We start from the raw sequence: 1,153,433 nt of genomic DNA, 5'->3' as shown, positions 1-1,153,433 counted from the left end.
AAGGTCCTGACACTTTCGGTGGGGGCGCTGCAAATCGGCTGCCCTGCCAGCACCGTGTTCATCATTTCTACTTTTTGTTATTTTTAGTGTGTCCAAATGTGTGTTTTAATGTCGCTTGGTGTGTCTTGTGTGGGGGGGTAAGGGGGAAACCGCTTTCGGTCGCCCCCCCATGGAGAGGCGACTTTTTCCATGTCACCTCCCTCACGGCCTAACACCATGGATTGGAGCGGCCTTTCCCGGAGTCGGGCCCGGAGTTTCAGCAGCGGGCGCAGCGTGGACTTTTCATCGCGGAGCGGGCAAGCCTTTGCCGGGGGTCGCCAGAAGGGAGTGCTCCGATCGCTGGTCCGTGGACTGTTACAGCCTGAAGCCGTGGTCTGCGGAGCTTCTAGCCACAGGCGCGGCTTCTGCAGCCTGGGGCCCCTCGCTAGGGACAACCAGAGAAGAGCTCTGACCGCCAGCCTCAGGTAGGAAAGTGCCGATTTGGGACCTCCAAGCCGTGGAGTGTGTTTGACCGTCCCGATGTCGAAGTTTCAACCATCCCGACGAGAGGGCTTGTACTTCGGACCGTCCGTAGCGGCGACTACGGAGGTTTATGGCACCGACCACGGGTGAATAATGGAGGAGGATTGACTGTACTTTGTGCCTTCCACCACAGTGAAGAATGCTGTGGTGGATGTTTGTGTTTAATTTTATTGTGTATTGTGTGTTCTTTTTTGATTGTACCACTGCTGGCAAATTCATTTCACTGCACTTATATGTGTATGTGATGAATAAAACTGATTGATTGATTGATTGATTGATTGAAAATGCTGGAGTACCTCAGCGGGTCAGGAAGCACCCCTGGAGAAAAGGAATAGTTGACGTTTCGGGTCGAGACCCTTCTTCAGACTAAGTCAGGGAAAGGGAAACTAGACGTATGAAAATGGTCAGAACAAATCAGAGCTGGCACCGATGACTCAAGAGAGGTGGAGCCCACAATGGTTCATTGTTGTACGTGGAATAGGCGATAATGAAATATACAAGCAGTAACAGAACACCTATGTCAGGATGGCTGGAAGTACCATCGTGGATACCTGCCACCCTGGCCACTCTCTATTCTCTCTTTTACCTTCTGAGAGAAGATTGAAAGCCCAGATGTCCAGTCTACAATCAGCTTCTTCCTCACTGATACCAGACACCTGGACCGGCCATCTCTTTCACACTCCGCTGTCACTTATAGTTTAGTTTAGTTTATTATTGTCACGTGTACTGAATTACAGTGAAAATCTTTTGTTGTGTGCTAATCAGTCAAAGAAAAGACAACAAATGATTACAATCAAGCCGTCCACGGTGCACAGATAAAGGATAATGGGTACAACATTTAGCGCAAGACGAAGTGCAATAAAGTCTGATTTAAGACAGTTCAAAGGTCTCCAATAAGTTAGATGGGAGGTCAGGAACACTCTCTAGCCATATAGTCTTACTCAGAACTCTACCTCATTCAATTATTATCTTATTGATTTTTATATCTTCGTGTACCATTTGGGTCTGCACTACAATCTGCACCATCCTGCTGTTTTGCAGTCATCATTTTATATATTATTGTATTTGTCATTAATGTACAGGTCCATCACCAATTTTCTGTGTACCAACAGGTCAACCACCAAATTTCTCTATTCTGGACAAAATTACGAGAGTGCACTTGAAATCCTCACCCCCTCCGCCCCCGGCAGTCCCCCCAAAGATGTGGGGCCTTGGACGGATGAGGTGACCGATCTCAACTTCATCATGGCTTCAGCAGGTCGATTTGCCCCCTGTGGCCGGGGCTCTGGAACTCCGGCCCAGCCAGAGTTGGCAGATCTGTACCCATAGCCGAGTTATGCTGCTGACTTTGCGGGCCTGTGTCTCGGCCACCCCAGCGGACTAGATGGACCGTCCCGGTACCATTCGACTCCCCTCGGAGGCCATGACCTATGTGAAATGGATAATCCTGTCAGGCTCTGGAACCAAGGATGTCGGAAAATCAGTGGAGGACCATATTTACTTCATGTGAACAAGTACAGTAATTTCATTGCACCCTGGATAATATGAGAGTAAACTAATCTGAATCTGAATCTAAACCCTGTCTCCAACTATCAAATGAGGCTGAATGATCAGATCACTGGACCTCACAATGTGAAACAAGGAAGAAGCAACATTTTAAACTAACTTAAACACGAACAACTTAAACAACACATAATGGATTAATGACAAGTAAAGGTGATTTGCAGGAAAGATACTGTAACTGTCGCAGGAAATATAATGCTTTTGTTTTTAAAATAATTGGGAATTATATAACTGGTATTTCTTGTTATTTTATTTTCCATAGGGCATTTGGAAATAATATTAGCATGAGTTCCTGTCTATAAATGTTTCGGAGGATGACATTTTTCTCAACAACAATTTCAGAGTTGAACAGTGCTCTTCTTGATTTAGAGTTTAAAAAATAATATTTTCAGGGATAATTGTAATTATGTCATTTGCTTTAGATTTTAAAACTATTTCATCAGCAAATCTTAACCTGCATTGCTTCAAATTTTATGAACATTCAAACTGAATCTAACAGTCCGTACAATTAATACAACATGAAATGGCAGTTGTTGAAATGGAAAGATCTCCAATCTTTTATTGGTAACAGTGACAAGCTCCGTGAGTAAAATCTATCTTTATTGGATATAATAATGCCGTTCCTCTTCCCTCTATGACCCATTAATGTTTGCAACTGAATCTCAAACCTGTATCCCTTACTTTACCGCGGTGACACTTCGGTTCCCACGGATTCCACGGGTCATCCTTTCCAATCTGTGAATGGTTAATTAGTGTTAATTTATAACAAACTTAATGTTTTGGCAAGGAAAATAATTGAAAATGTCTAACTCAATTTCATTAAGACCCCAAAAGGGTCATTGACATCTTGTTGGCCAATTTTAAGCTTGTTCAGTCTCAGACAGAACACTGTTAAATTACGTGTTGGGAAAAGTTTTATGTAGAGGGCAAAACTTCTACAATGTTATATTGTTTGTTTTTTTTCTTTGGAGAGGCTCTTATTTACTTTATTGGCTCCGTTCTCTGTATTCATTTTCATTAGTACAAATATTTAGGATAGCTACGATGCTGCAAAAAGCTTGTCTGCACAAATCCCACAGTTATGCTGCTCTTTGTTTTACAGGGCAACATGTGTAGAAGCACGACTGCATTCGAAGAGCAGCAATGGGGGCAGGGTTGGGATATTAGTGGGAGAGTGTGTTGATGGAAAATGGAAGGAAAAGCTTAGAGTAAAAAAAGAGGTGAGGATTTATGGCCCCTTCATACCTTCCACTCCTAACCAAAGAAAATAACGGTGTACGCATGGTTAGGAGAAACAAAGTGAGGCCAGACCTTGCAGGGAAGGCTGGTAATTCTGCAGCGGACTGCTGGCATTTATCCTAGTATGTGTCAACAGGTTTGAGATTCTCACTTGCTGACTGGATCTCACTGGCTCTTTCACACCTGACACTGGAATCCCCATGGAGTCCAACAGCAGGGCATAATCTTGCAGTTCCCCAGCGCTTAGGCTGGGAGACCTGCCAACTGAATTAGGACCAGATTTACCATTTCATTCCAAGCACCTCAGAGCAAGGGGGGAATGGCAACTAAAAGGCGACTCACTTTTCCAATTGATTGACTTTTCTTTGAAGTTTGTAATTTGGACTTTAGAGATACCGCGCGAAAAAATAGGCCCTTCTCTCCGCTGAAACCGCGCCAACCAGCGATTACCCCGTACACGAGCATTATCCTACACACTAGGGACAATTTACAATTTTACCAGAGCCAATTAACCTACATACCTGCACGTCTTTGGAGTGTGGGAGGAAACCAGAGCACCCGGAGAAAACCCACGCGATCACGGGGCGAATGTACAAACTCCGAATAGACAGCACCTGTAGTCAGGATCGAACCCGGATCTCTAGCGCCGTAAGGCTCCCCTGCGGCACTGTGCCGCACCTAAAAATTAATACATTTTCTCAGTGGTTACATTCATTTTACTCATTTTTTATTTTCTATATTATTTAACAGCCTTGTCATATTTTTGAATATCAGAGATGCTGCCTAATGCGCTGTTACTCCTTTGTGTCCTTCTTTGTAACACACCCGCACCTGCAGGTCCTTGTTCCACCAACATTTCACGCCCATTCTAAAAGATTATTTTCAAGATGTTAGGCAGGACATGCTTGCATTAGACCCTGTACACTTGCACTATCCTATCAATAGGGTCAATTTAGAATTAACCAAAGCCAATTAACCTACAAACCTGCATGTCTTTGGAGTGTGGGAAGAAACTGGAGCCCCCAGAGAAAACCCATGCTGTCATACAAACTCCATACAGACAGCACCTGTAGTCAGGATCAAACCCTCATCTCTGGCATTGTAGGGCAGCAACTCTACCACTGTGCCGCCATTTCTCGCATGAGTAATAGAGACAATTTGTGAAAAGAAATTTACTGGTATGCATTACAACATTGTTTGGGTAAATTATAATATTATTTTTCTTGTTACTGTCAGTCAGACACATTTCTCTGTATAATAGTTGTTGTTAAAATGCCTGCTTCGAGAATGATTTATAAATGTTGCAACTATATACAAGATAAACACGCCATAAATTACTTTTTGTACTTTGAATGTTAAAACAAGATTTCAAAACAAAGTATGCTTTCAGCAAATGCTGAGGGTGTCTTTGTGAGGATGAGTTCTTGGAGCCAATGGTATTGATTTCATTCAGAATGGTGGTTTCGTTCAGCCACAGAGTTTCGTGATGAGACTTTTTGTTCATAAATTCATAAATTATCGGAGCAGAATTAGGCCATTCGGCCCATCAAATCAAATCCACCATTCAATCATGGCTGATCTATCTTTCCATCTCAAACCTATTATCCTATTAAAACTCCCAATAAGCCAAAGAAATTTCCTTGATTACAGTATAATAATTGGGAAAAAATTGATATAAAATTTTTGGAAAGGCCCAACAACCCCCACAATCAAGATGTGGATTATGGAGATGTCGGAGACCTTACATTTGGAAAAAATTAGATATGTCTTAATTGACAAACCAGAATTATTCATAAGAATATGGTCTCCATTTATAGATTACTTGAAGGGCCGGCGTGGAGGCCGGACTGAAGCCTGAACCCAGGACTAGATGAATAGTTGTGTTCTCTGATTTACGGACCTATCTCCCTATCTATCCTATTATTGATAGTTTATTCTATTTTTCTAATTTCTTTCTTTCTTAAAAAAATAATAATTTAATAAACAAAATCAAACCTATTATCCTGCCTTGTCCCCATAGCCCCTGACACCCATACTAATCATGAACCTGGCCCGGAGTGGGATGCCGGCTCATGGGCCGAGCCAGTTGTGGGCAACGGAGGAGGCCCTGCAACAGCCTGGGGCTAACCTGGATCAGGAACCGCTCCGGCACATCGAGCGTGTGGATTGGACTTTGGACATTTTGCAAATGGCGCTAAAATATGGCGACTCATGCATGTGTGATCTCGTCAAAATGAATCTCACTGTGCAGTGCACACATGACAATAAAACTCCTTTGAAACATTGAACCTCACTGTATGGTTAAAGTTTGACACAACCCTTCCCAGAAAATCACATAATTAATGCAGAGCATTGGCATTAGACCACATTGGAAGTGTGGGAGAGAATATTTGGGTAGTGCCAGAGTCAAAAATAAATCTTAAAAGAGAAACTGTGATGATTTTTTTAACGATTAAACGAAGGAGCACGATGGTGTGTCACAAAATATTACTCTGCATCCATTGCTGAGCAGAAGGAATTAGCCAAGCTAAGAGACTGATTAACATTGGCAAAGGATAGGAAATAGTTAAACTGATTATGCTTCCTCAATTCTGCACCATTTTATCAACCCCCCCCCAAAAAATCATTACTTATTTATTTGGATTTTGTGCTGAGTAGATTGCCATAGTGTTTCCACAATGTGGCCCTGCTCACAAGATTTCTGGTCGGCAACACTTTAATTTAGTTTGGTTTTAGTTTAGAGATACAGCTCGGACACAGGCCCTTCGGCCCACTGAGCGTGCGCCGACCAGCGATCACCCCGTTCATTTGCGCCATCCTACACATGAGGGACAATTTACAAATTTTACCAAAGCCAATTAACCTACAAACCTGTACGTCTCTGGAGTATGGGAGGAAACCGGAGCACCCAGGGAGAACCCACACAGTCCAGGGGAGAATGTTCTTACTCCGTACAGACTTCACCCGTAGTCAGGATCGAACCTGGGTCTCTGGTGCTGTAAGGCAGCAACTCTATCGCCGCACCACTGTGCCACGCTTCAAGGTTCTAGGGTTTGATTTTATTCAACACCCAGTGACTGTACCAACGTATTTGTAACGGAAAGGATTATCAAGCATAGTTGTAACGCCATGGCATTAGGATGCTAAAAGGATTACATTGCTTTTGCACCAGTGGTAATCTATGCTTTGTGTCCGAAGGAACTGCAGATGCTGGTTTAAACCAAAGATAGACACAATAAGCTGGAGTAACTCAGCGGTATAGGCAGCATCCCTGGAGAGAAGGAATGGGTGACGTTTCGGGTCAAGACCCTTCTTCAGACTCAATATGCATTGTCAGTAATAAACCTGTCTGATTTATGCGATGATTAGAATGGAATTTTGCAATATCATCACCTCACACTTTGTTGTAAAACTCTTTAAAATCTTTTAAAATTAACTTTAAAATTAGTATAAGGTGTTATTTAAATGTAATTTGAGCTGTTATAAAGTATATTTCCACTAAAATAACTACCTCCTACATGTTGCTTCAAGGTTTAAATTACAGCAAAACTGTTTAATGGAATTGTATGGTCAACTGCGGTGAAGATTGTTTTCAAATTGAAGAAAGAGTCATTCCTGGATCAATTAGCGGGTAATTATGACTATGACTGCACACCTGTACATGGTACTAACACCATCATCAAGTATGCAGATGATACAACGGTGATTGGCCTCATCAGCAACAACGATGAGCTGGCCTACAGGGAGGAGGTCCAGCACTTAGCAGCATGGTGCGCTGACAACAACCTGGCCCTTAACTCCAAGAAGACCAAGGAGCTCATTGTAGACTTCAGGAAGTCCAGAGGTGGCACGCACACCCCCATCCACATTAACGGGACGGAGGTGGAACGTGTTTCTAGCTTCAGGTTCCTGGGAGTCAACATCTCCGATGACCTCTCTTGGACCCACAATACCTCTACTCTGATCAAGAAGGCTCATCAGCGTCTCTTCTTCCTGAGGAGACTGAAGAAGGTCCATCTGTCTCCTCAGATCCTGGTGAACTTCTACCGCTGCACCATCGAGAGCATCCTTACCAACTGCATCACAGTATGGTATGGCAACTGCTCTGTCTCCGACCGGAAGGCACTGCAGAGGGTGGTGAAAATTGCCCAACGCATCACCGGTTCCACGCTCCCCTCCATTGAGTCTGTCCAAAGCAAGCGCTGTCTGCGGAGGGCGCTCAGCATCGCCAAGGACTGCTCTCACCCCAACCATGGAATGTTTACCCTCCTACCATCCGGGAGGCGCTACAGGTCTCTCCGTTGCCGAACCAGCAGGTCGAGGAACAGCTTCTTTCCGGCGGCTGTCACTCTACTAAACAACGTACCTCGGTGACTGCCAATCACCCCCCCCCCCCCCCCCCCCCCCCCGGACACTTATTATTTATTTTTTATTCAAATCGTTTGCTATGTCGCTCTTCAAGGGAGATGCTAAATGCATTTCGTTGTCTCGTTACTGTACACTGACAATGACAATTAAAATTGAATCTGAATCTGAATCTGAATCTGAATTAACCACTCCATAAAGTGATGTGAAAGCTTTTCACTGTACCTCAGCACACGTGACAATAATAAGAAACTAAACTAAACTAATGACATTTTTATAGTTACCAGGATTTAAAAGGAATATTTAATACCCATTGAGGCAGTAACAGTTGCCACATTTGAGAAGCATTTGGATAGGTATTGTACATGGATAGGATAGGGATATGGGCCAAACACAGGCAGGTGGATCTGTTGTAGACGGGGCATGTTGGTCGGCGTGGACAAGTTGGGCTGAAGGGCCTGTTTCCATGCTGTATCACGCTGCATGAATCTGTTTTTAATTCTTATATTCCCTATGCCGTATATAACCAGGCAGAAGATGTGTGAAATATAATATTCTGAATGGGCCATTAAAATTTCCCAATCAATAGTCGTTGGTGGAGGTATTAAGTTGTAGATTCAGCATATTGGAATAAGCTGCCAAAGAAGATGATAGAATCATTTACAATCACTATGTATAAAAGTGATTTGACATTTAAATGGACAATGGATATGTCACAGAGTCGCGGGTGGGCGGCGCGACTCACGTCGCAGCGGCCTCTGCAGTCCGTCTGTCGTTTTTTTCTTTTTTGTCTCGTTTGTATGTAGTTTTTATTTATTTTTTTAAACTGGGTATGTGTGTGGGGGTCGGGGGGTGGGGGGGGGAAACGTTTTAAAATCTTTCACCTGCATGGAGAACCCGACCTTTTCTCTGTCGGGTTTCCGTTGTCGTTGGGGCCGACCAACGTGGAGCGACCTCCAACCGGAACGACCTGGGGCTCCAGTCGCGGAGCTGCGGACTTACCCACCATCGTGGAGCTGGCCGAGTTCGGAGCGGGAGGAGCGGTGGTGGCGCGCTGCTGTGACTCGACCCAGGAGATTCGGGGGCTCCAGCCGCCGGCCCAGTGGACGGGGACACCGGGAGCCCGCGGGTCCCTGCTGGGAGACCGCTTTTCGGGGCTTCTGCAACGGCGACTTCTCCCGCCCGAGTTGCGTAGTTGAGGATGACCTGGAGCGGGCCTTACATCGCCCGGCGCGGCTTTAAATGGCCGTGGGACTTGTTAGCGCACGCTGGGGGCTCCAACACCAAGACCCGGAGCGCGGCCTTGCATCACCCAGCCCGGCTTTATAATTGCCGCGGGACTTATTTACCATCGCCCTCCGGGGGCTTTGACTCTGACATCGGGAGGAGAAAGAGGAGTGCAGGGGAGAGATAAGACTTTGCCTTCCATCACAATGAGGAGGAGATTCACTGTGATGGATGTTAGTGTAAATTGTGTTGTGTCTTGGTTCTTCTTCTTGTTTTTATGACTGCAGAAACCAATTTTCGTTTGAACCTCTGGGTTCAAATGACAACAAATAAATTGTATTGTATTGTATTGAGTCATACTTCGTGAAAACAGGCCCTTTGGCCCAACTTGTCCACACCAACCAACATGACCATCTACACCATTCCTACCTGTCTGCATTTGGGCAATATCTCTCTAAACCTATCCTATCCTATCCAGGTACCTCTCTAAATAGTTTTTAAACAATGTGATAGTACCTGCCTCAACTACCTCCCACGGCAGCTCATTCCATATATCTACCACCCTTTGTGTAAAAAAGTTGCCTGTCTGGTTCCTATCAAATCTTCCTCCCCTCACCTTCAACCTATGTTCTTGAGATCTTGATTCCCCTACTCTGCGTAAAAGATTGTGAATTTAACATTATCTATTCCACTCCAAAAGATCATTCATCATCCTCCTATGCTCCAAGGAATAAAGTCCTAGCCTGCTCAAGCTTCCCTTTTTAACTCATCCCCTTGAATCCTGAAAACATCCTTGTAAATTTTCTCTCCAACCTTTCCAACTTAAAAGAGTGACCAAAACTGAATACAATACCCCAAATGTGGCCTCAGCAATGCCTTGTACAACTGTAACATGACCTCCCAACTGCTATACTCAATACTCTGACTGATGAACGCCAATGTACCAAAAGCCTTCTTGATCATCCTATCTACCTGTGATCCCACTTTCAAGGAACTCCACTCCTAGATCCCTCCGCTCTACAACACTCTCCAGAGCTCTGCCATTTATCGTGTAGGTCCTGCCCTGGTTAGTTTTCCCAAAAATGCAACACCTTACACTTACTGTATCTGTATTAAATGATTGAATGGATGAATGAACGATTGAATGAATGAATGATTGAATGAATGATTGAATGAATGAATGATGAATGGATGCATGAATGAATGTATGAAAACTTTATTGTCATATGTGACAAGTCACAGTGATATTCTTTACTTGCATACTCAAGGTGTGCAAATAGTTGCCCATAAAGGGTGCTTACAAAGTTACAAAGTATTCGCTTGGGCAGTTTGTACCCCAGCGGTATGAACATTGACTTCTCTAATTTCAGGTAGTCCTTACTGTCTCCTCCCCTTCTCAGCTCTCCCTCTTAGCCTCTGGCTCCTCCTCTTCCTTTCTTCTTTGCTTTCTTTTTCCCGCCCCCCCCCCCCCCCCCCAACACCCCCCCCCCCCCCATCCTCACATCAGTCTGAGGAAGAAACATTGCCTATTTCCTTCGCTCCATAGATGCTGCCCTCACCCGCTGAGTTTCTCCAGCATTTTTGTCTACCTACAAAGTATCCGTGCCAGGTTTCCCTTTCTCCACCCCCCTCCCCTTCCCTCACAGCGTTCCCCCCATGCTGGGTCCTCCATTATCCATTGTTCTTCCTCCCTTCCTCACGGCGGTCCTCCCAGGCCGGGTCCTCCTTTGTTCCTTCCCCCGGCAGCGGTCCTTACTCCAACTTGTCTGTCCTCGCCCGTCGGTCGGTGCCATCATCGATCGCCGCACTGACCTCTCCACTATCGCTTCCGGGTCCTCTCCTGATGCCGTCTCAGGGCCTAGCCACAGGCTCCGCAGACCCAGGGGCCGTTGTCCGCAGGCTTCGTCAAGCCACAAGGCTCCACCACCGACTCGCGAGGCTCCGACCCAATTCTCTATCCATTCAGCTACTTCTCCTTGGATCCTACGTGATCTAACCTTCCAGACCAATTTTGGTGAAATCAATATATACAATGTCAACAGCACTGCCCTCATCAACCTTGCAGGTTACATCTTCAAAAATCTTAATTAGATTTGTGAGATGCAATCTCCCAGTACAAAACCATGCTGACTATCCCTAATCAGCCTTTGTCCATCTAAATGCATGCATATCTCATCCCTCATCCCATCCAGTAACTTTCTGATAACAGATGTTAGACTCTGCCCTATAGTTCTCATGCTTTTCCTTGCAGCCTTCTTAAATAGAGGCACAACATTTGCCACCATCTAGTCTTCTGTATTTAATGATGACTCATTAAATCTTAGACAGGGCACTTGCAATTTCCTCACTAGTTTCCCACAGTAACCTTGGATATATCTGATCCAGCCCAGGAGATTTGTCTACCTTCACATATGTCAGGACCTTCAGCGCCTCCTCAGTTGAAATACTGACTGCCCTCAAGACACTTCCATGCCTTTCTCTGCGGTAGAACCAGAGGATTGAGGACCTTGCCCATCTCCTGTGGCTCCACACAAAGATGACCACTTTGATTCCTGAGGGGGCCTATTTTCTCTCAGTTTACCCCTTCTCCATTAAAGTACATATAAAAACTTTGGATGGTCCGAATATTATCTTCCAGAGCTACGGTATCTCCGAGCCCCTTTTTTCCACGTGAATTCCTTCTTTTTCATTCTCCTCAGTTCAAGAAACTCCTATCGGGATATACTTGATGTCAGCTGCCCATACTTGTCCCATGCCTCCTCTTATTCTTGACCAGAGTAACAATTTCTCTTGTCATTCAAGCTTCCTTATGCGCACCTGCCGTGCTCTTCACTAGGAACATGCATGTCCTGAAGGCTTTGTGTCTCAATGCAAGGAGCATTCGTAATAAGGTGGATGAGTTGAATGTGCAGATAGCTATTAATGACTATGATATAGTTGGGATCACGGAGACATGGCTCCAGGGTGACCAAGGCTGGGAGCTGAACATCCAGGGATATTCAATATTCAGGAGGGATAGACAGAAAGGAAAAGGAGGTGGGGTAGCGTTACTGATTAGAGAGGGGATTAATGCAATGGAAAGGAAGGACATTAGTTTGGAGGATGTGGAATCGTTATGGGTAGAGCTGCGAAACAATAAGGGGTAGAAAACGCTGGTGGGTGTTGTGTACAGGCCACCTAACAGTAGTAGTGAAGTTGGAGATGGTATCAAACAGGAAATTAGAAATGCGTGCGACAAAGGCAAAACGGTTATAATGGGTGACATCAATCTACATATAGATTGGGTGAATCAAATTGGCAGGGGTGCTGAGGAAGAGGATTTCTTGGAATGTATGCGGGATAGTTATCTAAATCAACATGTAGAGGAACCAACGAGAGAGCAGGCTATTTTAGACTGGGTATTGAGTAATGAGGAAGGGTTAGTTAGCAATCTTGTTGTACGTGCCCCCTTGGGCAAGAGTGACCATACTATGGTTGAGTTTTTCATTAGGATGGAGAGTGACATTGTTAATTCAGAAACAATGGTTCTGAACTTAAAGAAAGGTAACTTTGAGGGTATGAGACGTGAATTGGCCAAGATTGACTGGCAATTAATTCTAAAAGGGTTGATGGTGGATATTCAATGGAAGACATTTAAAGACTGCATGGATGAACTACAAAAATTGTTCATCCCAGTTTGGCAAAAGAATAAATCAGGGAAGGTAGTACATCCATGGATAACAAGGGAAATCAGGGATAGTATCAAAGCGAAGGATGATGCGTACAAATTAGCCAGAAAAAGCAGCATACCGGAGGACAGGGAGAAATTCAAAGACCAGCAGAGGAGGACAAAGGGCTTAATTAGGAAAGGAAAAATAGATTATGAAAGAAAATTGGCAGGGAACATAAAAACTGACTGCAAAAGTTTTTATAGATATGTGAAAAGAAAGAGATTAGTTAAAACAAATGTAGGTCCCTTGCAGTCAGAAACAGGGGAGTTGATCATGGGGAACAAGGATATGGCGGACCAATTGAATAACTACTTTGGTTCCGTCTTCACTAAGGAAGACATAAATAATTTGCCAGAAATAGCAGGGGACCGCGGGTCAAAGGAGTTGGAGGAATTGAGTGAAATCCAGGTTAGCCGGGAAGTGGTGTTGGGTAAATTGAATGGATTAAAGGCCGATAAATCCCCAGGGCCAGATAGGCTGCATCCCAGAGTACTTAAGGAAGTAGCTCCAGAAATAGTGGATGCATTAGTAATAATCTTTCAAAACTCTTTAGATTCTGGAGTAGTTCCTGAAGATTGGCGGGTAGCAAACGTAACCCCACTTTTTAAGAAGGGAGGGAGAGAGAAAATGGGGAATTACAGACCAGTTAGTCTAACATCGGTAGTGGGGAAACTGCTAGAGTCAGTTATTAAAGATGGGATAGCAGCACATTTGGAAAGTGGTGAAATCATTGGACAAAGTCAGCATGGATTTACGAAAGGTAAATCATGTCTGACGAATCTGATAGAATTTTTCGAGGATGTAACTAGTAGCGTGGATAGGGGAGAACCAGTGGATGTGGTGTATCTTGACTTCCAGAAGGCTTTCGACAAGGTCCCACATAAGAGATTAGTATACAAACTTAAAGCACACGGCATTGGGGGTTCAGTATTGATGTGGATAGAGAACTGGCTGGCAAACAGGAAGCAAAGAGTAGGAGTAAACGGGTCCTTTTCACAATGGCAGGCAGTGACTAGTGGGGTACCCCAAGGCTCAGTACTGGGACCCCAGCTATTTACAATATATATTAATGATCTGGAGGAGGGAATTGAAGGCAATATCTCCAAGTTTGCGGATGACACTAAGCTGGGGGGCAGTGTTAGCTGTGAGGAGGATGCTAGGAGACTGCAGGGTGACTTGGATAGGCTGGGTGAGTGGGCAAATGTTTGGCAGATGCAGTATAATGTGGATAAATGTGAGGTTATCCATTTTGGTGGCAAAAACAGGAAAGCAGACTATTATCTAAATGGTGGCCGATTGGGAAAGGGGGAGATGCAGCGAGACCTGGGTGTCATGGTACACCAGTCATTGAAGGTAGGCATGCAGGTGCAGCAGGCAGTAAAGAAAGCGAATGGTATGTTAGCTTTCATTGCAAAAGGATTTGAGTATAGGAGCAGAGAGGTTCTACTGCAGTTGTACAGGGTCTTGGTGAGACCACACCTGGAGTATTGCGTACAGTTTTGGTCTCCAAATCTGAGGAAGGACATTATTGCCATAGAGGGAGTGCAGAGACGGTTCACCAGACTGATTCCTGGGATGTCAGGACTGTCTTATGAAGAAAGACTGGATAGACTTGGTTTATACTCTCTAGAATTTAGATGATTGAGAGGGGATCTTATAGAAACTTACAAAATTCTTAAGGGGTTGGACAGGCTAGATGCAGGAAGATTGTTCCCGATGTTAGGGAAGTCCAGGACAAGGGGTCACAGCTTAAGGATAAAGGTGAAATCCTTTAAAACCGAGATGAGAAGAACTTTTTTCACGCAGAGAGTGGTGAATCTTTGGAACTCTCTGCCACAGAGGGTAGTTGAGGCCAGTTCATTGGCTATATTTAAGAGGGAGTTAGATGTGGCCCTTGTGGCTAAGGGGATCAGGGGGTATGGAGAGAAGGCAGGTACGGGATACTGAGCTGGATGATCAGCCATGATCATATTGAATGGCGGTGCAGGCTCGAAGGGCCGAATGGCCTACTCCTGCACCTACTTTCTATGTTTCTATGTTTCTATGTCCTGAAAATTCCAAATGTGTAATCACTAATTGCACATCATTCTAGACTTTAGACTTTAAAGGTACAGTGCGGAAACAGCACCTTCGGCCCACGGAGTTCGCACTGACCACTTTGGTTATTCACTTTGGTAGCAAAAACATGAAGTCAGATTACTATCTAAATGGTGTCAAGTTGTGAAAAGGGGAAGTACAACGGGATCTGGGGGTTACTTGTTCATCAGTCAATGAAAGTAAGCATGCAGGTACAGCAGACAGTAAAGAAAGCAAATGGCATGTTGGCCTTTATAACAAGAGGAGTGGAGTATAGGAGCAAAGAGGTCCTTCTGCAGTTGTATAGGGCCCTAGTGAGACCACGCCTGGAGTATTGTGTGCAGTTTTGGTCACCTAATTTGAAGAAGGACATTCCTGCTATTGAGGGAGTACAGTGTAGATTTACAAGGTTAATTCCCGGGATGGCGGGACTGTCATATGCTGAAAGCATGGAGCGGCTGGGTTTGTATACTCTGAGGTTTAGAAGGATGAGAGGAGATCTTATTAAAACATATAAGATTATTATGGGTTTGGATACGCTAGAGGCAGGAAACATGTTCCCGATGTTGGGGGAATCCAGAACCAGGGACCACAGTTTAAGAATAAGGGGTAAGCCATTTAGAACGGAGATGAGGAAACACTTTTTCTCACAGAGAGTTGTGAGTCTGCGGAATTCTCTGCCTCAGAGGGCGGTGGTGGCCGGTTCTCTGGATCCTTTCAAGGGAGAGTTAGATAGGGCTCTTAAAGATAGGGGCTATGGGGAGAAGGCAGGAATGGGCTACTGATTGGGGATGATCAGCCATGAATGGCGGTGCTGGCTCAAAGGGCCGAATGGCCTACTGCTGCACCCATTGTCTATTATCTATTGACCAGCGATCACCCCATTCATGAGCACAATCCTGCACACTATGGACAATTTACGATTTTTTTTTTACTGAAGCCCATTAAACTACATACCTATACGTCTTTGCAGTTTGGGAGGAAACTGGAGCACTCGGAGAAAACCCACACAGTCACAGGGAGAATGTACAAACTCCATACAGCACCCGTAGTCAGGATCGCACCTGGGTCTCAGTCGTTGTAAGGCAGCAACTCTGCCGCTGCGCCAGCGTGCCAACCTTTTTTTTTCCAATGAATAAAAAGAAAGGCTTTCTGACCTTGTAGAAGATATGAAACTCAAACAAACATAAGTCTCAGCAACATAAATTATTTGTGAATCCTGTTTTAATATATTAAGTCTCAGATGAACCCTAGAAAACATGAAAAGAGTAAATCTCCACACTTGTGAAACTGTAATATAATGATCTGGAGATAGACACAAAATGCTGGAGTAGCACAGTGGGTCAGGCAGCCTCTCTGGAGAAAAGGAATAGGTGACATTTCGGGTCGGAACCCTTCTTCATCCCCGCCCTGTCCACTCGCCTACTTGCCTGTCTGCTTGCTGCTACTGCTGGGCCGGGTCGCGGGAGGGATGCAGTTGGTGTTCGTCACGGTGGGCAAGAGTGGAGTAGATCTCCTCCAAAATGGCCATGAGTGTGAGTTACCGCGGCTGTGGAGGAGGCGGACGGCCACAGTCATTCACCTGGGGGGACGGGTAGACGGGACCGCCATTGCCACTGTGCTGGAAGGGGCGTTGCCATCACAGCAGTGGTGTTGGCTGATAGGAGATGAGACCAATCTGCGTGGCGCTGATTGACAGGAGAAAAGACCAATCTATGCATGCGCGGTTTAAAACATTTTTAAACAATAACTTTTAAAATATACCATCGATCGGAACAAAACTTATTGGACTTGCAGCACAGGAGAAAGGTAAGTAAGGTGGCAAAAGATTGTAGTGCTATTATGTACTGTTTTTGCACAAATAGGAAAACCACGCAAACCGGAAGAGCACAAGATTGTGTTAGCTATGTACTAGACTAAGTGGGACCCATTGGGTCCCAGCATCACACGGGAGGGCTGGTCACCCAAGGCAATTTTTCCACCAGCAATTCCAATATTGCTGGCCAGTGGGAGGGGGGCTTTCTGTTGCGCTAGTATGAGTGTTGTGGGCCGAAGTGACTGGTTTCCAGAGGGTTAGTATGGACATTGTGGGCCCAATGGATTCTTGGGCTGGCAGCTCAGTCACTGAGGCCAGGAAGCTCAGTTATTGAGGCCTGGCAGTACAGTCACTCGGACCTGGCAGGCTGGCAGCTGAGAAACTACCAAAAATTCTGCCCAAAACAGGTGACAGACTCTGTGTGAGAGAGAAGGGGGAGAGGATGGACTGAATGGATTATTGGGCTGGCACTTCAGTCACTTACAGCTGGTGGGCTGGCAGTTCACTTACTCACGGCTGATGGGCTGGCAGTGCAGTCACTCACGGCTGGTGGGCTGGCAGTGCAGTCACTCATGGCTGGTGGGCTGGCAGTGCAGTCACTCACGGCTGGTGGGCTGGTAGTATCCTTAAAAAAAATCGCAAACCGTACGTGGCTTTTGAATTACATTTTACTCAGATGCAAGCCAAGGAATGGCATAATTGTTAGCTGTTAATTGGACATAATCAACCACAGCAAATTGACATTATCCTATTGAAAGGGAGTGGGTGTTTAAGCTGTCAGGACATTTTATTATTTGCCAAAATATACATCTCAATACCTTAATGATAGAAAACTTACTTTTCCACACACCACTCGTAAGTCTGGAGATTTTTTTTAATGATAAATTTAGCGTGAATCATTTTCTTTTTGCATGTAAAAACACACTTCAGAACCATGGGCGGTTTTAAAATTTTACAGCCAGATTTATCACACCTGAAACTGTTTAGATACCAAAGGAATCAAGAAAAAACACAAATAATGCCTTACTGTTGATGAAATGCAGTGAGCAAACGTGATAATTCCCAATATTTTCAATCTTGATATCTGCACGGCCAATGTTCGCCAAACACTTTAGCTGTTGTTGTCCCTTCAGCTCTCGCTTCTCTTTACCTTCATTTCTCTTCACTTTTGGAATTCTGAAGTAGAGTAGATGTCTCTCACGGTTACCCTGACTTCCACAATTATTTACAGCGCAAAAAATCACAATTTTGGCAGTTTTTAACAGGTTGGAAAGTACGCATTTTATGTATTAACACCATATAACGGAAGCTGCGATGTCCTCCAGATGGATTGAGCGGTTCGGTTCGTCAAGCCTTTCACCTGGAGACCTTACGTGCAACCCCTATACACACGCAGGCAGACTCTCACAGGCACACACACAGACACACACACACACACACACACACACACACACACACCTACACACACACACACACACACACACACACACACACACACACACACACACACACACACACACACACACACACACACACACACACACACACACACTCTCTCACACTCACACACAGACTCACTCATACACAGCCAATACTAAAATGCCAAGTAACTTCAGAACAATCTGAACATACATTGTGTAAATCGAATGATTCAAACATTTAAAGCTTCCTGTCGAGGCTGCTGCTGAAGCAAAAACGTGCTTGAAATAACGTCCAACAAACACACTCACCATAGACAGAGCAGTAAGCGCTCTTGAATTATTCAGTGACGTCTTCACTCTGTGCCTTCTGCAGTCAGTGCCATCTTATCACAAATCGGAAATGACACACTCAGCGCCATCTTGCCCCTAACCGGAAATGACGTCATTGAATAATTCAAGAACGGCGCCATCTTGCCACTAAGTCACGGAATGGGCACCAATTTTGCAATTAAACACAGTCCTGATCTAATAAAATGTTTATTCACGCTTTATCCATCCGAAAGCTGTTGCAAGCAAGCCCTTTAAAAGCTAAGCCAATTGGGCAAACACTTTGCAAGCCAACAAAACAAGTTTTCTGAGAGACCTTTAAAAGCCAAACCAATTGGGCAAACACTTTGCAAGCCAACAAAACACGTTTTCTGAAAGCCACATCCCGGGGACTCACCGTGGAGTAGATGTGCGTTCAGTGTTATTTGCTGCTAGCTTCATCCGTCTGGCAGAGACTGAGTGAGCCACGACACTTCCGGGTTTTATATTCCGTCCCCCCTGCGCCAGCAGGGGCAGCAGAGAAAATGGCAACATTTTTTAAAACATGAATATCCCTCTGATTTTTCATCAATGGTAAAAATCCTCTGGTTCAGTCTGGCGGAGGGGTGCTCTGAGCAAGATGGCCAAAAATGACAGCCGTAAGTAGCGGTGTTCTCTCGGACATCACAAAACAGTAAGTCAAAAGCGGTCAAGATCTTAGTTTTAGTAATATAGATAGAAGATAGATTTTTGCTTACATGATTCAAATCAATGAAATCTTCATTCCTTCAATATTCGTCTCTACTTCCTGAGAAGGCTTAGGAAGTTTGGCATGTCCCCAACAAATTTCACCGACTTCACTGCACGGTTTTAGAAATAGCTCCATCCAAGATCGCAAGAAAATGCAGAGAATTGTGGACGCAGCCCAAACCATCACACAAACCAACCTCCCTTCCATTTAATCCATTTATACCTCACGTTGTCTCGGCAAGGCCACCAGCATAATCAAGGACAAGTCTCACCCTGGTCACTCCTTCTTCTCCCCTTTACCACCGGGCAAAAGGTACAGAATTGTGAAAACGCACACCTCCAGATTCAGGGGCAGTTTCTTCCCAGCTGTTATCAGGCAACTAAACCATCCTATTGCCAACTAGAGAGCGGTCCTGAACTACTATCTACTCTCATTGGAGACCCTCAGGCTTTCTTTGATCGGGCTTTACTGGCTTTATCTTGCGCTACACTTTATTCACATGATTCCCTTTTTCATGTATCACATTGTGAATGGCTCAATTGTAATCATGTATTGTCATTCCGTTGACTGGTTAGCACACAACAAAAACTTTTCATTGTACCTCGGTACACATGACAATAAACCAAACTGAACTCAACTCAACTCAACTCCCATTTGTGTTGTCTTTGTTATAAAAAGCTAAGGTTCTTAGTCTGAACTGTTTGCGCTGGCAATACTTCTGAAGACCGCGGTATAATCACGCCAACTGCTGTTTGTGGTAGATTTAAAGGATTCTACTCATCGGTTCCTTTGTATCAACTTCACCTTTTAAAGTAGATGAACTTTAGCACTTCACAAAGTTCAGCAGCATGATTTATAAAAGTGTGGACAGTTCAGGTTGTTAAATGATGTAGAGGTGCTCCCTCTAGTGAAATGCAGCTTTTTAATATCTATAATAAACCCATCTTTCAAATGCTTAAAGGGAAGTTATATCTTTAACTAAAGGAACTGCAGATTCTGGTTTACACAAAATGACATAACTCAGCAGGTCAGGCAGCATCTCTGGAGAACATACATGAGGGGACGTTTCAGGACAGGACGCTTCTTCCTTTAAACAGACTCTTTGGCCCATCATGTCCATGCTGACCATTGATCACCAATTTATATTAGGTCTATGTTATCCCACTTACTCATCCACTCTCTACACACTTGGGGCAATTTACAGAGGATGATTAATCTACAAACTGGCACGTCCTAGGAGGAAACCAGATCACCCAGAGGAAACCCATGCGGTCACAGGAAGAGCATGCAAACACCACATTGACAGCACCCGAGGTCATGATCGAACCTGGCACAGTGAGGCAGCAGCTCCACCAGCTGCAACAACATGTTGGCCTTGTGAGGCAAAAAAAGTTCCCGACCCAAAATGTTACCTATCCTTGTTCTCCAGAAATGCTGCCTGACCTGTTAGTTACTCTAGCACTTTGTGTTTTATCGTATTTGTTTAGTTTAGTTTAGAGATTCAATGTGGAAACCGTCCCTTAGGCCCACCGAGTCTGTGCTGACCAACGATCCCTTTGCACTAACACTATCCTATATACTAGGGACAATTTTACCAAAGGCAATTAACCTACAAATCTGTACGTCTTTGGAATGTGGGAGGAAAATGGAACACCCGGAGAAAACCCACGTGGTCACGGGGAGAACGTATAAACTCCGCACAGATAATACATACATGTTCTTAGCTAGTCTTAACCAAGTTATGTATTATTCTTTATCTTATCACATGTGTTTTCTGGAACATGATTACATTAAGATACCTGATATAATCATGATTGATGCATTTTTAGATGTCAAGGGCTACTGCTTTAGTGCAAGAGTGGTGCTGAGCTGAAAGATCGTTCAGAGTGCCTTCTTGGATAGGTGCGCACTGATTAGTAAAGGGCCTGTCCCACGAGCATGCGACTGCATGCAGCAAGCGTGACCAAACCGGAAGCAAGGGCCGCGCGGAGGTCGTGTGATCCCGTACGAGTTGACGTGGTTCGAGCGAAGGCGTACGTCGTCAAGACGCTGCGTACGGCGTCAAGACGCTGCGTACGGCGTCAAGACGCTGCGTATGGCGTCAAGACGCTGCGCACGCCCGTCGAGGAGGTGCCTATGGCCTTAATGCGGCTGCGGGCCGGCAGGCCGTTGCCGCGCGGAATTTTTGGACAGTGCCAGTTTTTCGGAGCCCCGCGCGATGTCGGAACCAGCTCTGCACAACTCCATACGGCTCCGGCGATCGAAGTGGGACCGCAAGGCCGTACGGCTCAAGCGACCACGTTAGGTCGCTCTTGCCGCATGCAGTCAAGTTGGGAAAATGGGAAGTGCAACGAGATCTGTGGGTCCTTGTTCATCAGTCCTGAAAGTAAGCATGCAGGTACAGCAGGCAGTGAAGAAAGCGAATGGCATTTTGGCCAGAGGAGTTGAGTGTAGGAGCAAAGAGGTCCAGGTTGTTCAGGGCCCTAGTGAGACCACACCTGGAGTATTGTGTGCAGTTTGGTCTCCAAATTTGAGGAAGGACATTCTTGCTATTAAGGGAGTGCAGCCTAGGTTCACAAGGTTAATTCCCCGGATGGCGGGACTGTCATATGCTGATAGAATGGAGTGGCTGGACTTGTATACTCTGGAATTTAGAAGGATGAGAGAGCATCTTATTGAAACATATAAGATTATTAAGTGATTGGACATGCTAAAGGCAAGAAACATGTTCCCGATGTTGGGGGAATCCAGAACCAGGGGCCACAGTTTAAGAATTAGGGGTGGGCCATTTAGAACGGAGATGACGAAAAACGTTTTCACCCAGAGAGTGGTGAATCTGTGAAACTCCTGCACCTATTGTCTATTGAATTCTCTGCCTCAGAAGGCAGTGGAGGTCAATTCTCTGGATGCTTTCAAGAGAGAGTTAAATAGAGCTCTTAAAGATAGCGGAGTCAGGGGATATGGCGAGAAGGCAGGAATGGGGTACTGATTGTGGATGATCAGCCATGACCATATTGAATGGCGGTGCTGGCTCGAAGGGCCAAATGGTCTACTCCTCCACCTACTGTCTATTGTTTATTGTCTATTGTCAAAAGATGCCTACCCCCCACACTGGATCCCTATCAGTTTGCCTACCGCAAGAACAGGAGTACGGAGGATGCCATCTCAACGGCACTTCACTCCGCCCTCTCCCACCTCGACAACAGAGACACTTACGTAAGAATGCTGTTCACCGATTACAGCTCAGCATTCAACACCATTATACCATCAAAACTGATCACCAAACTCGGTAACCTGGGCATCGACCCCTCCCTCTGCAACTGGATACTGGACTTTCTAACCAACAGACCCCAGTCTGTGAGGTTAGACAAGCACACCTCTTCAACCCTCACCCTGAACACCGGCGTTCCTCAGGGCTGTGTGCTGAGCCCCCTCCTCTACTCCTTCTTCACCTATGACTGCACACCTGTACATGGTACTAACACCATCATCAAGTATGCAGATGATACAACGGTGATTGGCCTCATCAGCAACAACGATGAGCTGGCCTACAGGGAGGAGGTCCAGCACTTAGCAGCATGGTGCGCTGACAACAACCTGGCCCTTAACTCCAAGAAGACCAAGGAGCTCATTGTAGACTTCAGGAAGTCCAGAGGCGGCACGCACACCCCCATCCACATTAACGGGACGGAGGTGGAACGTGTTTCCAGCTTCAGGTTCCTGGGAGTCAACATCTCCGATGACCTCTCTTGGACCCACAATACCTGTACTCTGATCAAGAAGGCTCATCAGCGTCTCTTCTTCCTGAGGAGACTGAAGAAAGTCCTTCCGTCTCCTCAGATCCTGGTGAACTTCTACCGCTGCACCATCGAGAGCATCCTTACCAACTGCATCACAGTATGGTATGGCAACTGCTCTGTCTCCGACCGGAAGGCATTGCAGAGGGTGGTGAAAATTGCCCAACGCATCACCGGTTCCTCGCTCCCCTCCATTGAGTCTGTCCAAAGCAAGCGCTGTCTGCGGAGGGCGCTCAGCATCGCCAAGGACTGCTCTCACCCCAACCATGGACTGTTTACCCTCCTACCATCCGGGAGGCGCTACAGGTCTCTCCGTTGCTGAACCAGCAGGTCGAGGAACAGCTTCTTTCCGGCGGCTGTCACTCTACTCAACAACGTACCTCGGTGACTGCCAATCACCCCCCCCCCCCCCCCGGACACTTATTATTATTTATTCAAGTCATTTGCTATGTCGCTCTTCCAGGGAGATGCTAAATGCATTTCGTTGTCTCTGTACTGTACACTGACAATGACAATTAAAATTGAATCTGAATCTGAATCTGAATCTAAGGCGGGAGAATGGGGTTGAGAGGGAAAATAGATCAACCATGATTGAATAGCGGAGTAGACTTGATGGGCCAAATACCTTAATTCTGCTCATAACTTATGAACTTATGGACATGAGAAAAAGGATGGGTGACATTTCGGATCCATTTTCCTGCCATCTCCCATAACTCCTGACACCCATATTAATCAAGAAGGTCTGAACAAGGACAGTGGCCCGAAACATCACCCATCCTTTTTCACAAGAGATGAACCTGCCTGACCCGCTCAGTTTCCCCAGCACTTTGTGTACAAACTAGCATCTACAGTTCTTTCCTACACTCAATGAAATACTGATTCAGCACAAGAAGAGATTTGCATCCATTTCTGGCCATTACATAAATAATTCTGATAATAGAGTAGAATGCCTTTTATTGTCATTCAAACATACAAGGTTTGAACGACAATAAAACCAAGACCCACACTTAACACAATTTACACAAACATCCATCAAAGTGAATCTCCAACACCTCCTCACTGTGATGGAAGTCAAAAGTCTTATCTCTTCCCTTTGTTCTTCTCCTGCAGTTCAGCTATCCAACTGCAGCGTCGAGGCGACTGGGGCTCATGATGTTAAAGCCCCTGGTGGGCGATGGCAAGTCCCGCGGCCATTTAAGCCGCGCCGGGCGAGTCATTTAAGCCCCGCGATTCCGGCGGGAGAAGTTGCCATTGCGGGAGCTCCGAAAAGCGGTCTCCCACCAGGGACCTGCGAGCTCCCGATGTCACCATCCTCTGGGCCTGTGGCTGGAGCCTCCGAAGCTCCAAAGTCGGGTCGCAGCTGCGCGCCACCACAGCTCCTCCCGTTCCGAAGTTGGCCAGCTCCGCGATGGCGAGTCCTCAGGCTCCGCAACTGGAACCCTCAGGTTGGTTCCGGTTGGAGGCTGCCGCAGCCTCCACGATGTTAGGCCCGATGACACCGGAGACCCGACAGGGAAAAAGTCGGGTCCCTGTACAGGGAAGAGATTAAACGGTCCCCCCCCCCCCCCCCCCCCCCCCCCCCCCTTCATGTGCCTTTATGATACATCCATGCCCAGATATTAGTTATTCATTAGTAATTTTGACCTTATATGTCTTGGTCTGCAATGTTTATTTCTTATTTAATTGGATTAAGTCTAAACAATTTGGAAGATTAAGTGACATTTGAGCCATGTAGTCTGCTAGTCAAGCAAATATTTGTCATCCAGAAACTGTTTATAAAAACTTTTATTAAAAGTTTATTTTGGTTAATATTGATTATTTCCAGAACTTCTGAGCCATGTGTAAATCAAGCTGTAAAATAACGTAAGTCAAGTCTGCTGTAAACTATCCACCATTTAGTCTGCAACGGAGGGATTTTTTACTTAAAACCGTACAATTTCCCCAAATTATTAAGTAAAGGACAATAAAATCACTGCCGAGTTGAACTGGGAATATCATTTTAAACTAGCAAGAGTCAAATACCATATAATATAATAATAACGAACTGCAGGTGTTGGTTTATACCAAAGATAGACACAAAGTGCTGGAGTAGCCCAGCAGGTCAAGCAGCATCAGGGGAGGGGATGGACAGGCAAGGTTACGGTTAGGAATTTGGGGGCGGCACAGTGGCGCAGCACTAGAGCTGCTGCCTTACAGCACAAGAGACTCGGGTTCAATCCTGTTTATTAATGATCCACAGCAACACACATAGTAAAGATCAATCTTTATTCCACAGGCAAACAGGAATATTCAAACAGCCAGCAATTCTCATCTAGCTCAGCGGGCTTGTGTGAGAGAGAGAGAGAGAGAGAGAGAGAGAGCTGACTGGCCTTGCTAGTGTAAAGCTGTGTAGTACCGTAATACCATGTAAAGGGTGGCATGCACATATGTGTAGTGGAGATTATAAATGGCATGGTGTAGTGGCGCCTGCTAACGCACGCAGATATCGAACCCGGCATTCGGAAGCCGCAGTCACGTGACTCGGGAGGAGCTGTTGTATTCCCGCGGTTTTTCCCTAGTGTGCCGGATTGTGCTAGTATGTGGGGTGATTGTTGGTCAGGACCTATTTCCAAGCTGGAGCTCCCGAGTCGGCCTCTTCTTACCAGAGACCACGGGCTTCATGATGTTAAAGTCCACATGTCCCGCGGTTGGAACCTTGATCACAAGCTCCGTGATGTTAAAGTCCCGCAGACTCCGGCAGCTTGGAGCACCCTTCGGTCTCCAGGAAAGGCTGCCAATTCCACAATGTTAGGCCCCAGTGGGGACAGAGATACGATATGGAAACATTTGCATATCAGTTGAGGTAAGAGGTTGAAAAAAAAGTTTCCCCCAACCCACCCCCCACATAAAACAAACCAAGGACCACTAAAACATATAATTATCACATACTAAAAATCACAAAAAAGAGGAAAGGACAGACTTATTACCTGTTGGCAAGTCAGTCACTCTAGCACTTTGTGTTTTGCTCCAGATTCCAGCATCTGCCGACTCTGAAGAAAGGTTCCGACCCAAAACGTCACCCATCTAATTTCTCCGGAGATGCTGCCTGACCCGCTAAGTCACTGCAGCATTTTGTTTCTATCTTAAGAGTGAAATATTGTTGGTGTCTGCAGGTGGTGTGCACTTTGCAACTCTAAACTAAATTCAGCATGGGTGTTGGTGTATCTGGGGACTCCACCATTATGGCCAACGTTAGCTTTGCCTGAGCACAGCTAGCGGGTTCTTGCCTAGCAGTTGCACAGGCAGGGTCGGTCGAGAGATACAACCAGAGGCATCGCTCTGTACGCAACATACAAGTCACAGGATTCACTCCCTTGATACCTGCAAAGGGTCAAACAGCTCAAGATGTTGTATCAGGTGAGCTGGACATGGTCAGCTTGGTGGTGGGCCATTGGATCCAGTGCCTAGACTTTAGCTTAGTTTAGTTTAGTTTATTGTACATTGAAAAGCTTTTGTTGCATGCTAGCCAGTCAGTCGAAAGAATGTACATGATTACAATCGATCCATCCAGAGTTTACAGATACAACACAATAGGGAATAACATTTAGAGCAATTAAAGGCCACACAGTCATGAGTGTATAAGGAGTAATGGGAACCTGAGGGGAAACTGTTTGATGCAAAGGGTGGTAAGTAAATGGAATGAGCTGCTGGAGGAAGTAGTTGACACAGGTGCCATCACAAAGTTTAAAAAACATTTGAACAGGTACATGGATAGGATGGGCTTAGAGGGATATGGGCCAAACACAGGCAGGTGGGACTAGTGTAGATGGGGCATGTTGGGTGGTGTGAGGAAGTTGGGCCAAAAGGCTTGTTTCTACACTGCATGACTCTGACTCAATGACTTTGTTTTGCTCGCAGTGAGAATGGGCCAAAAGAAAGGACAATAGACCCCAATGTTTTCTGTTAAGAAACAAATCTGCCAAAACAGATTTAACAGTATGTGACAAATGGAAATACTTGCCTTTTAACTTTTTGCAAGGTATTCTTTCTATTCCTGTAAATAACATAATTAGACACAGACTTCTGGTAGATGGTATTTTCCCAGTAACAAGTGTTGGGTCCAAGCCAACACCAGTAATTGTGGACAAACATACTAAGCCACACACCCTGGAGATATCAGACTACACGGATTTCCTTTAAAGTATTTCATATATCACCTTCAGTCCTTTATTAGGAACTTGTTATAACCAAAATATTTAGGTTTGCATTCTAATAATCCAGATGTTCTTGAAGACTTATAATGTAGAAAACATGTTTTGTTCACCTAGAAATAAAAAATAGAGATGGATTTTCTGTGTCTGCAGCCAAGTTCTGGGTCACAGCATTTTGGGCAATAGGTCAGATCAGAGTGCATGCCAAAAAATAATCTCCTTACATTTCCTTCATCCATTCAAATGGGAGAATTGGGTGGTTTATTCACAAAACATGTAGCTGGGCTGTTTATCCAGGCCATTAAGTGTACCTGGCCAGAATTCTCGACTTGAAATGTCATCCATCCTTTCTTTCCAGAGATGCTGCCTGTCCTGCTGAGTTGCTCCAGCATTTTGTGTCTATATCTCAATCAATCAATCAATCAATCAATCAATCAAGCACTTTATTCATCCACGAGGGGCAATTTAAAAGGGCGCATTACAGTAGCTTTTTTATTTAAAAAAAAGAAAAGACACAATCAACGAAGAGACAAACATTCAAAGCTCCTCTCTGCACCTACCGGTCGACCGCACGAGCAGTGACCCGGCAAGGATTGGGTTGTCAGCAGCGATACAATAATAAAGAACACACAAAATGTAACACAAACATCCACCACAGCAATCATCACTGTGGTGGAAGGCACACTGAAGCGGTTTCCCCCTTACCCCCCCACACAAGACACACAAAAAACATTAAATACACACTTTAAAAACACACAAAAAAATTTAAAAAAGTTGAAAAAACTGACGCGCTGCTGACATGGCTGCTGCCAGAACAGCGCCCCCCCCCCCCGAGTATGCCTTATCTTAATTGTACCTGGCCATTTGTGCTGCAATCTTGTTACGGTGGCTTAGATCTGTCCATTACTTGAACAGAAATGGCCCAGCTCACTGTGTATGCAGAGAGGACCCTGAACATCCAGCATACCTGGACAGCAGTGACCTGGTCATCCAGCGTACCAGATCAAAGTCGTCCCACTATCATATATCCGGGTGGTGGTAGCCCTGGTCATCTAGTATACCAGGCCAAAGGTGCTCCTGGTCATCGATGTGTACCTGGGCAGTGGAGTCCTTGGCCATCCAATGGACCTGGGCAATGCAATCCGTGTTCCTCTGATGGACCTGGGCAGAGGTATCTCTAGCCATCCAATTTACCTGGGTAGAGATGACCCTGGCCAACCATTGTAGCTGGGCAGAGTATTGCTAACCATCAAATGTATGAGGTGACCCTGGCCACCCAAAATATCTAGAGAGAAGCAACTTGGTCATCCAGTGTACCAGAGCAAAGATAGCCTTGCCATCATGATAGCCCTGGACATCCAGTGTACCTGGGCAAAAGTGTCTATCATCATCAATGTGTACCTGGGCAGAAATGACCTTGTGTTCTTGGAGAGAAGTGATTTATTGCACTAGAGCGAAGGTAGCCCTGCCGTTATGTATGTGGGTAGTGATGAGCCTGGCCACCCAGTCTACCTATGTGGAGGTGGACCAGACCATCCAGTGAACCAGGGCAGCAATGGTCAGGCATCTACTGTGGAAACAAGGAACTCCAGACGCTGATTTACACAAAAAAAAACACTTAGTATGTATGAGCAGCACTAGCGTTAGCCATTCACAGTGCTTCGCCCTTATAAAGGCCCTAAACCATCAGCCATGTCTTGTTTCGCCTCACGATCATTCAGCAAAGATTAATATCTTGCCGGGAAGCCTTCTGATCCAAGCATCGTATCCAGTGATGGACACTGCAATAATGCTCAGCCTTTTCCAGCCTCTGCTCTGGTGAACTAGTATCCTGTCTCTCCATGGTAGGCTCATAGGTTCATTAGATTGGAAGATATAGGGACAGAATTAGGCCCATCGGGTCTGCTCCACCATTCAATCATGGCTGATATATGTTTCCCTCTTGACCCCATTCTCTTGCCATCTCCCCATAACCTTTAACACCCTTACTAATCAAGAACCTATCAATCGCCCGCTTTAAAAATATCCAAAGACTGGGAAATGATGTGTTAACACAATGCCTGGGTTAAAATGCCATTGACAGACTTGTTGCACCTACTTCAGCCTCTCCTGTGTATTATTCGATCTGTCTAAACTTAAAGCCCAGCCATTACCCTTTGTGAGATTGTATTAAGATTTTCAATCAAAAATTGGCATTGCTTGTTCCTATGTTTCTGTTGTTCTTAGATATACACAGAGTGCTGGAGTAACTCAGCGGGTCACGCAGCATCTCTGGAGAGAAGGGATGGGTGACGTTTCGGGTCAAGACCCTTTTTTCAGACTGAGAGTCAGACAAGAAGGAAACTAGAGATATGGAAGGGCAAGATGTGAAAACGACAAATCAAAGCAGATAATGGTCAAAGAAATGTTCATGGCTGAGGGAAAGGTGATCACGAGGCATAGAAACAGTAACATTCATCTGGACAGTGAAACTTGTCGAACTAGGTTGGGGGAGGGACGGAGAGAGAGGGAAAGCAAGGTACATTCCTTGTGCCCCACCTGAACTCCCCTACAACACCCCCCACCTCCCCCTCCTGCTACTTTCCTCCTGGTGGTTTCACATTCCACATCTGAAACCTGTCTCAAATCTTCTACTCATCTCTGGCATTTGTTCCAACCATCTGCCTATCAAACAACCTCCCTCGCCTATGTTGACCTATTATCTGACACGGTTTATCCTGCCTCTACCCCCTTCCAGCTTTCTGCCCCCCGCCCCCCACCAACCCCTCCAACAATTAATCTGAAGTAGTCTACAATGTCACCTATCTATGCTCTCCAGAGTTACTCCAGAAACTCTAGGACAACACAGTGGCACAGTTGCTGCTTTACAGCGCTAGAGACCTGGGTTCAATCCTGACTACAGGTGCTATCAGTATGGAGTTTGTACGTTCTCTCTGTGACTGCGTGGGTTTTCTCCAGATGCTCCGGTTTCCTCTCACACTCCAAAGACGTATATGTTATAGATGAATTGGCTTTGTTAAAAATTGTAAATTGTCCCTAGTGTGTAGGATAGTGCAAGTGTACAGGGTGATCACTGGTCTGTGTGGATTTGGTGGGCCGAAGAGCCTGGACAAGGGGTCCAGGACAAGGGGTCACAGCTTAAGGATAGAGGGGAAATCCTTTAGGACCGAGATGGGAAAAACATTTTTCACACAGAGAGTGGTGAATCTCTGGAACTCTCTGCCACAGAGGGTAGTTGAGGCCAGTTCATTGGCTATATTTAGGAGGGAGTTAGATGTGGCCCTTGTGGCTAAGGGGATCAGGGGGTATGGAGAGAAGGCAGGTACGGGATACTGAGTTGGATGATCAGCCATGATCATATTGAATGGCGGTGCAGGTTTGAAGGGCCGAATGGCCAACACTGCACCTATTTTCTATGCTTCTATGTCTCCGCACTATATCTCTAGAGTCTAAAGTTGCTTTGTGTACCTTTCGTTTTGTAGTATTTGAATCAGTAGGTGACTTAAAAAAGGACTTGGTTTTCTCGTGTATTTAAAAAAAAAAAGATTTTGGAAAAAAGAAACTTCCCAGCCTGTCTGCGTAGTTGACACGTTCACACCACCATCCCCATGCCAGCTGGGTTATGTATCTGTGCACTCCTTGGCCAAGACTCAAGTACAGCAGATAAATTAAACTGCGGGATTACCCTGCAGTTTCTAACCAAAACCTTTGCATCTGGTATTCAGGAATGGAAGGCTGGCATTTAATTACTCCTTAATCACATAAAAAGAATAACTAGCTTCACTGTAATGAATTGAAGTTATGGCATAATAACAACTGAAGGTTTATGACACCATCCACTTGATTGAAGTTCTTATTAATGTAAGTCGAATAGAAAAAAAAGGGAACCATTTCTTTCATAGAACATTATTCCTCAGAAACACAAACCAATGAAACTGAACCCTTGCAGAATTAATTGACGCAGTATAATAATAATAAGCATCAAAGTTGTTTCCTTAAATAAGAAAAACCTGTTCTGTGAGAAAGGAATTCCTTTGGCAGCTAGTCCTTTTAGCTTTCAATTTAATTTTGCCTCCAAGCACGAAAATAGCAGTAGTTAGTGTTCTAAAAAAAAAAATCACAGTCCCCATTACTTCAATGTCTGCCTGTAATTCTGAAATAAAGACCATGTGTCTCTCTGTTCACAGTGTACAGTAAAAGCCAGATGTTTCAACAAATTCCACGGACATCTCCAAAACAACCAGCAGTGTTACCAAAGATTAGTTTAACCAAGAGAGTCAGAAGAATCAAGGGGTTCGATTGTCAGATGTCCTCAAACGGAGTTTAGTTGGAGTTCATAATGTTCGATAGCCTGATGGTTGTTGGGAAGAAGCTGTTCTTGAACCTGGACGTTACAGGTTTCAGACTCGTATACCTTCTTCCCCATGGCAGGAGTGAAATGACAGCGTGGCCGGGGTGGTGTGTTTATGACTTCTTTGGGGTATACTGATATAATAATCTTCCCATAGTGTTTATAAATATTGTGATGACTCATCCCCTTTAAAGTCCGTTCCTATCCCGACCATAGGCAAACAAGCCTGGCTGGATCCGATTAATGGTTATTGGATCAATTAATCGGATCCTTGTCCTTATAAACCCTGGAGTCCAGCCAGAGGTGGAGAGGAGAGTAATCTGTTGGGATGATTCTTGGTGATCTTGTTTGTTGCTGGAAATAAAGCCCATGGGGTTAGTTCACCTTGTTGTGTGTTCATTGTAAATCTGGCGTCATGATGCACACCACAATATGCGCACTTTCACTACGCCAAACTCCTATTCTACATCACATTCCTTTCAATAAAGCTTTCAACACCATTATCCCATCCAAGCGCATCACCAACTCGCGGGACGGAGTCAGCACTCATCTCTGCAACTGGCTCCTCGACTTCCTGTCCACCAGGCCCCAATCAGTGAGGATAGGGGACAAATTATCCTCTCCGATAACCCTCAACACTGGTGCCCCGCAAGGATGTGTTCACAGCCCCCTTCTTTATTCTTTGTACACCCACGACTGTGCAGCCATGTACAAATCCAATACAGTGTACAAACTTGCAGACGACACCACCATTGCAGGCCAAATGAGAATATTGATGAGACAGAATACAGGAAGGAAATTGAGAACCTCATGATCTGGTGTCAAGACAATAACCTTTCTCCTAATGTCAGCAAGATATAGCAAAGGAGATAGTGATCGGCTTCAGGAAACGAAGTGGTACAGATAGCATTGACAACGCTGAATTAGAGATGGTTGAAAGCTTCAAATTCCTAGTAGTAAATATCACCAACATCTACCGACGTGCCGTAGAAATCATTTAATCAGGATATAACACAGCATGGTTTGGGAACAGCTCCATCCAAGACCGCAAATTGTCACCGGAGAATTTTGGACACACACCAGACCATCACACAAACCGACCTCCCTTCCATTGGCTCCATTTACACGTCACGCTGCCTCGGCAAAGGCCACCAGCATAATCCACGCCGACCATCGATCACCCATTCACACCAGTTCTATGTTATCCTACAATTGCATCCACTCCCCACACCCTAGGGACAATTTACAGAGGCCAATTAACCTACAGACACACACATTATATAATGTGTCTATCAATTTGTGTCTATTATTATATAACACATTATATAACTATATGATTGCAACATGCAGGTAGGCTGGTAAATCAGGTTGGTACTGGACCCCAAGAAAGGGACTTTGTAGAGTGCCTTGGTGATGGATTCTTAGAACAGCTTGTATTGGAGCCTTCCTGGGAGAAGGCAACTCTAGATTTAATGTTATGTAATGAACCGGATTTGATAAAGGACCTCGAGGTTAATGAGCCATTAGGAGGTAATGACCATAACATGGTCAGGGTTAGTCTACAATTGGAGAGGGAGAAGGGTAGATCGGGGGTCTCAGTGTTGCAGTTGAATAAAGGGGACTATGGGGCCATGAGGGAGGAGTTGGCCAAAGTTGACTGGAAAGATACACTAGCAGGGATGACAGTGGAACAAAAATGGCAGGTGTTTCTAGGAATAATACAGAAGATGCAGGATCAGTTCATTCCTAGGAGGAAGAAAGATTCCAAGGGGAGAAAGGGACGACCGTGGCTGACAAGGGCCATCAGGGACAGTATAAAAATTAAAGCGAAGAAGTTCAACGCAGCAAAGATGAGCGGGAAGCAAGATGATTGGGCAATGTTTAAAGATCAACAGAAGATAACGGGACTGTCATATGCTGAGAGAATGGAGCAGCTGGGCTTGTACACTCTGGAGTTTAGAAGGATGAGAGGGTATCTCATTGAAACATATAAGTTTGTTAAGGGTTTGGACACGCTAGAGGCAGGAAACATGTTCCCGATGTTGGGGGAGTCCAGAACTAGGGGCCACAGTTTAAGAATAAGGAGTAAGCCATTTAGAACGGAGACGAGGAAACACTTTTTCTCACAGAGAGTTGTGAGTCTGTGGAATTCTCTACCTCAGAGGGTGGTGGAGGCGGGTTCTTTGGATGCTTTCAAGTGAGAGCTAGATAGGGCTCTTAAAAATAGCGGAGTCAGGGGATATGGGGAGAAGGCAGGAACGGGGTATTGATTGGGGATGATCAGCCATGATCACATTGAATGGCGGTGCTGGCTCGAAGGGCCGAATGGTATACTCCTGCACCTATTGTCTATTGTCTATTGTCATAACTGAGTTTTGATTAGATAGGATTAGGTTTAGGTTTATTATTGTCACGTGTATACTGAGATACAATGAGAAGCTTTTGTTTGTGTGCATTCTAATTAAATCAGATAATACACTAGTTGTCCTTCCAGTTCCACTCCTTGGATCCCATTCGTTATCACCTTTCCCTCAGCCAATGATGGGTCATTATGGGCTCCACCCTTCCTGAGGTTATCTGTTGCCGGTTATCTGATTTGTTCTTTCCTTTTCTCCCCTACAGTTTATTTCTGCCCCCCCCACCTATACTTTCAGTCTGAAGAAGGGTTCCAACCCGAAACGTCACCTAATTTTTTTCTTCAGAGCTGCTGCCTGACCCGCTGAGTTACACCAGCATTTCGTGTCTACCTTCAGATAATACTACACATTAATAGATTCAAGCAAAACTCAAGTACAACAGGTAGAGCAAAGAATAAGTTACCAGAGTGCAGAATATAACTGAGCATTGCAGCATAACAGTTCCAGAGAAAAGGTCCAATGTCGGTAAGAGGTAGCTTGGAGGATCGAGACTGTATCCTAGCTAACGGATGGACCTTTCAGCAATCGGATTCAAACAATTTTAAATTTGTACATTTGGGTTGTTGGACACAATAATTTGCCTCCACCGCCTTCTGGCAGGGTGTTTCCTGGTAGGTATCATTGTTGGCTAGGGAAAGTGTAATCTCAAGATTAAAACTTGAGCGGCACGGTGGCACAGCGATAGGGTTGTCGAGCAGAAGCTCCACTCAATAACCAGAAGTCTGTAGCCTCCTTTTGCTCTGGTATTTTATTTAATTCACATGTTTAAACTATAATGTTTTATTCTTAATGTTTTAATGTTTTATGTTTTATTTTAAATTGTATGTTGCGTTGTTACTTGTGAGCGGAACACCAAGGCAAATTCCTTGTATGTGTATATACTTGGCCAATAAACTCATTCATTCATTCATTCATTCATTTATTTATGAGAACATTTCAAATTTCCATTAAACATTAAACAAGGAGGTAAAACATTTGCATGTGGCACTCATTTTTAGCAACGTGTTAATATGCAGCTCGACAAAATTTGTTGCAATTTGACTTGATGACAGATTCCAATCTTCTGGTGTTAATTAGGTGACCACTGGAGCTCACCTGCTTACTACCTGCAGGAGGGTCTGTTATATATTTTAATTAACACTTTCCTTCAGACCTGTCCATCGAAACTTTGGGAGAATTCCAAGACTTCATTTGAAACAATAAACCCATTACAAAAATAACAGTAGTGACGTTTGGCAATTCACAGCATTTCACCAAGAACTGAGCAACTATGCGTGAATGATGGATAACCAATTGTTCATTAAAAAATACCACAGTTGACAATAATCAAATCTGACTTGCGATACAGGATTAGCTCTTGCTACTTTTAAAGACATTGACTCTAGTCTCCTTCCGAGTGGCTGTACATGTGCAGAAATAACTGCAGCAAGACTATTTAGTGTCTGAGAAATGCAAAGGCTTTCAGATACATAATTCAAAATGAAAATATTGGACATGAAACAAATATTTTTTTTGTGATGAAAAGTGACGTAGGGTTGATGTAGTGAATAGTGAAAGGCCCGGTTAGAGTGATTGTGGACTAGTTGGAGAGTCCAGGACCTGAGGGTTGAGCCTCAGAATAAAAGGGATGTACCTTTAGAAAAGAGATGAGGAGGAATTTCTTTACACAGAGGGTGATAAATCTGTGGAATTCACTGCTACAGACAGCTGTGGAGGCCGTCACTGGGTATTTTTAAGGCGGAGATTGATAGATTCTTGATCAGTACGGGTGTCAGGGGTTATGGGGAGAAGGCAGGAGAATGGGGTTAAAAGGGAAAGATGATTGCTACAGCCATGATTGAATGGCCGAGTAGCCTTGATGGGCCAAATGGCCTAATCCTGCTCCTCGAACTTATGAACTAAGTAGGAGTCAGGGGTTTGGGGCATGGAATAACGTCTGCAGGTTCCACCTGCTCCAAGCCTCCAGCCATCCAGGTAGAAGCTTCTCTTCTACTCAAATTAGTATGTGGATGTCAACAGCAAGATAGTGAAGATAATACTGGCACTCCAGGAGTTTGACCCTGTATGGCATGGTACGGTTATATGGTAAAGGTATGGTAAAAAATTGTAGAATAGGGGTGACATGGTGGAGCATCAGTAGAGTTGCTGCCTTACACCGCCAGAGACCTGAGTTCGATCCTGACTATGGGTGCTGTCTGTACGGAGTTTGTACGTTCTCCATGTGAATGCGTGCGTTTCTCCGGGTGCTCCGGTTTCCTCCCACACTCCAAAGGCGTACATGTTTATAGGTTAATTGGCTTTGGTAAAAGTTGTAAAAATTGTGTGTGGTGTGTAGAATAGTGTTCATGTACAGGGTGATCCCTGGTCCGCTCAGACTCGGTGGGCCTGTTTCTGCGCTGTATCTCTAAAGTCTAAAGTCCACAGTTAAATGCAGCCAAGATTTGCAAATCATTTTCAAAGGAAACAGTTATTAATCAAAGCATGAAACTCCTAAATGTTATATGAACAATGTTTGATATTCTTTAATATTTAAAACTGTAAGAAAGGCAGCTAACTGTACTGGACCCTTACCCTTGAGAAACAAAACAAGAAAAGAAATGCTTCCCTTTGATCTTGCTATATCTCAAAACCCATAAAACACCTTTTTGTTAAGGGTAGATTGCTTTAAAATCCAACATTTGAATGATATCTCAACACTCTTCCATGATGGGAACAAAACTAATGTTAGATTGCATACAAACTAAGTTATCAGCTTGGTAAAGAAGTATTGCTGGGTTAAATTGGATAGCAATGCAAATCAAATGGTGGCATCACGTGATAAGATAAAGGCATTTATTCAACATGGGGCGTGCTGTCTGTTCATTATCATGACTTTGATGGTCAGTGATGTTAACCGCACTGTTAACTGGCTCACACCATATTGGAATCTGGTTCAGTGAGTGATTAGGTTGGCACAGTGCTGCAGTGGTGGAGTTGCTGCCTTACAGCGCCAGGGACTCGGGGTTGATCCTGACTACAGGTGCTGCCTGTACGGAATTTGTACGTTCTCCCCATGACCTGCGTGGATTATCTCCATGTGCTCCAATATCCTCCCACACTCCAAAGACATGCAGGTTTGTAGGCTAATTGGCTTTGGTAAAATTGTAAACTGTCCATAGTGTGTGTGTGTGTGTGTGTAGGATAGTGTTATGCCCCTGTCCCACTTAGGAAACCTGAACGGAAACCTCTGGAGACTTTGCGCCCCACCCAAGGTTTCCGTGCGGTTCCCGGGGGTTGCAGGTGGTTGCTGGAGGTTGCAGGTAGTGGAAGCAGGCAGGGAGACTGGCAAAAACCTCCGGGAACCGCACAGAAAACTTAGGTGGGGCGCAAAGTCTCCAGAGGTTTCCGTTCAGGTTTCTGTTCAGGTTTCCTAAGTGGGACAGGGGCATTATTGTGCGGGGAATGCTGGTCAGTGTGGACTCAGTGGGCCAAAGGGCCTGTTTCCCTGCTGTATCTCTAAATTAAACTAAATGAGCACCAGATCAAGCAATGCAGAAGCGATTAAAGGCAGGCTGCACGTCTTAAAGGGAAGGCACGTTGCTGGGATTGAATTGGAGGTGGAAATGAATCATGAGCACTGGCAGCTTGCTAGAAGTAATGGTGTAGCCCAGGCGAGGCTGTTCAAGCAGATGCAGTAAAGCACACCCTGGTAGCTGAGGTGAAGAAGATGAGAGAGATTCTCTATACATTGGGGGTTCAGAGATATCCAGCACTGCTTAAAATGTAGTGGAAGAAAGCAGCAGCTGCATACAATACTATTGAGCAGAGAGTTGTAGATGTATCCCAGTCCATCACACAGACCAGACTCCCCACCACTGACTCCATCTACACTTCCCATTGCCTTGGGAGAGCAGCCAATATAAGCAAGGACATGGCTCATCCCGGTAATTCCTTTTCTCTCACTGCCATTAGGCAGAAGATACAGAAGCTTGAAAGACTCAGGAAAAGCTTCTTCCCATCTGCGATCAGGTTTTTGAATGGCCTTTCCTTAAGCTCGGGTACTGTCCGATTCTCCCCTACTTATTGAAGACATTGGACTTTGTCTCTGGAAAAGTATAGGAAGGAACTGTAGGTGCTGGTTTATACTGAAGATAGACACAAAGTGCTGAAGTAACTCAGCAGGTCAGGCAGCATCTCTGGAGAAAATGGATGGGTGACCCATTCTTTTTCTCCAGAGATGCTGCCTGACTGCTGAGTTACTCCAGCATGTTGTCTATGGAACTGTTGGGCTACAATGGTGAGAACTATATCCTGTAATCTGTACATTTCCCTTTGCACTGCCTATTGTACTTGAGTTTGGATTGATTGTATTTATATTTAGTATTATCTGGTCTGATTGGAAAGCATGCAAAACAAAGCTTTTAGTTTAGTTTAGTTTATTGTCATATGTACCAAGGTACAGTGAAAAGCTTTGTTGCGTGCTATCCAGACAGCTGAAAGACAATACATGGTTACAATCAAACTGTCCACACTGCACAGATACAGGATAAAGGGAATAATGTTTGGTGCAAGATAAAATCTAGTAAAGTCCGATTAAAGATAGTGCGAGGGTCTCCAATGAGGTAGATAGTGGCTTAAGACCGCTCTCTAGTTGTTGATCAAGAGTACTGTTTCACTGTATTTTGCTGTAAGTGACAAGAATAGATCTAAACCTAAACTGAATGGATGCACTTGAAGTGCTACAAAGAGTTTGTAGCCTCGGACAAACCTCAGCCAGGGCACGTGAATATCTCTCCAAAGGTTTTATCTTTTCAGCTGAGTCTTGAGACTTGAGAGATACAGCGAGGAAAGAGGTCCTTCGGCCCATCGAGTCCACGCCAACCATAAATCACCCCGTACACTGACACTATCCAGTACGCTCGTGACAATTTACAATTTTAACAAAGCCAATAAACCTATAAACATGCACATCTTTGGAATGTGGGAGGAAACCGGAGCACCCGGGGAAAACCTATGTGGTAGACAATAGACAATAGGTGCAGGAGTAGGCCATTCGGCCTTTCGATGTGATCATGGCTGATCATCCACAACCAGTACCCTGTTCCTGCCTTCCCTCCATATCCCTTAACTCCGCTATCCCTAAGAGCTCTATCTAATTCAAAATGTGCAAGAGTAGGCCATTCGGCCCTTCGAGCCAGCACGGGGTCACGGGGGAGAACGTACAAACTCCGTACAGACAGCATCCATAGTCAGGATCGAACCTGGGTCTCAGGCGCTGTAAGGCAGCAACTCTACTGCTGCCCATAAATTTGCTCGAGCTGAAATGGATGGCAACAGCACTAGTCCGATGGGGAGTGTGTGCAGCGACAATGATTCACATCCTCAGTTGTAGGTGTGGTGGCCGTAGATGTGTCTGGGGAGGATTGAGACCACCGTGGTTGATGGCATGCTCACATGAAATCCTCTACGTGTTGCATGTCCCTGACATGCTGCGATCTCTCCTGATTTACAGGCGGCAGATGGGAGTCAGCGTGCAGCTGTCACATCTGCCTGCTGCTCCTTCCCCTCTCCGTGACCCTCCCCTCATATTTCGCTGCTTAATAATTGCTGCGCTGTCTCACACGGCTTACGGGCGAGAACAGTGGAGAGGCACACACACACACACACTCCATCACACAGTCCATCACTCAGACCCAGGCTCCCCACCACTGACTCCATCTACACCTCACGCAGCCTCGGCAAAGCAGCCAACATCATCAGACTTACGCAAAGTGCTGGAGTAACTCAACAAGTCTGAAGAAGGTTCTCGACCCTAAACATTGCCTATTTAATTCGCTCCATAGATGCTGCCTCACCCGCCGAGTGCCTCCAGCATTTTGTCTACCTTCGATTTTCCAGCATCTGCAGTTCCTTCTTAAACAAGTCAGTTACTCCAGCACTTTATGTCTATCTCATAGGTTCATAAGTTATAGGAGCAGTATTAGGCAGTTCAGCCCATCAAGTCTATTTTGCCATTCAATCATGGCTGATCTATCTTTCCCTCTCAACACCATTCTCATCTTCTCCCCATAACCTATCAAAAATCTGCCAAACTCCCCCTTAAAAATGGCCATTGACTGCCTCCACAGCTGTTTGTGGCAATTAATTCCACAGATTCACCACCCTCTGACTATCTTGGGTGTAAACCAGCATCTGCAGTTCTTTGTTTCTACATCATCAAAGATTAAATGACACTGGAGTAACTCATTTCAGGTCAGGAATCTTCTTCAGACCCTTCCAGACCCAAAACGTCACCTATCCATGTACTCCAGAAATGCTGCCTGGCTCCCTGAGTTACTCCAGCACTTTGTGTCCTTTAGTATAAATCAACATTTACAGATCCTTGTTTCTACATATTCAAAGGCTTGTCCCATGCCGGCAATTCCTTCTTCTCCCCGTTCCTGTTTGGCAGAAGCTACAGAATATACCAAGCGCGCTCCACCAGACTCAGGAACAACTTATTTCCCTCTAATTAACAGACTTGTGAATGGTCATTCTAGAAGCTAGGGTACTGTTCAATTCACCTCTACCTCTTTGCAGATATTGGACTTTGTCTCTGGAGCTGCTGCACCGCAACGCTGAAAGCTATATTCTGTACTCTGTATCTTCCTCTTTGCTCTATTTATTGTACTTGAGATTAAACTGTTTAGTTTAATTTAGTTTAGGTTAGTTTATTATTGTCATGTCCACTATCGAGGTACTGTGACAAAGTTTTTTGTTGCGTGCTATCCAGTCAGCGAAAAGACTGTCCATGATTACAATTGAGCCGTCCACAGTGTACAGATACAGGATAAAGGGAATAAAGTTTAGCGCCAGGTAAAGTCCAGTAAAATCTGATTAAAGATAGTCGGAAGGACTGTTCTGACCACGCAGCCTGAAGAAGGGTCTCGCCCCGAAATGTCGCCCATTCTTTCTCACCTGCCTGTCCCGCTGAGTTATTCCAGCATATTGTGTCTATCTTCGGTGTAAACCAGCATCTGCAGTTCCTTCCCACACATTTAGTCTGCTCTCTAGTTAGCGATAGAATGATTCAGTTGCCTGATAACAGCTGTGAAGAAACTGTCCCTGAATCTGGAGATGTGAGTTCTTATATATCTCTTGCCTGATGGGAGAGGGGCGAAGAGGGAGTGACCGGGGTGAGATCCTTGATTATGCTGGTGGCTTTGCCGAGGTACAGATGGAGTCAATGGAAGGGAAGGGGTCAAGGAAAGAGCGTTCACGTCGCGGCCCTGTTTTCACCAATCTTCCTACCACCACGCGTAAGAAACACAAGAAGCGACAAGACGGACACCATTGTATGCAGATGCCGAGAAGTGTGTCCAGCTCTGGCTGAACAACTTCTAATCTTGTGTGTGGACTCGATAAGAAGATGGAAGGGAAGTTGGTTTGTGTGATGGTTTGGGCTACTGTACGTCTACAACTCTCTGAAATTTCTTGCAGACTTGGATGGAACTATTCCCGAACCATGCAGCGATGCATCCCGATACGATGCATTCTACAGCGCATTTTTTAGATGTTGGTGAGAGTAGTAGGGGACTTCCTCTGCACTTCCTAGGCCTTCAAAGGAAGTAGAGACTTTGATGTGCTTTCTTGGCTTCGATATGAATGGTCCAGGGCAAGTTGCTGATGATATTTACACTTATGGACTGATTGTATCTCTGAATGGTTTTATATAATCTGTTTGGATAGCAAAGCTTTTCACTGTACCTGACCTACATGGCCAGTAGGTTGAGCAGGGGAGAGGTCAGGCCAGGTGGCCACTAATGTGTGGGTGAGGTTGCAAGCGGGCTATCCTGTGAGGGGCTCTGATGAGGAGTTCAGTGGCCTAGTCTACAGGTGAGGCTGGATGGACAAACACAATCATTCATTGCCAGGGAGAACGGGAGGAGTTCACACACATGGCCTCCTTCAGAGCTTGGTAGCCAATTCATTTCACGGTGGCACAGCGATAGAGTTGTTGGCTTAAAGCATTTGTAGCGCTGGAGACCCAGGTTCGATCCCAACTACGGGTGCTGTCTCCGATATCTTCGGTTTGCTCCCACACTCCAAAGACGTACAGGTATGTAGGTAAATTGGCTTGGTAAATGTAAAAATTGTCCCTAGTATGTGTAGGATAGTATTAATAAGCGGTGATTGCTGGGCGGCGTGTACCTGGTGGCCCGAAGGGCCTGTTTCTGTGCTGTATCTCTAAACTAAACTAAACCATCGTTGCCCATCCAACGAGCGTCCAATGTATGAGATGCCAACTGATCTCATCTGCCTGGGCATGATCCACGTCCCTCTATTCCCTGCACTTCTATGTGCCTATCTAAAAGCCTCTTAAATGCCACTATCATATCTGTCTCCACCACCATCCCTGGCAATGAGTTCCATAGAAACATAGAAACATAGAAATTAGGTGCAGGAGTAGGCCATTCGGCCCTTCGAGCCTGCACCGCCATTCAATATGATCATGGCTGATCATCCAAGCCCCCACCACTCTCTGCGTGAAAGAATTTGCCCCTCACATCCATTAAACTTTCCCCTTTTCACCTTATACTCGATTGTAATCATGTATAGTCTTTCCGTTGACTGGTTAGCACAAATAAAAAGCTTTTCACTCTACCTTGTTACATGTGACAATAAACTAAACTAAAAGAAACTAAACTAAATGATGGTCTCGTTGGACATTTCCACCCTGGGAAAAACATTCTGACTGTCTACCCTATCAATGTCTCTCATCATTTTATATACTTCTGTCAAGTCTCGCCTCAGCTTCCGATGTTCCAGAGGAAACAATCTAGCCAACCGCTCCCTGTAGTTAAAACCCTCTAATCCAAACAGTGTTCTGTCCTCTCCACATTCCCCTGCCGTTTTCCACTGAGAGAGCAACGCTCACCAGCACTCCTTGGCGCGGGAGCAACACTGTTCTGCTGAAACTTGAAGTCAGGACGCACAAATTCTTTGTTCTGCAAAACCGCTCCCTTTTGATTACAAAACCTGGCACAAGTCCTGGAGAAAGACTAATCCGTGACTTACTCTGACCGGCACTCTGCAGATCCATCAGCATCCAACCCACTAGTAATTGATGGCCCTGTTTGTGGAGAGAGAGAGAGAGAGGCCCATCCTAAAGCTAAATGCAAACTTTTTCCGCAGGTCGGATTAACACCTAGTGTTGGGAACAGAGTTGATGATATTCTGACAGGGCTGTCATTAGTTTAATTTAGTTTAGTTTATTGTCAGCATCGAGGTACAGTGAAAAGCGTTGTTGCTGCATCATTGCAACGTTTAAGAAACATTTTGACAGATACATGGATAGGACAGGCTTAGAGGGATATTGGCCAAATACAGGTAGGTGAGACTAGTGTAGATGGGACATGTTGGTTGGTGTGGGCAAGTTGGGCCGAAGGGTCTGTTTCCACGCTGTAAGACTCAATTACTCTTTGACTCCATGATGCGTGCTATCCAGTCAGCAGAAAGGTCAGGATCGAGCCTGGATCTCTAGTGCTGTGAAGCTGCAGCTCCACCCGGCTGCACCACTGTGTGACACTCCTTATATTTATTTTATCGCCCCCAAACATTGCATTAGTTCATTCACATGCTCATTACAATAGACAATAGACAATAGGTGCAGGAGTTGGCCATTCGGCCCTTCGAGCCAGCACCGCCATTCAATGTGATCATGGCTGATCATCCCCAATCAGTATCCCGTTCCTACCTTCTCCCCATATCCCCTGACACCACTATCTTTAAGAGCCCTAGCTCTCTCTTGAAAGTATCCAGAGAACCGGCCTCCACCGCCCTCTGAGGCAGAGAATTCCACAGACTCACAACAGTCTGTGTGAAAAAGCGTTTCCTCATTTCCGTTCTAAATGGCTTTCCCCTTATTCTTAAACTGTGGCCCCTTAGTGCTAACATGACATTTTTCTTGAATAGATCACATCTTATAGTTCCAATCCTTTCCATAGTTTTCCATCCAGAAAGTGGAATGAGGATCTGAAATTCCTTTTGTTCAGATGGAGATAAAGCATCATTACATTTAATTGTTGTAACCTGCCAGGCCACAGACCAAGGGTCAGAAAGTGGGATTAGGCAGCACAGACCTTCACAATTGTCGTGAACCAGTGGGAGTGGCGGCGCCTAACGGCAGTGGCTCGACTACAGTCGTCTGTCTTTTTTAATTTTTTAATTTCTGTCTTGTTAAATGTATGTCTTTGAGTTAGTTTTTATTATTTTTTTAGCTGTGTATATGTGGGGGATGGGGGGGGGCTGTGGGAGAAACCGTTTAAAATCTCTTCCCTGTGCGGAGACCCGACTATTCCCTGTCGGGTCTCGGATGTCGTTGGGCGTAACATCGTGGAGCCGGCGGCGACCTCCTGCCGGGACTAACCTGAGGGCTCCAGTTGCAGAGCCTGCGGAACTGACATCGTGGAGCTGGCCAACTTCGGAGCGGGAAGAGCTGTGGTGGCGTGCGGCTGTGACCCGACTTTTGGAGTTCGGAGGCACCGGCCACAGACCCGGTGGACGGGAACATCGGGATCTCGCAGGTCCCTGGTGGGAGACCGCTTTTCCGAGCTCCACAACGGCAACTTCTCCCGCTGGAATCGCGGGTTTAAGGACATGGAGCCGTGGCCTAACATCGCCCGGCGTGGCTTAAACGGCCTCAGAACTTACCATCGCCTGCCGGGGGCTTTAACATCGGAGCCCCAGTTCGCCTCGACACTGCAGTTGGACTGCTGGATCACGGGAGAAGGAACAAAGGGAAGAGATAAAGAATTTGCCTTCCATCACAGTGAGGAGATGTTGGAGACTCACTGTGATGGATGTTTATGTAAACTGTGTTAAGTGTGGGTCTTGGATTGTTTTGTAATGTAAAAAACTGTAGAAATGACATTTTGTTCAAACCTAGGTTTGAATGACAATAAATAGCATTCTTCTATCTATCCTTTGGTAGAAATGGCCTAGTTCTAAAGACCTGCAGATGCTGGTTTATACCAAAGAGAGACCAAGTTGCTGGAGTAACTCAGTGGGCCAGGCAGTATCTATTGGGAGAAAAAGGTGGGTGCCGTTTTGGGTCTGGGTCCTTCTTCAGACTGAAAGTAGGGGGTGGGGAGGAAGGGGGAGGGGGGGGTGGTGAAGAGCTGGAGGTGAGAAAAGACCAGTATCAATCAGGGCTGGCCACAAGCTTGCTTGGTAAGCCCATTGCTGGCTAGGGAACTACCGCTGGGTTGTAAGCTACCTATGTTATACATTTCTATAATTCAAAGCAAGTGGTCTTGGTTTTATAGTTGATCATCTTCATACTGCCTGCATTTCAGTAATATTATGGGCTGCACTCTTTGGATTGAATCAGTCTGAAGAAGGGTCCTGACCCAAAACGTCATCTGCCCATTCCCTCCACAGATGCTGCCTGACTTGTTGACTCCCTCCAGCACTTGGTATTGAACAAGATCCCAGCATTTGCAGCTCGTTCTATCTCCAATCCCCACATTAACTCCCTCTCTTTCCCTGTTCAGATAGCGAGTTTTCAACCTGAAAACACAAGCCTCACAGCGCCTGAGACCCAGATTCCATTTTGTCGTCCGGTGCTGTCTGTGTCCAGTTTGCATGTTCTCCCTCTGACCACAAACTGGAGCATTCGGTGTCTGGATCAAACCCGGGTCCCCGGTGCTGTAACGATGCAACTCTTCAGCAGCACCACTGTGCCACCCCTCAGTTAGAAAACATAGAAACATAGAAATTAGGTGCAGGAGTAGGCCATTCGGCCCTTCGAGCCTGCACCGCCATTAAATATGATCATGGCTGATCATCCAACTCAGTATCCCGTACCTGCCTTCTCTCCATACCCCCTGATCCCCTTAGCCACAAGGGCCACATCTAACTCCCTCTTAAATATAGCCAATGAACTGGCCTCAACTACCCTCTGTGGCAGAGAGTTCCAGAGATTCACCACTCTTGTGTGAAAAAAGTTCTTCTCATCTCGGTTTTAAAGGATTTCCCCCTTATCCTTAAGCTGTGACCCCTTGTCCTGGCGGACAAGTTGCTATTGGAAAGGTGATAGGACAACTATGCTCAGCAAATAATGACACACTTTAAGAGTGCAATCTGAAGAAGGACTGGTCGTGTTTTAAATCAGTGCCTTGTTTAAGTGGGCTTGCAACAACTTCAATACGTCTGGTTTCGATAAAACGACCACTGGCAGGTAACAGATCACAGAGTGTGTATTTTACAAGTTTCCCTTTGAGCCTCTTTCTCCGACAGAGCCTGATAGGAATGTGATGGGGTTGAGTGGTCACTGGAGATCCAAAAGGTGTGGCCGCCCTTTGCAAAACTTCGGGCTGAATTTGCCGACTCCTATGCTAGAATATGTATTAGTAAAACACATTTTTAATCTCTTCATCTCTCCGTCCCTCTCCCACCCTAGACTTCTTGCTTGCTAATTTCACCCTTCGTTATCACATCATCCCCGGCCATCAAGGGACCGTTGTGGGCTCCACCTTTCCTGAGTCTTCGATGCCAACTCTGCTTTTCTGCACCTTCCCACACCTCTAGTGAATGAAGTGTGTCGACCTGAAACGTCACCTATTCCTTTTCTCCAGTGATGCTGCCTGACCTGCTGAGTTACTCCAGCATTTTGTGTTTGCAGCTTTTTAAATATATATCCTGGTGCACAGGTTTGTAAAATCTACACTCATGTGCATGTTCTACATACATGTATTTGCATGTGCGTGTGTCCGTACATTGCCTATGCTGCAGTCCGTGGCCTTTAACTGGACTTCCTTGCCTTTGAACATGATCTCGTTCAGTCAGGTACACTCCAGCTGGGGTGTGGTGTCTATGCTACAGTAAAATAATTCAGTATCTTCACTCCTCTGAGCTGCAGTGGAAGGCAGGTACTAATCAAAGGGAAAAATATGCTTTAGATCTCCAATTAATACCCAGAATTTCCAAACGCACAAGTTTTGGAAGTGAATTCTGAAGCAACACAAAGGCCAATCTGTTCAGAAAAATGCCATGGAGTAGGATTAAATCTGGTCGCCACAGCAAAGCAAAGGAGACCAGAAATAGCTTTGAACTAAAAGGAGTTACTGGGCTCATTTTCACCCGCACAATCTGTTTCACACTGCGCTTGGTACAGAGCTAAATATTCATATTCTTTGCCAGTGAAAACTATTAGCGCTGTTCTTATCTGCTGCAATTTGTGGCATAATCTATTGAAGAGAAACAGGGTTTAAAGCACTTTTGTCTTTTAAGATATGCCTAAAATATTGAAAGAATAAAACAGCAAATCTCAGTTAAGAAGTTATGGCCTGCACTCTAGTATCTTTCTCTTCGGTCTCGTGTAGATTACATTTGTTTATTCACGTGTAATGAGGTACAGTGAAAAACTTTTGTTACCTTGGTGTCATTGTATTTTTTAAAGATTGTTTTTAGATTTTAGATTTTAGAGATACAGTGCAGAAACGGGCCCTTCAGCCCACCGAATCCACGCCCACCAGTAATCACCCCGTACACTGGCACCATCCTACACACTAGGGACAATTTTGCAACTTGCCAAAGCTAATTAACCTGCAAACATGTTGTTCTTTAATGTGTGGGAGGAAACTGGAGCACCCGGGGAAAAGCCACGCAGATCATGGGGAGACCCTATAAACTATGTACAGATAGCACTCATAGTCAGGATCGAACTGGGGGTCTCTGGCGCTGTAAGGCAGCAACTCTACCGCTGCACCACATGTATTCATGTATAGTATCATCTGATCTGTTTGGATGGCATGCAGACAAAAGCATTTCACTACACCTTGGCACACGTGACAATAATCAACCTAACCTAAACCTTAACCCAAACCAGTTTCATATTTACAAAGTTCTGCAAATATTAATGCTGTTTTTTTCCCCAGAGGAAGTACTGAACCATTTTGAGCTGTTAATCAATGACTTGTCTGTTTTTATCTTAACACAGCGCTCCACCGCAGTGACTCCATCCCTCTCACACATGCTTTAACAGTGAGTATAATTGACTGAATTAAACAGCTGTTCCCTGTGCCACCCAAGGTTGCCAGCACTGGTAGTAGCGCACATTCTACCAGGCTGTGCCACTGTGTTTCACAGCACCCAAGTAGCCTGGCGTTGGAGAATCCTCGAAACGCTCCCTCCCTGCCAAGTGTATCAGTTCCACTTCATTCAAAATGGAGTGCCTGACTGATCAGGAACAAAGGAAAGGAAAGTACAAACTGTGCAAACGCATTGCACAGGCGCTTTGGCTTGTGGTTTGCTTTTGATCTCTCTGCGCATGTGCCAAAAACCAACTCCTTTGTACTGAGAATGTGTGCCACAATTATAACATGATTATCAGGCCCACCACCCGCACAACCGACGCCTCTGTGCCCCTAACAATTTACCTTTTTTTTCTGTCTGGTAAATGCGAGCATTTTGTGTCATGGTAACAACACGCAAACAGACCAAGCCGCCAACTTCTGCGCACAATGAAAGATGCATTCATAGGGCACGTCATCCCCCCTTGCCCAGCACCTGGCACATGAAGTCATCACAACCGTACACTTGTTTTCCATTGGTGACAGGCTGCCACCATGGCTGACTGCACCAGTCTGTTTTGGTACACTTTATGTGAGGTATAAACAGTGCGTTTTACATCCATGTTAGCCAAGCATCAATCGACCTCCATTATACAGCCTTGAAAGGACATTTCAGATGACCGATGTGCAAACTTAACATGCCTGAGAGAAGAAAAAGGTACGACTTGTGCAGCAATCTCTCACTACCAGCATTTCCAGCAGCAGAACCAGAGAGCCCCTTTAAAACAGTGCCAACCACTATACTGGGTGATATCAGATAAGAGCGTTGTGTGTGGCAATCCAATCAGCTGAGAAAACACTGCTCCTTTGATCAACTCCAGTGTGATTTATTGAAGCAAACCTGTACCAGGTTGTGGAAATGTCCTTAATACATGAAAAAAAATGCGATTGATGTTAAAAAGGAAGCCCTCATAATAAATTATTTGTAAAGTTAAAAGTAGATCTGCATTCAGTTCCTTTGATAATTGAAAAATGTAAGAGCAGCAAAATATGAATGTGAGAGTTTGTTTTGTGTGATCATTTAGGCTGAGTGGGTAAAAGAGGTCAGGAAGTCCTTGGAGAGGTAAGGCTGGCAAGTCTAAAGAACGAACAACGAAACAAGGAGCTGCAGATAATGGTTTACCAAGCACACGAAGTGCTGGGGTAACTCAGCGGGTCAGGCAACATCTCTGGAAAACATGAATCGTCGACGTTTTGGGTCGGGGCTTTTCTTCAGACTGATTGTAGTTGAGGGGGGGTAGGTAAGGTAGAAGAGAGATGTGGAGGGTGAGAATGCATGGCAAGTGATAGGTGGATGCAGGGGAGGGGTGTTTGATTGGCCGATGGTTGGACAAAAATGTAAAGACAAAAAATATGAGGAGATAAGAAGAAAAGAGACATGGAATGTAAAGACAGAGGATGGAATATGCACGTGGAAGGGGATGGGATGGAAAAGGAGAACATAGTCCACATCCAGGTGGGGCAGAGGGAAGAGAGAGGGGAAAAAAGTGGGGAGATAAAAGGGGGATTAGTAGGTTAGTTACCTAGGGCAACACAGTAGCACAGCTGTCCGATCCTGACCTTGCGTGCTGTCTGTGTGGAGTTTGCACGTTCTTCCCGTGACGACATGGGTTTGCTCCAGGTGCTCCAGTTTCCTCCCTAAAAACGTGTGGGTTCGTAAGTTAAATGGCCCTCTGTAAATTGCCCCTCGTGTGCAGGGAGTGGATGAGAAAGTGGGATAGCACAGAACTAGTGTGAAAGGGTCAACATGGACTTGATGGGCTGAAGGGCCTGTTTCTGGCTGTATCTCTAAACTAAACTAAATCCTAAAATTGGAGAATTTAATGTTTATACCGTGCAGGAAGGAATTGCGGATGATGGTTTACACCGAAGATAGACACAAAATGCTGGAGTAACTCAACGGGTCAGGTAGCATCTCTGGAGAAAATGAATGTGATGTTTCAGATCAAAACCCTTCTTCAGACACAATCTGAAGATGGGTTTTGACCTGAAACGTCACCTATTCATTTTCATCAGAGATACTGCCCCACCCGCTGAGTTACTCTGGCATTTTGTGTCCACCTTTATTGTTCATACCATTACATTGTAAGCCACCCAAGTGGTTTAAAGAACGAGCAGCAGTATTGGACTCAGTTGGCACGCAAATGAAGCAGACCCACCAGGAACTTGGCACTGCTCTCCGTTTTGTGTCAAAATTCATTTAAGCAAAACAATGATTGTTAAATGGAAGAACACGATTGCTGCAAATGGGCAAAGATAAAGCTCTGTGAGATTTGGGCCATAGTTTAGTTTAGTTTAGTTTAGATATAGCATGGAAACAGGCCCTTCGGCCCACCGAGTCCATTCCAACCATCGATCACCCCATACACTGGCACCATCCTACGCACTTGGAACAATTGACAATTGTTACTGAAGCCAAATTAACCTATCGACCTGCACGTCTTTGGAGTGTGGGAGGAAACCGGAGCACCCTAAGAAAACCCACACAAACAAATTCCGTACAGACAGCACCCGTAGTCAGGATTGAACCTGGTCTCTGGAGTTGTTAGGCAGCGACTCTATCGCTGCGCCACCATGCTGTCCCCTTCAATTTATCTCGATTTATTATAAGGATGACAGCAAGGTATTATCATCTGCTCGACCTTTCATTTCGTGCACATGAAACAATTTATAAATCTAAGTGAGGTAGCCATTTTTATATAAAGGTCAGTATTATTTTATAATAATCATGATCAACACTGGAAAGAAAGTAGCACACAGTGGTGCAGCTGATGGAGCCATGGTCATACAGTGGAAACAGGCCCTTTGGGCCAACTTCTCTATGCCTACCAACATGGCCCATCTACACTAGTCCCACCTGCCTGTATTTGGTCTATATCCCTCTAAACCTATCACCTCCCTGTACCTGTCCAAATGTCTTTTAAATGTCGTTACATGCTGTGGTTCATTCTGCACATAAAATAGAATAAGTATACTGGACTCTGCAGTTTTGATTGTTTAAGAGTCAAACAGGCAAAGTGAACATTCAGTACAGAATTGCATAAACTTGATTTAAATTGAAAAAAGTACTAAACGTTGCCACAGTTCAGTTTCCACACAAAGATCCTGATTATAAAGATATTTCTATATACATAGATACATAAAAAATAGCTCTGTCGCACCTGGAACGATTGCTTGGGTTACCCTTGATTACCTGCATCTCTTCCAACCTCATCTATTGCGTACCGCTGCTCTAGATGTCCCCAGATCTATATCCACAAGGGACCTAGCGGAGGTTCTTAAATATCGTTTCGCCGAACACTACCGCTCGGGCAGAGATAACCAGAGATTGACCTCCTCTGTGTGGCTCAGCACTTCTCATCCCGGTCTTACTCCGTCTCCGACCTTATCTTAAGCTGTGGTCCCTCCTCCATGGCCACTTCGAGCAGCATCGGAAATCTTCCTACATGGAACAGTCCACCTCATATTCCGTTTTGGGAGTCTATGCATCCCCTCAATCATGAACATCGAATTCTCCCGAGTCTATTCTTTAGTCCTATGAAAGTCCTGACATCCCAGGAATCAGTCAGTCCCCCTGCTGTCTCTGCACTCCCATCCCCCAGCCTTAATGGCTCCTCCTCAGATTTTTCCTTTCTTGTACCCAATACTCCACCCCCGCCCCCGATCAGTCTGAAGAAGGGTTTCGGCCTGAAACGTTGCCTATTTCCTTCTCTCCATAGATGCTGCTGCACCCGCTGAGTTTCTCCAGCTTTTTTGTGTAACCTGCCAACTTTCAATGACTGGTGTACCATGACACCCAGGTCTCGTTGCATCTCCCCTTTTCCTAATCGGCCACCATTTTGATAATTGCTTTCCTGTTTTTGCCATCAAAGTGGATAACCTCACATTTATCCACATTATACTGCATCTGCCAAACATTTGCCCACTCACCCAGCCTATCCAAGTTACCTTGCAGTCTCCTAGCATCCTCCTCACAGCTAACACTGCCCCCCAGCTTAGTGTCATCCGCAAACTTAGAGATGTTGCCTTCAATTCCCTCATCCAGATCATTAATATATATTGTAAATAGCTGGGGTCCCAGCACTGAGCCTTGTGGTACCCCACTAGTCACTGCCTGTCATTGTGAAAAGGACCCGTTTACTCCTACTCTTTGCTTCCTGTTTGCCAGCCAGTTCTCTATCCACATCAATACTGAACCCCCAATACCGTGTGCTTTAAGTTTGTATACTAATCTCTTATGTGGGACCTTGCCGAAAGCCTTCTGAAAGTCCAGATACAACACATCCACTGGTTCTCCCCTATCCACTCTACTAGTTACATCCTCGAAAAATTCTATAGGATTTGTCAGACATGATTTACCTTTCGTAAATCCATGCTGACTTTGTCCAATGATTTCACCACTTTCCATGTGCTGCTGTCCCATCTTTAATAACTGACTCTTGCAGTTTCCCCACTACCGATGTTAGACTAACTGGTCTGTAATTCCCCATTTTCTCTCTCCCTCCCTTCTTAAAAAGTGGGGTTATGTTAGCTACCCTCCAATCCTCAGGAACTACTCCAGAATCTAAAGAGTTTTGAAAAATTATCACTAATGCATCCACTATTTCTGGAGCTACTTCCTTAAGTACTCTGGGATGCAGCCTATCTGGCCCTATGGAATTATCGGCCTTTAATCCATTCAATTTACCCAACACCACTTCCCAACTAACCTGGATTTCACTCAGTTCCTCCATCTCCTTTGACCCGCGGTCCCCTGCTATTTCCGGCAGATTATTTATGTCTTCCTTAGTGAAGACGGAACCAAAGTAGTTATTCAATTGGTCCGCCATATCCTTGTTCCCCATGATCAATTCACCTGTTTCTGACTGCAAGGGGCCTACATTTGTTTAACTGATCTCTTTCTCTTCACATATCTATAAAAACTTTTGCAGTCAGTTTTTATGTTCCCTGCCAGTTTTCTTTCATAATCTATTTTCCCTTTCCTAATTACACCCTTTGTCCTCCTCTGCTGGTCTCTGAATTTCACCCAGTCCTCTGGTATGCTGCTTTTTCTGGCTAATTTGTACACTTCATGTTTTGCTTTGATACTATCCCTGATTTCCCTTGTTATCCACGGATGCACTACCTTCCCTGATTTATTCTTTTGCCAAGCTGGGATGAACAATTTTTGTAGTTCATCCATGCAGTCTTTAAATGCCTTCCACTGCATATCCACCGTCAACCCTTTTAGAATGAATTGCCAGTCAATCTTGGCCAATTCATGTCTCATACCCTCAAAGTTACCTTTTTTTAAGTTCAGAACCATTGTTTCTGAATTAACAATGTCACTCTCCATCCTAATGAAGAACTCAACCATATTATGGTCACTCTTGCCCAAGGGGGCACGCACAACAAGACTGCTAACTAACCCTTCCTCATTACTCAATACCCAGTCTAGAATAGCCTGCTCTCTCATTGGTTCCTCTACATGTTGGTTTAGAAAACTATCCTGCATACATTCCAAGAAACCCTCTTCCTCAGCCCCTGCCAATTTGATTCACCCAATCTATATGTAGATTGAAGTCACCCATTATAACTGTTTTACCTTTGTTGCATGTATTTCTAATTTCCTGTTTGATGCCTTCACTACTACTGTTAGGTGGCCTGTACACAACACCCACTAGCGTTTTCTGCCCCTTAGTGTTTCGCAGCTCTACCCATACCGATTCCACATCCTCCAAGCTAATGTCCTTCCTTTCCATTGCGTTAATCTCCTCTCTAACCAGCAATGCTACCCCACCTCCTTTTCTGTCTATCCCTCCTGAATATTGAATATCCCTGGATGTTCAGCTCCCAGCCTTGGTCACCCTGAAGCCATGTCTCCGTGATCCCAACTATATCATAATCATTAATAGCTATCTGCACGTTCAACTCATCCACCTTATTACGAATGCTCCTTGCATTGAGACACAAAGCCTTCAGGCTTGTTTTTACAACGCTCTTACGCCTTTTACAATTATGTTGAAAAGTGGCCCTTTTTGATTTTTGCCCTGGATTTGTCGTCTGCCTGCCACTTTTACTTTTCACCTTGCTACCTATTGCTTCCACCCCATTTTACACCCCTCTGTCTCTCTGCTCACCCATTTAAGAACCCCACCACCTCTTATTCTCTGTTTATTATTGTTTTCTTCTTTCCCCCCAACATGTTGGGTCTGAGTGCTTTCCTTCTCTGCCTCCTGCCTCACACACTGTCTATTAGCTTTCTCTATTTGAGTCCCTCCCCCCAACCGTTCTAGTTTAAAGTCTCCCCAGTAGCCTTTGCAAATCTCCCCGCCAGGATATTGGTCCCCCTCGGGTTCAAGTGCAACCCATCCTTTTTGTACAGGTCGCACCTTCCACAAAAGAGGTCCCAATGATCCAGAAACTTGAATCCCTGCCCTCTGCACCAGTCCTTCAGCCACGCATTTATCCTCCACCTCGCTCCATTCCTACTCTCACTGTCGCGTGGCACAGGCAGTAATCCCGAGATTGTTACCTTTGCGGTCCTTCTCTTTAACTCCCCTCCTAACTCCCTAAATTCTCCTTTCAGGACCTCTTCTCTTTTTCTACCTATGTCATTGGTACCTATATGTACCACGACCTCGGGCTCCTCTCCCTCCCATTTCAGGATATCTTGGACACGTTCAGACACATCCCAGACCCTGGCACCAGGGAGGCAAACTACCATCCGGGTCTCCCGACTGCGTCCACAGAATCGCCTGTCTGACCCCCTAACTATAGAGTCCCCTATTACTAATGCCCTCCTCTTCTTTTCCTTACCCTTCTGAGCAACAGGACCGGTCTCTGTACCGGAGGCCCGGCCGCTGTTGCTACCCCCAGGTAGGCTGTCCCCCCCAACAGTACTCAAACAGGAGTACTTATTGTCAAGGTGTACAGCCACCGGGGTACTCTCTAGTCCCTGCCTCTGCCCCTTGCCCCTCCTAACTGTGACCCACTTGCCTGCCTCCTGTGGTCATGGAGTGACCACCTCTCTGTAACTCCTCTCAATGACTTCCTCACTCTCCCTGACCAGACGGAGGTCATCGAGCTGCTGCTCCAGGTTCCTACTATGGTCCCTTAAGAGCCCCATCTCGACGCACCTGGCGCAGATGTGGACGTCTGTAAGTCTATCAGACTCCATGACTTCCCACATCTGACATCCAGAACAGCAAACTGCCCTGGCACTCATACTCCTCTCTTACCCAGGATACAATACAAAACAATCAGCATGGATCTGACTCCCAATCAGCTGCTCCCTCTTGCCAGCTTCCACCAATCAGCGGCTTCCTCAAGCCCACTTGTTTTTGAAGTGCGAATGGGACGTTGGAACGTTACAGATTTGGGTTCCACTGCTCACCACTCTGCGACCTCTCCAACGGCTCCTGGGCCTCTGTAAGCAACAAGCCCCACGCTGGGGTTTTATCCCAACCGCTTGGGTGTTGCTCCTCCCTCTGCGACCTCTCCAACGGCTCCTGGGCCTCTGTTTCATTTGAGGGTTTTTTTTAATCTCAAGTATCATGCTCTTCCACTAATGGTTACGTGAGGAGATGTGTATATGGATGCTGTTTAGTATTAAAGTAATCAGTAAAGTTAAGTCTGAAGAAGGGTTCCGACCCAAAATGTTACCTATTCTTTTTCTCGTCCTGCAGCATAGTGGCGCAGTGGTAGAGTTGCTGCCTTACAGCACCAGAGACCCGGGTTCGATCCTGATTATGGGTGCTGTCTGTACGGAGTTTGTACGTTTTACCTGTGATCGCGTAGGTTTTCTCTGGGTGCTCCAGTTGAAGTTCGTTCACATTTATTGTCACATGCACCAACTGGTACAGTGAAATTTGAGTTACCATACAGCCATACGAATAAAAAGAAAACAATACACAATAGAATTTAACATAAACATCCACCACATGGGAATCAAGTTTTCTCACTGTGATGGAAGGCAATAAAGTTCAGTCAATCTTCTTCCTTTTGTTCACCCGTGGTCGGGGCCTGGAACCCTCCACAGTTGCCACTACGGACGGCCCGATGTACAGGCCGTCTCGCCGGGATGATTGGAACTCCGACGTCGGGACGGATCAGAACACACTCAGTGGCTTAGAGTTCCCGAATTAGCCGCTTCTTACCGGATACTGCGGCTTCCGAAGTCCACAGGCCATGCTGGATGGAGCTCCATTGGTGATCCTCAGCAAAAGATCCCAGGCTCCGCGATGGTAAAGTCAGCACCGCTAGAAGTTCCACAGACCATAGCTCCACGATGTTAAAGTCAGCAGGCCCCGTGATCGGAGCTGCAACACTGGCGATCCTCGACAAGGATCCCAGGCTCAGCAATGGTAATTCCGTGCTGCGTCTGCTGCCGAAGCTCCGGGCAGGCCACGAGGGGGGCAAAGATGTGACAAAGAAATGGTTTCCCCCTATTCCCCCCCATCACTCCCCATGTAAGACATACTGAGGAACATTAAAACATACATTTAGACGCACTAAAAATACCAAAAAAGGCGAAAGGAGTGACGAGCTTCTGGGGAGGCAGCCTCTGCGGTGGAGCCACTTGAATCCTTCCACATTCCAAAGACGTACAGGTTTGTAGGTTAATTGGCATTGGTAAAATTGTAAATTGTCCCTACGTGATCTCCCAGTTGTCAAACATTTTAACTCCCCTTCCTATTCCCACACTGACCCTTCTGTCCTGGGCCTCCTCCAGTGTCTGAATGAGGCCAAATGCAAATTGGAGGAACAGCACCTCATAACAGCACCTCAGCAGCTTACAACTCATCGATATGAATATTGATTTCTCTAACTTCAAGTAACCCTTACATCCCCCTCTCTCCATCCCTCTCCCACCTTATTTGTCGTACTCGTTTCACTGTCGTCCTGCTGAGTTTTAGTTTGGATTACTCACTATCACCTTCCCCACAGCCAACATTGTGGGCTCCACCTTTCTTTAATCATCGTTGCTGGCTTTGATCTGTCTTTTTGCATCTTCCATTAATTTGTTCTATGTACTTTTTCATATCTCTCGGTTCCATCTCCCCTGCCTCTCAGTCAGAAGAAGGGTCTCGAGCTGAAGCGTCACCAATTCCTTTTCTCCAGGGATGCTCTCCGACCCGCTGAGTTACTCCAGCTTTTTGTGTCTATCTTCAAACTAAACTCAACTATTGGATTAAAGTGCAGTGTGTCAAAGGATTTGCAAACCACATATTTTACAGTGGCCTAAAATGCTGCTTTCAGATTTTCTGGACAGGGCAGAAAGGTTTAAAGAAAAGAGAGGAACAAAGTTCAGAGTCGGTTTGGCTTCTGAACATGAGTATCCCCACATACCGTGCATTCCATTTCAAAAAGCAACATGCCAGAGTGGAATGTGTACATTAGTAATAGTGCCATCATGGCACGCCGTGCACTTCTCTTCTGTTTCACATGCAGTGTGTCTGCTCAGTAAATCTAATGTCACAGTAATCAGACACTGAGCAAATGAACAGCGTCTGAAACAGGTGCAGATTAAGATTAAATTTTAACTAAAAGACCTTAAAAAACCATCAGTTAGGGAATTTTTGAAATTTTCAGGCACATATGATAGTCCATCTGTCTTAGTTTTCCCATTTTGACAAGTGGTACGTTTTTGTACATATTCAAGTTATTTAGAGTCATGGAGTCATATAGCGTGCAAACTGACTCATTGGCCCAACTAGCCCACGCCGACCAACATGCCCCATTTACACTAGTCCCACCTGCCTGCATTTGGCCCATATCCCTCTAAACCTATCCTATCCATGTACCTGTAAATGTTTCTAAAACGTTGCGATAGTACTTGCCTCAACTACCTCCTCTGGCTGCTGTACACCCACTACCCTTTGTGTAAAAAAGTTACCCATCACATTCCTATTAAATCTTTCCCCCCTTATCTTAAACCTATGTTCTTTAATTCTCGATTCCCCAACTCTGGGCAACAAGAGATTCTGTGCGTCTACCTGATGTATTCCTCTCATGATTTTGTACACCTCTGTAAGATCACCCCTCATCCTGCTACGCTCCAAGGAATAAAGTCCTAGCTTGCTTAACCTCTCCCTATAGCTCTGTATTTATAGGTCTTTTAGTCTTTTTATGTGATGGATGGGGGGGAGGGGGGGAGGGGGAAACTGTATTTCTCAATTACTACCTGGTCGAGGATACGTCTGTCTTCCGAGCCGCATCTTCATCCCCTCCTCGCAGCCTACCCTCTGGATTGGCACGGTCTTTCCTGCCGGAGACCGGCCAGAGCTTCAGCTTCAGCAGCGGCGCAGCACTGAAGTACCATCGCGGAGCGGGCGATGCCTTACTGAGGTCGCCGTGTTGGAGCTCCGGAGTGCTGGGACTGCCGACTCTAACATCGAGGAGCTGTGGTCTGCGGTGCTTCCAGCCGCGGGCGGCGCTTTCATTAACAGCGCGCAGCCTGGGATCTTTCGCCGAGGATTGCCGTGTGGAGCTCCGCCCAGCTCGGCCTGTGGACTTCGGGAGCCGCAGTCTCCGGTAGGAAATGGCCGATTCGGAACTCCAAGCTGCTGAGAGTGTTCTTCCGACGCTGGAGTTCCATCATTTGGCGAGAGGGCCTGAAACATCGGGCCATCTTTGCGGCGACTGCAGAGGCCTCAATAGGCCCCGACCACGGTGAACAACGAGGAAGATGACTGAAAACATAGAAACATAGAAACATAGAAAATAGGTGCAGGAGTAGGCCATTCGGCCCTTTCGAGCCTGCACCGCCATTCGATTATTTTATTGCCTTCCCTCACAGTGGGAAACGTTGATTCCGTTGTGTGGGGGGATGTTCATGTTAAATTCTATCGTGTGTTGTATTCTTTTTATTTGTATAGCCTTATTGTAACCCAAATCTCACTGTGCCAATTTGTACATGTGACAATAAATGTAACTTGAACTTGAACTTACTCCAGCACTTTATCTCTTTTTTTGCAAACCAGCATCTGCAATCCCTTGTGTCATCATATGTATTTTTCTTTCTTTTCTTCTGTACAAAGTTTCAATACCTCAATCAGTATTTTTAAAGCGGAGATTGATAGGTTCATGATTAGTAAGTGTGTCAAAGGTTATGGGGAGAAGGCAGGAGAAAGGGGATGAGAAGGGAAAATAGATCAGGCATGATTGAATGGCAGAGCAGACTCTATGGGCCGAATGGCCTAATTCTGCTTCTATGTCTTATGATCTTATTGTAATAAAAAGGAACTGCAGATTCTGGTTTGAAGAGACCCCTCGAAACATCAACTATCCATGTTCTCCAGAGATGCTGCCTGATCCATTGAGATTCTCCAGCACTTTGTGTCTTTTTTATGACCTTTTCAGTTCAGAATTTCATATTCTACCGAACATATAATAATCCTTTATCAGTAATATCAAAGCATGCCTTCCATAGATTTTCCTATAATATTCTTAACAATTTGCCTCTCTTTTACTGAAACCTTAGAGCAAGCTGCTTGATACAAGAAGCTCATTCCTGACATACTTTACATGAAATAATGTCGTTTGTCATCAACGGTAGATAAAGGGGGAACAACGAGATAAAAAGCCCTTGGTTTATAAAGATAAGGTGTGTGTGGTATTGCTGCAGTGTCTGGTTCAATAGAATGTTATTCCTTGACAGAACTCAGCTGTCCGATCCAGCATCAGCACTGAATCTATCAAATGAATCCCTGTGAGGAGATTTAAACAGAGATTACAATTGCTCCATTTAAGATGAAAGAAAACTGGAGGAAATACTTTGCTAATAAGCTGAATGGTCGGTAAAATTAAAAGTGCAAAAAAATGCAGATCGTTGAATTTATGCGTCTTTACACAATATGGGGATGGTGATTGCCTTCTTCTTGCAAGTTCTTTGGAATTTCTCCTGGCTAACACACAATACCTTCAGCAATTAAAAGTCACTAGACCAAGTGCAGACCCGTTGGGTCTGTTCCCCCAACGTGCGGTTGCGGGGGGTGGGGCGGCATGCGGCATCACACACATTAACCACCCCCACACACACACTAACTACCCCTCCCCCCCCGTACACATGCTAATGACCCCCCCTTGTTAATATATTAATATTATTAATTTGCTCCTTTTACCCCATAACTGCCCTATCTACTGACGCATAGCCCCCGACTCGCAGGCGCGTCTAGAGGGGGGGGGGGGATAGAGAGTGAGAACAGAGAGAGGGGGGGGGAGAAGGAGGGGAGAGAGAGAGAGAGAGAGGGGGGGGGAGAGAGAGGGGGGGGGAGAGGGAGGGGAGAGAGAGAGGAGAGGGGAGAGAGAGAGAGAGGGAGGGAGAGAGAGGGAGAGAGAGAGAGGGGGGAGAGAGAGAGAGGCGTGGGAGTCCAGCTGCGGGAGGTGTACTTGGGCTGGGCGCGGGCAATATGGGGGCGGGGCCAGGATGTAGGTGGGCCTTGATTGGTGGGCATGTGGGCATTGTGAAGTCAGCAGCTCAAGCGGCGATTTTATTTTTTAAAAAGTGAGTTTTGTGAACAATTTTATTCAAAATCTGGGGAAATTATTGCCTAAGGAGTGGATTTCGGAACTCATAAGATAGATCCCTACTGAAATTGTAAAAATCTCCGCGTTTTTGCTTCTGGTTTTCGAGGAGATACGTTTCAAAGGCAAAATGCCCTACACCCACACACACAGAGTTTTAAAAGTATATAGATAGATTTGGGAAGGTACATGGATAGGAACCATGTGGGTTTCTCATTTTATACATTTAATGTAGAGATGGTATTTGGTTTTTTTTGCAATATTTTAGGGATTATACCTGGCTATCCGCTTGGGCAGTCTGCACCCCGGCAGCTTGAATCATTGACTTCTCCAATTTCTGGTTGCCCTTGCTGTCTCCTCCCCTTCTCAGCTCTCCCTCAGCCCTCTGGCTCCTCCTGTTGCATCTGTCTGAAGAAGGATTTCGGCCCAAAATGTTGCCTATTTCCTTCGCTCCATTGATGCTGCCGCACCCGCTGAGTTTCTCCAGCATTTTTGTCTACCTGTGATTTTCCAGCATCTGCAGTTCCTTCTTGAACACACATGGCTATCACATTGTTTCAATGTTTAAATGACATTTGGAGAGGTACATGGAAAGGAAACTATACACTTAATTTAGAGATGATGATTGCCTTTTTTTTTTCAAAATAAAAATTAACTCAAGTTTTGGGTGACACCAGTGGCGCAGTGGTAGAGTTGCTGCTTTACAGCGCCAGTAACCCAGGTTCAATGCTGCCTGTACGGAGTTTGCATGTTCTCCCCATGATCATATGGGGTTTTTTTCCAGGTGCTCAGGCTTCCTCCCACATTCCAAAGATCAGCAGGTTTGTAGGCTAATTGGCTTCTGTAAATTGTCCCAAGTGTGTAGGATAGAGCTAAAGTCCCTGTGGACTAGGTGGGCCTGTTTCCACACTGTATCACTGAATTGAACTAAACTGAATAAGAAGATCTCACTTACAGTATGTTACTGGGATGTCAGATTACAACCTTCACGTGGTCCACCCTGTTTCGACTAATGCAATCAACCCGACGTGCACAAAAAAATAGATGTAGTTTTTCATGCCATTTGATCTACAACTTTAGGCTGTGCACGCCATACACAAGAAGAAGAATATTACTCAGTAATGGTATGTCAAACCTCATAGTATTTCCACCGAAACTTTTAAATGGAGGGTTTATGTGTAGCAAAGTCAATCAGGGAATCATTTTTTATTATCCCTTGAAGGCTCACAGTTGTTTGGTTAAAACCCACTCGTATGATACGGTTGTGCTTGGGAAATGATAATTAGTTAATCTGGTTCTCATTCCTAATGGTTCGTGAAAACACTTCACCCGAGGCCATCTCCATGCAATTCATCTAAAAATAGGTAGAGAATGAAATCAATTATCCTGTAGAACATAATGAATAATTCTAAATCTGCAGAAATATATATATATATCTCACCACAAATGACAGAAAGCAAGCCGATAAAGATATTACACTCTATCCAAATACACTGAGCATAGTCCACATTGCTGTGAGATGATTTCAGACCACCATTACCATAGCAACATCAGCAGAATGAATATTTACATGGGAAAGGTGTACAAGATAACACATGCTTTAAGTTCCTTCAACCTTTCTTACTTCAAATATTTTTATTTTATTAATTTCAGACTCTTGAAAGTGAGCCTTTATCCCTACATCCCCAAGGCTGTGTTTAGTCTGATACTGGGACATGTTTTGCAATATGTTCAGTAAAAGAAGAAAAGAATAAGTAGAGCAAAAGGCCAGAGGATTATGGTGACTCCGCCACATCAAGTTCATGTTCCTGCCATATTCTTAAAGCCTTTGAATCCTGTAAAGTCTAAAAATCTGACACGCAATCTTGAATATGTTTGACATGCTGCACGGTCTCAGCACACACCCCGATCACTCCCTTTTCTCCCCTCTCCCAAGAGGTACAGAAGTGTGGAAATGCACACCTCCAGATTCAGGGGCAGTTTCCTCCCAGCTGTTATCAGGCAGCTGAACCATCTTATCAACAACCAGAGAGTGGTATTGAGCTACCATCTACCTCACTGGAGACCCTCAGACTACCTTTAATCGGACTTTAATGAACTTTATTATGCACTCAACATTATTGCCTTTATCCTGTATATGTACGTTCTCCCTGTGACTGCGTGGGTTTACTCTGGGTATTCTGGGTTCCTCCCACATTCCAAACATTCCAACGTACAGGATGGTAGACTAAAAGATTGCAAATTCAGGTCCCGACCTGAAACTTCACCCATCCGTGTTCTTCAGAGATGCTGCCTGACCCGCTGAGTTACTCCAGCATTTCGTATCTTTCCATTTACAAGTTTGGAGATGATATTACTATAGTGAGCTAGATTTCAGGAGGCGGGGAATAATCAATGTTTAATGGTGCTTTATTGTCACGTGTGTACTGCACAGTGAAATTCTTTTTACATCGACCACACAGGCACGAGTCGCCATATTTTGGCGCCATTCACAAAAAGTCCAAACTCGCTCGATGTACTGGAGCGCTCCCGATCCAGGTAAGCCCCAGGTTGCTGCAGGGCCTCCTCTGTCGCCCTCGATTGGCTTGGCCCGTGAACCAACGTTCCTCTCCTTGCCCGACCGCCGCTGTGTCCCGGGAGCGCCTCCTGCAGCCGACCATGAAGGCGCTGGAGGCAATACTTGGTCCCTCTCCTCCCGGCCCACTCCTCCCATCCGTTGTCGCCAGCGGCTCCCTCCTCCTTAGCTCTCTGGTCTTTGGGGCCGAGCTCGGCAGCTTCCCCTCTTCAGGCAGTGGCCTATCGGGTCTTCCTTCAGATAGAGAGCTTAGTACTTTCTTCATTCCAATGGTGGATTTGGTTAGGTATATACATTACCTACTTATTTACAGCCCCTGGATATCAGAAGGGTCCATCAGTAATGACCTTGAATAACCACAACAAAGAGTTTCAAATCCAGGCCATTATTCTTAATCCTTTTATAGTGTGGTGTCACAGATCACAGTGAAACACAAATCAGATTTAGTGTGCTTTTTGTGATATTTGGGGCAGCTGAAATTAGTAGATCCTTTGGTGTCACCCTGTGAGTAGCTTTGTGCTGTGGACCTGTGAATATAAGGAATGGGATTAAGGCTACCCAACTTTTCACGGCAGAAAAGGAACTCTTTTCATGAATTTAAAATAGTGCCGGAGTTGAACAGAAACGGTGAGAACACATTCACCACATATTGTGGTCTTTTGCACACATGGCAATACATTTACAGGACACTTCTTGATGGAGAAATGAACATTTAATTTGGTTTAGTTTAGAGAAACAGCGCGGAAACAGGCCCGTCGACTCACCGTGTCTGTGCTGACCTGCGTCACCGCACACTAACGCTAAACTACACACACTCCGCAGAGGGAGAATAAGAAGGGATCAGACAAAGACTTAAGACTTTTGCCTTCCATCACAGTGAGGAGGTGGCTGGTGAACTCACTGTGGTGGATGTTAATTTGTGTTTATTGTGTGTTTTTGTCATTTTTACTATATGTAGGACTGCAAGTCAACAAAATTTCGTTCAGACCGCAAGGTCTGAATGACAATAAAGGCTACTTTGACTTTGACTTTGACTAGGGACAATTGTGCAATTCTGCCGAGGCCAATTAGCCTACAAACCTGTACGTATTTGGAGTGTGGAAGGAAACCGGAGAACCTGGAGAAAACCCACAAGGTCACAGGGAGAACGTACAAACTTCGTACAGACAGCACCTGGATCGAACCCGGATCTCTGGCGCTGTATGGCAGCAACTCTACCGCTGTACCACATTTGCGGGATTCAAATTATTTTCAAAGTGCAATTCTCATTTGTATTTGTAAATGCATTTGCACAGCATTGAGAGTGATATAATTGCCATGGGTTTATCGTAGTTATTTGCTATTCCCGTCAACATTTTTGATGAATGCATTTGGTTTAAGTGCCATTAACATTGCACTTATGTGAAGAATGCAAGTGGAAGATTGGTACTGAGCTGGTAATAAGAATGCTGGTGGTGCTTCAAGTGGAGAATGCAAGTGGAAGATTGCTACAAATACTGTACTTCCAACAAAGCTAAAATTTGCACTACTCTAAAATGTGTTTGTGAAATCCTATGTGATTATTATCAACGGTTTCTTACAATTAAAATGTTTTACAATTCAGCCGGCACAGTGGTAGAGTTGCTGCCTGACAGCGCCAGAGACCCGGGTCCAACCCTGACTATGGGTGTTGTCTGTACAAAGTTTGCACATTCTTCTCGTGACCTGCGTAAGTTATCTCCGGGTTCTCCAGTTTCCTCCAACTCTCCAAAGATGTACAAGTTGGTGGGATAATTGGCTTGACAAAACTGTAAATTGTCCCTAGTATGTGCAAGATAGTGTAATGCCCCTGTCCCACTTAGGTAACCTGAACGGAAACCTCTGGAGACTTTGCGCCCCACCCAAGGTTTCTGTGCGGTTCCCAGAGGTTCCTGGAGGTTTTTGTCAGTCTCCCTAGCTGCTTCCACTACCTGCAACCTCCGGCAACCACCTGCAACCTCCAGGAACTGCACGGAAACCTTGGGTGGGGCGCAAAGTCTCCAGAGGTTTCCGTTCAGGTTTCCGAAGTGGGACAGGGGCATATTAGTGTGCAGGAATCGCTGGTTGGTGCGGACCCGGTGGGCCAAAGGCCCTGTTGCCGTGCTGTATCTCTAAACTAAACTAAACTAAAAGATAGAGAAGAAGTTAAGGTGAATGTATAGCAAGTAAAACTCTGCCTAAGACTAAAACCCATCCATTAATGTTTGTTATTAAAGTTTCCCTTCATGTGTATGATCACTTACAGATGTTGGTTTGCTAAGTATTTCAGCACCTTTTTTAAAGAGGCAGTGCCGTCAGTTTGCACTCTGCTTATAATTGGAATTTAACTCAAGAAATGGACATTTATGTAGCATGCTAAATCTTTTCAGCACTACAGCCCATTGTGAGAACAAGGCTTTAGTCCGTTATCAAACTGAAAGCTCTTTGGATACTGTCAAGGTCAAGTCGAATTTATTTCCCTGAGCAAGAAGGAAGATTATTTTGACTACTTCAATGGAATTCCACAAGTCCCAAACTTATTTTTATTTGCAATATTGTCAGGTTTTTCAATAATACTTTGAAGATATTTGCCTCCAGTAACCTCAGGTAGCATTCCATTGTAATTGGCAAACAAGGCTAGTTTTAATCAGACTTTACTGGACTTTATTGGGCCATACAGTGGCGCAGTGGTAGAGTTACTGCCTTACAGTGCCAGGGACCTGATTTCGATTCTGACTACGGGTTGCTGTCTGTAAGAAACCAAATCCACCACTGTCTTTATGTTCTCCCTGTGACTGCATAGGTTTTCTCTGGGTGCTCCAGTTTTCTACCACACTCCAAAGACATACAGGCTTGTAGGTTAATTGGCTTTGATTAAAAAAAGTAAATTGTCCCTAGTGTGTAGGATAGTGTTAGAGTACAAGGATAACTGGTCGGTATGGACCCAATGGGCTGAAGGGCCTATTTCTGCGCTGTATCTATAAACTAAAGTATACTAAACTTATCTTGCACTAATAAAATTATACCCGCTATCCTATATCTGTACACTATGGGTGACTTGATTGTAATCATGTACAGTCTTATGCCCTTGTTCCACTTAGGCGATTTTTGAGGCGACTACAGGCGACTAGGCTGTTGCCACATGGTTGCCGGGGTGTCGCCTGTACGGTCGTGAGTAGTTTCCTCAGTCGCCCAAAGAATCATTACGTTTTTCTGGTCGCCGCTGGATTTTGAAATGTTCAAAACTTTTCGGCGACTGTTGGCTTGACGCCAATGAGCATAGCTTGACTTCTCCTGGTGTAGGTGCTGTCGTAGGTTGTCGCCAGGATCGCTCCATAGATGCTGCCGCACCCGCTGAGTTTGGCCAGCAATTTTGTCTACCGTCGCCAGGATGACGTGGGTTGTTGCCGGTGCTGACTTCGGTGAATTCCATTGGCGATACCTACGTCAACCAACGTCAACCTACGTCAACCGGCGACAGGTACCGGCGACTGAATTGTCTTACCTTATCGTAGCTTGTCACGGGTGGATTAAGGTTGTCGTTGGTGGACGTCCTAATGGGTCACCGGTTGTCGGTAGCTTGCCGTAGCTTGACATCGACTAGGTGGTAGGTTGTCATAGACACTGTCGTAGGGGCCCAATCAGTGGTTTTTCGGCGACCTGCTATGACTATGAGGAAATCCAAGTGGTGACAGGGCGAGCATGCAAACTCCGCACAGACAGTGCCCAAGGTCAGGATCGAACCTGGGTCACTGGCGTTGCGAGACAACAGCTCTACCACTGTGTGCCGCCCTGCTTGTTCCTGCTTTAATCGCGGCTCTCGGTGAAAAAGATATAAAAAACCATTGCAGTCAGACTATGACGATTTTTACAACCAGCTTGCAAAATTCACATCAAATGAATGGAAGTCAGATAGGAATTGGAAATGTAAGGCAAATATATAATAGAAATATTAAGTAAATCCAACTGCTATCAAAACTAAAAACAGCAATATCTGCCGTGATCACCGATTACTAAGCACAGTAACTTTTAGTGAAAGGGAAAGAATCTTTACTTCTACCAGGCCAGTGCCCTTTTGATGAACTTCATCCCTTCATTCTGGACACCTCACTATATTCTTCAAACACAGTGGTGCAGCGGTAGAGCTGCTGTTGCTCACAGTTCCAGAGATCCTGGTATGATCCTGAGCTCGGGTGTTGTCAGTGTAGAGTTTGCACATTCTCCCTGTGGCCATGTGAGTTTCCTCTGGGTGCTCTGGTTTCCTCCCACATCCTAAAGACGTGTGGTTTGTAGGTGAATTTGGCCACTGTAAATTGGCCCTAGTGTGAAGGGAGTAGAGGAGAGAGTGGGATAACATAGAAACTAATGCGAACGAGTGATCGATGGCCGACATGTCGAAAGGCTTGTTTCCAGTCTGTATTTCTAAAACTAAAAACTAAATCTAAAACTTTAAAAAAAAACCTCAGACTCTTCAGAAACACATCTGAAGATTTCAACCATAATAAATCATTTGGCAAAGTCACATTGATCAACTCATTCAACTCATAATCTTTAAATCTTTAATTAGATAATTTCAAAGTCTAGTTTGCATATTAAAATATCCCTAATGAAAGAAAACATTTGTTCAGCTGATTCATTCCCTCAACAGTTCACCCTTGTTGATAACGTAAGTATTTTCCATTAAGGATGCTTCTTTTAAGAGGATTCAGAGCAATTCATCACTTTCAAATGGATGAAGCACATAGTATTCCTGAATGATTCATTATGAGAAAATAGTGCTTTATTCTGGGAGCATATTAAAGAGTGATGCCACATTACCAATGTTTCTTAATTCTGTCAGTATGAGCAGTCATTAATACATCATCATGTTCTAAATCAGGAATGTGATGTTGCAAAATTCATACAGGGAATTACTTCAATGTTCTGATAAAGTGAGTAAACTTTATACAGTGCATCAAATTCTGTTTATTGCAGAACTGAGCCATTGACAATGCTTTCTGCACCCATTTGAAAGAACAGTATAGCACTGGAAGATGCCATTCAGCCCACAATTTTTCTCCCGAACATGGTGCCAAGACCAAATCTTATCAGCTTTCTAGATAATCCATGTCCCTCCATTCCCTACATATTAATGTGACTAAAGCCTCCAAAAGCCTCTTAAATGCCACTATTGTAGTTGCCTCTAAGCATCCACCACTCATGAAAGGTTCACTAAAAATAATTAATAAGGCTCTGGGTGGAAAAGTCAAGAAAAAATGTTAAACAGTGTTTCTACTAGATGTTTAGGAAGGAACTTGAGATGATGGTTTATACTGAAGATGGACACAAAGTGCTGGAGTATCTCAACAGGTCAGGCAGCATCTATGGAGAAAAAGGATGGGTGATGTTTCATAATAGGAGCAGAATTTGGTCGTTTGGCCCATTAAGTCTACTCGTTCAATCATGGCTGATCTATCTTTCTCTCTCAACACCATTCTCCAATCTTCACCCCATAAGGGGGGGGGGGGGGGGGGGGGGGGGGGGGGGGAGGAATTGTGTGAAAAAAGACCAAGACCATGACCAATAAGTGCCAGCCACAAATGACCTCAGACAGGCCGCTGTATGGTAGGTCCATTGCTGACTAGGGAAGATGTGATCTCACGAAAAGTAATGTGGAGAACTGTGGAACTCGTAAAACGACTAAGAGGGAGGAAAGGGGCAAAAAGGAAGGGGAGAGGGTGGTATAAGATGGTTACTTAAAGTTAGAGATTTCAACGTTCATGCCACTGGATTGTAAGCTACCCAAGTGAAATATGAGGTTCGGTTCCTCCAATTTGCATGTGGCCTCAGTCTGGCAATGGTGGAGGCCCAGGACAGAAAGGCCAGTGTGGGAATGGGAAGGGATGTTGAAACCAGGTTCGCAACCAGGGGTTCCCATAGGCCCTGGAGGACCAAGCGTAAGTGTTCAGCCAAACAATCGCCGAGTCTACGTTTCATCTTGCCGACGTACAGGGGCTCACATCAGGAACACCAAATGCAGTAGATGAGGTTAGGGGATGTACATATGAACCTCAGTCTTAACCAAATTGAACAGTCAGGGTCCCTGGATGGTCGAGGGAGGAGATAAAGGAGAGGTGTTACATCTCTTGTGGTTGCAGGGGAAAGCACCTGGAGAGACGGTCGTATGGCATGTGTGGGAGTCAGTAGAGTCAGGAGCTACATTTATGACAATGCACATGCAGATGTCCTGGACTTGCTGCCTCCTAGATGGCTAAATGCCAGTGTCATTTGTAGCTGCTAGCATCTGCTTCCAAGACCCCTCAACAACTCTTAGCAATCTCTCTTGATTTTTTTAGTATGATTCTTATTGAAATATGTCCCTGCTGTTTACTTCCATCTGCAAGAGGACCGATTAACAGCACATAAAAGTAAGAACACTTCAGGGAAAGACCATTTTGATTGTTAAAAGGAATTAAAATATAATTACTTGGATCTGAAATGTGATATCTTTTTTGACAGCTTTACTGCTTCTTAGCTCGACAAATTGAAACACTGTGGGACATTTATACATAATTATTTAGAGTATTGTGTTCAGTTCTGGGCACCATGTCATAGGAACAATGTTGTCAAGCTGGAAAGGGTACAGGGAAGATTTATGAGGGCGTTGCCAGGACTCAGGGACCTGAGCTGTATGGAGAGGTTGAGCAGGCTCGGACTCCATTCCTTGGAGTGCAGGAGGATGAGGGGTCATCTTATACAGTAAGTGTACAAAATCCAGAGAGGAATAGATTGGGTAAATGCACAGAGTCTCTTGCCCAGAGGACATACAGTAGGTTTAAGGTGAGGGGGAAAAGATTTAATAGTAACCTGACGGGCAACTTTTTCACATAAAAGGTGGTGGGTGTATGGAACAAACTACCAGATGAGGTAATTGGGGCAGATACTGTCGCAACATTTAAGAAACATTTAGGCAGGTCCATGAATTGATAGGTTTAGAAGATTATGAGATTATGCAGCCAGGTGGAACTATGGTAGATGGGACATGTTGGACCGTGTGAGCAAGTTGAGTTGAAGGGCCTGTTTCCACAGTGTATGACTCTATGTACTGGCATGCATTCAACAACATTTTAAAATTCATTGCACGTTGCAAGTATATTTAGATGTCACTGTTGAAATAGATTGTAAATCAGGAAACTATACATACTAATTATTATAATTCTCCCATAGCTGTTGAATGTAGTACATATTTATGAGTCTGCAAAATGTTATCTCAATCTGCACAAATACAAAATTATGATTGATTAAGGCTTATTACAGTCAATATAAAGTCTGATGTCAAAATAAGATATGAGATTATGATGCTGATGTTTCACTTTGAGGAAGTAATGAGGTGTTCAAAGGTACAACGGTGCTGTTATTGTCACATGTGCAAATGCATAGTGAAATTATTTTCTTACATACAGTCCAGTATAATATGGCCAGACCTCAGCACATCCTTGATTAGGAAGCGTAAATAAATAGTCCACTGAGACTGCATGCAAGAGGCTCCAGGTTTTGGTGGAATTTTTAAAGTCGAGTCCACGCTCTAGTTGTTATGAGCGGTGCCTGATCCAGGCGAGCCCCAGACTGCTGCGGGCCTTCAGCCATTGCCTTCCTTGGACGTGTGGATCGACCATTGAACTGATGTCCCTCTCCTCGCCTGTCCACCTTTGTGCCCTGGGGGTGCCTCTTGCAGCCAATCGTGAGGGCACAGTAGGCCAGACCCCGATTCCCTCTCCTACGGGCCTCGCTCATCGTCCATCGTCATCCTCGTCACCGGCTCCATCCTCCTGGTCTCTGATCTTCCGAGGACAAACAGAGACCAGCTCGGAATCTCCCCCGTAGGCCGGGGTCCACCATGGGGGACAAGCAAGGGTTGGCTCAGCAGCTCCCCCTGTTGGCCGCGACGGGCTGGGAGCTTCTGCCATGCAACGGTCTGGGAGGTGTGCGATCTGTTATCAGGTTTTTCCAAAAATATTGTATTTATAGATAGATTGATAGATATCTAGATCGATATTAAATAAATATCGTCCACTTCTTGATTGCATCTATGTAAATAAAAGTTTTACCATTACTATAATTTGTGATTCCTCTTAACATTTTATAATGATTGGTTTAAACTGCCTTCGGCAGGAATTGACTAATTTTTACAAATATCAGTACATCCCATAGGTGGGAGAGGACTCTGCGCCTGTGTGGGGTATATTTAAGAGCCATGGTACAGGGTCAGTAGTGACAGTGCTGTCTACACAACAGATGTAGAGTAGCACAAATATCTGTAATGACCATTCATAGAGTGTCTATCCCACAGCCCCAGTGAACCAAGTTTAATCCTGACCGATGATGCAGCCTGCAAGGATTTTGCAGTTCATCCTTTGATAAAGGAGGTACAGTGAAAAGCTTTTTTGTTGCATGCTGTCCAGTCAGCGGACAGACTATACATGATTACAATCAAGCTGTCCACAGTGTACAGATACAGGATAATGGAAATCACGTTTAGTGCAAGATAACGTCCAGTAAAGTCCGATTAAAGAGTCTGAGGGCCTCTAAATAGGTAGATGGTAGGTCAGGACTGCTCCCTATTAAGGTGATATTTGCAAAATGCTGGATTAACTCAGCAGGTTAAGTGGCATCCCTGGAGAAAACAAAAAGGTGATGTTTCGGGTCGGAATCCTTCTTCAGACACATCTCTAGTTAGGATGGTTCCATTGCCTAAAACAGCTGGTAAGAAATTGTCCCTGAATCTGGAGGTATGCATTTTCACAATTCTGTACCATTTGCCTGATGGGAGAGGAGAGAAGACGGGGTGAAAGGGGCGAGAGTCCCCCTTGATTATGCTGGCGGCCTTGCCGAGGCAGAGTGTAAGGGAAGGAGATGGGATGTATGAAATTGCCATGTTTCGACTATAAAGGCACTATTATGCCTCTTCTTTAAGAGAACATCTCCGCTTTAATTCTATTGTTGAAACTGAAATAAAGCCAACTTGAATGTTATTTCTATGACTCTACTTGCACCTGTATTACCTTCCAAAATAATGTTTCCTATTTCTGGTTAGGGAACTGCATTGTAACTTTAATTACATTCTGACAAAAAAAATCCACTCATTATTTTCCCAATAATAATGTCACCAGGTGTTTGTGGTGTAATCTAGTTACCTTTTAGTTTCAGTTCTAAACTCGCACGTCTCCTCGGCTGAAACAGAATATGATATTCAGTCAACAATCTCAAACAGAATAGCATGTCTGGAAATCTCAGATTACATACTATAGAGTTCTGCTGACGGATAAGTTATTTTGTACATAACAATAACACAAGGACCTTTTTCTTGTCTGTCAGAACACATTAAAACTCTCTGATGTGAAGAAGGATCCTGACCTGAAACGCCACCAGTCCATTCCCTCCACAGATGCTGCCTGACCCGCTGAGTTCCTCCAGCACTTTAGTTTAGTTTAGTTTATTATTGTCACGTGTACTGCGGTACAGTGAAAAGCTTTTTGTGGCGTGCCTTCCAGTCAGCGAAAAGACTATACAATATTCCAATCAAGCCGTCCACAATGTACAGATACAGGATAAAGGGAATAGTATTTAGTGCAACCATAATCTTATTCCAGCTCATATCTCCACACTTCCCGATTCAGGGATGGTTTCTTCCCAGCTGTTATCAGGCAAGTGAACAGTTTTCTCATCAGCTAGAGTGTGGTTCTGGCTTCCCATCTACTCAATGGAGATCTTTGAACTATCTTTAATCAGACTTTATCAGACTTCAATGTTATATCTTTGCACTAAATGTTGTACCCTTTATCCTTTTTCTGTAAACTGCGGATGGCTTGATTGAATTCATGTATTGACTTTTCTTTTACTGGATAGCTTGCAAACAAAAGCTTTTCACTGTGCCTCTGTCACTATACCGCATGACAATAATAAACTAAACTAAATTAAATGATGGAGCAGATGAGTGGTCACGGTTTGGATCAGCTACGATGTGACCTGATGGCAAAACAAGCTAAAGGGATTGATTCATTTTCTGTTTCAAGTATTCTTATGGAGTGCAGTGAAAAAGTCGACTGGCCTCTCCCCCACACTGATCCCGGCTCAATCAAGTTGGGAAGCTCCCTAGAAATGGAAGTTTTCAGTGAACAGGTGTCTACCAGCTGTTGATTGGTAAAGCAGCTGGTAGAGCCGCTGCCTCACAGCTCCAGAGACCCAGGTTCGATCCTGCCTTCAGGTGCTGTCCGTGTGGAGTTTACACGTTCTTCCTGTGACTGCGTGGGTTTCCTTCAGGTACTCCGGTTTCATCCCACAAGCACGTGTAGGTTAATTGGCCTCGCTTAAATTGTCCCTGGTGTGTAGGGAGTGGATGCAAAAGTGGGATAACATAGGACTGGTTTGAACAGGTGATCAATGGTCAGCATGGACTCGGTGGTCTGAAGGGCCTGTTTCCATTCAGTATCTCTAAACTAAATAAAGAATAATCCGTTGCTTTTATCTCGGGACTTGCATCTTCCATATTTATAACACTGCAGCTTAATTCACCATCCAGATTCAGATTCAGATTCAATTTTAATTGTCATTGTCAGTGTACAGTACAGAGACAACGAAATGCATTTAGCATCTCCCTGGAAGAGCGACATAGCAAACGATTTGAATAAATAATACTAAGTGTCCGGGGGGGGGGTGGTGATTGGCAGTCACCGAGGTACGTTGTTGAGTAGAGTGACAGCCGCCGGAAAGAAGCTGTTCCTCGACCTGCTGGTTCGGCAACGGAGAGACCTGTAGCGCCTCCTGGATGGTAGGAGGGTAAACAGTCCATGGTTGGGGTGAGAGCAGTCCTTGGCGATGCTGAGCGCCCTCCGCAGACAGCGCTTGCTTTGGACAGACTCAATGGAGGGGAGCGAGGAACCGGTGATGCGTTGGGCAATTTTCCACTCACCCTACCATTCACCAACTTCCAGTATTTCTGCAATTAAGGCCAAAATTCCATTTGCCTTTCAAAATGATATAATGTACATGAATCATTGGACAAAGTCAGCATGGATTTACGAAAGGTAAATCATGTCTGACGAATCTTATAGAATTTTTCGAGGATGTAACTAGTAGCGTGGATAGGGGAGAACCAGTGGATGTGGTGTATCTGGACTTCCAGAAGGCTTTCGACAAGGTCCCACATAAGAGATTAGTATACAAACTTAAAGCACATGGCATTGGGGGTTCAGTATTGATGTGGATAGAGAACTGGCTGGCAAACAGGAAGCAAAGAGTAGGAGTAAACGGGTCCTTTTCACAATGGCAGGCAGTGACTAGTGGGGTACCGCAAGGCTCAGTGCTGGGACCCCAGCTATTTACAATATATATTAATGATCTGGATGAGGGAATTGAAGGCAATATCTCCAAGTTTGCGGATGACACTAAGCTGGGGGCAGTGTTAGCTGTGAGGAGGATGCTAGGAGACTGCAAGGTGACTTGGATAGGCTGGGTGAGTGGGCAAATGTTTGGCAGATGCAGTATAATGTGGATAAATGTGAGGTTATCCATTTGGGTGGCAAAAACGGGAAAGCAGACTAATATCTAAATGGTGGCCGATTGGGAAAGGGGGAGATGCAGCGAGACCTGGGTGTCATGGTACACCAGTCATTGAAGGTAGGCATGCAGGTGCGGCAGGCAGTAAAGAAAGCGAATGGTATGTTAGCTTTCATTGCAAAAGGATTTGAGTATGGGAGCAGGGAGGTTCTACTGCAGTTGTACAGGGTCTTGGTGAGACCACACCTGGAGTATTGCGTACAGTTTTGGTCTCCAAATCTGAGGAAGGACATTATTGCCATAGAGGGAGTGCAGAGACGGTTCACCAGACTGATTCCTGGGATGTCAGGACTGTCTTATGAAGAAAGACTGGATAGACTTGGTTTATACTCTCTAGAATTTAGGAGATTGAGAGGGGATCTTATAGAAACTTACAAAATTCTTAAGGGGTTGGACAGGCTAGATGCAGGAAGATTGTTCCCGATGTTAGGGAAGTCCAGGACAAGGGGTCACAGCTTAAGGATAAGGGGGAAATCCTTTAAAACCGAGATGAGAAGAACTTTTTTTTCACACAGAGAGTGGTGAATCTCTGGAACACTCTGCCACAGATGGTAGTTGAGGCCAGTTCATTGGCTATATTTAAGAGGGAGTTAGATGTGGCCCTTGTGGCTAAGGGGATCAGGGGGTATGGAGAGAAGGCAGGTACGGGATACTGAGTTGGATGATCAGCCATGATCATATTGAATGGCGGTGCAGGCTCGAAGGGCCGAATGGCCTACTCCTGCACCTAATTTCTATGTTTCTATGTTTCTATGTTTCTATGAATATTAGGGTGATTCTTCAGTAACTGTCTACTTTGGTGTCCCGTTACTTTGATGCTGCATATAAGGAAAATCCGTAAATCTATCCTGTTCCTTCTTTTTCTATATTGTTAATAAACATAATCCTCCTAAATAAAGATTAAACCCCAAATGAATGAAGTGTTATTTTATTTTATTTTTTTCCTGATGTTCGATGGGGGGGGGGGGGGTCATGTCCTGATGGCTACGTGAAATTTCAAGTCAACATATTTATTTAATGGGGATCTATCTTAAATGAAAATACTTTTAAACAGTAGGTATTAATAATTAAAATATTTATCACCATTTCTTGTCCACCTCCGAACGATGCTGAAATCTTAGAATTTTAAAAATGGGTAGGATGGTGTTAGTGTACGGGAATTGCTGGTCGGCGTAGACTCGGTGTGTCAAAGGGCCTGTTTCCATTCTTTATCTCTAAACTAAACTAAATTAAACTAAACTGAACTGAACTAAACTAAACTAAATGAAACTAAAACTTATCTAAACAACTAAACTAAACTAAACTATATTAAACAAACCTAAACTAAACAAGAAGGTGACCATTGGATTTAACCTTTGCACCAATTGCAGTTACAATACAACTGTGGTAAAGCTGCTAGATTGTGAGATTCTCCATTCGGCAATATGTTGGTTCCATTTATTTGATGTGAGATGTTTGCGTCTCTATATGCAGTTTTTTGTCATTCGCAATACTAAATTGTCTCCCGTCGTGGATGTGTAGTGTGACAGGGATCCTCAGTTTTACTGACAGGAAGCGTTAAAAGATTAACAATATTTGCTTCTATATGCCTCGCTGCTAATGGATTACTTTGTACTCTATAATAAATCATTGTTGCTATGTAGGTTGTGCTTAGAGAAAAACTGATTTCAGCACTTCTGTGCTGAGCTATTTTCAGTGCACTAAATGGGATTAAAGATCACAAAGAAACAAGCCAATGTTAACATTAAACCATGTACTTGAATGGGTTCTGACCATAAACCTTTATTCATTTAGTTGGCAGGAATAAATTCATCCTTCACCATGCAAAGTGTGTTTAATTTTGGTTGAAGTGCTGCATACCATCTATAATTGAAGGAATAATTCAAATTATATGTACAATAACATTTGTGCATTGCATAAATTCCTCCCTGTGTCCTCCCTATGAAAAAAGCTGATGATATATAGGGAAAACAGCCACTATATCATAGTTAAGGACTAAAAGGTTCAATATCAGACAAACAAGATTAACGGGGCACCAGTTTATGAACCAGATGTTGTATCACATCTCTGTTTGTTATTAAATAAGATTAGTTCATATGGAGTTTGGTAATTATACCTCCACTGGCAGAATCTGCTGTATCTGGAACGCAAAAATGTCTAGTAATAAGCATGTTTATTGCTGATGATTTCTGGCTGCATGCATTAAGAATTTGAGCATAAATATATGTTGATTTTTTTTCTTCAGCTGTTGAAATAAAGTGTCTACTTATGAAAACAATTATTACAATGGCGGCACTGAGGGACTGGTTGCTGTTCTGGCAATGGTCTAGAACTGTGCTCCTTCAAAGAGCTGCACCACTCACCCAGCCAAAGCTTGCACCATAGACTCTGGAAGAAATAGTCAGTCACAGTAGTCGGACTTTAGCTTAGTAGAGAGATACAGCGCGAAAACCGGCCCTTCGACTCACCAAAGCCATACTGACCAGCGATCCCCGTGCACTAGCACCATCTTACAAACTAACCAATTAACCTCCAAACCTGTACGTCCTTGGTGTGTGGGAGGAAACCAGAGCACCCGGAGGAAACTCATACAGTCAAAGTGAGAACGTACAAACTCCGCATACACAGCACCAGTAGTCAGGATTGAACCTGGGTCTCTGGCACTGTAAGGCAGTAACACGACCGCTGGGCCACTGTGCTGTATGTACTAATTATTTATTTTCTAAATTCACTCATACCATTGAGGGTCCAGATGTGAATCCTGGACTGACACTCCGAGAGGAGAAACAACTCCTCCCACTCCCCCATCTCCTTAATTTCCTTCTTCTGGCTTCACAACTCTTTGAAACGTTTGCAACTCTTCAATTCGCCTGTCACACACCTTTTAGTCTCATCTCCGGCCTTTGTTCCAAACATCTGCCTATTTACTGCCTACATAGATAGAACTACTCTCACCAGTGTTCACTTTCACCTGCCATGCTATGTCCTGCCTCTCCTCTCTCCCAGCAGTCAGTGATATGGGGCCTTGTTTGACAATGTATGGAACCATACAGTACAGAAACAGGCCCTTCGGCCTAACTTATCCATGCCAACCAAGTTACCTACCTGAGTCAATCCCACTTGCCTGTATTTGGCCCATATCGCTCTGAACCATTCCTATCTATGTACCCACTCAAATGTCTTTTAAAACATTGCAATTGCACCCACCTCTACAACCTCCTCTAACAGCACGCCCCATATACCCACAACCCTCTGTATGAAAATGCTGCCCCTCAGGTTCCTTTTAAATCTTTTCTCACTCACAGGGTAAAGGGCCTGACCATCCTAAGTTCCATGTGATCTTATATCTGTCTATAAAGGCATACCTCAGACTTCTACACCCCAGGGAAACACACCCTAGCTTGGGTTTCGGCCCGAAACGTTGCCTATCTCCTTCGCTCCATAGATGCTGCTGCACCCGCTGAGTTTCTCCAGCACTTTTGTGTACCTAGCCTATCTAATCTCTCCTTTGCTGTCTTTGCTACATGATTTTTTTCTCATGTAGACATCAGGTATTTTTACTGCATTACAGACACCACATAAACATAATTGGTTATGTTGTTGCTGCAGATACAGTATCTGTCCAGAATTGGCCTCACCGTCTGTTCTATAAACTGGGCAGCATTCCCTGTGATCAGGAGTGTACATTTACTGCAGGGTCTGTAACAATGAGATGTAATCACACTGCAGGAGACTGCATCAACGCTTTGTAATTATACACTGTGGGAATGCACAGAGCAGGACAAGACATCAGTGTTCAGCAGTTGATGTCGTTTATAACATTGATCTATCATCATGGGGTGTGGGTACACACCAAGAATTGGACTCTGGAGCTGGCAAGAGTGAGGTTTTGGGATGAGAAAGGTAAATGGTTATGCAGCAAGGTGGGCATGCAGCGTGACAGGGTCCATGCACTGCTGCATGCAGCGTGACAGGGACCATGCACTGCTGGACAACCACATGAAAGACAATTGCAGCCCAACATTTCCCCACTCGCCTCACTGCCTTCCTTTCAATTCTCATCGTCCAAACAACCCCAAATAAACAGCTTGTAGGCTTTAATTCTTTTGTGCCTCAGCGTTTATTTTTGCTGTACTATCTCACCCCGACCTTGACCCTGTCACCTCATCACCCCGACCTTGACCCTGTCACCTCATCCTGACCTTGACCCCTGTCACCTCACCCTGTCCTTGACCCCGTCACCTCTCCACTCTGACCCTGCAACTACACTACTGACCCTGACCCGTCACCTCACCCTGACTGATGCACCTCTCCACTCTGTCCTGTTCTGTACTATTGATCCTGACCCCTGACCCTGCTTCTACTTTAGTGTCCCTGACCCCTGTCACCTTTCCACTCTGACCCTGCTCCCATAATACTGACTTTGACCCCCGTTGTGTCTCCACTCCGCCCCTGTTCCTTTCCTACTGATCCCGACTTCTGTCACCTCTCCACTCTAAGCCTGCTCACTTTCACAGCTCGGTTCCTGTTAACAATCAGAATTAAAGGATGTTCTTTTAGGAAGGAGATGAGGAGAAATTTCTTTAGTCAGAGGGTGGTGAATCTGTGGAATTCTTTGCCACAGAAGGCTGATGAGGCCAAGTCAGTGGATATTTTTAAGACAGAGATTGATAGAATCTTGATTAGTACAGGTGTCAGAGGTTATGTGGAGAAGGCAGGAAAATGGGGTTAGGAGGGAGAGATAGATCACCCATGATTGAATGGCGGAGTGGACTCGATGGGTCAAATGGTCCAATTCTACTCCTATCACGAATGACCTCAAGATAAAAAACATGTATTGTGCAATGGAACTGTTGTGGAGAAAGAAAAAAGTCTTCGGAAGAAGTGTGAAAGGAAGTTTAGTGAGAAGCCATGAAAATGCTCTTGAGGATGAGAGGCCAGTATGGGAATAAGGAAGTGTTCATAAGGTACTTGCTCATAAGGTACTTAGGTTTAGGTTTAGATTGATTATTGTCAAATGTAGCAAGGTACAGAGAAAATATTTGTTTTGCATGCTATCCAAACACTTAACTTACAGTGCATTCAGAAACTATTCAGACCCCTTCACTTTTTCCACATTTTGTTACGTTATAGCCTTATTCTAAAATTAATTAAATTATTTTTTTTATCATCAATCTACACACAATACCCCATATTTAAAAAAAAAACTAAAACAGGTGTTTAGAAATACTTTCAAAGTAAATAAAAAGAAATAACTGAAATATCTCATTTACATAAGTATTCAGACCCTTTATTCAGTTCTTTGTCGAGGAACCTTTTGAAGCAATTACAGCCTTAGTTTTCCTTGGATATGACTCCACAAGCTTGACACACCTGTATTTGGGTAATTTCTCCCATTCTTCTCGGCAGATCCTGTCTAGCTCTGTCAGGTTGGATGGGGAGCATCGATGCACAGCTATTTTCAAGTCCCTCCAGAGATGTTCGATTGGGTTCAAGTCCGGGCTCTGGCTGGGCCATTCAAGGACATCCACAGACTTGTCACAAATCCATCCTGCGCTGTCTTGGCTTGGGGTCGTGGTCCTGTTGGAATGTGAACCTCCACCCCAGCCTGAGGTCCTGAATGCTCTGGAGCAGGTTTTCATCAAGGATCTCTCTGTATTTTGCTCCGTTCATCTTTCCATCGATCCCCACTAGTCTCCCAGTTCCTGCCGCTGAAAAACATCCCCACAGCATGATGCTGCCACCACCATGCTTCACCGTAGGTATGGTATTGGCCAGGTGATGAGCGGTGCCTGGTTTCCTCTAGACATGACGCTTGGCATTCAGGCCAAGGAGTTCAATCTTGGTTTCATCAGACCAGAGAATCTTGTTCAGTTGCCTTTTGGCAAACCCCAAGCGGGCTGTCATGTGCCTTTTACTGAGGAGTGGCTTCCGTCTGGCCACTCTACCATAAAGGGCTGATTGGTGAAGTGCTGCAGATATAGTTGTCCTTCTGGAAGGTTCTCCCATCTCCACAGAGAAACTCCTCAGAGTGACCATCAGGTTCTTGGTCACCTCCCTGACCAGGGCCCATCTTCCCCGATTGCTCAGTTTGGCCGGGCGGCCAGCTCTATGACATGCACTGTCAACTGTGGGACCTTATATAGACAGGTGTGTGCCTTTCCAAATCATGTACAATCGATTTAATTTACCACTGCTGGACTCCAATCAAGTTGTAGAAACATCTCAAGGATAATCAATGGAAACAGGATGCACCTAAGCTCAATTTTGAGTGTCATAGCAAAGGGTCTGAATATTTATGTAAATGTGATATTTCTGTTATCTCTTTTTAATTTCCGGAAGTGGTGGCATTGCCATGCAGCTGCGGCTCGCCTGCAGTCCGTCTGTTCTTTCCTTTTTTTTTGTTTTCTTTTATCCTGTTGGACGTATGTTTTAGTTTATTTTTAGTTGTGTATGGGTAGGGGGTGGGGGAAACTTGTTTTAGTCTCCTCCTTCGGGGGATGCGACCTTTACTTTGTCGTATCCCTGTCTCCGTCTGCGCTGAGGCCTAATTGCGGAGCTGGCAGCCTCCAACTGGGACCGACCTTGAGGCTCTGGAGGCAGAGTCAGGACTTACCATCGCGAAGTTCGCCGACTTCGGGGCTGTGGTGGCACCTTGGAGGCTTCGGCTGCGGGCCCAGTGGGCGACAACATCGGGAGCTCGCAGGGAGCTTGCAGGCCCCAGGTTGGTGACCGAATCTCCGGAGCTCCTGCGACAACAGCTTCGTCCGCTGGACTGGAGGGTGGCAGCTTCGACTGCCCCGGGTCGCGGAGTTCGAATCAGCCTGTTCACGGAGCTCAGATTCGACCGCAAGGCTTACCATCACCCGGCGGGGAGCCCAACATCAAAAGGATCGCCTCAACGCAGAGGGAGAACAAGGAAGGAAGTGGCAAGGACTTTAAGGACTTTTGCCTTCCATCACAGTAAGGAGGTGCCTGGTAGACACTGTGGTGGATGTTAAACCGTGTTAATTGTGTATCTGTTATGTTATTTTATTTTCTGTCATACCTGCAAGGTATGCATTTCGTTCATACTATGTTTGAATGACAATAAAGGAAACTTTATACTTTATACTGAATTACATTGCAAAAAATTCTAAACACCTGTTTTAGTTTTTTTTAAATTATGGGGTATTGTGTGTAGATTGATGATAAAAAAAATGAATTTAACACATTTTAAAATAAGGCTGTAACGTAACAAAACATGGAAAAAGTGAAGGGGTCTGACTACTTTCTGAATGCACTATGTAACACATATAAATACAATCAGTTCAAACTCAGGTACAATAGGTAGAGGAAAGGGGAAGATACAGTGTGCAGGATATAGTTCTCCGCACTGTAACTTATTGTAGGATATTTCACAAGTTTTCTATCTGGCTAGAGGTTTGAATAGTCCAAAGATTTCTGAAAACTTCAAAGGTGTTCCAAAACGTCCCTATTCCTTTTCTCCAGAGATGCTGCCTGACCCACCGAGTTACGCCAGCATTTTGTGTCTACATAATGACACAAAATGTACACATAATGTTGTGTCATTATGTGCCGGCACTGCTTTACGGGCAAAGTTAAATGGATGAAAAGGAGAGAGAAATTCATCGGCATATTCACAAAATAACATTTTTCATAAACAACTGCTTTGGTGCAGTGCAATCTTTTTTCGCTATTAAAATAATCTCTTAATATTGATATGATAATGGTAATATAGTGCAACTTTATTACTACGTGTGAAGATTTGATTTTAATTAACGTAAAGTGACTTTGAACAGAAATATTGATTCCCACTGCTTTCTCTACCCCTCCCCATTCCTGCAACTTACAACTCTTCACTTCCAGCTTTTTCAATCCCTCCTGCTGCCTGACCGGCTGAGTTACTCCAGTATTTTATGTCAATTTTTGTAAACCAGCATCTGCAGCTCCTTGTCTGTAACATAAAACAAGTGTGTTTCTAATATTTTTAGTTATAATGAAAAATCATTGACTTGAAACATTAGTCTAGTTTAGTTTATCATTGTCACATGTGAGGTACAGTGAAGAGCTTTTTGTTGCATGCTATCCAGTCAAAGAAAAGACTATACGTGATTACAATCAAGCCGTCCACAGTGTACAGATAAAGGAAAAAGGGTACGATGTTTAGTGCAAGATAAACTGATAGTGTCAGATTAAAGATAGTTCAACGATCTCCAATGAAGCAGATGGGAAATTGGAACGCACTCTAGCTGATGAGAGGACCTGATAACAGCTGGGAAGACACTGTTGCTGAATATGGAGGTATGCATTTTCAAACTTCAGTATCTCTTGCCTGATGGGTGAGGGGAGAAGAGAGAGTGACCGGGCTGAGACTGATCCTTGATTATGCTGGTGGCCTTGCCAAGGCAGCGTGAAGTGTAGATGGAGTCAATGAAAAGGAGATTGGTTTCTCTCTCCACAGATGCTGCCCGACCTGCTGAGCATTTTCTGTATTTTGCAAATTTCAAAGGGCAATTCTATTTGTTGTAACTTTAGTTTCATCACTTTCTTTTGTTCATTTTAATCCACTTGCATAGAGGAGCCAAGCTTACAGTCTCTAATCATACACCAAAAAGACCCATCAATTACTCCAACATAAAATTAGATGATATTGATGTCCTGAAGTGGTAATGCATTGAAGTCATTAAATGAATGATCTCTAATTACATCATGAGAAAATGTATCAATTATCATCCTTTAGAGGAACCTTAAAAGATTCATAAATATATAGCGGGCATTAGATAGATAATCTACAATGATACATCAGGGAATGCTTCAATAATTAATCAATATATAATGGAGTTCTGCAAAATGATTTATTGCTGTTTAGCAGACAAATGCTCTGATGATCTGGAACAATGTGGCATATCATTTAAAAAATGGGGAGAGTACATCAATGGTTTTAAAATCACGCGGTCCACTAATATCTCATTATCACAGACCAAGGATTCCATCAATGATAATGCAGTACAATGCATCATCTTACAGGATGTGAATGCATCATTGATGGACAATGATACAGAGAGGAAAAACAAATGGGAAAAGGATGTGTTGATAATCTGTACAACATACTGAGATGATGTATCTTCATAGTGTATATGTGAACATGTACCTTTAGGAACTGGGTATACATGTATGTATGACTTTCTCAATTGTACAAATCTACACAATTGTAGAATTTGCGGAGTAGACTTGATGGGCCGAATGGCCTAATTCTGCTCCAATCATTTATGATCTTATGCTAGTTGTGTTTAAGTATTAACCGACAAACCTGTACGTCTTTGGAACACGGGGGAGGGGGAATCGGAGCACCTGGAGAAAACCCACATGGACAAAGGGGGAACATACAAACTACATACATACTGCACCCATATCAGTGTTGAACCTGGGTCTCCGTGCTCTGTGCTCTGTGAAATAGCAACACTATTGCTGTCCCACTCTACCTTCCTGAGGATCTGCAGGTGTTATCTGAGCAGAAGTTCTCAGGTAAGTTTCTAGCAGCATGGGGAGGTAGAAGATACTGTGTATCAGAGTTATAATGAAGCCTCTGGATGGGAAAGGCAATGAAGCAGAACAAGCTGCTCAAGAAGACATTTCAAGTTGGACTTTTAACCAGGGGAAATGGGATAAAGGCACACAGCAGATAGATAACACAGGAGGCAGTTGCTACAGTTTGTTTAAGAATCTTACACACAGAATGACGCTGGCAAGTCTCAAGAATGCCATAGACTCTAATATTGCTGACTCTTGGGTTGGAATAAAATCTCAGGGTGTTAATATTATGAAATCTGAATGGCTGTGGCATTTACACGAGAATGGAACCAAGGTTCAGAAGTGTGGGTATGGACATTATGGACATTTAAACCATAAGTATTGAATTGGCTGGATGGCCAAAGGCAAAGAGTGGCAATAAAGGAGGCTTTTTTTGGATGGCTGCCAGTGACTAGCGACGTTCTGCAGGGGTCGGTTCTGGGGTCGCTACTCTTCATGGTGTATATCTATGATTTGAATGAGGGAATTGAAGGCTATGTGGCCAAGTTTGCAGATGATACGGACATAGGTGGAGGAGCAGGTCGTATAGAGAAAGCAGAGACTCTGCAGAAGGACATGGACAGGTTGGGAGAGTGAGCTGAGAAATGGCAGATGGAATATGGTGAAGCAAATTGTGGAGTCACACCCTGGCGCCATCTCACCTCCAACAGCAGCAGAAGCAGGCAAACGATCGTCGAGCTCGGCCTGGGGCTCACGGCCATTGCGGTCCGGATCCGCACCCACTTCTACTCCCAGAGCGGGGCCAAGAAAATTTAAGATAAACACAAAATGCAGGAGTAACTCAGCGGGACTGGCAGCATCTCTGGAGAGAAGCAATGGGTGAAGACCCTTCCTTTCAGACTGAAGAAGGGTCTCGACACGAAACATCACCCATTGCTTCTCTCCAGAGATGCTGCCGGTCCCATTAAGTTACTCCAGCTTTGTGCACATCTTCAAATGACGTCACGGGTTCCAGACGGCTGTGCGTATGCATGAAATCTCGTCCGACCTTCGCGGGACCGTCGAGGCTCAACGCGCCCACGAGGTTGCGTAATTTGCGTGCCAAGGACACGTAAGTGGGACAGGCCCTTAAAGAAGTCAAATTAAATTTATTTCATGAGGGCTACAATACAAAAACAGGGATGTAATGCTGAGGCTTTATAAGGCACTGGCCAGACTGCATATGGAGTATTATGAGCAGTTTAGGGCCTCAAATCTGAGGAAGGATGTGGTGGCAATGGAGAGGGTCCAGAAGAGGTTTACGAGAAGGATCCCAGGAATGATTGGGTTAAGATATGATAAGCGTTCGATGGCACTGGGCTTGTACTCGCTGGAGTTTAGAAGGAGGGGGAACCTCATTGAAACTTACCAAATAGGAAAGGCCTGGATAGAGTGAATGTGGAAAGGATCGTACCAATAGTGGAATAAAAGGACATGCCTTCAGAAAGGCGATGAGAAGGAATTTCTTTAGTCAGAGGGTGGTGAATCTGTAGAATTCATTGCCACAGACGGCTGTGGAGTCCAAGTCAATAGATATTTTAAGGCGGAGATTGACAGATTCTTGATTAGTAAGGATGTCAGGGGTTATAGGGTGAAGGCAGGAGAATGGTGTTGAGAAGGAAAGATAAATCAGTCATGATTGGATGGCAGAGTAGACTTGATGGGCCAATTAGAAACACAGAAAAATAGGTGCAGGAGTAGGTCATTCAGCCCTTCAAACCATTTAAAAATGCCCTAATTCTGTTCCTAGAACATGAATTTATGAGTGCCACACAGTGTGACCTTCGAGCATTGTTGTATTTGACTGCGAATGGTTCCCTTTAATAAGGGACGTTCAGTTGTTCAGTCTGAAGAAGGGTCCTGACCCAAAATGTCACCTCCACATATGCTGCCTGACCTGCTGAGCTCCTACAACATATTGTGTTTTGCTCAAATTCTGTTGTTAGCTTTGCCTAGTTATAAAAGAACTTTCAGCAACACAAAAGAAACCACAATCCCCACAGCATCAGAAGTCTTGCTCCTTAATTGTGAAGTCAAACTTATATCACGTTCTACAGTGACTTATAATCATTCCTACACAAACATACAGTTTACTGTTGTACATTCATCAAGTGAAACTATAAAAGATCACAAAACCACACACAGGGCTTGAGATCAAACTGCCTCATAACACCAGCTACCCGGTCAATCCTGACCTCGGGTGCTGTCTGCATGGAGTTCCAGTTTCCTCCCACATCCCAAAGACTTAAGGGCCTGTTCCACGAGCATGTGACTCCATGCGGCAAGGGCGACCTAACGTGGTCGCTTGAGCCGTACGGCCTCGCGGGGCCGGTCCCACTTCGATCAGCGGAGCCGTATGGAGTTGTGTGGAGCTGGTCCCGACATCGCGCGGGGCTCCGAAAAACTGACCTTGTTCAAAAATTCCGCACGGCAACGGCCTGCCGGCCCGCAGCTGCCTCAACGCCGTACACACCGCCTCGACGGGCGTGCACAGCGTCTTGACGCCGTACGCAGCGTCTTGACGCCATACGCAGCGTCTTGACGCCGTACGTTACACGCGAACTTCCCGCGGACTTCGCTCGAACTTCACGTCACTCAATCGACCTCTGCGCGGCCCCGGCTTCCGGTTTGGTCGCACTCGTCGCATGCAAGCACATGCTGGTGGGATCAGCCCTGTACGGGGATTACTCGACCTCCGCGCGGCCCCCGCGTGGCCCCCGCCTCCGGTTTGGTCGCGCTTGCCGCATGCAGGTTGCATGCTTGTGGCACAGGCCCTTCAACCTCATAAATCAACCCTAGTGCGTAAGAAGTGGATGAGAAAGTGGGATAACATAGAACTAGCGTGAAAGATTAGCATGGACTCAGTGGGCTGAAGAGCCTGTTTCCATGCTGTATTTCTAGATTAAGGTAAACAAATTTTGCCAAGGAACACCTGCGTCACTTGTGTTCAGTCTGTTTGACTTTACAACTGTCAATTAGATCACTTAGCACGACAAAGTGGGTGGTCCTACTGTGAAGTGAACATTATGATGAAGCAACTTTTTCTCTGCAGAAGTGAAAAATATAAATATTATTTAATCTTATGTTTGTTGGAAGTATATACAGCCTCGTTGGTAATGTGTTTAAAGTAATTAGTTGGGACGTGGGAATTGAAATCGGACATCAAAACAGATTGTTACCAAGTACCATCTTCTGATTTTAGCATGCGATACACCCACACAGTGAATCTCAATGGAATAAGGTCTGAATAAACGGAGAATAATTCCAAGGATCCATGTTTGTTGGAACGCTAGTGAATCTAAGATAAGTTTGCATTAGACAACTGAGCAGGCAAATTCATAACCTGAAGATTAACTGCTTTGGAGTGATCCTGAGTTTAGAGTTTTGAGATGCAGCAGGGAAACAGGCCCTTTGGCCCATCGAGTCCGTGCCGACCATCGATCACCCGTTCACACTAGTTCTATGTTATTCCACTTTTGCATCCACTCCCTTCACGCGAGGGATAATTTACGGAAGCCAATTAACCTACGAACCTGCACGCCTTTGGAGTGTGGGAGGAAACCAGAGAACCCGAAGAAAACACATGTGATTACGGGGAGAAAGTACAAACTCTGTACAGACAGCACCCGTAGTCAGGATCGAACCCGGGTTTGTGGTGCTGTGAACCAACAGCTCTACCGCTGCACCACTGAGTCGCCGATTTCCTAAATAATTAATATTGTTTAATTCAGCTTTTCCCATGCGATACTAAGACAGACAAGAACATGTCGTCTCAACTCAGGATGCTATGATCGAATGGAGGAGCAGAGTCGATGGGCCGAATGGCCTAGTTTGCTCCTGTATCTTATGACCTAATGTTCTGCGATGAGAATTAGATAACTGAAGAGATTTCATTGAGAATTTCAGTGTGGATTTGGCAGATTGTAACTTTGTTGTACTTGTGTTTGACTTGATTGTATTCACAGACAGTATATTCTATACTAGTGTATCAATCATTACTCACTGTTCCATTTCAGTTCATATGACAATAAAACCCTCTTGACCCTTTACTCTCTATCTGACACAAACAAAAGATTTTCACTGTACGTGTCAATAATAAACCTAAACTTCAGCAGGCAAATCAGCAGATATTAGAAAAATTGGCTTCAATGGAAGTTTACACAAATTATTGAGTATCGTCGACATTTGCAGCGAGTTTGCAAAAGGAAATTATCCCCCATAGAAATCATAGAGAATTCAAGAGAAATTCAAGAGAAAATGTCCATTGTCTCCAATGAGGTAGATTGGAAGATCGGGACAGTACCCTAGCTTATGGAAGGATTGTTCAGACGTCTGATAACAGAGGGGAAGAAGCTATTCCTGAGTCTGGTGGTAAGTGACTTCAAGCTTCTGTATCTTCTGCCTGATGTGAGCAAAGAGAAAAGGGAATGACTGGGGTGGAAAAGGTCCTTAATTATTTTGTGTTATTAAATTGTGTTGAGAAAAGTAAACTCTAAATTTTGTGGAAACAAGGAACTGCAGATGCTGATTTAACCGAGGAATGACACAAAATGCTGGAGTAACTCAGCAGCATCCCTGGAGAACATGGATAGGTGACATTTCGGGCTGGGACCTTTCTTCAGACCAGACTGGTGTTTTGCTTATCACCATATATTCATGGCTTCAGGTTCCATTGAGAGATTTACTTTCCTAACTAACTTTTCTTGTTCACTTCATGTTTCAAATTAATCGAAGAGCCAACAGTAGCACAGATCACATTGCCAGGACATTAAGCCCAGTCAAATGATACATGAATCACGCTGAGTGCTACTGAAGGTGACCTGTCTGCACAAAGCCTTGTATGGGGAGTCACAAAGAAGCAGGCACTGATGTGAACATCCTTCAGTGGTGCTAAAATAAATCAGACTATTTTTGGAAAATTATCATTTGAAGCATTTGAATTTCACTTCATCGTTTAAAAAAAAAACAAAGCAGTTTCTAATCCAGTTTAAATTGCAAGAGGCTTTGCTAAGAAAAGCACTCAATGTGACCAGGGTTATGCCCTGCTGTTAGGCAGATAATCAGAGGTGATCAGATAACTAAATATTCCTATGGCTGAAAATGACCCCTGATTTCGATCATGCCCTTTCACAGTTAGTTGTGCTAACTGACAGCTTTTTTCTGCAATGAACATAAACAGCATATTCACACAGACTTTGACATTGAGCAGTGGCTCGGAGTTCCATTTATCTGTGGCACGGTGAATACAGAGAGAAACACAATGCTGGAATAACTCAGCAGGTCAGGCAGCATTGCTGGAGAAAAGGAAGAGGTGATGTTTCGGGTCAAGACCCTTCATCAGACTGGGAGTCAGGTAGGGGGGCATTAGAGGTTTGGGAAGGTACAGAACAAAGCAGAGCCTGCATTGATGATTCAGGAAAGGTGAAGTCCACAATGGTCCATTGTTGACTGGGGATGAGGTGATAACGAAGGAATCCAAATGGTGAAATTAGCAAGAGAACTGGAGCGGGGGTGGGACAGAGAGAGAGGGAATGCAGGAGGGAATGAAGGGAGGTTTAGTTTACCAATTTTGTTAAGAGTATGAAGTTTAGGGAATGGAATGTGGCCAGCAAATTCTCCGAATATGTGAGAGGTTGAGAATATTTATGACAGGATTTGTGAACAATGTGAAATGTAATCAAGCAGAAAGCATAGAACATAGAATGCAGAACAGTACAGTAGAAATAAGGAACTGCAGATGCTAGTTTACATTAAAAAAGACACAAGGTGCTGGAGCAACTCAGTGGGTCAGGTGGCATCTCTGAAGAAAATGGATAGGTGAAGTTTCGGGTCACTTTTCGAAATGGCATCTATCCAGGTTCGCCAGAGTTGCATGAGATGCTGAGTTATTCCAGCACATTGTGTCTTGTTTTTATGGGACAGTGAAATTTAATCAACCGTGAAGCAAAGAACATAGAAAATACAGTAGAAACAAGAAATTTCAGATGCTGGTTTACAAAAAAGGCAATAAGAGCTGGAGTAAATTTTACTCTGGCATTTTATGTCTTTTTTATAGAACAATATAGGACCGAAAGATTTAGAGGGATAAGGGCCAAATGCAGACCGGTGGGACTAGGATAGATGGGCCATCTTGGTCGGCAAGGACAAGTTGCGCCAATGGGCCTGTTTCTGTACTGTATGACTATGACTCTAGGAACAGGCCCCTCGGCCCACAATATCTGTGCCGAACATGATGCCAAAACCAACTTATCTGCCAGCACATCTATATTACTAAAAGTAAGATCTTGACCGCTTTTGACTCACTGCGATGTGCTTTCCTAGAGAACGCCGCCACTTACGGCCATCATTTTTGGCCACCTCGCTCAGAGCCCCTCTCCGCCGGACTGGACCAGAGGATTTTTCCCATCGATGAAAAATCAGAGATATATTAATGTTTTAAAAAAGTTTGCCATTCTCTCTGCTGCCCCTGCTGGTGGGAGGGGGTAGGGACTATAAACCTCGGAAGTTGTGTGCCTCACTCAGTCTCTGCAAGATGGAGGAAGCAAAAGGGTCACATCTCTCTGAGCTCTGAATAACACTGAACACATGTCTACTCCACTGTGAGTGCCCTTAATGTGGTTTGAAAATGAAAATATGGTTGGGTTGAATTAAAAAGGCACTGCAAATGGTTGTTTGGGGGTTTTGGGTTGAAGTGAACAGACACTGCAAATGGTTGTTTGGGGGGGTTTTGGGGTTGAAGTAAAAAGGCATTGCAAAGGGTTGTTTGGTGGGTTTTGGGTTGACGTGAAAAGGCACTGCAAAGGGTTGTTTGGGGGGGTTTTGGGTTGAAGTGAAAAGGCACTGCTGAGTGTTGTTTGGGGGGTTTTGGGTTGAAGTGAAAAGGCACTGCAAAGTGTTGTTTGGGGGGTTTTGGGTTGAAGTGGAAAGGCACTGCAAAGGGTTGTTTGGGGGGTTTCGGGTTGTAGTGAAAAGGCACTGCAGAGTGTTGTTTGGGGGGTTTTGGGTTGAAGTGAAAAGGCACTGAAAAGGGTTGTTTGGGGGATTTTGGGTTGAAGTGAAAAGGCACTGCAAAGGGTTGTTTGGGGGGTTTTAAAGTGAAAAGGTACTGCAAAGGGTTGTTTGTCTACTTGACATCTTCCTGTTTACACTATATTGATTTTAGATAAAACGCTACCACTTATGGCTGTGATGTTTGGCCATCTTACTCAGTCTCCCTCCGCTCATCGGGTGCAGAGGATTTTTCCCATCAATGAAAAATAAAAGTGTTATTAGTGTCTATATGCGAATCTCTCTCCTGTCAACCATGCCATGAAGGCCACACCTTTTCCGGTGGGAGGGGGAGGCTCAGTCTTTGCATGATGGGGGAGGGAGAGGTCATGACTTTGTCTGAGCTGTGAATAAACTGAACACACTGAATGTCTACTGAACTGTGAGTGTGGTGTTTTGTGTGGTTTTATGGTGGTTTTATGGTGGTTTCACCCTGCTTGAAATGGTATGAAACTGCATTTGAATGTGGTGGCCTTGCACCCTACATGAAATGGTATGAAACTGCATTTGTATGTGGTTTTGTTGCACTGCATGAAGGTATGAAACTGCATTTGAATTTATTGGCCTTGCACCCTCCTTGAAATGGTATGAAACTGCACTTGAATTTTGTGGCCTTGCACCCTGCTCGAAGAGGTAAGAAACTGCACTTGAATTTGGTGGCCTTGCACCCTGCTTGAAATGGTAGGAAAATGGATTTGAATTTGGTGGCCTTGCACTCTGCTTGAAATGGAATTTCAAGGAATAGCCGTGAGTCAACTGCCAGCCCACCAGCTGTGAGTGAGCTGCCAGCACATCAGGCTTGAGGGACTGAGCTGCCACCCCAAGAATCCATTTGGCCCACAATGTCCATACTAGCCCTCTGGAGACCAGTAATCAACAACACCCATACCAGCGCTCCAGAAAGCCACCCCCCCACTGGCCATCAATATTGGAATTGGTGGAGAGGTGGAATATTGCTTCAGGGGACCAGCCCTCCCATGTGAACATGGGACCCAATGGATCCACTTTCGTCTAGTATCCATATAACTCCATTCCCTGCATATCTTTGAGCGCAATAATATTTTGTATCAAAATCTTCAGGCAGCTATGGAAGAGTAGCCTGAATTTATTTTGAAAGAAGTCAGTATCAATCTGAAGAAGGGTCACGGCCTGAAATGTTGCCTATCCATGTTCTCCAGAGATGCTGCCTGGCTCGCTGAGTTATTCTCACACTTTGTGTCGTTTTGGAGCATAGATGGGGCATCTTGGTCGGCATGGACAAGTTGGGCCGAAGAGCTTGATTCCATGCTGTATGACATAAGAATCTATGAGGTTCATCTTTATTTGTAGAGCAGCATCTGCAGTTCCTTCTTCCTACATGGTCATTCATGTTGGGAAACGTGTCTAGCAGAGAAAACTTGCTGAGATTTAAAATTACCCCTTCAAAGTCCTTGCTGGTGTCGTTCCATTACGGGGAATCACGTGCTCACGTGCTTCTTTTCAAATGTCTACCTTAGAACAAGTTGCAACATTTTTCACTTCTGTTGCAGCCAACTTCAAAACTGGATTGTTTCACTGAACTGATAAGTGCTCTTCACAATCACTGTGTTTAACCCTAGAAATTACACAATGGAAACTTGTGTGAAACTCAGTGTTTAGACTCTACGCAAACAAATATTCCCAACTGCACATCCCAGGCTGACTCTTTATCCGTTTAACATTGTTTCCTTCATCCACTGATAGTATTTGATCTTTGCTGGTGTACAATGAACTGATGAGTCATGATCCACGAGTTTCATACCTTGGCCAAATAGAATAATTGAAAAGTATTTCAGCACAAATAGAGCCCATTATGGTCAAGCGAGTTGAAAAAGAGTCAGCAAATCTATTCCACTTTCCGTCTTTTCGCATCTTTTTTTAATTTTTAGTATGTTAAATAGTGTTTTGTTTTTGGAGGTTTAGTTTTTTATGTCGGGGGGGGGGGGGGGGGGGGGGGGGGGGTTGGGGAACTGCTTTTCCTAGTCCCTACCTGGGCGGAGAGGCGGCTTTCCTCCTTGCAGCGTTTTCGACCCATCCTCGCGGCCTACCATCACGTCTGGAGCGGCCTTTCCTGAGGGGACCGGCCAGAACCACGGCTTCGGCGGCAGCACAATGCTGGAGCGCTATCGCAAAATGGAACGGGCGATGACCTGCCCGGGTCGCAGCGTAGGAGGTCCGGAATGTTGAGACTGCCGATGAAACATGCTGCCAAGTTAGACTAATCTCCTCTGCCTGCACGTGATCCATATCACTCTATTTCCTGCATATCAATGGACCAATCTAAAAGTCTCTTAAATACCACCTCCACCACTACCCGTGGGTTAAGGCACCCACCACATTCTGTGTAAAAATCTTGCCCCGCACATCTCCATTAATAGTTGTCTCTCTCCCAACTAAAGCTATGTCTGCCACTCTTTGCCATTTCCACCCTGGGCAAAAGGTTCTGACTGTGTACCCTATCTATGCATCTCAGAATTTCGTATACTTCTGTCAAGTCTTCCCTCAGCCTCCGACGACCCAGAGAAAACAATCTTGTTTGGCCAACCTTTCCTTATAGTTAATACCCTCTAACCCATAAACCTCTTCTACACCCTCCAAAAACCCTCTGCATACTGCCTGTACAGATATTTCTAATGCAGTCTAACCAAAGTCTTATAGAGCTACATCATGACTTCCTGGGTCTTCTACTCAATTCTGCATGAAACCCAGGGCTGGTGTGAGAATGTGACACGTTTTCTTTCTTCTCACGTGAAATTTAAACATAAACCTATCTCCAGAAGGTGGATGGAGATTATGCCATTGGGACTACTTTGAAGAAAAGCTGGAAGATATCCATGCTTCCTGGCTAACCTCCGTTCATGATCAGTAATGCCCGTATCACATTTCCATTTATAGTCATAGAGTCATACAGCATAAAATGAATGAATGAATGAATCTCTTTATTGTCATTGCACATGGTACAACGAAATTTAAAAGTCAATCCCACGGTGCAATTCACAATAGCAATTTTAAATATATAAGAAAAGGTAAAAATATATACATCTAAAAAAAAATCACAGATAAATAACAATAGCAGCTGAGGTAGAACCATTCAGTTGAATGTGAGTGTTATTTCTTATTTTGCATTGTTAAGTTCATGTATGGCTATGGGGTAGAAGCTGTGTCTGAGTCTGTGTGAGTTTTGAAAGACCTGTACCGTCTGCCAGAGGGCAGCAGGTGGAACAGGTTGTGTCCAGGGTGGGAAGAGTCCTTCAGGATGTTGGCTGCCCTGCCAAGGCAGCGAGAGCTGAAGATGTCCTTCAGGGAGGGCAGTGGGCAGCCAGTGATTTTTTATGCGGTGTTGATGACTCTTTGAAGGGCTCTCCTGTCCGCTGCAGAGCAGCTGGCATACCATGTGGTTATACAGTACGCCAGCACACTCTCGATGGAGCAGCGGTAGAAGGACACCAGCAGCTTCTTCTCCAGGTTGTTTTTCCTGAGGATCCTCAGAAAGTAGAGTCGCTGCTGGGCCTTCTTGACTGCTGTGGTGGTGTTTGTAGTCCAGGAGAGATCCTCCGTAATTTGTGTGCCCAGGAATCTGAAGTCTGAGACCCTTTCCACACAGTCCCCATTGATGAATAGGGGTTTGGGGGCTGCACTGTTCTTACGGAAGTCTATGATAATTTCCTTTGTTTTTGTGGTGTTTAGGATGAGGTTGTTGTCTGAACACCACGCTGCCAGTCTTTGGACTTCCTCCCTGTAGGCTGTCTCATCTCCTCCTGAGATACGTCCAACCACAATTGTGTCGCCTGCAAACTTGACGATGGTGTTGGTGGAGTGGGCGGGGGCACAATCGTGGGTGTAGAGGGCGTAGAGGAGGGGGCTCAACACACAGCCCTGTGGGGAGCCGGTGCTGAGTGTGATGGGGGTGGAGAGGTGAGGGCCCAGTCTGACGGTCTGGGGGCGGTTAGAAACAGGACCTTAAGCCCAACTTGCCCACATTGACCAATATGTCCCATCCACACTAGTCCCACCGGCATGTGTTTGAGTCATATACCTCTACACTCATCCATGTACCCTGTCTAAATGTTTCTTAAACATTACGGAACACTAAGGAAGACACAAACAATCTCCCAGATGTACTGGAGGACAGAGGATCTAAGGGGGTAGAGGAACTGAAAGAAATGTTCATTAGGCGAGAAATAGTATTGGGTAGGCTAATGGGACTGAACGATGATAAATCCCCTGGGCCTGATGGTCTGCATCCCAGGGCCCTCGGGGAGGTGGCTCTGGAAATAGTGGACACGATGTTGGGAGTCGGCGGCGGCGCAGCGCTGGGATACCAGCGGGGAGCGGGCAATGCCTTACCGGGTCACCGTGCGGTAAGCTCCGGAGCGCTGTGACCGCCGACTCCCAACATCGCGGAGCTGGGGCTGCGGGCGTCCGGCACAGGATTTGGAACGCCGCGGAGCCAGGGATCGAGTTCGCCGGGGTCGGAGCTCCAACCGCCGCTCCATTGTCGATGGTAGGCCGCGAGGACGGGGCGAAGAAGCAGCTTGGAGGGATGCTGCCCCTCTCCGACCAGGTAGGGGTACTAAGAATTAAAGTTTCCCCCCTTCCCCCACCCACCCCCCCCCCACCACATAAAAGGCCTCCAAACTAACTGATTAACATTTAAGCAATGATTTACAGATGTTTAAGTAGCTACAGTAGTACAGCAGTACAGACCTAGGTTGACCGTGGGTCATTTCGGGTCAAGTTTGGCACCACTCGCGAGCTTTGGTGTGCAGACGACATCTTAGAAAAAATGTCCGGTTTTCGGAGCTTTTCGGTTTCCGGAATTTCGGATTAAAGGTTGTGTACCTGTATTAAAGAGGTAATAATGGGGCATTTTGATAGCAGTAAAATGATTAGTCCAAGTCAATATGGATTTATGAAAGGGAAATCATGCTTAACTAATCTTCTGGAATATTTTGAGTATGTGACAAGTAAAATGGATGAAGGGGTGCCAGTGGATGTAGTGTATCAAGACTTTCTAGCCTTTGATAAGGTCCTGCACGGGAGACTGGTAACTAAAATTAGAGCACATGGTATTGGGGGTATGGTGTTGACATGGATAGAAAATTGGTTGGCAGACCGGAAGCAAAGAGTAGGAGTGAACGGGTCCTTTTCAGAATGGCAGGCAGTGGCGAGTGGAGTGCCGCAAGGCTCGGTGATGGGGCCGCAACTGTTTACCATATATATTAATGATTTGGAAGGGGGAATTAGGAGCACACTAGCAAGTTTGCGGATGACACAAAGCTGGATAGCAGTGTGAACTGTGAAGTGGATGTTAGGAGGTTGCAGGGTGACCTGGACAAGTTGAGTGAGTGGGCAGATGCGTGGCAGGTGCAGTATAATATAGATAAATGTGAGGTTATCCACTTTGGCGGCAAAAACAAGGGGGCAGATTATTATCTCAATAGGGTTAGGTTAGGTAAGGGGGAGGTGCAGCGAGACCTGGGCGTCCTTGTACACCGGTCACTGAAAGTTGGTTTAAAGGTACAGCAGGCAGTGAAGAAAGCTAATGGAACGTTGGCCTTCATAACAAGAGGATTTCAGTATAGGAGTAAAGAGGTTCTTCTGCAGTTGTATAGGGCTCTGGTGAGACCACATCTGGAGTATTGTGTACAGTTTTGGTCTCCTAATTTGAGGATTGACATCCTTGTGATTAAGGCAGTGCAGCGTAGGTTCACGAGATTGATCCCTGGGATGGCGGGACTGTCATGTGAGGAAAGATTGAAAAGACTAGGTTTGTATTCACTGGAGTTTAGAAGGATGAGGGGGATCTTATAGAAACATATAAAATTATAAAAGGACTGGACAAGCTAGATGCAGGAAAAATGTTCCCAATGTGGGGCGAGTCCAGAACCAGGGGCCACAGTCTTAGAATAAAGGGGAGGTAATTTAAGACTGAGGTGAGAAAAAACGTTTTCACCCAGAGAGTTGTGAATTTATGGAATTCCCTGCCACAGAGGGCAGTGGAGGCCAAGTCACTGGATGGATTTAAGAGAGAGTTAGATAGAGCTCTAGGGGCTAGTGCAGTCAAGGGATATGGGGAGAAGCAGGCACGGGTTATTGATAGGGGACGATCAGCCATGATCACAATGAATGGCGGTGCTGGCTCGAATGGCCTCCTCCTGCACCTATTTTCTATGTTTCTATGTTTCTATTACGATAGTACGTGGCTCAACTACCTCCTCCGGCAGCTCATTCCATACACCCACCATACTTTAAATGAAAAAGTTACCCCTCGGGTTCCTATTAAATCTTTCCCCCCTCACCTTAACCCTATGTCCTCTGGTTCTCGATTCCCCTGCTCTGGGCAAGAGTCTCTACCCAATCTATTCCTATCATGATTTTGTACACCTCTATAAGATCACCTCTTAGCCTCCTGCACTCCAAAGTGTATAAAGTCCTAGCCTATTCAACCGCTCCCTATAGCTCAGGCACTCGAGACCTGGAAACATCCTCATAAATCTTCTCTGCATCCTTTCCAGCTTGACAACAGCTTTCCTATAACACGGTGCCCAGAACTGAACATAACACTCTAATTGCGGCTTCACCAATGTACTATGCAACTGCAACATGACCTCCCAACTTCTATACCCAGTGCTTGTCCACATTAGACAAAGATATGAATTAGGAGTGGAGAAGGCTTCTGACTACTCCAGTCTGCTGTGCCTTGCTTAAGATAGTGAATGGTTTGGTTGTATACTTGATTCCCTCTGTCCCGGTCCCACAGTAACTGTTCATACACTTGCTGATCAATAATCTACCTATCTCTAGCCTTAATAGTGTCCAACTGTTTCTGAAGTAAACCATTCCAAACATATGTGACCCCTTGAGATTAGACACATTTCTCACTCTTGCCTTAACTGGACAATCTCTTGTTTGTAAACAATGATCCCTTGTACTATATTCTCCCACAAGAGGAAATATCCTATCAGGGCGCTTCAGGATCGTATATGCTTCAAATAATCCCCTCCAATACTTACAAAGTTTAGCAGATTTTAACAGCTTGTTCTCACCAATAATCAAGTCAAGAGTCGAGTGGCATTAGATGAATTATATGAATTAGTCAATTTGATTAGTAATGGTGTCGAAGGTTACATGGAGAAGGCAGGAGAATGGGGTTAAAAGGGAAACATAAATCAACCAGGATTGAATGGTAGTGTAGACTCGATGGGCCGATTGGCTTAATTCTGCTCCTGTGTCTTATGGTCAAGTGAAAGTGTTTAATTGCCATATGTACTGATAACAGTACATCAAAATGCCTACTTGCAGTATCATCGCAGGCCTGCAGCATAATACTGACAGATAATATATAATATATAAACATTCAATAAATCAATAACCACAATACTAGTGCAAAAAGTCCCAAATGGTTTGATAGACGTTTATAGTTGGGGTTAGTGTTGTGTAGTGTTCAAGAGCCTGATGGTTGTTGGGAAAATAAGTAATTATTTAACCTGGGGGGTGGGGTTACGGTTTCCACCCTCCTACACCTTCTTCCCGAAGGGAGGAGTGAAATGTTAACCTACCTATCCCAGATACAGTACACTCCTGCGTTATGGTCGGTTTGTGGCTTAGTGTCATAGAGTCATACAGTGTAGAAACAGGCCCTACGGCCCAACTTTCCTGCTGAGACCAACATGTTACATCTACACTAGTCCCACCTGCCTGCGTTTGCCCAATATCCCTCTAAACTTGTCCTATCCATGTATCTCTCCAAATGTTTCTTAAACGTTGTGACAGCACAAACCTCAACCACCTCATCTGGCAGCTCATTCCATACAACCACCATCCTTTGTGTGAAAGGTTACCCCTCAGGGTCCTATTAAATCTTTCCCACCTTACCTTAAATCTATGTCTGGTACTCGATTCCCCTATTCTGGACAAGAGTTACTCTGCGTCTACCCGATTTATTCCTCTCGTAATTTTGAACACCTCTATAAAATCACCCCTCATCCTCCTGCGCTCCAATGAAGTCCTAGCCTCTTCAACCTCTCCCTATATAGCTCAGACTCTCAAAACCTGGCAACATCCTCGTAAATCTTCTCCGCACCCTTTCCAGCCTGACAACATCTTTCGTATAATGTGGTGCCCAGAACTGAACACAATACTCTAAATGTGGCCTCACCAACATTTTATATAACTGCAACATGACCTCCCAACTTTATACTCAGCCCTGAGAGAACCACTTGTATTGCAATATTCTATAATGCAACCCCTTGAAAAAAATTAACAAAATTTGTTGTTTCTTTTGCATTTTGGTATTTGTCTCACATAAATTCCTTAAGAGCAATGTTTTAGTTCACATCTAGATCTTTTGTTAGTGATTTATGAATTCCATGAGTCTGAATTCCCATTCCTTGACCTGCAGTGATTTACAGGCACACTGCATCACTCAAGTAAACCTCCTTTAAACTGCATTTATATGTGTCCTTAAGGATACCAACAATGTACACAATTCTCCAGATGTGATCCCACCTAAGCCCTCTGTCATTGATGCATTAACTCCCCATTTTTGTGTTCAGATTATTCAGTGATTAACAATACCTTTCTGTTAGTTTTCCTAATTACATGCTGTAACTGCATTCTATCATTTCGAGAATCAATTCAGATCCCTCTGCATTTCAGAGCCCTGCAAATCTTTCACCATTCAGATAATGAGCTTTTATTTGCCTACCAAAATAATCGTACTTACAATTCTACAGTACATTGGCCATGATGTACTTTATCATGTTCTGAAGGGCCTGTCCCACTTTGGCAATTTTTTCGGCAAATGCCGGTGACTGTCACAGTCGTAACAGGTTGCCGAAAAACCGGCGTCTGGACCGCCCTGCGACAGTGTCCACCACAAGCTACGACAAGCTACCACCTGGTCAATGTCAAGCTACGGCAACCGGTGACCCATTGGGATGTCCGCCTACGATCACGCCTACAGCAGCCGACGACCACACAGGCGACAACCTACGACACCCTCAACAAGCTGCGACAAGCAATGACCCTGTCAGCGACAACTGAAGACAGTTGAAGGCAATTCAGTTGCCGGTACCTGTCGCTGGTTGACATAGGTTGACGTAGGTAGCCGCCAATGGAATTCACCTAAATCAGCACCCAGCGACAACCAACGTCACCTGGCGACAACCTGGGTCATCCTGGCGACAACCTACGACAGCACCTTCAACAGGAGGACAAACTACTTCAAGCTACATCAAGCACACAGTCGCCAAAAAGTTTCAAACACTTCAAAATCCAGCGGCGACCCAAACGTTACGACTCTTTAGGCAACTTGAGGACACTAACCACCATACAGGCGTCACTGCTCGACCATGTGGCGACAGCCTACTCGCCTGTAGTGGACAAAAGAATTCGACAGGGGCTTGAGATTAGGAAAGGTGCATTAGAAATGACAAAAAGAGCAACGTTTTATGAGCTGTTTCTTCTTCTTCTCTTCTTCTTCTTCTTCCTCTTCTTCTTCTTTCTTCTCCTTCTTCTCTTCTTCTCCTCTTCCTCCTCCTCTTCTTCCTCCTCCTCCTTCTCCTTCTCCCTTCCCCTTCTCCCTCTCCTTCTCCACCCTCCTTCTCTCTCTCCCTTCTCCTTCTCCTTCTCCTTCTCCTCCTCCTCCTCCTCCTCCTCCTCCTCCTCCTCCTCCTCCTCCTCCCTCCCCTCCTCCTCCCTCCTCCTCCTCCCTCCTCCTCCTCCCCTCCTCCTCCTCCTCCTCCTCCTCCTCCTCCTCCTCTCCTCCTCCTCCTCCTCCCTCCTCCTCCTCCTCCCCCTCCTCCCTCCTCCTCCTCCTCCTCCTCCTTCCTCCTCCTCCTCCTCCTCCTCCTCCTCCTCCTCCTCCCTCCTCCTCCTCCTCCTCCTCCTCCTCCTCCTTCCTCCTTCTCCCTGCTACCATCAGGCACTAAGCACAAAATGTTGAAAGCACATACAGATTAAGGAACAGCATCTTTCTCACTGTTATCGGATTCTTGAACAGGCATCTCATGTGATAAGATTGTATTGCTGATCAGATAGACACAAAATGCTGGAGTAACTCAGCGGGTCAGCAAGCATCTCTGGAGTAAAGGAATAGGTGATGTTTTGGGTCGAGACCCTTCTTCAGTCTATATGCACGTGGTCACACTGTTCTTGCATGCCACAGTGAGAGAAGGTCCTGTCCTTTGGGTGGAATTTTAAACCAGGAGACTTTGAGCCAGTGGATTTCTTTGAAGGTGGGGACGTCAGTACCTGTGATGGACAAGCTATTGTCTACCACGCTCTGTAATCTTCAATCCTGGGCATTGCACCAGGAGCATACACCGATTGTTTGCCCACCGACGTTTGGTGTAAATTCACCACTTGGTGCACTATTTTTATGAGTCAGCACTAGTGCAGTTGCGGTAAGCCCTTGTCTATTTTGTTGCAGCTGATGGCAAGGAGTTAAACTGCAGAGATTGCCTTTGGCAGGTCCGTCTGGAAACAGACGTATTGCCAGCGCAAATAGGAGTGCAAAAGCTTTAATGTCAAGATGCTTAATAAAAGATTATATTGGAATGGAGTACAATTAACCACTTGAAACACTGGCAGCCAAATGTCATTTGTAAAATGTGCTGCAGGCAATGGCAATAACATGAAGTTACATAATTAAAAAGATGAAAGTCTTCAGTAAACAAACGACAGGCCTGCCAGAATGCATTGGAAGCTGGTGCTAATACTGGCAAACTGACCTGAAATCAGCCCAAGCATTCATCCTCCCAACACCCGTAGGAGTTCAGCCAAGGATACTGATAATTTGTGGGAAACAGTTTACACTGGGTGCTGATCCAGCTATCTTAAAGAGCCACGGGCTAAACTCATTCAGGAGGAACTACAGGGCAAAGCCCCAAAGGTTTTGTTTGCTATTAGTTCTTTGTTTTTAATTTTAGAGTTGCAGCATGGACATTTGGACAGATACATGGATAGGAAAGGTTTAGAGGAATATAGGCCAAATATGGGCAGGTGGGGCTAGTGTAGATAGGGCACCTTGTTTGGCATTGGCAAGTTGGGCTGAAGAGCTTGATTCCATGCTGTATAACTCCATGACTCATTCGCGGCACAGCGGCGCAGCGATAGAGTTGCTGCCTTACAGCGCCAGAGCTCCGGTTTCGATTCTGATTACATATGCTGTCTGCACGGAGTTTGTACGTTCTCCCTGTGACCCGTGTGTTTTCTCCGGGTGCTCCAGTTTCCTCCCACACTCCAAAGACGTTCAGGCTTGTAGGTCAATTGGCTTCGGTAAAATTTGTAAATTGTCCCTGGACTGTAGGATATTGGAAGTGCACAGTGATTGTGGACTCGGTGGGTCGAAGGGCCTGTTTTCTCTCTGTATCTCTAAACTAAACAAAACTAAACTAGACTCCTGTTTAGCTACACTTGGAAGGAGCATTAGAATTGGCAAGAGCACAAAGTGTGTCTGGGCGTAAAATCCTGGAATTACTTACCCCAACCATACTGCTGTGATACCTTCCCAAGATGGATTTAGTTTAGGAAGGAACTGCAGATGCTGGTTTAAACCAAAGATAGACACAAAATGCTGGAATAACTCAGCGGGAAATGCAGCATCTCTGGAATGGGCGACGTTTCGGGTTGAGACCCTTCTTCAGACCTGATGGATTTAGTTCATTTTAGCTTAGAGATACAGCGTGGAACCAGGCCCTTCAGCTCACTGAGTCCGCATCAACCACGATCACTTGTACACTAGTTCTATCCTACACATTAGGGACAATTTACAGATTACAATTAACCTACAATTCTGCATGTCTTTGGAATGTGGGAGAAAACCAGAGCACCCGGAGAAAACCCATGCAATCACAAGGAGAACGTATACTGGGAGAATGTGCTAACTAGCACCTGCAGTGAGCAACTACGGGTGCCAAGTACGAAAGCACCTGTAGTTAGGATTGAACATGGGTCTCTGGAACTGTGAGGCAGCAACTCCACCGCTGTGCCATTGTACCGCCCAATGTCACGAGAGACCTATCATTTAATCTCAGCAGTTAGTTATAGAGTCATACAATGTGAATACAGGCCATCTACACCAGTCCCACCTGCCTGCGTTTGATCCATATCTATCTAATCTTATCCTATCCATGTATCTATCTAAATGTTTCTTAAACGTTGTGATAGTACCTGCCTCAACTACCTCCGCACGCACCCTGTTCCATATACCAACTACCCTTTCTGTAAAAAAGTTGCCTTTCAGATTCCTATTAAATCTTTCCCCCTCACCTTTAACCTATATCCTCCTGTTCTTGATCCCCTACTCTGGGTAAGGGACTATTCCGCTCACGATTCTATAAGATCACCGCTCATCGGCCTGTGCTCAAAGGAATCAAAGTCCTAGCCTCCTCAACTACTCCCCATGGCTCAGTTCTGGCAGCATTCTCATAAATCTTCTTTGCACCCTGCCCAGCTTGACAACACCTCTCCCATAACATGGTAGTTGAGTGTAACTCAGCGGGTCAGGCAACTTCTCTAAAGAAAAAGGATGGGTAATCTTTTAAGTTGGGAACCTTCTTCAAACTATACGAAAGGGGGTGGGGGATGAGGTGAGGTGGGGTGAAGAAAAGAGCTGGAGGTGAAAAAAGACCAGGATCAATCAGGGCCAACCACAAATGACCTCAGTTGCCTGGTAGGTCTATTAACATAGAAAACAGGTACAGGAGGAGGCCATTTGGCCCTTCAAACCTGCACTGCCATTCATTGTGATCATGACTGATCATCCACAATCAGTAACCCTTGCCTGCCTTCTCCTCAAATCCTTTTATTCCGCTAGCCCCTAGAGCTCTATCTAACTATCTTTTAAATTCATCCAGTGAATTTGCCTCTACTGCCTTCTGTGACAGAGAATTCCGCAAAATCACAACTCTCTGAGTGAAAACGTTTTTCTCATCTGAGTTTTAAATAGCCTCCCCTTTATTCTTAGACTATGACCCCCTGGTTCTGGGCTCCCCCAACATTGGGACCATTTTTCCTGCATCCAGCTTGTCCAGTCCTTTTATAATTGTATATGTTTCTATAAGATCTCCTCTCATCCTTCTAAATTCCAGTGAATAGAAGCCCAGTCTTTCCAATCTATCCTCATATGACAGTCCCGCCATCCCAGAGATTAACCTTGTGAACCTACGCTAAATTGCCTCAATAGCAGTTTTATAGGAGACTAAAACTGCACACCATACTCCAGATGTGGTCTCACCAGGGCCCTGTACACCTGCAGAAGGATCTCTTTACTCCTATACTCAAATCCTCTCGTTATGAAGGCCAAAATTCCATTAGCTTTCTTCACTGCCTGCTGTACCTGCATGTTTACTTTCAGTGACTGGTGTATAAGGACACCCAGGTCTCGTTGCACTTCCCTTTTTCCTAATCTGACACCATTGAGATAATAATCTGCCCCTTTGCTTTTGCTGCCAAAGTGGATAACCTCACATTTAGTGCTCGGGTCGATGGGGCGTTTTGGTCAAAGTTGGTCTGAAAGAACTGTGTCGGTGCTGTATGACTCTATGACCCGTTGTGCCAAACAACGTTTTATTAACAAAACTATGTAGATATCTCATAGGCATTCAACAAAATGTAGCGTTACCATAAAATCATTTTATTCTGCAGAAAATCATGTATCTGCAGATGGCATCTACCAAGTCTGCACTGTTCGGTACACCGTCGGTGGCTCTAGCTCCATGCGTGAAAAAGCATGACCATTTGCCCACATAACTCTGGTCAATGACATCTGAGAAACACCAAACATGTGTAATACATACAATGGAATTAGAACGGTTGTAATCCGTAGGCCAATGTAACATAGCACCCTGTGCAGGAGATCATCCTGTACAAGGCATGCAACAGTAAACTTCCAAAAACTAATCAGACTTAAGAATCCTTATAAAGTTTAGTTTAGAGATACAGCATGGAAACAGGCCTTCGGCCCACCATCCACACCGACCATCAATCACCCAAGCTCCATGTTATCCCACTTTGTCATCCACTCCCTACATTAGGAGCAATTTACAGAAGCCAATTAACCTACAATTAACCTTCAGCCCCACCCCTGATCAGTCTGAAGAAGGGTTTCGGCCCGAAATGTTGCCTATTTCCTTCGCTCCATAGATGCTGCTGCACCCGCTGAGTTTCTCCAGCTTTTCTGTGTAACCTTCGATTCTCCAGCATCTGCAGTTCCCTCTTAAACACTTACAAACCCTAATGTCTTCGGGGTGTGTGTGGAAACCGGAACACACAGAGGAAACCTAGGCGGTCACAGAGAGAACGTGCAAACTCCATACAGACAGCACCCGAATCAGGATCGAACCCGGCGCTGTGAGGCAGCAGCTCTACCAGTTGTGACAGTGTATGCGGCCTGATGTCTAAACCAAGATGTGTAATCAGTCTGAAGAAGGGTCCCGACCCAAAATGTTGGGTCGATCCCTTCTACAGGTGCTGCCTAACCCATCGAGCCCCTCCAGCCCTTTGTGTTTTGCTCAAGATTCCAGCATCTACAGTCTCCATGGTCTCTATATGTTTGAATACTATTTCAATGTAAAGTCATTTACAGAAAATTCTATAAAGGATATGGAGAAAATTGAGAGGAGAAGAGAGGGTTGTAAGAGACAAGAAACAGTAAACATGTCTGAATCTCCACAATAATTAAAAAACTGAAGGAATGAGACTCCACACGTTAATTTTCAGTGTATTGCAAAATGCCTTTTAGGACTTTCAAACGTTCTGAGATACAGCTCGGACACAGGCCTTTTGGCCCACCGAATCTGCGCCGACCAGCAATCATTACTGTACTCTAGCAATATTTTACATGCTAAGGACAATTTACAATTTACATAATTTTACGGAAGCCATAACCCTTGGAATGTGGGAGGAAACCAGAGCACCCAGAGAAAACCCACGAGGTCACAGGGAGAACGCAACAAATAAGTGACTGAAACAGAAACAGGCGCACCACTACTTTTAGTTTAGTTTAGCTGATATAAAGCGTGGAAACAGGCCCTTCGGACCATTGCATTCATGCCAACCAACGATTGCCCGTGCACCAGTTCTATGGTATCCCAGTTTTGCATCCTATGCACTAGGGACAATCCACAGAAGCAAATTAACCTACACATCTTTGGTGTGTGCGAGGAAATCGGAGCACCCGGTGAAAACCCACGCAGTCACAAGGAGAATGTACAAACTCAGTACAGACAACAATCGTAGTCAGGATCAAACCCAGTTCTCTGGCGCTATAAGCCACTGTGCCACCCCATACTATTTTATTGCAATAGAAACATAGAAACATACAAAATAGGTGCAGGAGTAGACGTTTCGGCCCTTCGAGCCAGCACCGCCATTCAATATGATCATGGCTGATCATCCAAAATCAGTACACCGTTCCTGCTTTTTCCCCATATCCCTTGACTCCTTTAGCCCTAAGAACTGAATCTAACTCTCTCTTGAATACTATTTTATTGGTATGGTAGACTAATCACACCACAATTTCTTGCCATGTTGTTTTGAATGTTGGGCCTCCCAGTGAGATACTGTCATGGAACAGGGACAGGAAAACTTGAATTGCAACATTTGATTTCAACATCAATTGCACAAGTGCTGCTGCTTGAAGCAAATCTGTACTTAATGCTTTAATAATGTTTTGGCCTTTTAGTTCCATAACAGCCACTGCAAAATCTAGGATACAATTACATTTCATCATGAGGTTAAAAGGCAGTGCAGTTTTAGTTTTTAGTTTTAGAGATATAGCCTGGAAACAGGCCCTTCGGCCCACTGAGTCCGGGCCAACCAGCGATCACTCCATACACTAGCACTGTCCTGCACACTAGCGACAATTTACAAAAGCCAATTGACCTACTTACCTGCACGTCTTTGGAGTGTGGGAGGTAACCGGAGCACCCGGAGAAAACCCACGTGGTCACAGGGAGAACGTACAAACTTCATACAGACAGCACCTGTAGTTGGGATTGAACCCAGGTGTCTGGCGCTGTAAGGTAGCAACTCTACCACTGCGCCACTGTGCTGTCCATTGGCTTGTCATGAATTTGAGGTTAAAAAGCCCACTGGTGACTTTGCTCCCTAACATTGCCATTAGGTAACATTATTGACAAGGCCTTAGACTAGGAACGTAAAATATAGCCCTAAGATCAACAGCCACTTGATCTGCTTTTATTAGTGTTTGTCAATGAAGGAATGTTGGCTGGGACAAGTAGACATAATAAATGTGCTTTAACCTAAGAAGGCAAGTGTGAGCATGTTTTGCCAAGGACATAGGGAACATGTCAGAAAGATTTTCCAAGATCCAGGTTTACCAGATAAACTTAATAAAATTTTATTATAGTAAAAACGTATGTAATGAGATCAGTGGAATAAAAACAAGTGATTGACTGCCAATTGCAGCGTTATTAGTGATCCAGATATTCCCATGTGGTCAATGCATTATAACCTCTTACCACTCAAATGATAGTGGAATTGGACAGTATGAGCTCCAGGCTGATAAAGTGTAAATTAAATGTTTCTGAACTATTTATTGGTCATTTAAGTTTTTATCTCTCCTCTGCAAATAGTTTGTGAAATGTTAGTTATGTGATCTGAAAAACAGAAACAAAGATTAAGATGCTTCTGAAAATACTTCTAAAAGTTAGGGCGGCACAATGGCGCAGCGGTAGAGTTGCTGCCTCGCAGTGCCAGAGAAGCAGGTTCAATCCTGACTATGGGTGCTGTCTGAAGAGAGAATGTACATTCTCCCTGTGACCGCATGGGTTTTCTCCATGTGCTCCGGTTTCCTTTACATTCCAAGATGTGCAGGTTGGTAGGTTAATTGACCTCTGTAAATTGTAAATTGTCCCTAGTTCGTAGGATAGTGCTAATTTCCTCAAGTTCCTGGATCATTGGGACTTCTTTTGGGGAAGGTGGGACCAGTACAGAAAGGATGGATTGCACTTGAACCCGAGGGGGACCAATATCCTAGCGGGGAAATTTGCAAAGGCTGCTGGGGAGACTTTAAACTAGAATGGTTGGGGCGAGGGACTCAAATAGCGAAAGCTAGTAGACAGAATGGGAGGCAGGAAGCAGAAAAGGGAAGCACTCGGACACAAGATGAGAAAGAAAAAAAAAGGAAATAAACAGAGAATAAGAGACGGGGGGTTTCTTAAATGTGCATATTTTAATGCTAGGAGCATTGTAAGAAAAGTGGATGAGCTTAGAGTCTGGATAGACACCTGGAAGTATGATGTTGTGGCGATCAGTGAAACGTGCTTGCAGGAGGGCTGTGATTGGAAACTAAATATTCCAGGATTTCGTTGCTTCAGGTGTGATAGAATTGGAGGGGCAAGAGGTGGAGGTGTTGCATTGCTAGTCAGGGAAGATATTACAGCAGTGCTTTGGCAGGATAGATTGGAGGGCTCATCTAGGGAGGCTATTTGGGTGGAATTGAGAAGTGGGAAAGGTGTAGCAACACTTATAGGGGTGTACTATAGACCGCCAAACGGGGAATGAGAATTGGAAGAGCAAATATGTAAGGAGATAGCAGATATTAGTAGTAAGCACAAGGTAGTGATTGTGGGAGATTTCAACTTTCCACACATAGACTGGGAAACACATTCTGTAAATGGGCTGGATGGGTTGGAGTTTGTAAAATGTGTGCAGGATAGTTTTTTGCAGCAATACATAGAGGTACCTACTAGAGGGGGGGCAGTGCTGGACCTCCTGTTAGGAAATGAGACGGGACAGGTGGCGGAGGTATGCGTTGGGGAGCACTTCGGGTCCAGTGATCACAATACCATTAGTTTCAATATAATTATGGAGAGGGTCAGAACTGGACCTAGGGTTGAGATTTTTGATTGGAGAAAGGCTAACTTTGATGAGATGCGAGATGATTTAAAAGGAGTGAACTGGGACATTTTGTTTTATGGGAAAGATGTAGAAGAGAAATGGAGGACATTTAAAGGGGAAATTTTAAGAGTACAGAATCTTTATGTTCCTGTTCGGTTGAAAGGAAACAGTAAAAATTGGAAAGAGCCCTGGTTTTCAAGGGAAATTGGACATCTTGTTCGGAAAAAGAGGGAGATCTACAATAACTATAGGCAGCATGAAGTAAATGAGGTGCTTGAGGAGTATAAGGAATGTAAAAAGAATCTTAAGAAAGAAATTAGAAAAGCTAAAAGAAGATATGAGGTTGCTTTGGCAAGTAAGGTGAAAGTAAATCCAAAGGGTTTCTACAGCTACATTAATAGCAAAAGGATAACGAGGGATAAAATTGGTCCATTGGAGAGACAGAGTGGACTGTTATCTGCAGAGCCAAAAGAGATGGGGGAGATATTGAACAATTTTTTTTCTTCGGTATTCACCAAGGAGAAGGATATTGAATTATGTGAGGCAAGGGAAACTAGTAGAGTAGCTATGGATACTATGAGGTTCAAAGTAAAAGAAGTACTGACACTTTTGAAAAATATAAAAGTGGATAAGTCTCCAGGTCCTGACAGGATATTCCCAAGGACATTGAGGGAAGTTAGTGTAGAAATAGCCGGGGCTATGACAGAAATATTTAAAATGTCATTAGAAACGGGAATAGTCCCCGAGGATTGGCGTACTGCGTATGTTGTTCCATTGTTTAAAAAGGGTTCTAAGAGTAAACCTAGCAATTATAGACCTGTTAGTTTGACTTCAGTGGTGGGCAAATTAATGGAAAAGATACTTAGAGATAATATATATAAGCATCTAGATAAACAGGGTCTGATTAGGAACAGTCAACATGGATTTGTGCCTGGAAGGTCATGTTTGACTAATCTTCTTGAATTTTTTTTGTATTGTATTGTATTGTATTCAAATTTATTGTCATTGTCTCAATTAGAGACAACGAAATGAATTTCCCTTTACAGTCAGTATCATAAAAATAAATAATTAATAAATATTAAAACATATTAAAAAAATAAAATAGAAATTAAAAAAAAAGCACAAACATAGAAAGTCCACGACACAACACAACACAGTGGCACCAAGGTGAGGAAGGCACCATAGTCCAGCCAGCCTCCCCTCCGATCTTCCCAGATGTTCATCCGTGGTCGGGGCCTTCCGAGCACCCGCAGTCGCCGCACCGGGCGGCCCGATGTTCAGGCCCTCACGCCGGGCTGGTGGAACGCCGACGCCGAACCCCGATGGTGAGCATCCTCCTCCTCAGCGGCCCGGACCTCCCGATCAGCCGCCTCCCGCAGCCAGAGTCCGCAGCTCCCGAGTCTGCAGGTCGAGCCGGGCAGAGTCGCAGGACCCCGCGTTGTTAGTCAGCGCCGCCCGCGTTGGGAACTCCGCAAACCGCAGCTCCATGATGTCGGTGCAGCTGGTCCAGCACTCCGAGCTCCAGAAGGCGACCCCCGGTAAGGCATCGCGAGCCCCGCGATGTTCCAGCGCTGTCCCGCCGCTGCTGGAGCTCCGGTCGATCCCGGCAGGAAAGGCCGCGCCAATCCAGGTAGGCCGCTGGGGAGGGGGGGGGGGCAAGGACGAGACTCGAATAATAGTCGCGTCCTCACCAGGAAGCGGCTGAAGGACGGTATCTCCCGCACCGTGCCCTCATCCCCCACATAAAGGCATTTAAAAAATCATAATAAACACACTTCGACATAACTAAAGAAACAAAAAAACAAAAATATACTTTTGAAGAGGTTACTAGGGAAATTGACGAGGGTAAAGCAGTGGATTCTGTCTATATGGACTTTAGTAAGGCCTTTGACAAGGTTCCTCATGGAAGGTTGGTTAAGAAGGTTCAACTGTTGGGTATAAATGCAGGAATAGCAAGATGGATTCAACAGTGGCTGAATGGGAGAAGCCAGAGGGTAATGGTGGATGGCTGTTTATCGGGTTGGAGGCAGGTGACTAGTGGGGTGCCTCAGGGATCTGTGTTGGGTCCTTTGTTGTTTGTCATGTACATCAATGATCTGGATGAAGGTGTGGTAAATTGGATTAGTAAGTATGCAGATGATACCAAGATAGGGGGTGTTGTGGATAATGAAGAGGATTTCCAAAGTCTACAGAGTGATTTAGGCCATTTGGAAAAATTGGCTGAAAGATGGCAGATGGAGTTTAATGCTGATAAATGTGAGGTGCTACACCTTGGCAGGACAAATCAAAATAGGACGTACATGGTAAATGGTAGGGAATTGAAGAATACAGTTGAACAGAGGGATCTGGGTATAACCGTGCATAGTTCCTTGAAGGTGGAATCTCATATAGATAGGGTGGTAAAGAAAGCTTTTGGTATGCTAGCCTTTATAAATCAGAGCATTGAGTATAGAAGCTGGGATGTAATGTTAAAATTGTACAAGGCATTGATGAGACCAAATCTGGAGTATGGTGTACAATTTTGGTCGCCCAATTATAGGAAGGATGTCAACACAATAGCGAGAGTACAGAGGAGATTTACTAGAATGTTGCCTGGGTTTCAACAACTAAGTTACAGAGATAGGTTGAATAAGTTAGGTCTTTATTCTCTGGAGCGCAGAAGGTTAAGGGGGGACTTGATAGAGGTCTTTAAAATGATGAGAGGGATAGACCGAGTCGATGTGGACAAGCTTTTTCCCTTTGAGAATAGGGAAGATTCAAACAAGAGGACATGACTTCAGAATTAAGGGACAGAAGTTTAGGGGTAATATGAGGGGGAACTTCTTTACTCAGAGAGTGGTAGCGGTGTGGAATGAGCTTCCAGTGGAAGTGGTGGAGGCAGGTTCATTGGTATCATTTAAAAATAAATTGGATAGGCATATGGATGAGAAGGGAATGGAGGGTTATGGTATGAGTGCAGGCAGGTGGAACTAAGGGGAAAAAAAATTGTTCGGCACGGACTTGTAGGGCCGAGATGGCCTGTTTCCGTGCTGTAATTGTTATATGGTTATATGGTTATATGGTAATGCACGGATGATCACTGATCGGTGTGGACTCGGTAGGCCGAAGGCCTGTTTCTGCGCTGTATCTCTAAATTCTAAAGTCTAAAGTTTAAAGTCGGTTTACCAAAATGATGCCTGAAATGAAGCGGTACCCAAGCGCAGCTGGTAGAGCTGCTGCCTCACAGCGCCAGTGACCCAGATTCAATCCTGTCCTCGGGTGCTGTCTGTGTGTTCTCCCTTTGATTGTGTGGGTTTTTACTGGGTGCTCCGGTTTACTCCTACATTCCAAAAACATGCAGGTTTGTAGGTTAATTGACCTGTAAATTGTCCCTAGAATGCAAAACGTGGATAACATAGAACAAGTGTACGGGCGATCGTTGGTTGGCACGGAGTCAATGGGCCAAAGGGCCTGTTTCTACACTGTATCTATAAATTAAACTAAACAAAAAGTATTGGTGTGCCTGTTTTGTCCGTTTCAGTCACATTGTTTTTAACGTTAGAAACCTAAACTATCGCCATTGGTTTTTCCATCCTTTTAATTGACTGGCAAGCTGGCGGATTTTATTCTTCGCCAAAAGTTACTTCCAAGTTCAAGTTTCTTATTGAGTATAAAGTTAGCTAGGGGACGAACAGGTGTCAAAATAAATTCACAGGAATTGGGATCACCACAGAGTAGGACGAAGTGAGAAACCATCTCGATAATTCCCCCTCTGTAGACTTGGGAGAAAGATCAACTAACTTAGTGTAAACAGGAGGATTATCCTTCAGGCTTCCCTGCTCGGCATGGTTTAGTAAAAGCACCATGCGGCATGTGCATCTGCTCAATCATTAGGGGACTTACATATTTCATTTAAAGCTGTGAAAACAGTTTTTACATCTGTTCCATGAAGCAACAAATTACTGTTGCCTCGTGGATGAGATCCCAACATTCCCTCAGCATTGAACCGGATTATCTACACCTATCTCTGTGAGAAAGATAGGGGAAAGCAGTGTTAGCTTTTATTTCGAGAGGACTAGAATATAAAAACAGGGATGTAATGCTGAGGCTTTATAAGGCACTGGCCAGACCACATTTGGAGTAATGTTTTGGGCCAACATCAGAGGAAGGACGTGCTGCCATTGGAGAGGGTCCAGAGGAGGTTTACGAGAATGATCCCAGAAATGAATGAGTTAACATATGATGAGCATTTCACGGCACTTTACTCCCTGGAGTTTAGAAGGATGAGGGGGTACCTCATTGAAACTTATCGAATAGTGAACGTCCTGGATAAAGTAAATGTGGAGCGGATGTTTCCGCTAATTGGCGAGTCAGGACCAGCTTCAGAATAAGAGGACATACGTTTCGAAAGGAGATGAGGAGGAATTTCTTCAGTCACATGTTGGGGAATCTGTAGAATTCATTGCCACAGATGCCACAAGTCATTTGGTATTTTTAAGGCAGAGATTGACAGATTCTTGATTAGTAAGGGTGTTAGGTGTTATGGGGAGAAGGCAGGAGAATGGGGTTTGGAGGGAGAGATAGATCAGCCATGATTCAATGGCAGAGTAGACTTGATGTGCTAAATGGCCTAATTCTGCTCCTAGAACTTATGCGTTCCCCAATAATGCCTTCAGTATTGGGGAATTGATCCCACAATCTTCTGGCAGAGAGTGAATAAACTGTTACTGAACCATGGTTGATAATATATGATGTTCTGCAATTTCTTGATAAGAAACATACTAATAGATGCCTGAGAGAAAGACCTTTACCCCACCCCTGAATGCTTAAAATATACCATACAGCCAGTGAAGAAAATGGGGCGGCACAGTGGCGCAGCGATAGATTTGCTGCGTTACAGTGCCAGAGACCGTGTTCGATCCTGACTAAGTGTGCTACCTGTACAGAGTTTGTATGTTCTCCCTGTGACCACATGGGGTTTCTCCGGGTGCTCCGGTTTCCTCCCACATTCCAAAGACATGCTGGTTTGTAGGTTAATTGGCTTCTGTAAATTGTGCAGGATAGAACTAGCGTGCGGGTGATCTCTGATCGGCATGGACTCGATGGGCCGAAGGGCCTGTTTCCACGATGTATCTCGAAACTAAACAAAAATTATTGAAGTGTTTCCACTGTCTAAACGTGGTAAAGGCAATTTACTTGTCTATATTACTAAAAGTCTGATCCCGACCGCTTGTGGCTCGCTGTGCTGTGATTTTCGAGAGAACGCCGCCACCTTTGGCCGTCATTTTTGGCCACCTCGCTCAAAGCCCCCTTCCGCCTTCCGGGACTGGAGGATTTTTCCCATCAATGAAAAATCAGAGAGATATTAATGTTTTTACAAAATTTTCCATTCTCTCTGCTGGTGGGAGGGGGGAGGGACTATAAAACCCGGAAGTGATGTGCCTCACTCAGTCTCTGCAGGATGGAGGAAACCAGAGGGTCACGTCTCTCTGAGCAACACTGAACAGATGTCTACTCAACTGTGAGTGCCCTTAATGTGGTTTGAAAATAAAAATATGGTTGGTTTGAAGTAAAAATGCACTGCAAATGGTTGTTTGGGTGCTTTGGGTTGAAGTAAAAAGGCACTACTACAAATGGTGGTTTGGGTGCTTTGGGTTGAAGTTAAAAGGCACTACTGCAAATGGTGGTTTGGGTGCTTTGGGTTGAAGTAAAAAGGCACTACTGCAAATGGCGGTTTGGGTGCTTTGGCTTGAAGTTAAAAGGCACTATTGCAAATGGTGGTTTGGGTGTTTTGGCTCGAAGTTAAAAGGCACTACTGCGAATGGTCGTTTGGGTGCTTTGGCTTGAAGTTAAAAGACACTACTGCAAATGGTGGTTTGGGTGCTTTGGGTAACTTCCTGTTTGCACTGTATATTGATTTTAGATAAAACTTATGGCTGTGATTTTTGGCCATCTTACTCAGTCCCCCTCCGCTCAGCAGGTGCAGAGGATTCTTCCCATCAATGAAAAATAAAAGTGTTATTAGTGTTTAAAAAATGTTGAGAATCTCTCTCCTGTCAATCACGCCATGAAGGCCACATCTTTTCCGGTGGGAGGGAGAAGGGTTATAAAACCCGGAAGTGTGGGTGTGGCTCAGTCTCTGCATGATGGGGAAGGGAGAGGTCATGACTCTGTCTGAGCTGTGAATCAACTGAACACACTGAATGTCTACTGAACTGTTAGTTTGGTGTCTTGTGTGGTTTTATGGTGGTTTCACCCTGCTTGAAATGATATGAAACTGCATTTGAATGTGGTGGCCTTGCACCCTGCTTGAAATGGTATGAAACTGCATTTGAATGTGGTGGCGTTGCACCCTGCGTGAAATGGTATGAAACTGCACTTGAATTTGGTGGCCTTGCACCCTGCTTGAAGTGGTATGAAACTGCACTTGAATTTGGCGACCTTGCACCCTGCTTGAAGTGGTAGGAAACTGCACATGAATTCGGTGGCCTTGCACCCTGCGTGAAGTGGTAAGAAACTGCACTTGAATTTGGTGGCCCTGCACCCTGCTTGAAATGGTAGGAAAATGGATTTGAATTTGGTGGCCTTGCACCCTGCTAGAAATGGAATTTCAAGGAATAGCCATGTCTACTGCCAGCCCACCAGCCGTGAGTGAGCTGCCAGCACATCAGGCATGAAGGACTGAGCAGCCACCCCAAGAATCCATACCAGCGCTCCTGAAAGCCCCCTCACTGGCCACCATTATTGGAATTGGTGGAGAGGTGGAATATTGCGTCGGGGGACCAGCCCTCCCGTGTGAACATGGGACCCAATGGGTCCCACTTAGTCTAGTATGAGATATAATCCTATTTGATACTGACAAGATATTTTTGCCTTTAATGCTTGAGGGATGTACTGTTGTCAGGATTCTGGGGAGAAAGCCCTTCTTCAGGACAATCCCTTGTTACCTATTATATCCACCTTGAAGAACAGACCGCACAGTGCACAGCTGGTAAAGCTGCTGCCTCACTGTGCAGCGAGCTGGGCTCTCTCCCGACCTCAGGCGCTGTATGTGCGGAGTTTGCATGTTCTCCCTGTGACTGCATGGATTTGCTCCAGATGCTCCGTTTTCCTCTCACATCTCGAAGATGTGCGGATTTGTGGATTAATTGTAGCTTGGAAGCAGGCCCTTTGGCCCACTGAATCCACGCTGACTGTCGATCACCTATACACACTAATTCTATGTTATCCCACCTTTTCATGCACTCCCTCCACACTAGGGGAAATTTACAGAGGCCAATTAAAGGGCCTGTCCCACTTTCCCGAGTCCTCTGCCGAGTTGAAAGGACCTTAAAAAAATTCAAGATTTTTGTGATCTACGAACTCCTCCTCCCGACTATCATTTTACTCGTGGACTTTTTCATCATGCTGATAAAAACGTCCCGACTTACCTGATGCCCCGAGTACCTACAGCTGGCATAACGAGCCGCTACGATATATCTACGGGCCTCCTACGGACTCGCTACGGACATTCTCCAAGCTTGAATTAAGGAGAAAACTCGGGAGAATTCGCGAGTAACTCGGGAAAGTGGGACAGACCCATAACTCTGTAAAATGGTCCTAGTGTGTGGGGAATGGATGCGAAAAAGGGATAACATAGAACTAGTGGAAATGAGTGATCAGTGGTGGGTGTGGATTTGGTGAGCCAAAGGGCCTGTAACCGTGATGTATCTCAAAACGCCAACATTTGCACTGGCTTGGTTTACTGACATGTTTAGTTTAGTTTAGTTTAGTTAAAAGATTCAGCGCGGAAACAGGCCCTTTGGCCCACCGAGTCTTCGCCGATCAGCGATCACCTCATACACTAGCACTATTCTACACACAATTTATAATTCTTACCAAAGCCAATTAACTTACAAACCTGTACGCCTTTGGAGTGTGGGAGGAAACCAGAGCACTTGGAGAAAATCCACACGGTTACAGGGAGAACATACAAACTCCATACAGACAGCACCTGGAGTCAGGATTGAACCCGGGTCTCTAGCGCTGTAAGGCATCAACTCTACCGCTGCGCCACCATGCTTCGTGCATGTCTCTTCCAAGAGGTAGGAATTCCACGGAGCTGCCTCAGTGCTGGAATACCAGCCTATACTTCCGTGGCACCATAGAGCCATAAAGTCACAGAGTGATACAGTGTGGAAACATGCCCTTTGGCCCAACTTGCCCACACTGGCCAACATGTCCCAACTACACTAGTCCCACTTGTCCTATCCATGTACCTGTCTAACTGTTTCTTGAATGTTGGGATAGTCCCAGCCTCAACTGCCTCCTCTGGCAGCTTGTTCCATACACGGACCACTTTGTGTGAAAAAGTTATCCCTCAGATTCCTATTAAATCTTTTCCCCTTCACCTTGAAACTATTTGATTTGATTTAATTTATTGTCATTGCCTTCAATGAAGAGACAACAAAATTATTTTTCCCTTACAGTCATACAAAAAAATCACAGTAGTCCACAACACAAACATCCCTACAGCAGCACCAAAGTTCCCAACTGTGAGGGAAGGAACCAATGTCCAGTCAACCTCCTCGCCGATGTTCCCTAATGTTCATCCGTGGTCGGGGCTTCCCGAGCACCCCGTAGTCGCCGCTACGGGCGGCCCGATGTTCAGGCCCTCTCGTCGGGAACCTCTCGTTGGCCACCTTCCACCGGAGCCCGCGGCTCCCGATGTCCACAGGCCGCGCTGGGTGGAGATTCGCGCTGGCGACCCCCGGCAAAGGGTCCCAGGACTCCGCAATGTTAAAGACAATGCCGCCCACGTTGGGAGCTCCGCACCCACAGCTCTGCATTTTTGGAGCAGTGGCCCAGCACTCCGGAGCTCCAAGCGGCGATCCCAGGAAGGACTCGCCTGCTCCACGATGTTTCCAGCGCCTCGCCGCCTCTGCTGAAGATCTGGTCCGGTCCCGGCAGGAAAGGCCGCGCCAATCCAGCTGGTAGGTCGCGGAGGGGGGGGGGCGAGGACGCGACTCAGATAATAGCCTCATCCTCGCCAGGAAGCGACTGAAGAACGGTTTCCCCCTTACCCTACCCGCTCCTCCCCACATAAATTACCGAAAAAAACTAAAAAACTAAAAAAACACACTCTAAACGTAGCAAAATAAAAAAAGACAGCCAGACCGTGGGCGGAGGCAGCTAGCAACAGCGCCACCAGATTTCCTCTGGTCCTCGATTCCCCTACTCTGGGCAAGAGATTCTGTGTATCTGCCCGATCTATTCCTCTCATGATTTTATACACCTCTCTAAGATCTCCCCTCATCCTCCTGCACTCCAAGGAATAGAGACCCAGCCTGCTCAACCTCTCCCTATAGCTCAGACCCTCTACTCCTGGCAACATCCTCGTAAGTCCCCTAGGTATCAATTGCAAGTCCCCAAGATATTTGATGGTAGAAAGTAAGAACCAGAGGCAGGCACCAGGAACTGCAGATTCTGGTTTACAAAGAAAAGACACAAAGTGCTGGGGTAATCCAGCAGATCCAGCAGAACATGAACAGGTGACGTTTCACGTCGGAACTCTTCTTCTGTCTGAAGAAGGGTCCCAACCTGAAGCGTCGCCTATCCATGTTCTCTAGAGATGCCGCCTGACTGGCTGAGTTACTCCAGCACTGTTACTTCGAAAATAAGAATTAGCCACACGATCGCAGGTGTTTGAAATCCTGTCTTCAACTGATCTCCACACACATATTTTGATAATGAGGCTTTATCTGATAACTAGGAGAAATTAGCCCTGGAGCACTGTATCTATTTATACAGTCTGAGTTTGAATAGAACTATTGAATTCAGATTGAACCTGGGAAGCTGTATGTAAGGCATACTGCATATATCTCTGAGTCTGAAAAAGGGTCCCAAACCAAAACGCCACTGATCTATGTCCTGCAAAGATGCTGTCTGACCCACTGAGTTACTCCAGCACTTTAAGTTCTACTGAAGATTCCAGCGTCTGCAGATCCTTGTGTCTACATATATCTTGAAGGAGCAGTTCTTTGCTTCATTTATTGCTTATATTTACATTGAATTGGTCTTGCTAATTTTCTTGTGCACTAATTTCCCACACTATTGTCACCCTTCTCCGCCCCCATCCCATTTCACCTACGTTTCCTCCCTCTGGCTTTACATCTCGCCCGTCTCCTCTTCTTATCTCACACCCTTTTACCTCCTTTTCATTTCTAGCTTTTGAATGAATTAATGAATAAGTTTATTGGCCAAGTATGTACACATACAAGGAATTTGCCTTGATGCTCCGCTCGCAAGTAACAACACGACATACAGTAGCAATTAAGAATGACACATAAAACATTAAACATTAATAATAAAACATTTTGTCCATCCATCTTCCAATCAAACACCCCTCACCTATCACTCACTTAGCTTTGTCATGTCCCCACCTCTCTTTTCATTCTTTCTACCCCTCACTACCATCAATCTGACCAGAAATGTCATAGGGGTGGCACAGTGGCGCAGCTGTAGAGTGGCTGCCTTACAATGCCTGAGACATGGGTTCAATCCTGACTACAGATGCTGCCTGTACGGAATTTGTATGTTTCTCCCTGTGACCAAGTAGATGTTTCTCCGTGTAGATGCTCCGGTTGCCTCCCACATTACAAAGACATGCAAGTTTGTAGGTTAATTGGCTTCGGCAACAGAAGTGTATATTGTCCCTAGTGTGTAGGTTAGTGGTAGTGTACAGGGTGATCACTGGTTGGCGCGGACTCGGTGGGTCTGAAGGACCTGTTTCCACACTGTATCTCTAAAGTCGAAAGTTCTCCCTGAGACCTAATGCTTCCTGACCCACTGCGTTCCTCCAGCACTTTGTGTTTTCCTCAAGATTCCAGCATCTGCAGTTCCTTGTGTCTCCATGTTCTTGCCAACTTCACTAGTTAACTCTTCATGTGGTGAAAACTGCGAATTGAACAATTGGAATTGGGAGTGATTGCAACTGACCCAGAATGGATGGATTCAGCAGGCACTGTACACAACAAAAATGTCAAACTGATCTGTAAAGCCTATTATACAGATGCTCCATACAATAAAGCCTTCTGATGTGCACCAGGGCATAGGATATAACATGCGTCATTCGTGGCTGTCTAATGAAAAAAAATATATAAAAGATACACAGTACAATAATCCTTTTGTATAAGCCCAAGAGAGCCTTCTGAAATATTTTATTAATGCATTGGGGATTTCCAACATTGATACTGATAACATCAGGTTAGTGTGTGGCACCTTAGCTACATTTCCCCCCCTCTGCTGTGTTCTGTTTCAGCATTATTTACTTAAAAGGACGGTGAATTGTGATGAAAGGACGCACATGCCACTTGCATCAAAGTAAAGGAGACGGAGGATTATCCATTGTTTTTAAGGTGCAGTCTCCAACCAGTTTGTTCGTAGCATAAAAAATCTGCTTCAAAAATGTATCTGATAGATTGTCTTCCAAGCTGCATTGATTAAAATTAACTAGAAGCGATTGGAAATAAAATTCAATAATTAAATTAGATGGTAATAAGGTCATACGTTACAGGAGCAGAATTAGGCCATTTGGCCCATCAAGAGCGGCACAGTTGCGCAGCGGTAGAGTTGCTGCCATACAGCGCCAGAGACCCGGGTTCCATCCTGACTATGAGTGTTGTCTCTACGGAGTTCGTACATTCTTCCTGTGACCACGTGTGTTTTCTCCAGGTGCACCGGTTTCCTCCCGCACTCCAAAAGACGTATAGATTTGTAGGTTAATTGACTTTGGTAAAATTGCAAATTATCCCTCGTTTGTAGGATAGTGCTTGTGCATGGGGTGGTCGCTGCTCAGCGCGGACCTGGTGGGCCGAAGGGCCTGATTCTCCGCTGTATCACTAAAGTCTAAAGTCTACTCTGCCATTTAATCATGGCTAATTTAAGTAGCCATAATAAATATAATCCGTTTAATACATTTAGAAACGGGGAACTGCAGATGCTGGTTTTCCAAGAAAAGTTTTTCACAGCACCTTGGTAAACGTGAAAATAAAGAAACCATTGAACCATTGAAAGACAAATTGCTGGAGTGACTTAGTGAATCAGTCAGCATTCCTGGAGATGGTGGGTCACAGGGAACAAAGGGGAGGGGGGGGGGGGGGGCATAGGCAGATGGTGTGGGGAAAAAGGATTAGAGAATTGTGAAGCTAGAAGATTGATGAAGTGCAAATTGTTTAGGAATGTAGGTAGAGGGGAGGGGAATGAAGGGAAGAGATAAGTGCAAGGTCAGCCAGGGGTCAAGGGAGGAGAGTGGGGGGTTAATAAATACATTTATTGGGTATTTACCTGAGCTCATTATGGTTGTCTTCACAGTAAGGCCACTTTCCACCACAGCAGTATAATTGAGGTGAGGGGAGAGTGATGGACCTTGATTGGGACAATGTATGAGCAGCGTTTCACGACTCTGGGCCTGTACTCGCTGGAGTTTTGAAGGATGAGGAGGGATCTCATTGAAACTTACCAAATAATGAAAGGTCTCGATAGAGTGGATGTGGAGAGGATGTTTCCAGTAGTGGGAGAGTCTAGGACCAGAGGGTACAGTTTCATTATAAAAGAATGCACCATCAGTCTGGAGATGAGGAGGAATTTTCTTAGGTGAATCTGTTGAAATTCATTGTCACAGACGGCAATGGAGACCAAGTCATTGGGCATTTTTAAAGCGGAGATTGATAGTTTATTGATTAGTAAGGGCTTCAAAGTTTACAGGGAGAAGGTAGGAGAATGGGGAAATTGGATCAGCCATGATGGAGTCGACTTGATGGGCTAAATGATCTAATTCCATTCCTATGTCTTCTGGTCATCAAGGACCTTGGTAAAATAGAGACTTGGAAGTGTACTGAATGCGAAAGACTGGAACACATCTGGTGGGTCAAAGCTGAACATCCACGAGGTGTGGTGGAGACCATAGCAGCAGCAGAAAAGACCTTGCACCAATCGGATGCCTTGTGTCCCAGCAACTTACTGTAATCAATTCAGGGGATTCCAAAAAATGATGCAGCGGTTGAGCTGCAGCCGTACAGCACCAGAGAGCCGGGTTTGATCCTGACTACGGGTGCCATCAGTACAGAGTTTGCACCTTCTCCCCGTAACCTGCGTGGGTTTTCTCCGGGGGCTCCGGTTCCTTCCCACACTACAAAGTACAGGTTTGTAGGTTAATTGGCTTTGGTAAAATTGTAAATTGTCCCTAGTGCGTGTGTAGAATAGTGTTAGTGTGTGGGGATCACTGGTCGGCGCAGACTCAGTGGGCCGAAGGGCCTATTTCCGTGCTGTATCTCTAAACTAAAAAACAAAATTGTCCACTTACCTGTCCAAGCGTCTTTTAAATGTTGTTATTGTACCTGCCTCAACTACCTCAATGGGCTTGCCCCCTCCTACATTAAAAGTCTTCTCACCCACCATTCCACCTCCAGGTCCCTCAGATCGGCTGACTTGGGGCTGCTGAATATCCCGCGTTCTAGGCATAAGCTTAGGGGCGACCGTGCCTTTGCAGTTGCAGCTCCTAGACTGTGGAACAGCATCCCCCTTCCTATCAGAACTGCCCCCTCCATCGACTCCTTTAAGTCAAGACTAAAATCTTATCTATACTCCCAAGCCTTTCCTGACGTCCACTGAGCGGGGCTATATGTATATATGTATGCAGTTTGTTTGGTTATTTTATTCTTATAACAAATGTAAAGCATTTTGGCCAACGAGAGTTGTTTTTTAAATGTGCTATATAAATAAATGTGACTTGACTTGATTTGACTTGACCTCGTTTCGCAGCTCATTCCAAATACCCAACAACCTCTGTGTGAAATTAATTTTCTTCTTTCAAACACATTAATAATTTCCAGTGTGGCTGTATTTTCATTACAACTTAATGAGAATGTGATCAGTGGTCTGAGGCTTATTCTGGTGTCCCATGAACCATACCATATTGTGGAAATGTGACTTCAGTGACATTTAAAAGGTGGGATGTGGGGAACTAAACAAACAAAAGCAGTGGAAAAACTGGCATTTTACTCCCATTTCCACAATGCTACATTTTATTTATTTAAGAAGGAACTGCAGATGCTGGAAAATCGAAGGTAAACAAAAATGCTGGAGAAACTCAGAGGGTGAGGCAGCATCTATGAGGCGAAGAAAATAGGCAACTCTTCTTCAGACATTTTATGCTACATTTTAATTCCATCTAATGCTACATTTTACTTGGGTTTTACTTACGGCCAATTGCCTTTATTTCAAAGCAAAGGAACATTTATAGACTCACCAATTCTAGGAAGAGTTACTGAATTAAAGGAAGTGATTTGTTTTGCCTCAAACTGTACTGACATATATGAATCTGTAATTGAATATTGCAAGCTTATCATATTACCTAAATTAAAGCAAAGCACTGTTGAATTGAATATTGTGCATTGTTTTATATGCAGAGCTTTTCTTGGTTTCACACAAGTTTAATGTTCTATCATTAAAGAAACTCAAATCCAGTATAATTGTAATAGACTTAAACATCTGAAAATAATGCCTTTTAGTTCTTTTCAATACAATGGTGCACTGTCCCTGTTCTTTAGTGGATTAGTGCAGTGTGTGCTTATGCAGATATTAACACTAAATTTCCACAGTAGGTGCAGTAGCCCCAATAATGTGGTAGAACATACAACAGTATGTACAGCACAGGAATGTTTGTGCCGAACATGATGCCAAGTTAAACTGATCTCATCTCATCTGCCTGTACATGATCCATATCCCTCTATTCCCTGCACTTCCATGTGTTTATCTGAAAGCCTCTTAAATGCCACTATCGTGTCTGTCTCCACCACCATCCCAGGCAATGTGTTCCAGGCTTTCACCACTCTCTGTGTAAAAAACTTGCCCCGCACATCACCATTAAACTTTCCCCTGCCCACCTTAAGGCAATGATCTCTAGTCTTTAAACTTTAGAGATATGGCATAGAAACAGGCCATTCAGCCCAGCAAGTCCGTGCCAACCAGCGATCACCCTCTATACTAACACTATCCTACACACTAGGGAGTACTTACAATTTGCAGAAGCCAATTAACCTACAAACCTGTACATCTTTCAAGCATGGTAGGAAACCGGAGCACCCGGAGAAAACCCACACGTCTAGTATTGGGCATGTGCATTCTGAGAAAAAGGTTCTGACCTTCTACCCTATCTATGCCTCTGATAATTTTATCTACTTCCATCAGGTCTCCCCTCAATCTTCGCTGTTTCAGAGAAAACAATCCAAGTCTACCAACCTCTCCCTGTAGTTGAAACCCTCCAATCCAATAAAGTATTTGGTAAAATAGAAACAAAAAGAACTGCAGGTGCTGGTTTATGCCAAAGATAGACTCAAATTGCTGGAGTAACTCAGGCAGCATCTCTGGAGAAAATGGATGGGTGATGTTTCGGGTCGGAACCCTTCTTCAGACTTCTTCAAAAGTTCATGGGGGAAGTAAGTGGGGCAATGTGATTGTTCCATGAGCTGGTATTGACTCGATGCACTGACGGTCACCATCTGTGCCTTCAGGAAATATAACATTCAACACACAGAGGACGAAGAAAATGCCAGGAGAGCTGGTTATGTCGCAAGTAGCTTTTACAAGAATGTAATGCGGAAGCTTTATAAGGTCCTGGCCAGGCCACATTTAGAATATTGTGAGGAAAGAGGTGGTGGAAGGGGTGGGGGGTGGTTAGTAGGAGATTACCTAAAATTGAAGCATTCAATGTTCATACTGTTGGGTTGTAAGCTACCCAAGTGAAATCTGGTATTGTAGGAGGTCCAGGACAGAAAGGTCGGTATGAGAATGGGAAGTGGAGCTAAAATGGTTAGCAACCAGGATATCCAGTAGGCCTTGGTGGACCGAGCACAAGTATTCAGCAAAAAGGTCGCCAATTTTACATTTGTTCTCACCGATGTATAGGAGGGCACACCGGATGCAGTGGATGAGGTTACAGGAAGTGCACGTGAACTGGAAGTCTTCTATTTCTGCCTTTTCCTATCCTAATCTAATTTTGGCTTTGATGATTGTCCTTTTTTTCATCTACCTTCTGCAAATTTGTAAACTTCTTTCATTTCACTTCCTGCAGCCTAATCTTCCTCAACAGCAGAATAGTGAATGGTCTCCAAACCTTTGTCTGAATCTCATTCATTCCCACACATAGACATGGAGCTTCAAACAACGATAGGCACATGGTATTCACCTGAGTCAAGAAGGCACTGTATACAATGCAATAGTGATAAACCACTTGACTTGGGATTTATAATCTTAATTTATTGTATTGCATTTATTTTTGTAAGGTTTATAATAATAATATAACATATATTATTATATCTGCACAGTGGCAGAAGGTTCCCAGGATGCACCGTGTTGCTGTTTGACTAGTGGGCTGAGAGCAATTGGGCGGGCAGGTAGGCGGGCTACCGAGAATAAAAAGGGACCCAGCAGGGGGCCGCTGTGAGAAGATGCGAGTGTACTAAGAACTGCTGATACTTTGTCGGTGCCAAAAACGTGGTGACTCTTTGCATACTGCCTAGGTGAAGTCTGCATCTGATTTTACTGGATTGTATGCAAAAACAAAGCATTGCCGATAAAGTGTCAATGAATCATTGAATTGAATTATTAGTATGGTTATTATTATGTGACCACTAATTGTATTGCTATTATTATTGTGTAGGATTTTGGTTAGTCAGTCTCGCACAATATTCATTTTGGTTCCTGCTGTTGCTCAACTCTCCCTACAGCTCAGGCCCACGAGTCCTCACAACATCCTCGTAAATCTTCGCTGCGTCCTTTCCAGCTTAACACCATCTTTCCTATAACAGGTGTTCAAAACTGAACACAATACTCTAAATGCGGCCTCACCAATGTCTTGTACAACTGTAACATATCCTCCCAAATTCTATACTCAATATGTGTAGGAGTGAACCGTGGTTTTTACACCAACATAGACACAAAACAGCTGGGGTAACTCAACGGGTCAGGCAGTATCTCTGGATGAAAGGACTAGGTGATCATTCGGGTCGAGATCCTTCCTGTTTCGACCCGAACCATCATCTGTTGCTTTTTTCCAGAGATGCTACCTGACCCGCTGAGTTACTCCAGCTTTTTGTGTCTATCTTCTATACACGATACTCTGACTGATGAAGGCCAATGTGCCAACAGCCTTCTTGACCACCCTATCTACTTGTGACGCCACATTCAAGGAACTATGTACCTGCACTCCTAGACCCCACTGCACTACAACATTTCCCAGAGCCCTGCCGTTCACTGTGTGGGGGTTCACAGAAACCATCTAAGTCGGGTGTTTTTTTTAATTATCTTTCAGGAGGAGTAGGAATGTTTCCCTGGATTCCACGGGGGAAGACCTGGCCTCCTATGCTCTGGGCTAATCTCCCACTACATTCTCTCTTGCCAGATATTACCTGAGTTCACGTCAGTGAGTTCCTGCCTACCCAAATCTCTCTTGTCCCAAAGCCACTAGCCAACCAGCACTTCCCTCCATTTCCAGAGGGCAACTGGCTGGACGCTGGATCAGGTTTAGTTTATTGTCACGTGTACCAAGGTACAGTTTGTATACTTTCCACTCAGCGGAAAGACAATACATGATTACAATCGAGCCATCCACAGTACATAGATACGTGATAAAGGGAATTACAAATGTTTAAAGCAAGAGAAAGTCCAGTGCATTTGAACAAAGTCCCGATCAAAGATAGTCTGAGGGCCTCCAATTAGATAGATAGTAGTTCAGGACTGCCGTCTACCTGTTAATAGGATGGTTCAGTTGACTGTTAACAGCTGGGAAGAAACTGTCCCTAAATCTGGAAGGTGAGTTTTCACACTTCTTTACCACTTGCCTGATGGGAGAGGGGAGTGTCCGGGTGAGACTTATACTTGATTATGCTGGTGGCCTTGCCGAGGTAGCGTGTGGTGTAAATGGAGTCGAGGGAAGGAAGTGTTTAAGAAGGAACTGCAGATGTTGGAAAATCGAAGGTACACAAAAATGCTGGAGAAACTCAGCGGGTGCAGCAGCATCTGAAGAAGGGTTTCGGCCCAAAATTTTGCCTATTTCCTTCGCTCCATAGATGTTGCTGCACCCGCTGAGTTTCTCCAGCATTTTTGTGTACTTTCAAGGGAAGGGAGGTTGGTTTGCGTGATGGTCTGGGCTGCATCTACAACTCTCTGCAATTTTTTGCAGACTCGCTTGGAGATGTATCCAAACCGTGCTATGATGCAGCCCGATAAAATGCTTTAGATGGCGCATCTGTTGAAGTTGGTGAGAGTTGATGGGGACATGCCGAACTTCCCAGGTGTGGCTTCATGCTGGGTGTTCTTGGCACTCACCTTGGGACTTGTCCACCCAGAACCTGCTCCCAATTAAAATTGACGTGGGAAGACACTATTATTCCCAATGCAGCAAACAAAAAACCCATCTCAAATCACAGATCAGGAGCTTCAGCAGGCCAAAGCCTTTACCAAGAAATCCACAGGAAGACTGGAGACAGTCAGTGTCTCAGAAAGCATCCCACAGATATTGTTCACTGTGCCAGCTGTCTGCCTATTTCACCGCTCAGCTACAGAGCACATTGCGCTTTCAACCTCTCTCCCTATGTTTACTTATATGACTTCTTATCCTTGTAACATATTTTTATAATTGGTTCCACATATTAACTATGAACATTGAAATATCTGTGGTAAAATTCATCCACACTGCAGCAAAGGAAGACCCACAGTTACAATATTTCTCTGAGCTTGGATTGGATTTGTTCCATGGATAAAAAATAATCACAAACAATTCAAATTTACTAAAGGTGTGATTAGAGGTAATTTTTTAAACCAGCACGCAATATTCTAAGTAAAATCTTAAGAATATTTGCACTTTTTATTGAATGGTGTGAGCAGAATTGCATTTGCCACGGAATACACGCGCGTACAGTGAAAAGATGACATTAAACTGAATGGGCCTTGCTTTGCTGAGGGAATTATTTCTGTTTTGTTCATATCTTCCTATTTTCTCTACTGAAATGTAAGGCATGTCAGTGAGTCATTTAAATCGCCTAATTTAGGGGACAAAAATCTTGCAGAGATGTGCCTGAAATTATAGAGGAGTGTTTGCAAGGTACAGTGATATATTCACATCAAGTAGTCACTGTAGTTCTGGAATGGCTGTGGTGCCAAATTATAATGTCATAAAACTAACAGCTCTGTATATCCTCTACACTCCAACATTGTTACATCAATATGCTTTTCCATTGCATTTCAGAATCCAAATCTCATCCTTAATAAAATTATGATTTTATAAAATGCACAGACACCACAAGAATGTTGTTATGTTGTAAAGTTCTGCAATTCCATTCTATCCCTTGCCCCAATTGGTTTAAAGCGAAGGTCTCCTTTTCTAAAATAATATTTTTTGACAATTTTCGTCAACTTCAGGACAAAAGCTTCTAAAGATAACTCTTCGGAAAATACCTCAGAAGTTGCCAATGATAGCAAATGTTGCTTCGCGTGGAATTCAAAGAACCTGTGCCAGAAGACTAATATTAATTGCATGGCATATTGGAAGAATTTTTTTTTAAAGCCTTTGATTAGCTGGAAATCTCATTTTATAAGAACCGTGCGTTCAAATTACGCCTGAGGCCGATTTCACACATCCACATTGTGCTCAGGTTCTGTTGTTTGGTGATTCATGCTGCTTTTAATTCTAAGCAGCCCGTGTTTACATAAGGAGTTACCGCTGGTTGGGATTTTGTTTTGACAAAGAACAGAAGCTGGCATAATGTGAGCTATCAAGAACTGGTAATTGACAAAAAGACAAGCGATGCCTTAACCTCTGCTTCTTCTTTCCCACTTGAGTCCATTTTGATGACAGCACTTTAGAAACCCATAGAGCTGCAACTCAGAATCTTTTATCAATGTATAAGTCAGACATGAATAATGCTATTTTCAAAAAGGGACCACAGGCTTTTGTATCATGCCCTAATGAGATAAAAGAAAATGTATAAATATTACTCAAATACTTCAGGGATAAAAGCACCTGTTTTTTGTCTCAATTACTGTAGCCATCTGTCTGTTGGGGGAGAGGGGTGGGGAGGGCGTAATGATCATTTTTCATTCCTTTCCATTCTTCTCATTGCTGTGGTACACAGTCATGACTAAATGCTGGAGTAACTCAACAGTCAGGCTACATCCCTGGAGAACAGAGAGCAGCACAGTGGTGCAGCGGTAGAGTTGCTGCCTCATAGCGCCAGAGACCCGGGTTTGATCTTGACTACAGGTGCTGTCTGTGCAGAGTTTGTACGTTCCCCCAGTGAATGCATGAGTTTTATCCAGGTGCTCCAGTTTCCTCTCACGCTCCAAAAACATATAGGTTTGTAGGTTAATTGGCTTTGGTTAACAAAAAAAGAGAATTGTTCCTACTGTGTAAGAGTGTATGAGATGATCGCTGGTCGACCCGGAGTCGGTTGGTCAAAGAGCCTGTTTCCACACTGTATCTCTAAAGACTGAAGATGGTGACCCTTCAGAAGGATCCCGACCAGAAACGTCAACTATCCATGTTCTCTAGGGATGCTCAGTTACTTCAACAATGTGTGTCTTTCCTTGATATACCAGCATCTGCAGTTCCTTGTTTCTACATACCTGACCTTGCCACATTTGGACTTGACCGTTCCAAAGATCTCTTGGTGAGCTTCTAGGCTTTCCAATGAAGAGCTGAGATTGAGAATTACCTGGGTCATGACCAGCACCATTTAAAGAGTCATGGAGTCATAAGCACAGACTTTGGCCCATCATCTTCATGCCGACTCTTGCACCCGTCTACACTAATTCCATTTACCCGTATTAGGACTATAGCATTCTATACCTTGATGAATTCATTCCCATTCGCCATACAACCTTATGCTTGCTCATTCATTTTATATTTGCCTAGAAATTAAAATTCTCATCCTTTTTTAAATCCCTTGGCTCTAGACCTTTCTATCTCCATGACTTCCTCAAGCCTCAACCTACATTGTTACCTCTCCAATCCTTTCTGTCTCACACCTTATGTTTCTTCATCTCTGGCCTTTGTTCCAACCATCTGCCTGCCTATCAACCCCCCCCCCCCCCCCCCTTCATCTTTGTTCACCCATTACCTATTACCAAGTTTTGTCCTGCCCCTCCTCTTTTCCAGCTCCCCCACTCCACCCACATCCACAATCAGTCTAAAGAAGGGTCCCCACCCAAAACGTCACCTATTCATGTTTTCCAGAGAGGCTGCCTGACCCATTGAGTTACTCCAGCACTTTGTGTCTACTTTGATGTCTGCTACATTTAGCCTTTTGCTTCTGCCCAATATTTCCCAGTGCTGATGAAGTGTCCGTGACCTGTTTCTCTTTCAACAGATGCTGCCTAACCAGCTGAGTGTTTCCACAATTGTATAATTTTATTTAAGAAAAGATACGCTTGCCTCTGAGGGAGTGCAGCAAAGGTGAGCCAGGTCCATTTTGGAATGAATTTGACAAGATGCATATGTTCTAGGAGCATAATTAGGCCATTTGTCCCATCAAGTCTACACTGCCATTCACTCATCACCGATCTACCTTTCCCTCTCAAACCCATTATAACCATATAACCATATAACCATATAACAATTACAGCACGGAAACAGGCCATCTCGACCCTTCTAGTCCGTGCTGAACATGTATTCTCCCCTAGTCCCATACACCTGCATTCAGACCATAACCCTCCATACCTTTACCGTCCATATAACTATCCAATTTATTTTTAAATGATAAAAACGATCCTGCCTCCACCACCTTCACTGGAAGCTCATTCCACACAGCCACCACTCTCTGAGTAAAGAAGTTCCCCCTCATGTTACCCCTAAACTTCTGTCCCTTAATTCTCAAGTCATGTCCCCTTGTTTAAATCTTCCCTACTCTCAATGGGAAAAGCTTATCCACGTCAACTCTGCCTATCCCTCTCATCATTTTAAACACCGCTATCAAGTCCCCCCTTAACCTTCTGTGCTCCAAAGAATAAAGCCCTAACTTGTTCAACCTTTCTCTGTAACTTAGTTGCTGAAACCCAGGCAACATTCTAGTAAATCTCCTCTGTACTCTCTCTATTTTGTTGACATCCATCCTATAACTAGGCGACCAAAATTGTACACCATACTCCAAAATTGGCCAACATTGGGAACATTTTTCCTGCATCTAGCTTGTCCAGTCATATTATAATTTTATATGTTTCTATAAGATCCTAATGTCCCATTCGCCTACCCAATACTATTCCTCGCCTTATGAAAATTTATTTCCGTTCCTTTACCCCCTTACAGTACATCTGGGAGATTGTTTGTGTCTTCCTTAGTGAAGACATTCTCCTGCCTTCTCCCCATAACCCTTGACACCAGTACTAATCAAAAATCTGTCAATCTGGCAATGAATTTCACAGATTCACCAACAAGGTTTTAGACTCGCAATACCATTTGTTTTTACCTTGCATGATTTTCAAGAATAATAGCTATATCTATACATAAATAAAACTCTAATCTTGTTATCTTCCGGCTTGGCGGTCTTTCTATTTGCGCAAAACAGGTTCGCGATAGCGCTACAAGTTTTCGCCAGTTCACTCAACGTTCTCCTGTGCTGCGAGTGCGCCAAGTTGCTTTCCAATTGGTTGAATGTCGTAAAAGTTAGCGAGGTATAAAAATCTTAAAAACCGCGTGCGCGCAGATCGATCTCTTCTCCTGCCGGGCAGCGCCTCGTGGATTAGTCTCTTCTTCTGTCACTCCCCAGGACGGTCCGCCCCTTCCTGCACCATCGCGTCTTTACTAGAGCTGAAGATGGCTGGCGGCGTTTCCAGCCGGACTTTCAGAGGGACCTGAAGCAGCCCAGCCCCAAGCAGCCCAGCGTCGGAGACCCAACTCAGACCAGCATTGGAGACCCTGCCCAACCCAGCCCAGCCCAGCATGAAAGACCCAGCCCAGCACGGCCCAGAGTCGGAGACCCAGCCCAGCCCGGATTCGGAGATGTCACTGATGTCGCCAAACGAAAAGTGGAGACTGTGATTCTGGTGGAGGAGAACGACCAGCGACCACCGCCTGCTGTGAGTCCCCATCGCACCGCCAATTCCAGCCACTACCCCGTGCTGTCTCCACCCCCCCCCCTCCCTCCCCCATGCTCTGCCCCCCGTCTTCCCCCATGGCTCATGCCCCCCCCCCCGTCTTTTCTCAGAGCTCACTCCAACCCCCCACGCCCACACACCCTTCCTCCTCCAACTCCCCCCACGCCCACACACCCTTCCACCCACACCCACCCCCGACCCACACCCACCCCCACCCCCCCCACCCACGCACAACCCACCCCACACACCCCCCACCCCCACCACCCACACACACACACCCCGCCGCCGATAATTCACAGATTACAATGATGCACCATTAGGCCTATTTCCTTTGCTCCATAGATGCTGCCTCACCCGTTGAGTTTCTCCAGCATTTTTGTCTACCATAGATTGTCCAGCATCGTCCTTCTTAAACATTTTGACTACTCCACTGCAAAATCTCCTCAAGCTATGCCTACTTTGAAGACGTTCTCCTCCTCTCTCCGAAGACAGGCCTATTTCCTTTGTTCCATAGATGCTGCCTCACCCGCTGAGTTTCTCCAGCATTTTTGTCTACCCACCATTTCCAATGTACTCACTCACTTTCCTATCTTTTATACACCTCTACCAAAGTTTATCAGCCTTCCTAACATCTTGTTCTATCTACACACCAATCCTTTGTGTTTCATAGAACATAGAACATGGACAGGCCCTTCACCCAACAAAGGTCAAAATGGCTTTTAGCATATCGGCCTTCAACAGTCAAGAGTACCTTGTACTTTGTGGTCATCACTCCCGAAGAGTCCACCAGGGACTATACTGGAATACTATAGAGTATTGTGTTCAGTTCTGGGAACCATGTTGTAGGAACAATATTAAGTTGGAAAGAGTGCAAAGAAAATTTACAAGGATGTTGCCAGGACTCGAGGGTCTGAGCTATAAGGAGAGGTTGAGCAGGCTGGGACTCTATTCCCAGGAGTTCAGGAGGATGAGGGGTGTAGAGGTGTATAAAATCATGAGGGGAATAGATCAGGTGGACACGCAGAGTCTGTTGCCAAGAGTGGGGGAATCGAGAACCCGATGGCATAGGTTTAAGGTGAAGGGGGAAAGATTTCAAGCAGAGTTTGGAGGGTATGGAACAAGCTGCCGGAGGAGGTAGTTGAGGCTATCGCAACGTTTAAGAAACATTTAGACTGGTACATGGATAGGACATGTTTAGAGGGATATGGGCCAAATGCAGGCAAGTGGCACTGGTGTAAATGGGACCTATTGGTCAGTGTGGGTAAATTGGGCAGAAAGGCCTGTTTCCACACCGTTTGATTCTATGACTCCATTATCTGCCAAACATTATGCAAAGATAAACTAATCTCATATGCTTGCACATGATCCATATCCATCTATTCCTTGCAGTTCCATGTGCCTACCTAAAACCCTCTTAAAATCCACTATCGTATCTGCCTCCACCACCACCTCTGGCAGCACATTTCAAGTACCCACCACCCTCTGTGTAAAAAATGCAGCCCGCATATCTCCTTTGGACATCACCCCTCTCCTCTGCCTGCATGTGTTCCATATTCCTACATACAGAGCATTTAGAAAGTATTCAGACCCCTTCATTTTTTCCACATTTTGTTACATTACAGCCTTATTTTAAAATGGATTAAATTCATTTTTTTTAATTCATCAATCTACACACAATACCCCATAATAAAAAAGCAAAAACAGGTGTTTAGAAATTTTTGCAAAGTAATTAAAAATAAATAACTGAAATATCACATTTACATAAGTATTCAGATCCTTTACTCAGTATTTTGTTGAGGCACCTTTGGCAGCGATTACAGCCTCAAGTCTTCTTGGGTATAATGCTACATGCTTGGCACACCTGTATTTGGGTAATTTCTCCCATTCTTCTGTGCAGATTCTCTCAAGCTCTGTCAGGTTGGATAGGGAGAGTCGTTGCACAGCTATTTTCAGGTCCATCCAGAGATGTTCAATCAGGTTCAAGCCCGGGCTCCGGCTGGGCCACTCAGACATTCACAGACTTGTCACAAAGATACTCCTGTATTGTCTTGGCTGTGTCCTGTTGGAAGGTGAACCTCCGCCCCAGTCTGAGGTCCAGAACGCTCTGGAGCATGTTTTCATCAAGGATCTCTCTGTACTTTTCTCCGTTCATCTTTCCCTCGATCCTGACAAGTCTCCCAGTTCCTGCCGCTGAAAAGCATCTCCACAGCATGATGCTGCCACCACCATGCTTCACCGTTGGTATGATATTGGCCAGGTGATAAGCCAATACCATACCAACTGGTTTCCTCCAGACGTGACGCTTGGCATTCAGGCCAAAGAGTTCAATCTTGGTTTCATCAGACCAGAGCACCAGAGAAAACAACCCATTTGGCAAACTCCAAGCGGGCTGTCATGTGCCTTTTACTGAGGAGTGGCTTCCATCTGGCTACTCTACCATAAAGCGCTGATTGGTGGAGTGCCGCAGTTATAGTTGTCCTTCTGGAAGGCTCTCCCTTCTCCACAGAGGAACTCGGGAGCTCTGTCAGAGTTACCAATGGGTTCTTGGTCACCTCCCTGACCAAGGTCCTTCTCCCCTAATTGCTCAGTTTGGCCGGGCGGCCAGCTCTATGGTGGTTCCAAAGTTCTTCCATTTAAGAATGACGGCAGCCACTGTGCTCTTTGGGGCCTGCAATGCTGCAGAAATTGTTTTATACCCTTCCCCAGATCTGTGTCTTGACACAATCCTGTCTCTGAGGTTTACGGACAATTCCTTCGTCTTCATGGCTTGGTTTTTGCTCTGACATGCACTGTCAACTGTGGGACCTGATATAGACAGGTGTGTGCCTTTCCAAATCATGTACAATCGATTTCATTTACCATTGATGGACTCCAATCAAGTTGTAGAAACATCTCAAGGATAATCAATGAAAACAGGATGAACCTCTCAATTTTGAGTGTCATAGGAAAGGGTCTGAATTCTTATGTAAATGTGATATTTCAGTTATATATACTTTGCAAACACCTGGGGTATTGTGTGTAGATTGATGATAAAAAAAATGAAGTTAATCCATTAAAAAATAAGGCTGTTACGTAACAAAATGTGGAAAACGTTAAGGGGTCTGAATACTTTCTGAATGCACAGTACCCTGCATATCCATGTGCCTATCTAAAACGTTATAGCTATGCCCTCTAGTCTTTGACATTTCCACCCTGGAGAAAGGCTCTGACTGTCCACCCTATCTATGCCTCTCATAATTTTATTTGCTTATATCAGGTCTCCCCACAACCCCCCAGCATTCAAGATTAAACAATCCAAGTTTCTCCAACCTCTCTCTCTAACTAATATCCCTAATCCAGGCATCATTCTGGTAAACCAGACCGACATATCTGCACATCTTTGGTATGTGGGAGGAAACCAGAGTACCAGAAACCCAACTATTATCAAAACAAAAACCAGCAATATCTGCCTCACAAAAACCAGCAATATAGAAACATAGAAACATAGAAATTAGGTACAGGAGTAGGCCATTCGGCCCTTCGAGCCTGCACCGCCATTCAATATGATCATGGCTGATCATCCAACTCAGTATCCCATACCTCTCCATACCCCCTGATCCCCTTAGCCATAAGGGCCACATCTAACTCCCTCTTAAATATAGCCAATGAACTGGCCTCAACTACCCTCTGTGGCAGAGAGTTCCAGAGATTCACCACTCTCTGTGTGAAAAAAGTTCTTCTATCTCGGTTTTAAAGGATTTCCCCCTTATCCTTAAGCTGTGACCCCTTGTCCTGGACTTCCCTAACATCGGGAACAATCTTCCTGCATCTAGCCTGTCCAACCCCTTAAGAATTTTGTAAGTTTCTATAAGATCCCCTCTCAATCTCCTAAATTCTAGAGAGTATAAACCAAGTCTATCCAGTCTTTCTTCATAAGAGTCCTGACATCCCAGGAATCAGTCTGGTGAACATTCTCTGCACTCCCTCTATGGCAATAATGTCCTTCCTCAGATTTGGAGACCAAAACAGTACGCAATACTCCAGGTGTGGTCTCACCAAGACCCTGTACAACTGCTGTAGAACCTCCCTGCTCCTATACTCAAATCCTTTTGCTATGAAAGCTAACATACCATTCGCTTTCTTCACTGCCTGCTGCACCTGCATGCCTACTTTCAATGACTGGTGTACCATGGCACCCAGGTCTCGCTGCATCTCCCCCTTTCCCAATCGGCCACCATTTAGATAATAGTCTGCTTTCCCGTTTTTGCCACGAAAATGGATAACCTCACATTTATCCACATTATACTGCATCTGCCAAACATTTGCCCACTCACCCAGCCTATCCAAGTCACCTTGCAGTCTCCTAGCATCCTCCTCACAGCTAACACTGCCCCCCAGCTTAGTGTCATCCGCAAACTTGGAGATATTGCCTTCAATTCCCTCATCCAAATCATTAATATATATTGTAAATAGCTGGGGTCCCAGCACTGAGCCTTGCGGTACCCCACTAGTCACTACCTGCCATTGTGAAAAGGACCCGTTTACTCCTACTCTTTGCTTCCTGTTTGCCAGCCAGTTCTCTATCCACATCAATACTGAACCCCCAATGCCGTGTGCTTTAAGTTTGTATACTAATCTCTTATGTGGGACCTTGTCGAAAGCCTTCTGGAAGTCCAGATACACCACATCCACTGGTTCTCCCCTATCCACGCTACTAGTTACATCCTCGAAAAATTCTATAAGATTCGTCAGACATGATTTACCTTTCGTAAATCCATGCTGACTTTGTCCAATGATTTCACCACTTTCCAAATGTGCTGCTATCCCATCTTTAATAACTGACTCTAGCAGTTTCCCCACTACCGTATCTGCCTCACATTTCACCACAGTGTGTGAAGGAAATGTGGAGGGGTCCAGAATGAAGGGGAGAGGTTCATCAAAAGGGCACTGGCCTGGTAGGAGTAAAAGATTCTTTCTCTTTCACTAAAAGTTGCTGTGCTTAGTAATCAGTGATCACGGCAGTTATTGCTGTTTTTTTGCTTTGATACCAGTTGGATTTACTTAATATTTCTTTTATATATTTCTTTTTAAATTTCCAATTCCTATCTGACATCCGTTCGTTTAATGTGAGATTCATGAGCTGACTGTAAAATTCGCCATAATCTGACTGCAATGGTTTTGTATATCTTTTCCACCGAGTGCCACGATTAAAGCAGGAACAATCAGGGCAGCAAACAGTGGTGTAGCTGATAGAGCTGCTGTCTCACTGTGCCAGAGACCCCGGTTCGATTCTGGCCTCGGGTGCTGCTTGTGCGGAGTTTGCACACTCTCTCTTGACTTTGCGGGCTTCCTCTGTGTTCCTCGGGTTTCCTACCACATCCCAAAGGTGTGCGGGTTTGTAGGTTAGTTTGGCCTCTGTAAAACTGTCCCAAATGAAGCCGTGTCTCTGGCGCTGTGAGGCGGCGGCTCTCTCAACTGTGCCACTGTGTGCCACAGCTTCTGTCACATTGATCATTCCTATTGGTATTTATATTTCTTCTTTCCATTTGACGTTTCACTTATTTTTGCCGTTCCCATTGAGCTTTTCTGCTTCTTTTGATCTCTGTGTTATTTGACCTTTCCATCCCCGCTTCTGTCTCACCTTATGTCTCTTCACTCACTCCTGTGGCTCCTTCTTTATCTCTCGTTCATCACAATGTGCCTGTGTTTCATTGCTCCCCCATCCCTGACCCCTTGGCTTCAGTCCTCTCTGTCATTCCAGCTTTTTTTGCTGCAGACTGGAGTCTGCACACTGACAGACACGAGCACATTGCTGCCAGCACGGCAGCGGCAGCTGTTGAGACTCCTATTATTTTACACAAGCTTGAAATGTTTCTTGTAAGTATAACTATGCTAGTAATGACTTTGGCACTCCAAAATCAATATCACCACACCCGTTTCAAAGTCCTCTGTCCAATGGGATTCGGACAGTGGCGTCTCAAAAATCATAGGGCAGAACCAATTTCCCTATGTCCCATTTACACGGCAGAACCTACTTCCTTTCTCCCAATTCTAAATCCCATTTATCAAGCAGATCCTACTTATCTTGCCCCATTTCTGGACATTTACAGGGCAGAATTTAATTCCCTTCTCCCAATTCTAGGTCCCATTTACAGGGCATCGGGGTAAGGCAGCAGTAGAGTTGCTACCTTATGCCCCTGTCCCACTTAGGAAACCTGAACAGAAACCTCTGGAGACTTTGCGCCCCACCCAAGGTTTCCGTGCGGTTCCCGGAGGTTTTTGTCAGTCTCCCTACCTGCTTCCACTACCTGCAACCTACGACAACTGCCTGCAACCTCCGGGAACTGCACGGAAACCTTGGGTGGGGCGCAAAGTCTCCAGAGGTTTCCGTTCAGGTTTCCTAAGTGGGACAGGGGCATTACAGCGCCAGGACCCGAGTTCAATCCTGACTACGGGTAATGTCTATACGGAGTTTGTATGATCTCCCCATGACCTGCGTGGATTTTCTCCGGTTTCCTACCGCACTCTAAAGGCGTGCAGGTTTTTAGGTTGATTGGCTTTAGTAAAATTGTAAATTGTCCCTAATGCGTAGGATAGTGTTCAAGTGCAGCAATCGCTGGTCAGCACAGACTCGATGGGCCGAAGGGCCTGTTTCCACGCTGCATCTCTAAATTAAACTAAAACTTACATCCGTTGTCCCAATTCATGGTCCCATTTACAGGGCAGAACCTACTTCCCTTGTCCCAATTCTAAGTCTCACTCACAGGGCGGACCCTACCACCCTTGTCCCAGTTCTAGGTCCCAATTCTAGGGCAGAATCTTCCGCAATCCAAGAAACTTTCATGCCCAATGGCAATAAATTAAATAGATAGTTAAGTCTTTATCTAATTGTATGTTTCGTTGCCGAATGTGTTTTCATTGCTCAATTTCAGTGTGTTATATTGCAGAGTAGACATGTCCTCGCAATATTCCACACAAATATACTTCACAGCTTGGAACCATGGCAATGGAGATCAGTGGGTGGAATTTTCAACCTCAATAAGAATATAATTGAGGATCAAACACATGTTATGTACTTTGCACAATGTGAGGGGTACACAGTGGTGCAGCTGGTAGAGCAGCTGCCTCTCAGCACCAGAAACCCGGGTTCGATTTTGACCTTGGGTATTGTCAGTGTGGAGTTTGCACATTCCCCCAAGGCTGAGTGTGTTTCCTCTGTGTGCTCCAGTTTCCTCCCACATCACAAAGATGTACAAGTTTGTAGGTTAATCGGTCTCTGTAAATTGTCCCAAGTGTGGAGGGGGTGGATGAGAAAGTGGGATAACATAGAACTAGTGAGTATGCGTGATCGATGGTCAGTGTGGACTTAGTGGGCTTCCATGTTGTACCTCTCAACTAAACACATTTTTTTTCCCTGATATCAAGAGTGACATCTTCGATGCCCGCTTACCACAGTTGAATATCCTGGTCTGGAGCAACCAGAATACCCAATTTTTGAAGCAAAGTTTGAAATCGGGACTGATCTTCAACCAACTTCTGCATATCATAAGGCATAGGAGCAGAATTAGGCCATTCAGCCAATCTGATCATGGCTGATCTATTTTTCCCTCTCAACCCCGTTCTCCTGTCTTCTCCTCGTAATCTTTGACACCTTTACTAATCAACACCGCTTTAAAAATTTCCAATATCTTGGCCTCCACAGCCGTCTACGGCAATGAATTCCACAGATTCACCACACTTTTACTAAATACATTTCTCCTCGTCTCCATTTTATTCTGAGGCTGTGCCATCTGGTCCTAGACTCTCCCACTCTAAACAAGCCTTTCACTATTCAACAATTTTCAATGAGGTCTCCCCTCATCCTTCTAAACTGCAGAGAGTACAGGCCCAGTGCCGTCATATGCTCATCATATATTGAGAAGAGGAATTTATTTTGTGGTACCATTGAACTCGGCCTCTGTCATTGGAGTAACATGACATTACACAGATATTCCAGGTAAATGCTTCTGTGCCTGGCAATCAAATAACCATGTCCTTAGGTGTTGGATTATTCTTACTAGCTTGTCTGCACCCAATTCACCATCATTTAAAGTGTTCGGGGGGATTTCTGGACCGGGGTCATCAAGTTTGCTGCTACTTGCATTAAATCATTAACATCCAGAATATGAAAAGGCAAGGAACTGCAGATGCGGGTTTATAAAAAAGGACACAAAGTACTGGAGTAACTCAGCAGCATCTCAGCAGAACATGGATAGGTGATGTTTCGGGTTAGGACCATTCTTCAGACTGATTGTGGGGGGAGGGGTGGGAAGAAAGCTGGAAGAGGAGTGGGGGAAGGACAAAGCCTGGCGGGTGATAGGTGGGTACAGGTGAGGGGGAGGGGGTTGGTTTGATTGGCAAATATTTGGACAATAGCAAGTTAGGAAATGGGAGATCCAGCAGTCCTTGGCAGACTGAGAGCAAGAGTTCGGCGAATCGGTCACCTCGTCGATGGAAAGAAAGCCTCATCTGGATCACCTGATGCAGCAGATGAGGTTAGTGGAGGTGCACTTACACCTCTGTCTCACCTGGAAGGTCTGCTGGGGTCCCTGGATGGAGGTGAGGGAGGAGGTGTAGGGACGATCAAGAATGATTGAGCTGACAGTAATTATTTTAAATTACGATTTTAATGAAATCGACAACCCAAGCAATTGCTTGGTTGGAGCTAGGGTCAACATTGAGTCAAGAGATAGAAAGTATCTGAATGGTGGCCGATTAGGAAAGGGGGAGATGCAACGAGACCTGGGTGTCATGGTACACCAGTCATTAAAAGTAGGCATGCAGGTGCAGCAGGCAGTGAAGAAAGCGAATGGCATGTTAGCATTCATAGCAAAAGGATTTGAGTATAGGAGCAGGGAGGTTCTACTGCAGTTGTACAGGGTCTTGGTGAGACCACATCTGGAGTATTGCGTACAGTTTTGGTCTCCTAATCTGAGGAAGGACATTCTTGCCATAGAGGGAGTACAGAGAAGGTTCACCAGACTGATTCCTGGGCTGTCAGGACTTTCATATGAAGAAAGACTGGATAGACTCGGCTTGTACTCGCTAGAATTTAGAAGATTGAGGGGGGATCTTATAGAAACTTACAAAATTCTTAAGGGGTTGGACAGGCTAGATACAGGAAGATTGTTCCCGATATTGGGGAAGTCCAGAACAAGGGGTCACAGTTTAAGGATAAGGGGGAAATCTTTTAGGACCAAGATGAGAAAAACATTTTTCACACAGAGAGTGGTGAATCGCTGGAATTCTCTGCCACAGAAGGTAGTTGAGGCCAGTTCATTGGCTATATTTAAGAGGGATTTAGATGTGGCCCTTGTGGCTAAAGGGATCAGGGGGTATGGAGAGAAGGCAGATATGGGATACTGAGTTGGATGATCAGCCATGATCATATTGCATGGTGGTGCAGGCTCGAAGGGCCGAATGGCCTACTCCTGCACCTATTTTCTATGTTTCTAAATCTTTCGAAGGTCCTGTATCTCTAAAGTCTAAAGTCTGAAGATAGAACGGTCTGTGTGTGGTCAAATAGCACATGAAATACTTAGCAAGGCAACCAATGTCTTCCTTAAGTGGGACTTTAACAAAAAAAATCTGCTCCCTTTTAATAATCCTATAGTTGTGTAGACTGGCAAATCAAAGACCAGTACAGGCTTGTTTATAATCCTTTCATAAGATGATTTGAAATTGTAAATACAGCTGTTTCTTCGGCCCCTAGATGTAATGAAGACTTAAAAGGTGTTTTTCTATATATATATATATAAAAGAGCACCTCTAGAGATAAAATAGGATTATAGTGGTTTCCCTCCGAATGTTCAGATAAGCAGTGGCTTTATATCAAAGAAAAGAAAATACCATTAAAGCAAATATTATTCATTTTTAAAATACAGCTGTAGATAATTTAATAAAGGCACAGGTGTCTATCCAACACCAGAGCAATTGTTTTGGTTTTTCATATTGAGGACACATCATATATACTGTTTGAACAAAAGAAATAGATAATTACCACAAATAATTTTCACTTAAGAAGTCTGCTTCTTTCTGAGTAATAAGCATGGATTAGTCTGATCTTTGTTTAGGAATGAACTGTAGATGCTGGTTTACGCCAAAGATAGACACAAAATGCTGGAGTAACTCAGCGGGTCAGACAGCATCTCTGGAGAAAAGGAGTAGGTAACATTTTGTTTCGGGACCCTTCTTCAGACTGAAAGTCTGATCTTTGTGTTTGCTAGTTTGAAATGGCATTGAAACTGATGCCCAGGAATACACCTTCTCAATATTGAGTATGAAGCACCATGCTCTAGCTAGAAGGTTTCACTGTCCATGAAATACATTTATATATTAAGCAATTAGTGTTCCTGACCATCTCTGGAATTCGTGGAATTCTCTGCCATAGAAGGCAGTGGTGGCCAATTCACTGGATGTTTTCAAGAGAGAGTTAGATTTAGCTCTTAGGGCTAACCGAATCAAGGGATATGGGGGAAAAGCAGGAACGGGGTATTGGTTTTAGACGATCAGCCATGATCATATTGAATGGCGGTGCTGGCTCTAAGGGCCGAATGGACTACTCCTGCACCTATTTTTCTATCCAATAACAGCTGAGAGGTATTGACAGGGTAGATGGTGGAAGAATATTTCCTCAGATAAAGGGCCTAGAATTAGGAATATAGGGAAGGGATAAGGCATCAGTCACAAAGGACTGAGACAGGAATATTTCTTTTCTCAGGAGATTGTGAATCTTTGGAATATTTATTTCTCAGCCTCTGTAGATGTTCGTCATTCAGTTAATTTAAGCTGGAGCCTGAAAGTGTAATATTACCAGCACACGTCTATCTGTATTTTTCTTGTTCAAATTGAACCTCCTGACCAACTTGACCCTAAATCCCATCCGAATGAAAATGAGTAGCTAAAGAGTGGAATCATTTTTTTCCATAATGAGGTGGTTGCTAATTATAATACTGTTACGGAATATTTTTGGTTGGTCTAAATCTGCTACTTTCCACAGTGGAATTTAGTTTTAGGCCCACTTGCATAATGTATTTTACTGTATGCTAATAAAGTAAAGTTGCCTTAGGCTAGATATAAATAACTATACTAGCCATGCAAAATGCAACTATATGGATGTTTCACATTGTTCTCTTCTGAAATATGATATTTTTGTGGTATATTTGGGTACACATTAAGGGGACCACACAGTATATAAATGGTTCATTAAAAATAGCTGATCTCCTCAGCTATACGATCATCGAATCTGGAAACTAATCCATCTGTGGACTCAAAGTAATTATTTTGGATGAAAGTGCACAATTAGATCCAGTTCTGGTCACCTCCAGAGGAAGTAGTTGAAGCAGGTACTATAACAGCATTTAAAACACCCTTGGAAATGAATGGATAGGAAAGGTTTAGAAATATGCTTGCAAATGGGACTAGCTTAGATTGGGGTATCTTGGTCAATATGGAGTAGTTGGATTGCAGGATAGACACAAAATGCTGGAGTAACATGGTGGGTCAGGCAGCATCTCTGGAGAAAAAGAATGGGTAATGTTTTGGGTTGGGACCCTTTAACAGATCCTTCAACAGTTGGATCGGAAGACCTCTTTCCATGCTGTATAACTAATTTGATTAGTACGGGTGTCAGGGATTATGGGGAGAAGGTAGGAGAATGGGGTTGGGAGAGAAAGATAGACCAACCATGATTGAATGGCGGGGTAGACTTAATGGGCTGAATGGCCTAATTCTGCTCTTATCACTTATGAACCTATGACCTTATGATAATTCTATGACTATATGATCTCCCTTTAGGGAGGATATGAAGTTATGCAGAGGTACAGGTCCAAGCATGGTGGATTTTGGTCACAAAATTAGCCTGGAAATGTTGGGCATGTTCTTCCTGGAGCTCAGAAGGAGGAGGTCTACAGGATTATGACGTGTTTTAGATAAGGATCAAGTGAATCCTTCCATGAGTATAAAGACATGAAATGAATCTGGCAGTCATGGTAAAGGAAAATCCTAAGAGATTCTACAAGTACATTAAGAGTAAAAGGGTGGCAAAGCAGAAAATACGTCAGTGTGAAGAAGAGTCCCGACCTGAGACGTCTATTTATATCCTCCAGAGATGTGCTGAGTTACTCTAGCACAGTGGTTCCCAACCTTTTTTTGGCCATGCCCCACCTAATCACCTCTAAAATCCTGATGCCCCCCCCCTTGCTTTCCCTTGAGAGAAAACGGAGGAAATAGATATTATAAGGGTAACTTAGCAAAAGCTCTTTGAATCGCATTTCTAAATCCAATTCAATAAATAAGGTTCTCCCATGACCTCGCGCGCTTCGTGCGACGTGCATGAAGAGCGATGGCGCGGTGATTATGTAATAACTACACAATAAAGACCTTTTTTACCCCAAAAAAATTCACTCAAAATAACATCTGAAACATAAACTACATATGTTTACCTGATGGAAAATCCCAAAAAATAGAAATCGAAAATTTGGACCCAGACCTCCTCAGTCGCGCTCAATTGCCCCCCTTAAAAATCAAATTGCCCCCCTGTGAGGCGTACGCCCCACGTTGGGAACCACTGCTCTAGCACTATGAACATTTTCTGGTTCCCCATTTGATAAATGTACAGCCTCTAAATAATGACTTGCAAAGAAGCAAATAGAGCATTTTTGTCCCTGTGGCATCTGGCTCTCAACTTTAATTTCATTTATTATTGCATGTACCGAGGTACCTGTACAATGAAAAGTTTTTGTTGTGTGCTAACCAGTCAGCGGAAAGACAATATATGATTATAATCGAGTCATCCACAGTGTACAGATACATGGTAAAGGGAATACTGTTTAGTGCAAGATAGAATCCAGTAAAGTACAATTAAAGATAGACCGAGGGTCTCAATGAGTTAGATAGTAGATCAGGACTGCTCTCTATTTGTTGGTAGGATGGTTCAGTTGCCTGATAACAAGCAATAGAGGACTAACAACTTGTGTAGTGTATGTGGATGGAGACAGGACTTAAGGATTGCTGTAGTCATTGTGAAGCTCATAGATTTCCTGCTCAGGTAGATGGAATATCAGGCATATTGCTTTACAGGTTTACCTCCTGATTTTATATTCGCTATACCACAACAAAATGACGACCCGAGGAAAAGAGTTAGGAATATTATTATTTGCATACACAGGGAGTCCAGTATAGATCAATGTGGTAATTTGTGTGTAATATATTAATCGAGGAGAACTCTACCTGCCAGCATTTGTGTGTCAGAAATCTAGCCGCCTGCAACTTTTGATTATCCTGGTTATTTTTGACATATTAGGGGCTCCAAGCGTTCAACTTACCCGAATATACGTCTGATCTTGAAGTGAGGATATCTATGGAGTCAGAGAATTATGCAATGAGTAATGAGTCGAGTCATACACACGCCAAGATACAACATATCTATCTATATTACTAATAGTGAGATCTTGACCACTTTTGACTCACTGCGATATGATTTCCGAGAGAACGCCGGCACTTACAGCCGTCATCTTCTACCACCTCGCTCAGAACCCCCCTCCGCCAGACTGGACCAGAGGATTTCTCCCATCGATGAAAAATCAGAGAGATATGAATGTTTTAAAAATATTTGCCATCTCTCTGCTGCCCCTACTGGTGGGAGGTGGGAGAGACTATAAAACCCGGATGTTGTGTGCCTCACTCAGTCTCTGTAAGATGGAGGAAGCGAGAGGGTCACATCTCTCTGAGCTCTGAATAACACTGAACACATGTCAACTGAACTGTGAGTGCCCTTAATGTGGTTTGATAATGAAAATATGGTTGGGTTGAAGTACACACGCACTGCAAATGGTTGTTTGGGAGGTTTGGGGTTGAAGTAAAAGGCACCGCAAATGGGTGTTTGGGGGGAAGTAAAAAGGCACTGCAAATGGTTGTTTTGGGGGGTTTTGGGTTGAAGTAAAAAGGCACTGCAAATGTTTATTTAGGGGGTTTTGGGTTAAGTGAAAAGGCACTGCAAATGGTTGTTTGGGGGATTTTGGGTTGAAGTAAAAAGGCACTGCAAATGGTTGTTTGGGAGGTTTGGGGTTGATGTAAAAAGGCACCGCAAATGGGTATTTGGGGGGAAGTAAAAAGGCACTGCAAATGGTTGTTTTGGGGGATTTGGGGTTGAAGTAAAAAGGCACTGCAAATGGTTGTTTGGGGGGTTTGGGGTTGAAGTAAAAAGGCACTGCAAAGGGTTGTTTGGGAGGTTTTGGGTTGAAGTAAAAAGGCACTGCAAAGGGTTGTTTATCTAAACTTGACTTCCTGTTTGCACTATATTGATTTTAGATAAAACGCTACCACTTTTACGGCTGTGATTTTTGGCCATCTTACTCAGTCCCCCTCCGCTCATCAGGTGCAGAGGATTCTTCACATCAATTAAAAATAAAAGTGTTATTAGTGTTTAATAAATGTTGAGAATCTCTCTCCTGTCAATCACGCCATGAAGGCCACACCTTTTTGAATGGGAGGTGGAGGCACAGTCTCTGCATGATGGGGGATGGAGAGGTCATGACTGTCTGAGCTATGAATCAACTGAACCCACTGAATGTCTACTGAACTGTGAGTGTCATGGTTTGTGTGGTTTTGTGTCCCGCCTGCAACTGGTCCAAAATGCCACAGCGGGACTCCTGACGGTCACCCGAAAAAGGGACCACATCACCCCGATCCTGGCCTCTCTCCACTGGCTCCCTGTGTGGTTCCGTATACATTTCAAGACCCTCCTCTATGTCTACAAAGCCCTCAATGGGCTTGCCCCCTCCTACATTAAAAGTCTTCTCACCCGCCACTCCACCTCCAGGTCCCTCAGATCGGCCGGCTTGGGGCTGCTGAATATCCCGCGGTCTAGGCATAAGCTTAGGGGCGACCGCGCCTTTGCGGTTGCAGCTCCTAGACTGTGGAACAGCATCCCCCTTCCCATCAGAACTGCCCCCTCCATCGACTCCTTTAAGTCAAGACTAAAAATGTATCTATACTCCCAAGCCTCTCCGTGACGTCCACTGAGTGAGGGCTATATGTATATATGTATGTAGTTTGTTTGTTTATACTATTCTTATAACAAATGTAAAGCACTTTGGCCAACGAGAGTTGTTTTTTAAATGTGCTATATAAATAAATGTGACTTGACTTGACTTGACTTTATGGTGGTGGTTTCATCCTGATTGAAATGGTATAAAACTGCATTTGAATGTGGTGGCCTTGCACCTTCCTTGAAATGGTATGAAACTGCATTTCAATGTGGTGTTGAACCCTGCATAAAATGGTATGAAACTGCATTTGAATTTGGTGGCCTTGCACCTTCCTTGAAATGGTATGAAACTGCACTTGAATTTGGTGGCCTTGCACCTGCTTGAAATGGTTGGAAAATGGATTTGAATTTGGTGGCCTTGCACTTTGCTTGAAATAGAATTTCAAGGAATAGCCGTGAGTCAACTGCCAGCCCACCAGCCGTGAGTGAGCTGCCAGCACATCAGGCTTGAGGGACTGAGCTGCCATCCCAAGAATCCATTTGGCCCACAATGTCCATACTAGCCCTCTGGAGACCCATAGTCCCTGCAGCCAACAGCACCCATACCAGCGCTCCAGAAAGCCCCCCCCCCCCTTCACTGGCCAGCAATATTGGAATTGGTGGAGAGGTGGAATATTGCGTCGGGGGACCTCCTGTGTGAACATGGGACCCAACGGATCCCACTTAGCCTCGTATTTATTAAAGCCCACTTACAGTATTGGTTTGCAGGACGTTAGAGTAACTAGCAGCTACTCAGGCTGAATTACGTATACAACCTCTTGGTAATATAAGTTGCATATTAGGTGGTGAAATAGGCGATCTGGGCGCTGAACGCCATGGAGAGGCCACGGGGGACACAGTCTCTGTCTTTCCACTGACCGGTTAGCAAGCACCAAAGAAGCTTTTCATTATTCCTCGGTACATGTGACATTAAACTATACTAAACTAGTGTGAATGAGTGATCGATGGTCGGGGTGGACCGTGGGCCGAAGGGCCTGTTCCCATGCTGAATCTCTGTACTAAACTAAACTAAAATTGTCTTCAGGTTGTGCAGTCAGCAATATCTGAACCTCTATGCAGTTACAACTGATCTTCTTTAGGTCATTCAATTTAAGATTTATTCTACAAAGGTTCGTATGTCTGAATTTCACTTACATATGCTGGTTTCTCTTGGCTATTTCTCATTCGTCAGCAGTCTCAGCTTGACTCTTCTGTATGACCTCAGGGTGAACTCCCAGATTTCCTACACTGCTAACATACTCGAGAAGTTTGCTTTCCTGTTTTGTATCAAATGCTCCTGTTTGCCTTAATAACTTTCAAGTGTAAGTCTGGGCAGGACTCAAAATCTGGAGCAGAATTTCTAATGATTGTTCCATTATCAGGCAACTGAACCATGGAGAGTGGTCCTGAGCTACTATCTACCTCATTGGAGACCCTCTGACTATCTCTGATCTGACATTATCTTGCACCAAACGCTATTCCCTTTATCCTGTATCTGTACACTGTGGATGGTTAAATTGTAATCATGTAAAATGTTTCCGCTGACTGGCTAGCATGCAACAAACGTTTTCTACTATACCTTGGTACACGTGACAATAAACTCAACCAAATTAAACATTGATGCAAGACTGAAAACAATTTCTATCCTTATCAGTTATCTTAGTTTCTCCCTTCCCCAGAAGATATTGAGTTATATTCAACTGTATTCAACTCCCTGATGCCACATTCTTCAGAGACTGAAAGCAGAAGATCTTATTAGTTACAAATGGCGGTACGGTGGAGCAGGGGCAGAGATGATGTCTTACAGTGCCGGGTTTGATCCCGACTACGGCTGCTGAATGTATGGAGTTTGTACATTCTGCCTGGTTTCCTCCCACCCTCCAAAAACGTACATGTTTGTAGGTTAATTGGCTTGGTATAAATGTAAATTGTCCCTCGTATTAGTGTTAATGTGCGGGGATCGCTGGTCGGCGTGGACTTGGTGGGTCGAAGGGCCTGTTTCCGTGCTGTATGACTCTATGAGGTGCATTTATTGTTCAATAAAAGTTCTTATATCAGTTAGTTTATGGGATTTAATGCTTGATTTCCTACTTTAGAAACTGAACTGAACGTGCACTTTAGCAGAGGAGGATAGACGCAGGAAAATGAATCAATAAAGTGATTTTTTTTTTTGTTATAAGGCCAGTGCTGCACTGTGAAATCTGTGGACTTTAATTTGAACTTTTCATTGGCAAATCTCCACCTAATTAGTGCTAAATCTGAAATTCTCTAATGAGGAGGAATTTGTATTTTTAAGTATATCGGAGTTCAAGCCAACAGTGCTTTGTTTATAATGGAGTCTTTATGCTGGCAGAGAGAATGAAACAAGTATCGAACCAATGGCGACGGTGAATTTTCCAGTTGGAGCTATGAATCCCAACATTCTTTAAGAAAGAGCTTTATTTTGCAGATTCAAGAGCTCGCTGAATTCTTTCAGCGGCAATTAACGTTCAGTCTTTACTTTTCATCCTATGGCCTTTGATGCTGGTACTGCTTCCTCCTTGGAAATGTCTTGAATTATTTCGACAGAAAAGTAGCTGACATATGGCCACCTTCAGGTTCTGAATGATGAAAGGCATTGCATAAACTCGCTGACAATGTACAATGGGTAAGAGGAAGAAAGAAAACAAGAGGCTGCTGTGTTTGAAGAAAGAGAGCTTCATACTGAGCCAAGGATCTCATAAATATGGAATTACACAAAAGAATGCAACGAGATGACTGCGCTTTGAGGGAAAAAATAATAATCGCAGGAAAGGTTCCTTGCAAAGTGGCAATTAGATTAATTCACCGCAACGTAAATGTTATAGGATTATAATAAACAAATACTGAATGGGTGACATTGTTTTGTGTCAATATATGTTGCTTAGAGATGCTGTAATGGAATGAACAGAATATTCGATAATTACACCCAAGATGAATTATCACATTGTAAATTAGAGATTGTTAATATTTAATTAGCTTTTTAATTAGTGTTTTTTTTTAAGCTAAATCCTATTATTAAAATGAGGTAGAATTGTCAAATTAATTTAATTATCAAGAGAGCTTCATGTAAATATAAAACATTGAACATGGAATATAACAGCACAGGAGCAGGCCATTCGGCCCACAATGTCTGTGCCTAACATGATGCCAAGACCAACTCTTATCTGCCAGCACATAATCCATATCTCTCCATTCCCTGCGTATCCATGTGTAATCCAAAAGTCTCTTAAATAATAAGTAATAATAAAAATGGGCCAGCATAGTGCACAACAGTAGAGATGCTGCCATACAGCGCCAGAAACCCTGGTTTGCTCCTGACTACGGCTATTGTCTGTGCGGAGTTTGCACGTTCTTCCTGTGACGGCGTAGCTTTTCTCCTTGTGCTCCGGTTTCCTCCCACACTCCAAAGACGTACAGGTTTGTAGGTTAATTGGCTTCTGTAAATTGTAAATTGTCCCTAGTGTGTAGGATACTGCTGGTGTATGGGGTGATCACTGGTTGGTGTGGACTCAATGGGCCTAAGGGACAGTTGCCACACTTTATAACTAAAGTCTAAAAAAACCACTATCATATCCACCTCCTCCACCATTTCCAGACACTTGCCACCTTTAGTGTAAAATATATGCCCAGCTCATCTTATTTAAACTTTATACCTCTCACCTTAAAGCTATGCCGTCTAGTAGTTGATATTTCCATCACGCAAAAAATATTCAGACTGTCTAGAAGTGTTGTTTATAAGAATAAAAAACAGAATCATAGGAAGAAGAATGTCCCGGCTCATTGGAGATATGGGGTAACACCTACAAAGCCAACCTACAGCCGTTATGCACATTACAAAAAAGAGCAATAAGAATTATCAATAACATTGGATATCTTGAACATACCAATTTATTATTCTTAAAGTCACATACACTGAAGTTCACTGATCTGGTTAAATTTAAGACTGCACAAATCATGTACAAAGCAAGAAATAATTTACTTTCAGGAAATGTACAAAAACTGTTTATGGAAAGACAGGGTGGGTATAATTTGAGAGGGGAACTTAATTTAAAAAAAACTCAATGTCAGAACAACTCTTAAAAGCATGTGCATAGCAATCTGTGGGGTGAATTTGTGGAATGGTCTGGAACAGGAGATAGAACTTAGCACAAACAAAATTCATTTTAAAAAGATGTACAAAAACACTTTTTTAAAAGGATATTGGGATGAGGATAGGTGATTGTGAGTGGATATTTGTTATACTGATTGTGTTGGGAAAGGTGATTATAGGGTGATGGGTTGTATATATGACTAAGAGATTCTGTATAGTATATGAGGGTTTTTTCTTTTTTCTTTTTTTCTCTTTTTTTGTATGGCTTTGTAAATATTTGATTAGTGTATAAATGTAAATAATTTGGTGTACATATAGCTGCTGGTGTACATATAGTGTACATATAGCTGCTAAATTTGTATAAGATAATTATAAGCAGTTGAATAAGGGATGGGAATTAATAAGCTTTGGCTTCTTCCTGCTCCTTTTTGGACACATATAATTTCATTTATTTATAGATATTGTTTATGACACTTTATAAATATTCTTCTTTTGTTTTTTTGTTTTTTTTTATATGCTGTTTCACACTTCCTTTTTATTCTTTTATTCTGTTCGAAATAAAGAATTAAAAAAATAAATAAAAAATAAAAAATTGGTACTGATAACCTCTCAAAAGCTTTTGACTTTATTTCACAGTTTAGAGATTCAGCATAGAAACAGGGCCTTCGGCCCACCGAGTCTGCACCGACCAGCAATCAACCCATACACAAACACTATCCTACACACTAGGGACAATTTATAATTTTACCAAAGCTAATCAACTTATAAACCTGCATGTCTTTGGCATGTGGGAGAAAACGTACACTGGCACTTGGAGTAACACGCACACTGTTATGGGGAGAATGTACAAACAGCACCCGTAGTCAGGATTGAACCTGCTCTCTGGTGCTGTAAGGCAGCAACTCTATCACTGTACCACTGTACCACCCAAATTTGTCCTTTTTTTTTCCAATTACCTTGCTTTTATGCATGAAGAAGGGTTTTGGCCTGAAACGTTACCTATTTCCTTCGCTCCATAGATGCTGCTGCACTCGTTGAGTTTCTCCAGCATTTTTGTGTACCTTTGCTTTTATGCATTATCATTTTACAGGTTGATCCAAGGTATGAAGATTGTTGAAAACTATTTGATGATAATTTATAGCACTTACAGATTGAATCAAACTGTGGATGGATTTTAAGAAAATAAATTTGCTGTCTTTACTTCATCCGGTCACTCTGGGTCACCTGATCAGTCCAATTGATTCTGACCTCCCTCTGAAAAGACTCAGCAAATTCACCAGGTTCCGCTGGACTAACAGAGAAAAATGTAACATGCATGACACCTATGAATGGTGCAGAATGAGTAGAGACACTTAATGCAACCATAACAAAGGAGAAACCAGTATGCGCCGTTGAAAGCTTTTTATCGGGATGCATCACAACGTGGTTTGGGAACAGCTCCATCCATGACCACAAGAAATGATAGAGAATTGTGAACGCAGCCCAAACTATTACGCAAACCCACCTACCTTCCAATTACTCAATCTACACCATGCTGCCTCGGCAAGGCCCCCAGCATAATCGAGGATGAGTCTCACCCTGGATTTCCATCTTCTCCCCTCTTCCATCAGGCAAGAGGTACAGAAGTGTGAAAATGCACACCTACAGATTGAGGGACAGTTTCTTTCTAGCTGGCACCAGGCAACTGAACCATCCTATCACCAACTAGAGAGTGGTCCTGAGCTACTATCACTGGAGACCCCCGGACTATCTTTAATCGGACTTTACTGGACTTTATCTTGCACTGAATGTTATTTCCTTTATTATGTATCTGTACACTGTGGGCAGCTCGACAGTAATTATGCACTGTCTTTCCGCTGACTTGCTAACAACAAAAAGCTTTTCACCGTGCTTCGGTACACATGGCAATAGGCTACACTAAACTAAGCCAAACTAAACCAGCCCAGTCTCCATTTAACTAATTCTATCTCATTCACATCCAGGAATCTGTGCCAAAATTGGAAAGGTTATCTGTTAACCCAAGAGTAGGCAGTGGAGGCCAATTCACTGGATGTTTTCAAGAGAGAGATAGATATAGCTCTTTGGGCTAATGGAATCAAGGGATATGGGAAGGAAGCAGGAACAGGAAATGAGACAGGTCAGGTGGCAGAGGTATGTGTTGGGGAACAGTTCGGGTCCAGTGATCACAATACCATTAGTTTCAATATAATTATGGAGAGGGTCAGAACTGGACCTAGGGTTGAGATTTTTGATTGGAGAAAGGCTAACTTTGAGGAGATGCAAAAGGATTTAAAAGGAGTGCATTGGGACATTTTGTTTTATGGGAAAGATGTGGAAGAGAAATGGAGGATGTTTAAAGGTGAAATTTTAAGAGTACAGAATCTTTATGTCCCTGTTCGGTTGAAAGGAAATAGTAAAAATTGGAAAGAGCCATGGTTTTCAAGGGAAATTGGACACTTGGTTCGGAAAAAGAGAGAGATCTACAATAATTATAGGCAGCATGGAGTAAATGAGGTGCTTGAGGAGTATAAAGAATGTAAAAAGAATCTTAAGAAAGAAATTAGAAAAGCTAAAAGAAGATATGAGGTTGCTTTGGCAAGTATGGTGAAAGTAAATCCAAAGGGTTTCTACAGCTATATTAATAGCAAAAGGATAACGAGGGATAAAATTGGTCCATTAGAGAGTCAGAGTGGACAGCTATCTGCAGAGCCAAAAGAGATGGGGGGAGATATTGAACAATTTCTTTTCTTCGGTATTCACCAAGGAAAAGGATATTGAATTATGTGAGGTAAGGGAAACAAGTAGAGTAGCTATGGAAACTATGAGATTCAAAGAAGAGGAAGTACTGACACTTTTGAAAAATATAAAAGTGGATAAGTCTCCAGGTCCGGACAGGATATTCCCTAGGACATTGAGGGGAGTTAGTGTCGAAATAGCAGGGGCTATGACAGAAATATTTCAAATGTCATTAGAAATGGGAATAGTGCCGGAGGATTGGCGTACTGCGCATGTTGTTCCATTGTTTAGAAAGGGTTCTAAGAGTAAACCTAGCAATTATAGACCTGTTAGTTTGATGTTAGTGGTGGGCAAATTAATGGAAAGGATACTTAGAGATAATATCTATAAGCATCTCGATAAACAGGGTCTGATTAGGAACAGTCAACATGGATTTGTGCCTGGAAGGTCATGTTTGACTAATCTTCTTGAATTTTTTGAAGAGGTTACTCGGGAAATTGACTAGGATAAAGCAGTGGATGTTGTATATATGGACTTCAGTAAGGCCTTTGACAAGGTTCCTCATGGAAGGTTGGTTACGAAGGTTCAATGGTTGGGTATTAATGGTGGAGTAGCAAGATGGATTCAACAGTGGCTGAATGGGAGATACCAGAGAGTAATGGTGGATAACTGTTTGTCAGGTTGGAGGCCAGTGACTAGTGGGGTGCCACAGGGATCTGTGTTGGGTCCACTGTTGTTTGTCATGTACATGAATGATCTGGATGATGGTGTGGTAAATTGGATTAGTAAGTATGCAGATGATACTAAGATAGGTGGTGTTGTGGATAATGAAGTAGATTTTCAAAGTCTACAGAGAGATTTAGGCCAGTTGGAAGAGTGGGCTGAAAGATGGCAGATGGAGTTTAATGCTGATAAATGTGAGGTGCTACATCTTGGCAGGACAAATCAAAATAGGACGTACATGGTAAATGGTAGTGAATTGAGGAATGCAGTTGAACAGAGGGATCTAGGAATAACTGTGCACAGTTCCCTGAAGGTGGAATCTCATGTAGATAGGGTGGTAAAGAAAGCTTTTGGTGTGCTGGCCTTTATAAATCAGAGCATTGAGTATAGAAGTTGGGATGTAATGGTAAAATTGTACAAGGCATTGGTGAGGCCAATTCTGGAGTATGGTGTACAATTTTGGTCGCCTAATTATAGGAAGGATGTCAACAAAATAGAGAGAGTACAGAGGGGATTTACTAGAATGTTGCCTGGGTTTCAGCAACTAAGTTACAGAGAAAGGTTGAACAAGTTAGGTCTTTATTCTTTGGAGCGCAGAAGGTTAAGGGTGGACTTGATAGAGGTCTTTAAAATGATGAGAGGGATAGACAGAGTTGACGTGGATAAGCTTTTCCCACTGAGAGTAGGGAAGATTCAAACAAGAGGACATGACTTGAGAATTAAGGGACAGAAGTTTAGGGGTAACATGAGGGGGAACTTCTTTACTCAGAGGGTAGTAGCTGTGTGGAATGAGCTTCCAGTGAAGGTGGTGGAGGCAGGTTCGATTTTATCATTTAAAAATAAATTGAATAGTTATATGGACGGGAAAGGAATGGAGGGTTATGGTCTGAGTGCAGGTAGATGGGACTAGGGGAGAATACATGTTCGGCACGGACTAGAAGGGCCGAGATGGCCTGTTTCCGTGCTGTAATTGCTATATTGTTATATGGTTATATAACATTCAGACATGGGTCCATAGTGAATCTGTGGAATTCACTGCCACAGACGGCGGTGGAGGCCAAGTCATTGGGTGTTTTTAAAGAGGACATTGATAGATTCTTGATTAGTAAGGGCGTCACAGGTTATAGGGAGAAGACCGGAGAATGGGGTTGAGAAGGAAAAATAGATCAACCATGCTCAAATGGTGCAGCAGGTTCAGGCTGAATGGCCTAATTCTGCACCTGTATGGTATGGTCTTAAGTACACGTGCCAGGCAAAAACTACCTCTAACAAGAGAATCTAATCACGTACTAGTCTTTACTCAATGGCATTATTCAATCGGTGCAGGCTCGAAGGGCCGAATGGCCTACTCCTGCACCTAATTTCTATGTTTCTATTACCATCAGTGCTCACAGCCACATTATTAGGCTGAGAATCACCATGACTTAACTGAACTAGCAACATCAATACTGAGTCTACAAGATGGGTCAAAGGCTAGTTGTCCTGGAGAGAGTGACTCACTAGTCTTTGACCTATCAGAGACCGACCATACAGCATGAAAACAGACCCTTTGGCCCTAGTACCCATGGCAACCAACATGTCCATCTATCCAAGTCCCACCCGCCTGCATTTGGCCCATATCCCTCTAAACCTTTCCAGTTTTCAGGCTTCTTAGACTAAAAGAATTAGGTCATGGCAAATGTGTGAGGGATGATTCTTGATTGAATCTGGATGAATTAAACTCCAACAACACTTAAGAAGTTGAGTTTAGTTTGGAGAAACAGGGTGGAAATGGGCCCTTTGGCCCACCGAGTCCACATCAACCAATGATCGCACATTCACACTAGTTCTATCCTACACCCTAGGGGCAACTTACAGAAGCCAATTAACCTACAATCATGCACGTCTTTGGAGTGTGAGAGGAATTCGGAGCACCCGGAGAAAACCCACGCGGTCACAGGAAGAATGTGCAAACACCACACAGACAGCACCCATAGTCAGGATCGAACTTGGGTCTCTGGCACTGTAAGGCAGCAACTCTCCTGCTGCACCACTGTGAAGTATACTGCAAAAAGGTTTGAGAATTTTTGGAACAAAAATTTGATGGCGCAGCAGTAGAGTTGCTGCCTTACAGCGCCAGACACCTGGATTGGTCTCCCAATTTGAGGAAGAACATTCTTGCTATTGAGGGAGTGCAGCGTAAGTTCACAAAGGTTAATTTTCGGGATGGCGGGACTGTCATATGTTGATAGAATGGTGCGGCTGGGCTTGTACATTCTGGAGTTTAGAAGGATGAGAGGGTATCTTATTGAAACATATAAGATTATTAAGGGTTTGGGCACGCTAGAGGCAGGAAACATGTTCCGATGTTGGGGAGTCCAGAAACAGGGGCCACAGTTTAAGAATAAGGGGTAAGCCATTTAGAACAGAGATGAGGAAATACTTTTTCACACAGAGAGTTGTGAGTCTGTGGAATTCTCTGACTCAGAGGGCGGTGGAGGCCGGTTCTGTGGATGCTTTCAAGAGAGAGTTAGATAGAGCTTATAAAGCTAGCAGAGGCAAGGGATATGGGGAGAAGGCAGGAACGGGGTACCAATTGTGGATGATCAGCCATGATCACATTGAATGGCGGTGCTGGCTTGAAGGGCCAAATGGTTTACTCCTGCATCTATTGTCTATTGTCTATTGATTTGATCCAGATTATGGGTGTTGTCTGTATAGATTTTGAACGTTCTCCCAGTGAACTATATGGGTTTTCTCCCGTGGTCCGATGTCCTCCCTCACTCCAAAGATGTACAGGGTTGTAGGCTAATTGGCTTGATAAAATTGTAAATTGTCCCTAGTGTGTGTAGGATAGTGTTAGTGTGGTCGTTGGTTTGTGTGAATTCAGTGTTTCCCTGCTGTATCTCTAAACTAAACTAAACTTGATTGATATCTGATTCCACACAAAAATATTCTCACCTTTCACTATTGAGATACTTATTTATCCCCATTTAGCAACAAATATTCAGCAATGATAATTACGTGTTTTACCCTATAATCTATCTGAGTATTGCCTCTGAGCTAACCAAAGCAAAAATGAAGTGTGCCTTGAGAGATGTGCAGCAGAGGTGGGATGAACATCACTTTCACAGAGTGGAGTTCTTCAAACTCAATGAAACAAACTAAATTCATAACCCAATGTGATCTCAACTAAGATAATCCCTATCCAACTACAAAGTGCAGTGTGAGTTTTTACAGTTTAGTTTAGTTCAATGATACAGAGCAGAAACAGGCCCACCGAGTGAGCGCTGACCAGTGATTCCCGCCAGGGCCAGATTTACGTATAAGCTTCATAAGCTTAAGCTTAAGGCCTGGAGATCCAGGGGGGCCTGGGCCTCGCTCTAAAACTTTTGACATGGTGGCGTTGTTTACAAAACCTACCATCAGTGGCGCTGTGCTTGCGATTCCAGAGGCTTTGGTAGTGTGGAGGGGGGCGGGATTAAAATGCAGGTGAGGAATTTGCTTGGATCTTTGATTGGGGGCCTACTGACCTCGCCGCCGCACCAAGGCCTACTCACCTCGCCACCTCACTGGGCCCCCCGAACATTGCCGCCTCACCAGGCCCATTGAACATCGCCGCTGCACCAGGCCCGCCAAACATCGTCGCCGCACCGAGCCCTGCGAACATCGCCGCTGCACCAGGCTCGCCGAACATCACTGCCGCACCGGGCCCGATGAACATCAGCGCCTCACCGGGTCCGCCGAACATTGCCGCCGCACCGGGCACACCGAACATTGCCGCCGCACCGGGCCCATCGAACATCGCCGCCGTACCGGGGCCTACTCACCTCGCTGCCTCACCGGGCCCACCGAACCTCACTGCCCCACCAACCATCCGCCCACCGGGCCCTCCGATGCTTTGCCCGCTGACCCGGACTCCACTCTTCGCGGTCTTCCACCATTGACTCCACCAACCCTCGCCACTCCACCGCTCGCCAGCACACCGCAGCCATCGCCTTACCTGAATCCTGGACACAGCACCGGGCCTGAAGTTTCCACGCTGCAGACTCCAACTCCCCTGGGTTTGACTGCGCTGGGTCTTAGTGCCAGTCCCCCTAACTCTGGTAACATCAGTGGCTGTTCCACTGGGTCTTCCCCTTCCCCGTCAAACCATGTGACCCCAGCTCTTCCCCACCCCCACACTATAGTCCTCATACACCCCCTCCTCCCTGAGCACCCACCACACCTCAACCAGACATCGCCTCGGCCCCAGTCCACTTCCCTGCCTTCCTCCGGCTCTAATCCCCATCCCTACCATGTGTTCACCATCCCCCCTGACCTCTCCCTCTCAGATACCGAACGGTCTGTCCTGAGCAGAGGCCTCAACTTTGTCCCCCTCCATCCCCAACTCGATGAGTTCTGCGCCCGCCGTGATTTGGAGCTCTTCTTCTGTCGCCTCCGCCTCACAGCATTCTTCCATGGGAAGGGGTCCTCGCCCCCCATTGATGATGCCTTTTCCCATCTCCAACGGACCCCGTCCTCTTGGACACCCCCCTCATGGCCATCTTCCGACTTTAGACCTTTTTATTTTAAACTGCCGGCGGATCATCAACAGCCTCAACTTCTCCGCTCCCCTGTCTCACTCTAACTTCTCCCCCCCTGAACGTACCGCCATCCGCTCACTCCGCAACAACCCAGACTGGGTGATCAAACTCGCCGACAAGGGAGGTGCTGTGGTAGTCTGGCGCGCTGATCTCTACAAGGCTGAGGCCATGCGCCAACTCTCAGACACCTTCTACTACTTATCCTTGGACCAAGAACCCACAGACTTTGAAATGCGTCTACCAATTGATGAGAGAGGAAGCTCAGATTAATCCCAGTAAGGGGTATTGAGACAATGTCCGATGCCTTTGAGGTATGCAGTGAAATTTGGGGTCAACATCTGACATCGGAATGGGAGAACATTCTCAGTGGCTTGGACTTCCGAATCGGCCACTTCCTACCGGAGACCGCGGCTCCCGAAGTCCACAGGCTGAGCTGGGTGGAGATTCACGCTGGCAGCCCTTGGCAAAGGGATCCCAGGGCTCCGTGATGTTGAAATCAGCGCGGCCCGATGCTGGGAGCTCCGCAAACCACAGCTCCGTGATGTTGAAACAGCAGGCCCAACACTCCAGAGCTTCAAACGGCGATCCAGGTAAGGCATCGCCCACTCCGCGGTGAATCCAATATGTATTTTAAAACCAACTGTTTAATAGTAAGATTAAACGAGTACTTACCAGTATGAAGTTTGATCTGTATTTTATGAGGAGTTACGGTGAGGTATTACGTGAAGATCCCAGCCCAGTGCGCAGTTGCGGCATACTTCGAAGCAGCGGTGTGAAATCACAGGATAGACACAATATTTGAAGTAAGATAGTAAAGATCATGAGACATCAGTTTATTAGTTTGATCTATATATTGAGGGTGGGAGCGGAGGGCACGTTATCCCTCATCGTAACTCCTCATAAAATACAGATCAAACTTCATACTGGTAAGTACTCGTTTAATCTTACTATTTTACTTCGGAGTCACGTGAGTGATTCCGTGAAGACTTCAAAGGTCTGTGATTTCAAACCGTGTAACAGTTTTTATTTCACTCACTGCCGAAGTTTTTGAGGGAGGAAGTGTTATCGTAATCAACCAGTGGATCTGCTTTCAAAAGAAACAGAAAGGTATTTGTTAACAATAACAACATAAAGAGCTCCCCTGAGCTTAAATTAATATTGCAGTTTGTAATATTCTTTCTGCAATTAAATCAGGCTTATCAACGGTTTACAATAAAAAATGTTCTGAACGTCGTTCCCTTGACCATTCTGCCGTATTGAGAATGTGGTCAACCGGGATGTCCATTCGTTCAGCCGCTGATATCAATGCTGCCCTAGTGGAATGGGATTAAAATGTATTATTATCTATTCCGGCAGCTTTCAGTACCTGTTTGAGCCACCTTGGAGTGGTTTGGCTCGTACCCCGTCTTGGGGTTTCTGTGGTTGACCCATAGGCTTTCCTCTCCCTCTAAGATTGTGGGTTGTGTCTATATATTGTAGTAGATGGGTCACCACGCTCAACCTGGACTCTGGTGGGTAGGCCCGGAATCCCACCAGTGAATTGGGCGTTCCTGGTCCATATAACCATATAACAATTGCAGCACGGAAAACACAGGCCATCTCGACCCTACTAGTCCGTGCCGAACTCATAATCTCGCCTAGTCCCATATACCTGCGAGTTAGGTTTTTACCAGACCTAGAATGATGAACGTGATGCGTCTGGGGTAATCACCATGTTATCCAGTCTAGTTTTATGGAGTGACTGGACTCTGTGAGCGTATACAAGAGCCATAAGCATGAGCGTTTTTAACATAGATTGAGCAAGACTGAGGGATCTGGCTGGTGCCATTCTCTGAGATATGTCAATATCACACCGATATCCCATGCATGGGTATACCTGGGTTTTGCTGTCCTGCTGTTTTTAGATAAGCAGACAAGGCGCTCCATGCTGTATTTACGGCACTGTAACTCACCTTTTAATCATGGTGTAGATGTTCCAGGAACTCCAATACGTCAGTGGTTGAATAGTTTGGTATGTTGTCCCTGCGTCGTGGCAGTATTTTCCCATGCTCTTGGTGACTGTTCGCAGGGATGCCGACATGGTGGTAATGGTTCCTTTGGATAATCCCAGTCCCTGGTAAGGTCTATTCAAAACCTACACCCAGGAGTTTGATTTTTCTATGGCATGGGTGGCTTATGCCTGATACTGGGTTGAGTCAGCAACCATGGTCCACTAGGGAAATCCATAGGTGACTCGCCCACCATGTCGCGATGAACTGGGAACCATGGCTGTGTAGGCCGATTGGGCACGTTCAATATCTCGGAGACAGATTCCATCTGTATTGCGAAGTGCCCGACTGATGAGGCAGAAGGGAGGAAGGCAAAGCAGAAATTCCCCCTTCCAGCGTGTAGGCATCTATCGCTGCTGCCTCTGATCTGGTTCCTAAGTCACATACATAGGTTACTGGTGATTCCGTCTTGTGCAACCAAATTGATATCTGGCTTTCAAACTGCTTAATACCTTTAGCAGATATTTTGGGTTTGACATCTATTCAATGTTATCATAAATTTTTACCCGTGACGTGGTGTCTCCCACTGTGTTCTAGCTTCCTAGGAAATAGGCAGCTGATAGTTAAAATGTCTTTTGACACACCATTGCCAGATCTGTTTGACCAATTTGTTGCACGATAATGATTTTATGCTCCCCATATGGTTGATATAAGCCACCACCATAGTATTATCAATCCGTAACCGCATATGTACGTGCTGCATTTGAAATGCATATGCTTTTTAGCCCAATAGGCGATCACCAATCCCAAATAGTTGATGCCCGGTGTGTGTAGTAACGATGATTCTGAATTGGTCCATCTGTTACCTGTGCTGGATATGGAGTTTAGTTGCTCCCCAGCCTAAAGTACTGGCATCGGTTTTTAATAACCAAGTTGGGATTGGTGATGATAATAGGGCTGAAAACTATGCCAAACATATGTCTGCCCACCACTGTAATTGTGATATAGCTTCAGTGGGTACATTCATGATTTGATTATAGTGACCCAAGTACCTTGGCAAAGTAACAGTCATATGGATGGAATTGATATTGAAGCCCAGATAATCCATGGTAGTTAACGGCTTCAATTCTGGTTTATCTGGGCGTGGGATGAACCTCAGTGCTTTAGGGAGCTGTTTCGTAGCTAGAACTGCTGCCACAGCTAATTCCTTTGTTTCCCCTAATATGAGGATATCATCCAATATATGCCATGATTATGCTTGTTTTCTTAATATTTTCATGGCTATTTTTAATATTTATAATAGTTTAGGGCTGAGGTTAGACCATTGGGAATGCTCTATACTCCCATAGTTGCCCTAACCGGGATATCCATTATCCAGGTAAAAATTTTTAGGTATCTACAATGATCCTAGTGTATGGGTATAAGATAGTTTGCATCTTCCATATCAATGCTCGCCATAAGGTATCCTTTGGAGATCAGATGTCTGGCAGTGACAAAAAACCCGTCTCCATCTTAAAGTGTATATACTCAACAGATTTATTTAGTGATATTAGATCAATGATGATGCTACATTCACCATCTTTTGTAGTTTTAGTGAATATATTCGATACAAATTCCAATGGTTCATGTTTACTCCCATGATCCGTTTAGTAATGAGCCTTTCTAGTTCAGCTTGACCTTCTCACTTCTCTTTCTTAGAGGGAGAAAATGCCCTTTGGGCGCATTGCTGAACTGGCGGTAATATGCCCAATTTGAATTCAAGTTTTTATCCACTAATACTGTTGAGTATATATTAGTTATTTGTGACAGCACCCCATGCTTTTATCAACAAGTGTAAATGCCCCCCCCCCCCCCCCCCCCCCCCCCCCCCCCCCCCCCCCCCCCCCCCCCCCCCCCCCGCAGTTAGTAGAACACCCTTATTTAGTGTAAACTGGGAGGAACCAGACTACCTACCTCCATGTTCATTGTTTTTTCATGAAGGCTTAGTTTTGCTGGTATGCTGGTGCTGTCGGTGGGGCGGCGCATTTTCCCACGGCTCCGCTCTGGGCCCCTGTCTAAAAAGAACTTTGGGGGTAATGTGAAGCGGTCGCCAGGCTTTCACCAGTCCTTGTTCGATATTTGCTGGTGGATGCCGAGGGGTGCTGCCAGCTGGGTGTTGGATGCGATGTCCTGCTCGTTCCATGGCCTGCCCTCATGAGGCGCACAGGTTTAGCTGCCTCTCTTCCCGCAGCAGCGGTTTGCATAGCCCCGTATATTTGGGGTTGCGGGCAGGTCTTATATGCACAAATGTCAGTCGAGTATCCCAAATTTGGGAACATCTTAGGCGTCAGCACACTCGTAGTGCAACGGGATAGTCTCATCCTGGGAGAACCACCTTGGTGATCATGGCGTCTCGCCTGCCAGGTGAGTATGATCCGTGGAAAAAACGAGCAAAGGCGGTGACATCTTGACCCTCTGTTAGGAGCTTCAAAGTTCGCTGCTTTTAGCTCTTGTCTGCGAGTCTGCTGACCCAGCTGCCTGCAGATTTGCCTCTAGAAAGGCCTACTCCTGCAGGGCTTTGTTTGGGAAGATGGTCGCGTGGAGGAGCCATGTAGTGGCCCACGACACCCAGTAGCTCTTCCTGATCCTGCTCCCCTGGCATACTGCTGTTCTCGTCCGCCTGCCCAGCGTTTAAGCCAGCCCAGCCCTGGCCTCCTTAGCTAGCCTCAAAAGAGGGAGCAAAAGGGTGTGCTATAAATTGGAGGAGGCATAGCTCAAACTCCGCTGTTGCATCAATCCCTCGACAAGGGAGATGGCTAGTGCAATAGCACTGGGGTAGGAGTGTCAGCTCCCTTGGCATTCAGCCAGTGCCCCTTTTTTCCTGGAGGTTTTGAACTCCATGACCTCCTCTGGCTTGGGGAGACAGACATACTTATTTTTGCTGTCTCCAGCCTGTTCCAGTGTTGGAGGAAGTTGATTCCTGTAGAACCTGTAGTTTTGGTAAGGTTTTTGTCTTACCTGTAGTTAGAGGCTGCCTGCCGTTTTTCAGGCGGCATTGTAGCGGTTCCCGGGCGGCGATTCTCCTTGTCAGGAGTCTGCAGGGCTGCCGGTCGGGTTTTTAAATTTCCCTCCGGTCCGCTGCTGTTAACCAAACAGCTGTTCAGCGGTTCAGCGCTCCCCGGCATCAGTCCCGCAGCTCCCTGTCAGCGGTCCGCAGCGTGTCGAACGGTCCCGTTTGCTGCCTTTCCCCCTGGAGCAAAAACCACTGTCGGCTCCTTCGCTGTTTCGAAACGCCGACTCCCGGGGGCCGCTGTGCCTCTCTGCTTTGCTCCCCCTGGAGCAAAAAACCACAAAGTAGGCCCGATTAAGGTAAGTACTTACCTCACGTTCCTTGGTTGGGGGGGAGAAATAGACCCGACTCCCCGCTGGCCGCGTCCCTGCACAGCTGTGCGATTATGCCGCAATGCTGGAGTAACTCAGCGGGACGCACTGCGCTGAAGATCAGTCCGAAACGTCACCCAGTCCTTCTCTCTAGAGATGCTGCCTGTCCACGTGAGTTACTCCAGTTTTTGTGTCTATCCTTTGTAACACTATCCGACAAATTGATTTACACAAAATCAGTATCTGCAGTAGGCCTTGGTATCTGTGTACCCAGTCCTGCAAAACTGTGAAATCCCCTCAAGGTATGTATCCTTTAATAATGTCAGTTCTCCATCTCTCGAGACCATTCTGCAACATCCTCTCCCACTGTTGCTGCCCCTCTGTGATTCCTCGTGCTCTCCGACTCTACGACCAAGTCTTAACCTAGTCTGAAGAAGGGTCTCGACTCAAAACGTCACCCATTCCTTCTCTCCAGAGATGCTGCCTGTCCCGCTGAGTTACTCCAGCATTTTGTGACTATTTCTGGTTTAAACCAGCAGTTCCTTCCGACACAGGGGCAATTTACAGTTATACCAAGCCAATTAACCTACAAAGCTGTACGTCTTTGGAACGTGGGAAGAAACCGGTTCTCCTGGGGAAAGCCCATGCAGCTCTCGGGGAGAACGTACAAACTCTGTACAGACAGCATCCGTAGTCAGGATCGAACCCAGGTCCCTGGGGGTGTAAGGCAGCAACTCTACCACTGCCCAGCCACCCTGGCATAAGAATACATTGACATAAAACATTTTTGTTTGGTTAGTAGGTATTTCTTGTTAAGCATTGATCTACCTTTGATATAAGCCAGCATCTGCTGTACCTTCCTACACTCTCACTCCTGCTGTTTGTTTTATGTGCTAAAAGAAACTGAACATTTTGTACTATATTTTATTTATATACATAAATACAATCAAAATAAATCAGACAGCAACTCTACGTAGAGTCATACCGCACAGAAACAGTCTGAAGAAGGGTTTCGGCCCGAAACGTTGCCTATTTCCTTCGCTCCATAGATGCTGCTGCACCCGCTGAGTTTCTCCAGCTTTTTTGTGTAACCACCGCACAGAAACACGCTGGTTGTCCAACTCGTTCAGCTGACCAAGATGCCCCATCTGCACTAGTCCTAACTGCCTGTGTTTGGCCCATATCCCTCTAAACATTTCTCATCCATGTACCTCTATAAATATATTTTAAATGTTGTTATAAGCCTCATATGCCTCCTCTAGCAGCTTATTCTATACAGCCCCCACACTATGTGAAAAAGTTGCCCCTCAGGTTCCTATTGGTTCTTTCACCTCTCACCTTAAACCTATGTCCTCTGGTTCTTGGTTCCCCTACTCTGGGTAAAAAAAACCCTATGCATTTACCCTATGTAATCCCCTCATGATTTTATACACCTCTATTAGATCACACCTCAGCCTCCTGCACATGTGCAGTTAAATGGGGAAACTGAGCATATTGAGCAAAACACAACGTGCTGGAGTAACTCAATGGCTCATGTAGCATCTCAGGAGGGCATGGATTGGTAACCTTTCGAGTCGGGTCCCACCTTTAGATTGAAGAAGAGTCCTGATCCAAAATGTCACCTATTCATCCACAACTCAAGAAGGGTCCTGAGCCAAAACAACCCCTGTCCATATCTTCCAGAGATGCTGCTTGACCTGCTGCATCACTCCTATATTTTGAGTTTTTCTCGGGATTACAACATCTGCTATTCCTTGTTTCTTAATTTTTTTTAAATGATTTTATCCTGTTTCTCCAAAAACATCATCACTTTACCATGTTGCTGAAAGATTCAGCATTAATGGACTGTGTAGTGTGTGTGTGTGTGTGTGTGTGTGTGTGTGTGTGTGTGTGTGTGTGTGTGTGTGTGTGTGTGTGTGTGTGTGCTCCTTGTGATTGTTTTATGTGTGTGTGTGTGTGGTGTGTGTGTGTGTGTGTGTGTGTGTGTGTGTGTGTGTGTGTGTGTGTGTGTGTGTGTGTGTGTGTGTGTGTGTGTGTGTGTGTGTGTGTGTGTGTGTGTGTGTGTGTGTGTGTGTGTGTGTGTGTGTGTGTGTGTGTGTGTGTGTGTGTGTGTGTGTGTGTGTGTGTGTTTTATGTGTGTGTGGTGTGTGTGTGTGTGTGTGTGTGTGTGTGTGTGTGTGTGTGTGTGTGTGTGTGTGTGTGTGTGTGTGTGTGTGTGTGTGTGTGTGTGTGTGTGTGTGTGTGTGTGTGTGTGTGTGTGTGTGTGTGTGTGTGTGTGTGTGTGTGTTGTGTGTTTTATGTGTGTGTGTGTGTTTTATGTGTGTGTGTTTTCGAAATCCAGACGCAAAAACGTGGAGATTTTTACAATTTCGGTAGGGATTTAACTTACGATTTCATAAATCAAGTTCAAGTTCAAGTTCACGTGAGTTTATTGTCATGTGTCCCTGTATAGGACAATGAAATTCTTACTTTGCTTCAGCACACAGAACATAGTAGGCATTTACTACAAAACAGATAAGTGTGTCCATATACTATGATATAAATATATACACACATGAATAAATAAACTGATAAAGTGCAAATAACAGAAAATGTGTTATTAATAATCAGAGTTTTGTCCGAGCCAGATTTAATAGCCTGATGGCTGTGGGGAAGTGGCTATTCCTGAACCTGGTTGTTGCAGTCTTCAGGCTCCTGCACCTTCTACCTGAAGGTAGCAGGGAGATGAGTGTGTGGCCAGGATGGTGTGGGTCTTTGATGATACTGCCAGCCTTTTTGAGGCAGCGACTGCGATAAATCCCCTGGATGGAAGGAAGGTCAGAGCCGATGATGGACTGGGCAGTGTTTACTACTTTTTGTAGTCTTTTCCTCTCCAGGGTGCTCAAATTGCCGAACCAAGCCACGATGCAACCGGTCAGCATGCTCTCTACTGTGCACCTGTAGAAGTTAGAGAGAGTCTTCCTTGACAAACCGACTCTCCGTAATTTTCTCAGGAAGTAGAGGCGCTGATGAGCTTTCTTGATAATTGCATTACTGTTCTCGGACCAGGAAAGATCTTCAGAGATGTGCACGCCCAGGAATTTGAAGCTCTTGACCCTTTCAACCATCGACCCGTTGATATAAATGGGGCTGTGGGTCCCCTCCTACTCCTTCCAAAGTCCACAATCAGTTCCTTGGTTTTGCTGGTGTTTTGCTGCACATAAATGCCCTTCTCTCTAGATTTGGTCAATTATTTCCCCTGATTTTGAATAAAATTGTTCACAAAACATCAAAAAAAATTAAAATCAAACTGCTGCATGAGTCACAGGGCCTCCTCACAGATCCAATCACAATGGATCTCATTTACATATATGAAATCACAATGGGACAGGTGAGGGAGATTGGAACCTTCACGTGTTCCCACTAAAATCAAACCTTTGCATGAGTCACAGCGACATCACACAGATGTCTAATCACTATGGGACAGAGGTGGGAGATCTCTCCCCCTCCCTCCCTTCCTTTCACAGTGCCTTTGCACCGGGCCCAACTGGCCCCGCCGGCCCTGCCCCCCCCCCACAGCCTGTCGGCTGGTCCTGCCCAAAGATCCTAGAGGAGCAAGATAGACCACTCCTCCGAAATCCAATGGACTGGCGTGTAGTACGTGATGGAACGTCACGGCCGCCATTTTTTAATGCGACACGCGGTATGCCACCCGCTGTGATCCAAAGCAAAGATTATAGAGCTCCGCTATAATCTTTGATCCAAAGCAAAGATCCTCGAGTATCTTGTAGCGGGAACAGCCCCCTCCTTTGCGTAGTTTCCCTTGCATTGTATTGTGCAGTTTCCCTTGTATTGCTTTAACACACACTGCACAAAATTAAATTTAACGTATACATATTTTATATATTTATATGAATGTGTGTCTGTGTGTGAGAGGCAAGTTAGAGATAATTAAGTTTATTCTCATGGATCAGAAGCAACTTTGATTTAAATAATCACTATTAATTTATTTGTCTTGTAAGATGATATACATAAACCATAAAGGCAATTATATATATAATTATATAGTAATATATATATATATATATATATATATTTATACACACATATATATACACATACATATATACACACATACATATATACACATACATACATACGTATACACATACATATGCACACATACAAATACACGCATACATATGGATACATTTATATGCATACATACACACATATAAACATATATACATACATATATACACACATATACATATACATGCATATATACACATACATGCATATATACACATACATATATATTTATACATATGATCATTTTCCAACGATCAATAGATTTACGATCAGTTCCTGTGGATTGGAGGATAGCTAATGCTATCCCACTTTTCAAGAAATGAGCGAGAGAGAAAACGGGGAATTACAGACCAGTTAGCCTGACTTTGGTGGTGTGAAAGATGCTGGAGTCAATTATTAAAGATGTAATAATGGGGCATTTGGATAGCAGTAAAAGGATTAGTCCAAGTCAACATGGATTTATGATTTTACAATGCATTTAAGCCTCTCCCATTTTTATGAGATGCATTCCTGGAATATGTAGGAAGTTTATTGTAACCTAGTGCTACATGCCTGAACAATGGATGATATATCACTTAAATGCAATTGTTTTCAGTTGTGTGGAGAGACCTGTATATTGAAGATGCTTTTTGCCTCTAATATGTCAATTTACCTTAAATGTAGAAGAGCTTATTAAAATCTTCTTACAAAGACCATTAAGTATTTTCTTTCTATCCTCTTTTGGACACAAGGCATAGCAGAGCTGCCAACTCTCACGAAGAGGTAAGGGAGGGAGAGATGGAAGGGAGGGAGAGAGGGAAGGGAGGGAGATCGAGAGAAGAGAGGGGGAGAGAGAGAGAGAGAGAGATCGAGAGAAGATAGGGAGAGAGAGATGGAGAGAAGAGAGGGGAGAGAGAGATCGAGAGAAGAGAGGGGAGCGAGGGGAGAGAGAGATCGAGGGGGGGAGAGGGAGAGAGGGAGGAGGGGGGGAGAGGAGGGGGAGAGGGAGAAGGGGGAGGGAGAAGGGGAAAGGGGGGAGAGAGGGAGAAGGGGGGAGGGAGCAGGGGGACAGGGAGAAGGGGGACAGGGAGAAGGGAGAGAGGGAGAAGGGGAAAAGCGGGGAGAGGGAGAAGGGGGACAGGGAGAAGGGGGAGAGGGAGAGTGGAACGATAGCACATTATAACGCGCAGCCGTCCCATTCCGACCAAAGATTATAGAGCAGAGCTCCTCTAGTATCTTTGATTGCGGCCGCCGCCACCGAATCCCCCGGCCCACCATTGCACCAAAGATGATAGAGCAGAGTTGTATAATATTTGATTGCACCCTTCTTCACGGCGGGCTTGTGATCTTTGCTTGTGATGTCTTGACAATTCGAGGGATATAATGGGTAACATCCGCCCATTCTCGGACTTGAATCTGAGCTCGAAAAATCTCCTGGTCACTGGACCTAATGTGTCCCGCGGGCCATATTGTGGAGACCAATCCCTTACAAGAACAAAACCAAAAATGTACAGAAGTGTTAAAATTGTCTTTATTAGTATGGTAAGTAAAGATCTATTAAAAATAAGTCTAATAACTTTCTAATGTACCGACAAACCCAGTTTCCCAATGGCCGTTGATGGGAGAACAGAAAATAGCATTTTCTCACAACAGAATATCGACTGAAAATAATAAAAATATTTTCTCACCTTTCTTTTTTATTGGGGAACCTAACGAATGACAGGTCGGGTCGTTTAGATTTACGATTAGAATAATTGATAGCAGAGCAGTGAGATGAAATTTAGATAAGGACGCCATGACAGTTTGGGGGAAGCCCCAATAAAATGCCTCAAAAAATGGCGTCGACGATCACACACGTGATACTACGCGTTTTTCGAGGTGGTCTATCTTGCTCCTCTAGGATCTTTGGTCCTGCCCACTGACCTCACAATGCCTTTGCACCTGGCTCAACTGGCCCCGCCCAGCTCCTGCCCCCCCCAGCATGCCTGGTGGCCCCGCCCGCTGACCTCACAATGCCTTTGCACCTGGCTCAACTGGCCTCGCCCGGCCCCGCCCCCATCCCAGCCTGTCGGCTGGTCCCGCCCACTGACCTCACAATGCCTTTGCACCTGGCTCAACTGGCCCCGCCCAGCTCCTGCCCCCCCCCCAGCATGCCTGGTGCGCCCCCCCCTCACAATGCCTTTGCACCTGGCTCACCGGGCCCCGCCGGGCCCCTGCCCCCCCCCAGCCTACCTGGTGGCCCGGCCCAACCCCGCCCTCCCAGCCTGTCGGCTGGTCCCGCCTCCCCAGATGCCAGTTTGTAGATTCCATTGGTTTTCATTGAATTAAATTTAATTATTTGTCACTTTTAATTTTTAATTAACTTTTAATTTCAAAGACAGTTGAAAAAAATATATTTGCTGTATTCATTGACACGGCAGGCTGCTCCCCTGAATTCCATAATGCCAACAGCTTTCGTGCATGAGACGCGGACGCTTCATTTCCAGAACATTCTGAACGCGTGACGCATGGTTGCATTTTGCTCTCTCTCTCTCCTCCCCCTTTTCTCTCTCTCCCCCCCCTCCCTTTCTCTCTCTCCCCCCCCTCTCTCTCTCTCTCTCTCTCCCCCACTCTCTACACACTCAGGGGAATTTATAGAGGGCAATTAACCTACAAACCCGCACGTCTTTGGGATGTGGGAGGAAATGGGGCATCCGGACAAACCCCACGTGGTCACAGGGAAAATGTGCAAACTCTGTACAGACGGCACCCGAAGTCAGGATCGAACCCGAGTCTGGAGTTGTGAGGCAGCAGTTCTACCGCTGCGCCACTATGTCTGGCCTACACCTTGACTTAAAAAACCTGGACCATTAAATTAACAAGTGTAGATTCTAACAAGTATATGGAGTACTTTATTGTATTCAGGAGTGAAATAGGGATTAGATATTTTCTTAGGCAAGATCACTCTGCACATTGAGTACATGTCTGTGCTAAAATCTAACTGAAGTCTTAATTTAATCTGGAAACTGCCTTTTGTAGTTCATGGATTAGTTAGGGAGGGAGTCACACATTCCATGGAGCTGCTTTTTGTTCATATGAAGGGAAGTTCTGACTAAAAGAATACACTCAAATTACATTATGGGAAAAATCTTTTACCTTCCTCATGAAGTCAATGAAAATCACGGAAAGACTTCACTTCAATAAAGAAGTTTCTGTGTACAGGCGGAGCACCGGAAAGACCGAAAAAACTCTGGCATCCCATAATGTCACACAACCCACCAAACGTTCTCCCACAATTTCCTTTAGTTCTCATGATGTTTTTTCCAGTTGCACACACCACCTTTCGCAAGTCCTCTAGTGGTGAATAAGACCATCTGCAGAACACCTGCTCTGTGAATGTGGTTTTATAATGTTATTGAGCCCCAGTCGCATAATATTGCATTTTCAAGCTGCCAATTACTTTTCCCTTCCCTTCAGTTGAGATACTACAGTATGTGCTGAACTACCCCCTTCATTCAATGCAGGAATCTAGACTTTAGTATAAAACTCAAAGTACTGGCGTAACGCGAGGAGGAATGGCGGCAGGGATCTGGCCTAATGCACCCTCAAGGTCAGCTGTGGGCGGCACCCTCGGGGAACATAAGTTTAAAAGAGATGTGTGGGTCACAGAGGGTGGTGAATGCCTGGATCGTGCTGCCGGGGGTAGTGGTAGAGGCAGATATGATAGTGGCATTTAAGAGACTTGTGTATGGGCACATGGATATGCAGAGAATGGAGGGATATGGATTGTGTGCAGTGGGTAAGAGTTGATTTCGGCATCATGTGTGGCACAGGCTTTGCGGGCCGAATGCTGTCTATATTTTATGTTCTATCTTCGAGTTGACTGGGTTTCTTTAGATTTTCCATGGTTTCCTTTCATGGATCTGCTTCATACACTGCACTGTGCTGTCTGCCATGTGTAGATCCTTCCCTTGTCTTTTTAACCTTGTCAAACATATTTCACTGGAGAAACATTACAAGAGATGCATACACAAGTCTTCACAGTAACTCACCATTTTTTGAAATACTGTCATTTTGCCTCACTATGAATCGGCATAGTGACAAAAATAAAGACAGCTTATAAGTTCATAAGTTATAGGTGCAGCATTGGGCCGTTCGGCCCATCGAGTCTACGCCACCATTCAATCATGGCTGATCTTTCTTTCCCTCTCAACCCCATGCTCCTGCCTTCTCCCCAGAACTCCTGACACCTTTATGCCCCTGTCCCATTTAGGAAACCTGAACGGAAACCTCTTGAGACTTTGCGCCCCACCCAAGGTATCCGTACGGATCCCGGAGGTTGCAGGTGGTTGCCGGAGGTTGCAGGTAGTGGAAGCAGGTAGGGATACTGACAAAAACCTCCGGGAACCTCCGCAAACCACACGGAAACCTTGGGTGGGGTGCAAAGTCTCCAGAGGTTTCCGTTCAGGTCTCCTAAGTGGGGACAGGAGCATTACTGATCAAGAATCTATCAATCTCTGCCTTAAAAATATCCATTGACTTGGCCTCCACAGCCGTCTGTGGCAATGAATTCCATCAATTCACCACCCTCTGACTAAAGAAATTCCTTTCTTAAGGTACGTCCTTTTATTCTGAGGCTGTGGCCTCTGGTCCTAGACTCTCCCACTATTGGGAACATCCTCTCCACATCCACTCCATACAGGCCTTTCTCAGGAGCCAACGACAAATAAACTGCCACACAAAATGTATTTTCATTCACAAGAACTAAATTATAAGCAAACCTTTGTGCTACTGGGCTGTACTGAAGGATAGTCCGCAGTTTCAGCTGTCTCTTAGTTGTCAGCAGGATGACTACAAGTTGCTGACATCATTGGATAGAACAAAGGACTTCCCCAAGTTATGATCCCCGCAGTTTAAAAGGGCAAGTTCTGTGGAGTCATCTATCATACAACTGGATTTCTCAGTGACTGAATGCCCGCATTCTGCCATTGAAGGCTGCCTGGGTCATTGGCTTTTACATAGCACAGGGGCATTTGCTCACATCAAACAGCTCTTGGCGGCTTTCATCCACGTCTGCACTGTATAATAGACAGATTTTCAGCGAGTTTTTTTTTCTCCCTGAAGACAAATAAAGCTTTTATCTGCATTCCACTTCTCTGAGATGTAGTTTATGTTAGAATCACTTAACTGTCAGTGCAAGATCATGGATTACCTGTACGTGGATCAGATGGCTGCAGCAGTCTCGTGAGTCTGATGTCTCCTTAACTGAACTGCCCCCTGATCTTCCATCGGCATGCCCAGAATAGGTGCAATTCTTTTAGTTTAGTGTAGTTTAAAAATACAGCACGGAAACAGGCCCTTTGGCCCACTAAGTCCACGTTGACCAGCGATCTCCGCACATTAACACTATCCTACACACACTAGGGACAATTTACTATTATACCAAGCCAATTAACCTCCAAACCTGTACGTCTTTGGAGTGTAGGAAGAAACCAGAGATCCCGGAGAAAACTCACGCGGTCACGGGGTGAACGTACAAACTCTGTACAAACAGCATCCGTAGTCAGGATCGAACACGGGTATCTGACGCTGTAAGGCAGCAACTCTACCGCTGCACCACCATGCCGCCCAATACTTGCTCAGATATCCAAGTGATACGTTTGAGGTTGCTTATAAGCAATGTTCTCTTGCTAGTAGTGATATGGTGAATTATTTTTCTTTTTTTTATTATAGAATAGTTGCTATCTATGGATTTTATGCTCAGAATGTTAAATTGGCCTTAAGAGTCATGGAGTCACAGTCATACAGCACAGTGGTGCAGTGGTCGAGTTGCTGCCTTACAACAACAGATAACTAGGTTCGACCTGGACTAAAGGTGTTGTCTGTACGGAGTTTGTACATTCTCCCTCTGACCACTTGGGCTTTCTCCAGGTGCTTTGGTTTCCTCCCACATTCCAAAGACACGTGTGTTGTAGGTTAATTGGCTTCTGTAAATTGTCCCTAGTGTGTTGGATGCAAAACTGGGATAACGTAGAACCAGTGTACAGGTGATAGTTGGTCAGTGTGGATTTGGTGGGCTGAAGGGCCTGTTTTCATGCTGTATCTCTAAACTAAAGTAAACTACAGTGCAGAAACAGGGCCTTTGGCCTAACTTGCCCATGCTGAATAAGGTGCCCCATCTACACTAATCCCACCTGCATGCATTTGGCCCATATCCTTCTAAATCTTTCTTATCCACCACCCTCTCTGTGCAAAAGTGAACCCTCGGGTGTCTACTAAATCTTTCCTCTCTCACCTTAAACAGCTATCTTTTGGTTCTTGATTCCCCTATCGTGGGCAAATGACTCGGTGCATTCACCCTATCTATTTCCTTCAAGATTTTATACACCTGTAGAAGATCACTCCTCAGCCTCCTGCGCACCAAGGAATCAAGTCCTAGCCTGGCCAATCTCTCCTTATAGCTCAGGCCCGCAAGTCCTGGCAACATCACCATAAAACATAGACTTCCCTGCTAGTTTCTTCATCCTTCACTATGACATGTTTAGACTTCACTTTAGTGATTTTAGACATCCAGTGTGGAAACAGGCCCGTTGGCCCACTGGGTCTGCGCCGACCAGTGATCACTCCATACATTAGCACTTTCCTACACGCTATCTACAATTTTTACCATAGCCAAGCAATCTGCTAACCTGTACGTCTTTTCGAGTGTCGTAGGAAACTGAAGCTCCAGGGGAAAACCCAGGGAGAGCGTACAAACTCTGTAAGATAGCACCAGTAGTCAGGATCGAACCCGGCTCTCTGGCGCTGTAAAGCAGCTACTCTACCGCTGCACCACTGTGCCGCGCCTGATATCAAGGATCCTACGACAAAACCCCAAAGGGAAAATCCTAAACTGAATAGCGAGTTGTGAAACACACAATATCAGTGAATTCCTGGAGTTAACCCAATGCAAATATTTGACGTTTTCAGTGCCTCCCCTGTTCACAGAAAGACAGGATGTGCATTGCCATTTCTACCTCAACCCTGCAGCTTTCTCATCATCACAGCCAAGTGGCAGCCATCTGGTGCTGGGGCCATTGCAGTGACTCTGGCTGCAGCTTTCATTACATGTAATCACAGCCAGAGAGAACAATGTGGCTTCATGCGGTGATACATCTGTCCAATGTCTTATCATATAAAAGGTATAAAAAAGATACTGACCTGTGTTGGGAATGCCTCTGCCAATTTCACTCAATCCATTGTGGATGATATGTTCAGTCTCATGTTGACAATTTGTCTGCATTTTACCTACTTAACTTCCTTAGCTCCAGTCTAATAACCAGTTTCACTTTTTTAAAACAAAATATAACTGAATTGAACTCCTTTTTGATTGCTTTAGTTTAGTTTAGTTTAATTTCGAGATACGACGCGGAAACAGGCCCTTTGGCCCACCATTCCGCACCGGCCAGTGGTCAACTTGCACACGGCCACTATCCGACACACCAGGGACAATTTTACTATTACCGTATTACTGAAGCCAATTATCCTACAAACTTATACGTCTTTGAAGTGTGGGAGGAAATCGGAGCATTGAGAGAACACTCATGCAGTCACAGGGAAAATCCGGATGCTAGGTTTCACTGCACACTACATGGACGTACAGGTTTGTAGGTTAATTGGCTTTGGTAAAAATTATAAATTGTCCCTTGTGTAGGAAAGTGTTAGTGTTCGGGGTGATCATAGGTTGGTGTGGACTCAGTGGGCCAAAGGGCCTGTTTCCGCGCTGTATCTTTGAGTTGAACTGAACAAATTAGACTAATTTAGTTAGGGTACCATCGTCAGCATGGTCGAGTTGGGACGATGGGCCTGTTTCTGTGCAGTATGACTCTATGAGGCGCAATTATTGTTCGATAAAAGTTGACTTCGGTTCCTCTATGGGATATAATGCTTGATTTCCTACTTTAGAAACTGAAGTGAACATGTGGTGCCTCATCGGGATTTCCGCGACCAATCGGCGGGTCGAATTTGCACCCTGTGGCCAGGGCTCTGGAACTCCGGTCTGGTCGGAGCCGGCAGATCCATTCCCATAGCTGACTCCCAAGGCCAAATTTACGGGCCGGTATCCTGGCACCTTGAAGGCCTAGGTCAGGTGGACCATTTCAGTGCTGTGACCTTTGTTGGTCTGGCAAAACGGGTAATCCAGCAAGGCTCTGGAACCAAAGGTACCGGAAACTCAGTGGTGGTCCTGCACTACAATACAGTTTTTGTTTCAGGTGATCAGACTTCGCTCCTGTATGGTTTCTGACTGTTCCTTGTGCTCCTATCCTGAATGTTGCCAAACCTCTGGCTTTGTCCTCAGTTGTAAAAATTGTCCCTAGTGCGTAGGATAGTGCTAGTATACGGGGTGATCTCTGGTCAGCCCGGTCTCGGTCGGTGGGCTTGTTTCCGCACTGGGGAATATCTGAAGTCTAAAGTAAAGTGTAAAGATAGTTTGAAGGTCTCCAATGAGGTAAATGGAAGGTCGGGACCGCCCTCTAGTTGGTGATAGGACGGTGATAACAGGCAATTTTTAACATCGGGGTCAACGTGATACTGAGGAAGGAAAGACTGTCAAGTTTACGGAAAGCAAAGAGAAAGATTGGTGTCAGACAAACGTAAAAATCCTTTACCATACTTTAGACAAGCTTGTTAGGAACTGAATGCAGGTTGTTTCCATTCCCAAACCAGCAACAGCCAGGGACAATGGGGTTGTACAGTTCTCTGGATGCATGTTAAGATTCACTTGGATGTTCCAAGCCCCATATCAAAGTTTATGGAACACTCCGCCGATATCCTGGTCAACATTCCTCTCCTAACCAATAAACAGGAAAAACAGTTTTATTCAAGTCAGTGGCATTTGTGGAATGTGCTTGCCTTTACGGTTCTTGTGTGGGTGGCAATGACAGAGCCTGGGGGTCTGGTGACCCAAGTTTCATCCTGACCTCGGGGGTGGTCTGTAGGTTTGCTCCGTGACTATGTGGTTTCCTACGGGTGCTCCTGTTTCTTTCCACATCCCAAATGCATGCTGCAAAGTTAATTGTCCCACGTACCTGTCTAAATGTTTCTTAAACGTTGCAGTTGTACCTGCCTCAACTGCCTCCTCCGGCAGCTCGTTCCATGCACCCACCACCCTTTGTATGAAAATGTTACCCCTCAGGTAAGTCCCACCGCCCCAACCGCCACCGACCCCCACCCTCCTCACCTTCTCTCCTCTCATTTCATTGGAAAAAACATGGCAAACGCGTAGGAGGATGAGGAGTGATCTTATAGATGTGTATTACATCATGAGAGGAATAGATAAGGTAAATGCACAAAGCAATTTACCCAGATCAAGAAACAGAGGACAAAGGTTTAAGGTGAGACAGGAATCTGCGGTGCACCATTTTCCACACAGAAAATGTGGAAATATGGTGGGTATATGGAACGAGCTGCCAGAAAAATTTGTTGCGGCAAAAACGATAACAAGATGTAAAAGATATTTGGATAGGTACATGGATAGGCATGATTTAGAAGGATATGGGCTAAACGCAGGTAGGTGGAATTAGTGTAGATGGGGCATCATGGTCAGCATGGGCAAGTTACAAGTTAGGCCGAGGGCCTGTTTATGTGCTGTATTACTCCATGGCTTTAGGTAAAGTTGCTGTCTGATTTATTCTGATTTAATTTGATAACCCATAGACTATTATTTTTTTCGACATTCAGTTTATGAAACACTTGCCCAGTCAACATTTCTCTCTTAACTAATAACACCAATATACATTGCTTATTTCAATGTCATTTGTGGAATGTTTTGCCTTGGTGATTGTTGTGTTTGAAAGCAATTATTCTGCTTCTATCAGCCTTTTTAAAATTAAATGCAAAATTGTTTCAAACTCAATAAGACCCTTTTTTTGGCGACATGCATTAGCGCCCTCTAAACTTTGTTGCTGATTGAACTTAACTTCACATTTTAGGATGGATTTTCACCAAATGGGGACATGCGTAAAGTGCATGATGTTTGCATTAGTTGTACTCAGGCAGCACGACTCACGTTGCAGTGGCCCCTACAGCCTGTCCGTCTTTTTTTTTAAATTTTTTGTCTAGTTAATGTAGTTGTTCGTGTTTTTTAATACTGTTTTTAAATGTGTATATGTGGGGGCAGGGGAAACTTAAAAAAATCTAAAGTTCCCTGTACGGGAGACTAAAAATTTAAACCAAACATCCACTACAGCATTCATCACTGTGGTGGAAGGCACACAATTTTTCCCCCTGTCGGGGTCACCGTTGTCGTTGCGGCCTAGCACCGTGGAGCGGCCTCCAGCCGGAACAACCTGGGGGCTCTAGTCGTGGAGCCTGTGGACTACTCACCATCGTGGGGCTGGCTGGCCTCGGAGCGTGTGAAGCGGAGGTGGCTCGCTGCCGGGGGCCAGCGGAACCGCTCCCCTCCGGAGCTTGGACGGTTTTCCAGCTGCCAGGCCTGTGGACCGTCGGGATATTGGGACGGCTGCTCAATGCGGGCCACGGGGGGGGGACTGGCTTTGCCTCTCCGCGGAGGAGGCACCCCGTTTCTCCCTCACCCCCCCAACACCACCCCCCACAATCATGAAACTGATACATTTAAACCTTTCCCTCTCAACCCCTGCCGGCTTGCAGTGCCTGCACCAACCTGGACAGGGCAAGCTTCTCCCCAGGGTAACCCCTGATGACACCCTTAGTAAATAAGAATCTGTCAATATCCACCTTAAAAATACCCAATGGCTTGGCCTCCACTGACATTTGTGGTGATGAATTCCACTTCTCTCCTTATCTTACACCCTTTCGTCTCCTTTGCATCTCTTTTTTTATTTTTTTTATTTTAATCATAAATATTTATTCAAATATTAAAATAGTATTTACAATACAATAAAACAAAACACCACCATAATACAAGATGAACAAATATGCTAAGCAATTGCTAAACAACTATATTGCAATCCTTGTCCAGGATACATTCAACCCCCCTCGGTGCCCAGCGGTTGCGGAACTCCCTCAGGGTGCCCATAGACAGGGCGTCCTTTACATTTCTAGCGTTTGTCACCTACTCCACCTTCTGCCAGTCAAGCCCCCCTCTCCCATATCCACCTATCACCTGCCAGGTTTTTGTCCTGCCTCCAGGGTGTATACATGATGAGTTTTCTCCTCAGTGCTACAATGCTACAGTCAGTTTGTAGAAGGGTCCCGACCCAAAACATCATCTGTCCATCTTCTCCAGAGTTGCTGCCTGACCCGCTGAGTTACTTCAGCACTTTATGTTTTACTCCAAATTCCAGCGTCTGCAGTTCCTTGAGTTGCCATACAATACATTACTTGCACAGCGTTATCTTTAGGGGCGGCACAGTGGTGCAGCGGTGGAGTTGATGCCTCACAGTGCCAGAGACCCAGATTCGATCATGACCACAGGTGCTGTGTGTGTGTGGAGTTTGTACGTTCTCCTTATGACTGCAGGTTTTTTCTCCGGGTGTTCCGGTTTCCTCCCACACTCCAGAGACGTGCTGGTATGTAGGTTATTTAGCTTCTGCAAAATTGTCCATATGTGTGTGTAGGATAGAACTAGTGTGCGGGTGGTCGCTGGTCAGCATGGACTCAGAGGGTCGAAGGGCTTGTTTCCACGCTGCATCTCCAAATTAAAATAAAATAAATTAGATTGGCTAGATGGCTAATTGATGCATTTACAAGGGGTTTGTACACAGCAGCAGAAAGCAGATGGTAAAATCTTTCACTACCCAGTACTGTGCAGATGTGCCCTTTAAATAGCGCACCTGCTGTATTCTTGCTTATTTTTAGTTCTACGACTTTTCTGGACAGGTTTATTACATGTATACATCAGACCAATTCCTCACAGGTCTCCTAAGTCAGGCACAGTGTTGTTATTAAAATGAGCCTCCTTATTATTTCCAGCCAATTGTGGCAGAAAGTGGCCGATCCTATCCGACAATGGCGCAGCGGGTAGAACTGCTGGCTCACAGCTCCAGAGACCCGGTTTCAATCCTGACCTTGGGTGCTGTCTGTGTGGAGTTTGCACATTCTCCCTGTGACCGCATGAGTGTCATCCAAGCGCTCCAGTTTCCTCCCACATCCCTAAGACGTACAGGTTTGTAGGTTAATTGGCCTCTGTAAATTGTCCCGAGTCTGAAGAGAGTGGATGAGAAAGTGGGGTAACACGGAACTGATGGGAATAGGTGATCAATGGTCAGTGTGGACTCAGTGGGCTGAAGCACCTATTTCCATGCTGTTTATTAAACAAAATTAAACTAAACATGGGCATATAGTATAGTTCAAATACAATTGTGGCATTTAAGAGGCTTTTAGATAGGCACGTGGATATCCAGGGAATGGAAGCACATGGATCACTTGCAGGCAGATGAAATGAATTTATTTTGGCATCATGTTCGACACAAACATTGTAAGCTGAATGTCCTGTTCCTGTGCTGTACATTTTATGTTCAATGTTCCATGGCACATAGTGATCTCTCATTGGCTCAATTCCATTGACTCAAATGGAGTCCACAGATTGAACCCTTAGATACTTACGTTGAATCTATCCAATCAAATGTTCAAGGAAGTGAGTGTGACTTGAAATTCAAATTACATTTCAACATCCAGATGTTGATCATATTCAGAAATTACATTTCATGTATCACCATCAAGCTTGGTCTGACTTTGCTATTATCTGCAGCACATTTTTTATACTCACAAAACCTCTTCATACTCACTCTTCTCAGTGTCTATAAATTTAATAGTGTCATACTCATTTGTGTTGGCACCTGCCTTTACACAAAACACCCTTGCCGTTCTTGTGGCCACATGGGTTGAGATCCCTTCCCTTGTTTGAGGGGTGTCTCCACCCTGCCCTGCCCCTCAATGTCCAACAGTGGAAGGACCCTAGACAGTGGTCCTCCCCCTCAGAGCCTTGGCATTGGCTGCATTGGCTTCAGTGCGTCCCTCAGCAGGTACTCCTGCAGTCTGGAATGGGCCAGCCGGCAACATTACCTGACAGACAATCTCGCTCTGCTGGGAGACCAACAAGATTCGGGCTGATCAAAGAGCATCTTTCTCCAAGATGATTGTATGCAGATATTTAATCTGAAGTTGACCAGCAGTCTGAAGAAGGCAGCACAGGGGCACAGCAGCTGATTTGTGGCCATATGGTGCAGGAGACCCTGGTTTGATCCTAAATACGGGTGTTGTCTGTTCGGAGTTGATATGTTCTCCCTTTGACCAGGTGAGTTTTCTCTGGGTGCTCTGGTTTTCTCCCCCATTCCAAAGACGTGCAGGTTTATAGGTTAATTGGCTTCTGTAAATTGTCAACAATGTGTAGGATAGAACTAGTGTATGTGTGATCATTGGTCAGCGCGGACTCGGTGAGCCAAAATGCCTGTTTCCACACCGTATCTCTAAACTAATCTAAAAAAGGGTCCCGACCCAAAATGTCACTGATCCATGTTCTCCAGAGATGCTGCCTGACCTGCTGAATTGCTCCAGCACTTCGTGCCCTTTTGTGTAAAACAACATCTGCAGTTCCTTGTTTCTACAGTTAGTTGTAAAGCCAACTTCACTTCCTGTAAATGATACCATTTTGTGGCATGTGTAACTTACGGTTCGTTGTATGGTTATGTATTCATAGAGTCATACAGTGTGGAAACAAGCCCTTCGGCCCAACTTGCCCATACCAACCAACATGTCCCATCTACACTAGTCTCACTTGCCTATGTTGGGCCCCTACCCTTCTAAACCTGTGCTATCCATGTACCTGTCTAATTGCTTCTTTACGTGAAAAAGTTACCCCTCAGATTCCTATAAAATCTTTCCCATTTCACCTTAAACCTATGCCCTTTGGTTCTCGATTCCCCCACTCTGGACAAGAGACTCTACCCGATCAATTCCTCTCATGATTTTATAAATCACTTCATCTTGTTTTATTGCTTGTGCGCAGTGTAGCACCAAACTGCTTTGTTGGTCATTTATTCAGATTCATATCTTAGGGACCTACAATATCCTGGAGGCATTAAAGGTTAACCATAAAAGCCCAGACAATTAAGCGATTGAAGTCACAAATATGCCAGAGATACCAGGGCTCTAGGTGAGGTTCAAAGTACTTTATTGTCATTTTTTGGCGCAAGTTTTGTTCTTTTTCAGCTCCCAGCTTCCCATTAAAAAAATGTCAATAATTTTACAATCAAATGAACATTGCTTTTGGCCCCTGCATTCGCTAATCTATGACAGAAGATGGAGAGTTTAGTCTACATTATTTATTATTGTCACGTGTTCTGAGGTACAGTGAAAAGCTTTTTTGCTGCGTGCTATCCAGTCAACGGAAAGACTATCCATGATTACAATCAAGCCGTTCAGAGTGTACAGATACAGGATAATGTTTGTGCAAAAATCTAGTCGAGTCCAATTAAAGATAGTTCAAAGATGAGGTAGATGGTAGCTCAGGTGAGAGGACGTTCAGTTGCCTGATAACAGCTGTGAAGAAAATGTCCCTGAATCTGGAGGTATCTGTTTTCAAACTTGCATACCTCCTGTCCAATGGAATAGGGCAGCAGAGGGTGTGACAGGGGTGAGAATGGTCCTTGATTATGCTGGTAGTCTTTGCATGATGGAGTTCATGGCAAAGCCATACAGCACAGAAACAGGCCCTTCGGCCCAACTCATCCATGCCGACCAAGATGCCCCATCTAATCTAGACCCCTTTGCTCACATTTGGCCCATGTCCCTCTAAACCTTTCCTATCCATGTACATGTCCAAATGTCTGTTAAATGTTGTTATAGTCCCTGCCTCCTCTGGAATCTCATTCCATACACCCACCATATTTGTGAGAAACACATTTGCCAAGCTCAGTGTGAAAACAATACATTAAATTACTTCTTCCTTTAGTTGAGCCTATAAAATTTTCAGCACTGTGTTAAACATTTTTCCCGTTATTCCATCATATGAATCATTAAATATGAATGGCAACCAGACACCAACCTAGGCATTATTCCAAAGATAGACACAAAAAGCTGGAGTAAATCAGCAGGTCGGACAGCATCCCTGAAGAAAAGGAATAGGAGACGTTTTGGGTCGAGACATTGCTTCCAGTCTTGTTTTCACCTGTGCCGTTTGCCTCAGAAGTGAATTTGTCAATGTCAGGGACATTTTATATGTTCAATATTTTCCCCCTGTGGACCCTGCTCCATGACACCTTACATTAGTGGTTGGAAGCAACTCATTGAGCCCCAGTTATTCACTTGTAAGTCAATCCTGCCACCTAGAGGTAGTTAAAGCATATTACATGCAAAAATAAATACATTTAAAAATATATTTATTCCAACGTGGGCTGTACTGGAAAAGATGATGCCAAGACCATCTCTTATCTATATGCACATAATCCATATCACTCCATTCCCTGCATATCCATGTGCCGATTAAATGCCACCATGGTATTAGTTTATTTACACCGTGGAAATAGGCCCATCAGCCCACCGCATCCACTCCGGCCTGCAATTCCCGTACACTAGCACTATCCTAAACAATAGGACCAATTTACAATCTTTACCGAAACCAATTAAACTACAAACCTGGACGTCTTTTGAGAGCAGGAGGAAATAGGAGCACCCAGAGAAAACCCACACAGTCACAGGGCGAGAGTAAAAACTCCACGCATACAGCACCCCTAGTCAGGATTGAACCTGGGTCTCTGGTGCTGTAAGGGAGCAACTACCGCTGCACCACCGTGCCGACTATCTGCCTCCACCACCAGGTTCTCTATACCCTATTTATGCCTCTTATAATTATATGCTTCTATCAGGTCTTCCAATCCCAGAGAAAACAATCTAAGTTTGCCCAACCTCCCCCTGTATCTTATTCCCCCTAATCCCAACATAATTCTTATAAATAGGCACAAAAATGCTGGAGTAACTCAGCCAGTCAAGTGGTATCTATGGAGATAAGGAAATGGCGACTTTTCATGTTGGAACCCTTCTTCAGACTGGCTGACCCAAAACATAATTCCTGGGATGGTGTGACTGACACATGATGAAATAATGGATCGACAGGGCTTGTATTCACTGGAATTTGGAAGGATGAGGAGGAATCTTATAGAAACATAAAATTCTTAAAGGCTAGATGCAGGAAATATGTTCCTGATGTTGGGGGGAGACCAGAACCAGGGGTCCCAGTTTAAGAATAAGGGGTCTGAGATGAGGAAAAGCTTTTTCACCCTGAGAGTTGTGAATCTGTGGAATTCTCTGCCACAGAAGGCAGTGGAGACCAATTCACTGGGTTTTCAATAGAGAGTTAGATATAGCTTTTAGGGCTAACGGAATCAAGGGATATGGGTAGAAAACAGGAACTGAGTGCTGATTTAGGATGATCAGCCATGTTCATATTGAAACATAGAACCATAGAAAACATAGAAAATAGATGCAAGAGTAGGCCATTTGGCCCTTCGAGACAACACCGCCATTCAATATGATCATGGCTGATCATCCAAAATCAGTACCCCATTCCTGCCTTCTCCCCGTATCCCTTGATTCCATTGAGTTACTCAAGCACTTTGTGTCTATCTTAGCTTATTCCATTGTTGGCTTAGAAAGGGTAAAACATGGCAAAAGGCAGTATGTCTGATTCTGATATGGTCAGAGGAAAATAAAACCAGGTTTGAAGGGTATAAGAACTCTCCGATGGAGAAAATAACTTTCCAATGGAAAGTACACATCAAGGAATGTGAAAAAGAAATACACAGTCACAAACGATGAATTATGCCCAATTTTGTAGAACTGTCTTGTTTAATTAAAAAAACACATGCAAGGGAATATCATCTGGCCCCACAAGATGAATTTTGCAATGCTGGATATTAATTTGTGGGAAGAAAAGCTCGCTCATCTGGAAAGCCCAGCTCTGGCAGCAAAGCTATCTTCTGTTAGCTTGTGTTTCTTCATCCTGTGCCAGCATTTGATATCCTTGGCTGGAAAAGAAGTGCATATCCTTATGTGGAAACTCTGATATATTTTGTGGCTGCAGAGCTTCACATAAAAACTGCATCGGAGCAGAATTGGGCCATTAAGTCCATCGCGTCTACTCCATTTAATCATAGCCAATCTATTTTTCCCTCTAATCCCCATTCTGCTGCCAATACATAGTATTGTAGAGACACAAGGCTGCTTCCAAACACTGTAGTCATCCTTGTTAGGAACACGCTGCCGGAGGAGGTTATTGAGGCAGGTACTATTGCAATGTGTAAGAAACATTAGACAAGTACATGGATAGGACATGTTTAGAGGGATATGGGCCAAATGCGGGCAGGTGGGACTAGTGTAGATGGGGCATGTTGGTTGGCATAGGCAAGTTGGTCCTGTTTCCACACTGTATAACTCAATGACTTTATGATGTTCTAATGCTTAGTGCACCTGGTAAGCTGCAGTTAGATTTTTTCAAATATTACAACTTTTCCAGGCTATAATCCATTCCATGATCTGCCCACAGCCATCAGTTCACAAGCTTGTGTTACTGCCACTGCTAGGTGTTTAGGTTTATGTTTATTATTGTCAATGTACAGAGGTACAGTGAAAAGCTTTGCTATCAAGCAACTGAACCATCCTATCACCAACTAAAGGGCAGCTCTAACCTGCCATCTACCTCATTGGAGACTCTCGGACTATCTTTAATCAGACTTTACTGGACTTTATCTTGCACTAAATGTTATTCCCTTTATCCTGTATCTGTACACTGTGGACGGCTGGATTGTAATCATTTATTGTCTTTCCACTGAGTGGATAGCATGCAACAAAAAAGCTTTTCGCTGTACCTTGGTACATGTGACAATAAACTAAACTAAATTTTGAATCTGATCAGGTAATAATATATACACATACAATCAAGCTGAATACAATAGGTAGGGTGAAGGGAAGAATGCCGAATAAAGTTCTCAGTATTGTAGCACAACAGTTCCAGAGACAAATTCCAATGTCTGCAATGAGGTAGAGGGGATCTCACTATACCCTAGCTAATGGAATAACTGTGCCTGTGTCTGGTAGTGCACGCCTTCATGCTTCTGTATCTTCTGCCCAACGGAAGCGGGGAGAAGATGGAATGATAGAAGTGGGAAGGATCTTTGATTTTACTTCGGAGTCATGTGAGTGACTACGTGAAGACCTCGTCCAGTACGCATGCGTGTCATATCGTCTATCGCATTGCGTGACGACTGGCAGGTTGAACGTGATTCTCCTGCCAGCAACAGACCTGAGGTAAATTTTAAAAAATACTTTCAGGTTTTTTAAATCTTCTTGTAGGAACCTCTACTTAGAGGTCCTGCTAAAAGTCCGGGGCTAAGTCGGGACAGAGGGGAAACCCCAGTCTCGGACTTCAGGGAATCCCGGTCACGGGGAATCCCGTCCATGGACCTAGGCGCACGGAACCGCAGAATGCGGGTAGCGAGCGGCGGTAAATTCACCTTTGAGCCGCTGGCAGTAAAACCAGCGGCTTCATATTGGCGGAGAACCCGCTCGGGAGACCGTGGAATACAGGGAGCGGACGGCGGCAGATTCGCCCTCAAGCCGCTGGCTGTGGAGGCAGCGGCTTCATATTGGTGCCGGGGGCACCTGGACAGCCGCTCCGGAGACCGCGGGAAATAGGGAGCGGATAGCAGTGGATTCACCTTCGAGCCGCTGGCAGTGGTGCAAGCGGCTTCATATTGGTGCCGGGGACACCGGGACAGTCGCTCCGGAGACCGTGGAATACGGGGAGCGACCTGAGAACCCGCTCCGTAGACTGCGGGATGCGAGGAGCGGACGGCAGTAAGTACTGTGCTGTTGGCAGTTAAACCGACTTTGTAAATCGTGGCTATCCCTTTGATAGGGACCGCGGGGATATCCCGGCTGCAGTTACTGTGGGGATACCCAGATCGGGGGGGGGGAAGAAAGCCCCAACTGGAGAACACCGTGGAGAAGCCCTGTTATAAGGGACCGCGGAGAAAAAGCTGGGGGGAGAAATAACCCGCAATGGAGTGTTTCTACAAGGGCCACAGAGGAACCCCACCTGTAACAAACCACGACCACGAGACCAGGCTCGGGAGGAGTGTTGCCCCGCAGCAGAAGGTTTTAAAAGGACATGCAGGTAAATTCCTTACTCGAAGGTCGTTGTGTGCCAATTTTTGAGAATATGTGACGGGAATGGACGCCGGTGGGAGCAACTGTGATTGCATATCCCGCATGGAGCGGTTGATGGAGCAGAAGCTCCAATGTGACATGTTCCGTTATATGGAGCCTAGTCACCAGGGGTCCTGGGACGCCCATAGCAGCACCTTATTGAGGGCTGCATAATGCAACTCACTCGACAGAGGGGTGTATTAGGAGTCACTTCTGGGCTGACTCTGAAGACAGGGGTTTGGCTGAAGATGCCACAAGTGTGCAGGGGGTGCAGGAACAACACTACCAGCAGCAGGAGCTCGACGAGTGGCCGTCGGGTTCAGGAAGGCCACATCATCACGCAAGACCTCACATCTTCGACGGCAGCACCCCTACGCACCCACCAGCAAACCACGATGAACTGAAGCTGGTGAAAGCTTGAAGGCCGTACAACCAGGACAACGGTCTTTTTTAGGCCACAGCCCAGAACGGCCTTCCTGGAAGATGCGCCAACCCCGTACTCGAGCTCCTCTACCTCCCAGGAGCAGGTGCAAAATCATGCACATGTTTGAGGCAGCTCCTGGTCGGGTTGCATAAGTCCTCCCATTCGGATAAAGGTATGGAACCACATCGATGATGTCTCCTGTCATGGATACAAGTTGGTAATATTAAACTGGTTTGAATATTTACACTGGTTTGGGATAACACTAGATTAGTTTATACTGCACACAGGTACGGTTGGAGTTGCCTTTCAAGCCAAGGCTCACAAGAATGAGATGTGGACTGATCATTGTCAACAGCCTCAACCCGCATGTGCAGTATAGACTTTTCTGAATAACTTCCATGTGATCATTTCCGCTCACAGGGTTGAAGATATTTGAAATTTAACTGGATGACGCAACGATTCACTCAGTTATGTTGGCTGCTTTGCTGAGGCAGAATGATGGTTAAGATGGAGTTAATGGTGAAAAGACTGGTCTGTGTGATGGACTGGGCTACATCCACAACCCTCTGCAATTTCTTATGTGTCTTTTGCGCTTACATTTGATCTTCTTTAGTCTGCAATACTCACAGCTTTATGAAAATCTATGAAGCATCTTACAGTGTACAGATATATATATATATACACACACACACACACACACACACATATATATATTTATCTTCACATTATACAAATTATTTCATACCTGCACCACAAGAGGGAGCCTCTGTCAAAAGAAGTGGGACTAATTTTATTAATTTATTATTTATTATACTAACATCATCTAAAAAGGTGGATACATTTGCTAGTTTGGTAGGACCAATGTTTGAGAACCAGAGGTTTAAGGTGAGGGGGGGGGGGAGGAATTTAATAGGAGTTTAAAAGTGGCTGAAGAGGGGTCCTGATCTGATACGTCACTGATCTCATTTCTCCAGAGACACCACCTGACCTGCTGAGTTACTCCAGCACTTTGTGTCTATCTTCAAGATTTATTAGGAACCTGAGGACAACCTTTTTACACAAGGGTGGTTGGTGTACGGAACAAGCTAGTAATGGAGGCAGGTGCTATCACAACGTATAACAAACATTTAGACAGTTACATGGAGAGGGTAGGTTTAAAGGGACATGGGCCAAATGCAGGCTGGTGGGACTAATGTTGGGCCAAAGGGGGACATGTTGAGCGGTGTGGGCAAGCTGGGCCGAAGGGCCTGTTTCCATGCTGTATGACTATGATTCTATGGCAAAGTGCTGTCAATAGTTCCAAGAATAAGGAAATAAAGTTACATTATAGGCTGGCGAAGCTGATGCTGTTCTTAAAAATAAAAATAAAACCAATAAGTTTGATATATTCACAAAAAGCTGGAGTAAGTCAGCGGGACAGGCAGCATCTCTGGAGAGAAGGAGTGGGTGAGATTTTGGGTCGAGACCCTTCTTTGAGAACCAGAAGACATAGGTTTAAGGTGACGGGGGATAGATTTAATAGGAGTTTAAAAGATTTAAGAATCTGATGAAGGGTCTCGACCCGAAACATCACCCATTCCTACTCCCCAGAGATGCTGCCTGTCTCGCTGACTTACTCCAGCTTTTTGTGTCTATCTTCACTTTAAACCAACATCCGCAGTTCCTTCCTACACAAATTTGATATAATTACGGGTGCAGATAGGTTAAATAAGGAGAAACAGCGACAATGTCTGAAGAGCCACTAACCAGATAGCACAAATTTAAGGATAAGCTTGTTGACAAAAGTTCGTACAAAGCAAATGCTTTGGATTTGGAAGACTGATGAAACAGATTAGATGGGGAATTGGTTATGCACCTAAAAGAGCGAGAAATACTGAGATCTGGGGAAAGTGCCAAAAAACAGGACTAGGGTTTGTTCTTCAATTCTGCCAAATGACCTTGTCCCACGCTGTACTATTCTGTAATTCTATTATATTTTTGATCATGATCAGAACTGAAAGAGGCCGATTAAAAATGTAAGGCAATCATTAGAATGCAGGCAGAAAGTTCATTAAAGTAATGTGATAATGAGGCACCCAGGGTGGTTTTATCTTAAGACTTTGATTCACAGTGGTGTGATGAAAGCTAATAGAATCAAATAATGTTACAAAAAGAATAATACATTCTTCCCTTCAGATTGCTTTATACTTTAGACTCTAAGGATTCAGTGTAGAAACAGGCCCTTCGGCCCACCAAGTAGGTATGTTACAAAACATACCTTCAGCGGCGCTGCAGTTCCGTCACTGGCCGTGTGCGCGACTTTGCGCCTTTGAATGGGAGGGGGGCAGGGTTAAAATGCCGTTTTCTGCTGCCTATCCGATATATATCTTCTTGGGCTACTACCTATTGCTGAAAAATCGTTCAGACTGCCGTTCTGTGAATTTTTTTTTTTAAACCGCTGGACAATTTAATTGCTGGAGTAAAATAAAAAAGCGACTTCTAACGCCGTCAACGCAGGCAACGGGATGGATCTCCCGTACGGGACAAAACATAAGGTAAGTAGTCTAATTTACATCTAAACTTGCTGCTTAGGATTACTTTAATCAAAATTTCATCAGCGAAAATGTAATTATGTAAATATACGAACTGGCAGTGTTTTTCCTGCCGATATGGGGTTTAAATTCACCACAACCGCAACGTTCCAAACGATCGCGTTCCACAAAATCTCACTCGCAAGATGATTAAAATGGCCATTAATTTATGGGAATTAAACACTAAATTCCTTCCATTTTGCCTATAAATTCATGACAATGAGATTTAAAAATCATGTTATATTGTGAATTCTTGTGTGAATGTTATTTGGACACTTAGGCTATTTAAAAATGTTAACTTTTTCTTAAGAAATGGATAAATGTTTAGATCTAGTAATTGCATTTTATAATTAGCTACAATTAGGTAACTAACTAATTATATGCTTTAATTTCAGGTAATCCAAATAAGATTGTTTCAGTCTGAAGAAGGGTTTCGGCCCGAAACGTCGCCTATTTCCTTCGCTCCATAGATGCTGCTGCACCCGCTGAGTTTCTCCAACAATTCTTTGTACCTTCGATCTTCCAGCATCTGCAGTTCCTTCTTGAACAAGATTGTTTCATATTTGTTTCAGAATGCTTCAATCTATAATAACTGAAAATTTTCATTCAGTTCTCTTAATTTTTAAGAAAGTTATGGGCTTTTGACTGTCCTCGATCACAGCTTTTGAGTTAAGTCAATGGAAAAGCAATAGGGAACAAGATGCTAATTTCAGTATAAAACTTGCCCTAACTTTTTTAATACTGAAGATATGAAAGTGAATTAGGTGTCAAATTAAACTTCTTTTATGCTTTATCTGATGTGATAAATTGCAGACTTGATTTTTTAAATCTCAAAATTTTGTAACATTGCTACACGAAGTCCACGCCAACCAGCGATCATCCCGTACACTAGTACGATCCTGCACACCAGGGACAATTTATAATTTACAGAAGCCAATTAACCTGCAAACCTGCAAGTGTTTGGAGTGTTGGAGGAAACCGGGGCACCCAGAGAAAACCCACGTGGTCACAGGGAGAACGTACAAACTCCGTACAGACAGCACCCGTTATCATGATTGACCCTGGTTCTCCGGAACTGTAAAGCAGCAACTCTACCACTGCGCCACTGTGCTGCCATCTTTTTTTGAAATAACGTGGCCAAGATGTGACCAAGAAGAGTGTGGCCCAATGGCTTATATCTGGTGTCTTGAAATGCTGGTATTCACTGTGAGAATAAAGTGGCTTCATTATAGCCTCACCATCTTCAGGCATTTATAATAGAAACATAGATACATAGAAAATAGGTGCAGGAGTAGGCCATTCGGCCCTTCGAGCCTGCACCGCCATTCAAAATGATCATGGCTGGTCATCCAACTCAGTATCCCATACCTGCCTTCTCTCCATACCCCCTGATCCCTTTAGCCACAAGGGCCACATCTAACTCCCTCTTAAATATAGCCAATGAACTGGCCTCAACTACCCTCTGTGGCAGAGAGTTCCAGAGATTCACCACTCTCTGTGTGAAAAATGTTTTTCTCATCTCGGTCTTAAAGGATTTCCCCCTTATCCTTAAGCTGTGACCCCTTGTCCTGGACTTCCCTAACATCAGGAACAATCTTCCTGCATCTAGCCTGTCCAACCCCTTAAGAATTTTGTAAGTTTCTATAAGATCCCCCCTCAATCTCCTAAATTCTAGCGAGTATAAACCAAGTCTATCCAGTCTTTCTTCATATGAAAGTCCTGACATCCCAGGAATCAGTCTGGTGAACCTTCTCTGCACTTCCTCTATGGCAATAATGTCCTTCCTCAGATTTGGAGACCAAAACTGTACGCAATACTCCAGGTGTGGTCTCACCAAGACCCAGTACAACTGCAGTAGAACCTCCCTGCTCCTATACTCAAATCCTTTTGCTATGAAAGCTAACATACCATTTGCTTTCTTCACTGCCTGCTGCACCTGCATGCCTACCTTCAATGACTGGTGTACCATGACACCCAGGTCTCGCTGCATCTCCCCTTTTCCTAATCGGCCACCATTTAGATAATAGTCTGCTTTCCCGTTTTTGCCACCAAAATGGATAACCTCACATTTATCCACATTATACTGCATCTGCCATACATTTGCCCACTCACCCAGCCTATCCAAGTCACCTTGCAGCCTCCTAGCATCCTCCTCACAGCTAACACTGCCCCCGAGCTTAGTGTCATCCGCAAACTTGGAGATGTTGCCTTCAATTCCCTCGTCCAAATCATTAATATATATTGTAAATAGCTGAGGTCCCAGCACTGAGCCTTGCGGTACCCCACTAGTCACTGCCTGCCATCTATCAATCTTTATCCCCTGTACCCGACTCCCCAGCATCTACTCCACCACCTACCAAGGCCCCTCCTTTCAACATCTCCACTGACCTCCTTACCCCTCCCCCACACTGCTTCCTCTCCCAGTTTGACCTGGTCACCCCTACTGAAATCTCCAAACTCATCAGCTCTTCCAAACCCACTACCTGCTCCCTCGACCCTCTCCCCACTCCCCTGCTGAAGTCCTGCCTCCCCGTTCTCTGCCCCTACCTCACTAATCTCTTCAACTCCTCATTGTCCCAAGGAATTGTCCCCTCCGCTTTCAAAACTGCTGCTGTCACACCAATCTTAAAGAAACCTGGTCTTGATCCCTCCTCTCTCATTAACTACCGCCCAATCTCAAACCTCCCCTTTCTTTCAAAAACCCTGGAGCGTATCGTTGCGTCACAACTTCATTCCCACCTCCTTGCGTATAACCTATTCGAACCCCTCCAATCTGGCTTTCGCCCCCTCCATAGCACAGAAACTGCTCTCCTCAAAGTCCTCAACGACCTCCTCACCTCTGCTGACACTGGTTCCCTCAACATCCTCATCCTCCTCGACCTGAGTGCAGCCTTCGATACAGTGAACCATAACATCCTGCTTACCAGACTTGGGGACCTTGGCATTGAAGGTTCTGCACTCAGCTGGCTCTGTTCCTACCTTTCCAACAGATCCCACTTCATCTCTCTCCATAACCACACCTCTGCTACAGCCACAGTCACTCAAGGCGTTCCCCAAGGCTCCGTACTCGGCCCCCTCCTCTTCATCATCTACATCCTCCCCCTTGGTCAGATACTCCGCCACTTCAACCTGGACTTCCACTGTTACGCTGATGACACCCAGATCTACCTCGGCACCAAATCCCCCCCCCCCTCTCCCATATCAACTCCTGTTTGTCAGTTATAAAAACCTGGATGCAACATAACTTCCTCAAACTCAACAGCGATAAAACAGAATTCCTCCTCATAGGCTCCAAATCCACACTCAGCAAAATCAATAACCCCACTCTCACCATCAACGGCACCACTGTCTCCCCATCTCCCCAGGCCCGCAACCTTGGCGTGATCTTTGATTCCACCCTCTCCTTTGAGCCTCACATCCGCCATGTCATTAAAACCTCCTTCTTTCATCTCCACAACATCGCCAAAATCAGACCCTCTCTCACACCTCCCGCTGCTGAAAGACTCATCCATGCCTTCATCTCCTCCAGACTGGTCTATTGCAACTCACTTCTCCTTGGCATCAGCTCCACCTACATCAACCGACTCCAACTGGTCCAGAACGCAGCCGCCCGACTCATCACCCACACCAAATCCTGGCATCACATCACTCCAGTCCTCAAACAACTTCACTGGCTTCCCATCTCCCACCGGATCACCTACAAAATCCTGGACCTCACCTACAAAGCCCTCCACCGTCTGCCCCCCCCCCCCCCCCCATATCTCACTGACCTCCTCTCCCCCTACCATCCCTCACGGTCCCTCAGATCCACATCAGCTGGTCTCCTCTCCATCCACAAATCCAACCTCCGCAGTTTTGGGGACAGAGCCTTCTCCAGGGCAGCTCCCAGGTTCTGGAACTCCCTCCCCCAACTGATCCGCAATTCCGTGCCCCTCACCATCTTCCAGTCCCGCCTCAAGACCCATTTCTTCACCTCTGCCTATCCTTAGCCCCACGTCCCCCTCCCTTTTCACCTGTGCTTGAATTGTCTCATATTGTGTTTTGAATTGAATTCTGTCTTTAATTTGTGTACTAGTCATGTCTCTACTATTTATTTCATTCCGCTTACATGTTTTTCCTCTACTTGCTAAATGTTTGTAAGGTGTCCTTGAGACTCTTGAAAGGCTCCCATAAATAAAATTTATTATTATTATTATTATTATTATTGTGAAAAGGACCCGTTTACTATTACTCTTTGCTTCCTGTTTGCCAGCCAGTTCTCTGTCCACATCAATACTGAACCCCTAATACCATGTACTTTAAGTTTGTATACTAATCTCTTATGTGGGACCTTGTCAAAAGCCTTCTGAAAGTCCAGATACAACACATCCACTGCTTCTCCCCTATCCACTCTACTAGTTACATCCTCGAAAAATTCTATAAGATTCGTCAGACATGATTTACCCTTCGTAAATCCATGCTGACTTTGTCCAATGATTTCACCACTTTCCAAATGTGCTGCTATCCCATCTTTAATAACTGACTCTAGCAGTTTCCCCACTACTGATGTTAGACTAACTAGTCTGTAATTCCCTGTTTTTTCTCTCCCTCCCTTCTTAAAAAGTGGGGTTACGTTAGCTACCCTCCAATCCTCAGGAACTACTCCAGAATCTAAAGAGTTTTGAAAAATTATCACTAATGCATCCACTATTTCTGGAGCTACTTCCTTAAGTACTCTGGGATGCAGCCTATCTGGCCCTGGGGATTTATCGGCCTTTAATCCATTCAATTTACCCAACACCACTTCCCGGCTAACCTGGATTTCACTCAGTTCCTCCATCTCCTTTGACCCGCGGTCCCCTGCTATTTCCGGCAGATTATTTATGTCTTCCTTAGTGAAGATGGAACCAAAGTAGTTATTCAATTGATCCTATTCTGCAATCTCTCTTTCTCGAAAACAATACTCAAACAAACTTGAGCTGTTTCTTCCCCCTTGCATGTTCTATCTATGATTTTACATGTTTTATCATTTTCTTTATATCTCTTTGTCACTCTTATATCTCGCCCAGTTTGTCTTTCCTTGCGTAAAGAGTTGTGTGTAATTCTGTTTGCCCCAAAGCAGTAAAGATGTGGAGGCTTTGGAAAGGGTGCAGAAGAGGTTTTCCAGAATGATAATAAGAGGGTATTAGCTGCAAGGAGAAGTTGGACAGACTTGAATTGGCTGCAAGGTCAGAAGTTGAGGGCAGACCCAACATAAATATTTTAAATTATGAGGCATATTGGGTAGACAGTCAGAACCGTTTTCCCAGGGTGGAAAGGTTAAAGATTAGAGGGCACAGCTTTAAGGTGAGAAGGGCAAAGTTCAGAGGAGATGTCATAGAGTCTTAGTCATAGGGTCTTACAGCATGGAAACAGGCCATTTGGCCCAACTTGCCTACACCAGCCAACATGTCCCATCTACACTTCTCCGAACTGCCTGCATTTGGCCCATATCCCTCTAAACCTGTCCTATCATTAACCTTTCTAACTATTTCTTAAATGTTGTAAATGTTGCCTCAACTACCTCCTTGAGCAGCTCATTCTATATCCCTACCACCCTTTGCGGGAAAGATTTACCCCAGAGGTTCCTATTAAATCTTTCCCCCCCTCACCTTAAACCTATGTCCTCTGGTTCTCGATTCCTCTACACAGGGCAAGGGACTCTATCCGATCTAATCAGCGCATGATTTTGTAAATCTCTATGAGATCATCCCACATCCCCCTGCATTCCAAGGAATAGAGTCCTAGCTTGCTCAATCTCTCCCTGCTGCTCAAGCACTTGAGTGCTGGCAACATCCTCGTGAATTATCTCTGCACCCTTTCCAGCTTGACAACATCCTTCCTATAACACGGTGCCCAAATCTGAATCAATACTCCAAATGCGGCCTCACCAACATAAAATACAACCGCACCATGACCTCCCAACTTCTATCCTCAATGCTCTGACTGATGAAGGCCAACATGCGAAAATACTTTTTTGACCAACCTATCTACTTGTAATGCCAATTTCTTTTTTTTTGTTTTTTTTTGTTTTGTTTATTTTATTAGAAGTTAATACAGTACAAAACAGCACAGTGGAACCTAATTTTAGGTGCCAACTATGTCATACCGTAATCCATTCTATGTACAACCTCTAGTTTTATGTTTTGAGAAGGAAGTAGGCAAGACAAGAAAAAGAAAATAATAGAAAGGGGAAAAAGAGGAAAAATAGATGGTAGAGAATAGAAAAACGTGAAGTGTGTATATATAAAAAAAAGAAAAAGTGGAAAGTAGAAATAGGAGAGAAGGCCCCTTAAAAGAGAAATTTTCAAATCTGTATTCGGAGATGTAGATCTATCCACGGCATGAACTGAAATCAGCAATCTTTACGGTACCGCTGCATCACATGATTCCAAAAAGTCGATGAAAGGAGACCAACTCCTTAAGAATTGGTCATATTTATCTATTAGTCGGAGTCTCATTTCTTCAAGGCGTGCTATGTCCATCATATTCCTAATCCCCATTTTAACAGTTGGTATGGTTGTATTTTTCCAAAATTTAAGTGTCAATTTCTTTCCAATTATTAACCCATAATTAAAAAAAACGATTTGGTCTTTATTTAAATTGATATCTTCTACTATTATTCCAAATATAATCCATTCCGTTTTAGGTTCTATTGTGGACTTGAAAAGCTTTGTAAATATATCAAATATATCGCTCCAAAATGTATTCAACTTTGTACATCCTACAAATGAATGTGTTATATTAGCGTTTTGAAACAAACATTTATTGCATCTGGGAGAGACGTTTGGATAAAATTTATTCAACCTCACATTTGAATAATATAGTCTATGTAATAATTTGAATTGAATTAAATTATGTCTTGCATTAATAGAACAGTTATGTGTGTTCATCAGATACTTTTCCCATCTATCCTTCGAGATCTTTATCATTAGCTTATGTTCCCAGTGCTTAGTGCTTCTGTTGAGGGTAATTCTCTATTTAATATATTATTATAAAAGTATGATATTAGTTTTTGTGAATCAGCCTTAATATTCATTGCTTCTTCTAAAGGGTTTAAAAATATAGTTTGAAATCTATGTATATATTTCTTCATAAAGTCACATATCTGTATATATTTAAAATATTGATTATCCTTCAGTTTAAATTTTTAATTTTATATGTTGAAATGATAACAGTTTGCCCAATTCATACATATCCCCTACTTTCCTAATCCCCAGTCTATCCCATTGTTGATATGTATTGTCGATGAGAGATGGTTTGAATGCGGGGTTGTTCAATTGTGAGGTAATGCCAATTTCAACGAACTATGTACCTGTACTCCTAGATCCTTCTGCTCTACAACACTCCCTAGAGCCCTACCGTTCACTGTGTAGGTTCAGCCCATGTTAGCACTCCCATAATGCAACACCTCACTGGGCAGGTTGTCTACAGAGAAGTAGTTATGTGCCTGGAATGTATGCTACTGGTGGTGGTGAAGGCAGATATGATAGTGGCGTTTTGGGTAGGCACACGGTTATGCAGAGAATGGAAATGGGAATGATTATAGATCAGTGCAGACAGACGATATTAGGTTGTCTTGGCATCATGTTCGGCACAGTCATTGTGAGTCGAAGGGCCTGTTCCTGTGCTATACTGTTCTATGTTGAACAAGCAGAAAGGCCTAACAAACAACGCAGTGAGAATTAACCAGCTACTGAAAAGGAAGCAAATAGTTTGAAAATTAAGTTTACAAATAATAACATTGGAAAATCAGTCAACATTTAACATAGAATCTCATTGGAAAACCTACCAACACAACAAAGAATGGAATGAACAATTATAGATAGACACAAAGTGCTGGAGTAACTCAACGAGTCAGGCAGCACCTCTGGAGAAACGAATGGGTGACGTTTTGACCCAAAACGACACCCATCCTTTTTCTCCAGTAACTCTACCTGACCCACTGAGTTACTCCAGCACTTTGTGTCTATCAACCGGCATCTGTAGTTCCTTCCCACAAAATGAACAATCATAGTTTTGTGATTTACAATTGCAGTTCATTTGAATTTAGGGTTGAGTCTGTCATATTTCTCTTTTGTCAATACATTTGTTTTACTTTTGACGATTTTATCTCGATATTTCCTTTCCGATGCCTGCGATTCCAGTCATCGTTCTGAAGTCAGTGAACCAGACATCATCTATACTGATAAAATACAGACAGTCTCTTCTGAAGCTCCCATTCATCTTACTCTGCAATGTACATGCCAATCAATCAGCTATTTTCCACCCTGCATTTTCGTGCAGCAAGATCTTCCATTGGGAAGCTCAAAGAACCTTGCAAAACGCTTACATCATGAACCCTTTAAGAGATGTTGACAGTGCGTGCAGATGGGATTAACTTGATCTGCCAATAAGCAATGGCAAAACCACAGAGAAGACCTTTTCCATTGTCTCTAATAAATAGAATTACTTGTTTCTTGCTGAGATTTAATTTTGGGAGAGCTTTCATCGCCATTTGAATGGTGGGTTAATATGAGAGACATTGTCCAAAAATACCCTCTTCTTATAATTGGCACTGTGGATCGGAGAAAATTCCAGGATCACTTGAAAAAAAGAAAGGTAATTAAGCTGATGAATGTGCTGAGAAATCACTGACATGCCAGGAGCATCCGCAGCTACATATAAAGATGTCAAGCAACTTGAAACTGATCTGTTTGCTTGGGCTGATGTGTATTCATATTGTCACGTGCATCGAGGTGCAGTGAAAAGCTTTGCTTTTGCTGTTCCTGAGTCCAAACAAATCAGGTACACCATGCTTTGAAACTGCACATAGGTACACCAGTTCCAGAGACTGAGTCCAATGTGCACAATGGGTAGAGGGCAATCAGACAGTACCCATCTACACTTGATTATACACTACACTACACCCTGTTCATTCCTTCTCCTGCCACTCTCACCTGGCAGAAGGTACAGGAGCTTGAAGGAGTGCATCACCAGACTCAGGAACAGCTTTCCCTCTGCTATCAGGCTTCTGAATAGTCCTTCCATAAACTAGGGTACTGTCTGATTCACCTCTACCCCAATGCCTAATTCTATTTCTATGACATGAACCTTTCATCATTAGGACAGGATCGATTAAGATAGGTGTCGGTGCCGGGCTGCTCTAGGGGTTGACAGGTCAGCTGTGGGAGGTGCCCTGCCGCATGGAGACAGATGGTTGCTGTGGGAGGCAAGAGAACGGGACGCTCGTGGGTAGAATCATTGGTGGAATGGGCCACTGGAGACCCTGCAACAGGCGGGGATGGGATTGCGTGGATTGGGTGTCACTGGAGACTAAAGATACGCTGGAGACCCCCACAGAGGTCAGACGAGAGTATGTGAATCGGATGCGGTGTGTAGGGCATGGAGCTGCGGACATTGTAAGGCCAGGCCGACCCCTGCAACTCCAACCCAGTGGCAACAGGTCTTCATGGCTGAGTTAAGACTCAATAATTTTAAGAACTTGACATTTGAAGGGCACAAGTTGGTATCGGATAAGTTGCCGACTCTATGTGCAAGTGCCTCAGTGAAATCTACTATTCTTACATTACAATTGTACTTTTGTACTTATTTGTGATAGTGCTTACAGAATCTTAGTCATAGTCATACAGCATGCCATCTATGGCCATGCTGGCCATGATGCCCCATCTACACTAGTCCCACCAGCCACGTTTGCCCCACATCCCTCTATGTACCTATGTACGAAATGTCTAATGTCTTATGTCTAAACGTCTTTAAATGTTGTTGTAGAACTGTTGCCACAACTATCTCATTCCATACACCCTGTGTGAAATGTTTGCTCCTCAGGTTCCTGTTAAATCTCTCCCCTCTCACCTTAAATCTATGTGGTTCTTGATTCCCCTACTCTGGGTAAAAGACTTTGTGCATTCACCGTACCTATTAACTCATGATTTCATGAATGTTTTATAGTGTGATTTTACTGCATTGAATGCAAAACAAAGAATGTTACTGTATCTAAGTACATGTGATAATAAAGTGCCATTGAACCACTGAAATGTTGCAATCTCCTCTGATGACTACAACATTTTCAAACCGCCCACAGAGATTGAAGCATACTGAGGATACAAGGGCAGCACACTGTGGAGCAGCTGGTAGAGCTGCTGCATCACCACACCAGAGAACCAACCGAGTTGTATCCTGACCTCGGGTGCTGTCTGTGTGCAGTTTGCAGATTCTCCCTGTGACAGCGTGGGTTCTCTTCACACGTCCCAAACACGTGTGGGTTTGCAGGTTATTGGCTACTGTAAATGCCCCTGGTGTGCAGGGAGTGGATGCAAAAGTGAGATAACATAGAACTAACATGTGAATGGATAATCGATGATCGGGGAGGACCTGATAAGCTGGAGGTCTTGTTTCCATGCTGTATCTTGAAATTAAATTAAACTAATTCATGCAATGGCTTCACATACTGTAAACATCAGTTGGGATCTCGTGATAGATTTGTAACTGCTGAATAATTGTAGGTTTAGTTATCCTGAATTTTTGGATGTGAAGCGGATGTTTCCACATGGGGGAGTCTATGGCCAGAGGGCATATGGTCAGATTTAAAAGTTGTACCATCGGGATGGAGATGAGGAGGAATTTCTTTAGCCAGTCGGTGGTGAATCTGTGGAATTAATTGCTATCTATGGCTGTGGAGGCTGTCATTGGTTATTTTTAAAGCAGAGATTGACAGGTTCTTTATTAGTAAGGGTAGCAAAGGTTATGAGGAGAGGGCAGGAGAATGGGGTTGAGAGAGAACGATAGATCACCCATGATCGAATGGCAGAGAACACTCGATGGGCCGAATGGCCTAATTCTGATCATATGCCTTATAATCTAGATTAGGCCAGAGTTATGGTCAGAGTTAGGCTAGAAGACGGAGCATGATAGTCAATGTGCCAACTAGACATAACATATTTTCTTCTGACAATGGATTCGAACACTTCCAGGCAAAGATTAATGAATCGTATAAATGTCACCAAACAACAATAGCATAACAGAGATTCTGACAGTTTAAAATTGATTGCTTGATTTATGGTTTCCTGCAGCTACCCTCCACAATTTATCGTCTCATCATTTGAGAGTTCCACACCTCTGTCCCTGGACAAAATATCTCTCCTCACAAATTCAGTCCAGAGTGCAGTGGGCGGCACAGTGGCGCAGCGGTAGAGTTGCTGCCTTACAGCGCCAGAGACCCAGCTTTGATCCTGACTACAGGTGCTGTCTGCAAAGAGTTTGGACCTTCTCCCTGTGACCACGTGGGCTTTCTCTGGGTGATTCCGTTTCCTCCCACACTCCAAAGACTTGCAGGTTTATCGGTTAATTGCTTTCTGTAAATTGTCCATTGTGTGTGTAATATAAAACCTGTGTACGGGTGATTGTGGACAGCACGGAACCGATGGGCTGAAGGATCTGTTTCCACACTGTATCTCTAAACTAAATTAAGATTTTGACAGAGGCCAAGTGTTTTCGGTTAAAAGAATTTGGATCACCCTTTTAGTGAAATCGCTGCCACAATAGGGGGTGAAGACAATTTTCAGCTACTCGACCCAGTCCTTTCATTGTAAGATCAATGAATGATGATTGATTTGATCAGCCTTCAATACATTGTAGGAAATTAATCTTGCACCAGGCAATGATTGATTGTAGTGTGATTAAGCAATGCAGAAAATTTAAACAGCAAAGTAAAACAATGTTATGAATGTATTTAAGAAAGGCTGTAGGGAAAAGGCTAGGAACTATAGGCCAGTGGACTTAACATCTGCAGTTGGAAAGTTACTAGAGAGTACTCTGAAGGATAGGATATACATGCATTTAGATGGACAAGGGCTGATTAGGGAGAGTCAGCATGGTTTTATACGTGGTAGGTCGTGTCTCACGAATCTGATTGTGTTTTTTGAAGTTGTGACCAAAAAGGTTTATGAGGGCAGAGCTGTAGCTGTTGTAAATATGGACTTCAGCAAAGCATTCAATAAGATTCCGCATGATAGGCTGCTCCAGAAGGTTAGATCGCATGGGATCCAAGGGGTGATAGCTGAAGGAAAAGAAAATTGGCTTAATGGAAGAAAGCAGAGGTAATGATGGAAGGTAGCTTCTCAAACTGGGGGCCTATGACTCAGGGTTCGGTGCTGGGCCCATTACTGTTTGTCATCTATATCAATGATTTGGATCAGAACATATATAAGGCAAGATTCGCAAGTTTGAAAGTTGTACAAAAGTCTTGCGTATGGTGTGAACAGCCTAAAGTTATAAGACAACTTGTTCTGTTTGATCTTTTGTTTGTGCACCCCAGGTTGATTGCATTCCTCGAAACAGGGTGGGTCGCGTGAAAGTTGCAATGTCCCACCCCAGGATGAGGGGTAATCTTATAGAGGTGTATAAAATAATGAGAGGAATAGATCGGATAGATGCACAGAGTTGCCCAGAGCAGGTGAATCGTGAACCAGGGAACACAGGTTTAAGGTGAAGGGGGATAGATTTAATAGGAATTTGAGGAGTAGCTTTTTCACACAAAGGGTGGTGGGTGTATGGAACAAGCTGCCGGAGGAAGTAGTTGAGACAGCTATTGCAACATTTTATAAACGATTAGACAGGTACATGGATAGGATAGGTTTAGAGAGATATGTGCAAAGCCCAGGCTGGAGGGATGAGTGTAGATGGGACACGTTGTCAGTGAAATGCCTGTTTCCACACTGTATAACATTATAACTATGATTCTACACACTATTGGGCAACCAATGACCATGTTTAAGTCTGAGTTTGAGTTGAATTTGAGTTTAGTTTATTGTCACCTGTACCGAGGTACAGTGGAAAGCTTTTATCGTGTGCTATCCAGTTAGCAGAAAGACAATACATGATTACATGATGCAGCCTCACCGCTGAGTTTCTCCAGCATTTTTGTCTACTTTTGATTTTTCCAGCATCTGCAGTTCTTTCTTAAGGATAGCCCGATGCGGTAGCTAGTAGCTCAGGATTGCTCTCTAGTTGGTAGGATGGTCCTGTTGTGCCTGATGTAGATACAGGGAACCACAGATGTTGGTATCTTACATAGAACAGAAAGTGGTGGAGTAACTCAGTGGGGCAGGCAGCATCTCTGGAGGACATGGATAGGTAACGTTTCAGTTTGGATTGGGACCCCTCTTCAGACCATAATGAAACGGAGTGAGGCAGCGTTTGACAATGACTCATTGCTCAAGGTCTTAGCAGGCCTGCACATCCCTAGCTGTAGAAATCATTGGTTTGGTAAAATGGCTGCTGGAGCATGGGGAGGAACCTGGATGTTTCAGGGTTCCATTTATTGTTGAGTGGGCAGAAAATCAGTTTAGGGAGGGAATAGGTGTGGAAACAGGCAAGTAACAGAATACTGATGAAATGATGAGCAAAACACAAAGTACTGGATGAACTCAATGAGTCAGGCATCATCTGTGAAGGAATGGACAGATGACATTTCAAGTCCGGCCCTTAATCAGACTGATGAAATAATGTCTATCATTATCATTTTCTCCATCCTCAACATGCTTACACGACTTAAAGGTTACTATTTGAAACAAGCTGCCAGAAGAGGCAGGTACTATAATATAATTTAAAATACACTTTGGCTAGTACACGGATAGGAAAGGTTTAGTGGGATATGCACCAATCACAGGTAAATGGGTATAGCATTGATGGGGCATCATGGTTGGCGGATGCTGGACCGAAGGGCCTGTTTCTGTGCTGCTTGGTGTCTCCGTATCTTTCTCTGGCTTACAATTCCACAGCACATTTCTTGCGATAAGGATATGCCAAAGTAGCTTGCAGTTTAATGAAGTACCTTTTTCAATGTAGGCACTGAAATAATGCTTTCAATTATTCCAGCAAGTTTGCTCAAAACAAAGATAATACCAGCTAAATAATTTATAATTGTTAGTGGTACCAGAGTGAAACTAGGAATCTAGGAAAAATCACTTATCACTTATCACTTATAAATCACTTATTTGATTACATAGACTTGAGAGAGAATAATGTCTCATTTACCTTCCCACTTGGGAGATTAAAGATTAGATCGTGTAGGATTTCTTTTGTATTTTGTTGAAACATCAGACTAGTTATATGAGGTCACTGGAATGGCACATAGACAGCACAGAATTAAGGGTAGGATATGTGGCAAATGGTGATTGGGAAGGCTGGGATTCTCAGATAGACGTGTGTTTAGTTTAGTTTAGTGATACGACGTGGAAAAAGCCCTTTTGACCTACTGTGGCCGTGCCGGCCAGCCATCACCCATACACTAGCTCTGTCCTAGACACTAGTGACAATTTACAAAAACCAATTAACCTACAAACCAGCACATCTTTGGGATGTGCGAGAAAACTGTAGCATCCAGAGGAAACTTACGCGGTCACGGGGAGAACTTACAAACTCTGTACAGACAGCACCTGATTCAGGATTGAACCCAGATCTTTGGTGCTGTAAGGCAACGGCTCAATCGTATTGTATTTTGTAACATTGGTATTCGCCAACCATGATGTTTTATTGATGATACTTTATTGTGTACCTAGGTACAGTGAAATGCTTTGTTTTGCATACAAACCTGTAAAATCAAACAGCAGACCTTACCTCGGCAGTACACAAGAGTCACCACGTATCAGGCGCAAACAAAGTTACAAAAGTTCACTGAACCATGCAATTGCAAGCGAAATTACCCTTCAACAAAGAACAATTAGATTGTTTTTTTTTGTTAAATAAACGGAACAAGGTCTTTCATCAGTTGGAGTATTAGGTTCACTCTTAGATTGATTCTACATTGCTGGCTGATTCCAGCCAACATCTGGCACTCACCAGCCACGCTGAGGTGATGTATGACTCCAAGTGAAAGGTTTGAGAAACGAGCTGGTGTGATGCCAATCAATAGCAAAGTCTCCGCAATCTCAATGTAGTGTCAATAGTCAGCCACATGGTGAGGCTCAGCTTAATTTAACAGCCAGCATATTTCTGTCCTGTCACAGTATAATGATTGTACATGCTTTGTTTGCAAAAAAAATATCATTACAATGGAGTGTGTGATGATAAATTAACACTTATTCACCGTTACTTGAGTTATTTTGTGAGCAATTCACTGTTTTGACATAGAGAGTAGATGTGTACACACATTTGAAAGGTTGCATATTCAGTGGATTCACCAGCTTTAATAGTTATTCAATGCTTTGTAGCGAATGATTGATTGAACATCAGTGACACAACAAAGAGCTTATGATTCCCTCTCAGATGTTAACCCTCACTAGACCACACACTGAACCTGCAGATATGCAACACTAGCAGATGGATAGCATAGCAACAGCTTAGTGTCAAGGGATAATGGAGGAAGCATGAAAGCAAAATAATAAGGTTTAGTTTTATTATTGTTTCGTGTAATTTGGGCTGCTTTTTTTTGGGGGGTGACATGGTGGCGCAGCGGTAGAGTTACTGCCTTACAATGCCAGAGACCTGGGTTCAATCCTAAATACGGTGCTATCGCTACGGAGTTTGTACGTTTTCCCTGTGACAGCGTGGGTTTTCTCCAGGCGCTCCAGTTTCCACACACACGCCAAAGATTTACGGGTTTGTAGGTTTGGCTTCGGTAAAAAAAATTGTAAACAGTCCTTAGTGTGTAGGATAGTGCTAGTGTATGGAGATCACTGGTCGGCATGGACTCAGCAGGCCAAAGGCCCTGTTACGGTAGCGAATTGAAGAATGCAGGTGAACAGAGGGATCTGGGAATAACTGTGCTCAGTTCCCTGAAAGTGGAATCTCATGTAGATAGGGTGGTAAAGAAAGCTTTTGGTGTGCTGGCCTTTATAAATCAGAGCATTGAGTATAGAAGTTGGGATGTAATGTTAAAATTGTACAAGGCATTGGTGAGGCCAATTCTGGAGTATGGTGTACAAATTTGGTCGCCTAATTATAGGAAGGATGTCAACAAAATAGAAAGAGTACAGAGGAGATTTACTAGAATGTCGCCTGGGTTTCAGCAACTAAGTTACAGAGAAAGGTTGAACAAGTTAGGCCTTTATTCTTTGGAACGCAGAAGGTTAAGGGGGGACTTGATAGAGGTCTTTAAAATGATGAGAGGGATAGACAGAGTTGACGTGGATAAGCTTTTCCCACTGAGAGTAGGGAAGATTCAAACAAGGGGACATGACTTGAGAATTAAGGGACAGATGTTTAGGGGTAACATGAGGGGGAACTTCTTTACTCAGAGAGTGGTGGCGGTGTGGAATGAGCTTCCAGTGAAGGTGGTGGAGGCAGGTTCGTTTTTATCATTTAAAAATAAATTGGATTGTTATATGGATGGGAAAGGAATGGAGGGTTATGGTCTGAACGCAGGTGTATGGGACTAGGGGAGAATACGTGTTCGGCACGGACTAGAAGGGTCGAGATGGCCTGTTTCCGTGCTGTAATTGTTATATAGTTATTATATGGTTACTGCGCTGTAACTCTAAACAAAACTAAACTACCGAGGTACAGTGAAAAGCTTTGTTTTGCACACTATCAAATCAAATAAGATAATATTATACAAAAATCCAATCAAGCTAAACTCAAGTACAATAGGCTGAACAAAGGGGAAGGTACAGTGTGCAGATTATAGTTCTCAGTAATGTAGCGCACCAGTTTCAGAGACAAAGTCCAATGACTGCCATGGGGTAGAGGTGAATTGGACATCGCTTATGGAAGGACCGTACATGAGCCTGATAACAGAGGGGAAGAAGCTGTTCTTAACTCTGGAAATAAACTGAAGATACCTAAGGAATGTGGAATGAACGCTGGAAATTGAAAATACAAAGGTTGGAATATAGATTATCTGAAACTGTTGGACGTAAAGTTGAATCTCAAAGACTGTAATATGCCTTGTTGGAAACTGGGATGTCGTTCCTTGAACTTAGGTATAGGAGGTCTGTTGTGTTAATCACTTCCATCCCGATCACTCCAACCTTGAACCCTTCTATTGTCCACAGTTTGAGAGGTGACAGGACTGTGGAGAGGGACAAGGGATCAAAACCTCAGGAGAGCAACTTAGATAGAGCCGCTGCCTCACAGCGTCAAGGACCCAGGTTCGATCCTGACAATGGGCGCTGTCTGTGCAGACGTTCTCCCTGTGACCACATGGGCTTCCTACGGGTGCTCGAGGTTAATAGGCTTCTGTAAAAATTGCCCCAAGTGTATGGAGTATTGTGTACAGTTTTGGTCTCCTAATTTGAGGAAGGACATCCTTGCGATTGAGGCAGTTCAGCGTAGGTTCACGATATTGATCCCTGGGATGGCGGGACTGTCATATGAGGAAAGATTGAAAAGACTAGGCTTGTATTCACTGGAGTTTAGAAGGATGAGGGGAATCTTATAGAAACATATAAAATTATAAAAGGATTGGACAAGCTAGATGCAGGAAAATGGTTCCCAATGTTGGGCGAGTCCAGAACCAGGAGCCACCGTCTTAGAATAAAGGGGAGGCCATTTAAGACTGAGGTGAGAAAAAACTTTTTCACCCAGAGAGTTGTGAATTTGTGGAATTCCCTGCCACAGAGGGCAGTGGAGGCCAAATCACTGGATGGATTTAAGAGAGAGTTAGATAGAGCTCTAGGGGCTGGTGGAATCAAGGGATACGGGGAGAAGGCAGGCACGGGTTATTGATTGGGGATGATCAGCCATGATCACAATGAATGGCGGTGCTGGCTTGAAGGGCGGAATGGCCTCCTTATGCACCTATTTTCTATGTTTCTATGTTCTAAAGTGGGGCAACATAGAAATAGTTTATGGGTGATTGATGGTCGGAGTGGACTTGCTGGGCTGAAGGGACTATTTCTTTGCTGCCGCTCTAAACTCTAAACATATAGCATATCACAGTAACAGGCCTTTCGGCCCACAATGTCCATGCCGAACATGATGCCAACTTAACCAAATCTCTACTTGCAAGAGATCATATCGCTCCATTTCCTGCAAATCCATGTGCCTATTAAAATGCAACTTAAATGCCCCTATTATATCAACCTCCACCATCACCCATGGCCGCGTACACCAGGTACCCACAACCCTTCATGTAAAAACCTTCTACACAAAAAAACATACCCTGCACTTCTCCGCTAATCTTTAAACAAAGAATTGTCTTTAACTAAAATTTGATCATCATATTCAATCTGAAGTATTCGAGTCTACTGAAAAGGGTAAGATATTTCTTTGCTTTTAAATGTTGCCAAGCTATAATACTGGTAAGAAGACTATTAAATGGCTCCCCGAGAGACCATTATGAAAAGCTTTGGCTGTGATCATACTGTATGTGCATGTGACACAAAATATTTCAACAAATTCCAACACTTACGAAGAGCAAATTACTGTCTCCTAAAAGTTTTTTTATGTGATTCTAGATTGTTAATTTAATAATTTTAAAAAGTCCATTAATCACCACATTTTTACTTACCACCTAACATAGTAAAAATATATACTTCTATTACCATCCATCACTTGTCTTCACTGGACTTTTAATTTGGAAGAATGAAAAACATCCAGCGTTATAGATAAATCCGAGTATTTAAATTTGCATTTATTACTGCCATGTGTACCTCGGTACAATGAAAAGCTTTGTTTTGCAAGCTATCCAAGCAAATCAGGTTATAGTGCACATAAATACAATCAAGCCAAACTCAAATACAATAGGTAGAGTGAAGGGAAAGATTCAGTGCAGAATATAGTTCTCAGCATTGCAGTGCATCAGCTTCCAGAGAATCGATTCAAGATTCCAGAAAAAAGGTATTGATTTGAAGAATGCTGCTTTCCTGATTTAGTTTAGTTTATAGTTTAGAGATACAGTGTGAAAATAGATCCTTCGGCCCAGTTAGTCCGTGCCGACCAGCGATTATCCATTAGGGATTTGGGATAAAGATTCTGACTGTCTACCTTTCATAATTTTATATAGTTTTGTTTAGTTCAGTTTAGAGATACAGTGCGGAAACAGGCCGGCCCACCGAGTCCTCACCGACCAACATTAACACTATCTTACACAGACTAGGGATAATTTATACATACAGCAAGCCAATTAACCAACATACCTGTACGCCTTTGGTGTGTGGGAGGAAACCGAAGGTCTCGGAGAAACTCCATGCAGACACGGGGAGAACGTACAAACTCCTTACAGACAACAACAATAGTTGGGATTGAACCCGGGTCTCCAGCTGTAAGGCAGCATTACCGTTGTGCCACTGTGGCCACCCTTTAAGAGAGATATATGATAGATATACTTCTATCATCTATGATATTGACGGTCATGTCACAACTGTACCTAACTGTGCTGGAATTGGAGAGGGTCCAGAGAACGATCCCAGGGGTGAATGTAGACAATCGAGAATAGACAATAGATAATAGACAATATAATAGTAGGCAATTCAACCCTTCTCGCCAGCACCGCCATTCAATGTGATCACGACTGATCATCCACAATCAGTACCCCGTTCCTGCCTTCTCCCCATATGCCTTGACTCTATCTTTAAGAGCACTATCTAACTCTCCCTTGAAAGCAACCAGAGAATTGCCCCCCACTGCCTTCTGAGCCAGAGAATTCCACAGATTCGCAACTCTCTGGGTAAAAATGTTTTTCCTCATCTCAGTTCTAAATGGCCTACCCCATATTCTTAAACTGACGCCCCTGGTTCTGCACTCCCCCAACATCGGAAACATGTTTCCAACTTCTAGTAGGTCCAATCTCTTAATCTATATTACTAAAAGTCTGATGTTGACCACTTCCTGGTGTTCTGTATATTGATTTTAGAAATAATGCTGTCACTTACGGCCATCTTACTCAAGGTTCCCCTCCGCTGCGCAGGACAAGTGGATTTTTCCCATCAATGAAAAATAAAAGAGTTATTAGTGTTTAAAAAATGTTGAGATTCTCTCTCCTAAAGGTCACGCCCCTTCTGGAGGGACTATAAAACCCGGAAGTGTTGAGAGCCTCAGGCAGTCTCTGCAAGATGGGGGATTGAGAGGGTCATGTCTCTCAGTCTGTGCTGTGAATAACACTGAACACATAACTACTAAACTGTGAGTGTGGTTTTACTGACCTTGAGTGCCCTTAATGTGGTTTGAAAATGAAAAGGTGGTTGGTTTGAAGTGAAGCACTGCAAATGGCTGTTGGTGGTTGTACTTGACAACTTCCTGTTTGCACTGTATATTGATTTTAGATAAAACGCTACCACTTACGGCTGATTTTTGGCCATCTTACTCATTTCCCCTCCGCTCATCAGGTGCAGAGGATTATTTCCATCAATGAAAAATAAAAGTGTTATTAGTGTTTAAAAAATGTTGAGAATCTCTCTCCTGTCAATCACGCCATGAAGACCACGCCCCTTCCGATGGGAGGGGGGGAGGGATTATAAAACCCGCAAGTGTGGGCGTGGCTCAGTCTCGGCAACATGGGGGAGAGAGAGGTCACGACTGTATCAACTGAACACACTGAATGTCTCTACTGTGAGTGTGGTGTGGTGTTTATGTGGTGAGTGTGGTGTTTTGTGTGGTTTTATGGTGGTTTCACCCTGCTTGAAATGGTATAAAAATGCATTTGAATGTGGTGGCCTTGCACCCTGCATGAAATGGTATGAAACTGCACTTGAATTTGGTGGCCTTGCACCCTGCTCGAAATGGTATGAAGCTGCACAAATTTTGTGGCCTTGCACCCTGCTTGAAGTGGCATGAAACTGCACTTGCATTTGGTGGTCTTGCACCCTGCTTAAAGTGGTATGAAACTGCACTTGAATTCGGTGGATTACACCCTGCTTGAAATGGAATAGGAAAGGAATAGCCGTGAGTCAACTGCCAGCCCACCAGCCATGAGTGAGCTGCCAGCACATCAAGCTTGAGTGACTGAGCTGCCACCCAAAGAATCAATTCGGCCCACAATGTCCATACGAGCCCTCTGGAAACCAGTCCCTTCAGCTCACAACACCCATACTAGTGCTCCAGAAAGCCCCCCCCCTACCCCTCCCCCACTGGCCACTAATATTGGAATTGGTGGAGAGGTGGAATATTGCGTTGGGGGACCAGCCAGAGGTTCAAACGAATTTGGTTTCTGCAGACATACAAACAAGAAGAAGAACCAAGACACAACACAATTTACACAAACATCCATCACAGTGAATCTCCTCCTCACTGTGATGGAAGGCTAAGTCTTATCCCTCCCCTGCACTACTGGTTCTCCTCCCAATGTCAGAGTCAAAGCCCCCGGCGGGCGATGGTAAATAAGTTCTGCGGCAATTATAAAGCCGTGCCGGGTGATGCAAGGCCCTGCTCCGGGTCTTGGTGTTGGAGCCCCCGGCGTGCGCTAACAAGTCCCGCGGCCATTTAAAGCCGCGCCGGGCGATGTAAGGCCCCGCTCCAGGTCATCCTCAACCCTCAACTCGGGGGGGAGAAGTCGCGGTTGCGGAAGCCTCGAAAAGCGGTCTCCCAGCAGGGACCCGCGGGCTCCCGGTGTTACTGTCCACCAGACCTGCGGTTGGAGCCTCCGAATATCCTGGGTCGGGCCGCAGCAGCGCGCCACCACAGCTCCTCCTGCTCCAAACTTGGCCAGCTCCGTGATGGTGGGTAAGTCCGCAGCTCCGCGACTGGAGCCCCAGGTCGTTCCGGTTGGAGGCCGTTCCATGGTGCTAGGCCCCAACGACAACGGAGACCCAACAGAGAAAAGGTCGGGTTCTCCGTGCAGGGGAAAGATTTTTAAAAGTATTTATCCACATTAAACTGCATCTGTCATGCATCTGCCCACTCACCCAACCTGTCCACGCCACCCTGCATCCTCATAGAATCCTCTTCACAGTTCACACTGCCACCCAGCTATGTGCCATCTGCAAATTTGCTAATGTTACTTTAATCTCTTCATCTGAATCGTTAATGTATATTGTAAATAGCTGCACTCCCAGCACCAAGCCTTGCGGCACCCCACTGGCCACTACCTGCCATTCTGAAAGGGACCTGTTAATCCCTTCTCTTTATTTCCTGTCTGTCAACCAATTTTCTAGTCATATCAGTACCTTACAGCCAGTACCATGTGCTCTAATTTTGCCCACTAATCTCCTATGTGGGACCTTATCAAAGGCTTTCTGATAATCCAGGTACACTACATCCACTGGCTCTGCCTTGTCCATTTTCCTAGTTACATCCTCACAAAATTCCAGAAGATTAGTCAAGCATGATTTCCCCTTCGTAAATCTGTGCTGATTTGGACTGATCCTGTTACTGCTATCCAAATGTGTCTTTATTTCATCTTTTATAATTGACTCCAGCATTTTCCCCACCACCGATGTCAGGCTAACTGGTCTATAATTCCCTGTTTTCTCTCTCCCTATTTTCTATAAAAGTGGGATAACATTAGCTACCCTCCAATCCACAGGAATTGATCCTGAATCTATACAACATTGGAAAATGATCACCAATACATCCATGGTATCGAGAGTCACCTCGTTAAGTACCCTGGGATGCAGACCATCAGGCCCTGGGGATTTATCAGCCTTCAGCCCCATCAGTCTACCCAACACCATTTCCTGCCTAATGTGAATTTCCTTGTTACTCCATCACTCTAGGTCCTCTGGCCACTAGTACATCTGGGAGATTGTTTGTGTCTTCCTTAATGAAGACAGATCCAAAGTACCTGTTCAACTCGTCTGCCTTGTTCCCCATAATAATTTGCCCTTGCGGAACCCTTGAAATAATGTTCATGTATCAGGGAACCCCTACATTAAAATTATTATATATCATTATTAATCTCTTTCTTTCTTTCATAAACACAGTTCGTAAGGCAAACATAATATATTTTTCTGATAACTGGTTGAAGCAAAAAAAAAGAACATGTTTTTCTCAAGTTTATTGACAATGCAAAAAAATAAACTGGAATCAAACTGCCCCAAACTGAAGCAAATAAAGGCAAACAGAACTAACCTTGGAAGAGAGAGAGAGAGAGAGAAAACAACACACATAAACTTTTGATAAACTAACAAAAACATACATAAATAAACTTTTGATAAACTAACAAAAATAAACATACTTAAATTAAAAAAATTCATATAACATCCCTAAATCATGAGTAAAAATTACTAAATAAGGCTGGGTGAATGAGGGACTGTACCTGCACGCCAGGAAGCACAGACAGGACTGATGGCGACCGTGCATGCGTCTGTACTTGAGTGAGTCACTTGATGATGTACAAATCCGTCACGTCCAGTTCCTGTCCACTGACCACTAAAGGCCATTTCACGCTGGCACCATAAAGACATCGCTATGTATATTCCTTATGATTATTATACTTTTAAATGATATAACAGGTTGAAGACTTTATTATAATACCCAAGAATTTTTCAAGAATATGCCATACGTGTATAATGAAATTAAGAATATGAAATTAAACACAAAAATGACTCAAAAATGCATTTACATATGATTAGCCTATTTATCACTATTTCTCTCGGAAACTCCTAGCGACCTCTCACGGAACCCTAGCGTTCTGGGGTACCCCAGTTGAGAAACGCTGGTTTAGAGGGATATGGGCCAATTGCTGGTAGGTGGAATTAGTGTACATGGGACATGTTGGTCATGGTGAGCAACTTGGGCTAAAGGGGCTGCTTCCTTGCTGTATGGCTGTATGACTCTATGACTACAGGTGCACAACTTTTTATCCGAAGATCCAAATAACGAAAACCTCCGAATAACGACATTTTTTCGGTCCTTGAAGAAAGGTCCTAGAAAACGTTCACCGAGGGCGGCCCGCAGAGGTGACAGCGGAACCTCCGGTCGGTCCTCGAAGAAAGGGGAACTAAATCCCCATTCATAAAAGAGAAGGTGAGGGTATATTGCGCGGGACGGTTAATAATTGACAATATGCTGCTACCTGCCAGCTGAGTTAAAAAGTTCCCACGGTAAACTCACGATACATAGTGTATCGTGAGTCTTGCGTGGGAACTTTTTAACTCAGCGTGCAGGCAGCAGTAGATTGTCGCTCCCTTCAGTTTCACCCCACCTACACCCCTCTGCTTCCCGGCCATGTGTGTGACCCCTTCCCTCCCCTCTCCAGCTCCCCGCTCATTGCACCGGCGCGGGGGCTTTGTACTGTCTTCACGTCGCGATGCTAGCAGCACAGTGCCAGTCACCGGAGACGTCAGGATCAACGGAACACCGACCCCCAGGCCCACTGCAAGCACGGAGATCCCAGATCAGCAACTCCAGCCCAGCCCCGTTCCAACTCCAGAGGAACACGCTCCCCGTATGGGCAGAAGCTGATGGTGTGCAAGGGGTACGTCTTGTTCTTGGGGTCGCGCAGCTCGGGCTGTGGGCGAACTGCCACTTGTCGCCATAGCGGCCCATCGGGGAGCGGATTCCTCTGGAGTTGGAGGGGGAGGGGGGTATTGTGCTGTTTGATCGCCCCCTACTATTCCAGGGACAGGGAGACAGGACGTTCACCGAGGGCGGCCCGCAGAGGTGACAGCGGAACCTCCGGTCGGTCCTCGAAGAAAGGGGAACTAAATCCCCATCCATAAAAGAGAAGGTGAGGGTATATTGCGTGGGAGGGTTAATAATTGACAATATGCTGCTACCTGCCCGCTGAGTTAAAAAGTTCCCACGGTAGACACGATACACAGTGTATCGTGAGTCTTGCGTGGGAACTTTTTAACTCAGCGTGCAGGCAGCAGCAGATTGTCGCTCCCTTCAGTTTCACCCCACCTACACCCCTCTGCTCCCCGGCCATGTGTGTGACCCCATCCCTCCCCTCTCCAGCTCCCCACTCATTGCACCGGCGCGGGGGCTTTGTACTGTCTTCAAGTCAGGACCAATTGGACGTCCACCACCAGGCCCACCGCAAGCACGGAGAACCCAGAGACCCACAGCCAACAGCAGCCCAGCCCAGCCCCGCTCCAACTACAGAGGAACCTGGGTTGCGGATGACGGGGCGCAGCTCGGGGCGTCGTAGGGGCCCATCGGGGAGCGGGTTCCTGTTGGTCCTGACGTCTCCGGCCACCTGCTATCCTCCGGGAACTGTACCGCCCTTGCAGGAGAGTGAGGTTGTTTGCAGTTGCAGAGGGAGGGGGCAAGGGCGGTACAGTTCCCAGTCTCAGCTCCAGTCCAGGGGGGTGGCCGGAGACGTCAGGACCAACGGGACAGCGACCCCCAGGCCCACTGCAAGCACGGAGATCCCAGAGACCCACAGCCAGCAGCAACTCCAGCCCAGCCCCGCTCCAACTCCAGAGGAACACGTAGGAGCAGAAGCTGATGGTGTGCAAGGTACGTATTGTTCTTGGGGTGGCGCAGCTCGGGCTGTGGGCAAACTGCCACTTGTCGTCGTAGCGGCCCATCAGGGAGCGGATTCCTCTGGAGTTGGAGGGGGAGGGGGGTATTGTGCTGTTTGATCGCCCCCTGCTATCCCAGGGACAGGGAGACACAGCGGCTTTTTAGACTGGTGGGCAATCACTTCCAAAGTTCTGCCCACACAGTCAGTACACCTCTCCTACACTGCATTTCATACAAACATTTATTCTGCAAGAAAAAAACTACATTGAAGACTCAAACTCGCAACCGAGTAACTGCCGGGATCAAGGCGCAAACTCGTGACCTTGCAGATATGAGCCGAGCACTCTACCACTGAGCCAGCCATTAAAACCTACGCTAAAAAATTTCCATTCCGAAGACCGACAAGTTCTTAATTACGAAAAGTGTCTGGTCCCAAGGCTTTCGGATAAAAGGTTGTGCACCTGTATTACATCGGATTGAAGATACAATTGAAGAATACTGTGTATATAATTACAAAATAACTTGAGGTATACTTCCAATGCATTCAAATTTCCACAGGGTATTAAATTGGCGATCCTGAGGAGATCACTGCTTCTTTTGACAAATTAAAGTCTACATTGTTCTCTGGATTAAATTATTTCAATGATGAATTAATGGATTTCCATGATCCATTACTTGGAGATCAACACTATTTCGCTAGGCAATTGATGATACACGTATCCATGGGCATTAATTGCACTTATATTCAATAGATTGACAATAAAAACAGCTGGTCCATGAAATGAAATTAAGCATGTTACAAGGCAATGAGATTTCATGAATCTTCAAGTAAAACAACTTTCTGAATTTTATGCACAGCTCACCAAGTCGAGAGCCTCATGATCTTAGGTGCCATGTTCTCAGGTGCCAATATCACCAAATATTTATGTATAGGAAGGAACTGTGGATGCTGGTTTGTCCCGAAAATAGACACAAAATGCTGGAGTAAATCAGCAGGTCAGGCAGCATCTCTGGAGAAAAGGAACAAACAGGTGACGTTTTGGATCGAGACCCTCCTTCAGACGGAGTCAGGGAAGAGGGAAACTAGAGATATGAAAAGGTATATGAAAAATCAGAGCCAGCACCTACAGGTAAAGAGCCCACAATGGTCCATTGTTGGCTGTGGAGGACATGATAACAAGGGGACATGAATGGTAAGACATGGGTAGAGGAGGAATGGAGAGAGGGGGAATGCAAAGAATACATGAAATTAGAGAAGTCAATATTGATAGCGTTAGATTGTAAGCTGCTTAAGCAAAATATGAGGTGCTGTACCTCCAATTGCCTTGTGGCCTCACTCTGACAGTGGAGGAGGCTCAGGACAGAAAGGTCAGTATGGGATTTGGAAGGGACGTTAAAATGTCTGAAGAAGGGTCTTGACTTAAAACGTCACACATTCCTTCTATCCAGAGATGCTGCCTGTCCTGCTGAATTACTCCAGCATTTTGTGTCGATCTACAATGTTTGGCAACTATTTATCCAGGACCAACCACATTGAAGCTACGAGCAAGAAAGCACACCTATGGCTCTACTTCCTCAGGATGTTTGGCAAGTCTCCAACGACTCTTACCAACCTCTACAGATGGACCGTAGAAAGCATTCTAATGAGTTTCATCACAGCATGGTTTGGCAACAGCTCTGTCCAAGAACGCAAGAAATTGCAGGGTTGTAGATGTAACCCAGTCCATCACACAAAACAGTCTCCTCCCCCCATTGACTCCATCTACACTTCACGCTGCCTCGGGAAAGTGGCCAACATCATCAAGGATCATTTTCACTCTGGTCGTTCCCTTTCCTCCCTCTCCTGTCTGGCAGAAGATATAAAAGCTTGAAAGTGCATCACCAGATTCGGGAGCAGCTACTCCCTGCAGTTATCAGACTACTGAACTGTCCTCCCATAAATCAGGGTGTAATTCTGACCTCCACAACTACCTCACTGAGGATTTTGACCTTACTTGGCTGTACTTTGTATATAAATGTAATGCTATGTTACACTGTGAGATTATATTCGGGACTCTGGTATTTTTCTCTTTGCACTGCCTGTTGCATGTGTATGGTTTGATTGTACTTGCGTATAGTATGATTTGACTGGATAGCACGCAAACAATGTTTATCACTCTGTCTTGGTGCACAGAACCGTAATAAACCAATAACAGTGGAATATCAATATTACTGTACAAATGAAACTGAGTTTTCTGACTCCACAGGTATTCCATCAAAGGGTTGCGAATACCAACTTTGTATTTTAGTCTGAAGAATGATCCCGACCTGAAACATCAGTGTCCATTTCTGTCTACAGATTCTGCCTGAACCCTCCAGAACTTTTTTGCCCCAATTTCATACTGTAAACTTTACTATGTACTCCTGAATGGATTCTATCAAAGATAGACACAAATGCTGGAGTAACCCAGTGGATTAGGCAGCATCTGTGGAGAAAATGAATAGGTGACATTTGGGGTCGGGACCCTTCTTGAAACTTATTATAGGGAGGGGAGTGTGGGGGTGGAGGGGAAGTGGAAGCAGGGAAAATACCAGGACAAATCGGGGCCGGCAACAGATGACCTCAAGCAAGGAGGTTCCTTGATAGGGCGCTTGTTGGCTGGAGATGGTGCGAGCCCAAGAGGGATACATTGTTGTGGAGCGGGTTAACTGACTTTTAGTGAGGGGGGGGGGGGGGGGGGGGGGGGGGGGGTGGAGGTGGAGAGAGAGGTGTTTGTAGAAGTTACCTAGAAGTTACCTGAGATTGGAAAATCCAACGTCATACCGCTGGGTTGGTAGCTACCCAAGTGAAAAATGAGGTGCTGCTCCTCCAATTTGTATGTGGTCTCACTCTGGCAGCGGAGGAGGCCCAGGACAGAAATATCAGTACGGCGATGGGAAGAGAAGTTAAAAGTAGTTAGCGACTCGGAGATCGAGTAGGCCTTGGTGGACCGCACGTAAGTATTCACCAAAACAGACGTTGAGTCTTTTAACCCGGACTCTATCAAAAACTAAATGGAATAATAGTGGAAGGCTGAGCAGAAAGAGCTATCCCTGCTTTACTGCAGATACATGGAATTACAGATGCTGGGTTATACCAAAAATAAGACAAAGTACTGGAATAACTCAGCGAGTCAGGCAGTATCTCTGGAGAAAAAGGATGGATGTCATTTCTGGTTGGGACCCTTCCTTAGTCTGAAGAAGCGTCCCAACCCAAAACATCACCCATCCTTTCTTTCCAGAGATGCTGCCTGACCCACTGAGTTACTGCAGCACTTTGTGTATATCCCAGTTTTTCTGTCTAACCTGCACAAATCAACTCATCCATAAATCAGCCAATAATACATCAAGACTGAGACTGGTCTAGTCACCTTGCAAGTAAGCAATGATGAAAAGCAAAAGGTCTTTTGTTGTTTATTCTTTCTAACCCTGAGCTCTAAAGCTAATTATAATAGGCCTATGATTATCAGTGCCGATTTAGGCTGATTCAATACCGAGTAGGGATTGAAACTGCAAAGTTGCTGATCTGCATGTTTTAGCAGGCACTCCAAGCATTTCCACCACCCATTAAGGCACCCACAAAGCTGCCAACCATCCTTAATGAAACAGCTTTTTAATCTGAGGTTAGTAATGTTTTCTTAATTATTCTTTCTCTGCAGTCTACCATCTCTCCTGCTATGATCTATGCTCGTAACCTCTGAAGGTCATTCTGAATAAGTAGCGTTACACTGTGGGCACCTGAGTTGTTCTTGAATAAAATGCAGCTCCCAATATCACTGAGGTCTTAACTTAAGATAATTCAGGCAATACAGCAGCACAATTCTCACACCTCTGAGCAGTTTACCTTATTGGAATAAGTGACAGAACTTACCCTTTAAATTTACAAATTGTTGTTCAGGCCATCATCATGAGGGGAAGTGAGATTGAATGCTCAGAGTCTTTTACCTATAGGGAGAGGTTGGGCAGGCTAGGACGTAATTCCTTGGAGCGCAGGAGGATGAGGGGTGACATTAAAGAAGTGTGTAAGATCATGAGAGGAATAGATAGGGTAGATGCACAGTTTTTTGACCCAGAGTAGAGGAATCAAGAACCAGATGACATAAGTTTAAGGTGAGATGGGAAGATTTAATTGCAACCTGGGGGGCAACTTTTTCACACAGAAGGTGGTGAGTGTTAATGGAACCAGCTGCCAGATAGTTAATGTAGAGACTGAAGAAGGGTCCCGATCCGAATACTCCATGCTAAATGAATACAGCTTTTATTTCCTGTCTTAAATATAAAGTCATTTTCTTTGTGTATGAATTCATCAAAGTCAGTGTCAGGTACAATGATTTTAGTTCACTTAATGAATAGCGGAAACAGGATGGGAAGTCAGAAAAATATCCAGAGCTGAGACATGGACACCTTGGCACCCATGTTGCCAGGAGAACAAAGCCATCCATGGGCAGGGAAGGGCAATGAGGCGAAAGTCGACAGAGGTGAGAATGAGAACAAAATCCAGACAGCATCAAATCTGAAGGTAAGTAGAGCCGCTGTCTCAAAGCTGCAGGGACCCGGGTGCGATCCTGACCTTGGGTGCTGTCTGTGCGGAGTTTGCACGTTCTCCCAGAGTCAACGGGAGTTTTCTCTGGGCACTCTGGTTTCCTCCCACATGCCAAAGACGTGCAGGTTTGTAGGTTAATCGGCCTCTGTAACATTTCATAGGGTCATAAGTGATAGGAGTAAAATTAGGCCATTCGGCCCATCAAATCTACTCCGCCATTCAATCAGGGCTGATCTATCTCTCCCTCCTAACCCAATCCCCTGCTTTCTCCCCATAACCTCTGACACGTGTACTAATGAAAAAACCTATCTATCTCTGCCTTAATTGTCCCTATTGTGTTGAATAGTGTACGGGTGATCGGTGGGCAGCGCTGACACGATGAACTGAAGATCCTGTTTCCACGCTGTATCACTAAACCAAAATCAAACTAAAATAATGTGAACTAAAAGCATGTGAACTGATAGAGACGAGGAACTGCAGATGTTAGTTTACAAAGGAAGACACAATGAGCTGCTGTAACTCAGGAGGTCAGGCAGCATCTCTGGAGAGAATGGAGAGGTGACATTTGGGGTTGGAGAATGGAGGGGTGACATTTCCAATCGGAAATGTCACCCCTCCGTGCTCTCCAGAGATACTGCCTGACCCGCTGAGTTACTCCAGCACTTTGTGTCTTTTCTCAGCAGCTAATTCGTATGCAGAACTTTTCATATGGACCTGTGATTCTGGGCTGTGCAGAAGTTATAATCCTCAAGAATAAGGTTTATAATGTAATAGATATTTCTTCTAGCTCCACATAAAGGTATGAGTAATTTATTTAAATCTGACAGGCACATCTTTTGATTCACCAGCCTGAGGCTTATTCAACCAGTTTTTCAATTCATATTGCATACATTTATTACAATAATTCTACTTTTGATACGATGCTGTACTTCTTGACATGACATCAAATTATCTTCATTGATCCAATTGCTTTGTTATTTTGGTTCATCTGTATCTTACATTTACATTTGAAAACATGGAAAATAATTGAGATTATTGAGAAATAATGTTCAACTGTAAAAATGAAGCTACTGCATGCAGGTTAATCAAATTTAATTCTTCTTAGGTGAAGAAAAATGGTTGATGTTCAATCATCTACTTTTCACACACTCCGTCCAACTTTCTTTCGTACCTAAGTATCATTTTCACTGGGGTGTCGGAGGCTGAGAGGAGACCTGGTAATGAGAGGCATGTCGGAGGCAGAGAGGAGACCTGGTAATGAGAGGCATAGATAGGGTAGACAGTCGGAACGTTTCTTCACAGGATGGAAATGCCAAAGACGAGTGGGCAAAACTTTAAGGTGAAAGGGGCAAAGTTTGAAAGAGATGTGTGGAGCAAGTTTTTTTATACAGAGGGTGGCAACTTCGTGGAACGTAGTGGTAGGGGTAGTGGTGGAGGCAAATATGATAGTGCCGTTCATGAGGCTTTTAAAGAGGAACATGGATACACAGGGAATGGAAGTGTATGGATCGTGTGCAGGCAGGTGAGATTAGTTTAGCTTGGCATCATGGCCTACACAGACATTTAAAAGACACTTGGACAGGTACATGAATGGGAAAAGAGATATTAGCCCAACGGGGGAAAACTGGGTTTGTTGAGACGGGGCTTTTTGGTCGACATGGAAACTAAAGGCAGAAAGGCCAGAATGAGGGGTGGGTAAAGACTTAATGTGACAAAAGACTGGAGGCTCGTAGTCACACTGGTGAACTGAATGGAGGTACTCCTGCAATGGTGATCCCTTGCTGCAGGAGTGAGTCTTTCAATGACTCTCAAAACCCATTACTGACCCCTAATATAGGGCCACCATTGATTTTCCCGCAACTGGTGGTCCGGCACCTCCTTTAATCCGGTCAAAGTTAGGAGAGCGCACTTGAAATCTCCCCCCCCCCCCCCCCCTCCCCCTGGCCAGGTGAGGCGGCTGATCTCGGCCTCATCGGGACTTCTGCGGCTGATCGGCGGGGTTGAATTTGCCCCCTGTGGCTGGGGCTCTGGAATTCCGGCCCGTCTGGAGCTGGCAAATCCATTCCGATAGCCGACTTCCGCGGCTGACTTTGCGGGCCGGCATCTCGGTCCCAAGGAGGACCATTCCGGTACCATTTAACTCCTCTCGGAAGCCCTCCAGCAAAACGGATTATCCAGCAAGGCTCTGGAATCCAGAGTGCTGGAAAATCAGTGGTGGACCTGTTGGTTTATATGTCAAATGCAGTAACTATCACTGCTTCTTGATGTTTCTAATTTCTACAATCAAGAACAAACCGTCCAGAGGTTAGTTCCTTGACTAGCTCAACCTGCAGGCATTCCCAATAAGGGATTGCAGAAAATACCAATGTTGACATCAGACACAATCTTGAATAGCGAAAAGTAACAAATGCATTAACATCCAGATGGAACAATGAAATATAGATTCTATGTACATTGTTGCTGGTGAAAGAATAATAACAGAATATTCAGCTGTACAAATGCTATGGTGATTATTTTCAAAATGGAACCATGTAGAAACAATATGTGAAATAGATTTTCTAAATGCACATCAAATAGATTGCCTGTGATTAAAAAGGCTGATGCATGTAATTAGTTATGCTGATAACCATTCCATTTTGCGAAAATGTTTTTCCAAGGAGCAGATTCTGAACCGTTGTTTTATCAGGTCTTGAGCAATGGAAATTACTTTTATAAATATTAATTTGTTTAAGCATTGTGACATCTGAATATTCACTTCATCTGAAAAGCATTATTTCTAAACTTGTTTCTATTTGCTTGGGAACACTTTACAAGAAGAACAGAAACTTGTGTTTTATCAAGTGCTATCAGACCATGTCTGGAGGAGCAATGTTACTTCTTAAACCAGAACCATTAGAAGCGAAATTGATGGAGGGAATGGATTGGAGGGTTCGCCTCATTGATCATAAGACCATAAGACAGGAGCAGAACTAGGTCAATTGGACCATCGAGTCTGCTCCACCATTCAAACATGGCTGATCTACTTTACCTTATCTACCCCATTCTCCTGTCTTCGCCCGGTAGCCTTTGACGCATTTACTAATCAAGAAACTATCAACCTGCGCTTTAAAAATACCCTAAGACCTGGTCTCCACTGCTGCCGGTGGCAATGAATGCCACAGATTCACTTCCCTCTGGCTAAAGAAATTCCTCCTTATCTCTATTCTAAATGTACAAACTTTTATTCCTAGGAATTAGACCTATGACCTAGTTATTAGAATTATGACCTAACAGAATTAGGCTATTCAGCCTATCAAGTCTACTCCACAGTTCAATCTATGCCCTCTAGTCCTACACTCTCGCACAATTAAAAACATTCTCTCCACATCCACTTTATTAAGGCCTTTCATTATTCAGTAGGTTTCAATGAGATCCCTCCCCACCCTTCTAATTGATACTATGATGAGATACATCCTTGCTCCTGCAGTTCCCCATATGGTTCTTGGTTTCTGCTGAAGAGTAAGCTCACATGGAATGTTCTCATGGAAAGGAGGGAAATTAGAAAGTTATTCATCGCTGTCCAGATCTTCTCAATTGCCTTCCTTTTAGAAGATAGTTCTGGGAGATAATCATTAGCGGTGAAAAGAGATTGCCTTCCTCTGAGGTTTGGTACACAACGCAGCAAGATGTGATAAAGAGGAGAAAACGACTATTTTATGGTCACAAATGTAACCCATTGTGGAAAGTTAAGATTCTTATTTTACTGCCCTGTTCTGTGCAATACAACTCTGACAACTCTACTTCCTCAGGAGACCAAGGAAAATTGGCATATCTGCAATGACTCTTACAAACTTCTAAAGCACCAAAGAAAGCATACCGTTGGGTTGCATCACAGTTTGTGTTTGGAAACAGCCCTTTGCAGAGAGTTGTGGGTGAGGCTCAGTCCATAACACAAACCACTGATTCCATCTGACGCCACATTGCCTCAGAAAACCAGCAAACAGAATCAAAGGTTTGTCCCACCTCCATCATTCCTTCTTTTTCCCTAGAAGCTTGAAAGCATGCACCAACATACTCAGGAACAACATTGTCCCCTCTGTTATCAGGGTTCTGAACTGTCCTTCCATAAACTACAATAGAGTACTGTCCGATTCATTATGTTTACTGGGCTTTCTCTCTGGAACTGGTGCACTACAATGCTGAGAACTATCTTCCCCTTTGCTCTCCCTATTGTCCTTGAGTTTGGCTTGATTGTATTTATGTATGGTATTATCTGATTAGATTGAATAGGATGCAAAACAAATATTTTCACTGTACCTCGGTACACTTGGCAATAACTAGAAGTGTGTCCTTTTTTTGTGGTATGTCTTATTTTCTTACAAGATTACAGTCCTTCTGGTGATCAGATATTTTTGAAGAGGTTTCAAATGCACAATTTACTTTTAATAGCTATGGGATGTAATGTAATAGAAGTCATAGCTAAGGGATAGTAATAGCTAAGGGATAAAATGTAACAGGAGTCATTCCTGATATGTTCTATCTCATAAAAGCATCATTTGGCTTTTGGCATCCTTTTATAATGCATCTTTTCATCTGAATTTGTTATAGAATAATATTGAGGACATTATCAAGAGGTGATTTTTGCAGAATTGTACTTTGATTAGCATAGCAAGAAGATCACATTGTCAGTTAAATGAACTTGCCCAATTATTGACTGGTATTATTTGTTGATATAAAATTACTTTTTCTATGTTGTTCTCGTGGAATTGATAATCTGATTCTTTTTGCAAAACTATTAAACTAAAAGAGGAGGGAGTTAATTTGCACACATTAACTTTGAAATCTTTTGAAAACTAAACCGAAAAATGTCACCGAGGAATATTTTGGCTGTGTGCATGAAATGCTTTCTTTATTCTTTTCATAATTTCTTTACTTGATCAACATGTAGATTGTTTACCATGGAATAAAGGGAGCTCAATGGGTATTTCACACATCAAGATTATTAATGAAGGAGATAAATTGATCCAAGCTAAAAGGTAGGAGGTTGCAAACAAACTCTGAACCATAGGGTGCAGAGAAATGGAAAAAAGTAGTAGTGACACAAGAGACTACAGATGCTGGAATCTAGAGCAAAACACAAACTACTGGAGGAACTCCAGCTTCAAAAATAGCAATAGTTTAAATATTGGGCAGCACAGCAGCAGAGTTGCTGTCTTACCGTTGCTTTACATCGCCAGAGACCTGGGTTCAATCCTGACTAAGGGAGCTGTCTGTACAGAGTTTGTACATTCTTCCACTGACCATGTGGGTTTTTTCACGGTGCTTCTGTTTCCTTCCATATTGCAAAGATGTACAGGTTTGTAGGTTAATTGGCTTCGGTATGTTGTCCCTGGTGTGTAGGGGATGTACTGATGTACGGGGATCACTGGTCAGCGAGAACCCGGTGGACCGAACGACCTTTGTCTCTAAACTAAACTAATATAACAATCCAATGCAGAGGGTAGTAGTTGTGTTGAATGAATGACAGAAAAGCAGTAGTAACAGCTATATAGTGGAAAGATCCAATAAGATTGTATATACATATGAGAGAGCAAGGAATTGAGAATGACTGCATTGGGTTTATTTAATTTAGTTCAGTTTAGAGACACAGCATGGAAACAGGCCCTTCCACCGAGCCCACTCCAACATCAATCATCCGTTCACACTAGTTCTATGGTATCCTTTTGCATCCACTACCTACACACCAGGGGCAAATTACAGAGGCCAATTAACTGACTAATCTTCCCATTACCATACTGACCTCCTCCATTGCCAGAGTGAGCCACACACAAACTGGAGGAACAGCACCTATTCCGCTGGGATAACTTAAAACCCAACGGTATGAATATCGAATACTTTAATTTTAAGTAGCTAAGCTAAAAATAAACCACGTTCTCCCCACTTTCATCCACCTCCCATCCCTGTGCCCCACCTTGAATCACACCTGTTTCTCCCTTCCTCATTCCTCCATCCCCTTTCCCCACAATTCCTTCCTCTGGCTTAACATATTGTGCCTCCTCGACCCTTATCTCCTTATCGCACACTTTTTGTCTTTTCATCTTTTTAATGAAATCATTCAAGACATCAGTGTTTTTTTTTTCTAACCATCTGCCAATCAAACCTGTATCCACCTATCACTTGCCTGACTTTGTCCCGCCCCACCTCCCTTCATTTTCTCCCCCCTACTACAATGAGCTTGAAGAAGGGTCCCGACCCGAAACGTCGTCTATCCATGTTCGCCAGTGATGCTGCCTGACCCGCTGAATTATTCTAGCACTTTGTGTCTAATTTTCTTTATGTTGATTAAGGATGACATTTGGACTAAATTAAAATGAAAAGTTCCTTCTCGGCTGTCATCCAGATTTATTCTCTGTTGGAATCTGTTGGTGCCCAGAAGCATACATTCAATTACGTCTTAAGCAATATTCTTTTCCAGCTTGCCAAAATTGTGGCAATATTTGGCCCGTGAATGGACATTTTTTTAGCGCAAATTAGGATCATGAGTTATCTTGAATCATAGGTTACACGATCACTGCATCTTAATTAATCTTCCAAAGGTGACTTTCTTTGTAATGGCTGAAAAGAAATTTAAAATAACTCCCACGTAAAAGATCTAATTGTGAAGAGAAGATTGTAAAGCTGAGAGTTCTTGGCCTGCATTTTAAGAAGTGAGGGGTAGGATTTTAAGGTACATAAAAATGCTGGAGAAACTCAGCGGGTGCAGCAACATCTATGGAGCGAAGGAAATAGGTACCTATTTCCTTCGCTCCATAGATGCTGCTGCATCCGCTGAGTTTCTCCAGCATTTTTGTGTACCTTCGATTTTCCAGCATCTGCAGTTCCTTCTTGAACACGGTAGGATTTTAAGGTTAGGCCACCATTGCCTAGATATCTGTCCACAGTGAGCAAGCAAGCAATCCAATCCAATCAATTTCAGAGGCAGATCACAACATGTTGACATTATCATATAGTGTTCCTTCACTGCCCTTCAGGGTACACAAGATAGTCACAGAGTCATTGAGCACAGGCACAGACCAAGATGCCCTATCTGAGCTAGCCCCATTTGCCTGTGTTTGGTCCATATCCCTGTGAGCCTTTCCTATCTATGTACCTGTCAAAATATATTTTAAATGCTGTTCTTGCACCTGCCTCAACTACCTCCTCTCAAAACCTGTTCCATATACCTCTGAGTGAAAACATTTCACCTCAGGTTCCTATTAAATCTTTGCTCACTCACCTTAAACCTATGATTTTATACACCTCTATAAGATCATCACTTAGCCTCCTGCACTCCAATGTATAAAGTCCTCGGTTGCCTAACTTCTCCCTGGAGTTCAGGTCCTTGAGCCCTGGCAGCATCCTTGTAAATTCTCTCTGCATTCTTTCCACTTTATGACATCCATCCTATAGCGGGGTGACCAAAACTGAACACAATACTCCAAATGTGGCCTCACCAATGTCTAGCCCAACAGAAATCAGTAGTAAAGAAAGCAAACGCACTGCTAGCATTTATTTCAAGAGGGCTTGTATACAAAAACAGGGATGTAATGCTGAGGCTCTATATGGCGATGTTGGTAAGGCCGCACTTGGAATATTGTGAGCAATTTTGGGCACCATATCTGAGGAAGGATGTGCTGGCTCTGGAGAGGGTCCAGAGGAGGTTTACAAGAATGATCCCAAGAATGAGTAGGTTAACATATGATGAGCTTTTGATTTGTACTTAGCATTGTACTCGCTGGAGTTTAGAATGAGGGGGCCCTCATTGAAACGTACAGAATAGGCTTGGATAGCGTCGATGTGGAGAGGATGTTTCCACTAGAGGGAGAATCTAGGATTAGAGGTCATAGCCTCAGAATTAAATTACATCCTTTTAGGAAGGAGATAAGGAGGAATTTATTTAGTCAGCGGATGGGGAATCTGTGCAATTCATTTCCACAAAATGCTGTGGAGGCCGTCAATGCATGATTGAATGGCGGTGTAGGCTTATTGGGCCAAATGGCCTAATTCTGCTCCTATCACTTATGATCTTATGATCTTAAGATCTAATGTAACGTCCCAATTTCCATGCTCAATACCCTGACTGATGAAGGCCAATTTACCAAAAGCTTTATTTATCACCCTTTCTACCTGTAATGCCACTTTCAGGGAATTGTGCACCTGCACCCTCTGCTCTAGAACACTCTCCAGGGCCTGGCCATTCACTGTGAAGATCCTGTCCTGGTTTGACTTCTCAAAATACAACATCTTTGATCTTAAAGCGATGTACAAAATCTTGAGAGGAATAGATCGGTTAGATGCACAGAATCTCTTGCCCAGAGTGGAGGAATCGAGAACCAGAGGACATAGGTTTAAGGTGAAGGGGGAAAGATCTAATGGGGTAACATTTTCACACCAAGGATGGTGGATGTATGGAATGAGCTGCCGGACGAGGTAATTGAGCAGGAACTATTGCAACCATCTGTACATGAGTAGGACAGGTTTAGAGGGATATGGGCCAAAAGCAGGCAGGTGGGGTTAGTGCAGATGGGACATGTTGGTCGGCATGGGCATGTTAGTCTGAAGGGCTTGTTTCCAGGCTGTATAACTATATGACCTCACACTTACTCCACTGGCCATTCTTGAGCCTATTTGCCCAGCTGATCAAAGATCCTGCTGTAATTTTTGATAATCCTCTACCATCTACGACACCCATGTCACGTGATAATAAAGTATTATTCGTTCATTCACTGTTTAATTAATATTTGATATAAACTAATTTATGATCCAATTGATATAAACCAATTTATAGAACTTTATATGATTGACAAAATGAGAAGAAACAGAAGCTGTTGTGTCTAGAACTGCTTTAATATTCAAAACACATGTGGTTACTTTGTCTACTTAAATCCCACTGTACAATATAGCTTTATATACATTAAATATACATTTCTCAATAAAAATGACCTTGTGTGGGGACTTTATCACACAACTCTCCCAAAAGTGATTGTCTATTAACTGGTTCTTGTAAGATACATTATTTGGCATTTGATCATTTTAATTAATTTACAGAATTAGGATTTATATATTCCCCGGATAATCTCCTTTCTTCACAGGGATCTGTCTAGCTTCCCCGTCATGGCCTCATTTGTTCATTTGCTCATTTATTCTTATCAGCCAATCTTCATTTCTAATCCATCTGATCACTCCTGATCACTACCCGGAACTAATTAGCTCCTGGATGTATAAATTTTTCATCAAGTTTTCCTGTCCCCTTTTTACAATAACTCTAAATAGAATGAAATTGTGATTACTCTATTACTGAATGCATTCCGCCGATACTCTCCCACTGAAAAACTCTCCACATTTCATTCCCTGGACTGGATCCTGCACTGCTGACTTCCTCATTAGGCAGGAAACATACTGAACAAAGAATGCTCTCCCATACATTTTTCATGAATTTCTCTCCCACCTAACTTTGCACACTGTCCTTTCCCTGTCCATATCAATACGACTGAAATCCTCCCCGTATCGTTACTTTATGTTTTAGATCTTTTATTTCGCCATCTCCCTCCCACGATGCAGAGTGTAAATACCCAGGCAACTACCAACACAATAGACATCAGCAATTACAAACAAAAGCTTCCAAGCCATTTTTTTTTAAAGTTAGGAAATTATTCTAACGTTTACCGGCTTCACAACATTTTGACAACCTCTTGCGAATCCTGGAATGTCTGCCCCAAATTAATTAAGTCAAATAAATATGTGTTTTGGTTTATTATTGTTACAGTAACGATACTGAGAACAGGAACGCTTTTCAATGCACCATTGCAACTGGTTGAGATGCTGACTCAGAGCACCGGAGCACCGGGTTTGATCCTAATCCTGGGGGCTGTCCTTGTAGACTTTGCACATTCTCCCTGTGGCTGTTAAGCTTTAGGTTTGCCAAAGACATGTGGGTTGGAAAATTAACTCCAAATTGCTACGTGTGTATGCGAGTGGTAAAATCTGCGGAGAGCTGAGGAGAATATGTGGCGAAGATTTTTTAATTGATTATTGTAGGTTTAGTATAGATGGGTGTTGATGGTTAACATGGACTCTTTAGACTTTAGCCAAGCAGCGATCCCTGCACACTAGCATTAATGTACAAACACTTGGGACAAATTTCACAATTTTTTACCAAGCTAATTAGCCTACAAACCTGTACGTCTTTGGAATGTGGAAGTAAACCGGACCACCTAGAGAAAACCCACCTGGGTTATACAGTCATAAGGTCATAAGGAATAGGAGCAGTATTAGGCCATTCGGCCTATCAAGGCTACTCTGCCATTTAATCATAACTGATCTATCTCTCCTTCCTAACCCCATTCTGCTGCCTTCTCCTCATAACCCCTAACACCCGCACTAATCATGAATCTATCTGCCTCTACCCTAAGAACATCCATTGACGGTCTCCACAGCCTTCTGTGGCAAAAAATTCCACAGATTCACCACCTTCTGACTAATTCCGCCTCATCTCTTTCCTAAAGGAACGTCCTTTAATTCTGAGGCAATGACTAGTCCTAGACTCTCCCACAAGTCGAAACATCCTCTCCACATCCATTCTATCCAAGCCTTTCACTTTTCGGTACGTTTCAACGAGGTCCCCCCTCATTCGTCTAAACTCCAGCGAGTACAGGCCCAGTGCCGTCAAATGCTTATCATATGTTAACCCACTCATTCCTGGGATCATTCCTGTAAACCCTCTCCAGAGCCAGCACATCCTTCTTCAGATATGGTGCCCAAAATTGCTCACAATACTCCAAATGCAACCTGACCAGCGCCTTATAGAACCTCAGCATTACATCCCTGAATGTCACGCTGGAGAACATATAAATTCTATACAGGCAACATCCGCAGTCAAGGTCAAACCCAGGTCTCTGGCACTGTAAAGCAGCAACTCTACCGCTGCGCCACCATGCCGCTAAATAAACAAATAGAGGTTCATACAAATAGTACTGCATCTACCTTAAAATGTGTGAAAAAAACGGGAGGGAAAAAAGGGTGGAGTAGGAGGCAAATAAAACAAGTACATTAAAATAAAACCGAAATATGTAAGCAAAGGAACAGAATGAGACTCGGGTAGCAGAATAACGACACTAACAGCTTCAATAACTTCCAATGTTGAACTGTTCTCCAAACTAATTATGAACATTTTTCAACAAACGCAAAATCTAATTTTACTAAATGTTAACTTCCTTTTACAATGTAATTATTTTGTATGCATTGCACAATGCAAGACCTTTCTTTTACCTTTTTAACAATTCACCTTTTCCCACTAAAAGGTAATGAGACTCTAATGGTCTAATCTTAGGCCTTTTCATTTTCCTCACATGGCATTAGACAAGCATTCCAAATTCACTTCTGGAAAAGTGAAAGGTTGACGTGTTCATGAAAAGCCTGACAGAATGATTGATAATATTTCTCTCATCACCTCCATTCACTTCACACCATTCTGCCACAATTTTTGTAATTGCATTTTACCCAAAACCTCATTAAAATAATTACTTTGTCTGTCTGCATATTAATGACTTTACTCCAGGCTCCAGTCTTTAAATCAAAAACTTCTGTGGATTGCTGCACAATGTTTGTTGACCATTTTGTGTCCAAGCACCAAAGTTTGATATCTTTCCATAAACAGGTATCGTTCAAAGCTCCTGAGATCGTCACCATAAGATTTCAGATCAAATATAAACACGAGCAGTGAGCTGATTAAAAGGTGCCGATATGTAATGATATGTAAATTTGGGTATTGATGCAGCTTAGGACCTTCCAAATAGTCTTTGTCAATTTCTCCTCTGCCGCTTAGGGTGGCACAATGGCACAGCGATAAAGTTGCTGCCCTTGCAGCACCAGAGATCCGGGTTCAATCCTGAGTACGAGTGCAGTTTGTATGGAGTTTGTGCATTCTCCCCGTGACAGCATGGGTTTTCTCCAGGGGCTTCCACATTCCAAAGATGTGCAGGTCTGTCGGTTAATTGTTTTCTGTAAATTGCCCCTCATGTGTAGGATGGGAAACTGGAATAACAAAGGACTAGTGTTCAGGTCAACGTGGACTCGGTGGGCCTTGGGCTTGTTTCCACGCTGTATCTCTAAACTAAGCTAAATTTCAGTCAAAATTTAAGAGAGTCATAGATGTTTTATTGTCAAAGCTCTCAAAACAAAGCATTGAAATTCTTACTTGCAATGCCCATGCTTACTTCACATATCAATGTCTGCACATTGTCCCTGCCTCACCTCCTTGCCAGTGATTGTTTAGATTTAGGTTCATTATTGTCACATTGCTTTGCATGCTATCCAAACAGATCAGAAAATACTATACATAAATACAATCAATCCAAACTCAAGTACAATAAGGTAGAGCAAATGAGAAGCCACAGAGTTCAGAATATTGTAGTGCATCAATTCCATGGACAAAATCCAATGTCCGCAATGAAGTAGAGGTGAATCGGACAGTACCCTAGCTTATGGAAGGTCCATTCAGAAAGCAGATAGAAGGGAAGGAGCTGTTCCTAAGTCTGGTGGTGCACACTTTCAGCTTCCATACCTTCTACCGAATGAGAACAGGGAGAAGAAGGGATGACAAGGGTGGGACATGTCTAAACTGTGGGACATGTCTTTGATTATGTTGGCTGATTTTCTGAGGCTGCTAGTGAAGCACTGACTTCTCAATCAATGCCTGAAAGTTGTGCCTGCCTCATTCCCTTGCAGGTGATTGTAGTGGTATTGTGGGCTACCAGTGCTGTTATGAGAAAACTTCAGGCATTTTTCTGAATATGGCACTGAGGTACAATATTGGCCATAATCTCATTGAATGGCAGAGCAGGCACAGGGGCTAAATAGTCTAATCTTGATTCTATTTCCTGTTATTGTTCTTTTCATGTATAATCTGCTCCCACAGCTCGACATTCATGCACTATTCTCAAATCACTTGATTTATTAACAACTCAATAATCCATTCATGCCATAATGACTGAGCCCTGTGGTCTTGAGAATGACAAAGGTTCATGCACTTCAATTCTCAACAAAGGTTCTCACCCCGTTCACTCCCTTTTTTCCATTCTTTCATCAGGCAAGGGCGATAGAAGTGTGAAAACGTACACCTCCAGATTCAGGAACAGTTTCTTTCCAGCTGCTATCAGGCAGCTCAATCATCCTATCACCAATTAGCGATCTGTACTGAGTTACTGTCTACCTCATCGGAGACACTTAGACTATCTTGTATCGCACTTTACTGAACTTTATCTTGTACTGAACATTATTTTCTTTATCCAATATGTGTACACTGTGGACGGCGTGATTGGAATCATGTGTATGGTTTTTGCTAACTGGATAGCGTGCAACAACAAAGCTTTACACTGTACACATGACAATAATAAACTAAACAAAATTAAAACACTTTGAGTGAGAATAAATGTGCTCATTCTGTCCTTGATGCCTGACCTCTTAGACTGTTGCCGGGTGTCAGGCATTCAGCCAGGATAAACATTCTTCAAATATGTTCCTGCCAAGCCAATTTAGAGTTTGAATGCAGGTCTATTCAGAAATCTTACTGAAGGACTGATCAAGGTGCCCCATCTAAGCTCGTCGCCTATGGCCCATGACCCTCCAAACCTTTCCCTCCATATAACTGCCCGACTGTCTTTTAAATGCTGTTATAGTACAGTCTTATCTCATTATTATGGACCTCTTTATAACAGATTTCGGTTATAGCAGAAGAAATGTGTTGTAAGCGAGACGTCGTAACAAAGAGCCAAGTTTGGTGTTGTATGGAGTGACTGTTCAGTGGTTGGAATGAATCTTGTCAATCTGTGCTTACCTTTCTTGTTGATTTTGTGAATTGTTTAGTGTATGTGTATTGGCTGTCTTTCCATTACTGTCCATATTTACCCTCCCCCCCCTCCCCCACTGCATGGTTATAATGCACATTCGGCAATAATGGACACCATTCCCACCCCCCACCCCCACTATGGTCCATTAGAACGAGGGTTATCTGTACCAGCCTCAACAACCTCCCTTGGCAGCTCATTTCTAATATCAATCACCCTCTGAGTGAAAGATTACCCTGAAGGGGTGCCATTTTGTACGATGCAAGTCCAAAGTTGTTAGAAATGTAGAGTGTTCCCCACAATTAAAATGTGGATTACGGAAATGTCCGAGACCTTGCATTGGAAAAAATAAGATTTATCTTAATTGACAAACCAGAACTATTTTTTTAAATATGGTCTCCGTTTATTGAATTTTTAAAAAAGTAATCTGGTTTAACACAAAATTAAAGTCACAACTTGAGTTTAGGGTTGGATGAACAACTATACTCAACATCTCCTGGATCTATCTCCACAATCTTTATATTTGTAATCTCCTTTCTTTCTTGCTTTTTTTCTTTCTATTAGTTTACAGTTTCTCTTATCTCTTTCTTTCTTTCTTTATTTATTTTTTTAACTTTAAAAATTGAAGCTATGTAAGAACTCTGTACCCAGTTTGTTGTTTATTATCATTTGTACATATGCTTTTAATTTAAAAAAAAAAGAAAAAAAAAAGAAATGTAGAGTCTTAACTTGGCCTGAATGGCCCGTTGTCCTGGTGGTGGGTGCACAGAATGAGCTGCTGGAGGAGGTAGCTGAGGCAGGTACTATCTCAACTTTTAAGAAACATTTAGCCAGGGACATGGATAGGATAGGTTTAGAGGGATATGTGCCATACGAGGACAGGTGGGACTGGTGTAGATGATGTTGGTCGGCATGGGCAAGTTGTGTCGAAGGGCCTGTTTCTAACCTGTATGACTCTATGACTCCTGGTGGAATTTCACCTGCAAGTTGTCTCTTGGTGTTAAGGGGTTGTCCCACTTGCGTGTCCTTGGCATGCAAATTACGCGACCTCGTGGTTGCGTTGGTCTCGCGAAGGTCGGGCGCGATTACATGTGTACGCACAGCCGTTTGGAGCACGTGACGTCATTTGAAGATGGACACAAAGCTGGAGTAACTCAGCGGGACCGGCAGCATCTCTGGAGAGAAGCTATGGGTGACGCTTCGTGCCGAGACTCTTCTTCAGTCTGAAAAGAAGGGTCTTGAGCCAAAACGTCACCCATTGCTTCTCTCCAGAGATGTTGCTGGTCCCGCTGAGTTACTCCTGCATTTTGTGTCCATCTGCAATTTTCGTGGCCCCGCCCTGGGAGTAGAAGTGGGGGCGGAACTGGACCACAATGGCCGTGAGCCCCAGGCTCAGTCCGGCGATCGTTTGCCTGCTACTGCTGCTGTTGAAGATGAGACGTTGCATCGCGCCAGGGTCTTGGGCCTGTCCCACTTTGGCCGTCAGTTCCGCGACAGGCCGTTGGCGTGCGAAGATTTCGTTCACTACAAAAATTTCAGAGCCCCGTGCGATGTCACGCACAACTACATACCACTCCGCGCTTCTAAGTGGGACCGGACCCCCGCGGACATACGATGCCCGTGCGCCTCAACGCAACCATGAGGTCGCGTAATTTGCATGCCAAGGACAGGTAAGTGGGACATGCCCTTTACTTACCAGGCGGGGGTCAAGGAAAGAGGTTCACATCGCGGCCCTGTTTCCACCAATCTTTCCACCACCGCGCATAAGAAGCGACAAGACAGATATCGTTGTATGCAGATGCCGAGAAGTGTGTTCAGCTCTGGCTTTGTCCTGTTCCTCTTCTCTTTCAGCTTTTTCTCCCCAGCCCCACCCCCACAATCAGTCTGAGAAGGGTCCTGACCTGAAAAGTCACCAATCCATGTGTATGAAGGAACTGCAGATGCTGGTTTATACCGAAGGTAGACACAAAATGCTAGAGTAACTCAGCAAATCAGGCAGAATCTCCGTAAAGAACATATCCTGTCCATGTTCTCCAGAGATGCTGCCTGACCCGGTTTCCTCCCACACTCCAAAGACGTACAGGCATATATATATTAATTGGCTTGGTCTAGGTCTAAATTATCCCTAGTGTAAATGTGTGGGGATCTCTGGTCGGTTCAGGCTCGGTGGGCCAAAGGGCCTGTTTCCGTGCTGTATCTCTAAACTAAACTATGCACACTTGAACCTTCCAATATGTTCTTTACGGCTCCTCTTCTGAGGTGGTCATTGTGGGCAATGGCTGCATTTATTTCCCATCCCTCATTTGTTCAGAGTAACAGAGAAAATAGGTGCAGGAGGAGGCCATTCGGCCCTTTGAGCCAGCACCGCCATTCATTGTGATCATGGCTGATGTTCCCCTATCAATAACCCGTGCCTGCCTTCTCCCCATATCCACTAGCCCCTAGAGCTCTATCTAACTCCCTCTTAAATCCATCCAGTGACTTGGCCTCCCCTGCCCTTTGTGGCAGGGAATTCCATAAATTCACAACTCTCTGGGTGAAAACGTTTTTTCTCACCTCAGTCTTAAATGACCTCCCCTTTATTCTAAGATTGTGGCCCCTGGTTCTGGACTCGCCCAACATTGGGAACATTTTTCCTGCATCTGCATCCTGCATTTTTCCTGCATCTAGCTTGTCCAGTCCTTTTATAATTTTATATGTTTCTATAATATCCCCCTCATCCTTCTAAACTCCAGTGAATACGCCTAGTCTTTTCAATCTTTCCTCATATGACATTCCCTCCATCCCAGGGATCAATCTCGTGGACCTACGCTGCACTGCCTCAATCACAAGGAAGTCCTTCCTCAAATTAAGAGTATTCAGACTGGGGTCAAGGAATATTCAGAGTAATATTCTATTTGATTGCTTGATATTATGAAATGAGAGCCTGTTTCTATAATCAGAAACTTAAGGCTGTGTGAAAGATAGTCCCAAGACTGAAGCAGAAAATTATCATCATTGCCTACTCTAATAAGCTGAAGTGCTCCTTTGTTTCAAAAATGTGATAAAATATGATTAAGATAGTGATATGATTAAGATTATGATAGTTATATGGATGGGAAGGGAATGGAAGGTTATGGTCTGAGCGCAGGTATATGGGACTAGGGGAGATTATGTGTTCGGCACGGACTAGAAGGGTCGAGATGGCCTGTTTCCGTGCTGTAATTGTTATATGGTTATATGGTTATATTAGATGCTTGAATTTATAAATCATAATATCACTTTCTGTCAGTTGAGTGTTACATTAAGTGTGCATGAGCCTAATATGTGAAATAACTGGTGAAACCTTAGATTTACAAGTTCCCTAATTTGTATTGGCACGTATAAAGCCCTATAATATTCCATAGATGTGAAGGAAGATTAACTTTTGTACATTATTATGTAGATTCATGTCAGCATAAGGACATTTGGTGCTATCAATATTACATTTCCCTCAATATTATCGTCAAATATTTCACGATTATACTGTCGGCATCATTGACTGACGTATCATGTCACTGAAAAATACGCGGCATGATGCGGCATGACAACGTATGACACGGCGGTGATGCGGCGTGATGATGTATGACGACACTTTTGGCAACACTGATATGATGCCGGCAAAATCGTCAAGTGGGACAGGCCCTTAAGGATCATTTTACAGAGGCTGTTTAACCTACAAACCTACACGTCTTTGGGACTAGGTTTAGGTTTATTCTTCAGACACATGGAGATACAGGTGCACAACCTTTTATCCGAAGATCCAAATAACGAAAACCTCCGAATAGCGGACATTTTTTCAGTCCTTGAAGAAAGGTCTTTGAAAACGTTCACCGAGGGCGGCCGGCAGAGGTGACAGTGGAACCTCTGGTCGGTCCTCGAAGAAAGGGGAACTAAATCCCCATTCATAAAAGAGAAGGTGAGGGTATATTGCGCGAGAGGGTTAATAATTGACAATATGCTGCTGTCTGCCCGCTGAGTTAAAAAGTTCCCACGGTAGACTCACGATACACAGTGTATCGTGAGTCTTGCGTGGGAACTTTTTAACTCAGCGGGCAGGGAGCAGCAGATTGTCGCTCCCTTCAGTTTCACCCCACCTACACCCCTCTGCTTCCCGGCCATGTGTGTGACCCCTTCCCTCCCCTCTCCAGCTCCCCGCTCATTGCACCGGCATGGGGGCTTTGCACTGTCTTCACGTCGGCGATGCCAGCATACAATGCCAGTCACCGGAGACGTCAGGACCAACGGGACACCGACCCCCAGGCCCACTGCAAGCACGGAGATCCCAGAGACCCACAGCCAGCAGTAGCCCAGCCCCGTTCCAACTCCAGAGGAAAACTGCAACCTAGCGGGAGACATCAGGACCACCAGAAGCCGCTCCCCAATCGGCCGCGATGGCGACAAGTGGCAGTTCGCCCACAGCCCGAGCTGTGCCCCCTCATCGGGACACCGACCCCCAGGCCCACTCCAAGCATGGAGATCCCAGATCCAACCCCACTCCTTCCCCCCCCACTTGCCCACTCCAAGTACGGGAGATCCCACATAGCAACTTCCAGGCCCACTTCGCCCATGGCGGCGAGCTCCTTCGACCTTCGTCTTTTCCCCTGCGTGGCCAGCATGGAGATCCCAGATTGTACGGCCCAGAGGAAACACGCTTTATGGGCAGAAGCTGATGGTATCAAGGTACGTTTGTTCTTGGGGTCGCGCAGCTCGGGCTGTGGGCGAACTGCCACTTGTCGCCGTAGCGGCCCATCGGGGAGCGGATTCCTCTGGAGTTGGAGGGGGAGGGGGGTATTGTGCTGTTTGATCGCCCCCTGCTATCCCAGGGACAGGGAGACAGGACATTCACCGAGGGCGGCCCGCAGAGGTGACAGCGGAACCTCCGGTTGGTCCTCGACGAAAGGGGAACTAAATCCCCATTCATAAAAGAGAAGGTGAGGGTACATTGCGCAGGAGAGTAGGAATCCCAAGACAAAGTTGAGTGAGCGTTCACCGAGGGCGGCCCGCAGAGGTGACAGCGGAACCTCCGGTCAGTCCTGGAAGAAAGGGGAACTAAATCTCCTTCATAAAAGAGAAGTGGAGGGTATATTGCCCGGGAGGGTATATCGCCTACCTGGAAGAAACCGGACATTTTTTTCCAGGATGTCGTCTGCACACCAAAGCTCACGTTTGGCGCCAAACTCACGTCGCCTCTGCTACACACGGATATAAGAGTGTGAAAATGTCGCCTTAGGCCGCCTAAGGGCATGTAGCCCCGCTAGGGTGACATGAGTGCGAGAGGTGATTCAATGCTGCGGTCACATTTACAAATTCAGGAATTCATTCAACACACTGCATTTTATACAGACATTTATTCTGCAAGAAAAAACTACATTGAAGAGTCAAACTCGCGACCGAGGAACTGCCGGGATCAAGGCGCAAACTCGCGACCTTGCGGATATGAGCCGAGCACTCTACCACTGAGCCAGCCATTAAAATCTACGCTAAAAAATTTCCATTCCGAAGGCCGACAAATTCCGAATTACGAAAAGTGTCTGGTCCCAAGGCTGTCGGATAAAAGGTTGTGCATCTGTACTGTGAAAAGCTTTGTTTTATTGCCATCAAATCAGAACAGATCTTCTTGCGAATGAAACACAAACCAAAGGAATAGTTAGATATCAAGCCGGGTCTTGAGCAGCCAGGTTGTTGTCTCAGAAGAAGAAGAAAACAGATAATATTATACATAAATCCAATTAAGTCAAATTCAAGTACTATAGGTAGAGCAAAGGGCAACATACAGCGAACTACATTCTGCACTGTATCTTCCTTCCCCTTTGCTCTACCTATTGTACGAGTTTATGTATAGTATTATCTGATCTGTTTGAAGAAAGGGCAAAACAACACTTTTCGCTGTAAAACATTAAAACCAAACCTGCAGAGCTCATTACCAACTAAATTTGTCTATGGATCACTATAATCCTGGCTGCAATAAATAATGCACAGGACTACAACTGCAGATAGTAGACTGGTTTAATAAGGAATCCATGTACTGATCTGTCGGCGAGGGGGGAAAGATTTAATCGGAAGCTGAGGGGGCAACCTTTTTTTACACAAATAGTGGTGGGTCTATAGAACAAGCTGCCAAAGGAGGTAGTTGAGGAAGATACTACTACAACATTTGAACAGGTACATGGATGGGATAGTTTTAGGATATGGGCCAAATGCAGGCAGGTGGGATGAGTATAGATGGGATGTCAGTTGGCATGGGCATGCTAGGCCGAATGGCTTGTTCCCATGTCTCTATGACTCTCTATGACTCTGGAAGACCCTATGGTTTCAAGATTGGGCTTAGGAGCTGCCTCAGATCCTTTTAAACTGCAGTAGGAGCAAATCATCCTTGATTTCAAGGGTCTTCCCCAGATGGTAACTTTGATGCAATTTCATTCTTGTATATTTCCTCAAAACTCGATCTGAAAATTCATCAATTTGTTCTGGTGCGGGTCAAGTTCAGGGGTTTACGGCTGTGGTCCTGGTGGTACAGGACAGTTCTTTTTCTGGTTACTCCCCGAAAGAACTTTCAGCTAAGGATGAGGTAACAAACTCTTAATAAAGTGGGAAACACGTTTATCACCGACATGAAAAACATCCATGATTTCAATCAATACAGAGCTTTACCAGATCTTGCAGAGACTAATAACATAATTTAATATATGTTTTACTGCTAAAAATGCATTAGCTTTGCAATTACCCTCTTCTGTAAGAATAATGGATCTTCAACTGAGAACTAAGGTCCGCATTTAATATCTTACATGTGTCAGCTGTAAACTGTTGCACCTCAAGGGGTGTCTGTTAATTCCATCTTGCCTCAGACAAAACATGATAAATGTCTTCAATGCTTAGTAGTGCACCATTTCCATCAATAACAAACATAAAAACAATATCATCGTCTCTTAGTCGTTTTTATGTTGATGTGAGCAGGGATGCAAATAGCGAGATAATTGATTTTTCCACCTTGTGATTCCACCAACAATAGTTTAGAGATGCAGCATTGAAACAGGCCCTTCGGCCCACCTAGTCCACGTCGACCATTGATCACCCATTCATAGTAGTTCTATGTTATCCCACTTTCGCATCTACCCCCTACACATTAGGGGGGGACGGGGAATTTACAGAGGGCAATTAACCTACAAAATCCTGTACGTCTTTGAGATGTGTGAGGTAACTGGAGCAGCTGGAGGAAAGCCACTCAGGCGTGCACCAACCTCTGTGTAAAAAGTTACCTGGAAGATCTCTTCACAGACTGGGAGGCTGCAAGCAACTGACAATCTCAGAAATTAAGTGGTGGTCTTCAAAGTGGACAAGACAGTGCTATAATATGTGGATAACAGCTCCCTCGTTGGTTCCAATACTATGAAGGAACTTGTATGAAAATTGGGGTTTCTCTTGATTTAAAAGTTCCTGTACCACTGCTTCATTTGTGCCTAATATGATCTTACAGCCAATCTTTCACATTGGTTAGAAGTACTTAGTTTAAAAGTTAACATGTGAATGTGATCAAAGTAGGCAAAAAAGACACATTGTGGGGTTTTTTAAACAAGTATAACATTCTTTAACAACTATATAATTCCCTAAAGTATGTATCTTGTCATTATTGGATCCTCATGGGAGAATTAAAATATTAATATTAGTTAAAGCAAATAACAAGACTATTTCAAATAATGACAAAATCTTTTCATCTACCAGTGATAACTCAGATGAACACTTATCCTTACAGATAATGTAACAAGAATCAGTCACATGGTTAATGCAACAAAATGGCAGAAACAAACAACCAATGGACGATGTGGAAACATCAGATACATTTTGGCAAAATGAGGTGGAAATAAAACATTTACAAGATAAACTGATTGTGAAATGCATCATTCCTACAGCTGTCACACTTGTACTATACCCACAATGGTTTTATTATTGATTTTATAGAATTCATTTCCCAGTTTTGCTAGCATTCAAGATTAATCAGTCAATCACTCCAACTTCTAATTCTTTACTGGAACAAGTGGTACCAAAAAGACACAAAAATATCAAGTAAATATCAGATTAAAATAAGTAGGTTTTATGATGGATCGCACAGGTTCTGCTAGCATATAATGAAGACTGGACAATTGGGTAGGAATTGTTCCTGCTTCATTGCTCCATTTGTGCCCAATATCATCTTCCTACCTGTCTTTAACGCAAGTTAGAAGTACTGTCACACATGCTGAGTCGGTTAATTGATTTAAATCACTTCTCGTATAATTTGCTATCCGCTCGGAGAGATATCATGTCGTGGATCCATCTGCAACAGGTGAAGTGATTTTTAAAAAGGCCAAAGTCTGTACAATGTAATTTTTTTTTTTAAAGCACCCATTCTTCTAAGGTGTTTTCTTTGGAGATTTTGTTTTCGTTTTCTTGATTCCTTTTGTGCTTTATTATTGCAATCAGTAGGACAGGATAATTATAAAGAAAATACTAGACTAAGTGGGACCCGTTGGGTCCCAGCATCACACAGGAGGGCTGGTCCCCCAATGCAATATTCCACCTCTCCACCAATTCCAATATTGGTGGCCAGTGGGTGGGGTGGGGGACTTTCTGGAGCGCTAGTATGGGTGTTGTGGGCTGAAGGGACTGGTTCTCAGAGGGCTAGTATGGACCTTGTAGGCCAAATAGATTCTTGGGATGGTGGCTCAGTCATTCAAGCCTGATGTGCTGGCAGCTCACTCACGGCTGGTGGGCTGGCAGTTGACTCACGGCGATTCTTTGAAATTCTATTTCAAGCATGGTGCAAGGCCACCAAATTCAAGTGCAGTTTCTTACCAATTCAAGCAGGGTGCAAGGCCACCAAATTCAAGTGCAGTTTCATACCACTTCAAGCAGGGTGCAAGGCCACCAAATTCAAGTGCAGTTTCAGATGATTTCAAGCAGGCTGCAAAACCACTAAAGACAGCGAGTCGTGACCTCTCCCTCCTCCATCTTGCAGAGACTGAGCCATGCCCATATTTCTGGGTTTTATAGTCCCTCCCCCCTCCCACCAGAAGGGGCATGGCCTTCATGGTGTGATTGACAGGAGAGAGAATCTTAATATTTTTTAAACACTAATAACTCTTTTATTTTTCATCGATGGGAAAAATCCTCGGCACCTGATGAGTGGAGGGGACTCTGAGTAAGATGGCCAAACATCACAGCCGTACGTGGTAGCGTTTTTTCTAAAATTAATAATAAGTGCAAACAGGAAGTGGTCAAGATTAGACTTTTAATTATATAGACGGCAAGGCAACTTTAATTAGGCAAGGCAACTTTAATTAGGCAAGGCAACTTTAATTGGGCAACACAGCTTTAGCATTTCCAAACCAAAGACAACACGGCTTTAGCATTTTCAAACTATATTTTCAAACCACATTAAGGGCACTGACAGATCAGTAAAATCACTCACAGTTAGTAGACATGTGTTCAGTGTTATTCACAGCTCAGACTGAGATGCGGGACCCTCTCGGTTTCCCATCTTGCAGAGACTGACTGAAGCACTCAACACTTCTGGGTTTTATAGTCCCTCCAGAAGTGGTGTGGCCTCCAGGAGAGAGAATCTCAACATTTTTTAAACACGAATAACTCTTTTATTTTTAATCGATGGGAAAAATCCTCTTGGACTCTGAGTAAGATGGCCAAAAATCACTGCCATAAGTGGCAGCATTTTTTCTAAAATCAATATACAGAACAACAGGAAGTGGTCAAGATCAGACTTTTAGTAATATAGATTAAACCGCAAAGCACTGCGATAACTGATATAACTGGTGCATATTCAAGGATCCAACAGAAGAGTCTATCATGGCCCTTCAATACCTGGAAATAGATGATTTAGCTATTTAATAAGGACCTGAAAGGCGTGTTTCCATGCTGTACGTCACAATGACAGCACCTAATATACTTTTTAAGTCAAAATGTTCCTGTAACCTTTAGTTTAGTTTAGTTTAGAGATAGAGCGCAGAAACAAGCCCTTCAATACATCTGTGCCAACCAGCGATTCCCACACACTAACAATATCACACACACACCAGGGATAATCTTTTTACAATTATACCAAGCCAATTAACCTACAGATGTGTACTTCTTTCGAGTGTGGGAGGAAACCGGAGATCCCGGAGAAAACCCACGCAGGTCATGGAGAAACGTTCAAACTCCATACAGGCAGCACCCGTTGCCAGGATCGAACCCGGGTCACTGGTTCTGTAAGGCAGAAATTCCCCCACTGCGCCAACGTGCCGCACTTCTGTGGCCTGGTGAGACTGCCGATCTTGACCTCATCAGGACTTCCGCACCGATTACATTTCCCCCCTGCAGCTGGGGCTCTGGAACTCCGGCCCGGCCAGAACCGGCAGATCTGTTCCCATAGCCGACATCTGTGGCTGAATTCGCGGGCCGATATCTCAGACCCATAAGGCCATCACTTGCTGCCCTACAGCGCCAGAAACCTGGGTTCAATCCTCACTATGGGTGCTGTCTGTACGGAGTTTGTACCTTCTCTCTAACCATGTGGGTATTCCCCGGGTGCTCCAGTTTCCTCACACATTCCAAAGATGTACAGGTTTGTAGGTTAATTGGCTTCGGTAAAATTGTAAATTGTTAATTCAGTTTCTCAGCAGTTTATGTGTCACCTAATTGAAGGTTGGTAAAATAAATTAATTTTAAGACACATTAGTTACTGTAAGGAGTGATTATTAGTCAGTTTCAGACACCAATTACTCCCAGATTTAAAACAGGACTGTGAATCATTGTTCCCTTCTGTGAGAATTAAAGGCATCGTTTTAAGGAACTGTTTTTTGTAATTATAAAAGAATAGGAGAAGCATAGATAGGGTAGATAGTCACAACCTTTTTTCCTCAGGGTGAATATGTCCAAGGCTAGAGGACATAGCTTTAAGGTGAGAAGGGCAGTTTAAAAGAGATGTGTGGAGCATTTTATTTTGCACAGAGGGTGGTGAATGCCTGGAATCTGCTGCCAGGGTTGGTGACGAAGGCAGAAATAATAGTGGAGTTTCAGAGGCTTTTAGATAGGCACATGGATATGCAGGGATTGAAGGGATATGGAACACATGCAGGTACAGGAGATTAGTTTACCTTGGCATCGTGTTAAGCACAAATATCGTGGGTCAAAGGATTTACTGTTTTATGTTCATCTCTGGCCTTTGTACGTCCATACACCAATCAAAACTCACCCTCACCTGTGTTCAAGAAGGAACTGCAGATGGTGGAAGATCGAAGGTACACAAAAATGCTGGTTTCTCAGCAGTTCTCCCCCCTCAACTCCATTCAAGGACCCAAGCAGTCGTTCCAGGTGCGACAAAGGTTCACCTGTATCTCCTCCAACCTCATCTACAGCATCCGCTGCTCTAGATGTCAGCTGATTTACATCAGTGAGACTAAGCGGAGGTTGGGCGATCGTTTTAGCCAAACACCTCCGCCTAGTCCGCAATAACCTACCTGAACTCCCGGTGGCTCAGCACTTCAACTCCCCCTCCCATTCCCAATCCGACCACTCTGTCCTGGGTCTCCTCCATTGCCAGAGTGAGCAACACCGGAAATTGGAGGAACAGCACCTCATATTCCGCCTGGGTTGCTTGCGTCTGGTGGCATAAACATTGAATTCTCCCAATTTTGCTAGCCCTTGCTGTCTCCTCCCCTTCCTTAACCCTCGAGCTGTCTCCTCCCATCCCCCCGCCCTTGGGCTCCTCCTCCTCCCTTTTCCTTCCTTCTCCCCGCCACCCCCTCCTATCAGTCTGAAGAAGGGTTTTGGCCCGAAACGATACCTATTTCCTTCGCTTCATAGATGCTGCTGCACCCGCTGAGTTTCTCCAGCATTTTTGTGTACCCTCACCCTCACCTGTATCCCCCTGTCACTTGCCACCTCTGTTCCAGCTTTCTCCCCCCTTACTACAATCAGCCTGAAGGATCCCAACCCAAAACATCACCTATCATGTCCTCCAGAGATGTTGCTTAGTCACTCCAGCATTGTGTGTTTTACCCTGCCCCAGTGCACCTCACCTTTAAGACAGAAAGCTACCTTTAAGGAAGGCGGACAAACTTTAACTTGTAGAAGCAAGTTCTCATATTAGTCCCCCCTGACACCTTGTGCACAGCTAACTAACATTACAGTTAACTGAGGCTGAAGACTAAAATTACTACAACACGCAGAAGTCTAAACTAAAGTATAAAATTGCCATTTTGAAGACATAAATTAATTGCACACCAGTGCCTCCAAATCTGTTCTTATTAATATCCAAATACCTATAAAAATAGGAATTCCATTTATGTTTACTGCCATCTGTTCAATCAACAAAGATACATATATAATTTAATATTGGAAGCCTTCTTAATTCAGTGGCATACATGACCAGAAATCTTTAGTCAGGATGATTTTACAAATGTGAGCCTCCTCATCTTTAATGAATTTTATTTTTATCTCAGTCTACAGTCTCAATATAGTTTTGTGCTAGTGTGCATAAACATGAAATAGGAATTTACAACATACTTGACACTGCCACAATAAAGTTAAAAGTAGATCTATTGCTTAATAAATAACCTTTTACGAGCTCATAAAAATAGGATCTTTAAAACTTCATCCAATCAAAATTTGCAATATAATTTGCATTATATCAAGGAGAAAAAAGACATTTCCATAAGCATGAACATACAATATACAGGATGCAGGTAACACAAGACCGAACTCCATAAATAAATGCTCAGCAGTAGGTCAGTCAGTTTAAGGAAGAAAGGTGATTAGGGACCAGTGTCATTTCTTGAGGTCATATCCCCTTGATCAACGACCTCGGAATTGGTGAACATTCACGGACAAGATGGTGTGAATGCAGGAGAGACAGGTGGAGGGATTCTGAGGACAGTTCCAGAGGAGCCTCAGCCTAAAACCTGTACCAGGTTCTCTTCTGTGAGTTGATTTTTAATTTTGATCCATTTTCTTGTAAGAATTTCAGTTTGGTCGATTCTAACCATTGAAACCTTTCAGGAAGAATCAACTTAATTTCCACACATGTCGTGCATTGCAGTTGCTGCTTTATTATTCAGACATAATTGAATATCTAGGCCATATTTAATTTGTGGAAACTCCCGTTCTTGCTAGGAGCAAGTCCACAATGGCAAGGCAATCCAAAATAAAGCAGTAGTTGGAACGAACTTGCATTTCTCATTTAGTCCTGCCATTACTAAGTAAGGAATGAAGACATCACAGCTAGATCCTACAAGTAGTTTCCAGAGATTGGTAATGCAAAGTCATTTACTCTGCACATCCTAGTTTATAAAGTGAACAAAGAACATGGAAAGGAGAAACAAGAAACTGCAGACGTTGGTTAATATATAAAAGGACAACTCAGCAGGTGAGGCAGAGGACAAAAGAAAGCAATTCAGCAGGTTAGGCAGCATCTGAAGAGCCTCAAACTGAAATGTCACCTGTGTTCTCTGGAGATACTACCTGACCTGCTGATTTACTCCAGCACTTTGCATCCTTTTTCACAAAATCAGCGCTTTTCAGTATGACTCTTCCTGGTGTTTAGCCTGCTCTTGCACGGGACATCCTGGAAATGCATATCAGGATTCAAGGGTCTGCAAATGAGGTCTGGATGGCTTTTCTGTAGTTTTCCGTCATGCTCAGGCAGAAGAAGGCGGGCAAGGCATTTGTGAATCTTGCTTTCGTGGAATTTAAAGCAGATGCCTCCCCACCACCCTGTCACAGCAAGCTCCAGTCAATTACTTGGCATAAGTAAATCACCAACTTGACGTTCTATTAAATACCTGCCCACACATGGTGTCCAACATCATAGCCTGCATTATAATAATGCACAAAAGGAGACAGCAATATGTGCTGTTCATAGAAGGCCAGTCCACGGCGACTATCAATCACCTGTTCGCTCTAGTTCAATATTATCCCACTTAATCATCCACTCCCCTACACACTAGAGGAAATTTTACAGAAGCCAATTAACCAACAAACCTACACACGTGTGGGATGTGGGAAGAAACCAAAGCAGCCAGAGAGAACCAACGTGGTCAAACAGAAAACGTGCAAACTCCACACTGACAGCACCCAAGATCAGGATCAAACCCAGGTCTCTTGCTCTGTGAGGCAGCAACTCGACCACCTGCACCACTGTGTCGCTCTGGATCATCAATGTAGATTTGTGCGTACAGGTCTCTTGAGAGGGACAAGCTCACAATATTATGACTCAAGATGTGTGTGTTAATTAACAAAGCAGCTGCTTAGGTTCATCTCCATATGCCAACCAGGCTAGATTTCATTGATCATAAAATGTTACTCCTTTACTATGTGGCAATTTTTTCACCGAGCTACCTCCGTCCAGTGAACCGCTTAGTTGCCTGTGCTGAGCTGTCCTATGGGATGCGATCCACATATAGATACATTTTAAGTAAAGATAAAAAAAATTAACACAATCTGCATTAACACAAGCCTTTGAAATTTACTCAGTGGGTAGAAATATTGTATTTATGAATTTGACGCAATGGGATAAATGACATACCCAATAAAGCAAGCATGCCTCATTATTACGTTATCCCACAAACCTTTTTAATCTGATTATCTTCAATGCTGTTCAATCAACAAACAATTTTTCAATGGTCAATTCTATCAGAAACACTCAGATCACAGATTAATAAATTTGATTTCATCTGTACATTCAGTTAACATTACACATCCATAATATAATCATTTATTGGCTACTTTTCTTCTGCACTACATAATACAAAATTGTAATAATGTTTGAATACTTAAAATTAAAGTTGTTCGAGCACTTTGTGTCTTTTTTTTGTAAAAATACTTTAGTCTTGTTACATTAATTAGGGAAAATGGGAAATTCACCTGGCATTTTCAAAATAAAACGAAAAATTGTTTTAATAAAGTGCATGTATTTGGAGCAAAAGTCAGCCTTTCAATGCTATTATTTAAAATTAATAAATCTCCCAATTGAATAATGTTTGGAACTTCACTGATCTAATGCTGAATGAGCAACTTAATGAAAAAGGTAGGTGCATGGCAACAAGAGCTTCTTGAGAGTGTACAATTCAGCTGTCTTCCTGCAGAGGTGAAAATTAAAGTGAATTTATTGTGCACATTGGTGTTGATTGCAGTACAACCGAGCTAAACATAGCACAGGGGTTCTAGCAATCAAAACAGTTCTCACAGTGTGTGTGCAAAGGTCTAAAGAATATTCTGACTACTACACTGTTGCTAAAAAATAATAACTTTAGATTTAGGTTTATTATTGTCACATTAAATGAGACATACCGGCAAACTTTGTTTTGCATGCTATCCGATCAAATCAGATAATACTACAGGTATACATAAATACAACCTCAAGTACAATAGGTAGATTGAAGGGAAAGATAGAGCACAGAAGATAGGCACAAAAAGCAGGAGTAACTCAGCAGGACAGGTAGCATCTCTGCAGAGAAGGAATGGGCAACCCTTCAGAGAACAGAATATAGTTCTCAGCATTATAGCACAACAGTTCCAGACACCGAGTCCAAAGTCCACAGTGAGATAGACGTGAATCGGGCAGTACTCTAACTTATGGAAGGACTATCCAGAAGCCTGATAACAGAGGGGATTAAATTGTTTCTGAGTCTTGTGGTGTGCGTCTTCATGCATCTGCACTTTCTGCCAGATGGTAACAGTGAGAAGGAATGACCAGGGTGGGACAAATCTTTGATTATGTCGGCTGCTTTTCTGAAGCAACGGGAAGTGTAGATGGAGTCAATGGTGGGGAGACTGGTCTGCCTGATGAACTGAGCTACATCTACAACTCTACAATATTTTGCGGTCTTGGGCAGAGCTATTCCTAAATCAAGCTGCAATGCAACCCGACAGTATGCTTTCTGGGGTGCATCTGGAGAAATTTGTAAGAGTCATTGGAGACATGCTGAATTACCTCAATCTCCTGAGGAAGTAGAGGCGATGGTGTGCCTTCTTGGCTGTCGCTTCAATGTGGTTGGTGCATGGCAAATCATTGGTAATATTTACGCCAAGGAACTAACTTGAAACGTTTCAAATTTGCCCTCCAAGTATGACTGGATGCAAACAATTAAATCCACTGTAGTATCTAAGGGTTACATCAAGAAACTAGGATGTAGGAAGGGATGCTGGGACTACAATTCAATCAGGGAAATCCCATGGCAGGTAGTAATAATCTCACTGTACCTCACTGTTATTATATGACATCTGTGGAGTCTTTTAAGTTCCTGGGAACCATCATCTCCAAGGACCTTAAGTGGGGGGCTACCATCGACTCCACATTCAAAAAGGCACAACAGAGAATGTACTTCCTGCGGCAGCTGAGGAAGCACAATCTGCCACAGGCAATGATGGTCCAATTCTACACAGCCATCGTAGAGTCTGTTCTCATCTTCTCCATCATGGTCTGGTTTGGCTCAGCTACCAAGCACGAGACCTGGAGGCTGCAGCGAATCGTCCGATCAGCAGAGAAGGTTATTGGCTGCAACCTTCCCTCCATTGATGAACTGTACACTGCAAGGGCCAGGAAGCGAGCGGGCAAGATCATCTCTGACCCCTCTCACCCTGGCCACAAACTCTTTGAATCACTTCCCTCTGGAAGGCGACTCCAGGCTGTCAAAGCTGCCACAGCCAGACATAAAAACAGCTTTTATCCATGAGTAGTTGCTCTACTCAACAGCCAAAAATCTGTAGCCTCCCTTTGATCTGGTATTTCGTTGGTTCACATGCTTGATCAATGGTGTTTTATCATTAATGTTTTATTAGTATTCATGTTTAGTGTTTTCTGAATCATTCGTAACTGTCACTGCATGTCATGTTGTTACTTGTGGGCAGAGCACCAAGGGAAATTCCTTGTATGTGAATACTTGGCCAATAAACTTAAACTTACTTAAAGTGACCCTGTGTCACTGGCAGTAGTTCCAGTACTCAATCAGCCAGAAGAGCCAGGAAGTCCAGCATTAACTGTGAGTGGAGAAGCATTAGCATGTACTTAACCTCTTCCACCCCCATCCCTGTCCCCAGCACTCCCATAAGTCCGAAAGGATGTAATCCTAGTGCAAATTAGAGGATGACCTTGCTGTTAAAATGTCAACCTTTGGCTTTATTTACCATTAAGAATTGAGCCCACAATGTCACATTTGAAGTTATTATTGAACTATTATATGAAATCAATACATTAATTCCTCAACTAACACAGGGGATATTTACAAGTTCATCAAAACACTAGTCATGAGACAGTTTTACGATTTGCTGGAATCTGTGGTTTCATAATTTGATTGTAAATACTTTGTAGAACTGATTTGTTTTATTCTTTGTTAATATTAATTGGATAAGACCCAAGTGCGTGGCAATCTGAGCTATAAATTCAGCTTGCATTATTATATTGTCAACAAATCAACAAACCACCATAAATAATTTGTCAATGCTGCAATTAATGTTAACACCATCTAGTACGGACCCGATTTCACTTCTAAGTTTGGTGTCAAGGTCGGGTATTTTTTCCATATGTATTTTTTTTAGAGATACGTACTTTCAAATATGATTTTAAAAAAAAGCCTTGCAGGTTTAAGTTGCAGTGGAAGTTGCAAAATCTGGAAACAGTAAGATATATGCACCCTTTGATGGACAAGATCACACACAATTCAATCGGATTATACAACACAAGAGTACAATCAAGGCATACAAAATTACAACATGTTATTAAACAGGCATTGTGCTCCCAGATACGTTTTTCCTTTGTATGTTCAGCCAGTGCAGATACATGAAGATAATCGAGATCACGACAGGGATTGGGATTTGTGGAGCATGAGAGAGACCTAGTGTGCGATAAGGAAGGTTGAGGCTTCCACAGGGGTAATCCAGGAAATTGAATGCAGCACAGTGCACAGAGCTCGTTCGATCCCAACCTCGGGTGCTGTCTGTGTGGAGTTTGAATTTTCTCCGTGACCTTGTGGGTTTCCTCAAGGTGCTCCAGTATCCTCCCACATCTCAGAGACGTGTGGATTTGTAGGTAAATTGAACTGTGAAATGATCAATATAGATTCGGTGGGCTAAAGAGCCTATTATAATCACATGGAAACAAGCCCTTTGGCCCAACTTGCCCACACCGACCAACATGCTCCATACACACTATTCCCAACTGCCTGTACCTGGCCTATAACCTTCTAAATCTACTCACAGATCAGGCAACATATGTGGGATGAGAAACCGTTAACACTCCAGGTCAAACACCCCTCGTCGGCACTAAGGAGATAAAAGAAACAGAAGCTGCAAAGAGGATGGGTAAAGGGTCATGCCTCCGATCGCATGAAACCAATGACCATGGGGAAAAGCTGCAAACAAGGTTATCGAGTCATACTAAACTAAACTGATACAGCATGGAAATAGGTCCTTCAGCACAACTTGGCTGTGACAAACAAAATGCCCTAAATAACCTATCTCCTTTGGCAGTTTGTTTAATATACCCAGGGTTGAACTGTGACAAAGTGCAACTTGTGTTGGTGGTTTCAGGTGTATCAGTAATGAAATTAATTTAAATTCACATTTTTTTTAAACTAAATGAAACAAAGGAATGAAGAAACACAAGGAACTGCATATGTTTTCAAGAAGGAACTGCAGATGCTGGAAGATCGAAGGTACACAAAATTGCTGGAGAAACTCAGCGGGTGCAGTAGCATCTATGGAGCGAAGGAAAAATATTTCCTTCGCTCCATAGATGCTGCTGCACCCGCTCAGTTTCTCCAGCAATTTTGTGTACCAAGGAACTGCATATGTTGGTTTACAAAAAAACGACACAAAGTGTTTGAAACAAAGTTATGTTTTACTCATCCTAGAGGGGTTTAGTTTAGTTTAGATTATTGTCACGTGTACCAAAGCATAGTGATAAACTTTCTTGTTGCATGCTAACCAGTCAATGGAAAGACTTTATTTGATAAAAATCGAGCTGTCCACTGTGTGCAGAAACATGATAAAGGGAATAACATTTAGCGCAAGATAAAGTCTAGTAAAATCCGATTAAAGATAGTCTTCTTCAATGATGTAGACAGTAGCTCAGGCCCACTCTCTCGTTGTTGGTAGGGTAGTTCATTTGCCCGACAACAGCTGGGAAGAAACTGTCCCTGAATCTGGATGTAGGCGTTTTCACACTTCTGTACTTCTTGCCTAATGGGAGAGGGGAGAAGAGGGAATGACCAGAGTAAGACTCGTCCTTGATAATGCTGGTGGCCTTGCTGAGACAGCGTGAGGTATAAATGGAGTCAATGGAAGGACGTTTGGTTTGTATGATGATCGGCTACATCCACAAATCTCTGCAATTTTTTGCAGCCTTGGATGGAGCTGTTCCCAAACCATGTTGTGATGCATCCTGATAAAATGCTTCGTAATGTCGAACTTCGTAAGCCTTCTAAGGAAGTAGAGACATTGCTGTGCTTTCTTGGCTATTGCTTCAATATGGCTAGTCTAGGATAAGTTGCTGGTGATATTTACTCTGGGAACTTGAAGCTTTCAACCATCTCATCTTTGGCACCATCAATGTATGTGTACTGATTCGCTTCCTGAAGTCGATCACTATCTCCTTTGTCTCATTAACACATAAGGAGCGAAAAAAACAAATTTCAGATTATATTTATGTAGTGCTTTGATTTTTCACATACTTTAAATACTTTGTAGCGAATAGAACCAAACTATCCAACAGTCTTCAAACAGTAAGCATCTTATGAGTTTGCATCAGGGAAACTTTGCACGTTCAACTAAAATTTGCTAAGTGTATAATAATTTATCAAATTGAGCATGCAACTGTTACAAAATTAGAAATGTTCTAGTTTATAGAAATTTGGGAACTACACATAATGTGCAAGACAATTTCAAAAATGTATTGTTTTGATGCAATTTAACAGAGATAGGTTGCCAAAAATAGGCACACTGGTGGCACAGTAGCGCAGCTGGTAGAGTTGCTGCCTCACAGCACCAGAGTCCCAGGTTTGAACTTGACCTTGGGTGCTGTCCATGTGCAGGTTGCACGTTCTCCCTGTGAGCATGTGCATTATCACTGGGTGATCCGGTTTTCTCACACATCCCAAAGTTGTGTGGATTTGTTGGTTAATTGGTCTCTGTAATATTGACCCTGGTGTGTAGGGAGTGGAGAGAAAATGGGTAATCCTTTCCTATCCAAGCACCATTCAAAATGTATTTTAAAATTTGTTATTGTACCTGCCTCAACTACCTCCTCTGGTTGCTAGGTCCATGCACCCATCACCCTCTGTGAGAAAAGATTGCCCCTCTCACCTTAAAACGTATGCGCTCCAGTTCTTGATTCCCCAGCCCTGGGTAGTGCATTCACCCTATCTATACCCCTCAAGATTTTATACACCTTTACACCTGCGCTCCAAGAAAACAGTCCTGCCTGCCCAACCTCTTCCTAGAGATCAAGCCCTCAAGTCCTGGTAACATCCTCGTAAATCTTCTTTGCACTCTTTCCAGTATAATGCCATCTTTCCTACAGCGGGATGAGCAAATACTGCAAGTGCTGTCTTATACAACTGTAATATGACATCCCTACTTCTATACTTAATATTCTGACTGATGAAGGCCAATGAGCCAAAAGCCTTCTTGACCCCCTATCTACTAGTAATGCCACTTTCATTAAACTCTGTACTTGTACTCATAGATCCCGCTGCTCTGCAACACTCTCCAGGGCCCTAATATTCACTGTGCAAGTACTGTCCTGGTTGGACTTCCTAAAATACTAAACCTCTTATCTGGACAATTAAATGAATTAAATTCCATTTGCCCTTCCCCAGCCCACTCGCCCAGCTGATGAAGATCTTGCTGTAATTCTTAATAACCACCTTCACTGTCTAAGATACTACCTATTTTAGTACCACTAATACCGTTGAGTATATCAGCATTTTCCAATATTTCTGAATTACGATATTTGCAATTTTTCCTTTATTTTCATCACAAATGAAGGGAAATTATTGTTTTACTGAAAGTAGAAATGATGAAATAGCAATATTTAACAAATGCTTTCATTTTCAGCAAATGCATATCATGCAAACTTAAAAATAGTGCAGACCGTGCTAATGGGTTGCAAGAGATTTCATTATGTTTAGCCATGCAAAAACCACTGGAGAAACTTCGCAGTGACTGATTAGATTACTGAACAAGTAAATAAATATTTGTCCATTCCTTGGGATGACGTTCTTCGTGTATCTCCATCCCAGCCACTTAGGAAAACCCTCAGCATCTCCCCTTTCCCCTTCTCCAGACACCTTCCCCCTTTCCGCTTCCCTCTTCCTCCTCCTCCAGACTTCTTCTCCTTTTCCCCTGCTGCAGTCTCATGCTCTCTTCTCCCTCCCCCAGACTCCTTCTCTCTTGCCCCTACTCCAGACTCCCCCCTCCTCCTCCTTCTACTTCAGTCGCTGGCTGCCACACTCCAGTCCTCCAAGACCTGCTGGACTTTCCGATGGGGCTGCTCTCCCTCAGGTCTGTTTTCTGCTACTCTACAAAACGACCTACCTTTGGTCCTCCTGACTGCTGGGGTCTGAGAGGGGGGGGGAGAGAGGGGGGTAGGGGGGGGAGAGAGTGGGGGGGAGAGAGGGGGGGGGGAGAGAGGGGGGGAGGGGGGGGGAGAGGGGGGGAGAGAGAGAGAGAGAGGGGGGGAGAGAGAGAGGGGGAGAGAGAGAGAGGGGGAGGAGAGAGAGGGGGGAGAGAGAGAGAGGGAGAGAAGAGGGAGAGAGAGGAGAGAGGGAGAGAGAGAGAGGGGGGGGGGAGAGAGAGGGGGGGAGAGAGAGGGGGGGGGGGGAGAGAGAGGGAGGGAGAGAGAGGGGGGAGGGAGAGAGAGGGGGGAGAGAGAGGGGGGGAGAGAGAGAGAGGGGGGAGAGAGAGGGGGGGGAGAGAGAGGGGGGGGGGGGGGGGGGGGGGGAGCGAGATAGAGAGAGGGAGGAGGGGGGGGGGAGAGACGTCATCACCTGCGCCCGATCCTTCGGCCGGAGTGGCGACCAAAGATTCTGGCAACAGGCCTCTGATTGGCTGGGAGTGGCGGCCACCGGCGAGAGAGGGAGCGCCTCGATGCGGCCTCCGCGGGGAAGGGAGTGAGTGAGGGAGGCGCCGAGGGAGGGGGCGACGAGGGAGGGGGCGACGAGGGAGGGGTCGTCGCTGAGAGAAGGGACGTCGCTGAGAGAAGGGACGGCGCTCAGGGAGGGAGCATCGCCGAGGTGGGGTCCGTGGCTGCTCAGGGAGGGGCCATTGCAGAGGGTGGGATCAGCACTGAGTAAAGAGCAGCGTCCAGGTGGTGAGACGCCGCCGCTGGGAGAAGAGAGACACGTCGCCGAGTGAAGGGTCACGGCCCCGGGAGGGAGGGAGCGCCGCCGGGGGAGGGCCTACTCCGTCTGCTGCTGAGGGAGCGCCGTTACAGAGGGTGGGGTCGGCGCTGATGAGAGAGCAGCGCTCTGGGAGGGGTCGCGGCACATGGAGGGAGCGCCGCCAAACCAGGAGGGTTTGCCAAACCGAATGGAGTCGCCGAGGGAGTGAGTGGTCGAGGAATGGCTGGTCGCCGAGGGAGTGAGTGGTCGCCGAGGGACGGAGTCGTTGCCGGGGAAGGTAGACATTACTGGGGGAGGAACGTCGTCGAGAACGGTGGCTGTCGCCGGGAGAGGGGCTGAGCGTTGCCGGGGAGGGATCGCCACCGAGGATGGGATCGCCACCAAAGGATTGAGCATCGGTGTAACCTGTCCACGACCCCCACCAAGGGAGGGAGCGTGGTCGAGGAAGTGAGCCGGAGTGGGAGTGGGGGGAGAGGGAACAGGGGTAGAGCATCGCCAAGGGAGGGAGCATCATTGAGTGTGAGGTCGCCCCTGGGAGAAGGTTCGTCGCCGCCCAGGGAGGGAGCGGCCGGCAGGAGCAAGGGATCAACACAGAGGGAGGAATTTCCACTGAGGGAGAGTTCGTCGCTGAGGGAAGGATCCAGATTGAGGGAGGGGCTGCCTCCAATCCCCAGCATCACATGGACATTGGGAGCAGGAGGCCGCTCGGCCCTGAGGGAGAGGGTCACCCAGGAAGGGGTTGTTTGGAGGGATCGCCACCCAGGGAGAGATTGTCGGCGAGGATGTGCCCGTTGCCGAAGGAAAGGTCATCACCAAGGAAGGGGTGGATGGAAAGGAGCACCAACGAGGAGAAGGGAGCGCCGCCATCCGCTGCTGCTGAGGGAGGGGCCATCGCAGAGGGAGGGAGCGCCGCTGAAGGGGAGATCGCCGCTGAAGGTGGGGTTGTCACTATGAGGGAGCGCCGCCAAGGGAGGAATAGCTGGTTGCTGAATGATGGCTGGCCACTGAGAGAGGCAGTCGTTGCCAAGGGAGGGAGAGAGTGTCGCCAAGGAAGGGTGCTTCGCCGAAGGAGGGAGTCATCGAGGGAGGGAGAGACGCCACCTAGTGAAGGGGTTGTCGCACATGGGCGACCTAATTGGTGAGTTTAGAAGAGTTTGAAAAAATGACATGTAGAAGACTTCCTTCGACTATGTTGAAGACTAGCTACGACTAACTTCGGGAAAATTGGACACTGAATAGTGGAGAGTGAAGACGATCTCCTTCGACCTCCCTTCGACTATGATGAAGACTATCTACGACTACCTTCGATTACCTACGACTAACATGCCGACCTACTACAACTAAACCTACGAGTAAAAAAAATTATCGATTTTTTTCCGTGACGACTTTTTTTACTCGCGGGCATTTATTAACATATTGAAAAAAATGACACAACATAGCTGAGGCCTCGAGTACGCGGAGACTACTCTCGAGCATGAAGGAGAGTTACGAAGACCTCCTACGACTTCATGTGGACCATGCTGCGAGTATGAGTCAAGGACAAAGGACATTTATTGTCACGTACACCATTTGCAGCACACCAATAAAAGTAAAACACAACATTAAAGAATTTAACACCAAACGTAAAAACATCCCCCCACATTGGTTCCCACTGTGAGGGAAGGCACAAAGTCCAGTCCTCTTCCCCTTGTTCACCCATGGTCGGGCCTATTGAGGCCTCCGCAGTCGCCACAATGGCGGCCCGATGTTACAGGCCCTCTCGCCGGATGATGGAGCTCCGGCGTCGGGAGAACACTCAGCGGCTTGGAATGCCACCTCCTACCGGAGACCGCGGCTCCCGAAGTCCACAGGCTGCGCTGGTCAGAGCTCCGACACTGGCGATCTCGGCGGGAGATCCCAGGCTCCGCGGAGTTTAAAACCAGCACCGCCCCGCAGTTGGACGCTCTGCAACGACAGCTCCGCATACCACACGGCGACCCGGGTAAGGCATCGCCCGCTCTGCGCTGGTACTACAGCGCTGTGCCACCGCCGAAGCTGAAGTTCTGGCCGGTACCGGCAGGAAACGCCGCTCCAGTCCCGTTAGTAGGCCGCGAGGAAGGGGCGAAGATGCGGCTCGGAGGAAAACCGCATCTCAGACCAGGTAGGGACTGAGAAAAAAAGTTTCCCCCTTCCCCCCACCCCCCACATAAAAAGACTAGAAGACCTCCAAAACAAAACATACTAACACACAAAAAATAAAAAAAAGGTTGAAAGGACACACAGCTGCAGACAGGGCAGCCATACTCGACTGCGCCCCCACGAGGGCAAACTCGCGGATTAGGTCGCCCAAGTGAGACAGGCCCTTGAGGGAGAAAGCATTGTCAATGAAGGAAGCTCAAGGGAGGGGGGGAGAGGATGGGGCGAAGATGCGGGAGGGATCGCCTCCAATCCCCAGCATCACATGGACATTGGGAGCAGGAGGCCGCTCGGCCCTGAGGGAGAGGCTCACCCAGGAAGGGGTTGTTTGGAGGGATCACCACCCAGAGAGGGATTGTCGGCAAGGATGCGCCCATTACCGAAGGAAAGGTCATCGCCAAGGAAGGGGTGGATGGAAAGGAGCACCAACGAGGGAGAGAAGGTGGAAGCGCCACCATCCGCTGCTGCTGAGGGAGGGGCCATCGCAAAGGGAGGGAGCGCCGCTGAAGGAGAGATTGCCTCTGAAGGTGTGGTTGCCACTATGTGAGGGAGCGCCGCCAAGGAAGGAAGGAATAGCTGGTTGCTGAATGAATGGCCAAGGGACTTTGTGCCTTCCCTCACAATGATGCAGCCGCTGCCAGGGGAGGGAGTGAGTGTCGCCAAGGGAGGGAGTCAGTGTCGCCAAGGAAGGGAGCTTCGTCGAAGGAAGGAGTCGTCGAGGGAGGGAGAGATGCCACCGAGTGAAGGGGCTGTCGCACTTGGGCGACATAATGGGGAGTTTAGAAGAGTTTGAAAAATTACATGTAGAAGACCTTCGACTATGTTGAAGACTAGCTACGACTAACTTCGGGAAAATTGGACACCGAACAGTGGAGAGTGAAGACGACCTCCTTCGATCTCCTTCGACCTCCCTTTGATGAAGACTATCTACGACTACCCTGGATTACCTAAGACTAACATGCCGACCTACTACGACTAAACCTACGAGTAGAAAAAGTATCAATTTTTTCCATGCAACTTTTTTTCACTCGCGGGCATTTGAAAAAAACGACGCAACGTAGCTGAGGACTGACATAGCGGAGACCACCCTCGAGCATGAAGGAGAGTTACGAAGACCTACGACCTCATGTCAACCATGCTGTGAGTATGAGTCAAGGACAAAGGGACAAAGGACATTTATTGTCACGTACACCAATTGGTGTGAAATTTGAGTTGCCATTTGCAGCACACCAATCAAAGTAAAACATAACATTAAAGAATTTAACACCAAACATAAAAACATCCCCCTACAATGGTTCCCACTGTGAGGGAAGGCACAAAGTCCAGTCCACTTCCTCTTGTTCACCCATGGTCGGGCTTATTGAGGCCTCTGCAGTCGCTGCAATGGCGGCCCTATGCTACAGGCCCACTTGCCGGATGATGGAGCTTCGGCGTTGGGCGAACTAGAGGCAGGAAACGTTCCTGATGTTGGGGGAGTCCAGAACCAGGGGCCACAGTTTAAGAATAAGGAGTAAGCCATTTAGAACGGAGATGAGGAAACACCTTTTCACACACATTGTGAGTCTGTGGAATTCTCTGCTTCAGAGGGCGGAGGAGGCCAGTTCTATGGATACTTTAAAGAGAGAGCTATGGGGAGAAGGCAGGAATGGGGTACTGATTTTGGATGATCACCCATGATCACATTGAATGGTGGTGCTGGCTCAAAGGGCCGAATGGTCCTACTCCTGCACCTATTGTCTACACCAAGAGGAGCGGCCGTCATTCCAGTTGCTGGTTTTTCAGGCGACTGCCGGAAACTTGACAGTCGCCTGTAAAATCGTCTAAGTGGGATAGGCCCATTACCGAGCAAATGGTCGCCACCCAGGGAGGTTGAGGGAGGGAGCGGCCGCTGAGGGAAGATTTGTTGGTTGCCAAGGAAGTGAGTTGTTGCCAGGGAAGGGAATGTCACTGAGGAAATGAGTGGCCACTGTAGCTGGGAGTGATCAAACGGCGGTAGTCAGTGCAGAGAGAGTGTCGGATGGAACGTTGTCGAGGGAGTGATGGTTGACGAGGTAGTTATCGCCGGGAGAGGGAGTGGCTCTGGGAGAGGGACAGGGCATCACGAGGGAGAGAGCGTCTCCAAGGGAGGGAGCACCAAACTGTTATCCATGACTCCCACCGATGGAGGGAGCATGGTCGAGGGAGTGAGCCTTGCAGTGGGAGGGATTGAGGGAGCGTCAATGAGGGAGGCTTCATGAAGTATGGAAACGTGTTCTCCGCGCAGGACAACAAGTAAGACTGAAGCGTACAGGACTTCGGCCCCCTCCTCCTACCATCCTACTGGTCAATGTACCAAAAAACAAAGTGGAGGACTTCAGGTCAAGGCTGCTTTACCAAAGGGAGCTGAGGGAATGCTCTTGTGTTCTGGTTCACAGAGACATGGCTCACCCCCAGCTCCCCAGACTCAGTGGTCCACCCTGAAGGGTTCTCCATCCACCGTATGGACCATACGCAGACATCTGGGAAAGGGAGAGGAGGGGGGCGCCTGCCTCATGGTCAAGGCTGCGTGGTGCTCAGGCGTGGCAGTTCTATCCAACTCCTGCTCTCTACACCTCGAACATCTGGCGGTGAAGGACCGTCCCTTCTACCTACCGAAGGAATTCTCCATCATCCTGACCACGGTCTACATCCCACCCCAGGCAGACGTTCGTCTGGCACTGGAGGAGCTGCACGTTATGTTTCAACAAACACCAGACGGCTTACCCCGAGGCGTTTACCGCCATAGCCGGAGACTTCAACAAAGCAAACCTTACGAAATCGCTCCCTAACTTCCACCAACATGTCTCCTGCTGCACCAGAGGACCAAACACCCTCGACCACTGCTACACCACCATCAAGGATGCCTATCGCTCTATCCCTCACCCTCACTTCGGTAAATCCGACCATACCGCGGTGCTGCTTCTTCCTGCCTACAGGCAGCAATTGAAGAGCGCACCCCCAGAGGTGAGGACTGTACAGAGCTGGTGGGGGGGCAGAGGAACAACTCCAGGACTGTTTGGAGTCTGTAGACTGGGCAATGTTCAGGGACTCGGCAACGGACCTGAATGAATACGCCACAGTCGCTACATTCACAAAGAAATGTGTGGAGGACTGCATTCCAACAAAAACCTTCCTAGTGTTTCCTAATCAGAAGCCTTGGATGAACCATGAGATCTGCATTCTTCTGCAGACCAGATCCTGGGCATTCAGGTCTGAAGATAGAGGTCTACAAGAAGTCTAGATACGACCTTGGTAAGGCCATCAAAAAGGCCAAAAGGGACTTCTGCTCCAAGCTGGATGATGTCGGATGTTCGGCAACTGGCGGGTTTTAATGTTATCACCTCCTACAAGGCGAAATCAGGAGGCAGCTCAAATGTCAGCGAAACATCACTCCCTGATGAGCTCAATGCGTTTTACGCACGCTTTGATAGGACGAATAGTTATGTGCCTTCCCGAGCCCCCGTTCGCCGTGATGGCATTACGGTCACAGTCACAGAGGCCGACGTCAAGATCCTTCAGAGCGGTGTACCCTCGGAAAGCGCCTGGACCTGATGGTATACCTGGGCTGTTATTCGTTGACTACAGCTCAGCATTTAATACAATCATCCCCTCTGTAAAGGAGCTTAGACGTGGTCCTTAGTCCTTCACTAAGTCTTTATTAAGACACTACATCCACACGTCCCAGCACTGACCACAACTGGTCTACACACGTACTGGAACCAACAGGGGGAGGGTGCATGCAGATACTACAGTTATACTACATAAGGTGGGAGTGTCAAATGGTAATGAGGTAGCTACATATTTGGTTGCATGCATAACCATCTACATCCTTTCCCGTAGAATAAACAGCAGCAGGGTAATTATACAAACCTGCAACATAGTAACAGTATCAATTAATCAAACAGCACAATATTAAGCAAAGTCGCCATATCGATCAGGGGGCCGGACAACTGTACCTGAGCGGGTCCGTACAGCACCCTCACCCTCACTCCCCCCCCCAAAGAGAAAGGCAGAGGCGGAGAACAATGTGGGGACGGCGGATCAGACAGAAAAACGGGACTGGCCAGAAACCGGTGGACTGCGAGATGGCGACTCCCGAGGCGGATAAGAAGAAGAAGAACCAGTAGGCGAAAGACGTGGAGGAGACGTGCCGGCCGGGGAGGCGAAACCAGGAGGCACCGTGAGAGGCACGGTAGGGGCACGAACAACAACAGGATTAGGCGGCACAATCCGAGGAGGAGAGTCGAGCCACGGAGAGGGAGGCACCGGGAATGGAAGCGGGGGCGCAGGCTCCCGGACAGCTAACAGGTGTTGGCGACTGCGACGGTACACAGTGCCCTCGTAGTCTACTAAATAGGAACGGGGTGAGTCCGCCACTCCTACTACAGTGGCAAACTTGGAAAACCCGGTAGGTGTCTGCAAGCGGACAACCTGCCCCGTCGTGAGGGGGGGTAGGGGGCGGCAAGACTTGTCGTGGGACCGGCGCTGGATTTTTGTGGCGTTGAGAAATACGGTGGTGGACCGTGTCAGGGTGGCGTACCACCGGCACAAGCGACTGCTGAGCGATCGGCATTGGCGGCCGGAGGACACGGGACATGAGCCGGTGAACCCAAAACACCGTCTCTAGACACATTTTGCAGATTTAACAGTCCCTGATAAAAATCACAGTTTGACAAGCGAGACTGCTCCAGCAACGTCTTCGCGCTGCGCACAGCACATTCAGCCAGGCCGTTACTCTGAGGGAATTCAGGGCTGCTAGTAAAGTGAGTAAAGTTCCATTTCGTAGCGAAGGCAGCAAATTCAGAGCTAGTAAATTGACGGCCGTTGTCAGTCTGGAGCTTGACCGGGGAACCAAAGACAGCAAAGTGACGTCGCAGCTTGCCGATGAACATCTCCGATGTGATGGTGGGAAGAAGGTCCACTTCAAACCAGGATGAATACGAGTCCACCAACACCAGGTAGTGCTTCCCACGCCACTCAAAAATATCTGCAGCCAGTGAGGACCAGGGCATGTCGGGGGCCGGCTACTGCAACAGGGGCTGGCGCTGCTGGTGAAGGGCCATGGAGTTGCACTCGGAGCACGCCGCCACTCGAGCCTTGATATACTTGGCCATGGCAGGCCAATAGTACTGCTCTTAAACATGAGCAATGGTTGCGTCAGCGCCCGGATGCCCCAAATGAGCAGCAGAGTAGTAAGCATCATAGAGTGAGGCAGGGATCACCACCTTGTGACCTTTCACGACGATACCCTCCCGAACCACAAGCTCATCCCGAACCAGGAATAAGGGGCGCACGCCAGCAGGCAGAGAGGTAGGCTTGCGGGGCCACCCGCGCATAATGACAGCAGACAGCTGTTGCAAGTCAGGGTCGGCAGCAGTGTGCTCAAGCAGGCACCGCAGCTGCTTTGAAGGAACAAAATTCACATTCAGAACGTGCAGGTCCTCCTGCTCGTATGGATGCTGGGCACAGGAGGACCGAGGTGCCCTCGACAGAGCATCGGCAACATGCATCTCGGTACCCCATCTATACACAATGTTGAACTCGAACCGCTGTAGCTGTAGCATCATCTGCTGCAGACGGGCTGGGGCAGCATGAATAGGTTTGTTTAATATCATAACCAGCGGCTGGTGGTCTGTTTCCACCGTGAACCGAACCCCAAAGAGAAAGTCCCGGAACTTGGAGCATGCAAACACCACAGCAAGGAGCTCCTTCTCAATTTGAGCATACCTTTGCTCAGTGTCCGTCATGGTACGAGAGGCAAACGAGACAGGCAGCAGAGAATCTCCATCACATAGTTGCAGGCAGGCTGCACCGAGACCAAAACGAGAGGCATCGCAGGTCACCACAATTGGGAGTCGGAGAACGAAAAACCGGAGTGTTGACCAGCCATTTTTTTCAAAGTGTCAAACGACTGTTGGTGCTGCGGACTCCACGACCAGGCAACATCCTTCTTTGTCAGGAGGCGCAGCGGCGCACTGAGCTCACTGAGACGCTGAACAAATTTACCTAGATAGTTCACCATACCGAAAAACCGCTGCAGGCCAGCGACATCAACAGGTGCAGGGAACTCGGAGATGGCAGCAGTTTTGTTTGGGTCAGGCTTCAGGCCACGAGAGGTAAAGATGTGGCCGACATACGACACTTCAGACAACCGGAACCTACACTTGGACGGGTTCAGCTTGAGGTTTATCTGGCGAGCCCGGTCAAGGACCCGTCGGAGATTTCGGTCGTGTTCCGTGACATCCCGACCACACACGAGGATATCACCGACAATGATGGCACATGGCAGCCCGGCAAACAATTGCTCCATGGAGCGCTGGAAGACTTCGCTAGCCGAGCTTATCCCAAAGGGCATTCTTAAAAACTTGTACCTCCCAAATGGCGTTGCAAAAGCTGTCAAGTCAGTTGACTGCCTGTGCAGTGGAATCTGCCAAAAGGAACTCCTAGCATCAAGAACTGTAAATACGGTGGCTTGACTAACCTGGGCAGCAACATCCTCGACAGTCCGCATAGGGTAATGGGGCCGCTTAATGGCAGTGTTCAAGTCCTTCGGGTTGATGCAGACCCGAATTTCGTTCTTCCCTTTTTTTATAGTGGCAACCATCGTAGACACCCAGCTAATGGGCTTACTGATAGCTTCTAGCACCCCCAAGTTTACCATTTTATCCAGCATTGCTTTAACTTTGTCTTTCATCGCGAAAGAAATCCTATGAGACGGACGGCACACAGGAGTTATGGAGGAATCAGTAGTAATTTTATATACAAGCGGCAGCTTACCGAGCTGATCATCGAAGAGGTCAGGGTATTCAGAGACAGGGTCCATCACCACCCTCACCTCATGGACTGTGCTGTCGAAAGCAACCAGACCCAGATCCTGGCATGCTTGATTGCTCAGCAGAGGTACACAATCACAATCCAACACAAAAAAAGACAGGTCACGAGATGTCTTCTGTAGCTTGCAGTGGAAAGTTACCCTCCCCACAGGTGTCAGCTCCTCCCCTCCGTACGCTCGGAGCACAGAGCGGTCTGCAGTCAAACTTTCATTAGACCTTATCTGGTGGAAGAGTGATGTTGACATTACGCTGACCTTGGCACCAGTGTCCAATTTCGCAGAGAAGGTCTTGTCATTAACAGTAACAAGCACCGATGGATCGGGGAGTCGAGTCTGGTTGTGCAGCAGAGCGTAAACACTGGCATCCCCCATAGAGATGCTGGAGTCTGACTCGGGGGCTGACTCCTCAATGTACTGAGAATCAAGGACACTTTCAATCCTCTGGAGATTGTTCAACACCTGGCGAGGAGGCTGAGCGGCGTTCCCACGGGAACGACATACCACCACAAAGTGGTTATGTTTTCTGCAATAGTTGCAGGCTTTTCCATAAGCAGGGCACGGAGACTGTGGCAAATGTCCATACCCACAATTGGGGCACTTCCTGGCACTCTGAGGGCGAGGGGCAGGAGCTGGGCGACGTTGTGGTTTAAAACTGTTCGGTGGCCGCCACAGCACAGACAGAGCAGCCACGCTAACGGCACGGTTCCCAGATCCTCTCTCCCCACGAAACGGAGTAACAACCTCAGCAATGCGACAAGCATGCACAGCTTCGTTCAACGTGAGGTCAGGCCTCCGTAATAAATCAGCCCGCAACTTCTGGTCTAACATGCCAGTAACTATCATGTCCCGCGTGAGCTGGTCACATAACTCACCAAAACGACAGCGCTGAGCTAAATAGCGGAGGTCGGCAATAAAACATTCCACAGGTTCCTCAGGCTGTTGCTTGCGAGAAAAGAAACGAGCCCGCTCCAAAATGCGGTTCGAGGGGAGGTCGCAAATCTCAGTAAACTTCCTCAACAGACACACCGGGTCGTCAGGAGACTCGGCTGGCTCAGCAATCTGGTCATCCTCGCCCAGGACCGCTGGACGGTACACAAACGACTGAGCCCGCTTCATAGCATCAGGCCAGGCAAGATTCAATAGCAGCGATGCTTTGACAGCAGCAGGGTAATTGCGGTATGCAATATTCACATAATGGTTGTAGTCCATGACGAACGTGTCCCATCGCTCCGCGATGTCGGCATCAAAGACTAACGGGGAAGGCTTGCGACAAGACGAAGCCATCACTACACACACACTCAAAAGGCAAAATAAAACCCGATATATGAGAGGCGCAGATTAAAAGGTTCTGACACCATGTAAAGGAGCATAGACGTGGTCCTTAGTCCTTCACTAAGTCTTTATTAAGACACCACATCCACACGTCCCAGCACTGACCACAACTGGTCTACACACGTACTGGAACCAACGGGGAGGATGCATGCAGATACTACAGTTATACTACATAAGGTGGGAGTGTCAAATGGTAATGAGGTAGCTACATATTTGGTTGCATGCATAACCATCTACACCCTCCAAGCTGATTACCAAGCTCTGAGATATGGGTCTCTGCAATTGGATCCTCGACTTCCTCATTCATAGACTACAGTTTGTCCGTATTGGTGGAAATGTGTCATCCTCTATAACAATCAGCACTGGAGCACCTCAAGGCTGCGTGCTCAGCCCCCTGCTGTACTCATTCTATACTCATGACTGCATAGCTGGACATAGTGCGAACTCCATCATCAAGTTCGCTGACGACACCACTGTCGTGGGACGTATCACTGATGGGGACGAGTCAGAGTATAGAAGCGAGATTGACCAAATGGCGCCAGCACAATAACCTGGCTCTCAATACCAGCAAAACTAAGTAACTGATTGTGGACTTCAGAAAGGGTAGAATGGGGTCCCACAGTCCCGTTTATATCAACGAGTCGATTGTGGAAAGGGTCAAGAACTTCAAATTCCTGGGCGTTCATATTTCTGAAGATTTCTCCTGGTTCCAGAACACTGATGCAATCATAAAGAAAGCACATCAGTGCCTCTGAGAAGTTTACAGAGAGTCGGTATGTCAAGGAGGATGCTCCGAACTTCTACAGGTGCACAGTAGAGAGCAATCTGACCGGTTGCATCGTGACTTGGTATGGCAACCTGAGCGTCCAGGAACAGAAAAGGCTGCAAAAAGTCGTAAACACTGCCCAGCCCATCATCGGTTCTGACCTCGCTACCATCGAGGGGATCTATCACAGTCGCTGCCTCAAAAAGGCTGCCAGCATTCTCAAGGACCCACAGCATCCTGGCCACACACTCATCTCTCCGCTGCCATCAGGTAGAAGGTACAGGAGCCTGAAATCTGCAACACCCAGATTCAGGAACAGCTTCTTCCCCACAGCCATCAGACTATAAAACACAACTTCAAACAAACTATGAACTATAATAACCTATTGCACTTTATTTGTTTACTGACGTGTGTATTTATATATTTTTTTGGTATACGGACACACTGATCTGATCTGTATTTATTACTACAAAATCCTGTTTGTGCTGCAGCAAATGCAAGAATATCATTGTCCTATCTGGGACACATGACAATAAACTCACTTGACTTGACCGTCTCAATCGCCAGCATGACATGGAGACAAGGAACAGGAGGCCACTTGGTCCTGAAGGAAAGGGTCAGCCAGGAAGTGACAATCCCTCCCACCCAGGGAGAGGCCAAGGGAATGATTGTTGGCAAGGATAGGCCCGTCGCCGAAGGAGAAGTCGATGATGACAAAGGAGTGGTCGATTGGACCCTACCTCTTACATAGAGAGCCCCGCTAAGGTAGGGGTGATCACTGAGGTGAAGGGGCTGTCGCTGAGGGAGGGATCGGCAACAAGGGAATGAGCTTCGCTAAGGAGGGGACCATCACTGCTGAGGAACGGGCTGTTGCAGAGTGAAGGAGGAATCATCGTCAAGGGAGGGTTGTGCGCCAAGGAAGGAAGCGGCCCCCAATGGCCGAGGAATCACCACTGAGGGAGGGATGGAATGCCACCAAGGGAGGGAGCGTCGCTAAGGCAGGATTTCTACCAAAGGAGGGAGAACGGGTGTCACCTATCCATGAGCCTCGCAATGGGAGGGAGCATCACCAACAGAGGAAAGGCTAGTTGCTGTGAGAGCGATTGTAGCTGCCTACCGAGGGTGGGGTTGCCACAGAGGGATGGACGGATTACTGCCAGGGGTGGGATTGCCTCTGAGGGAGGGAGCGTCACAGAGGGAGGGAGGATCATCGTTGGGAAGAATCGGAGGGAGGGTGTGTCACTGAAGAGCATCGCAGAGGGAGAGGACCCCATATGTGAGAGGCAGCCTCCAATCACCAGCGTCGCTTGTGTATTAGTAGGAGGCCACTTGGTCCCTCGACCGTGATCCGTCATTGAACAACGTGGGAGATTTAGTTCTCTCCTTGCACACTCCTTTTCTACTGTTTCTGGCATGATCCCCACCAAGGGAGGGGCTGAGAGAGAGATTTCTCAGGGAGGGATTGTCACTGGAGGAGGGAGCAGCCCCCAGCCAGCAAGCAGTTGCCACAGAGGGAGAGACGCAATGCTGTCAATGGAAGGATCACCTCTGAAGAAGTGGTAGACAAAATGCTGGAGTAATTCAGCGGAACAGGCAGCATTTCTGGAGAGAAGGAATGGATGACGTTTTGGGTTGAGACCCTTTCTTCAGCCTATAAGGAACTGCCTCTGAGGGAGAGGGCATCACAGGGGAAAGGATTGCCATTGAGGGAGGATGCATTGAGGGAGTGATCACCAAGGGAGGGAAATCTCCATTGAGTTAGCCTCCACTAGGGCGGCGAAATTCAGAGATTCAACATCCTCTGTAAGAAGTTTCAATGCATCTTAAATGACTTGTCACTATGTCCCTTTTTTGAGAAGCTCCCAATAATAGAAACAGCTCAAAATGTAAACTGTCATTCCCCTCCGGATTTTGTATGCTTCACCCCCTCTACACTGCAAAGACTAGATCTAATTTATTTTACCAAAAAAAAAGTATTTCTATTGAAGCTACGTGAATGAACTATAGGTTTCAGGGTCCTCTGTGCTCTTTCTGCTGGCACGACAATTAGTGTTTTGATGGTGGTAAGCGTACATAGCGTATGACCACAAACCCAGGCTCACTGCAAATTATCGTGAACATGTTCTTAAAAGTGGAAATGTTTTGTCAACTTGTCAGCATCCATTTGATGACATTTCCGATGAGGATGTCCCTGTCATTGCGTGGTGCTTCTGCAGCTGATCCAAGGTTTGTGGCAGAAGAGTAATTTAAGTCTGAAGTGGGTAGTCAAATGTTTAGCGTGTGACCTAACTAATTGTTTTTGGATGAATAAAACATGACTCCTATCAGGATTCAGTCAGACCTGCAAGATCCTTTCCCACCCTTGCCTCATCTCCTGTCCTCCCATGCTCTTTGCTTCCTTTCTTCTCCTCCTCCAGCCCAGTCAATGATTCTGCCAAGCCATTCGGCATTGCAGAAAAAATGTTGGAGGCAGCCAGAAATAGGCCAACGCCAGTAATAAGTCAAAGGATGGTCAGATGATAATTAGGACATTTCCGATCATTACGCTCACCAAAATTTATCCCTTAACCATAGTTAGTAACAAGCAGAATACCAGGTTATTACAAAAGACCATAGGTGCAGGAGTAGGCCATTCGGCTCTTTGAGCCAGCACCGCCATTCACTGTGATCATGGCTGATCATCCACACTCTGGTCGATCCCTGTCTCGCTCCTGAGCTAGTCAGAGCAGCGGAGCGGCAGAAGGCTCACGGAGCCGCGGAGCGGCAGAACGACAGCGGAGCCGTGGTGCGGCAGAACGCCAGCGGAGCCACGGAGCCGTGGAGCGGCAGAACACCAGCGCACACCAAGCCAGCTCGGCCGAGCGCAAGCACCAACAGACGGCAACGTGAATGAAAGCACTGCCGGGGACGCAGAGGTGGGTTAAAGGCCAGGTTAGAGCTAGCCCCACACAGGCTAGTGATTCCTAGCCTTTTCCTCGCCAACGTGCGATCACTGGCAAACAAAATGGATGAACTCCGGCTACAGATTACCTCCCACAACTGGATCAAAGACTGCAGCATGTTCCTGAGAGCACCATCCAGTTAACAGGGCGTCATTTACTACAAGCGGACAGGACAACAGACTCCGGTAAGACCAGAGTGGGGGTCTGTGCATTTATGTAAATAAAGCATGGTGCACGGACACCACCACCATTGAGAGTCACTGCTCAGCTAACCTTGAGTTCCTGTTGGTTAGATGCAGACCGTTCTATCTGCCCAGAGAGTTTACCTCCACTGTTGTGACTGCAGCCTATATTCCTCCTGATGCTAATGATAAGCTTGCAATGAAAGATCTGCATAATGCCAATAGCAAACAACAGACTCACAACCCCGAGGCAGCCTTCATTGTTGCGGGTGACTTCAATCACTCCAACCTGAAGACTGTACTCCCCAAATTCCACCAACATGTCTCCTTCACCACTAGAGAAGACAAGATACTGGACAAAGTTTACACTAACATGGCCGAAGCTTACAAAGCTGCCCCCCTCCCCCACCCTGGACCGTCTGATCACCTCTCATTGTTCCTGCTCCCAAAGTACTCCCCACTCATCAGACGGGTTAAACCCACTGTGAGGACAGTTAAAGTCTGGTCAGAGGAGGCGGACTCCACACTTCAGCAGTGTTTTGGAAACACTGACTGGAAGGCGTTTGCAGCCCAGGCCACCCTTGACTCCCACACGGACATTGATTCCTATACATCCTCTGTTCTGGACTTTATAAACTCCACCATCAACAGTGTCACCTCTCTAAAACGGGTGAACATATTCCCGAATCACAAGCCATGGATGAACAGCGAGGTCAGGCTACTGCTGAAAGCACGGGACACCGTTTTCAGGTCAGGCGATGCCCGAGCCTACAGTTCATCCAGGGCTAAACTGAAGAGGGGCATCAAGAAGGCCAAGCACTGCCATAAGCTCAGGATTGAGGAGCACTTCAACAACAACCCCGACCCTCGACGTATGTGGCAAGGCATCCAGGCCATCACGGTCTATAGACCCACCAACACCACCCCCACATCCAGCAACGCTCCTTTCTTGAGGAACTTAACCACTTCTATGGCCGCTTTGACAGGGACAATCTAGAGATGGCCATCAAGGCTGTGCTCTTTGCCGATCACCAGCCCCTCACACTCACCCCCTACGACGTGTACGTGGCACTGAGTAGGATTAATGCACGTAAGGCTGCTGGCCCTGATAGCATCCCCGGGCGTGTCCTCGGGGCCTCTGCTGTGCAGCTGACAGACGTCTGGACTGACATCTTCAACCTGTCACTTGCCCAAGCAGTTGTCCCCACGTGCCTTAAAACCACCTCCATCGTGCCGGTGCCAAAACACTCCACTGCGGCAAGCCTCAACGACTTCTGCCCAGCTGCACTTACTCCCATCATCACCAAGTGCTTCGTGAGGCTGGTCCTGGCACACCTCAAAGGCTGCCTACCCCCCACATTGGATCCCTATCAGTTTGCCTTCCGCAAGAACAGGAGTACGGAGGATGCCATCTCAACGGCACTTCACTCCGCCCTCTCCCACCTCGACAACAGAGACACTTACGTAAGAATGCTGTTCATCGATTACAGCTCAGCATTCAACACCATTATACCCTCTAAACTGATCACCAAACTCGGTAACCTGGGCATCGACCCCTCCCTCTGCAACTGGATACTGGACTTTCTAACCAACAGACCCCAGTCTGTTAGGTTAGACAAACACACCCTGAACCCTTCAACCCTCACCCTGAACACCGGCGTTCCACAGGGCTGTGTGCTGTGCCCCCTCCTCTACTCCCTCTTCACCTACGACTGCACACCTGTACATGGTACTAACACCATCATCAAGTATGCAAATGATACAACGGTGATTGGCCTCATCAGCAACAACAATGAGTCGGCCTATAGGGAGGAGGTCCAGCTCCTAGCTGCATGGTGCGCTGACAACAACCTGGCCCTTAACTCCAAGAAGACCAAGGAGCTCATTGTAGACTTCAGAAAGTCTAGGGGCGGCACGCACACCCCCATCCACATTAACGGAACGGAGGTGGAACGTGTTTCCAGCTTCAGGTTCCTGGGGGTCAACATCTTCGATGACCTCTCCTGGACCCACAATACCTCAACTCTGGTCAAGAAGGCTCACCGGCGTCTCTTCTTCCTGAGGAGACTAAAGAAGGTCCATCTGTCTCCTCAGATTCTGGTGAACTTTGAACTACCGCTGCACCATCAAGAGCATCCTTACCAACTGTATCACAGTATGGTATGGCAACTGCTCTGTCTCCGACCGGAAAGCTCTGCAGAGGGTGGTGAAAATTGCCCAACGCATCACCGGTTCCTCACTCCCCTCCATTGAGTCTGTCCAAAGCAAGCGTTGTCTGCAAAGAGCGCTCAGCATCGTCAAGGACTGCTCTCACCCCAGCCACAGACTCCTCCCATCCGGGAGGCGCTACAGATCTCTCCGTTGCTGGACCAGCAGGTCCAGGAACAGCTTCTTCCCTGTGGCTGTTACATTACTCAACACTGTACCTCGGTGATTGCCAGTCCCCACCCCCACCACGGACACTCCTTCCACCAGGAAAAAATAACTATGACTGAATGCACGTAAATATATTTATTTATTGCTCATATTCTTTGTCGCTCTTCTTGGGAGATGCTAACTGTTTGAATCTGAATCTGAACTCAGTACACCGTTCCCGTCTTATCCATACAGGCACTTCACTGGTGATAACATGGTTTGGAATGTCATATTGCCAGGAAAGGAAAAAACATAAAAACAAGTCTGTTTCTCGTGAAGACAGAAAGCCACTATATTGATTTGTCTTTCATATTCTGGTCCACCTAGTTTGAGAAGACTAATTTCAATAGATGAAAGTCTCTAAAGAAGCAGTGCACTGTGAATATAGAGCTGGATAAGGGACAGAAGGCAGAGAACAGGAGTAATGATTTTCTTAAAGTGAGTGGCGTTGAGAATAGATGTGAAATCTATTGTTTCTCTTATTTAAAGGCAAATCCAAGACATTCATGGTTAGCCTTTGCATACGATATGTTTCTGATGGAGTATTGTGTTCAGCTCTGGGCACCATAATTTAACAAGTATGTCAAGGCCTGGGAAAGGATGCAGAAAGGATTTATTAGGAAGATAGACAAGGATGCAGAAAGGGTTCATTAGGAAGATGGAGTAACTCAATGGGACAGGCAGCATCTCTGGAGAGAAGGAATGACGTTTCGGGTTGAGACCCTTCTTCAGAATTATAGTTGTGTTACAAACTTCTGTTATATGATGACATGAAATGGGCAAGCTAAGTACAACTTAGAGATGTTCAAAACAGAATCGTATAAATAAAGAAATGGTTTCCGAAGAGTCAGTAACCAGAGGGAACATATTTAAAGTGATTAGCAAACACAGGTGTTATGAGAAAACCATTTATTTATCCAGCATTTAGAAGCATGGGAACATGCACTTTAGCCCACCAAGTTCACACTGACAATCAATCATCCATTCACACCAGTTATCCTTCCCTACACAATTCACCTAATTAACCTACATATTTGAGAAATCAAATTGTGGAAGCAAGATAGAGTGGATATGGAGAGGTTGTTTCCACTTGTGGGAGAGTAGGAACAGAGGCTATAGCCCCAGAATCAAAGGACGTATCTTTAGAAAGGGGATGAGGAGGAATTTTGTTAGTCAAGAGGGTGGTGAATCTATGGAATTCATTGCCACAGACAGCTGTGGAGGCCAAGTCGTTGGGTATTTTTAAGATGGCGATTGACAGATTCTTGATCAATATGGGTGTCGGGGATTATGGGGAGTGAAGGCAGGAGAATGTGGTTGAGAGGGGAAGAAAGATCAGCCATGATTGAATGGTGGAATAGATGGGCCAAATGGCCTAATTCCACCTATAACATGAAATGTGGGACGAAACTGGAGAATCCGGAAGAAACTCATGGTCACATGGAGAATGCACAAACTTCTCACAGACAGCACCAGAGATCAGGATCGAACCTGGATCGCTGGTGCTGTGAGGCAGTGGCTGTACCAACTGTGCCACTGAGCCGCTCAGGGGGACTCGACTAAAAGTGCTGGAAGCAGATTCTCTTGTAACTTTCAGAAGATATCGGGATAAACACTTGAGGAAAGGGCACTGAAGTGAGATCCATTGGATAAGTTCTCCAAAGGCTATGGTGAGTTGAATGACTTTCTTCTATGCTGTAGATTATCATGAAACGGAAGAGGCCGGGGTATAACTTCAATTTCTACAGTATAATATTTTTGTGTTTAATCATCACAGCAAGTGATTTGTGATTCCAAGGTACAGTATATGCAGAACTAGGTCTTTAGATCTCAAAAATGCACATGAAGACTTCCTTTGATGTAGAATTTTCCGGATAAATTCCACTTTACTTCACATCTATCAAACACATACAACTAATTAAATCCAGCAGAACAGCTAAGATTTTGATCAAACAATGTAGTTTGATCTTTGTGAACAAAACAAGCAATTCAGTCTTCATGACAATTAGCAAAATGCTATATCAAAAAAATTGATCTGTGTTATTGTAAAGAATTTCAGGGAGCGATCCAGCGAAACAGATTCTGATATGGTAGTGGGAGAATTTAGGACCAGAGGGTTCGGCCTTAGAACAAAGGGACAACTTAGAATGGAGATGAGGAGGAATTTCCTTAGCCAGAGGGTGGTGAATCTGGAATTCATTGTCACACACTGCGGTGGAGGCTAAGGCATTGGATATGTCTATAGTGGAGATTCGTTCTTTATTAGTAAGGGCATCAAATGGTATTGGTGGAAGGCAGGAGAATGGTGTTGAGAAGGTAAACTAGATCAATCGTGATTGAATGGCAGAGCAGACTTGATGGACCAAATGGCCTCATTCTGTTCCGACGTCCTATGGTCTTATAGGAGTTCCTTAACCAGAGACGGCATAGTATAAAATGGCACTGCCCATTGGCCGTTCAGTTTTCCCATTGCCAACTGAACACGATGTTCAAATGGGGTTCTGCATGTTAGAGGTACCACGCAATCTCTTAACTTGCTTGTATTCACAAGTAATTTCAGTGGTGGCATGCATCTGCTGAAACTGACCATGGATGTGGATATTAAAACCAGCCACTACTGGAGACATTGTGTTGTTGGGGTATATCTAAAAAAAACATACAGCATGGTAACAACTTGCCCATGCCGACCAAGGTACCCCATCTACACTAGTCCCACTGGCCTGCATTTGACCACTATCCCTCTAAACCTTTCCTGTCCAAGTATTTGTCCAAATGTCTTTTAAATATTGTTATAGTACCTGCCACAACTACCTCCTCTGGCAGCTCATTCCATAAACCTATCATGCATGGAAAAGTTGCTCCTCAGTGCATTCTCATGCATTCCATTAATGTCTATACTGATGCATGTATTTGCCTGTCTACCATCGTGTACTCTAAAGGATGTATTTTCTCAAGCGGAGTGAGGCAGCAGCTCCATCAGTTGCACCACTGTGGAAAAATAAATAATTTTAATTTAATCACTTTGACTATATAGCACTGAAGGGTGAAGAATACTGGCAGGAATATTAGTATTATTCTAAAGACAATGCCACAGGAGCAAGGAAAGTCAAAAGCAACAGTGTCACTTAATATTCATTGCTCTCTTTATATTACCAATCTGCATTTTTCTTTTTACTGGAGTCAGCAAAAGCTTAACCGTCTGTCATTGTAGAAAACTCATTAATCTCGCTCGTCAGGTATTTAAAATGAATAACTGTGTTTACTTTAACTGCCGAGGATGACGTCCATGAATGCTTTACATGGGTTAAATTTGATTTTATGAACATATTCAAGTAAAATCACTGGATAAAAATGTGATATGCCTATTTGGAATTTCTGCCATTAGATGTACTTGCATTTTGAATTCTGGTGTTTTAAACATAAGAACCCATTATTGTTAATCAAGCAGTAAAAAGAATGTTATTGCGCTGCACTGATTCCCTTAAACAATGCCAACTACAACACTCATCACTCGGAATTCTCCCATAACCATGTTTACTATTGCAAGATGCTACTTGCACTTTGTATAATGGTGACTAAATTGGGTAGGCCCTTAAAATGGAGTCATGGGTCACAATACAAGATTAACCCTTGCCCTTTGATTGCAATTTTGGCAGCGTGCCATCATTGTACTGGCCAGTTTGCATACTGTAATTCCTGCATCCAGCTGGCACTAGCTAAGTGATGGGGGAATCAGCTGGAGGCCAATACTGTGAGTGGCTAATCTGTACTGCTGAAAGCTAGGGTTTGGTGTCAGGTCAGAACAGCAGAGAATTTAGGGATCATGGAATTGGGCAATTTACTGGGGTTGGGCTGTCTGGGTTTGGGTATGGCAGCAGTCTGAAAACTAGGAGAAGTATTTTGCCAACAACTATGTAGACAACAGCTGGTGAGGTAATCCTCACAGATCATCACATTACTACCTTATTGGTCTGGACTCTGTCAAGGTCCAGAATTCAGGGAGAGAGGACAAAAGTCTTCAACCGAGGACTGAATTCACGTTTTTCTTGCCTGTTAAACTTCAAGCCATGCAATGTGATCCTATTCATGTGAATAGATTCACGTATTGAAAATAATATAAATGTTTCTGGAACTGTTGTGCTACAATGCTAAAACTATATTCTGCACTCTGTGTCTTTCCCTTGGCTCAACATATTGTACTTGAGTTTGGCTTGATTTCATATATGCATATCAGGGCTCTCACTTAACTATTTTTCTCCGTTTCCAGCCGGGTAACCTAGGCAGCTATTTAGGTTGCCAAATGACAGTTTAGGTGGTCATTTAAGACGGCTTGCATGACGCGTGCAATAATATGCTCAGACGAAGTGCGTAGTTACCAGTCGGAATTATGCTCAATGAAGCATTCACATATTATTTCTGCTTCAACTAAAGTCACAAACAAAACATATTCACCAATCAAGACATTATATATACCACAATGATATGCAGCAAAATTATAATACAGTATCTCAACTCTTTTTACACGTTGCAATTAATGCAATTTCTTTCCACTTCCAAACAAAAATGTGGTTGGATTATTCAGCGTATGATCAACCTCGGTAAGACCAAGCGCAGGCTTGGCAATCGCTTCGCCCAACATCTCCACTCAGTTCGCAATAACCAACCTGATCTCCCAGTGGCTCAGCACGTCAACTTCCCCCTCCCATTCCGAATCCGACCTTTCTGTCCTGGGCCTCCTCCATGGCCAGAGTGAGGCCCACCGCAAATTGGAGGAACAGCACCTCATATTTCGCTTGGGTAGTTTACACCCCAACGGTATGAACATTGGCTTCACCAATTTCAGGTTGTCCTTGCTTTCTCCCTCCTTCCCCTCCCATTCCCAGCACTCCCACAGCCTACTGTCTCTGCCTCTTCCTTTCTTTTTCCTGCCCCACCCCGACATCAGTCTGAAGAAGGGTCTCGACCCAAAACGTCGCCTATTCCTTCACTCCATAGATGTTGCCTCACCCGCTGATTTTCTCCAGCTTTTTTGTCTACCACCCATTCACACAAGTTCCGTTATCCCACTTTCCTCACCCACTCCCTACACACTAGGGACAATTTTACAGAGACAAGTTAACCTACAATGCCAATGCGTCTTTGGGTCTTATGAAATGCGTCTTATGAAAATTGCGATTTCTTTTTTTGAAAATACTTTTTTTAATGTAAATTAAATTCGGGTTCACATTGTGGCGTGATTGTGACGTGGAACGCAGCTGTGTTTTTTAAAACAGAATTTTTAAATGTAAGTGAGATCCCATTGTGATGTCATTGTGGGGTGGGAACACTGCTGATGGGCAGTTTATGTAAATAAGATGCAATTGTGATGTCATTGTGGGGTGGAACACTGCTGGTGAAAAATAATGTTTTTTGTAAAGTTTAACTATCAACCTGAACGAAACTTGTTTAATTGACATCACAGGACAATGGTAAGTAAGGTGGTGAAAAATCATTGCGCTATCATGTATCATTTCTGCGTAAATATAGGTACGTACAAACCGGCACACAAATATAGAAACAAAATAAGAGTTTTAGTAATAGATAGATAGATAGATAGATAGATAGATAGATAGATAGATAGATAGATGATGGTGTGGTAAATTGGATTAGTAAGTATGCACCTACTGACCCACGTTGTGTGTCTCTTTGTCTTTTGCAGTCTCCCTTCCTCTCTCTCGCGCTCTCTCTCTCCCGCTCCCCATTTTGTCTCTTTCTAGCTCTCTCACTCCCTCTCTCTCACCCTGTTGCCTCAGCATTTCCGAAACCATTGAGGTTTTGCGGTAGACAAAATGCTGGAGAAACTCAGTGGGTGAAGCAGCATCTATGGAGCAAAGGAAATAGGCAACGAGACCCTTCTTCAGACATGGTCCGAAACGTTACCTATTTCCTTCGCTCCATAAATGCTGCCTCACCTGCTGAGTTTCTCCAGCATTTTTGTCTACCTTCGATTTTCCAGCATCTGCAGTTCCTTCTTCGATGTTTTGCGGTGACGGCTGCATCAGTGGTGCATTTGACAGCTGCCGTACGTGTTCGAACAATGTGAAATAGGCTTGCCTTAAAAAATCTCCAGTCGTCTTGTCCCTCTGCGATAACATGGAACCATGTCTGTATGTGGTGCAGTGCAATACTGGAGATTTTAAAGTTAGTTAAAATATGTCACTTGCCCTGTTTCAGCTTTTTTGACCGAGGTCAATATTAATAACACTCACGAGGCCAAAAGCTGCCATAGCCAAGCGCTGTCCATTCCTTCTCTCCGGGGATGCTGCCTGTCCTGTTGAGTTACTCCAGCTTTTTGTGTCCATCTGTAGCCTAGCGTTATTCGGCCGAGTGACCCTTGGACCTTTCCTTGGATGTTGTTTCCACCTTTATAATAAATGTTTTCTGTGGACATTACCTCCGCTTTTGGACACCCTGCCTCAGACGTGGTGCGTTGTGTATTACTGGCACTGCTAGTTACTTCGTCAAACGGTCACTGGAAACTACGTTTAGAAATGCTCGCGAAAATAAGTGATATGTTCCCTCTGCGGGTGCTGCCTTGCTAGCTGAGTTCCTCCAGCACTCTGTGTTTTTTGATTGGCTCTGAAGTTGAAGGTGGACCTCTCTGTATCTACCTTCAACTCCCTGTGTGTGGTGGCTCAGTGGGATGGACAGGGGCTCTGGGGAGAGGGTTGCGTTTTTGGTCGAGACCCTTCTTCAGACAATCACAAGTACTCTCACCGACGAGAGTTCAGTTCAGTCCAGTCTGAAGAAGGGTCTTCTCTCCAGAGTCGCTGCACTGTCTCCTGCTGAGCTACTCCAGCTTTTGTCTATCTTCAATTTCAGTTAGATAACATCTCTCATGGGGGGCTTATAGTGTCTACTACCCCCCCCCCCCCCCCCCTGTAAAAGGACAGCGCTGCTGGGGGGGGGGGGGGATAGTTCATTTCACAGCGTGTGGGTGGTCTGACCAGGGGTAAAGTTGCGGGGAGGGCAGTAGTGTTGAGAAGGAGGGGGGTCGGGGATCATGCTAGCACCCAGCTCAAGAGCGGGTCAGCGGGCGATGGATAACAGGCAAGCGGGCCGTGGAGCTTACTCCATATGTCAGTGCGAGTAACCTCAATTGATCCCTTGTTTGCGCTGACACAGGAGTAAGCACCACCGCCCGTTGTGATGTTATCCATCACCCGCTGACCCACTCCGCTCTATGACTCACTCCGCTCTATGATCTTTGCTCTTGTAACCCACGCGAGCTGCTTCCCTCCCCAGAGCGCCACGACAGTGGTGAGTAAGTGGGTTACTAGCATGAACCCCGACCCCCTCCTTCTCAACGCTCCTGCCCTCCCCGCAACTTTACCTCTGGCTAGACTCCCCACACGCTGTGAAAGGAACTCTCCCCCAATTTGTCCCTTGAACTAGTATAGTAATTCAATAAGATGACTAGTATAGTCATTCAATTAGATGACTAGTATAGTCATTCAATAAGATGTCGGGATATGGGGAGAAGGCAGGAATGGTGTACTGATTGGGGATGATCAGCCATGATCACATTGAATGGCAGTGCTGGCTCGAAGGGCCAAATTGCCTACTCCTGCTCCTAATGTCTATTGTCTATTGACAACTGATTCAACTTGTCCCGGTGTGCTCCAGTTTTTCCCACCATCTGTCCACGTGCCATCACCCACCACCCATTCAGTAATTCAGAAAGAAGGAGATTTGGAAGCCTTGGGCAAATTGAATTGTTTCTTTATTTATTTTTATTTTATTTTCACGGAGAGGAGAACAATCTGCGCATGCGCGGTTTAAAGCCGGCTATCTGTCATATTACTCACGACACGTGCCCGAATATGACTCATTTATAATTATATATTTATATTACTATGAAAATTGTTCCCAATTGGGCCCCGCACCTCCTAAGGCCGGCTCTGCCCACCTGGGAAAAAAAGGCATTATTTCTACTACCGGGATATAGACATAGCTTATAATGAGATATCGCCAGGAATCCTTTTTCGTTCCAGAATCAGCCACAATTGATCTTCATTGTTCCCAAAGGAACGTACTTGCAATCACTGATGTCTACACCATGAAGAAACTGCAACCATGGCAAACCTTCCTTACTCAATCTCCCAGCCTCCCTTGGGAAGGAAGGAATGCAAAGTTATCTCTCTGTGAAGTCAGGCTCTCAAAGAGCTTTGTGCAACATTTCACTGTAAATTGAAAGACCATTCAAGCATCTCCAGCACAAGCCTGGAAGAATAATTAGTTCACAAACACTGTGATCTTTCCAGCCTCTGGCAATGCTATCTATGCCTGTCTTGTAGTAGGTTTGGTGGCCTGCAAATGTTGATACATTTCAGAGACCTCCTCATTGAAGCACAAGATTTTCAAACATTGGTCATTGATGAGATTCAGACAAGAGATTTCTGTCTGTACCTCTTTGATAGAAATGTTTCCCTGCTGAGAATGTTTCTCTGCCCAGTTTTCTCAGTTCCAGCACCTTTTTCTATTTTGTGTCCTGCGGCTATGATCCTTCCCATTGTTTAATGTGTTCAAAGTGCGAGGTTAACCAAAGGCTGTTAATAGTAAAGGAACAAAGATTGATGAAAAAAAAATCAACAGAGAGGGCAGAACCTGTAGAGAGATTGGAGAGGGTGGGACTCTGTGACTATGACTCTTCAATTTATGTACCATTCCTGCTTTACAAGAGGGCAGCAATGACTTGCTAATTATAAATTAAAACAGAAGAGTGAAAGGAGATCCAAAACACTGGTGAAGCAAATCACTTCAGATGCTGAAAATCTTTAATAAAACTGAATATTAGAAATACTCAGCAGATCAGCCAGTGTCTGTGGAAATAGAAATAGTTAACAGATGAGCTTTCATCACAATCCACCAGTTCTGATACCGACTGGAAAGGCTATTTACCTGAAATTATTGAATTCAGTGTTGACTTAAAACGCTTGTTTACCAAAGACAGACACAAAATGCTGGAGTACCTCAACGGGTCAGGCAACATCTCTGGAAAACAAGGGTGTGTTACGTTTTGGAGTCTGAACACTTCTTCAGACTGATTGCATGGGAGGATGGGAAAGTAAGCTGGAAGAGATGAGTGGCAGGACAAAGTGTGGCCAGTCATTGGTGAACACAGATGAGGAGGCTTTTGATAAGCAGGCTGTTGGACAAAGGGTAGACATGCACAGGGGATGTTCTGCAAAACAATCACCTTATCTGCATTTCATTACATTTTTCTATGAAGGAGGACTACATTAAGAGAATTGATTGCAGTAGATCCAATTGAAAACGTACATGTGAAACACTGCTTTCCCTAGAAGGAGTATTTGGATCTGTGGAAGATTGTAGAAGGCAGGTGTCACCGTTCCTAGCACAGGATAGTGCCGGTGGAGTATAGAAGTGTGAAAACGCACACCTCCAGATTCAGTAACAGTTTCTTCCCAGCTGTTATCAGGCTACTGAACCATCCTACTGCAACTAGAGAACAGTCCTGAACTAGTAACTACCTCATTGTTGACCCTCGGACTATCTTTCATTGGATTTTACTGGCTTTATCTCACACTCAACATTATTCCCTTATCATGTATCTGTACATTGTGAATGGCTCGATTGTAATCATGTATATTGTTTCCGCTGACTGGTTAGCATGCAACAAAAGTTTTTAACTGTACCTTGGTACACGTGACAATAAACTAAAACTAAAACTGAAACTGGAGATGGCAGGGTGAATCAGAGCATTGGTGAGGGCACGGACCCCTTCAAACATTGATTGGGAAGCAGAAAGGACAACGTCTGCTAGTGGAATCTGGTTGGAGATGGTGGAAATTACAAAGGATGATACGTTGAATGTGGTCGCTGGTGGGGCGGGAGGTAAAAACAAAAGCAATTACATCATTTCTCTTGTTGAGAGGACATGGAGTGTGAGCTTAAGTGCAGGACATGGAACTGATGTAGTTCAGTCTTTTGCTAAGGTAGAGCGAAAATTATGGTTTGGGTAAAAGGCATATCTCAAACACAAGATGGTATACTTTAGTTTAATTTACTTTAGAGATACACCACAGATACAGGTCCTTTGGCCGAGCACTTGGGACAATTACACTAGATACTACACACTACATTTATACTATACACTAGAGACAATTTGCAATTTTTACCGAAGCCAATTAACCTACAAAACTGCCCGTCTATGAAGTGTGGGAGGGAGCCGGAGCACCCAGAGAAAACCCACACGGTCACTGCGAGAACATATAAACTCCATACAGACAGCGCCCATAGTCAGGATTGAATCTGAGTCTCTGGAGCTGTAAGGCAGCAGCTCCACCGCTGCACTACTGTGTCGCCTGTGGTTTATTTGAAGACATATGGCAGGGATATGGATTATATGCAGGCAGATGTGATCACTTTATTTTGGCATCTGTAACAATATCAAGAGTTGCATAGATCCAAATGCAGAGAAGGCAGCAGTTAGTTAAATTCAAAAAAGGCTTTTACTGGAATCCTGATAAAGAGTATAAGGCACAGCGTGAAAAAAAAATCCATGACTGAGCAAAGACAGACAAACATCGGTACTTAAATAGGGAACTCAATAAGTAACACAAATAATAATGAAGTGTAGAACAGGAGAGCTGCTGCTTTACAGCGCCAGAGACCTGGGTTTGATCCTAACTACAGATGCTGTCAGTGCGGAGTTTGCATGTTCACCCTGTAACCACGTGGGTTTTCTTCAGGTGCTTTGGTTTCCTCCCGCATTCCAAAATCGTGCAGGTTTATAGGTTAATTGGGTTGGGTAAAATTGTACATTGTCCTTAGTGTGTAGGATTAGTGTTACTGGGTAGACGGAAGATCTTGCTTCCGTGTTGTATGACTGTGGTTCTGTTAATACCAAAAATTCAATCCCATACAAAAATCAAAAATCATCAAATTGAAACATTAACTTTGCCTCTCTCCGTAAACACCATTTGATCAGCTGAGCATTTTTCATTTTTAATGACAATAATTCTTACATCCATCAGTGATTCTCTTGACACATTTCCAATGTGCAGTGCCTGACTGCTTGAGCGGTACTGCAGAAATATTATCTTTGAACAACTTGCTTAGGACCTCTGTGTCTATCTTGCTTAGGACATTAGAGATACAACATGGAAACAGGCCCTTCGGCCCACCGAGTCCGCACTGACTGGTGATCACCCCATACACATGCACTACCCTGCACACTAGAGATAATTTACAATTTACAGAAAATAATTAACCTACAAACCTGTATGTCTTTGGAGTTTGGGAGGAAATTGGTGCACCCGAAGGAAATCAAGGCGGTCACAGGGGAAGGTACAAACTCCATACAGACTGCACCCATAGTCAGTGTCAAACCTGGGTCTCTGGCGCTACAAGGCAACAACTCTACAACTGTGCCACCCTAACTTTTGTTAATTTCCCACTGGAGGTATAACAAGACATTGAGAGAATATAAACAGAATTTGGGTTTGGTTGTGACCACATTGTTGATGCACTATGAGTGCCATTGCTGAACCAAAATAGGCTACAAATCACATAGAACAGTACAGCACGGGAACAGGCCCTTCGTCTCACATTGTCTGTGCCAAATCTGATGCCTTTCATAGTGCCTGCTGCCCCCTCTGCTGACAATCGGGGCTGGTATAGACGGTGTTGTCTTTTGTTCAACTATGTATTTTCATCTTTAGACTTTAAAGATACAGCGCAGAAACAGGTCCATTGGGCCACTGATGGCAGCATTTAAGAGGCTTTTAGATAGGCATGTGGAAGTGCAGGGAATAGAGGGACATGTGCAGGCAGATGAGATAAGTTTAACTAGACATTAGACTTTAGAGATACAGCGTGGACGCATGCCCTTCAGCCAATTGAGTCTGCCTGACCTACGATCACCTGGTACACTAGCACTTTCCTACACACTAAGGACAATTTACCGAAAGCAGAGCACCTGGCAGAAACCCATGCGGACATCCATGGGAGAACGTACAAACTCATTACAGATAGCACCCGTAGTCAGGATTGAAACCCGGCTCTCTGGAGCTGTAAAAGCCCTGTCCCACGGTACGAGTTCATTCCAAGAGCTCTCCCGATTAAAAAAAAAATCAAACTCGTGGTAAGCACGGAGAATGAACGTAGAGGGTACGTCGGAGCTTGGAGACGTCTCTTAGCGGCTCGTAACGCTAACGGCAGGTACTCGAGAAGACTCACTAATGGCAGATAAGCGCGGGCAGACTCATGAAGATTTTTCAACATGTTGAAAAATGTCCACAAGAGCCCCGAATACCGACGAGTGGCCATTACCGTAAATCTCCGAGTTCGAATCGGGACAAACTCGGGAGAACTCCTCGTACCATGGGACAGGGCTTTAAGGCAGCAACTCTATCATGCAAGTAAATTACTGCTTTGCTCTTAGACTTGTAGAGAATCAGGTAATTTGTTACAGAACATACCAGTGATCCTGAAGCTGAAAGAGTATGCGTGTCAGATCTGGAATTTGTAACGTTCAGGCTTTTACATAATATTTGAAATAACTGACTCAATATGTCAATGTATTCAATTAAACATTTTTTTTAGAGATTGATTATATAAATACAGCATGGAAGTGGGGCCCTTCAGCCCAATGAATCAATGCTGACCCTCAAACATCCTTCCTCACTAGTTCTATGATATTTAATTTTTGCGTCCATTCCCTATACATTCTCGACAATTTTAGAGGACTATTTACATACAAACCTGCATGTGTTTGAGATGTGGGAGAAAACTGGAGCACGCAGAGGAAGCCCACGCAGTCCGAGGGAGAATGTACAAATTTCACACAGACAGCACCCAAGGTCAGGATCGAACCCACGTCTCTGCCACTGTGCAGCCCATTATGTTGTTTGATTTTATAAGAACAAGCGTCTTTTCTGGCATTCTAAGGTTTCCAACTGCAGAAATGCTTCTTAAGAGGAGTAATATTTAAAGCTATTTCCAATTTAATAATGCAATACAGCGAACTTAATGGCAATTAACTGTCATTATTAACTAAGAAGTATAATAGGCCCTAAATCTGCTCAGTCGTGAAGTGTGAAATTTGTTATCGTCAATTCTGCAAATATCTCAAAAACCTTTTTGGGTAAAAGGTTTGTTTTACAAATATGAATTTGAGAAATTGCAATTTAAAGTGCTCAGTGATGCATTATCCTCTGACACAAGCAATTATTCTTTTGACAATAAATGTCAAGTGCGTACATGAATCTAGCCTGCAGGGTACTTTCAATTCAAAAGTAAGTCAATAAGCTACCCATCTGAAAAAAAAGAGTCAAGGATGTGCTCATTTTTAATTCCTCTGTTTAACATGACTCTTTGTTAACCTGTGTGTTTCTTCTGGAGAATTATCATTTTACTCAGATTTCTTTTTAAGGCAATTCTCACCTGCGTTGCTTTGAAGCTTTGGCATTCATTCAGATGTGACATTCTGCGATATTCTGGAAGTAAAGGTAGGGTATTTACACAAGAACCGCAACATTTAGAGGATATCAAATGTCCCAGTTCATAAAGAAATGGTAAATTGTTTTTACAAACAAAGGGGGATACCCGGCGGGGTGTTGCCGAGAGTGAGGGGTGCCCGTCAGGCCGCTGGGAGCGAAGGGGACCTGGTGGAGGGGTCACCAAGAGTGAGGGGGTGCCCAGCGGTGGGGGGGGGGTCGCCAAGAGTGAGAGGGTGCCCAGCAGAGGGCTGCTGAGAGAGCGAAGGGGACCCGGTGGAGGGGTCACCGAGATCAAGGTGGACCCGACGAGGGAGCCGCCTGTGGCTACGTGCGGTAGCAGACCTGGTCATCGTTGCAAGAAGTTAAGACTTCTAAGAACTTTGAAACTTTGTCGGCACCAGAAACGTGGTGATTCTTGTGTACTGCCTGGGTGAGGTCAGCTGCATGATTTTACTGGATTGTATGCAAAAACAAAGAATTTCACTGTACGTGAATTATTAACTAAGAAGTGTTAATAATGTGACAATAATGTGTCATTGAATTGAGATGAGGTTGACAAGAATGAGTCTAAGTTGAGGTGAAGGTGGAACTGAAATGTGGCAAATTGACCTCAATTTATCTAACCCCAAGTAATAGATGGAACTACCAATTCATGAAAGGTTAGATAGAGTGCATGTGGAGAGGATGTTTCCAGTAGAGTCTAGGACTAGAGGGCACAGCCTCAAAATAAAAGCACGTACTTCTAGAATGGAGATGAGGAATTTCTTAAGTCAGTGGTGTATCTGTGGAATTCATTGCCAGAGGCGGCGATGAAGGTCAAGTCAATGACCATTTTCAAAGCAGAGACTGATAGATTCTTGATTAGTAAGAGTCTCAAAGGTTACAGGTAGAAGGCATGAGAATGGGGTTGAGAGGGAAATATATATTAGCCATGATTGAATGGTGGAGCAGATTTGATAGGTTGAATGGTTTAATTCTGCACTTATGTCTTATGTCTGTGAACCAATTTACAAGAATACATTTAAGCCAGAATTCATCTATCTTAACTGAAGGTTGTTTGAAAGTATTATCTGGAGCGCAGAAGGTTAAGGGGGGACTTGATAGAGGTCTTTAAAATGATGAGAGGGATAGACAGAGTTGATGTGGACAAGCTTTTCCCTTTGAGAATAGGGAAGATTCAAACAAGAGGACATGACTTCAGAATTAAGGGACAGAAGTTTAGGGATAACATGAGGGGGAACTTCTTTACTCAGAGAGTGGTAGCGGTGTGGAATGAGCTTCCAGTGGAAGTGGTGGCGACAGGTTCATTGGTATCATTTAAAAATAAATTGGATAGGCATATGGATGAGAAGGGACTGGAGGGTTATGGTATGAGTGCAGGCAGGTGGGACTAATGGAAAAAAAGTTGTTCAGCACGGACTTGTAGGGCCAAGATGGCCTGTTTCCGTGCTGTAATTGTTATATGGTTATATGGTTTATATGGTTTATCTGCAGGGCACATTGATTCAAAATGGGACTTCAATGGCTTTGTAAATGTTCAAGTTTTATCTGAAATAAATGTTTGACTGGAACAATTAATAAAATCTCAACCTAGATGTTCCACCGAGAAAAAGATTTTGCAGCTGCCTTTTATTTAGCTTCAGAGAAAGAAATCTTCAGAAGTTTGGTTATAATGGCATTCCATGAAGCTTAGTCGGTAGCTATGTACAGATGGGACAAAAGCAGGTGGAAGAAGAAATAATGAAAGGTTACAGGATAAGGCTGAGGTCGAATTATGGATTAGATTAGTTTAGAGTTACAGCACGATCCCCGTACACTAGCACTACCCTACGCACCAGGGACAATTTACAATCTTTACCAAAGCCAATTAACTTACAAACCTGTAGGTCTTGAGAGAGTGGGAGGAAACCGGAGCGCCCGGAGAAAACCCATGCACTCACAGGGAGAACGTGCAAATTCCACACAGACAACACCCAAGGCCAGAATTCAACCCAAGTCTCTGCCGCTGTGAGGCAGCAGTACTGCTCTTTATATAGTACTGGACCAAGTGTGGACCCATTGGGTCCGTTCCCCCAACGCAATATTCCACCACTCGCCCATAGCCCCAAACTGCGCAGGCGTGGCTGATGGGTTTCCGTTGTGACGCCAGAGATCCCCGTTGTGATGCGAGTCATGGCAACCCTCCCCCTCTGCGCAAGCACTTCCGGCAAGTGGGGGCACGACTGCGACATTGTTAAAGTTTTAAATGGCAATCACTTGTAAAATATAAGATCAATGTGAACGCATCTCACTCTCCCTTTTCAGTCCCCTATTCTTCTCCTCCATTATCCATCCTCGCTCTCTTCACCAACCTTCCTCTGCTCACCCCCTCCCTCCCCTCCTCTTCCCCCTCCCATTACCTGCCATCCCTCTTCCTACCCCTATCCTCCTCTATTCCCCCTCATCTCCAGCAGTCCCTCCCCCTCCTCCTCACCCTCCCTCGTCTTTCCCCACTCCGCTCCCCCCTATTCCACCCCCCACTCTCCCTCCTCACCTCCCCCACTGCCCTCCTCTCCTATCCCCCACTGCCTACCTCTCCCTCCCTCCCCCCTCCTCTCCCTCAATCCCCCCCACTCTCCCTCCACACCTCCCCAGGATCTCGATGTAAACCACCGCTGGCCCCGTTTTCTCCACCACGTCGACGGCAACTGTCTGCAAAGGCTCCAGCTGCAAAAGTTCCAAGTGCAGACCCATTGGGTCTGCTCCCTCAATGCCCCCGTCCCCTACCCTTAGCCCCCACGGGAGGCATGGGGGGGCAGAGAGGAGGGGGTAGAGTTTCATCGGCGTGTCATCACAGGGGAGGGATGGTTCCCGAACGCAATACTCCCTCACTCTTGGCTCCCGGCTGGCAGCTCCCGGCTCCCGACTCCAGGCAGGGCCCCAGTATGGGGGATTGTGGTCGGGGGGGGGGGGGGGGGGGGGTGGTCATTCGAGCAAGAAGTGTCATTTTTTTCCCAACGTTTTTTAGATAACTCGAGAAATAAAGTATGGCGCTTTTGGACTCCAGAGGAAAAATATCTACCGGAATATGTAAAAATGTTTTGGTTAGCGCGTTGTTTTTTCGAGAAGATGTGATTATACACAAACATACACACGCACAAATAAATAAATACACATAGAAGATCAGACTTTTAATAGATACTAGACCAAGTGGGACCCGTTGGGTCCTGTCCCCTCAATAGACAATAGACAATAGGTGCAGGAGTAGGCCATTCGGCCCTTTGAGCCAGCACTGCCATTCCATAAACAATAGGTGCAGGAATAGGCCATTTGGCCCTTTGAGCCAGCACCGCCATTCAATGTGATCATGGCTCATTATCCCCAATCAGTACCCCATTCCTGCCTTCTCCTCATATCCCATGACTCCGCTGTCTTTAAGAGCCCTATCTAGCTCTCTTGAAAGCATCCGGAGAACCTGCCTCCACCGCCCTCTGAGGCAGAGAATTCCACAGACTCACCACTCTCTGAGAGAAAAAGTGTTTCCTCATCTCCGTTCTAAATGGCTTACCCCTTATTCTTAAACTGTGGCCCCTGGTTCTGGACTCCCCCAACATCGGGAACATGTTTCCTGCCTCTAGCGTGTCCAAGCCCTTAACAATCTTATATGTTTCAATGAGATATCCTCTCAACCTTCTTAACTCCAGAGTGTAGAAGCCCAGCTGCTTCCCGGGAATTAACCTTGTAAACATACGCTGCACTCCCTCAATATGAAGAATTTTCCTCCTCAAATTAGTGGACCATAACTGCACACAATACTCCAGGTGTGGTCTCACTGGGGCTCTGTACAACTGCAGAAGGACCTCTTTGCTCCCATATTCGATTCCTCTTGTTATAAATCTCCTATGTGGGACCTTATCAAATGCTTTCTGAAAGTCCAGGTACACTACATCCACTGGCTCTCCCTTGTCCATTTTCCTAGTTCAAAAAATTCCAGAAGATTAGTCAAGCATTATTTTCCCTTCGTAAATCCATGCTGACTCGGACCGATCCTGTTACTGCTATCCAAATGCGCGGCTATTTCATCTTTTATAATTGACTCCAGCACCTTCTCCACCGCCGATGTCAGGCTAACTGGTCTATATTCCCTGTTTTCTTTCTCCCGCCTTTCTTAAAAAGTGGGATAACATTAGCTACCCTCCAATCCACAGGAACTGATCCTGAGTCTATAGAACATTGGAAAATTATCACCAATGCATCCACAATTTCTAGAGCCTCTTCCTTAAGTACCCTGGGGTGCAAACCAACAGGCCCTGGGGATTTATCAGCCTTCAGTCCCATCAGTCTACCCAACTCCATTTCCTGCCTAATGTGGATTTCCTTCAATTCCTCCGTCACCCCAGATGTTCTGGCCACTAGTACATCAGGAAGATTGTTTGTGTCCTCCTTTGTGAAGACGGATCCAAAGTACCTGTTCAACTCATCTGCCATTTCCTTGTGCCCCATAATAAATTCATCTTTTTTGGTCTTCAAGTGTCCAACTTTGGTCTTAACTAATTTTTTTCCCTTCACATACGTAAAGAAGCTTTTACTATCCTGCTCTATATTCTTGGCTAGCTTACCTTCGTACCTCATCTTTTCTCCCCGTATTGTCTTTTTAGTTATCTTATGTTGCTCTTTAAACATTACCCAATCCTCTTGCTTCCTGCTCATCTTTGCTATGTAGTACTTCTCTTTTATTTTTATACTGTCCCTGATGTCCCTTGTCAGCCATGGTCACCCCTTACTCCCCTTTGAATCTTTCTTCCTCCTGGGAATGAACTGATCGTGCACCCTCTGAATTCATGTTGGAGAACCTCCTTCCTCTTCTTCCCGATGTCATTTGTGCCTACGTGCACAACTACTGCCGGCTGTTCACCTTTTCTCTCGAGGATGTTATGAATTTGGCTCGTGACATCCTGAACCCTGGCACCAGGGAGGCAACAGACCATCCTCGCGTCTCGTCTGCCACCACAGAATCTCCTGTCCGCTCCTCGGACAACGGAGTCACCCACCACTAGGGCTCTGCCCGATGTCGGTCTCGCCGGTCGAGTCCCATCTCTAGGATTGGAGCCACCGATGTGTCCGCCGCTCGGACCGGAAACATCGTCTCCCCGGACAGTTCCCAAGAGGGCGTACCTGTTTTCATTAGGTACAGCCACCTGGGTCTTCTGCACTCCACGATTACCACCCTTTATCATACACCTTCCTTCTTCCTGTATCCTCAGCGTGACAACCTCACTGTCAAGAAAACTCTGGTTTTCCCGGATGGCCCTGAGGTCATCCAGCTGCTTCTCCAGTGCCCCAACACGGTCCTTCAGGAGCTGAAGCTGGACGCACTTGCCACAGTTGTAGCAGTCAGAGGCTCCATCCGTGTCACTGGGCTCCCACATTCTGCAAGCCTCACACTGTCTCATCTGTCCTGTCATGTGTTCACCGCGTTCCGTCCTCTCGAGCTTTTTGCATAACCTCCTCTCCTCAGCCTCGCCGAAGACTCTCGAGCCAAGGACTTACACTTTACTCACAAGGCACTTCCCTCACTGCCGCTCTATCCACTCATGCATAGCCCCCAACTCGCAGGCGAGGCTAGAGAGGGAGAGGGCAGGGGCAGAGAGGGGTTAATGGCAGGGGGAGGGCAGGGGCAGAGGGAGGGCAGGGGCAGAGAGGGAGGGGGCAGAGGGGGAGCGGGGATTAGCAGAGAGGGAGGGGGTAGAGTTTGTGGGGTGGGGCGGGGTGGCGCGGCATCACAGGGGAGGGCTGGTTGACGAACGCAATACTCCCTCACTCCGGGCTCCCATCTCCAGGCTCCGCTTCTGCCCAGGTGCTGTCGCCCGGCACGGGCTCGGCCTGCGCCAGCAACCTCCCCAACAAGCAATCCCCGAAAGAGAGCAACCCCTGGGCGCCTTTTAAATAACGGGGGGGGGAGGAGGGGGAGAGGGGGGGGGGGGGGTAGAGGGAGGGGGGGGGGGGGGAGGGGAGGGGGGGGGGGGGAGGGGGGGGGAGGAGGGGGGGGGGGGGGGGGGGGGGGGGGGGGGGGGGGGGGGGGGGGGAAGGAGGGTGGGGGGTGGGGGGGGAGACGGAGCAGAGGGGGGAGGGGGGATAGAAGGAGCAGGCTTGGGGAGGGTGTAGAAGAGAGAGGGGGGGGGTGAGGCCGAGGCGAAGAGAGAGGAGAGGGCGGGGAGGGGGGGGGGGGGGGGGGGGGGGGAGAGAATAGCCGAGAGAAAGCGCCAAGAGAAAGCGACTCACTAGCATCATCTTTTGAATAACGGGGGGAGGAGGGAGAGGTGGGGGGGGGGGAGAGGAGGTGGGGGGGTGGAGTAGATTGGGGGGGGGGGGGGGGAGGGGGAGAGGGGGGGGAGGCGGGGTGGGGGGGAGAGGAGAGGAGGGGAGAGGGGGGGAGGAGAGGGGGGAGAGGAGGGGGGGGGAGAGCGAGAGGTGAGAGGGCTGTGGGTTTTGAATAATAGGGAGGAGTAGGTGGCGAGGATGTCACTCGCAGTGCGCAGATCCAAGACGGCAGCACGCAGACCCATTTTGACTGTTTTTTCCAAAAAAATTCAGATATTTGAACATTTTCATTAACAACTCGAGAAATAAACCATGATTTTTTTCAGATAAGGCGATTTAGGACTCCACGGGAAAAATCACTACCGGAATATGTAAAAATGTGACCGTTTGTGCGTCGTTTTTTCGAGAAGATGTGATTACACACACACACACACACACACACACACACACATCCACATACAAGCTCAGTGTTTTAGTAGTTAATTAGACCCAAGTGGGAGCTGTTGCGGGGGGGAGTGGGGGGGTGGTCTTTGGCTTCACACACACTAACCAACCCCTCCCACACACAAACTAATGCCCCCTTGATATTATATTAATATCATTAATTTTCTCCTTTTACCCCATTACCGCCCTATCCACTTATGCAGGGCTGGATTTACGTATAAGCTTCACAAGCTTAAGCTTAGGGTCTCAAGATTTAGGGGGGCCTCGGCAGGGCCGGAATTACCTTTAGGCTTCATAGGCTTAATCCTAGGGCCTCAAAATCTAGGGGGACTCTGGCCAAGGTGTTTTTTTCCCAGAGTAAAAAAAATCCTGAGGAGAAAAAAAAGTGGAGCGCTATCATACCCGAAATTCTGGTTCCAGCCCGCAGGAAGTTTTGGGGAAAAATATTGTGACCATCCATGCCTGCGCAGTTGGGGGAAGCTGGTGACGCAGTAGCGATGCAAAATGATGCTGTCTCTCTGCGCGAGCGCAGTGGGCCCGGGAGGATTCGGATCTCCATTTGCACTTCACACAATCACCTCGATGCCTCGTGTCTACCAAAGATCCTAGGAGTCTGTTCCAGGTAAGTAGTGGAATATTGTGTTGCGGGAGTTCCCGTTTCTCCGGGCCGGGGAGGGTACGGTGTCTGCTGCGCAGAGTTGGAGTATCGCTGTGTGGGAGGGAGAGAGAGGGGGAGGGATGTGAGAGGGGGAAAGGGGGGGTTGAGACAGAGGGGGGGAGAGAGAGGGAGGGGAGGGGGGGAGAGAGAGATTGGAGAGATAAAGGGGGAGAGAGAGGGGAAGGGAGAGAGAGATGGGGGAGGGAGAGAGAAATGGAGGAGGGGAGAGGGAAAGGGGGATTATCTTTAGTGAGATTGCAAAATTAAGGTAGGTTTTAGAGCAATTATATTTCCTCCTCCATATGAATAATACCAAACAATTGGAACTATCTTTTCCTTGATAATAATACTGAAAAATATGTATTCCATAGTTTGCGACTTTCATTTTGCATCATATTTTTAATGTGCACACAATGACACAGTCGAACAGTAACAGGCAATCAAATCAACACACAAAACATATTCTAAAAAAAGATTTTATTTACTGCAAAAACTTACAGTATTTTATTTGCAGTGTTTGCATGCTCCTTTATAACATTTTACATAACATTTTACAGTACAACTTGATTATTAAAAAAGGACAGCTACAATTCTTGATTTAAAAAAATGTATACAGCAATGTGCCCAATCATCCCATTCCAACCACTCATTACTCTTGACTCAACCAAAATTATTACTGAAATATTGGTCATATATTTGGTGCAAAAATGCACCAAATGGCTTGGACGCTATTCCTTGGAGCACATTTCAAACCAACCACATTTTGATTTTCAAATCACATTAAGGGCACTCACAGTTGAGTAGACATGCGTTCAGTGTTATTCACAGCTCAGAGAGATGTGACCCTCTCGCTTCCTCCATCTTGCAGAGACTGACTGAGGCACAATACTTCCGGGTTTTATAGTCCCTCCCACCAGCAGGAGCAGCAGAGAGAATCTCAACATGTTTTAAACATTAATAATTATTTTATTTTTCATCGATGGGAAAAATCCTCTTGTCCTGCGCAGCTCTGAGTAAGATGGCCAAAAATCACAGCCATAAATGGCAGCGTTTTTTCCAAAATCATGAAACAGAAAAACAGGAAGTGGTCAAGATCAGACTTTTAGTAATATAGATATGATAGATATGATATGATGATATAGATTATAGAAAGACTGAATTTTTGAATTAATTAATCGTTAGGGTTTTCAATCATTCTATTTCTGAACAGTATAAATCCTTTAAAAATTTGTTTATTCAGCCTTAAAATTGCCTTAGCAATAAATTATTGACCAAAACAAATGAGACATATGCATATGAGAGATGCTATTCCAGTTTATATTTACTCAATAAAAACATTGATAAGTTGAATAAATGTCATGGTGAATTGTTTGATGTCCCCATGTCTATTTATTTTATTTCAGCTTCTCTATACTGTATATTGGCTTGTATATCCATTTTTTTATTACATTTTCAATATGGAAAGGAAACCAATGCTACCAATTTATTATATAATTTCGAACACACAGTGAAGTTGTCAATATTAGTTTTAAAATGTCATAATAAATAAACAATAAGTCAGAGCCATCAGTCAAGTCGTTGATTAACATAATGATTAACAAACTAAGCCATGGAAATTTTTAAACATAATCATAAAATTGAATCAGTAATCATCCATTTGACAGTAGATTGATAAGGAAACTCAACACAAAGGAGGTGCAAACTCACTATTTTCACTGACTGCCCATTTATTATCTTCTTTGTTGAAATAGATTTTAAGTACAGTAAAGTTGCTGCCTGACAGCGCCAGAGACCTGGGTTCGATCCTGACTACGGATGCTGTCTGTACAGACTGTGTACGTTCTCCCTGTGACTGCGCGGGTTTCCTATGAGTGCTCCAGTTTCCATTCACACTCCAAAGACATGCAGGTTTGTCGGTTAATTGGCTTCTGTAAAATTGTAAATTGTCCATAGTGTGTAGGTTAGGCTGCAAGGTGCTCGCTGGACAGCACGTAATCAGTGGGCCAAAGGGCCAGTTTTCTGTGCTGTATCTCTAAAGTCTAATGTCATGCTGACCAGCCAGCATTGACAACATGTTTTTTCTTACTGACATGTCCAGCTAATACAGGTGGAGGTACCATGAAAAAAAATCAAGCTTAAAAGAACTTTAAAAGGACAGAAAGTGCTGGAGTAACACAGCAGGTAGGCAGCATCACTGGAGAATAAGGATAGGTGACAAATCAAGTCTTCAGAGATACAGTGCGGAAACAGGCCCTTCGGCCCAACGAGTCTGCACTGACCAGTAATCACTCCATACATTAGCAGTCACGGTGGTGCAGCGGTAGAGTTGCTGCCTTACAGGGAATGCAGCTCCGGAGACCCAGGTTCGATCCTGACTGCAGGTGTTGCCTGTATGGATTTTGTATGATTTTGGTCTCTCCGTGACCTGCGTGCGTTTTCTCCGAGATCTTTGGTTTTCTTCCACACTCCAAAGACGTAGAGGTTTGTAGGTTAATTGGCTTGGTAAATGTAAATATTGTCCGTAGTGTGTGTAGGATAATGTGCGGGGATCGCTGATCAGCGCAGACCCGGTGGGCTGTATCTCTAAACTAAAAAAACTAAACTATTCTACACTTTAAAGAAAATTTTCCAATTTACAGAAGCCAATTAACCTACAAACCTGGACATCTTCGGAATGGAAAATAAACTGGAGCACCATAACACAGAGAAATGTGAGGTGTTGCATTTTGGGAGCACTAACGTGGGCAGAACATACACAGTGAATAATAATAATAATAATAATAATAATAATAATAATAATAATAATAATATCTTTTATTGTCATTGCACGTCAGTGCAACGAGATTTAGTATGCAGCTCCAACCGATGAAAAAGAAAAGTAAAATAAATAAATAAGCTGTGTGTCGTGACCATCCGAGGGAGACAGTCCAGGGGGGGTGGGGGTCACTCAGCAGGGCCGGTTCAGAGCCACTATAGCTCTTGGAATAAAGCTGTTTCTGAGTCTGGAGGTTCGGGCATAGAAGGCCTTGTAACGTCTGCCGGAGGGAAGTAGTTCGAACAGACCGTTAGATAGGGTGGTCAAAAATGACAGCGCTCTGGGAAGTGTTGTAGAGCAGAGGGATCTAGGAGTGCAGGTACATAGTTCATTGAAAGTTGCATCTCAGGTAGATAGGGTGGTCAAAAAAGCTTTTGGCACATTTGCCTTCATCAGTCAGAGCATCGAATATAGAATTTGTGAGACCATGTTGCAGTTGTATACGATGTTAGTGAGGAGGCATTTAGAGAAGTGTGTTCAGTTTTAAGGACCATGTTATAGGAAAGATCTAGTCAAGCTAGAAAGGGTGCAGAAAAGATTTACGAGAATGTTGCCAGAATGTTGACAGGGCCTGAGCCATAGGAAGAGATTGAGAAGTCTAGGAATCTATTCCTTGGAGCGTTGAAAGATGAGGGGTGATCTTATAGAGGAGCACAAAATCAGGAATAGATTGGGTAGATGGATAGAGTCTCTTGCCCAGAGTAGGGGAATCAAGAACCAGAGGACATAGGTTTAAGGTGAGCGGGGGAAGATTTAATAGGAACCTGAGGGGTAACTTTTTCATGCAAAGGGTAGTGGGTATATGGAACTTCCGGAGGAGGTAGTTGAGGCAGGTATTATCGCAATGTTTAAGAAATATATTATCACAATTTTTAAGAAACATTTGGACAGGTACATGGATAGGACGGGTTTAGTGGAATATGGGCCAAATGCAGGCAGATGGGACTAGTGTAGATGAGCCTGCTTCCACGCTGTATGACTCTGTGACACCCATAAAAATCCCACGCGGTCACAGGGAGAACCTACAAATGCGGTACAGCAGCACCTGTAGTCAGGATGGAAACCGGATCTCGGGCGCTGCAAGGCAGCAACTCTACCGCTGCACCTCTGTGCCACCTAGGTCGAGACCCTTCTTCAGACAAAGTCCTGCCAAATTTCTGCACATATATTAATATCCCTCCTGCAGAGATACAGGATATATTTTTGACAATATGTAGGACTGAACTAAAAACAAAACTTGAAACCTTAGCTTTTTAATCAGTCTTGGATGATGTAGGTATACCTATAGTGATTAATGTGATAAATATCAGATAGGTCATACAATCGCTGTATAGAATAGATGTCTGTTACTATTTGGTAAACAAGCTGTCCTTGGGAAGGTCCAGAGACAGCTAAATCATGCAGTTTACCAGCAGTTAATCATGAACCAGTTGGACAGGGTTAGGATGGAGTACTTATCTGTGAAATGTTCTTTTGAAGATATATGCTGGAACAGGAATTTACAAGATGAGCTAAGGTACTAAAAGGAAAGGAATTGCTTGTCGCCCTTTGTACTGTATTGTTTCATAATCTATAATGTATCAGCGAATCTGTCTGCACACTCAACTGTTGTGGGTTTACTGGAAATGTGCTGTAGGACTTGTCGAGGAGAGGAAATGGTGATGAGCTCTCATATGGCAGATCCTGGACCATTCCAGGTTGACACCAAGCCCATCATCGGCATCAGCCAATTATTGTACAGAGACACATGCTTCAAGGCACAGGTTGACTGCTTGCTGCAGAAACTTCCCTCTGCTTCCATGTATACCACTGATAGCTATAAGCAAGATAAAGCAATTTTTCAGAGTGGAAGGATTCCCCGAGGCCTTAGAGATCATAACATACACCTGCACAATTCTTACTTAATCAATGGGAAAGAAATTGACCGTGTTCTTATTTGTTACCGGCAACACTACATTGAGTTCGCTTTCTAGACAGTTCATCTGAGAGCAGGCTATCATGCAAACAATCATTCATAATTAAATGGTGCCAGTAAGGTAAGGAAAACATGTCTTTCTTAAAGAACGAAACAAACTATTGAATAACACAAATAAAAGCTGAATAACCGCTGTGAGAGGCCGATGATGGGTGCAAGAGGTGCAGTGTTTGGATACCCCATGTGATTTGGAGGTCTAATTTATACCAGCAGTATGAAAATTGATTTTTCTAATTTGAAGTAAACCTTGCACTCCCTTTGTCTCCACCCCCTCCCCCCCACCCTCCCCACCCCTAGTTGTCTTGCTAGTTCCACTATTTGTATCCCATCATTGTATCCCAACCACTAAAATCCTAGTCTGAAAGATTATCATGTTAACCACAGTCTGAACAAGGGTCCCGACACGAAACGTCACCTAACCTTGTTTTCCAGAGATGCTGCTGACCTGCTGAGTTACTCCAGCACTTTGTGCTTTTTCTGGGGTATTGTGTGCAGTTCTGGTATCACACCTTAGAAAGAACATGTTTGTTTTGGAGGAAGGGCTGTGTAGATTTACAAGTACCAGGGTACCAAGGATTAAATTATATGACACCTTTACACTAACTAGTTTCCCCTAGAATTTAGAGGGCTAAGAGGAGATTTGATACGTTTTTGATTGAAAAATTATGCTATAGTGAAATGATTGAGAAAATTAAGAAATAATATTTCTACTGCCTGGAAATGTTTATATTTATTGAATATAACGTGCTTTAAAAGTGGAATTTTAAAGGCAAATCGGCCTCAATGATTTTAACGCTTTACACTTTAAGGCATAGGTCTCTCTTTTACTCTCTTTGAGTTGTGTGATCACAGCTTATGTCCTTCTCAGGTTTCCATTTAGATACCATGATGAAAAATGGCAGAGAGAGAAAAAATGCACTATCGTGCCCCAATCTTGGGCAACAGTGAGTGTGAGAGGCCAATGATGGGCAAAGAGATGCAGAGTTTGGATAGTCCATATCACCTCCTCCACAGCCAACAGTGGACCATTGTGGACTCCATTTTTCTTGAATCATCGCTGCCAGCTCTGATTTGTACTGTACCTTTTCATATCTCTAGTTTCCCTCTCCCCTGCCTCTCAGTCTGAAGGAGGTGTCTTGACCCTAAACGTCACCTATTTCTTTTCTCCAGAGATGCTGAAAGTTGAAAAGGGTACAAAGAAAATTTACGAGGATGTTGAGAGGACTCCAGGATCTCATCAGCGACAATGATGAGTCGACCTATAGGGAGGAGGACCCAGCTCCTAGCAGCATGGTGCGCTGACAACAACCTGGCCCTTAACTCCAAGCATCGTCAAGGACTGCTCTCATCCCAGCCACAGACTGTTTACCCTCCTCCCATCCGGGAGGCGCTACAGGTCTCTCCGTTGCCAGACCAGCAGGTTCAGGAACAGCTTCTTCCCTGCGGCTGTTAACTTAACTCTGCACCTTGGTGACTGCCAGTCACCGCCCCCACCCCGGACACTCCTTCCCCCAGAAAAGTTGCACTACTGCTACTGTATGTACATATATATATTTTACTGTTCCATTATTCTATGTTCGCTCTTCTGGGTGGGATGCTATTTCGTTTGTTGTCTGTTTCGTTGTCTCTGTACTGTATACTGCACAATGACAATAAAGATTGAATCTGAATCTGAAACTGAGCTATAGCGAGATGCTGAGCAGGCTTGGACGCTATTCCTTGGAGCGCAGGAGGATGAGGGGTGATCTTAAAATCATGAGAGGAATAGATTGGGTAGATGCACAGAGTCTTTTGCCCAGAGTAGGGGAAATCGAGAACCAAAGGACATAGGTTTAATGTGAAGGGGGAAAGATTTAATAGGAATCTCAGGGGCAAAATGTTAAAACAAAGTGTGGTAGGTATATGGAACGAGCTGCCCGAGGAGGTAGTTGAGCTAGGCCTATTGCAACATTTAAGAAACAATTAGGCAAGTACATGGATTGGGCACATTTAGAGGAATATGGTCCAAATGCAGGCAGGTGGGATTAGTGTAGAAAGGACATGTTGGTCGATGTCCAGTCAAGTTGGGCCGAAGGGCCTGTTTCCAAACTTTATGACTCTACAACGCTTAGCTGCCTGACCCGCTGAGTTACTCCAGTTGTTTTGTCTCTCTCTATCTTCTGATTAGAGGTGTGTAGGAAGGAACTGCAGATGCTGGTTTAAACCCAAGATAGACACATAAAGCTGGAGTAACTCAGAGGGTCAGACAGCATCTCTGGAAAAAAGGAATAGATGATGTTTCAGGTGGAGACCCTTCTTCAGACTGAGAGTCAGGGGGAAAGGGAAAGGAGAGATATAGACGGTGACGTATGCGACAACCAGCGATGGTGATTAATTATACGTCAAGATACAGAGACAGAGAGAAAGTCTGAAGAAGGGTTTCGGCCCGAAAAGTCGCCTATTTCCTTCGCTCCATAGATGCTGCTGCACCAGCTGAGTTTCTCCTGCATTTTTGTGTACCTGAGAAAAAGAACAAATGTGTTATCTCTATCTCTATACCGCTCTATATCACCATCTATATCTCTCCTTTCCCTTTTTCCTGAATTAGTTAATTTAGTTTAAAAGTCTCGACCCCAAGCGTCACCTATTTCTTTTCTCCAGAGATACTGCCTGACCCGCTGTCTATCTTCTGATTAGAGGTCTTGGCGAGGAGACGGAAGATGAACTACAAATCCCAGACTGCATGACGAGCGCAGGCGCCGTGAAGCCTGGAGCAGGGAGATCCTCTGCCGTGTGAGGTATTGCAACCGGCTCGACCATATGGTCTTCAACCAGTCCAGGAATATATGATTCAATGTCTCGCCCGGGAGAAGAACGAACGAGGGAGAGCTTGTTGCAGTTCCACCACACGCACTGGAGTTTTCAAGGGTTTGTACCCACAAAAACAAAAACAGTTTCGCGATTATTTTAATTGTTGATGCCACGTGTAGAAGAATTAATCCTACTGCAAACAATATGAGAGCTGATTGGCAGATGTAATTAGTCAAGGGTGCGTGAATATTGCAGAGTATAAATCTTGGCCGTCAGCCGCTCGACTGAAATGAACACATTTCACGCTAGGTAGGTAGGCCGGCTGTTACCATGTAAAAAGGCGTGGTGTGATGATGAAAATGAACTTGTCAGAATTTGTTACTGTCTAACACTGTTGCAGAGCGCTCAATTATTGCCAGCTTATCCCGTAACAGATGAGGGTTTCCGATTCACGCAGGTGGCTTCAGGTAAGGTTATTACAGTTTCTGCCACACGCCGCGTTGTTGTTAATTGGGATTTATATTGATGGTTATTTCTGAAGTAACAGACCTTTGTTATCAGCCGTACTTTAAACTAACGGAGAACATTAGAACAACGGAGAATTTCTTGTCCAAAGCAAGGTTTAGTTTAGTTCCGGGCGGCACTGTGGTGCAGCGGTAGAGTTGCTGCTTTGCAGCGCCAGAGATCTGGGTTAGATCCTGAATATCGGCGCTGTCTGTACGGAGTTTGTACATTCTACCTGTGACCTGCGTGGGTTTTCTCCGGGTGGTCTGGTTTCCTCCCACATTTCCAAGGCGTACAGGTTTGTAGGATAATTGGCCTCGGTAAAATTGTATGTTATCTCCAGTGTGTAGGACCGTATTAGTATACGGGGTGATCTCTGGTCGCCACAGCCTTGGTGGGGCGAAGGGTCTGTTTTCGCGCTGTATCTCGAAACTAAACACGCATAGCGATAGCAGTGCGGAAACAAGCTCTTCGGCCCACCGAATCCGCGCCATCCCGCGGACTGTCCCACACACTAGGGACAATTTACAATTTTTACCGTAGCCAATTAACCTACAAACCCGTACGTCTATAAGTGTGGGAGGAAAAGCAGAGCACCCGGAGAAACCCCAGGCAGGTCACAGGAAGAACTTACAAGTTCCGTACAGAGTCAGGAGTCTTAAGTCAGGATCGAACTCGGCTCTCTGGCGCTGTAAGGCAACAACTCTACCGCTGCGGAATTGTGCCATCCGAATGTGGATTAATACAAGATCAAATAAGTGTTTTTTTTGCAGTATCCTGCCGCAGAATAAGAAACGGGGCCGTTCATTGATACATGTATCACCCGATGGCGTTCACATTTTTAAAGCAACCCTTCCGTCGGCTGTGTTTGCCCATGTTAACAAAACCGTCGCTGAAGCCCGGATATATTGGCGCCGTTGCACAGTGCAAACGCAGTGGCCGTGGTTTATGGCTTGTAGAATGATAAGATGTTCTCTGACTCTATTGAATCTTGCTATATACATATAAATAATTTATTTTCTCCTGAGATGCTGCCTGACCCGCTGAGTTCAGCTTTTTGTGTCTATCTTCTGTATAAACCTGCAGTTCCTTCCTGCATATTCTAAATAATAGCAATGCTTTATTTTTTATTGTCGCCCGCACTTGTGTTAGCAGGTTCTCAAACCGGTAAAGACTGGGTGGCTGGGAGGCAACACCATTCGCACGGAGTCTGCAGCGTGGGCTCTGATATCCCTGTACATTTATAACGCCGACAGCTTTTGACATCGAGTCCATAATCAGCGAAACATTTCGCGGAACTGTTCAGAATTTATTTTTAAAACGGGGGAAACCCATCAGAATTGTTGCTCCCGCGGGAGAGTTGTGTACAGACGCGATATCAGGATGTGCTTTTGCTACTCTTGTCCTGATATTTGTTGAGTTGAACGTTTGTGGTATTCAGGCTGGAGTTAAGATGCAAACTATTCGGAGCTGTGTAGGAAGAAACTGCAGATGCTGGTTTACGCCGAAGATAGACACAAAATGCTGGGTAACCCAGCGGGACAAGCAGCATCTCTGGAGAAAGGGAATAGGCGACGTTTCGGGTTAAGACCCTTCTTCAGATATAGTCAGGGGAGAGGGAAACTAGAGGCGTGAAAAGGTTTAGAACAATGAAAGAGCTGTTGTATAATGGCAATTAATGTTTGAAAGAAGTTACTACGTATTTAATTTGGGGATATTTGCACCCACTGGTTTGCTTATAACTGATATGCACATCCCGCTAATCCAATTCCACTTAAAACTATGTTTAACACGCGTAAATACAAAGCACAGTACAGCACCAATGTTTGTGCCGAACATGATGCAGAGTATTTTGCCCAGAGAAGGGGAATCGAGAGACAGAAATTACCCCCTCACATGTTTATGGTGAGGGGGGGAAACATTTAGATTAAATATGAATTTGAGGGGTGACTTTTTTTTACCCAACGAGTGGTGGGTAACTTGGTATCATGGCGCCGAACATGCTGCCTAGTTAAACTGATCTCATCCGCCCTGAGGTGATATGTCCCTCCAGTCCCTGCACTTCCATGTGCCTATCTAAAAGCCTCCACGATTCGCCCCCTGGCAATGCGTTCCAGGCCACCACCATTCTATGTGTAAATAAACTTGCCCCACACATCTCCATTAAACTTTCACCTCTCTCACCTTAAATTTATAACACCTTGCTTCGAGATGTTGTGCTCCCTATTCATTATATAATTTCTAGTTCGAGATCCCTAAGATGTTGTATGCGTTTCGCGGGGGACGGTATCTTTGCTCGCGGGGCCCACAAGTGTCTAAGATGTCGAGCCCCCAATTAGGCGCTGGCTTCCTTGTTAACCATGCCCACGCCAAAAAGTGCAATAAATGTCTGCTCATCTTCACTCTTTCTCGAGTGAACGCCATTCCGTTGATTTGTTTGAGAAATGTTCTCTGCGCAGGAAAGGGCTGATGTCTAAAAGAATACTCGTTCAATTACGGATCGCTTTTCAACCAAACTTTGATTTTCTTGCCGTTTGATTGCATTAAAGCCGGGTAACATGATATCGCTGCATAACAAACCTGAGGGGTCATTTAAACCAACCGCATCGGGCACAGAGTAATTGGCATTGAAGATAGACAGACACACGATGCTGGAGTAACTCGGCGGATCAGGCAGCATCTCTGAAGAGAAGATGCTCCAGAGAGGGTCGAGACGGAACTCCAGCATTCTGTGTCTATTTTCGGTGTAAACCAGCATCTGCAGCTCCTTCCCACGCAATTGGCATTCCCGTGTTAGCGCGGCAGGGCTTCAACTTGTAACAGTGTTGCCGCGGCGGCGCTTCGGATTTCACGCCGCATCCAGCTTTGCCGGTTACATCAACTGATTTTCTTTCGGAATAACGTAAGCCTCGTGCGCTCAGCGAGTTTCTAGGCGAGGTTTTCCCTAGTGCTGTAAAATCCAGCTTGCTTCAGCCAGTGTTTAGAGATCTAGCGTGGAAATGCATTCGTCGGCCCACTGAGTCCGTGCACCGCACACTGGTTCTATCCTACACACTAGGACCAATTGACAGGTTCACCTCTTTTGCAGAGTGGGTGGTAAACGGAGCACCCAGAGAAAACCCACAGGATCAAACCCGAGTCTCTGGCGCTGTAAGCAGTGATGGAAATGGGTTTTAGGAACTGGGGGTACTCTAAGGTCCGTGAGGCTGAGGTTGGGAAGGGGGGATGTGTGCGGTCATACCCATGTAAGAGTACAAGAATTCATAACTTGTTTATTGTGTATTTATAATACAGTTTATTATGTATTATATGTAATAGCTGCTTTCTTGCATCGCTCTCTCTCAGACTGACAAAAGAGTGGAATAGAGTGGAATCAAAGAGTGGAATAGATGACATTTGGGGTGGAGACATTTCTTCAGACTGACGGGGAAGGGAAACGGGAGATATAGGCATATCTTCCATTCATTTGTCCTTAGTACCGTCTATATCTCTTGTTCCTCTTTCCCCAGACTCAGTCTGAAGAAGGGTCTCGACCCGAAATGTCATCTATTCCACTCCATGATCGTTGCTTTCGTCCGTCTGTCCGCTCGCCCTTGGATTAAGTAGCCTAGGGTAAAGCTGTGAATTTGCGCCATTCCCCTCCCACTCTCAATCTGACCTTTCTGTCCTGGGCCTCCTCAATTTTCAGAGTGAGGCCCAGTGCAAATTGGAGGAACAGCACCTCATATTTTGTTTGGGTAGCTTACACCCCAGCGGTATGAACATTGACTTCTCTAACTTCAAATAGCCCTTGCTTTCCCTCTCTCTCCATCCCCTCTCCTTCCCAGTTCTCCCACCAGTCTGACTGTCTCCGACTGCATTCTATCTCTGTCCCACTTATCCTGGACATCAGTATGCAAAAGGGTCTCGACCCAAAAGTCACCCATTCCTTCTCTCCAGAGATACTGCCTATTCCGTTGAGTTGTTCCAGCATTTTACATATACATAGAAAATAGGTGCAAGAGTAGGTCATTCGGCCCCTTGAGCCATTCAATGTGACCATGGCTGATCATCCACAATCAGTACCCCATTCCTGCCTTCTTCCCAAATCCCTTGATTCCACTAGCCCTAAGAGCTCTATCTAACTCTCTTTTGAATGCATCCAATGAGTCGGCCTCCACTGCCTTCTGAGGCAGATAATTCCACAAATTCACAACACTCCGGGAGAAAAGGTTTTTCCTCATCTCAGGCCTACCCCGTATTCTTAAACTGTGGGCCTTGGTTCTGGACTCCTCCAACATTAGGAACATGTTTCCTGCATCTAGCGTGTCCACTCCCTTAATAACTTTATGTTTCTATAAGATCCCCTTTCATCCTTCCAAATTCCAGTGGATACAAGCCCAGTCGTTCCATACTTTCATCATATGACGTTTCTGCCATCCCGGGAATTAACCTCGTGAACCTACGCTGCACTCCATCAATAGCAAGAATGTCCTTCATCTAATTAGGAGACCAAAACTGCACACAATACTCCAGATGTGGTCTCACCAGGGCCCTGTACCTCTTTGCTCCTATACTCAAATCCTATCATTATGAAGGCCAACATGCCATTAATTTTCTTCACTGCCTGCTGTTTCTTGCATGCTTACTTTCAGTAACTGATGTACAAGTACACCCAGGTCTCGTTGCACTTGCCCTTTTCCTAATCTGACACCATACAGAAGAAGGATCTCGACCCGAAACGTCACCCATTCCTTTGCTCCAGAGATGCTGCCTGACCCTCCAGCATTTTGTGTCTACCTGCCATTCAGATGATAATCTGCCTCTTGTTCTTGCCACTAAAGTGGATAACCTCACATTTATCCATATTACGCTGCATCTGCCATGCTTCTTCCCACTTACCCAACCTATCCAAGTCACCCTGCATCCTCATAGCATCCTCTTCACAGTTCACACTGCCATCCAGCTTTGTGTCGGCTGCAAATTTGCTAATGTCACTTTTAATTCCTTCATCTAAATCATTAATATATATTGTGAATAGCTGTGGTCCCAGCACCGAGCCTTGAGGCACCCCACCAGTCACCACCTGCCATTCTGAAAGGGACCCGTTAATTCCTACTCTTTGTTTCCTGTCTGCCAACCAATTTTCTATCCATGTACAATGTGCTCTGATTTTGCCCACTAATCTCCTGTGTGCAACCTTATCAAAGGCTTTCTGAAAGTCCAGGTACACTACATCCTCTGGCTCTCCCTTATCCATGTTGCTGTCTACCTGAACTTAGTTGTTAGGGATAACATTCATTTCTTTTCATTCATTTTTGAATGACAAATCATTTCAATTCAATTCAAAATGTACAGGTCTATTACCAAGAAGATCTTGGAACATTTCACATTGTTTGTCAATGCTCTGCATTATCTACTTTTCTGCCTCACTTTCCCAAAGTTTACTTAAATTTAGAGCCCTGTTTTCTGACTCATCCTTCTCCCTCTTAACTAGTATATCAAATACCTTTCAACGATGACTGCTAGCCACACGTTACTGCACCTTTAACTAATTGAGTAACTCAGACTAATTATTCATTATTTTTGTTAGCTAAATGACATATCGTTTCAGAAAAATTGAACATACAAGTTTTCTATTAGGTTTTTAAGCATTATTTCCCATTTGAAAATGTAGCATATCATTTGCTTTTGAAGGTTTGTATATCTGAACCCTGATTTTTTAAATGTGCACATTTTATGCATCTCCTTTCTCCAAAATGCCTCCCAAAATAAATCATCAAGTTTTTGAGAGCGGGCCAGAACGGAGGATGGCGGAGAGGGGCGAGAGGCAGGGAGGTACGGAGGCAGGGAGGTACGGAGTTGTGCAGCCGATGATGTGGATAGTCAGAGCGACTGAAGATTACGCTTGTTCACTTAACCAACCTAACGTCATGTAAAGGGAAACCCTTGCACCGTCTGTGGTATCGGAGTACCTTTATTCTCCAGATAATCCCAGTTTTCTGAGTTTACATGGTGAAAGGAACACCAACAAAATACTACAAAGCATTGTACAAAGGACTGTGGGTGTAGATCTGTTGTCCGGGTTATATCTGATCTTTATAGGGTGGTTGCACATCAGGTCAAAGGGCATGATGCACGGAGTAACTCAATCCTTTTGGAGTATAGGCAGCTTCCGGCGTATACTAGTTACACACGCAACACATACTTTCTTACCTGTTAAAAACGCCAAAATGGTCAATTTTTGCGCTGTAAAAAATGTGGAAATAGGGGTAGCTGTGTGAGAAACGCCAAAATCATTGCTGCTCACTGACTTGCGAAAGAATCACTTGATACACAAACCCGTCACGTACAGCTTCTGTCCACTGACCACCAAAGGCCGTTTCACACTGGTGCTGTATAGACGTTGCTAAATATGCTGTATGTGTATAATAAAATTACGAATATGAAACTAAACACAAAAATGACTCAAATGCATTTACATATGATTAGCCTATTTATCACTATTCCTCCCGGAACCCCTAGCGACCTCTCGCGGAACCCTGGCGTTCCGGTTAACCCCGGTTGAGAAACGCTGCTTTAGGGATACAGCATGGAAACAGGCCCTTCAACCCACCGAGTCCATCGGTCACCCATTCATCCTAGTTCTATATTATCACACATTCGCATCCACACTCTCCACACCGAGGGAAATTTACAGAGGCCAATTAACCTACAAACCCCCATGTCTTCAAGAATTTGGCAGGAAACTCACTCTTCTACCAGCTGCGCCACTTCAGATGCAGGAATTATCAAGTAGCAGCAATAACTGGAAAATCTATATGAAATAATGCTAAAAGCAAAATACAGGTGATTCTGAAAATCAGAGCTTCCATTGAGGGAGAGAGTTACCGGCTTTGCCACTGTGTTCATTTTTCACTCTTCACTCAGAGATTCTATATGTTCCCAGTGTCTGAACTTAGTGTTTTCAGTGCTACACCGAATATTCCTCCTCGAGGTTGGGCAGTTATGAGCCAGCAGGCATTGGTGTTGCTGCATTTATCTAAGGACACGTTGAGCATAATCTTGAATGTGTTTTCTCTGTCCATCTGGTAACCTCTTTCTATGACAGAACATCCGTTTCAGGAGCCTCGGTGGGCTGAAGTGCCTGTTTCCGCGCTGTATCTCTAAACTAAACCAAACTAAAACTAAATTAATCTCAAATGCGTTTGGCATTTAAAATATCTATGTCCGAACAGCTTCAGTAGACTAGGTCTTCTGCCCGCCTGAGTTTCTGTAGAAGATGATTTTAATTATTTCCGCACTGCAATGCTTGAGATTCCTGGACATGGATGCCAGGATTATCACGAGAAAAACTGTATTCCTAAAAAGTATTAGTATCTCCTTAAATTGTAATCTAATGCACTCTGAGGACTTTGCCGCAAATTCTTTGTGGCTGTTAAAAAAAACCTCAAATAAAAAGAGATTGGAAATTTCAAGCCATTTCCCAATTGGCCTGCAGCAAGAGGCAGCTTCTAACTTCACACTAATTGGTGCTGATTCTGCAGTCGTCTTCAAAGAAACCACAAAGATGGATAGTAGGAAAAACTGTCTCGCTGTCATGGTCTACTTTGTTTGGACCTGGATTAATTCGGCCTTTAATATCCCATTAAGATCATCACAGGAGGTTAAGGCCTGCCATTCAAATGGTTATAACCCCTTTAAAGATTGCTAAGAAAAATAACAAAGTAACAAGTTGCATTTGTGTGGGAAGGAATTGCAGATGCTTGTTTTACACCAAATATAGACATAAAAAGCTGGTGTACTTCAGTGGGTCAGGCAGCCTCCCTGGAGAAAAGGAATAGGTGCCGTTTCGGGTCGATACCCGTCTTCAGACTGGAACTTGCATTTGTTATTGTTTTGTTAGTGCAAGGCAATGCATTTAATATAGTCACAAATGCTGGAGTAACTCAGCGGGACAGGCAGCATCTCTGAAGAGAAGGAACGTGTGAAGTTTCGGGTCTAAGACCTTTCTTCAGCAGACCCTGCTTCTTTGACCTGAAACGTCACCCATTCCTTCTCTCCAGAGGTGCTGCCTGCCCCGCTGAAATACTCCAGCATTTTGTGTCAATCATCAGTTTAAACCAGCATCTGCAGTTCCTTTCTACACACTTAATACTGTGATGTGTCTCCAAGCACTTCAATAGAACATTATGAAATAAAACTATATATGGAGACGCAAGGAAATGGAAATACTGGTTTAAAAACAAAACACAAAGTATTGGAGTAACTCAGCAGGATAGGCAGCACCTCTGGAGGACGTGGAACGGGGTGATATTTTGTCCAGGACCCCTTTTTTAGACCTTTTCCATCTGAAGAATGGTCTTGATCCAAAACATCATCCATTCCTGTCCTCCATAGACGTTGACTAGCCCACTGACTTACTCCAGCAACTTGTGTTTTTCTTTTGTAAACCATGTACGGGTGATATAACATTATTATTATTATTAAATCGTTGAAAACATTAGCGACGCAGTGGTGCTGGTTTCCGACGGGCACGGTGACAGACGCACCACACATCTCTGTTCTTCATGCAGCTGGCAAGCTCCTCTTTTGTCTCGCCACATGAAGGTCAGGTCGGGGGGAGTTCCCCCCCCCCCCCCCCCCCCCCCGCCATGGGTACCATGTCATCCCATGCTACCTGCTCCATGGCCAGATAGCTGGCGACTAAACCGTCTCCACCACCTGGTTTGCCAGGTGAGGAGGGGTCTGTGGACCCCCAGCAAGACCAGAAACAAGACCTGTCAAAGGGCAGATGAGCTCCTAGCGAGCCAACGGCCATCCACACTTCAGTAGAAGTTGCGATCACTGTCGTACATAACATTGTAAGGAATGATGATAAAGCACACACACCAAAATCCTATACTTCCAGCGGCGGAAGTCCACAGGAAATTAGCAGCTGGTCGAGGTTCTGGCCCATCTGGGCACCATGGATTCAGTTGCCTGATAACAGCTGGGAAGAAACTGTTCCTGAATCTAGAGGTATGCGTTTTCATACTTCTGTATCACTTGCCTATTTGAAGAGGGAGTGATCGGGATGAGACTCATCCTTGATTATGTTGTTGATTATGCAGCATGAAATGTAGAAATGGAAGGGAGTATGGTTTGTGAGACTGCCGAGAACATTGAGCAGCAGGCCGAAGATGGGGAGGGAAGATATGCCTGTTCAGTGATATTTTGTAACTTTGTCGGTGCCAGAAGTGTGCGATCGCACCTCCCCCGCTCCCCCCCCATTTTTTCCCCAGTGTAAGAAAAAAATCCCGAGGGTAAAACAAAAAATTTGGAGCGCAATCAGCGCTTCCACTTTGACGGAAATGACCCGAAATTATGGTTCCAGCCCGCTGGATGATTTGGGGGAAAAAAATGTTGATCATCCGCACCTGCGCAGTTGGGGAAAGCCGGTGACGCAGTAGCAACGCAATATAATGCAGTTTCTCCGCGCGTGCGCAGTGGGCCCGGGTGGGATATGATCGCCATTTTCACTCCACACAATCAGAGATCACCTCGACGCCTCGTGTCTACTCTGGGTAAGTAGTGTGGTATTGCGTAGCGGGAGGCAGAGTCTGTTTTTTATCCTGGGTGGCAAACTACCTGCAAGGGGTCCAATCCGGCGCGGGATGATTTGGGTTAAATGGAGAACAGAGATGTGTGGTGTGTCTGTCACTGTGCCCCTCGGGCGCGGTGGGGGGGGTTCTGCGATGTCTGCTCACCCGGTCCATCACTTCCATCCGTGGCATCGGAGCCTCGCTGCTGGTCAGCCTGATCCGCCGTCGCCGGGCGGGAGCAGGAACGACTGAATCTGAACCCAGTCCTGGCAGCGGCCGTGACCCCGACACCAGACGCCACTCCCGCCGGGCCCATGCCTCCCCCTTGCCTGGCCCATGCCACCTTTGCTGGGCCCACACCACCTTCCACCCCCGCCGGGCTCGCGTCTCTCCAACCCCCTACCACGGGCCCACGCCTTCCCTGCCGCCTGGTCCACGCCACCCATTCCCCCCTGCTAGGCCCACTCCACCTTCACCGTCACCCTTGCCGGGCCCACACCACCTTCCACCACTGCTAGGCCCATGCCTCTTTTCCACCCCCCCCCCCCCCCCCCCCCCCCCCCCCCCCCCCCCCCCCCCCCCCCCCCCACCCCCCCCCCCCCCCCCCCCCGCGGGACCTCACCTACCCGCCCCCACGCCTTGGGTTTAGCCTCTCTGTTACCTGCTGAGAGAGGCAAGAAGAGTGTTTCATTGTGTATATACACCAAAAAACACTGCAATGAAATTATTACTTGCCTCAGCATAACACGTCTGCAAGCATAGATAACACAATATCCATTCATATAATCATTATCTATTCATAGATAACACAATAAACAAAAAAAAAGGAATACGTTAAAAAACATTAACAGTGGCGCAGCGGTAGAGTTGCTGCCGCACAGCGCCAAAGACCCAGGTTTGATCCTGATTACGGGTGCTGTCTGTGTGGAGTTTGTACGTTGTCCCTGGGACCGCGTGGACTTTCTCTGGGTGCTCCGGTTTCCTCCCACACTCCAAAGACTAGTAGGTTAATAGTCTTCGGTAGGTTGTAAAATTGTCCCCATTGGGTAGGATATTCCATGTTGAAATTGATGTGATGTGAAGTTGTTAGGTCAGGAGAACAATTAAAGGTGCACTGCACACACTAACACAGTCTAACAGTAACAGGCAATCAAATGAACACAAAACATTTTCTAAAAAAAGGTTTTCTTTACTGCAAACACTTACAGTATTTTATTTGCAGTTTTCGTATGCTTCTTTATAACATTTTACAACAGTACAACTTGATTATTAAAACAAGGACAACTTCAATTCTTGATTTAAAATGTATACAACAATGATCCCAATCATCTCATTCCACCCAGTCATTACTCTTGACTCAACCAAAATTATTTCTGAAATATTGGTCATAAATTTGGTGCAAAAATGCTCCAGAATAAGGCTCAGAATGCACCAGAGAGCATCTAAAACCCCAGAGCTTCCAAGGCTCTTAAGCAGGACCTGGACCCCGGACTTTGCACTTCACACTCATGATGTGCCCTGTGCGCACATTATCTATATTACTAAAAGTCTGTTCTTGACCGGTTTTGGCCATCTGTGCTGCGATTTCCGAGGGAACGCCGCCACCTATGGCCGTCATTTTTGACCACCTTGTTTAGAGTCCCCCTCCGCCGCATGTGTGCTGAGGATTTTTCCCGTTGATTAAAAATGACAGAGATATTAATGTTTTTACAAAATTCCCCATTCTCTCTGCTGCCCCCGCTGGCGGCAGGGGGGAGGGACTATAAAACCAGGAAGTGGTGTGCCACGCAGTCTCTTCAAGATGGAGGAATACAGAGGGTCACGTTTCTCTGAGCTGTGAATAACACTGAACACGTGTCTACTCAAATGTAAGTGCCCTTAGTGGTTCTAAAATGCTTGCAGAAGCATTGGTTCTAAACTAACAAAAAAGTGTTTATAGGTTCTACAGCTTGCAAAAAATATCTATTGGTTCTAAAGCTTGCAAAAAGTGTCTCTATTGGTTCTAAAGCTTGCAAAAAAATGTCTTGGTTCTAAAGCTTGTAAACAAATATCTATTGGTTCTAAAGCTTGCAAAAAAATGTCACTATTGGTTCTAAAGGTTGCAAAACAAATGTCTATTGGTTCTAAAATGGTTCATACTAGCGCTCCAGAAAGCCCCCCTCCCCCCCTCCCCCCCCTTGGTTGTCTTGGCTTGGCTTGGGTGTGTCTTGAAATTGAAAGGCACTACTTACTGAAAATGGTGGCATGAAGTTGAAAGGCACTACTTACTGCAAATGGTGGCTTGAAAGGAGCTTTGGCTTGACGTTGAAAGGCACTACTTACTGCAAATGGTGGCTTGGTTCCTTTGGCTGGAAGTTGAAAGGCACTACTTACTGCAAATGGTGGCTTGGTTGCTTTGGCTTGAAGTTGAAAGGCACTACTTACTGCAAGTGGTGGCTTGGGTGTGGCTTGAAGTTGAAAGACACCACTTACTGCAAATGGTGACATGAAGTTGAAAGGCACTACTTACTGCAAATGATTGGTTGCTTTGGCTTGAAGTTAAAAGGCACTACTTCCTGCAAATGGGTGCGGCTTGAAGCTGAAAGGCACTACTTACTGCAAATGGGGGGTGTGGGCGCATTGGCTTGGTTGAAAGGCACTACGTACTGCAAATGGTGGCTTGGTTGCTTTGGCTTGAAGTTGAAAGGTACTACTTACTGCAAATGGTGGCTTGGGTGTGACTTGAAGTTGAAAGACACCATTTACTGCAAATGGTGGCTTGGGTGCTTTGGCTTGAAGTTAAAAGGCACTACTGTAAATGCACTTCCTGTTTGCACTGTATATTGATCTTAGATAAAACGCTACCACTTACGGCTGTGATTTTTGGCCGTCTTACTCAGTCCCCCTCTGTTGAGCAGATGCAGAGAATTCTTCCCATCAATGAAAAATAAAAGTGTTATTAGTTTTTAAAAAAATGTTGAGAATCTCTCTCCTAGCAATCACTCGATGAAAGCCACACCTTTTCCGGGGGGGGGGGGGGGGCGGGGTTATAAAACCCGGAATGTGGGTGTGGCTCAGTCTCTGCAAGATGGAGGAGGGAGAGGTCACGACTATCTGTCTTTAGTAGCTTTGCACCCTACTTCAAATGGTAAGAAACTGCACCTGAATTTGGTGGCCTTATACCCTGCTTGAAATAGAATTTCAAGGATTAGCTGTGAGTCCACTACCAGCCCACCAGCCATGAGTGAGTTGCCAGCACAACAGGCTTGATTGACTGAGACACCAGCCCAAGAATCCATTTGGCGCACAATTCGCATACTAGCCCTCTGGAAACCAGTCCCTTCCCCCCCCACAACACCCATACTAGCGCTCCAGAAAGCCCCCCCCCCCCCCCCCCCCCCCCCCAACTGGCCCCCAATATTTAGAATTGGTGGAGAGGTGGAATATTGCGTTGGATGACCAGCCCTCCTGTGTGATGCTGGGACCCAACGGGTCCCACTTAGTCTACTTTCACATAAAATTTTGTAATCCTGTCATGCCACCCTCCTTTTTGAAAAGCTTCGTACGGGCCTGCACTTGTGCACTACCCTGGAGAGGTCTGCTGTATGATTTTACTTGGTTGTACACAAAACAAAACATTTCAGTGTACCTAGGTGCATGTGACAAAATATCATTGAATCATGAACCTGGAAGACATACACCCCAAATACCTTTAAGTGACAGCTTAGTTTTGCAAAGGCAAGTTAAGTGAAATGATATCCCTAAATATAATGCTCAGCATAGACTGAGGGTCACAAATATAGAGATGATAAATTGTTGCATATTTTGTAATTCAGCTTCACTTCACTGTTTGAGTAGATTAATGGTACTGGGATAGTAACTCGGAGATGGTAAATTCAAAGCTTTCCCTGGCAAACTGACAAGTGGTGAGATTGAACCAAATTTAGTGGGCAGAAACCGGAGCACCCACAGAAAACCCATGCTGTAACAGGGAGAACTTGCAAACTCCACATGGACAGCATTTTAGGTGAGGATCGAACCCGGGATCCTTGGCGCTGTAAGGCAGCAACTCTACCACTGTGCTGCCCCAAGCTCCCTTTCAAACAGCAGCACGGTGGCGCAGCCGTAGAGTTGCTGTCTTACAGTGCCAGAGTCTCTGGTTCGATCCTGACTACAGGTGCTGGCTGTATGGAGTTTGTACTTTCTCCCCATGACCACATGGGGATTTTCCCAGATGCTCTGGTTTCCTACCACACTCCAAAGACGTGTAGATTTGTAGATGAATTTGGCTTTGGTTAAAAATTGTAACGTGTCCCTCGTGTGTAGGATATCACTAGTGTACGGGTATCATAGAAACATAGAAAATAGGTGTAGGAGGAGGCCATTTGGCCCTTCGAGCCAGCACCATTGAATGGTTGACATAGACTCGGTGGGCCGAAGGGCCTGTTTCAGCACTGCACCTCTAAACTAAACTGCAATCATAGAGACAGCAGAGCTTGAGGAAGCTGAGCAAAGCTTTCTCAAGATTCATCACGGCTGGGCAATAAATCCCAGCCTTGCAGTGTTGCCCAGATCCCAGTGAAGAAATAAAAACATCCAAAAACGCTAAGCTTTAGAAAGCACAACACTTTAATTTTTCAAACTAATAATTGAGCCACAAGAGACTACAGATGCTGGAAATAAAAAAGCAAGAGAACAAACTCCAGCTGCTTTTAATTGCTCATAACCGAGTCATGTACTTGTGTTCACGATGGTGACTCGCAAAGCTAGAACAAGAAGATTTTTTTTTTTTCCAATTTGATAAATCGGACTAAAACTTAATTTTCATCTCATTTACAAGACACTGCCTTTGAAGTTTCCCGCTTCACCATTTATTTGACAATTTTTTGATTATTACTTTTGGAGACCACGGAAACTCTCAAATCATTTCCTTCTTTCCCACTTGCAGAATGTGTTTAAGGGAAAAATTTGCCCCAAATTCATTATTTGCTGCAGAAGTATTTATCAGTTTTTATTGGATGTTTTACATGTCCTATTTTCCTTGATTGGTTTAATTAATCAATTACATGTCCACCACCAATTTTCCACCATCTGATGGCCCGGCACCTCCTTTAATCCAGATAAAATTCGGAGAGCGCACTTGAAATCCCCCCACCTCCCCCCAGAAGTGCCCCCAAAAATGTGCTGCCTCGGCCAGGTGAGGTGGCCGATCTCGACCTCATCGGGACGTCCGCGCTGATCGGCAGGTTGGATCGCCCCATGCGGCCAATACTCTGGAACTCTGGCCCAGCTGGAGCCGGCAGATCTGTTCCATGGCCGATTGCCATTTGAATTAGCGCCTTGCAGCTGGGGCTCTGGCACTCTGGCCTGACCTGAGCTGGCGGGTCTATTCCCACAACCAATTGCAGGCCAGTATCTCCGCCCCACGGAGGTCTAGACTGTTCGACTACTCTCGGAGGCCATGACATCTGTTGGTCGAGGAAAACAGATAATCCAGAAAGGCTCTGGAACCAAGGGTGTCAGAATTTAATGGTGGACCTGTATCGCTACCCATCATCAACTAGTCAAGTCAAGTCAAGTTTATTTGTCACATACACATACGAGATGTGCAGTGAAATGAAAGTGGCAATGCTCGCGGACTTTTGTGCAAAAGACAAACAACCAAACAACCAAACAAATTATAACTAAACAGAGAATATATTACTAGTTTGTCTAAATTTAGTTTGTGTTCATTCACTGTTTGGAAATGAAATAGCCTCTGTGGTTAGGCACTTTCCAAATTGAATTCTGCACAGCAGGGGTGAACTGAGGATGTGAATAATGAGATTCTACGGTATTCAGGATGGAATTGAATTTAGACTTTCGACTTGAGAGATACAGTGAGGCAACAGGCCCTTTGGCCCACCATGTCCGTGCCGACCTGCGATCACCCGTACACTAGCAATATACTACAAACTAGGGACAATTTACAGAAGCCAATTACCCTACAAACCTGCACTTCTTTGGAGTGTGCAAGAAAACTGGTGCTCAGAGAAAACCCATGCAGTCACAGGGAGAACGTACAGACAGAGCCCGTAGTCAGGATCTAACCCAGGTGTCTGGCACTGGAAGGCAGCAACTCTACTGCTGCACCACTGTGCTGCCCTTTACTTTGGCAGCAATCAGCTTTCGAGTCATACAGCACGGAAACAGGCTCTTCAGCCCAATTTGACCATACCAAAAGGCCCCATCTATACTAGACCCACTTGCGTGCATTTGACATATCCTATCCTTTCCTATCCATGCATCTGTCCTAATGTCCTTTAAATGTATTTATATTACCTGCCTCAACTACCTCCTCGTCTGGCAGCTCATCCCATAGACTCATCACCTTCTGTGTGAAAACGTTGTCCCTCAGGTTCTTGTTAATTCCTTCCCCTCTCACCTTAAATCTATGTCCTCTGGTTCTTGATTCCCCCACTCTTGGTAAAAGACTCTGTGCATTCACCATATCTATGCCTCTCATGATCTTACACAATTCTGTAAGGTCACCCCTCAACCTCCTGCGCTCCAACGGATAAAGTCCTAGCCTGCCCAACCTCGCCCTGTAGCTTAGGCCCTCATGTCCTGGCAACACCATCGTAAAAGGAATTCTGGATCCAAATTATGTTATTTTTCAGAAGGACTTTGTTCTTCTAGCTTCTGATCCAAAACATTAACATAAATCACCATAAGCTATGTCTGCTATGAATTGGTGCAATCAGACGTTGTTTTTAAATATAATTTAAGAGGGACAGCTCAATGCTGCTATATTAATGTAACTGAAAACGATGAAGCATTTTGGTTGGTGTTCAATCCACCATCACTGAATAGCCCAATTTTAAATACTGTGACAGATCACAGAGGCAACTCTATCAGAATTGCTGCTTTACAGCTCCAGAGACCTTAGTTCGATCCTACCTATGGGTGCTTTCAGCATGGAGTTTGTACATTCTCCCTGTGACCGCATAGGTGTTCCCCAGGTGATCCGGTTTCCTCCCACACTCCAAAGATGTGCAGGTTTGTAGGTTAATTGGCTTCTGCAAATTATCCCTATTGTGCAGGATAGAAATAATGTAAATGGGTGATCGCTGGTTGGCGCAGACTCAGTAGGCCAAAGGGCCCGTTTCCATGTTGTATCTCTAAACTCCGAAGATCTTGACTTTCAAAGATTGTGCAGAAAATGATTTGAAACTGTAACCTTTAAAGCAAAATCTTAATTGAAACGGAAATAATGATTAGTGAACATAGGGACGGTCGATGGGTCCAGTTCCTAATGCAAACAAGCTCAAAAGGTCTCAGAAATATGATGATCATTCAATTGAATCTGTATTAGTCTGCCATCATTTGTGCAGATGTGGATAACATCGGGTAAATTACACTGAAAGCAACAACAAACCAAAAACAGAACCTACAGGCAAAATAACTGTTATTCCCTTATATTGATGCAGCATCCTGTCAGTGGAAGCAAATAATCATTCTCTGGCATTTAGTGATGAGTTCAATGTCAGGCATCCTCCACAGCATATCACTAACACTAACTGGTAACCAAGAGTTGTATTAGACTTTAGAGATACAGCGTGGAATTTGGCACTTCGACCCAACATGTTCATGCCGACCAGCGATCACCCCGTACACTAACACTATCTGACACATTAGTGATCATTTACAGAAGCCAATAAACCTACATGTCTTTGGAGTGTGGGAGAAAACTGAAGCGCCCAACAAAACGGGGAAAATATACAGACAGCACCCGTGGTCAGGATCGAACCAAGGCCAGGTCTCTGGTGCTGTGAGGCAGCAACTCTGCTGCTGCGCCACTGTGCCATCAAGTCTCTATGAGTTTAGATCAAAATTTGTGCCTGCATTGTGGTGAATTCTCAAGTGGTTTAGCATGAATGTCGGGTTCATCGGGACACTCCTGAATTCAGATGCTTGGCCGATAACAACTTGCTACGCAAAGCACAATGTGTCTTTGGACACGTGAAGACCTAGCAAACACCTACCGTTTTGTGAGCAAAAATTTCATCTAAATATTTGCAGAAAAGATTGACTTTATTGCTCCCAATTAATCTTGATTCTGGATAAATGGTTTGATCTCCAGTTATAACTATTCAATTAATTTGTATAGTAATTATGTCTGATCTACTGCGGGAGGAAATATGTGGCAAATGAGGCGAAGAAGCTGATAGAAAATTAAGATTCCCAGAAAGTGGTCTGCAATTAACATCATTGCCAACCGCACTCATTTACTGACCCTGGTGTACCTTGTGAAAGTTGGACAAACTCTCTCTTGTTCCAGGAGTGAGCCCTGAATGATGAGATAAACAATCTACTTCATACCACAGCTTCTGTTGTATTTAGTTTAGAGATGCAGCGCAGAAACAGGCCCTTCAGCCCACAGAGTCTGCGCTGGCCAGCGATTCTCGTACACTGGCACTATCCTACACACTAGGGACAAGTTACAACCAAAGCCAATTAACCTACATACCAATTAACCTGGGAGAAGGCAGGAGAATTGGGCTAGGAGGGAGAGATAGATCAGCCATGATTGAATGGCAGAGTAGACTTGATGAGCTGAATGGCCTAATTCTACTCCTATTCCTTATGACCTTAAACCAGAGCAGCTGGGGAAAACACACACGGTCACAGGGAGAGCGTACAAACTCCTTACAGACAGCATCCAACATTGGGATCGAACTCTGATCTTTGACGCTGTATGCAGCAACTCTACTGTGGCGCCACCGTGCCACCCAGTATTTACCAATATTGGGCTTCTAGCAAATCTATATAATATTAAAACTGTGTGTGTGTGTGTGCCTGACTTTGATTCATTGCTATGCCAACACCAGAAGCAGAAACGCCGAGATTTTTTCCATTTCGATACAGATTTCGCTTTTCATTCCAAGTATCCAGTCCTGATTAGATTAGATAAAATCCTTCTTTCCCGCCCCCACTCACTCATTTTGTCGCCTCCTGCTGGCCAGCGACCATAACGGCTGCTACCGCTCGCCTCAAAGACGCCATTTAAAAACAGCCGCACTGCTGAGTGCTGGAATCTTATGTTCGAGTCCCGTGGGGGCTACGGGTAGGCAACGGGTCTGCACTTGGTCTAGTTAATCTTAAATATCAAATTCAAAAGATTTGGTGTTGAACCATTTACTGACAAAGTACATAATATAGTGGGTACTGTGCTTGGGTATGACAATACTTTACTGAACTGAATACAAAGAAAATAATTTCACTGTACATCTGTACATGTGATAATAAAGAACCATTGAACAGGGCTGCCATCTCCTTGAATAACCAGTATCTAAACCCATGGTATTTATTCATATCAGCTAATTTGCATCAAATGATTCCTCTGATTGGTCTTCCTTATTAACTGGGCTGTAGTTGCTGCTTCTAATTTCCAGTCTTTCATTTTGGCTACCTCATTAGTCCCGGAGACCATGTCTTTATATGTTCCTTATAGTGCCATGTATATTTGCAGTGTTTGTCCAATTAGATCAGCCATGATCTTCCTGAATGATGGATGAGGCCTCGCGAGCCAAGTGGACTGTTCCAGCAAATGGACACAAAGTGCTGGAATAACTCAGTGGGTCAGGCAACATCTCTGGAGAACATGAATTGGTGACATTTCGGGTTGCGACCCTTCTTCTGACTCATTGTAGGTAGAAGGATGTCTGCCTTCAAGGGTCTCGACCGGAAACATCACCTATCAATGCTCTCCTGACCTGCTGAGTTACTCCAGCATTTTGTGTCCTTACAAGTTTACAGAGAAGGACAAATTAAATAGGTTTGAAAGTTCATAAGTTATAAGAGCAGTAGGCCATTCGGCCCATCAAGTCTCCTCTGCCATTCTTCCCATAATCCCTGACACCCATACTAATTTAAGGAACATCAGAGAAGTCAAAACTTCTCGCCCTCTTTTTATTCCCACCACCGCCCACCCATCCACTTCCCTGTACTCCACCTGGACACGCATCTATTTCTCCCCTTCCGCATATATTCCTTCCTCTGGCTTCATATTTTGTATCTCTTCTATCCTTAATGTACACCTTTTGTCTTTTCATCTCTAGCCTTTGTCCAACCATCAACTCCCCCCCCCCCCACCTGCATCAATCTATCATTCGCCAGGCTTTGTCCTACCCCCACCTCTCTTGCCCCGCAAACACAATCTGTCTGAAGAAAAGCCCCTACTTGAAACATCACCTATCCATGTTCTCCAGAGATGCTTCTTTACCCACTGAGTTACTCCAACACTTAGTCATAGAGTCATAGGCCTTTCGCCCCAACTTGACCACACCGACCAACATGTCCCATCTACACTAGTCCAACCTGCCTGTGTTTCGCCCATATCCCTCTAAACCTGTTCTATCCATGTACCTGTCCAAATGTTTCTTAAAAATTGCTATAGTACCTGCCTCAACTACCTCCTCCAACAGCTTCTTCCGAACATCCACCACCCCTTGAGTGCAAAAGTTACCTCTCAAGTTCCTATTAAAATGTCCTCCCATCAACTTAAGCCTATGACATCTGGTATTCGATTCCCTACTCTGGGCACGAGATTCTATGCGTCTGCAAATCGATTCCTCTCATGATTTTGTACACCTCCATAAGATCACCCCTCATCCTCCTGCACTCCAAGGAATAGGGGAGGGGGGGGGGGGATATAGCTTCATAAGTTCATAATTTCTAGGAGCAGAATTGGACCATTTGGCCTATTAAGTCTACTCTGTCATTCAATCATTTCCCTCTCAACCCCTTTAAAATATTCATTGATTTGGCCTCCACATGCTTCTGAGGCAATGAATTCCACAGATTCACCACTCTCTGACTAAAGCTTGCTCAACCACTCCCTGTAACTCAAGCCCTTGAATCCTGGCACCATCCTCATAAATCTTCTCTGTACCCTTTCCAGCTTGACAAGTGTATTTTGTTGAAAGAAAGGTATTGCTTAAGGCTTCAACAGGAGCTGGACTGACAGAAGTATGGTGTTGAAGAGCGCCACAGATGTAAGAGCAAACTACCTTTGTAATGGAGAGTACATCGGGTCATGTTTTCTGCCCCGTTTAATAAAACTTCTAAGTGCTAGTAATAGAATTTTAAAAGCTGTGATAAAATTACCCTCGTTTTTCAAGCTTTTCCAGTTCAATAAATAATCCAGCGATTTTTACCTCATTTCCCCAAGGAACTACTGTATCATAAATAGCAATGACAAAAAAAAACAATGCACAAAATAAGTACACAAAGAAAATAAATTCTATAAGAACTGGGAGGGCACACTGGCACAGCGGATAGAGCCATTGCCTCACAGCATCAGAGACCCTGATTCGATCCTGACCTCGGGTGCTCTCTGTGTGGAGTTTGCATGTTCTCCCTGTTACCGCATGGGTTTCCTCCAGGTGCTCGGTTTCCTCCCACATCCAAAAGGCTTGTGGTTTATTTTTAGTTTAGAGATACAGCACGGTATCAGGCCCTACGGCCCACCGAGTCTGCGCCGACCAGCAATCCCCATACACCAGCACTATCCTACACACTAGGGGCAATTTACAATCTTTACCGAGGAACCTGTACGTCTCTGGTTTATTGGTCCTCTGTAAATTGCCCCTAATGTTTAGGGAGTGGATGAAACAGTGGGATTATATTGAACTAGAGTGAAAGGGTGATCGATGGCTGGCATGGACTCGATGGTGCAAGGGTCGGTTTCCTTGCCGTATATCTAAACCAAACTAAATTCTCAGAAATTTTGGTGAGGATTTATTCAAAGTAGAAATCATTAGGATGTACTTAAATGTTATTGAATTTTCCTGAAACAATTTAGAAGGAAACACATGTTATATCCTGTGTTGTAATATAATTCTATTTAGGAATTTAAACACTTCTCAAAGTTTACATAGATGGAAACATTTGGTGTCAATGTTTGACTATTGAGTTATGGCTGATTGAGATTCAACAGTTAAGATTGATAAAGGGAGTCCTGATAACATATTAGTAGTGTTCTGCAGCTCAAATTAATTTTTATTACAAGTAGTAAAGGAAAGAATGTGAAATAATTCGGAAGAACTGGATTGTTTATACTGTCAAATGAAAATCAGATCAAGTCACATTTTAAAAGAAAATGTTGAAATGAATCAGAAAATGGATGCTACAATGTAGCAACAGTGGATATACATTTAGGGACAGATTTTGACAATATTAACATAGAACAGTATAGCACTGGAACAGGCCCTTTGGCCCACAATGTTTGTGTTGAACATACCTAGGGGCAGCACGGAGGCACAGCAATAGAGTTGCTGCCTTGTAGCGCCAGAGATCTGACTATGGGCGCTATCTGTATAGAGTGTGTATGTTCTCTCTGTGATCACATGGGTTTTTTCCGGGCGCTCTGGTTTCCTCCCACACTCAAAAGACATACAGGTTTGTAGGTTAATTGGTTTCGATAAAGATTGTAAATTGTCCCTAGTGTGATTGCTGGTCAGCATGGACTTGGGGGCTGAAGGACCTGTTTAAAATCTGACCACAAATATCATGCGATATGGTTTATTTAAAAGGACATTGACAAACGATATCAGTGAAAGTTATGCTTTTCACCGCCAGGTTAACTGTTATGGTACATAATTAAAATTAGTTGATGGTTACTATTCCATTTCAGCAGCAGTGAATCCCTTTGTCTGAAAATGACTTTGCCATGTCACCATCAGCTGCATATTTAGATAAGTAAGCCGTATATATAAAACTGCATGAATAAATATTTTACAGTCACTTGTATGCTAAACCTAAGATGGTGCAAGCTCTCATCTCTATGCACATCAAATGACCTTCACGACAGGTTGCAACTGCCCAAATAATTCTGGTGTTATCAGACCAGTCACTAAGGATGGTTGGACTTGCTGGATTTAATCAAAATCAAAATTAAAAATGGGCCCAATCTTCTGCCAATACAGAAGGTGTCGGGGGTTATGGGGAGAAGGCAGGAGAATGGCGTTGAGAGGACAATATAAACCAGGCATGATTGAATGAGCCAAATGGCCTAATTCTGTTGCTATCACTTATGACATGAATATGTTCTTGAGAACTCCCAACTCCATCTATCTCTGACAGAGAAGATGGCAGGTAAAGGCTACCGCAGGTTCAATCCCTGCTCTGTATTGAGTCTGCCTATCTTGGCTCTGATAATCGTAAGCCTGTTATAATTGGCTTCAGAGCTCGGGGTTAGAAAGGTTAAAGTGCAAAAGATATTTTGCATTTCATCATTGCTTACCTGCAAGGTGAATGCATCAGACTCAGTCGTGATGTATTGATGGATGGATTTATGAATGCGTTGATTTGTGCAGCTCGGACAGTAAAACGAGGATAGACAGAAAGTGCTGGATTAACTCAACGGGTCAGGCAGCATCTCTGGAGAAAAAGGATGGGTGACGTTTCGGGTTGGGACCCTTCTGCAGACTGCTGGCCACACGTCACTGTGTTTGGATTCCACTCCCTTTCATGATAGCCAGCCTTAGTTATAATGGGTGAATGTCAGGAGGGTGCCACAGATATTTAAATTCCACAAAACACAAAGTGCTGGAGTAACCCATTAGGTCAGGCATCATCTATGGAGAATATGGATAGGCAGTGTTTTGGGGGGTCAGGACTTTTCTTCTCAGCACGGGGGTGGGGTTAGGAGGCAAGAAGGGTGAGGGGCAGGTTTTTTATTGTGTAAGAGCAAATGGAAAGGCCACGCGGAGATGCTGTTCAAGGTAATGGGCAATTTATTAATACTGGTGCGCACCATGAGACCAGTCAAAACTGATCTCCTGAGCGCGACTTTGGTACAGCTTTTACATTCTCAGCTGACGGGTTTACACAGAAACTTGATTAACAGTAAAACTAGGTCTTGATTACAGAATGGAGATTACAGAAAAACAGAATTAGGTACCAAACTAAGTCTTGATTACAGAAAAAAAATGATTATCCACAAGTCTAACTTAGTTGACATAGGTCCAATTTCCTGTTACAATGATGGGTGCACGCTATAACAAATTCAATTAAGCTTATGAAACTTGGGTGTCATCTGTGCTGCATTCCATGTCCCTTCCTTTAGGCTTTGTCTGTGGTTCCCTATCATCAAATTAGCACAATCCACATCCCTATATACTAGTTATTAGCCCACACTATTATTTCCCCTACAACAGTGTTACAAGGGAACAGGTTTAAGGATCTGACTCCCCCCAACATCGGGAACATATTTCCTGCCTCTAGCGTGTCCAAGCCCTTAACAATCTTGTATGCTTCAATGAGATCCCCTCTCATTCTTCTAAACTCCAGAGTGTGCAAGCCCAGCTGCTGCATTCTCTCAGCATATGACAGTCCCGCCATCCCGGGAATTAACTTTGTAAACCTACGCTGCACTCCCTCAATAGCAAGAATGTCCTACCTCAAATTAGGGGACCAAAACTGCACACAATACTCCAGGTGTGGTCTCACTAAGGTTCTGTACAACTGCAGACGGACCTCTTTGCTCCTATATTCGATTCCTCTTGTTATGAAGGCCAACATGCCATTCGCTTTCTTCACTACCTGCTGTACCTGCATGCTTACTTTCATAGACTGATGTACAAGGACCCCCAGATCCCGTTGTACTTCCCCTTTTCCCAACTTGACGCCATAATCTGCCTTCCTGTTTTTGCTACCAAAGTGGATAACCTTACATTTATCCGCATTAAACTTCATTTGCCATGCATCTGCCCACTTCCCCAACCTGTTCAAGTCACCCTGCATTCTCATAGCATCCTCCTCACAGTTCACACTGCCACCCAGCTTTGTGTCATCTGCAAATTTGCTAATGTTACTTTGAATCCCTCCATCCAAATCATTGATGTATATTGTAAATAGCTGCGATCCCAGCACCGAGCCTTGCGGTACCCCACTAGTCACTGCCTGCCATTCTGAAAGGGACCCGTTAATCCCTATTCTTTGTTTCCTGTCTGCCAACCACTTCTCTATCCATGTCAGCACTTTACCCCCAATACCATGTTCCCTAATTTTGCCCACTAATCTCCCATGTGGAACCTTATCAAATGCTTTTTGAAAGTCCAGGGACACTACATCCACTGGCTCTCCCTTGCCAATTTTCCTAGTTACATCTTCAAAAAATTCCAGAAGATTAGTCGAGCATGATTTCCCCTTCGTAAACCCATGCTGACTCGGACCGATCCTGCTACTGCTATCCAAATGTGCTGCTATTTCATCTATTATAATTGACTCCAGCATCTTCCCCACCACTGATGTCAGGCTAACTGGTCTATAATTCCCCGTGTTCTCTCTCCCGCCTTTCTTAAAAAGTGGGATAACATTAGCTACTCTCCAATCCACAGGAACTGATCCCGAGTCTATAGAACATTGGAAAATTATCACCAATGCATCCACGATTTCTAGAGCCACTTCCTTAAGTACCTTGGGATGCATATCTTCAGTCCCTGGGGATTTATCAGCCTTCATTCCCATCAGTCTATCCAACACCATTTAGATAGATAGATATGCCATTTATTGTCACTATACATGTACAGTGAAACTGAAAGCTGCTCGTACTCAGTGCATACATACAATTTTACACAAAAAACAAGAAACAGAAAAACAAAACAGAAGGGAGATGGGGGGGGGGGGGGGAAATAGGTGCACAAATGTGGATTTCCTTCAGTTCCTCTGTCACCCCAGATCCTCTGGCCACTACTATATCGGGAAGATTGTTTGTGTCCTCCTTAGTGATCACAGATCCAAAGTACCTGTTCAACTTATCTGCCATTTCCTTGTTCCCCATAATAAATTCACCTTTTTCGGTCTTCAAGGGTCCAACTTTGGTCTTAACCAATTTTTTCCTCTTCACATAACTAAAGAAGCTTTTGCTATCCTGCTTTATATTCTTGGCTAGCTTACCTTCGTACCTCATCGTTTCTCTCCGTATTGTCTTTTTGGTTATCTTCTGTTGTTCTTTAAACATTACTCAATTCTATTGCTTCCCGCTCATCATTGCTACGTTGTACTTCTTCGCTTTAATTTCTATAATGTCCCTGACGTCCCTTGTCAGCCATGGTCGTCCCTTTCTCCCCTTGGAATGTTTCTTCCTCCTAGGAATTAACTGATCCTGCACCTTCTGTATTATTCCTAGAAACACCTGCCATTTTTGTTCCACTGCCATTCCTGCTAGTGTATCTTTCCTGTCAACTTTGGCCAGCTCCTCCCTTGCATAACACTAAATCCAGAATTGCCTTCTCCCTGGTAGGCTCCAATATAAGCTGCTCTAAGAATCCATCAAGAAGACACTCTACAAAGTCCCTTTCTTGGGGTCCAGTACCAACCTGATTTTCCCAGTCTACCTGCATGTTGAAATCTCCCATGATAACCACAGCATTTAGTCTGAAGAAGGGTTTCGGCCCGAAACGTTGCCTATTTCCTTCGCTCCATAGATGCACCCGCTGAGTTTCTCCAGCTTTTCTGTATAACCACAGCATTACTTGGTTCTATCTATACTGACTCCACATCTCCTGTTTCGATGTCATCTCTTGCAAGGGACTGAATTTCATTCCTCACCAACAGGGTAACCCCACCCCCTCTGCCCACCTGTCTGTCTTTTTGATAGGAGGTATACCCTTGAATATTCAGTTCCCAGCCCTGGCCCTCTTGCAGCCATGTCTCAGTAATTCCCACAACATCATACTTGCCAGTTTCTAACTGAGCTTCTAGCTCGTCCACTTTATTCCTTATACTTTGCGCATTCATATACAGCACTTTGACCTCCGTACTCACTTCCCCCCTCGCAATTGGCCCTGACCTTACTCTGTTGTCCATTCTCGAGCTTTCCTTCCCATTAATTCGAGAATCCTTTGTAATTTTTCCTGTAGCCACTGCCCCTTTAACTCCATCTTTATACTGCCAATTTGTCAATCCCTCCCCACCACTATTTAGTTTAAACCCACACGTGTAGCCCTAGCAAACCTGCCTGCCAGAATGTCGGTCCCCTCCAGTTAAGATGTAACCCATCCCTTTAGTACAGGTCACCCCTACCCCAGTGGTCTATAAATCTAAATCCTTGCTCCCTGCACCAGCCCCTCAGCCACACATTCAGATCCCCTATCTCCCTGTTCCTGTCCTCACTAGCACGTGGTACTGGAAGCAATCCACTGTTAGTGTGCGGGATCGCTGGGCGGCACAGACCTGGTGGGCCGAAGGGCCTGTTTCCGCGCTGTATCTCTAAAACTAAATCTAAAAACTAAAAGAACCTTCCCATGTCAATTGTCAAATGTTATTTTGCATGTGAGTTGTTTCTTGATCTTCACAGGTGCAAAGTTACAGATCTTCCCTTATGTGCAGTGACATGAGCAATGTATGACTAGGCCATAAACATTTCAAATTTATCAAATTCACCATTAATGAATAATGAAGACAATGATTTAAGAATGTCTGCCAAGAAGATCACAACATTTTGATTAGAAGTTTAAAAATACAGAGCCACAGACGAGAGAGACATCCATATGGTTTTTATTCCCCTGTGGCAACCTATCAAATCTCTTGCCAAGTTCTGGGGAAATCGTTAGATTATAAAAGTTTATTAAGGAGAGAAATTATAGAGTAAAATTAATATTGCAAGTTGAAGCATTTAATCTTAGCAGGAGTTTATTGAACCTTTTGATTCTCTAATCCTGCTTGTTGGCTTCACAAAATGTAAATGTTCAAGGCTCTGTTGTCAAAATCTTTACACTTTAGACTAGAGATACAGCACAGTAATAGACCCTTTGGCCCATCAAATATACATGGTAGTAATGCATTATGCATGTTAATTGCAAAGCTCAATCTTTAGACTTAGATTTTAGACGTACAGCGTGGAAACAGGCCCTTCGGCTCACTAAATACGTACCAACCAGTGATTGACAATAGGTGCAGGAGTATGATCATCCCATACACCAGCACTATCCTGCACTCTAGGGACAATTTTCAATTTTATCGAAGCCAATTCACCTACAAACCTGTATGTCTTTGGAGTGTGGAAGGAAAAACCCCACGTGGTCACAGGGAGAATGGACAAGCTCCATACAGACAACACCTGTAGTCAGGGCCAAACCCAGGTCTCTGGTGCTGTGAGGCAGCAATTCTATCACTGCACCACTGTGCCACCGTTACATCTGATGCAATGAACCATATAGTCAAGTCAAGTTTATTTGTCACATACACATACGAGATGTGCAGTGAAATGAAAGTGGCAATTCTCGCGGACTTTTGTGCAAAAATGCAAACAACCAAACAAACTATAAACACAATCATAACACACACATACCTTTACATAATAAATAATGGAAGGAAAAACGTTCAGTAGAGTTAGCCCCTGGTGAGATAGGCGTTTACAGTCCGAATGGCCTCTGGGAAGAAACTCCTTCTCAACCTCTCTGTTCTCACCGCATGGCAACGGAGGCGTTTGCCTGACCGTAGCAGCTGGAACAGTCCGTTGCAGGGGAGGAAGGGGTCTCTCATGATATTGTTGGCTCTGGAGTTGCACCTCCTGATGTATAGTTCCTGCAGGGGGGCAAGTGAAGTTCCCAGTGTGTTCGGCCGAACGCACTACACTCTGCAGAGCCTTCTTGTCCTTGGCAGAGCAATTCCCAAACCAGATGGATTTCTATTGTTTCTCCAAAGGTATCTGCGCAGTTATTCTTAGTACATTTATTGCCCATTTCTAGTTGTGGGTAATGGTCCTAGTATTTCAAAGATTGCTAATCTACCAGCATTATTTTAAATGAGTCAGCGGCAGAAACATTGGAGACAATCATTTGAAATACTAGCACTGCTATTAGCACTAGGGGTGGCACAGCATTAGAGTTGCTGCCTTACAGTGCACGAGATCCAGGTTGGATCCTGAAAGCAAGTGCTGTCTGTACGGAGTTTGCAAGTTCTCCTTGTGACCGCTTGGGTTTTCTCCGGGTGCTCCGGTTTACAACCACCCTCCAAAGACGTACAGGTTTATAGGTTAATTGGCTTCGGTAAAAATCATAAATTGTCCTTAGTGTGCAAGATACTGCTAGTGTACGGGGATCGCTAATCGGCACGGACTCGGTGGGCCAAAGAGTCTGTTTCCACGGTGTATCTCGAAACTAAACTAAACTAAAGCACAGTAATTAAACCACTCTTCTATCATTCTCCAGCACCGTGGCTGCAACCTTTCTCCAGATGAAACATCCTCTTGCGATGCTTCATGTCATTGGGACTTGTTCACCCTCAAGCCTTCAGCAGTCAATAAAAAAAATCAAAGATGAAGCTAGGAGCCCTTCCTGATATCGACTCCCCCGAGACTCGTGCTCCTTTAGACTACCTTCCAATTATAGATTTTTCACTTAAGAAATTTGTGTTTCATTCTAATTAGCTACAACATCTTAAACACTGCACCAAGACTCAGTAGCAGAACTTCACTGGTGACTCCATTGTCATCTTACCAAGCTCCCAGCTACAATAAATCTATAAAGAGTGGTATGACTCGTAAGAATGATTTTAGTTTAGTCCTCCGGATCCGTGCCGACCAATGATCACTCGTTCGCACTAGGAATATTATAAATCAGTAGCATGGGGGCCACAGCAACAGTGTAGGCTTGGTATCGGAGCACAATTCAATGTAATAAAATAAAGTTAATACCAAGGAAACTAAAATAAAAATACCCGCAAAAGGTTTGCGCAGAAGACTATGTCATTTAATGTCATTTAAATTACCCTCAGCGATTTTAATTTGCAAACTCGACTAAGTGGGACCCGTCTGTATCTGCGTCTCATGCACGAAAGCTGTTGGCAGCTCTATGGAATTCAGGGGTCAGGAAGCAGTTGGGCCAGGTGCAAAGGCATTGTGAGGTCAGCGGGCAGGGCTGGGCAGGGCCAGCAGCCAGGCTGGGGGGGGGGGGGGGGGGGGGGGGGGGGGGGGGGGGCAGGGCCGGGGCGGGGCCAGGAAGAAGCAGTTGGGCCAGGTGCAAAGGCATTGTGATGTCAGCAGCTGGGGAACCTTAATATTTTTTTTAAATGTCAGTTTGGTGGTAAATTTTAGTAAATATTTCTGGAAAATGTCGACCAAATTGATAGATAATTGGATGTTTGAAATCCATTAGGAAATTTTATGCCAGAAGATGTAAAAATGTCACTGTTATTGTAACGTCAGCAGCTGGGCAGCGGTCAGATTTAAAAAAAAAAAGTCAGATTGGTCAACAATTTTAATAAAAAGGTCAGGAAAATAATGTACCAACGGGATAGAGGAGTGGATTTCTAAACTCGCAAGGAAAATCTCTACTGAAATATGTAAACATTTTCCCGTTTCGGCGTCTGGTTTTCAAGGAGATACGTTTCACATGCAAAATGACACACACACGCACTCACACACACAGAGTTTTAATAGATATATATGATAGATAGATGCTTACGACATTTTTGCCATCTATTTTAAGGGAGGCATTAACTAATTTAAATTAAAAGGTTAATGCTTTCATTAAAATAGTTTGGAAATATTATAACAACATGTTATGTGTTTGCACACTGATACCGTCAAAGGTAGATTCAAATGTTTAAAAAATGCTAAAGTCTGTTAATGATGCAAAGCAATCTCATCCCTCCATCTGTTATTCACTTTTATTCTCTGTGTAAGTTCCCTTGATTGCACTGCTTATTTCAGTCCAAATCCTAATGGGCCTGTCCCACTTAGCTGACTTTTTAGGGGACTGCCGGCGACTATGCGGTCACCACATGGTCGCCACATGTTCGCGGGTGGTTGCCGGGGAGTCGCCTTCATGGTCGTGAGGAGTTCCCGCATTCTGGGAACTGGTCGCGGCCTCATTATGGTCACCGCGAATTTTTCAATATGTTGAAAATTTATCGCTGACCAGAATGAAGCCGCCATGGAGAGTAGCGAGAATTCTTGTGCCGTAGGTGGGTCGCCAGGAGGTCGAAGTTTCTCGTAGGTTGTAGCCGATGTTGACCGGCGAATTTCATTGGCTCATTGGAAAAAAAAACGTAAGCAGTATTTTTCCGAACCAAGGATAACTGACCGGTAAGGTCTCCTCTCCTCCCCCCCCCCCTCCCCCCCCCCCCCCCCCCCCATCTTCTGCCCTGTTTTTACAGGAATTATGTGATCCTTCCTGTACACTGTGCTTTCACTGTCTTAATTACAGCGCCAACCTTCTTATTCATCGTGGTGTGTGTCTGTTTCATATTGGCTTTGCACTGTGCGAATTTTACTCAGACAGCGCTCCTGTCCCCCGCCTGCATAATGGGCTGGTGAAGGAAGCGATGTGTGTGTGTGTGTGTGTGTTCGTTCCAGTCGCGGGTTTTTTCAGGCAACTGCTGGCGACCTGACAGTTGCCTGAAAAATCGCCAAAGTGGGACAGGCCCATAACATCCACGCCACATAATTGGCTGCTCTTTTTATTGCTCTTCAATAATACCTTGTTCTCAAACCAACTGTGTTGATGTTTTAGTTACATGTATTATAGCTCTTTAATTATTAGAACCACTTTTGGGAAAAAAAAGACCTCACATTCCACTTTGAAATGTATTTTATTACACTATAAAATAGAAATTTTCATCATTTTAGAAAATAAACATAATTACAGTAAATGGAGACGGGCAGTATTTTTTGGTTAGTTTAATATGTACATGGATAGGAAATGTTTAGGGGCATATTGGCCAAACAAGGGCAGGTGGGACTATGTAGATGGGGCATCTTGGTCGGCATGGGAAAGTTGGGCCAAACTGTTTCCACATTGTATGATTGTTGATGTGCCATGGTTGAGTTTTTATTAGCAAATGTTATTAGCTTTCACAAAGTCCAGGTAATATGAATTTGGAAAATGTTGTATATGTTTATTATGTAAACATTATTTTAATAGGAATTCTGATCATTTTAATAGGTGATTAGTGACATCAGATATGGCCAGCCAAGCAGTTTATAGTTGAACTTTTTTAAACCAATAACCAGAAATATGTTTGGGCAAATTTATGTTTTAATATAATTTATAATGGATCTTTTGTCTAAAACACGACTTCAATAAAATAAATTGAAACATATAAAATCAAATTGATCATGTTGTTATATTTAATAATTCAACAATTTATTGATGATGTAACCATGTATAACTTCTTGCATTTATTATCTTTGTAACTATTAATTCCTGAAAAAATAGTAATTCTACACTTTTGTTCGAATAAAATGATGTCAAAAGCTTACGGTGACTGTCATGGTTAGATATAGATTCATTCTCTGGGTTTACTTTGCCTTAATGTTGACCAGAGGTTCAGAGCTTTGACACTGGTGAAATATAAAACTATTCAGAGGTATCAGTGTGCTCTCAAACATTTATTCTGTGGGGATAACAGAATAAAGACCCTGCGTGGGGGGGATTGCCGTGAGGGAGGGGGAGGGGGGGGAAGGGGGGGGGAGGGGATCAAAGGAGGACCCGGAGCAGGATACTTTGTAAATTTGCAAGCGCCCTTTATGTGGCGACTATTGCATACCTTGGGTATGCCAGCAATGAATTTCACTGTGACTTGTCACAGGTGACAATAAAGGATTGATTGATTGATTCATAAAGGCAAGATGTCAGAAACATTCACCAGATCAGTTACCAGAATTCAAATCTCAGCAATCTGGCATCTGGATAGAATAGACATGGTAAGGATGTTTCCAGTAATGGGATTGTCTAGAACCAGGGGGATCAGCCTCAGAGTAAAAGGACCTACCTTTGAAATGGAGATGAGGAATTTATTTAGCTAGAAGATGGTGAATCTGTGGAATTCACTGCCACAGGTGGCTATTGAGATAAAGACATTAGGTATTTTGAAGGCAGAGATTGACAGATTATTGATTAAGAAGGGTGTCAAAGGTTACGCAGAGAAGGCAGGGGAATGGGGTTGAGAAGGAAAAGTAGATCCACCATGATTGGCTCGATTGGACTAATTATGCTCCTATGACATGGTCATATTACATCTCCATTTCATGAACTGGTCTGAAAAACCATTATGAAAGATGCTTTGATCTTGCTGTATGGAAGTATGCAAACTTTATTCAGAATACAAAACGTATGCAAAACAAAAACGGTAGCGTTTGCACCAGTCTTTAAACAAAGCACCCTTGCCGCTCATGTGGCGGCCCCCCTAGGGTGATATTCCTTCCCATGTTTGACGGGTGTCTCCACCGGACTCTTCCTCCAATGTCCAGCAGTGGAAGGACCCTAGACCGTGGGCCTCCCCCTATGAGACTTGGTGTTGGCAGCTCCAAGCTTCAGTGTGCCTCTCCGCACGTAATCCTGAATGCCATGTTAACTTACAATTAAAATGTCACCTTATAGAGCCATACAGCATGGAAATAAACCCTTCGGCCCAACATGCCCACACCGACCAACATGTCCCATCTACATTAGTCCCACCTGCCTGCGTTTGGCCCATTTCTCTTTAAACATATCATATCCATAAACCTGTCTAAATGTTTCTTAAACATTGCGATTGTACCTGCCGCAACTACCTCCTCTGGCAGCTCTTTACATGCACCCACCACCCTCAGTTTTCTATTGAATCTTTCTCCCCTCACCTTAAACCTATGTCCTCTAATTCTCAATTCACTTACTCTAGGCAAGAGACTCAGTGCATTTACCCGATCAATTCCTCTCATGATTTTGTACATCTCTAAGATTTTGCCTCATCCTCCTCCTATGCTCCAAGGAGTATAGTCCCAGCCTGCTCAACCTCTCCCTAACCCCCCCCCCCAGTCCTGGCAACATCCTCGTAAATCTGTGCACCCTTTCCAGTTTGACAACATTGAAAACCAAACACATTGCTCCACATGTGGCCTCACCAAGGTCTTCTATAACTTTTTCCTTTTTATGTGCCTTTTTAACAAACATCATCATTCTTTTGCACAGGATCAGAATCTCAAGGAGTAGTTTCACATTTGCATATTGAGGACTAGGAAGACAATGCTCACCAGTTTGATGGATTCATTTTGAAGAAGAAGATAAAAGAATGTGAGTAGTGCCGACTTCATACTGGTTCAAAGCTCCTCAATAATACCTTGTTATCAGACTTGCTCTGTTGATGTTTTATTTAAATTTATTACAGCTCTTCAATTTTTTGCTCTTTAAAAAGTGAAGGAAATGTAGAGTTCATTAAAAACAATAACTTGTTTCTTCCAGACATATGTTTTGTACTTTGAGAGAGAGTTTGGTATTGTTAGAATTTGAATGAATTTCCCATTGAGAGAGAGACCTTTTCATTTGATTTCCAAGCTTCAACCCATCCAATCCTCATGCTATTTTCACCTTTATAAGTAAAAATGGGAAATGTTAGAAATACTCGGCAGCGGAGGCAGCGTCTCTGGAGTTAATGTTTAGGTTTATTATTCTCGCGTACAATATTGTACAGTGAAATGCTTTGTTCTAGACTAGAGATACAGCGTGAAAACAGGCCGTTCGGCCCGCCGAGTGTGCGCTGAACACCAATTACCTCTGACACTAGCACACTAGCAATATCCTACACACTACGAACAATTTGCAATTTTTTACCAAAGCCAAATAACCAACAAACTTGTATATCTTTGGAGTGTGGAGGAAACCAGAGCACTAGGAGAAAACCCTACAAACCAGTCATATCAGATAATACTATACATAAATACAATCGTCAAACTCAAATACAATAGAAACAGCAAAGGGGAAGATGCAGAGTGCAGAATATAGTTCTCAGTATTGTAGCGCCCCAGTTCAAAGTCCAAGGTTTGCAATGGGGTAGAGGTGAATTGTACAGTACCCTACCTTATGGAAAGTCCGTTCAGAAGCTTGATATCAATGGGGAAGAAGGTGTTCTTGAGTCTGGTGGTGCATGCTTTCAAGTTTCTGTATCTTCTTGCCAGCATTCAAATATAACCTAATCAGAGCTGGGTATAGATGGAGATGAAGCAAGTTTAATTGGGGGAGGGATGAGAAAGAGATGACAAATGGGATTATTATGCATGGTAAACAGAGAGGTCAGAGTGAGAGTGGGATGGAGAATTAAGGAAGTAGGCAGGAAGTAGCCTGCTATCACACTTGCAGGTCGAACAATAATGCTTTGTAAAGCAGTCACCCAAGCTATATTTGGTCTTCCCCAACATAAAAGAGAATATTTATGAGCGATGAATTCAACATATCAAATTGACAAAAGTACAAGTAAATCATTTCACTTTACTGAGATTTTTAGTTGCAAAGCTTAAATTTGATGCTTAATGAAATAATGCATGCCAAGCAGTCAGAAATGAGCAATCAAAAAAAGGATTCATTAGACAAGCAAATCACAATACATTTGCGTGAATCCTGTCATCGTGCACCAACAGACTCAGGAACAGCTTCTTCCCCTCTGCTATCAGGCTTCTGAATGGTCCTTCCATAAGCTAGGGTACAGTCCGATTCACCTCTACCTCATTGCAGATATTGGACATTAACTCTGGAACTGATGTGCTACAATGCCGAGAACTATATTCCACAATCTGAATATTTCCCTTTGCTCTCCCTATTGTACTTGAGTTGCCTTGATTGTATTTATGTTTAGAATGGGTACCATGCAAAACTTGATGGGCTAAAGGGCCAGTTTCCACACTGTATGACTCTAACTAGTGTGAACATGTGATCGCTGGTCTAAACTAAGAAAAACTAATGTGGCAGAGCTTAAACCGTAACAATTGTTAACTGTAGCCCCAAATTCTGCGTCTATTTTTTACAGGCATTGTGTATTGCTGAACCATTAGCATAAGGGTTGAAAGGAATTCTCTTTGTAACCAGCGCACACAACTGCATTTCACTTTCAGCTGTCATCAAAGACGAATCAAACATTGGGCTGTGCTGTTATTTGCCTGTGACTAATGCCTTCACTTATTGGTCCCTTTTTAGTTTTAGTTTAGTTTAAAGATACAGTTTGGAAACAGGCCCATTTGCCCACCGAGTCCATGTCGACAAGTGACCACATGTTCACTCAAGTTGGAGTTGTATGGTGTGAAAACAGGGTCTTCAGCACATCTTGCCCACACTGACCAACATGTCCCATCTACACTGGTCCCACCTGCCTGCGATTCGCCCATATCCCAATAAACCTGTCCTATCCATGTACCTGTCTAAATGACTCTTAAACGTTGCGATAGTACCTGCCTTAACTATCTCCTCCAGCATCACGTCCCATACTCCCACCACCCTTTGTGTAACAAAAAGATACACCTCAGATTCCTATTAAATTCCCCCCCCCCCCCCCCCCCCCCCCCCCCACCCCCCCCCCCCCCCCCCCCCCCCCCCCCCCCCCCCCCCCCCCCCCCCATCATAAAGTTCCAACAGTTCTATGTTATCCCACTTTCTCAGCCACTCCCTACATACTGGGGGCAATTTACAGAGGCTAATTAACTGACAAACCTGCACGTATTCGGGATGTGGGAAGAAACTGGAGCACTCAAAATCCATGCAGTCACGTGCAAACTCCACACAAACAGCACCCAAAGTCAGAATTTAAAAAAAAAATAATTAAATATTTATTTTATTAGAAGCAATTGTACAATGAGAAAGTAATCAATATAACAATTATACAATTTTCATACAGCTTCAGTTTTATCATTTTATAAACTAATAAGTAAATCGGAAAAAAAAAAAATGAAAGAAGGGAAAGGAAGAAGAAAGGAAATCGAAAAGAAAGAATTTTGAAAAAGATACAAAAGAGAAAAAAATAAAAACCCCTGAACTAACGAAGAAGCGAAAAAAAGCGGAGATATATCCCACTACCCTTCCCTACGCCCGCTCACCCAACCCTAGCGTCGGTTTTGAATTTGTGTTCAACCATTATGTTGTTGAAGACATTCAATGAAAGGAGAACATTTTTGGAAAATTTATCTGGTTTGTCAGACAAAACGAGCCTTATTTTTTCTAAATGTAGTGTCTCGGTCATTTCTGTGATCCACATCATGACTGTTATCTTTTTCCAGAATTTAAGTATAAGTTTTTTTTTGCAGTTATTAAATCATAGTCAAGGAAACGTCTTTGGAATATCGTTAAATTAGGGCAGCCCTCTGACATTATTAATTTTGAATCTGACTGTTTGAGTGTCTTAGAAATGATATTCAATATTCCCGTCCAGAAGTTTTGTATTTTTATACAGGATACAAAATAATGGTTTAGGGTGGCTTCTTGGAAGTGACATTTATCACAGAGCGGAGAGACGGTTGGGAAGATCTTGTTCAATTTGGTCTTTGAATAGTATAACCTATGCAATACTTTGAATTGTATCAGGCAATGCCTGTCATTTAAAGAACAATAATGTATGTATTGTAAGCTTTCCTCCCATTTATCTTTTGAAATGGGTGAACCCAGCTCGTCCTCCCATGCTCGCCTATAAATCTCAGAAGGTGGGGTGTCAATATTGAAAAAAGTGTTGTAAATGTAAGATATCAACTTGTATCGGCATGTCTATTCAAACAATCGTCCAATATATCTCCTCAAGCTCTCCTAAACTTTCCAAAACATTCTCAAAACTTTCCAACGCTTTCCCAATCTGTCTCAAACAATCATTCTCTCTCTCCCCCTCTCTCTCTCTCCCTTTTCCATCCCTCCCTCTCTCCCTCTTTCCTTCCCTCTCCCAAAACTTTCTCAAACGTTCTCCCACATTCATTCTCTCTCACTCCCTCTCTCCCTCTCCCTCCTCCCCCCTCTCCCCCTCTCTCTCTATCTCTCAAGTTCTCTTTTAACCAACTGTCAGTAGATTTATAACAACATATTAATTATAAACACAGTATAAACCTCTTGATTATTATCACGGTATAAACTCAGTAGAGCAATTACTTATCCCCTGACGGATCCCGCAGTGTCCTGGGCAAACATGACAGTCAGAATTTAACCCGTGTCTGGCACTGTGCGCCACTGTGCCCTTCAGGTTCAATTTCATTATTGTCACGTAGACTGAGATAGAATGAGATGCTTTCCAAACTGATCAGATAATACAGCACATAAATATAATCGTCAAACTCAAGTACAATAGATGGAGCAAAGAAGAGGATGGAGTACAGAATGGCCTTGACATGCCACCAGTTAAGTTCTTGTCCTCATTTCTTCCTCTTCCCCACCCCACACGTAGTAGAAATATTTGAGTGTTGCCCAGAATCCCGCTGCCTATAACATTACCTAAGAATAGTTTAGTTTTTAGAAACAGGCCCTTCATCCCACCCTATCCACACTGACCATCAATCACCCATACACAAGTCCTATCCTACATGCCAGGGACAATTTCAGAAGCCAATTAACTTATAAACCTGCACGTCTTTGCAATGTGGGAGTACATGCAAACTCCTAAAATTCAACATCCGTAGTCAGACTTGTACCTGGGCCACTGGTGCTGTAGGGCAACAATTCTACCGATGCGCTACCGTGCTGCCCTGAGTTCTACATATCACGTGGACACTTTTCATGTCATTGATATACTGTAATTCCACGATGTACCTAAGCTTTGACATGGGGGATAGTATGCAAATGACAAGAGCACAGAAAACTGAGTTTGATTTACGTTTAAGACTTGGACAGACTTATCCAATAATCTTCCTGTTATTTTGCATCCTATTTTACTTGTTCCTCATAAATCTGCTGTCATAATGCGTCTGGAATTACATTTCAGCGATGTTAGACTTGTGGAGCTGTATCTTAAAATGTGGGATGGTTTTCAAACCAGTGAGATGAAATGCTGATATGTTCTTGAAATGCAATAAATACTGTATGTCAATCTAAGATTGCAGTGCTTTAAAAAAAAATATATAAATTACAGAAGAATCCAAACTTTATATTATATCTACAAATAATAATTAAAGGTGTTCAAAAGCTTGGTGGTAATATAGTGAACAAATAGGCACTTACAACCTTTGGATTGGATATTTTTTAAATGGATGATTGGAGTTTATTGTAATGAATTTCAGAATTTCATGATAAAGCTACTACTCCAGGGATTTTTGAAGGATTATTATTTTTCCCCCCCAGGGTTCTGATCATATTTATCAATGATTACAGTGCACAGTGTAATTAAAATGTAAACACATGTCATGGTTTTTTCTTTAACATGCCCTTGATTGCGTTTAGACTTTAGGCTTTAGAGATACAGTGCGGGAGCAGGTCCTTCGGCCCACATAGTCCACGCCGACCAGCAATCACCTTGTATGTGTGGTCTCACCAAGACCCTGGTTCTACTGCAGTTGTACAGGGTCTTGGTGTGGACCACACCTGGAGTATTGCGTACAGTTTTGGTCTCCAAATCTGAGGAAGGACATTATTGCCATAGAGGGAGTGCAGAGAAGGTTCACCAGACTGATTCCTGGGATGTCAGGACTGTCTTATGAAGAAAGACTGGATAGACTTGGTTTATACTCTCTAGAATTTAGGAGATTGAGAGGGGATCTTATAGAAACTTACAAAATTCTTAAGGGGTTGGACAGGCTAGATGCAGGAAGATTGTTCCCGATGTTGGGGAAGTCCAGGACAAGGGGTCACAGCTTAAGGATAAGGGGGAAATCCTTTAGAACCGAGATGAGGATAACTTTTTTCACACAGAGAGTGGTGAATCTCTGGAACTCTCTGCCACAGCGGGTAGTTGAGGCCAGTTCATTGACTATATTTAAGAGGGAGTTAGATGTGGCCCTTGTGGCCAAGGGGATCAGAGGGTATGGAGAGAAGGCAGGTACGGGGTACTGAGTGGGATGATCAGCCATGATCATATTGAATGGCGGTGCAGGCTCGAAGGGCCGAATGGCCTACTCCTGCACCTAATTTCTATGTTTCTATGTATGCTAGCACAATCCTACCCATTAGGGATAATCTACAATTTTACCAAAGCCAATTAACCCACAAACCTGTACATCTTTGGAGTGTGGAAGGAAACTGGAGCACCAGGAGAAAACCCAGGGAGAACGTACAAACTCCGTACAGGCAGCACCGGTAGTCAGTAACGAACTTGGGTCTCTGGCGCTGTAAGGTAGCAGCAACTCTACTGCTGTGCCACTGTGCCACATTCTGATAGAATCATAAAGATGTATACGAACGAAGAGGACTATTCACCTGCTGAAGTACCCATTTACTTTTTTCTTTAATGGTTCTCTGAGTGCTCTTGAGGATGATGTCTCACTTGCCCGTCTTTAATGTAGTTTAGAGATGCAGCATGGAAACCGTTCCATGTTTTCCAACATTCTCATCCACTCCCCACACAGCTGGGACAATTTACTGAGGCTATTTAACCTACAAACTTTGGGATGTGGGAGGAAACTGGAGTTCGCAGAGGAAATCCATGTGGTCACAGGGAGAACATACTAACTCCACACACAAGAACCCAAGATCAGGATCGAACCCGGGTTTCTGCCGCTGTGAGGCAGCAGCACTACTCGCTGTGCCACTGTGCTGCCGGGTTTATTTCAAATTATGAATTTTCTACTCTTCCTCTTGCGTTTGAGGCAGCAGAGGTTATGTAACGCCCTCCAGGCACTGTAGCCAGTTCAATGTGCTGTTGTCATGGGCCGTGAGGTCTACCCCTCCACCAAGGGGGCGGAGGACAGCTAGGTCGAAAATGACGTGCTGCGCTGTTGCTGGTCTGCTCCACACACGCAACTGCTGATGAACGCAACCCACAGTGATGCATGTTGGCGTTGAACCGGCTGACCCCTATACGGAGCCGGTTGAGGGCGACCCATTCTTTTTGCGGCAGGACCAAGCCGGGTGGGCTGTGGTGTTCGGTGCAACAGTGAATTGCGGAGGTCGCGAAGCCTGTTCCCAGCTGGTTTTCCAAGCTGAATTTTCTTGTCTAATTCCATTAGTTTTCAGAAATGTCCTTTGGTCTGACTCAACCAAATTGAGTTAAGATACGTTTTGTACGATAAGGTCACATTTTATGCACACGCTTCAAATGCAAAAGCCCAAGCTTTCTTATAATTTCTCATAATGCAAACTATTAATGGAACATAGAGGATGGAACAGTGCAGTGCAGGACTTATTCCTTGGAGGGCAGGAGGATGAGGAGTGATCTCGTTGAGGTGTATAAGATGATGAAGGGAATAGATAAGGGTAAATGCAGAGCGTTTTACCCAGAGTAGAGGAACCAAGAACCAGGGGCTATAGGTTTGAGAGGAAAGATTTAATATGAACCTTGGGGACAACATTTTCACCCGGAGGGTGGTAGATATGTGGAATGAGCTGTCAGAGGAAGTAGTTGAAGCAGGTACTATAAAATCATTTAATGGCTCAATGTTTCGTTATTGTCACATATGCACTGCACAGTGAAATTCTTGCACTTAAATTCTTGTATTTAAAAGGCAGGTGGACAGGTACATCAGCGTTGCCAACTCTAACGCATTGAGCATGAGTCTCATGTATTTCATGCATTTCTCACGCTCTCACGCTGATCACAAAATTTGACGTCTTCAGTTGTTGCCGACAGGGTTGTAGCTTGTCATATCTTGTCGCGGGTGGACGTTAGTTGACTTCAGTTGTCGTAGGTTGTCGCCCGTGTGGTCGTAGGTTGTCATAGGTGTGGTCATAGGTGGACGTCCGAATTTGTGAGGAATTGTGTCGCCGGTCGACGTAGCTTGTCGTAGCTTGATGTCGACTAGGTGGTAGCTTGTCGTAGACATTGTCGTAGGGTGGGTCCAGATTTCTCACTCTCAACTCTCACCCAATGTTGGCAGCCCTGGGTACACGGATAGGACATTTTTAAAGGGATATGGGCCAAGTGTGGGCAGATGGGACTAGTATAAGTGGGGCATCTTGGTTAGCATAGTAAGTTGGACCGAAGGACCTGTTTCCGTGCCTAATGATGTTATAACACAAGATACAGGCTCTTCGGCTGTTGAACTTTATGCCATGACTAACTCTTATCTGTATGCACATAATCCACATCCCTCCTCTAGAGGTTACCTAAAGTTGGAGAATTCATTGGACCATTGGATTGAAAGCCACCAAGTGAAATATGAGGTGTTGTTCCTCCGGTTTGCGTGTGACCTCCACAGATGTGAGAATGTTAGGCACAGTTTAAGAATAAGGGGTAGGCCATTTAGGACTGAGATGAAGAAAAACCTTTGCCATTGTGTACCGTTTTTGCGCAAATAGTAAAACCACGCACACTAGAAGATAACAAGATCAGAGTTTTAGTTATATATTAGACCAAGTGCAGACCCGTTGGGTCTGTTCCCCCAATGTGTGGTTGTGGGGGGGGGGGGGGGGGGGGGGCTGGAGCATGCGGCGTCACACACACTAACTACCCCCCGACACACATGCTAACTACCCCCCTTGATATTATATTAATATTATTAATTTGCTTCTGTTACTGTATAACCGCCTTATCCACTGGCGCTGAGTCCCCAACTCGCAGGCACTTCTAGAGAAGGGGGAGAGAGTGAGAGCAGAGTAACTCGGTTTTGCGACGCCCACAGCTGTTGATAACTGCCAGCTGACAAGAGCCCTTTAAAGCCGCTAAGGCAAGACGCGTTCGCCCAGGAGCGAGCTTTCACAGCAAAGAAGCACCGGCTTCTGACTCTCTGGAAACCCACAGCTGGAATGTGCGTGCAGGGGATGGGAGGGGGCGCGCAGACGGGCGGGGCTTCGCGAGCTGCGCCGGCTGTGCGGAGAAAGTAAATGTTAATGTTGAACAATTAGTCCAGGACTGAATGGGAGGGAGGGAGATTGAACGTGCGATGGCAGCATCTGCTTGAATCGAGAGCTGTGCGACGAGCAAGGGCATTGTGACGTCCGCAGCTGCCGCTGCTAGGCAGCAGTCTGATTTAATTGATACAGTAAATTTTGTGAAGAATTTTTATTGAAAATGTGTAGAGATAAATGACCAAATTATTTTTGTGGATCTGTGAATTCATGTTAAATCACTATCGAAATGGTGAAAATCTCCGCGTTTAAGCGTGTTGTTTTCGAGGACATACGTTTCAAAGGCAAAATGCCGTGCGCACACACGCACATTATTAATCTGCTCGTGTGTGTCTGTGTGTCTTTGTGTCCGTGTCCGTGCAAACTGCTCGGCCACCCTGCAACCCGACTCTCCCTCCCTCTGCCCACTCCGGCTCAGCCGCCACTCGGCCCGTCGTGTCTGACTGCCCGCTGCTGCTGCTGTTCGGCCCAACCCTGCCTGCCTGCTCGCCGCCACTGGGGAGGATGGAGTCGGTGTTCATCATGGTGGGCACCACGAGTTTCGATGAGCTGGTGGAGAAGATCTCCTCCGGGAAGGCCGTGAGGGTGATTTACCGCCACGACAGCGGCGGAGGAGACGGACCCGTGGGGATGGGTAGACGGGACCGCCATTGCCACATAGGGCGGGTGGGGGAGATGGGTGAGTGATGAGGGAGAGAGAGACAGGACCAGGTCCTCCACTGGGCCTCCACTGAAACCCCTCCCCGCGGCGGCCGCCGGTGGTGAGGGAGACGATAGACTAGTTACTGTGAGGAGGGGAGAGAGGAGTTTGTGACAGGCTGCCACCGGTGCGGCAGTAAGGGGCATCGCCATTCAGGCCATGGCATTGACTGACAGGAGAAGAGACCAATCTGCTTGGCGCTGACTGAAGGAAACTGCGCAGCGCGTTTTAAAAGATTTTTAAACCTTGATAACTTTTACAATATACCACTGATTGGAACTAAACTTGTTGCACTCACAGCACAGGAGAACGGTGAGTAATCTAGCGAAAAAATTGTAGCGCTCTCTCGTGCCGTTTGTGCGCAAATAGAAAAACCCCGCAAACCGGAAGCACAAGATCAGAGTTTTAGAGATAGATAAATTAAAAAAAGTAAATGACACATTATTGGCTGTCTTGATAGTATTCTTGATGTTCAGTCACAAAGCTGGGGTTAAAGTCTCACTCCAGAGATTTGAGCATTAAAGTTCTACCTTGTACGATCCGCGGCCTTTTAAGCAATTAGATTCACTGGGCGATGTCTTCCCTTTTGGGTAGGCTTGTAAGATCCAATGCTGATCCAAAACAAAACAAGATCCAAAACAAACTGCTGGAGGAACTTAGCAGGTCAGAGCATGGACAGACAGACGATTCGAGGATTGCATTCAGTTTTGGTCACCCTGTTATAGGAAAGATGCTAAGCTGGAAAAGGTGCAGAGAAGATTTCCAAGGATGTTGTAAGGATTTGCAGGCCTGAGCTACATGGAGATGTTTAGCAGGTGAGGGTTCTTCCTTGGAGCACAGAAGGACGTTATAGAGGTGTATCAGAATAGGATAAATGCAAGAATAGAAATTCAAACTGAAAGTATATAAGATCATGAAGGAAATAGATAGGGTGAATGCACAGAGTCTTCTAACCAGAGTAGGGGAATCAAGAACCAGAGACATGGGTTTAAGGTGAGAGTGAAATATAGACGGTGAAATAGATTGTTTTGGTTTATTATTGCCACGTGCACCAAGATGCAGTGAAAAGCTTTGTTTGTGTGTCCAGTCAAATCATGACGGATGGAAAGAAAAAAGCAGAATGGAGCAGTCACTGACTGTGGCTGAAGAGAAAAGATGCTGTCAGGGCTGCCACGTGACCATCTAGAAGCTAACCATAAGACACACACCCAGGGCTGATCACCCTGCGGTGGGCCTGCCTCGACTGAGGGCGTCTTGTGATAAAACGCTAAAACACCCAGTTGAGGTACACATCTGAAGACTTGTCTGATTGGTAGCAAATTCACCTAGTGATCACCCCCAAGAATACCAGGTGTCAGTTGTGGTGAAGAACCTTAGGGATTGTAACATCCAGTCCTACGAATCAATACTACTCATGAGTACAATCAAGCCATACACAAGTGCTACAGAAATACATAGGGTAAATGTACAGAGTATTTTACCCGGAGTAGGGGAATCAAGAACCAGATGGCAGGCTTAATATGATGGGGGATTTAATAGGAATCTGAGGGGCAAATATTTTAAACAAAGGGTGATAATTGTAGGCAACGAACTGCCAGAGGAGGTAGTTAAGGCAGGTAATTTCACAGCATTTAAGAATCTTTAGGTACATTGATAGGCTAGGTTTGGAGGGATATGGGTCAAATGCAAGCAGGTTTAGTTTAGTTTAGAGATACAGCACGGAAACAGGCCATTCAGCCCACCGAGTCCATGCCGACCAGCGATCCCCGCACATTAACACTACCCTACACACATTTTTTCCATTTATACCAAGCCAATTAACTTACAAACCTGTAAGTCTTTGGAGTGTGGGAGGAAACAGCAGATCTGAGAAAACCCATGTGGTCACGGGGAGAACGTACAAACTCTGCACAGACAGCAACTGTAGTCAGGATCAAACCCGGGTCTGGCGCTGTTTAAGCAGCAACTCTACCTCTGTGCCACCACGCCACTAAGTGGGACTGGTGTAAGTGGGGCATGTTAGTTGGTGTGGGCAAGTTGGGACAAAGGGCCTGTTTCTGTGCTGTATGACTCTATGACATCTACGTGACAATAGCCATATAACCATATAACAATTACAGCACGGAAACAGGCCATCTCGACCCTTCTAGTCCGAGCCGAACACGTATTCTCCCCTAGTCCAATACACCTGCGTTCAGACCATAACCCTCCATTCCTTTCCCGTCCATATAACTATGCAATTTATTTTTAAATGATAAAAACGAACCTGCCTCCACCACCTTCACTGGAAGCTCATTCCACACAGCCACCACTCTCCGAGTAAAGAAGTTCCCCCTCATGTTACCCCTAAACTTCTGTCCCTTAATTCTCAAGTCATGTCCCCTTGTTTGAATCTTCCCTACTCTCAGTGGGAAAAGCTTATCCACGTCAACTCTGTCTATCCCTCTCATCATTTTAAAGACCTCTATCAAGTTCCCCCTTAACCTTCTGCGCTCCAAAGAATAAAGCCCTAACTTGTTCAACCTTTCTCTGTAACTTAGTTGCTGAAACCCAGGCAACATTCTAGTAAATCTCTTTTGTACTCTCTCTATTTTGTTGACATCCTTCCTATAATTAGGCAACCAAAATTGTACACCATACTCCAAAATTGGCCTCACCAATGCCTTGTACAATTTGAACATTACATCCCAACTTCTATACTCAATGCTCTGATTTATAAAGGCCAGCACACCAAAAGCTTTCTTTACCACCCTATCCACATGAGATTCCACTTTCAGGGAACTGTGCAGTTATTCCCAGATCTCTCTGTTCACCTGCATTCTTCAATTCCCTACCATTTACCATGTACGTCCTATTTTGATTTGTTCTGCCAAGATGTAGCACCTCACACTTATCAGCATTAAACTCCATCTGCCATCTTTCAGCCCACTCTTCCAACTAGCATAAATCTCTCTGTAGACTTTGAAAATCTACTTCATTATCCACAACCCCACCTATCTTAGTATCATCTGCATACTTACTAATCCAATTTACCACACCATCATCCAGATCATTGATGTACATGACAAACAACAGTGGACCCTGTGGCACCCCACTAGTCACTGGCCTCCAACCTGACAAACAACCATCCACCATTACTCTCTGGCATCTCCCATTCAGCCACTGTTGAATCAATCTCGCTACTCCACCATTAATACCCAACCATTGAACCTTCTTAACCAACCTTCCATGAGGAACCTTGTCAAAGGCCTTACTGAAGTCCATATATACAACATCCACTGCTTTACCCTCATCAATTTCCCGAGTAACCTCTTCGAAAAAATTCAAGAAGATTAGTCAAACATGACGTTCCAGGCACAAATCCATGTTGACTGTTTCTAATCAGACCCTGTTTATCCAGATATATATATATATTATCTCTAAGTATCCTTTCCATTAATTTGCCCACCACTGACGTCAAACTAACAGGTCTATAATTGCTAGGTTTATTCTTAGACCCATTTTTAAACAATGGAACAGCATGCGCAGTACGCCAATCCTCCGGCACTATTCCCATTTCTAATGACATTTGAATTAATGCTGTCATAGCCCCTGCTATTTCTACACTAACTTCGCTCAATGTCCTAGGGAATATCCTGTCCGGACCTGGAGACTTATCCACTTTTATATTTCTCAAAAGTGTCAGTACTTCCTCTTCTTTGATCTCATAGTTTCCATAGCTACTCTACTTGTTTCCCTTACCTCACATAATTCAATATCCTTCTCCTTGGTGAAGACCGAAGAAAAGAAATTGTTCAATATCTCCCCCATCTCTTTTGGCTCTGCAGATAGCTGTCCACTCTGACTCTCTAATGGGCCAACTTGATCCCTCGTTATCCTTTGCTATTAATATAGCTGTAGAAACCCTTTGGATTTACTTTCACCTTACTTGCCAAAGCAACCTCGTATCTTCTTTTAGCTTTTCTAATTTCTTTCTTAAGATTCTTTTTACATTATTTATATTCCTCAAGCACCTTATTTACTCCATGCTGCCTATAATTATTGTAGATCTCTCTCTTTTTCCGAACCAAGTGTCCAATTTCCCTTAAACCATGGCTCTTTCCAATTTTTACGATGTCCGTTTCTTTAAAAAGAGCATGAGAGGTATCTTGTAATTCGTTCATTATTGGTGGGCGTTTACACTGAGCGAATTGGTGCCACCCATCCACTAAAGTGACTACAATTCAAATGGCATTTTTTTTTACCATTGGAGACGCTTTATCTGATATGCTAACGTAATAAAACAAATCACCACATTTAACAACTAGGCAATTATGGTTTTCAGAACTGCAGCTTGAGCTCATTTAACCATTGTTAGCAGATTAATAACATTGTTTCAACTGTGTAATTACACAGCTACATTTTAGGTAGTTACATTCCCATTATGCACTGGTTTATGGCTTCTGAAAATCTTTTAAACACTCCTTTGATGGAGCTTTGTCAAAATAAAACATGATTGAAATATTATGTGACTGACTGAATTTCTGATGTTTTGACTCTTTAATAATGCTGTTAAATATACAACACTTTGTACATTATTTCACAGCAATTCAAACTTGCCTGATAGTCTAACTAAATGAAAACATAAATTAGTTTCAACATTGCCTACATTTTGTAACAGGTGCATGTAGTTCAATGCTTGCTGAAGAGACAGATGCTTTGGTGGCACATTATGCAGGGAATGGAGGGATATGGATCACTTGCAGGCAGAGGATATTAGTTTAATTTGGCACTTTGTATGACACGGACATTGTGGGTTGAAGGTACACAAAAAAAGCTGGAGAAACTCAGTGGGTGCAGCAGCATCTATGGAGCAAAGGAAATAGGCAATGTTTCGGGCCGAAACCCTTGAAGGCCTGTTCCTGTGATGTCCTTCTTCAGACATTTTAGTTTGAGAACCTTCTTCTAAAGAAGGGACTCAACCCAAAAAGTCACCTATCCATGTTCTTCACAGATGCTGCCTGACCTGCTGAGTTACTCCAGCACTCTGTGTCCTTTTGTGCATTAAATAGCATCTGCAGTTCTTTGTTGCTACAGGTTTGTGAGGTGCTGCTTACATAAACTGGGTGCATAATTGCAATGCATCTTGTTAACGATTCACACTGCAGCTCCGATACTTTGGTAGTACAGGAAGTGAATGTTTATCTGGTGGGTGAGATGTTAATAAATCAACCCAAACCGGACTATAGATACCGTCTGGCTATCTGCCGCCACACACCGACACTCCGCGACTCGACCGCCTGCAGGGCCCGGGCCCCAACACTGACCCACGCTGCCTGCCCGAGTCCCGCGATGCCATCTTGGCCACGATGAGCAGCATCAGCATTCACCACCTCCCGGACCGACCTCGGGCCCGGATCACCGAAGACGCCTCCTTTGCCGACCTCCACGTGGATGCTGTCGCCGACCTCCACCTGCCTCCCGATGCCGCCGATCCTCGTGCCTCACCTGACTATCGCCCCCTCCCCGTTCCTCTGACTCGCCACCATAACGTGACCGCCGAACCTCGAAGCCACACCAGGGCCTACTCACCTTGCCGCCTCACTGGGCCCGCCGAATCTCGCCGCCCCAACGGGACCGCCGAACCTCGCCGCCGCATCGAGCCCATCGAACATCGCCACCTCACCGGACCCATCGAACATCGCCACCTCACCGGACCCATCGAACATCGCTGCCGCGCCAGGGCCTACTCACCTCGCCGCCTCACTGGGCCCGCCTAACCTAGCTGCCTCACCGACCATCTGCCTACCTGGACCTCCCACGCTTCGCCCGCTGACCTGGACTCTACTGCCCGAGGGCTTCCACCATCGACTCCACTGACCCTCGCCACTCCATCGCTCTCCAGCAGGCCGCAGCCGTCGCCTTACCTGAATCCTGGACTCGGCGCCGGGCCTGGAGTTCCACGCTGCAGACTCCAACTCCCCTGGGTTTGACTGCGCTGGGTCCTAGTGCTAGTCCCCCTAACCTAGGTAAACTCAGTGGTTGTTCCACTGGGTCTTCCCCTTCCCCGTCAAACCATGTGACCCCAGCTCCTCCCCTCCCACACTACAGTCCTCATCCCCCCCCCCCCCCCCACCCCCCCCCCCCCCCCCCCTGACCTCCCACCACCCCCCCCCCCCACCAGACATCACCTCGGCCTCCGTCCACTCGCCTGCCTTCCTCCGGCCCCAACCCCCATCCTTGCTGTGTGTTCACCACCCCCCCCCCCCCCCCCCCGACCTCCCCCTCTCTGAAACTGAAAAATCTGTCCTCAGCAGAGGCCTCACCTTTGTCCCCCTCCGTCCCCACCTCAATGAGTTCCGCGCCCGCCAGGATGTGGAGCTTTTCTTCCGTCGCCTCCGCCTCGAAGCCGTCTTCCATGGGAAGGAGTCCTCGCCCCCCATTGATGATGCCTTCTCCAGTCTCCAATGGACTCCCACCTCTTGGACCCCCCCCCTCATGGCCATCTTCCGGCTTTAGACCTTTTTATTTTCAACTGCCAGTGGGACATCAACCACCTCAACTTCCACAGATAGACACAAAATGCTGCAGTAACTCAGCGGGTCAGGCAGCATCCCTGGAGAAACTGAATAGGTGACATTTTGGGTCGAGACCCTTCTTCAGACGGAGAGTCAGGGGAGAGGGAAACTAGAGATATGAAAAGGTGTAAAGAACAAATGAATGAAAGCTATGCAAATGGACAAATCAAAGCCAGCAACAATGATCAAGGTTGAGCCCAAACTGGTCCTTTGTTGGCGGTGGAGAAGATGATAACAAGATCTTCCTTCCATTAGCTTATTGTTTACCAACATTCATGCCTTGATGTGGATGAACATTATTTTATTTTATTGAGATTATTTTATCGAGTTCTCAGATAAGCTATTAAATCGAAGTTCTTGTAATAAAAACTGTTATTCACAATAAACCATCAGAAGGTCAAATCTGAATTGCTTTTGATTATGCGAATACTTTTAACGGAATCATCCGTGGAGGAATCAAGAACTAGCAAACACACTTTTCTGAAGTTGTTTTGCTTCTTAGAAAAACAATTTGCAAAACAATAATTCTTTGCAACTTTAAGAGGGACCATTGAAGCTGGTACCATCAGGGACTCGGAAAGCTTTCACATCAATATGTCTTAATTAGATGGTTATTGGTTTCTACTCATTTACCTGCAACTGTTGATTAGTTTCTTCTTGCTGGTCGCCCATGCATAGTTTCTAAGGTTTTGTCTGCTCTAAATTCTAATGCTTTACAACAGCCTTATTAAACTTGTCAAGGTCTACTGCTGAACCCCATTCAATTTCAATCTCGGTCTTGGCTTTTCACCAGATTCACTGCATCTATATTCCACGTGCATTTTCAGAATTCAAAGTGTAGTTTTACTTTACATCCCCCTCTTTCCACACACAACAATTCACCGAGGAATAGATGGAAGTCCCCCAACTAAATATTCTGGAGGAACGAAACCATTGTCTTTAATAGGGTCCTGCAAACACCGATCCCTTGCTAATGACTCTGTGCCTCATCTTGAAAATTGCCTTAGAGCACCAGAGACCCGGGTTCCATCCTGAATACGGGTGCTGTCCCAAAATGGAACAATGGAATTCTTACTTGCAGCAACACAACAGACATGCCAACACAGTACTCAGTGGACACCATAATAAACACCAATATAGCAAACATTTAGGTTTCTGCCCTAATACTTCGATGGACTAGCTTCATTTTTGTATGTAGATCATGCGCTTGTGAAATACCTCAATGTTTTGCTACTATGGTAAAAGTTGCCATATAATTCAATTTACTATTGTTGATTATTCTTTTGACTTTGGACGGCACAATAGCACAGCGGTGGAGTTGTTGGCTCACAACACCAGAGACCTAGTTCGATCCTGACCGGTAGCTGTCTGTATGGAGGTTGTACCGTGTGGATTTTCTCTGGGTGCTCCGGATTTGTAGGTTAAATTGCTTCTGTAATACGTCCCTAGTCATTAGGATAGAACCAATGTATGGGGATTGCTGATTGGTGCAGTCTTGGTGGGCCGAAGGGCCTGTTTCCAAGCTGTATCTCTAAAACTAAAACTTCACAGTCTCTCTCACCAGAGAGCCATTTCGTTTTCAAGTGTGAATTGGGGCATGTTATTAAACCACATGTTGAAGGCAGCATGGTAGCGCAGCTGTAGAGTTACTGCCTTACAGCCCCAGAGACCTGAGTTCAATCCTGACTACGGGTGCTATCTGCATGGAGTTGTACTCCCTATGACCGCATGGTCACTGATTCTGAGTCCCGACGCCGTAGACACTAAATCAGAAATTGATTCAGTGAGATGAATAGTGACCTAACCTTGCCATTAAACTAAACATAAATGTTACCATCCACAGACTAACAAAAATCAAATTCCTTTAATCTCTGTTATGTAATTGCCCGGTCAATGTTGGATGTGTGCTATTTGCTGTATTGATTAGGGACCATGTCGTTGTGAATGGTGCTTGAATTTTTTACATGCGCATCTCTTGTGTGCAAAACGGACACTTTCAAGCATGGACCTTAAATTTCATGTCCTAAAATAAATGTCACCTTTAGTCCACTTTGCTTTTACAAGTGCTGTGTTTTTGAATTAATTTTACATTTCACTATTGAATATGTGTATTTTTAAGTAGCTAGTACGGATATAAACAATATAATTAGTGCATGGGTCTGCATAGTGTTAGAATCATTCTGAAACTTGAGTTAATATTGTTTGTTCGATTAAGTTGGAAGCGTAATACTGGGTTATTCACAACTAGATTCCAGACACTCCAAATGTCACTTGCCAGGCTTTGCCCGTCCCAATCTTCACTTGAATATTGATTTCTCCAACTTTCTTTCTTTCTTTTTAAAACTTTTTATTGGCTTTTTTCCAAAAAAAAAAAACAAAACAAAAAGAATAATGATAATTATTAACCCATAATTTAAAAAAAAACATTTTGGTCTTTATTTAAATTGGTATCTTTCCGATTATTTCAATATAATCCATCCGCTTTGGGTTCTATGACTTATTCAAATATATCCAAAATGTATTCCTTTGCTTTGGGTTTATATTCGTACTTGAAAAGCTTTGGATAAAATTATAACAATGATATTGATACATAGGGATCAGGATTACATTAATAACAGGTACAACCTAAATATGAGCAGTATCAAAATACACATTGAATTTAGACCTCCCGGTCTCTATGTAAATATATTTAAATGTTTAAAAGAAAACATATATTTAAAAAAAAAAGAGAAAAAAGGAAGAAACAAAACCCCCCTAAACTAGAAAAAAAGCAAAACAGAATCTGAGCTGAGAATTTCAATAATTTAAGTCCCTGTTTGTCGTCAAGTCCGTTCCATCGTATAAAGGTAAAATAATTTTTATAACGGTTGGAGAGGGAACAATTTATGTTGTGTGAAAATGTTGAATAAATCTTCCCCAAGTCTTATCAAATTTAACCAAGGGTTCAACAAGGTCACTCCTGATTTTTTCTAAATTTAAACATTATATCGTTTCAGAGTACCAATGGAGTGTGGTCGGAGGGTTAGAGTCTTACCATTTAAATAAAATAGGTCTTCTGGCGATTTATGTGGTAAAAGCAATCAACCGATGGGCGGAACGGGACTAATGAATAGAATCTAACATTGGTAGCCCAAAAATTGCAGTAATTGGATGAGGTTGTAAATCAATACCTGAGACTACAGAAATAGTATAAAAAATGTCTTTCCAATATTTTTCCAAAAGTGGGCAGGACCAAAACACATGGGTCAGTGAGGCCACTTCAGAGTTACATCTGTCACAGGTAGGATTTATATGACCATAAAAATGACCTAACTTATCTTTTGACATATGAAATCTGTGAACCTTGAATTGTATCTGTAGATGGTTTATGCATGCAACCTATAATGTAGCTACCTCAATACCACTAACCACGCCCAGCCATCTCAGTATAACTGTGATATCTTCCCCTTGCTCCTCCCTTTGGTTCCAGTACGCCTGAAGACTAGATGCAGTCAGTACTGGGACGTGTTTGACATGTGCCTTTATTAAAGACTCAGTAAAGTTACAGTGTGTCAGACTTGGCTCCTTTACATGGTGTCAGTAAGTTAAATGCGCGCCTCTTGTTTATCGGGTTTTATTTGCCCCTAGTTTTACTAGTGTTTAATTCCCTATTCACCATGGCGTTCTCGTGGCGCAAGCCCTCTCCCCTTGTCTTTGACGCTGACATTGCGGAGCGATGGGCTACTTTCATGATGGACTACAACTACTTCATCAACATCGTGCACCAAAATGACCCTGATGCAGTCAAAGCCTCGCTCCTGCTGAACCTTGCCGGTCCCGATGCTATGAAACGAGCTCAGGCTTTCAACTACAATCCAGCGGTTCTGGATGACAACGACCAGGTCGTCGAGCCAGCAGAATCTGCCAACGACCCGGTATGTCTCTTACACAAGTTTGCGGAGATTTGTGACTTGCCCTCCAACCGTATATTGGAGCGGACTAGATTCTTTACAAGGAAACAGCAGCCTGATGAACCTGTTGAATCTTTTATTGCTGACCTGCGCTACCTTGCTCAGCGGTGCCGTTTCGAGACCATGCGTGATCAGCTCACCAGAGATATTTTGGTCACCGGCATGCTAGATCAGAAGCTACAAGCAGAGCTGCTACGAAGACCGGATCTCACCCTGACTGAGGCTATGCATGCATGCCGTATAGCTGAGGTAGTTGCCCCGCTACATGGGCCAAGGGGATCTAACAATCGGGCTATTAATCTGACTGGTGTTGCTATGCCCCGTCGCAAGCAAGACAACGTTCGCCCTGCACCGCGGCTGACTTATGCCGCTCGTGTCCCGCTTGTCAAGTGCCCCAACTGCAATTATATCCACACCATGCAGTTGCAGTGCCCAGCATTTGGTAAAGCTTGTAATTTCTGTAAGAAGATGAACCATTTCTCAGCTGCCTGTCGCTCCCGTGGGAACATTCCTCCAGCTCCCAGACAAGTTTTAAACAACCTTCAACAAGTTGATAACGAATTCGGTTCCCAGTCTTTTGTCGACACTGCCCTCGACTCTGAGCCCAGTAATCCCATGGGAGATGCCAGTGTTTATTCTCTCCTTCATAATCAATCTCGCCTCCCCGATCCATCTGTGCTTGTCACTGTCAACAACAAGTCCTTCACTGCTAAGCTGGACACGGGGGCGAAAGTGAATGTTATGTCAACATCCCTGTTCAGGAAGATAAGAAATAATGTGCTGTTAACTGCTGATCGCTCCATATTGCGTGCTTATGGGGGAGAGGAGCTAAAACCTGTGGGGAAGGCCACCTTCCACTGTGTGCTGAAGAAATCTTCCCGTGACCTGTCGTTTTTCATTCTTGACTGCGACTGCGTGACTCTGTTGAGCAATCAGGCATGTCAGGATCTCGGGCTGGTGTCCTTTGACCGTACTGTCCACGAAGTGCGGGTGATGCTGAATCCACTCTCTGAGTACCCTGACCTCTTCGATGATGATCTGGGTAAGCTGCCCCTTGTAGACAAGATCGCAAATGATCCGTCGGTTGTACCAGTGGTCCATGCTCCACACAGGGTGGCGTTTGCCATGAAGGGCAAGGTCGAAGCCATGCTGAAGAACATGGTTGACATGGGAGTGCTTGAAGCTGTCAGCGAACCCAGTGAGTGGGTCTCCACCATGGTCGCCACCATGAAGAAGGGTAAGAACGAGATACGGGTGTGCATCAACCCCAAAGACTTAAATCTGGCAATAAGATGTCCTCACTACCCCATGAGGACTGTAGAAGATGTTGCTGCCCAGGTCGGTCAGGCCACGGTGTTCTCTGTCCTTGATGCCAGGAGCTCATTCTGGCAAATACCTCTAGACAAACACTCCTCAGACTTAACCACTTTTGGCACCCCCTTCGGAAGATTCAAATTTTTGCGGATGCCGTTCGGCATCAACTCTGCCAGCGAAGTGTTTCAACGCTCCATGGAGCAACTGTTTGCTGGCCTGCCGTGTGCCATTATCGTGGATGACATCCTGGTTTATGGGAAAGATGCTGCTGAGCACGACCACAACCTCCGACGGATTCTAGACCGCGCTCGCCAGATCAACTTAAAACTTAACCCGTCAAAGTGCAAGTTCCGTGTAGCTGAAGTACCCTATGTTGGCCACATCTTCACAGCCCACGGGCTGAAACCTGATCCGCAGAAGACCAACGCTATGTCCGAGCTGCCTGCCCCGACCGACGTGACCAGCCTGCAGCGTTTCCTGGGCATGGTCAACTATTTGGGGAAGTTTATCCCCGACCTCAGCGAGTTGAGCGCACCCCTGAGGCAACTGACGAAAAAAGACACTGCCTGGTCCTGGTTTCCTCAACACCAGCAGGCTTTCGACTTTCTCAAAACAAAGCTGATCAGCACACCGACTCTCAAGTTTTTCGATCTGCAACGTCCAATTGTAGTTACGTGTGATGCTTCCCGCTTCGGACTCGGTGCTGCCTGCCTGCAACTCTATGATGACGGCTCGCTGCAGCCCATTTCTTATGCCTCACGCACCATGACAGACACTGAGCAGCGCTATGCACAAATCGAGAAGGAGCTTCTTGCGGTTGTATTCGCCTGCTCCAAGTTCAAGGACTCCCTTTTCGGTACCAGGTTCACCGTCGAGACGGATCATCAACCCTTGGTGACCATCCTCAATAAGCCTATCCACATCGCTCCAGCTAAACTCCAGCGAATGATGTTACAGCTCCAGCGGTTCGACTTTCTGATCGTGTACAAGAGGGGCACCGAGATGCACGTGGCCGATGCGCTGTCCAGGGCCCCCCAGTCCTCCTGTGACAGGCATCCCCTACGAGCAGGAGGATCTGCAGGTACTAAATGTCAACTTTGTTCCCTCTAAGCAGCTGCAGTGCCTGGTTGAGCACAACAACCCCGACCTGCAACAGCTCGCAGCTGTCATCCAGCGGGGGTGGCCCAGCAGACGCACCTCACTGACTGCGGGTGCCCACCCTTTCTCTCTGGTCCACGACAAACTGGTGCTCCGGGACGGCATCATCATCAAGGGTCACAAGGTGGTCGTCCCTGCCTCCCTATACAACTTGTACTACAATGCTGCCCACATGGGGCATCCCGGAGCCGATGCCACTGTCTCACGTGCCCAAGAACAATACTATTGGCCCGGCATGGCCAAGTACATTAAAGCCCGAGTAGCCTCCTGTCCTGATTGAAACACTCTTGCCCCACATCAGCAGCGCCAGCCACTTCTGCAGCAGCCTGCGCCTGCCATGCCCTGGACCTCGCTGGCTGCTGACATATTCGAATGGCGAGGCAAGCACTACCTGGTGTTGGTTGATTCATACTCCAACTGGTTCGAAGTGGATCTTCTCCCTGCTATCACCTCTGAAATGGTTATCAGTAAGCTGCACAGACACTTTGCTACCTTTGGGTCCCCGGTCCGCTTGCAGACCGACAACGGCCGTCAGTTCACCAGTGCAGAATTCCAGGCTTTCACTGTGAAGTGGAACTTCACTCACTATACCAGCAGCCCTGAATACCCGCAGAGCAACGGCCTGGCCGAGCAAGCTGTCCGCAGTGCCAAGAATTTGCTCGAGCAGTCTCGTCTCTCCAATGGTGACTTCTACCAGGGTCTACTAAACCTTCGCAACATCTCACGGGACCCTACCATGCGATCCCCTGCCCAGCGTCTGATGTCCCGCGTGCTTCGCCCACCGATGCCGATCGCCCAACAATCCCTGGTGCCCAAGGTCCTCCAGCCTGCCGCCGTCCAGCAACGGATTGCCCACAAGCATGAGGTACAGCGCCGCTCTCACGACAAGTCCTGCCGCCCGCTCACACCACTACTGCCTGGTCAGGTCATCCGCATGCAGACAGCCACCGAATTCTCTTGAACTGTCTACCACCGGAGCCGCCAGCACCTGTTGGCCATTAACAAGCCTCAGTCTCCTCCTGCAGATCCGTATGCTCCTCCGTTGCGTTTCGAGCCTGCCACTACTAGTTACCCCACAGCTCCCTGCATGCCCCGGTCAGTTCTCTTGCCACGTTCTCCTCCGTCTGCGCCTCCTGGTTTCGGGCAGATGATCTCCTCCCCTGCTCGTTCTCCTTCTCCTCCTTCTCTCCCGTCTCCTCCTCCTGGATCACCCGTGCCGGTTGGGTCACCATCCGCATTCCTGGTTGGGTCTCCGCCGACTTTCTCCTTCCCGGCTGCTACGGCTCCGCCTCATCTTCTATCTGGTGTGGAGGGTGATGGTGCTATGCACACACGCTCGGGTCGGGTTGTCAAACTTCAAGCCAAAGCAACCAAGCCACCAGTTGCAGTAATAGTGCCTTTCAACTTCAAACCAAAGCTCCCAAGCCACCATTTGCAGTAAGTAGTGCTTTCAACTTCAAGCCACACCCACAAGCGGGGCGGGGGTGCTTTCTGGAGTGCTAGTATGAACCATTTTAGAACCAATAGACATTTTGCAAGCTTTAGAACCAATAGAGACACTTTTTGCAAGCTTTAGAACCAATAGACATTTTTTGCAAGCTTTACAACCAATAGACATTTTTTTTGCAAAGCTTTAGAACCAATAGTCATTTTTTTTGCAAGCTTTAGAACCAATAGTCATTTTTTTGCAAGCTTTAGAACCAATAGACATTTTGTTGCAAGCTTTAGAACCAATAGACATTTTTTTTGCAAGCTTTAGAACCAATAGACATTTTTTGCCAGCTTTAGAATCAATAGACATTTTTTTGCAAGCTTTAGAACCATTAGACACTTTTTGCATGCTTTAGAACCAATAGACATTTTTTGCAAGCTTTAGAACCAATAGAGACACTTTTTGCAAGCTTTAGAACCAATAGACATTTTTTTGCAAGCTTTAGAAACAATAGACATTTTTTTTTTGCAAGCTTTAGAACCAATAGAACATTTTTTTTGCAAGCTTTAGAACCAATAGAGACACTTTTTACAAGCTTTAGAACCAATAGACATTTTTTGCAAGCTTTAGAACCAATATACATTTTTTTTGCAAGTTTAGAACCAATAGACACATTCTGCAAGCATTTTAGAACCACTAAGGGCACTTACATTTGAGTAGACATGTGTTCAGTGTTATTCACATCTCAGAGAAACGTGACCCTCTGCCTTCCTCCATCTTGAAGAGAATGTGTGGCACCCCACTTCCTGGTTTTATAGTCCCTCCCTCCTGCTGCCAGCGGGGGCAGCAGAGAGAATGGGGAATTTTGTAAAAACATTAATATCTCTGACATTTTTAATCAATGGGAAAAATCCTCGGCACACATGCGGCGGAGGGGGGCTGTGAGCAAGGTGGCGGCGCTCTCTCGGAAATCGCAGCACAGATGGCCAAAACCGGTCAAGAACAGACTTTTAGTAATATATAGATAGATATCTATTTGTAATTTCAAAATCAACTCATAAATAATCGTTATTAATCCTTTCCGATAAGGGTTCAAATGTCAATTTTTTTCCAAGATTTCGGTTTGATGTGGTTGTGGAAAAAGGGTAGAGTAGCCTTCAAAAAATGTCTAATTTGTAAAAAATCTAAAAAAGTGTGAATTAGGTAAATTATATTTATTGGAGAGATGTTCGAAAGACATAAAACAACCATCCAAAAACAAATCACAAAAAGCTACTAATCCCATCCTCTTCCATAACAGAAAGGCTTGATCAGTACTAGAAGGTTGGGAGAGAAAATTAGATAAGATAGGACTCGATAAGATAAAATCATTCAATCCAAAAATCTTATGAAATTGAAACCATATTCGAAATGTATGTCTTATTATTGGGTTAGAGGTATATTTATTCAATCTCGTAATTGTAAAAGGTAACGAGGCCCCTAGAATAGAAGCTAATGATAGCCCTTGCATAGAATCACGCTCGAGATTTATCCATCCTGGGCATTGGGTATCTTCTAAATCTGTTGTCCAAAACGTTAAATAAAGAGCATTAACTGCCCAATAGTAGAATCTAAGGTTCGGCAGTGCCAAACCACCGTCTTTTATTTTGATTTCTGTAAGTATTTTTTACTTAGTCTGGAATTTTTATTCAGCCATATATATGAAGAAATTTTGGAATCAATAATATCAAAGAAATATTTGGCAATAAAAATTAGTATCGTCTGAAATAAATGCAAAAATTTAGGTAAGATAAACATTTTAATAGCATTGATTCAGCTGATTAAAGATAAGGACATTGGTGACCATTTAGTAAACTGTTGTTTGTTATGGTCAATTAAAGATGTAAAATTAGCTTTAAATACATCCTTGTGTTTCTTGGTAATCTTAATACCTAAATAAGTAAAACTTTCAGTAGTCAATCTAAGTGAAAACTGTCCATAATTTGAAACTAGATAAGTTTAATGGAAAAAGCTCACTCTTACTAAGATTTAGTTTATAACCAGAGAAACTACTAAATTGAATAAGTAGTGCTACTATTGCCGGAATAGATTTCTCAGGGTTAGAAATGAATAATAACAGATCATCTGCAGAAAGAGATAGCTTATGTGTCTTATTCCCGCGGACAATACCAAATATATTAGGGGATTCCCTAATAGCGGTGGCCAAAGGTTCCAAAGCAATATCAAACAGTAAAGGACTTAAAGGACGATCCTGTCTAGTACCTCGAAAGAGCCTGAAAAAAGGGGATCTCTGATTATTGGTAAGTACAGAATCCTGAGGTATATGATATATCAGCTTGATCCAATTTTGGACCAATCTTAAATTTTTCAAGTGCATTAAATAAGTATTCCCATGCTAGTCTATCAAACTTTTCTCGGCATCAAGTGAAATTACACATACTGGAGTTTTATTTGACACTGTATATATTATATTCATTAATCTCCAAAAGTTAAAGTATGAGTAATGATTTTTAATAAAACCTGTCTGATCTTCAGAAATAATTTGTGGTAAAATATTTTCCAATCTCATAGCTAATATTTTGGAAGAATTTTGGAATCTATATTTAACAGTGATATAGGTCTATATGATGTCACTTCAGTAGGGTCTTCATCTTTTTTAAGAATTAAAGAAATAGATGCTTCATAAAAGGATTGTGGTAATCTATTCATTATAAAGGCTTCTTTAAAAACCTTGCATAGCCAGGGAGACAATAAACTTGAGAAATGCTTAAAAAATTCTACTGTAAACCCATCTAAACCGGGAGCTTTACCAGAATTCATTGAAATGATTGCTTTCTGTATTTCTTCCTCCGTGATGGGTTCATCTAACAACAGAGACTCATTATGTGGTAAATTTGGCAAGTTCAGTTTCTTTAAAAACTCATGAATTATATTGGAATCAGTAGGAAATTCTGATTGCTATAAAATTCCTGAAGGATTTATTAATTTCATCATGGTCTACCGTTAGTGTACCATCCCACTTACTCACTTTAGTAATCTGACGTTTGGCCGACACCGCTTTCAACTGATTAGCGAGTAAATTACCAGATTTTTCGCCATGTATATAAAATTGACTTTTGGTTTTAAGTAGCTGATCTCAATCGGTGATACTAATAACAAATCATATCTCAATTGAAGTTCACCTCTATTCTTATAGAGCTCCAAACTAGGAGCTTTAGAATATTTTTCATCAATTTCTTTAATCTCGTCAGCCAATATACGTATTTATTTTTTAGTTTGTTTCCCGCGGAGTATGAAATAATTTGTCCACGAATATATGCCTTTAAAGCATCCCAGACTACACCATTGGACATTTCTTCAGTAGAGTTTGTTAAGAAGAAGAAAGCAATCTGATCTTTAATAAAATTAACAATGTTTAATTCTTGAAGCTGATAAAGTAAGGCTGGGCGCATCTTTTTCTTAAACAAATCAGACATTACATTATGGAAAGACTTTCTTATTTCCAAAAGCTCGTAACTATTATCAGGAACAAACCGAAACTTGCATCCTTCATATTCAACCGCGCCTAACTTGTTTTGCTGCCTGGAGAATATCCTTCATTTGCATGAAGTGAAACTGAACAATCAAATGTCTCGGTTTATTACCAGATTTCTTCCCAGTCCTGTGTGTGTTATCCAAAAATGGAAGATTTTCATAGTGCTCAATGTTGAAAGTCTACTTTATTATTTTAGAAGCATATTTTATAACATTATCTCCTTCTTGACCTTCCGGCAAACCAACAATTTGCAAATTCAGTCAACGGCTTCTGTTTTCCAGATCCATATTTTTAATCTTGTATTGCTGGTATTGTATTGCTCATTCATTCTCCATTCCAGTTTTTCAATCTTCAAATCTCTCTCCTGGCCCAGGGTTCGCAAGTTATCAATTTGTTCCTTCTGTTCATGAGATTCATCTTGTATCACAATCAGCTTGTCTTGAACTTCCTTCAATATGCTCGAAACTCCTTTCACCATTTCTTCCAAACTGCAAAATCTTGTTTTCATTTCATTTTTCAGTTCATCGTTCATTTTCGATATTGCCTCTAAGATACTAGAGTCAGAAGCTGTGGCTGTGGCTTTCCCACGTTCCTTCCTTGGAGAGCTTCCTTTCTCTCTTGTCTCCATTTACACGATTAAGGCGTATAAAAGTGTTATCAACACTTTATGAACAGTTAGACCGTGCCTTGAAGTCAAGTAATAACAAGTAACATTGAAAGAGTGGTAAGTAAAAGTTAAAAGTTAAGGGAGCAAACGAATTTGCAACCTTTATTACAACATGCTGCCACTAGGAGAGTCCCTCCAACTTTAAGTAAGCCTTGCATCCCCCTCTCTCCATCCCTCCCCCACCCTAGTTTCACTGTCGTCCTGTTGAGTTTCACTGTTTGTGTCACTCGTTATTACCCTCCCCACAGCCAACAATGGACCGTTGTGGGCTCCACATTTCCTTGATCATTGTTGCTTTATCCATATCTTTCTTTAATTTGTTCTATGTACCTACTATATCTCTCGTTTCCCTCTCGCCTGACTCTCAGTCTGAAGAAGGACCTCGACCCGAAACATCACCTATTCGCTTTTTCTAGGTATGCTGTCTGGCCCGCTGAGTTACTGCAGTTTTTTGTGTTTATCTTGAATAACACTTGTTATTCAATAACACTTCTCTAAACCAGTGCAACTTCCCATCCACTTGTACCCTGGTCCCTGAATGCACCCAAAGCAGCTGAGGCTGATGCTGCAGAGAACTTTGCATGATGCTTTATTAACACGTGTGCCAAGCTACAATGAAATTCATTTTTTTTGCACACAGTTCAGTAAGATTACTGCCATCTATAAGTACAATGCCCAATTAAATAAAGGATATTTACAAAATTATTCAAGACAAGAATGGAACCTAATGCTGAAATGATTATATTTGGTGTAATGGAAGATGGGAATAAATTGAACACATCTCAAAATCTATTCCTTAACTATGGTTTAATAATAGCAAAAAAATTAATACTTAAATTTTGGAAGAGTACATCAATATCAACGCTTAAAATGTGGATTGCAAGTATGTTGGACACCGCTCATCTTGAGGAAATGCGATTCCTCCTAATGGATAAATCAGACCAATTCATAACGAGTTGGTCTCCATTCGTCGGTTTTTTTGGAATCATATGGTGCAACACAATTGTAAAAAATAACTGTTTCAGGACTGGACGAGAGTTGGTCAAGATTATAAATAATGATCTTTTCTTTTTTATTTTATTTTCTTTTCTCTATTTTCTCTCTCAACTTTCTTCATTTACTCGTTTTCTTTCTTCACACACTATATATTTCACATCTTTCTATTCTTTACTATCTAACTTCTTTTTCTTATTCTAATCTTTTTTCAATGTAAAAAAAAAAAGAAGTCAAGTCAAGTTTATTTGTCACATACACACACGAGATGTGCAGTGAAATGAAAGTGGCAATGCTCGCGGAACAACAAAACAACCAAACAAATTATAAACACAATCATAACACACATATTATTTTACATAATAAATAATATAAGGAAAAACGTTCTGTACAGTTAGTCCCTGGTGAGAAAGGCGTTTACAGTCCGAATTGCCTCTGGGAAGAAACTCCTTCTCAACCTCTCCGTTCTCACCGCATGGCAACGGAGGCGTTTGCCTGACCGTAGCGGCTGGAACAGTCCGTTGCAGGGGTGGAAGAGGTCTCTCATGATTTTGTTTGCTCTGGAGTTGCACCTCCTGTTGTATAGTTCCTGCAGAGGGGTGAGTGAAGTTCCCGTAGTGCGTTCGGCCGAACGCACTACTCGCTGCAGAGCCTTCTTGTCCTTGGCAGCAATTCCCGAACCAGATGGTAATGTTCCCGGACAAGATGCTTTCCACCGCCGCTGCGTAGAAGCACTGGAGGATCCTCGGAGACACTCTGAATTTCCTCAATTGCCTGAGGTGGTAAAGGCGCTGCCTTGCCTTACTCACCAGTGCTGAGGCGTGTGATGACCATGTCATATCCTCAGAGATGTGGACTCCCAGATATTTAAAACAGTTCACCCTATCCACAGGATCCCCATTTATACTCAATGGAGTGTACGTCCTCGGATGATGTGCCCTCCTAAAGTCCATGATCAGCTCCTTCGTTTTTTTGATGTTCAAGAGGAGGCTGTTCTCCTGGCACCAGAGTGCTAGATCAGCCACCTCCTCCTGGTAGGCCCTCTCATCATTGTCTGAGATCAGGCCCACCACCACAGTGTCATCAGCAAACTTAATTATTGAATTTGAGCTGAACCTAGCCACACAGTCATGTGTGTACAGGGAGTACAATAGGGGGCTGAGGACGCAACCCTGGGGCGATCCTGTGCTCAGGGTGAGGGACTTCGATGTATTCCCTCCCATCTTGACTACCTGGGGCCTGGCGGTGAGAAAGTCCAGGACCCAGGCACACAGGGAGGTGTTGAGCCCCAATTCCAGTAGCTTCCCGGCCAGTCTGTTGTATATAGTTGTATATAAAATGTATTATGAAAATATATATTAGGCACTTTGGTGCCATATGACTGTACTTACTTCTAATAAAATATTTTAAAAAAGAAAAATACAGGATGTACAGTAATCGGCCCCTGAGTCCATATGTAAGTGTCACCAGGTTTTGGAGCCAATTTACAGTCCCAGCTGCAGCTGGCCATAAAAGCCATTGCAGCCATCTGGTCATCCAGTGAACTATTGTCCCTCTCTCCTGGGCCCACCAGCCTTCAGCCTCAGTGTTGCGGGGGGCGCCTCCTACAGCTGACATTGAGGGAATGGATGAGAAATCGGGATAACACAGAACTAGTGTGAAGGGGTGATCAACACTGCCCGATGGGTAGAAGGACCTGTTTTCATACTGTGCCTTTGAACTTAACTGGGGCACTGGAAAAGTCCAGCCAATGCTGTCTCCACAAAGTCCTTAAAAATACACTGGAGGAGCGAGTGAACCAGCAGCAATGTCCTCTCTGATAGCCAACATAGCCTGGAGGCGCCAGTTATTTTTAGTCGGCTATGTTGGGCAAGTCAAAATGTTTGTAATCTGACACCAGACTCCACATGTCAGTCGGTATGCAATGTAAGCCAATGCACAAGAGGAGTGAAAGACATGAATGAGAGGAGGACCCGGTGTTTTCAGAACCATGGTGAAAATTTGAGCTGGGCACTTTCCACATTCTGACTGCTCGGCTTCTTGAATCTGAGGGATGGTCTCATTATTTTTCTGCTCATGTGTTATCTTTCCAGCTCATATTTTCCAGCTTCATGCCCCAGGTTGCCATTATTTATTTATGGAATATTATTTACTGTATACCAGCTCCGCTTGAAGGTCTGTCTTGCGGCCAATATCCTGTGGGAAAAGTCCGAGTTCCAGAAGTACTCATGAATCCAGAAACCCGCATTAACTCTCACCACTAGTACCAAGCAGAGGCCCATCAGATGTGTTCCAGCCAAGGGCACTTAGGTAGTTACTTTGAGAAGAGTTCCTGTGCGATAAACTCATGTTTTACTATGTATAGCATGAGAACATTGAGAAGACTCTTGGACAGGTACATGAATAGGAATCTGTACAGAGTTTGCAGGTTCTCCCCATGAGACGGTCGCTTTCCCCCGGTGCTGTGATTTCACCTGCACTCCAAAGACGTACAGGTTTGTAGGTTAATTGGCTTCGGTAATTGTAATATTATCCCTAGTGTGTAAGATAGTCCTAGTGTGCGGGGTGATTGCTGATCGGTGTGGACTTGGTGAGTCGAAGGGCCTGCTTTTGCACTGTATCTCTAAATTAAACTAAATTAAGAAAAGTAGGTTCATTACCTTTAGGTCACGGAGAACGTACAAACTCTGTACAGACAGCACCCATCAGGAATTAACCTGGGTCCACTGTGCCGGCAATTAGATATAGATATAGATATGCCATTTATTGTCACTATACATGTACAGTGGAATTTAAAGCTGCTCGTACTCAGTGCATACATATAATTTAGTACAAAAAACAAGAAACAGAAAAACAAAAAACAGAAGGGAGAAGGGGGGGGGGGGGGATAGGTGCACAATTCTGCGGCGTTATATACATATATACAGATGGAAGTCCGGGTGTTGGGCTGTGAAGTCAGTGCATGTGTGAATTTGAATTAAGAGTAGTTATAATTTTCGGAAAGCAACTATTTCTGATTCTATTTGTCCTGGATTTGATGCACCTATAGCGCCTTCCAGAGGGCAGCAGGTCGAACAGTCCAAACGCAGGATGGGAGCTGTCTTTGATGATATTCTTTGCCCTGCTAAGGCAGCGGGAGGTGTAGATATCCATCAGGGAGGGGAGAGGGCAACCAATGATCTTCTGCGCTGTCCTAGTTACCCTCTGAAGCCTCTCCCTGTCTGCCATGGTGCAGCTGCCATACCATGCTGTAATGCAGTATGTCAGCAGGCTCTCGATGGACGAGCGGTAGAAGGTCAGCAGCAGGTTAGAGTCCAGGTTGTGCTTCCTGAGGACCCTCAGGAAGTGCAGCCGCTGCTGAGCCTTCTTGATGACCGCTGTCGTGTTGTCTGTCCAGGAGATATCAGCAGCGATATGGACGCCGAGAAACCGGAAGGTGTTGACCCTCTCCACACACTCGCCGTTGATGTGTAGGGGGACTAAGTCGGTGCTGTGCCTCCTGAAGTCGACAATGAGCTCTTTTGTTTTCCTGGTGTTCAGAGCCAGATTGTTTTCTGAGCACCAGGTTGTCAACTTCAGGACTTCCTCTCTGTAGGCTGCCTCGTCTCCTTTTGAAATAAGTCTGACTACAGTAGTGTCGTCAGCAAATTTGACGATGGGGTTGTTGTTGTGGGCCGGACTACAGTCGTAGGTGTAGAGACAGTATAAGAGGGGGCTTAGCACACAGCCCTGTGGGGAGCCGGTACTCAACCTGCGAGTGGAGGAGAGGTGGGGGCCGAGTCTCACAGTCTGGGGCCGGTTGGTGAGGAAATCTTTTATCCAGGCACATGTGAGAGTGGGGAGGCCGAGAGTGACCAGTTTACCAATGAGAATGTCCAGAATGATTGTATTAAAGGCTGAGCTATAATCCACAAAGAGCATCCGGACGTAGCTCTGCCCCTGCTCCAGATGGCTCAACACAAAGTGGAGAGCTACGGTAATGGCGTCTTCTGTGGATCTGTTTTGGCGATAAGCGAATTGGTGGGGGTCGAAGTCTGGTGGTAGATAGTCCTTGATGTGCTGGAGAACCAATCTCTCGAAGCACTTCGTGATTACCGGAGTGAGGACCACAGGATGGTAATCATTAAGGCTGGTGATGGGAGACTTCTTCGGCACTGGGACGATTGTGGCTGATTTTAGGCAGGACGGAATAACTGCCTGGTCCAGGGAGAGGTTGAAAATTCTGGTGAAGATGGCAGTGAGCTGGTGGGCGCACGTTTTGAGCACCTTACCAGGTACTCCATCTGGGCCAGTAGCCTTCTTGGGGTTCACTGCAAGGAGCACCCGTCTGACATCGTGCTCCCTGACAGAGAGTGGGGTAGTACAGGAGCCAGGTGAGGGTGGGAACAGGGCTGTAGCAGGTGAGTGCTGCTGTTGTGATGTTTCAAAGCGGGAGAAGAAGCAATTTAGCTTTTCTGCCAGCGGCACACTCAGGTCTTCTGACTTTGTGGCACAGCCTCTGTAGTTGGTAATGTCTTGTATGCCCCGCCATACCTCCCATGTATTATTGCTGGACAAGTGGGACTCTATGCTCCTCTTAAGGTCCGCCTTGGCTTTTTTAATACCACTTTTCAGATCGGCTCGAGCAGCCCTGTACAGAGCTCTGTCACCTGACCTGAAGGCAGCATTATTGAATCTGTCTCCACCATCACTCCAGTCAAGTTGATAACTTTCCCTCTGGAAGTCCACTTTGGGCTATGGAGTATGTTCACAATGTAGGAGGGGCTCGGACTTTGCAGATACATTTCCGTTCTGCATTACTTCTTTCGTGGTGTAATTCAACTCCGCAAACACTTAGAATAAATTCCAAATAGGACATGTCCACCTCAAAGTAGATTTTTCAGTTCAAGTACATCAAAGATTAAACGCAAGTGGTGTTGTATGGGATATAATTAGTAAAAGCAAATCTGAGATGCATATTAGGAAAGTATAGAATGTAAAGTTGGGCATTTTTAATTAGGGGCTATTGACCTATTTATTTGCGGTTTTGAAGCAAGCTAGTTAACGGAGCTACTAAATCATAAAAAGGATAATTACGTATTATAATGTAATGTTTGAAGGATGATATTTCCTCACTTGATTTCAAATTAGAATGCAGTAGGAATCTTCATATTCATGATAAGGTGGAGAGAAAGAAAAGGTGGATGTTCTGCAGCTTAAAATCCCAGACAGGCAAAAGTCCTGTCAGATTTAATGATACAACAACATGGGGATTTCTTTAAAAGACACAAAGTGCTGGAGTATCAGCTGGACAGGCAGCATCTCTGGAGAAAACGTATAGTTGTCGTTTTAGGTCGAAACCCTTCTTCAGACTGAAAGTAGTGGTGGAAGAGGGTTGGAAGATCAGAACAAATCAGGACCTTCATTGATGTAGTGGGCTAGTTAAGGATGAAATTGCTCATCTTTGAGTATTTCAGCTTGTTTTATACTGCATTTTTTTTGTTTGCAGCTATTATTAAATTGAACAAAATTAAGTAATTTAGTTTTAGTTTAGTTTAGTGTAGAGTTCAATGTGGAGACAGGCCCTTCGTCCCACCGAGTCTGCGCCGACCATTGATCACCATTTCACACTAGTTCTATGTTATCCCACTTTCCCATCCACTCCCTACACACTAGGGACAATTTACAGAGGCCAACTAAGCTACAAATACCCGCAGTCAAAAAAGCTAATAACAGAAGAAGCTAAAGAAGGTTCTCGACCTGAAACGTCACCCATTGCTTCTCTCCAGAGATGCTGCCTATCCCGCTGAGTTACTCCAGCATTTTGTGTCTACCTTCGATTTAAACCAGCATCTGCAGTTCTTTTCTACAAAGCTAATGGCATGTTGGCCTTCATTGCGAGAGGATATGAGTTTAGGAGCAAGGAGGTCCTACTGCAGTCGTACAGGGCCCGGGTGAGACTGCACTTGAAGCAATTTTGGTCTCCTGATTTGAGGAAGGACATTATTGCTATTGAGGGAATGCAGCGTAGGTTGATTCCCAGGATGGCGGGACTGACATATGATGAAAGAATGGGAAAACTGGGCTTGTATTTACTGGAATTTAGAAGGATGAGAGGTTATCTTTTAGAAACATATAAAATTCTTAAAGAATTGGAGAGGCTAGATGCAGGAAAAATGTTCCCGATGTTGGGGGAGTCCAGAACCAGAGGTCTGAGTATAAGAATAAGGGGTAGGCCATTTATGACTGAGATGAGGACATTTTTTCCTCTCGGAGAGTTGTGAATCTGTGGAATTCTCTGCCACAGAAGGCAGTGGAGCCCAATTCATGGGATGTTTTCAGGAGAGAGATTTAGCTCTTAGGGCTAAATGAATCAAGGGATATAGGGGAAAAAGCAGGAACAAAGTACTGGTTTTAGTGATTGGAGGAGCAGCACCTCGTATTTCGCTTGGGCAGTTTACACCCCAGCGGTATGAAAATCTCTAATTTCAGGTAGTCCTTGCTTTCTCCTCCCCTTCTCAGCTCTCCCTCAGCCCACTGTCTCCACCACTTCCTTTCTTCTTCCCGTCCCACCCCCCCACCCTCACATCAGTCTGAAGAAGGGTCTTGACCCGAACCGTTGCGTATTTCCTTTGCTCCATAGATGTTGCCTCACCCGCTGAGTTTCTCCAGCATTTTTGTCTACCTATTGATTTAAAATGATCAGCCATGATCACCACGTCCATGGGTCGCTGCCCTGTGCATGGCTGCCCAGCCAGCAGCTGTCTGTCTCTTCATCTTTTTATTTTTTATTTTAGTTAGTTAAGTGTTTTGTTTGGAGGTCTAGACTTTTTTATGTGGGGGGTGGGGGGGAAGGGGGAAACTACCTTTCACGGTCCCTACCTGGCCGGAGAGGCGGCTTTTCTCCGGGCTGCAGCTTCGACCCGTCCTCGCGGCCTACCAGCGGGCCTGGAGCAGCGTTTCCTGTCGGGGACCGCCCAGAACCTCAGCTTCGGCGGCGGCACAGTGCTGGAGCGCTATCGCAGAGCGGGCGATGCCTTGCCCGGGTCGCCACGCTGGAGCTCCGGTGAGCTGAGACTGCCGGGTAAAACATCGTGGAGCTGCAGGACTGTGGAGCGACCAGCTGCGGGCGGCAGCGCTGAACTTTACACCGGGAGCCTGGGATCTCTAGATGAGATCGGCCTTGTTGGCTCCGGAAGCCGCGGCCTCCAGTGCAGAAGCGGCCGTTCCAGGGTTCCCAGACCGCTGGGAGGACTCTCCCAACGCCGGAGCAACATCACCCAGCGAGAACGGCCTGGAACATCGGGCCTCTGTAGAGGCAACTGTGGAGGCCTCAACTATGGAGACTTTGTGTGTTCCCTCATGGTGGGAGCCATTGTGGGGGGATGTTCTTTATGTTTAAGACTCTTATTGGTGTTATGTCTGCATTCTTTTTTTTGTGTGCTGCAAAATGGCAACAAGCATTTCATGTCACTACACCTGGGTGTATGTGAATGTGACTAATAAAATACCTTTGATACCTTTGATTGAATGGCGGTGCTGGCTCGAAGGGCCAAATGGCCTACTCCTGCACCTATTTTTAAAAACATTTCTATGTATCTATGTTTCTACATCTTTGGAATGCGAGAGGAAACTGGAGACCTGAGGAAAACCCATGCAGTCAGAGGGAGAATGTACAAACTCTGTGCAGATGGTGCCTGCAGCCAGAATGGAACCTGAGGTCTCTGCACTGTAAAGCAGCAACACTACCGCTGTGCCATAGTTGCCGCCCGTTCAACTCATGTAAAGATCAAAGTCAGAAGAAAAAAGCGAGGAGCTGAACCTGCCCTACACCTCTGCAAAACATGCAGCGCAAAAATGGACGTTTAGCAATTAGTTTAAAAATTTAAATTTTCCAGGATTTGGGCCAATTATTTGAAATTATAATTGGTAGCGCAGAATACTTGTAGGCTATTTCTGCAGCTTCCTGCTGTTTTCTTTTTGGATTGTCAGTGGAAAGATGAGTTTCATCGTGATGTGGGTAAATTAAACAAATCTATCTGGTAGGTATCTGAATGATTGATTGTATTGGGTGTGGGGTTTACTTTTCAAACCAGTTGTACTTTCTATTGAAGTTGATCCTGTCAAGTTAATGTGAAGTAGAACATTTAAAATGAGTGTGATTTTTATTGTTTTGATAATGCTGAATACTTGAAGATTGCATAAGACAAAAAGACCATAAGATATAGAAGCAGAATTAGGCCATTCAGTCGTAGAATTGGGCGGCACAGTGACGCAGCAGTGAAGTTGCTGCCTAACAGCACCAGAGACCCAGGTTCGATCCTGACTATGGGTTATGTTTGTATGGAGTTTGCACATTCTCCCCGTGACCACATGGGTTTTCCCGGGTGCTCTAGTTTCATCCCACACTCCAAAGACGTACAGGTTTGTAGGCTAATAGGCTTGGTATCCTTGTAAGTTGTCCCTAGTGTATGCAGGATAGTGCTAGTGTGTGGGGATCGTTGGTCAGCGTGGACTAATTTGGGCCTGTTTCAGCGCGGCACCTCTAAACTAAACGACATAAATATTTACATGGACCAATTGACTGAGAAACATTTTTTTTTCTCCAGAAATAATTTTGTAAATTGTAAATTGCGTATTGTATTTTTGCTTCATTATTTGTAAGACTGCAGTGAAAACTCACTTTCGCAGATCAGCTCCACCAACCAATTTTCTTCAACTATCATTCATTGTATTCTTTATCTCATTTATATTGAATGCTTCGCTGGTAACCTTTTCACCATTTATATATCCTTTTAATTGAAATGTTCCCTGAAACTTCAATTCTTACTCCTTACTTTAAATTTCCCTTTCATAATACTGTTAAACACAGTAAACTATTTCTGTAGATTATCAAGAAACTGACACTGACGTAATCCAATGCTAATCTTTTAAAACACTTCATCATGTCTCCTTGGCTCAGTCTGCCTTGGCCTACACGATTTCCCGATTGCCAAACATTTTAACTCCACTTCCCATTCCCACTGACCTTTCCGTCCTGGGCCCCCTCCACTGTCACGTTGAGGCCACACGCAAATTGGAAGAACAGCATCTCAAATTTCACTTGGGCAGCTTAAAACCCAGCAGTATGAATATTGATTTCTCCTATTTTGTAACCCTTGCATTCCCTCTCTCCCTGTCCCTCGCCCTCCCTAGTATCCTGCTAGTTTCACATCCTCTCATTATCACCTCCTCCACAGCCAACAGTGGACCATTGTGGGCTCCTTTACCATAGGTGCCGGCTCTGATCTGTTCTGTACCTGTTCATACCTCTAGTTTCTCTTTCCACTGACTCTCAATCTGAAGACGGGTCTCGACCTAAAACGTCACCTATTCCACCAGAGATGCTGCCTGACCCGCTGAGTTACTCCAGCATTTTGTATCTATCTTCAGTGTGAACCAGCATCTGCAATTCCTTCCTACTCATCATGTTTGATGTTGGTGTTACTGAGTGGTAGACATTGAGATAGGTTGTTTCTTTCCCTTGGGGATTGGAACGATGAAGGCTTCCATGAAGCAGAGCGAGAGATTGAAGTTGTTGGCAATGACTGTTGATTGACTCACGATTTCAGAACCCATCCAGGGACTCCATCAGGGATGGCCGCTTTCTGACGGATCTTAAGCAGATTAGATGCCCTGCTTTAGGGTGGCACAGAGGTGCACTGGTTGAACTGCTGTCTCGCAGCACCAGAGACCTGGGTTCGCATTTGCCCTCGGGTGCCGTGTGCGTGGAGATTTGCACATTCTCCCTGTGACCGCGTGAGTTTCCTCCAAAGCTCGTTTTCTACCCACATCCCAAGGACGTGTGGGTTTGTAGGTTAATTGACCTCTGTAAATTGTCCCTAGTATGTAAGGATTGAACTAAATTAAATCATTTTGTTTTAGTCTCTCACAGGAGCTTGTTAACTGATTCCATTCTCTGAACAATTATTGCTTTCATTCACTTAGAAAGACTCAGATGGGTTGAGTAGTTTGTTAGTAAAGTGGAATTTTAGACTTCATTGGAGGGATCTTATGGTGAATATGTATTGGGTTATAAATATAAAAGGGTTATTTCTGAACCTCTAAATAGGGGAAATAAAGAAATGCTTTAAAAATGTCCAAATGTTTAAAAAAAGCTAGTTCTGGAATTTAGTCCCTCAAGTCTTCAAAGACTTTATGCTTCCTCTTTCCACACTGTATCTCTAAACTAAGACCTTTTCAGTCAGTGGGTGGTGGATATATGGAACAAGCTGCCAGGGGAGGTAGTTGAGCTTGCTATTAAATCATTTAACATATACTTGGACAGGTACATGCATAAGAAAAGTTTAGAGGGATATGGACAAAACATGGGCAAATGGGACCAGCTTAAATGGGGCACCTTGTTCGTCATGGATGTGTTGGGCTGATGGGCCTGTTTTGGTGCTGCATGACGCCTTGGCTCAAGGTTAAGAGAGGATGGCACAGTGAAGCAGTGGTAGTGTTGCTGCCTTACAGTACCAGAGACCCAAGTTCAATCCTAGAAACTTAGAAACATAGAAAATAGGAGCAGGAGTAGGCCATTCGGCCCTTCGAGCCTGCACCGCCATTCAATATGATCATGGCTGATCATCCAACTCAGTATCCTGTACCTGCCTTCTCTCCATATCCCCTGATCCCTTTAGCCACAAGAGCCACATGTAACTCCCTCTTAAATATAGCCAATGAACTGGCCTCAACTACCTTCTGTGGCTGAGAATTCACCACTCTCTGTGTGAAAAATGTTTTCCTCATCTCGGTCCTAAAAGATTTCCCCCTTTATCCTTAAACTGTGACCCCTTGTTCTGGACTTCCTCAACATCGGGAACAATCTTCCTGCATCTAGCGTGTCCAACCCCTTAAGAATTTTGTAAGTTTCTTTAAATCCCCCCTCAATCTTCTAAATTCTAGCGAGTACAAGCCGAGTCTATCCAGTCTTTCTTCATAAGACAGCCCTGCCATCCCAGGAATCAGTCTGGTGAACCTTCTCTGCACTCCCTCTATGGCAATAATGTCCTTCCTCAGATTTGTAGACCAAACCTGTACGCAATACTCCAGGTGTGGTCTCACCAAGACCCTGTACAACTGCAGTAGAACCTCCCTGCTCCTATACTCGAATCCTTTTGCTATGTATGCTAACATACCATTCGCATTCTTTACTGCCTGCTGCACCTGCATGCCTACTTTTAATGACTGGTGTACCATGACACCCAGGACTCGTTGCATCTCCCCTTTTCCTAATCGGCCACCATTACTTTCTGGATTTCTACTTTCCTGTTTTTGCCACCAATCCTGACTATGGATGCTGTCCGCATAGAGTTTGTACGTTCTCCCCGTGACCGCATACGTTTTCTCTGGGTGCTCCAGTTTCCTCGCACACTCCAAAGACGTACCGGTTTGTAGGTTAATTGTCTTCGGTAAAATTGTCCCTAGCTCGTAGGATATGAAGTGATTACTGGTCCGCGCGTTCTCTGTGGGCCGAAGGGCCTGTTTCCATGCTGTTTCTCTAAAGTCTAAAGACTCCATAACTCGTTGAGCTGTGCAAGGTTAAGGGAGAGTATTGGAATGGTTGGAGCTCCAAAATGGCAGTATTGTCATCAAATTATATTGTTAGTGACTTTTCTCCTTCTTCAGCTTAATCAAATGTGTACGTGCATCTTGGTTGCCAATTTGAAGTTTTTAATAGAACTAAATTGTGTATAAAATCTTGAAGAATAGATCAGGTAGACCCACAGTCTCTTGCCCAGAGTAGGGGAATTGAGAAGCGGATGGCATTGGTTTAAGGTGAAAAATTTAAGGGGGAAAATATTTATAGGAATTTGAGGGGTATTATTTTCACACAAAGGGTGGTGGGTGCATGGTACGAGCTACCAGAGGAGGTAGTTGAAGCAGGGACTATCGCAACATTTAAGAAGCAATTAGACAGGAACATGGATAGGGTAGGTTTAGAGGGATATGGGTCAAATGCAGGCAAGTGGGACTAGTGTATATGAGACATGTTGGTGGGCAAGTTGGGCTGAAGGGCCTGTTTCCACACTCTATGACTATGACTCTATGACTAACAGATCCAATTTCTCATCGTGCAAACATTGCAAGAGATGGTGAATGTTCTTGCAGGTGGAAGAGTGCTGCATTAACATAGTGATTAGGACATTGGGAATCTTGTTACTGATGGACTTACAAATCATTATGGCACTTTAGGGACATGACAAGGAAGGATGTGACTTCTAATAATGGCTTCAGTTCTGTACTGTAAAGTATCACCATAATTGTGCTTTTTAATTGGAATGTCAAAAGAATCATTTGTGGTGTCTTCTGCGCGCAATTAATCGGAATATAAACTGACTTCTTCCCCGACACACGGTGCCTAATAACAGGGAAAGATTTTCCTGGTTTGTTATAATAAGTAACATAGAAGATATAATTAACTATACCTGACATGAAGCCACAGTTTGCAGAAACAAGGAACTGCAGATTTGGGTTTACCAAGGAAAGTGCTGAAGTATCTTAGCAGGACTAGCAGCATCCCTGGAGAACATGGATAGGTGACATTTCGGGTCGGAACCCTTTTACAGACTGATTCTTCAGTCTGAAGAATTAATTAATTAATTAATTAATTCATTCGTGTTTATTGGCCAAGTATTCACATGCAAGGAATTTGCCTTGGTGCTCCGGCCGCAAGTGACAACATGACATACAATGGCAGTTAGGAATGACACATGAAACATTAAACATTAATAATAAAACATTATCGATTAAACAAAATATCAGAGTATTCAAGAAAGATCATGAATTGAAGCGTCACCTATCCATGTTCTCCGGGGATGCTGCCTGACTCGTTAATTTGCTCCAGCACTTTGTGTCCTTTGGTTCCCTGTTTCTACATGTCAGCATTTTAGAATGATTGGGATCCCTGCCAACTATTGGAAGCTAACGTAAACTTCTCATAAAAGTTAAAGAAGCAAGAAGTTTATTCCTATTCAGATGAAAAGAAGATTGCTTATCTATATTACAAAAAGTCTGATCTTGACCACTTCCTGTTTTTCTGTTTCATGATTTTAGAAAAAACGCTGCCACATACGGCTGTGATTTTTGGCCATCTTACTCAGAGTCCCACTCCACTGCGCAGGACAAGAGGATTTTTCATATTGATGAAAAATAAAAGAGTTATTAATGTTTTAAAAATGTTGAGATTCTCTATGCTGCCCCTGCTGGTGGGAGTGGGGAGGGACTATACAACCCAGAAGTGTTGTGCCTCAGTCAGTCTCTGCAAGATGGGGGAAGTGAGAGGGTCCCATCTCTCAGCCTGAGCTGTGAATAACATTGAACACATGTCTACTGAACTGTGAATGTGGTTTTACTGACCTTGAGTGCCCTTAATGTGCTTTGAACATGAAAATGTGGTTGGTTTGAAGTAAAAGCACTGCAAATGGTTGGTGGGGGTTGGGTTTTGAAGTAAAACCACTGCAAATGATTGATGGGGGTTGTGTTGAAGTGAAAGCACTGCAAATGGTTGGTGGGTGTTGGGTTGAAGTAAAACCACTGCAAATGGTTGAAAGTCTAAACTTGACAACTTCCAATATGCATTGTATATTGATTTTAGATAAAACCCTACAAACGTACAGCTGTGATTTTTGGCCATCTTACTCAGTCTCCCCACGCTCATCGGGTGCAGAGGATTCTTCCCATCAATGAAAAATAAAAGTGTTATCAGTGTTTGAAAAATGTTGAGAATCTCTCTCCTGTCAATCACGCCATGAAGGCCACACCTTTTCCAGTGGGAGGGGGGAGGGATTATAGAACCGGGAAGTGTGGGTGTGGCTCGGTCTCTGCATGGTGGGGGAGGGAGAGGTCATGACTCTGAGCTGTGAATCAACTGAACACACTGAATGTCTATTGAACTGTGAGTGTGGTGTTTTGTGTGGTTTTATGGTGGTTTTATGGTGGTTTCACCCTGCTTGCAATGGTATGAAACTGCATTTGAATGTGGTGGCCTTGCACCTTGCACGAAATGGTATGAAACCGCATTTGAATGTGGTGGCCTTGCACTGCATGAAGTGGTATAAAATTGTACTTGAATTTGGTGGCCTTGCACCCTGCTTGAAGTGGTATGAAACTGCACTTGAATTTGGTGGCCTTGCACCCTGCTTGAAGTGGTATAAAACTGTACTTGAATTTGGTGGCCTTGCACCTTGCTTGAAGTGGTATGAAACTGCACTTGAATTTGGTGGCCTTGCATCCTGCTTGAAGTGGTATGAAACTGCACTTGAATTTGGTGGCCTTGTGCCCTGCTTGAAGTGGTCGGAGATTGCACTTTAATTCGGTGGCCTTGCACTCTGCTTAGAGTGGTAGGAAACTGCACTTGATTTTGGTGGCCTTGCACCCTGCTGGAAGTGGTATGAAACTGCACTTGAATTTTGGCGGCCTTGCACCCTGCTTGAAGTGGTAAGAAACTGCACTTGAATTTGGTGGCCTTGCACCCTGCCTGAAATGGTAGGAAAATTGATTTGAATTTGGTGGCCTTGCACCCTGCTTGAAATGGAATTTCAAGGAATAGCCGTGAGTCAACTGCCAGCCCACCAGCTGTGAGTGAGCTGCCAGCACATTGGGCTTGAGGGACTGAGCTGCCACCCTGACAATCCATTTGGCACAATGTCCATACTAGCCCTCTGGAGGCCAGTGCCTTCAGCCCACAACACCCATACCAGCGCTCCAGAAAGCCCCCCCTCCACTGGCCACCAATATTGGAATTGGTGGAGAGGTGGAATATTGCGTTGGGGAAACCAGCCCTCCCGTGTGAACATGGGACCCAATGGGTCCCACAGTCTAGTATAACAATGCAACTTTTTTCCTTTTGTTGTTTATTACAGGTTTACCATGTTTACATTTCTGGTGTGCTGCTGCAAGTAAGAATTTTGTTGTTACGTTTCGGGACATTTGACAATAAAACACCCTCGACAGTTGACTCTTTGCATGTGGCATTTTGTGAGGCGGTTTTGTTGGGGTATTGAGGACAGTAGTGGAGCTTGGAAGTGGTGGAGAATTCATCTTGGACAATAGATGGTTCAGTAAATTTAGTTCATTAAGGGTGTGCTCAGCTTCATGTAGTTGACGGGGTTCTGAAGATATGGGAATCTGAGATGGCCATTATTCATGTGTAGGAAGGAACTGCAGATACTGGTTTACACCAAAGATCAACACAGAATACTAGAATAACTCAGCGGGACAGGCAGTATCTTTGGAGAATAGGAATGTGATGTTTCAGGTCGAGACCCTTCTGAAGAAGAAACTGAAATGTTATCAATTCCTTATCTGCGGAGATGCTACTTGACTCCGCTGAGGTACCCCAGCATTTTGTGTTTATCTATGGCCATTATTAATGCTACAAAGCAGGTCGGTGATGTTCCCAATCTCTTTAAAATACTTAATTAGGCGTCCTGCCATCTTTTATGAAGGTTGACTGCCCACCCATTGTTTCCTTTCTACAAAGCTGAAACTAGGGACAAATGGGTCTCAGCTTTCATGTCTTTGTGGTTAACTCTGTTCACCTGACACCAGCTTACTCAATTTTCGAGGTTAGTTTTCACTGCAATATTTCATGACACCAGTCTGTGAAAAGGCAATGTCCTTTCTAACATAATTTTTTTTCCTAAAATGTTAAGATTTTAAAATGGTGCAGTTAAAAATGTGCAGTTACTATCACAATGTTTAAGAAACATGTAGACATGTACATGGATAGGTTTCGAGAGATATGGACCAAAAGTAGACAAATGGGACTAGTGTAGATGGGGCATGTTGATCAGAATGGGCAAGTTGGGCCAAGGGCCTTATTCCAACCTGTATGACTATGAGTATGTTTATTTTTATTTTTATCTTTCACCCAACTGACCCCTCACAATCTGTCTGTTCTTAACCAAAAGAAACATTTAGAGTGGTAAGGAAGGCCTATGTTATGCCTGCCTTCATTGGTCAGAGCATTGAGTATAACAGTCGGGAAGTCAAGATGCAGCTTTATAGGACTTTGGTTAGGCCGCATTTGGAGTACTGTGTGCAGTTCTGGTCACCCCAGTACAGGAAGGATGTGGAGACTTTGGAGAGGGTGCAGAGGAGATTTACCAGAATGATGGCTGGATTAGAGGGTATTAACTACCAGGGAGAGGTTGGACAGACTTGGATTGAGCTTGGATTGGATTAGGGAGTATTAGTTATAAGGAGCGATTGGAACACTGGAGGTTGAGGGGAGACCTGATAGAACTACATAAAATTATGCGAGGCATAGATAGGGCAGACAGTCAGAACCTTTTCCCCAGGGTGGAAAGCTTGCTGTGAGACCTGATTGAAGTATTTCCTCAAATGGTGTTTTTGCCATTGTGCCATGGAATGTCCCAGCCCTCAGCAGTTTCATTGTATCATTTTTTCCAAAAGACTTGAATATATAATTGAGAACAGTTTGCCAAGAATTTATTGTAATCGGCTCTGGAGGTTTGAAAACGACCAGTTAATCATTTCTCAAATAGTAGTAAATATTTTGAACGCAAGCAGTGCAGCAGAAAGGAATCCCGGGTAGGGAATTTATAAAAGGCGTCGGTGCCTCGAACCCACATGATTAGTTTGAACCATGACAGACTGAAATTTATGACCTGCAGCTGTTGGATGTCTGATTCGAGCCTCAGCACTGAGCAGTGGTGTGAAGCATAACAGTCCGAGGAGACCTCAAGAGAAAGGCAAGCACAGCACAAGATACCAGGGTAGGAATCAGTGTCAATAGGTGGTCTGCCTTTGTTATGCCTGACTCTGTACTTTTAAAGGAATGCTGCTCTTTATTAACAGGACGAGCACTTTCTGTGGCACTTTTTCTTGTCTTAATGATCAGTTTCTGGTTTGACAAGCAAGGGGCTGATTGCTGCTCACGGTCCGATACAGAAAAACTTTGTGCGGTTACTTCACAAAAACGTATGATTAGTCCAAGCAAGGTGTTCTGTCAAGGGAGGATTGGGAACATTGGCATGAAATCACTCTGAGTTAATGGATCTGCACCCGTGTTTACGTCTTGAGTTATTATTGTACTAAAGTCACAGGTGACCTATTTCAGTCTGTGACTGCAAAGTATGACATTGGTTGATTTACAATGAGTAAAATGTTAGAGAAGCTGGTAAAATGTAACACAGGTTAATGGTAACAGAGGGCAGAAGTGAAATACTCTCTATTTGATTTGCAACCTTCCAGTCCCCAACAAATCTTTTTTTTCTGCTTTTGATTTTAGTTTAGTTTAGTTTAGTTTAGAGATACAGCACAGAAACAGGCCATTCAGCCCACCGAGTTCTGGCCGACCATTGATCCCCACACACTAGGGACAATTTACAATCTTTCCCGAAGCCAATTAACCTACAAATCTGCACGTCTTTGATGTGTGGAGGAAACAGGAGCACCCGGAGAAAACCCACGCAGTCACGGGGAGAACGTACAAGCTCTGTACAAGCAACACCGATAGTCAGGATCGTACCCTGGTCTCTTGTGCTGTGAGGCAGCAGCTCTACTGCTGTGCCACCGTGCCTCCCCTAAACTATTATTATTATTTTAGATTTCAGACTTTTTAGAGATACCGAGCAGAAACGAGCCCTTTCGGTCCACTGAGTCCGCACTGACCAGTGATCATCCCGTACACTAATCTACTAGATACAATTTTTACTACAAACCAAAGCCAATTAACGTATAAACTGCCCGTCTTTGAGAATTAACCAACAAACCTGTATCGAATCTGGGTCTCTGGGGCTGGAAGGGAGCAACTCCACCACTGCACCACTGTTTTCCTTTTGAATCACTGGCGAAATGGAGATTTGAACAACCCCGAGTAAGTGAGTGCAGAAGCGCTGGTTTGCCTGCACAAATTTGTTTAAGCAATCTGTGAATCGTCTGGTGCAGCAAAACATGTGGGGAGGGTGCGGCCCGAACAGTCAATTCCACAATTAGAAAACAGACACACATTGGAATCTGGCAGCAGAGGGGAAGCCAAGTTTCCATCTGGATTCATTAACTGGACATTAGAAACTGGGCTCTCACAGGCAGTCAAGTGTGGAACACAAAGTGCTGGAGTAAGTTAGTGGGTCAGGCAATATCTTTGGAGGACATGGATAGGTCAACACCCCTCTTTAGACTTAAAACAAAACATCGCCTATCCATGTCCTCCAGAGATACTGGACTATCTTTGATCGGATTTTACTGGACTTTAATCTTGCACTAAACGTTATTTTCATTATTCCCTTTATCGTGTATCTGTACACTGAGGATAGCTCGATAGTAATCATGTATAGTCTTTCCGCTGATCCATCAGATCAGATAATACCATACAATCAAGTCAAGTTCAAGTACAGTAGGTAGATCGATGGAAAAGATACAAGGTGCAGATTGTAGTTCTCAGCACGGTGTTGAGTTACTGCAGCATTGTGTGTCTATCTTCAGTATAACCAGCAACTGCAGTTCCCTCCTACACAGTCTGGTCTGTGTGATGCACTGGGCTCCATGTACAAATTTCTTGCGGTCTTGGGCTGCAAGAAATGTGACCCAAGAAAATTTGTCTAACCTACCAAATTCGCTCTTATTTCCCCCCCCCTGTTTGCCCCATTACATGAAGGATATGGAGGCTTTGGAGAGGGTGTAGAAGCGGTTTGCCAGAATGCTGTCAGGAGTAGAGGGTATTAGCTATCAGGAGAGTTTGAATGAAGATTGTATTCTCTGAGTGTCCGAGGATGAGGGGAGACTCGATAGAAGTACACATCCACCTCCGATTTTCCGGCACCCTTGGCTCCAGAGCCTTTATGGATTATCCAATGGGGGTCCCGGCCTCTGAAAGGAGTCCAACGGTTCTGGAACAGTCCGCCTAGGCCGCAGAGGGGCTGAGATACTGGCCTGCGGAAGTCGGCTATGGGAACAGATCTACCACTTACGGCTGTGAATTTTGGCCATCTTACTCAGTCCCCCTCTGCTCATCAGGTGCAGAGGATTCTTCCCATCAATCAAAAATAAAAGTGTTATTAGTGTTTAAAAAATGTTGAGAATCTCTCTCCTGTCAATCACGCCATGAAGGCCACACCTTTTCCGGTGGGAGGGGGAGGCTCAGTCTCTGCATGATGGGGGAGGGAGAGGTCATGACTCTGTCTGAGTTGTGAATCAACTGAACACACTGAATGTCTACTGAACTGTGAGTGTGGTATTTTGTGTGGTTTTATAGCGGTTTTATTGTGGTTTCACCCTGCTTGAAATGGTATGAAACTGCATTTGAATGTGGTGTCATTGCACCCTCCTTGAAATGGTATGAAACTGCACTTAAATTTGGTGGCCTTGCACTCTGCTTGAAATAGAATTTGAAGGAATAGCCGTGAGTCAACTGCCAGCCCACCAGCCGTGAGTGAGCAGCCAGGCTTGAGGGACTGAGCTGCCACCCCAAGAATCCATTTGGCCCACAGTGTGCATACTAGCCCTCTGGAGACCAGTAGTCGCTGCAGTCAACAACACCCATACCAGTGCTCCAGAAAGCTCCCCCCCCCCCCCCAACTGGCCACCAATATTGGAATTAGTGGAGAAGTGGGATATTGCGTCGGGGGACCAGCCGTCCTGTGTGAACATGGGACCCAATGGGTCCCACTTATTCTAGTGTTAATACTAATTCTTTGTCAGATCTAAAATATCTCTGGGCCATTTAAGTACCATGTAGGATTCCAGAGCTAGTTAATAAACTATTGGTGGGCGAGCTGATTTGAGCAGTAGAGCAGACTGTCTTATTTAGATAAAACTCACTTTGAGCTGCTGAGTCCAAAATCATCTTCTGACTCCCTGTATCCGAGCTTCACTATTGCTTTTAATAGGGCTGCCAGCTTGGTAGTTCAGCACAGAAGATGTATTCAGAATACATTTAAATGAATTCTTATCATTTAATGGATGTGTATTTTGAAACTTAAAATTAAAACCTTAGAGTCACAGAGTCATAGAGTCTGGTGTAGAGGCAACTGAACCATCCTACCAACAAATAGAGAGGACCCCAGAGCTACCATCTACCTCATTGCAGACCCACAGACTATCTTTGATCAGACTTTACTGGACTTTATCTTGCACTAAAGTTTATTCACTTTATTCTCTTTATCATGTATCTGTACACTGTGAATAGCTCGATTGTAATCATGTATTGTCTTTCTGCTGACTGGTTAGCACGCAACAAAAGCATTTCACTGTACATCGGTACACGTGACAATAAACTAAAGTCAAGGTGTCATGGACTCACAAAGAGTCATACAGCATGGAAACAGGTCTGTCGGCCCAACTTACCCACAGCGACCAACATGTCCCATCTACAGTAATCCCACCTGCATGCGTTTGCCCCATATCCCTCTAAACCTATCCTATCCATGTACATTTCTAAATGTTTCTTAAACACTACCACCTCCTTTCATATACCCACCACCCTTTGTGTAAAAAAAAAGTTACCTCTCAGATTCCTATTAAATCTTTCCCCCCTAACCTTAAAACTATGTCCTCTGGTTCTCGATTCCCCAACTCTGGGCAAGAGACTCTGTGCTTTTACCTGATCCATTCCTCTCATGCTTTTGTACACCTGCACAAGACCAGAAGATTAGGTTTGAAATATATGAGTTATTCTGGGTTTGGGTGATAAATCAGATAAGCAGAGAACTGTGGTGGCAAGAACTGCCCCGATATCCCTACACATTCTCCCCCTTCACCTCCTCGCAATCTTCCTCATATTCATGTTCTGCATGACGGCTAGTCTCTTGAGACTCCATCAGACTCTTCCAGTCTGAAGAAGGGTCCTGACTTGAAATGTCACCTTTCTATTCACTCTACGGATGTTGCCTGACCTGTTGTTCATTAAGTGCTTTGTGCTTTTTCTCATGTTGATACAAGGAACTACAGATGCTAGATCCAACAAATGCAGTTCCATGAGACCCACCAGTCTATCCTGAACTGCTTTTTGGCAACTCAACTACTTCTCTTTATCCTACAGCTTGGTATTGCTGCTGTCTCTGTTTTCAAAAGATGTGCCGACATCGTCAAATCTGACTTTCACTTCCTTCAAAATTCTATGCTTTGTCCCATTGCATCACCCCACTCACACACCATTTTATTGTATGCCTGCCCAAAAACTCGCCATTAGTCTAGAGATACAGCAGCGAAACAGTCCCACCATGTCCACGCCGACCTTTGATCACCCATTCACACTAGTTCTATGTTATCCCACTTTTGCAGCCACTCCCTACACACCAGGGGCAATTTACAGAGGACAATTTTTAATTTAAGGCGGCACGGTGACGCAGCTGTAGAATAGCCAGAGACCCAGATTTAATCGGTGGGCCGAAGGGCCTGTTTCCACACCGTCTCTCTAAAGTATGAAGTAAAGTCATATCTATCTTCCCTTGCTATGCTGGCACTCTCTGCAAATCTCCGCTACAGAAACAGCTTGAAATTAATACCAAGAAATTGGCTTTTAAAAAGCATTTCATTTTCCTATCTTGAATGAGAACCAATGCAGTGAGAATGTTTAAATAAAAAAATGCTCAGCTGTGGACCTGGAATATTCATCACACTGTGAATTTGAAAATGTATTTGACATACTGACTCCGACCATTACAGTCCTGGCAGATTGTGCATGCTGTACATTGTCACAAGTTAAGTCAAAGTCAATCTGATTGAATGCGATGGAATCCACGAATAGCATTGTATTAAAAAAAAACGCTGAGTGCATTTTTTCTTCGAGAAGCCTCCACTGGGCGTAGAGCAAAAATCATGTCCTAAATCCTACTGCCTCACTTCTCACAGAAATGCATGTCCACCACTGATTTTCCAACACCCTTGGTTCCAGAGCTTTGTCAAATTCCGTTTTGCCAGACTAACAGAGGTCACGGCTTCCAAGAGGAGTCCAACATATTGGAACAGTTATCCTAGGTTGCCAAGGGGCCGAGATGCCGGTCCGTAAAGTCGGCATTCAGAAGTTGGCTATGGCAACGGATCTGCCGGCTCTGACTGGGCCGGAGATCTAGAGCCCCGGCAGCAGGGGGGGAAATACGATCTGCCGATCGGACACGGAAGTCCTGATGAGGTCGAGATTGGCTCCGCGACGCATCTCGGGTTCTGTGACGCATGAACCAGGCCTGCCGTTGGGATGGGCCACGGCTCGGCGGCTTTCCTTTTGCCGCGTGTGGCAGTCACGGTGGCGCAGCGGTAGAATTGCTGCCTTACAGCAAAATGCAGCGCCGGAGACCTGGGTTCGATCCCGACTACGGGCTTTGTACGGAGTTTGTACGTTATCTCCGTGACCTGCGTGGGTTTTCTCCGAGATCTTCGGTTTCCTCCCACATTCCAAATACGTACAGGTTTGTAGGTTAATTGGCTTGATAAATGTAAATGTAAAAATTGTCCAACTTCCAGTATAGTCCCTGGTGGACTCTTCAGAAGGTACAAGATACAAGGCTCACGGGGATTGTGGTAGTGGGAGTCTGATAGTGTGAACTTTGTGCTCTATGCAAGAATATTGATCCAGGGACAATAACCTATCATTTTATATGTGCTAGATTTGTGTAATGTCAATCTCATCATTACCAAATAGATAGTCTTTTTCTAGTTGATTTGCTACCGCATCCACGGTGAGATAGTCCTAATTCCATGAACCAAATTGTGCTTGTGAAGGAAGCATTAAAACACAAGGAGTTATCAATGAACACCATTGAACACAGCTGAAGTGGTTTATTATTCATGCTTTAGGTTTAGGCTTATTATTGTCACGTGTACCAAGGTACAGCGGAAAGCTTTGTTTTGCATGCTACTCAATCGGACCATTTAATACCATACATAGATACAATTAAACCAATCCTAACAATAGGGGGAGCAAAGGTGAAGATACAGAGTACAGAATATCGTTCTCAGCATTGTAACATTTCCAGAGACAAAATCTAGCGTCCGCAATGAGGTAGATGTGAAATGGACAATACCATAGCTTATGCAAGGATTGTTCAGAAGCCTGATAACAGAAGCTGTTTCTGAGTCTGGTGGTGCGCGCTCTCTAACTTCTGTACCTCTACCGGACAGGACCAGGGAGAAGAAGGAACGGCCAGGGTAGGACAAGTCTTTGATTATGTTGGCTGCTTTTCTGAGGCAGTGTGAAGCATAGCGGGAGTCAATGGTGGGGCATCTGGACTGTGTGATGGACTGCCCCTTATTAATTCAGGCATCATTTTCACTCAGAGGGTGGTGGGTATATGGAACGAGATGTCAACAGAGATAGTTGAGGCAGATACTAATAGTTCAGTTGCCTGATAAACAGCTTGGAAGAAACTGTCCCTGAATCTTGAGGTGTGCGTGTTCAAACTTCTGTACCCCTTGTCTGGGGAGAAGAGGGAGTGACCAGAATGAGACTAGTCCTTGATTATGCTGGTGGTCATGACAAGGCAGCGTGGACCACATGCAAACAAATGGGACTAGCTTCGATAGGGCATTTCGGTCAGAATGGACGAGTTGGGCCAAAGGACCCGTTTCCATGCTGTATGACTCAATCTGTACTCAAGACTGATAGCCATTGAAGCTGCTACTTCAAGTTTCATTCTGCAAAGTAGTGAGTAACTTTCAGCAAGTTCAGGAAGTCTGAAACTGAATCCACTTGGGCTACTTATCATTGGACTCCGTGTGAATGATTAAAGAAAAGACAAGACAAAGGTGAATAGGACCACTATTGATCTGCTGGTACAAGATGTCAGTCCCAGAAGTTAAAAGAAACATATTGATTGGATTCCAACCAAAAGAAACATATCGATCGATCTTTGTTCTCTGTGTGCATTGAGCTTTGAGAGAATTGAACAAAAATCCTTTACTGATTTGAATATCAGCAAATTGGTAGCCATCTCCTAAACATGTTGTTTGTTTTTATGAAAGGGTTGTTAAAAAAATTACAGCTGTATTCTTTTATTTGACAGGCTTCAGTTGTTGCTTTAAAGTCTCAGAACAATTCCTTGCCTTGAAGTGAATGTTTTAAATTAGTTGCATTCCCTCACTTGTATTTCAGACAGTACTTCCACCTTGTGCAATGACCATAAATGCTGTAATTAGGCTGAATAGCATTCTGTGTTCTCATTCTGCTGCTGTGGAACAGGGACAAAATGCAGAGGTGGTTCTGCACTGTCTAATTTTTCCAAAGATTGCCCTGTTATACAAGAATCTGAATGATGTCATTGCTAGGCTTTAAGCACGGCACTGATACTGGGGGAATCAGGGCCGGCCTTAAGCCGATTGAGCCAATTTCTCCCAATTGGGCCCCGCGCGTAAGGGGGCCCCGCATTAATTTTCCGTATTTTGTATGGAAATACAAATTTGCTTTATTAAATTTTTTTAAAAAATTCAATTCGCCATACGGATTTTTTTACAAAACGAACATAGATAACAACAGCTGCACGGCCATCAGACACAAACGATATGTTAACTACTACTGTATCACTTATTAACAGCCAGTAGTTAACAAGTAGTTATACAATGTGTCATCAATCCATCGATCCACATTCCTCAGTAAATGTAATTGTGTTTTGAACAAGTATTAATGACGCTGCGTTCCTTTGAATACAATTCACGTGGCGTCATTAATACTTGTTCAAAGCACAATTGCATTTACTGAGGAATGTAGATCGATGCATTGATGACAGTTTCAGAATTTCTTAAAACTCACCATCATGATTGAGGGCTTCTTCTTGGCGAGCTTGGTGTGCAGGTTAGTCATTCAATTTACCTACCGACCCACGTTGTGACTCTCTGTCTTTCGCTCTCTCCCTCCCTTTCTCTCTCGCACGCGCTCTCTCTCTCACGCTCCCCATCTTGTCTCTCTCTAGCTCTCTCACTCCCTCTCTCTCTCACCCTGTTGCCTCGGCATTCCTGGAACCATTGACGTTTTGCGGTAGACAAAAATGCTTGAGAAACTCAGCGGGTGAGGCAACATCTACGGAGCAAAGGAAATAGGCAATGCTTCGGGTCGAAACCCTTCTTCAGACCTGGCCCGAAACGTTGGCTATTTCCTTCACTCCATAGATGCTGCCTCACACGCTGAGTTTCTCCAGCATTTTTGTCTACCTTGGATTTTCCAGCATCTGCAGTTCCTTCTTAGACGTTTTGCAGTGATGGCTGCATTTGCGGTTCCTTTGTTGTGAGGGGGGGGGGGGCTCCTGATAAGTGATATGTTCCCTCCGCGGGTGCTGCCTTGCCCTCTAAGTTCCTCCAGCACTCTGTGTTTTTTGTTTGGCTCTGAAGTTGAAGGTGAAGGTGGACCCCCCTGAGTCTACCTTCAACTCCCTGTCTGTGGTGGCTCAGCGGGATGGGCAGGGGCTCTGGGGAGAGGGTTGCTTTTCTGGTCGAGATCCTTCTTCAGCCAATCACAAGTACTCTCACCGACGAGAGTTCAGTTCAGTCCAGTCTGAAGAAGGAAGGGTCTTCTCTCCAGGGTGTGTGTGTGTGTGCGTGTCGCCGACCCCCTGCGTACCCCCCCCCCCATTTCCATCACTGCCTCACACACACACACACACATTCTCACGCGCACACACACACACACACACACACACACACACACACACACACACACACACACACACACACACACACACACACACACACACACACACACCCACAACCACCCACCCACACACACACACACACACCCACACACACACACACGCACGCACAACTAAGGATGGGGTAGAAGCCCAAAGGGTAGGATGGGATAGAAGCCCAAAATTGAATGCCTGGACTTTTTTTTGCCAATAGTTATTGGTTTCCAGGATCTACTTAATTTTTTTTTTCATTTCATAGTCACTAAAACAAGTGGTATTGTAACTATGTACTTTTCAAAGGTGATCTACACATTTTGTTTGTTATTGTATGTACATGTGTGCAATTTTATATTAAAATGTAGCTTAGATCTGTTTGGTCCATTAACTCGCAGGCACTTTTTAAGCGCACATTTTGATTACCTTCCATTCTACCAGAGATATAAAGTCTATAATAGACTTTATTTATATTTCTATGATTCCACAGACCTTGGCTGGGAACCTGGGGCTCACCAAAATTGTTCCCAATTGGGCCCCGCACCTCCTAAGTCCGGCCCTTGGGGGAATATTAACTGTTTTGTTACACGTTGTCGATCATATTGTCCAGATACAGTACAGTGGCGCAGCGCTAGAGTTGCAGCCTTACAATGTTAGAGACCCGGGTTCGATCCCGACTATAGCTACTGTCTGTATGGAGTTTGTATGTTCTGCCTGTGACCACGTGGCGTTTCTCCGGATGCTCTGGTTTCCTTGCACATTCCAAAGATTTGTAGGTTAATTAGCATCTGAAAAAATTGATTGGATAGTAGGAAAATAGGATGGATCTAGTGGCTGAAGGGCCTGTTTCTATGCTGTCTCTCTGTACTAAACTGAAAGGGGGGCTGGTTAGGATTAGCCCTGTGAAACATGATTCTTTAACTCAGAACTGCAGGTACATAAGTTATAGGAGCAGAATTAGGCTGTTCGGCCCATCGACTCTAAACAGCCATTCAATCATGGCTGATCTATCTTTCCCTCAAACCCATTCTCCTGTCTTCTCCCCATAACCCCTTACACCCTTACTAATCAAGAATCTGTCAATCTCCGTCTTAAAAATATCCATCGACTTGGCCTCCACAGCCTTCTGCGGCCATGAATTCCACAGATTCACCACCCTCTGATTAAAGAAATTCCTGCTCATCCCCTTTCTAAAGGTACGTCCTTTTATTCTGAGGCTGTGATGACTGGTTGTAGACTCTCCCGCTAGTGGGAACATCCTCTCCACATCCACTATAACCACTTGGCCTTCCGGAAAGAATGAATCTACCACAAGTTCCACAACAAGAATTGTTATTGTCTACTGATGCGAAATGACCATGGTCCAGTGGTCTGGTTTACAGGACTAGGTGGTCATAAAGGTGGTTAGCACATTGACCTTCATCAGTATTGAGTATAGAAGTTGGGAGGTCATGTTGCATTTGTATAAGACATTGGTGAAGCCGCATTTAGAGTACTGTGTTCCGTTTTGGGCACAGTGTTATTGGAAAGATGTTGTCGAGCAGGAAAGGATGTAATGAAGATTTACTAGGATGTTGCCAGGGCTAGAGGGTCTGAGCTACCGGGAGAGGTTGAGGAGGCTGCGACTCTATTCCTTAGAATGTAGGAGGATGAGGGGTGATCTTATTGAGGTGTATAAAATCATGAGAGGAATAGATCGAGTGGATGTACAGAGTCTCTTGCCCAGAGTAGGTGAATGAAGGACCAGAGGACATAGGTTCAAGATGAAGGGGAAAAGATTTAACAGGAATCTGAGGGGTAACTTTTTCACACATAGGGTGGTGGGTGTATGGAACAAGCTGCCAGGCGAGGTAGTTGTGGCAGAGACTATCACCACATTTAAGAAACAGTTGGATAGATACATGGATAGGAACGGTTTGGAGGGATATGGACCAAGCATGGGCAGGTGAGATTCGTGTAGCTAGGACTAGTGTAGTTGACAAGTGTGGGCAAGTCAGGCCAAAGGGCCTGTATCACTCTATGACTATGACTGGTTGTTCGGAGAACTGTTGTATCCATGCGTAGGAAGGAACTGCAGATGCTGGTTTATACTGAAGATAGACAAAATGCTGGAATGATACCAACTCAAACCATGCCTGCTTATCCATTCACTTTTTGCTGCAGTATTGCCTATTTTTGAAAGAATGTATTAATTCACTGGTGTCTACTGCTCTTGTACATGATTGATTCTCTGGGACCCGGTGCTCTCTTCATTTATTTGTTGACTGGATTGCCAATACTAATTAATTAATTTGCATTAGGGATTTATTGATTCACTGTTACCATTGACCTGTTAATTTGCAAATGTCCACAGCTCTACTAGATTAGTGATGTTAGAATTACAATGAATCAGCGTGGACCTTCAGATATAACTTTCTAACACCTTTAGACTTTAAAGATACAGCGAGGAAACCGACCCTTCGACCTACCGATTTGACCATTGCTCCATTGATTTGTTAATTTATTTTGGTGAGCCCCCAATTGCTTTGCTCAGGTGTACATGGTTTGTTTCACTAATTCTTCTTCTTCTTGCGTATGGCCTGTACAGCCTAAAGTTAACCATATAACCATATAACAATTACAGCACGGAAACAGGCCATCTCGGCCCTACAAGTTCCTGCCGAACAACTTTTTTTCCCTTAGTCCCACCTGCTGCACTCGTACCATAACCCTCCATTCCCTTCCCATCCATATGCCTATCCAATTTATTTTTTAAATGATACCAATGAACCTGCCTCCACCACTTCCACTGGAAGCTCATTCCACACCGCTACCACTCTCTGAGTAAAGAAGTTCCCCCTCATATTACCCCTAAACTTCTGTCCCTTAATTCTGAAGTCATGTCCTCTTGTTTGAATCTTCCCTATTCTCAAAGGGAAAAGCTTGTCCACATCAACTCTGTCTATCCCTCTCATCATTTTAAAGACCTCTATCAAGTCCCCCCTTTAACCTTCTGCGCTCCAGAGAAGAATAAAGACCTAACTTATTCAACCTATCTCTGTAACTTAGTTGTTGAAACCCAGGCAACATTCTAGTAAATCTCCTCTGTACTCTCTCTATTTTGTTGACATCCTTCCTATAATTGGGCGACCAAAATTGTACGCCATACTCCAGATTTGGTCTCACCAATGCCTTGTACAATTTTAACATTACATCCCAGCTTCTATACTCAATGCTCTGATTTATAAAGGCTAGCATACCAAAAGCTTTCTTTACCACCCTATCTATATGAGATTCCACCTTCAAGGAACTATGCACGGTTATACCCAGATCCCTCTGTTCAACTGTATTCTTCAATTCCCTACTATTTACCATGTACGTCCTATTTTGATTTGTCCAAGTTGTAGTACAACTTGTTCTATTTGATCTTATTTGATTGTGCACGCCAGGTTGATTGCATTCGTCGAAACAGAGCGGACCACGTGAAGGTTGCAATCTCCCACCACTTTCACTAATTAACTAATTATTTTACTGGGTCGTGTTTCATTTATTATTAGTAATGATAAATGATTGAGTGATGGTTATTGACTGTGGTTTATGTGGCTTAGATATTCTCTGACAATATGAAGTTCAACCCAACCTCTTGTTCTAACTTAAATTCTCCTGTCATAGAACATAGAATAGTATAACACATAGAACAGGCCCTTCAGCCCACAAGCCAAACATGATGCCAAGGCCATCTCTTATCTACCTGCATATAGTCCATATCCCTTCAGTCCCTGCATATCCATTTGCCTATCTCAAAGTCTCTTCAATACCAATGTGTATCTGTCTCCTCCACCACCCGGCAGCATGTTTCAGGCACTCATCACCCTCTGCGTAACAATAATTACCCCACACATCTCCTTTAAACTTTGCCATTCTGACCTTAAAGCTATGTCCTTTAGTATGTGATCTTTTCATCTTGGGGAAAAAATGGCTCTGATTCGCTATCGTATCCATAGCTATCATAATTGTATCTACTTCCATCGGTCTCCCTGCAACCTCTGGCGTTCCAGAGAAAACAATCCAAGTCTGTCCAACCTCTCCCTATGGATAATGCCCCCTAATCCAGGCATCATTCTGATAAACCTCCTCTGCACCTTTTTCAAGACCTCTACAACTTTCCTGTAATTGGACAACCAGAAACTGAATGCAATACTCCAAATGTTGCAATGCCAGAAGCTCAGCTAGAATTAGGTTTTAACTCCTGTGCCTGATCTCCCACTGTACTGTATTAGCTGCTAAACTGACTGCTGTAACAACTGCAGGGCAAACATTGATTGTGAAAAGGGGTGGGCAAGTAGGAAGCTCACAGCATGTTTCCAATAAAACCATCTGTTGTACTCCGGTGCATCACTAAGAAATGATTATAGCTTTGATCACCAGCACCAACTATCTGTTGACTTTAAATGTTAGAATTTACAGATACAATTTAGAGAAACAGGCCCTGCGGCCCATTGAATCCAAGCTGACTGCTGATCACCCCATACACTAGCACTAACTTACACACTAGGAACAATTTACAGAACCCAATTAATCTACAAACCTGCACGTTTTTGGAGTGCGGATGGAAACCAGAGCACCCGGAGAAAACCCCCACGGTCTCGGGGAGAATGTACAAATTCCACACCTGTAGTCAGGATTGAACTCTGGTCTCTGGCGTTGTAAGGCAGCAACTCTACCGCTGCAGCACTGCCACCCCATAGCTGAAGCCTTTATCCACGCCTTTAATAATCTAGATTTGAGAAGTCCATTTCTTGGCTAGTGTTCCATCTTCTATTCTGTATGAATTCATGCTCATCAAATCTGCTGCGTTAATTCTGACGTACCAAGTCCCTGTCACTCATTGCCCTTGAGGTACTCATGGAGTCCAGAGTCATTCCTGTACTAATTCTTCTATGTAATATATTATGATTGTATTCTAATCTGATCATATTCTGATCCTCCTCTCTCCCGGGCAAAACTAGAAAAGATTTAGTCAACCCGGTCACTACCTCTTCTCCCCTCTCCCATCGGGCAAGAGATACAGAAGTTTGAAAACACCTCCAGATTCAGGGACAGTTTCTTCCCAGCTGTTATCAGGTGACTGAACCATCCTACCACCAATGAGGGAGCAGTCCTGACCTCCCATCTAACTCATTGGAGACCTTTGAACTATCTTCATAATCGGACTTTACTTTACTCTGGACTTTATCTTGCGCTAAACATTATATCCTTTATCCTATATCTGTACACTGTGGACGGCTTTATTGTTATCATGTATAGTCTTTTCCTTGATCATCGTTGCTGGCTTTGAGTTGTCCTTACGCATACCTTTCATTTATTTGTTCTTTGCGCATTTTCATATCTCTATTTTTCCCTCTCCCTTGACCCTCAGTCTGGAAAAGGATCTCGATCTGAAACGTCACCTATTTGTTCAGAGATGCTGCCTGACCCACTGAGTTACTCTAGCATTTAGTGTCTATTTTGATATATTGTAATGTATTTTGTCCAATTTGTATTGGAACTGAATTGATCCCTTGCCAACAACATCACAAGGAGTTTCCCTTCCTGCCTGCTTTGTTTGGAATGATGCCTGAAAGGATTTGCTGGAACTACCTTGAAAACTGGAGATAAGCTTTCAATCCCCCACGTAGAAGAAACTTAAAATTGTAATCAGCAGCAACTGAACTGTAAACATTCAGCACAACAAGCTACTTCCAAGATAACCAGCCACGCACAAAGGCTTTATTTTCTATTTTAGCACATTTTTAAATTGGTACTGTCGATGTGAATTAATGCTGACTTCCACACCACAGCTGTATTGAAATTCACTCTGCAATGCTCTTGACCCCAGGCACAAAATCACAATATAATTGCCACGGAGAATCTGTAAGTTGTGAGTCAATTATTTTGCCTTCACCTTTGGCTCAGTCTTGTGTTTGTCTCCCTCCCAATGATAGAGTGGTGGGGAAGCTCTCAATTCCGGCCTCTAACAATTAACTTTGTTACATTGCACAAGAATTTTAGTTTTGGATTAGTTTTAGTTTAGAGATACGGTGCGGGAAGAGGCCCTTCGGCCCAACGAGTCTGAGTCGACCAAAGGTCACCTAATACACTAGTTCTATCCTACACATGAGGGGCAATGTACAGAAGGCAATTAACCTACAAACCTGCAGCTTTTTGGAGTGTGGGAGGAAACCGGAGCTCCCGGAGAAAACCCACGTGGTCACAGCGTACAGGCAGGACCTGTAGTCTGGATCAAACCCGTCTCTGATGCTGCAAGGCAGCAAATCTACCGCTGAACCCTGTCCCGCCCATTAGGTAATTCTGTGAAAGACGTTAAGATGTTAAATTTGTCCTTTCAAGAGGACATGAACATTGCCATGAATTTCTTTGTAGAAGAGCAAGAGAAGAAGAGATTTCCCTGAAGTCCTGGATTGTATTTGCCCTCCAGCCACCTTCTGAAAATAATTATTGTTTTGCTGTTTCCAACATCAAGGCAAAAGCCAAATTGCAAATATTATATCGTCTCTCAACAGTTTAGAAGAAATGGTAGTTCAGAAATGGTAGCTCCGCCTCGAGTACGCGGAGACCACTCTCGAGCTTGAAGGAGAGTTACAAAGACCTCCTACGACCTCGTGTCGACCATGCTGCGTGTAAGAGTCATGGGCAAACTCGCCAGAACTTGTGGATTAGGTCGCCCAAGTGGAACAGGCCCTTAAAGATCTTTTTCTGCAGAATGAGTTATTTTATCTGTAGTGCTGGCATTTTAGTAAAGACAAGATAACTCACCTGCAATTTAAGGCAGGTTGATACTAACCACAGGTTTCTTGTGTTGGTAATAGTATGCATGAGTTTAAAATGCCTAAACTTGTTATGAATCTCTATGAGATCAACATTTCTTTCTGCAGGGTTGGCTTAATGTTCTTACAACTGAATTCCTCGACTGAAGTTAAAGAATGATATCATGATATCTCTATGAGACTCTTATATGATGCAGCTATATAGGACTGTAGTTAGGTCGCATTTGGGGTATTGCATGAAGTTCCGGTCGCTCCATTACAGGAAAGATATGGAGGTTTTGGAGAAGATGCAGAGGAGGTTTACCAGAATACTACCTGGATTAAAGGATTTCAGCTGCAGTGTGAGGTTGGATAGACTTGAAATGTTTCTCTGGAATGTCAGAGGTTGAGGGGAGACTTGCTGGAAGTATGATAGGGTAGACAGTCAGCGCTTTTTTCCCAGGGTGAAAATATCCAACACTAGAGGGCATAACTATAAGATGATAGGGTGAATATTTAATGAAGATGTGCGGGGCAAGTACTTCACACGAAGAAAAGTGCGGGCCTGGTATGCATTGTCAGGGGTGGCGGTGGAGGCAGATAGGATAGTGGTGTTTAAAAGGCTTTTGGATATGCATATGGAAGTGCAGGGAATAGAGGGATATGGATCATGTACAAGCATGTGAGATCAGTTTAACTTGCCATCATGTTCGGCTCAGACATTGTGGGCCGAATGGCCTGTTCCTGTGCTGTACTGTTCTATGTTCTATCTACTGCGCTATGGTCCAACCTTTGAAAGTTATTTGTAGGCACAGGGAAGTGCTGATTCTGGTTTACAGAAAAAGACATAAAGAGCTGGTGTAATTCAATGGGTCATGGATAACACAGATAGGTGACATTTCAGATTGGGACATCTCTCTATAGAGATGCTGCCTGACCCGCTGAGTTACCCTGGCGCGGTTTTTAAAAAAATTTACTTCATTGGTGTAGGTTTAGATATTTTTTTATTGTCACGTGAAAATGTAAACACTTTTATTGTCACTGTAAAAAGTGTAAACCAGCATCTGTATTTCCTTAACTGCAGATGCTGGTTTAAACCAAAGATAGGCCCAAAGTGCTGGAGTAACTCAGTGGGTCAGGCAGTATCTTTGAAGAGAAAGATTGGGTGCCATTTTAGGTCTGAAGAAGGATTGCGACCCAAAATGTCATCCATCGCTTTTCTCCAGAGATGCTGCCTGACCCGCTGAGTAACTGCAGCACTTTGTGCCTACCTGAGTGACAGTGAAAAGCTTTGTTTTGCATGCTGTCCAATCAAATCAAATTATGCTATAAATTAATATTATAGAATGCTTTCAAATATCGTGTCATAAGATGTGCTGTATAAATGTTAATCTCCTATTTCTCATTTTTTATTATTTCAGAATTTAAAGTAGTAACAGTGTTTAGAGTAATTTGTGTAGGTGTGGAGGAGGGAGGTCTGGGTCAAATCCTCACATCCAGCGCATAATTTAGAAAATGGCATTTAGAATAAATACGTAGCACAGTGGCGCAGCAGTAGAGCTGCTGCCTCACAGCGCCTGGTTCCATCCTGTCTACGGTGCTGTCTGTGCGGAGTTTTCAAGTTCTCCCTATGACCATGTGGGTTTTCTCCAGGTGCTCAGATTTCCTCCACTTCCCAAAGACATGCAGTATGTAGATTAATTGGCCCTCTGTAAATTATCTCTAGTGTGTAAGGGAGTGGATGTGAAAGTGGGAAAACATGGAACTCATGTGTGTATGGGTGATTGATGGTCGGCGTGGACACGGTGGGCCGAAGGGCCTGTTTCCATGCTGTATCTGTATCTGCATAATTCCTGCCAAAAAATCCGAGCGTTGGCTATTGCTCATGGATTAGGTTGAAAAGCAGATTGAGTAGACCTTGTGAAGCTTGGGCATACAACTGAAGATAGTGCAGTAATTAACAGCGTTCTCAGTTTATCTGACCAGCCTTAAATAGAAACATGCTCCATGTCCATATTCATTATAACTGCCAAGTGTGAATTCCTGTTGAGAAAGGTCGTCCTTCAACTCAAGATGAAGAATTCAGTCCCGGGAACATTGAGCCAATCTATGCAGAAAAGAAATGATGATTTCAGATAGATTAATAACAGTTTCAGGCATTGGACGGGTTGCACTTGAACTCAAGGGGGACCAATATCCTGGCGGGGAGATTTGCAAAGGCTACTGGGGAGACTTTAAACTAGTATGGTTGGGGGGAGGGACTCAAATTGGGAAAGCTAGCAGTCAGTGTGTGAAGCAGGGGGCAGAGAATGGTAGCACTCTGACCCAAAATGTAGGGGAGAGAGAAGAAAAAGAAAATAATCAGAGAATAAGAGAGGGTGGGTTTCTTAAATGTGTATATTTTAATGCTAGGAGCATTGTAAGAAAAGTGGATGAACTTAGAGCCTGGATTGACACCTGGAAGTATGATGTTGTGGCGATCAGTGAAACATGGTTGCAGGAGGGCTGTGATTGGAAACTAAATATTCCAGGATTTCGTTGCTTCAGGTGTGATAGAATTGGAGGGGCAAGAGGTGGAGGTGTTGCATTGCTTATCAGGGAAGATATTACAGCAGTGCTTTGGCAGGATAGATTAGAGGGCTCGTCTAGGGAGGCTATTTGGGTGGAACTGAGAAATGGGAAAGGGGTAGCAACACTTATAGGGGTGTATTATAGACCGCCAAATGGGGAGCGAGAATTGGAAGAGCAAATATGTAAGGAGATTGCAGATATTAGTAGTAAGCACAAGGTAGTGATTGTGGGAGATTTCAATTTTCCACACATAGACTGGGAAACACATTCTGTAAATGGGCTGGATGGGTTGGAGTTTGTAAAATGTGTGCAGGATAGTTTTTTGCAACAATTCATAGAAGTACCTACTAGAGAAGGGGCGGTACTGGACCTCCTGTTAGGAAATGATATGGGTCAGGTGGCAGAGGTATGCGTTGGGGAACAGTTCGGGTCCAGTGATCACAATACCATTAGTTTCAATATAATTATGGAGAGGGACAAAAGTGGACCTAGGGTTGAGATTTTTGATTGGAGAAAGGCTAACTTTGAGGAGATGCGAAAGGATTTAAAAGGAGTAAATTGGGACAGTTTGTTTTATAGGAAAGATGTGGAAGAGAAATGGGAGTACATTTAAAGGTGACATTTTAAGAGTACAGAATCTTTATGTCCCTGTTCGGTTGAAAGGAAATCGTAAAAATTGCAAAGAGCCATGGTTTTCAAGGGAAATTGGACACTTGGTTCGGAAAAAGAGGGAGATCTACAATAATTATAGGCAGCATGGAGTAAATGAGGTGCTTGAGGAGTATAAAGAATGTAAAAAGAATCTTAAGAAAGAAATTAGAAAAGCTAAAAGAAGATATGAGGTTGCTTTGGCAAGTAAGGTAAAAGTAAATCCGAAGGGTTTCTACCGCTATATTAATAGCAAAAGGATAACGAGGGATAAAATTGGTCCATTAGAGAGTCAGAGTGGACAACTATCTGCAGAGCCAAAAGAGATGGGGGAGATATTGAACAGTTTCTTTTCTTCGGTATTCACCAAGGAGAAGGATATTGAATTATGTGAGGTAAGGGAAACAAGTAGAGTAGCTATGGAAACTATGAGGATCAAAGAAGAGGAAGTACTGACACTTTTGAGAAATATAAAAGTGGATAAGTCTCCAGGTCCGGACAGGATATTCCCTAGGACATTGAGGGAAGTTAGTGTAGAAATAGCAGGGGCTATGGCAGAAATATTTCAAATGTCATTAGAAACCGGAATAGTGCCGGAGGATTGGCGTACTGCGCATGTTGTTCCATTGTTTAAAAAGGGGTCTAAGAGTAAACCTAGCAATTATAGACCTGTTAGTTTGACGTCAGTGGTGGGCAAATTAATAGAAAGAATACTTAGAGATAATATATATAAGCATCTGGATAAACAGGGTCTGATTAGGAACAGTCAACATGGATTTGTGCCTGGAAGGTCATGTTTAACTAATCTTCTTGAATTCTTTGAAGATGTTACTCGGGAAATTGATGAGGGTAAAGCAGTGGATGTTGTGTATATGGACTTCAGTAAGGCCTTTGACAAGGTTCCTCATGGAAGGTTGGTTAAGAAGGTTCAATGGTTGGGTATTAATGGTGGAGTAGCAAGATGGATTCAACAGTGGCTGAATGGGAGATGCCAGAGAGTAATGGTGGATGGTTGTTTGTCAGGTTGGAGGCCAGTGACAAGTGGGGTGCCACAGGGATCTGTGTTGGGTCCACTGTTGTTTGTCATGTACATCAATGATCTGGATGATGGTGTGGTAAATTGGATTAGTAAGTATGCAGATGATACTAAGATAGGTGGGGTTGCGGGTAATGAAGTAGAGTTTCAAAGTCTACAGAGAGATTTATGCCAGTTGGAAGAGTGGGCTGAAAGATGGCAGATGGAGTTTAATGCTGATAAGTGTGAGGTGCTACATCTTGGCAGGACAAATCAAAATAGGACGTACATGGTAAATGGTAGGGAATTGAAGAATGTAGGTGAACAGAGGGATCTGGGAATAACTGTGCCCAGTTCCCTGAAAGTGAATCTCATGTAGATAGGGTGGTAAAGAAAGCTTTTGGTGTGCTGGCCTTTATAAATCAGAGCATTGAGTATAGAAGTTGGGATGTAATGTTAAAATTGTACAAGGCATTGGTGAGGCCAATTCTGGAGTATGGTGTACAATTTTGGTCGCCTAATTATAGGAAGGATGTCAACAAAATAGAGAGAGTACAGAGGAGATTTACTAGAATGTTGCCTGGGTTTCAGCAACTAAGTTACAGAGAAAGGTTGAACAAGTTAGGGCTTTATTCTTTGGAGCGCAGAAGGTTAAGGGGGGACTTGATAGAGGTTTTTAAAATGATGAGAGGGGTAGACAGAGTTGACGTGGAAAAGCTTTTCCCACTGAGAGTAGGGAAGATTCAAACAAGGGGACATGACATGAGAATTAAGGGACTGAAGTTTAGGGGTAACATGAGGGGGAACTTCTTTACTCAGAGAGTGGTAGCTGTGTGGAATGAGCTTCCAGGGAAGGTGGTGGAGGCAGGTTTGTTTTTTGTCATTTAAAAAAAAATTGGATTGTTATATGGACGGGAGGGGAAGGGAAGGTTATGGTCTGAGAACAGGTATATGGGACTAGGGGAGATTATGTTTTCGGCACGGACTAGAAGGGTCGAGATGGCCTGTTTCCGTGCTGTAATTGTTATATGGTTATATGTTATATGGTTATTTTAAACTGACGCATGCTATTGCCAACACAAATAACCTGCAGCTACCATTGAGCTGCCCTCAATTGTGGGTGAGGTGTCTTGTCATTCTCAAATTTCCAACGCTGTAGATAAGATAACTTATCCTGCAGTAACAGATCTTTATTTAATGTTGTAAATCTACCAGAATGACCTTTTGTGCCAACATTTTCAACATTGTCAGTTTCTGAACCCCCATATGCTGCCTAAACTGCCTAGAAACCAGGTAATATTTGAAATTTGGCACTTTCCCTGAGAGTCATAGTCACATAGTGTGGAAACAGGCTCATTAGCCCAACCTGTCCACACAGACCAACATGCCCCACCTAGACTAGTCCCACCTGCCTGTGTTTGGCCCATATCCCTCTAAACTTGCCCTATCCATGTACTTGTCTAAATGTCTCTTAAATGTTGTGATAGTACTTGCCTCAACTACCCGCTCCAGTGGCTTGTTCCATGATGTTGGAAACTAGTAATAGAAATGAGAGTTTAAGGTCGGAGGACTAATGAAATACAGAAAGTTACAGTGACACAAAACAAAATGGTGAGAATACAAAAGGTTTAGCTTACTTGAGGGATACAGCATGGAAACAGGCCGTTCGGCTTACTGTGTCCACGCCGACCATCGATCACCTGTTTGCAGAAACTCTATGTTATCCCATTTTTTGCATCCACTCCCTACAAAGCCGCACATCTTTGGGACACGGGAGGAAACCAGAGCATCTGGAAGAAACCCACACACTCACAGGGAGAATGGGCAAACTCTACACAGGCAACATCCGAGATCAGGATTGAACCCGGGTCTGTGATGCTGTGAGGCAGCAGCTCTAACCAGCTGCGCTGCTGTGTGCCTCCCAGGTTAAACAGGAAAAGCGATGATGAGAACCAGCATAGTTAGAAACATAGAAAATAGGTGCAGGAGTAGGTCATTCGGCCCTTCGAACCAGCACCACCATTCAATATGATCGTGGCTGATCATTCAGAATCACTACCCCGTTCCTGCTTTCTCCCCATATCCCTTGATTCCGTTAGCCCTAAGAGCTATATCCAACTCTCTCTTGAATCCCAGCTTAAACTGGAAAACAATACTGTAAATGCAGCCTCGCCAACATCTTAAAGAGCAGTAACATGACCTCTCAACTTCTATATTCTTCTATAGTATAGTATCTATTTTTTAGTGATCGATGGCAATGAACAGAAAGCGCTTGTTGCTTGTTACTTTTCTGTAGGACCCAGATAATCTCACAAGGTCAAACTGTATCTGATGTTCATTTGTGAGCATATAACATTAGAAGAGGCTTTGTTGTATAAACAAATTCGGTTGGCGTCAATGTCACATGTAAAAGTTGATAGAAAAAATAAATTGGTTTAAATTTTTAATTAGGAATTGGTAGTTCATACCTTCAATGTTAATTATTACAGTTAATTTCTCATTATACATTACAGTGACTGCAGCTTTGCTAACATTATTAACATTTTTAATTTCAAACAAAAATAGCTTCTGATCATTTATCTGATGATCCATCAAATTATTGCCGACATTGGTTTTTTTGGGAAAAATGTAATTGTGATCTCTTCTACAGAAATAATTTTCCACAGTGCAACTATTCCAAAATTAATTTTGATATTTTATAATACTTCATTAATGTAAGACATGGCAGTGCAGCTAATAAAGGCAACCTAGGAGAAATGTGGTGTGGAGGAAATGCATGTGGATAAACATTTGTTCAGTATGTTAGAAAATGATCAATCTTTAAAGTTATATTTTATCTACATAGAAACATAATATTAAGAGTAGACCATTCAGGCATTCGAGACAGCTGTGCATTTCAATATGAACATGAGGATGGCACAGTAGCACAGCAGTAGAGTTGCAGTCCTACAGCGGCAGTACTCCGGGTGCTCCAGTTTCCTCCCACACTACAAAGACGTGCGGGTTTGTAGATTAATTGGCTTCTGCAAATTGCCCCCAGTGTGTAAGGAGTGGATACAAAAGTGGAATAACGTAGAACTAGTGTACGGGTGATCGATAGTCAGCGTGGCCTCGGTGAGCTGAAGGGCCAGTTGCCATGCTATATCTCTAAACTAAACTATGTATGATCATCCAAGTTCAATATCCTGCACCCGACTTCTTCTCCCCAAATTCCTTGGTCCCATTAGTAGCAATGTTACAAAATTTTGAGATTTCAAAAATCAAGTCTGCAAGTTATCCCATCAGATAAAGCATAAAAGGAAGTTTAATTTGACACCTAATTCACTTTCATATCTTCAGTATTAAAAAAGTTATGGCCATTTCCATACTTGGAAATTAGCATCTTGTTCCCTAATGCTTTTCCATTGACTTAACACTAAAGCTGTGATCGAGGACAGTCAAAAGCTCATAACATTCTGAAAAATTAAGAGAACTGAAATACATTTTCAGTTATTATAGATTGAAGCATTTTTAAACAAATATGAAACAATCTTACTTGAATTACCTGAAATTAAGGCATATAATTAGTTAGTTACCTAATTGTAGCTAATTACAAAATTCAATTACTAGATCTAAACATCTACCCATTTCTTAAGAAAAGATTAACATTTTTAAATAGCCTAAGTGTCTAAATAACATTCACACAAGAATTCACAATATAACCGTATCTGTCTAATTTTGTTTCTTAAATGTTGCAATAGTCTCTGCCTCAACTACCTCCTTCAGCAGCTCAACCCGATCCATACCCTCTGTGTGATAAAGTTACCCCGCAGATTCCATTTAATTATAATATATTAATTTATATATTAAATATTATATAATATTCTATATGTGCAATTTATGTGGAACAACTGAAAGTGTTCCACATACAGTCTGAAGAAGGGTCCCGACCCGAAATGTCACCTATCCACATTCATCAGGGATGCTGACCCGCTGAGTTACTCCAGCACTTTGTATCTTTAACTGAAAGTGAGATGGAGGATAAAAATGGCTGTTGTAGAATGCACTAGAAATGGTCATTTGCAGGGTTAAGCCATAGACCTCCTTCAAGTAAATAAAGATTTGTATGGGTGCACCCATGCTTGGTTCCAGTGCCAGTAAAATAATGGACAGGAAATGCCTTCTGTCTGAAGAAAGGTCTCGACCCGAAATGTCACCCATTTCCTCTATCCAGAGATGCTGCCTGTCCCGCTGAGTTACTCCAGCATTTTGTGCCTATCTTTGGTTTAAATCAGCATCTGCAGTTCCTTCCTATGGACAATAATGGACAATATCTTATTGTTGGCTTATTTAAATCCTTTATAAAGTTTGAAGAATTAGTGATGAAGTTCCTGAAAGTAACAATTCCCAGTAAATTTATGATGATTGTATATTTCTGATGATTCTCAGGATATTCTAAGGCAAATTTACTAACAAACAGTCTGATTTTGATCAGAGCATTTGACTGGCCTTGTTATTTAGATCATTGCTGCATGTGTTCTTAAAAACCCTCAAATTATAGATGATAGATTTTCTTTTTACACTGAGCAATCTTCTTGCAAATCCAGATTTGCAATGGCTACACATTAAGATCTTTCACCGTGTTGTTTTCATTGCTAGGATTATGAATTATAAAAAGTAAGTTAACATGATATGGCTGATAAAAGCTCTCCATTTAGATGTTTACTTTTAGACTTTAGAGATACAGCACAGAAACAGGCCCTTTGGCCCACCAAGTCCATGATGATCAGCGATCGTCCCATAAACTAGCACTATCCTCCTATACAGTAGGGGCACTTTCCAATTTTTACCGAAGCTAATTAACCTACAAACTTGTTTGTCTTTGGAGTGTGAGAGGAAACAGAGCACCCGAAGAAAACTCATGCAATCACAGGGAGAATGTACCAGCTCTGTACAGACAGCAACCCGTAGTCAGGACCAAACCCAGGTTTCTGGCACTGTAAGGCAGCAACTCTACCGCTGCACTACTGTGCCGCCGCTTTTACCAAAGGGATTGAATGAGAAGCCTGCAGCATGTGAATGTTAGTTAAATAATATATTGCTGTGTAAAATGTTGTGGGTTTGTTTAATTTTTTAATATAAATGTAAAAAAGCATTGGTGTGTACTTCATAGGAATTAGCATTTAACATTCTACAGTGCTTGCTTAATTTCAGGTTAGTGGAAGGGAATCTTTTTGTCACATCAGTCAGCCAAGTTGCATTTGTGGTCAATCATCAAGCATGAAAGCACAAGGTCACAGGCTGTATTTACTGTGCTAATTTGAGTGCTTACTGCATATCACAGGAATCGGCCCTTCTATGGAGCTACTTACATTATCGCTGGTTTAACAGTAGTCCATCTGTATGTTCATGCACATACCTCAAATTTGTATGCAATTCAGTGTAATTAAACACAGCACCCCAAAACACCCTGGAAAGGAAATAAATTTAAAGTCTGTGTTACTGCTGGAGTGTGAGACTTTTACTAATGCACTGTCGCAATAGGACGGAAATGCTTTTGAGTCTTGTTTGATAAGCCCAGTAATTGTACTTACCTTAAGAGACTAATCTCACTCTCCTCTAAGAGCAATATGGGCGCAATAACACATTAATAAGCTGCTCTTCTAATGAACGGCTAATATCTTTCCATCAGGCAGCATCTTTTTAAAAAAATCTTCTCACAAATTATGTTTGGAAGGAGATGGTCACTTTCATGCAGTGAAATGTCTGAAGACTAAATCATTTCTGGGGAAATAAGAGCGGCACAGTGGTGTAGCTTGTAGAACTGCTGCCTCACAGCACCAGACTCGAGTTCAATCCAGACCTCGGGTGCTGTCTGTGGAGTTTGCACGTTTTTCCTGTGACCATGTGGGTTTCCTCCTCCAAAGGGCCTGTTTCCACGCTGTATCTCTAAAGTCTAAAGTAAATTGTAACAGCAATAGAGGTCAGCATGTAGCTATCCGTTCCCTGTGGAAGGATCTTTCCCATCATGGTCATTTCCTCTTCTTCCTGCTCCCATTGGCCAGAAGGTACAAAAGCATGAAAGCATTTGGCGCCAGACGCAGGAAGAGCTTCTTCCCCTCTATTATCAGGCTTCTGAATTGTCCTTCCATAAATTAGGATGTGATCCTAATCTTCCAACCTACCTCATTGCAGACATTGGACTTTTTCTTTGGAACTGTTTGGCTACAATGCTGAAAACTATATTCTGCACCCTGGTATTTTTCTCTTTGCTTTAATTGTTCTACTTGTGCTTGGCTTGATTGTATTCATGTATAGTATTGTCCCATTTATTGGAGAGAACGCAAAGAAAAGCTTTTCACCGTAACTCAGTACATATGCACTAAATTGGTGCGTTACAATGCTGAGAACTATATACTGCACTCGGTATCTTTTCCTTTGCTCTATCAATTGTACTTGAATTTGACTGGATTATATTTATGTATAGTATTAACTGATCTGGTTGGATAGCAGGCAAAACAAAGCTTTTCACTGTACCTTGGTGCACATGGCTATAATAAACCTAAACCAATGCCGCTACCAGTCAGTGAAAATTGACAAGAAATGTGGGTGATGTGATGGTGCAGCGGTAGAGTTGATGCCTCAATGCACCAGAGACCCGGGTTCGATCCTGTCTACGGGTGGCGTCTGTACAGAGTTTGTGACCGTGTGGATTTTCGTGTGTTCTGTGACATTTTACGTTATTTAACTGTATGCCATTTATTCGTGGATACTTCAGGCAGATGTGTATCTTCATGTAATTCTCCATTGCCTTTCTTGAACTCATGTTGATGTGGATGTACAGATTTGTGAAGAGGCCGCCTATCTGACTTCTAATGTTGGATGTTTCACTAAAGCTATGAGCAGCGACACTAATCCTTTGAGCAAAATCCCCAATATGGGAATTTTATACTCTGAGTAGATGTCCCTTGTGTCAGAAACTAACACTAGTTGATCTCCAATATCTGTGTCTCACAGTACATTATAGATTGCAGAGATTACCTCCAATAAGGTACAGAAGCTTGAAAGCACACACTGCCATGCTCAAGAACAGCTTCTTCCCCACTGTCATCAACTTATGAACGTTTCTTAAATAAGCAAGGGTACTGTCTGAGTCACCTTGACCCTAGACATTGGACTGGTGCGGTACAATGCTGAGAACTATAGTCTGCACTCTGTATTGTATCTGTTCTTCTTCTTATCGAGTCCACACACAAGATTAGAAGTTGTTCAGCCAGAGCTGAACACACTTCTCGGCATCTGAACAATGGTGTCTGTCTTGCGCTTCTTGTGCTTCTTGTGCGTGGTGGTGGAAAGATTGGTTGAAACAGGGCCGCGACGTGAACGCTCTTTCCTTGACCCCATTGTATCTGTTTCAAGGTTTCAAATATCTATTTTACGTGTTTGACGATTGTATTTACATACAGTATTGTCTGATCTGTTTGGATAGCATGCAAAACAAGACTAATCTGAAATAAACTAAACTAGCAGAATTATTCTCCTGAAGATGCGACACTAGCGCTATCCAACACACTAAGGACAATTTACTTTTTTTTACCAAAGCCAATTAACCTACAAATCTGTACATCATTGGAATATGGGGGGAAAGCCGCACCCGGGGAAACCCACGCGGTCAAGGGGAGAACACACAAACTCTGTGCAGACAGCAACCAAATTGAGTATTGAGCCCGGGTTTCTGGCACGGTATGGCAGCAACTCTACCGCTGCGCCACTGTGCCTCCCCTCATGGCAACAAGTTCCTGAGCACTTAATGTGAGGGTATGAGTGTTGTGGCAGCACTCTCTCCATTGGAGGTTGCTCTGATCCCTTTAACTGGCTGACAGGCCTGGAGAGACAAGTCCCCAGCATTATTATTGTTATTGGTTGGCCACTTGAACCTTGTCAGCCTACTCTCTATAAAACCCAGGTTTTCGAGTCGGGAGGGAGGGTGGTTGGTAGGTAGGTAAATAAATAAATAGTGGGCTGCCTCCCTCCTAGTTGTATTCCCCTATCACAGATATGAGGAAGGCTGAGCCATTGACAATAGACAATAGGTGCAGGAGTAGGCCATTCAGCCCTCCGAGTCAGCACTGCCATTCACTGTGATCATGGCTGATCATCCACAATCAGTACCCCGTTCCTGCCTTCTCCCCATATCCATTCACTCCGCTATCTTTAAGAGCTCTATCTAAAGGGCCTGTTCCACTTTCCCGAGTAATTCACAAATTCTCCCGAGTTTTCAAACTCGCAGAATGTTTGTAACGAGACCGTAGGAGGCCGTAGGTGTCCTTGGATATATCGTAGTGGCTCGTTATGCCAGCCGTAGGTACTCAGGGCTATTTGTTTACTCGTGGACATTTTTCATCAGGCTGGAAAAAACGTCGGGACTTACCTGATGCCCCGAATACCTACCACATCATCAAGTGTGTGTGAGTGAGTGTGTGTGCGAGAGTGTGCATGTGCGAGTGCGTATGTGCGAGTGCGTGGGAGCGTGCGAGTACGAGCTTTTGTGTGCGTGTGTGTGAGTGCCTATGTGAGTGTGTATGTGTGTGAGTGCATGGGAGTGCGTACATGTACTTGCGTGAGAGGGTGTGCGTATGTGCGTGTGAGTGCATACGTGTGCTTGCGTGAGTGTGTGCGACCGTGCATGAGCGCGTGCATATGTGTGCTTGCGTGTGAGCGCGTGTGCGAGTGCATGTGTGGGAGATTGTGAGTGCGTGTACGGGCGCATGCGTTTTTGAGTGTGTGAGCATTTTTTTGTGTGTGTGCGTGAGAGAGAGAGAGAAATTTGTTCTTTATGCATCTGTATATCCACACATTATTTGGATGAAATAATGGTGACATTTCATGCTGCTAGATCTACATTGATTTTTTGTCTGAAACTGCAGGCAGGTTCTAATTCTTATTACCATTTTTGGATGAGAAATGTTATAGTAGTCTCTGTGTACTTTGGAAATCCTGCTGTATTTTTTGGCTTGGCAGTGATGTATCACTGCCGTAAGGCAGCCTATCACTTATTGGAAAAAGTGGATTATTTCCAAGTTACCCATACTGTACTCCACTTTCTTTCCCCTCAGCACAGTTCCGCACACTTGACATTCCTCCTGGAAACAAATATAATCTAAATTTTATGTAACATTACACAATACCTTTTAAGTCTACTTTAACAATGTTAATGAGTCCATGTTTGGAATAGTGTCTATTTTGGTCACCCTGCAGTGGGAACGATAGCATTAAGCTGGAAAGAGCGAGGAGAAGATTGACGCGGATGTTGCCAGAATTTGTGCAGCTGATATTTAGGGAGAGGTTGAGCAGGCTATGATTTTATTCCTTGGAGCGTAGGAAGCTAGGGGGTGATCTTATAGAGGTGTATAAAATCATGATGGGAATGGATAGGGTGAATGCACATGTGTGCAGAAGTGGCGTCGAAGGACGAGAAGCCGAAGCAAAGGAAACCAAATAACCAAATGGAAATGAAGCTGAAACGCCAAATAACCAAAAGCGTACGAAGCCAAAACGCCAACTAACTGAAAAGGTGGGACGCCTAAAAGCCAACTAACCAAAAGACTGCGTCACCTAAAAGCAAACTCACCGAATGGCTGAAAGGCTGCGTCGCCTACAAGCCAACGAACCGAATGTTGCTCAACGGAAAAGTCAAATAACGGACATGACATTGCTGGGGGGCAGGAATTGTCAACAATTGGTCCAGACCCCCGCGTCCATCACATCACTGGCCGGTGGAGACGGGAGGGTGGTGGTCATTTTCCCACACAAGCCATAGGTGACTGGGCAAGCTGAACCCGAGCACCAAGTTGTAAGTGGCCGAAGGTGCGCATCCCTCAGGACAGCCCCCACTCTCCCACGGCCACAGCCACCCTCCACCTCGTCTCCCCCATGTGGCTGCACTGTGACGGGCTGTGGGCCGGGAGAAGCGGAGATATGGGACAGGCTGGTCACTCCGCCCACCCAGAGTCACTGACCGCGATGCACCGCCATCGGACCCCAACCCCCACACCAGGTCAATTTCCCCCCCCCCCCCCCCACCCTCGACACCCCCCGACCCTGACACCCACACTGGGTGATTCACCCCCACCCCGGCCACGGGGACAGACACCTTGGGGCATAGTAAATCGCTTTTTAAAACATGGGGGGGGGGGGGGGGACACACACATTCCCTGGTGGACCGATGACACGTGTGTGCATGACAACAAACAATTTTATCTCCTCCCACCCCCCCCCCCCCCCCCCCCCCCCCCCCACCTGACAACAAGAAACACATTTTGTTTATTACCGTCTAGTTGCCTGCGTAACGCACGCAAGCTCCCATGCACAAAACACCAGATAAAACACCAGATAATCTGTAAACTGTTTTAACCGAAGATGGACACAAAAAGCTGGAATAACTCAGTGGAACAGGCAGTTCCTCTGGAGAGAAGGAATGGGTGTCGTTTCGTGCCGAGACCATTCTTCAGACCTGAAGACTGAGTCTGACGAGTCTCGACCTGAAACGCCACCCATTCCGAATAAATTTCAAGATCCTCCTTTATGTCTACAAAGCCCTCAATGGGCTTGCCCCCACCTGCATCAAAAGTCTGCTTACCCACCACACCACCTCCAGGTCCCTCAGATCGGCCGACTTGGGGTTACTGAACATCCCGCGGTCTAGGCATAAGCTTAGGGGCGACCGCGCCTTTGCGGTTGCAGCTCCTAAACTGTGGAACAGCATCCCCCTTCCCATCAGAACTGCCCCCTCCATCGACTCCTTTAAGTCGAGATTTAAAACTCATCTCTACTCCCAAGCTTTTCTTGATGTCCTCTGAGCGAGGGCGATATGTATGTATTTATGGATGTACTTAATCTATGAACCACTGTTGTATAACGTTAGTACCTCCACCAATGTAAAGCACTTTGGCCGACGAGAGTTGTTTTTTAAATGTGATATATAAATAAAAGTGACTTGACTTGACTTGACATTCCTTCTCTCCAGAGATGCTGCCTGTCCCACTGAGTCACTCCAGCATTTTGTGTCTATCTTTGGTGTGACAGTTGTCTCATTTCATCGGCTTCATGGAAGAGACGCTTTACATGCCGCTTGCATCTATTCATCTAAGTGTGCACTTAATGAAATCTCACATCTTTGCGAGGGAGGGATGGAATGGATGTGACCTACTGCCTAAAGCAAAGGCATTGTTAGGACAGGTAAATAATCCCACCACTTAATTAACCAGGTTCCCGAATGTAAGAACTATTTACACATGAAACATTTTTGTTTTTAAATCAATGTAAATCTTTTTTGATTTTTAATGCCGTTAAAACCCCGTCCTGTGGGAAGGGCTTGCAGCAGCTGGTTTCATAGTGCCTTCATTGTTGGTAGGTGCTGTCCTTTCACATGGACCGCTGTCAGTACTAGTTTTCTCAACTTCCATTGCCGCTCTGCATAAGTGTAGTCAGACGTGATCCGCTCTATGATCTATGGCAGATTTAAACACAAAAACGTTACGTATAAATAGTCCTTACATTCGGGAACCTGGTTAATTAAGTGGTGCGATTATTTCCCTGTCCTAACTATGCCTGGTGTGGGGGTTGGGGTCCGATGGCGGTGCCTGTCAGTGACTCTGTGTGGGCGGAGGGTCCAGCCTGTCCCACACCTCTGCTCCACCCGACCCACAGTCCGTCACAGTGCAGCCGCATGGGGGAGACAAGGCAGAGGGCGGCCGTGGCCGTGGGGGCTGTCCCGAGGGATGCGCACCTTCGGCCACTTGCAACTTGGTGCTCAGGTTCAGATTGCCCAGTCACCTATGGCTTGTGTGGGAAAATGACCCCTACCCTCCCGTCTTCACCAGCCAGTGATGTGATGGACACGGGGGTCTGGACCAATCGCTGACAAGTCCTGCCCCCCGGCAACGTCATGTCCATTATTTGACATATCTATTGAGCGGCATTCGGTGAGTTTGCTTGTAGGCGACGCAGGCTTTCGGTTAATTTTGTCCCGCCCTTTAGGTTAGTTTGCTTTTAGTCATACCACCCTTTGGCTAGTTGGCGTTTCGGCTTCGTACGGTTTCGGTTATTTGGCGTTACGGCTTTGTTTCTATTAGGTTATTTGGCTTCCACTTCTTTGCTTCGGCTTCTCGTCCTTCGACGCCACGTCCGGGTACCGAATGCACAGGGTCTTTTACTGTGGATAGGGGAATCAAGAACCAGTGGACATAGGTTTAAGGTGAGAGAGACAAAATTAAACGCAAATCTGAGGGGCAACTTTTTCACTCAGAGATTGGTGGGTAGAGGGAATGAGCTGCTGCAGAAGGTAGTTGAGGCAGGTGCCATAACAGCATTTAAAAAACATTTGGACAGGTACATGGATTGGAAAGGTTTAGAGGGATATGGGCCAAACACGGGCAAATGGGACTAGTTTGATGAGGGATCTTGGTTGGCATGGACGGGTTGGACTGAATGGCCTGTTTCCGCGCTCTATGACTCTATGACCTTAATTTAGGTGACACATGTTATATTCTATTCTTAAAAATAACAACATATATAGTCATCACATATAGAGAAATTGTCAATGTTTAGGCATGCATTTTATAAATCTGGGCTTAATTTAAATGAAGTTGCGACCTAGAAATTCTACACATGACTATTCTCACTGCTGCATCCTTTTCTGTTGACATTAAATTGAACTTTCATCTTCCGCTTACCTTATTTCTTTATACCTCAACATAAAAATGGATGAAAATCAGGAGGAAAATATTAGAACCCTAGAAATGGTTGTTCTTTATGAAAATTACAGAAGCAACTCATTTAATTTAGTTTAGTTGAGAGATAGAGCATAAAACAGGCCTTTCATCCCACCGATTCCGCACAGACCAACGATCACACGCACACCAGTTCTATGTTATCCCAGTCGCACATCCTGTGCGCTACAACAACTTACAGAAACCAGTTCACCTACAAACCTCCATATCTTTGGAATGCGGGAGGAAACCAGAGCACCCGGAGAAAACCCACCCGGTCACAGGGAGAGCGTCCAAACTCCGTACAGATAACTCCTGCAGTTGATAATTAATAGTGAGCATTATTGTTTTTTCAAACACAACATTGAAAGAATTGGAATGAAACCTAGAAAAACGATTTTTAATTTCTGCAGTGGGTGCCTAAAGGACATGTCCCACTTGGCCATCATTCATGCGACATTTACGCGACCTGCTAGCGTGTGGGTAGCGTGGAGATAGCGTGTGGGTTGCGCGGGACGGGCGCATGGAGTGGTGTGGAGGAGTGCGGACTTAGTCCTGCACAAAATCTCAGCACGCCACCGGCCAGTCACGTTACTGATGGCCAAAGTGAGACAGGCCCATGACCCTGGCGAGGCGAGGCGTGACATCTCACCTCCAACAGCAGCAGAAGCAGGCAAATGATCACCGAGCTCAGCCTGGGGCTCACGGCCTTTGCGGATCCGGATCCGCCCCGACTCCTACTCCCAGAGCGTGGCCAAGACGATTGGAGATAGACACAAACTGCTGGAGTAACTCAGCGGGACCGGCAGCATCTCTGGAGAGAAGCAATGGGTGACTGAAGAAGAGTCTCGACCTGAAATATCATCCATTCCTTCTGTCCAGAGATGCTGCCGGTCCCGGTGAGTTACTCCTGCATTTTGTGTCTATCTTCAAATGACGTCACGTGCTCCGGACGGCTGTGCGGACACATGATGACCCATGCAACCGTCGCGTACCAGTTACTACCGGCCTGTTGCGTAAATGACGGCCAAGTGGGACAGGCCCTTTAGATGTTGACTCTGCAGGTTTGCATTTGTTTTGCACCTGAGTGATTGCAGCAACATTTTCTGCACAGTTCTTTAATTAGAGCTCTCCCGTTGAATCTCCCATCAAAAAAAAATTGAAAACCATGTATCATTTTCCTTCCACTTCACAATTATGCGCCACTTTGTGTTGGTCTATCTCATAAAATCCCAATAAAATACATTTACGTTTGTGGTTGTAACGTGACAAAATGTGAAAAAGTTCAAGGGATATGAATACTTTTGCAAGCCACTGTAGGTGCAGGAGTAGACCATTCGGCCCTTCGAGCCAGCATGATCATGGCTGATCATCCCAAATCAGTAACACGTTCCAGCTTTTTCCCCATATCCCTTGGCCCTAAGAGCTAAATGTAACTCTCTCATGAAAACATCCAGTGATTTGGCCTTCATTGTCTTCTGTGGCAGAGAATTCCACAGATTCACAACTCTCTGGGTGAAAAAGTTTTAAACTTAATTCTTAAACGGTGACCCTTGGTTTTGGACGTCCCCAACATTTTTCCTGCATCTTAACCATATAACACCATATAACAATTACAGCACGGAAACAGGCCATCTCAGCCCTACAAGTCCGTTCCGAACAACTTTTTTTTCCCCTTAGTCCCACCTGCCTGCACTCATACCATAACCCTCCATTCCCTTCTCATCCATATGCCTATCCAATTTATTTTTAAATGATACCAATGAGCCTGCCTCCACCACTTCCACTGGAAGCTCATTCCACACCGCTACCACTCTCTGAGTAAAGAAGTTCCCCCTCATATTACCCCTAAACTTCTGTCCCTTAATTCTGAACTCATGTCTACCCTGTCCAATCCTCTAAAAAAATTATATTGTAGAGAGTGTGAGCTGATACACACAGATGATAGAGTGAAAGGCAAAGTGAGTTCTTGTTCATAATTTATAGGAACAGAATTAGGCCATTTGGCCCATTTAATCTATGCCGCCATTCAATCATGGCTAATCTATCTTTCCTTCTCAACCCCTGACACCCGTACTAGTCAAGAACCTGTCCCCCTAAAAGATATCCATTGACTTGGCTTCCGGCCTTCTGTAGCAATGAATTCCACAGATTCACCGCCCTCTGATTTTGTTTTTTTGAGGGGGAGGGGGGTGGGGGGGCGATGTGGATAAAATAAAGGGCAATTGCGTCCTGAGCTGTTTGCCATGAGCCATCATTCAGAATGGCATGAGTCATGTCGGTGAAAGATAAGATTTATAGAGTACATAGTGCTCCTGTCGGAAGGAGATTTAAGGAGCAAGTTGCTGTTTCCTCATTAACCTGACCTTGACTAACGCCGTCAAAGGTCATTGCACACTGATTCCTTTTAAAACAAATTTAATTTATGAATATTTCCTTAAGTGAAACAATTTTAAATACCACATAGAAAATCCAATTAATTATACTTTAGACCTTATACTAAATCATTCTTTGAAAATCTATTAGCTTGCAAATTGCTTCTCATTTATGTAAGTGAAAAAAACAATGTATATTTTACCAATCATTTTACTAATATATTTTTTGCGTCTTATTGTGCAAACATTGGACTTCTGATTCATTAACGCGTTTCTCCAGCTCACATTCAATTTGGCCCTTCAGGTACGTAAACTGTGAGTGTAGGATGGAACTGCAGATGCTTGTTTAACACTGAAGATACACACAAAATGCTGGAGTAACTCAGCGGGTCAGGCGGCATCTCGGAAGAAGAGGAATACGTGATGTTTCGAGTCAAGCCCCTTCTTCAGACTGGGTTTAGGCTGCTTTCTCTTAGTGTCTACATGCGTCAAACTTTCTCCTTTATTTCCCTTGCTCTTGGCCTCTTGAACATTTATTGTAATGACTGGCTTCTTATGTTCAACTTGCCTTCCTGGTTCTGTCTCTTTCCCTGAAGCACCTTGTCTCCAGATCTTTAAATAAATTGGTCTAAATGTGAGGTGTTTGAAAATTGACTGGTTTCAGCATTGAGGAAGCAGCAGAGAAATGTGGAGATAGTGGAAGATGCTGTGCTGGAAATTCAGTGCTGATCAAAGAGAATATAATCAGACAACTGGAATCTAGTCTCCTCTGTATTAACGGCACACAAGATGCCTTATCTTTCTTGCAATTTTAAATTGACATTTACCCAGAGAGTGGTGAATCTATGGAATTCATTGCAACAGACTGTTTTTAAAGCGGAGACTGATAGATTCTTGATTAGTAAAGACGTCAATGGTTACAGGGAGAAGGCAGGAGAATGGGGTTGAGAGGAAAAAATAGATCATCCATGATCGAATGGCGGAGCTGGTGAGGTTGTTGAGAGGAGATGCAATCTCAAAAATCATTACATGTGAAAATGGAAAGTCAATTGGGTAGAGCTGCTGCTCACAGCGCCAAAGCCCCGCGTTCGATACTGACCTCGGGTGCTGTCTGTGCAGAGTTTGCACATTCTTCCTGTGAACATGTATGTTTACTCCGGGTACTCCGGTTTCCTCCCACATCACAAAGACATGTTGGTTTGCAGGTTAATTGTCCTCTATAAATTGCCCCTGGTGTGCAGGGATAGAAACATAGAAACATAGAAATTAGGTGCAGGAGTAGGCCATTCGGCCCTTCGAGCCTGCACCGCCATTCAATATGATCATGGCTGATCATCCAACTCAGTATCCCGTACCTGCCTTCTCTCCATACCCCCTAATCCCCTTAGCCACAAGGGCCACATCTAACTCCCTCTTAAATATAGCCAATGAACTGGCCTCAACTACCCTCTGTGGCAGAGAGTTCCAGAGATTCACCACTCTCTGTGTGAAAAAAGTTCTTCTCATCTCGGTTTTAAAGGATTTCCCCCTTATCCTTAAGCTGTGACCCCTTGTCCTGGACTTCCCTAATATGGGGAACAATCTTCCTGCATCTAGCCTGTCCAACCCCTTAAGAATTTTGTAAGTTTCTATAAGATCCCCTCTCAATCTCCTAAATTCTAGAGAGTATAAACCAAGTCTATACAGTCTTTCTTCATAAGACAGTCCTGACATCGCAGGAATCAGTCTGGTGAACCGCCTCTGCACTCCCTCTATGGCAATAATGTCCTTCCTCAGATTTGGAGACCAAAACTGTACGCAATACTCCAGGTGTGGTCTCACCAAGACCCTGTACAACTGCAGTAGAACCTCCCTGCTCCTATACTCAAATCCTTTTGCAATGAAAGCTAACATACCATTCGCTTTCTTTACTGCCTGCTGCACCTGCATGCCTACCTTCAATGACTGGTGTACCATGACACCCAGGTCTCGCTGCATCTCCCCCTTTCCCAATCGGCCACCATTTAGATAATAGTCTGCTTTCCCGTTTTTTTGCCACCAAAATGGATAACCTCACATTTATCCACATTATACTGCATCTGCCAAACATTTGCCCACTCACCCAGCCTATCCAAGTCACCTTGCAGTCTCCTAGCATCCTCCTCACAGCTAACACTGCCCCCCAGCTTAGTGTCATCCGCAAACTTGGAGATATTGCCTTCAATTCCCTCATCCAGATCATTAATATATATTGTAAATAGCTGGGGTCCCAGCACTGAGCCTTGCGGTACCCCACTAGTCACTGCCTGCCATTGTGAAAAGGACCCGTTTACTCCTACTCTTTGCTTCCTGTTTGCCAGACAGTTCTCTATCCACATCAATACTGAACCCCCAATGCCGTGTGCTTTAAGTTTGTATACTATTGGATAACAAAGTGGGATAACATAGAACTAGTGTGATCGATAGCCCAGCGTGGACTTGGTGGGCCGCAGGGTCTGTTTCCATGCTTTACTTCTGAACTAAACTAAAAGTGGAAAATGATGTGGAATAAAATGGAAAGGAGTTGAGTGAATTTTATGATGTTGGCACAGATCCTTGTTCACTTGGGACGTTTCTCAAAAATTGTCCTTGATGTGCTGAAATAAACGCAATCCCGATCAATTTATGTGCAAGAGGAACTGACAACAGAAGTTTTTTTAAATACTTTTCAGCATCGTTGCAGTCAACATCAGATAAATACAAATCTGACTTTTTGTACGTTTTGTTCAGTGATATGAGTTTACAACAGCAGAGACCACACTCAAACAGAATTTTAATTTGAGCATAAATTGTTTTGGAGATTCCCGCACACCTAAACTATCCTACACACGCTGGAGACAATTTACAATTACACCAAAGCCAATTATGCTACAAATCCTGTGCGTCTTTGGAGTGTGTGAGGAAAACGGAGATCCTGGAGAAAACCCACATGGTCACAGAGAGAACATCCAAACTCCGCACTGATAGCACCCATTGTCAGGATCGAACCCAGGTCTCTGGCGCTGTGAGACAGCAGCTCTACCAGCTATGCCACAGTGCTGCCCTATATTGCCCTGTATTTATACTATTTCCACATCAGAATGGTGCATGACAATAGAACAGCATGGTGGCGCAGAGGTAGATTTGCTGCCTCACAGCGCCAGAGACCCAGGTTTAACCCTGACTACAGGTGCTTTTCCCTACAGACATTGTAACCTTCTCCCCGTGACCTCGTGGGTTTTCTCCAGGATCTCTGGTTTCCTCCCACACTCCAAAGATGTACAGGTTTGTAGGTTAATTGGCTTTGGTATAGTTGTAAACAGTCCCTAGTGTGTGTGGGATAATGTAAGTGCGGGGATTGCTGGTCGGCACGTACTCAGCGGGCCGAAGGGTCTGTTGCCACGTTGTATCTCTAAACAAAACTAAAATTAATTTCATCTTGCATTAATAATGAAATGAATTCAAGCATTTTCTATGTTAAATTCAATTTACCTTTTATGTCCAATTTTTAAGTCTCTCCTGAAATCTTATTGTTTGCCGCATTTTGGGGTTTTGTGGCATCTCTAGATTCTGACATTTTGCTCTCTATACTCAAATCCAGCTATCAATATTTGTCAAAAAAGTGCAATTATCCCAACGTTGGCTTCTGGAGGATTTCATTGAACAATTATGCTCTGGTTTAAAAAGCAGCTGTTCATTGCTACCCTCTAACCTTTCCCCATTGGGAGTCTTATACGCACATGGTCCCCATCTCTTCATCTCAGTTTTCCTAGCATCTAAAAAAAGTGCATTTTGAAATTCCATTGGCATAGCACCAATTTCACAATCTCCATCCACAGATTTCTGTAAAAGTTGGTCCATTAACATAATACAGATCCACCACCGATTATCAAGCAATTGGTGGTCTGGCACCTTCTAATCTGGACAAAATTACAAGAGCGCATTTGAAATCCCTTCACACAGTCCCTCCGCAAATGTAGTGCCCAGGGTCATGTGAGTTGGCTGATTTTGACCTTGTCAGCATTTCCGCGGCTGGACATCTGATCAATGGGTCGGATTTTGCCCCCTGTGGCCGGGGCTCTAGAAACACAGCCCGGCTGGAGTTCCATTCCCATAGCCGATTACCAAGGCCGATTTAGCGGGTCGGATTTCAGCTCTCCGGCGGCATAGACAGACCTTTCCCATATCATTCAACTCCTCTCGGAGGCCGTGACTCCCGTGGTCCAACAAAACCTATAATCAGGTTAGGGTGTGGAAAACAGGGTGCTGGAAAATCAATGGTGGACCTCTAGCAGTTGCCAAATCTCTCATTCCCATACAAATCTTTATCTTCTGGGCCTCCTCCACTGTCAAAGTGAGGCCACATGCAAATTGGAGGAACAGCACCTCATATTTCAATTGGGCAGTTTACAACCCAACGATATGAATATTGATTTCTCTAATTTTAAGTAACCCTTGCATTCCCTCTCTCCTCTTCCCTCCCCCATCCTAGTGGTCATCCTGCTTAGTTTCACTCTTCATACCTCCATGTTATCACCTCTTCCACAGCCAACAATATACCATTGTGGATTCCACCTTTCCTTGATCATCCATGCAGGCCTTAATTTGTTCTTTTCATACCTTCCTTTCTTTTGTTCTCTGTACCTTTTCATGCCTCTAGATTCCCTCTCCCTTGACTCTCAGTCTGAAGAAGGGTCTTGACCCAAATCGTCATCTATTCCTTTTCTCCAGAGCTGCTGCCTGACCCTCTGAGTTACTCCAGCTTTTTGTCTCTATCTTATAATATAACCATATAACCATATAACAATTACAGCATGGAAACAGGCCATCTCGGCCCTTCTAGTCCATGCCGAACACTTATTCTCCCCTAGTCCCATCTATCTGCACTTGGACCATAACCCCCCATTCCTTTCCCGTCCATATACCTATCCAATTTATTTTTAAATTATAAAATCGAACCTGCCTCCACCACTTCCACTGGAAGCTCATTCCACACAGCTACCACTCTCTGAGTAAAGAAGTTCCCCCAAATGTTACCACTAAACTTCTGTCCCTTAATTCTAAAATCATGTCCTCTTGTTTGATCTTCCCTACTCTCAATGGAAAAAGCTTATCCACGTCAACTATGTCTCTCCCTCTCATAATTTTAAAGACCTCTATCAAGTCCCGCCTTAACCTTCTGAGCTCCAAAGAATAAAGACCTAACTTGTTCAACCTTTCTCTGTAACTTAGTTGCTGAAACCCAGGCAACATTCTAGTAAATCTCCTCCGTACTCTATCTTGTGTGTAGTTTGATTACCTCTGTGTGTAGTTTTATAGTTCTATTTTAAGCTCGGTATATCAACAATATAGACGAGCCCTATTGACTTTTAAAGCAGAAAACTGTATGAAATGCAACAGAATTAATTTAAGATAGTTGCACTGCACTATCCTACACACACTAGGGACAATTTATTATTTCACCAAGCCAATTAGCCTACATATAACCATATAACCATATAACAATTACAGCACGGAAACAGGCCATCTCGACCCTTCTAGTCCGTGCTGAACACATAATCTCGCCTAGTCCCATATACCTGCGCTCAGACCATAACCCTCCATTCCCTTCCCATCCATATAACTATCCAATTTATTTTTAAATGATAAAAACGAACCTGCCTCCACCACCTTCACTGGAAGCTCATTCCACACAGCTACCACTCTCTGAGTAAAGAAGTTCCCCCTCATGTTACCCCTAAACTTCAGTCCCTTAATTCTCATGTCATGTCTCCTTGTTTGAATCTTCCCTACTCTCAGTGGGAAAAGCTTTTCCACGTCAACTCTGTCTATCCCTCTCATCATTTTAAAAACCTCTATCAAGTCCCCCCTTAACCTTCTGCGCTCCAAAGAATAAAGCCCTAACTTGTTCAAACCTTTCTCTGTAACTTAGTTGCTGAAACCCAGGCAACATTCTAGTAAATCTCCTCTGTACTCTCTCTATTTTGTTGACATCCTTCCTATAATTTGACCAAAATTGTACACCATACTCCAGAATTGGCCTCACCAATGCCTTGTACAATTTTTAACATTACATCCCAACTTCTATACTCAATGCTCTGATTTATAAAGGCCAGCACACCAAAAGCTTTCTTTACCACCCTATCTACATGAGATTCCACTTTCAGGGAACTGTGCACAGTTATTCCCAGATCCCTCTGTTCACCTACATTCTTCAATTCCCTACCATTTACCATGTACGTCCTATTTTGATTTGTCCTGCCAATATGTAGCACCTCACACTTATCAGCATTAAACTCCATCTGCCATCTTTCAGCCCACTCTTCCAACTGGCATTAATCTCTCTGTAGACTTTGAAACTCTACTTCATTACCCGCAACCCCACCTATCTTAGTATCATCTGCATACTTACTAATCCAATTTACCACACCATCATCCAGATCATTGATGTACATGACAAACAACAGTGGACCCAACACAGATCCCTGTGGCACCCCACTCGTCACTGGCCTCCAACCTGACAAACAACCATCCACCATTACTCTCTGGCATCTCCCATTAAGCCACTGTTGAATCCATCTTGCTACTCCACCATTAATACCCAACCATTGAACCTTCTTAACCAACCTTCCATGAGGAACCTTGTCAAAGGCCTTACTGAAGTCCAGATACACAACATCCACTGCTTTACCCTCATCAATTTCCCGAGTAACATCTTCAAAAAATTCAAGAAGATTAGTTAAACATGACCTTCCAGGCACAAATCCATGTACAACCTGACAATTATCCTCTTTATGACTTCAACTTTTTTTGATTAAACAGAATTTGGCAAACTTACGTGATTGCATAATAAATTTCCCTCTAGCCAGAGAAAAGTACTGATAAATATTTATAGATAACAGGCTATGATGCTTAATGCTGAAATTAATGACACTTTTTGGGAGTTTAGCTTAGCTTAGTTCAGAGAAACAACATAGAAACAGGCCCTTCAGCCACCTAGTCAGGGCTGACCAGCAACTGCACTATCCTACATACACTAGTGACAATTCACAATTTTACCAAAGCCAATTAACCTCCAAATCTGTACATCTTTGGAGTGTAGGAGGAAACCGGAGCACCCGGAGAAAACCCACGCAGGACACAGGGAGAACGTACAAACTCCGTACAGACAGCACCCGTGGTCAGGGTCGAACCCTGGTCTCCAAGCAGCAACTCTACCGCTGCACCAACGTGTGCCCCAGAGTTGAAAACGCCTCCACATGCTCCAATAATTAATGTAATGACGATACAGGATTAATAATGCAGAAAACAGCAGCTTAAATAATAAATGTATTTGCTGTGTAGGTGGTGCCCAGTATTCTGACAAGTTGTGATAATGCTATTGCTCGAAGGTAGAGTAGTCTTAAACATCTTCTGTTTTTACACTGGCTGTGATATAACTGTGATGCTTTTTAAACTCCCACTGCTTAACAAAGGAGCTGACTGATCAATTGAACGTTCGTTAGCATTTTGATGCAGAGCAAATGCATGTGAGTGCATTCAGCAGCTAAGTCAGAAAATAAAGAGGAGCCACAAAAATAACTCCTTACTGTTAACCACATTGGCTGAAGCAGTTGCTAGTCTAAACCACAATGTTCTGAATAACAGCAATCATATTAGTACACCATCACAGAGTACATAAAGAACACAGTGGTGCAGCAGTAGAGTTTCTGCCTTACAACCCTCTCAAAACAAGGTTAAGTTCAGTGAATCAGGCCCTTCGGCCCATTGTGTCCAGCAATCACCCCATACACTGCACTATCCTACACACACTAGGGACAATTTACTATTTCACCAAGTCAATTAGCCTACAAACCTACAGGTCTGGAGTGTGGAAGGAAACCAGTGCTCCCGGAGAAATCCCACACAGGTCATGGGGAGAACGTACAAACTCCGTACAGACAACATCTATAGTCAGGATCAAGCCCGGGGTTGTAAGGCAGAAACTCGACCGCTTGCGCCACCATGCTGCCGTAGGTGAAAAGTGCTTGTCAGAATCCGCCTGAATAAAATAACTGCATTCACTAAGTTTTCAAAGAGATGTTATTATGCTTGAATGCAGTGAGAGAATTGCAACACAGATAACGAGGGTACCAAGGTTGCTGATTTACAAGGATGGTTAAGAAAAATTTGCCTTGTTATATTTTGTAATAGACAAAATTCAACCCCTATTACATGCTGTGTCACTACCCATCCCGGTGAGCTACCTCTGTTGGGCTAATGACATTTTTATCAGTTGGCATCACCACAAACACCAATAGTTTAGTTTAGAGATATAGCATGTTGACTGGCCCTTCGTCCCACCGAGTCCACACCGACCATGATCATCCATACACTAGTTCTCTACTACACACTGGGGACAATTTACAGAAGTTCAAGTTCACGTTTATTGTCACATGCACCAATTGGTACATTTGGTTACAATTGGTTACCATACAGCCATACGAATAAAAAGAAAACACAATTGAATTTAACATAAACATCCACCATAGCGGAATCAACATTTCTCACTGTGATGGAAGGCAATAAAGTTCAGTCACCTTCCTCTTTGTTCACCCATGGTCGGGGCCTTTGAACCCTCCGCAATCGCCGCTACGGACAGCCCGAAATACAGGGCATCTCGCCAGGATGATCGAAACTCCGGCGTCGGAATGGATCGGAACACACTCGCGGCTTGGATTTTCCAAATCAGCCACTTCTTACCGGACACTGCTGCTTCCGAAGTCCACAGCCCACAGCTCCAACACTGGCGATCCTCGGCAAAAGATCCCAGGCTTCCGCAATGTTAATGTCAGCGTCGCGCCCACCCGGCGTTGGAGTGTGGAAGAAAACCGGAGCACCTGGAGAAAACCCACGCGGTCACAGGGAGAACATCCAAACTCCATACAGACAGCACTCATGGTCAGAATTCAACCTGGGTGTCAGGCGTTGTGAGGCAGCAACTCTGTCACTGTGCCAGCATGCCGTCCATCTTGGTTAGTTGCCTATATTGGACTAATGACATTTAGCATTTTTCATTACCACAAACACCAATTGCAAAGATGGCATTGTTTAGGAAAGTACTGAAGATGCTGGTTTATACTGAAGATAGACACAAAATGCTGGAGCAACTCAGCGGGATAGGCAGCATCGCTGGAGAGAAGGAATGGGTGACGTGCCGTGTCCGAAGAAGGGTCTCGACCTGAAACGTCACCCATTCCTTCTCTCCAGAGATTGCCCATCCTACTGAGTTACTCCAGCATTTTATGTTAACACATTGGCTATTTCAGGCATTTTGCATTGCTTGAAAGCAATCATTTTGCTCTTTCAGACATCCCCTCTGATTTCAATCACACCTCCTTCCACAGCTGATGGTTACAGAAATGAAAAATCAGCCCTCTTCAGCTCTGATGAAACAATCCCTGGATTGATTACTTGCTTGTTCATTGCAGGCTATTCTTCTGCAGCCTTCGCCTTGTAAGCCCTGCAGAAACTGATTTACAGTGACACAAACTCCCATGAAGAATGGCTGGGATGAACTATTTTTCAATTCAACATTAAATATGGAATCTGGCAGAACTGCCCAGATCTGTCCAACAGCTAAGCTCAATCCTGTTTAGAGACTGCAACAGTTTGACACAAGCATATTTTTAACAGGAGTCAGAGCAGAGCCAAAGGAAGAAGTTTCCTCTTGTCGGTGAGGGATCTCATCCATGCACTCTATGTAGTAAGCAAGCACAAATTAAACGGATATTTTTCCCTTCAAGGAACATGTACTCCTTCTGAAATATGGTGTTTAGTTACGTTTCTAGTTCAGTTTTTCGTTTCGTTTTTACTTTAGTTCAGTTTTTAGTTTAGTTTTTGCTTTAGTTTAGTTTTTATCTTAGTTTTTAGTGATTTATTATACTTTAGCGTTACCACATTGAAGTGGGCAGTGGGCAGGTGCTATAGACCTGCACGGGAAGGTAGACGCTCCCGCCCCCATGAGTCTCGGGCAGATGGGGCTGGTCAGTCTGGGAAGGCAGTCCATCCAGGAGAGGGAGAACTGATTTAAAACCTCCACTGCCTTGTGGCCATATCCAGTCATGGAAAAGGCTCCTGGAGTAAACCTCAAGAAAATCTGTAGTCGGAGCCCCTAAGGCAGTTCGTCGTTGTCCACAACCTCTCTCTGGCAGCTCCTGCGACGGCGTTGGTGCCAAACTTAACGACCCTGCTGTTCCTTTGGATCGATCAGCGACATGGAGAGGGGGGACGTGCTGCATGGGCAACAGCCTGTCCTCCATATGATATCACCCAGGCTTGCATCTGACCACACATCACCTGCAAACTAGGATGCATCACCAATGGTCAGTGCTGACCGAAGGGGGCCCACTACCACAAGGAAACTGGCCCAGCGAGGCCACACCAACCATTTATCACCCGTTCACGCTAGTTCTTTGTTATCCCACTCCCTCAACCACTCCCTACACACAGACAGCACCCAAAGTCAGGATCGAACCCGGATCTCTGGCACTATGAGGCAGCAGCAGTACCAACTGTGCTTTCACTCCGTCACTATTTTCCTGTGGATAAGATGTGTGGAAATACAGTGGGAAGCACTGCAGCACAGCTGGTAGAGCCACAGCCTCACAGCACCTGAGACCCAGATTCAATGTGTGGAGTTTGCACGTTCTCCCTGTGACCGCGTGGCTTTCCTCCAGGTGCTCCAGTTTCCTCCCACATCCCAAGGACATGCGGGATTGTAGTTTAATTGATGCTCTGTATATTGCCCCCCAGTGTGTAGGGAGTGGATGAAAAAGTGGGATCAGAGAACTAATGTTAACGGTTGATCGATGGCCAGCATGGACTAGTGGGCCGAAGGGCCTGTTTCCATGCTTTGGCTTGTTCAATCAAAAAGCAACATCAAATTAACACTGTGGAAGTCCTGGAGACAGCTTCTATCATGACTGTACAGTATCAGAAACAGCTATATCGGGATATGAAATGTTAAAATCCTCCTTTACACCTCCCATAAGTACAGCAACCAAATTATGCTTGTGTCTGCATCTCATTTTGGGAATTGTCCAAATTAATTCACTTGAAGTTATACAAATGATAAATCTCTGGTACATATTACAGTGGAAGAGTTCTTGCTCTGGTAATGGTGGTTTCAAGGCCTAATTGGTTTGGACTTTGGCGTTGTCTTAATCAGGTTCAGACCCTGGTAATTTACTGAGACTGCTGCAGTGCTGGCAGCTGGCATCAAGTCTTAAATGTACGGGGTTGTGACAGAGAGCTGAAGCAAAAAACAAAATGCTGAAATAACTCAGCAGGTCAAACCATCAGCGGAGGCAAAGGGATGGGTGGGAAGGAACTGGATGAGAAAGTAGGATAATATAGAACTAATGTGAATGGGCAATTGATGGTCAGTGCTGGAGGGCCTGTTTCCATGCTCTCAATTTTTCAATTGATGTTATTTTAGTTTAGTTTTGTGATACAGGGCGGAAACAGGACCTTCAGCCCACCGAATCTGCGCCAACCAGCAATTACCCCATCCACTAGCACTATCCTACACACCGGGGACAATTTTACCATTAACAAATTACCAAAACCAAGCCTTTACACCTTTGGAGTTGAGGAGGATACCCATGCAGTCACAGTGAGAACGAACAAACTTCGTACAGACAGCACCCATAGGCATGATTGAACCCGGGTCTCTGGCGCTGTAAGGCAGCAACTTTACCGCTGTGCCACTGTGCCGCCCCGTTGCCGTGTACTTGGTTGGCCAAAAGGCCAGTTCCCATGCTGTATCGTTAAAACCTTTCCATAAGGGGGCTCCACAAAACTCAATTACTCTCCCTGTTTCTTAGAAATCAGAAGTTAATAATCAATATGTGCCCAAGGAGTCCACCTTTTCTATCTGCTTGGTTATACCACTAGGGGCAGTAGAGTAGTGCAGCAGTAGAATTGCTGCCTCATAGTGCCAGAGACCCTGGTTCAATCCTGACTACGAGTGCTGCTCGGAGTTTGTTCCTTCTCCCAGTGACCGCGTGGGGTTTCTCTGGATGCTCTGGATTCTCCCTACATCCCCAAGATGTGCAGGTTTGAAGGTGAATTGGCCCTCTGTAAATTGCCCCCCGCGTGTAGGATGCGAATGTGGCATAATAGAACTAGTGTGCAGGTGATCATTGGTCAACGTGAACTCCTCTCTAAACTAAACCATAGCACCGTTGTCTGATTATTGTGGAATCTGTAACGTGCTTGAACTATGTATCTGCATGTCATTTAGTAAATGAAATTAAGATATTTAGAAATTCAATTTCTTTGAGTATCTTTGGCCGTGCAGTATGGGAGACGTGTAAATTACTGTTGTACCATATTTAACACAGTATATTACAATTACTTACAGGCAGCTTCAATCAGTTTACATTATTTATCTATAGTGCAAGTAATTGCTATTTATATATCAAACAGACTCCAGTCTGCAACTGACCTTAATGAATTTTTACACGTTGTAAATAATTGACTTGGTGCTTTTCCAAGGCTAGCATTTGTTTTATTGTACATTTAGTAAGGACATGCACCTAATTGCAATACACAGCCTATAAATCACTTCTGAATGAGGTTCCATTGCTGGAAAAGTCTTCCTTCCATAGATGTAATTAGCCAATAAAAAATATTTTAAGTATTTAAAATATCTGAATGATGTCAAGTTGGGAAAAGAGGAAGAACAACGAGATCCCCGGAAGTGGTGGCGCTGCCTTAGCAGCTGCGGCTCGCCTGCAGTCCGTCTGTTTTTTTCTTTTTTTTTTGTTGTTTTCTTGGTCCTGTTTTAGTTAGTTAATTTTACTCCCAAATTAGCAAAGTTGTGCAGTAACGCATGTCGGGGTGAACCAGGGGGGGACGAAGGGAGAGAGGACTTTATTTTAGTCTCTTCCTTCGAGGGGGGGGGAATGCGGGAAAGGAATCGGTGGAGGAGGCTCACTTTTCGATATAGTCGTATCCCCCGAGGGGAGTCAGCCTGCCCTACAACCAAGCTTGGAAAAACGGTAGGAGCTGCATGCGAACCACCTGGCCCGCGGAGAGGGAATGGCGGAGCATGGCGACGCCTCATGGCAACTCAGGGGGACCGACCTCGAGGCTCGAGACATGAGGCAGGAGAACCCAAAACCCCATCGCGAGAAACATTAGCCAGGACAATTTTACCAGCGCAAAGTCTTAGGCTGGCCAGACGTTCTGCCAGGGCTCTTGAGGCGGTGTTCAGCTGCGGCTGCAGTCCGGTCTGACTTTGTGTTTTCTTGTCCTGTTTTAGTTGTTAATTTTACTTATTAGGTTGTGTATGGGTGGGGCTATTTTAGACTTCGGGGGAATGCGACACTTTGGATCCGTCTGCGCTGAGGCTAATGGCGGGCCGCGGGCCAGTGGGACGACATCGTCGGGAGCTCGCAGGTACCAGCGCGAGGTTGTAGAGGCGGTGTTCCGGCGGCTGACTTTGTTTTTCCGGATCCTCGGAGGCTCGGCCGCGGGCCAGTGGACGACATCGTCGGGAGCTCGCAGGTCACAGGTTGTAGACCTGTTTTTCCGGAGCTCCCACAACAACAGCTTCGTCCGTTGGTCTGGAGGGCGGCAGCTTCGGCAGCTTCGACCACCCCGGGCCGCGGAGTTTGAACCGGCCCGTTCGCGGAGCTCGGATTCAGCCGCGGGACTGACTTACTTACCATCACCCCGCGGGGTCACAACATCGTAAGCCTGGATTGCCTTAGTGCAGAGGGAGAACAAGGAGGGAAGAGACAAAGACTTTAAGACTTTTGCCTTCCATCACAATGAGGAGGTGCCTGGTGAACTCACTGTGGTGGCTGTTAAATTTGTGTTTATTGTGTGTTTTTGTTATTTTATTATATGTATGATGGCAAGGCACGAAATTTCGTTCAGACCGGAAGGTTTGAGTACAATAAAGGATACTTTACTTTTTTTATCTGGGGGTCCTGGTTCATCAGTCACTGAAAGTAAGCATGCAGGTACAGCAGGCAGTGAAGAAATCGAATGGCATGTTGGCCCTCATAACAAGAGGAGTGGAGTATAGGAGCAAAAAGATCCCTCTGCAGTTGTACAGGGCCCTAATGAGACCACACTGCGAGTATTGTGTGCAGTTTTGGTCTCCAAATTTGAGGAAGGACATTCTTGCTATTGAGGGAATGCAGTGTAAGTTTACGAGGTTAATTCCCGGGATGACGGGTCTGTCATATTTTGATAGAATGGAGTGGCTGGGCTTGTATACTCTGGAATTTAGAAGGATGAGAGGGGATCTTATTGAAACATAGAAGATAATTAAGGGTTTGGACATGCTAGACGCAGGAAACATGTTCCCGATGTTGGGGGAGTCCAGAACCAGGGCCATAGTTTAAGAATAAGGGGTAAGCCATTTAGAACGGAGATGAGGAAAAACTTTTTCACCCAGAGAGTTGTGAATCTGTGGAATTCTCTGCCTCAGAAGGCAGAGGAGGCCAATTCTCAGTATGCTTTCAAAAGAGAGTTGGATAGAGCTCTTAAAGATAGCAGTCAGGGGATATGGGGAAAAGGCAGGAACGGGGTACTGAGTGTGGATGATCAGCCATTATCACAGTGAATGGCGGTGCTGGCTCGAAGGGCCGAATGGCCTACTCCTGCACCCATTGTCTATTGTCTATTGTCTAAAGCTGAAATTGCGATGATTAACTGTAAATTAATTTCTCAACAAGTCAGAGTCATACAGAATGGAAACAGGCCCTTCAGCACAACTTGCCCATGCAGAACAAGATGTCCCATCTATCTGCATATCGCCCATATTCTTCTAAACCTTTCTTATCCAGAGATGCCTCCTGATCCGCTGAGTTACTCCAGCTTTTTGTGTCTACCTCCTCTGGCAGCTCCATATACCCAGCACCCTTTGAGTGAAAACATTGCCCATCAGGTCCCTAATAAACGTTTCACCTCTCATCTTAAGGGCCTGTCCCACTTAGGCGACTTTTTAGGCAAGTGCAGGTGACTCTGCGCTCACCTCATGATCGCCACATGTTCGCTGGTGGTCTCTGGTGAGTCCCCTTTCATGGTCGTAAGGAGTTCCCGCATTCTGGGAACTAGTCGCAGCCTCAGTATGGTCGCCGCAAATTTTTCAACATGTTGAAACTTTTTCTGCGACCAAATATTGGTCGTCATTGAGTAGCAATGTTACAAAATTTTGAGATTTAAAAAATCAAGTCTGCAATTTATCCCATCAGATAAAGCATAAAATGAAGTTTAATCTGACACCTAATTCACTTTCATATCTTCAGTATTAAAAAGGTTATGGCCATTTTCATACTCGGAAATTAGCATCTTGTTCCCTATTGATTTTCCATTGACTTAACACAAAAGCTGTGATCGAGGACAGTCAAAAGCCCATAACTTTATTAAAAATTAAGAGAACTGAAAGAAATTTTAAGTTATTGTAGATTGAAGCATTCTGAAACAAATATTAAACAATCTTACTTGGATGACTTGAAATTAAAGCATCTAATTAGTTAGTTACCCAATTGTAGCTAATTCCAAACTTCAATTACTAGATCTAAACACCTATCCATTTCTTAAGAAAAGATTAACGTTTTTAAATAGCCCAAATGTCCAAAGAACATTCACACAAGAATTCACAATTAAACATGATTTTAAAATCTCATTGACATTAATTTATAGGCCAAATGGAAGGGATTTAGTGTTCAATTGCTGTAAATTAATGGCCATTTAAATCAGCTCGCAACTGGGATTTTCTCGAACGGGCTGGTTTAGAACGCTGCCATTACGGTGAATTTGAAGCCCAAATGCGGCATGAAAGATACTGCAGGATTGAATGGGCCCCCAATTCAGCTACTCGCAACAAAAAAATGTGTATAAAGGGATCTTAAGAAGCCCTTTTTAATTAAAAAATAAACAATCTACCTTGCCTTGTCCCCTACATGAGTTCCATCCCGTTGTCTTTAGAGAATGATCTTTAATTTACTATAACAATTAAATAACCCAATTTAGTTTAAAAACACCTGCAGCGAACGTACGTCGCAGCGATTTTTTGTCAGCAACTAAGGAGGCTGAACAGCATCGATTTCAACAGCCTAGAGAAAATCGCGTTTCAAACCCGTCCCCTCTCAAAGGCGCCAAAGTCGCGCACACGGGCAGCGGCAGAACTGCAGTGCCGCTGAAAGTGAGTTTTGCAACATACATACATGGAGAAAATCGATCCTGTAGTCGTAGGTGCAGTTGCAGTGGGGTCGCCATGTAGTTATGGGTTGTCGAGATAGTTGTAGGTAGTTTTAGTTAATTGCCTTTGCTGACTGGGCATTTTCATTGGCTCATTGGGGGAAAAAAACGTAAGCACGAGTTTTCAGAACATAGGATAACCGACCGGTAATGTTAAATGTCTGCCAAACTTCACAGCTGTGTAACTCTGGCTTATTAAAAGTTGTCTGGCTTCTTAAAAGTGTCTCCCCTTCCTTCCCTTCTTCCTCCCCCCCCCCCTTCTCCCCCTTCTCCCCTCCTTCTCCTCCTCCCCTCCTCCCCCTCTTTTAAAGGACTTACCATACACTGTGCTAGCCGTCTTAACCTTCCTGTTCATCGCGGTGTGTGTCTGTGTCATCTTGGCTTTGCATCATGTGAATTTCAGACAGTGCTCCCCCGCTTTCCCTGGCCCCCGCCTTTGCGATGTGTGTGTGTGTGTGTGTGTGTGTGTGTTCCACTCTGACAGTCACTGTTCCAGTTCCCGGTTCTTCACAGTCGCCGGAAGTCCGCAGAAAAATTGCCTAAGTGGGACAGGCCCTTTAAACCTATGTCCTCTGGTTCTTGATTCCCTTACTTGGTGTAAAGGATTCTGTGTATTTACCCTCAATGGTGCTTTTATTGTCACATGTGCAAAGTCAAAACGCACAGTGAAATTATTTTCTTAAAAAGAATGTCCAGTAGACTTTTACCACACCCAAGCCCATCCTTGATTAGCAAGTGTACAGAAATAATCCACTGATCCCGCGTGCAAGAGACCATGTTTTGACCTATTTATTTCCTTCATGATTTTATACATGTTTATAAGATCACCCCTCATCCTCTTGTCTTCCAAAGAATAAAGTCCTAGCCTGCCCATCCTCTCCCTATAGCTCATTCCCTCGAGTCCTGGCAACATCCTCGTAAAGTCATTAATGCAGCTTTCAGAGAGCGAATCAAAGGCTCCAATTAGACCGTGATGCCTTTTTGTTTCATGTTGTACCCCACATCCCATATCTACCTGTTTTTGTAACATATTGTGTAAAAATATTATAGAAATTATATCTGAAACTCGTCAAGAACAAAACCTGCACATATTTTTAAAATATAGAAAAAACCTCCAAGTAGTAATTGTCCAATCAAAGCACGTTTGACATTGAGTCGGACGCCAATTGACCAATCACGTGCTTTGTTTCAGGCTAGCTAGGCAGGGAGCCCACTGGGATCATGGCGGAAAGTATTTAGTCTGATGCTAATGTGACGGAAGATTCTTTCCAGAAGAGGCGTTCACAGAAATTGTGTCGTGAGATGAATTTCACAAGATGACTACAATGTATGATAAGTTTGTCAACAGTCGGGCGAAGAATCCAGCATTCAATGTATGGTCTTCTTACACTGAGATGGTAGAAGTGATGTTACTGTTTCTCAGAGCAACCAGAGAAGGGAACTGGAACTTGCATCTCTCAGCTGTCAGGTCATTTCTTCCATGGTTGGCTGCCTATGATCACATGAACAATGCCCGTTACCTGCCAGCCTACTGGCTTGAAATATGTGACCTCCCATCATCTCATCCTGCTGTCCACCAAGAGTTCATGAAAGGCCATTTTGCTGTACAGAGGTAGGCTGATCATGGATTTTCACAAGTAGCCTGTGATCAAGCGTTAGAGCAGACCTGCAACCGAGACACGAAAACAAAAGGAAGCATAGTGGGATTTACAACTCACAAAGCAGCTGTTTCAAAATGGATTTTGTCCCAGCCAGAAAGAGCCGCTATTTCCATGCGGTGAAGAAATGACAGGAAAAGACCAGATGACAAGGGGTCGCAAGGACTTGCAGGAGTCGCGAATACAGAGAGATGAAGAGGATGTCTGCAAGGGGATATCGGTCCTTGAGGCAATGATTAATCCGTTCAAAGACATCCATGACCAATTAGTCCACATAGCATCTGGCTGTGTTGCAGCCAAGGATGTAACTGAGGATGACATCACTGCGTGGGAGAAGAGAAATGCAGCTTTCACCACATACTCCAAAGATCGTCTCCAGGGCAGTGAAGATATGTTCACGCCGCTATAGAAGTAGAAGACTTTCCAGTCAATGAATAAGGCAACTCAGTCTAAAATCAAGGGAAAGGAAGTGGTGTTAAAGGCTGACAGAAATTTGTTCCACAGACTTGTGATCATCGCTAATGTATGTAACATCGATATCCGTAACATGTTGACATACAACTTGGGCCCTCTTACACATTCAGATGGGTCACTTAACGAAACAGCGAAATCATTCTTGCTGCACTACATTGAATCGCAAGTACAACCATCTCCACAAGTTGACATTCTGCCAGGGAGCATCTGGATTGTAGATGGCATGGCTATGGTGCAGGAACTGTCCCAGAGAAGTATTCCATCAACATTTAGCAAGCTGGCTGATCACCTTTTGAAACAACTCCGTGTTTGGAGTAATGTTATCCACTTTGTAGTTGGTACAGGAAAGATAGCATCAAGAATGCTGAGAGAGGGAGACACGTTGGTGGGAGCTTAATCACCAAAATCTACAATGAAGACCAGCAAGTACCTCACCAATGGAAGACATTTCTTACATGTGGTGACAGCAAAGCAGAGGTGATCAGGTTTATTTTTCAGACTTGGCAGAACAAACCATCTGCATGCCTGAAAAATGTAACATTGCTTGTTGCTCATGATGTGGAGTGTCACGAGTTGACAGATGACAATGGGCAAATGAATCCTCGCTTTATACCAGAACTGGAGTGCAACCATGAAGAAGCAGACACTCGTCTTTTTCTTCATTGTCGGTAGGCTGCTAGTCATAAACAATCAACTTCAACAGATACAGTTAGATACCCAATCCTAATCAGGGGTCCTGACACAGATGTTTTTGTGATTGGAGTCGCTGTGTCTGAACGTATTGGGGTATACTTATCATTCCATACTGGAAGAGGCAACAGTAGAAGGAATTTGAGTCTATCAAAGATTAGCTCACATCTGGGACCAGCTGTCAGCAAAACCTTGATATCTTTGCACTGTTTCACAGGCAGCGATTCAGTTAGCTCTTTTCATGGAAAATCCAAATCCAAATCCTTCAAGTTGCTTGCAAGTGACACAGCTACCCAGGCCACCTTTCATGAAATGGGAAGATCATTCATAGTCAGTGATGAATTGGTGAAAGTTGTAGAGACATTTGTTTGCAAGTTGTATGGGCGGGGCTGTGAGAAGTAGATGAAGCTAGGTACAACCTGTTCCTTATGCTAACAAAATCAGAGACACGTCTTCCACCCACCGCACACTCTCTCAAAAAGCATGTCCTGGGAGCAAATTACCAGGATACTGTACATTCAAAATGTCTGGAACAGTTCCCACAAATTCCCAGTCCAAAGGGACATGGGTGGAAAATTGTAGGTGGTGAATTGGACATTGACAGGGGTGATCTGCCTCCAGCCCCAAGCACCTTGCTAGAACTAACCTACTGTTCATGCAAGAAAACTAGCTGTGAGAAGTCAAATACAGGGAAAGGCAGGTGCTCATGTCAACAGCATGGTGTGCCATGTACTGAATTATGTAAGTGTGTTGACTGCAGAAATTCTCTTACTACAAAAGAGTTGGAATCTGATGAAGAAGATTCAGATAAGTAGATGGTTACTTGACATTTTAACTTTGTCATTAATATTATTTACTTTGATACCACTGATCTTTTACATCAGTACAGGTAGATCTATTCATTAGCTTAATTAATTAGTGTGCAGCTTTTTGCACAGACGAGTTATGAATTCCTTCGCAATGATTTTTTTATCTAAACCTGTGCCAAATTTCAACTAGATACCAGAGATGGCTCACAAAAGATAAAATCTAGACCCATTTTGGATGTAGGGCCCACGGTCTAAATGTTTAATAAAATCAAATAAAGATTATTGCATTTACTTGCACTTAATTGTAAGTCAACACCTGTCTTAATAGTGCATGCGCCTCAATGTTTCTCTTGATAGGATGGTGGTTGAGATTTCCTCGTGAATAACTATTTCTGACATGACTTATTTAATATTAAAAACATGTTGAATTTTGGAAAGATTTCATTACAATTTATCACTAATCAATTTAGTTACATTTCATAGTGTATAACTTTTCAATATTTTTTGATACCCACGATTGTATTGCGCATTTGATCATGCAGAAAATGGAACAACAAAGTTCACGGATTTGACTCTCCTTGGAACTATTACGTTCATAATGATGCATTTACTAACATAGGTTTTAGTTTAGAGATACAGCATGGGAACAGGCCCTTTGACAGTCAACACTGTTCACACTAGAGGGCGATAAACCTGCAAACCTGCATGTCTTTGGGATATGGGAGGAAACCGGAGCACCTGGAGGGAACCTGCATGGTCAAGGAGGAACATGCAAACTCCACTCTGCAAGTAAGAATTGCATTGTTCTATGTGGGAATATGACGATAAAACACTCTTGACTGTAGTTAGGATCTGTGGTGTTCAATAAATCACTGCATTCAGATAATAGCTTCAATTAACTCAATAATTGATCACACTCCTAAATAAGGCACACACACTCACGTATCCCCGGATATCCACGAAAGCACTCACAAACCCCGAGTACACAGCAGAGCATGCCGCAGGATGTTTCTGTTCAAGATCACCTGGCACCGTTTGCGACACTGTCCAAGGCTGAGGTTCTCTCACCAAAAGGGCGCCCAACACCAATCATTATGACATTTCTTATCACAGCAGACTGCGCCACCGCCCCCTCGCCGAGGCAATCATAAGCCCCCCTTCTCTGCAACGTTTCTGCGCTATGAACGGCAGGGTGCACAGGTGGTCTATCCGACTATTGCTGTTGTGTTGTGTTTGACAACGTTACACTTTAGCATAGATTGCTCTTGAAGACTGCGTTCCCAGGCAATGATCACAGGTGCGAGGAGATAACGCATCTGGAAACTTGTTTTCGAGAGGCTATGGAATGTAGGGCTGCTAACTTAGCTGATAAGTAAATTTCACATTTTAGCTGAAATTGGCAGTTTAACCCTAACATTACAGGATCGAACCCGGGTCTCAGGCACCAGAAGGCAGCAACTCTACTGCCGCACCACCCTATTTGGACAGATCGGTAGAAGAATATGGGTCAAATACAGGCAAATGGGACTAGTCCAGAATGCCTACTAGGTTGGCATGGACAGAGTTGGCTGAATGGCCTGTTTCCTTGCTGTATAGCTCTATACAGCATATATATATTTTCATAGCAAAAGGATTTGGGTATAGGAGCAGGGAGGTTCTACTGCAGTTGTACAGGGTCTTGGTGAGACCACACCTGGAGTATTGCGTACAGTTTTGGTCTCCTAATCTGAGGAAAGACATTCTTGCCACAGAGAAGGTTCACCAGACTGATTCCTGGGATGTCAGGACTTTCATATGAAAAAAGACTGGATAGACTCGGTTTGTACTCGCTAAAATTTAGAAGATTGAGGGGGGATCTTATAGAAACTTACAAAATTCTTAAGGGGTTGGACAGGCTAGATGCAGGAAGATTGTTCCCGATGTTGGGGAAGTCCAGAACAAGGGGTCATAGTTTAAGGATAAGGGGGAAATCTTTTAGGACTGAGATGAGGAAAACTTTTTTCACACAGAGAGTGGTGAATCTCTGGAATTCCCTGCCGCAGAAGGTAGTTCATTGGCTATATTTAAGAGGGAGTTAGATGTGGCCCTTATGGCTAAAGGGATCAGAGGGTATGGAGAGAAGGCAGGACCAGGATACCGAGTTGGATGATCAGCCATGATCATATTGAATGGCGGTGCAGGGTCGAAGGGCCGAATGGCCTACTCCTGCACCTATTTTCTATGTTTCTATGTTTCTATACCTCTAAGGAACCTCCAACGATTGTTATTTAAAATATATTTTTAGCAAACCTGCTCCAGTGCTTGTGCATTTGTAATGGTGTTTGGTTTTGACTTTTGAGATAGAAAGGTAAAAGGAAAAAATATATAAAACAGCTCTTGAAGTTTGTCAGTGAAGCATCAGATTGTACAGAGAATCATGTATTCTCATAGATGATGAATGAATTCAAATTCAGTAATGGTTATCACTAATCAAGAAAGGACAGGTAGTAAATCATAGAATTTGCACTATTTTTGAATAAAACATGTATTATTTTTTTTTTATCAATAGCTGTATTTCTGTTGGTTTTTGAACTATCAATGTTAAAAGCCAGGTAATTCACAACAATGGTTCAGCCTGTTCCGATATGCGTTATCCTCAATGTTGTGGTCATGTTACAGGGCTAGCAACTGTAGTTCTAGAGACATAAGTTCAATTCCTATCTCAGGAATTGAAATTCATTGATGCAATAATTTTGAATTTGTTTAAAAAAACTATTGTCAGTGACTTCACTGAATTGCGAGAAAGGTTGTTGTCTTGACACCAGGTCACGAGGTTCTCAATCTGCTTCCTGTACTCCACCTGGTCATTATTTGATATCGAGCCCACTACGGAGGTGTCATCCGTGAATTTGTAAATGTGTAAGCCTCCTTGCCCAGACTCTTGCCCTAACATTTTCACGAAGTTAGCACACAGTGGCGCAGCTAGTAAATCTGCAGCCTCACAGCACCAGAGTTCCAGATTCGATCCTTATCTCGGGTGCTGTCTGTGTGGAGTTTGCACGTTCTTCCTGTGACCATGTTGATTTCTTCTGGGTGCTCCAGTTCCCTCCCGCATCACAAAGACGTGAGGGTTTGTAGGTTAATTGACCTCATCAAATGGCCCCGAGGGTGTAAGGTGGAAGAGAAAGTGGGATAACAGAGAACTAGTGTGAAAGGGTGATCGATGGTCAGCGTGGACTCGGTGGGCTGAAGGGCCTGTTTCCATGCTGTATCTAAACTGAACTAAACAAATTCATGTGCAAGTTTTCAGGTAAATTAGACTCTAACATTGCCACTTGTGTGTAGGGAGTGGATGTGAAAGTGGGACAACATAGAACTTGTGTGAACAGGTAGACAGAAAATGCTGGAGTAACTCTGCGGGCCAGGCAGCATCTCTGGAGCGAAGGAATGGGTGACTTTTCAGATCAAGACTGATGTCAGGGGAGTGGGAGGGACAGGTGTGAACAGGAGATTGGTTGGTCGGCATGGACATGGAGGGCCGATGGGCCTTTGCATGCTGCAGCTTTCAATCAATCAATTAAGGCATTTAAGGATTTAATAAATAATTGATAACAAATATATATCCCTTTACCCTTTGAAGACAAAACAACCTGACAAGAAAATTAATATAGCAGTCTAATAAAAGGAAACTTAAAAGGAATATTAGATCAAAGGATAAGATTTTTACCGTTGCTGAAAAGAACAGTGAGCCTGAGGAGTGGGAAATCTAGAATTCAGCAAAGGAACATCAAGATAGCAATTAGAAAAGCGAAAGAGGAATTTCACAATAATCCAACACAAAACATGAAAACAAACTATAACAAGGGAAAGATTACCAAAGTTTAATGTGGATGAGAATGAGACAAGGCAACTAGATTGGGCTGTAAGGAGATGATAAAAAACATTAAACCCATGTTTTGATTAGTATTTAGTTTGGAGATACAGCATAGGTTTAAGGTGAGGGGGGAAAGACTTAAAAGAAATCTGAGGGGTAACTTTTTTACACAAAGGGTGGTGGGTGTATGGAACGAGCTGATGGAGGAGGTAGTTGATGCAGGCACTATCACAATGTTTAAGAAATGTTTTGACGGGTACATGGATAGGATAGGTTTCGAGGGGTATGGGCCAAATGAAGGCAGGTGGGACTAGTGTAGATGAGGCATGTTGGTCGGTGTGGGAAGGGCCTGCTTCCACACTGTATGACTATGACTTTCTGTGACTCTAGTAGTAGGCCCCCTTCAGTCATGACTTACCATGGGTGAAGCGTCCTGGTCGGATGCAAGCCTGGGCGATGTCATATGGAGGACAGGCCGTTGCCCATCCAAAGGAACAGCTGGGCTATTACAGTTTGGCACCAGCTCCATCGCAGGAGCAGCCAGAATGAGGTTGTAGACAACGACGAACTGCCTTAGGGGCTCCGACTCTGGATTTTCTTGAGGTTTACCCCTGGAGCCTTTTCCAAGACTGGATAAGGTCACAAGGCAGTGGAGGTTTTAAATCAGAGTTTTCCCTCTCCTAGATGGACTGCCTTCCCAGGCTGTCGAGCACCATCTGCCTTAGACTCGTGGGGGCGGGAGCGTCTACCTTCCCATGCAGGTCTATAGCACCTGCCCACTGCCCAGAGTCTATGACTCTATGAATGGAAGTTTGGATAAGATGCTAAGAAATAAAGAAATAGAACAGGAGTGCGCCATTTGGCCCATCAAGCCTGTACTGTCTTTGAATAAAATAATTGGCATTAAGGGATTTCTAGCTGTGTTTTGTTTTTTGCACTGTATTGGGTTTTCATCTATTTAACTTTTTTTTGTTTGCTTATTATATTATCTATTGAGTACAGTGTATACAAACTTGGTGTACTGTTGCAAGTAAGAATGTCATTGTTCCGTATCGGTATATAGGCCAACAAAACACTCTTGACTCTTGAAGTGCAGAATAAAACAAAAAATGCTGGAAATATTCAGCAAGTCAGCCGTGGAAAAACAAAACAAAATGCTTCAGGTTCATCAGCATTTGGAAAGAGAGCAAATGTTAGTTTTAAGTTGCAGAGAGGTGGAATGGATACAGAAAAGGGAATATCTCTCATAGTCAGTGGTTACCATGGTGATGAGCTGTTGGCAAAATCAGCTATTTGATCACATATCCATGTTCTCCAGACATGCTGCCTGACCTGGTGAGTTACTCCACGCATTATGTCCTTTCATCTATTTGATAGCTTACTGAGAACAGTTCAAGAGAGCAAGAAAACAACATGAGGATGTTAGCCCACAGCAGGCCACTCAGAACCGCACACAAAGTTGGCTAGGACTCCACTCTTCCACTTTTGGGGCCCCTGTTCCTTGCCCTCCATTTTAGTTTAGTTTAGAGATACAGAGGAAACAGGCCTTTTGGCCCACCAAGTCCATGTCAACCATCGATCACCCATACACACTATCACTCTTACACGTTAGGAACAATTTACAAAAACAATTAACCTACAAACCTGCACGTCTTTGGGATGTGGGAGGAAACCAAAGCACCTAGAGGAAACCCATGTGGTCACAGGGAGAATGCACAAACTCTGCACAACCAGCACCTGTGGTCAATTTTACTTAGTTGTCTCTCCTCCTCTGAGTGTGAAGGTTGAATCTTAATCTCAGAAACCGCAGCGGAAAATTTTGCTTGACAATGTCAGAGGAACACTGAGGAATTACTTCACTATCTAAGGTGTTATCTATCATGAAACACTAAGCTGTTGGCATCAAGGATTTATCAGCGATTTAAACACTGCCCTCTCAGACAGACGCTAAAGATGCGTCTCACTATTTTGAAGAAGAATGGGTGAAGAGGAATATTCTCAGTGTCCTGGCCACTAACTATTGCCAATCAAATTTGCATGTTACCGGGACACAAGCGCCTGAGCTACAGAGAGAGTTTGAGCAGGCTAGGACTCTATTCCTTGGAGTGCAAAAGACTGAGGGGTGATCTTATAGAGATGTACAAAATCATGTGAGTAATAGATTGGGTAAATACCGTGTTTGCCCACAGTAGGGGAATCGAGATCCAGAGGACATAGGTTTAAGATAAGTGGGGAAAGATTTAATAGGAACCTGAGGATTTTTCATACGAAAGGTGATGGGTGTATGGAACGAGCTGCCGGAGGAAGTAGTTAAGGCAGATACTTTTGCAAAGTTTAAGAAAAAGATGTACAGGTCCAAGTTCAAGTTCAAGTGAGTTTATTGTTATGTGTCCCTGATAGGACAATGAAATTCGTGCTTTGCTACATGGATAGGATAGGTACATGGATAGGATAGGTTTAGAGGGACATGGGCCGAACACAGGCAGGTGGGACTAGTGTAGATGGGGCATGTTGGTTGGTGTGGGCAAGTTGGGCTGGATGACCAGCTTCCAGCTTCGATGACTGTGACACATCGCTGTTTGTGGGAGTGAGCAAATTAAACTCTGCTGCAGCAATTTCACAATGATTACATGTCATACTACTTAGTTTACTTTACGGGGTTTGAAATATAGAAAGGCTCATGAAAGATGATCTATAAATGTAGGCCTTTCACATTTTTGCTTGAGAAATCTGAGTTAAATGCTAGCAGTGCAGTATTTATAACCAGGCGAACAACATCCACCATGCGATTTATTAACTTCGAGAATTGAATACAGGTTTGGCTCATAAACTTATCTGCAAAGCAAGTTTTTCCATGTAATGTAAGTAGAATACTGGAAGTACTGGAGGAACAATACCTCATATTCTACTCAGGTACCTTACAGCCCAACGGTATTAACTATGAAATCTCCAATTTTAGGTAACTACAAACCAAGTGCCCCCCCCTCACCCCGACTCTCCTTTCTTCCCCCACTTCCATGTGGCCCACCTGGACTTGCATCTATTTCTCCCTCTTCCACCTACATTCCTTCCTCTAGCTTCACAATTTGCAACTCTTCAAACCCCTTCTCTCACACCTTCTGTCTTTTCATCTATGGCCTTTGTCCAACTATCTGCCTATCAAAAAAGCCCCCTTACCTGTATCCACCTATAAACTAACCAGAAGATAGACACAAAATGCTGGAGTAACTCAGCGGGTCAAGCAACATCTCTGGAGAAAAAGAATAGATGACGTTTCGGGTCAGTGCCCTTCTTCAGATAGGTGAGTTCCGACCTGAAATGTTACCTATTCCTTTTCTCCAGAGATGCTGCCAGGCCCGCTGAGTTACTCCAGCATTTTGTGTCTTATCTTTGGTGTAAACCAGCATCTGCAGTTCCTTCCTACGCATATTACTTACCAGGCTCTGTCCTGTCCCTCCTCCCTCCTAGTTTTGGAGCCATTAAGCTTAAGTAAGTTTATTATAGTCATGTCTAGTTACCTTTAATTATTATCTGCCTGTGGGTGGGATTTTATACGTGGTCCGGGGCATGTTTTTGGCTGGAGGATTCTGGCGCAGACGCTCAGATGATTAGTTTCAGCTTTGATGTCGGAGCCATGAGAGGAAACAGTTTTCTACCATGTCTACAACATTGTCATCAAGACCACGAGCATGATTGGGATGATGATTAAGAACAGAAAGTGATGAGTTATTTCATTGTTTTATTGTTATTACTACAATAAAGAAGCTATTAATCAGAGACTAAGCCGGGAGAATCATCATTGCTGTCTCAAAAGTGTAGTAGTGTGCACGAGACTACTTTTCTAAACATCTCCCAACAAATTAGTGGCTAATTGAAGGTTGAACTTAGAGAAGTTGTAAAAAACTGCCGCTACACTTAGCTTTCTTCCCTCCAATCCCCTACCTGAAGAAGGGTCCTGACGTGAAACATCACTTACCCATGTCCCCCAGAGACCCGCTGAGTTACTCCAGCATTTTGTGTCTTTTTTAGAATACTGGAAGTCTGAATTATAAGTGGAAGCCTGAATTATAACACCCTTTCCTTCCTCAGCAACTCCATGGGAGGCTTAACTAACATTCATGTCTTCTTATTAGAGCATCCCAAACCACTCAAGAAAATACCCATTCATAGCTTAGACTTTCGACTTTACTTTAGAGATACAGTGCAGAAACAGGCCCTTCAGCCCTTTGATTCCGCCCCGACCAGTGATCACCCCGTATACACTAACCTACACAAACTAGGGACAATTTTACAACTTACCGAAGTTACTTAACCTGCAAACCAGCGCGTCTTTGGAATGTGGGGATAAAACTGGACCACCTGGAGAAAATCCACACGATCACAGGGAGAACATACAAACTCCATACAGACAGCACTGTAGTCAGTCAATGCATTCTAGGAACAGAATTAGGCCACTCGGCCCCTGTCTGACCAGTGGCTTATAAGGCCTCAGCTTCTAGCGCTCTTGAAATAAATGCATTGTATTCGCCTTCCTTACAACAGATTCAACTTGCAAATGAACTTTTTGGGTATCCTGCACCAGCACTCCTAAGTCCCTTTGCGACTCCAATTTCTGAATTCTCTCCCCATTTAGAAAGTAGTCTATACCTTTATTCCTACTATCAAAATGCATGACTCCACACTTTGCTACGCTGTATTCCATCTGCCACTTCTTTGCCCACTCTCCAAACCTGTCCAAGCCCTTTTGCAGTCCCTGCTTCCTCCACAATACCTGCCCTCCACCTCTCTTTGTATCATCTGCAAACTTGGCCGCAAAGCCTTCAATTCCCTCGTCTAAATCATTAATATACTGTATAATGTGAAGAGCTCCGGCCCTCGCACCGACCTCTGCAGAACACCCCTAGTCACTGGCAGCCAACCATAAAAACCCCCCTTTATTGCCACTCTTTGTTTTCTGCCATCCTATCATGCTAGTATCTGCCCTTTGATACCTTGTGCTCTCATCTTCTTTAGCAGCCTCACATGCGGCACCTTATTAAAGGTCATCTGAAAATCCAGGTAAACCACATCCACTGACTCTCGCCAGGATTGAAGATGGGTCCCTGGGGCTGTAGGGCAGCAAATCTACCATTGCGCCACTGTGCCACTCTAGTTCTTTTATCCTGAGGCTGTGCCCTCTGGTACTAGACTCATCCTCGAGTGGAAACATCCTCCCCACATCCACTTTATCCAGGCATTTCAGTATTCGGTAAGTTTCAATGAGATCCCCTCCCCCCATTATCCTAAACTCCTGCGAGTACAGGCCCAGAGCCGACAAAATCTCAATCGTAGCCTTCATAGTTTTTTCCTTCATTCCAGTACTACTTTAGGAATTTAGCTTTACAACTCAATATGATGGCATTTGAACCCACAATGCCTGTTTTGTTTGACCCTTTACCACCACGACCTAGTTATTGTACATCTGGGGAAAGGATGTGCCCAGACCTTGGCCTGTCACTGGTAGACCATCGCCTTTGCCATGAATATCACTTTGGCACCTGCATGCATCTTTAACCATGTACATACTTTCTTTAAAGGAATGGATAGGCGACGTTTTGGATTGGGATCCTTTTGCAGGTGGAGATGTCTCCTATCATAAATGCTGATGACCCACTGAGTTACTCCTGCACTTTTTGTTTTGCTCAAGATCCCAGCATCTGCAGTTTATTATGTCTCTAATTTTTATGTAGTTCCTTCCTACGCATATTACCTACCAGGCCCCATCCTGCCCCGCCATCAACAAATTTGATAGAACCTGAAGAACCTGAAGACCCATGCCAATTTGACCTGTGGAGAATTCACACATATTTGAAAGCAAGAGCCTGTCAGGATATAGAAATATGTTCCAATATCAGATAATGATACGTCATTCTGCCAGCTGTTCAAATTGAATGAATTAATGAATGAATAATTTTATTGGCAAAGTATATTCACATACAAGGAATTTGCCTTGGTGCTCCGCCCGCAAGTAACAAAGTGACATACAGTGACAGTTAGGAATGACACATAAAACATTAAACATTATTAATAAAACATTATCGATTAGACATGTGAATTAAATAAAATACCAGAGCAAAAGAAGGCTACAGATTTTTGGTTATTGTGTAGAGCTACTACTCATGGGAAAAAAAGCTGTTTTTATGTCTGGCTGTGGCAGCTTTGACAGCCCAGACTCGCCTTCCAGAGTGAAGTGAATCAAAGAGTTTGTGGCCAGGGTGAGAGGAGTCACAGATGATCTTGCCCACTCGCTTCGTGGCCCTTGCAGTGTACAGTTTGTCAATGGAGGGAAGGTTGCAGCCAATATCCTTCTCAGCTGATCAGACGATTTGCTGCAGCCTCCGGATTTTGTGCTTGGTGGCTGAGCCAAACCAGACCATGATGGAGAAGATGAGGACAGACTCTATGATGACCGTATAGAATTGGACCATCATTGCCTGTGGCAGATTGTGCTTCCTCAGCTGCCGCAAGAAGTACATCCTCTGTTGTGCCTTTTTGACTGTGGAGTCGATGGTAGCTCTCCATTTAAGGTGCTTGGAGATGATGGTTCCCAGGAACTTAAAATATTCCACAGATGTGACTGTGGTGGTGAGTGGGGTGAGGGGAGGGGGAGCTCTCCTAAAGTCCACAGTCAATTCCACTGTCTTAAGAGCATTGAGCTCCAGGTTGTATCAATAGCACCAGGATGCCAGCTGTGTCACTTCTTGTCTGTAGGCAGATTCCTCCCCATTATGGATCAGCCCAATCAGGGTTGTGTCATCTGCAAACTTGAGAAGCTTGACAAAGGCGTCAATGGAGGTGCAGTCATTGGTGTAGAGAGAGTAGAGGAGAGGGGAGTGTACGCAGCCTTTTGGTGTTCCAATGCTGAGGGCATGCGGGTCCGAGATGTGCTTTCCCAGCCTCACATGCTGCTTCCTGTCTGTAAGGAAGCTGGTGATCCACGACAGAGGACTTCAGGCACAGTCAACTAGTTGAGTTTGGAGTGTAGTAGCTCTGGCACAATGGTGTTGAATGCAGAGCTAAAATCAACAAACAAAATCCTCGTATAGGTCCCCCAGCAGCCTAGATGCTGGAGGGTACAGGGACAATAGTGGAGACTTTGAAGCAGGCTGGGACAGAACAGGTTACACAAAAAAGCTGGAGAAACTCAGCGGGTGCAGCAGCATCTATGGAGCGCTGGGACAGAACAGTGGGACAGAACAGGTTTGCAGGAACTGGTTGAAAATGTCTCTGTGTGTGTGTGTTGACCGGTGCCAATTGTTCGGCAAAGAGCTTGAGAGTGAAGGGGGAAACATTGTCCAGTCCTGGAGATTTCTGACTTTTCTGTCTTCTAAACAGCCTCTCCACCTCCTCTATTTTTATTGTTGATGATGGAGAAGTGGTCAGATTGATGTTGGGCTGCACGGAGGTGGTGGGTAGTGGACGAGGCCACAGTCTTTTGCAGTCAGGCTGTAATTTGGGTGTTAAGTGGTGATTGGAGGGGGGGGGGGTGAAAAGGGTCCTGTCTTTTCAGACTGGAGACTTGCTTTAGTTGTGAAGTGGTGATTGGGGAGGAGTGGATGTAGACGGGCCCAGTCTTTACAGACTGAGGTCTGGCTGTGTTAGTTGGGGAGGGGGGATGGGGTACCAGAGTTACGTTTCTGCTTGTCAAACCTGCAGTTGAACTCATTTGGGTTGTTGGTCAGCTGACGATTGTCGAAAGAGTCGGGGGGGTGGGGGGGGTGGGGCTTTCCTCTTGTAGCTGGTGATTTCTTGCAAGTCCTTCCAAACTGAAGAAGAACTAAATTGAGGGAGAAACAGTCTGACCAACAGATACCAAAACAGTATGGCTCTTTTTGGGGTTGCACACTGGCACAATGGTAGAGTTGCTGTCTTACATTGCCAGAGACCCGGGTTCAACCCTGACTATGGGTGTTGTCTGTGCAGAGTTTGTATGTTCTCCCTGTAACCGTGTGTGTTTTTTCCCGATGCTTCGGTTTCCTCCCACATTCCAAAAACGCGCAGGTTTGTAGGTTAACTGACTTCTGTAACTTGGCCCCAGTGTGTAGGATAGAACTAGTGTACGAGTGATGGCTGGTTGGCACGGACTCGGTGGGCCATGGGCCTGTTTCACACTGTATCTCTAAACTAAACCAAACTAAACGATTCAGGCCCAGACTGCGGAACCTTGAGCAAAACACAAATAGGAAGAACCCAACAGGTCAGGCAGCATCTGTGGAGGGAATGGACGGATGGCATTATGGGACTGATGACGTGTTTGGCAAACATTTATATCTATACAAGCACCCTTGCCACTCATATCCCTGGGGAGATATACCTTCCCTTGTTGGAGGGGTGTCCCCACCACTGCCCCACCATGTCCAGCAGCAGAGAGACCCTATACTGTGCCCCTCCCCCACAGAGCCTTGGCAAAGAGCATCCCACAACACGTACTCCTGCAGTCTGGAATGGGCCAATGGGCAACATTCCCTGACGGACATCTCACTCTGCTGGGAGACCAACAAGTTTTGCGCAGGCCTAAGAGTGTCTTTCTCTGAGTTGATGATCTTCCAACAGCACACGATGTCCCAATATAATAGCTGGGAAGAAGAAGAGTGTAATTTATCACGATGCCATTTTAGATAGAGCCTGCCCCGATTGTACGGAGCCAAGAAACCTCTCAGCCCGCGTTTCTGAGATCAATATACAACATGCCATGTTATGTTAGCATACATCAATCTCTTTGATGCTGTAACTCCGAACATATACAGCATCCATCAGTGGCTGAAAGCTTTGTCTTAATATATTCACACAAGATTGTGTAATTTATTCGCACAAGAAATTCAGTGCCTTCTGAGGAAACTATTGCTGTGTAGATCAGGACTACCCAGTTGTGTGGAGTGTGGCAGTGAATCGTGTAAGTGTTAATTAATGCTTACCTTGTCTCACCAGCACTTGCAACATCTCGGTGCCCTCAAATCGGAAAGCAATTACATCGCACAACCTCTTCTTACAACATGTCTTGTTGAAGTAACAGCTTATTAAATTAGCAATGTTGTTCCATAGTTAATCTTGTGAACTGTGCTATAAATGTTTTCAAAACCTTTCTTTTAAAGATTGTAAGTATTTCGATCGAAGAAAATTCAATATCAATAGAAGGATGAGGGGAACCTCATTGAAACTTACCGAATAGTGAAAGGCCTGGATAGAGCGGATGTAGAGAGGAGGTTTCCACCAGGACCAGAGGCCAGAGCCTCAGAATAAAACAAAATACCTTCAGAAAGGAGATGAGGAGGAATTTCTTCAGTCAGAGGGAGGTAAATCTGTAGAATTTGTTACCACAGACAGCGTGGAGGTCAATTCAATGGATATTTTTAAGGCAAATTGGCTGATTCTTGATTAACAAGGGTGTCAGGGGTTATGGGGTGAAGGCAGAAGAATGGGGTTGGGGAAGCTAGATCAGCCATAATTAAATGACAGAGTTGACCTGACAGAATGGCCAAATTCTGCTCCCATGACTTAAGAAAATCAGGGCAGATTCATTTTGGTAGCAAAGACTTCATGAACTGATTTTAGAATATGCTTTAGGCAAAAATTATAACATGGAAATGGCTTATGAAAAGCAAACTGGAGTTAAAAAAAAAAACAGGAATTATTTTGGAAAAGTTGAATTCTGCAATATAAGAATTATGGGTTCAAAATGACAGAAAGTTACAGCAAGCTAATTAGTTTAGTGTATCGTCATGTAGACTGAGGTACAGTGAAAAGCCTTTTTATATTGTGTGGTATCCAGTCAGTGGAAAAACTATGCATGATTACAATCAAGCCGTCCACAGTGTACAGTTACAGGTTAAAAGGAATAACATTTAGTGCAAGATAAAGTTCAGTGAGGTCCGATTAAAGATGGTCTGAGGGTTGCCAATGAGGTAGATGGTAGGTCCGGGCCCCTCTCCAGTTGGTGATAGGATGGTTCAGTTGCCTGATAACAGTTGGGGAAACAACTGTCCCTGAATCTGGAGGTGTGCATTTTCACACTTTTGTACTTCTTGCCTGATGGGAGAGGAGAGAAGAGGGAGCACACTTGTTATTGATTATGTTGGTGGCCTTGCCGAGGCATCATGAAGTGTAGATTGAGATAATGGAAGAGAGGTTAGTTTGCATGATGGTAGTCACAAAATCCTGGAGGAACTCAGTGGGTGAGGCAGCATCTATGGAGAGAAGGAATAGGTGACATTTTGGGTAGAGACCCTTCTTCATACTGATGTCGGGGGAGGGGTGGGGTGGTAAATGAAAGGAAGAGGCGGAGACAGTAGGCTTGTGGGAGAGCTCGGAAGGAGGAGGGGAAGGAGGGAGAAAGCAAGGGCTATCTAAAATTAGAGAAGTCAATGTTCATACCGCTGGGGTGTAGACTACCTAAGTGAAATATGAGGTGCTGTTCCTACAATTTGTGCTGGGCCTCACTCTGGCAATGGAAGAGGCACAGGACAGAAAGGTTAGAATGGGAATGGGAGGGGGAGTTGAAGTGCTTAGCAACCGGGAGATCAGGTTGGTTAGTACGAACTGAGTGGAGGAGTTGGGCGAAGCGATCGCCGAGCCTGCGCTTGCTCTCACCGATGTAGAGAAGTTGGCACCTGGAACAGCGGATGCAGTAGATGAGGTTGGAGGAGGTGGAGGTGAACCTCTGCCTCACCTGGAAAGACTGCTTGGGTCCTTGGATGGAGTCGAGGGAGGAGGTTAATTTCCTGCGTTTGCAAGGGGAAAGTACCCAAGGAGGGGGTGTTTGGGCAGGGACGAATTGACCAGGGAGTTACGGATGGAACGGTCTCTGCGGAAAGCAGAAAGGGGAGGAGATGGGAAGATGTGGTCAGTGGTGGGATCCCATTGGAGGTGGTGAAAATGTCGGAGGATTATATGTTGTATGCGACGGCTGATGGGGTGGAAGGTGAGGACAGGAGGACTCTGTCCTTGTTATGAGTAGGGGGATGGGGAGTAAGAGCGGATTGGGCTACATTCACTAGGAATTCCGCTTGGAATTTATACAATGCGTAGCACTCCCCTGAAGATGACAACATCTAACATTGTCATTTGGCTAGAAAATATTCCTCTTTATTTGTCTGCCTGTTGCACAAATGATAATTATCTATATTTCAAAAATGAGGAACTCCATTTATTTGTGAACTTCAGGATTTTAATTTGGAGACACAAGGATCTGAAGAAGGGCCTCGACCCAAAACATTACCTATCCATGTTCGCCAGTGATGCTGTCTAACCTGCTGAGTTACTCCAGCATTTTATAGGATATTAGTTTGGCTGGGTGAATCACTTGTCAATCGCATGGCAGCTTTTAGCCTGATGTAGAATAAATGAGAGAGTACAAAATCCACCCAGGAGGATTGGAAAGGTTTAAAGGGAATGTGGAAGAAAGAACTGCAGATGCTGGTTTAAATCGAAGGTAGACACAAAATCCTGGAGTAACTCAGCGAGTGAGGCAGCATCTCCGGAGAGAATGGGCGACGTTTCGGGTCAAGACCCTTTTTCTGTTCTCGACCCAAAACGTCGCCCATTCCTTCTCTCCAGAGATGCTGCCTCATCCACTAAGTTATTCCAGCATTTTGTGTCTACCTAAGGTTTAGAGGGATCTGGGCCAAAATAGTCAAATGGGACTAGCTTAGGTGGGGCATCTTGGTCAGGATGGGTGATTTGGGCTGAAGGGCCTGTTTACCCTCCATTTTGTATCCCTTCAGCCTGCCTAAAGAAGTATCCAAAGCCAATATATATTACTCATTTAAAACGCCAAGTGCTGGAGGAACTTAATAGGTCAGGCAGCACCTGTGGAGGGAATAGACAGATGACGTTTCAGATTGACATACTTCAGTCCTGAAGCATTGCCTATCTATTCCCTCCATAGAACTGCCGGGTTCCTCCAGCACTGTGATTTCCTGAAGATTTCCAGCACCTGCAGTTTACTATATCTCCATCTATTACTCATTGCTATTTGTCCTAAATATTATTGATGCTATCAAATGATTTAGTTAAGAAAGACAGCTAAGAGTCATCCACCTTGGCAGGCAATTACAGATGGATATGAGCCAAAGTTGGCAAAGAGTAGTTTCCTTCCATAAAGGGTGATTGTGAGCCAGTTTTTCTGATAGTCTGATGACTTCATGGTCACCTTGGCTGATATTCACTTTTTATTTCCAGATATCTGAACTAAATTCAGATATTCCTTTGTAGCTCTATGCGCAAGTCATAGGGACGGTTTCACCTTCTATTCCAGATGCTCCCCAGCAGGACAAGACTGCAGCATCTGGTCTGAACACATCATTGATATCAAGTGAGGGATGATTCAAATAAGTACTGGATGCACCCCAGTCACTCCCTCTTCTCCCCTCTTCCATCAGGCAAATTATGTATAGAAGTGTGAAAACGTACACCTCCAGATTCAGGGACAGTCTTTTCCCATCTGTTATTATCAGGCAACTGAACCATCCTATCAACAACTAGAGAGCGGTCCTGAGCTACCATCTACCTCACAGGAGACCTTCGGACTATCTTTAATCGGGCTTTACTGGACTTTATCTTGCATTAAATGTTATTCCCTTTATCATTTTTCACACAGAGAATGGTGAATCTCTGGAACTCTCTGCCACAGAGGGTAGTTGAGGCCAGTTCATTGGCTATATTTAAGAGGGAGTTAGATGTGGCCCTTGTGGCTAAGGGGATCAGGGGGTATGGAGAGAAGGCAGGTACGGGATACTGAGTTGGATGATCAGCCATGATCATATTGAATGGCGGTGCAGGCTCGAAGGGCAGAATGGCCTACTCCTGCACCTAATTTCTATGTTTCTATGTTTCTATGTGTTTACACTGTGGATGACTCGATTGTAATCATGTATAGTCTTTCCGCTGACTGGACAGCATGCAACAAAAGCTTGTCACTGTACCTCGATACACATAACTATAAACTAAACTACAGATTGCCTCCCAATCTGGACGTCTACATTGGGGCTCTCACATAGAGGATGATAGGTATTTGGTACAAGCTGCCAGAGGAATGCTGAACTACTATCTACCTCTACTGTGACTGTCGGACTATCTTTGATTGGACTTTGCTGGCTTTACCTTGCACTAAATGTTATTCCCAATGTTGTAATCATGTATTGTCTTTCTACTGACTGGTTAGCGCGCAACAAAGCCTTCTCTCTGTACATGTGACAATAAATTCAACTGTACCTGTAAACTGTACCTGTAATTGTACCTGGAGGCAGCAACTAAAAGATAGTGGGCAGCACAGTGGCTCAGCGGTAGAGTTACTGCCTCACAGCACCAGAGTCCCAGGTTCGATCCTGACCTCAGGTACAGTCTGTTCTGAATTTATGCTCTTCCTGTGATCACGTGGGTTTTCCCCGGGTGCTCTGGTTTCTTCCCACTTTCCCAAGATGTGCAGGTTTGTAGGTTAATTGGCCTTTGTAAAGTGCTCCTATTTTGTAGGATGCAAAACTGGGATAACATAGAACGAGTGTATGTGTGACAATTGCTCAGCGCGTACTCACTTGCCCAAAGGGCCTGTCTCCACGCTGTATCTCTCAACTAAACTAAACTAAACTAAACAATTGGACAGGTTCATGGGTCAAAACCATTTAGATGGATATGGGACATACCCAGGAAAATGGGATAAAATGTAATAGAAAGGAACTGCAGATGCTGGCTTTTACCAAAGATAGACACAAAATACAAGAGTGGCTCAGCGGGTCAGATAGCATCTCTGGAGAAAATAGATTGGTGCTGTTTTGGGTCTGGACACTTCTTCAGACAGATGGGACTAACTCAAAAGCCAACTTGGTCGCATGGACAAGTTAGGCCAACGGCACTCTACGACTCAGAAGACATTAATAATGGACGATCTTATTCCCTCTGATTCTTATTGTTTATTGTAATAGCAGAAATCATGCGATCTAAAAATTCTTATTCACTGTCAAGAGTCAAGAGCTTTTATTGTCATATGTATCGAAACAGAACAATAAAATTCTTACCTGAACTTTTGACGCCTCTGGGCCTGTACTCGCTGGAGTTTAGAAGGATGAAACTCATTGAAACTTACCAAATAGTGAAAGGCCTGGATAGAGTGGATGTGGAGAGAATGTGTCCACTAGTGGGACAGTCTAGGACCAGAGGCCACAGCCGCAGAATATAACGACGTACCTTTAGAAAGGAGGTTAGGAGGAATTTATTTCGCCAGAGGATGGTGAATCTGTGGAATTCATTGCCACAGATGGCTGTGGAGGACAAGACAATGGGTATTTTTAAAGTGGAGATTGACAGATGCTTGATTAACAAGGGTGCTCTGGTTGTCAAAATGTGACACTCCTGCCTTGTTACAGCCTAATGGCCGGTTCTCACGGTGCGACTTGACGCAAGATGTCACCAGAGTGAAGTGGTCGTGGTCCAGCACGAGTTCCGCACGATATAACGGGGATAAAGAGTTCCCACGGTACTCGGCAATTCTGTCATTTGTGCGAGTGACTTGTCCGTCTCCCGATCTTTCCCGTTAATCGTGAATGAACATCGTGGACTGGAGTGTAGTTAATCACGTGGCACAAATTATGTCACTTTTTTTCACACACTATATAAATATCCTCCGTTCGTAGAATTGGCTCATTTGCAGACATGCCTATACAAAGTTGGTTCGAGTACAGGCTGGTTGTTATTTTCATTGACGCGCTGTATTAGAGACATGATTCCTACTTCAAACAAAGAGGGTGTAAAAGCTGTCTGCCACTACTTTTACATTGCAGCTGCAGGGAACAGACAGACTTATAAGATAAATTAAAGGTAACTGCAAAAACAGCACTTTTACATCTGTAGCATGGTATGTTTTTAAATCATGGATAACATTAAATTGTTCTCCTGTACATAAATTAATATATTGTTATAGATACTCACATGAGCACCCGGGATACTTCGCAGCCTTCGTCTCCAGCAGGTTGCGCTTTCTCTCCCTATTTCTATAATCCTCTCTGGATTTGTCATAGAGAATCTCATTGCATTGGTACCACTCCACCAGTTCCCCCTCTTGTTCCCTGTTGAAGTTATATGGCCTTACCTTCTGCCATCTTCCCTTTATGTTATCGTCTGCTGAGGCTATTGGGGAGGCAACAGCTACTGGGGAGGCAATCTCAAATCCACCTTGATCACCCTCTCCCTGCTCCAAGGAGCCCACAGGCAGTGGTATCTCTGGCATCTCCTCTTGCCTCTCCACCTGTCTCTCTTGCTGAGTCTCCTTCTCATTTACCTGCATGGCTAAAAACTTTCTGACTTTCTTTGACCCCTTTCTTTGCGCTTTTCTGAGAGGCATCTCTGCAAGTCTTACTGTGAAAAAGATTCTCAAACAATGACAATTAGGTGGGACGTCCTCGATGGACACATGGTCCATTGGCGATATTGAGACCACCTTTTTTACTCACCTTATGTCCCCTCTGTCAAGCTTCTGGGTTTACCGTTCGCAGGAGTTCCCACGGTACCCGCAAGAGTCATTACGGATATCGCACGGATATTGCACTGGCATCTGCGTTCATACAATGTTGCAACGCTCACCAAAAAGTGCTCAAGTCACTCTTGGAGAAATTCAAAAATGTTTGAATTTTCTCCCGACCTTACAAAGTTACACGACTACCTGCCGTTAGCGCCACGGAGGTCCTCGGTGGTCCACGAATGCCGTACTGTTATCGCAGGAGGTTCCCACGATGTTAAACTCTTGTTAAGTCTTGTGTCAGGTCGCACCGTGAGAAAGCCCTTTGAGAGAGTGAATTGGATTGTCTGAAAATATTTGTGTTACATATCTTTAGCTTTGCAATGAAATAGTCACCGCTTTGAGAAAGATTGGAGGTTGTCCAGATCCAGTCCAGTTAAAAGCTGTTGCTGCTGTCTTCTTTGTTATCTGCATTGCGTGTTAAATTAGATTCTAAAATGTTACCTAAGTCACCAAAGGACTTGGGTCAGCTTTTTCTTAATAATCATTTTTTGAAACCGTTAACAAAACAGAATATACATAAAAAGTGGAAGCCTTTGGCTTTGAGAAATACAGAATCCAAGTCGCGTTTCATTAAGGAGATACAAGGAACTGCAGATGCTGGTTTACAATAAAAGGCACAAAGTGCTGGAATAACTCAGCAGGTCAAGTAACATACCCAGAGAAAAGGGATCGGTGACGTTTTGGGTCAGTGGTACGTTGCTGCCTGACCCATTGAGTTACTCCATCACTTTGTCTCTTTTGTTTTAAGAGTTTCATTAACTTGAAGTGTGTTTAACAGAATATGTCACAGCAAATAGTAATAACCTTTGTATGAAATAATTCCTGATGTGTCCTCATTGTTTGTCAGCCTAGTATTAGAATAGAGGGTATCTAATCCAATCTGAGTTCATTGTTCTATTGTAGTAATCATACTATCAAATCTGAAGCCTCCCATTCTATCCCCCTGCTAATAACGATTTGTTCTGAAATTGAAATCATAAATTTTCCAGTGTTTTTTGTTTAATAATTTATGTAGTATCAAGTTAAGCATAATAAATGACATATTTCTGGATTGAGTTCCTGTAATATAAGGTGAAGGGAAGTATTTCATTCAATCCTGTGTGGAAATGTTAATGACCTTGAGATGCATTTTGCTCGTGAGCACCTATGAATTACCATTATGTGCAGGATACCAAGATGAGTTATTTTAATGAATGTTCTTGTCAGTGCCATACTTACTCTGTAGTTGTTCTGTTCGTGAAAGAGTTGAAACCATATATGTTGTTTATTTGTATTGTATTGTATTGTATATCTTTATTGTCATTTCCTGAGTATTCGCATACCCAGAGGAAACAAAAAAACGTTGCTCAACCAGTGTCCATTCAGTGTGCATGAAAAAATAAATAGAAATAAAAATACATGTATCATGAACAAATTTAACACTCTACTAAACATTCAACAGCCGTTCCGACCGGCAGCGGCACAACAGTGGCTCTGCTGCAGTGTGGGGGTTTGTGCGCGATACTTGGCAGGGGGCAAAGTCCATTTAACAGTCTTATAGCCTGTGGGAAGAAGCTGAGGAGCATCCTGCTGGTTTTGCAGCTAATGCTCCTGTACCTCTTCCCAGATGGGAGGATGGAGAAAATGTCATGCGATGGGTGGTAAGGGTCTTTGATGATGGAGATGGCTGTTGATACATCTCTTTAAATCTTAAGGTAGTTCACCTTCCTGAGATTTCGTTTAGTTTAAATATAAAGTGCGGAAACAGGCCCTTTGGCTCACCGAGTCCACGCTGGCCAGCGATCATCCCGTACACTAGCACTATCTTACATAGTACGGACAATTTGCTATCTTTACTGAAGCCAATTAACCTACAAGCCTAAAGTTCAATGAAAGATCAAGTCCAGTGAAGTCTGATTAACGATAGTTGCCAATGAGGTAGATGGTAGGTCAGGACCGCTCTCTAGTGGATGATTGGATGGTTTAGTTGCCTGATAACACTGGGAAGAAACTGTCCCTGAATCTGGAGGTGTGCGTTTTCACACTTCTGTACCTCTTGAAGAGGGAGTGACCGGGATGAGACCAGTCCTTGATTATGCTGGTGGCCTTGCCGAGGCAGAGTGACGTACAGATGGTGTAGATGAAAGGGAGATTGGTTTGTCTGATGGTCTGGGCTACGTCTACAACCCCCTGAAATTTCAAACGATCTTGGATGGAACTGTTCCCAAACCACGCTGTGATGCATCCCGATAAAATGCTATCTTTTGCGCATCTGCAGAAGTTGGCGAGAGTTATTGGGGACATGCAGAACTTCCTAAGCCTTCTAAGGAAGTAGAGGCATTGGTGTGCTTTCTTGGCCATTGCTTTGATATAGCTGGTCCAGGACAGTTTACTGCTGATATTTACTCCCTGAAACTTGAAGCTTTCAACTTATCTCTACTTTGGTACCATCACTGTATACCAAGGTTGTTGAATCAAGACCAGGACACGAGGTTCTCAATCTCCTTCCTGTACACCATCTCATCATTATTTGATATCCAGCCCACAATGGTGATGTCGTCTGCGAATTTGTACATTGAATTGGATTTGTACATGGCTGGACAGTTGTGAGCGTACAAGGAGTAAAGAAGGGGGCTGAGAACACATCCTTGCGGAGCACCAGTGTTGAGGATTATCGTAGAGGATGATTTGTCCCCTATACTCACTGATTGTGGTCTGTTGGTCAGGAAGTCGAGGATTCAATTGCAGAGATGAGTGCTGAATCTAAGTCCCGCGAGTTTGGTGATGACCTTGGAGTTGCGGTGTCAGAATTCTGTCCCATTGGCTGTTCTTGACCCTATTGTAGACCAACCTCTGACAGATGACCTTCTGTTCTGCACTTTTTATTTCTCAGCCACCAAAGTGTACGCGTGCAGAGTATTAAACAGTTCTCACAAAGCACCCTTGGTGAACAAAAAAAAACACAAAGTGCTGGAGTAACAGCAGGTCAGCCAGCATCTCTGTAGGACATGGAGAGGTGTTGTTTCAGGTTCAGACATCTTTAGACTGTGTAGCAGAGGGGAGAGAAAGCTTGAAAAGAGGTGGGGGGGATGACACAAAACTTGGCAAGTGATAGGTGGATACAGACGACACTGCGGTGCAGTGGTAGAGTTGCTGCCGTAAGCGCCAGGGACCCGGGTTCGATCTGACTATGGGTGCTGTCTCAGTGGAGTTTGTACGTTCTCCCTGTGACTGCGTGGATTTTCTCTGTGTGCTCTGGTTCCCTCCCACATCCCAAGGACATGCAGGTTACTTGGCTTCTGTAAATTGTCCCAACTGTGTGGGATAGAACTATTGTACGGGTGATTGTTGCTCGGTACGGACTCAGATCTCGGTGGGCCGAAGGGCCTGTTTCCATGCTGTATCTCTAAACTAAACTAATTAAACTAAACAGTAAATTTCATTTGTAGATAAGGTGTAAACATGCAAAACTCTTTTTTAAAAAATCCCTTATTGTAATTCCTTCACACTACTGAATGATGAACCTCTTTATTTATGAGCCTGCTTATATCAAGACATGTTTATCGGCCTTGATTTGTTGTACGTAATCATGCTGCATCACTCTGATAACAAGATTTGTAAGGTCTCACTGAATATATTCTTGGTGAACCAAATAATACACAACTTCTAAAAATAAAATCACAATGTCTGTGAAAAAATAACGTTACTTTGGCAAGAAGATTACGGGAATAATGAATGTGTAGATTCCCAGTGACAAGAGAATATATTTCTCTGCTGCAGTAAAATATGATAAGCTTATATTCTTTCAAGAACAATAAGATGTGATATATAAATGACATAACAGCATAGTGGGCACAATGGTGAGGCGGCAGAGGTGCTGCCTCATAGCCCCAGAAGCCTGAGTTTGATCCTGACTACAGGTGCTGTCTGTGTGGAGTTTGTATGTTCTTACCCGTGACCGCGTGGGTTTTCTCTTGGTGCTCCGGTTTCCTCACACACTCCAAAGACATACTGGTTTGTAGGTTAATTGGCTTCAGTAAATTGTAAATGGTCACCGGTGTGTAGGATAGTGTTAGTGTACAGGGTGATCGCCAGTCGGCACGGACATAGTGGGCCATTCAGGTTTGTAGGTTGATTGGTTTCTGTAAATTGCTGGGCCATTTTGGTTTAGTTTGACCCTTCATACCCCTAGCCTGGCAATTGTGTCAAGAAACCTACAACAACAAGACACCAATAAGAAAGTACCTCGACAAAAAGGACACAAAGTGCTGGAGTAACTCAACGCGTCAGGTAGCATCTCTGGAGAACATTTTGGTCGGGAGAATATAATAGAATAATTTTGTTTGTAATAAAGTAACCTAACAAAGCATCAGAAACAAAGAACCACAGCTGCTGGTTCATATCAAAGAAAGACACAAAGTGCAGGAGAAACAAAGAGGGTCTGAAGAAGGGTCTTGAACTGAAACGTCACCCATCCTCTTCTCCAGAGATGCTGCCTGACCTGCTGAATTACTCCAGCACTTTGTATCTATCTTAAGCATCAGACTGATTTTATGTTGATGTGTTACCTTGTTTATTGTTAGCATGCAGTGCAGACATTGACATTCCCACTCAGCAACGGTTCAATAAAATATTTGATTTCCTTGTTCACCGTTTGCACATGTTAATTAGAGATTCAGTAATTAAATAACAAAAGAGTTGAATCCACAGAAGGGTCCGGTACAAATTGGCTGTTGGGTTATTGCCCTCTGCACAGCCAGTAGGGATAAGCAAATAGATCTGTTTGAACCTGAGACAAATCTCTTATTCAGCTCATTTTGGAGGAGAAAATATGGCTGATGCTTTAACTTTTCTTTTTGGCCTTCATAAATAAAAAAGGACCGACAGTGTTTTGCCATGTATAAATAAATACAGAAAAGGGTCTGAAGAAAAGGTCCCAACCGGAAACTTCATCCATCCTTTTTAGTGTTGTTTAATTTAGCGATAGAGTGGGGGAAACCGTTTCCACGCCAACCAGCGTTCACCTCGTACACTATCCTACATACTAGGGACAATTTACAATCTTTACCAAAGCCAATTAACCTTCAAACCCGCACATCTTTGGAGTTTGGGGGGAAACTGAAGCACCCGGAGAAAACCCATGGGGTCACGGGGAGAACGTAAATCTCTGTACTACACCCGTAGTCAGGATCGAACCCGGGTCTCTGGTGCTGTAAGGCAGCAACTCTACCGCTGTGCCACCCCATATTTTCTCCATTGATACTGCCTGACCTGTTGAGTTACTCCAGCACTTTGTGTATCTTTGTCTATCTTTGGTATAAACCAGCATCTTACCTGGAGCAGCACAACAGATATGTAAACCGAGTACAGGTGCACAACCTTTTATCCGAAAGCCTTGGGACCAGACACTTGTCGGATTTCGGACATTTTCGGATTTCAGAATGGAAGATTTTTAGCGTAGATTAGGTAGGTAGCGCGGGCGGCTTGAAAAGTCTGGATCAGCTGCCTCCTCCCCGGAGACCGGGAGAATCATTGCATAAATGTTAGTCAGTTAGTTTGGAGGGATTTTATGTGGTGGTGGTGTAGGGGTGAAGGAGGAAACTTTAATTCTTAGTCCCCTACCTGGTCAGCGACTCCCAACCTCGCGGAGCTGGGGGCTCCGTCCGGCCGCGGGCGGCGCCGGTTGTAGCTCCGACCCCAGCAACTCTACCCCTGGCTGCGAGGCGCTCCAAATCCAGCGCGGCCCGCGGCCGGACGTCCCAGCTCCGAGAATGTCGGGAGTCGGCGGCATCGCAGCGCTGGGATACCAGCGGGGAGCGGGCAATGCCTTACCGGGTCGCCGTGCGGCAAGCTCCGGAGCACTGTGGCCGCCTTCTTCCAACATTCGCGGAGCGTCGCTGGATTTGGAGCCGCGGAGCTGGGGGCTTCGTCCGGCCGCGGGCGGCGCCGGTTGGAGCTCTGACCCCGGCAACTCTACCCCTGGCTGCGCGGCTCCAAATCCAGCGACGCTCCGCGATGTTGTGTGTCGGCAGCCACAACGCTCCGGAGCTTGCTGCACGGCGACCCGGTAAGGCATTGCCCGCACCCCGCTGGTATCCCAGCGCTGCGATGCCGCCGACTCCCGACATTCGCGGAGCTGGGGCGTCCGGCCGCGGGCCGCGCTGGATTTGGAGGCCTCGCAGCCAGGGGTAGAGTTGCCGGGGTCGGAGCTGCAACCGGCGCCGCCCGCTGCCCCACCGGCCACAGCGCTGCGGAGCTTACTGCACGGCGACCCGGTAAGGCATTGACCGCTCCCCGCCTCTCCGACCAGGTAGGGGACTAAGAATTAAAGTTTACCCCTTCACCCCCCTTCACATAAAAGTACTCCAAACTAACTGACTAACATTTAAGCAATGATTTACAGATGTTTAAGCGTCTCCCGGTCTCCAGGGAGGAGGCAGCCGCTACAGTAGTACAGACCTGGGTTGACCGTGGGTCGTTTTGGGTCAAGTTTGGCGCCAAACGCGAGCTTTGGTGCGCAGACGACATCTGGAAAAAATGGCCGGTTTTCGGAGCTTTTCGGTTTCTGGAACTCCAGATAAAAGGTTGTGCACCTGTACTCTATAAAATAAAAATCATTATTACAAATCAGGCACTTGCAAACGTGTGAATTAGGAGCTGGGCTGGGCCGTTTGACCCCTCAAGCATGCTCTGCTCTGTCCTTCTCTCTCTCTCTCTCCCCCTCCCCCCCCCCCCCCTCTCTCCCCCCCCCCCCCCCCCCCACCCCCCCCCCCTCCCCCTCTCCTTCTCCCCCCCCTCTCTCCATCTCTAATAAATCCCATTGTTAGTTTAACATACAGGCTATCTATTATCTAACAGTGTGATATCGACACACATTCTGTCAAACAGATGTGCATAATTAACAGGGCTCTTTGACCTTTGTCACAGCAATATTTAGTTTTGTTTAGTCTTGAGATACAACATGAAAACAGGCCCTTCAGCCCACTGAGCCCACATGAACCATCGATCACCCGTTCACACGAGTTCTACATTGTCCCTCTTTCTCATCCACTCCCTACATATTAAATTACATTTAAACTGTGCACATTTTACAGAGGCCAATTAACCTACAAACCCGCACGTCTTTGAGATGTGGCAGGAAACCGGAGCACCCAGAGGAAACCCACGCAGTCACAATGAGCATGTGCAAAGTCCACACAGACAGCACCCGAGGTCAGGATCAAACCCGGGTGTCTGGCGCTGTGAGGCAGCAACTCTACCAGATGTACTTGTTTGCCCTTTACCAGGCAGCAGTCATTCCTTATTATCCTCCAAATCCACAGCAGAAGTAATAAATACAGCTGTACGATGGCGGAGCTGGTACACCAGGGACCCGCGTTCCATCCTGACCATGGGTTCTGTCTGTGTGCAGTTTGCATGTTCTCTTTGTGACCCCGTGGGTTTCCTCTGGGTGCTCCGGTTTTTATCCACATCCCAAAGACGTGCGGGTTTGTACATTAATCGGCCTCTGTAAATGCCCCAAGTGAGTGGATGAGAAAATGTGATAACATAAGACTTGTGTGAACGTGGAGCAAAATAAATTGCTGGTATTTTATCCAGAGTCTCATTAATCCCAACTTTTTTTTTTGTGTTTCTTTTTTGTTTACTTTATTAGAAGTAAATACAGTACAAAACAATACAGTGGTACCTAATTTTAGGTGCCAACTATGTCATAACATAATACATTCTATGTACAACCTCTAGTTCTATGTTTTTGAAAAGGAAGTAAAAAAAACAAAAAAAATAGAGAGAAGAAAAAGAGGAAAAATAGATAGTAGAAAATAGAAAAACGTGAAGTGTGTATAGAAGAAAAGAAAAAGTAGAAAGTAGAAATAGGAGAAAAAGACCCTTAAAAAAGACATTTTCAAATCTTTGTTCGGAGATGTAAATCTATCCACGACCTGAAATCAGCAATCTTTACGGTACTGCTGCATCACATGATTCCAAAAAGTCGATGAAAAGGGGACCAACTCCTTAAGAATTGGTCATATTTATCTATTAGTCGGAGTCTCATTTCTTCAAGGTGTGCTATGTCCATCATATTCCTAATCCACATTTTAATAGTTGGTATAGCTGTATTTTTCCAAAATTTAAGTATTAATTTCTTTCCAATTATTAACCAATAATTAAAGAATGCTTTTTGGTCTTTATTTAAATTGATATTTTCTACTATTATTCCAAATATAATCCATTCCGTATTAGGTTCTATTCTTGACTTGAAAAGCTTTGTAAATATATCAAATATATCGCTCCAAAATGTATTCAACTTTGTACATCCTACAAATGAATGTGTTATATTGGCGTTTTGAAACAAACATTTATCACATCTGGGAGAGACGTTTTAACATCAGTTTAGTTTAGTTTAGTTTAGAGATACAGCTTGGAAACAGGCCCTTAGGCTCACCGAGTCAGCGCTGACCAGCGATTCGTGCACATTAACATTATCCTACGAGGGACACCCTAGGGACAATTTACATTTATGCCAAGCCAATCAACCTGTGCTTGGTGGCTGAGCCAAACCAGACCATGATGGAGAAGGTGAGGACAGACTCTACAATGACCGTGTAGAATTAGACCATCATTGCCTGTGGCAGATTGTCAGATTCAGATTCAGATTCAATATTAATTGTCATTGTCAGTGTACAGTACAGAGACAACGGAATGCATTTAGCATCTCCCTGGAAGAGCGGCATAGCAAATGATTTGAATAAATAATAATGTGTCCGGGGGGGGTGGTGATTGGCAGTCACCGAGGTACGTTGTTGAGTAGAGTGACAGCCGCCGGGAAGAAGCTGTTCCTCGACCTGCTGGTTCGGCAACGGAGAGACCTGTAGCGCCTCCCGGATGGTAGGAGGGTAAACAGTCCATGGTTGGGGTGAGAGCAGTCCTTGGCAATGCTGAGCGCCCTCCGCAGACAACGCTTGCTTTGGACAGACTCAATGGAGGGGAGCGAGGAACTGGTGATGCATTGGGCAATTTTCACCACCCTCTGCAATGCCTTCCGGTCAGAGACAGAGCAGTTGCCATACCATACTGTGATGCAGTTGGTAAGGATGCTCTCGATGGTGCAGCGGTAGAAGTTCACCAGGATCTGAGGAGACAGATGGACCTTCTTCAGTCTCCTCAGGAAGAAGAGACGCTGGTGAGCCTTCTTGATCAGAGTATTGTGCTTCCTCAGCTGCTGCAGGAAGTATATCCTCTGTTGTGTCTTTTTGACTGTGGAGTCGATGGTAGCCCCCCACTTAAGGTCCTTGGAGATGATGGTTCCCAGGAACTTAAAAGACTCCACAGATGTGACTATGGTGTTGTTGATGGTGAGTGGGGTGATCGGAGGGGGAGCTCTCCTAAAGTCTACAATCAATTCCACCGTCTTAAGAGCATTGAGCTCTAGGTTGTTGTGATGGTACCAGGACGCCAGCTGTGTCACTTCCTGTCTGTAGGCAGATTCCTCCCCATCCTGGATCAGTTCAATCAGGGTTGTGTCGTCCGCAAGCTTAAGAAGCTTGACAGAGGGGACAGTGGAGGTGCAGTCATTGGTGCAGAGAGAGTAGAGGAGAGGGGAGAGTACGCAGCCTTGTGGTGTTCCTATGTGTTCCGGTTTCCTCCCACACTACAAAGATGTGTAGGTTTGTAGGTTAACTGACCTGTACATTTTACATACTGTGTCAGATACTGCTGGTGTTTGAATGATTGTTGGTCGGCGCAGACGTAGCCTGTTTCCACAAAAGGGAAGCATGGAACTGCAACGAAGAAAAACACAGTGAGGTTTCACCGAGGAGAGTCCACACATGCACCTGATGCACAAAATCTGACAATTAAGTTGTTTAACAAATTGGAATAATTCAGTTGCAAGAGTGATGAAATTTAATCAGGCTTGTCAAAACTCATGTGCTGAGCACAGTGAATGATAATTCCCCTGTGGAGATTCAGAGCTATAAAGAGAGCACTCTCAGAGCTTTGCTTTCATTTGATTACGTTCTGAGGCAGTGTATCGTGTGAGAGGAGCAGAGGGAAAAATTAAAATAATTGCTGCTTTGTGAATGTCCATGATCATAGGTTATAGGAGCAGAATCAGGCCCTTCAGCCTGTCAAGTCTACTCCGCCATTCTATCATGGCTGATAATAGACAATCGGCGCAGGAGTAGGCCATTTGGCCCTACGTGCCAGCACTGCCATTCAATGTGATCATGGCTGATCATCCCCAATCAGTACCCCGTTCCTGCCTTCTCCCCATATCCCCTGACTCCGTTATCTTTAAGAGCCCTATCTAGCTCTCTCTTGAAAGTGTCCAGCGAACCAGCCTCCACCTCCCTCTGCGGCAGAGAATTCCACAGACTCACAACTCTCTGTGAGAAAAAGTTTTTCCTCGTCTCCGTTCTAAAATGGCTTACCCCTTATTCTTAAACAGTGGCCCCTGGTTCTGGACTCCCCCAACATCGGGAACATGTTTCCTGCCTCTAGCATGTCCAAACCCTTAATAATCTTATATGTTTCAATAAGATCCCCTCTTATCTTTTTAAACTCCAGAGTATACAAGCTCAGCCGCTCCCTTCTCTCAGCATATGATAGTCTCGCCATCCCGTGAATTAACCTTGTAAACCTACGCTGCACTCCCTCAATAGCAATGATGTCCTTCCTCAAATTAGGGGACCAAAACTGCGCATAATACCCCGCCCCCAGCACAGTGAGCCCGGCTCCGTCGAGGCCCACGTCCACGAGTGCTTCAGCCACCTACAGCCAGGGCCGGGTCGAGAACCAGACCGAGTTCCAGGCCCTGGCGCTGCTCTACGACCTGAGTAGGTGCCAGGCACGTGCTGTGAGTAATTACTCAGAGTAGGCAGTCAGCCGGCTTTTAAAATAAAATCTTAAACCGCACATGTGCAGATTGTTCTCTTCGTAAAAAAATTTAAAAAGTAACAATTCAATTTTCCCAAGGCTTCTAAATCTCCTTCATTTTTTAATTACTGAACGGCAGCACACCAGGACGTTGAATCAGTTGTCATCTTATTGAATGACAATACTAATTCAAGGGTCCAATTGGAAGGAGAGTTCCTTTCACAGTGTGTGGAGAGTCTGTGCTAGGGGTTAAAGTTGCGGGGAGGGCAGGAGTGTTGAGAAGGAGGGGGTCGGAGATCATGTCAGACTCACTCACCGCTGCCGCAGCGCGCCGAGCACGGATAGCAGAACTGGCCGCCGCTTCTGGAGAGGGAAGCAGCTCGGGTGACTACGCACGGCCGCCGGGACCCGACAGCAGAACCGGCTGCCACTTCAGCGCCTTCTGCCGGCCCACTCACCTCTGGCAGTGCTCTCAGCCACTTTCCACAAATCCTTAAATTCCGACAGCCGAGTAACCTCAATTGGTCCCTTGATCGCGCTGTCGGAATTTAAGGATTTGCGGGAAGCGGTTGACATGAGTGAGGCCGGCGAGCGGCATGAGAGAGGTTTTCAAATGGAGAGCACTGCCAGTCCCGTCAGCCACTCGCAGACACCCGAGCTAATTCACTCCCCGGCCATAATGTGGTGGCTCTGTGCCCGGAGCGTCGCAAGTGGGTTATTGGCCCCGATCCTCTCCTTCACATAGCTCCTGCCCTCCCCGCAACTTTACCCCGGGCCAGACTCCCCAAACGCTGTGAAAGGAGCTCTCCCCATCCACCCTGGGAAATACAGTATTTAAAAACATAAAGCACCAAGAAATGTACTTACCACGTTATTGGTACACAAACTCCATTCTTCACTCTTTGTTTCCTAAGATACTCTTAAAATAATGGCAATCCATATTTGAAAATCCCGCCAAGAAACTCGCGCTGCGCATGTGCAGTAGGCTGCTGCGCATTGGCAGTACAGCAAAGGCAGAATTTCTGCTGCCTTCAGCTGCGCTTGAAATTGACGGCTTCAAGCAGTGCTGACGGCACGTGGGCTGCACAGACCTTCAAAGGTTACAAGTGCTGCGGTTGAAAGGAACGGAGAATTATGCCTACCTAAGAGATCGATCTCGTAGATCTCCCATGCCGTTAGTATTTATATTTAATAATTGCAATTTCATAATTTTAGTCAGGGTGGGCAGTGCCTACCCCGCCTACCCTAACGCCACGTGCCTGGTAGGTGCTGGGGCAGGGAATGATAGTGAGGAGAGGAGGATGAGGGAAATGGGGAGGAGGGAGATGGGGTGGTAGAGGGAGATGGGGGGGAGCAGTGCTGAGCCCCGCTGTCTACCCCCTGGCGAGTGACGCCGCGGATCCCGCGCTCCAGCGGTTCCTGCCCGCAGGCGCGGATACCGGGAGCGGCCCTAACGCACCACAGCGTTACACGGAGAGAGGGAGCGCCGTGGCCCAGCCCACAGCATGGGGGGGGGGGGGGGGGGGGAGAGAGAAGATGGAGGGAGGGTGGAGGGAGGGATGAGGGAGGGACAGGGGAGAGGGGATGAGGGAAGGAGGGGGGAAAGAGAGGGAGGGAGGGTGGTGGAGTGCAGGGGGGTAGAAGGGGGGTAGAAGGGGCCTGGGGTGATGGGCAAGGTGGGGAAGAGAGCGAAGGGGACAGGGAGGGGTAGATTTGATGGGAGGGGGATAGGCATGAGTGGTGGAATATTATGTTGGGGAATGGGTTGCGTTGGGGGACCAGGCCTCCCGTGTGACAGGGAGTCCCACTTAGTCTAGTCTTGTATAACTGTAACATGACCATCCAACGTCTGTAATATACTCAGGAGGAGTCATATCATGGCTCGAACTACACACCTGCCCGGCTACCTCCTCCTCACTACCTGTTGTAGAGAATATGGGTTCCACACTGGCCTTATCAGCCACTTCACGTCTCACAGAAGTTTAATTTAATTTATTATTGTCACCTGTAGTGAGGTATAGTGAAAAGCTTTTTTGTTGCCTGCTATCCAGTCAGCAAAAAACTCTCTCATCTCCATGACACCTGATATGCTTCTGCATCGGAAAGCAAGATATTGCAGTGATTTGGTAAAAGAGGAATTTGACTGTATCTGAGTATATCTACCAATAAAGTACCATTGAAACTTTGCAATGTAGCCCAGTCCATCACACAGACTAGACTTCCCACCATTGACTCCATCTACACTTCATGCTACCTCGGAAAAGTAAACAACATAATCAAAGACATTTCCCACCTTAGTCATCCCTTCTTCTCCCTGCTCCCGTCTGGCAGAAGGTACAGAAGCTTGAAAATGTGCTCCACCAGACTCAGGAGCAGCTTCCTTCCCTCTGTTATCCGGCTTCTGAACGGTCCTTCCATAAGCTAGGGTACTGTCTGATTCACCTCTACCCCATTACAGACATTGGAACTGATGGGCTGCAATGCTGAGAACTATAACCAGCACTCTGTACCTTTGTTTTACTTATTCCACTTGAGTTTGACTTGATTATATTTAGGTATAATATATTTGGATAGCATGCAGAACAAAGCTTTTCACTGTATTTCGGCCCACGTGGCAATAATGTTGCTTGTTCTTGGTGTTGATGAACACTATCTCTCTACAAAATTGTCGTCTGTGCTCTCAGCTGAAAATATTTTATTAATGGTGGGCAATGAGAATTATGGTGAATTATGGTTTTATTTTCTTTGATGGTTACCTGTGATTGATTATTTTGCCAGTCTCCTGAAGCTGACGGATCTGCCTGTGAAGACCTTTCATACATGAACAGATCTTACCTATCCACCATTTTGTACCTTGCAGATAACCCCACTATAGCCATTTTGCAGGGTCTGTTGAGAATGGGTGGCACACAGTGGCATAGCTGGTAGGGCCGGCCACTGTCTCACAGTGCCAGAGACCTGGGTTTGATCCTGACCTCATGTGCCATCTGTGCGTAGTCTGCAAGTTCTCCCTGTGACCGCGTGGATTTCCTCCAGATGCTCCGGTTTCCTCCCACATCCCAAAGATGTGTAGGTTTGTATGTCAATTGGTTTCTGTAAAAGTAATGCCACTGGTGTGTTGGGAGTGGATGAAAAATTTGGATAACATAGAACTAATGTGAACGGGTGATTGATGGTCAGAGTGGACTCAGTGGGCCGAAGGGCCAGTTTCATGTTGTATTTCTAAAGTTTTTAGTTTAGTTTAGTAAACAGTTTAGGAAACAGGCCCTTTGGCCCATCGTGTCTGCACATACTAACAATCACCCATAAACTAGTTTAGTTTAGTGATGCAGTGCAGAAACAGGCCCATCGGCCCACTGAGTATGTGCCAACCAGCAGGGCCGGCCTTAGGAGTTGCGGGGCCCAATTGGGAACTATTTTGGTGAGCCCCAGGTTCCCAGCCAAGGTCTGTAGATTCATAGAAATATAAATACAGTCTATTATAGACTTTATATCTCTATGGTAGAATGCAAAGTAATCAAAATGTGCGCTTAAAAGGTGCCTGCGACTTAATGGACCAAACAGATCTAAGCTACATTTTAATATAAAATTGCATACATGTAAGCCTACAAGTAACAAACAAAATGTTTAGATCACCTCTAAAATGTACACAGTTACAATACCACTTGTTTTAGTGATTGTGAAATGAAAAAAAAAGTAATTTAATTAAATAGATCCTGGAAAACCAATAACCATTGGTGAAAAAACAGTCCAGGCATTACATTTTGGGCTTCAGCCCCATCCTACCCTTTGGGCTTCTGCCCCATCCTAACTTAGTTGTGTGTGTTAGTTGTCTGTACATGATGTGTGTGTGTTGGTTATCTGTGTGTTATGTGTGTGTGGGAGGGAAGGGAGGGAGGAAGAGAAGGGAGGGAGAGAATAGAGGGAGGGAGAGAAAGAAGGGATGGAGAGAATGAGAGAAGGGAAAAAAGAGAGGAAGGAGGGAGGGAAGGAAAGAAGGGAGGGAAGAAGTGAAGGATAGAAGGGAGGGAGAGGGCCGGCGGCGGGAGCGGATGCCGGGGTCCGGGCAGACGGGTGTGAACTGAGGCCGATGTTTGTAAACGTCGCTCCAACCCCTGGCCAAGCCCTCCCTATAGTGTTCACTGCGTCTCCCCGGGGAGAAAGAGGGGTGGAGCCGGGGCTATGTGCGTGAAGCACGGCGACTGGAGGGGCGGGAGGACTGCCATGAGTGAACGACCCACCTCCCCCTCTCCCCCTTCTCTATTCCCCCTCACACCCCCTTCCCCGTCTACCCCTTCCCCCTACCCCTCTAATCTCTCTCCACCCCTCTCTCCTCCCTCCACCTGGGGTTGATCTACTCGATCTTGGGAGCAATCGGTCCAATCGGCTTAAGGCCGGCCCTGCCGACCAGCGATCCCCGCACATTAACGTTATCTACACACACTAGGGATCATTTACGATTATACCAAACCAATTACTCTACAAACCTGTATGTCTTTGGAGTGTGCAAGGAAACCGTAGATCTCGGAGAAAATCCATGCAGGTCACGGTGAGAACGTACAAACTATGTACAGATAGCGCCCGTAGTCAGGATCGAACCCATGTTTGGCAGCTGTGAGGCAGCAACTCTACCACTGTGCTACTGTGCCACCGTAAATTAAACTCGTTTTGTTTGATTATGGGACGCCACTAATTTAACTTCTCTGCCTCTGCCAGCAGATGGTACGGGAACAATACCTGACAACGCAAGGCAGTAGCCTACAAAGACCTGAGAATCAATATGTCTACAAGATTGGAATCTATGGCTGGAGAAAGCGCTGCCTTTATTTATTTGTGCTGCTGCTTCTCATTATCCTGGTGGTGAATTTTGCATTAACAATCTGGATTCTCAAAGTGATGTGGTTTTCCACAGTAAGTATTGTCTGTTCATTTGTTTTTTTTCAATATGTATTCAGAATTGTGCAGGGATTCAGAGACGTTTAATCCTCTCTTCACTTAGCCTTTCACTCACCCTGCTCACACATCAAGAGTGTATCTGCATCTCTATCTAGAGTCTTAGAGTCATACGGTGTGGAAACAGGCACTTCGGCCCAACTTGCCCACACTGACCAACATGTCCCATCTACACTAGTCCCACTTGCCGTCGTTTGGCCCAAACTGTGCTTTATTCTTTGCCTCGTTCTTCCTAATTCCTTTTCATTTTATGCAACTTGATTGTACTTGATTGCTTCCCATTTTCACAAATGGTTAGTTGAATAAATTGTCCGATGTCCAAGGACGGTAGCAAACGTCATGGTTCAGAATTGCAAGCGTCGTTTCTAGGAATAACACAGAAGGTGCAGAATCAGTTCATTCCCCTAGGAGGAAGAAAGATTCCAAGGGGAGAAAGGGACGACCATGACTGACAAGGGACGTCAGGGACAGTATAAAAATTAAAGCGAAGAAGTTCAACGTAGCAAAGATGAGCAGGAAGCAAGAGGATTGGGTAATGTTTAAAGAACAACAGAAGATAAATAAAAGACAATACGGGGAGAAAAGATGAGGTACGAAGGTGAGCTAGCCAAGAATATAAAGCAGGATAGTAAAAGCTTCTTTAGGTATATGAAGAGGAAAAAATTAGTTAAGACCAAAGTTGGACCCTTGAAGACCGAAAAAGGTGAATTTATTATGGGGAACAAGGAAAAGGCAGATGAGTTGAACAGGTACTTTGGATTTGTCTTCACTAAGGAGGACACAAACAATCTTCCTGATATAGTAGTGGCCAGAGCATCTGGGGTGACAGAGGAACTGAAGGAAATCCACATTAGGCAGGAAATGGTGTTGGATAGACTGATGGGACTGAACGCTGATAAATCCCCAGGGCCTGATGGTCTGCATCCCAGGGTACTTAAGGAAGTGGCTCTAGAAATCGTGGATGCATTGGTGATAATTTTCCAATGTTCTATAGACTCAGGTTCAGTTCCTGGGGATTGGAGGGCAGCTAATGTTATCCCACTTTTTAAGAAAGGCAGGAGAGAGAAAACGGGGAATTATAGACCAGTTAGCCTGACATCAGTGGTGGGGAAGATGCAGGAGTCAATTATAAAAGATGAGATAGCCGCACATTTGGATAGCAGTAACAGGATCGGTCCAAGTCAGCATGGATTTACGAAGGGGAAATCATGCTTGAATAATCTTCTCGAATTTTTTGAAGCTGTTACTAGGAAAATGGACAAGGGGGAGCCAGTGGATGTAGTGTACCTGGACTTTCAGAAAGCATTTGATAACGTCCCACATCGGAGATTAGTGGGCAAAATTAGGGCACATGGTATTGGGGGTAGGGTGCTGACATGGATAAAGAAGTGGTTGGCAGACAGGAAACAAAGAGTAGGGATTAACGTGTCCCTTTCAGAATGGCAGGCAGTGACTAGCGGAGTATCGCAAGGCTCGGTGCTGGGACCGCAGCTATTTACAATATACATCAATGATTTGGATGAAGGGATTCAAAATAACACTAGCAAATTTGCAGATGACACAAAGCTGGGTGGCAGTGTGAACTGTGAGGAGGATGCTATGAGAATGCAGGGTGACTTGGACAGGTTGGGGGAGTGGGCTGATGCATGGCAGATGAAGTTTAATGCGGATAAGTGTGAGGTTATCCACTTTGGTAGCAAAAACAGGAAGGCAGATTACTATATAAATGGCGTCAAATTGGTAAAAGGGGAAGTACAACGGGATCTGGGGGTCCTTGTACATCAATCTATGAAAGTAAGCATGCAGGTACAGCAGGCAGTGAAGAAAGCGAATGGCATGTTGGCCTTTATAAGAAGAGGAATATAATATAGGAGCAAAGAGGTCCTTTTGCAGTTGTACAGAGTCCAAGTGAGACCACATCTGGGGTATTGTGTGCAGTTTTAGTCCCCTCATTTGAGGAAGGACATTCTTGCTATTGAGGGAGTGCAGCGTGGGTTTACAAGGTTATGGCGGGACTATCATATGCTGAGAGAATGGAGCAGCTGGGCTTGTACACTCTGGAGTTTAGAAGGATGAGAGGGTATATCATTGAAACATATAAGATTGTTAAGGGCTTGGACAAGCTAGAGGCAGGAAGCATGTTCCCGATGTTGGGGGAGTCCAGAACCAGGGGGCCACAGTTTAAGAATAAGGAGTAAACCGTTTAGAACGGAGGCGAGGAAACACTTTTTCTCACAGAGAGTGGTGAGTCTGTGGAATTATCTGCCTCAGAGGGCGGTGGAGGCAGGTTCTCTGGATACTTTCAAGAGAGAGCTAGATAGGGCTCTTAAAAATAGTGGTATCAGGGGATATGGGGAGAAGGCATGTACGGGGTTCTAATTGGGGATGATCAGCTATGATCACATTAAATGGCGGTGCTGGCTCGAAGGGCTAAATGGCCTACTCCTGCACCTATTGTCTATTGTCTATTGTCATCTCGCCAGCTGCTGCCTTCCAAACTCATGGGTGGTGTATTATTGCATCCGTGTGGTGCATTCATTCAAAGACATATGCAGTGCATGCAAATGTGGAACAAAATGCACAACACAGGCTACAATAATAAAAATGTTAAGAAAATGAATATTGTATGTAAGAGGCTATAACGGCATGACAGCAAGTAGTGAAAGGTAGAGAGCAACATGAAGAACAATATATATATATATATTTCTGGATGATTTCTGAATGTTTAGTTTAAAGATGTAGAATGGAAACAGGCCCTTCGATCCACCGAGTCCACGCCCACCACACTTGTTCAAGTTACAGCGGCCAATTAACCTGCAAACCTGCGCATCCTTGGAATGTGGGAAGGAACCTGAGCAGAAAATAGACATAAAATGCTGGAGTAACTCAGCAGGTCAGGCAGCATCTCTGGAGAATAGAAAAAGGTGATGTTTTGGGTCGAGACCCTTCTTCAGACTCGGTAAACCAGAACATCCAGAGGAAACCCGCGCAGCCATGGGGAGAATGTACGGACTCTGGTGCGCAGACAGCACCCTTATGCCCCTGTCCCACTTAGGACACCTGAACGGAAACCTCTGCAGACTTTGCGCTCCACCCAAGGTTTCCATGCGGTTCCCGGAGGTTCCCAGAGGGTTTTGTCAGTCTCCCTACCTGCTTCCACTACCTGCAACCACCGGCAACCACCGGAACCGCACGGAAACCATTGGTGAGGCACAAAGTCTCCAGAGGTTTCCATTCAGGTTTCCTAAGTGGGACAGGGTCATTCGGATTGAACCCGGATCTCCAGCAATGTGAGGCAGCAACTCTACTGCTGCACCACCGTGCCATCCCAAATGTGGCAGAATATATAATAAATGATTCCGATCAATCATTGTTCCAACAGTACTATATTTCAGTGTGCCAAGACCTTTAACCCAGTCAAATACTGCCAATGACAAAGATGGAGCTATTGAGGCCTGCCATGAACACTTCATTTTGAATGCTTGGAAATATAACATGAGAAATGCGGGCAGTCACAATCCTCTGGGTCACCACCAAACCTGTTGGCAATTTCTTCAGCCAAGATTGGATGGTGGCGTAGGCTTGATGGGCCGAATGGCCTAATTCTGCTCCTATAACTTATGAACACAAATTTATTAAAGGGCTCAAGATAGTTACCGAAGCATGAAGCCACATGAAACTGCAAATTCATTTCCTGTAATGGGGCGACCAAAAATCCAGGCAATACTCCAAAGGTGGTCTAATTAAAGTCTGACAGTATATAGCTCTATCATGACTTGGTGAGGCTTAGACTTAATTCCCCGACTTGTGAAAGCAAGCATACCACACGCCTACTTCACCATGTATTGTTACCCTACACATACCATCATTTGCAGTTCAGTTCATGAGTACTACCTGATACTGGGATGAAGATTTTGATTTATCATGGCACATGGTGGTGCAGCGGTAGAGTTGCTGCCTTACAGCACCAGCGACCCAGGTTTGATCCTGACTACCGCCGCTGTCTGTATGGTCCCGGTTTCTTCCCTCACTCCTAAGACGTACAGGTTTGTAGGAGGTTAATTGGCTTCGGTAAAGATGGTAAATTGTCCCTTGTGTGTAGGACAGTGCTAGTGTACTTGGTGATTGCTGGTTGGAGAGGACTTGGTGGGCCGAAGGGCTTGTTTCCACACTGTATCTCTAAATGAAACTAAGCCAAACTAATCTCTGGTTCTTTTTTCTGATTCCGATTTAACTGCAACGTAATTCTATTATTTTTTTATCATCTAGAGTGTGGCTCCCTTAACATTGCATGACTTAGTATATCCAAGATTATGAAGCAGCACCTGCTCATTGTCTTTTTTATCATCTCTTCCTGACTCATTCCCATGTGGGACAGAAAGGCTACTTGACAGTCATAACAGGTAGAAAATGTCAAAAGCTAATTAAAATAGCAGTTCCGTTGCTAAGAACAATAATTGCTGGCAAAAGAATGAGTTACTGAGTGCTGATCTTCTGGCTAAAATTTAGAATTCAATCAAAAAACTATTGGAACTAGGATGTAATCTGGTATATGAGTAAGAATAAATTGGGCTCAGGCCTAATTAAGGGCGGCACGGTGGCGCAGCGGAAGAGTTACTGCCTTACAGCGCCAGAGACCCGGGTTCAATCTTGACTTTGGGCACTGTCTGTTCAGAGTTTGTACGTTCTCCCTGTGACCGCATGGATTTTCTCCGGGTGCTCCGGTTTCCTCCCACATTCCAAAGACATGCAGATTTGTAGGTTAATTGGCTTCTGTAAATTGAAGGTTGTCCCTGGTGTGTACGATACTGCTAGTGTACGGGGTGATCGCTGGTCGCTGGTCCAGAGTCGCTGCCTGCCCCGCTGAGTTACTCCAGTATTTTGTGTCTATTCACAAGTAATCTTTGTATCTCTGTGGAATATACACCCCGTGGAGTCGTTGTATGGAATTAGGTAACTGGTTTGGACTGATGGTGGGATGGGAGGGGTGGAGTGTCTGCTGTCCATATGCTTTCTGTAAGAGCAGTCGATTTACTGCCATTGTTTATGTATCTCCCGTAACCTGTTTCAGTTCTGATGCTTACCAAATCGCATAGAAAAAACACGATTAAAACTCCTTCTACCTCGTCAGGCTTTGGATTCAGATCCTAGTTACTCATTAAGTTTTTTCTTTGCGATATCCCTGTCTCTTTTGACAACCACTTAAAGTCTATGGCCTCCAGTTGTCAAGTCTAGTTTATTTTCGGATGCACAAGTGTATTGAGGCACAGGGACAATGAAAAACCTGCTTGCAGCAGCATCGCAGGCACACATAGACAACACCCGAAAACATAAATTATACATAATTACATGTCTCGGACGTATCCCGTCATGTCCGTTATTTGGCTATTTGACATCATTTCCGTTCGGTTATTTGGCGTTTAGACGCCGTGTCCGTTTGGTTATTTGGCTTTTCGGTATCTTGGCTTTCATTTCTTCGCTTCGGCCCCTCGGCCTTCGACGCCCTGTCCGCACACGAATGACAGTAATAATGCATGCTGTCAAATAATGACCTCAGTAATAATACAATACAATACAATACCACATACAATACCATTTATTTGTCATATGAACCTCACATGAGGTTCAAACGAAATTTGGTTTCTGCAGCCATACAAGAAAAGAACCAAGACACACACCAACACAATTTACACAAACATCCATCACAGTAAATCTCCTCCTCACTGTGATGGAAGGCAAAGTCTTGTCTCTCCCCTGCTCTCCATTCCTCTCCCGATGTCAAAGTCAAAGCCCCCGGCAGGCGCTAGCAAGTCCGCGGCAATTTAAAGCCGCGCCGGGCGATGTAAGGTCCCGCTCCAGGTCACTCTCAACCCCGCAATTCGGGCGGGAGACGTCGCCGTTACCGGTGCCCTGCAAAGCAGTCTCCCACCGGGGACCCGCGAGCTCCCGGTGTCACCATCCACCGGAGTCGGGTCGCAGCCGCGCGCCACTGCAGCTCTCCACACTCCGAACTACTCACACTCCGAAGCCGGCCAGCTCCACGATGGTAGGTCCGCAGCTCCGCAGACTCCGTGACTTGAGCCCCCAGGTCGTTCCGGTTGGAGGCCGCTCCACAGTGCTAGGCCCCAACGACAACGGAGACCTGACAGAGAAAAGGTCGGGTCTCCGTGCAGGGAAGAGATTTAAAAGTTTCCCCCACATATACACATTTAAAAGCCCACTACAAACTATACCCTCAACGGGACAAAAAAAACAAAAAAAACACAGACAGACTGCAGAGGCCGCTGCGACGTCGGTAATAATGCATGTAATAATGCATGCTGTCAAATAATGACCTCAGTAATAATGACAGTAATTACATTTACAAAAGGATGGTAGAGGGATATGTGATTTTGACCCATCTATATTTTTAAACAAGAAATTAAACAAAAACGTATGGCATTTTAGTTTTGGTTCAGAGGACCCTTCTTCAGGCTGATTGTAGTTGGGGGGAGAGGGGGAGCTGGAAGCAAGAAGAGACAAGGACATATCTGGGCTGGCAACAGAGTGATTTCCTGATAGGTCAAATACTGGCGAGGGACGGTGTGATCCCAAGAGGGAAACATTGTTATGGACTGTGGAACTGGCGGCGGGGAGGGGGGGGGGTTGTAAAAGTTACCTAAAATGAGAGAATTCAACATTCAGACCTATGCGTCATTGTGGGCTCCGCCTTTCCTTGGCCATCAGTGCCAGCTCTGATTTGTTCTGAACCATTTCATACTTCCAGTTTCCCTCCCTCCTGACTGTCAGTTTGAAGAAGGGTTCCATCGTCACTTATTCGTTTCTTCAGAGATGCTGCCTAACCCGCTGAATTAATCCAGCACTTTGTGTCTACCTTCGGTGTAATCCAGCATCAGCAGTTCCTTCCTACAGTCAGCGTTCATACCATTGGATTGTGAGCTACCCAAGCGGAATATGATGTGCTGTTCCTCCAGTTTGAGTGTGGCCTCACTCTGGCAATGGAGGAGGCCCAGGACAGAAAGATCGGTGTGGGAATGGGCAGAGCAGTTATAAAGAATGTCCTTTGTGTAATCATTTTGCATTTCCTCCATGTAAGCTGAAGGATAGTAAGGCACAGTTACAAAAATACACTGCCAACCTTGTTTAAAAGGACAGTGAGATAACAGGGCAAAATTAATCTGAAAAAAATGGGGAACAGATACAAGATATGCATCATTTTTAATGGCAACGTAATTGATTTTAACCACAAAAAAACTATTCCACAAGGGTATTGCACTTTGTGCCTGTAAAAAAATATATTACAGTTCAACTTGTCTATTCACTATTCATGAGTCATAGAATACCTCAGGGAAACAGCCCCTTCAGCCCAACTTGTCCATGGTGACCAAATTGTTTAACCAAACTAGTCCTATTAGCTTGCATCTGGACCTTATCCCTCCAAACCTTTTCTCTCAATGTACCTGTCTACGTTTCCATTATAGGTCGTAATTGTACCTGCCTTTACCATTTCCTCTGACAGCTCGTTTCATGTATGCACCATCCACTCTGTGATAAAGTTGGTCCTTTTAAAATTTTGTCTCTCAACTTAAACCTAAGCCCTCTAATTTTAAGGGCCTGTCCCACTTAGGGTTTTTTTTAGGTGACTGCAATAGTCGTAGCAGGTCACCGAAAAAACGGCGACTGGACCCCCCTATGACAATGTCTACGACAAGCTGCAACAACCTACCGCCTAGTCGACGTCCACCTACGACTACACCTATGACAGCCTACGACAACTGGTCAACCTATGTCCACCCGCGACAAGCTATGACAAGCCACGACTCTGTCGGTAACAACTGAAGACTGAGGATAATTCAGTCGCCGGTACCTGCTGCCGGTTGACGTAGGTAGTCGCCAATGGAATTCACCGAAGTCAGCACCGGTAACAACCTTTGTCACCTGGCGACAACCTACGACAGCAACTACATCAGGAGAAGTCAAGCTACGCTCATTGGCATCAACCCACTGTCGCCGAAAAGTTTTGAATATGTTGAAAATCCAGCAATGACCAGAAAGGCACTATGACTCTTTGGACGACTGAGGAGACTACTCTAGACCATACAGGCGACACCCTGGTGACCATGTGGCGACAGCCTAATCGCCTGTAGTCACCTAAAAAATAGCCTAAGTGGGACAGGCCCTTTAGACTCCCCTTTCCAGGGGAAAAATACTGTTGTTATTCACCTTATCTATGCTTCTCATGATTTTATATACCTCTACCTTTTATCTTTTAAAATCTTTTTATTCGTTTCTTTTCCAAAAAACAAACAAACGAAAAAAAACAAAGCAAAAAGAATAATGATAAACATAACAATGATATTGATACATAGGGATCAGGATTACATTAATAACAGGTATAACCTCAATACGAGTCCAGTGTCAAAATACACATTGAATATAGACCTTCCGGTCTATATGTAAATATATATATATATGTAGAAAAAAACCCCACAAAGATAAAAAGACAAAAAAAAGAAGGGAAAAAGGAAGAAACAAAACCCCCCTAAACTGAAGGGAAAAAAAAGCAAAACAAATCTGAGCTGAGAATTTCAATAATTTAAGTCTGTCGTCAAGTCCGTTCCACCATATAAAGGTAAAATAGTTTTTATAACGGTTCGAGAGGGAGCAATTTATGTTGTGTGAAAGTGTTGAATAAATCTTCCACAAGTCTTATCAAATTTAACCAAGGGTTCAACAATGTCACTCCTGACTTTTTCTAAATTTAAACATGATATCGTTTCAGAGTACCAATGGAGTGTGGTCGGAGGGTTGGAGTCTTTCCATTTAAATAAAATAGATCTTCTGGCAATGAATGTGGTAAAAGCAATCAACCGATGGGCGGAGCGGGACAAATTAATAGAATCTAATATTGGTAGCCCAAAAATTACAGTAATAGGATGAGGTTGTAAATCAATACCTAAAACTACAGAAATAGTATCAAAATTGTCTTTCCAATATTTTTCCAAAAGTGGGCAGGACCAAAACATATGGGTCAGTGAGGCCACTTCAGAGTTACATCTGTGACAGGTAGGATTTATATGACCATAAAAACGACCTAACTTATCTTTTGACATATGAACTCTGTGAACCACCTTGAATTGTATTAGAGCTTGTCTTACACACATTGAAGAGGTATTGACTAATTGAAGAATTCTCCCCCATTTCTCTATAGATAGAGAAATTTGGAGTTCTCTTTCCCAGCCATTCTTAATTTTATCAAATATATCTCTTTGTAATTTCAAAATCAACTCATAAATAATCGTTATTAATCCTTTCTGATAAGGGTTCAAATGTAACATTTTTTCCCAAATTTCGGTTTGATGTGGTAGCGGAAAAAAAAGGGTAGAGTATATATATGAAGACATTTTGGAATCAATAATATCAAAGAAAGATTTGGCGATAAAAATTGGTATCGTCTGAAATAAATACAAACATTTAGGTAAAATGAACATTTTAATAGCATTGATTTGGCCGATTAAAGATAAGGACATTGGTGACCATTTAATAAACTGTTGTTTGATATGGTCAATTAAAGGCATAGAATTAGCTTTAAATAAATCCTTGTTTTTCTTGGTGATCTTAATACCTAAATAAGTAAAACTTTCGGTAGTTAATCTAAGTGGAAACTGTTCATAATTCGAAACTAAATTATTTGATGGAAAAAGCTCACTCTTACTAAGATTTAGTTTATAACCAGAAAAACTACTAAATTGATTAAGTAATTCTACTTTTGCCAGAATAGATTTCTCTGGGTTAGAAATGAATAATAACAGATCATCTGCATAAAGAGATAGCTTATGTGTCTTATTGTATATCTTTATTGTCATTTCCTGAGTATTCGCATACCCAGAGGAAACAAAAAAACGTTGCTCAACCAGTGTCCATTCAGTGTGCATGAAAAAATAAATAGAAATAAAAAATACATGTATCATGAACAAATTTAACACTCTACTAAACATTCAACAGCCGTTCCGACCGGCAGCGGCACAACAGTGGCTCTGCTGCAGTGTGGGGGTTTGTGCGCGATACTTGGCAGGGGGCAAAGTCCATTTAACAGTCTTATAGCCTGTGGGAAGAAGCTGAGGAGCATCCTGCTGGTTTTGCAGCTAATGCTCCTGTACCTCTTCCCAGATGGGAGGGTGGAGAAAATGTCATGCGATGGGTGGTAAGGGTCTTTGATGATGGAGATGGCTCTGTTGATACATCTCTTCCTGTATATGTCCAGCAGGAAGGGGAGTGGAGCACCAATAATCCTGCTTGCGGTCTTCACTATCCTGTCTAGTTGGTGCCGTTCGTACGCCTTGCAGCTCCCGAACCAGGAAGTGATGCCGTAGGTCAGTGTGCTCTCGACAGTCCCCCTATAAAAAGTCCCCCTATAAAAAGCTTATTCCAGCGGACAATACCAAAAATATTAGGGGATTCCCTAATAGCGGTGGCTAAAGGTTCCAAAGCAATATCAAATAGTAAAGGACTTAAAGGACAGCCCTGTCTATGACCTTGAAAGAGCCTGAAAAAAAGGGGATCTTGATTATTAGTAAGTACAGAAGCCTGAGGTATATAATATATCAGCTTGATCCAAGAAATACATTTTGGACCAATCTTAAATTTTTCAAGTGCATTGAATAAGTATTCCCATACTACTCTATCAAACGCCTTCTCGGCATCAAGTGAAATTACACATTCTGGGGTTTTATTTAACGCTGTATATACAATATTCATTAATCTCCTAACGTTAAAGTATGAATAACGATTTTTAATAAAATCTGTCTGATCTTCAGAGATAATTTGCGGTAAAATATTTTCCAATCTCATAGCTAATATTTTTGAAAGAATTTTGGAATCTACATTTAACAGTGATATAGGTCTATATGATGTCACTTTAATAGGGTCTTTATCTTTTTCAAGAATTAAAGAAATTGATGCTTCATAGAAGGATTGTGGTAATCTATTCATTAAAAAGGCTTCTTTAAAAACCTTGCATAGCCAAGGAGACAATAAACTTGAGAAATGCTTAAAAAATTATACTGTAAACCCATCTAAACCGGGAGCTTTACCAGAATTAATTGAAAGGATTGCTTTCTGTGTTTCTTCTTCCATGATGGGTTCATCTAACAACAGAGACTCATTATGTGGTAAATGTGGCAACTTCAATTTCTTTAAAAACTCATGAATTATATTGGAATCAGTAGGAAATTTTGATTGGTATAGGGAGGTATAAAATTCATGAAAGGATTTATTAATTTCGTCATGGTCTACAGTTAGTACCGTCCCGTTTACTCACTTTAGTAATCTGGCGTTTGGCCGACACCGCTTTCAACTGATTAACGAGTAATTTACCAGATTTTTCGCCATGTATATAAAATTGACTTTTGGTTTTAAGTAGCTGGTTCTCAATCGGTGATACTAATAACAAATCATATCTCAATTAAGGTTCAACTCTATCCTTATAGAGCTCTAAACTAGGAGCTTTAGAATATTTTTTTATCAATTTCTTTAGTCTCGTCAGCCAATGTACGTATTTCTTTTTGAGTTTGTTTTTTTAATCCCGCGGAGTATGAAATAATTTGTCCACGAATATATGCCTTAAAAGCATCCCAGACTACACCATTGGATATTTCTTCAGTAGAGTTTGTCAAGAAGTAAAAAGCAATCTGATCTTTAATAAAATTAATAAAGTTTAATTCTTGAAGCAAAGTAGCATTAAATCACCATTGTTTAGCACTAAATTTGGAATCAGGTATGCACAAATGAAAACACTAAATAAGAACCAAGAGACCCCCCCCCCCCCCCCCCCCCCCCCCCCCCCCCCCCCCTATGTAAAGCCCAAAAACCTAATCCCTTCCCTACCCCCATCCCTCCTAGCAACAGCACCGACGTAGAAAAGAGCATATTTGCCACTCAATAGCCATAACATGTTCTTTGTTGTCGTTAAAGAGAGAGAAAAAAAGAATACATGTTGGCAATGAAACTGAAGAGCACGAGCTGCATATTATCATCCAAGGTCAAAATATGAAAAACAAGAACTGCATTCACTTAATTTGTCTAAAGACAGGGAACACAAATTAACAAAGAAATTCTTCAAAATTAATATATATAAAAGAAAAACAACTCGTCCAGTTAAATTCTTAATCATTATCAAACAATATATTGTCAAAATAGGAACAGTAAATCTCCAATTACAACTTAATCAGCTATCAATTACTCCCCTACACCCTCATAACTCTCCAAAAAGCTGGAAGCGTCTTGAGGATTGTTAAAAAATCGAATGTTACCATTGAAAAGTCGTATACGCAGTCTAGCTGGATAAAGTAAGGCTGGGCGCAACTTTTTCCTAAACAGATCAGACATTACATTATGAAAAGACTTTCTTATTTCCAAAAGCTCGTAACTATAATCAGGAACAAACCAAAACTTGCATCCTTCGTATTCAACCACGCCCAACGTTTTTGCTGTCTGGAGAATATTCTCCGTCATTTGCAAAAAGTAAAACCGAACAATCAAGTGTCTCGGTTTATTACCAGATTTCTTCCCAACCCTGTGTGCGTTATCCAAAAATGGAAGATTTTCATTGTGCTAAATGTTGAAAGTCTCCTTTATCATTTTGGAAGCATATTTTATAACATTATCTCCTTCTTGACCTTCCGGCAAACCAACAATTCGTAAATTCAATCGACGGCTTCTGTTTTCCAGGTCCATATTTTTAATCTTATATTGCTGGAATGCTTGAGTATTATCATTCATTCTCTGATCCAGTTTTTCAATCTTCAAATCTCTCTCCTGGCCCAGGGTTCGCAAGTTATCAATTTGTTCCTTTTGTTCACGAAGTTCATCTTGTAACATAGTCAGCTTTTCATGAAATTCCTTCTTCCTCGAAACTCCTTTCACCATTTCTTCCAAATGACAAAATCTTGTTTTCATTTCATTTTTCAGTTCATTTTCCAATTCATCGTTCATTTTCAATATTGCTTCTATGATACTAGTCAGAAGCTGTGGCTGTGGTTGTGGCTTTCCCCTGTTCCTTCCTTGGGTAGCCTCCTTTCCTTCTTATCTCCGTCCTTTTCACGATTAAGGCATGTAAAAGTGTTATCAACACTTTATGAAAAGTTAGACCGTGCCTTGAAGTCCAGTAATCACAAGTAACATTTGTGATATCATCATTCAACATCTTGCACTCCATATAACTCAAAAACTCGTCCCATTAAAATTCTCATATATCATGTCTGCATCCTTTCAGGTTTATTGACATATAATGACATCTTTCCAAAATCAGTGATGGGGACTGTACATTGTACTTCAAATGTGGCTTTAGCAAAGTCTTGCACAGCTGTAACATGCCATAACCCAAACTCTTGTACCATATACACTGATGAATGAAGCCTATTCTGTCAAACATTTTCTTCACCAGAGGATAGACACAAAATGCTGGAGTAACTAAGCAGGACTGGCAGCATCTCTGGAGAGAAGGAATGGGTGATAAAACATCACCCAATTCATTCCTCCAGCGATGCTGCCTGTCCCGCTGAGTTACTCCAGCATTTAGTGTCTATCTTTGGTGTAAACCAGCAACTGCAGTTCCTTCCTACATATTTTCTTCACCAGTCAGTCTACCTGTGTCACCATGTTCATGGAACTATGTACCTGTACCTTAGGTCTCTCTATATTACAACATTCCTCATGGCCTCACCATTTACTCTGTAAGTCCTGCTCTGTTTTGTCCCAACCAAAGTGCAACATCTTGCATTTATCTATTTTCTTTGGCCCATTTGCCCAATTGACCAGGTTCCCATTGAAATCAAGACACCCTTCTTGACTGTCCACTATACCACTAATTTTAGTATCATACATAAACTTACTAACTCTGCCACCTATGTTCTCAACCACATTTAATATAAATAATGGACCCAGCACCCAATGATCACCCGTTTGCCAGTTCTTTCCTACACACTAGGAATAATTTACAGAAGCCAATTAACCTATAAACTTGTGCATCTTTGGCGTGTGGGAGGAAACGGGCGCACCCAGAGAAAACCCACGTGGTCACAGGGAGAACGTACAAACTCTGTACAGACAGCACCCCTAATCAGGATCGTACATGGATCTCTGGCGCTGTGAGGCAGTAACTCTACTTCTGCACCACCGTGCCACTGTCTCTGCATCAATGTAGCTGCCCTGTCTTAATTCCCAAAAGTTTCAACTTAGTTCTAAATTGCTGAATATCCAAATAACCAAATATGAATAAATCATTACGTTTCAAAAGCACTGATAAATGAATAATCAACAAAAAATACATTTTGCTGAGTTGGCTGGTGTTACAAGAATGACCATCCTCGCATAATGTCATCACATTGTACACTGCAGCCTTTTAATTCTTTGCTCATGTTTCATAGTTTGAGAAAGGATTCTTAACGCTGCTATCACTGGTGCATAGCTGTTTCTGTGAAAGACCTTTAACATACAGAATTGCTTTGGGGAAGTAAAAAGAGGGAAGAGGATTTAAAGCTCGTCTTGCTTGCTGTTTTGATTAAAAAAAACTATCCAGACTCCTCTATAACAGCCAGCCTTAATGGTGTTACAATACTCACCTCAAACGTTGAGTCTTCTGTCAATCATTCAGCCAGGCTCTGTGAATTTTAGTTTAGTTTAGAGGTTCAACGTGGAAACGGGCCCTTCGGCGCACGCAGTCGGCGCCGACCAACAATCCCGGCATATTAACACTATACGACACAAACCAAGGACAATTTACATTTTTTTATATACAAAGCCAATTAACCTACAAACCTGTACGTCTTTGGAGTGTGGGAGGAAACCAAAATTCTCAGAGAAAATCCACAAGGGTCATGAGGAGAACGTCCAAACTTGTTCAGACAGCACCCATAGTCGGGATCAAACCCAAGTCTCTAGCGCTGAAAGTGCTGTAAGGCAGCAAGGCCCTGTGACAAGCTGTTTAATTGTACGAGTGATAGAATCCTGCAGCATGGAAACAGGTCCTTGAACACAACTTGCCCATGCCAACCAACATGTCTCACCTGCCTGCTAGTCCCACCTGCCCGCATTTGGCCCTAAACCTTTCCAATCCATGTACCTGTCCAAGAGTCTTTTAAATGCTTTACTTTAGAGCTACAGCATGGAAACAGGCTATTCGACCCACCGGGTCTGTGCCGACCATCGATCAGTCCGTACACTAGCTCTATCCTACACACTAGGGACACTTTGCAGAAGCCAATTAGCCTACAAACCTTTACATCTTTGGAGTGTGGGAGGAAACTGGAGCACCCGGAGAAACCCCACAACCTCAGGGAGAACGTGCAAACTCCGTACAGACAGCAACCCGTAGTCAGGATCGAGCCAGGGTCTCTGGCGCCATAAGGCAGCAACTCCTCCGCAGCGCCATTATTCTGCCACGGTCATACAGGATGAAAACTGGCCCTTCAGCCCAACTTGTCCATGCTGACCATGATGCCCCATCTACGCTAATCCCACCTGCCTGCATTTGGCCCATATCCTTCTAAACCTCTCCTATATATGTACCTGTCCAAATATTTTTTAAATGCTGTTATAGTACATGCCTCAACTATCTCCTCCGGCAGCTTGTCCCATAAACCCACCACCAGAGTCATCAGAAGACTGACAATGGAGCAAGGAAATCCGTGGATAATGCTACAACAGTGATGGGCTTTGCAAGAAGGACAAGGTGATTGGGAACTCAACAAAATACAACAGTAAAGTCCAGTAAAGTCTGAGCTATCTTTAAATGGACTTTATCTTACACCAAACGTTATACCCTTTATCATGTATCTGTACACTGGACGGCTTGATTGTAAACATTTATAGTCTTTTCTTTGACTAGATAGCATGCAAACAAAAGCTGTACCTCAGTACATGTGACAATAATAGATTAAACCTGTCGTTCAATCTGATCCTGGCTCATTTACCCCAAGTCTCAATTCTTTTAAAAAGCACAGATTTTAAGAAGTGAATGAGGAAAACCAGTTGCATTTGATATCTCGGGAATGAGAGAGTGGAGGAAATCAAACAACTTGTAATTTACTGAGCGAAAGGGCCTTGCAGAATGAATATCAAAGATGTTTCTTAACCATATTTTTCAAAGCATGCTAAGTTCTTCCTGCAAGCCATAGTTCAAGTATAGAGTCTGAAGAAGTGTCTCAACCCAAGACGTCACCCATCGCTGTCTTCTAGAGAAGCTGCCTCACCCACTAAGTCACTTCAACACTGCTGATAAATTTATAATGGAAAAATGACCTAATTCTTTAAGATGCCAATGTTGTTTAAAGTTTTGCAGGAAGAACTTTTGTTTCAGCAATATCTGATTGCCCTTGATTTTTTCCGACCTCTTGTTCATATCTAACTTTTCTTTATATGCCTCAATGCTCTTTACCTCCTGCTGTCTACAGTAGTGGCTACTGCAATAGATTTACTCCCAGTAGGCTGTGGGCCGAGCATCAAAAATGTGTCTAGAAATCCATTTTCGTGTCCCACGTCTTGGAACTGCATGAAATTTTGCACAGATTTGGATGAAATATAATTGCGAAGGAAGTCATAACTTGTCTGTGCCAAAAGGTGCACATTAATTAATTAAACTAATTAGAAAATGAGATCGGGAAAGTAAGCACCATCTAGTGTCCAATGCCCATATTACACCATGGGGAGCCTATTTCCGTGTTGCAGTCTATTTAAACTATAAATTATTATACTATAATTATATATATATATATAAATGATTTGTGAATATGACTGTAATCATATATAATTATGTATAAAAGGTACACAAAATTGCTGGAGAAACTCAGCGGGTGCAGCAGCATCTATGGAGCGAAGGAAATAGGCGACGTTTCGGGCCGAAACCCTTCTTCAGACCGATTATGATATATAATTATGTTATATACTGATATATAATTATGTATAATTGTATTCTATAAAAACAATATAATGAATATAATTGTGTGTTTTTTTTAATGAGACTGCCGCAGAGGTCCTCCTGAACTAGCCTAATTAATAGGTCAGGGCAGTTCTTCGGGGTTCCCCCGTTTACTGAACCCCACTGACTGCCGGTGTGCAATGTGGGGGTGGGGCAGTGCCAGGCTGGGGGAAGGCTAAGGCAGGAAAATGCCTCACCCTAACTCGCCCCACTCCCAAAGCTGCCTACGGCTGGAGCTGGAGCCGCTTTGGGACCGGCTGCGGGCTCCGTACTGTGGCCCCACAGCTCGTCCACCTCGGCCAGCATGGCCTTCTGGTGGTGGCGATGGAGGGGGACAGCACTGCCTTGCACGTCGCCCGGGTCGCCTTCAGCACCCAGATAGCGCTGGTTCCATCAGACCACCCACTTGCTGCAACACCGGCTGGTCGGCTGACAGCCCGACTGACTCTTCGCAGCACTAACCGGAGGCCCAGCCCAACCCTCATCTCCCGGCGGCCCAACCCGCACCTCCCGGAGGAGGCCCGGCCCAATGCTCACCACCGACGGCCCAACCGACAGATTGACAGACAGACAGACAGACAGACAGACACTATTCCTAACCCGAGCTCCACATTTGTTATTTATCATTTTTATTTACCAGTACACATTATAACATTATAACATTATAAAGATAAATCAAATGAAAAACAAAATTATCAGCAAGGTGAGCATTACCTTCATCCTTGGAAATCTTGCTATTGTTGCTATTGATGTAATGAGGAGGCAGCCATGGTCCCAATATCCTCGCTGCCTAGCGACCATAAAACAAAGCATGGGATTGGCCAATTTGCATCTGATCTCAATGTCAAACGTGCATTGATTGGGCAATTACTACTCAGAAAATTTGAGGTTTTTCTCATATTTCTTAAAAAATGTGCAGGTTTTGGTCTTGTTAAAAATTCAGGTAGTTCTGTAAGTTGCGTCACGAAACTAAACGAAAAAGCTCCTCGGCCCACAGTCTACAGGTAATCACATTTTTCTTGAATTCCACAGTTGACTTTATTAAGAATTTTAGGTCCACCACTGATTTTCCGGCACCCTTGCTTCCATAGCCTTTCTGGATTATCTATTTTGACCCACCAATCAAAGAGGTTGAGATTAGCCGCCTCACCCGGCCTAGGCACTCCATTTTCGGCGGGACTTCTAGGGGGGGATTTTGTCCGGATTAAACAGGGGCCAGACCACTAGTTCCTGCAAAAATGGTGGTGGATCTGAATCTTAAATTTATGATCACTAATTACAACTTCCCAGATATAGATTGAAGTAATTTCTGGTTAATTACAGTTGCATCTACAAATTCTAGTGAAGATAACTGCACATGTTATCTCAAGTCAAGTCAAGAGTGTTTTATTGTCATATGTCCCAGATAGGACAATTAAATTCTTATGGCCCTGTCCCACTGTACGAGTTCTCCCGAGTTTGCCCTGATTCGAACTCAGAGATTTACGGTAATGGCCGCTATAGGAACTTGGGGCTCTCGTGGACATTTTTCAACGTTCAAAAATCTTCACGAGTCTTCTCGAGCTTACCACGTTTCCCGAGTACCTGCCGTTAGCGTTACAAGCCGCTAAGAGGCTTCCCGAGCTCCGACGTACCCACTACATACATTCTACATGCTTCCACAAATTTGATTTTTTTAAAAACATGGGATAGCTCTTGAATGAGCTCGTACAGTGGGTCAGCCCAGTGGGAGAGGAAAAAATGTTCAGTGTGTATATATACACATTCACACATACTCAATAAATAAACAAATATAGTGCAATAATAATAATATTCTGTTATAGTTCAGAGCTTATTTGCTGTTGTGTTTAATAGCCTGATGGCTGTAGGGTAGAAGCTGTTCCTGAACCTGGTCGTTACAGTTTTCAGGCTCCTGTACCTTCTTCCCGATGGCAACGGTGAAATGATTGTGTGGCCAGGATGGTGTGGGTATTTGATGATGTTGGCTGCCTTTTTGAGGCAGCGACTTCGATAGATCCCCTTGATGGTGGGCAGGTCAGAGCCGGTGATGGACTGGGCAGTGGTCACAACTTTTTGCAGTCTTTTCCGCTCCTGGACATTCAAGTTGACGAACCAAGCCAGGATGCAACCAGTCAGTATTCTCTCTACTGTGCACCTGTAGAAGTTCAAGAGAGTCCTCCTTGACTTACCGACTCTCCGTCATCTTCTCAGGAAGTCGAGGCGCTGATATGCCTTCTTTATGATTGCATCAGTGTGCTGGGACCAGGAAAGATCTTCGGAAATATGCACGTCCAGGAATTTAATGTTTTGGACCCTCTCTGACATTCTTCCATTGATATAAATAAGGTTATGGGTCCTCATCCTTCCCCTTCAAAAGTCCACAATCAGTTCCTTGGTTTTACTGGTGTTGAGAGCCAGGTTGTTGTGCTGGCACTATTTAGTCAATCGGTCGACATCACTTCTATGATTCATCACCATCTGTAATTCGTCCAACAACACTGGTGTTGTCGGCGACACAGTCATGAGTATAGAGTGAGAAGAGCAGGGGGCTGAGCACACAGCCTTGAGGTGCTCCCGTACTGATTGTTACTGAGGATGAAGTATTTCCGCCAATTCAGACAGACTGCCGGTCTGTGGATGAGGAAGTCGAGGATCCAATTGCAGAGGGATGCGCAGAGAGACCCAGGCGCAGGAACTCTGAGTAAATAAACCTGCCTCGCTCATCTCCTTTAAACTTTGCCCCTCTCATCTTAAAGTTATACTCTCTGGTCTCAGATATTTACATCCTGGGGAAATAAATCTGACTGTCTACCCTATCTATGCCATAATTTTGAAACTCCTCTATCAGATAACATTAAGCGTTTAAGAACCCTCTCTATATTATGAGTTCCAGACTATCCTGATGTATATAGACACTTCATGCACTAATACTCAAAATAAATGCACACACGGTTCTGTCTCATGTAACAGTCGCCCTGTTTGTATAACCCATAATTAAAAAAACTGAAAGCACTTATAGCAGATAAACCACTACAGTTCTGTTTTAGTTGTACTCGAGATAAACCCTCAAAGAAAATGCAGGGCAAAAATGTAACCATTTGCGCTATCAATTTCGATGTTGATAATTTCACACTAAATTAATGTTAATGCTCCAGGCATAATAAGGCATAAAGAAATAACAAAGACGCATAGCAGTACAGAAAATATAAATATACACAAGCAATAACTTATTTTACCATCATCAAGGCCACGTTCACAGTGTAAATACATTTCTTACAAGTTGTTTATCAACAGTCATTAACCCTGAGGTAAAAGGTTCTGGCCGACTACCCTACCCATGCCTCACATAATTTTGTATACTGAGCCTTGATAAGGCACTGGTCAGACCATATTTGGAGTATTGTGAGCAGTTTTGGGCTGATGTTGGAGAGGTTCCCAGAGGACATTTACGAGAATGATTCCAGAAATGATTGGGTTAACACATGATGAGTGTGATGGCACTGGGCCTGTACTCACTGGAGTTTAGAAGGATGACAAGTAACATTCGCAAATTTGCAGATGACACAAAGCTGGGTGTCAGTGTGAACTATGAGGAGAATGCTATGAGAATGCAGGGTGACTTGAGCAGGTTGGGTGACTGGGCAGATGCATGACAGATGCAGTTTAATGTGGATAAATGTGAGGTTATCCACTTTGGTAGCAAAACCAGGAAGGAAGATTATTATCTAAAGGGTGTCAAGTTGGGAAAAGGGGACGTAAAACGGGATCTGGGGGTCCTTGTTCATAACTCAATGAAAGTAAGCATGCAGGTACAGCATGAACACTGAAGAAAGCGAATGGCAAGAGGAGTTGAGTATAGGAGCAAAGAGGTTCTTCTGCAATTGTACAGGGCCCTAGTGAGACCAGGAGTATCGTGTCCAGTTTTGGTCTCCGAATTTGAGGAAGGACATTCTTGCTATTGAGGGAGTGCAGCGTAGGTTCACAAGATGAATTCCCGGGATGGCGGGACTGTCATATGCTGAGAGAATGGAGCGGCTAGGCTTATATACTCTGGAATTTAGAAGGATGAGAGGGCATCTTATTGAAACATATAAGATTATTAAGGGTTTGGACACGCCAGAGGCAGGAAACATGTTCCCGATGTTGGGGGAGTCCAGAACCAGGGGCCACAGTTTAAGAATAAGGGGTAAGCCATTTAGAACGGAGATGAGGAAACACTTTTTCACACAAAGAGTTATGTCTGGGGAATTCTTTGCATCAGAGGGCGGTGGAGGCCGGTTCTCTGGATACTTTCAAGAGAGAGCTTGATAGGGCTCTTAAAGATAGCGGACTCAGGGGATATGGGGAGAAGGCAGGAACGGGGTACTGATTGAGGATGATCAGCCATGATCACATTGAATGGCGGTGCTGGCTCGAAGGGCCGAATGGGCTATGTAGATCAAACAGTATTGCTGATTTATTCCGTCTGGTTTTGCTGCTGATGACACGATCCATAATCCATGTCAGGTTTCCCACACCACTGCCACCTCGTGCATGCGGGCAGCCATGTTGTGTTTTAGTTTTTAACTTACTATTCGGAGCCTGCAGTACTCATCTCGATGGTCTCTGTATGTATATAAATTAAAGTACTCGTTATGATATATAATGAATCTGTATCATGTACTTTGCACATGGTGTCGAAGGTGGGATTTCGGTTGGACTTTGGCTGTTATTTGCAAGGCTTTTCAGAGTCTCAGACATGACTGAAGGTTTCAGAAAACCTGACCCACTTGTTTTCGATAGCAGAATTGGACAGCGGTGGCGTACCTTTGAGCGACAGTATGATTTGTTCATTTCTGCAACTTCTGCAATGGTCCGTGCAAGTATGTTCCTTCTACTCGCAGGCGATGAAGCTTACGAACTGGACAGCTTTATATACATACTAGACTAAGTAGGACCCGTTGGGTCCCATGTTCACACGGGAGGGCTGGTCCCCCAATGCAATATTCCACCTCTCCCCCAATTGCAATATTGGTGGCCAGTGGGGGGGCTTTCTGGAGTGCTAGTATGGGTAACGGGTGGGCGGTGCGACTCATGTCGCAGCGGCCTCTGCAGTCCGTCTGTCGTTTTTGAGTTTTTTTTGTCTCGTTTGTATGTAGTTTTTATTTTTTATTAAACTGGGTATGTGTGTGGGGGGGGGGGGGGTGGGAAAACTTTTAAAATCTTTCCCCTGTATGGAGAACCCGACCTTTTCTCTGTCGGGTCTCCGTTGTCGTTGGGGCCAAGCACCATGGAGCGGCCTCCAACCGGAACGACCTGGGGCTCCAGTCGCGGAGCTGCGGACTTACCCACCATCGTGGAGCTGGCCGAGTTCGGAGCGGGAGGAGCTGTGGTGGCGCGCTGCTGCGGCCCGACCCAGGAGATTCGGGGGCTTACCGCAGGTCTGGTGGACGGTGACACCAGGAGCCCGCGGGTCCCTGCTGGGAGACCGCTTTTCGGGGCTTCCGCAATGGCGACTTCTCCCGCCCGAGTTGCGGGGTTGAGGATGACCTGGAGCGGGGCCTTACATCATCGCCCGGCGCGGCTTTAAATGGCTGCGGGACTTGTTAGCGCACGCCGGGGGCTCCAACACCAAGACCCGGAGCAGGGCCTTGCATCGCCCGGCGCGGCTTTAATTGCCGCGGGACTTATTTACCATCGCCCACCGGGGGCTTTGACTCTGACATCGGGAGGAGAACGAGGAGTGCAGGGGAGAGATAAGACTTTGCCTTCCATCACAGCGAGGAGGAAATTCACTGTGATGGATGTTCATGTAAATTGTTTTGTGTCTTGGTTCTTCTTGTTTGTATGACTGCAGAAACCAAATTTTGTTTGAACCTCTGGGTTCAAATGACAACAAATAAATTGTATTGTATTGTATTGTATTGTATTGTGGGCTGAAGGGACTGATTTCCAGAAGGCTAGTATGGACATTGTGGGCCAAATGGATTCTTGGGGAGACAGCTCAGTCACTCAAGCCTGATATGCTGGCAGCTCACTGATGGCTTCCTTGAAATTCCATTTCAAGCAGGATGCAAGGCTACCAAATTCAAGTACAGTGTCTTACCACTTCAAGCAGGGTACAAGGCCACCAAATTCAATTGCAGTTTCATACCACTTCAAGCAGGGTGCAAGGCCACCAAATTCAGGTGGAGTTTCCTACCACTTCAAGCAGAATGCAAGGTCACTGAATTCAAGTGCAGTTTCCTACCACTTCAAACAGGGAGCAGGGCCGCCAAACTCAAGAGCAGTTTCCTACCACTTCTAGCAGGGTGCAGGCCCACCAAACTCAAGTGCAGTTTCATGCCTCTTCAAGCAGAGTGCAAGGCCACCAAATGCTAGTGCTGTTTAATGCCGTTTTAAGCAGGGTGCAAGACAACCAAATTGAACTGCAGTTTCATACCATTTCATGCAGGGTGCAAGGCCACCACATTCAAATGCAGTTTCATACCATTTCAAGCAGGGTGAAACCACCGTAAAACCACCATAAAACCACACAAAACACCACATAAACACCACACTCACAGTTCAGTAGACATTCAGTGTGTTCAGTTGATTCACAGCTCAGACAGTCGTGACCTCTCCCTCCCCCATCTTGCAGAGACTGAGCCACACCCACACTTCTGGGTTTTATAATCCCACCCCCTCCCACCAGAAGAGGCGTGGTCTTCATGATTGACAGGAGAGAGATTCTCAACATTTTTTAAAATACTAATAACACTTTTATTTTTCATTGATGGGAAGAATCCTCTGCACCTGATGAGCGGAGGGGGACTGAGTAAGATGGCCAAAAATCACAACCGTAAGTGGTAGCATTTTATCTAAAATCAATATACAGTGCAAACAGGAAGTTGTCAAGTTACCACCATCAACAACCATTTGCAGTGCAGCATTTCAAAGCAGTTACCACTATCAACAACCATTTGCAGTGCGGCACTTCAAAGCAGTTACCACCACCAACATCCATCTGCACTGCAGCACTTCAAAGCAGTTACCACCACCAACAACCATTTCCAGTGTACCATTTCAAAGCAACCACATTTTCATTTTCTAACCACATTAAGGGAACTCACAGTTGAATAGACAAGTGTTCAGTGTTATTCAAAGCTCAGAGACCCTCTCGCTTCCTCCATCTTGCAGAGACTGAGTGAGGCACTGCACTTCCGGGATTTATAGTCCCTCCCTCAGGAGAGAGAATGGCAACATTTTTTAAACATTAATAATTCTTTTATTTTTCATCAATGGAAAAATCCTCTTGTCCTGCGGAACGGCGGGGGACTCTGAGTAAGATGGCCAAAAATCACAGCCGTAAGTGGTAGCATTTTTTTTTTAATCATGAAACAGTAAAACAGGAAGTGGTCAAGATCTTACTTTTAGTAATATAGATTACTCCTGCATGCTTTATGTTTGCCCTTTGGGGGAAAGCCCAAGAAGGGGGATGTAGATCAAACAGAATTGCTGATTTAATCCGTGTCTGGTTTTGCTGCTGATGACCCGATCCATAATCCATGTCAGGTTTCCCACACCACCGCCACCTCGTGCAGGTGGGCTGCCATGGTCTGTTTTAGTTTAACTTACGATTCGATGCCTGCAGTACTCATCTTGATGGTCTCTGTATGTATACAAATTAAACTACTTGTTATGATATATAATGACTCTGTATCATAAGCACTTTGCACAGCCTACTCCTGCACCTATTGTCTATTGTCTATTGATGAGGGGGGACCTCATTGAACCTTCCCCAAATAGTGAATGGCCTGGTTAGAGTAGATGTGGAGAGGATGTTTCCGCTAGTGGGAGAGCCTAGGACCAGAGGTCACATCCTCAAAATAAAAAGATGTACCTTTAGGAAGGAGATGAGGGGGAATTTCTTTAATCAGAGTGTGGTGAATCTGTGGAATTAATCTCTACAGATGGCTGTGGAGGCAGAGATTGACAGTTTCTTGATTAGGAAGGGTGTCAATGGTTATGGGGTGAAGCAGAGGGAATGGAGTTGAGAGGGAAAGATAGATCAGCCATGATTGAAGTAGACTTAATGGGCTGAATGGCCTAATTCTGCTCCTATAACATAAACTAGCAGGTAACTTTAATCTTTTAACCCTCTGTATTATGTGTTAAGGACTATCCTTAAGTATGAGGACTCTTCATGCACTAATACTCAAAATAAATGCACACACGAGTTTTGTCTCTTGTTTTATACACGTATGAGGAAGGATCCTGATCCAAGATTCATCAGATTCAAGAGACATTTATTGTCACATGCACCAATTGGTACAGTGAAATTTGTGGTCACCATACAGCAAAACAAATAAAAATTAAAAAACACGATAGTATTTTAACATAAACATCCCCTGCACAGCGGAATCAAAGTTTCCTACTGTGAGGGAAGGCCCAAAGTTCAGTCATCGTCCTCTTTGGTGTTCTTTGATGTACACCCGTGGTCGGGCCTCCCGAGCCCTCCGCAGTCGCCGCTACGGGTGGCCTGACGCTCAGGCCCGCTCGCCGGGATGATATTACTCCGACGTCAGAACGGGAGAACAACCTCAGCGGCTTGGACCTCCGAATCGGCCACTTCCTACTGGAGTCTGTGGCTCCTGAAGTCCACAGGCCGCGCCGAGTGGAGACCCACGCTGGCGGCCCTCAGCAAAGGGCCCCAGGGCACCGCGATGTTGAAGTCAGCGCCGCCCGCGCTGGAAGCTCTTCAAACCACAGCCCTGCGATGTTGTTGCAGCAGGCCCAGCACTCCGGAGCTTCAAACGGCGATCCCAGGTGAGGCATCGCCCGCTCCGCGATGTATCCAGCGCTGCGCCGCCGCTGCTGGAACTCTGGTCCGGTCCCCGGCAGGAAAGGCCGCGCCATTCCAGTTGGTAGGCCGCGAGGAGGGGGGGCGAGGACGCGACTCGGAGAATAGTCGCTTCATCGCCAGGAGGGGACTGGGAGACAGTTTCCCCCTTACCCTACCCCCCTCCCCCACATAGAAAAGCTAAAGTAATCTCCTCAACATACTTTTAAACAAACTAAAAAATAAAAAGAGATGGAAAAAATGGACAGACTGTAGGCAGAGGCAGCCTTCATGCGGTGCCCCTAGTGCGTCACCTATCTGCATCTATGTTCTCCAAAGTTGCTGGCTGCCTGAGTTACTCCAGGACTTTGTGCCTTTTCTTCCCATTTATATTAACATTCACGGTCTTTCTTTTGTGGAAGTAGTTGATTCATTATTTACAAAGACGTTTCAAAGACTTTAATTCACCCACCTCAGCTAGAGAGAAGGGAAGGTGCAATTAGAGGGTGAATTTGGCCAAATTGTTGCCTAATGCATCTGATCATCATCCAATGACCCCTGCTGGAAGCAGTGGCGATAAAACTGAGCTCAGCTTGCATTGCTTTCTCCAGTAGATTTGCTGTCCTTTCTCATGGATGAGGCTCATTCATGCATGTCGGACACATAGATAAAGTGGCAGATGCAACTATAACATATGGAGCCATGATTCAGCAGGAAGAGAAGGGGCGGGGGCGGGGGGCAGGGGGGACTGTTAACAGGCGGCACAATGGCGCAGTGGTAGAGTTGGTTGCCTCATTAACACTTCAGTTACCTTTAGCTTAGTTTTGTTTGGTTTAGTTTAGTTTAGTTTAGTTTAGTTTAGTTTAGTTTAGTTTACAGCGTGGAAACAGGCCCTTCGGTCCACCGAGTCCATGCCGACCAGTGATCATCCATTCGTACTAGTTCTATCATACACACTTGGAATAATTTTAAGAAACTAATTAACATACAAACCCACATATCTTTGGAGTGTGGGAGGAAACCAGAGCACCCGGAGAAAACCCACCCAGTCACGGGGAGAGTGTACAAACTCTGCACAGACAACTCACGTGGTAAGAATCAAAACCGAGTCTCTGGCGCTGTATGGCAGCAACTCAATTTCTGCGCCACCGTGCCGCCCAATGTGTGTCACCCTTCGATTTAATTGCATGTGAGATTTGAGCAAATTCCAAAATTTATCTATCTGCCTCTGCGATCTTCTTTCATCTTCCTCCCTGGGTGCATTGTCTTTCAGCCTTCCAGAGAGAGGAGACATCCTGGACTGCTGTGTAGCCCTGCTCTCCTCCCACACACCACCTGTTGCAGTCTCTTGACTTCACAGCAAGAAGCAAGGAGCTTTGCTTCATTCATAGCTTCCACTTCCCACTCAATGCTTCCTCTAGCCCAGTATCACTTTTCGAATCAGCAGCTAATATTGCCTCTTCAATATCTCATTGCTTTTTATACGTAAGGTTTACTTTACACAGGTTTAAGGTGTAAGGGGCTATAATTAATAGGAACCCAAAGGACACGCTTTTCACTCAGAGGGTGATTGATACATGGAACGAGCGAGCTACCAGAGGAGGTAGTCAAGGCAGGTTTTATAAGAGCATTTAAAATACACCAGGACTGGTCCATGGATAAGAAATGTTTAGAGGAAATGGGCCAAAGGTGAGTAAAGATAAGGCATCTTGGTCGCCATGGACGTTGGGTCAATGTGTTTGTTTCTGTGCTAAATGACTCCATGACATCCACACCTTATCAAAAGCACCCACAAAGTAACTAATTATAATGTGAATCCATCAATGTCCAATATGTGTGGTTCAGCAGTCCTCACTGATAAAAAAATGATTAATTGTCCAATGCTACCTTATGCTTTTATGAGATTTCATTATATAAAATGCTGCAATCCATATTTCAAATGTCAATAGTGAAGAATGTTTAATTTTCGTATCTACCTGGAAGGGAACAATGAGACTCTTACTTGTTGCAGCTTTACAGGCACATTAACGCACCAACACAGCAAATAAAATAAACAAATTCTCAGTTATACTAGGTAATCAGAGCCGGAGGAGGTAGTTAAAACGGGTACTATTGCAATGTTAAAGAAACATTAGACAAGTTCATGGATTGGATTGGTTTAGAGGGATATGGCCAAACGCAGGCAGGTGAGACTAGTGTAGATGGAACATGGTGAGCAAGTCGAGCCGAAGGTATAGAAGCTGGGATGTAATGTTAAAATTGGGTATAGAAGTTGGGATGTAATGTTAAAATTGTACAAGGCATTGGTGAGACCAAATCTGGAGTATGGTGTACAATTTTGGTCGCCCAATTATAGGAAGGATGTCAACAAAATAGAGAGAGTACAGAGGAGATTTACTAGAATGTTGCCTGGGTTTCAACAACTAAGTTACAAAAATAGGTTGAATAAGTTAGGTCTTTATTCTCTGGAGTGCAGAAGGTTAAGGGGGGACTTGATAGAGTTCTTTAAAATGATGAGAGGGATAGACAGAGTTGATGTGGACAAGCTTTCCCCATTTGAGAATAGGGAAGATTCAAACAAGAGGACATGACTTCAGAATTAAGGGACAGAAGTTTAGGGGTAACATGAGGGGGAACTTCTTTACTCAGAGAGTGGTAGCGGTGTGGAATGAGCTTCCAGTGGAAGTGGTGGAGGCAGGTTTGTTGGTATCATTTAAAAATAAATTGGATAGGCATATGGATGAGAAGGGAACGGATGGTTATAGTATGAGTGCAGGCAGGTGGGACTAAGGGAAAAAAAAGTTGTGTCGGCACGGACTTGTAGGGCCGAGATGGCCTGTTTCCGTGCTGTAATTGTTATAAGGTTATAAGGGCCTGTTTCCACACTGTATGACTATGACTCTAAAAGTAATTATCTTGTTGGAAAACTACTTGGGCATATCCTGGTGGTGTGAGGGATACAAATGCAATATATTCTTTCACCTAAGGGAGACACAAAATGCTGGAGTAACTCAGCGGGACAGGCAGCATCTCTGGAGAGAAGGAATGGGTGACGTTTTGGGTCGAGACCCTTCTTCAGACCTTTCACCTTGTACTCCAAGATGCTAATTTAATTCACTGACTACTGAATCCTTCTGTACATAACTTTTAAGGGACCTATACTACGGTTTCCAATGTCACACCAGGCAGTAGTTTACTATTTGCTTTTGGTAAAGCAATACACATAAATGTGAAGTCCTGTTTTCTCCCAATTTTTAAAACCTCTGAAGTAAACTCCAAGAACATAGGTCTGAGGGAGGAAAGATAGGAATCTGAGGGGCAACTTCTCCATTCAGCGGGTGCTGGGTACGTGGGTACATGGAATAAGTTGCCAGAGAAGGTAGGTGAGGCAGGTACAACAACAACATTTAAAACATGCTTGGACAGGTACATGGATAGGAAAGATTTAGAGGGATATGGGCCAAGTGCAGGCAAATGGGCTAGCTTAGATAGGGCATCTTGTCTTATGAAGAAAGACTGGATAGACTTGGTTTATACTCTCTAGAATTTAGAAGATTGAGAGGGGATCTTATAGAAACTTACAAAATTCTTAAGGGGTTGGACAGGCTAGATGCAGGAAGATTGTTCCCGATGTTAGGGAAGTCCAGGACAAGGGGTCACAGCTTAAGGATAAAGGGGAAATCCTTTAAAACCGAGATGAGAAGAACTTTTTTCACGCAGAGAGTGGTGAATCTCTGGAACTCTCTGCCACAGAGGGTAGTTGAGGCCAGTTCATTGGCTATATTTAAGAGGGAGTTAGATGTGGCCCTTGTGGCTAAGGGGATCAGGGGGTATGGAGAGAAGGCAGGTACGGGATACTGAGTTCGATGATCAGCCATGATCATATTGAATGGCGGTGCAGGCTCGAAGGGCCGAATGGCCTACTCCTGCACCTAATTTCTATGTTTCTATCTTGGAGCGCAGGAGGATGAGGGGTGATCTTATAGAGGTGTATAAAATCATGAGAGGAATAGGCTGGGTAGATGCACAGAGTTTCTTGCCCAGAGGACATGTTTGGACGTTTATGGACAAAACACGGGCAGGTGGGACGAGTGCAGCTGGGACATGTTGCCCGGTGTGGGCAAGTTGTGCCGAAGAGCCTGTTTCCATGCTGTAAGACTCTATGACTGTTTAAAGGTTACAGGAGAAATGTAAGGTCATCTACTGGAAATCTTGTCATCTTGCATTCCCTTGATAAACCAGACAAATATTGTAATTAAGGTCTGAGGAAGTCGGATGAGAACTTGGCTGCAATTTGTGCACTACTGGGTTATTTTAGTCTTCACTGCTGGTTGTTCACATCACAAGGAGGAATCATGACTGCCCACTTCTAATCAATTCTGCAAAACCAACTGTGTTACAATCTGAGAGCAATTCATCTGCATCATTTACAATATTACAAGTTGTCAAACCACCGCTTACTTACAGAGGACCAACAAAGAGGCTTGTAGCTAGGCTTTTTATTTTCAGTAGATTTACTTAAGAAAATTTTATGGTATTAGATTGCATGTTTAAACATTGATTTTATCATGCGGCAAACGAGGATTTACATCGTCACCTAAATTTCCATTTCCAAACAGCCTGCTTACAAGATGTTCTCAGTGAAAATCTACATTGCTACACAAGTACAGCAGACTTTGTAGCCTGTTACATGAGCAAAGTTGGTCATCATGGTCAGTTATTCCTGAGGTCCACACGAAAAATGCAATCACTCTGTCCCACCAATTTGTTGCAGATCATTCATGTAGCCATTGATGTAGTGACACCTAGATGATAGAAACATAGAAAATAGGTGCAGGAGTAGGCCATTCACTGCCATTCAATATGATCATGGCTGATCATCCAACAGTATCCTGTACCTGCTTTCTCTCCATACCCCCTGATCCCTTTAGCCACAAGGGCCGCATCTAACTCCCTCTTAAATATAGCCAATGAACTGGCCTCAACTACCTTCTGTGGCAGAGAATTCCAGAGATTCACCACTCTCTGTGTGAAAAATGTTTTTCTCATCTCGGTCCTAAAAGATTTTCCCCTTATCCTTAAACTGTGACCCCTTGTTCTGGACTTGGTAGGTATTAAACCCTCTATCCTTCCCCCTGGAAGAGGGGAAGAGGCAAGAAAATGCATGGCAGATGGTTGGAACCTCTACAGGTGTACAGTAGAGAGCACATTGACTGGTTGCAACACAGCCTGCTTTGGCAACTTGAACACCCAGGAGTGAAGTAGACTGTACAAAGTGGTGAGCACTGCCCAGTCCATCATGGGTACTGACCTCAATGGGATTTCCAGGAGTCGCTGCTTCAAAAAGGCTGCCAGCATCATAGACTTGGGGGCATTAGTTGTGTCTTTTTGCACTATTATTGTTTTTATTTTGTTTCTTTTTCTTATTTTTTCATGTATTATATTGTTTACAGAGTACTACGTTTACATATTCTGTTGTGCTGCTGCAAGTGAGAATTTCATTGTTCTCTTTGCGACATATGACAATAAAGCACTCTCGACCCGAGGAAAAAAACAGAGGTATGAGACAGGATTGAAGAGTAGCGAATTATGAAGTGGGGGTTGGGGGGGGGGGGGGGGGGGGGGGAAGCTGGAAGAGAGGTGAAGGCGGGAGAAGAACGATAGGTGAATAGGGTTTTTTTTATCGGCAGATGGTTTAAAAAAAAAAAGGCTAGAGATGAAATAACAAAAATGTAAAGGATAGATGATAAGGACTCTCACCAGTCCACTTATCACTTGCTAACATTTGTCCACCCCCACCTCACTACCAGCTTACTCCCCCTCAACGACTACATTCAGTCTGAAGAAGGGTCCCGACCCGAAACATCATCTATCCATGCTCTCCAATGATGCAGCCTGACCCGCTGAGTTACTCCAGCACTTCATCTTATTTTTGTGCAAACCAGCATCTGCAGTTCCTTGTTTCTCCACTCCATCACCTATCCATGGTCTCCAGAGATACTTCCCGACCCGCTGTGTTACTCCAGCACTTTGTGTCTTTTTATTGTAAACTAGCATCTGCAGTTCCTTGTGGCTTGGTTGGTGTGGAAACTGAAAGGATCGCTATATCCACTGCAAGCGCTTTGTTAAACTTAGCACTGCCTTACATCTCCAAAGCAAACCATAAAATTGCTATATTCTATTTCTTTATTGTTATTCCAAACTCTGTATTTCATCCTGCTGAGCTGAACAAATCATTTTTTTGATTACCTGACCGTGTTGTTTATGCCAATTACTCATTCGGTCTTGCCCTTCCTTTCGTAATTTTGACCTTTCTCCAGAATTAGGTTTTCCCTCATTGTGCAGAAATAATATAATTTCAGCATTGATTTAAACAGGCTTCTGTTTACCCAACAGTGCAGCCCAGACTTTGCCGTGCGCAGTAATTGCGCGATGATTAGATTTCTGTTTGCATTTCTAGTTTCTGTGCTGAATTAGCATTGTTCCTTTGGCTGCATTGCTTCAGTCTCAACTACTTCATTCCATATCCCTCCCCTCAAATCTCTTCCACATTAAGGCATTGAGATTTAGCGAGTTAAAAAATGATTCCGTTTAGAATTCAGATTGCATTTTTAAATGTACAAATTCTATTTTTTTATCTGTACTTCTCATTTTGAAATTCACATTGCTAAAATCCTCCCGCTTTTATCTGATCAGTGATCAAGGGAATCATGTTAGGAAACAAAACCAGACAATGGTTAAACAGGGAAATGTTTAGTTTAGTTTTAGTTTAGAGATACAGAGCGGAAACAGGCCTTTCGGCCCACCTGGTCTGCGCCGAACAGCGATCCCCGCACATTAACCCTATCCTACACCCACTAGGGAAAATTTTTACATTTACCAAGCCGATTAACCTACAAACCTGAAAGTCTTTGAAGTGTGAGAGGAAACTCGGAGAAAACCCACACAGGTCACGGGGGGAACGTACAAACTCTGTACAGAGAGCACCCGTAGTCGGGATCGAACCCCGGTCTCCGGCACTGCATTCGCTGTAAGGCAGCAACTCTACCGCTGTGCCACCGTGACTGCCCTTAACCTACAACATTTCTTAAATATCAGTGTTAATAATAGTCTTCTTTGCTGAAGGCTGAAAAGCAATTTGTTTTCACATAAAGCATTAGAAATAACAGCTTGTGTCTTTAATCTTTAATTCACTAAATATCCAGATAGCCCACAAAGTCTAAAAGAAAAGAAAACAGGCACTGGGTCTAAGGTGGGGTGAAAATCATAGGATTATTGAATTTTTTAGCACGGACACAGGCCATTCGGCCAAGTCATCCAAACCGACCAGTGGACACCTTTCCTATGAATCCTATCGGCCAACATTTGGTCTTTCGACCTTTATGCCTAAGCAATTCAATTGTTTGATCAAAACAGCTCTTAAATACTTTGTTTAATTTGGTTGAGTTTAGAGACATAGTTTTGGTTAAACATGAGAACAGGACCTTCGACCCACTGAGTCCACGGCAACCAATGATCACCCGTACAATTGTTCTATCCTGCACACTGGGGAAACTTTACAGGCAGGCTATGGAAACAGATCTGCTGGCTCTAGCCAGCCCAGAGTTCCATAGTCCCGGGCGCAGGGGGCAAATTCAACTGACTGATTGGCACGGAAGTACTGAGAAGGTCTATATCGCCCGCCTCACCCAGCCTTGCCACCATGTTTTCGTGGGGAATTATAGGGGGGGGATTTTGTCTGGATTGGGGGTGGGGGGGGCGGACCACCAGTTGCCAGAAAATTGGTGGTGGACCTGTACTGTAAACGTTTTTAAAAAGTAATTTTCCCATTTGAACCATGCATACACAGGTGGACTTGAAGCAGCTGGATGCAATAATAGCATTAAAATTAGGATTATCTATGATTTAAAATTTAAATCGGGGGATGAATCTTTCTTTTTACATTGCAAACAGAAATAATCAAAGGCTCTATCTAACACGATCATTCCTGAGCTTCTGTGACCTTGGATAAGCCATGTCAAGAAAGCCATGACGCAGGGTGTAAAATTTGAGATTAGCCAGGTCTTCAGAGTTTTGCTTGATTCACCATGGCTGGAGTCGAGAGAAACTTGGCAAAAACTTTATTTGTTATAATGGACACGTTGAAAGGCCAGATTTTAGACGGATGATGGAATAATGGTCTGGTGGGATTAACCAAATCTTTCTCTTATTTGATGCTTGCTTATCTTCTTAAGATTGGCACGCTACAACACATTCAGAGAAGCAAACACCACAAGGAGCTGGCTCGTGACTTGTATACATTCTTAACTTTGACACATTTTGAATTGGAGTAAATGTGATGGTTTAAGATATTGCTTTAGCAAAATAAGTGAGCTTTCAAATATATGTAATGGCTTTTGAGACTGCTGAATAAAAATAATGAGGTGATAAAGGTTCCTGGAATCTTTAGATAGGCAGTTGAGAGGAAATGTCACTCAGGAAGTTCAGTAATGGACTGGCTTGCTTTACATTTGTTTTCAGTATGAAATAATATGAAAGTACTTTTGCAAATAAGGACTGACAGGAAATGCCAGGAGTATATTACAGTTTAAACGCACTGAGCCCTTCTAACTAATGACATTACTATGTAGTGGTGTGTGAAAGGAGAAAGGATTTAAATGGAAAAGAACAGGACATGTAAAATGAATGAGAATAATGCTGCCACTTTATTATGCTCACTCTGCATAAGTTTTAATAGAAATTGTGTTTCACTCTTTCGGTGTGTTAAACACGTACTGTGCAGAGACCTAATGAACACCTGCAAAGAAATATGGTGAAATTATGAAAAAACATACATTAAAGACATAGGGTGGCACAGCCAGAGAGTTGCTGCCTTACAGCCCCAGAGACTTGTGTCCGATCCTGACTACGGGTGCTGTCTGTACGGAGTTTGCACGTTCTTCCTGTAACCGCGTGAGTTTTCTCCAAGTGCTCCGGTTTCCTCCCACACTCCAAAGACGGACAGGTTTGTAGGTTAAATGGCTTTGGTAAATATGTGAATTGTTCCCAGTGTGCAGGCTAGTGTACGGGGTGATGGCTAGTCGGCACGGACTTGGTGGGCTCACTCTGCCAATGGAGGAGTCCCAGGACAGAAAGGTCAGCATGGGAATGGGAAGAGGAGTAGTTAGCAACCGGGACGTCCAGCGGGCCTTGGTGGGCCAAGCATGGGTGGTGTTGGAGGCAAATATGAAAGTGGCATTTAAGAGGCTTCTCGATAGGAACATAGATATGGAGGGATATGGATCACGTGCAGCAGATAGAACGGAAAACAGAACGGTACAGCACGAGAACAGACTCTTCAGCTCACAGTGTCTGTGCTCTACATGATGCCAAGATAACGGATCTCCTCTGTTTGCACATGATAGCTCACATTCAACCTCCCAAAGTGCAACACCTCACACTTGCTCAGATTAAACTCCATCTGCCAGTTTTCTACCCATTTCTGTAGAGTTATAGAGTCACATAGCGTGGAAACAGGCCATTTGGCCCAACCTGCCCACACTGACCAACATGCCCCATCTACACTAGTTCTACCTGCCTGCATTTGGTCCATATTGCTCTAAACCTTTCCTATCCATGTACTTGTCCGAGTGTCTTTTAAATGCTGTTATGTTACCTACATCAACTACCTCCTATGGCAGCTTGTTCCATGCACTTACCACTCTTTGAGTAAAAAGGTTACCCCTTAGGTTTGTAAGAAATGTTCCCCTTTCTCACCGTAAACCTATGTTCTCTGGTTCTATATTCCCCTACTCTGGGCAAGAGACAGTATGTGTTTTACCCAATCTATCCCTCTCATGATTTTGTACAATGGAGCTGACCAACATCCCGCTGTATACTTTGACAGCCTAGTCCACAACTCCAGTAGTCTTGGTGTCATCTGCAATAAGATTAGTTTGTCCTGGCATTGTTTTCAGCATGGACATTGTGGGCTGAAGGGCCTGTTCCTGTGCTGCACTTTCCTACGTTCTATGTTCTACGGCTTGCTAGTAGTCTTTGGTCGCAGGCTGCTCTGTGTAAAGGCCAGCATTGCATTCACCTTTTTGATTACGTTCTGTGCCTTTCTGTGACAATTTAATTCACAGCATTCTCTGACCTCGTACAGAACAGTAAGCATCGATGATTAACCTTCATGCTTAAACCTCATGTGTTAACTTCATTATCATATTTTTCACGCACTACCAGTTCAGGATGGCATGTTTGTTAGGGTTGACTTCAAGTACATTTATCACGGTACATGTCATTCACATTAGATAATAAATATACATCTTTGCACATTGTGTTGAGCTGCAAGAACTTTTTGTGAGCATCCCCCTGGAAATAAATCATGGTGGGTGTATGGAACGAGCTGCTGGAGGATGTAGTTATTGCAACGTTTAAGAAACATTTAGACAGGTACATGGATAGGATAGGTTTAGAGGGACATAGACCAAATGCAGGTGGATGGGAGTAGTGTACAGTAGATGGGACATGCTGGGCAAGTTGAGCTGAAGGGCCTGTTTCCATGCTGTATGCCACTAGGACTCAATAAAAATTGAAGTATTTTTAGATAATTCTACTTCTTACAATGCAAAATGGTTTAAATGTGTTGTTTGTTAATATGTTTGGCACGTATATATTTGTCACAAGATACATTGGTAAAACAAAAACGTCATATAAAAATAATTCAAAAAGGAAGCACAAGGTCTCACTGTATCTCATCCGTTCTCACTGAAACATTTTAGTTAGTTGTTGGCACGGGGAAAGTCAAAGGATTCAATCATCTTGGAATTGCACAAAGTTCTGGAGTAACTCAGCGGGCCGAGCAACATCTCAGCAGAACGTGGATAGCTGACTTTTCGAGTCGGGATCCTTCTTCAGTCTATCATCTTGTGTCCTTGAGAGTGAATCACAGGCAGACCATCTCCTGCACAGTGAAATGCATTGAAGTGAATAAACAATCAATCACTAGCATGAATGGTTTAAATTACTGTTAAAACACAAAGTACGTGCTGTAACACCAGGATAAGCATCAACCAAGAAACCCAACCCAATGCCAAAGTAGTATCTAAACTACCTATACACACTTATGCTATAGGACAATAACTAACTTCATATTCAGTAATGAGCCATCTACGTTAACAAACACACAAGCTAAATATTACACCAAGAAACCCAATCCTAAATGCCACATGAGAATCTAAAATTCCTTTACACAGTTAATGCTTCATATTGATGTGCAGTTAATATATGAGATTGTGACAATTGTCTGTGCCAGAATCATTAATGGAAACGTCAATATACCAGCATTACAAACTAGGAGGTGATTGATGTAAATTGTAATATAAATGTAAATCATTTTTGTTTTTGGACCAACATTTGGTTTTATAAGTTATTATACCTGTCTGATTATAGCATTTCATAAACAATACAATCAATGTTTAATTGAAAAGCAAGTAGTCAAGTAAACATTAGTTCAGTGTGGGATCAATATTGGTGCCATAATTGGCTATCAGTGTGCTGTGAGGTGTCTGGCTTTATCAATTCTAATTGTAAACCCCGTGCACCTTTATGTCTGGTCTCTGCTTTGCTGGTGCCATTTCAAAATCATTTAGCTCCACGATCGGAGCTTCAGGTAGTTTTTTTTAAACGTGAAAGCATATTGATTTGTGCTTTCAGAACAACAGAGTATAAAACCTCCACACAGTGAATGTACAACATGTCAGCTGGCAATAGGAAATGTGCCAAGTTAAATGTTTGGGATGATCAGCATGAAAGGTCTGGATAGAGTGGGTGTGGAGAGGATGTTTCCACTCGTGGGAGAGTCTAGGACCAGAGGCCATAGCCTCAGAATAAAAGGACGTACCTTTAGAAAGGAGATGAGGTGTAATTTCTTTAGTGAGAGGGGGGTGAATCTGTGGAATTCATTGTCACAGATGGCTGTGGAGGCCAAGTCAATGAATATTTTTATGGCAGAGATTGACATATTCGTGATTAGTGTGGGTATCGGGGGTTATGGGGAGAAGGCAGGAGAATGGGGTTGAGAGGGAAAAATAGATTAGCCATGATTGAATGTCAGAGTAGATTTTATAGACTGAATGGCCTAATTCTGCTCCTATAACTTAAGAACTGATGCAGGAACTTGGCAGCAATGGTGAATTTTAATGTGTATTTAATTTGTTATACTGCACACTTAGACCTATGAATTAGATTAAAAAACCAAGCATTTGTACCCATTTTTACTGTATTCATAATGGAATCTGTGTATGATTTTAAGCTACCATTGAATTGGAACAACCATTCTTTATCACAAATCTCCTTAAAGTGGGTTTCACTTCCCCTTACACCTTTAGACTTTAGAAATACAACGTGGAAACAGATCCTTCTGCCCACTGAGTCCGTGCTGTCCAGCGATCACCCCCATACACTAGTACCATCCTACACACTAGGGGCAATTATATATATATATATTTTTAACCAAAGTGAATTAACCGCCAATTCTGTACATCTTTGTATTGTGAGAGGAAACCGGAGCACCCATAGAAAACCCACACAGTCACAGGGAGAATGTGCATACAGACAGCACCTACAGTTAGGATCGAACCTGGGTCTCTGGCGCTGTGAGGCAGCAACTCGACCTCTGCGGCACTGTGCCGCCAGCCTACGGTGACAGAAACAGGCAATACGCTCTTGAATTGTAGGTGTGGTCCCCTCTACATTAGCCCGATGAAGCCGAGATTAAATGGGTCCGCTTCGCCGAACACTTGTGCTTTGTCTGCAGCAGTTGCAATTTCCTGGTTGCTCACCATTTTAACTCCTTTTCTCATTCCCATACCAACCTTTCTGTCCTGGGCCTCCTCCATTGCCAGGGTGAGGCCACACACAAGCTGGAGGAACAGCACCTTATAATCCGGTTGGGCAGCTGACAACCCAATGGCATGAATTACAATTACAATTTAGTTTATTGTCATTTGAACCTCAAATGAAGTTCAAACAAAATTTGGTTTCTGCAGTCATACAACAAAAAGAAACAATTAACAAGACACACAAACAATACAGTTCACACAAACATCCATCACAATGAATCTCCTCCTCACTGTAATGGTAGGCAAAGTCTTGTCCCTCCCCTGCTCTCCATTCTTCTCCCGATGTCAAAGCCCACGGCGGGCGATGGTAAGTCCCCGCTCCGGGTCTTGATGTTGGAACCCCCGGCGGGTGCTGGCAAGTCCCGCAGCCGTTAAAGCCACGGAGGGCGATGTAAATCCCTGGACCGGGTCGTTTTCAACCCTGCAATTCGGGCGGGAGAAGTTGACGTTGCGGGAGCTCCAAAAAGCGGTCTCCCACCAGGGACCCGCGAGCTCCCGATGTTACCGTCCACCGGGCCTGCGGCTGGAGCCTCTGAAGCTCCGGAGTCGGTTCGCAGCCACACGCCACCACAGCTCTCCATGCTCCGAAGCCAGCCAGCTCCACGATGGTAGGTCCACAGGCTCCCCGACTGGAGCCCCACCGCCCCCCAGGTCATCCTGGTTGGAGACCGCTCCACGGTGCTAGGGCCCAACGACAACGGATACCCGACAGGGAAAAGGTCGGGTTTCCCGTGCAAGGAAGAGATTTAAAAGTTTCCCCCAGCCCCCCCCACCCACCTGCTCCCCAACATATACACAGTTAAAAACAATATATAAACAACTACAAACTTTACACTCAACGGGACAAAAATTAAAAAAAGACGGACTGCAGAGGCCGCTGCAAATGTCGGTCATGCCGCCTCCCGATTTGAATGCTGAATTATTTCACCAATATTCCATGTTGGTGTCCACACCTCCGCACCACCTCTCTGCTTCTTGTCTTCACTACATTTGGAGAGCAGGGTTTAGTGTGATATTGTTATAAATAGACAGCGCATGACTTGCTGATTTTAGTTCCACTGCCTGGAGATTGATGGAGCATGTTATAAGAGGACAATACTTGTTATTTCAGAATGTCAACGGGTGCCCTTGCACCTGCATTTAGATTAGCTTAGAGATACAGCATGGAAACAGGCCCTCCAGCCCATGCTGACTATCAATCACCTGTTTACATTAGTTCTATGATTTCTCACCTTTGCATCTGCTCTCTACACACTAGGCCAGTTAACCCACGAACATCAACATACCATACTAAGGGCAGAAACTTGATTGAATAGTTAAAATTTTCCAAGAGCCAAGTGTTTTATTGTCGAAAATAGACATAAAATGCTGGAGTAACTCAGGGGGTCAGGCAGCATATCTGGAGAAAGGAATATGTGACATTTCGGGTCAAGACCCTTCTGCATACCGAGGCCCTCAGTCCGAAGAGGCGTCTCGACCCGAAATGCCACACATTCCCTTTCCCCAGAGATGCTGCCTGACCCGCTGAGTTACTCCATCATTTTGTGTCTATCGTTGGTATAAACCAGTATCTGCAGTTCTATTCTACACACGTGTTTTATTGTCATATGTTCCGATGCGGAACAATGAAATTCTTATTTGCAGGAGCACAACAGATATGTAAATATGGTACTCTGCAAAACCCATAATAAACAACACAAAAAAGGTCAATATACATTAAAAAAAAAGACAATAATAGTGGTTAATAATAATAATAATAATAATAATAAAAAAATAAATCTTTCCCCCCCCCCCACCACCTTAAACCTCAGTCTGAAGAAGGGTCTTGACCTGAAATGTCATCCATTCCTTCTCTCCAGAGATGCTGCCTGTCCCGTTAATTTACTCCAGCAGTTTACTCCTTTTGTGTCTACCTTCAATTTAAACCAGCACCTGCAGTTCTATCCTACACATTAAACCTCTGTTCTCTGGTTATTGATTCCCCTGCACAGGGCAAAAGACTGTGAATTCACCCTATCTATTCCTCTCATGATTTTGTACACCTCTATGTGATCACCCCTCATCCTGCTGCACTCCAAGGAATAGGGTCCTAGCCTGCTCGTTCTCTCCCTATGGCTCGGGCCTTTGAGTACTGGCAACATCCTCATTAATCTTCTCCGCACACTTTCCAGCTTGACGACATTGACTGATTTGTATCTGATTTTTGTCTAGGATGGAATGGGACACCTGAGAGTTACGGAAAATGGGATTCGACTGGAGGGAGAGTCGGAGTTTCTTTTCCCTTTGTACGCCAAAGAAATCCGTTCCAGAACGGTATGTATTGAGCACCAAGAAACCTATGTAGAATTTCAGAGAAGAAAGATTATGTAATATTATTAATTATTAAGGGATGTGAGTGTGAACTTTTAGTTTAGAGATACAGCATGGAAACGTATTTCACTTGGGCAGCTTACAACCCAGCAATACGAGAATTTCAAGTAACTGTTGCATCCCCACTACCTCCGTCCATCTCCAAACCTATTAGTCGTACTAGTTTCAGTGTCACCCTGCTGTTTGTATCACTCGTTATCACCTATTCCACAAACAATGGACCATTGTGAGCTCCACCTGTCCTTGATCATCTTTGCTTTGATTTGTCCCTTTGCATGCCTTTTATTCTCCGTACCTTTCCATACCTCTAGTTTCCCTCTCCCCCTGACTGTCAGAAGAAGGGTCTCCACCGGAAAATTCACCTATTCCTTGTCTTAATAGACAATAGACAATAGGTGCAAGAGTAGGCCATTCGGCCCTTCGAGCCAGCACCGCCATTCAATGTGATCATGGCTGATCATCCCCAATCAGTACCCCGTTCCTCCCATCTCCCCATATCCCCTGACTCCGCTATTTTTAGGAGCCCTATCTAGCTCTCTCTTGAAAGCATCCAGAGAACCCGCCTCCACCACCCTCTGAGGCAGAGAATTCCACTCCAGAGATGCTGCCAGACCCGCTGAGTCAAGTTTCAAGTTCAAGTTTATTGGTCACATACTCAATGATACAGGTATAACCAGTAGTGAAATGCTTGAGTGCCTGTCCTGTTGTGCATGGTTCCCCACTTACACATAACCCACATAAAACAATACTCACATATAACACATAATAAATATGCACATAACCCACATAAAACAATACCCACATATAACACATACCCCATAAATATACCACATAACAAGTAGTGCTGTTACAAGCAAAGTGACAAGTGCCGTGGAACACCTGTGATGACAGCATGTTCCATCCAGTTCAGTTCCATATGTGTGTGTGTGTGTGTTTGATGGTGGCGAGGCAGGGTGGGGGGGTTTGGGGGGGGGTGCAGGTGCTGGTGAGGAGGGTGGGGAGGGTTTGGGCGTTGGGGGGGGCTGAGGGGGGGGGGGGGGGGGGGCGGCGACACTCAGTCCTCGTTCAGCAGTCTCATGGCCTGGGGAAAGAAACTCCTCCTCATTCTCTCCGTGTTGGCCCTGAGCAGCCGGTACCGTTTCCCTGAGGGCAGCAGGGAAAACAGTCTGTTGTTGGGGTGAGTGTGGTCCTGGATAATCCTCCTGGCTCTTGACCTGCAGCGCTTGGTGTAGATGTCCTGCAGGTTGGGAAGGGTGGTTTTGATGGTCCGCTCAGCTGAGCGAACCACCCTCCTCAGAGCCAGTTGGTCCCTCTTGGTGTTGTTCCCCCTCCAGGTGATGATGCTCCCACTCAGGATGCTCTCCACAGTATGGGTGTAGAAGTTCTTGAGCACCCTGAGGGGGAGCTTGAAGTCCCTCAGCCATCTGAGATGGTAAAGACGCTGGTTGGCCTTCTTTACCAGGCTGCTGAGGTGGTGTGACCATGTCAGGTCCTGGGAGATGTGGATGCCGAGGTACCTGAAGCTCTCCACCCTCTCCACCTGGGCCCCGTTTATGCTGAGGGGGAGGAAGCTCCTCTGCTGCTTCCTGGAGAAGTCCACTATGAGCTCCTTGTTCTTGGAGGTGTTCAGCTCCAGGTTATTCTCCCTGCACCAGTTTGCCAGGTGGATGATTTCAGAGTGGTAGGCTGCCTCATCATTGTTTATGGCCTTATGGAGTTATAATACATTCTTTCTGGCTTCTTATGCTTGGAGTTCACTGGGGTCTGGGCGTTTAGGCCTGACATGCAGTTGGCATACCTGATATTAAACCCGTTAGTGGAGTTTCAATGGAGAATACATAACTGAGATAAGCTGTTAATATGCTCCATGAAATACAACACAGCACCAATTTTGCAGCAACTGGTGGTCTGGAACCTCCTTTAATCCGGACAAAGACATGAGAGTACACTTGAAATCTCCCCCAGAAGTCCCCCCAAAAATGTGGCACCTCGACTGGGTAGGAAGACCGATCTTGACCTCATTGGGATTTCCACAGCAGTTCGGTGAGTTAAATTTTCCCTCTGCCGCCGGGGCTCTGGATCTCCAGCCCGGCCAGAGCTGGCAGATCCATTCCTGTAGCCGCCTTCTGAGGCCGACTTTGTGGGTCGGTATCTTAGCCCCCTCGTGGCGAAGGCTGGTACTGTCCAACTCCTCTCAGGCAACGCAACCTCTGTTGATCCGGCAAATCGCATAACCCAGCAATGCTCTGGAATCAAGAGTGCCGGAAAATCATTGCTGGACATGTAATACCCGACCTGTACACCTGTTATGTACACCTGACCTATGGACAACTGGTACATCTCAACGAGTGTTTGGAAGACCAGCAGCAAATAGAATCTTCTGCCGTATGGGAACTTATATGTAAATGCTGGGAGGCCACATTTACAATTTGCAAACTTTTCAGGTTACGACCAGTTCTCAGGAACGGAACCATGTCAAGACCTGCCGAGATCCTAAATAATTTTCTGAATGACAGTAGAGTACAAAAACGGAACCCCAGCTCAAAGCAAGTTGTCTTCTCCACAGCCGTCTTGAATTCCCCAGATTCACTACCCACTGACCAAAGAAATCCTTCCTCGTCTCCTTTCTAATGATACATCCTTTTATTCTCAGGCCGTGCCCTCTAGTCCTTCACTCTCCCACTAGTGGAAACATATTCTCCACATCCACTCTATCCAGGCCTTTCAATATTTGGTAAGTTCCAATGAGGTTTCCCCTCATCCTTCTAAACTCCGAGTACAGGAGCAGAGTCATTGAATGCAAAAATGTTTTATTCTAGACAATAACATGGCAGAGGAATTAAGGATGTTGACAATGAGCCTGCCCTGCCGTTCAAAGGAAAGGTTGATTCACAATTACATTTGTTTGCATTGTTTCCATATTCTAACATACCGCACAGAGAAAGCTGTGTGAATCTCACTTAACAATTTGTAATTTCACTTCTATGTTGTAAATTTCAATGAGTCCTTGTGCCATCCAGCACCAAAACAGGCCCTTCAGTCTAACTTGCCTATGCCAACCAAGGTTGTCCACCTAGTCAGCATAGATTTATGAAGGGTAAATCATGTATGACGAAACTTATAGAATTTTTCGAGGATGTAACTAGTAGAGTGGACAAGGGAGAACCAGTGGATGTGTTATATCTGGACTTTCAGAAGGCTTTCGCCAAGGGCCCACATAAGAGATTAGTATACAAACTTAAAGCACACGGTATTGGGGGTTCAGTATTGATGTGGATAGAGAACTGGCTGGCAGACAGGAAGCAAAGAGTAGGAGTAGGATCCTTTTCAGAATGGCAGGCAGTGACTAGTGGGGTACCCCAAGGCTCAGTGCTGGGACCCCAGCTATTTACAATATATATTAATGATTTGGACGAGGGAATTGAAGGCAACATCTCCAAGTTTGCAGATGACAAAAAGCTGGGAGGCAGTGTTAGCTGTGAGGAGGATGCTAAGAGGCAGCAAGGTGATTTGGATAGGCTGGGTGAGTGGGCAAATGCATGGCAGATGCAGTATAATGTGGATAAATGTGAGGTTATTCACTTTGGTGGCAAAAACAGGAAAGTAGACTATTATCTGAATGCTGGCCGATTAGGATAAGGGGGAGATGCAACGAGACGGTGTTATGGTACGCCAGTCATTGAAAGTAGGCATGCAGGTGCAGCAGGCAGTGAAGAAAGCGAATGGTATGTTAGCATTCATAGCAAAAGGATTTGAGTATAGGAGCAGAGAGGTTCTACTGCAGTTGTACAGGGTCTTGGTGAGACCACACCTGGAGTATTGCGTACAGTTTTGGTCTCCTAATCTGAGGAAAGACATTCTTGCCATAGAGGGAGTACAGAGAAGGTTCACCAGACGGATTTGTGGGATGTCAGGACTTTCATATGAAGAAAGACTGGATAGACTCGGCTTGTAATCGCTAGAATTTAGAAGATTGAGGGGGGATCTTATAGAAACTTACAAAATTCTTAAGGGGTTGGACAGGCTAGATGCAGGAAGATTGTTCCCGATGTTGGGGAAATCCAGAACAAGGGATCACAGTTTAAGGATAAGGGGGAAATCTTTTAGGACCGAGATGAGAAAATCATTTTTCATACAGAGAGTGGTGAATCTCTGGAATTCTCTGCCACAGAAGGTAGTTGAGGCCAGTTCATTGGCTATATTTAAGAGGGAGTTAGATTTGGCCCTTGTGGCTAAAGAGATCAGTGGGTTTAATCCCTTTAAACTAGTATGGTTGGGGGGAGGGACTCAAATTGGGAAAGCTAGCAGTCAGTGTGTAAGGCAGGAGGCAGAGAATGGTAGCACTCTGACCCAAAATGTAGGGGAGAAGAAAAAGAAAATAAACAGAGAATAAGAGATGGTGCGTTTCTTAAATGTGTATATTTTAATGCTAGGAGCATTGTAAGAAAGGTGGATGAACTTGGATTGACACCTGGAAGTATGATGTTGTGGCGATCAGTGAAACATGGTTGCAGGAGGGCTTTGATTGGAAACTAAATATTCCAGGATTTTGTTGCTTCAGGTGTGATAGAATTGGAGGGGCAAGAGGTGGAGGTGTTGCATTGCTTATCAGGGAAGATATTACAGCAGTGCTTTGGCAGGATAGATTAGAGGGCTCGTCTAGGGAGGCTATTTGGGTGGAACTGAGAAATGGGAAAGGGGTAGCAACACTTATAGGGATGTATTATAGACCGCCAAATGGGGAGCGAGAATTGGAAGAGCAAATATGTAAGGAGATTGCAGATATTAGTAGTAAGCACAAGGTAGTGATTGTGGGAGATTTCAATTTTCCACACATAGACTGGGAAACACATTCTGTAAATGGGCTGGATGGGTTGGAGTTTGTAAAATGTGTGCAGGATAGTTTTTTGCAGCAATATATAGAAGTACCTACTAGAGAAGGGGCGGTGCTGGACCTCCTGTTAGGAAATGAGACGGGTCAGGTGGCAGAGGTATGTGTTGGGGAACAGTTCGGGACCAGTGATCACAATACCATTAGTTTCAATATAATTATGGAGAGGGTCAGAACTGGACCTGGGGTTGAGATTTTTGATTGGAGAAAGGCTAACTTTGAGGAGATGCGAAAGGATTTAAAAGGAGTAAATTGGGGCAGTTTGTTTTATGGGAAAGATGTGGAAGAGAAATGGAGGACATTTAAAGGTGAAATTTTAAGAGTACAGAATTTTATGTCCCTGTTCGGTTGAAAGGAAATAGTAAAAATTGGAAAGAGCCATGGTTTTCAAAGGAAATTGGACACTTGGTACGGAAAAAGAGAGAGATCTACAATAATTATAGGAGGCATGGAGTAAATGAGGTGCTTGAGGAGTATAAAGAATGTAAAAATAATCTCAAGAAAGAAATTAGAAAAGCTAAAAGAAGATATGAGGTTGCTTTGGCGTAAGGTGAAAGTAAATCCAAAGGGTTTCTACAGCTATATTAATAGCAAAAGGATAACGAGGGATAAAGTTGGTCCATTAGGGAGTCAGAGTGGACAGCTATCTGCAGAACCAAAAGAGATGGGGGAGATATTGAACAATTTCTTTTCTTTGGTATTCACCAAGGAGAAGGATATTGAATTATGTGAGGTAAGGGAAACGAGTAAACTATGAGGATCAAAGAAGAGGAAGTACTGACACTTTTGAGAAATATAAAAGTGGATAAGTCTCCAGGTCCGGACAGGATATTCCCTAGAACATTGAGGGAAGTTAGTGTAGAAATAGCAGGGGCTATGACAGAAATATTTCAAATGTCATTAGAAACGGGAATAGTGCTGGAGGATTGGCGTACTGCGCATGTTGTTCCATTGTTTAAAAATGGGTCTAAGAGTAAACCTAGCAATTATAGACCTGTTAGTTTGACGTCAGTGGTGGGCAAATTAATGGAAATGATACTTAGAGAGTCAACCTAGCAATTATAGACCTGTTAGTTTGTCGTCAGTGGTGGGCAAATTAATGGAAATATATATATATATATATATAAGCATCTGGATAAACAGGGTCTGATTAGGAACAGTCAACATGGATTTGTGCCTGGAAGGTCATCTTTGACTAATCTTCTTGAATTTTTTGAAGAGGTTACTCGGGAAATTGATGAGGGTAAAGCAGTGGATGTTGTATATATGGACTTCAGTAAGGCCTTTGACAAGGTTCCTCATGGAAGGTTGGTTAAGAAGGTTCAATAGTTGGGTATTAATGGTGGAGTAGCAAGATGGATTCAACAGTGGCTGAATGGGAGATGCCAGAGAGTAATGGTGGATGGTTGTTTGTCAGGTTGGAGGCCAGTGACTAGTGGGGTGCCACAGGGATCTGTGTTGGGTCCACTGTTGTTTGTCATGTACATCAATGTTCAGGATGATGGTGTGGTAAATTGGATTAGTAAGTATGCAGATGATACTAAGATAGGTGGGGTTGTGGATAATGAAGTCGATTTTCAAAGTCTACAGAGAGATTTATGCCAGTTGGAAGAGTGGGCTGAAAGATGGCAGATGGAGTTTAATGCTGATAAGTGTGAGGTGCTACATCTTTGGAGGACAAATCAAAATAGGACGTACATGGTAAATGGTAGGGAATTGAAGAATGTAGGTGAACAGAGGGATCTGGGAATAACTGTGCACAGTTCCCTGAAAGTGGAATCTCATGTAGATAGGATGGTAAAGAAAGCTTTTGGTATGCTGGCCTTTATAAATCAGAGCATTGAGTATAGAAGTTGGGATGTAATGTTAAAATTGTACAAGGCATTGGTGAGGCCAATTTTGGAGTATAGTGTACAATTTTGGTTGCCTAATTATAGGAAGGATGTCAACAAAATTGAGAGAGTACAGAGGAGATTTACTAGAATGTTGCCTGGGTTTCAGCAACTAAGTTACAGAGAAAGGTTGAGCAAGTTAGGCCTTTATTCTTTGGAGCGCAGAATGTTAAGGGGGGACTTGATAGAGGTCTTTATAATGATGAGAGGGATAGACAGAGTTGACGTGGATAAGCTTTTCCCACTGAGAGTAGGGAAAATTCAAACAAGGGGACATGACTTGAGAATTAAGGGACATAAGTTTAGGGGTAACATGAGGGGGATCTTCTTTACTCAGAGTGGTGGCTGTGTGGAATGAGCTTCCAGTGAAGGTGGTGGAGGCAGGTTCGTTTTTATAATTTAAAAATAAATTGGATAGTTATATGGATGGGAAAGGAATGGAGGGTTATGGTCTGAACGCAGGTGTATGGGACTAGGGGAGAATACGTGTTCGGCACGGACTAGAAGGGTCGAGATGGCCTGTTTCCGTGCTGTAATTGTTACATGGTTATATATGGTATGGAGAGAAGGCAGGTACAGTATACTGAGTTGGATGATCAGCCATGATCATATTGAATGGCGGTGCAGGCTCGATGGGCCGAATGGCCTACTCCTGCACCTAATTTCTATGTTTCTGTGTCTCTGGCGCTGTAAGGCAGTAACTCTGCCGCTGCACCACTGTGCCGCATGTAAATTCCTGTAATGGGGCAAAAGATGATTTGGAGAGACAATTAAATAACGTACACATGGAATACTGTGGAGTGTTTGAACCCAGGAGAGCATTGGCGAATGCGCTCAGCGTTATTCGCAGTTGAAAATAGATGTACCGGTGGTGCCTTTGTTTATCCTTCGTTTCCCTTCAGAGCTGAGCTTTTACAATGATTCTGGTTCTCTAGCTTCAGGCTTCCATGTGACGGATTTATTGAGCTCAATTTCACAACTTCTTAATGTAGGATCTAAACTCATGGGGCTGAATTTTAATCCTTCAAAGCGAACAAAAGCCTGAAAGCCTCTGCAATGTGTCCGCCTGAGACTTCTTCCCCTGCCACTGCGCTAATGAATTCTTTCTCCATTTCCTGGCAAGTTAGCTTGAGCTAAGGACAACACGGAGTCCCACATCCAGCTCTGCTTTTTAAAGTACATTGCAAACATGATGTTTGGTGGACTCTGGCGAGAACTGCACTACAAGGTAGAGGGCAGAGAAAAAGAATGGTGCTCTATGGGACTTTGGTTAGGCGTCTTTGGAGTATTACATAGAGTTCCGAAGTGTCCGGACCTGAAATGACACTTATCCATGTTCTTGAAATGCTGCCTGACCCCCTGAGTTAATTCAGCACTTGGTATCCCTTTCTGTACACCAGCATCTGCACTTCCTTGTTTCTGTAATGCCATTTCAACAAGGTTCTTTGAACACTGATATTTCTGCTTCAAGGTGTATGTGAACGAGGATCAGTGCAGAGCTCGGGGAATGCCTGAATGACATGGACGTGCAGTGGTAGAGTTGCTGCCTTAAAGCGCCAGTACCCAGGTTCGATCTTGACTACGGGTGCTGTCTGTACGGAGTTTGTACATTCTCCCCGTGACCACTTAGGTTTTCCCTGGGTGCTCCAGTTTCCTCCCACACTCCAAAGACATACAGGTTTGTAAGCTAATTGGTTTGGTAAAATTGTAAATTGTCCCTAGTGTGTAGGATAGTGTTAGTGTGCGGGAATCACTGGTTGGCATGGACTCGGTGGGCCGAAGAGCCTGTTTCCGCGCTGTATATCTAACCTAAACTAAACCTATCCTATCCATGCACCTGTCCAATCGTTTTATAAAAGTTGAGATACTACCTGCCTCAACTACCTCCTATGGCTGCCCGTTCCATATATTGAATACTCTTTGTGTAAAAAAGTTGCCCCTCAGGTTCCTACTAAATCTTGCCCCCCTCACCCTAAATCTATGACTTCTCGTTCTTGATCCCCTTACTCTGGGTAAAACACTCTGTGTGTTTACCTCATCCATTTCTTTCTTGTATATAATAACAAGAAAAGGAGAAGGGATGAATACGTGTGGTCGTCAGAGCAAAGAGAAGATGCTCAGAAATTACAGTAAATTAATATATTCATGAGACAATTAAAATCTATTTTGTATTCATAGTTTTGCAATTATAATTAGAGAATAATAGACCTCTCAGGTGATTTACATTGATAGATTAACTGTCAGCTTGGAAAGGTTGCTACTTAATCGTAGACCACTTCCCCAGTAAATCAGTTCCAATTTAAACTCTAATTTAAAAAACATGGCATTTAATCCATTAACGCGCTCTCCACAGGTCAGCTAATCCAAACATACATTAACACCAGTAGATCTCACATGTTTATGCTCATTGTTTGTTGGATTCTTTAGACTTTAAAGCTACAGCGTGGTAACGGGCCCTGCGGCCCACCGAGTCAGCACCAAATATCAATCACCCGTACACTAGTTCTAACCTACACACTAGCGACAATCTTACATGCCAATTATCCTACAAAGCTGTAAATCTTTTGAGTGTGGGAGGAAACCAGAGTACCCGGAGAAAACCCACACGGTCACAGGGAGAACGTACAAACTCCGTAAAGACAGCACCCATAGTCAGGATTGAACCCAGGCCTCTGGTGCTGTAAGGTAGCAACTCCACCATTGTGCCACAGTGCTGCTCAAAATGTAGAAACAAGGAATTGCAGATGCTGGTTTATAACCAAGATAAACACAATGTACCGGAGTAACTCAGCGGTTCAGTCAGCATCTTTGGAGAAAAAGGATGGATGACATTTTGGATGGGGACTCTTCTTCGAACTGTAGACGTCTCCAGAGATGCTGCCTGACCCTCTGAGATACTTCTGCACTTTGTGTATACATTCCAAGGTAAAAGAAAACTCTACTCGTGCTTTGGGCTGATATTTCACAGAGAAAATAATACCTTTTGCAAAGGTCTCTACCAAAGGATCGATGCCTCAACGCGTTGAATATGATTAGTTTGCACAGAATCAATTTGCTCCATTCATGTCTTGCATGGTTCACAGCAGAGTGACTGATCTAATCCTTCTGTCATGCTACAACATGTCATCAAATTCAAGATGCTGGGGATGTTGCCGGGAGAGGACATTGACGTTGTCTCGCTTCCAGTGAAGTTGGAAGAACAAGCAAACCAATATAAATGTTCAACTAAACATATTGCCTGACACGCTGAGATATTCCAGCATTTTGTGTCTGTCTCCACATATGTTGCCTGTTGCGTTGAGTTCCTCCAGCAGTTTGTGTTTTGACCGCGTTAATATTGAATACAGGCAGTGGGGAGGTGAGAGTGTTTCTTGCAGGATTTGTGTTTATCAACAGAATGGACCACACTATTGCCAATACCGAATGTGCTCATTAGTATTTGCAGGTTGGCTCCTGATTAATTCATATGTTGGTGGAAGACAGCTACCGTTTTGCATTCATAAGCCATATTGCAGTTAGTGAGTGGGGTGTCATCCCTTAAAGGGCCTGTCCCACTTTCCCGAGTTATTCACGAATTCTCCTGAGTTATTCACGAGTACTCCCGAGTTTTCAAACTCGTAGATATCATGCTGATAAAAAAATATCCCGACTTACCTGATGCCCCGATACCTACGGCTGGCATAACAAGCCTCTATCATATACCCACGGACTCCTACGTACTCATTACGAACATCCTGTCCCACTTTGGCCGTCAGTTCCGCGACAAGCCGTTGGCGGCGAAGATTTCGTTCACTACAAAAATTTCGGAGCCCCGTGCGCAGTGTCGCACACAACTACATACCCCTCCACGCTTCTAAGTGGGACAGGCCATGCGCGGCCATACGATGCCCGTGCGCTTTGCATGCCAAGGACACGTAAGTGGGACAGGCCCTTAACTCTGCATATCCCTCGAAAACTTTACTATCCAATGTCATTGATCATTTATTTTATAAATTTTCACACTGAAAGCAGACTTTCTCTTTAACCCCCTGTAGGATTCTCCTTTGCTTGTGGATTCTTCCCAAAACGTGACGATTAATGCTCGTGATTCTAATGGACATGTGACTGGCAGATTAACCATGGGTGAGTACTGTTATAACAATTTGCTTTTCAATCTGCTGTAAAAAATGCTCATTGAAATTTTAAAGAAGAAAATCACCTTGCCGTTAAATGGCGTGCAGGTAGCTGAAAGGGGAAATACTTGTCGAGTGTAACAATTGAAAGGACCACTCAGCTGTAATAAGCAGGCACGGAAATCGCTATCAGAACATGCGGGGGACACATTTTCTTGGCGGCCACCCACGCGCATGTGCACACACACGAGGCTTTGGCCGTGGGCCCTGTGGACAGTAACATCGGGAGCTAACCTGGTTGGTGACCGACTCCGAACTCCAGCAACAGCAGCTTTGTCCGCCCTGAATCGTGGGGCTTGAATCAGCCCGTTCACGGGGTCTTTCATCGGCCGGCAGGGGCTTCAACATCGGGAGCCTCAATCGCCTCGATGCAACAGTTTGATTTTAAGCCACGGTGGGCGCTGAAAGGCCCTGCGAATGGGCCGATTCAACCCTTAGAAAGCTGCTGATAAAGTCCGGATGGTGGGGGGGGGAAATCTCTCAAAGCGGGAGGGGGGCGCGCCCCCAGGATTTCCGCCCCTGGAAGACACTTGTTCATCAGAGCCAGAATTTAAAAGCATTTTAGGACTCGATAACACAAACTTTTATTTGCTTTTACATTGAAGTTACGCAGGCTCCCAGGTATTATGCAATGTAAAAGAAGCTTTTTTTAGTTTAGTTTAGAGATTACAATGGAGCCATCCACAGTGTTAGATACATGATAAAGGGAATAACGTGAATAATGTTTAGCGCAAGATAAAGCCAGTAAAGTGAAGGAGGATACATTGGAAGGTGAGGTTAACGGTGGTGATGGTTAATATTGCTGCCAAAGAATAGTATCGTTTGGTTTATTATTGTCACGTGTACCAAGGTACAGTGAAAAGCTTTTTTCTTGTGTGCTATCCAGTCAGCGAAAAGACTATACATGATTACAATCGAGCCATCCGCAGAGTACATATACAGGATAAAAGGTATATGTTTGGTGCAATAAAAAGTCCAGTAGTCTTATCAAAGATAGTTCAAAAGGTCTCCAATGAGGTAGATGGAGGGTCAGGACCATTCTCTAGTTGGCGAGAGGATGGTGCAGTTGCCTGATAACAGATGGGAAGAAACTGTCCCTGAATCTGGAGATGTGTGTTTTCACGCTTCTGTACCTCTTGCCTGATGGGGGAGGGGAGAAGAGGGAGTAACTGGGGTGCGACTGGTCCATGATTATGCTGATGGCCTTGCCGGGGCAGCGCAAAGTGTAGATGGAGTCTACACTTCACGCCTTTTTTCTTGACCTCGTGCCATGAAACATTGTGAGGTCTGGAGTGATTGTTGACTCAACAATCCTGTTGCCTGTTTACCATCGTACCGCCACTTCTGCTGGGTCTGCCCTGCCAATGGACTATGATGTTTAGTTTAATTTAGGGATACAGCACGGAAGCAAGACCTTCGGCCCACCGAGTCCGTGCCAACCCGTGATCCCCGCACATCAGCGCTATCCTACACTCACTAGGAACAATTAATAATTTTTACCAAGCCAATGACCCTACAACTAGTACATCATTGGAGTGTGGAAGAAAATTGGAGTTCTCGGAGGAAACCCATGCAGGTCACGGGGAGAACGTACAAACTCTGTACAGACAGCACCCAGAGTCGGGTCCAAACCTGGGTCTTTGGAGCTGTAAGGCAGCAACTCTACCGCTGCGCCACCATACCGCCCTGGCTTCAGCATTGAGATGGAAGTTTCTGACGTTTTGTCTCAAAGGAGTAATTCTCTTAATTGGATTCAGGTTGTTGCTTGACTGGTCAATGGGATAGCTTTACCAATTTAGAAACCAGGACATTCATGACACAATCAGTATTTCTATAATAGTTTGATTTGTTTATTACTGTGACGTGTACCAAGATACAGTGGCACGGAGGGATGGAGGCACCGCGGTAGCGCTGGAGACCCAGGTTCGATCCCGACTATGGATGCTGTCTGTACGGAGTTTGTACATTCTCCCGGTGACCTGCGTGGGTTTTCTCCAAGACTTTTGGTTTCCTCCCACACTCCAAAGACACGCAGGTTTGTAGGTCAATTGGTTTGGAATAAATGTAAAAATTGTCCCTAGTGTGTGTAGGATAGTGTTAATATGCAGGGTTCGCTGGTCGGCGCAGAGCTGGTGCGCCAAGGTGCCTGTGTCCGCGCTGCATCTCTAAACTAAACTAAAGGTACAGCTTTTGTTAGTTTGCTCTCCAGTCAAAGAAAAGACTATAGATGAATACAATCATGCCGTACACAGTGCACATATTGGGTAATGGTATAACATTTAATGAAAGATTTAACATTAAAGTCCGACAAAGTCAGATTAAAGATAGTTCAAAGGTCTCCACTGAGGTAGATGGGAGGTCAGGACCACACACTAGTTGATGAGAGGTTGTTCAGTTCCCCGATAATAGCTGGGAAGAAACTGTTCCTGAATTACAATGAACATTATCAATTGATTCAGATGGTAATGTGGTACATAAAGTTTGAAATAATAAAAGAATCATTTTGTTTTTGATTTTGTGGCACAGAGGTGGCCATCACTTGAAATATATTGTAAACTTGCTTGTGTAGGAGATGCAATGATAGTTTCCAAAATGATAAAAATCTGTCTATTATAGTTGCTGGGACCCCAGTGAATTGGGTTGGGAGAGGTGTTTAAACTGTCTAAAAGAGACTGTGTTTGTGTGGACCAGCTTGTTTCTGAAGCCTGTTTATCATCAGAGTTGAGGGGAGCATGGTGACGCAACTTGTAGCACTGTTGTCTCATAGCGTCTGAGACCCAGGCTCGATCTTTATCTCGGGTGCTGCTGTATGTCTGCATTTTGCACGTTCTCCCTGTGACCATGTGGGTTTTCTTCCGGGTGCTCCAGTTTTTCAATCCCCACATAGATTAAGGTCTTGCATGATAACTATCAGGTATCTCTAATATCCTCATGCGCAGAATGCTCTATATCACTACATATATCAGGAGACCTATTAACAACTCCAACATCTCTTTCTGTTTCCTAATCCATCCAGACAGATTCTAATTTATATCATGAACTGCTAGACTAAGATCCTTTCTAACTCCTGTACTGATGTTACCCTTTATCATTAACACTAGCCCACGTCTTTTATATTTTCTCTGTTCTTTAATGTTGAACGCGGGCAGGTGGGGCCGGTGTAGATGGGGCACCTTGGTTGGCATGGGCAAGTTGGGCCGAAGAGCCTGTTTCAAGCTGTATGACACCAACAACAAACAACGATCTGCGTACTGCAACCATTTTGTCCCCAAAAGAAAGCACTGCATGTGACCACACTGTTTATAAATAATGAACCTTTACCACAACACATTCCAAGTTTTGTTTTCTGTTTCTTCTTTTTTGTACTAAATTATATGTATGCACTGAGTACGAGCTGCGTTTAATCTCATTGTACATGTATAGTGACAATAAATGGCATATCTATCTATTATCTAAGTTATAAACTGAGATGGGCACATCTACAAATTGCAGCTAATCGTAATTCTAATGGTAAAAGCATTATGACATCTCGAAATGTCACCTAAATTTAGGGGAAGACACACTAGTGATTGGAATTCTCATGATGTTCCTGGAAAGTAAAGGTCACTTGGCAAGATCATCAGTCCCTTTTTAAAGCTGTATTTTATATATATTTTTTCAGCTGTTCTTCAGCCTTGTCACTTGTCTTTGCTCCCACCACTGTCTGTAACTTTCATAACGGCTCGAAACAGAAATGCACTTTACAATTTATTCGTTGTTGTCTTCAATTGGAAATCAGATGAGTAAAGAGTTTGCCATTTATTCAGGATTTATTCAGGTGGATAAAGTAAATCATTATTTATGGCTAGAATCATAGTTATTTTGAATAAATTAATGAGGCTGGGATTTAATCAAGGGTTCTGATATATTTAATTTTGAGGACAATGTACAGGTCACTTAGAGATTCAATTTGAAGCTCAAAAGATTACTCAAAAGATTACCTTCCCAACTCCAAGGTACAGTGCATCACTATATTACATCGGAAGGATACCACTGGATTTAGCTGTTCCAAACACATCCAAACATTGGACATTAATGATTTGGATGAGGGGATTGAGGCTGTGTGGCCAAGTTTGCAGATGATACGAAAATAGAAAATAGGTGGAAAGGCAGGTAGTGCAGGGAAAGCAAGGACACTGCAGAAGGGTGGACAGGTTGGGAGAGTGGGCAGAGAAGTAGCAGATGGAATATAATGTGTCAAAGTGTGGAGTCAAGCATTTTGGTAGTAGGAATAAAGGCATAGACTATTTTCTAAATGGGGAGGGAATCCAGAATTCAGAAATCGGAGGTGCAAAGGCACTTGGGAGTGCTGGTGCAGGATTCCCAAAAAGTTAATCTGCAAGTCAAATCGATAATAAAGAAGGCAAACGCAATGCCTGCATTTATTTAAAGAGGTCTGGAATACAAAAACAACAAAGTAATGTTGTAGCTTTAAGGGCGCTGGTCAGACCTCATTTGGAGTATTGTGAGCAATTATGGGTACCATATCTGAGGGAGGATATGCTTCGTCTGCAGAGGGTCCAGAGGATGTTTACAAAAATGATCCCAACACCGAGTGGGTTAACATATGATGAACGTTTGATGACACTGGGCCTGGACTCGCTGGAGTTTAGGAGAATGAGGGACCTAGTTGAAAGGTACTGAAAAGTGAAAGGCCAGGACAGAGTGGATGTGGAGGGGATGTTTCCACTAGAGATTGCTATCATGACTATTCCCCCGGTAACTCCCGTGTGTAGTCTCCTTTATGTACATGAACCAACTATGATGGGTCAGTCATGTTGTTCGGATGGAAGACGAGCGTCTACCAAAGCAAACTTTCTACTCCCAACTTAAAGAAGGCAAACATAAACGAGGTGGACAAAAGAAGAGATTCAAAGACGCCTTAAAAGCCAGCATGAAGAAATGTGAAATCGACATCGACAATTGGGAAACCAATGCCAAGGACAGGAAACTCTGGCGAACCATCATCCAAGAAGGAACAGCGACCTTCGAAGCCAACAGATGTACAGAATTAGAAGGAAAGAGAAGAAAACGGAAAGAGAGGCAGCAACAACCAAAGCCCGATCTGCCATCTGGAATTACCTGTCCTGAAAGCTGAAGTACTTTCAAAGCCGGGATTGGACTCATAAACCACCTGAGAATCCATAAAGACAATGGAACGTAGACCATCATCCTCGACCTCGAGGGGTAGCCACGACGACATGGAAGCTCGCAGTTGCCTCTCCCATTGCTCCCTGTGCGGGCATGGACGCGACTCTACATCAGACCTTGCTCTTTGATACTGACTGATGAGGCTATACGTTTGCAGTAACAGGTGACAATTTCCACTTTCCTTTCCATAAATTACTCTGTTCTTTCATTTCACTGATAAGACCACATTGTGCATGTTCAATTGGGTCACTTAGATTACCGCGACAGTTTGTATCCAACATTCTCACGCAGTGGAATTAAGCAGAATAACTTTCCCAATCCAGAAATTAATCAACGTCCTACATAGCGGGTTCTGTGAATCCTTAATGCTATTGTTCGCATATTTTTAGTAAATAAATAATAGAAGTTATGTTTATGTCCCATGGTGCCAGCCGTGGTATGACAAAATGCATTAAGGCAGAGGGCATGTAACAAAGGCAGTGTAGATTTAATCAGGGATTTTCACTTCCATAATGGATTAAGAACCGAAAATCTAGTAAACCTCTCCAGTGTGTTTGGCATAATTTTCGTGTCACAAAAAAAACAAGGAAACAGGCTTAGACACAAAGTGTTGGAGTAACTCAGTGGGTCAGACAGCATCTTTAGGAAGAATGGATAGATGACGATTCGGACCCTTCTTCAGCCAGGTTTCCGGATCCTTGTCCAGAGATGCTGCCTGACCCACTGAGTTATTCCAGCATTTTGTGTCTATCTTTGGTGTAAGTCAGCATTTGCAGTTCATTTCTATTACAAGAAAACAGGCTTTCTTACAATTTAATTATTAATGTTAAATTACACTGGATTTAATCATATTATGATCATTATCAGATGAATGATCATGTTCCATACATGAAGGGGGAAAGATTTAATAGGAACCTAAGAGGAAACTTTCTCACACAAAGCATTGTTGGTGTATGGAACGAGCTGCTGGAGGAGGTAGTTGAGGCATTTACTATCGCAATGTTTAAGAAACATTTAGACGGGTACATGGATAGGACAGGTTTAGAGGGTCATAGGGCGAATGCAGGGAGATGGGAACAGGGTGGATGGGACATGTTGGCCGGTGTGGGAAAGTTGGACCAAAGGACCTGTTTCCACACTGTATGACTATAACTGGATGATTAATATTTTAATATAGTAAACCATATAGTTTTCTTTATTCTTCAAATATTATATTGTAAGAATAGAGAACTATAGTGTTTAAAGTATATCATTTTATACCTGCACGCCTTCATTCACTAAGCACCTTTGTGTTTTTCAGGACATTGGTAATTAGACTTACATGTTAAATATCAACGTGGTTCAACAAAATTGTTTCTTCTGTCAGCTCAATTATGATGCAATTTTTACAGAATATAGGTTAAAATTGTACATTTATGTATAATACAGTTCTTGATGTAACTTACAGTAGCACTGCTGGTAGATATCCAGGTTCAATCCTGACCTTGGGTGATGTCTGTGTGGAGTTTGCACATTCTCACTATGACCGCATGGGTTTCCTCCAGGTGTTCCGGTTTGCTGCCACATCCCAAAGACGTGTCGGTTTGTAGGTTAATTGGGTCTCTGTAAATTGTCCCTCGTGTGTTGGAGGTGAATGAGAAAGTGGGATAACATAGAACTGGCGTGAACGGGTGATTGATGGTCAGTGTGGACTTGGAGGATCACTCCTTGTAGCAAATACTGTCCAAAACTTCGAGTCACAGAGAGTCATAGTCATACAGCATGGAAACAGGCCCTTCGGCCCAACTTGCCCTTGCTGACCAACATGCAGTATAATGTGGATAAATGTGATGTTATCCATTTTGGTGGCAAAAACAGGAAAGTAGACTATTATCTAAATGGTGGCCGACTAGGAAAAGGGGAGATGCAGCGAGACCTGGGTGTCATGGTACACCAGTCATTGAAAGTAGACATGCAGGTGCAGCAGGCAGTGAGAAAGCGAATGGTATGTTAGCTTTCATAGCAAAAGGATTCGAGTATAGGAGCAGGGAGGTTCTACCGCAGTTGTACAGGGTCTTGGTGAGACCACACCTGGAGTATTGCGTACAGTTTTGGTCTCCAAATCTGAGGAAAGACATTATTGCCATAGAGGGAGTACAGAGAAGGTTCACCCAACTGATTCCTGGGATGTCAGGACTGTCTTATGAAGAAAGACTGGATAGACTTGGTTTATACTCTCTAGAATTTAGGAGATTGAAGGGAATCTTATAGAAACTTACAAAATTCTTAAGGGGTTGGACAGGCTAGATGCAGGAAGATTGTTCCCGATGTTGGGGAAGTCCAGGACAAGGGGTCACAGCTTAAGGATAAGGGGGAAATCCTTTAAAACCGAGATGAGAAGAACTTTTTTCACACAGAGAGTGGTGAATCTCTGGAACTCTCTGCCGCAGAGGATAGTCGAGGCCAGTTCATTGGCTATATTTAAGAGAGAGTTAGATGTGGCCCTTGTGGCTAAGGGGATCAGAGGGTATGGAGAGAAGGCAGGTACGGGATACTGAGTTGGATGATCAGCCATGATCATATTGAATGGCGGTGCAGGCTCGAAGGGCCGAATGACCTACTCCTGCACCTAATTTCTATGTTTCTATGTCCCATTTACACAAGTCCCACAATAATATAGAGGGTCCATAACCCTCTTAACCTGTCCTATGAATGTACCTGGACAAATGTCTCTTAAATGTCATGATAATACCTGGAATTTATGATATTAACTACGAGGAGAAATTGGACAATTTTGGATTTTTTTTCTCTTGAATGCCAGAGGTTGAGGGGAGACCTGATAGAAATATATAAAATTCTGAGACATAAACAGTCAGAACCATTTTCCCAGAGCGGAAATGTCAGAATCTACACAGCATAACTCTAAGGTGAGAGGGGCAAAATTGAAAGAAGATGTGCGGGGCAGGTTTTTAACAGGTTTTTAAGTGAGTGCCTGGAACGTACTGCCAGGGGTAGTGGTGGAGGTAGATATGATTGTAGTGTTTACAAAGCTTTTGGATAGGCACAAGGAAATGCAAGGAATGGAGGGATAGAGATTACAGATAAGAGTTGGTTCTAGCATCATGGTTAGTGCAGACATTGTGGATTGAGGGGCCTGTTCGCGTGCTGTGCCCGTCTATGTTCTCCATTGTAGGGGATAATTCAGAGTAACGTTAGTTGTCTCTAAATCTTCACTCCACATCTCCCTCACTGTGGATGCTCCCTGGCCTGTTGAGTTTTTACAGCATTTTCTGTTTTTATTTACGTTCTTTAGCAACTGCAGGTTTTTATGTTGCTTTTCAATGCACCAGAAGGCAATTGATACTTCCTTAATTTAAGTCAAAATCAAAAATATGGGGTATATTCAGGAAACCTGAATCTGAAGTAGGAAAAAACACATAGGTTCCCACTAGCATCCTCAAGATCCAAAGTGGGGTAAAAATCATTCCCTCCCTGTAGTCAACAAATGATAAATTTGGAGATTACAGACTAAATAGGTTCCTTCTGGTCCAAGAGAGGAGTAATGTCCCTCAAACCTGTCATGCTTTAAAACCAGAGTCATTCTTCCTGCTGACGGAGGCCATGATGGAATCTACCTTGACTCCACATGCCAGAGACGTGCGGGTTTGTAGGTTAATTTGCCTCTGTATATCGCCCCTCGTGTACAGGGAATGGATGAGCAAGTGGGATAACATAGAACTAGTGTGAAGGGGAGATCGGTGGTCAGGGTAGACTTGGTGGTCTGATGGGCCTGTTTCCATGCTGTATCTCTAAACTAAACTAAACAGTCTGAAGAAGGATTTCGGCCCGAAACGTTGCCCATTTCCTTCACTCCATTGATGCTGCTGCACCCGCTGCGTTTCTCCAGCATTTTTGTGTACCTTAAACAGTTTCACTGTTCATTTTAATTGATGAAACTATTTGCCATCTTGTGTAAGGTTGATGAATCACTTTATAACTGAATACCTAAAAGTAGTACGAAAACAGACCGAGGGAGTTGGGCAGCACAGTTGCGCAGCGGTAGAGATGCTGCCTTACAGTGTCAGAGATCTGGGTTCGATCCCGACTCCTAGTGACCATGTGGAATTTCTCTGGGTGCTCAGATATCCTCCGATATCCCAAAGACGTGCAGGTTTGTAAGTGAATTGGCTTCTGTAAATTGTGCCTAATGTGTGGGATAGAACTAGTGTACAGGTGATAACTGGTCAGCACGGACACGATGGGCCAAAGGACCTGTTTCCATGCTGTATTACTAAACTAAGACCGAACTGCTGGTTAATTACGTGTTTTATTCAGTATCTGAGTATAGAAGAGATTGTTTTATTTTCATGCTATGCACTTTATTTATAGATTATTCCAAAGCATTAAATTTACATTTGTGCACACATTTCCATTGCGTAAGATATTCCAAGTACATCATCACACATAATTGAACTTTTGTGTAAGTGACTTCAATGAAATGGAGCGCATAGTTCAAATGAACTTATTTAAAATTCCATCACTGCAAATATAAGCACAGTCCATATTTGATGGCCTGGTTTATGATTTATATATTAATAATTTTTTCATAGTGTGACCATTTTTTCAATTTTATAATATACAGCTCCCCAGATATTTGATTGTGAAGCTTGGATTTTTGCAACACGCTGCATATGAAAATCAATTTTCCCCAGACGGGAACGTATTTGTCATGGCCTTTGCATCAAATTGCGCCATTCCAGAGAAGAATTGCGCGTGCTTGAATCGGCCATTATCCTTGTATGATGTGCATGTAATGTTGTCTTCCCTGCATGGCTCCATTAGGGCACTGGTCTGTGGCAGGACCGTTTGTAGGCATCCTCCCTGATCATGTCTAGACCCTGCCCTGGGAACCTATCTCCATAAAACCACAAAATATAGGAGCAGAATTAGGCCATTGGTAACATTGTGTCTGGTCTGCCATAATCATTACTGATCTATCTTTCCCTCTCAACCCCATTCTCCTGCCTTCTCCCCATAACCTATTACACCCTTACTAATCAAGAACCCATCAATATCCAATGTGCGTTCTCCCTGTGACCGCGTGCATTTCTTTCAGGTGCACTGGTTTCTCCCCACATCCCAAAGACGTGCAGATTTAGAGGTTAATTGGTTTCTGTAAATTGTCCCTAGCATGCAGGATAAAACTAGTATGGGTGATTGCTGGTTGGCATGGACTCAGTGGGCCGAAGGACCTGTTCCCACGCTGTATCTACGCTGTATCTGTTAAGCCAGAGAACAATAACATTTCAAACGCCTCTGTCTTGTGTGTCATTGTTAAAGCTCCAGTCTCTTTCAAATACAATCAATAACATTGTTGAAGCGCCCTCACAAAGCAATTTGATATTATTTTTTGTGCAACTTTCTTTTATTTTGACGTTGTTTATCTTTTGGCTCAAGGTCCCAACACACTGCAAGCCCATGGAAAACATTTTGAGGTCCTCTCAAACACAGGCAGAATGCTGTTTTCGGCAGCGGAGAAGGAGGTGGTGGTTGGCGCGGACAGACTACGAGTCACAGGTATTTAATTATTGCCCCTCTGCTCAAGTCAAGATGACAAGGTAACTATTTCTTCAGGCAACCTTCCTTCTTCAGGCATTCATAGGTGGATCAGCTCGCAGCACGGGTGCTTTGCTTCCCAGAATATATTGGTCAGATTTATGTTTTGATTGATTACTGTCACCTGTACCGAGGTACAGTAAAAGACTTTGTTCTGCGTAATATCCAAACAGATCAGATATACTATACATAGATACAATCAAGTCAAACTCAAGTACAATACAATAGGCGGCATGGTGGCACAGCAGCAGAGTTGCTGCCTTACAGCACCAGAGACCCGGGTGCAATCGTGACGATGGATGCTATCTGTACAGAGTTTATACGTTCGCCCTGTGACTGTGTGGGTTTTCTCCGGGTGCTCCAGTTTCCTGTCACAACCCAAAGACCTACAGGCTTGCGGGTTAATTGATTTCTTTAAAATTGCAAATTGTCCCTAGTTTGTAGGATAGTGTTAGTGTTCAGGGTGATTGTCGTTCGGCGCAGACTCGGTGGGCCGTAGGGCTTGTCTCCACACTGTATCTCTGAAGTGTAAAGTAAAGGAAGGATGTGGAAGCTTATGAAATGGTGCAGTGAAAGTTTACCTAGTGTGTGGGATAGAACTAGTGTACGGGCTGATCGTGGTCAGTGCCGACTGGGTAGGCCAAAGTGCCTGTTTCCACGTTAAAAACTAAAATTATCATGTATTTATTTATTTATTTATATTTTATATTAGAAGCCGTGTACAAAATTATAAACCGTGGCATGAGACAAAATACTTTTATTCTACAGCTTCCATTTAATTTTAACAAAGATGAAATAGAAAAAGAGAGAAAGAACAAGAAAGAAAGGAAGTGAAAGAGAAAGTGAATGTGTAAGAATAGAACCCCTAAATTACCAAATGAGTGTAATCAAAGAGTAAGTAAAAAATAAAAAGACAAAAACGAAAAAAAGGAAGACAAAAACCAAAAAGTGTTGATACACCTGCTTCATTTCTCACCACACTCATCTAAAAATAAAATTTTACTTCGGAGTCACGTGAGTGACTACGTGAAGAGCCCGCTCAGCATGCATGCGCGGCATTGCGTTCAGCAGTGCAACAGCGGCCGCATCGGAGTCAGGCGCTCCCGCTACAGATTGAAAGACGGACCGTCAGGTAGGTACCCTGAAGTCGGGTTTCTTTCACAGGAGAGCCTTCTGCTTTGTTTTACAGGCAGAGAACAAAAAGGCTCTTGAACAAACCTGTCCCCCGCTCGACTCCAACGGAGGAGCGTTCCATCTGGGGGGGGCAGCTACAGGCGGTAGGACCGCTTACCGGGTGCTCCGCCATCCCCGACACCGTGCCGAGCCCAGTCCTGCTAGCGCCTGAGCAGCGGGCTGGATGTAAAGCTACCCGAAAAAGCGTCCGGCCGGTGGCTTCCGACTTGTCGGACGGCGACGTCTCTCCACCCGCACGGGGGAGAGACAGCCGCCTGAGCCGCATGGAGCGGCTCCTGGAGCAGGTGTTCCAGCGAGACGCGCTGCGTGAGGGGCGCTCTCGCAGGGGGAGTTCAGGCACTCCCTCCACAGTGCCTTGTGCACTGCCCATCGCTTCCTCCTTACCCGAGGGTAGCTTTGGTGACCAGGACTGGGCTGGTCAGGAAGAGGGGACGCTGGCTGAAGAAGTCGGGAGTATGCAAGGGGTGCAGGACCAGGAAGAGCTGCTGGGTGTGGTGGACCGCTACGTGGCAGCCCCACGTGCAGGAAGGCCATTAGAGCTTAAACTAGCGGCCAGCATCAACCACCTCTCCAACAGGCCCCTACAGGAGCAGGTGGTTAATCAGGCCTTAAAAATGTACACAGCTCCAGAAAATTGTGAGTCCTGCAAAGTGCCGGCTGTCAACAGCCAAATCTGGGGGCACGTCGGGACAAATATTCGGAACCAGGAGCTGATACTGCAGCGGATCCTCAGGCTCCTGACGTCAGCCATCACATCATTGCTCGTTCTGTGGACAATACGGAGATAACCACAAACCAACAAGACACTCTCGCACTGTTGTACAAACACACAGTTCGAGATAAATAACCTCCATAAATAAATCATAAGACCTGCCCTAAATCCAAAATTCACGGGGTTGTGCAAAACCCCAGCCACTGAGCCAGACACACTGCTCTTTGGCAAAGACCTCACGAAAAAAGTAAAAGATATGGAAGAGGCCTCTAAAACTTTCGGTCTCATGAGGGCAGGCCCCGGGACGAGCAAACCTAAAACAACAATACCCAAGCGGCAGCACCCCATCGCGTCCACCAGTCGACGTCTACCATATGGGACTGGTGAAAGCTCGGCGGTCCGCATTTTATCACCGGAAGTCTTTTTTAGACCAAGGCCCAGAGCGGACCCCATGGAAAATGCGCCACCCCCCAACATCACCGCCACGTCAGACAACGCGCAAGACTCGCTGGTCTGGGAAGAGACAGAAGAAACACCCATAACCATGGAGGTAGGTGGGTCTGGTTCCTACCAGCATATAGAAAGTAGGGGCTCAATACTAACAGGGGGGAGATTACACCTGTTTAAGGGAGCATGGGAGTCTATCACGAGTGACAAGTATATACTCAATAGCATTAGTGGATACAAAATACAATTTATACTAGAAAAATTGCCACCAGTTCAACATTCACCCCGGAGGGTCTTTTCCCTCTCAGTTAAAGAGAAACGAGAGGGACAAGCTGAACTGGTGAGACTAATCACTAAGGGTATCATGGGGAAAAAACAAAACATGAACCCTTGGAATTTGTGTCGGATATATTCACTAAAACTAAAAAAGATGGTGGGTGTCGCATCATCATTGACTTAACTTCACTAAATATGTTTTGTTAAGTGTGTACATTTCAAAATGGAAATGTTTGTTACTGCCAAACAACTGATTTCCAAAGGATACTTCATGGCAAGCATTGACCACAAAAATGCTTACTATTCAGTACCCATTCACAAGGATCATCGCAGATACCTGGATGGGGCAGCAATGGCAGTTTAAAGCAATACACAATGGATTAACATCAGCCCAAAGATTATTCACCAAGATACTAAAACCAGCCCTTGCAATATTAAGAAGATAGAAACATATGGTTATGGCATATCTTGATGATATCTTAATAGTAGGCAAGACCATGGAATTGGCATATCAGCTGTGTCAGCTACCAAACAGTTGTTCGAAACCTTGGGATTTGTCTTACATCCAGATAAATCTAAGTTGAAGCCATCCACAACTATGGACTACTTGGGCTTCACAATTAACTCAGCCCACATGTCTGTAACTTTTCCAAAAGACAAAACAAATGAATTGGCACAATCATGCAACAATTTAATGGTCAACGAGCAACCAACTATTCAACAAGTAGCAAGAGTAATTGGGGAAATGGTAGCAGCATTTCCAGCTACACAATTTGGACCTTTGCACTATCAAAACTTACAAAGAACAAAGGTACAGGCACTAAAACAACATGCAGGTCATTATGATCGTATCATGAAATTACCTACTGAAGCAATATCAGAACTACAGTGATGGGCAGAAAACATTTGGCATAGTTTCAGCCCTATCATCATCATTAACCCTACTTTAGTTATCCAAACAGATGCCAGTGCTCAAGGCTGGGCAGCGACTAACTCTATATCCAGCATAGGTGGTAGATGGACTAACCTAGAGTCATCATTACTACTTACACTGGGCATTAACTATCTAGAGATGTTGGGTGTCTTTTATGGTTTAAAAGCATATGCATCCAATATGCATCACTTGCAAGTACGGTTACAAATAGATAATACTACGGTGGTGGGTGGCCTACATTAACCATATGGGTGGCATAAAATTGATATCATGCAACAAATTGGTCAACACAATTTGGCAATGGTGTGTCGAAAGACATATTTGGCTATCAGCAACTTACCTGCCAGGTAAGCTAAATACAGTGGCAGACACCAGGTCACGCAAATTTAATGACAACACCGAATGGATGTTAAACCACAAAGTGTTTGCAAAGATTATTAAGCAATATGGCATGCCAGATATCGACTTATTTGTATCAAGGCTAAATCACCAGGTACCTATGTATATCGCTTGGGAACCAGACCCTGAGGCAGCAGCGGTAGATGCGTTCGCGCTGGATTGGGGAAATTTCTTCTTCTATGCATTTCCTCCCTTCTGCCTCATCAGTCATGTACTACGCAAAATACAAATGGACTCTGCTTCAGGTATTTTGATAGTACCCGACTGGCCTACACAGCCATGGTTCCCATTACTCCACGACATCCCTCCGAACATCCACAAGAAAACAGTACTTGTCCAGCATCAAAAAGTGGGAGAAGTACTGCTTGGATACAGGGAACTCCTACTCAACCTCTACAGTTACCAACGTACTGGAATTCCTGGCGAACCTTCACCACGATGAAGGACTCAGCTACAGTGCCATCAACACAGCTAGAAGTGCCCTGTCTGTCTATTTAAAACACGTTCCAGGACAACAGGCCATGGGGTCCCACCCGCTGGTGGTCAAACTAATGAAGGGTATTTACAACTCTACCCCCCTAGACCAAGGTACACCCATATATGGGATGTCAGTGTGGGCCTGACGTACCTCAGGGGATGGCCACCAGCCAGATCCCTCAACCTAGAACAATCTACGCTCAAAACACTCATGTTGATGGCACTTGTATCTGCACAGAGGGTCCCGTCACTACACCTATTGCGACTGGACAACATGATCACAGCTCCAGACCAGATCTCTTTCATTATCCAGGGACAGCAGACCAGGAACATCTAATCCAGTCGTGGAATTCCGGGCTTACCTGCCAGAACCACGGTTATGTGCCATGACCCACCTACTGTCCTACATAGACACAACCAAAAATATTCGAGGGAGTGAGAAAGCCTTATGGCATAAAGAACCTTATGGTCGGGTGGCGAGCCAAACCATTCGAGCACCTGGCTCAAGCAGGTGCTAAAAGCTGCTGGGATAGACACTAACATGTACAAATCTCACTCCACCAGGGCAGCATCCACGTCGATGGCCAAAAGAATGGACGTGCCTATAGACCACATCCTGGCTACAGCAGGATGGTTGGGGGAAAGAACGTTCAGAACTTTTTATAATAAGCCGTTGGCAAAACCTGCTTTATTTGCAGGGAAAAAAAAAAAAAAATTTCCAGATTGCAAATATTTAATTTAAGCCCTTGTTTTGTGATTGGGAATACTGAAATGATATTAGTGAATTAGGATATTAATATACACTTTCTATTTTTGTTACTCTGGCAAAGGATAGTAACATTAAATACAGCACTAATAACAATGGTCAAATTTATGTTTGGGGCCATCGTAAAATAATTTTGTGTTGTACCATTATAAACATTTACATAAAATACCAAGTCCTTTATTATGTGAAGATATTCCGTCTCAGTTGTGGAGCTGCTCTCTAACAATGTTTCCACCAGTGCGATTCTTGGTCAAATATTTAAAAATGCGGTATTAAATGATTTTAAGGTACTTATAAGTTCATGTCATAGGAGTAGAATTAGGTTGTTTGGTCCATTAAGTCTTCTCTGCTATTTAATCATAGCTAATCTATCTTTCTCTCTAAACCCCATGCTCCTGCCTTTTCCCCATAACTTTTGAGACACTTACTAATCAAGAATCCGGCAAACCCTGCTTTAAAAATATCTATTGACTTGGCCTCCACAGCCGTCTGTGGCAATGAATTCCACAGATTCACCACCCTCTGACTAAATCAATACCTCCTCATCTCCATTCTAAAGGCATGTCCTTGCATTCTGAGGCTATGCCCTCTGATCCTAGACCCTCCCACTAGTGGAAACAGCCTCTCCACATCTATTCTATCCAGGCATTTCACGATTTAGTAAGTTTCAATGAGGTCCCCTCCTCATCCTTCTTAACTACAGCTCGTAGTGGTTCAGAGCAACCCAATGTTCATTAATTTTAACCCAATCATCCCCAGTACTGAATAGATCAAGTTCAATAAAGAAAAGCACTTTTACATCCCTTAGAGCAGATTTGCATTCACAGCAACTCTGTCAAAGCTCAATGACATGCAAAATTATAGTTTTACTTCGGAGTCACGTGAGTGACTACGTGAAGAAGGGCCATCCGTCTGCGTGAGCGTCATTACGTCTGAAAGCAACACGTGCAACGGACTCGAGAGGCACTGCGTCCTCCCAGCCGTTGGGATTTAAAAAAAGGCGGCAGGTAAGAAAAGTTGAGCCACTTACCCTGCGCTTTCTGTTTGGGCTAAGGAATTATTTGCCTTTCAGAGCCCCAAAAAATGTCGAAGAGACGGTCTGCGGGGAAACCGGCTGCCGAAGACCGCAGCATTCCCGGTAGCGGACGACGGTCATTTTCGCCGACATTGCCGCCGGCATTAGAACCGGCAGCAGCAGACTTGGTGCAGGAGGAAAGCACCGTGGTGGTCCCGGCGGGACGTAAAGCCACCCATAAGTCTGCTAGACCTGTAGACTCAGATGACTCCGGGGAAGAGGGATACCCTCCCTCATCAGAAAGTGTCCGAGGACGACTCTCCCACATGGAGCAGCTTGTGGAGAAGCTGCTCCAAAGTGATAAACTCTGGAGAAAGGAGCAATATCAGCATGAGTCCCTTCTACAGACCGTGCCAGCAGCCTCATACTCTGGGCAGCAATATGTCTTCCCCATGGAAGGGGGAAGTACATATGGGGATTACCCAGATTCAGAGTTTGGAAGCACAGGGGGGGGAACACTCCCAGGGGAGATTGGAGGAAGTACCTCTACAATCAACTAAATTTGCGATTTCCACATCACTGGGAGCTCCCTTGGATGAAGACCTAGCAAGTAACATCAACTACTTGGCGTCTCATCAACTCAAGGATCTCGTCATGGAAGAAACCCTAAACATGTACCCCCCCCCCCCCCCACCATCTAACTGTGCTTCCCTCAAGGTTCAAGCGGTGAACCGCATAATTTGGGGGCAAATCGGTCTCATCATCAGGAACCAGGAACTGAAGTTCCAAAAAGTATTAAACCTGCTGGGGTCTGGAATCACTTTGTTTGCAGGAGGTGTGGAAGGAGGCCTCCTCACTGACCGGGAGCAGGATACCATGGCACTGCTATGTAATGCCCGCTTCGAAATAAACTGCATTCGGAAAGAGGCAATAAAACCAGCAATAAATTTGAAGTTTGCAGCTCTTTGCAAAGCTAGCAACATCCAGCCCGCAAACTACCTGTTTGGGGAAGACCTGTCAAGACAGGTATGGGACCTGGATGACGAGGCAAAAAACGTGCGCCTCATAACAAGAGGTCAGGCCACACCCAGGGGTCCATCCACGAGATTCCACCTCTACAGCTCTCGGCGTTTTTCACCTAGAGAGCCAGGCACCGGAGGAAGATTCACACCTGAGACAAGGTCTTTTTTAGGGGCAGGCCCCAGCCGGCCGACAGCGAGGATGAGGAGAGAGCAACCACCAGCTCTGCTCCCCAAACCTCGTGGACGAAAACCAGCGCCATGCCGCCAGTAACAACAGAGGTAAGTCCAACCAGTTCCTCGGGGAACATACCAGACGAACCTCACTTACAGGTGGGGGGAAGGTTAAAATACTTCTTAAAAGAATGGTGTTGGGTTACTAAGGATCCATTCATACTGCACAGTATAGAAGGATTCAAAATTGAGTTCAATTTATCACCACCACCAACACATTCTAATATTCGCACATATGTCTTTTCCCAAAAAGAGACAATGAAAAAACAAAAAGAAATTGAAACGTTATCTGACAATAATATTATTGAGAGGTCATACACAGAACCTCACCAATTTATATCCAATATATTTCCAAAAGAGAAAAAAGATGGAGGGATCCGTATTATTTTGGATCTTACGAAACTCAATACATATGTGCAATATAAACACTTTAAAATGGACAATTTTGGAACAGCAACTCAGTTGGTTTCCAAAAATGGCCATATGGCATGCATCAACCTCAAAGATGCATACTATTCGGTGTCTATTCACAAAGAGTATAGGAGATATTTGAAGTTAACCTGGATGGGTCAATAATGGCAATACAAGGCTCTGCCAAATGGGTTGACATCAGCCCCTAGACTGTTTACCAAATTACTGAAACCAATTCTGGGGCTGCGAAAATCTCAAAATCACATAGTCATGGCATATTTGGATGACATTTTCATCTTTGGAGTTACCAAAGAATTGGCAGAAGCAACAGTCAAGGCAACCAAAACCCTGTTTGAAAAACTTGGATTCCTAAACCAACCAGTAAAATCAGAATTAACTCCTACCAAGGTAATTGATTACCTAGGATTTACTATCAATACAGTAACCATGTTGGTGACTTTGCCTAAAGGCAAACAACAAGACTTGAGGGAAGCCTGATAGGAAAACACAAACCAACTATCAGACAAACAGCAAGTGTTATTGGCAAATTGGTAGCTGCCTTTCCTGCAGTATGCTACGGACCTTTGCATTACCAGCATTTACAGCGGGCAAAGGAACGAGCATTGAAATTGCATGCAGGTCAGTTTGGCAAATCAATGTGGTTACCAGCTGAAGCCATTATTGAACTACAATGGTGGATGGCAGACATAAGACTCGGCTCAAGAAAAATCTTACTTGAGAGCCCATCAGTGTTTCTCCAAACCGACGCAAGCGGTTTAGGATGGGGAGCCACAAACACAGTCAGGAGCTGTGGAGGCAGATGGAATGAGCAAGAGTCTACTATACTCCAACTATATGGAATCAATTACCTAGAATTGTTGGGGGCACAATATGGGCTCAAGTCTCTCTGCAACAACATGCAACATGTGCTTGTTCAAATTGATCACACTACTGCGGTAGCATATATCAATCACATGGGTGGTGTAAAATCTGTACCCTGTGACAGATTATCTAACCTCATTTGGCACTGGTGCATTGAGAGGAATATTTGGGTCACAGCAGTATATCTACCAGGAAGATATAACACGGTGGCAGATGCAAGGTCACGAATGTTTAATGATAATATAGAATGGATGTTGAATCGTACGGTATTCAATGAAATAACTATACGATTTGGCACTCCACATTTGGATCTGTTTGCATCTAGATTAAACCATCAATTACCCAGATATGTGTCCTGGGAGCCGGACCCAGGAGCAGAGTCAGTGGATGCCTTTTCCCTAAACTGGGGAGGAATGTATATTTATGCATTCCCACCATTCTGCCTCATAAACCGATGCTTGACTAAAATCAAGCAAGCCAAAGCCACAGGCAATTTTAGTAGTACCAGATTGGCCTACACAAGCCTGGTTCCCGAAAATATTGGGGATCATAGTCCAGCCATTAATGGTTGTACCTAAGAAGAGAGATCTCCTAGTAAACCCAGTTTCAGGGAGCAACTATCCACTTTCTGACCGGATTAATTTGTTGGTTTCCAGATTCTGAGGAGGCCATTTCAAGACATTGGATTATCCGAACGAACTGTGGATGTCATCACAAAGGCATGGAGGGACAGTACCAAAAAACAGTACACCACTCATATTAAGAAGTGGGAAGCTTTCTGCCATGCAAACGATATAGCATACAACACAGTTCGGATAACGGATGTCTTGGAGTTCCTATCAGCCCTGTACTATGACTATAAATTAAGTTATAGCGCAATCAACAGTGCCAGATGTGCACTATCCTCCTATCTGACACTGGAGGCAGGGCATGGGCCGATAGGAACGTACCCCTTTGTAATAAAATTCATGAAGGGAATTTACAATTCGATACCCCCAAGGCCTAGGTACACGGACACATGGGATGTGAGCATGGTACTGACCTTACTTCGTCAGTGGGGACAGCCAATGGCCTTATCTTTGTCAAAACTAACATTGAAAGTGGTTATGCTGATGGCGCTAATAACAGCCCAAAGAGTCCAGACACTACAAAAACTACGACTGGACTACATGACCAGCAATACGAATAACATAACATTCGTTGTTAAGGACCTGATCAAACAGAGCAGGCCAGGAATGCCAGGGATGAAGATCCAGTTCCTGGCATATCCAGAGGACCAACGATTGTGTGTGGTAACACATTTACACCACTACCTGAGAGTCACGGAGAACCTCAGAGGCTCAGAACAATCGGTCCTCATCAGCCACAAGAAACCACACCGAAAGGTGTCAACACAAACTATCTCCAGATGGTTAAAGGAGGTAATGGTGGTAGCGGGAATAAATACTCATATCTTTAAATCTCACTCCACCAGGGCTGCATCTACGTCGGCAGCAAGAACGATGGACGTGCCCCTTGATGACATCCTAGCGGCTGCAGGATGGGTGAACGAAAGAACGTTCCAGCGGTTTTATAACAAACCCATAATCGGACCAGGGGTATTTGCTCGTGCCATCTTAAGTTCTGTTACCTAGTTTTCCCACAGGTTCGGAGGGGAAGCTAATAAAACATTTATTTTTCTTTATTTTAAAGCATCAGTGTCTTTACTAACTACGTTATGTCTGAATGCTTTAATAATACTCTCATCCATGGTCAATCCATTCAGTGTGTGACGCCTGGATTCGTAACCGGCATAAAATCACAGAGCTTTGAAATCTTCACGTAGCCACTCACGTGACTCCGAAGGAAAATAGTAAGATTAAACGAGAACTTACCAGTTTGAAGTTTGATCTTGATTTTATGAGGAGTTACGATGAGCGATTACGTGCCCACCGCTCCCACCCTCATATTATCAAGGTCATATGGAAGTTCTAGTTTTTTCACAATCTTACTATTCTCAGGTCTTCTTTGTTATCTGTGATTTAACACCGCTGCTTTGAAGATTGACGCACACGCAGACGGACGTCCCTTCACGTAATCGCTCATCGTAACTACTCATAAAATCAAGATCAAACTTCAAACTGGTAAGTTCTTGTTTAATCTTACTATTATACAGCACTGAGACAGGCTCTTCGGCCCAATTTGTTCATGCTGGCCAAGATGCCCCATCTAAACTAGTCCCATTTACTCTAAACTTTCTATCCATTAAAGGTGGTGGCTTTGCACTAAGAAGCATTTTACTTTCATCTGCCGGGCATGATTATACACGAATGAGGCATTTGGTACTTCCAGTACTGGCTGTGCCACTTTATTTATGGACAACTTGTTGCTAAAGCCAAACTCTAAATTGGAGAGGACGCAAAATAAAATCCACTATATAGGAATCAGGAAGTTTGTAGTAGGCGTAATGTATGGCACAGTAAGTGCCCCATTATGCCTTCTCCAGCAGCTGCTCTTATTTTAAATTACATACTCCTTGTCATATTCTCTTATTTCTTGTTCTAATGTTATATTTATCTTTCTCCCTGACCTACTTATAAATCTGCAGAATGTTTTATACACCATGGCAACAACCATGATCTACAGGAGGCACTGCCTCACAATGGCAGGCAATATCATCCATGATCCACATCACAATTCACTTCTACCATCGGGAAGTTCATAAGCCAAAGCAGCAGAATTAAGCCATTCAGTCCATCAAGTCTACTCTGCAATTCATTCGTGGGTGATCTATCTTTCCTTCTCAACCCCAATCTCCTGCCTTATCCCATAACCTCTGATGCCCTTACTAATCAACTACCTGCCAATCTCCGCTTTAAAAATACCCCAGATTCACCACTAGCTAATAAAAATTCCTCCTCTTCCCCTATCCAATGGTATGTCCTTTTATTCTGAGGCTGTGCCCTCTGGTCGTAAACCCTCTCAGATCATGTTAATTCTTTCACAGCTGCTTTTATTCCTGGCCATTTCTGAAACCATGTCACATACAGTGCATTCAGAAAATATTCAGACCCCTTCCCTTTTTCCATATTTTGTTACGTTACAGCCTTATTTTAACGGATTAAATTAATTTTTTTTATCATCAATCTACACACAATGCCCTTTGCTATGACACTCAAAATTGAGCTTAGGTTCATCCTGTTTCCATTGATTATCATTGAGATGTTTCTTCAACTTGATATGGAGTCCACCAGTGGTAAATTAAATTGATTGGACATGATATGGAAAGGCACACACCTGTCTATATAATGTCCCACAGTTGACAGTGCATGTCAGAGCAAAAACCAAGCCATGAAAATGAAGGAATTGCTCGTAGACCTCCAAGATGGGATTGTGTCGAGACACAGATCTGGGGAGGGGTATAAAACAATTTCTGCAGCATTGTTGGTCCCGAAGAGCACAGTGATCGCCGTCATTCTTAAATGGAAGAACTTTGGAAGCACCAGAACTCTTTATAGAGCTGGCCGCCCGGCCAGACTGAGCAAGGGGTAGAAAGGCCTTGGTCAGGGAGGTGACCAAGAACCCGATGGTAACTCTGACAGAGCTCCAGAGTTCCTCAGAGTTCCAGAAGGACAACTATATCTGCAGCAATCCACCAATCAGGCCTTTATGGTAGAGTGGCCAGATGGAAGCCACTCCTCAGTAAATGGCACATGACAGCCTGCTTGGAGTTTGCCAAAAGATATCTAAAGGACTGTCGGACCATGAGAAACATGATTCTCTGTTCTGATGAAACCAAGATTGAACTGTTTGGCCTGAATGCCAAGGGTCATGTCTGGAGGAAACCAGGCACCGCTGATCACCTGCCCAATACCATACCTACGGTGAAGCATGGTGGTGGCAGCATCATGCTGTGGGGATGTTTTTCAGTGGCAGGAACTGGGAAGACTGGTCAGGATCGAGGGAAAGATGAACGGAGCAAAGTACAGAGAGATCCTTGATGAAAACCTGCTCCATATCGTTCTGGACCTCAGACTGGGGCAGAGTTTCACCTTCCAACGGGACAATGACCCTAAGCACACAGCCTAGACAATGCAGGAGTGGCTTCATGACAAGTCTGTGATGTCTTTGAGTGGCCCAGCCAGAGCCTGGACTTGAACGCGATCGAACATCTCTGGAGGGACCTGAAAATAGCTGTGCATTGACGCTCCCCATCCAACCTGACAGAGCTTGACAGGATCTGCAGAGAAGAATGGGAGAAATTACCCAAATACAGGTGTGTCAAGCTTGTAGTGTCATACCCAAGAAGACTTGAGGCTGTAAACGCTGCCAAAGGTGCCTCAACAAAATATTAAGTAAAGGATCTGAATACTTATGTAAATGTAATATTTAAGTTATTTATTTTTAATTTGCAAAAATTTATAAACACCTGTTTTCGCTTTTATTATGGGGTATTGTGTAGATTGATGATAAAATTAATGAATTTAATCCATTTTAGAATAAGGCTGTAATGTAACATAATGTGGAAAAAGTGAAGGGGTCTGAAAACTTTCTGAATGCACTGTAGAAACATAGAAAATAGATGCAGGAGTAGGTCATTCGGCCCTTTGAGTCAGCAGCGCCATTCAATATGATCATGGCTGATCATCTAAAATCAGTACCCCATTCTTGCTTATTTCCCATATCCCTTGATTCCGTTAGCCCTGAGAGCTATATCTAACTCTATCTTGAAAACATCCAGTGAATTGGCCTTCTCTACCTTCAGTGGCAGAGAATTCCACAGATTCACAACTCTCTGGCTGGAAAAGTTTTTCCTCATTTCCGTCTTAAATGGCCTACCCCTTATTCTTAAATTGTGACATTACATATGGGTGACATATCAGTTCAGCTGGCAGAGAGAGCTGCTGCTTCACAACGCCGGAGACCCGCGTTCAATCCTGACCCTGACTGCTGCCTTCGTGGGATTTGCACATTCTCCCTGTAACCGCGTGGGCATCCTCTTGCAGTAGGATTCTCTCATATTGCCCACATCATCCTACCCAGAAATGCTTTGTGCCACCTTTATCTGACACCAGATCGATTACATCTCTTTATAGTAAATTTCTAAACAGCTCATCAGTGTTTTATCCTAATCACCACTTTCAGGGCACCTTAAGGAACCATTATAATTAGAGGTTACTATTCTAGATAAACATTAGTCATTGTTTCAAGCCAAATTTTTTGAGTAAAACATAACTGGATCAAGAAAGGACAATGTTTATTAGAAGCAACGGTACAAATGGTTTTCATGGAATTACTAAATTCACCATGGGTACCTCAAACATGGCATCCCATTACGCTGGAAAGGCTAAACCACTTTTCTCCTGACATACTTAGGTTTTCAGATTATTTATTTCACATTGATATAATAACTTTTCCATTCCAGTTTTGGCTGTAAATTGGCATAAAACACACATAATTATAAATAACATTTCAGGGAAGCAGACCCCCATTTAAAAACTAGATGCATAATACTAAAGGGTTTTCTCTAGAAAACAATCCAAATTGATGGGAGACCTGATAGAAATAAATAAAATAATTAGAGAGTCCGCACCAATTTCCCAGGGTGGGAATGTCCAGAACAAGAATGCATAGCTCTAGGGTGGGAGGGGCAAAGTTTGAATGAGATGTGTGGGGCAAGCTTTTCACACCGAGGGTGGTGAGTGCCTGGAACGTGGTGGTGGAGGCAGATACAATAGTGGCCTTTTAGACACTTTTAGAAAGGCACATGGACTTGCAGGGAATGCAGGGATGTGGATCACATGCGGGTAAATGAGATTTGTTTATCTTTGCATCACGTTCGGCACAGACATTGTGGGCCATGAGGCCTGTTCCTGCGCTGTACTGTTCTATGTTCTAAAAGCTATTAAGGAAGCAACTGATCTGGCCCTGCTGCTGGTCTCTGGCTCAGAGACAGAAGAATGGCTAATATCTTGCTGAACGGTTGAGCAGACTTGTGGAGCCAGATAATAATAATAATAATAATAAATTTTATTTATGGGCGCCTTTCAAGAGTCTCAAGGACACCTTACAAAAATTTAGCAGGTAGATGAAACGCATGTAAGGGGAATGAAATAAATAGTAGAAACATGACTAGTACACAAATTAAAGACAGAATTCAATACAAAACACAGTATGAGGCAATTAATGCACAGATGAAAAGGGACGGCACGTGGGGCTAAGGATAGGCAGAGGTGAAGAGATGGGTCTTGAGGCGGGACTGGAAGATGGCGAGGGACACGGAATTGTGGATCAGTTGGGGGAGGGAGTTCCAGAGCCTGGGAGCTGCCCTGGAGAAGGCTCTGTCCCCAAAACTGCGGAGGTTGGACGTGGATGGAGAGGAGACCAACTGATGTGGATCTGAGGGACCGTGAGGGTTGGTAGGGGGAGAGGAGGTCAGTGAGATATGGGGGGGCCAGATGGTGGAGGGCTTTGTAGGTGAGGATCAGGATTTTGTAGGTGATCCGGTGGGAGATGGGAAGCCAGTGAAATTGTTTGAGGACTGGAGTGATGTGATGCCAGGATTTGGTATGGGTGATGAGTCGGGCGGCTGCGTTCTGGACCAGTTGGAGTCGGTTGATGTAGGTGGGAGATGATGCCAAGGAGAAGTGAGTTGCAATAGTCCAGTCGGGAGGAGATGAAGGCATGGATGAGTCTTTCAGCAGCGGGAGGTGTGAGAGAGGGTCTGAGTTTGGCGATGTTGCAGAGATGAAAGAAGGAGGTTTTAATGACATGGCGGATGTGAGGCTCAAGGGAGAGGGTGGAATCAAAAATCACGCCAAAGTTGCGGGCCTGGAGAGATGGGGAGACAGTGGTGCCATCGATGGTGAGAGTGGGGTTATTGATTTTGCTGAGTGTGGATTTGGAGCCTATGAGGAGGAATTCTGTCTTATCACTGATAGCCTATTCCTGCTGCTATTTGGAGTCATAAAGTCATACAGCACAGAAAAAAGCCCTTCAGCCCATCTTGACCATGCTGACCAAGATGCCCCATCTAAGCTTGCCTCATTTGCCTGTAGGTGGTTGATATCCCGGTTATTTTAACCTGCTGACTTTAATCTATATATAGATTGGGACAACCAAATTGGTAACAGTGCTGAGGAGGATTTCCTGGAATGTATACGGGATGGTTTTTTAAACCAATATGTAGAGGAACTGATTAGAAGGCAGGCCATCCTAGACTGGGTTTGGGGAATGAGGAAGGATTCGTTAGCGATCTTGTTGTGCTAGGCCCCTTGGGCAACAGTGACCACAATATGGTGGAATTCTGTATTAGGATGGAGAGTGACATGGTTAATTCAGAGACTGGGGTCCCGAACTTGAATAAAGATGACTTTGAAGGTATGAGATGGGAATCAGTTCGGATAGACTGGCAAATTATACTTAAAGGGTTGACGGTGGAGATGCGATGGTGAAAATTGAAAGGCCTCATGGATGAACTCCAGGAATTGTTCATCCCTGTCTGGCGAACAAAATAAAACTGGGAATGCGGCTCAACTGTGGCCAATGAGGGAAGTCAAGGATAGTGTTAAATCCAAGGAAGAGGCATATAAATTGGCCAGAATAAGCGGAAGACAAAGGAGTTAATTAAAAGGGGGAAAAAGAGCATGAAAGAAAGCTTGCGGGGAATATAGAAACTGACTGTAAAGGTTTCTATAGGTAGGTAAAAATAAAAAGATTAGTGAAGACGAATGTAGGTCCCTTACAGGTGAAATTATAATGGGAAACAAGGAAATGGCAGAACAGTTAAATGAGTACTTTGTTTGTGTCTTCCTTAGTGAAGACAGAACCAATCTCCCGCAAATACTAGGGGACTGAGGATCTAGTGGGAGGGAGAAACTGAAGGGAATCCACATTAGTCAGAAAACGGTGTTAGGTAAACTGTTGGGACTGAAGGGAGATAAATCCCCAGGGCCTGATGGTCTGCATCCCAGACTACTCAAGGAGGTGGCCCTAGAAATCATGGATGCATTGATTAAGATGTTTAAGAAGGAACTGCAGATGCTGGAAAATCGAAGGTAGACAAGATTGCTGGAGAAACACAGCGGGTGAGGCAGCATCTATTGAGCGAAGGAAATACGCAACGTTTCAGGTCGAGACCCTTTGGTAATCATTTTCCAATGTTCTCTCGACTGGATCAGTACCTGTGGACAGGAGGGTAGCCAATGTAACTCCACTTTTTAAGAAAGGAGGGAGAGAGAAAACTGAATTATAGACCAGTTAGCCTTACATCGGTAGTGGGGAAGATGCTGGAGTCGATTATTAAAGATGTTATCGCAGCGCATTTGGAAAGCAGTGATGGGATCAATCAAAGTCAGCATGGATTTATGAAGGGGAAATCATGCTTGACTAATCTTTTGGAATTTGTTGAGGTTGTAACAAGTTGAATGGATAAGGGAGACCCAGTGGATGTGGTGTTTCTGGACTTTCAAAAAGCCTTTGACAAGGTCCCACACAAGAGATTAGTGTGCAACATTAGAACACATGGTATTGGGATAGGGTCTTGACATGGATAGAGAACTGTGGCAGACAGGAAGCAAAGAGAAGGAATTAACGGGTCCTTTTCAGAATGGAGGCAGTAACTAGGGGGGGTTTAGCAAGTCTCAGTGCTGGGACCCCAGTTATTTACAATTTAGATGAGGGAATTAAATGTAACATCTCTAAGTTTGCGGGTGACACAAAGTTGGGCGGCAGTTTGAGCTGCAAGGAGGATGCTATGTGGCTGCAGGTTGACTTGGATAGGTTAGGTGAGTCGGCAGAAGCATGACAGATGCAGTATAATGTGGATAAATGTGAGGTTATCCACTTAGGTGGCAAGAACAGGAAGGCAGATTATTATCTGAATAGTGTCAGATTAGGAGAAGGGGAGGTGCAATGAGACCTGGGTGTGCTTGCACATCAGTCACTGAAAGTAAGCATGCATGTACAGCCGGCAGTGAAGAAAGTCAAGGCATGTCGGCCTTCATTGCAAGAGGATTTGAGTTTCGGAGCAAGGAGGTCCTACTGCAGTTGTACAAGGCCCTGGTGAGAGACATAGAAACATAGAAACATAGAAATTAGGTGCAGGAGTAGGCCATTCGGCCCTTCGAGCCTGCACCGCCATTTAATATGATCATGGCTGATCATCCAACTCAGTATCCCGTACCTGCCTTTTCTCCATACCCTCTGATCCCCTTGGCCATAAGGGCCACATCTAACTCCCTCTTAAATATAGCGAAGCCTCGGAGAGGAGTTGAACGGTACCTGAACCGTCCACCTAGGCCACCGAGGGGCCGAGATAACGGCCCGCAAAGTTGGCCTTGGAAGTTGGCTACGGGAACGGATCTGCCGGCTCCGGTTGAGCCTCAGGGGACAAATTCAACCCACTGATCGTCTGGGAGTCCAGGTGCTGTCTCTATATATATATATATATAGAGACAGCACCTGGAGTATTGTGTGCAGGTTTGGTCATTATTGCTATTGAGGGAGTGCAGCCTAGGTTCACACCAGTTTATTTCCCGGGATGGAGGGACTAATATATGATGAAAGAATGGGTCAAGTGGGCTTGTATACACTGGAATTTAGAAGGCTGAGAGGGGATCTTATAGAAACATATACAATTCTTAGAGGATTGGACAGGGTAGATGCAGGAAAAATGTTCCCGTTGTTGTGGGAGTCCAGAACCAGGGGTCACAGTTTAAGAATAAGGGGTAGGTCATTTAAGACTGAGATGAGGAAAGCCGTTTTCACCCAGGGTTGTGAATCTGTGGAATTCTCTGCCACAGAAGGCAGTGGAGGCCAATTCACTGGATGTTTTCAAGAGAGATTTAGATTTAGCTCTTAGGGCTAAGGGAATCAAGGGATATGTGGAAAAGGCCGGAACGGGGTACTGATTTTGGATGATCTGCCATGATCATATTGAATAGCAGTGCTGGCTCGAGGCGCCAAATGGCCTACTCCTGCACCTATTTTCTATGTTTCTATCTCGTGAAGCCTTTCCTATCCATGTACGTGTCCAAGTGTATTTTAAATGTTGTTATAGAATCAGCCTCAATACCACCGATTTTCCAACACCCTTGGTTTCAGAGCCTTTCTGGATTATCTGTTTTTCTGGACCAACAGAGGTCACGGCCTCGGAGAGGAGTTGAACGGTACCAGAACCGTCCACCTAGGCCACCGAGGGGCCGAGATAAAGGCCCGCAAAGTCGGCCTTGGAAGTTGGCTACGGGAACGGATCTGCCGGCTCCGGTTGAGCCTCAGGACAAATTCAACCCACTGATCATCTGTGGGAGTCCTGGTGAGGCCAGGATCAGCACCTCACCCAGCCTAGGCGCCACATTTTCAGGGGGGATTTCAAGTGCACTCTCATCGGTGGTGGACCTGTACCTCCACTGGCAGGTAGTCGTACTAGATTGTAAAATCGGATCCTGTTTTTCTAGTGACAGGTAGCTCAGGTTTTTTCAGCATTTCTTGGGATTCTCACCATACCCTTTACATTGTTAAACATCTGTGTGCAGTTTTGGGCCCCATATCTGAGGAAGAACGTGCTCATGTTGGAGAGTGGCCACAGAAGTTTTGCTAGATTGATACCCAGGATGATTGGGTCAAAGTATGAGGAGCGTTTGACAGTTCTTGGCCGGTTCTCGCTGGAATTTAGGAGGATGAGGGGGGGAAACTCATTGAAATCTACCGAATAATTGAAAGCCTGGAATAGGTGGACAATGAAAAGATGTTTCCAATGATGGGAGAGTTTAGAATCAGAGGGTTTGGCCTCAAATTAATAGGACTTGAAAGGACGCACCTTTGGAATGGAGAAGGAATTACTTTATCCAGAGGTTGTTGACTTTATGGAACTCAATGCCACAGATGGCTGTGGAGGCCAAGTTACTGGGTATTTTTAAAGCCGAGATTGGCAGGTTCTTGATAATTAAGGATGTCAATAGTCACGGGGAGAAAGCAGGAAAAATAAGGGGAAAAATAAATTAGCCACTATCGAATGGGGGAGTAGACTCGATGGGCCGAAAGGCCTAATTCTGCACCTATGTCTGATGATATTATGATCGGCATGGCTGCACCATGTCTGATCAATGAGAAAGAAGCTTACTCAGGGGTGGGACAAGTGCCAACGAATGTTGGGCCACTGCCAACTCTGTTCATGTCAACATTTCTAAGACTGCTTTAACTTTGGCTTAATCTACACAAAGTCCTTCGCCTCCAGCGATGCACACAAACTCTTGCCTCCAAAGTTTCACCTCATCTTTATTTAAGACTTCTCGGCGCTCAGTGCTCCTTTGAAGAGAAACATCTAAAGGTTCGCCAGAGTCATGAATTATTTCCTTGAGCATTTCTCCTAACGCCTGCAGCCGCAAAAATAATCAGCAATGACTTCTATTCCTTATGTCCTTTCACCAACTCATTATTTTCCATTGGGAAACATCTGCCACAGAACCGATCCCAAATGGCATCCCCCGGCCATGTCTCTCAAAAAATACTGGAGAAGTAATTAAATATTGGAGTGGATATAGAGGAGGTTCACCAGAATGTTGCTTGGATTAGATGGTGTTAGCTATAAGAAAAGGTTAGACAAACCTGGACTTGGAACATCAGACTTGAGCCAAACTTGGAGCATCAATAGTTGAGGGATGACCTGATAGATGTATATAATATTGATCAGTCAGGCCGTCATAGGTTATGGGGAGAAGGTAGGAGAATGGGGTTGAGAGGGATAAATAGATCAGCCAGCATGATGCCATCAGTCTAAAAAAGGGTCTCAACCCAAAATATCACCCATTCCTTCTATCCAGTGATGCTGCCTGTCCCGCTGAGTTACTCCAGCATTTTGTGTCTATCTTTAGCCATGATTGAATGTTGGAGCAGACTCATTGGGCCGAATGGCATAATTCTGCTGCTCTGTCTTATGATCTTTTAGTTTTATGATTCTCTGGTACCCTTTTCCAAGTTAAACATCCGAGTTTTTTATATAGAAAGTTATTGCACAGAAACGGGCCTTTTGACCTACAATTCCATGCGAAATACAATGCCAATATAAAATAACCTTGTCTGCCTGCACATGATCCATATCCCTTCATCCCTTGTGTTTCCATGTACGTATCTCATGAGCTCAAATGCCACTATTGTATTTGCCTCCACTCCTGGTAGCCGGTTTTAGGCTCCACCCCCTTGGTGTAAAAAACACGTCTCGTAAATAGGGGAATTGAGAATCAGAGGTTTAAGGTGGGGGGGAGAAGATATAATAGGAACCTGTGAGGTAATTTATTTTACACAAAGTCCGGTGGATATATGGAACGAGCTGCCAGAGGAGGTAGTTGAGGCAGGTACTATCATGACATTTCAAAGACAATTGGACAGAGGGTTATGCGCCAAGCCATGAGCAGGTGGGAGTAGTGTAGATGGACATGTTGGTCAGTGTAAGCAAGTTGGGCCGAAGGGCCTGTTTCCACACTGTATGACTCTATGACATCTTCTTTAGTCTCCACCTCTTCAGATATGGCAGGGGTCCAAAATTAATTGCCAGTTGCTTACTATCTGAGTACTTCCACACGGGCAGAGGGCTTGTGTAAATAGGACATTTTAGTTGCCATTGCTGATTCTTGATTCAGACAATCAAAAACGTCTATAGAGTTGGAAGTGAGAATTGTTTTTTTGTAGCAGGCATCAATACCAAATGCTCAAATGTGCCAGCACACGGAACAAAAGGAATAATTTCCAAGTACAGTTTACCTTGAGGAAAAAGGTGAAACCTGTAAATCAGTCAAGCAGCTATTAGCTAGGTACATGCAGACGAATATAGAGAAGCAATATGGATCTGCCTTGAACAAATATCCCATGAGAATCAGTCCTATCTTCATCAATAGTCCAGCTTCATTTTGCTTAATGGACTGACTACAAATCAGACAGGTCTTCAGTTTTGATAGGTCAAATGTGAATAACAATTCCAGCATTTTATCAGAATATGATTTTTTTACCTGATAACACTACATCAAAAAATGAATCCGATTTTAATTTAAAGTAGAACATAGAACAGTACAGTACAAGTACAGGGCCCTCGCCCCCAATGTCTGTGCCGAACATGGCACCAAGACCAACTCTTATCTGACTGCATTTTATCCATGTTCCTCAATTCCCTGTGCATCCATGTGCTCATTCAAAAATCCCTTAAACACCACTTTTGTATTTGCCTCCATCGCTCCCCCAGCAGCGCATTCTAGGCACGCACCACCCTCTGTCTAAAAAAACTTGCCCCACCCATCTCCTTTCAACTTTGCCGCTCTCACCTTAAAATACAATATTTGATTGAAAATAAATAGGGCACAAAGAACGTTAGTGGTAGCACAGTGGTGCAGCTGCTGCCTAACAGCGCCGGAGACTCAGGTTTGTTCCTGATCTTGGATACCGTCTGTGTAAAGTTTGCACATTCTATCTGTGACTATGTGGATTTTCTGCAGGTGCACCAGTTTCCTCCCACATCCCAAAGACGTACATACATGTTTGTAGGTTAATTGGCTTCTGTAAATTGCCCCAAATGTGTAAATAGTGGATGCAAAACTGGGATAACATAGAAATAGTGTGAATGGGTGATCAATGGTCGGCATGTACTCGATGGGCCAAAGGGCCTGGTTTCATGCTGTAACTTTCAATTTAAAAAAACGTAATTTGCAGTTTGACTATATGTCATCATACAGCGTACTATAACGTTACAAAACCATCCTGGGAATTGATGGTGTGTCCAAATTCTCAGCCTCAGATTACAGATGTTCCTAAAATATTATATTCATAGGAAATCCTCAAATAATCTAAAAGGTATTTATATTAAATTATCCTTCAAATTAAACTTTGAGCACAGCTATAGTACAGAAAATTATATATCATTTGATTTGACACAGCAATTAAAATTGATCTATGCACTTCTAAAACTCAGATATGTATCATCCAGTGATTAGCTGTTGATTAATGACTTCTCTTTTTAAACGATTGTGCCTTCATTATTGGTCTTGTGTCTTCAACAAGTTTCTCAATAAAACCATTACAGTTTAGTTTTATCTAATATTTCTAGGTTGTCAAAACTATGATATGTTTTTAATTTTTTATTCTCAACGGGACATGCACTGCAGGACTTAAGAAGAAGATACATCGACAGGCATATATCAGGCAGAAGATGTAGCTGGCACAGTGGCGCAGCAGGTAGAACTGCTATGGCACAGCACCAGAGACCCAGGTTTGATGCCAACCTCCGGTGCTGCCAGTGTGGAGTTTGCACGTTCCCCCTGTGACCGCGTGGGTTTCCACTAGGTGCTCCGGTTTCCTCCCACATCCCAAAGACATGTGGGTTTGTAGGATAATTGACCTATTTATATTGTCCCTGGTATTGTCCCTGGCGGTGCAGGCTCGAAGAGCCGAATGGCCTACTCCTGCACCTAATTTCTATGTTTCTATGTTTCAATGTTGGATGAAACTAGTGTGAATGGGTGGTCGCTGGTCAGTGCAGACTCGGTGGGCCAAAGGGCCTGTCTCCACACTGTATCTCTAAACTAAACGGAAGTAAACTAAACCAAGGTTTATAGATGCTGCAGTGAAGTTCTAGCTTGCAGAGTTAGAGGAGAGATGTCCTAAACATTTAACACAGGTAGAGGTCATTGATGTTCTAACATGATGAATGAGATCAATGATGGTTTAGCTCCAACAGCATGGAGTCGGGGCAGGAGGAAGGTTAATGATCTCAGACAAAGTCTTTAATGTCATCATCTAACCCTCTATTATTAGTCACAACCACTGCTTAATTCAGCATGGTCCCACACATCTTGCTTGTCACCTCTATTGGTCTGCCCTTGTTCTCAACATTGATAGTGTCATACTCTCACATGTCTAGCATTGCTAACCCTCACTCTCACAATTCCATCTCTCACTGAGGGCAGAGCCACATCAGCACCCGATTTCACACTCGATGCCTGCTGATAAAACACAGGTGCTCTCCACCAATTTCAGCATCTTCTCTGAATCCAGACAAAATTATGAGAGCAGACTTGAAAACTCCTCCCCCCCCCCCCCCCCCCCCCCCCCCCCCCCCCCCCCCCGGATATCTTCCTGAAAATGTGGTGCCTAGGCCGGGTGAGGCGGCAAATCTCAACTTTGTCAGGCGTTCCCTGCCCTATTTAATGAAGCGACATTACTTTCAATCAAATATTGCATTTTTAAGATGAGAGGGGCAAAGTTGAAAGGAGATGTACGGGGCAAGTTTTGTTGTGTTGGGGGAACGAGGCCTAGCTGGTCCCACTTGGGGATACATAGATACATAGAAAATAGGTGCAGGGGTAGGCCATTCGGCCCTTCAAGCCTGCACCGCCATTCAATATGATCATGGCTGATCATAACAATACAACTCAGTATCCCGTACCTGCATTTTCTCTCCATACCCCCTGATCCCTTTAGCCACAAGGGCCACATCTAACTCCCTCTTAAATATAGCCAATGAACTGGCCTCAACTACCCTCTGTGGCAGAGAGTTCCAGAGATTCACCACTCTCTGTGTGAAAAATGTTTTTCTCAACTCGGTCTTAAAGGATTTCCCCCTGATCCTTAAGCTGTGACCCCTTGTCCTGGACTTCCCCAACATTGGGAACAATCTTCCTGCACCTAGCATGTCCAACCCCTTAAGAATTTTGTAAGTTTCTATAAGATCCCCCCTCAATCTCCTAAATTCTAGTGAGTACAAGCCGAGTCTATCCAGTCTTTCTTCATATGAAAGTCCTGACATCCCAGGAATCAGTCTGGTGAATCTTCTCTGTATTCCCTCTATGGCAATAATGTCCTTCCTCAGATTTGGAGACCAAAACTGTACGCAATACTCCAGGTGTGGTCTCACCAAGACCCTGTACAACTGCAGTCGAACCTCCCTGCTCCTATACTCAAATCCTTTTCCTATGAATGCTAACATACCATTCGCTTTCTTCACTGCCTGCTGCACCTGCATGCCGACTTTCAATGACTGATGTACCATGACACCCAGGTCTCTCGTTGCATCTCCTTTTCCTAATCGGCCACCATTTAGATAATAGTCTGCTTTCCTGTTTTTGCCACCAAAGTGGATAACCTCACATTTATCCACATTATACTGCATCTGCCAAACATTTGCCCACTCACTCAGCCTATCCAAGTCACCTTGCAGTCTCCTAGCATCCTCCTCACACCTAACACTGCCCCCCAGCTTAGTGTCATCCGCAAACTTGGAGATGTTGCCTTCAATTCCCTCATCCAGATTATTAATATATATTCTAAATAGCTGGGGTCCCAGCACTGAGCCTTGCGGTACCCCACTCGTCACTGCCTGCCATTGTGAAAAGGACCCGTTTACTCCTACTCTTTGCTTCCCGTTTGCCAGCCAGTTCTCTATCCACATCAATACTGAACCCCCAATACCGTGTGCTTTAAGTTGGTATACTAATCTCTTATGTGGGACCTTGTCGAAAGCCTTCTGAAAGTCCAGATACAACACATCCACTGGTTCTCCCCTATCCGCTCTATTAGTTACATCCTCGGATAGGAAGGGGAGAGGAGATATGGACAATGTTAACAAAGACGGGACTCCCAGTCCAATAAGAGATTTGTAACATTGTTGTAAAAGCTCTGTCCCACTGTGCGAGTTCACCCAAGAGCTCTCCCAAGTTAAAAAAAAAAATCAAATCTTGTGGTAAGCACGTAGAATGAACGTAGCAGGTACGTCGGAGCTCGGGACGTCTCTTAGCGCTATGGCAGGTACTCGGGAAACGTGGTAACATGTTGAAAAATGTCCACGAGTAAAATATACTCGGGATGTAAAAATTTGATACTTTTTAACACGTAGTCATACCGTAATAGCTCATGAGTTTACCGTAGTAGCTCGTGAGTTTACCGTAGTAGGACCTGGTGTCCTATATCACTATTGTATGTTCATGATGGAAATAAGAATACTCAGTATATTCATTACACTTTGAAATGTAGTTTTATGTCATCCTCCCATAATTTCTGTTCCATTTCACAATATCTATCAGATATACAGAATGTTGCAAGGTAATATTTTACCCAAACTCAGTTGTATCTTTCTATCTCAATAAATATCACAAAATATGCCATTGTTTCAGCCACATTATGCCAAAATATGGAATGTAGGTTATTTTAAATCAGTCACCCCATCCCAGAAACAACAGTACTTAAAGAAGAACATTTGTTTTACTAATTTACAAGCATGTACCATACATAGTCCGTTGATCCATATCCAGCATATTGTTGTGATAATTACATAAAAGTTGTTATTGTCTAAGAAATTTGGTGGAATGATAATCCATCTCAGTACTCATTTAGACAAGTCCCAAGCTATAGATACTTTTCCCCCACTCCCAATCCCCCTCGCCTGATCTTCATTGAATCTACCATTTGACCAATCTTTTACTCAGCTGCTCTAACGTTTCCTTCCTATCAAAATCTCTGTGTAGCATCTCTGTCCCGATCTTCAAATTCTCACATTGAAATAAAATACAACTTAGCACTAAGAGACGTCCCGCGCCCCGACTTACCCGCTACGTTCATTCTACGTGCTTACCACGAGTTTTGAATTTTTTTTAAACTCAGGAGAGCTCGTGTGAACTTGCACAGTGGGACAGGGCTTTAAGGGAGAGGGAGGGGGTGGGATAGGGGACTAGGAGAGGATTGCGGTTTAATGTTATTTAAACAGATAGAGGGAGAGGAAGGGGTAGGGAGGGGTTAGGGAGGGAGGGAGGGGGTGACTGAGGGTAGGGGAAAGGAGAGGGAGGGAGTGGGGGAGAGGGTGGAGGAGAGGGGAAAGAAGAGGGACGGCAAAGAGGAGGAGGGAGTGATGGGCGATGAGGGGAAATGAGCCACACCTGCACAGTTGAGGGCTATCTGTGAGTGGTGGAATATTGGTTTGGGGGAACGGGTTGAGTTGGGGGAACGGGTGAGTGGTGGAATATTGCATTGGGGGAACGAGTTGCATTGGGGAAAGGGTGAGTGATGGAATATTGCTTGAGGGAACGGGGCCCAACGGGTCCCACTTGGTCTAGTATAACATAACATTGTCCTATAAAATAACCATAATTATATTATAGCGAGATTATGAATCTCACTATGTATTGAGGTTTTTTGCAGACTTAATGGTAATACTGCCTGGAATGGGAAATTCAAAATACAGTTTTAAATAAATATTGATTTTTTGAGATTGTGATCATGGTATTGGAATGTTCAGCATCAGGAAACCAAATGTTCTAAGTATTGTGGTCAGGAACAATAGGTATGGATTGAAGATTAAATGGAAGAGATTTCGAGTAGAGGAGAGGATCAGTCTCTTAAGTGAGTCACAGAGCTGTAACGTTAGTTTTTATGTTTGTAATTATAGAGTCTGCTGCACAGAATAGGAGTCTTTGTCCCACCACAGCCACGCTGACTTTCTGATATATTTACAATCATTTTATTTGTGCACATTAGGTCAGTATCCTTCTACGTCTTACCTTTTCAGGTGCTTTTTGAGAAGGGTCTTAAACTTGGTGGTTGCCACTGTCAGAATGGGGCCAAACGCAAATTGGAGGAATAGCACCTCATATTTTGCTTGGCCATTATTGATTTCTCTAATTCCAAGTAATCCTTGCATTACCCCCTCTCTCTCTCACCCCCCTCCCTCCCCCCCCCCCCCCTCCCCCCCCCCCCCCCCCCCACACACCCTAGTCGCCCTGCTAGTTCCACTGTTGTCTTCCTTAGTTTCACTGTTTCACTCATTAGTTTCACTCGTTACCACCTTCTCCACAGCCAACAATGGACCATTGTGGGCTCCACCTTTCCTTGATCATCATTGTTGGCTTTGATTTGTCTATTTGCATACATTTCTTTTTTTTCTGTACCTCTTCATATCTCTAGTTTCCCTCTCCCCTGACTCTCGGTCTGAATGAGGGTCTCGGCCCGAAACATCACCGATTCCTTTACTCCAGAGTTACTGCCTGGGCCGTTGAGTTACTCTTGCATTTAGTGCCTATCTTGTTTGCATCTTTAGTTTAGTTTTGTTTAGAAATACAGCATGAAAAGAGGCTCTTTGGCCCACCTATTCAACGACAACCATCGATCAGCTGTTCACACGTTATCCTACCTTTACATCCATTTCCCATACTAGGGGCAATGTACAGAGGCCAATTAACCTGTAAACCTGCATGTCTTTAGGATGTGGAAGGAAACAGGAGCATCTGGAAGAAACCCACGTGGTCACAGGGAGAACGTGCAAACTTCACACAGCAGCACCTGAGGTCAGGATCAAACCTAGGTCTCTGGCGCTGTGAGGCAGTGGCTCCACAAGGGGTGTCAACCATTTTATGTAATTCTTTGTTAGCTTCCCTGGAAGGCATGTATTTTTTCCTATCTTTAATCACCATTAAAGAGAATGTCTTGTAAAGCTATTTCAGAGGAAATGTATAACTCATACACTTTAATATGGGTCTGAAGCCATGAAAAATAACATTGTGTCAAATCAGCAGAATTCCAAACAATCTAGTATTTATCAATGTAAGAAAGAACTGCAGATGCCCGTTTATATCCCGGTGGCTCAGCACTTCAACTCCCATCCCCAATCTGACCTTTCTGTCCTGGGCCTCCTCCATTGTCAGAGTGAGGCCCAGTGCAAATTGGAGGAACAGCACCTCTTATTTTGCTTGGGTAGCAAACCAGCATCTGCAGTTCCTTCCGACACATAGGGTAGACTCTCTGAATCTTCCCCCAGGTTGGAAATGTCCAACACTCGAAGGGCATAGGTATAAGGAGAGAGGGGCAACGTTTAATGGAGATTTGCAGGGCATATTTTTTCACCCAGAGAGTAGTGGGGGCCTCAAATGCATTGCCTGGGGTGACGGTGGTGCAGATACGATAGTGGTGTTTAAGAGGCATTTAGATAGGCACATGGAAGTACAGGGAATACTGGGATATGGATCACGTACAGGCAAATTAGATCACTTTAGCTTGGCATCATGTTTGGTGCAAACATTGTGGGCTGAAGGGTCTGTTCCTGTGCTATGGTGTTTTTTGTTCTATGTTCTAGCCTCGCATGTTTGATTTTGCAGTGATAGGTGTCGGGATGTAAGGTGTCAAGAGATTAGAAGATACACATAATTTCCTGGCTGAATATCTCAAGAGATAAAAAGACAAACATAATTTCTAAACAAGCAAAATATATTTTTCTTCAATGTTTGTTTAATCAGATGAGATTTTCAGCATCAGCTTATGAATTTTACATTAATCAGCACTCAACAGCTTCTTAATTCCAGGGAACTTAAGATATAAACCAGATATTTTCTACTGAGTGCATTTTTTTTTTTAAGTTCCCTACATCTGATATCTGAGCAAAATAAAAGTGCTGGAGTTCCTCAGCAGGTCAGGCAGAATCTGAAGACGTGATGAATGGGCAATGTTTCGGGTCGGGATCTTTCTTCAGACTGATTGGAGTAGGGGGGAGAAAGCTGGGAAAGAGAGGTGGGGGCAAAACAAAGACTGGTAAGTGATAGGTGGATACAGTTGGGATACATGTCAGCCGGGATATAATTGAATGGCAGAAGAGACCAGAGGGATAGAACGTACTCCTGTTGTGGTGTCTCGAGATTCCTATTGGAGTTGAAACTTTGTTCATAACGGGTATGAAACAGACACTGTTTGTGGACATGATTTAAAACAATTCTCATCTCAATCTTCCTGCTCTCTCTCTTTCACAACAACCATGTTTACATGCAGCAATGTGCTATTGTCCTCTAGATGTTGCTACTAAGGAGTTCCACCATTCATACTGTAGGTTCACTGGTTTATCACTGTGGATGCACACTACTGGAGCTGACTACAAACACCGATGACTTAGTTCAAGTGAGTTTATTGTCATGTGTCCCTGTATAGGACAATGAAATTCTTGCTTTGCTTCAGCACACAGAACATAGTAGGCATTTACTACAAAACAGATAAGTGTGGCCATATACCATAATATAAATATATACACACATGAATAAATAAACTGATAAAGTGCAAATAACAGAAAATGGGTTATTAATAATCAGAGTTTTGTCCGAGCCAGGTTTAATAGCCTGATGGCTATTCCTGAACCTGGTTGTTGCAGTCTTCAGGCTCCTGTACCTTCTACCTGAAGGGAGCAGGGAGATGAGTGTGTGGCCAGGATGGTGTGGGTCTTTGAAGATACTGCTTAACACGATTTAACACGAATGCTTAACATAATTTCGAAAGTGTGCAGACAAGATTTACAAGGAGGTTGCCAGGACACAAAGGCCTGAGCTACAGGGAGAGGTTGAGCAGGCTCGGACTTATTCCTTGGAGCACAGGAGGATGAGGGTGTGCTTATATAGGTGTACAACATCATGAAAGGAATAGTTCAGGTAAATGCCCAGAATGGGGAATCAAGAACCAGACGACATAGGTTTAAGGTAAGGTGAGAAAGATTTAAAAGAAACCTGAGATTTTTTTTTACACAAAGGGTGGTGGGTATATGGAATGAGCTGCCAGAGGAGGTAGTTGAGGCAGGGACTACAACCACATTTATAAGAAATTTTGATAGGTGCATGGATAGGAAAGGATTAGAGGGATTGGGGCCAAACGCAGGCAGGTGGAACTAGTGTAAGGGCACATTGATTGGCGTGGGAAAGTTGGGTCGGAGAGACCGTTTCCATGCTGTATGACCCTATGACACGATGACTTAACATCCTCCAGCCCCTGTGTACAACTGAACTTTTCATTTCCAAGCTGATCATTAGGGATGGTCTCCTCCCCTTGAGATCTTTATTTCAAATAAGCAGATTATACTAGCGAGAGAGGGAGCTGCCTGCCACCAAACCATCTGACTACTTGCTTTCTTACCATTCCATGTCACAGAGTCACTTAGAACATAAAGTGTTGGGGCAACTCAGTGGGTCAGCCAGTATCTTAGTTTAGTTTAGAGATACAGCACAGAAATAGGCACTTCAGCCCAGCGAGCCTGTGCCGACCAGTGATCCCCGTACACTAGCACTATTCTACACACACTAAGGACAATTTACCAAAGTCAATTAACCCTACAAAAACTGTGCGTCTTTGGAGTGTGGTAGGAAACCAGAGTACCCAGAGAAAACCCACACAGTCACAGGGAGAACGTACAAACTCCATATAGACAGCACCTGTAGTCAGGATAGAGCCCGGGTCTCTGGCAATATAAGGCAGCAATTCTATCGCGGCACCACGTGTTGCCCTTAAATGTCCGGAGGACACAGATTCAAAAATGTGGCTGTGGTTTTGAAAGGCAGAATATTCAAGGATTTGTTAAAGTTGATGTCCACTTGAAATGACATTGGACCAATAGCATCTTTATGGACCAAAACACATTGTCAGTTGACGATCTGATTTTGAATCTTTAATATTCAAAGCACATCATGTACAGTGATAAATATTACAAGGATGTGATGTGCTTAGCTTAGACAATAACGATATTGAAGATTAGATTAGACTGCAATTGAAGACAGGCTGTTTAATTCCTGTATGAGATTGGTGGCCATGTTCTTCACTCAAGCAAATTTTTTCTGTTTGGTTTTGTTATTGCATCTATGTTCAAGTTTAGTTTAGTTTCAATACACAGCGTGGAAACTGGGCTAATGGCTGGGGAAACTCAGCGGGATAGGCAGCATCTTAGTTTAGTTTAGTTTCAAAATACAGTGCCGAAACAGTCCTTTCAGCCCACCGAGTCCTTGCCGACCAGCACTAGTTCTGTGTCTTGGACGTCTTAGAGCTATCAATGAGGTGTGAGACACTTCAATAAAGTCAGAGGTAGAAATGTAACAAAGATTAGTTTTATTGGTTAGTTTAGAGATACAGTGCGGAAACAGGCCCTGACCAGCGATCACCCCATACACTGCATTATCCTACACTTTAGGGTCAATTTACAAATTTTACCAAAACCAATTAACCTGTTAAGGGAGAACGTTATCAACTCCATACAGACAGCAACCGTAGTCAGGATTGAACTCGGGTCCTTGGTTCTGTACAGCAGCAACTCTACCACTGTGCCGCTGCACGTTTTGTTTTACAACATCTCAGAACTTGGCTTTCTAGCTTGCGTAATCAAAGTGAAAAGTTATGTAGAAGAATTTTCACAGCTCAGTTACATCCAGTGGAAATAAATTAACTATGTCTGAGATGGTTTTGTATTGATAAGTCACTCAGGAAAATCTTCTGTTTACTGAAAGTGTCCATCAAATACGGAAGATATCAGTTAAGATAGGGGGATGTCAGAGAATGACAGCTAATTATAAACTAACAGAGACTATTCTTTTGTGTAGGAAGGAACTGCAGATGCTGGGTTAAACCAAAGATAGACCCAAAATGCAGGAGTAACTCAGCGGGACAGGCAGCATCTCTGGAGAGAAGGGATGGGTGACGTTTCATGACATTTATTTCGTTAGACTCGCCTGAAGAAGGGTCGTGACCCGAAACGTCACCCATTCCTTCTCTCCAGAGATGCTGCTTGTCCTGCTGAGTTACTCCAGCATTTTGTGTCTATCTGAGAATTATACCTGAACCTCTTCTCAATGTCAAATACGTCACACATTCGTACAGCATGGAAACAGGTCCAATGGACCAATTTGCCCATGCTGACCAAGATGCCTCATCTACACTAGTCTCATCTGCCCACCTTTGGCCCATATTCCTCTAAACCTTTCCAATCCAAGCACCTGCCCAAATGTCTTTCAAATGTTAGTAATGTACCTGCCTCAACTACCTCTTCTGGCAGCTCATTCCATATACCCACCACCCAATGAGTGAAAAAGTTAGCCCTCGGGTTCCAATTATCTACCTCACTGGAGATTCTCACATTATCTTTAATCTGACTTTACTTTGTACACCAAACGTTATTCCCTTTACCATGTATCTCTACTCTGTGGGTGACTCGATTATAATGTATATATCGTATGTATATATATCATGTCTAGTTTTTCCGCTGACTGGTTAGCACACAACAGAAGGTTTTCACTGTACCTCAGTACAGATGACTCCTTCAATGTGCAATTTTTAGTGAAGCCAATTAACCTACAAACCTGTACATCTTTGGAGTGCGGAAGGAAACTGGAGCACCAGGAGATCACTCACCCGGTCACAGGGAGAAAAGTACAAACGCTGTACGAACAGCACCCGTAGTCAGGATCAAACCCAGGATCTCTGGCCCTGTGAGGCAGCAACTCTACCACTGTGCCACTGTATCACCCAGTGGGTGATATTATAAGCCTGAAGGATGTCATGGGTTATGCAGAGAAGGCAGGAGAAATTGAATGTGTTAGAATTGGAAGCATTTCCTTCCATTCCAGGTGTAGAAGACACTGAATTTGATATAATTTCTGTCAAGAATAGAGACAGATTACCTCTAATCAAAAATAATTTCAATTCTCCATTATCCTTTTAATGCCTCAGAAATATAACTGTTACTCTTAATCATACCGTCCACAACATTTCAATGCTGCTTTGAAGATAGACAGTTTGCAGTATAATACTCTAATCCAATTGATTGCAGGCTAATATCTTCAATGCAATCAAGCCCAGAGCAGTTAGTCACCAGAGTAACGGATTAGTAATAAATAACTCTTTTAATTAGGCCTTAATTTCCATGAAGATCAAATTTGCTGAATGCTGAACAAGATAACTTGCATTCACTTAACTGCAGACCCTGAATTCTATTCAAGTGGCTCCGTACGGTAGTGTGACTCATCAACTGAATTAAATAACAAAGAGAACAACAGGGACTGATCTATTTTGTTTCTTTGACTAATGCATTTTGCTGCATGAATCAGCGGTATTTCAGGTGATGAAGTAATTTCAGACTCGGAAGGTTGTATAAATATTTTTGTAGAAGCAGTTCCTTTGAACTGGATCCAAATTAGTAGAGACATCAAATAAAAGCATGCTTTGTGTATAGAGAAGAGATCCAGAAAATTGAGGAGAATTCAAATTATAAATGAATTCCAATGCTTGTGATACCTTTCAGTTTTTGTTTAGAAATACAGTGTGGAAACAGGCCCTTTGGCCCGCAGAGTCCACACCAACCAGCGATCACCCCGTACACTTGTTCTATTAGCATTGTATAGTGGTGCAGCGGTAGAGTTGCTGTCTTGCAGCGACAGAGACCAGGGTTCTGTCTGTATGGAGTTTGTACGTTCTCCCTGTGGGTTTTTCTCTGAGAGTTCTGGTTTGTTCCCACATTCCAAAGACATTCAGGTTTGTAGGTTAATTGGCCTGTAAATTGGCCCTATTGTGTAGGATGGAACTAGTGTACGGGTCGGCGTGGACTGGGTGGGCCGAAGGGCCTGTTCCCACGCTGTACCTCTAAAGTCTATCCTACATGCTAGGGACAATTTACAGAACCCAATTAACTTACAAACCTGCATGTCTTTGGAATATGGGGGGAACCCGGAGCATCCGTGGAAAATCAATGCGGTATACGCACACAAAGCACTTGACTGGGTACACATGCACAGAACTCCATCGGAGCAAATTTACCAGGTATAAATATACAGATCTATGAGATTATACATACACCGAGTGACTAAATATATGGATACAAATATCTTTGACAGTGGTCCATCTGAATATAGATAATTCAGAATTTGATCAGTGATAAAAAGAGTTTAGTTTAGTTTAGAGATACAGCATGGAAACAGCTCCTTCAGCCCACTGAGTCCGCACTAAACAGCTATCACCCATACACTGGTTCTATTCTGCACACTGGGACAATTTACAGAAGCTTTATGGCCCTGTCCCAAGGTGCGAGTTCATTCCAAGAGCTCTCCGGAGTTAAAAAAAAATCAAACTCGTGGTAAGCACGGAGAATGAACGTAGCAGGTACGTTGGAGCTCGGGGATGTCTCTGAGCACTAACGGCAGGTACTCGGGAAGACTCGCTAACGGCAGGTAAGCACGGGAAGACTCGTGAAGATTTTTCAACATGATGAAAAATGTCCACGAGAGCCCCGAGTACCGACGAGTGGCCATTATCGTAAATCTCCGAGTTCGAATCAGGGCAAACTCGGGAGAACTCTTGGAATGAACCCGTACCGTGGGACAGGGGTTCAACTCACAAATATGCACATCTTTGCAGTGTGGGAGGAAACTGGAGCACCCAGAGGAGACCCACAAGGTCATAGGGAGAACGTAGTTAAGTTTAGTTTAGTTTAGTGATACAGCGTGAAAATATTCCCTTCGTCCCACTGTCAACCAACAATTGAACCTGGGTCTCTGGCACTGTGAGGCCCCTGTCTCACGGTGCGAGTCGACCCACGAGTGACCCCGAGTGAAAGAAAAAATCAGACTCGTGGTTGTGTACGAGATTCCAAGTTTATGTTCAAGAGTTGAACCGAGTTCCCACGGGTATGACTAAGTTTGCCGTTTATTTCTCATTTCTGCGATGTTCCAAGTTCCGCTCCCGAGTTACTCTTGAGCCAACAACGACTACTGACGTGTGGAAAAATCATCCAAATGATCATCAAAATGGTAAAAATGATGCCATGCAGTTTTTATTTTCAATATAAAAAGCCTCCCGTGTTTAAATTTCTTATGGTTACGGAATCAAGGGATATGGGGAGAAAGCAGAAACTGGGTACTGATTTTGGATGATCAGCCATGATCATATTGAATGGCAATACTGGCTCGAAGGGCCGAATGTGATCACTTCCATTATGTAGAGAGTCTCAGAATGTTAATAGAGATTCCATTCCGTTTACATTGCGCTTTGTGCAGGGATCAAATCTTAGCCCAAAGTGTACATTAGGCTGCAAGGATTAATTTCAAAACTTCAAATTATTTCAAACAGTGTTTTATCTGAACAACGGATCAGGGCAGATGCCAGCCCCTTTAAACATCACGGACAGCTCAGTGTGAAGTGGTGCTGGAATTATATATGTGAAATAGTCTTGGGAATTTTATTATCGATCCTAAATGCTCTATTTAAATTATAGGTCATTTAGTTTGTTGTGAAGTGGCGCCGGATTTAACACCTCAGTCTATTAAAATTGAATTATCTCACTGAACGAAAACATGCAATATGTTTCCAGGCAAATATCCAGTGGTTGAGAATTAAAGAGCAGTCATTTTAAACGGGCGGTTGTAGTCAATAATACGGTAACCAAATGATATTTATTCATTGCTAGAGAGGACGATGTAAACATAGTGAGGTTAGTGAGCAGCCTCTAACATTAACCGCTCCTCGTACTGTTCTGTTGTGTAGGAAGGAACTGCAGATGCTGGTTTACCTCGACGATAGACACCAAAAGCTGGAGTAACTCGGAGGGTCAGACAGCATCTCTGGAGAGAAGGAATGGGTGACGTTTCGGATCACGACTCTCCCGGTTGCTACCTGGACCTACCTGATCTCCCGGTTGCCAAATACTTCCCATTTCCACACTGACCTTTCTGTCCAAAGTCTCCTCCAGTCAGAATGAGGCTAAATGCAAATTGGAGGAACAGCATTCCATATTCCGTTTGGGCAGCTTACAGCCCAGTGGTATGAATATTGATTTCTCTCATTTCAAGTAACGCCGGCATTCCCTCTCTGTCTATCCCTCCTCCACCCAAGTCGCACCAGCTTCTCGTTTTCACCCAACGGACAGCGAACAAAGGTCTGTTTCCTTTATCATCGTAACTTTTTTGCATTCATTGTTCTTTATCTCTCTACAATACATCATCATCTATATCTTTCGTTTCCCTTACCAGTCTGTCGAAGAGTCTCGACCCGAAACATCACCCATTCCTTCTCTCCAGAGATGCTGTCTGTCCTGCTGAGATATTCCAGCTTTTTGTGTCTATCGTTGCTCTTCTTCAGACTGTTCCGTTGTATTGACCGAAAACGAACGATGTGACAGTACCGACGACTTAATGAATTAAATGGAGACGCGCGGAATTAATGGACTTGGAATAACTGGGAAGATGGGGCTTTATCGAAAAGTGACTACATGAAATCGGTGGAAGGAAACAGGCAGGCGAGGTTTCGGGTCAGGGTCCTTCTTCAGACTCCATGACCCACTGAGTTCTTCCAGCTGTCAAATGGAGACATGGGGGACCACAGATGCTGGCATGTTGAGCGAAACGCAAAGTGTTGGAGCAACTCGATGGGCCGAATGGCCTAATTCCGCTCCTATGCTTCTAATGTCTAAACCCACGGTAGACTCAAGAGTCACTACGGCAAACTCACTAGCCACTACGTTCTTACAACGAATTTAAATGTTTCAAATTTTAACTTCAAGAGTAAATTTGATTCGTGGAAATCTTTAAACATGTTTAAAAAAAATTCAAGAGTTAACAAGTTTCCCGGGCACCTGCCGTTAGCGCCACGAGTCGCTAAGTTGCACCCACGAGTTCTGACGTTCCCTCTATGTTAATTGTACGTGATTACCATGAGTTTAATTTGTTTTAAACTCGGGGTCACTCGTGGGTCGACTCGCACCGCGAGACGGGTTTAAGGCAGCAACTCTACCGCCGTGCCACTGTGCTGTTTCGGAGCTCTGTATGAAAATACATATAGAAAGCTGTGATTTAAAACATTAATACTATTCGTCTCACCAAATTCTGCCTGATTTACTGACTTACCAGCATTTTATTTTTATATTACTCAGACGTTAACCACATCTACACTAGAGCTCCCTTTGTGTACCTGTATTCATACACCAAATGTGGCAGAATGTAGTGCTTCATCTATTTACTGTATATAAATATACACCTGGGTCTGAGCGCACAATTCACTGACCAAGTGCACAATACAGAGCTCTGGATGTGTGAAGGAATGTGCTACAATGTGTGTACATTTACTGAATCTGTCTGCATATGCATAGTATATGCTGAATTATACAAGACCCTTTGGCCCACTGAGTCCACACTGACCATTGATCACCCGTTCACACAATTTTACAGAGGGCAATTTTACAGAGGGCCAATTAACCTACAAACCTGCACATCTTTGGGATGTGGGAGGAAACCAGTGGAAACCCAGGAAGAACGAGCAAACTCCACACAGACAGCACACAATGTCAGGATCGAACCGGGTCTCTCGCACTGAGGCAGTGGCTCCACCATGTATCTAACTACGTATTTCAGCAGCTTTCCTGCTGCAATCTCTATGCTAAAAATACAGTAAGCATGAAATGTACAATAAAAAGCAATTTCTTATTGATTTCTTCTTATGACCAAGCCTGTAGTGTGAGGGTGAACACAAGATAGTCCAATTGAACCTCACCAGGATCTAGTTCTCATTCTCCATCTTCAGCTTCAGTGTCTTTCCTGGACTTGGATAAACAAGGGCAGTTTTGCAGCACCATCTACAGGCAAAGTATTTAGAGGCATTAGGTCATACAGTGTGGAAACTGGCCCTTCGGCCCAACTTGCCCATACCGACCAACATGTCCCATCTACACTAGTCTCATTGTCTGTGTTTGGCTCACATCCCTCTAAACCTGTCCTATCCATGTACCTGTCTAAATGTTTCTATTAAATCTTTCCCCCCTCACCTTAAACCTATGTTCTCTGGTTCTCGATTCCCCTACTCTGGGCAAGAGACTCTGTGTGTCTACCCGATCAGTGATCCACTCACATTAACACTATCCTACACACAGTAGGGACAATTTTGAATTTTACCAAAGCGAATTAACCAACAAACCTGTACATCTTTGGAGTGTGAGATGAAACTAGAGCTCGCAGAGAAAACCCACGCAGGTCACGGGGAGAACGTACAAACTCCATACAGACAGCACCTGTGGTCAGGATCATTGTAAGGCACAACTCTACCGTTGCGCCACCGTCCCATCAGTTGTTGGAAAATCGGTGGTGGACCTATATTACCTTCCCTCTCCACTCTCAGTACCAATGTAGGGTGAAACGTCGACAATTCCTTTCTCCCCACAGACACTGCCTGAGCCACCGAGTATCTCCAGCAGCTAGTTTGTTCCTCCAGATTCCAGCATCTGCAGTCTCTTGTTTCAGGATCATTCAACGAACTGCAATTGGAGATCATTACTGATGTAAAAATAAACTTATCAAATATGGAGTATTCTGCACACAGCTTATTTATTTTATTAATGGGCCATTTAAATTGACATTCATAATAATATGTGTTGTCTATAATATGGGAGTATAAAAAGTGTTTTTTGTAAAATAAAGATTTCTGCTACCCTTACCCTGAGAATGATGTAAGACCTATTAGCTTTAGGTTTAGCTTTAGGTTTTGGCTTATTATTATATCATTGCGTCGGTATTCAGTAAATTAGTCAGGTTTAGGTTCATTATTGTCATGTGTACTGAGGTACATTTCAAAATAGTGGAAAAGAAGCAGAGAAATGCACTGTGCTAAAGTAAAGTAAAGCATCGTGGCTTGGTTCGGCAACTTGAGCGCCCTGGAGAAGAAAAGACTACAAAAAGTAGTAAACACTGCCCAGTCCATCATCGGCTCTGACCTTCCTTCCATCAAGGGGATTTATCGCAGTTGCTGCCTCAAAAAGGCTAGCAGTATCATCAAAGACCCACACCATCCTGGCCACACACTCATCTCCCTGCTACCTTCAGGTAGAAGGTACAGGAACCTGAAGACGGCAACAACCAGGTTCAGGAATAGCTACTTCCCCACAGCCATCAGGCTATAAAACCTGGCTCGGACAAAACTCTGATTATTAATAACCCATTATCTGGTATTTGCACTTTAACAGTTTAGTTATTCATGTGCGTACGTATTTATATTATGGTATATGGACACACTGATCTGTTTTGTAGTCAATGCCTACTATGTTACAAAATTCTTAAGGGGTTGGACAGGCTAGATGCAGGAAGATTGTTCCCGATGTTGAAGAAGTCCAGAACAAGGGGTCACAGTTTAAGGATAAGGGGGAAATCCTTTAGGACCGAGATGAGAAAAACTTATTTCACACAGAGAGTGGTGAATCTCTGGAACTCTCTGCCACAGAAGGTAGTTGAGGCCAGTTCATTGGCTATAATTAAGAGGGAGTTAGATGTGGAACTTGGGGCTAAAGGGATCAGGGGGTATGGAGAGAAGGCAGGTACGGGATACTGAGTTGGATGATCAGCCATGATCATATTGAATGACGGTGAAAGCTCGAAGGGCCGAATGGCCTACACCTGCACCTATTTTCTATGTTTCTATGTTCTGTGTGCTGAAGCAAAGCAAGAATTTCATTGTCTTATATAGGGACACATGACAATAAACTCACTTGAACTTGAACTTGAACTTGAACTTGAAATCTAATTTGGAGTTTTAAATCACCATAAATGATGCCTACAGTTCGTAGAGTCACACAGCACAGGAAATGGCCCTTCGTCCCAAATTGTCAGTGTGGCCAAAATGCCCCATCTAAGATTCAGATTCAGATTCAGATTCAGATTCAATTTTAATTGTCATTGTCAGTGTACAGTACAGAGACAACGAAATGCATTTAGCATCTCCCTTGAAGAGCGACATAGCAAACGAATGTGGGAGGAAACCGAAGATCTCGGAGAAAACCCACGCAGGGGGGGTCACGGGGAGAACGTACAAACTCCATACAGACAGCACCTGTGGGGGTAAGGCACAAACAACTCTACCGGGGGTCCCATGGGGGTTGGAAAATCGGTGGGGGGGGGGGGGGGGGGGAGGTGGTGATTGGCAGTGCCACCGAGGTACGTTGTTGGTAAGTTGGTAGTTGGTAAGGATGCTCTCGATGGTGCAGCGGTAGAAGTTCACCAGGATCTGAGGAGACAGATGGACCTTCTTCAGTCTCCTCAGGAAGAAGAGACGCTGATGAGCCTTCTTGATCAGAGTAGAGGTATTGTGGGTTCAAGAGAGGTCATCGGAGATGTTGACTCCCTGGAACCTGAAGCTAGAAACACGTTCCACCTCCGTCCCGTTAATGTGGATGGGGGTGTGCGTGCCGCCTCTGGACTTCCTGAAGTCTACAATGAGCTCCTTGGTCTTCTTGGAGTTAAGGGCCAGGTTGTTGTCAGCGCACCATGCAGCTAAGTGCTGGACCTCCTCCCTGTAGGCCAGCTCATCGTTGTTGCTGATGAGGCCAATCATCGTTGTATCATCTGCATACTTGATGATGGTGTTAGTACCATGTACAGGTGTGCAGTCATAGGTGAAGAGGAAGTAGAGGAGGGGGCTCAGCACACAGCCCTGAGGAACGCCGGTGTTCAGGGTGAGGGTTGAAGAGGTGTGCTTGTCTAACCTCACAGACTGGGGTCTGTTGGTTAGAAAGTCCAGTATCCAGTTGCAGAGGGAGGGGTTGATGCCCAGGTTACCGAGTTTGGTGATCAGTTTTGATGGAATAATGGTGTTGAAGCTAATCGCATTTGCCTATATTTGGCCCATATCCCTCTAAACCTCATTATCACAAACAATCCACGTTGTTTAATTTGTGCCCTATTGGGATGACATATGTGGACACTTTCTCAATTGTTCTCCAATCCATTCTCAGATCTGCCTGTTCACCAACACAGGTAGCCAGAGACAGGTGTATAAGAAAGAACTGCAATGATGGTTTACACTGAAGATAGGCACAAAATGCTGGAGCAACTCAGCGGGCCAGGCAGTAATCTCTGGAGAAAAGGAATAGGTGACGTTTTGGTCGAGAATCTTCATCAGACTGAGAGTCAGGGAGGGGGAAACAAGGTACAGAACAAAGCAGAATCTGTATTGAGGACTCAGGAAGGGTGGATCCCACAATGGTCCATTGTTGGCTGGGGACGAGGTGATAACGAAAGGATGCAAACAGTAAAATTATCAAGATGACTAAGGTGGGGTAAAGACGGAGAGAGAGGGAATGCAAGGGTTAATTGAAGTAGGAGAAATCAATATTGAGGAATACACACCAAAGTTTGTCAGGAATTGCCAATTCTTAAAGCAAGTAGCCTTTGTAATCTGTCTCTGTGATATTTTGGGAAAATCCTTCATTTCATAGTGTGGGGTTTGTTCTTTATCAACAACCCCTTTCAAATTGGTAAGAATTTTCACTGTGAAGTGGAAATTAGCGAACAAATAATTTTGCTGAACCCCGCATAACTGGATATTTTTCTCATTCAAGCTGTTAATTTGTGATTTCTGCCATATTTAACATGCACAGCTAAGTCAACTATAACGCAATTACATGGTTGTATGATTCATAATACTTTGTAAAATAATTAATTTTTGGCTAGTACAATCTAATGGCAGGGAGGTATGCAGTTTTTCCATTACCAGTCGATTTGCTCCAAGTCCCATGATTTTTTTTTCTAAAAGATTTAATGCATTTTTTGCTATTTTCATCAGAGAGTAATCAACATTGATTTACATATATTTTTGATTAAAATCTTTCTGATTTAATTTATTTAATCTATCGTGCTCCAAAGTGAATTTCTCTTTTAAAAACTCATGTTCCATGATCTTTATTGAAAGGTGATCACTGAAGTATTGTTGAGTAGTTTAGTTTAGTGATGCAGTGTGGAAACAGGCTCTTTGGACGACCTAATCCACACCATCCATCCATCCATCACCTGCGCACTAGTTCTATGTTATTCCACTTTCACGTCTTACACACTAGGGACAATTTATAGAGGGCTAAATATCCTACAAACCTGCCTGTGTTTGGAATGTGGGAGGAAACCGGAGCACCCGGAGAAAATATATGCAGTCAAAGGGGGAATGTACAAACTCCATACAGACCGCACTCATAGTCAGGATTGAACCTGGATCACTGGCGCCATAAGGCAGCAGCTCATAAATTCATGTTCATAAGTGATAGGAGCAGATTTAGGCTTCAGCCTATCAAGTCTATGCCGCCATTCAATCATGGATGATCTAACTCTCCCCCTCAACCCCCTTCTCCTGCCTTCTCTCCATAACTCCTGACACCCATACTAATCAAGAATCTTATCTATCTCTGAGTTAAAAATATCCGTTGATGGCCTCTACAGCCTTCTGTTTCTGAGCAGTTTTGGAGAACACAGTAGTGCAGCTGGTAGAGCAGCTGTCTCACAGCACCAGAGACCCGGGTTCGATCCTGACTGTGGGTGCTGCCATTGTGGAGTTTGCACGTTCTCCCAATAACTGGTTGAGTTTCCTCCAGGTTCTCCGGTTTCCTCGCAAGTCCCAAAGAACTGCAGGTTTGTATGTTAATTGGCCTTTGTAAATTGTCCCTTCTGTGTAGGGAGTGGATGCACAAGTGGGATAGCATGGTACAAGTGTGAACGGGTGATCGATGGTCCGTGTGGACTCATTGGGCCGAAGAGATTGTTTCCATGCTGTATCTATAAATAAATTAAGATGCTGGAAATATGAGAAACAAACAGGAAACTCTAGAAAGCCTCAGTGGGTTGGGCGGCATCTATAGAGAGGGTAGCAGAGTTGACACTTAAGAGATTGAGGTTCTGATTGTCTTTGATATCCAAGACCACTTTCTTAAGACCGGCAATTAAAAAATTTCCAATTAAAAGAAAAGAAAATACTAAAATTGATCAAAACTGCTGAAACACCAAACTCTCACAAACCTAAATCGCATTTTCATTTCAGGGAGATGGAGCATGGAAACCGGCCCTTTGGCTACTGAGACCACACTGGCCATCAAGCACCCATTTACACGAACATCATCCAACTTTATGCTCCTCACGTTTTATTAATTCCCTCCGGACTCTACCACTCCCTTACACATCATTTAGGGTGACACAGTAGCACAGTGCTGGAGCTGCTGCCTTACAGCGCCAGACACCCCGGTTCAATCCTGACTTTGGGTGCTGTCTGTACAGAGTTTGCAAGTTTCTCTCCGTGACTGAGTGGGTTTTCTCCAGATGCTCCGGTTTTCTCCCACATTTGAAAGATGTACAGGTTTGCAGGTAAATTGGCCTCTGTAAATTATCCCTATTATGTAGGATAGAACTAGTGTACGGGTGATCGTTGGTCGGCATGGATGCGGTGGCACAAAGGGTCCTGTTTCCACGATGTATCACTAAACTAAACTAAACTAAACCTACCAACTCGCATGTCTTTGGAATGTAGCAGAAAAGCGGAGTAACCGAAGGACACGCACGCGGTCACGGGGGACAACGTGCAAACCCCACACAGACTGCACCCGAGGTTAGGATCGAACCCGGGTCTCTGTCAGTCACTGTGAGGCAGCGGCTCTACCAGCTGCGCCACTGCACCATCAGCACAACCAAATAGAGGCTACCATTCTAAACACTTATCATCAAATCACAATAAAGCTGCCTTGGTGCCCAGTTAATATTGGCCACTAGAATGGAGCCCACTATCAACAAAAGTCAGGAATTGTGGTTGTGTAATTTGCATTTCTTTAGCATATATACAAACACTTGAACTAGCAGCAGCTGCAACTTCTAGTTTCTTGGCCAAGTTTATCTCCCACTCCTGTGACTTGCTATCCAGTTTTCTTTCAGCTTGTCGGCAAAGCCTCTGGTTATGTGCCTCCAGTCAATTTATGCCAACTAGTGAATTCTCACCACAGCTGAATCTTTTCTTGGATACTAGTCTCAGACTAGTTCAACCTTTCCCAGGAACAATGATTCGGTTCAAACTACACCCTATTTAGGTTTTGCTTTATAAGATCATAAGACATAGGAGCACTATTAGGCCAATCAGCCCATCGACTGTTTAGACTTTAGACTGTAGAGATACAGCGCTGAAACAGGCCCTTTGGCCGCGCTGACAAACAATCCCCGTACACTAGCAATATCCTACACGCTGGTAACAATTTACAATTTTACCGAAACCAATTAACCTACAAACCTGTACAATTAGAAGTGTGGGAGGAGACCGGAGCATCCAGGGAAAACCCACAAGTTCACAGGAAGAACATACAAACTCGGGATCAAACCTAGGTCTCTGGCGCTGAGTGGCAGCAACTCTACCACTGTGCCACCATGCCGTCCCTGTTCTGCAATTTGATCATGGCTGATCTATTTATCCCTCTCAACCCCTTCCTCCAACCTTCTCCCCATTATATTTGACTCCCTTAGTAATCAAGAACCTGTCAAAATCCGCTTTAAAAATACCACTTAATTGGTTTAGGTTTGTTATTGTCACATGTAGCGAGGTACAGTGAAAAGCTCTGTTTTGCTTGCTTTCCAATCAGACCAGATAATACCATACATAAATACCAACGTCAAATTAGTCGCAGTAAGTAGAACAAAAGGGAAGATACAGTGCAGAATCTAAGACTATACTTTATAAATGTGTGCACTGTTAACTCTTACTTTGTCCATTATCCAAGACTTTAAACTCAATCGACGATTAATAAAAAATATGCTGCACTCTTTAATTTTTACTTGATTAGACTTTAGACTTTAGCGAAACAGTGTGGAAACAGGCCTTCTGCCCTCTGAGTTGGTGACTTAAGCAGCTTTCAAGCAGAAGAAGGGGAGACTGGTCTTTGATTATGCTGGTGGACTTGCCAAGGCAGCGTGAGGTTAAGATGGAGTCAGTGGAAGGGAGGTTGGTTCGTGTGATGGTCTGGGCTACGTCCACAATTCTCTGCAATTCCTTGCGGAGAAATAAAAAGGGTTATACCCACCCACAAATACTAATCCTACATTAATCCTATTTTTATTCTCACCCGATTCTGTACATTGGATGAGAGGATCAAATGTTACATTTCCAAGTTAGCTAATTCATTCAAAACCAGGTGGGACTATGAACATGGAGGGTAGGGGAGGATGTAAAGAGGTTTCAAGGTGTAGTAGACAAGCTGAATGAGTGGGCACAAACTTGCAGATGGCATCAAGAGAGTCATGAACGTTTAATATGTACCAACTACGGGACAATGATATTCTTACTTGCTGCAGCCTAACTGGCCTGTAAACACAATACTAGTGCAAAAAGACCTGCTGAAGAAGGGTCTCGACCCGAAACGTCACCTATTCCTTCACTCCATAGATGCTGCCTCACCCGCTGAGTTTCTCCAGCATTTTTATCTACCTTCTATTTTTCCAGCATCTGCAGTTCCTTCTTAAACACTGAGCACTTTGTGTCCTTTTGTGGATTAACCTGCATTTGCAGTCCCTTGTTGCTAAACTAAAATAGGCCTTTTGCCCCACTTTGACAGAATATTCAACTGTCGATTCTTCCTGGGGCTTGAATAAATGAGGTGAAAACAGCTCTGTTTGTTTAGCACTAAGTTTCTGTTGTACAAGTTGACTGATCAGCTTTTACTTTCATCTCTCCTTCTTTTCCAGGGACGGAAGGTGCTATATTTGAACACTCGGTGGAGACCCCAGTCGTCAGGGCTGAACCTTTCAAGCAGCTTCGGTAGGGAACAAACACCAAAATAATAGTGACAAACTTAAGGGCCTGTCCACCAGCATGGGACTGCATGCGGCAAGCGCGACTTACCGTGGTCGCTTGAGTCGTACGGCCTCGCGGGGCTGGTCCCACTTCGATCGCTGGAGCCGTATGGAGTTGTGCGGAGCTAGTCCCGACATCGCGCGGGACTCCGAAAAACTGACACTGTCCAAAAATTCCGCGCGGCAACGGCCTACCGGCCCGCAGCTGCATTAAGGCCGTACGCACCGCCTCGACGGGCGTGAGCAGCGTCTCGACGCCGTACGCAGTGCCTTGAAGGCGTACGCCTTCACTCGAACTTCACGTCAACTCGTACGGGATCACTCGACCTCCACGCGGCCCCCGCTTCCGGTTTGGTCGCGCTTGCCGCATGCTCGTGGGACAGGCCCTAAATGTTGCCCAAGGGTCTAAATATTCACATAGTCGAAGCTCTGTGTAAAGTTGCAATAACAATACAAAAGACACTGGTCAGATGGGTCAAGGTACCACAGTGGCCCAGCAGTAGAGTTGCTGCCTCACAGCGCCAAAGACCTTGGTTCGATCCTGACTACGGGTTCTATCTATCCGGAGTTTGCACGTTCTCCCTGGTATTGCATGGGTTTTCTCCGGGTGCTCCGGTTTCCTTCCACACTCCAAAGACATGCAGGTTTGTATTTTAATTTAATCTGTAAATTGTTCCTAGTGTGTAGGATAGTACTAGCGTACAGGGTGGTCACTGGTCGGCGAAGACTCACTGGGCCTAAGGACCTGTTACACGCTGTATCTCCAAACTAAACAGTAGATCACAGGAACGGTCCTTTCAGTCCAAAGTATCCATGCTGACCATGATGCCACATTAATCTTATTCCTTCTGCCTGCATGTGATTCATATCCCTCCATTCCCTGCATATTCATGTGACTATCTAAAGCTGTGCGGGTTTGTAGGTTAATCGCCCTCTTATAAATAGGCCCTCGTGTGTAGGGAGCGGAAGCGGAAGTGGGATAATATAGAACTAGTGTGAATGAGTAATCGATGGTGTATGTGGACTTGGTGGGCCGAAGCATGGTGTATCTAAAAATTCAATTCAAGATTTTCACACTGGTTATGAAAATGGAACATAAATGGAGATAACCCCAGAGAATGATTGGTTTCCAATAAGCAGTTTTGCAGTTCAGAGCATTAAAATGGCGTTTCTACCAACAAATGTTACTGTTTGGATGCCTTGTTGCCATCCTCCTCTCAGCCAACAATGAACCATTGTCCATTTCCTAATTGTCTGCTTTGATCGATCCTTTTGATTGATTAGATTATTGATTATTGATTAGATGCTTTAATAATCCTTTACAGGAAATTACTGTGCCACAACAGCTTCAATCAAGACAGACATGACACCACACATTTCCTCAGATAGCTTCCATACTTAATAAGTTAAAATACAATGAATGAATACTAAAAAAAAATGCAAATTTATTTTTGTGCATTATAAAACCTTATAGCAGCTGGTATACAAGACTTCATATATCTCTCAGTTTTGCACATTGGTGCAATCAGTCTCTGACTGAAGATGCTGCTCTTGATCACCTTCAGGGCGTGGAGTGGGTGAGTGGGGTTGGTCATTATTGAACCCAGTTTGTTCAGAGTTCTGGCCTCTGCCACCTGCTGGACCATTAGTTGCTCAGCCCCGACCACTGAGCCGGCCTTCCTGATCAGCTTGTCCAGTCTGTTTTTGTCCGCTATGCGGGCGCCTTCTCCCCAACAGGCCACAGCAAAAAACAGAGCACTGGCCACCACTGAATGGTAGACACTGCACAGTAGGGGTTGGCAGATGTTGAATGACCTTAACCTCCTTAAGAAATACAGTCGACTTTGTCCCTTCCTGTACACCGCCTCCATATGACTCTTCCAGTCCAGCTCACTGTCAAGCTGCACACCAAGGTACCTGTGGTTGGCGACCACCTCCACCTCTGTGCCCCTGATGGTGATTGGTGTTGGTTGAGTCCTCCTCCTCCCCTCCTGAAATCCACAACTATCTCCTTAGTTTTTGTGGTGTTGAGATGGAGGTTATTGTGTGCACTCCACTCCACAAAGTTGTTAATTGTATCTCTATACTCCTCCTCATTGCCCCCTTTGATGAGGCCGACAACAGCTGTGTCATCTGAAAATTTCTGCAAAAAGCAGCTGTTGGTGTTGTATTGGAAATCCGCTGTGTAGATGGTGAACAGGAATGGAGCCAGCACCGTTCCTTGTGGAGCCCCTGTGCTGCTCAGGATGGTGCTTGAGACATTGTTCTGTAGGCGCACGTACTGTGGTCTGAGGAAAAGGTAATCCAAGCACCACAGTACCAGTAATGGATCCACCTTCAACTTCTCCATCTTCTCCCCTAGCAGTCAGGGCTGAATTGTGTTAAAGGCACTTGAGAAGTCAAAGAATGCTGACCTTACCTGGATTGGGGGCACTCCAGAACTTCCAACATCTGGATGTTTTCCTTTTCTTTGTAAATGGCACCAAAATATAGTGACTGTGCATTTGTGGGATGTTGCAAAGAATCTCACTGTGCTGTGCATACGTCACGATAAAGAACCATTGAACCATTTGCAAAAGTGACTGCTTTTATCAAATGCTGCTACTTCTGACAATGTGAAAAACAAAATTAATTTATTTATGATGGATCAATCACAGAAATAATTCTGGCATCCACTTGCACAGTAGCCACTTTACATAAATAGACACAGAGTGCTGGAGTAAGTCAGCAGGTCAGGCAGCATCTCTGGAGCACATGGATAGGTGATGTATCGGGACGGGGTCCTTATTTCGTAGTAGGGGGAGAAAGCTGGAAGAGAGGTGAGAGCAGGACAAAGCCTGGCAAGTGATAGGTGAATACAGGTTTAGTTTAGTTTCATTAATTGTAGATCAGAGATACAAGAGTGACCAGGTGATGGGTGGTCAGCGTGGACCTGTTTCCATGCCTATCGTTGTCTCTGTACTGTATGCTCTATCTCCAAACTAAACTGATTATTTCTTATCACCATATAACCATATAACCATATAACAATTACAGCACGGAAACAAGCCGTCTCGGCCCTTCTAGTCCGTGCCGAACACGTATTCTCCCCTAGTCCCATCTACCTGCACTCAGACCATAACCCTCCATTCCTTTCCCGTCCATATAACTATCCAATTTATTTTTAAATGATAAAATCGAACATGCCTCCACCACCTTCACTGGAAGCTCATTCCACACAGCTACCACTCTCTGAGTAAAGAAATTCCCCCTCATGTTACCCCTAAACTTCTGTCCCTTAATTCTCAACTTTAAATTCACATTTAGCAATTACTGCTAAATGCACCAATCAAAATTGTATCACAGATTTGTTGCAGGATGAATGGGTAAGTGCAGCAAACGTAGACGTGCGGGGTAAGTATTTTTACACAGAAAGTGGTGGGTGCCTGGAGCACACTGCTGAGGGTGGTGGTGCAGGAAGGTACGATAGTGGTTTTTAAGGGACTTTTGGCCAGGCACATGGATATTCTGGGATATGGATCACACGCAGGCAGAGGAGATTAGTTTAATTTGGCATCATGTCCAGCACAGACGTTGTGGACAATTAAAAATGGTAATAAAATGATATCAATTTGTGATTTTAATAGGTCGCATGCACTGATTTAAATATAAATGCATGTTATACATATTTAGTAAGAGTTAACAAGGAATATATGAACTCTTTGGACTGAGTCCAATTCTTGAAAACCATTTAATCCTTGCAATAACAATAACATACTTATTTTTTGGATCTCATTCAATATTATTCTTAAAAGTAATTAAATGTAGTTAAATATAAAATTGCTGTTTACCACAAATCTTCCAGTATTTGTGCAATATTGCTGTTTCACCCATGGTCAAATGGAGGAATTGATTATTCATATATACATGCCAATATTAAAAATTAAAACATGTTATAAGAACTTGGCATCATGCATCAGACACATTGAGCCATGTATGACACATCGAACTATCACAAGTAAAAACTTTTCTGAATAATTTGTTGTTTAGTTTATTTCTCTCTCTCTCTCTCTCTCTCTCTCTCTCCTCTCTCTCTCTCTCTCTCTCTCTCTCTCTCTCTCTCTCTCCTTCTCTCTCCCCCCCCCCCTCCATTCTCTCTCTCCCATCTACCTATCCCCCCCTCCCCCTCTCCCTCTCTCTCTCTCCCTCTCTCTCCCCCTCCCTCTTCCTTTCCTGCTTTTCCTCTCTCTCTCTCTCCCTCCATCTCCCTCCTTCTCTCTCTCTCTCCTCTCTTCTCTCTCCCTCCCTCCCAGCCACGGCTCCACCCCTCTCTCTCCTCGGGGAGACGCAGTGATCAATACAGGGAGGGCCGGGCCACTGACACTAGCCAGAGCCTCCCCAGCCATTTACCTCACCGCATGTCACTGCTACACACCATGAGCAATTTTACAGACGGCCAATTAACCTGCAAACCGGAGCACCCGGATGCATCCCATGTGTTCACAGGGATTCCGCAGACAGCATCCGAGGTCAGGATCAAACCTGTGTCTCTGGCGCTGTGAGGCAGCAACTCTAGTTTATTTTAGAGAAAGTGTTTCAAAACTACATTAGCTGCATATTTTCAAACAGAAATTTTACACTGATGAAAAATTTATATTGCACCATCAAATGTGTAATGTGGTGTTACTATATAGGTGGCACAGTGGCACAGCGGTAGAGTTGCTGTCTTACAGCGCTAGGCACCCGGGTTTCATTTCGATCCTGACTACGGGTGCTGTCTATATGAAGTTTGCACGTTCTCCTGTGAGCGTGTGGTTTATCCCCAGGTGATCTGATTTCCTCGCACATTCCAAAGACGAACAGGTTTGTAGGTTAATTGGCTTTGGTAAATTGTCCCTAGTGTGTAGGTTTATGCTTGTGTACGGGGTGATCTCTCTGATTAGATTGGAGTCAGTGGGCCGAAAGGCCTGTTTCTGCACTGTATCTCTAAACTAAACTAAACTAATATGTTTGGCAAAATTTGTGACAGAGGCAAAATCAAACTGAAAGTGGAATTTTGCAAGAACATTTTCAAATGTAAATATAATTATGCAGATAGTGAGACCATTTTGTACAATTAACTCCAAATGTCTTGGAGCTACAGATATTCCAGGGAGCATTCATTAATTTTTATTTTAAGCTTTTATTCATATGGAAATCAAATGGGGATAGAGTTGCCAGAATTTTAAGTGCTCTCTGTGGGTGCTAACGTTTTTGAATTACTTATCAATCAAACCTCACTTTAGTAGTGAATCTGATTGTTGCCAAGGTGCTCTTGATGTTTGATTGAACATAGCTGGGAGTTATTCTAAAAGGAAATTTGGATCAATCTTAGACGTGTCGCGTTGTGGAATAAGAGATTGCTGACAATTTTGGTTTCACTGGCATGGATAGGGTAGACAGTCTTTTTCCCCAAGATGGAAAATTAAAATACTAGAGGGCAGAGCTTTAAGCTGAGTGGCAAAGTTTAAAGGATATGCGCAGGGCAACCTTTTTTTACACAGTGAGTGAAGAGTGCCTGGAACACACTTCTGGGATTGGTGGATGAGGCAGATATAACCATATAACCATATAACAATTACAGCACGGAAACAGGCCATCTCGGCCCCTCTAATCCGTGCCAAACACGTATTCTCCCCTAGTCCCATCTACCTGCACTCAGACCATAACCCTCCATTTCATTCCCGTCCATATACCTATCAAATTTATTTTTAAATGATAAAATCGAACCTGCCTCCACCACTTCCACTGGAAGCTCATTCCACACAACTACCATTCTCTGAGTAAAGAAGTTCCCCCTCATGTTACTCCTAAACTTCTGTCCCTTAATTCACAAATCATGTCTATGGGACTAGGGGAGATTATGTGTTCGGCACGGACTAGAAGGGTCGAGATGGCCTGTTTCCGTGCTGTAATTGTTATATGGTTATATGTCCTCTTGTTTAAATCTTCCCTACTCTCAATGGAAAAAGCTTATCCACGTCTACTCTGTCTATCCCTCTCATCATTTTAAAGACCTCTATCAAGTCTCCCCTTAACCTTCTGCGCTCCAAAGAATAAAGACCTAACTTGTTTAACCTTTCTCTGTAACTTAATTGCTGAAACCCAGGCAACATTCTAGTAAATCTCCTCTGTACTCTCTCTATGTTGTTGACATCTTTCCTATAATTTGACGACCAAAATTGTACACCATACTCCAGAATTGGCCTCACCAATGCCTTGTACAATTTTAACATTACATCCCAAATTCTATACAATGCTCTGATTTATAAAGGCCTGCACACCAAAAGCTTTCTTTACCACCCTATCTACATGAGATTTCACCTTCAGGGAACTATACAGTTATTCCTAGATCCCTGTGTTCACCTGCATTCTTCAATTCGCTACCATTTACCATGTACGTCCTATTTTGATTTGTCCTGCCACGATGTAGCACCTCACACTTATCAGCATTAAACTCCATCTGCCATCTTTCAGCCCACTATTCCAAATGGCCTAAATCTCTCTGTAGACTTTGAAAATCGACTTCATTATCCACAACCCCACCTATCTTAGTATCATCTGCATACTTACTAATCCAATTTACCACACCATCATCCAGATCATTGATATATATGACAAACAACAGTGGACCCAACACAGATCCCTGTGGCACCCCACTAGTCACTGGTCTCCAACCTGACAAACAGCCATCCACCATTACTCTCTGGTATCTCCCATTCAGCCACTGTTTAATCCATCTTGCTATTCCATCATTAATATCCAACAATTGAACCTTCTTAACCAACCTTCCGTGAGGAACCTTGTCAAAGGCCTTACTGAAGTCCATATATACAACATCCACCACTTTACCTTCATCAATTTCCCGAGTAACCTCTTCAAAAAATTCAAGAAGATTAGTCAAACATGACCTTCCAGGCACAAATCCATGTTGACTGTTCCTAATCAGACCCTGTTTATCCAATGCTTATATATATTATCTCTAAGTATCCTTTCCATTAATTTGCCCACCACTGACGTCAAACTAACAGGTCTATAATTGCCAGGTTTACTCTTAGAACCCTTTTTAAACAATTGAACAACATGCGCAGTACGCTAATCCTCCGGCACCATTCCCGTTTCTAATGACATTTGAAATATTTCTGTCATAGCCCCTGCTATTTCTACATTAACTTCCCTCAATGTCCTAGGGAATATCCTGTCAGGACCTGGAGACTTATCCACTTTTATATTTCTCAAAAGTGTCTGTATTTCCTCTTCTTTGAATCTCATGGTTTCCATAGCTACTCTACTTGTTTCCCTTACCTCACATAATTCAATATGATAGTTTAGTTTTAGCTTAGTTTAGTTTTAGTTTATTGTCATGTGTACCGAGGTACAGTGAAAAGCTTTTGTTGTGTGCCAACCAGTCAGCAGAAAGACAATACATGTTTACAATCAAACTGTTCAGAGTGTACAGATACTGTACATGATAAAGGGAATAACGTTGAGTACAAAATAAAGTCATTTGTATAGGCACATGCAAATGCAGGAAATGTGTATATGTATATATATATGTAAATATTATGTGCAGGTAGATTAGAGATGGTCATTACAACATGTTCAACACAGACATTGTGAGCCGAAGGGCCTGTTCTTGAGCTATACGGTTCCATGTTCCAGGTTCTATGTCCTATTTGTCTGCCATCCAACATTTTTGATTTTGTACAATAAAAGACAGACACATTACTCCCAGCTTTTATTTTAGCTCTGATTTTATGTGCTCTGTGTGTCTCTTACAGTTAGTGGGAAGACCCAAGAAATGAAATGAACTGTCACCTATAAGATTAAACATAATGCCAAAACATGAAAACAATTACTGTATGTTGCGATTTGCCACTTAATCATCAAACGTGCAGGCTCGTTTGATCCCTGACAAGTTTTTAAACTTCCAGCAGTATTGGACTGGTAGTTTACAGATAAATAAAAAACATCAGAACATAAAAATCAAAGTTATTATTGCTGCAAGTTTAAAAACTTATCCAGGATCAAACGATCCTGCATTTTTGATGATTAAGTGGCAAATCGCAACATAATTGTTTTCAGTTATTGGTACTATATTTAATCTTATTGGTGACAGTTCATTTAATTTATTTTGTCCAATGAAGAGGAGAATTAACATAAAGTTTTTGAAGCTTCTAAGATGTGACTGCCCTTCAGTGAAAGATGTTGTTATGTTCTCACAGCTTAATCAATGAGCACTGAATGCGAGTGGATGTGAAAGTGGGATAACAGAACTAGTGCAAACAGGTGTTTAAGAAAGAACCACAGATGCTGGAAAAGATGTCGAGACCCTTCTTCAGACCCGAAACGTCGCCTATTCCTTCTCTCCATAGATACTGCCTCACCCACAAAAACAGGAAAGTAGACTATTACCTGAATGGTGGCCGATTAGGAAAAGGGGAGATGCAACGAGACCTGGGTGTCATGGTACACCAGTCATTGAAAGTAGGCATGCAGGTGCAGCAGGCAGTGAAGAAAGCGAATGGTATGTTAGCATTCATAGCAAAAGGATTTGAGTATAGGAGCAGGGAGGTTCTACTGCAGTTGTACAGGGTCTTGGTGAGATCACGCCTGGAGTATTGCGTACAGTTTTGTTCTCCTAATCTGAGGAAGGACATTCTTGCCATAGAGGGAGTACAGAGAAGGTTCACCAGACTTATTCCTGGGATGTCAGGACTTTCATATGAAGAAAGACTGGATAGACTCGGTTTGTACTCACTAGAATTTAGAAGATTGAGGGGGGATCTTATAGAAACTTACAAAATTCTTAAGGGGTTGTACTGGCTTGATGCAGGAAGATTGTTCCCGATGTTGGGGAAGTCCAGGACAAGGGGTCACAATTTAAGGTTGAATGGGAAATCTTTTAGGACTGAGATGAAAAAAACATTTTTTACACAGAGAGTGGTAAATCTCTGGAATTCTCTGCCACAGAATGTAGTTGAGGCCAGTTCATTGGCTATATTTAAGAGGGATTTGGATGTGGCCCTTGTGGCTAAAGGGATCAGGGGGTATGGAGAGAAAGCCGGTACAGGATACTGAGTTGGATGATCAGCCATGATCATATTGAATGGCCGTGTTGGCTCGAAGGGTCGAATGGCCTACTCCTGCACCTATTTTCTGTTTCTATGTTTCTATGTCTCTCCAGCATTTTTGTCTACCTTAGTGCAAACGGTGATTGATGGTTGGCACGGACTCAGTGGGCCGAAGGACCTGTTTCCGCGCTGTGTCTCTAAATTGAACTAAACTAAACTTCGTCCCCTAATGGTTATTAGGCTTCTGAACGGTCCTTCCATAATCTAGGGTACTGTCTGATTCACCTCTAACCCATTATGGACATTGGACTTTGTCCATGGAACTGATGCAAGATAGACACAAAATGCTGGAGTAACTCAGCGGGTCAGGCAACATCTCTGGAGAAAAGGAATAGCTGACGTTTCGGATCGAGACCGTTCTTCAGACCCGCTGATCAAAACAGTATTTTCTGATCTGACTGGATAGCATGCAAAACAAAGCTTACACATGACAACAATAAACCTGAGTCCCTGATAACCCGGCATAGGATGTAATGCTGAGGCTTTATAAGGCACTGGTCAGACTGCATTTGGAGTATTGTGAGCAGTTTTGGGCCCCATATCTGAGGAAGGATGTGCTGATGCTGGAGAGGATACAGAGAAGTTTACAAGAATGTTCCCCGGGTTAACTGGGTTAACATATGATGAGCGTTTAATGGCACTGGCCTTGTACTCGCTGGAGTTTAGAAGGATGAGGGGACCTCATTGAAACTTACCAAATTGTGAAAGGCCTGTATAAAGTGGATAGGGAGAGGATGCTTCCACTACTGGGAGAGTCTAGGACCAGAGGGCACAGCCTCAGAATAAAAGGACGTACCATTAGAAAGGAGCTGAGGAGGAATTTCTTTAGTCGTGTAGAGGTTGGTGAATCTGTGGAATTCATTGCCACTAACGGCTCTGGAGGCCGTGATTTCATCTTTTAAGGCAGAGATTCACAGATACTTAATTGGTAAGGATTATGAGGAGAAGGCAGGAGAATGAGATTGATTTGGAAAGATATATCAGCCACAATTTAATGGTGGAGTAGACTCAATGGGCCAAATGGCCTACCTCTGCTCCTGTGACTTATGAACTATATTCATTGAAATCCTATTTTGTTAAATCACATTTGCTGCAATTCTGCCCGGATTTAATATTTCCAGATATAAAAACAATAACTTACATATATTACTTGGTTTGATCAAACTAATTAGCTTGGGGAACTGAGCTACTGTCACAGTATATATGGTGAGTTATTTCACGTAGCTAGCCTTTTAGCTTCAGTTCTATACTCTAAAGTCAAAGATATTTTTAATAACTTTTTCATCTGGGAATTGACCTAATATGGACAGGCTTATATAATAACACTTATTAAGGATTACAACCCCTATCTGACCAGGTAGCACAGAATAAAAAAATGGTTCTAAAATTGGAACCATTGTTTTTACATTCATGATATAACATCTGCTTCAGGAAGGTAAGATTCTGAAGGCATTAATAAATGCAACTGGCTATTTGAAAATCCAAAGCCATAAATGCTTCATAAATAATAATAAACTGAACGTTATAGATTTAAAGAAGCCACAGTGGGGAAGTACTCTGATCCGACAGCTCTGCTTAAGGCATTGTTGCCTCTTATTTTGAAGTAATGTTTGCTCATTATTCAATTCCTGTGAAACATTTGAGGACATCTCAAAGTATATAAAATGTGTATTGCAATATCAAGTTGTTTTTCATTCTGTAAACTCATTGGTCTGCTGTTTTCCTTTTTTTTATCTTTCATATTATTTTTGAAATATTCGTACAATTATAAGGGCAGAAGACGGATTGTCAACATAGTTTTGTACATGGAAGGTTGTGTCTCACAAATCTGATTGTTTTTTGATGATGTGATCAAAAAGATTGATGAAGGCAGAGCTGTAGACTGAATATATGGATTTTAGCAAAGCATTCGACACGGTTCTGCATGGTAGGCTGCTCTGGAAGGTTAGATCCCATGGGATCCAGGGAGAGATAGCTGAATGAATAGAAAATTGCCTTCATGGAAGGAAGCAGAGGGTGATGGTGGAAGTTTGCTTTTCGGACAAGTGGTGCGCCTTGGGATTTGGCGCTGGGTCCATTGGTGTTTGTCATCTACATCAGTGATTTGAATGAGAACATACATGCATGATTAGCAAGTTTACAGATGACACAAAAGTAGGTGGTATTGTAGATAGTGAAGATGGTTGTCAAATAGTGAAGCAGGATCTTGATCGATTGGCCAGGTGGGGTGAGGAATGGTTGATGGAATTTAATACAGTGAAATGTGAGGTGTTGCATTTTGGGAAGATTAACATGGACAGGACCTACATAGTGAATGGTAGTGCTCTGGGGGAGTGTTGTAGAGTAGAGGGATCTAGTAGTGTAGGTACATAGCTCGTTGAAAGTTGCATCACAGGTAGATAGGCTTTTGACACATTGGCCTTCATTAGTCAGAGTATTGAGTATTGATGTTGGGAGGTCATGTTGCAGTTATATAAGACATTGGTGAGGCTGCATTTAGAGTATTGTGTTCAGTTCTGGGCACCATGATATAGGACGACTATTTTCAAGTTGAAAAATGGCCCAGAGAAGATTTATGAAGATGTTGCCAGGACTCGAGGGCCTGCGATATAGACAGAGGTTGAGCAGGCTAGAACTATATTCCTTGGAGCTCAGGAAGGTGAGGGGTGATCTTATAGTGGTCAAAATCATGAGAGGAATAGATCAGGTAGACACACTGTCTCTTGCCCAGAATGAGGTAATCGAGAACCAGAGGACATAGGTTTAAGGTGAGGGGGGTGATTTAATAAGAACCTGAGGGGTAACTTTTTCACACAAAGGGCAGTGGAGCTGCTGGAGGAGTCAGTTGAGGCTGGAACTATCGTAATGTTTATGAAATATTTAGACAGGTACTGTAAATGGATAGGATGGGTGTAGAGATACTGTATATGGGCCAAATGCAGGCATGGGATTAGTGTAGATGGACATGTTGGTGGGCATTGTCAAGTTGGGCTGATGGGCCTGTTTCCACGCTATATGTCTCCCCATGACTGTGATTGTTAACAAGTAGAGCTTTGTACTAATACAATCCCGTTTATGCAATCCCAAGGTACATCATCTTCATCAAGTCAATTTACACACCAAAACACGTCAAACATGGAAGGGCAACCTGGTGATGTTGATTGTAGAGCATGGAACATAGAACAGTACAGCACAGGAACAGGCTCTATGACCCACATTACCCACACCGAACATGAAGCCAAGTTAAACTAATCTCCTCTGCTTTCACATAATCCATATCCCTCCATATCCATCTGCCTATCTAAAAGCCTCTTAAATGTCCCTATTATATCAGCCACCACCACCACCCCAGGAAGTACATTCCAGGCACCACCACCCACTGTGTAAAAAAGTTACCCTGCACATCTCATTTAAAAGAAGCCCCTCCCCACTTTAAAGCTACGCCCTCCAGTTTTAGACATTTAAAAAATAGCATGGCGAATATTGTTAAGTTATAAAAGCAGAAAAATACATAAAGTGTTGGAGTAACTCAATGGATCAGGCAGCATCCCTGGAGACATCCACATGAAGGTATGAAGGTATAAAGAACGAGCTGCCAGAGGGGTAGTTGAGACCGGTACCATAACAGGTTTAGAGGGATATGGGCCAAGCGCAGGCAGGTGGCACTGGTGTAGATAGGAAATCTTGTTGGCATGGGCAGGTTGGGCTGAAGGGCCTATTTCTGTGCTGTATGACTATGAGAGGAATTTTCAAGGGACATGAAAACATCGAAAATAGGTGCAGGAGTAGGCCGTTCGGACTCTCAAGCCATTCAATATGATCATGGTTGATCACCCAAAGTCAGTACCCTCTTCCTGCTTTCTCCCCATATTCCTTGATTTTGTTAGCCCTAAGAGCTACATCTAACTCTCTTTTGACAACATCCAATGAATTGTCCTTCACTGCCTTCTGCGGCAGAGAATTCCGCAGATTCACAACTCTCTCGGTGACAACGTTTTTCCTCATCTCAGTCCTAAATGGCCTACCCCTTCTTCTTAAACTGTGACCCCTGGTTCTGGACTCCCCCAAAACCGGGAACATTTTTCCTGCATCTAGCCTGTCCAATCCCTTAAGAATGTTATGTTTCTATAAGATACCCTCTCATCCTTCTAAATTCCAGTGAATATAAGTCCAGTCGATCCATTCTTTCATCATATGTTAGTCCCGCCATCCCGGGAATTAACCTGGTGAACCAACACTTCCTCAATAGCAATAATGTCCTTCCTCAAATTAGGAGACCAAAACGGCACACAATACTATGGTCTCACTAGGGCCCTGAACAACTGCAGTGGGACCTCCTTGCTCCTATACTCATATCCTCTTGCTATAAAGGCCAACATGCCATTTGCTTTCTTCACTGCCTGTTGTATCTCCATGCTTACTATCAGTGACAGATGTACATGCACACCCAGGTCTCGTTGCACCTCCCCTTTTCCTAATCTGACACAATTCAGATAATAATCTGCCTTCTTGTTCTTGCCACTAAAGTGGATAACCTCATATTTATCCACATTATATTGCATCTGCCCATTCGCCCAATCTGTCCAAGTCACCCTGCAGCCTCATAGCATCTTCATCGCAGCTCCTCGCATCTTCGTCGGTGTGGACATGTTTGGCCAAAGGACCTGTTTCTATGCTGTAGGATAATATGACTTCTTCTTGCGTATGGAGTGTACAGCCTAAAGTTGTAGGACAACTTGTTCTATTTGATTCTGCACACCAGGTTGATTGCATTTGTCGAAACAGGGCGGACCACGTGAAGGTTGCAATCTCCCACCCCAACAACATGACTCTAACACTTTGGACTGTTTTTACCACAATAAGTGTACAATATGTGCAACCTATGGCAATATACTGTGTTTAATAAAGAATATTATTTAGATTTCGGAGCAAGGTTTGTACCGCGTTCTGTTCTCTAACCGTGACTGTTCGTTGTCCTCAGATTAGAATCTCCAACTCGTTGTCTGAGCATTGATGCACCAAAAGGTGTTCAGATCAAAGCAAGAGCTGGGAATATTGAAGCTTCTTCACAGAGGGACATCGTGTTGCATACCAGTGAAGGAACGGTGAGTTCAGATCAAATCCACAGGGACGCCTTGCATGTCTTGTGTAGCGTGGAACGTGTGTGAACGGGTTTCCACTGGTTGGCATGGACTCGGTGAGTCGAAGGTCCTGCATCTCTGAACTAAACTAAACTATGGATTATGTCCAGTACTCTGCCGTGATCTGCGCCCAAGCATTGACCTAAATGAGCTCTGTTTGCCCACTGTCAAGGTTGACTGTCACCCAACTCTTTTGATATTGAAGCCGTAACCTCTTCTCTCCTCTCCCCTCCCATCGGGCAAGAGGTACATAAGTGTGAAAAACACATACCTCCAGATTCAGGGACAGTTCCTTCCCAGCTGTCATCAGGCAACTAAACCATCCTATCAACAACTAGAGAGAGGGCAGTCCTGGCCAACCATCTGCCTCATTATTGACCCTCACACTATCTTTAATCAGAATTTACTGGACTTTATCGTTCACTAAACGTTATTCCCTTAATCCTGTATCTGTACACTGTGGTCGTCTCGATTATAATCATGTATAGTCTTTCCACTGACTGGATAGCACGCAAGAAAAAGCTTTTCACTGTACCTCAGTACAAATGACAATAAACTAAACTAAAGTAATGAATAATGGAGTGCCACATAAAGAAACACATACAAGGAAAGACCAGGAAATAGTTAGCTCACTTTTCCTCCTGTACTGAGCTTGTTAATAATTCTTGCTGTTAAAGACCCCAGAGTTTAAAGAGGTTTAGTTTATTCCTCTGCTCCCTCCTACAATGATACATTCCTGATACGTCTTTTCCCGCCCAAACCACCTCCTCCCCTGGTACTTTCCCTTGCAACCACAGGAAATGCTACACTAGTAGCTTTACCTTCCCCCTCGATCCCATCCAAGGACCCAAGCAGTCTTTCCAGTGAGGCAGAGGTTCACCTGCACCTCCTCCAACCTGATCTATTGCATCCGCTGTTCTAGGTGTCAACTGCTCTACATCGGTGAGACCAAGCGCAGGCTTGGCGATTGCTTCGCCCAACACCTCCGCACAGTTCGCAATAACCAACCTGATCTCCCGGTGGCTCAGCACTTCAACTCCTCCTCCCATTCCATATCCGACCTATCTGTCCTGGGCCTCCTCCATGGCCAGAGTGAGTCCCACCGCAAATTGGAGGAGCAGTACCTCATATTTCGCTTGGGTAGTTTACACCCCAGCAGTATGAACATTGGCCGCCAATTTCAGACAGTCCTCGCTTTCTCCCTCCTTCCCCTCCCCTTCCCAGCTCTCCCACAGCCCATTGTTTCTGCCTCTTCCTTTCTTCTTCTCGCCCCCCTCCCCCACCCCCACATCAGTCTGAAGAAGGGTCTCAACCCGAAACGTTTCCTATTCCTTCGTTCCATAGATGCTGCCTCACCCGCTGAGTTTCTCCAGTATTTTTGCCTACCTTCGATTTTTCCAGCATCTGCAGTTCCTTCTTAAACATCACCAGGCCACATCTTCTTAAATAATTATCTCGCCAAACGAAGAGTGAAACCCAAAATGTAGACACAAGGAACTGCAGATGCTGGAATGTAATGTACAAAATAAAGTGCTGGAATTGCTCAGTGGGTCAGGCAGCATCTCTGGAGGATCGACAAGGATCTGAAATGGGGATCCTGACCCAAACATCAACTATCCATGTCCTCCAGACTCGCTGAGTTACTCCAGCACTTTGTGTTCTCGTGAAGCCCAAAATGGTAGAGAGCTACGAGTTGTCTGCTGGGCTGTCATAGAGATCAGAAGTTCCTGGGCAGTGCAACTAAAATAAAATTACTTTATTCGTTGGAGTGCAGGAGAAAGAGGGGTGATCTCATCGAGGTGTATAAAATCATGGGGAATAGATATGGTGAATGCATCTTTTACCCAGGGTAGGAGAATCAAAAACATGAGGATACACATTGAAGATGATAGGGATAAGATTTAGTACTAACCTGTCTTTCACTCAGAGGGAGGTGGGTACATGGAACAAGCTGTCTATGTGACCTTCACAAGGTCCCTCATCATAGACCATGATCGGGATTTTCAGGTGCAAAAAAGCTCAATGGTTTAATGGTTCCTTTATTGTCACATGTACCAAGGTACAGTGAGACCTCTTTTTGCATACAGTAAGATTATTGCCATAAGTACAATATGTACATAATACAGAGAAACAGCAAACTGAGTGTATGTGCAAGAGTAGTCAGGTTCTGGCACCATTTGGCAGCCCCAACTGCAGCTGGCCATAAAGGTCTGTTGCAGCCATTCTGGGCGTCCCTCTTTGCCTGGCCTTCCTCACCCTTCGTGCCCCGGCTACGCAGCTGACCTTGAGGGCACAGAAGGTAATGTATCCAGGACTCACTCCACCCTCCTCTCTGGTTCCTAATCTTCATTGACGAGCAGGGGTCGGGCGCGGCCGCTTCTATCTCCCAGTTCCGCGGTAGTAAGGGAAGGTACAGAGCAAAGCAGAGCTGGCATTGATGACCCAGGAAAGGTGGAGCCCACAATGGTCCATTGTTGGCTGGGGAGGAGGTGATAACGAAGGGATACAAACGGTGAAATTAGCAAGAGGACTGGGGTGGGAGAGGGGGAGAGGGGAGGACGGAGGGGGGAGATTTGTATTACTTGAATAGAAACAACATGGTAATAGGTGCCGCGGTGCAGATGACAAGACCACTTTGTTTCCCGTCCATTAATAGGTGGTGCTGGATGCAGAGACGGTGAAACTGCCCAAGCTGCCTCACGGGTCACAGGGAGGACCGGGACGTTCTCAGGGACTGTACGAGGTGTGCGTGTGTCCGGATGGAATGCTCTACCTGTCCGTGGCTGGGGTCGGCTCCACCTGCCAGGAATACAGTCGGGTCTGCCAGTGAGCAGCGCGGCTTCTTCCCGACCCCCTTCCGCGCTCCCGACCCCTCGCCCCCGCTGCTTCCTGAAAACAGCTCCCAAAATAAACGCAGCTGCAAGAGTCCGTGCCGTAGCATCACGCAGAATGCCGTGAAAGACCTCCATCCATGAGCACGTCTTATGACCCGAGATATTAAACCGAAACCCCTGACTACCCTCGAAAAACAATCTGCTTACAAATGGACAAAAAAAAAAGAGCACAATTCAGAACGTTCATTTCAACTCCAACGGTGGATGCGAAGAGTGGCTTGGGCTCAATTGTCTTTGGTGCAGGGACAACTTTATTTAAAGCCCCACATAATGGATTGGAATGAGATTTAGTACAGTTTCTCAGCTCCTATATCGTAACATTTTTTTATAGGAAAGAATTATGGTCTCTGAATTACAGATCAATATTTTCTAATCGTGCATCAGTCTGACCTCTACATCTACCAACTTACGCTGATCCGAGCAATTCATTTTTTAATGATAAAAGTACATTGTATTTAATTACATTTTGATACATTTAACAGCAGAGACTGGGGTGATTTTGACCTGTGTCTGCTAGATCTCTATGCAATAACTCTTTTTCTTTTACTGCAATAACATTTGAACGACAAGAGCTGTGCTTTTTTGTACAAAACTACGATATGGAATAAAATATCCAAAGTTTGTAAAATCTGTATGTGAACCACAGTATTAAAGCTACAGTCCCCTTTCTTAGTCTTTTTTATAAAGCTATGTTGAAATGTTTAAAAATAAAATTACGCTTACCCTATCTTTGTGTGTGTGATGATTTTATTCCTGTTAATGTTCTGTCTAGCTCAGTGGCTCACTGTCATATTGTGGATTTACAGGACTGGTTAAGCCGCACTTGGGGTATGTGCATTTCTATTCTCCCGATTACAGGAAGGATGTGGACATCGTGCAGATTGGGCAGCACAGTGGCATAGTGGTAGAGCTGTTGCCTTACAGCGCCAGAGACCCAGGTTCGATCCTGACTACGGATGCTGTCTGTGATGCGTATGTACGTTCTCCCTGTGACCGTGTGGGTTTATCCGGGTGCTCCGGTTTCCTCCCATGCTCCAAAGACATACAGGTTTGCAGTCTGAAGATGTCTCTTGATTCGAAATGTGATCCCGGGAGATCAGGTTGGTTATTCCTTCTATCCAGAGATGCTGCCTGTTCCACTGAGTTACTCCATCATCTTGTGTCTATCTTCGGTGTAAACCGGCAACTGCTGTTCCTTCCAACAGGTTTGTAGGTTAATTGGCTTCTGTAAATTTTAAATTATTCCTGATGTGTAGGATAGTGCTGGTGTATGGGGTAATGGGCGGTCAGTGTGGACTCGGTGGGCCGAAGGGCCTGTTTCCGCGCTGTATCTCTAAAGTCTAAAGTAAAGTCTCCGTTAGTTAACAAGCAATCATTAGATGTCATCCTGATGCCCTCTTGTGGTGGTTAAATGCACATCACCCAGTGCCAAACTTTAAATGTGCATTTTTCATTTTTGTGGGACAACAGAAATATGAGCTTTTTTTGTTATTTTTACACCCAAAAGGGCAATGTGGCTGTTCTAAATATTAACACCTTATTTTTTATTATCCTAAAGGACGAGGCCCTGACATTGTGGGCCAGAGGGCCTGTTCCTGTGCTGTACAGTTCTATGTTTAAGAAGAAACTGCAGATGCTGGAAAATCGAAGGTACACAAAAGTGCTGGAGAAACTCAGCGGGTGCAGCAGCATCCATGGAGCAAAGGAAATAGGCAAATTTTCGGGCCGAAACGTTGCCTATTTCCTTCGCTTCACAGATGCTGCTGCACCCACTGAGTTTCTCCAGCATTTTTGTGTACCCTGTACAGTTCTATGTTCTATAGTGATGTTTTTAGAATGACACCCAAAAAGATTACGTCAGAATTATCATTTGAGAGGTGTTTTTTGGAGTGTATGGAGTGATCGCTGATCAGCAAGTGCAGGAAGGAACTACAGATGCTGGGTTTACAAGGCAGAAGTGGGCAAATTGTATGAATATTCTGCGGTATAGTTTAGTTTAGAGGCAGCGTAGAAACAGGCCGTTCAGCCCACCGAGTCCACGCTGTACGCCCGTACACCATCCCTATCCTACAGACCAGAGACAACTTACAGAAGCCAATTAACCTCCAACCCTGCACGTTTTTGGAATGTGGGAGGAAACCGGAGCACCAAGAGAAAACTCACACAGTCACAGGGTCAAAATTCATAGATACATAACATAATTCATAAACAATAGGTGTAGGAATAAGCCATTTGGCCCTTCAAGCAAGCACCGCCATTCAATGTGATCATGGCTGATCATCCATAATCAGTACCCCGTTCCTGCCTTCTCCCCATATCCCTAATGGGCCTGTCCCACTTAGGCGACTTTTTACGCGACTGCAGACTATGCAGTCGCCACATGGTGGCCACATGTTCGCGGGTGGTTGGCGGGGAGTCGCCTTCATGGTCGTGAGGAGTTACCTAGTTGAAACGTGTTGAAAAATTAGTGGCGACTAGAATGAAGCCGCCATGGAGAGTAGAGAGAATTCTCGTGCCGTAGGTGGGTCGGTGGGTCGCCAGGAGGTCAAAGGTTCTTGTAGGTTGTAGCCGGTGCTGACCAGTGAATTCCATTGGCTCATTGGGGGAAAAAGAATGTAAGCAGTAGATTTCAGAACCAAGGATAACCGACCAGTAATGTTAAATGTCCGCCGAGCTTCACAGCCGTGTATCTCTGTCTTCTTAAAAGTTGTCTGGCTCCACTCCTTCTCCCCCCCGCCCTCCCCACCTCTTTTACAGGACTTACCGTACACCGTTCTTTAGCCATTTTAATTACAGCGCCAACTTGGCTTTGCACCGTGCGAATTTCACTCAGACAGCGCTCCCCCCGCTTGCATAACGGGTTGGTGAAGGAAGCAATGTGTGTGTGTGTGTGTGTGTGTGTGTGTGTGTGTCTGTTCCACTCAGACAGTCGCCGTTGACATCCAGTGAATCGGCCTCCATTGCCTTCTGTGGCAGAGAATTCCACAAATTCACAACACTGTGTGAAAAAGTTTTTCCTCGTCTCAGTTCTAAATGGCCTACCCCTTATTCTTAAACTGTGGCCCGTGGCTCTGGACTCCCCCAACATCAGGAACATGTTTCCTTCATCTAGCGTGTCCAATCCCAGCACCTGTAGTCAGGATCGAACCAGGGTCTCTGAAACTGTAAGGCAGCAATTCCACCACCATGTCACTGCATCACCCGAAAGGTCAGTCTAGGAATGGGAGGAAGGGAAGTTAAAACGATTAGCAACAGGGAGATCCAGCAGGCCTTGGTAGACCAGCAAGCAATCAGCAAAAGTTCAAAGTAAATCCAGCGCGAGAAGGGATATGAGGCTGAAGCAAGTAAAGCAGGGAACCTGCTGTTACATGAAACATGTGTTTCTACAGCTATTACAATAATGAAGGCACAGGCATACTGAAGTTGCTTTATTGTAGTTGTGGTACTTGGTACATCAGCAGAGAGAGCTACACTGCTCCAGATTCAGCAGTACTACAATCTGTCGTCAAAAATGCAATTGTCACAGCAGCCAACGCCTAATTTACCTGCTGCCAGTAAACATCACACCATAGTCTTGCAGTAACAGTTCTGTCAAATGTACACAACAGCAAAATCAACTGAGACAGCATGTACTGCACATAATCATGTTCCTAAATGGCACTGTTGAATATCAAAGTAAACATGACCAGTTAACTTGATACCCAATCCTGCCTATTTCAATGTCCAGAGTACTGATCACAGATTTCTGCTTAAAGACATGATATATGCACTGAGGCAGCAACATTCTCTAACGTCTCTATCATAACTCTAACTCTAGAGCTTAAAATGATGTACAAGAAAATAATAATAAAGCCAAAAATCTTTTGCTTTTCAAATATCAATGTAGAAAGTCGCACAGGTATTACAAGTGTTGTTAGAAACTGGTGGTGTGGTACTACTGTAGAACATTGTGCTTGGTCAGAGAAAGTATCGAAATGTGCCTCAGTTTTAATCTTGTTTAAGGAAAAATATGTTTGGTAAAAACAGAAGCGTTTCCTCAGAGGGAATGTAATAAGATTGGGAAGTAGAAACAAAAAACTGCAGACGTTGGTTAACACACAAAAGGATATCAAGTGCTGGAGTAACTCAGCGGGTCATGCAGCATCTCTAGAGAGCATGACAGATGATGAATCTGGAGAGTCTGATGAAGGGGCTTAACCAGAAACATCAACTGTCCATATTCTCCAGAGATGCTACCTGTCCCACTGAGTTACTCAAGCACTTTGCATCCTTTTATGGAATACGATTAGATAAATTAAGTGTAACGAGGCATGACAAGTGTGACATTAGCAAATACTATCGCAACATTTAAAACACATTTAGACAGGTACATGGATAGGAAAGGTTTAGAGGGATATTGGCCAAACGCACACAGGTGGGACTAGTGTTGATGGGATATGTTGGTCGATGTCGGAAAGTTGGGCCATAGGACCTGTTTCCACACTGTACGACGCTCAATTAATTGAATGGTTTATATCTGCTTCTTGGCCTTCACTCACATAGTGGGGAAAAATATTGTAAAGAAGAAGCTAAGCTTTTCAATAGAAAAGTTTGTAAGCAATCTTTTTGCAGAAATACTGGAACAGTTCTCAAAATTAGTGAAAAGAAACTCCAATGAGAGTTTTAAACATTTTCGCCACTGAAATCAATGAACTTTTGGATGTAAAAAAAGGTGCCTATTGCTGATTTAAAAATAAAAAGCATGTCTTGTTTTGACATTCAGTATGAACACACCGATGACAAACAAGTTATCCCAGTCGTTCAATAAATCCTAGAAAATGAGAAATATTAAACAAAATAGACAAAATGCATTAAAAATATAAAATTGTTCTGCAGTTCAGCATCTCTGCCATTTCTTCACTAAAATACAATAATATAAAATTAAAACTGAGAATACATTAAATCACACATTATGAATGGCAGAAAATATCACATAAGGTAATCAAAAATACATCAGCCCATTACAACGCCTTGTTGATTTAGTGAACAAGTTTTTTTTGGACAACTATCAGGAAGTACTCAAATACTTTGAACAAAAATATTACACAATAATGCACATAGAAAATGACCCTTTTGTTTTAATTTTACAATTAAATATAACTTAGCAGGTTTCAAACCTGCGATCGTTTGCAAACATTTAATTACTGCTATAAAACTATGGTGTGAAACATATAGACATAGTCCAGTGTTTGGACCCAGTCTGTATTGGTGAATGCACATAGAAAGTGCATGTCACAATTTCTATTGTATTGAATGTGTGTTTCGATATTTCCATTGTATAGAGAGCCCAAAATGTATTTACTTAATAACAGCCACTGTTACTTCAATTGCAAGCATTAATTGAAAATTAAAACCTAACCATCTCCTCTCTCCACAAAAGGAGTAGGTTAAATGAATCTAGTGCAAGTTACTATAATCTGTTGCATGTATTTAAGGCATTATAATTACGGAAGGTAAGCTTGCCCGCATTTCTGTCGGGAGCAGCAGCTAGATTCCAGCAGTGTTACACACTTCAGCTTTACCCTGGACTGCAGTGCTGCAGCTGATAAAGATGCATGAAAAGATCACAGGGTTTCACCACTGACGCATGAGAAAGGCTTACTCTGATCATGCTTATCCAATTTGTATCAGGACATGGGTTTCATATGGGAATATCATCTTTTGTGAAAAAATACTCCCTTCAAAGCAAAGCACAGTTACTTGAAAAGAACATTTTCAAATCACGGTGGCATGGTGTCCAAAAAGTGCAAAGGCCATGAAAATGTTTTGAGAGGGTTAAAGTTACTGCTCACACTTACTTTTTTTTAGTGTGAGCAAATGCCAATGGTAGGATAATAATGAAATTGATAAATGGACTGAATATGAAATAACTCTATGGAAAAACACTATTTTCTGTTATTGAATCTGACCAATTTTATTCAGACTCATATATGGCTTAATACACATGGTCCTAATTATTGGTCCTAATATTTTGTTTAGATATTATGTGCATGCAGATGAGATTCATTTAACTTGGCATCATGCTCAGCACATACATTGTGGGCCAAAGGGTTTGTTCCTGTGCTGTACTGTTTTTATGTTCTATGTGGACCATAGAACTGAGCACAAAACTTACATGGAGGACAACTTTAGTGTAGTTTAGTTTAGAAATACAGCACGGAAACAGGCCCTTCAGCCCACCGAGTCTGCCCCAACCAGCGATCCCCACACACTAGCGCTATCCTATACACTAGGGACAATTTACAATCTTTACCGAAGATAACCTACAAACCTTTGGAGTGTGGGAGAAACCGGAGCACCTGAGGAAAACCCACAGTGTGACGGAGAACAATGTACAAACTCTGTACAGACAGCACCCATAGTCAGGATTTAACCTGGATCTCTGGCGCTGTGAGGCAGCAACCTTACCTCTGTGCCACATTGCCGCCCTTCGGATGATTAATTGACCCTCTGGATGACTAATTAATGTTGATTCTTTATGAAGATAATTTGTACGATAAAACAATCCTTTGCACTTTCTCGATGCATTTCATATACAGAGCCTGCAGACAGCAAACTAGTTATGATCTGATGCGTCAATAAAATAAAAAAAGATTTTTGCCATTTAGATAGGGCAATAGGCTCAGAACCATTGCAACAAAGACAGTGCTAATTCAGTTTTAATTTATGAAACAATGATAATCTAAACAGACTATATGAACATTTCATGAGCATTTTATTATCTGGGTTAAAATATCTTTACTTTAGACTTTAGGGATACAGCGCGGCAACAGGCCCTTTGGCCCACCGAGTCCACTTAGACCAGCAATCACCTCATGCACGAGCACTATCCTACACACTAGAGACAATTTACAATTTACAGAAGCCAATTAACCTACAAACCTGTACGTCTGTGGAATGTTGGAGGAAACCGGAGCACCCTGAGAAAAGCCAAGTGGTCACAGGGAGAACGGACACACTCCATACTGGATCGAACTCGGGTCTCTTGTGCTGTGAGGCAGCAACTCTAACTCTGCGTCACAGTGTGCCGCCCTGAGTTTAGAGAAGGGACAGATGTTTTAACTCAGATAATAAAATCCTTCCGTTTGCGTTAATTGCAGGGAACTGATAGAAATGTAATTTGAAATGTTATCCTGATTAGTGTTTACGTGTCGCTAATCTTACCAACGTGTAATCTTACAGTTTTTCTTGTAGGCTTACAGTTTTTGTTGAATGAAATGTTCAAGTTTTATGATGATGCGTGCAGTGCATTCCATCACCCTCATTGCGACTTCTGTAGTGAATTTATCATTTGGAATTAAGGGGAAAGGGAGGAGATCTGGATAGCGGGTTCTCAGTCCATCCACACCGTATGCTTCAAGCTTGTTTACGTCAGTGGTAAGTCCTGCCAGACTTTGGCTGTACTCCTCCACTTTCTGTGCAAGTGCCGTGGGTTTGACGTCTTTGTCCGACTTTCCCTTGACTGCGTATTCGGCCGATATCAGGGCAAGCTTGGCCGCCAGGTAGCACTTGAAGCAGACCCACTCATTAGCGTTCTTGTGTAGGTCGTTCCTGGCCGCAGAGAAGTTTGCCCGCGCTTGCCTGAGCCACCTGCGAGCCTCGATGGGATTGCCCACAGTTTTGAAGGTTGGAGGCACAAAAAAGCGGGGGGAATGGGATGAACCGGAGGCGGAGGCAAACCTGGCTTTAAAGTGCTGCCTGTCGGACTTGTGGCTGGTTGCTTCCTGATTCCAGGATGTGTAAAACCGCTGAAAGGAGAACTTCTCCGACTGGAAGCGGGCCGAGGAGTACGTCCTTCTGGATGTTCTGTCAGTGCTGAATTCAGAACCTCCTGCCCCTTGCTTCTCCAGGCGGTTGATTTCATTCTGCAAATGCTTGAAGACCTCGGTGGCAATCTCTAGGTTCTCCGCGTTTTTATCGGGATGCCACTTGAGGTACAAGCGGCGTATGATTTTCTTCCGTTCGGACTCGGGAAGCCGCCACGCCTGCTCCAGTACCATGGTGACCTCGCGGAGGATCTCAGGCAAGGCATGGAGCTTGATCTTCTTTGGAGACTGGTGTCTTGAGGTCGAAGCTCGGTGGCTTTCCCTTCCAGGGAAATGGGGAGGAATCGGCCTGAGACCCGGGGAAAGGCATTCGGTGGGACTCGTAGGGGTGGTGGGCGTGCTGTCTCTTCCTTGGGAACTTTCGTCCGGTCTCGAGAACTTATACAGGTCGAGTGAACTTACGATTTTGTATTCGCTGTAGCCGATGTCTATCTGGAAGTACTTGCCCAGAAAGCTGGAGTTCTCAGCTCCTTCCCGTTCCACCTCTTGCACAATGATGGCGTAGGTGTAAGTTGGTTGGTACGAACCATAGATATCGCCTCCCTCAGCGTCGACAAGGTACCCAACATATTCACCTGGGTAGAACACATTTAGAGGGTCCATGAGCAGTAGATAATGGATCTCGGCTGATATGGGTGTTCCTGGCAGGGGCAGTTCAAGTTTTGAACGTTCAGTAGAAGAATCATACTTAACTCCTAAGTTATCCAGTTTCTCATTGATCCTGTAGATATCATTACAGCCAAGCATGGCTATTAGGTAGGATGTATCCAATATCAAGTTGTCAGTGGCAGTTTTAAAGGTCATTGCCAGGGATAATAGAAAATTAATATCCTTGCCTTCTGCGTGCTGGATGTACAGGTGTATCACAGCGTTTCCGTATCTCTTCAAGAAAGCCAACGTCTCACTTTTGCTCCGCGGAATCGTACTGCACCCTTTTATGCGAAGGCTCGTCTGCAGTTTCTCAAAGCACGAAACCTTCAGCCCTTCACGCAAGGCTCGGCAGAGCCGATTGGCTTTCTCCTCGTTGGCCAGGTAGGCGTTGTCGTTCTCGTGCTTCATAATCCGGATTAGACCCGTGATAAACTGCTCGGAGGAGAGCAGCAACTGCAGACGACCCTGAAGCGAACAGAGGGCCCCGAATTTGCATATCTTTGGCGTTTCCTCGTCCAGGATCTCTTCTAAGATTCCACCAAGTAGCCTGGGTCTCAGTTTGGAAGGGAGGAGCATGATCAGCTTGGTGTGAAATGCGTGGTCCTTTCCCAAGTAGCACTGGCTGAGGTCCACCAACATTAGCATGCCCACGTTGCCTTGCATCCGACTTTTATAATGGGGCGCGTCGTCAAAAACCAGCGTGTTCGACTTTGTTAATCTTCCGTCGTTACTCGGGAGGTAAAGACCTAAATCGCGGAGATTCTCCAGATCTATTCTGACCTTGATCGGCTCATTTTGAAGGCTCTTGAACAGTCCAGATACAGCCCTCTTCACAGTCCTCATCTCGTTTGGTTCCAAGTGCTTCCCTTCAGATATCTTAAAAATACGCCCCAAAACCTCAACGTACTGTTTGGTCGAAATTACGTCTTCAGTGCCCAGAAGTTTAAACAACTGGTGGAAGCTGCCGAGTTCCAAAGGCAACTTGTACAGGTAGGGTTTATAATCGGACTCATGTTCAAGATTTATGACCACCTCTTCGGGTTTGAGTAGTTTCCAACCATCTTCAACCATGACAAAGGCAACACCTCGAAGGTGGAGGCGGAAATCCTTTTTCTCTGCGTTCAGGAACTCGTAAGTACTTTGCAACACTTTGACTCTTGTTTTGATCATGTCGTCCTCTGGAGATGCAATGTTGCAGATGTTTTTGCAGTTACTTATGACTTTGTCCGACGGGGGATCCAGACTGACGTTTAACATTGCCAGAACTTCCTCCACCTGTTCCTGCTTATCAAGCTTGCTATCTTTTTGGTCCTTAATACTCAGAGGTGTTGCCTTTTCCGGGAGGATGGGGCAGGATGTCCACAATAACTGCATGACGTCAGCCTGCTTGAATTTGGGATTGACTTGAGCCCCACTGAAACATATTAAAGAGAGAATCCCATTGAGTTCCTGGTACTGAGGGTGAAGTTTCAAGAGCTGTGCAGCAGCACGTTCTGGGTAGATGAACGGTATCAATGAAAGGTCTTTAAGAAAGGTCCCGGTGAACAAATCAGTCCTCTCTTGAAATATATGGTTTAGCAGAACGTCAACCTTGTTCTGTATCGTTTCTTTGGGCCAATTCTCCGCTTGAGCCCGGGTTCCAGTCTCCTTCGCAAACTGCAGTAACTGTTGCTGGGAGACCGTGTGCTTCAGTCCGATGTTTCGAAAGAACGTTATCCAGGAGGTGAGGAACGCAGCGCGGTTCTTGGGTTTTTCAATCTGTTCCAGTCGCCGGAAGAAGTCTTGAGGGATGAAACTGCTCTCGGGCAACATGACTTTGAAAACATTCTCTGTCCGGTCGTAAAGATTCTTTGCGAGCTTCAGTCGATTGAAGGAGTCCGGGATGATTGCAAGGCTTTCAAGCTTCTCAAACAGTTGCTGCCTGACTGATGTGCCTTCGTCCAGATTGGATAGCTTCTTCTTCAGGTACACTAGATGTTCAATCTTAGCTGCAGTGGTGAGGTTATCAAACTTTGGCAGCAAGTGTTTCAAGTAGACCTCTAGGTCATCCACAGGAACGCAGTTGAGGAAACCATACAAGTCTTTCAGCTGAGGATTGTCCGCAAGAAAGGCAAAGTTGGTGGACAATGTCCATCGTTCTATTTCGGCCAGGGGAATGTTTTTTGTGAGAACAAAGCAAGAGCCATACTTCAAGATGCTGATATAGGTTCCATTAATGGCCTTAAAACAAGGCAGAGACTTCAGGATCTTACTGTCATCCTGAGCTGCCAGTTGATTCAAGTTGGAATTGAAGTACATCAGAAGCACTTCAAAGTCGCTGTCAGTGAGAAGATTTGTCCTCAGGGTTGATGTTCGGTTCATGTAATCGAGGGCCTTCAAAATGCTATCGGGACTCTCAACGTTCGCCAAGTGGGAAGCCAACTGGGAGACCAAAAGATTATCTTTCGAACAGATTTTATTCAACGCCAGTTGAATGCAGCCCGCTTTCATCAGTGTGCTGAAAACCTTTTCGTTTTGGCCGGTTGGGAAGATGGAAACGTACATTAAACTGAGTGGCACCAATACTTCGCTCTCCGGCATCAACATCCTGTTGCTGGACATCGTGAACTTTGTACCCGGCAGCATAGCCCAGTCTTTCAACACCTCGACGATGGTTTCAAAGGTCGGCCTGATCTCCGCTTCGCCTTCCTTCACCGAAATAGCGTCGCTGATGAAATGCCAGCAGGTCTTCAGCCACGACTCGCTCACAAAATTGTCTTTCCACTTCACGACGAACCTCGTTCTGTAGTCCCTCGGGAGCACAAACGACAGCAGCTCTGCGAAACTGCTTATCTCGAAAGCCTTTGCGACGCCGCAGTTGAGCAGGATATTGTTGTACTTCATATAAAGCGTGTTCATGAAGAGCTCTTTGCGGGACGAGACCAACTCGTGGTAGGTGGTCAGAAATTTGGGGCGCTTGGCGTCGAAGACTTGCACGACATTGTCCAGGGTGAGGAGGAGAGGAAGTCCTTCCACTCTGATCTCATTCTCTTCCGAATCCTTGAAGCAATAGTCAACCAGAAGCTTCAGGTTGTGGAACTGCTTCAGCGCCGTCTGGTGCAATCGGCAGGGCAGCTTCCCGATGTGGCAGCTCGAGTCTGGAGACATGAAGGTGTGCAAGAATTCGCGTACGTCTGCCGGCGTTACGTAGTGAACTGGGATCCCAGCTTCCCGGAAACTCAGGTAAATGTTGGCAGTCTCGTCGGAGCTGTACACCAAGTTGAATCCTGTGTCGAGCAGCAGATTTTTCAGCCGGTAGACGTTCTCGGCGATTGTCTTGCGAACCGCGATGTTGTATTCCGTGCTCTTCATGTGTTGCAGCTCATCTTGCAGCAAGTTGTCAAAGAAAGACCTGTTTCTGTTCGCCAAGGACGTGTTCACCCAGCTGATAAAAATGGCCGGGTGCAGTTCTCCACTGTCCGCGTTGGGGACTCGCACCACTGGAAGGAGACGTTTGAGATCATCGTGAAGACAGCAGTAGAGGGACCTAACTAGGCAGTGCCAATCCGGCTGTATGTCCTGCTTGTTGGTGGCGAAGAAGGTCAGGAATTTCTTTAACGAGTCCTTCAAGACGTGGTTGGGCGTGTTTTGCAGGACAGTGATCATTGGGTCGGAGCCCAGGAAGTATCGCTTCCGAATCTGAACCAAGAGTTCCACGTAGGCTGGGGCAATCAGGGTGGTCATGAGATTGTTGTTCCAGTCGCTCCTCACCCCTACGCCATTGTCATCCCGCCACAGATTCCTCCTTGCCGAGTCCAAAGCAAAATGCCCGTTCACATGAACGGGTAACCCCGTTTCCAGGGACAGTGGCAGGAAGCAGAAAGCTCGAAGTGGCTTCTTGTAATTGTGACTGATGCAGCCGGCCACTCCGCCCCTAGGGAAAAGGGTGATGTCCTCGTTTTTATGAGCCGATATGACGGACTTTGAAACTTTCTCCATGTTGGAGAACCCGGCCCGGTTGCAGACCAGCCAGGTAGTGAGGTTGCCTTCAGAATCTTCAATGTCCATCGCATAGGTGATCTGCTGGACCGGTATCTGTCCGAGCTGTTTCCTTTTATTTACGCTGTCAAGCACCGATGCGTGAAACTGCTTCCGTTTCAGCCTGTCTGCATCTGTGATATTGGCTTTCACCGAGTACAGGACATTTAATTCTCCCGTCGTTTTCTCGATCTCGCAAATCGAAATCTTCTCCATGTGATTTAGAAACATGAGGAGCTCTGCTCCGTCGCTGCGCAGTTTGTCCAAAAGATTCTGAACCATCTGATCCGACACTGGGACTTGGCAGATCTCCGATATCTTGGACATCTCGGCATTCCTGATCGGGAAACGAAACATCGTAGCGTTCTCCATTTTGAAGAGATTACCTAAGAACGGGCTCAATACATCATGAAACTGGGTTCTAAAGTCCGAGTCCAAATCTCTAAACATCCGTCCGGGGCTAACGTTGGTAGATCCCGGAGCATATTTTGCGTGGGGATCAAAGATGCAGAGTACATCGTTGTCAGAAATAAATGCCGGGCAGTCAGTTAGGTGGTATACAGAATTGAATCCAATCCCGTATTGTCCGGTCTTTCCAGGATTCCCTTCCTTTGTCCCTCTCCCAAGGTTCTGAATCCCTCTAATGTCGTCTTCTGTGAAGGGCTGGTTGTTGTACACGCAAACTGCTGGGCCTTGGAGCGGGGCCCACTTTTCATCAAAGATCCGATCCCCTGGATGTTCCCTCGGGTCAAAGATGAAGTAGATCTCTGTGGCTTTGGCGTCATCTGCGTTTTGAAGTAGCTCTTTAAGCATTTCTTTCTCGGACGGATACGCATTGAGAATGCTCTTAATGCGACTGGTCAGTTTCTCCTTCTGCCCAAATTCACTGCCGAGGCTACTGAAGCAAATGTTGGAAGCGTAACGTTCAAGAGCTTTGTGGCGCTTTGGCATTGCCCCAAGTTTGACTGCCACCTCTCTTGGTATGTCCGGATGGCAATATTTCACACTCTTATCACTCACTCGAATCCACGGACAATCATTGTAACACAGAGATTTCGCTGGAATGAGAAAGTTCTCGCCATCCGGTAACAAAAGAGTCCCATATTTCCGCTTGCAGTAGTCTCGATTTTTCTCGCGGATGAGCCCCCAGACACCTTCGCTGATGATTCTTCGGCAGAGCTGGAAATCGTTCTCTTTCAGCGGCTCACAGCCAGATTCGGTTTTCAAAACCTGAAGGACCGACGCAAAGTCTTCAACCGTGAACGAGGACTGAACGCCCAGCTTCTCGAAGAACTCGCGGAAGTTGTTCCTGTACTTGTTTGGCAGCTGATAGAGGTACGGAGTTGCGTCAAAGTTCAAGTGGAAGGACACCTTCGCCGACTCGACGTATGTGTTCTCCACCAGAACAAAGGCAAAGCTTTGAAGCTCCCCGTTGATCTGAACCTTTGCCGTTTCGTTCTTCATCATGGCTTCATGGAGATACTTGTAGCAAGCGTTTGTGATGTTCTCCTGGCACAGAGTGATGCCGTCAACCTCTGTCGCAACTTTCTTCAGCTGTTCCAACACTACAACGATAGGTGGCTTTTTCAGCAGCCCCAAGAAGTCCTTCATACTCGAGGACAGACTGCCACATCCTTTACTGGGAGGATTTTCATTTAGAAGCGGGTGCAGAAGGCAAACTACATCTTGGTACTCAAGTGGATAAACCTCTTTGGCTGAAAAGAGAGTCTCTGGTTGGAAATCGTTTCCTTTCCAATGCAATGAGAAACCAGGTGGCTTTTTAAGGAAAGGAAGGAAAGGTACGGACTGAAACTTCACTGCAAAGTCTTTGGCTCTGTGATCCCGAAACTTGAGTTTCTCATCGATTAAGCTGAGAATGATGCTGCAGCGTAGACAAGCCGCTGCATGGTCGCTTTCGTTTAACGCTGCAACAGACCCCGCGCGCTCTAGTAAATCCTCCCAGGAAATGTCGTCCTTGATCATGCCGAGCTGCACCAGCTTCACCAAACGGACTGGGTTCAGGTAGTCTTGTGGAGTTCCAGAAGGGAATCTCCCATCACTAATGTCATACAGCTTGGCGACACGGCCTTCGGGATGGATGAGTCTTGAGGGGACAGACAACTGCTGGTCTTCCCCCGAGGACGGTATGCAACAACTAGAACGCAGGAGCCCCGACAACTCCAACACCTTCTCGTCCAGGACGTAGAGCATCAACGGATCGCGGAGATCCGCCTCGATCTCCTCGATGTACGGGAAAAACGCCTCGGTAAAAAACTGCTTCTCTGAAAAGGTGTTCTCCAGCAAGATGCTCCTGCAGCCCGCCTCTTCAAACCCCGCCCGGACCCATGGGGGGAGCTCCACGGCGCACAGGGGCTGAGGCTTGGCCTTCTTGAGGAACTGCAGGAGGATCTTGAAAGCCAAGGGCCCCACCACCGGCCACCGAAGCAAAGTGTCGTCCAAGAACCTTATGCTTCTGATGGAGACCCAAGAGGTCCCATCCGAGAATACCTCCGTCAGCTTGTTGCCTCGCCCTTTGGCGATGTCTTCGTAAAAGCCCTGCCACACCACGGCAAAGTCATCGTGCACCAAGGTAATATCAGGCCACAGGGTGTAATAGTCATAGTCATCAAGCTCTGCATTGACGGCCATGTCTCGTAGCACAGCGAGGGCTTCCAAATATGCCTGGACTATCACGTGCCTCATGAAAATGGTGTTCCACCTGCCTTTTGTATCAGTCTTCCAGATTTCCTTGCGGTTGGAGGAAACCGCAAAGCAACCGTTGATATGGACCGGCAACCCCGTGTTAATCCTCAGAGGCAAGTAGCAGAACACTTCACCGAAAGCGCTGCCATTTGTCGTAATGCTCCACTTACCACCCTCCGTCTCGGATAGCAGAATACTGACCGCGCCGCAAGGGACAAGCCCCAGCCTCCGCCCGCTTTCTTGCAGCGAGAATATCAGAGCTTCCCCGGTGTCCATGCACGAACAGATGAGCCAAGTGGTGGACTCGGTCACTTTCTCTGGGGCCGCCTCTCCGCTCGCCTTCTCTCTGCCCTGAGCCACCTTGGCCGAGAAGTCTGCGAAGGGCGCGGCCCCATCCTCCGGGCCCCTGAAGAGCGGCGACTGGAGATCGACTACCCTTCGGAACACCTGAAGGAATTCATCCACCACGATCTGCACTATGCAGGCACACCTAGGCGCCTCGGAAGGAAGCTGCCTGCTACCAGAAAGTCTCTTCATCAGTTTTGCAGCCTCCTTCAAAATATTCATCGGTGTGGTCACGGCTTTGGACGAGCAAACTATTTTCTTGATTGCACTCAGAGTCTGCGCCAAACTGGGATCCGACACTTCGGACTGCAAGTATTTCAAGAACATGGTGTTGACATTCTGGGAGAAGAGGATCAATCTGTGGCCACACAGGCTGAATTCGTCCACAAGAGAATAGATATCGGCCGTGCCATAGGAAACACTGCTGATCTCACTGACTAATGCTTCTTCCTCCACCCTGAAGGGAAGTCTGAAAAGCGTTCCCATATAGCAAAATGGTTTCTCTCTGTCCAGCGGTAAATCACAACCAAATACGTTGACAAACGGCCGGAACTGATTGGGAAACTTCCTTAACCTCTTCTGATGTTTGTTCCAATTGATCTTTATCCCAGGATGAGTTTTGTCACGAATATGCTTCCCCAAGTGATTAATATTTGGATCAAACATTATCATGAATTCACGGCTCAGAATTATAGGGATGTCCGTGATGTGGTACACGGAGTTGAAACCTAGTCCAAACTTACCGACCTTGTCCACCTCGCACCGCTTCAGGGAGCCGCCCAGCCTGGTTATGTTTACAAAGTCGGCATCACTGAAGTCGGAGTTGTTGAAGGACCAGAGCGCGGGGCCATGGCACTGCACCATTCCCGGGTCGAGAAGGTTCTCCCGGATATCAGAGTTGCCCCGCATGTCGATCAGGAAGCTGCACTCTGTCCCCTCCGCATCGTCCGCATTCTGGAGGAGCTCCTTGAAGATGTCCGCCACCGACGGGTATTCCTCCAGGATGTTTCTGATCCGCACCGTGAGCGGCTCCCTTTGTCCTGACTGCTCAAAGCCCAGGTTCTCTGGGTTAATCAGCCTGGTGCTCAGGCATGGCACCTGCAGTGCCTGAGCCATCTTCATCGGGATGTCCTCATGGACCAAGTTAATGGGTTCCAAGGAATCGTCAAGCAAGTCGCTGAGATCGTCTACTTTGATGTCGCAGTAGCTACAGTTCTCAATGGGCTCCATCACCAATTTGCTGGGATCTTTACTGTAATGAATAGGGATTGGAGTGTCAACGTTAACGGCAACATGATTGATGTACAGCCACTTCAAGATGTTCAATACCAGAAGCAAGTTGTGCTTACTTTCCTGCTCACTGATTTCCCCGTCGCTTTTTTGTTTCATGGTCTTCACAATACCGAAGAGGTGTTCAGTTGTTATTTCATCCAGTGCTCCAAAGAACGTAAATAGCTTGCGATATTTAGCCATGGTTTTTGGTAAGATATACAGGTAGGGTTCCAGATCGAGATCTTGTATTGGTTTTATAGTTACGTGTCCAGGTACAGTAAATACTTTCCCAGTCCAAACCCAAGGAAAGGTCAATGATTTGAAGTCTTCTTTATCCTTCTGCAAATGTCCTTGCATAAAGTCATAAATGTCAAGCAAGAAGTGCTGAAACTGGTACCACTCGTCACTATTGAAGTCCTTGGAGTTGTGCCAATCCACAACATTCTGCAAGTGCCCCAATACCCTGTTCAGGCTGGGTTCTGTGGAAAATCCCAGCAATTTCCGAACTTCCGGAGAGATGTTGTCCACAAGAGGCACGGCGGAGCCAACCAACACTGCGTCAGATATATGCCACATCTCACAAGCCTTGTGGAAAGTTAACACGTCCCCTTTCCAGGCAAGGGACGGCGGGTAATTCAGAGGGCGAGTCTTACATACAGGAACCCACTTTACTTTCTGCATGGTTGACTTTGCTCCAGATGAAAGCGACAAAGTCTTCTGCCTGTGAAGAATCATGAGCAATGTCTTGGCTTTTTTGTTAACCAGATCATGTTGCACCTTACCACTGCTCTGCAGAACTTCAATTCGTTTGGCCACTTGAATGACTTCTTTTTCCGTTAACTGATCTTCATTCTTTAAACCTATCTGCCTCAGAGCGTGCAACACATCTGGAATTGAGGTATAGCTCTCCGGCGGAAACACTGCTTTTTCTTCAGCATAAAACAAGTTCTGCAGTGTTTCAATTTCAGGATCAAACAGTTCATTAGCGGACAGTAATCTTCCCTGAGAAACAGAAATAAATTTCAAGGCTTTCAGCCATTCTATAAACAAGGCATTTTCATCTTTGAGGAAGGCTAAGTTGATGAGTATCCAACTCACAATATCCATGACATCCTTATTGGAATAAAAGCTTTTTTCAATGTCTTGCAGTATCATCTTTAAACAGTCAGTACTTTTTAATTGGTCAAGTTTCAGCAAGGTGACCAAACGGATGGAAGCTTCATCAGTGCAGTGTATGACAGTACCAGACATCCGTATATCTGGGGGCAGTTTTGCAGTGTGGTGCAAGACTTTATTTCCTTTTAACGCAACAAAACTGGAAGTACCTTTCTCGGAGGATGGTTCAATTTTATTAAAGATAACTAGTTCCTTAAGGATCTTCTTGTCTCGCTCGTTAACCTCTGGCAAACTAGCTAGGAAAGATCTAAGTGCAACTTTGTGTGTTGGAGGCAGCAACATGACCTGGCTGGAAATCCTCTGTGGCATTGCCTTATCCAGGATCTGCAGCATGCTGCTAGGCAGAGGGGAATGGATGTATTTTTTCATAAGGGGGTGCTGCAAACATGGGTCTAGTTCTTTAATGACAACTCCTCCAAGCTTTTCGATGACTTCTGCCAGAAACTCGGGGAGCTGCGTTTCATTTTCGGATTCCATGATTATGGGAGATGGAGATCGGACACGCAAAAGGTGAACCACGTTTTGGGATTCACTCAAACGCCTCTTCGGGATGAGTGGCAACTCCTCAAACAGAGTCAGATCTTCAGGGAAGTTGTGATACAGATATCTCCATACTGCTGTCAGCCATGACAATGGTGGGTGCTTCCTCTCTGAGTTTCCTGGCAACCACTGAACCATCATCTCTCGACCAGGCCAGCAGGAAGTCATCATTTCTTTTATTAGTCTCGCAGTACGCTCAGGGGTCATCAGCTGCAGCTGCGTACAGAGGCGACCTGAATATTAACAACAGTAAATAGAGGAGAATTAAAAAGACAAAAAAAAACAGCTGTAATTAATGCTGTCTCTATAACTGAAAACTGAAACTATAACTAAAAGTTTCTAACTTTACACTAAATGTTTAGTTTAGTTTATTGTCTTGTGTACCGAGGTACAGTGAAAAGCTTTTATGTTGGTTATAACAGTGGCCCCACTTAGTTTAGTTTAGGATAGTTTAGAGATACAGCATGGAAACAGGCCCACCGTGTCCTGCCAACCAATGATCACGCATACGTACACTACACACTAGGAACAATTTACAGAAGCCAGTTAACCTACAAACCTGTACGTATTTGAAATGTGTGAGGAAACCGGAGTACACGGGGAGAACGTGCAAACTCCGTACAGGCAGCACCCGTAATCAGGATTGCTGGTGCTGTGAGACTGCAGCTCCACCGTTGCACCACTGTGCCACTCTCTGGGCGTAACTTTCTTCACACTTAATATTTTATATTGTATGTACAGATTATTACATAATTTTAAGAATAATTATATATTAACTGTCAATGTACATCAATTGCCTTTACTATCATTTTGAGTGCTGCAAAACTGGACTAGTTTAGTTTTATTTTATTTTAGTTTATTATTGCCAGCAGAAAAACTATACATGATTACAATAAAGCCATACAGGATAAAGGGAATAGCGTTTAGTACAAGGTAAAGTCCAGTAAAGTCCGATTAAAGATAGTCCGAAGGTCTCCAATGTGGTAGATGGTAGCGCATGCCCGCTCTCTAGCTGGTGATAGGATGGTTCAGTTGCCTGATAACAGCTGGGAAGAAACTGTCCCTGAATCTGGAGATATGCAATTCCTCATTTCTGTACTTCTTACCTGATGGGAGAAGAGGGAATGCCCGGGATGAGACTGGTCCTTTATTATGCTGGCAGCCTTGCCAAGGGAAAAAAAGGGTACAGCATGTTGTACCCTTTATCCTTTATCTATGGACTGTGGCGGCTTCATTGTATTCCTATGTAGTCTTTTCTTTGACTGGGCAGCACACAAACAAAATCTTCTCACTATACCTCAGAACACATGATAATAATAAGCTAAACTAGTAAGATTAAACGAGAACTTACCAGTTTGAAGTTTGATCTGTATTTTATGAGGAGTTACGATGAGGGATTACGTGAAGAACCCGTTCAGCACGCATGCACGGCATACTTCAAAGCAGCGGTGTGGAATCACAGATAGACACAGTTATTGAAGTAAACATAGTAAAGATAAGGAGACATCAGTTTATGAATTTGACCCATATTATTGAGGGTGGGAGCGGAGGGCACGTAATCCCTCATCGTAACTCCTCATAAAATACAGATCAAACTTCAAACTGGTAAGTTCTCGTTTAATCTTACTATTTTACTTCAGAGTCACGTGAGTGATTCCGTGAAGATTTCAAAGCTCTGTGATTTTAAACCGTGTAACAGTTATTACTACATCACTGCAGAAGTCTTTGAGGGAGGAAGTGTGTTATCGTAATCAACCAATGAATCTGTTTGTAGAAAAACACAATGGTATTTTTAACAATAACAACAAAGAAATTAAAATTGCTCCCCTGGGCTTAAATTAAATATTTGCAGTCTGGAAATCTTTCCTGCAAATAAAACAGGTTTTGCCAACGGCTTATTATAAAATTTCTGAACTGTCTTTCCCCCCACCATCCTGCTGTAGCCAGGATGTGGTTTATAGGCACGTCCATTCTTTTAGCCATCGACGTGGATGCTGCCCTGGTGGAATGAACTTTGTACATGTCAGTTTTTATCCCAGCAGCTTTTAGCACCTGCTTGAGCCATCTCGAAATGGCTCGTCACCCGACCATAAGGTTTTTTTATGACTGACCCACAAGGCTTTTCATCTCCCTCGAATATTTTGGTTGTGTCTATGTAGGATAATAGGGTCATGGCACATAACCGTGTTTCTGGCAGGTAAGCCCGGAATTCCACGACTGGATCAGGTGTTCCTGGTCTGCTCTGTTTGATCATTCCCTGGATAACGACAGAGATCTGGTCTGGAGCTGTGAGCATGGTGTCCAGTCGCAATAGGTGTAGTGACTGGACCCTCTGTGCAGCTACAAGTGCCATCAACATGAGTGTTTTGAGCATAGATGGTTTCAGGTTGAGGGATCTGGCTGGTGGGCATCCCCTGAGGTATGTCAGGAGCACACTGACATCCCATATATGGGTGTACCTTGGTCTAGGGGTTAGAGTTGTAAATACCCTTCATTAGTTTGACCACCAGCTGGTGGGACCCCATGGCCTACTGTCCTGGAGCTGGTTTTAAATAGACAGGCAGGGCAATTCTAGCTGTGTTGATGGCTCTGTAGCTGAAGTCCTTCATCGTGGTGAAGGTTCGCCAGGAATTCCAGTACGTTGGTAACTGTAGCGGTTGAGTAGGTGGTCCCTGTATCCAAGCAGTACTTCTCCCATTTTTTGATGCTGGACAAGTAGTGCTGGACAAATATGTCTTTGGACACACCATTGCCAAATTGTATTGACCAACTTGTCGCATGATACCGATTTTATGCCGCCCATATGGTTAATGTAGGCCACCACCGTAGTATTATCTATTTATAACCGTACATGCAAGTGATGCATATTTATGCATATGCTTTTAAACCATAAAAAGTCACCCAAACATCTCTAGATAATTAATGCCCAGTGTAAGTGGTAACGATGATTCTGGGTTAGTCCATCTACTACTTGTGCTGGATATAGAGTTAGGTGCTCCCCAGTCTTGAGCACTGGCATCTGTTTGGATAACTGGCGTAGGGTTAGTGATGATAATAGGCTGAAACTATGTCAAACGTTTTTTGCCCACCAATGTAGTTCTGATATTACTTCAGTGGGTAACTTCATGAAACGATCATAATGACCTGTATGTCGTTTTTGGTACAAAGTTCCGAATTATGTAGCTGGAAATGCTGCTACCATTATCCCAATTACTCTGTTACTTGTCGAGTAGTTGGTAGTTTGTTGACCATTAAATTGTTGTACGATTGTGCCAATTCAACTATGTTGTCTCTTGGCAATGTTACAGTCACGTAGACTGAATTAATTGTGAAGCCCAAGTAGTCCATGATAAAGGATGGCTTCAACTTAGATTTATCTGGATGTAAGACAACCCCAGGGTTTTGAATAACTGTGTGGTAGCTGAACAGCTAACATAGTCAAATTCATGGTCTTGCCTACCATTTAGGATATCATCAAGATATGCCATGACAATATGTTTTTGTCTTCTGAATATTGCCAGAGCTGGTTTTAGTGTCTGGGTGACACTCTTGGGCTGATGTGAGCCCATTGGGTAACGCTTTAAACTGCTATAGCTGCCCCATCCAGTTAAATTTCAGGTATCTGCGATGATCCTTGTGAATGGTACTAAATGGTAAACATCTTTAAGATGAATGCTTGCCATGAAGTATCCTTTGGAATTTAGTTGTTTGACAGTAACAACCGGTTCCATTTTGAAATGTATATACTTAACAAACATATTTAGTGAAGTTAAGCCAATGATGATGGGACATCCGCCATCTTTGTAGGGTTTAGTGAATATATTTGATACGAATTGCAAGGGTTCAGGTTTCCCCATGACACCCTTTGTAATTAGTCTCACCAGTTCAGCTTGTCCCTCTTGTTTCTTTAACGGAGAGAGGAAAAATACCCTCTGGGGTGAATGTTGACCTGGTGGCAATTTTTCTAGTACGAATTGTATTCACTAATGCCATTGAGTATATACTGATCACTCGTGATAGACTCCCATGTGTTAGTATGCTCTATATACTGGTAGGAACCAGACCCACCTACCTCCATGGTTATGGGTATTCTTTGTTTCCTGCCGGTCCAATGAGTGTTGCACGTCGTCTGACGTGGCGGTGACATTGGGGGGTGGCACATTTCCCATGGGGTCCGCTCTGGGCCCTGGTCTAACTAAGACTTTCGGTGATAGATGCGGACCCCGAGCTTTCATCAGTCCGATATGGTAGACATTGACTGATGGATGCGATGGGGTGCTGCTGCGTAGGAATTACTATTTTTGGTTACTCGTCCCGGCCCTGCCCTCATGAGCCGAAAGTTTTGTAAAACCTCTTGCATGTCCTTCATATGCTTTGTGAGGTTTTTGCCACAGAGCAGTGGGTCTAGCTCAGTGGCTGGGGTCTTATGACTTGTTTACGAAGGTTGTGGTCATCTCCGTATTTGTCCATGGAACGAGGAAAAAATGATGTGATGGCTGTCGTCAGGCTTTTAACGCCTCCTGCACGTGGGGTTTCCACGTAGCTGTCCACCACACACTACACCTAGCAGCTCTTCCTGTTCCTGCACCCCTTGCATACTTCCGAGATCTTCAGCCATTGCCCCTGTTCTTGACCAGCCCAGTCCTGGTTACCAAAGCTATCCTCTGGAAAGGAGGAAGCAATGGACAGTGCACAAGGCACTGTGGAGGGAGAGCCTGACCCCCTCTGCGAGAGCGCCCCTCCTGGGGTGCACCTCGCTGGAGCTCCTGCTCCAAGAGCCGCTCCAGGCGGCTGTCTCTCCCCCGCCTGGGTGGAGAGACGTCCCCGTCCGATAAGTCGGAGCCACCGGCCGGAAACGCCTCTTCATTGGCTTTTACATCCAGCCCGCTGCTCAGGCGCTAGCGGGGCTGGGCTCGGTTGCGGTGTCGGGGTAGCGGACCGCCCGGTAAGCGGTCCTACCGCCTTGTTGCTGCCCCCGCGAGATGAAACGCTCCTCCGTGGAGTCGAGCGGGGGGGCAGGTCTGTGCAGGCAGCTGTCTTTCCTCCCGAGCGGGTGGAAAGACGTCCCATCCGATAAGTCGGAGCCACCGGCCGGACGCTTCCGTGGCGTTACTTCCAGCCCACTGCTGAGGCTCTAGCGGGGCTGGGCGCGGTGTCGGGATAGCGGAGCGCCAGGTAAGCGATCCTACCGATTTGTTGCTGCCCCCGTGATGGAAACGCTCCTCCGTGGAGTCGAGCGGGGACAGGCCTGTTCCGTTGCTGCCCCCGCGATGGAAACGCTCCTCCGTGGAGTAGACCGGGGACAGGTCTGTTCTGTTTTTTTTTTTTACAACAAAATTTATTCAATTATTAAAAATAATATTTACACTACAATAAAACAAACCAGAACCCACCACCATAATACAATACAAACATGTATCCGTAATAAACTACTATACAACTATGATAGAATCCTTATTGAGGATACATTCAACACCCTGCGGAGCCCAACGGTCCCGAAACTCCCTCAGGGTGCCCACAGACAGGGCGTATTCCCTTTCTAATCCCACCCGGGCACGGACGTAACCCCGGAAAAGGGGCAGGCAGCTGGCTCGGGTAGAGCCCTCCACCGCCTGGCGCCGTGACTCGCGGATGGCCAGCTTGGCCAGTCCCAGGAGCAACCCAACCAGGACATCTTCAGCCCTACCCTCTCCCCTACGCACAGGGTGTCCAAAGATGAGGATGGTGGGTGAAAAATGCAGCCAGAAGGCAAGGAGCAGCCCCTTTAGATATTCAAACAGTGGCTGCAGCCTCACGCACTCCATGTACACGTGGTACACAGACACTTCCAGCCCGGGAACAGCAGCGGACCGGCGGGAAATTTAAAAACCCGACCGGCAGCCCTGCAGACTCCTGACACGGAGAATCGCCGCCCGGGAACCGCTACAATGCCGCCTGAAAAACGGCAGGCAGCCTCTACATACAGGTAAGACAAAAATCTTACCAATTTACAGGTTCTACAGGAGCCAACTTCCTCCAAAACTGGAACAGGTTGGAGACAGCAAAAATAAGTATGTCTGTCTCCCCAAGCCAGAGGAGGTCATGGAGTTCAAAACCTCCAGGAGAAAGGGGCACTGGCTGAATGCCAAGGGAGCTGACACTCCTACCCCAGTGCTATTGCACTAGCCATCTCCCTTGTTGAGGGATTGATGCAACAGCGGAGTTTGAGCTATGCCTCCTCCAATTTATAGCACACCCTTTTGCTCCCTCTTTTGAGGCTAGCTAAGGAGGCCAGGGCTGGGCTGGCTTAAACGCTGGGCAGGCGGACGAGAACAGCAGTATGCCAGGGGAGCAGGATCAGGAAGAGCTACTGGGTGTCGTGGGCCACTACATGGCTCCTCCACGCGACCATCTTCCCAACAAAGCCCTGCAGGAGCAGGCCTTTCTAAAGGCAAATCCGCAGGCAGCTGGGTCAGCAGACTCGCAGACAAGAGCTAAAAGCAGCGAATTCTGAAGCTCCTAACAGAAGGGTCAAGATGTTATCGCCTTTGCTCGTTTTCCACGGATCATACTCACCTGGCAGGCGAGACGCCATGATCACCAAGGTGGTTCTCCCAGGATGAGACTATCCCGCTGCACTACCAGGGTGCTGACGCCTAAGATGTTCCCAAATTTGGGATACTCGACTGAACAATGGTGCATATAAGACCTGCCCGCAACCCCAAATATACGGGGCTATGCAAACCGCTGCTGCGGGAAGAGAGGCAGCTAAACCTGTGCGCCTCATGAGGGCAGGCCATGGAACGAGCAGGACATCGCATCCAACACCCAGCTGGCAGCACCCCTCGGCATCCACCAGCAATATCAAACAAGGACTGGTGAAAGCCTGGCGACCGCTTCACATTACCCCCAAAGTTCTTTTTAGACAGGGGCCCAGAGCGGAGCCGTGGGAAAATGCGCCGCCCCACCGACAGCACCAGCATACCAGCAAACTAGGCCTTCATGAAAAAACAATAAACATGGAGGTAGGTAGTCTGGTTCCTCCCAGTTTACACTAAATAAGGGTGTTCTACTAACTGCGGGGGGGGGGCATTTACACTTGTTGATAAAGCATGGGATGCTGTCACAAATAACTAAAATATACTCAACAGTATTAGTGGATAAAAACGAATTCAAATTGGGCATATTACCGCCAGTTCAGCAATGCGCCCAAAGGGCATTTTCTCCCTCTAAGAAAGAGAAGTGAGAAGGTCAAGCTGAACTAGAAAGGCTCATTACTAAACGGATCATGGGAGTAAACATGAACCATTGGAATTTGTATTGAATATATTCACCAAAACTACAAAAGATGGTGAATGTAGCATCATCATTGATCTAATATCACTAAATAAATCTGTTGAGTATATACACTTTAAGATGGAGACGGGTTTTTGTCACTGCCAGACATCTGATCTCCAAAGGATACCTATGGGGAGCATTGATATGGAAGATGCTAACTATCTTATACCCATACACTAGGATCATTATAGATATGGGAGCATAGAGCATTCCTTATGGTCTAACCTCAGCCCTAAACTATTATAAATATTTAAAAAATGGCCATGAAAATATTAAGAAAACAAGCATAATCATGGTATATATTGGATGATATCCTCATATTAGGGGAAACAAAGGAATTAGCTGTGGCAGCAGTTCTAGCTACGAAACAGCTCCCTAAAGCTCTGAGGTTTATCCCACGCCCAGATAAACCAGAATTGAAGCGTTAACTACCATGGATTATCTGGGCTTCAATAATAATTCCGTCCATATGACTGTTACTTTGCCAAGGTACTTGGGTCACTATAATCAAATCATGAATGTACCCACTGAAGCTATATCACAATTACGGTGGTGGGCAGACATATATTTGGCATAGTTTTCAGCCCTATTATCATCACCAATCCCAACTTGGTTATTAAAAACCGATGCCAGTACTTTAGGCTGGGGAGCAACTAAACTCCATATCCAGCACAGGTAACAGATGGACCAATTCACAAACATCGTTACTACACATACCGGGCATCAACTACTTGGGAATTGGTGATCGCCTATTGGGCTAAAAAGCATATGCATTTCAAATGCAGCACGTACATATGTGGTTACGGATTGATAATACTATGGTGGTGGCTTATATCAACCATATGGGGAGCATAATAATCATTATTGTGCAACAAATTGGTCAAACAAATCTGGCAATGGTGTGTCAAAAGACATTTTAACTATCAGCTGCCTATGTCCTAGGAAGCTAGAACACAGTGGGAGACACCATGTCACGGGGTAAAATTTATGATTACATTGAATAGATGTCAAACCCAAAATATCTGCTAAAGGTATTAAGCAGTTTGAAAGCCAGATATCAATTTGGTTGCACAAGACGGAATCACCAGTAACCCATGTATGTGACTTAGGAACCAGATTAGAGGCAGCAGCGATAGATGCCTACACGCTGGAAGGGGGAATTTCTGCTTTGCCTTCCTCCCTTCTGCCTCATCAGACGGGCACTTCGCAATACAGATGGGATCTGTCTCCGAGATTTTGAACGTGCCCGACCGGCCTACACAGCCATGGTTCCCAGTTCATCACGACACGGTGGGCGAGTCACCTATGGATTTCCCTATTGGACCATGGTTGCTGACTCAACCCAGTATCAGGCACAAGCCACCCATGCCAGAAAAACATCAAACTCCTGGGTGCAGGTTTTGAATAGACCTTACCAGGGACTGGGATTATCCAAAGGAACCATTACCACCATGTCGGCATCCCTGCGAACAGTCACCAAAAGCTAACATGGGTAAAATACTGCCACGACGCAGGGACAACAAACTATTCAACCACTGACGTATTGGAGTTCCTGGAACATCTACACCATGACTAAAAGGTGAGTTACAGTGCCGTAAATACAGCATGGAGCGCCTTATCTGCTTATCTAAAACAGCATGACAGCAGAGCATGGGATCCCATCTACTGAAGGTAAACTTATGAAGGGCAACTATAATAATAAGCCCCAAAAACCCAGGTATACCCATGTATGGGATATTGGTGTGATATTGACATATCTCAGAGAATGGCACCAGCCAGATCCCTCAGCTTGCTCAATCTATGTTAAAAACGCTCATGCTTATGGCTCTCGTACACGCTCACGGAGTCCAGTCACTCCATAAAACTAGACTGGATAACATGGTGATTACCCCAGACGCATCACGTTCATATTCTAGGTCTGGTAAAAATCTAACTCGCAGGTATATGGGACTAGGCGAGATTATGAGTTCGGCACGGACTAGTAGGGTCGAGATCGCCTGTGTTTTCCGTGCTGTAATCGTTATATGGCTATATGGACCAGGAACGCCCAATTCACTGGTGGGAGTCCGGGCCTACCCACCAGAGTCCAGGTTGAGTGTGGTGACCCATCTACTACAATATATAGACACAACCCACAATCTTAGAGGGAGAGGAAAGCCTATGGGTCAACCACAGAAACCCCAAGACGGGGTACGAGCCAAACCACTCCAAGGTGGCTCAAACAGGTACTGAAAGCTGCCGGAATAGATAATAATACATTTTAATCCCATTCCACTAGGGCAGCATTGATATCAGCGGCTGAACGAATGGACATATTCTCCACATTCTCTCCACTTGACCACATTCTCAATACGGCAGAATGGTCAAGGGAACGACGTTCAGAACATTTTAATTATAAACCGTTGATAAACCTGATTTAATTGCAGAAAGAATATTACAAACGGCAATATTAATTTAAGCTCAGGGGAGCTTTTTATTTTGTTATTGTTAACAAATACCTTTCTGTTTCTTGTGAAAGCAGATCCACTGGTTGATTACGATAACACTTCCTCCCTCAAAAACTTCGGCAGTGAGTGAAATAAAAACTGTTACACGGTTTGAAATCACAGACCTTTGAAGTCTTCACGGAATCACTCACGTGACTCCGAAGTAAAATAGTAAGATTAAACGAGTACTTACCAGTATGAAGTTTGATCTGTATTTTATGAGGAGTTACGGTGAGGTATTACGTGCCCTCCGCTCCCACCCTCAATATATAGATCAAACTAATAAACTGATGTCTCATGATCTTTACTATCTTACTTCAAATATTGTGTCTATCCTGTGATTTCACACCGCTGCTTCGAAGTATGCCGCACATGCGCACTGGGCTGGGATCTTCACGTAATACCTCACCGTAACTCCTCATAAAATACAGATCAAACTTCATACTGGTAAGTACTCGTTTAATCTTACTATTAGTTCATATAAATTAAAATATCTATTATATATTAAAACTGTGTGCCTGCCGCCTGCCGTCCGTTTGCCTTTCTGCCTTTTGATTCGCTCCATCGTGTGATGTCACAATGCCCAATACTCGCAGATGTCCAATCGGAATGGATCCATTTACATGGACGGCTGCCGGCCGCCTTTCTTCCTTTGATTCCCTGCAACTCCGAAACTAGACGTAGAATCGCCGACATCTTTTCCATTCCCCCCCCCACCAATATTTCAAAAATAAACTGGCTTCTCACCCATAGAAGCAGCACCAGCCCCAGCCCCTGGTGAACGTTCCATCGTGTGATGACACAATGCCCAAAGTTCACATATGTCCAATCGGAATGGATTCATTTACATATGCCTTTGCAGGAGCCCCAGCCCCTGGTGAACGTTCCATCGTGTGATGTCACAATGCCCAATGCTCAAATACATTATTGCCATAGAGGGAGTACAGAGAAGGTTCACCAGACTGATTCCTGGGATGTCAGGACTTTCATATGAAGTAAGACTGGATAGACTCGGATTGTACTCGCTAGATTTTAGAAGATTGAGGGAGGATCTTATAAAAACTCCTGATTACATTTTGTCGTGTTTATGTACACATTTTTAATCAAATCCTTCTCCCCCCCCAATATTTCAAAAAAAAACTGGCTTCTCACCCATAGAAGCAGCCCCAGCCCCAGCCCCTGGTGAACGTTCCATTGTGTGATGTCACAATGCCCAATGCTCAAAGACATTGTTGCCATAGAGGGAGTACAGAGAAGGTTCGCCAGACTGATTCCTGGGATGTCAGGACTTTCATATGAAGAAAGACTGGATAGACTTGGCTTGTACACACTAGAATTTAGAAGATTGAGGGCAAATCTTATAGAAATGTACGAAATTCTTAAGGGGTTGGGCAGGCTAAATGCAGGAAGATTGTTCCAGATGTTGGGGAAGTTCAGAACAAGGGGTCACAGTTTAAAGATAAGGGGGAAATCCTTTAGGACAGAGATGAGAAAAACATTTTTCACACAGAGAGTGGTGAATCTCTGGAATTCTCTGCCACAGAAGATAGTTGAGGCCAGTTCATTGGCTATATTTAAGAGCGAGTTAGATGTGGCCCTTGTGGCTAAAGGGATCAGGGGGGTATGGAGAGAAGGCAGGTACAGGATACTGAGTTGGATGATCAGCCACGATCATATTGAATGGTGGTGCAGGCTCGAAGGGCCGAATGGCCTACTCCTACACTTAATTTCTATGGTTCTATGTTTCCCTCTCCTCTCTCCTCACCCCGCTCCCTCTCCTCACCCCTTTCCCTCTCTCCCTCACCCCCCTTCCCTCTCTACGCCACCCCCTTCCCTCTCTCCACCCGCCCCCTTCCTCCTACCCCTCTGTCCCTCTTCCATCACTCCCCCTACCCCTCTCCTCCTCCCTCCCCACTCTTCCACCTCTCCCCCTTTCCCCCTCCTCTCTCCCTCCCCACTCTTTCCCCTCTCTCCCCCACCCCTCCCTCTCCCCCCTCCCCTACCTCCCCACCCTCCCCCTCCCCCACATCTCTCTCCCCATCCCCCTCTCTCACCCCCTACCCCGCTCTCCTTTCCCTCCCAAATCTGTCCCGTATCCTCCTCCTCCTCTCCCCTCCCTCCCCTCTTCTCACCCCCCTCCCCCCACCTGTGTGTTTGGGGGGTGGTTAATGTGAGTTTGATGCCGCAGCCCCCCCGCCCCCCCCCAACGCCATTGGGGAAACAGACCCAACGGGTCTGCACTTGGTCTAGTTAAATATAAAGGTTACACCAAAAATGAGGCCATTATTATAATCTGTACATCTTTGGAGTGTAGAAGGAAACAGGAACATTCGGAGAAAATCAATACGGTCACAGAGAACACGTACAAGCTCCGTACAGACAGCACCCATAGTCAGGATCTAACCCGGGTCTCTGGCAGTGTAAAGCAGTAACTCTACTGCTGTGCCACTGTGCCGCCCATTTGAAAAAGAAGATCCCATGGACACTGACAAGATTCGGCTTTCAACAATTTAATTTGCCCTGCATTAGGTAACACTTCAGAAGGCACTTGAGAAAGAAACATATCCTCAGTTGGGTGAAATGAAACCCGCATCTTGGGCTAATGCTGGCAAGCAGCCTACAGCTGTGCAGGCTGGCACTCCAACATGACTTGCTACTATGGAAGCCGGCCAATGCAATGTTGACATTGCAATGCAGGTGGCAGGATTATAAATAGAAAATAGCTCACCACTCCAGGGACCAAACAAACTCTGTTGTGCGCTTCATACTCAGAAAGCACATTCCTAATCAGTCACCACTGGTCTAAGTAAGTGAATTGTCCCTTCAAAACTATTTACATCATTGACACAAAATGCGGAATAACTCAGCGGGTCATGCAGCATCTCTGGAGAAAAGGAATAGGTGAAGTTTTGGGTCAGGACCCTTCTTCAGACTTTTGTCTGAACAGTCCGCAGAAGGGTCCCGACCCAAAAGATCAGCCATCCTTTTTTTCCCTTTGTGCTTATCTTTGGTATAAACCAGCATCTGCAGTTCCTTGTTTCTATACTTAAACTGTTGATCTCTCTCAACCAATCCAGGGCTGAATAATTAAATCATTAGTATATTTAGGGAAATAAAACCAAAAGCTTCTGCTTGCTTCTCATTAGCTAGAGTGTGGTCCCGGACTCCCATCTACCTCATTGGAGACCTTTGAACTTTAATCAGACTATCTTACACTAAATGTTGTACCCTTTATCCTTTATCTGCACACTATGGACAGCTTGATTGTAATCATATTTAGTATTTTCTTTGACTGGATAGCAAGCAACAAAAAGCTAGTCACTGCACCTTGGTACACGTGACAATAATCAACAAAACTACTGTTGGCCAGCTAACGTTAACACAAGGTCCTGTCCTGAAATAGCCATGTTCTCCCGAGATGCCTCCTGATCTGCTGAGTTACTCCAGCACTTTGTAACTTTTTTTGTATAAATGTGCACCTGCAGTTCCTTGAACTTCCTATATCATAATGGTTGTTTTAATTCAAGACGTTTATGCATCTTGTGAAAAAATAAGTGAACAGAATGGACAAATTTGGAAATGGAAGGATGAATTACTCCAGCATTTTAACGCTAACACAGAGATAGTAACCTGAGATGCAAGTGTAAATCCCAGCCAGTTGCTGACTTAGTGTCAGAATCATGGAAACAGTCCCTTCGGCCTAACATGCCCACATTGATCAACATGCCCAATCAACACTAGTCCCACCTGACTGCATTTGTCCCACATCTCTCAAAACCCAACATTTATGTACCTATCTAAATGTTTTTAAATGCTGGGATAGTACCTGCCTCAACTACCTCCTCTGGCAGCTCACTCCATATACCTACCACCCTTTGTGTAAAAAAGTTGTCCCTCAGGTTCCTATTAAATCTTCCCCCCGACCCTCACCATAAACCTTAGTCCTCTGGTTCTCGATTCCCTTACTCTATGTAAAGGACTTTGTGCATTTACTCTATCTATTCCTATCGTTATTTTATACAGTTTCATAAAGATCACAAGGGGTACTGATTTTACATGATCAGCCATGATCTTATTGAATGGCGGTGCTGGCTAGAAGAGCCGAATGGCCTACTTCTGCACCTATTATTTTTTCTAAGATCACCCGTCATCTTCCTGCGCTCCAAGGAATAAAGCCCTAGTCTGCTTAACCTCTCTCACCTCAGCTCCTCGAGTCCTGTTATCATTGTAGTCAATGCTATATTTCAGACCCGCCACACTGACAAAAACTGACAACGTTATATTTTGGCAAATACCTGTAACTGTTGCAGCTTGAAGTAAGTATTGGAAAATAAAGCATTGAAAGGTATTTGTGGCTCCATCAGAATCTATATTGCAAGAGGAATGTAGCGTGGATCCATTGACAAATGATCAGGGTTGGCTCCAATATCCTCCACTATTAAATAGCTTACCAGTGATCAACAGCAGTGTTCATTCATCAAGTAGGGAGGAATATAAGGGCACCTTGGCATTGACATACCTAAGCCGATCTAAGTTGTGACAATATCACAAAGGATATGAATGAATGTTGGCCAAAATTAATGATGATATCACTTCTTTGGGTTGAGCAGACAAATGAAATTGCTATTAATAAATGATGTAATGAAACTGTTAGAGGTTTTTGGCTTTGAATACTCCAGTCACTCTGGACTGTGGGTGATAATTGGGTTGCAGTTTGGTTCTTTACATTTATTTCATCAGAGGCATCACAGTAGCAGGTAACACAGTTATAGGAGCAGAATTAATTGCCATAGACGGCTGAGGAAATCGTTGTTGGATATTTTTAAGGTGGAGATTGACAAGTTCTTGATTAGTAAGTGTAGCAGGGTTCATAGGGAGAAGGCAGGAGAATGGGGTTAAGAGGAAGAGTTAGATCAGCCATGATTGAATGGCAGAGTAGACTCAATGGGTAGAATGGCCTAATTCTGCTCCTATAACATATGAAGCAGATTCTACTGATACATCAGATAATTGTAAATTTTCAAGCTGACACAACAAATATTGAATGTTTTTTCTATAAATTGGAAGTATTCTATAGGCGTCTTTGCAAATCCACACAAAATTCAAATATGAAGCTCAGATCAGCAAGTGCAAGCTATTTCTGCAGCACACACATGCGCGCACATAGAGAGAATTGTCACACTGAAGGAATCGTGTTTCAGCTACGATGACTGTACCATCGTCAAGAAGAGTGCCTTACCTGAAGTTGAGTAATAGCTCGAGGTGACAACAGCCAAGGAAATCTGCCATGTCTCCAATGATTCTTACCAATTTCTACAGTTATCGTAGCTGATAGTACTTGTAGAAAGCAGCACCATCACTGCTTGGTTTGGCAGCAGCTCAGCCCACAAAACCAAGAAATTGCGGAGAGTTGAGAATGCAGCCAGGCCCAAACTAGCCTATCTTCCCCCTCCAATTCCAAGGGGTCTTTTTTTTTTACACAAAAGGGCAATGTGTGTATGGAAGGAGCTGCTGAAGGTAGTTGAGGCAGGTACTGTAGCAACATTTAAGAAGTATTTAAATAGGTACATGGAAAGGCTAGGTTTAGAGAGATATAGGGCGGAGGCATATATAGGCAGATATATAGGCAGGACGTTGGGCCGGAGCCATTTCGGCGCTGTACGGCTACGAGTTTACGACTCTACGCTTCCCGTTACCTTGGGAAAGCAGCCAACATAATCAAGGGCCACTTACACCCAAGACATTTTCTCTTGTCCCCTCCTCCCTTCTCCCATTGTGAACAAAATAAAAAAAAGTTTGACAGCACGTAACATCAGTTTCAAGAACAGCTTCTTTCCCGCTGTTATCAAACTCTTGGATGGATTTCTCATATGCCAAAGATGAATTCTTGATCTTCCAATCTACCATGTTGCAACCCATGCACATTTATTTATCTGCACTTTCTCTGTAGCTGTAATGCTATAAACTACAATGTGTTTTTTATTCTCTTTTGCATTAACTAGATATCGTTACGTATGGTACGATTCGCCTGAATGGCCCATAAACAAAGTTTTTCTTTGTATCCCTAAACACAAGATAATGCAAGGCAAGAGGGTGGCACAGTGATGCAGCTGGTAGAACTGCTGCCTCTTGGTGCCACAGAGACCCAGGTTCATTCAATCCTGATCTCAGGTGCTGACCACGTGGGTTTCCTCCTAGTGGGCAAGGATGGAGCAATGGGAGTAAATAGTTTATAGGAATGTCTGCAAGTATATAGGATAGTCAATTGGAAAAGATCATTTCAGAAAATGGCACAAGCTACATGGGATCAAGGGTAGTGAGGAAGAGCCTTGAAGAGTTCCGAGGGGTAACCTTTTCACACAAAGGGTGGTGGGTGTATGGAACAAGCTGCCAGAGGAGGTAGTTGAGGCTGGGACTATCCCATTGTTTAAGAAACAGACAGGTACATGGATTGGACGGAGGGGACAAAGGCAGGCTCTACGCAGCCTCCTCCACGAGTAGCTTTCAGGCTCATAAGCCCACAACGCGAAACCAATGTCTTTACCGCGTCTTCACTGTAAATTCCATCACATCGCTACTGCTGAGCAACGGCCACTTCCCCAACGCAGACAAGGACTTCACCAGAACAACATTGGCGAGAGTCCATGAGCTGCACAGGGCCTCGAGCTGCAACTCCAACCTATCCCACGATTTTACAACACAAGAAATCGAGCAAGCCATCCGACAGCTGAAAACCGGTAAGGCACCAGGCACCGACGGCATCCACCCGGAATACATAAAACACCAAGGCAAGAAGGCAACTGACTGGCTGTACTCCTTCCTCTCCACGTGTTTCCGCTGCCTGAAGCAGCCAAAGATCTGGCGCCGTGCCAAGGTGATCGCTCTGCCGAAGCCAAACAGGCCTAGCGATGACCCCAAGGGATACCGACCCATCTCACTGCTGTGTGTTCCATACAAGCTCCTGGAACGTCTCCTCCACACACATCTCAATCCAGTGATCAACCCCCAGCTGCCTAAAGAACAGGCTGGCTTCCGAAGCGGTAGGTCAACGGCAGACCAGGTGACCCTCCTGTGCCAAGACAGAGGCCAGCTTCCAGGCAGGGGAGAAGGCAGGTGCTGTCTTGTTGGACCTCACAGCTGCATAGGATACTGTCTGGCTGCGTGGACTACACATGAAGCTTCTGGAAACACATCCCAGACAAGCACATGGTGAGCTTCATCATGGAGATGCTGAGCAACCGCAGCTTCAGGCAACACACCAGCAACGGGCAATGCAGCAGAGTGAGGCGTCCCACAGGGCTCAGTGCTGGCAACAATGCTGTTCAACATCTACACCCATGACCTGCCTGCAACCCAGTCAAAGTATGGCTATGCTGATGACCTGGCCATCCTACTCAGTAAGCCATCCTGGGAAGCAGCAGAATAGGGCCTCTCTGAAGACATGAACATCCTGTCTTCATACCTGAGGAACTGGCGCCTTAAGCTCAGCATGGGTAAGACAACATCTTCAATGTTCCACCTCAACAACAGGGAAGCGACCCGCGAGATGAACGTCATGGTGGATAACGCCCGGTTACGGTCCCAGCCCGTCCCCACGTACCTCGCTGTGAAGCTCGACAGAACGTTGTCATTCAAACAACACCTGGAAGGTGCCAAGGCAAAGACAAGCGCCCGTGCCGCACTGATACGTCACCTAGCGGGCACCACATGGGGAGCCACGACAAAGACACTGCGCACGTCCACAGTGGCCCTGGTGTTCTCAGCCGCCGAGTACTGCGCCCCAGTCTGGTGCCGTAGTTCCTCACGCCAAGAACCTGGATGCTGCCCTCAACTGCGCCCTGCGGACTGTCTCCGGATGCCTACGAGCCACCCCAGTAAACCAACTGCCCGTCCTCGCTGGCATCGCGCCGGCCAACATCAGACAAGAAGCAGCCCCGCTGGCCCTCTCTCGAAAGGCAGACCAGTGAATCCCACCTCCTCCATCAGATCGTCACAGAGACACCACGACGAGTGCGCCTCAAGTCACGGCACCCCTTTGCCACGCAAGCCCAAGAGCTGCTCTACACAACACCGGCTGATGCTTCTAAGACCACCTGGGTCAAGACGAGATGGAGAGACCAGTGGAAGTCAGCGGAACCATCTCGGCTACACCAGTACATCAATGACCCCATGGACGTCCCTGGCCAGGACCTGCTCCGAAAGCAGTGGACAACCCTCAACCGCTTGAGGACAGGCATCGGACGCTATGGAGTAGCGATGAAGAGGTGGGGCCTCGTGGACAGCGTCTCCTGCGAGTGTGGGGACCCAACACAGACAGTGGAGCACATAGTCGCCAGTTGCCCCAAACACCGGCCACCGAATGGTGAACGAGGTCTGATTGACCTGGACGATGACACGTTGGCCTGGCTCGCCTCAACGGAGCAGCAGGTCTAAATGACATACAACAGAAGCAGAAGATGGATTGGACAGGCTTGGAGGGATATGGACCAAGCACAGGCAAGTGGGACTAGTGTAGCTGGGACATTGTTGGCAGGTGTGGGCGAGTTGGGCAGAAGGGCCTGTTTCCACACTGTATCATTCTATGACTCTAAGGGTGGTCTACTGGTTAGGCAAGAGAAACCAAGGTAGGTGAACAAATACTCTTCATTCAAGTACACTTGCTAGAGCATTTGATAGAGTGGATGTGGAGAGGATATTTCTAGTAATGGGAGAGTCTCGGATGTCAGGGGTTATGGGGAGAAGGTAGGAGAATGGGGTTGAAAGGGAAAGATAAATTAGCCATGATTGAATGACGGAGTAGACTTGATCGGAGCAAAATTAGGCTATTCGGCCCATGTCTTATGGTCTTGATGTTAATTATTCAATTGTCTTACTTTATCAAATACAATTGCAAGAAAACAGGAAATCAGTTATCTAAATTCTATTATTTTTATATTCCTTTTCTTAAAGTGCACTCGTATTCACTTGTTTTATTTAGTCCTTCAAGATAACTACCTATACACAGGATTTGAATAAACTCAGTTCAATATCTTGAGCACACAGTGTTAATTGATTAGGTTTTTTATTTTTTTATTATTTTTTAAAATAATTAATTGATTAGGTTTGAGGCAGTCAACTACTCCACAACATGCACGTTTTCCAGGTTATTGTTCATTCAGAGCACTTGCAAAGATGGATGCACATTGACCGCGCTCTTTTCAGCAAGTTATTGTAGGGGGTAATCCTTCTGTGAGCAGAAGAGAAGGCAGATACTGGAATCTGGAGCAAAAATAGGAGAGCAATTGGAGACACCCAGCTGATTTGACTTTCCAACACCTCGCATTTATCTGAATTAATCAGAATCAAATTACTTTGCCATTCCTCACCTTAAAGTTTCTTTCCAGCTGTTATCAGGCAACTGAACCATCTTACCAATAACTAGAGTGCAGTCCTGAGCTACTATCTACCTTATTGGAGACACTCGGACTATCTTTGATTGGACTTTATCATCCACTAAACATTATTCACATTATTCCCTTCATCGTGTATCTGTACACTGTGGATAGCTCGATTGTAATCATATATTGTCTTTCCGCTGACTGGTTAGCACGCAACTAAAGCTTTTCACTGTACCTAGGTACACATGTCAATAAACTAACCAAACTACATACCTAGCTGATCAAGATCCCACTGAAATGTCCTAAAATATTTTAACAGTGAGGTTTAGAGTTTAGTTTAGAGATATGGCATTTAAACAGGTCCATCTGCCCACAGGGTCAATGCCGACCATCCATCACCCATGCACACTAGTTCTACGTTATCCTGCTTTCTCATCCACTCGCTACATTCAAGGGGCAATAAATTCACAGATGCCAATTAACCCACAGACCGCAGGTCTTCGGGATGTGGGAAGAAAGGCTCACGGAGAAAACCCATGCGGTCACAGGGGAGCATGTGCAGACAGCACGCAGACAGCATCCAAGGTGATGATCGACCTGGGTCTTTTGGTATTGTGAGACTGAAGCAGTACCAGCTGTCTCCTGGCCCAATTAAAGGGCATCAACCTAAAACAACAACATTTTAAATTTGTGGTTTGCTTGATTTAGAATTATATGATTAAGAATTATACAGCATTATTAGATCAAGGAGCAGGATGAGGCCATTCTGCCATGAGTTCATAGATTGCAGGAGTAGAATTAGGCCATTTGGCCCATCAAATCTACCTCGCCATTCAACCGTGGCTGATTTATCTTTCCTTCTGAACCCCATTCCCCTGCCTTTGTCCCATAACCAGACACCCTTACTAATCAAGCATTAAGATTAACATGCAACATTAAGAGAATATGCCACATCCAGTATCACTAAAGAGTATATAATTTTGAAAACCCAAGTTGAATTTTCCCACCAATTTACGAATGCCTCCAGTTTTAAGCATCTGGATTATATAACGATCTAGTCACCTATACTGGGGTTATCATTTAAAGAATATATCCAATTAAATGTATTCGCCAGGGAAATGAAGGGCATATTTCACCTAATCCTGGATAGGATTCTACTTTACATTCTGCACTGCTTCAGGAGTGATCCTAATTAACACACAAGCATAAAGCAATTACGAATTGGTAAGGATAAAGTTCTATCGTATCATAATTTCAGCAATCAATTCTATACCAGATATATTCAAGCATGGATTCATCCCCGAAATTTGAGTGATCTTGCCCTCCTGTACTATTTCAGTCAAATGTTAGGCACAATTTCCGAAAAGTAAGAATATTTTTCCTAATTTAACCACTGGATTAATCTTGAAATTTTTAGTGCTGGCCTTAAAAGGCTTTTGAGCACGTTCCTCGTCTTTCCAACCTGCAGACTCTTGCTAAATCACGGGTAAAATTGTCAATATGATTAGAGTTTCTTCAATGCCTCCATTATTTGTTTCACACAATCGCAGGAGTAAACACACACACACACACACACACACAGCAAGAAGCATGCATTTCATTATAGTACAGTCTCCAAGTGGTACATGCATAGAACAGACCCCCAACACACTTCAATCTTTCATACCTGGACATCCCAAAAGATACTGCTGAACTGTAATTCAAAATCAAACAGAATTATTACATTCAGTACATGATCCTGTCTGTCAAGAATTAAACTTTATTAGAAATTTAACGACTGGTTAGCTTCCGAGTGATCTTGAAAATTTACAAAATGTATCTATCTGCACATTAGGACACAAAGTGCCAGAGTAACTCAGCGGGTCAGACAGCATCTCCGGGACACATAGATAGGTGACGTTTCGAGTCAGGACCATTCTTCAGACTCAGCCCTACACAAACCAGCACCTATCCACGTTCTCCGGAGATGCTGCCTGACCGGCTGAGTTACTCCTGCATTTTGTGTCCCTTTGTGTAAATCAGCATCTGCAGTTCCTTGTTTCTATCTACACATTTGTACTTGGTTCATATGTAATACAATAATTTATCGCTGATGTTGAAGCTTTGAACATAATAACAAGAATAGTATTCAGTTTTTTGTCAGAGGTAGAAACATGATCTTAAGTAATTCATTGAGAGTTATCAGATTAAGTACCAACAAGAATCAGCCATGTTATCCACATGTCCAACACACGTCTCCCTAAACAAATCCTGTACTCGCAATTGAGGGAAGGTCGGCGAGCCCCCGGCGGGCCAAAGAAACGATTCAAGGACAACTTCGAGTAAAGAAATTGCACATCACATCGAGCAACTGGGAGCACATTGCACTGGACAGGTCTCCTGGAGGAAATTCGTGCAGGAAGGAGCTGCACGTCACGAAATGGAACTAATCCGTGTCACAGAGACAAAGCGACAGCACCGTAAGGAGAGAGCGGGATTCGACGACTACCAATCACTGCCAGTCTCCATTGCCCACGTTGCACCAAGGTGTGTGGATCACGGATCGGCCTCTGCAGACACCTGCAGACCCACAAGTAGACAACCCTATCGAGAGGAGAGGACAGTCATACTCGTTTAGAGTGAACGCCGATGGTGATGAGCAGAGTAAGTACCAACAAGAATCAGAGTGTTAAGTAAGGGTCGAGTGGAGTTTATTGCCATATGCATAAGTACAGTGAGGTATGGATCCAATGAGAATCTTACTTGCAGCTTAATCTTACTTGAAATCTTATCTCACTGGCACATTGATTCAGATAACACAAAAAAACAAATTATGCAAGATGGCCAAACGAAAAAAACGTTACAAAACAAGACATTAATGCAACAACACGATTGGGAAAAATTGCATGGTAGTGCAAGAGGCCATCCACAGGGTTTTATGTGGATATAGGATTAGGGTTGTGCAGGACGGTTCAAGAGTATTATGGTTGCTGGAAAGTAGTTGTTCCTGAACTTAGTGGTGCGGGGCTTCAGGCTCCTGTACCTCCTGCATAAATGGTTGCTGCATGTAGAGGGCAAGGCCCAAATGGTGGGGATCCCTGATGATAGATGCCACCTTCTTGAGGCAGAACCTCATGTAGATCCACTCCATTCACAGGCGGCACGGTGGCGCAGCGGTAGAGTTGCTGCCTTATGGTGTCAAAGACCTGGGTTTGATTCTGACTACGGGTGCTGTCTGTACGGAGTTTGCATGTTCTCCCTGTAATCACGTGGGTTTATGTCTGGGAGCTCTGGTTTCATCCCATATCCAAATGACGTGCGGGTTTATAGTTTAATTGGCTTCTGTAAAATGCCCTTAATGTCAAGGATAGAACCAGTGTATGGGGTGATCGATGGTCGGCATCGTCTCGGTGGGCTGAAGGGCCTGTTTCATCGTTGTATCTCTAAAAAAAACCAAATATGCTTTTGATGATTGGGATGGCTGTGCCCGTGATAGATCCATGCTGATTCTACCACTGTTTGTAGCCTCTTGCATTCCTGTGTATAGGAACTGCTGTACCAGGCCATGATGCAACCGGTCAGGTTATGTTCATCTGTAGAAGTTTATTAGCGCATTTGGTGAGATGCCAAATCTCGTTAAACTTTGAAGAAAGTGGATGCTCCTCTAATGCTTATTTCCATCCATACATTGTATGAGAGAGATGCAGCTTGGAAAGAGGCTGTTTGGCCCAGAGTCCACGTTGAACCATCAAGCAGTGAAGGAAGGAACTGTAGATACTGGTTTATACCGAAGATAGACAAAAGGTACTGGAATAACTCAGCGAGTCAGGCAGAATCTATGGAGAACATGGACAGATGACGTTTCTGGTCAGTTTGGAGTAAGTTTCGGACCCAAAATGTCACCTATTTCGTTTCTCAAGAGATGCTGCCTGACCCGCTGAGTTACTCCAGCATTTTGTGTCTATCTTCTGAACCACCAAGCAATTATTGACACCAATTCTACTCTTATAGACATAGTGTGGAAGCAGCTCACCGAGTCCATGCTGACCAGCAACTACATGTACACTAGTTCGATCTTATTCACTGGGGACAATTTACAGAAGGCAATTAACCTACAAACCTGCACATCTTTGGAATGGAGGAGGAAACCGGAGCACCAGGAAAAACCCCATTTGGCACAGGTAGACGTACGAACTCCGTTTTGACAGCATCCATAGTTACCCTCCCCCCATCTCTGGCACTCTACCACGGCGCTACTGTGCCACATCCTTGGGCAAACACATACTCTACAGAGACAAGACTGGTAGTCAGGATTACGCCTAGGTCATGGGAGCGGTGATGCAGCAGATCTACCAGCTGTGCTACAGCGCCACCCACAAATGATAGGCCTGAAGATAAATTCATTTCTGATTTGGCTTGAATTTGATTTATTATGCGAGGTATTCATAAATCTGCAATTCTGACATTTTCTCATTAAATTGAAAAAGTACAGTCATGGGGTGTTAATAAAGAGGGTTATTGTTGTTAAATGTAATAGTAGAAGCATATTTCCATTCTCAAACTGTTAAATGTCAAGCGTAGGAAATGCAAGATCAGTCTGCAAACACTGCAACCATGGAAGTTGCAGCTAACGCCACATCTCTGATCAGTGCGGTAATTAATACTCAACGCCAATGTTACTGTTTGAGGAATGCATGGCCACATTGTAGAAGGGTAAACTGCCGACTATCGACAATACCGCTACCGAAGCTGAAGGGAGGAATGTGCATACATTCTCGCTGTCCGAGCACGACGTGAGGAGGGCTCTGACACGGGTGAACACGAGGAAAGCTGCAGGCCCCGATGGCATCTCGGGGCGAGTACTCAAGTCCTGGGCTATGCAGCTAGCTCCGGTGCTCACTACAATATTCAACCTCTCCCTGGACAAGTCCGTGGACCCTGCCTGCTTCAAAAAAATCCATAATTGTACCGCTACCAAAAAATGCCTCCCCAGCCTGTCTGAATGATTACCGTCCGGTGGCCCTTACCTCAGTAGTTATGAAATGCTTTGAGAGATTTGTGAAGAAACCTGCGCCTTCCTCCCTCGCAACATGGACCCGTTGCAGTTCACATACCGTCCAAACAGATCCACGGACGATGCGGTCTCCCAGGTCTTGCACACCACTCTCTTCCATCTGGACAGCCAGAAGGGGGGGCTACGTGAGGATGCTGTTCATAGACTACAGTTCAGCCTTCAACACGATAGTCCCCACCAGACTGGCCGTGAAGCTACTGAAATTGGGACTCAACACCTCCCTGTGTGCCTGGGCCCTGGACTTTCTCACCGCCAGGCCCCAGGTAGTCAAGATGGGAGGGAATACATCGAAGTCCCTCACCCTGAGCACAGGATCGCCCCAGGGTTGCGTCCTCAGCCCCCTATTGTACTCCCTGTACACACATGACTGTGTGGCTAGGTTCAGCTCCAACCCAATAATTAAGTTTGCTGATGACACTGTGGTGGTGGGCCTGATCTCAGACAACGATGAGAAGGCCTACCGGGAGGAGGTGGCTGATCTAGCACTCTGGTGCCAGGACAACAGCCTCCTCTTGAACATCAAAAAAACTAAGGAGCTGATCGTGGACTTTAGGAGGGCACATCATCCGAGGACTACATTGAGGATAAATGGGGATACTGTGGATAGGGTGAACTGTTTTAAATACCTGGGAGTCCACATCTCCGAGGATATGACATGGGCATCACACACTGCAGCACTCGTGAGTAAGGCAAGGCAGCGCCTTTACCACCTCAGGCAATTGAGGAAATTCAGAGTGTCTCCGAGGATCCTCCAGTGCTTCTACTCAGCGGCTGTGGAAAGCATCTTGTCCGGAAATATTACCATCTGGTTTGGGAATTGCTCTGCCCAGGACAAGAAGGCTCGGCAGAGAGTAGTGCGTTCGGCCGAACGCACTATGGGAACTTCACTCGCCCCCCTGCAGGAACTATACATCAGGAGGTGCAACTCCAGGGCCAATAAAATCACGGGAGACCCCTTCCGCCCATTCAACGGACTGTTCCAGCTGCTATGGTCAGGCAAATGCCTCCATTGCCATGCTGTGAGAACGGAGAGGTAGAGAAGGAGTTTCTTCCCAGAGGCCATTCGGACTGTAAACTCCCATCTCACCAGGGACTAACTTTACTGAACGTTTTTCCTTCCAATATTTAATATGTAAAAGAATATGTGTGTGTTTATGATTGTGTTTATAGTTTGTTTGGTTGTTTGTTTGTTTGTTTGTCTTTTTGCACAAAAGTCCGCGAGCATTGCCACTTTTCATTTCACTGCACATCTCGTATGTGTATGTGACGAATAAACTTGGCTTGACTTGACTTGCCTAAAGCAGCGAAAAACTTTGTTGTCGTATCCAGTCAGCAGAAAGACTAAACATGATTACAAGTGAGCGGTCCAAAGTGTACAGATAGGGGATAAAGGGAATAATGTTAGGTCAAGGTAAAGTCCAGTAAAGTCCGATTAAAGATAGTCCGAGGGTTTCCAATGAGGTAGATGGTAGGTCAGGACTGCTCCGTAGTTGGTGATAGGATGGTTCAGTGCCTGATAACAGCTGGGAAGAAACTGTGCCTGAATCTGGAACTAAGCCAGAAAAAGCACTCTCCATGAAGAAACTTTTTTCCAGCTTTCTGTGGCACGCACAGTGGCGAAGCAGTAGTGTTGCTGCCTTACAGCGCCAGAGACCTGGGTCCGTTCCTGACTACGGGTGCTGTCTGTACGGATTTTGGACGTTCTCCACATGAGCGTTTTCTCCGGGATCTCTGGTTTCCTCCCACATTCCAAAGACATACAGGATTGTCGGTTAATTGGCTTGATAAAATTGGAAATTGTCCCTAGTGTGCAGGATAGTGTTAGTGTGTGGGGATCGCTGGTCGGCATGGACTCAGTGGGCCGAAGGGCCTGTTTCTGCGCTGATCTCCAAACTAAACTAAACATCCACAGGAAACATGAACCATTAACCACTGTACGAATGTAGATCCGAGGATTCAGAAGGAAGATCTTGTCTGCTCAAAATGTCAATACAGGAAAACAATAAATCTGCAATGAAAGCTTTGTGATTAGGATTAGTTGCACAGTAATTGGTCTGAAAGAAACCATTCTGTAAAATTAATGGCTTCTGTAATTTAATCCCGTTGGCTAAATGGAAATTTTAAATGTATACAATAGAAACAGACAATGGTAAAATGAATATCCAATGCATCGAGTAGCAGTCTGTTTAGTATCAGTGAAAATAAGATTTTGTTTGAATGTTGCTTCATGTTATCCATATAAAACATCTGCACTTAAATCTTTGTGGATACATAGGTTTCCTGTTGTCATTTCCAGTGCATTACCACAAAGATTAATGTTTTTTTTTAAAGTGCTGCTAAATGGCAGCTGAAATCTCCGCGACGGGTTGTTGTTATCAGACGGTGCTATAAAGATCGATAGTTCAGGTATTTTATTGCATGCCTACATAATAGTGATTAATACAAAATGCTGGAGTAACTCAGCAGATATGGCAGCATCTCTGGAGAAAAGGAATAGGTGACGTTTCACGTCGAGACCCTTCTTCAGTCTGAGAGTCAGGAACTAGAGGCATGAAAAGGTACAAAGAATAAATCAAGGCAGGCAAGGGTGATCAAGGAAAGGTGGTGCCTGCAATGATCCTTTGTTGGCTGTGGAAGAGAAGATAACAAGGGGGTTCGAACAGTGAAACTCAGCAGAGCGACAGTGAAACTACTAGGATGACTAGGGTGGGGGAAGGACGGAGAGTGGTTAAGACTATTACTTGCAATTCTGGAACACTATCAAATGCAGGTCCCGGATGTCTCCTTGTCATTTTCAGCCTTGCGTTATGTACACATCAGACCCTCCCCATATTGGACACCTGATTCCATTCATCAAACATAAAACAGATGTCTCATCATGAATTTTGGCAGTCGTTTCTTCTCGCTCCACAGACAGCAAGTGAATCAAAAGCCATTGGTAAAGCCTAGATAGAGAGTACAATTTGGGAGCCCAAAATTATGACAAATGAAATGTTGGCATTAGAACAAATTAATTAGGACTAAGAATCATGGTTTCAGGCAGCACTTCAATCTAAACTGTTGATGTGCTGCTTAGAGCCACAGAGCTGAAACAGGCCCTTCAGCCCAACTTGCCCGTGCCGGCCAAGATGCCCCATCTACATTAGTCCCACCTGCCCGCATTTGGCATCTTGTCCCTCTAAACCTTTCCTATCAATGTACCTGCCCAAATGTCAATTACATTTTTAAATGTCTCAGATGACACCAGATATAAAATTGATGTTGTAAATTTCACCTTTGGACCATGAAGCTACAATGAATAATAGATGAATGGACACCATACACGCATAGTTTCTATTCACGTTTCAGGTCATTTTGTTTGCGTTCAAGTTGACCGTGAAAGGTTTGTTCAAGTCAGAACATGCAGCAATCTTGATGTAAGAACTACAGATGGTGGTTGACACAAAAAAGACACAAAGTACTGGAGTATCTAGGCGAGTCTGGCAGCATTTCTGGAGAATGTAATACGTGACATTCGGGTTGGGACCCTTATTCAGCCTCAAGGGTCCTCACCAAAACGTTACCTCTTCATGTTCTCCAGAGATGCTGCCTGACCCGCTGAGTTACACTAACACATTGTGTCTTTTTTACCCATGGTGACAAATGGACTAATCTGGAGTCGTCATCACTATAGACACTGGGCGTAAAATTGAATAGTTGGAAATATTGAATACGTTCTATTGGTAAAAGCATATGTTTTGCATGTTCGTTTATAAATTAACAACATCACAGTGGTGGCATATACCAACCACTTGGGCAGAATAAAATCGATATCATGTGACAATTTATTTAACAATTGGTAACCGTATGTCGTCAAACATATTCGACCATCAGCAAACTTACCTACCAGGTGAGCTAAATACTGTAAACAGACATATTAAACCAAAGTATTTACTGAAATTACAAAGCAATATGGAACACCAGATATCGATTTCCCTGTATTTCAATTGAATCATCTCGTACTGATGTCGCATGAAACCAAACTTTGAGGCAGCGGCAATGAATACATTCCCGCTGAACTGGGGGGGGGGGGGGGGTGGGAGAATCTAATCTCTATGTTCTCTCCCCTTTTTTCCAACCTCATCAGTCAGGTACTACGGCCTCATCAGTCGGGTACTACGCAAACCCACAGTCATGGTTCCCAGTGGTCCTCGACATGGTCATCAAAATCCTAATGATTTCCCAATAGCCCAAACTTATCAACTCACCCAGTTTCAGGCATAAGCCTCCCATGCCACGATAAATTAAACTACTGGGTTGCAGATTTGAAAAGACCATTACTGGGCCTGGGTTGCATAATTCGGAAGACCACTGCTAGGCCTGTATTGTCAAATAGCACTATCAACACGATGATAGCATCCCATCGCATATCCACTAGGGAACATACTTGGCGAACATCAAGAAGTGGGAAGATACTATTCAAATACAGGAACTACATATTCAACTACAACTAAACCTGTACTGGAGTTCCTGGCAGGTCTTCACCACAATGAAGGACTCAGCTACTGCACCATCAACACAGCCTACTTAACTCAGGCACCAGGACTACAGGCCATAGGGTACCTCCCGCTGGTGATCAAATTCAGGAAAGGCAAATCCCCCAGACCTAGGTACACCCAAATCTGGGATGTCAGTGTGGACCTGACGTACCTTAGGGGATGGTCAACAGCCAGGTCCCTCACCCTGGAACAGCCCACCCTGAAGACGGTCATGTTGATGGCCTTGTCTCAGCACAAAGGGTCCAGTTTCCTCCATCTACTACGATTGGACAATATGGTTTACTAGACCGTGTTTCATTTACCATTAGCAGCTGGTCAAACAGAGCAGACCAGGAACATCAGGAACATCTAGTCATGGAATTCCGGGCTTACCCACCTGAACCACGGTTATGTGTTATGACCCACTTATTGAACTACATCGACACAATAAGTAATCCTCGAGGGAGAGAAAAAGCCTTATGGGTCAGCCACAAGAAACCTCATGGTCGGGTGACGAGCCAAACTATCTCAAGTGGCTCAAGCAGGTACTGGGAGTTGCTGGAGTACATACTAACGTGTATAAATCTTACTCCACCAGGGCAGCATCCACATCAGTGACTAAGAGGATGGACGTGACTATGGACCACATCCTGGCTACAGTGGGGTGGTCTAGGGAGTATATGTTCCAAACTTTTATAACAAGCTGCTGGCAGAACCTGTATCGTTTGCAGAAAAAGTATTAGAATCTGCAAATATATAATTTAAGCCCGGGGGAGCATTTTGGTCTTGTTATTGTTAATAATACCATTATTGTTTTTATAAACAGATTCATGGTTGATTACGATAACATACTTCCTCCCTCAAATGACTTTGGCAGTGAGTGAAGTATGAACTGTTACACGGTTTGAAATCACAGAGCTTTAAAATCTTCATGTAGTCACTCACGTGACTCCGAAGTAAAATAGTAAGATTAAACGAGAACTTACCAGTTTGAAGTTTGATCTGTATTTTATGAGGAGTTACGACGAGGGATTACGTGCCCTCCGCTCCCACCCTCAATAATAGAGATCAAACTGGTATCTAAGCTCTCCTTTTCTTTACTATATTTATTTCAATTACTGTGTCTTTCTGTGATTCCACACCGCTGCTTTGAAGTATGTCGCGCATGCGTGCTGGACGGGTTCTTCACGTAATCCCTTATCGTAACTCCTCATAAAACACAGATTAAACTTCAAACTGGTAAGTTCTCGTTTAATCTTACTATTTTGTTGTACAATGCTGGCCACCACAATCAATAAATTCTCTGAAGAAAATGCAAAAGGAGAAAACTCAATGGAGGACACAAAGTGCTGGGGTAACTCAGCAGGTCAGGAAGCACCCGGCACGAGATGGATTGGCAACATTTCAGATCGGGGCCATCAGCTTTTTCAGACCACCCCAGTTTGAAGAGGTTCCCAACTCAAAACGTCACCCATCCATGACACTTTGTGTCATTCTTTGTAAACCAGCATCTACAGTTCCTTTCTTCTACATCTCTAGAAAACTCAAAGCTTGGTCACAGAAGTAACTCTGAGGAGCTTCTTAAATGTAGGAAAGAAAGATGGAGAATGGTCAGGGAAGGAAAAAAAAAATCAGAGCTTAAACCCTTGATAGCTGAAGTGGAGCATGTAAAAGTTTGCAATAATTGGAAGACCAGGAATGAAGCAGCACAGGTATGTCAGGCAACTGTACATCCAATAGGTATTTCAGAGATAAAGGGGAGTAAAGTCATAGCGATGTCTGAAAATCATTGATAGATTCAGCATGGAAACAGACCCTTCCGTCCACCAAGTCCACACCGACCATCGAGAACCCATTCACATTAGTTGCATATTATCCTCATATCTCTTGCATCCTCTCCCTAGGGGAAATCTACTGAGGCTAATTAATGCCAGAGTTGTAGAGAGAAGGTGCTTGACGTGCTGGGGAGTTTTGACCTTCCCCTGCTTTTAGACAAAGAGTTTGGGCACTCTGTCCGCCAGATTCTCCACATCCCACTTAACAAAACAGCACATTGTTCAGGGAGTGGGTCTTGGATTGTCACATTAAGGCCTTTCCCAAAGGACAGGCAAATCAGCCCGTTCATTGGTTATAGGAGCAGAATTAGGCCATTTAGCCCATCCGGTCTACTCCGCCATTCAATCATGGCCGATCTATCATTCCCTCTCAACACCATTCTCCTGCTGTCTCCCCATATCCCTTGACACCCTTACTAACCAAGAAATCGACCCTCAACTACTGCAAGGAAACAAACTATGGAATACAAATGTGCAGCAATATGTATTTCAAGCGTTAATGCCAATGTGACGTATGTGACTTACCTCGACTCTCTGCAGCCTCCCTCAGGGCAGACAGGATACACGGCTTCAGATTTTCAGCTAGAAATCTGCCTTCCAGTCCAGGGAAAAGTGATCTATTGGGAAAAATAAATCAAAGGTTGCCACTACGTTTAAGCATGCAACATAAAAGCTTCTCACTGTACCTCGGTACAAGTGACAATAACATAATAGACTAGACTAGACCAGGGGTAACAATGTGTGGCAGCAGTACAGTTGCTGCTTACAGCACCAGGGACTCGGGACTACGGGTGCTGACTGTACGGAGTTTATGCATTCTCCCTGTGACCGTGTGAGTTTTTCTCCAATGTATTAGACTCACACACACACACACAGAATCATGGCTGATCTATCTTTCCCTCTCAACCCCATTCTCCCCATAACCTTTGATGCCCTTACAAATCAAGAACTTGTCAATCTCCGCTTTAAAAAATACCCAATGTCGGCCTCCACCGCCATCTATGGCAATGAATTCCATAGATTCACCTCCCGCTGCCTGAAGAAATTCCTCCTCACTTCCATTCTAAAGGGTCCTTCTTTTATTCCAAGGCTGTGCCCTCTGGTCCTAGGATCTCCCACTAGTGGAAATGAATGGATCTCTTGGCCTTCCTCCCCTCACAACAATTGCGTGGAATGGTGGCGCAGCGGTAGAGTTGCTGCCTTACAGAGCCAGAGATCTGGGTTTGATCCTGACTGTCGGTATGGAGTTTGAACATTCTCCCTGGGACCAGATGGGTTTTCTACAGGTGCTCTGGTTTTCTCCCACACTCTAAAGACGTGCAGGTTTGGAGGTTAATTGGCTTTGGTAAAATGTTAAACTTTCCCCTGTGCGTAGGATAATGCTAGTGCATGGAGTGATCACTCATCAGCGTGAACTTGGCGAGCCAAAGGCACGTTTCCACGCTGTATCTCTAAAGTTCAAAGCACTCCAGTACCCCCAATCTGCACACTGCCCAACAACCCCAAATGCAGACCTATTTGACGCCACCATTACAAGACATAATCGTACCGGGAATGATCGTCTGTGGTGATATAAACACCGTCTTTATCTGCTGCCGAGGAGTCGAAGGATTTGAAGCTTCCGTTCTGCAATGGTAGCAGCTCCAGTCCAATCAATTCTCCAAAGTTACGATCGCTCAGTACGTACTCCAAGAGTTGAAGTTTCTCCTCAGCGCTTCCTCGATGTCGGAATTTCCTCATCATCTGCCGCACCAGGGCAGGACTGACTTTCTTAAGGTTATTTGCATCAGAACTGTAGGCTTGCACGGCATTGGAAACATTGGTAGGAACCCGGCTTATCTGCACTCCTGCCTTATTGAGGAAGTTGAGCACCGTCTCCATACAGTCGCCGCTGTGGTCCATTTCACAGAAATAAACCAAGTCAGCTTTAACCCAGTGGTTACTCATTGCATAGATTACAGGGTGCTGAATCAGTTCCTTGAAGAGAGGCTCCAAGATTGGTTTCCAATGTACACGGATTTTGTTAATGTCAGGCCATACTTTGTGAATGGAGTCGGGAGTTAACGGAGAATCTTGGCTTTTTCCAGCCTGCATTCGTTTGATCGCTTCGAGAACCAGGGTGGCGTAGGTCTTTGGTACCACGTTACGTACCAGAAGCTCGTTCCACAAGGCCGCTGGATCTCTCCACTGGTCCACCTCCCTCCATTTGATACTCCTCCTGTTATCCGTCAGTCCAAAGAAACCGCTGATGTGTACCGGTAGACCAGTCTTGCTCTCTTCACCGGGAGGCAAAGGGAGGAAGCAAAACGCCCGCCCTATGAACTCCGCCGCAGCCCCTTTTGTTTCCTCTCTTCCGAGGAGAGGCATAGCAATGCCAATACTGGGGATGTATTTCAGGTCTTCAGCCAAACAGTCCAATTCATTGCACATGCCTCTGCCACCAACACTGTTGCAAACAAGCCAGGACATTTCATTTCTTTCTTTTGAGGTGACATCCTCTGACACTATATTCACGTGATAGGTCACACATGTCATGCTGTTGCTTGGAATATCATTGCAGTAGCGATCTGCAGCAGTCCTTAGGATGTTTAAGGAGTTGGGCCGCTCGTGCTTCAGGTTCTTGCCCTCAGAGGCAGTCACCCTGAAGAGCATTCGCTCCGTCCCCTTGCATTCCCTGCTGTACAACGTCACACTTTGCACATTCTTCAAGAAGAGCAGGAGGGAGCTGGCATCTGCTTTGAACGACTCGAACAGCTCGAGCACTTTGTCCTTATTGTAAACATTGCTGCTCACGTAAGATGGTTTCTTACGGAGAGGGAACCTGAAAATGGTGCCAGGGAAGAAGCCGTCCTTGAAAGTCTCTTTGGTGCTATCGAAGATGCCAACAAACGGTGCAAATTGGTCCTGGTGCTCATTAATTTCTTCCCGGTCATTTGTTAGATTCCAGCTTTGACCCGATTCATGAGATCCAAAGAGTGATTGTTGAGGATCCAACATTCCAATCTGTGTCCCACTAAATATGCAAGGCGCATCTATAAAGAAAAATATTTTAGTTTGCAGTAAATCACTACTTTTTTAATACTACAGGAACACGACTTACATAAAGCTTACGTTCCAGGAACTACTTTAGACTTTAGAGATACAGCGCGGAAACAGTCCCTTTAGCCCACCGAGTGCACGCTGACCAGCGATCACCCCGCACACAAACACTATCCTACACACTAGGGACAATTTGCAGAAGCCAATTAACCTACAAACCTGCACCTCTTTGGAGTGTGGGAGGAAACCAGAGCACCACACAGGTCACAGGGAGAATGTACAAACTACGTACAGATGCGCCCATAATCAGGATCGAACTCAGGTCTCTGGCTCTGTAAGGCAGCAGCTCTATCACTGCGCCGCCCTTGTACACAAGTCAGATCTTTGGCAACTCGGAATTACCGTCCCCATCACTGAGAGCTTTAACTGTCTCAGCTGCGTCCAGAGTACTTTCAGTGGCACATGGCCTTCTGGGTAAGCACGTCGCCATTGTCGGCTTGTTTCTGATGTAAACTTGAGCGATGGTAGCGTTGTGGAAATTACAAACTGCCGTGATTGCACCAGGGACTGAGCACAGAATTGTTTACGCATGTGCAAGTTTGCATAAGTCACCCATTGCATACATCGGGGGGTGGGTGTCTGTACTATTATTCTGGTCACCAAGGAAGGAAGGAGCAGCACTTCGAGGTCTCATCCATCTACCAGCCGGGGAAGTCATTTCTTGATCAGCCCCCAAATATATGAGCGCAGCCAGAGCTGACATCCTTGCTGGTTTATTTAATATAGCATGTTAAGTGTTTTCTAAACTGGAGGATCAATGCCACAAGAAACTGAAGATGCGGGTTTTCACAAAAAAACACAAAGTGCTGGAGTAACTCAGTGGGTCAGGCAGCATCTCTGGAAAACATGGATAGGTGACATTTCGGGTGGGACCCTTCCTCGGTCCTTTCAACTTGTTTTTCTGTAACTAGGATTCCCCTGAGGACCAGTACCAAGAGATGATATGTACAGCTAAACAGAAACAAGATCTTTTGGAGCTGAGCTAGCTATGCTGTCAAACATTTCAGATATAACTGAGTATAAAAAGCTTACCTGTAACCTTTTTAAATTGAGAAGAGGAAAACATTTTATTTAAAGGAATTAGTGATTAGTGAATTAGTGAAAAATCTTTGTACCTTGGGGGAGAGAAAAACGGCAGAACTGCTGCCTTACAGTGCCAGAAACCCGGAATCGATCTTGCCTACAGGTGCTGTCTGTAAGGAGCTCTCCCCATAACCGTGGAGGGTTTTCTCAGGATGCTCCGGTTTCTTCCCACACTCCAAAGATGTACAGGTTTGTAGGTTTATTGGATTCGGTAAAATTGTAAATTGTCTCTAGTGCATAGGATAGTGCTAGTGTATGGGGTGATTGCTGATCAGGCTCAGGCTCGGACTAGGTGGGCAGAAGGGCCTGTTTGCACACTGTATCTGTAAAGTCTAATGACAGCAAAGTCTTGATTACTCCATTGTGTGCAACGATCCAGCTGGAAATGCCCTATATGGCAGATCCTACCTCTGGGCATTGCATGAACTGGTTATTAAGCCTAGATTGGACTGTAATTTTAACTGCAGAACAGGGATATCATTTCAGATCACGTGAATCCCACTACCATTACAGGACATGGATAACGTTCTGATCGCATTCAATTCAAATCTTGAATTTTTGGATTCGAGATTTACTTTTGAAAACAGGGGGAAAGTTTGAGAGTTTGATTCATTGCAAGACACAGCATGGAAACAGGCCCTTCAGCCCACGCCAACCATCAGTCACCTGTTCATACTATTTCCATGTTATCTCATCTTTTTTTCAGAGATGCTTTCTGGCCCATTGAGTTACACCAGCACTTTGGGGGGTTTTTTTAAACCAACATTTTCAGTTCCTTGCTTCTCTAGGTTATTTGGTCATTGTGTGGTCCACAACAACAACATGACAACCAAGATGCCCAATCTAAGCAAATCCAATTTGGTCTCGTTTGGCCCATATCCCTCTAAACCTTTCCTATCCATGTAGCTGTCCAAATGGCTTTGAAATGCTATAATAGTACCTCCTCTGGCAGTTGGTTTCATCTACCCACCACCCTCTGAGAGGAAAAAGTAGCTCTTCAGGTTCCTATGAAATCTTTCCCCTTTCACTTTAAATATATCCCCTTGTTTTTGGTTCCCTCACTCTGGGCATGAGGTAAAGGTGAATCAGACAGTATATTGGTTTATGGAATTGTGACAAAGGCAGCCTAATGCATACAAGTTCCTTGTAAAAGGAAAATCCCTGTAAAAATCCTATTTATTAACTTTACATCAAGAATCAGGAAACTAGATTAACGCCAAAAGATAGGTAAATGCACAGTCCACTTACCCGTTACGTGATAGACAGAATTGAATCCAATTCCAAAGCGTCCGACTTTCAAAGGATCATCTCTTTTCCTGCTTCTTGCTATCTCCTGAATTCCATGCCAATCCTCGGAAGTGAATACTGCATTATTGTACGAGTATAAAGCTGATCCTGAAGAAACAATGAATATTTTAATTTATAGAAATTCACCGAGGCACTCAAAAATAAAATTGTAGATTCTCTGTGAAACTTATAGCAAAAAGGATCGTTTCATTTGTACTTCTACCAACTTTAGACACAGTGTTATAGAGTCATGGAGTGTTACAGTGTGGAAACAGGCCATTCGGCCCAACTTGCCCACATGGATCAAATGTCCCAACTACACTAGTCCAACCTCCCTGCATTTGGCCCATATCTCCCTTCACCTGTCCTATCCATGTAACCTGTATAATTGTTTCTTAAACGTTGCGATAGTCCCTGCCACAATTACGTCCTCTGGCAGCTCATTCCATACACCCACCACCCTTTGTGTGAAAAGGTTTAACCCTCAGATTACTATTAAATCTTTCCCTCCTCATCTTAAACCTATGCCCTCTGGTTCTCTATCCTCTGGGCAAGAGACGCTGAACGTCTACCCGATCTATGATTTTATACACCTCTGTAAGAACACCCCTCATCCTCCTACGCTCCACAGAATAGAGTCCCAGCCTGCTAGACTCTCCCTATAGCTCAGGCACTCGAGTCCTGGCAACATCCTTGTAAATTCTCTCTGCAACCTTTCCAACTTAACAACATCTTTCCTATAACATGGTGCCCGGAGTAACGGAGTGCTGGAGTAACTCAGCAGGTCAAGCAGCATCTCTGGAGAAAATAGGGTGATGTTTCGGATCAGGATCCTTCTTCAGCTGTCCTCACAGCTACACTTCTCCATGCTAAATTTCTGCTTCTCCTCTGTATATTTTCTCTTACATCCTGATAATGGGATGACCAGAAATGTACTCACAATCGAGCTGGGTCCTGGTTTATAAGACTACGGCATCAGCCCGCAAAAGTAGTTGTAGCGTCTCCAGCCAATTTCCAATGATAATTATTGATGATTAAGAATTAAACTCTGCTGAAAACAGATTTTCTAACAGACATAACATTGATTTTGAGCCCATTTTCCACTATCTCCTACCATTTATAAAAGCCGGGATTCACTGCAGGAACCCTAAATTTTACTTCGGAGTCACGTGAGTGACTACGTGAAGAACCCGCTTCCAACGCATGCGTGTCATATCGCTACACGCATTGCAACGAGTCACACAGGGGGAACGACGTTCCCCAAGCGGGAGAATTTGAAAGTCGGGAACAGCAGGTAAGAGACTCTGCGTTCCTTTTTTCTACTTACCTTTTAGGTGGAGACATGGACCTGATCCATGAAGGCTGCGGAAAGCTGGCGGGGGAGAACCGCGGAGTGCGGGCAGCCGGCAGCAGCAGCAACGGCACCAATTTCCTGGAGGGAAAAACCTGTGCCCGACTTCGCTCCCGCACCGGCAAAATTCACTTCTCGGCCGGGCGGGAGGCAAAGCAAAGACGTCCCGTATGCCAGTCTCAAGCGAGACTGGCTTGGAGCAGTCGCTAGCGGCCAGCGCCGAGGCTGCAGGACAGAGAGCAGGGACCAGTGCTGTAAGTACCGGGGGTACACAGGAGGGCTGGAAAAGCTCAGCGAGTGCAGCGGCACTAATGGAGCAAAGGAACTGGGGACGTTCGGGCCGAAAACCTTCTTCAAACGGTAAGCACCGGGGTTGGTCCAAGGGGTCCCTACGAACAGCCGGGTTTTACCGACTGCGGAACTGCCGCGAGGGACCAGTCCCGTGAACACCGGGGTCGGTCCGAGCGGCTCGAACCCGACACGCAGGGAACGACGTTCACCAGCGGGAGAATTGAAAGTCGGGAACAGCAGGTAAGAGACTCTGTGTTCCTTCCACTTACCTTTTAGGTGCAGACATGGACCGGGTCCATGTAGGCTGCAGAAAGCTGGCGGGAGAACCGCGGAGTGCGGGCAGCCGGCAGGAGCAGCAACAGCAGCGGCAGGAGCAGCAACGGCACATCGATTCCCGGAGAGGGAAAACACCTGTGCCCGACTTCGCTCCCGCACCAGGGGAAAATTCATTTCTCGGCCAGTATGCCAGTCTCGCTTTGGAAGCGAGTCTGGCTTGAAGCAGCGCTACCGGCCAGCACCGAGGCTCACAAACTAAGGACATTGCAGTGGGGTTGACTGGCTGCAATCGACCGCGAGGGACCAGTACCGTGAGTACCGGGGTCGGTCCCAGCGGGTTTTTAGTTACAGAGATCGCTTCTTGGCCTTTTGGCTAAGATCAAGTGTAGTATCTGTTCTTATCAGTTTAATATCTGATACGTCCCTTATCTAGGGACCATATAAGCAGGAGTGCCCAGAACTGAGGGCATTGGAGTGGGGTTGACCGGCTGCAACGACCGCGAGGGACCAGTACCGTGAGTACCGGGGTCGGTCCCAGCGGTCTGAGATAAACGAGCAGCCAGGAGCGCTGAGAGCGTTGGAGCCGGTTTTGACCGGCTACACAGCAAAATCCCGACGAATCGGGTACAACCCCACGGACCCCATTGAATTGAGTGGCGGTGCAGGCTCGAGGGGCTGAATGGCCTGCTCCTGCACCTAATTTCTATGTTTTTTCATAAAAATCTGTTTATTAATCCTTTGGTTAAAGTATTAGATGGGTCCATGGCGCTGGAAGTACGGAGACGGCGTGGACCCGCTAGCCCACGCTGGAGGAAGCCGGTACGAGTGGCTGCAGCATGACAGCAGCCAGCACAGGTGCCTGTGAGTACCGGGACCGTGTGGAGAGGTGGACCTACATACAAGACCGGTGTAGCCAGCGGTAGGGCGAGGAAAACCCGCAAACCAGTGCCCGTGTGTACGGGGGACGGAAACAGCGGGGGGAAAAAAGGAGCTCCTTCACAGTAGCAGTCACATGGATGTGGAGACTAGCCACAGTGGGCAGGAGGTAAGCCCCACATGGGTACCCCGTGCGGGACCCCTAGAGATCTCTAACTCTATAAAAAAGAGTAGGCAGGACCCTGATGGGCCAGAGCCTGGTAATGCAGCGTCCCATGATCCTAACACAGCAGGGACTCTGCTGGACATGGTGGCTGATTACTTTAAACCAAGTCAAACAGGGGTAGACTTGGATCCAGGATGGCAATAGTATTAACTATATGTCTGGCCACCAACTCCAACAAGAAATATTTACAGAGACTGGCCAGACATCTGCCACCTGGCAACGGTGAGGCATTACAGGTGCCCAGTGTAAACCAATGCATTTGGCAGCATATGGGGAGGAACATCAGGAACCAGGACCTCAAGATCCAGAAAACCTTAAAGGGATTGACGGAAGGGATCACAGCATACACCCGCACCCTGGACTAAACAGAGGTAACCAAAGACCATCAAGACGCACTAGCTCTGTTTTAGTAATATGCAATATGAGCTGAACTACATGTGGAAGGCTGCCATTCAGCCAGCACTGGACCCCTAAAATGCTACCATTTGCAAACAAAGAACCGTGTGTGGACGAAGCCAAGACACTGGGGCTCATCAAGGCCAGCGCAAGGGCCTATTTTGGAGCACGATACCAGTTACATGTAAGACCATAAAAATGTGGCTCATACCAGTGGCGGTGCCAGAAATCAATATAACCCGCAGCAGGCCTTTTTAGGGTATGGCCAGGGACGGCCACCCTGGAAGATGTGGAAGCCTCAACCTCCCACACAACCCCGAACTAGAGATATCAAACCAGAACCCCCCCTTTTCAAAAAACCAAGGAAATAACACAACCACCGGTAACCATGGAGGTAGGTGGGTGTGGTTCTTCTGTAAAAAACGGACCCACGACGGTGGGGGAGGGGAGGTTGCAATACTACAGTTATGTATGGTGTAAAATCACTACAGACTCGTATAATCTCAGCAGTATTCAGGGTTATCTGATAGAATTTACTTATCCCAATAACCCCAGTACAACATACACCAGAATGGTATTTGTCCTTACATAAACCGAACAATCTAAAGCCCACATGGTGCTACAAAAATTGTACACAAAAGGTGTGATTGAGCATACTTTTCATGGAACATTAGAATTTGTATCAAACATATTTATTAAAAATAAAATAGATGGGGGTTGCAGGATTATCATTGACCTTTCAACCCTAAACACATTCGTTCAATATGTTCATTTTAAGATGGATACTCTTATTACTGATAAAGAATTAGTGTCAGCTGGGTTTTCTATATGGCAGGCATTGACTCACAAGATGCATACTATACAATACCCATCAGAGGGGATCACAGACGGTATTTGAAATTTAACTGGATGGGGGGGGAACTTTGGCAATATAGAGCTTACCAAAGGGGCAAACATCAGCCCCAATATTATTTACTAAAATTCTAAAACCAGCTTGGCATTGTTACGTAAACAAAGCCATAGGGTGATGTATTTCCCCCGTTCTGCCTCATCAATGGGGTACTAGGGGAAAAATTCAGCAAGACTCGGCATCTGGGATTCTCATAGTACCCGACTGGCCTACTCAATCATGGTATTCGGTCATACAGGGGATGGTGTTAGAACCATGTTCCCTTATGAAACATAGCCAAATTTATTAATTCATCCAGTGACTGGGGGCAGTCATCCATGCCATAAGACTATGGATTTGTTGATTTGTAGAGTCTGAAAGACCCACTACACGGCATGGGGCTGTCAGACAGGACGATGAATCTCATCTTATCTGCACAAAGACTGTCAACACGGAAGCAGTACCTTGGACATATCAAGAAATGGGGCATATACTGCTTGGACAACAACCTCGACCAAAAGGCCAAGAACATTCTGGCCGTATTGGAATTTTAACAAGCCTCCATTATGATAATCGATTGAGCTACAATGCCATCAATACTGCCAGAAGTGCACTCTCCAATTACCTATCACAAGGAACGGAGCGGCACACGGTGGGAACACACCCCCTGGTAACAAAACTCATGAGGGGCATATTCAATGCAAATCCCCTAAAACCAGGTACTCCAAAATCTGGGAGGTGGGTGTCGTTCTAAACATGCTGAGGAGCTGGTAGCCCATAACAGCATTGTCACTTCAGTAACGGACCATGAAGATGGTTATGCTCATGGCGGTAGTTATCGCACAACGAGTCCAGCCATTAAGCAAACAGAGCCTGGACTCCCTGATCATCTCACCCGAGAAACTGGTGTTTGTCATACAGGATTTAATAAAACAAAACAGACCAGGTTCATCGGGTCAAGTGTTTGAATTTATGGTATACCCATATGACGAACGACTGTGTATAGCAAGACACATCCAACTATACATAGAATATACTAAGAGCATTCGAGGTCAGAGAATGGAGTTGTTAATCTCTTACAAGAAACCGCACAAAAGGGTCACGACCCAAACTATATCAAGGTGGCTCAAATATGTCCTAAAGATGGCAGGAATAGATATTAATGTTTTTAACTCTCATTCCACCAGGGCTGCAGCAACATCCGCAGCAAAAATTCTAGAGGTACCCACAGACCAAATCCTCAGAATGGCAGGATGGTCATCCGAAAGGACTTTCCAAAGGTTTTATAATAAACCAGTTTTTTGGAGCCATCATCGTGTTCGGAAACCATTTTACGTTCAACAATATAATTTGCCCGAAAGGTTACAGGGCTATGATTTTCAATTTAAAAAATTTATATATTTTTTCGTTATACCACACAACTCTTTGTATAAGTGTGTTTTAAAATTACTAATTATGCTCTCTCCCAATACCCAAGGCAGTTGTGAAGCATGGACTCGTTCCACGGCATGAGGTCACAGAGCTTTGAAATCTTCACGTAGTCACTCACGTGACTCCGAAGTAAAATAGTAAGATTAAACGAGAAATTTCCAGTTTGAAGTTTGATCTGTATTTTATGAGGAGGAACGTTGAGGGAATACGTGCCCTCCGCTTATGATCATATCAAAAACTGGTATCTCTTTGATAATCTTACTATGTTAGGTCATTATAGGTTCCTGTGACCTCACACCGCTGCTTTGAAGAATGACACGCATGTGTTGGAAGTTGGTTCTTCACGTATTCCCTCAACGTTCCTCCTCATAAAATACAGATCAAACTTCAAACTGGTAAGTTCTCGTTTAATCTTACTATTTTGAACTGATGCAATCACTTCTGCTGTGGCCCATCAGTCTGAAGATGGATCCTGACTCGAATGTGGATGTGCTGAGGACGTTTCCATTAGTGGGAGAGTCTAGGCAGGCATAGCCTCAGAATAAAAGGGCGTACCTTTAGAAAGGAGATGAGGAGGGTGGTGAATCTGTAAATTCATCGCCACAGACAGCTGTTGAGGCCAAGTCATTGGTTATATTTAAGGTGCAGCTTGATAGTTTCTTGATTAGTACAGATGTCTTGGGTTATGGGGCGAAGGCAGGAGAATGAGGTTGAGCGGGAAAGATAGATCAGCCATGATTGAATGGCAGAGTAGAATTGGTGGACCAAATGGCATAATTCTGCTCCTATGACTTATGAATTTATGAAACACATATACTTTCCCTCCATGGTCGCTGCCTGATCCACTGAGTTCACGCCGCCTCGGCCTCTTGATTTTTATACATCACAATTAGATTTTCCTTCTCCAAAGAAAGTAAGCCCAACTTAACCAATCTGTTTTATTTTGTTTTATAAAAAGAGTTTAGAGATACAGAGCAAACCGGGCTCACCGAGTCTGTGCTGACCAGCAATCTCCATACACAAGCACTATCCTACACACTAGGGCGAATTTTTAACGAAGCCAATTAATCCACAACCTGTACGTTTTTGAAGTGTGGGAGGAAACGGAGCACCTGCAGCAAACCAGGACAAGGGGTCACAGCTTAAGGATAAGGGGGAAATCCTTTTAAGACCGAGATGAGAAAAACATTTTTCACACAGAGAGTGGTGAATCTCTGGAACTCTCTGCCACAAGGTAGTTGAGGCCAGTTCATTGGCTATATTTAAGAGGGAGTTAGATGTGGCCCTTGTGGCTAAAGGGATCAGGTGGTATGGAGAAAAGGCAGGTACGGGATACTGAGTTGGATGATCAACCATGATCATATTGAATGGCGGTGCAAGCTCGAAGGGCCGAATGGCCTACTCCTGCACATATTTTCTATGTATTTTCTATGTAAAACCGATATGGTCACAGGGAGGACATACAAACTCCGTACAGACAGCACCTGTATTCAGGAATGAACGAGTAAGGCAGCAACTCTACCGCTGTACCATTGTGCCGCACATAAACCGCTGAGTTCACCCTGCCGAGGACTCTTGATTTTTATACATCACAATTGCATTTTCATTCATCAAAGATGTATTCCCAACCGAACCAACCTGTCGTCACAACTACATATTGAACTATTTTATGGTGTATATTATGGTGTCCACTGAGTACTATATTTTGATATCTGTGGTGTTGCTGCAAGTAAGAATTTTATTGTTCCTTGTCGGAACACACGACAATAAAACACTCATGACTTGGCTCCAGCACTTTGTGTTTTGCACAGGGGTCGGCGTCTGCAGTTCCTTGAATGTCTTACCTTGATATTCCTTCAGACGATCAGACCACAGTGAGTTAGTTCCATATTCGGTCTCATCGTACAAGAACTTCACCTCAGTGGCTCCAGCATCTTCAGCATTTTGTATCAGTTCCTTAAAGCAAAGAACTTAATGTGACTGATTTTTTTAAAATAAATTATAAACAGCCTTCATGAGTACCATAACCAATTAACTCATCCCAGGGATCCTCAAGAGAGCAGGAACCATCACAATATTTAAAAAACATTTGAACAGGTACATGGATAGGAAAGGTTTAGAGGGATATGGGCCAAACATAGGCAGGTGGGACTAGTGTGGATAGGGCATGCTGATCGGTGGGACAAATTAGGCCAAATGGCCAGTTTTCATGTTGTATGATTCAAAGAATTTACATTCTCAGTGTGCTTTCTTGAATCTAACCTCCTCCATTATATTTACTACCAACAACAACAACATTTTAACGACGGGTACATGGATAGGAAAGATTTAGAGGGATATAGACTAAACATGGGTTTATGGAACTATTGTAGAAGGGGCATTTTGGTTGGCATGGGCAAGTTGGGCCGAAGGGCTTGTTCCCGTGCTGTATGACTATGAACCTGTTGCACACCAGAGAAAAATGGTGGACACAAAGAGAATAGACAAATGGGCAGGTGACATAAGAAAACTCCATGAAAAAAAGACAAGCATTAGAATTTCAAGAAAAAGAGCATTAATAGAGTTATAGTCATACAGTGTGGAAACAGACCCATCAACCAAACTCGCCCGCACCGACCAACATGTCCCATCTACACTAGCCCTGCCTATGTTTGGCCCATATCCCTCTAAACCTGTCCTATCCGTGTACCTGCCTAAATGTTTCTTTAATGTTGCTTTAATTGTACCTGCCTCAACTACCTCCTCTGGCAGCTCGTACCATACACCCACCACACTTCATTCAAAATAATAAAAGTGAAAAATGCTGATATTATTCAAACTTAAACTCAGAAGTAATTATTCAATGGTGATATGCTCGGCACATCATATTTTTCAATTTTCGAATTTTCTCCCACCGGGAAGAGTTTGAGAGAGATTTCACTACATGTTGGATCACGTGGAACTGACACTTGTGAGAGTTTTCCAGTGGAGCCTGCCCCTGTGAATCCATCTCAGGTAGGATACCTTGTGAAATATAGTTATTGGAATCATCAATTCTTCCCCATGCCCCCTCCCATCCACCCCTCCACCATCTGATCATGAACTCCCTTTCCTGAACTATTATCCCTGCCTGATATCCACACTTCCTTCATCCCTGCCAACAGATCAACCCAACTCACCAGGAGTAGAGCCAAACTGCACAGAATCAGACCCTTTAGCCCAAAACGTCCATGCCAACCAAGATGCCTCATCTGAGTTCCAGCATCATCAAGGACCAGTCTCACCACAGTCACTCCCTCTTCTCCCTTCTGGCAAGTAGCACAGAAGTTTGAAAACACACACCTCCAGATTTAGGGACAATTTCTTCCCAATTAGTATCAGGCAACTGAACCATCCTATCACCACCCAGGTAGTCTGAAGTAGACTAGGTAGTCTGAAGAATGGTCTCGACCTGAAACATCACCCATTCCTTCTCTCCAGAGATGCTACCTCATCCACTGAGTTACTCCAGCATTTTGTGTCTACCTTTGATTTAAACCAGCATTTGAAGTTCTTTCTTACACCTACTATCACCACCTAGAGTGTGTTCTGACCTATTATCTACCTCATTGTACCCACTTGTACTATTTCTAATTGGCCTTTCTGGACTTTATCTTGCAGAAAACGTTATACCTTTTATCTTGTATCTGTACACTGTGGATGGCCTGATTGCAATCATGTATAGTCCTTTTGCTGACTGGATAGCACACAACAAAAAGCTTTCACTGTACCTCAGTACATGTGACAATAACAAAGTAAACCATTTGCCCACATTTGATGCCATTCCCTCCAAATCTCTTATTGATGTATCTATCCATGTGTCTTTTAAATATTGTTACAGTACCTGCCTCAACTACCTACTCTGGCAGCTTGTTCCATATACCCACAATGCACCGTGTGAAAAATTTGCCCCTCCGGTTCCTATTAAATCTTGCCCCTCTCATCTTAAACCTATGCCCTCTGGTTTTTGATTCCCCTACCCTGGGTGATAGACTCTTTGCATTCAACCTATCTATTCTTCTCAAGAATTTGTACGTTCTCTCTATCTATTCCCCTCATGAATTTATACACTTCAACACTGTTGATTGGAGACCGTCAGCCCAACCCTCACATTCAACACAACAGCTGGCCCTTCCCTTAACATTCCCTGGCAGTCAAAACTCCAGACAATAATTCAAATGAGTACTTCGAAATGTCTCCCGTATTAAATTAAGCCAAAGCTCTCTCTGAATGTGTTCGTTCATAATTGGTGATTTCAACCCTAATTATTGCAAGTGGGGATTCTAAAAATACATTCATTCTTAAGACACAGCATTGCTGGAAAATCCAACGTTTATTGTTACTCTACTGAATTTAATGGCTTTAGTTTAGTTTATTATTGTCACGTGTACCGAGGTAGCGTGCTATCCAGTTAGCGAAAGATTCTGCATGATTACAATCAATCCGTCCACAGTGTACAGGTACAGGATAAAGGGAATAACGTCTAGTGCAAGATAATGGCCAGTGATGGCCGATTAAAGACAATCCAAGGATCTCCAAGGAGGTAGATGATAGCTCAGGACCCCTCTCTAACTGGTGTGGGGACTATTCAATTGGGAAGAAACTGTTCCTTTATCTGGAGGTAGACACAAAATACTAGAGTAACTCAGCGGGACAGGCAGTATCTCTGGAGAGAAGGAATGGGTGACGTTTCGTGTTGAGGCCCTTCTTCAGACTTTATCTGGAGGTATGTGTTTTCAAACTTCTGTACCTCTTTCGAGATGGAAGAGGGGAGAAGAGAGAGTAACCGGGTAAGATTGGTCCTTGATAATGCTGGTGGCCTTGCTGAGAAGGAATGAGGTGTAGATGGAGTCACTGGAAGGGAGATTGGTTTGTGTGATGCTCTGGGCTACAGCCACAATTCTCTGTAATTTTATTGTGGTCTTGACCTGTTTGTAAATCATGCTGTGATGCATCCCAATTAAAGGCTTTCTACGGCGCATCTACAAATGCTGGTGAAGGTTGTTGGGGACATGCTGAACTTCCTAAGCTTTATTTAAGTGAGCAGCAAAATACAGGACTGGGTCAGATGGGTTTTACAATGCCCCCGTATTCTCATAGCACCCATTACAAAAGCTCTCCACTGTAAATCTGGTAATGAATAAAAGAAGAGTTTTTGTTAAATTCCAGATTTATTTCATTATATTCCCCAGCTGTTACTGTTAGCTGTTTTGTGATCCGGCGACTGCAGATTAGTTGATCTATGTGTAGTATGCCAGTAATTTGACCACATAATGTTAATTAACCTACTAAAGCCACTTCAGCAGGCTTTGATATTTTCAGAACTTCATTCACAGCTCTGTAACAAGTTGAAGATGTTAGGGCAGCACAATGGCCAGAGACCCAGGTTTGATCCTCTCTACAGGTGCTGTCTGTACAGTTTGTATGTTATCCCCGTGAACGTGTGGGTTTTCTCAGGGTGCTCCGGTTTTCTCCCACACTCCAATGATGTGCAGGTTTGTAGGTTAATTCGCTTCTGTAAATTGTCTGGGGTGTGTAGGATAGAACAAGTGTACGGGTGATTGTTGGTCAGCACAGACTTGGTGGGCCGATTAGCCCGTTTCCACGCTGTATCTCTAAACTAAACTCTAATGTCAGTTCAAGATGTCCAATGTGTTCAATATAAAAGTGTTTCCTCCCACACTCCAAAGTCATACAGGTTTGTAGGTTAATTGGCTTGGCATAAATATAAATTGTCCCTAGTGTGTGTGGGATGCTGTTAGTGTGCGGGGACCACTGGTCAGTGCAGACTCGGTGGGCCGAAGGGCCTGTATCTACACTGTATCTCTCAACTAAACTAAAATAAATCAAACGACAGGTTAATTAAACTACTCACTCCTCCTTAATTAGCTGAAAGAAATGGCTCCCATATCATACAGTATATAACTTAGAAAAATACAGCACAGGAACAGGTTCTTCAGCCCACAATATTTGTGCCGAACCCGATGCTAAGACCAACTCTTATCTGCCTGTACATAATCCATTCCCTACCCAAAAGCCCCATACCACTGTTAAACTGATCTAATCTGCCTACACATGATAGTACCCTATCTAAAAGCCTCCAACACCACTATTGTATCTGCCTCCACCACCAACCCTAGCAGCTCATACTAGGCACCCATCATCCTCTGTATATTAAAAAACAAACTTGCCCCGCACTTCTCAGTTAAACTTTCCCCCTCTCACCTTAAAGCTGTACCCTCTCGTCCTGGATGTTTCCACTCTGGCAAAAATCAAGTTCATATGTTCAGCCCGTCAAGTCTCTCCAACAGTCAATCATGGCTGGTCTATCTTTCCCTCTCATTCCCATTCTCCTGCCTTCTCCTTGTAATCCCCGGATACCCATACTAATCAAGATAAACTTGCTGAATGGTCGTTCATAGCTAGTGAGTTTATCCTCGATTATTAAAACTGTTCCTTACTCAATGCCATTTACCCCATCTTTCCGATAATCGTTACACGAGTTGTTGCTGAGGATTTGGTCCTAAAGAACATCTTATCTTATTTCACTTTCACAAACCACTGCAACTCCTGGAATCATACGATCCCATTGATCGCCTCCGAAATAAATGACCATTCTCATTAAATTACCAACTTTGAGGTCTCTGTATGACGCACTGTTTCTAATGAATACTTTGTGTAAACAGTCCAAGCTGGGAAAAAGGAGATGTGTGTGTTACAGGATATAACTCAGGGTGGCACACAGTGGTGCAACTGGTAGAGCAGCTGTGTCACAGCAACAGAAGCCTGGGTTCGATCCCAACCTCGTGAGCCATCTGTGTGGAGTTTGCACGCTCTCACTGTGACCGAGTGGATTTCCTCTGGGTGCTCTGGTTTTCTCCCACAAACCAAAGACATGCTGGTTTGTAGGTTAATTGGAGCTTATAAATTGTTCCTCGTGTGCAGGGAGTGGATGAGAAAGTGCGATAGAACTAATGAGAACAGGTGATCGATGGTCAGTATGGACTCGGTGGGCCGAAGGGCCTGTTTGCTTGTTGTATCTTTAAAAAAAAAACCTCTACAGGTAGAACGAGTCTCACCTTAAGAATCTGCCCTCCTTCGGGATATCGTCTCAGAATATCCTTGAGGAAATCTACAAGCGGAGGTGTTGTCTGTCCAAACCTGCCTGTTGGAAAAAAACAACAACAAATAGTATTCATCATTTGAGTAACATAACCAGCTTTTGTTAAACCGGGATCCACACAGTTCAAGAGTATTGATTTACCTTGAAAAAACATTTACGACTACATTCTCCAGACTAGATATACATGGATAATAAGGGGTAAAGAAAAAAACAATAATGGCACACAGTCGATAGAGCTGCTGCATCACATCGTCAGAGACGCAAGTTCATTCCTGACCTCGGATGCTGTTTGTGTGGACTTTGCATGTTCTCCCTGCAATGGCATGGATTTCCTCCAGCATCCTAAAGACATGCAGGTTTGTAGGTTAATTGGCCCACTGTAAATCGCCCCTAGTGTGCAGGGAGTGGGCCAGAAAATTAGATAACATAGAACTAGCACAGAAAAAAGGAACTGCAGATCCTGGTTTACAAAACAGACACAAAGTGCTGGAGTAACTCAGCAGGTCAGATGGCATCTCTGGAGAACATGGATAGGTGATGTTTCGGATCAGGGCCCTTCTTCATAAGGATATGAACGGGTGATCAATGGTCAGCATGGACGGTTGGCCAACGGGCCCTTTTCTGCTGCATCTCTAATCCAAAACTAAAATAGTTTAAAATGGCACATTTCCAAAAATATAAAAACAAAAAACTGATATAAAAAGATACTGTTAAAACCACCCAGACGTTTCAGGGCATTATCAAGAGGATTTATGAACATAATGCCTCTGTACAGTTATCCTTCCAGTGCACCCACGATCAATTCTAAATTGCCACAGATTATCAATTGCGAATTTATCAATTATTCTGTTAAAGATCTATTGGCATTAAATGTGTCATCCTCTTATACAATGAATGACATTATCCAAAACAATTACCTCCTCCTTTCAGCCCTCTTCCTTGCAATTTCAAATTAATCTTGTGGGTCCCAGATTGTAACAAACTCCCAATCTGTGTTGAGTCTTCCAGCTAGAGGAAAGAACAAGATAACATTCCAGCACTCTAATTTTTGAATCAATATATTAAAATCATAATGACTGTACAGGCAAACTGTATCCTTGTGTAAACTGCAATAAACATACAAAAGATCAGAGGGTGGGTGAATCTGTGGAATTCATTGCCACAGAAGGCCATGGAGGCCAAGTCAATGGATATTTTTAAGGCAGAGATGGACAGATTCTTGATTAGTAAGGATGTCAAGAGTTGTGGGGCGAAGGCCCAGATATTTAATAAAGATTGTAGACTAAAGGAACTACATAGATGTTGGAATCTTGTATTTCTTTAGTCATTAGTTGGTGAATCTGTGAAGGTTGTGCAGGCCAAATCAATGGATATTTTTGAGGGGCAGATTGGTAGATTCTTGATCACTATGGATGTCACCGGTTATGGGGAGAAGGCAGGAGAGTGGGGTTGAGAGGGAAATATAGATCAGCCATAATTGAATGGCAGAGTTGACATGATGGTCTGAAAGGGCTAATTCTGCTCCAAGAACGTATTTTACACATGATACATAAAACAGATGCAGCATTCTATAATCCAATTTAAATAGGGGCCATTATATCAGGATATATTCATACATCAGTCTAGATTTCCTGCAAAATAATTGCAGAATTAATATGACTTTAATTTCACAAATGTGGCTAAAATAACAATTACTTTGCAGTATTTGAAAGTTAATCCATTTCCATGCATAATGAACAACAATCAAAATTCCACAGAGGAATGGAGCTCAAACGATAAAGTTTAAAGAGAACGGTTTGATAGGAAGAACAACAAGTGATCTGCAGGAGGAACACAGCAAATCGAGCAGCATCCATGGAGGGGGGGGGGGGGGGGGGGGGGGTGAAGGAAGGGAAAGGAATTGTCACTGGTTTGTTCAAAAACATGTATCAAGGCTCATGATGCAGGGTTTCAACCCAAAACGTCGACAGTGTCTTTGACCCAACAGATACTGCTGGGCCTACTGAGTCTCTCCAGATTGCAGCATCTACAGTCTCTTGGGTCTCCTTGATAGGGAGAGGATAAGTGACAGAAATGGACAATGAAATGGGACTTGAGATCACTACTCGCACCAGAGATTTGAACTAATCCGAAGAATGGCAAATGGACACAAAGAGCTCAAGCAACCCTGCTGTTCAGGCAGCATCTTTAGAGAAAAAGGATGGGTGATGTTTTGGGTCGGGATCCTTTAATTTAGTTTAGTTTAGAGATACAGTGCAGATACAGGGCTGGTCAGGGAGGCAGAGGAACAACTTAGGGACTGCTTGGAGTCAGTAGACTGGGCAATATTCAAGGACTCGGCAATGGACCAGAATTAATACGCTACAGTCGTTACAGACTTCATAAGGAAATGCGTGGAAGACTGTGTTCCAACAAAAACCATCCGAGTGTTTCCTAACCAGAAGCCTTGGATAAACCAGGAGACCAGATCCCGGGCATTCAGGTCTGGTGACGCAGAGGTCTGTAAGAAGTCCAGTTACGACCTTGACAAGGCCATCAAAAAGATCAAAAGGGAAATTCGCTGGAGGATGAGACGGATGTTCTGCAACTGTGGCAGGGCTTGAATGCCATCACATCCTACAAAGCAAAATCAGGAGGCAGCTCAAGCGACAGCGAAGCATCATGCCCTGATGAGCTCAATGCATTCTACGCACGCTTTGATAGGGAAAACACTGATGTGCCTTCCGAAGCCCCCATATACCCTGATGGTATTACAATCACAGCCACAGAGGCTGATGTTAGAAGATCCTTCAGTGGGGTGACCCTTAGAAAACGTCTGAACCTGATGATATACCCGGTCGAGTTCTCGAAACCTGTGCAGACCAACAGGCTGGAGTCTTTGCGGACATATTCAACCTCACACTACTGAGGTCTGAGGTTCCCACCTGCTTTAAGAGGGTATCAATAATACCGGTGCCCAAGAAGAGTAAGGTGACGTGCTTCAATGGCTATCAATCAGTGGCACTAACGTCTGTGGTGATGAAGTGCTTTGAGAGGTTGGTTATGGTGCATATCAACTCCTACCTCAACAAGAAACGTAGAAACATAGAAAATAGGTGCAGGAGGAGGCCATTCGGCCCTTCGAGCCAGCACCGCCATTAATTACGATCATGGCTGATCGTCCCCTATCAATAACCCGTGCCTGCCTTCTCCCCATATCCCTCGACTCCACTAGCCCCTAGAGCCCTATCTAACTCTCTCTTGGTAAATCCATCCAGTGACTTGGCCTACACTGCCCTCTGTGGCAGGGAATTCCATAAATTCACAACTGTGAGTGAAATTTTTTTTTCTCACCTCAGTCTTAAATAACCTCCCCTTTATTTTAAGACTGTGACTCCTGGTTCTGTACTCGCCCAAATTAGGAGACCAAAACCGTACACAATACTCCAGATGTGGTCTCACCAGAGCCCTATACAACTGCAGAAGAACCTCTTTACTCCTATACTGAAATCCTCTTGTTATGAAGGCCAACATTCCATTAGCTTTCTTCACTGCCTGCTGTACCTGCATGCCAACTTTCAGTGACCGGTGTACAAGGACACCCAGGTCTCACTGCACCTCCCCCTTACCTAACCTAACTCCATTGAAATAATAATCTGCCCCTTGTTTTTGCCACCAAAGTGGATAACCTCACATTTATCTGCCCATCTGCCCACTCACTCAACCTGTCCAGGTCACCCTGCAACCTCCTAACATCCTCTTCACAGTTCACACTGCCACCCAGCTTTGTGTCATCTGCAAACTTGCTAGTGTTGCTCCTAATTCCCTCTTCTAATTCATTAATATATATGGTAAACAGCTGCGGCCCCAACACCGAGCCTTGTGGCACCCCACTCACCACTGCCTGCCATTCTGAAAAGGACCCGTTCACTCCTACTCTTTGCATCCGGTCTGCCAACCAATTTTCTATCCATGTCAACACCCTACCCCCAATACCATGTGCTCTAATTTTAGTCACCAGTCTCCCGTGCGGGACCTTATCAAAGGCTTTCTGAAAGTCTAGATACACTACATCCACTGGCACCCCTTCATCCATTTTACTTGTCATATCATCAAAAAATTCCAGAAGATTAGTCATGCATGATTTCCCTTTCATAAATCCATGTTGACTTGGACTAATCCTTTTACTGCTATCCAAATGCCCATTATTACCTCTTTAATAATTGACTCCAGCATCTTTCCCACCACCGAAGTCAGGCTAACTGGTCTGTAATTCCCTGTTTTCTCTCTCGCTCCTTTCTTGAAAAGTAGGATAACATTAGCTATCCTCCAATACACAGGAACTGATCCTGAATCTATTGAACATTGGAAAATGATCACCAATGCGTCCACTATTTCTAGAGCCACCTCCCTGAGGACCCTGGGATGCAGACCATCAGGCCCAGGGGATTTATCATTCTTCAGTCCCATTAGCCTACCCAATACTATTTCTCGCCTAATGAAAATCTCTTTCAGTTCCTCTACCCCCTTAGATCCTCTGTCCTCCAGTACAGCTGGGAGATTGTTTTTGTCTTCCTTAGTGAAGACGGATCCGAAGTACCTATTCAACCCTTCTGCCATTTCCTTGTTGCCCATAATAATTTCACCCGTGTCTGCCTTCAAGGGACCCACATTTGACTTTGCTACTCTTTTTTCCCTTAACATATCTAAAGAAGCTTTTACTGTCCTTCTTTATATTCCTGACCAGCTTCCCTCCGTACTTCATCTTTTCAGCCCATATTGCCAGTTTAGTTTCCTTCTGTTGTCCTATGAAAGTTTCCCAATTCTCTGTCTTCCGTCTACTCTTTGCTGTGTTATACATCTTTTCTTTTAGTTTTATTCTATCCCTATTTTCTCTTGTCAGCCACGGTTGCCTCCTACTCCCCTTAGAATCTTTCTTCCTTTTTGGAATTAAATGATCCTGCGTCTTCCAGATTATGCCCAGAAGTTCCTGCCATTGCTGTTCCACCGTCATTCCTGCTAGGATCCCTTTCTAGTCTACCTTTGCCAGCTCCCCTCTCATGCCTTCATAGTCCCCTTTGTTCAACTGCATCACTGACACTTCCGATTTAACGTTCTCCTTCTCAAATTGCAGATTAAAACTATTCATATTATGATCACTACCTCCAAGCGGTTCCTTTACCTCAAGTTCTCTTATCATATCTGGTTCATTGGACAACACTAAATCCAGAATTGCCTTTTCTCTGGTCGGCTCCATTACAAGCTGCTCTAAGAATCCATCTCGGAGGCAATCTACAAACTCTCTTTCTTGGGGTCCTGAACCAACCTGATTTTCCCCAGTCTACCTGCATATTGAAATCCCCCATCACCACAGTGTCATTACCTTTGTTACATGCCAGTTTTAACCCCTGCTGCAACTTACCCCCTACATCCGGGCTACTATTTTAGGGGTCTGTAGATAACACCAATTAGTTTCTTCTTGCCTTTACAATTCCTCAACTCAATCCTCAGTGACTCTACCTCGTCAGTCCCTATGTCTTCCCTCGCAAGAGACTGAATTCCATCCCTCACCAGCAGAGGTACCCCCCCTCCTCTGCCTACCTGCCTGTCCTTTCTCTATAACCCTAAATATTAAGTTCCCAGGCCCGATCCTCCTGCAGCCACGTCTCAGTAATCCCCACAATGTCATATCTACAAACCTCTAACTGAGCCTCATCTACTTTACTTCTTATACTTCGCGCATTCATATACAATACTTTTAATTCCTTATGATTCTCACCTTTCACATCGATCCCTATTACACTTGGCCATACTCTCCTATCCCTTTGTGAGCTTCCTTTCCCGTTATTCTGGGTGTCATTAACCATCCCTTTACTCTCTTTCCCTTTAACTCCATCCTCGACTATTCCATTTGACACCCCCCCCCCCCCCCACCTTATTCAGTTTAAAACCACCCGTGTAGCAGTGGCAAACCTGCCTGCCAGAATGCTGGTCCCCCACTTGTTAAGAAGCAATCCGTCCCTTTTGTACAGTTCTCCCTTACTCCAAAACAGATCCCATTGATCTAAGAATCTAAATCCCTGCCCCCTGCACCAGTTCCGCAGCCACACATTCAGGTCCCGTATCTCCCTGTTCCTGCTTGACCCACTGCAGTTCACCTTCTGCCACAACAGATCAATGGAGGATGCAATCTCACTGGCTCTCCACTCTGCACTGGACCAATTGGACAATAAAAAAAACTTATGTCAGGCTGTTGTTTATAGGCTGCAGCTCAAGACCATCATCCCCTCCAAGCTGATTACCAAGCTCACGGAACTAGGTCTCTGTGCATCCCTCTGCAATTGGATCCTCGACTTCCTCATCCACAGATCACAGTCTGATCGAATTGACACTTCTTCCTCATTAACAATCAGTACAGGAGCACTTCAAGGCTGCGTGCTCAGCCCCCTGCTCTACTCACTCTATACTCATGACTGTGTAGCCGGACACAGTGCGAACTCCATCTTCAAGTTCGCTGACGACACCACCGTTGTTGGACGAATTACAGATGGTGATTCATATAGAATAGAAGTGGGATCGGCCGATTGACCAAATGGTGCCAGCACAACAACCTGGCTCTCAATATCAGTAAAACTAATGAACTTATTGTGGACTTTGGAAGAGGAAGGATGAGGACCCACAATCCTATGTATATCAACGATGGTGGAGAGAGTCAAAAACTTCAAATTCCTAGGCGTGCATATTTCTGAAGATCCTTCCTGGACCCAGCACACTGATGCAATTATGAAGAAAGCACATTAACGACTAATGTACAGTAGAGAGCTGGTTGCATCAAGACCTTGTTCAGCAACTTAAATGCCGGGGAGTGAAGACTGCAAAAAAGTTGTGAACACTGCCCAGTCCATCACCGGCTCTGACCACCGCACCATCGAAGGGATTTACCAGAGTCGCTGCCTCAAAAAGGCAGCCAGCATCATCAGATATAATACCTACACTATCCTGGCCACAAACTCATTTCACTACTGCCATCGAGAAGAAGGAACAGAAGCCTGAAAACTGTAATGTCCAGGTTCAGGAACAGCTTCTTCCCTACAGCCATCAGGCTATATTTAGTATAAACCAGCATCTGCAGTTTCTTGTTTCTACACCCGAGGATGGCAATTTGGTTTGTGCAAGTTGCAGGAATTTTTGATGAAATCCACCTTAATTTTCCACTATAATTGGACAATATTGTACAGACTATAAATTAAATAGAAATATGAGAAATTTTGAAGATAATGAAGAAATCTAAATTAATTCCCCCAAATTATTAATTGAAAAGCAATGTTAACATAAAAACAAGTAGTATGTCAAGCAATGCATATTCAGCTGCAGTAGTTACGTGGGGCCCAGTTTCAGAGCAAAATAAACTACAACACGTAAACAACAACAAGCACTAGAGATCCGGGTTCGATCCTGACTACGGGTACTGTCTCTACGGAGTTTGCACGTTCTCCCCGTGACCGCGTGGTGTTTCTCCAGGTGCTCCAGTCGCCTCCCACACTCCAAAGATGTGCAGCCTTGTAGGTGATAGCTGCTTGGTGCAGACTCAGTGGGCCGAAGGGCCCGTTTCCACACTGTATCTCTGAACTTTAACAAAGTATAAGTGTTGGCCAACTTCTCTAGTGAGATTATCAAATACTGAGAGAGATCTCAATTAAAAAGCCCGAAGATATCAAGAGAAAAGTAGGAAGATTCTCCTCAGTTATGGCCATTGTGTTGTAGGGAGGCAGCAGTGCACCAAAAAAGGGATGAAAGCACGTCAGCAAGCCAGGGATGAGTCAGATCACAAGCTTATTATTAACCCAGTGGAGGGGTGGTCAGGGTTGGAGAAAATGTCCACTTTCTGTTTAGTAATAAAAAGGTTAAGAAACAGCAAAGGGAAAGAGACCCTGAGACTGAATTAAGGCTGTGGTTGCAATGAGAGGTTGAAAAGGTGGGAGAAGTGGGGTGGTTAGAGTTAGCATTGCCAATCCAAGCCGTCCATTTCAGATTCTGTCAAATGTACTCTGGAGGTTTCACAGATAATTGAAAACAAAACCACAATCACGTTACTGCACCATTAACACACACACACACCGAGGACTAAGGGGGGCCAGGCGTGGGGGGGCAGCAAGCACTAAGCGGGACCCCGGTATGGGGAATGAAGAAGGGATGAGTATTTTTTGTGAATTTGTCTGTGCCCTTGTGGCAACTCTTTTGTGTACTTTGTATGTAAAAACAAAGAGTTTCACTGTACCTAGGTACAAGTGACAATAAAGTATCATCTCACACATGCATACACACAGAGTTCAAAACCAAAGTTACCTCTTTCCCATTGTGCAGCAGCCTCTGTTCAGAAGCAGGGAAATCTGTTTCCACAAAGATTAACTCCTTGATCTCTTGAACAGATGCAAACGATGTAACCTCATACACTTTGTTCCCGATATATTCATGCTGAACAGTGACACTTGGCAACCTTTTAAAACAAAGCATTGTATTTTTGGTATCGGCAACAACAAAGTGGTAGTAGTGAGAGGGGGGGGGGGGGGGCAGGGGGGGGATTAGGGGGAGGGGGGGGTTAGTGGGGGTGGGGATGGGGAGTGGGGGGGGGGTTAGTGGGGGGGGGGGGGGGGGGGGGGGGGGGGGGGGGGGGGTGAGGAAACTGGATTGCCACAGTTATATTTTTAAACCTAATCGTGGTACAGGTCCACCACGGATTTTCCAGCAAAACTGGTGATCCGGACCCTCCATTAATCCAGACAAAATCCCCCCCCTCCCCACCACAAATTCCTGAGACCACAACTGTTCACAACTGGTATCAATAATTTGATTGAGAGAACCAAATGAGTTAGATTAGCTTTGACCTGGTCAACTATTTAGACTCCGTCATACAGCATTGAAACAGGCCCTTCAGCCTACATAGCCCACGCGGACCAAGATGTCCCATCTATACACGTCCCACTGCCCACATTTGGCCCATATCCCTCTAAACCTTTCCTATCCTATAAATAGTTCCTCTGGACAGGGTAATGGATAGAAATGTTTGGAGGGATACGATCCAAATGCAGGTAGGTGAGACTGGTGTAGATGTGGAAGTGGCGGCGTTGTTGAACGGCTGCGGCTCGCCTGCAGTCCGTCTGTCTTTACTTTTTGTTGGGTTTTTTTGTCTTGTTTTAGTTAAATTTTGGTTATTAGGTTGTGTTATGTGTGGGGAGGGCGGGGGGTGAAACATGTTCTCTGTCTCTTCCTTCGGGGGAATGCGACTCTTTCTGTCATATCCCCCCTTCTCTGCTCCGTCTGCGCTGAGGCCTAATGGCGGAGCTGGCGGTCTCCAACTGCGACCGACCTCAAGGCTCCGGAAGCAGAGCCAGCCAGGACTTACCAACATGAGGCTGGCCGTCTTCGGAGCTGCAGCGGTGTTCCGGCATTCCAGTGGCAGCAGCCCGGCGCGGGGCTGAGCCGGTGCTCCAGCGAGGGCAGCCTGGCTCGGGGCTGGGACAGTGCTCCGGTGAGGGCGGCCCGGCTCGGGGCTGGGACAGTGCTCCGGTGAGGGCGGCCCGGCTCGGGGCTGGGATGGCGCTCCGGTGAGGGCGGCCCGGCGCGGAGCTGAGACGGTGCTCCAGCGAGGGCAGCCCGGCACGGGGCTGGGACGGTGCTCCGATAAGGCAGCGCGGCTCGGGGCTGAGATGGCGCTCCGGTGAGGGCAGCGCGGCTCGGGGCTGAGATGGCGCTCCGGTGAGGGCGGCCCAGCGCGGGGCTGAGATGGCGCTCCGGTGAGGGCGGCCCGCTCCCGGCTCGGCTCCGCTGAGGACGGCCCGGCGCGGGGCTGAGACGGCGCTCCGGTGGCAGCGGCACGACTCGGGGCTGAGAAGGTGCTCCAATGAGAGCAGCCCGGCGCGGGGCTGAGACGGTGCTCTGATGAGGGCAGCCCGGCGCGGGGCTGAGATGGCGCTCCGGTGAGGGCGGCCCGGCGCGGGGCTGAGACGGCGCTCCGGTGGCAGCGGTACGACTCGGGGCTGAGAAGTTGCTCCGGTGGCTGAGGCAGCGTTCTGGCGTTCCAGCGGCGGCGACCTGAATCCGGGGCTCGGCCGCGGGCCAGTGGACGACTTCGTTGGGAGCTCGCAGGTCACAAGCTGGTGCCTGTTTCCGGAGCTCCCGCGGCAACAGCTGCGTCCGCTGGACTGGAGGGCGGCAGCTTCGACCACCCCGGGCCGCGGAGCTTGAACCGGCCCGTTCGCGGAGCTCGGTTGAGCCGCGGGACTGACTACCATCGCCCGGTGGGGTAACAACATATCGCCTCAGCGCAGAGGGAGAATGAGGAGGGAAGAGACAGTAACTTTAAGACTTTTGCCTCCATCACAGTGAGGAGGTGCCTGGTGAACTCACTGTGGTGGATGTTAATTTGTGTTTATTGTGTGTTTTGTTTATTATTATATGTATGACTGCAGGCAACGACATTTCGTTCAGACCAAAAGGTCTGAATGACAAATAAAGGATCTAATCTAATCTAATCTGGTCAGCGGGCAAGTAGGGCCTGGTCCATTTCCATGCTCTACGACTGAAATGTTCCTAAAACAAGCGAACACGAGATTATAAAGCACATGCAGTGATATCTGAAGCTTCTTTGCAAATCAATATGCAGCAACAATGGGTGTATTCATTTAGGGATTTGAAAAATCTAGTTCAGTCAGCAGTTCGAACAAGTGTCTTTAAATAGTTCAATTGCTCAATGAGGCGGCATTAAATGACATCCAAAGTTATGTCTGCACAATTCACATACGTAAAAAGACTTTCAGAATCACATCTCAAAGATCCATGTACTGATGACATTTGAATTGTGGCGATTGGCTTTGCAAGTAAATAAGGTTTGTGATTTACTTTATCTAACATCTTACAGCCAGGTAAAGGTGCTAATGGGCTTTTAGCATGATGGCCTTTTAGCATTAATTGCTGCATCCTGTATACCGAGGTACATTGCAGACTTTAAGGGTCAACAGGGGATAGAGGAACAGACATATGAACAGATGCAATAGATATAATTGGGGGATTTCAATTTCCCAAATATTAATGGTTTGCCTTAATAGTCGTATAGCATGGACACTGGCCCTTCCACCCAACTTGCCCATACCTACTAACATACCCCATCTATTTGAGTCCCACATGCCCATGCTTGGCCCATAACCCTCTAAACCTGTCCTATCCATGCACCTAGCCAATTGTCTCTTAAATGTTATGAGGTGCTAAAGTTTAGTTTAGTTTTGTTTATTTTATTGTCACACGTACCGAAGTACACTGAAAATCTATTTGTTGTGTGCCAACCAGTCAGCGGAAAGACTGTGCATGATTTCAATCAAGCCATCCACAGTGCACACATACAGGATAAAGGGAATAGTGCAAGTCCAGCACAGTCCGATTAATGAAAGTCCAAGGGTCGCCACTTAAATATTTGGTAGCTCAGAACACGCTCTCTAGTTGTTGATAGGATGGTTCAGTCATCTTATAACAGCTTGTTCAGAGGCAGAATTTTTTGAGGAGTGTCATGGGCAGCTTTTTGATGGAGTATATAGATCTGTAAGCCTACAAAGCTATCAGGCTCCTCCACTTCATAGTGTAAAGGCAGATAAATTCCAAGGACTGACAATAACATTCTTACTACCAGCAGCTTCAGTTCATAAGTTATGGGAACGAATTAGGCCATTCAGCCCATCAATGTGGCTGATCTATCTTTCCCGCTCAACCCCATTCTCCTGCCTTCTCCCCATAACCCCTGACACCCACACTAATCAAGAATCTGTCAATCTCTGCTATAAAAATATCCAATGTCTTGGCCTCCACAGCCACTGTGGCAGAATTCAACAGATTCACCACCATCTGACTATAGAAATTCCTCATTTCCATTCTAAAAGTACGTTCTTTTACTTAGAGGCTATGGTCTCTAGTCCTAGACTCTCCCACTACTGGAAACATTCTCTCCCCATCCAGTTTATTTTAGATTAGTTTAGTGTTGCATGTACCGAGGTACAGCAAAGAGTTTTCTGTCTATCTTCAGTATAAACCAGCATCTACAGTTCCTTCCTACAGATACAGTGAAAAGGGTTTAGACTTTAGAGATACAGTACAGAAACAGGCGCATCTGTCCACCGCCTGCACCGACCAGCGATCACCCCATGCACTAACACTATCCTACACGCTAGGGACAATTTTACAACTTACCAAAGCCAATTATCCCTCAAATCTGCACGTCTTTGGAGTGTGGGAGGAAACTGGAGCACCCGGAGAAAACCCACACGGTCACAAGAACATATAAACTCCATACAGACAGCACCCATGATCAGAATCGAACCTGGGTCTCTGGCGCAGTAACTCCACCGCTGCGCCACAATGTGGTCCCGGATAGCATGCAAGAAAGCTTTTTTGTTGTACATTACCCAGTCAGCAGAAATACTATACATACTTACAATCGAGCCATCCACAGAGTACAGATACATGATAAAGGGTGTAATGTTCAATGAGGAATAATGTTCCACCTTCAAACCATATCAATGACGGCTAGGAAGTAGATGTGATTGTTTTGTTGGGTTGTTTTTACAAGGACTATAAGGATGCCTACACTAGTGTCTCACAAGGATCAGTGCTGGGCCCCTTGCTGCTTCTCATATGTTACCAAGGATCAGTGCTGGGCCCCTTGCTGCTTACAATATGCAGGGATTTAGATTTTACTTTAGGCATTAGAGGTACAGAACATAAACAGGCCCTTCGGCCCACCGCACCAACCAGCACTATTCTACACACTAGGCACAATTTACAATTTTACTGAAGCCAATTTATTAACCTACAAATATGTACGTCTTGAGTTTGGGGGAGAGGGAGGGGGGACCAGAGCATCCGGAAAAAAACCCATGCAGTCACGCGGAGAAAGTAAAAACTCCATACAGACAGCACCCGTAGTCAGGATCGAACCCGGGTCTCTGGCACTGTAAGGCAGCGCCTCTACCGTTGCGCCACTGTGCCACCCATTTAATAGGAACCCGAGAGGCAAATCTTTTTTTTGTACTTTCACAAATGGTGGTGGGCAGTGGAACAATCTGCCAGAGGAGGTAGTTGAGGGAGGTACTATCACAGTGTTGAAAAAATATTTGGACAGGTACATGGATAGGACGGGTTTAGAAGAATGTGGGCCAAATGCAGGCAGGTAGGACTAGTGCAGGTGGGGCATGTTGGTCAGTGTGGCAAATTTGGCCGAAGTTGTTGGTTTCCACCTTGTACGACTCTGCCAGATATCAAAGTGTCAGTAAAATAGGCTTTGGTCGGCATGGAGGAAGGGCCTTGCGTTTCCTTGCAGTTTGACTCTATGGCTGCACAGATCCTCACAGACCCAGTGAGCACTTCCTAAAACTCAGAGCTTTTATATTTTTAGTGCTACTAACGATAAAACACTATGAGTTTGGGTTGCACTCATACCTCCCAACACAAATATATACACGAATAATATATATGTATGTATGTATGCGCACGTATACACACACACACATATATACATATATGATATACACACACAGATATGCGCGCACACAGAGACACACACATATATACACAGATGCGCACACCATTCATGGGGAATAAAAGCTGGTTAATTTCATTTCTAAAACGTGTTTGGAGTTGAAATGAAGGCAGCAGCAGTTTGAAGGACGCGCTGTCAATACTGTACCTGGCTCCAAGTCTTTTCTCCATCGCTTTCCCCTCCTCTAGCTTTGCCGCCAGCAGTGTGGACAACTCATGGATTCGATTTGCTGCCACGCTGCGTGGAAAAAGCCGGCAGTCTCAGCCATTCAGAAGCACCGTTATGCGCCGGAGTTTTTGCTGATCCTGCCCTTTCCAAGCCCATGCCAGGAAACCGTTCACATATTCGATTCAATCCTCCTCTTGCCCGCAAACTGTTCTGCGCGACGGAGAGAGCTTCCTGTCCTGCTCTCCCGCTTCTCATTTGGTTTAAATTTCAACTTAATAATTGGGCTCTTCTTTGCAAAACCGGTATCCCGCGCTGATCCATCTCCCCCTGAAAGAGAACGAAAAGGAAATCACTCGGGAGTCAAGGGTCAGTCACTTCCTGCTACAGTTATGGACACGCCGCTTCTCAATGTGTTACCAATTATAACATTGCTCGGATTCGGCTCCACTGGGGAACGCATTGCCCGGCGTTTGGACTGTGCATGCTGGTAGTTGTAGTGTATGTTGCCTGTTCAATTCCACTATACATCACAATTCAGGAATCAAGAGTGTTGTCATATGTCCCAAAACGGAAAAATGAAATACTTACTTCAATGATACGTTATTTTATACCCCACCCAGGCAGTACACATGTGTCGCGACGTTTCTGGCGTCGACAAAGTTACCTACGTTCACCGAACAGTCCTATCTTTGCTATCTACTGCCTGCAGCCCCTTTGATGCTTGGCACCCCTCCCCCACTGGGTCCCCCCTTTGTCCTGGCTGCCCCCTTCCGGGTTCCCCCTTAATTCGGTATTCAAGAGAGAGTTTGATATAGCTCTTTGGGCTAACGGAATCAACGGATATGGGGAGAAAACAGGAACGGGGTACTGATTTTGGATGATCAGCCATGATCATATTGAATGGTGATGCTGACCTACTCCTGCACCTATTTTCTATGCAATTATCTGTGCTGGGTCCCCCTTCGTTCTCAGCAGCCCCTTGCAACAGCAAAACATTGACGTAAACATATGACTGTAAAACCCGTAACAATAAAATCCAGTGTATATATATCGACACTGCCCAGTCCATCATAGGTACTGACCTCCCCACCATCGAAGGGACCTCTAAGAGCTGCTGCTCCAAAAAAGCAGCCAGCATCATCAGAGACCCACACCACCCTGGTGAGTCACGCTCACATTTAGCTTCTGCCATCGGGAAGAATATATAGGAGCGTGTAAACTGTAACGTCCAGGTTCAGGAGCTGCTTCTTCCCCACAACCATCAGGCAATTAAACACTACAACCTCCAAATAGGCTCTGAACTATATCGACTTGGGGCATTATTTTTGACTTTGCACTATTGTTGTCTGTTTATGTGTGTTTATTTTGTGTGTATAATATGTGTGTATATATATAAAAAAGTGCAAAGTAAAAACATCCCCATTATTTGTTTCTACACATTTTGGATCAGGGTCCTTCTTCAGACTGATTTAGGAGTTTTAAATGAATTATGTTCATTTAAGACTTTAACACTCAAACTTAGAAATTCAATTTCATGACTATCAAAAACTGTGAGAACACACACTAATGTCACAACATGCTCTTTTTTTGCATTAGACTTTCACAGTAATTTGATAAAATAAACTTTTTTTTTAACTTAAACTATTGTGTTTGCTCCAGTCAACCATTAATCCCGAGTCTAAACAGTTTTATAATTGGTAACCAAAGGCTTTCAATTAAATTAATTGTCGGCAAAAGGAATTCCAGATGCTGGTTTACCAAAAAAAAGACTCAAAATGCTGGAGTAACTCAGCAGGTCAGGCAGCATCTCAGGAGAACTGAGCAACATGCCCCAATGGGGAGAAGGCAGGCACGGGTTATTGATAGGGGACGATCAGCCATGATCACAATGAATGGCGGTGCTGGCTCGAAGGGCCAAATGGCCTCCTCCTGCACCTATTTTCTATGTTTCTAACTAGTCCCATCATTCCTTTAACGGGATACCCAACTCTGAACACAATATTGTAAATGTGATTATTCCTGGTGATTCAGCAGGGTTTGATGATGGAGCAGAATTAATGATGGAAATCGGCGTCAGATGCTCCATACTCTGCGAAGCAGCAGAGAGACACTGGATTTCACCAACCAACAAACAGGATGCTCGTGCACAGAGCAAAGATTGTCGGATAAACTGACTGGCATCCATCTGTACTGCACATTCTTGGAAAGAGACTGAAATAGCCCTGAAGCATTAGTGGCATGAAGTCACAAGCTGCTTTTAACATGTTTGTCCATGAGATGATTGATCCAATGTACAAGGCATCAGAGACTGCGATACCTCTTTCACGGGCTCCCTGCATGACTGTTGTGCACTCCATGTATCTATTGCAAAAAAACAAACAGTTCATTTCTAGTGGTAGTCAAATAAAAAGGGGTTCACATCACCTACGTTTCATTTCTCACCAGTTACTCCTTTCCCTGACCCATCCCATCTCTGCGGTTACCTTCAAACCGTACCAACATAAAACATGAAACAGCTCAGGAACAGGCTCTTCAGCCTCCAATGTCTGAGCAGAACATGATGCCAAGACAAACTAATCTCACCTGTCTGCACTTGATCCATATCCCTCCATTCCCTGCACCTATCCAAAATCCTCTTAAACACCACTATTGTATTTGCCTCCGCCACCAACCTCAGCAGCACGTTCCAGGTACCCACTGAAATATTTGCCCCACACATCTCCTTTCAACTTTGCCCCTTTCCCCTTCAAGCTATGCTCTCTCATCTTTGATATTTGCACTCTAGGAAAAAGGACTGTCTACCTCATCTATATATCTCATAATTTTACATACTTCTATCAGGTTTCTCCTGAATCCAAAGAAAATAATCCAAATCTCTCTAACCTCGCCTTGTAGCTAATATAGTCTAATCCATGCAGCATTCCCGTAAACCTCTTCTGTAACTAAAGCCTCCACGTACTTCCTGTATTGGGTCAACCAGAACTGCGCACAATACTACAAACGGGGCCCAACTAACGTTCTAGAAGGCTGCAACATGATTTCCTGACTCTTAGACTCAATTCCCATCCAATGAAGACAAGCATACTTTCTGCCTTCTTTCCCACTCTATCTACTCGTGTTGCCACTCTCAGAGAATTATGGACTTGGACTCCAAGGTCCCCACTATACAACAATACTGTTAAGGATCCTGCCATTAACTGCATATGTTCTCCTTACACTCAACCTCCCAAAGTGCAACACCTCCCATTTGCTTGGATTAAACTCTGTCTGCCATTTCTCCGTCCATTTCTTGAGCTGATTTATATCTCACTGTATACTTTGACAGCTTTCCTCACAGTCTGTGACCCCAGCAGCTTTTGTGGCACCTGCAAACTCACTAATTAACTAACCAACCCATCTATCTACGTTTACAACCAAGTCATTTCTATATATTAACGCACAAGGATGAATGCAAGATGGCACTGGCCCAGTCCTTCATACGGTTACAGGTCAACTGCTCATTAATGGACAAAGTTTCTTTCTGGTTAGACTTTAGAGTTACAGTGCGAAAACAGACCCTTCGGCCCACCGAGTAGAGACCTGGGTTGAATCCTGCATAAGGGGGCTGTCTGTACAGAGTTTGTATGTTCTCTCTGTGACTGGGTGGGTTTTCTCCGAGTGATCCGGTTACCTCCCACACGGCAAATACTTGCAGGTTTGTAGGTTAATTGGCTTCTGTAAATTGTCTCTAGAGTATAGGATAAAACTAGTGTATGGGATGATTGTTGGCCAGTGCAGACTTGGTGAGCCGAAGGGCCTATTTCCATGCTGGATTTCTAAACTGAACTAAAGAAAAGGTGATGCATGTAAAAAGAGTTCAGTGCACAAGTGATTACTAATGGTATACAGCAATGATGGAATTGTTGTACAACCTAATTTTACAGGAGAACAGTAGCACGCATGGTAAATATTATTGCACACTGTCATTGGTGAATAGGTCTGAAGAAAGGTCACAACCCGAAACGTTCCCTATCCATGTTCTCCAGAGATGCTGCCTGACCCGCTGAGTTACTCTTGAACTGTGCTTTTTTTGGGGGTCATTGGCAAATACTTCAATTAATTTGACATGTATGTAGCTACAGAGCAATTTATCATTAATCTGACACTGTGGACATTATAGCTCAGGTTGCAAAAGAAGTAATGAGTTTTCGAAACTTCAACCATCCAGTCAATAATGTAAATCATTAGGACTCCATAGTCTTATTGACAGCCGGAAGGACAAGCAAACCACCATGGACTAATTACCTAAAAGATGGCAACATTTGATGAATAACTGTCCTTGAGGGAATAATCAGGGAATCTATATTCATAGAAACATAGAAAATAGGTGCAGGAGTAGGCCATTCGGCCCTTCAAGCCTGCACCGCCATTCAATATGATCATGGCTGATCATCCAAATCAATATCCCATACCTGCCTTCTCTCCATACCCCCTGATCTCTTTAGCCACAAGGGCCACATCTAACTCCCTCTTAAATCTAGCCAATGAACTGGCCTCAACTGCCTTCTGTGGCAGAGAATTCCACAGATTCACCACTCTCTTCATCATACTATATTCACCGGGTGGCACCACCTGCAGTGGCTGCCTCGTCTACAGTCTGTCTGTCCTTTCTTCTTTTTGTTATTTTTAGTGTGTGTTAAAAAGTATATTTTAGTGTTCCTTGGTTTGTTTTATGTGTGGGGGTGGGGGAAACTTTTTTTCAATCTCTTACATCGACAGCGATACGATTTATTCGCCCCGGCTGCGGATGGTTAGACTGCCCCGACCGCGGGAGACAAGAGGAAGAAGATTGAATGTTATTGCCTTCCATCACAGTGAGGAATGTGGAATCCACTGTGTTGGATGTTTATGTTAACTTTTATGTGGTTGTGTGTCTTGTTGCTTTCCACTTAGTATGGCTGTATAGTAACTCAAATTTCACTGTATCTTAATGGTACATGTGACAATAAACTGACCTTGAAACCTTTCATGCGTCACAATTACTTGCAGCTTAAAATAAAGTTCCTCACCTCACCAGAAGAAAGATTTAATATGAATCTGAGAGGCAACTTTTTCACACAGAGTGTGGTGGATTTATGGAATGAGCTACCCGAGACGATAGTTGAGGCAGGTACTATAACAAAATCTAAAACACATTTGGACAGGTACATGGATAGGAAAGGTTCAAAGGGATATGGGCAAAACGTGGGCAGGTGGGGCTAGTATAGATAGGGCAACTTGGGTTAATGGGCCCTTTTCCATATTGTCCAATGCTATAACTCTACCTCACCCTGGACGTTTTGAGTTGATTTGAGTTTAGTTTATTGTCACGTGCACTGAGAGAAACTTTGTACTAGTGAAAAGCTTTTGTTGCGTTCTATCCTGTCAGCGGAAAGACAATACATGATTACAATTGAGCCATCTGCAATCACTTTAAACTTGATACATAACCCCTCTGCTTATTTTACTAGTATATTTAATATCTCAAACAAAAATCCCTCATGATTTTGAAGAGACCATAGAAACATAGAAAATAGGTGCAGGAGTAGGCCATTCGGCCCTTCGAACCTGCATCGCCATTCAATATGATCATGGCTGATCATCCAACTCAGTATCCTGTACCTGCCTTCTCTCCATACCCCCTGATACCTTTAGCCACAAGGGCCACATCTAACTCCCTCTTAAATATAGCCAATGAACTAGCCTCAACTAACTTCTGTGGCAGAGAATTCCAGAGATTCACCACTCTCTGTGTGAAAAATATTTTTCTCATCACGGTCCTAAAAGATTTCCCCCTTATCCTTAAACAGCTGGATGTTATTGTTTTCTCTGCTGATGTTACCTTATACAAACAATCAAATCAACTCTTCCTGTTTCTGCACCCCATTGACAAGAGTTCTATATGGTCTATGAAACTTACAAAATATCGACTGCCAGATCACATTACAAATTTGGAAATTCCTTCTGAAATGGAAAACTGATGGTAGGATAGAGTCATTCAGCACAGAAACAGCCCCGATGGGCCATCTTGCCCATGCCGAACAAGATCTTTACTGTGAAGGTCCTGTCCTGGTTTGACTTCCCAAAATACAACATGTTGCACTTATCTGCATTAAACTCCATTAACCATTCCTCAGCCCACTTTCGATAGACTGTGGAAACAGGCCTTTCAGCGCACCAATTCCATACTGACCATTAATCACCCCAAAAACTAGTTCTACAGTATGTCCGACACGCTTGCCCAACTGATCAAGGTTCTTCTGGAATGTTTGATAACCATCTTCACTATTTATAATAATACCCACTTTGGTGCCATCTGCAAACTTACTAATCATAGACACAAAGAACTGCAGATGCTGCTTTACGCCAAAGATAAGCACAAAGCGCTGGAGTAATTCAGCAAGTCAGGCAGCATCTCCAGAGACAAAGGATGCCATTTTGGGTCTGAACCCTTCTTCAGACTCTTTTCTCAGTCTGAAAAAGGGCCCTTATCCAAAACGCCACCATCCTGTTTCTCCAGAGATTAGTTACACTGTGTGGCAGAAATTCTATTACTGTGCCACTGTGCCACCCCCAATTGTTTGGCTAATAAACAATAGAGTAATAAACAATCCACACATCATTTTCCCCTTGGCTATTGCAGATCCACCACTGATTTTCCAGCACCCTTGGTTCCAGAACCTTGCTGTACTATCTGTTTTGCTGGACCAACAGAAGTCACATAATACTGATACAACATTACACCGCTGAACCCACTAACATTACCCCTCCTGCACGCCATTAGTTTATTATTGAAATATTAGATGAATTAGAAAATTATGTACTTTATATCGGAGTTTATTTTTGAAATATGAGAAGAGTTGTGGACATAGCCCAGACAATCACACAAACCAACCACCCTTCCATTGACTCCATCAACACTTCACACTGCCTCAGCAAGGCCGAGCTACAGTGCAGTTCTGACTCCCATCTACTGGGATCTTATATTGGAGATCTTAGTACTATCTTTAATCAGAGTTTATTGGACTTCAATGCTATAACTCACTGTGGTGGATGTTAATTTGTGTTTATTGTGTATTTTGTTATTTATTATTATATGTACGACTGCAGGCCACGAAATTTCATTCAGACCGAAAGGTCTGAATGACAAATAAAGGAATCTAATCTAATCTAATCTAATCTAATATCTTGCAACAAATATTGTACTTTTTTTTGTCCACTTTGGACAGCTTGATTGCATCTGTGTGTTCTTTTTACTGACTGGATAGCAGAAAAACAAAATATTTTCACTGTACCGCAGCACATGTGACAATAATAAACAAAACCAAAAACTTATGTTCTTTATATCTGATGCAGATATGCCGGATTTAACGTAAATACAAGTCTGACTCTTTCCAGAATGGGCAGATAATCCAGGACAATGGCAATTTGTAAATCTACACTAGTTCCTTCTGTGGAATACACATCCCTTGCAATAATGGAAACTTATACAGGGTTCTATAACTCAACAGAATGTCTGAGTCTAATACCATAAGGGAATATTAGGTCTGTTAATCAAAATGTTGCTCAAATAGAGGTGGCGCAGTGGTGCAACAGTAGAGTTGCTGCCTGACAGCGCCAGAGGCCCATGTTTGACCCTGATCTCGGTTACTGTCTGCCCATTGTTACATCATGCATTCTGCAATGATCAACAGGCTTGCATCTCTCTTACCTTTGTAACTTAAGAGTTATAGAATTGTGTGATATCACGTAGACAGGGAGACTAAAGCTATGGAGAGTTTTGTAAACAACGATGAGAAGTTTAAAATCAGTTGTCCTTCTGGGTACCAATATAGGTTAGCAGGCATTGGGGTAAAATACCTGTTGTTCAAAGGTTATGGGAGAAGGGAGCAGAATGGGATGGAGAGGAAAACATAGGTCAGTCATGATTGAATGGCAGAGTAGACTTGATGGGTCAAGGCATTTTGATTTAATCCTCAGCAATAGGCATTTTAGTTATTTCTTTCGGGAGCAGCACACAAACCAACTTACTGAATGCATGTCATGTAATTATTGTGGCAAAATGTTTTAGCCATTGAAGGTCTTCAAAATTAAACCATTTAATCTGAGTGTGTATAAGTACAAAAATTATTTACTTCATTCGTGGCTCCTTTTAAATTTTGAATTGACTTGAGAGAAACAGCGTATAGAAACAATCCGGAACTGCAGATGCTGTTACTACACAAAAGGACACAAAGTGCTGGAGTAACACAGCAGGTCAGGCAGCATCTCTGGATAATGCGGATAGGTGATATTTCAGGTCAGGACCCTTCTTCAGACAGAAGTCTGTCAGTCTGAAGAAAGGTCCTGACCCAAAACATCTACACACAAAGCATCCAAGGTCAGGATCAAACGTGGGTCTCTGACACTGTGAGGCAGTGACTCTACCCGCTGTGCCAATCACCTATCCATGTTCTCCAGTGATGCTGCCTGACCTGCTGAGTTATTCCAGCACTTTGTGCCCTTGAAAGCAACAGCATGGAAACAGGCCCTTTGGCCCACAGTCCACACCGACACATTTATACTAGCTCAACTTTATCTCATCCACTACACACTACAGAGGGTCAATTAATCTACAAACTCGCACGTCTTTGAGAAGTGAGAGGAAAATTAAGTACCTAGAGGAAAACCATGTACAGGGAGAACATGCAAACTCTACACAGACAGTACCCAATGTCAGGACCAAACATGGGTTCTCTGGCACTGTGAGGCAGCAACACTACCTGTTGCGCCAGTTACTCTGCAAATGTTCACAAATTTAATTTTCTCCACTCAATGATTACAGGTGGGTTTTTTCCTACTTTACTGTTCTTCCAATAAATTCTGAGCTCTAGGTTTGAACCAAGCTCCAATTCCATTAGCGTTTGAACCAATAACGGCACCTCAAAAACAGCAAATTAATGTAGAGAGTGAACCAAATTAATCCGTGAACCAACACTGCATTTTGATTTTTTAGAGAACATTATGTATATTTGCATATGGTTTTTACTGCTTGAATTTGCAGGAGATAAATTAGCAAAATCAGTGATAGCTTAACCTTCACCTGAAATTCATTATTTCATTCACCAGTATAATATTGCTACATTCAGATTATTCATAAGGAAATTATGCTTTTTTACCCATTTAAATGATTGTTAAATATTTACACTTGGTAACGGTATGTTTAATTATAACTTTAATTACAGCTTTAATTACAGATACAAATGTTTTCAAATTCCTGCTTTCTCCAGAGCTGCTGCCTGACCCGCCGTGTTATTCCAACACTTTTATTTCTGGTGAACCAGCATCTGCAGTTCCTGCTTTCAGTCTAGCTATAGTCATTTGTTTTAATGTAACTTGCGATGCGGATGGAGGCTGCTAACCTGTCAGCCAGTCAGGTCCTTACAGGTTGAATCCGATCTCTTGATGATGATATTTGCTTCCACTACACTGCACCGTTTGGCCGCAGTTGATTGCTGCGCATTGTACAATTGTCATCGGCAAGCAGCTACCCCTCGGCGCCACCGCCACCGCCACACCCCGGGGTGAGTGGAGTGGGATGGGGAGTGGGATGGGGGGGACGGGACGAGCAAGAGGACCCACCCCAAGCAACGATCCAGACAAAAGCCACACAGAAACCGCACAGGGCGGACAATGGAATGGACTCGCCGCTGCGTCTGTGCACCGGCCCACAGGCAGCTCATTACATCCCATTGCCCTGATGATGGCTCAAAACACTTGTACCTCCTTTGATGGACAAAATATGCTGGAGGAACTGAGCGGGTCAGGCAGCATCACTGGAATAAAAGGAATAGGTGACGTTTAGGGTCGAGATCCTTCTTGCACACTAGTATCTCCTTTGTCAGCCCCACCCATTCATTCGGAGGACAAGGTTTCTAGGCAATACTCACCTCAGCGCCAGCTCCAACGCCTCTGCCCTCAGTGTGATTGCCTCTTCCTTCTTGACCCTGAAACAAAGCAGTCAGTGATTGTAACAATTCCGATCCGTGTAACGGGGGTGCTGCTACATAGCGGTGGCTGGCGGCATCCTCCCGGCTCCGTGCAATAATATTTGTTCTCAGTCGCTATAGCAAGCCTTGCTAATGCCGCAGCCGTGAGTCCACACACACGATCCACAAGTCCACTGCACCAACTCTGGCCCACCGCTCACCAAACACCAAGGTACCGCACTGCGCAGGCGTTTGTCTCATTTAAAGGGTCACTGCCTTCTTCAATGCTACTTTATTTGTCACGTGTACAGTAAAATACATTTTTGTACACAGTCCAGTACGTATCACTATGCATAAGCACATAAGCAATAGTTATTTAGCGTATAGACACAAAATGCTGGAGTAACTCAGCGGGGCAGGCAGCATCTCTGGAGAGAAGGAATGGGTGGCGTTTTGGGGTCGAGACCCTTCTTCAGACTAGTTAGGGGTAAGGGAAACGAGATATATATATGATGATGTAGAGTGATAAAGAACAATGAATTAAATATATGCAAAAAAGTAACAATGGTAAAGGAAAAAGGCTGTTTGTTGGGTGAAAACGAGGAGATAGTGCTACTTGGGCGAGGGAGGGATATAGAGAGTGCGAATGCGGGGGCTACCTGAAGTTATAATCTCTCCAGGGATGCTGCCTGTCCCAGAGTTACTCCTGCATTTAGTGTCTATCTTCTGTGTAAACCAGCATCTGCAATTCCTTCCTACATTTATTTAGAGTATTGTGTTCATTTCTGGGCACCATGTTATAGGAAAGATGTTGTAAAGTTGGAAAGGGTGCCAAAGATTTGCAAGGATTTGCAAGGATGTCCATGAGCTATAGGGAGAGGTTGAGGAGGCTGAGGGGTGATCTTATGGAGGTGTATAAAATCATGTGAGGAATAGATCGGCTAGTCGCACAGACAAAGTCTCTTGCCCAGAGTAGAAGAATCGAGAACCAGAGAGCATCGGTACAAGGTGAAGGGGAAACATTTTATAGGATTCTGAGGGGTAACTTTTTCACACAAACGGGTGTATGGAATGAGCTGCTGGAGTAGGTAGTTGAGGCAGGGACTATCACAACGTTTAAGAAGCAATTAGACAGGTACGTGGATAGGACAAGTTTAGAGGGAAATGGGCCAAACGCAGGCAAGTGGGATTAGTGTAGATGGGACATGTTGGTCAGTCTGGGCAAGTTGGGCTGAAGAGCCTGCTTCCACATGGCACAAATGTGAAATGTGACTCCATGGCACAAATACATCTTAGATAAACATCTCAGATATAGTAGTAGTACACTAAGACACTACACAGTCCCCCCCTCCCCCCCCCCCCCCCCCCCCCCCCCCCCCCCCCCCCCCCCCCCCCCCACCCATCAGTCAGTCTGGAGAAGGGTTTCGGGCCAAAACGTTGCCTATTTCCTTCGCTCCATTGATGCTGCTGCATCCGATGAGTTTCTCCAGCATTTTTGTGTACCTTCGATTTTCCAGCATCTGCAGTTCCTTCTTAAACACTATACAGAGTTGCCAGATTGGCGTCATTTTCAAGTTCCATTTATTGTAGGTGCAGGGTAATGTTTCAGGTCGAAACCTTTCTTCAGCATGTGTGAAGAAAAGCCTCGAACCAAAACATCACCCATTCCTTTTCTCCAGAGATGCTGCCTGTCCCACTGAGTTACTTCAGCATTTTGTGTCTATCTTCAGTGTATAACCAGCATCTGCAGTTCCTTCCTACAAACCTGCATGTATTTTTTTTAATGTGGGAGAAAACCAGAGCGCCCAGGAAAAACCCACACGCTCACAAGGAGAATACAGACTCCACACAGACAGCAACCGTAGTCGGGATCAAACCCGGGTCTTTGACTCTGCAAGACAGCAACTCTACCGCTGTGTCTTATGAGCAACATTTTTGCAAGGACATTTCCTGATCATTCAAGTCTATTATACCATTCCTGAGATCTAGAGCGTGAGATATGGCTCACCTGCTAAGTAAAATGTCCACCTGTGCAGCCCTCGCCCCCAGCTCATGTTGTTCCATCATACTTTAGACTGTTGGTTCTGAGGTGACGTACAAAAGCTAGTTTGTATCCTCCACAAATACCAGTGAGAAAATGACTTGCCATTGACTGCGAGACACAGACTGGCACTCTTAGGACGGTGAGCCCAACTCCTTCACATCCACCAAAGGGCACTTTGGCCTAACGTATGATCTGGAAGGCAACATCCCAAACAATGGAACAGGCCTTGGTACTACATTAAGTCTACAACCTAATGGACACAAAGTGTTGGAGCAACTCAGCAAGTCAGGCAGCATCTCTGGAGAACATGGAAAAGTGATCTGGGAAAAGTGAACATGCAAAAGGTCGGGATTCTTCATCAGACTCCAGCACTTTACATTCATTTTTTGCAAACTAGCATCTGCAGTAACAAAGATGTTGCCTGACCCATTAAGTTGCTCCTAGACTTTGTGTCTTTTTTTTTGTAAACCAGCATCTGCAGTTTCAGATATACTACCTGACCCACTGAGTTACTCCAGCACTGTGTCCTTTTTTGTAAATCAGAATCTGCAGTTCGTTGTTGAATCAGCATAGGTGAATCTTGCAGCCATGCAGAGCATGTTATGATCTACTTAACATGCTAATTAACTTAGAACATAGAACAATGCAGCACAAGAACAGGTCCTTCTGTCCACAATGTCTGTGCTGAACATGATGCCAGGACCAATTCTTATCAGCCTGCACATAATCCATATTCCTTCATTCCTTGCATATCCATAACCCTTCATTCCCTGCATATCCATAGACAGTTTCTAAGGCCTTTATTCCTATTGCAAATTCCATTTATATTAATGTTATATTAAATTCAATTTTGTACATAGCCACAAGGTGGCATTTACATGTGATGTCTTATCAAAGTTGTGCAATAGAATCAAAGAATTACACTGAGCTGCAGGAAAATAAGACAGAGCCTGTTGAAAGGTAATATTGACATGTTATGCTGCTTGACTTGCTAAGTACACCATTTTCTGTTGTTTTTTTAAATTCCCAGTATCTGCATGTTTTTACTTTTCAATTTACTTTTTATTCTTAGCAATAGCCACAGTTGTTTTTAATGGGTAAGCAGCTTCAATTGGATTGATAAATGGATTGATGAAATTGATTGATAATCTAAATAATTATCACCAGTTGCTGGGTGTCTTCTCTGGTGATGCTCTGCCAGGCCTGTATTGCAGCCATCTTTAGCTTATGCTTGTTTTGGGGGCTAGTCCCGTTCAGTTTTCTCTTCAGCATATAAAAGGCATGCTCAGTTGGGTTCAGATCGGGAGATTGACTTGGCCACTCAAGAATTGACAATTTTTTAGCTTCATAAAAAACGCGATCATAGGGAGAAGGTACAAGCAACATACAGCCAACACCCATAGTTAGGATCAATCCCTGGTCTCTGAAGCTGTAAGGCAGCAACTCTACCGCTGTGCCACTGTTCCTCCCTTAAATTGCGGCTGCAAGATTAGTGGCTAAGGGAGGTACATCCGGAGCACAAAGGCTGAAGGTGGCCGGGCAAGGAGAGGGTCGACAGTTTGCTGGACGATCCGGAATGGAGATGACGGCTGCAACGGGTCTTTATGGCCAGCTGTAGCTGGGACTTTGAAAATGGTGCTAAAACCTGGCTACTCTTGCATATGGTCTCAGTGGCTTATTCCAATACACTTTGTACTTAATCTGGGATTGTATGTGCTCTGACCATGTGAATTGTTCCCTGTTCAGAACCTACATCACACCGTTATATACTGCTCAATTGTGGTCTAAGTATAAGAAAAAGAGTATGCAGAGGCTTAAGGTAGCATACAATGATGCAATGAGGTTGCTACTTCGTGTCCCTAGGTGGATAGTGCCAGTCAATTGTTTGTGTCCACTAGAGTGCCAACCTGTGAGGCACTTTTAAGACAGCTGATGTTTAATTTTATGTGTCGCCTGGACAAGTCAGAGAACCACATAATTGAAGCCTTAGTCAGCCCTCTGAAAAGCTGCTATAGATTCACTTCTAGGCTAAGATGGCATTGGTGCAATAGCTTATATATATTTTAGGCTAATATGCAATTTCTTAATGTATCTTTGTAATTCTTTGTACTGTTTGATGTGTATATGGACCCGTGTCTGAAATAAAGCTTTAATAATTGTGTTAATGTATGGTAATAATTTACTGAACTATATGCAAAAAAAAAAAGAATTTCACTGTACTTCAGTACATGAGATAATAAAGAAGCATTGGAGCATTGAAGTAATATGATGAAAATGGTGGTTTGGGAAAACTCAGAATGGTAGGCATTAGACTCAAGAACAATAAAGCCATTTCACTGGCTGGTTTATGTTCATAATTAAGCATGGACTGAAGACCAAGGAACTGCAAATGCTGGAATCTTATGTGGAACATAAATGCTGGAGTAACTCAGCAGGTCAGGCAGCATCTCTGGAGGACATGGATATGCAACTTTTCAGATCAGATTCAAGAAGGGTCTCGACCCCAAAAAATTAACTATCCTTGTACTCCAGCGATGCTGCCCGATCCGCTGAGTGACTCCAGTACTTTGTGCCATTTTTGTGTTCTCCAGAACTGACCTGCTGTGTCACTCCAGCACTTTGTGTCTTTTTTTCCATTTGACATCTGTTACATGACGACATGCAAGCCGTGACACAAACCACTGGCCCAGGATGGATCCTGGCAGGTGTCAAATTAGAATAAATCATGCCCCAGCCACTTTCCTCAATCTTTATTGCTACAATGCAGCCCCTCCTCTCACAGCTGCCCATAGGAATGGTGCTAATCTGCAGGGCCTGTGGGAAACCATTCAATCTGCGATGCTCATCTGCCAAACGCAATGCAGTGAATCACAGAGCAGCACTACACTGAATCAGGCCTTTCGGCCCAACGTGTCCATTCTAATCAAGATGCCTCATCTCAGCCAGTTCCATTTATCCCTCTAAACCATACACCTGTGCTTTTCGACATTAAACTTTAGAGATACAGCGCGGAAACAGATCCTTCTACATACCGTGTCCGCACTGAAGACCAGCGGTCACCCTGTACACCAGCAATATCCTACATACTAGGGACAATTTACAATTTTTATCAAAACCAATTAACCTACCTACGTCTTTGGGGTGTGGGAGGAATTGGGAGAACCTGGAGAAAACCACACAGCACCCGTAGTCAGGATCTAACACATGATGTCCATGGCAGCAGCTCTACTGTTGTGCCACCCCTATGCTCTTTAATAAACATATAAAGAATCTTATTAATTAACTAATAAATTAAGAAAACTTGATTAATTAACATTTAATTAGTTTATAATTAATCAATAATCTAATTATTTAGATTATAAATCTAAATAATAGCTCTCTTATTTTGAAAGAACAGCATTTCTAATTGCTGTTATTGTACCTATCTCAAGTATTTCCTCTAGCAGCTCATTCCAGATGCCCACTACACTCAAGGAAAAAATTTTCCCCCAGGTTCCTATTAAATCATTCCCCTTTCAGCTTAAACTAATGCCCTCTAGTTATTGGTTCCCCTACCCCAGGGTAAAGGACTGTGCATTTACCCTATTTATCCCCCTTCATGATTTATTCACCTCTGTAAGCTCACCCCTCATTCTCCTGCGTTCCAAGGAATGGAGTCCTAGCCTGCTCAACCTCTCTCTATAGCTCAGGCCCTTGAGTCCTGGCAACATCCTCGTAAATCTTCCCTGCACCCTTTCTAGCTTAAGATGTGAAAAGGTCAAGTTCCAAGTCACCGTTGACTCTGAAACGCACGAAAAGAAAGGCCGTACGTTGGGCATTCGCAAAACAATGTGTCTCGTCCGTGCAATGCTAATGTACAACACCTATAGGCGGCATGGAGGTGCAGCAGCAGATTTGCTGCCTTATAGCGCCCGAGACCTGGGTTCAATCCTGACTACGGGTGCTGTCTGTATGGAGTTTGTACTTTCTCCCCGTGACAGCGTGGGTTTTCTCCGGGTGCTCCGGTTTCCTCCCACACTCCAAAGACGCAGAGGGTTGAGAGTCTGGAAAAATGTTTTTTTTCAGGATACAGCAAGCCTCTTATTGAGATGGAGGAGGGCATTGAAGATCAACATTCTGCACATGTTTTGGCCATATGAAGATAAGAGTAATAGAGGAGGTGAAGGGAGTTGTACCCAGAACGGATGGCAATGACAGTGGTGATAGGGGACCAGCCACCCTATTCTGATGCTATCAGTCTGCTTGAGTTTGAATTGACCGGAAACCCACCCCATGGACCCGGCTCGCCCGCCGTGGAAGCATAAACCCACCTGGTTGAGCCGACGGGCCGCAGCCTGTAGAGGGGAAGCCGTGGAGCCTGGGCTCTACTCGTCTGCCAAAGACCAGAACACCACAGAGGAGGGGCCAATAGGAACGTGAACCGGGGTCTTACCTTCTGCGTCCTCAAATTAGGTTGTGGGAGGCGCCCCTGGGGCACAAAGTTGGCTGGGCAAGAAGAGGAATATCGGTTCATTATGGAATGATCAGGCACCATTCCATAAGACCTAGCGTGTGGACTGGAGTTTGGAAATGGTGCCAAATCTGGCAACTCGAAAATAATGTCACTGTATTTTGCACATTTGACAATAAAGCATTATTGGACTATTGAAATATTTGGAGATAAAAACAGGCAGCACGTTCATGATCTACCTGACATCAGTAACCCTGCCCTCCTGCCTTCCTGTCCAATGCCTATTTATTCCCTCCAGAGATGCTGCAGACCCTACTGAGTTACTCCAGCACTTTGTGTGTTTTTTTTTTGTAAACCAGCCTCCACAGTCCTGTGTGCCTATTCCCTACCTGTCTAACACGATTTATTAAATCTAATCAGTTGAAGTGCTCAGCTTAGCTTAGTTTATTTTAGCGACACAGCGTGGAATCGGACCCTTCAGCCCACCATCTCCGCCGACCATCGATCATCTATACACTAGTGCTACACACCAGGGGCAAATTACCGAGGCCATTTAACCAACAAACATGCACGTCTTTGGGATGTGGGAGGAAACCGGAGCATCTGGTGAAAACCCACACAGTCACAGAGAGAACATGCAAACTCCGCACAGACAGTGCCCGGGGTCAGGATCGAACCTGGGTCTCTGGCACTGTGAGGCAGCAAATCTACCACTGCACCACCATGTGCTGCCACCGCTTGTTCGACTGTGTTCCACTTTTGTTTTCCAACTTGCACAGAGTGCAATGACCTGCAGAGGGCACCAACATGAAACAGATGACAGATCCAGGATACACCACAGAAAACTCTGTGCAATTATCAGAGATGTAACTCGCTAATTCCTTATGTCACAGTTAAGATCAAATATGGGCATATGATTCCTGAATCTCTTCAGAAATGTTCTGGCATATTGATAATAATATGCAGCTTGTGTATGAAATATGAAAGAAACCTATTAAAACCAAAGAAGAGATAGGGAATAGCAAAAAATAGGTTTAGGTGTATTGCTGTTATGTGTACCGAGGTACATGCTATCCAATCAGATCAGATACATCATACATAGCCATACCTATGTATATACATACATATATATACCATACGTAGATATACTAATCAAGCCTAATTCACAGACAATCGATAGAGCAAAGGGTGTAGTCAGTGGCGGACTGGCCAGGGTGTCAGCTTGCCCGATGGCAAGTTGGCCCCTGATGAAGTGGGCCCCCTATATCAAGTGGGCCCCTGATGAAGTGGGCCCCCTTTGTCTCCTGGCAACCAATATTTTTAGACCCAGTCCGCCACTGGGTGTAGTACAGAGTGCAGTATGTTGATCTCAGCATTGGAGTGCATCAGTTCCACAGGTAAAGGCCAATGGCCTCAACGGGGTAGAAGTGAATCGGATTGTACCCTAGCTTGTGGAAGAACCATTCAGAAGCCTCTTCCAAGAATTAGATTGACACTAGATATACACGGAACAGAGGGATACGGATTGTGTGCAGGCAAATAGGAGTTTGTCTTGGCATCATGTTTGGCACAGACACACGATCCTTTGCTCTACAGTTCTACGAAAAAGTCCTGCTCGATTCTGATAGAATATTAAATCTGTTTCTCTTTCCACAGATGCATTTCCGGCAGGTTATAATTTTCATAACACAGTATAACAATATTTTTCTTGGTTACAAATACGTTAAAAGATTGCACAGGTTTTAAACAATTCTTTTTTTTATAAGTTCATAGGTGATTGGAGCAGAATTAGGCCATTCGGCCCATCAAGTCTACTGCCATTCAATCATGACTGATCTACCTTTCATTCTCAACTCCATTTGGCAGCCTCGCCAACAGTCTGTCTGCCTTTTCGTCTTTTTTATTGTTATTTTTAGTGTGTTTAAAAAGTTTATGTTAATGTCCTCTGGTTCGTTTTATGTGTGGGGTGGAGGAGGGGGTTGGGGGAGATTTTTTTCAATCTCTTACCTTGCCGGTGATGCGTTTGTTTCCCAGGTCGTATCGGGGAGCTGGAGGCCTTGCTCTAGATTGACAATGAGCCCCACCGTGGGGCGTGGGACTTAACATCAGAGCCGATCCCTTGCCTGGGATCGACGCTCCAAACGTGGCCTACGGACTTTAACATCAGGAGCTAGCAGTCTCGGGAGAGACTGAACCGGGAGCTCTAAAAGCCGCACGATGTTCGACAAGCTCCGACCCGGGGTCAGATCGGCCGGCGCTGGGTAGTTGATATCCCCACCCCCGGTGCAGGAGCTTGATCGCCCCGATGAGGAGGCCCGCCACCAGCTACAGGAATAAGATCGTCCCGTCAACGGTTGGTTAGAGGCCCCCGACCACTGGAGGACAAATAATGGAAGGAAGTGAGCTTTTATCGCCTTCCATCACAGTGAGGAATGTAGAGGAGTCACTGTGGTGGATGTTTGTGTTAAAATGTATTTTATATGTTCTGTTGCTTCTTATTAGCATAACTGTATGGCAAATCAAATTCCTCATATGTTGCAAAACATACTTGGCTAATAAAGTAAGTATGAGTATGAGTATTTTCCTGCCTTCGCCCCATAGTCCCGTACTAATCACGAATCTGCTCAGCTCCACCTTAAAAATATCCATTGACTTGGTCACAGCCTTCTGTGGCAATGAATTCCGCAGATTCACCATCCTCTGACTTAAGAAATTTCTCCTCATCTCCTTACTAAAGGTATGTCTGTTATTCTGAGGCTGTGGTCTCTGGTCCTAAACTCTCCCACTAGTGGAAACATTCTCTCCACATCTACTCTACCCAGGCCTTTCACTATTCGGTAAATTTCAATGAGGTACCCCCTCATCCTTCTAAATTACAGCGAGTACAGGCCCAGTGCCATCAAATGTTTAATATATGTAAAGCCAATCGTTCTTGGGATCATTCACGTAAACCTCCTCTGGACCCTCTCCAATCCTCAGATCCGCACATCCTTCCTCAGATATGAGGCCCAAAACTGCTAGCAGTTCTCCAAATACAGTCTCATAAAGCCTCAGCATTACATTTTTTACATGGATTTTACACCAAGAATAACTATGGTTTAATCAGAAACAATAATAATAGCTAAAGGACAAGAAATTGAAGATATAGTATTGATATAATACTGCACCAACAGTAAAAAACCTTCTCAGGATAACCAACAATGATAACCATATGTCATCATACTGCTGCAGTTCCTTCTGATAATGGCACTATGAAGATGCAGTCAAAATACCAGATGATATCCTGTAAAATTGATTTTGAGGTTTTGGAATTACTATCTAATTATGTAGAAACATTTAATAATTGATAACAGAATGCTGACAAATTGATTTTTGCTCTCACGTCATTGTAGGCAAGGGGGAAGTAACAAGCAATAGAACGGATAACATAGCACAATACAGCACAGGAACATAATGTCTGTGCCGAACATGATGCCAAGTTAAATTAATCTCTTCTGCCTGTACATGATCCATATCATAAATGGTGGTGGAAGCTGATCGCAAATGCTGGCAAATGGTGAAGTTAATTGCAAATGGGTGGAAGGCAGGAGAATGGGGTTGAGTTGGAAAGATAGATCAGCCATGATTGAATGGCAGAGTAGACTTGATGGGCTGCATGGCCTAATACTGCTCCTGTCACTTATGAACTTATGAAGAGTATCATGTTCATGTCATAGGAGCAGAATTACGCCATTCAGCTCACTATGTCATTCGATCATGGCTAACCTATTTTTCCCTCTCAACCCCATTCTCCTGCCTTCCTCCCATAACCTTTGACACCCTTACTAATAAAGAATATATCAATTTCCACTTTAAAACTACCAAATTAATTGGCTTCCACTGCTGTTTGAATTACAACTTCTGTAATTTTCTCAACTTGAAATTCCACAGATTCACCACCCTCTGACTAAAGAAATTCCTCCTCATCTCCATTCTAAAGGAATATCCATTTTACTCTGAGGCTGTGTCCTCTATCCCTAGACTACTAGAAACTTCCTCTCCATATCCGCTCCATCTGGGCCTTATCCCCAGTCATTTTTACTGATGAAACTACATCGAGAAGAAATCTGTGAACTGAAAAATACTGTTATCAGATCCCTATATCAGGGACTTGATGATACTAATGGTATCTACAGACCTGGGATGATGGTATTTTGATGATATCTATACATCAGACACTTGATGATACTTCTGATACAGGGACTTGATAGTACCTCTCATGGTGCCTGCAGGAGGGGGGGAGGAGGGGATCTCCCAATAAAGATCACTTTGATAGTACTGATCCATTATCTAATAGTCATTGTGAGAACGCTTTCTGAGCAGTGTTGTGTGGAGTGTATGAGTGAGGTTTTCACATCTCTCAGCAGCCTGTATGACAGCAAGACTTTTTTAAAGCAAGAATGTCCTAATGTAATGGGGGATTTTGGTGACATTCTATTTAGTAGACCAGTCTGGAGAAGGGTTCCGACCCGAAACATTACCTATTCCTTTCTTCCAGAGATGCTGCCTCACCCGCTGAGTTACTCCAGCATTTTGTGTCTATCTTTAGTAGACCAAATTGGGTATAAACCAGTTTTCAGGAACAGCACTATGTTCCATTTCAACACTGAATTGAAAATTACAACTTCTGGAAATTTCTCAACTTGAATGATGGTGGTAATTGTATTTGAAGCCCACTAATGGGTTGGCAGTTCTTATGCCTGTCGGTTGTCGGTAGGTCTTTTTCCTCTCAGTTAGAAATGTTGATTTCATTTTCTACTTTAAGTGTGTAATCCCAGCTGACTCTTTAGTCAACAGTCAAAGAGTGTTTTATTGTCGTACGTACTAAACATACTTACTTGAAGCAGCACCACAGGTTGTAAGCACAGTACTCAATAGTTAATATAATAAAGAAACATTTTTAAAAAAGTAGTTCAATAACGAAAAACCCAACATAGTGCAAAAAACAAAACAAAGCCCAAAGTCCCTAGTCAGCTGCCAAGGATATATTTCGGAATTTATTTAGAGTTTGTAGTGTTCAATAGCCTGATGGTCATTGGGAACAAGCTGCTCCTGAACCTTTGCGTTATTGTTTTCAGACTCCAATACCTTGTTACCAATGGCAGAAGTGAAATGCGAGAGTGTAGCCTGGGTGGTGTGGGTTCTTGATGATGCTGGCTGCCTTTTTCATACGGCACCTCCCACAGACCCCTTTGATGATGGGAAGCTGAAGAAGGGTCTCTACCTGAAACGTCACCTATCCATGTTCTCCAGAGATGCTGCCTGACCCCACTGAGTCACTCCAGCAATTTGTGCCCAGAAAGTGGAATAACATAGAACTAGGTACACAAAAATGCTGGAGAAACTCAGCGGGTGCAGCAGCATCTATGGAGCGAATGAAATAGGCAACGTTTCGGGCCGAAACCCTTCTTCATAGAATTAGTATGAACGGGTGATAGGTCAGTGGATCAAAAGGCCTATTTCCATGCTGCACCTCTAAAAACCAAAAAAAATGTAAACACATGTAGTCACAGGCAATACGTGCAAATTCTACATAGAACATTGCCTCTGGAGCTTTGAACACTAACAGCTGTAGCATTGTGCCTCAGATTTATTCCTGATAATTGGTTTAATTATTCCCCTTTAAATATGAACTAGACTAATGAACCCATGCCTGTCTATATCTGTTTGATTCCGTTTCTATTCCCAATCTTTTCATACCACCCACTATACAGCAGATCTTTCATAAAGACTCTGTGATCAATGCTGAAACCACCCAGGATGTAATTACCAGTACAAGTAAAGACTAGCATTCTTTTATTATATCAGTTGATATTAAATGTGTGCAGCTAGATTATTAGCGTTATACAGTTATTAGGTGCAGTACCAATCTGTGTCAATGATGGAGATAGTTTATTTAAGATAGACACAAAATGCTGGAGTAACACAGTGGGTCAGGCAGCATCTTTGGAGAAAAGGAATAGGTGATGTTTCTGTCAAACCCCTTCTTCAGTTTAGTTTAGTTTAGTTTAGTTTATTGTCACGTGTACAGTGAAATCCTTTTTCACTTGGTCAAGAACAAGTTCCTAAGTATAAATATTACTCACAGTTGCAAGTCACATATGTACCCTGATCCCCTTCTTTAGTTTAGTTTAGTTTAGTTTATGTTATTTTACTTTATTGTCACGTATACCAGGCACAGTGAAATGTTTTTTCAAATGTTCAAGAACTTCTAGTTCCTAGGTATAAATATTAACCACAATTGCAAGTTGCATATATACCCTGATTCAATTAGCATATTGCACATTTTTCAATGGTTTAATGATATTTTGTTGTCACGTGTACCTAAGTACAGAAAAATTATTATCTTTTGCATAGTTCAGTGACAATCCTACAATTAATTAGGCACAATCTTACTAAGTGTAGGACTTGGGGGCATTGTTTTTATTGTTTTTTCCTTTGCACTGTTATTGTTTTTTTTGTTTAGTTTAGAGATATAGCTTGGAAACAGGCCCATTGGCCCAGCAAGTCCTTGCCAACCAACGATCACCCGAACACAGGTTCTATCCTACAACTAGGGACAATTTGCAGGAGCCAATTAACCCATAAACCTGCACGTTTTTTGAATGTGGGAGGAAACCGGAGCAGCCAGAGAAAACCCATGCAGTCACAGGGAGAACGTACAAGCTCTGTACAGACAGTACGCGGAGTCAGGATCGTGACTGCGCTGTAAAGCAGCAACTCTACCTCTGCACCACCATGCTCCCCCCCCCCCCCCCCCCCCCCCCCCCCCCCCCCCCCGTTGCTTGGGAAGAATATATCCTACAATTCAAATCAAACAGACAGTTTAATAAGCAATTCATATGGAGTAAAATCAATATAAAAATTATCTGAATAAACACAATTCCTGGCATTCTCATAAGACTGTTAAAATTATTTCCAGATTTCAATGTTGCTTCTTCCATGGTTCTTTCATTAGATTTGTTTATGAAAATCTGTCCATCACTTGCCTGTCAGTCACTCATATGTACAATGGGATTCCTTCATAGTTACTCCGTCAACATGGCAACAGAGCCAAAGCACAAAGCACATTTTTCTTTTTATTACCTGTGTGTAATTAAAAATTCAAGCTCATAAAATTTAATGTAGGACTGATAGCCAATCACCTCATTTAGGATCATGAGATTAATAAAGCCCTCACAATGATCCACTTTGTAAATACAGTACTCAGTTCTATGATCTAAGTATAAGCACTGAGAATTTTCATTTATATTTACAAAATTAAAATTTAAGTAAATTCCTTCCAAACTCAAATATACAATTGGTGGGACTTTTTTTCAATAACCAGTGGGAGTTGCATTAGACCTGTGATTATCTAAAGCAGGAATTTTTCTGGAGGCTCTTGTGATTGCAGTAATCTTGGGAGAAAATCACTGTTTACAGTTTCAAAGCATAATTAAGTGTCTACCACAACCTAGCACCAAAGTTACTGCAACGGATTAGGAGAAAAACAAAAAACAAAATCCACAATTTAAAACAAAACATGCTCAGGCATCAAGAGAAAAGCATTTTTACTTAGGAAACATGTTAGCCATTTTGGCATCGTGGCCTAATATTCCTTTGTACTGATTTATAGGGCACGGTATTTTTGCCAAAGGACTCCACAGAGGCTAATGGGCAAACTTGCTGTGCCTGTTCCTTTATACACTCATTGGCACAGAAGTAATTCTAGCCTGAGTCATTAAATAGTCCTACTAAAGTACTGGTTGCCAAATATTTTGACTCCCCTTCCCATTCCCATACTGACCTTTCGGTCATTGGCCTCCCCCACTGTCAGAGTGAGGCCACACGCAAATTGGAGGAACGACACCTCATATTTTGCTTGGGCAGCTTACATCCCAACAGTATGCATATTAATTTCTCCAACTTCCTGCATTCCCTCCCACACACACATTAGTCATCCTACTAGTTCGCATCCCTGTCTCCCTTTCTTTATCATCTCTTCCCCAGCCAATAATAGGCCATTTTGGGCTCCACCTTTCCTTGGTCATCTGTGGCTGACCCTGATTGCCTTTTCCAAACTCCAGTTCCCTCCCCTCTACTCTCAGTCTGAAGAAGAGTTCCGTCCCGAAACGTCACCCATCCTTTTTCCCCAGTGCTGCCTGGCCCACTGAGTTACTCCAGCACTTTGTGTCTATCTTTGGTATAAACCAGCAATTGCAGTTCCTTCCTACACTATCAATGTACCAGTTATTCTCACATGACCAACAGCACTTTTGGATCAACAAGGTAAAACATGTACTGCCCCCTCCCCATCTCTTTCCCCGTCCCTTCTCTCCCCTGTGCCCGACCTGGACTCCCACCTATTCCACCCCTCCACACCCCTCTCCCCTCTCTCCTGCTACCTTCCTCCGCTGGCTTTATTATCACCCTCAAAACTGTCACACCTACTGTTCTAATCTCTGACATGTATTCCAACCATCTGCCTGGCAACTGTGCCCCCACCGTGTCAATCTATTAGCTGCTATGCTTTGCCACGTCTGTCCCCCTTTCCACAATCCTCTCCCCAATCCCCTACATTCAGACTGAAGGGCCTAGACCCAAAATGTCGCCTATCCATGATCTCCAGTGGTGCTGCTTGATCTGCTGAGTTACTCGTGTCCTTTTGTATCTTAACCAGCATCTGCAGTGCTCTGTTTCAACAATGTTACATTCCTATTCTCCCTATCAAATTATTTCTCCTTGTGATCAAGATTTTGTCTATATACCAATCTATAACAAGAGGGAAACAAGACAAATACCACAAATATAGAGCTTTACTTTAGACTTCAGATTCAGACTTTATAGATACAACATGGAAACTAGCCCTTCAGCCCACCGTGTGTACACCGACCAGCAATCAGCCCAAACACTAAAACTATCCTGCACACCAGGGACAATTTACACTATACAGAAGCCAATTAACCTACAAACCTGGACATCTTTGGAGAGTGAGAGTGAGAGGAAAACAGAGCAGGTCACAGGGAGAATGTACAAACTTCTTCAGCAGCACCTGCAGTCTGGATCAAAGTCAAGTCTCTGGAGGTGTCAGGCAGCAACTCTACCACTGCACCACTGTGCAGACCTGCTTTACTAATACATACCGCCATGCCTACACGACAGAAAGGTCAGAATAGGAAGGGGAGTTAAAATGTTTGGCAACCAGTACTTTTGTAGGACTATTTAATGATTTAGACCAGAATGACTTCTGTGCCAATGAGTGTACAAAGGAACAGGCACAGCAAGTTTGCCCATTAGCCTCTGTGGAGTCCTTTGGCAAAAGGCCCTATAAATCAGAACAAAGGAATATTAGGCATTAATGTTAAAGTGGCTAAAGTCTTTCTTAAGTAAAAATGCTTTTCTCTCGATGCCCTAGCATGTTTTGTTTTAAATTGTGATTTTTTTTTCCTCCTCATGTATTGCAGTAACTTTGGTGCTAGATTGGTAGACACTTAATTATGCTTTGAAACTGTAAACAGTGATTTTACAGGCTCAGGCCAGAAAGGTCAGTATGTGAGTGGGAAATGGAGTTAAAATGTTTGGCAACTGGCAGTTCGCGTTTGCCAAGGAGGACTTAGCGCAGGTGTTCAGCGAAACGGTCGCCAAGCCTGCTCTTGATCTCAACGATATACAGGAGTCCACACCGAGAACAGCGGAATACAGTAGACGAGGTTGGAGGAGGTGCAAGTGAACCTCTGCCTTACCTGAAAGGACTGTCGGGGTCCCTGGACTGAGTGGAGGGAGGGAAGAGGTATAGGGACAGGTGTTGCATCTCCTGTGGTTGCAGGGGAATGTACATGGGGAGGGGGTGGTTTGAGTGGGAAAGAATGAGTTAACCTGGGAGTTGTGGAGGGAATGGTCTCTGCGTGCGGAAACTTAAAAGGGGTGGAGATGGGAAGATGTGACTAGTGGTGGGACCCATTGGAAGTGGCGAAAATGTCAGAGGATTATGTGCTGTATGCGACGGATGATGGGGTGAAAGGTGAGAACTAGGGGGGACTGTCCCTGTTGCTGCTGGGGGGAGGGGGAGCAAGAACGGAACTGCGGGATACCGAGCAGGTCCGTGTGAAGGCCTCATCTATGATGGAAGTGGGGAACCCCCGTTCACTGATGAATGAGGTGTGGAACATCTCATTTTGGGTGTAGATGTGGAGTAGACGGAGGAATTGGGAGGAGTCTGTAGTCATTGCAGGAAGCAGGGTGGGAAGAAGTGTAGTCCAGATAGCTGTGGGAGGCAGTGGGTTTGCAATATATGTCAGTTGATAGTCTGTCTCCTGTGATGGAGACGGTGAGACCAAGAAAGGGGAGGGAAGTGTTGGATTTGAGAGCAGGGTGGAAATTGGTGGAGGTTAATGTAATCCATGAGTTCTGCATGGGTGCAGGAGGTATCCCCAATGCAGTCATCAATGTTACAGAGATTGTGTTTGGGGATAGGACCAGTGTACGCCTTGTGCCTAAATATTTTTGGCAGTCGTATATCATAATTGTAGTTGCACCCAGAGATTTATTGAATCAACAGGACGCATATATTGATGGTAAACGAGTAATCGCCTCTAGCTGTGCCCGCGCGTATCTTTGCCAGGATTACGTTAATGTAACCAGGCATGTGCTTCAATGCAGTCTGAAGAAGGATTAAAGTTTTGTTCTATACTATTACCAACTTTCCCCAGGGTGCCTCATTCCCAGCCAATCCGCTCGGCAGTCTGAAGTTTAGATGATGTCATGGGTTTTGAAGAGGGAGATGAAAGGGATTGACTCTAACCCCCGGCGCAGCGAAGAACTTCACACAGTCTGGCACTGCAAGTCCAGGCGATCAGACGCAGATAAAAGATCACGCCGCGGAGGCAAGTCTGGCCACTTTTCGTTTTGGACTGCTTTTGGATCCAAGGAAAGCAATCGGCTCCCGGAGAAAAAAAGTAAAGTCAAGGGTGTTTTGGAGGTAAGAGATTGCATTAGAAGAGTGCGGTCGAGTGCTGCTGAACCTGTAGAAATATACGCGGTTGGACACACACACACACACACACACACGGATGGCCGGTCGGCTGCTTTGAAGTGGCCGCTCGCAGTGAGTTGGTGATCCCGGCATGAAGATTGGAGGGAGGGAGGGAGGCGGGAATAGTTACACAGCTAAAGCAAAAGAAAAAATCAAGGGGGTAAAAAAAGATGAGGAGGGGGGGGCGGGGGGTTCAAACGGTGGAAGGAAATAAGAGGTGGGTTTAATAATCTAGGAGAGTTTCTGCTCTCTCTACCTTTCGTCTGCGATCGAGTGTGGACTTTGGCGACCAGAAACAAAACAAAACAAAACACTGTCTGCACACACGGGGGGGGGGGGGGGGGGGGGATGCTACAGAGTGTGGCTGCTTGGGGCAGTCACCCCGACCGGTGGATTAAGCCGATCACACTCGCCACTCGACAAACTCAACTCGCCCCTCGCTGGCTGGATTCGGTATCAGGATCCCACTTGGTCGCTCCAGAATCACCCGCATGCCTCAACCTCGATTTTTTATCCCCACCGTAAAAAAAAAACACACCCCTCACCTCGTCGCTACCGGACAACACGCTTTGCCCTCAAGATGGGCTTCGGATAAACCGGACTGCAGTCGTCAGCTGGTGCGACCAAGCGGGTGGATGTGTGGCCCGGGCGACCAAGCGGGTGGATGTGTGGTCCGGGCCCGGGCGACCGAGCGGGTGGATGTGTGGCCCGACCAAGCGGGTGGATGTGGGTCCGGGCCCGGGCGACCGAGCGGGTGGATCGGGCGCTGACCCAGTCCCGCTGCCGCTCCACCGTCCGCTGCAAAGATCATAGAGCGGATAATCTTTGGTCTTCAGGACGCTGCTTCCTCCAGCCCCGGCTCTCTGAGCCCACACAGCTGTCATTGCCACAGACAGCAGCAAACACAACCCCCGCTCACTCCAACACGGGGCTTTACCGCACAAACTCCTGTAGCCCACCTCGGAGGGCGAGGACAAACGCGAAATCACCATCAGAGGCAGAATTTATTGGGAAATTCAACAACCACTACTGCCCAGTAAAGAGACAGTATTTATGTCCGAAGTTCACCAGCGATCGGAGGAGAATGAGGCCATTCGGCCCATCCTGTCTACGCCATTCAATAGTGGCTGATCTATCTTTCCCTCTGAAGCCCATTCTCATGCCTTCTCCCCATAACCCTTGACACTCTTTACTAATCAAGAACCTATCAATCTCCACATTAAAAAATATCCATCGACTTGGCCTCCACAGCCTTCTATGGGCAGATTCACCACCCACTGACTAAAGAAATTCCTCCGCATCTCCATTCTAAAGGTACGTCCTTTTATTCTGAGGCTATGGCCTCTGATCCTAGCCTCTCCCATTAGGTCAGGGGTTCCCAACCGTTTTCGTCCAGTTACCCCTGGCAACTTTAATAGCACATAACAATGTTATTTCACTTAAGGGCCTGGCCCACTTTCACGAGTTATTCACGAATTCTCCCGAGTTTTTCGCTTGATTCAAACTCGCAGAATGTTGGTAACAAGTCGGTAGGAGTTTGTAGATATACCGTAGCAGCCCGTTGTGCTAGCCGTAACCAATCAAAAAATGGTTGGGATGAAAGAAATTGCAACTTTTTACTCGTAAGGAGGGCATCGAAATAGTTGTGGGAATTCGTAGACATACTCATAGGAGTTCGTGAACATAGTCGTGGAAGGTCGTAGGGGTTCGTAGATTACCACGATCTTGATTTTTTTTTTTTAGGTCCTTTAAACTCGGCAGAGGTTTTGAATTAAGTCGTGAAAGTGGGACAGGCCCTTTATTTATGAGCAATTAATGATGAACAGATACCAGTATACCAGAACCAAACACAGTCAGTCAATGAGAAAAAATAACCAGAATCAACAAATTTACCCCCTGGTTAGGCGAAATCTACCCCCCTGCGGTTAAATTTACCCAAGGTTGGGAACCCTTACACTAGTGGAAATATCCTCCACATCCACTCTATCTTTTTGTAACAAAGGCCAAGTTTTGCAATTTAAAAATATATTTTTCATTTTATTAAGGAATGAAGGTGAGATTATTTATTAATTAATGTGATGTGTATAATATATAACTGGATTGCACACTTTTCAAAGTCTACAGAGAGATTTAGGCCAGTTGGAAGAGTAGGCTGAAATATGGCAGATGGAGTTTAATGCTGATAAGTGTGAGGTGCTACATCTTGGCAGGACAAATCAAAATAGGACGTAAATGATAAATGGTAGGGAATTGAGGAATGCAGTTGAACAGAGGGATCTAGGAATAACTGTGCACAGTTCCCTGAAGGTGGAATCTCATGTAGATAGGGTGGTAAAGAAAGCTTTTGGTGTGCTGGCCTTTATAAATCAGATCATTGAGTATAGAAGTTGGGATGTAATGTTAAAATTGTACAAGGCATTGGTGAGGCCAATTCTGGAGTATGGTGTACAATTTTGGTCGCCTAATTATAGGAAGGATGTCAACAAAATAAAGAGAGTACAGAGGAGATTTACTAGAATGTTGCCTGGGTTTCAGCAACTAAGTTACAGAGAAAGGTTGAACAAGTTAGGTCTTTATTCTTTGGAGCGCAGAAGGTTAAGGGGGGACTTGATAGAGGTCTTTAAAATGATGAGAGGGATAGACAGAGTTGACGTGGATAAGCTTTTCCCACTGAGAATAGGGAAGATTCAAACAAGAGGACGACTTGAGAATTAAGGGCCAGAAGTTTAGGGGTAACATGAGGGGGAACTTCTTTACTCAGAGAGTGGCAGCTGTGTGGAATGAGCTTCCAATGGAGGTGGTGGAGGCAGGTTTGATTTTATCATTTAAAAATAAATTGGATAGTTATATGGACGGGAAAGGAATGGAGGGTTATGGCCTGATTGCAGGTAGATGGGACTAGGGGAGAATACGTGTTCAGCACGGACTAGAAGGGCCGAGATGGCCTGTTTCCGTGCTGTAATTGTTATATGGTTAACCTAAAAGCTCCTCCCTATACCTCGCTACACACAACAGTAATAATCAACTAAACTAAAACTAACCTCGTTTATTTAAAAGGAGCTAAATTTCACTCATAACTTGCAACACTGCAAACATCTGTAAACTTATTGAGAATACACAGCTACTTCTGAGAAAAGAGAAGCTTGTATTTATGTCAAGGGTTTGCAACAAAAATAAATGTTAAATATTTTTTTTAATAAAGAAATGGGGGAGGTGTGGATATTTATGATTTATTGTGATGTTGAATAATTACATTTTTTCCACTGGCTGGATAGTACACAACAAAACGCTTTTCACTGTACATTGGTACATGTGGCAAAAATAAAATAAACTAAAACAGAACTAATTAAAAAAAACACTGAATTTCAACCACATCTTTCAACAATTTCACTGTTCGCACATGTAACAATAAAGGACCAACAATTAGAGAGAGATCCTGAGCTATTATCTACCTCATTGGAGACCCTCAGACTGTCTTTGATCGACTTTACTGGACTTTATCTTGCACTAAACGTTATTCTCTTCATGTATCTGTACACAGTAGATGGCTTGATTGTAATCATGTATAGTCTTTCCACTGGCTGGTTAGCACACAACAATAAAGCTTTTCACTGTACCTTGGTACATGTGACACTAAACTAAATACTAAACATTGACCACCCCAGCCATCCATCTGAAACAGTGTCATTTATATCCAGTTTTAAATCACTCTCAACTCTATTTTCGTGCCGGTGGTAAGGATCTGCCTGAAGGCTCGTCCGATGGCATAACCAGGAGGGAGACGTCGGACGCAAGGAGCAAGAAGGGCGAACTGGGGTAAAGCCTTCAACTCCTTGAAGGGCAGCTGCAGGAGGCATCCCCAGGACACAAAACTAGCTGGGCGAGGAAAGAAGTGGGATATTGGTTCGTGGGAACTGCTTCAGTACATTGTGCACGTGTGTCGATAGGACTTTGGAATTGGCGCCAAAACATGGCGTTTGTAATATATGCAAAAGTAATATCAATGCAGTTACATACGTGACAAATAAAGCACTATTGGATGGTTGGTGGTTTGTCTACTTCGGGTTTACTAAGAAATCTGTTTACTTTGCAGTTTGATGGGAGAGCCAAGGCCGTTCTCAGTGAGAATACTTGAAGAGAGAGTAGGGATGAACCACAAACAAAAAGACACATTGCTACACCTGCTGATCGCTTTGTTTTGTCTGGTAAGGAGCTTTACCTTTGTACTAGTCCTTGAAAAAGTCTTTGTAGTAAATTACAGTGCGTCATTGTGGGAACTAATGCAAATATTATAAGACTGAAATTATGATTGTGCTATTTTGCCTTGGAGTGCATAGCGAGAGGGTTGCATTTTGCATTCAAATGTTTCCACAAAAGGTGCTCCATTGAGTATAATGTAGCTGAGAACTCCCAGCAAGTAATGCAATTATTGTGATGTTGAACATTGCGTAGTCTTCCCTGACTGGATAGCACGCAACAAAAAAGCTCTTCACTATACCTCAGTATACGTGACAATAATAAACTAAACTAAGCTTAAACGGAACTAATTTATTTAAAAGGATCTAGTTTCACTGTTTGTCCATTATCACGTCCTCCACATCCAACAATGGACCATTGTGGGCTCTTTGGGCATTGATGCAGGCTCTAATTTGTTCTGTACCTTTTCACGCCTCTAGTTTCCCTCTCCTCTGACTCTCAGTATAAAGATGGGTCTTGATGCGAAACGTCGCCTATTTCTTTTCTCCAGAGATGCCGCCTGATCCGCTGAGTTTCTCCAGCATTTTGTGTCTATTTTTGGTGTAAACCAGCGTCTGCAGTTACTTCCTAGACAATGCAATTGTCTGTCAGCTCTCTAAATCTCAGACAGCAAAAACACCAATGTTATAATAATTTTCAAAGGGTTGGCCTAAATAGAAGGCTGCATTTCTTTTGCCATGTACCATCATTTTACAAAATGTTCTTTCTAAATAATTGATTCAAACTACTTTTACACTTAACCCTGTAAATTGATAATTCATTGCACATGTTTTCAGGAATCCCTACTTATTCAGGAAGGTCAAGGTAAAATTTACCTAATGTGAAAAATAAACTAATCTGGCAGATTTTGTAATTACAGATTTATGATAATCTTATCTCCTTATCAGAGAGTTGGATTTTAGTGACTTTGCTTCTCTAGTGGCTGACATGAACTGTTTGTGATTATGATGTTTGCCTTCAGTTAACATTACCAGACAAATGTAATCAGCTAGGTTAAAGTATGAATTGCGTCTAATTTAAAAATAGTTTAAGGGCTAAGTGTAATTTACAACTTTGTAAAAAGTATTTTGGACCCATTATTTGGAAAGAATATTTTAGAAAATGATTTATTCCCAATTTACCTAATGAAATGAAACAAAATTCTGTTACACAGGATTAAATCATTTTCTACAATATTATTTCCAAATAATTGGTCCAAAATACTTCTTACAAAGTTATAAATTACACTTAATACTTAAACTATTTCTCAAATTAGACTCAATTTTTATAAAATAGATTTTCTTTTTACTTCCTTTATAAAATCTCCATGATGCCTTTTGGGATTCTTGCTGTGCTTTTCACATCTTTATTCTCATTGGATCAGAAATCTCTACAATTAATATTTGACTGTGGTAGCAGTGTTGTAACTAACTGCGCTAGATGGCAGTCTGACTCAAAAGTTAAATGAACAAAATTAAAAGTCTATGACATTTCTCAAATAATTCAATTTGTACTTTAACTTAGCTGATTACATGGAATTACAACATAATCATGCTGTTAAATAATTACTCTATTTCACATCTCTATTCCCGCCTTATTTTGTCTTTAAGCGTTAACATGAAACTTTCCATTTTATCTCTTGTTCAAGTCAAGTGTTTAATTCTCATATGTACCGAAACAGAGCAATAACATTCTTAACGTGTAGGAAGGACCTGCAGTTGCTGGTTTATAAGATGCTGGAAGATGGACACAAATGCTGGAGTAACTCGGCGAGTCGGGCAGCATCTCTGGAAAAAGGGAATAGGTGATGTTTTGGGTCAGAACTCTTCTTCAGAGCGTGAAGAAAGGTTCCGACCTGACATGTCACCTATTCCTTTTCTGAAAAGTCAAAGTCAATTTTTATTCGTCACATGCACCCAATGGTGCAGTGAAATTAATTTGCCAGCAGCGATACACTTAAAAAGAAGACACAATACACAATAAGATTTAAGACAAACATCCACCACAGCATTCTTCACAGTGGTGGAAGGCAACAGTGTTCAGGCAGTCCCCTCCCTGTTCACCCGTGGTCGGGGCCAATCCAAACAGTTAGGCCGCGAGAGAGAGGCAACATGGGAAAAGTCGCCCCCCCTTTCCCCCGCCCCACCCCACCACCCCTAAACACAAGACATACCGACCGAGAGACACTAAAACAAACATTTGGTCACACCAAAAAAAGTCGAAATAATGAACACGCTGCTGGCAGGGCAGCCGACTCGCAGCACACCCACCGACCAATGATGCTTCCTGACCTGCTGAGAAATTCCAGCAATTAAATTCATATTGCAACAGCATAAAAGCATGTAACACAATACACGGATTATACATACTAAACAAATTCAGTAATTTAATGGCACCAATACTAGTGCAAAAAATAAAGTCCTAGTGCTATCAAAGACAGTCCATGCTTCACAGTTGAGGTAAGTGTTGTGTATTGTTGAAGAGTCTGATGGTTGTTGTGAAGAAGCTATTCTTGAATTGGGTGGTCACGGTTTTCAGATTCCTATAACTTCTTCCGAATTGCTATTAACTTTCCTTGTTTAGTGACTGGACATTCTGAAGATGTGTCAATCATGGCATTTTTAATGCATGGTGGCTTGTGTTATTTTATATCTTGACAAATCCAGTGGTGGCTATGATAAATCCTTGTAGTACCAGTGTAATCTCTCTGCATATTGCAACAGCATAAAATGCCAAATGGCAACCCACTTCAATGCATATGTTTGTTTCCATGGATTCAATTAATGTCTTTGTTTATTTTTTCTCCTCCAATTAATTTTGGACCTTTTCAATTTTGAAAGGCTTTTACAATTTTGCTATTTGTTAATTCCTTTTATCTCCATCCAAATTTTAAGGGGGGAGGCGGACTAGTTTTATGTTAAGACACTGCTGTCTTTCTTTAGTCAAATACTCTCACAGCTGTTTTAAGATATCGGAATTAAATAAAACCAGAGGCAACCACGAATTACTGGAATAAAATGCAGGAATGTCTAATGGTCTCTAATAATAGGTTTGTGACTTAAGTTGGGGTCATTACAGTAAACAAATGCTGGAAGTTCCAGAGGTGAAATGCCTTTTGTCAGAGAAGACTTTGATGTGGGAGACCACACTGTTTATACAGTGTTTATCTCCCCCTGCAAAGTCAAGCAGGGTTGACTCTTTCTCAGTCATGCTGCAATGCTTGATGTTAGGCCACGACAAGCACCAGCCCGTGACATCGAGCCATGCAAGTAGATGGGTCAGATCATAAAACATGGACAATTGCTGCCAGCATTGCACTGTCCTGAGGGCACAGATCAAACAAGGACTCCCACTGATATGCAATAAGCTTTATTGCTGTGGTAGTGCCAATATGGACCTGGGGCACAACAAATCTACCTCTGGAAATGATGCCACATCAGACTTCCACCAGAACTCAAAAGTGGAATACATGGATGTTGAAAATGTGAAAACTAAAAGGCTGAAACCACTTGGTCAGACAGTTCTTCTGCAATGTTTATCTGGATGTGATTCCCCATTTGTTAATTTGGCTTAAAGCAACAATGTATTTGATTTATCAACATCTTATTTTGTTGCTCTGCAAACACCCTAACTACTTAAAAACATACTTAATTAGTCAAGGGAATTAAGAGTGTTTTATTGTCGCATGTCCCAAAATGGAACAATTACATTCTTACTTGCAGCAGCACAGCAGATATATAAACAGGTTACTCTGTGAACACCATGATAGAGAACAGGAAAGAAGTTCAATATAATAAAAAAATAAACAAGCAATAATAGTAAGGTAAAAACAAAGCCCTCAAGTCCATGTATTTCGGAGTTAGTTGCAGTTTTAAATGCTTGATGGGAAGGAGCTGCCCCTGAACCTGGACGTCACAGTTTTCAGGTTCCTATACCTTCTTCCCGATGGCAGGGGCGAAACAAGAGTGTAGCCAGGTTGGTGTGGTTCTCTGATGATGCTGGTTACTTTTTTTGAGGGATTAACTGGGACCAATGGAACTATATTGTGCCTTTACATGCCAGAATACGAATTAAAAATCTAGCAACTCTCATGTGAAAATGACTCCTTTACTGTTATCTTTACATTAAGTAATAGTTATTTTCTTCATTTTTAACCTTGTTTACTTCAAATGATTTCAAGTGTTCAAGTGCATTTATTATCAGATAAAAGACCAGAACAATGAAATTCTTACTTGCTGCAGCTTTATGGCCACATTAAATACAACAACGCAACAAGTGAAAATGCAATAAATGATCAGATATTCTAGATAAAGCATGAGTATTATAGTGGTGCAGCGGTTCTCTGATGCCTCACAGCATCAGAGAACCGGGTTCAATCCTGAGCTCGGGTGCTGTCTGTGTGGAGTTTTCACGTTCTCCCTGTGACCATGTGGGTTTCTACCAGGTACTCTGGTATCCTCCCACATCCTAAAGGCATGCAGGTTAGGTTAATCAGCCTCTGTTCTGTAAATAACCCATAGTGTGAAGGAAGTGGAATAATATAGAAAAGGACACAAAGTGCTGGAGTAACTCAGCAGGACAGGCAGCATATTTGGATTTTAGAGATGCAACACAGAGACAGGCCCTTCAGCCCACCAAGTCCGCCCTGACCAGTGATCACTCGTATGCTAACACTATCCTACACACTAGAGACAATTTACAATTTTTGCTGAAGCCAATTAACCTACAAACCTGTACGTCTTTGGTGTGTGGGATGAAACTAGAGCACCCGGAGAAAACCCACATGGCCACATGGAAAACATACAAATTCCATACAGACAGCACCTGTAGTCAGGATCGAACTCGGGTCTGGCGCTATAAGGCAGCAACTCTACCGCTGCGCCGCTGTGCTGCCCACTCTGGAGAACAGAGATAAAGAACTATTATGAATGGATGGTTGGCGTGGTCTCAATGGGCCGAAGGGCCTGTTTCCAAGTCTAAATGTAAAACGATACCAGACCATGATAGTGCCAGCCAAACTACTTGGTGCAACTTTAGTAATCCATAGTATTACGACTCATCAACATTACACTCTTCAAACTTAAATGAAAGATGAAACACTCTTTGAACTGAACTGGGTTTGATCAGTTAACCTTATCTGTTTACATTAGGCGCTGGGAGCTGCAGGCGAAACAGGAGACTGCCAGGAGCAAGAGTACAGAGACAAGGCTGGGAACTGTGCAGCCTGCAAACAGTGTGGTCCAGGACAAGAACTCTCAAAGGTATGAGGGGCCGACTGACATATTTGTCCTCTTTGATTTGCATCTTCCTCAATCTTTAGAATGAATCAACGATCAGATTCATTCCGACCAGATCAAGTTCATTGCAGTTTGAATCTGCATTACATTCACTTCCCAGCAAAGTTTTCAGTGACTGAAATGGTACCAATTAGCACCGATAGAACATCAAAATAAAATGCAGGGAGCCACAAGTATAGTGGAGATTTAATGCTTTGTGCCGTGGGTACATTTGAAATTACTAATCTAAATCTTCATGGGCGGCACAGTGGCCCAGCGGTAGAATTGCTGCATATGACACTGCCAGAGACCTGGGTTCGATCCGGACTATGAGTGCCGTCTGTTCGGTGTTTGTACATTCTCTGTGTGATTGAGTGGGTTTCCCCCGGGTGCTCCAGTTTCCACCCACACTCCAAAGACATACAGGTTTGTAGTTTAATTGGCTTTGGTAAAAATTGTAAATTTTCCCGAGTGTGTCGGATAAATGTTAGTGTATGGGGATCGTTGGTTGGTGCAGAGTCGGTGGGCCGAAGGTGTTAGTTTCCGCGTTATATCTCTAAAAACTAAAACTAAATCAGTCTCTGCCTCAGACTTGAAAAGAGAGTGAATTCAAGTCACTTGGATTTATTTATGGGCCCCGGCATATAAAAGGGAAATGGTTCAGAGATCACAAGGAAATACAAAAAGATCAGATCTGGGCCCTGCTGTGCTCATTGTTGTCAAAGTGAAATCACATACTGGAGAGCTTGAGTCAGTGTAATTGTTGCAAAGACTATTTTTGCACTGAGCACCCACACTCAAGACAGAATAACCTAACATTTGTACTGAACTATGCCACGTTGTGAATACATTTAGAGGTTGTAGAAACAATTTTGTGACTATTGTCAAGAGTCTCGAGTGTTCTTACTTAAAACAGCATATTTGGTCTGTGAACACAGTACTCAATAGATAACATAATAAACAAAAATAAAATTAAAGATAAAATAAACAATATTAGAGCAAAAAAAAACAAAAATCGAAGTCCCTAGTGTAACCAAGACAGTTCATTGGTGCTTTATTGTCACATGTGCGAAGTGCAAATGCACGGTGAAATTATTTTCTTACAAACAGTTCATAGTTGGTGTTTGTCGTGTTCAATAGCTTGATGGCTGTTGGGAAGAAGCAGTTGATAAAAAAAAATAATTTTCCTTTAAATTTGTGTTCTCTTCTGACCCGTCAAGCAGTTTGATAAAGTGTGTTCAGTTATGATTTCAAACTGCATGCAGCAGAGAGGATTTGTTGATGAGAATGTATGCAGAACTGAAGGTATGGATCTGGCATCCTATTGCAGGAATTTGGGGATTGGCCTGACTTAGATCTTCTGGGGTCTCTGCCAATTCCAATTGGAAGTTCAACGTGATGTGTAACAGAAATGACTCCAGTTTCACTGTAGAAATGAAGCTATTGACCAGAGATTATTATAAGGAGCTTTTTCCAGTTAAAGGGATATTAAAACACACTGCTCTTTATAAGAGTAGATCATTGGATTTGTTAACTTTTTATGGTCAGAAAGTGCTAAGTTCTCAAAGTTACTTTAAAAGAAAGACACACAGTTCTGGAGTAGCTCAGCGGGTCAGGCAGCATCTCTGGAGAAAAAGGATAGGTGATGCAGGAAGATTGTTCCCGATGTTGGGGAAGTCCAGGACAAGGGGTCACAGTTTAAGGATAAAAGGGAAATCCTTTAGAAAAACATTTTTCACGTAGAGAGTGGTGAATCTCTGGAACTCCCTGCCACAGAAGGTAGTTGAGGCCAGTTCATTGGATATATTTAAGAGGGAGTTAGATGTGACCCTTGTGGCTAAAAGGATCAGGGGGTATGGAGAGAAGGCAGGTACAGGATACTGAGTTGGATGATCAGCCATGATCATATTGAATGGCGGTGCAGGCTCGAAGGGCCGAATGGCCTACTCCTGCACCTATTTTCTATGTTTTGGGTCAGGGCCCTTCTTCGGCGTTCCAGAGATGATGCCTGACCTGCTGAGCTACTCTGGCATTTTATGTCTATCTTTGGTATGAACCAACATCTACAGTTCATTTTTATATATTTGTTCTCAATTGAAACACAAGAAACTGCAGGCGCTAGAATATTGAGCCAAACACAAAAGTACTGGAGGAACTCAGCGGGTCAAGCAGCATCTTGGGATGGGGGGAATGATAGGCAACATTTCAGGTAAGGGTCTCAAACTAAAATATTGCCCCCTCCATTCCCACTCCTGGTGCTGCCTGAGTTCCTCCAGCACTTTGTATTTTGCTATTTGTTTTAAATGCTGTGTCTGAAAAATAAGACTCCGTTCCCTCATTGATTAAAATTACATACGTGGCAGCATTCACAATGCTGCTAGAATCTGCACTGGTCTAGTTGGGTGAAGGCATCATGGACTGTTCTGTAACATCCTTGCTCCTCCTCTGTGACTTTTTTGCATATCTTTAATTTCATTGTCTCAGATCTCTCTACATTATCGTCTATATCTCTCGTTTCCCTTTCCTGTGACTTTCAGTCTGAAGTAGGGTCTCGACCCAAAACGTCACCATTCCTTGTCTCCAGAGATGCTGCCTGTCCCACTGAGTTACTCCAGCTTTCTGTGTCTACCTATTGTTTACACATTATTTGTTCACAGCAGAAGACAGAGTGTTGAAGTATCTCAGCAGGTCAGGCAACGACTCAGGAGAACATGGATTGGTGAAATTGGATGGTCGCCTGAAGAAGGGTCCCGACCCGAGACGTCACCAATCTATGTTCTCCAGAGATGCTGCTTGACCCGCTGATTTACATTGTCTTCTTTCGTGAGCCAGTATCTGCAGTTCCTTGTTTCTACATTAGTTCACGGCAGGGGTGCAGGAGGAAGTTGTTTGATTATTACACTTGTGGTGAGGAGTGGATTCTACAGGAAGTGGGATGTGAGAAAAGGGAGATTGTGGATTTGTTGGCTGTTCTCAGCTCTGCTGTGATCAATAGCCACAGCAGTGTGTTATTCACTGTTAGATATTACAGTCTGATCCTGACCTCGGGTGCTGTCTGTGTGGAGTTTGCACAATCTTCCTGAGACCACGTGGGTTTCATCCAGGTTCTCCGTTCTCCTCCCACATCCTAAAGGCGTGTGGATTTGTTAAAATTGTACAAGGCATTGGTGAGGCCAATTCTGGAGTATGGTGTACAATTTTGGTCGCCTAATTATAGGAAGGATGTCAACAAAATAGAGAGAATACAGAGGAGATTTACTAGAATGTTGCCTGGGTTTCAGCAACTAAGTTACAGAGAAAGGTTGAACAAGTTAGGGCTTTATTCTTTGGAGCGCAGAAGGTTAGGGGGGACTTGATAGAGGTCTTTAAAATGATGAGAGGGATAGACAGAGTTGACGTGGATAAGCTTTTCCCACTGAGAGTAGGGAAGATTCAAACAAGGGGACATGATGAGAATTAAGGGACAGATGTTTAGGGGTAACATGAGGGGGGAACTTCGTTACTCAGAGAGTGGTGGCTGTGTGGAATGAGCTTCCAGTGAAGGTGGTGGAGGCAGGTTCGTTTTCATCATTTAGAAATAAATTGGATAGTTATATGGACGGAAAGGAATGGAGGGTTATGGTCTGAGCGCAGGTATATGGGACTAGGGGAGAATACGTGTTCGGCACGGACTAGAAGGGTCGAGATGGCCTGTTTCCGTGCTGTAATTGTTATATGGTTATATGATTTGTAGGCTGATTGGCAAATGTAAATCGTATGTAGGGAGTGGATGAGAAAGTGGGGTCGAACTAGTGTGATAGGTGATCGATGGTCTTATTTTCCCCCGAAAATTGTACCATCCTGAAGATAGACACAAAATGCTGGAGCAACTCAGCGGATTAGGGAGCATCACTGGAGAAAAGGAATAGGAGACGTTTTTTATTGAGACCCTTCTTCTGATCTGCCCCCAGAAACCCTTCTGGCCAGAAGCAGCATTTCTTGTATTGTATCCATTGGCCATTTTTAATCACGCAGAACGATCCCCAAATTTATCACCGGGGGATGTCCCATTCCCACCTCTTTATGTTTGAAAGACAGCACAGTTCTCAATTTAACCTCAGTTTAGTTTAAAGATATAGCATGGAAATAGTCCCTTCAGCCCACCAAGTCCATTTTTACCAAGACAATTTCCATCAAGACATTTTTTACTGAAACAAGATCACCAGAAAACGAGTTCTATGTCTTACACTCGAGGGGAAATTTACAGAGGGCAATTAACCTAAAAACCAGCACATATTTGGAGTGTGGCAGGAAACCGGAGCACCCAGAGAAACCCCACAAGGTCACGAGAAGAACGTACAAAATCGGTACAGACAGCACGCGTATTCAGGATTGAACCCGGGTCTATGGCGCTGTAAGGCAGCAACTCTACTACTGCTTCACCGTGCTGCCCTCTGCTTAAATCAAAAATGTGCTGCTCAAAGCATGTCCAGAAATTTCCAACAATACTTAAATTGTTAATAAACAGGACCAAATGATCAAACGTGACTTGCAATGGCTAAAATCCTGATTTAAATTACAGCCTGGTTAAAATTGATTAATGATTAGCATGAAAATGGAATTGTTTGTAGGGTGTGAAGAGAGAAGTGATTTAGAAGTCCTTTTGTTGGGAACTAGATTAAGTTGTTGTTTACTTTGTTAGACATTGATGACTATTTTGGCTTTGAGTTATCTTTAGTTCTGTCATCTTGTCCCTAGCCACATTAGAACTGCTTTACATGGTCATGCTAGAGAGTCAGGGACAATGGTGACTTTTTGTTAGCAGGAATGCCATGTCACCCATTGAAATTCGAGTGCTTGTTCTAATGCATATTGTGCCTTTGTGTTCGGCAAAGCCTTTGTTGTTCGTGGACCATTACAAATTTTGATCGTCGGCCCGAGAAATGACGATCAAAATTACACACACGTTTAAGCATGGATAACCAAATTAATAATTTGTTGTTTATGGTCTTGTTGTCTTCCCTTTGGGTAGTTCTGCACTGCCCCGCACAACTGGTTTTCCCACCTTCATGCTATAAACCTTCATTTTGGAAAGAGCGTTCTGTTAGGCTTAAGGCGTTCTGTGGGTTAGTTGTGAATCTCAGCCCCACACACAGCGGGAGTGCTAGGACTGGGCTGAGTGCCCCAGGCAAGGGAGTGGAAAATATCAGCCGCATTTACAATTCCCCATCACTCTAGATGATCCCTGCAGGAAATTGCACGTGTCTGTCAAGTGAAAACAAGCCTGATTCAATCGTGCAGTCTCTTCTGCAACTTTCTGGCACATTTGGGGCATTCGACAATCTGGCTCAAAACCTTGTGGTATAAAGCATTATAATATGGGCTGAACGTAACATAGTTTTACAAGAAAATACGGATGACAAGATGCTTCACTAAAGATATTAACAGCAGGAAATGCTGGATGTACTCAGTAGGTTAGGTCGCATTTGTGGGAAGAGCAGAGAGACAGACTAAAAACGCAGGTCAAAGACCCTGGAGTATTGGATGGCACGGTGGTGCAGTGGTAGTGTTGCTGCCTTGCAGCGCCAGAGAACCAGGTTTGATCCTGACTATGGGTGCCGTCTGTATGAAATTGTATGGCCCTCCCGTGACTGCGTGGGTTTTCTCTGTGTGCCCAGGTTTTCTCCCATACTCCAAAGACATACAGGTTTGTAGGTTAACTGGCTTCAGTAACCATTGTAAATTGCCTCTAGTGTGTAGGATAGTATTACTCTACGGGGATCTCTGGTCTGCGCAGACTCGATGGGCCAAAGGGCCTGTTACCATGCTGTATCCCTAAATTAAACTAAGCACTCCATGATTTTCAGTAAAGATATTGGCATTTAGAAGAAATCCTTTGCCTGTGATTACTCAGGAAATAAGAGCAAATACAGTTGTTCAATGGTTCAATTTTACTGTCACGTGTACCAAGATACAGTGAAATACATTTTCAAGTCAAATCAAGAGTATATTATTCTCATATGTCCCGAAATGGAACAATGAAATTCTTACTTGCAGCAGCACCATAGATATGTAAACATAGTACTCTGTAAACACCATAATAAATACAAACAAAGTTCAATATATATGTATATGAAAAACAAACAAGAATGGGCAATGTTGGGCAAAATGTGCTGGAGTAACTCAGCAGGCCAGGGAGCATCTCTGGAGGGAATGGATAGGTGACATTTCAGGTCAGGATCCCTCTTCAGTCTGAAGACGATCCCGACACAAAACATCACAGATCCATTCCCACCAGAAATGCTGCCTGTCCTAACGGGCAGCATCTCTGGAGAGAAGGAATGGGTGACGTTTCGGGTCGAGACCCTTCTTCAGACGTCTCGACCTGAAAGGTCACCCATTCCTTCTCTTGAGAGATGCTGCCTGTCCCGCTGAGTTACTCCAGCTTTTTGTGTCTATCTTCAGTTTGAACCAGCATCTGCAGTTCCTTCTTACACATGCTGCCTGACCTACTGAGTTACTCCAGCACTTTGTGTCCTTTCTTGTAAACCAGCACCTGCAGATCCTTGTTTTTACCACTTGGATTTTCTCTATATACCACACCAAAAAGCATTTAACTGGTTGTTTATGCTCACATGGGATATATGACACACTTGGTATCAAGGCTCACTGCACTGCAAAAACAGTTTTTACTTGAAACATTTTGAAAATATTTATATTTATACAAAAAATTAAAGTTCAGCATTTCTCATGGTACTGCTTAAAATCAAAGTATTACGAATTGTATTTGTGCACAGAGGTTAAAACAAACTGTAGTTTGCCTGTTTAGTTGAATTCCTTCAGACATGAACCTGCCTTTTGTTTGTGAAATGTGCAAACTGCCAGCCATGTTTGTCTACATATTAGTAACAATGACATTTAAGAAATGAATTAACAGTGATAAAACACTACACAAATACAAATTCTTTATTTTCATTTGCATAATTCTCCATTCTTTACCCATCAATAATATCTTCTTATCAGTGTTTATATTTTCTCCAATCAAAAACAAACAGCGATTCTGGTGTTTGAATGCTTGAGTAAATCCCTTGCGTACTTTTGGCTGCTTTAACCTACTTTCTGTGATAAGATGCTTGAAAACCATTTTCTCGACTTTTATTTTGAAGCACTATTCAGATTTTTCATCTTAATTGTTTGGTCGACAAGAAAGAGAATTTACAAAGACTAAAATTCACATCCAGAAGTTTTAATACCGTTCAATAATATTCCTTTGTGTGTGCTATTTTTACATATTATCTGTGTTTTATTTTAAGAGTTTGATACTTAAATATGATATTAACTGATATAATTATAAACATTTATGAGAGGCATAGATGAGGTGGACAGTCAAAATTTCCCCCCAGGGTAGAAATATCAAAACCTAGAGGGCATGGCTTAATGGTGAGAGGGAAAGTTCAAAGGAGATGTGTGGGCATGTTTTTCACACATGGAGTGAAGACTCAGCCGTTCAGACAGAATCTCGGGAAGACATGAATAGGTGATGTTTCGGGTCGGGACCCTGCTTCAGACCCGAAACATCACCTATTGGTGTTCTCCAGAGATGCTGCCTGACCTGTTGAATTACTCCAGCACTTTGTGCCTTTTTTTTAATAAACTGGCATCTGCAGTTCCTTATGTCTACCTAGAATCTATTATATTGTTTTAATATATATCTTAAGAGAGGATTGAAAGAATTACGTTTAGATTGAAAATTGAGTCATTAAAAGGAATAAAAGTAATGATATTGCAATTGATTCAAGTGAAATATAGGAGCATTCTATTCTGCATGTTTCTTTTCAAATGAGTATTGCAAGATACATTCTCTTTTACAATTTTAAGAACAAAATAAAATAAACTTATGACATTGTTTAAATGAAATGCACAATGAAAAATTGGCTACTCCGTTGATGATTTCTCTGCCAATTTGTGAACTTATGTTTGTTTATCACCATGGTAACTAAAAAAACCCATAAAAAAGTAATGCTATTCAACATAACCTCAAGTCTAAAAAATGCATTACAAAAATATCTGATTTACAAAATGATGTAAAACCCAATTAAAGTAACATTATTTAATAATCTCACTCCTTTTAGTTGATTAATAACTTTTTTTTCCATTTAAAGTATTGCTGATAATGTTCAGACCATTGTGTTCAGTCTGGAAAACTAGACTACATTTTATAAATGCTGGAAATCTGAAATAAAATGGAAAATGCTCAAAAATTTCACAAATATGTAGCTTTTGTGGAGAGAGAAAAACAGACTTATTTTTACAGATCCGTGACTATAATGCAGCAATTTCGGGAACAGAGGATGGGAATCTCCAATTATTTCACTAAATACTGGGGGACCCCATGTTCCATCACTGATGATGTGTTCAGGAGCATCTATAGATGTATTTTTATCAATTGTGTTCAGTCTGCCATGTTTGCTGGATCTCCCAGTTGCTAACCATTTTAACTCCCCTTCCCATTCCCACTCCCACACTGACCTTTCTGGCCTGAGCCTTTTCATACAAACTGGAGATACAGCATCTTGTATTCCACTTCTGTAGCTTACCATCTGACGGTATGAACATTGAATTCTCCAATTTTAGCTAATGCTCCTGCTTTTTTTCCCTTTCCCTTTCCTGTCCCCCCCCCACCCCCCCCCCCCCTTCATCTCCTACCTTGGTGAGTTCCCATTTCTCCCACTGTCCTGCCCCCTTCCCCATCCCACATACCTTTCCACCTATATCCCTCCCTCTGGCTTTACAATTCACTCCTGTTTTAATCTCTAGCCTTTGTCCACCCTTCTGCAAATTAAACCCCTCGCCACTATCCCCCAGCCACTTGCCAGGCTTTGTCCCACTCCAGCATCTTTTGCAGATTTCAATCCCATACTACAATCAATCTGAAGAAGGGTCCCGACCTGAAAGGTCACCTATGCATGTTCATCATGCTGCCTGACTTGTTATGTTACTCTTGCACATGGGCAACGCAGTGGCAGGGTTCAGAGACCTGGGTTCAATCTTGACTATAGGTGCTGTCTGTACAGAGTTTGTACGTTCTCCCTGTGACTGCGTGGGTTTTATCTGGGTGCTCCAGTTTCTTCCCACACTCCAAAGATGTACATATTTGTAGTTTAATTGGCATTAGTAAAATTGTACCTTGTCCCTAGTGTGTAAGATAGGGTTAGTGTACGGAGTGATCGCTGATCGGCGCAGACTCGGTGTGCCGCAAGGCCCGTTTCCACGCTGTATCTCTAAATTCTAAAGTCAAAAGGCACTTTGTGTTCTATGGACGATTCTAGCATCTGCAGTTCCTCTTATCTCCAATTGATACATGGCTGGAGGGAACCATTTCCAACTATAAGTATTGGCTCAGAGGGCATTACTCTTCCTTCTGGGTTATGTTCAAATCCCAATCCAGAAGCATGAGCAGTATATCTAAGTTTAACATGCCATTATGTTTCAGAGAGGAGGCCACACTTTAGCAGTCACTGCCTTTTCGATGAGATAATAAACCACTTCTGCCCACTGGTGAAAGTAATAGATTGCCTGGCACGATTGGGCAGAACAGCAGCACTGCGGTAGAGTTGCTTTCTCACCCGGGTTCGCTCCTGACCTAGAGTGCTGTCTGTGAGAAGGTTGTATGTTCTGTTCTCCCTGTAACCGTGTGGGTTTTCTCTAGTTGCTCCGGTCGGTTTCCTCCAACATTTACAAACGTTCCAGGTTTGTAGGTTAATGGCCTCTGTAAATTGTCCCTAGTGTGTAGGGAGTGGATACGAAAGTGGGTAATATAGATCTGGGGTGAACGGGTGATTGATGGTCAGCATGGGCTGAAAGGCCTATACTGCATTTCTAAACTCTTTAATGAATAGATTCTGCACTGATTTTATCATTCATACCACTCGCTGTCTTAATCTTGTGGTGAATCAGAAGGCTGTGGAGGCCAAGTCAATAGATGTTTTTAAGGCAGAGATAGATAGATTCATGATTAGTGCGGGTGTCATGGGGAGAAGGCAGGAGGGTGAGGTTAGGAGGGAGAGATAGAACAGCCATGATTGAATGGCGTAATAGACTTGATGGGCCGAATGGCCTAATTCTGTTCCTATCACTTATGACCTCATGACCTTACAACAGAAAACAGTAGACTTTGTACATTGCAGGTAAAAAGAGATAGATGGCACAGCGGTAGAGTTGCTGCCTTACAGCGCCAGAGGCCTGGGTTCAATGCTGACTACAGGTACTGTCCATATAGAGTTTGTACATTCTCCATGTGGCCACATGGGTTTTCCCAGGTTCTCTGGTTTCCTCACACACTCCAAAGGCATACATGTTTGTTGGTTAATTGGTTTCTGTAAAAATTGTAAATTGTCCCCAGTGTGTAGTGTGTGCTAGTGTAATGGGGATCACTGGTCAACAAACAATCAGTGGTCGAAGGGCCTGTTTCCACAGTGTATCTCTAAACTAAACTAAATTTAGGGTGCAGAATAGGTTCATTTCCTTGGCAAGCCTAAATGAATCTAATCTGCACCACCAAATTTAATTTACTGGCACTGAACTTATTATATGACAAGTACAGACATGGTTGGAGAAGTGAATTACTGCTTACTTAACACAACTCAATGTAATGGATCAAAACATGTCTACATCTAGTTTGGAATCTGCGGTTTGTTTTTTGAAGATTTGCATGACTCTTACCCAACCCACATCTTATCTAAATGTTGCGCTGCATTCTTTTAAACAGAGGGTTAGGAAGAAGGCTTTTCATGAGCCACTTTTTTTTTTAATTCATGCTTGGCACACACTTCAAAGTCACAAGAAATTGCTAATATGACTGCAGTTTATGTATAAAGAACTTGGTTCTAACATTGCAGTTTGATGTACAATGATCTTGTTTGCAAGCCCTTCATTCTTTTTGGCAGAGGATAATTTAATTAAAGTTCATTTTGATTCTGACCCCTGCGTTTCCAGTAGATAGCTATTGAAGCAAGCTGAGATTAGTAAGAAAATACACTGCAGGAGTTAATGACTGGTCACATTTCTTTTGTCAAAGAGAGAGCAAGACAGAATTAATTTAAAAATAATGAATGCACTTCAAATAGAGAAACCAAGCTGCAAAGACAGAAAATAGATTCCATTGGCCTCTGCACAATCAGTTGATCTCATTGATGGAGTGGAGGCATTTCAACATCACTCCGAGATTCAGTCGCACGGCAGAAGCTTCCGAGAGGCACGGAAGAGCAGAACAAAGACGGACAGCCGAGAATTAAGATGGACGTGGCAGGCCTGGCACACCACCACGAAGGACCTGGTGAGCCGCGGCCTGCAGGGGGGGAAGCTCAGAAGCCGCCAAGCTTGGCCTCAATGACCGGAGAGCTAAGGAAGAGGGAGCCGCTGCCGTCGATGGCCGTGAGGGGCCGGGGTATTGCCTTAAGGGTCAGCTGAAGGAGGCGCCCCGGGACACAGAGGCAATCGGGTGAGGAGAGGGACCTCAGCTCACCAGTCGAGGGTGGCAGAGGAGGCCCTTCAACAGCCTGGAACTTACCAGGGTTTACATGGATCAGGAGCACTCAGTACATCCAGCATGTGGTCTGGACTTTGGACATTTTCTTTGTGTAAATGGCGCCAAAATATGGAGACGTGCATGTGCATTCTATGCAAAACGAATTTCACTGTGTGATATATTTGTGACAATAAAGAACCATAGAACCAATGAGATTAGAAACAGAAATCAGTTTGGATTTTCATTCTCCTGATGGAAAATGAATGTTATCATTGGTTTAGGACAGGATGGATCACACCTGCAGTGCACCAGTCACAAAAAGTCTTCTTCACTCATTGTTTAATCACGTAGATGAAAATTGACTGCGAACATCCTATCTATCTATCGTTGGTTTGTTGGTTTGTAACGGGTTCTATTTCGCGAAAATTCGTTTAAGCTGTTTGTGAATTTACTCCACCCTTTGCTGTAACGGAGAAATGTTTACATATTCCTGTAGAGTTTTTCCTCCTCCACATTTTGTTTTGAAAATTAGAAAATTTGGTTATTAATTTCCCTGCTTATTTAGTAAAAAACATCATTTTTTTTTTTAAATCAAGCTGCTGCATGAGTCACAATGCCATCTCACAGATGTCCAATCACAATGGACCCCCCCCCCCCCCCCATTGCGCATCGGGGAGGAACAGACCCAGCGGGTCTGCACTTGGTCTTGTTAAATATTAAAGTGCTGTCAGGAAAACACAAGCCAATTGGATTTGCACATCTCAACTCGAATTGCCTTGATGTTTCCACTGGAGGGCAAGAGGCACAGCCTCAGAATAAAAGGACATACATTCAAAATGGAGATGAGGAGAGATTTCTTTAGCCAGAGGGTGGTGAATCTGTGGAATTCTTTGCCACCAATGGCAGTGTAGTTGAGAGGGAAAAATAGAGCAGCCATGATTGAATGGCGGAAAAGACTCAATAGGCCGAATGGCCTAATTCGGATCTTATGGATGCATCAGTTTGTTCTGGACCAATACAATCTCCAGTCCCTGGTTAATGAGTTTGACAAACCATTATTTTTGTAAATACGTGTCTATGGGTATATGTGTCACAATGAGATATCAGAAGAGATTTCTTCTCTCTCGAAATAATCTGAAGAATCATCATAGGCAAAGAAATCAGATCTGGCTGGTCATTCAACGCAGGCCCATGAATCTGGAGATTGATCTAAATTGCAGTAACGATCTAAATTGAAAACACTATTCTTTACCACATCTATCAAATTGATGAAGGAAGAATCTTACTTCAAATTGCATTTGATTAAGTTTAGTTTATTTTTAAGTTTAGTTTATTGTCATGTGTACCGAGGTACAGTGAAAAGCTTTTGTTGCGTGCTGACCAGTCAGTGGAAACACTATACAATTGATTACAATCAAGTCGTCCACAGTGTACAGATACACGATAAAAGGGAATAACGTTTAGTGCATGACGGTGTCCAGTAAAGATAACATTTACTGGACACCGTCTGATTAAAGATAGTCCAAGGGTCTCCAATGAGGTAGATAATGGCTCAGGACTGCTCTCTAGTTGATAGGATGGTTCAGTTGCCTGATAACAGCTGGGAAGAAACTGTCCATGATCTGGAGGTATGCGTTTTCACACTTCTGTACCTCTTGCCTGATGGGAGAGAGGAGAAGATGGAGTGATCGGGGTGAGACTCGTCCTGGATTTTGCTGGTGGCCTTGCCGAGGCAGCGTGATGGTCTGGGCTGCGTCTGCAACGCTCTGCAATTAAAAGCCATTTAATATGAGCCCCTCTTCAGTGTGTGAGTTTTTGTCCCATTAGAGTAATGGTCTTTAAAGGCTCTTTGCCAGCAACTAAACAAAGAGCTCATTGTTACGACCAGTGACATAATCACATCTCCAATTAATTATTCTTGAAAATTACCCTGAAATGCTATAATAGACATTTGCATCTTCTGTAGCTGGCAGCCTTTCTGATATCTCCACTGTTATCTTTGATGAAGAAAAGAGAAAAATCTGTACTGATCCCAGTTGTAGATAACACACAAACCAGATGGTTTGATTTAACCAGAGAGACCAAATCCGAACTCCTTAGAACTGGATCTGTGGCTGACACTGACTAGGGGAAGATTCCAAAGCAAATTGCTTCAATAAGATGGTAATTTGCCAAACCATGAACGTTATTTATACCCAGTTAATAAGTGAAAAACTGCTTAAGATTCAAAATGAAAATAGTCCATGGAGATTTATTTTAAAAGTTGCCCCTGTGCATTCTAATTACTTTCTGATTCCAATTTGCTCCTTCCTCTCCTTTATCACTGGCCGGTTTTTAGATTTGACTTTACAGATGCAGTGTGAAAACTGGCCCTTTGGCCCATTGGGTCCGTGCTGATCAGTGATACACTAGCACTATCCTACACACTAGGGACAATTAAAAATTCTGGCCTTTTGTTCATCATCTGCTTATCAAAACCGGCTGCGGGGGGAAAATTTGACCCCCCCCCCCTCGCGGGTTGTAGCCTCGGACATTGGCTATGATAACGAATCTGCCGGCTCCAGCTGGGTCAGAGTTCCAGAGCCTTGGCCGCAGGGGGCAAAACTAGCCCGCCGATCGGCTGCAGAAATCCCGATGAGGTCGACATCAACCGCCTCACCCGGCCTGGGCATCACATTTGCGGGGAGGAACTTCCAGAGGTGATTTCCAAGTGCGCTCTCGTGATTTTCTCCAGATGAAAGGAGGTGCTGGAAACCCCAGTTGCTGGAAAACCAATGATGGATCTGTAGTTCTCTGACAACCTCTGTACCAAATTCAACTAAGGATTAGAATTTAAAGATTAGACAGTCAGGCTATGGGAAACTTAACTGGGTGGTAAAGAGGCCCAGCTTTTTAATAAAGTTTGGAGAGTCAAGGAACTACAGATGTTGGAATCTTGCATTTCCTTAGTCAGAGTGTGGTGAATCGATGGAATTCATTGCCACAAAAGGCTGTGGAAGTCAATGGATATTTTTAAGGTGGAGATTGATTGGTTCTTGATCAGTACTGGTGTTGGGGATTATGGGGAGGGGAGAAGGCTGAAGAATGGGGTTGAGAGAGAAATATATATCAGCCATGAATGAACAGCAAAGGTAAACTTGATGGGCCAATTGGCCTAATTCTGCCCCTATAACGAATGAACATGAGTAGAACACAAAGTGTTGGAGTAACTCAACGGGTCAGGCAGCACGGCTGGAGGACATGGATAGGTGACATTTCAGGTCAGGAACCTTCATCAGACTCAGATAATTGAATGAATATGAATGAATGAATAACCTTTAATAATCCTTTACAGGAAATTACAGTGCCACAACAGCTTCAAGACAGACATAACACCACACATCAACGTATAATTATCAATACGAGCGATGAATTGGAACTGTTATATCATACTGAGGGCTCTAGGCATTGCATCCCTGCTGTTCTTATTTAATTAGTCTAGGACCAGAGGACAGTCTCAGAATAAAAGGACCTACCTTTAGAATGGAGATGAGGAGGAATTTCTTTAGCCAGAGGGTGGTGAGGAATTTCATTTTCCTATCAGGGACAAATGACAATAAACTCACTTGAACTTGAACACTGATTGTGGCAAAATAAAACAAGTACCATCATTTACAAGAGTTTTAGCCTCCAATGTACGGCAATGTAACTAGAGTTGCTGCCTTACAGCCCTAGTGTCTTGGGTCCAATCCTGACTATGGATGCTGTTTGTATGTTTTCTCTGTGACCGTGTAGGTTTTCTCTGGGTGCTCCAATCCCCCCCCCTCCCCCTTCCAAAGCCATACAGGTTTGTAGGTTAATTGACTTCGGGAAGTTGTAAAATTGTCCCTAATATGTAGAATAGTGCTAGTGTATGGGGTGATCGCTGGTAGGCACTGAAGGTCCCTGTTGCCGCGCTACATCTCTGAAGTCTAAATGAAGTCCACAAAGGGACAACAATTAATTCTTTGGGAGCAACTTAGCCTCAGTGCACCATTGAGATTTTAGAACAATACAATGAATGAATGCAGTGCCATGTCATCTACTCCCCCCTCATGAACAGTCCACGTGACTAAGTTAATTAAAAAAAATAACTCTACCATGGCTATTATTAATGTAGCTGTTGGGGACCTCAAGTCTTATTGTCATTCAAATTATCAGTGCATTGTGAAATAACTGAATGATTAAGTGTTGATTAAAGCAGTAAGCGAGATTATTAACAGTGAAAGGGGGCATTTGATTCTGCTGGAAGGTTGCTATTGTCTACCAACAGACCCCTGTCTGCAGTGTTCATTACATATGCCTCTTGTTTTTATCCCAGTAATTTTGCCTCATTCACGCTCCCTTTTCTCTTAACCCTTAACGGTGGTTTTTTTCCTCATTAATCCTCACAGGAATGCGGTTTTGGATACGGGGATGATGGACAGTGCATGACCTGTAGGCCAAGCAGGTTCAAGGAAGACTGGGGGTTTCAGAAGTGTAAGCCGTGCTCGGACTGTGCTCTCGTGAATCGCTTCCAGAAGGCCAACTGCACAGCCACCGGCAACGCAGTGTGTGGAGACTGTTTGTCTGGGTAGGTGCAAGGAGCATCAGACACCATCTGTATTCCTTTCAAGTGTCTGAGATGACTCAGTTTTATCTCACAGAAATGCAGAAACAAAGAATTTCAGTTGAATTACAAAAGAAGGAACAGAGTAAATAAGCGGGTCAGGCAGCCTCTCTGGAAAACATGGATAGGTGGCGTTTCGGGTCGGGATCATTCTTCAGCCTCTAACAGAAACTGATACTTAACCTGATACTTTCACTTTAGGGTTATACAGCGTGAAATCTGGCCCTTCAACCCAGCTTGCTCACGCCAACTAACATGCCCCATCTACGTTAGACCCACCCTGTTGCGTTTGGCCCATATGCCTCTAAACCTATCCTATCCATGTACCTGTCTAAATGTTTCTTATACATTGCGATAGTACCTCCCTCAACCACCTCCAGCAGCTCGTTCCTTATACCTACCGCCCTTTGCACAAAAAAGTTACCCCTCAGATTCCTAATAAATCTTCACCCCTCACCTTAAACCTATGTCCTCTAGTACTCTTGTTACCTTTAGAGGATTCGTTTTCTCCTCTTTGAAATGAGATCTCTTCCAAATTAATTCTACTTTGAATTTCTCCATGTGCCTCCCCCTTTAATAACCCCAACCTTAAGACCTCAGGTCATGTTACATTGAGCCAGGATTCTTTCTACAGTGCATCTGCTGTGCTGGAGCAACTCAGCAGGTGGGCTGTATCTCTGGTGAACATGGATCATGTTCATGGTGAATGGAGGCTGTGGGGTGATCTTAGGGAAGTGTGTAAAATGATGAGGGGAATAGATAGAGTGAATGTACAGAGTATTTTACCCAAGAATCAGAGGACATAGAAAAATAGGTGCAGGAGTAGGCCATTCGGTCCTTCAAGCCAAAGGGCCGATTCGATATGATCATGGCTGATCATCTAAAATCAGTACCTCGTTTCTGCTTTTTCCCCAAATCCCTTGATTCCTTTAGCCCCAAGAGCTAAACCTAATTCTCTCTTGAAAACATTCAGTGAATTGGCCTCCACTGCCTTCTGTGGCAGAGTATTCCACAGATTCACAACTCTCTGGGTGAAAAAGTTTTTCCTCATTTCAGTCCTAAATGGCCTACACATTCTTAAACTGTGATCCCTGGTGCTGGACTCCCCCAACATCGGGAACATTTTTCCTGCATCTAGCCGGTCCAGTCCTTTAAGAGTTGTATTTGATCCTCTCTCATCCTTCTAAATTCCAATAGGTGGGTTAATGCGTCGGTTAACCTAGAAATGAGCGTATGTCGGCCTGTACTCGCTGGAGTTTAGATGAATGAGGGGGGACCTTATTGAAACACACAGAATAATGCACGGCTTGGATAGAGTGGATGTGGAGATGATGTTTCCACTGGTGGGAGTGTCTAGGACTAGAGGTCATAGCCTCAGAATTAAAGGACATTCTTTTAGGAAAAAGATGAGGAGAAATTTATTTAGTTAGAGGGTGGAGTTCTTTGCCACAGTAGGCTGTGAAGGCCGTCAGTGTACATTGTTAAGACAGAGATAAATACATTCTTGGTTAGTACAGGTGTCGGAAGTTATGGGGAGAAGGCAGGAGAATGGGGTTAGGATGGAGAGATAGATCAGCCATGATTGAATGGTGTAGACTTGATGGGCTGAATGGCCTAATTCTACTCCTATCACTTATGACCTTATGTTTAAAGTGAGAGGAACACAGTTTAATACGAAGCTGAGGGGCAACGTCTTCACTGAGAGTGGTGGGAATATGGAACGAGCTGCCAGTAGAGGCAGGTACCATACCAATATTTTAAATACATTAGGGCAGTTACATTGACAGGAAAGGTTTTGAATGATATGGACCAAATGCAGGCAAATGGGACTAGCTAAGATGGGGTAATGGACAAATTGAGCTGAAGAGCCTGTTTATATGCTGTGTGACTCAATGACTAAGTTCTGCCTCACATATACTGTGGTTAAATTTGAACATTAGATTGTTCAAATGCATTCCAAAACCGTGTCTCCCCACTTTATTTTTATTTGATCTGACTTTTTGACCATTTTGCAAACACTGACTCCTGATTTTTAGGGTTACTTTTTACAAGCCATCAGCATGTTTCCCAGTTTTATTGCCTGCCATTACGTTCATTACTCACTCTGGGTTGGATAGCCTGATGTTTTTGTTGCAGGTTTTACCCATTCCTGGGTTTATTAAATAAAGCTTTTAAAGGTTGTTATGGAAGGTCAGTTTACAAAATGGAATGTCCACCATTTTAATTAAATGCTTGAATTTAATACCCTGTCAATTTACTTTGGTGATGAATTAACCCAGGAAATAAGAACTGTAAACAAAGGCGAACACTAAAAAGTATTCCAAACTTATTCAGATAGCCAAGTGATGACCCCATCACTTTTATGGGTAGGATTCATTGGAAGTGCAGGAGAAAAAAAGTAAACCATCTCACTTTAGTAGAAAACAGTTTTAAAAAGCGGAAATTTCATTGTTTACAACTAAAATCCGAAGTGAAAGGTCAGGCCTCACATAAAGAACGTTATAAAGGGAGAGCATTGGCAAGTAAATAATAGTTAGCTGTTTGAGTTTGGGATTAAAAGCCTGTCAGTTAAAAGAGGAACTGGCTGATGTGGGGGAGGGAAGAGGTTTAGTTTAGTTTAGTTTTGTTTAGAGATACAGTGTGGAAACAGGCCCTTCGGCCCACCGCATCTGTTCCAGCCAACAATCTCCGTACACTAACACTATCCTACACACACTAGAGAGAAGTTACAATTTTACCAAGCCAATTCGCCTACAAACATGTGGGTCTTTGGCATGTAGGAAGAAATCGGAGGACCCGGAGAAAACCCATGCGGACACTTGTCTTGCCTTCTCCCCATTACTCTTGACACCCTTACTAATCAAGAATCTGTCGATCTCCGCCCTAAAAATACACATTGATGACCTCCACAGTTTTCTGTGGCAATGAATTCCACAGATTTGTCACTCTCTGACCCAAGAAATTCCTCATCATCTCATTTCTAAAGGAATGTCCTTTTATTCAGAGGATGTGCCATCTGGTCCTTGACTCTCCCACTAGTGGAAACATCCTCTCCGCACCCATTCTATCCTTGCTTTCCACGATGCGGTAAGTTTCAATGAGGTGTCCTCCCATCCTTCTAAACTTCAGCAAGTTCAGGCCCAGTGCCATCAAACGCTCATTTGTCTACTAGGCAGATATGATGTGAAAACGTTCTAAAAACATACTTCAGACAAGTGATTATATGAATCAGTCTAAAGCCCTCTTACAATATTTTCTACTTGTATAACGAATGATTAACCTAAATATGTGCAAAAATCCTCCTGTTACGTTGATGCATTCAAGTAGCAATCAAAGGATTTCCAAAGGCTGAAACTACTTTTGAAAAGTATTCAGCCAGTTTTGCAATTAGGTTTTGCCCAGCTGCTCTGATTTTTTTTTCACCATTTAAAATCAGAACTTTTCGTAAAGGAGGATGTTTTTTAAAGACCGTGACTTACTGTCTGTTAGGTTTAAAGACACAATGATTAAGTCAGACCTTGTTTAAGAGAAATCTTGAAGATTGTAAGAGGTCAGGAAAATTGAGGGCAAAAAGTTTCAGCAACTGGAGATCTTTGGAGAAAAAGACGAAACAGCGTCTGTTTCTGGCCCACAGCGTCAGAGACCTGGGTACAATGCTAACTGCAGGTGCTGTCTGTACAGAGTTTGCATTCTCCCTGTGACTGTTTCTCTAGATGCTCTGGTTTCCTCCCACACTGCAATAACGTGCAGGTTTGTAAGCTAATTGGCTTCTGTGAATTGTAAATTGTCCTGTGCAGTGTGTAGGATAGTGCTAGTGTACGGGGTGATGGCTGGTTGGTGCGGACTCGGTGGGTCGAAGGGCCTGTTTCTGCACTGTGTCCCCTAAAGTCAAAAGTCTAAAAGAAAAGGCACTTTGAGGAGTTTTGATAGAATGATAGAGGATTATAACTGGTGTGGACAGAGTAAAGAACTGATTCTGCGTACCATAATATGAGAAAGACAAATACTGACTTTATTGAATGTGTGTGTACTTGGGTGTACCAAGTATCCTCAAGGTATACACAAAATGTTGGCATTACTCTACAATTTTGTGTCTATCTTTGGTGTAAACCAGCATCTGCGGTTCCTTTCTACACATTGTATCCTCAAGTTACATCTACTTTGAAGTTCTCTGTGTTAACCAGCATCTGCAGTTATTTGTTTCTACAAATACTGAGTGTGTTGCCTCATTCCCAAATGTATATTTTTAAAACTCATGATGTTCTCTCCTCTCTCCTTCCAGATTTTATAGAAAGACTAAATTGGGTGGTTTTCAGGAAATGGAGTGCATACCATGTGGGGAACCTCCTCCTCCTTATGAACCTCACTGTGAGTAAACTGGCTTATTTCATTTGTTTGTGGATTTAGTGATGAGCATTGAGGGCGGCGCGGTGGTGCAGCGGTGGTAGTTGCTGCGTGGCTTCGCCCCAGGAGTTTTTGGTTTCCTCCCACATTCCAAAGACTTACAGGTTTGTAGCTTAATTGGCTTGGAAAAATTGTAAATTGCCCTTAGAGTGTAGGACAGTGTTAGTGAACGGGGTGATCACGGGTTGGTGCAGACTCAGTGGGCCAAAGGGCGTTTTTCTGTGCTGTAGCGCTAATGTCTAAAGTAACGTCTAAAGACACAGTGGTGCACCTGAGGAAGAATTTTAGGCAGATTCTCACTGTTATCAAAGGATCTGGAAGATTTTGTTATAGTCTTGTCGGCCACAATTTTAAGCTGTTGCCTTACTGAACCAGAGCCCCAGGTCCGATGCCGACCGCAGGTGCTGTCTGTGTGGAGTTTGCACCTTTTCCCTGTGACCGCGTGGTTTTCACCGGGTGTTCCGGTTTCCTCCCACATCCCGAAGACGTGCAGGTTTGTAGGTTAACTGGTCCCTGTAAATTGTGCAGGGAGTGGATGGGTGAATGGATGGTCGTCAACTCGGTGGGGTAAAGGGCCTGTTTCCATGCTGCATCTCTAAAGCTAATATTAAAACTAAAACTTTCTTTAAGGTGTACAGAGTCACAATTCTGTTCCATTTTGTAATGTATTCATATTTATTCATGTATATGTTAATGAGTTGGTGTTCAATGTAAGCAGGGAATGTTGGGAATAAATCTCTCTCTTGTGATCCAGGCAACCTGCGTGTAAGTTGTTATTCATTCTGCCATCCAGACTATAACAAAATTGGCGATGAGGGTGGGATAGTTTGTGAACTCATCCTTTAAATACAGCGCAGGACTGTTTTGCAACATGCAGTATTGTTTAACATTTTAAACAATAAATACGGAGTTGTGTCACAGTTGTTTGCGAGCTGGACACGATAGGCTGCAGATCCTTCTATGCAGGGGACCGTATTTTAAAACAGCTGCTGGACAAATCGTCGAGAGTTTGTCAGGCTATCTCTATTTTGTGTCTACGTGACAAGATGTCGTCCTTGGGATTGTATAAGTTTTTTTTTGTCGAGTTCCTCAAGCTGAATAGCCTTTGTACAGCTGAGTTTTAGGTGAATTGTTACACCAGAACAGACAGGAAATCGGGGTTTTTGAACAAACAAAATAGAGAACGACATGATGGCAGCGTCCACAGGCTACATCGGAAACCGTGGCATTTTTGACAAGAGTAGAGAGCCGTTCAGCTCCTATATGGAGAGAGCGAACATGTTTTTCACGGCAAACAACATAATGGAGATTAATGGTGAAGGAGAGATAGTGACGAAAACAAATAAGGCCGTTTGCGGAGATCGGTCCTGAAGTGTACAGCACACTCTTGAATCTCCTTGCGCCCATAAAAGCAAAAGACATGCTATTCAATGACATTATGAAGAAGTTGGATGAGCATTTCAAACCAAAGCCTATGGAAATTGCAGAAAGTTATAAATTTGGCACTAAAAACCAGATGCAGAATGAGACAATCAATGAGCACATTATTGCCTTGCAAAACTTAACTTTGCACTGTAACTGTGGAACCTTTCTCGGAAGAGCACTACGCGACAGATTTGTTTGTGGTCTAGTGGATGAACAATTCAGTCGAGACTCATGAACACTCCAGATCTTACATTCGAGAAAGCACGCAAGATTGCTACCACAATGGAGATGGCATCAAAGAATGTTCACGAGTTTCGTCCACCATGAACTGCAGTGGCTGTTTACAGTCACAAGGCAGTGCCTATGGCCAAACCAAGAAGCGCTAAACCAAAACCAAAGTATGGCGGGGAGCCGAGTTCAGCCAGTTGTTATCGTTGCAACGGTAATCACTCATCCCAATTTTGTCCGTTCAAAATGGCCAAATGCTATAACTGCCAGAAGAAAGGCCATATCGCCTCAGCATGTCGGGCCAAGCAACAATCTGCGGGTATCAAGCAACAACACCAGAAAGGAGTTCACAACTTGGAGATGAACTCAGATGGAAATGAACTTGGGTTGTACACCATTTATGCAACCAACATCGATAAGCTTACAACCAGCCAAGGCAAGGACTTTCAAACTAAACTATTGATAAATGAACAGTTAATCAATATGTGTATCGACACGGCAGCAGATTGTTCGGTCATGAGCAGAGACCTATACGAAACAAAGTTCCCACAGATTCCATTGTTTGAGAGTAAGGAAATGCTGAGAACCTACTCGGGCGAAGTTTTGGAGACATGTGGACAAATGAACTGTAAAATTCAGTATAATGGTCAGTCAGTAACACTGCCCATCATAGTGGCCAGCTACAGAAATAAACCAACCCTCCTTGGAAAGGATTGGTTGAGTAGAATAGAGTCAGACTGGAAGAACATTTTCAGCATCGATTTGTCCAGATCACGTATTGAAAACGTCACAAGAAAACATGCAAACATTTTTGCTGACAGTTACATGGGAATAACAGGGTACTCTGCACACATTCGACTTAAGCAAGATGTGAGACCTGTGTACTGTCGACCAAGGCCTGTACCATATGCACTAAAGCAACAATTGGAGGAAGAACTGAAGAACTCGACAGGTTAGAGCGTAATGGAATACTCGTGAAGACAGACCAGAGTAACTGGGCGACGCCAATTGCGGCCGTACCCAAGGCCGACAAAACTGTTCGACTATGTAGTGACTACAAAGTCACAATCAACCAAGCCGTTGATGACGAACAATATCCGTTACCAACCTCGCAAGATCTGTACGCAGAACTTAACAGAGGACGAGTCTTCACTAAACTGGATTTGTCCCACACTTACGCCCAACTCAATGTCGACAAGGAAAGTCAGCAGTACTTGACTATCAACACATAAGGGCTTGTATTCATATACAAAGCTGCCCTATGGTGTGAAATCCTCCCCGAAAAATTTCCAGTCTGTCATGGACAAAATGTTACAAGGCATTTCGCACTGTGTGTGCAACCAAGATGACCTACTGATATTTACAGAGGGCATGGTAGAACATCTGGAAATCCTTGAGCAAGTTCTCACACGACTGAACTGCCGCAATGTAAAACCGCGACAAAGTAAATGTGCATTTGTGCAGTCAGAGGTGGTCTACCTTGGACTCAAAGTAGACGTCAACGGACTTTGCCCTGTGAAGGCGAAAGTTGAAGCAATAGTGAATGCTCCAAAACCCAACAATGTGTCAGAGCTACGATCATTCCTTGGGATGGTGCAGTTCTATGCACGATTCCTTCCAGATTTAGTAACTGTGCTAAAGCCACTACATCATCTGCTACAAAAAGATGTGAAATGCATGTAGGGAAAGGAACAGCAACATGCATATGACATCTGCAAGGAAAACCTGACAAGTGACAAACTCTTTGTTCACTACGATACGACATGCGAGATGAAACTTGCTTGTGATGCTTCAAGTTATGGTGTAGGTGCAGTGATCTCCCACGTAGTGAATGACGGACAGGAAACGCCTATTGCTTTTGCATCCCACACCCTATCACCGAGTGAACGCAATTATCCACAGATAGAAAAGGAAGCACTTAGCATCGTGTTTGGAATCAAGAAATTCCATCAGTTTCTTCTCGGCAGACCATTCACCCTAGTGACTGATCACAGGCCACTACTAGTGATACTTGGTCCTAAGTCAGCTATACCTTCCATGGCGGCATCAAGGATGCAGCACTGGGCAATTCTGCTGTCCCAGTATGACTACAAGGTGGAGTACAGAAGCTCCAAGTGCAACGCATTTGCAGATGTATTGTCCCGGTTGCCCTATGAGAACTCTGACGTAGGAAGTGAGAACTCAATCTACACACTGCAAGTTGTAGATGAAGACTTTCCAGTGACTGCAAGAGAAATTGCAGCAGAAATAGAGGAATACACTGTGCTGAAGTGGGTCTATGAGCAGACATTGAACGGTTGGACTGAAATCGATATTGGATTGAACTCAGTTCTGAACTCAGAGCTGAAGCCTTTCCATAATCAACGCCATGAATTATCATGTGAGCAGGGATGCATTAAGTGGGGTTTCAGAGTGGTTGTACCAGAGTCTTTGAGAAACAAAATTATGAATGAACTTCATGCCGAACATCCTGGCATAGTAAGCATGAAGTCAAATGCCAGAAGTTTTGTGTATTGGCCTGGTATTGACAATGACATTGAGAGAGCAAATGTAGTGTCTGCCAAAATTGCCGGAATAAACCACCAAAACCACCACTGCAACCCTGGTCATGGCCAAGTAAACCTTTTCAGAGAGTTCATGTAGATTTTTGTGAAAAGGGTAGTGATCACTTTCTGGTACTAGTAGATAGTCATTCCAAATGGGTTGGGATTGAGCATATGGGGTCAAGCACTACTACTGAGTGTACCATAGATGAGTTGAGATCAATTTATGCATGCCATGATTTTCCAGAAGAACTTGTTTCTGATAATGGGCCTCAGTTTTATTCAGAACAGTTCAAAGAGTTCATGCAGCGAAATGGTATAAAACACACACTTGTTCCCCCATACCATCCAGCCTCCAACGGGACGGTGGAAAGGTCTGTTATAGAGTTGTCAAGGATGCTCTCAAGAAACAGGTTTTGCAGGGTGGTTCAAAGCTCAGCATGAAACATCGTTTGGCTAATTTCTTGCTGAAGTAAAGAGCCACACAACACACAACAGGTTACTCACCTGCAGAACTGTTGATGAAGCGAAGACTAAGAATACGCCTAAGTCTAGTTCAGCACAATTTGGGCTTGAGAGTTGAGCAAAAACAGTTCAAGCCAGATGAGCAGGTTCGTGTTCTCAGTCCTCCCAACAGGTCCAGTCGAGACAAATGGGATGTTGGGAAAATAGTGGGAGTGTGTGGACCAAAAAGACACTTAGTTGAAGTTGGAGATAAGATCAAAAGTGGTCACTGTTGATAAAATGATTTCAGCCAAAGTTGAACCAAACACTGAGCATGAAGTCCTAATCCCTGAGTTTTTATCTGAAAGTGAGTTGGAAGAGACCACTGTGATTGAAACACAAAGTTCAGTTAGTACAGACAAAGAAACAGATTATTTTAGTCAAAGTCAGGGTACTAAAACAGAGCCAAACAAGCCTACAGTTGAGTCAACACCTAAACCTGTTACACCTGTTACTGTTAGACGATCAGGCAGGATCCATAAACTAGTAGTCAGATTAGGTTTGTAAATTAAGTGACTATAAGTAAATTGAAAATGTGTAGATATGTGAAATAAATATATGTTTATCATTTAAGATTTCATAAATACAGGTTTAAATCAAGTAACACAACAACAAAATTGTAACTGAGTACTTAGATTTAATACCTAAAAACAGGAGAGCAGTGTAATGTATTCATACATATTCACGTATATGTTTATGAGTTGGTGTTTAATATAAGCAGGGAATGTTGGGTAATAAATCTCTCTCTCGTGATCCAGGCAACCTGCATGTAAGTTGTTATTCATTCTCCCCCTCCTCCCTCCCCTATCCCCATCTCCTCCTCCTTCCTACCTCCCCCTTCCCCTCCTCCACCCTCCCCCTCTCTCCGCCCCTCACCCTCCCCCCCCTCTCCCTTCCCCTACCCCCCTCCAACCACCTCTCTCCCCTCCTCCAACCCCCTCTCCCCTCCTCTAACCCCCTCTCACCCCACTCCCGCGTGTTGGGAGGAACAGACCCAGCGCGTCTGCATTCGGTCTAGTCACTGTTAAAGCCTCTTTGACTGGCTCTTTATTTACACAGCTCTTAAATGGCTTTCAAAACTGATGCATATAAATAATTAAAGTGTAATCCAAAGTTGTATATTTTTCATTTAAGAAAACTTAATGATTGCTGAATGATTTGTTTCGCTGACAACAGACCTGCCACTTTTGTTCTCTGAGGATATGTGGGAATTTATTGAGAAAGAGAATTGTCGGGGTGGGCTAGGGATATCCTTTTAAATATTAATATATCTTTAGCCCAGTCGGTGTGGGGATCTTCAGAAGCCTGCTGTTTGCTTGTGGTCAGGCCTGACTGCTCCTGACAGAACAAGCACATATTCAGGTGTGAAAATAAATAGAAGTGGGCTGATGGATGACTCCATCTGCTGAAAACGTTACAATGAGGTACTTCAACACAAGCTTTTTCACTTTGCTGCCTGTGTAATGCCTACCAAAATATTTGATGCGCAAACCTCATCAGAATTTCGACTTTGAATTCTCATTCCATTTGAAATAAAGACAAATATGGATTCTGTGGTCATAAAATTATGAACAGTATTCAGCCCCCATATCTGAGAAGGATATGCAGGCCTTGGAGTGGGCTCAGAGGAGAATGATGTCAGGAATTATTAGGTTAACACATGATGAGCATTTGATTGGTGTGGGCCTGCACTCACTGGAGGTTAGAAGGATGGGGGGGGGGGTGCCTCAAGAAATGTACAGAATAGTGAACGGCCTGAATAGAGTGAATGTGGAGAGGATGTTTCCACTAGTGAGAGAGTCTAGGACGAGAGGTCACAGCCTCAGAATAAAAGGACGTACTTTAGGAAAGAAGATTAAGTCAGAGAGTGCTGAATCTGTGGAATTCAATGCCACAGACGGCTGTGGAGGCCCAGTCATTAGGTACAGTATTTTTAAGGTGGAGATTGACAGGTTCTTGATTGGTGTCAAGGGTTACACAGAGAAGAGATTAGGGTTGAGAGGGAAAGATAGATCAGCCGTGATCGAATGGCGGAGTAGACACGATGGGCTGAATGGCTTACTTCTGCTCCTATGACATATGAATTTATGGAGACAGTAAGGTCAACAGCAATTGCTGTCAAACTGTAGGAAACTAGTAACAACCTTCAGGATTGGAGACACATGGAACTTCAGAGGCTGGAATCTTGAGTAAAACACAAAGTTCTGGAGTCTGGCAACATTTGTGGAAGGAGTGGATGAGCAACATTTCTGGTCGGGACCCTCCTTCAGACCTTTCAGCAACGTGTGTTTTTGTGCATGCACAGGCAAACGCACAAATCCAGAAGTTACAGTCCACGCGTTGTTGCTTCCCCATGAGAACATAAGGGGAAGAAGCAGGGTAGGTCATTTACTTGCCATGCACAATCATAGCACAAAAATAGGCTCTTCAGCCCACCTTATCCATTCTAACCAAGTTGACATATTGGACTAGTCCCATTTGTCTGTACAATAAACCTTTATTATTACAGACCTCTTCATAATGGGTTTTGGATATAGCAGACAGTCTCTTTTAAGAACACAGACTGCTAGTTAAACTGCGGAGGCTATTGACATTGACAAGGCATTGACATTGATAAGCAATCGCTTTGACTGGCACTATGAAATGTATCAAACAGCCTTTAGTTTTTAAGCTTGCAGTAACAAAAATACATTTTTAGTTGTTGAAGAGAACTGTATTTGAACGCAACTCATCGTCTCACAGAATGACTGCTAGATGATTGGAGTGAATCTTTTACTCGGTTATAGCAGAACATTGGCAGCAACAAACACCATTTATGGAGGCAGTAAGGTCTGTTATAACAGGTTTACTTTAAAGGGCCCTCTCAACCCATCCCCATCCTATCTCCAAATATTGCTTAAAAGTCATAATTGTATCTGTTTCAATAAATTCTTCTGGCCAACTACCATTCAATAAGATGTTGGCTGATTTACTTTCTCAGTACTACCTTCTGCCAACAACCTCCAACCCTGTGTTCCCCTAGCATTCTAAAATATATGAAATTCTTCCTAAAATATCCCAGTAATCATTGTCTCCACAATTCCTCTTAACTAGCGAATTCCAAAGATTCATTATCTTCTGGGTGAAGACATTTTTCTTGTCTCCGTCCTGAATGGCCGACTTCCTATTTTAAAGGGGTGACTCCTGGTGTCTGGTTCTGGAAATTGCAGAGAAGAAGCATTCTTGCATTTACCAAGCCCTCTAAACCCTATGCATATCAATGGATAGGGTAGGTTTAGAGGGATATGGGCCAAAAACGGGCAGGTGAGACTAGTGTAGATGGGGCATCTTGATCACCATGGGCATGTTGGGCTGAAGGGTCTGTTTCCACGCTGTATGACTCTGACTAAGCCCTGTAAGAATTTTGTCTATTTCAAGGTATCGCCTCTCATTCTTAAAAATCAAAGAGACTAGGTGCAGTCTGTCTAATCTCTCCTCATAGGAAATCCGTCTACCTGATCAAAATGTATAATATTATGAGAGGCATAGATAGGACAGACCTTTTTCTCAGGATGGAAAGTCAAAGAGTATAGGGCACAGCTTTAAGATTGAGGGGGGAAAAGTTTAAAGGAGATGTGCGGGGCAATGTTTTTTCCTCAGAAGGTGGTGGGTGCCTAGGAGAGGCTGCCAGGGGTAGAGGTGGAAGCAGATACAAAAGTGGCGTTTAAGAGGATTCTGAATAGGTACATGGATATGGAGGGATATGGATCACTGGCAGGTAGAGGAGATTAGTTTAACTTGGCATCAAATTCAGCACAGATGTTGTCGGCCAAAGGGCCTGTTCCTGTACTGCACTATTCTATATTCTAATCCTGCCTTACCAAGAACCAATCCAGTTAACTTTTTTTGCACTGTCTCTATCAGTGTAGATCATTCCTTGGGTAAGGAGACCATACGTGAATATAGCATTCCAGGTGCGATTCATCATTGATGCCATGTAATGCTGTAATAGCTTATTTACTCTTGCAAACCACTTGCAATAAATATCTATGGCCTTCCTAATTGCTTGCTGTAACTACACATTAACTTTCATTCATCCCATGTACAACAACTCCCAGGTCCCTGTCTCTCAGTCTGAAGAAGGGTCTCGACCCGAAAAGTCACCTATTCCTTTTCTCCAGAGGTGCTGCCTGACCAATGAGTTACTCCAGCTTTGTGTGTCTATCGTCCCTGTAAGCATTCCTGACTTTCATGTTTATATTATAGAAGCGGAATCTTCTCCGCCATTCAATCATGGCTGATCTATTTTTCCCTCTCACCCCCATTCTCCTGCCATCTACCCATAACCCCTGACACCCTTACAAATCTCCCACTCTTTAAAACTTCTTCCCTTTTGCTATTTTTCCCCCATCAAAGCATATGATGTCACTCTTTTCCACATTATATTTCATAAGCCACGGTCATTCGTTTACTTTTAAGCCTGTTCATATACCTTGGAAGTCTCTCTCCATCCCCCTCACAACTCGTATGGCGCTGTATAAACAGCCAATTTGCTTATATTACACTTGATCCTTTCTCCAAGTCATTGATGTATATTATGAACAGCTGTAGCCCCAGATTCCCGTGGCAATCCTCTAGTTCCAAGATTCAAATCCAAAAATTTCGCACCACAGAGAGAGGGAGAGGCCAAAATTACTTGAATTAATTTTTTACTGCAATGTACAAAGTGCCGAAAATGCTGCACTCAGAAAGAACCCTTTTTTCTCAGGGTGGAAAATTAAAGAGCTTTAAGGTGAGGGGGGCAAACTTTAAAGGAAATGTGCGGGACAATTCTTTTTACATAGATGGGCGGTGGCGATGCCATTGCCTGCATATCCATGTGCCTATCCGATAGCCTCTTAAATGCCACTATCGTATCTGCCTCCGCCACCAACCCTGGCAACGTGTTCCAGGCACCCATCACATAGAAACATAGAAAATAGGTGCAGGAGTAGGCCATTCGGCCCTTCGAGCCTGCACCGCCATTCAATATGATCATGGCTGATCATCCAATTCAGTATCCTGTACCTGCCTTCTCTCCATACCCCCTGATCCCTTTAGCCACAAGGGCCACATCTAACTCTCTCTTAAATATAGCCAATGAACTGGCCTCAACTACCTTCTGTGGCAGAGAATTCCAGAGATTCACCACTCTGTGTGAAAAATGTTTTTCTCATCTCAGTCCTAAAAGATTTTTTATCCTTAAACTGTGACCCCTTGTCCTGGACTTCCCCAACATCGGGAACAATCTTCCTGCATCTAGCCTGTCCAACCCCTTAAGAATTTTGTGAGTTTCTATAAGATCCCCCTTCAATCTTCTAAATTCTAGCGAGTACAAACCGAGTCTATCCAGTCTTTCTTCATATGAAAGTCCTGACATCACTCTCTGTGTAAGAAAGCTTGACCTGCACATCGCCTTCAAACGTTGCCACTGTCACCTTAAAGTTATGCCCTCCTCTCTTGAGAGATCATGAATAGATGACATCTGAAGGAACTACTGAAAACCTGCTGTGGTTGGGCAGGTTAGTCAACATTTGGAAAAGCGAGAAATCAATCTGAAGAATGGTCCCGACCAGAAATGTCACCTAGGGAGACAAAAATGCTGTAGAAACTCAGCGGGTGAGGCAGTATCTATGGAGCAAAGGAAATAGGCAACGTTTCGGGTTGAAACCCTTCTTCAGACTGAAGAAGGGTTTTGACCCGAAACGTTGCCTATTTCCTTCGCTTCATAGATGCTGCCTCACCCACTGAGTTTCTCCGGCATTTTTGTCTACCTTCGATTTTCCAGCATCTGCAGTTCCTTCTTAACATGAAATGGCACCTATCCATGTTCTTTGGAAATGCTGCCTGACCCATTGAGTTAAACCAGGACTTTGTGTCCTTCAAAGATTAAAATATCAGTTCCCACCAATCAATTCCTGCTATTATCATTCATTGAGTATGTTGATAATGTCAGATCCTCACCTGGATCCGAATGTAATAAACACACCTCCAGGACACTGAACATAAACATTCATCCGCCATTCCTTTACATCTTTGGAACATGTGTCCCCTGACCTTTCTGGCTCATGAAGAAAGACTGGGTAGACTCGGTTTGTACTCGCTAGAATTTAGAAGATTGAGGGGGGATCTTATAGAAACTTACAAAATTCTTAAGGGTTGGACAGGCTAGATGCAGGAAGATTGTTCCCGATGTTGGGGAAGTCCAGAACAAGGGGTCACAGTTTAAGGATAAGGGGGAAATCTTTTAGGACCGAGGTGAGGAAAACATATTTCACACAGAGAGTGGTGAATCTCTGGAATTCTCTGCCACAGAAGGTTGTTGAGGCCAGTTCATTGGCTATATTTACGAGGGAGTTAGATGTGGCCCTTGTGGCTAAAGGGATCAGGGGGTATGGAGAGAAAGCAGGTACAGGATACTGAGTTGGATGATCAGCCATGATCATATTGAATGGCGGTGCAGGCTCGAAGGGCCGAATGGCCTACTCCTTCACCTATTTTCTATGTTTCTATAGTAACATGTGATACATTTAAATATGACATTAGTTACCATGACAGATAACACTGAGACTGCCATTGGAAGTGGCCCTAGTGGATTGATACAATTAGTATAAAACTTACTGGTTGTTTGTGTCTTCAGCCTATCTTTTAGAGGATCACTCCTAATTTTTTTTCACGTGCGGCTAGACCCATTGTGCATTTAGCCCGTAGCTCTCTAAACTCTTCCCCATATTTTGTTTGGGCAGTTTACAGCCAGTGGTATAGCTTCGTCTAAAGTCTTCCTATAGAAACATATAAAATTTAAAAGGACTGGACAAGCTAGATGCAGGAAAAATTGGTTGGCGAGTGGCATAAGGGGCGGAATTTTACAGCTCAGTGGTAGGGGAATGTTGAGAGTTGTGAATTTCAGTTCTAGGTGGATTTAAGAGAGAGGTACATTTCAGGGAGAGAAGGCAGGCCGGGTTATTGATGACGATCAGCCATGATGATAATGAATGCCGGTGTTGGCTCGAAGGGCCGAATGGCCTCCTCCTGCACCTATTTTCTATGTCTATGTTTCTATGTTTCTGACTATGGGTGCCGTCTGTACGGAATTTGCACGTTCCCCGTGTGCTCCGGGTGCTCCCCCTGTTTCCTCCCGCACTCCAAAAGATGTACAGGTTTGTCAGTTAATTGTCTTAGGTGAGTTGTAAAAATTGTCCATAGTGTGTAGGATAGTGCCAGTGATAGTGCCAGTGTACAGGGTGATCACTGGACTTGGTAGGCTGACGGGCCTCTTTCCGAGCTGTATATCTATAGTCTAAAGTCAAGGTAAGTTCTTGCGTACCATGTAGGTCGATGACTCACCCTGTCTTTGGCTAACACCAGAATAAGTTCACTCATAGATAAAGTCAGGCTGTGAACATAATGTAGCATAGAAATGGTAGTACAAAGGAAAACCAGTCAAGATTTTATATTTCTATTGGATTGTTTCACGAATAATTAAAAAAAAATATTTCCTCCTGTTCTATGCAATTCTTTTAAGCTGACTTCTTTGTTTGAGTCCCCAGGGCTTTCATCTGCAAGTCAAAACCAGCCACCTTGTCACAGTGGTATGCAGTTAGACCTCAGAATGTGGGATTATGCTCATGTAGGATTTACTTTTCTTAAACTGTTGTGTGTCTAATAACAGTAATTTTATTTTGCCTTGCAGTCATTCAATTAAGTAAAGCTTTGAAGACTGAAATAACATTTATTGAACTCTCCTATGCACCTCCTAAAGGATCAACAAGTTTAAGAGAACCAACATTTATCATAGTCTTTTCATAAATCTGCCTGTTTGAATGTTCGGTGCAAGAAACAGAGTCCGCAAAGCGCTGTAGTGTGGAACCATAAAGCTTAGTTTAGTTTAGAGATACAGGTAGAACCAGGCCCTTGGACCCACCAAGTCCCCGCCGACTGGCGATACCTGTAAATTAGCACTTATCCGACATACTAGGTACAATTTACAATCTGTACTAAAACCAATTAACCTACAAACCTGTACATCTTTGGAGTGTGGGAGGAAACCATAGCACCTGTGAGAAAACGACACGATCACAGGGAGAACGTACAAACTCTGTACAGACTGCACCCATAGTCAGGATCGAACCCGGGTCTCTGGTCCTGTAAGGCATCAACTCAACCACTACGCCATCGTGCTGCCCTAAGTCTAGGCTTTCTTGCTCTACACTGAGCTAACTGATTTAAATTATAGACTGGTCAGACCTACTATCTCAGCGTTTAAGGAACTTTTGCCAGGTAACTCTGCGTACTGGTCCCAGAAGTGGATCAGCAATCACGCGTTACAATGGGTCCACTCTATTAAACCTCAACTCCAGCAGCAGCATTCCTTACTTTAACTATGCTCTTCTGAATCCCCTCTCCCCTTATCATTTATCTGTACACTGTGGATGGTTCGATTGTAATAATGTATATTCTTTCCACTGGCTGGTTAGCCCGCAACAAAAGCTTTTCACTACAGGAGGAAGATTTAATAGGCAACGTTTTCACTCAGAAGGTGGTGGGTATATGGAATGAGCTGCCAGAGGAGGTAGTGGATGTAGGTACAATAACAGCATTTAAAAGACATTTGGACAGTACATGGATAGGAAAGGTTTAGAGAGATATGGACCAAAGGTGGGCAAATGGGACTAGCTTAGATAGGGCACATTGGTCGGCATCGACGAGTTGTGCTGAAGGGCCTGTTTCGGTGCTGTGAGATTCTATGACTCGAACATTTTGGCTTATTGTTTATTCAGTTTTTTGTTTTGAACAACTTTGAAAGAACTTGCAAAAATATATCAAATTCATGTCTTTCTTCAGTTAGTACCCATTCTATTTCAAGTCTGTCATTAAGTACATAGATAGACAGACATAAGTTTGGGTTAGCTTGTGAAAGCACACACTTCAAAAACGTGATCATTAAAGCTTTGTTTCCAGTCAGCAAACACTTTCAAGATTCATTTTAATTTTGCGCAATTCCACATAATCGCCTGGGTGATGGCTGCCCTGCCGGCCGTCTGTTCGTCTTTTCACTTTTTGTTATTTTTTAGTTTGTTAAAAGTTTTTGTTTTAATGTTCTTCGGTTTGTTTTATGTGGGGGGAGGGGCGAGGGGATCGAGGGAAACATTTTTTCAGGTTCTTACCTTCCTGGAGATGTGATAAATTTTCGGATCACATTCTCCGGGCTCTGCGGCCTACCATCAATGGAGCGGGAAGCCTCCTCGGACTGTCGTGAACCCCACCGTGGAGCATGGACTTAACATCAGAGCTGATCCCTTGCCTGGGATCGCTACCACTGCGACCACCGCAGACTTATCATCAAGGGCTCGCAGTCTTCTGGAGAGGATAGTCGGGAAGGTTCGTCCAGCCCTGACGCAAGGTTTGATCGCCCGGCGCGGGGGAGCTGACATCTCCCCGATGCAGGAGCAGATCACCTCGACGCGGAGGACCCGAACGCCGCCGGCTACGGCAGTCAAGAACGTCCCATCAACGGGGGCTCGAGGCCCACGACCGAAGAAGAACTAAGGGAAGGACAAACTTTTTTTTCGCCTTCCATCACAGTGAGGTATGTGTAGGAGGCACTGTGGTGGATGTTCATGTTATAATGTGGTTTTGAGTGATCTATTACTTTTAATTGTATGACTGACCTGGCCAATGAAATTCCTCGTATGTTGCAAAACATACTTGGCGAATAAAGTCTGGTTCTGATTCTGATAATATGAATGTGAAAATAAGATATATTGTTAGGAACACTGCGTACATTCATGTAATGTTATTTCTAACTCTGTAAATGAAAAGCTTCTGGAGGTACTGGCACCTTACTTTATATTCCAGATAGCAGTCAACTTTATGTTGATTTTTGTTATTATGTTAAAATTGTTCTTTTAACAATATACCTTGGAATGTTTAATTTTAAACATTCCAAGGTATATTGTTGCAATTATATATTAACTATCAAAAATGAAAGGGCTAGAGTGGATGTGTTGAGGATGTTTCCACAAGTTGGAGAGTCTAGAAACAGAGGGCACAGCCTCAATGAAAGGAATAGAGATGAAGAGGAATTTCTTTAGCCAGAGGGTGGTAAATCTGTGGAATTTATTGCCACAGATAGTGGTGGAAGCCAAGTCATTGGGTATTTTTAATGCAGAGATTGATAAGTTCTTCATTAGAAAGTGCATCAAAGGGGAGAAGGCAGGTAAATGGGGTTGAGAGGGAAAGATAGCTTCGCTACGACCAAATGATGGAGCAGACATGATGGGCCGAATGGCCTATTTCTGCTCTTATTTGTTATGGTCTTATATTTTCAATGCTTATGTTTGAAGTGCCATCAAAATTTCATTGTAATCTTATACTGAGGTTGGATTTAAATATCTTGTGCAAATCAAACAAATACTCGAAACCTGAAATGAAAATAGAAAATGCTCGAAATGCTCTGCCCTTTCAGACAGCATCTGTGGAGAGAGAACCAGTTGCAGTTCAGCTTTCAAATACAAAGAAGCATATATATTTTTAAAAAATCAAAAAGACTAATGCGTGCTAGGCTTTATAATGATAGGGGGGGGAACATAAAAGGAAGTTTTGCCAGCACCGTACAAAGCCCTATTCAAACCACATCTGGAGATCTGTGCAAATTCTGGTTACCACATCTTACTGTTATGCTGACCTTGAAAGCCACGGAGCACAGGTTCACTGGTAAGATTTATTGCAGCGGACCCCTGGGGCGAGATTGCTTTGTAATCTGTAAAATCAAGCCGTTTCCATAATGTGAAACTCCTCAGTCATTATTTTGAACAAAGAAATCAAATATATTTGAACCTTCCTGCACTGGAAAAGGTTATTATATTTCTGAGTGAGTGGAAGAAATGGGGCACAGAAAGGCACAGGAACAGGCCATTCGGCCCACAATGGTTGTGCTGACCATGATGCCAAAATCAAATGCAAATTTAATGACCATTCTTCACACCTGTCTTCAGTTTGTGTAGAATGGAACTTCGATGTTGGTTTACACCGAAGATAGATACAAAATGCTGGTGTACCCAAGCGGGTACTCCAGGCAGTATCTCTGGAGAAAAGGAATAGGTGATGTTTTGGGTCTATACCCTTCTTCAGACTGTTTCTTCAGATGCTGCCTTCCGTTCGTACATGAAAGAGGGTTTAGAAGGTAAAACATGGAACAGTACAGCGCAAGAACAGACCCTTCAGTCCACAATGCCCGTACTGTACATGATGCCAAGATGCCAAAACTAATCTCATCTGCCTGCACATGATCCATTTTCTTCCACTCTCTGCACATCCATGTATTTAAAAGCTCCTTAAGCCATGAGCCAGTTTCCCACCGCTAATAGAAAAATGAAATAAAAAATAATCATCATGAAGGGAGTAGCAGCATCAAAATTAGAAAATCATGATCTAATCAAGCAGTCATGTGTAAAAAACGTGCCCCGCGCATTTCCTTTAAACTTTGTCCATCTCACCTTAAAACTATGTCCTCTAATCTTTGATATCTTTGCTATTTCCACCCTGGGAAAATGTTCTGACTGTCGACCCTATCTGTGCCTCTCATAATTTTATACACTTTATCAGGTTTCTCCTCATCCACTGACACTGAAGTGTAACTCCCCGCCAAACATGATGATCTTCCGAAACAATAGAATTAAAGAATTACCTCGGGACTAACATTAGTATTGTAATTTTGTTTTCCGAGCATGTGGAATGCCAGTTGGAGAATTTTGAATTTTCACGCAAGGTTTTTACGAAATGGTTAAGATTCCTATCTGGGCGGCATAGGTAAAGATTTCTCCTGTACAATATTTCTGGTGAAACTGTGATTCTCACTCCATGAAGATTATTTCACAGCAATTTAAGAAACTCCGAGAAACCATGTAGTGACCTAAAGGTACACAAAAAAGCTGGAGAAACTCAGCGAGTGCAGCATCATCTATGGAGCGAAGGAAATAGGCAACGATTCGAGCCGAAACCCTTCTTCAGACGGCATTATAACAATAGTGACCTGACATTGACATGGTGTTGAACCTACCAGGGACACTTAAAAAAATTAACACTGCCTTGTCAGCTTCAACCTAAGTCAATATTTGGTAGCATTAACAGCTTGCACCTAAACTTTACAATGTTGCACTGATATTAACCAGTAACTCCCCATCGGTGATTCTTGCTTCTGAATCAGAATATTAGCTACAGGGGGAGGTGGGCAGATTTGGCATTGTTTTCCTGGAACGCCGGGGGTAGACCTGATAGAAGTAAAATCAATTCTGAGAGGCATAGATACAGAACCTTTCTCCCAGGGTGGTAAAATCAAATACTGGAGGGTAATGCCCCCGTCCCACTTAGGAAACCTGAACGGAAACCTCTGGAGACTTTATGCCCCACTCAAGGTTTCCGTGCGGTTCCCGGAGGTTTTTGTCGGTCTCCCTATCTGCTTCCACTACCTGCAACCTCCGGCAACTACCTGCAACCTCCGGGAACCACACGGAAACCTTGGGTGGGGCACAAAGTCTCCAGAGGTTTCCGTTCAGGTTTCCTAAGTGGGACAGGGGCATAAAGCTTAAATGTGAAGGGTGGGGTGGTAAGTTTAAAGGAGATATGCAGGGGGGAAGAGTTGAGGGGTGGGACAGGGCCTAGTGTGTGTGAAGTTGCGGGGAGATTTACAATGTTTCTACATTTATATCACATTCATGTATGTGTGTTTATAAACATTTTATTCTTTAACAAGAATTAACAGAATTATGAATCTAACCCTATATCACTCACAAAAACTGTTCCCCCGCAATGTCAATTACCCTGCGAGTCGGGTCGGGTCAGGTAGGTTCCGGTTACTACAAAATCAACTCAAACACAGCTTGTGAGCCATTTAAAAAGAAATAATTTAAAAAACATTAAAAAAGACAATTACCAGAGTCAAATTTTATTCTTGACAAGAAGTATGAACTGACAGAATTATGAATCTAACCCTATATCACACACACACAAACTGTTGCTCCGCAACATTGAATACACTGCGAGTCAGGTCGGGTCAGGTAGGCTCCGGTTATAAAAATGGGCGGTGAAAAATGCCCAGGATCCCCTCCGTAGCGTACTACACGTCAGCCCATCGTATTTAGCAGGAGTGGCCTATCTTGCTCTGCTCTAAGATCTTTGGTGGTGAGGCAGATACAACAATAGTAGCATTTAAGAGGCTTTTGGATAGACACATGGATATGCAGGGAATGGAGGAATATGGATTATTTGCAGGGAGATAAAATATGGTGTTGGCCTGAATGTTAGCGCAATCACTGTGGGCGGAAGGGCCTGTTCTTGTGCTCTACTGTTCTGTGTTTTAGGTTTAGATTTATTATAGTCACATATGTACAGTGAAAATGTTGTTTTGCAAGCTATCAAAACAGATCAGATACACCATACATAAATGCAATCAGGTCAAACTCAAGGACAATAGATAGAGCAAAGGGGAAGATACAGAGGGCAGAATATAGATTCAGGAGGCTATGACGCTGCTGCCTTACCACGCCTGAGACCCGGATTTGATGCTGCTTACAAGACCACACCAACCAGCGATCACCCGTGCACTATCCTACACATTAGGGACAGTGTTCCCCCAAGATGGCAGCCTCGCCAGCAGCTTGTGTGTTTCTTTGGATTTTTTGTTGTTTTCAGCGTGTCTGAATGTATGTCTCCCAGTGTGTCTTGTGTGGGGGGTGCAGGGGGGGAATAGGGGAAACCGTTCCCTGTCACTTACCTCGACGGAGATGCGACTTTTCTCCATGTCGCATTTTCGCCCCTCTGGCGGCCTAACAACTGGATTGGAGCGACCTTTCCGACCGGAGACTGGCCCAGAGCCCAGAGCTTCAGCAGCGGGCGCAGCATGGACTATAACATCGCGGAGCTGCGATCCTTTGCCAGGGGTCGCCAGTGTTGGAGCTTCGGCTGCGGGGGGCCTGCTGACCGGATCGGTCTGTGGGGCTTCGAGCCGCGGGCGCTACACGGACTCCTGCGATCCTTTGCCGAGGAACGGCAGAAGAAGTGCTCTGACCACTGGGCCCGTGGTCTTGGCATCATGAAGCTGCTGTTTCCGGTAGGAAGCGGCCGATTTGGGAATTCCAATCCATCCAGATGTTGGAGTTTCGATCACCCTGGCGAGAGGGTCTGTACATCAGGCCATCTGTAGCGGCGACTGCGGAGGGTTCACGGCCCCGACCACGGGTGAACGGAGGAGGAAGATTGACTGAACTTCTGTGCCTTCCGCCACAGCGGGGGGTGCTGGTTCCGCTGTGGTGGATGTTTATGTTTTATGTTGAATTCTGTTATGTATTGTGTTCAGAGGACTGCTCATCCACCCAGCTTACTTGTGAGTGAAACTGCATCATGGCCAATGGCTAACACTGCACCAGGACATCATGAAGCAGATGGCACCACTCAACCCCGTGTTGGAGTGAAATAGATAGATAGATAGATAGATAGATAGATAGACAGACAGACAGACAGACAGACAGACAGACAGACAGACAGACAGACAGACAGACAGAATTAACCTACAAACCTGTACGTCTTTGGAGTGTGGGAGGAAACCAGGGCACTTGGAGAAAACACACACGGGCGCAGAGAGAACGTACAAACTCCATACAGACAGCATTGGTAGCCAGGATCTAAACCGGGTCTCTAGCGCTGTAAGACAGCAACACTACCGCTGCACCACTGTGCCACCCTTCCTCTGTTGATCGGTTATGAATCTGAAAAGACTCTCCCTCCATCTGTCTGCCTGTTCTTGTGTATTCCACACTTTCAGCATCTGTAGCTTTTTGGGTTTTTAGTTATCCATTGTGTCCTGGTCAATATTTGTCCCACAGCCAACAGTGTGTTGAGCAAATATCATGTAATTGGAACATTTCAGCTTGAGCTGCTGAGTAATTTCTAACATTTCCAGTTTTTATTCCAGATTCCTAGCACCTGCAACTTTTTACTTTATCACATTTTCTTTTGTGACTGCGTATGCATATTGGTTTTCAACAGCAACTGGCCTTCAAAAGTAGTTTATTGGTCTTAAGTCACTTTGATGTCTTACATTGGAATGTGAAAGGTGCAGAATGATTGCTTTCTTTTCTTTTATTTGTACCCACCCACATAGAACATAGAACATTACAACACATGAACAGGCCCCAGGGCCAACAATGTCCAAGCCAAATTAATCATCTCTGCCTGCACGTGATCCATATCGCTTCATTCCCTACATAGCCATCTAAAACACTCTACTTTGTAGAACATGCTTAAGTAAAATATTCTTAAAAACGTTACTATTGTACCTGCCACTGGTAGCATGTTCCAGGCACCCACCACTCTCAAGAGTCAAGAGAGAGTCAATAGTGTTTTATTGTCATATGTCCCATATAGAACAATGAAATTCATACTTGCTGCAGCACCACAGAATATGTAAACAGAGTACACTGTGTAAAAAAACATTTGCCGCACCTATCCTTTAACTTTGCCCACTCACCTTAAATCAATGCCGTCTAGCCTTCGACATCTCCACCCCAGTCTTTGATTTCCACCCCGGGAGAACGGTTCTGACTTCACCTTATCTATGCATCTCATAACTATACATATTTCTATCAGGTCTCTCTGCAACATCTGACATTCCAGAGAAAACAATCCAAGTTTGTCCAATCTCTATTTATAACTAATGGCCTCTAACCCAGGCAGCATTCTGGCAAAACCCTCTCTCACTCTCCCGGACATTGGATGTGACTCCAGACCACTCCAAGGTCACGAGTTTTGCTTGACCCCACCCAAGCACCTCTCTGCATCAGACATGACCTCTCCCAGCCCCTGGGATTTCATAATTACATGGAGGACGTCAGTGGATATTTTTAAGGCAGAGATGGATGGATGTCAAGGGTTATGGGGAGAAGGCAGGAAAATGGGATTGGCGGAGATCAGCCATGATTGAATGGTGGAGTAGACTCGACAGGCCGAATGGCCTAATTCTACTCCTATCACTTGTGTGACTGCCAACCACACCCATCGCTAAGGTCAGGACCATTGCCTTACACCTCCGACACCCACCATTCTGCCACTCAAACTAACATTGCCTCAACCATCTATCATCACACTCCCTCATTGCTTTCCCCTTTCCCAGTCCATGCATATGGCCCTCCCAAATCCTGCCTACAATTCCTTGCGTAAATCCTCTCCTTTCTGACCATACCCCACTATTTACCAGCCTGATCTTATAGAAATGAAAAAATACTGAAAATGGAAACATGTGAGGTAAAAATCATGAGAGGAATAGATCAGATAGACACATAGAGTCTCTTGCCAAGAGTAGGGGAATCAAGAACCAAAGGACATAGGTTTGAGGGGGGGGGGGGGGGATTTGATAGGAACCAGAGGGGTAACTTTTTAACACAAAGGGTGGTGGGTGTATGGAACGAGTTGCAGAGAAGGTAGTTGAGGCAGGTGCTATTGCAATGTTTAAGAAACATTTAGACAAGTACATGGATAGGATGGGTTTAGATGGATATGGCCCTAATGCAGGCAGATGGGATTAGGGTAGATGGGACATGTTGGGCGGTGTGGGCAAGTTGAAGGGCCTGTTTCCTTGCTGTAAGACTCTATGACTCTAAGTGGAAAATACTGGAAATACACAACTGGTCAGGCAGCATCTATGAATGGAGAAAAAGAGGCTCTCAGACTTGAAGTATTTCCACAGACGCCGCCCAATCTATAGCCCTGAATAATAGAACTGCTTCATTGTGCATGTTTCACAGTACATATTAATACAGTTGTGAATGATAGCCGAAGTGTGGGATTCAAGATAACGATGTCTTAGACTTGGTACTGACCATGCTTTCCATTGCTGTTTTCAGGTAACACCAGAGTGAACCTTGTGAAGATCCCATCGACCTCCTCCAGTCCGCGGGACACCGCACTGGCTGCCGTTATCTGCAGTGCATTGGCCATGGTTCTGCTGGCTCTTCTCATCCTCTGCATCATCTACTGCAAGAAACAATTCATGGAGAAAAATCCCAGTTGTAAGTTTACGACCTGAAACATAGAAACATAGAAATTAGGTGCAGGAGTAGGCCATTCGGCCCTTCGAGCCTGCACCGCCATTCAATGTGATCATGGCTGATCATCCAACTCAGTATCCCGTACCTGCCTTCTCTCCATACCCTCTGATCCCCTTAGCCACAAGGGCCACATCTAACTCCCTCTTAAATATAGCCAATGAACTGGCCTCAACTACCTTCTGTGGCAGAGAGTTCCAGAGATTCACCACTCTGTGTGAAAAAAGTTCTTCTCATCTCAGTTTTAAAGGATTTCCCCCTTATCCTTAAGCTGTGACCCCTTGTCCTGGACTTCCCCAACATCGGGAGCAATCTTCCTGCATCTAGCCTGTCCAACCCCTTAAGAATTTTGGAAGTTTCTATAAGATCCCCTCTCAATCTCCTAAATTCTAGAGAGTATAAACCAAGTCTATCCAGTCTTTCTTCATAAGACAGTCCTGACATCCCAGGAATCAGTCTGGTGAACCTTCTCTGTACTCCCTCTATGGCAAGAATGTCCTTCCTCAGATTTGGAGACCAAAACGGTACGGAATACTCCAGGTGTGGTCTCACCAAGACCCTGTACGACTGCAGTAGAACCTCCCTGCTCCTATACTCAAATCCTTTTGCTATGAAATGACTCAGAGTTTAGTTTGCGTCAGAGATACAGTGCGGAAACGGGCCCTGCGGCCCTGAAACCGTGCCAACCAACAATCACCCGTACAGTAATTCTATGTCCTACACATCAGGGATAATTTAGAGAAGCTACGTGGTCACTGGGAGAACGCACAAACAGCACCCAAGGTCAGGATCGAACCCAAGGCTCTGGCGCCGTAAGGCATCAACCTCCTATCAGTGCGCCACTCTGCCACCCTAAGTGTAAATGCATTGTTAAATGATAGTTGATAAGTTATAGGAGCGTAATTAGGCCATTTGGCGCATTAAATCTACTCTGCCATTCAATCATGGCTGATTTAGTATTCCCTCTCAGCCACGACTCGCAATGAAGTGTGCGGTGAATGGATTAAGTTGAAAATAACTTTTACTTCTCAGTCTTTCATTTAGCCAACAATTAACAATTCTTTTCCATGAGGCTCAGAAATAGAACTTCCTTTCATTGCACAAACAACGCCTGCAATTGGATTGGAAACCACTTGTAAACACCCCACCACGTAACTTCAAGCATAAGGATTCAGACCACACATACACAGCAGCCTTACTTTACCAACACAAAATATATTGTGTGACTTAAGGATTGAACTGGAAGGCAGATGACCTGTCTTAACACAGTGATTGAGTGCAGGCCTGGTGGAGAGGACTCTAAAATATTTAAAAAACGTTTATCATGAAGAAGGAATGTTTTCAATTATATTAAGCCTGTCTCGATCAATCCCAAATTATCAGCCATGTGCAATAGGCAGCAAAATTCTGAAAATGATGATTATGCAGCTAGTTACTCATATTTTCTTCATTAATAAACTCTTCAATATGTGGTGCTTATGATCTCGTTTGAAGAACCTGTAAAGCCTGCATAGAAGATTTATGAGGATGTTGCCGGGGCTTGAGGGCCTGAACTATAGGCGGGATGAACTTTATTCCTTGGAGCACCGGAGGCTCAGGGGGGGATCTTATAGAGGTGTATAAAATCATGTGGGGAATAGATAGGATGAATTAACAGTAGGGGAATAAGAACCAGACAACATGGGTTTAAAGTGAGGGGGGGCAAGATTGAATAGGGGCAACCTTTTCACACAGAGGGTGGTGCATATATGGAACGAGCTGCCAGAGGAGGTAGTTGAGGCCGGTACCATAACAACATGTAAAAGACACTTGACCAGGATAGAAAATAATTAGAGTGACATAGGCCAAACGGGGACAAATGGGCTGTTTTAGATGGGGCATCTCGGTCGGTATGGATGAATTGGACTGATAGGTTTGTTTCATGTTGTATGACTCTATGACCTTAGCTTGGTTCAACACAACAATCTACAATATTAATACTATGTCCTTTATACAAAGATTTAGCTCTCCCACAAAAATAATGTGTGCACTGGAAACGAGACAAAATATGAAGTTTTACCCACATCTAGTGCCTGTTAATATTTAGCTCTTGTGGAACAGAATTAGTGCCCATTGGTATGCTGTTTTATTTTTGTAAAAGGAAAGATTAAAACAGTTCCAGACGTGCAGGAACAGATGTAGTTTTGCAGTCATTGTTTTTCTGAAAGTGCTGCTTGGAGTCATAGAATCACACGGCGTGGAAAAGTGCCCTTCAGCCCAACTTGCCCACATTGATCTACATGCCCCATCTACATTAATCCCACATGTCTGTGTTTCTTTAGTTTAGAGATACAACGTGGAAATAGGCCCTTCAGCCCAACAAGTCCAGGTAACCAGCGAGCCCCGTACACCAGCACTATCCTACACACTGGGGACCGTTTACAATTTTTACCCAAGCCAATTAACCTACAAACCTGTACGTCTTTGGGGTGTGGGAGGAAAGTGGAGCCCCTGGAAAAAACCCATGTGGTCATGGGGAAAAGGTACAAACTGGGTAAAGACGGCACCCATAGTCAGTCAGGATTGAACCCGGGTCACCAAAATACACCTGGCCCATATTCTGAGTTAGTCTGAGTTTTTTTTAAATGCTAAGCGTTGGAAAGATGCAGCCCAGAAATCAATGCCACCAAAATACACCTGGACCCTAAAAGAGGGGCAGGGTTACTGAGACCGTGTGGTGAGAATTAGTGAGGTCTTCATAAAAGGCCATTATTTTAACTTTGCCCTTCCTTCCCAAGGGTCAATGAGACTGCACGATGCTCAATTAAATGGGGCAGAACTGTCAACTTCACTTGACAGACAACGGATTAATCTGAGTCCACACCAAACCTGTGCGTACTGTCAGCAAAGTCCAGCACAAACTTGTGGTAAGTGTGAAAAATAGATGTCTAACGTACTGCGTGTTATTAGTGGGAACACTGACACATGTATTACAATGGTCTCCACTAGTTATACTTTCTTACTGTTTAAGACAGCAGAGAGTCACACTTTTATGTACAACTAGACCAAGTGGGACCCATCGGGTCCCGTCCCCTCAATGTGCGAAAGTTGCGGTGGGAGGGGGCGGCTTGCGTCACACACACTAACCACCCCCACACACACACACACACTAACCCCCTCCCCCCACACACACACACACACACTATTATATTATATTAATATTATTAATTCGCTCCTTTTACCCCATCCCTCACCCTATCCACTCACGCATAGCCCCCAACTGCGCAGGCACAGCTCGAGAGGTAGGGAGGGGGGTAGAGAGATGGGTCACAGAGAAAGAGGGCAGAGAGGCATAGAGAGCAGACGGGCAGAGAAAGAGGTAGAGTGAGCAAAGACAGAGAGAGGGCAGAGACAGAGAGCGAGAGAGAGAGAGGGAGGCAGAGAGAGAGAGAGAGAGAGGGGACGGAAGTGGACCCGAGCGAAGCCGTGGGTGGACGTCGACCCGAGGACTGCGAGCGAGGCGGCAGGCGGGCGTTGAGCCGAGGACCACAAGTGTGGTGGCCTGCATTCATCGACTCGAGGGAGGCAGCGGGCTGCCGTGAACATGAGGGAGGATGCGGGCGTCGACCCGAGGACCCTGAGTGAGGTGGCGGGCGTTGAGCTGGGTTCGGCCCGCGGCAGCAGCCTCCCCATCGGGCGGCGGTCCTGTGCGAGACTGTGGGCGGGTGTGGACCCGAGCAAGGCCACAGGCGAGCGTCGACCCGAGCAAGTCGGCGGGCGGGCGTCAACCTGAGGACCACGAGTTCGGCCGCCACAGTCTCCTGTCCAGGGCCCGACTTCATCTCCGGGCTCGTCCTTTCTTCCACCAGCGGCATCTTTTGAATAACCCGGGGTGGGGGGTCCGGGGGTGACGACACTCAAAGCGCCTGGAAGATTCTGTGTGTGAGACGGCACCAAGCAGTCCCATTGTGACATCATCAGTGAAAGCTCGTCGTTTAAATTCAAAGTCTTTTGATATTTTTAAACTTTTCATTCATTAATGTCGAGAAATAAAGCATGAAATGTTCTGATAAGATGATTTGGACTCATGGGGAAAAATGTCAACTGGAATATGTAAATATATTATCGTTACCGCCTAGTTTTTTCACGAAGATGTAAAAACACACACATATACACACTTACAAGAACAGAGTTTTAGAGGTACAATAGACCAAGTGGGACCCGTTGGGTCCGGTCCCCTCAACGCGCGGTTGTGGGGGGGGGGCAGCCTGTGGCGTCTTACACACACACTAACCCCCCCACACACACCACACACTTACCACCCCCTTGATATTATATTAATATTATTAATTTGCTCCTTTTACACCATCCACTCACCCATTGCCCCCAACTCGCAGGCGCAGCTAGAGAGGGCAGGGCAGAGGCTAGAGGACAGAGGCAGAGGGCAGATGCAGCGGGCAGATGCAGCGGGTAGAGGTAGATGGTAGAGGGCAGGGGCAGAGGCAGAGAGAGGGCAGCGACAGGCAGCAACCTCCCCACCATGCGCCGACACAAGGACCCTGAGCGAGGGGTGAGGCGGCGAGTGGGTGAAGGGGCAGGCGGGCGAGCAATGACCAAAGGACCGTGAGTTGGGCTGCCGCAGTCTTCAGCTATGATCTTTGGTCTTCAGTCCAGGGCCCGACTTCAACTCTGGCTGCATCTTTTGCATAACGGGGGGGAGGAGGGAGGGTTGGGGGGGTGACGTCACTCGCAGCGCGAGGAAGAAGGCTCGCAGACCTATTGTGACTTCATCAGCGAAAGACAGTTGTTTTTAAATTCAAAGTTTTGTCAGAATTTTGAACATTTTCATTAATAACTCGAGAAATAAAGCATGACATTTTCAGATAAGGCGATTTTAGACTCCAGGGGAAAAATGTCTACCGGAATATGTAAAAATGTTACCGTTACCATGTCGTTTTTCCGCGAAGATGTGATTACACACAAACACACACACACAAATAAATACACATCCAAGATGAGAGTTTTATAATTATAGCGATTGATGTAAGATGAATGCAAGGGTAGAAAACAATTTTCAAGGTGTTTTCATGCACTATTCATCTGACTCTGTTGCCCATATTAATTTTAATTTAATGAAAGAAATATAGTATTTGCTGATATCTCCATTACTAATTAAACCAGGCAATAGTTGTTAATAATATTACTACTTTAATAAATCTTTGCTTTTCCAAAGTCGAATTACATGTTGTCCTTCATGGATTTGAGTTTAGGATTAAGGAGGTCCTAAGGAGGTTGTACAGGGTCCTGGTGAGACCGCACCTGAAGTATTGTGTGCAATTTTGGTCTCCTAATTTTTGAAAAGACATTATTGCTAGTGAGGGAGTGCAGCGTAGGTTCGTCAGGTTATTTCCCGGGATGGCGGGACTGACATATGATGAAAGAATGGGTCGACTGGGCTTGTATTCACTGGAATTTAGAAGCATGAGAGGGATCTTATAGAAACATATGACATTCTTAAAGGATTGGACAGGTTAGATGCAGGAAAAATGTTTCCGATGTTGGGGGAGTCCAGAACCTGGCGGTCACAGTATAAGAATAAAGTGTAGGCCAGTTAGGACTGAGATGAGGAAAACCTTTTTACCCAGAGAGGTTTCAATCTGGGGAATTCTCTGCCACAGAAGGAAATGGAGGCCAATTCACTGAATGTTTTCAAGAGAGATTTAGATTTAGCTCTTTGGACTAGAGGAATCAAGGGATATGGAAAAAAAGCAGGATTTTAGGTGATCAACCATGAATACATTGGCTCGAGGGGCCGAATGGCCTACTCCTGCAACTATTTTCTACGTTTCTATGTTTTCTTTGTAGTCCCACCTGCCTGTGTTTGGCCCATATGCCACCAAACCTATCCTACCTGCGTACCTGTATAACTGCATAGCTTAAAGGTGAGAGGGGCAAAGTTTAAAGAAGATGTGTGGGACAACTTTGTACATATGAGTGCCTGGAATGCACGGCCATGGATTTGTTGTTGAGGCAGATACAATAGTGGCATTTAACAGACTTGTGGATAGGCACATACTGTAGATATGCAGGGAATGGAGGGACATGAATTATGCACAGGTAGATACGAGATAGTCTAGGTATCATGTTCGGCACGGACATTATAGAACAAAGGGCCTGTTCCTGTGCTGTCCTGTTCTATGTTCAATAGTTTGAGGCTTTTTATTTTTTGCAATAGTTTACCATAGAATCAACTTTGGGGAAGGCCATATTTGACATAGCAGCAACTAATTAGCCAGGTTCAGTTCACAGTTTAATGTTGCTCGTCAAATAGCAATTGTTAAATGAGTGTAGAGAAGAGGGACATTTACAAAACACTACCATCATTCTAGATTCAGATGAGCCGGCTTGCATGTAATGAGCCAAAGAGTGCAGATTGGGCACATCTGTTAATAGATAAAATTACCTGCATATCAGTGGGCGGTGCGGAACAAAACAAGGATTTAATATGGTTTATACTATAGAGGCAGGAGCTCTGCGTGCAAGATATAAACAGCTGACTCAAGACATAAGGAGATAAAATTACAAGTAGAGGAACACAGCATGCAATGCCACATATCCTGGAAAGATACAAAGAACAAGAAGTAGTAGGGCAGTGAGAGGGGCAAGGAATAATAGGAACCCAAGGGTCACCTTTGTCACTCTGGGGGTGGTAGGTATATGGAATGAGCTGCCAGAAGAAGAGAGGCATGTACTATCACAATGTTTAACAAAACATTTGGACATGTATATGGATAGGAGAGTTTTAGAGGGATATGGGCCAAACATGGGCAAATTGGACTATCTTCGATGGGGCATCTTTGACGGCATGGACGAGCTGACCTGATTGGCCTGTCCCAATGCTATATGACTATGAACTGCAAAATAGGAATTGGAAAAAAGAAAATTGGAACAAAATGTCCCAGAATTATATAGGGTGGCACAGTGGTGCAGCGGTAGAGCTGCCTTACAGCTCCAGAGACCTGGGTTCGATCCTGACTAGGGGTTCTATCTGTACAAATTTTGTACGTTCTCCCTGTAACCACCTGGGTTTGCTCCAGGTGCTCCGGTTTCCTTCCACACTCCAAAGACGTACATGTTTGTAGATTAGTTGGCTTCTGTAAATTGTAAATAGTCCCTAGTGTTTGGGATAGAACTGATGTACGGGATGATTGTTGGTCAGTGGGCTGATGTCTCTAAAGTTGACTTGTCCACATTATGAAGGTGATTAGGAACATAGACAGTGTGGACATTGTCATCCTCTCTTGTCTATATTGCCTCACGCCAACCACTGTATTTTTTCTTGAAGGTCCTGTTCACTTGGTTCCATCGTGCTGTTTTGATGATACCTGCAGCCTGGAGTACAGCAGTGAAAGCTCCTATCCTCCATCAGCATCAGAGCATCTTAAAAGGTAAATGCATCTTAAAAGGTTAAAAGGTACATTCGGACGAACTATCCCATTTTTTCATCCACTCCCTACAAACCAAGGGCAATTTACAGAGGCCAGTTAACCTACAACATTGCGTTTCTTTGGAGTGTGGGAGTAAACCGGAGCACCCGGAGAAAATCCACGTGGTCACAGGGAGAATGTACAAACTCTCTGCAGATGAAACCCGGGTCTCTGGCAACGTAAGGCAGCAACTCTACCGCTGCGCCACTGTGCCACCCCTAATGAAATTTGTTTAATTTTTCTCTCGTGTACTAATTCATTAACGCATCAACAGGTTGTCTTGTACAACTCAATCTTATGGCAAACCTGGCTTCACCCCTATTAGAAATACTCCCTCACCTAGCCATCCTCTTGCACCTTCCCTGCAACTTAAAACTATACCGTTTTCTCTCTTTCCCAATTCTAATAAAGGGCCTTCAATCTGAAATGTTAACTCTGTTCCTCTTTCCACAGATGTTGTCTAACCTGCTGTTAGACAACATCTTCCACGCATTTTCTGCTTTTATTTTTGATTTACATCATCTGCATTTTAATAGATCTTCAATTACAGTTGCAAAATGTGTTGTATCGTACGCATGTATCATTCATAAGACCATAATACATAGGACCAGAATTATTCGGCCCATCGAGTCTACTCCACCATTCAATCATGGCTGATCATGTGTTTTTCCCTCTCAACCCTGTTCTCCTGCTTCTCCCCATTACCTTTGACACCCTTAACAATCAAGCAGCTATCAATCTCCGCTTTAGAAATACCCGATGGCGGCCTCCACTGTCGTCTATGGCAACAGATTCACCACCTTCTGGCTTAAGATATTCCTTCTCCTCTCCATTCCAAAGGTATATCCTTTTATTCTGAGCCTGTGCATTGATCACATGTCAAGCACAGAGGCAGATAAGGGGTGGAACAGTGGTGCAGTGGTAGAGATATTGCTTTACTGCGTCAGAGACATGGGTTCAATCGTGACTATGGGTGCTGTCTGTATGGAGCTTATATGGTTTGTACGTTCTACCCGTGATCTGCCCGGGCTTTCGCCGGGTGCTCTGGTTTCCTCCCACACTCCAAAAACATACGGATTTGTAGGCTAATTTGCCTCGGTAAAATTGTAAATTGTCCCTAGTGTGTATGATAGTGCTAGTGGAGTGGTCACTGGTCGTCGCAGAGTCGGTGGGCTGAAGGGCCTGTTACTGCAATGTATCTCTAAACTGAACTGAACTGAACTAGACTGATGTCTTGCACTGGTGATAACAGCTTGAGCAACTTAAGTATGCCAGTTAGCCTTTGTCAACCAATTTGCTGACTGTAACATGCTCTCTTTTTCCCACAGGCCCAAGGACTGTGGTCGTAATATACTGCCTTCTCTCCTGGATGTCTTTACGCCCTCTTTTGATAACGATGCCTCAGAAGCTTGGCCTCTCATGCGAGGCTCCAACTGCAGTGTCACTGGTTCATCCTGTGAATCACTCCACCATCCATCAGACGTTGGAAACTCTCCTGAACACATCGCTGCCTTGACCCAAAACTCAGAAGCCCCGACAACCCCACCTTCAGATACGTACCAGAAGGAAGAGGGTCAGCCTGAGTTACTTTGTCTGCAGTCTCTTTCTGTTGAGATAGAGGGAACTAATGTTGAGGGCGAGAATCAAGAAGGTGGAGGACATCTCGGACATCTCCCATCAATAAACCATGGAGGGCAAGAGGAGAACCAAATGGAGTGCAATGCTGAGCAAGTTCCAAATGCAGATCACGGGGTAAGGGATAATAATTCCATTAACAATAACGTTGTTAGCAGGGCCGGCGGTAGAAGCTCCCCTCCAGGGGTGATGGTAAGTCCATGCCGGACCCGCGGTAGAGGTTGGCCGCGGGCCGGCAGTGATGGCTTCTTCTTCCCCCGGGTCCCCCACGAGGGATCCCGGGCTGTAGACGCCGCACCAGCTGGAGCTCTGCAGACCGCGACTTCAGGCTGCGGCTTCAGGCTGCCGACTGCCCCGGGCCAGCGAAACGGAGCGCTCCCCTCCAGCGAGCCCCAGCGAGGGCTCACCCGCTCAACGCCGAGAGTCCACGCTGCGCCTGCCGCTGAAGCCCCGGGCGTGTCTCCGGGAAAGGCCGCGCCGATCCTTGATGTTAGGCCACGGGGGAGGCGACCTGGAAAAACTCGCCTCTCCGTGGAGGAGGCGACCGAAGCGGTTTCCCCCCCACCCCCCACACAAAACACACAAAGAAACACAAAATACATGCTTTAAAACATACTAAAAAAATAAAAAAAGTTGAAAAAACTGACGCGTTGCTGACATGGCTGCTGCCAGAGCAGCGCCCCCTACCTAGCGTGTAGGATAGAATATGTATTATGTATGGGTGATTGCTGGTCGGCATGGATTTCATGGGCAGAACGGCCTGTTTTCAAGCAGGTTTGCAGGTTAATTGGCCTCTGTAAATTGCCTCTAATGCGTGGGAAGTGGATGAGAAAGTGGGATAACACAGAACTAGTATGAAAGGGTGATTGATGGTCGGTATTGACTCGGAGGGCTGGAGGGCCTTATTTCCGTGCTGTATCTTTAACTAAACCAAACTAAACATGACAGATGTCAGGATGTTTAGACTGATGATAGAATCTTGAGCGAGGAAACATAGCTTCAACCCAAGGGAGCAATCATTTCAAACCCAAGTAGGGAAAAGGGTCTTCTCACAGATGTCAGTGAATCTCTGGAATTCGCTTCCCCACAGTTATGAAAAATCACACCTTGGAAGTGGAAGTAGATGAATGTTTGAAACTTCGAGGGATTCCTGTGCTGAAGAAGAGTCCTGACCCAAAAAGTCACCCATCCTTTTTCTCCAGAGATGCTGCCTGACCCGCTGTGTTAGTCTAGCACCTTGTGTCTATCTTCTGTATATATCAGCATCTGCAGTTCCTTTCTATACACTTCTTCAAGTTCAAGTTCAAGTGAGTTTATTGTCATGTGTCCCTGATAGGACAATGAAATTCTTGCTTTGCTTCAGCACAACAGAACATAGTAGGCATTGACTACAAAACAGATCAGTGTGTCCATATACCATTATATAAATATATACACGCAAGAGTAAATAAACTGATAAAGTGCAAATAACAGATAATGGGTTATTAATGTTCAGAGTTTTGTCCGAGCCAGGTTTAATAGCCTGATGGCTGTGGGGAAGTAGCTATTCCTGAACCTGGTTGTTGCAGTCTTCAGGCTCCTGTACCTTCTACCTGAAGGTAGCAGGGAGATGAGTGTGTGGCCAGGATGGTGTGGGTCCTTGATGATACTGCCAGCCTTTTTGAGGCAGCGACTGCGATAAATCCCCTCGATGGAAGGAAGGTCAGAGCCGATGATGGACTGGGCAGTGTTTACTACTTTTTGTAGTCTTTTCCTCTCCAGGGAGCTCAAGTTGCCGAACCAAGCCACGATGCAACCGGTCAGCATGCTCTCTACTGTGCATGTACTGTGCATGTGCTTCTTGTGCTGTACTGTGGTATGTTGGGCTTGACAGTCTATTCCTGCTGTGGCCCTGGTTTCTCTGAAGGCCATGGTAATGCAACATTAAGAGAGAGATTGGGCAGGCTAGGACTTTAATCCTTGGAACACAGGAGGCCTAGGGGTGATCTTATAGAGGTGTATAAAATCATGAGGGGAATTGATAGGGTGAATGCACAACATTCTACTACTTCTTCTTGCAAATGGCGTGCACAGCTTAAAGTTGTAGGACAACTTGTTCTATTTGATCTTATTTGATTGTGCATGCCGGGTTGATTGCATTCGTCGAAACAGGGTGAATCACATGAAGGTTGCAATCTTCCACCCCAGCATTTTACTCAGGGTAGGGGAATTAAGAAGCAGAGGACATAGGTTTAAGCTGAGAGGGGAAAGATCTAATAGGAACCCAAGGGGACGTTTTTCACACAGAGGGTGGTGGGTATATGGAACAAGCTGCCCGAGGAGGTAATTGAGTCATGTACTATAACACCATTTAAAAGACATTTGGACAGGTACATGGCTAGGAACGGTTTAAATGGATATGGGCTAAACGCAGGTCTGTGGGACTAGTGTAGATGAGGGATGTTGGTCGGCATGGGCGGGATGGTCCGAAGAGCCTGTTCCCATGCTGTGTGACTATGACTTAGACTAGAATTAAAACAGTCTGATCACATAGAAACATAGACATTAGGTGCAGGAGTAGGCCATTCGGCCCTTCGAGCCTGCCCCGCCATTCAACATGATCATGGCTGATCATCCAACTCAGTATCCCGTACCTGCCTTCTCTCCATACCCTCTGATCCCCTTAGCCACAAGGGCCACATCTAACTCCCTCTTAAATATAGCCAATGAACTGGCCTCAACTACCTCAACTAATCACTTCTTATCCATTCCCATATCTACACGCACATGGGCTCACAGAAGGAGGGGTTCATTAAAGCATAGACATTTGAGCTGATTGGTTTAATCCAAACATAAATAGAATATAGATTTTTTAAATTGTTTAATTTATGAAGAGTCCAGCAAGTATGTCCATATTATTATGGGTGACACTTACAACAAGTTGGATTAATGCAGGATTCAAAACAATTTAAACATATAGTTTTGTTTATATTTGAGTTATGTTAGATCATATTACCTCCCACATAAATAATTCTTAGAATGACGTTTGACAGGTTGAAGCTTGGTTATTGTTTTTAACTCAAGAGGCAATCTAATCGTCCCGATTTGAAAGCAGTGCAACTCTAAGGGAGTTTGAAATTCTGTCTCGGATTTGTTACAGTGAAATGTGGGATCTGCACCTCATAAAATTATGAGATATAGCATGGAAACAATCTTTTCCATCTATTCCCCTCATGATTTTGTACACCTCTATAAGATCACCCCTCAACTCCTGTGCTCCAAGGAATAGAGTCTTAGCATGCTCAACCTCTACCTATAGCTCAGGCCCTCGAGTACTGGTTACATCCTCTTAAAAATATGTATTTTAATTATATTGTTCGTATTCTATGGAATTTTAAATATATACAGGTGTTAATTGTCAGTACATGGAGGTTTCTTTATTAAAAATCCAATAGGTAGAATTTGCATCATGTTGACGTTGGTGAATAAACAAATCTGTCTTTCTAGTTTTAATAAATGTTACTCATCATTAATAGTGACTGTTCCTTTATATTTCCAGAACTGTTTGTAGAATATGTCTTGATGGTACCAGATGAGCATCCAATCCTTCTCCGTTGACTGAGGAAAATTTAACGGTGGTTCCAAATTTCAGGATATTCCATTTTCTAGCTGAACAAATGGCAAAAATGCGTAATAGTTCAGCATCTTCAACACCGACCAATTCAATATATGCATCATTCTAAGCGGTTTCTGATTTACTATTTGCTTTCTAATGTGAAACATTTGGCAAGTTGTACAAAGCTCTTGGCAAGAACGTTTATGACTGCAAAGGTGACAATGGAGAACTGTCAAAACACCCGTGCGCAGATTGCTGAAGGGCTTCTGAAGACAATTGATGAGCAATCCACAGTTCAGTCAGCAATCAGTGAGATAAAGATTGCAGCACAACTGGCCTTGACGCATGCAATTGCAGCATTAACAACTGTATGCATTCATGCAGCATGCAAAGCATTCAAGACACTGTTGTTCCATCAAATTGGTTTTGATTTATTAGGTATCCAGTTATGTCTTTTTGTTATTAAAGTTTTAGAAAATGTGGTTGTACACTTTACTGTTCTTTGTAGAAAATTGTCACAGTAAATTGATGTACAGAACTTTCCTTAAGTATTAATATTTTCATATGAAGAAGATAGCCTGAAATTGTATTTCACCTCTGCCATGCTATAGTGTGTTCTCAAGTTAATACTTCGACAAATTAACTGTTAAGAAGAATGTGTTTACCCTTCTCCTGACTGAAGGAATCAAGATTGTTTCAGCGGATAGAGTACTGATTATCGGAGGATGGTGGGATAGGACTCCGGTGTTTTTACTTGTCATTGCATGCTGAGAGCGGCCAAAAGATTTGCTTTGTCTAATCTTCCACTTTTTCTCTTTCAGTTGGATCGCTTTACATATAAGGTGATGGTTTTGTTCATAAATGCTCGATGATCATTGGCATTCATAAACAATTTGTTTTAAAAAATGGTTAAAAATATTAGTTAACAAAGTGTTTCTATGTAGAGTAGATTTCAAGGTATATTTTTTAGACAAGACTACAAACAATAAAATCACATATTTCAAGGTTGTTTTCCTGTTCCATCTTTAAGTCAGTGATGTATACTAAATATAGACACAAAATGTTGGAGTAACTCAGCGGGTCAGGCTGAATCTGGAGAAAAGCAACAGGTGACACTTCGGGTTGAGACCCTTCTTCAGACTGAGAGTCAGGGGAGAGGAACATACTAAATGATGAGTTTATGGCACTATAAGCAATGTTGATATTTATCAAAACAATCATTGCCTTGATGCTCCAGTTTTTCTCATCAGCCATGGTATTTACATTGTTAAATCACATAAGATGTGAAAGGTAAGCATAAGTTTAGTTTATTATTGACAGTGCAAAGCTTTTTGTTGTGTGCTATCCAGTCAATGGAACAATTATACATGATTACAATCAAGCTGTTCACAGTGTAAAGATACAGGATAAATGGGATAACATCCAGTAAAGCCCAATCAAAGATAGTATGAGCATCGCCACTGAGGTAGATGGTAGCTCAGGACCGCTCTATAGATGGTAGCGGGTAGATGGTAGCTCAAGATCACTCTTGTTGATTAGATGGTTCAGTTACCTGTTAACAACTGGGGAAAAAATGTCCCTGAATTTGGAGGTATGCTTTTTCACACTTCTGTACCTCTTGCCTGATGGGAGAGGGGAGAAGAGGGAGTGACCGGGGTGAGACTCGTCCTTGATAATGCTGGTGACCGTGCCGAGGCAGCTTAAATTAGCAATGTTACAAAATTTTGAGATTTAAAAAATCAAGTCTGCAATTTATCCCATCAGATAAAGCATAACAATAAGTTTAATTTGACACCTAATTCACTTTCATATCTCAAGTAATAAAAAAGTTATGGTCATTTTCATACTCGGAAATTAGCATCTTGTTCCCTATTGATTTTCTATGGACATAACAAAAAAGCTGTGATCGAGGACAGTCAAAAGCCCACAACCTTCTTAAAAATCAAGAGAACTGAATGAAATTTTTGGTTATCATAGATTGAACCATTCTGAAACAAATATAAAATAATCTTACTTGGAGGACCTGAAATTAAAGCATATAATTAGTTAGTTACCCAATTGTAGCTAATTTCAAACTTCAATTACTAGATCTAAACATCTATCCATTTCTTAATAAATGATTAACATTTTTAAATAGCCTAAGTGTCCAAATAATATTCACAAATAATTCACAATAAAACATGATTTTTAAATCTCATTTACATCAATTTATAGGCCAAATGGAAGGAATTTAGTGTTCAATTGCTGTAAATTAAAGTCAATTTAAATCGGCTTTCTAGTGGGATCCTGTGAACGCGCTGGTTTAGAACGTTCACATTGCGCTGGATTTGTGCCCCCAAATGCCCAGAAAAATAGTGCGGGATATAAAGAGCCCAAAATGAACTATTCGCTATAGAAAACTTTATATACAGGGTTCTTAAGAAGCCCCTTTTAATGTAAAAATAAGGTACATACCTTTAATTGTTTGCTTTATAAAACCCTGGGGCTGCGAGAGGTCGCGGGTTTAGAGAGTGATTTTTAAACTACTATAACTATTATACAAGGCCATAAAAACTAATAATACCTTTTGCGACGGGGTCTTTCAGCGATTTTCCGTTAATGATTTACTAGGCTGAACATTTTCGATTGCAACAGCCTAGTAAAAATCGCTTTTTAAACCTGCCCCCTCTAAACAGCGCCAAAATCACACACACGGCCTGGGACAGATTCTCAATGACGATTCAGGTAGGTTTTGTAACATACCTACTTAAATAACCGGAATGGGAATGGGTTGATTATGTGTGGAAGCCAGGAGTCATAGTCATACAGTGTGGGAACAGGCCCTTTGTCCCAACTTGCCCATGCCCAATGTGCCCCATCGACACTAATTCCATCTGCCTGCGGTTGGTCCATATCCCTCTAAACCTGTCCTATCCATGTGCCTGCCTAAATGCTTCTTAAACATTGCAATAGTACCTGCCTCAACTACCTCCTCTGGCTGCTCGTTCCATACACCCAACTCCTTTTGTGTAAAGGTTTTACACCTCAGGTTCCTCTTAAAAAGTTGAGGGAGTGGAGTTTGAAACTAAACTTTCTGCATGAGAGGCCAGAGACTGAACAACCATGATTTCATTGCAACTATATCTCTCCGTCACCCAGCCAAGCTGATGCATAGTGATATTAGAGGTAACTTGTACTGACTAAAACACTGGGTAGAATTATAGGTATTGTTGGAACACAAGGCACTGTGTAGAGAATATTGGAAGACAACAAAATAATTTGAAACCCTAGTGTTTTAAATGTGCATGCAATTTCTAAAAATGATAATTTCATGGGCTCACTTGGATTCCTGGAATGGCAGGACTTTCATATGAAGAAAGACTGGATAGACTCAGCTTGTACACACTAGAATTTAGAAGATTGAGGGGGGATCTTATAGAAACTTACAAAATTCTTAAGGGGTTGGACAGGCTAGATGCAGGAAGATTATTCCCGATGTTGAGGAAGTCCAGAACTAGGGGTCACAGTTTAAGGATAAGAGGGAAGTCTTTTAAGACCGAGATGAGAAAATCATTTTTTACACAGAGAGTGGTGAATCTGTGGAATTCTCTGCCACAGAAGGTAGTTGAGGCCAGTTCATTGGCTATATTTAAGAGGGAGTTAGATGTGGCCCTTGTGGCTAAAGGGATCAGGGAGTATGGAGAGAAGGCAGGGATGGGATACTGAGTTGGATGATCAGCCATGATCATATCGAATGGCGGTGCAGGCTCGAAGGGCCGAATGGCCTACTCCTGCACCTATTTTCTATGTTTCTATAAGGCTTCAAAATAGGTGTGGGGAATCTGTTTCATAATTAGCCAACACCGCTTCAACCTGATGGGTTAGTCATAGAATTAAGCAGCACAGAATCAGGCCCTTTGGTCCAACTCATCCATGCTGACCAAGATGTCTTCCTAAACTAATCCAATTTGCCTGCCCATATTTGGTCCAAGTGTCTTTTTTTAAAACTTTATGATTGTACCTACTTCTACCACTTCCTCGGGCAGTTTGTTCCATATACCCACCACCTTCTCCGTGTGGAAATTTGCCTATCAGGTCGCCTTTAAATCTTTCCCCTCTCACCATAACCCTATGCCCTCTAGTTTTAGACCTTACCCAGAAAAAAAGCCTGTGACAATTCATCTCATCTATGATTTTATAAACATCTAAAAGATCGCCCCCATCAGCCTCTATTGCTTCAAGGTAAACTGTCCCAACCCACCCAGCAAAATCTTTGTGAATCTTGAATGTATGTTCCCTAGTTTAATCCCAACCTTTCTGTAGAACTTCACAAAGTAGCCCAGGTGCAGTCTCGCCAACGTCTCCTACAGCGGAGGAGTACCTTATTTCCACAAAGGTGGTGGGTGTATGGAATGAGCTTTCAGAGAAGGCAGTTGAGGCAGGCACTATTGCAATGTTTAAGAAATATTTAGACACATACAGTCAGCAGAAAGACTACATGATTACAATTGAGCTGTCCAAGGTGTACAGATACATGATGAAGGGAATAACATTTAGTGCAAGAAAAAGTCCAATTAAAGATCGACTGAAGGTCTCCGATGAGATAGATAGTAGCTCAGGACAGCTCTCTAGTTGCTGATAGGATGGTTCAGTTTTACGATAGTGCTAGTGTACGGGGTGATCGCTGGTCGGCACGGACCTGGTGAGCCCAAGGGCCTGTTTCTACACTGTATCTCTAAAAGAAGGGTGTTGAGCAAATGTGTTTCTTCCCTTGGTTCCCAAGTGTTGAATGGGGTCCATGAGATGCAAGGAGCTGAGCGTTCCCAGCTGCTAAATATGGCCCGTTCGGTACACATTGCTTCTTAAAAGAACCGCAACTTTCCTTTCAACACTTGTTGGCACAGGATCAGTGAAATGGTTTTGATTTCACAGCTTGGAATCGTCATCCGCAGTCAAATATACACTGCGTGGTGTGGGGAGGATAAAGAATAACACAGCAGTTCTCCAGAGTCTGTAACACGACAACGACAGGAGACAGCAATGTTCACAATGCTGGAGGATTCAGTGGACAGGTCCACCACTGGTTTTCTGGCATCCTTGGTTGCAGAGCCTTGCCGGATTATCCGGTTTACTGGACCAACAGAGGTCACGGCCTCCAAGGGGAGTCCAACGGCATTGGAACAGTCTGCCTAGGCTGCCGGGGAGCTGAGTTACAGGGATGCAAAGTCGGCTATGGATCTGTCATGGAGGTCATGATCAGTGGCCTCATCCGGCCTGGGGCCATTGTCAAGGAGAATTCAGGTGGGATTTCAAGTGCGCTGTTGTAATTTTGTCCAGATTAAAGGAGGTGCTAGGCCACTAGTTGCCGGATAATCGATGGCGGACCTGTAACGCATTCATGATCATATGGTACATTAATGCAGAGTAAACACTCCAGTCAGATTATTTATTTATTTATTTATTTATTTTGAACAGAATAAAAGAATAAAAAGCAAGTGTGCAACAGCATACAAAGAACAAAACAAACATATTTATAAAATGTCATAAACAATATCTATAAATAAATGAAATCATATGTGTCCGAAAAGGAGCAGGAAGAAGCCAAAGCTAATTAATAATCGTTGGGTACGGTGAAAAGCTTTGTTTTGCATGTTATCCAAACAGATCAGATAATACTATACATAAATACAGCCAAGCCAAATTCAAGTACGATTGCAGGGCATCTGTTTTACACAGAGCCTGGAACGTGCTGCCAGGGTTGATGGTTGAGGCAGATGCAGTAGTGGCCTTAAGGAGCCTTTTGGATAGGTAGATGGATATGCAAGGAATGGAGGGATATGGATTATGCACAGGTGCATAAGGGATGGTCTTGGCATCATGTTCGGCACTAGCCCTGTAGGCCGGAGGGCCTGTTTTTCTGCTGTACTCTTCAATGGTCTATGTTCTGCAATATATAGAGCAAATGGAAAGATACAGAGTGCAGAATATAGCTCTCAACATTGTAGCGCATCAGTTCCAGAGCCAATGTCCACAATGGGATAGACATGACTCAGACAGTACCCTGGCTTATGGAAGGACCATTCAGAAACCTGATAGCAGAGGGGAAGAAACTATTCTTGAGTCTGGTGGTGCGCGCTTTCAAGCTTCTGTACATCGCCGGCACGGCTTCATGGCCATGGGACATTCCAGCGCCCGCTGGGGGCTCCAACATTGACTTTTAGACCGGGAGCGGGGTCGTAAATCGCCCGGCACGGTCTAAAATGGCTGTGGGACTTAGCATCGCCTGCCTGGGGCTTGGACATCGGGAGAGAAATGGAGAACAGGGGAGAGAAAAGACTTTGCCTTCCATCACAGTGGGTTCACTGTGATGGATGTTTGTGTGAATTAAATTGTGTGTATGTCTGTAGGAAATTGTCTTTGTTTGTATGGCTGTGGAAACGGAATTTCGTTTGAGCCTCACTGAGGCTCAAATGACAATAAATGGTATTGTATTGTATTCCGCTTTCCCTTCCCCCGTTTCCTTCCACCGATATCCCTCCCTTATAGCCTTATGCCCCTGTCCCACTTAGGAAACCTGAACGGAAACCTCTGGAGACTTTGCGCCCCACCCAAGGTTTCCGTGCGGTTGCCGGAGGTTGCAGGTGGTTGCCGGAGGTTGCAGGTAGTGGAAGCAGGTAGGAAGACTGACAAAAACCTCCGGGAACCACACGGAAACCTTGGGTGGGGCGCAAAGTCTCCAGAGGTTTCCGTTCAAGTTTCCTAAGTGGGACAGGGGCATTACATTTCACTCCTCTTCTATCCTTATCTGGCACCCTTTTGTTTCCTTTTCATCTCTAGCATTTGTCCACCCATCCACTCATTGAAAAGCCCTCCTCACCTGCATCCGTCTGTCACTTGCCCAGGCTCCCACCAACCTCCACCTCTTTTCCAGCTTTTTACCTCCTACTGCAATCAGGATCCTGACCAGAAACGTCACCTATCCATGTTCCCCACCAACGCTGTCTTCATTTCTTCTCGTGTGGGTATGGCTCAGCCCTAGTTTACTTTGGTTTAGAGATACGGCATGGAAACAGGCCATTCGGCCCATCGTGTCTGCACTGAGTAGTGATCACCCATACACTAGCGCTATCCTACACACTAGGAACAATTCACAATTTTTTCTGAAGCCAAATTAACCTACAAACCTGTACGTCTTTGGAGTGTGGGAGGAATCCGGAGCACCCAGAGAAAACCTTCACAGCCATGGGAGGAACATACAAATGTACAGCTAGCACCCGTGGTCAGGATTGAACCGAGGTCTCTGGCACCGTATGGCAGCAACTCTACCGCTGTGCCACTGTGTCGCCCAGAGGTATGGAGACCAAATGTTCTATGACAAGCCACAGTTATTGGCACCTCTGTTCCCTTGGTGGTCTATACTTCAACTGAAGATGGTGGCGCAGCGGTAGAGACCCAGACCTCGATCCTGACCTCGAGTGCTGATTGTACAGAGTTTGTACGTTCCCCCTGTGACTGCATGGGTTTTCCCCGCGTGCTCCAGTTTCCTTCCACACTCAAACGACATGCCGGTTTTGTAGGTTAATTGGCTTCGGCAAAATTGTAAATTGTCCCTAGGATAGTGCTAGTGTACGGGGTGATCACTGGTCAGCATGGACTCAGTGGCCAAAAAGCCTGTTTTCACACTGTCCCTCTAAAGTCTAAAGACAATGTTTTCTTTTAAACAAGTTTGCTGGACATGTAGACGCAAGGAACTGCAGATGCTGAAATCACAAAGTGCTGGTGTAACTCAACAGGTCAAGCAGCATCTCTGGAGGACATGGGAAAGGTGACGTCTCAGCTGCCTGAGTCACTCCAGCACTTTGTGTTCTACAGAAGTCTGAACAAGTGTTAGGCAACTGCAAAGGCCTAACCTGCACTGCTTACAAGAATGATCACCTATTTACCAGGGCTGCCAACTCTCACGCTTTGAGCGTGAGAATCACGCATTTAGGCAAATTCTCACGCTCTCATGCTCTGCCGTGTGAAATTCAATGAAAATGTCAAAACTCATATAAACTGCATGGGCTGCGGGTGTTGGAGAGCCGGGGCTGTGTTTGCGGGGCTGGCGAGTCGCTCGCTGCAGCTCAGGCCATGAAGCAGCCCCAGTGCAAGAGTCCCGGGCCGTCGGAGGCGTCGGAAACGTTGCGCTGCTGCCGTGGGAGTCTTTGTTCCGAAGGGACAGAGAATCTCAAAGGGAGGGGGGGAGAGAGAGGGAAAGGGTCAGGGAGACAGTGGGGAGTGAGAGAGGGGGTGGGACAGAGGGGGGGGGCATGGGGCGATGGGGAGAGAGGAGGGGAGAGGGAGAGGGAGGGGGAGGGGGGGGGGGAGGGGGGGGGGGGGGGGAGGGAGGGGGGAGGGAGGGAGGGAGAGAGGGAGAGAGGGGGGGGGGGAGAGGGGGAGGAGAGAAGGGGGAGAGGGAGGGGGAAGAGAGAGGGGTGGTAAAAGAGGGGGGAAGAGGAGAGAGGATAGAGAGAGAGAGCAAGGGGGAGAGTGAGGTGGGAGGGAGAAATGAGGGAGAGGGGGGGGGGAGAGAGGGAAGAGAGAGGGGAGAGTGTGGAAAGAGAGGAAGATAGAGGAGGGAGAAAGAGAGAGGGGGGAGAGAGTGGGGGGAGAGAGGGGAAGAGAGGGAGAGGAAGCGAGGGGGAAGAGAGAAGAGAGGGTAAAGAGAGGGAGAGAGAAATGAAAGAGGGGGGAGAGAGAAGGGGGTGAGAAGAGAGGAGAGAGAGAGGGGAGAGAGGGAGAGAGGGAGGGGGGGGGGGAGAGAGGGGGGGGGAGAGAGAGAGAGGTGAGAGAGAGAGAGAGAGAGGGGAGAGAGGGGGGGGAGAGAGAGAGAGAGAGAGAGAGAGGGAGAGAGAAAGAGAGGAGAGAGGGAGAGAGGGGGTAGGAAGAGAGAGAGAGAGCTAGAGAGAGAGAGAGAGAGAGAGAGAGGGGGAGAGAGAGAGGGGGGGAGAGAGAGAGAGGGGGAGAGAGAGGGGGGGAGATAGGGGGATAGAGATGCAGGGCTGGCAACTCCCATGCATTGAGTGTGAGAATCACGCATTTTGCCAAATTCTCACGCTGATCACAAATTTCTCACGCTCTGCCGTGAGAAATTCTGTGATCAACGAAAATTTCATAACTAATATCAACTGTATGGGCCACGGAAGTTGGAAGCAGATGCAGTGGCGGGGACAGGTGCGGACGGGGAGCGGGGGTTTGCCGGCTGGCGAGTGTTTGCCGGGCTGGCGAGTCGCTCACTGCAGCTACGGCCATGGAACAGCCTCAGTGCAAGAGTCCCGGGCCATCAGAGGCATTGCAAGCATTGCTCCGCTGCCGTGAGAGTCTCTGTGCCAAATTCGCCCAGGTGACCAGCATGGATCAGGTTGCGGCTCGGTGCATCCTGGAGGACAACCAATGGCTGCTGGAAGTAAGTACCAAGCACTGGGTAGAAACGGTGGAAGATAGTGGACTTCAAATGGGGGTGGTTGGAGAAAGCATCCTGCTTGCCTGCTAGATTTGCACTTACTGTAACTGCAGGAAAAATGTTCCCGATGTTGGGGGAGTTCAGAACCAGGGGTCACAGTTTAAGAATAAAGGGTAGGCCAGTTAGGACTGAGATGAAGACAAACTTTCTTCACATAGAGAGTTGTGAATCTGTGGAATTCTCTGCCACAGAAGGCAGTGCAGGCCAATTCACTGGATGTTTTTAAGCGAGAGTTACATTTAGTTCTGGGGCTAATGAAATCAAGGGATATGGGGAAAAAACCCGGAAATAGGTACTGATTTTAGATGAATAGCCATAATCATATTGAATAGCAGTGCTGGCTCGAAGGGCCGAATGGCCTGTTCCTGCACCTATTTTCTATGTTTCTATGCTTTATATGGCAATAAAACTCGATCACTTGATTTTGAAGCATTCATGCATGGTGGAGGTATAATGCAGTCATAGAGTGATACAGTGTAAAAACAGGCCCTTGGCGCAACTTGCCCACACCCGCCAACATGTCCCAGCTACACTACCTGCTTTTGGTCCATACCTCCAAACCTGTCCTATCCATGTATCAGTCTAACTGTTTCTTAAATGTTGGGATGGTCCCTGCCTCAACTACCTCCTCTGGCAGCTTGTTCCATACACCCACCACCCTTTGTGTGGATAAAATTACCCCTTAAAAAGTTACCTCTTAAAAATAATTCATACAAAAAACATTGAAATCATACTTCTACAATGCACTAAAACATGATTTTAATACATCAAATTTCAAAAAGTCCCTACCCTGGGAGGGGGGATACCCCACTTCCACACCCTCTCCCCACTCGGTTGCTCCACTCCCTCACCGGGTACCCCCAAGGCCAGTGATCAGTGATGGCTCCGCCTCAGTCTGAAGAAGGGTCTGGACCCGAAACGCTCCATAGATGCTGCCCACCCGTTGAGTTTCTCCAGCATTTATGTCTACCTATTTATAGCTAAATTGCTGGTTGATTTCTTCTGGCTACAGATCCGTATGTGTTTGATGCTTCAGTACTTGCTTCAACTTGCCAAGTCGACAGGGAGTGGCGTGGTAAACTCTGAAGGATTTTGTTGCTTTCTTCAATGTTTCAGTAGGAAGTGAGGAAACAAGGTGCTGGAGTAATTTAGCGGAGGTCAATGGAGTAAAATAGGTGACACCTCTTGTCGGGACCCTATATGTGGATGGAAACTGTGGGTAGAATCTCCAAATATCAGCAACTGAGTGGAAGGTTTGGAGGCCCTAAGAAGATTCAATCCAGCATCTTGAAAATTTATGATTAGTGCCAAACCATTTTGTTTTTATTTATGTGTTTAAGAAGGAACTGCAGATGCTGGAGAATCGAAGGTTACACAAAAAAGCTGGAGAAACTCAGCGGGTGCAGCAGCATCTATGGAGCGAAGGAAATAGTCAACGTCTGAAGAAGGGTTTCGGCCCGAAACGTTGCCTATTTCCTTCGCTCCATAGATGCTGCTGCACCCGCTGAGTTTCTCCAGCTTTTTTGTGTAACCTTGTTTTTATTTATGTTTTATAACGGACACCCACAATGTCCGCGCATTGTCAATGCCAATCTCTGAACACTAGCACTATCCTACACACTAGGGACAATTTACAATTTTACTGAAGCCAATGAATCTACAAACCTGGATCATACCGAAGATAGACACAAAATATTTCACTCCAACATTTTGTGTCAACCTACAAACCTGCACGTCTTTGGAATACGAGAGGAAATTGGAGCACCCAGAGAAAATTCATGCGATCACGGGGAGAACGTACATACTCTGTACATACAGGATCAAACTCCGGCCTCTGGCACTGTGAGGCAGCAACTCTATCGCTGCGACACTGTGCCGCACAAATTTTGAGTTGGTCTTAACGATGATGTTCAATGCACACACAGTGAAACAAAAGCCCACAGACAGACTTTTGGTTGGCAAGCAACTTTTAAGCAGTTTGTTTAAAATATACTATTTTGGTATATTTAAATGACCATAATGAGTTAATTAATATTTTTAGATCTTACCTTTATTATAACTTAAAATGATTGCATTAACCATACACAATTAGAATCACCCATTGTGTAACTGTACATATGCTTTTCCAATGTGATACTTAACTTTCTTTGAAATGAAATGATCTGATGCAAGTTTGTTTGCTTTGGTAGTAATCCATCCAGCAACCTTGTTAATGCACACAGTGACAAGTTGAAATCTGTCCTGAAATCATTAAGGTTGCAGTCTCAAAGATGGCTACCAGTATGTAATTGCGGTGCTGTTTAGTGGCGCTACTTGACATTTAAATATAAAGTTCAGAAACTTGAAACACAGAAATCCACCAACAAAAGGCCATTATGGACTTCACCCTTCCTGAGGTCATCTTGTTGCTGGCCCTGATTTATTCTGGCCTTTTCTCATCTCCAGTTTATTTTCTCCCACCCCCTTGCTCCCTCCCCACCTCTATCTATTCAGTCTGAGGGCTCCAACTCGAAACTTCACCTATTCCTTTTCTCTAGAGATGCTGCCTCACCTGCTGAGTTATTCCAGCATTTTTGTACCTTTTATCTGAGTGGGGTCTTGTAATTGCTAGCTGTGTGTTGACTTCAAATAATGTCCTTCCTCTGTCAGAAGTTTTGTTCTTTAAAGTTCTTTAACAGCTGCAAAGTGGTGTTTGTGAGTAACGTCTATTTTTGTGTTTACAGATTCCTTAACAACAAAGAATGAGAGACAGAGTGAAAACAATTTCATTTCTCAGATCCTAATTTAAATCCATCACAGACGGAAACAATTTCTGGAGCTGATTTTAGAGTTTCAGTTTTAAAAGATACAGCATGTAAACAGGCCCTTCGGCCCACCATTGATCACCCATTCACACTAGTTACCCCACACACACTAGGGGCAATCTACAGAAGCCAATTGACCTACAAACCTGCATGTATTTGGGATGGGGATGGAAACTGGAGGAAATCCACGCGGTCACAGGAGTGGCCCAGTGACACTGTGGTGAAGCTGCTGCCTTATAGCACCAGAGACCCAGATTCAATCCTAACTACGGGTGCTGTCTGTACAGAGTTTGTACATTTATTCTTGACCGCGTGGGTTTTCTCCGGGTGCTCCGGTTTCCTCCCACACTCCAAAGACGTACAGATTTGTAAGTTAATTGCCTTTGGCAAAATTGTAAATTGTCCCTAGTGTGTAGGATAGTGCAAGTATACCACGTGATCGCTGGTCGGTGCGGACTCGGTGAGCCAAAGGGCCTGTTTCCGCGCTATATCTCTGAAGTCTGAAGTTTGAAGTCATGGAGAACGTACAAACTACATTGCGTGATTCTATGACTCTACCCGTCTCTCAATGTTCTATGCTGGAGGATCTGGAAAGACTGGTGACTTTTCAGGTCGGGACCCTTCTTCAAACTGATCGTCTGAAGAAGGGTTCTGACCTGAAAGAATGCCTATCTATTCCCTCCACAGATGCTGCCTGACCCAATGATCATATTGAGGTTTGCTTGAGCCAGTTTGATTGTTGCTTTACAACACAGATGAGTGATTACTTTCAGTATTCCCAATGTGCATTCCGCCAACTCAATGCCAGAAACATTGCAATAGAAACATGAGTATTTCTGTCAACATTCTTCCTGAATTTCGACGGGGGAGACATTTAACAATGACATTATTAATTTCCAGTAAGCACTTTTACAAACAGAGCTTTAAGTGTAGGGTACAAAGTGCTGGAGTAATTCAGTGGGTCAGGCGGCATCTTCAGAGAACCGTGTTCTCCAGAAATCCAAGTCCTGCAGAGATGCTGCCTGACCTAAGATAGACACAAAGTGCTGGAGTAACTCAGTGGGTCAAGCAGCATCACTAGACAAAAGGAATAGGTGACGGTTTGTTTTGGAACCCTTCATCAGACTCCGGAGAAAAGGAATAGGTGATGTTTCGGGATTGATGAAGAGTTCTGACTCAAAATGTCAATTATTTCTTTTCTCCAGAGATGCTGTCTGATATAACCATATAACCATATAACAATTACAGCACGGAAACAGGCCATCTCGGCCCTACAAGTCCGTGCCGAACAACTTTTTTTCCCTTAGTCCCACCTGCCTGCACTCATACCATAACCCTCCATTCCCTTCTCATCCATATGCCTATCCAATTTATTTTTAAATGATACCAATTAACCTGCCTCCACCACTTCCACCGGAAGCTCATTCCACACCGCCACCACTCTCTGAGTAAAGAAGTTCCCCCTCATATTACCCCTAAACTTCTGCCCCTTAATTCTGAAGTCATGTCCTCTTGTCCTCTTGATCTGCTGAGTTAATGCTGCACTTTTGTGTCTTTCTAGCATCTGCAGTTCCTTGTTTTGACCAGAGTACAAGCTACAAGATACATTTAATTGTCACATGTGCCAGATGGCAGTGAAATCAAATTCCCATACAGCCATACAATAAAAATAAAGAACACAACACACTGTAGAATTTGACATAAAACATCCCCACACAGCAGAATCAAAGTTTCCCACTGTGTGGGAAGGCACCAAAGTCAGTCTCTTCCTCCAGTTGTGTCAATTCCATTATTCTTCAGTGGTGAATCAGAGGTTTTTGTTGAGCCATTCACTTCATGAATATTTGCTTGACTTACTGAGTGATCATACTGAAATTTTCCTGAATATTTTGTCCTTTATGTCTAACTTTAACTGGCCGTAGAATGCATTTTATCAGGATGCTTCACAGCATGGTTTGGGAACAGCCCTTTGCAGGACTGCAACGAATTGTGAACGCAGCACAGGCCAACACACAAATCAACCTCCCATCCATTGACTCCATATATACTCCACGCTGCCTCGGCAAGGACGGGTCTCACCCTCTTCTCCCTTCTCATATCAGGTAGAGGTACAGAAGTGTTAAAACGTACACCTCCAGGTTCAGGTCCATCAAGCAGCTGAACCATTTTATCAACATTAGAGAGTGGTCCTGACCTTTCATCTATCTCCTTGGAGACCCTCGGACTATACTTTACTGGACTTTATCTTCCATTATATATTATTCCCTTTATTCAGCATCTGTACACGGTGGACGGCTTGATAGCAGTTATGTAAAGTTTTTCCGCTGACTGGATAGCCCACATCAAAAAGCCTTTCATGGTACATGTGACAATGAATTAAACTAAACTAAACTAAAGATAGACACAAAAACCTGGAGTAACTCAGCTGGTTAGGCAACATCTCTGGAGTAAAGGGATAGGTGAAGTTTCGGGTCAAGACTCTTTTTCAGACAAAACTAAACTAAACCTGGTTTAAATAAGTTGCAGCTCCATATCAGATGGGACGGTGTATCATACGTTCAATCGCTGCCGTTAAAGTAGCAAATGAGCCACAGCAGGTCAGGCTGTTAAATTAATCTGCATCAGTTCGACAAACATGGCAAAACTAGCTGAGAAAGCAGACATGAAAAAAACTCATGACATTTTTATTAATGTACACCAGGAAAGAGAACAAAGAAAAGTGTACAGGAATCCAACTGCAAGTGGGTCGCGATGTTGTTTTCAGCCAGCATGCCTAATCCTAATCAAAAGCAACAAGAATGAAAATACATTCCATACACCCATAGTTCAAAATCGCAGTAGGAATCCTGCCAGTGGCTGGGTAATATTACAATAGCCACTCAAGCAGCAAGAGCCTTTAAAACAAAATATAAGCCCTCAGCTATCGAAAGTAGACTGACCTCAAAGATCAGACAGATGAAAGTGCTCTTTGCGTGGTCTGTGATATGTAGAACTGTTAATTTGTTGTGGGCTCTTTGAGAGTGCATGGATGCAAATTCCTATGATATGCCTCCAAGAAGCAAACCCTTCCAGGGAATTAAGCCTCTGCATCGACTACAATGACTGAAGTGTAGATTACTACCTGCACCACATTCCATTTCATGGGCTAGCTACTTCAGTGTGAGACAAAACAAAGAGCCTTTATATTTTATGACTAGGTACATGCGACTTTTCATGGCAAGAGAATCAGAACTGTGTGTTGTGTATAGTCCCTGAACAATACACCATAATGCGCTCTTTGTTTTAGAGATACGCAATCAGACCACTAATAGTTGGTGGGTGAGTATTAGTAGCATCTTCCTGGCATCTACAGCACATGTATTTCATCTCATCTCAAGCCACTTTTTTGTTTAACTTTTTAGTATAGTTTGGTTTAGTTTACTGTAGTTTATTTGAGTTTAGTTTAGCTTAGTTTAGTTTAGAGAAACAGGCCCTTCGGCCCACCGTGTCCGTGCCGACCAGCGACCCCCTTACATTAGCACTGTCTGGATGGAGTTTACACACTCTCCCTGTGACCTTGTGGGTGCTCCAGCTGATCCTTAATTACTTTAGACTTTAGAGATACAGCACGGAAACAGGCCCTTCATCCCACCAAGTCCATGCTGACCAACGATCACCCCATACACTAGCACTATCCTACACACTAGGGACAGTTTACAAATTTACCAAAGCCAATTAACCTACAAACCTGCAGGTGTTTTGATTGTGGAAGGAAACCGGAGCACCCACAAGGTCACAGGGAGAGCGTGCAAACTACAGCCAGACAGTGCCCGCAGTCAGGATTGAACCTGGGTCTCTGGTGCTGTATATTGCCCATGACCCACTTAGGAAACCTGAACGGAAACTTCCGGAGACTTTGCGCCCCACCCAAGGTTTCCGTGCGGATCCCGGAGGTTGCAGGTGGTTGCCGGAGGTTGCAGGTAGTGGAAGCAGGCAGGGAGACTGACAAAAAACTCCGGGAACCTCCGGGAACCGCACGAAAACCTTGGGTGGGGCACAAAGTCTCCAGAGGTTTCCATTCAGGTTTCCTAAGTGGGGCAAGGTGCAACTCAACCACTACCCCACTTATCTCCACATTTTCAAAAAAGGTACTACGAACACATACAATAAAAACAAGAACACTGTGTTTACATAGCTATTGTATTGCTGCAAGTAAGAATCTCATTGTAGATAAGACACAAATTGCTGGAGAAAATCAACGGGCCAGGCGAAACATCTCTGGAGAGAAGGAATGGGTGACGTTTTGGGTCGAGATCTTTCTTCAGACTGAGTCAGGGGAGAGGGAATGATATAAAGAGCATGTACTGGAGATATGGAAGGATATAAAGAGCATGTAAGGTGTGAAAGGGAGAGATCCAAGCAGATGATGATCAAAGCAATGTAGAATGGTTCATTGTTGGCTGGCTACCCAGACTAGAATGGTTCATTGTTGGCTGAGGGGAAGGTGGCAATGCGGCATGCAAACAGTAACATTAATCAGGAGGAAAGTGAAACTATTCATAGGGATGGAACAAGAGGGAAAGCGAGGGTTACTTCATGGCACTGGATTGTAAATCACCCAAGTGAAATATGAGGCGCTGTTCCTCAAATTTGCATTTAACCTCGCTCTGACCGTGGAGAGGGCCCAGGCCAGAAAGGTCAGTATGAGAATGCTAGGGTTTTAGTGTTTAGCAAATGGGAGATCGTGTAGGTCCAGATGGACTGAGCGAAGGTGTTCAGCAAAAAGATTGCCCAGTCTGAGCTTGGTGTCACTGATATTCAGGAGTACACATCTGGAACAGAAGATAGAGTAGAAGAGGTTGGAGGAGGTGCAACTGAACCTCTGCCTCACCTGAAAGGACTGTCGGGGTCCCTGGACAGAGTCGAGGGAGGAGGTATCGGGACAGGTGTTGCATCTCCTGCCGTTGCAGGGGAAGGGACCTGGGGAGGGGGTGGTTTGGGTGGGAAGGGACAAATTAACCAGGGAGTTGCAGAGGGAACGGTCTCTGCGGAAAGCAGAAAGGGGTGGAGATGGGATGATGTGACTTGTTGTGGGCTCCCATTGGATGTGGTGAAAATTTCAGAGGATTAAGTTTTGTATGCAACGGATGATGGGGTGAAAGGTGAGCACTAGGGGGACTCGGTCCCTTTTGTGACTAGGGGAAGGGGGAGTAAGAGCAGAGCTTTGGGGTACCAAGGAGACACGAGGGCCTCATCTATGATGGAAGAGGAGAACCCCCATTCCCTAAAGAATGAGGACATCTCTGATATCCTGATTTGGACCACCTCATCCTGGGCGCAGATGTGGCGGAGACGAAGGAATTGGGAGTAGGGGATATCGTCTTTACAGGAAGCAGGGTGGGAAGAAGTGTAGTCTAGATAGTTGTGGGAGTCGGTAGGTGTATAATAGACATCTGTCTAAATCCTGTAATGGAGATGGTGAGGTCAAGAAAGGGAAGGCAGGTGTCGAAGATGATCCAAGTGAATTTGAGTGCAGGATGGAAAATAGTAGTAAAGTTAATGAAGTATATGAGTTCTGCTTGGGTGCAGGATGTAGTACCGATGCAGTCATCAATGTAGCAGAGGTAGAGTTCGGAGATAGGGCCAGTGTAGGCCTGGAACAGGGATTGTTCAACGTACCCAACAAAGAGGCAGGCATAGCTGGGGCCCATACGAGTGGGAGGAGTAGAAGGAGAAGTTGTTGAGAGTAAGGACCAGCTCTGCTAGGCAGAGGAGAGTGTTAGTAGAGGGAAAATGGCTGGTTCTGTGGTCGAGGAAGACACGGAGAGCAATAAGGCCTTCTTGATAGAGTGACTGGACATTCATTGTAACGGAGGGAGTGGGGACATGGAAAACAAGTAATTGAAGAAACAAAGGATGTGTGAGGTGTCTTGGACATAGGTCGGGAGGTAGGGATTGGACCAGGAGGGATAGGATGGATTTGAGGTACATGCAAATGAATTCAGTGTGACAGGAGCAGGGACAAACAATGGGTCTGCCACGGCAGTTGTGCTTATGGATTTTGGGGAGAAGGTAAAACCGGGCTGTGTGAGGCTGGGGAATGATATAGTTGGAGGTGGTGGAAGGCTTACAGCCAGAAGTGATGAAAGAAGTTCATTGTTTCGTTTTGGGGCATATGGCAATAAAACACTCTTGAAAATGAAATAAATTTGTGGTACATAAACTCCATGTATATAAACTCCATGTATATTAACTCCATGTATATTAACTCCATGTAACACCATGTATATAAACTCCATGTATATAAACTCCATGTATATTAACTCCATGTAACACCATGTATATAAACTCCATGTATATAAATTCCATGCAATTACGTTTCGTTGGAGGGGAATACATTTAACTAGTCATTATCTTCACGTCTGACATTGAGTATAGTGAAAGAATTCTCTTTGGAACCACACCCTCTGCTTTCTCTTTGATGGTCTTAATAAAAGCCAAAGGCTACTTGAAATCTGCCACAGATCAAATCCACATCAGCCTATCGCCCTGGGCTGTGAACTTCCCAAGAAGCTCATTCTCCCTAATAAATGTTTCCATGACCTTGCCTCTAACCTTACCTTTCCTGTATCACCCAATCTCTTTGACCTTATCTACTCACACGTATATTTGATGCCTTTGACAACCTTTCTCTCTTATCAAACAAACTCTTTCCACAAATCTTTGGGAGTTATTCCTTCAGTAATTATATCCCTCACCTTTTAAACCCTCCTCAGCATACCTGAAGAAGGGTTTCGGCCCGAAACGTTGCCTATTTCCTTCACTCCATAGATGTTGCTGCACCCGCTGAGTTTCTCCAGCATTTCTGTGCACCTTCAGCATACCTGCTCCTTCTTTCCTGCTCTCACTTTATTTGCTTATTTTGCTAGACCCTCCTCTTATGCTTCCTAACTTCTCTCAGACTTGGTATCAATTCATTATCCTGTTCTCCTATACTCCTGTACAGAAATGTGAAAATGTACACCTCTGGATTCAGGGACAGTTGCTTCCCAGCTGTTATCAGCTGTCACCAACTAGAGAGCACCCCTGAGCTACCATCTACCTCATTGGAGGCCCTTGGAATATCTTTGATTGGACTTAATCTTGCACTAAACGTTATTCATGTTATTCCCTTTATCATGTATCCGTACATTGTGGATGGCTCAATTCTATTCATGTATAGTCTTTCCCCAAACTGGTTAGCACGCAACAAAAGCTTTTCACTGCACCTCGGTACACGTGACAATTAACTAAACTCAAACTCAATCTGCTTATTTACTCTGCTTGGATTTGCAGATGAGGGAAAAACCTCCTCTCAGATCATGTGCCAATTAAAACGTTTCAATATCAAAGACCCGTTTGATTTTGATGGTGATTAATGGCTTTGGATCTCTTCAAAACCTCTTTCACTTCAGATTAATGTTTTCAATTTCATGTTTTTAATTAACTATATCTTTTCAACCCGCAGAAATGTATTACGTTTGTAATCATTCACTTAGTTTAGTTTAGTTTAGTATAGTTTAGAGATACAGTGTGGAAAAGGGCACACTAGGGACAATTTACAGAGGCCAATTAACCTACAAACCGGCATGTCTTTGGGATGTAGGAGGTAAACCGGAGCACCCGGAGGAAACCCACTCGGTCACAGAGAGAAGGTACAAACTCTGCGTAGGAAGGATCTGCAGATGGTGGTTTACACTGTAGACACAAAATGTTGGAGTAATTCAGCGGGACAGGCAGCATCTCTGGATAAAAGGAATGGGTGACGTTTCGGGTCGAGACCGTTCTTCAAAGCAACTCTGTACAAACAACACCCATAGTCAGGATCGAACTCAAGTCTCTAGCGTTGTAAGGCAGCAACTACCGCTGCGCCACCGTGCAGATTCCAAGTGCCTTAAAACTATGAAAAATCACACGGCTCTCACAGTCTGGAAAACTCGAGATGGAAGCGTTGGTGCCAAGGCAGTTTTAATAAATTGATTTAAAGATGCAACATAGAAACAGGCCCTCCGGCCCACGCCGACCATCGATCAGCTGTTTATACTAGTTCCATGTTATCCCACTTTCGCATCTGTTCCCTACACACTAGGGGACAATTTACAGCCGCCAATTAATCTACAAACCTGTGCGATTTTTGGAGTATGGGAGGAAACTGGAGCACCTAGAGAAAACCATCGCGGTCACGTGTTGAACGTACAAACTCCATCCATACAGGACTGAACCATCCAGTCAGGATTGAACCCGGGTCTCTGGCGCTGTAAGGCAGCAACTCTACCGCTGCACCACTGTGCTGCCACTTGTTAGGGAGAGTGAGTGAGGAGAAAGTTTTGCAGGCTGGTGATAACTGGATGGGTCAAATGGCCTCCCTCTATGTGGTGAGAAATGTGAACTTGTATTATGGAAATAAATCTCTTGGTTCAGTGGCAGAATATCTTTCTGCGCTGACTATAAACTCAATTGTGGTTACCCCGATTCACTTTCTTGGATTCATGCTCCCAAGAAAGGCCATTCCTCATGCCTGTAATATTCTGTTCTGCACAATAAGGCCCAACCTTACTGATCTGATACATCCCAGAGTCCAATCTCCTGAGGAGATCCCTATCCCAGGGGTGGCACAGTGGCACAGTTGATAGTGCTGCTACATAACAGCGCCAGACACCAGGGTTTGATCCCTGTCCTTGGGTGCTGTCTGTGTGGAGTTTGCACTGTTTAGTGTAAACCAGCATCTGCCATTCCTTGTTTCTACACTAAGCTTGCAAGGGTGGCAGGTATATGGAGCATCCCCACTCCCTCATCACCTACTTCTTTCACCTGGATCAGTAGCAAAAAATACTAGTTCTATATATAAACAAAATACAACTATGTGGGAATGACCAACTCATTTTTGTTTCCGTTTTAACACTGGTAAGCAGGATTCGGACTTGTTCCCTCACCCACGCATCTCATGTCTCCAGCGGGTGGAGAGTTCTATTTTTGCATGTGCAGAGGTGATGATCCCCTTGCCACAGAAATAGTGCAAAACCTACAGAGTCCGAAGAAGGGTCGTGACCCAAAGTGTCATCTATCCATGTTGTCCAGTTATGTTGCATGAGCTGCTGAGTTACTCCAGCACTTTGTGTTCTTTGGAACATGCTATCTCCTTCCTTAAATAATGACATTCAGAAATCATTTGAGTTTGTCATTTGCTTAGTTTCATAAAATATATCACCTACCAATTTTTAAGGACTCACATTGTTGTTTTTCCTCATAATGAATGGAATGAATTTGTATTAATTTTGATATCCCTTCCATATATCTTTTCACGATCCCTTTTCGTAACCACCTTGAAAGAAAATCCTACCGATAATAAATGGGGTGACAGAGGTGTTCTCCCTGTGACCAGGTGGGCTTCCTCCAGGTGTTCCAGTTTCCTCCCACATCACAAAGACGTGCAGGTTTGTAGGTTAATTGGCCCTCTGTAAATTGCCCCTAGTGTGTAGGGAGTGGGTGAGAAAGTGGAATAACATAGAACTAGTGTGAACGGGTGGACTCTGTGGGCCGAAGGGCCTGTTTTCATGCTGCAACTTTCAATCAATCAATGGAGTCAAATGTATACATTACTCACTTTATTATGGCAGTCTATTACAAAATTAAGAGTTTTCAATAGGGTTGTGCCTGCAATTATCTAAAGTGCCTGCAAAATTGCATTAGCAATTAACCATTGATTTAAAGAAACCTGAGATGTTTAATATGAGCTCCAGACCCTGGCACTGTTAGATTTAATAGTGTTGAATAAAACGCAGCATTTTTCAGTCCTTTTCATTATGAAAGTACTCATGATAGCAGTGTGGCACTGATACATGTGGGAGGCGGAAAGAAAGACACCTAATATATGGTTTGTAACTTTACTAAAGTGGAACTCATTTCATGTTGTTCGTGCTTCAAGCTCAAAGGTAACAATAACAAGACTGGTTGGTTTGGTTTCTGGGGGCATGCAAGTGGCTGACGGGGCTAATTTATACAGCAGGATATGATTAACGGCTGATGTGCTGAGATTGTATACCAAAGATTGCAGGAATTCTACTTTGCCTCAACAACTTTCTGGGTGGCACAGTGGCGCAGCAGTAGAGTTGCCACCTTACATCGCCAGAGACCTGGGTCCGATCCTGACTACGGGTACTGTCTACACGGAGTTTGTGTGTTCTCCCCGTGACTTGCGTGGATTTTCTCCGGGATCTCCGGTTTTCTCCCACACTCTAAAGACGGATAAGTTTGTTGGGTAACTGGCTTGATATAATTGTAAATTGTCCCTAGTGTGTAGAATAGTATTAGTGTAAGGAGATCGCTGGTCGGCACGTTCTCAGTGGGCCAAAGGGCCTGTTTCTGCACTGTATTTCTAAACAAAAATTAAACTCCACTCTGAAGGAGAGTCCCAACCTCAAACGTCACTTATCCATGTTCTCCAGAGATGCTGCCTGACCTACTTAGTTACTCCAGCACTTTGGATTTTTTTTGCTAATTTCCTCCATCTGCAGTCCCTTGCGTCAACTCTACTCTACTGCTAGTCTGTAGCTCCAGTTTAGAGGGAGATCTAGATCAACGTTGAAATGAAGAATCAAGGAACTGTCGATCGTGGTTTACAAAGTAAAGCACAAAGTAACCAGGCGGAACCAACATTATTTTTTTACAAAGGCCAATTAACCTACAAGCCCGCACATGTTTGGGATGTGGGAGGAAACCAGAGGAAACCCATGGTCTCAGGTAGAACCTGCAAACTCCACACAGGCAGCACCTGAGGTCAGGATTGAACTCAGGTCTCTGTCGCTGTGAAGCAGCAACTCTACCTTCTGAGCCAAATGAGGTAACTCAACTAATATGAAAGCTGCGTGATCAGTTCACTCTTCATGTAAGATGACAGCCAGTTATATTCACTGCAATCTGAAGAAAATATTTGTATTCAACATTCCACATTCTAAAAGCAAATATTTTAGGCTATTAATTTTAACCAATGTTCCTTTCCAATCATATTCATACCATCCCAGCTAATACTTGCATTCTTAGTGAAGAGAAATAATCTCCTTCTGCCTGGCTGAGGTCAGCTAATTCCCCAGGGACTGTTCATAAGTTATATGAACAGAATTAAGCCATTTGGCTCATTAAGGTCTACTCCGCCATTCAATCATGGCCGATTTATCTTCAACTCTCAACCCTGTTGGTGGAAGTTGATGCCCTTTTAATCTGCACGGGAGACCCGACCTTTTCTTTGTCGGGTCTCCGTTGTCGTTGGGGCTGCAACGAGGAGCGGCCTCCAACAGGAAGACCGGGGGCTCTGGTGCCGACTACTCACCACACCGTCGCGGAGCTGGCCGAGTCCGGAGCGGGTGGAGCGGTGGTGGAGCGCTGCTGCGGCCCGACCTCCGGAGATTCGGAGGCTGCAACTGCGGGTCTGGGGGACGGCGGCACCGGGAGCCCGCAGGTCCCTGGAGGGAGACCGCTTTTCAGGGCTCCCGCAACGGCGACTTCTCCCGCCCAAGTTGCGGGGTCGAAGAGCTCCTGGAGCGGAGCCTTACAGCACCGCCCCGCGCGGTTTGAATGGCTGCGGAACTCTGCGAGCGCACGCCGGGGGCTCTAACATCAAGAACCCGGTGTGCGACCTTGCATCACCCGGCGTGGCTTTAATGGCCGCGGGACAATCGCCATCGCCAGCCGGGGGCTTTGACTTTGACTCTGACATCGTGGGGGGGAGAGTGCAATGGAGAGATAAGTTTTTTTGGCCTTCCATCACAGCAATGTGATTGTTTATGTAAATTATGTTGTGTCTTGGGTCTATTTGTTTGTAATGTATGGCTGCAGAAACGTCATTTCGTTTGGACCTCAAGGGGTCCAAATGACAAATAAATTGTATCTTGTATCATGTAGAAATATGACCCATGCATGCTCAATCCCAAAATGGGATTTAGAATGGAGAGGGATAAATTCAGCATTCACAAACCAGTAAACAGGGATGGGAAATGTTAGAGATCTGGGATAATATGGTAAATTTCAGCCAGAAAGGTATGGGCTACAAAAAAAAATGTCAGCTTAGATTTATTAAAGACAAATACTGTTTAATTAACAACTGAGTTCCTCAGCAAAACAATAGAAATGTTGAAGGCTAGGTTGTTGTTCTTATCTGCTTTCAAAAGACCTTTGAGGAAATACCCACTGAGTGGAAACGCGAACAAAACTAAAGCTGGTAAAACATGAGGAACCGCCGCAGCAAGGAAACAAAATCAGCACCAGCAGCAGTAGATGGAAGTGAAATTGCTTATTTCCTTCTGATTTAGGAAACAATGATATTTCCCAGGGTGTGGGAGTTGGGCCATTGTCCCTGGTTGTACCATACGAGGTAGTCTAAGGTGTACGAATGTTTAGAGTTTGAAGATAAGAAAGTAGAAACAAGAAATTGCAGATGGACAAAAAGCGTTGGAGTAACTCAGCAGGTCAGGCAGCGTCTCGGGCCAATAAGGATGGGTGAGATTTTGGGTTGCTTTCCCAGCAGTTTAATAATCAAAAACATTTCCTATCCCGGCCTTTCCTCCTCCTCCCCGCTCCCATGGGGCAGAACTTATAAAAGCTTGAAAGCGCACTCCACCAGACTCAGGAACATCATCTTCCCATCTGTTATCGGGCTTCTGAACGGTCCTTCCATAAGCTGAGGAACTGCCCGATTCACCTCTATCCCATTGAGGACATTGGACTTTGCCTCTGGACTATGGTGGCACAGCAGTAGAGTTGTTGCCTCACAGCGCCAGAGACCCAGATTCGATCCTGACTGCAGGTGCAGTCTGTATGGAGTTTGTACGTTCTCCTGTGACCGCGTGGGTTTTCTCCCTGTGCTCCAGTTTCCTTTCAAATTCCAAAGACATGCAGGTTTGTAGGTTAACTGGATTCTATAAATTGCCTGTGGGATAATGTGTTCGATGCAAACTGGGAAAACATAGAACTAGTGTACAGATGATATAGACAGTTGGCGTGGACTTGGTGGGCCGCATGGCCTGTTTCCACGCTGTATCTTTGAACTAAACTAAACTGTTACACTATAATGCTAAGAACTACATTTGTCACTATGTATCTTTCTCTTTGCTCTACCTATTGTGCTTGGGTTTGGCTTGATTGGATTCACGTATATTATCTCACGTATACACAGCTCTCCCACAGCCTACTGTCTCCGCCTCTTCCTTTCTTCTTCCCGCCCTCCCCTACCCACTCCCACATCAGTCTGAAGAAGGGTCTCGACTCGAAACGTCACCTATTCCTTCGCTCCATGGATGCTGCCTCACCCGCTGAGTTTCTCCAGTATTTTTGTCTACCTTCAGTTTTTCCAGCATCTGCAATTCTTTTTTAAACACGTATATTATTTGATTTGTTTGGATAGCATGCAAAACAAAGCTTTTCAAAGTACATTGGTACATGGAAAATTGTGCTATAACTTGCCACATCTTACCGGAGATGGTATGGCAATACTCTACTGACTGTGTGTAAGAAAATAATTTCACTGTGCATTTGCATGTCACACGGGTGGCAATAAAGCACCACGGAACCATTGAACATGATAATAATATAACCTAAACCATTTGCTGGACATCAATAGAGCAGAAGTGCTAGACAGTAAGGGCATCAGGATAATATACTCGGCCATGTACAGCCACTGTTTAGTGTTGTAAAACATTTTTTCATTAAATTTTGGGGGCATAATTGTTCCTGGTAGCAAGCATGACTAACATTAATATGCTGACTTGTTAATCAAACACATTATTGGCTATTGATAGCCCTGGTAATAACACACAATTGTGCCCAGGAAATAAGTTCATCCTGCTCCAGAAAATTAAACACAGCTAATTAAAAGCATCAACTTTTTACTTTTGATAAACGTTTACACACGGTTCAAAAACTCATATATTTTAATAAAAACTAAAATTAAATTGGGTTCCAATCAATACAAAATATGTCAATGACATTGAAATTATTTTTATAAATCGCATTATATACAAATACGCATTTATGAATTCTGCAATTATTGCAGGGATATACATGTAAGTTAAATATCCTGCAGGTATCTTTTCCAATTACTCAGAATCAAAATAGAAGGTTTCAAAGTTTAAATCCAGGTCTGACACCAAGGCATCAACAAAGTCGTCCATTGAAGGTTTCTTCTGAAGCATATCTGCAAATAAAAGATTGTAATTACAAATTTACTCAAGCATTGCTCACTAAGCCTATTAAAATAATCTCATATAAATCATTTCCTTTGAAGTTCAGATCTAGCTACTCTGTTCTACTTCCCAAGTGCAATTTCATCCCTGGTTAATCACTTTTTTTTTGTTTGTATTAAGCTTTTATGTTCATAAGTTATCAGAGCAGAATTAGGCCATTCGGCCCATTAAGTCTACTCCGCCATTCAATCATGGCCGATCTCTCTTTCCCTCTCAAACCCATTCTCCTGCCCTGCCTTCTCCCCTGACATCCGTACTAATCAAGAACCTGCCACTCTCCGTCTTAAAAATATCCATCGACTTGGCCTCCACAGCAGTCTGTGGCAATGAATTCCACAGATTCACCACCCTCCTCGTCTCTTTTCTAAAGATACATCCTTTTATTCTGAGGCTATGGACTCTGGTCCTAGACTATCCCACTAGAGGAAACATCCTCTCCACATTTATTCTATCCAGGTCTTGCACTATTTGTTAAGTTTCAATGTGGTCCTCTCTCATCCTTCTGAACTCCAGTGCATTCAGGCCCAGTGCCGTCAAATGCTCATTCGATTTACTCGATTCTTTTGACATTATTGGCATCTGAGTAAATGGAATAACGCGTGACCACCAGGGTGATTTCTTTAAATCCAAAATTAGAATAATGGAGCCTGTTTTAATGCATGGGAAGATAACATTTTACTGAGGATCAAAGACGGTTCTGCTTTAAAACCTATTCCTCTCCATACTGGTTCTTTCCACTGTAAAATGGAATATAAATGTTTTAAGAATGCTGTGTTCTTTAAATGAAGAACATTTCCTCACATTTACCTTCAGCACAACAAATCTTTAAACCTTGTGTGTAGGAAGGAACTGCAGATGCTGGTTTAAACAAAAGATAGACACAAAATGCTGGAGTGACACTGCAGGCAGGGCCAGATTTAGATGAAGAGAGGCCCTAAGCTGTTCCACTTGTGAGGCCCCTCCCAATTCCCCCACCCCCATGACTAGAGGAAAATGGTCCACCAGATTGACACCGATTTGCAGCCGATAAGGTGCTGGAAAGCTGCGCTTCTTACACGCATGCACACTTCAGTGTGTTTATATACCATAGACCATATATATATACACAATAAATAAACAGATAAAATGCAACAGGTTGTTAGTGTTCAGCCCTCCACCACCTCCAGTTTAAATTCCATTTAGAATATTTATGGAGGACCAGGAAACCAGAAGCAAGAGTTACTCCAGGGAGTTACTCCAGATCCAGGGTCAGGGAGTGATTCTGCGTTGGTTTTCAGCGGTCGCGGTGAGGCAGCGACCGGACAGCAATGGTGGCCAGATCTCCCACAATTCAAAGCGAGGGAGAAAGTGCCCAGTGCCGACCAGTTACCGTGGCAGTACACATGCGCAGGGCAGCCGATGATGTGCTGGCCGTGGCTTTGCGCATGTGCAGGGGGGAGGATGTTCTGGCCGTAGCAGTGCGCATGTGCAAGGCGGCCTGCCGTGCTGGTGGATGAAACATTACCCATCCCTTCTCTCCAGAGATGCTGCCCTCCAGCATTTTGTGTCTATCCTTTAAACCTTGTTCTCTGTAACCCTTTTTCACAAGTTTAGTTTAGTTTAGAGAAACAGGCCCCTTCGGACCCTTCGGACCACTGAGTCGGCGCTGACCAACTATCCCCGCACACTAACGCTATCCTACACACGGGGGACAATTTACAATTTTACTGATGCCAATTAACCTACAAACCTGTAAGTTTTTGGAGTGTGGGAGGAAACAAATTCCTGGAGAAAACCCACGCAGGTCACGGGAAAAACGTACAAACTCTGTACAGAAAGCACCCGACTAAACCCGGGTCTCTAGCGCTGTAAACCCGGGTCTCTGGCGCTGTAAGGCCAGAGACTCTACTGCTGCGCCACTGTGCTGCCCAAGTTTGGGGAAGTAAGTGCAAACATGTCCTGTCCAAGCTCGTATCTAGTTTTTTACACCAGTTCATTCATATATAGATAAATCTATCACTATTCACTCTAAAAGCTTTCAGAGAATTTCCATTCTATGATATGAAACCTTCAGCTTTCCAAAGTATTAATAGTGTTGTTGATTAACATGCTCTGATTTTTCTAAGTACTGTCACAATTTCAATGTTTTCAAGAAAGATTTAGCTCTTAGAACTAAGGGAATCTAGGGATATGGGGGAAAAAGCCAGCACGGGATACTGATTTTGGAATAATTAGCCATGATGATATTGAATGGCGGTGCTGGCACAAAGGGTGAATGGCATACTCCTGCACCTATTTTCTCTGTTTCTACAAATATTAATTCTATTTTGCACCATTATCATAAGAAACGATACAAAGATTTCAAATGTAAATGCAGGATGGTTTTAAAAAAGATGCAATGCTTTACATTTCTAAAGTTTCAACCAAAATATCTGGTGTTGCAACGTTTAAAAGAAACTGCAAATGGGAGGGAGGGAGGAATGGCATCCATTATTGCCGATTGTCCACTATAAGCGAGTATGGGGATAAATATGTACAGTATTGGAAAAACAGAAAATAAACATGCACTAAACAAAACACAATCTACCACATTGGATACTCTCAGACTATCGTTAATCAGACTTTACAGGACTTTATCTTGCACTAAACATTATACACTTCTGTACACTGTGGACTGCTTGATTGTAATCATGTATAGTCTTTCCACTGACTTGATAGCACACAGCAAAATAACTTTTCTCTGTACCCGAGTACACGTGACAATAAACATAACTAAACTAAATAAACAGGAAAGGACACAAATACATTATACTTTGAATACATTAAAAAAAAATGAACACACTGGAAGCCATGGTCAATCACTGCAATAATAATCTGAGGCAAAAAATTGAGTAAAGACTGAACATGGTGAGCGCAAAACATTCGTTCCTTTGTTCCCAATAGAAACAAACGTCTCGGTTACACTAGATTTGGTCCGCTATCGCTGAAACCCGTTATAAAGAGGTCCGTAATAACAACTGTGGACTGTATTTTTTAAATGAATTATAAAAAACATCTGATGCTGCAGCGTTTGTATTCCTCTTGGTCCTGCTAAGGAATTTACTTCACACTTCTGCAGCATTAGTAGTTTTCAAAAGCTTTGGCAGTACCATGCTGGGGAACAGGTTAAAATGTCACTGGGATCCCATGAATGTCATGACCCTGATTTACATTTACTAATGAGGCTACTTCCCCCAATACCGTTCCACCTTCCCCAGACCACAAGGAGTTTGCACACTGCCATGTAGATCGGTGGGAACACAGTCGCACCTGCTCCCATTTAACGTTGATGCACAATGTTGCCAGAGTTAGCAATCATGGGTCTCATTTAAAGAAACACTTGCATTCTTTAGTCTTTAGAGATACAAAGTGGAAACAGGCTCTTCGGCCCACCGAGTCCACACCAATCAGCGATCACCCCGTACACTAACACTATCGTACACACCAGGGACAATTAAAAATTTTTTTTTTTACTGAAGCCAATTAACCTACAAACCTGCACGTCTTTGGACGAAACGGGAGCACCTGGAGAAAACCCACATGGTCACAGGGAGAATGGAGAGATTCTGTACAGGCAGCACCCGTAGCCAGTATCAAATCTGGGTCTCTGGCACAGTAAGGCTGCAACTTTACAACTGCGCCACTTCACCACTCCAATCACAAAAAGCTTCTATATATGGAAGACACCATCTTAAGTATGCTGTGTGGACAATGTGCAGACCCACACAGAGACTAAATCATGAGTTTAATGTGCAGTTTTGAAGTCAAGAGCTGTCAGAATGATTCTTGAGGCTGTTATTGGGAACAACGCAAGTAATTAAAACATTCCCTTAAAAGAAGAAAAATGTGGAGAAGTAAAACTTTATATTGCTCTGGAAAAGTACAACTAAAAGGGACAAAACACCAAAGCTGCGAACAGCAAGGATAGGACCAACATTGCTGTTCATAAACCCTAGATTATAAATCAGGAAAAATAATCCTAAACCCAAACAGACAACCCGACAATTGGTTCAGTAGCTCGAATGCCCAGGAAAAAAGATTGCAAAAAGAGGTGAACACTGCCCAGTCCATCACAGGTACTGACCATCCCACCATCGAAGGGACTGCAAAAGGCATATTATATATTTTTTTTAAACTCTCCTTGGACTCTCAGTCAGATCTGAAACGTCACCTATTCCTTTTCTCCAGTGATGACTGTGTTTACATATCTGCTGCAAGTAAAAATTTAATTGTTCCATTTCGGGACAAACATCAATAAAACATTCTTCACCATTTGTCAAGCAGACCTCCAAAGACACTGATTTGAGAGCTGGGATCAATTAGTTATTTCACAGTCTGACAGATGCCTGATCAAAAGCACATACTATCCTCTGGCACTCCTTTGCCATATTTTATGGAAGGTTTCCCATTCCTATCTGAGATACAAATTGAAGATGATGCTGATCAAAACCCTTGAAGAAGATGAACGTATCTCCAGTCTCTTGGTGAGGATGTAAGCCTTTGATTTCATGAATTAAACATGTAGTTACAGGCAGGCCAGATTTCATTACCATTGTTAATTTTACTCGCATTACTTGAGGTTGATTAAATGTCAACACAGGAATCACACGTGCTAGTTTACAACAAAAATGTCACAAAGTGCTGGAGTAACTTGGGGTTGAGGCAGCACCTCTGGAGGACATGAAAAGGCAACCTTTTTGGGTCTGAAGAAGGGTTCCAAAATGTCGCTTGTTCATGTTCTCCAAAGATGCTGCCTGACCCGCTCAATTACTCCAGCATTTAGTGTCCATCTTCGGTTTAAACAAGCATCTGCAGTTCCTTCCTAGCAACGAGAGAGACATGGAGGTAGGCTTTGTAGGGTTGTCACAGCTGGCGTCCTGGTGCCATCGCAACAACCTAGAGCTCAAAGGTCTTAAAACAGTGGAACTGATTGTAGACTTCAGGAGAGCCGCCCCTCCCCTCACCCCACACCATCAACACCACAGTCACATCTGTGGAGTCTTTTAAGTTCATGGGAATCATCATCTCCAAGGACCTTAAGTGGGGGGGGGCTACTATCGACTCCACAGTCAAAAAGGCACAACAGAGGATGTACTTCCTGCGGCAGCTGAGGAAGCATAATCTGCCACAGGCAATGATGGTCCAATTCTACATGGCCATCGTAGAGTCTGTTCTCACCTTCTCCATCATGGCCTGGTTTGGTTCAGCCACCAAGCACGACACCTGGAGGCTGCAGCGAATCGTCCGATCAGCAGAAAAGATTATTGGCTGCTACCTTCCCTCCATTGATGAACTGTACACTGCAAGGGCCAGGAAGTGAGCGGGCAAGATCATCAGTGACACCTCTCACCCTGGCCACAAACTCTTTGAATCACTTCCCTCTGGAAGGCAACTCCGGACTGTCAAAGCTGCCACAGCCGGACATAAAAACAGTTTTTATCCACGAGTAGTTGTTCTACTCAACAGCCAAAAATCAGTGGCCTCCCTTTGATCTGGTATTTTGTTGGGACACATGCTTGATCAATGGTGTCGTTGGGCGGCGCGACCGAAGTCGCAGCGGCCTCTGCAGTCTGTCTGTGTATATTTTATTTTTTTGTCCTGTTGAGGGTTTAGTTTGTAGCGGGTTTTTAAATGTGTATATGTGGGGGGTGGGGGGTGGATGGGGGAAACTTACAAATCTCTTCCCTGCATGGAGACCAGACCTTTTCCCTGTCGGGTCTCCGTTGCTGCTGGGGCCTAGCGCCGTGGAGCGGCCTCCAACCGGAATGACCTGGAGGCTCAAATCACGGAGCCTGTGGAGCTGTGGAGCTGCGGACCTACCTCTGTGGAGCTGGCCAGCTTCGGAGCGTGGAGAGCTGCGGTAGCGTGCTGCTGCGACCCGACTCCGGTGGATGGTGACACTGGGAGCTCGCGGGTCCCCGGTGGGAGACTGCTCTGCTGGGCACCGGCAACGGCGACTTCTCCCGCCCGAATTGCGGGGTTGAGAGTGACCTGGAGCGGGGCCTTACAACGCCCGGCGCGGCTTTAATTTGCCGCAGACTTGCTAGCGCCCGCCGGGGGCTCCAACACCAAGACCCGGGGCAGGGGCTTTCATCGCCCGTCGTGGCTTTGAGTGGCCGCGGACTTGCTAGCGCCCGCCGGGGGCTTTGACCTCGACTTCGGGAGAGGAATGGAGAGCAGGGGAGAGATAAGACTTTGCCTTCCATCACAGTGAGGAGGAGATTCACTGTGATGGATGTTTGTGTAAATTGTGTTGGTGTGTGTCTAGGTTCTTTTCTTGTATGGCTGCAGAAACCAAATTTCGTTTGAACCTCATGTGAGGTTCAAATCACAAATAAAGGGTATTGTATTGTATTATTGTATTCATCATTAATGTTTTATTATTATTATTGTTAATGTTTAGTGTTTTCTGAGTCATTCGTAACTCACTGTATGTCATGTTGTTACTTGTGGGCGGAGCACCAAGGCAAATTCCTTGTATGTGAATATTTGGCCAATAAACTTACTTACTTAAGGAATGTCTTAAAGGAAAAAATGAAATAGTAAGTCAGAGAATTGGAGAGGGAAACCGAACACTTAGGCCCATGGTAGCTGAAAGTGCAATCTCCAGTTTGAGCAACTTCTGAGAGCCAGGATTAGAGCAGTTTATAGAGGAGGAAATTGGTAGACACAAAGAACTACAGATGTTGGTTTATACCAAAGATAGACACAAAGTGCTGGAGTAACTCAGCAGTTTGGCATACAGTGAGTGCATTCAGAAAGTATTCAAACCCCTTCACTTTTTTCACATTTTGTTACGTTACAGCCTTATTCTAAAATGGATTAAATACATTTTTTTTTAAATCATCAATCTACACACAATACCACACAATAAAAAAGCAAAATCAGGAGTTTAGAAATGTTTGCAAAATAATTAAAAATAAGTAACTGAAATATCACATGTACATAAGTATTCAGACCCTTTACTCAGTACTTTGTTGAGGCACCTTTGGCAGCGATTACAGCCTCAAGTCTTCTTGGGTATTATGCTACAAGCTTGGCACACCTGTATTTGGGTAATTTCTCCCATTCTTCTCTGCAGATCCTCTCAAGTTCTGTCAGGTTGGATGGGGAGCGTCGATACACAGCTATTTTCAGGTCCCTCCAGAGATGTTCGATCGGTTTCAAGTCCGGGCTCTGGCTGGGTCACTCAAGGACATTCACAGACTTGTCACAAAGCCACTCCTGCGTTGTCTTGGCTGTGTGCTTAGGGTCGTTGTGCTGTTGGAAGGTGAACCTCCTCCCCAGTCTGAGGTCCAGAATGCTCTGGAGCAGGTTTTCATCAAGGATCTCTCTGTACTTTGCTCCGTTCATCTTTCCCTCGATCCTGACCAGTCTCTCAATTCCTGCCGCTGAAAAACATCCCCACAGCATGATGCTGCCACCACCATGCTTCACCGTAGGTATGGTATTGGCCAGGTGTTGAGCGGTGCCTGGTTTCCACTAGACGTGACGCTTGGCATTCAGAACAAAGAGTTCAATCTTGGTTTTACCAGACCAGAGAATCTTGTTTAGGTGCCTTTTGGCAAACTTCAAGCAGGCTGTCATGTGCCTTTTACTGAGGAGTGGCTTCCGTTTGGCCACTCTACCATAAAGGCCTGATTGGTGGAGTGCTGCAGATATAGTTGCCTTTCTGAAAAGTTCTCCCATCTCCACAGTGGAACTCTAGAGCGCTGTCAGAGTGACCATTGGGATCTTGGGTCCCTGACCAAATCCCTTCTCGCCCAATTACTCACTTTGGCCAGGTGGTTCCAAAGATCTTCCATTTAAGAATGACGGCAGCCACTGTGCTCTTCAGGACCTACAATGCTGCAGTAATTGTTTTATACCCTTCCCCAGATCTGTGTCTCGACACAATCCTGTCTCGGACGTTACGGACAATTCCTTTGTCTTCATGGCTTGGTTTTTGCTCTGACATGCTCTGTCAACTGTGGGACCTGATATAAATCAAGTTGTAGAAACATCTCAATAATAATCAATGCAAACAGGATTAAGCTCAATTTTGAGTGTCATAGCAAAGGTTCTGAATACTTATGTAAATGTGATATTTCAGATATTTATTTTTTAATAACTGCAAAAATTTCTAAACACCTATTTTCGTTTCTTCATTCTGGGGTATTGTGTGTAGATTGATGATAAAAAAATGTTTTAATCCATTAAAAAATAAGGCTGTAACGTAACAAAATGTGGAATAAGTGAAGGGGTCTGAATATTTTCTGAATGCACAGTAATCTCTGGAGAACATGGATAGGAAATGTTTAGAGGGATATGGGACGAGTGTAGATGGGCATCTTGGACAACATGGGCAAGTTGAGCCTGAGGGCCTATTTCTGTGCTGTATGATTCTTATACCCCTTCATGGTTGCAAAAGGGAAATTAATGTATTCCATAAGAAATAATGTTAAAAATGTGGTGTGTTAGTGGTCTACCTTTGAACTGAACCGCTTTTGTAAACTTGTAGTACAACAATACCGAGTTCCTCTTCTCCAACCACAATCAACAGTACATCTAAAACGCTATAGACAATAGGTGCAGGAGTAGGCCATTCGGCCCTTCGAGCCAGCACTGCCATTCAATATGATCATGGCTGATTATCCACAATCAGTACCCCGTTCCTGCCTTCTCGCCATATCCCCTGACTCTGCTATCTCTAAGAGCTCTATCTAACTCACTCTTGAAAGCATCCAGAGAATTGGCCCCCACTGCCGTCTGAGGCAGAGAATTCCACAGATTCACAAACTGTGTGAAAAAGTTTTTCTTCATCTTCGTTCTAAATGGCTTGCCCCTTATTCTTAAACTGTGGCCCTTGGTTCTGGACACCCCTAACATCGGGAACAAACCCTTAATAATCCTATATGTTTCAATAAGAATCCCTCTCATCCTTCTAAATTCCAGAGTGTACAAGCCGAGCCGCTCCATTCTATCAACATATGACAGTCCTGTCATCCCACAAATTAACCTCGTGAACCTACGCTGCACTCCCTCAATAGCAAGAATGTCCTTCCTCAAATTTGGAGACCATAACTGCACACAATACTCCAGGTGTGGTCTCACTAGGGCCCTATACTCAACTCCTCTAGTTATGAAGGTAAACATGCTATTATTGCTGGGTTAGATAACAATTCCATCACCATGCAAAGGGCGGCACGGTGGCGCAATGGTAGAGTTGCTGCCTTACAGCGCCAGAGTCCCAGGTTCAATCCTGACTATGGGTAATGTCAGTACAGAGTTTGTACTTTCTTCCCATGCATATTTCTGAAAATCTTTCCTGGACCCAGCACACTGATGCAATTATAAAGAAAGCCCATCAACGCCTCTTCTTCCTGAGAAGATTCCAGAGATTCGGTATGTCATGGAGGACTCTCATGAACTTTTACAGCTGTACAGGAGAGATCATATTGACTGGTTGCATCACTGCCTTTTTTCGGCAACTTGAATGTAAAATGACTGTAAAATATGGTGAACACTGCCCAGTCCATCTGTCCAGACAGGAGTCTGAAAACTGTAACGCCCAGGTTCAGGAACAGTTTCTTCCCTAGAGCCATCAGGCTATTTAAGACGACTAACTCCAAACTACTCTTCAGACTTAGAGTCGGGGGGGGGGGGGGGGGAAACTAGAGATTTGGAAGCGTACAGAGAGCATGCAAGGTGTGAAAAGGTCGATGATCAAGGAGTTGTACAATAGTTCATAGTAGGGTGACAAGGTCACATACAAACAGTGAATATAGTAGGAGAACTAGAGCGGAGGATGGACAGAGAGCGAGGGAAAAAAAGGGTTACCTGAAGTTAAATAAATCAATAATCATACCGGTGGGTTGTAAGCTGTCCAAGCGAAATAGGAGGTGCTGTTCCTCCAATTTGCGTTTAGCAACCGAAGATTGCATAGGACGAGGTGGACTGAGCAAAGGTGTTCAACAAAATGATTGTCAGTATTCGGTCGTGCCTATTTATCTTCTGTAGTGGGTACGACGTGTGATTTTGCATTTGTAAAGCAGTGACAGGATCGGTCAAAGTCATCATAGATTTATGAAGGAGAAATCATGCTTGACTAATCTTCTGGAATTTGAGGATGTACTAACTAGAATGGAAAGGGAGAGCCGGTGGATGTGGTGTATCTGCACTTTCAAAAAGCCTTTGACAAGGTCCCACACAAGAGATTAGTGTGCAAAATTAGAGCACATGGTATTTGGGGGTAGGGTATTGACATGGATAGAGAACTGGTTGGCAGACAGGAAGCAAAGAGTAGGAATTAACGGGCCCTTTTCAGAATGGCAGGCAGTGACTGGGGGGGGGGCGCAAGGCTCGGTGCTGGGACCCCAGTTATTTACAATATATATTAGTGATTTATACAAAGGAATTAAATACAACATCTCCAAATTTGCGGATGACACAAAGCCGGGTGGGAGTATGAGCTGCGAGGAGAACGCTATGAGGCTGCAGGGTGACTTGGATAGGTTGGGTGAGTGGGCAGATGCATGGCAATGCAGAAGAATGTGGATAAATGTGAAGTTATCCACTTTGGTGGCAAGAACAGGAAGGCAGATTATTATCTGAATGGTGTCAGGTTAGGAAAACGGGAGGTGCAATGAGACCTGGGTGTGCTTGTACATCAATCAGTCACTGAAAGTAAGCAGGTACACAGTTTTTTTTGTGTACCTTCGATTCTCCAGCATCTGCAGTTCCTTCTTAAACATTGAAAGTAAGCATGCAGGTACAGAAGGCAGTGAAGAAAGCTAATGGCATCATTGCGAGAGGATTTGAGTCTAGAATCAAGGAGGTCTTACTGCTGTTGTACAGGACTCTGGTGAGACCGCACCTGGAGTATTGTGTGCAGTTTTGGTCTCCTAATTTGAGGAAGGACATTCTTGCTATTGAGGGAGTGCAGCGTAGGTTCACCAGGTTAATTCCCGGGATGTCAGGTCTGACATATGATGAAAGAATGGATCAACTGGGCTTATATTCACTGGAATTTAGAAGGATGAGAGGGAGTCTTATAGAAAAATATAAAATTCTTAAGGGATTGGACATGCTAGATGCAGAAAAAATGTTCCCACTGTTGGGAGAGTCCAGAACCAGGGGTCAGTTTAAGAATAAGGGGTAGGCCATTTAGGACTTAGATGAGGGAAAACTTTTTCAGCCAGAGTTGTGAATCTGTGGAATTCTCTGTCAGAGAAGGCAGTGTAGGCCAGGAACAGGGTACTGATTCTGGATGATCAGCCATGATCATATTGAATGGCGGTGCTGGCTCGAAGGGCCGAATGGCCTAATCCTGCAACTATTTTCTATGTTTTTAGTGTACACAAAAATGCTGGAGAAACTCAGCGGGTGCAGCAGCTTTTATGGAGCGAAGGAAATAGGCAATGTTTCGGCCTGAAACGTTGCCTATTTCCTTCGCTCCATAGATGCTGCTGCACCCGCTGAGTTTCTCCAGCATTTTTGTGTACCTTTGATTTTCCGGCATCTACAGTTCCTTCTTAAACAATTCTATGTTTCTAGTGTTTGGAGAATCGTTGGTTGGTGTGGACTCTGGGGGGCCGAGGGGCCTATTTTCGCCCTGTATCTCCAGTTTAGTTTTGATTTGTTTATTGTCACACCTACCGAGATACAGTGAAAAGCTTTTTTTGCATGCTGTCAGTGGAAGACAATACATCATTCCAATCGAGCGGTCCACAGTGTACAGATGCACGATGAAGGGAATCACTTGAATAACATCTGGTGCAAGCTAAAGTCCAGTAAAGTCAGATCAAAGATACGGTCTCCAGGAGATAGATAGTAGCTCAGGACTAGTAGATAGTAGCGACTGGGATAATAACCCTAAACTGGGATGGCGGTTTACCCTAAGATAGACACAAAAAGCTGTAGTATCTCAGTGGGCCAGGCAGCTTCTCTTTAGAAAAGGATTAGGTGATGTTTTGAGTTGAGACCTTTCTTCAGACCTGTAGAAGATCTGAAGAGAGGTCTGAAATGCCATCTATACTTTTTCTCCAAAGATGTTGCCTGGCCCGCTGAGTTGCTCCAGCTTAAAACAAAATGAAAGAGTTTCCTCAACACTTTATTTCACTGCATCTTTTCTTGGAAATTTCCTTATGGGTTTCTGTAGGAACTGATCCAACATGGTAATATGTGAATTTGGACGACTGTGGCTAACTATAATGCATCATAATGCACTTTAGATTAGAATGTAGGTTCCCATAGCTAGAGTGACATGCCTTTGCCTGAAGCTACTGTAGAGCAAACGTTTTATCCTTTGAAGTGCAGCAACTCCGCATAAGCAACGAGCGAGCCAATTACTCATCTAAACTTGCTGCAAACTCAACAATCCACCGTTTACATGGGAAAATATAGTTTAAAAAAACAGATTGACTTGCAAAATGCACAGTAAATGTGTGTCTGTTTTGGCTCTTAAAAATTCTGTAAATAATGCAAAGCACATTTTCTCAACCCGAGTAATTGTATTTAGATGTAAATGAAACCAAATGTCAGGAGCCACGAACAACCCACAGATGAACAATCATGAACCCATTTTGTGCCACAAACCATTTCCAACCACCATTACTCTTTTAATATATTTTTCACAAATAATTAGATGCAAAGTTATTGGCCTTGTACTTGAATATATTTAATATGAGTGATACTTAAAACATTTCATGGCATATATCATGAAATATGTTAAACGCATGATTTTATTGCAGGGAGAACATTTTAAGTTAAAATTGTATCTTTAATTTATTATTTTCCAACTGTGGGTTTAAATATTAAGCAAACATGGAACACTATCACTGGAATGTGAACTACATCTTCCAGATGAAACGATTAGCTTTGAAGATGGTCAACAACTCGTGTTATGCTGACAAGATAGTTTAAGGATTGAAGGGGGTAGGAGATTGCAACCTTCTCGTGGTCCGCCCTGTTTCGACTAATGCAATCAACCCGGTATGCACAATCAAATAAGATCAAATAGAACAAGTTGTCCTATAACTTTAGGCTGTGCACGCCATACGCAAGAAGAAGAAGAAGGATTGAAGAACAGATGATATATGAACATATTTCCAACAAAACTATTCACAAATATTTGAGTAAGTGGCGTTAGTACATTATTAGCGTATTTTAAAGCAGAGACTCAGATAAAAGATGCCTGTGCATCAATGAGTCAGAAAGTTCAGAATGCTTTCAATGTAACTAAACAGCAATCACTGAAGCACAAATCTGAACGCATTTTATTGCTTTCATTTTTTTTCATTTTTACTCCGTAAATTTTAAACTCTGTACACATAGTACCCGTAGTCAGGATCGAACACGGGTCACTGACGTTGTAAGGCAGCAACTCTACCGCTTTTCCACACCCCCCTCCCCCTCCCACCAGATGACCTCTACAACAGAAACTTCTACTTTAAGATGGCTCTATTTATAACCTAACCATCCTACCATTCTCTCAACAACTAGGAGAGTGGATCTAAGCTATTTTCTACTTGGAGACACTCGAACCATCTTTAATCGGACTTTATCTTGCACTAAATGTTATTCCCTTTATCCTGTATCTGTACACCGTGGATGGCTTCATTGTAAACATGTATAGTCTTTCCGTTGACTGGAAAAGTACACAACAAAAGCTTTTCACTTGACCTCAGTACACGTGACAATAATAAACTGAAGTAAAAGTTCAGATTGTTTCTATATTAATAACAACATTGATTCCTTTCATTTCTAGAAAGCTAAAATAAAAATACTTACTGGATGTTAATTTTGGATATTTGGGTATTTTTTTAATTACATTCCTCAAAGCAGGATTAATGCCATCATAATCATTGGCCAGCCAAATGTCAAAACATTTTTAAATAAACATTTTCATTTATGGGTTCAACAGAATATATCTATAAACTTGGAACAAGATTGTGCAATCCTCCAAAAAAAAGGCCATGAACCCAGCAAACTTAAATTCAGAAAACTATAAATCATGGCAAATACTTCAAAATCCAGTATAAATGATAAATTAAAAAAAAAAAAAATTGCCAGTATTCTATAAAAATAAAATGTACATACAAATTTATAATAAAATTCTGGAACATAGTGCAGCTGATTAAACACAATCTTGATTTTAGAAACTTGAAAGCTAAACGTTAGAAGTTGTGCCCAGTGAAGTTATGTAGTTATTAAAGATGGAAGATTGTTACTATGGCAGCTGATTGCAAAGGCTGCCATTTTCCACTTTGTTGCCCTTAGCAATGAGGATCTCTGATCCAAGTAGATAATGACAAACGATCCAAGGGTCAAGAGAGAGGCTAACCCTCCCCCCACCCACTCTGAACATGAAACTTTCACTGTAGATTTCCTTGGGTAACTGATAAGGTCACACTTTTATTTTCAACAGCCACAGAATTTTAACTCGTTTTTGCCCAAACAGCAGTCATTTTGTTTAGAGTTATAGTAATAGAAAGCTGCATTGTACGGCAAGGAGTATAAACATTTTTACCTAATTAAACCTAGATAATTGTTTTAGCATTTAAAAAACCCAACAGTATTCTAAAATCCCAATCAGCATCAATACGGAGTGCGAGCAAGGCCTGCAAATCAGCTAATATCAGACAACTCAGAAGCCTAGTCCACAAGTCCCATGTTCCACAGTAATTAGGTCAATTATAGTAAAAATGAAAAATGCATGTCAGCAGTGATTATCCATGTAGCTCTAGCTATTAACTATGCAGGGCAGACAGGAGGGGAGGAGGGAAAGAGAGGGGGATGAGCAGAAGTAGAGAACTTGAACAAGTTGGAGATGGAGAGAGGAAAAAAAGTGACTCGTAGGGAGGGGGAAATTCAGAAATACCATCTGATGGGCTAAAATTGAGTTGAGTGAACACTTGAGACTTGTTCCAGGTTGCACTCACCATGAGAACCAATAGGCAAGGGAATGTCACAAAGTGATGAACCAAGAAAAGTACCAACACCAATCACTAGAGTCATGCAGCGTGGAAAACAGACCTTTCAGCCCAACTTGTCCATGCCAACCAACATGCACATCTATACTAGTCCTTCCTACCTGCCAGCTTATGGCCCATATCCCTCTAAACCTTTCCTTTCCATATACCTGTCCAAATGTTTTTTTAAACATCGTGATAGTGTGTGCCTCAACTACCTCCTATGGTAGCTCATTCCAAATACCAATCACCCTTTGTGTAAAAACATTGCCCCTCGTGTTCCTATTAAATATTTCCCCGCCTCACCTTAAACCCATGTCCTCTGGTTCTCGATTCCCCTACTCTGGGAAAAAGACTGCATTTACCCTATTCTTCACAAGTTTGAGGGGGGGATCTTATAGAAACTTACAAAATTCGTAAGGGGTTGGACAGGCTAGATGCAGGAAGATTGTTCCCAATGTTGGGGAAGTCCAGGACAAGGGGTCACAGTTTAAGGATAAAGGGGAAATCCTTTACAGACCGAGATGAGAAAAACATTTTTCACACAGAGAGTGGTGAATCTTTGGAATTCTCTGCCACAGAAGGTAATTGAGGCCAATTCATTGGCTATATTTAGAGTTAGATGTGGCCCTCGTGGCTAAAGGCATCAGGGGGTATGGAGAGAAGGCAGGTACGGGATACTGAGTTGGATGTTACACACACACACATAAATAAGCAGATAAAGTGCAATGGGCTATTAATGTTCAGAGTTTTGTTTTAGTTGAGTTTAATAGCCTGATGGCTGTGGGGAAGAAGTTGTTCCTAAACCTGGATGTGCCAGATTTCAGGCTCCTGTACCTTCTACCTGAAGACAGCGGGGAGATGCGCGAGTGGCCAGGATGGTGTGGATCCTTGATGATGCTGTCAGCCTTTTTGAGGCAGCGACTGCAATAGATCCCCTCGATGGTAGGGAGGTCAGAGCAGATGATGGACTGGACAGTATTTACTACTTTTTGTAGTCTTTTCCGCTCCTGGGCGCTCAAGTTGCTTAACCAAACCACAATGCAACCGGTCAGCATGCTCTCTACTGTGCACCTATAGAAGTCCGTGAGAGTCCTCCTTGACATACCGACTCTCCGTAATCTTCTCAGGAAGTAGAGGCGCTGATATGCTTTCTTTATAATTGCATCAGTGTTCTCAGACCAGGAGAGATCTTCAGAGATATGCACGCCCAGGAATTTGAAGCTCTTGACCCTCTCCACCATTGATATAAACGGGTCATCTTTCTGATGCCATCTTTCTCGGCATAGACAAGTTGAGCTTAAGCACCTGCTCCCATGCTGTATGACTCTACAAACCTCAGTCAACAAATATGCAACGTACATGATGTCTGCATATGTACACACTTGGAGACCAAGATTCAAGTCACACTGAGAAATTCACTGAAGAGGAAGCAACATCCGGAACTCTTCAGCCAACCCGCATTTCTACACAATACCACACCCTAACGATCAAGACTTTGGAAATCAAGACTCTGCCATTTATGCAATGCCACAGTTCAGCAAATTAGCCCCCTCGACCGGAAGAAACTACAAAAAGCATTTTGGAACTGGACCAACTCAGTGACTCACAACAGTCATCTGCAAAAGGTAACTCTCATCCTCCTTATCGAGGTAGAACAGAACACAACCTCAAAGCTAAAAACGTATTTTTGTGGAGCAGTTCAAAGCAGAGTCACGCCATGAAATGTTAACCAACAGTCCAAAGAAGCGTCCCGTCCCAAAATGTCATCCATCATTTTTCTCCAGAGATGCTACCCGATCTGCTGAGTTAGTCCAGCACTTTGTGTCTTTCTTTGATGTAAACAAGCATCGGCAGTTTTTTGTTTCTAAAAAGATATCTGTTTATTCTATGGAAACCATTTCTTATTAACCTAGAATACTTTATTAATGTTGTTGCTGGCTAAAATAATTACACATCATAAAACTTTATGAAGTGCAAAGTACTCCATGAGTGGTTATTTTCTTCCTTATTCAGGTTCTTCTTTCTTGCTAGGGCAACGACAGATTAAGAGTTGAAATGTAGAAGTATTTAATCTGCATTTTTAATATGAAATTATATAACACGCACTCTTTAGAGAACAGCAACAGATTAAAAGCAAAAACTAATATCAGAAAAGACAAAATGTGATTCCCACTTAAATCTGGTTAAGGGCCTGTCCAACGTGGCGATTTTTTTCGGCGACTGCCGGCATCATTGACTGACATATCAGGTCGCCGAAAAAGTTGTGGCGTGATGACGTATTGACGCGCGGTAATTCCTCCAGTGTCCCAACATTTTTTTTTCGCCGCTGGATTTTGAAATGTCCAAAATCTTTTGGCGACCCCGATACATCAGTCAATGACACCGGTAGTCACTGAAAAAGTCACCAAGTGGGACAGGCCCTTTAGATACTTTTTGAAAATTATATTTAATTCAGTTTAGAGGTACAGCATGGAAACAGGCCTTTCGGCCCACCAAGTCTGTGCTGACCAACAATCACCCATACATTCATTCTATATTACCCTACACACTGGGGACAATTTTAATATGGTAGGCGGCGCGACTCTGGTCAGCAGCGGCCTCTGCAGCCTGTCCGCGTTTTTATTATTTTTTGTCTGTTTTTTATGTAGTTTTTGTTATTTTATGTGGGGGGGTGTGTGTGTGGGGTGGGAGGGGGGGGGGGAAAAACTTTTGAATCGCAACGAGGAGTGGCCTCCAACGGGAAGAAGCCGGGGACTCAGGTGCCGACTCACCTCACCGTCGCGGAGCTGGCCGAGACCGGAGCGGGTGGAGCGGTGGAGGAGCGTTGCCGCTGCCGCTGCTGCTGCCGCTGCTGAGTCGAAGGCTGCTGCTGCGGGTCTGCGGACGACGGCGCCGGGAGCCCGTGGCTCCCTGGAGGGAGACCGCTTTTCAGGGCTCCTGCAACGGCGACTTCTCCCGCCCGAGTTGCGGGGTTGAAGAGCTCCTGGAGCGGGGCCTACATCACCGCCCCGCGCGGCTTGGAATGCGGGACTTTGCGAGCGCACACCGGGGGCTCCAACATCAAGACCCGGTGTGCGACCTCGCACCACCCCGCGTGGCTTTAATGGCCGCGGGACAATCACCATCGCCAGCCGGGGGCTTTGACTTTGACTCTGACATCGGGGGGGAGAGAGTGCAGTGGAGAGATAAGTTTATTTGGCCTTCCATCACAGCTATGTGATGGATGTTTATGTAAAATGTAATTATGTTGTGTCTGGGGTCTATTTGTGTGTAATGTATGGCTGCAGAAACGGCATTTCATTTGGACCTCCAGGGGTCCAAATGACAATTAAATATACTCTTGACTCTTGATTTACGGAAGCCAATTAACCTACAAACCAGCACATCTATGGGATGTGGAAGAAAATCGGAGCACCCACACAGGCACAGGGCGAACATGCAAATTACAGGCAGCACCCGTAGTCAGGATCAAACCTGGGTCTCAGGTGTTGCAAGGCAGCAACTCTACCACTGCGTCATTGTGCTGCCCTCCCATTCTTTTCTTAACGACTCAATGTAAAGGGATATAAAATTAACAAATTCCATTCTGCAATCAACAAATGCCGCTTGTGGCCATTTATTTTACAGACTAGGAACAAGGACTTGCAGATGCTGGTATACAATAGACAATAGGTGCAGGAGTCGGCCATTCGGTCCTTCTAGCCAGCACCGCCATTCAATGTGATCATGGCTGATCATCCACAATCAGCACCCCGTTCCTGCCTTCTGACTCCTCTATCCTTAAGAGCCCTATCTAGCTTGAAAGTATTCAGAGAACTGGCCTCCAATTGGCCTTCAACTATGTCAAAAAGTGTTTCCTCATCTCTGTTCGAATGGCTTACCCCTCATTCTTAAACTGTGGCCCCTGGTTCTCGACTCCCCCAACATCAGAAACATGTTTCCTGCCTCTTGCGTGTCCAAACCCATAATAATCTTATATGTTTCAATAAGATGCCCTCTCATCCTTCCAGGGTATACAAGCCCAACTGCTCCATTCTCTCAGCATATGACAGTCCCGCCATCCTGGGAATTAAACTTGTGAACCTACGCTGCACTCCCTCAATAGCAAGAATGTCCTTCCTCAAACTTGGAGACCAAAACTGCACACAATATTCCAAGTAGTGGTCTGGCTTGGGCCCTGTACAACTGCAGAAGGACCTGTATAACTACGGAGGGAACGGACCAGGGGCCGCCCCGGGCCAGGGCGCTCCCCCCAACAGGAAGGAACCACAGATGCAGTCGTCCCCGCAAAACGGCAAATGATTCCGGGAATGCTGAGGAGCGCGAGAGAGTCCATTCAATGTGATTGCGGCTGATCATCCATGACAGTGCCATAAAAGTGGGTATTTAAGGCAAAGATAGACAAATTCTTGATTAGAACAGCTGTCAAGGCTTATGGATGAAGGCAGGAAATTGGGATTAGGAGACAGCCATGATCGAATGTCGGAGTAGAATCGATGGGCCGCATGGCCTTATTGCTACTATAACTTGTGAGCTTACCGACGGGGAAATTTACAGAGGCCAATTAACCTACAAACCTGCATGCCTTTGGATGTGGAAGGAAATCATAACACAGAGGAAACTCACGCGGTCACAGGGAAAATGTGCAAACTCTATTCAGACAGCACCCAAGGTCAGGATTGAACTGGGGTTTGATACTGTGAGGCAGCATCTCTACTACTGTGCTGCTTTTTGTTCAAAGTTGATCCAGACCATCATGGCAGATGGAAATGAGTTGATGTCACATCAACAGTTGGAAATTAAGATAGTTCATGCTGGATGTGAGGATGGGTCTCAGCCTGAAACACCAATTTCCCTTCACAGATGCTGCCTGACTTGCTGAGTTCCTCCAGCTGCTTGTTTTTTGTAACAGATTTCAGCAGCTGCAGTTTTTAAACGCAGGTACGAATTGAGGACAAATAAGATAAAACACTCTCGACTCTTTTGTATCTCCACCTCACTCAGATCTTACCTGTGATTGCACAGCTCAGATTAGGAAAAGCTTTTAATATTGAATCCCTGGGACAAGGCTAATTTAAACAAGCAAAATAAAGAATCTGCATTTATGTGAACCCTTTCACAATTTTAGAATATCCTAAAGCACTTAACAGCCACTAAAGCACCTTTGAACTCTAGTCATTGACATGAAGTGGAAAATAGGACTGTAAGCCTGTGCACACAAATACTAACATAATATTGACCCAGTGATCTGCTCCAGCATAGTATTTGAAGAATAAATATTGAACAGAGCAATAGAAAGATAGGTCAGATGAATGTGTAGTTGATGGGATGGTGCAGGCGTTAGGTTCCTGGATCACTGGGACTATTTTAAAGGGAGATGTGACCTGTATCAGAGGAACAGGTTGTACCTATATCTGAACAGGACTGAGAGCATAGGCCGTTCGGCCCACATTATCCATGCCAAACACGATGCAAAATTAAACTAATCTCCTCTGTGTGCAGCGGTAGGCGGCGCGACTCTCGTCAGCAGCGGCCTCTGCAGCCCGTCCGCGTTTTTTATTTTTTATTTTTTGTGTCTATGTTTCTAGGTAGTTTTTGTTATTTTTTGTTGGGGTGTGTGTGTGGGGGGGGGGGGGGGGGGGGGGGGAGGGAGGGGGTAACTTTTAAATCTCTCCCTGCACGGGAGACCCGACCTTTTCTTGTCGGGTCTCCGTTGTCGTTGGGGCTGCAACGAGGAGCGGCCTCCAACAGGAGAAGACCAGGGACTCTCGTGCCGACGACTCACCTCACCATCGCGGAGCTGGCCGAGTCCAGAGCGGGTGGAGCGGTGGTGGAACGCTGCTGCTGCTGCGGCCCGACCTCCGGAGATTCGGAGGCTGCAACTGCGGGTCTGGCGGACGGCAGCACCGGGAGCCCGCGGGTCCCTGGAGGGAGACCGTTTTTCAGGGCTCTCGCAACGGCGACTTCTCCCGCCCGAGTTGCGGGGTCGAAGAGCGCCTGGAGCGGGGCCTCACAGCACCGCCCTGCTCGGCTTGGAATGGCCGCGGGACTCTGCGAGCGCACGCCGGGGGCTTTAACACCAAGACCCGGTGTGCGACCTCGCACCACCTGGCGTGGCTTTAATGGCCGCGGGACAATCGCCATCGCCAGCCGGGGGCTTTGACTTTGACTCGGACATGGAGGGCGGGGAGAGTGCAGTGGAGAGATACGTTTTTTTGGCCTTCCATCACAGCGATGTGATGGATGTTTATGTAAATTATGTTGTGTCTTGAGTCTATTTGTTTGTAATGTATGGCTGCAGAAACGGCATTTCGTTTGGACCTCAAGGGGTCCAAATGACAATTAAATTGAATCTTGAATCTTGCACATGTTCCATATCGCTGCATTCTGTGCATATCCATGCGCCCATCTAAAAGCCTCTTAAATGTCTCTATTATATCTGCCTCCATCACCATCCCTGGCAGCACGTTTCAGGCATCCGCCATTGTCTGTGGTAAACTGTGCCCCTAAACATTACCCATTATAGTTCAATAGAAACACCTGGCATATTAAAAGAAAATCCAACTATTGCAATTCTTTCAAATTAATATTTTTTAAATACAGGGTAATTAACTTTTCAAAAAACTGTATTTCATCTGGGCGGCACAGTGGCGCAGCAGTAGAGTTGCTGCCTGACAGTGCCAGCGACCTGGGTTCGATCCTGACTGCGGATGCTGTCTGTTTGGAGTTTGCACGTTTTTTCTGTGACCCCGTGAGTTTTCTCCGGGGGCTCCGGTTTCCTTCTACATTCCAAAAACGTACAGGTTTTTAGGTCACTTGGCTTCTGTAAATTGTCCCAAGAGTGTAAGATAGAGCTAGTGTACGGGGTGATCACTGGTCGGTGCGGAAATCGTGCGACAAAGGGCTTGTTTCCACGCTAAATCGCTAAACTAAACAAAATCTTATCCCTCAGCTCTGTGGATATTCAAAATGTCACCCAGCACCCTGCAAAATATTTACACATTGATTAAGCATGCACTTTTTACTTCTTCATGTGCTGTACGCATGAATTTTAGAATCTGGTAGTCAGATAGCCTGATGGCATCTTAGTTGTTGGAAGTCAAAGATCTTTTTGAACTAACAATTCAGAAGATCATACTTCAGAAAAGAATAAAGGGAAAAAGAGAGGTACTCACAAAGTCTCAGAGAAAAGGAGCCAGAGACGGCCACCATTTGTTTGGCTCGGTAAACAGACAGCAGACTTTGATCATAGTTTACTGTCTTGAATCAGAACCCCTTTCAAACTTGCGGGGGAGCACACAGCAACCACATTGTTTATAGTGCCCTTTCGCTGAATGAAAACTATTCTTATATTAAGGACGCAAATGGCCATGAAATTAGATATGGCAAACTGATTTGTAAAAGTACACATTTGATGGCTCTGCTTTCATGTTCTTTGCTTGACTGCCAAAACTTGAAAAGATTCATGTTTTGGATTTGTCTTTTTTTCTAATTTTTTTTTTTTTTTTTTTTTAAACTGAATTTGAACTCACATTAGTAACAAAATATGAAATTTATAAAATAAATAGATCGAAATCCCAAAGTGTTACAGCGCGTACCCGACCTGCTGAGTTCTTCCAGCACTTTATGATTTGCAAAACATTACCATTTGTCAGCATATTAATTTGTGAAGGATAAAATAAAATAAATCATTTCACATTCTGGGTTTCCTCGTCAACGTCCAGAATTGCTGAAAACTTTGTTTACACGGTCTACAAATTGAAATGCGGTAAAACTGAGATGGACAGCACAAAGCCCAAGATAAGAGGTCTCTGCATGTCCAAGATGTTTAGTTTAGTTTAGTTAGAGAAACAGCGCAGAAACAGGTCCTTCTGCACCAACTAGTGATCCCAATACACTAACACTATCACCACACACTAGGCACAATTTACAATTTTACCGAAACCAATTAACCTACAAATCTTTGGAGTGTGGGAGGGAACCAGAGTACCCGGAGGGAACCGGAGCACCCCGAGAAAGCACACGCGGTCACAGGGAGATCGCACAAACTCCATGCAGACCGGACACGTAGTCACGATCAACAAGGGTCTCTGGCACTGTAGGGCAGCAACTCTACCGCTGCGCTATCATGCCGCCCCAGCCGTCCTGCCTGAGATAACCTTTCCTCCAACTCCAATGAAGATCTGTAGATTGGAAAGCCATTCTGATTGTGTGTTTTCAACAGCTTTTCCCCAGATAAACTGAAAAATCAACCGACTGTATATTGTACAGTAAAACAACAGAGTGATGTGGAAACAAAATTAACCAAGATTTTGTTTTACCTTCCACCATGAACATAGGTACTTTTCCACCACCATGTGCCAACATCTCTCTGCGGTATCGCTCTCCCACAACCCTGAGGGGAAAAAAGATAATATTACACCACCTGCATTCAAAGCTTGTTCAGCAACAGAGATACTGATAAGTATTTTCAGAGGCAAGTTCAACCTGATTAAAATTGATTGAACAACATTTTTATGATTACGTAGCACTATTTCTAAAATAATATTTATATTACAGGAAGGTTCTAAAAAACACTGCTTTTTACCTGAAAATGCTAAATACTTTGCATCCAATTTTTTTTCACCCAACATATGGATACAGTTTTCATTTGATTGATATATAGCCAAAGAGTCATACAGTGCGGAAACAGCCACTTTGGCCCAACTTGCCCACACCGACCAATATGCCCCATTCACACTGGTCCCACCTGTCAGCATTTGGCCCATATCCCTCTGAACCTTTCCTATCTATGTACCTGTCCAAATGCTTTTTTTCAAATTTGTGATAGTACCTGCTTCAACTACCCCCTCCGGCAGCTAGTTCCATATACCTACCACCTATTGTGTAAAAATGTCACCCCTCGGGTTCCTATTAAATCTTTCCCCCCCTCATCTTAAACCTATGTCCTCTGGTTCTTGAATCCCCTATTCCATAAGAGACTCCATAGATAGGGTATCTATTCCATAGATAGGGTAATGTCAAGGACTATATCTTCTAGTTTTCTTGAAAACGCCCCCAGTTTGTAATGCTTTTGGTCTTGGTAAGGCAATTAGATTTCTCACAATGTAACTAAGGCTAACACCGATTTCATTGTTGCTATAATATGAGCAACGTTAGTTTCGTGATACATTGTGGAAACACCGAGTCCATGCCGACCAGCGATCCCCGTACACTTGTTCTATCCTAAACACTGGGCACAATTCACAGCAGCCAATTAACCTACAAACCTGCACATCTTTAGAATGTGGGAGGAAACCGTAGCATAGAGAGAACACGCAAACTCTACACAGACAGCACCCGAGGTTAGGATTGAACCCGGGTCTCTGGTGCTGTATGGCAGCAACTCTACCGCTGCACCACTGTGTTGCCCACTCCTTCCTTTATTTTTTCCCGAGCTCCCATAAAGAGCGCTCAGTTTATGTACAGTTGAACCATTGGGCATAAAAAAGGTCCAATTTCCTCACAGGTCTAGCCTTCTTACCCCCTCACTTTCGCCTGTATACAGTCATAAAAATGCTCCTGCTATTAACTGTAAAGGTAACAGTCTTCTCTAATTTCAAGTAACCCTTGCAATCCCTCTCCCTCCCCTCCCCCACCATAGTCATTCTACAAAATCCACATTTTGCATTTTCGTATCCCTTCGTTATATCACGTATTTCGGGCTATTATTGGCTCTACGCTTCCATGGTCATCCGTTGCCTGCCCAGCTCTGGTCTTTTCCTACCTCTAGTTCCCTCCCCAATTTCAGTCTGAAGAAGGGTCCTGACCCGAAACGTCACCCATCCTTTTTCTCCAGAAATGCTGCCTGACCGGCTGTGTTACTCCAGCACTTTGCCTGTTAACAGTCTCTAACTGTGGGAGCACAAGGTGGGAGTTATAGTTAAACACATTTCACAAGGTCAACTCATTTGTGAGTCAAAATGTAGCGAATGGCTAATTCAAAATAATTCAGGAATGAGCACTGCTTAAAAATAAACTTTGGTATATAAAAGATCAAAAACTTCACCCCTGGCCTTTGTCAAACAACCTGCCTATCCAAACCCCCCCCGTGTTCGCCTATTACTGCCCATGCTCTGTCCTGCCTCTCCTCTCTTCCAGCTTTCTTTCGTACCCCCCTTCAGTGTTAGAGCTGCTGCCTTACAAGGCCAGTCACCCGGGTTCGATCCTGACAACGGATGCTGGCTGTACAGAGTTATACGTTCTCCCGTGACCTGCGTGGGTTTTCTCCGGGTGCTCCGGTTTCCACCCACACTCCAAAGATGTACAGGTTTGGCTTGGTAAAATTGTAAATAGGCCCAAGCGTGTGTCAGATGGTGCTAGTGTGTGGGGATCGCTGGTCGGTGTGGAGATGGGGGGCTGAAGGGCCTGTTTCCGCACTGTATCTCTAAACAGTCATTGGCAAATAATGATAATTGATCAATTATGCAATCTATGGATTTTGCCTGAAGTTGAATTTTGACCAGTTGTTTATGTTAATATATTCAGAACAATATAAGCCAGTCATAACCATACACCTTTTATCTTTTTCCCTTTGAGGTTGAAACCAACCTAATAAAGACAACACCATTTATATAATCATAATGGTCCTCGACCACCCCAAAGTGCTTTACAACAAACAAAATACATCCGAGGTGCTGTCACTGTGGTAAAATAGAAAATGCAGCAACAATGTGTACACAAGTTGTGACAAACACCATTATAATGACAAGCTGAATTAACACCAAATAACAGCTGATTTCCCCAATCTTCCTCACATTGATCACATTGGATCGCCACTGGAGACTTTGGACGCGAGGAGTGGTCCGGCGAGGATGAGCCGGGGTATTGCCACCTGCCCCCTCAAGGTCGGCTGCAGGAGGCAGCTAGGAACGCAAAGGTGAAGAGAGGGACATCAGTTCGCGGGCCGATCCAGTCTGAGGAAGAGCATGCAGGAGCTCTTAGCCTTCCGGGATCGGCAACTGCTCCAGGAGACCAAGCGTGCGGTGGACCGGACTTTGGAAATGCCGCCAAAACATGCCGGCACCCACATGTGTAATTATGCAAAAAGAAGTTCACTGTGCAGTTGCACATGACCAATAAACTTCACTGAACCTTTGAGCCATCTTTTTTCATCAACTTTATTAAGAGGTGGCGACTTTGTTTAAAATCTCATCTGATAGATGACACCTCCAATAATGCCACAAACTTTGGTTCTGCTTTCATGTGCCTTCTAGATTTTTGTGCTCATAAGTCTTAAGTGGTGAATGTTAGTTTTATAACATAATGCGAACACAGGAATGTTAACTTGACTACTTTTGGAGCAGGACAAGATGTGTGTACACTAAATACACGCATGCCATGACCTTTCACATCATGCACGGTTTCATTAAGATATTAATTTGCACAGATCATGTCCTCCCTTGCCATATCCTATGCCAGCACCTTGTGTTAAACATCTTTGCCTTGGCTTCTTTGAAGCCAAAAACATCTGGAATATGTACCCAGCTTAGACTGCTTCTTGTTTTTTTTAACATTTTCTTACTTAATGACCTAGATTTTCCAATCATAACATCTTGGTGTAAAAATTCACACCTTGTCATTGGCACTAAATCTGCATATTATATTGTGCGTCTATTGACTTCAAAAGCAAAAGTTTAATAGTTATCGTCATAAAGCATGGAAACGGGCCGATTGGCCCAGCTCATCCATCGATCAAGAGGGAGAGTCTGGGGCAGAATAAAACAAAGTACTTTTTGAAAGGAGATGATGAGGAATTTCTTTAGTCAGAGGGTGATGAATCTGTGCAATTCACTGCCAGACAGTTGTGGAGGCCAAGTCAATGGATATTTTTATGGCGGAGGTTGACAGATTTTTGATTAGTACGGGTGTCAGGGGTCAAGGCAGGAGATTGGGGTTGAGAGGGAAAGATAGACCAGTCATGATTGTATGGTGGAATAGGCTTGATGGGCTGAATGACCTAATTCTATAACATGAACTTATGAAGATTCCTTCCCGAGCGAGTCCCATACCCCTCTAAAGCTATCCAATCTGTAAACCTGTCCAAGTATATTTTAAACATTGTAAAATAGTATCTGTGCAGGCTTTTTGCAAGGTGTGTCCAATCAGTAGTCCATTTCAAATCACTTCATTATCAATCAGATAAACAATGCCAAAGTGAGAAAGTTATTCCAATAATTTGAATAAATTAATACGCAGCATTAGATTTAAAATGCAGTTAATTGACTAATATGACTTTTTCAATTTAATAACTCAATTAGCGCTAATCAACTACAAAACCAGAATTCTTCATCTATAATAGAAAAAATGGAAAGGGTGCGCGGAGAAAGGAACGGTAGATGCCAGTTAAATCTGAAGATAGTCACAAAGTGCAGGAGTAACACAGCAGGTCAAGACAGCATCTCTGGAGAAAAAGGATGGGTGATGTTTCGGTTTTGGACCCTTCTTCAGACTGAAAGTAAAGGGGAGAGAACTAGAGGTAAGAAAAGGCCAAAACAAAGCAACAGATAGCAAGGAAGGTTGGAGCCCATAATGGCCCATTATGAGAAGATCTGAATTTGTCCTGTTGGTGTTGCATGTCTATTCTATCCTACAGAATTTCTCCCGATAGAATTTATATTCTCTCCCACGCGGATTAGCATCTATTTCTGCAAAATGTTTTTGGGTACTTTTATATTACCAATAGCACAAATAGTAAATGAGCGTCACTTAATTGATGACATTGGCTTGGATTGTGGATGGTCAAACTACCAAAATGAAGAAGAATGAAATAGTGGGCATCACAAATGACCAAAATCTTTGCTTTGGTTCGAAGGATTTGTAGGATAATTGGTTTTGGAACGATCGGAAGGTTTGGTTTCTTCCTAGATATGATGGCCTACATGATCTGTAGAGATTGTTAAAAGGGAAATAATAATTATTCAGTTCATTAGAAGCATCTCATACCCCAAACAATTGAAATCGGTCATTCGGGTGTCAAAGATGCTATTCCTATAGATGCGACGTGAGGGCCTGAGCTACATGGAGAGGTTGGGCAGGCTAGGGCTTTGTTCATTGGAGTACTGAAGGAAGAGGAGGGATCTTATACAGGTGTATACAATCATGAGGGGAATAGATAAGTAGACGCACAGAGTATTTTACCCAGAGTAGGGGAATCAAGAACATAGGACAGAGGTTTAAAGGGAGTGGGGAAAAATTTAATAGGAACCTGAGAGGCAACTTTTTCCACACAGGTATATGGAACGAGCTGCCGGACGAGGTAATTACTATCAAAACATGTAAAAGATATTTGAACAGGTACATGGATAGGAAAGATTTAGAGGGATATAGCCAAAACACAGGCAGGTGGAGCTAACGTAGAAGGGGCATCTTGGTTGGCATAGGCAAGGAGGGTTGAAAGCCCCGTTTCCAAGCTGTATGACTTTATGTCAAAAATATTTTCTTCATTTTTGATATTCTTATCAAAAATGTCAAGATATCAAAAGTGCAGTAAATATTTTTGGTTTATTATTGTTTTAAAAGGAAACATACTTTGTTTTGACGGGCAAAACAATATGCGATCTAAACGGATGATCAAAGGACTTTTAAAGCCTACAAAAGCTCAAAAGATGGATTAGTTAAAGAAGTTAAAAAGTTATAGAACTGACTACATGAAGTATATTTGTTGAATGTCAACACTTGAATAAGAGATGCAGATCAGCAGTCAAATCCAATATGTTGTTTCTAGTTATTGCAGTCATTTTGTTCCTTGGTCAAGAAAAATGATTTATTCCCCCTCGTTTAAAAAAAAAAGAAAGAAATCCACTATCTCACTCAGCATAGTAACAATTTGAATTATAAAAGTCCCCGTTTTAAACAGAGACACCTCCTTTCATAGAATTGTACAGAACTGGCATAGATAACTTGACCCCTTGCTGGCTTTAGAGATACTGCGTCGAAATAGGCCCTTTGGTCCATTGAGTCCGTGCTAACCAGCAACCACCCTGTACTGGGAACTGCTGAGTCTGGTTTATACTAAAGATAGACACAAAGTGCTGGAGTAACTCAGCGAGTCAGGCAACAAATTTGGAGAAAAAGGATGGGTGACATTTCAGATCGGGATCCTTCTTCAAACATTTTTGCTACAGATTCCAGCATCTACTGCCTCTTAGTTTAGCGATTCAGCTCAGAAACAGGCCCTTCAGCGCACAGAGTCCGCGCGGATAAATGATCACTCCGTACACTGGCACTATCCTACACACGAGGGAAATATATAATTTTATAGCTGAAGCCAATTATAAGCTTGGACTTCTTTGGGGTGTATGTAACTAGTTCTGTTCCTGTATTATTTGCCGACAGCCTTCTAAACTCCCACTCATTCTATAATTCCCTTTTGAATGTTCCAAGTGAATTTCCTCGATGATCATTACGCATCTCCTTTTACATAAATAGATGTCTCCTGGTTCTCAAATTTTATCATCGTAATTCCCATTTCTTTTTCATTGATCAAAGAATACAATGCAATTTAATTCAATTTCCCCCTTTTTTTAACCTGTTAAGCGGGTCCTTCATGAAGCATTGCTTCCAAACCATCGACGCCACGGCTCTTGACATAAGGTAGGAGTAATATTTGGCACCATATCCAACAAGGTGGCTAAAACGCAGCTGCCAAGCCTGAAAAAGGAAAAGAAAACTGTCTTTAACTCATCTTCTGAATTATGAATATGTAATATATGCACAAACAGACTTAAATTAAACTAGTTACAATATTTCAATCTAAATATGTAGCTTTAAATTGAATAATTCAAAAAGGTGGTATAATTTCTAACCTGGAGGGAAGTTAAACATTTCCTTTCATGTGCAGGAGAAATAGAAGAGCACGAAATATGCAAATGCAAAAATGAATCATTAGAATGATTTTACAAGATAAAGGGATAGGACTGAGGAGCAATAATGTAAATTCCCTGCCTGGCGGGCATGTTCCCATTGAAGAAGAGAGAAGGCTGCTTCTTTGCAGAGTTCTTAATGATTAATAGAATAGATAATTAAAGCCCAAAGTCAGAGACAAGTTACCTCACTCGTGGGCAAAACCGCAAAAGCAAACAGCTAGTGCTGTGTTTGCAATGGAAGAATGGAGGCAATACTATGTGGAAACAAACTTATTCTGTGCAGGAATAAATTCCATGGAATAGGCTCTCTACGGAGATAATTTAATTAATTTACATGATCGTTCAAACACAAAGGATGTCGATTAATTTACTACAAAAAAATTTTTTTTTAAGAAATTCCCTGCAGCCAGGAGAGGCATATTAAAGATTCTTTGTGCAAAGAATCTTGAAAACTAAATCTTGCAAAGAATAATTGCTCGAGATCAGTCTGAAGAAGGGTCCTGACCTGTGATGTCACCTATCAATTAAATGCTGCTGAGTCAATTTACCTGCATACATGTACGTCTTTGGCGTGTGGGTGGACACGGAAGATCTCAGATAAATCCCGCGCGGTCACAGGGAGAATGTACAAACTCCGTACAGACAATATCCGTAATCAGGATTGAAACTGGGTCTCTTGCACTGCAAGGTACCAACTCAGCCGGTGCACCACCGTGCCAACCCAAATTGAGTAAGACCCAGGGTGTTATGGACTGTTGTAAGAAGGAACTGCAGATGCTAGTTTATACCAAAAAAATTACAAAAAGTGCTGGAGTAACTCAACAGGGTCAGGCAGCATCTCTGGAGAAAAGGAATAGGTGACGTTTCAGATCAGAACCCTTTTTCCGACCAAAAACGTCACCATTTCCTTTTCTCCGGAGATGCTGCCTGACCCATCGTGTTATAGTCTGGCTCTTATACACTTCCCTTTGCACACTGCATCATTGCCAACTGCTTGAAAGAAAGCATAAGGTCAGACGTGGAACAGACCTGGTTCAACAAGTTGCAGAAAAGAGGGCACCAGTGAATGAGGGTCAAGTTGGATTCTTGGTAAGGATATAATTTGGGAGTTACTGTGCAATGGCAATCTGTGGGCAAAATGGGTCACCAGTGTTGGTCGTGTGGAGAGGGCGCAGGAGAGATGGTAGGTAAGGGAACCCACTCGAGTGTGGTACCCAGCCCAGCTGGGACCTGCACTGGGAACTGTACTATTAGTGAAGAGAGCACCCAGCAATAGGCACACTGTGTTCATAGGGGAATATATTGATCTAGTCTAATGAAGGTCTAGACCCAAATCACTTAACCATGTTCTCCAGCGATGAGATGAGATCGCTTCTCAATCTTCAAGGCAGTGTCAGCCTAGTCTACGTAATTTCCCCTCATACAATAAACCTGCCATCTCAACAATCAGTTGGGAGAATCTTCATTGCACTGTCTATTGGAAGCAGGACTATATAATTAGACCAACGCATCTCAGCTTTTGTACTCAAATCCACTTGCAGTAAAGACCAATGTAGCTTGGGCTCTGCAAAATCTCTGCCAAATCTGCATATTACCTTTCAGCGATTCATACACAAGGACAATCAATAGCTTTTAATTTGAGACTCAAGGAACTGCAGATTTTACAAAAGAAAGGACACAAAGTGGTGGAGTAACTCAGCGGGGTCAGGCAGCATCTGGAGAAAAGGATTAGATCTGAAGTAGGGTTCTGACCCGAAACATCACCTATTCCCTTTCTCCAGAGATGCAGCCTGACACGTCGTGTTATAGACTGGCTCTTATACATCATGCAGAGACGACATTTCAGATTGTGGTCCTTCTTCAGACTGATTATAGTTGGAAGGAGAAAGTTGGAAGGGAGATGAAGGTGGGACAAAGCCTGGCAAATGATAGATGGATACAGGTGAGGGGCATGGATGCACAACAGCCAGAGATGGGAAGACGGCAAAAGATTGTGAGATAAGGAGAAGGTGTGTGAAAAGTGTAAATAAAGGAAGGAATATAGTTGAACATGCAGAAGGGGAAAAGAGTGCAGGATAGTGGGTGAAATGGGTGTGCATCCAGGTGGGGCACAGGGGACAAAGGCCAGAGAAGGGAAGAAGACAAACGGCTGTGAGATTAGGACAGAGGCAAGAAATGGGTTCATATGTTCATAAATTATAGGAGCCGAATTAGGCCATTCAGCCCATCAAGTCTACTCCACCAATCAATCATGACTGATCTATCTTTCCCATTTCAACCCCATTCTCCTGCCTTCTCCCCATAATACCCAACACCATTACTAATCAAGAATCTGTCAATCTCCACCTTAAAAATATCCATTGACTTGGCCACCGCAGCCATCTGTGGCAATGAATTCCACAGATTCACTACCCTCTGTCTAAAGAAATGTCTCCACGTCTCCCGTCTAAAGATACAACCTTTTATTCTGAGGTTATGGCCTCTGGCCCTAGAATCTCCTTATACTGGAAGCATCCCCTTCACATCCACAAGTGAAGCCAGTGAGAGGGAACAAAAGCCAGAGATGGGAAGATGAGCTTTTAAAACATATTTAGTTCTATTTTTTCTATCAATGTGGCAATTGTATATTTGTATTCCATTTAGCATGTCTTTTCCAATTTATGCGGGCAGTCTAAATCTCCCGAAGCCTCCTTGCATCCCTCTAATAGCTCACACTGCCACCTAGCTTTGCATTATCAGCAAACTTGTATTTCATTACGATTGATTGCCCTCAGGCAAGTCACTGGCATAGATTGTGACCTGCGAATCTGTTCTGACCAAAGATCCTATAGCAAGCAAGGTAGATCACTCGACGAAAAAGACGTAGTACGGTCATGGGCAGAGTCATGGGTAATTTTCGGCCACATTTCCGTAACCGGCTTCCGTCTCCGCAACAAAGATCCCATAGCGGAGCAAAGATACTAGTGCGGGGACGGAAGCCGGTTACGGAAACATCCTCGTAAAAATAAAAGTTATTTAGTAAAAATCTTCTTGTCATTTTAGGAATTATAATTTATTAACACAAACTGTTCCCCCACAATGTTGATTACACTGCGAGTCTGGTCGGGTTATGGAAATGGATGATAAAAAGACCCACGTTCCGCTCCGTTGCATACTACACGTCAGCCCATTGCATTTAGGAGTTGCCTATCTTGCTTCACTATAGGATCTTTGGTTCTGACCAGTCTCCCAACCGAAAAATGATCCAATGCTCCACTTCTCTCTTATGTCCATTAATCAATCTTCAATCCACACCAGTTAATACCATGCATTCTAATTATGTTTGATTTTCTAGTATTGTCCCATTTCAAAACTACTTAAAGACTAAATGCACATCAACTTGCTCTCTTAATCCTTCTTAACAGCAACAAATTCTAACAGATCTTGCAAATATGATTTCCCTCTGATAAATCAACATCACCTTCCCCCAACCACTTCCTCAATAATAGATTACAGCATTTTTTAGCACTGATGCCAGGCTAACCGATCTATAGTTCCCTATTTTTTCAAAAACCTCCATTCTTAAAAAGATAGAGTACATTTGCCAGCACAAGAGACAACAAAGGAGGAATTTCTTTGGTCAGAGGGTGGTGAATCTGTGGAATTCTTTGCCACTGAAGGTTGTGGGGACTCCATAGCCCTCTGTGGCAATGAGGTAACTCAGCAGTAATCCATGTTCTCCAGAGATGCTGCCTGACCCACTGAGTTACTAATAACTCAGTACTTTGTATCCCTTCAAGATATTTCATCACTGATTTTTAAAAAAAAGAAACAGCCAGTGATGTAAAAATTGTCTGAAGATAGTTCCCTACCCAAAACAATGCATGTCCATTTCCCTCCACAGATGTTGCCTGACCGCCGACTTCCTCCAGCAGCTGGAAAGGATGTTACCACTAGTGGGAGAGTCTAGGACCAAAGGTCATAACCTCAGGATTAAAGGGCACTCTTTTAGAATGGAGGCGAGGAGGAACTTCTTTCGTCAGAGGGTAGTTAATCTGTGGAACTTATTCACATTCCAGAGGGCTGTGGAGGCCAAATCAGTAGATATTTTTATGGCCGAGATAGACAAATTCTTGATTAGAACAGGTGTCAAAGGTTATGGGGAGAAAGCAGGAAAATGGGATTAAGAGGCAGAGACCAGCCATGATTGAATGGCGGAGTAGACCAAATGGGCCAAATGGCCTAATTCTACTCCTATAACTTGTGAACGTTAGTTATTTCCTGAAGATTCCAGCATCTGCGTTACCTCAAGTCCCCATTTCCAGCAATGTGAATGAACTAACTTGCAGAACAATTATTTAAAGGGTGAAAAATGTAAAGAAGCACATTTATCCTGGCATTTGTGCTCTAGCAGCAGCACCTGCTGGACAGATGTGCAACTAATGGAAAGTGAAGGCTTGCGTCTCTGTAATCTCAGTTTTGGATGTGCTCATAACTTTACCTTACTGGTTTGATGGCAGTGTTGTCTACTTCACACCTGATACTGACATAGTGCTAGAATATACACGCCATGGCTAAAGTGTATACAAGTATCCTCAGTCCAAAGTCTTAAGTGCACAAATCCTATTCAGCCTCCTACCCCCCCCCCCCCCCCCCCCCCCCCCGCACTTCTAGTAACAAACAGCAGCCTAAATGTCTAGTGAAAATAATGCAATATCCTAACTGCAGCACCAAACTAATTACGAAAAGTAATCAACAGCTTGTCCATTGTAATCTCTTTAAATATTGAAATCCTGACGAAGTACAGAGAATACCCCAAGATAGGCAAGTAAAAATACCTCTAAAATATCACAATCACTAGAAAAAGGTATATATTGAGGAGGAATCTACTTTGTCCACTGAGTCAACGCTGACCATTGATCACCCGTTCACACTAGTTCTATGTTATCCCACTTACGCAGACAGCCTTTACACATTAGGGGCATTTTACACACTAGAGGCAACTTAGAGGCCAATTAAACCGCAAACACGCACGTCTATGGCATATGGGAGGAAACGCAAAGGAAGCCCATGCGGTTACAAGGAGAACGTGTAAACTCCTCACAGACAGCAGCTGAGGTCAGGATCGAACCTGGGTCCCTGGCGTTGTGAGGCAGCAGCTCCACCAGGTGTGCCACTGGGGTGCAGCAGTTTCATTATCATTGTGAGGGAAGAACAGCTGTTAGTAACTAGTACAACATGCTATGTGGTGCACTTTGGAACTAATGGCTGAAGGGAACTGCAGAGTGAACCACTCGCTAACAGCATTATATGGTCAGCCGTATAATGGTGCATTAACCCGACCTTCACACCTGCAGACGGCCCCACCAAAGGCAAATATTTGCTGGAAGTCAAATGGCAGCATGTCCAATCTCCAGTCTGCGCAATGGACTCTCTGTCCAGGAGCAGGGCTCAGGCATGTAGAGCCAAAGGGCATATTGCATTTGATGTCTCAACCTTACATCAGCTATGAACGTATTTGTCAACCTCAATGGGAAAGAGCGCAAGTGCATATTTAAATCTAAAAATTGATAGTGATGCTTTTATCCATATTAGTTAAATGCACTTTGAACTAGATAGATTCATGTTTTTTGTGGGGTTTTATTAACGCTTTTCTTTATTTGAATCTATTTCAACTCTGTTTCCAAAAGCCTTTAATAATCAGACATTTTAGCAATTATTAAAGCCTTTGCTGGGGGCCAACATAAGCAGCAGCTGCATCGTACAATCCTAGCTTTACTTAAACTGCCTACTTTTAATAGGGCATGTGCTCAAGCTTATTCATCATTCTTACAGGGATCAGATCTGCAACTGCCTCAAGCTCTTGGTTTCACTTGGTCTTCCACAGAAACTTTAACATTTTAATTTCCCCCCTCCCCATCCTAAAATTATGAGTTTGTGCTTACTCTTCCATCATATTTATATTCTGTATCATTCAATATACTTTTGTTTTCATCCATGTAAAGGATGACATAAAATATTTAAGATATGATTGATATTTATAAGACTTATAAGGGGTCTGAAGAAGGGACCCAACTCAAAATGTCACCCATCTTTTTTTTCCCCAGAGATGCTGCCTGACCCACTGAGTTACTCCTGCACTTTGTGTCTATACACTTGTAAGATAGTATTTATCGCCCAGCCCATCTCCCTCAGAACATTGATGCAATTGTACAGGGTCTTGGTGAGACCACACCTGGAGTATTGCGTACAGTTTTGGTCTCCAAATCTGAGGAAGGACATTATTGCCATAGAGGGAGTGCAGAGACGGTTCACCAGACTGATTCCTGGGATGTCAGGACTGTCTTATGAAGAAAGACTGGATAGACTTGGTTTAGACTCTCTAGAATTTAGGAGATTGACAGGGGATCTTATAGAAACTTACAAAATTCTTAAGGGGTTGGACAGGCTAGATGCAGGAAGATTGTTCCCGATGTTGGGGAAGTCCAGGACAAGGGGTCACAGCTTAAGGATAAGGGGGAAATCCTTTAAAACCGAGATGAGAAGAACTTTTTTTCACGCAGAGAGTGGTGAATCTCTGGAACTCTCTGCCACAGAGGGTAGTTGAGGCCAGTTCATTGGCTATATTTAAGAGGGAGTTAGATGTGGCCCTTGTGGCTAAGGGGATCAAGTCAAGTCAAGTCAAGTTTATTTGTCACATACACATACGAGATGTGCAGTGAAATGAAAGTGGCAATGCTCGCGGAACAACAAAACAACCAAACAAATTATAAACACAATCATAACACACATATTATTTTTCATAATAAATAATAGAAGGAAAAACGTTCTGTACAGTTAGTCCCTGGTGAGAAAGGCGTTTACAGTCCGAATTGCCTCTGGGAAGAAACTCTTTCTCAACCTCTCCGTTCTCACTGCATGGCAACGGAGGCGTTTGCCTGACCGTAGTGGCTGGAACAGTCCGTTGCAGGGGTGGAAGAGGTCTCTCATGATTTTGTTTGCTCTGGAGTTGCACCTCCTGTTATATAGTTCCTGCAGGGGGGTGAGTGAAGTTCCCATAGTGCGTTCGGCTGAACGCACTACTCTCTGCAGAGCCTTCTTGTCCTTGGCAGAGCAATTCCCGAACCAGATGGTAATGTTCCCGGACAAGATGCTTTCCACCACCGCTGCGTAGAAGCACTGGAGGATCCTCGGAGACACTCTGAATTTCCTCAATTGCCTGAGGTGGTAAAGGCGCTGCCTTGCCTTACTCACCAGTGCTGAGGCGTGTGATGACCATGTCATATCCTCAGAGATGTGGACTCCCAGATATTTAAAACAGTTCACCCTATCCACAGGATCCCCATTTATACTCAATGGAGTGTACGTCCTCGGATGATGTGCCCTCCTAAAGTCCATGATCAGCTCCTTCGTTTTTTTGATGTTCAAGAGGAGGCTGTTCTCCTGGCACCAGAGTGCTAGATCAGCCACCTCCTCCCGGTAGGCCCTCTCATCATTGTCTGAGATCAGGCCCACCACCACAGTGTCATCAGCAAACTTAATTATTGAATTGGAGCTGAACCTAGCCACACAGTCATGTGTGTACAGGGAGTACTATAGGGGGCTGAGGACGCAACCCTGGGGCGATCCTGTGCTCAGGGTGAGGGACTTCGATGTATTCCCTCCCATCTTGACTACCTGGGGCCTGGCGGTGAGAAAGTCCAGGACCCAGGCACACAGGGAGGTGTTGAGCCCCAATTCCAGTAGCTTCCCGGCCAGTCTGGTGGGGACTATCGTGTTGAAGGCTGAACTGTAGTCTATGAACAGCATCCTCACGTAGCCCCCCTTCTGGCTGTCCAGATGGGAGAGAGCGGTGTGCAAGACCTGGGAGACCGCATCGTCCGTGGACCTGTTCGGACGGTATGCAAACTGCAACGGGTCCATGTTCCGAGGGAGGAAGGCGCAGATGTGATTCTTCACCAGCCTCTCAAAGCATTTCATGACTACCGAGGTAAGTCGTGGGGGTATGGAGAGAAGGCAGGTACGGGATACTGAGTTGGATGATCAGCCATGATCATATTGAATGGCGGTGCAGGCTCGAAGGGCCGAATGGCCTACTCCTGCACCTAATTTCTATGTTTCTATGTTTCTAATTGAAGATACAAAGCTCTGGAGTACTCCTGAGGGACAGGCAGCATCTGTGGAGAACATGGATTGATAACATTTTGGGTCAAGGCCCTTCTGAAGGCTGAAGAAGGGTCTTGACCCGAAACACCACCTACCCATGTTCTCCACAGATGCCAATTGAAGTGCTGAGTTACTCCAGCACTTTGTGGCTGTTTTTTTTTGTAAACCAGCATCTGCAGTTCCTTGTTTCTACATTGATGCAACCATGTAGTTTACTTCAGTGTTGAGGTGCAGCTCAATTCACTGAGGCAGCAGAGTGACGCAGCTAGTAGAGATGCTGCTTCACAGCACCAGAGACCCAAGTTCAATTCTGACCTCGGAGTCTACACGTTCGCCATCACCACATGGGGTTTTTTTTCCGGGTATCCTCCCACATTCCAAAAGATGTGCATGTTTGTATATTAATTGGGTGGAGAGTGCTCAATTCAAAGCAACCTTTTTCTTTTTTATCCATTCACCTCAACATTGTACACTGAATTTTAAAACAGAACAAATATTCAGACAAGTATTCTCTTCTATTCCCCATATCACTCAACCACAAAGACTACAAAGATGTGTAATAAGCCCTCTCATTTTCCCAAAACACTTTGCTATTTTAAGGACATTAATAACATTTACCCTTCTGAAAAAATATCCATCTACAAAGAAAATAGCAGTCTGCAGGCTTTACTTTTCAAATACAATCTATACAAAGGTTCATGTCATAGGAGCCAAATTAGGCCATTCGGCCCATCCAGTCTACTCCGCCATTCAATTATTGCTGATCTATCTTCCCCTCTCAACTCCATTCTTCTGCCCTTGAAAAAGCTACTTTTCTTAACTACTAAACCAGGTTCGCTTCTTAATGAACAGACACCACACAAACTGTTTGGTAGACCAGTTCAAAACTTTACTTAACATCGGCCGATGGAAGGGAGCGAGAATTCCAGCTAAGTGACCAATGTAGACACTCGACTGTCCTCGGTCCCCTTCCCTGAACAACAGAATTACATTGCCTTAAATAGGGTTTTTTTGTCCCCTTAGCACATTCCACAGACATTAGTCATGGTCAGAGGTGCAGGAAAAGGTTTCCACAGAATGCATCACATCAAAGGCCTTTTGTTTACATGGTACAAGATATACTAAAAACATTGGCCATTTGTTTTAGGTCATTTTATCTTCAACGAGATCACCCTAGCTCTTTTCGCTGCTTCGTCTGTCACTTGGTCCCTCATAAACATAGGCCATTTGGTTTACGACATCTTACATCAAAGAGATCTCTCTAGCTTCTCCTCTCTGCTTGTCACTTGGGAGACAATGTTATAGGATTTATTATCTCACACACCGCAACCTGAGGAAAGCCTAATTTGACACTAAATATAAGATGTAAGCTAGCCCAGAAGCCAATTTAATATCTTCTTATATTTTTAACTAAAATTAGGCTTCATCACCCTCTCCCCCATAACCCTTGACACACTCACTAATCAAGAACCTGTCAATCCCCACTTTAAAAATACTCCATCTGCAGCAATGAATTCTATAAAAAAAACATTGTATATTTATCGCAAACTTGGCATACTGGTTCTGAATTGTAGATAATTTAATATTTATAAGTTTTTACCGTGTTTTGTACATAAGGCAGTCCATAAAATTTCTCCTGGGTTTCCTTTAATATTTCAGTTGTAGATTTTGGTAGAGGATAATGCCCATGGTAGATCTGATCCAGGACTGAATAAAAGATCTATTTTAAAAGAAAATATATTATTGTTGCAAAAAAGGCCAACTTTATTCAATGCTTATTTGATCAGAACCATTCAACGACTAAAAGTCCTCCAGCATTTGCAACCTGCTTTGAAAGTTTTCTGAAGCATTTTGGGGGTATTGCGTCTTTTATGGATGTTTTGAGTCCACAACATAAGCAATTCTTATCCAAAGCTATCCAAGTTATATGCAAATACGAAACAATAAATTGGACAACAGTATATTAAGTGGCTTCGGAGTCTTTTGTGGCAGAGAATTCCACAAGTTAACCACCGTCTTACAATAAAATGGCTGGACAGGTTAAGAAAGGGGTCGATACCAAAAAAATCATGTGGTATAAATATTAACAGAATTTTTCAAAGTGATCCCAGGGATGCAGGACTTCAGTTACAAGTCAGAGTCATTTAATGTGGAAATAGACGTTTTGCCCAACTTGCCAGCTCTAGGGGCTAGTGGAGTCAAGGGATATGGGGAGAAGGCAGGCACGGGTTATTGATAGGGGATGATCAGCCATGATCACAATGAATGGCAGTGCCGGCTCGAAGGGCCAAATGGCCTCCTCCTGCACCTATTTTCTAGGTTTCTCTATGTTTCTATCTACATTAGTCACACTTGCCTGTGCTTGGCCCAAATCCCTCTAAGCCCATCCTATTCATGTACCTGTCCAAATGTCTCTTAGACGTTATGATAGTACCTGCAATTCTCATCCAAACAAGGGTTCTTATCCAAGCATGGAATGATTGAAGCTAGGATTGTTCATCAAGGAACAAAGGAGATCATGTGACAAAATCAGGAAAGGTATCGATGTTAGATCGAGAAAATATATTTCCCTTGACTGAGGGATCGAGAAGTAAATGACGTGGCAAAACAGCTAAAAGTGATGTAATTTGTTTTTAAACGCAGCAAATATTTAGGGTTTGGAATGTACAGGCAGGGTAGTAGTTCAATTTGGCCGGCAAAAGGAGCTGGATAATTATCTATATTGAAAGCAGAACCAGTTGGATTGCTCTTACATAGAGGCATCATTGATCTGAGAGACCAAATGGTCTCTTTGGACACCACAAGCAGTCTGTGATATATTTATCACAGAGGATTAAAACCAGCCCATACCGAGGTCTCATTACGTGTAGGAAGGAACTATAGATGCCGGCTGGGACGGCGTTCTGGTGGCTATGACCCGAGTCCGGGGTTCAGCCGCGGGCCAGCAGCTGCGTCCGCTGGACTGGAGGGCGGCAGCTTCGACCACGCCGGGCCGCGGTGTTTGAGCCGGCCCGTTTGAGGGGTTCGGTGAGCCGCGGGACTGTTTGTGCCATCGCCCGGTGGGGAATCGCCTCAGCGCAGAGGGAGAACAGGAGGGAAGAGACTGCAGCCCTAAGATTTTTGCCTCCACCACAGTGAGGAGGTGCTTGGAGGATACACTGTGGTGGATGTTAATTTATGTTTAGTGTTGTTTATTATTGTATGATTGTATGTATGACTGCAGACACAAGTCTGAACAAGGGTTTCGACTTGAAACATCTATTCTTTTTCTCCCTACATGTTGCCTGACCTGTTGAGTAACTCCAGCACTTTGTGTCTATCTTCAGGCCTAACAAATTTAACTCTACAGGTGGAATAACATCTGATTTTATATAGATAGTCAAATATTTGAATTTAATCACCACAATTCATGCTGGAAACGTTTGACAATCTAACTGAATATTTACCTACCTGAAGTTGAAGGTCTGCAGCAGCACAAACTTTCTTGGAGTCACAGAGCCGTGATACCATATTCTGAGGTAATGGCTGAAAAAGGATTTTAAAAGTGAACATTTTGTGTGCTTTTCTTTCGTTTGAATGTATTGCGCAGTGTAATCAGCAAGCCAGAAACTTATTTTTGTTGAATTTTTTTAGTTTACTTCTAAGTACAAAAGTGTAGACAAAATCACGTAAATGCTTTCGATGGTGTGACCATCTGTACCCATAATGGAGCTGGCCGAGTCATACAGTTAGAACATAGAACCAGGCCCTTCAGCAATACTTGCCCATAACGATCAAGACGTCCCGTCTACAATATACCCACCTGCCCATGTTTGGTCCATATCCCTCTCAATTCTTCCTATACATGCACCTAACCAAATGCCTTTTAAATGTTGTTACTGGTCCTGCCTCAGCTACCTCATCTGGCACCTCGTTCTGTATACCCACCACCCTCTGTATGAAAATGTTGCCCTCAGGTTCCAATTAAATCTTTCCCCTCTCACTGTAGACCAATGTCCCCTAATTCTTGATTCCTCTACTCTGGGTAAAATACTCTGTGCATTTAACCGATCTATTCCCCTCATGATGTTATACATTTCTCTAAAAGATCATCCCTCATCCTCTTGTACTCCAAGAAAAAGTCCTAACCTGCCCAAGCTCTCCCTCCAGCTCAGGTCCTCACGTTCTGGCAACATAGTCGTAAATTAGAGTCCACCAAACTCTGCAGCTTCTTGCGTTCCCATGCGTTAGAACAGATATGCCAAACCATGATACAGCAAGTCAAGTTACTTTCTACAGTGCATCTGTAGAAGTTTGGAGGGAAATGTTGAATTTCTTCAAAGTTTAGAAAGGCAGCTACCTCTCTCCACCGCTGATCCACTAATGAAAACTGGCTAATTGGCTACCAAATTCCCCTCTCTGAAGTCAATTAGTTCCTTTGTTTTGTTGACGTTGAGAGAGGTTTTGTTGTGGCACCACTGGACATTGGGTATTTTTTAGAGATTGATAGGTTTTTGATTAGGGGGGGGGCCAAAGGTTACAGGGAGAAGGCAGCCGATTGATTGAATGGTGGAGCAGACTGGATGGGCCGAATGGCCTATGTCTTATGGTCATATGTCTCATGTCATATGTGAGAATGAATTCCACAGATTCACCACCCTCTGGCTAAAGAAATACTTAATTTCCATTCTACAGAGACGTCTTTTATTCTGAGGCCGTGCCCTCTGATCCTCACCACATCCACTATCTTGGCCTTTCATTATTCAATAGGTTTCAATGAGTTTTAGTTCTTTTATCAAAACAAAAATAGCCAGACAACCTTTGCCCTCAGCTTTGCACCCATTGAAAGTCCACTGAGGTATTCCGGGTTAGTAGCACATCACCTGAAGTCAACTCAACTTTCAATCGTCAGTTACTTCACAGCTGCCTAGGATAAGCTTTGGTGTTCGTCTGCATTGGCCTATAGTTGGTCAGGAATCACACTTGCCAAACCACAGTAAACCCTCGTTATAACAGACCACAGGGTGGAGGGGGACATGGTGTTAGTTATTGTCGTTTGTCCGCTACAACCAAGCAAGGCGTTCGCTCCAACCACCCAGCGGTCACCCCGTGAAACGAGCTGTTTTCAAATACTACGTTTTTAAACGCTAAAAAAGTATTTTCTGTTACTGCCGAAAATACTGAAGAGTGTTTGATGCATTGTTTAATTGAGTTAAGTGTCGACAGAAGTGATTGCTTGTCAATTTAAATGCAGTGCCAATTTCAATGCCCTGTCGCCGCAGTGTAACTAGCAACCTGTGTTCTTAAAGAGACAAACCAAAATCAAACCAGAACCAAAATCCATCTTAAGGAGGTCTGTAATAACAAGGGTTTACTGTACCCACATGGAACGTTCACATGAATTTCTTAGCTTTAATAAAAAGGTTGTGCCAGCAATAGTGTAATTCCATTGACAATGCAATTTCTTATTTTATTAATACTGTGATTATGTTATTCTGTAAGGAATACTAATGAATATATGGAAATGTGGTTACATGTTCAATTTCCGTACCTCTCCTGTCTGATAATGTCGTGCAAACTGTCTCACCACTCGATAGTCACTGGCAAAATATTCCATTAAAATTGAAGGAACTTCTGCAAAATCAGTAGGACATCTTGTACCTGGGAGTGGAGGAGGGGGAAGGGGGAAATTCCACAGTAAATATAAATTAAGCACCAAACCAAAGGACTAGTCAGATGAAATTGAAAAGGGAAAATGTTGGAAATACTCATTACACTCCATCTGTAAAAATGAAATTAATGTTTCAGATCGATAATTCTTCATCTTCACGGGACCACACGCAAGAGATTGTTAGAAAATGTGACTATAATGAAACCTGTAAACATAAACAATGCTGGTGGTGTAAGCAGCAGAGTTGGATCTTCTGCTAACAGAATTATTAAGGGATTGGACACGCTCCATATAAAATTATTAAGGGGTTAGACACGCTGGATACAGGAAACATGTTCCCGATGTTTGGTGAGTCCAGTACCAGGGGCCACAGTTTAAGAATAAGGGGTAGGCCATTTAGAACCGAGATGAGGAAAAACATTTTCACCCAGAGAGTTATGAATTTGTGAAATTCTCTGCCTCAGTAGGAAGTGGAGGCTGATTCACTGGATGCATTCAAGAGGCAGTTACATAAAGCTCTTAGGGCTAGCAGAATCAAGGGATATGGGGATAGGCAGGAATGTGGATGATCAGCCATGATCACATTGAATGGCGATGCTGGCTTGAAGGGCCGAATGGCCTACTCCTGCATCTATTTTCTATGTATCTATGTAATCGGCTAGTTGTCCAAGCTCAGCAGTCACCCGCCATTAGAACTCACTTTTTCTTGCAGCAGGTTGACAGACCCAGTCTCCACGGAAACGAGATCCCAGCTAATCAGTGAGGGCATTTATTATACAGGTCCTCCCATCCCAGAATGATTTTGACAGTTGGTAAAACAATATCCTCAAGATGTTAAAATTATCAAAATGCTATAATTAAAATTGTAAAGTTATTGAAATTAAACTACTAAGAAAATTGTTAATTTAAAGTAAATCAATTGCCATTTCTTCCCATTAAAATCAATGAGCCTGCTGGACTATCACCAGTACACTTCTTGCCTCATACCGCTGGAAACCCAGGTTCAATCCTGACTTTGGGTGCTACCTGTGTGGAGTTTGCATGTACTTCCTGTGACCTTCCTCCAGGTGCTCTGGTTTCCTCCCACATCCCAAAGATGTGTGGGTTTGTAGGTCAATTGGCCTCTTAAAATGTGCCCCTAATGCGCAAGGGGTGGATGAGAAAGTAGGATAACATAGAACTACTGTAAATGGGTGATTGATGGTAGACGTGGAGTTGTAGGCCGAAGAGGCCCCGTTTCCTTGCTGTACCTCTAAACTAAACAGAATTTAAACTAAACTATACATCTGCAGACTATAGCACACCTAGAACACTACAGGAGCATTCCAAGTGCCTTGGAGGTGGCTCAGGCTCTGCAAACAGCTGAGCAGTTCAGGAATATGCAATCTGTTGCCAATTAAACAGGTGAAAGCCAAGCACATCTTCCATCTTTTCAAAGAAGATCCAGCCCATTGACAAAGGGAGTGGGACGGCATTTATAAGAAAAATTCCATTGCATGTACTGCATAATAGGGCTATTGGAAGGTATCTACTTAATCTATAAACTGTAGAAACAAGGAGCTGCACTTTAGACTTAAGAAATTCAGCGCAATTTCTGATGATATAACCAGTATACGGAATGGAAATGACCTACCAGTGACATGTTGATATCTTGTGCGGCCCAGCATTGAATGCATGGCATGGCCCATTTCATGGAAGAGATTCTCCATCATGCCAGGGGTTAGTAGTGTTGGGGAGGAGCTTGTTGGATGAGGCAGACTAAGCATCAGTACGACGATAGGAAGTTGATACTCCCCGTTCTCCATTAATCGACCTCCCCGAATTGTAAAGTGGCAATCCTTAAACAAATACATTAATGCTGTTAATTTTCTGCGATACCTCCGGTATCAAGAACTTCTCACAGGCAAGAAAATACACAAGCTACATGTCAATTCATAACGTTCTCATGATAACAAGAACACTAAAATGTGCATGCACTTTGAGTGTAGAGTAAAATTTGAGGGACATGGAATGTACACGAGGAGGCAACTACACGTGATTTTTCTGGTGTGACCCAAAATTTGGAAAGGGTTTGACTTATCTTGAAATTAGTTAAGCATTAATTTAGGGTGGCTATAGAATCAAGAGTAATGACAGAGTTGAATCAGTATTCTGCCACGCTGTGTCAAATGTTAGATTTGGGCGACAATAACTGAAATACAAACCAAAAAAAGTAGTAAGTAAACAACTGCAACTGTTGGAAATCTTAAATAAAATAGAAAATATTAAAATGAGCAGGTCAGGCAGCATCTGTGGGAAAAACAAAGTTTATGTGAAAAGCGAAAAACATGCAGAGGGTAAAATTTCTGCATTTATCCCTGTTTACAAATGATACCCGACCTGCTAGAACGTGTTGTCAATTTTTGTGCAAACTTTGACAAGTAGTAAAAGTAGATGTTGGAAGTAGTGTAGCACCGACATCTAGATACAACTAGTTATATTATTAGTGCCTTTTAACAATTTGATTATATGCTGCCTTTTTTCCTTTACACAACTTCAAACTGGTTACCCGAGTGGTGTGATTATTCATTTATACTCTCCAAGAAAACAACTTTAAAAAAATTGATAAACTGCACCCAACATTCATATTACCTGGGCTTATTCAAAGTAAAAATCATTAAATCATTAATTGTCAATGGAATTCATATCCAAATATTTGATTGGTCATGTCCACAAAGGCACACTTGCGTAATTTATGATTATGCCATAGATTCAGAGTCATACCACAGGGAAACAGGCCCGCTAGTCCAACTTGCCCACAGCAACCAAGTTGCCCTATATACACTAGTCCCACCTTCCTGCGTTTGGCCCACATCCCTCCAAACTGGGCCTGGGCAGAATAGTAGCAAAGCGGTAAAGTTGCTGCTTTACAAAACCAAAGACCCTGGTTCGATCCTGACTATGGGTACTGTCTGTAGGGAGTTTGTATGGTCTCCCTTTGATTGTTTGGGTTTTCCCTAGGTGCTCCAGCTTCCTCCCACATTCCAAAAACATATAGGATAACAGGTTAATTGGCTTCGATAAGTTGTAAAATTGTCCCTCGTGTTTGTAGTTTAGTGTATCACTGACCGGCATGGACTCAGTGGGCCAAAGGGGTTGTTTCCGCTCTGTATCTCCGAACTAAACCTGTATCTTAACTTCACCTACATGCCAAGATTCTATAACTCTTATTGTAATCACTGAACAATCTACCAAACTTTGTTTTTAAACTTTTTAATAACCACCACTCAACAGCGACATGGAGGATGGTGTTTAAGTTTTTCACTCTCATTTGCTTGAATAAAGTATTCTCAGCACAAAAGGTTAGAATTTCCAACATATTATCTCTTTTAATCTTGGAGCGAATGGAGTAAACACATTCATCCCAAATCACAAAAAAACTGGTAAACAAAATAAAATGTGGTAAACAGGTCCCATTTCTGACACCATGTAAAGAGCTCAAACTCACATAGGTTGAAACACAAGCATCTTTATTGTTCAGGTCATCAACTACACAGTGGGTCATCACACGTTCACACCGCAACTCGTACTGGCAGACAGTGGGTAGGATCTTACACTATGAATGTTATAATTAGGCGGGGTTACAATGACTAAGCATTCTAATTGGCTAACATGCTATAGCCAATCTACGTACAAATTACAAGCAAAGAATGGAGAGATCAGAGACAGCATGCGCTGTAATCTGGAGCAAAAAACAAACTGCTGCAAGAGCGCAGCCCCTCACGTAGCATTTGTGGATCTTAACCCAAATGTCGACCATCCCTCTGCCTCGCCACAGATTCTGCTTTACTTGCTGAGTTTCTTAGCTCATTTTCAAATAGCAAAGAGCATTAGTAAGAACGTACCTGATGGGGTTTGTCAGGTCTGTGGAAGAAATCACAGTAAATGTATCCCATAAGTCCATCAGTTTCATCAAGCACTGCCTAGAGAAGGAACATCAGAATGACTTACTTCAAAGTACAAACTTTCAGCAGATAGCAAAATCTCAAACTGCCTATGAAGATATTACTGCCAGGTGAAAACGCAACTAGGGACCAATTTAGATGCAGTTTTCCCACATGACAATTATGCCAATCTTTGAAGTAAAACAGTATGAATGAATACTGACACAAGGAACTACAGTTGTTGGTTTACAAACCAAAAAGATACAGAGTTCTGAAATAACTCAGTAAACCAAGCAGCATCTCTGAAGAACACGGTTGGGGAGAGTCTCGACCCTAAACGGCAGCTGTCCATGTTCTCCAAAGATACTGTCTGATGTGCTGAGTTGCTCCAATATTTCTTTTTTTTTTTAAATATGAATGAATACTTCAAGTTAATCTCCGCTTTCTCTCCCTCCCCTTCAAGAACAAACGGCGATACAAAGAAAAAATATAAAATATATAAAATTAGGGATATCAAAATTAAAGCACTTTTAAAACAGAGTCTTAAGCATTAAATTTAGGCACACATTCACATACAGTACGACATTACTTCTTCATTTTGTGGGAATAATTAAAAAAATCTTATTCTTTTTTTTTTTAAACTTAACAACTTGAATCATTTTGTTCCACACTTGGAACAAACATTTTGAGAAAAGGAGAAATAAGGAACAGCAGATGCCGGTGTACAAAGAAAGATACAAAGTGCTGGAGTAAATCAGCAGGTTGGGCAACATCTCTGGAGGACATGTAAAGGTGACCCTTTCGGCCTTCTTTCGATTCAAAATTCTCCCTAAATTTTGAGAATGTAAATCTGATATCTGTGCACATTCTTTTGCTGCTTCAGTTTCAGATAATTGCAAAGAGGATGGTTGGAGATGGGAACAAGGGAATGGAGTCTGTGACAGGGTCCAACATTAATGATTTGGCTTCACCAGCGTTTAATTAGAGGAAATTTCTGCTCATCATGTACCAGGTAACTTGATAATTTCATTGTCATTGGAGAGAAGATAAAGTAGGTGCTATTGAAGGGCATTGGGTGCACTGAGATAACAAAGGTGTGTTAATCCTTTCTGGCATGCAAGTTTGGGAAAGAGTCATGGCAGGTAGTTCCTTAGCTTTGAATATTTAATTAACATTGGAACCACGCAATCAGAAGGGAGCATTTTTGTTGTGCCCGTTTAGATGTTGTCAAGCTGGAAAGAGTGCAGAGAAGAAGGGTTTCGGCCCGAAATGTTGCCTATTTCCTTCGCTCCATAGCTGCTGCTGTACCTGCTGAGTTTCTCCAGCACTTTTGTCTACTGTCAATTTTCCAGCATCTGCAGTTCCTTCTTAAACAAAAGAGTGTGATGCATCCTGTTAAAATGCTTTCTTTTGTGCAGAGTAGAGGAATCAAGAAGCATGGGCCATATGTTTAAGGTGAGTGGGGGGAAGATTTAATAGGAACCCAAAGGGTAACTTTTTCCATACAGTGGGTGATCAGTGTATGGAACGTGCAGGTAGTATCGCAACGTTTAAGGAACATTTAGACAGGTACATGAATAAGACAGGTTTAGAGCGATATGGGCCAAACGCAGGCAAGTGGGACTAATGTAGATGGGACATGTTGGTCAGTGTGGCAAATTAGGCCAAAGGGCCTGTTTCCTTGCTGTATGAATCTATGACACTGTGTTCTGGAATAAAGGGTAAGGACTGCGTTAATCCTTTCTGGCATGCTACTTTAGGAAACAGAGTCATTGCAGACTGTTCTTTAATTGTTTGAATGTTTAATTAACATTGGAACCATGAAATCAGAAGAGAATTTTTTTGCACCAGGTCTACAGAGAAATAAAGAGAGCAAGTGAAGGAGAGTGTGGTCAGCCAAATCAAATGTGGCGAGGATGGATAGATTACCTTGGCCACCATGACGCCAAACGTAATCAGTGACTTTGATAACACACAAATTGATATCAACCTGACTAATGGAATTCAAACGAGTAATTTCTGAAGGACTGGTTATGAATTTGGGAGGTTATAATAAATTCAAGGATTTGACACCAGGATTGAGATGGGACAATAACGTGCAAGGATGGAATCAAGGCTGATTTTATTTCTTTAAATTTAATTTTAATTTTATAAAAAGGGAACAATAGCAGTACTCATTAACTAAAGGTTTATATTTACATGATGCCTTTCAGATCGCTTACAGTGTCTCAAAGCGCTTTCCTGCCAATTAAGTGTTTTTGAAGAATAGTCACTATTGAAGAAAACATGCCAGATTCATTTTTGTATGCCACACCAATGAAGGATATTTCATCTGATGAAATCTATGATGGCATTCCTATTCCTATTCCTAGGATTCCACCATAATCTATTCTTCCCAAATTTCCATCAACTCCCATCAGATTCTATGAATTTGGAGCAATTCAATTAACCTACTGCCAGCAGGTCTTTGGGATGTGGTAGGAAAGTAAAGCAACTAGTGGTAACCCAGTGGTCTTAGAAAGACTATGCAAACTCCTCACAGCCAGAAGTAAAAATCCAACCCAGTTTACTGTAGCTATGAGACAGCTGCTCTACCGACTGCACCAGTTTCCACCTCTCAACGAAACAATATAATAATAACCAGGAAAACTGTTATAGTTGTATTGATTAGGGAATAAATCTTAGTCAAGACATTGAAAGACTGCCACAATCATCTTGTAAAAGTAACATGGGTCATTTTGCTTCCCCTTGAAGTAACAGATCCCAGTTTAATGTCTCTACCAAAAGGTGTACTTTCATACAACAGTGATAGGCCAGCATAAACGTTTGAGCTGGAGTTGTCAGTGGGACCCGAACCTGCTACAATGGCGCCCAAAAAGTAACATAAAAAGGAAAGTTTGACACTTAGCAAATTTGTGGGAAAGGGATCAGGGGTGTAAAAATAGATCTCAAGCTAGATGAATTGACTGAGGGAACAAGGGCTATACCATTTATAAATTTTAACAAGAATATTGAAAATAAATAAGCCTTGGCGCAATCCATTCCACATTTATGTGAATAAATATATAGGCGGCTACAAATATCTACAGCTGAACTTAACCAATATTTTGTGATCTTTACAATGAATGAAATTTCAAAAACTTGGATTGAAGCAACCAAGAGCAGGAATATTATCGGAAGCTGAACCATAACTCACCAGTTTTCGTACATCTTCAGACCAAACTTCACCTTTTTCTGGTTGTTCTACACACAACGAGACGCCCAAGAGCTTTGTGAAAAGTAGATTTAATCCATCCATGCAGGCTCCCAAAGAAAAAAATGGGCTATAAAGACTAGGTTCTATGTTGTATCTGAAATGAGATCAATGGGGGCAATAGAAATTGTATTTAAAATGATATATTTTAAAAGCAGAAATGCAAGTGATATTATAAAAGACATAAATAAGATATTGTTCCTTACTCATGGCAAATAGGATACAAATAATTATAATTTGCATTTCAAAATTTAGAGAGTATGCAAAATAAATGTATTTCTTAATTGTCTCATAGAAACATGCAAACATAGAAAATAGGTGCAGGAGGCCCTTCGAGCCAGCACCGCCATTCATTGTGATCATGGCTGATCGTCCCCAATCAATAACCCGTGCCTGCTTCTCCCTATATCCCTTGATTTCACTAGCCCCTAGAGCTCTATCTAACTCTTAAATCCATCCAGTGATTTTGCCTCCATTGCCCTCTGTGGCAGGGAATTTCACAATTTCACAACTCTCTGGGTGAAAAAGTTTTTTCTCACCTCAGTCTTAAATGGCCTCCCCTTTATTCTAAGATTGTGGCCCCTGGTTCTGGACTCGCCCAACATTGGGAATATTTTTCCTGCATCTATCTTGTCCAGTCCTTTTATAATTTTATATGTTTCTACAAGATTCCCCCTCATCCTTCTAAACTCCAGTGAATACAAACCTAGTCTTTTCAATCTTTCCTCATACGACAGTCCCGCCATCCCAGGGATTAATCTCGTGAACCTACGCTGCACTGCCTCAATCACAAGGGTGTCCTTCCTCAAATTAGGAGACCAAAACTGTACACAATACTCCAGATGTGGTCTTACCAGAGCCCTATACAACTGCAGAAGAACCTCTTTACTACTATACTGAAACATTCTTGTTATGAAGGCCAAGATTCCATTAGCTTCCTTCACTGCCTGCTGTACTTGTAAACCAACTTTCAGTGACTGGTTATACAAGGACGCCCAGGTCTCGCTGTACCTCCCCCTTACCTAACCCCATTGAGATAATAATTTTCCCCCTTGTTTTTGCCGCCAAAGTGGATAACCTCACATTTACCTATATTATACTGCATCTGCCATGCATCCGCCCATTCACTCAACCTTTACAGGTCACCCTGCAACCTCCTAACATCCTCTTCACAGTTCACACTGCCACCCAGCTTTGTGTCATCCGCAAACTTGCTAGTGTTGCTCCTTATTCCCTCTTCCAAATCATTAATATATATGGTAAACAGTTGCGGCCCCAACACCGAGCCTTGCGGCACTCCACTCGCCACTGCCTGCCATTCTGAAAAGGACCCGTTCACTCCTACTCTTTGCTCCCTGTCTGCCAACCAATTTTCTATCCACGTCAACACCCTACCCCAATACCATGTGTTCTAATTTTAGTCACCAGTCTCCCGTTGGGGAACTTATCAAAGGCTTTCTGAAAATCTAGATACATTACACTGGCTCCCCTTCATCCATGTACAATCACATCACTGCTAAACTGAATCTATTGCTGGCTACAGCAAAGGTCCTAAGGAATTCTTAAAAGAGAAGAATGGCAACGGTAAAATTGTATAATTGTAAGAATTTAATAGAACTTTTGTTAAGTTTAGTTTATTATTGTTACATGTACAAATGTACAGTGAAAAGCTTTTTGTAGCATGACTTTATCTACAACAGAGACCATACATGATTGCAATCAAGCTTTTCACAATGTACAGATACAGGATAAAGGGCACAACAATTAGTCCAAGATAAAGTGCGATTAAAGGTAGTTCAAAATCTTCAATGAGGTAGATGGGAAGTCAGGTATGCATTGTATCTGATGAGAGGAAGGTTCAGTTGCCTGGTAACAGATGGGAAGAAACTGTCCCTAAATCGGGAGGTATGCATTTCCACACTTCTATACCTCTTGCCTGACACCATCCCCAATCTTTCAAAAATTCTCTTGGACAGATGCACCCGCACAATTAGGTTGGTTAAAAAAGAGAGGTACTAGAAAGACAGTACTAACAAATATACGTTGACTGTTGTCAGGCTCCCACAATAAATTATGATTATTGAGAAGGAAATAATTCTGCTTATGCCTTCCAGATAAATTAATTTGAGGTTTTTTAAAATTACATAATCTAGGAGAGAAGAAAACTGTTACGCAAATATATATGATTTAGTATTTTGTACATAGTTATTCTGTATTATTTAGCTTATTTGGTACATAATACTTGGTACATAGCTAGAACACAAAACCACTTATTTTTTTCTGTTTTTTATCAAATACTCATGCAATTCATTTGTCCATCAATATGAAAGGATTTTAAATATTGACTTTTATTTCAATAATTTCTTGAAATTATTTTCAATAATTTTGTAATTATTTTCAATATCGCTTCTCTTAGTTCACTATTTCAAAGAAGACAAATTATATATCTAATCTCAACCATCCTTTGAAAAAAAAAGTTAAAGACACACTGGATTATAATTTATACTTTCAGTTGACTTTCGGAGCAAGAAATATCATTAATTCAATCTCTTTATACACTAAATTTCACAAGTATTTTGTTTTCACTTCTTCTCGTTTCTAGTTAGACACCAGAAGATGCTCAAAGTAAAGCTCCAAGGTGAGCTTCAACATTTGAGTTAAACAGTTTGAACATTGTTTACTCTGATGATTTTAAAAGAGACAAACCAGGTAGCTGCAGTTGGCCTCGGGTTACACGGTGAATGGGGCACTCTCAACATCTGTAACTGCTGAATTTCTCTCAGAAAGACTATTCTTTTTCAACTATCAATCACCGTCAAGAAAATAATCTCTTTCCTCTTTCACTTGTCAGTCGACAGAGGAGTTTGTATTACAATACACTGCATGGAAACTTGAAAGAAAATTAAAATGTCAAGTGATACATGTCACTATGATACTACAGGGCAACAGAGATAAAACTAGGAAAATTCCCTCTCACAATTCACCCAATTATGAAATTCCCCTAATATGAAATTCAAACCCTTGCCTCTTGGCTAAAACCAAGAATTTGGATTACACTGCATGTTTAAGGCAAATTTCAAAGCCAAGCACTGGGGATATTTTAAACCATAATCTCTTCTTCCCAACATGAAAGCCCTATCGAGAACTCCTTCCAGGATTAAAAGAAAATTGTAGAATACATTTGATTCATGCAACTCATCATAATTAAAGTATATTGTGGGAGCCTGACAACAGTCAACAGCACACTCATTCTATACATTTGATTCATGCAAATCTGTCAACAGATTACATCTCATCAAATAAAAGAGATGTTGGTAAGGAATTTTGTATCCTTACAGTTGCTATACTTTTTAACCTAGCCTGTAATAATATCCAACAAAAATTAGACTTTAAAAAAGTCTTTCCTCAAGTAAAACCAACATTTTAAAAAGCAATTCTCAGTATCCCATAATAGTCATGGAGTAATAGTGTGGAAACAGTCCCTCCGGCCCAACTTGCCCACACCGGCCAATATGTCCCACTTGCCTGCGTTTGGTCCATATCCCTCCAAACCTGTCCTATCCATGCACCTGTTTAACTGTGTCTTAAATGTTGGGATAGTCCCTGCCTCGCCTACCTCCTCTGGCAGCTTGTTCCATGCACCCACCACCCTTTGTGTGAAAAAGGTTACCCCTCAGATTCCTATTTAATTTTTTCCTCTTCACCTTAAACCAATGTCCTCTGGTCCTCGATTCACCTACTCTGGGCAAGTGTGTGCATGTCCATGTGCGTGGCATACATCCAAATCGAATAAGAAATCAATTGTAAAACTTCAACACCAGTGGACGAATCACACAATTGATCTGCCACGGGAAGAATAAACCCACGCAGCTACATACATTGTGCATTTACCCAATCTACTCCTCGCGTCATTTTATACACCTCTATACGATCACCCTTCATGTTTCTGCACTCCGAGAAATGAAGTCCCAGGCTGCTTAACCTCACCCTACAACTCAGGACCTTGAATCCTGGCAAAATCCTCCTAAATCTTCTCCGCATCCTTTCCAGCTTGACAACATCTTTCTTACAACATGGCAACCAAAACTAAACACATGTGGCACACCAGATTTAACAACTCAGCATTTTTATACAGTAGCAAAATCACCACAGGATTTTCTGCAAGACCAATCTTAAACTAAATTTGTTTTCAAATATGTTCTTCTGCCTTGCGCAAAGGAACGGGGTTCAAGAACAATCTTGAGGAATTAATGCCACCATGTATTGACAGGAAGAATATTTCTCCTCTATGCAGTATTATATGCTATTGAAGCAGTCTACAAATTCGATTTTGATCTAATTTTTAGCTTAGAGAGACAGAGTGGAATCAGGCCCTTTTCACCCACCGCGGTTCCTCATTGACCAAAGATCACCTGTACACTAGTTCTATATTACAAACTGGGAGCAATTTACAGAAACCAATTAACCTATAAACCAACAGATCTTTGCAATATGGGAGGAAACAAGAATACCCGGAAAAAACCCACAAGGTCACAGGGTGAAACGTACAAACTGTGTACAGACAGCCCCTATAGTCAGGATCGACCCGGATCCGGTCTCTAGCGCCACCCAGAGTGATCTAGTTAAAGTTCTGTGTGATAAATCATGACACAATCATGTACATATTAAAAAAAAACTTTTAGCATCTAATTAGATGACTTTTCCAAGAGTGCGTGTGTAAATGAGAATTAGACTGGGGTCACCAGAGATAATGATATCAGGTAGGAAGCAAATGCATTACTGGCGATTCAATAATAATTGCATCACCATGAAACTGAAAACATTAAAAATAGTTCATCAAGCCCAGCCTGCTTTAAATAAATCCAGTGTACCTGGCTTTGGGGAATCTCTGGTTTGGCACAAGCCATACTTTGACAACTGGAAGCATGAAATTCAATTAAAAGGGTGGTTTCGTTTAGAATGACAATGATAAACCAAAGACCAAAACAAAAAATCTTCTGTAATTGGCAACATTTCCGTTGTGGTTTTCCCACAATATTTCTTGCTCCATTAAACACCTTGATTGATTATGTATCTGACCCCGGATTATCTTCAGTCTGCTCTAGTCTATGTGTATATACTGAGCCTACAGGTATCATTATAAACAAATACATTTTCTTCTGAACTAGTTTAAAAACCAAAAATAAGCAATAATTTAAAAATGGGTTTAAAATTCAGTGTGCTGTCATTTCCAAATTCATTATAAATAGCAAAAATATTTCCATTTCTAAACAAAATACCATGCATTATCAGATTTTACCTCTCTGCTCGAACAACACCACTATAGTAGGAGTGGTCCCATGGCATCAGCTCCTGAAATGTTAAAGAATCTGTCATCAAAAATGATGTATTGTGCAGTGCAGTCAATTAAGATTATAATAAACATAATACAGGTCAACCACCTATTTTACGGCACCCTTGGTTCCAGAGCCTTTCTGGATTAGCCATTTTGACGGACCAACAGAGGTCACGACTTTGGGGGGGGGGGGGGCTGAGATACCGGCCCGCAAGGTTGGCCCTGGAAGTTGGCTAAGGGAATGGATCTACCGGTTCCGGCCAGGCCGGAGTTCCAGAGTCACAGCTGCAGGCAGCAAATTCAACCCGCCGATCGGCTGCGGAAGACAGCTGTGGAAACAGATCTGCCAGCTCCGGCTGGGCTGGAGCTCCAGAGCTCCTGCCACAGGGGACAAAATCAATTTGCCGATTGGCACAGAAGTCCTGATGAGCTTGATCGGCTGCCTCACCCGACCTAGGGGCCGCATTTTCAGGCAGACATCCAGTAGGGGGGAGGGAAGTATTTTCTGGATTAAGGGACCACCAGTGGCTGGAAAATCGGTGGTGGCCGTGTACTGTATTTAGCCATTTACATTTTATTATACAAAAAAATATTCATACTTTTCTTCCAACTATTAAAGGCAGAGAGCTCACCCACTGGCAGGAATCACTGAACTTCCCGTCCTGCTTCCATGCTGCTCAAGTAACTCAACCTCGAAATCAACCATTTTTTAACCCATTGTCTGCAATAGTGCTTTGCTACATTTCCACAATGAATGTGATTTTTCACATCCGTTTCTACATACAATATAAACAACAAGCATACCCCAAGTATACTGGCTTAAAGTGATTCAATCTTATCAACAACCGCACAGCATTATAAAAGTTGGTGCTTTTTTCTCCAATCACAGTACTGTATTTGAACTGCTAACATGCATAAACCGAAACAACCACAATTTCATATGGAATGTGGCATCTCATGTAACATTGGTTTTTGCATTGGCCTGGGAACATGCTTCAGCTTCCATCTTGAGGCAGTCTTGTGCTGAGCATACAATTTCTACCTTTTACACATCATATTGGCTCAGACTGCTATACTCTCAAGCTTCTGATTCTGCTGTGGCTTGCTGATTAATTTTGGATGTACTAGATTTTTTTCTTGGCTTTGAGATTCACAAAAATGTTGTCGATTGCTGAAATTTAAAAATTCAACTGATTCAGCACCTTCTGCATATTGATCTGAATAAACTTTTGTTATGTCACCAATTACTGTATATAGGTAGAGATATTTTTTCCCCCCAACAAGTATTGTTGAATGGCATCTTTGTGATAACATTCTTCTAGCTGTGGAAAATGCATGAAAGAATAAATGTTTGATATTTACTTCTAACCCAAGGTTGGCACGATGCAGTCACTTTAACTAAGGATTATAAATGTTTGTTCACTTTCAGCCTCCATAATTATTTACTCTTGTCAATGAAGTAGGTGTGGATCAGAATTTTCAAAGTTGCAAGATAGAGTAGTGTTCCAGAAGAGGATCAATTGTACTTGTGCATGGTATGATTCGACTGAACAACAAGCAAAACAAGCATTTCACCGTGTCGCGGTACACATGACAATAAATAAACAACCAAATATTAAAAATACTGTTGCCCAGATCTATCTCTCTATAACACATACACATGTGCACATGTCCATGTACTAACTTCATTTTAAATGACACAAATTCTACCAGTAGATCACTTAAATTACAGTAAGTGACAGCAATTCTACCAAATCTGGAATGTCCACATGTTGGTGCTATCAGAACCATTCACCGAGAAACAATAGGAATTCATTCATAAACCAGACTCCACATTTCACTTCCTTTTGCCAGACCTCAGGAATCTAGTCCAAGTGATTCTAGCGCAGATTGTTTCCTCATGTGAAAATAAAAACTCCACAACTGTGTCGACATACTCCAACATAAACGTCTTAGTTGCACTAATACGCGAGAGATAACACTGAAACCGACTGCAAAATCCTTCCCTTGAAAACCTGCAGCTCAGAAATTAATTCAGGAAAGGAGGAACAATTTGAGGGTCAATAGACAACTTAAGAACAGTTTCCACATCATTAAGCTGTCAAAACACTGTGTCAAACACTAAGTTCAGGTTGACACAAAATGCTGGAGTAACTCAGCGGGACAGGCAGCATCTTTGGAGAGAAGGAATGGGTGACGTTTTGGGTCGAGACCCTTCTTCAGACTCTTTCAATTTAAATCAACATCTGCAGTTCTTTCCTACACACTAAGCTCAGGTTTCTCACTTCAATAGTTGTGCTATTTTTACTTTAAAGGTGGCAAGGGATTAAAACAATATGAAAGAAGTGGAAGATATGAAAAATACTCAATCATAAAACAAAATTGGAGGAAGTTATGAAAGAGTGGATCAGCCAACTCTCAGGAGGTACATTACCAAGAAATAAAATGCCAGGTCAGAAATGACCTGGCAAAATACATCTTTCATTGTGGAGTTCTGGCTCCTGATGCGCAACGCCTAAAAGATCAGCTGAAATATTACCTTCAGGGCAGCCAACATTCTTTCACTAAATCATCTTCTCTGGAAGATCCTGAGGGTAAGCTTTAACATTCAATTTTGCACATGTGCTGGCTTTTGAGTTGTCCCTGACATACATGGAGAATAAATGAACACAAGTTATAAAACCCATCTGTGGTATCAAGTCTTGCAATTGATCATCTGCATTACCAATTCTCATTTATTTTTCTCAGCATTTATTTGGGCAAACAGATCACTTAACCTTGAAAACCATTTGACAGTCGAGTTTCACACTGGGGTTTCTCTTTAAAAATAAAAAAATAAATTAAAAAAGTTGCTCTGACCATACAGTATCTTGACCATACAAAACCATCTATTGGCACAATATTGTGTCATTTTATTTCACAATCACTTGGAGAAAAAGCAGTGTCACTGAAGTGATTTAAAAAGTGTACAATAAAACTCACAAAATTTGTTGGATTTACTTTTTTCTTCATTTCTTCCATCATCCTAAAATCTTTTATGGCTCTGCAAAACAATGTAATGGGTGTCATTGCCACTGCTGGCAAAGATGAGGCATATAAAGTTACATAAGCAAATAAAGCCACGACACACAAAATGCTGGAGTAACTCAGCGGGACAAACAGTATCTCAGGAGAGAAGGAATGGGTAACATTTCAGGTCAAAGCCCTTCTTCAGACCAGTCAAATCAAATCAGTCCGAGTCTGAAGAAGGGTCTCATGTGACTTTTCTTGTCGAGACATGCAGTCTGAAGAAGGTCTAGACCCGAAAGGTCACCTAGTCCATTTGATGTCTGGCTCGCTGAGTTACTCCAGTCATTAAGCAGCAGGTCACTTTCAAGCATATCCATTTCCAACAAGAGATAGCCTAACAACCTCCCTGTAACTGCATACACAATTATGAGAGGAACAGATAAGAGTAAATGCATAGATATTCTTTTACCTAGAGTAGGGGAATCAAGAACCAGAGGATATAGATTTGGAGGGGGTAAAAATGTAATAGGAACCCAAGGGATAACTTTATTTTTATGTACAAAAGATGGTAGGTATATGGAGCTGCCAGGAGGTAGTTGAGCAGGTACTATCACAACATTTAAAAAACATTCGGGCTGGTACATGAATAGGATAGGTTCAGAGGGGTGTAGGCTAAATGCAGGCAGATGGGACAAGTGTACATGGGACATGTTGATTGGTGTGGGCAAGTTGGGCCAAAGGGCGTTTCCACGCTGTATGCCTATGACTCCTTTTGATAATCAATGATGTTTTACAGAATTCCCCAATCATAAACTGCCTAAGAATTAAAAACTGAATTTCACTGGCCGCACGGCAAATCAGAAGATCCAGTGGCATTTCACTGATACAGTGGAGAGGGTTCAGAGGAGGTTTATGAAAATGATGCCAGGAATGATTGCGTTAACACATGATGAGCGTATGACAGCACTAGACCTGTCCTCGCTAGAGTTTTGAAGGATGGGGGGGGGGGGGGCGAAGGGGCTTCATTGAAACTTACCGAATAATGAAAGGCCTGAACAGAGTGGATGTTTCCACTAGTGGGAGAGTCTAGGACCAGAGGCCATAGACTCAGAATAAAAGGACGTACCTTTAGAAAGAAGATGAGGAGGAATTTCTTTAGTCAGATGTTGGTAAATCTGTGGAATTCATTGACACAGAAGCCTGTGGTGGCCAAGTCAATGGATATTTTTGAGGAAGAGATGGAGATTGACAGATTCTTGATTAGCACGGGTGTCAGGGGTTACGGGGAGAAGGCAGGAGAATGGGGTTGAGAGGGAAAGATAGATCAGCCATGCTTGAATGGTGGAGTAGACTTGATGGGCCGAATGGTATTCTTCTGCTCCTATAACGTATGAAGTCAAAGAACCTGATTAACTGGAACCCCATCCAACACCAAGATATACTAAACAACACCATAAAGCTTTTTTATTGGCAAATCCCAAATCTGTGAACTCAATAAATCTAGAACAAAAGGAGCAGATAAATGGCAATATCACCACTCAAAATGATGCGTCATCCGACTAAATCCACTATTTATTATTGTTGAACCAAAATTCAGGAGGTTCTACCCAGCAGCATTTGGGAAAACTTTGAATGCATAAGCTACTATAATTTAGCAAGTTCCATATGTAGTACCTTATTAAAGGCAAATGAGAAAAGCAATAAATGTTTGTCAGCTACACCCACAATGCAATGAAGATTTATAAAAAGTAATTCACCGATCATACTTTCATAAACTGAAATAATAATTCTATAATTCGACTATTCTAACTGCAAGGCTTTATCGAGGTGCCGCGGGTCAGTTGAAGGAGCCGGACCTCGCTGGTCGGATGGAGGAGTCGGGCCTCATGGGTCATAGTTCGGGTCGGCTGGGGCCCGGATCGGCACCACAGAGGTGTGAAGTGGGGCGTCGACAGCCTTGAGGCCTCGGCGGCAATGAAGCAGCCGCAGTGGTGAAGCCTCATGACGATGGGCCCTCGGCGGTGGTGAAGCCTCACGGCGGCAGCAATGCCTCACGGCGGCAGCAATGCCTCGCGGGTTGACGAGAGCATGGGAGAATCACCGTGAGGGGAACAACAATAGAGGGACCTGCTGTGTGGTGGTGGGGGGGGGGGGGGGAAGAGAACAATGGAGAACTCAGCGTGGGGGGAACCGCCGTGAGAGGAAGGGGAACAACAATGGAGGACCCACCATGAAAGGGGGAGAAAAACAATGGAGAGCCCGACCTGGGGGGACCGTCATGAGGGAGGCGGGCGGAGCACAATGGACAATTGGGGAGGGTGGGAGAACAAAGGACAATGGGGAACCAGCGTGGGGGAACTGCTGTGGCGGGGTGGTGTAAAAGGAAAACAAAAGGAAGAGCCTTTGTCAGCACCGTATATGGCTGCTATCTGTTTACATTGAATATGTAAGCAAAGAATTTCCCTGTGCCTAGTCACATGTGACAATAAAGTATTCCATTCACACACCTTGACGCTGACGGGAGGAGGTGGCTGATCTAGCACTCTGGTGCCAGGAGAACAGCCTCCTCTTGAACATCAAAAAAACGAAGGAGCTGATCATGGACTTTAGGAGGGCACATCATCCGAGGACGTACACTCAATTGAGTATAAATGGGGATCCTGTGGATAGGGTGAACTGTTTTAAATATCTGGGAGTCCACATCTCTGAGGATATGACATGGGCATCACACGCCTCAGCACTCGTTAGTAAGGCAAGGCAGCGCCTTTACCACCTCAGGCAATTGAGGAAATTCAGAGTGTCTCCGAGGATCCTCCAGTGCTTCTACGCAGCGGCGGTGGAAAGCATCTTGTCCGGGAACATTACCATCTGGTTCGGGAATTGCTCTGCCAAGGACAAGAAGGCTCTGCAGAGAGTAGTGCGTTCGGCCGAACGCACTATGGGAACTTCACTCACCCCCCTGCAGGAGCTATACAACAGGAGGTGCAACTCCAGAGCAAACAAAATCATGAGAGACCTCTTCCACCCCTGCAACGGACTGTTCCAGCCGCTACGGTCAGGCAAACGTCTCCGTTGCCATGCAGTGAGAACGGAGAGGTTGAGAAGGAGTTTCTTCCCAGAGGCAATTCGGACTGTAAACGCCTTTCTCACCAGGGACTAACTGTACAGAACGTTTTTCCTTCTATTATTTATTATGTAAAATAATATGTGTGTTATGATTGTGTTTATAATTTGTTTGGTTGTTTTGTTGTTCCGCGAGCATTGCCACTTTCATTTCACTGCACATCTCGTATGTGTATGTGACAAATAAACTTGACTTGACTAATAAAGCCGCAGCTGTAAAAATTGAAAAAGGCAAAAATTTAAGAGAGAAACAAGGAACAGCAGGTACCGGTTTGCAAAGAAAGACACAAAGTGCTGGAGCAGCTCACCAGGTCAGGCAGCACATTTCAGGTTGGGACCCTTCTTCAGACCGAATCAGAAAAACTGAACTAGTTCGCCAATAAAGCTTACCTTTCAGACAGCTTTTCCGATAATCTTGTGAGAAAGTACATCACCGTTTCTGAAAAAGTAATGAGATTGTAGCTAGTAATAAGCAGGATAGTACAAATGAAAACTCCTTAACCACTGAGTGCATTACCTGGGTCCTTGGCCATTGTACCCTTTAACGATCTGTGCGCAAAGCTGTCATAACCAACTAACTGGGCCAACTCGTTCCTACAGGCTAAAAGTTGGTCCAGACAGCTGAGCATGTCAGGGTTAGGGTAGAGGAAGATTTTGTAGGCAGCTTCTCGCACCTAGAGAGATCACACGTAGAAACATATTAGACATTAAGACAAGAAATAATTCACCTGGAGCAACAAAGTTTCACAGAATATACGACTTGGGTGAACAACCTTTCATCAATGCCAGACCCACAAATAAACCAAATCACCTCCACTGCTGTAGAATCATGTTAAATTATTTAGACAATGCTGCAACAATGACTGCTTTCCTCTCGGGTTCATTATTTGGAAATTCAATGGAGCCCTGGACTAAAGCTTTTCCTTTGCACATTCTGAAGTTCCTGGTTGCTTCTAGGTGCAGAGGGCGAGAGATGGCCCATGGGGATAATTCTTGATCCAAATTTGGGGTTGTTAGGTTGGTGGCAGTCAAATAATACTGCCAAGTGCGAGGGGAAAGAGAAAAATTATTGCCAGTTAAGTGGAGGTCTGGTGATCTAATTGCTGATCCGAATGACTTTTTGTCAAACCTGCAGCACAGTGGCACAGCGGCAGAGACCCAGGTTCAATCCTGACTACGGGTGCAGTCTGTCGAGTTTGTACATTCTCCCTGTGACCACATGGGTCTTTTCAAATATTCAGTGAAAGGGAGATTATGGGACAAGTGCCAATGTTTTCAAATCAACATGCAAGTTACCAGTGTAAGTATAGTATGGTGTCATGCCCCGCTTCCTAATCTAAATTCTGAAAATGATAATTAATGTCAATATATTATGCGACCGAATTTAACTGTCATTTGAAGGCAAAAATAAAATGAGCAAGACTTGGTCAATTACATGCTGATTAATTCTGCTACTGCTTTTCTCCCCAAGCCTCAGAGTAAGGGTTCAAGATTCATTCCAGTGCTAGCAGTTCTTCACTTTTGTTTTTTAGTTGCTCGTTAGCCACAAATAGCCCCTCTTCCTGGACAGTAGGTGGGCTTCAAGGTTCTCTGGCTGTGGTGTAATGCTCTCTCAAATACTTGTCAACATTAAATACGAGTGGGAGTGTCTCGGCCCAGAGGGCACAGCCTCAGAATAAAATGACACATCTTTAGAAAGGCGATGATGAGAATTTTTCTTTTGTCAGTGTGGTGAATTTGTGGAATTCATTGCATCAGAAGGCTGTGGAGACCAAGTCAGTGGGTGTTTTTAAGGCAGGGATTGATAGATTCTTGATCAGTATGGGTGTAAGGGGTTATGGGGAGAAGACGGGAGAATGTGAATGAGAGGGAAAGATAGATCAGCCATGATTGAATGGCAGAGTAGACTTGACAGACTGAATGGCCTAATTCTGCTCCCATAACGTATGACATGACTTTGGCCAATATCATGAACAATTTACTACTTTCAGGGACTGAGCATCTGTTGCCATTGCTAGTGGTTTATTATTAATATACAGTGAAAGAGTCTATATTGAGTGAGGATGTATGAAGATAAGGTGATCTAAAGATTATGTGAAATAGACGAAGAGTTGAAGAAGGGTCTCGACCCGAAACGTCACCTTTTCATTCGCTCCATAGATGCTGCCTCGCTCGCTGAGTTTCTCCAGCTTTTTTGTCTATCTAAAGATTATGCGAGGTGGGGGATCATAAGAAGTGGCAGGTGGGAGCAGCACTTCCTAAAAAAGGATGACATTTCAGATGTCCTGGAATGGACGGCCTTATCTTGACAGTAGAATAAATCCCTTCTCAGTTCTGCAGCCAAAGCATCCACAGCACACTGCCCTGGTCCCATGCACTACTGCCCATGTTGTCACAACATCTTCTTATACAACATGGGACTGACCTAGGATCCCCAACAAGTCTACAGATGGTAAAGCCACTCTAGGGAGCAACAAGAAGGAATAGGAGCAGATGTCTTGGGGCTACCAAGCAGCGTAATTACAAGCCAGATGGATCGATCCATTGGGCGAGTTGAGAGGGGAGGGGTCGCGCTGATTGTGTAATTTCCGTTAAGTGCAGAGGTCACGCTGATTGCGGAAGTGCCGCTGACTGCAGAAGCCCCAAAGTGGAGAGCCCGCGCTGAGCCGTGTGAGTATTCTCAGTGACTGGGCTACCAGCCCAAGAATCCATTCGGCCCACATTGTCCATAATAGCCCTCTGTAAACCAGTCCCTTCTGCCCACAACACCATGCTAGCGCTCCAGAAAGACCACACCCCACCCCGACCATTGGCCAGCAATATTGGAATTGGTGGAGAGGTGAAATATTGCATTGGGGGACTAGCCCTCCCGTGTGAAGCTGCGACACAACGGGTCCCTTAGTCTAGTATATAACTAAAAGTCTCATCTTGTCTATGTGGATGCTTGTGTACGTGTCCATCATGCCCTGAGTTACGCCAAAATGGTAAGATGATAGCGCTACAATTTTTGGACCACCTTACTCACAATTGTCTGTGTGTGGTGTATCAAGTTTCCTTCAGATTTATGTTATATTTTACAAGTTATTCACAATTTTAACTTTACAAAATCCCACTTTGGGAGCATTTTCTTCTATCTGCACTGGCTGTTAGCAGCTGACGTCACAATGGGATCTCATTTACATAAACTGCCCATCAGCAGTGTTCCACCCAGTGCAATGAGAGATGTGTTACATTGTTGTAATGAGAGGGAGGGAGTGGGGGAGGGGAAGAGGAGAGGGGAGAGAAGAGGAAGGGTGAAGAAGAGGGTGAGTGTTGGGTGATGAGGGGAAATGAGCCGCGCCTGCGCAGTTAGGGGCTACGGGTGAGTGGTGGAATATTGCGTTGAGGAAACAGGCAGGTGGTGGAAAAGGGTTGCGTTGGGGGAACAGGGCCCAACGGGTCCCACTTGGTCTCGTCTCCATTAAACTTTCCCCCTCTCACCTTATAGCTGTGAGTGGTGGAATATTGCGTTGAGGAAACAGGCAGGTGGTGGAAAAGGGTTGCGTTGGGGGAACAGGGCCCAACGGGTCCCACTTGGTCTAGTCTCCATTAAACTTTCCCCCTCTCACCTTATAGCTAAGCCCTCTCGTGTTAGACATTTCCACCCTGGAAAAAACGATCTGACTGTCAGCCCTATCAATGCCGCTCATAATTTTATGTACTTCTATCAAGTCTCTCCTCAACCTCCAAGGTGCAGAGAAACCAATCCGCCTATCCAAGTTCTCTCTGTAGCTGGAACCCTCTATTTCAGGCAGCATTCTGGTAAACCCCCTCTGCATCCTCTCCAAAGCTTCCACATCTTTACTATAATGGGACAACCAGAACTGCATGCAATACTCCAAATGTGGCCTAACCAAAGTCCAATAAAGCTGCATCATGGCTTCCTGACGTATATTCAATGTCCCTAGCAATGAAGGCAAGGGTACCATACGCCTTCTTTACACCCATCCTATCAAATGGAAGTGGTCTACTGGCAAAATGTTGTACAATACTCCGGAAGTGGCAGCGCTGCCCTGGCAGCAGCGGCTCGCCTGCAGTCCGTTGGTTTTTACTTTTTTGTATTGTTTTTTTTCGTTTTTGTCTAGTTATGTTTTTGGTTTTTAGGCTGTGTTTATGTGGGGAGGGGGGTGGGGGGTGAAACGGGGGCTGCTGTCACTCCCTTCGGGGGAATACGACCTTTTTGTCGTATCCCCCTTCTTTGCCTCCGTCTATGCTGAGGCCTAGCGGAGCCGGCGACCTCGGGACTCTGGAGGCAGCTGACAGGACTCGTCCTGGGCTCGCTCCCGGCCCAGCCCGGGATGGAACGGTGCTCCCGTGAGAGCGGCATGGTGAGGGGCTGGAGTGGCCCAGCCCGAGGGAGGAACGGCACTCCCGTCGGAGTGGCCCAGCCCGAGGGAGGAACGGCACTCCCGTCGGAGTGGCCCAGCCCGAGGGTGGAACGGCACTCCCGCTGGAGTGGCCCAGCCCGAGGGAGGAACGGCACTCCCGCTGGAGTGGCCCAGCCCGAGGGAGGAACGGCACTCCCGCTGGAGTGGCCCAGCCCGAGGGAGGAACGGCACTCCCGCTGGAGTGGCCCAGCCCGAGGGAGGAACGGCACTCCCGCTGGAGTGGCCCAGCCCGAGGGTGGAACGGTACTCACGTGAGGGCGATCCGGTCCGGGGGCTGGGACGGTGCTCCGGTGGCTGGGACGACGTTCTGGCGGCGGTGTCCAGAGTCCTGGGTTCAGCCGCGGGCCGGCGGCTGCGTGTGCTGGACTGGAGGTGCGGCGGCTTCGACCACCCCGGGCCGCAGTGTTTGAACCGGCCCGTTCGCGGGGTTCGGTGAGCTGCGGGACTGTTTATACCATCGCCCGGTGGGGAATTGCCTCAGCGCAGAGGGAGAAGAGGGAAGAGACTGCAGCCCTAAGATTTTTGCCTCCACCACAGTGAGGAGGTGTTTGGAGGACTCACTGTGGTGGATGTTAATTTGTGTTTATTGTTGTTCATTATTGTATCATTGTATGTATGACTGCAGGCACGAAATTTCGTTCAGACCGTAAGGTCTGAATGACAATAAAGGAAATTCAATTCAATTCAATTCAATTCAATTCAATACACTCCATATATCACGGCAGATCGAGGTATCAGAAAGCCAGCTGCCAGGTCAGAATTTAAGAAATGGGCAGAAACTTCTCATTCCTGATGGTATTATCTGATAGTTAGAACTAATGTTTTAAAGTTATGATACCTTTAATCTATATAGAATAGCACAACAAAAAGGAATACACAGTCAAAGCTGCCTAATCTGATTGACCTACCAAATCATCAGTTGCATCTGCGTGAAGTCCATTGACATGAATATAATCCTTATGCATTGCAAAATGATGACGAATATGTTCTGGGATTGCATTCATGTCTATCTTGTTGGGAAGATGAGTACCGAGCAGAAAACTATTGTTCAAGTCCAATATCTGAACATTAAGGTTTACCACCTTTTTGCGCTATAAAGAAAAAAAGATACAAAAGTGTTGGAAACATATACAAGAGACATAAAAATAAGCACAATTTGTTTGGGCAATTTACAGACTACAAGGATTGATTTTACATGTGTAAATTTGGAATTTTATGACTGCCAGTCCACCAGTTCCCAATCCTAAAAATCCTTTTATCCACGTGTAAAGAACTTTATATGTAACTTTACAGTCTTTGATGTGTGCAGTGCTTTTAAGGGGAAATACAAGCGAGTCAGGTATTTTTCTCTGGAGAAAACGGAGAATGTACAAACTCTGTATAGACAGCACCAGTAGTCAGGATGAAATCCAGGTCTTTTGGGCCGTTCGGGAGCAACCCTACTGCTGCACCACTGTGCCCACCCAGCTAGTGGGAAGTTCATGTATACATGCTGCCTGTTGCATTTCTCCACATATCAACAGTGTCTACAGTTCACTAAGCAAGCAATCAACTTGCTGGTGGAGCAGGGGTATAGACTCCTACAGTTAACTTTAAATCAGAGACCGATTGCTTTTAAATTATTTGTCTTGTGCTTCAAGTGCTGCTGTCGTGTTTGGAATGAAGCACTGATATCAGTTAAAACCATTACCTTTTTCTCATTCAGATGAATTCCACTGATCTCAAAATCAAACATGAAAAGTTCTGCCACTCTCCTGCAACATGAAAAAACAACCTTGAAGTAGTGTGATTAGCTTTTTTTTAAATTTTAAACAGAACCCTATCTTTCATTTAATCAAAACAGAACATTCTAAATGTTTAAAAACCCTGCAGGTACACATTAAATCCAAAACTATATTTAAAAACCTTTGCATGCTGTTGCAAACATGGATTCTTAGGAGGTGAGGTGGGGAGTGGAGCAAGTGGAAGCACATTGAGTCTTTGAGGTACAGGACGAAAACAGGCCCTTCAGCCCACCGAGTCTGTGGCAGACATTAACCACCCATTAATTCTGCATTAAGTACATTAAATGCAAAAACCATTAATGGTCTGCATTGTGCAGACACTGCAATAATCATTTGTTATTGTCCCACATTCCCATCACCTCCTGTGATTCCACTGCACATCTGTAGACAAGGGGCAATTTATTAATTTACAAATCTGCACATCTTTGGGATGTGGAAGGAAACCGGAGCGCCCAAAGGAAGTTTATACAGTCACAGGGAGATCGTACAAACTCCACACAGCCAGCACCCGAGGACAGAGCCAAGGAGAGATCTCTGGCATCATGGACAGCGACTCCACCGTGCCGTTTTCTCATAGCCCAGAATGCTGTTTTTGACAGGCTACTGAGCAGGGTCAGGATTGTCTTGAATATGTGAACTATAGGAATGCCAATTTGCACAAAATCCAATGAAATTGGAGCACCAATGCCTTCCACAATAATGTTCATGATGTTCATGCCAATTTTCCAGTAAGCCTACAATATTACAGGTGGCACAGTGGTGGAGTGGTAGAGTTGCAGCCTCACAGGTTTGAATCCTAACTACGGGTGCAGTCAAACTCTAAACTACAGAGGTTGCACATTCACCCCGTGACCGTGCGGGTTTTTCCCGACTGTTTCGGTTTCCTCCCACATCCCAAAGACGTGCAGTTAAAGTCTTTCGGTTAATTGGCCCTTTGTAAATTGTCCCTTGTGTGTTGGATAGAACTAGTGTATGGGCAAATCGCTGGTCAGCGTGAACTCTTGTTGAAAAAAAAAAAAAAAAATCTTTAAAAATACCTTGTTTCTGGATCCAGTGAATTCATGGCTTCTTTGTCATGCATTAAGTTTCTCAAACTCTGACAAAGTTCAATATTAGTGTTCAATCTGAGAAGGGGAAAGCAGATTTTATTCACACTTTGTGAAGTTTGATTACATTGGCAATGTATTAAAAATTTTAAAGTGAAAATATATATTACATTAAATCTCTCCCACAAAGAAAACGAAAAACATTACATGGAGATGCAAATGACTGCAGATGTTGGAAACTGAAGCAAAATGCAGACACATGTTTTTAAGCTGGAAGTAGTGTAGAGATGATTTACGAGGATGTTGCCAGGACTTCAGGGACTGAGCCATAGGGAGAGGTTGGGCAGACTGTATTCCTTGGAACAAGAACCAGAGGTTTAAGGAGAGAGGGGAAAGATTCAACAGGAACCCAAGGGGATACTTTGCCACACAGAAGGTGGTGGGTGTATGGAGTGAGCTGTCAGAAGAGTAGCCAATGCAAAAACTATAACAACGTTTAGAGGACATTTGGACAGAGAAGTGGATAGGCAGGGTTTAAAGAGATAAGAGCCAAATGTGGGCAGGTGGGACTAGTGCATATGGGGCACCTTGGTCGGCATGGGCAAGCTGGGTTGAAGGGCCTGTTTGATTGATTGAAAGATACAGCATGAGAACAGGCCCTTTGGCCCTCCCAGTCCCTGCCGACCATCAATCACTAGCTGTGTTATCCTACTTTCTTATCCACTCCCTACCTATTAAGAGCAATTTTACAAGAATAGGAAATGTGGTGAAACGGAGCACCCACAGGAAACCTATATCATCAAAGGGAGAACATGCAAACTCGCCACAAACAAAACCACCCGTGGTCAGGTTTGAACCTGGATCTCTGGCGCTGTGGCAACAGCTCTATCAGCTGTGCCACCCTATTTTTTAAACTGAGAAAGGTACTTCATTGCTAACAAGTCACCTATGAATGTAATTTATTTATTTTGCAGACATATGTGACAGCTACATTGCACAGCGGGCTCCTAAAACTTTAGTAAAAGGACTTTTTAAATTTACATCTCTGCCAATTTCTACAATGTCTGACATTGGTGGGCTTCTCGTTCAACTCTACTGAAATTGCACCTATTGCCATATTGTATGCATGTGAATTGTCACTCAATTGCAAAAAAAACTGAAATATTCTCCAGTTTTAGTTGTAGCCTTCAAGGAGTTAGAGGGAAAGAAAGGAAAGAGTTTTAATTTTCAGTAATTAGAGTGGGAGCCTTTAGGTTGCACAAACGATTGTTCAACGGTCAATTCTGAGTACATACTTTTCCACCATCGTGCCAACGGTCAGACATGCAATCTCTGCAGCTTCACGAAACAAGGGATCTGGATGTGCTACTTTAATAAAATCTGCCTAGTGAGAAAAATAGAGTAATCAGTGACAAAATCATATTATTTTATTTTATAGTTAGAAACACATTCTGTAGAAATACACAAGCTTTGATTTCTCGAGTTGTGAAACAGCCAGAACTTTTTTCACCAGGGTGAAAGCTGAGTGGAGGCAGGTTTTTCTTAAACAGGGAGTAATGGGGTGTTACCAGAGCTGATGGCTGTGGCAGATACAATAATGGTGTTTAAGAGACTTAGATAGGCACATGGAAGTGCAGGGAATAGAGGGATATAGATCAAATGCTGGTAGCTCAGCAGGACAGGCAGTATCTCTGGAGAGAAAGAATGAGTGATATTTTGGGTCAACACCCTTCTTCAGACTTCTTCGACTCGAAATGTCACCCATTACTTCCCTCCAGAGATGCTGCCTGTCCTGGTAAATTACTCCAGCATTTTGTGTCTATCTTCGGTTTAAACCAGCATTTGCAGTTCCATCCTACACAGAGGGGTATAGATCATGTACAGGCAGATAAGATCAGTTTAACTTGGTATCATGTTCGGCACAAACATGGTTCCTATGCTGTACTGTCCTATGATCTCAGTGGATGAAAGGCATCTTCCAACTCACGGGGCAAGGTCCCCCTTCAGTGTCATGGGAGTATTGGGAGAAGGCTTTGTTTTGCAGATATTTTGTGTACGGTTCATCTTTCATTAACTTCAGTGAATAGGGCAGCAGTGAGTTGTATTACATTGTTACTATGCAGATGTTGGCTTGCAGAAATGTAATCTGTTTTGTGCAAGGCTCCCACTTCTAACGATTTACTAAATGGTAACATCTAAAAATCTGCATTTTTAATTGGTGACTTTTTTGGTGTTCTAGCATACTCAAGCTATTTTAACTCTACTGGACAGACTCGGCCTCCAAATTTAGTTTATAGACAATAGACAATAGGTGCAGGATTAGGCCATTCGGCCCTACGAGCCAGCACTGCCATTCAATGTAATCATGGCTGATCATCCCCAATCAGTACCCCGTTCATGCCTTCTCCCCATATCCCCTGACTCCGCTATCTTTAAGAGCACTATCTAGCTCTCTCTTGAAAGCATCCAGAGAACGGGTCTACACTGCCCTCCGAGGCAGAGAATTCCACAGACTCACAACTTTGTGTGAAAAAGTGTATCCTCCTCTCCGTTCTAAATGGCTTACCCCTTATTCTTAAACCGTGCCCCCTGGTTCTTGACTTCCCGAACATCGGGAACATGTTTCCTGCCTCTAGCATGTCCAAACCCTTAATAATCTTATACGTTTCAATAAGACTCCCTCTCATCCTTCTAAACTCCAGAGTATACAAGACCAGTCGCTCCATTCTCTTAGCATATGACAGTCCCGCCATCCCTGGAATTAAACCTACGCGGCACTCGCTCAATAACAAGAATATCTTTCCTCAAATTAGGGGACCAAAACTGCACATAATACTCCAGGTGTGGTCTCACTAGGGCCATATTCAACTCCTATTGTTATGAAGGCCCACATGCCATTCACTTTCTTCACAGCCTGCTGTACCTGCATGCTTACTTTCATTGACTGATGAACAAGGACCCTCAGATACCATTGTACTTCCCCTTTTCCCAATTTAACACAATTTAGATAATAATCTGCTTTCCTGTTTTTGCTACCAAAGTGGTTAATCTCACATTTATCCACATTAGCATCTGCCATACATCTGCCCACTATCCACATTCTCATAGCATCCTCCTCACAGTTCACACTGCCACCCAGCTTTGTGTCATCTGCAAATTTGCTAATGTTACTTTGAATCCCTTCATCCAAATCATTGATATATATTGTAAATAGCTGCGGTCCCAGCACCGACCCTTGTGGTACCCAACTAGTCACTGCCTGCCATTCTGAAAGGGACCCGTTAATCCCTACTCTTTGTTTCCTGTCTGCCAACCAATTTTCTATCCATGTCAGCACTCTACCCCCAATATCATGTGCCCTAATTTTGCCCACTAATCTCCTATGTGGGACCTTATCAAATGTTTTCTGAATATCCAGGCACAGACCATCCACTGGCTCTCCCTTGTCCATTTTCCTAGTTACACCCTCAAAAAATTCCAAAAGATTATTCAAGCATGATTTCGTAAATCCATGCTGACTCGGACCGATCCTGTTACTGCTATCCAAATGTGCCGCTATTTCATCTTTTATAATTCACTCCAGCACCTTCCCCACCCCGATGTCAGGCTAACTGGTATATAATTCCCAGTTTTCCCTCTGCCGCCTTTCTTAAAAAGTGGGATAACATTAACTACCCTTCACTCCACAGGAACTGATCCTGAATCTATAGAACATTGGAAAATTATCACCAATGCTTTGCTTGAGTTCCACATCCAAATCATTCCACAATTTCACTCCACATATTCTTCACAGTTGTACGAACACAAAGTTTCTTTAAATTAAACTTTCCACTCAAATTATAACCACCCTCCCTGTTAAAGAACAATGTTTTTGTATATTACCTGGTAGTAAATTATTTCTTGCTTTGTACATTATTTGTGCTGTTAAATTCTACTAGATTCATAAACCCCCAAGGCATTTTACTTTAAAAACAGAGTTGGTATGTTCATGAAATCCTACATTATTAACAATCCTTATAGCCCTTTTACAATTTCCAAACAAGTCTTTGTTTTGTTCAAATTTAATGATAATTTGTTTATGTCAAACCATCTTTTTGGTTTTCTCATTTCTGATGTTATCTCCTCCAAAAGCTGCTGTAGATTCTCCCCAGAAGAAAAGATATTAGTATTGTCCGCAAATAAAACAAATTTCAATATTTTTGATACTCTACATATACCATTTATATACAGAATTAACAATTTCAGTCCTAATACTGACCCCTGAGGTACTCCATAAGTAATATGTTGATTTATGCTCATCTATCTTCACAAACTGTTGCCTGTTACTTAAATCGCTTCTCAACCAATTCAACACCACCCCCCTGATACCGTACCTTTCCAATTTATCAAGTAATATATTGTGATCAATCGTATCAAAAGCTTTTTTTCTTTTTAAAGATTTATAAATACTCCCACTGCATACTTTGTTTTAGTCTATACAATTAGTAATTTTTTCCTTGAATTCGATTAGCACCATGCATGTTGATCTGTTTGATCTGAATCCATACTGCCTGTCAGTCAGCAATTTGTGCTTCTAAATGAATTTGTCTAGTCTTTCTGTAAAGAGTTTTTTCCAGTATCTTGGAGTTTGGAAAGTAAGGAAACAGGCCTATAATTTGTGAAGTGGTGTCTATCCTCAGTTTTATATAAAGGTATAACTTTTGCAATTTCCATTTTGCTTGGGAATTTACAATTAGAAACGACAAGTTACAGATGTGCATTAGTGTTTGCAATAAGTGTGTTCGGCATTCCGAAAAATTGATTTGGATGGATTTGTCAAATGGATTTGTCAAAGGTCATTCACCATAAAGACAAAGTGAACAAAGCATTGGCTCTATAAACTGTGTATAAATTCTTATTCATAATTTATGTGTAAAAATATTTAATCTGAGGAACGGGGTGCCAGGTAGCCGGAGAGTGGGGTGTAACAGCAAGAGTGAGGGGGCAGATGCGAGTGGGAGACAGGGGAGAGACATTCTCGGCTGCTGCGCGAACACAGACCCGTGCCTCATCCACAGCTAGGATCGAACCCGGGTCCCCGGTGCCGCAAGCATTGCTGAACCACCACTCTACCCCCCCCACCCCCTCCCCTCCCGAGTGTCCCATCCCCGCCCATGGGACGGTTGGAGACGTCCAGGGCGACCCAGGGACACCAGCCGCAGCCGGGCGGAGAAGAAACGCCAACTGCAGCTCATCTCCGCCTGGCCAACCGACAGCCCTGGACCGAAGGGACACCAGCGGCCCCAGGCCCACAGCCAGCGTGGAGAAGAAGCGCCAACTCCAACCCAATCCCGCTCCAACTGCCAAGGAACACGCTCCCCGACGGGCCAGGAACCGCCAGCCACACATCCCGCTCCACCCAGGGACCACCAGCCAACCCCCCCCGGAGTCTGCGAAAGCCGAGTACCAGCCATCAATGGGGACACACACAAACGCTGCAGCAACTCAGCTGGACAGGCAGCATCCCCGGAGAAAAGGAATGTGTGACGTTTCTGGTCCAGAGATGTTGCCTGACCCGCTGAGCCACCGCAACACCCCATGTGCATCCCGGCCGATGACTGGCACTCTGCCTCCGTCAGCACCGAGGGGGCCAACCTGCAGCCACTGGACAAGGAGAGAGGCACAGCCGACAGTCCCCGGCCCGGAACTAATGGCAGGCAAAACTAATTTAAATGATAAAATCACCGATTACAAGGATTAACTTCACAAAAATGATTAGTGAAGAAAGGATTTCTACTCACCAAATCAGCAACTTTGCAAAGACAGTCTGAAAGTTTATCAAAGATTTGAACAATCTGGGGACCAGGTTGAGTAGTGCAAGCCTGTTGCACTAAACGCTCAGTTTCTTTCAAAGCATTTTCTTGAGCCACCTGAAATCCTTCAGGAGAGCTGAGCTCAGGCACACCAAAAAGACCCTATTTAAAAAAAAGTATAATAATTTAAATCAAAACAATGGAAAATTAATTATCTTTCAAATGAGCAGAGCTGCCAAGTGTCCCGATGTGCATTGACAGCACCTAAATTCCTAGGAGTCAATATCACCAACAACTTCTCCAGGACCACCCATATTGAAGCAATGGCCAAGAAAGCACACCAACACCACTACTTCCTAAGAAGGCTTAGGTAGCTCAGAATGTCCCCAACAACTCTCGCCAACTTCTACATATGCGCCATAGAAGGCATTTTATTGGGATGCATCACAGCATGAATGAATGAAAACTTTATTGTCCCCCCACACTGGGACCCCATGGTCCATTGTCTTCCCTCTCCCTCACGGCAAGTCAGTCACTCCCACAGGCTGAGCACTGGTGCTTAGTAAAATTAACATCTCTTTCTTTCTTACCATTTGATTAGATTATAGAAACAGGAACTGAAAATGGTCATTTTTAAGATGGGCCCCAAGCCGAAACGGCATCTATTCACGATCTTCAGGGATGCTGTCTGACCCACTGAGTTACTCCAGCACTTTGTATCGTTAATTGATTAGATTACATCTCTCTGAATGAAGGCTTATATTGTTTTCCCACACCATTCTCCGCCCCCTGCCCACAATCAGTCTGAAGAAGGGTTCTGGCCCTAATCGTCACCCATCCCTGTCCTCCAGGTGCACTGCTTGACCTGCTGAGATAATCCAGCACTTCGTGTTCTACACTACCCTCACAATTGATTTGAATAAGTTATCCACCACAGGTTAAACTGACTGACCTGTTATATAGTTGTGGTGTTAGGCCTGGCTGTGCCTAATATAATAATTTAATTGAAAAACATAACTATAATTTCATAACATGAAAATTGCTCACTACACAATGCTTTGTGTTTAAGAAGGAACTGCAGATGCTGGAAAATCGACGGTACACAAAAATACTGGAGAAACTCAGCGGGTGCAGCAGCATCGATGGAGTGCCGCTGCTGCTCCATAGATGCTGCTGCACCCGCTGAGTTTCTCCAGCATTTTTGTGTACACACAATGCTTCTTACCTTCTATTTCCATCAATCGCACCAAAACAAATGATATAGCTTTAATACAAGGGTATTTGCATGCAATAAATCCCTCATCCAGAGCATGTGAGAGTATTTCCCCAGCTTCAATCAGTTCAACTTGTTCTGTCACAAAGCAAAACAAGTCCTGGAGGAACTAAGCAGGTTAGACAGCATCTGTGGAGGGAATGGACAATCTGAAGAAGGGTCCCCACCTGAAACGTCACTTACCTATGCTCTCCAAATATGCTGCCTGAGCCATCAAGTTACTCCAACACATTGCTTCGCCTTTTGTAAACTAACATCTGTAGTTCCTGAAAGCTCCTTTAAACTAAACATCCTCTCTTAGCCTTAAATGAAGGACGTCAACCCAAAATATCACCTATGCATGTTCTCCAGACATACTGCTTGACCGGCCGATGTTACTCCAGCATTTGTATTTCTCTTTATAAACTAGCATCAGCAGTTCCTTACATCGCCTTTAAATTAAACTAAATATTCTCTCTTAGCCTTGACTGAAGACGTTTCTTGACCCTAGGCGTCACCTACCCATGTTCTCCAGAGATGCTGTCTGACCCATTGCACTTTACTCCAGCACTATAACTCTTAGTAAACTAGCATCTGCAATTCCTAATATCTCCTTTAAACTAAACTAAGCATCCTCTCTTAACCTTCTTTTGTATTAACCAGCATCTGCAGTTCCTTGTTTCTACTATGCTCTGCCCTCTAGTCTTTGACATTTTGACCTTTTCCATTACTTTGTATTGATCGCTTCATGGTGTGAGTCAAACAGACATGGCCACAGCAGCTGCACGCTGCCCCCTGGGATCTACTGTGCACAGGGCCGAGTCAGCACAACTCACCACATTCTTCCCAAAGAAATCCACCGTCCCCCACGACTTAGCATTGAAGACCACCCCCAGCGGAGACCACGAGGTGGAGACGTTTCGGTGGATCTTTAAGCGGACGCATTTGAAGAGGGTCAGGATGGATCTGTTCAACATCTCTCTCCGGCAACAAATGCACCGGCTGCTGCAGGTGACCGGAAATCAGTGCGCGACCGCCACCAGGAGCTAGTGCGCAAACTCACACTGGCGCTGCATGACGGGCGTTGTAGTTTTACCGCCAATTTGGCCGGAAGCTCTCGCCCGGGAGCTGGTGCGCATGCTTGACTTGTGCGCTGCATGACGGGAATTGTAGTTTCAGGTCTGAAGTTGACCGAAGCAGAAGCGCGCAACCAAAGGTATAAGCAGCGATCCTATAACAAGCGTTATATGATCTCTGGATACAAGAGCAAATATACTAGATACTCCTCCAGCATCTTCGTACTACAGCGCGCAACGGCAGTTTGTGGTCCGTATCCTAGCAATGGCGGCGGAGTCACACGGACTGAGGTGATGGGAGATCTTTAGCCTTACAATTATTATTCCCTACATCCTTACACGCGGTTCCGACTATTTCCAGGATGTTCTAATATTCACAGAATCAAACATCGTGGAAACAGGCCAGTCGACTCATCTTGCCCATCTCCACTTGTCCCACCTGCCTGTGTTTGGTCCATATCCCTCTAAACCTACCATCTCCATGTACCTGTCCAAATGTCTTTTAAATGCTGTTATAGTACCTGCCTCAACTACCTCCTCTGGCATATACCCATCACGTCTGTGTGAAAAGGTTGCCCCTTGGGTTCCTATTCAACCTTTTCCCCTTCACCTTAAACCTTTCCCAGTTCCCTACACATTAGGGGCAATTTACAGAGGCCAATCAACCTACAAAACCATGTGTCTTCCCAGTGGAAATCTGCAGGACCACACGGAAACTCAACACAGACAGCACCCAAGACGAGGTTCAAACCTGGGTCTCTGTCGCTGTGAGACAACTGTCTACGAATTGTGCCACTTGAACACCCCAGTTTTCATTTGTTATGCAGGTTTTCATGTTGACATACACATCTCACTCCTGTCAATTCTATCACCCATTGTACTATTGCTACAAAGCCCCAGAAAATTGTCTTCCGTGCATTCTAATTTCCTAAAAAATAAATAATTCTGAATAGCATTCGAATATTCGACTTAGTTCACAGTTAGGAAATTGGGTTTCTTTGATTTATTGGAATTTTTAGGGTTTTTTAGGGTTGAGATTTTAGAAGATACTTTGCATAACAGTTAATTGGGTGAAATGTACCAGAAATGTATAAAGGATTACATGAGTAAACAGGCTTTTCAACCTAACAATCCAGGTCAGCGCTTATGATTCTATTTCTAATGTGCACACTTCTTCAGGATTTGGGCATTGTACATTTTTAATTGCCCTTGCGATCATGGTGGTGAGCTGCCTTGTTGAGTGGCTGCTTTCTTCTTCCAATGCTGCTAGATATAGAGCTTAGAATCAGCAATAATGAAGGACCAACAACATATTTCCTAGTAAAGATCATGGAGAGAGTCAACATCTTCAAGTTCCTGGGCATATACATCCTTGATGATCTGCCCTGGGCCCAGCCCATTGATGCAATGACAAGGAAGGATCACCAATGCTGTTACTTCTTCAGAGGTTTGAGGAGATTCAGCACGTCTCCAAATATAATTGAACTTCAACTGGTGTATGATATTGAGCACTGAAAAGGTTTCAATATAGTCTGGTTTGGTAATTCAAATGCTTGAGAACAAGGGAAGCTGCAGAAAGTGTGGGGTCTGACTGTGCTGGCCTTGGCCTCCGACCACTCGCCTGCCTTACTCCGGCCCCAACCCCCATCCTTGCCGTGTGTTCATCATCCCCCCCTGACCACTCCCTCTCTGATACCGAACGGTCTGTCCTCATCAGAGGCCTCACCTTTGCTCCCCTCCGTCTTCACCTCAATGAGTTCCACGTCCAATACGATGTGGAGCTCTTCTTCCGTCGCCTCCCCATCCAAGCATTTTTCCATGGGAAAGAGTCCTCACCCCCTAGTGATGACCGCTTCTCCCATCTCTGACGGATCCCCTCCTCTTGGACTCCCCCTCATGGCCATCTACCTGCGTTAGACCTATTCATTTTAAATTGCTGGTGGGACATCCACCGCCTCAACTTTTCCACTCCTTTCTAACTCTAACCTCTCCCCTGAATGTACAGCCCTCCGCTCACTCTGCAACAACCCTGACTGGGTGATTAAACCTGCTGACAAGGGAGGTGCCGTGGTGGTCTGGTGCCAACTCTCAGATACCTCCTCCTACTTATCCTTGGACCATGACCCCACAGACGAGCACCAGGCCATTATCTCAAACACCATCACTGGCATCATCGCTTCCGGCTCCCAGCCCATGCAAGCCCCAACCTCATTGTTCCCCAGCCCCGCATGGCCAGAATTTACCTTCTCCCCAAAATCCACAAACCTGACTGTCCTGGCAGACCCATTGTTTCTGCTTGTTCTTGTTCCACCAAACTTATTTCCACATACCTCGACTCCATCCTATCCCCCCTGGTCAAATCCATCCCTAGCGATGTCCAAGACACCTCACACGCTCTTTGTCTCCTCCATGACTTTCGTTTTCCAGGCCCCCACTCCCTCATCTTCACTATGGATGTCCAGTCACTCTACACCTCCATCCCCATCTTAACGCCCTCCGTTTCTTCCTCAACCGCAGAACCAACCAATCCCCATCTAATAATACTCTCCTCCGAAGCTGGTTCTTACCCTCAACAAACTTTTCCTTTGACCTTCCACCCTACCAGCTGTCACATACAACAAATAATCCTCCAACATTTTCTCGACCTCCAACGGAATCCCACCACTGACCACATCTTCCCATCTCCTCCCCTTTCGGCTTTCCGCAGAGACTGCTCCCTCCGTAACTCCTTGGTCAATTCGTCCTTTCCCACCCAAACCACCCCCTCCCCTGGTACTTTCCCTTGCAACGACAGGAAATGCTACACTTGTCGCTTTACTTCCCCCCTCAACTCCATCCAAGGACCCAAGCAGATTAGGTGCAGGTGAGGCAGAGGTACACCTGCACCTCCTCCAACCTCATCTATTGCATCCGCTGTCAGCTGCTCTACATCGGTGAGTCCAAGCGCAGGCTTGGCGATCGCTTCGCCCAACACCTCTGCTCAGTTCGCATTAACCAACCTGATCTCCCTGTGGCTCAGCACTTCAACTCCTCCTCCTATTCCGAATCCAACCTTTCCATCCTGGGCCTCCTCCATGGCCAGAGTGAGTCCCACTGCAAATTGGAGGAGCGGCACCTCATGTTTTGCTTGGGTAATTTACACCCCAGTGGTATAAACATGAACTTCTCCAATTTCAGGTAGTCCTTGCTTTCTCCCTCCTTCCCCTCCCCTTCCCAGGTCTCCCACAGCCCACTGTCTCCGATTCCTTTCTTCTTCCAGCCCCCCCCCCCCCCACCCCCACATCAGTCTGAAGAAGGGCCTCGACCTGAAACGTCTCCTATTCCTTCGCTCCATAGATGCTGCCTCACCTGCTGAGTTTCTCCAGCATTTTTGTCATCCTTTGACTTTTCCAGCATCTGAAGTTCTTAAACTTTTCTGATGCATCTTTGGTATTGACCTCCCTACCATGGTAGGGAATCTACAGGAAATGCTGTCTTAGCCAGGATCACACCACACTGACCTCATGCTCTTCTTGCTACTGCTATCTGCAAGAAGCTATAGAAATCCAAGAACCACACGTTTTCAGTAAAGCTGCATCTGAATAATAGGCTACCTTTTTATCACCCACCCAAGACCAAATTAGTTCAGACATGGGTGTCACCTTTCATAAGACCCATTGCCCTGGGGATACACCTGTTTGTAACATTAAAAAAAACTAGAGGGAATTTACTGTAGTCAGATACTTTTTGTTTTTGCATTTGAGCTGTACCTTACAAACAGGATCAGTATGATTTCACAATAGTCACGAGAAATGAAGGGACTTTGAAAAACAAAACGCAAGTCATTCTGTGGTATTTGCAAAACGTGAATTCTTGAGGTGGTTTTGCACTACCTTCCAAAAGTAATAAGAGAAGAAATAGCACAATTTATAAATTAAAATTTAGTATAAACATATCTACAAAATGCTGGAGTAAATCAGTGGTGAGTGAATATCTGTGCAGAACTGGATAGGCGATATTTTGGGTCAGGAGCCTTCTTCAGACTAATAGATGGGGTTCAGACCTGAAACGTCATCAACAATTTCCTCTAGAGATGCTGCCTGACCGAGTTACTCCAGCAGATTGTGTTTTGCTCAAGGTTCCAGCATCTGCAGTTCCTTGTGTCTCCTGTAAACATATCTATTTCTATATTGTAAGCAGAGCCCAAAGTGACTTTAGAGACACAGCATGGAAACAGGCACTTCAGCCCACCAGGTCTACACCGACCATCGATCGCCCGTTCACACTAGTTCTATGTTACCCATTTTTGCATCCACTCCCTACAAACTTGGGGAAATTTAGAAAGCCCAATGAACCTACAACCCCACATGTTTTTGGAACCAGCAAGAAGCCTTCATGGTTACATGGAGAACATGCAAACTCCACACAGACAGCACCCAAAGCCTGGATCGAACCTAGGTCTCTGATTGAATTATTTCACTACGATGTGAATAGAGGAGAATTAAAATATGAAATCTTATTAACAAATGTTTTAGTTTAGTTCATTATAGCATCAATGTATTTGTCCAGCTATTAAAAAAATCTTAGTTCTAACAACATTAACTGGTATCACACAAAATGATTGCTCCTTTAAAAACTGTTACCTTTCCAATATCACAAAACCTCAAAGGTCCGTTTTTACTGCTCTCTTGCTAAAATTCCAGTGGAGGATCAGGATAACTCACAGTAAAATGATGGAGACCTGATTTTGAGAAAAGGAGATAGACACAAAATGCTGGAATAACTCAGCGGGACAGGCAGCATCTCTGGATAGAAGGAATGGATGTTGTTTCGGGTTGAGACCCTACTTGTCCCACTGAGTTATTCCAGCATTTTGTGTCTATCTTTGGTTTAAACCAGCATCTGCAGTTCCTTCCAACAACATTTTTTTTGTCAAGGAGATTGGGAAGGCACCAGTTCAGAAGGCGTATTGACATGGTCAGTTGAGTGTGGTTAAATCAGATTAATGATTGGAATTACTTCATTCATTTATAAAACATACTACTCATTGATCAGTTTGTAGAAGTGATCAGGAGACGTACCAAAGGAAAAGCTAATAGTCATTGGCGTGAAAGGAATTATAAACTAACGCTTGGGTAAACTATCTGAAAGTACTGAAAGAATGAAATCAACAGTTAATGTGAATCAGATCTATCTATCTGGCTTGCTACTAAGGAACTCCTGACACCAATTTTAATGAAAATGTATTTAAAAAAACAATCATATTTCGTAACAATAGTTCGATAACTTCTCATAAAATAAACATTAAAGTTGTTTTGTATAGCTGTTAACAGTTTTGCACATGGTTGAAAGCACTGTGAAGTATTAAATAGGGTCCATTTGGAGGTAATGGTTGAATTAAGCTGTACTGTCAAATATTGCAACGTCCTGGATATTGGAATACCTCAGTAGGGAGAAAGATTTTACATAGGTGGTTGTTATTTTTCTTGTCATATGTATTTATGGTCAGATCATTGACCTCAATTCAGCTATGCAGTTGTAAGTCTTGGCCAGTGAACAAAAGAAGTCTGGAATCTACACCCAACATCAGGTATGGAATATTACTTGTCTGTAAGGTTCATCTCAATGCCAATTAAACTTGCAAATTCATCACGCAAGTCGTAAACTATTTGTTTCTCCCATTTGGTATTATGTAAATGTCCTGGGAGTATTCTAGTCTCCTGGTCCCACTGCGAACTAGCGAAGGGTGCTAACACCAAACATCATGGCAAAGCAATATTTTGTAGCAACATCCAATAGTAAACTAAATTTAGAATGTTTACCATAATCTTCATAAATACCGAAACATTTGTTTTTAATATAATTTCACAGTGGCTGGCAGCAGTGTTTTTAATCATTCAAGCTGCTGCCAAGCTCCCAGGCCAAGTCTGAAATTGTATTTTTTTGTACCAAGATGCACTAAAATAGCAATCCAAATTCGACCATGTCTCATCTTCCCCCTTGGAGGTTTATTGGTTTATTGTTCTCACATGCACTGAGATACAGTGATAAATTTTGTTTTACGTGATATGCAGGTAAATCATTCCATACATGAGTACAACAGGTAGTGCAAAACAAGAAAGGAAGCAGAGTGTAGAATACATACTGTCACAGGTACAGGGATAATGGAGAGTTAAAAAAAATTGCAAGGGTTGTAACAACGTAGATTGGAAAGTCAGGATTGGATCCCTAGCTTGTGAGTGGTCTGTTTAAGAGTCTGATAACGGTGAGGAAGAGGCTGTTCTTGAACCTGCTGGTATGTGCTTTCAAGCTTTCGTATCTTCTGCCCAGGAAGAAGACAGAATGTCCGGTGGTTGAGAATGCTGAGGCAAATTTTGTATTCTTCATTGAAATGTTATGTATTTCTAATTTCCACATAATTCTTCATGATAAGGCATGTCTCTGTCATCTGAATTTCTTAATCCTAGATTACAATAACTGCACCATCTGAAGATTTCCAAATTTACATTAATAGTGTAAATATTGTTTTAACTATATATTCATTTATAGATTTTAATCCATCTAACAATATATGGTACATTTACATGTACAGTCTACATTTACACTCTCAGTCCACATTCTTTTATGAAATGAGAACTGAACCATAGGTTATCAACAGTAAAATTAACATGATTCAGATTTTTAAATAATTCAGAAAATAATTTCATCCCCAGATCAGTTTCCCTTGTTATTTAGGGATAATCCCACATTCAATGTTATATTAAGTTATAGGGCTTTTGAAATATATTTTTGGAGGATGAATGCTGTGAAAAAGGAAAATTAAAGATTGAAAAGGATTTTAGATCAATTTTCAAACTACTGAATCACTGATCAGTTTAGTTTTAGTTTAGTTTTGTATAGTTTAGTTTATTGTCACATGTACTGAGGTATAGTGAAAAGGTTTTTGTTGCGTGTTATCCAGTCAGCAAAAGCATCATACATGATTTACAATCAAGCCGCCCACTGTGTGCAGATACCGTATAACGGGTATATTGTTTAGTGCAAAATAAAGTCCAGTAAAGTCCAATTAAAAATAGTTCAATGGGCACCAATGAGGTAGATTGGAGGTCAGGACTGCTTCAACACTATCCTGAATAGTCCACCTAGTTAGCAACTTCTGTATTGATCCCTGGATAGTGTGCGTTAGATTTCAACTACAGTTGCCTTCAATTGGACCTCATCCTTACGAGGACAGCCATCAGCCTAGAGGAATCCATACTCTGCATGATTGGCGAGACAACCAGATCCAGAAATGAAAATGCCAAATAGATGTAAGTTGAAGAACATTAGAAGCATTTACTCCATTGTCCATCTACAAAAGTCACAAGGCCTTTTTTCTGAAGACATGATCGATCCTGGAATCTTGAGCAAAACACAAAGTTGTGGAGGAACTCAGCAGGTCAGGCAGCATCTGGAGAGGGAATGGACAGGCAATGTTTCAGGTGATGACCTTTCATAGAAACATAGAAATTTAGAAATTAGGTGCAGGAGTAGGCCATTCGGCCCTTCGAGCCTGCACCGCCATTCAATATGATCATGGCTGATCATCCAACTCAGTATCCCGTACCTGCCTTCTCTCCATACCCTCTGATCCCCTTAGCCACAAGGGTCACATCTAACTCCCTCTTAAATATAGCCAATGAACTGGCCTCAACTACCCTCTGTGGCAGAGAGTTCCAGAGATTCACCACTCTCTGTGTGAAAAATAGATGTAAGTTGTGACTGTAGGTCATTTCCCTCTCACCTTAGCTATCTCAGCATCATTCATGGAGAACATATAGGCCCATTTTTCTTATCAAAAATGCAGTACTTCCTTGTAATAAATCAGGCCCTCGCTCTGACCCTCCCGCAGCTTCGGGCCTCACTCACCCGGACCTGCAATGGACCCCAACTTTACTTAATTCAACGGGAGATCCACGCCCTCAACAAACGCTTCCTCGCATACCTGGACGAAAGATCACAAGTTTGCCCGCCTCCAGACTGTTCCCTCCACCGACACTCCTCGACTCGACCGCCCACAGGCCTTTGCTCCAATGTTGGACCGCGCCGCCAGCCCAAGCACCACGAGGCCGAGATTGCCGCCACGAGGAGCAGCACCAACATCCACCGCCTCTCCGACCCTCGCCACCTTACCAGCCGAACCCAGGACCCAGACCACTGAAACTACTGCGGCCACCAACTCCCACCGCTTCTCTGGGTCCACCGCTGTTGTCGTCGACTCTCGCCATCTCCCAAGGGCCACCACCGCCACCAACCTTCATTGTCACCGATGCTGCTGCCACAGAACCGTATCTCTACTCCACCACCAATGACTCTGCCGACCCTCGTCTCTCCACCACCCACCAACGGGCCGGCGCCATCGCCTCACCTGAGTTCCAGGCTCTGCACCAGGCCCATAGCCTCCACGAGGCAGATTCCGACAGCACGTGGTCTGACTCTGCTGGGTCCTACTGCTCCCCCCTTCCTGCAGGGAATCTCAGTAGTGATGGGTCTTCCCCTTCCCCCTCTTTTAACCAGGTTCCCCCATACACACCCCACCCATACAATAGTCCTCACGACCCCCATCTCTCTGAACACCCACCATCCTCCCACCAGTCCTCGCCTCAACCTTTGTCCACTCCCCAGCCCTCCTCTGACCTCAACCACCACCCTTGTCATGTCTTCACCATCCTCCCGACCTCCTCCTTTCTGATACGGAATGGTCTGTCCTCAACAAGGGCCTCACCTTCGCTCCCGGCTCAATGATTTCCGGGTCCGCCACGACGTAGCGCTTTTCTTGCGTCGCCTCCGCCTCCGTGCCTTTTTCTATGGGAAGGAATCCTCACCACCCAGTGATGACCCCTTCTCCCATCTCCACCGGTCTCCCTCCACTTGGACTCTCCGAAACGGCCTTCTACCCTCTCTAGACATCTTTATTTCTAACTGCCGTCTCAACTTTTCCACTCCACTTACCTACACTAACCTCATCCCCACTGAATGTACAGCCATCCGCTTGCTCTGCAGCAACCCTGACATTATAATCAAACACCACTGAGGCCAAGCCGCAACTCTCAGCCACCTCCTCCTACTTATCCTTGGACCATGATCCCACAGACGAGCGCCAGGCCTTAATCTCACACACCATTTCTGATTTCATCACTTCTGGCTTTCCACAGCCTCCAACCTTATCGTTTTCCAGCCCTGCACAGCCTTCTCTCCAAAATCCACAAACATAACTGCCCTGGCAGACCCATTGTTTCTGCCTGCTCCTGGCCTACGGAAATGATTTCCACGTACCTCGACTCCATCCTATCCCCCCTGGTCCAATCTCTCCTGACCTATGTCCAAGATAACTCACATGCCCTTCGTCTCTTTAATAACTGCTGCTTTCCGAGCCCCCACCCTCATCTTCACTATGGACGTTCAGTCACTCAAGACCTCCATTCCCCACCTGGAAGGCTATAAAGTCCTCCATTTCTTCCTCAACCGCTGAACCATCCAATTTTCCCTCAACTAACACGCTATTCTGCCTGGTCCTCACCCTCAACAACTTCTCCTATTACTCCTCCCACTTCCTCCATCCAAGGCGTAGCTATGGGCACCCGCAAGGGCCCCAGCTATGCCTGCCTCTTTGTTGGGTACGTTGCACAATCCCTATTCCAGGCATGCACTGGCCCTATCCCCGAACTCTATCTCTGTTACGTTGACGACTGCATTGGTGCTACCTCCTGCACCCATGCAGAACTCATGAACTTCATCAATTTCAACAACAATTTTCATCCTGCACTCAAATTTACTTGGACCACCTCCCATACCTCCCTCCCCTTTCTTGATCTCAGTCTCCATCACAGGAAATAGACTATTGACTAACGTCTATTACAAACCCACTGACTCCCACAACTATCTTGACTACACTTCTTCCCACCCTGCTTACTAAAAAGACTCTATCCTCTACTCCCATTTCCTCCATCTACGTCGCATCTCCGCCTAAGATGAGGTGTTCCATACTAGGACATCCGAGATGTCCTCATTCTTTAGGCAATGGGGGTTCCCCTCTCCCATCATAGATGAGGCCCTCAATCGTGTCTGCTCGGTACCCCAAAGTTCCGCCCTTGTTCCCCCTCCCCCTAGTCGCAACACAGACAGAATCTCCTAGTCCTTACCTTCCACCCCATCAGCCATCGCATACAACACATAATCCTCTGAAATTTCCGCCACCTCCAACGGGATCCCACCACTAGCCACATTTTCCCATCCACAGAGACCGTCTTCCACAGAGACCGTTCCCTCTGCAACTCCCTGGTTATCTCATCCCAAACCATCCTCTCCCAGGTACCTTCCCCTGCAACCACAGAAGATGCAATACATATCGCTATACCTCCTCTCTCGATTCTGTCCAGAGACCCCAACAGTCCTTTCAGGTTAGGTAGAGGTTCACTTGCACCACCTCCAACTTCATCTACTGTATCCGTTGTTCAAGATGTGGACTCTGATACATCGGTGAGACCAAACGCAGTCAGGGCGATCGTTTTGCGGAACATCGCTCAGCCCGCCTGTACCTATCTGATCTCCCAGTTGCTGGACACTTTAATTCTCTTTCCCATTCCTACAGACTTTCCTGTCCTAGGTCTCCTCCATTGTCTGAGTGAGGCTAAACACAAATTGGAGGAACAACATCTCATATTTTGCTTGGGTACCAAACATCTCATATTTTGCTTGGGTATGAATATTGATTTCTCTCACTTCAGGTAGCCCTGGCATTCCCTTTCTCTCTATCCCTCCCCCACCCAATTCGCACTAGCTTCTCATTTTCACTCTACGAACACCTAACAATGGCTTGTTTCCTTTATCATCGTTACTTTTTTTGCATTCATCGTTCTTTATCTCTCGTATCCCTTATCCTGAACCAGTCTGAAGAAGGGTCTCGACCCGAACCGCCACCCATTCCTTCTCTCTAGAGATGCTGCCTGTCCCCTTCTCCCTAGATGATGCTGAGTTACTCCAGCTTTTTGTGTCTATCTATGTGTAAACCAGCATCTGCAATTCCTTATTTCTACAAATGTTTTGATCTACTTCAGTGTCAGCTTTTGTGTAAAAATGTCTGTTTTACATTGTCAGAAAACTCGACAGTTTCCTGTATATTTCAATCATTTAACTAATAAACAACAGTGGGCTCAACAGGCGTAACACCTTCTCCATGCGGGACAAATGTCACTCCATTCCACATCCCGACCCTCTTTCCAGAATCCCAACTCATCCTGATTCTCATCCCCGTGAAGCATTTGCAAGCAGCTTCTGATCCTTTCACCGATTTCCCCTCATCCATCAATTCCCCAGGCGTGTCACGGAGGAACTTGTAAGTACACACGAGCATAATTGTTTGTCACACCCCTCCAGAGAATAAGACAGATGCAGCAGCAGAAGATGAGGCAAAGCAACTTAGAAGTGGAGTGAGTACACAAGCGGGCTGGGCAGAAAGTAGTTTTTGCATTAGAAAAAAAGTGCTGCGACTTAAATGAAAAGGGTCTGCGATCGGGATTTGATTTGAAGTTACACCATTGCGAGCTGTGTGGGCTGCTATTGCCCCCCGCCGTGTATGCACCATGGAGCAAGGGGTATAAACACAGTGCAGACTAGCAGAGAGCTGGTACAGGCACAGGCACATCCTACTCCTGGCCGCAACTGCTACGAAACTGGCAGAGGAAAATGACGGAAGAGATCCCAGTGATCGATCATGTGTTGGTTTACGTACAGGAGCAGGACAGCGTCGACCCTTACGCGGAGCAGAGGATGAAGTTCCTGAGGGAGGTGGAGAAGATCGGCCTCCGCTTGGACCACAACATCACCGGTGACAAATGGGCTGCGGGAGTGATGTCCGGCGCGACGCGGTCCAAGGACAAGTACATGATTGTTAAAATCTACGCACCCTTTCAACTTTTGAGCAAGACAGCCGAGAGGATGAAACTGAAGATGCCTTTGACTGAGGTAGGCAATCTCAATTCTTGGCTGCTAAAACACCTGGAATGGGCTAGAGTTACAGCATGGAAGTCAGAATTAAGGAACTGCTGAGGTTGGTTGACAACAAAAAAAAGACAAAAAGGGCTGGAGTAACTCAGCGGATCAGGCAGCATCTATGGATAAAATGGATAGGTGATGTTTCATGTCAGGACACTTCTTCAACCTGTCCCAGAAGTTCATAAGGGTTCCAACCCAAAATGTCACCTATCCATTTTCTCCAGAGATACTGCCTGAACCACTGAGTTATTCTAGCAACTGTGTCTATATCTTTGGTATAAACTATTAGCTGCAGTTCCTTGTTATTATTTTCTATTTAATTTAGTTTAGTTCAGAGATACAGAATGGAAACAGGCCTTCTGACCTATTGAGTCCATTCCGACCATCGATCACCTGTTCACACTAGTTCTATGTTATTCCATTTTCTAATCCACTCGCTACCTATTAAGAGCAATTTTACAAGAATGGGAAACGGGGTGAAATCAGAGCATCGATTTATTTGCTGCTAAAACACCTGGAATAGGCTAGAGTTTGGTTTAGAGATACAGCATGGAAGTTAAAATTAAGGAACTGCTGATGCTGGTTGACAAAAAAAACCCATGTGGTCACCGAGAGAACATGCAAACTCCACACAGGCAGTACCCAAAGTCAAGATTGAACCTGAGTCTCTGGTGTGGTGAGGCAGTGAGTCTACCACTGTGCCTCCTGTTTCTATTATAGAAAATAGAACAGCACATAATAGGAACCAGCCCTACTGCCCAACATGTCTATGCCAAACGTGATGCCAAGTTAAACTCATCTCCTCTGCTTTCATGTGACATACCCCTCCAAAACCCTCCTAAATGCCACTACTGTACCTGCCTCCACCAGCACCCCTGACAGCGTGTTCCAGGCACACACTACTTTCTGTGTAAAAAAACATGCCCCACACATCTTTAAACTTTGCCTCTCTCGCCTTAAAGCTATGCCCTGTAGTCCTGACATATCCACCCATATGTGAAATGGGGTCTACCCTACCTGTGCCTCTCACAATGTTATATACTTCTATCAGATCTCCCCTCGGCCTCCGGTTCCAGAGAAAACAATACAAGTTTGTCCAACCCCTCTATATACCCAATACTAATTATCTTTCCATTGATTAAATATGTATGAATCTATCATAATTTATTAATTATCTCATTACGTATTTTAAATTCTCTTGATGTTGAGGGAACAAGCTGGCGGTTAAAAAATTTACAAATAAAAAGAATGCTCTAATGTAAATATTCATATTGTTGTTTTGTTGTTCAGTGCAAGGAATACAGCAACAAATAATTTTGCACACATGGAAATAAATGGAGAAAATGGTGGAAACACAAGAGATCTGGCAACATCTGAGAGAGAAACTTAGTTGCAGTTTGAAGGCTTTTCATCAGCCTTGTTGAGAGGTCAATAGGTCATCAAACTGATTTTTTTTTTGTCATATCATTAAACATGATTACTCTTTTAGCATATTTAAGAAAGAACTGCAGATGCTGGAAAAATCGAAGATAGACAAAAATGCTGGAGAAACACAGCGGGTGAGGCAGCATCTGTGGAGCGAAGGAATAGGCGACGTTTCGGGTTGAGACCCTTCTTCAGACCCCGACATCAGAAGAAGTGTCTCAACCCGAAACGTCGCCTATTCCTTCTCTCCATAGATGCTGCCTCACCCGCTGAGTTTCTCCAGCATTTTTGTCTCCCTACTCTTTTAGCATGTGTGCCTCCTGACAAATTAACTGACAAGGTTTCCACAGGAATAATAAACATATACCAATCTAAAATACAGGCACCCATTTTTTGAAGAAGGGCAGATATTTGTTTGAACCCCAGTGGCACAGTGGCTTGATAACAAAGTGAAAACATGCTGCGTATTGGAAGCGTCTGAGTAAAGGGTCTCATCCCGAAACATCACCCATTCCTTCTCTCCAGAGATGCTGCCTGTCCCGCTGAGTTGCTCCAGCATTTTGTGTCTACCTGCGTATTAGAGCAGTTTACACCAAAACTGGTGGTTTACATGGACATAATTGTGTACTTATCTTTGATTCATACAGCCATCACAGGACTCAAAATTAATGGTTGCCCGGGTGCCAATAGCCACCTAACGTCCCGCCGGGCAACCTAAAAGTCGTGTCAATTTGCCCGACTTGGCAAGCATCCAGGACACCTGCTGTTCAACTCTGAGCCGGTCGCCCTCTCTATCTCTCTCTCTGTCACTCTCTGCCCGCCATTTGTGCTGCCGGTTCTCCGCTCTCCGGCGCTCCTCACCTGCCGGCACGGCAGGCCGCCTTGTACATGCGTAGTGTCACGGCCAGCACATCCTCCCCCTGCACATGCGCACAACCACGGCCAGCACATCTTCGGCTGTCCTGCATATGCGCACTGCCACGGTAACTGGTCGGCGTCGGGCACTTTCTCCCTCCTTTTGCATTGTGGGAGATCTGGCCGCCATTGTTGTCCGGTTGCCGCCTCGCCGCGACTGCTGAAAACCAACGCAGAATCACTCCCTGGAGCTGGAGTAACTCCCTGGAGTAACTCTTGCTTCTTGGTTTCCTGGTTCCTCCAAAAATATTCTAAATGAAATTTAAACTAGAGGTGGTGGGAGGTCCATCACCAAACTCCAAACTCTGAACAATAACAGCCTATTGCACTTTATCTGTTTATTTATTGTGTATATATATGGTCTATGGTATATAAACACACTGAACTTTTATCTCCTGTTCTGTATTATGTTTACATATTCTGTTGTGCTGCAGCAAGCAAGAATTTCATTGTCCTATCTGGGACACATGACAATAAAACTCTCTTGACTCTTGCCTTGGACTTAAGCAAAAAAGGGTTCTTAGAGAAAAAAGACCTACCTTAAATTTAGTTGCGTCTGGTTGGGTAACTATGGTAGGGTGAAGACTATTCCATGCTTTAATTGTGCGGCGGAACTCCATGGAGCAGCCAGCACCTCTGGATAGAAGAAATTGTGTGATGTTTCGTGTAGAGACCCTTCTTTAGACTCCCTCTGGTTTTAGTGTTTTTAGTTTAATTTAAAGATACAGCGTGGAAACAGGCCCTTCTGCCCACCGAGTCCATGCCGACCACCGATCACCCGTACACTAGTTCTATCCCACACATTCACGACGTATGTCAAGAGTGTTTTATTCGCTGGAGAAAATCAGCGGGTGAGGCAGCATCTATGGAGTGAAGGAATAGGCGACGTTTCGGGTCGAAATCCTTCTTCAGACTGATGTCGGGGGGGGGGCAGGAAAAAGAAGGGAAGCGGCGGAGACAGTAGGCTGTGGGAGAGCTGGGAATGGGAGGGGAAGGAGGGAGAAAACAAGGACTACCTGAAATTGGTGAAGCCAATGTTCATACGGCTGGGGTGTAAACTACCCAAGCGAAATATGAGGTGCTGTTCCTCCAATTTGTGGTGGGCCTCACTCTGGCCATGCAGGAGGCCCAGGACAGATATCGGATTCGGAATGTGAGGGGGAGTTGAAGTAATGAGCCGCCGGGAGATCAGGTTGGTTATTGCGAACTGAGTGGAGGTGTTGTGCAAAGCAATCGGCAAGCCTACACTTGGTCTCACCAAGGTTGATCATACGCTGAATAATCCAACCACATTTTTGTATGGAAGTGGAAAGAAATAATAGAAATTTCATTCATTGCAACATGTAAAAAGAGTTGAGATACTGTATTATAATTTTGCTGCATGTCATTGTGGTATATATCATTTCTTGATTGGTGAATATGTTTAGTTTGTGACTTTATTTGAAGCAGAAATAATATGTGAATGCTTCATTGAGCATAATTCCGACTGATAACTACGCACTTCGTCCGAGCACAATATTGCATGCGTCATGCAAGCCATCTTAAATTATCACCTAAACTGTCATTTTGCAACCTAAAAAGCTGCCAAGGTTGCCTGGCTGACAACAGAGAAAAAAAGTTAAGTGAGAGCCATGCATCAGCATAAGGATTACTTCCTTAGAGTCATATACATGACTGTCATTGATTAAACAAGGAACTGCAGATGCTGGTTTACAAAATAAGGCACAAAGTGCTGGAGTAATTCAATGGGTCAGGCAGCATCTCCGGAGTAAAGAATAGTGATAGTTGGGACCTGATCCGAAAAATCACCGATGCTTGGGTTCCCCAGAAATGCTGACGGACCTGCTGAGTTGCAGTAATTGAAGAACCTTTGGGTTAATGTGCCCCTGCAAGAGTCATTGAATGTTTAAAAGTTTGTGTTCAAAAAATGTTCACTCTGAAGGCAGTAAGGTTCATCTTTATCGGGTCCTTAAAGAAAAGAATGTGAATTGTAAATAGACATGATCTACAAATTGGAAGATATTATATTTACTAATGTGTTTCTTCTCGTTCTATTCAAGGTTGTCAAATTGGAAAGGATGGGATGCTTTCAGAGATTATTGGACCATTTTAAAACGGAAACTGTCATGAGCACTGTCAGTGCGCACTATGAACATGAGAAAAGACATCTGTTTAAAGGAATTGGAAATGAGGAAACATTTTTTCGCCCTGCACTGAGATCTCTAATTGTAAATGGATCAATTTGTTGTGATATTTTCTTAGAGCGGGAGGTTATCTCTCCATTATCTTACCACATAGAACATAGAGAAGTAAATAGCAGGAACAAGTTATTCAGCCCACAAGGTCTGTGCAGTATCTGATGTCAAACTAAACCCATCTCAACTGCAAATAAACTAATCTCATCTGCAAAACTAATCTCAGTTTCTGAAGTTGCCAGGATGTGAGAGTGAGCTACAGGGCGAGGTTGCCCAGGCTAGGACTTTGTTCCTTGGATTGCAGGAGGATGAGGGGTGATCTTATAGAGGCATATAAGATCATGAGGAAAATAGATGGGAGTGAATTCATAGTCTTTTACCCAGAGTAGGGGATTCAAGAACCAGAGAATATAGATTTAATGTGAGAGGGGAAAGATTTAATAGAAATCTGAGGGGCAACTTTTGGGTATATGGAACGAGCTGTCTGAGGAGGTAGTTGGTGCAGGTATTATAACAACATTTAAAAGTCATTTGGACAGGTATATGGATAGGTAAGGTTTAGAGGGATATGGACCAAACACAGGCCGGAGTGACTAGCCACGATGGGGCATCTTTGTCGGCTTGGGCAAGTTGGGCCGAAGGGCCTGTCTCTGTGCCGCATGACTATGAATTTAAGCATTTTTCTGATCAGTGCCACATTCGTAGTCTCAATGCTTTACTGATCCAGTTCTGATATGAAGCAGCCACAGATGTACTTGTGTATCCCCAGTGGAGTTTAGCTGTGACGTTAACCTGACCCGGAGGGCAGTTTGTAATCCCCAGACATTAAAAGTTGGCTCTACAGTCCTATGTTATTTTACCTGCAGCTTTAGCATTATTGTTGTCCTAAAGAATACCAACATGTTTTTTTTTAATCAAAGCGCAAGAAAAGTCCAATTATTTTTTAACCTGGCTATTTGTATAAAATCATGAGAGGAGTAGATAGGGTGATTTTTTTACCCAGAGTATAGGAATCAAGAACCAGGGAACATAAGGGAGAGAATTAAGATTCACCTGAGGGGCAACTTTTTCATACTGAGGGTTGTGGGTATATGGAATGAGCTGCCAGTGGAGGTATTTGAGGCAGGTACTATAACAGCATTTAAAAGACACTTGGACATGTACAGTGGCTTGCAAAAGTATTCATACCCCTTGAACTTTTCCACATTTTGTCATGTTACAACCACAAACGTAAATGTATTTTATTGGGATTTTATGTGTTAAAAACCAACACAAAGATGCGCATAATTGTGAAGTGGAAGGAAAATGATACATGGTTTTCAAATTATTTTACAAATAAAAAACTGAAAAGTGTGGCGTGCAAAAGTATTCAGCCCTCTTTACTCTGATACCCCTAAATAAAATCCAGTGCAACCAATTGCCTTCAGAAGTCACCTAATTAGTAAATAGAGTCCACTTGTGTGTAATCTAATCTCAGTATAAATACAGCTGTTCTGTGAAGGCCTCAGAGGTTTGTTAGAGAACATTAGTGACCAAACAGCATCATGAAGCCCAAGGAACACACCAGACAGGTCATTGATAAAGTTGTGGAGAAGTTTAAAGCAGGGTTAGGTTATAAAAAAATATCCCAAGCTTTAAACATCTCACGGAGCACTGTTCAATCCATCATCCGAAAATGGAAAGAGTATGGCACAACTGCAAACCTACCAAGACATGGCCGTCCACCTAAACTGACAGGCCGGGCAAGGAGAGCATTGATCAGAGAAGCAGCCAAGAGGCCCATGGTAACTCTGGAGGAGCTGCAGAGATCCACAGCTCAGGTGGGAGAATCTGTCCACAGGACAACTATTAGTTGTGCACTCCACAAATCGGGCCTTTATGGAAGAGTGGCAAGAAGAAAGCCATTGTTGAAAAAAAGCCATAAGAAGTCCCGTTTGCAGTTTGCCACAAGCCATGTGGGGGACACAGCAAACATGTGGAGGAAGGTGCTCTGGTCAGATGAGACCAAAATTGAAGTTTTTGGCCTAAATGCAAAATGCTATGTGTGGCGGAAAACTAACACTGCACATCACCCTGAACACACCATCCCCACTGTGAAACATGGTGGCGGCAGCATCATGCTGTGGGGATGCTTTTCTCCAGCAGGGACAGGGAAGCTGGTCAGAGTTGATGGGAAGTTGGATGGAGCCAAAATCTTGGAAGAAAACATGTTAGAGTCTACAAAAGTCTTGAGACTGTGGCGGAGGTTCACCTTCCAGCAGGACAACGACCCTAAACATACAGCCAGAGCTACAATGGAATGGTTTAGATCAAAGCATATTCATGTGTTAGAATGGCCCAGTCAAAGTCCAGACCTAAATCCAATTGAGAATCTCTGGCAAGACTTGAAAATTGCTGTTCACAGACGCTCTCCATCCAATCTGACTGAGCTTGAGCTATTTTGCTAAGAAGAATGGGCAAAAATTTCAGTCTCTAGATGTGCAAAGCTGGTAGAGACATACCCCAAAAGATTTGCAGCTGTAATTGCAGCAAAAGGTGGTTCTACAAAGTATTGACTCAGGGGGGCTGAATACGTTTGCATGCCACACTTTTCAGTTTTTTATTTGTAAAAAAAATTTAAAAACCGCGTACCATTTTCCTTCCACTTCACGATTATGCACCACTTTGTGTTGGTCTATCACATAAAATCCCAATAAAATACATTTACGTTTGTGGTTGTAACATGACAAAATGTGGAAAAGTTCAAGGGGTATGAACATTTTTGCAAGCCACTGTACATGGATAGGAACGGTTTAGAGGAGTATGATCCGAATGCATGCAAATGGGACTAGCGTAGATGGGGTATGTTGGTCGACATAGTGGAGTTGGTCCGCAGAACCTGTTTCTGTGCTGTATGATGCTGTGATGGGTCTTTTACTGATTTGCTCTAAAGAGAAATTAGAGAAAAACAGTGTATTGCATAATTGGACAAAGTACTTAATTTTAGCCTTTCCCTAGCTCTAAGAGAATCATTTTCAGAGGTTGAAAACAGTGGGCATTACTTTAAGGTGAGAGGGGTAAGGTTTGAAAGAGGGGTGCAGGATAATATGTTTTACACAGAGAGTGGTGGGTGTCTGGAACATACTGCCTGGGGTGGTGGTGGAGGCAGATACCATAGTGGTATTTAAGCGGCTTTAAGATGGGTACATGGATAGGTGAATGGAGGGATATGAATCATGAGGGGTAGGTAGATGAGATTAATTTATCTTGACATTATGTCCTGATTTGACATTGAGGGCCATAGGGCCTGTTCCTGTGATGTATTCTATGCTCAATTTATGTACTCTTAAATCTATTTTGACCTGAGATCACAATTCGAATCACAGTACTCTGACTGATGTTTGGGAATGAGAGAACTGGAAATATAACGTTGAACAGTTTATGATACATGATATGAAGCTTGGATTCTGTTTAATATTTGTAGTATATAGAATGATAATGGCAAGGTAAATGTAGGCCAGGAAATGTATAAAAATATGACTGTGGACTGATCTATTATCTTTTTCTATTTTCTAGGTTCAATACATTCTTACAAACATACCTATAGAATTTGGAGAGAAAGATGTGGAAGGTAACATTTGTTTTAGCTGACAATTAAGCATTAATTTGTGTACTTGTATTACAATTAATTCTGCTCCGATTTAAGGTACGATAGAGACATTAGATTTTGACCCACAATTACACTCCTGTAGTCAATCTATTAAATGCCTCATGTAGCAATGTTATAACATTTTGAGATTTAAAAAATCAAGTCTGCAATTTATCCCATCAGATAAAGCATAAAACAAAGTTTAATTTGACACAAGGGCCACATCTAACTCCCTCTTAAATATAGCCAATGAACTGGCCTCAACTACCCTCTGTGGCAGAGAGTTCCAGAGATTCACCACTCTCTGTGTGAAAAAAGTTCTTCTCATCTCGGTTTTAAAGGATTTCCACCTTATCCTTAAGCTGTGGCCCCTTGTCCTGGATTTCCCCAACATCGGGAACAATCTTCCTGCATCTAGCCTGTCCAACCCCTTAAGAATTTTGTAAGTTTCTATAAGATCCCCTCTCAATCTCCTAAATTCTAGAGAGTATAAACCAAGTCTATCCGGTCTTTCTTCATAAGACAGTCCTGACATCCCAGGAATCAGTCTGGTGAACCGTCTCTGCACTCCCTCTATGGCAATAATGTCCTTCCTCAGATTTGGAGACCAAAACTGTACGCAATACTCCAGGTGTGGTCTCACCAAGACCCTGTACAACTGCAGTAGAACCTCCCTGCTCCTATACTCAAATCCGATCGATTGGAATGTTGCGGTTTGCGGTGAATTTAAATCCCATATTGGCAGGAAAAACACTGCCGGTTCGTATGGGGCCTAAATCACCTTTTTGCAACATAAAATTTGGATTAAAGTAATCCTAAGAAGCAAGTTTATATGTAAAATAAACGGCTTACCTTTATCTGTCCCTTACGGGAGATCTGTCCCGTTGTCGGCATTGATGGCGTTAGAAGTCGATTTTTATTTTACTCCTGCGATTAAATTCTCCAGCGATGTTTTTTGAAAACTTCAGAGAACGGATGTCGGAGCGATTTTTCTGCAGCAGCTAAACAGGCTGAGATAGATCGACTCCGACAGGCAGGAGAAAACGGCATTTTAATCCCGCCCCCCTCTCAAAGGCGCCAAAGTCGCGCACACGGCCAGTGGCAGAACTGCAGTGCCGCTGAAGGTAGGTATTGTAACATACCTACCTCATGCCCCTCCACTTCCACCCATATTCCTTCCTCTAGCATCACAATTCGCAACTTCTTACATTCTGCAACTCTTCAATCCTTTTGTCTTACACCTTCTGTCTTTTCATCTCTGCCCATTGTCCTGTCATCTGTTTATCAAAAATACCCCTATCCTCTATCCACCTATTAGCTGCCAAGCTTTGTCCTGCCCCCACCTCTCTCCCAGCTTTCATTCCCCCCCCCCCCCCCCACTACAATCAGTCTGAAAAAGGGTCCCGGCCTGAAATGTCACCATCCATGTTCTCTCGAGATGTGACCTGCCCTGCTGAAATTCTCTATTTTTGCAGTTCCTAGTTTCTACTATTTAATTTTCTCCACCAATTCTCCAAAGCCTTCATGTCCTTTCTAAACCACAATGCCAAAGATGGATCCACTGCTCTAGCTGGGGCCAAACAAGTATTCATTAAGTTTAAGATCCACATTATTAACATGCTGCCACATTCTGAGGTGTTATTCACACAAGCATTGCCAGATCTCTCCATCTTTGCAAATTGTACCATTTGGCCTGTTTTATTTTCCCAACCAAAATCTGATGCCCCACTCTTGTTTTCTGTATTGAAATGCATCTGCCCAACACTCTACCAGTCTGAATGCCATCTCTCGGAGTTCGTTGCTCCCTTCTGTCTTTTGCCTCTACCAAATTTTGTTGTCTGCAAACAGTGTAATTCTGCGTTTTGCCTCGTCTTACGTTTTCAAGGTATTTTGACCTTTGTTAATCTATAAAACCCCCAATGGTTCAATCTGATCTTTATTTAGCATCATTTTGACAGACCTGAGGAGCAAGAACTGTTTGTCCTATTCAACAGGGAATTCAAGTTCAAGTTCAAGTGAGTTCATTGTCATGTGTTCCTGATAGGACAATGAAATTCTTGTTTTGCTTCAGCACAACAGAACATAGTAGGCATTGACTACAAAACAGATCAGTGTGTCCATATACCATTATATAAATATATACACACATGAGTAAATAAACTGATAAAATGCAAATAACTGATGAGAATTGGATGAGGTAATCCAACATAATTTATCATCTGAATAAAGCACAGTCAGCAATAAAGTCTGCACCTAGTGCACATCAAGAAGTCTGTTTCTACCTACTCAAGTTGCAGCACTCAACAGTTATAGGATCTGCATTGCTTTTATACACAGCAAAAAAATCACTTGACCTCAAGTATTATTTGAACACCTAACTGTACCAAACATGCAATCATTTCAGATATAGGCTGAGTCATGATCAAATGATCCCCTTAACAACAACTGCAGATACTGGTTTACTGAAGAAGTGTCTCAACCCAAAACAACGCCTATCCATGTTCTCCAGAGATGCTGTCTGACCCGTTGAGTTACTCCAGCACTCTAGATTTTCACATGGATTTAGTATTGTCAATAGTTACATCGATTGAGGAAACCTTTGCTGATTTTCACAGTCCCAACATTTTCAAGCCAAAATCTAATTTTCTAACATACGTCCTGTCAGTATTCTTGTATTTGTCTTAATGTAAAAGCACCCCTTTCAGTCCTTCAGTGTATTATTTTCTACTTCTTAAACATTCAAATTAACCTGTAAATATTTGGCCCCTGGATTGGTTATGACAGAAATATTGTTTTGTTTAAGTGTTGTTTATCTCATGTGGTTGACACCTGCCCACAGGTTAGCATCACAACTGCATAACGTGTTCTCTTTCAAAACAATATGATATATACCATGGCTCTGCCTGCGAAATATAGTGACGACCCGTCTGAATTGCTCAGCACTGAAACATGCATTGAACAATTTTCCTACTTTTATTCTTCTGTTAGCAAACCAGCCATGGTAGGAAATTCCACATTCACTCTGTCAAAGTCAACCTGTTATTTAATATGTAGGAAGGAACTGAAGGTGCTGGTTTATAACTACCTTGAGGACCGAGTGCAGACTAGGTGATCGTTTCACTGAACAGTTACGCTCAGTCCGCCTTAGCCTGCGTTAGCTGATAGTCAAATAATTTAACTCCCCTGAAGAAGGATCTTGACCCAAAACAAAAATATTCTCCAGATATGCCACCTGACTCGCTGAATTACTCCAGCACTTTGTGTCTATCTTCTGCTATTTTAATGTGTTGTATAGTGGAACTACCCACCTGAGATTAAACATCTATTCCGACAGAGGAAGAACAACTAAAGTCATCCAGCACTAATTAGCAGCCAAGGACACAAAGTGCTGCAGTAGGGGTGGCACACAGTGGTGCAGCAGGCAGAGCCGCTGATTCACAACGCCAGAGACCTGGATTTGAACCTGTTCTCGGGTGCTGCCCGTGTGGAGATTATACGTTCTCCCTGTCACCACGTAGGTTTCCTCCGGGTGACCGGGCTTCATTCCATATCACAAAGTTTGGAGGTTAATTGGCCGTGAAATGTCCTAGGTAGACAAAAATGCTGGAGAAACTCAGCGGGTGAGGCAGCATCTATGGAGCGAAGGAAATAGGCAACGTTTCGGGTCAAGACCCTTCTTCAGGTCCTAGTGTGTAGGGAATGTAGGAAATGTCCTAGTGTGTAGGGTGTGGATGAGAAAGTGGGATAACATAGAACTAGTGTGAACGGGTGATCGATGGTTGGTGTGGTCTCGGTGGGCTGAAGGTCCAGTTTCAATGTGGTATCTATCTGGATTCTCTAGGCTTTAGACTTTAGACTTTAGACTTGAGGGATACAGTGCAGAAACAGGCCCTTCGTCCCACCGAGTCCGCGCCGACCAACGATCCCCATACACTAGCACTATCCTATGCAATAGGGACAATTTTATAATTGGGCTGAAGGGCCTGTTTCCAAGCTGTATCTCCAAACTAAGCTAATCTCAGCAGGTCAGGCAGGGTCTCTCCACAACATGGATAGGTGATGTTTCGGGTCAACACCTTTCTTTGGTATGAAATGTCACCTATCCATGTTCTCCAAAGATGCCGTTTGACTCGCTGAGTTACTCCAGCACTTTGTGTGTTCTTTTCTGTAAACCAACATCTGCAGTTTCTTGTGCCTATTTATTAGGTATTTTTGAGGCAGAAAACCTCTTGCATGGGATGATAAGGGCAGAATCAGGAGAATGGGGTTGAGAGGCAAAGACCTATCAGTCATGACTGAATTGTGGAGTAGACTCAATGGGCTCCTATGACATGAGAGTAATAATGCATCATATATATTTCCTTTTAATCCTACATGAGTATTCTATTGAAATCTCTTACTCTTGCAACAGGCAAACAACGCTTTTCAAGGAACATGCCTGCTCTACCGTATCTTCTTTTGAAAAAGGCATTCAGATCTTCTTTCATCCTGCACGACAGAGAAAATTTGCAATCTGAAGAGGATTCCAGTCAACCTTCACCGCAAAATATTGGTCAGTAGAAGAAAAGCTGCTGGCAATGACTGTGATTGGAGATTCTTGCATTATTATTTGTTTTATAGGTCACACTCTCATCTCACTCCTGCAATCGGGAAGAAAGTAAAGGAGCCTGAAATCCGTAGCGTCCAGGTTCAGGAGTACCTTCTTCCCTTCAACCATCAAGCTATTAAACACTACAACCTCAAAATAGGCGTTGAACTACATAGACTTGGGGCATTATTTCTCACTTTGCAGTGTTATTTGTTTCATTGTTTTTTTACTTAAAGTCATAGACTCTGTTGTGCAAAAAGGCCCTTCGGCCCAACTTGAACACGCCTACCAACATGTCCCATCTACACTAGTCCCACCTGCCTGCATTTTTCACACAGAGAGTGGTGAATCTCTGGAATTCTCTGCCACAGAAGGTAGTTGAGGCCAGTTCATTGGCTATATTTAAGAGGGAGTTAGATGTGGCCCTTGTGGCTAAAGGGATCAGGGGGTATGGAGAGAAGGCAGGTAGGTACAGGATACTGAGTTGGATGATCAGCCATGATCATATTGAATGGCGGTGCAGGCTCGAAGGGCCGAATGGCCTACACCTGCACCTATTTTCTATGTTTCTATGGCCCATATACCTCTAAACCTATCCTATCCATGTACCTGTTTAAATGTTTCTTAAACGTTGCGATAGTACCTGCCTCAACAACCTCCTCCGGGAGATCGATCCATACACCCACCACCCTTTGAGTGAAACAGTTACCTCTCAGGTTCCTATTAAATCCTTCCCCTCCTCACCTTAAACCTCTGGTTCTTGATTCCCCAACCCTGGGTAAAAGACTGGACTTGCACATCGCGGACGGAGGACACACAAGGTAGGCTCAACTCATCTGCCGTGGACAGAGGACCTGCACCTTAGACCGGAACCTGCCTGGAATGCCCAGCTCACACACTGCATACCGGGAACTCGCCCACCGTAGACAGAGGACATGCGCCGTAAACGGTAACCCGCCCGAAAGGCCCAGCTCGCCCACCTAGAGTGGAAGAAGTTGGGCGGAGGGCCAGTAAGCAGACCTTCAGCAGGAAGCAGTGCATCGTTGGATAGTGGAGCAGGCCACTGGAGGCCCTACAACAGCCTGGGGCTTAGCTGGACAGGTCGCCGCTCCAAATGGCCGAGCGTCTGGACCACACACGGCCTACAGCATTGGAGCAGCTGCAGAGGACAGCATGGCCATTTTTGGTCAGGTCGACTTCGCAACTCCATCAGGACAATGGGCCTTCATGCCAAGAACCCTGCACTTACAACTGGCACTTGAAAATGGCACCAAACTGGCGACTCTGTATAGTGTCTCTATCTAGTCGTCAAGAGAGTTTATTGTCATGTGTCCCAGATGGGACAATAAAATTCTTGCTTGCTGCAGCACAACAGAATATTGTAAGCAAAAATACAGAACAGTTCAGTTCAATATACACATAAATAAGCAGATAAAGTACAATAGGCTGTTACAGTTCAGAGTCTGTTTGTTGGCGAGTTTAATAGCCTGATGGCTGTGGGGAAGTAGCTGTTCCTGAACCTGGAAGTAACAGATTTCAGGCTCCTGTACCTTCTGCCCGATGGTAGCAGAGAGATGAGTGCGTGGCCAGGATGGTGAGGGTCCTTGATGATGTTGGCTGCCTTTTTGAGGCAGCGACTGCGATAGATCCCTTCGATGGTGGGGAGGTCAGAGCCGATGATGGACTGGGCAGTGGTTACAACTTTCTGCATCCTTTTCCACCCCTGGGCACTCAAGTTGCCAAACCAAGCCATGATGCAACCGGTCAGCAAGCTCTCTACTGTGCACCTGGAGAACCTCTTTGATATACCGACTCTCCGTTGTCTTCTCAGGAAGTAGAGGCGCTGATGTGCTTTCTTAATAATTGCATCAGTGTGCTGGGACCAGGAAAGATCTTTGGAAATATGCTCGCCCAGGAATTTGAAGTTCTTGACCCTTTCCACCATTGATGTAAACGGGATAGTGGATCCCTAGTAAGGTAGTTGAGGCCAGTTCATTGGCTAAATTTAAGAGGGAGTTAGATGTGGCCCTTGTGGCTAAAGGGATCAGGGGGTATGGAGAGAAGGCAGGTACAGGATACTGAGTTGGATGATCAGCCATGATCATATTGAATGGCGGTGCAGGCTCGAAGGGCCGAATGGCCTACTCCTGCACCTATTTTCTATGTTTCTATGTTAACCCTGTCTATGCATCTCATAATTTTATATACTTCGATCAAGTCTCCCATCAAACTCCGGCGATCCAGAGAAAATAAACCAAGTCTGCCCAACTTCTCTTTGTAGCTGTCACCCCCTAATAGAGGTATAATTCTGGTAAACTTCTTCCCCATGCTCTCCAAAACCTCCACATTCTTTCTGTATGGGACAACCAGAACTGCATGCAATACTCCAAATGCAGCCTAACCAAAGTCCTATAGTGACGGACTTTGTATAGATTGCACTACATACTTCAGCTTGCAGTATTATAGTCTGGTTACCTAGTATAACAGATAATTTGTAGTATTATTGTTTATTGTATATTTATTTGTTATGTTGGTGCATTATTGTGCTTGTAAAGCTTCAGCAAATCCAAATTTAGTTGGCTTGGTCCCGGTGCACATTCTTGATTCTTAAAGGGAAGTAAATGTCCGTCCATCTTTTGCAACAATGTCCTCCTGTCATAGTTTATAAAGTATACCAAAAATGGTTGAAATCCACTCCAATTTCTGAGCATTTATTATTCCCTGAAAATAATGCATTATTGCATCACAAGTCTACGAAAAATCTCAAAATAAAATAGGCAACAAATAATGTTTTATGTGTATAAATCTGTAAACAGTGTGTAAAATATTCTTGTTTTCCTGTTGGCTTGAGGTGTGAATTATTAATAATAATAATAATAATAATAATAATAATAATAATAATAATAATAATAATATATTTTTTTGTCATTGCACATAAGTGCAACGAGATTTGGTATGCAGTTTCCATCTGATGTCATAACTTAAATAACTAATAAAATTTAGATTTAGATACCCTGAGAACATGGTTGTAAAAAGAACATTAAAACAGTAAAAGTCAAAACAGTTCAAACAGACTAAAGTGCAGATGTGTCTGTGCGACGTGGCCATCCGAGGGAGACAGTCCATGGGGGTGGGGGGCACTCAGCAAGGCCGGTTCAGAGCTGCTATAGCTCTGGGAATGAAGCTGTTCCTGAATCTGGAGGTGCGGGCGTAGAAGGCTTTGTAAAGTCTGCCGGAGGGAAGTAGTTCGAACAGTCCATTACAAGGGTGTGAGGAGTCTTTATGGATGCTGACGGCCTTCCTGAGGCACCGTGTGTGGTAGATGCCCTCCAAGGCTGGTAGCTGTGTCCCAATAATCTTCTGCGCTCTGTGGACGATGCGCTGAAGAGCTCTCTTCTCCGCCTCTGTGCAGCTGAGATACCACACAGAGATGCCATACGTTAATATGCTCTCTGTGGTGCAGCAGTAGAAGATTGTCAGCAGCTGTTGACAATTGAAAATGTTTTTTTGTGTACCTTCGATTCTCCAGCATCTGCAGTTCCTTCTTAAACACTGAAAATGTTTCATGTTGCTTTCATTGTTTAATATGGACAGAAAAACTTTTATTCCTCAGCTGTGAGTGACCTTATTTATTTTGCAGATCTTAAAACTGTTGGACCTACCGATGCAAGGATAGAGCTGAATAAATTGTGGGCAAACACCTACTTCAAGTTCCAGCCCCTTTGGAAAATTCGAAATTATTTTGGTGAAAAAATTGCGCTTTATTTTGCTGTGATGGAAACTCTTCTAATTTCTCTGATCATTCCTGCATTACTTGGTTTAGCTGTATTTGTTTATGGTCTTCGTTGCAGGTATTGTAATTTTCTCATTTATTTTCCACCAAAAACACAAACCTTATGAACTTGAGCAAAACACAAAGTGCTTGAGGAATGGGTCAGAGGCAGAGACTATTGCAATGTTTAAGAAGCAATTAGACAGGTACATGGATAGGTACACAAAAAAGCTGGAGAAACTCAGCGGGTGCAGCAGCATCTATGGAGCGAAGGAAATAGGCAACGTTTCGGCCCGAAACCCTTCTTCAGTACATGGATAGTACAGGTTTAGAGGGATATGGGCCAAATGCAGGCAAGTGTGACTCGTGTAGATGGGACATAGGTTGGTGTGGGCAGTTGGACCAAAGGGACTGTTTTCACACCGTATGACTCAATGACTAATTGGAGAGGTTTTCTCCAGTATCCATCTCTCAACTCAATCCTTCAAAAACATTATCAAGCCCTCAACATCTGTGGAAATTGCTTTCTGTGTTTAGTTTAGATTAGAGATTCAGCGTGGAAACAGGTCCTTTGGCCCACCAAGTCCCCGTCGACCATTGATCACCCATACACTAGTTGTATCCTACACACTAGGGACAATTTACAGAAAGCAATTCACCTCACATTTTTTTAGTGTGGGAGGAAACTAGAGCGTCCAGAGAACACGCACACAGGCACAGGGAGAACGTACAAAACACCGTACAGACAGCACAGGTAGTCAGGGTTGAACCCGGGTCTCTGGCGCTGTCAGGTCACTGTGCCGCCCCCTTATTTCTTAAACTAAGCAATGGCTACAGTTCCAAAGTGTTTTGGGAAGTCATGGAAGGTACTTCGTAAATATAGATCCTTTCTCCAAGCAGTTATGTAACTTTAGATTTAGTTTTAATTTTATTATTGTCCGGTGTACCAAGATACAGCGAAAAGCATTGTTTTGCATGCTATCCAATCAAATCAGATAATACTATACATAATTGCAATCAAGTCAAATGTCAAACTCAAGTACAATAGGTAGAGCGAGAGGAAACATACAGAATATATTTCTCAGCATTGTGGCATAACATGTTAAGTTAAACTGTATAACTCTTCAGTTTTTTTATACATTCTCTTGCAGTATAAAATGTTACAATGCCAGCTATGAACTGGATGAAACTTTTCGCGAACAGAACTACAAAGAGCTGTGTTCTTCGTCAAGTAAGATGGCAAACATTGTGAACAGATCTGTTGAGATATTGAGGTAAATATTGACATTCTGTATCAACTTTAAGTAATTTGGAATAACTCGGTCTTTGGTTGCCAACACTAAGCAAATGATGGGGTATTGGCTGATAATACTGACCATAAGACACAGGAGCTGAAGTAAGCCATTCAGCCCATCGAGTCTGCTTCGACATTCAAATCATGGCTGATGTATTCTTCCCACTCAACCCCATTCTCCTGCCTTCTCCCCATAATCTTTAACACCCTTACTTATCAAGAGCCTGCCAATCTCCTCTTTAACAATACCCAAAGAATTGCACAGATTCATCTCCCTCTGACTAAAGAAATTCCTTCTCATCAGGCAATGGTCTCTTCACTGCAGGCAGTGACTAGTGGGGAACCGCAAGGCTCAGTACTGGGACCCCAGCTATTTACAATATATATTAATGATCTGGATGAGGGAATTGAAGGCAATATCTCCAAGTTTGCGGATGACACTAAGCTGGGGGGCAGTGTTAGGTGTGAGGAGGATGCTAGGAGACTGCAAGGTGACTTGGATAGGCTGGGTGAGTGGGCAAATGTTTGGCAGATGCAGTTTAATGTGGATAAATGTGAGGTTATCCATTTTGGTGGCAAAAACGGGAAAGCAGATTATTATCTAAACGGTGGCCGATTGGGAAAGGGGGAGATGCAGCGAGACCTGGGTGTCATGGTACACCAGTCATTGAAGGTAGGCATGCAGGTGCAGCAGGCAGTAAAGAAAAGCGAATGGCATGTTGGCTTTCATAGCAAGAGGATTTGAGTATAGGAGCAGGGAGGTTCTACTGCAGGTGTACAGGGTCTTGGTGAGACCACACCTGGAGTATTGCGTGCAGTTTTGGTCTCCAAATCTGAGGAAGGACATTATTGCCATAGAGGGAGTGCAGAGAATGTTCACCAGACTGATTCCTGGGATGACAGGACTGTCTTATGAAGAAAGACTGGATAGACTTGGTTTATACTCTCTAGAATTTAGGAGATTGAGAGGGGATCTTATAGAAACTTACAAAATTCTTAAGGGGTTGGACAGGCTAGATGCAGGAAGATTGTTCCCGATGTTGGGGAAGTCCAGGACAAGGGGTCACAGCTTAAGGATAAGGGGGGAATCCTTTAGAACCGAGATGAGGAGAACTTTTTTCACACAGAGAGTGGTGAATCTCTGGAACTCTCTGCCACAGAGGGTAGTTGAGGCCAGTTCATTGGCTATATTTAAGAGGGAGTTAGATGTGGCCCTTGTGGCCAAGGGGATCAGAGGGTATGGAGAGAAGGCAGGTACGGGATACTGAGTTGGATGATCAGCCATGATCATATTAAATGGCGGTGCAGGCTCGAAGGGCCGAATGGCCTACTCCTGCACCTAATTTCTATGTTTCTATGTTTCTATCTCCTTTCTAAAGGTGCCTCATTTTAGTCTGAGGCTGATAAAGGATTGTTTATGAGACAGAAAATAGAGAGAAGTGGGAAATATGTCATTTTCAGGTTTGCAAACTGTAACTTGAGGGTGCAGCAGTGATTATTGCTGGTGTAAAAATACCCAATGACTTGGCCTGGGGGGCCTCCTCGCGACCAGAAGGCAACACCGACCGCCACTTGGTGTCTGGATGGTGGACCAGGGCGAGGAAGTGCAGGGTGCGGAGGGGGGGGCCCAGTCGACGGCAACCAGGTTCCAGACTCTCAACAAGTCCCTGTAGAAGTCGGGCATCCCCATCACGACCGCACGGCTGACACCCACCATCGGGATCCGAGTACAACCTTGAAGGCAGCGGCTCCGTTGGAAAAAGTGCGTCGCCAGCACGTGCCACCTGGGAGGATGCCCTGAGTACAGGTATCTCTGCAAGGTCCTGAGGCGGAGAGCCGCCAACTTGGTGCGAATGCACACCAGCTACTGACTGCCCTCCTCGATCGGGAGACTCAGGACCGCTGCAGAGTCCGCTACTTGCCTTTGGCAGGCAGAGTCCGGTGGGGACACCCCTTATTTGAAGGGATTCACCCCAGGGCGTCACATGAGTGGCAAGGGGTGTAGTTTAAAGATACTATTGAGTATACCATGATTGAATGCATGGATACTGCAAATATATTAAGAGTTTTTAGACAGTTTTTGTTTTGTATACATTTTCAAAATTCTGAATATAGTTTATTTTTGGAAATAAATTACTGCAAGTGAGTTGGGTATGCAGATAGCTTCACCATGTATCAATGTAAATTTAACCAAGCTTTGTGCTGTTTTATTTCAGAAGTGCATGTGATAACATTGGTGGAAGGAGAAAAATAATTGAGAGGAGACTTAACACAACCTGTGCTACTACATTCTGGGCCAATGCAACATTCCAGTAAGTGTTTGACTTTAAATCACAATTTTGCCAATGTACAGGCACTCCCTGACTTACCTAAGGGTTACATTCTGTGAGCTTTTACATAAAGTCAGATTTTACGTGAGTCGGAAGCACCATACCCATCCTATGCCTCAAATAACTCACTAGGAGTATTAACTGTCTCAGTGGTGTCTGGCTGCATCTGAGTCTCTTTCTGCAGCGCGAGGCATTCTGGGCAAGCTCCACCGCCATAGCTGGCATAAGTTCCGTCTCACCGTTGGGCAACTTTCTGCAGTGCACGGCTTTCTGGATGAGCACCACCACAATTGCTGGCTTGCTTTCGATATAAACTTGAGTAATTGTACAGTGTTGTGGAAATTACAAACTGCCTTGATTGCAGTAGGGACTGGGTACAGAACTGTTTATGTAAGTAGCCCATTGCATATATTGAGGCGTGTCAGTAGTGTCATTTAATTCCATAACATTAAAAATATAGTCAATGAACTGGTGGCACAGCTAAATGCATTCATGCTGCAGATTTAAATATATAAAACAGCAAATTATTTTAATTACCCTGTCCGAAGTGATATCAATGGGAACACCGAAGCGGGCAATCCAGTTTGCTACAAGGGCCCGAGCGCATAACCGGGCGGAAGTGTCCACGAGCGGGATGGCCTCCGGCCACCATGTAAAACGATCTACCACCGTCAGTCAATGCGACACACCCCGGGGTGGCGGCAGCGGCCCCACGATGTCCCCGTGCACATGGTCGAACCACCGGTGTGGCACCGAGAAATCCTTTATCGGTTCACGGATATGCCGATGTATCTCGGACGACTGGCACGGGATGCACGCCCGTGCACAGCGACCGACCTGCTTCCGCAGACCGTGCCCAATTAACCTTGCCGCCACCATGGCAACCGTAGCCTGAATCGACGTGTGGGCCAGGCCGTGGATCACCTCGGAAATACGACGGCGCCAGGCCGCCGGGACAACTTGCTGCGGTTGTATAACGTTGCATAAAATGGAATCACCCGAGGGACACATTGGTCTTCCAGCACCAATCCGGAGATCGCGGTACAGTAAGCTGGCATTTCATCGTCCGTCAGCTGCACCACCACCAAGGTGGAGTAGTCTATCCCGACGGCTGGGTTGAGCACGGCTGCGATCTCCGCACGGGACAAGGCGTCCGCCACAAGGTTGCATTTACCGGCGGTGTGCCGGACATCGGTGGTGTATTCCAATATGGCTGTCAGCTGGGGCTGCTGACGAGCGGACCACAGATCCGAGACCTTGGCGAACGCGAAAGTGAGGGGCTTATGGTCTGTGAAGGCCACGAAGTGCCGGCCCTCCAAGAAGTACTGGAAATGCCGCACCGCGAGATGTAAGGAGAGCAACTACCGGTCAATGGCGACACTCTGCTGAGTTCAGCTGTTGGCAGAAGAAGGTGAGAGGCCGTCTTTGACCGTCGAAGCACTGCTCCAGGATCCCACCGACTGCGGAGTCCAAGGCATCCACGGTAAGAGCTGTTCGCGGGTGCACTACGGTCTGTTCGCGGGTGCACCACCAGCGTGACCGCCCGAGCCAGGGTATCCTTTGCCCCTTCGAACACTGCCAGACAGCAGTTGGAACAGCGGCTGCATGATCTTAGCCTCCGCCAGAACGAACTAGTGATAGAATGCCACAATGCCCACAAACTCCTGAAGTCCTCGCATCGTGGGGAACCGGCGTATGTCCTCAACCCTATTGGGCAGAGGCATTGCTCTGTGCCGCGTCACCCGGTAGAAAGTCAATGTCCCGGAGGCCGAACTGGCACTGAGCTTAACCACCAGGCCATGCTCGCTAAGGTGCTGGCACAACAAACAAAGGTGGGTGCAGTGCTCCTGTCACATGCAACTTGCCACCAGGATGTTGTCCAAGTAAATGAAGATGAAATTCAACCTCCGATCCACGGTGTCCATGAAGCGCTGGCAAGCCTGCGCAGTGTTCTTGAGGCCGAAGGGCATCCGCAGGAATTCAAACACCCCAAAACGGGTGATAATCGCAGATTTGGGGACATCCTCTGATAGCACGGTGATTTGGTACCCTCGGACTAAATCGATCTTTGTGATGGGTTGTGAAGCCCTGAATGTGAGGAATCGGGCACCGGTCGGAAATCGTAGTCTCATTAAGGTGGCAATCGACCCCACAAGGCCGCCAGCCCCCAGAGGCCTTCGGCACCATGTACAGCGGGGAGGCCCATGGGCCTTTGCAAGGCAACCGTTTTTTTCCCTGTTGCCAGCCGGGCAACCTCGGCAGCTATTTAGGTTGCCAAATGACAGTTTAGGTGGTCATTTAATGTGTCAAAACGCCACATTACCGGACATTCAGATTAGATGTACGTGTTGTGAACAGCAATGTAGATACCTATTTTGTACGCACCAGATTTAAAAAAATTTATTGATAAACGCTGTTTCCATTATTCCCACTTTAGAATTAACGTTAAAATTTCAACTGAAATATTTCCTGACCAAATTTGTGATGTATATCTGTATACATACTGTAGAAGTAAAACCTGGATAAATCCAACGAATAGTTGTGAATGGTGCCCATTAAATAACTACAGTACTGATACTCCATATTACAAGCATTGATTTGCCGTTAAAATGAATTCTGTAGTAACGTGTCAACGGTAGCAGTGTCAATCTAACACTGCGGGTTTAATCTTTCACATGTTCACAATTTAACCGAGCGCCGGTCCCAGGCGTACAAATGATGGATTTCACCTGCCATCGCGGTGCCTACCGGCGGCCGGCTCTGGAGTATCCCGGGAATGCACACAGTTGGCGGCATTTGCGGGCTGCTGCCCCCCAGTGTTGGTGGAAAAAGCACCACATCCTTCTCTCCTGTGCCACTTGTCTGGTCTGTGGCTCTTGTGGGCGTGGTCCTGGGTCGCTGGGCCTTCCAGAGCGCTGAATCGATCCGGTCGAGTGATTCCAGGGATTCCAGCTCGTCGATGCACGCGCTAGTCTTGAGTGGATCTTCCAAGCTCTCCCCTGAGAGCTGCCGACAGATGCCACGTGGCAACTGCTGCAGGTAAGTGTATTCAAATAGAAGGCAGGGCCGGTGGTCACCCATGAGTGTGAGCATCTTGCTGGAATTCCACCTGACGGAACCCTGGCTACCGGTGGCGAGGTATCAAAGGTAGGCAGCTTGAGGGCTACCGCATTGAGCTCGGCCTCGTAGGCCGCAGTGGCAGGTTGAGCACTGTACATTTTTGCATGAACTTTGTCCAGCATTCCACTCCTGGTCGTTGGGGTCACCAGTGTAGCGGGGACTCCAGGAGTCCAGCCAAGAATGTGGCGAAAACGAGTTATGTGAATGAAATGGTCTTTATTACTGCACTGCGCTGCTTCCAACTCCAACCCCGTGACCGGGCGTGACCCGTCCTTAAATACCCCGGGTCAGACCCCATGACCCAACACCTCCAACTCTGAGACGCTCAACTCCTCCCTCCTGAGCCGAGGGTATGCTACCCCGCGGCCAGCCACCAGGTCCCGCCACAATCAAATTAAAATTGTCTACAATTTAATGTTTCTTATTAACTGCTGGTTACTAATCATCTAAAAATAAAATAATCATCACTCTTTTATATTTTATTTTTTGACTAATTAATGTTTTTACTTTTATCTTATGATTCCTTTGAGTGTAATTATTCTCCCATTCTGTTTCTCGCAGAGAGTATTCGGGCGATTTCATTACAATACTTCAGTCTGCCTTGGATAATAATGCCACACCATGGTTTGGTCTTATTGTTTGCCTGTGGGGTAAGGAATCTGCCAATGAACTCAATAGAGAGCAAGAAAAACAAATAGAATAACCTCTCATATGTTTAACAGTTTCCCAAATTAAATGAAGATGGAGAAAATATTCACAGCTGTGGGATTCTTTTGGATATTATTCACACATGACAATAATAATAATGGAGAGGAGGTTGAGATGTGACCTTGGAGAAGTATATAAAAGTATACGTATGGGCAGAACAGTGCGCAGCTGGGAGAGCTGTCTCACACCTGAGTTCAATCCCCACGTCGGGTACTGTCTATGTGGAGATTGCATGTTCTCCCTGTGACCGCGTGGGTTTTCTTCGGAGGCTCTGGTTTCCTCTCACATCCTAAAGAAGTTTGGTTTTGTACGTTAATTGGCCTCTATAAATTATCCCTCGTATGTAGGGAGTGGATAAGAAAGTGGGATTCCATAGAACTAGTGTGAACGGGTGATTGAGGGTGGTGGACTGAACGGCCTGTTTGTATCTGTAAACTCTAAACAGAAAATCAGCTTCTAATGGCAATCAGAGGACAGATTTGAGATGATTGCAAAATAAATTGGTGATATATGAAAAAGCTTCAAGGCGATGAGTGACTATTCACTTACCAACTGGGTGTGGGATACTGATTCGATGTTAAGATTCACAGAAAAAGACACAAATAAACACTAGAAAGGAAATAATGAATCTGGAGGTGTGCGTTTTCATACCTGTACCTCATGCCTGATGGGAGAGGGGAGAAGATGGAGTAACCGGGATGCGACGTGTCCTTGATTATGCTGGTGGCCATGCCAAGGCAGTATGAAGTGTAGATGGAGTCAATGGAAGGGAGGTTGGTGTTTAGTTCACTCATCAAGTTGCCCGACAGTGTGCCATTGTTTTCAGGAACGGTTTTTCTGGAACTATGGAAACGGGTCAATGCAAAATTGGTGTACGGATGGGATGTTGACAACTTTGAAAATGATGAGCCAACCAGACCTGAGTTTTATGGAACATCTGTGAAAAAGGTAGTTTTATTGTTTACTAGACTAAGTGGGTCCTGTCCCCTCAACGCACAGTTGTGGGGGGGGGGGGGGATGGATGGGGCGGCGGCCTGTGGCGGCACACACACACACACACACACTAACCACTCCCCCCCCACACACACACTAACCACACTCCTTGATATTATATTAATATTATTCATTCGCTCCTTTTACCACATCCCTGCCCTATCCACGCACGCATAGTCCCCAACTCGCAGGTACGTCTAGAGAGGGAGAGGGAGGGAGGTAGAGAGAGCGGGCAGAGAGAGGGGGTAGAGACAGAGATAGAGGGGCACAGACAGAGATAGAGGGGCAGATACAGAGAGAGAGAGAGGCAGAGAAAGAGAGAGAGAAGGGGAGGGAGGGGGAGCAAGAGGGGGAGAGAGACGGGCGGAGGAGAGAGTGGGGGGGAGAGAGGAAGGAGAGAGGAGGGGGAGAGAGGGAGGGAGAGAGGGGGGGAGTGAGGAGAGAGGCTGGGGAGGGGAGAGGAAGGGGAGGGGGAGGGGAGAGGAAGGGAGAGAGGAGAAGGCGGAGGAGAGGAGGAGGGGAGCAGGGCGGGTGACCGGCGAGCGGGGCGTGCGGCCGGGGAGCGGGCGTCAACCAAAGGACTGCGAGTTCGGCGGCTTCAGTTCAAGGCCAACTTGCTCGTTCTTTTTTGAATATTTTCAGTTATAACTCGAGAAATAAAGCCTGATATTTCCAGATAAGGCAATTTTGGACTCCACGGGAAAAATCTCTACCGGAATATGTAAAAATGTTACCATTACCGCATCGTTTTTTTGCGAAGATGTGATTACACACAAACACACAAATAAATACACATCTAAGATCAGAGTATAGAGATAAATTCACAAACTTGGATTTAGTGCACCATACGTATAAATAAGGGCCTTTCTTTTTGACATCACACACATCACATCGTCTATTTCGAGGATTAATAAATGCACAAAATATAATGTATGGACGTCTGTCTTTACAATAAAAATATAATTTTTTTCCACCAATTCTTTCCAACCCAAATAAAAATATGTGGAATTATTCACTATATGATAGTGCATAGTGGAACCGAAGGCAGCCCATAGAAGTTCATATGTTCCAGGAGCAGAATTTAGCCATTTGGCTCCACCATTCAATCATAGCAGATCTACCTTTTCCTCTCAACTACATTCTCCTGGCTTCTCCCCATAACCCTTGACACCCTAACTAATCAAGTTGATAGTTGAGATTGATATTGTGCAGTGATCAAGAGTCTGAAGTTGTTGGGAAGAAGCTATTCTTGAACCAGGTGGTCTTGTTTTTCCATAATATGACCAAGAACTATAATAGAATAATTCCTCAGAATCGGATCATAATTCATTCACCCACTCTCAGAAGATAATGAAGCACCTACAATTAATGAAATGCATGAATGATAGGTAGATTTTGTGGAAAATGGCAAATGTAATTGTTTACTGACCCCTTTGAAAAATTGAAAGAAAAAAACTCAATGATCTTTTGATTTCAGCTTTACGTTTTGCTAATAAGGATATTTAATATGTTTGAAAATAAAGAGACAGTGAGTACAAAGCTATTTAGCTGACTCATCTTAGTCTTCGGGACAAAAGATAGATTTACTATCTATAATCTTTCTTTCTGATTCTTTAAATGGAAGATCCTCTCCAAACTAACGCAAGTTTTAATTATAAACTTGCAACAATTTTTTTTCACAAAGTGCGTATTCCTCTTCTTTCTCTGAGAGAAATCTCTCACGTTTCATAACAGAATATCATCTGCTGTTCAAATTCCTTGAAAGTAATTATGACCTGTGCGGGGATATTTAAAGAATTGGAAGATCTTCCACGTAAAGAATATAGAAGAATCTGCTTTTCCTCTTGCATTTTCACTCCAAACTTATTGCTGATCCATAAAATCACAAGATATGTTGGCATGCTGCAAGATTCAGAATTGTCCCGATCCTCACACAGAAATTAATATGTGACATCAACATTAATTGCATTAGTATTAGGATCATCCAACAATGATTGGTTGGGGAAGGGGAAGATAGAACTGTGGGGAAAGAAATGCATTGAGATGATCCAATTTTCCTCAAATAAATATTTGTCTATGTGGGGTATGAATGAGATGGATTTCTCTTCAGTTGATTGAGGCTTTGTGTTTTGGCTGTCATCCATCTTCATCAATGATTGTTAGGGATAACCTAACCTATTTTAGAAACTGCAAGATCGTTCTACTGCTTCACATACCATCCTTGCAAATCCATCTGGGGATCTGGTTTGAATAATAAACTTTTCAATAAAGTATACCTGTTTCCAGGACTTGAGGGCCTGAGCTAAATGGAGAGGTTGGGCAGGCTAGGACTTTATTCCTTGGAGCACAGGAGACTGTGGGATGATCTTATAAAGGTGTATAAGATCGAGGGGAAGAGAAAGGGTGAATGCACACTTACGCACAGCTGGGGAATCAAGAACCAGAGGACATGGGTTTAAAGTGAGAGGGGAAAGATTTTATAGCTACCTGATGGGCAACATTTTCACAAAGAGGGTGGTGGGTATATGGACGAGCTGCCAGAGGAGGTAGTTGAGGAAGGTACTATAACAACATTTAAGAGACATTTGGACAGGAACATGGATAGGAAAGGTTTAGAGGGATATGGCCAAACGCGAGCAAATGGGACATGCGCAGACGTGCAACTTGGTCAGCATGGGTAAGTTGGGCCAAACGACCTGTTTCCATGCTGTAAGGCTCTTTGCCTCTATGACTATTTCCTTTTATCGAGATTGTTTTCAGGAATGGGTGAATATTGTAGTCTCTTGTAGCTTATTAGTTTAGTCCCATGTTAACTAATCTGCTTACAGCTACATCTGTATCCTTTCCTGCCTTAGCTACTTAGATAATAGCCATTAGGGCTATTTGATCGATTTGAATTTAGTTGATTTCTACGGCACACTGCAATGAATATTGAGTGATATTTTGATTAGAATACTAATCGCTTAATTTTCAGAACAAATAATTTCCAGAGCAATGAGAATGTTTCATAGAGGTAGTTACTCTGACTTGTTCTAAATTGAAGTTTAGTATTTATTGTCTAATGTAAAATAACCATCTCATCTTCATCCCGCACTGTCGTGGCTGGATAATTTTCCATAAGATCCTGCATTTCTTGCAATCCTAGAACCTTAATGGAAATAAATCAATTCAGAAGAAACATGCCTGCAAATGTAATAAAATAGAATTTCAGATGCTGGTTTATTCCAAAGATAGACACAAACTGCTGGAGTAACTTAGGCAGCATTTCTGGAGAAAATGGATAGGTGAACATTTCAGGCCGGGAAGACGGGTCCCAACCTGAAACTCCAAAGATGCTGTCTGGCCAGCTAAGTTACTCCAACATTTTGTGTCTAAACAGGCCTCCAACTTGAGTTTACATTTTGGTTGAGTTTGACATTTCCAAATTTACCATATTACAGTGGTTAATTATGGATTTGCATGGGAAAAGAAAGCAACTCAACAGTTTCAGTAAACTGAGTATCATGTGTTCATTTATCCTCTAGAACCCAGTTACTGGTGAAGATGAACCTTACTACCCAGGTACACTGAGGCGAGCAAAGATGCTTCTTTCATTTTTGGTGGGGATGCTCATGGTAAATATTCCTTACTAATGGCTTTCATTTCTTTCTTTTACTGATGAAATATCTCCTTTATCCCAACGCTTCCAATCCCTCATCAACGAGATAGATAATTACCTGATGAGGATATGTTCAGGAAGAGCTGCTACTTTGCAGCACCAGAGTCCTGGGTTTGATCCTGACCTCGGGTGCTGTCTGTGTGGACTTTACACTTTAGACATACAGTGCGGGAACAGACCCTTTGGCCCACTGAGTTCGCGCCGACCAACGATCACCCCGTAAGCTCGCACAATCCTCCACACTAGGGACAATTTTACAACTTATCAAAGCCAATGAACCTACAAAACTGTGCATCTTTAGTGTGGGAAGAAACCGGAGCACCCGGAGATAGTCCACGAGGTCACAGGGAGATCACATGAACTCCGTACAGACAGCACCTGTAGCCAGGATCCAATCTGGGTCTCTGGCACTGTAAGGTTGCAACTCTACCGTTGTGTCACTGTGCCGCCTAATGTGTGGAGATTGCACGTTTCTATGTGACTGTGTGGATTTCCTCCGGATGCTCCAGTTTCCTCCCACATCCCAAGGACGTGAGCATTTGTAGGTTAATTGGCCTCTGCAAATTGTTCAAATGCAGAAACAAGGACCTGCAGATGTTCGTTTGCTAAAAAAGACACTGGAGTTATCAGTGGGTCAGGCAGCATCCCTGGAGAACATGGATAGGTGATGTTTCGGGTCGGGTCTGTAAATTGCCCCGAGTGTCTAGGAAGTGGATGAGATAGTGTGATAACGTGGAAACTAGTGTGAACAGGGGATCGATGGTCAGCGTGAAGGGCCTGTTTCTATGCTATATCTTTAAATGATTCAATTCCTATCATTGTTTTGAGCCAGCACACAGTGTCTTTTTTGTGAAAAGTAGTTCCTTGTTTCTGCTCTTTAGCTGCAACCTTGGCTAACACAATAATGGTCAATCAAGCAGCTAAGTTTCCATTTGACAATATGAAATATGACAACCATAATCCCTCCCAGTTTCCTCCCCACTCTCCAACTGTTTAGCTTAATATATTTTTGTCATGTGTACTGAATTACAGTGAAAAGGTTTTTGTTGTGTGCTATCCAGTCAGTGAAAAGATTATACACTATTACAATCAAGCCGTCCATAGTGTACAGATACAGGATGAAGGGAATAATGTTCAGTGCAAGATAAAGTCCAGTAAAGTCTGATTAAAGATAGTCTGAGGGAATCCAATGAGATAGATGGGAGGTCAGGGCCACTCTCTAGTTGCTGGGGCCGCGGAGTGTTTCTGGAAGTGGGGGGGGGGCTGAGTGCTCACTGATCACTGGCCTTGGGGATACCCGGCGAGGGAGTGGAGGGACTGAGTGGGCGAGGGTGTGGGAAGGGGGTGCCCCCCTCCCACGGTAGGGACTTTTTGAAATTTGATGTATTAAAATCATGTTTTAATGCATTGTAGAAGTATGATTTCAATGTTTATTGTTTGAAGTATATTTCATATAATGTAGGGCCTACATGAGAGATAGGAGCAGGTGATTATTATTTTTGTTATTGCCCCATATATCCCCCATTCACCCCCCCCCCCTCCCCCAGATCTATGCCCGTGCCTCCACTGTACAGAATTTATTTTTGTTTGTAGTTGGAAAAAGGGACAAGAAATAATCATAAAATTTCCTGATTTTGTAAAGTCATACAAATTGTGTTTTTGCTCGGGGGGAAAAAATCAAGAGTATTTTGAAAGTATGCGTTCTCCTTTAGACGTATATTTTTTTATTTTGATTTGAATTTAGAATCATCAAACCATGACATTAATAAAGGGGGTATATTTTTGTGGAAACGTTACTTTTTTAAGAGTAAGACTTTCAAGAAATCTAAAATGTATTAGAAATATATGTTTCAATGCACTGAGTCTCTTGCCCAGAGTAGGTGAATCGAAGACCAGAGGACAGATTTAAGGTGAAAGGGAAAATATTTCATAGGAATCTGAGGCGTAACTTTTTCCACACAAAGGGTGGTGGGTGTATGGAACAAGTTGCCAGAGGAGGTTGTTGAGGCAGGACCTATCCCAACATTTAAGAAACAGTCAGACTGATACATGGATAGGACAGGTTTGGAGGGATATGGACCAAAAGCAGGTAGTGTAGCTGGGACATGTTGGAGGGTGTGAGCAAGTTGGGCCGAAGGGCCTGTTTTCACACTGTATCACTCTATGACTATATTATACCTCCAGCATGCATGAATGCCGAGTTTTATTGCCATATACTCAAGCATAGAAACATAGAAAATAGGTGCAGGAATAGGCCACTCGGCCCTTCGAACCAGCTGCCATTCAATATGATCATGGCTCTTCATTTAAAATCTGTATCCCTTTCCTGTTTTTTTCCCATATCCCTTGATTTTCTTAGCCCCAAGAGCTAAATGTAACTCTCTCTTGAAAACATCCAGTGAATTGCCTCCACTGCCTTCTGTGGTAGAGAATTCCACAGATTCACAACTCTCTGGGTGAAGAAAGTTTGTCCTCATCCCAGTCCTAAATGGCCTACCCCTTATTCTTAAACTGTGACCCCTGGTTCTGGACTCCCCCAACATTGGGAACATTTTTCCTGCAGTTACAGTAAGTGAAAATCTAGCAGGCAATCAGGATGCTTTCTCCAACCATCCCCATTTGAAGGCCACTATCTTCCACCGCTTCTACCCAGTGCTTGGTACCTACTCCAGGATGCACCGAGCTGCAGCCTGGTCCGTGCCGGTCACCAGGGCGAATTTGGCGCAGGGACTCTCAAGGCAGCGGCGCAATGCTTCTGACGCCTCCGACGTCCCGGGACTCATGCACTGAGGCTGCTCCATGGCCGGAGCTGCATCGAGCCACTCGGTGCAAACACTCGCCAGCCCCGGCTCCCTGTCCGCATCTGCCCCCGCCGCTGCTTCTGCTTCCATCCCTCCCTCTGCCCCGGCTCTCCAACACCTATCGCCAGGTTGCTCAGACCAGAGCAGCGCCTTGTCCAAAGCTGGAGACACTGAAACATGTCTCGCCAAAAAAGTGGGGGGGCTGCAGCCCCCCAGTTCCGCGGCCCATGAGTTGGTAATAGGATGGTTCAGTTGCCTGATAACAGGTTGGAAGAAAATGTAGTCCTGACGACAGCTTATTTCTCTATACATTCAAACTAAAATTTGTAAAAATTAATGTTGGTGATAGGGTATTTATCAGGGCACACTTTTCAGAAGTTTCCATTTTTATTTGATAGCACAAATGCCGATAAACTAGTTACTGCCCTAATATGAGACCAATAGCCATGTTAATTCTCACATATAGATACGCTTCTACTCGATTCCCAGTAACCTAATGGGGTGAAGGTTGTGGTTACTTGGTGCGAACATTCAAAGGGAGATATAGTATCTGGCTACAGCGACCTATGCATGGTGGCCCTAACAGCTTTCGGGAGGACAAATATTGGGATAAAGAGATTCAAATAGTACAGGCATTCTTGAATCTTGAGGTTTTACACTACTCCTTGCCTTGGACCTAACTCACAAGTCCTGCTGATCCACAGAAAGCTGCAGCATAGAAGATGTATTGATCTCCCCACCATTGCAAAATGGAGACAATAGAGCTAGAAGATTTGTAAGCACCCCTCAGGTATGTTATGCTGCTTCTTTGGAGTCCCAACGTGGGGCTCAATGCCAAATCATGAGGGGAATTGATAGGGCAAATGCACAGGGCCTTTTGCCCAGGGTAGGGGAATCCAGAACCAGAGGATATAGGTTTAAGGTGAGAGGGAAAAGATTTCATAGGAATCAAAGGGACAACTCGTTCACTCAGACACTGGTGGACATATGGTCAGAGGAGGTAGTTGAAGCAGGTACTATAACAACATTTAAAAGACATTTAGACAAGTAGGACAGGAATGCTTTAGAGGTATTTGTCAATAGGTCAAGGTGGGTCAATGGAACTACTTAGATGGCTTTGACGGGTTGGGTCAAAGGGCCTGCTTCTGTGCTGTGTGACTCGAAGTCCATTGAGGTGATCTTGTTGACTGCAAACAATGACTGAAAATTTAGGAGTTTTACTTGAGATACCCAATTGCATTTTGTATTTACACAGGTCTTAGCGGTAATTCTCAGTGTAATTGCAGTAGTTATTTACAAGACGTGGGCCAGGATTAGAATGAAAACTTCTAACGCATTTATCAGCTTTTTGTTGACCACAGTTGGTGCCTCATTACTCAATGTGGTATCCATTATAATCTTGGGAAAGGTAAGCTTTCAATTTATCCTTCCAATAATGTATTTATTCATGTTTCCTTATCATTTTTATTTATCTATCAATCTATGGATTCTCCCAATAATCTGCCAGAGGAGGTTGTTGAGGCAGATACTCTAACAACATTTCTAAGACACTTGGACAGGTACATGGATAGGATAGGTTTAAAGGGACATGGACCAAGCGTGGGCAGGTGGACCTAGTGTGGATGGGGCATTAACTGGCTTGTTAATGCCTAATATAATAGTTAAATTGTACAACAAAACTATAATTCCATAACATGAAAATTGTAATTAGATGCAACATCTTGGAAGGCATGGATGAGTTTGGCTGAAGGGCCTGTTTCCGTGTTGTATGACTGGCTCACATCTTGAGCCAGTCATACAGAATCAGAATCAGAATCAGAATCACACTTTATTCGCCATGTATGTTTTGCAACATACGAGGAATTTCATTGGCCAGGTCAATCATACAATTATAAGTAACAGATCACTCAAAACACAATTTAAGATGAACACCCACCACAGTGACTCCTACACATTCCTCACTGTGATGGAAGGCAAAATAAAGTTCAAGTCCTTCCCTTAGTCCTTCCTCGGTCGTGGGCCTTGAGCCCCCTTTGACGGGACGATCTTGACTCCCGTAGCCGGCGGGGTTTTGGTCCTCTGCGTCGAGGTGATCAGCTCCTGCATCGGGGGGGTGTCAGCTCCCCCGCATCGGGCGATCGAACCTCACGTCGGGGCTGGTCGAACCTTCCGCGACGTTGGAGCTTCCTGACTAGCCTGTCCCGAGACGGCGAGCTCTTGATGGTAAGTCCGCGGTGTTTGCGCTGGGAGCGATCCCAGGCAAGGAATCAGCTCCGATGTTAAGTCCACGCTCCAGGATGGGGTTCACAACAGTCCGAGGAGGCTTCCAGCTCCATCGATTGTAGGCCGTAGAGCCCGGAGAATGTGATCCAAAAATTGATCACAATTCCGGGAAGGCAAGAACCTGAAAAAAAGTTTCCCCCGATCCCCTCCCCCCTCCCCCCACATAAAACAAACAGAAGACCATTAAGACAAAAACTTTTAACAAACTAAAAATAACAAAAAGACTGCCAATCACCACCACCCCCCCCCCCCCCCCCCCCCCCCCCCCCCCCCCCCCCCTCCGGACACTTATTATTTTTTTTATTCAAATCGTTTGCTATGTCGCTCTTCAAGGGAGATGCTAAATGCATTTCGTTGTACACTGACAATGACAATTAAAATTGAATCTGAATCTGAATCTGAAAAGACTAACAGACTGCCGGCAGGGCAGCCATCGCCCCGGCGCCCCTGGTGGATTATGGATGTATATATATAAATTATAAGAATCTCTTGTCATGTATGAGGATATAATTGTCATGTATAAGGAGGAAAAACAATTTCTGGCACTTTTTAACATATAACCTTCTTTTGCAGATATATCATATAATTGCGATTAAAATGACAGATTGGGGTAAGTACATATATTTTTAATGCACTTCAACAATTATCTCAGTCCTTCTTTGAGTGGCAATGAGCAAGAGAGTGTTGATTTAGAAACCACAGCATTTTTAATGCAGAGAATCTTAAATCCCTTACTATCTACTTCCTCGGGAGTTGAGGTCCAATTTAGCCATCTTGAAGATTTTAGTCTATTTTAGTTTTTTTAGTTAAGTTTAGAGATACAGCACGGAAACAGACCCTTCAGCCCACCGATCAGCAATTCCCGCACATTAACATTATACACAAACAAGGGACAATTTACATGTTCATATTATCATGTGATAGGAGCAGAATTAGGGCATTCGGCCTATCAAGTCTGCTCCGCTATTCAATCATGATCTCTCCCTCCCACCTAACCCCATTCTTCTGCCTTCCCCTGACACCTGAACTAATCAAGAATCTATATCTTTGCCTTAAAAATATCAATTGACCTGGCCCCCACAGCCTTCTGTGGCAAAGAATTCCATAGATTCACCACCCTCTGACTAAAAAAATTCCTTCTCATCTCCTTCCAAAAGAAACATCCTTTAATTCTAAGGCTATGACTGCAGTCCAATACTCTCCCACTAGTGGAAACATCCTCTCCACATACAAGTTTACCAAAGCCAATTAACCCACAAACCTGCATGTCTTTGGAGTGTGGGAGGAAACTGGAGCACCCGGAGAAACCCTACGTAGGTCACAGAGGCAATGTACAAACTCAGTGCAGACAGCACCAGTAGTCAGAATTGAACCGGGGTTCCTAGCACCGTAAAGGGCCTGTCCCACCTAGGCGACTTTTTAGACGAGTGCAGGAGACTCTGCGCTCGCCTCATGATTGCCACATGTTCGCTGGTGATCTCTATGCCCCGCTTTCTGCACGGATTCTGCCCCACTTTGAAGATGAAATGGGGGTAATAATCAGCAAAGTATTATCACACTGAACTAGAATGGGCAAACATTACACAAATTCATCTTACTTTATTAAATACAGCAGCACTGGGTATGTTCTAATGGTTTGTTGGTGCAAGTCATATGGATGGCAAGGCTGCAGAAAGGAAGAGAAAAATGGTCTTTAATAGTAAGATTAAACGAGTACTTACCAGTACGAAGTTTGATCTGTATTTTATGAGGAGTTACGATGAGGGATTACGTGAAGAACCCACCCAGCGCGCAGGCGCGGCATACTTCCAAGCAGCGGTGTGGAATCACAGATAGACACTAGTTGAAGTAAAGATAGTGAAGACCAACGAGACATTAGTCCGAATTTGATCTATATAATGAGGGTGGGAGCGGAGGGCACGTAATCCCTCATCGTAACTCCTCATAAAATACAGATCAAACTTCGTACTGGTAAGTACTCGTTTAATCTTACTATTTTACTTCGGAGTCACGTGAGTGACTACGTGAAGACTTCAAAGGTCTGTGATTTCAAACCGTGTAACAGTTATATCACTCACTGCCGAAAGATCATCGAGGGAGGAAGTGGTAGCTAGAGACCAACAAGTTTGTTTAGTTATAAAAGAAATATTTATTAACTATAACAAAAAACAAAATAGCTCCCATGGGCTTTAAATCATAACTTTGCGGTTTTTTAAAACGGTATCCGCAAAGACGTCCTGTTCCATCAGCGGTTTGTTGTAAAATCGTTGGAATGTCGATTCCCTTGACCATCCCGCTGCTCTGAGGATGTGGTCGAGGGGAACCTGCATCCTATCCGCCGCTGAGGTGGACGCTGCCCTGGTTGAATGGGATTTAAAAACATTTGTGTTAATCCCTGCCATGCTGAGGACCTGTTTCAACCATCTGGATAATGTTTGGCTGGTTACCCGTCCAAAAGGCTTTCTGTGGCTAACCCATAAGGCTTTCTCTCTCCCTCTTAGCGTTTGGGTTGTGTCTAGATAATGATGAAGGTGGGTCACCACACACAGCCTAGGTTCTGGAGGGTAAGCCCGGAAGATCAACGGGGAGTTTGATGTACCTGGTCTACTTTGTTTTACCAACCCCGGCATGGTGAAAGTAATGGTATCTGGGGTGGTCACCATGTAGTTCAGATTAAGCTGATGGAGCGACTGAACCCTTTGAGCTGAGACAAGCGCCATGAGCATGAGGGTTTTGTAAGTGGCCTGTTCCAGGCTCAGGGATCCCACCGGAGGCCAACCTCGAAGGTGTGTGAGAACTACACTCACATCCCACATGTGAGTGTATCTAGGTGTAGGGGGTTTGGTATTAAAGATCCCCTTAAGGAGTCTGATGACTAGAGGGTGGGATCCCACACTATGCTGTTCTATCGGCATGAGGTATGCGGACAGTGCGCTCCGAGCCGTATTGATGGCACTGTAGCTCATCTTGAGATCATGGTGCAGGTGGGCCAGGAACTCCAGCACATCCGAGATCGAAGTCGTCGTGTAGGATGTCCCTGCGTCCAGACAGTACTGTTCCCATTTCCTGATGAAGGTCAGGTACTGTTTCTTGGTGGAAACTCGCAGGGATGCCGACATGGTGGTGATTGTTCTGTCTGATAACCCCAATCCCCGGTAAGGCCTGTTCAAAATCTGGAAACCAGGAGTTTCAATTTTTGGTGGCATGGATGGCTAATGCCAGTTACCGGGTGAGTCAATAATTGGGGGTGGTGTTGAAGGACCATTGGTGTCTCTACCACCATGTCGTGGAACATTGGGAACCATGGTTGGGTAGGCCAGTCGGGCACGACCAGAATGCCAGAGGCTGAGTCTGCCTGAATTTTCTGGAGTACCCGACTGATGAGGCAGAAGGGAGGGAAAGCATAGAAAAAGAAATTTCCCCAGTCCAGCGTGAAGGCATCTACCGCTGCTGCCTCTGGGTCTGGTTCCCAAGCCACATACATGGGTAGTTGGTGATTTAACCTAGACGCAAACAAATCTATATCTGGCGTACCATATTGCTTGATAATTTTAGCAAATAATTTTTTGGGTCCAACATCCATTCGATGTTGTCGTTGAATTTTCGTGACCTGGTGTCCGCCACTAAATTTAGTTTGCCTGGTAAATAGGCAGCTGATAGCCAAATATGTCTCTCGACACACCATTGCCAGATTATAGCAGTTAATTTGTCGCATGATACTGATTTAATGCCACCCATGTGCTGGATATAAGATACTGCCGTAGTGTTGTCGATCATAATTCTAACATGCACGTGTCGCATACCAGATGCATATGCTTTTAGCCCATAAAAGGCGGCGAGCATTTCCAAAAAGTTAATGCCCAGTGATTGTAGTAGCGATGCCTCTGAGTTAGTCCATCTGCCACCTGTGCTGTCTTTGGAGTTAGTAGCTCCCCAGCCTAAAGCACTGGCATCCGTTGCAATGGTTATGTTAGGATTGGTTACGGTGATAGGACTGTGACTGTGCCAAATATTGTCAACCCACCACTGAAGTTCTGATTTGGCTTCAGCGGGTAAATCCATTTTGCGATCATAATGCCCCCTATGAAGGCGTAATGCATGAGTCCTTGCTCTTTGTAAATTTTGATAATGCAAGGGCCCATGTTGGGCAGCCGGAAATGCTGCTACTATAGAGCCAATAACTCTGGCTACATGCCGTATTCTAGGTTGCGGTGTGGCAATTAAATGGCTACAAGCTTCAATGAGTGAAACTGTTTTGTTTCTGGGCAGAGTGACAGTCATGTGAATCGTGTCAATAGTGAAGCCTAAGTAATCCATGTTAGTAGTAGGCTCCAATATTGATTTATCTGGGTGGAGGATAAAACCCAAAGTTTCAAGGAGTTGTTTAGTGGCTAACACTCCTGCGACAGCTTGTTCCCGTGTTCTTCCTAATATGAGAACATCGTCCAGATAGGCCACTACTAAATGTTTTAGTTCTCTCAATTTCTTCATGGCCACTTTAAGAATTTTCGTAAATAGTCTGGGAGCTGTCGTTAAACCATTGGGCAAAGCTCGGTACTGCCATAGCTGGCCCCTCCAGATAAATTTCAGATATTTAAAGTAATCTTTATGAATGGGTACCAAATAGTAAGCATCTTTGATATCTATGCTTGCCATGTAGTATCCCTTGGAGATCAGTTGTCTGGCAGTGACAAATGTCTCCATTTTGAAATGTTGATACTCAACAGACTGATTGAGTGATGTCAGATCAATAATAATGCGACATCCACCATCTTTTTTGGTTTTGAGAAAAATATTTGATACAAATTCTTGCGGCTCGTGTGTGGTCATTTCTATGATGCCTTTAGCCACGAGCCGATCAAGTTCAGCTTGTCCTTCTACCTTCTCAACTGCCGAGGGAAGGAACACCCTTTGGGGCATGTGCTGAACTGGCGGTTCTACGCCTGGTTTGAATTCAATCTTGTATCCACTAATACTGTTGAGTATAAACTGATTGTTAGTAAGGGAGCACCAAACATGCTTGAAGAACCTCAAACGTCCCCCTGTTAATACTACACCCTTTGTCTGTGTATGTTGACAGGAACCAGACCCACCTACCTCCATGTTCACTTGTGGGGTCGTTTCCGGTGGGTCTGGCCCAAGGTTGTCCGTGTTGGTGCTGCGGTGGGGCGGCGCATCTTCCCACGGCTCCGCCCTGGGCCCCGCTCTAAAAAAGAGCACTGGGGGTAGTGGGAGGCGGTCACCAGGCTTTCACCAGCTCGGTACCTGCTGGTGGATGCCGAGGCGTGCGGCCAACTGGGTGTCTTCGCCCTGCTCGGTCCTGGCCCTGCCCTCATGAGGCCTACTGGTTTTGCCGCCTCTTCCAACTCCTTGAGCCTTTTGGCCAGATCCGCACCAAATAGCAGCGCCTGTCGTTCGGGCGCTGGAGCTTTACAGAGGCCGGCATATGTTGGGTTGAGGGCAGGCCTGATGTTGTCCCGCCGTAGGTTGTTTAGCTCATACGTGGTGCTGCACATCAGTGCGAGGGCATCCTGCTGGGGTATGGTCAAGTCTTCATCCCCAACGGGACCGAGCAAAGGCGGTGACGGCTGCTGAGTGGAGCTTCAGGACTCGCTGCATTTTGACCTCCTGAGCCCTTATGTGCTGCCCCCAGCTGGTTCCAGATCTGCCCATTCCGTCTTGACCCTCAGCGCCTCGCAATTTTCGGGCGCGATGTAGTTGTCAAGGGCCTGCTGGACAGCCTTGTCCTGCAGCGGGTTGTTGGACAGCCTGTTTATAGTTGCCGCCATTCTGGGTGGCAACACCATCCCAGTTGTTGGTGGTGCCGCATATCGGCCCACTACACCCAGTAGCTCTTCTTCCGGCACGCCCGGCATGCTGACGATATCCTCCGCCTGCCCTTGGGATAGGCCAGCCCAGTCCTGGCCTCCCTTACTGCCCTCGAACATAGAGGGTACAGAAGGGTGTGGAGAGGAGGAGGCCAAAGCCCGTCCTCCTGGGAGATGCCGCATCTCCTCATTAATCATACGCTCGAGGAGCTGCCTCATGCAGCTTATCCGAGCGTCTCCCCTTTTCGGTGGGGGAGAGTGTTCCCGTTCCTCCGAATCATCGGAGGACACCGGCCGGTCGGTTTTCTGTGTCGCCTTCCTCCCTGTGCGGGGCGTTGAGATCTGCAGCACTGGGGGCGGCTCGGTGTCGGGTGAGCGGGAGCGTTGAAAAAGCTCCTCCGCTGCGAGAGGCTGCCGTCCCGCTATGGACCCGTCCTCGGGTGGAGTAGGGCAGGCAGTCCTCCTGGCTGGTCGCTTGCGAGAGGCCATTATTCTCTCTAGCGCGACTCTGTAACAAAAAAGGCACTTACCTGAGGTCTCGTCTTTATGCTGCAGCTGGAGAGCCTGACTCCAGCTGCTGCCGCTGTTGCACTGCTGACGTAATGCCGCGCCTGCGCGCTGGGTGGGTTCTTCACGTAGTCACTCACGTGACTCCGAAGTAAAATTATATATGAAATGGATAAAGAAAAATAACACGAATGACAAATCGTCATCACTTCATGTGGTCCTTTGTTATTTTAGAGTCATAGTGTCATACAGCATGGAAACTGGCTCATCGACCCGACTTGCCCACGCCGACTAACATGCCCCATCTACACTAGTCCCATCTGCCTGGTTTTGGCACATATCCCTCTAAACCTATCCGATCCATGCACCTGCCTAAATGTTTTTTAAACGTTGCGATAGTACCTGCCTTAACTTCCATCTCCGGCAGATTGTTTTCATTACTTCATAGCTATATCTCTCGTTTCCCTTTCCACTGACTCCAGTCTGAAGAAGAGTCTCGATCCTAAACGTCACCCATTCCTTCTCTCCAGAGATGTTGCCTGTCCCGCTGAGTTACTCCAGCAATGTTTGTCTATCTAGGGTGCTCCTGTGACTTATGATCTTATGAACTTTATCTTTGCTAATACATCAACCTCAACCCAATAAACCTCTGTGCAGCAACCTTTCACGTGGCATCTTGTGGAAAGCCTTTAGAAAATCCAAACATGCTACATTCACTGGCTCCAAACTAATCGACAAAACTAGCAGACCCATTCACTCTAACGAAATAAAAAACCTTTGTGAATTTTACATTTTGCCAAGAAATGAAAATGTTTCACTGAAGCTGACCAAATCAGTTTTTACTAACAGGCTGTTCTTTTCTTCACAGAAAATTACAGGACTCAGACCGACTACAAAGACGCATTGATATTAAAACTGTTTCCTTTCCATTTTGCTAACAGTTACTCATCACTATTTTATATTGCATTTCTTAGAAAGGTAAGTAATGGAATGCTGAAAATCTTGGCAAAATGTGATTTCATTGATATTTAAACTACTAACCAATTACTTTTTAATTATTTATTTATAGGACAATCAGAAGTTCTTTCAATTGATTGGACTATCTGACTTTGAAGATAATTGCGGGGAACTGAACAATTGTGTGTCAGAACTTAGTATTCAGGTTCTTATACTCATGATCTTTAAAATGGGACCCAAGTTCATATCAGATATTTTAATACCGTAAGTCATTTTGGGCTGACTTTTGCTATGTTACTTGTGTCTATGGTGAAAACAGGGAAATATTGATGGATGGATGGGATAGGATGGATGGATTGGTTGATTGTTTGATATAACAGGCCCTTCCGCCCACCGGGTCCAAACCAACCATCAATTGTCCCATCCACACTAGTTCTACGTTATCCCACTTTCACATTCATTTTCATAGGGAGTCTACACAGTAGGGACAATTTACAGAGTCCAATTAGCCTACAAACCCACACATCTTTGGGATGTGGCAGGAAACCAGAGCACCCGGAAGAAACGCACGTGGTCACAGGGACAACGTACAAACTCCACACAGACAGCACCTGAGGTTTGGATCCCTGCAACCATGTGGATTTCCTCTGGGTGCTCTGGTTTTGTTGTCTCTTGCGCTGTGAGGCAGCAGCTCAACCAGCTGCCCCATTATGCCACCCACAATATTGGCCACGATATTGGCCATGGTACTAACAGGAATCCCTCTTCCCCTATAGAACTCAGATATATTTTGCATACAATTAAATAACTATCAGAAATATAAAATTATAATGTAATATAATTTTACTGGAATGATGCCTGATTAGTGGATATTAGCTACAGAGAGTTGGATAGACTTGAATTGTCTTCTCTGGAATGCTGGAGATAGAGGGGAGATCTGAGCAGAATAAAATCATGAGAGGCACTGATAGGGTAGATAGTCAGAACCATTTCCCCAGGATAGAAGAATTAAACTGGAGGGCATAGCTTGAAGGTGAGAGGGGAAAAGTAGAAAGGAGAGATGCAGGGCAAGCTTTTTACACAGAGCGATGAGTGCCTGAAGTACGCTACCAGGAGTGATGTTTGAGACAGATACGATAGTGGCGTTTAAGAGGCTTTTGGATAAGTACATAGACATGCAGGGAATGGAGAGATATGGATTATGATAAGCAATGGTCTTGGTATCATGTTTGGCACAGATATTGTGGGCCAAAAGGCCTGTTCTTGTGCAGTACTGTTGAACGTTCTATTATACCTGTCCCCACAACTGATTGAAATATCCCAGAATATTGTTCTTAAACTGCGGCTGCTCAAGTTCAACATTTCTGTCAAGCATCTTCTTCTTCTTCTTCTTCTTAAGCCCTTTGCTCCTCTTGGGAGCATAGGGCATTGACAAATGTCTCTACCTCACTCGGTTGTTGGCAGTTCTTTTTTCGATCTCCCCAGTTGAGCCCCCTCTCAGACATTTGTCTCGAGACCTCTTCTCCAGCTGTTCCTGGGGCCACCTCTTTTCCTTTTTCCTTGGGGGTTCCATTTCAGGGCTTGCCGGCTGATGTTTGTCCAACTCCATTTTCTCCTTCGAATTTGTGTCAATGGGCTCCTGGCTTGTTCTTTTCCACAGATCCACATTGCTTACTTTGTCTCTCCACCAGTATTCTCCTAAGGCAGGTGTTAATGAACGTGTGCAGCCTGTTTGTAGTGTGTTTTGTTGTTTTCCATGTCTCTGATCTATACAGCATCACCTGTTTCATATTTGAGCTAAAGATGCGTATTTTGGTGTTGATTGAGATGTGTTTCGAGCTCCAGATCTTCCTGCGCATGTTAAACACCACCCTAGCCTTATTGATTCTACTTCTTTTGTCTGCCTATGCCCCTCCAGTGATGTCCACAACACTGCCTAGGTATGTGAATGTTTCTACCTCCTCTAGAGCAGTGCTGTGTATAAGGATAGGGTTGATGGTTTTGGAGTGGATCCTCATCACCTGTGTTTTTACTGTATTGGGTGTAAGACCAAGTTTTGTTGCAACTTGTGAGAGTCTGTTCGTCTTCTCCTGTTGTATCTGTGTGTGTGAAAGGAGAGCTATGTTGTCTGCAAAGTCAGATCATCTAGCTGCTCCCACATTGTCAACTGAATTCCATTTATTTTCCCTTCATTTGTTTCCATCATGATCCATTCAATTGCCAGGAGGAATAGGAATGGTGACAATAGACATCCCTGCTTGACGACAATCCTAATAATAATAATAATGGATGGGATTTATATATAGCGTCTTTCTAGATACTCAAGGCGCTTTACATCGCATTATTCATTCACTCCTCAGTCACACTCGGTGGTGGTGAGCTACGTCTGTAGCCACAGCTGCCCTGGGGCAGACTGACGGAAGCGTGGCTGCTAATCTGCGCCTACGGCCCCTCCGACCACCACCAGTCACTCACACACATTCACACACATTCACACGCAGGCAGAGGTGGGTGAAGTGTCTTGCCCAAGGACACAACGACAGTATGCGCTAAAGCTGACGCTAAAGCTCTGAGAGAGCTGGCCTGCATGCATAACTTTGCATGAGGTTCCATCATACGAGTTCTTGATTAAGTTTATGATCTTGGTGGGAATTCCATAGTGGTCCATTAGGTGCCATAGTGTTGTCTTGTCTAAGCTGTCAAAAGCTTTCTCAAAGTCGATGAAGTTGATGTACAGGGACGTGTTCCATTAAATAGACTGCTCAATGATGATGCGTAATGTTGCTATGTTGTCTGTGCATGAGCGATCTTTCCTCAATCCTGCTTGCTGGTCCCGTAGTCTCTTGTTTTCCTGAAGATGGTTGAAATGACCCGGTTGAGAATTTTACTGAGTACAGAAAGTAGGGTGATCCCTCAGTAGTTGTCACATTTTCTTAGGTCACCTTTTTTTTTGGCAGTTTCATGATGTATCCCTCTGACCATTCTGTGGGTGTCTTTTCCTCTTCCCAAATTCTCCCAAAAAAGCCATGGAGCATGTTTGTTGATGAGTCTATATCTACTTTCAGGCCTTCAGGTGGAATATTGTCAGGGCCAGCAGCTTTGCCAGTTTTCTGTTGCTTGATTGCAGCCTTTATTTCTGATTTTGTTGTTCTGTCACACTTAATTTGTAGTGGTATCCTGGTTTAGGAATGTGTGTCTGTACAGCAGGTGGGTGGCCTGTTTAGGACATCTTCGAAATGTTCCACCCATCTGTCGAGCTGCACCTCCTGGGTTGAAAGCAGTTGACCATTCTTGTCTGTAATTGGTTTATTACTATGCAGATATGTCCTGGACAATTTCCTTGTGATGGTATATAACTCCCACATGTTCCTTTGAGTCGCCGCAATTTCTGCCTCTTTGGCTAGCCTCTCCACCCGTGTTCTCTTGTCCCTCCTGATGTTCTTTCAGACTTCTTTGTGGCGTCTGTTTTACTCCTTTTGGGCTAAAGCCTTTTCAGCTCTTGTTCTTGAGTTTTCACTTTCTCCTTTAACTTTCTCCCTGTTGGATTGTGTTGACGGTTTCTGGTGTTATCCACTCTTTGTGCTTTTGGGTCCTTCACAGGTTGAGCTTCAAGCAGTTTTTAGGTGTTCCCACTCATTTATTATCCATCCTTCCTGCCTCCTTCGCTGTAGCTCCGTGTTTTCCCTTGAGAGGGTATCCTTGAACTTCTTCACCACTTGAGTACTACTGAGGTATTCAATGTTGCATTTAGCTCTTTGGCTTTTGGCCTGGTGGTGTCTCTTCAGCCTTAGCTTGAATTTCCCTACCTGGAGGTAGTGGTCTGAAGCTGCGTCCACTCCTCTTCTCGTTCTGACATCTTCCATGGACCTTCTGAACTTTTTACAGATACAGATGTGGTCAATTTGATTTTCTGTGACATGATCTAATGATCTGATGACACCCAAGTTGTTTTGTAGATTGTAAATGGCGAGATGTTTGCTGAGACCTGGGTAGGTTATCACTAGGTTATTGTTAACACAGGTCTCAGCAAACATCTCGCCATTTTCATTCATTTTCCTCACTCCATGCTTTCCCATTACTGCCTCATATCCCTTGTTTTGGCCTCCAACCTTAGCGTTGAAGTCACCTCTCAGGATAATGAGGTCTCTGCCTCCAATACTACCAAGTAGGTGGTTCAAGCTGTCATAGAACCTGCCTTTGACCTCATCCTCTGCATTGTTGGTGGGTGCATAACATTGGATTATGTAGGCTTTCACTTGTTGTTGGTTTTGAAGGTTGCGGAGATGAGGCGAGAGCTGATGGTTCCCATGCCATTAAAGCCTTTCTAGCGTCCTTCATCATCATGATGGCCACTCCCTCTGTATGCTTCGCTCCCTCCTCTTCCTGTCCAGAGTAGATAATGGACTGCCCGCTGACCAATTTGATCTCCCCCGACTGTGTCCATCTTGTTTTAGCCAAGCCCAGGATTAAGAGATTGTAGCGCAGCATTTCGTTGGCAATTGCGGCAGCCTTGCCAGCCTGGAACATGGTTCAGATGTTCCATGTCCCCACAAGAATGGATTTCATTGGCGTCAGTAAGTGTGTCAGCTGTCCAGCGCCCTTGCGGGTTTGGCTGGGAAACGTCATGTTCCACATCGCTGGGGCACCTTCTTCAACCAAGTGTGCCACTTGGTTTTCATTTGTCAATGTTTCTGTAACTCACACTTTTTTCCATGATAGGGTAGTTAACCCCACGCCCAACCCCCATCCTGGAGGACCAGGGGCTGCTTTGTCTGCCTCATCACCCGAGACCTGTCCGGTTCGGTTGAACCTGCCAGGGATATGAAACCCCATCCGACATAGCTCTCAGGATCACTGGAGTACACAAGCCTCTCCTCCACGTCAAGGTTGCAGTCCAGGAGAGGAAACTGTCACGTGTACTCCCAAAATATATATATTTAAAAAATGCTCAACTATTTAGCAATATGGTTTTTCTGAATACCATAAAGTTGAACACTCTTGTTACTATCTGAATCAATTGAACTGCAACATATTGTTCTTATTTCCCAAATCAAATCATACTCTCTTTAGGTAGACACAATTGCTGGAGTAACTCACTGGTTCAGGTAGCATCTCTGGAGAATATGGATAGGTGATGTTTCGGATTGGGTCCTTTCCTCAGTGTGAAGAAGGGTCCCGACAAAAACGTCACGTATCCATGCTCTCCAGAGATCCTGCCTGACTGTTGAGTTACTCCAGCATTTTGTGTCTATTTGGTTTCAGATTCAGTTTCAGTTCAGTTTATTGTCATGTGCACCGAGGTACAGTGAAAAGTTTTTGGTGCGTGCTATCTAGTCAGTAGAAAGACAACTTTATAAGACAACTGGTATAAACTGGCATAAACCAGCATCTGCAATTCCTTTTTATCACATACACTCTTTACTCCATTTGAAAATAATTATTCCCAGTTAACTTAACTTTTCAATACTGGTTTTGTGCTCTGGAATAGGGAAGTAGCAAGATTCTGGACTTATTTTGGATAATACTACGCACCAGCACTGCATTTTATTGTGCTAATCATTTATCTACCTTGTAGATGGTTGAAGACATTTAAGAATAAAATCAAGAGAGATAAAAGCCTGTCTTCACCATCAAAAAATCAGACCATGCAATCTACCGTGGATTATTATATTATTAAAGAATACTGGAAACCAGATCTCGGAGACTTCACATTGGAGGAATATACTGAGAAGGTCATACAATACGGCTACCAAATGGTATGATTAAATATTTTGTTAAAATAAAACTAGAACATATGATGTTAAAGCAAATGACAATTGCAAACTTGGAAAGGTTTGATTTTTAAGATAATGGCGAGGCTTTTCTCTTTTTCCTCTGTTTGGCTTTTCCTCATTTTTATTTCTTATCTCTGTTTTCTCTTTAAATTTATTGAGAAAACTGTCCAAAATTGTTGAGATTAGTGTAGAGATACAGCATGCAAACAGACCCTCCGGCCCACCAGGTCCACATTGACCAGCCATCACCCATTCATCAGTTCTCTTCTACACACCAGGAGTAATTTCCAGAAGCCAATCTTTGGGAGGAAACCGGAGCACCCAGCGAAAACCCACATGGTCACAGGGAGAGCGTACAAACTGCGTACAGACAGCATCCAGAGTCAGGATCGAATCTGCATCCCTGATGCTGTAAGGCAACTCTACTGCTGTGCCACTGGTGATTACCGCTGGTGATTAGACTGCATCATCTGGATTCAAGCAACAATTGTAGATCTAACCAAAATATTAATTCCAAGACTAGTATTGTTTAATACTAAGGAAATATTGAGGGTTTCAAAGGAAAAAAATAATGTGCTGTCTGTGTGGAGTTTGCACGTTCTCCTTGTGACCGCATGGGTTTCCTTTGGGTTCACTCCAGTTCAATCCCACATGCCAAAGACGTGCGGGTTTGTAGGTTAATCGGCCTCTGTAAATTACCCCTAGTGTGTAGAGAGTGGATGAGAAAATGGGATAATATAAAACTAGTGTGAACGGGTGATTGATGGTTGGCGTAGAGTTGGTGGGCCTAAGGGCTTGTTTCCATGCTGTATTTCTAAATTAAACTAAAACGAAAATTGAATGGAGTGTGTTGAGGAAAATATTTCCTTAAGCCTAATAATACACTTATAATTTGATTAATATTAATACCTGTCATGGAATGTCAATATTGAACAGTAATTATTTTATCAGTAAATGATTCCCTGTTTTCTTCTCAGTTGTTTTCAATCTCATTCCCTCTGGCACCACTACTTTTCTTTCTATCCATTTTATTCGACGTGCACGTGGATGCCAAGCGCCTGCTATTGATGTACAAACGTCCCATTGCCTTTATGGCTCAGGATATCGGTAAGATCTTTTATGAATTATAAAAGGAAAGGACATTTGAAATTTTCTCCCTCTAACATTGAACAAGTTGCCTTGCCACTTAACTTAAATATCAATGAAGTCATGAGTTAGATAATGTCACAGAAAACACTTTCTGCTGAAAAGTAATATTCTCTACCCTCATCTGTCTATTTCTACGTGCAATCCAAACTAATTAGAACAAAGTTAAGTCACATACTATGATCTTCATTAAGGTCCATACTTGTAATCAAAGATTGTAATCAATATAAGAAAAGCAACATATCAGCTTTGTATATTTTTGTTTAGTTTAGAAATACAGCCTGGAAGAAGGCACTTCGGCCCACTGAGTCCATGCCAACCAGCGATCACCCCGTACACTAGCATTATCTTACACACTGGGGCAAATTTAAAATTTACAGAAGCCAATTAACCTGCAAACTTGTATGTCTCTGGAGTGTGGGAGGAAACTGGAGAACACCCTTGGGGTCACAGGGATAACATTCAAACTCCATACAGACAGCACCCACAGTCAGGATCGAATCTGGGTCTCTGGCTCTGTAAGGCAGCAAATTACCACCGTGCCACAGTGCCACCCGAAGATTGACCATCGCCCCAAGGCTGCAGCTGTGAGATTGGCTTCCCGCCCTGAGGGGATTCCGGCTTTGGGCAATGACCACCTACCCCAGAGGCCAAGAGTCAAAGGCCCTTGATTATTAAGAGTGTCAAAGGTTACGGGGAGAAGGCAGGAAAATTAGATCAGCCATTATCAAATGGCAGAGTAGACTCGAAGTGCCGAATGGCCTAATTCTGTTCCTATGGTCGGTGTGGGCAAGTTGGGCGAGGGCCTGTTTCCACGCTGTATGGCTCTATAATTCAGCTGCAGTTAAGACAGGCCCTGACCCCAAATATTTTCTGTGCTATCCCACTTGTCATGTAACTCACACAGCTCACCACCACTTTCTTGAATTGAAAATGAAGGTAAATATCCAAGATAATTTTCCGGTCATTCATTCAGGCTGAATGCATTTTAGTCAGCGTGGGCACGTTGGGCTGAAGGGTCTGTTTCCACACTGTATGACTCTATTTCCTCATCCTGAATAATTGAATATAGTGTTGCAAGTATTAGTAATGATAAACACCTACAATTCCACATTCACAGGTCAGTGGCTGACTGTTTTGGATCTAATAAATGGTGTGGCAATAGTGACCAATTCCTGCATGATTGCGTTTAACACAGAGTTTGGGAGGCATAGACCCTTTCATGAACAATTGATCATCCTGTTAATAATTGAGGTACGTTATTAATGTTAATAAATCTCACTTAAATGATTACTGCAGAAAAATGTTTATTTTTAAAGTAGTATTGATACGGCAGCGGTAGACCTTTGTAATTACTTTACTTTGGTTTTATTATTGTCGTGTACAGTGAAAAGCTTTTGTGACTTTAGAGAGATACAGCGTGGAAACAGGCCCTTTGGCCCAGCACGTACACGCTGACCAGCGATCACCGATACACTTGCACTATTCTACACACTAGGGACAATTTACAATTTTTACCAAAGCTAATTAACCTACAAACCTATCTCTATGGTGTGGGTGGAAACCAGAGCACCCGGAGAAAACCCACATAATCACATGGAAACGTACATACTCGGTACAGACAGCACCCCAAACCCGTGCCTCTGGCACTGTAAGGCAGCAACTCTACTAATGTGTAAGAAGGAACTGCAGATGCCGGTTTAAATTTACGATAGACACAAAGTGGCAGCATCTCTGGATCGAAGGAATGGGTGACGTTTCGGGTTGAGACCCTTCTTCAGACATAGTAAAGATGAGAGAGTGGGAGCCTGGAACACGGAAGTCATTAAAGAGATGAAGGGCATGTGAGGAGTCAAGGTAGGGAGGGATTGAACCAGGATGGAGTCGAGGTATGTTGAAGTTTAAAAGTGTGGAGCAATGGTAATCGATGATAGCAAATCTTCTTCTGGGACCAGCACATGGAGTCGCCAGGCTCCGGCACCATCTTAGAATCGACACATAACATGAGATTTATTTACCTCCTCCCATTTATAGAATTATGTAGACGTATTGCAAGGAAACAGGCCCTTCAACCCAGCTCATCGTCAAGATCACCCCTCGTTCTCCTGTGCATCAAGGAATAAAGTCCTAGCCTGCCCAACCTCTCAGTTCAGTTTATTTTCACGTGTATCGAGGCACAGTGAAAGCTTTTGTTACGTGCTATCCAGTCAGCGGAATGACAATACATGAATACAATCGATCCATTTACAGTGTATAGATACATGATAAGGGAATAACGTTTAGTACAAGGTAAAGCCAGTAAAGTCCAAAGGATATTACAAGGGTCACTAATGAGATATATAGTAGTTCAGGACTGTTCTTTGGTGGTAGGATGGGATCCCTTAATCTGGAGGTGTGCGTTTTCACACCTATACCTTTTGCCTGATGGGAGAGGGGAGAAGAGGGAGTGGCTGGGGTGTGACTCATCCTTGATTATGCTACTGGCCTTGCCGAGGCAGCGTTAAGTATCAATGGAAGGGAGTTTGGTTTGTGTGATGGTCTGGGCTGCGTTCACAATTCGCTGCAATTTCCTATAGCTCAGGCCCTCAAATCATGGCAACATCCTCGTAAATCTTCTCTGCACTCTTATGAGCTTAACCACATCCTTCCTCTAGTAGGGTGACCAGAACTGAACAAAATATTCCAAATGTGGCCTCACCAACATCTTGTACAACTGTAACATAACATCTCAACTTCTACAGAAGGGTCTCGACCCGAAACGTCACCCATTCCTTCTCTCCTTCACTGCCCCGCTGAGTTACTCCAGCATGTTGTGTCTACCTTTGATTTAAACCAGCATCTGCAGTTCTTTCCTACACATCTCAACTTTTACACTCAGTACCTGACTGCTGAAGGTCAATGTACTGAAAGCATTCTTGACCACCCTCCTGTGACATCACTTTCAATTAACTATGTGCCTGCACCCCTAAATCCCTCTACTCTGCTGCACACCCAGGGCCCTGCCCTTCACTGTGAATGTCCAGCCCTAGTTTGACTTACCAAAATGCAACACCTCGCAGTTATCTACATTGAACTCCATGAACCATTCCTCAGCTCACGTGCCCAACTGATCAAGATCCTGCTGTAATTTTTGATAACCATCTTCGCTATCTACAATACCACTCACTTTAGTGTCATGGAACCCATTAAATCCCATCTCTATGGCCAATATCCCTTACATCTCTTGCGATTGTAAAATTACAATACTAATGTGAATTGGAACAAATTTCTGTAAAAAATATGCAATATAAATGCAGGCTTTTGTGAATATTTTTTTTTTAGCACGGAGTGTACATAGTGAAATTTCTGCTATCAAATATGATACCAGACGTACCGCAAGACATACAGATCGCCATGAGGAGGGTAAGTCTCTATAATGGCAGAATACCATTCAAAATCATGTAAAAAGCATAATGGTGATTTAAAAAAAAACTTTACAGCCTTTGTTTTTCAATGTTTTACTATATTAAGCAAGCTTCCAGGGATTAAAAGCACACAATAAGCGAGTTCGGTATTCTGACTGTGCATGCTCAGGTCGTAGGTCCCTAGCTATAAACAGTCTCTGCAACGGTGGTGCAGCATTGTGTGCAGGCTTGCATTTTGTCCGTGGTCGGGGTCGGCTCTCTGTCGCTGCGGCCGCTGTTGAGTTGCTGCTGGGCCGTCCCCGTCCCCTCCCCGGTGACCCGTCCCTGTCCAGGGCGGCCCTAGACTTGCATGCAGTTGGCGCTGCAGCCGCTAACTCCAGCTCGGCTCTGCCCATCATGCTCGGTTGGCCAGCAGCCCTCCACTTCCACCCCCCTCCCCTCAGTCCAACACCAAGATCCTGCTGAAGATGGATAGCCGCCGGCCCTGCTCGAAGACGGGAGACTCGGAGCCGCTGCTGCTGGAGTCGTCCTGGTCGGAGAGAGAGTCTGCGGACGGGCTCCTGCCGGTCATGGAAGGCCGGGCGCCTGCTGGAGCTGCTGGTTCTGTTGGTGATGGTGGTGCTGGTGGCAGCAACATACTCCTCCCCCTCCCTTACCCAACCCCAAGCCCAGTCAGGGCCAGCTCCAACAGGTCGGGGCTGAAGGCCGCCCGTAGCACGGCCCAGTCGAGCGCCAGGCCAGAGGAGGCCGAGCCCAGGCTGGCGCAGGCGAGCCCAGGGCCCTCGCTCCTTCTCAGGGTTGTGGACGAAGTGGCAGCGGGTACCGTAGGGGCATAAGCCGGTGGTGTGCAAGGTACGCCTAGTACTTGCGGTGGCGGCTGAGGAAGCACAGCGGGTGAACTGGCACTTCACCGCAGCGGCCCATCGGGATGCGGGTTCCTCTGGAGTTGGAGCGGGGGTGGACTGGAGTTGGCGCTGGCTGTGGGTTCTCCGTGCTGGCTGTGGGCCTGGGGCCAGGGGTGTTGTCGGTCTGGGCTGTCGGTTGGCCCGGCGGGTGAGGCGGAGGTGAGCTGGGGATGGCACTTCTCTGTGCTGGCGGTGGGCCTGGAGGCCGGTGTCCCGTCGGACGTCTCTGGCCCGCACCCTGTGGAGGGATGGAACACTCAAGTGGGGTGGGGGAACCAGGGACTGTCCCGTGGCGGTTCGGCAGCCGGGGACATGGGTTCAATCCTGGCTGCAGATGATGCGTGGTTCTGCAGATGAGAGCCAGTCCAGTCTTCCCGCTCCCCCCTCTGCCCGATCTCCCTCCTTCTGGTGTGTCCCCCTCCTGCCCCCAGTCTCACCCCGCCAAAAAATCGGACCCAAACGATATTCACTGAATCTACAGCGCTTCGTTCCATTTTTGTTTATAGTGTTCGACCTTTGATAAATCCTTGAATTTTTTGGAATACGAACTCGCTTATTGTCCCTATTTTCTGACAGTAGTTGTATTTCACCCTAATATAGTGCACTCCAAAGGTGCAATGAAAGTTTCCACTCAGTTTCCAAACAAACATAATTTAAAACTGTCAAAAGGGATTTTTGAAATAGTGTTAGAGTGGTTAACGTCTGGAACTATGCATTAGAGCCAGGGTGGCACAGTGGCGCAGCGGTAGAGTTGCTGCCTTACGGCGCCAGAGACCCGGGTTTGACCCTGACTATAAGTGTTGTCTGTACATGGTTTGTATTTTCTCCCTGTGACTGCATTGGTATTTTCAGGTGCCATGGCTTCCTCCCACACTCCAAAGATGTGCATGTTTGTAGGTTTATTGGCTTCAATAAAATTATAAAATTGTCCCTATTGTGTAGGATGAAGCAAGTATACGGGGATCGCTGGTTGGCATGGATTCAGTGGGCCGAAGGCCTGTTTCTGCACTGTATGTCTAAAGCGAAGAAAATTCAGAGAGATACAGCATTAAAACAAGCCCATCAGCTCACCGAGTCCATGCTGACCATCGATTACCCGTTCTATGTTATCTAGTTCTATGTTATCCCACTAGCTCTATGTTATCCCACTTTCACGACTCACGAGGGGCCAACTAACCTACACACCCACACGTCTTAGAGATGTGGAAGGAAACCGGAGTACCCGGATGAAACCCACACGGTCAAGCATATAACATGCAAACTCCACAACAACAGCATCCAAAGTCAGGATTGAACCCGGATCTCTGGCATTGTGAGGCAGTTCTACCAGCTACGCCACTGTGTGCCGCACTAAATATGGGCACATCTTATCACAGTTTATGCTGATGAGAATAGACAACTATGTCTGTGACTTTCTGGTCACTCAGATCATTAACTTTAATCTATTTGTTTAGGAGAAATATCAAGTGACAACAAAAATGAAAGGTTTCTCGAAGAGCCTTCATCGATTCGGATGATTCGAGCAAAAACCACAATAGCGCTGTAAGTTATCAGTTCTTCCACTTTTATACCTTGGTGCTTATTACTCTTAAATATCACTCATCATCTTTTTCATGCAGCGGGTGGTAGGTATATAAGGTCATAAGGAATTGGAGTAGAATTAGGCCATTCGGCCCATCAAGTGTATGCCATTCAATCATGGCTGATCTATCTCTCCCTCCTTACCCCATTCTCCTACCTTCTGCCCATAACTTCTGACAACCATATGGAACAAGCTGCCAGAGGAAGTGGTTGAAGCAGGTACTATAACAACCTTTAAAAGATATTTGGACTAGTTTTGTTTGCTCGTGTGTCAGACAACGCATAGCTCGCTGTTGGCTTCCGTCGTCGTCCAACATATTGACAGAATTGGCTGCCCAACGCATCACAGAGTGCATCGTGTTGTCGTTTACGGGGATCGCCACGAGGAGGCATCATGATCCACATTTGAACTAGTAAATGGATGGGAATGGTTTAGAAGGATATGAGCCAAGCACACGGAGGTGGGACTAGCATAGATGGGGCATCTTGGTCAAGTTGGACTGCAGGACTTGTTTCCATGCTGTATGACTCTATGAGCGTTTAATTTTGTGCAGCAGGAATACCCTAGCCAGGCCAAATTTGTTGATGGTTTTAGATCTACAGGATTTGCATTTCTTCTATTTATACATAGGTCCTGGTTAAAAGATGGGATATAAAGAGCACTCTAGTCTGAAAGAACCCCTTGTGTGTATACACCACTAAACAGCAACAGATTCACGTTGAATGTGCTGTCAAGTACTGATTCATCCATAAATTCTTCCATAGGCTAGAGTACTGTCTGATTTGTTCCATTAGCTAGTGTACAGTCCGATTCATCTCTACCCCATTGCGGACATTGGACATTGGCTCTGGGATTGTTGCTCTACAATGCTGAGAACTATATTCTGCACTGTATCTTCCTCTTTGCTCTATCTATTATCATAAAATCATAGAAAATAGGTGCAGGAGTAGGCCATTCGGCCCTTCGAGCCTGCACCGCCATTCAATATGATCATGGCTGATCATCCAACTCAGTATCCTGTACCTGCCTTCTCTCCATACCCCCTGATCCTTTTAGCCACAAGGGCCACATCTAACTCCCTCTTAAATATAGCCAATGAACTGGTCTCAACTACCTTCTGTGGCAGAGAGTTCCAGAGATTCACCACTCTCTGTGTGAAAAATGCTTTTCTCATCTCGGTCCCAAAGGATTTCCCCTTTATCCTTAAACTGTGACCCCTTGTCCTGGACTTCCCCAACATCGGGAACAATCTTCCTGCATCTAGCCTGTCCAACCCCTTAAGAATTTTGTAAGTTTATATAAGATCCCCCCTCAATCTCCTAAATTCTAGCGAGTACAAGCCAAGTCTATCCAGTCTTTCTTCATATGAAAGTCCTGACATCCCAGGAATATATTTGAGTTATACTTGTGTTTGACATGATTGTATTGATGTATAGTATTATCTGACCTGATTGGATAATATGCAAAATTAAGCTTTTCATTGTACCTCAGTACATGTGATAATAATAAAGCTGAACATTTATTACATCTCAATGAAAGATTGCCCCTGGAATGTTTCATTGTTTGAGATGATACCACTGTTTCATGCATTACTGAGGAAAAGGTCATCACCATTAAAATAGAACAGACATCTGTCAGTGCAGGAAGCAACTACTGATGCTGGTTTACACAGAAGATAGATACAAAGTGCAAGAGTAACTCAGTGGGTCAGGCAGCAATTCTGGAGAAAAGGAAAAGGTGACGTTTCGGGTCAAGACCTTTTTTCAGACTGAGAGTCAAGGGAGAGGTAAACTAGTGTTATAAAATGGTACAGAACAAATCAGACCAGGAAAGGTGGAGGCTACAATGGTCCATTGTTGGCTGTGAACGAGATGACAATGGAGCGATACAAACAGTGAATCTTTGGCAGTTTATCAAGGGGCCGAAACTTGTTATTCACAATGATAGACCTATTTCAACTACAAACTAATTACATGTTGATATACCACCAGTGGTAAATTGTCACAATAATATTTCAAAGTAGTGTTCTCTATTAGATATTATATTTAACATACATATCTAACATTTTTTTAAACGTGTTCACTATGCTTTCATAGACAGAAATAATGAACCGTGTAAAGCACAAAGTCAGCAATCTGTGGAATATTGACCTATTGTCTTAAGAAGGATCCCGACCTGAAATGTCACCTACCGTATGAGTCTGAAGAAGGGCTATGGCCCAAAATATCACCTATGAGTTTGAAGGATCCCGACACGAAACGTCACCTACCCATGTTCTCCAGAGAACTGCCTGACCTGCTGAGTTACTCCAGCACTTTGTGTCTTTTTTTGTAAACCACCACCTGCATTCCTTCAAAATATCTAAATAAGCAAAGTAAAAGTGTTCCGAAACAAAACGTCACATATCCATTGTTTAAGAAGGAACTGCTGATGCTGGAGAATCGAAGGTACACAAAAAAGCTGGAGAAACTCAGCGGGTGCAGCAGCATCTATGGAGCGAAGGAAATAGGCAACGTTTCGGGCCGAAACCCTTCGTCACATATCCAAGTTCCATGGAAGTACTGCCTGACCCGCTGAGTTACTCCGGCATTTTGTGTTTTTATCTGTGTAATATAATCTTTTACAAAGAGGTAAATCTTTGGTAAAGTGTAATCATGCTTTTGTTTTCAATGTTACAGTGTGGGAAAATGGGATTGCCTTCCTGGATACACAAGTGACTGTAGATGCTGGAACCTGGAGCAACGAACAATCTGCTGGAGGAACTTAGTGGGTCAAGAGGCAAATGTGCAGGGATATGGACAGTCGATGTTTTGGGTTGGGACCCTTCATCTGGACTGAAGAGTAAAGGGGAGGTATTGAGTATAATGGGGTTGGGTTAGAGCTTTCAAGCATTGTGTGGGTCCAGATAAGGAGAGGTTGATTGGTAGAGTCAGATGGGAGAGGGAGGGTGGAGATAGTGACGGAGACCGGGAGGTGATAGGTAGAGGCAACATATGGTGGACTGTGATAGGAAAGGTAGATGAAGTATGGAACTAAATAAGGGAGGTGGTGTGGGCAGAATAGAACAGTGTGGGGGAGTAGAGGGGAATGGATCGCTTGGAAGGAATGTGTGCAGAGGGGGAGGGGGTAAACTAGGTGATAGGGGGCTGGAAGAATCTACCAAGATCCCCCCCACTCACAGAATCCTATTTTCAACCCCCTATCACCTATCCCCATGGCAGATTGTTTGTTGATCATCTTCCTGGGTTCTGGATTATTTAGAGACCAGAAGTGAGAATTGCGCTTTGTCCTGGTACAATCTTCTCATTTCCCCAAAACATCCCAGCATTGTGGCCAGTGTTCACCTAATGCCCCTTATCAATATTGTTCATTTTCTCTTATAACTATCTGACTTTATCTTGATTCTGTGCTACCTATTGCAGAGATCGTGAATCTTTTGATTAGGAAGGAACTGCAGATGCTGGTTTACACTGAAGATAGTCACAAAAAACTGAAGTAACACAGCTGGTCAGGCAGTATCTCTGGAAAAAAACTTCAGCGATTCCTTTTTCCCACAGATGCTGCCTGATCCGCTGAGTTACTCCAGCTTTTTGTGAATCTTGTAGTTCTGGATGGGGCAAATTTGGGGAAATCACTGCCCAGAGTTTACTTAGAAACAAGGAAGTGGAGGTGCTGGTTTACCTAGGAAAGACACAAGTGCTGGAGTACCTTCGCGGGTCAAGCAGCATCTCTGGCGAACATGGATAGGTGACCTCTCGGGAAGGGATCCTTCTTCAGACTGAATCAGTCCGAGGAAGGGTCACCACTCGAAAGCTCACCTATCCATGTTCTCCAGGGATATTGCCTAACCCACTGAGTTACTCCGGCACTTTGTGTCAGCCCATGGTTTACTGTTGTCTATGTATGCAGTCACAATTTGCCTCCTGTCTATTATAATTGAGATGTAAAACATTCATACAAAAAAAAGGACTTTGGTTGCTTTAGTTTATCAATGATAATGAACCCCAGAATTACCAGGAGCAAATAATTCCTACTACCATTGCGCTATGACTCAGCTGGGATTAAGAACGAGCCGTTTACAGAGTGAAGGAAGTGTCGCATGATGCAGAGAAAAGTCCCTGTCCTATATTGGAGCTCCAATAAAAATCATGTGTGTCATTTTTACTACATGGTACTGGTAGATTTCAGAAAGCCTTATTTGTAAGAATCTAAGACGCAGCATTAGGCTATTCATCCTGTCAAGTCTGCTCTGCCATTTGATCATGGCTGATGTATTTTTCCCTCCCAAACCCATTCTCCTGCCTTCTCCCATAATCTTTGACGCCCTTGCTAATCAAGAACCGATATCTCCACTTTAAAGATACTCAATGACTTGGCCTCCTCAGCCGTTTATGGAAATGAATTCCATTGATACACAGTATAAACTGGCTTAAAAAAAAATTCTGTATCTCCATTCTATAGGTACGTCCTTTTCATTCTGAAGAGGTGCCCTCCTGTCCTAGACTCATCCCCATACTAGAAAAACTCTCTCCACATGCATTCTATCTAGGCCTATCTGAGAAGCAGATTCATTCATGTATATATATTAAAACCAAGAACTATTGGCAGTAGCTGTGAATGTGCTTGTGACGTTTGCTGAGGCCACAATGTGTTACCTTCAACTACGAATTTGGGGTGAAATGAAGTAAAATATTCTTATTGTCCTCTGTATCTTCCTCCCTCACAGAAGAAAATTACAGAGCCCAGATGATTGCACTCTTGACTGATATTCCAGGGCTCCAGAGTCAAAATATTGCTTTCATAATTTTTTTGTCTTTTACACACTTTTCATCACAAAGTTTGTTTGATAGCCCATTGTGTATTCACTAGCCAACATCTACTTCCAATTAAAAAAAATACACAGTGCTGAAGTAACTAGGCCGGTCAGACAGCATCTCTGGAGAACATGGATAGGTGACGTTTCGAGTTGGAATATCGTTACTTCCAATTGCTTATTTATGTATTTTGAAGGAATGCAGGTGGTAAATTGAATAATTCAGCAGAGACACAGGGTACTGCAGGTGCTGGTTTACAAAGAAAAGACACCCAATGCTGGAGTAGCGGGTCAGGCAGCATCTCTTGAGAACATGGATAGGTGATGTTTCGGGCCAAGACCTTCAGACTCAAGAAGGGTCAAGGTTCAGACTCAAGACTCAGTCTGAAGAAGGGTCTCGACCTGAAATGTCACCTATCCATGTTCACCGTAGATGCTGTCTTACCTGCTGAGTTACTACAGCACTTTGTGTCCTTTTGCATATCAACATTGAAACCTACTTTTTGCTTACTTGCACTAGTTTAGTATATAAATGTATTTATCTTTCTGTGATGCAATCTGCAGGCTGATACATTCACATTCACACACAGATATTAACCTTTTGAACACAACACCCCAAGTCCAAGAATTGTCACTGAATTGAGTCCAGATTTCAATTAAGTCAATCACTTTCTTTACTATTGCTCTGCCTAGATTTTAACTCTCTGATCAATTAATACTAACTGTTTCTTGCTGATTGATTGCATTTTAGTCGATTTTTATATTTCAATTTTAAAGCAATAGTGTAAGAGTGTAAGAATTTTCGGAAATATTCTGCATTAGCAAAAAGATCTGTACAGACTTATGAACACCTGTAGTCAAAAGCTAATTATTTTTGTTGAAGCATTAAAATAACTTAATTTGATGGTGGGAAATGCCTCTCCTTTGTGATTTTAAATATTTTCCACTTGAAATATTCAATACTGGACATAAAATTGGCTTCATTGAAGAAAGCAGGTGATGGTGGAAGGTTGCTTTTCAGACTGGAGGCCTGTGACTAGTGGTGTGCCTCATGGTTCAGTGCTGGACCCATTGTTGTTTGTCATCTTTATCAATAATTTGGATGAGAACGCACATGGCATGATTAGCAAGTTTGCAGATGACACAAAAGTGGGTGGGATTATAGATAGTGAAGATGGATGTCAAAAATTTGGGCAGGTGAACTGAAGAATGGTTGATGAAATTTAATACTGAGAAATGTGCGGTGTTGCATTTTGGGAAGACCAACATGGGCAGGACCTACAGAGTGAATGATAGAGCTTAGGGGAGTGTGGGCAGTTTGGGCCGAAGGGCCTGTTTCCACACTGTATCATTCTATGACTAAATAGGCAAAAGCCATCAAAATCTGTCAATGATTTCCCAACGTTGCAGTTATTTCTTTCAAGTCGTATAACCTGTGATAAGGCTGTTGCGATATTTATTCAGCATTGACAATTTCTTCAATGCTTATCGATGCATATATTTGGATGGAGCATTTCAGCTGAGGCAGTATTTATTTTTCTTAAAAAATAGAACAGTAGAGCACAGGAACCATGTTGTCAGTGCCGAACATAATGCCAAGATAAACTAATCCCCTCTGCCAGCACGTGATCCATACACTGCCGTTCCCTGCATATCCATGAACCTACCTCGTAAATGCCACAATCATATCTGCTTCCACCAACACTCCTTGCAGCTTGCTCCTCTCACCTTAAAGCCATGCCCTCAAGTCATAGAAGCATACACCGTGGAAACAAGCCCTTCAGCACAACCTGCCCACGCCGACCAACATGCCCCAACTACACCAGTTCCACATGCCTGCATTTGGCCCATACCCCACTAAACCTATCCTATCCCTCTACCTGTCTAAATGTTTTTGTCTTTGGCATTCCTAGCCTTGGCATTCAGAGAATCATACAGCACAGAAATAGTCCCTTGAGCCCAACTCGTCCATGTTAACACAGATGCCCGATCTAAGCTACTCCCATGTGCCTGAATTTAAACCTATATCCCTCTAGATTTTTCCTATCCCTGGACTTCTTCAAGTGTATTTTAAATGTTGTTATAGCACCATCCTCAAACACCTCCTCTGGCAGCACATTCAATATACCAACCAACCCCTGAGTGAAAAGGTTGCCCCTCAGGTTCCCATGTCGTTTCCCTCTCACCTTAACAGAGAAGGCTGAGAGGGGACCTTTATTCCCTCTGCAGGATTATGAAGGACAAAAAGTGGGTGATAGTGGGAAACCTTCCCTCTCATCATGGAAAAGCTTTTCCCACTGAGAGTAGGGAAGATTCAAACAAGGGGACATGACTTGAGAATTAAAGGACTGAAGTTTAGGGGTAACATGAGGGGGAACTTCTTTACTCAGAGAGTGGTAGCTGTGTGGAATGAGCTTCCAGTGAAGGTGGTGGAGGCAGGTTCGTTTTTATCATTTAAAAATAAATTGGATAGTTATATGGATGGGAAGGGAATGGAGGGTTATGGTCTGAGCGCAGGTATATGGGACTAGGGGAGATTATGTGTCCGGCACGGACTAGAAGGGTCGAGATGGCCTGTTTCCGTGCTGTAATTGTTATATGGTTATATTATATGGTTATATCATGGATATCTACCTGGAGAGCTTAGGTTTAACGTAAAGGGGTGGGAGACTATTTTAAAGTATGGAACTCCCACCGAGCTCGAGCCGTCCATCAATCACGCGTTCACAATAGTTCTATGATTATCCTACTTTCATATCCACTCCTTACACACTTGGGGCAATTTACAGAGGGCCAATTAACCTACAAACCCACACATCGGCCTAATTCTGCTCCTATCACTTACAAACTTATCCTTTGGATTGTGGGAGGAAACCGGAGCACCCGGAGGGAACAGTCGCAGGGAGAAGGTGCAAAACCCAATATATCTTCCGATATTTCATTGTTTCACATTCAGAATGCCCACCCTATTAATTTCACTCTGAATGCCATTCAACTGTGTCTTTTAATATTCTTTATAAAACCTGCGAGATGATTAGGCCCAGACTAAGGACTGTTCTGCTAAGGATGTTGAGCAGCTTTTCATTTGTTTTAAGTGTGGAAGTTTGATCTTCAGCATGGCAAGAATGAAACGGATGGTGTGGGATGTGTGGGGAATGGAAGAACTATCAGTTCAGCACAGAAAAATATTTTCAGAGTTCTCCCTCCAAATCGCTCCTATTTTATTCTTCTGCTCACCAGAGGGCAGTGCAGCCTGTTATACCTTTAGACCTTAGAGATACAATACGGAAACAGGACCTTTGGCCCATCGAGTCTGCACTGACCAATGATCACCCCATACTCTAGCACTATCCTACACACTAGGGACAATTTACAATTTTACAGAAGCCAATTAACCTACAAACCTGTACGTCTTTGGAGTGTGGGAGGAAACTGGAGCACCCGGAGAAAACTCATGTGGTCACAGGGAGAACGTACAAATTCCGTACAGACAGCACCTGTGGTCAGGATCGAACCTAGGTCTCTGGCTCTGTAAGGCAACAGCTCTACCGCCACCTTGTGGTAATAACAGGCTAATAACTATTTTCTCTTCAAGGGCATTCTGCGCAATGTTAGAGCCGACTTTCTTCATTCGGGTGGTGTGACGAGCCACTGTGGTGCAGCTGGTAGTGCTGCTGCCTCACAGCGCCTGAGACCCAGGTTCAGGCCTGACCTCTGTGTGGAGTTTGCACTTTCTCCCTGCATGGGCTTCCTCCGGGTGCTCCGGTTTCCTCCCACATCCTAAAGACGTGTGGGTTTCCAGGTTAAATGGCCCCTAAAGTGTAGTTGATGAGTAAGTGGAAGCGTTGAATTGGATAATAGATAACTCCGTCTCAAGATGATAAAAATGTAAGATATATTGTGAGATGTGCATGGCAAAGAGAAGGGCGATACATTTTATATTTTCCCATCCTTGTGCCCTGATCATTTTTTACCAACATACTGTATATGGTCCAATGTTTCATGGGGTCTCAACTTTTGTTTCTTAATAGGTTGGCACACTTTTAACTCGTGAAATTTACTTTAGACTTTAGAGATACAGCCTGGAAACACCGAGTCTGTGCTGACACGTGAGCACTATCCTATACACTAGCGTCCATTTACAACTTACAGAAGCCAATTAACCTACAAACCTGTAAGTCTTTAGAGAGTGGGTGGAAACCGAAGCACCCGGAGAAAACCTACGTGGTCACAGGAAGAACATACTGACAGCACCCATAGTCCGGATCGAACCTGGGTCTCTAGCACTGTAAGGCAGCAACTCTACCGCTGTGCCATTTCTAACTCATTCCATCAATTAAGGCATCTAATTTGGAATGAAATGGCCTGTTTTTATTCTTAATTTGTTATCTTGATTTTTAAGTTTGCACCTCGATTCAACTAAAATCTAAAGATTGAAACTTTAAATGCAGACATTGGGGAGGGGGAGGGGATACAGAATATTTTTGAGCACTAAATTGTTGGTAACTGAGGCATTGAAGATAAAATGTGGCCTTGAAGCTGAAATTCAGAGTTACAGTCATTGTTTTACGACATCCTGTTTTGTTTCTACGCCGTTCCCCTACTCTGCACCTTAAGGCAGGTTTGTGTTCTAATTGTGTAGGAAGGAACTGCAGATGCTGGTGTACAAAGAAGATGGATACAAAATGCTGGACTAACTCAGCGGGTCAGGCAGCATCTCTGGAGAAGAGGAATAGGTGATGTTTCGGGTTCGACTTCATTAGACTGAGAGTCAGGGAGGGGGAAGCTAGAGGTTTAGGAAGGTACAGAACAAAGCAGAGCCTGCATCGATGATTCAGGTTAGGTGAAGCGCACAATGGTCCATTGTTGGCTGGGGACGAGATGATAACGAAGGAATACGAATGGTGAAATTAGCAAGAGAACGAAAGTGGGGGAGGGATGGAGAGAGAGGGAATTGTCCTTCTGATAAAAAATCCTGAAACATTAACTCTGCATCTCCCTTGATAAATACCGCCTGAACTGCTAGGTACACCAATATATTTTATTCTTATTTCATCGTTAGTTTCATTTTCAAATTGTTGAGTTTTTAAAAATGTTGTAAATTCAGCTACAGTTTAAGAAATTATTTTCATTACAAGGATACCACTTCAAATGCTAATATTGTTTAGTTAATATAAAATCAAACATGAGAGTCACGAATGTTTTATGGTCACATATCCCGAAAGGGAACAATGGAATTCTTTGTTGCAGCAGCACAACAACAGGTTGTAAGCATTGTACTCAATAGATAATATGATAAACAAACAAAAATGAAAGATGATCAATAGATTAAAAACCCAATATGGTGCAAAAACCAAACAATGATTTGTTAAAGTGCAGTTTAATTCAATTACTGAGTCTGAGAGCTAGTTTATCAGACACATTCTTCCTTCACCTTCACACGGAGGATTTTTCAAGTGAGAAGAAACTAAAGAAGGTGAGCCGAGTGTACGTGTTCTGCGAAACTAATAAATCAATAAAGAAATATTGAATATAACTAAAGCAGAATGAAATAATGATTGCATTCCTTTTAAAAAATACAGATCCACCACCGATTTTCGGGCACGTTTTGTTTCAGAGCCTTGCCGGATTATCCGTTTTGCCGGACCAACAGAGGTCAAGGCCTCCGAGAGGAGTCCAACGGTACCGGAACGGTCCACCTAGACCACCGAGGGGCCTGCAAAGTCGGCTTCGGAAGTTGGCTAGGATCGGGACAGATCTGCCGGCTCCAGCCGGGCTGGAGTTCCAGAGACTCGGCAGCAGGGAGCAAATTCGACCCACCAATCGACCGCGGAAGTCAGCTATGGGAACAGCTCTGCATTTCCAGGGATACTTCCAGGGGCGAATTTCAAGCGCGCTCTCGTAATTTTGTCTGGATTTTGGCCGAAAAATCCTGTATATTAAATAAAATAATTATATTTTAATAACAAATTTCTTTAAAGAGTTCCCACCCTACATAAATTCCATAATGATGTGTGATGTTCTAGCCCCTTTACATGAATGATATTTTGACAATTAAACGCCCCTATCCATGTTCTCCACAGATGCTGCCTGACCCGAGTTACTCCAGTACTTTTGCGTCTTTTTAAAAAAAAACTGCACCTGTTTTCTATCTCCACAAAAGAGTAACTTGTTTTAATATGAAGTTATGTAAAATATGAAGTTATCCAAAGATGTGTCTGTGAATGAAAGGAAATTGCATGGGTATCACCATCAACATATATGGTTTGATTTCAAAGGTTAAGTTTGGATAGGTTTATTTAAGAATAGTTAATGATTCTCCCTCGCAGAGGTTTGTGTCATTATCATCAAACATTTTCCCAGAAGTCCAATAGCTAAACTGACCACTCCCTGAGACAGTAAATGTTTGTTGTCAGTACAATATCCTATATGAATAACAATTGTGGTAATTAGCCAAAGATAGACACAAAGTGCTGGAGTATAACAGCGGGTCAGGCAGCATCTATGGAAAAAAGGAATAGGTGACGTTTCAGGTCGGAACCATTCTTCCGATTCAGATTCAGTATCCACCAACCTCTATGTGAAGAAGGGTGATCTTATAGAGGTGTATAAAATCAGGGCTGCCAACTCTCACGCATTGACAAAATTCTCACGCTGATGACAGAAGTTCTCACGCTCAATTTTAAATAAATAAATAAATAGATAAATAAAGTCACACTCCTCCACACTCACCAATGAGAATAGTTTTCCACCCTCCCAGACAGCCTCGATCCAATGCAGATTTCCTATCAGGTCAACAGGAACACGGCAGAAACCATCTCCTTGGTCCTATACTCATTTCTAGGGCAGCCAGATAACAGGACACCTATGTCACACTCCTATTTATTGAATATAGCTCCGCTTTCAACACCATAATCCCAACCAAACTCATCTCCACACTCCTGGACCTAGAAATAGGTGCATCCCTCTGCCACTGGATCCTTGGCTTTCCGATCTCCAGACCACAATTAGTGAGGATAGATGACAATACATTCTCCACAATAATTCGCAACACCAGTGCCCCTCAAGGACGCATTCTCAGGCCCATACTATACCCCCTACATTGTCACGACTGCACCCAAATTCTGCTCTAACTCCATCTCCAAGTTTGCGGATGACACAAATGTAGTGGGACAGTTCTCGAACATTGACGAGACTGAGTACAGGAAGGAGAAAGAGACCTTAATATCATGGTATCAAGACGGCAACTTCCTCAAAGTCACCAAAATGAACGAGCTAGTTATTGACTTCAGAAAGCATGGTGAAGAACATGCCCTAATTAACATCAATGGTGCTGAAGTGGAAGTCACAGTCTAAGGATAAGGGGGAAATCTTTTAGGACCGAGATGAGGGGAAAAAAAATTCACACAGAGAGTGGTGAATCTCTGGAACTCTCTGCCACAGAAGGTAGTTGAGGCCAGATCATTGGCTATATTTAAGAGGGAGTTAGATGTGGCCCTTGTGGCTAAAGGGATCAGGGGGTATGGAGAGAAGGCAGGTACAGGATACTTAGTGCATGATCAGCCATGATCATATTGAATGGCGGTGCAGGCTCGAAGGGCCGAATGGCCTACTCCTGCGCCTATTTTCTATGTTTCTATGTTTTCTGTCGGGGGGTTCCCCGTAAAGAACGAGCATTGGCTTAAGCCCATCGCACACTATTTAAAATGGCAATGTAGACAAAAATGCTGGAGAAACTCAGCGGGTGAGGCAGCATCTGTGTGTGAGTTTGACCCTTCGTCACACTCAAGTATTTCTCCAGCATTTTTGTCCACCGCTCTATAGATGCTGCCTCACTCGCATTCACATTCCCGTGCAGATGGTGTGATAGGTGAATCTCACCCCCCAAGGCACCGCTCACACCTCCCACCCTCACCTCCGGCGGCTCTGTCCAGTGGCCGCTCTGTCCACACCAAAGATCTTATAGCTATAGGATCGTTGGTCCACACCGCATGGAGTTTTAACCCTAGCCCGGAGCCAGGAGCCGACCAGGTGAGTGGGGGCGTCGGTGCCGCCTCCGGAGCCGCGGAGATGAATCTCGGGCTAAGGCTCCGCTCCGATGCCCGACCCCCGGGCCACTGACCCTCTCCTCCCCCGGACCCCAGCTGGACACAGAGCACCTGGGCCGGCCCGTATTCCCGTGGAGGAGAAGAGGGGGAAATGCTCCCCGGACATCGCCAAGTCTGCCTACTATGTTCTGTTGTGCTGAAGCAAAGCTAGAATTCCATTGTCCTATTAGGGACACATGACAATAAACTCACTTGAACTTGTCTCGCATAAAGATATCAGAGTCAAGGGATATGGGGAGAATGCAGGAACGGGGTACTGATTGTGGATGATCAGCCATGATCACAGCGAATGGCCTACTCCTGCACCTATTGTCTATATTGGTCTGTGTGGGCAAGTTGAGCCGAAGGGCCTGTTTCCACACTGTATTAATCTGACTCTAAGTTGCTGCCCTCAGGTCCCCTGGAATTTTTTCCCCTCTCACCTTAAATCTATGCCCTCTTGAGAAAAGACTGATTGACAATCTTTTTTTTTAAATCAGTCTTTTTTTTAATGACTGATTTACACCCCTACCCAAGGAAAGGGGCCACGAACGTTAGTAATAAATATCCACCTTTGCTGCCACACCTGTTGAGCAACTTTCTACGTCTTGTGAAGGTAATCGCACGTTGCCTCGCCCTCGCTTCCTGCTGCGTAACAACTGCACGAAAGCAACTCCAAACAATTCACTGTCCCACACCAACTGGGTCTCCTTGCAACCAGCGTGGCAGATGTTCTTCTAATAATGCGAACCCTCAGACATGAATTCACTGCCCACATGCAAGGTAAAACAATCACAGTTAGAGAATGATTCGGTTGCTCCTATTGTCGGTCCGAGACGTTTTACCCAGCTGGGTACTTTACTGAAGGACTGGCCAGTCTCACCGGCAACCGCGGGTGCTTCACCCTTCACTGCCCTTTGGTTTGGCCTCCGGATGAGAAAGGTCCTAACCTGGAATGCACTGACATGGACGCGTGGGGCCCAAGGCTTTGAAAAGCCGAGATCGAAATCCTAGATTTTTTTGGCTGCACCCAAGGATTTTAGCGCCGTAACTACACCAGGTGCAGGTCAAAGTCTCATGCATTCGGCCCGGAACAAAGGCGGCCGCCCTCCAACTTATAAATAGAGTCAACGAGGAAGCAATCTAGAGCAGGTTGATCTCAGGAGAGTTCCCAGTGTGGAAGTCGCCACTAACTGGGGAACTGTGCGAAGAGTTTCAGCCTAGGTCCACAAAGTAAGTCCAATGGAAGGGTCAGAAGCCCCCCGAGTGATCGACTACGTGTTGACTTACAAGAGAGGCGATGGTCAACGACTCGCTAGGGAAAGGATGAACTTCCTAGGCGAGGTAAAGAAGACGGGGCTCTCTCTAGACCCCGACGTTACTGAGCAGCTGAGTACAGACCAAGACACCCGTCCGAAGCAGATCATTAAAATTCACGCCCCCTTTAATGTATTGAGCCAAGTGGCTGAAAAGATGAGGCTAAAGATGCCTTTGAACGTGGAGGTAAGAAAATCACAATTAATTATAGAAATTACTATTAGTAAAAACTTTTTCCCATTGTATCATAAGTTCTAAGAGCAGAATTAGGCCATCAAGTCTACTTCTGCATTCAATCACGATGTATCTATCTTTCCCTCTCAACCCCATTCTCCTGCCTTCACCCCATGACCCCTGACACCCATACTGATCAAAAATCTGTCAATCTACACCTTTAAAATATCCATTGACTTGGTCTCCACAGCTGTCTGTGGTAATTAATTCCACAGATTTACCACCAGATCAACTTTCCCTCAGAAATGTTGTATACGGTTTAGAGGGATATAGGCCAAACACAGGCAGGTGGGACTAGTGTAGATGGGACGTTAGTTGGTGTGGGCAAGGTGGGCTGAATGGCCTGTTTCTACGACTCTATGACTGCATAACACTGTTGTGGGCACTTCATAGCTGGTGTCCATTACTAGGCATCACTCTTTGTCACCGGCAGCCTTACCAGACTGTTCAATCTTTGATTGATAAATTGTGATAACTGCATTCATCCTATCACCACTCAGGCTCCTGTGCTCCATGGAATAAAGTCCTAGCCTGTCCAACCTCTCCCTATTGACTGCTCAGGCCCTCAAATCCTGGCAACATACTCATAAACCTCCTCTGCACTCTATCCAGCTTAATGGCATCCTTGCTATAACAGGGTGACCAAAATTGAACACGATACTCCAAATGCATCCTCACCAAACTTTTAGGACAACTGAAACAGAACATCCCAACTCCTATACTCAATATAGACACAAAGTGCTGGAGAAACTCAGTGGGTCAGGCAACATCTCTGGAGAAAAGGATGGGTGACGTTTTGGGTCGAGACCCTTCTTTGGCCACTGTGCTGGCCTAATTAGTGAACACTAATTGCAGACATTCAAAAAGCAAGTTAATTATGGTGCTGAAATGTTGATGTTTGACTCTTTTTAGAGCATGGAGACGCCAGCCAGCTTCCCGCAGAAATTCCTGAAGTATTTTGGGACGGATGATGAGGCTGACTATTTCAGCGCACCTTATAGACATGACAAGCAGAATATATTCAAAGGAATTGAGAACAAGACTACATTTTTTCGGCCAGCTGTGAGATCTCTAATTGTAAATTGCAATTTTTATTCTGATTTGAATCGTGTGTGTTTATGATATAATGATGCATTCCCCACATTCGTCAACATTGAGCGATTTATTAGCATGGGTGATTGTAGAATGACACAACCTGCCGTAATATTGAGCATAGAGTTTAGTTTATTTAGTTTAGTTTATTGTCATGTGCACCAAGGTACAGGGAAAAGCTTTTTTGTATTGCGTGCTATCCAGTCAGCACAGAGATATACATGATTACAATCAAGCTCCCAACCACAAGCGTACAGAAAAGTGATGAGAATAACTTTTAGTGCAAGCAAAAGTCCAGTATAGTCCGATAAAAAATAGTCTGTGTGTCTCCAATGAGGTAAATGGGAGGTTAGGAACTCTCTCCAGTTGGTGATAGGATGGTCTGATAACAGCTGGGAAGGAACTGTCCCTGAACCTGGAGGTGTACATTTTCACATGGCTGTGCCTCTTGGCTGATGGGAGAGGGGAGATTATGCTGGTGGCCTTGCCGAGGCAGCGTGAAGTGTAGATGGAGTCAATGGAAGGCAGTTTGGTTTGAGTGCTATTTCCAAGTCCAAATGCTGAACCTTTTTTAAGTATCAGATTCAGATTCAGATTCAATTTTAATTGTCATTGTCAGTGTACAGTACAGAGACAATGAAATGCATTTAGCGTCTCCCTTGAAGAGCGACATAGCAAACGATTTGAATAAAAAAAATAATAAGTGTCCGGGGGGTGGTGATTGGCAGTCACCGAGGTACGTTGTTGAGTAGAGTGACAGCCGCCGGAAAGAAGCTGTTCCTCGACCTGCTGGTTCGGCAACGGAGAGACCTGTAGCGCCTCCCGGATGGTAGGAGGGTAAACAGTCCATGGTTGGGGTGAGAGCAGTCCTTGGCGATGCTGAGCGCCCTCCGCAGACAGCGCTTGCTTTGGACAGACTCAATGGAGGGGAGCGTGGAACCGGTGATGCGTTGGGCAATTTTCACCACCCTCTGCAATGCCTTCCGGTCGGAGACAGAGCAGTTGCCATACCATACTGTGATGCAGTTGGTAAGGATGCTCTCGATGGTGCAGCGGTAGAAGTTCACCAGGATCTGAGGAGACAGATGGACCTTCTTCAGTCTCCTCAGTATAAGTATAAGGTCATTTAGTCCAGAATTTGCTATCTGAATCAAATTGTTGCTGCTTTTCTGATTGAAAGATACAACATAGAAGAGGCTTTTCAGCCCACCGAGTCCACGCTGATCATCGATCAACCATTCACGCTAGTTCTATGTTATCTCACTTTCACACCCACTCCCTGCACACCAGGGGCAATTTACAGAGGCCAATTAACCTACAAACCAGCCATTTTTAGGATCTAGGAGGAAACTGGAGCACCTGGAGGAAACCAGTGTGATCACAGTGAGAACGTGCAATCTCCACACAAACGGCACCTGAGGTCAGGATTGAACCTGGGCCCCTGGAGTTGTGAGGCAGAGTATCTGTTCCTAAGCTATCCACAGTTTTAAACCATTTGTAAAACTCCACGCAGACAGCACCCGAGGTCAGGATCGGACCAGAGTCTGTGGCGCCGTGAGGCAGCAGCTCTACCCGCTGCACCACTGTGTGCCGCCTGGTGTTAGGAACAATTGTAAACTTGCAGATGCCCTGAGGTCGACTTGCTGGTAATTGCCATCGCGATGTGAAATGACAGTGTGTGGTATCGGAGCCTTTTGAAGCATGTTTCATGGGACTGAATCAGTGGAGTTTGGGGTCAACGGGACAGAGACCAAACCTGTGGTAGAACTGGGAATGGCAATACAGCGGAGGGAGGTGTGGTAGATCAAGCTGAACTAGATAACCTCGCTTTTCTCCCACATCATACTCCACATGCCAACTTTTTTTTACCCACTCGTTTAATCATCTGAATCCTTTTGAAAGAATCATATCATCCTCCCTATTTCCCCCACGCTGTATGACCATATGACTGTGTGTTTGTTGTTATTTCATATATTTAATCACAAATGTAGTTTGATTAAGTGTTCACTGAGAAGATTGACTCCATCTCCAATGATTCAGGTAGTATGCCATAGAAGGACCGTATGATTATAGTAAAAACATATTCTTTGTTGAATGATGATAATAACTGTCTAGAGAGTAATTACGCTACATCCTGTTTATTTTGTAGGTTAATTATATTCTAAATGGGATCCATATACCTATTGAAGGCCACAAAGATAAAGGTACGTCAGAGGTTGAACGTAGACGTGATAGAGGTATATAAAATGATGAGTCATAGATAGTGGCGGCGCTGTTAACAGCTGCGGCTCACCTGCAGTCCGTCTGTCTTTTCTGTTGTTTTTTTTGACTTGTTTTGGTTAAGTTTTAGTTTGTTGGGTTGTGTTAGAGGGGGTGAAACATGTTCTCTGTCTCTTCATTCGGGAGAATGCAACTTTTTCGTGTCGTATCCCCCTTCTCTGTCTCCGTCTGCGCTGAAGCCTAATGGCGGAGCTGGCGGAGCTGGCGGCCTCCAACCTGCGACCGACCCCGAGGCTCCGGAGGCAGAGCCAGACAGATAGATAGATATGCCATTTATTGTCACTATACATGTACAGTGAAACTGAAAGCTGCTCGTACTCAGTGCATACATACAATTTTACACAAAAAACAAGAAACAGAAAAACAAAACAGAAGGGAGATGGGGGGGGGGGAATAGGTGCACAAATTCTACGGCGCTACATACATATATACATATATACAGATGGAAGTCCTGTTGGGCGGTGTAGTCAGTGCATGTGTGGATTTGAATTTATGGTAGATATAATTCTCGGGAAGCAGCTATTCCTGAGTCTGTTTGTCCTGGATTTGATGCACCTATAGCGCCTTCCAGAGGGCAGCAGGTCGAACAGTCCAAACGCAGGATGGGAGCTGTCTTTGGTGATCTTCTTTGCCCTGCTAAGGCAGCGGGAGGTGTAGATGTCCATCAGGGAGGGGAGAGGGCAACCAATGATCCTCTGCGCTGTCCTGGTTACCCTCTGAAGCCTCTCCCTGTCTGCCATGGTGCAGCTGCCATACCATGCTGTAATGCAGTATGTCAGCAGGCTCTCGATGGACGAGCGGTAGAAGGTCAGCAGCAGGTTAGAGTCCAGGTTGTGCTTCCTGAGGACCCTCAGGAAGTGCAGCCGCTGCTGAGCCTTCTTGATGACCGCTGTCGTGTTGTCCGTCCAGGAGATGTCAGCCGCGATATGGACGCCGAGAAACCGGAAGGTGTTGACCCTCTCCACACACTCGCCGTTGATGTGTAGGGGGACTAAGTCGGTGCTGTGCCTCCTGAAGTCGACAATGAGCTCTTTTGTTTTCCTGGTGTTCAGAGCCAGATTGTTTTCTGAGCACCAGGTTGTCAACTTCAGGACTTCCTCTCTGTAGGCTGCCTCGTCTCCCTTTGAAATAAGTCCGACCACAGTAGTGTCGTCAGCAAATTTGACGATGCGGTTGTTGTTGTGGGCCGGACTACAGTCGTAGGTGTAGAGACAGTATAAGAGGGGGCTTAGCACACAGCCCTGTGGGGAACCGGTACTCAACCTGCGAGTGGAGGAGAGGTGGGGGCCAAGTCTCACAGTCTGGGGCCGGTTTGTGAGGAAATCCTTAATCCAGGCACATGTGACAGTGGGGAGGCCGAGAGTGACCAGTTTACCAATGAGGATGTCCGGGATGATTGTGTTAAAGGCTGAACTAAAATCCACAAAGCATCCGGACGTAGCTCTGCCCCTGCTCCAGATGGCTCAGCACAGAGTGGAGAGCTACGGTGATGGCGTCTTCTGTGGATCTGTTTTGGCGATAAGCGAATTGGTGGGGGTCGAAGTCTGGTGGTAGATAGTCCTTGATGTGCTGGAGGACCAATCTCTCGAAGCACTTCATGATTACCGGAGTGAGGGCAACAGGACGGTAGTCATTAAGGCTGGTGATGGGAGACTTCTTCGGCACAGGGACGATTGTGGCTGATTTTAGGCAGGACGGAATAACTGCCTGGGCCAGGGAGAGATTGAAAATTCTGGTGAAGATGGCAGTGAGCTGGTGGGCGCACGCTTTGAGCACCTTACCAGGGACTCCATCTGGGCCGGTAGCCTTCTTGGGGTTCACTGCCAGGAGCACCCGTCTGACATCGTGTTCCCCGACAGTGAGTGGGGTAGTACAGGAGCCAGGTGAGGGTGGGAACAGGGCTGTAGCAGGTGAGTGCTGCTGTGAGGACTTACCAATGAGAGGCTGGCCATCTTCGGGGCTAAGGCAGCGGTGGCCCGACTTGCTGGTGCGGCTTTCTGGCTTTCAGCGGCGGCTGTAGCTGATGCAACGGGGCTCGGAGCTAAGACTGAGGCGGCGGCCCGGAGCGGAGACTGCGGGACCTGGAGCGGAGACTGCGGGACCTGGAGCGGAGACTATGGGACCCGGAGCTGGGGCGACGGCCTGGAGCTGGGGCGGCGGCCCGGAGCTGATGCTGTGGCGGCCTGGAGCTGGGGCGGCGGCCCGGAGCAGAGACTGTGGGACCTGGAGCGGAGACTATGGGACCTGGAGCTGGGGCGGCGGCCTGGAGCTGGGGCGGCTGCCCGGAGCTGGGGCGGCAGCCCGGAGCGGAGACTGCGGGACCTGGAGCGGAGACTATGGGACCTGGAGCTGGGGCGGCGGCCCGGAGCTGAGGCTGTGGTGGGCCGTCTTGGAGCGGAGACGGCGTTCCGGCTTTCGGCAGCAGCGACATCACCACGGAGGTCCACTGGACTGGAGAGCGGCATCTTCGGCCTGGATCGATCGCCTCAGCGCAGAGGGAGAACAAGGAGGGAAGAGACGGAGACTAAGATTTTGCCTCCATCACAGTGAGGAGGTGCTTGGTGAACTCACTGTGGTGGATGTTAATTTGTGTTTATTGTATGTTTTGTTATTATTGATTCTGTGCATGACTGCAGGCAACATAATTTCGTACAGACCGAAAGGTCTGAATGACAATGAAGGATCTATCTATCTATTAATCTATCTATAGGGCAGGCAGAACTGTTTTCCCAGGATGGAAATGTCTAACACTGGAGGGCATAGCTATAATGTAAGAGGGGGAAAGTTTAACGGTGATGAGCGGGGCAGGTTTTTTTAACAGTATGGGGTGGAACATATTGCCAGGGGGGTGGTGGAGGCAGTGGCATTTTAGAAGCTTTTAAATAGGCAGGGAATTGAGGTGTATGGATCATGTACGGACAGATGAGATCAGTTTAACTTGGCATCATGTTCAGCGCAAACGTTGTGGGCAGAAGGGCCGTTCCCATGATGTTCTATTTAACTTTTGGGAGCCATGAATTTAAGTTTCAACTTTTCTATTTAGTATTTTCTATTTAAAGTACACCCCACTGTCAGCTAAGCCAGACAATATTTGGTTGTGATAGTCATACAGATAGTAATTAAACTCTTTAGGTACACAAAAATGCTGGAGAAACTCAGCGGGTGCAGCAGCATCTATGGAGCGAAGGAGATAGGCAATGTTTCGGCCCGAAACATTGCTTATTTCCTTCGCTCCATAGATGTTGCTGCACCCGCTGAGTCTCTCCAGCATTTTTGTGTACCTTCGATTTTCCAGCATCTGCAGTTCCTTCTTAAACTCTTTAGGACTCAGTTGCCGCTCTTCTAATTATATTGCTGTTTGTTTCAGCTAACTTTAATGAAGATATAGAAATGCAGCCTTTTATTCAGACTGATGACACCAAGAAAGGTAGGCTTTTAAAGGGGTAAGTGGAAAGAGATCAAATGGTGTTTGGGAATCAAAATAAAACCTGCGGGCTCCAGAAATCTGAAACAAAGACAAACATGCTGGCAAAACTCAGCGGGCCTGGCAGGGAAAAAAAAAAGATCAACATATTGGGACCAGGCTCAGGAACAGCTTCTTCCCCTCTGACATCAGGTTCCTGAACAGACCTTGCATAGCTAGGGGACTGTCCAATTCACCTCAACTCCATTATGGGTTATACTTGAAAACAAGTCAGCCAAACTCAAGTAGATAGAGCGAAAGAGAAGAAACAGAATGCAGTGCTCAAGACTTTGGAACTTTAAGAAAGGCGGGAGAGAGAAAACAGGGAATTATAGACCAGTTAGCCTGACATCGGTGGTGGGGAAGATGCTGGAGTCAATCATAAAAGATGAAATAGCGGCACATTTGGAAAGCAGTAACAGGATTGGTCCGAGTCAGCATGGATTTACAAAGGGGAAATCATGCTTGACTAATCTTCTGGAATTTTTTGAGGAACTAGGAAAATGGACAAGGGAGAGCCAGTGGATGTAGTGTAGCTGGACTTTCAGAAAGCATTTGATAAGGTCCCACATAGGAGATTCATGGGCAAATTTAGGGCACATGGTATTGGGGGTAGAGTGCTGACATGGATAGAAAATTGGTTGGCAGACAGGAAACAAAGAGTAGGGATCAACGGGTCCCTTTCAGAATGGCAGGCAGTGACTAGTGGGGTACCGCAAGGCTCGGTGCTGGGACCGCAGCTATTTATAATATATATTAATGATTTAGATGAAGGGATTACGTAACATTAGCAAATTTGCACAAAGCTGGGTGGCAGTGTGAACTGTGAGGAGGATGCTATGAGAATGCAGGGTGACTTGGACAGGTTGGGTGAGTGGGCAAATGCTTGGCAGATGCAGTTTAATGTGGATAAATGTGAGGTTACCCACTGGTAGCAAAAACAGGAAGGGCGGTTATTATCTAAATGGTGTCAAGTTGGGAAAAGGGGAAGTACAAGGTGATCTGGGGGTCCTTGTTCATCAGTCAATGAAAGTAAGCATGCAGGTACAACAGGCAGTGATGAAAGCGAATGACATGTTGGCCTTTATAACAAGAAGAGTTGAGTATAGCAGCAAAGAGGTCCTTCTGCAGTTGTACAGGGCCCTAGTGAGACCACACCTGGAGTACGTGTGCAGTTTTGGTCTCCAATTTTTGAGGAAGGACATTCTTGCTATTGAGGGAGTGCAGCTTAGGTTCTCAAGGTTAATTCCCAGGATGGTGGGACTGTCATATGCTGAGAGAATGGAGTTGCTGGGCTTGTATACTCTGGAATTTAGTAGGATGAAAGGGGATCTTATTGAAACATATATTAAAGGTTTGCACACACTAGAGGCAGGAAACATGTTTCCGATGTTGGGGGAGTCCAGAACCAGGGGCCACAGTTTAAGAATAAGGGGTAAGCCATTTAGAACGGAGATGAGGAAACACTTTTTCACACAGAGAGATGTGAGTCTGTGGAATACTCTGCCTCAGAGGGCGGTGGAGACCGGTTCTCTGGATACTTTCAAGAGAGGGCTCTTAAAGATAGCGGAGTCAGGAGCTATGGGGAGAAGGCAGGAATGGGGTACTGATTGTGGATGATCGGCCATGATCACATTGAATGGTGGTGCTGGCTTGATGGGTCGAATGGCCTACTCCTGCACCTATTGTCTATTGATGATGCGCTACAGTGCTGGCAACTATATCCTGCACTCTGTCTCTTTCCCATTGCTCTGTCTACTGTACTTGAGTTTGGCTTGATTGTACTTATGTATAGTACTATCTGATCTGATGGGAAAGCATGCAAAACAAAGTATTTCACTGTACCTCGGTCAGGGACAATAATGAACCTGAACATAATATCTGTGATTCTTTAGAACTTGCGAAGGACTGTGAATCTGAAACGTTGACTGTTTTTCTTTCCATTGTGGTATTGAGAGTGAGAATGGTTCATCATGTGACTGATCACGAGAGCAGACCTCAGGAGCAGAGTAGACTACCCCTGGTCCGGTATCTTATATTCTAATGTCACGGTCAAATTTCACAGTGGAACACTGGGCGGCATGGTGGCGCAGCGGTAGAGTTGCTGCCTTACAGCGCCAGAGCTCTAGGTTCGATCTTGACAATGTGTGCTCCCTGTCACCCTGTGGGTTTTCTTCGGGTGCTCCGGTTTCCTTCCACACTCCAAAGACATGCAGTTGTGTAGGTTAATTGGCTTTTGTAAAACGTCCACAGTGTGTCAGATAGAAAGGGCCTGTTTCTATGCTGTATCTCTAAACTAAACTAAATGAGCGAATGACAGAATTCAGTCCAAGCTGACGTATGTCACATTATCCTCTCTCGTTATTCATGAAGCTGCGTTAACACAAACATTCTCTCCTCTCCTTCACTGGTATGGCTGACTTTGGTCCTTTCTGACAAATAGATCACAAGAAGGATGGAAAATTGAACAATGTTCCCAGCTTATCATATTTATTGATGGAGAAAGCATTTACATCTGCCTTCACCCTGCATGAAGGACCGGAAAATCATCTTGGATATTTACCTGGAGCATCTTCAGTTCAAGAAAATGGTGGTGAGTTGTGCAAGTTACATGACAAGTGGGATAGAGTCACACAGCAAGGAAACTGTTTTGTGTCAGGGCCCACATTAACTGTAGGTAGACACAAAATGCTGGAGTAACTCAGCAGGACAGGCAGCGTCTCTGGAGAGAAGGAACGGGTGGCGTTTCGGGTCGACACCCTTAAGAAGGAATGGGTGATGTTTTGAGTTGAGACCCTTAAGCAGGAATGGGTAACATTTTGGGTTGAGATCCTTAAGAAGGGTCTCGACCCGAAACGTCACCCATTCCTTCTCTCCAGAGATAATGCCTGTCCCGCTGAGTTACTCCAGCTTTTTGTGTCTACCTTCGATTTAAACCAGCAACTGCAGTTCTTTCTTTGCTTAACTGTAGCGGAATTATAGAGTCATAGGTTCATACAGCGTGGAAACAGGCCCTCGGCCCAACTTGCCCACACCGGCCAATATGCTCCATCTTTGCTTGTCCCACCTGCCTGTATTTGGTGCATACCCATCTCAACCTTTCCTATCCATGTACGTGTCCAAATTTCACCTTAAACCTATGTCCTCTGGTTCTTGATTCCCTTACTCTGGGTAAAAGGCTCTGTGCAATTACCTTATCTATCCCCCTCATGATCTTGGACACCTCTATAAGATCACCCCTCATCCTCCTGCGCTCCAAAGACTGTAGGTGAATATTGACAGTGTCGGCAAAGTGAAACAGAAAGTACTGGAGTAACTCAATGGGTCAGGCAGCATTTCTAGAGGGAATGGATAGGTAACATTTTGGAATGGGACTCTTCCTCATGTTGATTATGGGAGGGGAGATAAAACTGGGCAAGTGGGGTGGGGGTGGGACAAAGCCTGGCAAGTAAGAGGTGGATGCAGGTGAGGGGGGGGGTTATTGGGAGATGGGTGTAGTCAGTAACAAAGACTAGAGTTGAAAAGGATGCAAAAGGGTATCAGATAAAGATAGAGGGGAAGTGTAATATAAAGCCAGAGGGAGGGGTGGAAGTGGAAGGGAATGGTGTGGAGGGTAGGAAGGGGGATGGGATGGGGGTAGAAATGGGTGTGCACTGGCATAGGTAGATGAGGACACAGGAAAGAGAGAGTTAGATGGAGGTGTTACTGAAAATTGGAGAATTCAATGTTCATACCGCTGGGATTTAAGCTGCACAGGTGGAATAGGAAGTATTGACTTCAGTAATAAGTACAAGGTCATAACTTCTGCCTTCTCTGCCATGGTCCGTTTTTGTTTTTAGCTTAGCTTTTTAATTTATTGATATAGCGTGGAAACAGGCACGTCAGCAACCAAGTCCACACAGACCAGCAATCACCCACGCACTAGTTCTGTCCTACACACTAGGGAAAATTTACTGAAGCCAATTAACCTACACACCTGTACATCTTTGGAGCTGGAGTGGGAGGAAACCGGAGCACCCGGAGAACTCCCATGCAGTCACAGGCAAAACATGCAAACTCTGTACAGACAGCACCCGTGGTTGGGATCGAACCTGGATCTCTGGCTCTGTGAGTTGACAACTCAACCACTGCTGCTACAACTATGCTTTCTATGCTTTGAAAGCAATACTTAAACCCTTGGCTGATGATAACGTTGGCTCCAGTGGCAAGTAACCAAAGTAATTATGTCAAATTCTTGTCTGACAGTGGTTTTATGAAGCATATTGCAATGTTTCAGTCGGACCTACTTGCAAGCATTGTGAACGTGAGTTGTTATTGTAGCCTTTTATAATGATTGAGGGGCCATTGTCAGCAGTTCCAAATCTGTTTAGAAGTACATTAACCAGAAGGCTGCCTGGATTGGGGGTATTAGCTACAGGGAGAGGTTGGACATGCTGGAGGTTGAGGGGAGACGTGATGGGTGTGTACAATTATGAGAGCTAGAGAGGGTAGACGGTGAGAACCTTTTTGCCAGGGTGGAAACGACAATGATTTGGGGGCATAGTTTTACGGTAAGGAACCTAAAGTTTAAAGGAGATTGGCCGGGCAACTTTTTTACACAGATGATGGTGAGTGCCTGGAACGTGTTGCCAGGGGAGGTGGTTGAGGCAGGTATGAAAGTGGCATTTAAGAATATTTTGGATAGGTGCATGGATAAGTAGGACATGGAGGGTGTAGTCAGGTTTAGTTTAGAGATACGGTGCAGAAATAGGCACCTCGGCCCACCGAATTCATGGCAACCATTGATCACCCATCCGTACATTAGTTTTACACTATCCCACTTTCACATTTTAACTTATAGAAGCCTATTAACCTACACGTCTTTGGATTGTACAGTATATGGAAACTGGAGCACCTGGAGAAAACCCACGTGGTCACAGGGAGAACGTACTAACTCCATACTGGCACCCGTAGTCGGGATTATACGCAGGTGGATAAGAGATGGTCAGAGAGTCACAGAGCGGGGAAACGGGTCCAACTTGCTCACGCTGACCAACAAGCCTCATCTACACCACACTGGTCTTGGCATCGTGTTCAGCATAGACACTGTGGGCAGAAGGACCTGTTCTTGTGCTGTGCTGTTCTATTTTCTAATGAGTTGTTAACTTTTCGTAGGTCGCCATAACAGCTGGATGGATCTAAATAATCTGTGGGCTAAAACCTACAGAATGCAGCCTTTGTGGAAGATTAGAAACTATTTTGGTGAAAAGATTGCATTTTATTTTGCTATGATGGAAGTTCTTTTACTCACCTTCATCCTTCCTGCACTCTGTGGCTTGGCTATTTTCATTTATGGCCTTTATAACAGGTACTGTTCTGTTTATTTTGTGTAATTATTTCTATGCAGTAACTAGTAGTAGTAAGTTACTTTCTGTGGTGTGATCTGCTTGATTTAATTTGTATCCCTCTCGCCACAACTCTGCAGTATTTGTGACTATGGTATCTGAGATGATGGAAATATTTGGCCAACAAGCCTGATGTTCACTTCCAGAAGTTACAAAAGAGCCTTCACATCTTTTAGTTTTTTTTAGTTCAGAGGGACAACATGAAAACGGGCTGCATCCATGCCCACCACCTGTTCAATGTCAGAACCTTTTCCCCAGGGTGGAAATGTCCAAGACTAGAGGGCCTTAGCTTTAAGGTGAGAGGGGCAAATTTTAAAGATGTGCTTGTTGTTTTTTACACTGAGTGGTGAGTGCCTGGAATGTGCTGCCAGGGGAGGTGATGGAATCAGATAGGATAGTAACATTTAAGAGGCTTTTAGATAGGCACACAGATGTGCAAGAAATGGAGGAATTTGGATAAAGTGCAGACGGAGAAGATTAGTTTAACTTGGCATCATGTTCGGCATGGATATTGTGGGCCGAAGGGCCTGTTCCTGTGCTGTACTGCTCCATATTCTAATACATGCATTGCCACTGCAGTGAGAAAAATAATCAACTTCAGCACTTAAGTAGGGCTCTGGGATGTGTTGTAGAGCAGAGAGTTCTAGGAGTGCAAGTGCATAGTTCCTTGAAGGTGTTGTCACAGGTATGTGGGGTGGTGCAAAATGCTTTTGGCACATTGGCCTTCATCATTCAGAGTATTAAGTATAGAAGTTGGGAAGCCATGTTGCAGTTATATAAGTTGATAAGAGGCCGCATTTAGAGTATTGTGTTCAGTTCTGGGCACCATGTTATAGGAAAGATGTTGTCAAGTTGGAAAGTGTGCAAAGAAGATTTACAAGGATGTTGCCTGGACCCTAGGGTCTGAGCTATAGGGAGAGGTTGAGCAGACTGGGGCTATTCCCTGGAGCACAGGAGGTTAAGGGGTGATCTTATAGAGGTGTACAAAATCATGAGGGGAATAGATCAGGTAGATGCACAGAGTCTCTTGCCCAGAGTAGGTGAATCGAAAACAGGAGGACATAGCTTTAAGATGAAGCGGGAAAGATTTTATAGGAATCTGAGGGGGAAGGAACTCTTTCGCACAATGGGCGGTGGGTGTATGGAACGAGCTGCAGGAGGAGATAGTTGAGGCAGGGCCTATCGCAATGTTTAAGAAGCAATTAGAAAAGTACATGGATAGGACAGGTTTAGAGGGATATGGGCCAAACGCAGGCGAGTGGGACTAGTGTTGATGGGACATGTTGGTCGGCGTGGGCAAGTTGGGCAGAAGGGCCTGTTTCCACACTGTAAAACTCTCTTTCTAAAAGGACAATGCAAGTGCTTAATCCTGTGAAGTAATGAATCTTTTACATTTTATGTTTTTCTCTTCAGCGTTTCCTGTCACAATGCCATCAGTGATGTAAACACAATCCTACAGGGAAATAGTTGTAGCTTAGTCTGTTCAACGCCAAGTATGGTCCCAGAGGTTGCTGAAGAGGCAGCCAATCAAATCAGGTAACTATTCGGTCATGTTTTGAATGCTTTTAATGTTCTGCTCCTCGATGTTGTGCAATGAATGAGAACATTTTTAGAGCAAGCTGTTTATAAACAGTTATGGGGCTGTCCCACTTGGGCGACCTAATTGGTGAGTTTAGGAGAGTTTGAAAAAAATGTAATGTTGAAGACCTCCTTCGACTATGTAGAAGACCTCCTTCGACTATGTTGAAGATTAGTTTCGACTACCTACGACTAGCTACGACTAACTTCGGGAAAATTGGACACCGAATAGTGGAGAGTGAAGATGACCTTCGATCTCCTTCGACCTCCCTTCGACTATGATGAAGACTATTCACGATTACCTTCGACTACCATCGATTACCTACGACTAACATGCCGACCTACTACCACCTACTTCGACTAAACCCACGAGTAAAAAAATGTTTTTCAATAGCGACCTTTTTTTACACGTGGGCATTTTTCAGCATATTGAAAAATACGCCGCGACCTAGCTGAGGCCTCGAGTACACGGGGACTACTCTCGAGCACGAAGGAGAGTTACAAAGACCTCCTATGACCTCGTGTCGACCATGCTGCGAGTATGAGTTGAGGGTAAACTCGGCAGAACTCGCGGATTGGGTCGCCCAAGTGGGACAGCCCCTTTACAAATCTATCATTTGATCAAATTTGGGTTATAGAAACATAGAAACATAGAAATTAGGTGCAGGAGTAGGCCATTCGGCCCTTCGAGCCTGCACCGCCATTCAATATGATCATGGCTGATCATCCAACTCAGTATCCCGTACCTGCCTTCTCTCGATACCCCCTGATTCCCTTAGCCACAAGGGCCACATCTAACTCCCTCTTAAATATAGCCAATGAACTGGCCTCAACTACCCTCTGTGGCAGAGAGTTCCAGAGATTCACCACTCTCTGTGTGAAAAAAAGTTCTTCTCATCTTCGTTTTAAAGGATTTCCCCCTTATCCTTAAGCTGTGACCCCTTGTCCTGGACTTCCCCAACATCGGGAGCAATCTTCCTGCATCTAGCCTGTCCAACCCCTTAAGAATTTTGTAAGTTTCTATAAGATCCCCTCTCAACCGCCTAAATTCTAGAGAGTATAAACCAAGTCTATCCAGTCTCTCTTCATAAGACAGTCCTGCCATCCCAGGAATCGGTCTGGTGAACCTTCTCTGCACTCCCTCTATGGCAATAATGTCCTTCCTCAGATTTGGAGACCAAAACTGTACGCAATACTCCAGGTGTGGTCTCACCAAGACCCTGTACAACTGCAGTAGAAACTCCCTGCTCCTATACTCAAATCCTTTTGATATGAAAGCTAACATACCATTCGCTTTCTTTACTGCCTGCTGCACCTGCATGCCTACCTTCAATGACTGGTGTACCATGACACCCAGGTATCGCTGCATCTCCCCCTTTCCCAATCGGCCACCATTTAGATAATAGTCTGCTTTCCCGTTTTTGCCACCAAAATGGATAACCTCACATTTATCCACATTATATTGCATCTGCCAAACATTTGCCCACTCACCCAGCCTATCCAAGTCACCTTGCAGTCTCCTAGAATCCTCCTCACAGCTAACACTGCCCCCCTGCTTAGTGTCATCCGCAAACTTGAAGATATTGCCTTCAATTCCCTCATCCAGATCATTAATATATATTGTAAATAGCTGGGGTCCCAGCACTGAGCCTTGCGGTACCCCACTAGTCACTGCCTGCCATTGTGAAAAGGACCCGTTTACTCCTACTCTTTGCTTCCTGTTTGCCAGCCAGTTCTCTATCCACATCAATACTGAACCCCCAATGCCTTGTGCTTTAAGTTATACTAATCTCTTATGTGGGACCTTGTCGAAAGCCTTCTGGAAGTCCAGATACACCACATCCACTGGTTCTCCCCTATCCACGCTACTAGTTACATCCTCGAAAAATTCTATAAGATTCGTCAGACATGATTTACCTTTCGTAAATCCATGCTGACTTTGTCCAATGATTTCACCACTTTCCAAATGTGCTGCTATCCCATCTTTAATAACTGACTCTATCAGTTTCCCCACTACTGATGGTAGACTAACTGGTCTGTAATTCCCCATTTTCTCTCTCCCTCCCTTCTTAAAAAGTGGGGTTACGTTTGCTACCCGCCAATCTTCAGGAACTACTCCAGAATCTAAAGAGTTTTGAAAGATTATTACTAATGCATCCATTATGTTTCATAATGGCCATAATATGCAGTGCTAACTTCAAACTTTTAATTTTTTTGATTAGGTGCCACAAAACGTGTAAAATTGAGCCATTTGTTTTATTGAGCGGGTCAGGCAGCATCTCTGGAGAACAAGGATGGGTGGCGCTTTGAGTCAGGACCCTTCATCAGTCTGAAGAAGGATCCTGGTTAGAAATGCTGCCTTTCAATGTTTTCCAGAAATCCTGCCTAACCCGCTGGGTTACACCAGCACTTTGTGTCCTTCAGTGCAAAGCAGCATCTGCAATTCCTTGTTTTTACATTTGTTTTACTACCACACAACACCTGGTATCAGGAGGTTTAGTTTGGTCCATTTATTGCCAATGTGTGCAGAGATACAGTGAAATGCTTTGTATGTTATTCCAGTAATATCATACCATACATAGGGCACTGCACAGTGGCGCAGCGATAGAGTTGCTGCCTCACAGCACCAGAGACCCAGGTTCGATCCTGACTACAGGTGCTGTCTGTACAGAATTTGTACGTTCCCTATGTGACTGCATGGGTTTTCTCCGGGTGCTCCGGTTTCCTCCCACACTCCAAAGAGATCCAGGTTTATAGGTTAATTGGCTTTGATAAAATTGCAAGTTGTCCTTTGTGTGTAGGCTAGTGTACAGGCTGATCACTGTTCGGCACGGACTCAATGGGCAGAAGGGCCTGTTTCCGCACTGTATCTTTAAAGTAAAGTAAGGAGTACAATAGATTATTTTCTGGATTAGCACACAGAGAGTCACCATGTTCTTGCAACTCCCAAGTCTCTTAAAAAGTCCCGTCTTGGACCCAAAGAGATGTGCGATTTCTTAACTTTCTCACTTAAAGGTGCGTTGATCTGGCGGCACTAGATTGATGAAATAGGGGTCGGCCTGGCTCAGTACGATGCCATTGGCTCTCCACTTCCACTGACTCTCATCACTTTTAAGCATCCCTGGCTTATGCCAGGTTTTCCCAATAGCTTGCAAGGACACCCCAATAAAACCTTTCAAAGGGGCATTGCTGGCTCTGCCACTTTATCACCCCAATGCCAGTCCAATGCCCATTTTGTGGGCCATTAGGGGGATGTAGAAACAAAGAACTGCAGATGCTGGTTGATACACAAAAGGATACAAAGTGCTGGAGTAACTCAGCGGGTCAGAATATAGAAACAAAGAACTGTAGGTGCTGGTTAATACACAAAAGGACACAAGTGCGGGAGTAGCTCAGCATGTCGGGCCTCAGCCTGGTGTGTACATCGCTCGGCATGTACATCAGTGCGAGATCAAGTGTACACTCGGTGACCGTTTCACCCAACACTTGCGCCTTGTCTGCCAAGGCCTGCTGCATCTCCCGCTTGCAAACCCATTTTAACGCCTCTTCCGTTACCATACTAACCGTCCTGTCCTGGGCTTCCTCCATTGCCAGAGTGAGGCCACATGCTAACTGGAGGAGTTCTCTTTTCAGACCATCTAGATTTGAGTTCACAACTTAAGCACTTCCACTACAGCTGGAACTTATCAAATCTTATGTTCTTTTTTTATTCAGGAATATCTGCGACAATATCGCTGCAAGGAAGAAGAATATTGAACAAATAATGAACAGGATTTGTGCTTTTGAGAACCACAGTGATTGTACTTTTCAGTAAGTATGCAGCTCTAGATCGGATAAATGAGGTATTAAATATGCAAAGTACTATTGAGACCGTCATTATATATCATAACAAGAACTTTAATTTGGATACATACAGAGACCATTGAAATGTGTAAAGCCCATTGCGCTCCAGCCGGTAGCGCTATATTTAGAACCCACGGCGCTTTGTTTAAATTTCCACGCCTTAAACTGACAGCGCTCTGTTTGAACCTGGAGCGGGACAGACGGCGACTCTGGGGAGAAGGAATGGGTGAAGTTTCTGGTCAAGACCCTTCTTTAGACTGAACTGAACTCCGTATTTAAAATCCATCTTTAACAACACAAAATCGTGCATCAGTATTCTAATCACATTTCCGTACAAAATATGAAAATCCGTACTACATGGCACCTCTGTGTGGAAACCTGACATGGATTATGAAACCAGACATGGATCAAATCAGCAATACTGTTTGATCTACATCCCCCTTCTTAGGCTATTGCCCAGAGGGCAAACATAAAGCATGCAGAAGTAATATGTATATAAAGCTGTAAAAATTAACTCATCTACAGTAAAGCAATGGAGGATGTATTGCAAGTAACATGTAACGTTGGTTATAATTAATTTAGTCCAAGATCTGCACCTAGATATAATCCCGTATCTAGCCACAGGCTTACTAGCCACAGCAATACTTTTTGATCTACATTAAAGACATCTCCTCAGACTAATTGTGCTGCCTGTCTATATTAGAGGAGATTACTCACTTATCCCATTACGCCATGCATTTTTAATTGACTATAGCATGTTGGTACGTATATCGTTCTTTACTGTTGGTGTCTATGGCAGATCGTTATCCTTTAAGCTTAAGTTGGGCAGGTACAACAATAGGAAAAGTTTAGAAGGATATGGACCAAACATGGGCAGGTGGGTCATATTGGTTGGCATAGACGAGTTGGGCTGAAGGACTGTATGACTCTATGACCTCAAGTTGTTCATGGGCCTGGCTGCCTAATTTAATTAATAAATGTTATGTTTAAATGTCAGTAATTTTTTAATAATGCTAAAAATTCTAAACTTTGAAAATCTAGTTTATAATTAGTAAGAGGTGCCAGTAGGATGTACTGGTGCACACTGGCGCACAGAGAACAGTTGTTATGTATCTATTGTCTGCTGCTTGACCTTGTAGAGGAATTCGAGGAATTAAAGAGTGAACACAGTGGCATAACTACTTTGATCACTTGCCATACTTGGGCCTACATTATCATCAGCCTTAAAGTATTGCTTCAAACTATAGACAGTATACTTGGGATGGCATGGTGGCACTGCGGTAAAGTTACTACCTTACAGCACCAGAGACCCGGGTTTGATCCTGATCACAGAGTTTGCACGATCTCCCTCTAGGTGGGTTTTCTCTGGGTACTCTAGTGTCTTCCCACATCCCACGGACTTACAGGTTTGCAGGTTAATTGGCCTTTGTAAATTGTCCCTAGTGTGTAAGGAGTGGTTGAGAAAGAGGGATGACTTGGAACTAATGTGAATGGGTGATCTATGGTCGGCGTGGACTCAGTGGCCCACAGGGCCGCTAACTTTACTTTAAACTAAACTATAAGAGAAGTACATTTTTACTCATGGCTTATACAAAGAGTGTCTATTCCCAATCTGAGATCAATGGTGGAATAAATAAAATGTATGAGTTTAAATGTGCCATTTTGCTTCGGTCACCATTTGATTATTCTTGCAGGATCTTGCCAGATGATGGTTTGGGTGTGTTCAAGTCTTCTTTGGACAACTACGCATCTCCGCTATTTGGAATGATCGTTTGTCTATGGGGTGAGGATCCTCTCTGAGAAACTATGAAGTAGAGTATTGAAGTGAACACACATCGTACTGGATGGACCATTTTATAAGGAACGCTCAGCAGATTCTAACAGATGCATTTCAGCAATTTTAGTTTTTTAGTTTTAGAGATACAGTATGAAACAGGCCCTTCAGCCCATCAAGACTGTGTCAACCAACAATCACCCGTACACTGGTTCTATCCTACACACTAGTAACAATTTATAGCAGCCAATTAACCTATAAACCTACCCATTTTTGAAATGTGGGAGGAAACTGGAGCACCCAAAGAAAACCCACACGGTCACAGGGAGAAAATACAAACTCCGTAAAACCAAGCACCCGTAGTCAGGATTGAACTCGGGTGTCTGACGCTGTAAAGCAGCAACTCTACCGTTACGCCACTGTGCCGTCCTTTCGACTGATTCTCGGCAGCTCTCACAATGGCCAAAGTCAACTATCTCCTGAATGGTTTTATTTCCAGGAACGATATTTTTGGAATTCTGGAAGAGGAGGAATGCAGAACTGGTGTATGAGTGGGACGTTGAAAGTTATGAAGACGATGAACTCATCAGGCCGGAATATTACGGAACAAAGCCAGTAGGTATTTAAGAATATTTGGGGCTATTTCCTATGCATTTTGCCCCATTTAGTGGTGGCTGTAAAAGACCCAAAACCCATGTACATTAAATGGTCAATAGTGATTTATTTCACTTGCAAATTCACAGTGAAATTATTATATTTTGGAAATAAGTCTAGTAAAGTTTTGCCATATTGAAACACAAACCCCAATAAGCAAAGTGTACAAAAATAGCCCACTGAGACCGCATGCAAGAAATGCCTTCTTTAGGTGCCATTTTCAAAGTCCAGTCCACACTCTAGGTCTTATGAGCGGTGCCTGATCAAGCCAAGCCTAGGCTGTGGTGGCAGATACAATAATGATATTTGGGAGACTTTTGGATAGGCATATTGTTTTGTGGGGAAAGGAGAGAATATGGATTATATGCAGGTAGATAGGTGTGGGTTTTGGCGTCATGTTTCGCACTAAACTTTGCACTAAACGTTATTCATGGTCTTCCCTTTATCATGTACCTGGACATTGTGGACGGCTTGATTACAATCATGTATTGTCTCTCCGTGACTGGTTAGCACGCAGCAAAAGCTTTTCACTGTAATTTGGTACGCGTGACAATAAACTAAACTCAAACTCACAGTTCTACTGTATATAAACCTGACGGAAATTAACAATATTTGATTTGTCTCGTGCGTCTTACTGATACTGCCATTGCTTTGCACTGTGCACTTAGAAACAAGACTCCTGCCAGGTAAAAGAAAACAAACTTCTGTCAATGTGTAAATTGAATATTGCTTGATTGCTTGCTTGAAAGAGACAGTATGGAAACAGGCCGTTCAGCCCACCATGTCAATGCCGACCTTCAATCACCATTCACACTAGTTCCATGTTATCCCAGTGTAGCATCCATCCCTAGCGTAAATTTACAGAGACCAATTAGCCTACAAACCCACACGTCTTTGGGATGTGGGAGGAAACCAGAACACCTGGAGAAAACCCATGTGGTCACGGGGAGAAAGTACAATCTTCGTACAGACAGCACCCGTGGTCAGGATTGAACCCGGGTCTCTGTCGCAGTGAGTCAGTGAGTCAGCAGCATCTCTGATTTGTCCTATTATTCCTAAATCTTTTAGGATCCAATTACTGGTGAACTTGATGCCTACTACTCAATTTCCGGTCAACGGCTGAAATTTGTCCTTTCATTTTCAGTAGGAATTTTAATGGTAAGATCTTTATATATTTCCTTTTAGTATCTTTCCTTTTTGTTTTCAATCGCTCCTTAGTTAACCCTGCAGGGTGTGTCTCTGCCCTGGTTGATGTGAAATGGGAATGAGGGTGTCAGTAGTGTGGTGAGTAACTCTAGGTGTGATTTTACTGAGGACTAGCCTGGCCGAGGCACTGATCTGTTGGCGAGGCTCACCATTGGGAGGCTCACTGGATGGAGATCTGGGCATTGATCAGCAGTGCAGAAGGATGAAGGGACATCTTATGAAGGCGTGAGTGCAGGAGGATGAGGGGTGATCTTATAGATGCGTGAACGCGGGAGGATGAGGGGTGATCTTAGGTGTATAGGATCATGAGGAGAATAGATAGGGTAAATGCACAGTCTTTTACCCAGCGTAAGGGAAACAAGAACTAGAGGATATGGTTTAGGAACAAACCGGGGTCTCTGGCGCTGTGAGGCAGCAACACTGTGTATAACAGAAGTCCATGTATGTTTACACACCGCGCATCAATTGTATTAAAAATGAATGATAATGTTAGATTATAAAAATCAACTTGTATTCTTTTTGCATTGTGACCAGGTGGGCTGTGTATTCATCAGTGTCCTGGCCGTGGTTGTTTATACAACCTGGGCGAGATTTAGAACGACAGACTCCGGATCATTTGCGCAATTTTGCTTAACTACAGTCATTGGTTCATTACTCAATGCGTTATCCATTTTCCTCATGGGAAAAGTAAGTTTGTTTAAATTATTATGTTTGATATAGCTGCTCTAATATGTTTAGAGATACTGCATGGAAACAGGCCCTTTAGCCCACTGAGTCCATGCCAACCATTGATCACCCGTTCACACTAGTTCTCTGTTATCCCACTTTGTCATCCACTCTCTATGCACTTGGGGCAATTTACAGAAGCCAATCAAACCTATGAACCCACATGTCTTGGGGATATGGGAGGAAACTGGAGCACCCGGAGGAAACCCACACATATAGTTATGGCCAAATATCTATTTTATAACCAGTCATTGAGAGAGTAATTTCTCCTAATGATGGCTTTTTTCCCCCGCATAGAGTCATAGTCATTTAGCACAGAAACGGGCCCTTTGGTCCAAACTGCTAAAGCCGACCAACATTACTCATCTATGCTAGTCCCACCTACGCATATTTAGCCCATATCCCTCTAAACCTTTCCTATCCATTTACCTGTCCAAGTGTCTTTTAAATATTGTTATTGTGCCTGCCTCAACTATCTCTTTCTGGCAGCTTGTAACCATATAACCACTACCCTTTGTGTCAAAAAATTCCCCTTGGGTTCCTATTAAATATTTCTTCTCTAAATATAAATTCCTCCCCTGTTTTCCTTAGAGTGACTGAACACAAGACTCTTAAATGTTCAGTTTTGGACACCCTGTATAGGAAGGATGTTGGTCAGCTGGAAAAGTACAGACATGTACGAGGATGCAGCCAGGACTTGAAAGCTTGAGATATATGGAGATTGGCCAGGCTAGGACTTTATTCGTTGGAGCGTAGGAGGATGAAGGATGATTTTTTAATAGGTGTATAAAATCATGTGGGATAGATAGGGTGAAGATGGGCATTTTACCCAGGGTAGGATAATCAAGAACCAGAGAGCATAGGTTTAAGATGAGAGGGGGAAGATTTAATAGGAACCTGAGGGGCAACTTTCTCACACAGTGGGTGGTGGGTACCTGGAATGAGCTGCCAGAGGAAGTAGTTGAGGCAGGTATTATAACAACATTTAAAAGACGTTTGGATAGGCACATGGGGAGGAAAGATTTAGAGGGATATGGGCCTAACGGAGGAAAATGGGGCCAGGACAGATGGGGCTTCCTGATGGGCATGTTGGGCCAAAGGACTTGTTTCCATGCAGTATGTCAATGATTCTAACATTCTACAGAGAATAGACTTGCTGTTAGAGTCATTATGTATATATATATATATATATATATATGATATATATATATATATATATATAGTTGATCTTTATGTCCTTTGATATTTCAACATATAATCTGAAATGAAGAAAACCACTGTGTTACCAGACAGGAAAATGAATTATGATATTTGATGGTCATTATTTTAATTGTAGGCTTACCGGATAATTGCAGTGAGAATGACAAACTGGGGTAAGTGTTATATTTTGGTGTTTCAATGGGACATGATGCCATCAGTCCATTTAAAGTAGATTAATGAATATTGTAAATAACAGGGAACTTATAGATAGCAGCAGAAATTTAGAAAGTGGGAAAGAAAAAATAAAACAAACAAAATTAGAATACTCCAAAAAGATCAAATCTAATTTATAGACAAATAATATGACACAGTAGGCTTGTTTATGGGGTGTGATTTCACCCAAAGTATCATTAGCACAATAGTAAATTTAGCTTAGAGATACAGTGTAGAAACAGGCCCTTTGGCCCACCGAGTCCAAGCCGACCAGTGATCACCGATTCACACTCGTTCTATGTTATTTCACTTTATCATCCACTCCCTACGCACTAGAGGTAATTTGCAGAGGCCAATTAACCTGCAAACCCGCATGTCTTTTGGATGTAACGGGTAATATGAGTAAGGGTATCAAAGATTATGGGGAGAAGGCAGGAGAATGGGGTTAAGAGGGAAATATAGATCAGCCATGATTAAATGGCAGAGTAGATTCGATGAGCTTTAGTTTTAGAGATACAGAGTGGAAACGGGCCCTTCAGCCCACCAAGTCCGCACCGACCAGCAATCACCCATCCATAGCCGTCTGTGGCAATGAATTCCATAGATTCACCACCCTCTGATTAAACAAATTCCTCCTCATCTTCTTTCTAAAGATACATTCTTTTCTGCTGAGGCTGTCCCCTCTGGCCCTAGTCTCCCACTAGTGGAATCATCCTCTCCACAATTCACTCTATCCAGGCCTTTCAATGAGGGGGGCCCTCATCCTTCTATATTCCGATGAGCACAGCCCCAGTGCCGTCAAACGCTCAAGAGAAAGGGAGCGTAGGGAATGGGTGGGAAAGTGGGGTGACATAGAACTAGCATGAACGGGTGATCATTGGAATGTCAGCAAACATAAACTGGTGTCCAATAATTGCTGCAAGTCAGTCATATGAAGCAAGGAAAAAAATGCAATTTATTTTTTCATTCTTTCCTCTCTTTTGGTAGAAAACCACAGGACTCAGACCGAATACAACGATGCCCTGATAATAAAATCATTTGCCTTCCAGTTTGCCAACAGCTATTCCCCTCTGTTTTACATTGCCTTTGTGAGAACGGTAGGTAATGCACTTACCAGTTTATTAAAAGCACGGCTGATGGATTAGTATTCAAAGACATATGCTTTTATTCTATTTTAATTTTAGAACAACGAGCAGTATTTCACGAGAATCGGTTTGCCCGGTTTAACGGATAATTGTGGAGAGCTGAACAATTGTATGTTGGAACTTAGTTTTCAACTGCTTACACTAATAATCATGGAAACACTTCCAAAGTTCGTAAAGGATATTTTCTCACTGTAAGTCTGTCTTCATTAAGTTAATCAATTGCTGTAAAATGTAAGCTGTTGTTGAAAATGCACTGCCGTGGCACATTCGGGTTGTTGCCTATCAAATACGGTTAAATATGCTCTCTGCTGGTAAAGCAGTAACTACGTGTGGCTGAGTACAAAGCTGCTGTTACTGACAGACAGCCTGCAGAGCCTCCTGGTTGCCAGTTCAGCAATCACACAGGACTAGACCTGATCCAGGGACCTTTCAGGTGAGGCAGAGGTTCTTTTGCACCTCCAACCTCATCTACTGTATCCGTTGCTTTCGGTGTCAATTCCTATATATCGGTGAGACCAAGTACAGACTGGGCGATCGTTTCGCTGTACACCTTCGCTCAGTCCGCCTTAAGGGGCTGTCCCACTTGGGCGACCTAATTGGCGAGTTTAGAAGAGTTTAGGAGAGTTTGAAAAAATGCCATGTTGAAGACCCTTCAACTATGTAGAAGACCTCCTTTGACCTTCTTCGACTATGTTGAAGACTAGCTTCGACTAGCTTTGGGAAAATTGGACACCGAATAGTGGAGAGTGAAGACGACCTCTTTCGATCTCCTTCGACTATGTTCAAGACTATCTATGACTACCTTCGACTACCCTCGATTACCTACGACTAACATGCCGACCTACTTCGACCTACAAACGACCTACCGCGACTAAACCTACGAGTAAAAAAAGTATTGATTTTTTCCATGGCGACCTTTTTGTAGTCGTGGGCATTTTTCAACATGTTGAAAAATACGCCACGACCTAGCTGAGGCCTCGAGTACACGGGGACTGCTCCCGAGCATGAAGGAGGTTATAAAGACCTCCTACGACCTCGTGTCGACCATGTTGCGAGTATTAGTTGAGGGCAAACTCGCCAGAACTTGCGGATTAGGTCGCCCAAGTGGGACAGCCCCTTAAGCCTACGCTTAATAATAATCTCCCGGTTATCAAACACTTTAACTCTCCTTCCCATTCCCATACTGACCTTCCTGGCCTGAGCCTCCTCCACTGTCAGAGTGAGGCCACATGCAAATTGGAGGAACAACATCTCATATTTTGCATGGGCTTACAGTTTACAACCCAGTGGTATGAATATTGATTTGTCTAATTTCAAGTAACCCTTGCATTCCCTCTCTCTCTGTCTCTCCCCCACCCTAGTGGTCTTGCTACTTTCACTGTTTGTATCCCTTTATTATCACCTCGTCCAGAGACAACAATGGACATTGTGGGCCACCTTTCCTTGGTCATCGGTGCCGGCTCTGATTTGTTCTTTACCTTTTTTTAACTCTAGTTTGCCTCCCCCCTGACTCTCAGTCCCCCCCCCCCCCCCCGACTCTTCACCCCAAAACGTCACCTATTCCTTTTCTCCAGAGATGCTGCCTGACCCGCTGAGTTGCTCCAGCATTTTGTGTCAATCTTCATTATGGACTTCACATCTCCAGGAAGGGGAGAGAGTCATAGAGAGTGATACAGTAGTGTCAGGTGCATTACGGGGATTCAGTTTTAACTTCATTTAATACAACAATTGCTGTAAATTAAAGATGGCCATGGTAGGTTGTTGCACGTAAACATTTCAAAGACCCGTCGATGGAATTACTGGAAAGGGACAGCATGAGTTAAAGCTGTGCTTTGCCCCTGTATTGTGAGCAGCAGGTCTACAGCTCTCTGTACAAAGGGCAGCATTAGGAGCAGAGCCTTGTACCGCCTCAGGCACTCTTCACTAACATTATGGTTTATCAGAATGCTTTGGGTAAGGACTCGTTTCCCTTTTCCTCTTTTTTTTTTTAAATCCCGAACCATGCATTATTCATCGTGTTGCTCCATATATCCACACAAGCTGGTTTCTGAAGTGGATCCACCTCTCTGCACGTCTCATTAATGATGTTCAGCTGTGTGTGTGCGCGTGCGTGTGTGCGCGTGTGTGTGTCTGTGTGTCTGTGTGTGTGTGTGTGTGTGTTTCCCAGTGTGTGTGTGTTGCATGTGCCTGTGTTTGCGTGTGTGTGTATGTGTGTGACATACCTGTCGAAACTAGCCAAGCTTGTGTTTCCTGGACACATAATGATGTAAGACCCAGGATGAAGAATGATTTAAGTCTGAAGAAGGGTTTCGGCCCGAAACGTTGCCTATTTCCTTCGCTCCATAGATGCTGCTGCACCCGCTGAGTTTCTCCAGCTATTTTGTGTAACCTTCGATTCTCCAGCATCTGCAGTTCCCCCTTAAACATGATGTAAGACCCATCTTTTTTCAGCCAAGGTCATGTGCCTTAGACTTTTCAACAATAGGACTGGTGTGTGTGTGTGCCATCGGTGTCCTCACCAGAAATTTAGCATCAATCTAAACTCACAGTTTTGAAACTTTTCATATTACATAGCATTTCATATTTTCTGACTCTTCATAGTGTAGGCAGAAGGACTTTAAATCATTCGAAGGCATGAGGTTCAGTCTTGTATCCTTGAACTTATTTATGATTAATATTTAATCATTTGCTGGTTAATGGTATGTGTGTGTACTAACAGCAGTTGGGGAAGGCTGTAATATTTAAAGTTTAATTTATCATTTAGTTTCTTAATATATTGAGGAGCTTTTGATAGCTCTGGGTCTGTACTCACTGGAGTTTAGAAGGATGAGGGGGTACCTCATTGAATCTTACCAAATAGTGAAAGGCCTGGATAGGGTGAATGCGGAGAGGATTTTTCGACTAGTGGGAGAGTCTAGGACCAGAGGCCATAGCCTCAGAATAAAAGGATGTACCTTTAGAAAGGAGACGAGGATGAATTTCTTCAGCCAGAGGGTAGTGAATCTGTGGAATTAAATGACACAAGTCATTGGGTATTTTCAAAGCGGCGATTGACAGGTTCTTGATTAGTGGACAGTGGGCCAAATGGCCTAAGTCTAAATGGCCATGACTTGTGAAGGAGCATTTTATTTTCCTTATTACGATTATTTCTTTAACTGTTTGCAGTTGGGTTTTAAAAAAAATATTTTTTGATCGCCTGAGATGTAGATATTGCAGTAAAAAAAAAACTACAGCAGACTGCAGTGATATAGATGAGTACATCCTCCAGGAAGACCAGAAACCTGATGTTGGAGACTTCACGTTGGAGGAGTACACTGCAAAGGTCATACAGTACGGTTACCAGATGGTAAGTCGGAACAGCTGTGATTTATTGATGTGTAAATAGATGGATGAGCCACATCCATGTGTATGATAAGTTCATGTCATAATTTTGGCTTAGTTTAGAGATACAGAGGGGGAAACGGGCCCTTCGGCCCATCGAATCTGCGCCGAGCGATCCCCGCACACTAACACGATCCTACACATGAGGGACAATTTACAGTTGCACCGAAGCCAAGTCCACCACCGACCATTGATCCACCCGTTCACACTAGTTCTATGTTATCCCACTTTCTCATCCATTCCCTGCACACTAGGGACAATTTTACAGAGGGCCAATTAATCTGCAGACCTGCACATCTTTGGGATGTGGGAGGAAACCGGGGCACATGGAGAACATGCACGCGGTCAAAGGGAGAACGTGCAAACTCCAGACGGACAGCACCTAAGGTCTGGATTGAACCCGGGCCATTCTGCTCCTATGATATATGAACTTATGAAACAGTCGTAAAATTCAGCATAAATTATATTTGATCCATTATAACATTTCAAAATAATGCTAATTTGTTAATTCGGACAAACAAGCAATCACATGTTAATCACTCCTCTTAGTTTCAGCAGGCCATAACAAATCAGCGAAACATAGAAAGAAAGAACTGCAGATGAGGTTTACAAATAAAGTGCTGGAGTAAGTCAGTGGGTCAGGCAGCATCTCTGGAGACTAGGCAATATTTTAGGTCGAGACGATTCTTCAGGCTGCTTGTGGGAGGCGTGGGAAGAAAGTTGGAAGAGAGGTAGGGGCAGGACAAAGCCTGGCAATTGACACATGGATACAGGTGAAGGGGGGTTTGATTGGCCGATGGGTGGACAAATGCCAGAGGTGATAAAAAGATGGTGCGGCACCTTGGTACAGAGCTGCTGCCTCACAGCACCAGAGACCCAGGTTCGATCCTGACCTCGGGTGCTGTTTGTATGGAGTTTGTGCATCCTCCCTGTGACCGCGTGGGTTTCCTTCCACCTTGCAAAGCCGTGCAAGGTTGTCAGCTAATTGGCTTCTGTAAATTGTCCCTTGTGTGTAAGATGCAATAGTAGAATATAGAACTAGTCAGAAGAAGGGTTTCAGCCCGAAATGTTGCCTATTTCCTTCACTCCATAGATGCTGCTGCACCCGCTGAGTTTCTCCAGCACTTTTGTCTACCATAGAACTAGAGTAAATGGGTGATCGATGGTCGGCATGGATTTGGTGGGCAGAAGGGCCTGTTCCATACTATATCTCCAAAAATAAAAATAAAACTAAAGGCAAAGTGCTGTGTGATAAGGAGAGAAGCCTGAAGCCAGAGGAAGGGATTTAGGTAGAAGGGACGGGAGAAGGATAAAGGCAGTGGGGATATAATTCAGTGAGGTTGAACATTTCATTTATTAACCGTTGTTTTCCAGCTTTTTGCCGTCTCATTCCCACTGGGACCATTGCTTTTTATCCTAATCAATTTATTCGACATGCGTCTGGATGCTAGGCGACTATTACGGACAAACAAACGCCCCATTGCTCACATGGCTCAAGATATAGGTAAGTCATCGATATTCACTCCACCAGGCAGGACATAACAAGAGTATACTTCAGGGATCTACAGGGGGTTCATTGAATCTAGCCAAACATGAAGTGCTTAGTTTAGTTTGGAGATACAGGGAGGAAACCGCAGCAGCCGGAGGAAACCCACGTGGTCACAGGGAAAACGTGCAAACTCCACACAGGCAGCACCATAGTCAGGATCAAACAAGGGCTCAGCGGTTCAATGGCATTTAATTTGTTACATATGCAACCGATCAGTGAAATTCATGTTGCCTATTTTACACATGCTGGCATCGCCTTATTTTGATGCCATTATTCAAAGTCCGGTCGGCCCAAGCGCTTGATGCCCCGGAGCAGTTCCCGTCAACCGACGTCCCTCTCTTCTCCTCTCATTGTCCGGTCATCCTTGTGTCCTGGGGGCACCTCCTGCAGCTAACCTTGAAGGCGCTGGAGCCATTACTCCGGTTCACTCTCCTGCTGACCCTTGCTCCTAGTGCCCGTCGTCTCCAGCTCCCTCCCAGTACCCCGACCGACGAACCTTCCGGTGGGTCCCGCCATCTGATGAGCCTTCGTGCGGTTACCAGTTACGCTAATCGATGAGCCTTCTGATGGGTCCCCTGTCCCAACGACTGGTGAGCCTCTGGGCAGACACTGTGGCATCTCGGCAAGGTGTCCGCCCACAGTTCTCTGGCCCTGTGAGGCAGCAACTCTACTGCCGTGTCACTGTGTAGGCCACAAAATGCTGCGGGAAGTCAGCTGGGTAGGCAGCATCAGTGATGGGAATGGGCAGGTTAAGTTTCAGGTCCAGACCCTTCTTCAAATTGATTGATCCAACACTGGTCAAACAGCATCTGCAGTTCCTCCATAGTGACTCCATAGTGAAAAGCTTTATTTTGTATGCCATCCAAAACTATCAGATAATGCTATACAAAAATATGATTAAACCAAACTCATTTGCACTTCAGATTCAGATTCAGATTCAACTTTAATTGTCATTGTCAGTGTACAGTACAGAGACAACGAAATGCATTGAGAGACAACGAATTAGGTAGAGTGAAGGGAAAGTGCAGAATATATTCTCAACCTTGTAGCGCATCAGTTCCATAGACAAGGTCCAATGTCCACAATGGGGTAGAGGTGAATCGGACTGTACCCTAGCTTATGGAAAAATTGTTCAGATGTCTGATAACAGAGGGGAAGAAGTCATTCCTGGATCTAGTGGTGCGCACTTCTGATGTGGGAGGAATCCGGAGCACCCGGATGAAACCCACAGGGTCACAGGGAGAACATGCAAACTCGACACAAATAGTACCTGAGTTCAGGTAATATCAAACCCAGGCCTCTGGTACTGCAAGGCACCAGCCCTACCAGCAGTGCCACTGTGCCACTGTGATATTAAGCTTTTTTCACAATCGGTTGTCAGTAAAACAATATTTTGCTTCCTGCACTAAACTTAAAGCAGCAATAATAAGTGGAATAAACAGGTTTCTTTTGCCAGCCCTTTCGGTTCAGTTCTCTGAAGAAGAGACCCGACCCAAAACATTACCTCTTCATGTTCTTCACTGCCTGATCTGCTGAAATTCCAGCAACGTCACTCTCTGAGTTCAGTTCTCTAGTAATTCTATTTAAGAACAGCATGGTGGCCCAGTGGTGCAGTTGCTGCCTTACAGCGCCAGAGACCCAGGTTCAATCCTGACTATGGGTGCTATTTGTGTGGAGTTTGCACGTGCTCCCTGTGTGTTTTTTCTGTGTGCATTCCGTTTACCCCAAAGACGTGCGGGTTTGTAGGTTAGTTTTCTTCTATAAATTGTTCCTGGTTTGTAGGACAGTGCTTGTGTACGGGATGATCGCTGGCCGGCACAGACTCGGTGGGCTGACGGGTCTGTTTCGTGATTGTATCTCTAAAGTTAGAATTTAAAAGTTAAAGTTAAAATTTAAAGCAGAGTGGAAAAGTGGACCCCCTACTGTCAATAAGAAGTACTGCAGCATGCCTGTTTTCAACCAAAAAAGACAAAAGTTCCTTGTTTCTATTGTGTTTTAATGGTCTTGTTGGCAGGTCAATGGTTCACAATTTTAGAACTCATGAACATTGTGGCCGTGGTGACCAACGGGTGCCTCATTGCTTTCACCTCAGAATTTGGGAGAGGGAGACATTTTTACGAGAAACTTGCCATTGTGATGGTTTTTGAGGTATGTCAACCAATTTAATAAATGTCAGTTTTTAATGATCTCCTGCATAAACTCAGCTACAAGATTTGAACCAGTTAATTGTTTGTGTCTGTTATAAAAAATATAACTTCTACATTTTTATTTCATCTTTGAGAATTGGAGAATTTTCAAAGAGAAAGGAAATGTGTCAATGAAAAAATAAGTTCTGGGTCTGGGTGATTCGATTGGCAAAATGCCAGCCATTCTTTAGGAGCTCAAATCGAACAGTATTTTCATTTAGTTTAGTTTAGTTTAGTTTGGAATTGCAGCATGGAAGTAGGCCCTTCAGCCCGACGCATCTACGCCGACCATCAATCACTCGATCACACTAGTTCGATGTTACCCCTTTCTCATTCACTTCCTACGAACAAGGAGGAATTGTACCGAGACCAATTAACCTGCATGTCTGGACTGGAGTGTGGAAGGAAACTGGAGCACCTGGAGAAAATCCATGTGTTCACAGAGAGAACATGCACACTCCACGCAGACAGCCCAAGGTCAGGGTCGAACCCAAGTCTACGGCTCTGTGGCAGCAGCTCTGCCACTCTGCCACTGTGTGTAAACCTAACTATTCAGTATTTGCCTATTTTTGTTAAATTGAATAGATCTAGTTTGTCTCAGTTAATTGAGTGGAATATGTTGATATTCAATTCAATTCAATTCAAGTTTATTGGTCACATACTCAATGATACAGGTATAACCAGTAGTGAAATGCTTAAGTGCCTGTCCAGTTGTGAATGGTTCCCCACTTACACATAACCCACATAAAACAATACCCACATATAACACATACCCCATAAATATACCACATAACAAGTAGTGCTGTTACAAGCAAAGTGACAAGTGCCGTGGAACACCTGTGATGACAGCATGTTCCATCCAGTTCAGTCCCATGTGTGTGTGTGTGTGTGTTTGATGGTGGCGAGGCGGGGCGGGGGATTTGGGCGGGGGGTGCAGGTGCTGGTGGGGAGGGTGGGGGGGAGGGTTTGGGCGTTGGGGGGGGGGGGGGGGGGGGGGGGGGGGGTGACACTCAGTCCTCGTTCAGCAGTCTCATGGCCTGGGGAAAGAAACTCCTCCTCATTCTCTCCGTGTTGGCCCTGAGCAGCCGGTACCATTTCCCTGAGGGCAGCAGGGAAAACAGTCTGTTGTTGGGGTGAGTGTGGTCCTGGATAATCCTCCTGGCTCTTGACCTGCAGCGCTTGGTGTAGATGTCCTGCAGGTTGGGTAGGGTGGTTTTGATGGTCCGCTCAGCTGAGCGAACCACCCTCCTCAGAGCCAGTTGGTCCCTCTTGGTGTTGTTCCCCCTCCAGGTGATGATGCTCCCACTCGGGATGCTCTCCACCACAGTATGGGTGTAGAAGTACTTGAGCACCCTGAGGGGGAGCTTGAAGTCCCTCAGCCGTCTGAGATGGTAAAGACGCTGGTTGGCCTTCTTTACCAGGCTGCTGAGGTGGTGTGACCATGTCAGGTCCTGGGAGATGTGGATGCCGAGGTACCTGAAGCTCTCCACCCTCTCCACCTGTGCTCCGTTTATGCTGAGGGGGAGGAAGCTCCTCTGCTGCTTCCTGGAGAAGTCCACTATGAGCTCCTTGGTCTTGGAGGTGTTCAGCTCCAGGTTATTTTCCCTGCACCAGTTTGCCAGGTGGATGATTTCAGAGTGGTAGGCTGCCTCATCATTGTTTGAGATTAGGCCTACCACTGCTGTGTCATCCGCAAACTTGACTATGATGTTAGAGTCTGAGATGGCCTTGCAGTCATGGGTGTGGAGAGAATACAGCAGAGGGCTCAGCACAGAGCCCTGGGGGACCCCAGTGTTGAGGGTGAGGGAGGATGACATGTGATGGCCCACACGCACCACCTGTGGTCTGCCGGTCAGGAAATTGTGGATCCACTTGCACAAGGATGGGCACAAGTGGAGGTTGTACAATTTGGAGGCCAGCTTTGAGGGGTCTATGGTGTTAAACGCTGAGCTGGAATCTATGAACAGCAGTCTAACACAAGCCCCTTTCCCAGTGTCCAGGTGGGTGGGAGTGATGTGGAGTAGGTGGGCTATGGCATTGTCAGTGGATCTATTGGGGCGGTATGCAAATTGTAGTGGATCCAGGGTGGTGGGTAGGGAGGAGGTAATGAAAGTTTTGATGAGTTTCTCAAAACACTTCATTACTGTGGAGGTCAGGGCTATGGGGCGGTAGTCATTTAAACAGCTGGGTTGGGGTTTTTTGGGGACAGGGACTATGGTGGACCGTTTAAAACAGGTGGGGATAATACACTGGGAGAGGGAGAGATTGAAAATGTCTGAATACAGGGGCTAGTTGGTCTGCGCAGGTTCTGAGGACACGCCCAGTAATCCCATCCGGACCTGCAGCCTTCCTGAGGTTCACCCGCTTGAGTGTGCGCCTCACATCGTGTTCCGTCACCTGGAATATCACCTCCTCGCTGCTGGGTGAGATGTGATGGACGTCGAGGGCCTGGGTGTTATTCTCAAAGCGCGCATGAAAGACGTTTAGTTCGACCGCGAGGGAGGTGTTTGGATTTGGGATGGATGTGGGTTTGGGTTTATAGTCCGTGATTGTGTGAAGACTTTGCCGTAGCCCCCTAGAGTCCGACTGCTGTAGCTGCAACTCCAGTTTCCTCCCGTCGGGTTGTTTTGCCTCCTTTACTGCTCTGCGGACGTAGTAGGAGGCAGCTTTGAAATCCTCCTTGTTTCCGGTTGCCAGCGCTGTGTTGTAGGCGGCGGAGCGGGTCCTGAGAGCGTTACGGATGGTTTTGTCCACCCGCGGTTTTTGATGGGGAACATTCCGACAGCGCGTTTGGTGACACAGTCGTTCGTGACTTTCTCAATGAATCCCAGCACCGCTTCCGTAAACATGTTGATGTCATCAGAGCTACCAGGACATGTCCCAATCAGCAGTGTCGAGGGCATCTTGTAGAGAGGCCTCTGATTGGTCGGTCCAGCGCGTCACCTCCCTCCTTACCGGAACTTCCCGTTTCGGTCTCTGTTTATATTTTGGCATGAGTAGAATGGCGGCATGGACGGACTTACCGAATGGAGGAAGAGATTTGGCCCTGTAATCATCCTTAAATGGTGAGTAGCAGTGGTCTAAAGTTCTCTCACCTCTGGTGATGTGTTGCCACAAGTCCGGCCTTACTGATTTTAGGTTTGCACGGTTAAAGTCCCCGGCCACAATGAGGGCTGCATCGCGGTGGATGGTTTGGTAGCTAGCAAGCGCATCATGTAGCTCAGACAGGGCAGTGACCGTGTCCGCTTGTGGTGGAATATAAACGGCACTGATAATGATAGATGTAAACTCACGGGGGAGGTAGAACGGGCGGCATTTGATGGTCAGGAGCTCCAGGTTTGGTGAGCAGGAGTGTGTGAGAGGGACTGCGTTTCTGCGGTCACACCAGTTGTTGGTCATCAGACACAGCCCTCCTCCTCTAGACTTCCCAGACTCCTCTGCTCTGTCCATACGGTGAACAGAGAGGTGTTCCGCTGGCTGGATAACGTGGTCCGGCGTTGTTGGGGTTAGCCATGTCTCGGTGATGACATGGGACTAAAGGATGTTACAGTCCCGAATGTCCCGTTGGTATCGGACCCTGGCCCTGAGGTCATCGAGCTTGTTCTCCAGCGACTGGACGTTGGCGAGCAGGATGCTAGGCAGTGGTGTACGATGGGCTCTACTCCTGAGCCTGTTCCTGACCCCTGCTCGTTTTCCTCTGGGCCTCCTCCTTGGTCTTGTGTTGGTTCTCTCAGTGTTGTTTATTCCCGGTGGTATCTCCCTTGGCCGGTCGGAACTGTTACTGACTGTGGGCAGGCAGTTTTTCCCGATGTCAATAAGTGTTTGTTTGTCATAAGTAGTCCGACAACGTGCAGGTTGTGCTAATAAATTAAAAACGACAATTGACAAGACAATATACGAGCAAACGCCCGGAGCAGGTACGACGGCAGCCACCTTCACCGGGAACCATCTTGCAGGCAGTTGTTACCTATTACAAAACAATCTACTGCATAATTTAAAATATATAACAATTGGAGGATATAATTTAAAAAATCACCATTTTTTTTTCAGCATGTTGTGTTTGTCGTGAAAATTCTGCTGTTGATATTTATACCAGATGTACCGCGAGGAATTAAAATGGCAATAAAAAGGGTAAGCCTTTTATACAGAATATTAATCTTGGAACGAGTTGCCGGAGGAGGTAGTTGAGGCAAGTATATAAAAATAAAAATGTATATAAAACATTTATCTCCCATTTACCTCTTTGGAGACCCTCGGACTATTTTTAATCTGACTTTACTGGACTTTATTTTGCACTGAACATTATTCTCATTATCCTGTATCTGCACACTGTGGATGGCTCGATTGTAATCGCGTATAGTCTTTCCACTGACTAGTTAGCAAAATGATGAGAGATATATATATATGGTAGACGGTCGGAACCTTTTTCCCAGCATGGAAATGTCAAAGCCTAGAGGCCATTGCTTCGAGGTGAGAGGGAGAAAGTTTAAAGCAGATGTGCAAGGCAAGTATTTTACACGGAGAGTGGTGATGCCTGGAATGCGCTGCCCGGGGTAGTGGTGGAGGCAGATATGATAGTGGTGTTTCATAGGGTTGTAGATGGATACATGGAAGTGCAGGGAATGGAAGGATATGGATCATGTAAAGGTAGCTGTGATTAATTTAACGGCATCATGTTCAGCACAGACATTGTGGGCCTGTGTTGTACTGTTCTATGTTCTCTGTAATGAAACGGCCTAATAATTGTTATGTAGTCACAACAACAAGCACACTGGTCAGAGGTCAAAATTCAATGTTAAGTATTTTCATCAACCAATAAATTTCCCTTTGTTTCCATTCCTTTTGGAAGCACGTGTATATTTGATGTTCTGCAAATGGCCATATTTAACGGGATTCAATTGTATTTGTTACTTTAGGAAAAATATGAGGCACAAAGGATAATGGAAGCTGAATGTGGCCACTAATGGCTGAAGTGCAACATTTCTGTAAGTAGCTGATATGATGTAGAAACAAAGAACTGCAAATGTTGGTTTACATCGAAGATAAATACAAAGTGCTGGAGTAACTCAGCGGGTCCGGCAGCATCTCTGGAGAAGACGGATGGGTGACGTTTCGGGTCGGGCACCTTCTTCAGACTGAGTCTGATTCTGCGATCCTGTCTGCAGTGAATGCCAACTACATCAACTACACTAAAGGGCCTGTCCCACTTACGTGTCCTTGGCAAGCAAATTACGCGACCTCGTGGTCGCGTTGAGCCGAGACGGTCAAGCGAAGGTCGGGCACGATTACATGCGTGACGTCATTTGAAGATGGACACAAAGCTGGAGTAACTCAGCGGGACCGGTAGCATCTCTGGAGAGAATGAATGGGTGACGTTTCGTGTCGAGACTCTTCTTCAGTCTGAAAAGAAGGGTCTTGATCCGAAACGTCACCCATTGCTTCTCTCATAGAAACATAGAAAATAGGTGCAGGAGTAGGCCATTCGGCCCTTCGAACCTGCACCGCCATTCAATATGATCATGGCTGATCATCCAACTCAGTATCCTGTACCTGCCTTCTCTCCATACCCCCTGATCCCTTTAGCCACAAGGGCCACATCTAACTGTCTCTTAAATATAGCCAATGAACTGGCCTCAACGACCTTCTGTGGCAGAGAATTCCAGAGATTCACCACTCTCTGTGTGAAAAATGTTTTCCTCATCTCGGTCCTAAAAGATTTCCCCCTTATCTTTAAACTGTGACCCCTTGTTCTGGACTGCCCCAACATCGGGAACAATCTTCCTGCATCTAGCCTGTCCCACTCCTTAAAAATTTTGTAAGTTTCTATAAGATCCCCCCTCAATCTAAATTCTAGCGAGTACAAGCCAAGTCTATCCAGTCTTTCTTCATATGAAAGTCCTGACATCCCAGGAATCAGTCTGGTGAACCTTCTCTGAACTCCCTCTATGGCAAGAATGTCTTTCCTCAGATTAGGAGACCAAAACTGTACGCAATACTCCAGGTGTGATTTCACCAAGATCCTGTACAACTGCAGTAGAACCTCCTTGCTCCTATGCTCAAATCCTTTTGCTATGAATGCTAACATACCATTCGCTTTCTTCAATGCCTGTGTACCATGACACCCACCTGCATGCCTACTTTCAATGACTGGTGTGGATAGCCTCACATTTATTCACATTATACTGCATCTGCCATGCATTTTCCCACTCACCCAGCCTATCCAAGTCACCTTGCAGCCTCCTAGCATCCTCCTCACAGTTAACACTGCCCCCCAGCTTCGTGTCATCCGCAAACTTGGAGATGTTGCATTCAATTGCCTCGTCCAAATCATTAATATATATTGTAAATAGCTGGGGTCCCAGCACTGAGCCATGCGGTACCCCACTAGTCACTGCCTGCCATTGTGAAAAGGACCTGTTTACTCCTGCTCTTTGCTTCCTGTCTGCCAGCCAGTTCTCTATCCACATCAATACTGAACCCCCAATACCGTGTGCTTTAAGTTTGTATACTAATCTCTTATTTCGGACCTTGTCGAAAGCCTTCTGAAAGTCCAGATATAAGACATCCACTGGTTCTCCCTTATCCACTCTACTAGTTACATCCTCGAAAAATTCTATGAGATTCGTCAGACATGATTTACCTTTCGTAAATCCATGCTGTCTTTGTCCAATGATTTCGCCACTTTCCAAATGTGCTGCTATCCCATCTTTAATAACTGATTCTAGCAGTTTCCCCACTACCGATGTTAGACTAACTGGTCTGTAATTCCCTCTTTTCTCTCTCCCTCCCTTTTTAAAAAGTGGGGTTACATTAGCTACCCTCCAATCCTCAGGAACTACTCCAGAATCTAAAGAGTTTTGAAAAATTATCACTAATGCATCCACTATATCTGGGGCTGCTTCCTTAAGTACTCTGGGATGCAGCCTATCTGGCCCTGGGGATTTATCAGCCTTTAATCCATTCAATTTACTTAACACCACTTCCCGGCTAACCTGGATTTCACTCAGTTCCCCCATCTCATTTGACCCCCGGTCCCCTGCTATTTCCGGCAGATTAGTTATGTCTTCCTTGTCTTCCTTAGGAACAGTCAACATGGATTTGTGCCTGGAAGCTCACGTTTGACTAATCTTCTTGAATAATTTGAAGAGGTTACTCGGGAAATTGATGAGGGTAAAGCAGTGGATGTTGTATATATGGACTTCAGTAAGGCATTTGACAAGGTTCCTCACGGAAGGTTGGTAAAGAAGGTTCAATTGTTGGGTATTAATGGTGGAGTAGCAAAATGGATTCAACAGTGGCTGAATGGGAGATGCCAGAGAGTAATGGTGGATGGTTGTTTGTCAGGTTGGAGGCCAGTGACTAGTGGGGTGCCACAGGGATCTGTGTTGGGTCCACTGTTGTTTGTCATGTACATCAATGATCTGGATGATGGTGTGGTAAATTGGATTAGTAAGTATGCAGATGATACTAAGATAGGAGGGGTTGTGGATAATGAAGTAGATTTTCAAAGTCTACAGAGAGATTTATGCCAGTTGGAAGAGTGGACTGAAAGATGGCAGATGGAGGTTAATGCTGATAAGTGTGAGGTGCTACATCTTGGCAGGACAAATCAAAATAGGACGTACATGGTAAATGATAGGGAATTGAAGAATGCAGGTGAACAGAGGGATCTGGGAATAACTGTGCACAGTTCCCTTAAAGTGGAATCTCATGTAGATAGGGTGGTAAAGAAAGCTTTTGGTGTGCTGGCCTTTATAAATCAGAGCATTGAGTATAGTAGTTGGGATGTAATGTTAAAATTGTACAAGGCATTGGCGAGGCCAATTCTGGAGTATGGGGTACAATTTTGGTTGCCTAATTATAGGAAGGATGTCAACAAAATAGAGAGAGTACAGAGGAGATTTACTAGAATGTTGCCTGGGTTTCAGCAACAAAGTTACAGAGAAAGGTTGAACAAGTTAGGGCTTTATTCTTTGGAGCGCAGAAGGTTAAGGGGGGACTTGATAGAGGTCTTTAAAATGATGAGAGGGTTAGACAGAGTTGACGTGGATAAGGTTTTCCCACTGAGAGGAGGGAAGATGCAAACAAGGGGACATGACTTGAGAATTAAGGGACAGAAGTTTAGGGGTAACATGAGGGGGAACTTCTTTACTCAGAGAGTGGTGGCTGTGTGGAATGAGCTTCCAGTGAAGGTGGTGGTGGCAGGTTCGTTTTTATCATTTAAAAATAAATTGGATAGTTATATGGACGGGAAAGGAATGGAGGGTTATGGTCTGAGTGCAGGTGTATGGGACTAGGGGAGAATACGTGTTCGGCACGGACTAGAAGGGTTGAGATGGCCTGTTTCCGTGCTGTAATTGTTATATGGTTATATGGAAGACAGAACCAAAGTAGTTATTCAATTGGTCTGCCATGTCCTTGTTCCCCATGATCAATTCACCTGTTTCTGACTGCAAGGGACCCACATTGGTTTTAACTAATCTTTTTCTCTTCACATATCTATAAAAACGTTTGCAGTCAGTTTTTATGTTCCCTATGTTTTCTTTCATAATCCATTTTCCCTTTCCTAATTAAGCCCTTTGTCCTCCTCTGCTGGCCTCTGAATTTCTCCCAGTCCTCTGGTAGGCTGCTTTTTCTGGCTAATTTGTATGCTTCATCTTTTGTTTTGATACTATCCCTGATTTCCCTTGTTATCCACGGATGCACTACCTTCCCTGATTTATTCTTTTGCCAAATTGGGATGAACAATTGTTGTAGTTCATCCATGCAGTCTTTAAATGCCTTCCATTGCATATCCACCGTCAACCCTTTAAGAATCAATTGCCAGTCTATCTTGGCCAATTCACGTCTCATACCCTCAAAGTTAGCTTTCTTTAAGTTCAGGACCCTAGTTTCTGAATTAACAATGTCACTCTCCATCCTAATGAAGAACTCAACCATATTATGGTCACTCTTGCCCAAGGAGCCACGCACAACAAGATTGCTAACTAACCCTTCCTCATTACTCAATACCCAGTCTAGAATAGCCTCCTCTCTCGTTGGTTCCTCTACATGTTGGTTTAGAAAACTATCCCGCATACATTCCAAGAAATCCTCTTCCTCAGCGCCCTTGCCAATTTGATTCACCCAATCTATATGTAGATTGAAGTCACCCATTATAACTGTTTTACCTTTGTTGCAAGCATTTCTAATTTCTTGTTTGATGCCATCCCCAATTCCACTTCTACTGTTAGGTGGCCTGTACACAACTCCCACTAGCGTTTTCTGCCCCTTTATGTTTCGCAGCTCTACCCATATCGATTCCACATCTTCCAAGCTAATGTCCTTCCTTTCTATTGCGTTAATCTCCTCTCTAACCAGTAATGCTACCCCACCTCCTTTTCCTTTCTGTCTATCCCTCCTGAATATTGAATATCCCTGGATGTTCAACTCTCAGCCTTGGTCACCCTGGAGCCATGTATCCGTGATCCCAACTATATCATAGTCATTAACAGCTATCTGCACATTCAACTCATCCACCTTATTACGAATGCTCCTTGCATTGAGCCACAAAGCCTTCAGGCTTGTTTTCACAACACCCTTACCCCTTATACAATTATGTTGAAAAGTGGCCCTTTTTGATTTTTGCCCGGGTTTTGTCTGCCTGCCACTTTTACTTTTCACCTTGCTACCTATTGCTTCTACCCTCATTTTACATCCCCCTGTCTCTCCGCTCACACATTTAAGAAACCCTTTCCCTTTAACTTCATCCTCGACTATCCCATTTGACACCCCACCCCCCTTATTCAGTTTAAAACCACCCGTGTAGCAGTGGCAAACCTGCCTGCCAGAATGCTGGTCACCCACCTGTTAAGATGCAATCCGTCCCTTTTGTACAATTCCCCCTTACTCCAAAACAGATCCCAGTGATCTAAGAATCTAAATCACTGTCCCGTACACCAGTTCCTCAGCCACACTTTCAGGTCCAGAGATGTTGCCGGTCCCGCTGAGTTACTCCTGCATTTTGTGTCTATCTTCAATTTTCTTGGCCCCCCTCTGGGAGTAGGAGTGGGGGCGGATCCGGACCGCAACGGCCGTGAGCCCCAGGCCGAGTCCAGCGATCGTTTGCCTGCTTCTGCTGCTGTTGAAGGTGAGACGTTGCATCGCACCAGGGTCTGGGGCCTGTCCCACTTTGGCCATCAGTTCCGCAACAGGCCGTTGGCGCGCAAAGATTTAGTTCACTGCAAGAATTTTGGAGCAATGTGGGGAGCGAGAATTGGAAGAGCAAATATGTAAGGAGATTGCAGATATTAGTAGTAAGCACAAGGTAGTGATTGTGGGAGATTTCAATTTTCCACACATAGACTGGGAAACACATTCTGTAAATGGGCTGGATGGGTCGGAGTTTGTAAAATGTGTGCAGGATAGTGTTTTGCAGGAATACATAGAAGTACCTACTAGAGAAGGGGCGGTGCTGGACCTCCTGTTAGGAAATGAGACGGGTCAGGTGGCAGAGGTATGCGTTGGGGAACAGTTCGGGACCAGTGATCACAATACCATTAGTTTCAATATAATTATGGAGAGGGTCAGAACTGGACCTAGGGTTGAGATTTTTGATTGGAGAAAGGCTAACTTTGAGGAGATGCGAAACGATTTAAAAGAAGTAAATTGGGGCAGTTTGTTTTATGGGAAAGATGTGGAAGAGAAATGGAAGACGTTTAAAGGTGACATTTTAAGAGTACAGAATCTTTACGTCCCTGTTCGGTTGAAATAGCAGGGGCTATGACAGAAATATTTCAAATGTCATTAGAAACGGGAATAGTGCTGGAGGATTGGCGTACTGCGCATGTTGTTCCATTGTTTAAAAAGGGGTTTAAGAGTAAACCTAGCAATTATAGACCTGTTAGTTTGACGTCAGTGGTGGGCAAATTAATGGAAAGGATACTTAGAGATAATATATATAAGCATCTGGATAAACAGTCAACATGGATTTGTGCCTGGAAGGTCATGTTTGACTAATCTTCTTGAATTTTTTGAAGAGGTTACTCGGGAAATTGATGAGGGTAAAGCAGTGGATGTTGTATATATGGACTTCAGTAAGGCCTTTGACAAGGTTCCTCACGGAAGGTTTGTTAAGAAGGTTCAATTGTTGGGTATTAATGGTGGAGTAGCAAGATGGATTCAACAGTGGATGAATGGGAGATGCCAGAGAGTAATGGTGGATGGTTGTTTGTCAGGTTGGAGGCCAGTGACTAGTGGGGTGCCACAGGGATCTGTGTTGGGTCCACTGTTGTTTGTCATGTACATTAATGATTTGGTTGATGGTGTGGTAAATAGGATTTGTAAGTATGCAGATGATACTAAGATAGGTGGGGTTGTGGATAATGAAATAGATTTTCAAAGTCTACAGAGAGATTTATGCCAGTTGGAAGAGTGGGCTGAAAGATGGCAGATGGAGTTTAATGCTACATCTTGGCAGGACAATTCAAAATAGGACGTACATGGTAAATGGTAGGGAATTGAAGAATGCAGGTGAACAGAGGGATCTGGGAATAACTGTGCACAGTTCCCTGAAAGTGGAATCTCATGTAGATAGGGTGGTGAAGAAAGCTTTTGGTGTGCTGGCCTTTATAAATCAGAGCATTGAGTATAGAAGTTGGGATGTAATGTTAAAATTGTACATTGATGAGAGGGATAGACAGAGTTGGAAGGATGTCAACGTGATTTACTAGAATGTTGCCTGGGTAAGCTTTTTCCCACTGAGAGTAGGGAAGATTCAAACAAGGGGACATGACTTGAGAATTAAAGGACTGAAGTTTAGGGGTAACATGAGGGGGAACTTCTTTACTCAGAGAGTGATGGCTGTGTGGAATGAGCTTCCAGTGAAGGTGGTGGAGGCAGGTTCGTTTTTATCATTTAAAAATAAATTGGATAGTTATATGGACGGGAAAGGAATGGAGGGTTATGGTCTGAGCGCAGGTGTATGGGACTAGGGGAGAATACGTGTTCGGCACGGACTAGAAGGGTCGAGATGGCCTATTTCCGTGCTGTAATTGTTATATGGTTATAAAACTGCATACCACTCCGCGCTTCTAAGTGGGACCGGCCCCACATGGCCATACGGTGCCCATACGCCTCGAGTGACCACAAGGTCACGTAATTTGCGAGCCAAGCACGCGTAAGTGGGACAGGCCCTTAAGCTCATCAATGTCCCAGTGGTGTAGCTGATAGAACCACTGCCTCACACAGCCAGAGACCCGGGTTTGTCTGTGTGGATTTACACCTTCTCCCTGTGACTGTGTGGGTTTCCTCCTGCTGCTCCAGTTTCCTACCACATTATGAAGATGTGTGGGTTTGTAGGTTAATTGTCACCTGTAAGTTGTGCAGTGTGTAGGAATTGGATGGGAAAATTGGGTTAACATAGAACCAATGTGAACGGAAGATCGATGGTCGGTGTGGATTTGGTGGGCCAAAGAGACAATAGTCAATAGATGCAGGAGTAGGCCAATCGGCCCTTCGAACCAGCACCGCCATTCAATGTGAACATGGCTGATCATCCCCAATTAGTACCCCATTCCTGCCATCTCCCTGACTCCGCTATCTTTAAGAGCCCTATCTAGCTCTCAACTAGGACTCCATCAACATCGGGAACATGTTTCCTGCCTCTAGCGTGTCAAAACCCTTAATAATCTTATATGTCTCAATAAGATAGCCTCTCATCCTAAACTCCAGAGTATACAAGCTCAGCTGCTCCATTCACTCAGCATATGACAGTCCCGCCATCCCGGGAATTAATCTTCCAAACCTACGCTGCACTCCCTCAATAGCAAGAATGTCCTTCCTCAAATTTGGGGACCAAAACTGCACACAATACTCCATTTCCATGTTGCGTCTTTCAATCGATCAATTCAATACTCTACCGAGTACCTTACAGAAGCCAAATAGTGTCCCAGCACATCTTTTGGGTTGTGGTACATGTGTTATGACCTGATAGGGTGTTTGAACAGTGAACTCAATATTGTTTGTTCTCTTTTCCAAAGATATGAACTACAGTGAACACACTCAAACTTACAAAGCTTTGCATATGAAGGAAACTTGCTGAATTGAGAAGAATGACCACAGTATGCAGCAGGCAGTGTGAATTGCATGATTTGGATTTGGATTCAATTTACTGTCATTGTCTTCAATTAAGAGACAACGAAATACTATTTTCCTTACAGTCATACAAGTAAAAAATACACAAAACACAGAACATAGTAGTCCACAACACAAACATCCCCACAGCAGCACCAAAGTTCCCCACTGTGAGGGTAGGAACCAAAGTCCAGTCAACCTCCTCGCCGATGTTCCCTAATGTTCACCCATGGTCGTGGCCTCCCGAGCCCCCTGCAGTTGCCGCTACGGGCGGCCCGATGTTCAGGCCCTCTCGCCGGGAACGATGGAACCCCGACGTTAAATCGGCCACCTCCCACCGGAGTCCGCGGCTCCCAAAGTCCACACTGGGCGGAGATTCACGCTGGTGACCCCCGACAACAGGTCCCAGGACTCCGCGATGTTAGTCAGCGCCGCCCGCGTTAGGAGCTCCGTGAACCACAGTTCCGCGATGTCGATGCAACAGGCCCAACACTCTGGAGCTCCAAACGGCGATCCCAGGTGAGGCATCGCCCACTCCGCAATGTATCCAGCGCTGCACCGCTGCTGCTGAAGCCCCTTTAGGAAAGGCCGTGACAATCCAGTTGGAAGGCCGCGAGGCGGGGGGGCGAGGGCACGACTCGGATAATTCTCGCATCCTCGCCAGGAAGTGACTGAAGGACAGTTTCCCCCTTACCCTACCCTCTTCCCCCCACATAAAACACAAAATAAACCGAAAGAACATACTTTAAACATAACAAAAAATAAAAAAGATACCAGACTGAAGGAGGAGGCAGCCAGCAACAGCCCAACCAGATTGTATGAAGTGGGCACCAAGTGTAAACAGCACAGTTTATTAATGCACTTATTTTCTTGTAAAGGATTTCAGTGGCATCTTAGCAGGATTTTCTTGTGTGTAGGTGCATGTAGGTGTGTGTGTGTCAGATAGATGTGCCTGTGTAGGTACTTGTAGGTGTGCGTAGATGGTTGTGTGTGTGTTTTTGTGTTGGTGTGTGTAAAGGTATTTGTGCATGTGCATGCGTTTGTCTGTGTGTTTAGCTCTGTGACCACATTGTGTGTGTGTGTGTCTGTACAGTTAAGAAGATGACGCCTGTGAATTTTCCAATTGATTTTTAGCTAATGTCACAGAAAGCTGAAGCTGGTGGGAGGAGGGACTGATGTTTTACTTTGTCCTGGGGGTAAGACTGCACTGTAACATTTGCCCATGAAAACCTTTTAGTCATTGAAAATCGATGGCTCTGTGTTTTTTTTGGTTTAATTGCACTCTTATGAATTTTATCCCTTGACGACTGTGTTCTTTGTTTCTCTTCTCCCTCGACCCATCATTCTGTTTTTAATTTCTTTTTTGTTCCAACCATTGACAAGGATATTAAATAAAATGTGAGACAGAACCTACTTCTGAGAGTGAAATCCTTGATGTAACTGCACACTCTACCTTTCCCTTGACCCATCCAATGTCTCTTGCAGTAGTGTGGCACAGTGTGCTGGGGTTTTTTGGGGGGGGTTGTGTATCAAAAGTAATTTATTTAATTATGATACAAAACATGACCGTGGTAACATGCCCACCACCATAGTACAAAATCACCAAATAATCGACTACATTTTCAAACAACTATGTTACAATCCTTATTGAGGATACACTCCTCCCCCCGCGGTGCCCATCGGTCCCGGAAATCCCCCATGTAGCTCGTGGACAGCGCGTAGCCCCTCTCTAAAGCCACCCTGCTGCGGACATAACCACGGAAAAGGGTCAGGCAGCCGGCTCGGGCAGAGCCCTCTTCTGCCTGGCGATGTGACTCGCGGATGGCCAGCTTGGCCAGCCCCAGGAGCAACCCAACCAGGACCTCTTTGGCCCTATCCTCTCCCCTACGCACTGGGTGTCCAAAGATAAGGACGGTAGGTGTGAAGTACATCCAGAAGAAGAGGAGCAGTCCCTTTAGATATTGGAACAGTGGCTGCAGCCTCTCGCACTCCAAATACACATGCTACACAGACTCTTCCAGCCCGCAGAAGTGGCAGGCAGCTGGCGAGTCTGTGAACCGCGAGAGAAGCAGGTTGTAGGGAACTCCTCGGTGCAATACCCTCCACCCCAGGTCCCCAATGTAGAGGGGGAGAATCCCACCGGGGGGGTCCCCTCGCGATGAAGGCACTTTGTGTCCGGACAGTGGACCAGGGCGAGGAAGTGCAGGGGGTGGAGGAGGAGCCCGTGCAGGACACTCCGCCCTGCGTCTCGGAGGGGGATGAAGGGTGTCGAGGAAAGGCGGCTCATGTTTGGGACCGGCTCCCGGGAAGGATTATGGAGCCTGGGTACGACGAGTACTTCCGGCTGGGGGGGGGTTTGCTTAACCGCAAGTACTCCACACGTTCGAGCTTCGCCGACACCCAGTGGGACGGGACAAGGCCGGTCGGCAGCAACCAAGTTCCAGACTCTCAGCAGATCCCGGTAGAGGTCGGGCATCCTCTGCAGGAGGGCACAGCTAATGCCCACCACACGTGCCACTTGGGAAGATGCTCAGAGTACGGGTATCTCTGCAGGGTCCTGAGGTGGAGAGCCGCCAGCTGGGTGTGAATGCACACCAGCGACTGACCGCCCTCCTCGATCGTGACGCTCAGGACCACTGCAGTGCTTTCCGTTGCCCCAGAAGAAGTCGACCAACTTCCTCTGGATGATCCCAGCAAAGGTGGCTGATGGGACCAAGGTGGTCAACCAAGCCGGCCCCAGGCAACATGAGCCACCGCTCCGAGATGTCCAGCGTGCCGTTCCATGCCACAAAGGGACGCGTACTGTACAGGCTGCCCCTGCACACTCTACACTTCCTCGCCTTCCGTCCGGACACGCCCTGGCGGTCGGTGTCACCACCTGACGGCGGGAGCGGTCAACAGTGGCGGTCTCTCTATCAGGGAGTCATCCCCCTTTGTATCTGGGACCTGGGATGGAGAGTGTTGCACAGAGCTGTGTCGTCCAACAGATATTTAAGTCGGTTCACGGACTTGTCAGCCAACCATCACTTCTGCTGAGAGAAAGAGCCCGTGTTCCAAGTGTGTATGGAGGGTGAGAGTTTGCAGTCCCTGTTCGTCTATCTGAAGGGGCTACTCCTCAAGTTTTGGCTGCACTTTAGCCCCACACTCCTGATCTTTGATCACATGGGTGGCAAGTGCCTGGGATCGATGCTCCAACCACGGGGACTCTGTCAACTTGCTCCTGGGCCTGGCCAAGATGGCCATTCGCGGGTCCAGGAGTCGATGGTCTCACCAGAGTCGGCTGCCTACGCCCGTGCTCGCGTGTCCCTGGAGAAGGAATACTCGGTGTCCACGGGGACTCTGGAGGTCTTCCATGAACGCTGGTCACCGAAGGAGGTTGAGTGTATTATTGATAAAGTTGGCGATCGTTTAATTTGATAACTTTGTACACTGCCAATATGGGCAACCTTTGATCGTGTGACTACTAGTAAGATTAAACGAGAACTTACCAGTTCGAAGTTTGATCTGTATTTTATGAGGAGTTACGAAGAGGGATTACGTGAAGACCCCGTCCAGCACGCATGCGCGACATACTTCAAAGCAGCGGTGTGGAATCGCAGAAACAACACAGTAATTGAAATAAACATAGTAAAGATAAGGAGAACTAAGTTACCAGTTGATCTCTATAATTTAGGGTGGGAGCGGAGGGCACGTAATCCCTCATCGTAACTCCTCATAAAATACAGATCAAACTTCGAACTGGTAAGTTCTCGTTTAATCTTACTATTTTACTTTGGAGTCACGTGAGTGACTACGTGAAGATTTTAAAGCTCTGTGATTTCAAACCGTGTAACAGTCCATACTTCACTCACTGCCGGTCATCCAAGGGAGGAAGTATGTTATTGTAATCATACATGAATCTGTTTGCAAAACAACAATGGTATTATTTGACAATAATAACAAAGAAATTAACGCTCCCCCGGGCTTAAATTATATATTTTTTGCAGCGTCTAAAATTCTCTCTGCAATTGAAACAGGTTTTATAATGGCTAGTTGTAGAATGTTAAAACATTATTTCCATGGACCATCCTGCTGTTATCAGGGTAGGTCCAATGGCACATTCATACTGTTTAGCCGCCGACATGGATGCTGCTCTGGTGGGGTGAGATGTGTAATATCGGTATCCACTCCAGCAGCTCCCAATACCTGTTTGAGCCATCTAGAGATGGTTTGGCTTGGTACCCTGACCTAGTGGCTTACTAGTGACTGACCCATCGTCGCTTGTCGTCTCCCTCGGGAATTATAGGTTGTGTTGATATTGTAGAAGGTGAGTCATGACACATAACGGTGGTCAGGTGGGTACGCCCGGAATTCCATAATACGTCCTGAAGTTCCTGGTTTACTCTGTTTTACCAGCTCCTGAATGATGAATGTTATTTGGTCTGATGTTATGACCATGTTGTCCAGTCTGAGTGGGTCTGTGGGTCTTGGATTGTTTTGTAATGTAAAAAACTGTAGAAATGATATTTTGTTCAAACCTTGGTTTGAATGACAATAAATTGCATTCTGTTCTATAAGGCCTGGACCCTACGCTGAGTCTAAGTCATCAGCATGGCCGTATACAGGGTAGCTGTCTTCAGAGTAAGGATCTGGCTGGTGGCCATCCCTAGATAAGTCAGGACAACGTTGACATCCCAGATCTTGATATATCTAGGTCTAGGGTTTTGAATAGAAGGTACCTCTCTTAATTTGGCCACCAGTGGACGAGGTCCTATGGCCTGTTCCCCTTGGTGTCTGCCTTAGATAGACTGACAGTGCATTTCTAGTGCATATGATAGTGCTACAGTTCAGACCTTCATTGTGGTGAAGGTTGGCCAGGAACTCTGATACATAGATATGGTGGTTGATAGTAGGTTTCTGTTCTTGAGCAGTATGTTCCCACTTTCTTATACTGGAGAGATATGGAAGTTGGTGAGATGTTGTCGTTGTGTCCATGGTCCTATTTGACAGTCCCAGGTTCATCAGAAGGTCTTTTTGGAATTTGCAACATAGTGCTTATTATGTCATTGCAGGGGTGATTTTCTTCTGATACAGGGTGGATCAGTGAAACTGGCTGCTGGAAATGGTCATGGGTTTCAATGACCACTGTCAAGGACCACTGGGAACCATGGCTGTGTAGACCAGTTGGTACTACCAACGTTAGAAGTAAAGTTCATCTGTATTTTGCGTAGTACTTAACCGATGAGGCAGAAAAAGGGGAAAAACATAGTCATTAGTTCCCCCCCCCCTCCCCCCAGTTCAGAGGAAATGTATCTATTGCTGCCGCCTCAAGGTCTGGCTCCCAAGCGACATATATCAGTACGTGGTGATTAAGTCGAAATGCAAAGAAATCGATATCTAGTGTTCCATATTGCTTTGTAATTTCAGCAAATACTTTGGGGTTTAACATGTCTGCCACAGTATTTAGCTTACCTAGTAGGTAAGTTGCTGATAGAAAAATATGTTTGTTGACACACCATTACCAGATTGTATTGATCAAATTGTCATAAGATATCGATTTTATCCCGCCCATGTGGTTAGTATAGGCCACCATTGTGATATGTCAAATTGTAAATGAACATGCAAAATGGTGCATTTTTGAACAATATGCTTGTTAACCCATAGAACGCACCCAACATTTCCAACTAGATTTTATGTGCAGTGTCTGTGGTAGTGATGATTCTAGATTAGTCCATCTGCCACCTGTTCTGGATATGGGTTATTGACAAATGATGGAACTGGTACTACGCCAATGTTCTCTTTCCATCATTATAGATCTGATAAAATGCAATTTCATGGATCAGTCAAAGTGACCTGTATGTTGATTAACCACTAGCACCTTTGCTCTAATGCAGAGGTCCAAGTTGAGTAGCTGATAATGCTGCTACTGTTCCCAATTAGTCTTGCCACTTAGTTGAATGGTCGCTTGGTTGTTACCATTTAATTTGTTTTTAGTAGCTAATGCTGCTGAATTAGCTAACTCCATGGTTTTGTCTATTTGTTAATATCATCGAGATATGCCATGGCAACACGTTCCTTAAGTGTCAGGGCTGATTTAAATTTCTTAGAAACAGTTTTGGCTCATATTAGCCCATTAATCTATAATTTGTGCTGCCATTGTTACCTCATCCAGGTAACTTTTTAGGTATCTTCGATGATCTTATGGATGGGCATTTGAACAGTATGCATCTATTATTCGATGCTTACCATAAAGTATCCTAGGAATCCATTGTTTGGCAGTTGCAAACGTTTCCCATTAACGTGTGTATACCTGACAAAAGTATTCAATGTGGTTAAGTCAATGATGGTGCGACATTCACCATTTTATTTGGTTTTAGTAAATTTAACATGAATTCCAAAGGTTTATATTTAGACTTCTTTATGATCCCTTTGTATGTAACTTCTCCAGTTCAGCTTGTCCCTCATGTTCTCTTTTTAGTGAGAGGGTGAACCCCCTTTGCGGTGCATGCTGAATTGGTGGTAATTTTCCTTAAATTCAACTTATCCTTGAATACTTTTCGGTATATAACTACCAAGTGTGATAGGTTAATTAACTGGTGTAGTTTTCCCCCCCCCCCCCATGTTAGCAGAATTCCCCCACCTTAATGTGATGGTGGAAACCAGACTCACCTACCTCCACTGTTGTTTTGGTGGTGTTCATCCTTTGGTTTCTGGTTCCTTGTCTGTCAGGGTGGTGTTGTTGGGGGGGGGGTGCATTTTCCATGGGGCCGCTCTGGGCCCTGTCCTGAAAGACCTGCGGGGATGGCATGCGGGCCCTGAGTTTTCACCAGTACCATGAAGAAGATGCCTACTGGTGGATGCATGGAGGTACTGCTGTCTGGTTTTGTGTGGTTTGCTCATTCCAGGTCCTCATGAGGCCGAATATCTTGGACACTTCGTCCAGTTTTTAGGCTTGATTTGGTAACTTTGCCAGATAGCAGGATCTGTGGTTCTGAGGTTGGAATTCTCACAGTCCTGTGAATTTTTTAGGTTGAGGGCAGGTTTTATGACTTCCTTCCAGAGGTTGCGGATCACATACTGTGTTGTACAGTAGGGTCAGGGTGTTTTGCCATTCTACCCTGCCCCTCTGGAATGAGCATGCAAAATGATAGCCGACACCAGGGGTATCAATATTGCAATTTTAAGTTTGGGTTTTAAATGCCCTGTTCAATGTACCCCCAGTAATGGTAGGCACTTTGAGCAAATGCAATTTTGGGGAGGCGTGATAAAGTCCAACGCCTCATGACTACCTGTCTTGGAGAGGTTTTAAAGGACAGGTAGTAAGCTGGCCGCCAGATTAGGCTGTAACGGCCATCTCGCTCGTGGTGTAGCCACGTAGCGGTATCTCACACCCAGCAACTCTTCCTGGCCCTGTACCTCAAGCATACTCCCGATGTTGTTCAGCCCGTGACCCCTCTACTTGACCAGCCCAGCCCTGGTCGCCAACGATCCCCTCTGATGAGGGAGATGCGATGGCCAGTGCTGTTAGTCCACTGGAGCGGGAGTGTTTGTGCTCCCTTGGCGAGCTTGCCCCAGCTCCCGAGGCAAGTCTCGCTGGAGTTTTTACTCCATGATCTTTCCCTAAGGCTTGAAAAACAGACACGTTCTCGCTCTCGGGCAGTAGTTTGCAGCGCCGGCTCTGCTGAATGAGCCGGCCTGTCCATCTTCCGTGTGTCTGTCTCCAGCCCACTGTGATTGGTCGCCAACTTTGCTCAGGCGGCTGCCTCTGTCGTTGTCGCGGCGAGTCTCCTTGTCGGAGTATGCAGGGATTACCGGCCGGTCTGAGTCTTGATTTGCCTCCAGTCCGCTGCTGTTGGTCAGGCAGCACTAGCGGACTGGGCTCGGCTCGGTACCCGTGTCTGTGGACCGCAGCGTGTGGTCCAGGTGCCACCTCTCGCCCCCCTCCCCCACTGACGGAACGCTCCTTTCCTGGAGTCGAACGGGGGCAGTTTTTCCCTGTGCTGCTTTGCTCTTTCCAGCTTTCAATCTGGTGCACAAAGAAGAACAAAGTTTGTCAATTCGAACCTGTGGGTAAGTACTTACCTAACGGTCCGTTCTTTCAAGCTTGTAGCGGGAGCGCCCGTACTCCCGTTCGTCGCTGTTGCACTGCATGAACGCTCATGTGGCGCATGCGTGCTGGACGGGGTATTCACGTAGTCACTCACGTGACTCCGAAGTAAAATCTGTATTTTGGTTTGTTTTGAATAAAAGCTTATTGCATTATAAAAATGTTTTTAAATGTTTAAAGTGGTCAACCAGAGCATGGAGGCCAGCACAGTGTGCTGTGGTAAGGAGCTATGTGGTACACAGCGGTATGATGTGGTACTGTGTGGTGCTGTATGGTACAGAGCAGTGTAGTGCAGTGCGGTATGTTGAGGTACAGTGTGCTGTTGTACAGGGTGGTACAGTGCCATACAGTGCTGTACGGTGTGATGCAGTGTGCTGTTGTTCAGTGGGGTACGGTGCAGTAGTGTGGTATGTATGAGGTGCTATTGTACAGTGCAGTATACAATACACATACAATGCAGTAATAATGTAGTGTGTTGCGGTATGGAGCAGTGTAGTTCACTACAGTGCAGGGTGGTACAGTGCGCTGTGGTATGTTGCAGTATGGTACATTGTGATGTGGTGTAGTACACTGTGATGCAGGGTGGTACTGTACACTGTGGTATGGTGCAGTATGGTACACTGTGCTGTGTCGTGGTATTTGTGATACCCTGTTTGTCAGCTCCTCTATCTTTCTACCCTACTTAGAAGCCAGATGGTAGACCATATTCACCCTGGAATATCTTCATGGTTTTTCTATCATTTGGGGGGTGGGGGGGGTGGGGGAATAGGGAGCATTTCTCACTGTGCACTGTTTACAGCCCTTCAATTGCCCACATGTGCTATTTGACCAATGTTTTACTATTGTATATTTGTAAAATGTGCCAATTTTCTTAGACATCAAAAACAAATAGAAACATAGAAACATAGAAATTAGGTGCAGGAGTAGGCCATTCGGCCCTTCGAGCCTGCACCGCCATTCAATATGATCATCGCTGATCATCCAACTCAGTATCCCGTACCTGCCTTCTCTCCATACCCCCTGATCCCCTTAGCCACAAGGGCCACATCTAACTCCCTCTTAAATATAGCCAATGAACTGGCCTCAACTACCCTCTGTGGCAGAGAGTTCCAGAGATTCACCACTCTCTGTGTGAAAAAAGTTCTTCTCATCTCAGTTTTAAAGGATTTCCCCCTTATCCTTAAGCTGTGACCCCTTGTCCTGGACTTCCCTAACATCGGGAACAATCTTCCTGCATCTAGCCTGTCCAACCCCTTAAGAATTTTGTAAGTTTCTATAAGATCCCCTCTCAATCTCCTAAATTCTAGAGAGTATAAACCAAGTCTATCCAGTCTTTCTTCATAAGACAGTCCTGACATCCCAGGAATCAGTCTGGTGAACCGTCTCTGCACTCCCTCTATGGCAATAATGTCCTTCCTCAGATTTGGAGACCAAAACTGTACGCAATACTCCAGGTGTGGTCTCACCAAGACCCTGTACAACTGCAGTAGAACCTCCTTGCTCCTATACTCAAATCCTTTTGCAATGAAAGCTAACATACCATTCGCTTTCTTTACTGCCTGCTGCACCTGCATGCCTACCTTCAATGACTGGTGTACCATGACACCCAGGTCTCGCTGCATCTCCCCCTTTCCCAATCGGCCACCATTTAGATAATAAATCTTTTTAATACTGTGGTTGTTTTGATTAAATTTTTGTAGTGCTAGAGAAAGAGAGGAGAATAGATTCTTGCCCTGTTTTAATGGAACTAGTAAAACAGTTAAAAGATTTAAAATAATATAATTATTTTAAAGTTAAAAAAATTACTTATTACAAATATTACAACTAAAACAGATGCTAAGCTCAACTTGTTTCCGATGTGATTGTTTGTGATGTCATTGAGATGGAAAACCTTTGTAATTATTACCCATGTGTACAGCATAGTCTGAAATAGTGGTCAATAATCTACTGTGACAGAAGGGTCAAGAGAAGCAAGTCAGATTATTCTCATGAAGGTTCGCAGCATGCTTAAGATAAACTGTTCTTTAATATGTAAAATAATTGGATAGGACTTTGAAATGTTAGAAAAATAGTTGCATTGATAAGACCCGTCAAGATAGAATGACAAACATTTTAAATGTTGTTTATTACAGGCCAACCAAGATGTGTCATCTAAGCTAGTTCCATTTACCCCCATTTGGTGGACCATATCCTTCTAAACCGGTCCCATTCACCTTTGTGTCTGAGTGGCTGCAATGGTGCTTTATTGTCACATGTGAAATTCTTTTTGCATCAATCATGCAGGCACGAGTCGCCGTAATTTTGTGCCATTTACAAAAAGTCCAAACTCGGGTCCATGTGCTCGATGTACTGGTTTGCTCCCGATCCAGGTAAACCACAGGCTGCTACAGAGCCTCCTCCGTCGCCCTCGACCGGCTCAGCCCCCGAACCGACGTCCCTCTCCTGCAGCAGACCATGGAGTTGCTGGAGGCAATATCCCAACTAACTAACTCCTCTGGCAACTCATTCCATATACCCATACTCAGTGGTTCCAGCAGCATCTTTGCAGAACATGGATAGGTGACGTTTTGGATCGGGACCTTTCTTCAAGCCAGACCTGTTCTTGTGCTGTACTCTTCGAAATTCTATGCTCTACTTAAAAAAAACAAGTGTATCTTCAATGAAACAGGACCATGGATAGGAAAGGTAGGTTAGTTTAATTTATAGTCATGTGTATCAAGGTACAGTGAACTTTTTTGTTGTTGCGTGCTAACTAATCAGTAGATATAGAGGGATATGCAGGTATAGAGGGATATAGGCAAAGTGAGGGCAGGTGGGACTAGTGTAGATGGGGCATTTGGTCAGCATGGGCATGTTGGGCCGAGGGGCCTGTTTCCGTGCTGTATGACTATGATTATGTGAACCACTTCACTCAGTAAACAGCAGAAAGCCTGTAAAGACGGTGTCATCATTGGGATCTGCATACAGCCCATTGAACGAATCGCCACCAATTACTTGAAGCCACACCTGGTCCCCATGTTGCAGCTGCAACAGAGTACCTCCGGAGGCTTGGTCCTCACTATTCTGGTAACTATCAAAGGTATTGAGGGTCTGAACACCGTTTTTGTACAAGGCCACCCTCATATGTTTGACGTAGACAGTGATGTGGTAGACAAAGTAATAAACCCCCGGGAGCTGACATGTAAATCTCCCAGTGGTGGGGTCATAGTGACGTTGGCTGTTGTACAAGATCTTTTCAAATTTAATTGGGGCACCCGAACGAGGCATCTTGGATACTTCCGTCAACCCTACGCTAAAAGCACTGTTCCGTATCACTGCATTCTCTCCAGTGTTCCCTTTCTCCCCACGATCCCCTCTGCCTCCCTTTATACCCTGAATCCCGGGAAGCCCTGATGGACCGTCGGCACCTAGGTTTCCTCTTACGCCTGGGAAACCTGGAGGTCCCCTGGCACCAGGTGGTCCAATCTTTCCCTGAAGTCCCACAGCTCCCTTCTCCCCTTTTGGACCTAGCGGTCCTGAGTCTCCTTTGACACCCTGCTCCCCTTGCAGTGCTACTTCTCCCTTTTGGCCCTTGTGTCCGAATGGTCCAGGAATTCCCTTTGGTCCCATTTTGCCTGGTATTCCTTTAGTACCTTGTTCCCCTCGTCTTCCTTTTGTACCTGCTGCACCAGGGGGGCCTGAAATCACAAGAAGAAACAAGGAACTCCAGATGCTGGTTTACACAAAAGAACGCAAAGTGTTGGAGTAACTCAGTGGGTCAGGCAGACTCGCTGGAGAACATGGATTAGTGACATTTCACGTTAGAACCATTTTCAGACTAATTGGTGAAGAAATATTGATGCACAGTGTATAAACACAATTGGACCCCTGTGATACACGGGGCGTCACACTGGTAGAGCTGCTGCCTCCCAGCGCCAGTGACCCGGGTTCGATCCTGACCTTGAGTGCTGTCTGTGTGGAGTTTGCACATTCTCCCTGGTTCCTCCGGGTGCTCCGGATTTCCACCACATCCCAAAGACCTGTGGGTTTGTAAATTAAGTGGCCTATGTAAATTGCCCCGAGCTTCTAAGGAGTGGGTGAGAATGTGGGATAGCATAGAACTAGTAATCAATGGTCAGTGTGGATTCGGTGGGACAAAGGACCTGTTTTCATGCTGTATTTGTCCAATCAATTTTTCATTCTGTTGGGGCATTGAGTATAAGATGCAGGAAAGCATGTTACAACTTTTGAGGACTTTGGTTAAGCCACATTTGGAGTATTGTGTGCAGTTTTTATCACTCCATTACAGGAAGGATGTGGAAACTTTGCAAAGGGTGCAGAGGAAATTCACAAAGTTGTTGCCTGGATCAGAGGGTATTACCTATAAGGAGAGGTTGGCCAAACGTGCCTTGTTTACTGTGGAACTTCGGAGGCCAAGAGGAGACATAATACAGGTTCGGAAAATTATGAGTGGCATAGGTTGAACAAACAATCAAAATCTTTTTCCCAGTGTGGAAATGTCAAAAACCAGGGGGTACAGCATTAAGGTACAGCTTTCTCCCATCCCACCCCACCTTCCTCTATCTTTCAGTCTGAAGAAGAGTTCTGCCCAAAACATCACCTATTCCTTTTCACCAGAGATGCTGCCTGACCCGCTGAGTTACTCCAGTATTTTGTGTCTATCTACTTTAAGGTAAGATTCGCAAAGTTTAAAGGAGATGTGTGCAGCAAGTTTGTTTTACACAGAGGGTGGTGGGTGCCTGGAACACGCTGCCAGGGGTGGTGGTGGAAGCAGATACAATAGTGCCATTTGAGAGGCTTTTCGAGAGGCACATGGATATGCAGGAAATGGAGGAATATGGATCATGTGCAGGCAATTAGTTTATCTTTCCATGTTCGGCCCAGACATTGTGCGCCAAAGGGCCTGGTCCTGTGTTGTACTGTTCTGCGTGTAGGGAGGAACTGCAGATGCTGTTGCAAAGTGTTGGAGTGACTCAGCGGGTCAGGCAGCATTCCTGGAGAAAAAGGATGGGTGACATTTCGGGTTAGGACCATTCTTCAGACTGCAGTTCTAAATGCTTTGTGAAATAAGAAAACAGAAAATCCATGTTTGTTTTTCTCTCAATCAATCTGTTAAGAGAAGGGGCAAAATCATTTAGAGTTACTGTTCTTGATTATCTTTCCTGCTGGATACCACTCTTGCTGTTTATAGACATACTCTGACAGGTCATTCGTTTACACGGCTTGTGTAGGAAGGAACTGCAGATGCTGGTTTAGAACGGATGGATGCAGAAAGCTGGAATAACTCAGTGGGACAGGCAGCATCTTTGGAGAGAAGGAATGGGTGACGTTTCGGGTCGAGACCTTCAGATTAGTCGGGAAAAAGGGAAACAAGGTGATGATGATGTAGAGAGATAAAGAACAATGAATGAAAGATATGCAAAAAAGTAACAATGATAAATAATCCAGGTTTTATAGTCTAGGCTTTAATCAGAAAAAAATATATATATATTTGAATGTGGACATAAAATGCTGGAGTACCTCAATGGGTCAGAGAGTATCTCTGGAGGAAAAGAATAGATGACATTTCGGGTCTAAACCCGAAACATCACCCATTTCTTTTCTCTAGAGATGCTGCCTGACCCACTGAGGTACTCCAGTATTTTGTATCTATCTTCGGTGTAAACCAGCATCAGTAGTTCCTTCCTACATATATATTTTAATGTGTTTGTTTGGCTTCAGTTTAGATTAGTTTCTATAGCACGATATTGTAGGGACAATATTTAAATTGTTCTATTCCCTCTCAAACGGGAAAAGCCAAACATTTATGAATCAAGGCTGTTATTAACGTGCTGGCGAGATTTCAATTCAAACAGTGGTGGTGCGTTCATAAGAATACATTCAGTTTAACAAGGCACAGTGGGGTAGCAGCAGGGTTGCTGCCTTACAGCACCGGTGACCCGGGTTCGATCCCGACTTTGGATGCTGTCTGTACGTAGTTTGCATGTTCTCCCTGTGACCGTGTGGGTTTTCTCCAGGTGCTCCGGATTCCTCCAACATTCCAAAGACGTGCAGGTTTGTAGGTTAATTGGCTTCTGTATATTGTCCCTAAGTGTACACGATAGTGCCGGTGTACGGAGTGATCACTAGTCCACATGAACTCGATGGGCCGAAGGGCCTGTTTCCATGTTGTATCTCTAAAACTTAAAAAACTAAGCCACCTGCCCGGACTTTAGAAACACAGGCAGACCCGGTGAGCAATTGAATGGAAAATGCCTCTTACCTGGTGTTGCAGGTTCGCCTTTAGATCCCTCGGGTCCTCTGGGTCCAAATTTCCCAACCTCACCTATTTAAAGAAGTCTGTGAGAATTATTTTACTACAATCTCTTTATACAAGTTAAAAGATGTAGAATTCTATGCAGCCTGCATGAGCATGGACTTCATGTTGTTTCGACTCAATGCCCTGACCCATGACAGACCGTACGTCTTGTTCACCACTCTGTCTATTTGTGTTCCCGCTTGCAGGGAGTATGGATTTGGTCCCCGAGATCCCTATTTGCACCAATGCTGTTCAGGGTTATGCTGTCAACTGTATATTTTCCTCTTACATTCGACCTCCCAGTGCAGCACCTCACACTTGCTATGCTAGACCCCATCTGCCATGTTTCTGTCCATTTCTGTAATGAGATCTATAACCCCCAGTATACTTTGACAGCATTTCCTCACAATCCATGACCCCAGTAATCCTGCCCTTTCATGAGGATTTAGATATGAAAGGTTATTTATAAAGGAATAGTGAAAATCTCATGCTGAGAGAATGGAGCAGCTGGGCTTGTACACTCTGGAGTTTAGAAGGATGAGAGGGTATCTCATTGAAACAAATAAGATTGTTAAGGGCTTGGACACGCTAGAGGCAGGAAACCAATCAATCAATCAATCAATCAATCAACCTTTATTGTCATCTTGCAAGCAACAGTTGTTACAGTGTTACAACATGTTCCTGATGTTGGGGGAGTCCAGAACCAGGGGCCACTGTTTAAGAATAAGGGGTAAGCCATTTAGAACAGAGACGAGGAAACACTTTTTCTCACAGAGAGTGGTGAGTCTGTGGAATTCTCTGCCTCGGAGGGCGGTGGAGGCCAGTTCTCTGGATGTTTTCAAGAGAGAGCTAGATAGGGCTCTTAAAAATAGCGGAGTCAGGGGATGTGGGGAGAAGGCAGGAAAGGGGTACTGATTGGGGATGATCAGCCATGATCACATTGAATGGTGGTGCTGGCTCGAAGGGCCGAATGGCCTACTCATAGAAACATAGAAATTAGGTGCAGCATCAGCCCACATCATAGAAAATAGGTGCAGCAGTAGGCCATTCGGCCTTTCGAGCCTGCACCGCCATTCAATATGATCATGGCTGATCATCCAACTCAATATCCCGTACCTGCCTTCTCTCCATACCCCCTGATCCCCTTAGCCACAAGGGCCACATCTAACTCCCTCTTAAATATAGCCAATGAACTGGCCTCAACTACCCTCTGTGGCAGAGAGTTCCAGAGATTCACCACTCTTGCACTCCTACTCCTGCACCTATTGTCTATTGTATCTAACCACACAATAAATAAAACGCTATGTTGAGGTAGGAGCTCCCAGCGGGCCGTGGCTTGTTGGCGGGAAGCCCCCGAGCCGGCCCCTGCTTGTACTAAGACTCTCCGGGCCACAGTGTATGGGGATAGCTGCCGAGCTGGCTCTGCTCTTCCCCAAAAACCAGAGACCGGGAGGATGGAGCCGGTGATGAGGATGGGTGAGGAGTGAGGCCGGTAGAAGAGGGAACTGGGGTTTGCCCTACTGGGCCCTTGAGGTTGGCTGCGGGAGGAGCCCCCGGGGTGAGGAGAGGGACATCCAAGGGAAGGTGATGGCTGAAGGCCAACAGCAGCCTGGGGCATGTCTGGAGCACGTCTGGGGCACGTCTGGAGCTTGCCTGAATCGGACACCACTCACAACAACTAGAGCGGTGACTGGACTTTGAAAATAGCGCCAAAACCTGGTGCCGCTTGCACGGGGTCTCAGTGGACTATCTCTGTATACTTTGCTAATTGGAGATGTGCTTAGCTATGGCAATACTCTACTGGACTGCTGGTAAAAAAATAATGTCACTGCGCCTTTGCACGTGACTATAAAGCACCGTTGATAACTCTACCTGTGTCTCCTTTATCACCCTTGGAGCCGTCCCGCCCATCTCTTCCGGGAATGCCGTTATGGCCGGGATTTCCTGGAATTCCAGGATGTCCAGCTCTACACGACTCCATTCTGGTCACCTCACCATTCACCAGTGCCATTGGCACGAGAAGCACCCAGACCTGCATCCTGGATTCAGATGCTCACAATCAGAGTGTTGTTATCACAAATCTAAAGACAATAAGAGAATTTCAGTGCAGACCGCAGAACTAAAGAACTAACCAATGACTTTAATTTTTAAAGGTTATAACTGCAGAATTATTTTTTCATTTATTGATGTTACTTGGAAATTTGGTGTAGGTTAAGATGGCAATATATGAAGATTTGCAAAAAATATTTATCAGATCCAAATGAGGGGTGAATGGTCATCTACAAACTACTGGAGAAAGTCAGCAGGTCATGCTGCTTGAGGAAGAGGAGGAATTTCTTTAGTCGGTGGTAAATCTGTGGAATTCATTGCTGCAGATGGCTGTGGAGGCCAAATCATTGCGTATTTTTAAAGTTGAGACTGAAAAGTTCTTGATTAGTAAGGGTGTCAAAGATTACAGGGGAGAAGATACGAGAATGGGGTTGAGAATGAAAGATAAGGTCATAAGGAATTGGAGTAGAATTAGGTCATTCGGCCCATCAACTATTCCACCATTCAATCATGGCTGATTTATCTCTCCCTCCTAACCCCATTCTCTTGGTAGCTAATGTAACCCCACTCTTTAAAAAAAGGAGGGAGAGAGAAAACAGGGAATTACAGACCAGTTAGTCTAAGATCGGTAGTGGGGAAACTGCTAGAATCAGTTATTAAAGATGGGATAGCAGCACATTTGGAACGTGGTGAATTCATTGGACAAAGTCAGCATGGATTTATGAAAGGTAAATCATGTCTGACGAATCGTATAGAATTTTTCGAGGATGAAACTAGCAGAGTGGATAAGGGAGAACCAGTGGATGTGTTTTATCTGGACTTTCAGAAGGCTTTCGACAAGGTCCCACATAAGAGATTAGCATACAAACTTAAAGCACATGGTATTGGGGGTTCAGTATTGATGTGGATAGAGAACTGGCTGGCAGACAGGAAGCAAAGACTAGGAGTAAACGGGTCTTTTTCAGAATGGCAGGCAGTGACTAGTGGGGTACCGCAAAGCTCAGTGCTGGGATCCCAGCTAGTTACAATATATATTAATGATCTGGATGAGGGAATTGAATGCAACATCTCCAAGTTTGCGGATGACACGAAGCTGGGGGGCAGTGTTAGCTGTGAGGAGGATGCTAGGAGGCTGCAAGGTGACTTGGATAGGTTGGGTGAGTGGGAAAAGGCATGGCAGATGCAGTATAATGTAGATAAATGTGAGGTTATCCACTTTGGTGGCAAAAACAGGAAAGTAGACTATTATCTGAATGGTGGCCGATTAGGAAAAGGGGAGATGCAACGAGACCTGGGCATCATGGTACACCAGTCATTGAAAGTAGGAATGCAGGTGCAGCAGGCAGTGAAGAAAGCAAATGGTATGTTAGCATTCATAGCAAAAGGATTTGAGTATAAGAGCAGGGAGGTTCTACTGCAGTTGTAAAGGGTCTTGGTGAGACCACACCTGGAGTATTGCGTACAGTTTTGGTCTCCTAATCTGAGGAATGACATTCTTGCCATAGCGGGAGTACAGAGAAGGTTCACCAGACTGACTCCTGGGATGTCAGGACTTTCATATGAAGAAAGACTGGATAGACTCGGCTTGTACATGTTGGAATTCAGAAGACTGAGGGGGGATCTTATAGAAACTTACAAAATTCTTAAGGGGTTGGACAGGCTAGATGCAGGAAGATTATTCCCGATGTTGGGGAAGTCCAGAACTAGGGGTCACAGTTTAAGGATAAGAGGGAAGACTTTTAGGACCGAGATGAGGAAATCATTTTTCACACAGAGAGTGGTGAATCTGTGGAATTCTCTGCCACAGAAGGTAGTTGAGGCCAGTTCATTGGCTATATTTAAGAGGGAGTTAGATGTGGCCCTTGTGGCTAAAGGGATCAGGGGCTATGGAGAGAAGGCAGGGATGGGATACTGAGTTGGATGATCAGCCATGATCATATCAAATGGCAGTGCAGGCTCGAAGGGCCGAATGGCCTACTCCTGCACCTATTTTCTATGTTTCTATGTTTCTTGCCTTCTTCCCATAACCTCTGACACCTGTACTAGTCAAGAAAGATAGATCAGCCACGATCACATGGCGGAGCAGATCCAGCCTGTGAGATGTAGGTTGCCGACCCCCCTCCTAGATGTCAGGCCTCATTGTGACCCCCCCCCCCCCATGTTTTAAAAGCAATTTCCACTGCATGAAAGCAGCAATTCATTCACTCAAACGTTTGTTTTTCTTTTGAGGCGAGACGTTAGGAGACCTCCGCAGCCGCGCGGGGCGGCGAAGGCTGGTTACACACTTGTTGGCTGCAAATACTCATGCGGCACGCTGGGTGAGGGCGGGGCAAATATACACACACAAGGCCGGTGATCAGTGATCGCTCCCCCCCCCCCCCCCCCCACTTTCAAAAAAGCTCCGCGGCCCCTGCCCACGGTTTACATTGATGGCACCAAAGTAGAGATGGTTGAAAGCTGCAAGTTGCCGAGAGTAAATGCACCAGCAACTTGTCTTGGACCTGCCATATTGAAGCAATGGCCAAGAACGGACATGCCTCTACATCCATAGAAGGCTTAGGAAACTTGGATGTCCCCAACAACTATCACAGACTTCTGCAGACGAGCCATAGAAAGTTCCATAGACTTTTATCAGGATGCATCACAGAATGGTTTGGGATCAGTTCCATCCAAGACCACAAGAAATTACATAAATTTGTGGCGCAGCCCAGACCATCACACAACCCAACCTCCCTTCCATTGACTCCATTTACACTTCATGGTGCCTCGGCTTAATCAAGAACCAGTCTTGCTCCGGCAACTCCCTCTTCTCCCCTCTCCCATGAGGCAAGAGGTACAAATGTATGAAAACGCACAGCTCCAGATTCAGAGACAGTTTCTTCCCAACTGTTATCAGGCAACTGAACCTTGCTATCAACAACTAGAGAGCAGTATTGAGCTACTATCTACCTCAATTAAGGCCCTCAGATTATCTTTAATCAGACTTACTGGACTTGATCTTGCACTAAATGTTATTCCTTTTATCCTGATTCTGTACACTATGGACGGCTTGATTGTAATCATGTATAGTTTATCCATTGACTGGTTAGTAAGCAACAAAAGCCTTTCACTGTACGTCAGTACACGTGACAATAAACTAAACTAAACTAAACTGTCCTGCTGAGTTCCTGCAGCAATTTGACTTTTTTGCACAACATTTCAGCAGTTTCTGGATAGTAAACTAGAATCAAGGCAGCAAAAGTGGAATGAGGGGCTGAGGCCTTTGCTCAGACAAAGCATTAAAAGTTGGCACATGGAATAGTTAATCAGTTGAAAGGATTCAAAACTATTATGATTGTTGGGGCAAAGACCAAGGAGCAAGGACTTAGAAAGTACATTTGTAAATGATTTATGGACGAAATATCTAGCTGGAAAAGATGCTGGAAACGTTCAGCATGTCAGAGAAATTGAGAACATTTCAGGTTGAAGACCCTTCATCAGAACTGGGACACAAAGATAAAAAGATAGCTTTAAGAAACTACAGAGTACTACGTTTTACAGAGTACTGCTTACATATCTAGTTTAGTTTAGAGATGCAGTGCATAAACAGGCCCTTCAGCCCACTGGGTCTGTGCTAAACAGTGATCACTGCCTACAATAACACTATTCTACACACACACACACGAGGGACAATTTACAATTTTACCGAAGCCAATTAACCTGCATGTATTTAGAATGTGGTAGGGAACTGGAGCACCAGGAGAAAGCTCACGGGGTCACAAGGAGAACGTACAAAATTCGTATAGACAGCACCCACAGTCAGGATCAAACCCGGGGTCTCTGGCGCTGTAAGATAGCAACTCCACTGCTGCGCCGGTGTGCCACCCCCTCTGTGAACGTGGATAGATAATGTAGTCTCCTCCACTACACTGGAGGAAGCAAATACTGATTTGCTCTCTAAAACATCAATGGTTAGTCCATGTGCATGACCTGAGCTTCCTCTTGCCTGCCATTTTAATTAGTCTCCGTGACTCGTCTCCAAGGCAACCCTGGTTTTACCTTATCCTGGATATTCCCTAAGGCCTATCCATCCCCCCCCCCCCCGCCACCATTTGGGATTATGTTTACCATCGTCACTTGTACAGAGGCACAGTTAAACGATTTGTCTGTGTGCTAAGTAAGTTAATAAATGCAATTGTTTAATTGGCTTCTATAGATTATCCCCAGTGTGTAGGATAGAACTAATGTACAGGTGATCACTGGTCGGCGCGGGCTCTGTGGGTTGAATGGTCTGTTTCCACGATGAAGTCAGACAAAATGCTGGAGTAACCCAGCGGGTCAGACAGTATCTCTGAAGAAAAGGAATAGGTGACGATTTTAAAAAAGGGTATCAACCAGAATCACTTATACCTTTACTCCAGAAATGCTGCCTGACGTGCTGAGTTATATCTTCAGTATAAACCAGCAGTTCCTTCCTACACTGGTTCCACACTGTCTCCACACTTATCTGAATTAGAGGCAACTGCATGAAATTTGAATTCTCCAACAAATACTATCCCCCTCCACCTTTTATCTCGCTTCCCTGTGTCACACTTGGGTACACACCCATTTCTCCCACAAATCCACATCCCCTTTCCCCTTCCATCTCTATCCCTTCTCTGAAGGGACATAGATTTCACATTTCATACCTCTTCTCTCTCTACCACAGCCGTTTGTTCTTCCATGTTCTTCAAAGGTGCTTCTTGACCTGCTGAGTTACTCCAGCACTTTGTGTCTTTTTTTGTAAACCAACATCTGCAGTTCCTTGTGTTCGCATTCAAAGGGCCACTTTTGCCTTTTGTGTAGAAAGAATCTGCAGATGCTGGTTTATACCAAAGATTGACACAAAGTGTTGGAGTAACTCAGCGGGTCAGGCAGCATCTCTGGGGAAAAGGATGGGTGATGTTTCAACTCAGGACCCTCTTACTGCCTTTTGTGCTCCTTCCGACAGTCTACTGACCTCTGCTGGAAAACACAGAGCAGAAATCATGATATGTTGAGGATTCTTTCAATTAAAAGAATAACCTCTAGACCTCTCATGCCAATGCTAGCATGATCACTGAAGTGTGAGCATTTTAAATCCAACATTCTAGTCGTGGCAGACTGAACACCTATGCTTGGTCCACCAAAGCCTACGAGATCTCCCAGTTGCCAACCATTTCAACTCCCCTTCCCATTCCCCAGTCTGAAGAAGGGTTCTGACCCGAAACGTCACCCATCCTTTATCTCCAGAGATGCTCCCTGGCCCACTGAGTTACTCCAGCACTGTGTGTGTCTATCTTCTTTCCCATACTGACCTTTCTGTCCTGGGCCTCCTCCATTGCCAGAGTGAGGCCACGTGCAAACTGAAGGAACAACACCTCATATTTTGCTTGGGTAGCTTACAACCCAATGGTATGGACGTTTTGAATTGTCTCATTTTAAGTAAATTCTACTTACACTCACCTTCCCACTCCTCCCTTGCCCCACTTCCTCCACCCGTTGTTTAAACCAGTTCCACAGTTCTCCACATCGTTTCCCGCTTGAGGTCACACCTTCCCTAGCCAACAATAGGCCATTTGGCAATCATGGCTGTCAACTAGTGGGAGATTACTTCACCCAAGCTGCATGCAATGTGAATATTACAACTAACCAACCTGCACAACAGCTGTTGGCTGACAAAAATAATCAAATAGTAAAATGATATAACAACTGTGCTGAATCATTACACTGCCATTTCAAGTTCTTATCTTCAAAACTATGATATTTATTTTTGTTGTAGGAGTTACAAGTAAAGAAAGCTAATTGTGAGTCTGATCATCTCACGTTTAAGGGAAATGCTTCCAATAGTGTCACTATGTATCCCACTGCTTTGGAGACATTAGCTGCAACATTCTTTCAAAACAATAATAAACAATATCATTACAATAGATACATTTCTCAAAGTATAAAACAAATAGCTGAAGTTAGCAGATCAGGCAGCATCTGAAGGAATGGATTGGTGACATTTCAGATCGGGACTCTTCTTCAGACTGAGTTGCCGAGTTTGAAAAAAAGTCCTGATCTAAAATGTCGCCTATCCATTCCTTCCACAGATGCTGCCTGACCTGCTGAATTATTCCAGCCTTTGTGTCTTACTCAAGATTCCAGCATCTGCAGTTCCTTGTGTCTAGAGAAGTATAACACTGGCTCTAACGAACGTTATGATATCTTTAAACTGTGGAAGGCACAGTTCCTTTATTTGAACTCTGTTACTGATCAATAATTGAGCAACTGTTATTGTCCACGCATCTTGCACACAAAGCTCAGTGCAGTAATAGTCAATGAAAGAGGACTATTGCTAACATGAAACTGAAGCCCGTGTACACTATTGCTCAACATGATCACAAATTGTAAATGCTCAATGTCAATTAATGTCCATGCACCTGCCACTGCAACTGCGTCATCACTTTAATAACATTGTTGCTGTGACTTAAAGTTCGAACAATTCGACCACAAAATATTTTTCACTTTGTAAGACTTTATTAGACTTGTGAGGACATAGAGTCCTTTGAGTCAAAGCCAGTTCACAGGATGTTGGAGGAAACCAGAACACCCAGGGGAAGATAGACACAAAGTCCTGGAGTAACTCAGTGGGTCAGGCAGCATCCCTGGAGAAAAGGAATAGGTGATGTTTCGGGTCGGAAACCTTCTTCAGACTGAAAGTACGGGTTTTTAGCCAAACGTCACTTATTCCTTTTGTTCAGAGATGCTGCCTGACCCTCTGAGTTATTCCAACACTTTCTGTCTATCTTTGGTATAAACCAGCATCTGCAATTCCTTCCTACACCTAGGGGAAACCCTTCTGGTTACAAGGAGAACATGCAAACTTCATGTGGACAGCTGCCAAAGCCAGGATCGAACCTGGGTCACTGAGAGGGTGTAGCACACTGTGCCTTTCCTAGAATACAGACGTTACTCTATCTACCAATAAATATAGCATTTAAAAGGTTTCCCTTGATGTAAATTCCATTTGTTTAAGATAGGTTCTAAATGAGACTGATTGCAGAGGTGAAAATAAATAGCAACACACAAAGTTTACTTAATTAACAAAATAAAGCTCTGCCAACTTACTGTTTCAGCTGCCACCTCTGAATGGACTCATTTTCAAATGAACGATTCCAAATATAAATCCCCCCCCCCCCAGTACAATTAGTAAACCACATTAGTTATTAAGAAATACATTCCATCAAAGACAAACTAGATGCAACAAAGTGCCCAGATATCCCTTGTAACCCAAGTAGAAGCATTTCCAATTTTAACAAATGATTAATATTTATATTGGCCAAATTCCGAGAAAAAGGATAAATCATTTCTTGGTTCATTTAACCTTAAGGTTCAACTGGCCCAAATTTATCAAAATATTACAAAGTATTTGCATATGATGATCGTTTGACAGCACTGGGCCTGTACTCGCTGGAGTTTAGAAGGATGAGGGGGGACTTCATTGGATCTCAATAGCGAAAGGCTTGGATAGAGTGGATATGGAGAGGATGTTTCCACTAGTGGGAGTCTGGGACTAGACGTCATAGTCTCAGAATTAAAGGACGTTCCTTTAGGAAGGAGATGAGGAAGAATTTATTTAGTCAGAGGATGGTGAATCTGTGGAATTCATTGCCACTGAAGGCTGTGGTGGCCAAGCCAATGGATATTGTTAAGGCAGAGATAGATATTCTTGATTAGTACGGGTGTCAGGGATTATGGGGAGAAGGCAGGAAATGGGACTAGGAGGGAGAGATAGATCAGCCGTGATTGAATGGCAGTCGACTTGATGGGCTGAATGGCCTAATTCCCCTCCTATCACTTATGAGCTACATTCACTTCTTTCAGAACAGATTGAAAAAAGACCATGGTATACATGCTGGCAAATTGGATTTGTGTAGATCGGTACTTGATGGATGGGACAAATGCTCTGTTACTGTAGTGTGACTCTTTTAATTAACTTAGTACCAATTATAGGTTGAAACTGGGATCAGCAAGTTCCTAGGAATTAATATCACCAGCAATTTGTGCTGGAGCAGCCATATCAATACTACAGCCAAGAACGCACATCAACGCCTCTACTTCCTTAGAAGGCTTAGGAAGTTCAGCATGTCCCCAACAACCATCACTAACTTCTGCAGATGCGCCATAAGAACGCATCTTATCGGGATGCATCACAGCCTGGTTTGGGAACAGCTCCTTCCATGACAAGAAATTGTAGAGTTGTGGACATAGCCCAGACCATCACACAAACTAGCTTCCCTTCCATTAACTCCATCTAAACTTCATGTTGCCTCAGCAAGGCCACCAGCATAATCAAGGAGTCACACCTCAGTCACTACCTCTATTCCCCCTCTCCCATCGGGCAAGAGGCCCCCCCCCCCCCCCCCCCATGTCCATTAATATCAAGGGTTTACTGTACATGATTATGCTTCAGTGTCAGTTTAATTTTTAGTGCCCACTTAAGTTTAGTGCTATTGCTGAGGTGTTTTGAATGCATTATGCTTACTACACTATTGGTAAACTTATACCAAACCTATTAACTGATAACTTTTACTTAGAATGTGAACAAAGTGCATCACTTGAAGAGTGCCTTGTAAAGACTTCCATGAATACCCCTTGTGATTTTTTTCACGTGTGAAAATTAGATTTCTCTTGGGTGAGCTCAGCCTTACATTGAACGAAGATGGACACAAAATGCTGGAGTAACAGCAGGACAGGCAACATCTCTGGAGTCTGAAGGTACTGACCCAAAACGTCACCCATTCCTTCTCTCCAGAGATGCTACCTGTCCCGCTGAGTTACTCCAGCATTTTGAGTCTATCTTTGGTATAAACCGGCATCTGCAGTTCCTTTCTACACCTTACATTGAACAAATTGTCCATCAATATCTACTCACTTTCTCCAGATCAGAGATGTCTCTATGGGACAAGCAGACGGGGCCTAGTAACGCCTGAATTTTGTTGGATGCATGGCAATTTTTTTTTTCAATTCTAGGGTTCAAAGGTGTTTTTATTGTCACATGTGCAAATGCACAGTGAAAATCTTTTCCTACATACAGTCCAGTACAGTATTACCACACCCAAGCACATCCTCGATCAGCACAGTGTACAGAAATAGTCCACTGAACCCACAAACAAGGGGTGCCATGTTTTGGCACCATTGTCAAAGTCCAGTCAGCGGTCTGGATCTTACAAGCAGACAAGCACCAAACTTCACATTCCTTATCCAGATTCCTCTTTATCCAGGTTCACACCATTCAATTGTGTTATTAAAACAAAATGAAAAAGACCCTCTATTCCACAGGATGGCAATTCTATTCAAACAAAGTCACGAATCTTCTAATCATGCACTGGAACTTGCTGTTCGGGTAAAACCAGACTTGCATTAACACACTAACGAAGCAAAAATATTTACTGCTTGAAGTGAGAAAATCATATTTATTTCACCAAAATAAATGATTTTAGCAATTGTTTTTACTACATTAACTGCAGATAAATTACTTACTGCATCAATAAAAACCAAACAAGCTTAAAAATAGTTACATCAGCTATGTACATTTATGCTTTAAGTACTAATATTGTACATTGTCAATTGGTCATAAGAATGCACATAAACACATCCCAGCCATTACTATTATATGATAGTTAAATGTCACAAAAAGAAAACTAGTACTGGATACATACGCCCTCAGTATGTACAGACCAATTTGTATATATTGCAAATAATTTGGAAGTATCCAGTGACCAGACACTGTGAAATGAAGGGGAGAGCATTATATTGTTTTTAGATACTATGGCTAATGTACTTTAGTGCAGAAAACTAGTACTATAGCTTGATAATAACATGTCCCCTACATTCCTCTGTAACGTAAAAGATGCTTTTCAAAATGTTTTTGTTATAAATACATTTTTTAATGCCATTCAATTTTAAGGCATCACTTGCACAATAAATTAGTAAATAGTGAAAAAAACAAACATTGCTATTTTGTTTAAAGTATATTTTAAAGTCAAGACTTTATAAAATACTTGCAAAAAATTCATAATCCTGATAAGTTAGCTGTATCATCAGACCATCTATGGCTGGATTACATTTCCAGAAACATGAAGCAATTCCATAGCTGATATTGTATTCACCGAGACACATACTGAGTAGAATTGGGAGGCAATAGCATGGTTTTGGTGCTCACAGTTCATGCCATAATTACAATGATCACTAAAATAAAAACAAAGGCGATGAGTCTTGTGTGCTTGTTTTGGTATTCTTCTTGTGGAATGGTGAGAATTATATTTCCTTTCCATTGAGATTGCTGAGTTACATGCAGCAAGAGGAAGAACATTTCTATTGTGCTTTCAATGCAAGTAAACAATACATCTTAAGGCCTTGATAAGTTAAAAATATAATTCAGGCAAAAAATACTTTATTTCCCTTGAGATTAGCTGTTTTTGTGAAGGAATCCATCAGCAACTGTCTTTATTTAAAGCACATATAAAGTTTACGAACATGTGTTTATGTACATTTTGGTAACATGTCACACGGCAATAAAAGACTGGAAAAAAACCCTGACATTGAGCCAGGGCTTGTGATTTACCTCGGTTGGTACATGGACATTTTCATTTCTATAAAATATCAAGGCAAGTGATGTACCACATGATTAACTAACATATCTTGTACCAATGTAAAGATGGGAAAGGGTGAAGCTGTCCTCAATAATGGTGTCATTCATATTAAGGAAATATTTGCAAAATAACCTGCAATATATGTTAAACTATATTATCAATTCATCATGCAGTACATTTAGAACTGTTGTTTTTGGTGACTGCCTGCTTGCCTGGCTGATTAGTTATCAGAAAGACTTCAATAGTTCAATTGAGCAGTGCAGAGAGTAGAAGCACAATCTTGATTCGCACTTGATGGCTTTTCTTGTTCAACTATTTTCAGAATTGTCTTCCCACAACTGTCAATCTCTTGTGATTGATTTAGTTTTTAACCTCATCGAAACCAAATTCCTTTTCATTTCTTAAAGGAGGTTAATTTGCTAAAGCTGTGCCAGAATGGAGATGGTTTGCGTTTGGGCTCAGCCAGTGCAAAAACTTGTTGTTGGGGAATACTGGTAGGCACGGTGATGTGTCGCTGATGGAGTGGGTGAAGGGACTGGTGGAGAGGAGGAACAGAAAATCCGCTATAATTCAGTCCTAAAAGAGAGAAAACATAGAATGATATCGCACTATTAACAAAATGCTTAAATCATGAAGTGAACAAAAGGAATAACGTTACTATAATTATTCATGCATACACTGACAGCTAATGCCCTTTTAACCAAAAATTCAACTTTGCTATCCAAAAGATTCACCCTACTGAATATGTAGAGAGCATGCAGAAACCTAGTGACAAAAATGTCAAAAGCTCCAGAGTACATTCAGTTCAGTCTTCCATAGATTATATTAGATATTCTATTCATAACACAAATAGGGATTTCTGACATGAGTAAACCTATTCGAATATTCACCCTGGTCATTCCCTCTTCTCCACTCTCTCGTCAGGTTGAAGATACAAAGGCACCAACCACAAGATTCTGGAAGAGCTACTGCCCTGCTGTTCTCAGAGTACTGAACAGTCCTGCCATAACTTAGGGTGTAGTCCAGATCTTCCAACAGACTGAGCACTTTTCTCACTGCAGACTTTTAATCTGCACTTTCTGTAACTGTAAGGCTATTTTCTGCAAGACTTTATTCTGCACTCTGGTATGTTTTCTCTTTGCTCCATCATAAGTGTATGGCTTGATTATGTTCATGTCTAGTATGATTTTATTTGACTGGATAGCATGCAAACAAAGCTTTTCACTCACGTGCAGTACATGTAACAATAATAAACTAATAACAATACCAGTAGATCCTGATCATTTTATAGAAACAAGGATGGTTTCATGTCATGCTTGCTTTCATTTTCTTGAGAAAATTCTAAAATCGAAAATTTGATTTATTGGCTCTGTTGTTTCCAATAGCTCAACCTCATTATCACTGGCCTTCTCCGCAAAATATTGGGTTTTGGGTTAGTTTTGTTCCTTATTTTAAAATGGTAATAAAACTGCTTGATTACATTTTAACTCAAAGCACAAACAATTCATATTTTCTTTAGAAATGTATATTGTGTGAATGTTTTATGCAACACAAAATATAAATAACTTTTGTTGCAACATATCAACAAGATGTAGTGAGTCACCTACATGTAACGAGCCACTGTTTGAACAGCCTGGCACACACAGATGGAATCTGCTTCACGATTACTTCCCGACCAAAACAAAATGGGAGGAAATATAATGTGGAATTCCTCATTATACCTTTCGGCAGTCATAACTAGTCTACGAGATGCTCATTGGTTAGTTTTAGTTTTTCAGTTTATAGTTTATTGTCACGTGCACCAGGGTACAGGGAAAATCATTTGGTGCGTGCTAACCAGTCAGCGGAAAGACAATATATGATTACAATCGAGCCATCCACAGTGCACAGATACACGATACAGGGTATAACAGGAATAATGTTTAGTGTAAGATAAAGTCCAGTAAAATCCAATCAACGATAGTCCAAACGGCTCCATTGAGGTGGATAGTAGCTCAGGACCGCTCTCTACTTGTTGGTAGGATAGTTCAGTTGTGTACATTGTTTTGTTTTTGAAAGTATATACATTCAATACCATTATTTTTATGCAAAATTAAAAATAGAAGAATCTTACTAACATAAACCACTTCTGAAGTTCAATGAGATCTCAATACCTTTGTCTCTGAACCTACCCTTCATTTTCCCATGACTGGATTTTTTGGCATTTAACATAGCTTGTTTCTTCTGACTCTCTGCTATTTCAAATCCTGAAAGGTAATCAATACAAAAACAAAGGAGTTATTAAAATGTACTTTATAGATCATGTTGCACCAGGATGACATATAAGTATTCAGTGTAGGAGTGAAAGGAACATAAGTAACAACATAATTACATTCTGCAGCAATTTTTATTCCTGATCCTATTCAGCATTCATTCTTCATGAAGACAGTATATGTCCAGTCAGTGCACAAAAACGGGTGGAAGTAATGATAACTGTTATTAAATAATTAATATGATTAATGATCATCCTTCCAATTCTCCTTGCATGGAGGTGCTTCCCAGCATACATTCCACAGCATGAAAGGAACAGAAATTTGAATTTCTGATCCTCTCAGAGAGCCACAACGAAATATCACACTGTTACAGCAGGTTGCATGGAAGATATTTCTAATAACCTTCCAACATTCTCTAAACTAAATATTTATAATAATAATCAATGGATCAAACTCTCTATCTTATCACATCTAGTATTGATTGATAGTGGACAAACGAATAGCTAACAGGAGGTGATGGCTCCAAGGACATCCATCTTCTAATTGAAGGCAGGGTCCAGCAGGTGAGTGTTAAAGACAAGGCTGGAGTATTTGCAACCATATTCATCCAGAAGTGCCCAGTCGATGATCCCCAATATGTACAGCATCACAGAAGCCAGTCTTCAGCCAATTTTATTCATTCCCAGAGTATCAAGAAATGCTATGGATCCAGACCCATCTGTACTTGCACTCCAGAACTACATATCACTGTCTATATCTCTCCTTTCCCATATCCCTGTCTGAAGAAGGGTCTCGACTTGATACGCCGCCCATTCCTTCTCTCCAGAGATGCTGCCTGTCCCGCTGAGTTACTCCAGCTTTTTGTTTAAACCAGCATCTGCAGTTCCTTCTTACACATTTCGTCTACTAACTATTTTTTGTTTAGTTTAGATTAGAGATGCAGCATGGAAATACGTCCTTTGGCCCAATGAGTCCATGCTGACCATCGATCACCCGTCCACACTAATTCTATCTTATCCCACTTTCTCATCCACTCCCTACACAATCAGGGCAATTTTACAGTGGTCAATTAACCTACAAACCAATAGGAGATGGAACATGACACAAAAAGCTGGAATAACCCAGCGGGTCAGACAGCATCTCTGGAGAAAATTTAAGAGGTGATGTTGCGGGTTCAGACCATTTTTCAGATTGATTGTGGGGGGAAAGAGAAATGAGAAATATAGACAGTGATGTTGAAAGATATAGCACAAATGAATGAAAGGTATGAACAGGGCATTATTAGATGTGCGTGAGGTGAGAACAAGTTACAGACAATGAGATTCAACAAGACGACTTTGAAGCTGGTACAACTTGGGTGGAGGGAGGTAGGATGGAGAGAGAGGGGGGGACGCATGGGTTACTTGGAGTTAGAAAAATCAACATTCATACTACTGGGTTGTAAGCTGCAATATGAAATATGAGATGCTGTTCCTCCAATTTGCATTTGGCCTCACTCTGACAATGGAGGAGGCCTAGGACAGAAAGATCAGAAAGGCTCTTCCTTATCCATTTTACTTGTTACATCCTCAGAACATTCCAGAAGATTAGTCAAGCATGATTTCCCCTTCATAAATCCATGCTGACTTTGACCAGTCCTGTCACTGCTTTCCAAATACGCTGTTACAACATCGTTAATAATCGACTCTCTTCTTTACTCGGGGCATTGAATACAGAGGAATGGAGATTGTGCTCCAATTTTATAAAACCTTGTTCAACCTCAGCTGGAGTAATGCTTGCAGTTCTGGTTACCGTCCCATAGGAAAGATGTGACAGTGTCAGAAGGGATGCAGAATACATTCACCAGGATGTTGCCTGGGATGGAGCAGTTCACTTAAGTAAAGCTAGGTATGTTCTCTCTAGGGCAAAGGAGACAGACTCAGTATCACTTAGAATGCACTGCTTGTGAGAGTGGTGTAAACAGAGTCTAAAGAAGGGCCCCAACCCAAAACGTCACCCATCCTTTTTCTCCAGAGATGCTGCTTGACTCACTGAGTTACTTCAGCATTTAGTATCTGTCTAAGCTAGATCACTGTCGGCATTTAGGCAGTGTATAGATGGGCTCTTAAATTAACTAGGTATAGAAGGCTATGGATCAAGTGCTGGGAAAAGAGTTGAATATGTATAGGTGACCACTGGTCGGCATGGTTGAGCAGGGCCTAATGGCATGTTTCCACACTGGTTCAATTACTCAAAAATTAAGGGGAATTTGATTGCTCGGTGAGTCAGCATGGATTCAAAAGGCTGAAATTGCCTCCTGCTGTGACATAAAGAAATAAGAAAATGTGGAAAGTAATCAATTATATTACTATTTATCCTCAATTAAAGTTCAGAAACGAAACATACCCATTTCTTTATCCTCGTCTACTCTTTTCCTTTCGTCTATACATGCCTGCAGCCATCGTTGTTTGTCTTCTGGCTTTTTGGCACAAAATAGGTGGACTTCCTCTGTTGGACTTTTCAATTTAAAGCCATTTTTTATGTGAATGTTAAAATCTTTGTCTTTGCCATCCTCTACATCCACTGCTTTTATTTCATCCATGTCGATGTGGCCATTGTAATACAACATATCTCGTCTCAGCATATCTTTTTTACAGAGAATCAATTGATGGTCAAAAAGAAATAAAGTCCTCTGTTGGCTCTTTCCTTGGTTTGAGATTTTAGTCAACTCTCCAGAATGGATCAATTCTGAACTTCTAGTTAAAGCATCTTGTCCCTGAAAAAACAATGGAAAATGGCTTGAAATAGAATAGCTAAACAGGCTTGGGCCATTTAATGCCTCATAAACATCTTGTATATTTGTGCACCATATATCTTAACAGGATCAAAAGTCTATCGATCGCAGATTTAAAATGAACAAATAACCTGTAAGTAATTGCATGTGGAAAGGCATTCCAAACTAAAAATGTTTTTGAATTTCACGTATGAAAGAAATTCTATGTCCTTCAAAGCTCGAATCCTCAAACAACTAAAAGCGTGATTTTCTCCATCTCTTTTTCCAATCCATTCTCATCAATAGCTTAAAAACTTTGAATTCCTTTGTCTTCTGAATTTCAAAAAACATACCTGTACATGTAAAATATATATATAATCTCTCCTTATAATTTAACTGAAGGTGATAAGGTAACTAAGTAATAAATCCAGGCAGCACAGTGTCATAGCAGTGGAGTTGCTGCCTTACAGTGCCAGAGAAGTGGGTTTGATCCTGACTATGGATGCTATCTGTACAGAGGTTGTACATTCTCCCTGTGAGTTTGTACGTTATCCCTGTGACTGCGTGGGTTTTCTCCGGGTGCTCCGGTTTCCTCCCACATTCCAAAGAGGTGTAGGTTTGTGGGTTAATAGGCTTCTGTAAATTGTCCCTAGGGTATGTCGGATAGAACCTGTGTATGGGTGATTACTGGTCGGCACAGACTCAGTAGTCCGAAGGGCCTGTTTCCACGCTGTATCTCTAAACTAAACAATACTATAAGGCAACAAGTGAATCTTCCGGCATAGATCTGAAATGTCCCTTATTCGTGTCCTCCAGGGATGCTGCCTGTCCCACTGGGTTACCCCAGCACTTGATGGTTTATTAAACATTGCGAATCTTTACATTAAACTGTCCAGAACAATGCACAGTTATTCAAATATGATCTTACCATGAAAGGGCAGAAATTGCTGGAGTAACTATGAAGAACATGTATAGGAGACATTTCGGGTTGGGACCCTTCTTCAGGGTCCATGTGCCCCAGCAATGCTAACCTGACCTGCTGAGTTACGCAAGCACTTTGTGTCTTTTTTAATCTGAGAGTTATAGTGGTATGTCCTTCAAGGCTGATATGCCAACATATATTGAAAGGCGTTTTTGTCCAATTGCTTTCTCTGTTTCTATGATAAAGGGCAGCATTGCATTATCCTTTTTCAATTATTCCCTTTGCTTGTCCATAACATTTTAAAGAACTACAAAAGATAGAGCCTCAACTCCCTTCGAACATCCAATGATTTTTTACATTTTGCTATTTAGAAACTACCCCTTCTAGATTCAAAATGGACAATCCCACATTTCTTTACACTGCAATTATCAAGCTATATTTAGCTATGTGTTTTATGTAAATGAATACCTCAGTAATTGTATACTACCTTCACAATTTATTGAATCAGCATTGAAAGATGTGATTGGAACTTGACACCTTCCAAACTTTCTGTTCTTTTCTTTTCATCTGAACCATTGGAGATCACCTGAGGCCTTCACTGACCTCATGAGGTTCACTCTTGGGAGGGTTCAACAGAGTTCACAAAGCCTTCGATTCCATAGAGACATTACAGCTGCCAATTGTTCCAATATAACAATTATAAATAAAGCAACTGAGATACCAGCAAACAGTTAAAACATTGCAAAGATAAAATAGCAGACGCATTATTTTCATGATCGGCAAATATGTTCAAACAAACCTGGACATTTCATACACATAGCAAGCATAAAATGCCAATGCATCTGCCCCCTTGTGGGATTCACCAATGAGTCTAGTGGATGAGGGCTGACCTGCTGCGAGGTGAAGAAAGCCATGGTGTATGAAATGATCTTGTTTATTTAAATGTGTTTGCCAATTCTGCAAATAAAGCGTTATTTTGCTTCTTAATGTTTTACTTATTTGCTGGTATCTCAGGCGTTTCACGTTAATGTTTTATAATTAAAAATATTAAAGCATTTCAAAATGCATTTGAAATTTTCAAATGACGGGTGGGCTGAGTCAGTTCATCTAGCTGGTGGGCACTGCAGTCTGAAGAAGGGTCTCAATGCATAGTTACCTATTCATTTTCTCCGCAAAAAGTCACCTATTCATTTTCTCCGGAGATGCTGCCTGACCTGCTGAGTTACTCCACCTTTTTGTGTCTATGAACATTTATATGCCAATCATATTAAAGTGAGGTGATTTCTGCAGCAATGCACAATATAAATATAAACTCTAGTATTTACTTAGTGTCTGTGTGACCTCTCTTGAACACTTTATGTTCTGGAATTCCTCTCTAACAGCCACTATCGCAATGAATTGTTTTTTTGCATCCAACCTTTCTCCTGCCAAACAATTCGCTACTAATTTACACGTGCAAAAAAACCCTAACTGATAAGTAATTTAACAGGGCAAACAGAATAAGATTCTCCAGGAAAAGTAAGAAGAGAATTGAATGGTAACCTCCAGTATCTGTATCAGATCCGTTGCTGTGCACAAGTAATAAATCTAAGTAACCCATTCCTACTTAAACAAGCAGTCATCATGGGTGACTGCAGTTATCCTGGGTGACTTTAATCTACATATAGATTGGGCCAACCAAATTGGTGGCAGCACGGAGGAGGATTTCCTGGAATGTATACGGGATGGTTTTTTAAACCAATATGTAGAAGACCCAACTAGAGAGGACAGGCTGGGTATTGTGTAATGAGGAAGGATTAGTTAACGATCTTGTTGTGCAAAGCCCCTTGGGCAACACTGACCAGAATATGGTGGAATTCTACATTAGGATGGAACACAGTTTAATTCAGAGACTGGGGTCCTGAACTTAAAGAATGGAGACTTGGAAGGTATGACAGGAATTGGCTAGGACAGACTGGCAAATTATACTTAAAGGGTTGAGGGTAGAGATGCAATGGCAAAGATTTAAAGACCGCATGGATGAACCCCAGAAATTGTTCATCCCTGTCTGGTGAAAAAATAAAACGGGGAAGGCGGCTCAACCGTGGCTAACGAGGGAAATCAAGGATAGTGTTGAATCCAAGGAAATGCAATGTAAATGGCCAGAGGAAGCAGCAAACTGGAAGACTGGGAAACATTTAGAATTCAACAGCGGAGGACGAAAGGGTTAATTAAGAGGGGGTGGGGGGAGAGCATGAAAGAAAGCTTGCGGGGAATATAAAAACTGACTGAAAGCTTCTTTACATATGCAGAAAGGAAAAGATTAGTGAAGACAAATGTAGGTCCCTTACAATCAGATGCAAGTGAATTTATAATGGGAAACAAGGAAATGGGAGAACAGTTAAGCAAGTACTTTGGTTCTGTCTTCACTAAGGATGACATAAAGCTGGGTGGCAGTGTGAGCTGCAATGAGGATGCTTTGAGGCTGCAGAGGGTGATAGGTTGGGTGTGGGCAGATGCATAGCAGATGCAGTATAATGTGGATAAATGTGAGGTTATCCACTTTGGTGGCAAGAACAGGAAGGCAGATTATTATCTGAATTGTGTCAGATTCGGAAAAGGGGAGGTGCTACGAGACCTGGGTATGCTTGTACATCAGTCACTGAATGTAAGCATGCAGGTACAGCAGGCAGTGAAGAAAGCATGTTGGCCTTCATTGCAAGAGGATTTAAGTTTAGGAGCAAGGCGGTCCTACTCACTGTTGGAGAGACCACACCTGGAGTATTGTGTGCAATTTTGATCTCCTAATTGTGTGCACCTATTGTGCGTACCTTTGGTCTCCTAAAGAAGGACATTATTGCTATTGAGGGAGTGCAGTGTAGGTTCACCAGGTTAATTCCCAGGATGGCGGGACTGGCATATAATGAAATAATGGGTTGACTGGGCTTGTATTCACTGGAATTTTGAAGGGTGAGAGGGAACCTTATAGAAACATATAAAATTCTTAAAGGATTGGACAGGCTTGATGCAGGAGAAATGTTCCCGATGTTAGGGGAGTACAGAACCAGAGATCACGGTTTAAGAATAAGGGGAAGGCCATTTAGGACTGAGATGAGGAAAAATTCCTTCACCAAGAGAGTTGTGAATCTGTGGAATTCTCTGCCACAGAAGGCAGTGAAGGCCAATTCATTGGATGTTTTAGATTTAGCTCTTAGGGCTAAAGGAATTAGATTTAGCTCTTAGGGCGAAAGGAATTAAGGGATATGGATAAAAAGCAGGTTCATGGTACTGATTTTAGATGATCAGCCATGACCATATTGAATGGCGGTGCTGGCTCGATGGGCCGAATGGCCTACTCCTGCACCTATGTTTCTAAGATTGAGTGCGGAATTATTAGATCAATTTACATGAACCAAAGCAGTTCAAAACACAGCTAAGAAAAGTAAAACCCACCTCCCAATTTACAATGGAGACTTGCCACTGAGCAATCTTTTCTATATTTTCTAATCGCCTTTTCCTTTCGTTAATCAGATGTGCCACGTTCTTCATGGCCTCATAGGCAGCACTGATGCTCTCATAATCACTGCAAAAGAGAAGAAAGCTGGGTTAATCTTCAGCTGTAGATTTATCAGAGCTCTGTGAAATCCATTAAACTCAACGTAAAACAAGAAGACATTCAATAATAAAAACAAAGAATGGTGGAGATACTCAGCCGGCCACTGTGGAGAGAGAAGCAAAGTCAACATTTCAGGTTGATACTTTTCATCAGGCAATAAAGCTACTGGAAAATTACAGGTTATAAGAGAAATAACGAACAGGATTTATATGTTCCAAAAATATGCTCGGATTGTAAACATTTTATGCATGTTTTGTCACCGACAGAAGTATCAACATAAATTACCTTCTACCGTTATTTATAGGTAATATGGTTAACATATTTAGAGTTTGGATTCTCATACCTGTGATCTGGGGTGGTGTATTTGAGCAATTCAGCAAGCTGGAGTGGGTATTTACAAATCTTCTGCACTGGAGTTAGAAGGAAGCCATCAATTGCAATGTCAATCATCTGTTGAAGCAGTCGACAAGCCTCAAAAAAGTGCCGATATTTACTTTGCTTCATTAGTTTAACTAGCTCGAGACATGCACTGGAATGATTGTTGCAATATTCAGAGTATATCCCAAACTCGGCATGCTGTAAAGAAGAAAATATTTGAATGGGCAAAACATTAATGTCTACATTTTCTGTTAGTTTCAGCTTAAAATTACTTGATCAAATTTCAGAGCTGCTCTGCTTCTTTTGCACAGATAAAAATGTTGATTTTAACACTTTTAAAATCACACTCTCACACACACACACACACATTTCATTTGTGCAAAAGAAGCAGCAGCTCTGAATTTTGATTAGGTAAATGCGTGCGCGCGCACACAACACAGTATTTGCGTTTTGAGTTTACATTAGATAGTTTCCCCCAAGTATAGTGCAACTGCGGAACTATTTCATAAACAATTGGCATGCGTGTACCAACATATCCAACTACATAATCACACAATACCAGGAAAATGCTATGGAGCACAATTTGCATTGATTTATTATCTTTTACAGAGCAAAACCCGCTAAGGGGCAGATTTGGAGAGTTATCATCCGGTGCTGCATTGGAAGATGATTTTAAAATGTGCTCTAAAAGAGGAAAGGATTAGGGAAATAAAAAGTAGCAAGGCTCAGGGAGGGAATATCCTTAGCATAAGCAGCTTTATAATGGAACAATTTAAAATACAGTTTGAACAAGAGGCTACAACATAGATCACTGATTGCAAACGGTTGTAGAACGAGGCTGGTGAGCAAACCTAGTGAAATTTTGCAGCCCTGTGAGATAGGATGTGTAGCTGAACATTCAAATTCAATACGAACAGTCACGTACTTCAGAACGGTTATCAGAGAAAGAGATAGAATGGCAATTATAGAAAGGATTTTATTGCAGAGACCAAAACCAATGGCTTTGGTCATTCATACATTCAATCAGGAGGAAGCTTTATGTGTTTAAAAGGGATGTTGGACAAGCAGCCTGACAATTTAAGGGAAAATAGGTGAGTGAGAGGATGTCAATATCATATCCATAGACAAACGTAGAAACAAAGAACTGTAAATGCTGGTTAATGCACGCAAGGACACAAAGTGCTGGAGTAACTCAGCGGGCCAGGCAGCATCTCTGGATAATATGACGGAAGAAGAGTCTCAAACCAAAACGTCACCTGTCCATGTTCTCCAAGGTGGCTACCTGACCTGCTGAGTTATTCCAGCACTGTGTTATATACATGGAACCTGAGATTGGTTGTGACTACTAAAGGCAGCATGTATCTGAGGGAGGAAGATCCTTGGGAATAACTAAAGCAACAGTGTGGGAATTAATTGTTACTGGTGGAGGTTTTTTGGACTAAAAATAGATAAATGTGGAACCAGGTGGTGTAGTTTGTAGTTTACACAACAAGGCTACAGAGGAAGCTTTGAAGCTTAGGCGGAGGGGATATGTTTGTTTTCCTTCCCCTCCCCAAAACAAAAGCTTGGCTATATTGGCTCTTTTGTTTCCTCTCTCCTTATCTGTCTCAACATATCAGTCGTTATCTATCAAATCCACCTTGAACCTCTACCCATGGTGCCATCTTTCCATCATCTCTCTCCTCACCCTAGTCCCACCTGTCATGTGCCAGTCCCTGCCTCACCCTTTATACTGGCTATCTCCCCTCTATACCCAATCCCCGGTGCAAAGTCTCAACACAAAATGTTTACCATCCTTCTGTCTCCACATATGCTACCTGACACGCCGAGTTCCTCCAGCCCTTTGTTTTTTGCTACTATGAAAAAAAACTTCAAGATTCAAGATTCAATTCAATTCAATTCAATTCAACTTTAATGCCATCGCACAAATACAAGTATCAGTACAACGAAATGCAGTTTTGCGTCAGTCCGTAGTAGTTGTACATAAAGAGAAAAAAAACAAGAAAAAAATAGAAAGAGAGAAGATACAGAATAATCAGGAAATACAGAATGATTAAACAAAGGGGGACGGAGGGACCAGAGAAATCTATCGTCGGGACTCCGAGTTCAGCAGTGTGATTGTGTTGTTATAGAAGCTTTTCCTCATCCTGCTGGTACGTGACCTGAGGCTCCTGTACCGCCTCCCTGATGGGAGGAGGGCAAACAGTCCATGGTTGGGGTGTGAGGGGTCTTTGATGATCTTCCCAGCCCGTCTCAGACACCGTTTTCGGTGGAGGGCATCCATGGCAGGGAGCGGGGCACCGATGATGTGCTGCGCGGTTTTCACCACCCGTTGTAGTGCTTTCCTGTCCGCAGCAGTGCAGCTGCTGTACCATACCGTGAAGCAGGTGGTCAGGATACTCTCTATGGTACAGTGGTAAAAGTTGGTCAGGATCTGGGGGGACAGGTGGGCTTTCTTGAGCCTCCTAAGGAAGTAAAGGCGCTGCTGTTTACAAGCGACATTTATTGTCACATGCACCAATTGGCACAGTGAAATTTGGTGTCACCATACAGCCATACGAATAAAAAAAAGAACACAGAACACGAAAGTCTTTAACATAAACATCCCCACACAGCGGAACCACACTGTGAAGGAAGGCACCAAAGTTCAGTCATCCTCGATGTTAAAGCAGCAGGCCCAACACTCCAGAGCTTCAACACGGCGATCCTCAGTAAGGCATCGCCCGCCTCGCGATGAATCCAATGCTGCACCGCTGCTGAAGCTCTGGTCGGTCTCCGGCAGGAAAGGCCGCGCCAATCCAGTTGGTAGGCCGCAAGGGGGGGCGGCGAGGATGTGACTCGGAGAATAGTCGGATCCTCGCCAAGATGGGAAACAGTTTCCCCCTTACCCTACCCACCTCCCCCACATAAATATACAAGGAAACTCCAACACATGCTTTTTAAACAAAATTTAAAAAAGATGGATAAACAGACAGACTGTAGGCAGAGGCTGCCATCATGCGGCGCCCCTAGTGGAATGATTTTATTCATGTATCACTTCACTGGAAATCTTGGATTTCTGTTTAACAAATAAATTACATATGGAAGTTGTAAAATGTTGAACCAAAATATATCCGGGTCATAAAGGAAATTTTGGTTAGTTATTATTATTTTGAGTAGAAATTGAAATGTTGCCACATTTTAACAACACTCTGATTTTTTTAATGTAATTTCAGTTTTACAGATGATGAATGTACAGGAGGAGCAGAACAGTTGATCCAATAGCATAGAATAGAATGCCTTTTTGTTGTCATTCAAACAAACAAAGGTTTGAACAAAATTTTGTTCCCTGCAGTCATAACAGTAGCAATGTTACAAAATTTTGAGATTTAAAAAATCAAGTCTGCAATTTATCCCATCAGATAAAGCATAACAATAAGTTTAATTTGACACCAAATTCACTTTCATATCTCAAGTATTAAAAAAGTTATGACCATTTTCATACTCGGAAATTAGCATCTTGTTCCCTATTGATTTTCAATGGACATTACAAAAAAGCTGTGATCTTGGATAGTCAAACGCCCATTTCTTAAGGAAAGATTAACATTTTTAAATAGCCTAAGTGTCCAAAGATTATTCACAAATAATTCACAATATAACATGATTTTTATATCTAATTTACATTAATTTATAGGCCAAATGGAAGGAATTTAGTGTTCAATTGCTGTAAATAAATGCCCATTTAAATCGGCTTTCTAGTGGGTTCATGTGGAACGCGCTGGTTTAGAATGTTGACAGCGTGCTGGATTAGTGCCCTCAAATGCCGAGAAAAATACTGCGGGATATAAAAAGCCCAAAATGAACTATTCGTTATAGATAATTTGATATTCAGGGTTATATATATGCCCCATTTAATGTAAAAATAAGGTACATACCTTTAATTGTTTGCTTTATAAAACCCTGGGGCTGCGAGAGGTTGCGAAATCAGAGAGTAATTTTAAAACTATTATAACTATATTATCGAGGCCTATAAAACTAATAATACCTTTTGCGACCGGGTCTTGCAGCGATTTTTCGTTAATGATTTACTAGGCTGAACATGTGCGATTAGTACAGCCTAGTAAAAATCGCGTTTTAAACCCGCCCCCTCCAAACAGCGCCAAAATCGCCGACATGGCTGAGGGCAGATTCCCAATGACGATTCAGGTAGGTTTTGTAACATACCTAATAACAGCAAAATAAAACCTCACACAGTTAACACAGTTTCACACAAACATCCATCACAGTGAATCTCCAAACACCTCCTCACTGTGATGGAAGGCAGAAGTCTTAACTCTTTCCTGTTCTTCTCCCGCCGCCAGGCAGTCAAACTGCTGCGTCGAGGTGATCGAGGCTCTTGATGTTAAAGCCCCCGGCGGGCGATGGTAAGTCCCGCGGCCGATTAATCCGCGCCGGGCGATGAAAAACCCTGTGAATGGCCGATTCAAACCCCGCGATTTGGGGCGGGTAAAGATGCTATTGCGGGAGCTCCCGAAAATCGGTCTCCTACCAGGGACTTGCGAGCTCCCGATGTTAACGTCCACAGGGCCTGCGGCCGAATCCTCCGAAGCTCCGAAGTTGGGTCACAGCCACAGCGCCACCACAGCCTCCGAAGTCAGGCAGCTCTGTGATGGCAAGTCCACAGGCTCTGCGACAGGAGCCCTGAAGGTCGATTCCAGTTGGAGGCCGCCAGCTGCACGATGTTAGGCCTCAGCGAAACAGAGACACGACAAGGAAAAGGGTCGCATCCTCGTTCAAGACAGAGATTAAAATAGTTTCCCCCATCCCCAACATATACACAACTAAAAATAAACCAAAAACATACCCCTAACAAGACAAAAAAAAAGACAAAAAGAAAAAAAGACAGACCGACTGCAGACGAGCCGCAGCTGCTTAGGCAGCGCCGCCACTTTCCTGGTTAATGGGGTTTGTGTCTTTACTGAACGTGATTTTTTTTTTTAATTCGGGAGGGTGTCAGTACTGGTTAAAAGATGAAAGAATTGAACTAAAGAATTAGGGGCAATCGCATTGTTGGAAATATACCATAGAGTTCCAAATAGTCCAAGGGAGATAGAGAAGATATGAAGACAATTTTCTAACAACTGAGAAGCACTAGAACATTAATAAAGAGGAATTTCAATGACCTTATTGGCTGGGGTACAGTCAGTATACAGGGTATAGGGGATGTGGAAATACTAAATTGCTTTCAGGAAAACTTTTAAGAGTGTTTATCAAGTCCTAAAAGAAGTGCAATTCTGTATTTAATTTTACAGAATAAAGGGCAGGCAAGTGGAAACATAAGAGTGGAAGATTAATTTTGCATTCGTGATATTTTAGATCAGGTTAGATTCGGTATATCTATGGAAAATAAATAAAAGAAAATATAATCTAAATAGTCCTCGACAGCTCTACCAGCTGCGTCACTGTGTCACCCACAATTTAGATTATTTTCCAAAGATGTACAGGTTGTAGGTTAATTGGCTTCTGTAAATTGCCCCTAGTGTGTAGGATGCAAAAAGTGGGATGGTTGGTGTTGACTTGGTGGGCTGAAGGGCCTGTTTCTATGCTGTATCTCTAAATTACACTGAACTATACCCTCCATGCACCTGTCCATTTCCAGCATTTTCCATTTTTATTTGAGACTTTCAGCATTTGCAGGTTTTTTCTTGATTCCTAATTTCTTGCTGATATATTTAACATTAATTACTATGATTTTGATTTGAACACTGTGAATTAAACTTTAAAAGAATTAGACAGGTACATGGTTTAGAGAGCGATATGGCACAAATGCAGGCAAATGGGACCAGCTTAGATGGGACATCTTGGTCAGCATGGACATGTTGGGCCGAAGGGCCTGTATCCGTGATGCAAGACTCTAATTCTTCCATCTACTACTTCAAATACTAGAGAGCATAGCTCTAAAGTGAGAGGAAAACAGTTTAAAGAGATGTGCAAGTTGTTGGGGTTTTTTTTACACACAGGTGTGGTGGGTGCCTGGATGTGCTGCCAAGGATGGTGGTGGAGGTATATACGGTAGTGGCACTTAGGAGACTTTTGGAAAGGCACATGGATATGCAGGGAATTGAGGGATATTAATTATGTGCAGGCTGATAAAAGTTGGTCTTGACATTGTGGGCTGAAGAACCTTGTTACTGTTCTGCATTGCTTTATGTTTTATCTATGTCAAGTCATTTGGAAATGGGTATGGCTTTGGGCTCAACTCGTACACTCTACTGAGCAAATAAACAGATGTGTACCATAAGGATATGCATGGGTAGATAGAGATCAGTGACAAATCGCCTACCTAGCCTGCCCACTACAGAAGGGAAATAGAATCGTCTAAAAGGGAAGGTTTTGTGCTCATATTTTTGCCTGTACTTTCACATGGGAGGCTGACCTCCAAGGTTCAAGACTATGCATTTTTTAAATATTAAACTAGCAGCTGAAGTGTTTGTTCATCGTGCCCGCTCAACAATTGGCATTGCTGCTGCTTATTTTTAATCACTACTAAAGCAGAAAATGAAAGGAAACTCCAGAGGTTAATTAGTCATCTCCACTGATAAATAAATTCTGATGAATAAACGGTTTGTATTAACTAAATCTTCACAGGGGATACAGCTCTAAATTTGGAATCCCATCAGAGAATTTGGAGAGTGTTTAAGAAGGAACTGCAGATGCTGGAAAATCGAAGGTACACAAAAATGCTGGAGAAACTCAGCGGGTGCAGCAGCATCGATGGAGCAAAGGAAATAGGCATCTATGGAGCGAAGGAAATAGGCAACGTTTCTCTGAAGAAACCCTTCTTCAGAGAATTTGGAGACATAGTTTGAAGGAATTAGATTTTTTTCCCCCCAGAGAGATGTCTCCAGTTTAATCACCAGATTGCCTGCACATTAATTTATCTGAACCAAGCTTGTCTTCAGGAATTACGACAACCTTCTATCCTGTCTATTTATACCATAAGCAATTATAGCGTAAACCTGTAAATAGAGGTGTCATCACTGTGACAAACTATATATTACATACAATTTTAGTTTAAAAAATCCATTAATTGTTTTAAACCTCAACATTACATAATTCACTTTTTGATGTTGAGGCAGAAAAAAAAAATCAGATCATAAGACATAGAATTAGCAGAATTAGGCCATTTGGCCCATTGGCTGATCTATTTTCCCTCAGCTCCATTTCCCTGCCTTTACCCTGTAACCTTTGACACCCTTACCTACCAATTTCCGCTTTAAACATACCCAATGACAGCCTCCAAAACCATCTGTGGCAATAAATTCCACAGATTCATCACGCTGTGGCTAAAGAAATTCCTCCTCATCTCCAATTTAATTTATAAATGATCACATACGTCAGTAGGTTTACCTGAATATTATTATTGAGGGAATGGTAGTGGCAAAGTAATAAAACTACCAGACATGTAATCTTGCGGCCACAAATAACAATACACGGACTTGAGTTCAAATCTCACCTTGGCAACTGTAGAATTTAAATTCAGTTAATAATCTGTAATTAAAAAAAACAGCACCAGATTGTTGTAAAAACTCCCAGCTTGATCATATGGATTCCATATGGATCACAGGTCATATAATGCCATTCATAGCCAGGCCGTGACTCGAGGCCCATAAATGCGCTTGACTGTTAAATGCCTTTTGGAATGCAACAGCCAAGAAACCACACCAACTTTCTTAGGAGTCTGAGGAAAATCGGCATGTCTCCAATGAAACTAACAAACTTTTAGAGATGCATCACAGAAGGCATATGGTCGGTTTCATTACAGCTCGGTTTGGGAACACAATGCCAAACATTGCCCGGACTAGACTTCACACCAGATCTACACTTCACACTGTCTTGGAAAAGCTGCCTACATAATCAAAGACGTCACAGCTCCTACCCTGCAACCGGTACAGAAGCTTGAAAGCGCGCAGCACAAGACACAGGAACAGCTTATTTCCCTCTGTTTTCAGCCTTCTGAACAGTCCTTTCCTTGCTAGGGTATTGTCCGATTCATCTCTACCCGATTGTGGACATTGACTTTGTGGAAATGATGTGCTACAATGCTGAGAATTATATTCTGCACATTGTATCTTCCCCTTTGCCCTATTTATTGTACTTCAGTTTAGCTTGAAAGTATTTATGTATAGTATTATCTGACATGAGTGGATAGCATGCAAAGCAAAGCGTTTCACTGTATCTCGGTACACATGACAATAACAAACCCGAACCTAAACCTAATAGCCTCCTGAGACATTCAGATCATGGGCAATTAGGGTGGGCAATAAATCCCCACATCCTGAATTTTTTGAACAAGAAAAGGTATACTCAGGAATACAGGATATACTAGGTCCAATATTTTTAGGAGCAGAGGGTGGGGAGTGATGCAGGTGCTGAAACCAAGGAAGTATCTTGAATAAAAATAGACACATACCTCAAAATCTGAAACAGACCAAAGGAGGTTACGGTTCAGGGTTTCTGAAGTAGTGTCCACTTTTAGTTTACTTTAGAGATACTGCGCGGAAATAGGCCCTTCCGCCTCCTGAGCCCACGCTGATCAGCATTCAACCCGTACACTAGGATTATCCGCCAATCTACCGCTATGCAACCGTGCCACCCATGTTGTTAAATTATGGGCACCTGATCAAATTGTAACCAGACAGCGGTTGAATAGCTGATATCTGAATTCAGAGGATGGAGTGATTTGTATTTTCTAACTGATTTATGTTTTCATAAAGTAGAAAGTTGTCTTAAATCAGGAAACAAAGCTAGTTCAGGCATATTACAATGCAAGCGATCCGATGATGATTCCAGAGATTCCTCTTTGAAAAACAAAATTTCATTCACAATGGAATCAAACCTTGAATATAAACATTAAATTGCAGTCATGCATTTAACATACGTGTCGAAGGAAACAGGATCCTATTTCACTCAGGTGAGGTTCATTTTTATTGAATTGTTTCTCCAAGTCCTTCAGAAATTTCCTTTGGAATTTGTAAATCTCTTCAATGTTCCCAAAAATGGTACTCAACTGTGCTTCAGCAAACATCCCTGTATGTTTGCGACATTGACGAATATATCCCTGAAAAGCAAAGATGCTATTTGTCAAGCATTGTAGTGTATGTAGTATTGATGAAATAGATGAAAATAGTAATTAAAAATGGTCTTGCACGTTCGTTTAAGAGTTACTGATAGAAAAGAGAGGGTTGTGGTAAAATAATAACATTCAGCCCAGAAGTCTGTGAACAGTGGAATTCCACAGGAATCTGTGCTGGAACCTTTGCTGTTTGTTATATAAATGACTTGGATGTAAATGTAGACAGGTTGGTTGGTAAGTTTGCAGATGACATCAAGATTGCTTGAGTCGCAGACTGTGAGGGAGGCTGTCAAAGTGTACAACGGGATATAGATTGGCTACAGAAATGGCAGATGGAATTTAATTCTAAGCAAGTACGAGATGTCGCACTTTGCGATGTCAACTGTAAAGGGAAAATACACAATTAATGGTATGACCCTTAACAGTATTGATGTAGAAAGGGATCTTGTGGTTCAAGTCCGCAACTTCTTGAAAGTGGCAACACAAGCAGATAGACATGGTATGCTTGCTTTCATAGATCTGAGCATTGATTATAAGAATCAGGAAGTCATGATGCAGCTTTATAGGACTTTGGTTAAGCCGCATTTGGAGTATCGCATACAACTCTGATCGTTCCACTACAGAAAGGATGTGGAGACTTTGAAAAGGGTACAGAGGAGGTGTACCAGAATGATTCCTGAATTAGGGGGTATTAGCTACAGGGAAAGGTTGGAGAGACTTGGATTGTTTTCTCTGGAACACTGGAGGTTGCAGGAAATCTGATTAAAGCATTTAATATTATGCGAGACAGTCAGAACCATTTTTCTCAGGATGGGAAAAATTAAAAAATAGTATCCCTATAAAAAAAACAGTGATTATGTTAAGATTGAATATGAAAGAATGCAATGCTGCAAATTTGTAGGGAAGGTAAGAGTGAATGAGTTGAGTAGACAAAATTAAAGTTGGCTGACATTATGATAGCAAATCACAATGAGCAGGCCCAAGAAACCAGACAGCTCATGTTGGAACAACAATTCTCAAAATGGAACAACTAGTCCACTGAACTAGTGGAAGACTCCTGGATACAGAAGTTGTTATGAAGATAACGGTAAAAGATCTCAGCCTTTAAAATAAATTGAGCAGATTACGGGGAAATTCATTAAGTCGATGACATGTTCTCAAAAATCATAGGGCTTTGAAAATGAACTTGCTTGTCATGTTAAGCCAAATTGCATTGTATATTTCAGAACATAAATCTATAAGGATGTAATTATGAAATAAAATACGATTTCCTCCAATTTCAGATCTGCATCTTTGCAGTACCTCACAGATGTCTTTCAGATGCTTAATGTAGACTCGTTCAGTATTCATGATCTCCTTGATTACATTTGTTCGCATCTGCTCTTTGTTTTCAGCGCTTTTGTGAAGGCGATGTTTACCGCAGTGAGTATCCAACTGTTCATCCGGAGATTTTCCAGTGTATTCACCTCTGGCATCCTCCTGGTTCACCCGTAGCTAATAAGGTATAAAATTAAATCCAAGAAATCTGTCTTGTGTTGGAAAGGTTTTCATGTCTATTAAGTAGGATTCTGATTTAGATGTAACTGTAACTTTAACTACAAACACAACAGTATGTATTTCTGTATGGAGCAAATAAACTCAATTAATCCTCATTCATGAGAAGTGTTAGGGTGCGTCGGAGGGGGGAGATGGCGGCCCTGCCGGCAGTCTGTTCGTTTTTTTCATCCTTTTTGTTATTTTTAGCGTTTCTTTAAAGTTTGTTTTAATGTTCTTCTGTTTGTTTTATATGGGGGTCGGGGGGGTCGGGGTAACTTTTTTTTTCAGGTTCTCACCTTCCCGGAGAGGTGATCAAGTTTTGGATCCATTCTCTGGGCTCTGCAGCCTACTATCGCTGGAGCGGGAGGCCGTTTCGGACTGTCGTGAGCCTCACCGCTGGGCGCGGACCTACCATCAAGGGCTCACATTCTCGGGGGAGGCTAGTCGGGAGCTCGAACGCCGCAGAAGGTTCGTCCAGCCCAGACGCGAGGTTTGATCGCCCGGTGCGAGGGAGATGACATCCCCTCGATGCGGGAGCTGAACGCCTCGATGCGGAGGGCCAGAACGTCACCGGCTACGGGACTCAAAATCGTCCCGTCAACGGGGGGGGCTCGAGGCCCCCAACCAAGGAAGACCAACAAGGGAAGGACTTGAAATTTATTTTCGCCCTCCATCAGTGAGGAATGTGTAGGAGTCACTATGGTGGATGTATATGTTAAATGTGTTTTTGAGTCTCTTGCTTTTTAAAATTGTATGACTAACCTGACCAGTGAATTTTACTACACCAATTGGTGTATGAGACAATAAATGGACCTTATGAACCTTATGAGATAAACTATTATCATACTTCTCAAATTTCATATGAAAAAAACATACTCGAACAAAGCTGGCCGGAAACCAGGCTTCTTTATCATCAATCATGCCCCACCACCATTCCTTGTTGGAGGCATCAAGTACTTCGATGACTTCTCCAGCCTTGAATCCAAGCTCCTGATCATCCATGGTGACATGATCCCAGAGCGCCTCTGCACATACAACGTGGCCATCACTTATCAACTAGAGAAAGAAACAAGTTTCAGTTTACAATATCTTTGGTGAATGCATGTAAAATATTGATTAGCAATCAACAAAAGCTTTTCACTGTACCTCGGTACACATGACAATAAACTAAACTGATACCACAAAGTGTGTACAGAAGTAATTAGAAGCCAATAATTATTAATGGGTGGGGAACCCATTGAGTTGGTTTAATAAGGGGTGAAATGTCTCTGCTTCATTGACTTCATAAAATAGCCTGCTAATATTCGCTGCCACGACTTACACAAATAAAATGGCTACAAGCCCCAAATACTGGACGATCCTTGGTATCTCTAGAACAGCAGAGAGCACAAACAAAATTGCCAAATAAAGTGCATTTCACAAAAGAACATTCAGGTGCCATTTACACCTATCTGAACGAACTTGTAATCATAATATCTTAACTTCACAATAAGAGAAAATATAAGCACACAGTGATGGGTGATGAAGCCATTACTGACCATTCTACATTGTCACCTAAGAAAAAATAAACTGACTTTTTTCAACAAAGATATCAGTGAATCAGATGATATACAGTTTAAAAATATTATATCAATAAAATGCTGAAAGAATCCAAACACATTTCACCTTGTGTTATGAGCATCATATATTTGATGATGCTACATGATAGGTCATATAAAGGAAATTTGGAAGTGAGCAGTGTGCCATGAAGAATGGTGTTGGTGTCCCAGGATTTTACAATTTACAACTTGGAGGAAGGTATCAAAAGCATGTTGGTAAACCGACTGATGACAAAGTAAGCTGGTTGTGAAGAGGAAATAAGGAGGCTACTAAGAAAAATAGATGGGTTAAATGAGTTGTCAAAGATCCAGCAAATTAAATGTAATGTGAGAAAATGTTAAATTGTCCATTTTGGAAGAAAAAGGAAAAAGCACATTACACAAGAATTTGCAGAGTGCAAAGGCTACGGCGGCATGGGGATGCAGTGGTAGAGTTGCTGCCAGAGAACCGGGTTCGATCCTGACTACAGGTGATATCTATACAGAGTTTGTACGTTCTCCTTGGCTTTTCTCCGGATGCTCCCACCCTCCAAAGACACAAAGATTTTTCGATTAATTGGCTTTGGTAAAACTTGTAAATTGTCCCTAGTGTGTAGGATAGTGCTAGTGTACAGGGATCGCTGGTTGGCACGGTCTCAGTGGGCAGAAGAGCCTGTTTCCATGCTGTATCTCCAAACTAAACTAGGAGGAGGTACAGAAATCAATTCGGAAACCAACACCATGAATTATTTGATCATCAGGGAATTGAAAACAAAATAGCCACAATTTTATACGGATATAGATTATAGGTATTTAATAAATAGCCAAGAAGGAATGAGGGATGGAGAAGCCCAAGTTCTTAATGTTATGCATGAACTACCAAAAGGTATGAAAACCCGCATTAAAAAAAGGTTGAATTCAATCATTCTCTTTAGCGAGGCAAAATTGGCAACTAATATTAAGGAAAAAGCTTTAATATTCAAACCTTGCAGCAGAGGCAGAGAGAGGTTGGAGGGCAAGGGTGTGTCCAGTGGGGGTGGGGTGCAGGGGCCTTGTAGCCAGTTCCACCGCAAGGCTCCTGAGGGAAGTAGGAGTCAAAGGGTAGGCACAAAGGGGGACAATAAAAGAACTTGCCAATGCCGCCGAGCGGAGCAGTCACTGGCTGTGGCTGAAGAGGAAAGATGCTGTCTGGGCTGCCATGTGACCATCTAGAGGGTAACAATAAGACACACACCCAGGTCTGATCAACCTGCGGTGGGCCTGCCTCGACTGAGGGTGTCTTATGATAAAAGGCCGAGACACCCAGTGATGTTAAGGTACACAACTGAAGATGTGTCTGATTGGTAGCAAATTCACCTAGTAGACATACCCAAGAGTGTCAATTGTAGTGAAATCTTAGGGATTGTAACCCCTAGTCCTACTAATCAATCAATTATTAGATGACATGTATTTTTCCTCAGTTAAATCTGTAAGTGAATTCATTTTGATTCATATCCTGTCAATTAGTGACTAACTACTTTCATGACTGCAGTCCAATGGAATAATTAGATTCCACGCACATCATGATAAAGCACAATTGTTCGCTGGGAGAATTTTTCTTTGTATCCACACGTCACTTTCTTCCTTCAATTTCCTAAATCCCCATCACTCCTAAATGATGAAGTAATGCAAATGGCAGTGATGTTATAAAACCTGTGAAACATTTTGAGCAACAGCACACAGGCAGGGAATGCACGTTAGTGTGACGAGATACGTTTAAAGAAATCCACTTTCATGAACTTTCATTATTTTGCAAATAATCTTACAGAAAAGGTTGAATTATGTTCCAACAAAGTAATTCACTTATTGAAATGCAAATAACTGCAGATGGAAGGAAATCTGAAATAAAAAAATGTGCTGTAAATACTCAGCGTCAGTCAGCCTCTGTGGTGAGAGAAACAAAGCTAACATTTCAGATAAATGTGTAGGAGGGAACTGCAGATGCTGCTTTACACCAAAGATAGACACAAAATGGTGGAGTAACTCAGTGGTTCAAGCAGCATCTTTGAAGAAAAAGAATAGGTGTCGTTTCGAGTCTAGCCCCTTCTTCAGATAAATGGCTCTTCATCAAAACTAATTAATTTAAGCATTTAACAGGCAAAATACATGCTATCCCATAATAATACTTCACCTCATTTACAGCAAGTTGTTCCCCACCAGGTTGAAGGTATCTGGGATTTGCTCGACTTATTTCCCCATATGACAAATCCTCCTCACTGCCATTGTCATCAACCAGAGCAGAAATCTCTGTGCCTCTATCTGCAGATACTAAAAGGAAAAAGTACGATGTTTAAGACATTTTCAATGTGAACGTTCCATAAAATCTATGCTGCATCTTAATTAATAACTCCATGTTGTGTTAACATTTTGACTGTGGAAAATTTAAGTCTGAACCAGTCTCATTGACAATGGCAATCACAGGATTGTGAAGTAAAACACAAACTGCTGGAGTAACTCAGTGGATCAGGCAGCATCCTTGGAGGGAATGGATAGGTGACATTTCGGGTCATGACCCTTCTTCAAACTCCAGATGTCTTGCCGAGAAACTTCAGCCCTTTTTGCTTTATCTGAGATTCTAACTTCAGCAGTTCCTTGCAAAAACATTGTGAAGATTGGTGTTAAACATAAGATTTACTGACCCACTATGGAACTACTTATCATCATCCATATTCTACAGAAAAGTGAAGAGTCCCTAAATAAATACTCATCTTCAGCATTCCGTTAGAAGAAATTTCAAGTTGATATCACCAAAAACTAAAAATAAATTTACTTTTAGGGAAAAGAAATCCAGAAATTAATTGTATTTTGACATGCACCATTTGCAGTATTTCAATAACTTAATAGTAACTATTCCACATAGCATTTCACGGTTATGAGATAGTTTGGCTTGCCTTGTGAATGGCATTAAATAAGGCAATTGTTTTTATTTTAATGTGGCCTATATGTATAATGTCACATTGTCAGAGTTTCAGAGTAGCCAAGTAAAAATTTAGGTAACGTTGCAATGTTTCCCAATTGTAGGATCACAATGCAGTTTAATTTATACAATGCCCTCCATAATGTTTGGGACAAAGACCCATCATTTATTTATTTGCCTCTGTACTCCACAAGTTGAGATTTGTAATAGAAAAAAATCACATGTGGTTAAAGTGCACATTGTCAGATTTTATTAAAGACCGTTTTTATACATGTTGGTTTCACCATGTAGAAATTACAGCAGTGTTTATACATAGTCCCTCCATTTCAGGGCACCATAATGTTTGTGACACATGGCTTCACCGGCGTTTGTAATTGCTCAGGTGTGCTTAATTGCCTCCTTAATGCAGGTATAAGAGAGCTCTCTGCACCCACTTTCCATCACCTTTGGAAACATTTATTGCTGTTTATCAACATGAGGACCAAAGTTGTGCCAATGAAAGTCAAAGAAGCCATTATGAGACTGAGAAACAAGAACAAAACTGTTAGAGACATCAGCCAAACTTAGGCTTACCAAAATCGACTGTTTGTAACATCATTAAGAAGAAAGAGAGCATTGGTGAGCTTACTAATCGCAAAGGGACTAGCAGGCCAAGGAAGACCTCCACAGCTGATGACAGAAGAATTCTCTCTATAATAAAGAAAAATCCCCAAACACCTGTCCGACAGATCAGAAACACTCTTCAGGAGTCGAGTGTGGATTTGCCAATGACCACTGTCGACAGAAACTTCATGAATAGAAATACAAAGGCTACACTGCAAGATGCAAACCACTGGTTAGCCGTAAAAATAGGATGGCCAGGTTACAGTTTGCCAAGAAGTACTTAAAAGAGCAACCACAGTTCTGCAAAAAGGTCTTGTGGACAGATGAGATGAAGATTAACATATCAGAGTGATGGCAAGAGCAAAGTATGGTGGAGAGAAGGAACTGCCCAAGATCCAAAGCATACCACCTCATCTGTGAAACATGGTGGTGGGGGTGTTATGGCCTGGGCATGAACGGCTGCTGAAGGTACTGGGTCACTTATTTTTATTGATAATACAATTGCCGATGGTAGTAGCATAATGCATTCTGAAGTTTATAGACACATCCTATCTGCTCAAGGTCAAACAAATGCCTCAAAACTCATTGGATGGCAGTTCATTCTACAGCAAGACAATGATCCCAAACATACTGCTAAAGCAACAAAGGAGTTTTTGAGTGGCCAAGTTAATCACCCGATCTGAACCCAACTGAGCATGCATTTTACATGCTGAAGAGAAAACTGAAGGGAACTAGCCCTCAAAACAAGCATGAGCTAAAAATGGCTGCAATACAGGCCTAGCATAGCATCACCAGAGAAGACACCCAGCAACTGGTGATGTCCATGAATCTCAGGCTTCAAGCAGTCATTGCATGCAAAGGATATGCAACAAAATACTAAACATGACTACTTCTATTTCCATGACATTGCTGTGCCCCAAACATTATGGTGCCCTGAAATGGGGGGACTATGTATAAACACTGCTGTAATTTCTACATGGTGAAACCAAAATGTATAAAAATGACCTTTATTAAAATCTGATAATGTGCACTTTAACCACATGCGATTTTTTCTATTACAAATCTCAACTTGTGTACAGAGGCAAATAAATAAATGATGGGTCTTTGTCCCAAACATTGTGGAGGGCACTGTATGCAATCATAATTTGTATAACTGATATATCCCATTATTGAGTTCATCCATCCAAAATGTTAACTGATTCACTTTTATCTATTTCAAGAATATTTTGTCTTGGTCAGGTTTCCAACATCCGCAATATTGTATAATCTGAAGTTTTCATCAGTGTGGAAATTATTAAACGGTCTACCCCATGATATTCTCAGCTCTTCCGACATGTTTTCTTTCTGCATTTCTTGACATTATCAGTGATAACAAAACACTTTTCATTGTTTTATCAAGAGCACATCCACTTGTGACGATTAAACAATAAAAAGTCCAATAATCCCCCCTTCCCCACAGTACTTTCTTCTGTTCGTGAAAGTAACAATGTGGAACGCATCATTGTGCTGATTGTTTCACATCGTTTTGAAAGCAAAGCAAATAGCACTGCTGACCAAGCAGAAGTAGTATTACAACATAAAACTTGTATTTTATGTCACTAAAATCAGTAATAGAATGTACAGTCTGTGAACAGAACATGCAGTTGCCTAGTTAATTAAAATATATTATCAAGTAACAAGCATCCATATGCATTCTCATCATCCACAAATTTTGCATTGAAGTGTATGTCAATTTAGTTGTATTCTAAATTCATCTATAGAAATTATAGGTCCCCAAAAGCATTTCTAACTTTGGAAAGTTAGCATCAACTTTACAAGAGTAAATGCAAACACTGGAAAAATTATTTTTGCCTGCAGCATAAATTATATCTAGTAAGCTAATAAATAAGAAAAGGAACTACAAGGAACTGCAGGTGCTTCTTCTTGCGTACGGCATGCACATCCTAAAGTGCAACTTGTTCTATTTGATCTTATTTGATTGTGCACGCCGGGTTGATTGCATTTGTCGAAACAGGGCGGACCACGAGAAGGTTGCAATGTTCCACCCCTGCAGGTGCTGGTTTATACCAAAGAAAGACACAAAATGCTAGAGGAACTCAGTGGGTCAGGCAGCATCTCTGGAGAACATGGTTTTAATGTGGCAGAAATAAATCAAAAACATTGATAAAGTCTATTTACTATGTTCAAAAAATTTCAGGTTGAAGTCTACATATATTATCCACTCATGTTGGAGAAGGGCTTGCCTCCATGTACAGAAGATTCTGAAACAACAATGTTTTGTTGGTTGAGTGAGAGTTTAAAAATCCACTAATGTGCCATTGATAACACAACACTACCTATTATAAAATATGATAGGATCAAAGGTTTGGCCCCAAACTAGATCAAACAAACTCGTGTCTTAATTGGCTAAATCTCACCGAAGAGAACAGCTTGTGTATGTGACCTCAGTTAGTGTTTTCCATCGACCTTTAGCTCAATTCAGCACGAGCCGAATTCAGAACATCCGAGAGAGAGAGAGAGAGAGAGAGAGAGAGAGAGAAGGTGAACAGCCGTCAGTAGTTGTGCACGTAGGCACAAACGACATCGGGAAGAAGAGGAAGGAGGTTCTTCAACATGAGTTCAGAGAGTTGGGAAGAAGACTGAAATGCCAGACTTCTCGGGTGGTTATCTCTGGATTGCTTCCAGTACCTCGTGCTAGTGAGGACATGAACAGGGAGATAGACACAAAATGCTAGTGGCACTGAGTGGGGCTGGAGCAGGGAGAAAGTATTTAGATTTATAGAACCACTGGGAAAACTTCTAGCGTAGGGGTGACCTGTACAAAAGTGACGGGTTACACCTTAACTGGAGGGGGACTGACATTCTGGCAGGCAGGTTTGCTAGTGCTACACATGTGGGTTTAAACTAAATAGTAGGGGGGAGGGATTGACAAATTGGGAATATAAAGATGGAGTTGAAGGGGAAGTGACTACAGGAAAAATGACAAAAGATTGTCGAATTAATGGGAAGGAAAGCTCGAGAATGGACAACAAAGTAAGGTCAGGGCCAATTGCGAGCGGTGCAAGGGGGGAAGTGAGTACGGAGGTCAAAGTACTGTATATGAATGCGCGAAATATAAGGAATAAAGTGGACGAGCTTGAGGCTCAGTTAGAAACTGGCAAGTATGATGTTGTGGGAATTACTGAGACATGGCTGCAAGAGGGCCAGGGCTGGAAACTGAATATTCAAGGGTATACCTCCTATTGAAAAGACAGGTGGGCAGAGGGGGTGGTTGCCCTGTTGGTGAGGAATGAAATTCAGTCCCTTGCAAGGGGTGACATTGAAACAGGAGATGTGGAGTCAGTATGGATAGAACTGAGGAATTGTAAGGGTAAAAAGACCCTAATGGGACTAATCTACAGGCCCCCAAACAGTAGCCTGGACATAGGGCACAAGTTGAATCAGGAGTTAAAATTGGCATGTAGCAAAAGTACATGTGGTTGTTATGGGAGATTTCAACATGCAGGTAGACTGGGAAAATCAGGTTGGTACTGGATCCCAAGAAAGGGACTTTGTAGAGTGCCTTTGTGATGGATTCTTAGAACAGCTTGTATTGGAGCCTACCAGGGAGAAGGCAATTCTGGATTTAGTGTTATGTAATGAACCGGATTTGATAAAGGACCTCGAGGTTAATGAGCCATTAGGAGGCAGTGGTCAGATTTAATCTACAATTGGAGAGGGAGAAGGGTAGATCGGAGGTATCAGTGGTGCAGTTGAATAAAGGGGACTAAGGGGCCATGAGAGAGGAGCTGCCCAAAGTTAACTGGAAAGATACACTAGCAGGGATGACAGTGGAACAAAAATGGCAGGTGTTTCTAGGAATAATACAGAAGGTGCAGGATCAGTTCATTCCTAGGAGGAAGAAAGATTCCAAGGGGAGAAAGGGACGACCACAGCTGACAAGGGCCGTCAGCGACAATAAAAAATTAAAGCGAAGAAGTACAACGTAGTAAAGATGAGCGGGAAGCAAGATGATTGGGTAATGTTTAAAGAACAACAGAAGATAACTAAAAAGACAACACAGGGAGAAAAGATGAGTTACATAAAAAGTATATGAAACAGTTAATTATGATATACAAGTCTATTTATGAATTATAGTCAAGAACATAAAGCAGGATAGTGAAAGCTTCTTTAGGTATGTGAAGAGGAAAAAATTAGTTAAGACCAAAGTTGAACCCTTGAAGACCGAAAAAGGTGAATTTATTATGGGAACAAGGAAATGGCAGATAAGTTGAACAGGTACTTTGGATCTGTCTTCACTAAGAAGGACACAAACAATCTTCCTGATATAGTAGTGGCCAGAGGATCTGGGGTGACAGAGGAACTGAAGGAAATCCACATTAGGCAGGAAATGGTGTTGGATAGACTGATAGGACTGAAGGTGATAATTTTCCAATGTTCCATAGAGTCAGGATCAGTTCCGTTAATTGGAGGGTAGCTAATGTTATCCCACTTTTTAAGAAAGGCGGGAGAGAGAAAACAGGGAATTATAGACCAGTTAGCCTGACATCGGTGGTGGGGAAGATGCTGGAGTCAATTATAAAAGATGAGATAGCCGAACATTTGGATAGCAGTAACAGGATCGGTCCGAGTCAGCATTGATTTACAAAGGGGAAATCATGCTAGACTAATCTTCTGGAATTTTTTGAAGATGTAACTAGGAAAATGGACAAGGAAGAGCCAGTGGATGTAGTGTACCTGGACTTTCAGAAAGCATTTGATAAGGTCCCACAGGAGATTAGTGGGCAAAATTATGGCACATGGTATTGGGGGTAGAGTGCTGACATGGATAGAGAAGCGGTTGGCAGATAGGAAACAAAGAGTAGGGATTAACAGGTCCCTTTCAGAATGGCAGGCAGTGACTAGTGGGGTACCGCAAGGCTCGGTGCTGGGACTGCAGCTATTTACTATATACATCAATGATTTAGATGAAGGGATTCAAAGTAACATTAGCAAATTTCTGGTCCTTCTGCAGTTGCGCAGAGCCCTCGTGAGACCACACCTGGAGTATTGTGTGCAGTTTTGGTCCCCTAATTTGAGGAAGGACATTCTTGCTATTGAGGGAGTGCAGCGTAGGTTTGCAAGGTTAATTCCCTGGATAGCAGGACTGTCATATGCTGAGAGAATGGAGCAGCTGGGCTTGTACACTCTGGAGTTTAGAAGGATGAGAGGGTATCTCATTGAAACATATAAGATTGTTAAGGGTTTGGACACACTAGAGGCAGGAAACATGTTCCTGATGTTGGGGGAGTCCAGAACCAGGGGCCACAGTTTAAGAATAAGGGGTAAGCCATTTAGAATGGAGTTGAGGAAACATTTTTTCACACAGAGAGATGTGAATGGAATTCTCTGCCTTAGAGGGCAGTGGAGGCAGGTTCTCTGGATGCTTTCAAGAGAGAGCTAGATAGGGCTATTAAAAATAGCGTAGTCAGGGGATATGGGGAGAAAGCAGGAACGGGGTACTGATTGGGGATGATCAACCATAATCACATTGAAGGGTTCGAAGGGCTGAATGGCCTACTCCTGCACCTATTGTCTATTGTCAATGTGTCATGATTAACTAGAAATGCACATAGGTATAGCACATAGAAGTGCACATCAGCTTTTGGGACCCTTACAGGACCACAGTCAAGTTGCTTAACTACCATAATTGAAAAGAAAGAGTTAAATGGTCTTCTTCTTGCCTATGGTGTGCACAGCCTAAAGTTGTAGGTCAACTTGTTCTATTTGATCGATTTGTTTTTGCACGTCGGGTTGATTGCATTAGTCGAAACAGGGTGGACCACGTGAAGGTTGCAATCTCCCACCCCAATTAAATGGTAAGACAGTGAAAGAAAGAGCCAGAATTATTGTTAATTGAGTACAAAAAGACAAGTTTAATTAAATTTACACGGTTGAATTAAAACAGTTTCGATATAATGTAAACCCATGGATTAAATAAATAAGAGACCACATCATTTAAGAGCAAAATCTGTTTTACAAATATTATCAAACTGAGAAATAATATATTTTGATTAAAATAAAAATACTGCAGATGCTGTGAATGAAACAAAAAACCTCAGGAATCACTACTCAGCTCAATCTGAAACATTAACTCTATCTCTTTCCACAGATACTGCTTGATGTGCTGAGCCTTCCCAGCATTTTCTATTTTAATCAATATATTCATGGATTTAAGTTTTCTATAAGAATTGACATTACATAATATGTATACAAGATAAAAATTACTAAAACTGTGTATTGCAATAAAAAAGTGTGTCAAATTCAAATTCATCAATTCAGTGTTGCCTTTTAATTGTTTTTTCAAATCAATTTGATTACTCCCACCACTGCACAATGTCACAGAAGAAATGGGTTTAGGAAGCTTATGACCTACTTTTCAAGCACCAGAAAATGTAAATGCCAAGCCAGATAAGCAGAGTGGAAACTGGCATTGTTGCTAGGCTTACTGGAGCTCCGGGTTTATGAGATCAATTCAAATAACCAGACTAAGAATAGTTGCCATTGCCTGTACAGTGAATTACTGTAGTAAATAGTACTGATATTAAAAACTTTCAATGCATTTTACAGATTTTTCATCAAATGCTGTACATTGAATCTTCATGGTCTTCAAATTATACAGTAAGATAACAATATCTATATGGTTAAAATATCCACAGATTCTTACTCTGTTGTTTGAGGAAATAATAGCCTGAATAAAAAATACTGATTGATACGTAAAATAAAGGCGATATAGACACTCAGCATCAGTGTAAGGAGTTTTTCTTTTAGAATTTCAATGCCTTTCTTCTCTAGCAATTCTTAAGGCCTTTCAATCAACTAGTTATCAGAATCAGAATCAGATTTTATTCGGCAAGTATGTTTTGCAACATACGAGGAATTATACTAGTTATTGTCATTTCTGAACAATGAAAAACTCAACTCATGTCTAATTAATTAATGATCTTATCCAACAAACCCGTAACATAGTTTTTTAAAGAATCAATATATGAAATTTGTTTAGTTAACACTGCAATTCCTTAGTACTAACACATTACAATAAGCTTAATTTTGTACTTTATATCATCATAACAAGAAGATTTAAAGATATTACACTTGTAAAAAATTAAATTCTGTTTCTAGAAAAAATGTGTCGGATTTTGATTTATTAAAATGGCAAATGTTCTCAAAATGCATTCAAAGACCTTTTTAGGCCTTTCATTCCATGCATGAAAATTATGTTTTCCAAAATTTGGCAAATATTAAGTGCAATGTAATGAAACGCATTTGGATTGAAACATTTTGAGCCACATCTTAAAAGGTTGGCGATGCTCCTACTGAAACAATGACTGTTAATAAACTTCCCCAATTGTTAATGTCTTGTTTTTTTCTGAGTAACAGAACTATAATTAAAGTATTAAATTATAATCAACATGCTCATTAATTTAAATACAACTTTGCTCTATGTGCTTAGTCATTAGCACTCCCGGTTTCCAAGATCATGACTAATGCATTTTTAGAAATTTATATCCTCATACCAACAATTTGATGAAATCCAGAATACAATATTTTCTTTCCAGTTTTCTCATTTCATGTAATGCTTCACCATTATCCTGAATTACTTTCCCTGTATGAATGTTTTACCTTTCATTTTCAGACGTATGCAAATCATCAAAACACTTGTGTAATACCTACCAAACTGTAGACTCTCCAGACTCCAAAATCTGCTAATTTCCCCCCTTGCAACCATTCTTGAAAATGAATTCCGTGTTTAACAGCAAAGCAGCTGATTTAGGTTAAAGACATTATTGTTATTTCCCAATACAGCAAATCCTGTGCGTTTGAAACTCTGCAGTGATTCATTCATTGGTTCGACTGGCTGCAGAGTTCATCAGGCCAGACGCCAATGCAACACCAGTGGCTTACCGTACACTATACTTCCAACTACTCAGTATTTTTTTCTCTCTGATGTCATGGGGTGACTCTAGGGAGGTTGTTTTAGCAAAACAGTAAGTGGCGTCAATGATATCTTGTACAAGTGTTCTCCCTAGCAACATCTCAGGAAATGTGCAACTTTTTATTTTAATTTTAGAAGCCAAGTTCGTCGAGAGTAACCAAACATTTGAATGAAACAATTTGTACACCCAACTGGTAAAGCATGCAAACTTTAAAATTTAAGGGATCAGTGTGCCTGATATGTTGGTACCTGATTAAACTATCAAGCTTCAACTCAGAGTGCAAATTTATTTCAACAATATGCTCGGAAACCCCCTCTTTCTCTATGCAGCCTTTGCAATGCACCGCAACAAACCCTTCACAAAGATCTGACTGCTACAAACTGAATTGGACCCGAATATAAATGAGTAGTTAAATGCTGCACTGCATTATTAATGATCCTTCACCAGCATGCCTTACACGCAATTCTAAAACAAAAGCTGATGTGAATTAATTGACCCAGCTAACATTAAGAAATTGCCGTTCAAGGAGAATAGTTGCTTCTTTTTTTAAATATGCATCAAAAATCTAGGTATAATAATCCCATTTCATTGTGCTGTTGTTCTGTTGATCCATCTAAAAATAATTATTTTCCTCAGTGTATGAAATGTAACAGTGACCATTTCCACGTCAATTTGTGCCACGCTGTAAATTTCAATGGGTACTTTTATTTGAGATTCACCATTGCACAGAGGAAATGATTTCCACATCAGACATGCATCAAATGACATAACCCATGCAAGCCCTTCCATTGAAGCATTGAGGGGAAATTAAAGCCCTGAAAAAAAAAAGTGCAGCTCATTTAAGTCTCATCACTTAGCTCTCCACCATCAACTTCCACAGTACTAACCACTGATCTCATCCACCCCAATGACTGTGGCACAAGACCCACAATTGGGCAGGACCTGAACCCTAGAATTCTATTCCTTCCACAACTTCATAAGATGCTGATTTCCATTTACCCATCACCCACATCAACTCCTACCTTAGCACGGACCAGGACCTACTGCACTTTGCCTACCACCACAATAGATCAATAGAGGGTGCGATCTCGCTGGCTCTCCATTCTGCACTGGGTCATTTAGATCACTGGATCTTAATGCACTGGATCATTTAAAATTGAATCTGAATCTGATTTAGACAATTAAAACATCGGCATCGGAAGCCAATGTTGACCGCAGGAAGAGCGAGGCCATGCTCATTGGCAGCTGGTCCAACCAATTTTCTGTCCCGTTCACCATCAGGGCTCACTACCTGAAGGTGCTGGGGATCTGGTTCAGAGGGGCTGGTGTTACAACAAGAATTGGTGGGGGCAGATAGCCTAGGTCATACAAAAATAGGTCTGTGGAAGCAACATACTCTCTCTCTCTCGATAACTGGGAAAAATGTGGACACCAAGTGTTAATAATTGCTGAGGTTCTACCTGTCCAAGGATGGGCCTGGCACTGCTGCCATGCAATGTGCCAGTCAGCAAGACATTACCACAGCATCTGTCCTTTGTGGAAAAAGTTCTTCCAGACCAACATCTTTGACTACGTCCATCGGACAGTCAGCCCGGATCATCCTACAGGTACTGTGAGATAAGAACTTAGATCCTGTGGCATGGTCCTGAGCACACTGCCCAACTTGTTGGTGACTTCACCAGAACTCACCAACAAGCACCTACACCTCTTGGCTGGTGGTGAGAAGGGCTCTTCCAGTGAGGTATTTTCTGTACTGTTGGAAGCTTACTACTGATGCACGCTGCCCGCGGGACATAGGGAGGAGAGTGCTGCCCACATCTTTGCCAAGTGTGGATTGGTGAGGAGGGTCTGGAGAATGATGCAAGGCTCCTTGGCACAGTTCATCCAAACAACTCTGTAATAGAGGACTCTGATTTACGAATAGATTGTCTGATTGAATGGTGCCAGAACAACAACCTTGTTCTCCACCAATGGACATTATTGATTTTAGAAGAGAAAGACCGAGGATTCAAGAACTGTCAGATGGGTCAGTGGTGGAGAGAGAAAACAACTTCAAGTTCTTGGACATATCTCTGATGATTTGTCCTGGAGCCGGCACATTAAAGCAATCAGAAAGCAACCCTGAATCCGGTTTTGATCCAAAACATTGACCATTCCTTCACACCCACAGATGCTGCTTGACCCACTGAGATCCTCTCGCAGATTCTTTGTTGGTCCAGATTCCACAATCTACAAACTTGTGTCTTCATTTTGACTGAAGCTTTGGTCTCTGTGCGGCTCATTGAAAGTCACAACAAATCAAAATAAATTGGCTGAGATTTTCATCTATGATTGTAGGGAATGCGCTTTATTGAAAATGCTTACAATCGGGATTATAATATACATGCTCATTTAGATAAATGTCACTTACTATTTGATGTCCTCATTTGTCTTCTCCGTCCAACCCGATCTAAACCAATTGGTGTGCTTTGGGAGAAGGTTAACGGTCGAATTCTGGCAGACACTGCTTTGTATGGTGGTATCTCGTGTGAAGGGATGGGTGGTCGAACAACTGACTGGAAACAAAATAAGCGAACAAAACATTTGAAATGATTAATTATTAGAAGTAAAATGACAGATGAATAAGATGAATATTAAAAGCATGCTATATTTATATTCATAAAGGACGGGAACAGGCCCTTTGGTCAACGCACCTCTGCCGACCAAGATGCCCCACGTACACCAGTCCCACATTTGGCCCTTTTCCTTCTAAACCTTCCCTATCCGTGTTCCTATCCAAATGTCTTTCAAATCTTGATGTAGTACCTGCCTCAACTACTTCTTCGTTCCACATATCAATCACCCTTTGATATTTGCATACAAAAATTCTACTGAATTCCCAATTCAAACTAAAAAAATATTCAAGTTGCTTTGAATTCACTCTTTCATGTTAATGAATTTTCTTCAGTACAAAGTATTATGATTTATTTTTACAAATGTAGGAGGATTTAGCCGGAAGAGAAAAAGGGGCAGAAAACTAGTTTCTCACAAGTGGCGTGCAGTACAAAATATTTGAAATCTCCCAGTTTAAAAGTACAAATATAACCACTCTATCTACTTGTGTTGCCACTTTCAGGGAGTTATGGACTTGGAGCCCAAGATCACTGTGTACCTCAATGCAGTTAAGGGTCTTACCATTAATCGCATATTTTCCTTCAACATTCGACCTCCCAAGTTGCAACACCACACGTTGGAATTAAACTCTGGATTAAAGTCACTGTTAATCGCGTGCATCTTAATCTTCTGGATCAGCCTACCATGGTTGACTTTATCAAATGCTTTACTAAAATCCATGGAGACAACATCCACCGCATTACCCTCATCGATCATCTTTGTCACTTCCTCATAAAACTCACAATCAAGTTAGTGAGACATGACCTGCAGTGCATGTAGCCTAATTAACCCATTCTTTTCCCAGTGGGAGTAAATCCCATCCCGAAGAATTCGCTCCAACAGCTTCCCTATCACCGATGTGAGGCTCACCGTCCCAAATTCCCTGGTTTCTCGCTACTTCCCTTATTAAGCAAAATGGAAAAGTTTCATTCTGTGTAGAAGAGGTAGCAAAAGTGTCATCTTACTTGTACTGTAAGAAGGTCCTCCATTTGCTCAGAGTTATTTTCATAGACATTGAATCCACCAATTACAGAGATGGGCCTTCTCTTTTGGTTCTCATGATGCTGAATAATTGTATATTGCTGTGGCTGGGAATCAACACAAGATGCATCAGTAGTGTCCTCACTATCTGTAAAATCCATGTTTGGGGGTTGAACAGGAAGATCATTCTTTGGGATAAAAAACTTCCTGCTCGCAAACTGGCCATAGTCTGAAACGGGCCGTTGTCGCTGCCTGCCTTTTCCACAGTTCCACCTCCTTTGACCAACTCTTTGTGTGTTCAGAATGTCTTCTTCCAATGAAGATAATGGCTTTCTCCACAGGTCTTCAGAGGAAACCTTTCAAATATGAACACAGAGAATCATCATCTTTTTAATATTGCTTCTTAATTCTTAGTTCTTAGAAACTTAGTTCTTTGGTACAAATATCTCAATGTCAACTGCCAATATATACAAGGATAGACATCTGGACTGACTTTACAAACCTGAGAAAATATGCATTACAGGTTCACCATATTTAGCCTAAATCTTCTCCGATATCCAGATTTTGTTGATTTTCACAACATTCTGAGGTCAAGCAATTGTTAAACATCGAGAAAACATGGGCAGGAAAAAGATAACTACCTAAGCCAACTGTATACAAAAGTTAAGAGTGTTTAATTGTCATATGTATCAGCAATGGAACTAATAAACACACTTAAATTGATAGGTATGTGGTGAATGATATTTGGGTTTAGGGACAGGAAAGGGATGTATGTGCGACAATGAGTATCCATCTTGACATCACCATGAATTTTAAAGTATTTAAGAGTACAAATAAAACAGATTCCTTTGCTAGCATGCCAAAGATACCCGTAAATTTTGAATTATTTTAGCACCAAGGATAATTCTAAATTACAAGACTAGGTTTCCAGTCTGTACAGATATAATGTTGGCAATACTTTATACACCCAAAAATTAAAAGTCAGGCAGTTTTATAAAGGGCAAATGTTAGTCAGCAACTAATCCTTGCAGATATTAAAAGTAATTAGCCAAAATAAATTTATTATAATATCTACCACACGGTGAGATATTGATGTGCAACACATGCACTGATATAATATACAGTTCTTATTGATAGTGGCCATTTAGACAACCATTTATTTTTGATATTAACCCGTTTTGGAACATGCCAGTCAGTCTGACAATCTCAAAGTCATATGTACAGCAGACTAACAACATAGAACATCAACTGCATACTTTGCACCATGCATCACAACTTAAAACCTCAAAGTTTCTAACAAAATACAAATGGCAATTGTTGTGGTTGAGATATAAAAGATGCATAGACTCCCTCCAGTCACAAAATGCTGGACAGGCAGCATCTCTGGATAGAAGGGAGTGACGATTCGGGTCAAGACCATTCTTCAGTCTTCAGTCAAAGGGAGTTCTCGACCCGAAACATCACCGATTCCTTCTATCCAGAGATGCTGCCTGTCCAGCTGAGATGCTCCAGCATTTTAAGTCTATCTTCGGTGTAAAGCAGCATCTGCAGTTCCTTCCTACACGGAGTCCCCCCAGTCTGTTGAACAGATTTAAAAATTATCTTCTGAGTATGATATTTCTCATATATCCCCTCATACATTTATCTTTTAATTTTGGTACTTACAAAATTAAGTCATATAGAAAATTTGCACTTAAGCTACTCCAGTTTCAGCCATTAGAAAAAAGAAAACAAGTCCCATAGTTTAAAAACACTTCATTTTTTGCATCATGTCTTTTGACAAACAACATAAACTAATTAAATGGAAAAATATTTTTTCTCTTTATTTGATGATTTGCACTCTCGGTCTGAATTTGATGCAATAGGGTTTTGCCTGTTCTCTTGCACGATATTATTTGCTTAGATAGGAGTCATAAAGATATTTCTGCAGGGAAATGTAACCTTATTTGTGTTTGTGGTAAGGTACCATCATTCACATTGCATTCATCACGTCAGTTGTCAGAGCAGTGATATTTTTTTATACCAGGTTGGGAATAATGTAATCCTCCTTGAGCTGCTAAATACTGAACCTTCTGAAGCGGCTTAAAAAATGATGTTGTTTTATTTAGCTGTTTTGTGCACAGCGGAATCCTGACAAGCCACAGCTATGATACAAGGAAAATCAGGGTGATAAAAAGGAACTGCAGATGCTGGTTTATACTGGTTTATACCAAAGATAGATAAAAAATGCTGGAGTAACTCAGCGAATCAGGCAGAATCTCTGGAGAAAATGGAGAGTTGACATTTCGGGTTGGGACCCTTTCTCAGACTCGAGAAGACTTCAGTCTGAAGAAGTGTCCCGACCCGAAATGTCACCTATCCATTTTCTCCAGAGATGCTGCCTGACCCGCTGAGCTACTCCAGCATTTTGTGTCTAAAATCAGGGTGATCTTTGTGTACTGTAATTATTTCAAGAAAAATTGTGAAAAACAATGGAAAAATCAATGGAGCACTTATTTAAAACATTGCTAGTGCTCGGAAATGTGGAGGCAAGAGAGAATGTGACGTGTGTGATGAACTTTACTTTGTTCAAAATTTGTTAATATATTTACACAAGATGCTAGAGGCGATTATGTGATCTAATGTTTAGCAAGCCCCCAGGAACACATCCAAGCTATTGAGGGAATGCAGCGCAGGTTCACCAGGTTCATTCTCAGGATGGTGACACCAACATAGGATGAAGGAAAGGATCAACTGGGCTTATATTCACTGGAATTTAGAAGGATGAGAGGAAATCTTATAGAAACATATAAAATTAACGGATTGGACAGGCTAGATGCAGGAAAATTGTTCCCTATGTTGGGGGAGTCCAGAAGCAGGGGTCACAATTTAAGAATAAGGGGTAGGCCCTTTAGGACTGAGATGAAATAAGTTTTCACCCAGAGAGTTGTGAATCTGTGGAATTCTCTGCCACAAAAGGCGGTGGAGGCCAATTCATTGGATGTTTTCAAGAGAGGGTTAGATTTAGCTCTTAGGGCTAAAGGAATCAAGGGTTATGGGGAAAAAGCAGGAATGGGGTACTGATAGGCCATGATCATATTGAATGGTGGTGCTGGCTCGAAGGGCTAAATGGCCTGCTCCTGCACCTAATTTTCTATATTTCTATGTTTAAACTGTGAGCCTGGTTCTTGACTCCCCCAACATCGGGAACATTTTTCCTGCATCTAGTCTGTCCAATACTTTAAGACTTTTGCCTTGCATTACAGTGAGGAGGTGCCTGGTAGACTCACTGGGGTGGATGTTAAATCTGTGTTCATTGTGTGTTTTGTTATTTTATTCTATGTCATGACTGCAAGGCATGAAACTTCATTCAGACTGAAAAGTCTGAATGACAATAAAGGATACTTTGACCTTGACCTTTGATTGGACGGTAGCCGGAATCTATAGAACATGGGAAAATGATTACCAACGCAACCAAATTTCTAGGACCACCTCCTGAGTACTCTGGAATGCAGACTATCAGGCCCTGGGGATTTATCTGCCTTCAGTCCCAACAATTTACCTAACAACATTTACAGACTAATGTGGATTCCCTTCAGTTCCTCCCTCCCACTAGATCCTCTGTCCCATAGTATTTCTGGGAGATTGCGTCTTCCTTAGTGAAGCCAGAACCAAACAATGTGCTTGTTTAACTGTTCTGCCATTTCCTTGTTTCCCATTATAAATTCACCTGTCTCTGTTTGTAAGGGACTAACAGTGCATTCAGAAAGTATTCAGAAACCTTCACTTTTCCACATTTTGTTACATTACAGCCTTATTCTAAAATGAATTAAATTCATTTTTTTTAAATCATCAATCTACACACAATACCCCATAATAAAAAAAAGTGAAAACAGGTGTTCAGAAATGTTTGCAAAGTAATAAAAAAGAAATAACTGAAATATCACATTTACATAAGTATTCAGACCCTTTACTCAGTGCATTGTTGAGGCACCTTTGGCAGCGTTTACAGCCTCAAGTCTTCTTGGATATGACGCTACAAGCTTGACACACCTGTATTTGGGTAATTTCTCCCATTCTTCTCTGCAGATCCTCTCAAGCTCTGTCAGGTTGGATGTGGAGCATCGATGCACAGCTATTTTCAGATCCCTCCAAAGATGTTCGATCGGGTTTAAGTCTGGGCTCTGGCTGGGCCACTCAAGAATATTCACAGACTTGTCATGAAGCCACCCCTGCGTTGTCTTGGCTGTGTGCTGAGGGTCGTTGTCCTCTTGGAAGGTGAACCTCTGCCCCAGTCTGAGGTCCAGAATGCTCTGGAGCAGGTTTTCATCAAGGATCTCTCTGTACTTTGCACCGTTCATCTTTCCCCGATCCCGAGTAGACTCCCAGTTCCTGCTGTTGAAAACCATCCCCACAGCATGATGCAGTATGGTATTGGCCAGGTGATGAGTGGTGCCTGGTTTCCTCCAGACGTGACGCTTGGCATTCAGGCCAAATAGTTCAATCTTGGTTTCATCAGACGAGAGAATCTTGTTTTTCCATGGTCTGAGGGTCCTTTAGTTGCCTTTTGGCAAACTCCAAGCGGGCTGTCATGTGTCTTTACTGTGGAGTGGCTTCCGTTTGGTCACTCTACCATAAGGGCCTGATTGGTGGAGTGCTGCAGATATGGTCGTCCTTCTGGAAGGTTCTCTCATCTCCACAGAGGAACTCTGGAGCTCTGTCAGAGTTACCATCGGGTTCTTGGTCACCTCCCTGACCAAGGTCCTTCTTCCCCGATTCCTCAGTTTGGCCGGGCGGCCAGCTCTATGAAGAGTCCTGGAGGTGGTTCCAAATTTCTTCCATTTAAGAATGACAGAGGCCATTGTGCTCTTCAGGACCTGCAATGCTGCACAAATTGTTTTATACCATTCCCCAGATCTATGTCTCGACACAATCCTGTGTCGGAGGTCTACGGTCAATTCCTTCTTCTTCATGGCTTAGTTTTTGCTCTGACATGCACTGTCAATTGTAGGACCTTTATATAGACAGGTGTGTGCCTTTCCAAATCATGTCCAATCAATTTAATTTACCACTGGTGAACGCCAATCAAGTTGTAGAAACATCTCAAGGATAATCAATGCAAACAGGACAAACCTAAGCTCAATTTTGAGTGCAAAGGGTCTGAATACTTATGTAAATGTGATATTTCAGTTATTTCTTTTTAATTACTTTGCAAAATTTTCTAAACAACTGTTTCCGCTTCTTCATTCTGGGGCATTGTGTGTAGATTGATGATAAAAAAAAAGAATTTAATCCATTTTAAAATAATGCTGTAAAGTAACAAAATGTGGAAAAAAGTGAAGGGGTCTGAATACTTTCAGAATGCACTGTACTTTGTCTTCCCTAATCTTTTCCTTTTTACATATCTAAAGATGCTTTTACACAATTTTTATATTCCCCGCAAGCTTTCTTTCATGTTCTTTTTTCGCCCTCATAATTAACCCAGCTGATGGTCCCCAGGGCCTGATGCTCTGCATCCCAGGGTACTTAAGGAAGTGATTCTAGAAATTGTGGATGCATTGGTGATAATTTTCCAATGTTCTATAGACTCAGGATCAGTTCCTGTGGATTGGAGGGTAGCTAATGTTATCCCACTTTTTAAGAAAGGCAGGAGAGAGAAAACAGGGAATTATAGACCAGTTAGCCTGACATCGGTGGTGGGGAAGATGCTGGAGTCAATTATAAAAGATGAGATAGCCGCATATTTGGATAGCAGTAACAGGATCGGTCCAAATCAGCATGGATTTACAAAGGCGAAATCATGCTTGACTAATCTTTTTTGAAGAGGTAACTCGGAAAATGGACAAGGGAGAGCCAATGGATGTTCTGTATCTGGACTTTCAGAAAGCATTTGATAAGGTCCCACATAGGAGATTAATGGGCAAAATTAGGGCACATGGTATTGGGGGTAGAGTGCCGACATGGATAGAGAAGTGGTTGGCAGGCAGGAAACAAAGAGTAGGGATTAACGGGTCACTTTCAGAATGGCAGGCAGTGACAAGTGGGGTACCGCAAGGCTCGGTGCTGGGACCGAAGCTATTTACAATATGCATCAATGATTTGGATGAAGGGATTCAAAGTAACATTAGCAAATTTGCAGATGATACAAAGATGGGTGGCAGTGTGAACTGTGAGGAGGATGCTATGAGAATGCAGGGTGACTTGGACAGGTTGGGGGAGTGGGCAGATGCATGGCAGATGAAGTATAATGCGGATAAATGTGAGATTGCAGGTACAGCAGGCAGTAAAGAAAGCAAATGGCATGTTGGCCTTTATACCAAGAGGAATCGAATATAGGAGCAAAGAGGTCCTTCTGCAATTGTACAGAGCCCGAGTGAGACCATACCTGGAGTATTGTGTGCAGTTTTGGTCCCCCAATTTGAGGAAGGACATTCTTGCTATTGAGGGAGTGCAGCGTAGGTTTACAAGATTAATTCCCGGGATGGCGGGACTGTCTCATTGAAACATATAATATTGTTAAGGGCTTGGACACACTAGAGGCAGGAAACATGTTCCCGATGTTGGGGAAGTCCAGAACCAGGGGCCACAGTTTAAGAATAAGGAGTAAACCATTTAGAACGGAGACGAGGAAACACTTTTTCTCGCAGAGGGTGTTGATTCTGTGGAATTCTCTGCCTCAGAGGGTGGTGGAGGCAGGTTCTCTGGATGCTTTCAAGAGAGAGCTAGATAGGGCTCTTAAAAATAGCAATCAGGGGATATGGGGAGAAGGCAGGAACGGGGTACAGATTGGGGATGATCAGCCATGATCACATTGAATAGCGGTGCTGGCTCGAAGGGCCAAATGGCCTACTCCTGCACCTATTGTCTATTGTCTAACCCCTTTGTCCTCTGTAGAATTCTAAATTTCTCCCAGTCTTTCAGTTTGCTGCGTTCTCTAGCTAATTCATATGCCTTTTCCTTGGATTTAACACTCTCCTTGACTTCCCTCGTTAGCCACGGTTGAGCTGTCTTCCCAGTTTTACTTTTTCACCTGACAGGGATGAACAATTTTTGGAATTCATCCATGGGGTCTTTAAATCTTTGCCATTGCATCTCCACCCTCAACCCTTGAAGTATTAATTGCTATCCTAGCCAATTCCCATCTCATACCACCTTCTAAGACTCTTTTCTTTAAGTTCAGGACCCCAGTTGCTGAATTGACCGTGTCACTCTCCATCTTAATGCAGAATTCCACCATATTATGGTCACTGTTGCCCAAGGGGCCTTACACAACAAGATCGCAAACTAATCCTTTCTCATTACACAATATCCAGTCCAGAATGGCTTGCCCTCTAGTCGGTTCCTCAGATTCAGATTCAGATTCAGATTCAATTTTAATTGTCATTGTCAGTGTACAGTACAGAGACAACAAAATGCATTTAGCATCTCCCTGGAAGAGCGACATAGCAAATGATTTGAATAAATAATAATAAGTGTCCGGGGGGGGTGGTGATTGGCAGTCACCGAGGTACGTGTTGAGTAGAGTGACAGCCGCCGGGAAGAAGCTGTTCCTCGACCTGCTGGTTCGGCAACGGAGAGACCTGTAGCGCCTCCCGGATGGTAGGAGGGTAAACAGTCCATATTAGCTACATATTATCCTCTACATATTAGCTTAACAAACCATTCCATATACATTCCAGGAAATCCTCCTCCTCAGCGCTGCTACCAATTTAGTTTGCCCATTCTATATATGTAGATTAAAGTCACCCATGATAACTGGTGTACCTTTGCTACACACATCCCTAATTTCCTGCTTGATGCTATCCCCAACTTCCCTACTGCGGTTGGTGGTCTGTATACAACTCCAACAAGCGTTTTCTTCCCTTGGCTATTTCACAGTTCTACCCATACCAATTCCACAGCATCCAAGCTAATGTCTCTCCTTACTATTGCATTAATCTCTTTAACCAACAATGCCACCCCACCTCCCCTTCCTTTCTGTCTCCTTCCTGAATATTCAATACCCCTGTATGTTTAGCTCCTAGCCTTGGTCACCTTGGTGTTCAATAAAAATTAATACATTACTAAGCCTTTTCAGGAGTTAAGAATTAACCACATAAAGACCAGACTAGTTAAGGTGTTAGATTTATATCTCAGAAGGACAGTAGAGTCATAGACATAGAATCGTACAGCATAGAAACAGGCTCTTTGGCCCAACTCGCCCATGTTGACCAAGATGCCCCATCTGCGCTAGTCCCACCTGCCCGCATTTGGCCTATATCTCTCCAAATCTTTCCTATCCATGAACCAGTCCAAATGTTTTAACGTTAACAAATAACCTTTTATTTAAAACAGAAAGTAATTTTATAAACATTGCTACATAATTTACTTTAAAACATTTTTTTTCAAATTATCAATTCTTTACATCCCCAATTAGTGGATAATTCTCCAGGGCTGGACCAAGAGCATCGTCAGACCTTGTCATAAGCCAGGGAGGAAATTGCAGGGGCCCATGCAGAGATATTTGCACCGGACAAGCCAGGGAACTACAGCCTGGTGAGCCTGACTGACATCAGTGGTGGGAAAATTGTTGGAGGGGATTCCTGGGGACAGTATCTCCCAGCGTTTGGATAGGCACAGACTGATTAGGGATCGTCAGAATGGCTGTGTATGTCGGAAATCATACTAACCTCTGTAAACTTGGCAGGTTGGTTTTGCTTTTTAAACTTGGATTCAAATTCCACTCATTTTGTACCACATTTTTAATAAAATGGTTAACAAAAATTGTTATTTGGATTTCAGTAATTTATAAAAATTCCACTGGAAGTAGAATCACAAACTGCAGCTAAAATAATGATAATGAATGGTTATTTGAATACAAAATTATAATTTGAGGTTTATTCTGAATTTTCCAAATCAGATTCCTATCATGAATTATCATGCAGCTTAAGTTCACACTGTTGCAATTTATAAATGTTGAATCTTTTGTATCACTCATAATATCAAACCACTAATTGTTTGCAAATATGATAAACCTCCATAACGGGGCAAAAGAAAATAAAGTTGGAGAATATAAAATTAAATATTGCATATTTGAAATTAAATAAAATACTTTAAAGATTCAGCAGATTAGGCTGAATCTGTGGAAGGAATAAATACTATTTATTTCATTCCCCTTGCATGTTTTTCCTCTACCTACAAAATTTTTGTAAGGTGTCCTTGAGACTCTTGAAAGGCGCCAATAAATAAAATTTATTATTATTATTATTATTATTAAGTACTCCAGTTTGATTACATTTTATTTGAGAGACATAAGCACCCTGTGACTCAGAACAACAAAAGACAAGGCTCAAGTGAATCAGGATGCAACTGGAATCAGGGACATAAGAGAGGAAGGAAGATATCATTGTGGCCCAATGATGAAATATTGATGATGTTGAAGCTTGGGAGTAAGTTGAAATGGAAGAGAAATATTATTGTGCTGATTGCCATGGAAGATGATTTTGGATAAATCGCCTTACCACTGATTTTATTATGGTTGGTGTTTGCTAATTCTGATGCCACACAGACCAATGAAACCATTATAGCCAAGCATAATAGTGCTGCTGCTAGCACTGAAGACCAGCTAATATTAATTGTCTTCTTGATTATTTTAGTAAATGTACTGATAAAGCACAGAGAGCAACATTTCTTTCCCCTATATGTCTCGCAAACAAAGGAGGACTAACTGTTGCGTTATTTAATAATGATGGATCTGTTGCGCTTACCATTGATGAGGTCATGAAAATGATAGTTTTAAAAAGGTGACAGTGTCTGGTCTAAACAGTATTTCTCTTAATAAATTTAAAGGGCGATTATGAGATTTTAGCCAAGATATATTCAATGGAGATTACTTGCAAGAGGATTCCACATGATTTTAAAAACAGTCATACTCATTCCTTACCCCCAAATCAGATGCTCTAATTTTGCTTTAAAATATTGATCACTGGTAACAGATTACAATTGGATTCATTGTTTTGAGGACCATCACTAAAATTATTTTCAAATGATTAGCAAATACAATTATGATTAATGATCGGCAGAAGGGCTCTACAATTGTCACTCCTGATTGTAACCAGAATATCTCTATTTAAAATAACATATTGATTGGTGCCAAGAAAAACTTTAAGGACTGTGTAGTTGTTTTCATTTGCCTTTTTAAGGCTTTTGATTAAGTAGAACATATGATTACAGGCAAAGTGTTACGCCATTAAGTAGTCTGCAGGGATTTTACCAGTATTGTTTTTCTTAACTTTGATTCTTCTATGCTGAATGAAGGTAAAAGAGGGAAAACAGCTGCAATTTCCACAAATAAACCATGGTATAGGAACAGTGTGGATGGTTGTTGAGAAGGGAATCCCACATGGTTTGTGATAATGGCAAGTACTGGACTTGGATACCATGCTCAATGAGAATGTAGGCGTGGTTGGATGTTGCTGTACAGATAGAGGACAATGACTGGTCATTGGGCAAGGAGCAAAATTCCATATGTACCCATCTTTTAAAACTTATTATGGAGCATTGTCAGATCTCCTTTGGGTCTATTGCTGATGCTAAGGGCAAATGGTTCCTGGAAAATGACTTTCCTTTGAGTTTTCTTAGGAGCATGAGCTTTAAGACCTTCTTATCACTGGTATCCCGAGCTGTCTTATCTTGGACTATTAAAAATGTATACATCAATATACAAAGTAAATCTAAATTTTTATATTTTCTTGCCTGAACACATTAGATAATGTTGCCATTAATAACTAGACGGTCTTGCCCAGTTTTGCTAGTATGTCTATGGATGGTTTTCGGGTTGGGTCATCAACTTATTTTTCCCTGCCCATTTTAATATCTCATGGATAGTCGTGAATTTTTATGTAGCCGACCAACATTAAAAGTCAAAATAGATGATTTTTATTATATTATATTAACACAAGGGCCTGTTTCCATGCTGTATAACTATGAATTTATGAAATACTACTATTTCTTATGTACTTTGATTAGATTATTAGATGGTACCATAATCCAATTGCCTAACTCGGTTTTAGAGACTGACCATCACCTGGGCACTCCTTCAATAATGTAGGCACCAACCTACTTTTAAGTCCTGCAATAAACATACAAAACTTCAAATAATACACAGTATAAACTATGTTTGCTACATATAAATCGATGGGCCGAAAGGCCCAATTCTGCTGCCATGCCTTATTGCCTTATGGTGTTAAACACAGATTCACTCAATTCAATGGCATTAAAAGAATAATCCAGGACACTAGTTCAAGTAAACTAATTGATGTAATTCATGTGCAAACTTAGAATCCCTCATAACTCAGCTGTAGTAAAAATAACTGAGTAATTTAAAAGTAGCTTTTGTAGCACTTACCCACTACTTAAAGAAATGAAGTCTTCAAACTTTCAAGGCTATTTTCCCATCTCATCAGTGCCAAAATAATGCTGATTGCTTCAATTGCAGCATTTCTTAGTTCTTCATCCAACTTAATGGCATAAGAATTTATGTGCAAATAAATGTGCAAATAATTTATGTGCAATTTTCTATGTGTGAATTTCTTTCATGAGCATATTATGAGTACTTGGACTTTAAGTGCATTGTAAAAAGTCTCTATATATTTAAAATACCAAGGCATAACCAAAGCCTTCAGAGGAAAAGCAGACTTTTTTCATGTGTCAAGATTCCTACCACAACAGCAGATTAAGTAGTTATTAATCATTTTTACTGTGTATTGGACATTGTTTTGTTAAAAGAAAAATTATTTATTTGGGAGAGATTAATGAGGACATTAAATATTACCTCTTCTTTCTTTTCATCCATTTCCGAAATCATTGTGTTCAGACTGAGCTGCGAATAGCTGCTAATGCCACTGTCCTCATTGCCGTCAAAGTATACTGTTTGCACCATATCCTGAAAAGATACAGGACATCTTCCAGTTTTTGGAATGTTTCCTTCAGTTCGTCCATCGCTGTCCGTTGAGCTAAGAGACAAATTACTATATTGATTTGAACAATGGAATGGACTCTGAGGTTTAGAAGTCACTGCTGTGTCAGGTGTTTTGGGCTGTTCATTTCTAATTATGAGCCGAGTCGATTCACTTGAATTGTTAAAAAAAACGTCATCAGTCGTGGGACTAATGGGAGAACAGGTAATTAGATCACTTGGATTTGTTACAGCTTTGCTGAAGCATTGGGAAGGTCTATTGATTTGAAATTCTGGTGAAGACAATGATTTCTCCATGTCCATGATAACAATTGGAACACTTATGGTGGTGGATGGGCTACAGGGTTCCAGAGAAGAAGAATCGTTCTTCCAGTTGGATTTATATGTGTGTCTTTCACTGTCAGCACCACTAGAAACTCTTCGAGAATAATCATCATGCAGCCTGCTATTAGATCGGATTCCTTGTTCATATAATGGTGAATTTTCCTTTGAAGGGCTTTCTCGCCTTTTTACACCTTCTGTAACATTACTCACTAATCTTAGCATTCTGTCAAAACCTTTAGTCCTGACTGGGCTTCTCCAATGTTTTGATTGTATTTTAGTATTGCCTGTGGAGTCCTCATCGTTTTCCGAAGTGCTTGCTGTTTTTCCTAAATCTACATTTGCATTGGTTACTTTTAACTCTGTAAAGTTGCAGGCCGATTTCCTTTTAAAGGAACTTTTCTTGAAAAAGCTTAAATTATCAGTGCTTTTGCTTCTTCTGTAGATAACTTTGTGGTTTTTACAATTGGTTACCATTGAATCACTAACGTTCGATTCTTGGGCCCCAAGCGGCGCAATGCTGGTAGAGTTCTCTTGAATTGGAGATTTATCATAGTCAATTAAATTTATCCGTCCAATCCTGTAAGCACGTCTAATGCTCCGTGATCGGTGGGTGTGGCGCAAAAAGACTTCATCGACGTCTTCAGTTTCTGAGCCATCTGAGGCACGGTCATCTGCAGAGCTACATATGTCCTGTAAAGTCTCTGTGCAAGAATATTTATTCTGCATTTGTACGCCATGGCCATTTTGCATATGTTTGTGCTCATTTTCAACATTTTCCACATTTCTGACTGCAGAGTTATCTCTCACTTGAATTCCATGAAAAACTGTAGATTTAAATTTTTTTAAGGAACTCATTTTCCTCAGGGTTGATAAGGCATTCCACGTGGGAGTATTTCCCATCATTATCACAGAACTGGGTCTATTGTCAGAGCTCCAAATGACCTTCTTCCTTGGACTTGAAAATACTTGCATATTTTTTGAAGGACTTGTGCTATCCCTACTCTCCTGTCCATTGATGTTTCTCTGATCATAATAATTATCCATCTTCTGAGGAGATGAACTTTGGAACATCCTAGAGTCTGAATTACCTGTGGATAACAAGATATCAATGCTCCCATTTGTAGATCCATTACACGATTTTACGTTGCCATTGTGATAAATGTTGGAAGAAGTTGGGCCACTGATCAGCTTGACATGGCCGTTTTCATTAATTGACCCCACTTCAGTTTCACTTTCCTTCATTTCATCTATCTGGTATGACATTAGTGACTCACTGGATTCAAGAGTCTGTATGGAAAAAATACAAAGAAAGGAGTTAATAATATTTTTTGCATTTATTAACAATGGCAAACCATTTTGGCTGGATGAAGTAAATTAACCATAACTACTGAGAATCCGCTAAGTTTTAAAATGTATATATAAACTATCTGCTATTAGAACATAGTTACCAGTGGCACAGCAGATGGTGCTTCCGCCTTACAGTTCCAATCACCCCCAACCCCTTATGCTGGCTATGTGGAGTTTGCACATTCTAACAGTGACCTCATCAGTTTCTCAGGGTGATAGACACAAAGTGCTGGAGTAACTTAGCTGGTCAGGCAGCATTAATTCCTTTCCACACAGTTTCTCCAGGTGCTTTGGTTTCATCCCACATCCCAAAGACAAGGCATAGGCTCATTGGATGCTGTAAATGACCCCCAGTGCTGGTGGACAGTAGTAGAATCAGTGGGGGGGAAATAAGGGGTATATCAGAGAGAATTGTCTACAAGGAATTAGTGAGGGTGTAGGATTATTGCTAATGCTACGAGAGTTAGCATAAACTCAATGGGCTGAACAGCTTCCTCTTATGTCGCGAAGAAATATGAAATTTTTAAAAAACGGGTAGGAGAATGGTTAAGAGTTTTGCACAGTTATTTCAATTCTGTCAAATAAAGAGGTCATTTTGATTGGAAAACAACCAAACAGACACAGAAAAAGTACTTTACTATTTCAATTTATGTTCAGACATTCTGTAAAGAATGGAGATTTGGTTTTAAAGTATGCAATAATGGCTCCTTTAATAAAACTCTACAGTGCTGGCAGCACTGCCAGTCCCTGGCACACCTGAACATCTAGAATCAATGCTACATTATACGAGTCATCTCAGTGGACAGCATTAATGAATATAGCATTTATTCTGGGTTACCACCACCTCACAGCATTTACGTAATTGGAGCAAACTGTTTTCACATCTCACAAGTGTAGGGAACAGTGTTGAAGACATACTAAGTTTAGTCATCAAGCAAACTAGTTATACAGAACAAAACTGTGCACTCTCCAAGGCAAACCCATTTCCCAGAGCAAGTCATTTATTTGTGCATTGGCACCATTTCACTTTTGATTCAAGGAGACAAATAATCTTGCTCTATTCTGAATTTTTATTACAAATTAATTCTCTTAATTCCAATAATAGAATCTTCCTCCCCAAAAATTCAGCTTCACATTTTAACTTCAAAATGTTTTGTCAAATTGAACATTATGTAACCTTGTACTAAATTCCTTAATAAAAGAAATGGTGCATCAACAATTACCCTGTGTGCATCCGTAGGTGAGGGGGAAAGGAAACAGGGAGATTTTTTATGCAACACTGAGTTATTGAATTAAGTTTTCCAACTTCACCTAGAAGAAACTAAGAAAAGGTATGGAGGTAAAATTAGTGTTTTAATCTTTGCTTACTGTTAAATAAAGAAAAGTCTATTCAAACAACATTCTGCTTTAATTCACCACTGCCAGGCAGAGTTTTAATACAAGTAGCTGTAAGATAGTATCGGCTTGGTACTGCAGCTCCCAGTGACACATAATGCCTCTGATAATTCTTTCCAGAGTAATGATTAATAATTCACAGACATGACACAAGATGACACCAAATGCATCTCAAGTACAATCATTCTTTCTCTACATGAGTATGAATAGCCATTGTAGTCTTTTAAAATTGTATGCAGAAATCCAAATGACCACACCTTGGGGAAGACAGGTAGCTGATCGCTTTCTCAATATGTTATTTTTTATTTACAATCACACACACTTCAGTTTATGAATAAATACATTTGTTCCAGGGATTCTCCAACGTTAAGCATAACCTTTAGCTAATTTCCTGATAAGTACTCCTTTCATTGAAAGTTAGGTAATATTTACTATTGTTTGCAATATCAGAATGTGGAGAAAGTCAGAATTGAAGGAAGCGAAGACTGAAGCTTGTAGTGGTTGTTCTAATTCTGAGCTTCAGGCCATTGTCAATGGCTTAACTGAAGCAGGTGGAGGATGGGCGTTACATTCAGCATCCTTAAGATAAAAGTCCTCCACCGACCTACAGCCAGCATTAAAGGCTTATGGTGAGATACTATAAAATGTAGATCACTTCCCCTATATCAGTGGCCAAAGGCAGATATCGATGAAATACAACACCACCAGCATACTCTTTGGCTCTAGATCTTTTCCCGGTCACCAACCTTGACAGCCTCCTTTTTCTCGTTTAGGAGGCTCTTGATGTTGCTTATAATCCAAGGTTTGTTGTTGGGAAAGCAACAAACAGTTCTTACTGGCAAACAACATCCCTACAGAAGTTGATGTAGTCCGTTATGCATTCAGCCATCCTGTCGAGTGGCATTTAAGAGACAATTGAATTAGCATATGATATGCAGGGAATTGAGGGGTATGAATTGAGGGCAGGTAGATAAGAGATGGTTTTAGTTTTAGAGATACAGCACATAAACAGCCCCTTCACCCCACCGAGTCCACGCCAACCAGCAATCCCCGCACATTACCATTATCCTAAACACAGTAGAAACAATTTACATTTATACCAAGCCAATTAACCAACAAATCTGTACGTCTTTGGAGTGTGGGATAAAACCCAAGCGGTGACCAGGAGAAAGTACAAACTCTGCACAGACAGCACCCGTAGACATAAAAAGGGTCTTGACCCAAAACGTCACCCATTCCTTTTGAAACGGGGTTTGCAGTCTCTCCCTGCGGGGGAATGCGACCTTTTTGTCGTATTCCCCTTCTCTGCCTCCGTCTGCGCTGAGGCCTAATGGAGCTGACGACCTCGAGGCTCCAGAGGCAGAGCCCGTCAGGACTTGTCCTGAGCTCGCTCCCGTGAGGGTGGTCCGGCTCAGGGCTGGAAGAGGTTGGGACGCTCCCGTGAGGGCGGCCAGCCCGAGGGTGGAACGAGGCTCCCGTCGGAGCGGCTGAGCTCGGGGAGGTGCGGCGCTCGCAGCCCGAGGGAGGTTCGGCGCCCATGTCGGGGTGGCCCGGCCCGAGGGAGAAGCGACGCCCAAGTCGGGGCGGCCCGGTCCGGGGGAGGATCGGGTGCCCATGTCGGGGCGACCCAGCCCGAGGCTGAAGATGGTGCGGTACTCACGTGAGGGTGGCTGGGACGGTGTTCTGGCGGTGGTGGCCCGAGTCCAGGGTTCAGCCGCGGGCCAGCGGCTGCGTCTGCAGGACTGGTGGGCGGCAGCTTCAACCACCCCGGGCCGCGGTGTTTGAGCCGCGGGACTGATTTATAACATCGCCCGGGGGGTATCGCCTCAGCGCAGAGGGAGAAGAGGAGGGAAGAGACTGCAGACCTAAGACTTTTGCCTCCATCACAGTGAGGAGATGCTGGGTGGACTCACTGTGGTGGATGTTAATATGTGTTTATTTTTGTTTTTATTGTATTATATGTATGACTGCTGCAATTTTGTTCAGACTTCGGTCTGAATGACAATAAAGGCTATCTAATTTATCCAGAGATGCTGCCTGTGCCGCTGAGTTACTCCAGAATTTTGTGTCTATCTTTAGTTTAAACCAGCATCTGCAGTTCCTTCTTACAACATAGTAAATGCTGACATTTCCATGAGAACCTCCCCACCACCCACCCACATGTAAACCTCCCCCAATTAATGTTTTTGGTGATCTCCACATCTTGCAATGGTAAAGAATGCGTAGGATACACCTCTTCTGTGGTGCAAACCCCATCAGGCCCTTTAGATGGTAAAATATACAAGCCTTCCTTTCAACAGGCCAAGCCAAAAGTTGCCATGCCTAATTCTGGCCATTTGATCATAGTTTGGGCATTCTACTTTTAACACTTGCTTGAAAGACAACATTGAACAAAATGTATGAAGGTATGTAGATTAATTGGCCTCTGTAAATTTCCCCCAGTGTGTAGGGAGTGGACGGGAAAGTGGGTTAACACAGAATTAGTGAGCGGGTAATTAATGGATGGCATAGACTGATGGGCCTGTTAAAAACAGCATTCCTTGAACCAAGAGGAATGCTCCAACTGAGATGTGGATTCCAAATCATAGCAAGTGAAAAATAAAATGGAGTTTACAATCTGTAAATTTCATAAAACTCATCAGAAATTGCTATTGCACAAATGGTCAAAGCTCAAGGAATTTTTCCTCGTTCCCAAAAACTGTTCACTTTTCATGCGTCCAATATTACTTAGCCAATATTTGCCATTAGTTTACTGTATTTAAAAATGGAAAGGCACCACTGCAATTAAAGGCCTCAATATTAGTACTGATGTGAACCGCTGCCAGAAATATAACGTTCTTAATACAAAACCAGTCAAAGTTCTACGATGCAGATCTTCTATTTAAGCTATCCATGCCTTCAGATTACAAAGGATGCAGTAATTAATTAATGCTTACATTTATACATTTATTTGTCTATTCCTAAATAATTTAAATTAATTTCCCTTAACATTTTTAAGTGAAACCACTGGGGCGGCACAGTGGCTCAGCAGTAGAGTTGCTGCCTTACAGACCAGAAACCCAGGTTTGATCCTGACTGCAGGTTCTGTCAGTTCGGAGTTTGTACGTTCACCCCGTTACCACGAGGGTTTTCCATGGGTGCTTTGGTTTCCTCCCACACGCCAAAGACGTACAGGTTAATTGGCTTCAGTAAAAATTGTTCCCAGTGCGTGGAATAGTGCTAGTGCACTGGGTGATCACTGGTCGGCACGGACTCGGTGGGCCAAAGGGCCTGTTTCCACATTGTATCTCTAAACTAAACTTTCCCTTAAAAACAATAAAAATGTAATTTTATGCAGCTCAGATGGAAGATGGTGCTCATCCCATTCAAGCACACAATATTTAAAACACACTGACAGTACAATGCAGAATCAAACGTTACCATTGTTGGTCAGTCCACTAACCCATGCAGATAGACACAAAATGCTGGAGTAACTCAGCGAGACCGGCAGCAACTCTGGAGAGAGCAATGGGTGACGTTTTGGGTTGAAACCCTTCTTCAGACTGATCCCGACCTGAAATATCACCCACTCCTTCTCTCCAGAGATGCTGCCTGTCCTGCTAAGTTACTCCAGCATTTTGTGCCCATCTCCAGTTTAAACCAGCATCTGCAGTTCCCTCCTACACTAACCCATGCAAATATATTGACATTAATTTTAAAGGAGTAGCATTGACAGAAACTTGTTATATTAATTATGACCAAGTAACTTTAGAAAAAAATGCTAGGCTTCTGTCACTTGTTGTATGAATCAGATTAACACTAAAGAATCTCTGAACTAGTCAACAACATACATATAAATAATCTTACCTCAGTGATATTCGAAAGAACGAGTAGAACATACAGATTCACTCTTTTAAAGACCATTGAACAGCAGCCATTTTATGGAAACAAGAATATCAAATCACAAACCAGTTAGGCCAGCTCATACAAAGGAACAGCTCAAGGTCTCCAAGCCAGAAGTAGAAATTCGCATTATTTGGAGGAAGAAAAGAAATCCCGCAAGAATAAAATGGTGAGATTCTACAATGAGCAAAAGAAAAGCCTCTCGACAAAGGACTGTCAGTGACTCCCAGTCTGGAAGAAGGGACCTGATCCAAAATGTTGTCTGTCCATTTCCCCTCATGGATGCTTTCCCCTCACTAAGAGCTCCTCCAGCAGTTTGTTTTTCGTTCAATGACTAGCTGGTTATTTGTTTGGCAAATCGCATCCCTCGAGAACAATAAAGGAATAGAGAAAGCATTCACAGCTGCATGACACTTGGGACTAGCTGCCTCTTTTGATCCACTATGCAAAAATCAAAATACAGTTAAAGTAGCCTCTTCATTTGGGAGGGGGGGTAAATAAAGAGAAATGAATTGCATCAGCAATCTGCTCAGGCAAAGGTGGATGAATAAACTAGACGCCTTATAATTTTAAAAGGCAAAAGAAAAATCCATCAAAGAATGTAGAGATTCTCCATTTATTATTTGATACTGACGCAGACATTTAAAACAACTCCGCTAATCAGTTCATGAACTCTCGTGAACAATATAGCTAAATCATTTTGTAAAAACAAGAAACTGCAAATGCTGGTTTACAAAAAAACTCAAAATGCTGGAATAACAGTGGGTCAGGCAGCATCTCTGGAGAACATACATAGGTGATGTTTTGGGTTGTAGCGGAAAGAGTTGGGGGGGGGGGGGGGTGAGTCAACGGCTCCAACCCGCTGGCGGTTGGGGGAGAGGTGAGAATCGGAGGAGTCAGTGGCTTGCAGTTAACAAGGTTTTTGTTTTTAAATAAAACAAAAGTTATTTATTGAAAAGATTTTGATTTTGACATTTTGGTCCACCTATGTACCGTTATCATAATTCCGTGAATTGATCGAAGAAATTACCCAGGAAAGCATTAGCGCACCCCCCTGGTGATGATAAACATAAACATGTTGTCATGTGTACTCACAGATTAAACAAAAATACAATCAAACCAAGATAGACCAGGGTAAAAATGATCAAATGAGATATACTTCTTACCCAGGGAAAGGAAAATCTGAAGAAGGGTCCCAACCCCAAACGGCACCTGTCCATGCTCTTCAAATTTGTTGCCCAACCCGCTAAATTACACCAGCACTAAAGAATAGTACCCCACTACTAGTCATGATAAACATGCGTTTACAGTAATGTGAAAATTAATCAATGGCATGCACACAGGATCAATTAGTAATATTTTCCTCTGATATTTTTGTGGGTTGACAATCAGCACCACAAACAGCAAGTTAGAAATAGCAGCATCAATGCTTTCCCCCATTTTGAACTAGAAATTGCTGTTGTTTGGAATGAGCATAGGATTAGCATGAAGCAAATTTTTAACTGATTAAATATATTCAACACAATGTGCATGCTGACAAAATATAGCTCTTTGCTTATGTGCCAGAGAACTTAGGAAATAGAAATAGGCCACGTGGGCCTTAGTACCTGCAAGGCCATTAAACATAAGTAAACATATGCAACACATTGGCTTGCCAACTGTCCCGTATTAGCCAAGACATCCCGTATATTGGGCAAAATTGGTTTGTCTTATATGGGACCACCCTTGTCCCATATTTGACTGCTACTACTCGGGTCGAGGGGACCGCCGCGTCTGGCCCCGCTTCACATGTCCTAACATAGTGCAACCCATGGAGTACAGCAGCAGCGCCTTGCCCGTGGCCCAGTCGGTCGGCAGCCCAGCCTTCTGTCCGACCTTCGGACCTTCGCTTACCGCCCACACCACCTTCTCATGGCTAATCATCCGTTCATGAGTTGGATGGAGTGCCGGATTTTGTGCGTGACGTCGTGCGCAAAGTCCGCCGCCCGGACGGACCACAACTCATCAGCTGGCCCGCTGGCTGGGCTTTGTCACCGTCGGGAATTTGTCCCTTAATTTGAACTTTTGTCCTTTATTTGGGAGTGAGAAAGTTGGCAACCCTAGCTACACACCCTTGAAGCTGAGTACGTCTTTCCTTAAGTACACAGAACAGGCACACAGTATTCTTGGTGTGGAATCACTGATGCCTTGAATCAAGACTTTTTTTGTATCAAAACCACATTGGGAATGGGGACGGGCCACACCTGCGCTTAGTTGGGACATTGAGTACAAGAGTCAGGAAGTCACGATGCAGCTTTATAGCACATTGGTTAAGCTGCATTTGGAGAAGTTTGCGTAGTTCTGGTCACCCCATTACAGGAGGCATGCGGAGGAAATGGTGCAGTGGTTTACCAGAATGATCCCTGGATTAAGGTATTAGCCACAGGGAGAAGTTGGACAGACTTGGATTGTTTTCCCTGGAATGCTGGAGGTTGCAGTGAGATTTGATAAAAGTATATAAAAGAGGCGTAGATAGAGTAGACAGTTAGAATTTTTTTCCCCAGGATGGAAAAATCAAATAGAGGGCATAGCTTTAAAGTGAGAGGGGCAAAATTTAAAGGAGACTAGACGACCTGTGGACACGTTGTGATGCAAGTCAAGTACACACGGAAGTATTAGATCAAAATGATGATTTGAAAATGGCGCCGGGCCTGGCAACACTTTCCCCCAACTGCGCACACGGGGATACCGGGCACAGCATCCCTCCCCCAACTGCGCACACGCGGATACCGGGTCCAGCAAACCTCCCCCAACTGCACACACGCGGATACCAGGTCCAGCAACCCTCCCCCAACTGCGCAGGCGCGGCTAATGGACCCAGCAAGTGGGAGCGCAGGCGTGACTGCCACGTTGAAACTTGTCCCATTCACAGTATAAAGGCCCCCCTAAAATTGTTGTGCCATCGGGTACTATTTTAAATGTATTTCGGGAACATACATACATACAAGATGAGACTTTTAGTTATATATAGATGTGCGACGTCTGAGGAAGGGTCCCGAACCAAAACGTCACCTATCCAAGTTCTCCAGAGACGCTGCCTGGCCCGCTGAGTTACTTCGCCATTTTGTGTCTTTCTTTAAGATTAAATCATTCAATTGAGAACATATTTCGCTGCCTTTTTTTCACTTAATATGCAAAATAAAGATTATTGTGCCAATTTAAACCATGTTCAACTTCACAGAAAACTCTCAAGACAGAATATTGCAATTACCGTCCTTGATATTGCTAAAGATTTTTTTCCTACAAAATGTGGCTTCCTGACTAGGTATAAATCTCGTTAACACAATGTTCACTGCAAATGCTCAAAATCTAACAAATAACTAAATGCTGGAAATACACAACTAATCTGAGAGCATCTGCGAACCGAGGGAGAAACAGAATTGATGACATTTCATAAGAACTGCCATCGTGTGACAAAAAAATGGTCGGGATAGACAAGTCCATAAAAGGGTGACTGTCTTTACAGGTGAGGCAGAGGTTCAGTTGCACCTCCTCCAACCTCATCTACTGTTTCAGGTATAGACTCCTGTATATCGGCGAGACCAAATGCAGACACGGTGACCGTTTCGCTGAACACCTCCACTCAGTCTGCCTAAACCTCCCCGATCTCCCGGTTGCTCAACACTTTAACTCCCCCTCCCATTCCCCACACTGACCTTTCTGTCCTGGACTTCCTCCATTGTCAGTGTGAAGCCCAGCGCAAATTGGAGGAACAGCACCTCATATTTCACTTGGGTAGCTTATGACAGCGGTATGAACATTGACTTCTCTAACTTCAAGTAGCCCTTGCTTTTCCTCTCTCCATCCCCTCCCCATTTCTCAGACCAGTCTTACTGTTATTTTATCTCTCTACCACCCACTCCCCTGACATCAGTCTGAAGAAGGGTCTTGACCCAAACGTCACCTATTCCTTCTCTTCAGAGATGCTGCCTGTCCCGCTGAGTTACGCCAGCATTTTGCACCTATCTTCGATTTAAACCAGCATCTGCAGTTCCTCCCTACTCATGAAATTATATCCTAGAAATATATTCATAATGATATGGTTAAATATTATGAACTGGAGGAGCATTTTCAATGACAAATGGCTCAAGTTTCTTAATCTTTAAAAAAAACACATCGAGGTACAAAATAGAGCACTAACCAGAGGAAAAAAAAAAAAAACAAATTTCAACCAAAATGTAATGAATTTTTTATCGTATGCCACCTAGCTAGATTCAATTAACTCGACTCATCAGTTCTTAAAAAGTAATGGAGTATTATTCCTTGGAAGTACAAGTAGCATACATCAATAATTTTTGGTTTTATACCATGGATTATTTAAAATCTAAAAAAAGCTGTGATAATACTAAAGGTCAGCAGATTTATTTCCATATCTGGTAATCAAATATGGTGGAAAAAATACAGTAAAGTTTAATATTAGTGAAACTGCTTCATATGAACTCACCAAATCTTGAGAACAAACCTCTTCAAAGTACACTGGTACCTATTCCAAATGACATTGCATGCTTAAATGAGCCTAAGCAGATTCTGGTGTATTTGATTCTGATTCTACAGATCCACTGCAATACATGTGCGAGGTGCACAGCAGAGATAATCAGATATTTTAGCAGTAGAAAAAAACGATGACTCCACCCACATATTCGTAGTTGGTGGTAATGCGTAAGATCAAATACATTTGCAGCAAGTACATATTTGTTTAATTATTTGTTTGTAACCAATCATTTAACCTCAAACATTTGTTTAAACCGAAACCAGTATATTTTGACAAGATCATATCCAAAACCTTATTGCCAGAAGTCATAAACTCTTTAATCTCTGTATTGAACAGTGTGGCAGCAAGTAATGCATTTCATTTGCTACAAGATTGTGTGTGCATGTTTGGTTTAAATATACAGTGCATTCAAAAAGTCTTCAGATCCCTTCACTTTGTCCACATGTTGTTACGTTACAGCCCTATTTTAGAATGGATTCAATTATTTTTTTTATCATCGATCTGCACCCAGAACGAAGAAGTGAAAACAGGTGTTTAGAGATTTTTGCAAAGTAATTAAAAATAATTTGGAGTTTTCCAAAAGGCACCTAAAGGACTCTCAGACCATGGGAAGCAAGATTATCTAGTCTGATGAAACCAAGATTGTACGATTTGGCCTGAATGCCAAGCATCACGTCTGGGAGAAACCAGGCACCGCTCATCACCTGGCCAATACCATACCTAGGGTGAAGCATGATGGTGACAGCATCATGCTGTGGGGATGTTTTTCTGCAGCAGGAACTGGGAGTCTAGTCAGGATAGAGGGGAAAATGAACAGAGCAAAGTACAGAGAGATCCTTGATGAAAACCTGCTCCTGAGCGTTCTGGACCTCAGACTGGGGCAGAGGTTCACCTTCCAACAGGACATCGACCTTAAGCACACAGCCAAGACAACGCAGGAGTGGCTTTGTGACAAGTCTGTGTATGTCCTTTAGTGGCCCAGCCAGAGCCCAACTTGAACCTGATCGAACATCTCTGAAAGGGACCTGAAAATAGCTGTGCTTCGATGCTTCCCATCCAACCTGACAGAGCTTGAGAGGAGATTTGCAGAGAGAAATTGGAGAAATTACCCAAATACAGGTGTGCCAAGCTTGTAGCGTCATACCCAAGAAGACTTGAGGCTGAAATCGCTGCCAAAGGTGCCTCAACAAAGTACTGAGTAAAGGATCTGAATACTTATGTCAATGTGATATTTCAGTTCTTTCTTTTTAATTACTTTGCAAACATTTCTAAATACCTGTTTTAACTTTTTTATTATGGGGTATTGTGTGTAGATTGATGATATAAAAAATAATCTAATCCATTTTAGAATAAGGCTGTAACGTAACAAAATGTGGAAAAAGTGAAGGGTCTGAATACTTTCTGAATGCACTGTATATTCTCATGAAAGTGTTTTTTCCCTCAGATGACTGGAATGGAATTTAGTATAAGCACCATTTGATTCATGTTAAAAATCAATCCCTTATGTGGTTCAGGTTCATTTTTAAACTGATTATAAGAAACACCAAACATCTCATATTGCATTACCAAAATGGGAGATGAGAGAATTAGAGAGCAATGACAATGATAAAACAGCATTAATTATCATTACCCTTATCATTTAGCGCTGTAACACATGGGCAAAATAAGGTCTTGCACCAAATGTCTTTGGGCTATGTGCAAGATAAAACAAAGTTGCATTTTAGATCAGTTCAAGTAAGGAATGGCCACAAAACCAGACTCTTAATTTTGGTTTACATAACTGGAAAGTAGCAACTCAAGATTTCTTTCCTTGGATGTAAAATTCACCGAACCTAGTCTGAATATTCATTTCTGTTCTTCAGATATGTGGAGTACAACCAAAGATATGTACTAATTAACCACACAACATGCATGCGTGCACTACTCTTTCCTCCTACACCCTAGGTTTGATTCAAACATCAACTTTCCATGGTGTTGGTTACACTGTTCTCTGTACTTCTGTATCTAACGGAAGGTTCCCAAGAACATCACATGGAATATATTAGGAATTTTATTCTGTATAAACTGAATCACAGGCACTATAAAGTTAATATAAAAGAATATGCAAAAACAGGCATTTTGTTTTATCATTTATACATTATCATACCTCGATTGGCTACTAGAAACTAATTCTAGTTAATAGCTAACTGTGTAATGCAAAACATTAAAGGAATACTTCTGACTAACAAAAAAAATAAAAGAAAACACATCAAAAATCATCCACCAAGTCTTTTACTTTTCAAGATACATTTCCCTCTAATTATGGATAACGATTGCACGAGACATACTTTTAACAGACTCGTGTGATATATTTTTTTTTAAAGAGGATTAGCACTCCCATCAAATTCCAAATTAATGTCATATGGAATTATCAGCATTTGGCTTTTGACAGCAATACTGTCTGGGTTCCATGCAGATTATTCCTTTAGATTTACAGTGCCCTCCATAATGTTTGGGACAAAGATGTTTTGAATATAAATATATGAGGCCATTTATTTATTTGCCCCTGTTTTTATACCATTTTTATACATTTTGGTTTCACCATGTAGAAATTACAGCTGTGTTTACACATAGTCCCCCCATTTCAGGGCACCATAATGTTTGGGTCACATGGCTTCACAGGTGTTTGGAATTGCTCAGGTGTATTTAATTTCCTCCTTAATGCAGGTATAAGTGCTCTCAGCACCTAGTCTTTCCTTCAGTCTCTACATCACCTTTAGAAACTTTTATTGCTGTTTATCAACATGAGGACCAAAGTTGTGCCAATGAAAGTCAAAGAAGCCATTGTGAGACTGAGAAACAAGAATGAAACTGTTAGAGACATCAGCCAAACTTAGGCACCAAAATCAACCGTTTGGAACATCGTTAAGAAGAAAGAGAGCACTGGTGAGCTTACTAATCGCAAAGGGACTAGCAGGCCAAGGAAGACCTCCACAGCTGATGACAGAAGAATTCTCTTTATAATAAAGAAGAAATAAAGAAAAATCCCCAAACACCTGTCCGACAGATCAGAAACACTCTTCAGGAGTTAAGTGTGGATTTGCCAATGACCTCATGACTTCATGAATAGAAATACAGAGGCTACACTGCAAGATGCAAACCACTGGTCAGCTGTAAAAATACGATGGCCAGATTGCAGTTTGCCAAGAAGTACTTAAAAGAGCAACCACAGTTCTGGAAAAAAGGTCTTGTGGACAGACGAGATGAAGATTAACATATCGGAGTGATGGCAAGAGCAAAGTATGAAGGAACTGCCCAAGATCCAAAGCATACCACCTCATCTGTGAAATACGGTGGTGGGGGTGTTATGGCCAGGGCATATATGGCTGCTGAAGGTACTGGCTCACTTATCTTCATTGATGATACAACTGCTGATGTTAATAGCATAATGAATTCTGAAGTGTATAGACACATCTGCTCAAGGTCAAACAAATGCCTCAAAAAACTAATTGGCCGGCGGTTCATTCTACAGCAAGACAATGATCCCTGACATACTGCTAAAGCAACAAAGGAGTTTTTCAAAGCTAAAAAAATTGTCAATTTTTGAGTGGCCGTCAAGCACCTAATCTGAACCCAATTGAGCATGCATTTTATATGCTGAAGAGGAAACTGAAGGGGGCTATCCCCCAAAACAAGCATAAGCTAAAGATGACTGTAATACAGGCCTGGCAGAGTATCACCAGAGAAGACACACAGTAATTGGTGATGTCCATGAATCGCGGACTTCAAGTAGTCACTGCATGCAAAGGAAATGCAACAAAATACTAAACATGACTACTTTCATTTACATGACATTGCTGTGTCCCAAACATTAAGGTGCCCTGAAATGGGGGGACTATGCATAAACATTGCTGTAATTTCTACATGGTGAAACCAAAATATGGTGAAATGCTGTAATTTCTACATGGTGAAACCAAAAACCATGGTGTATAAAAATGGCCTTTATTAAAATCTGACAACGTGCACTTTAATCACATGTAATTTTTTATATAACAAATCTTAAATTGTGGAGTACAGAGGTAAATAAATAAACGATGGGTCTTTGTCCCAAACATTATGGAGGGTGTATAAGAAGAGAGCACGGAAGTGAATATGTTGTAATTAACTTTGAAAGAACCACACTACAGCATAACCTAGAATTTCTCTACAGGAAGATCTCTTAAGGATAGAAGGATAGGAGCACATATTGAGTTAAATTACAAAAATGAAAAAACAGCTGGAGAGACCTGAAAAGATGGAATGAAAGCATAAAATATTGGGAATAAGCACATGTGAGGTGGTATCTATGGAGAGAAACTATTACCATTTCAAGTTGATGTCTCTTTGTTGTTTCAGATTTTCAGCATGTTCAGTGTATTTTGCATTTTAATTAGAAAAGCTGGGACTGTTATCTTTGTAGCAAAGTGTTTTGGAGCCATTTGATAGTATTGCTGAGAATTCCAAGCATTCTATTTTTAATATAAGCTGAAACAAGGGTCAGGCCAAAGTCCCTGAAGTGGAGGAGATGCCTCAAAGGAATGCCTCAAAGGAATGCAATTTTGTAGCAAGGTGGCAGAGTGAAACACACTTTTGAAATGTCAACAAACTATTCGTTATTTTACTCCAGCTACTTCATTGAAAATCTCAATGTATTTTTTTTAAATAAAGTTGATCATTACTTGAATCTTAAACAAAATGTTATAAGTAAATTGCTAATGCATGAAAACCTATAATTGGAAAATTTGAAATAACTCACACATGGGATCCCTATAATAAAGAACAACATTGCATGGATTGCATATTGGAATAATACAACCAGAGTTCAAATCAAAACCAACAGAAAGACACTCTATGAAATGAGTTTAGTCACCGTTCTTTTATTTTAAGGTCGTGGGTTTACAGAACAGTGTTCATAATTTGTCAATGACAGACAATCTTGAGCAGAAATACAATGAACAAATCAGAGCTGCAGAGAGCAACATGCTTGTTTAAAGATGGAAAAGTTATGAGAACTTGGAATCTGCAAAAAGAATGAAGAAGCGACGAGGGTTTCAGCAGCAACTAAGCTTTCAAATTCCTGCTTAAGTCAGAATTGTGCAAAATAACTGGTGAAGTTTAAGGAAAATTTAGGGCAGCAGAGTGGCGCAGCTGGAAGAGCTGCTGCCTCAAACCCCCTTTTCACGGTGCGACTTGACGCAAGAGGTAACCAGAGTTTGACATCGTGGGAACCTCGTGCGGTAACAATACGGCATTCGTGGACCACCGTGGCGCTAACGGCAGGTAATCGTGTACCTTGGGTACTCGGGAGAAAATTCAAACATGTTTGAATTTGTCCAAGAGTGACTTGTGCACTTGTGGTTGAGCATTGCAACATTTTATGAACGAAGTGTCCCGTGCGATATCCATAGTAACTCTTGCGGTCACCGTGGGAACTCCTGCGAACGGTGAACCCGGAAGTTGGATAGAGTGAATCCAGCCAGTTTGCTATTTACATACAAATCTAATAAAACTAGCTAAGCATTTCATTAATGTCAGTGTGTCTCTTTTTGTCTGAAAGCAGTTTCTAACTGGAGGAACTCCGCGGGCCAGGCAGCATCTACGGAGGGAAATTGACAGGCGAGCCTTTCCTCAGGCTGCCTTATCTCTCTACCCCCCCCAACTCCCACCCACACACACAAATGCTGGAGAAACTCAGCGGGTGCAGCAGCATCTATGGAACGAAGGAAATAGGCAACATTTCGGCCCGAAAAGTTGCTTATTTCTTGTGTATGTTTCGGAAGGAACAGCAGATGCCGGTTTAAAGAGAATGAGTTCGACGGCAGGCAGCATCTTTGGGGAGAAGGAATGGGTGACATTTCGGGTCGAGACCCTTCTGATATGCTGCTTGTCCCGCTGAGCTACATGTTGTGTCTATGTTCGTTTTAATCCAGCATCTGCAGTTACTTCCTGGCCGAACCCGATTGAAAGATGAGAGGCTGGGCGATATAAATCATTAATTGAATTAAATAACTAGATACCTGTCTAATCGTATCTACAGGATTGTACAGGCTAGATGGAGGAAGAATGTTCCCGATGTTGGGGGAGTCCAGAACCAAGGTCCCAGTTTTACAGTCTACCGTGGGAACTCTTTAATTACAGCGGGAAACCTTCAGTTTCCCAGGGGGTCGGGACGGGACTGGAGTTGGGAGGGAAAGGTGGGGGAGTCGAGGGAGAGGAGGGGGAGACAGATGGGGGTGTCTTCATTTACTGGCGGTGGGTTTCTGTCACTGAAACAGGCAGGTGAGATTTCGCATCCACCTTGTGTGTGCGTCTCTCTCTCTCTCTCTCTCTCTCTCCCTCCCTCCCTCTCACACAGGCATGACTGGAGGAACTCCGCGGGCCAGGCAGCATTTACGGAGGGAAATGAACAGAGAGAGAGGCAGTCCTGGTCAGTCCTTTGAAGATAGACACCAGTTGCTTGGAGCAACTCAGCGGGACAGGCAGCATCTCTGGAGAGAAGGAACGTAAATGCTGCCTGGCCCGCGGAGTTCCTCCATTCATGCCTGTGTGAGAGTGAGGGAGGGAGAGTGTGAAGAAGGCTCTCGACCCGAAACGCCACCCGTTCCTTCTCTCCAGAGATGCTGCCTGTCCCGCTGAGTTGCTCCAAGCAACTGGTGTCTATCTTCAAAGGACTGACCAGGACTGCGTCTCTCTCTCTCTTTCTCTCTCTCTCTCCCTCCCTCCCTCTCACACAGGCATGACTGGAGGAACTCCGCGGGCCAGGCAGCATTTACGGAGGGAAATGGACAGGCGACCCATTCTTCAGGCTGCCTTATGTCTCTCTCCCCCCCCCCCCAACTCCCACCCACACACGCGAATGCTGCAGAAACTCAGCGGGTGCAGCAGCATCTATGGAACGAAGGAAATAGACAACGGGTGGCGTTTCGGGTCGAGAGCCTTCTTCAGACTGAAAGTTTCACCTCTCAGTAGATCATAAAATAACACAATCGTCACGGTCAATGTGAGATACAGTGTTTATTCATATTTGACAAAATAAAAAGACGACTTCTTGCACATATTGAGAGAAGGTGCATCACACCAAACAACATTAGTCTAAAAAAACACAGATTATTCTTCAGCTCATTAAAGAGCTCGGGTGAAAAAAACCAATATAGTGTATGACAACAAAGTAACATCATTTGTGCCACGTGATTAACTACACTACAGTCCACGATGTTCATTCGTGAAAGATCGGGAGACGGACAAGTCACTCGCACAAATGACAAAATTGCCGAGTACCGTGGGAACTCTTTACTCTACCCCCGTTATATCGTGTGATATCGTGCTAGACCACGACCACTCCACTCTGGCTACATCTTGCGTCAAGTCGCCCCATGAAAACGAGCCGCCAGAGTTCTATCCTGACTTCAGGTGCTGTCTTTTGTTAAGTTTGCACTTTCTCTCTGTAACTGCGTGGGTTTCTTGCAGGTGCTCTGGTTTTTTATTTGAAGATGATAGAAATTACAAAAGATGATCCACCAAATGAGGAGCCTTGTGTAGTGAAAGATGAGGACTAGGAGAACTCTGTTCTTGCTATGTTCAGTGAGGGAATGACAGCAGAGGTGTGGGAAATAGAATATCAGAGGCTCTGTCTACTATGGTTCAAGGGAAGGAAGTTCTGAAAGGAAGAGAACATTTCAGACGCAGCAGAGTAGAATGTTCCTTCAATGATGCAAATACAACAGAGATGGAGCTGACTGAATGGAATGAAGACTGAGTAGGAAGCAGAGTAGGAGGAACTATGGCCATGGGAGTCTTGAGCTTATAATTGATGTTTGTGGCTACCGCATCTCTCCAAACCCAAAATGGGCAATTTCAACTTTCAAGACTAGCCACTGAAGGAAACATAACAAGTTAATTTCAGCCTTTAACACTGTTCAAAACCGCTTCATTAAAATTGACTGAAAATTATTCGAAGGTTTTAAAATAAATATTTTACATTCTCTGCTTCTCCGAGTTATGACCTTGACCCAAAGCAAATACAAACCGTGCCAAGAAAAAAATGCCGTTAAGCCCCTACTATGTAACTTTAAATTATTTTTCAGAGATTTATTTTGCAAGGTCAAAGATAAAATACCTACATACAGGGTGCTCATTTGCATTGACCCAGAAGTACTAAAAGTACTCATGGTATGATATTGAGGTAAATAGCACCCTTGTTAATAATACCATATGTGCCATTAAAATGTAAATACCTGGAATTGCAATTGAATTCTAATGTATTACCATTTTGAGAATAGGTTAGGTTAATTTTTTTTGCTTATGCAAATGATGAAATTCACATTGGTTATGGTACTACAGAGGTGAGGACAGTACAGAGCTGGTCGGGGGAGGCAGAGGAACAACTACAGGACTGTTTGGAGTCTGCAATGTTCAAGGACTTGGCAACGGACTTGAACTAATACGCCACAGTCGTTACAGACTTCATTAAGAAATGTGCGGAGGACTGCATCTCCACAAAAACCTTCCGAGTGTTTCCCAATTAGAAACCTTGGATGAATTTTGAGATCCTCCAGACCAGAAAATGGGCTGTGGCCTTTGAAGACCAGACACGAGCCACTGAAGGAACCATAACATACTAGCTTGCAAACCTGTAAGCATTGATTGTGGGAAAAATGACTAGCTCCCTACTTGAAGAATTGTAGACAGACTCTTTCAGGTTGGCACCTTGGTAAGAGCATCAATGCAAATGATGACAAGAGAGAATAGGTTCTTCGGCCAAACTGGAGACAAATGATGAGAAGATGTTGGGAGCTGTGGCAGGGGGAAGCAATCATCCTACAGGCAAAACCAGGAGGCATGATTCAACTGAAAAGGCCCTACACATAAAAGTAGTGGTACACAGGAGCCTTGATCTGCAATGTCAAGGTGGTATTGGAGGTTTGAAACTAATGGGCTTTCCTGAAACAGGTGTTAAAAACCTGTGCCCAATGTGCCTCAATGGTCACTTTTACAGACGTATTAGCCACTTGATGTCTGCTCATTTGGACACCAGTACTAAAGACCTTCATGACTGCATAGATGGACTCACATACCATATTAGAAACCTTGGTAATGAAATCCATGCTTCATGTGGGGGTGATGAACTCTTCTGAAGACCAGACACCGGGAAATGTATTATGATACAGTCTGAATCTACAAAGCATCTCCACAAGTCTGGGTGCGGACCAATGCAACAAAAAAACCTTGTCTGAAGTTAAAGGGAAAAGAAACTTTTACAGGTTCCTTCGAAAGGCTACAAAACTGGCTAGAACTGGTTATCTGATGATACAAAATCCGCTCATTCTGAAAACTGGAATCCGAGGTTTGACCAAAAGGCTTCTGCTCCAAACTGGAGGATGAGACAGATGTTTGGCAGCTGTGGCAGGGCCTGAATGCAATCATCTCCTACAAGGCAAAACCAGGAGGCAGCTCGAATGTCGGCGAAACATCACTCCCTGATGAGCTCAATGCGTTTTACGCACGCTTTGATAGGGAGAACACCAATGTGCCTTCCCGAGCCCCCATTCGCTGTTATGGTATTTCAGTATCAGTCACAGAGGCCGACGTCAGGAAATCCTTCAGAGGGGTAAACCCTCGAAAAGCACCTGGACCTGATGGTATACCTAGTCTTGATCTAAAAACCTGTGCGGACCAACTGACTGGAGTTTTTACGGACATTTTCAACCTCTCACTTCTGAGGTCCGAGGTTCCCACCTGCTTCAAAAGGGCATCAATTATACCAGTGCCAAAGAAGAGTAAGGTGACGTGCCTCAATGACTATCGACCAGTGGCACTAACGCCTGTGGTGATGAAGTGCTTTGAGAGGTTGATCATGGCGCAAATCAACTCCTACCTCGACAAAAACCTGGACCCACTGCAGTTCGCTTACCGCCACAACAGATCAACGGTGGATGCGATCTCGCTGGCCCTCTGCTCCGCTCTGGACCACTTGGACAACAAAAACTCATATGTTAGGCTGTTATTCATTGATTACAGCTCGGCATTTAATACAATCATCCCCTCCAAGCTGGTTACCAAACTCGCAGAACTGGGTCTCTGCGTATCCCTCTGCAATTGGATCCTCAACTTCCTCATTCACAGACCACATTCTGTTCGTATTGGTGGAAAGGTGTCAGACTCGATAATAATCAGCACGGGAGCACCTCAAGGCTGCGTGCTCAGCCCCCTGCTGTACTCACTCTATACTCATGACTGCATAGCCGGTCATAGTGCGAACTCCATCATCAAGTTCGCTGAAGACACCACTGTTGTGGGACGTATCACTGATGGGGATGAGTCAGAGTATAGAAGAGAGATCAAGCGACTGTCCATATGGTGCCAGCACAATAACCTGGCCCTCAACACCAGCAAAACCAAGGAACTCATTGTGGACTTTGGAAGGAGTAGGATGGGGACCCACAGTCCCGTTTATATTAACGAGTCGATGGTTGAAAGGGTCAAGAGCTTCAAATTCCTGGGCGTGCACATCTCTGAAGATTTTTCCTGGTCCGAGAACACTGATGCAATTATTAAGAAAGCACATCAGCGCCTCTACTTCCTGAGAAGATTATGGAGAGTCAGTTTGTCAAGGATTGTCAAGGAGGACTCTCTCTAACTTCTACAGGTGCACAGTAGAGAGCATGCTGACCGGTTGCATCGTGGCTTGGTTCAGCAACTTGAGCGCCCTGGAGAGGAAAACTACAAAAAGTAGTAAACACTGCCCAGTCCATCATCGGCTCTGACCTTCCTTCCATCGAGGGGATCTATCGCGGTCGCTGCCTCAAAAACGCTGGCAGTATCATCAAGGACCCACATCACCCTGGCCACACACTCATCTCCCTGCTACCTTCAGGTAGAAGGTACAGGAGCCTGAAAACTGCAACAACCAGGTTCAGGAATAGCTACTTCCCCACAGCCATCAGGCTATTAAACTTGGCTCAGACAAAACTCTGAACATTAATAGCCCATTATCTGCTATTTGCACTTCATCAGTGTATTCATGTGTGTATATACGTATATAATGGTATATGGACACACTGATCTGTTTTGTAGTCAATGCCTATGATGTTCTGTTGTGCTGAAGCAAAGCAAGAATTTCATTGTCCTATCAGGGACACATGACAATAAACTCTCTTGAATCTCTTGAGTCAGCCAAGATAATTACAATGTAAAATAATCAAGTAATATTGGTCTTACCCAAATTAAAATTAATACAGCCAGCTCAACTGATATTCAGGAACAATGATTTCCTTTACTCAAAACTGGGAAATAATAATAAATAAATCTCAGTGTTAATTACCAATGTAAAATGTATTTAGTTTTGCAACATTTCTCACAGGAACTACTGAACAACTTTCTCTCAATGACAAATCCTCTTAAAATGAATCAAACAAATGCTTTTAAATTAAAATCATTTCAGCATTTTTGTTGATTCAACATATCATACAACATTTTGTAACAATTTCACATCTGCAGCTTCAAACATAGGAAGGTTTCTTTTGGAGGTTCTGCCCACTCTTTCTCTCGTTCCTCTCGCCATATCTATTGTTTTAGCAGAGTTAAAGTTTCTCTTTCCACAGATGCTGCCTGACCTGCTGAATTATTTTAGCATTTTCTGTTTTCCATTTTCCAACATCTGAAATCCTTTCCCAGATTTGGCAGATCAATTTCCCTCCTGGGATAAATAAAGTTATATCGTATCCTACTGTACTATCCAGCTCTGCTCCAGTTGGGATGCCTGGCACTGCTTCTGACCATGCGTTTATGCAGCTTTTTTCCTGCAATATATCCACACCTAGTCCCTCCTGATGTAAGAAAATAGAATGGTACAGCACAGGAACGGGCCTTTCAGTCCACAATGTCCATGCCGAACAGGATGCCAAGTTAAACTAATCGCCTCTGCTTTTATTAGATCCATATTCCTCCATTCTCTGGTTTAATCCAGGTGAAAAACAGTACCAGATACTTGTCTGATAGACTTTTTCTGAATAGAGATGATGGAAGCATTTCATAAAATGATAACAAATTCCCTTACACAAAAAAGCACACAGACAAAAATGTATACAGGCACCTTCCCCTTGGCTCAAGATTAAGTGATAGGACAAATCTGTACATGGAACAACAAGAATATCTTTCAATTGATGTACAATTGATGTACTGACGATTAAGCTCATGTCAGTTTCAATAGACAGTATTCATACAAGACAAGTGATTTGATCCAACTTTGACAAACTTTGAGTCACATTTTGCTCGTGTTTCAAACCCTAATGACAAAACCGTTTCCATTAGAACCAAATTATGTGAAACTTAGATGATAAAGACAACCTCAAAAGTATATACTACAGTAAATGGTAAATACAAAATGATTCATCCAAAATTAAATGTCAAGTAGAGAGATGGGTTTGGCTAAGACTCAAACTTGTGAAGGGTAACTTAAAACGAATTTAAGCATGAAAATCTCTTCATGTAAAGAGGATATCATACTTTGAATACTTCCAGAACCAGTAGTAGAACCAAAAACCTGTGATCATTTAAGTCACAGTTGGGATGTGGAACTGTAAAATTCTGGATGAATCTTGTGATCAACATAAAAATTAATCTTATAGATCTTTTTCACACATCGGGGAGATAAACGTAGCTAAAAGCGAGAATTCAAGGTGCACACATTTTGCTCTAATCACAAGCCAAAGTTCAAGTCATATAACATTTTGGATTTTCACTAGACTAATGTCAAAATAAATTTTCAACTATGATTAAGCACTCCTGAAATAAACATCAGTGGATCTGAGTGGTTAATTATTTAATTCACTAACCACAATTAAAAACAGAATGATGAAGCATTTCCATCGGCAACTTATTCCCATGGGCAGCTTAGAGCAATTGCTTAGCTAAACCATCTGTTCATGATATGTTCTTAATTCTGCAAGCTTAATAAAAAAAGGTAGGCCAGATACTCAAGTTATAATAGCTTTGATAAATGTTGCAGCAAAGAAAAACAGTAATTTGCAAATCCATGAATGTAGCATACACTTATTTCTGTGGATTTTCCACTATTACTAAGAAACTCAATTAGATCACTAATTCCCTTCAAGAAAGGGAGTATGCCCACCCCTATAGAGTCTGGTTTACTTGGCTTTCCAGTCAACATTCCACAGATGACTTCCAATGCCTTCAACGAATGCCCAATAAATATGGTCCGAGCAGCAACATATTTTAATAGATTTTAAATAATCAGGGTCATCAGAGGCCCTTAGGCCAATGAAGGTACATCCTTTCTCAATTTCGAAACGAGCGTGGAAAACACAGAATTCATCCCAAAATAATGCATAATTGTTACTTGAGCTACCTGGGTTCACCTTTAATAAAATGATCGGTGTGCAAGCCCTCCCACAGATGCTGAACATCCATCCGAGCTCCAAGTTTAATTCGGAAGCGTCTCTGCATTTCTCGATGGTTCTCTCAAGGTCGTAACTGCCATTCTTGTATGACTCTGGATCACCTGACTAGTCCGCAGTGGATTGTGGATCTCCTAGTTCATCCAAGACTTCGAGTTAGGGAACACTTAGATGGTCTTAATATGTACACAGTCCTCCATACATTTCCTTACGAAGTTCATAATAACTGCAGCGTATTCATTTTAGTCCTTTGCCGAGTCACAGAACATTGTTCAGTCTACCAAGTCCAAGCAATAGAAAATTAATTTCCCAGCCTTTCGTGACCAACTCTGTACAATCCCGTGATGAACACAACCCTGACCTCATCAACAGAGTTGGTCAACAGCTGCAGCTAAACAAGCCAGGCAATCTTGACAGAACATACTACTATTTTATTGCAACATTTCCCCAATGCACTTGAAATGAATCAAATGATTCATTCAAAATTTGAGTGATTGCCAGAACATACTACTATTTTTAAAATTGCATTAAACATTTCACCCAAATGAGCACTTGACCGAAAAAATGGAGGACATCTCTCATCATGTAAGTGAATGACTTTCATTCATGGAAAACGGCCGATTTTTTGAAATTTTCTGTGCTAGTTGACCGTGTGCACAACCTAAATTTTGCCACTGAAGGTTTTTGTGGTGATTTTTCCAAAAAAATATTTCTTGCCCAAAAGTAAGTTAATAAGCATAATATAAGCACTTTTTAAAATGTCACTGCTTTTATCATTAAACTGTCTGTGAATATCGTTTTATTTTTAACTGAAGCTCACATATTTAACTTCTCAACTTAATTTCATCCCAAATGGCAGCACCAACTTGGAATAACATTAGACTGCTATACCCTCTTCGTTTTGCCAATGGCCACATAAATTGCACTAATATAATGATTCTTATGCCCCTGTCCCACTTAGGAAACCTGAACGGACACCTCTGGAGACTTTGCGCCCCACCCAAGGTTTCCGTGCGGTTCCCGGAGGTTGCAGGTACTGGAAGCAGGTAGGGAGACTGAACCGAGAAACGCACGGAAAGGAAACCTTGGGTGGGGCGCAAAGTCTCCAGAGGTTTCCGTTCAGATTTCCTAAGTGGGACAGGGGCATTACCCAAACTGCATTTTCTGGCCCTGTCCTGGGTGAATAAAGATTCAGATTTTTTTATCTCTGATTTTTCTCTTTTCATCCCCTCAGCTCCCACCTCACAACATTGAAAAACAAATGAAAGAACGGTACGTAAAAAGTAATTTAAACAATCCTCTTTCGATCTAATTGCGGTGAAACTTTGATAATCTATTAGCCTCTGAAACGCTACATCTTGAAGATATGAGACTTGTCTTAGCAGGAAAATCAGAGCAATTTTCAAAGATATGGATTCCCTTCATTGATTCATTACAAGGATAGTATGGTGCAACACAACTTTGGAATTAAACCGATTTATGGACTGGGTGATGGGTGGGGAGAGAAAGGAAGCATGTATATCAACACTTTGTTTTTTTGGGGGTTTTGTTTCTTTTCCGTTTTTGTATTTTTATTTCTTTACGTTTTTCCTATTTCTTTTACTTACTCACTCTTCGACTACACTCATTGGTAGTTTAGGGGTTCTATTCTTACACATTCACGTTCTCTTTCATTTTCTTTCTTTCTTGCTCTTCCTCTCTTTTTCTATTTCATCTTTGCTAAAATTAAAATGGAAGCTGTACAATAAATGTATTATGTCATATGCCGTGGTTTATACTTTTGTACACTGCTTCTAAAAAAAAAATAATAATAAAAAAAAATCTACTAGCCAATTACTTGGAAATCTTGGTAGCTCAGCATTTGGCCAGCAGGAGCCTGGGCTCCCACACTCCCTTGACACAAGGGCCCTGGTTCCCGTGCTCCCTCAAAACTCACCTGGTTCCATGTTGCACATTTGCTGGAAATCTACCAGGGCCTTGTTTCCCCTTTAAGGTTAATGGTTTCACTGGAAATTTTGTTATTCTAATGTGTAATATCTTAGAAAAAGTAACATTAATTAATGCATTTAATTTAATTTATCAATAGGAATGACATTCAGCAGTCCAGAAAATTTGCTGTCTTGGCACCTTGTCGGCTATATTAAGCATTTTGCTGGAAAATTGTTTCACTAGTTTACAAATTGATCGGCTGCAACAGGTACTGAGTCATCTATTTACATATATGCAACCAATAAGCGAGTTTGGTATTCCGATAAACGCAAGGAATCATGGGATTTGTCAAAGGCCATTTAGGGGAAAAAAGAAATGAACGCAGCGCTGGATAAACTGTGTATAAATTGTTAACTATTCTACCAATGAATTAATCTAGAATTCTGTCAACTTGTTCTGCTGTTCACACACTACTTACACAGTCCCAGTTCTAGATCAATTCATTATTCTGCAATTATGAGATATTCAAAAAGTTAAAGAATTTATTATTTTCATTTAATCCTTAATGTGTTTGCTACTGGAATAAGAAAATATTACGTGTTTAAAACATTTTCTTATCTTTATTCATAATTTATGTGTAAAATGTGTTTATGTGTAAAAAATATATTTAATCTGATGCAGGCAGCGACTGTATCAGTTTAAGGATAAAGTGGAAATCTTTTAGGACTGAGATGAGAAAAACATTTTTTACACAGAGAGGGATGAATCTCTGGAATTCTCGGCCACAGAATGTAGTTGAGACCAGTTCATTGGCTATATTTAAGAGGGAGTTAGATGTGGCCCTTGTGGCTAAGGGGATCAGGGGGTATGGAGAGAAGGCAACTACAGGATACTGAGTTGGATGATCAGCCATGATCATATTGAATGGCGGTGCAGGCTCGAAGGGCTGAATGGCCTACTCCTGCACCTATTTTCTATGATGTGGGCTGATGCTTTACCTACAGGCGGTGTAAATGTACCGTTAAGGCAGGGGAACCTATGGCCCACAGCCGGATCCGGCCCGTAAACCAAAATCATCCGGCCCGCAGTCGTATTTTTTATGTGATTAGAATGTTGTTCTTGCCTTCAGTGGGGCCTTGCCCAGAATTGTCCCAGTGCTCGGGCAAGGCAGCTCTCCGGGACGGTTTTGACTGGGATGGTTTTACATTGTGAAATTTACCGTGCCTGAGTTATTGATCAGAGTGAACGCCCGCTTCTGTGGATACGTCTCACTGTGGAGTCTGTCACAGACTAATTCCACCACCTGTTGGTCAATAATTGGATCAATCTCCTGAACCAGTGGCCGCAGATCTACCGGCGTGTGTTCTTTGCGAACTGAACTCACTGTGGAATGAATCCATTAACAGAGCCACTCTGCTGCCGGATTCTAAGTTGTCCCTGCCTTTCCTCTGCAACCCTCCTCGTCCCCATCAGATGCCGTTCCAAGAGCCCTGGTTAAACGCGGCCAGTCATTGTTAAGTCTGTGAAACCAGCCCCATCAGAGACTGCGGGCAGGATTAACGAAAGAAAGGACCATTCCGTCTGTTCGTGAGGAGTGTGAGAGAGAGAGAGAGTGGAGGAGTGTGGGGCGAGATTTAATTTCCAGAGGCATGTAAATGATGGACCCACAAGGGTTGGCACTACAACGGCAGTAGCGAGAACAAGAGTCTGTTTCAACAGTTTGTTTATTTTCAGCTGAGTTAAAAAATTAAAACACAAAGTGACCTGAATGAACACTGCACTTACTGCCTAAGAAGGAACTGCAGATGCTGGAAAATCGGAGGTAGACAAAAATGCTGGAGTAACTCAGCGGGTGAGGCAGCATCTATGGAGCGAAGGAAATGGGCAACGTTTCGGGTCGAGATCCTTCTTCAGTCTGTGACCATTGACAAAATAAAGAAGGACTGTTCTCTCGATCAGTAGAAGAGTAGGGCGGCACGGGTAGAGTAGGGCATGGGTAGAGTTGCTGCCTTACAGCGCCAGAAACGGTAGTCATACACTGTGAAGCATGTAGCAATAAAACAGCGAAGCATAAAGCAATAAAACCAACAAAATCATCGTAGTTTTGCACAAATGAACCATACGTACACCTAGTTAATAGTTTTGAAAGCGTATTTTCCTACCTCGAAGAAGCAAAACTTTAAAATATGGATGAAACGCAGGTCTGTATACATGCGGCAGCTCAGCTGGCAAGGATGTTTATCACGAATGACCTATGACCTGGACATGTGCAGTTGAAATACCAAACTCGCTTATTCAAATGAATTCTTAATGCAGTTTTAAACTTTTAATGTGAGAAAGAATTAGCCACCAGATTTTTTTAGTCAATAAGCAACTCAGTGGGACCAACAGTGCACATGTGACCTTTTGCCTCCGTCTTTCTACAAAGTAAGTTACTGATTAACTCCGTGAATAACATTTTCCTTAGTCAGCTATATGTAGAAAGACAAACAAAAGTGACCTTGGAAATGTCACCAATTAGTGCAACATGTGGAATTACAGCATTATAGTCCTTTTCTTAAAATATAGTAGAAATAAATCACTTTAACGCCCTACTAAAGTTATCATGATTTGGCAAATTTACAAACAATCAGTGCATTGAATAAATTAGATTTTTTTTCAAATCACCAATTTTATTATTTTTTTTAAATGAAATTAGCAAATGTTATTGGACAGCAGCAATTGATGAAATACACTACAGGGCATCAATGTAAAAAGGTCTTATGGAGAATGATACAGTGATTAATGGAATAACTAACATCATTGAGCTAATAGTAAAATATTATCACACACAAACACACACCGTACAGAGAGCACCCAAAGTCGGGATTTGAGCGTGGGTTTCTGGCGCTGTAAAACAGCAACTCTACCAATGCCCTACTCTACCCGTGCCGCCCTACTCTTCTACTGATCGAGAGAACAGTCCTTCTTTATTTTGCCAATAGTAACATAATGATTTGTACTCAAACTGAATTTTCTGGCCCTGTTAAGGGTGAATAAAGTACAGATTCTGATTTTTTTCCCTTCTCTTTGATTTTTCTCTTTTCTTCCCCTCAGCTCCCGCCTCACAATGTTGACAACCGTCAACATTCAAAATGCTTCAACATTTACGTTTTGTCAAATAACCCATTTTTCCAAGAGAGTTAAAAAAAAGTCACCGAACAGTAACTAGAAACTAATACAATGATAATTTTTACCCTCTGTGTTCAAAAATACCGGGGACAATTATGCAGTTCCAACTACTGCCCAAGCAAGGCTATTATTCACTAATGTTAGCAAACTTACTTTTCTGTAAATTAGGCCACTAAATGGGCCTTGCTTATGGTGAACTATAACATAGAAACAAAGAAAAAGTGCAGGAGTAGGCCATTCGGCCTTTCGAGCTTTCATGGCTGATCATCTAAAATCAATACCCCGTTCCTGCATTTTTCCCCATATCCCTTGATTCCTTTAGGCCAAAGAGCAAAATCTAACTCTCTTTTGAAAACATCCAGTGAGTTGGCCTCTACTGCCTTCTGTAGCAGAGAATTCTGCGACCCCGGGTTCTGAACTCCCCAACTTCAGGAACATTTTTCCTGCATCTAGCCTGCCCAATCCTTTAAGAATTATATTTGTTTCTATAAGATCTCCTCTCAGCCTTCTAAATTCCAGTGAATACAAGCCCAGTCGACCCATTCTTTCATCATGTCAGTCCCGCCATCCTGGTGAACCTGCGCTACACTCCCTCAATAGCAATAATGTCCATCCTCAAATTAGGAGACCAAAATTGCACACAATACTCTTGGTGCGGTCCCACCAGGGCCCTGTACAACTGCGGTAGGACCTCCTTGCTCCTAAACTCAAATCCTCTCGCAATGAAGGCCAATGAAGGCTTTCTTCACTGCCTGCTCTATCTGCATGCTTACTTTCAGTGACTGATGTACAAGCACCCCCAGGTCTTGTTGCATCTCCCCTTGTCCTAATCTGACACCATTCAGATAATAATCTGCCTTTCTATTTCTGTCACCAAAGTGGATAACCTCACATTTATCGACATTATACTGCATCTCCATGCATCTGCCCACTCACCTAACCTATCCAAGTCACCCTGCAGCCTCATAGCATCTTCATCGCAGCTCACACTGCTCCCAGCTTTGTGTCATCTGCAATCTTGGAGATGTCGCATTTAATTCCCTCATCTAAATCGTTTATATTGTCCCAGCGGCACCCCACTAGTCACTGCCTGCCATTCTGAAAAGAACCCAAAAGTTAGTATTTTGCACATAGTGAAGATGGTTGTGATAGATTGCAGCAGGATCTGGATCGATTGGCCAGGTGGGTGGAGGAATGGTTGATGGAATTTAATAAAGAAAAGTGAAGTGTTGTATTTTGGGACATCGAACAAGGGTAGGACCTACACAGTAAATGGTAGGCCTCTGCGTGGTGTTGTAGAGCAGAGGGATCTAGGAGTACAGGTGCATGGTTCCTTGAAGGTCGAGTCGCAGGTAGATAAGGTGGTCAAAAAGGCTTTTGGCACTTTGGCCTTCATCAGTCAGAGTACTGAGTATAGAAGTTGAGAGGTCTTGTTGCAGTTGTATAAGAAGTTAATGAGACCGCATTTAGAATATTGTGTTCAGTTCTGGGCACCATGTTATAGGAAAGATATTGTCAAGCTTGAAAGGGTTCAGAAAGGATTTACAAGGATGTTGCTAGGACTAGAGGGTGTGAGCTATACGGAGAGGTTGAGCAGGCTGGGTCTCTATTCCCTGAAGCGCAAGAGGATGAGGGGAGATCTTATAGAGGTATACAAAATCATTCAGATTCAGATTCAGATTCAGATTCAATTTTAATTGTCATTGTCAGTGTACAGTACAGAGACAACGAAATGCATTTAGCATCTCCCTTGAAGAGCGACATAGCAAACGATTTGAATAAAAAAAAATAATAAGTGTCCGGGGGGGGGGGGCGGGGGGGGGTGGTGATTGGCAGTCACCGAGGTACGTTGTTTAGTAGAGTGACAGCCGCCGGAAAGAAGCTGTTCCTCGACCTGCTGGTTCGGCAACGGAGAGACCTGTAGCGCCTCCCGGATGGTAGGAGGGTAAACAGTCCATGGTTGGGGTGAGAGCAGTCCTTGGCGATGCTGAGCGCCCTCCGCAGACAGCGCTTGCTTTGGACAGACTCAATGGAGGGGAGCGTGGAACCGGTGATGCGTTGGGCAATTTTCACCACCCTCTGCAATGCCTTCCGGTCGGAGACAGAGCAGTTGCCATACCATACTGTGATGCAGTTGGTAAGGATGCTCTCGATGGTGCAGCGGTAGAAGTTCACCAGGATCTGAGGAGACAGATGGACCTTCTTCAGTCTCCTCAGGAAGAAGAGACGCTGATGAGCCTTCTTGATCAGAGTAGAGGTATTGTGGGTCCAAGAGAGGTCATCGGAGATGTTGACTCCCAGGAACCTGAAGCTAGAAACACGTTCCACCTCCGTCCCGTTAATATGGATGGGGGTGTGCATGCCGCCTCTGGACTTCCTGAAGTCTACAATGAGCTCCTTGGTCTTCTTGGAGTTAAGGGCCAGGTTGTTGTCAGCGCACCATGCTGCTAAGTGCTGGACCTCCTCCCTGTAGGCCAGCTCATCGTTGTCATGAGAGGAATAGATCGGGTAGATGCACAGCGTCTTTTGCCCAGAGTCAGGGAATCGAGGACCAGAGGACATAGGTTCAATGAAGTGGAAAAGATTTAATAGGAATCCAAGGGGTGACGTTTTCACACAAAGGGTGAAGGGTGTATGGAACAAGCTGCCAGAGGAGGCAGTTGAGGTTAGGACTGTCCCATCTTTTAAGAAACAGTTAGACAGGTACATGGAAAGGACAGGTTTGGAGGGATATGGACCAAGCGCAGGCAAGTGGGACTAGTGTAGCTGGGACATTGTTGGCGGTGTGGGCAAGTTGGGCCAAAGGGCCTGTTTCCACACTGTATCACTCTATGACTATGACTCTATTACACAATGCCCAGTGTAGGATGGCCTGTCCTCTAGTCGGTTCTTCTCCATATTGGTTTAAAAAAGTCCCAAATAAATACAACTTGAATACATAGCAATCTCTAGGCAAAAAACATTATTTCTCGATCTAATGCAAAATGCGTCTAAAGCATGATAACTGGTCTTCGCCTTGAAACATTAACTCGGTTTCTATTCCCAGATGCAGTCAGGCCTGCTATTACCAGCATTTAATTTTTATGTTAGATTTTCAGCATATGTGTTTGGTTCTTTTTTTCTTAAGCAAATTAATTATTTCAAAACTTCACCTTACCAAATCTGGAGCACTGACTGCCCGAACAATAAATGCCTGAAAAGGAAAACATGAACTTTGTTAACATGCAGTGTAAGATTGGAATTAAATCTAGTTGCACATTAATCACAAAATAAATAATGGTCATGCATGAGTAGTCCTCTGAAAACAAAAACTAAATTGCAGTCAAATTTCATTTTAAATAACGAGATTGAGCGAGATTGTCCAACGCCAATGTTTTCTTATCTAGAGCAGCATACCCATTTTTTCATTCAAAAGAATATTTCTTAATTATAAAGTGCCACCATACTTAAATGTAATTGTTGCTATTTCCCCAACATCTCATTTCAAAGCATGGTACATGGTGGCACGGAAGACAAATTGCTGCCTCATCGCTCCAGGGACCCAGCTTCGACGACAATCAGAGGATAGGCTAGAAAACATTCTCTGCAATTCTCAATCCTGCAAAGTGCACTGGAAATATAGGAAGGGGCATACTCAACCCCCTACTATACTCCCTAAACACTCCTGACTGTGCAGCCAAATTCTGCTGAAACTCTATTTAAAGGTTACTGGTAACACCACTGTAGTGGGCGGATCTCGAACAATGATGAGGAGTACAAGAAGGAAATGGAGAACTAAGTAACGTGGTAGCAAGATAACACCATTTCTTTCAACGACAGAAAAACAATGGAGCTGATCTTTGACTTCAGGAAGCAAGATGGAGTATCCATTCCAGTTTACATCAATAGTGCTATAGTTGAGATGGCCGAGAACTTCAAGTTCCTAGGCGTAAATAACACCAACAATATGTCCCGGTCCAAAGTTATTGAAGTAAATTCCAAGAAAGTACACCAATGCTTCTACTTCCTCAAAAGACTAGGACATTGGCATATTTTCAAAGACCAATGTCTGCATTGGATAAGACCATGGAAGCTAAGGAATTAAGGAAAATTAATAATGTTCTTGGAACAGTCTTAGGGGACATTAACATGGATAAATTGTCAAATAGTTAAGAGATAATGAAACATTAAATCATGGTTCATCAATACCAGTGTATTTCTTACCTATAGTTAGTGGTTGACAAGATTTACCAAAAATCAGCAAAACATTTTTCTTTCACAATAGTTAAAACCATGTTAGTTTCAACAATGTTTGAACAGAAACCAATGATGATATCAGCAAAACAAATGCTGAGCAACATTCTTAGTTTTAGTTTAAGGATACAGCGCAGAAACCGGCTCTTTAGCCACAAGAAACTGTGCCGATCAGCAATCCTTGTACACTAACACCTATACCATCACCTGTATGAACCTATTCCCTGCCAGACTTTGTCCTGCCCCTCTTTTTTTCCACTTGTAAACCAGCATCTGCAACATTGTTAGGCGAACTAACCTGGATTGCATTTTCAGCAGCATAAAAACACAGATCATTCATGTTTCTATTTGAATAATTAGCATGTATTTTCAATGATAACAGCCTGAGATTGATTATCAATAATATTCAATTTTTGAAGAAACGTATGCTATTCATAATCACAGATAATACCCAATTTCCACTTGATTTTCTTTGAGCTTCTTATTTCAATCACCTCTGTTGTGTTACCATGAATCACCCTTTGCCATAGGATCACGTGTGGCAGGTAAGATTACGCAAAAGAAAGGTATTTTATCAATCCTTCTAAATGACCACCATGAGCACATAATCAAGGTTCAGCTAACTTCAGGAAATGTTTATTGATACTCCTTTATTGACCATTCTTTTGAACCTAAGTAGCAACCACCTTAATAATGCTTCCAATATCACATGCTGAAATATTGTACAATAAAATGTCATGATCTCGGAAACAATATGACAGGAAATTCTGGTTTCGTTATCTGATATAGTAGCTGCAATTGTTTGCTATTGGATGAACAATAAGAATGCCTGAACTATTGCCTATAGACACAGTTTTGTTGTCAGTTTAATGTTTTGGCTCCACCAATAACTTCACATGAAACTATCTGAAAGTTAGCTTCCAAAACATGCGGCATCTAATTATCCCAGAGGAGAAAATAGTTACAAATTACGTAAGATGTACGTAGTTTGTTGGATATCTGAGAACCAGGGATCACAGTTTAAGAATAAGGGGTAGGCCATTTAGCACTGAGATGAGAAAAACTTTTTCACCCAGAGAGTTGTGAATCTGTGGAATTCTCTGCCAAAGAAAGCAGTGGAGGCCAATTCACTGGATGTATAGGGTGATTTCACGAAAGGTCACTGGGTCATATGTCTTCACGCATGGAGCCGCAAAATCCAACTGGGGTACAAACGTCACTTCCAGTACATGTTATTAATGCTAGAAGCACGTACTTTCAAACCTGTTAAAAACCGCGAAAACGGTTAGTTTTTGCGCTATAAATAACTGTGCCAGTCGGGGTGACCGTGAGACACAGTTATCCTACTTTAGAGTTCCAAAGATTAAGAAAAATGAAGGTAAAGAGAAGAGAGAGCTGAAGGGAAAATAACAGCGGAAGTTGTTGGCCGTGCAGATATAAAGATAGAAAATATCGGGAATTATGGCGTTTGCTCACTGCATTTCATCAAAACTAAGGCATTATTGATGTTTTGATGAAAAACGAACTGTTTTCGTGGTTTTTAACAGGTTTGAAAGTACGCGTTTCTAGCATTAATAACATGTACTGGAAGTGACGTTTGTACCCCAGTTGGATTTTGCGGCTCCGTGCGTGAAGACCTATGACCCAGTGACCTTTCGTGAAATCACCCTATAAGCAAGTTCGGTATTACGAAAAACGCAATGAATCATGGGATTTGTCTAAGGTCACCCGCGATAAACATTCTCGGCAACTGTACTTCTGCATGTATACAAACCTGCGTTTCATCCGTAGTCTGGAACAAACCCGGGTCTCCGGTGCCGCAAGCGCTGCTGAATTGCTTCTGGACCGTCCCCGTCCCCTCCCGAGTGTCCCATCCCTGTCCGGGGGTGGCTGGAGATGTCCGGGGTGACCCTGGACCGACGGGACACTGGCCCGGAACAGTGGTGGCCAGGCTTAAACCCCTTTCTCACGGGGCGACTTGACGCAAGAGTTAACCAGAGTTGAACATCGTGGGAACCTCTTGCGATAACCGTACGGCATTCGTGGACCACCGTGGCGTTAACGGCAGGTACTCGTGTAACTTGGTGACTCGGGAGAAAATTCAAACAAGCTTGAATTTCTCCAAGAGTAACTTGTACACTTGTGGTTGAACATTGCAACATTTTATGCACGTAGTGGCCAGTGCGATATCCGTACTGACTCTTTTCCATGGGAACTCCTGCGAACGGTGAACCCGGAAGCTGGACAGAGGGGACAGAAGGTGAGTAAAAATTGTCTTCTGTGGGATTGAATTTAAAAAATAAAGATTTGCATCCGCATATGGACATCAACTGCTGAGGTCATCTGTTGTTGGCCCTGATTTGTCCCGGTCTTTTCTTGCTTTCAGTTCCCCCCTACAATCATCCCGAAGAAGGGTCCTAACCAAAAATGGAATCTATTCCTTTTCTCCAGAGATGCTGCTTGGCCAGCTGAGTTACTCCAGCATTTTGTGTCTAACTTGCTGATTCAGACAGTTTTTGATTATCAAGGATTCTGCGCTGACTCTTTACTCTGAAACACACGTTGGAAATTTAAACTTGGGCGCAACTAACATCGTCTTACTACCGCGGAAACTCTTTAACTCAGCGGGCAGGCAGCAGTTAATTGTTGCTCCCTTCAGTTTCCCAGGGGGTCGGGACGGGACTGGAGTTGGGAGTGAAAGTTGGGGGAGTCGAGGGAGAGGAGGGGGAGACAGATGGGGGTGTCTTCATTTACTGGCGGCGGGTGTCTGTCACTGAAACAGGCAGGTGAGATTTCACATCCACCTTGTGTGTGCCTCTCTCTCTCTCCCTCCCTCCCTCTCACATAGGCTGAGAGACTCTGCCTCTGTGAGTGTACGTCTCTTTCTCCCCCTCTCCCACACACAGTAAGACCGAGGTACTGTGCTCAGTCCATCTGTGTCTCCCACATACACAGTAAAACTCTGCTTTGTGTGTGTATATACGTCTCCCCTCATTTCTCTCTCTCCCCCCCATCATTTGTGCCACGTGATGATTTAATTACACTTGACAGTTACAATGTTCATTCAAGATTTAACGGGAAAGCTCGGGAGACGGACAAGTCACTCGCACAAATAACAGAAATGCCGAGTACCGTGGGAACTCTTTGTCTACCCCCCCCGTTATATCGTGTGATATCGTGCTAGACCACGACCACTTCACTCTGGTTACATCTTACGTCAAGTCGCCCCGTGAGAAAGGCCTATTACAGCCAGCGCGGAGAAGAAGAGCTAACTCCAGCTCAACTCTGTCTGTCCCGTAACCAACAGCCCTGGACTGATGGGACACCAGCCCGGAGCAGTGGAGTTAGCTCTTCTCCGCGCTGGCTGTAAGCCTGGCCGCCACTACTCCGGGCCGGTGAAGAATTGGGGTGGGGAAGAACAAAGGGGTAACTGGTGTGGGGTGGGGGGATTTGTAACTTTGTAAGCACCCTTCATGGGCAACTGTTGCATACCTTGGCAAGGTAAGCAAGCAAAGAATTTCACTCTAACAATAAAATTGTCATTCATTCATTCATTATTTTCCTTTTGCTGAGGTGTAAAATTGGTGGTCACTACTGATCAGTCAAATATGCTGGTCAGACAAATATACTATTTTCCCAAAAGCAAATAGATCTCAACAAATAAGCTCCTTCAAATTCAAAACAATTGCTAGAACTATGATTTTATAAGCATACGTTCTGTTTTATAGGCATGGCATAGACAGAGGGCAACATTCAATCTTCAAATAAATAACCCAGTCTTTTAATAAATGTTACTTCCTCAGCTCAGCACCTATAAAATCCACGCTCTATTTTTAGTCCTAATTTAAAACATTTTATATTTACAAAATTATGAGTCACTATTCACAAAGACTGCGTGGACTTTCAAAATTATATACGCCCAGGAGAGCAGAGAGTAGGGAAGCATTTTTAGATGGGCTAATCATAGATTTTTGCTAGACTTACACATTATCTAAATAGAGAAATCTATTCACTCCAAAAAGTGCAAGAAATTTTTTTAAATCTGAATATAACAGCAAATTTTACAGTCTTCTGTGCACATTGACTTGGCTTCAAACATTCCAAAGTCCCATACTTATCTCAGATTTTTTTTTAATATTGATCTAGTGGGAAAATTTACATATTTAAAAAAGAAAAGGGAACTGTTTAAAACAACTTGCCACAAGCTCATTCAAATTCATTCCAAATTGGTCTGGCAAATCTAAGTAACAATTTTAAATACCTGATCAAGGGCAAGTTGAATTTGGCTTTTTTCCACATCGACCATATACATTAAACACAAACCAATCCTTGTGTTCTTTCAAAAAGACAGCCTAGCGCATACTGAAGAACAGATGCTCCCCAGCTCATCCAATATTCTAGATATTCAAACAAGGTAGAACTACACATTCAATAACCAGTGCAATAAAGATTAACATTTCTTTATTCTCCAGTTATCAATTTAAAATAAAATAATAAATTAAGGGTGTCAAATTCAGCATAAGCAAAATAAAAATATCTTCCCCCCCCCCCATCCCAACAATAGCAAAAAAGCACAGTGGCACCGCGGTAGAGATGCTGCCTCAGCGTAAGAGCCGGGTTCAATCCTAACTATGGGTGCTGTCCGTATGAAGCTTGTACATTCTCCCTGTGACCGCTTGGGTTTTCTCCGGTGCTCTGGTTTCTTCCCACATTTCAAAGACATGCAGGTTGGAAGCTAATTTGCTTCTGTAAATTGCCCCTAGTGTGCAGGATGCAACAATGGGATAACATCGAACTAATGAACGGGTGATTGTTGGTCGGCACCAAGGAGGTCGAAGGGCCTGTTTCCACGCTGGATTTCCAAACTAAACTTGCCTTGCAATGCTTAGCTTAATGGAGGACTTCCAGTCACGTATAATGTGACTTTAAAAAAAAAAATAAGTGTAAATAATAGCTCAGAAATGATCACTTTACGCAATATTCAGATTTAATGATCAGCTTGGTGAGTTAATTGGCAGCTATGACAGAAACAGCACTACAGTTGACCTCATTGGTTGTGTACACAGTAAAAGGAAGGGACAGTAACTTATAACTGCAGTTCAAAACATGTGGAAATAATGAAGTGAACAAAATGTATTTAAATAATGTGGCTCTAGTAATCAACAGTCTGCTCATTAGTGAGCAGACACATGGCTATGGCACAACTGACCAGTACTGACCACAAATTTTACACTTCAGCAAAAGGAAAAAATGCTATGGGAAAAGAAAACTGGCTAGTTCTCTGCTACAAACCAAAAAAGTAAGTTATGCTAAATTGTTACAATGGATATCGTGTGCAGGAGGCTGCAATGTGCCCAAGCAGAAGATGAGGTGCTATTACTCACGTTTACATTGACCTCAAAATTACAGTTCAGTGACCACGAATCAAAGAGTATTAAAGTGACAAGCAATTGGAAGCTCAGTGTCATCGGGGTTATCCCTGTGGGCAGTACACAGGGATCTGCAAAGTTTTTCCCCGATGTTCATTTGATTTCCCTAATATAGGGGAGATCATTTTGTGAACACCAAATGCAAAACACTAGTTTTACACATGGTGGGGTGGGGGATATATGGAATGAGCTGCCAGATGACATAGTTGAGGCAGATATAACAACATTGTAACAACATTGAAAAAAGTATTTGGACAGGTATATGCATAGGAAAGGTTTAGTGGGATATGGGCCAACGTGAGCAGATGGGACTCGTTTAGATGGGGCATCTTGGTCAGCATGGGCAAATTGGGCCGAAAGACTTGTTTCTGTGCGGTATTTGAATATAACTCAATGACTAGATTTGAAGCAATGCAAGTGAATCACTGCTTCACCCACAAAGACGTTCCAGCAAACAATAAACTGTTCAACAGTTGGGGTAATTGTAACAGACAAGGCACAAATTCTGGAATATGTAAAGGGAATAGCAACTATGAAATGGACGATACTAAACAGAACACTACAATTAAAAATGAAATGGATAAGCTATTAACAACTAGGGTCTGAATCCAAAAATCTGTGTCATGCACTGATTAACCTAACATTGATTCAACAAAAGATTTAAAATGTTTTTGATGATTTAGCTGATGAAGAAAGTGAACAAGTGAAAGTGAAGACTTTGTGCAAACTTACCTACAAGATTCCTTTTAAATCTCCTGCCTCACATCAAATTATTTTCATATGGTAATGTTATCTACGTTATCTAAACCTATCATTTTATATACTTCCACCATATTACACCCTTGGCTTCTTTTGCTCCAGGAAATATACACCCTATTCCATCTCCCCCATAACTAAAGTTCCCCAATCCAAGCCGCATCCTGTTGAATCTCCTCTGCACTTTCTCCAGCAAAACCACATCGTTTTGAAGAAAGGTCCCGACCCAAAACACCTATCCATGTTCTCCTGAAATGCTACCCGACCTGCTGGGTCACTCCAGCACTTTGTGCCTTTATTTATAAACCAGCATCTGCAGTTACTTATTTCCATATTGTTACTAAAGTTTTGCAAATACAATGAGAACTGCACACAATACTCTGGCCTAACCAGTGTTTTGTAAAGTTGCAACAAAACACCAATTCTTATATTCCATGCACCAACCTACGAAGGGAAGCATGCTTTAGGTCCTCCACCAAATCCACCTGTGTTGACATTTTCAGCAAACAATGGACTTGGACCCCTGGATCTCTCTGCTCTGATTTTGTGACCCATCCTTTGCAATAGATATTCTCCCCATTCATGACTTTGCAAAAATATATTTCACAATGTTTTGAATTAAATTCCATCTGCTAATGCTCCACCCAACTTTCTAAATGACCTATACCTTGTTGTGGCCTTTGAATTTGAATTTGTATTTGATTCCTTCATTGTCATTCAGACCTTTCGGTCTGAACGAAATTACGTTGCCTGCAGTCATACACAGTAACAATAAATAACAAAACATACAATAAACCAAATTAACATCCACCACAGTGAGTTCACCAAGCACCTCCTCACTGTGATGGAGGCAAAAGTCTTAGTTTCTGTCTCTTCCCTCCTTGTTCTCCCTCTGCGCTGAGGCGATCGATCCAGGCCGAAGATGCCGCCCTCCAGTCCAGCGGACCTCCGTGGTGATGTCGCCGCTGCCGAAAGCCGGAACGCCGTCTCCGCTCCGAGCCGGCCCGCCGCAGCCTCAGCTCCATGTCCTGCTGCATCAGCTCCGAGGCCTTGCACAATCCCACCAATTTTTGCATCATCAACAAACTTACAATTTATTCCACCTACGTTCCACATCCCAGTGGTTAAATATATATCACAAAGAGCAAAGGTCCCTGCACCGAGCCCAGTAGTACAACATTAGTCATAGAATTTCAATCAGAAAAACATTCTTCTACCATCACTGCTTCCAATCCAATTTTGTATCCTATGAGCCAGTTCACCTTGGATCTCATTAACAAGTTTGCTATCGGGTTTGAATGCAATATTTCAGCTGATTTTTCAAAAACGCTAAGAAAATATTATCCCATGTTACTCTATTTAACAATAAGCTAGTTATCAAATTATTTTCTCTTACAGTCTAGACATAAAACAAATCCGTATCAATTTTTGGTAGCAATCTTGAAAGTTAGAGTGCACCGAAGAACATTTGGCCCAACATCATTCATGCTGTAGTTCTTTAAAACAGTAATTTAATATGCCACAATTTCTCGTTCCTTCTTCACATATCATAAATTTGCATTAATTTGTTTGGTCATGCTCACGTTTAAACAATGGACTATTGCACAGAATATATTTAACTCATACCTGGCTGAAACAAAACTGAATACGACCTTGAATATGGTACAGATACTATAACAAGGCAGTGATGTTTCATAGCATTTAATTATCTCAATAACAAGCAACACTTTGCAAGCAAAACAATTTGAAAGCTGTTTTAAGTCTTTAGATCACTGTAAGTAATAGTACATGACATGAGGATACACAAATTATAGAATATGCAAACCGCCATTAATAATACTAAAAAGTTAGTGAAGTGTGCCTTAGTCCACATTCCTCTATAGAGTTAAATATATATTTAGATTATGGACTCCAATCTTTGACATAATATCAAACATAATATGAACCATTAAATGAGTTCAAAATGTAACATGTTTTACATTATATTCAATCAATGGATTTGTGAATATTCAACTTGACCCACTTGCTTCATAAATATTAGAATTCAGATGTTTTTGGAATACGGATATTATAAATAGATATCATCGACAGTATGCCATAATAAACAGCAAGACTGCCACTTTAACAATTAACATAGGATCATGTAGGTTGACACTCACAACTTCGAATAATGATCATATTTCTTTCATTTTAAGGCAGTCTACTGTCAACTCACCGGGTCCCCCCGTTTCTGTGCTCCCCTACCGCTCACCAGGGTCTCTGTTCCCCTTTATACATACCTAGTTCATTGGAAGAATTCTAATACAATATAACATTTTTTTTTAAAGTTCAGTGGAAACGTGTTGGGATTTTAACAAAAATACTGTCTAACAGTCTGGAAAAGTTCCAGCAAAGTTCCAAGCATGCCATATTATCAGAGTTTTACAGAGCAAAACAGAAAATCATAAAATGTCATCTTGTCAGGCAGCATCTCAGAGTCCCAGAGAGATAAGCTAGTTTAGTTTAAAGATAGAGCATGGAAACAGGCCCTTCAGTCTATCGAAAAGCACATCCGGTGGCGCTGTTGCTAGCTGCCTCCACCCACGGTCTGGCTGTCTTTTTTTATTTTCTTATGTTTAGAGTGTGATTTTTTAGTTTTTTAGGGTTTTTTTTCGGTATTTTATGTGGGGGGAAGCGGGTAGTGTAGGGGGGGAAACAGTCCTTCAGTCGCTTCCTGGCGAGGACGCGGCTATTATCCGAGTTGCGTCCTCGCCAAACCCCCCCTCCCCCCTCATGGCCTACCAGCTGGATTGGCGCGGCCTTTCTTGCCGGGACCGGACCAGAGCTTCAGCAGCGGTGGCGAGGCACTGGAAACATCGCGGAGCGGGCGAGGCCTTCCAGGGATCGCCGCATGGAGCTCCAGAGTGCTGGGCCGCTGCTCCAACATAGCAGAGCTGTGGGTGCGGAGCTCCCATTGCGGGCGGCGTTGTCTTTAACATTGCGGAGTCCTGCGACCCTTTGCTGCGGGTCGCCAGCGCGAATCTCTGCCCAGCGCGGCCTGTGGACATCGGGAGCCGCGGACACCGGTGGCCGGCGAGAGGACCTGAACATCGGGCCACCCGTAGCGGCGACTATGGGGGTCTTGGGCGGTCCCGGCCACGGGTGAACATTGGGGAACATCGGCGAGGAGGTTGACTGGACTTTGGTTCCTTCCTTCACAGTGGGGAACTTTGGTGCTGCTGTGGGGATGTTTGTGTTGTGGACTACTGGGTTCTGTGTTTTGTGGGGTTTTTTGTATGACTGTAAAGGGAAAAATAATTTTGTTGTCTCTTCATTGAAGACAATGACAATAAATTAAATCAAATCAAAATCAAATCAAATCGAGTCCAAGCCGACCATCAATCAACCGTTCACATGCTTGTTCTACACACTCCCTTCACACTAAGGGCATTTTTCAGAGGCCAATTAACCTACAAATCCACATGTCTTTGGGATGTGGGAGGAAACCCACCAGGTCACAATGAGAACCTGCAAACTCCACACAGGATATAACACAAACTTAGCAATGGAGCAGGCACTACAGCCCACACCAATCATCAACCACCATTTACACTGATCATACATTAACCCACTTCATATTCTCCCCAACTCCCCTGATTCTACCACTCACATGCACACCAGTGCCCAACTAACCCACCAACCTGCATGCTTTTAGACTGCCGGAAATCCACAGCACCTGGAAGAAACCCAGATGGTCACTGGAGTCATGCAATCTCCATACAGATTGCACCAGAGGTCATTGTTGAACTGGGTCTCTGCCACTGAAGCAGCAGCTCCATTACTGTGCCAGAAGCAGAGCTAATATTTTAGGAGATGTTTTTTTCAAAACTGGGAAGGAGCGAACAGTTGCCAGGAAGATCACAGAGATAGAAAATATTTGTATTAGAGGGATGCCAAGATTACGAAAGGACAAGTGAAAATTAATGGGTTAATGGCAGTAGTTAGAGAGGGTTAAAACAACCAAATAAGCATAAATGACCAGATCAATCTATTCTAATAACAAGAAAGCCAAACCAATATCACAGATTAGTGTTGGTTTATTATTATTACATGTACTAAGATACAATGAAAACATTTGTTTCCATGCTATCCAGTCAAATCATATTCTACACGATTATTATCAAATACACAAGTACAAAAGGTAGACAACAGACATATGGGTCATGACACATAGACAATAGACAATAAATGCAGGAGTAGGCCATTTGGCCCATTGAGCCAGCACCACAATTCAATGTGATCATGGTTGATCACCACAATCAGTACCCCGTTCCTGCCTTCTCCCCATATCTTTAAGAGCTCTATCAAGCTCTCTCTAGAAAGTATCCAGAGAACTGGCCTCCACCGCCCTCAGAGGCAGAGAATTCCACAGACTCACAACATTCTGTGTGAAAAATTGTTTCCTCATCTCCGTTCTAAATGCCTTACCCCTTATTCTTAAAACTGTGGCCCCTGGTTCTGGACTCCCCCAACATCAGGAACATGTTTCCTGCCTCTAGCGTGTCCAAACCCTTAATAATCGTATACGTTTCAATGAGATCCCCTCTCATCCAAATTCCAGTATACAAGCCCATCCGCTCCATTCTTTCAACAGGGCTCGAACGGTTGCCTGGGTGCCAATGGCCACCTAAAGTCCCGCCTGACAACCTAAAAGTTGTGTCATTTTGCCTGGCATGGCAAGCACCCAGGACACCTGCCGTTCAACTCTGAGCGGGGCCCCCTCTCTATCTGTCTCTCTCTGTCACTCTCCATCTCCGCCCGCCATCCGTGTCCGGCTCTCTGTCGCTCCTCATCCGTCAGTACGGCCGGCCGCCTTGCACATGTGCTCTGCCATGGCCAGCACATCCTCCCCCTGCACATGCGCACAACCATGGCCTGCACATCATTGGCCGCCCTGCACATGCGCACTGCCACGGTAAACTATCAGATTGCATGAAACCAGGGACTGATACGACCTTAGCACCGAGCAACACTTGGTGCTTATATACCCAGATCTTATGCACATTTGCATTCAGTGACATGCAAATGTGGCTGTCAGATAAGGGCAGCGTGGAAAAAACAAAACATATGGGTGCATTTCCTCCTTCATAACTAACTTTTCTCTATTGGTATATTACTGTCACGTGTTTCGAAGTAGAGTTAAAACCATTGTTTGCGTGCCATTAAGTGAAATTGTACGCCACAAGTACAATCAAGCCATACTCAAGTGTAATATGTAGTGCAACGAGATAAATACCAGACTTCAGAATATTGTGTAACAGCATTAGTTTCCCATTAGATAAAGTGCAGATAAAAAAGTGATTGGTCCACAATGAGGTAGGTTGGAAGATTGAGACTACACCTGATCTAATGGGAAGATGATTCAGTACTCTGATAACTGATGTACTGATAACACATTACTACTCCACAAGAATAATCTCTTTAGTAGGGTTTTCTCCAATGTTCCTTCCAACTGGAATTTCTAAATGTTATCCATCCTTTCACTAATGTACTTTATCCATAACCTACTGTAGGGACATACCACCTATCCCCCTGACTACGTACCGTGCCCACACCATCCAACACATGCTTTGGAGGTTTCAAATGTCTCACAAAATAATATTAAGCATGTTCCATAATAATTGATTGACTGGGCTTATATTCACTGAAATTTTGAAGGATGAGAGGGTATCATAGAAATAAATAAAATTCTTAATCGATTGGATAAGCTAGATGCAGGAAAAATGTTCCCGATGTTGGGGGAGTCCAGAACCGGGGGTCACAGTTTAAGAATAAGGTGTAGGCCATTTTGGACTGAGATGAGGAAAAACCTTTTCACCCTGACAGTTGTGAATCTGTGGAATTCTCTGCCACAGAAGGCAGTGGAGGCCAATTCACTGGATGTTTTCAAAAGAGTTAGATATAGCTCTTTGGGCTAATGGAATCAAGAACAGTTAAAACCATTGGGATATGGGGCGAAAGCAGGAATGGTGGGTACTCAGAATTTGGATGATCAGCCATGATCATATTGAATGGCGGTGCTGGCTGCACCTGATCTAATGGGAAGGATTCAGTACTCTGTAACTGATTGTACTGATAACCAGCTTATATCTCCACTCCACAAGAATGTTTCTCCATGTAGGGGTTTTGGATGATCAGCCATGATCTAATGGGAAGATGATTCATATGTACTGATAACATATTACTACTCCAAGAATAATCTCTTTAGTAGGGGTTTCTCCAATGTTCCTTCCAACTGGAACTTCTAAATGTTTTCCATCCTTTCACTAATGTACTTTATCCATAAGCTACTGTAGGGGACATACACCTATCCCCCTGACTATGCACATGCTTTGGGTGCTGACTGGGCTTATATTCACTGAATTTTTGAAGGATGAGAGGGCTCGCTAGATGCAGGAAAAATGTTCCCCGAAGTAAGCCTACAGTGGAGGCCAATTCCTGCAATCTAGCAGGACGGGGGGGGGTACTGGTTTTTTCTATGGCCTGCTCTAAGGAGATGCAGATGAAATTCTTAAACATAGACATTGGCAGCTGAAGAAATACCTAATCAATGCGGAGCAAAGAATTTTAGAGATGTGCCAGAGGCCAGGAATAGTGTACTGCAGCAAAATACACGATTAAAGGTACAGGTGCACAACCTTTTATCTGAAAGCCTTGGGACCAGACATTTTTCGTAATTCAGAATTTTTCGGCTTTCGGAATGGAAGATTTTTAGCGTAGATTTTAACGGCTGGCTCAGTGGTAGAGTGCTCGGCTCATATCCGCAAGGTCGCGAGTTTGCGCCTCGATCCCTGCAGTTACTCGGTCGCGAGTTTGAGCCTTCAATGTAGTTTTTTCTTGCAGAATAGGAGAGAATAGGGAGGGTTAGGCTGGGATCATTCTCTGCGAGATGATCTTAGTGCGGGAGACAAGTGTAGGAGAGGTGTACTGACTGTGTGGGCAGAACTTTGGAAGTGATTGCCCACCATTCTCAAAAGCCGCTGTGTCTCCCTGTCCCTGGGAGAAAGCAGGGACAATCAAACAGCACAATACCCCCCTCCCCCATCAACTCCAGAGGAATCCGCTCCCCGATGGGCCGCTACGCCGACAAGTGGCAGTTCGCCCACAGCCCGAGCTACGCCACCCCAAGAACAAGATGTACCTTGCACACCATCAGCTTCTGCCACTATGGGGAGCGTTTTCCTCTGGGGTTGGAGCGGGGCTGGGCTGGAGTTGCTGATCTGGGATCTCCGTGCTTGCAGTGGGCCTGGGGGTCGGTGTCCCGATGAGGGGGCGCAGCTTGGGCTGTGGGCGAACTGCCACTTGTCGCCGTAGCGGCCCATCGGGGAGCGACTTCTGGTGGTCCTCACGTCTCCGGCCAGTTTGCAGTTTTCCTCTGGAGTTGGAACGGAGCTGGGCTGCTGCTGGCTGTGGGATCTCCGTGCTTGCAGTGGGCCTGGGGGTCGGTGTCCCATTGGTCCTGACGTCTCCGGTGACTGGCACTGGTGGCATCACCGACGTGAACACAATGCAAAGCCCCTGCGCCGGTGCAATGGGCGGGGAGCTGGAGAGGGGAGGGAAGGGGTCGCACATGGCCGGGAAGCAGAGGGGTGTAGGTGGGGTGAAACTGAAGGGAGCGACAATCTGCTGCTGCCTGCCCGCTGAGTTAAAAAGTTCCCCTTTCTTCGAGGACCGACCGGAGGTTCCGCTGTCACCTCTGCGGGCCGCCCTCGGTGAACGTTTTCAAGGACCTTTCTTCAAGGACCGAAAAAATGTCCGCTATTCGGAGCTTTTCGTTATTTGGAATTTCGGATAAAAGGTTGTGTATATGGAAACAAGATCATTGAATGGTTTGAGCTAAGAATGAAAATACAAGGCATTGCCAGACAGGTTGTCGGCTAGCAAGCAAAATAATGATATGTGAATGGGGTCAACTGCATTACGATGCAGACAAGTTTTTGGCGTAACTCCGTCAAATCATAATTGAAGCAAACTAATTTAACTGGAAAAAACATTAGAAAAGACTGACACAAAATATAGCTCCTTCCAAATGATTGGTTCTAGCTCACTCATGATGAACAAACTGAAAGGATCTACCTTTTTAACTTTTTTTTTAAAAAGATACATTTTTAAGAAAGCCTAAATCAAGATACCTTGTACAACAGATACCTTCCAATGCAACACCCATCCTTTTAAATCAACCTTTCCCATCATTCAAGAACCCAGATGTCTTCCTGGTAAAACAGCAATTAACTTGCTCTTCTTCCAATTCAGTCAATTGTAATTGGTTTTAATAAGATGGGCTACACTACATTGGAAAAAACGCAGACTGGGTGACTATTTTGTAAAACGCTTCTGTTGAGTCATGAGGGTAATCCTGAGCTTCAAGCTGCCTGGTACTCATGCTCCATCCTACTCTGAGCTTGCAATCTTTTAATAAGACGATTCCTAACACTTCAGCCTCAACTTTATTCCTTTAGTCCTCTCCTCTTATTGTTCATACCCCTACCACTGTTTTAAAAAATGGAATGACTGCAGTGCTTTAATCTGATCTCTATCTCAGGAATCACTTAACTTTGCCTATTGCATGTTGTTTTTTATATAGTCTTCTGCTGTATCATCACAAACTCAGTAGACTATTTTTAGGTATGCCCGATGATGCTCCCAATGTATTTTTCTACATTTAAATGAACCAGAGCCTACATCTTGAATTGTGGTTTATAGTAGAGTAAGAAACATGTTATGCCAGAAGATTATAGGCAATGACAGAATGCATTTTGTCTGCTGCTGAAAGCTCAGAGCACCTCATAATTTCCACAGTTTCAACTGCTAAATTGGGTTGAATTATATTTAGCAGAGTGATATACCTACTCGTCATTAAGGTATGCCTTCATTATAACCATGCCTTCGGCTCCAAAGTTGTGCTGTGGTCATATTTTTTTTAATCAATACTGCTACAGACATGCAACAGGCAAGTGTTCTAATTGTTACCACTTGCAAAGTATTATTCCAGAACATGCAAGTGTAAAATCATTATCAGTTGATAATAATCTCTTTGCGTTCTGTTGGCAACAACGATCCTAATCAACTTTAGTTTGAACTTCACCACAAATTCTTGCCTGCACCAGTTGCATGGGCCTTCAAAACAGCTATGAGTTGGTGTCCAGTAGCCTCATGATAAAACCAATAATGTCCTTCATCCCAAAATGGTGATTTCAATATATCTAAAATCAAAATCTTCTTCAGAATCGGAGCCTGTTTCCACTAGACTGCCAAGTTATTTATAATAGCATATTGAAACTGTTTAATTTAGAGTAGAGAGCAACTTAGATTAGTCTCTCATCCGAAAACTGGCATCTGTTCGACATGAATAGCCCCTCTGGGAAAACTAATAAGTATTAAAATGAATGCAACATTTTATATTGGGCAAATAGTGTTTTTTTTACATTTGTTACTTACCAGTAGGTAAATAAGTACACTTTGTAACAGTTTTACGTTTCCATCAATGAATCATTTGTGCAATTTGATTCATAGATGGAAACTTAAAACTGTTACAAAGTAAACTTATTTACCTTCTGGTGAATTACAAGACAAATGTAAAAAAATGCCATAAGCCCAGCATAATTTGTTTTAATGTTAAATGAAGTCTATTTAAGTTGAACAGGTGCTAGTTTCTGGATGAGAAACTGGCTAAACTAAGGTGCACTCTTTAAACTGAACAGTTCCAATATGCTATTACGAATAACTGGGAAGTCCTCTGTAGAATTCAGGCTCCAATTCTGAAGATGATTTGATCAAAGGGCCACCATGAAGAAGAGTGGCCCAAAGATATATCGTTGGGAGTGTTTCAGAGGAACCAGAGAACAACAGGAGTAAAACAATAATTCTATGTCTTTCCTGATCTGAAAGAGTCCAGTTCTCAAAACGTCAATTGTTTGGAACAGGGAAACCAACAAGGTACCTTGGAGGAAGATAGTGTGGAAAACAAGTCAACGGCAAAAGAGAAAACAAAAAAGGGAGGAAGTTAATCATTTTCTGCTAGTAGATGCTAAAATACATTTTAAAATGCTTCTAACACCTCGCTATAATCAAGATCACAATTTAATTCCAGCAAGTCTTCATATATAATTATTAAGTTAGAAAGCCTTATGATACCATATCTTTCTGGTGCATTATCTTTTTTTTTAAATTTTGTTTTCATTCCAATCATTCCAACTGAGCCTCTCCCCATTAAAAACATGTGGAAAATTAGGTGACTGTAAAGAAACATTTGCTTGTGTGATTTCACTGATTCTCTAGTTAGGCCATTGTTTTCATTAAATTAAAGGCAAGTAATTCAATTTCAAGCACTTCATGACATCGCTTCATTTTTATGCACTGAAATGCAAAAAAAGAATTAAGACTAAATTGTTCCTATGCAATTTAATATTAAATGTGTAATCTCCATTTTCACCCCATTCAAACAAAATTCCGACAATTCAAATGATTACACATCCCATAATTGCAGCATGATCACAGTGTGATAGCAAAGAATGTTACAACAAACCCTCGGTTTAATGGAACTCTTTATAACAGATATTGCTTACAGCAGACAGACCGTCAACGCCATCCTCAGCATGCGCAGCCTGCCCGGCCGCTTACAGTCCCAGCGGCTCGCACCATATATGGTTGATGCCATCTCTCCACCTGCAACCCCAGCTGCAGTTCCCAGTGTCTGATATAAAATACTGGGTAGACACAAAATGCTGGTGTAACTCAGCGAGACAGGCAGCATCTCTGGAGAGAATGAACGGGATGCTGCCTGCCCCGCTGAGTTACTCCAACATTTTTTGTCTACCTTCGATTTAAACCGGCATCTGCAGTTCTTTCCTACACATAAAATACTGGGGATGTGTTCGGTTTCAAGCTCAATTCAAGGCCGTTTTCTTCTCTGTGAGACAGTAAGACTGACGAGAATACTTAGACAATGATAATACCTTACTAGGTTACAGTGGATAATCGGCAATAATTGACACAATTTCCTCCCCACCCCCCTCCCGGCCATGGATTGTTATAACGAGTGTTTACTAGAGTTGATCTTGGTAGGATGGGTTCCTGAGTTCATACATTTAATTGCTATTTGGCCACATGGGAATGCCTGCCATATTTCTGGCAAAATGTGTTTCATATCTATAATCCAATAAAACAGTTCTAGTGCCAGAAACGTTCGACTGATGTTATGTCACTCAACAACATAATTGAACATTTTAAGTAGATGATCTCCTTTAATTTATGACTAGTTATGTACAAACAGAAGACTGAATATAAGCAATGACACTCTTCCCCCCCAAAAGATTAAAGTTAAATTAAATGGTATTTGTTAATAAGTAATAACAGACCTGATGTCAGACAAAAATCGAATCTTTTTGCCCTTGTTACTTAGGAACATTAGATTAAAAATGGAATTGAATTGAATACGTTTTATTAGCCAAGTAAGTATACATACAAGGAATTTGCCTTGGTGCTTTGCTCGCAAGGATAACAACACGATATACTGTGGACAATTAAAAATAAAACATTATAATTTAAACATGTAAAGAATAAAATACCAGAGCAAAAGGAGGCAACTGATTTTTGGCTGTTGAATAGAACTACTGCTCATGGAAAAAAAGCTGTTTTTATGTCTGGCTGTGGCTGCTTTGACAGTCAATAGACAATAGGTGCAGGAGTAGGCCATTTGGCTCTTCGAGCCAGCACCACCATTCAATGTGATCATGGCTGATCATCCCCAATCAGTACCCCGTTCCTGCCTTCTCCCCATATCCCCTGACTCTGCTATTTTTAAGAGCCCTATCTAGCTCTCTCTTGAAAGCATCCAGAGAACCCGCCTCCACCACCCTCTGAGGCAGAGAATTCCACAGACTCACCACTCTCTGTGAGAAAAAGTGTTTCCTCCTCTCCGTTCTAAATGGCTTACTCCTTATTCTTAAACTGTGGCCCCTGGTTCTGGACTCCCCCAACATCGGGAACATGAATCCTGCCTCTAGCGTGTGTCCAAACCCTTAACAACCTTATATGCTTCAATGAGACTCCCTCTCACCCTTCTAAGCTCCAGAGTATGCAAGCCCAGCTGCTCCATTCTCTCAGCATATGACAGTCCCGCCATCCCGGGAATTGACCTTGTAAACCTACGCTGCACTCCCTCAATAGCAAGAATGTCCTTCCTTAAATTAGGGGACCAAAACTGTACACAATACTCCAGGTGTGGTCTCACTAGGGCTCTGTATAACTGCAGAAGGACCTCTTTGCTCCTATATTCGATTCCTCTTGTTATAAAGGCCAACATGCCATTCGCTTTCTTCACTGCATGCTGTACCTGCATGCTTACTGTCATAGACTGATGTACAAGGACCTCCAGATCCCATTGTACTTCCCCTTTTCCCAACTTGACACCATTTAGATAGTAATCTGCCTTCCTGTCTTTACTACCAAAGTAGAAAACCTCACATTTATCTGCATTAAACTTCATCTGCCATGCATCTGCCCACTCCCCCAACCTGTCCAAGTCACCCTGCACTCTCATAGCATCCTCCTCACAGTTCACACTGCCACCCAGCTTTGTGACATCTGCAAATTTGCTAATGTTACTTTGAATCTCTTCATCCAAATCATTGATGTATATTGTAAATAGCTGGGGTCCCAGCACCGAGCCTTGCGGTACCCTGTTAGTCACTGCCTGCCATTCTGAAAGGTACCCGTTAATCCCTACTCTTTGTTTCCTGTCTGCCAACCACTTCTCTATCCATGTCAGCACTCTACCCCCAATACCATGTGGTCTAATTTTGCCCACTTATCTCCTGTGTGGGATCTTATCAACTGCTTTCTGAAAGTCCAGGTACACTACATCCACTGGCTCTCCCTTGTCCATTTTCCTAGTTACATCTTCAAAAAATTCCAGTCTGGAGTCACCTTCTACAGGGAAGTGCTTCAAAGAGTATGTGGCTAGGGTGAGAGGGGTCAAAGATGATCTTACCCACTCGCATCCTGGCCTTTGTAGTGTACAGTTCGTCAATGGGGGGGGGGGGGGGGGGGGGAGGTTGCAGCCAACAACCTTCTCTGCTGATCGAACGAAGAGCTGCAGCCTCCGGGTGTCATGCTTGATGGCTGAGCCAAGCCAGACCATGATGGAGAAGGTGAGGACAGACTTCATGATGGCAGTATAAAACTGAACCATCATTGCCTGTGGCAGATTGTGAGTTTTAAGCTGAGGAAGTACAGTTGGGCCTTTTTGACTGTGGAGTCAATGGTGGCCTCCCATTTAAGGTCCCTGGATCTCAATGGTTCCAAGGATGTGACTGTGGTGTTGCTGATGGTTTGTGGGGGGAGGGGAGGGGGAGCTCTCCTAAAGCATACAATCAATTGCACCATCTCAAGAGCATTCAGCTCCAGGTCGTTGCAATGGCACCAGGATGCAAGCTGTGTCACTTCCTGTCTGTAGGCAGATTCTTCCCAATCCTGGGTTGTGTCCAATCAGGGTTGTGTCATCTGCAAACTTGAGAAGCAGAGGTATTTGTGGAGGTGCAGTCATTGCAGTCATCTTGTAGAGAGAGTAAAGGAGAGGGGAGAGTACGCAGCCTTGCGGTGCTCCTATGCTGAGGGTCTGCGGGTCCGAGATATGCTTTCTCAGCTTCACATGCTGCTTTGTGTTTGTCAGGAAATTGGTGATCCACTGACAGAGGAGTTCAGGCACAGTCAACTGGGAAAGTTTGAAGTATAGTAGCTCTCACACAATGGTGTTGAATGCAGAGCTAAAATCCACAAACAAAATCTTTGCATAGGTCCCCGGCGGTCTAGGTGCTGGAGGATTGTGTGGGCGGTGCGACCGACGTCGCAGCGGCCTCTGCAGTCCATCTGTCTTTTTTTTTTTGTCCCGTTTAGTGTAGTTTGTAGTGTTTTTTTTAATTGTTTTTAACTGGGTATGTGTGGGGGGGGGCGAGGAAACTTTAAAATCTCTTCCCTGTACGGGGGACCTGATCTTTTCCCTGTCGGGTCTCCATTGTCGTTGGGGCCTAGCACCGTGGAGCGGCCTCCAACCGGAACAACCCGGGGGCTGCAGTCGCAGAGCCTGCAGACCTACCATCATGGAGCTGGCCGAGTTCGGAACAGGAGGAGCTGTGGTGGCGCACTGCTTCGGCCCGACCCCAGAGCTTCGGAGGCTCCAGCCACAGGCTCGGTGGACAGTAACATCGGGAGCTCGCGAGTCCCTGGTGGGAGACCGCTTTTCGGAGCTCCCACAACGGCAACTTCTCCCGAGTTGCGGGGTTGAAAATGACCTGGAGCGGAGCCCTACATCGCCCGGCGCGGCTTTAACAGCCGCGGGATTTGCTAGCGCCCGCCGGGGGCACCAACATCAAGACCCGGAGCGCGGCCTTGCATCGCCCGGTGCGGCCTTAATGGCCACGGGACTTACTTACCATCGCCTGCCAGGGGCTTTGACTTTGACATCGGGAGAAGAATGGGGAGTGCAGGGGAGAAATAAGACTTTGCCTTCCATCACAATGAGGAAGAGATTCACTGTGATGGATGTTTGTGTAAATTGTGTTGTGTCTTGGTTCTTTTCTTGTTGTATGACTGCAGAAACCAAATTTAATTTACATTTCATTTGAGGTTCATATGACAATAAAGGTATTGTATTGTATTGTATTGTAAGTGCAGGCCTAGGTTGACTGCGTCATCCACTGATCTATTGGACCGGTGTGCAAACTGCAGGGGGTCCAGCAGGGGGTTTGTGATATTTTTCAGGTGGGCCAGCACAAGTCTTTCAAGGGTCTTCATGATTACAGAGGTCAGTGCGACAGGCCTGTAGTCATAATCTTTGGCTTTTTGGTTACAGGAACAATAGTGGAGACTTTGAAGCAGGCAGGGACAGGGCAAGATTGCAGGGACTGATTGAAAATGTCTGTGTGGACTGGTGCCAGTTGTTCAGCACAGAGCTTGAGGGTAGAGGGTAAATATTGTCCGGTTCTGGAGATTTCTGGCTTTTCTGTCTCCTGAATAGCTTTTTCACTTCATCAACATATAGCTATTATTAGAAACAACGTGTATGAAGTAAAGGGTGTACTTAACAGTCATCCACTCAAGAACAAAAACTATCTTCTGATCTCCCAAGGATTTAAAATAGTACCTTATCTTCTATATGTTTCGGTTCTCCTTGGTTCCTCCCACATCACATGAACTTCACCCAACCTGAAAAATATATATCCCCATACTCCACCCTTTTTCCATCCGTCCAACTCCAACCTCTAATGACTTAACTATTTATGGTAACTAATTGTCCTGACCCGCTGAGTTCCTATGGCATATTGAGTCTTTATATGTGGTAATGCTGTTGAGGTATTCAGGGAGTCAATGAGGCATTAGGGGAATCAAGAACTAGAGGACATAAGTTTAAGGTAAGAGGGGGGGAGTGATGATTTAATATGAATCCAAGGGGCAACTTTTTTTTTACACAAAGGAAGGTAGGGACGTGGAACGAGCTGCCAGAGGAGGTGGTTGAGGCAGGAACCAATGCAATATTGGGACAGATATATGGATAAGATAGATTTTGATCTGCGTTTGACCCATATCCAATATTGTGATATGGGTCAAACGCAGGCAGGTGGGACTAGTGTAGATGGAGCATGTTGGTCAGTGTAGGCAGGTTGGGCCAATGGGCCGATTTCCACACTGTATATGACGCTGAGGTTTAAAACAGTGGGTTGTGGAGGAAAATTCAGCTAGCTGAAATTAGCTACTCTGTTTTAACCACTCTGTTCTAAGCCTCACCTTGGCGCAATTTTCCTACGCTCTTTTTTTGAGTTGTCAGCTATCTGGTTTCTACAATATTATGGTTTAGCTCAGTTTAGAACAGCTGATAATTTATTGCATATTTACTTGTTATTGCGTCAAATGTATCTGTAAAAGTCAATAGTGTTTAATTGTCATTTGTCCCCAAACGGTACTTTGAAATTCTTACTTGCAGTGGCACAACAGGTATGTGAAGGTAGTACACTAGATACAATAATAAACAACAAAAAGTTCAATTGTTTTAAAAGGTTGCTCAAAAGCCTTAGTGCGATCAAGGCAGTTCATGGTTGTTGGAATTTGTAGGGTTCAATAGCTTGATGGTTGTTGGCAAATTGCTGCTCCTGAACCTGGACATTCGTTTTCAGGCTTCTTCAGGGATGAAGGGTTTCGGCCCGAAACGTTGCCTATTTCCTTCGCTCTATAGATGCTGCTGCACCCGCTGAGTTTCTCCAGCTTTTCTGTGTAACCTTCAGGGATGAACTTCATTGTTCCGGTTCATAGAGTCATACAGCGTGGAAACAGGCCATTCGGCCCAACTTGCCCACGCTGATCAACACACCCCATCCACACTAGTCCCACCTGCCTCCGTTTGGCCCATACCCTTCTAAATCTATCCTACTCCATGTACCTATCCAAATGTTATTAAACATTGCGATAGCACCAGCCTCAACAACTTCCACTGCCACCCCTTGTGCAAAATAAGTTGCTCCTCGGGTTCCTATTAAACCCCCCTCCCCCTCATTTAAACCAATGTCCTCTGGTTCTGGATTACCCTAGTCTGGGTAAAAGACAGTACATTTATCCTATCCACCCCCCTCATTTTATACACTTGTAAGATCACCCCTCATCCTCCTGCGATCCAAGGAATAAAGTACTAGCCTGCTCAACCTTTCCCTTTCACTCACGCCCTCTAGTCCTGGCAACTTCCAAGTAAATCTTTCCAGCTTTTAAAAACACCTTTCTTATAACAGAGTGACCAAAACTAAACACGATACTCCAAATACTGAACACAAAACTCAAATGACAAATAAATACTCTCTCTCCATCCTTTCTCGGAGATTGCTGGAACATCACAGTTTTAAACTTTGTGAAAAGCAAGCTTTCGCTGGTGCCGTTTGATAATGTTTCCACATTATCATTGTTGCCGCTTGACTTATTGCGCCGTTTCCATGGATCCCCCGGTTGAAGTCTAAATGTTCTCACCAACCAGGACTGCAGTGAACTTTAGATCGATTTTAACACAGCACGAAAACAAAAACTTTCATCATCGAGTAACGAGAGGAGCAAAGCGTATAATTTCTGTGCCTACAATTTCAGTGCCAAGGTTGAGAGGGTTAGGTGGAAATAAGTTGGTGCTAAGTCCGCAGGACCCGAGGCGAGAGGGGGGTATCCAGTCCAGGTGCTTGGCCAGGCATCAACAGTTTAATGCAAAGATCCTAGCTCCGCTATAGGATCTTTGGTTTAATGGAGATTGAACTGAGTTGAAGTGGAGTTAGAGCCAGTGTAAGCGCGTTTTCCATGGTTACTTACTGCCCAGGCCTCTGACTCCCCCTCTCTCTGTCTCTCTCACTCACCCCTTTCCTCCCCGATTCCCATCCGGGTTTCTTCAAACCACCTGTGTTTTTCCCCCCTCGCACTCTATTTCATCATTCATTTCCACACAAAGAATAAACACAACGAAACTTACCGAATTGGTTTTGGTGCTCCGCATATCGGACACGGAGCGCAGCCACCAGCCGACCGACCGAGCCAGCCGCTGGCCGGACTCTACTCCCCCCCTCCTCCCTCTCCCTCGACGCTCGGCAGCGACCCGCCGCCCCCACGAGGCAGCCGCGCGCTCGCGCCTCGACTCAAAAGCAACGGCTCAGCGTTCGCTCGCTCGCTCGCTCGCCCCCCGGGAGAGGGAAGGAGTGGGAGTGGGGCTTCGGCCGCTCGCATTTACATCTTTAACAGGTGAGAGAGTTTGCTCTAGGTTTATGATTTATTTGTTATAGTTGCTGCGTCAAATGCATCTCCAAGAGACATCTCTAGTCTGAAGAAGGGTCTCGACACGAAACGTCACCTATTGCTGCCTGACCCGCTGAGTTACTCCAGCATTTTGTGTCTCTGCTACAGTACCAGGAATAAGGAACAGGAGTCCGAAAACTGTAACGTCCAGCTTCAGGAGCAGCTTCTTGCCAACAACCATCAGGCTACTGAAAACTACAAACTCAAATTACAAACTTTAGAAGTTAGACAGATAGACATAAAATGCTGGAGTAACTCAGCGGAGACGTTGCCTGTCCCGCTGAGTTTCTCCAGCATTTTGTGTCTAGCTTTGGTTTAAACCAACATCTGCAGTTTCTTCCAACACAACTTTAGAGACTAGTTTATTGTTGTCAGGTGTACAGTGAACAGTCTTTTTGTTGCGTGCTATCCATGCAGCGAAAAGTCTGTACATGATTCCAATCAAGCAGTTCACAGTGTACAGATAGTTACATGATAAAGGGTATAATGAATGTTTAGTGCAAGATAAAGTCCAGGAAAGTCTGATTAAAGATAGTCTGGTCTCCAATGAGGTAGATGGTAGATCAGGACCACAGTTGGTGAACTGTCTTGATTGTACGGGGACTTTGGGCTTTGTTTTTTTTACACAATATTATTTTGTTTCTATTTATTAAACTTTTATGTTTATTATTATCTTTGAATACTGTATTTACCAACCTGTTGTGCCTATGCATAGATACAATCAGATCAAGATCAAGTACACTAGGCAGAGCAAAGGAAAAGATAAATAGTGCAGAATATATTTCTCTGCATTGCATCAGTTCCAGAGGCAAAATTAAATGTCCACAATGGGGTAGAGGTGAATCGTACTGTACCCTAGCTTATAGAAAGACTGTTCAGAACCCTGATGATGGAGGGGAAGAAGCTGTTCCTGAGTCTGGTGGTACATGATTTCCCCTCGGGAATGGGATCATTTTTCGTCTGAAGAACGGCCTGAATTGTTACCACACAAAGGTATTCCAGCATCTGTGCATGTCTCTGAATTGTTATCTGTTTTCTCTTGGCATGAGGGGAATGATTTAGACTTTAGGGATACAGCGTGGAAACAGGCCCATCGGCTCACTGAGTCCATGCCAATCACCTGTACTCTAGCACCATCCTACACACGAGGTACAATTTACAGAAGCCAATGAACCTACAAACCTGAACGTCTTTGGAGTGTGGGAGGAAACCAGAGCACCAAGAGAAAATTACGTGGTCACAGGAAGAACATACAAACTCCATACAGAGAGAACCTGTAGTCAGGATTGAACCCAGGTCCCTAGTGCTGAAAGGAAATAAGAAGCAGGGAGGTTCTACTGCAGTTGTACAGGGTCTTGGTGAGACCACACCTGGAGTATTGCGTACAGTTTTGGTCTCCTAATCTGAGGAAAGACATTCTTGCCATAGAGGGAGTACAGCGAAGGTTCACCAGACTGATTCCTGGGATGTCAGGACTTTCATATGAAGAAAGACTGGATAGGCTCGGCTTGTACTCGCTAGAATTTAGAAGATTGAGGGGGGATCTTATAGAAACTTACAAAATTCTTAACGGGTTGGACAAGCTAGATGCAGGAAGACTGTTCCCGATGTTGGGGAAGTCCAGAACAAGGGGTCACAGTTTAAGGATAAGGGGGAAATCTTTTAGGACTGAGATGAGGAAAAAAAATTTCATACAGAGAGTGGTGAATCTCTGGAATTCTCTGCAACAGAAGGTAGTTGAGGCCAGTTCATTGGCTATATTTAAGAGGGTTAGATGTGGCCCTTGTGGCTAAAGGGATCAGGGGGTATGGAGAGAAGGCAGGTACAGGATACCGAGTTGGATGATCAGCCATGATCATATGAATGGCGGTGCAGGCTCGAAGGGCCGAATGGCCTACTCCTGCAGCTAATTTCTATGTTTCTATGTTTCTAACACTACCGCCATGTCATTGTGCTGCCCTTGAGCTATATTGTTAAAATAAATGTTTGGATTTATTGTTAACTAGTGAGCAGATGGGAACAACGGGGGGAGGGGACAAAATGGGAGGAGCGTGTGGTTGATGGCTAGAGGAAGTGGCTGTGGACGGACAGGAAACTGGGTGATATTGGGCGTGGGGGAGTTTGAAAGCAAGGGATGTGTGTTAGAGAACCAGGGTAGATCAGGTTGTGAAAAAGGGACAGAGGGGACCAGTTATCCTGAAATCAGAGAATACAATGTTCACGCCATGGAGTTGTAGACAAAGTTGTTTGTTGGCCAGTGAGGAGGGAGGAGATTGCTGTTCAGGCCAGTCCTGGTACACATGGCCTTGAGTGATTGAAGGAATTATACCCAGTTTGTGTCCTGGTGGGTCTTTTACACCCATACCACCTAAGAGTAGTCCTTGGAACCATTCTGAGCCTTAAGAAGGTGTTGTTGACCTTGCATGTGTAAAAGGCACTAGCTCTTTCAAAAGGGAGGGGAAAATATAAGGGTGGATATGAGGGAGATCAAACTCATTCAAAAATATGTACCCTTTGAAAGTTTTTTTTAGTGGCCATACTTCTGCCCTTTTCCAACTTATGTGCTAGTCCACTGTTACTAGCATCATTAGGAGCAGAATAGTGACTATATATTGGGTAGGTGACCTTACAGGAACGTGGTCCTTTTTACTTTCTCAGAAACACCCATTTTGAATGATTTTGGCAAAGCAGGGATCCCCTTGTGTCAGAAGCTGACCATTAAAAGAGATTTTCTAGCCCTGAACTTTCTAACCCTGTAACTTTATTCCTTAGGCCTATAATTTTTTTGTAAGAATTTTTTTTCCATTTCAGATTTTTTTTGTGCTAAAATATTTGCAATTTGTTAGCATTGAGGTTATTTTGTGGCTCTCCTGCAGGAGCACTGGTTTAATTGTAGTTTATTGGCACATGTACCGAGATACTTTGTTTTACATACAGTTCAGTAAGATTATACTATACACAAGCACAATCATAAACAAGTACAAAAGTGCAATGGTTGTAGTGTAAAAATAACAGATTTGATCTAGGTAGTACATAGTGTCGCTACATTTCTGGCACCATCTTGAACCCTTCAAATTTCAAGTACTTAAAAGTATTGAGTCTTAACGTGGCTTTAAAAAGCCCATTATCCTGGCAGTGACAATGGGTTGGTATTGCAGGGGTCAACTTGGCCTAGTGATGATGTCGATATCCTCCACTGCTCCGTGTCACTGTAGGCTGCACATCTACACGCTCGACTTCTGTGGGATCTCCAGCGGTGCATCCAATCCACGCGATCCCCCAGCTGCTGCAGGGCCTCCAGTAGCCGACATTTTGACCCACGAGCATGCCATCTCCTCGCCTCCCGCTGCTACCGCTTCACTTCCATGCACTGGGGCACCTCTGCGCAGCCGACCGTGGATCGCCAGGATGTCTCCGAGAGTGCAGCAGACGAGCCCACAATCCACGCACCGGCATTGATCTTCTCCTCTATTCATGGTACAAGATACAAGATACAATTATTTGTCACATGTGCCAGTTGGCACAGTGAATTGTGATCGCCATACAGCCATACAATAAAATAAAGAACGCAACACACAATAGAGTTCAACATAAAACATCCCCACATAGCAGAATCAAAAGTTTCCCACTGTGAAGGAAGGCACCAAAGTCAGTAATCTTCCTCTGATGTTCCCCCGTGGTCGGGGCCTCCTGAGCCCTCAGCAGTTGCCACTATGGGCAGCCCGCCGCTCAGGCCCGCTCGCCAGGATGTTGGCACTTTGACGTCGGAACGGTAGGCCAACCTCAGCGGCTTGGATCTCCAAAACGGCCGCCGCTTCCCACCGGAGTCCGCAGCTCCCGATGTCCCCAGGCCGCGCCGGCCAGAGACTACCGCTGGCGGCCCTCGGCAAAGGGCCCCAGGACTCCACGATGTCGGTCAGCGCCACATGGAGCTCCAGAGAACCACAGCCCCGCGCTCCGGAGCTCCAAACGGCGATCCAGGAAGGCATCGCCCGTTCCTCGATGAATCCAGCGCCCCGCCACCGCTGCCGAAGCTTTGGTCCGGTCTAAAGTAGGAAAGGCCGCTCCGATCCAGCTGGTAGGCCGCGAGGTGGGGGGCGAGGATGCCACTCAGAGAAATAGTCGCATCCTCATCAGGAAGCGACTGGGAAACGGTTTCCCCCTTACCCCTCCCCGTTCCCCCACATAGAAAAACGAAAGAATCCCCAAAACAAACAGTTTGGACAAACTAAAATACAAAAAAGATATGAAAAAACGAACAGGCTGTAGGCAGAGGCGCCTTCAATGCAGCGCCCCAATGGTCATCGCCACCACCACCACCAAGGAGTAACATTTCCAGTCTCTATTGATCAGTTTGCACGAATTAGGAGAGACAGCATTCCTGACCATGTTCTGCTGATAAATAAAGCATTCAGTGTGTATACAGTAGAGCCTGAAGGGATGAAACTTGGCCTTAGTAGGGAACGATAATGTGGATCAAGAACGCGTACAATGCTGCCTTTCATAAACTATTTATTTATTAACTTAACTTAGTAATTTGTGTGAATAATCATTTATCGGTTCAAGTTTAAACTTCAGAGTTAAGATTTAAGGGGATCATGAATGTTTCTCTTCACGTTTAGCACAGTATATTTAAACCAGTTAAATTATAAAACGTTAGGTTGCAGAAAATTAACTTTGATGTGACTGTATTTCTTATTCCCAAAAAGATGCAAGAGTGTCTCCAGATGAATAGATATTTCAAGAAACCAGCACAGGAATGAATCATTGAACAAACTCCTCACAGGATGTTATAAGCTACTTACAAGATTTGTATCAATGTAAACTTTACGGTTCTGAAGTTTGAGCTGCAATATGAAACATTCTTCTGTAAATCATCACACATTTCTTGACTCTTTAATTCTGTGTTGTTAGTATTTGTGCAATTAATTAAAAAACGGATATATTTATTTTTGTTATATATTAAAATGTGTGAAGTAAACTAGTTGAAACAGCTGTACTTTATTACATTTAATAGACTCCCACTTAAAATGTTGTTTCAACATCTTTCCAGGAAGGCTATACAAATTTCAAAACTGCAACTTGAACAGTTGCTTGATAAAAAAAATTATGGAAAAATAGCGATTTACCATAATCTGACTTGCCAATGACATTTCATGGCCTTTTTTAGCCTGCCTAATCACCTGCTTGAGTGCTTTCCTGCCGCTTTATAGTCCTCATAAGCCCCATCTGATACCACCTCATATATGGCTCCTTTTTCTCTCTCTTGGTCCACAGTTCCCTTACCTTGCCGTCCTTATCCCTCCTCCCGACTGGAACATAATGATCCTGTACTTTGATCAGCTGGCCTTTAAATAACTCTCACATGTCAGCTGTGCATTTATACAATAACAACTGCTCCCAATCTACCTCCCTAGCACCTGTCTAATGACATTTTCTAATCTTTATTTCCCAATTAAGAACCTTCCCCCAACATCGAGTCCTATCCCTATTGAAAACAATCTTAAAACATATGGAGTGGATGAGTTTGACAATCGGTACCTGTAATCCGGGTTGGGTCTGACTTGGGAGGTCAGGAACTGGAATTGGAAGCCACGAGGCACAAGACAGATGTGCAGAAGTGTATGGAGAGAACGCAGGTACGGGATACTGAGTTGGATGATCAGCCATGATCATATTGAATGGCGGTGCAGGCTCGAAGGGCCGAATTGCCTACTCCTGCACCTAATTTCTATGTTTCTATGTAAAACACCAGCAGACGTTTTATGCATTGCATCATGTCTGACTATCAGAATTGCAGCCACACCATCAAGAGGACAATATGACATTTCTGAGTCTTGCATCACCCATACTTATACAAGCATAAAAGTCAGCACAAGCATTTTTTAAGGGTCTGTCCCACTTACGCGATTTTTTTGGCGACTTGCTGACACCCGTCATAGTCGCAACAGGTTGCTAAAAAAAATTTTTTTTAATCCAGCGGCGACCAAGAAAAGATACGACTCTTTGGGCGACTACTCACGACCATACAGGCGACATGTTGCGAGTTAGAAACATAGAAACATAGAAACATAGAAATTAGGTGCAGGAGTAGGCCATTCGGCCCTTCGAGCCTGCACCGCCATTCAATATGATCATGGCTGATCATCCAACTCAGTATCGCGTACCTGCCTTCTCTCCATACCCCCTGATCCCCTTAGCCACAAGGGCCACATCTAACTCCCTCTTAAATATAGCCAATGAACTGGCCTCAACTACCCTCTGTGGCAGAGAGTTCCAGAGATTCACCACTCTCTGCGTGAAAAAAAAGTTCTTCTCATCTCGGTTTTAAAGGATTTCCCCTTTATCCTTAAGCTGTGACCCCTTGTCCTGGACTTCCCCAACATCGGGAACAATCTTCCTGCATCTAGCCTGTCCAACCCCTTAAGAATTTTGTAAGTTTCTATAAGATCCCCTCTCAATCTTCTAAATTCTAGAGAGTATAAACCAAGTCTATCCAGTCTTTCTTCATAAGACAGTCCTGACATCCCAGGAATCAGTCTGGTGAACCGTCTCTGCACTCCCTCTATGGCAATAATGTCCTTCCTCAGATTTGGAGACCAAAACTGTACGCAATACTCCAGGTGTGGTCTCACCAAGACCCTGTACAACTGCAGTAGAACCTCTCTGCTCCTATACTCAAATCCTTTTGCAATGAAAGCTAACATACCATTCGCTTTCTTTACTGCCTGCTGCACCTGCATTCCTACCTTCAATGACTGGTGTACCATGACACCCAGGTCTCGCTGCATCTCCCCTTTTCCCAATCGGCCACCATTTAGATAATAGTCTGCTTTCCTGTTTTTGCCACCAAAATGGATAACCTCACATTTATCCACATTATACTGCATCTGCCAAACATTTGCCCACTCACCCAGCCTATCCAAGTCACCCTGCAGTCTCCTAGCATCCTCCTCACAGCTAACACTGCCCCCCAGCTTAGTGTCATCCGCAAACTTGGAGATATTGCCTTCAATTCCCTCATCCAGATCATTAATATATATTGTAAATAGCTGGGGTCCCAGTACTGAGCCTTGGGGTACCCCACTAGTCACTGCCTGCCATTGTGAAAAGGACCCGTTTACTCCTACTCTTTGCTTCCTGTTTGCCAGCCAGTTCTCTATCCACATCAATACTGAACCCCCAATGCCTTGTGCTTTAAGTTTGTATACTAATCTCTTATGTGGGACCTTGTTGAAAGCCTTCTGGAAGTCCAGATACACCACATCCACTGGTTCTCCCCTATCCACGCTACTAGTTACATCCTCGAAAAATTCTATAAGATTCGTCAGACATGATTTACCTTTCGTAAATCCATGCTGACTTTGGCCAATGATTTCACCACTTTCCAAATGTGCTGCTATCCCATCTTTAATAACTGACTCTAGCAGTTTCCCCACTACCGATGTTAGACTAACTGGTCTGTAATTCCCCATTTTCTCTCTCCCTCCCTTCTTAAAAAGTGGGGTTACGTTTGCTACCCGCCAATCTTCAGGAACTACTCCAGAATCTAAAGAGTTTTGAAAGATTATTACTAATGCATCTACTATTTCTGGAGCTACTTCCTTAAGTACTCTGGGATGCAGCCTATCTGGCCCTGGGGATTTATCGGCCTTTAATCCATTCAATTTACCCAACACCACTTCCCGGCTAACCTGGATTTCACTCAATTCCTCCAACTCCTTTGACCCGCGGTCCCCTGCTATTTCCGGCAAATTATTTATGTCTTCCTGTGAAGACGGAACCAAAGTAGTTATTCAATTGGTCCGCCATATCCTTGTTCCCCATGATCAACTCACCTGTTTCTGACTGCAAGGGACCTACATTTGTTTTAACTAATCTCTTTCTTTTCACATATCTATAAAAACTTTTGCAGTCAGTTTTTATGTTCCTGCCAGTTTTCTTTCATAATCTATTTTTCCTTTCCTAATTAAGCCCTTTGTCCTCCTCTGCTGGTCTTTGAATTTCTCCCAGTCCTCCGGTATGCTGCTTTTTCTGGCTAATTTGTACGCATCATCCTTCGCTTTGATACTATCCCTGATTTCCCTTGTTATCCATGGATGTACTACCTTCCCTGATTTATTCTTTTGCCAAACTGGGATGAACAATTTTTGTAGTTCATCCATGCAGTCTTTAAATGTCTTCCATTGCATATCCACCGTCAACCCTTTTAGAATTAATTGCCAGTCAATCTTGGCCAATTCACGTCTCATACCCTCAAAGTTACCTTTCTTTAAGTTCAGAACCATTGTTTCTGAATTAACAATGTCACTCTCCATCCTAATGAAGAACTCAACCATATTATGGTCACTCTTGCCCAAGGGGGCACATACAACAAGATTGCTAACTAACCCTTCCTCATTACTCAATACCCAGTCTAAAATAGCCTGCTCTCTCGTTGGTTCCTCTACATGTTGATTTAGATAACTATCCCGCATACATTCCAAGAAATCCTCTTCCTCAGCACCCCTGCCAATTTGATTCACCCAATCTATATGTAGATTGAAGTCACCCATTATAACCGTTTTGCGTTTGTCGCACGCATTTCTAATTTCCTGTTTGATACCATCTCCAACTTCACTACTACTGTTAGGTGGCCTGTACACAACACCCACCAGCGTTTTCTGCCCCTTAGTGTTTTGCAGCTCTACCCATACCGATTCCACATCCTCCAAACTAATGTCCTTCCTTTCCATTGCATTAATCCCCTCTCTAATCAGTAACGCTACCCCACCTCCTTTTCCTTTCTGTCTATCCCTCCTGAATATTGAATATCCCTGGATGTTCAGCTCCCAGCCTTGGTCACCCTGGAGCCATGTCTCCGTGATCCCAACTATATCATAGTCATTAATAGCTATCTGCACATTCAACTCATCCACCTTATTACGAATGCTCCTTGCATTGAGACACAAAGCCTTCAGGCTTGTTTTTACAACACTCTTACCCCTTATACAATTATGTTGAAAAGTGGCCCTTTTTGATTTTTGCCCTGGTTTTGTCTGCCTGCCACTTTTACTTTTCACCTTGCTACCTATTTCTTCTACCCTCATTTTACACCCTTCGGTCTCTACGCTCACACATTTAAGAAACCCTTTCCCTTTAACTCCATCCTCCACTGTCCCATTCAACACCCCACCCCCCTTATTCAGTTTAAAGCCACCCGTGTAGCAGTGGCAAACCTGCCTGCCAGAATGCTGGTCCCACACCTGTTAAGATGCAATCCGTCCCTTTTGTACAGTTCCCCCTTACCCCAAAACAGATCCCAGTGATCTAAGAATCTAAATCCCTGCCCCGTGCACCAGTTCCTCAGCCACACGTTCAGGTCCCGTATCTCCCTGTTCCTGCTCTCGCCAGCACGGGGAACTGGAAGCAAACCGGAGATAACAACCCTGGAGGTCCTGCTTTTCAACATTTTTCCGAGCTCTCTAAAGTCACGCTGCAGAATATTCATCCCCTTTTTTCCGACATCGTTTGTGCCGACATGCACTACCACTTCCAGATGTTCACCTTCGCCCTTGAGGATTTTCTGCACTCTGTCCGTGACATCCTGGATCCTGGCACCGGGAAGGCAGCACACCATCCTCGCATCCCGTCTGTTGCCGCAGAAACCCCTGTCCGTACCTCTCACGATGGAGTCTCCCACTACAATGGCCTTGCCTGCCTTAGGCCTTTTTGGTTTTGGCTCAACAGCCCTATTCGCATCACAGGCCAGTCCGCCGCTCACGTCTTCTGTCCCAACAACTTCTAAGCGGATGAACCTGTTTACAAGAGGTACATCACCCGGGGACGTTGGCATTCCATGCTTCCCTCCCTTTCTCACTGTCTCCCACCTTCTCTCTTCCAGTACCTTAGGTGTAACAATCGTACTGTAGGACTTGTCGAGTTACTCCAGCATTTTGTGTCTATTTACAATAGGGGGAGTTAACGGGGAGAAGGCTGATTTGCATGATGGACTGGACTGCATCCACAACTTTGCAATTTCTTGCAGTTGCCAAACCAAGTTTCAATGCATCCCGATAGGATGTTTTCTATGGTACATTTATTGAAATTGTGCCATTGGAGACATGCATTAGTCTAGTGCTAAGCTTCTTCCCACCCTGCTTCCTGTAAGGACTCTATCCCCTACTCCCAATTCCTCAGTTTACGCCGCATCTGCACTCAGGATGAGTTGTTCCATACTAGGACGTCCCTCATTCTTTAGGGAACAGGGGTTCCCCTCTTCTACTATAGATGAGGCTCTCACCAGGGTCTCCTCTATATCCCACAGCTCTGCTCTCACTCCCCATCCCCCTACTTATAACAGGGACAGGGTCTCCCTTGTCCTCACCTTCCACCTTATCAGCCGTCGCATACAACATATCGTCCTCTGACATTTTCGCCACCTCCAATGGGATCCCACCACTGGCCACATCTTCCCGTGTCCTCCCCTTTCTGCTTTCCACAGTGACCATTCCCTCCGTAACTCCCTGGTCAATTCGTCCCTTCCCACCCAAACCACCACCTCCCCTGGTACTTTCCCTTGCAACCGCAGGAAATGTTACACTTGTCGCTTAACCTCCTCCCTCGACTCCATCCAAGGACCCAAGCAGTCTTTCCAGGTGAGGCAGAGGTTCACCTGCACCTCCTCCAACCTCATCTACTGCATCCGCTTTTCCAGATGTCAATTGCTCTACATCGGTGAGACCAAGCGCAGGCTTGGTGATCGCTTCGCCCTACACCTTCGCTCAGTTCGCAATAACCAACCTGATCTCCCTGTGGCTCAGCACTTCAACACCCCCTCCCATTCCAAATCTGACCATTCAGTCCTGGGCCTCCTCCATGGCCAGAGTGAGGCCCACCGCAAATTGGAGCAACGGCACCTCATATTCGCTTGGGTAGTTTACACCCCAGCGGTATGAACATTGACCTCCAATTTCAGGTAGTCCTTGATTTCTCCCTCCTTCCCCTTCCCTTCCCGGTTCTGCCACAGCCTACTGTCTCCACCTCTTCCTTTCTTCTTCCTGCCCCACCCCCCCTCCCCACATCAGTCCGAAGAAGGGTCTCGACCCGGAATGTCGCCTATTCCTTCGCTCCATAGATGCTGCTGCATCTACCTTCGACATCCATGCACCCATCTCTCAGTAAAAGCAGAGAATAAAGACTAAATTCACCATCTTCTTCTGCAGAGAACACATTTTGGGTTTGAAGATCAAGGTGCAAAAACCAGGATCTATCAGGCAGCAACGATCCCTGCCCACCTGGGCACATCTTCTAATCTACACTGAGATAGACACAAAATGCTGGAGCAACTCAGCGGGTCAGGCAGCATCTCCGGAGAAAAGGAATAGGTGACATTTCTGTAGATCAAACAGTATTGCTGATTTGATCCATGTCTGGTTTTGCTGCTAATGACCTGATCTATGGGGTGGGAGATTGCAACCTTCACGTGGTCCACCCTGTTTCGACGAATGCAATCAACCTGGCATGCACAAACAAAAGATCAAACAGAACAAGTTGTCTTACCTGTGCATACCACACGCAAGAAGAAGACCTGATCCATAATGCATGTCAGGTTTCCACACCACCAGCACCACCTCGTGCAGGTGGGCAGCCATGTTGTGTTTTAGTTTAACTTACGATTCGGAGCCTACAGTACTCATCTCTATAGTCTTTGAATGTATACAAGTTAAAGTACTTGTTATGATATATAATGACTGTATCATAAGTACTTTGTACAGTTTCGGGTCGAGACCCTTTATGAGACTGATGAAGTCTCAACCCGATATGTCACCTATTTTTATCTGGAGATGCTGCCTGGCCGGCTAGGTTGCTCCAGCATCTTGTGTCTATTTCCAATCTAGCATATTGTGTTTAGTGTTCGTAACATGGTCTTGTCTACACTCACCTAAACAAAACACACGTGGGGTGATTTCGTTGTGGAGCATGTGCTTTCAGTTTTCAGGAGTGTCCCCAAACTTCCAGTCGCTTGCCATGTTAATTCTCCAACCCACTCTCATTCTGACCTCTGCATTGCATTGTTATTGCAAGCTTGAGGAACAACAGCTCATTTGCATTTGGATATGTTTCAGTCTTTTGGACTTAATTTCAAAATTCAAATATCAAATAAAATGTGTAGGAAGGAACTGTAGTTGCTGGTTTACACCAAAGATAGACACACAAATGCTCGAGTAACTCAGCGGGTGAGGGAGCATCTCTGGACAACATAAAGAGGCAATGTTTCTGGTCGGAACCCTTCTTCAGACTTCTGAAGGGTCCCAAGCCAAGCCTATTCATATTTTCCAGAGATGCTGCCTGACCCACTGATTTACTCCAGCAGTTTGTGTCTCTTTTTGTAAACCAGCATCTGTAGTCCTTTGTGTCTGTCATAAAATTCTCCAACTTTCTCTTTCCTTTGTACCTTTCATTCATTTATTCTTTGTACCTTTTCATATCTTCAATCTGAAGAAGGGTCTCAACCCGAAACATCACCTATTCTTTTTCTCCAGAGATCTGTCTGGCCCGCTGAGTTGCTCCAGCATTTTGTGTCTATCTTCGGTGTAAACCAGCATCGCAAGTTCCTTCCTACACATTTTGTCACAATGAACCGTTTCCACCAACTAAGCATGCCGCATTCTTTAGGGAACAGTATGGGCAGGCAGGCCTGTCCCGCAACATCACTCTTGGCAACATATATCACAATTAACCTATTTGCGGTGCTCCTTTGCTGACAGTCTGTGGGTCAGAGATGTGCTTTCCCAGCCTCACATGCTGCTTCCTGTGTGTCAGGAAGTTGTTGACAGAGGGGTTCAGGCACAGTCAACTAGGAGAGTTTGGAGTGTAGTAGCTCTGGCACAATGGTGTTGAATGCAGAGCTAAAATCCACAAACAAAATCCATGCATTGATGCACTGGCGGTCTCGGTGCTGGAGGATGAAGTCCAGGCCGAGGTTGACTTCGTCATCCACAGATCTATTGGCCCGGTATGCAAACTGCAGAGGGTCCAGCAGGGGGTTTGTGATATTTATCAACTGGCCGGCACAAGTCTTTCAAGGGTCGTCATGATTACAAAGGTCAGTGCAACAGGCCTGTAGTCATTTAGACCAGCAATCCTTGTCTTTTTGGGTACAGGGCCAATAGTGGAGACTTTGAATTAGGCAGGGATAGTACAGGTTTGCAGGTCTGAAGAAGGGTTTCGGCCCGAAACGTTGCCCATTTCCTTCGCTCCATAGATGTCGCTGCACCCGCTGAGTTTCTCCAGCACTTTTGTCTACCACAGGTTTGCACAGACTGGTTGAAAATGTCTGTGTTCGGCACAGAGCTTGAGGGCAGAGAGGGAAACATTGTCCGGTCCTGGATACTTCCAGCTTATCTGTCTTCCAAATAGCCTCTCCACCTCCTCAATTTCTATTGCTGGTGATGGAGAAATGGCCAAACTGATGATGGGCAGCAAAGAAGGGGTGGATAGTGAACATGGGCCCAGTCTTTGCAGACTGGAGTCAGGTGTAACTAGGTGTGAAGTGGTGATTGGGGAGGAATGGGTGGGGAAAAATCCAGTCTTTGCAGAATGGAGTCAGGCTGTGAGTAGGTGTGAAGTGGTGATTGGGGAGGGAGGGAGGGGGTACCAAGGTTAAGTTTCTATTTGTCGAACCTGCAGTAGAACTTGTTCAGGTCGTTGGACAGCTAACGATTGTCTAAGGAGCGGGGAGGGGGGGGGGTCCTACAATGGTGATTTCTGGTGATTTCTTGCAAACCCTTCCAAACTGAAGAAGAGTCATTAGCTGAGAACATGCTCCTCAATGTCTCAGAATACCTTTCCTTGGCAGCTCTGATTCCTCTTCTCAGCTTGTACTTGGCCTGCCTGTCGAGGTCTGCATCTCTGCTCATGTAGGTCTCATCTTTAAACAGGCGGAGCTGTCTCAGTTCTGCTGTAAACCAGGGCTTGTCATTGTTGCACCGGAGGTCCTAGTGGGAATGCAACTGTCTTCACAAAAGCTGACATATGATGTCACAGTGTCTGTATATTCGTCAAGGCTTGTGGTTGCTTCCGTGAACACATTCCAATTAGTGCAGTTAAAGCAGGACTGTAGGTTTTCAATGCCCTCGGTTGTCCACCTTTTCATTGTTCTGACCACAGGTTTAGCAGATTTTAGTTTCTGCAATGCTCATTTTTTAGCTGACGGAGCTGTCAAACAGGGGAGTCAGTTCAGGTTTTGTTTGGGGGGAGGGGGGGTCCAAGCTAGTCTTCCAAGAGGGTCAAACAAGATTATGGCTTATGACTACATCCCAGTGTATAACTAGTACAATAAAACATATAATACTTCATTTAATAATATGAAAAATGTTGCACTCATTAATTATCATGAAATATATTTATGAAGCAAGTAAAGAAAAAGACGATAATTATGTATTTTTTACAGAGGTGCCGGCCCGGCACTAACTCGCCCTGACCCTCCCGCAGCTCTGGGTCTTCTCACACACACACACTCACACTTACACATTCACACCCACTCACACACACCACACACTCACCCAATCACACACTCAATCACTCACCCACTCGCTCACTCACTCACTCACCCACTCACCCACACTCAGTCACTCACTCACTCACTCACCCACACTCAGTCACTCACACTCACACCCACTCACAAATTATCACTAATTATTATGAAATATAATTACCAAGCAAGTAAAGAAAAATACAGTAATCATGTATTTTTACAGCGATGCCGGCTCAGCACCAACTCGCCCTGACTCCAGCAGCTCTGGGCCTTCACACACACACTCACCCACTCACTCACCCACTCACTCAACCTCACACTGTCACACCTGCTCACACTCACCCTCACCCACTCACCCCCCGCACTCACATTCTCTCACTCACCAAGGATCACAAGCTGGCCCGCCTCCAGACCGGTTTCTCCACCGACACTGATTGACTCGACCACCCGCCTGCAGGCCCGGAGCTCCACCTCTGTACCACGGAGACGCCTTCCCGACTACCACGAGGCAGAGATCGCCACCACGAGGAGCAGCAACAACATCCACAGCCTCTCCAGCCCTCACCGTCTTCCCGGCCAAACCCAAGCCCGGACCATGGAAACTGCCATGGCTGCCGACTCTCACCGCCTCCCTGGGGCTTTTTGTTTACAGAGGTGTCGGAGCAGCGTCCGGTGAACTCTGGAAGCACTGCACCCCTGGAGAGACCCAGAGCCGCCCGGGGAACAGAGCGATATCCGTTCTTGATTGAAGTGTAACAGTGATCGAGTGTTCTGGTCGGGCAGGTTACACGAAGTCTGTACTTTGGAAGCTCTCGGCTGAGGTTAACCTTGGTAAACTCCCCCAAAACAATGATCATGGAGTCTGGGAAGTCATTCTCTGCCCTCATTACCTGTTCAGCGAGTAGCGTTTGCGCCTCACGTACGCAGGCTTTGTGGGGTAATGTAAACTCCAGTGAGAATAAAAGCGTTGGTTTATAAGGAAATGATTCTAGATTGGGAGAACAGAAGTTTGACAGTACCGTGATGTCGCTGCACCAGTCCAGGTTAGGATAGAGGCATATTCCACCGCCTCTTGATTTTCCCCCTGCCTCTGCTTCGCTGTCCACTCTATGCAGTTGAAAGACAGCCTGTTGCAGTGGCCTTGTCCGTGGTCGACTCACACAGCCAGGTCTCGGCGAAGCACAGGACAGCGACTCAAGAGAAGTCCTTGTTTGTCTGGCACAGGAGTTGCAGTTTGTCCATTTTGTTGAGAGTATGTAGATTTGCAAGGAATATACTCGGGACCGGTGTGCGTTATCCTCGTCGCCGGAGTCGAGTGAGTGCTCCAGAGCTCTTCCTATCGGTCCTCCTCCGTCGCAAGACCTTGAACACAGCCACAGCCCCGCCGACGAGCATGTCCAAATAATCCCGCAAGTGAGAGAAATCCGGAATGATGTTTGGAGGTACCATATGTCTGATGTTAATGAGTACGTCTCTCATGAAAGTGATCCTTGTGAGATTTTCACAGACGACACAAACAAACAAACACATACAAAACAACAAGGAACAGTACACCACGGCAGTCATCATCAGCGTCAGCATCTCTGGGACTTGCTGGAAATCCGTTGGCACTGGCTGGAAATTCGTTGGGCTAGGACTAGGGCAGTAGAGTTGCTGCCTTATAGAGCCAGAGACCCGGGTTCAATGTTAACTATGGGCGCTGTATGTACAGAGTTCGTATGTTCTCCCTATGACCACATAGGTTTTCTCCGGGTGCTCCAGTTTCACCCCACATTCCAGACGTACAGTTTTCTAAGTTAATTGGCTTCAGTAGCATTATAAAATTGTCCCTATGGTGTACGGGGATCGCCTGTTTCTATGCTGTATCTCTAAATTCTAAAGTCTAAGGTTAAAAATTCTTTGCCCCTGTTTGCTGCCTTCCTGACTGAGTAAAGGTTGCTGCAAGGTTTCTGGCACTGCATATTCCTAGCTAACTAATTCCCTCTCAATGATTCTGCTTGCCTTTAGTCTACATAGTCTATTTTCAATCCAACAACGCACTATTCAGAGTTGTCACCAGAGATGCTGCTAGTCCTGCTGAGTTGGTCCAGCAACTTATGTCTATAATTAAAATGAATCTCTTTTATATTGGAAAATGAGACACCCAAATTATTTGATTCAATTAATTTCTCTTCCTTTCCATTTCCTACTGAATGAATGAATTAAGAACATTTCTAGTCACTTGGGTGTAGTAAAGGTATTATTTCATTACAGTGGTGTGAAAGGTTTTAGATTATACCGACCAATCATTCCTATATTTTCTTAATTAGCATTCCAACCGTTTTAGGTTCAGCCTGACGTCTACTCCTCAAACAAAATGGTGAATTTAACCATTGCCGATCAGCGAATTGAAGAAAATGTTGCATAAACACAGATAACATCTAAATTGCTACTTATTTGCTTCGCTGACATCAATGTATGTTTGAAGGGAACTCGCTCATCATCCTTTTCACTACGGTACTTGCTATCTCTCAACCCATAAGATTAAAACATTGATATAGTAATTGCATAATTGTGATTCTCACACGGGTTGCTTATGACTCTGGATAAAATGACAATGTCCAGAATTGAAGCAAGGGCAGATAGCACTTTGATTTTATAGCTGTTGCTCATTCTATGAGTAGAATTCTATGAGTAGTATTTTATACAAAAAGGACAATTTATTGATTTGCGATGTCAGTGTTTTTCATTGGGAAATATTGAAATATTCTATTATATTAATAATATAACTTACTTATGAATTTGATATGCAGCATACCAAATATCTGTTTCTAAATGGTATCATTTTTGTAAAGGTAAAATGTACATGATAAAGATTTAATTGTATAGAAACATTTCATTTCACGTTAAAGATAACTCTCTTAAACCACATTCCATGAGTATGTTAAGAAAATAAAACACAAACGTGCAAGATCCAAGTACCATCTGGAGAACATTCTTTTTATCCCTACCTTCAATGTACCAGCATAACATTTGATTAACATAGAAAATAAAACAGTATAGCGCAGGAAGCCCCTTTAGGTCCACAATATCTACTGAGCATGATGCCTACTTAACTTAATCCCTTCTGCCACATGTGCTCCATTTCCCTCCATTCCATGAATATTCATGTGCCCATCTAAAAGCCTCTTAAACGTCATTAACGTATCTGCTTCCTACCCCCTCCCGAGTTACCCTCCCATTTTTATATATATGTATAAAAATGTAAAGGTGTAGGAAGAAACTGCAGATGCAGGTTTAACCTGAAGATAGACATAAAATACTGGAGTAACTCAGCAGACAGGCAGCATCTCTGGATAAAAGAAATAGATGACGTTTTGAGTCGAGACCCTTCTTCAGACTCAAGCCTTGATGTCTTTACATTCCTCAAAGGCTCTGTCTGATTACATCTTTCTTTTTGACCTAGCTTACAAGCTTTCTCGTAATCCAAAGATCACTTACCTTTCCACCCTTGTCCCTCCTCCTTACATGATGGTCCTGAACTCTGATCATCTGGCTTTTAAACAATTCCCACATATCAGATGTGGACTTACCCAATAACGGTAGCTCCCAGTTTTCTCTCCCTAACTCCTGCATAATAATATAGTCATTTGCTCTCTTGCAACTT

The 1,153,433-nt window shown here is 44.1% G+C and overlaps 9 protein-coding genes, 2 long non-coding RNA genes and 1 pseudogene across 26 annotated transcripts; 7 read left to right on the top strand and 5 right to left on the bottom strand.

The window, feature by feature from the left end:
• The first annotated feature begins 301,991 nt into the window (after window positions 1-301,991).
• On the top strand, window positions 301,992-598,802 carry LOC129698092 (gamma-sarcoglycan-like). Of its 8 annotated transcripts, none has more exons than XM_055636962.1 (9): window positions 301,992-302,231; window positions 336,103-336,204; window positions 471,768-471,962; window positions 512,875-512,976; window positions 523,851-523,938; window positions 534,615-534,734; window positions 580,781-580,853; window positions 595,022-595,145; window positions 597,838-598,802. In XM_055636962.1, the coding sequence occupies exons 3-9, from the start codon at window positions 471,771-471,773 to the stop codon at window positions 598,009-598,011; spliced, it is 873 nt and encodes a 290-aa protein (XP_055492937.1). In that variant the 5' UTR covers window positions 301,992-302,231; window positions 336,103-336,204; window positions 471,768-471,770; the 3' UTR covers window positions 598,012-598,802. The 8 variants fall into 8 exon arrangements, with proteins under 8 accessions (XP_055492937.1, XP_055492940.1, XP_055492934.1 ...); XM_055636965.1 differs by having other exon boundaries at window positions 301,992-302,423; XM_055636959.1 differs by having other exon boundaries at window positions 301,994-302,231; window positions 471,771-471,962.
• Window positions 598,803-601,490: 2,688 nt separating this feature from the next.
• sacs (sacsin molecular chaperone) lies at window positions 601,491-707,520 on the bottom strand. Of its 3 annotated transcripts, XM_055636957.1 has the most exons (11): window positions 707,380-707,520; window positions 689,252-689,308; window positions 679,284-679,631; window positions 673,901-674,051; window positions 666,493-666,583; window positions 665,532-665,617; window positions 660,279-660,390; window positions 652,660-652,806; window positions 648,779-650,261; window positions 647,755-647,846; window positions 601,491-616,877 (listed from the first exon to the last, which is right to left on the bottom strand). In XM_055636957.1, the coding sequence occupies exons 3-11, from the start codon at window positions 679,304-679,306 to the stop codon at window positions 605,311-605,313; spliced, it is 13,752 nt and encodes a 4,583-aa protein (XP_055492932.1). In that variant the 5' UTR covers window positions 679,307-679,631; window positions 689,252-689,308; window positions 707,380-707,520; the 3' UTR covers window positions 601,491-605,310. The 3 variants fall into 3 exon arrangements, with proteins under 3 accessions (XP_055492932.1, XP_055492931.1, XP_055492933.1); XM_055636956.1 differs by lacking the exon at window positions 707,380-707,520 and having other exon boundaries at window positions 689,252-689,502; XM_055636958.1 differs by lacking the exons at window positions 647,755-647,846; window positions 648,779-650,261; window positions 652,660-652,806; ... (5 more) ...; window positions 689,252-689,308; window positions 707,380-707,520 and adding an exon at window positions 637,491-637,511.
• LOC129698463 (U2 spliceosomal RNA) lies at window positions 654,970-655,072 on the top strand (annotated as a pseudogene).
• A 3,401-nt stretch (window positions 707,521-710,921) lies between the features above and the next one.
• On the top strand, window positions 710,922-772,400 carry LOC129698089 (tumor necrosis factor receptor superfamily member 19-like). Its single transcript, XM_055636955.1, has 9 exons — window positions 710,922-711,039; window positions 716,221-716,331; window positions 732,265-732,443; window positions 736,762-736,847; window positions 758,500-758,664; window positions 761,478-761,606; window positions 766,025-766,127; window positions 767,495-767,918; window positions 771,340-772,400. The coding sequence occupies exons 1-9, from the start codon at window positions 710,932-710,934 to the stop codon at window positions 771,349-771,351; spliced, it is 1,317 nt and encodes a 438-aa protein (XP_055492930.1). The 5' UTR covers window positions 710,922-710,931; the 3' UTR covers window positions 771,352-772,400.
• A 25,203-nt stretch (window positions 772,401-797,603) lies between these two features.
• Window positions 797,604-875,598, bottom strand: LOC129698087 (mitochondrial intermediate peptidase-like). Of its 2 annotated transcripts, XM_055636952.1 has the most exons (19): window positions 875,387-875,598; window positions 873,287-873,460; window positions 868,802-868,890; window positions 867,498-867,584; window positions 866,367-866,430; window positions 865,585-865,767; window positions 860,767-860,923; window positions 860,640-860,688; window positions 857,100-857,160; window positions 854,082-854,134; window positions 848,726-848,879; window positions 845,491-845,568; window positions 843,240-843,444; window positions 841,487-841,596; window positions 839,407-839,481; window positions 837,557-837,676; window positions 827,475-827,596; window positions 821,227-821,300; window positions 797,604-797,884 (listed from the first exon to the last, which is right to left on the bottom strand). In XM_055636952.1, the coding sequence occupies exons 1-19, from the start codon at window positions 875,525-875,527 to the stop codon at window positions 797,787-797,789; spliced, it is 2,094 nt and encodes a 697-aa protein (XP_055492927.1). In that variant the 5' UTR covers window positions 875,528-875,598; the 3' UTR covers window positions 797,604-797,786. The 2 variants fall into 2 exon arrangements, with proteins under 2 accessions (XP_055492927.1, XP_055492928.1); XM_055636953.1 differs by lacking the exon at window positions 875,387-875,598 and having other exon boundaries at window positions 868,802-868,886; window positions 873,287-873,417.
• On the top strand, window positions 875,582-916,848 carry LOC129698088 (anoctamin-7-like). Its single transcript, XM_055636954.1, has 11 exons — window positions 875,582-875,917; window positions 887,378-887,608; window positions 892,039-892,206; window positions 895,729-895,783; window positions 900,213-900,353; window positions 904,030-904,240; window positions 905,313-905,435; window positions 907,672-907,767; window positions 911,467-911,555; window positions 912,440-912,561; window positions 916,131-916,848. Exons 1-11 carry the CDS (start codon window positions 875,708-875,710, stop codon window positions 916,236-916,238), a joined length of 1,554 nt encoding a protein of 517 aa, XP_055492929.1. The 5' UTR covers window positions 875,582-875,707; the 3' UTR covers window positions 916,239-916,848.
• Window positions 916,849-928,760: 11,912 nt separating this feature from the next.
• LOC129698417 (anoctamin-6-like) lies at window positions 928,761-935,544 on the top strand. Its single transcript, XM_055637564.1, has 3 exons — window positions 928,761-928,904; window positions 934,216-934,396; window positions 935,392-935,544. Exons 1-3 carry the CDS (start codon window positions 928,858-928,860, stop codon window positions 935,542-935,544), a joined length of 381 nt encoding a protein of 126 aa, XP_055493539.1. The 5' UTR covers window positions 928,761-928,857.
• A 16,577-nt stretch (window positions 935,545-952,121) lies between these two features.
• On the bottom strand, window positions 952,122-954,924 carry LOC129698086 (uncharacterized). Its single transcript, XR_008723616.1, has 3 exons — window positions 954,795-954,924; window positions 952,997-953,104; window positions 952,122-952,196 (listed from the first exon to the last, which is right to left on the bottom strand). It is a non-coding gene; the product is annotated as an uncharacterized LOC129698086 (long non-coding RNA).
• Window positions 954,925-955,040: 116 nt separating this feature from the next.
• Window positions 955,041-1,028,872, top strand: LOC129698083 (anoctamin-7-like). 2 transcript variants are annotated; one of them, XM_055636950.1, is made up of 21 exons: window positions 955,041-955,854; window positions 956,815-956,979; window positions 959,144-959,198; window positions 962,642-962,701; window positions 965,181-965,330; window positions 967,892-968,084; window positions 969,535-969,657; window positions 973,414-973,509; window positions 975,237-975,325; window positions 975,816-975,931; window positions 977,039-977,128; window positions 977,711-977,863; window positions 979,239-979,275; window positions 980,303-980,412; window positions 980,500-980,651; window positions 983,668-983,806; window positions 985,216-985,345; window positions 987,405-987,538; window positions 991,627-991,707; window positions 992,493-992,561; window positions 1,028,684-1,028,872. In XM_055636950.1, the coding sequence occupies exons 1-20, from the start codon at window positions 955,594-955,596 to the stop codon at window positions 992,538-992,540; spliced, it is 2,382 nt and encodes a 793-aa protein (XP_055492925.1). In that variant the 5' UTR covers window positions 955,041-955,593; the 3' UTR covers window positions 992,541-992,561; window positions 1,028,684-1,028,872. The 2 variants fall into 2 exon arrangements, with proteins under 2 accessions (XP_055492925.1, XP_055492923.1); XM_055636948.1 differs by lacking the exon at window positions 1,028,684-1,028,872 and adding an exon at window positions 1,000,596-1,002,100 and having other exon boundaries at window positions 955,042-955,854.
• Window positions 1,011,395-1,017,154, bottom strand: c1qtnf9 (C1q and TNF related 9). Its single transcript, XM_055636951.1, has 3 exons — window positions 1,016,946-1,017,154; window positions 1,015,038-1,015,100; window positions 1,011,395-1,012,452 (listed from the first exon to the last, which is right to left on the bottom strand). The coding sequence occupies exons 1-3, from the start codon at window positions 1,017,109-1,017,111 to the stop codon at window positions 1,011,683-1,011,685; spliced, it is 999 nt and encodes a 332-aa protein (XP_055492926.1). The 5' UTR covers window positions 1,017,112-1,017,154; the 3' UTR covers window positions 1,011,395-1,011,682.
• LOC129698081 (spermatogenesis-associated protein 13-like) lies at window positions 1,026,567-1,135,035 on the bottom strand. Of its 4 annotated transcripts, XM_055636944.1 has the most exons (14): window positions 1,134,950-1,135,035; window positions 1,110,159-1,110,194; window positions 1,076,846-1,078,600; window positions 1,065,039-1,065,410; window positions 1,063,832-1,063,976; window positions 1,052,057-1,052,193; window positions 1,049,186-1,049,365; window positions 1,048,076-1,048,267; window positions 1,046,579-1,046,758; window positions 1,037,624-1,037,856; window positions 1,037,118-1,037,247; window positions 1,032,397-1,032,766; window positions 1,029,931-1,030,005; window positions 1,026,567-1,028,335 (listed from the first exon to the last, which is right to left on the bottom strand). In XM_055636944.1, the coding sequence occupies exons 1-14, from the start codon at window positions 1,134,971-1,134,973 to the stop codon at window positions 1,028,154-1,028,156; spliced, it is 4,011 nt and encodes a 1,336-aa protein (XP_055492919.1). In that variant the 5' UTR covers window positions 1,134,974-1,135,035; the 3' UTR covers window positions 1,026,567-1,028,153. The 4 variants fall into 4 exon arrangements, with proteins under 4 accessions (XP_055492919.1, XP_055492921.1, XP_055492920.1 ...); XM_055636946.1 differs by lacking the exon at window positions 1,110,159-1,110,194 and having other exon boundaries at window positions 1,134,950-1,135,020; XM_055636945.1 differs by lacking the exons at window positions 1,110,159-1,110,194; window positions 1,134,950-1,135,035 and adding an exon at window positions 1,083,902-1,084,363.
• Window positions 1,135,036-1,135,079: 44 nt separating this feature from the next.
• Window positions 1,135,080-1,140,492, top strand: LOC129698085 (uncharacterized). Of its 2 annotated transcripts, XR_008723615.1 has the most exons (4): window positions 1,135,080-1,135,215; window positions 1,136,149-1,136,262; window positions 1,138,428-1,138,746; window positions 1,139,979-1,140,492. It is a non-coding gene; the product is annotated as an uncharacterized LOC129698085 (long non-coding RNA). The 2 variants fall into 2 exon arrangements; XR_008723614.1 differs by lacking the exon at window positions 1,136,149-1,136,262 and having other exon boundaries at window positions 1,135,088-1,135,215.
• The last annotated feature ends 12,941 nt before the right edge of the window (window positions 1,140,493-1,153,433 follow it).

Source organism: Leucoraja erinacea, chromosome 6 (assembly GCF_028641065.1).
Source record: "Leucoraja erinacea ecotype New England chromosome 6, Leri_hhj_1, whole genome shotgun sequence".
In the NCBI taxonomy this organism is placed as follows: domain Eukaryota; kingdom Metazoa; phylum Chordata; class Chondrichthyes; order Rajiformes; family Rajidae; genus Leucoraja; species Leucoraja erinaceus.
Note: the sequence above shows the minus strand (reverse complement) of the source record. Positions and strands in the feature narration are given on the sequence as shown.

Excerpts from the sequence above, each read along its gene's own strand:
- LOC129698092 (XM_055636962.1), top strand. The coding sequence starts at position 471,771 with ATGGTACGGGAACAATACCTGACAACGCAAGGCAGTAGCCTACAAAGA. Across the intron at positions 523,939-534,614 it reads GACTGGCAGATTAACCATGG|GTCCCAACACACTGCAAGCC; the intron begins GTGAGTACTGTT and ends TTTTGGCTCAAG. Across the intron at positions 595,146-597,837 it reads TGCATACCAGTGAAGGAACG|GTGGTGCTGGATGCAGAGAC; the intron begins GTGAGTTCAGAT and ends GTCCATTAATAG.
- sacs (XM_055636957.1), bottom strand. The coding sequence starts at position 679,306 with ATGGAGAAAAGACTTGGAGCCAG. Across the intron at positions 666,584-673,900 it reads TGCTGCACAATGGGAAAGAG|CTGGAAGACTCAACACAGAT; the intron begins GTAACTTTGGTT and ends TCTTTCCTCTAG. Across the intron at positions 647,847-648,778 it reads ACCACAGACGATCATTCCCG|ATCACTTTTCCCTGGACTGG; the intron begins GTACGATTATGT and ends TTTTCCCAATAG.
- LOC129698089 (XM_055636955.1), top strand. The coding sequence starts at position 710,932 with ATGGGAGAGCCAAGGCCGTTCTCAGTGAGAATACTTGAAGAGAGAGTA. Across the intron at positions 716,332-732,264 it reads CAGGACAAGAACTCTCAAAG|GAATGCGGTTTTGGATACGG; the intron begins GTATGAGGGGCC and ends TAATCCTCACAG. Across the intron at positions 736,848-758,499 it reads TCCTCCTTATGAACCTCACT|GTAACACCAGAGTGAACCTT; the intron begins GTGAGTAAACTG and ends TGCTGTTTTCAG.
- LOC129698087 (XM_055636952.1), bottom strand. The coding sequence starts at position 875,527 with ATGTTGAACAGATCCATCCTGACCCTCTTCAAATGCGTCCGCTTAAAG. Across the intron at positions 841,597-843,239 it reads AAGATATCAACATGTCACTG|GTACAAGATGTCCTACTGAT; the intron begins GTAGGTCATTTC and ends CTCCACTCCCAG. Across the intron at positions 837,677-839,406 it reads CTGCAGACCTTCAACTTCAG|ATCTTTTATTCAGTCCTGGA; the intron begins GTAGGTAAATAT and ends CTTTTAAAATAG.
- LOC129698088 (XM_055636954.1), top strand. The coding sequence starts at position 875,708 with ATGACGGGAATTGTAGTTTCAGGTCTGAAGTTGACCGAAGCAGAAGCG. Across the intron at positions 887,609-892,038 it reads TGAAGATGCCTTTGACTGAG|GTTGTCAAATTGGAAAGGAT; the intron begins GTAGGCAATCTC and ends GTTCTATTCAAG. Across the intron at positions 912,562-916,130 it reads ATGGAACATCTGTGAAAAAG|AACCCAGTTACTGGTGAAGA; the intron begins GTAGTTTTATTG and ends TTTATCCTCTAG.
- LOC129698417 (XM_055637564.1), top strand. The coding sequence starts at position 928,858 with ATGATCTTTAAAATGGGACCCAAGTTCATATCAGATATTTTAATACC. Across the intron at positions 928,905-934,215 it reads ATATCAGATATTTTAATACC|ATGGTTGAAGACATTTAAGA; the intron begins GTAAGTCATTTT and ends TCTACCTTGTAG. Across the intron at positions 934,397-935,391 it reads TACAATACGGCTACCAAATG|TTGTTTTCAATCTCATTCCC; the intron begins GTATGATTAAAT and ends TTTTCTTCTCAG.
- LOC129698083 (XM_055636950.1), top strand. The coding sequence starts at position 955,594 with ATGGAAGGGTCAGAAGCCCCCCGAGTGATCGACTACGTGTTGACTTAC. Across the intron at positions 977,129-977,710 it reads TTTCAGTAGGAATTTTAATG|GTGGGCTGTGTATTCATCAG; the intron begins GTAAGATCTTTA and ends CATTGTGACCAG. Across the intron at positions 977,864-979,238 it reads CCATTTTCCTCATGGGAAAA|GCTTACCGGATAATTGCAGT; the intron begins GTAAGTTTGTTT and ends TTTTAATTGTAG.
- c1qtnf9 (XM_055636951.1), bottom strand. The coding sequence starts at position 1,017,111 with ATGCAGGTCTGGGTGCTTCTCGTGCCAATGGCACTGGTGAATGGTGAG. Across the intron at positions 1,015,101-1,016,945 it reads GGGTGATAAAGGAGACACAG|GTGAGGTTGGGAAATTTGGA; the intron begins GTAGAGTTATCA and ends TTCTTTAAATAG. Across the intron at positions 1,012,453-1,015,037 it reads AGGCGAACCTGCAACACCAG|GCCCCCCTGGTGCAGCAGGT; the intron begins GTAAGAGGCATT and ends TTGTGATTTCAG.
- LOC129698081 (XM_055636944.1), bottom strand. The coding sequence starts at position 1,134,973 with ATGCGGAGCACCAAAACCAATTCG. Across the intron at positions 1,037,248-1,037,623 it reads TACACCACCCCAGATCACAG|TGATTATGAGAGCATCAGTG; the intron begins GTATGAGAATCC and ends TCTCTTTTGCAG. Across the intron at positions 1,032,767-1,037,117 it reads TCTCCATTGTAAATTGGGAG|GGACAAGATGCTTTAACTAG; the intron begins GTGGGTTTTACT and ends TTGTTTTTTCAG.